The 1,153,433-nt window shown below is 45.9% G+C and overlaps 1 long non-coding RNA gene across 2 annotated transcripts; it reads right to left on the bottom strand.

Annotated features, from left to right (window-relative positions):
- Positions 1-648,058: 648,058 nt before the first annotated feature.
- LOC307181289 lies at positions 648,059-1,140,147 on the bottom strand. 2 transcript variants are annotated; one of them, XR_013826334.1, is made up of 5 exons: positions 1,140,027-1,140,147; positions 755,990-756,075; positions 747,174-747,325; positions 745,962-746,046; positions 648,059-648,139 (listed from the first exon to the last, which is right to left on the bottom strand). It is a non-coding gene; the product is annotated as an uncharacterized lncRNA (long non-coding RNA). The 2 variants fall into 2 exon arrangements; XR_013826335.1 differs by having other exon boundaries at positions 755,994-756,075.
- Between the last annotated feature and the right edge of the window lie 13,286 nt (positions 1,140,148-1,153,433).

Below are 1,153,433 nucleotides of genomic sequence, written 5' to 3'. Positions count from 1 at the left end.
GAAGCCTGACCCTCACTCGTCCCCTAATCCTAACCCGTACGCTAACACTAACCCGCGCCCTCACACGCACGCTCCCCCTAAAGCGTTGCCGTACCCTCACCTGGACCCTAAACCGTCCCCGTCCCCTTACCCTAACCCTAGCCCGAACCCTAACCCTAAAAATTCCTCGAAGCCTGACCCTCACCCGTCCCATAATTCTAACCCGTACGCTAACACTACCCCGCGCCCTCACACGCACGCTCCCCCTAAAGCGTTGCCGTACCCTCACCTGGACCCTAAACCGTCCCCGTCCCCTAACCCTAACCCTAGCCCGTACCCTAACCCTAACCCTTCCCCGAAGCCTGACCCTAACCCGTCCCCTAATCCTAACCCGTACGCTAACACTAACCCGTGCCCTCACACGCAGGCTCCCCCTAAAGCGTTGCCGTACACTCACCTGGACCCTAAACCATCCCCGTCCCCTAACCCTAACCCTAGCCCGAACCCTAACCCTAACACTTCCCCGAAGCCTGACCCTCGCCCGTCCCCTAATCCTAACCCGTACGCTAACACTAACCCGCGCCTTCACACGCACACTCCCCCTAAAGCGTTGCCGTACCCTCACCTGGACCCTAAACCGTCCCCGTCCCCTAAGCCTAACCCTACCCCGTACCCTAACCCTTCCCCGAAGCCTGACCCTCACCCGTCCCCTAATCCTAACCCGTACGCTAACACTAACCCGCGCCCTCACACGCACGCTCCCCCTAAAGCGTTGCCGTACCCTCACCTGGACCCTAAACCGTCCCCGGTCCTAACCCTAACCCTAGCCCGAACCCTAACCCTAACCCTTCCCCGAAGCCTGACCCTCACCCGTCCCCTAATCCTAACCCGTACGCTAACACTAACCCGCGCCCTCACACGCACGCTCCCCCTAAAGCGTTGCCGTACCCTCACCTGGACCCTAAACCGTCCCCGTCCCCTAACCCTAACCCTAGCCCGAACCCTAACCCTAACTCTTCCCCGAAGCCTGACACTCACCCGTCCCCAAATCCTAACCCGTACGCTAACACTAACCCGCGCCCTCACACGCACGCTCCCCCTAAAACGTTGCCGTACCCTCACCTGGACCCTAAACCGTCCCCGTCCCCTAACCCTAACCCTAGCCCGAACCCTAATCCTAAACCTTCCCCGAAGCCTGACCCTCACACATCCCCTAATCCTAACCCGTACGCTAACACTAACCCGCGCCCTCACATGCACGCTCCCCCTAAAGCGTTGCCGTACCCTCAACTGGACCCTAAACCGTCCCTGTCCCCTAACCCTAACCCTAGTCCGAACCCTAACCGTAACCCTTCCCCGAAGCCTGACCCTCACCCGTCCCCTAATCCTAACCCGTACGCTAACACTAACTCGCGCCCTCACACGCACGCTCCCCCTAAAGCGTTGACGTACACTCACCTGGACCCTAAACCGTCCCCGTCCCCTAACCCTAACCCTAGCCCGAACCCTAACCCTAACACTTCCCCGAAGCCTCACCCTCACCCGTCCCATAATCCTAACCCGTACACTAACACTACCCCGCGCCCTCACACGCACGCTCCCCCTAAAGCGTTGCCGTACCCTCACCTGGACCCTAAACCGTCCCCGTCCCCTAACCCTAACCCTAGCCCGAACCCTAACCCTAACCCTTCCCCGAAGCCTGACCCTCACCCGTCCCCTAATCCTAACCCGTACGCTAACACTAACCCGCGCCCTCACACGCACGCTCCCCCTAAAGCGTTGCCGTACCCTCACCTGGACCCTAAACCGTCTCCGGTCCTAACCCTAACCCTAGCCCGAACCCTAACCCTAACCCTTCCCCGAAGCCTGACCCTCACCCGTCCCCTAATCCTAACCCGTACGCTAACACTAACCCGCGCCCTCACACGCACGCTCCCCCTAAAGCGTTGCCGTACCCTCACCTGGACCCTAAACCGTCCCCGTCCCCTAACCCTAACCCTAGCCCGAACGCTAACCCTAACTCTTCCCCGAAGCCTGACACTCACCCGTCCCCTAATCCTAACCCGTACGCTAACACTAACCCACGCCCTCACACGCACGCTCCCCCTAAAGCGTTGCCGTACCCTCACCTGGAGCCGTCCCCGTCCCCGTCCCCTAACCCTAACCCTAGCCCGAACCCTATCCCTAACACTTCCCCGAAGCCTGACCCTCACTCGTCCCCTAATCCTAACCCGTACGCTAACACTAACCCGGGCCCTCACACGCACGCTCCCCCTAAAGCGTTGCCGTACCCTCACCTGGACCCTAAACCGTCCCCGTCCCCTTACCCTAACCCTAGCCCGAACCCTAACCCTAACAATTCCTCGAAGCCTGACCCTCACCCGTCCCAAAATTCTAACCCGTACGCTATCACTACCCCGCGCCCTCACACGCACGCTCCCCCTAAAGCGTTGCCGTACCCTCACCTGGACCCTAAACCGTCTCCGTCCCCTAACCCTAACCCTAGCCCGTACCCTAACCCTAACCCTTCCCCGAAGCCTGACCCTAACCCGTCCCCTAATCCTAACCCGTACGCTAACACTAACCTGCGCCCTCACACGCAGGCTCCCCCTAAAGCGTTGCCGTACCCTCACCTGGACCCTAAACCGTCCCCGTCCCCTAACCCTAATCCTAGCCCGAACCCTAACCCTAACACTTCCCCGAAGCCTGACCCTCGCCCGTCCCCTAATCCTAACCCGTACGCTAACACTAACCCGCGCCTTCACACGCACGCTCCCCCTAAAGCGTTGCCGTACCCTCACCTGGACCCTAAACCGTCCCCGTCCCCTAAGCCTAACCCTAGCCCGTACCGTAACCCTAACCCTTCCCCGAAGCCTGACCCTCACCCGTCCCCTAATCCTAACCCGTACGCTAACACTAACCCGCGCCCTCACACGCACGCTCCCCCTAAAGCGTTGCCGTACCCTCACCTGGACCCAAAACCGTCCACGGTCCTAACCCTAACCCTAGCCCGAACCCTAACCCTAACCCTTCCCCGAAGCCTGACCCTCACCCGTCCCCTAATCCTAACCCGTACGCTAACACTAACCCGCGCCCTCACACGCACGCTCCCCCTAAAGCGTTGCCGTACCCTCACCTGGACCCTAAACCGTCCCCGTCCCCTAACCCTAACCCTAGCCCGAACCCTAACCCTAACCCTTCCCCGAAGCCTGACCCTCACCCGTCCCCTAATCCTAACCCGTACGCTAACACTCACCCACGCCCTCACACGCACGCTCCCCCTAAAGCGTTGCCGTACCCTCACCTGGACCCTAAACCGTCCCCGTCCCCTAACCCTAACCCTAGCCCGAACCCTAACCCTAACCCTTCACCGAAGCCTGACCCTCACCCGTCCCCTAATCCTAACCCGTACGCTAACACTAACCCGCGCCCTCACACGCACGCTCCCCATAAAGCGTTGCCGTACCCTCACCTGGACCCTAAACCGTCCCCGTCCCCTAACCCTAACCCTAGCCCGAAACCTAACCCTAACCCTTCCCCGAAGCCTGACCCTCACCCGTCCCCTAATCCTAACCCGTACGCTAACACTAACCCGCGCCCTCACACGCACGCTCCCCCTAAAGCGTTGCCGTACCCTCACCTGGACCCTAAACCGTCCCCGTCCCCTAACCCTAACATTAGCCCGAACCCTAACCCTAACACTTCCCCGAAGCCTGACCCTCTCACGTCCCCTAATCCTAACCCGTACGCTAACACTAACCCGCGCCCTCACACGCACGCTCCCCGTAAAGTGTTGCCGTACCCTCACCTGGACCCTAAACCGTCCCCGTCCCCTAACCCTATCCCTAGCCCTAACCCTAACCCTAACACTTCCCCGAAGCCTGACCCTCGCCCGTCCCCTAATCCTAACCCGTACGCTAACACTAACCCGCGCCCTCACACGCACGCTCCCCCTAAAGCGTCGCCTTACCCTCACCTGGACACTAAACCGTCCCCGTCCCCTAACCCTAACCCTAGCCTGAACCATAACGCTAACCCTTCCCAGAAGCCTGACCCGCACCCGTCGCCTAATCCTAAGCCGTAAATAACACTAACCCGCGCTCTCACACGCACTCTCCCCCTAAAGCGTTGCCGTACCCTCACCTGGACCCTAAACCGTCCCCGTCCCCTTACCCTAACCCTAGCCCGAACCCTAACCCTAACCCTTCCCCGAAGCCTGACCCTCACCCGTCCCATAATCCTAATCCGTACGCTAACACTACCCCGCGCCCTCACATGCACGCTCACCCTAAAGCATTGCCGTACCCTCACATGGACCCTAAACCATCCCCATCCCCTAAACGTAACCCTAGCCCGAACCCTAACCCTAACACTTCCCCGAAGCCTGACCCTCACTCGTCCCCTAATCCTAACCCGTACGCTAACACTAACACGCGCCCTCACACGCACGCTCCCCCTAAAGCGTTGCCGTACCCTCACCTGGACCCTAAACCGTCCCCGTCCCCTTACCGTAACCCTAGCCCGAACCCTAACCCTAACAATTCTTCGAAGCCTGACCCTCACCCGTCCTATAATTCTAACCCGTACGCTAACACTACCCCGCGCCCTCACACGCACGCTCCCCCTAAAGCGTTGCCGTACCCTCACCTGGACCCTAAACCGTCCCCGTCCCCTAACCCTAACCCTAGCCCGTACCCTACCCCTAACCCTTCCCCGAAGCCTGACCCTCTCACGTCCCCTAATCCTAACCCGTACGCTAACACTAACCCGCGCCCTCACACGCACGCTCCCCGTAAAGCGTTGCCGTACCCTCACCTGGACCCTAAACCGTCCCCGTCCCCTAACCCTATCCCTAGCCCGAACCCTAACCCTAACACTTCCCCGAAGCCTGACCCTCGCCCGTCCCCTAATCCTAACCCGTACGCTAACACTAACCCGCGCCCTCACACGCACGCTCCCCCAAAGCGTTGCCGTACCCTCACCTGGACCCTAAACCATCCCCGTCCCCTAACCCTAAACCTAGCCCGAACCCTAACCCTAACCCTTCCCCGAAGCCTGACCCTCACCCGTCCCTTAATCCTAACCCATACACGAACACTACCCCGCGCCCTCACACGCACGCTCCCCCTAAAGCGTCGCCGTACCCTCACCGGTACACTAAACCGTCCCCGTCCCCTAACCCTAACCCTAGCCTGAACCATAACCCTAACCCTTCCCAGAAGCCTGACCCGCACTCGTCGCCTAATCCTAACCCGTACGCTAACACTACCCCGCGCCCTCACACGCACGCTCACCCTAAAGCATTGCCGTACCCTCACATGGACCCTAAAGCATCCCCATCCCCTAAACGTAACCCTAGCCCGAACCCTAACCCTAACACTTCCCCGAAGCCTGACCCTCACTCGTCCCCTAATCCTAACCCGTACGCTAACACTACCCCGCGCCCTCACACGCACGCTCCCCGTAAAGCGTTGCCGTACCCTCACCTGGACCCTAAACCGTCCCCGTCCCCTAACCCTAACCCTAGCCCGAACCCTAACCCTAACCCTTCCCCGAAGCCTGACCCTCACCAGTCCCCTAATCCTAAGCCGTACGCTAACACTAACACGCGCCCTCACACGCACGCTCCCCATAAAGCGTTGCCGTACCCTCACCTGGACCCTAAACCGTCCCCGTCCCCTAACCCTAACCCTAGCTCGAACCCTAACCCTAACCCTTCCCCGAATTCTGACCCTCACCCGTCCCCTAATCCTAACCCGTACGCTAACACTAACCCGTGCCCTCACACGAACGCTCCCCCTAAAGCGTTGCTGTACCCTCACCTGGACCCTAAACCGTCCCCGTCCCCTAAACCTAACCCTAACCCGAACCCTAACCCTAACCCTTCCCCGAAGCCTGACCCTCACCCGTCCCCTAATCCTAACCCATACCCTAACACTAACCCGCGCCCTCACACGCACTCTCCCCCTAAAGCGTTGCCGTACCCTCACCTGGACCCTAAACTGTCCCCGTCCCCGAACCCTAACCCTAGCCCGAAACCAAAACCTAACGCTTCCCCGAAACCTGACCCTCACCCGTCCCCTAATCCTAACCCGTACGCTAACACTAACCCGCGCCCTCACACGCACGCTCCCCTAAAGCGTTGCCGTACCCTCACCTGGACCCTAAACCGTCCCCGTCCCCTAACACTAACCCTAGCCCGAACCCTAACCCTAACCCTTCCCCGAAGCTGACCCTCACCCGTCCCCTAATCCTAACCCGTACGCTAACACTAACCCGCGCCCTCACACGCACGCTCCCCCTAAAGCATTGCCGTACCCTCACCTGGACCTTAAACCGTCCCCGTCCCCTAACCCTAACCCTAGCCCGAACCCTAACCCTAACACTTCCCCGAAGCCTGACCCTCACCCGTCCCCTAATCCTAACCCCTACGCTAACACTAACCCGCGCCGTCACACGCACGCTCCCCCTAAAGCGTTGCCGTACCCTCACCTGGACCCTAAACCGTCCCTGTCCCCTAACCCTAACCCTAGCCCGAACCCTAACCCTAACCCTTCCCCGAAGCCTGACCCTCACCCGTCCCCTAATCCTAACCCGTACGCTAACACTAACCTGCGCCCTCACACGCACGCTCCCCCTAAAGCGTTGCCGTACCCTCACCTGGACCGTAAACCGTCCCCGTCCCCTAACCCTAACCCTAGCCCGAACCCTAACCCTAACCCTTCCCCGAAGCCTGACCCTCACCCGTCCCCTAATCCTAAGCCGTACGCTAACAGTAACCCGCGCCCTCACACGTACGCTCCCTCTAAAACGTTGCCGTACCCTCACCTGGACCCTAAACCGTCCCCGTCCCCTAACCCTATCCCTAGCCCGAACCCTAACCCTAACCCTTCCCCGAAGCCTGACCCTCACCCATCCCCTAATCTTAAACCGTACGCTAACACTAACCCGCGCACTCACACGCACGCTCCCCCTAAAGCTTTGCCGTACCCTCACCTGGACCCTAAACCGTCCCCGTCCCCTAAACCTAACCCTAGCCCGAACCCTAACCCTAACCCTTCCCCGAAGCCTGACCCTCACCCGTCCCCTAATCCTAAGCCGTACGCTAACACTAACACACGCCCTCACACGCACGCTCCCCATAAAGCGTTGCCGTACCCTCACCTGGACCCTAAACAGTCCCCGTCCCCTAACCCTAACCCTAGCCCGAACCCTAACCCTAACCCTTCCCCGAATTCTGACCCTCACCCGTCCCCTAATCCTAACCCGTACGCTAACACTAACCCGTGCCCTCACACGCACGCTCCCCCTAAAGCGTTGCTGTACCCTCACCTGGACCCTAAACCGTCCCCGTCCCCTAAACCTAACCCTAACCCGAACCCTAACCCTAACCCTTCCCCGAAGCCTGACCCTCACCCGTCCCTTAATCCTAACCCGGACCCTAACACTAACCCGCGCCCTCACACGCACTCTCCCCCTAAAGCGTTGCCGTACCCTCACCTGGACCCTAAACTGTCCCCGTCCCCGAACCCTAACCCTAGCCCGAACCCTAACGCTAACCCTTGCCCGAAGCCTGACCCTCACCCGTCCCCTAATCCTAACACGTACGCTAACAATAACCCGCGCCCTCACACGCACGCTCCCTCTAAAGCGTTGCCGTACCCTCACCTGGACCCTAAACCGTCCCCGTCCCCTAACCCTAACCCTAGCCCGAACCCTAAACCTAACCCTTCCCCGAAGCCTGACCCTCTCACGTCCCCTAATCCTAACCCGTACGCTAACACTAACCCGCGCCCTCACACGCACGCTCCCCCTAAAGCGTTGCCGTACCCTCACCTGGACCCTAAACCGTCCCCATCCACTAACCCTAACCCTAGCCCGAACCCTAACCCTAACCCTTCCCCGAAGCCTGACCCTCACCCGTCCCCTAATCCTAACCCGTACGCTAACACTAACCCGAGTCCTCACACGCACGCTCCCCCTAAAGCGTTGCCGTACCCTCACCTGGACCCGAAACCGTCCCCGTGCCCTAACTCTAACCCTAGCCCGAACCCTAACCCTAACCCTTCCCCGAAGCCTGACCCTCACCCGTCCCCTAATCCTAACCCGTACGCTAACACTAAGCCGCGCACTCACACGCACGCTCCCCCTAAAGCGTTGCCGTACCCTCACCTGGACCCTAAACCGTCCCTGTCCCCTAAGCCTAACCCTAGCCCGAACCCTAACCCTAACCCTTCCCCGAAGCCTGACCCTCACCCGTCCCCTAATCCTAACCCGTACGCTAACACTAACCCGCGCCCTCACACGCACGCTCCCCCTAAAGCGTTACCGTACCCTCACCTGGACCCGAAACCGTCCCCGTCCCCTAACCCTAACCCTAGCCCGAACCATAACCCTAACCCTTCCCCGAAGCCTGACCCTCACCCGTCCCCTAATCCTAACCCGTACGCTAACACTAACCCACGCCCTCACACGCACGCTCTCCCTAAAGCGTTGCCGTACCCTCACCTGGACCCTAAACCGTCCCCGTCCCCTAACTCTAACCTTAGCCCGAACCCTAACCCTAACCCTTCCCCGAAGCCTGACCCTCACCCGTCCCCTAATCCTAACCCGTACGCTAACACTAACCAGAGCCCTCACACGCACGCTCCCCCTAAAGCGTTGCCGTACCCTCACCTGGACCCTAAACCGCCCCGTCCCCTAAAACTAACCCTAGCCCGAACCCTAACCCTAACCCTTCCCCGAAGCCTCACCCTCACCCGTCACCTAATCCTAACCCGTACGCTAACACTAACCCGCGCCCTCACACGCACGCTCCCCCTAAAGCGTTGCCGTACCCTCACCTGGACCCTAAACCGTCCCTGTCCCCTAACCCTAACCCTAGCCCGAACCCTAAGCCTTACCCTTCCCCGAAGCCTGACCCTCACCCGTCCCCTAATCCTAAGCCATACGCTAACACTAACGCGCGCCCTCACACGCACGCTCCCCCTAAAGCGTTGCCGTACCCTCACCTGGAGCTGAAACCGTCCCCGTCCCCTAAACCTAACCCTAGCCCGAACCCTAATCCATACCCATCCCCGAAGCCTGACCCTCACCCGTCCCATAATCCTAACCCGTACGCTAAAACTAACCCGCGCCCTCACACGCACGCTCCCCCTAAAGCGTTGCCGTACCCTCACCTGGACCCTAAACCGTCCCCGTCCCCTAACCCTAACCCTAGCCCGAACCCTAACCCTAACCCTTCCCCGAAGCCTGACCCTCACCCGTCCCCTAATCCTAACCCGTACGCTAACACTAACCCGCGCCCTCACACGCACGCTCCCCCTAAAGCGTTGCCATACCCTCACCTGGACCCTAAACCGTCCCCGTCCCCGAACACTAACCCTAGCCCGAAACCTAACCCTAACCCTTCCCCGAAGCCTGACCCTCACCCGTCCCCTAATCCTAACCCGTACGCTAACACTAACCCGCGCCCTCACACGCACGCTCCCCCTAAAGCGTTGCCGTACCCTCACCTTGACCCTAAACCGTCCCCGTCCCCTAACCCTAACCCTAGCCCGAACCCTAAACCTAACCCTTCCCCGAAGCCTGACCCTCACCCGTCCCCTAATCCTAACCCGTACGCTAACACTAACCCACGCCCTCACACGCACGCTCCCCCTAAAGCGTTGCCGTACCCTCACCTGGACCCTAAACCGTCCCCGTCCCCTAACCCTAACCCTAGCCCGAACCCTAACCCTAACCCTTCCCCGAAGCCTGACCCTCACCCGTCCCCTAATCCTAACCCGTACGCTAACACTAACCCGCGCCCTCACACGCATGCTCCCCCTAAAGCGTTGCCGTACCGTCAACTGGACCCTAAGCCGTCCCCGTCCCCTAACCCTAACCCTAGCCCGAACCCTAACCCTAACCCTTCCCCGAAGCCTGACCCTCACCCGTCCCCTAATCCTAACCCGTACGCTAACACTAACCCGCGTCCTCACATGCACGGTCCCCCTAAAGCGTTGCCGTACCCTCACCTGGACCCTAAACCGTCCCCGTCCCCTAACCCTAACCCTAGCCCGAACCCTAACCCTAACCCTTCCCCGAAGCCTGACCCTCACCCGTCCCCTAATCCTAACCCGTACGCTAACACAAACCCGCGCCCTCACACGCACTCTCCCCCTAAAGCGTTGCCGTACCCTCACCTGGACCCTAAACTGTCCCCGTCCCCGAACCCTAACCCTAGCCCGAACCCTAACGCTAACCCTTCCCCGAAGCCTGACCCTCACCCGTCCCCTAATCCTAACACGTACGCTAACAATAACCCGCGCCCTCACACGCACGCTCCCTCTAAAGCGTTGCCGTACCCTCACCTGGACCCTAAACCGTCCCCGTCCCCTAACCCTAACCCTAGCGGGAACCCTAAACCTAACCCTTCCCCGAAGCCTGACCCTAACCCGTCCCCTAATCCTAACCCGTACGCTAACACTAACCGGCGCCCTCACACGCACGCTCCCCCTAAAGCGTTGCCGTACCCTCACCTGGACCCTAAACCGTCCCCATCCACTAACCCTAACCCTAGCCCGAACCCTAACCCTAACCCTTCCCCGAAGCCTGACCCTCACCCGTCCCCTAATCCTAACCCGTACGCTAACACTAACCCGAGTCCTCACACGCACGCTCCCCCTAAAGCGTTGCCGTACCCTCACCTGGACCCGAAACCGTCCCCGTGCCCTAACTCTAACCCTAGCCCGAACCCTAACCCTAACCCTTCCCCGAAGCCTGACCCTCACCCGTCCCCTAATCCTAACCCGTACGCTAACACTAAGCCGCGCACTCACACGCACGCTCCCCCTAAAGCGTTGCCGTACCCTCACCTGGACCCTAAACCGTCCCCGTCCCCTAAGCCTAACCCTAGCCCGAACCCTAACCCTAACCCTTCCCCGAAGCCTGACCCTCACCCGTCCCCTAATCCTAACCCGTACGCTAACACTAACCCGCGCCCTCACACGCACGCTCCCCCTAAAGCGTTACCGTACCCTCACCTGGACCCGAAACCGTCCCCGTCCCCTAACCCTAACCCTAGCCCGAACCATAACCCTAACCCTTCCCCGAAGCCTGACCCTCACCCGTCCCCTAATCCTAACCCGTACGCTAACACTAACCCACGCCCTCACACGCACGCTCCCCCTAAAGCGTTGCCGTACCCTCACCTGGACCCTAAACCGTCCCCGTCCCCTAAACCTAACCCTAGCCCGAACCCTAACCCTAACCCTTCCCCGAAGCCTGACCCTCACCCGTCCCCTAATTCTAACCCGTACGCTAACACTAACCCGCGCCCTCACACGCACGCTCCCCCTAAAGCGTTGCCGTACCCTCACCTGGACCCTAAACCGTCCCCGTCCCCTAACCCTAACCCTAGCCCGAACCCTAACCCTAACACTTCCCCGAAGCCTGAACCTCACCCGTCCCCTAATCCTAACCCGTACGCTAACACTAACCCGCGCCCTCACACGCACGCTCCCCCTAAAGCGTTGCCGTACCCTCACCTGGACCCTAAACCGTCCCCGTCCCCTAACCCTAACCTTAGCCCGAACCCTAAACCTAACCCTTCCCCGAAGCCTGACCCTCACCCGTCCCCTAATCCTAACCCGTACGCTAACACTAACCCGCGCCCTCACACACACGCTCCACCTGAAGCGTTGACGTACCCTCACCTGGACCCTAAACCGTCCCCGTCCCCTAACCCTAACTCTAGCCCGAACCCTAACCCTAACCCTTCCCCGAAGCCTGACCCTCACCCGTCCCCTAATCCTAACCCGTACGCTAACACTAACCCGCGCCCTCACACGCACGCTCCCCCTAAAGTGTTGCCGTACTCTCACCTGGACCCTAAACTGTCCCCATCCCCTAACCCTAACCCTAGCCCGAACCCTAACACTAACCCTTCCCCGAAGCCTGACCCTCACCCGTCCCCTAATCCTAACCCGTACGCTAACACTAACCTGAGCCCTCACACGCATGCTCCCCCTAAAGCGTTGCCGTACCCTCACCTGGACCCTAAACCGCCCCGTCCCCTAAACCTAACCCTAGCCCGAACCCTAACCCTAACCCTTCCCCGAAGCCTCACCCTCACCCGTCACCTAATCCTAACCCGTACGCTAACACTAACCCGCGCCCTCACACGCACGCTCCCCCTAAAGCGTTGCCGTACCCTCACCTGGACCCTAAACCGTCCCTGTCCCCTAACCCTTACCCTAGCCCGAACCCTAAGCCTTACCCTTCCCCGAAGCCTGACCCTCACCCGTCCCCTAATCCTAAGCCGTACGCTAACACTAACGCGCGCCCTCACACGCACGCTCCCCCTAAAGCGTTGCCGTACCCTCACCTGGAGCTGAAACCGTCCCCGTCCCCTAAACCTAACCCTAGCCCGAACCCTAATCCATACCCATCCCCGAAGCCTGACCCTCACCCGTCCCATAATCCTAACCCGTACGCTAAAACTAACCCGCGCCCTCACACGCACGCTCCCCCTAAAGCGTTGCCGTACCCTCACCTGGACCCTAAACCGTCCCCGTCCCCTAACCCTAACCCTAGCCCGAACCCTAACCCTAACCCTTCCCCGAAGCCTGACCCTCACCCGTCCCCTAATCCTAACCCGTACGCTAACACTAACCCGCGCCCTCACACGCACGCTCCCCCTAAAGCGTTGCCATACCCTCACCTGGACCCTAAACCGTCCCCGTCCCCGAACACTAACCCTAGCCCGAAACCTAACCCTAACCCTTCCCCGAAGCCTGACCCTCACCCGTCCCCTAATCCTAACCCGTACGCTAACACTAACCCGCGCCCTCACACGCACGCTCCCCCTAAAGCGTTGCCGTACCCTCACCTTGACCCTAAACCGTCCCCGTCCCCTAACCCTAACCCTAGCCCGAACCCTAACCCTAACCCTTCCCCGAAGCCTGACCCTCACCAGTCCCCTAATCCTAACCCGTACGCTAACACTAACCCACGCCCTCACACGCACGCTCCCTCTAAAGCGTTGCCGTACCCTCACCTGGACCCTAAACCGTCCCCGTCCCCTAACCCTAACCCTAGCCCGAACCCTAACCCTAACCCTTCCCCGAAGCCTGACCCTCACCCGTCCCCTAATCCTAACCCGTACGCTAACACTAACCCGCGCCCTCACACGCACGCTCCCCCTAAAGCGTTGCCGTACCCTCACCTGGACCCTAAACTGTCCCCGTCCCCTAACCCTAACCCTAGCCCGAACCCTAACCCTAACCCTTCCCCGAAGCCTGACCCTCACCTGTCCCCTAATCCTAACCCGTACGCTAACACTAACCCGCGCCCTCACAGGCAGCTCTCCCTAAAGCGTTGCCGTACACTCAACTGGACCCTAAACCGTCCCCGTCCCCTAACCCTAACCCTAGCCCGAACCCTAACCCTAACCCTTCCCCGAAGCCTGACCCTCACCCGTCCCCTAATCCTAACCCGTACGCTAACACTAACCCGCGCCCTCACACGCACGCTCCCCCTAAAGCGTTGCCATACCCTCACCTGGACCCTAAACCGTCCCCTCCCCTAACCCTAAGCCTAGCCCGAACCCTAACCCTAACCCTTCCCCGAAGCCTGACCCTAACCCGTCCCCTAATCCTAACCCGTACGCTAACACTAACCCGCGCCCTCACACGCACGCTCCCCCTAAGCGTTGCCGTACCCTCACCTGGACACTAAACCGTCCCCATCCCCTAACCCTAACCCTAGCCCGAACCCTAACCCTTCCCCGAAGCCTGACCCTCATCCGTCCCCTAATCCTAACCCGTACGCTAACACTAACCCGAGCCGTCACACGCACGCTCCCCCTAAAGCGTTGCCGTACACTTACCTGAACCCGAAACCGTCCCCGTCCCCTAACCCTAACCCTAGCCCAAACCCTAACCCTAACCCTTCCCCGAAGCCTGACCCTCACCCGTCCCCTAATCCTAACCCGTACGCTAACACTAACCCACGCCCTCACACGCACGCTCCCCCTAAAGCGTTGCCGTACCCTCACCTGGACCCGAAACCGTCCCCATTCCCTAACTCTAACCCTAGCCCGAACCCTAACCCTAATCCTTCCCCGAAGCCTGACCCTCACCCGTCCCCTAATCCTAACCCGTACGCTAACACTAAGCCGCGCCCTCACACGCAGCTCCCCCTAAAGCGTTGCCGTACCCTCACCTGGACCGTAAACCGTCCCCGTCCCCTAACCCTAACCCTAGCCCGAACCCTAACCCTAACCCTTCCCCGAAGCCTGACCCTCACCCGTCCCCTAATCCTAACCCGTACGCTAACACTAACCCGCGCCCTCACACGCACGCTCCCCCTAAAGCGTTGCCGTACCCTCACCTGGACCCTAAACCGTCCCCGTCCCCTAACCCTAACCCTAGCCCGAACCCTAACCCTAACCCTTCCCCGAAGCCTGACCCTCACCCGTCCCCTAATCCTAACCCGTACGCTAACACTAACCCGAGCCCTCACACGCAGCTCCCCCTAAAGCGTTGCCGTACCCTCACCTGGACCCGAATCCGTCCCCGTTCCCTAACCCTAACCCTAGCCCGAACCCTAAACCTAACGCTTCCCCGAAGCCTGACACTCACCCGTCCCCTAATCCTAACCCGAACGCTAACACTAACCCGCGCCCTCACACGCACGCTCCCCCTAAAGCGTTGCCGTACCCTCACCTGGACCCTAAACCGTCCCCGTCCCCTAACACTAACCCTAGCCCGAACCCTAACCCTAACCCTTCCCCGAAGCCTGACCCTCACCCGTCCCCTAATCCTAACACGTACGCTAACACTAACCCGCGCCCTCACACGCACGCTCCCCCTAAAGCATTGCCGTACCCTCACCTGGACCCTAAACCGTCCCCGTCCCCTAACCCTAACCCTAGCCCGAACCCTAACCCTAACGCTTCCCCGAAGCCTGACCCTCACCCGTCCCCTAATCCTAACCCGTACGCTAACACTAACCTGCACCATCACACGCACGCTCCCCCTAAAGCGTTGCCGTACCCTCACCTGGACCCTAAACCGTCCCCGTCCCCTAACTCTAACCCTAGCCCGAACCCTAACCCTAACCCTTCCCCGAAGCCTGACCCTCACCCGTCCCCTAATCCTAACCCGTACGCTAACACTAACCTGCGCCCTCACACGCACGCTCCCCCTAAAGCGTTGCCGTACCCTCACCTGGACCGTAAACCGTCCCCGTCCCCTAACCCTAACCCTAGCCCGAACCCTAACCCTAACGCTTCTTCGAAGCCTGACCCTCACCCGTCCCCTAATCCTAACCCGTACGCTAACACTAACCCGCGCCCTCACACGCACGCTCCCCCTAAAGCGTTGCCGTACCCTCACCTGGACCCTAAACTGTCCCCGTCCCCTAACCCTAACCCTAGCCCGAACCCTAACCCTAACCCTTCCCCGAAGCCTGCCCCTCACCCGTCCCCTAATCCTAACCCGTACGCTAACACTAACCCACGCCCTCACACGCACGCTCCCCCTAAAGCGTTGCCGTACCCTCACCTGGACCCGAAACCGTCCCCATTCCCTAACTCTAACCCTAGCCCGAACCCTAACCCTAATCCTTCCCCGAAGCCTGACCCTCACCCGTCCCCTAATCCTAACCCGTACGCTAACACTAAGCCGCGCCCTCACACGCAGCTCCCCCTAAAGCGTTGCCGTACCCTCACCTGGACCGTAAACCGTCCCCGTCCCCTAACCCTAACCCTAGCCCGAACCCTAACCCTAACCCTTCCCCGAAGCCTGACCCTCACCCGTCCCCTAATCCTAACCCGTACGCTAACACTAACCCGCGCCCTCACACGCACGCTCCCCCTAAAGCGTTGCCGTACCCTCACCTGGACCCTAAACCGTCCCCGTCCCCTAACCCTAACCCTAGCCCGAACCCTAACCCTAACCCTTCCCCGAAGCCTGACCCTCACCCGTCCCCTAATCCTAACCCGTACGCTAACACTAACCCGAGCCCTCACACGCACGCTCCCCCTAAAGCGTTGCCGTACCCTCACCTGGACCCGAATCCGTCCCCGTTCCCTAACCCTAACCCTAGCCCGAACCCTAAACCTAACGCTTCCCCGAAGCCTGACCCTCACCCGTCCCCTAATCCTAACCCGTACGCTAACACTAACCCGCGCCCTCACACGCACGCTCCCCCTAAAGCGTTGCCGTAACCTCACCTGGACCCTAAACCGTCCCCGTCCCCTAACACTAACCCTAGCCCGAACCCTAACCCTAACCCTTCCCCGAAGCCTGACCCTCACCCGTCCCCTAATCCTAACACGTACGCTAACACTAACCCGCGCCCTCACACGCACGCTCCCCCTAAAGCATTGCCGTACCCTCACCTGGACCCTAAACCGTCCCCGTCCCCTAACCCTAACCCTAGCCCGAACCCTAACCCTAACGCTTCCCCGAAGCCTGACCCTCACCCGTCCCCTAATCCTAACCCGTACGCTAACACTAACCTGCGCCGTCACACGCACGCTCCCCCTAAAGCGTTGCCGTACCCTCACCTGGACCCTAAACCGTCCCCGTCCCCTAACTCTAACCCTAGCCCGAACCCTAACCCTAACCCTTCCCCGAAGCCTGACCCTCACCCGTCCCCTAATCCTAACGCGTACGCTAACACTAACCTGCGCCCTCACACGCACGCTCCCCCTAAAGCGTTGCCGTACCCTCACCTGGACCGTAAACCGTCCCCGTCCCCTAACCCTAACCCTAGCCCGAACCCTAACCCTAACGCTTCCCCGAAGCCTGACCCTCACCCGTCCCCTAATCCTAACCCGTACGCTAACACTAACCCGCGCCCTCACACGCACGCTCCCCCTAAAGCGTTGCCGTACCCTCACCTGGACCCTAAACCGTCCCCGTCCCCTAACCCTAACCCTAGCCCGAACCCTAACCCTAACCCTTCCCCGAAGCCTGCCCCTCACCCGTCCCCTAATCCTAACCCGTACGCTAACACTAACCCGCGCCCTCACACGCACGCTCCCCCTAAAGCGTTGCCGTACCCTCACCTGGAGCCGAAACCGTCCCCGTCCCCTAACCCTAACCCTAGCCCGAACCCTAACCCTAACACTTCCCCGAAGCCTGACCCTCACCCGTCCCCTAATCCTAACCCGTACGCTAACACTAACCCGCGCCGTCACACGCACGCTCCCCCTAAAGCGTTGCCGTACCCTCACCTGGACCCTAAACCGTCCCCGTCTCCTAACCCTAACCCTAGCCCGAACCCTAACCCTAACCCTTCGCCGAAGCCTGACCCTCACCCGTCCCCTAATCCTAACCCGTACGCTAACACTAACCCGCGCCCTCACACGCACGCTCCCCCTAAAGCGTTGCCGTACACTCACCTGGACCCGAAACCGTCCCCGTCCCCTAACCCTAACCCTAGCCCGAACCCTAACCCTAACCCTTCCCCGAAGCCTGACCCTCACCCGTCCCCTAATCCTAACCCGTATGCTAACACTAACCCGCGCACTCACACGCACGCTCCCCCTAAAGCGCTGCCGTACCCTCACCTGGACCCTAAACCACCGCGTCCCCTAAACCTAACCCTAGCCCGAACCCTAACCCTAACCCTACCCCGAAGCCTCACACTCACCCGTCCCCAAATCCTAACCCGTACGCTAACACTAACCCGCGCCCTCACACGCACGCTCCCACTAAAGCGTTGCCGTACCCTCACCTGGACCCTAAACCGTCCCCGTCTCCTAACCCTAACCCTAGCCCGAACCCTAACCCTAACCCTTCCCCGAAGCCTGACCCTCACCCGTCCCCTAATCCTAACCCGTACGCTAACACTAACCCGCGCCCTCACACTCACGCTCCCCCTAAAGCGTTGCCGTACCCTCACCTGGACCCTAAACCGTCCCCGTCCCCTAACCCTAACCCTAGCCCGAACCCTAACCCTAACCCTTCCCCGAAGCCTGACCCTCACCCGTCCCCTAATCCTAACCCGTACGCTAACACTAACCCGCGCCCTCACACGCACGCTCCCCCTAAAGCGTTGCCGTACGCTCACCTGGACCCTAAACCGTCCCCATCCCCTAACCCTAACCCTAGCCCGAACCCTAACCCTAACCCTTCCCCGAAGCCTGAGCCTCACCCGTCCCCTAATCCTAACCCGTACGCTATCACTCACCCACGCCCTCACACGCACGCTCCCCCTTAAGCGTTGCCGTACCCTCACCTGGACCCTAAACCGTCCCCGTCCCCTCACCCTAACCCTAGCCCGAACCCTAACCCTAACCCTTCCCCGAAGCCTGACCCTCACCCGTCCCCTAATCCTAACCCGTACGGTAACACTAACACGCGCCCTCACACGCACGCTCCCCCTAAAGCGTTGCCGTACCCTCACCTGAACCGTAAACCATCCCCGACCCCTAACCCTAACCCTAGCCCGAACCCTAACCCTAACTCTTCCCCGAAGCCTGACCCTCACCCGTCCCCTAATCCTAACCCGTACGCTATCACTCACCCGCGCCCTCACACGCACGCTCCCCCTTAAGCGTTGCCGTATCCTCACCTGGACCCTAAACCGTCCCCGTCCCCTAACCCTAACCCTAGCCCGAACCCTAACGCTAACCCTTCCCCGAAGCCTGACCCTCACCCGTCCCCTAATCCTAACACGTACGCTAACAATAACCCGCGCCCTCACACGCACGCTCCCTCTAAAGCGTTGCCGTACCCTCACCTGGAACCTAAACCGTCCCCGTCCCCTAACCCTAACCCTAGCCCGAACCCTAACCCTAACCCTTCCCCGAAGCCTGACCCTCACCTGTCCCCTAATCCTAACCCGTACGCTAACACTAACCCACGCCCTCACACGCACGCTCCCCCTAAAGCGTTGCCGTACCCTCACCTGGACCCTAAACCGTCCCCGTCCCCTAACCCTAACCCTAGCCCGAAACCTAACCCTAACACTTCCCCGAAGCCTGACCCTCACCCGTCCCCTAATCCTAACCCGTACGCTAACACTAACCCGCGCCCTCACACGCACGCTCCCCCTAAAGCGTTGCCGTACCCTCACCTGGACCCTAAACCGTCCCCGTCCCCTAACCCTAACCCTAGCCCGAACCCTAACCCTAACCCTTCCCCGAAGCCTGACCCTCACCCGTCCCCTAATCCTAACACGTACGCTAACAATAACCCGCGCCCTCACACGCACGCTCCCTCTAAAGCGTTGCCGTACCCTCACCTGGACCCTAAACCGTCCCCGTCCCCTAACCCTAACCCTAGCCCGAACCCTAACCCTAACCCTTCCCCGAAGCCTGACCCTCACCCGTCCCCTAATCCTAACCCGTACGCTAACACTAACCCGCGCCCTCACACGCACGCTCCCCCTAAAGCGTTGCCGTACCCTCACCTGGACCCTAAACCGTCCCCGTCCCCTAACCCTAACCCTAGCCCGAACCCTAACCCTAACCCTTCCCCGAAGCCTGACCCTCACCCGTCCCGTAATCCTATCCCGTACGCTAACACTAACCCGCGCCCTCACACGCACGCTCCCCCTAAAGCGTTGCCGTACCCTCACCTGGACCCTAAACCGTCCCCGTCCCCTAACCCTAACCCTAGCCCGAACCCTAACCCTAACCCTTCCCCGAAGCCTGACCCTCACCCGTCCCCTAATCCTAACCCGTACGCTAACACTAACCCGCGCCCTCACACGCACGCTCCCCCTAAAGCGCTGCCGTACCCTCACCTGGACCCTAAACCGCCCCGTCCCCTAAACCTAACCCTAGCCCGAACCCTAACCCTAACCCTTCCCCGAAGCCTCACCCTCACCCGTCCCCAAATCCTAACCCGTACGCTAACACTAACCCGCGCCCTCACACGCACGCTCCCACTAAAGCGTTGCCGTACCCTCACCTGGACCCTAAACCGTCCCCGTCTCCTAACTATAACCCTAGCCCGAACCCTAACCCTAACACTTCCCCGAAGCCTGACCCTCACCCATCCCCTAATCCTAAGCCGTACGCTAACACTAACCCGCGCCCTCACACGCACGCTCCCCCTAAAGCGTTGCCGTACGCTCACCTGGACCCTAAACCGTCCCCGTCCCCTAACCCTAACCCTAGCCCGAACCCTAACCCTAACCCTTCCCCGAAGCCTGAGCCTCACCCGTCCCCTAATCCTAACACGTACGCTATCACTCACCCACGACCTCACACGCACGCTCCCCCTTAAGCGTTGCCGTACCCTCACCTGGACCCTAAACCGTCCCCGTCCCCTCACCCTAACCCTAGCCCGAACCCTAACCCTAACCCTTCCCCGAAGCCTGACCCTCACCCGTCCCCTAATCCTAACCCGTACGCTAACAATAACCCGCGCCCTCACACGCACGCTCCCTCTAAAGCGTTGCCGTACCCTCACCTGGACCCTAAACCGTCCCCGTCCCCTAACCCTAACCCTAGCCCGAACCATAACCCTAACCCTTCCCCGAAGCCTGACCCTCACCCGTCCCCTAATCCTAACCCGTATGCTAACACTAACCCGCGCACTCACACGCACGCTCCCCCTAAAGCGCTGCCGTACCCTCACCTGGACCCTAAACCACCGCGTCCCCTAAACCTAACCCTAGCCCGAACCCTAACCCTAACCCTACCCCGAAGCCTCACCCTCACCCGTCCCCAAATCCTAACCCGTACGCTAACACTAACCCGCGCCCTCACACGCACGCTCCCACTAAAGCGTTGCCGTACCCTCACCTGGACCCTAAACCGTCCCCGTCTCCTAACCCTAACCCTAGCCCGAACCCTAACCCTAACCCTTCCCCGAAGCCTGACCCTCACCCGTCCCCTAATCCTAACCCGTATGCTAACACTAACCCGCGCCCTCACACTCACGCTCCCCCTAAAGCGTTGCCGTACCCTCACCTGGACCCTAAACCGTCCCCGTCCCCTAACCCTAACCCTAGCCCGAACCCTAACCCTAACCCTTCCCCGAAGCCTGACCCTCACCCGTCCCCTAATCCTAACCCGTACGCTAACAATAACCCGCGCCCTCACACGCACGCTCCCTCTAAAGCGTTGCCGTACCCTCACCTGGACCCTAAACCGTCCCCGTCCCCTAACCCTAACCCTAGCCCGAACCATAACCCTAACCCTTCCCCGAAGCCTGACCCTCACCCGTCCCCTAATCCTAACCCGTATGCTAACACTAACCCGCGCACTCACACGCACGCTCCCCCTAAAGCGCTGCCGTACCCTCACCTGGACCCTAAACCACCGCGTCCCCTAAACCTAACCCTAGCCCGAACCCTAACCCTAACCCTACCCCGAAGCCTCACCCTCACCCGTCCCCAAATCCTAACCCGTACGCTAACACTAACCCGCGCCCTCACACGCACGCTCCCACTAAAGCGTTGCCGTACCCTCACCTGGACCCTAAACCGTCCCCGTCTCCTAACCCTAACCCTAGCCCGAACCCTAACCCTAACCCTTCCCCGAAGCCTGACCCTCACCCGTCCCCTAATCCTAACCCGTACGCTAACACTAACCCGCGCCCTCACACTCACGCTCCCCCTAAAGCGTTGCCGTACCCTCACCTGGACCCTAAACCGTCCCCGTCCCCTAACCCTAACCCTAGCCCGAACCCTAACCCTAACCCTTCCCCGAAGCCTGACCCTCACCCGTCCCCTAATCCTAACCCGTACGCTAACACTAACCCGCGCCCTCACACGCACGCTCCCCCTAAAGCGTTGCCGTACGCTCACCTGGACCCTAAACCGTCCCCGTCCCCTAACCCTAACCCTAGCCCGAACCCTAACCCTAACCCTTCCCCGAAGCCTGAGCCTCACCCGTCCCCTAATCCTAACCCGTACGCTATCACTCACCCACGCCCTCACACGCACGCTCCCCCTTAAGCGTTGCCGTACCCTCACCTGGACCCTAAACCGTCCCCGTCCCCTCACCCTAACCCTAGCCCGAAACCTAACCCTAACCCTAACCCTTCCCCGAAGCCTGACCCTCACCCGTCCCCTAATCCTAACCCGTACGGTAACACTAACACGCGCCCTCACACGCACGCTCCCCCTAAAGCGTTGCCGTACCCTCACCTGGACCCTAAACCATCCCCGACCCCTAACCCTAACCCTAGCCCGAACCCTAACACTAACTCTTCCCCGAAGCCTGACCCTAACCCGTCCCCTAATCCTAACCCGTACGCTATCACTCACCCGCGCCCTCACACGCACGCTCCCCCTTAAGCGTTGCCGTATCCTCACCTGGACCCTAAACCGTCCCCGTCCCCTAACCCTAACCCTAGCCCGAACCCTAACGCTAACCCTTCCCCGAAGCCTGACCCTCACCCGTCCCCTAATCCTAACACGTACGCTAACAATAACCCGCGCCCTCACACGCACGCTCCCTCTAAAGCGTTGCCGTACCCTCACCTGGAACCTAAACCGTCCCCGTCCCCTAACCCTAACCCTAGCCCGAACCCTAACCCTAACCCTTCCCCGAAGCCTGACCCTCACCCGTCCCCTAATCCTAACCCGTACGCTAACACTAACCCACGCCCTCACACGCACGCTCCCCCTAAAGCGTTGCCGTACCCTCACCTGGACCCTAAACCGTCCCCGTCCCCTAACCCTAACCCTAGCCCGAACCCTAACCCTAACACTTCCCCGAAGCCTGACCCTCACCCGTCCCCTAATCCTAACCCGTACGCTAACACTAACCCGCGCCCTCACACGCACGCTCCCCCTAAAGCGTTGCCGTACCCTCACCTGGACCCTAAACCGTCCCCGTCCCCTAACCCTAACCCTAGCCCGAACCCTAACCCTAACCCTTCCCCGAAGCCTGACCCTCACCCGTCCCCTAATCCTAACACGTACGCTAACAATAACCCGCGCCCTCACACGCACGCTCCCTCTAAAGCGTTGCCGTACCCTCACCTGGACCCTAAACCGTCCCCGTCCCCTAACCCTAACCCTAGCCCGAACCCTAACCCTAACACTTCCCCGAAGCCTGACCCTCACCCGTCCCCTAATCCTAACCCGTACGCTAACACTAACCCGCGCCCTCACACGCACGCTCCCCCTAAAGCGTTGCCGTACCCTCACCTGGACCCTAAACCGTCCCCGTCCCCTAACCCTAACCCTAGCCCGAACCCTAACCCTAACCCTTCCCCGAAGCCTGACCCTCACCCGTCCCCTAATCCTAACCCGTACGCTAACACTAACCCGCGCCCTCACACGCACGCTCCCCCTAAAGCGTTGCCGTACCCTCACCTGGACCCTAAACCGTCCCCATCCCCTAACCCTAACCCTAGCCCGAACCCTAACCCTAACCCTTCCCCGAAGCCTGACCCTCACCCGTCCCCTAATCCTAACCCGTACGCTAACACTAACCCGCGCCCTCACACGCACGCTCCCCCTAAAGCGCTGCCGTACCCTCACCTGGACCCTAAACCGCCCCGTCCCCTAAACCTAACCCTAGCCCGAACCCTAACCCTAACCCTTCCCCGAAGCCTCACCCTCACCCGTCCCCAAATCCTAACCCGTACGCTAACACTAACCCGCGCCCTCACACGCACGCTCCCACTAAAGCGTTGCCGTACCCTCACCTGGACCCTAAACCGTCCCCGTCTCCTAACTATAACCCTAGCCCGAACCCTAACCCTAACACTTCCCCGAAGCCTGACCCTCACCCATCCCCTAATCCTAAGCCGTACGCTAACACTAACCCGCGCCCTCACACGCACGCTCCCCCTAAAGCGTTGCCGTACGCTCACCTGGACCCTAAACCGTCCCCGTCCCCTAACCCTAACCCTAGCCCGAACCCTAACCCTAACCCTTCCCCGAAGCCTGAGCCTCACCCGTCCCCTAATCCTAACACGTACGCTATCACTCACCCACGCCCTCACACGCACGCTCCCCCTTAAGCGTTGCCGTACCCTCACCTGGACCCTAAACCGTCCCCGTCCCCTCACCCTAACCCTAGCCCGAACCCTAACCCTAACCCTTCCCCGAAGCCTGACCCTCACCCGTCCCCTAATCCTAACCCGTACGCTAACAATAACCCGCGCCCTCACACGCACGCTCCCTCTAAAGCGTTGCCGTACCCTCACCTGGACCCTAAACCGTCCCCGTCCCCTAACCCTAACCCTAGCCCGAACCATAACCCTAACCCTTCCCCGAAGCCTGACCCTCACGCGTCCCCTTATCCTAACCCGTACGGTAACACTAACCCGCGCCCTCACATGCACGCTCCCCCTAAAGCGTTGCCGTACCCTCACCTGGACCCTAAACCATCCCCGACCCCTAACCCTAACCCTAGCCCGAACCCTAACCCTAACTCTTCCCCGAAGCCTGACCCTCACCCGTCCCCTAATCCTAACCCGTACGCTATCACTCACCCGCGCCCTCACACGCACGCTCCCCCTTAAGCATTGCCGTATCCTCACCTGGACCCTAAACCGTCCCCGTCCCCTAACCCTAACCCTAGCCCGAACCCTAACCCTAACCCTTCCCCGAAGCCTGACCCTCACCCGTCCCCTAATCCTAACCCGTACGCTAACAGTAACCCGCGCCCTCACACGCACGCTCCCCCTAAAGGGTTGCCGTACCCTCACCTAGACCCTAATCCGTCCCCGTCCCCTAACCCTAACCCTAGCCCGAACCCTAACCCTAACACTTCCCCGAAGCCTGACCCTCACCCATTCCCTAATCCTAACCCGTACGCTGACACTAACCCACGCCCTGACACGCACGCTCCCCCTAAAGCGTTGCCGTACCCTCACCTAGACCCTAAATCGTCCCCGTCCCCGTCCCCTAACCCTAGCCCGAACCCTAACCCTAACCCTTCCCCGAAGCCTGACCCTCACCCGTCCCCTAATCCTAACCCGTACGCTAACACTGACCCGCGCCCTCACACGCACGCTCCCCCTAAAGCGTTGCCGTACCCTCACCTGCACCCTAAACCGTCCCCGTCCCCTAACCCTAACCCTAGCCCGAACCATAACCCTAACCCTTCCCCGAAGCCTGACCCTCACCCGTCCCCTAATCCTAACCCGTACGCTAACACTAACCCGCGTCCTCACACGCACGCTCCCCCTAAAGCGTTGCCGTACCCTCACCTGGACCCTAAACCATCCCCGTCCCCTAACCCTAAACATAGCCCGAACCCTAACCCTAACCCTTCCCCGAAGCCTGACCCTCACACGTCCCCTAATCCTAACCCGTACGCTATCACTCACCCGCGCCCTCACACGCACGCTCCCCCTAAAGCGTTGCCGTATCCTCACCTGGACCCTAAACCGTCCCCGTCCCCTAACCCTAACCCTAGCCCGAACCCTAACCCTAACCCTTCCCCGAAGCCTGACCCTCACCCGTCCCCTAATCCTAACACGTACGCTAACAATAACCCGCGCCCTCACACGCACGCTCCCTCTAAAGCGTTGCCGTACCCTCACCTGGACCCTAAGCCGTCCCCGTCCCCTAACCCTAACCCTAGCCCGAACCCTATCCCTAACCCTTCCCCGAAGCCTGACCCTCACCCGTCCCCTAATCCTAACCCGTACGGTAACACTATCCCGCGCCCTCACACGCACGCTCCCCCTAAAGCGTTGCCGTACCCTCACCTGGACCCTAAACCATCCCCGACCCCTAACCCTAACCCTAGCCCGAACCCTAAGCCTAACTCTTCCCCGAAGCCTGACCCTCACCCGTCCCCTAATCCTAACCCGTACGCTATCACTCACCCGCGCCCTCACACGCACGCTCCCCCTTAAGCGTTGCCGTATCCTCACCTGGACCCTAAACCGTCCCCGTCCCCTAACCCTAACCCTAGCCCGAAACCTAACCCTAACCCTTCCCCGAAGCCTGACCCTCACCCGTCCCCTAATCCTAACACGTACGTTAACAATAACCCGCGCCCTCACACGCACGCTCCCTCTAAAGCGTTGCCGTTCCCTCACCTGGACCCTAAACCGTCCCCGTCCCCTAACCCTAACCCTAGCCCGAACCCTAACCCTAACCCTTCCCCGAAGCCTGACCCTCACCCGTCCCCTAATCCTAACCCATACGCTAACACTAACCCACGCCCTCACACGCACGCTCCCCCTAAAGCGTTGCCGTACCCTCACCTGGACCCTAAACCGTCCCCGTCCCCTAACCCTAACCCTAGCCCGAACCCTAACCCTAACACTTTCCCGAAGCCTGACCCTCACCCGTCCCCTAATCCTAACCCGTACGCTAACACTAACCCGCGCCCTCACACGCACGCTCCCCCTAAAGCGTTGCCGTACCCTCACCTGGACCCTAAACCGTCCCCGTCCCCTAACCCTAACCCTAGCCCGAACCCTAACCCTAACCCTTCCCCGAAGCCTGACCCTCACCCGTCCCCTAATCCTAACCCGTACGCTAACAGTAACCCGCGCCCTCACACGCACGCTCCCCCTAAAGGGTTGCCGTACACTCACCTAGACCCTAATCCGTCCCCGTCCCCTAACCTTAACCCTAGCCCGAACCCTAACCCTAACACTTCCCCGAAGCCTGACCCTCACCCATTCCCTAATCCTAACCCGTACGCTGACACTAACCCACGCCCTGACACGCACGCTCCCCCTAAAGCGTTGCCGTACCCTCACCTGGACCCTAAATCGTCCCCGTCCCCTAACCCTAGCCCGAACCCTAACCCTAACCCTTCCCCGAAGCCTGACACTCACCCGTCCCCTAATCCTAACCCGTACGCTATCACTCACCCGCGCCCTCACACGCACGCTCCCCCTTAAGCGTTGCCGTATCCTCACCTGGACCCTAAACCGTCCCCATCCCCTAACCCTAAACCTAGCCCGAACCCTAACCCTAACCCTTCCCCGAAGCCTGACCCTCACCCGTCCCCTAATCCTAACACGTACGCTAACAATAACCCGCGCCCTCACATGCACGCTCCCTCTAAAGCGTTGCCGTACACTCACCTGGACCCTACACCGTCCCCGTCCCCTAACCCTAACCCTAGCCCGAACCCTAACCCTAGACCTTCCCCGAAGCCTGACCCTCACCCGTCCCCTAATCCTAACCCATACGCTAACACTAACCCGCGCCCTCACACGCACGCTCCCCCTAAAGCGTTGCCGTACCCTCACCTGGACCCTAAACCGTCCCCGTCCCCTAACCCTAACCCTAGCCCGAAACCTAACCCTAACCCTTCCCCGAAGCCTGACCCTCACCCGTCCCCTAATCCTAACCCGTACGCTAACACTAACCCGCGCCCTCACACGCACGCTCCCCCTAAAGCGTTGCCGTACCCTCACCTGGACCCTAAACCGTCCCCGTCCCCTAACCCTAACCCTAGCCCGAACCCTAACCCTAACCCTTCCCCGAAGCCTGACCCTCACCCGTCCCCTAATCCTAACCCGTACGCTAACACTAACCCGCGCCCTCACACGCACGCTCCCCCTAAAGCGTTGCCGTACCCTCACCTGGACCCTAAACCGCCCCGTCCCCTAAACCTAACCCTAGCCCGAACCCTAACCCTAACCCTTCCCCGAAGCCTCACCCTCACCCGTCCCCAAATCCTAACCCGTACGCTAACACTAACCCGCGCCCTCACACGCACGCTCCCACTAAAGCGTTGCCGTACCCTCACCTGGACCCTAAACCGTCCCCGTCTCCTAACTCTAACCCTAGCCCGAACCCTAACCCTAACACTTCCCCGAAGCCTGACCCTCACACGTCCCCTAATCCTAAGCCGTACGCTAACACTAACGCGCGCCCTCACACGCACACTCCCCCTAAAGCGTTGCCGTACCCTCACCTGGAGCCGAAACCGTCCCCATCCCCTAAACCTAACCCTAGCCCGAACCCTAACCCTAAACCTTCCCCGAAGCCTGACCCTCACCCGTCCCCTAATCCTAACCCGTACGCTAACACTAACCCGCGCCCTCACACGCACGCTCCCCCTAAAGCGTTGCCGTACCCTCACCTGGACCCTAAACCGTCCCCGTCACCGAACCCTAACCCTAGCCCGAAACCTAACCCTAACCCTTCCCCGAAGCCTGATCCTCACCCGTCCCCTAATCCTAACCCGTACGCTAACACTAACCCGCGCCCTCACACACACGCTCCCCCTAATGCGTTGCCGTACCCTCACCTGGACCCTAAACCGTCCCTGTCCCCTAACCCTAACCCTAGCCCGAACCCTAACACTAAACCTTCCCCGAAGCCTGACCCTCACCCGTCCCCTAATCCTAACCCGTACGCTAACACTAAACCGCGCCCTCACACGCACGCTCCCCCTAAAGCGTTGCCGTACCCTCACCTGGACCCTAAACCGTCCCCGTCCCCTAACCCTAACCCTAGCCCGAACCCTAACCCTAACCCTTCCCCGAAGCCTGACCCTCACCCGTCCCCTAATCCTAACCCGTACGCTAACACTAACCTGCGCCCTCACACGCACGCTCCCACTAAAGCGTTGCCGTACGCTCACCTGGACCCTAAACCGTCCCCGTCCCCTAACCCTAACCCTAGCCCGAACCCTAACCCTAACCCTTCCCCGAAGCCTGAGCCTCACCCGTCCCCTAATCCTAACCCGTACGCTATCACTCACCCACGCCCTCACACGCACGCTCCCCCTTAAGCGTTGCCGTATCCTCACCTGGACCCTAAACCGTCCCCGTCCCCTAACCCTAACCCTAGCCCGAACCCTTACCCTAACACTTCCCCGAAGCCTCACCCTCACCCGTCCCCTAATCCTAACCCGTACGCTAACAATAACCCGCGCCCTCAACGCACGCTCCCTCTAAAGCGTTGCCGTACCCTCACCTGGACCCTAAACCGTCCCCGTCCCCTAACCCTAACCCTAGTCCGAACCCTAACCCTAACCCTTCCCCGAAGCCTGACCCTCACCCGTCCCCTAATCCTAACCCGTACGCTAACACTAACCCGCGCCCTCACACGCACGCTCCTCTAAAGCGTTGCCGTACCCTCACCTGGACCCTAAACCATCCCCGTCCCCTAACCCTAACCCTAGCCCGAACCCTAACCCTAACACTTCCCCGAAGCCTGACCCTCACCCGTCCCCTAATCCTAACCCGTACGCTATCACTCACCCGCGCCCTCACACGCACGCTCCCCCTTAAGCGTTGCCGTATCCTCACCTGGACCCTAAACCGTCCCCGTCCCCTAACCCTAACCCTAGCCCGAACCCTAACCCTAACCCTTCCCCGAAGCCTGACACTCACCCGTCCCCTAATCCTAACCCGTACGCTAACACTAACCCGCGCCCTCACACGCACGCTCCCCCTAAAGCGTTGCCGTACGCTCACCTGGACCCTAAACCGTCCCCGTCCCCTAACCCTAACCCTAGCCCGAACCCTAACCCTAACCCTTCCCCGAAGCCTGAGCCTCACCCGTCCCCTAATCCTAACCCGTACGCTATCACTCACCCACGCCCTCACACGCACGCTCCCCCTTAAGCGTTGCCGTATCCTCACCTGGACCCTAAACCGTCCCCATCCCCTAACCCTAACCCTAGCCCGAACCCTAACCCTAACCCTTCCCCGAAGCCTGACCCTCACCCGTCCCCTAATCCTAACCCGTACGCTAACAATAACCCGCGCCCTCACACGCACGCTCCCTCTAAAGCGTTTCCGTAACCTCACCTGGACCCTAAACCGTCCCCGTCCCCTAACCCTAACCCTAGCCCGAACCCTAACCCTAACGCTTCCCCGAAGCCTGACCCTCACCCGTCCCCTAATCCTAACCCGTACGGTAACACTAACCCGCGCCCTCACACGCACGCTCCCCCTAAAGCGTTGCCGTACCCTCACCTGGACCCTAAACCATCCCCGACCCCTAACCCTAACCCTAGCCCGAACCCTAACCCTAACTCTTCCCCGAAGCCTGACCCTCACCCGTCCCCTAATCCTAACCCGTACGCTATCACTCACCCGCGCCCTCACACGCACGCACCCCCTTAAGCGTTGCCGTATCCTCACCTGGACCCTAAACCGTCCCCGTCCCCTAACCCTAACCCTAGCCCGAACCCTAACCCTAACCCTTCCGGAAGCCTGACCCTCACCCGTCCCCTAATCCTAACACGTACGCTAACAATAACCCGCGCCCTCACACGCACGCTCCCTCTAAAGCGTTGCCGTACCCTCACCTGGACCCTAAACCGTCCCCGTCCCCTAACTCTAACCCTAGCCCGAACCCTAACCCTAACCCTTCCCCGAAGCCTGACCCTCACCCTTCCCCTAATCCTAACCCGTACGCTAACACTAACCCACGCCCTCACACGCACGCTCCCCCTAAAGCGTTGCCGTACCCTCACCTGGACCCTAAACCGTCCCCGTCCCCTAACCCTAACCCTAGCCCGAACCCTAACCCTAACACTTCCCCGAAGCCTGACCCTCACCCGTCCCCTAATCCTAACCCGTACGCTAACACTAACCCGCGCCCTCACACGCACGCTCCCCCTAAAGCGTTGCCGTACCCTCACCTGGACCCTAAACCGTCCCCGTCCCCTAACCCTAACCCTAGCCCGAACCCTAACCCTAACCCTTCCCCGAAGCCTGACCCTCACCCGTCCCCTAATCCTAACCCGTACGCTAACACTAACCCGCGCCCTCACACGCACGCTCCCCCTAAAGGGTTGCCGTACCCTCACCTAGACCCTAAACCGTCCCCGTCCCCTAACCCTAACCCTAGCCCTAACCCTAACCCTAACACTTCCCCGAAGCCTGACCCTCACCCATTCCCTAATCCTAAACCGTACGCTGACACTAACCCACGCCCTGACACGCACGCTCCCCCTAAAGCGTTGCCGTACCCTCACCTGGACCCTAAATCATCCCCGTCCCCGTCCCCTAACCCTAGCCCGAACCCTAACCCTAACCCTTCCCCGAAGCCTGACCCTCACCCGTCCCCTAATCCTAACCCGTACGCTAACACTCACCCACGCCCTCACACGCACGCTCCCCCAAAAGCGTTGCCGTACCCTCACCTGGACCCTAAACCATCCCCGTCCCCTAACCCTAAACCTAGCCGGAACCCTAACCCTAACCCTTCCCCGAAGCCTGACCCTCACCCGTCCCCTAATCCTAACCCGTACGCTATCACTCACCCGCGCCCTCACACGCACGCTCCCCCTTAAGCGTTGCCGTATCCTCACCTGGACCCTAAACCGTCCCCGTCCCCTAACCCTAACCCTAGCCCGAACCCTAACCCTAACCCTTCCCCGAAGCCTGACCCTCACCCGTCCCCTAATCCTAACACGTACGCTAACAATAACCCGCGCCCTCACACGCACGCTCCCCCTAAAGCGTTGCCGTACCCTCACCTGGACCCTAAACCGTCCCCGTCCCCTAACCCTAACCCTAGCCCGAACCCTAACCCTAACACTTCCCCGAAGCCTGACCCTCACCCGTCCCCTAATCCTAACCCGTACGCTAACACTAACCCGCACCCTCACACGCACGCTCCCCCTAAACCGTTGCCGTACCCTCACCTGGACCCTAAACAGTTCCCGTCCCCTAACCCTAACCCTAGCCCGAACCCTAACCCTAACCCTTCCCCGAAGCCTGACCCTCACCCGTCCCCTAATCCTAACCCGTACGCTAACACTAACCCGCGCCCTCACACGCACGCTCCCCCTAAAGCGTTGCCGTACCCTCACCTGGACCCTAAACCGTCCCCGTCCCCTAACCCTAACCCTAGCCCGAACCCTAACCCTAACCCTTCCCCGAAGCCTGACCCTCACCCGTCCCCTAATCCTAACCCTTACGCTAACACTAACCCGCGCCCTCACACGCACGCTCCCCCTAAAGCGTTGCCGTACCCTCACCTGGACCCTAAACCGTCCCCGTCCCCTAACCCTAACCCTAGCCCGAACCCTAACCCTAACCCTTCCCCGAAGCCTGACCCTCACCCGTCCCCTAATCCTAACCCGTACGCTAACACTAACCCGCGCCCTCACACGCACGCTCCCCCTAAAGCGTTGCCGTACCCTCACCTGGACCCGAAACCGTCCCCGTCCCCTAACCCTAACCCTAGCCCGAACCCTAACCCTAACCCTTCCCCGAAGCCTGACCCTCACCCGTCCCCTAATCCTAACCCGTACGCTAACACTAACCCGAACCCTCACACGCACGCTCCCCCTAAAGCGTTGCCGTACCCTCACCTGGACCCTAAACCGTCCCCGTCCCCGAACCCTAACCCTAGCCCGAACCCTAACCCTAACCCTTCCCCGAAGCCTGACCCTCACCCATCCCCTAATCCTAACCTGTACGCTAACACTAACCCACGCCCTAACACGCACGCTCCCACTAAAGCGTTGCCGTACCCTCACTTGGACCCTAAACCGTCCCCGTCCCCTAACCCTAACCCTAGCCCAAACCCTAACCCTAACCCTTCCCCGAAGCCTGACCCTCACCCGTCCCCTAATCCTAACCCGTACGCTAACACTAACCCACGCCCTCACACGCACGCTCCCCCTAAAGCGTTGCCGTACCCTCACCTGGACCCGAAACCGTCCCCGTCCCCTAACCCTAACCCTAGCCCGAACCCTAACCCTAACCCTTCCCCGAAGCCTGACCCTCACCCGTCCCCTAATCCTAACCCTTACGCTAACACTAACCCGCGCCCTCACACGCACGCTCCCTCTAAAGCGTTGCCGTACCCTCACCTGGACCCTAAACCGTCCCCGTCCCCTAACCCTAACCCTAGCCCGAACCCTAACCCTAACACTTCCACAAAGCCTGACCCTCACCCGTCCCCTAATCCTAACCCTTACGCTAACACTAACCCGCACCCTCACACGCACGCTCCCCCTAAAGCGTTGCTGTACCCTCACCTGGACCCTAAACCGTCCCCGTCCCCTAAACCTAACCCTAGCCCGAACCCTAACCCTAACCCTTGCCTGAAGCCTGACCCTCACCCGTCCCCTAATCCTAACCCGTACGCTAACACTAACCCACGCCCTCACACGCACGCTCCCCCTAAAGCGTTGCCGTACCCTCACCTGGACCCGAAACCGTCCCCGTCCCCTAACCCTAACCCTAGCCCGAACCCTAACCCTAACCTTTCCCCGAAGCCTGACCCTCACCCGTCCCCTAATCCTAACCCGTACGCTAACACTAACCCGCACCCTCACACGCACGCTCCCCCTAAAGCGTTGCCGTACCCTCACCTGGACCCTAAACCGTCCCCGTCCCCGAACCCTAACCCTAGCCCGAACCCTAACCCTAACCCTTCCCCGAAGCCTGACCCTCACCCGTCCCCTAATCCTAACCCGTACGCTAACACTAACCCGCGCCCTCACACGCACGCTCCCACTAAAGCGTTGCCGTACCCTCACCTGGACCCTAAACTGTCCCCGTCCCCTAACCCTAACCCTAGCCCGAACCCTAACCCTAACACTTCCCCGAAGCCTGACCCTCACCCGTCCCCTAATCCTAACCCGTACGCTAACACTAAACCGCGCCCTCACACGCACGCTCCCCCTAAAGCGTTGCCGTACCCTCACCTGGAGCCGAAACCGTCCCCGTCCCCTAACCCTAACCCTAGCCTGAACCCTAACCCTAACCCTTCCCCGAAGCCTGACCCTCACCCGTCCCCTAATCCTAACCCGTACGCTAACACTAACCCGCGCCCTCACACGCACGCTCCCCCTAAAGCGTTGCCGTACCCTCACCTGGACCCTAAACCGTCCCCGTCCCCTAAACCTAACCCTAGCCCGAACACTAACCCTAACCCTTCCCCGAAGCCTGACCCTCACCCGTCCCCTAATCCTAACCCGTACGCTAACACTAACGCGCGCCCTCACACGCACGCTCCCCCTAAAGCTTTGCCATACCCTCACCTGGACCCGAAACCGTCCCCATCCCCTAAGCCTAACCCTAGCCCGAACCCTAACCCTAACCCTTCCCCGAAGCCTGACCCTCACCCGTCCCCTAATCCTAACCCGTACGCTAACACTAACCCGAGCCCTCACACGCACGCTCCCCCTAAAGCGTTACCGTACCCTCACCTGGACCCGAAACCGTCCCCGTCCCCTAACTCTAACCTTAGCCCGAACCCTAACCCTAACCCTTCCCCGAAGCCTGACCCTCACCCGTCCCCTAATCCTAACCTATACGCTAACACTAACCCGCGCCCTCACACGCACGCTCCCCCTAAAGCGTTGCCGTACCCTCACCTGGACCCTAAACCGTCCCCGTCCCCTAAGCCTAACCCTAGGCCGAACCCTAACCCTAACCCTTCCCCGAAGCCTGACCCTAACCCGTCCCCTAATCCTAACCCGTACGCTAACACTAACCCGCGCCCTCACACGCACGCTCCTCTAAAGCGTTGCCGTACCCTCACCTGGACCCTAAAACGTCCCCGTCCCCTAACCCTAACCCTAGCCCGAACCCTAACCCTAACCCTTCCCCGAAGCCTGACCCTCACCCGTCCCCTAATCCTAACCCGTACGCTAACACTAACCCGCGCTCTCACACGCACGCTCCCACTAAAGCGTTGCCGTACCCTCACCTGGACCCTAAACCGTCCCCGTCCCCTAACCCTAACCCTAGCCCGAACCCTAACCCTAACCCTTCCCCGAAGCCTGACCCTCACCCGTCCCCTAATCCTAACCCGTATGCTAACACTAACCCGCGCCCTCACACGCACGCTCCCCCTAAAGCGTTGCCGTACCCTCACCTGGACGCTAAACCGTCCCCATCCGCTAACCCTAACCCTAGCCCGAACCCTAACCCTAACCCTTCCCAGAAGCCTGACTCTCACCTGTACCCTAATCCTAACCCGTACGCTAACACTAACCCGCGCCCTCACATGCACGCTCCCCCTAAAGCGTTGCCGTACCCTCACCTGGACCCTAAACCGTCCCCGTCCCCTAACCCTAACCCTAACCCGAACCCTAACCCTAAACCTTCCCCGAAGCCTGACCCTCAACTGTCCCCTAATTTTAACCCGTACGCTAACAGTAACCCGCGTCCTCACACGCACGCTCCCCCTAAAGTGGTACCGTACCCTCACCTGGATCCTAAACCGTCCCCGTCCCCTAACCCTAACCCTAGCCCGAACCCTAACCCTAACCCTTCCCCGAAGCCTGACCCTCACCCGTCCCCTAATCCTAACCCGTACCCTAACACTAACCCGCGCCCTCACACGCACGCTCCCCCTAAAGCGTTGCCGTACCCTCACCTGGACCCTAAACCGTCCCCGTCTCCTAAACCTAACCCTAGCCCGAACCCTAACCCTAAACCATCCCGGAAGCCTGACCCTCACCCGTCCCCTAATCCTAAACCGTACGCTAACACTAACCTACGCCCTCACATGCACGCTCCCCCTAAAGCGTTGCCGTACCCTCACCTGGACCCTAAACCGTCCCCGTCCCCTAACCCTAACCCTAGCCCGAACCCTAACCCTAACCCTTCCCCGAAGCCTGACCCTCACCCGTCCCCTAATCCTAACCCGTACGCTAACACTAACCCGCGCCCTCACACGCACGCTCGCCCTAAAGTGTTGCCGTACCCTCACCTGGACCCTAAACCGTCCCCGTCCCCTAACCCTAACCCTAGCCCGAACCCTAACCCTAACCCTTCCCCGAAGCCTGACCCTCACCTGTCCCCTAATCCTAACCCGTACGCTAACACTAACCCGCGCCCTCACACGCAAGCTCACCCTAAAGCGTTGCCGTACCCTCACCTGGACCCTAAACCGTCCCCGTCCCCTAACCCTAACCCTAGCCCGAACCCTAACCCTAACCCTTCCCCGAAGCCTGACCCTCACCCGTCCCCTAATCCTAACCCATACGCTAACACTAACCCGCGCCCTCACACGCACGCTCCCCCTAAAGCATTGCCATACCCTCACCTAGACCCTAAACTGTCCCCGTCCCCTAACCCTAACCCTAGCCCGAACCCTAACCCTAACCCTTCCCCGAAGCCTGACCCTCACACGTCCCCTAATCCTAACCCGTACGGTAACACTAACCAGCGCCCTCACACGCACGCTCCCCCTAAAGCGTTGCCGTACCCTCACCTGGACCCTAAACCGTCCCCGTCCCCTAACCCTAACCCTAGCCGGAACCCTAACCTAACACTTCCCCGAAGCCTGACCCTCACCCCTCCCCTAATCCTAACCCGTACGCTAACACTAACCCGCGCCCTCACACGCACGCTCCCCCTAAAGCGTTGCCGTACCCTCACCTGGACCCTAAACCGTCCCCGTCCCCTAACCCTAACCCTACCCCGAACCCTAACCCTAACCCTTCCCCGAAGCCTGACCCTCACCCGTCCCCTAATCCTAACCCGTACGCTAACACTAACCCGCGCCCTCACACGCACGCTCCCCCTAAAGCGTTGCCGTACCCTCACCTGGACACTAAACCGTCCCCGTCCCCTAAACCTAACCCTAGCCCGAACCCTAACCCTAACCCTTCCCCGAAGCCTGACCCTCACCCGTCCCCTAATCCTAACCCGTACGCTAACACTAACCCGCGCCCTCACACGCACGCTCCCCCTAAAGCGTTGCCGTACCCTCACCTGGACCCTAAACCGTCCCCGTCCCCTAACCCTAACCCTAACCCGAACCCTAACCCTAACCCTTCCCCGAAGCCTGACCCTCACCCGTCCCCTAAACCTAACCCGTACGCTAACACTAACCCGCGCCCTCACACGCACGCTCCCCCTAACGCGTTGCCATACCCTCACCTGGACCCTAAACCGTCCCCATCCCCTAACCCTAACCCTAGCCCGAACCCTAACCCTAACCCTTCCCCGAAGCCTGACCCTCACCCGTCCCCTAATCCTAACCCGTACGCTAACACTAACCCGCGCCCTCACACGCACGCTCCCCCTAAAGCGTTGCCGTACCCTCACCTGGACCCTAAACCGTCCCCGTCCCCTAACCCTAACCCTAGCCCGAACCCTAAACCTAAACCTTCCCCGAAGCCTGACCCTCACCCGTCCCCTAAACCTAACCCGTACGATAACACTAACCCGCACCCTCACACGCACGCTCCCCCTAAAGCGTTGCCGTACCCTCACCTGGACCCTAAACCGTCCCCGTCCCCTAACCCTAACCCTAGCCCGAACCCTAACCCTAACCCTTCCCCGAAGCCTGACCCTCACCCGTCCCCTAATCCTAACCCGTACGCTAACACTAACCCGCGCCCTCACATGCACGCTTCCCCTAAAGCGTTGCCGTACCCTCACCTGGACCCTAAACCGTCCCCGTCCCCTAACCCTAACCCTAGACCGAACCCTAACCCTAACCCTTCCCCGAAGCCTGACCCTCACCCGTCCCCTAATCCTAACCCGTACACTAACACTACCCCGCGCCCTGACACGCACGCTCCCCCTAAAGCGTTGCCGTACCCTCACCTGGACCCTAAACCGTCCCCGTCCCCTAACCCTAACCCTAGCCCGAACCCTAACCCTAACCCTTCCCCGAAGCCTGTCCCTCACCCGTCCCCTAATCCTAACCCGTACGCTAACACTAACCCGTGCCCTCACACGCACGCTCCCCCTAAAGCGTTGCCGTACCCTCACCTGGACTCTAAACGGTCCCCGTCCCCTAACCCTAACCCTAGCCCGAACCCTAACCCTAAGCCTTCCCCGAAGCCTGACCCTCACCCGTCCCCTAATCCTAACCCGTACGCTAACACTAACCCGCGCCCTCACACGTACGCTCCCCCTAAAGCGTTGCTGTATCCTCCCCTGGACCCTAAACCGTCCCCGTCCCCTACCCTTAGCCCGAACCCTAACCCTAACCCTTCCCCGAAGCCTGACCCTCACCCGTCCCCTAATCCTAACCCGTACGCTAACACTAACCCACGCCCTCACACGCACGCTCCCCCTAAAGCATTGCCGTACCCTCACCTGGACCCTAAACCGTCCCCGTCCCCTAACCCTAACCCTAGCCCGAACCCTAACCCTAACCCGTCCCCTAACCCGTCTCCTAATCCTAACCCTTACGTTAACACTAACCCGCGCCCTCACACCTACGCTCCCCCTAAAGCGTTGTCGTACCCTCACCTGGACCCTAAACCTTTCCTGTCCCCTAACCCTAACCCTAACCCTATCCCTTACCTGAAGCCTTACCCTAACCCGTCCCCTAATCCTAACCCGTACGCTGACACTAACCCGTGCCCTCACACTTACGCTCACACTATACCATTGTCGTACCCTAACCTGTACCCTAAGTCATCCCCTAACCCTAACCCTAACCCTTACCCGAAGCCTTACCCTAACCCCTCTCCTAATCCTAACCTGTACGCTAACACTAACCCGTGCCCTCACACGTATGCTCACCCTAAACCGTTGTCGTACCCTAACCTGTACCCTATACCGTCCCCGTCCCTTAACCTTAACCCTAACCCTTACCCGAAGCCTTACTGTAACCCGTCACCTAATCCTAGCCGATACGCTAACACTAACCCGTATCCTAACACGTACGCTCATCCTAAACCATTGTCGCACCCTAACCTGTACCCTAAACTGTCCCTCTCTCCTAACCCTAACCCTAACCCTAACCCTTACCTGAAGCCTTACCCTCACCCGTCCCCTAATCCTTACCCGTACGCTAACACTAAATCTTACCCTTACATGTACGCTATCCCTAAACCGTTGTCGTACCCTAACCTGTACCCTAAACCGTCCCCGTTCCCTAACCGTAACCCTAACCCGAAGCATTACCCTAACACTTACCCTAATCCTAAATGGTACACTAACACTGACCTGTACCCTAACACTTTCGCTCATCCTAAACCATTGTCGCATCCTAAACCATACCCGTTCCCTAATGCTAACCTTAACCCTAACCCTAAACCCACTTATAGCACTATAGCTCAGGAAAATTAAAATAACAAGAAACAACCACCGCAAAGTTTAGGGCTGCTCTGTTTACAAGAGCCTCGACTACGGTACAAATTAAATATCCTTGAAAGAGAGAAATGGATAAAGAAGTTTTCGTACTTACGTACAATGGAGTATCACTCAACAATGAAATCAATGTCGTCAGGCCCGTACAAGCATAATGAATGGATTTAGGTACGATGATTCAAAGGAAATAAGTCACACAGAAAAAGAAACTTATCATAAGATATCACTTATAGAGGGAATGTAAACTTGGCTACACATGAACTGAATTACAAAACAGAACAGAGTCTCACATTTAGAAAACAAACTTATGCTTTCTTAAGGGGAATGGTGAGTTGGGGTGCTGCGTAAAACCAGAGATTGAAATTAGCACAGATACTATTCCATAAGCCAAATATATAATAGACAAGATATACTCCTTGCTCAACGAATTAGACTCAACACCACCTATTCACCGCAGAGGAATATATCTGACAATAAGAATATTAAAACATATGTATCTATATGTCTCTGTAAGAGAATCAAGTGTGTGTAGAGCAGTATACACAGCCGTGAAAAATCAACTAAACCCCATTATTAAAATAAATTTCAAAAACAAAGACAGTGAAGGAGAGAAAGTTCTTAAATAATTCGTTCAGGGCTTGTGATGAAACTTGGATTTACCACATCTACACCCACAGCTGGGTGAGACATAAGGCAGGACATTTGGGGCTGAGAGGATTGGTGAGGTTCGGTGAGCAAACGCAGACCCTTTGAAGTAATACTGTATGCTACCCATTCCCTGGGTCCCAACTCTCCTGGTTTAAGGGATTCTTCCTACAGCTAAAACATGCATGGGAAACCCAGAGGATTGTACACCATGTGATCGGGCAACGTTTCTAAAACCCATCTCATTTTTTGTCCCCTGGTACACGGGTTCGCCATTCCAGACGCTTTACTAAACATCTCCCCACGTGGAGAGTCAGTGCCTTAAAACTCCTGTTTGGCACAGTTAGCAATTTCTGCGGAGGTTGAACGGGAATAGGGAGAACCAATGAGAGACTAGCTGTAGGTGTTTGGACGGTCACATTTCACTCTAATTTCCCACCAGGAAGAGGAATTAACAAAAGGCTCAGTGTGCCGTGATGAAACAAGATTAGGGCCTGAAGCAATCCTGCAGTTCTGCGGCCAGCGCACAAGAAAGCGAGTTGAAGAAAGGACCTCAGGGGCACTGTAATTCATAAACCTGCAGAGTTATAAATGACAGCTATCGTCCAAAAATATATTGAGGTAAGGCTGCGAAGAGGACTTGAAAGCATGGCACAATTGCAGGAAATATATTTCAGGAGGTAGATGGAAACTGCATTTAAAGCATATGAAAAGCGGCAGAACTTTGACAATGATGCACTTGGCCAAAAAGGGCGTATGCGTTTTTTTCCTGAATACATGCAGGAAAAAACGCATATGCTCTTTTTGTCCAAATAAGCAAGCCTGCAACGGAGATCTGCACTACAATGAAGTCTCACTTCCCCCCGGTCAAAAGGGCCATCTGAAAAAAGTGTAAAAACCAGAAAGGCAGGACAGGCCATGGAGAACTGGGAGCCTTGTTATGCTGATGGGCGGGATGTAAATTGCCAACAGCCACTCTGGAGAAGTGTATGGTGTTTCCTGAAACCTCTAAAAAACAAAGCTACAGAGCCTAGGTTGTTTCCACTTATGGTCCTATAGCTTAGGAAAATTAAAATCAACAAGACACAGCCACCCCAAAGTTTAGGGCTGCTGTGTTTACAAGAACCTCGACTACGGTACAATTTAAATATCCCAGAAAGAGGAAAAGGGATAAAGAAGTTGTGGTACTTATGTACAATGGAATATCACTCAGCAATGAGATAGATATCATCAGGCCCATAGGAGCATAATGAGTGGATTTAGGTACGATGATTCTAAGGAAATAAGTCACACAGATAAAGAAACTTATCATAAGATATCACTTATAGAGGGAATGTAAACTTGGCTACACATGAACTGAATTACAAAACAGAACAGAGTCTCACATTTAGAAAACAAACATGTTTGCTTAAGGGGAAAGGTGAGTTGGGGTGCTGCATAAATCCAGAGATTGAAATGAGCACAGATACCGTTCCATAAGCCAAATATGTAATAGACAAGACCTACTCCTTGCTCAGCGAAGTGGACTCAACACCCCCTATTCACCGCAGAGGAATATATCTGACTAGTAAGAATCTTAAAATCTATGTATTTATATGTCTCCGTAAGAGAATCAAGTGTGTGTACAGACGCATAAACACAGCAGTGAAAATTAGCTCAACCCCATTATAAAAATAAACTTCAAAAACAAAACAGAAAGACAGTGAAAGAGAGAGAAATTCTTAAATAATTCGTTCAGGCTTGTGATGAAACCTGGATTTACCACATCTACACCAACAGCTGGGTGAGACATAAGGCTGGACACTTGGGGCTGAGAGAATTGGTGAGATTCGGTGAGCAAATGCAGACCCTTTGAAGTAGTACTGCGTGCTACCCATTCCATGGGTCCCAACTCTCCAGGTTTAAGGGATTCTTCCTACACCTAAAACATGCGTGGGAAACCCAGAGGATGGTCCACAGTGTGATTGGGCAAGGTTTCTAAAACGCATCTCATTATTCGTCCTCTGGTACTCGGGTTCGCCATTCCAGACGCTTTAGTAACAATCTCCCCACTTGGAGAGTCAGTGCTTGTAACCTCCTGTTTGGCACACTCTGCAATTTCTGCGGAGGATGAACGGGAATAGGGAGAACCAATGAGAGACTAGCTGTAGTTGTTTGGACGGGCACATTTCACTCTAATTTCCCACCAAGAAGAAGAATTAACCGAAGGCTCAGCGTGCCACGCTGGAACCAGATTAGGGCCTGAAGCAATCCTGCCGTTTTGCGTCCAGCTCACAAAAAAGCGAGTTGGAAAAAGGAGCTTAGGGTCACTGCAATTCACAAACTTGCAGAGTTATAAAGGACAACTATCGTCCAAAAATATATTGAGGTAAGGCTGCGAAGAGGACTTGAAAGCAAGGCACAATTGCAGGAAACAGATTTCAGGAGGTAGATTGGAATTGCATTTAAAGCATATGAAAAGCGGCAGAACTTCGACAATGATGCACTTGGCCAAAAAATGCATATGCGTTTTTTCCTGAATATATCCAGGAAAAAACGCATACGGCCATTTTTGCCAACCAAGGAAGCGTGCAATGGAAATCCGCACTACAATGAAGTCTCACTTCCCACCGGTCAAATGGGCCATCTGAAAAAAGTGTAAAATCCAGAAAGGCAGGACAGGCCATGGAGAACTGGGAGCCTTGTTAGGCTGATGGGCGGGATGTAAATGGCCAACAGCCACTCGGGAGAAGTGTATGGTGTTTCCTGAAACATCTAAAAAACAAAGCTACAGAGACTCGGGCACTTCCACTTATGGTCCTATAGCTTAGGGAAATTAAAATCAAAAAGACACAGCCACCCCAAAGTTTAGGGCTGCTGTGTTTACAAGAACCTCGACAACGGAACAACTTAAATATCCCAGAAAGAGAAAAATGGATAAAGAAGTTGTGGTACTTACATACAATGGAATATCACTCCGCAATGAAATCAATGTCATCAGGCCTGTAGCAGCATAATGAGTGGATTTAGGTTCGATGATTCTGAGTGAAATAAGTCACACAGAAAAAGAAACTAGTCATAAGATAACACTTATAGAGGGAATGTAAACTTGGCTACACATGAACTGAATTACAAAACAGAACAGAGTCTCACATTTAGAAAACCAACTTATGCTTGCTTAAGGGGAAAGGTGAGTTGGGGTGCTGCATAAATCCAGAGATTGAAATGAGCACAGATACCGTTCCATAAGCCAGTAATAGACAAGATATACTCCTTGTTCAACGAAGTGGACTCAACACCCCCTATTCACCGCAGAGGAATATATCTGAGTAGTAAGAATCTTAAAACCTATGTATTTATATGTCTCCATAAGAGAATCAAGTGTGCATCGAGTGGCATAAACACAGCAGTGCAAATCAGCTAAACCCCATTATAAAAATAAATTTCAAAATCAAAACACAAAGACAGTGAAAGAGAGAGAAATTCTTAAATAACTCGTTCAGGCTTGTGATGAAACCTGGATTTACCACATCTACACCCACAGCTGAGTGAGGCATAAGGCTGGACACTTGGGGCTGTGAGGATTGGTGAGGTTCGGTGAGCAAATGCAGACCCTTTGAAGTAGTACTGCGTGCTACCCATTCCATGGGTCCCAACCCTCCAGGTTTAAGGGATTCTTCCTACAGCTAAAACATGCGTGGGAAACCCAGAGGATGGTCCACAGTGTGATCGGGCAAGGTTTCTAAAACGCATCTCATTATTCGTCCTCTGGTACTCGGGTTCGCCATTCCAGACGCTTTACTAACAATCTCCCCACTTGGAGAGTCAGTGCTTGTAACCTCCTGTTTGGCACATCGTTTGGCAGCGATGCACTTGGCCAAAAAGGGCGTATACGTTTTTTCCTGAGTATATTCAGGATAAAATGCATACACACTTTTTGGCCCACCAAGCAAGCGGGAAATTCAAATCTGCACTACAAAGAAGTCTCATCCTAACACGTACCCTAACCCTATCCCGCTACCATACCCTAACCTGTACCTGAGACCGTACCCGTTCCCTAACCCTAACCCTTACCCTAAGCTGTACACGAACACTAACCCGTACGCTAACATGTACCCTAACAGTAACACATAGCCATACACTAAACTTTATCCTAACCCTACCCCGTATCCTAACCCTTTCCCTAAACCGTACCATAACCCGTATCCTAATCCTAACCCATCCCCTAACACTAACCCATAACCTAACCCGTACCCTAATCCTAACCCATACACTAACACGTACCCTAACCTTAACCCGTTGTCATACCCTAACCTGCAACCTAATCTGTACCCATTCCCTAACCCTAACCCTTACACTATCCCGTACCATAATCCTAACCTGTACACTAACACTAAACCATACCCTAACACTTACCCTACTCCTAACCCGTGGTCATACCCTAAACTGTACCTCAAACCATACCCGTCCCCTAACCCTAACCCTAAACCTTACCCTAAACCGTACCCTAATCCTAACCCATACACTAACACTAAACTGTACCCTAACACGTACCCTAACCCTAACCCTTTGTTGTTCCCTATCCTGTACCCTAAACTGTACCCCTTCCTTAACACTAAACCTAACCCTAACCCGTACCTAACACTAACCCATACACTAAACCTAACCATAACCCTGAACGTAAACCGTACCTGAATCCTAACCCATACCCTAACACTAACCCATACCTTAACCCGTACCCTAACACTAAACCATAGCCATACCCTAAACTGTACCCTAACACTAACCCGTACCATAACCATAACCCTAAACCATACTCTAAGCCATACAATAATCCTAACCCGTACCCTAACCCTAAATCTTACCCTAAACCCTAATCCTTACCCCTAGCTTAATTTTGTTTTTTTGTATTTAAAAAAATATTTTCTTGGGTTAAAACAAACTAGCAGAACAACAAAATAGAGGGCTTCGCTGGTGGTGCGGTGGTTAGAATCTGCCTGCTAATGCAGGGGACACAGGTTCGAGCCCTGGTCTGGGAGGATCCCACATGCCATGGAGCAACTAGGCCCATAAGCCACAACCAGTGAGCCCTCGCATCTGGAGCCTGTGCTCTGCAACAAGAGAGGCCGCAATAGTGAGAGGCCCGCGCACCGAGATCAAGAGTGGCCCCCCACTTGCCACAACTAAAGAAAGCCCTCACACGGAAACTCAGACCCAACACAACAAAAATAAATAAATAAATAATAAACTCCTACCCCCCCCAAAAAAAAGAACAACAAAATAAAACAGAAAGTAACCTGAGTGTCCCTCAAAAAGCTAAGTCTGAAATAGTTGGTACTTCTGTTCCATGGAATGTTATGTAGCCTATAAAAAGTGTGAGAGCTAAATCTGTTTTTCTACAGTGAGAAGCATGATATTCCAGATGTATAGAACACCTGGATAAAATGAGAAATCTACACATTATGCTGGTCGTTTCAGTAAATGGGAAAGGATGGCAAGTGGTAAAATATTATCTTTTCCTTTAATTTTTTAAATTTCACTTGTTACAAAGAACTTCAATTATAATTGTACTTTAAAAAAGTAACAATGGAAATTTAAAAGAAAAAATATATATTGTGTGTTCAGTTACGTTTCATAGAATTATGAAATGCTCCACCCTCTGGTCATTACCTGAAAAAACAGCTTTAAAACCTATGCTAATTGTCACTTCATATGAACAAGTCCTGCAGGGCTGTAAAGGAAACCTGTCTTCATCATGTCTTGCGGGAGGTAAAGGCCAAAGTATTTCAAAATGTGGCACATATTTCAAGAAAACCATTTGAAGAACTAAGCTGTAATAACCGTTTGAAAAATAAAAGGACATGCCTGAAAGCTCAGTTTCAAAGGATTATGAGACACATGCAAATCCAACCACACAGAGGTATCAGCTCACACCATTCAGAATAACCATCAGGAAAGAAACTACAAACGATCAATGCTGAAGAGGTTGTGGAGAAATGCATACCCTTAATTTGAAGTGGGACGTAACCTGGTAAGAGTCACTAATGGGAACAGGGTGGAGGTGCCTTTAAAAGGTAAATATTGAGCTATTATATGATCCAGCAGGCCCACTCCTGGGCCTATAACATAAGAAGACAGAATTGGAAAGACACAGGCAGGCAAATCTGCACTGCAGCAGTATTACAATAGCCAAGACATGGAAGCAACCAAAAGTCCATCAACAGATGAGTGGACAAAGAGGAACTGTTACATGTAGAGATGGAATATTAGCTCGGGAAAAAAGTGAAACAATGCCATTTGCAGCACCATAGATGAGTCTAGAGGTAACCATGCAACTTGTAGTAAGTGAGAAAGCGAAAGACACCTAACGTATATCACTTATAGGTGTTACCTGAAAATTGATAACAATGAAGATATTTCCACAGAGAAAGGCAATCACAGATTCATTGAACAAACTTATGGTTCCCCAAATCGAAAGGTGTGAGGATTGGATACATTACGATATTGGGGTTAACATAGATATAGAAACACATGTGAAATATATAATCACCAAAGACCTACGGAATACCAAGAGAAGACTACTCAACATTGTGTCATAACCTACCTGGGAAAAGGTTCCGAAGAAGAATAGATATATGTATGTGTGTGAAAGAACCACATCTTGCACACCTAGAACAAAAAAAAAAAAAACATTGTAATCAAATTTGCTGCGATAAAAAATAAAAATTAAATTAAAAATATGAACAAGAAATAATGAGACATAAACTGAAAGGAATTTTTCCTGGCACATCCCATTCTAATTTTCAACCTAGAACAGGACTTCCATTAAGGCTCTGTTGCCCTGGTAACCAGATTTGGTAAAGGAGAAATGCTGCCGCCTTGTGACTGTTTCACACAACAGCAGCTTTAAACCAAGAGGTAATGGTCACTTAATATTCAAAATATGTGCAGCACTGTAAAGGACACCGGGCCTCAAAAATGTTCTGGGGTCGTAATCGACCAGAAAATTCAAAAGACGTCAACATTTCAAGAAGACAATGTCAAGAGGCATATTTTACGCACATTTTGTCTTTTCTTTTTTTTCTCTTTAAAATAAAAGGGAATTGAAAAATGCGCAACATCAGCAATGAATAAAGCCATGCAAATCCAATTACAGAAATGTTCACCTCACAGCCGTCAGAATGTTCTTCAGCAAAAAGTCTACAAAGAATAAATGCTGAAGGGGTTTCAGAGAACTGTGTACCCTCCAGCTGCTGGGGGGGATGTAAACTGGTAACAGCCAGTAGTGAGAACATAATGGAGGTGCGTTTAAGGGTAAAAATTGAGCTACCATGTGATCTGGTAGGTCCTTTGATGTGCCTATCACCTGAGCAGAGCAGAATGGAAAAGACACAGACTGGCAATCCTGCACTGCAGGAATATTTAACATAGCCAAGACTTGGAAGAAACCAAAATGTCCATCAACAGAAAAATGCACAAAGAGGAAGTGGTCCATGTAAACAATGGAATATAAGCCATGGAAAACAATGAAACAGTGCCGTTTGCACCACCATATAAGGACCTAGAGATAATCACTCAAATTAAAGAAAGAAAGTGAAAGACAGATATCCTATGACATCACTTCTAGGTGTTACCTAAAAGTTGATACTCATGAACTTATTTCCAAGAGAAGGAAAAGCATGGATTAAGAAAAAAAAATTATGTTTAACCAATGGAAAAGTGTAAGGAATGTGTGAATTAGGATATGAGGGTTAACAGACATGTACTAATACATATGAAATATATAATCACAAAATACCTATGGAATACCAAGAGAGGTCGAGGCAACACTCTGTAATAACCTACATGGTAAAGAATGCAAAGATAAATGACAGATACATTGATATAATGAACGAGATTCTGTACACCTAGGAGAAACAAAATATTTTTATCAAGTTTGCTCTGATAATTAATAAAAATTAAATTTATAAAACAAACAAGAAGTAAGGAGATATAAGCTCTTGGGGATGTGCTCTGGCACATTCCACTCTAATTTGCAGCCTACTAACACGATTTCCAGGAAGGCTCTGCTGTCCAAAAACCCAGAGTTGGAAATGTAGAAATTCTGCTGCCTTGTGGCCGTTTTCTGCAAGAGCGGCGTTAAGCCCACAGCTAATGTTCTCTTAACATTCACAAGGACTCAGGGCTGCAAAGGACACCTGCCCTAAACAACTGTGCTGAGGTAGGGAATGGACAATAAAATTCAAAACTGGCAAATTTTTCAAGACGATAGTATGAAGAGGTAAGTTTGACTCACTCTCTTGTTTAAAAAAAGGAAAATGGGTGAAAGCTCAACCTCAGGAATTATTAGACTCATGCAAATCTAATGTACAAAAAGGTTTCAACTCACACCAGTCGACTGACCATCAGCAAAAGGTCTACAAACAATAAATTCTGAAGGGGTTTTAGAGAACTGTGTACCCTCTAGCTGCTGGTGAGATGTAACGTGGTAAGAGCCAATAATGAGAACAGAAAGGAGCTACGATTAAAAGTAAAAGTTGAGGTACCATTCGATGCAGCAGTCACACCACTGGGCCTCTCACCTGAGAAGACCAGAATCGAGAAGACGCGGGCTGCAAAAGCTGCACTGCAGCCTTATTCACAATAGCCAAGACAGTGAAGCCACCAAAATGTCCATCAACAGATGTATGGATGAAGAAGAAGTGGTCCACGTTCACAATAGAATATTAGCCATGGAAAACAATGAAGCACTGCTATTTGAGGTGCCATAGATGAGCTTGGAGATAATCACAGAATATGAGGTAAGTCAGAAAGCAAAAGACCTATATCCTATGATATCACTTATAGGCGTTATCTAATAACTAACACAAATGAACATATTTCCACAGAGAAAGACACTCACAGACTTAGAAATTAAGTATGCTTATCTAAAAGGAAAGGTGGGCAGAATGGATAAATTAAGATTAACGTTACCATACGTATACAAATACATATAATAAACATATATCAAAAAGACGGACCATATAGCAAGGGAGGTCTATGGAACACTGTAATATTTTACATGGGAAGAGGATCTGAACATGAATAGACATATATATTGTACAAATGAACCAGATTGTGTACATCTGGACAAACAATATCTAATCATTACCCCGATTAAATAAATTTTAAAAACCAAGATGTAATGAGACATAAACTTATGGGCGTTCCTCCTGGCACATTCCATTCTAACTTAAAACCTAGGACCACGACTTCCAGAAAGGCTCTGCTGCCCTAGTACCCAGATTTGGGAAAGGACAAATGCTGCCTCCTTGTGGCCGTTTCCCACAACAGCAGCTTTAAACCCAGTGCTAATGGTCACTAAATATTCACCAAACTTGCAGTTCTGTAATGACATCTGCCCTCCAAAAAAATCCTGGGGTCGAATATCCACCAAAAATTCAAAAGAGGGCAACCTTCCAAGAAGACAGCTTCAAGAGATAGATTGTACTCACACTTGATTTTTAACAGAAAGGAAAAAGGCGTGGAAAATGATGAATTTTAGGAATTTTTAAAGTCATGCAAACCCAAATTACAAAAACCTATCAGGTCACAACAGTCAGATTGGCCATTAGCAAAAATGCTGCAAACTATAAATGCTGAAGGGATTGTGGAGAAGTTCGTACCCTCGGCTCTAAGGGAGACATGGTAAGAGCCACTAATGAAAACACAATGGAGGTGCTTTGAAAAGGTAAACATTGAGCTACTAGTCAATCAGTCATACCCACTGCTGGGACTATCACCTGAGAAAATGAGAATCAAAAAGTCACAAGCTGGCAATCTTGCACTCCAGCAATATTTAATATAGCCAACACTTGGAAGCAACGAAAATGTCCCTCAACAGAGCAATGCACCAAGAAGTGGTCCATATACAAAATGGAATATTATTCCGATAAAAATATAAATTAAATTAAAAAAACAAACAAAAGTAAGGAGACATCAGCCTTTGGGGGTTTATCCGGGCACATTCCACTCTAATATATAACCGAGGAAGACCACCGGCCGGAAGCTCTGTTTCCCTAGTACCAGCATGGGGAACAAAGAAAGGCTGCCGCAATCTGGCCGTTACCTGCAAAAGCAGCTTTAAAGCCTGTGCTAATGGTCACTTCATGTGAACAAGTACTGCAGGGCTGTAAATGAAACCTGCCCTCAAAATGTTTTGAGGGAGGTAATGGCCAATAAATTTCAAAATGTAACACATACTTTAGAAAACACTTTGAAGAGCTAAGCTGTAATCACAGTTTGAAAAATAAAAAGGACATGACTTAAAGCTCAATTTCAAAGGATTATGAGTCATATGCAAATTCAACCACAAAGAGGTATCAGCTCACACCAGTCAGAATATCCATCAGCAAGAAAACTACAAACAATAAATGCTGAAGCCATAAAAAGAAACGAAATTGAGCTATTTGTAATGAGGTGGATAGACCTAGAGTCTGTCATACACAGTGAAGTAAGTCAGAAAGAGAGAGACAAATACCGTATGCTAACACATATACCTGGAATTTAAGGGAAAAAATGTCATGAAGAACCTAGGGGTAAAACAGGAATAAAGACAGAGATCTACTAGAGAATGGACTTGAGGATATGGGGAGGGGGAAGGGTAAGCTGTGACAAAGGGAGAGAGAGGCATGGACATATATACACTACCAAACGTAAGGTAGATAGCTAGTGGGAAGCAGCAGCATGGCACAGGGAGATCAGCTCGGTGCTTTGTGACCGCCTGGAGGGGAGGGAGGGTGGGAGGGAGGGAGACGCAAGAGGGAAGTGATATGGGAACATATGTATATGTATAACTGATTCATTTTGTTGTAAAGCACAAGCTAGCACACCATTGTAAAGCAATTATACTTCAATAAAGATATTAAAAATAAATAAATAAATAAATGCTGAAGGTGTTGTGGAGAGATGCATACCCTCAACTTTAAGTGGGATGTAACCTGGAAAGAGCCAATAATGAGCACAGAATCGTGGTGCATTTAAACGGTAAACCCCGAGATACCATATGATACAGGATGCCCACTCCTGGGCCTATAACATAAGAAGACAGAATTGTAAAGACACAGGCAGGCAAATGTGCAGTGCAGCAGTATTACAATAGCCAAGACATGGAGGCAACCAAAAAGTCCATCAACAGGTGAGTGGACAAAGAAGAACTGGTACATGTACAGATGGAATATTATCTAGGGAAAAAAATGAAACAATGCCATTTGCAGCACCGTAGATGATTCTAGAGGTAATCAGGCAAATTGTACTAAGTCAGACAGCAAAAGACACATATCCTATAATATCACTTATAGGTGTTAGCTAAAAATTGATACCAATGAAGATATTTCCACAGAGAAAGGCAATCACAGATTCATTAAACAAAGTTATGGTTCACCAAATGGAAAGGTGTGAGGACTGGATACATTAGGATATTGGGGTTAACATAGATATAGAAACACATGTGAAATATATAATCACCAAAGACCTATGGAATACCAAGAGAAGACTACTCAACATTGTGTCACAAGCTACATGAGAAAACGATCTGAAGAAGTATAGATACATGTATATGTGTAAAAGAACCACATCTTACACACCTAGAACAAACAAAACATTTTAATCAAATTTGCTCTGATAAAAAATAAACATTAAAAAAAGAACAAGAAAAAAAGAGAGAAAAAAAGGGGAAAAAAAGAACGAGAAGTAATGAGACATACACTTAAGGGGCTTTTTGCTGGCACATTGCATTCTAATTTACAACCAGAACACGACTTCCATTAAAGCTCTGTCATCACTAATAAAGCAGCTTTATAAGCAATGTTGAAGGTAGCTTAAAAGAATTCTCACTAATTATTGACAGTAACAAGAAAACAAACAAAAGTAAAAATCTCACGGCAAAAAGTATACATAGAGTAAGGGTAGTAGATCAAACACTTATTAAACTTCTGTAAAGAATAAAAGACAACAGTAGTATTTTTTTTAAAGAGAGGGGCCAAATAAATCAGAACTGAAAGAGATGATGTTACAAGAGCCACCACAGAAATACAAAGTATCCTAAGATACACACAGGGTAACTCAGGGCTCAGACTGGACAGAGCCCACTCTCCATTCCCCTGGACATGACTTACAGGAGCCTCAGGAACTGAGGAGGGGGTCCTTGAGGAGAGGCACAAGATAGAAGATGTTAGGCATTAACATGACTGCATTCATTTTAAACGTGACTGAACTACATTCACATGAGATGATTTTGTCCTGTTTGTACATCAGCACCTCTAGTCGGAACTGCAGATCTTTGGTTTCACCACCTCTATGACAGCATTAGCTTCACCTGCTGTGGACTGTCTCCTATAGGATTTCTAGAACCACAAAACATCGAAGCTTCACAGGACCCAGAGTCTGTGCGACTTCACTCAGAGTCTCAACTGCATTCAGAGACTCAGAGTCTCAACAGAGACTCCACTCTTGGAGGACACACACAAAGTAGTGTGCACAGCAGGACCCAAGGGAAGGAGCAGTCACCCCGTAGGTGAATGATCATACCTAGCTGCTAGTTTTAGAGGGTCTCCTGCAGAGGTGGGGTGTAGCTGCAGCTCACCATGGGGACAACGACACTGACAGCAGAAGTTCTGGGAAATACTCCTTGGCGTGAACTCTCCCAGAGTCCACCATTAGCCCCACCAAGAGCAAGGTAGGCTCCAGTGCTGGGTCGCCTCAGTCCAAACAACCAACAGGGAGGGAACCCAGCCCCATGCATCAGCAGACAAGTGGATTAAACTTTTTATTAAACTTTTATTTAATCCACAGACAAGCAGATTAAAGCTCTGCCCACCAGAACAACACCCAGCTCTACCCACCACCAGTCCCTTGCATAAGGAAGCTTGCACAAGCCTCTCAGATAGACTCAATCACTGGAGAGCAGACAGCAGAAGCAAGAAGAACTACAATTCTGCAGCCTGTGGAAGGAAAACCACATTCACAGAAAGATAGAGAAAATGAAAAGGCAGAGGACTTTATACCAGATCAAGGAACAAGATAAATCCTCAGAAAAACAATGAAATGAAGTGGGGATAGGTAACCTTCCAGTAAAAGAATTCAGAATAATGATAGTGAAGATGATCCAAAACCTTAGAAAAATAATGGAGGCAAAGATCGAGAAGATGCAAGAAATGCTTAACAAAGACCTAGAAGAATTAAGGAACAAACACCTAGAAGAATTAAAGAACAAACAAACAGAGATGAACAATACAATAACTGAAATGAAAAATACACTAGAAGGAATCAGTAGCAGAATAACTGTGACAGAAGAACGGATAAGTGACCTGGAAGACAGAAAGGTGGAAATCACTGCCATGGAACAAAATAAAGAAAAAGAATGAAAATAAATGAAGACAACCTAAGAGACTTCTGGGACAACATTAAATGCAACAACATTCGCATTATAGGGGTCCCAGATGGAGAACAGAGAGAGAAAGGACTCGAGAAAATATCTGAAGAGATTATAGTTGAAAACTTCCCTAGCATGGGAAAAGAAATAGCCACCGAAGTCCACGAAGCGCAGAGAGTCCCAGGCAGGATAAACCAAAGGAGAAAAATGCCGAGACACACAGTAATCAAATTGAAAAAATTAAAGACAAAGAAAAATTATTGAAAGCAACAAGGGAAAAATGACAACATACAACGGAATTCCCATAAGGTTAACAGCTGATTTCTCAGCAGAAAATCTACAAGCCAGAAGGGAGTGGCATGATAAATTTAACGTGATGAAAGGGAAGAACCTACCACCAAGAGTACTCCACCCAGCAAGTATCTCATTCAGATTTGATGGAGAAATCAAAAGCTTTACAGACAAGCAAAAGCTAAGAGAATTCAGCACCACGAAACCAGCTCTACAACAAATGCTAAAGGAACTTCTCTAAGTGGGAAACACAAGAGAAGAAAAGGACCCACTAAGACAAACCCATAACAATTAAGAAAATAATAATAGGAACATACATATTGATAATTACCTTAAACGTGAATGGATTAAATGCTCCAAACAAATGACACAGGCTCACTGAATGGATACAAAAACAAGATCCATATATATGCTGTCTACAAGAGACCCATTTCAGACCTAGGGACACATACAGACTGAAAGTGAGAGGATGGAAAAATATATTCCATGCAAATGAAAATCAAAAGAAAGCTGGAGTAGCAATACTCATATCAGATAAAATAGATTTTAAAATAAAGAATGTTACAAGAGACAAGGAAGGACACTACATAATGATCAAGGGATCAATCCAAGATATAACAATTATAAATATATATGTACCCAACACAGGAACACCTCAATACATAAGGCAACTGCTAACAGCTATAAAAGAGGAAATCAACAGTAACACAATAATAGCAAGGGACTATAACACCTCACTTACACCAATGGAGATCATCCAGACAGAAAATTAATAAGGAAACACAAGCTTTAAATGACACAATAGACCAGATAGATTTAATGGATATTTATAGGACATTCCATCCAAAAACAGCAGACTACAAGTTCTTCTCAATGGCACACGGAACATTCTCCGGGATAGATCACATCTTGGGTCACAAATAAAGTCTCAGTAAATTTAAGAAAACTGAAATCATATCAAGCAGCTGTTCCGACCACAATGCTATGAGATTAGAAATCAATTACAGGGAAAGTAACATAAAAAACAAACACATGGAGGCTAAACAATACATTTCTAAATAACCAAGAGATCACTGAGGAAATCAAAGAGGAAATCAAAAAATACCTAGAGACAAATGACAACAAAAACACGATGATCCAAAACCTATGGGATGCAGCAAAAACAGTTCTAAGAGGGAAGTTTATAGCAATAAAAGCCTACCTCAAGAAACCAGAAAAATCTCAAATAAACAATCTAACCCTACATCTAAAGGAACTAGAGAATGAAGAACAAAACCCAAAGTTAATAGAAGGAAAGAAATCATAAAGATCAGAGCAGAAATAAATGAAATAAAAACAATAGCAAAGATCAATAAAACTAAAAGCTGGTTCTTTGAGAAGATAAACAAAAATGATAAACCTTTAGCCAGACTCAAGTAAAAGAGGGAGAGGACTCAAATCAATAAAATTAGAAATGAAACAGGAGAAGTTGTAACAGACACCACAGAAATACAAAGCATCCTAAGAGACCTCTACAAGCAACTCTATGCCAATAAAATGGACAACCTGGAAGAAATGGACAAATTCTTAGAAAGGTATAACCTTCCAAGACTGAACCGGGAAGAAATAGAAAATATGAACAGACCAATCACAAGTAATGAAATTGAAAGTGTGATTAAAAATCTTCCAACAAACAAAAGTCCAGAACGAGATGGCATCAGAAGTGAATTCTATCAAACATTTAGACAAGAGCTAACACCCAATCTTCTCAAACTCTTCAGAACTTTTCAGGGGAAGGAACACTCCCAAACTCATTATATGAGGCCACAATCACCCTGATACCAAAACCAGACAAAGATACTACAGAAAAAGAAAATTAGAGACCAATATCACTGATTAATATAGATGTAAAAATCCTCAACAAAATACTAGGAAACAGAATTAAACAACACATTAAAAGGATCATGCACCATGATCAGGTGGGGTTTATCCCAGGGATGCAAGAATTCTTCAATATACACAAATCAATCAATGTGATACACCATATTAACAAATTGTAGAATAAAAATATGATCATCCCAATAGATGCAGGAAAAGCTTTTGACAAAATTCAACACCAATTTATGATTAAAAGTCTCCAAAAAGTGGGCATAGAGGGAATCTACCTCAACATAATAAAGGCAGTATATGACAAACCCACAGCAAACATCATTCTCAATAGTGAAAAACTAAAAGCATTTCCTCTAAGATCAGGAACAAGACAAGGATGTCCACTCTCACCACTATTACTCAACATAGTTTTTGGAAGTCCTAGACACAGTAATCAGAGAAGAAAAAGAAATAAAAGGAATACAAATTGGAAAAGAAGAAGTAAAATTGTCACTGTTTGCAAATGACACGATACTACACATAGTGAGTCCTAAAGATGCCACCAGAAAACTACCAGAGCTAATCAATGAATTTGGTAAAGTTGCAGGATACAAAATTAATGCACAGAAATCTCTTGCATTCCTATACACTAACAATGAAAGATCAGAAAGAGAAATTAAGGAAACAATCTCATTCACCATTGCAACAAAAAGAATAAAATACGGAGGAATGACCCTACATAAGGAGGTAAAAGACCTGTACTCAGAAAACTATAAGACACTGCTGAAAGAAATCAAAGATGATATAAACATATGGAGGTATAAACCATGTTCTTGGATTAGAAGAATCAATATTGTGAAAATGACTATAGTACCCAAAGCAAGCTACAGATTCAATGCAATCCCTATCAAATACCACTGGCATTTTCTACAGAACTAGAACAAAAAAATCTTAAAATTTGTATGGAGACACAAAAGACCCCGAATAGCCAAAGCAGTCTTGAGGGAAATTAAAAGAGCTGGAGGAATCAGACTTCCTAACTTCAGACTATACTACAAAGCTACATTAATCAAGACTATATGGTACTGGCACAAAAACAGAAATATAGATCAATTGAACAAGATAGAAAGCCCAGAGATAAACCTACGTACCTATGGCTAACTCATCTATGACAAAGGAGGCAAAGATATACAATGAAGAAAAGACAGTCTCTTCAGTAAATGGTGCTGGGAAAACTGGACAACTACACGTGAAAGAATGAAATTAGAACACTCCATAACACCATACACAAAAATAAACTCAAAATGAATTAGAGATCTAAATGTTAGACCAGACACTATAAAATTATTAGAGGAAAACATAGGCAGAACACTCTATGACATAAATCACAGCAAGATCCTTTTTGACCCACCTCCTAGAGAAGTGGAAATAAAAACAAAAATAAACAAATGGGACCTAATGAAACTTCAAAGCTTTTGCACAGCAAAGGAAAACATAAACAAGACGAAAATACAACCCTCAGAATGGGAGAAAATGTTTTCAAATGAAGCAAATGACAAAAGATTAATCTCCAAAATTTACAAGCAGCTCGTGTAGCTCAATATCACAAAAACAAACAACACAATCCAAAAATGGGCAGAAGACCTAAATAGACATTTCTCCAAAGGAGATATACAGATTGCCAATAAACACGTGAAAGGATGCTGAACATCACTAATCATTAGAGAAATGCAAATCAAAACTACAGTGAGGTATCAACTCCCAGCAGTCAGAATGGCAATCATCAAAAAATCTACAAACAATAAATGCTGGAGAGGCATTTACTGGAGAAAAGGGAACGTTCTTGCACTGTTGCTGGGAATGTAAATTGCTATACCCACTAGGGATAACAGTATAGAGGTTCCTGAAAAAACTAAAAATAGAAGTACCATACGACCCAGCAATCCAACTACTGGGCATTTGCCCTGAGAAAACCATAATTCAAAAAGAGTTATATACAACAATGTTCATTGCAGTTCTACTTACAATAGCCAGGACATGGAAGCAACCTAAGTGTCCATCGACAGATAAATGGATAAAGAATATCTGGCACATATATAAATGGAATATTACTCAACCATAAAAAGAAACAAAACTGAGTTATTTGTAGTGAGGGGGATGGACTTAGAGTCTGTCCTACACAGTGAAGTAAGTCAGAAAGAGAAAAATAAATACCGTGTACTAACAGAGATATATGGAATCTAAAGAAAAAAGTTTATGAAGAACCTAGGGGCAGGACAGGATTAAGGACACAGACATAGAGAAAGGACTTGAGGACACGGGGAGGGGGAAGGGTAAGCTGGGACGAAGTGAGAGAGTGCCATGGACATATATACGTTACCAAATGTAACATCGGTAGCTACTGGGAAGCAGCCACATAGCACAGGGAGATCAGCTCGGTGCTTTGCGACCACCTAAAGGGGTGGGATGTGGAGGGTGGGAGGGAGATGTAAGAGGGAGGGGATATGGTGATATATGTATATGTATAATTGACTCACTTTGTTATACAGCAGAAACTAACACTCCATTGTAAAGCAATTATACTCCAATAAAGGTGTAAAAGGAAAATAAAAAAGAAAGAAGCCCAGAGATAAACCTACACACCTATGGTCAACTAATCTATGACAAAGTAGGCAAGACTATACAATGGAGAAAAGACAGTGTCTTCAATCAGTGGTGCTGGGAAAAATGGACAGCTACATGTAAAAGAATGAAATTAGAACACCCCCTAACACCATACACAAAAATAAATTCAAAATGGATTAGAGACCTTAATGTAAGACCGGACAGTATAAAACTCTTAGAGGAAAACATAGGAAGAATACTCTAACATAAATCACAGCAAGATCTTTTTTGATCCACCTCCTAGAGTAATGACATAAAAAAGAAAACTAAACAAATGGGACCTAATGAAACGTAAAAGCTTTTGCAAAGCAATGGAAACTACAAACACAAAAAGACAACCCTCAGAATGGGAGAATATATTTGCAACTGAATCAATGGACAAAGGATTAATCTCCAATATATATAAACAGCTGATGCAGCTCAATATTAAAAAAACAAACAACCCAATACAAAAATGGGCAGAAGATCTAAATAGACATTTCTTCCAAAAAGATGTAGAGATGGCCAAGGAGCACATGAAAAGCTGCTCTACATCACTAATTATTAGAGAAATGCAAATCAAAACTACAATGAGGTATCACCTCACACCTGTTAGAATGGGCATCATCAGAAAATCTACAAACAACAAATGCTGGAGAGGGTGTGGAGAAAAGGAACCCTCTTCCACGATTGGTGGGAATGTAAATTGATAGTCACTATGGAGAACAGTATGGAGGTTCCTTAAAAAACTAAAAATAGAATTACCATATGATCCAGCAACCCACTACTGGGCATATACCCAGAGAAAACCATAAATCAAAAAGACACATTCACCACAATGTTCATTGCAGCACTATTTACAATAGCCAGGTAATGGAAGCAACCTAAATGCCCACAGACAGACGAATGAATAAAGATGTGGTACATATATAAAATGGACTATTAGCCATAAAAAGGAATGAAATTGGGTCATTTGTAGAGACGTCGATGGATCTAGAGACTGTCATACAGAGTGAAGTAAGTCAGAGAGAGAAAAACAAATATTGTATATTAACGCATATATGTGGAACCTAGAAAAATGGTACAGATGAACCGGTTTGAAGGGCAGAAATAGAGACACAGATGTAGAGAACAAATGTATGGACACAAAGAGGGGAAAGCCATGGGGGGGTGGTGGTGGGAGGAGTTGGGAGATTGGGATTGACATGTATACATTTATATGTATAAAATAGATAACCAATAAGAACCTGCTGTATAAAAATAAATAAAATAAAATGAAAAATAAAATTTTTTAAAAAACGGAAAAAAGTTATTCCTTTCACATACATGTATTTATATGAATGAATTATTTCCATGCTTACATCCATAAGTACAAAAAAGAGGAATAAAACCTACCTTGAAACAAAAAAGAAAAAAACAAAACAGAACCCACCAGTTATACAGATGAAAACCCTATCAGGGCACTTGCTTCAGTGGTAGACAATTCTGAAGTTGGTCAGAAGTGGGGAATCATCTCGCATGCAGCCAGCAGCCCCCCTGCAAGGAGTGTCCTCATTACAAGCCTGGGGGACCGTGCCGAGGCATCTGTGAGTAAACGTGAGATGAGCCCCAGGCCAGCTGCTGCTGAACTGTTCCCAACCTTCCCAGGTAAAACACCTGAATATGTACAAGGACTTGAAAGCCTAGAGGAAGGGCCATGGAGCCACACGAGTGACAGCATGCCAGCCGACTTGGTGCCTGCAGGCCAGCCAGTATGGTACTGGCCCTGGGTGCTCTTCTGGAAGATTTCCATTTCCCTGCCTGAGATACCCGTCCTGTCCCTGCCCCCACTGCTTTTTTCCTTCCTCACCTCTGCCCAGGGAGAAATTCCAGCAGCAGGTATGGGTGACACATCCTCTTCTTTAGCAGGTGGCAGCCTGGCAACTGCTGCAGAAAGTCCAGCAGAGCCCCACTCACACTGGGCCACCCACAAAGCTGTGGCCTCTCACTCCCTCCCACCAGCCCAGCCCCGAGACTGCTGACAGGGCAGAGAAAATGGCGTCAGGCACGGCTGCAGGGGCTCTTGCTGCCTGGAGTGGTATTTATATTGATCTCAACCCAGGCACACCTGGGGAGGGCTGGCCGGCACGGTAAGGCTGCCCAGGTCAGCCAATCATCACCCCTCAGGGGCTCACAGTTGCAGAAAATGGAACTTGCTGAACCGGCCAGGTCCAAGGAACAGGTGTGGGCTCCTGAGAGTCAAGATAGACAAGGGGCTGCAGCTTTGGCTTGTTTTCTAATCATTTTATCTGGCCCATGAGTGGGAGACAACTTCAAGAAAACCCTCTCCTAATGAGAGGAACCCAGGAGTCAGGGAGAGGAGGGGTGGGTGGTGGTTGGAGACAGAGGCCTGGTGCCCCGGGTGCAGTGGAAGTCTCTGGAAGACCAGGTGGAGGGAGGCCGTACAGAGTGATGCCCAGGGTCACAGACCTGTCGCAGCTGCTGTTTGTTAGTTCAAGTCCTGCTCTGAGGTGCTCTGTGTCAGCTCTGAGTGACAGGTGAGCTGGGGGTGCTCTGCAATGAGGGCTATGTGCATGGTTCCTGTGTGCCCAGCCCTGCCACGGTACCTGCAAGGGTAGCTCTGTATCCGGGGATTGGTCTGACCACGAGAGCCCCATGGGCTGCTGGGGACCTGGTAAAGAATATCAGGACAGTCAGTGAAGCCACCGAGGATATACCTCCAGCTGCTCCTAATTCCTACACCCTGCTGGTCATTCTACCAACCACCAGGACATGGTATTCTGTATTAGTCTTCAATGATGCCTTCTTTTGTATTCCATTAGTCACAGAGTCACAAGAAATTTTGGCTTGTGAGTGGCAGGACTCAACATACAACTAAAACAATACTTCCGGGCCGTCTTGCCCCAAGGGTGCAAAAATTCCCACACCGTCTTTGGGGAAAGCTTAGGTAAAGACCTAAAAGTTCTACCTCTGGAAAAGGAAACTCTCCTTCAATACGCAGATGACATTCTGATCGCCAGCCCTACTAAGGAGGCCTCTGAACTACCAAGCCAATAAAGAATAGAAGTCGTCCAAAAAGAAGCTCAAATATCACAGACTGTGGTGACCTGCCTGGGCTTCATTCTCACAGAAGGTCGGAGAAGCCCATCCCAGGAAAGGGAAGAAACCATTTTCAGCCTTACCCCTTTCTAAAACTAGAAGACAGCTTAGGGGTTCCTGGGGAGGCCAGGGTTTGCTGCTTCTGGATCCCTAACTATAGTCTACTAGCTGGGCCTCTATATGAAACACTGAAAGGAAAAGATGATGATCCTTTTGAATAGAATCCAGAAGTGGCCTTTCAAGAATGGAAAGAGCAGTCAATTCAGACCCTTGCCCTGGAACTCCCTAATTTAGCTAAACCCTTTGACCTTTACATTCCCGGTGAAAGGTGAATCGCCATTGGAGAATTAGTGCAAAAACTGGGACCACTTGAAATGGAACAATGCAAGAATGCCATCCAGGTAGGATAAACTACGGTCACCAAGGGGCTTGACCCACTGCCACATCTGGCCAAGATACTGGCGGTATCTAAAAACCTGGAAATCAGCAGCCCAAAAGGCCACCTACCTCCTAAGGGAAAAGGACCCCACGTGGTGATCCTAACCACCAACCATGCCCTGAAGTTGCAGGGTTCGCTCCGTTGGCACACCGACCTCGAGTGAGGAGGCCTTCCAACTCCAACATCCAGAGAGATAACCGGGGGCAACAGGGCACCATGACGACTCATGTGAACATCACTTGACCTGGAGTTTTTCTCATAAAACAACAAGAGTGTGTCCCAAAAGAGTAGACTACTGCTTGCAGGACTTACTGCACCCAGAGGGGAGCTAATAATCTTGGCAGGGGAACCGTATATCACACTGTCACCATAGAAAAGCCTACAGACACCGTGATGATGGTGGCCAATAAGACCGGCTGGACTCCTGTTTACTTCAAAAGGCTGTTGACTCAGTGGCCATCATGGTCCTTGATCACCACTGACCCTGGACTGTCTGGGAGTTGAGTGGGCAGGGCTCTGACACCTGGTGCTGTTTGTACGTTAATTCAGGGACCTAATTGAAGAAAGCACAGACTACTGGTCAGAGCATCTAGGCTGGCAGAAACGGTCAGCCTAAGGTGGCCGAACAAATGTGGGGCGGGGTGAAACCGGCCCCCACAGCGTCTCTGCACATCTCTTTCCTGGACCCTTAAAGGTCATTAGAATCTATAACACTTCCAATGCTGGTGTTCAGGTGGACGAGCAAGGAGGCAGGGGGCCTGGGGACAATCAACGTCACCTGGAGGCTGCTGGGGAGAAGTTCTGACCCTCGCCCCTGGGTATGAGGGCTCCCAACTCAGCACTCAGCAGTTACAGAAGAAGGGTCTGCACCCTCAGAACTCCAAGAATGAGGAACGGGACAAAAGGCAGAGGAGGGGTTTGTCCCCAGCAAAGCCCATTAAAAATCCCTGGGAGATAAAAATAGAATCTGTGCAATAAATTCAAGTCTAACTTTTTTATCCTTTGTGCTTTGTCTAATTTCACGTACTCCTAGGGTCTCGCATGCAGAGGCTCCACACCCGGCACTTCAGACCAGATTTCCTAGTGCAGAATGGCTGGGTCGACACCTCAGCTCCTGGGGCCCAGTGCAGACTCCACGATATAGAGCCTGAGCTGCAGCCAACCCAGCCCTTGAAAGCTCTGTTCCCTCCCTCCCAATGACTCTGACAGGATCTCTACACAACAGCCCAGCCCACAGCCCACGGGGTAGTGCATGCTCTCACCTCTCCATTCTCTGATCAAAATATAAAGTTTCCTTTGCTTGTGAACCAAACTCAGTCTTGATCTGTTGGCCCCAATGACACTGGGCAGGGGGACACTTGTTGGGGTCCACTCTGGAGGATCAGTAACAGAAATTGAGACTATTGTAACCTCAATGAACAGATGTGTGAGCCAAACTGTAGTTAACATAGAACAGTGTATAAGGCTCGGGTAAAATAAGATGTTTCTAACACTTCCATTTGATATTTCCATCACTTTATTATAAGCAAGTTCAGTGAAAGGGTTTGTCTTATTTGTCAGGTCAATATTAGAGAAACGAAGTGATTTCTTTCCAAGGATGTACATCTAATAATCTTGGTTAAAGCTTCAATCTTGTTTTAAATGCTTTTCCATTGAAAATGATACCTCTCTTTCAGCTCCCCCATTTCTGAGAAGTATAAAATCTTATAATTTATTATTACCAAAGGGGAAAGGTGGGAGGAGGGATAAATTAACAGTTTGGGATTAACACATACACACTGCTATGTATAAAATAGATCATCAACAAGGAACTACTGTATAGCACAGGGAACTACACTCAACATTTTGCAATAACCTATAAGGGGAAATAATCTGAAAAAGAATAGATATTTTTATTGACATCATCTATCAATGACAGTTAAAGTGTAACCTAAGGGAAGCTGGTGGTGAGTGCTTCTGACCATGAAGACTTCAATCATCTAAAGTTTGGACTCTGCCTACTTCCCAAGGCCCTTAATGAACATATGTGTAGCCATAGCTTAAAAAATTCCCCAGTTTGGGTTTCGGGGAGACACTGATTTTGAAAAAGCCCTGGTGTTCTCCTTACATGAATGGGACTCTTCCTACTGCTAAAACATGTCTGTCACACCCAGAGGATAGTATACCGTCTGATCGGGAAGAGTTTGGAAAAGGCATCTCATCTCCTCATCTCCTGGTGCTCGGGTTCACCCCTCCAGCATCTTTACTAACAGTCTCCCCACTTGGAGATGTCAGCACTGTCAACATCCTGTTGCGTACAGTTTGGAATTTGTCCAGAGGATGAAGCGGAAGGATGAGGAACAATGAGAGACAAGTCCTAGGTGTTCAGACAGGCACATGTCACTCTAATTTCCAATCAGGAAGACGAATTGACCAAAGGCTAGGGTTGCCCATGGAAACAGTATAGGGCTTGAGAAAATCCTGCTGCTTTGTGGCCAGTTCCCATAAACACAAGTTGAACAATGGAACTCAGGGGCAGTAAAATTCACGAAACTGCAGAGTTGAAAATATCCATCACTGAAAAATGTCTTGAGGAAAGTCAGAGAAAAGGACTTGTAAGCAAGGGAGAATGGCAGGAAAGTGATTTGAGGAGGTAGAAAGGACTCGCCATTAAGCACAAGAAAAGGAGCTGAACATTGCCAACATTGCAGTTGGCCAAAAAGGGTGTATGCGTTTTTTTCTGTATATATTCAAGAAAAGGGCATACACTTTTTTAGCCAACCAAACAGGTGGGCACTGGAAATCAATACTACAAAAGATATCACTTCGCATCAGTCACAAGAGCCATCCTCATAAAGCGTAAACAACAGAAATGCAGGACAGGGCAACGAGAAGAGGGAGCCCTGTGAGACTTATAGTGGAAATGTATATTGCCAACGGCCATTCTGGAGAAGTATATTGTGTTTACTAAAGCATCTAAAAAATGAGCTACAGAGCATAGGGCACTTGCACTCATGGGCGTATATCTTGGGAAAAACAAAAATCGAGAGGACACAGGCACCCCAATGTTTACCCCCTCTCTGTTTAAAAGATCCTCGACTAGGATATAACTTAAATGTCTCTGGAGGGAAAAAATGGATAGAGATGTGGTACTTATGTAGAGTGGAATATTACTCAGCCTGGAAATCAATGAAATATGGCCAGTTGTAACAACTCCAGAGGAGTTACGTATGATCATTCTAAGTGACAGAATTCAAAAAGAAAAAGACACATATCATAAGATATCACTTAAAGGTGGAATCCAAAATAGCTACACATGAAATAAATTACAAAACAAAAACATAGTCAAATATGTAGAAAACACGTATAAGGCTGCTAAACGGGAAAGGTGGGGAGGGGTGAGGCATCATCCAGGAGGTTGAAATTAGCAAAGATACCATTCCAAATACCAAACTGATAATCAACAAGGCCTACACGGTAGCTAAAAGAACTACACTCAGCACACTCAAGTCACCGGAAAAGAATATATACGACTGGTAAGAATCTGAAAAAGAATTTACTGATGTCTCTCTGTACGTGAATCAAGTGGATGTACAGCAGCAAGAAACAGAGCTTTGAAAATCAGCTGTAACCAATATAGTAATAAATTGAAAAAAATAAACGACAGAGAGACAGAGAAAACCTCTTACAACTTTTCCTCAGGGACGGTGATGCAACATGGATTGAACACGTCTAGACCCACAGCAGGATGAGACATAAGGCTGGAAACTGTTCGCGCTAAGAGAAATGTGAGGTTGGGTGAGGAAATGCACACCCTTTAAAGTAATACTACCTGGTGCCCATTCAATGGGTCCCAAATCTGCAGGTTCAAGGGATCTTCCTACAGCTAAAACATGCATGGAAAACCCAGAGGACTGTACACCATGTGATCGGGAGATGTGTCTAAAATGCACCTCATTTATCCTCTCCTGGTGCTCCTGTTCACCATTCCAGCCACGTTACTTAGAATCTCCCCACTTGGAGAATCAGCACATTTAAACTTCTGTTTCACACATTTTGCAAATTGTGAGGAGGATGAACGGGAAGAGGGGGAACCAATGAGAGAATAGTTGTAGGGGTTTGGACGGGCACATATCACTCTAATTTCCCATTAAGAATAAGAATTAAAAAAAGGCTCAGCCCACCTCGCTGGAGCCAAAATAGGGCCTGAAACAATCCTGCGGGTTTGAGGCCAGCTCACAAAAGAGCAACTTAAAAAATGGAGCTCAGGGTCACTGCAATTCACAAACCTGCAGAGTTATAAATGAAAACTAACGTCCAAAATTATGTTGAGGTAAGGCAAAGAAGAGGATCTGAATGCAAGACAGAATTGCAAGAAACAGATTTCAAGAGATAGATTGGACTCGTCTTTAACGCAAATGAAAAGCGGCAGAATTTCGACAATGATGCAGTTGGCCCAAAAGGGCGTATGCGTTTTTTCCTGATTATATCCAGGAAAAAACGCATATGCACTTTATGGGCAACGAAGCAAGCAAGCAATGCAAATGTGCACAACAAAGAAGTCTCACTTCCCACCGGTCAAAAGGGCCATCCTAAAAAATTGTAAAAACCAGAAATGCAGGACAGGCCATGGAGAACAGGGAGCCTTTATACGCTGATGGGCAGTGTGTGAACTGCCGAGAGCCACTCTGGAGGAGTGTATGGTGGTTCCTAAATCATCTAAAAAACAGAGCTACAGAGCATAGGACACTTCCAATCATGGGAGTATATCTAGGGAAGTCTAAAAATCAACAAGACACAAGCACACCACAGTTTAGGGCTACTCTGTTTACAAGAACCTCAACTTCAGTACACCTTAAATATCCCAGGAAAGAGAACAATGGATAAAGAAGATGTGGTACTTATGTACAATGGAATATCTCTTCACCATGAAATCAATGTAATAAGGCTAGTAGAAGGATAAAGAGTGGATTTAGGTCCGATAATACTACTTGAAATAAGTCAAACAGAAAAAGAAACATATCATAAGATATCACTTATAGAGGGAGGGTAAATATGGCTGCACAAGAAATGAATTACAGAACAGAACAGTGTCTCACATTTAGAAAACACACTTATGTCAGCTTAAGGGGAAAGGAGAGGTGGGGTGATGCATAAAACCAGAGTTTGAAATTAGCACAGATACTGTTCAATAAACCAAATAGGTATTAGACAAGATCTACACCTTGCTCAATGAACTGGCCTCAACACACCCTATACACCGCAGAGAAATATATCTGAGTAATAAGAATCTTAAAACCCATGTATTGATATATCTCCATAAGGGAATCAAGTGTGTGCAGAGCGGCACAAACACAGCAGTGAAGATGAGCTAAACCCCATTATAGAAATAAATTTTAAAAACAAAACGCAGAAACAATGAAAGAGAGAAAAATTCTTACAAAATTCGCTCAGGGGCTGTGATGCAACCTGGATTGACCACATATAAACCCACAGCTGGATAAGACATAAGGCTGGACACTTGGGGCTGAGAGGATTGGTGAGCTTTGGTGAGCAACTGCCAAAAGTTTAATGCAATACTTCATGCTACTCATTCCAAGGGTCCCAACACTCCAGGTTGAAGGGAATCTTCCTACAGCTAAACCATGCTTGGGAAACCCAGCGACTGGTATACCATATGATCGGGAAAGGTTTCTAAAACACACCTCATTTTTCCTCTCCTGGGGCTCCGGATCGACATTCCAGCCGCTTTACTAACAACAACCTCACATGGAGAGTCAATGCCTTTAAGTTCCAGTATCGCACAGTCTGCAGGTAGTGCGGAGGATGAATGGGTTAGGGGGAACCAGTGAGAAACTAATGTAGTGGTTTCAATGGGAACATGTCACTCTAATTTCACATCAGTAAGAAGAATTAACCAAAGGCACAGCAAGGTGTCCCACAAGAAGAATAGGGCCTGAAGGAATCCTGCGGTTATGAGGCAAGATCACAAAAATAAGAGCTGAAAAATGGAGCTCAGGGCCACTGCAATTCAAAAACGTGCAGAGTTATAAAGGCCAACAATTTTCAAAAAGGATATTGAGGAAAGGCTATGAAGAGGCATTGAAAGAAAGGCAGAATTGCAGGAAACCGATTTCAGGAGGTAGACTGGAATTGCATTTAAAGCATAGGAAATGAGGCAGAACGTCGACAATGATGCACTTGGCCAAAAAGGGCATATGTGTTTTTTCCTGAATATATTCAGGAAAAAACGCATATGCACTTTTTGTACAACCAAGCAAGCTTGCAAAGGAAATCTGCACTACAATGAAGTCTCACTTCCCACTGGTTAAAAGGGCCATCTGAGAAAAGTGTAAAATCCAGAAAGGCAGGACAGGCCATGGAGAACTGGGAGCCTTGTTATGCTGATGGGCGGGATGTAAATTGCCAACAGCCACTCGGGGAGAAGTGTATGGTGTTTCCTGAAACATCTAAAAAACAAAGCAACAGAGCCTAGGGCACTTCCACTTATGGTCCTATAGCTTAGGGAAATTAAAATCAAAAAGACACAGCCACCCCAAAGTTTGGGACGCCTCTGTTTACAAGAACCTCGTTTACCGTACAAGTTCAATATCACAGAAAGTGAAAAATGGATAAAGAACTTGTGGTATTTACTTACAAAGCAATATCACTCAGCAATGAAATCTATGTCATCAGGTCCTTAGCAGCACAATGAGTGGATTCAGGTATGATGATTCTAACTGAAATAAGTCACACAGAAAAAGAAACATCATAAGATATCAGTAATACACGGAATGTAAACTTGGCTACACAGGAACTGAATTACAGAACAGAACAGGGTCTCAAATTTAGAAAACCAACTTATGCTTGCTTAAGGGGAAAGGTGAGTTGGGGTGCTGCATAAAACCAGAGATTGAAATGAGCACAGATAAAGTTCCTTAAGCCAAATATGGAATAGACAAGAGCTACTCCTTGCTCAACGAAATGGACTCAACACCCCATATTAAACGCCTAAGAATGTACCTGAGTAGTAAGTATCTTAAAACCTATGAATTGCTATGTCTCCGAAAGAGAATCAAGCGTGTGTACAGGGGCATAAACGCAGCAGTGATAGGATTGGAGAGGTTCGGTGAGCAAATGAAGACCCTTTGAAGTCATATTGCATGGTACCCATTCCACGGGTTTCAACTACCCAGGTTTAAGGTATTCTTCCTTCAGCTAAAACATGCATGTGGAACCTAAAGTATGATCAACCATGTGATCGGGAGACGTGTTCAAATATGTCTCAGTTTTTGTACCCTGGTACTCGGGTGCAACATTCCAGACGCTTTACTAACACTCTCCCCACTTGGGGAGTCAGCGCCTTTAACCTCCTGTTTGGCCCACTTTGCAATTTCTGCGGAAGATGAACAGGAATAGCGAGAAGCAATGAGAGACTAGCTGGAGGTGTCTGGACGGGCAAATTTAACTCTCATATCCCACAAGGAAGAGGAATTAACCAAAGGCTCAGCATGCCGTGCCGGAACCAGATTAGGGCCTGAAGCCATCCTGCGGTGTTGCGGCCAGCTCACAAGAAAGCTAGTTGATGAAAGGAGCTCATGGGCACTGTAATGCACAAACCTGCAGAGTTATAAATGACAGCTATCGTCCAAAAATATACTGAAGTAAGGCTGCCAAGAGGACTTGAAAGCGGGGCAGAATTGCAGGAAACCGATTTCAGGAGGTAGACTGGAATTGCATTGAAAGCATAGGAAAAGAGGCAGAACGTCCACAATGATGCACTTGGCCAAAAAGGGCGTATGCGTTTTTTCCTGAATATATTCAGGAAAAAACGCATACGCCCTTTTTGGCCAACCAAGCAAGCTTGCAAAGGAAATCTGCACTACAATGAAGTCTCACTTCCCCCCGGTCAAAAGGGCCATCTGAAAAAAGTGTAAAATCCAGAAAGGCAGGACAGGCCATGGAGAACTGGGAGCCTTGTTATGCTGATGGGCGGGATGTAAATTGCCAGCAGACACTCGGGAGAAGTGTATGGTGTTTCCTGAAACATCTAAAAAACAAAGCAACAGAGCCTAGGGCACTTCCACTTATGGTCCTATAGCTTAGGGAAATTAAAAACAAAAAGACACAGCCACCCTAAAGTTTGGGACGCCTCTGTTTACAAGAACCTCATTTACCGTACAAGTTCAATATCACAGAAAGTGAAAAATGGATAAAGAACTTGTGGTACTTACGTACAATGCAGTATCACTCAGCAATGAAATCTATGTCATCAGGCCCGTAGCAGCATAATGAGTGCATTCAGGTACGATGATTCTAACTGAAATAAGTCACACAGAAAAAGAAACATCATAAGGTATCACTAATACACGGAATGTAAACTTGGCTACACAGGAACTGAATTCCAAAACAGAACAGGGTGTCAAATTTAGAAAACCAACTTATGTTTGCTTAAGGGGAAAGGTGAGTTGGGGTGTTGCATAAAACCAGAGAATGAAATGAGCACAGATAAAGTTCCTTAAGCCAAATATGGAATAGACAAGAGCTACTCCTTGCTCAATGAAATGGACTCAACACCGCATATTAAACGCCTAAGAATGTACCTGACTAGTAAGTATCTTAAAACCTATGGATTGCTATGCCTCCGAAAGAGAATCAAGCATGTGTACAGGGGCATAAACGCAGCAGTGATAGGATTGGAGAGGTTTGGTGAGCAAATGAAGACCCTTTGAAGTCATATTGCATGGTACCCATTCCACGGGTTTCAACTACCCAGTTTTAAGGTATTCTTCCTTCAGCAAAAACATGCACGTGGAACCCAGAGTATGATCAACCATGTGATCGGGAGAAGTGTTCAAGTATGTCTCAGTTTTCGTACCCTGGTACTCGGGTACAACATTCCAGACGCTTTACTAACACTCTCCCGACTTGGAGAGTCAGTCCCTTTAACCTCCTGTTTGGCCCAGTTTGCAATTTCTGCGGAAGATGAACAGGAATAGGGAGAACCAATGAGAGACTAGCTGGAGGTGTCTGAACGGGCAAATTTAACTCTCATTTCCCACCAGGAAGAGGAATTAACCAAAGGCTCAGCGTGCCATGCCGAAACCAGATTAGGGCCTGAAGCCATCCTGCGGTGTTGCGGGTAGCTCACAAGAAAGCGAGTTGAAGAAAGGAACTCAGGTGCACTGTAATTCACTATCCTGCAGAATAATAAATGACAGCTATCGTCCAAAAATATACTGAAGTAAGGCTGCCAAGAGGACTTGAAAGCGGGGCAGAATTGCAGGAAACCAATTTCAGGAGGTAGACTGGAATTGCATTGAAAGCATAGGAAAAGAGGCAGAACGTCCACAATGATGCACTTGGCCAAAAAGGGCGTATGCGTTTTTTCCTGAGTATATTCAGGAAAAAATGCAACGCCCTTTTTGGCCAACCAAGCAAGCTTGCAAAGGAAATCTGCACTACAATGAAGTCTCACTTCCCCCCGGTCAAAAGGGCCATCTGAAAAAAGTGTAAAATCCAGAAAGGCAGGACAGGCCATGGAGAACTGGGAGCCTTGTTATGCTGATGGGCGGGATGTAAATTGCCAACAGACACTCTGGAGAAGTGTATGGTGTTTCTTGAAACATCTAAAAAACAAAGCAACAGAGCCTAGGGCACTTCCACTTATGGTCCTATAGCTTAGGGAAATTAAAATCAAAAAGACACAGCCACCCCAAAGTTTGGGATGGCTCTGTTTACAAGAACCTCGTTTACAGTACAAGTTCAACATCGCAGAAAGTGAAAAATGGATAAAGAACTTGTGGTATTTACTTACAAAGCAATATCACTCAGCAATGAAATCTATGTCATCAGGCCCTTAGCAGCACAATGAGTGGATTCAGGTATGATGATTCTAACTGAAATAAGTCACACAGAAAAAGAAACATCATAAGATATCAGTAATACACGGAATGTAAACTTGGCTACACAGGAACTGAATTCCAAAACAGAACAGGGTCTCAAATTTAGAAAACCAACTTATGCTTGCTTAAGGGGAAAGGTGAGTTGGGGTGCTGCATAAAACCAGAGATTGAAATGAGCACAGATAAAGTTCCTTAAGCCAAATATGGAATAGACAAGAGCTACTCCTTGCTCAACGAAATGGACTCAACACCGCATATTAAATGCCTAAGAATGTACCTGACTAGTAAGTATCTTAAAACCTATGGATTGCTATGTCTCCGAAAGAGAATCAAGCATGTGTACATGGGCATAAACGCAGAAGTGATAGGATTGGAGAGGTTCGGTGAGCAAACGAAGACCCTTTGAAGTCATATTGCATGGTACCCATTCCACGGGTTTCAACTACCCAGGTTTAAGGTATTCTTCCTTCAGCTAAAACATGCATGTGGAACCTAGAGTATGATCAACCATGTGATCGGGAGACGTGTTCAAATATGTCTCACTTTTCGTACCCTGGTACTCGGGTACAACATTCCAGACGCTTTACTAACACTCTCCCGACTTGGAGAGTCAGTCCCTTAAACCTCCTGTTTGGCCCAGTTTGCAATTTTTGCCGAAGATGAACAGGAATAGCGAGAACCAATGAGAGACTAGCTGGAGGTGTCTGGACGGGCAAATTTAACTCTCATTTCCCACCAGGAAGAGGAAATAACCAAAGGATCAGCGTGCCGTGCCGGAACCAGATTAGGGCCTGAAGCCATCCTGCGGTGTTTTGGCAAGCTCACAAGAAAACGAGTTGATGAAAGGAGCTCAGGGGCACTGTAATGCACAAACCTGCAGAGTTATAAATGACAGCTATCGTCCAAAAATATACTGAAGTAAGGCTACCAAGAGGACTTGAAAGCAGGGCAGAATTGCAGGAAACCGATTTCAGGAGGTAGACTGGAATTGCATTGAAAGCATAGGAAAAGAGGCAGAACGTCCACAATGATGCACTTGGCCAAAAAGGGCGTATGCGTTTTTTCCTGAATATATTCAGGAAAAAACGCATACGCCCTTTTTGGCCAACCAAGCAAACTTGCAAAGGAAATCTGCACTACAATGAAGTCTCACTTCCCCTGGTCAAAAGGGCCATCTGAAAAAAGTGTAAAATCCAGAAAGGCAGGACAGGCCATGGAGAACTGGGAGCCTTGTTATGCTGATGGGCGGGATGTAAATCGCCAACAGACACTCGGGAGAAGTGTATGGCGTTTCCTGAAACATCTAAAAAACAAAGCAACAGAGCCTAGGGCACTTCCACTTATGGTCCTATAGCTTAGGGAAATTAAAATCAAAAAGACACAGCCACCCCAAAGTTTGGGATGGCTCTGTTTACAAGAACCTCATTTACAGTACAAGTTCAACATCGCAGAAAGTGAAAAATGGATAAAGAACTTGTGGTATTTACTTACAAAGCAATATCACTCAGCAATGAAATCTATGTCATCAGGCCCTTAACAGCACAATGAGTGGATTCAGGTATGATGATTCTAACTGAAATAAGTCACACAGAAAAAGAAACATCATAAGATATCAGTAATACACGGAATGTAAACTTGGCTACACAGGAACTGAATTCCAAAACAGAACAGGGTCTCAAATTTAGAAAACCTACTTATGCTTGCTTAAGGGTAAAGGTGAGTTGGGGTGCTGCATAAAACCAGAGATTGAAATGAGCACAGATAAAGTTCCTTAATCCAAATATGGAATAGACAAGAGCTACTCCTTGCTCAACAGAATGGACTCAACACCCCATATTAAACGCCTAAGTATGTACCTGACTAGTAAGTATCTTAAAACCGATGGATTGCTATGTCTCCAAAAGAGAATCAAGCGTGTGTACAGGGGCATAAACGCAGCAGTGATAGGATTGGAGAGGTTCAGTGAGCAAATGAAGACCCTTTGAAGTCATATAGCATGGTACCCATTCCACGGGTCTCAACTCTCCAGGTTTAAGGTATTTTTCCTTCAACTAAAACATGTATGTGGAACCCAGACTATGATCAACCGTGTGATCGGGAGACGTGTTCAGATATGTCTCAGTTTTCCTCCCCTGGTACTCGGGTGCAACATTCCAGACGCTTTACTAACACTCTCCCGACTTGGAGAGTCAGTCCCTTTAACCTCCTGTTTGGCCCAGTTTGCACTTTCTGGGGAAGATGTACAGGAATAGGGACAACCAATGAGAGACTAGCTGGAGGTGTCTGGACGGGCAAATTTAACTCTCATATCCCACAAGGAAGAGGAATTAACCAAAGGCTCAGCATGCCGTGCCGGAACCAGATTAGGGCCTGAAGCCATCCTGCGGTGTTGCGGCCAGCTCACAAGAAAGCTAGTTGAAGAAAGGAGCTCATGGGCACTGTAATGCACAAACCTGCAGAGTTATAAATGACAGCTATCGTCCAAAAATATACTGAAGTAAGGCTGCCAAGAGGACTTGAAAGCGGGGCAGAATTGCAGGAAACCGATTTCAGGAGGTAGACTGGAATTGCATTGAAAGCATAGGAAAAGAGGCAGAACGTCCACAATGATGCACTTGGCCAAAAAGGGCGTATGCGTTTTTTCCTGAATATATTCAGGAAAAAACGCATACGCACTTTTTGGCCAACCAAGCAAGCTTGCAAAGGAAATCTGCACTACAATGAAGTCTCACTTCCCCCCGGTCAAAAGGGCCATCTGAAAAAAGTGTAAAATCCAGAAAGGCATGACAGGCCATGGAGAACTGGGAGCCTTGTTATGCTGATGGGCAGGATGTAAATTGCCAACAGACACTCGGGAGAAGTGTATGGTGTTTCCTGAAACATCTAAAAAACAAAGCAACAGAGCCTAGGGCACTTCCACTTATGGTCCTATAGCTTAGGGAAATTAAAATCAAAAAGACACAGCAACCCCAAAGTTTGGGATGGCTCTGTTTACAAGAACCTCGTACAGTACAAGTTCAACATCGCAGAAAGTGAAAAATGGATAAAGAAGTTGTGGTATTTACTTACAAAGCAATATCACTCAGCAATGAAATCTATGTCATCAGGCCCTTAGCAGCACAATGAGTGGATTCAGGTATGATGATTCTAACTGAAATAAGTCACACAGAAAAAGAATCTTCCTAAGATATCACTAATACACGGAATGTAAACTTGGCTACACAGGAACTGAATTACAGAACAGAACAGGGTCTCAAATTTAGAAAACCAACTTATGCTTGCTTAAGGGGAAAGGTGAGTTGGGGTGCTGCATAAAACCAGAGATTGAAATGAGCACAGATAAAGTTCCTTAAGCCAAATATGGAATAGACAAGAGCTACTCCTTGCTCAACGAAATGGACTCAACACCGCATATTAAAAGCCTAAGCATGTACCTGACTAGTAAGTATCTTAAAACCTATGAATTGCTATGTCTCCGAAAGAGAATCAAGCGTGTGTACAGGGGCATAAACGCAGCAGTGATAGGATTGGAGAGGTTCGGTGAGCAAATGAAGACCATTTGAAGTCATATTGCATGGGACCCATTCCACGGGTTTCAACTACCCAGGTTTAAGGTATTCTTCCTTCAGCTAAAACATGCATGTGGAACCTAGAGTATGATCAACCATGTGATCGGGAGACGTGTTCAAATATGTCTCAGTTTTTGTACCCTGGTACTCGGGTGCAACATTCCAGACGCTTTCCTAACACTCTCCCCACTTGGAGAGTCAGCGCCTTTAACCTCCTGTTTGGCCCACTTTGCAATTTCTGCGGAAGATGAACAGGAATAGCGAGAACCAATGAGAGACTAGCTGGAGGTGTCTGGACGGGCAAATTTAACTCTCATTTCTTACCAGGAAGAGGAATTAACCAAAGGCTCAGCGTGCCATGCCGGAACCAGATTAGGGCCTGAAGCCATCCTGCGGTGTTGCGGCCAGCTCACAAGAAAGCAAGTTGATGAAAGGAGCTCAGGGGCACTGTAATGCACAAACCTGCAGAGTTATAAATGACAGCTATCGTCCAAAAATATACTGAAGTAAGGCTACCAAGAGGACTTGAAAGCAGGGCAGAATTGCAGGAAACCGATTTCAGGAGGTAGACTGGAATTGCATTGAAAGCATAGGAAAAGAGGCAGAACGTCCACAATGATGCACTTGGCCAAAAAGGGCGTATGCGTTTTTTCCTGAATATATTCAGGAAAAAACGCATACGCCCTTTTTGGCCAACCAAGCAAACTTGCAAAGGAAATCTGCACTACAATGAAGTCTCACTTCCCCTGGTCAAAAGGGCCATCTGAAAAAAGTGTAAAATCCAGAAAGGCAGGACAGGCCATGGAGAACTGGGAGCCTTGTTATGCTGATGGGCGGGATGTAAATCGCCAACAGACACTCGGGAGAAGTGTATGGCGTTTCCTGAAACATCTAAAAAACAAAGCAACAGAGCCTAGGGCACTTCCACTTATGGTCCTATAGCTTAGGGAAATTAAAATCAAAAAGACACAGCCACCCCAAAGTTTGGGATGGCTCTGTTTACAAGAACCTCATTTACAGTACAAGTTCAACATCGCAGAAAGTGAAAAATGGATAAAGAACTTGTGGTATTTACTTACAAAGCAATATCACTCAGCAATGAAATCTATGTCATCAGGCCCTTAGCAGCACAATGAGTGGATTCAGGTATGATGATTCTAACTGAAATAAGTCACACAGAAAAAGAAACATCATAAGATATCAGTAATACACGGAATGTAAACTTGGCTACACAGGAACTGAATTCCAAAACAGAACAGGGTCTCAAATTTAGAAAACCTACTTATGCTTGCTTAAGGGGAAAGGTGAGTTGGGGTGCTGCATAAAACCAGAGATTGAAATGAGCACAGATAAAGTTCCTTAAGCCAAATATGGAATAGACAAGAGCTACTCCTTGCTCAACAGAATGGACTCAACACCCCATATTAAACGCCTAAGTATGTACCTGACTAGTAAGTATCTTAAAACCGATGGATTGCTATGTCTCCAAAAGAGAATCAAGCGTGTGTACAGGGGCATAAACGCAGCAGTGATAGGATTGGAGAGGTTCGGTGAGCAAATGAAGACCCTTTGAAGTCATATTGCATGGTACCCATTCCACGGGTGTCAACTCTCCAGGTTTAAGGTATTTTTCCTTCAACTAAAACATGTATGTGGAACCCAGACTATGATCAACCGTGTGATCGGGAGACGTGTTCAGATATGTCTCAGTTTTCCTCCCCTGGTACTCGGGTGCAACATTCCAGACGCTTTACTAACACTCTCCCGACTTGGAGAGTCAGTCCCTTTAACCTCCTGTTTGGCCCAGTTTGCACTTTCTGGGGAAGATGTACAGGAATAGGGACAACCAATGAGAGACTAGCTGGAGGTGTCTGGACGGGCAAATTTAACTCTCATATCCCACAAGGAAGAGGAATTAACCAAAGGCTCAGCATGCCGTGCTGGAACCAGATTAGGGCCTGAAGCCATCCTGCGGTGTTGCGGCCAGCTCACAAGAAAGCTAGTTGAAGAAAGGAGCTCATGGGCACTGTAATGCACAAACCTGCAGAGTTATAAATGACAGCTATCGTCCAAAAATATACTGAAGTAAGGCTGCCAAGAGGACTTGAAAGCGGGGCAGAATTGCAGGAAACCGATTTCAGGAGGTAGACTGGAATTGCATTGAAAGCATAGGAAAAGAGGCAGAACGTCCACAATGATGCACTTGGCCAAAAAGGGCGTATGCGTTTTTTCCTGAATATATTCAGGAAAAAACGCATACGCACTTTTTGGCCAACCAAGCAAGCTTGCAAAGGAAATCTGCACTACAATGAAGTCTCACTTCCCCCCGGTCAAAAGGGCCATCTGAAAAAAGTGTAAAATCCAGAAAGGCATGACAGGCCATGGAGAACTGGGAGCCTTGTTATGCTGATGGGCAGGATGTAAATTGCCAACAGACACTCGGGAGAAGTGTATGGTGTTTCCTGAAACATCTAAAAAACAAAGCAACAGAGCCTAGGGCACTTCCACTTATGGTCCTATAGCTTAGGGAAATTAAAATCAAAAAGACACAGCAACCCCAAAGTTTGGGATGGCTCTGTTTACAAGAACCTCGTTTACAGTACAAGTTCAACATCGCAGAAAGTGAAAAATGGATAAAGAAGTTGTGGTATTTACTTACAAAGCAATATCACTCAGCAATGAAATCTATGTCATCAGGCCCTTAGCAGCACAATGAGTGGATTCAGGTATGATGATTCTAACTGAAATAAGTCACACAGAAAAAGAAACATCATAAGATATCCCTAATACACGGAATGTAAACTTGGCTACACAGGAACTGAATTACAGAACAGAACAGGGTCTCAAATTTAGAAAACCAACTTATGCTTGCTTAAGGGGAAAGGTGAGTTGGGGTGCTGCATAAAACCAGAGATTGAAATGAGCACAGATAAAGTTCCTTAAGCCAAATATGGAATAGACAAGAGCTACTCCTTGCTCAACGAAATGGACTCAACACCCCATATTAAAAGCCTAAGCATGTACCTGACTAGTAAGTATCTTAAAACCTATGAATTGCTATGTCTCCGAAAGAGAATCAAGCGTGTGTACAGGGGCATAAACGCAGCAGTGATAGGATTGGAGAGGTTCGGTGAGCAAATGAAGACCATTTGAAGTCATATTGCATGGGACCCATTCCACGGGTTTCAACTACCCAGGTTTAAGGCATTCTTCCTTCAGCTAAAACATGCATGTGGAACCTAGAGTATGATCAACCATGTGATCGGGAGACGTGTTCAAATATGTCTCAGTTTTTGTACCCTGGTACTCGGGTGCAACATTCCAGACGCTTTCCTAACACTCTCCCCACTTGGAGAGTCAGCGCCTTTAACCTCCTGTTTGGCCCACTTTGCAATTTCTGCGGAAGATGAACAGGAATAGCGAGAAGCAATGAGAGACTAGCTGGAGGTGTCTGGACGGGCAAATTTAACTCTCATTTCCTACCAGGAAGAGGAATTAACCAAAGGCTCAGCGTGCCATGCCGGAACCAGATTAGGGCCTGAAGCCATCCTGCGGTGTTGCGGCCAGCTCACAAGAAAGCGAGTTGATGAAAGGAGCTCAGGGGCACTGTAATGCACAAACCTGCAGAGTTATAAATGACAGCTATCGTCCAAAAATATACTGAAGTAAGGCTACCAAGAGGACTTGAAAGCAGGGCAGAATTGCAGGAAACCGATTTCAGGAGGTAGACTGGAATTGCATTGAAAGCATAGGAAAAGAGGCAGAACGTCCACAATGATGCACTTGGCCAAAAAGGGCGTATGCGTTTTTTCCTGAATATATTCAGGAAAAAACGCATACGCCCTTTTTGGCCAACCAAGCAAACTTGCAAAGGAAATCTGCACTACAATGAAGTCTCACTTCCCCTGGTCAAAAGGGCCATCTGAAAAAAGTGTAAAATCCAGAAAGGCAGGACAGGCCATGGAGAACTGGGAGCCTTGTTATGCTGATGGGCGGGATGTAAATCGCCAACAGACACTCGGGAGAAGTGTATGGCGTTTCCTGAAACATCTAAAAAACAAAGCAACAGAGCCTAGGGCACTTCCACTTATGGTCCTATAGCTTAGGGAAATTAAAATCAAAAAGACACAGCCACCCCAAAGTTTGGGATGGCTCTGTTTACAAGAACCTCATTTACAGTACAAGTTCAACATCGCAGAAAGTGAAAAATGGATAAAGAACTTGTGGTATTTACTTACAAAGCAATATCACTCAGCAATGAAATCTATGTCATCAGGCCCTTAGCAGCACAATGAGTGGATTCAGGTATGATGATTCTAACTGAAATAAGTCACACAGAAAAAGAAACATCATAAGATATCAGTAATACACGGAATGTAAACCTGGGTACACAGGAACTGAATTCCAAAACAGAACAGGGTCTCAAATTTAGAAAACCTACTTATGCTTGCTTAAGGGGAAAGGTGAGTTGGGGTGCTGCATAAAACCAGAGATTGAAATGAGCACAGATAAAGTTCCTTAAGCCAAATATGGAATAGACAAGAGCTACTCCTTGCTCAACAGAATGGACTCAACACCCCATATTAAACGCCTAAGTATGTACCTGACTAGTAAGTATCTTAAAACCGATGGATTGCTATGTCTCCAAAAGAGAATCAAGCGTGTGTACAGGGGCATAAACGCAGCAGTGATAGGATTGGAGAGGTTCGGTGAGCAAATGAAGACCCTTTGAAGTCATATTGCATGGTACCCATTCCACGGGTGTCAACTCTCCAGGTTTAAGGTATTTTTCCTTCAACTAAAACATGTATGTGGAACCCAGACTATGATCAACCGTGTGATCGGGAGACGTGTTCAGATATGTCTCAGTTTTCCTCCCCTGGTACTCGGGTGCAACATTCCAGACGCTTTACTAACACTCTCCCGACTTGGAGAGTCAGTCCCTTAAACCTCCTGTTTGGCCCAGTTTGCAATTTCTGCGGAAGATGAACAGGAATAGCGAGAACCAATGAGAGACTAGCTGGAGGTGTCTGGACGGGCAAATTTAACTCTCATTTCCCACCAGGAAGAGGAAATAACCAAAGGATCAGCGTGCAGTGCCGGAACCAGATTAGGGCCTGAAGCCATCCTGCGGTGTTTTGGCCAGCTCAAAAGAAAACGAGTTGAAGAAAGGAGCTCTGGGACACTGTAATGCACAAATCTGCAGAGTTATAAATGACAGCTATCGTCCAAAAATATACTGAAGTAAGGCTGCCAAGAGGACTTGAAAGCGGGGCAGAATTGCAGGAAACCGATTTCAGGAGGTAGACTGGAATTGCATTGAAAGCATAGGAAAAGAGGCAGAACGTCCACAATGATGCACTTGGCCAAAAAGGGCGTATGCGTTTTTTCCTGAATATATTCAGGGAAAAACGCATATGCACTTTTTGGCCAACCAAGCAAGCTTGCAAAGGAAATCTGCACTACAATGAAGTCTCACTTCCCCCCGGTCAAAAGGGCCATCTGAAAAAAGTGTAAAATCCAGAAAGGCAGGACAGGCCATGGAGAACTGGGAGCCTTGTTATGCTGATGGGCGGGATGTAAATTGCCAACAGACACTCGGGAGAAGTGTATGGTGTTTCCTGAAACATCTAAAAAACAAAGCAACAGAGCCTAGGGCACTTCCACTTATGGTCCTATAGCTTAGGGAAATTAAAATCAAAAAGACACAGCCACCCCAAAGTTTGGGACGCCTCTGTTTACAAGAACCTCGTTTACCGTACAAGTTCAATATCACAGAAAGTGAAAAATGGATAAAGAACTTGTGGTACTTACGTACAATGCAGTATCACTCAGCAATGAAATCTATGTCATCAGGACCGTAGCAGCATAATGAGTGGATTCAGGTACGATGATTCTAACTGAAATAAGTCACACAGAAAAAGAAACATCATAAGATATCAGTAATACACGGAATGTAAACTTGGCTACACAGGAACTGAATTCCAAAACAGAAGAGGGTCTCAAATTTAGAAAACCAACTTATGCTTGCTTAAGGGGAAAGGCGAGTTGGGGTGCTGCATAAAACCAGAGATTGAAATGAGCACAGATAAAGTTCCTTAAGCCAAATATGGAATAGACAAGAGCTACTCCTTGCTCTACGAAATAGACTCAACACCGCATATTAAATGCCTAAGAATGTACCTGACTAGTAAGTATCTTAAAACCTATGGATTGCTATGTCTCCGAAAGAGAATCAAGCATGTGTACAGGGGCATAAACGCAGCAGTGATAGGATTGGAGAGGTTCGGTGAGCAAATGAAGACCCTTTGAAGTCATATTGCATGGTACCCATTCCACGGGTTTCAACTACCCAGGTTTAAGGTATTCTTCCTTCAGCTAAAGCATTCATTTGGAACCTAGAGTATGATCAACCATGTGATCGGGAGACGTGTTCAAATATGTCTCAGTTTTCGAACCCTGGTACTCGGGTGCAACATTCCAGACGCTTTACTAACACTCTCCGGACTTGGAGAGTCAGACCCTTTAACCTCCTGTTTGGCCCAGTTTGCAATTTCTGCGGAAGATGAACACGAATAGCGAGAACCAATGAGAGACTAGCTGGAGGTGTCTGGACGGGCAAATTTAACTCTCATTTCCCACCAGGAAGAGGAATTAACCAAAGGCTCAGCGTGCCGTGCGGGAAGCAGATTACGGCCTGAAGCCATCCTGCGGTGTTATGGCCAGGTCACAAGAAAGCAAGTTGAAGAAAGGAGCTCAGGCCTCTGTCATTCACAAAACTGCAGAGTTATAAATGACAGCTATCGTCCAAAAATATACTCAAGTAAGGCTGCCAAGAGGACTTGAAAGCGGGGCAGAATTGCAGGAAACCGATTTCAGGAGGTAGACTGGAATTGCATTGAAAGCATAGGAAAAGAGGCAGAACGTCCACAATGATGCACTTGGCCAAAAAGGGCGTATGCGTTTTTTCCTGAATATATTCAGGAAAAAACGCATATACCGTTTTTGGCCAACCAAGCAAGGTTGCAAAGGAAATCTGCACTACAATGAAGTCTCACTTCCCCCCGGTCAAAAGGGCCATCTGAAAAAAGTGTAAAATCCAGAAAGGCAGGACAGGCCATGGAGAACTGGGAGCCTTGTTATGCTGATGGGCGGGATGTAAATTGCCAACAGACACTCAGGAGAAGTGTATGGTGTTTCCTGAAACATCTAAAAAACAAAGCAACAGAGCCTAGGGCACTTCCACTTATGGTCCTATAGCTTAGGGAAATTAAAATCAAAAAGACACAGCCACCCCAAAGTTTGGGACGCCTCTGTTTACAAGAACCTCGTTTACCGTACAAGTTCAACATCGCAGAAAGAGAACAATGGATAAAGAAGTTGTGGTATTTACTTACAAATCAATATCACTCAGCAATGAAATCTATGTCATCAGGCCCGTAGCAGCATAATGAGTGCATTCAGGTACGATGATTCTAACTGAAATAAGTCACACAGAAAAAGAAACATCATAAGGTATCACTAATACACGGAATGTAAACTTGGCTACACAGGAACTGAATTCCAAAACAGAACAGGGTGTCAAATTTAGAAAACCAACTTATGCTTGCTTAAGGGGAAAGGTGAGTTGGGGTGCTGCATAAAACCAGAGATTGAAATGAGCACAGATAAAGTTCCTTAAGCCAAATATGGAATAGACAAGAGCTACTCCTTGCTCAATGAAATGGACTCAACACCGCATATTAAACGCCTAAGAATGTACCTGACTAGTAAGTATCTTAAAACCTATGGATTGTTATGTCTCCGAAAGAGAATCAAGCATGTGTACAGGGGCATAAACGCAGCAGTGATAGGATTGGAGAGGTTTGGTGAGCAAATGAAGACCCTTTGAAGTCATATTGCATGGTACCCATTCCACGGGTTTCAACTACCCAGTTTTAAGGTATTCTTCCTTCAGCAAAAACATGCATGTGGAACCCAGAGTATGATCAACCATGTGATCGGGAGACGTGTTCAAGTATGTCTCAGTTTTCGTACCCTGGTTCTCGGGTGCAACATTCCAGACGCTTTACTAACACTCTCCCGACTTGGAGAGTCAGTCCCTTTAACCTCCTGTTTGGCCCAGTTTGCAATTTCTGCGGAAGATGAACAGGAATAGGGAGAACCAATGAGAGACTAGCTGGAGGTGTCTGAACGGGCAAATTTAACTCTCATTTCCCACCAGGAAGAGGAATTAACCAAAGGCTCAGCGTGCCATGCCGAAACCAGATTAGGGCCTGAAGCCATCCTGCGGTGTTGCGGGTAGCTCACAAGAAAGCGAGTTGAAGAAAGGAACTCAGGTGCACTGTCATTCACTATCCTGCAGAATAATAAATGACAGCTATCGTCCAAAAATATACTGAAGTAAGGCTGCCAAGAGGACTTGAAAGCGGGACAGAATTGCAGGAAACCGATTTCAGGAGGTAGACTGGAATCACTTTGAAAGCATAGGAAAAGAGGCAGAACGTCCACAATGATGCACTTGGCCAAAAAGGGCGTATGCGTTTTTTCCTGAGTATATTCAGGAAAAAACGCAACGCACTTTTTGGCCAACCAAGCAAGCTTGCAAAGGAAATCTGCACTACAATGAAGTCTCACTTTCCCCCGGTCAAAAGGGCCATCTGAAAAAAGTGTAAAATCCAGAAAGGCAGGACAGGCCATGGAGAACTGGGAGCCTTGTTATGCTGATGGGCGTGATGTAAATTGCCAGCAGACACTCCGGAGAAGTGTATGGTGTTTCCTGGAACATCTAAAAAACAAAGCAACAGAGCCTAGGGCACTTCCACTTATGGTCCTATAGCTTAGGGAAATTAAAAACAAAAAGACACAGCCACCCTAAAGTTTGGGACGCCTCTGTTTACAAGAACCTCATTTACCGTACAAGTTCAATATCACAGAAAGTGAAAAATGGATAAAGAACTTGTGGTACTTACGTACAATGCAGTATCACTCAGCAATGAAATCTATGTCATCAGGCCCTTAGCAGCACAATGAGTGGATTCAGGTATGATGATTCTAACTGAAATAAATCACACAGAAAAAGAAACATCATAAGATATCCCTAATACACGGAATGTAAACTTGGCTACACAGGAACTGAATTACAGAACAGAACAGGGTCTCAAATTTAGAAAACCAACTTATGCTTGCTTAAGGGGAAAGGTGAGTTGGGGTGCTGCATAAAACCAGAGATTGAAATGAGCACAGATAAAGTTCCTTAAGCCAAATATGGAATAGACAAGAGCTACTCCTTGCTCAACAGAATGCACTCAACACCCCATATTAAACGCCTAAGAATGTACCTGACTAGTAAGTATCTTAAAACCGATGGATTGCTATGTCTCCAAAAGAGAATCAAGCGTGTGTACAGGGGCATAAACGCAGCAGTGATAGGATTGGAGAGGTTCGGTGAGCAAATGAAGACCCTTTGAAGTCATATTGCATGGTACCCATTCCACGGGTTTCAACTACCCAGGTTTAAGGTATTCTTCCTTCAGATAAAACATGCATGTGGAACCTAGAGTATGATCAACCATGTGATCGGGAGACGTGTTCAAATATGTCTCAGTTTTCGTAGCCTGGTACTCGGGTGCAACTTTCCAGACGCTTTACTAACACTCTCCCGACTTGGAGAGTCAGTCCCTTTAAACTGCTGTTCGGCCCAGTTTGCAATTTCTGCGGAAGATGAAGAGGAATAGCGAGAACCAATGAGAGACTAGCTGGAGGTGTCTGGACGGGCAAATTTAACTCTCATTTCCCACCAGGAAGAGGAATTAACGAAAGGCTCAGCGTGCCGTGCCGGAACCAGATTAGGGCCTGAAGCCATCCTGCGGTGTTGCGGCCAGCTCACAAGAAAGCAAGTTGAAGAAAGGAGCTCAGGGGCACTGTAATTCACAAACCTGCAGAGTTATAAATGACAGCTATCGTCCAAAAATATACTGAAGTAAGGCTGCCAAGAGGACTTGAAAGCGGGGCAGAATTGCAGGAAACCGATTTCAGGAGGTAGACTGGAATTGCATTGAAAGCATAGGAAAAGAGGCAGAACGTCCACAATGATGCACTTGGCCAAAACGGGTGTATGCGTTTTTTCCTGAATATATTCCTGAATATATTCAGGAAAAAATGCATACACCCTTTTTGGCCACAAAGCAAGCTTGCAAAGGAAATCTGCACTACAATGAAGTCTCACTTCCCCCCGGTCAAAAGGGCTATCTGAAAAAAGTGTAAAATCCAGAAAGGCAGGACAGGCCATGGAGAACTGGGAGCCTTGTTATGCTGATGGGCGGGATGTAAATTGCCAACAGACACTCGGGAGAAGTGTATGGTGTTTCCTGAAACATCTAAAAAACAAAACAACAGAGCCTAGGGCACTTCCACTTATGGTCCTATAGCTTAGTGAAATTAAAATAAAAAAGACACAGCAACCCCTATGTTTGGGACTCCTCTGTATACAAGAATCTCGTTTACCGTACAAGTTCAATATCACAGAAAGAGAAAAATGGATAAAGAACTTGTGGTACTTACGTACAATGCAGTATCACTCAGCAATGAAATCTATGTCATCAGTCCCGTAGCAGCATAATGAGTGGATTCAGGTACGATGATTCTAACTGAAATAAGTCACACAGAAAAAGAAACATCATAAGATATCACTAATACACGGAATGTAGACTTGGCTACACAGGAACTGAATTCCAAAACAGAACAGGGTCTCAAATTTACAAAACCAACTTATGCTTGCTTAAGGGGAAAGGTGAGTTGGGGTGCTGCATAAAACCAGAGATTGAAATGAGCACAGATAAAGTTCCTTAAGCCAAATATGGAATAGACAAGAGCTACTCCTTGCTCAACGAAATGGACACAACACCTCATATTAAACGCCTAAGAATGTACCTGACTAGTAAGTATCTTAAAACCTATGGATTGCTACGTCTCCGAAAGAGAATCAAGCATGTGTACAGGGGCATAAACGCAGCAGTGATAGGATTGGAGAGGTTCAGTGAGCAAATGAAGACCCTTTGAAGTCATACTGCATGGTACCCATTCCACGGGTTTCAACTACCCAGGTTTAAGGTATTCTTCCTTCAGCTAAAACATGCATGTGGAACCTAGAGTATGATCAACCATGTGATCGGGAGACGTGTTCAAATATGTCTCAGTTTTCGTAGACTGGTACTCGGGTGCAACTTTCCAGACGCTTTACTAACACTCTCCCGACTTGGAGAGTCAGTCCCTTTAAACTGCTGTTTGGCCCAGTTTGCAATTTCTGCGGAAGATGTACAGGAATAGCGAGAACCAATGAGAGACTAGCTGAAGGTGTCTGGACGGGCAAATTTAACTCTCATTTCCCACCAGGAAGAGGAATTAACCAAAGGCTCAGCGTGCCGTGCCGGAACCAGATTAGGGCCTGAAGCCATCCTGCGGTGTTGCGGCCAGCTCACAAGAAAGCAAGTTGAAGAAAGGAGCTCAGGGGCACTGTAATTCACAAACCTGCAGAGTTATAAATGACAGCTATCGTCCAAAAATATACTGAAGTAAGGCTGCCAAGAGGACTTGAAAGCGGGGCAGAATTGCAGGAAACCGATTTCAGGAGGTAGACTGGAATTGCATTGAAAGCATAGGAAAAGAGGCAGAACGTCCACAATGATGCACTTGGCCAAAACGGGTGTATGCGTTTTTTCCTGAATATATTCCTGAATATATTCAGGAAAAAACGCATACACCCTTTTTGGCCACCAAGCAAGCTTGCAAAGGAAATCTGCACTACAATGAAGTCTCACTTCCCCCCGGTCAAAAGGGCTATCTGAAAAAAGTGTAAAATCCAGAAAGGCAGGACAGGCCATGGAGAACTGGGAGCCTTGTTATGCTGATGGTCGGGATGTAAATTGCCAACAGACACTCGGGAGAAGTGTATGGTGTTTCCTGAAACATCTAAAAAACAAAGCAACAGAGCCTAGGGCACTTCCACTTATGGTCCTATAGCTTAGTGAAATTAAAATAAAAAAGACACAGCAACCCCTATGTTTGGGACTCCTCTGTATACAAGAATCTCGTTTACCGTACAAGTTCAATATCACAGAAAGAGAAAAATGGATAAAGAACTTGTGGTACTTACGTACAATGCAGTATCACTCAGCAATGAAATCTATGTCATCAGGCCCGTAGCAGCATAATGAGTGGATTCAGGTACGATGATTCTAACTGAAATAAGTCACACAGAAAAAGAAACATCATAAGATATCACTAATACACGGAATGTAGACTTGGCTACACAGGAACTGAATTCCAAAACAGAACAGGGTCTCAAATTTACAAAACCAACTTATGCTTGCTTAAGGGGAAAGGTGAGTTGGGGTGCTGCATAAAACCAGAGATTGAAATGAGCACAGATAAAGTTCCTTAAGCCAAATATGGAATAGACAAGAGCTACTCCTTGCTCAACGAAATGGACACAACACCTCATATTAAACGCCTAAGAATGTACCTGACTAGTAAGTATCTTAAAACCTATGGATTGCTACGTCTCCGAAAGAGAATCAAGCATATGTACAGGGGCATAAACGCAGCAGTGATAGGATTGGAGAGGTTCAGTGAGCAAATGAAGACCCTTTGAAGTCATATTGCATGGTACCCATTCCACGGGTTTCAACTACCCAGGTTTAAGGTATTCTTCCTTCAGCTAAAACATGCATGTGGAACCTAGAGTATGATCAACCATGTGATCGGGAGACGTGTTCAAATATGTCTCAGTTTTCGTAGACTGGTACTCGGGTGCAACTTTCCAGACGCTTTACTAACACTCTCCCGACTTGGAGAGTCAGTACCTTTAAACTGCTGTTTGGCCCAGTTTGCAATTTCTGCGGAAGATGTACAGGAATAGCGAGAACCAATGAGAGACTAGCTGAAGGTGTCTGGACGGGCAAATTTAACTCTCATTTCCCACCATGAAGAGGAATTAACCAAAGGCTCAGCGTGCCGTGCCGGATTCAGATTAGGGCCTGAAGCCATCCTGCGGTGTTGCGGCCAGCTCACAAGAAAGCAAGTTGAAGAAAGGAGCTCAGGGGCACTGTAATGCACAAACCTGCAGAGTTATAAATGACAGCTATCGTCCAAAAATATACTGAAGTAAGGCTGCCAAGAGGACTTGAAAGCGGGGCAGAATTGCAGGAAACCGATTTCAGGAGGTAGACTGGAATTGCATTGAAAGCATAGGAAAAGAGGCAGAACGTCCACAATGATGCACTTGGCCAAAAAGGGCGTATGCGTTTTTTCCTGAATATATTCAGGAGAAAACGCATACGCCCTTTTTGGCCAACCAAGCAAGCTTGCAAAGTAAATCTGCACTACAATGAAGTCTCACTTCTCCCTGGTCAAAAGGGCCATCTGAAGAAAGTGTAAAATCCAGAAAGGCAGGACAGGCCATGGAGAACTGGGAGCCTTGTTATGTTGATGGGCGGGATGTAAATTGCCAACAGACACTGGGGAGAAGTGTATGGTGTTTCCTGAAACATCTAAAAAACAAAGCAACAGAGCCTAGTGCACTTCCACTTATGGTCCTATAGCTTAGGGAAATTAAAATCAAAAAGACACAGCCACCCCAAAGTTTGCGACGCCTCTGTTTACAAGAACCTCATTTACAGTACAAGTTCAACATCGCAGAAAGTGAAAAATGGATAAAGAACTTGTGGTATTTACTTACAAAGCAATATCACTCAGCAATGAAATCTATGTCATCAGGCCCTTAGCAGCACAATGAGTGGATTCAGGTATGATGATTCTAACTGAAATAAGTCACACAGAAACAGAAACATCATAAGATATCAGTAATACACGGAATGTAAACTTGGCTACACAGGAACTGAATTACAGAACAGAACAGGGTCTCAAATTTAGAAAACCAACTTATGCTTGCTTAAGGGGAAAGGTGAGTTGGGGTGCTGCATAAAACCAGAGATTGAAATGAGCACAGATAAAGTTCCTTAAGCCAAATATGGAATAGACAAGAGCTACTCCTTGCTCAACGAAATGGACTCAACACCGCATATTAAACGCCTAAGAATGTACCTGACTAGTAAGTATCTTAAAACCTATGGATTGCTATGTCTCCGAAAGAGAATCAAGCATGTGTACAGGGACATAAAAGCAGCAGTGATAGGATTGGAGAGGTTCGGTGAGCAAATTAAGACCCTTTGAAGTCATATTGCATGGTACCCATTCCACGGGTTTCAACTACCCAGGTTTAAGGTATTCTTCCTTCAGCTAAAACATGTATGTGGACCCTAGAGTATGATCAACCATGTGATCGGGAGACGTGTTCAAATATGTCTCAGTTTTCGTACCCTGGTACTCGGGTGCAACATTCCAGACGCTTTACTAACACTCTCCCGACTTGGAGAGTCAGTCCCTTTAACCTCCTGTTTGGCCCAGTTTGCAATTTCTGCGGAAGTTGAACAGGAATAGCGAGAACCAATGAGAGACTAGCTGGAGGTGTCTGGACGGGCAAATTTAACTCTCATTTCCAACCAGGAAGACGAATTAACCAAAGGCTCAGCGTGCCGTGTCGGAACCAGATTAGGGCCTGAAGCCATCCTGCGGTGTTGCGGCCAGCTCACAAGAAAGCGAGTTGAAGAAAGGAGCTCAGGGGCACTGTAATGCACAAACATGCAGAGTTATAAATGACAGCTATCGTCCAAAAATATACTGAAGTAAGGCTGCAAAGAGGACTTGAAAGCGGGGAAGAATTGCAGGAAACCGATTTCAGGAGGTAGACTGGAATTGCATTGAAAGCATAGGAAAAGAGGCAGAACGTCCACAATGATGCACTTGGCCAAAAAGGGCGTATGTGTTTTTTCCTGAATATATTCAAGAAAAAACGCATACGCCCTTTTTGGCCAACCAAGCAAACCTGCAAAGGAAATCTGCACTACAATGAAGTCTCACTTCCCCCCGGTCAAAAGGGCCATCTGAAAAAAGTGTAAAATCCAGAAAGGCAGGACAGCCCACAGAGAACTGGGAGCCTTGTTATGCTGATGGACGGGATGTAAATTGCTAACAGACACTCCGGAGAAGTGTATGGTGTTTCCTGAAACATCTAAAAAACAAAGCAACGGAGCTTAGGGCACTTCCACTTATGGTCCTATAGCTTAGGGAAATTAAAATCAAAAAGACACAGCCACCCCAAAGTTTGCGACGCTTCTGTTTACAAGAACCTCATTTACAGTACAAGTTCAACATCGCAGAAAGTGAAAAATGGATAAAGAACTTGTGGTATTTACTTACAAAGCAATATCACTCAGCAATGAAATCTATGTCATCAGGCCCTTAGCAGCACAATGAGTGGATTCAAGTATGATGATTCTAACTGAAATAAGTCACACAGAAAAGGAAACATCATAAGATATCAGTAATACACGGAATGTAAACTTGGCTACACAGGAACTGAATTCCAAAACAGAACAGGGTCTCAAATTTAGAAAACCAACTTATGCTTGCTTAAGGGGAAAGGTGAGTTGGGGTGCTGCATAAAACCAGAGATTGAAATGAGCACAGATAAAGTTCCTTAAGCCAAATATGGAATAGAGAAGAGCTACTCCTTGCTCAACGAAATGGACTCAACACCGCATATTAAACGCCTAAGAATGTACCTGACTAGTAAGTATCTTAAAACCTATGGATTGCTATGTCTCCAAAAGAGAATCAAGTGTGTGTACAGGGGCATAAACGCAGCAGTGATAGGATTGGAGAGGTTCGGTGAGCAAATGAAGACCCTTTGAAGTCATATTGCATGGTACCCATTCCACGGGTTTCAACTACCCAGGTTTAAGGTATTCTTCCTTCAGCTAAAACATGCATGTGGAACCCAGAGTATGATCAACCATGTGATCGGGAGACGTGTTCAAATATGTCTCAGTTTTCATACCCTGGTACTCGGGTGCAACATTCCAGACGCTTTACTAACACTCTCCCCACTTGGAGAGTCAGTCCCTTTAACCTCCTGTTTGGCCCAGTTTGCAATTTCTGCGGAAGATGAACAGGAATTGCGAGAACCAATGAGAGACTAGCTGGAGGTGTCTGGACGGGCAAATTTAACTCTCATTTCCCACCAGGAAGAGAAAATAAACAAAGGCTTAGCATGCCGTGCCGGAACCAGATTAGGGCCTGAAGCCATCCTGCGGTGTTGCGGCCAGCTCACAAGAAAGCGAGTTTAAGAAAGGAGCTCAGGGGCACTGTAATTCAAAAACCTGCAGAGTTATAAATGATAGCTATCGTCCTAAAATATACTGAAGTAAGGCTGCCAAGAGGACTTGAAAGTGGGGCAGAATTGCAGGAAACCGATTTCAGGAGGTAGACTGGAATTGCATTGAAAGCATAGGAAAAGAGGCAGAGCGTCCACCATGATGCACTTGGCCAAAAAGGGCGTATGCGTTTTTTCCTGAATATATTCAAGAAAAAACGCATACGCCCTTTTTGGCCAACCAAGCAAACCTGCAAAGGAAATCTGCACTACAATGAAGTCTCACTTCCCCCAGGTCAAAAGGGCCATCTGAAAAAAGTGTAAAATCCAGAAAGGCAGGACAGCCCACGGAGAACTGGGAGCCTTGTTATGCTGATGGACGGGATGTAAATTGCTAACAGACACTCCGGAGAAGTGTATGGTGTTTCCTGAAACATCTAAAAAACAAAGCAACGGAGCTTAGGGCACTTCCACTTATGGTCCTATAGCTTAGGGAAATTAAAATCAAAAAGACAGAGCGAGCCCAAAGTTTGGAACGGCTCTGTTTACAAGAACCTCGTTTACAGTAAAAGTTCAACATCGCAGAAAGTGAAAAATGGATAAAGAACTTGTGGTATTTACTTACAAAGCAATATCACTCAGCAATGAAATCTATGTCATCAGGCCCTTAGCAGCACAATGAGTGGATTCAAGTATGATGATTCTAACTGAAATAAGTCACACAGAAAAGGAAACATCATAAGATATCAGTAATACACGGAATGTAAACTTGGCTACACAGGAACTGAATTCCAAAACAGAACAGGGTCTCAAATTTAGAAAACCAACTTATGCTTGCTTAAGGGGAAAGGTGAGTTGGGGTGCTGCATAAAACCAGAGATTGAAATGAGCACAGATAAAGTTCCTTAAGCCAAATATGGAATAGACAAGAGCTACTCCTTGCTCAACGAAATGGACTCAACACCGCATATTAAACGCCTAAGAATGTACCTGACTAGTAAGTATCTTAAAACCTATGGATTGCTATGTCTCCAAAAGAGAATCAAGTGTGTGTACAGGGGCATAAACGCAGCAGTGATAGGATTGGAGAGGTTCGGTGAGCAAATGAAGACCCTTTGAAGTCATATTGCATGGTACCCATTCCACGGGTTTCAACTACCCAGGTTTAAGGTATTCTTCCTTCAGCTAAAACATGCATGTGGAACCCAGAGTATGATCAACCATGTGATCGGGAGACGTGTTCAAATATGTCTCAGTTTTCATACCCTGGTACTCGGGTGCAACATTCCAGACGCTTTACTAACACTCTCCCCACTTGGAGAGTCAGTCCCTTTAACCTCCTGTTTGGCCCAGTTTGCAATTTCTGCGGAAGATGAACAGGAATTGCGAGAACCAATGAGAGACTAGCTGGAGGTGTCTGGACGGGCAAATTTAACTCTCATTTCCCACCAGGAAGAGAAAATAAACAAAGGCTTAGCATGCCGTGCCGGAACCAGATTAGGGCCTGAAGCCATCCTGCGGTGTTGCGGCCAGCTCACAAGAAAGCGAGTTTAAGAAAGGAGCTCAGGGGCACTGTAATTCACAAACCTGCAGAGTTATAAATGATAGCTATCGTCCTAAAATATACTGAAGTAAGGCTGCCAAGAGGACTTGAAAGTGGGGCAGAATTGCAGGAAACCGATTTCAGGAGGTAGACTGGAATTGCATTGAAAGCATAGGAAAAGAGGCAGAACGTCCACAATGATGCACTTGGCCAAAAAGAGCATATGCGTTTTTTCCTGAATATATTAAGGAAAAAACGCATACGCACTTTTTGGCCAACCAAGCAAGCTTGCAAAGGAAATCTGCACTACAATGAAGTCTCACTTCTCCCTGGTCAAAAGGGCCATCTGAAGAAAGTGTAAAATCCAGAAAGGCAGGACAGGCCATGGAGAACTGGGAGCCTTGTTATGTTGATGGGCGGGATGTAAATTGCCAACAGACACTGGGGATAAGTGTATGGTGTTTCCTGAAACATCTAAAAAACAAAGCAACAGAGCCTAGTGCACTTCCACTTATGGTCCTATAGCTTAGGGAAATTAAAATCAAAAAGACACAGCCACCCCAAAGTATGCGACGCCTCTGTTTACAAGAACCTCATTTACAGTACAAGTTCAACATCGCAGAAAGTGAAAAATGGATAAAGAACTTGTGGTATTTACTTACAAAGCAATATCACTCAGCAATGAAATCTATGTCATCAGGCCCTTAGCAGCACAATGAGTGGATTCAGGTATGATGATTCTAACTGAAATAAGTCACACAGAAACAGAAACATCATAAGATATCAGTAATACACGGAATGTAAACTTGGCTACACAGGAACTGAATTACAGAACAGAACAGGGTCTCAAATTTAGAAAACCAACTTATGCTTGTTTAAGGGGAAAGGTGAGTTGGGGTGCTGCATAAAACCAGAGATTGAAATGAGCACAGATAAAGTTCCTTAAGCCAAATATGGAATAGACAAGAGCTACTCCTTGCTCAACGAAATGGACTCAACACCGCATATTAAACGCCTAAGAATGTACCTGACTAGTAAGTATCTTAAAACCTATGGATTGCTATGTCTCCGAAAGAGAATCAAGCATGTGTACAGGGACATAAAAGCAGCAGTGATAGGATTGGAGAGGTTCGGTGAGCAAATGAAGACCCTTTGAAGTCATATTGCATGGTACCCATTCCACGGGTTTCAACTACCCAGGTTTAAGGTATTCTTCCTTCAGCTAAAACATGCATGTGGACCCTAGAGTATGATCAACCATGTGATCGGGAGACGTGTTCAAATATGTCTCAGTTTTCGTACCCTGGTACTCGGGTGCAACATTCCAGACGCTTTACTAACACTCTCCCGACTTGGAGAGTCAGTCCCTTTAACCTCCTGTTTGGCCCAGTTTGCAATTTCTGCGGAAGTTGAACAGGAATAGCGAGAACCAATGAGAGACTAGCTGGAGGTGTCTGGACGGGCAAATTTAACTCTCATTTCCAACCAGGAAGACGAATTAACCAAAGGCTCAGCGTGCCGTGTCGGAACCAGATTAGGGCCTGAAGCCATCCTGCGGTGTTGCGGCCAGCTCACAAGAAAGCGAGTTGAAGAAAGGAGCTCATGGGCACTGTAATGCACAAACCTACAGAGTTATAAATGACAGCTATCGTCCAAAAATATACTGAAGTAAGGCTGCCAAGAGGACTTGAAAGCGGGGCAGAATTGCAGGAAACCGATTTCAGGAGGTAGACTGGAATTGCATTGAAAGCATAGGAAAAGAGGCAGAACGTCCACAATGATGCACTTGGCCAAAAAGGGCGTATGTGTTTTTTCCTGAATATATTCAGGAAAAAACGCATACGCACTTTTTAGCCAACCAAGCAAACTTGCAAAGGAAATCTGCACTACAATGAAGTCTCACATCCCCCCGGTCAAAAGGGCCATCTGAAAAAAGTGTAAAATCCAGAAAGGCAGGACAGGCCATGGAGAACTGGGAGCCTTGTTATGCTGATGGGCGGGATGTAAATTGCCAAGGGACACTCGGGAGAAGTGTATGGTGTTTCCTGAAACATCTAAAAAACAAAGCAACAGAGCCTAGGGCACTTCCACTTATGGTCCTATAGCTTAGGGAAATTAAAATCAAAAAGACACAGCCACCCCAAAGTTTGGGACGCCTCTGTTTAGAAGAACCTCACTTACCATACAAGTTCAATATCACAGAAAGTGAAAAATGGATAAAGAACTTGTGGTACTTACGTACAATGCAGTATCACTCAGCAATGAAATCTATGTCATCAGGCCCGTAGCAGCATAATGAGTGGATTCAGGTACGATGATTCTAACTGAAATAAGTCACACAGAAAAAGAAATATCATAAGATATCACTAATACACGGAATGTAAACTTGGTTACACAGGAACTGAATTCCAAAACAGAACAGGGTCTCAAATTTAGAAAACCAACTTATGCTTGCTTAAGGGGAAAGGTGAGTTGGGGTGCTGCATAAAACCAGAGATTGAAATGAGCACAGATAAAGTTCCTTAAGCCAAATATGGAATAGACAAGAGCTACTCCTTGCTCAACGAAATGGACTCAACACCGCATATTAAACGCCTAAGAATGTACCTGACTAGTAAGTATCTTACAACCTATGGATTGCTATGTCTCCGAAAGAGAATCAAGCATGTGTACAGGGGCATAAACGCAGCAGTGATAGGATTGGAGAGGTTCGGTGAGCAAATGAAGACCCTTTGAAGTCATATTGTATGGTACCCATTCCACGGGTTTCAACTACCCAGGTTTAAGGTATTCTTCCTTCAGCTAAAACATGCATGTGGAACCTAGAGTATGATCAACCATGTGATCGGGAGACATGTTCACATATGTCTCAGTTTTCGTACCCTGGTACTCGGGTGCAACATTCCAGACGCTTTACTAACACTCTCCCGACTTGGGGAGTCAGTCCCTTTAACCTCCTGTTTGGCCCAGTTTGCAATTTCTGCGGAAGATGAACAGGAATAGCGAGAACCAATGAGAGACTAGCTGGAGGTGTCTGGACGGGCAAATTTAACTCTCATTTCCCACCAGGAAGAGGAAATAACCAAAGGCTCAGCGTGCCGTGCCGGAACCAGATTAGGGCCTGAAGCCATCCTGCGGTGTTGCGGCCAGCTCAAAAGAAAGCGAGTTGAAGAAAGGAGCTCAGGGGCACTGTAATGCACAAACCTGCAGAGTTATAAATGACAGCTATCGTCCAAAAATATACTGAAGTAAGGCTGCAAAGAGGACTTGAAAGCGGGGAAGAATTGCAGGAAACCGATTTCAGGAGGTAGACTGGAATTGCATTGAAAGCATAGGAAAAGAGGCAGAACGTCCACAATGATGCACTTGGCCAAAAAGGGCGTATGCGTTTTTTCCTGAATATATTCAAGAAAAAACGCATACGCCCTTTTTGGCCAACCAAGCAAACCTGCAAAGGAAATCTGCACTACAATGAAGTCTCACTTCCCCCCGGTCAAAAGGGCCATCTGAAAAAAGTGTAAAATCCAGAAAGGCAGGACAGCCCACGGAGAACTGGGAGCCTTGTTATGCTGATGGACGGGATGTAAATTGCTAACAGACACGCCGAAGAAGTGTATGGTGTTTCCTGAAACATCTAAAAAACAAAGCAACGGAGCTTAGGGCACTTCCACTTATGGTCCTATAGCTTAGGGAAATTAAAATCAAAAAGACACAGCGAGCCCAAAGTTTGGAATGGCTCTGTTTACCAGAACCTCGTTTACAGTACAAGTTCAACATCGCAGAAAGTGAAAAATGGATAAAGAACTTGTGGTATTTACTTACAAAGCAATATCACTCAGCAATGAAATCTATGTCATCAGGCCCTTAGCAGCACAATGAGTGGATTCAAGTATCATGATTCTAACTGAAATAAGTCACACAGAAAAGGAAACATCATAAGATATCAGTAATACACGGAATGTAAACTTGGCTACACAGGAACAGAATTCCAAAACAGAACAGGGTCTCAAATTTAGAAAACCAACTTATGCTTGCTTAAGGGGAAAGGTGAGTTGGGGTGCTGCATAAAACCAGAGATTGAAATGAGCACAGATAAAGTTCCTTAAGCCAAATATGGAATAGACAAGAGCTACTCCTTGCTCAACGAAATGGACTCAACACCGCATATTAAACGCCTAAGAATGTACCTGACTAGTAAGTATCTTAAAACCTATGGATTGCTATGTCTCCAAAAGAGAATCAAGTGTGTGTACAGGGGCATAAACGCAGCAGTGATAGGATTGGAGAGGTTCGGTGAGCAAATGAAGACCCTTTGAAGTCATATTGCATGGTACCCATTCCACGGGTTTCAACTACCCAGGTTTAAGGTATTCTTCCTTCAGCTAAAACATGCATGTGGAACCCAGAGTATGATCAACCATGTGATCGGGAGACGTGTTCAAATATGTCTCAGTTTCCATACCCTGGTACTCGGGTGCAACATTCCAGACGCTTTACTAACACTCTCCCCACTTGGAGAGTCAGTCCCTTTAACCTCCTGTTTGGCCCAGTTTGCAATTTCTGCGGAAGATGAACAGGAATTGCGAGAACCAATGAGAGACTAGCTGGAGGTGTCTGGACGGGCAAATTTAACTCTCATTTCCCACCAGGAAGAGAAAATAAACAAAGGATTAGCATGCCGTGCCGGAACCAGATTAGGGCCTGAAGCCATCCTGCGGTGTTGCGGCCAGCTCACAAGAAAGCGAGTTTAAGAAAGGAGCTCAGGGGCACTGTAATTCACAAACCTGCAGAGTTATAAATGATAGCTATCGTCGAAAAATATACTGAAGTAAGGCTGCCAAGAGGACTTGAAATTGGGGCAGAATTGCAGGAAACCGATTTCAGGAGGTAGACTGGAATTGCATTGAAAGCATAGGAAAAGAGGCAGAGCGTCCACCATGATGCACTTGGCCAAAAAGGGCGTATGCGTTTTTTCATGAATATATTCAGGAAAAAACGCATATGAACATTTTGGCCAACCAAGCAAGCTTGCAAAGGAAATCTGCACTACAATGAAGTCTCACTTCTCCCCGGTCAAAAGAGCCATCTGAAAAAAGTGTAAAATCCAGAAAGGCAGGACAGGCCATGGAGAACTTGGAGCCTTGTTATGCTGATGGGCGGGATGTAAATTGCGAACAGACACTCCGGAGAAGTGTATGGTGTTTCCTGAAACATCTAAAAAACAAAGCAATAGAGCCTAGGGCACTTCCACTTATGGTCCTATAGCTTAGGGAAATTAAAATCAAAAAGACACAGCCACCCCAAAGTTTGGGACGCCTCTGTTTACAAGAACCTCATTTACCGTACAAGTTCAGTATCACAGAAAGTGAAAAATGGATAAAAAACTTGTGGTACTTACGTACAATGCAGTATCACTCAGTAATGAAATCTATGTCATCAGGCCCGTAGCAGCATAATGAGTGGATTCAGGTACGATGATTCTAACTGAAATAAGTCACACAGAAAAAGAAATATCATAAGATATCACTAATACACGGAATGTAAACTTGGCTATACAGGAACTGAATTCCAAAACAGAACAGGGTCTCAAATTTAGAAAACCAACTTATGCTTGCTTAAGGGGAAAGGTGAGTTGGGGTGCTGCATAAAACCAGAGATTGAAATGAGCACAGATAAAGTTCCTTAAGCCAAATACGGAATAGACAAGAGCTACTCCTTGCTCAGCGAAATGGACTCAACACCCCATATTAATCGCCTAAGCATGTACCTGACTAGTAAGTATCTTAAAACCTATGGATTGCTATGTCTCCAAAAGAGAATCAAGCGTGTGTACAGAGGCATAAACGCAGCACTGATAGGATTGGAGAGGTTCGGTGAGCAAATGAAGACCCTTTGAAGTCATATTGCATGGTACCCATTCCACGGGTTTCAACTACCCAGGTTTAAGGTATTCTTCCTTCAGCTAAAACATGCATGTGGAACCCAGAGTATGATCAACCGTGTGAACGGGAGTTGTGTTCAAATATGTCTCAGTTTTGGTACCCTGGTACTCGGGTGCAACATTCCAGACGCTTTACTAACACTCTCCCCACTTGGAGAGTCAGCGCGTTTAAACTCCTGTTTGCCCCAGTTTGCAATTTCTGCGGAAGATGAACAGTAATAGGGAGAACCAATGAGAGACTAGCTGGAGGTGTCTGGACGGGCAAATTTAACTCTCATTTCCCACCAGGAAGAGGAAATAACCAAAGGCTCAGCATGCCGTGCCGGAAACAGATTAGGGCCTGAAGCCATCCTGCGGTGTTGCTACCAGCTCACAAGAAAGCAAGGTGAAGAAAGGATCTCAGGGGCACTGTAATTCACAAACCTGCAGAGTTATAAATGACAGCTATCGTCCAAAAATATACTGAAGTAAGGCTGCCAAGAGGACTTGAAAGCGGGGCAGAATTGCAGGAAACCGATTTCAGGAGGTAGACTGGAATTGCATTGAAAGCATAGGAAAAGAGGCAGAACGTCCACAATGATGCACTTGGCCAAAAAGAGCGTATGCGTTTTTTCCTGAATATATTAAGGAAAAAACGCATACGCACTTTTTGGCCAACCAAGCAAGCTTGCAAAGGAAATCTGCACTACAATGAAGTCTCACTTCTCCCTGGTCAAAAGGGCAATCTGAATAAAGTGTAAAATCCAGAAAGGCAGGACAGGCCATGGAGAACTGGGAGCCTTGTTATGTTGATGGGCGGGATGTAAATTGCCAACAGACACTCGGGAGAAGTGTATGGTGTTTCCTGAAACATCTAAAAAACAAAGCAACAGAGCCTAGGGCACTTCCACTTATGGTCCTATCGCTTAGGGAAATTAAAATCAAAAAGACACAGCCACCCCAAAGTTTGCGACGCCTCTGTTTACAAGAACCTCGTTTACAGTACAAGTTCAACATCGCAGAAAGTGAAAAATGGATAAAGAAGTTGTGGTATTTACTTACAAAGCAATATCACTCAGCAATGAAATCTATGTCATCAGGCCCTTAGCAGCACAATGAGTGGATTCAGGTATGATGATTCTAACTGAAATAAGTCACACAGAAACAGAAATATCATAAGATATCAGTAATACACGGAATGTAAACTTGGCTACACAGGAACTGAATTACAGAACAGAACAGGGTCTCAAACTTAGAAAACCAACTTATGCTTGCGTAAGGGTAAAGGTGAGTTGGGGTGCTGCATAAAACCAGAGATTGAAATGAGCACAGATAAAGTTCCTTAAGCCAAATATGGAATAGACAAGAGCTACTCCTTGCTCAACGAAATGGACTCAACACCCCATATTAAACGCCTAAGAATGTACCTGACTAGTAAGTATCTTAAAACCTATGGATTGCTATGTCTCTGAAAGAGAATCAAGCATGTGTACAGGGGCATAAAAGCAGCAGTAATAGGATTGGAGAGGTTCGGTGAGCAAATGAAGACCCTTTGAAGTCATATTGCATGGTACCCGTTCCACGGGTTTCAACTACCCAGGTTTAAGGTATTCTTCCTTCAGCTAAAACATGCATGTGGAACCTAGATTATGATCAACCATGTGATCGGGAGATGTGTTCAAATATGTCTCAGTTTTCATACCCTGGTACTCGGGTGCAACATTCCAGACGCTTTACTAACACTCTCCCAACTTGGAGAGTCAGCCCCTTTAACCTCCTGTTTGGCCCAGTTTGCAATTTCTGCGGAAGATGAACAGGAATAGCGAGAACAAATGAGAGACTAGCTTGAGGTGTCTGGACGGGCAAATTTAACTCTCATTTCCCACCAGGAAGACGAATTAACCAAAGGCTCAGCGTGCCGTGTCGGAACCAGATTAGGGCCTGAAGCCATCCTGCGGTGTTGCGGCCAGCTCACAAGAAAGCGAGTTGAAGAAAGGAGCTCAGGGACACTGTAATGCACAAACCTGCAGAGTTATAAATGACAGCTATCATCCAAAAATACACTGAAGTAAGGCTGCCAAGAGGACTTGAAAGCGGGGCAGAATTGCAGGAAACCGATTTCAGGAGGTAGACTGGAATTGCATTGAAAGCATAGGAAAAGAGGCAGAACGTCCACAATGATGCACTTGGCCAAAAAGGGCGTATGCGTTTTTTCCTGAATATATTCAGGAAAAAACGCATACGCCCTTTTTGGCCAACCAAGCAAACTTGCAAAGGAAATCTGCACTACAATGAAGTCTCACTTCCCCCCGGTCAAAAGGGCCATCTGAAAAAAGTGTAAAATCCAGAAAGGCAGGACAGGCCATGGAGAACTGGGAGCCTTATTATGCTGATGGGCGGGATGTAAATTGCCAACAGACACTGGGGAGAGGTGTATGGTGTTTCCTGAAACATCTAAAAAACAAAGCAACAGAGCCTAGGGCACTTCCACTTATGGTCCTATAGCTTAGGGAAATTAAAATCAAAAAGACACAGCCACCCCAAAATTTGGGACGCCTCTGTTTACAAGAACCTCGTTTACAGTACAAGTTCAATATCACAGAAAGTGAAAAATGGATAAAGAACTTGTGGTACTTACGTACAATGCAGTATCACTCAGCAATGAAATCTATGTCATCAGGCCCTTAGCAGCACAATGAGTGGATTCAGGTACGATGATTCTAACTGAAATAAGTCACACAGAAAAAGAAACATCATAAGATATCAGTAATACACGGAATGTAAACTTGGCTACACAGGAACTGAATTACAGAACAGAACAGGGTCTCAAATTTAGAAAACCAACTTATGCTTGCTTAAGGGGAAAGGTGAGTTGGGGTGCTGCATAAAACCAGAGATTGAAATGAGCACAGATAAAGTTCCTTAAGCCAAATATGGAATAGACAAGAGCTAGTCCTTGCTCAACGAAATGGACACAACACCCCATATTAAACGCCTAAGTATGTACCTGATTAGTAAGTATCTTAAAACCTATGGATTGCTATGTCTCCGAAAGAGAATCAAGCCTGTGTACAGGGGCATAAACGCAGCAGTGATAGGATTGGAGAGGTTCGGTGAACAAATGAAGACCCTTTGAAGTCATGTTGCATGGTACCCATTACACGGGTCTCAACTCTCCAGGTTTAAGGTATTCTTCCTTCAGCTAAAACATGCATGTGGAACCCAGAGTATGATCAACCGTGTGAACGGGAGACGTGTTCAAATATCTCTCAGTTTTCCTCCCCTGGTACTCGGGTGCAACATTCCAGACGCTTTACTAACACTCTCCCCACTTGGAGAGTCAGGGCCTTTAACTTCCTGTTTGGCCCAGCTTGCAATTTCTGCGGAAGATGAACAGGAATAGCGAGAACCAATGAGAGACTAGCTGGAGGTGTCTGGACGGGCAAATTTAACTCTCATTTTCCACCAGGAAGAGGAATTAACCAAAGGCTCAGCGTGCCGTGCCGGAACCAGATTAGGGCCTGAAGCCATCCTGCGGTGTTGCGGCCAGCTCACAAGAAAGCGAGTTTAAGAAAGGAGCTCAGGGGCACTGTAATTCACAAACCTGCAGAGCTATAAATGACAGCTATCGTCCAAAAATATACTGAAGTAAGGCTGCCAAGAGGACTTGAAAGCGGGGCAGAATTGCAGGAAACCGATTTCAGGAGGTAGACTGGAATTGCATTGAAAGCATAGGAAAAGAGGCAGAACGTCCACAATGATGCACTTGGCCAAAAAGGGCGTATGCGTTTTTTCCTGAATATATTCAGGAAAAAACGCATACGCCCTTTTTGGCCAACCAAGCAAGCTTGCAAAGGAAATCTGCACTACAATGAAGTCTCACTTCCCCCCAGTCAAAAGGGCCATGTGAAAAAAGTGTAAAATCCAGAAAGGCAGGACAGGCCATGGAGAACTGGGAGCCTTGTTATGCTGATGGGCGGGATGTAAATCGCCAACAGACACTGGGGAGAAGTATATGGTGTTTCCTGAAACATCTAAAAAACAAAGCAACAGAGCCTAGGGCACTTCCACTTATGGTCCTATAGCTTAGGGAAAGTAAAATCAAAAAGACACAGCCACCCCAAAGTTTGGAACGGCTCTGTTTACAAGAACCTCGTTTACAGTACAAGTTCAACATCGCAGAAAGTGAAAAATGGATAAAGAAGTTTTGGTATTTACTTACAAAGCAATATCACTCAACAATGAAATCTATGTCATCAGGCCCTTAGCAGCACAATGAGTGGATTCAGGTATGATGATTCTAACTGAAATAAGTCACACAGAAAAAGAAACATCATGAGATATCAGTAATACACGGAATGTAAACTTGGCTACACAGGACCTGAATTCCAAAACAGAACAGGGTCTCAAATTTAGAAAACCAACTTATGCTTGCTTAAGGGGAAAGGTGAGTTGGTGTGCTGCATAAAACCAGAGACTGAAATGAGCACAGATAAAGTTCCTTAAGCCAAATACGGAATAGACAAGAGCTACTCCTTGCTCAACGAAATGGACTCAACATCGCATATTAAACGCCTAAGAATGTACCTGACTAGTAAGTATCTTAAAACCTATGGATTGCTATGTCTCCGAAAGAGAATCAAGCATGTGTACAGGGGCATAAATGCAGCAGTGATAGGATTGGAGAGGTTCGGTGAGCAAATGAAGACCCTTTGAAGTCATATTGCATGGTACCCATTCCACGGGTTTCAACTACCCAGGTTTAAGGTATTCTTCCTTCAGCTAAAACATGCATGTGGAACCCAGAGTATGATCAACCATGTGATCGGGAGACGTGTTCAAATATGTCTCAGTTTTCGTACCCTGGTACTCGGGTGCAACATTCCAGACGCTTTACTAACACTCTCCCAACTTGGAGAGTCAGTCCGTTTAACCTCCTGTTTGGCCCAGTTTGCAATTTCTGCGGAAGATGAACAGGAATAGCGAGAACCAATGAGAGACTAGCTGGAGGTGTCTGGACGGGCAAATTTAACTCTCATTTCCCACCAGGTAGAGGAATTAACCACAGGCTCAGCGTGCCGTGCCGGAACCAGATTAGGGCCTGAAGCCATCCTGCGGTGTTGCGGCCAGGTCACAAGAAAGCGAGTTGAAGAAAGGAGATCAGGGGCACTGTAATTCACAAACCTGCAGAGTTATAAATGACAGCTATCGTCCAAAAATATACTGAAGTAAGGCTGCCAAGAGGACTTGAAAGCGGGGCAGAATTGCAGGAAACCGATTTCAGGAGGTAGACTGCAATTGCATTGAAAGCATAGGAAAAGAGGCAGAACGTCCACAATGATGCACTTGGCCAAAAAGGGCGTATGCGTTTTTTCCTGAATATATTCAGGAAAAAACGCATACGCCCTTTTTGGCCAACCAAGCAAACATGCAAAGGAAATCTGCACTACAATGAAGTCTCACTTCCCCCCGGTCAAAAGGGCCATCTGAAAAAAGTGTAAAATCCAGAAAGGCAGGACAGGCCATGGAGAACTGGGAGCCTTGTTATGCGGATGGGCGGGATGTAAATTTCCAACAGACACTTGGGAGAAGTGTATGGTGTTTCCTGAAACATCTAAAAAACAAAGCAAGAGAGCCTAGGGCACATCCACTTATGGTCCTATAGCTTAGGGAAATTAAAATCAAAAAGACACAGCCACCCCAAAGTTTGGAACGGCTCTGTTTACAAGAACCTCGTTTACAGTACAAGTTCAATATCACAGAAAGTGAAAAATGGATAAAGAACTTGTGGTACTTACGTACAATGCAGTATCAGTCAGCAATGAAATCTATGTCATCAGGCCCGTAGCAGCATAATGAGTGGATTCAGGTACGATGATTCTAACTGAAATAAGTCACACAGAAAAAGAAACATCATAAGATATCACTAATACACGGAATGTAAACTTGGCTACACAGGAACTGAATTCCAAAACAGAACAGGGTCTCAAATTTAGAAAACCAACTTATGCTTGCTTAAGGGGAAAGGTGAGTTGGGGTGCTGCATAAAACCAGAGATTGAAATGAGCACAGATAAAGTTCCTTAAGCCAAATATGGAATAGACAAGAGCTACTCCTTGCTCAACGAAATGGACTCAACACCGCATATTAAACGCCTAATAATGTACCTGACTAGTAAGTATCTTAAAACCTATGAATTGCTATGTCTCCGAAAGAGAATCAAGCGTGTGTACAGGGGCATAAACGCAGCAATGATAGAATTGGAGAGGTTCGGTGAGCAAATGAAGACCCTTTGAAATCATATTGCATGGTACCCATTACATGGTTCTCAACTCTCCAGGTTTAAGTTATTCTTCCTTCAGCTAACACATGCATGTGGAACCCAGAGTATGATCAACCGTGTGAACGGGAGATGTGTTCAAATATGTCTCAGTTTTCCTCCCCTGGAACTCAGGTGCAACATTCCAGACGCTTTACTAACAATCTCCCCACTTGGAGAGTCAGTGCCTTTAACCTCCTGTTTGGCCCAGCTTGCAATTTCTGCGGAAGATGAACAGGAGTAGGGAGAACCAATGAGAGACTAGCTGCAGGTGTCTGGACGGGCAAATTGAACTCTCATTTCCCACCAGGAAGAGGAAATAACCAAAGGCTCAGCGTGCCGTGCCGGAACCAGATTAGGGCCTGAAGCCATCCTGCGGTGTTGCGGCCAGGTCACAAGAAAGCGAGTTGAAGAAAGGAGCTCAGGGGCACTGTAATTCACAAACCTGCAGAGTTATAAATGACAGCTATCGTCCAAAAATATAGTGAAGTAAGGCTGCCAAGAGGACTTGAAAGTGGGGCAGAATTGCAGGAAACTGATTTCAGGAGGTAGACTGGAATTGCATTGAAAGCATAGGAAAAGAGGCAGAACGTCCACAATGAGGCACTTGGCCAAAAAGGGCATATGCGTTTTTTCCTGAATATATTCAGGAAAAAACGCATACGCCCTTTTTGGACAACCAAGCAAACTTGCAAAGGAAATCTGCACTACAATGAAGTCTCACTTCCCCCCGGTCAAAAGGGCCATCTGAAAAAAGTGTAAAATCCAGAAAGGCAGGACAGGCCATGGAGAACTGGGAGCCTTGTTATGTTGATGGGTGGGATGGAAATTGCCAACAGACACTCTGGACAAGTGTATGGTGTTTCCTGAAACATCTAAAAAACAAAGCAACAGAGCCTAGGGCCCTTCCACTTATGGTCCTATAGTTTCGAGAAATTAATATCAAAAAGACACAGCCAACCCAAAGTTTGGGATGGCTCTGTTTACAAGAACCTCGTTTACAGTACAAGTTCAATATCGCAGAAAGTGAAAAATGGATAAAGAAATTGTGGTATTTACTTACAAAGCAATATCACTCAGCAGTGAAATCTATGTCATCAGGCCCGTAGCAGGATAATGAGTGGATTCAGGTACGATGTTTCTAACTGAAATAAGTCACACAGAAAAAGAAACATCATAAGATATCACTAATACACGGAATGTAAACTTGGCTACAAAGGAACTGAATTCCAAAACAGAACAGGGTCTCAAATTTAGAAATCCAACTTATGCTTGCTTAAGGGGAAAGGTGAGTTGGGGTGCTGCATAAAACCAGAGATTGAAATGAGCACAGATAAAGTTCCTTAAGCCAAATATGGAATAGACAAGAGCTACTCCTTGCTCAACGAAATGGACTCAACACCCCATATTAAACCCCTAAGAATGTACCTGACTAGTAAGTATCTTAAAACCTATGGATTTCTATGTGTCCGAAAGAGAATCAAGCCTGTGTACAGGGACATAAACGCAGCAGTGATAGGATTGGAGAGGTTCGGTGAACAAATGAAGACCCTTTGAAGTCATGTTGCATGGTACCCATTACACGGGTCTCAACTCTCCAGGTTTAAGGTATTCTTCCTTCAGCTAAAACATGCATGTGGAACCCAGAGTATGATCAACCGTGTGAACGGGAGACGTGTTCAAATATCTCTCAGTTTTCCTCCCCTGGTACTCGGGTGCAACATTCCAGACGCTTTACTAACACTCTCCCCACTTGGAGAGTCAGGGCCTTTAACTTCCTGTTTGGCCCAGCTTGCAATTTCTGCGGAAGATGAACAGGAATAGCGAGAACCAATGAGAGACTAGCTGGATGTGTCTGGACGGGCAAATTTAACTCTCATTTTCCACCAGGAAGAGGAATTAACCAAAGGCTCAGCGTGCCGTGCCGGAACCAGATTAGAGCCTGAAGCCATCCTGCGGTGTTGCGGCCAGCTCACAAGAAAGCGAGTTTAAGAAAGGAGCTCAGGGGCACTGTAATTCACAAACCTGCAGAGCTATAAATGACAGCTATCGTCCAAAAATATACTGAAGTAAGGCTGCCAAGAGGACTTGAAAGCGGGGCAGAATTGCAGGAAACCGATTTCAGGAGGTAGACTGGAATTGCATTGAAAGCATAGGAAAAGAGGCAGAACGTCCACAATGATGCACTTGGCCAAAAAGGGCGTATGCGTTTTTTCCTGAATATATTCAGGAAAAAACGCATACGCCCTTTTTGGCCAACCAAGCAAGCTTGCAAAGGAAATCTGCACTACAATGAAGTCTCACTTCCCCCCAGTCAAAAGGGCCATGTGAAAAAAGTGTAAAATCCAGAAAGGCAGGACAGGCCATGGAGAACTGGGAGCCTTGTTATGCTGATGGGCGGGATGTAAATCGCCAACAGACACTGGGGAGAAGTATATGGTGTTTCCTGAAACATCTAAAAAACAAAGCAACAGAGCCTAGGGCACTTCCACTTATGGTCCTATAGCTTAGGGAAAGTAAAATCAAAAAGACACAGCCACCCCAAAGTTTGGAACGACTCTGTTTACAAGAACCTCGTTTACAGTACAAGTTCAACATCGCAGAAAGTGAAAAATGGATAAAGAAGTTTTGGTATTTACTTACAAAGCAATATCACTCAGCAATGAAATCTATGTCATCAGGCACTTAGCAGCACAATGAGTGGATTCAGGTATGATGATTCTAACTGAAATAAGTCACACAGAAAAAGAAACATCATGAGATATCAGTAATACACGGAATGTAAACTTGGCTACACAGGACCTGAATTCCAAAACAGAACAGGGTCTCAAATTTAGAAAACCAACTTATGCTTGCTTAAGGGGAAAGGTGAGTTGGTGTGCTGCATAAAACCAGAGACTGAAATGAGCACAGATAAAGTTCCTTAAGCCAAATACGGAATAGACAAGAGCTACTCCTTGCTCAACGAAATGGACTCAACATCGCATATTAAACGCCTAAGAATGTACCTGACTAGTAAGTATCTTAAAACCTATGGATTGCTATGTCTCCGAAAGAGAATCAAGCATGTGTACAGGGGCATAAATGCAGCAGTGATAGGATTGGAGAGGTTCGGTGAGCAAATGAAGACCCTTTGAAGTCATATTGCATGGTACCCATTCCACGGGTTTCAACTACCCAGGTTTAAGGTATTCTTCCTTCAGCTAAAACATGCATGTGGAACCCAGAGTATGATCAACCATGTGATCGGGAGACGTGTTCAAATATGTCTCAGTTTTCGTACCCTGGTACTCGGGTGCAACATTCCAGACGCTTTACTAACACTCTCCCAACTTGGAGAGTCAGTCCCTTTAACCTCCTGTTTGGCCCAGTTTGCAATTTCTGCGGAAGATGAACAGGAATAGCGAGAACCAATGAGAGACTAGCTGGAGGTGTCTGGACGGGCAAATTTAACTCTCATTTCCCACCAGGTAGAGGAATTAACCACAGGCTCAGCGTGCCGTGCCGGAACCAGATTAGGGCCTGAAGCCATCCTGCGGTGTTGCGGCCAGGTCACAAGAAAGCGAGTTGAAGAAAGGAGATCAGGGGCACTGTAATTCACAAACCTGCAGAGTTATAAATGACAGCTATCGTCCAAAAATATACTGAAGTAAGGCTGCCAAGAGGACTTGAAAGCGGGGCAGAATTGCAGGAAACCGATTTCAGGAGGTAGACTGCAATTGCATTGAAAGCAGAGGAAAAGAGGCAGAACGTCCACAATGATGCACTTGGCCAAAAAGGGCGTATGCGTTTTTTCCTGAATATATTCAGGAAAAAACGCATACGCCCTTTTTGGCCAACCAAGCAAACATGCAAAGGAAATCTGCACTACAATGAAGTCTCACTTCCCCCCGGTCAAAAGGGCCATCTGAAAAAAGTGTAAAATCCAGAAAGGCAGGACAGGCCATGGAGAACTGGGAGCCTTGTTATGCTGATGGGCGGGATGTAAATTTCCAACAGACACTTGGGAGAAGTGTATGGTGTTTCCTGAAACATCTAAAAAACAAAGCAAGAGAGCCTAGGGCACATCCACTTATGGTCCTATAGCTTAGGGAAATTAAAATCAAAAAGACACAGCCACCCCAAAGTTTGGAACGGCTCTGTTTACAAGAACCTCGTTTACAGTACAAGTTCAATATCACAGAAAGTGAAAAATGGATAAAGAACTTGTGGTACTTACGTACAATGCAGTATCAGTCAGCAATGAAATCTATGTCATCAGGCCCGTAGCAGCATAATGAGTGGATTCAGGTACGATGATTCTAACTGAAATAAGTCACACAGAAAAAGAAACATCATAAGATATCACTAATACACGGAATGTAAACTTGGCTACACAGGAACTGAATTCCAAAACAGAACAGGGTCTCAAATTTAGAAAACCAACTTATGCTTGCTTAAGGGGAAAGGTGAGTTGGGGTGCTGCATAAAACCAGAGATTGAAATGAGCACAGATAAAGTTCCTTAAGCCAAATATGGAATAGACAAGAGCTACTCCTTGCTCAACGAAATGGACTCAACACCGCATATTAAACGCCTAATAATGTACCTGACTAGTAAGTATCTTAAAACCTATGAATTGCTATGTCTCCGAAAGAGAATCAAGCGTGTGTACAGGGGCATAAACGCAGCAATGATAGAATTGGAGAGGTTCGGTGAGCAAATGAAGACCCTTTGAAATCATATTGCATGGTACCCATTACATGGTTCTCAACTCTCCAGGTTTAAGTTATTCGTCCTTCAGCTAACACATGCATGTGGAACCCAGAGTATGATCAACCGTGTGAACGGGAGACGTGTTCAAATATGTCTCAGTTTTCCTCCCCTGGAACTCAGGTGCAACATTCCAGACGCTTTACTAACAATCTCCCCACTTGGAGAGTCAGTGCCTTTAACCTCCTGTTTGGCCCAGCTTGCAATTTCTGCGGAAGATGAACAGGAGTAGGGAGAACCAATGAGAGACTAGCTGCAGGTGTCTGGACGGGCAAATTGAACTCTCATTTCCCACCAGGAAGAGGAAATAACCAAAGGCTCAGCGTGCCGTGCCGGAACCAGATTAGGGCCTGAAGCCATCCTGCGGTGTTGCGGCCAGGTCACAAGAAAGCGAGTTGAAGAAAGGAGCTCAGGGGCACTGTAATTCACAAACCTGCAGAGTTATAAATGACAGCTATCGTCCAAAAATATAGTGAAGTAAGGCTGCCAAGAGGACTTGAAAGTGGGGCAGAATTGCAGGAAACTGATTTCAGGAGGTAGACTGGAATTGCATTGAAAGCATAGGAAAAGAGGCAGAACGTCCACAATGAGGCACTTGGCCAAAAAGGGCGTATGCGTTTTTTCCTGAATATATTCAGGAAAAAACGCATACGCCCTTTTTGGACAACCAAGCAAACTTGCAAAGGAAATCTGCACTACAATGAAGTCTCACTTCCCCCCGGTCAAAAGGGCCATCTGAAAAAAGTGTAAAATCCAGAAAGGCAGGACAGGCCATGGAGAACTGGGAGCCTTGTTATGTTGATGGGTGGGATGGAAATTGCCAACAGACACTCTGGACAAGTGTATGGTGTTTCCTGAAACATCTAAAAAACAAAGCAACAGAGCCTAGGGCCCTTCCACTTATGGTCCTATAGTTTCGAGAAATTAATATCAAAAAGACACAGCCACCCCAAAGTTTGGGATGGCTCTGTTTACAAGAACCTCGTTTACAGTACAAGTTCAATATCGCAGAAAGTGAAAAATGGATAAAGAAATTGTGGTATTTACTTACAAAGCAATATCACTCAGCAGTGAAATCTATGTCATCAGGCCCGTAGCAGGATAATGAGTGGATTCAGGTACGATGTTTCTAACTGAAATAAGTCACACAGAAAAAGAAACATCATAAGATATCACTAATACACGGAATGTAAACTTGGCTACAAAGGAACTGAATTCCAAAACAGAACAGGGTCTCAAATTTAGAAATCCAACTTATGCTTGCTTATGGGGAAAGGTGAGTTGGGGTGCTGCATAAAACCAGAGATTGAAATGAGCACAGATAAAGTTCCTTAAGCCAAATATGGAATAGACAAGAGCTACTCCTTGCTCAACGAAATGGACTCAACACCCCATATTAAACGCCTAAGAATGTACCTGACTAGTAAGTATCTTAAAACCTATGGATTGCTATGTCTCCGAAAAGAATCAAGCGTGTGTACAGGGGCATAAACGCAGCAATGATAGGACTGGAGAGGTTCGGTGAGCAAATGAAGACCCTTTGAAGTCATATTGCATGGTACCCATTCCACGGGTCTCAACTCTCCAGGTTTAAGGTATTCTTCCTTCAGCTAAAACATGCATGGGGAACCCAGAGTATGATCAACCGTGTGAACGGGAGACGTTTTCAAATATGTCTCAGTTTTCCTCCCCTGGTACTCGGGTGCAACATTCCAGACGCTTTACTAACACTCTCCCGACTTGGAGAGTCAGTCCCTTTAACCTCCTGTTTGGCCCAGTTTGCAATTTCTGCGGAAGATGAACAGGAATAGCGAGAACCAATGAGAGACTAGCTGGAGGTGTCTGGACGGGCAAATTTAACTCTCATATCCCACCAGGAAGAGGAATTAACCAAAGGCTCAGCGTGCCGTGCCAGAACCAGATTAGGGTCTGAAGCCATCCTGTGGTGTTGCGGCCATGTCACAAGAAAGCGAGTTGAAGAAAGGAGCTCAGGGGAACTGAAATCCACAAACCTGCAGAGTTATAAATGACAGCTATCGTCAAAAATATACTGAAGTAAGGCTGCCAAGAGGACTTGAAAGCGGGGCAGAATTGCAGGAAACCGATTTCAGGAGGTAGACTGGAATTGCATTGAAAGCATAGGAAAAGAGGCAGAACGTCCACAATGATGCACTTGGCCAAAAAGTGCGAATGCGTTATTTCTTGTATATATTCAGGAAAAAACTCATACGCCCTTTTGGGCCAACCAAGCAAACTTGCAAAGGAAATCTGCACTACAATGAAGTCTCACTTCCCCCCGGTCGAAAGGGCCATCTGAAAAAAGTGTAAAATCCAGAAAGGCAGGACAGGCCATGGAGAACTGGGAGCCTTGTTATGCTGATGGGCGGGATGTAAATTGCCAACAGACACTCGGGAGAAGTGTATGGTGTTTCCTGAAACATCTAAAAAACAAAGCAACAGAGCCTAGGGCACTTCCACTTATGGTCCTATAGCTTAGGGAAATTAAAATCCAAAAGACACAGCCACCCCAAAGTTTGGGACGCCTCTGTTTACAAGAACCTCGTTTACAGTACAAGTTCAACATCGCAGAAAGTGAAAAATGGATAGAGAACTGTGGTATTTACTTACAAAGCAATATCACTCAGCAATGAAATCTATTTCATCACGCCCTTAGCAGCACAATGAGTGGATTCAGGTATGATGATTCTAACTGAAATAAGTCACACAGAAAAAGAAACATCATAAGATATCAGTAATACACGGAATGTAAACTTGGCTACACAGGAACTGAATTACAGAACAGAACAGGGTCTCAAATTTAGAAAACCAACTTCTGCTTCCTTAAGGGGAAAGGTGAGTTGGGGTGCTGCATAAAACCAGAGATTGAAATGAGCACAGATAAAGTTCCTTAAGCCAAATATGGAATAGACAAGAGCTACTCCTTGCTCAACGAAATGGACTCAACACCCCATATTAAACGCCTAAGAATGTACCTGACTAGTAAGTATCTTAAAACCTATGGATTTCTATGTGTCCGAAAGAGAATCAAGCGTGTGTACAGGGGCATAAACGCAGCAGTGATAGGATTGGAGAGGTTCGGTGAGCAAATGAAGACCCTTTGAAGTCATATTGCATGGTACCTATTACACGGGTCTCAACTCTCCAGGTTTAAGGTATTCTTCCTTCAGCTAAAACATGCATGTGGAACCCAGAGTATGATCAACCGTGTGAACGGGAGACGTGTTCAAATCTGTCTCAGTTTTCGTACCCTGGTACTCGGGTGCAACATTCCAGACGCTTTACTAACACTCTCCCCACTTGGAGAGTCAGCGCCTTTAACCTCCTGTTTGGCCCAGTTTGCAATTTCTGCGGAAGATGAACAGGAATAGCGAGAACCAATGAGAGACTAGCTGGAGGTGTCTGAACGGGCAAATTGAACTCTCATTTCCCACCAGGAAGAGGAAATAACCAAAGGCTCAGCATGCCGTGCCGGAACCAGATTAGGGCCTGAAGCCATCCTTCGGTGTTGCGGCCAGCTCACAAGAAAGCGAGTTGAAGAAAGGAGCTCAGGGGCACTGTAATTCACAAACCTGCAGAGTTATAAATGACAGCTATCGTCCAAAAATATACTGAAGTAAGGCTGCCAAGAGGACTTGAAAGTGGGGCAGAATTGCAGGAAACTGATTTAAGGAGGTAGACTGGAATTGCATTGAAAGCATAGGAAAAGAGGCAGAACGTCCACAATGAGGCACTTGGCCAAAAAGGGCGTATGCGTTTTTTCCTGAATATATTCAGGAAAAAACGCATACGCCCTTTTTGGACAACCAAGCAAACTTGCAAAGGAAATCTGCACTACAATGAAGTCTCACTTCCCCCCGGTCAAAAGGGCCATCTGAAAAAAGTGTAAAATCCAGAAAGGCAGGACAGGCCATGGAGAACTGGGAGCCTTGTTATGCTGATGGGTGGGATGGAAATTGCCAACAGACACTCGGGACAAGTGTATGGTGTTTCCTGAAACATCTAAAAAACAAAGCAACAGAGCCTAGGGCACTTCCACTTATGGTCCTATAGATTCGAGAAATTAAAATCAAAAAGACACAGCCACCCCAAAGTTTGGGACGGCTCTGTTTACAAGAACCTCGTTTACAGTACAAGTTCAATATCGCAGAAAGTGAAAAATGAATAAAGAAATTGTGGTATTTACTTACAAACAATATTACTCAGCAGTGAAATCTATGTCATCAGGCCCGTAGCAGGATAATGAGTGGATTCAGGTACGATGTTTCTCACTGAAATAAGTCACAGAGAAAAAGAAACATCATAAGATATCACTAATACACGGAATGTAAACTTGGCTACACAGTAACTGAGTTCCAAAACGGAACAGGGTCTCAAATTTAGAAATCCAACTTATGCTTGCTTAAGGGGAAAGGTGAGTTGGGGTGCTGCATAAAACCAGAGATTGAAATGAGCACAGATAAAGTTCCTTAAGCCAAATATGGAATAGTCAAGAGCTACTCCTTGCTCAACGAAATGGACTCAACACCCCATATTAAACGCCTAAGAATGTACCTGACTAGTAAGTATCTTAAAACCTATGGATTGCTATGTCTCCAAAAGACAATCAACCCTGTGTACAGGGGCATAAACGCAGCAATGATAGGACTGGAGAGGTTCGGTGAGCAAATGAAGACCCTTTGAAGTCATATTGCATGGTACCCATTCCACGGGTCTCAACTCTCCAGGTTTAAGGTATTCTTTCTTCAGCTAAAACATGCATGGGGAACCCAGAGTATGATCAACCGTGTGAACGGGAGACGTGTTCAAATATGTCTCAGTTTTCCTCCCCTGGTACTCGGGTGCAACATTCCAGACGCTTTACTAACACTCTCCCGACTTGGAGAGTCAGTCCCTTTAACCTCCTGTTTGGCCCAGTTTGCAATTTCTGCGGAAGATGAACAGGAATAGCGAGAACCAATGAGAGACTACCTGGAGGTGTATGGACGGGCAAATTTAACTCTCATATCCCACCAGGAAGAGGAATTAACCAAAGGCTCAGCGTGCCGTGCCGGAACCAGATTAGGGTCTGAAGCCATCCTGCGGTGTTGCGGCCAGCTCACAAGAAAGCAAGTTGAAGAAAGGAGCTCATGGGCACTGTAATGCACAAACCTGCAGAGTTATAAATGACAGCTATCGTCCAAAAATATACTGAAGTAAGGCTGCCAAGAGGACTTGAAAGCGGGGCAGAATTGCAGGAAACCGATTTCAGGAGGTAGACTGGAATTGCATTGAAAGCATAGGAAAAGAGGCAGAACGTCCACAATGATGCACTTGGCCAAAAAGGGCGAATGCGTTTTTTCTTGAATATATTCAGGAAAAAACGCATACGCCCTTTTGGGCCAACCAAGCAAACTTGCAAAGGAAATCTGCACTACAATGAAGTCTCACTTCCCCCCGGTCAAATGGGCCATCTGAAAAAAGTGTAAAATCCAGAAAGGCAGGACAGGCCATGGAGAACTGGGAGCCTTGTTATGCTGATGGGCGGGATGGAAATTGCCAACAGACACTCGGGAGAAGTGTATGGTGTTTCCTGAAACATCTAAAAAACAAAGCAACAGAGCCTAGGGCACTTCCACTTATGGTCCTATAGCTTAGGGAAATTAAAATCAAAAGGACACAGCCTCCCCAAAGTTCGGGACGCCTCTGTTTACAAGAAGCTCGTTTACCGTACAAGTTCAATATCGCAGAAAGTGAAAAATGCATAAAGAACTTGTGGTATTTACGTACAATGCAGTATCACTCAGCAATGAAATCTATGTCATCAGGCCCGTAGCAGCATAATGAGTGGATTCAGGTACGATGATTCTAACTGAAATAAGTCACACAGAAAAAGAAACATCATAAGATATCAGTAATACACGGAATGTAAACTTGGCTACACAGGAACTGAATTACAGAACAGAACAGGGTCTCAAATTTAGAAAACCAACTTATGCTTGCTTAAGGGGAAAGGTGAGTTGGGGTGCTGCATAAAACCAGAGATTGAAATGAGCACAGATAAAGTTCCTAAAGCCAAATATGGAATAGACAAGAGCTACTCCTTGCTCAACGAAATGGACTCAACACCCCATATTAAACGCCTAAGTACGTACCTGACTAGTAAGTATCTTCAAACCTATGGATTGCTATGTCTCTGAAAGAGAATCAAGCGTGTGTACAGGGGCATAAACGCAGCAGTGATAGGATTGGAGAGGTTCGGTGAGCAAATGAAGACCCTTTGAAGTCATATTGCATGGTACCCATTACACGGGTCTCAACTCTCCAGGTTTAAGGTATTCTTCCTTCAGCTAAAACATGCATGTGGAACCCAGGGTATGATCAACCGTGTGAATGGGAGACGTGTTCAAATATGTCTCAGTTTTCCTCCCCTGGTACTCAGGTGCAACATTCCAGACGCTTTACTAACACTCTCCCGACTTGGAGAGTCAGTCCCTTTAACCTCCTGTTTGGCCCAGTTTGCAAATTCTGCGGAAGATGATCAGGAATAGTGAGAACCAATGAGAGACTACCTGGAGGTGTCTGGACGGGCAAATTTAACTCTGATTTCCCAGCAGGAAGAGGAATTAACCAAAGGCTCAGCGTGCCGTGCCAGAACCAGATTAGGGCCTGAAGCCATCCTGCAGTGTTTCGGCCAGGTCACAAGAAAGCGAGTTGAAGAAAGGAGCTCAGGGGCACTGTAATTCACAAACCTGCAGAGTTATAAATGACAGCTATAGTCCAAAAATATACTGAAGTAAGGCTGCCAAGAGGACTTGAAAGCGGGGCAGAATTGCAGGAAACCGATTTCAGGAGGTAGACTGGAATTGCATTGAAAGCATAGGAAAAGAGGCAGAACGTCCACAATGATGCACTTGGCCAAAAAGGGCGTATGCGTTTTTTCCTGAATATATTCAGGAAAAAACGCATACGCCCTTTTTGGCCAACCAAGCAAACTTGCAAAGGATATCTGAACTACAATGAAGTCTCACTTCTCCCCGGTCAAAAGAGCCATCTGAAAACAGTGTAAAATCCAGAAAGGCAGGACAGGCCATGGAGAACTGGGAGCCTTGTTATGCTGATGGGCGGGATGTAAATTGCCAACAGACACTCGGGGAGAAGTGTATGGTGTTTCCTGAAACATCTAAAAAACAAAGCAACAGAGCCTAGGGCACTTCCACTTATGGTCCTATAGCTTAGGGAAATTAAAATCAAAAAGACACAGCAACCCCAAAGTTTGGGACGCCTCTGTTTACAAGAACCTCGTTTACCGTACAAGTTCAATATCACAGAAAGTGAAAAATGGATAAAGAACTTGTGGTACTTACGTACAATGCAGTATCACTCAGCAATGAAATCTATGTCATCAGGCCCGTAGCAGCATAATGAGTGGATTCAGGTATGGTGATTCTAACTGAAATAAGTCACACAGAAAAAGAAACATCATAAGATATCAGTAATACACGGAATGTAAACTTGGCTACACAGGAACTGAATTCCAAAACAGAACAGGGTCTCAAATTTAGAAAACCAACTTATGCTTGCTTAAGGGGAAAGGTGAGTTGGGGTGCTGCATAAAACCAGAGATTGAAATGAGCACAGATAAATTTCCTTAAGCCAAATATGGAGTAGACAAGAGCTACTCCTTGCTCAACGAAATGGACTCAACACCCCATATTAAACGCCTAAGAATGTACCTGACTAGTAAGTATCTTAAAACCTATGGATTGCTATGTCTCCGAAAGAGAATCAAGCATGTGTACAGGGGCATAAACGCAGCAGTGATAGGATTGGAGAGGTTCGGTGAGCAAATGAAGACCCTTTGAAGTCATATTGCATTGTACCCATTCCACGGGTTTCAACTACCCAGGTTTAAGGTATTCTTGCTTCAGTTATAACATGCATGTGGAACCTAGAGTATGATCAACCATGTGATCGGGAGAAGTGTTCAAATATGTCTCAGTTTTCGTACCCTGGTACTCGGGTGCAACATTCCAGACGCTTTACTAACACTCTCCCCACTTGTAGAGTCAGTCCCTTTAACCTCCTGTTTGGCCCAGTTTGCAATTTCTGCGGAAGATGAACAGGAATAGCGAGAACCAATGAGAGACTAGCTGGAGGTGTGTGGACGGGCAAATTTAACTCTAATTTCCCACCAGGAAGAGGAATCAACCAAAGGCTCAGCGTGCCATGCCGGAACCAGATTAGGGCCTGAAGCCATCCTGCGGTGTTGCGGCCAGATCAGAAGAAAGCGAGTTGAAGAAAGGAGCTCAGGGGCACTGTAATTCACAAACCTGCAGAGTTATAAATGACAGCTATCGTCCAAAAATATACTGAAGTAAGGCTGCCAAGAGGACTTGAAAGCGGGGCAGAATTGCAGGAAACCGATTTCAGGAGGTAGACTGGAATTGCATTGAAAGCATAGGAAAAGAGGCAGAACGTCCACAATGATGCACTTGGCCAAAAAGGGCGTATGCGTTTTTTCCTGAATATATTCAGGAAAAAACGCATACGCCCTTTTTGGCCAACCAAGCAAACTTGCAAAGGAAATCTGCACTACAATTTTGTCTCACTTCCCCCCGGTCAAAAGGGCCATCTGAAAAAACTGTAAAATCCAGAAAGGCAGGACAGGCCATGGAGAACTGGGAGCCTTGTTATGCTGATGGGCGGGATGTAAATTGCCAACAGACACTGGGGAGAAGTGTATGGTGTTTCCTGAAACATCTAAAAAACAAAGCAACAGAGCCTAGGGCACTTCCACTTATGGTCCTATAGCTTAGGGAAATTAAAATCAAAAAGACACAGCCACCCCAAAGTTTGGGACGCCTCTGTTTACAAGAACCTTGTTTACCGTACAAGTTCAATATCACAGAAAGTGAAAAATGGATAAAGAACTTGTGGTACTTACGTACAATGCAGTATCACTCAGCAATGAAATCCATGTCATCAGGCCCGTAGCAGCATAATGATTGGATTCAGGTACGATGATTCTAACTGAAATAAGTCACCCAGGAAAAGAAACATCATAACATATCACTAATACACGGAATGTAAACTTGGCTACACAGGAAATGAATTACAAAACAGAACAGGGTCTCAAATTTAGAAAACCATCTTATGCTTGCTTAAGGGGAAAGGTGAGTTGGGGTGCTGCATAAAACCAGAGATTGAAATGAGCACAGATAAAGTTCCTTAAGCCAAATATGGAATAGTCAAGAGCTACTCCTTGCTCAACGAAATGGACTCAACACCCCATATTAAACGCCTAAGAATGTACCTGACTAGTAAGTATCTTAAAACCTATGGATTGCTATGTCTCCGAAAGAGAATCAAGCGTGTGTACAGGGGCATAAACGCAGCAGTGATAGGATTGGAGAGGTTTGGTGAGCAAATGAAGACCCTTTGAAGTCATATTGCATGGTACCCATTACACGGGTCTCAACTCTCCAGGTTTAAGGTATTCTTTCTTCAGCTAAAACATGCATGTGGAACCCAGAGTATGATCAACCGTGTGAACGGGAGACGTGTTCAAATATGTCTCAGTTTTCCTCCCCTGGTACTCGGGTGCAACATTCCAGACGCTTTACTAACACTCTCCCCACTTGGAGAGTCAGTCCCTTTAACCTCCTGTTTGGCCCAGTTTGCAATTTCTGCGGAAGATGAACAGGAATAGCGAGAACCAATGAGAGACTAGCTGGAGGTGTCTGGACGGGCAAATTTAACTCCCATTTCCCACCTGGAAGGGGAATTAACCAAAGGCTCAGCGTGCCGTCCGGACCCAGATTAGGACCTGAAGCCATCCTGCGGTGTTGCGGCCAGCTCAAAAGAAAGCGAGTTGAAGAAAGGAGCTCAGGGGCACTGTAATTCACAAACCTGCAGAGTTATAAATGACAGCTATCGTCCAAAAATATACTGAAGTAAGGCTGCCAAGAGGACTTGAAAGCGGGGCAGAATTGCAGGAAACCGACTTCAGTAGGTAGACTTGAATTGCATTGAAAGCATAGGAAAAGAGGCAGAACGTCCACAATGATGCACTTGGCCAAAAAGGGCGTATGCGTTTTTTCCTGAATATATTCAGGAAAAAACGCATACGCCCTTTTTGGCCAACCAAGCAAACTTGCAAAGGAAATCTGCACTACAATGAAGTCTCACTTCCCCCAGGTCAAAAGGGCCATCTGAAAAAAGTGTAAAATCCAGAAAGGCAGCACAGGCCATGGAGAACTGGGAGCCTTGTTATGCTGATGGGCGGGATGTAAATTGCCAACAGACACTCGGGAGAAGTGTATGGTGTTTCCTGAAACATCTAAAAAACAAAGCAACAGAGCCTAGGGCACTTCCACTTATGGTCCTATAGCTTAGGGAAATTAAAATCAAAAAGACACAGCCACCCCAAAATTTGGGACGCCTCTGTTTACAAGAACCTCGTTTACCATACAAGTTCAATATCACAGAAAGTGAAAAATGGATAAAGAACTTGTGGTACTTACGTACAATGCAGTATCACTCAGCAATGAAATCTATGTCATCAGGCCCGTAGCAGAATAATGAGTGGATTGAGGTACGATGATTCTAATTGAAATAAGTCACACAGAAAAAGAAACATCATAAGATATCAGTAATACACGGAATGTAAACTTGGCTACACAGGAACTGAATTCCAAAACAGAACAGGGTCTCAAATTTAGAAAACCAACTTATGTTTGCTTAAGGGGAAAGGTGAGTTGGGGTGCTGCATAAAACCAGAGATTGAAATGATCACAGATAAAGTTCCTTAAGCCAAATATGGAATAGAGAAGAGCTACTCCTTGCTCAACGAAATGGACTCAACACCCCATACTAAACGCCTAAGAATGTACCTGACTAGTAAGTATCTTAAAACCTATGGATTGCTATGTCTCCAAAAGAGAATCAAGCGTGTGTACAGGGGCATAAACGCAGCAGTGATAGGATTGGAGAGGTTCGGTGAGCAAATGAAGACCCTTTGAAGTCATATTGCATGGTACCCATTACACGGGTCTCAACTCTCCAGGTTTAAGGTATTCTTCCTTCAGCTAAAACATGCATGTGGAACCCAGAGTATGATCAACCGTGTGAACGGGAGATGTGTTCAAATATGTCTCAGTTTTCGTACCCTGGTACTCGGGTGCAACATTCCAGACGCTTTAATAACACTCTCCCGACTTGGAAAGTCAGACCCTTTAACCTCCAGTTTGGCCCAGTTTGCAATTTCTGTGGAAGATGAACAGGAATAGCGAGAACCAATGAGAGACTAGCTGGAGGTGTCTGGACGGGCAAATTTAACTCTAATTTCCCACCAGGAAGAGGAAATAACCAAAGGCTCAGCGTGCCGTGCCGGAAGCAGATTAGGGCCTGAAGCCATCCTGCGGTGTTCGGCCAGGTCACAGGAAAGCGAGTTGAAGAAAGGAGCTCAGGGGCACTGTAATTCACAAACCTGCAGAGTTATAAATGACAGCTATCGTCCAAAAATATACTGAAGTAAGGCTGCCAAGAGGACTTGAAAGCGGGGCAGAATTGCAGCAAACCGATTTCAGGAGGTAGACTGGAATTGCATTGAAAGCATAGGAAAAGAGGCAGAACGTCCACAATGATGCACTTGGCCAAAAAGGGCGTATGCGTTTTTCCCTGAATATATTCAGGAAAAAACTCATACGCCCTTTTTGGACAACCAAGCAAGGTTGCAAAGGAAATCTGCACTACAATGAAGTCTCACTTCCCCCCGGTCGAAAGGGCCATCTGAAAAAAGTGTAAAATCCAGAAAGGCAGGACAGGCCATGGAGAACTGGGAGCCTTGTTATGCTGATGGGCGGGATAAAAATTGCCAACAGCCACTCGGGAGAAGTGTATGGTGTTTCCTGAAACATGTGAAAAACAAAGCAACAGAGCCTAGGGCACTTCCACTTATGGTCCTATAGCTTAGGGAAATTAAAATCAAAAAGACACAGCCACCCCAAAGTTTGGGATGCCTCTGTTTACAAGAACCTCGTTTACCGTACAAGTTGAATATCACAGAAAGTGAAAAATGGATAAAGAACTTGTGGTACTTACGTACAATGCAGTATCACTCAGCAATGAAATCTATGTCATCAGGCCCGTAGCAGCATAATGAGTGGATTCAGGTACGATGATTCTAACTGAAATAAGTCACACAGAAAAAGAAACATCATAAGATATCAGTAATACACGGAATGTAAACTTGGCTACACAGGAACTGAATTCCAAAACAGAACAGTGTCTCAAATTTAGAAAACCAACTTATGCTTGCTTAAGGGTAAAGGTGAGTTTGGGTGCTGCATAAAACCAGAGATTGAAATGAGCACAGATAAAGTTCCTTAAGCCAAATATGGAATAGACAAGAGCTACTCCTTGCTCAACGAAATGGACTCAACACCCCATATTAAACGCCTAAGAACGTACCTGACTAGTAAGTATCTTAAAACCTATAGATTGCTATGTCTCCGAAAGAGAATCAAGCGTGTGTACAGGGGCATAAACGCAGCCGTGATAGGATTGGAGAGGTTCAGTGAGCAAATGAAGACCCTTTGAAGTCATATTGCATGGTACCCATTACACGGGTCTCAACTCTCCAGGTTTAAGGTATTCTTCCTTCAGCTAAAACATGCATGTGGAACCCAGAGTATGATCAACCGGGTGAACGGGAGACGTGTTCAAATATGTCTCAGTTTTCCTCCCCTGGTACTCGGGTGCAACATTCCAGACGCTTTACTAACACTCTCCCGACTTGGAGAGTCAGCCCCTTTAACCTCCTGTTTGGCCCAGTTTGCAATTTCTGCGGAAGATGAACAGGAATAGGGAGAACCAATGAGAGACTAGCTGGAGGTGTCTGGACGGGCAAATTTAACTCTCATTTCCCACCAGGAAGAGGAAATAACCAAAGGCTCAGCGTGCCGTGCCGGAACCAGATTAGGGCCTGAAGCCATCCTGCGGTGTTGCGGCCAGGTCACAAGAAAGCGAGTTGAAGAAAGGAGCTCAGGGGCACTGTAATTCACAAACCTGCAGAATTATAAATGAGAGCTATCGTCCAAAATATACTGAAGTAAGGCTGCCAAGAGGACTTGAAAGCGGGGCAGAATTGCCGGAAACCGATTTTAGGAGGTAGACTGGAATTGCATTGAAAGCATAGGAAAAGAGGCAGAACGGCCACAATGATGCACTTCGCCAAAAAGGGCGTATGCGTTTTTTCCTGAATATATTCAGGAAAAAACGCATACGCCCTTTTTGGCCAACCAAGCAAGCTTGCAAAGGAAATCTGCACTACAATGAAGTCTCACTTCCCCCCGGTCAAAAGGGCCATCTGAAAAAAGTGTAAAATCCAGAAAGGCAGGACAGGCCATGGAGAACTGGGAGCCTTGTTATGCTGATGGGCGGGATGGAAATTGCCAACAGACACTCGGGACAAGTGTATGGTGTTTCCTGAAACATCTAAAAAACAAAGCAACAGAGCCTAGGGCACTTCCACTTATGGTCCTATAGCATAGGGAAATTAAAATCAAAAAGGCACAGCCACCCCAAAGTTTGGGACGCCTCTGTTTACAAGAAACTCGTTTACCGTACAAGTTCAATATCACAGAAAGTGAAAAATGGATAAAGAAGTTGTGGTACTTACGTACAATGCAGTATCACTCAGCAATGAAATCTATGTCACCAGGCCCGTAGCAGCATAATGAGTGGATTGAGGCATGATGATTCTAATTGAAATAAGTCACACAGAAAAAGAAACATCATAAGGTATCAGTAATACACGGAATGTGAACTTGGCTACACATGAACTGAATTACAAAACAGAACAGGGTCTCAAATTTAGAAAAGCAACTTATGCTTGCTTAAGGGGAAAGGTGTGTTGGGGTGCTGCATAAAAGCAGAGTTTGAAATTAGCACAGATACCATTCCATAAGCCAAATATGTAATAGACAAGACCTACCCCTTGCTCAACAAAATGGATTCAACAATGAGGTATCACCTCACACCTGGTAGAATAGGCATCATAGAAAATCTACAAACAAAAAATGCTGGAAAGGGTGTGGAGAAAAGGAACCCTCTTCCACTATTGTTGGGAATATAAATTGATACAGTCATTATGGAGAACAATATGGAATTTCTTAAGAAACTAACAATAGAATTACCATATGATACAGCAATCCCTGTACTGGACATATACCCAGACAAAACCATAAATCAAAAAGAGTCATTCACCGCAATGTTCATTGCATCACTATTTACAATATCGAGGTAATGGAAGCAACCTAAATGCCCACAGACAGACGAATGCATAAAGCTGTGGTACATATATAAAATGGAATATTACTCAGCCATGAAAAGGAATGAAATTGGGTCATTTGTAGAGACGTCTATGGATCTAGAGACTGTCATACAGAGTGAAGTAAGTCAGAAAGAGGAAAACAAATCTTGTATATTCATGCATATATGTGGAACCTAGAAAAACTGTACAGATTAACCATTTTACAAAGCATAAATAGAGCAACAGATGTAGACAACAAACATATGGACAAGAAGGGGGGAAAGCTCTTGGGGGGGTGGTGGTGGGAGGAGTTGAGAGACTGGGATTGGCATGTATACATTTATATGTATAAAATAGATAACTAATAAGAACCTGCTGTATAAAAATACAAAATAAAATTCAAAATTAAAAAGAAATAAAATTTAAAAAATAAAACAGAAAAAACAGTTATTCCCTGCACATACATGTATTTATATGAATAAATTATTTCCATGCTTATATCTGTAAATACAAAAAAGAGGAATAAAATCTACCTTGAACCAAAAACGAAAAAGAGAAAAAAACACAGAACCCACCAGTTACACAGAGGAAAACCGTATCAGGGCTCTTGCTCCAGTTGTAAACAATTCTGAAGTTGGTCAGTGGTGGGGAATCGTCTCCCATTCAGCCAGCAGCCCCCACGCAACAAGCGTCCTCATTGCAAAGCTGGGGCACCGTGCCGAGGCATCTGTGAGTAAACGTGAGCTGAGCCCCAGGCCAGTTGCTGCTGAACTATTCCCACCCGTCCCAGGTAAAACACCTGAATATATACAAGGACTTGAAAGCCTAGAGGAAGGGCCATAGAGCCACACGAGTGACAGCATGCCGGCCGACTTGGTGCCTGCAGGCCAGCCAGGATGGTCCTGGCCCTGGGTGCTCTTCTGGAAGATTTCCATTTCCCTGCCTGAGATACCCGTCCTGTCCCTGCCCCCACTGCTTTTTTCCTTCCTCACCTCTGCCCAGGGAGAAATTCCAGCAGCAGGTATGGGTGACACATCCTCTTCTTTAGCAGGTGGCAGCCTGGCAACTGCTGCAGAAAGTCCAGCAGAGCCCCACTCACACTGGGCCACCCACAAAGCCGTGGCCTCTCACTCCCTCCCACCAGCCCAGCCCGAGACTGCTGACAGGGCAGAGAAAATGGCGTCAGGCACGGCTGCAGGGGCTCTTGCTGCCTGGAGTGGTATTTATATTGATCTCAACCCAGGCACACCTGGGGAGGGCTGGCCGGCACGGTAAGGCTGCCCAGGTCAGCCAATCATCACCCCTCAGGGGCTCACAGTTGCAGAAAATGGAACTTGCTGAACCGGCCAGGTCCAAGGAACAGGTGTGGGCTCCTGAGAGTCAGGATAGACAAGGGGCTGCAGCTTTGGCTTGTTTTCTAATCATTTTATCTGGCCCATGAGTGGGAGACAACTTCAAGAAAACCCTCTCCTAATGAGAGGAACCCAGGAGTCAGGGAGAGGAGGGGTGGGTGGTGGTTGGAGACAGAGGCCTGGTGCCCCGGGTGCAGTGGAAGTCTCTGGAAGACCAGGTGGAGGGAGGCCTCACGGAGTGATGCCCAGGGTCACAGACCTGTCGCAGCTGCTGTTTGTTAGTTCAAGTCCTGCTCTGAGGTGCTCTGTGTCAGCTCTGAGCGACAGGTGAGCTGGGGGTGCTCTGCAATGAGGGCTATGTGCACGGTTCCTGTGTGCCCAGCCCTGCCACGGTACCTGCAAGGGTAGCTCTGTATCCTGGGAGGGGCCTGAACACGAGAGCCCCGTGGGCTGGGTTGGGGGTGGGGTACCTGCCCAGGTGAGCTCCATATTCTGGGATTGGTCTGACCACGAGAGCCCCATGGGCTGCTGGGGACCTGGTAAAGGATGTCAGGACAGTCAGTGAAGCCACCGAGGATATACCTCCAGTTGCTCCTAATTCCTACACCCTGCTGGTCATTCTACCAACCACCAGGACATGGTATTCTGTATTAGTCTTCAATGATGCCTTCTTTTGTATTCCATTAGTCCCAGAGTCACAAGAAATTTTGGCTTGTGAGTGGCAGGACTCAACATACAACTAAAACAATACTTCCGGGCCGTCTGGCCCCAAGGGTGCAAAAATTCCCACACCATCTTTGGGGAAAGCTTAGCTAAAGACCTAAAAGTTCTACCTCTGGAAAAGGAAACCCTCCTTCAATATGCAGACGACATTCTGATCGCCAGCCCTACTAAGGAGGCCTCTGAACTACCAAACCAATAAAGGATAGAAGTTGTCCAAGAAAAAGCTCAAATATCACAGACTGCAGTGACCTGCCTGGACTTCATTCTCACAGAAGGTCAGAGAAGCCCATTCCAGGAAAGGGAAGAAACCATTTTCAGCCTTACCCCTTTCTAAAACTAGAAGACAGCTTAGGGGTTCCTGGGGAGGCCAGGGTTTGCTGCTTCTGGATCCCTAACTACAGTCTACTAGCTGGGCCTCTATATGAAACACTGAAAGGAAAAGATGATGATCCTTTTGAATAGAATCCAGAAGTGGCCTTTCAAGAATGGAAAGAGCAGTCAATTCAGACCCTTGCCCTGGAACTCCCTAATTTAGCTAAACCCTTTGACCTTTACATTCCCGGTGAAAGGTGAATCGCCATTGGAGAATTAGTGCAAAAACTGGGACCACTTGAAATGGAACAATGCAAGAATGCCATCCAGGTAGGATAAACTACGGTCACTAAGGGGCTTGGCCCACTGCCACATCTGGCCAAGATACTGGCGGTATCTAAAAACCTGGAAATCAGCAGCCCAAAAGGCCACCTCCCTCCTAAGGGAAAAGGACCCCACGTGGTGATCCTAACCACCAACCGTGACCTGAAGTTGCAGGGTTCGCTCCGTGGGCACACCGACCTCGAGTGAGGAGGCCCTCCAACCCCAACATCCAGAGAGATAACCGGGGGCAACAGGGCACCATGACAACTCGTGTGAACATCACTTGACCTGGAGTTTCTCTCATAAAACAACAAGAGTGTGTCCCAAAAGAGTAGACTACTGCTTGCAGGACTTACTGCACCCAGAAGGGAGCTAATAATCTTGGCGGGGGAACAGTATACCACACTGTCACCATAGAAAAGCCTACAGACACCGTGATGATGGTGGCCAATAAGACCGGCTGGACTCCTGTTTACTTCAAAAGGCTGTTGACTCAGTAGCCATCATGGTCCTTGATCACCACTGACCCTGGACTGTCTGGGAGTTGAGCGGGCAGGGCTCTGACACCTGATGCTGTTTGTACGTTAATTCAGGGGCCTAATTGAAGAAAGCACAGACTACTGGTCAGAGCATCTAGGCTGGCAGAAACAGTCAGCCTAAGGTGGCCGAACAAATGTGGGGCGGGGTGAAACCGGCCCCCACAGCGTCTCTGCACATCTCTTTCCTGGACCCTTAAAGGTCATTAGAATCTATAACACTTCCAATGCTGGTGCTCAGGTGGACAAGCAGGGAGGCAGGGGTCCTGGGGACAATCAATGTCACCGGGAGGCTGCTGGGGAGAAGCTCTGACCCTCGCCCCAGGGTATGAAGGCTCCCAACTCAGCACTCAGCAGTTACAGAAGAAGGGACTGCACCCTCAGCACTCCAAGAATGAGGAACGGGACAAAAGGCAGAGGAGGGGTTTGTCCCCAGCAAAGCCCATTAAAAATCCCTGGGAGATAAAAATAGAATCTGGGCAATAAAGTCAAGTCTAACCTTTTTTATCCTTTGTGCTTTGTCTAATTTCACGTGCTCCTAGGGTCCCGCATGCAGAGGTTCCACACCCGGCACTTCAGACCAGATTTCCTAGTGCAGAATGGCTGGGTCGACACCTCAGCTCCTGGGGCCCAGTGCAGACTCCATGATATAGAGCCTGAGCTACAGCCAACCTGGCCCTCGAGAGCTCCGCCGCCTCCCTCCCTCCCACTGACTCTGACAGGATCTCTACACAGCAGCCCAGCCCACAGCCCACGGGGTAGTGCATGCTCTCACCTCTCCATTCTCTGATCAAAATATAAAGTTTCCTTTGCCTGTGAACCAAACTCAGTCTCCATCTGTTGGCCCCAATGACACTGGGCAGGGGGACACTTGTTGGGGTCCACTCTGGAGGATCAGTAACAGAAATTGAGACTATTGTAACCTCAATGAACAGATGTGTGAGCCAAACTGTAGTTAACATAGGACAGTGTATAAGGCTCGGGTAAAATAAGATGTTTCTAACACTTCCATTTGATATTTCCATCACTTTTTATAAGCAAGTTCAGTGAAAAGGTTTGTCTTATTTGTCAGGTCAATATTAGAGAAACGAAGTGATTTCTTTCCAAGGATGTACATCTAATAATCTTGGTTAAACCTTCAATCTTGTTTTAAATGCTTTTCCATTGAAAATGATACCTCTCTTTCAGCTCCCCCATTTCTGAGAAGTATAAAATCTTATAATTTATTATTACCAAAGGGGAAAGGTGGGAGGAGGGATAAATTAACAGTTTGGAATTAACACATACACACTGCTATGTATAAAATAGATCATCAACAAGGAACTACTGTATAGCACAGGGAACTACACTCAACATTTTGCAATAACTTATAAGGGGAAATAATCTGAAAAAGAATAGATATTTTTATTGACATCATCTATCAATGACAGTTAAAGTGTAGCCTAAGGGAAGCTGGTGGTGAGTGCTTCTGACCCTGAAGACTTCAATCATCTAAAGTTTGGACTCTGCCTACTTCCCAAGGCCCTTAATGAACATATGTGTAGCCGTAGCTTAAAAACTTCCCCAGTTTGGGTTTTGGGGAGACACTGATTTTGAAAAAGCCCTGGTGTTCTCCTTACATGAATGGGACTCTTCCTACTGCTAAAACATGTCTGTCACACCCAGAGGATGGTATACCGTCTGATCGGGAAGAGTTTGGAAAAGGCATCTCATCTCCTCATCCCCTGGTGCTCGGGTTCACCCCTCCAGCGTCTTTACTAACAGTCTCCCCACTTGGAGATGTCAGCACTGTCAACATCCTGTTGCGTACAGTTTGGAATTTGTCCAGAGGATGAAGCGGAAGGATGAGGAACAATGAGAGACAAGTCCTAGGTGTTCAGACAGGCACATGTCACTCTAATTTCCAATCAGGAAGGCGAATTGACCAAAGGCTAGGGTTGCCCATGGAAACAGTATAGGGCTTGAGGAAATCCTGCTGCTTTGTGGCCAGTTCCCATAAACACAAGTTGAACAATGGAACTCAGGGGCAGTAAAATTCACAAAACTGCAGAGTTGAAAATATCCATCACTGAAAAATGTCTTGAGGAAAGTCAGAGAAAAGGACTTGTAAGCAAGTGAGAATGGCAGGAAAGGGATTTGAGGAGGTAGAAAGGACTCGCCATTAAGCACAAGAAAAGGAGCTGAACATTGCCAACATTGCAGTTGGCCAAAAAGGCTGTATGCGTTTTTTTCTGTATATATTCAAGAAAAGGGCATACACTTTTTTAGCCAACCAAACAGGTGGGCACTGGAAGTCAATACTACAAAAGATATCACTTCGCATCAGTCAGAAGAGCCATCCTCATAAAGCGTAAACAACAGAAATGCAGGACAGGGCAACGAGAAGAGGGAGCCCTGTGAGACTTATAGTGGAAATGTATATTGCCAACGGCCATTCTGGAGAAGTGTATTGTGTTTACTAAAGCATCTAAAAAATGAGCTACAGAGCATAGGGCACTTGCACTCATGGGCGTATATCTTGGGAAAAACAAAAATCGAGAGGACACAGGCACCCCAATGTTTACCCCCTCTCTGTTTAAAAGATCCTCGACTAGGATATAACTTAAATGTCTCTGGAGGGAAAAAATGGATAGAGATGTGGTACTTAGGTAGAGTGGAATATTATTCAGCCTGGAAATCAATGAAATATGGCCAGTTGTAACAACTCCGGAGGAGTTACGTATGATCATTCTAAGTGACAGAATTCAAAAAGAAAAAGACACATATCATAAGATATCACTTAAAGGTGGAATCCAAAATGGCTACACATGAAATAAATTACAAAACAAAAACATAGTCAAATATGTAGAAAACACGCATAAGGCTGCTAAACGGGAAAGGTGGGGAGGGGTGAGGCATCATCCAGGAGGTTGAAATTAGCAAAGATACCATTCCACATACCAAACTGATAATCAACAAGGCCTACACGGTAGCTAAAAGAACTGCACTCAGCACACTCAAGTCACCGGAAAAGAATATATACGGCTGGTAAGAATCTGAAAAAGAATTTATTGATGACTCTCTGTACGTGAATCAAGTGGATGTACAGCAGCAAGAAACAGAGCTTTGAAAATCAGCTGTAACCAATATAGTAATAAATTGAAAAAAATAAACGACAGAGAGACAGAGAAAACCTCTTACAACTTTTCCTCAGGGACGGTGATGCAACATGGATTGAACACATCTAGACCCACAGCAGGATGAGACATAAGGCTGGAAACTGTCCGCGCTAAGAGAAATGTGAGGTTGGGTGAGGAAATGCACACCCTTTAAAGTAATACTACCTGGTACCCATTCAATGGGTCCCAAATCTGCAGGTTCAAGGGATCTTCCTACAGCTAAAACATGCATGGAAAACCCAGAGGACTGTACACCATGTGATCGGGAGATGTGTCTAAAATGCACCTCATTTATCCTCTCCTGGTGCTCCTGTTCACCATTCCAGCCACGTTACTTAGAATCTCCCCACTTGGAGAATCAGCACATTTAAACTTCTGTTTCACACATTTTGCAAATTGTGAGGAGGATGAACGGGAAGAGGGGGAACCAATGAGAGAATAGTTGTAGGGGTTTGGACGGGCACATATCACTTTAATTTCCCATTAAGAATAAGAATTAAAGAAAGGCTCAGCCTGCCTCGCCGGAGCCAAAATAGGGCCTGAAGCAATCCTGCGGGTTTGAGGCCAGCTCACAAAAGAGCAACTTAAAAAATGGAGCTCAGGGTCACTGCAATTCACAAACCTGCAGAGTTATAAATGAAAACTAACGTCCAAAAATATGTTGAGGTAAGGCAAAGAAGAGGATCTGAATGCAAGACAGAATTGCAAGAAACAGATTTCAAGAGATAGATTGGACTCGTCTTTAACGCAAATGAAAAGCGGCAGAATTTCGACAATGATGCAGTTGGCCCAAAAGGGCGTATGCGTTTTTTCCTGATTATATCCAGGAAAAAACGCATACGCAGTTTATGGGCAACGAAGCAAGCAAGCAATGCAAATGTGCACAACAAAGAAGTCTCACTTCCCACCGGTCAAAAGGGCCATCCTAAAAAATTGTAAAAACCAGAAATGCAGGACAGGCCATGGAGAACAGGGAGCCTTTATACGCTGATGGGCAGTGTGTGAACTGCCGAGAGCCACTCTGGAGAAGTGTATGGTGGTTCCTAAATCATCTAAAAAACAGAGCTACAGAGCATAGGACACTTCCAATCATGGGAGTATATCTAGGGAAGTCTAAAAATCAACAAGACACAAGCACACCACAGTTTAGGGCTACTCTGTTTACAAGAACCTCAACTTCAGTACACCTTAAATATCCCAGGAAAGAGAACAATGGATAAAGAAGATGTGGTACTTATGTACAATGGAATATCTCTTCACCATGAAATCAATGTAATAAGGCTAGTAGAAGGATAAAGAGTAGATTTGGGTCCGATAATACTACTTGAAATAAGTCAAACAGAAAAAGAAACATATCATAAGATATCACTTATAGAGGGAGGGTAAATATGGCTGCACAAGAAATGAATTACAGAACAGAACAGTGTCTCACATTTAGAAAACACACTTATGTCAGCTTAAGGGGAAAGGAGAGGTGGGGTGATGCATAAAACCAGAGTTTGAAATTAGCACAGATACCGTTCAATAAACCAAATAGGTATTAGACAAGATCTACACCTTGCTCAATGAACTGGCCTCAACACACCCTATACACCGCAGAGAAATATATCTGAGTAATAAGAATCTTAAAACCCATGTATTGATATATCTCCATAAGGGAATCAAGTGTGTGCAGAGCGGCACAAACACAGCAGTGAAAATGATCTAAACCCCATTATAGAAATAAATTTTAAAAACAAAACGCTGAAACAATGAAAGAGAGAAAAATTCTTACAAAATTCGCTCAGGGGCTGTGATGCAACCTGGATTGACCACATATAAACCCACAGCTGGATAAGACATAAGGCTGGACACTTGGGGCTGAGAGGATTGGTGAGCTTTGGTGAGCAACTGCCGAAAGTTTAATGCAATACTTCATGCTACTCATTCCAAGGGCCCCAACACTCCAGGTTGAAGGGAATCTTCCTACAGCTAAACCATGCTTGGGAAACCCAGCGAATGGTATACCATATGATCGGGAAAGGTTTCTAAAACGCACCTCATTTTTCCTCTCCTGGGGCTCCGGATCGACATTCCAGCCGCTTTACTAACAACATCCCCACATGGAGTCAATGCCTTTAAGTTCTGGTATCGCACAGTCTGCAGTTAGTGCAGAGGATGAATGGGATTAGGGGGAACCAATGAGAAACTAGCTGTAGCGGTTTCAATGGGCACATGTCACTCTAATGTCACATCAGTAAGAAGAATTAACCAAAGGCACAGCAAGGTGCCACAGAAGAAAAATACGGCTTCAAGAAATCCTGTGGTTATGGGGCAAGACCACAAAAATAAGAGCTGAAAAATGGAGCTAAGGGCCACTGCAATTCAAAAACCTGCAGAGTTATAAAGACCAACTATTTTCAAAAAAATATATTGAGGTAAGGCTATGAAGAGGCATTGAAAGCAACGCAGAATCGCAGGAAACCGATTTCAGGAGGTAGACTGGAATTGCATTGAAAGCATATGAAGAGAGTCAGAACCTCCACAATGATGCACTTGGCCAAAAAGGGCGTATGCGTTTTTTCCAGAATATACTCAGGAAAAAATGCATACGCCCTTTTTGGCGAACCAAGCAAGCTTGCAAAGGAAATCTGCACTACAATGAAGTCTCACTTCCCCCCGCTCAAAAGGGCCATCTGAAAAACGTGTAAAATCCAGAAAGGCAGGACAGGCCATGGAGAACTGGGAGCCTTGTTATGCTGATGGGCGGCATGTAAATTGCCAACAGCCACTCGGGAGAAGTGTATGGTGTTTCCTGAAACATCTAAAAAACAAAGCATCAGAGCCTAGGGCACTTCCACTTATGGTCTTATAGCTTAGGGAAATTAAAATCAAAAAGACACAGCCACCCCAAAGTTTCGGACGGCTCTGTTTACAAGAACCTCGTTTACGGTACAAGTTCAATACCTAAGAAAGTGAAAAATGGATAAAGAACTTGTGGTACTTACGTACAATGCAGTATCACTCAGCAATGAAATCTATGTCATCAGGCCCGTAGCAGCATAATGAGTGGATTCAGGTACGATGATTCTAACTGAAATAAGTCACACAGGAAAAGAAACATCATAAGATATCAGTAATACACGGAATGTAAACTTGGCTACACAGGTACTGAATTCCAAAACAGAACAGGGTCTCAAATTTAGGAAACCAACTTATGCTTGCTTAAGGGGAAAGGTGAGTTGGGGTGCTGCATAAAACCAGAGATTGAAATGAGCACAGATAAAGTTCCTTAAGCCAAATATGGAATAGACAAGAGCTACTCCTTGCTCAACGAAATGGACTCAACACCTCATATTAAACGCCTAAGAATGTACCTGACTAGTAAGTATCTTAAAACCTATGGATTGCTATGTCCCCAAAAGAGAATCAAGCGTGTGTACAGGGGCATAAACGCAGCAGTGATAGGATTGGAGAGGTTCGGTGAGCAAATGAAGACCCTTTGAAGTCATATTGCATGGTACCCATTCCACGGGTCTCAACTCTCCAGGTTTAAGGTATTCTTCCTTCAGCTAAAACATGCATCTGGAACCCAGAATATGATCAACCGTGTGAACGGGAGACGTGTTCAAATATGTCTCAGTTTTCGTCCCCTGGTACTCGGGTGCAACATTCCAGACGCTTTACTAACACTCTCCCGACTTGGAGAGTCAGGGCCTTTAACCTCCTGTTTGGCCCAGTTTGCAATTTCTGCGGAAGATGAACAGGAATAGGGGAACCAATGAGAGACTAGCTGGAGGTGTCTGGACGGGCAAATGTAAATCTCATTTCCCACCAGGAAGAGGAATTAAGCAAAGGCTCAGCGTGCCGTGCCGGAACCAGATTAGGGCCTGAAGCCATCCTGCGGTGTTGCGGCCAGCTCACAAGAAAGCAAGTTGAAGAAAGGAGCTCAGGGACACTGTAATTCACAAACCTGCAGAGTTATAAATGACAGCTATCGTCCAAAAATATACTGAAGTAAGGCTGCCAAGAGGACTTGAAAGCGGGGCAGAATTGCAGGAAACCGATTTCAGGAGGTAGACTGGAATCCCATTGAAAGCATAGGAAAAGAGGCAGAACGTCCACAATGATGTACTTGACCAAAAAGGGCGTATGCATTTTTTCCTGAATATATTCAGGAAAAACCGCATACGCCCTTTTTGGCCAACCAAGCAAGCTTGCAAAGGAAATCTGCACTACAATGAAGTCTCAATTCCCCCCAGTCAAAAGGGCCATCTGAAAAATGTGTAAAATCCAGAAAGGCAGGACAGTCCATGGAGAACTGGGAGCCTTGTTATGCTGATGGGCGGGATGTAAATTGCCAACAGACAGTCGGGGGAAGTGTATGGTGTTTCCTGAAACATCTAAAAAACAAAGCATCAGAGCCTAGGGCACTTCAACTTATGGTCCTATAGCTTAGGGAAATTAAAATCAAAAAGACACAGCCACCCCAAAGTTTGGGATGCCTCTGTTTACAAGAACCTCGTTTAGAGTAGAAGTTCAATATCGCAGACAGTGAAAAACGGATAAAGAAGTTGTGGTATTTACGTACAATGCAATATCAATCAGCAATGAAATCTATGTCATCAGTCCCTTAGCAGCACAATGAGTGGATTCATGTATGATGATTCTAACTGAAATAAGTCACACAGAAAAAGAAACATCATAAGATATCACTAATACATGGAATGTAAACTTGGCTACACAGGAACTGAATTCCAAAACAGAACAGTGTCTCAAATTTAGAAAACCAACTTATGCTTGCTTAAGGGGAAAGGTGAGTTGGGGTGCTGCATAAAACCAGAGATTGAAATGAGCACAGATAAAGTTCCTTAAGCCAAATATGGAATAGACAACAGGAACTCCTTGCTCAACGAAACGGACTCAACACCCTATATTAAACGCCTAAGAATGTACCTGACTAGAAAGTATCTTAAAACCTAGGGATTGCTATGTCACCGAAAGAGAATCAAGCGTGTGTACAGGGACATAAACACAGTAGTGATAGGATTGGAGAGGTTCGGTGAGCAAATGAAGACCCTTTGAAGTCATATTGCATGGTACCCATTCCACGGGTCTCAACTCTCCAGGTTTAAGGTATTCTTCCTTCAGCTAAAACATGCATGTGGAACCTAGAGTATGATCAACCGTGTGAACGGGAGATGTGTTCAAATATGTCTCAGTTTTCGTCCCCTGGTACTCGGGTGCAACATTCCAGACGCTTTACTAACACTCTCCCGACTTGGAGAGTCAGTGCCTTTAACCTCCTGTTTGGCCCAGTTTGCAATTTCTGCGGAAGATGAACAGGAATAGGGAGAACCAATGAGAGACTAGCTGGAGGTGTCTGGACGGGCAAATGTAACTCTCATTTCCCACCAGGAAGAGGAATTAACCAAAGGCTCAGCGTGCCATGCCAGAACCAGATTAGGGCCTGAAGACATCCTGTGGTGTTGTGGCCAGCTCACAGGAAAGCGAGTTGAAGAAAGGTGCTCAGGGGCACTGTAATTCACAAACCTGCAGAGTTATAAATGACAGCTATCGTCCAAAAATATACTGAAGTAAGGCTGCCAAGAGGACTTGAAAGCGGGGCAGAATTGCAGGAACCCGATTTCAGGAGGTAGACAGGAATTGCATTGAAAGCATAGGAAAAGAGGCAGAACGTCCACAATGATGCACTTGGCCAAAAAGGGCGTATGCGTTTTTTCCTGAATATATTCTGGAAAAAACGCATACGCACTTTTTGGCCAACCAAGCAAGCTTGCAAAGGAAATCTGCACTACAATGAAGTCCACTTCCCCCCGGTCAAAAGGGCCATCTGAAAAAGTGTAAAATCCAGAGGCAGGACAGGCCATGGAGAACTGGGAGCCTTGTTATGCTGATGGGCGGGATGTAAATTGCCAACAGCCACTTGGCAGAAGTGTATGGTGTTTCCTGAAACATCTAAAAAACAAAGCAACAGAGCCTAGGGCACTTCCACTTATGGTCCTATAGCTTAGGGAAATTAAAATCAAAAAGACACAGCCACCCCAAAGTTTGGAATGGCTCTGTTTACAAGAACCTGGTTTACAGTACAAGTTCAACATCGCAGAAAGTGAAAAATGGATAAAGAAGTTGTGGTATTTACTTACAAAGCAATATCACTCAGCAATGAAATCTATGTCATCAGGCCCCTAGCAGCACAATGAGTGGATTCAGGTATGATGATTCTAACTGAAATAAATCACACAGAAAAAGAAACATCATAAGATATCACTAATACATGGAATGTAAACTTGGCTACACAGGAACTGAATTCCAAAACAGAACAGGGTCTCAAATTTAGAAAACCAACTTATGCTTGCTTAAGGGGAAAGGTGAGTTGGGGTGCTGCATAAAACCAGAGATTGAAATGAGCACAGATAAAGTTCTTTAAGCCAAATATGGAATAGACAAGAGCTACTCCTTGCTTAATGAAACGGACTCAACACCCCATATTAAACGCCTAAGAATGTACCTGACTAGTAAGTATGTTAAAACCTAGGGATTGCTATGTCTCTGAAAGAGAATCAAGCGTGTGTACAGGGGCATAAACGCAACAGTGAAAGTATTGGAGAGGTTCGGTGAGCAAATGAAGACCCTTTGAAGTCATATTGCATGGTACCCATTCCACGGGTCTCAACTCTCCAGGTTTAAGGTATTCTTCCTTCAGCTAAAACATGCATGTGGAACCCAGAGTATGATCAACCATGTGAACGGGAGACGTGTTCAAATATGTCTCAGTTTTCCTCCCCTGGTACTCGGGTGCAACATTCCAGACGCTTTACTAACACTCTCCCGACTTGGAGAGTCAGCGCCTTTAACCTCCTGTTTGGCCCAGTTTGCAATTTCTGCGGAAGATGAACAGGAATAGCGAGAACCAATGAGAGACTAGCTGGAGGTGTCTGGACGGGCAAATTTAACTCTCATTTCCCACCAGGAAGAGGAAATAACCAAAGGCTCAGCATGCCATGCCAGAACCAGATTAGGGCCTGAAGCCATCCTGCGGTGTTGTGGCCAGCTCACAAGAAAGGGAGTTGAAGAAAGGAGCTCAGGGGCACTGTAATTCACAAACCTGCAGAGTTATAAATGACAGCTATCGTCCAAAAATATATTGAAGTAAGGCTGCCAAGAGGACTTGAAAGCGGGGCAGAATTGCTGGAAACCGATTTCAGGAGGTAGACTGGAATTGCATTGAAAGCATAGGAAAAGAGGCAGAACGTCCACAATGATGCACTTGGCCAAAAAGGGCGTATGCGTTTTTTCCTGAATATATTCAGGAAAAAACGCATACGCCCTTTTTGGCCAACCAAGCAAGCTTGCAAAGGAAATCTGCACTACAATGAAGTCTCACTTCCCCCCGGTCAAAAGGGCCATCTGAAAAAAGTGTAAAATCCAGAAAGGCAGGACAGGCCATGGAGAACTGGGAGCCTTGTTATGCTGATGGGTGGGATGTAAATTGCCAACAGCCACTCGGGAGAAGTATGGTGTTTCCTGAAACATCTAAAAAACAAAGCAACAGAGCCTAGGGTACTTCCACTTATGGTCCTATAGCTTAGGGAAATTAAAATCAAAAAGACACAGCCACCCCAAAGTTTGGAACGGCTCTGTTTACAAGAACCTCGTTTACAGTACAAGTTCAACATCGCAGAAAGTGAAAAATGGATAAAGAAGTTGTGGAATTTACTTACAAAGCAATATCACTCAGCAATGAAATCTATGTCATCAGGCCCTTAGCAGCACAATGAGTGGATTCAGGTATGATGATTCTAACTGAAATAAGTCACACAGAAAAAGAAACATCATAAGATATCAGTAATACATGGAATGTAAACTTGGCTACACAGGAACTGAATTCCAAAACAGAACAGGGTCTCAAATTTAGAAGACCAACTTATGCTTGCTTAAGGGTAAAGGTGAGTTGGGATGCTGCATAAAACCAGAGATTGAAATGAGCACAGATATAGTTCCTTAAGCCAAATATGGAATAGACAAGAGCTACTCCTTGCTCAATGAAACGGACTCAACACCGCATATTAAACGCCTAAGAATGTAACTGACTAATAAGTATCTTAAAACCTATGGATTGCTATGTCTCCAAAAGAGAATCAAGCATGTGTACAGGGGCATAAAAGCAGCAGTGATAGGATTGGAGAGGTTCGGTGAGCAAAAGAAGACCCTTTGAAGTCATATTGCATTTTACCCATTCCACGGATTTCAACTACCCAGGTTTAAGGTATTCTTCCTTCAGCTAAAACATGCATGTGGAACCTAGAGTATGATCAACCTGTGATCGGGAGACGTGTTCAAATACGTCTCAGTATTCGTACCCTGGTACTCGGGTGCAACATTCCAGACGCTTTACTAACACTCTCCCGACTTGGAGAGTCAGTCCCTTTAACCTCCTGTTTGGCCCAGTTTGCAATTTCTGCGGAAGATGAACAGGAATAGCGAGAACCAATGAGAGACTAGCTCGAGGTGTCTGGACGGGCAAATTTAACTCTCATTTCCCACCAGGAAGAGGAATTAACCAAAGGCTCAGCGTGCCATGCCGGAACCAGATTAGGGCCTGAAGCCATCCTGCGGTGTTGCGGCCAGGTCACAAGAAAGCGAGTTGAAGAAAGGAGCTCAGGGACACTGTAATTCACAAACCTGCAGAGTTATAAATGACAGCTATCGTCCAAAAATATACTGAAGTAAGGCTGCCAAGACGACTTGAAAGCGGGGCAGAATTGCAGGAAACCCATTTCAGGAGGTAGACTGGAATTGCATTGAAAGCATAGGAAAAGAGGCAGAACGTCCACAATGATGCACTTGGCCAGAAAGGGCGTATGCATTTTTTCCTGAATATATTCAGGAAAAAACGCATACGCCCTTTTTGGCCAACCAAGCAAACTTGCAAAGGAAATCTGCACTACAATGAAGTCTCACTTCCCCCCGGTCAAAAGGGCCATCTGAAAAAAGTGTAAAATCCAGAAAGGCAGGACAGGCCATGGAGAACTGGGAGCCTTGTTATGCTGATGGGCGGGATGTAAATTGCCAACAGACACTCGGGAGAAGTGTATGGTGTTTCCTGAAACATCTAAAAAACAAAGCAACAGAGCCTAGGGCACTTTCACTTATGTTCCTATAGCTTAGGGAAATTAAAATCAAAAAGACACAGCCACCCCAAATATTGGGACGCCTCTGTTTACAAGAACCTCATTTACCGTACAAGTTCAATATCACAGAAAGTGAAAAATGGATAAAGAACTTGTGGTACTTACGTACAATGCAGTATCACTCAGCAATGAAATCTATGTCATCAGGCCCGTAGCAGCATAATGAGTGGATTCAGGTACGATGATTCTAACTGAAATAAGTCACACAGAAAAAGAAACATCATAAGATATCACTAATACACGGAATGTAAACTTGGCTACACAGGAACTGAATTACACAACAGAACAGGGTCTCAAATTTAGAAAACTAACTTATGCTTGCTTAAGGGGAAAGGTGAATTGGGGTGCTGCATAAAACCAGAGATTGAAATGAGCACAGATAAAGTTCCTTAAGCCAAATATGGAATAGACAAGAGCTACTCCTTGCTCAACGAAATGGACTCAACACCCCATATTAAACGCCAAACAATGTACCTGACTAGTAAGTATCTTAAAACCTATGGATTGCTATGTCTCCAAAAGAGAATCAAGCGTGTGTACAGGGGCATAAACGCAACAGTGAAAGGATTGGAGAGGTTTGGTGAGCAAATGAAGACCCTTTGAAGTCATATTGCATGGTACCCATTCCACGGGTCTCAACTCTCCAGGTTTAAGGTATTCTTCCTTCAGCTAAAACATGCATGTGGAACCCAGAGTATGATCAACCATGTGAACGGGAGACGTGTTCAAATATGTCTCAGTTTTCCTCCCCTGGTACTCGGGTGCAACATTCCAGACGCTTTACTAACACTCTCCCCACTTGGAGAGTCAGCGCCTTTAACCTCCTGTTTGGCCCAGTTTGCAATTTCTGCGGAAGATGAACAGGAATAGCGAGAACCAATGAGAGACTAGCTGGAGGTGTCTGGACGGGCAAATTTAACTCTCATTTCCCAACAGGAACAGGAATGAACCAAAGGCTCAGCGTGCCGTGCCGGAACCAGATTAGGGCCTGAAGCCATCCTGCGGTGTTGTGGCCAGCTCACAAGAAAGCGAGTTGAAGAAAGGAGCTCAGGGACACTGTAATTCACAAACCTGCAGAGTTATAAATGAACAGCTATCGTCCAAAAATATACTAAAGTAAGGCTGCCAAGAGGACTTGAAAGCGGGGCAGAATTGCTGGAAACCGATTTCAGGAGGTAGACTGGAATTGCATTGAAAGCATAGGAAAAGAGACAGAACGTCCACAATGATGCACTTGGCCAAAAAGGGCGTATGCGTTTTTTCCTGAATATATTCTGGAAAAAACGCATGCGCACTTTTTGGCCAACCAAGCAAGCTTGCAAAGGAAATCTGCACTACAATGAAGTCTCACTTCCCCCCGGTCAAAAGGGCCATCTGAAAAAGTGTAAAATCCAGAGGCAGGACAGGCCATGGAGAACTGGGAGCCTTGTTATGCTGATGGGCGGGATGTAAATTGCCAACAGCCACTTGGCAGAAGTGTATGGTGTTTCCTGAAACATCTAAAAAACAAAGCAACAGAGCCTAGGGCACTTCCACTTATGGTCCTATAGCTTAGGGAAATTAAAATCAAAAAGACACAGCCACCACAAAGTTTGGAATGGCTCTGTTTACAAGAACCTGGTTTACAGTACAAGTTCAACATCGCAGAAAGTGAAAAATGGATAAAGAAGTTTTGGTATTTACTTACAAAGCAATATCACTCAGCAATGAAATCTATGTCATCAGGCCCTTAGCAGCACAATGAGTGGATTCAGGTATGATGATTCTAACTGAAATAAGTCACACAGAAAAAGAAACATCATAAGATATCACTAATACACGGAATGTAAACTTAGCTACACAGGAACTGAATTCCAAAACAGAACAGGGTCTCAAATTCAGAAAACCAACTTTTGCTTGCTTAAGGGGAAAGGTGAGTTGGGGTGCTGCATAAAACCAGAGATTGAAATGAGCACAGATAAAGTTCCTTAAGCCAAATATGGAATAGACAATAGCTACGCCTTGCTCAACGAAATGGACTCAACACCCCATATTAAATGCCAAAGAATGTACCTGACTAATAAGTATCTTAAAACCTATGGATTGCTATGTCTCCAAAAGAGAATCAAGCGTGTGTACAGGGGCATAAACGCAACAGTGAAAGGATTGGAGAGGTTCGGTGAGCAAATGAAGACCCTTTGAAGTCATATTGCATGGTACCCATTCCACGGGTCTCAACTCTCCAGGTTTAAGGTATTCTTCCTTCAGCTAAAACATGCATGTGGAACCCAGAGTATGATCAACCATGTGAACGGGAGACGTGTTCAAATATGTCTCAGTTTTCCTCCCCTGGTACTCGGGTGCAACATTCCAGACGCTTTACTAACACTCTCCCGACTTGGAGAGTCAGTGCCTTTAACCTCCTGTTTGGCCCAGTTTGCAATTTCTGCGGAAGATGAACAGGAATAGCGAGAACCAATGAGAGACTAGCTGGAGGTGTCTGGACGGGCAAATTTAACTCTCATTTCCCACCAGGAAGAGGAAATAACCAAAGGCTCAGCGTGCCGTGCCAGAACCAGATTAGGACCTGAAGCCATCCTGTGGTGTTGCTGCCAGGTCACAAGAAAGCGAGTTGAAGAAAGGAGCTCAGGGGCACTGTAATTCACAAACCTGCAGAGTTATAAATGACAGCTATCGTCCAAAAATATACTGAAGTAAGGCTGCCAAGAGGACTTGAAAGCGGGGCAGAATTGCTGGAAACCGATTTCAGGAGGTAGACTAGAATTGCATTGAAAGCATAGGAAAAGAGGCAGAACGTCCACAATGATGCACTTGGCCAAAAAGGGCGTATGCGTTTTTTCCTGAATATATTCAGGAAAAACGCATACGCCCTTTTTGGCCAACCAAGCAAGCTTGCAAAGGAAATCTGCACTACAATGAAGTCTCACTTCCCCCCGGTCAAAAGGGCCATCTGAAAAAAGTGTAAAATCCAGAAAGGCAGGACAGGCCATGGAGAACTGAGAGCCTTGTTATGCTGATGGGCGGGATGTAAATTGCCAACAGACACTCGGGAGAAGTGTATGGTGTTTCCTGAAACATCTAAAAAACAAAGCAACAGAGCCTAGGGTACTTCCACTTATGGTCCTATAGCTTAGGGAAATTAAAATCAAAAAGACACAGCCACCCCAAAGTTTGGAACGGCTCTGTTTACAAGAACCTCGTTTACAGTACAAGTTCAACATCGCAGAAAGTGAAAAATGGATAAAGATGTTGTGGAATTTACTTACAAAGCAATATCACTCAGCAATGAAATCTATGTCATCAGGCCCTTAGCAGCACAATGAGTGGATTCAGGTATGATGATTCTAACTGAAATAAGTCACACAAAAAAAGAAACATCATAAGATATCAGTAATACATGGAATGTAAACTTGGCTACACAGGAACTGAATTACAGAACAGAACAGGGTCTCAAATTTAGAAAACCAACTTATGCTTGCTTAAGGGTAAAGGTGAGGTGGGATGCTGCATAAAACCAGAGATTGAAATGAGCACAGATATAGTTCCTTAAGCCAAATATGGATTAGACAAGAGCTACTCCTTGCTCAATGAAACGGACTCAACACCGCATATTAAACGCCTAAGAATGTACCTGACTAGTAAGTATCTTAAAACCTATGGATTGCTATGTCTCCGAAAGAGAATCAAGCATATGTACAGGGGCATAAACGCAGCAGTGATAGGATTGGAGAGGTTCGGTGAGCAAATGAAAACCCTTTGAAGTCATACTGCATGGTACCCAATCCACGGGTTTCAACTACGAAGGTTTAAGGTATTCTTCTTACAGCTACAACATGCATGTGGAACCTAGAGTATGATCAACCATGTGATCGGGAGACGTGTTCAAATATGTCTCAGTTTTCGTACCCTGGTACTCGGTGCAACATTCCAGATGCTTTACTAACACTCTCCCGACTTGGAGAGTCAGTCCCTTTAACCTCCTGTTTGGCCCAGTTTGCAATTTCTGCGGAAGATGAACAGGAATAGCGAGAACCAATGAGAGACTAGCTGGAGGTGTCTGGACGGGCAAATTTAACTCTCATTTCCCACCAGGAAGAGGAAATAACCAAAGGCTCAGCGTGCCGTGCCGGAACCAGATTAGGGCCTGAAGCCATCCTGCGGTGTTGCGGCCAGCTCAAAAGAAAGCGAGTTGAAGAAAGGAACACAGGGACACTGTAATTCACAATCCTGCAGAGTTATAAATGACAGCTATCGTCCAAAAATATACTGAAGTAAGGCTGCCAAGAGGACTTGAAAGCGGGGCAGAATTGCAGGAAACCGATTTCAGGAGGTAGACTGGAATTGCATTGAAAGCATAGGAAAAGAGGCAGAACGTCCACAATGATGCACTTGGCCAAAAAGTGCGTATGCGTGTTTTCCTGAATATATTCAGGAAAAAACGCATACGCCCTTTTTGGCCAACCAAGCAAGCTTGCAAAGGAAATCTGCACTACAATGAAGTCTCACTTCCCCCCGGTCAAAAGGGCCATCTGAAAAAAGTGTAAAATCCAGAAAGCCAGGACAGGCCATGTTGAACTGGGAGCCTTGTTATTCTTATGGGCGGGATGTAAATTGCCAACAGCCACTCGGGAGAAGTGTATGGTGTTTCCTGAAACATCTAAAAAACAAAGCAAGAGAGCCTAGGGCACTTCCACTTATGGTCCTATAGATTAGGGAAATTAAAATCAAAAAGACACAGCCACCCCAAAGTTTGGGACGCCTCTGTTTACAAGAACCTCGTTTACCGTACAAGTTCAATATCACAGAAAGTGAAAAATGGATAAAGAACTTGTGGTACTTACGCACAATGCAGTATCACTCAGCAATGAAATCTATGTCATCAGGCCTGTAGCAGCATAAAGAGTGGATTCAGGTACGATGATTCTAACTGAAGTAAGTCACACAGAAAAAGAAACATCATAAGATATCACTAATACACGGAATGTAAACTTGGCTACACAGGAACTGAATTACAGAACAGAACAGGGTCTCAAATTTAGAAAACCAACTTATGCTTGCTTAAGGGGAAAGGTGAGTTGTGGCGCTGCATAAAACCAGAGATTGAAATGAGCACAGGTAAAGTTCCTTAAGCCAAATATGGAATAGACAAGAGCTACTCCTTGCTCAACGAAATGGACTCAACACCCCATATTAAACGCCTAAGAATGTACCTGACTAGTAAGTATCTTAAAACCTATGGATTGCTATGTCTCCGGAAGAGAATCAAGCATGTGTACAGGGGCATAAACGCAGCAGTGATAGGATTGGAGAGGTTCGGTGAGCAAATGAAGACCCTTTGAAGTCATATTGCATGGTACCCATTCCACGGGTCTCAACTCTCCAGGTTTAAGGTATTCTTCCTTCAGCTCAAACATGCATGTGGAACCCAGAGTATGATCAACCGTGTGATCAGAAGACGCGTTCAAATATGTCTCAGTTTTGGTCCGCTGGTACTCGGGTGCAACATTCCAGACGCTTTACTAACACTCTCCCCACTTGGAGAGTCAGTGCCTTTAACCTCCTGTTTGGCCCAGTTTGCAATTTCTGCGGAAGATGAACAGGAATAGGGAGAACCAATGAGAGACTAGCTGGAGTTCTCTGGACGGGCAAATTTAACTCTCATTTCCCACCAGGAAGAGGAATTAACCAAAAGCTCAGCGTGCCGTGCCGGAACCAGATTAGGGCCTGAAGCCATCCTGCGGTGTTGCGGCCAGCTCACAAGAAAGCGAGTTGAAGAAAGGAGCTCAGGGGCACTGTAATTCACAAACCTGCAGAGTTATAAATGACAGCTATCGTCCAAAAATATACTGAAGTAAGGCTGCCAAGAGGACTTGAAAGCGGGGCAGAATTGCAGGAAACCGATTTCAGGAGGTAGACTGGAATCACTTTGAAAGCATAGGAAAAGAGGCAGAACGTCCACAATGATGCACTTGGCCAAAAAGGGCGTATGCGTTTTTTCCTGAGTATATTCAGGAAAAAACGCATACGCCCTTTTTGGCCAACCAAGCAAGCTTGCAAAGGAAATCTGCACTACAATGAAGTCTCACTTTCCCCCGGTCAAAAGGGCCATCTGAAAAAAGTGTAAAATCCAGAAAGGCAGGACAGGCCATGGAGAACTGGGAGCCTTGTTATGCTGATGGGCGGGATGTAAATTGCCAACAGACACTCGGGAGAAGTGTATGGTGTTTCCTGAAACATCTAAAAAACAAAGCAACAGAGCCTAGGGCACTTCCACTTATGGTCCTATAGCTTAGGGAAATTAAAATCAAAAAGACACAGCCACCCCAAAGTTTGGGACGCCTCTGTTTACAAGAACCTCGTTTACCATACAAGTTCAATATCACAGAAAGTGAAAAATGGATAAAGAACTTGTGGCACTTACGTACAATGCAGTATCACTCAGCAACGAAATCTATGTCATCAGGCACATAGCAGCATAATGAGTGGATTCAGGTACGATGATTCTAACTGAAATAAGTCACACAGAAAAAGAAACATCATAAGATATCACTAACACACGGAATGTAAACTTGGCTACACAGGAACTGAATTCCAAAACAGAACAGGGTCTCAAACTTAGAAAACCAACTTATGCTTGCTTAAGGGGAAAGGTGAGTTGGGGTGTTGCATAAAACCAGAGATTGAAATGAGCACAGATAAAGTTCCTTAAGCCAAATATGGAATAGACAAGAGGTACTCCTTGCTCAACGAAATGGACTCAACACCCCATATTAAACGCCTAAGAATGTACCTGACTAGTAAGTATCTTAAAATCTATGGATTGCTATGTCTCCAAAAGAGAATCAAGCGTGTGTACAGGGGCATAAACGCAGCAGTGATAGGATTGGAGAGGTTCGGTGAGCAAATGAAGACCCTTTGAAGTCATATTGCATGGTACCCACGGCCCGAGTCTCAACTCTCCATGTTTAAGGTATTCTTCCTTCAGTTAAAACATGCATGTGGAACCCAGAGTATGATCAACCGTGTGAATGGGAGACGTGTTCAAATATGTCTCAGTTTTCGTCCCCTGGTACTCGGGTGCAACATTCCAGACACTTTACTAACACTCTCCCCACTCTAGAGTCAGCGCCTTTAACCTCCTGTTTTGCCCAGTTTGCAATTTCTTCGGAAGATAAACAGGAATAGGGAGAACCAATGAGAGACTACCTGGAGTTGTCTGGACGGCCAAATTTAACTCTCATTTCCCACCAGGAAGAGGAAATAACCAAAGGCTCAGCGTGCCGTGCCGGAACCAGATTAGGGCCTGAAGCCATCCTGCGGTGTTGCGGCCAGCTCAAAAGAAAGCAAGTTGAAGAAAGGAGATCAGGGGCACTGTAATTCACAAACCTGCAGAGTTATAAATGACAGCTATCGTCCAAAAATATACTGAAGTAAGGCTGCCAAGAGGACTTGAAAGCGGGGCAGAATTGCAGGAAATTGATTTCAGGAGGTAGACTGGAATTGCATTGAAAGCATAGGAAAAGAGGCAGAACGTCCACAATGATGCACTTGGCCAAAAAGGGCGTATGCGTTTTTTCCTGAATATATTCAGGAAAAAACGCATACGCACTTTTTGGCCAACCAAGCAAGCTTGCAAAGGAAATCTGCACTACAATGAAGTCTCACTTCCCCCCGGTCAAAAGGGACATCTGAAAAAAGTGTAAAATCCAGAAAGGCAGGACAGGCCATGGAGAACTGGGAGCCTTGTTATGCTGATGGGCGGGATGTAAATTGCCAACAGACACTCGGGAGAAGTGTATGGTGTTTCCTGAAACATCTAAAAAACAAAGCAACAGAGCCTAGGGCACTTCCACTTATGGTCCTATAGCTTAGGGAAATTAAAATCAAAAAGACACACCCACCCCAAAGTTTGGGACGCCTCTGTTTACAAGAACCTCGTTTAAATACAAGTTCAATATCGCAGAAAGTGAAAAATGGATAAAGAAGTTGTGGTATTTACGTACAATGCAATATCACTCAGCAATGAAATCTATGTCATCAGGCCCTTAGCAACACAATGAGTCGATTTAGGTACGATGATTCTAACTGAAATAAGTCACACAGAAAAAGAATCTTCATAAGATATCACTAATACACGGAATGTAAACTTGGCTACACAGGAACTGAATTACAAAACAGAACAGGGTCTCAAATTTAGAAAACCAACATATGCTTGCTTAAGGGGAAAGGTGAGTTGTGGCGCTGCATAAAACCAGAGATTGAAATGAGCACAGGTAAAGTTCCTTAAGCCAAATATGGAATAGACAAGAGCTACTCCTTGCTCAACGAAATGGACTCAACACCCCATATTAAACGCCTAAGAATGTACCTGACTAGTAAGTATCTTAAAACCTATGGATTGCTATGTCTCCGGAAGAGAATCAAGCATGTGTACAGGGGCATAAACGCAGCAGTGATAGGATTGGAGAGGTTCGGTGAGCAAATGAAGACCCTTTGAAGTCATATTGCATGGTACCCATTCCACGGGTCTCAACTCTCCAGGTTGAAGGTATTCTTCCTTCAGCTAAAACATGCATGTGGAACCTAGAGTATGATCAACCATGTGATCAGGAGACGTGTTCAAATATGTCTCAGTTCTCATAGCCTGGTACTCGGGTGCAACATTCCAGATGCTTTACTAACACTCTCCCGACTTGGAGAGTCAGTCCCTTTAACCTCCTGTTTGGCCCAGTTTGCAATTTCTGCGGAAGATGAACAGGAATAGCGAGAACCAATGAGAGACTAGCTGGAGGTGTCTGGACGGGCAAATTTAACTCTCATTTCCCACCAGGAAGAGGAATTAACCAAAGGCTCAGCGTGCCGTGCCAGAACCAGATTAGGGCCTGAAGCCATCCTGCGGTGTTGCGGCCAGGTCACAAGAAAGCGAGTTGAAGAAAGGAGCTCAGGGGCACTGTAATTCACAAACCTGCAGAGTTATAAATGACAGCTATCGTCCAAAAATATACTGAAGTAAGGCTGCCAAGAGGACTTGAAAATGGGGCAGAATTGCAGGAAACCGATTTCAGGAGGTAGACTGGAATTGCATTGAAAGCATAGGAAAAGAGGCAGAACGTCCACAATGAGGCACTTGGCCAAAAAGGGCGTATGCGTTTTTTCCTGAATATATTCAGGAAAAAACGCATACGCACCTTTTGGCCAACCAAGCAAGCTTGTAAAGGAAATCTGCACTACAATGAAGTCTCACTTCCCGCCGGTGAAAAGGGTCATCTGAAAAAAGTGTAAAATCCAGAAAGGCAGGACAGGCCATGGAGAACTGGGAGCCTTGTTATGCTGATGGGCGGGATGTAAATTGCCAACAGACACTCGGGAGAAGTGTATGGTGTTTCCTGAAACATCTAAAAAACAAAGCAACAGAGCCTAGGGCACTTCCACTTATGGTCCTATAGCTTAGGGAAATTAAAATCAAAAAGACACAGCCACCCCAAAGTTTGGGACGCCTCTGTTTACAAGAACCTCGTTTACCGTACAAGTTCAATATCACAGAAAGGTAAAAATGGATAAAGAACTTGTGGTACTTACGTACAATGCAGTATCACTCAGCAATGAAATCTACGTCATCAGGCCCATTGCAGCATAATGAGTGGATTCAGGTACGATGATTCTAACTGAAATAAGTCACACAGAAAAAGAAACATCATAAGATATCACTAATACACGGAATGTAAACTTGGCTACACAGGAACTGAATTCCAAAACAGAACAGAGTCTCAAATATAGAAACCCAACTTATGCTTGCTTAAGGGGAACGGTGAGTTGGGGTGCTGCATAAAACCAGAGATTGAAATGAGCACAGATAAAGTTCCTTAAGCCAAATATGGAATACACAAGAGCTACTCCTTGCTCAACGAAATGGACTCAACTCCCCATATTAAACGCCTAAGAATGTACCTGACTAGTAAGTATCTTAAAACCTATGGAATGCTATGTCTCCGATAGAGAATCAAACATGTGTACAGGGGCATAAATGCAGCAGTGATAGGATTGGAGAGGTTCGGTGAGCAAATGAAGACCCTTTGAAGTCATATTGCATGGTACCCATTCCACGGGTTTCAACTACCCAGGTTTAAGGTATTCTTCCTTCAGCTAAAACATGCATGTGGAACCTAGAGTACGATCAACCATGTGATCGGGAGATGTGTTCAAATATGTCTCAGTTTTCGTACCCTGGTACTCCGGTACAACATTCCAGACGCTTTACTAACACTCTCCCCACTTGGAGAGTCAGGGCCTTTAACCTCCTGTTTGGCCCAGTTTGCAATTTCTGCGGAAGATGAACAGGAATAGCGAGAACCAATGAGAGACTAGCTGGAGGTGTCTGGACGGGCAAATTTAACTCTCATTTCCCACCAGGAAGAGGAAATAACCAAAGGCTCAGCGTGCCGTGCCGGAACCAGATTAGGGCCTGAAGCCATCCTGCGGTGTTGCGGCCAGGTCACAAGAAAGCGAGTTGAAGAAAGGAGCTCAGGGGCACTGTAATTCACAAACCTGCAGAGTTATAACTGACAGCTATCGTCCAAAAATATACTGAAGTAAGGCTGCCAAGAGGACTTGAAAGCGGGGCAGAATTGCAGGAAACCGATTTCAGGAGGTAGACTGGAATTGCATTGAAAGCATAGGAAAAGAGGCAGAACGTCCACAATGATGCACTTGGCCAAAAAGGGCGTATGCGTTTTTTCCTGAATATATTCAGGAAAAAACGCATATGCCCTTTTTGGACAACCAAGCAAGCTTGCAAAGGAAATCTGCACTACAATGAAGTCTCACTTCCCCCCGGTCAAAAGGGCCATCTGAAAAAAGTGTAAAATCCAGAAAGGCAGGACAGGCCATGGAGAACTGGGAGCCTTGTTATGCTGATGGGCCGGATGTAAATTGCAAACAGCCACTAGGGAGAAGTGTATGGTGTTTCCTGAAACATCTAAAAAACAAAGCAACAGAGCCTAGGGCACTTCCACTTATGGTCCTATAGCTTAGGGAAATTAAAATCAAAAAGACACAGCCACCCCAAAATTTGGGACGCCTCTTTTTACAAGCACCTCGTTTACCGTAGAAGTTCAATATCGCAGAAAGTGAAAAATGGATAAAGAAGTTGTGGTACTTACGTACAATGCAATATCACTCAGCAATGAAATCTATGTCATCAGGCCCGTAGCAGCATAATGAGTGGATTCAGGTACGATGTTTCTAACTGAAATAAGTCACACAGAAATAGAAACATCATAAGATATCAGTAATACACGGAATGTAAACTTGGCTACACAGGAACTGAATTCCAAAACAGAACAGGGTCTCAAATTTAGGAAACCAACTTATGCTTGCTTAAGGGGAAAGGTGAGTTGGGGTGCTGCATAAAACCAGAGATTGAAATGAGCACAGATAAAGTTCCTTAAGCCAAATATGGAATAGACAAGAGCTACTCCTTGCTCAACGAAACGGACTCAACACCCCATATTAAACGCCGAAGAATGTACCTGACTAGTAAGTATCTTAAAACCTAGGGATTGCTATGTCTCCAAAAGAGAATCAAGCGTGTTTACAGGGGCATAAACGCAGCAGTGATAGGATTGGAGTGGTTCGGTGAGCAAATGAAGACCCTTTGAAGTCATATTGCATGGTACCCATTCCACGGGTCTCAACTCTCCAGGTTTAAGGTATTCTTCCTTCAGCTAAAACATGCATGTGGAACCCAGAGTATGATCAACCGTGTGAACGGGAGACGTGTTCAAATATGTCTCAGTTTTCGTACCCTGGTACTCGGGTGCAACATTCCAGATGCTTTACTAACACTCTCCCGACTTGGAGAGTCAGTGCCTTTAACCTCCTGTTTGGCCCACTTTGCAATTTCTGCGGAAGATGAACAGGAATAGCGAGAACCAAGGAGAGACTAGCTGAAGGTGTCTGGACGGGCAAATTTAACTCTCATTTCCCACCAGGAAGAGGAATTAACCAAAGGCTCAGCGTGCCATGCCGGAACCAGATTAGGGCCTGAAGCCATCCTGAGGTGTTGCGGCCAGCTCAAAAGAAAGCGAGTTGAAGAAAGGAGCTCAGGGGCACTGTAATTCACAAACCTGCAGAGTTATAAATGACAGCTATCGTCCAAAAATATACTGAAGTAAGGCTGCCAAGAGGACTTGAATGCGGGGCAGAATTGCAGAAAACCGATTTCAGGAGGTAGACTGGAATTGCATTGAAAGCATAGGAAAAGAGGCAGAACGTCCACAATGATGCACTTGGCCAAAAAGGGCGTATGCGTTTTTTCCTGAATATATTCAGGAAAAAACGCATACGCCCTTTTTGGCCAACCAAGCAAGCTTGCAAAGGAAATCTGCACTACAATGAAGTCTCACTTCCCCCCGGTCAAAAGGGCCATCTGAAAAAAGTGTAAAATCCAGAAAGGCAGGACAGGCCATGGAGAACTGGGAGCCTTGTTATGCTGATGGGCGGGATGTAAATTGCCAACAGACACTCGGGAGAAGTGTATAGTGTTTCCTGAAACATCTAAAAAACAAAGCAACAGAGCCTAGGGCATTTCCACTTATGGTCCTATAGCTTAGGGAAATTAAAATCAAAAAGACACAGCCACCCCAAACTTTGGGACGCCTCTGTTTACAAGAACCTCTTTTACCGTACAAGTTCAGTATCACAGAAAGTGAAAAATGGATAAAGAACTTGTGGTACTTACGTACAATGCAGTATCACTCAGCAATGAAATCTATGTCATCAGGCCCGTAGCAGCATAATGAGTGGATTCAGGTACGATGATTCTAACTGAAATAAGTCACACAGAAAAAGAAACATCATAAGATATCACTAATACACGGAATGTAAACTTGGCTACACAGGAACTGAATTCCAAAACAGAACAGGGTCTCAAATTTAGAAAACCAACTTATGCTTGCTTAAGGGGAAAGGTGAGTTGGAGTGCTGCATAAAACCAGAGATTGAAATGAGCACAGATAAAGTTCCTTAAGCCAAATATGGAATAGACAAGAGCTACTCCTTGCTCAACGAAATGGACTCAAAACCCCATATTAAACGCCTAAGAATGTACATGACTAGTAAGTATCTTAAAACCTATGTATTGCTATGTCACCAAAAGAGAAGCAGGCGTGTGTACAGGGGCATAAACGCAGCAGTGATAGGATTGGAGAGGTTCGGTGAGCAAATGAAGACCCTTTGAAGTCATATTGCATGGTACCCATTACACGGGTCTCAACTCTCCAGGTTTAAGGTATTCTTCCTTCATCTAAAACATGCATGTGGAACCCAGAGTATGATCAACCGTGTGAACGGGAGACGTGTTCAAATATGTCTCAGTTTTCGTACCCTGGTACTCGGGTGCAACATTCCAGACGCTTTACTAACACTCTCTCCACTTGGAGAGTCAGTGCCTTTAACCTCCTGTTTGGCCCAGTTTGCAATTTCTGCGGAAGATGAACAGAAATAGGGAGAACCAATGAGAGACTAGCTGGAGCTGTCTGGACGGGCAAATTTAACTCTCATTTCCCACCAGGAAGAGGAAATAACCAAAGGCTCAGTGTGCCGTGCTGTAACCAGATTAGGGCCTGAAGCCATCCTGCGGTGTTGCGGCCAGCTCACAAGAAAGAGAGTTGAAGAAAGGAGCTCAGAGGCACTGTAATTCACAAACCTGCAGAGTTATAAATGACAGCTATCGTCCAAAAATATACTGAAGTAAGGCTGCCAAGAGGACTTGAAATCGGGGCAGAATTGCAGGAAACCGATTTCAGGAGGTAGACTGCAATTGCATTGAAAGCATAGGAAAAGAGGCAGAACGTCCACAATGATGCACTTGGCCAAAAAGGGCGTATGCGTCTTTTCCTGAATATATTCAGGAAAAAACGCATACGCCCTTTTTGGCCAACCAAGCAAGCTTGCAAAGAAAATCTGCACTACAATGAAGTCTCACTTCCCGCTGGTCAAAAGGGCCATCTGAAAAAAGTGTAAAATCCAGAAAGGCAGGACAGGCCATGGAGAACTGGGAGCCTTGTTATGCTGATGGGCGGGATGAAAATTGCCAACAGACACTCAGGACAAGTGTATGGTGTTTCCTGAAACATCTAAAAAACAAAGCAACAGAGCCTAGGGCACTTCCACTTATGGTCCTATAGCATAGGGAAATTAAAATCAAAAAGACACAGCCACCCTAAAGTTTGGGACGCCTCTGTTTACAAGAACCTCGTTTACCGTACAAGTTCAATATCACAGAAATGGAAAAATGGATAAAGAACTTGTGGTACTTACGTACAATGCAGTATCACTCAACATGAAATCTATGTCATCAGGCCCGTAGCAGCATAATGAGTGGATTCAGGTACGATGATTCTAACTGAAATAAGTCACACAGAAAAAGAAACATCATAAGATATCACTAATACACGGAATGTAAATTTGGATATACAGGAACTGAATTCCAAAACAGAACAGGGTCTCAAATTAAGAAAACCAACTTCTGCTTGCTTAAGGGGAAAGGTGAGTTGGGGTGCTGCATAAAACCAGAGATTGAAATGAGCACAGATAAAGTTCCTTAAGCCAAATATAGAATAGACAAGAGCTACTCCTTGCTCAACGAAATGGACTCAACACCCCATATTAAACGCCTAAGAATGTACCTGACTAGTAAGTATCTTAAAACCTAGGGATTGCTATGTCTCCGAAAGAGAATCAAGCGTGTGTACAGGGGCATAAACGCAGCAGTGACAGGATTGGAGAGGTTCGGTGAGCAAATGAAGACCCTTTGAAGTCATATTGCATGGTACCCATTACACGGGTCTCAACTCTCCAGGTTTAAGGTATTCTTCCTTCAGCTAAAACATGCATGTGGAACCCAGAGTATGATCAACCGTGTGAACGGGAGACGTGTTCAAATATGTCTCAGTTTTCTTCCCCTGGTACTCGGGTGCAACATTCCAGACGCTTTACTAACACTCTCCCGACTTGGAGAGTCAGCGCCTTTAACCTCCTGTTTGGCCCAGTTTGCAATTTCTTCGGAAGATAAACAGGAATAGGGAGAACCAATGAGAGACTAGCTGGAGGTGTCTGGACAGGCAAATTTAACTGTCATTTCCCACCAGGAAGAGGAAATAACCAAAGGCTCAGCGTGCCGTGCCGGAACCAGATTAGGGCCTGAAGCCATCCTGCGGTGTTGCGGCCAGCTCAAAAGAAATCGAGTTGAAGAAAGGAGCTCAGGGGCACTGTAATTCACAAACCTGCAGAGTTATAAATGACAGCTATCGTCCAAAAATATACTGAAGTTAGGCTGCCAAGAGGACTTGAAAGCGGGGCAGAATTGCAGGAAACCGATTTCAGGAGGTAGACTGGAATTGCATTGAAAGCATAGGAAAAGAGGCAGAACGTCCACAATGATACACTTGGCCAAAAAGGGCGTATGCGTTTTTTCCTGAATATATTCAGGAAAAAACGCATACGCCCTTTTTGGCCAACCAAGCAAGCTTGCAAAGGAAATCTGCACTACAATGAAGTCTCACTTCCCGCCAGTCGAAAGGGCCATCTGAAAAAAGTGTAAAATCCAGAAAGGCAGGACAGGCCATGGAGAACTGGGAGCCTTGTTATGCTGATGGGCGGGATGTAAATTGCCAACAGACACTCGGGACAAGTGTATGGTGTTTCCTGAAACATCTAAAAAACAAAGCAACAGAGCCTAGGGCACTTCCACTTATGGTCCTATAGCTTAGGGAAATTAAAATCAAAAAGACACAGCCACCCTAAAGTTTGGGACGCCTCTGTTTACAAGAACCTCGTTTACCGTACAAGTTCAGTATCACAGAAAGTGAAAAATGGATAAAGAACTTGTGGTACTTACGTACAATGCAGTATCACTCAGCAATGAAATCTATGTCATCAGGCCCGTAGCAGCATAATGAGTGGATTCAGGTACGATGATTCTAACTGAAATAAGTCACACAGAAAAAGAAACATCATAAGATATCACTAATACACGGAATGTAAACTTGGCTACACAGGAACTGAATTCCAAAACAGAACAGGGTCTCAAATTTAGAAAACCAACTTATGCTTGCTTAAGGGGAAAGGTGAGTTGGAGTGCTGCATAAAACCAGAGATTGAAATGAGCACAGATAAAGTTCCTTAAGCCAAATATGGAATAGACAAGAGCTACTCCTTGCTCAACGAAATGGACTCAACACCCCATATTAAACGCCTAAGAATGTACCTGACTAGTAAGTATCTTAAAACCTATGGATTGCTATGTCTCCAAAAGAGAATCAAGCGTGTGTACAGGGGCATAAACGCAGCAGTGATAGGATTGGAGAGGTTCGGTGAGCAAATGAAGACCCTTTGAAGTCATACTGCATGGTACCCATTCCACGGGTCTCAACTCTCCAGGTTTAAGGTATTCTTCCTTCAACTAAAACATGCATGTGGAACCCAGAGTATGATCAACCGTGTGAACGGGAGACGTGTTCAAATATGTCTCAGTTTTCCTCCCCTGGTACTCGGGTGCAACACTCCAGATGCTTTACGAACACTCCCCCACTTGGAGAGTCAGCGCCTTTAACCTCCTGTTTGGCCCAGTTTGCCATTTCTGCGGAAGATGACCAGGAATAGGGAGAACCAATGAGAGACTAGCTGGAGGTGTCTGGACGGGCAAATTTAACTCTCATTTCCCACCAGGAAGAGGAATTAACCAAAGGCTCAGCGTGCCGTGCCGGAACCAGATTAGGGCCTGAAGCCATCCTGCGGTGTTGCGGCCAGCTCACAAGAAAGCGAGTTGAAGAAAGGAGCTCAGGGACACTGTAATTCACAAACCTGCAGAGTTATAAATGACAGCTATCGTCCAAAAATAGACTGAAGTAAGGCTGCCAAGAGGACTTGAAAGCGGGGCAGAATTGCAGGAAACCGATTTCAGGAGGTAGACTGGAATTGCATTGAAAGCATAGGAAATGAGGCAGAGCGTCCACAATGATGCACTTGGCCAAAAAGGGCGTATGCGTTTTTTCTTGAATATATTCAGGAAAAAACGCATACGCCCTTTTTGGCCAACCAAGCAAGCTTGCAAAGGAAATCTGCACTACAATGAAGTCTCACTTCCCCCCGGTCAAAAGGACCATCTGAAAAAAGTGTAAAATCCAGAAAGGCAGGACAGGCCATGGAGAACTGGGAGCCTTGTTATGCTGATGGGCGGGATGTAAATTGCCAACAGACACTCGGGACAAGTGTATGGTGTTTCCTGAAACATCCAAAAAACAAAGCAACAGAGCCTAGGGCACTTCCACTTATGGTCCTATAGCTTAGGGAAATTAAAATCAAAAAGACACAGCCACCCCAAAGTTTGGGACGGCTCTGTTTACAAGAACCTCGTTTACCGTACAAGTTCAATATCACAAAAAGTGAAAAATGGATAAAGAACTTGTGGTACTTACGTAAAATGCAGTATCAGTCAGCAATGAAATCTATGTCATCAGGCCCGTAGCAGCATAATGAGTGGATTCAGGTACAATGATTCTAACTGAAATAAGTCACACAGAAAAAGAAACATCATAAGATATCACTAATACACGGAATGTAAACTTGGCTACACATGAACTGAATTCCAAAACAGAACAGGGTCTCAAATTTAGAAAACCAACTTATGCTTGCTTAAGGGGAAAGGTGAGTTAGAGTGCTGCATAAAACCAGAGATTGAAATGAGCACAGATAAAGTTCCTTTAGCCAAATATGGAATAGACAAGAGCTACTCCTTGCTCAACGAAATGGACTCAACACCGCATATTAAACGCATAAGAATGTACCTGACTAGTAAGTATCTTAAAACCTATGGATTGCTATGTCTCCAAAAGAGAAGCAACGTGTGTACAGGGGCATAAACGCAGCAGTGATAGGATTGTTGAGGTTCGGTGAGCAAATGAAGACCCTTTGAAGTCATATTGCATGGTACCCATTACACGGGTCTCAACTCTCCATGTTTAAGGTATTCTTCCTTCAGCTAAAACATGCATGTGGAACCTAGAGTATGATCAACCGTGTGAACGGGAGACGTGTTCAAATATGTCTCAGTTTTCGTACCCTGGTACTCGGGTGCAACATTCTAGACGCTTTACTAACACTCTCCCCACTTGGAGAGTCAGCGCCTTTAACCTCCTGTTTGGCCCAGTTTGCAATTTCTGCGGAAGATGAACAGGAATAGCGAGAACCAATGAGAGACTAGCTGGAGGTGTCTGGACGGGCAAATTTAACTCTCATTTCCCACCAGGAATAGGAAATAACCAAAGGCTCAGCGTGCCGTGCCGGAACCACATTAGGGCCTGAAGCCATCCTGCGGTGTTGCGGCCAGGTCACAAGAAAGCGAGTTGAAGAAAGGAGCTCAGGGGCACTGTAATTCACAAACCTGAAGAGTTATAAATGACAGCTATCGTCCAAAAATATACTGAAGTAAGGCTGCCAAGAGGACTTGAAAGCGGGGCAGAATTGCAGGGAACCGATTTCAGGAGGTAGACTGGAATTGCATTGAAAGCATAGGAAAAGAGGAAGAACGTCCACAATGATGCACTTGGTCAAAAAGGGCGTATGCGTATTTTCCTGAATATATTCAGGAAAAAACGCATACGCCCTTTTTGGCCAACCAAGCAAGCTTGCAAAGGAAATCTGCACTACAATGAAGTCTCACTTCTCCCCGGTCAAAAGGGCCATCTGAGAAAAGTGTAAAATCCAGAAAGGCAGGACAGGCCATGGAGAACTGGGAGCCTTGTTATGCTGATGGGCGGGATGTAAATTGCCAACAGACACTCGGGAGAAGTGTATGGTGTTTCCTGAAACATCTAAAAAACAAAGCAACAGAGCCTAGGGCACTTCCACTTATGGTCCTATAGCTTAGGGAAATTAAAATCAAAAAGACACAGCCAGCCCAAAGTTTGGGACGCCTCTGTTTACAAGAACCTCGTTTACAGTACAAGTTCAACATCGCAGAAAGTGAAAAATGGATAAAGAAGTTGTTGTATTTACTTACAAAGCAATATCACTCAGCAATGAAATCTATGTCATCAGGCCCTTAGCAACACAATGAGTGGATTTAGGTATGATGATTCTAACTGAAATAAGTCACACAGAAAAAGAAACATCATAAGATATCACTAATACACGGAATGTAAACTTGGCTACACAGGAACTGAATTACAGAACAGAACAGGGTCTCAAATTTAGAAAACCAACTTATGCTTGCTTAAGGGGAAAGGTGAGTTGGGGTGCTGCATAAAACCAGAGATTGAAATGAGCACAGATAAAGTTCCTTAAACCAAATATGGAATAGACAAGAGCTACTCCTTGCTCAACGAAATGGACTAAACACCGCATATTAAACGCCTAAGAATGTACCTGACTAGTAAGTATCTTAAAACCTATGGATTGCCATGTCTCCGAAAGAGAATCAAGCATGTGTACAGGGGCATAAACACAGCAGTGATAGGATTGGAGAGGTTCGGTGAGCAAATGAAGACCCTTTGAAGTCATATTGCATGGTATCATTTCCATGAGTTTCAACTACCCAGGTTTAAGGTATTCTTCCTTCAGCTAAAACATGCATGTGGAACCTAGAGTATGATCAACCGTGTGATCGGGAGACGTGTTCAAATATGTCTCAGTTTTCGTACCCTGGTACTCGGGTACAAAATTCCAGATGCTTTACTAACACTCTCCCGACTTGGAGAGTCAGTCCCTTTAACCTCCTCTTTGGCCCAGTTTGCAATTTCTGCGGAAGATGAACAGGAATAGCGAGAACCAATGAGAGACTAGCTGGAGGTGTCTGGACGGGCAAATTTAACTCTCATTTCCCACCAGGAAGAGGAATTAACCAAAGGCTCAGCGTGCCATGCCGGAACCAGATTAGGGCCTGAAGCCATCCTGCGGTGTTGCGGCCAGCTCACAAGAAAGCGAGTTGAAGAAAGGAGCTCAGGGGCACTGTAATTCACAACTGGCAGAGTTATAAATGACAGCTATCGTCCAAAAATATACTGAAGTAAGGCTGCCAAGAGGACTTGAAAGCAGGGCAGAATTGCAGGAAACCGATTTCAGGAGGTAGACTGGAATTGCATTGAAAGCATAGGAAAAGAGGCAGAGCGTCCACAATGATGCACCTGACCAAAAAGGGCGTATGCGTTTTTTCCTGAATATATTCAGGAAAAAACGCATACGCCCTTTTTGGCCAACCAAGCAAGCTTGCAAAGGAAATCTGCACTACAATGAAGTCTCACTTCCCCCCGGTAAAAAGGGCCATCTGAAAAAAGTGTAAAATCCAGAAAGGCAGGACAGGCCATGGAGAACTGGGAGCCTTGTTATGCTGATGGGCGGGATGTAAATTGCCAACAGACACTCGGGACAAGTGTATGGTGTTTCCTGAAACATCCAAAAAACAAAGCAACAGAGCCTAGGGCACTTCCACTTATGGTCCTATAGCTTAGGGAAATTAAAATCAAAAAGACACAGCCACCCCAAAGTTTGGGACGGCTCTGTTTACAAGAACCTCGTTTACCGTACAAGTTCAATATCACAAAAAGTGAAAAATGGATAAAGAACTTGTGGTACTTACGTAAAATGCAGTATCAGTCAGCAATGAAATCTATGTCATCAGGCCCGTAGCAGCATAATGAGTGGATTCAGGTACAATGATTCTAACTGAAATAAGTCACACAGAAAAAGAAACATCATAAGATATCACTAATACACGGAATGTAAACTTGGCTACACAGGAACTGAATTCCAAAACAGAACAGGGTCTCAAATTTAGAAAACCAACTTATGCTTGCTTAAGGGGAAAGGTGAGTTGGAGTGCTGCATAAAACCAGAGATTGAAATGAGCACAGATAAAGTTCCTTTAACCAAATATGGAATAGACAAGAGCTACTCCTTGCTCAACGAAATGGACTCAACACCGCATATTAAACGCATAAGAATGTACCTGACTAGTAAGTATCTTAAAACCTATGGATTGCTATGTCTCCAAAAGAGAAGCAACGTGTGTACAGGGGCATAAACGCAGCAGTGATAGGATTGTTGAGGTTCGGTGAGCAAATGAAGACCCTTTGAAGTCATATTGCATGGTACCCATTACACGGGTCTCAACTCTCCATGTTTAAGGTATTCTTCCTTCAGCTAAAACATGCATGTCAAACCTAGAGTATGATCAACCGTGTGAACGGGAGACGTGTTCAAATATGTCTCAGTTTTCGTACCCTGGTACTCGGGTGCAACATTCTAGACGCTTTACTAACACTCTCCCCACTTGGAGAGTCAGCGCCTTTAACCTCCTGTTTGGCCCAGTTTGCAATTTCTGCGGAAGATGAACAGGAATAGCGAGAACCAATGAGAGACTAGCTGGAGGTGTCTGGACGGGCAAATTTAACTCTCATTTCCCACCAGGAATAGGAAATAACCAAAGGCTCAGCGTGCCGTGCCGGAACCACATTAGGGCCTGAAGCCATCCTGCGGTGTTGCGGCCAGGTCACAAGAAAGCGAGTTGAAGAAAGGAGCTCAGGGGCACTGTAATTCACAAACCTGAAGAGTTATAAATGACAGCTATCGTCCAAAAATATACTGAAGTAAGGCTGCCAAGAGGACTTGAAAGCGGGGCAGAATTGCAGGGAACCGATTTCAGGAGGTAGACTGGAATTGCATTGAAAGCATAGGAAAAGAGGAAGAACGTCCACAATGATGCACTTGGCCAAAAAGGGCGTATGCGTATTTTCCTGAATATATTCAGGAAAAAACGCATACGCCCTTTTTGGCCAACCAAGCAAGCTTGCAAAGGAAATCTGCACTACAATGAAGTCTCACTTCTCCCCGGTCAAAAGGGCCATCTGAGAAAAGTGTAAAATCCAGAAAGGCAGGACAGGCCATGGAGAACTGGGAGCCTTGTTATGCTGATGGGCGGGATGTAAATTGCCAACAGACACTCGGGAGAAGTGTATGGTGTTTCCTGAAACATCTAAAAAACAAAGCAACAGAGCCTAGGGCACTTCCACTTATGGTCCTATAGCTTAGGGAAATTAAAATCAAAAAGACACAGCCAGCCCAAAGTTTGGGACGCCTCTGTTTACAAGAACCTCGTTTACAGTACAAGTTCAACATCGCAGAAAGTGAAAAATGGATAAAGAAGTTGTTGTATTTACTTACAAAGCAATATCACTCAGCAATGAAATCTATGTCATCAGGCCCTTAGCAACACAATGAGTGGATTTAGGTATGATGATTCTAACTGAAATAAGTCACACAGAAAAAGAAACATCATAAGATATCACTAATACACGGAATGTAAACTTGGCTACACAGGAACTGAATTACAGAACAGAACAGGGTCTCAAATTTAGAAAACCAACTTATGCTTGCTTAAGGGGAAAGGTGAGTTGGGGTGCTGCATAAAACCAGAGATTGAAATGAGCACAGATAAAGTTCCTTAAACCAAATATGGAATAGACAAGAGCTACTCCTTGCTCAACGAAATGGACTAAACACCGCATATTAAACGCCTAAGAATGTACCTGACTAGTAAGTATCTTAAAACCTATGGATTGCCATGTCTCCGAAAGAGAATCAAGCATGTGTACAGGGGCATAAACACAGCAGTGATAGGATTGGAGAGGTTCGGTGAGCAAATGAAGACCCTTTGAAGTCATATTGCATGGTATCATTTCCATGAGTTTCAACTACCCAGGTTTAAGGTATTCTTCCTTCAGCTAAAACATGCATGTGGAACCTAGAGTATGATCAACCGTGTGATCGGGAGACGTGTTCAAATATGTCTCAGTTTTCGTACCCTGGTACTCGGGTACAAAATTCCAGATGCTTTACTAACACTCTCCCGACTTGGAGAGTCAGTCCCTTTAACCTCCTCTTTGGCCCAGTTTGCAATTTCTGCGGAAGATGAACAGGAATAGCGAGAACCAATGAGAGACTAGCTGGAGGTGTCTGGACGGGCAAATTTAACTCTCATTTCCCACCAGGAAGAGGAATTAACCAAAGGCTCAGCGTGCCATGCCGGAACCAGATTAGGGCCTGAAGCCATCCTGCGGTGTTGCGGCCAGCTCACAAGAAAGCGAGTTGAAGAAAGGAGCTCAGGGGCACTGTAATTCACAACTGGCAGAGTTATAAATGACAGCTATCGTCCAAAAATATACTGAAGTAAGGCTGCCAAGAGGACTTGAAAGCAGGGCAGAATTGCAGGAAACCGATTTCAGGAGGTAGACTGGAATTGCATTGAAAGCATAGGAAAAGAGGCAGAGCGTCCACAATGATGCACCTGACCAAAAAGGGCGTATGCGTTTTTTCCTGAATATATTCAGGAAAAAACGCATACGCCCTTTTTGGCCAACCAAGCAAGCTTGCAAAGGAAATCTGCACTACAATGAAGTCTCACTTCCCCCCGGTCAAAAGGGCCATCTGAAAAAAGTGTAAAATCCAGAAAGGCAGGACAGGCCATGGAGAACTGGGAACCTTGTTATGCTGATGGGCGGGATGTAAATTGCCAACAGACACTCGGGAGAAGTGTATGGTGTTTCCTGAAACATCGAAGAAACAAAGCAACAGAGCCTAGGGCACTTCCACTTATGTTCCTATAGCTTAGGGAAATTAAAATCAAAAAGACACAGCCACCCCAAAGTTTGGGACGCCTCTGTTTACAAGAACCTCATTTACCGTACAAGTTCAGTATCACAGAAAGTGAAAAATGGATGAAGAACTTGTGGTACTTACGTACAATGCAGTATCACTCAGCAATGAAATCTATGTCATCAGGCCCATAGCAGCATAATGAGTGGATTCAGGTACGATGATTCTAACTGAAATAAGTCACACAGAAAAAGAAACATCATAAGATATCACTAATACACGGAATGTAAACTTGGCTACACAGGAACTGAATTCCAAAACAGAACAGGGTCTCAAATTTAGAAAACCAACTTATGCTTGCTTAAGGGGAAAGTTGAGTTGGGGTGCTGCATAAAACCAGAGATTGAAATGAGCACAGATAAAGTTCCTTAAGCCAAATATGGAATAGACAAGAGCTACTCCTTGCTCAACGAAATGGACTCAACACCCCATATTAAATGCCTAAGAATGTACCTGACTAGTAAGTATCTTAAAACCTATGGATTGCTATGTCTGCAAAAGAGAATCAAGCGTGTGTACAGGGGCATAAACGCAGCAGTGATAGGATTGGAGAGGTTCGGTGAGCAAATGAAGACCCTTTGAAGTCATATTGCATGGTACCCATTCCACGGGTCTCAACTCTCCAGGTTTAAGGTATTCTTCCTTCATCTAAAACATGCATGTGGAACCCAGAGTATGATCAACCGTGTGAACGGGAGACGTGTTCAAATATGTCTCAGTTTTCCTCCCCTGGTACTCGGGTGCAACATTCCAGATGCTTTACTAACACTCTCCCCACTTGGAGAGTCAGCGCCTTTAACCTCCTGTTTGGCCCAGTTTGCAATTTCTGCGGAAGATGAACAGGAATAGGGAGAACCAATGGGAGACTAGCTGGAGGTGTCTGGACGGGCAAATTTAACTCTCATTTCCCACCAGGAAGAGGAAATAACCAAAGGCTCAGTGTGCCGTGCCGGAACCAGATTAGGGCCTGAAGCCATCCTGCGGTGTTGCGGCCAGGTCACAAGAAAGCGAGTTGAAGAAAGGAGCTCAGGGGCACTGTAATTCACAAACCTGCAGAGTTATAAATGACAGCTATCGTCCAAAAATATACTAAAGTAAGGCTGCCAAGAGGACTTGAAAGCGGGGCAGAATTGCAGGAAACCGATTTCAGGAGGTAGACTGGAATTGCATTGAAAGCATAGGAAAAGAGGCAGAACGTCCACAATGATGCACTTGGCCAAAAAGAGCGAATGTGTTTTTTCCTGAATATATTCAGGAAAAAACGCATACGCACTTTTTGGCCAACCAAGCAAGCTTGCAAAGGAAATCTGCACGACAATGAAGTCTCACTTCCCCCCGGTCAAAAGGGCCATCTGAAAAAAGTGTAAAATCCAGAAAGGCAGGACAGGCCATGGAGAACTGGGAGCCCTGTTATGCTGATGGGCGGGATGTAAATTGCCAACAGACACTCGGGAGAAGTGTATGGTGTTTCCTGAAACATCTGAAAAAGAGAGCAACAGAGCCTAGGGCACTTCCACTTATGGTCCTGTAGCTTAGGGAAATTAAAATCAAAAAGACACAGCCACCCCAAAGTTTGGGACGCCTCTGTTTACAAGAACCTCGTTTACCGTACAAGTTCAATATCACAGAAAGTGAAAAATGGATAAAGAACTTGTGGTACTTACATACAATGCAGTATCACTCAGCAATGAAATCTATGTCATCAGGCCCGTAGCAGCATAATGAGTGGATTCAGGTACGATGATTCTAACTGAAATAAGTCACACAGAAAAAGAAACATCATAAGATATCACTAATACACGGAATGTAAACTTGGCTACACAGGAACTGAATTCCAAAACAGAACAGGGTCTCAAATTTAGAAAACCAACTTATGCTTGCTTAAGGGGAAAGGTGAGTTGGGGTGCTGCATAAAACCAGAGATTGAAATGAGCACAGATAAAGTTCCTTAAGCCAAATATGGAATAGACAAGAGCTACTCCTTGCTCAACGAAATGGACTCAACACCCCATATTAAACGCCTAAGAATGTACATGACTAGTAAGTATCTTAAAACCTATGGATTGCTATGTCTCCAAAAGAGAATCAAGCGTGTGTACAGGGGCATAAACGCAGCAGTGATAGGATTGGAGAGGTTCGGTGAGCAAATGAACACCCTTTGAAGTCATATTGCATGGTACCCATTACACGGGTCTCAACTCTCCAGGTTTAAGGTATTCTTCCTTCAGCTAAAACATGCATGTGGAACATAGAGTATGATCAACCGTGTGAACAGGAGACGTGTTCAAATATGTCTCAGTGTTCCTCCCCTCGTACTCGGGTGCAACATTCCAGACGCTTTACTAACACTCTCCCCACTTGGAGAGTCAGCGCCTTTAACCTCCTGTTGGGCCCAGTTTGCAATTTCTGCGGAAGATGAACAGGAATAGCGAGAACCAATGAGAGACTAGCTGGAGGTGTCTGGACGGGCAAATTTAACTCTCCTTTCCCACCAGGAAGATGAAATAACCAAAGGCTCAGCGTGCCGTGCCGGAACCAGATTAGTGCTTGAAGCTATCCTGCTGTGTTGCGGCCAGCTCAAAAGAAAGCGAGTTGAAGAAAGGAGCTCAGGGGCACTGTAATTCACAAACCTGCAGAGTTATAAATGACAGCTATCGTCCAAAACTATACTGAAGTAAGGCTGCCAAGAGGTCTTGAAAGCGGGGCAGAATTGCAGGAAACCGATTTCAGGAGGTAGACTGGAATTGCATTGAAAGCATAGGAAAAGAGGCACAAAGTCCACAATGAAGCACTTGGCCAAAAAGTGCGTATGCGTTTTTTCCTGAATATATTCAGGAAAAAACGCATACGCTCTTTTTGGCCAACCAAGCAAGCTTGCAAAGGAAATCTGCACTACAATGAAGTCTCACTTCCCCCCGGTCAAAAGGGCCATCTGAAAAAAGTGTAAAATCCAGAAAGGCAGGACAGGCCATGGAGAACTGGGAGCCTTGTTATGCTGATGGGCGGGATGTAAATTGCCAACAGACACTCGGGAGAAGTGTATGGTGTTTCCTGAAACATCTAAAAAACAAAGCAACAGAGCCTAGGGCACTTCCACTTATGGTCCTATAGCTTAGGGAAATTAAAATCAAAAAGACACAGCCACCCCAAAGTTTGGGACGCCTCTGTTTACAAGAACCTCGTTTACAGTACAAGTTCAACATCGCAGAAAGTGAAAAATGGATAAAGAAATTGTGGTATTTACTTACAAAGCAATATCACTCAGCAAAGAAATCTATGTCATCAGGCCTGTAGCAGCATAATGAGTGGATTCAGGTACGATGTTTCTAACTGAAATAAGTCACACAGAAAAAGAAACATCATAAGATATCACTAATACACGGAATGTAAACTTGGTTACAACGGAACTGAATTCCAAAACAGAACAGGGTCTCAAATTTAGAAAACCAACTTATGCTTGCTTAAGGGAAAAGGTGAGTTGGGATGCTGCATAAAACCAGAGATTGAAATGAACACAGATAAAGTACCTTAAGCCAAATATGGAATAGACAAGAGCTACTCCTTGCTCAACGAAATGGACTCAACACCCCATATTAAACGCCTAATAATGTACCTGACTAGTAAGTATCTTAAAACCTATGGATTGCTATGTCTCCGAAAGAGAATCAAGCGTGTGTACAGGGGCATAAACGCAGCACTGATAGGACTGGAGAGGTACGGTGAGCAAAAGAAGACCCTTTGAAGTCATATTGCATGGTACCCATTCCACGGGTCTCAACTCTCCAGGTTTAAGGTATACTTCCTTCAGCTAAAACATGCATGGGGAACCCAGAGTATGATCAACCGTGTGAACGGGAGACGTGTTCAAATATGTCTCAGTTTTCCTCCCCTGGTATTCGGGTGCAACATTCCAGACGCTTTACTAACACTCTCCCGACTTGGAGAGTCAGTCCCTTTAACCTCCTGTTTGGCCCAGTTTGCAATTTCTGCGGAAGATGAACAGGAATAGCGAGAACCAATGAGAGACTAGCTGGAGGTGTCTGGACGGGCAAATTTAACTCTCATATCCCACCAGGAAGACGAATTAACCAAAGGCTCAGCGTGCCGTGCCAGAAACAGATTAGGGTCTGAAGCCATCCTGTGGTGTTGCGGCCATGTCACAAGAAAGCGAGTTGAAGAAAGGAGCTCAGGGGCACTGAAATCCACAAACCTGCAGAGTTATAAATGACAGCTATCGTCCAAAAATATAGTGAAGTAAGGCTGCCAAGAGGACTTGAAAGTGGGGCAGAATTGCAGGAAACTGATTTCAGGAGGTAGACTGGAATTGCATTGAAAGCATAGGAAAAGAGGCAGAACGTCCACAATGAGGCACTTGGCCAAAAAGGGCGTATGCGTTTTTTCCTGAATATATTCAGGAAAAAACGCATACGCCCTTTTTGGACAACCAAGCAAACTTGCAAAGGAAATCTGCACTACAGTGAAGTCTCACTTCCCCCCGGTCAAAAGGGTCATCTGAAAAAAGTGTAAACTCCAGAAAGGCAGGACAGGCCATGGAGAACTGGGAGCCTTGTTATGTTGATGGGTGGGATGGAAATTGCCAACAGACACTCGGGACAAGTGTATGGTGTTTCCTGAAACATCTAAAAAACAAAGCAACAGAGCCTAGGGCCCTTCCACTTATGGTCCTATAGCTTCGAGAAATTAATATCAAAAAGACACAGCCACCCCAAAGTTTGGGATGGCTCTGTTTACAAGAACCTCGTTTACAGTACAAGTTCAATATCGCAGAAAGTGAAAAATGGATAAAGAAATTGTGGTATTTACTTACAAAGCAATATCACTCAGCAGTGAAATCTATGTCATCAGGCCCGTAGCAGGATAATGAGTGGATTCAGGTACGATGTTTCTAACTGAAATAAGTCACACAGAAAAAGAAACATCATAAGATATCACTAATACACGGAATGTAAACTTGGCTACAAAGGAACTGAATTCCAAAACAGAACAGGGTCTCAAATTTAGAAATCCAACTTATGCTTGCTTAAGGGGAAAGGTGAGTTGGGGTGCTGCATAAAACCAGAGATTGAAATGAGCACAGATAAAGTTCCTTAAGCCAAATATGGAATAGACAAGAGCTACTCCTTGCTCAACGAAATGGACTCAACACCCCATATTAAACGCCTAAGAATGTACCTGACTAGTAAGTATCTTAAAACCTATGGATTGCTATGTCTCCGAAAGAGAATCAAGCGTGTGTACAGGGGCATAAACGCAGCAATGATAGGACTGGAGAGGTTCGGTGAGCAAATGAAGACCCTTTGAAGTCATATTGCATGGTACCCATTCCACGGGTCTCAACTCTCCAGGTTTAAGGTATTCTTCCTTCAGCTAAAACATGCATGGGGAACCCAGAGTATGATCAACCGTGTGAACGGGAGACGTGTTCAAATATGTCTCAGTTTTCCTCCCCTGGTACTCGGGTGCAACATTCCAGACGCTTTACTAACACTCTCCCGACTTGGAGAGTCAGTCCCTTTAACCTCCTGTTTGGCCCAGTTTGCAATTTCTGCGGAAGATGAACAGGAATAGCGAGAACCAATGAGAGACTAGCTGGAGGTGTCTGGACGGGCAAATTTAACTCTCATATCCCACCAGGAAGAGGAATTAACCAAAGGCTCAGCGTGCCGTGCCAGAACCAGATTAGGGTCTGAAGCCATCCTGCGGTGTTGCGGCCAGGTCACAAGAAAGCGAGTTGAAGAAAGGAGCTCAGGGGCACTGTAATTCACAAACCTGCAGAGTTATAAATGACAGTTATCGTCCAAAAATATACTGAAGTAAGGCTGCCAAGAGGACTTGAAAGTGGGGCAGAATTGCAGGAAACTGATTTCAGGAGGTAGACTGGAATTGCATTGAAAGCATAGGAAAAGAGGCAGAACGTCCACAATGAGGCACTTGGCCAAAAAGGGCGTATGCGTTTTTTCCTGAATATATTCAGGAAAAAACGCATACGCCCTTTTTGGCCAACCAAGCAAACTTGCAAAGGAAATCTGCACTACAATGAAGTCTCACTTCCCCTGGTCAAAAGGGCCATCTGAAAAAAGTGTAAAATCCAGAAAGGCAGGACAGGCCATGGAGAACTGGGAGCCTTGTTATGCTGATGGGTGGGATGGAAATTGCCAACAGACACTCGGGACAAGTGTATGGTGTTTCCTGAAACATCTAAAAAACAAAGCAACAGAGCCTAGGGCACTTCCACTTATGGTCCTATAGCTTAGGGAAATTAAAATCAAAAAGACACAGCCAGCCCAAAGTTTGGGACGCCTCTGTTTACAAGAACCTCGTTTACAGTACAAGTTCAACATCGCAGAAAGTGAAAAATGGATAAAGAACTTGTGGTATTTACTTACAAAGCAATATCACTCAGCAATGAAATCTATGTCATCAGGCCCTTAGCAACACAATGAGTGGATTTAGGTATGATGATTCTAACTGAAATAAGTCACACAGAAAAAGAAACATCATAAGATATCACTAATACACGGAATGTAAACTTGGCTACACAGGAACTGAATTACAGAACAGAACAGGGTCTCAAATTTAGAAAACCAACTTATGCTTGCTTAAGGGGAAAGGTGAGTTGGGGTGCTGCATAAAACCAGAGATTGAAATGAGCACAGATAAAGTTCCTTAAACCAAATATGGAATAGACAAGAGCTACTCCTTGCTCAACGAAATGGACTAAACACCGCATATTAAACGCCTAAGAATGTACCTGACTAGTAAGTATCTTAAAACCTATGGATTGCCATGTCTCCGAAAGAGAATCAAGCATGTGTACAGGGGCATAAACACAGCAGTGATAGGATTGGAGAGGTTCGGTGAGCAAATGAAGACCCTTTGAAGTCATATTGCATGGTATCATTTCCATGAGTTTCAACTACCCAGGTTTAAGGTATTCTTCCTTCAGCTAAAACATGCATGTGGAACCTAGAGTATGATCAACCGTGTGATCGGGAGACGTGTTCAAATATGTCTCAGTTTTCGTACCCTGGTACTCGGGTACAAAATTCCAGATGCTTTACTAACACTCTCCCGACTTGGAGAGTCAGTCCCTTTAACCTCCTCTTTGGCCCAGTTTGCAATTTCTGCGGAAGATGAACAGGAATAGCGAGAACCAATGAGAGACTAGCTGGAGGTGTCTGGACGGGCAAATTTAACTCTCATTTCCCACCAGGAAGAGGAATTAACCAAAGGCTCAGCGTGCCATGCCGGAACCAGATTAGGGCCTGAAGCCATCCTGCGGTGTTGCGGCCAGCTCACAAGAAAGCGAGTTGAAGAAAGGAGCTCAGGGGCACTGTAATTCACAACTGGCAGAGTTATAAATGACAGCTATCGTCCAAAAATATACTGAAGTAAGGCTGCCAAGAGGACTTGAAAGCAGGGCAGAATTGCAGGAAACCGATTTCAGGAGGTAGACTGGAATTGCATTGAAAGCATAGGAAAAGAGGCAGAGCGTCCACAATGATGCACCTGACCAAAAAGGGCGTATGCGTTTTTTCCTGAATATATTCAGGAAAAAACGCATACGCCCTTTTTGGCCAACCAAGCAAGCTTGCAAAGGAAATCTGCACTACAATGAAGTCTCACTTCCCCCCGGTCAAAAGGGCCATCTGAAAAAAGTGTAAAATCCAGAAAGGCAGGACAGGCCATGGAGAACTGGGAACCTTGTTATGCTGATGGGCGGGATGTAAATTGCCAACAGACACTCGGGAGAAGTGTATGGTGTTTCCTGAAACATCGAAGAAACAAAGCAACAGAGCCTAGGGCACTTCCACTTATGTTCCTATAGCTTAGGGAAATTAAAATCAAAAAGACACAGCCACCCCAAAGTTTGGGACGCCTCTGTTTACAAGAACCTCATTTACCGTACAAGTTCAGTATCACAGAAAGTGAAAAATGGATGAAGAACTTGTGGTACTTACGTACAATGCAGTATCACTCAGCAATGAAATCTATGTCATCAGGCCCATAGCAGCATAATGAGTGGATTCAGGTACGATGATTCTAACTGAAATAAGTCACACAGAAAAAGAAACATCATAAGATATCACTAATACACGGAATGTAAACTTGGCTACACAGGAACTGAATTCCAAAACAGAACAGGGTCTCAAATTTAGAAAACCAACTTATGCTTGCTTAAGGGGAAAGTTGAGTTGGGGTGCTGCATAAAACCAGAGATTGAAATGAGCACAGATAAAGTTCCTTAAGCCAAATATGGAATAGACAAGAGCTACTCCTTGCTCAACGAAATGGACTCAACACCCCATATTAAATGCCTAAGAATGTACCTGACTAGTAAGTATCTTAAAACCTATGGATTGCTATGTCTGCAAAAGAGAATCAAGCGTGTGTACAGGGGCATAAACGCAGCAGTGATAGGATTGGAGAGGTTCGGTGAGCAAATGAAGACCCTTTGAAGTCATATTGCATGGTACCCATTCCACGGGTCTCAACTCTCCAGGTTTAAGGTATTCTTCCTTCATCTAAAACATGCATGTGGAACCCAGAGTATGATCAACCGTGTGAACGGGAGACGTGTTCAAATATGTCTCAGTTTTCCTCCCCTGGTACTCGGGTGCAACATTCCAGATGCTTTACTAACACTCTCCCCACTTGGAGAGTCAGCGCCTTTAACCTCCTGTTTGGCCCAGTTTGCAATTTCTGCGGAAGATGAACAGGAATAGGGAGAACCAATGGGAGACTAGCTGGAGGTGTCTGGACGGGCAAATTTAACTCTCATTTCCCACCAGGAAGAGGAAATAACCAAAGGCTCAGTGTGCCGTGCCGGAACCAGATTAGGGCCTGAAGCCATCCTGCGGTGTTGCGGCCAGGTCACAAGAAAGCGAGTTGAAGAAAGGAGCTCAGGGGCACTGTAATTCACAAACCTGCAGAGTTATAAATGACAGCTATCGTCCAAAAATATACTAAAGTAAGGCTGCCAAGAGGACTTGAAAGCGGGGCAGAATTGCAGGAAACCGATTTCAGGAGGTAGACTGGAATTGCATTGAAAGCATAGGAAAAGAGGCAGAACGTCCACAATGATGCACTTGGCCAAAAAGAGCGAATGTGTTTTTTCCTGAATATATTCAGGAAAAAACGCATACGCACTTTTTGGCCAACCAAGCAAGCTTGCAAAGGAAATCTGCACGACAATGAAGTCTCACTTCCCCCCGGTCAAAAGGGCCATCTGAAAAAAGTGTAAAATCCAGAAAGGCAGGACAGGCCATGGAGAACTGGGAGCCCTGTTATGCTGATGGGCGGGATGTAAATTGCCAACAGACACTCGGGAGAAGTGTATGGTGTTTCCTGAAACATCTGAAAAAGAGAGCAACAGAGCCTAGGGCACTTCCACTTATGGTCCTGTAGCTTAGGGAAATTAAAATCAAAAAGACACAGCCACCCCAAAGTTTGGGACGCCTCTGTTTACAAGAACCTCGTTTACCGTACAAGTTCAATATCACAGAAAGTGAAAAATGGATAAAGAACTTGTGGTACTTACATACAATGCAGTATCACTCAGCAATGAAATCTATGTCATCAGGCCCGTAGCAGCATAATGAGTGGATTCAGGTACGATGATTCTAACTGAAATAAGTCACACAGAAAAAGAAACATCATAAGATATCACTAATACACGGAATGTAAACTTGGCTACACAGGAACTGAATTCCAAAACAGAACAGGGTCTCAAATTTAGAAAACCAACTTATGCTTGCTTAAGGGGAAAGGTGAGTTGGGGTGCTGCATAAAACCAGAGATTGAAATGAGCACAGATAAAGTTCCTTAAGCCAAATATGGAATAGACAAGAGCTACTCCTTGCTCAACGAAATGGACTCAACACCCCATATTAAACGCCTAAGAATGTACATGACTAGTAAGTATCTTAAAACCTATGGATTGCTATGTCTCCAAAAGAGAATCAAGCGTGTGTACAGGGGCATAAACGCAGCAGTGATAGGATTGGAGAGGTTCGGTGAGCAAATGAACACCCTTTGAAGTCATATTGCATGGTACCCATTACACGGGTCTCAACTCTCCAGGTTTAAGGTATTCTTCCTTCAGCTAAAACATGCATGTGGAACATAGAGTATGATCAACCGTGTGAACAGGAGACGTGTTCAAATATGTCTCAGTGTTCCTCCCCTCGTACTCGGGTGCAACATTCCAGACGCTTTACTAACACTCTCCCCACTTGGAGAGTCAGCGCCTTTAACCTCCTGTTGGGCCCAGTTTGCAATTTCTGCGGAAGATGAACAGGAATAGCGAGAACCAATGAGAGACTAGCTGGAGGTGTCTGGACGGGCAAATTTAACTCTCCTTTCCCACCAGGAAGATGAAATAACCAAAGGCTCAGCGTGCCGTGCCGGAACCAGATTAGTGCTTGAAGCTATCCTGCTGTGTTGCGGCCAGCTCAAAAGAAAGCGAGTTGAAGAAAGGAGCTCAGGGGCACTGTAATTCACAAACCTGCAGAGTTATAAATGACAGCTATCGTCCAAAACTATACTGAAGTAAGGCTGCCAAGAGGTCTTGAAAGCGGGGCAGAATTGCAGGAAACCGATTTCAGGAGGTAGACTGGAATTGCATTGAAAGCATAGGAAAAGAGGCACAAAGTCCACAATGAAGCACTTGGCCAAAAAGTGCGTATGCGTTTTTTCCTGAATATATTCAGGAAAAAACGCATACGCTCTTTTTGGCCAACCAAGCAAGCTTGCAAAGGAAATCTGCACTACAATGAAGTCTCACTTCCCCCCGGTCAAAAGGGCCATCTGAAAAAAGTGTAAAATCCAGAAAGGCAGGACAGGCCATGGAGAACTGGGAGCCTTGTTATGCTGATGGGCGGGATGTAAATTGCCAACAGACACTCGGGAGAAGTGTATGGTGTTTCCTGAAACATCTAAAAAACAAAGCAACAGAGCCTAGGGCACTTCCACTTATGGTCCTATAGCTTAGGGAAATTAAAATCAAAAAGACACAGCCACCCCAAAGTTTGGGACGCCTCTGTTTACAAGAACCTCGTTTACAGTACAAGTTCAACATCGCAGAAAGTGAAAAATGGATAAAGAAATTGTGGTATTTACTTACAAAGCAATATCACTCAGCAAAGAAATCTATGTCATCAGGCCTGTAGCAGCATAATGAGTGGATTCAGGTACGATGTTTCTAACTGAAATAAGTCACACAGAAAAAGAAACATCATAAGATATCACTAATACACGGAATGTAAACTTGGTTACAACGGAACTGAATTCCAAAACAGAACAGGGTCTCAAATTTAGAAAACCAACTTATGCTTGCTTAAGGGAAAAGGTGAGTTGGGATGCTGCATAAAACCAGAGATTGAAATGAACACAGATAAAGTACCTTAAGCCAAATATGGAATAGACAAGAGCTACTCCTTGCTCAACGAAATGGACTCAACACCCCATATTAAACGCCTAATAATGTACCTGACTAGTAAGTATCTTAAAACCTATGGATTGCTATGTCTCCGAAAGAGAATCAAGCGTGTGTACAGGGGCATAAACGCAGCACTGATAGGACTGGAGAGGTACGGTGAGCAAAAGAAGACCCTTTGAAGTCATATTGCATGGTACCCATTCCACGGGTCTCAACTCTCCAGGTTTAAGGTATACTTCCTTCAGCTAAAACATGCATGGGGAACCCAGAGTATGATCAACCGTGTGAACGGGAGACGTGTTCAAATATGTCTCAGTTTTCCTCCCCTGGTATTCGGGTGCAACATTCCAGACGCTTTACTAACACTCTCCCGACTTGGAGAGTCAGTCCCTTTAACCTCCTGTTTGGCCCAGTTTGCAATTTCTGCGGAAGATGAACAGGAATAGCGAGAACCAATGAGAGACTAGCTGGAGGTGTCTGGACGGGCAAATTTAACTCTCATATCCCACCAGGAAGACGAATTAACCAAAGGCTCAGCGTGCCGTGCCAGAAACAGATTAGGGTCTGAAGCCATCCTGTGGTGTTGCGGCCATGTCACAAGAAAGCGAGTTGAAGAAAGGAGCTCAGGGGCACTGAAATCCACAAACCTGCAGAGTTATAAATGACAGCTATCGTCCAAAAATATAGTGAAGTAAGGCTGCCAAGAGGACTTGAAAGTGGGGCAGAATTGCAGGAAACTGATTTCAGGAGGTAGACTGGAATTGCATTGAAAGCATAGGAAAAGAGGCAGAACGTCCACAATGAGGCACTTGGCCAAAAAGGGCGTATGCGTTTTTTCCTGAATATATTCAGGAAAAAACGCATACGCCCTTTTTGGACAACCAAGCAAACTTGCAAAGGAAATCTGCACTACAGTGAAGTCTCACTTCCCCCCGGTCAAAAGGGTCATCTGAAAAAAGTGTAAACTCCAGAAAGGCAGGACAGGCCATGGAGAACTGGGAGCCTTGTTATGTTGATGGGTGGGATGGAAATTGCCAACAGACACTCGGGACAAGTGTATGGTGTTTCCTGAAACATCTAAAAAACAAAGCAACAGAGCCTAGGGCCCTTCCACTTATGGTCCTATAGCTTCGAGAAATTAATATCAAAAAGACACAGCCACCCCAAAGTTTGGGATGGCTCTGTTTACAAGAACCTCGTTTACAGTAGAAGTTCAATATCGCAGAAAGTGAAAAATGGATAAAGAAATTGTGGTATTTACTTACAAAGCAATATCACTCAGCAGTGAAATCTATGTCATCAGGCCCGTAGCAGGATAATGAGTGGATTCAGGTACGATGTTTCTAACTGAAATAAGTCACACAGAAAAAGAAACATCATAAGATATCACTAATACACGGAATGTAAACTTGGCTACAAAGGAACTGAATTCCAAAACAGAACAGGGTCTCAAATTTAGAAATCCAACTTATGCTTGCTTAAGGGGAAAGGTGAGTTGGGGTGCTGCATAAAACCAGAGATTGAAATGAGCACAGATAAAGTTCCTTAAGCCAAATATGGAATAGACAAGAGCTACTCCTTGCTCAACGAAATGGACTCAACACCCCATATTAAACGCCTAAGAATGTACCTGACTAGTAAGTATCTTAAAACCTATGGATTGCTATGTCTCCGAAAGAGAATCAAGCGTGTGTACAGGGGCATAAACGCAGCAATGATAGGACTGGAGAGGTTCGGTGAGCAAATGAAGACCCTTTGAAGTCATATTGCATGGTACCCATTCCACGGGTCTCAACTCTCCAGGTTTAAGGTATTCTTCCTTCAGCTAAAACATGCATGGGGAACCCAGAGTATGATCAACCGTGTGAACGGGAGACGTGTTCAAATATGTCTCAGTTTTCCTCCCCTGGTACTCGGGTGCAACATTCCAGACGCTTTACTAACACTCTCCCGACTTGGAGAGTCAGTCCCTTTAACCTCCTGTTTGGCCCAGTTTGCAATTTCTGCGGAAGATGAACAGGAATAGCGAGAACCAATGAGAGACTAGCTGGAGGTGTCTGGACGGGCAAATTTAACTCTCATATCCCACCAGGAAGAGGAATTAACCAAAGGCTCAGCGTGCCGTGCCAGAACCAGATTAGGGTCTGAAGCCATCCTGCGGTGTTGCGGCCAGGTCACAAGAAAGCGAGTTGAAGAAAGGAGCTCAGGGGCACTGTAATTCACAAACCTGCAGAGTTATAAATGACAGTTATCGTCCAAAAATATACTGAAGTAAGGCTGCCAAGAGGACTTGAAAGTGGGGCAGAATTGCAGGAAACTGATTTCAGGAGGTAGACTGGAATTGCATTGAAAGCATAGGAAAAGAGGCAGAACGTCCACAATGAGGCACTTGGCCAAAAAGGGCGTATGCGTTTTTTCCTGAATATATTCAGGAAAAAACGCATACGCCCTTTTTGGCCAACCAAGCAAACTTGCAAAGGAAATCTGCACTACAATGAAGTCTCACTTCCCCTGGTCAAAAGGGCCATCTGAAAAAAGTGTAAAATCCAGAAAGGCAGGACAGGCCATGGAGAACTGGGAGCCTTGTTATGCTGATGGGTGGGATGGAAATTGCCAACAGACACTCGGGACAAGTGTATGGTGTTTCCTGAAACATCTAAAAAACAAAGCAACAGAGCCTAGGGCCCTTCCACTTATGGTCCTATAGCTTCGAGAAATTAAAATCAAAAAGACACAGCCACCCCAAAATTTGGAACAGCTCTGTTTACAGAACCTCGTTTACAGTACAAGTTCAACATCGCAGAAAGTGAAAAATGGATAAAGAACTTGTGGTATTTACTTACAAAGCAATATCACTCAGCAATGAAATCTATGTCATCAGGCCCTTAGCTGCACAATGAGTGGATTCAGGTATGATGATTCTAACTGAAATAAGTCACACAGAAAAAGAAACATCATAAGATATCAGTAATACACGGAATGTAAACTTGGCTACACAGGAACTGAATTACAGAACAGAACAGGGTCTCAAATTTAGAAAACCAACTTATGCTTGCTTAAGGGGAAAGGTGAGTTGGGGTGCTGCACAAAACCAGACATTGAAATGAGCACAGATAAAGTTCCTTAAGCCAAATATGGAATAGACAAGAGCTACTCCTTGCGCAACGAAATGGACTCAACACCGCATATTAAACACCTAAGAATGTACCTGACTAGTAAATATCTTAAAACCTATGGATTGCTATGTCTCCGAAAGAGAATCAAGCATGTGTACTGGGGCATAAACGCAGCAGTGATAGGATTGGAGAGGTTCGGTGAGCAAATGAAGACCCTTTGAAGTCATATTGCATGGTACCCATTCCACGGGTTTCAACTACCCATGTTTAAGGTATTCTTCCTTCAGCTAAAACATGCATGTGGAACCTAGAGTATGATCAACCATGTGATCGGGAGACGTGTTCAAATATGTCTCAGTTTTCGTACCCTGGTACTCAGGTGCAACATTCCAGACGCTTTACTAACACTCTCCTGACTTGGAGAGTCAGTCCCTTTAACCTCCGGTTTGGCCCAGTTTGCAATTTCTGCAGAAGATGAACAGGAAGAGCAAGAACCAATGAGAGACTAGCTGGAGGTGTCTGGATGGGCAAATTGAACTCTCATTTCCCACCAGGAAGAGGAATTAACCAAAGGCTCAGCATGCCGTGCCGGAACCAGATTAGGGCCTGAAGCCATCCTGCGGTGTTGCGGCCAGGTCACAAGAAAGCGAGTTGAAGAAAGGAGCTCAGGGGCACTGTAATTCACAAACCTGCAGAGTTATAAATGACAGCTATCGTCCAAAAGTATACTGAAGTAAGGCTGCCAAGAGGACTTGAAATCGGGGCAGAATTGCAGGAAATCGATTTCAGGAGGTAGACTGGAATTGCATTGAAAGCATAGGAAAAGAGGCAGAACGTCCACAATGATGCACTTGGCCAAAAAGGGCGTATGCGTTCTTTCCTGAATATATTCAGGAAAAAACGCATACGCCCTTTTTGGACAACCAAGCAAACTTGCAAAGGAAATCTGCACTACAATGAAGTCTCACTTCCCCCCGGTCAAAAGGGCCATCTGAAAAAAGTGTAAAATCCAGAAAGGCAGGACAGGCCATGGAGAACTGGGAGCCTTGTTATGCTGATGGGCGGGATGTAAATTGCCAACAGACACTCGGGAGAAGTGTATGGTGTTTCCGGAAACATCTAAAAAACAAAGCAACAGAGCCTAGGGCACTTCCACTTATGGTCCTATAGCTTAGGGAAATTAAAATCAAAAAGACACAGCCACCCCAAAGTTTGGGACGCCTCTGTTTACAAAAAGTTCTTTTACCGTACAAGTTCAGTATCACAGAAAGTGAAAAATGGATAAAGAACTTGTGGTACTTACGTACAATGCAGTATCACTCAGCAATGAAATCTATGTCATCAGGCCCGTAGCAGCATAATGAGTGGATTCAGGTACGATGATTCTAACTGAAATAAGTCACACAGAAAAAGAATCATCATAAGATATCACTAATGCATGGAATGTAAACTTGGCTACACAGGAACTGAATTCCAAAACAGAACAGGGTCTCAAATTTAGAAAACCAACATATGCTTGCTAAGGGGAAAGGTCAGTTTGTGTGCTGCATAAAACCAGAGATTGAAATGAGCACAGATAAAGTTCCTTAAGCCAAATATGGAATAGACAAGAGCTACTCCTTGCTCAACGAAATGGACTCAACACTGCATATTAAACGCCTAAGAATGTACCTGACTAGTAAGTATCTTAAAACCTATGGATTGCTATGTCTCCAAAAGAGAATCAAGCGTGTGTACAGGGGCATAAACGCAGCAGTGATAGGATTGGAGAGGTTCGGTGAGCAAATGAAGACCCTTTGAAGTCATATTGCATGGTACCCATTCCACGGGTTTCAACTACCCAGGTTTAAGGTATTCTTCCTTCAGCTAAAACATGCATGTGGAACCTAGAGTATGATCAACCATGTGATCGGGAGACGTGTTCAAATATGTCTCAGTTTTCGTACCCTGGTACTCGGGTGCAACATTCCAGACACTTTACTAACACTCTCCCGACTTGGAGAGTCAGTCCCTTTAACCTCCTGTTTGGCCCAGTTTGCAATTTCTGCGGAAGATGAACAGGAATAGCGAGAACCAATGAGAGACTAGCTGGAGGTGTCTGGACGGGCAAATTTAACTCTCATTTCCCACCAGGAAGAGGAATTAACCAAAGGCTCCGCATGCCGTGCCGGAACCAGATTAGGGCCTGAAGCCATCCTGCGGTGTTGCGGCCAGCTCACAAGAAAGCGAGTTGAAGAAAGGAGCTCAGGGACACTGTAATTCACAAACCTGCAGAGTTATAACTGACAGCTATCGTCCAAAAGTATACTGAAGTAAGGCTGCCAAGAGGACTTGAAATCGGGGCAGAATTGCAGGAAATCGATTTCAGGAGGTAGACTGGAATTGCATTGAAAGCATAGGAAAAGAGGCAGAACGTCCACAATGATGCACTTGGCCAAAAAGGGCGTATGCGTTCTTTCCTCAATATATTCAGGAAAAAACGCATACGCCCTTTTTGGCCAACCAAGCAAACTTGCAAAGGAAATCTGCACTACAATGAAGTCTCACTTTCCCCCGGTCAAAAGGGCCATCTGAAAAAAGTGTAAAATCCAGAAAGGCAGGACAAGCCATGGAGAACTGGGAGCCTTGTTATGCTGATGGGCGGGATGTAAATTGCCAACAGACACTGGGGAGAAGTGTATGGTGTTTCCTGAAACATCTAAAAAACAAAGCAACAGAGCCTAGGGCACTTCCACTTATGGTCCTATAGCTTAGGGAAATTAAAATCAAAAAGACACAGCCACCCCAAAGTTTGGGACGCCTCTGTTTACAAAAAGTTCTTTTACCGTACAAGTTCAGTATCACAGAAAGTGAAAAATGGATAAAGAACTTGTGGTACTTACGTACAGTGCAGTATCACTCAGCAATGAAATCTATGTCATCAGGCCCGTAGCAGCATAATGAGTGGATTCAGGTACGATGATTCTAACTGAAATAAGTCACACAGAAAAAGAAACATCATAAGATATCACTAATGCATGGAATGTAAACTTGGCTACACAGGAACTGAATTCCAAAACAGAACAGGGTCTCAAATTTAGAAAACCAACATATGCTTGCTAAGGGGAAAGGTCAGTTTGTGTGCTGCATAAAACCAGAGATTGAAATGAGCACAGATAAAGTTCCTTAAGCCAAATATGGAATAGACAAGAGCTACTCCTTGCTCAACGAAATGGACTCAACACTGCATATTAAACGCCTAAGAATGTACCTGACTAGTAAGTATCTTAAAACCTATGGATTGCTATGTCTCCAAAAGAGAATCAAGCGTGTGTACAGGGGCATAAACGCAGCAGTGATAGGATTGGAGAGGTTCGGTGAGCAAATGAAGACCCTTTGAAGTCATATTGCATGGTACCCATTCCACGGGTTTCAACTACCCAGGTTTAAGGTATTCTTCCTTCAGCTAAAACATGCATGTGGAACCTAGAGTATGATCAACCATGTGATCGGGAGACGTGTTCAAATATGTCTCAGTTTTCGTACCCTGGTACTCGGGTGCAACATTCCAGACACTTTACTAACACTCTCCCGACTTGGAGAGTCAGTCCCTTTAACCTCCTGTTTGGCCCAGTTTGCAATTTCTGCGGAAGATGAACAGGAATAGCGAGAACCAATGAGAGACTAGCTGGAGGTGTCTGGACGGGCAAATTTAACTCTCATTTCCCACCAGGAAGAGGAATTAACCAAAGGCTCCGCATGCCGTGCCGGAACCAGATTAGGGCCTGAAGCCATCCTGCGGTGTTGCGGCCAGCTCACAAGAAAGCGAGTTGAAGAAAGGAGCTCAGGGGCACTGTAATTCACAAACCTGCAGAGTTATAAATGACAGCTATCGTCCAAAAGTATACTGAAGTAAGGCTGCCAAGAGGACTTGAAATCGGGGCAGAATTGCAGGAAATCGATTTCAGGAGGTAGACTGGAATTGCATTGAAAGCATAGGAAAAGAGGCAGAACGTCCACAATGATGCACTTGGCCAAAAAGGGCGTATGCGTTCTTTCCTGAATATATTCAGGAAAAAACGCATACGCCCTTTTTGGCCAACCAAGCAAACTTGCAAAGGAAATCTGCACTACAATGAAGTCTCACTTTCCCCCGGTCAAAAGGGCCATCTGAAAAAAGTGTAAAATCCAGAAAGGCAGGACAAGCCATGGAGAACTGGGAGCCTTGTTATGCTGATGGGCGGGATGTAAATTGCCAACAGACACTGGGGAGAAGTGTATGGTGTTTCCTGAAACATCTAAAAAACAAAGCAACAGAGCCTATGGCACTTCCACTTATGGTCCTATAGCTTAGGGAAATTAAAATCAAAAAGACACAGCCACCCCAAAGTTTGGGACGCCTCTGTTTACAAAAAGTTCTTTTACCGTACAAGTTCAGTATCACAGAAAGTGAAAAATGGATAAAGAACTTGTGGTACTTACGTACAGTGCAGTATCACTCAGCAATGAAATCTATGTCATCAGGCCCGTAGCAGCATAATGAGTGGATTCAGGTACGATGATTCTAACTGAAATAAGTCACACAGAAAAAGAAACATCATAAGATATCACTAATGCATGGAATGTAAACTTGGCTACACAGGAACTGAATTCCAAAACAGAACAGGGTCTCAAATTTAGAAAACCAACATATGCTTGCTAAGGGGAAAGGTCAGTTTGGGTGCTGCATAAAACCAGAGATTGAAATGAGCACAGATAAAGTTCCTTAAGCCAAATATGGAATAGACAAGAGCTACTCCTTGCTCAACGAAATGGACTCAACACCGCATATTAAACGCCTAAGAATGTACCTGACTAGTAAGTATCTTAAAACCTATGGATTGCTATGTCTCCAAAAGGGAATCAAGCGTGAGTACAGGGGCATAAACGCAGCAGTGATAGGATTGGAGTGGTTCGGTGAGCAAATGAAGACCCTTTGAAGTCATATTGCATGGTACCCATTCCACGGGTTTCAACTACCCAGTTTTAAGGTATTCTTCCTTCAGCTAAAACATGCATGTGGAACCTAGAGTATGATCAACTGTGTGAACGGGAGACGTGTTCAAATATGTCTCAGTTTTCCTCCCCTAGTACTCGGGTGCAACATTCCAGACGGTTTACTAACACTCTCCCCACTTGGAGAGTCAGTCCCTTTAACCTCCTGTTTGGCCCAGTTTGCAATTTCTGCGGAAGATGAACAGGAATAGGGAGAACCAATGAGAGACTAGCTGGAGGTGTCTGGACGGGCAAATTTAACTCTCATTTCCCACCAGGAAGAGGAAATAACCAAAGGCTCAGCGTGCCGTGCCGGAACCAGATTAGGGCCTGAAGCCATCCTGCGGTGTTGCGGCCAGCTCACAAGAAAGCGAGTTGAAGAAACGAGCTCAGGGGCACTGTAATTCACAAACCTGCAGAGTTATAAATGACAGCTATCGTCCAAAAATATACTGAAGTAAGGCTGCCAAGAGGACTTGAAAGCGGGGCAGAATTGCAGGAAACCGATTTCAGGAGGTAGACTGCAATTGCATTGAAAGCATAGGAAAAGAGGCAGAACGTCCACAATGATGCACTTGGCCAAAAAGGGCGTATGCGTTTTTTCCTGAATATATTCAGGAAAAAACGCATACGCCCTTTTTGGCCAACCAAGCAAGCTTGCAAAGGAAATCTGCACTACAATGAAGTCTCACTTCCCCCAGGTCAAAAGGGCCATCTGAAAAAAGTGTAAAATCCAGAAAGGCAGGACAGGCCATGGAGAACTGGGAGCCTTGTTATGCTGATGGGCGGGATGTAAATTGCCAACCGACACTCTGGAGAAGTGTATGGTGTTTCCTGAAACATCTAAAAAACAAAGCAACAGAGCCTAGGGCACTTCCACTTATGGTCCTATAGCTTAGGGAAATTAAAATCAAAAAGACACAGCCACCCCAAAGTTTGGGACGCCTCTGTTTACAAGAACCTCGTTTACAGTACAAGTTCAACATCGCAGAAAGTGAAAAATGGATAAAGAAGTTGTGGTATTTACTTACAAAGCAATATCACTCAGCAATGAAATCTATGTCATCAGGCCCTTAGCAGCACAATGAGTGGATTCAGGTATGATGATTCTAACTGAAATAAGTCACACAGAAAAAGAAACATCATAAGATATCAGTAATACACGGAATGTAAACTTGGCTACACAGGAACTGAATTACAGAACAGAACAGGGTCTCAAATTTAGAAAACCAACTTATGCTTGCTTAAGGGGAAAGGTGAGTTGGGGTGCTGCATAAAACCAGAGATCGAAATGAGCACAGATAAAGTTCCTTAAGCCAAATATGGAATAGACAAGAGCTACTCCTTGCTCAACGAAATGGACTCAACACCGCATATTAAACGGTTAAGAATGTACCTGACTAGTAAGTATCTTAAAACCTATGGATTGCTATGTCTCCGAAAGAGAATCAAGCATGTGTACAGGGGCATAAACGCAGCAGTGATAGGATTGGAGAGGTTCGGTGAGCAAATGAAGACCTTTTAAAGTCATATTGCATGGTACCTATTCCACGGGTTTCAACTACCCATGTTTAAGGTATTCTTCCTTCAGCTAAAACATGCATGTGGAACCTAGAGTATGATCAACCATGTGATCGGGAGACGTGTTCAAATATGTCTCAGTTTTCGTACCCTGGTACTCGGGTGCAACATTCCAGACGCTTTACTAACACTCTCCCGACTTGGAGAGTCAGTCCCTTTAACCTGCTGTTTGGCCCAGTTTGCAATTTCTGCGGAAGATGAACAGGAATAGCGAGAACCAATGAGAGACTAGCTGGAGGTGTCTGGATGGGCAAATTTAACTCTCATTTCCCACCAGGAAGAGGAATTAACCAAAGGCTCAGCGTGCCGTGCCAGAACCAGATTAGTGACTGAAGCCATCCTGCGGTGTTGTGGCCAGGTCACAAGAAAGCGAGTTGAAGAAAGGAGCTCAGGGGCACTGTAATTCACAAAACTGCAGAGTTATAAATGACAGCTATCGTCCAAAAATATAGTGAACTAAGGCTGCCAAGAGGACTTGAAAGCGGGGAAGAATTGCAGGAAACCGATTTCAGGAGGTAGACTGGAATTGCATTGAAAGCATAGGAAAAGAGGCAGAACGTCCACAATGATGCACTTGGCCAAAAAGGGCGTATGCGTTTTTTCCTGAATATATTCAGGAAAAAACGCATACGCCCTTTTTGGCCAACCAAGCAAACTTGCAGAGGAAATCTGCACTACAATGAAGTCTCACATCCCCGCGGTCAAAAGGGCCATCTGAAAAATGTGTAAAATCCAGAAAGGCAGGACAGGCCATGGAGAACTGGGAGCCTTGTTATGCTGATGGGCGGGATGTAAATTGCCAACAGACACTCGGGGAGAAGTGTATGGTGTTTCCTGAAACATCTAAAAAACAAACAACAGAGCCTAGGGCACTTCCGCTTATGGTCCTATAGCTTAGGGAAATTAAAATCAAAAAGACACAGCCACCCCAAAGTTTGGGACGCCTCTGTTTACAAGAACATCGTTTACAGTACAAGTTCAACATCGCAGAAAGTGAAAAATGGATAAAGAAGTTGTGGTATTTACTTACAAAGCAATATCACTCAGCAATGAAATCTATGTCATCAGGCCCTTAGCAGCACAATGAGTGGATTCAGGTATGATGATTCTAACTGAAATAAGTCACACAGAAAAAGAAACATCATAAGATATCAGTAATACACGGAATGTAAACTTGGCTACACAGGAAGTGAATTAGAGAACAGAACAGGGTCTCAAATTTAGAAAACCACCTTATGCTTGCTTAAGGGGAAAGGTGAGTTGGGGTGCTGCATAAAACCAGAGATTGAAATGAGCACAGATAAAGTTCCTTAAGCCAAATATGGAATAGACAAGAGCTACTCCTTGCTCAACGAAATGGACTCAACACCGCATATTAAACGCCTAAGAATGTACCTGACTAGTAAGTATCTTAAAACCTATGGATTGCTATGTCTCCGAAAGAGAATCAAGCATGTGTACAGGGGCATAAACGCAGCAGTGATAGGATTGGAGAGGTTCGGTGAGCAAACGAAGACCCTTTGAAGTCATATTGCATGGTACCCATTCCACGGGTTTCAACTACCCAGGTTTAAGGTATTCTTCCTTCAGCTAAAACATGCGTGTGGAACCTAGAGTATGATAAACCATGTGATCGGGAGACGTGTTCAAATATGTCTCAGTTTTCGTACCCTGGTAATCGGGTGCAACATTCCAGATGCTTTACTAACACTCTCCCGACTTGGAGAGTCAGTCCCTTTAACCTCCTGTTTGGCCCAGTTTGCAATTTCGGCGGAAGATGAACAGGAATAGCGAGAACAAATGAGAGACTAGCTGGAGGTGTCTGGACGGGCAAATTTAACTCTCATTTCCCACCAGGAAGAGGAATTAACCAAAGGCTCAGCGTGCCGTGCCGGAACCAGATTAGGGCCTGAAGCCATCCTGCGGTGTTGCGGCCAGCTCACAAGAAAGCGAGTTGAAGAAAGGAGCTCAGGGGCACTGTAATTCACAAACCTGCAGAGTTATAAATGACAGCTATCGTCCAAAAATATACTAAAGTATGGCTGCCAAGAGGACTTGAAAGCGGGGAAGAATTGCAGGAAACCGATTTCAGGAGGTAGACTGGAATTGCATTGAAAGCATAGGAAAAGAGGCAGAACGTCCACAATGATGCACTTGGCCAAAAAGGGCGTATGCGATTTTTCCTGAATATATTCAGGAAAAAACGCATACGCCCTTTTTGGTCAACCAAGCAAGCTTGCAAAGGAAATCTGCACTACAATGAAGTCTCACTTCCCCCTGGTCAAAAGGGCCATCTGAAAAAAGTGTAAAATCCAGAAACGCAGTACAGGCCATAAAGAACTGGGAGCCTTGTTATGCTGATGGGCGGGATGTAAATTGCCAACAGACACTTGGGAGAAGTGTATGGTGTTTCCTGAAACATCTAAAAAACAAAGCAACAGAGCCTAGGGCACTTCCACTTATGATCCTATAGCTTAGGGAAATTAAAATCAAAAAGACACAGCCACCCCAAAGTTTGGGACGTCTCTGTTTACAAGAACCTCGTTTACGGTACAAGTTCAATATCACAGAAAGTGAAAAATGGATAAAGAACTTATGGTACTTATGTACAATGCAGTATCACTCAGCAATGAAATCTATGTCATCAGGCCCGTAGCAGCATAATGAGTGGATTCAGGTACGATGATTCTAACTGAAATAAGTCACACAGAAAAAGAAACATCATAAGGTATCAGTAATACACGGAATGTAAACTTGGCTACACAGGAACTGAATTCCAAAACAGAACAGGGTCTCAAATTTAGAAAACCAACTTCTGTTTGCTTAAGGGTAAAGGTGAGTTGGGGTGCTGCATAAAACCAGAGATTGAAATGAGCACAGATAAAGTTCCTTAAGCCAAATATGGAATAGACAAGAGCTACTCCTTGCTCAACGAAATGGACTCAACACCCCATATTAAATGCCTAAGAATGTACCTGACTAGTAAGTATCTTAAAACCTATGGATTGGTATGTCTCCAAAAGAGAATCAAGCGTGTGTACAGGGGCATAAACGCAGCAGTGACACGATTGGAGAGGTTCAGTGAGCAAATGAAGACCCTTTGAAGTCATATTGCATGGTACCCATTACACGGGTCTCAACTCTCCAGGTTTAAGTTATTCTTCTTTCAGCTAAAACATGCATGTGGAACCAAGAGTATGATCAACCGTGTGAACGGGAGACGTGTTCAAATATGTCTCAGTTTTCCTCCCCTGGTACTCGGGTGCAACATTCCAGACGCTTTACTAACACTACCCCCACTTGGAGAGTCAGCGCCTTTAACCTCCTGTTTGGCCCAGTTTGCAATTTCTGCGGAAGATGAACAGCAATAGCGAGAACCAATGAGAGACTAGCTGGAGGTGTCTGGACGGGCAAATTTAACTCTCATTTCCCACCAGGAAGAGGAAATAACCAAAGGCTCAGCATGCCGTGCCAGAACCAGATTAGGGCCTGAAGCCATCCTGCGGTGTTGCGGCTAGCTCAAAAGAAAGCGAGTTGAAGAAAGGAGCTCAGGGGCACTGTAATTCACAAACCTGCAGAGTTATAAATGACAGCTATCGTCCAAAAATATACTGAAGTAAGGCTGCCAAGAGGACTTGAAAGCGGGGCAGAATTGCAGGAAACCGATTTCAGGAGGTAGACTGGTATTGCATTGAAAGCATAGGAAAAGAGGCAGAACGTCCACAATGATGCACTTGGCCAAAAAGGGCGTATGCGTTCTTTCCTGAATATATTCAGGAAAAAACGCATACGCCCTTTTTGGCCAACCAAGCAAGCTTGCAAAGGAAATCTGCACTACAATGAAGTCTCACTTCCCCCAGGTCAAAAGGGCCATCTGAAAAAAGTGTAAAATCCAGAAAGGCAGGACAGGCCATGGAGAACTGGGAGCCTTGTTATGCTGATGGGCGAGATGTAAATTGCCAACCGACACTCTGGAGAAGTGTATGGTGTTTCCTGAAACATCTAAAAAACAAAGCAACAGAGCCTAGGGCACTTGCGCTTATGGTCCTATAGCTTAGGGAAATTAAAATCAAAAAGACACAGCCACCCCAAAGTTTGGGACGCCTCTGTTTACAAGAACCTCGTTTACCTTACAAGTTCAATATCACAGAAAGTGAAAAATGGATACAGTACTTGTGGTACTTACGTACAATGCAGTATCACTCAGCAATGAAATCTATGTCATCAGGCCCGTAGCAGCATAATGAGTGGATGCAGGTACAATGATTCTAACTGAAATAAGTCATACAGAGAAAGAAACATCATAAGATATCACTAGTACACGGAATGTAAACTTGGCCACACAGGAACTGAATTACAGAACAGAACAGGGTCTCAAATTTAGAAAACCAACTTATGCTTGCTTAAGGGGAAAGGTGAGTTGGGGTGCTGCATAAAACCAGAGATTGAAATGAGCACAGATAAAGTCCCTTAAGCCAAATATGGAATAGACAAGAGCTACTCCTTGCTCAACGAAATGGACTCAACACCGCATATTAAACGCCTAAGAATGTACCTGACTAGTAAGTATCTTAAAACCTATGGATTGCTATGTCTCCAAAAGAGAATCAAGCGTGTGTACAGGGGCATAAACGCAGCAGTGATACGATTGGAGAGGTTCGGTGAGCAAATGAAGACCCTTTGAAGTCATATTGCATGGTACCCATTACAGGGGTCTCAACTCTCCAGGTTTAAGGTATTCTTCCTTCAGCTAAAACATGCATGTGGAACCTAGAGTATGATCAACCGTGTGAACGGGAGACGTGTTCAAATATGTCTCAGTTTTCCTCCCCTAGTACTCGGGTGCAACATTCCAGACGCTTTACTAACACTCTCCCCACTTGGAGAGTCAGTCCCTTTAACCTCCTGTTTGGCCCAGTTTGCAATTTCTGCGGAAGATGAACAGGAATAGGGAGAACCAATGAGAGACTAGCTGGAGGTGTCTGGACGGGCAAATTTAACTCTCATTTCCCACCAGGAAGAGGAAATAACCAAAGGCTCAGCGTGCCGTGCCGGAACCAGATTAGGGCCTGAAGCCATCCTGCGGTGTTGCGGCCAGCTCACAAGAAAGCGAGTTGAAGAAAGGAGCTCAGGGGCACTGTAATTCACAAACCTGCAGAGTTATAAATGACAGCTATCGTCCAAAAATATACTGAAGTAAGGCTGCCAAGAGGACTTGAAAGCAGGGCAGAATTGCAGGAAACCGATTTCAGGAGGTAGACTGCAATTGCATTGAAAGCATAGGAAAAGAGGCAGAACGTCCACAATGATGCACTTGGCCAAAAAGGGCGTATGCGTTTTTTCCTGAATATATTCAGGAAAAAACGCATACGCCCTTTTTGGCCAACCAAGCAAGCTTGCAAAGGAAATCTGCACTACAATGAAGTCTCACTTCCCCCAGGTCAAAAGGGCCATCTGAAAAAAGTGTAAAATCCAGAAAGGCAGGACAGGCCATGGAGAACTGGGAGCCTTGTTATGCTGATGGGCGGGATGTAAATTGCCAACAGACACTCGGGAGAAGTGTATGGTGTTTCCTGAAACATCTAAAAAACAAAGCAACAGAGCCTAGGGCACTTCCACTTATGGTCCTATAGCTTAGGGAAATTAAAATCAAAAAGACACAGCCACCCCAAAGTTTGGGACGCCTCTGTTTACAAGAACCTCGTTTACAGTACAAGTTCAACATCGCAGAAAGTGAAAAATGGATAAAGAAGTTGCGGTATTTACTTACAAAGCAATATCACTCAGCAATGAAATCTATGTCATCAGGCCCTTAGCAGCACAATGAGTGGATTCAGGTATGATGATTCTAACTGAAATAAGTCACACAGAAAAAGAAACATCATAAGATATCAGTAATACACGGAATGTAAACTTGGCTACACAGGAACTGAATTACAGAACAGAACAGGGTCTCAAATTTAGAAAACCAACTTATGCTTGCTTAAGGGGAAAGGTGAGTTGGGGTGCTGCATAAAACCAGAGATCGAAATGAGCACAGATAAAGTTCCTTAAGCCAAATATGGAATAGACAAGAGCTACTCCTTGCTCAACGAAATGGACTCAACACCGCATATTAAACGGCTAAGAATGTACCTGACTAGTAAGTATCTTAAAACCTATGGATTGCTATGTCTCCGAAAGAGAATCAAGCATGTGTACAGGGGCATAAACGCAGCAGTGATAGGATTGGAGAGGTTCGGTGAGCAAATGAAGACCTTTTAAAGTCATATTGCATGGTACCTATTCCACGGGTTTCAACTACCCAGGTTTAAGGTATTCTTCCTTCAGCTAAAACATGCATGTGGAACCCAGAGTATGATCAACCATGTGATCGGGAGACGTGTTCAAATATGTCTCAGTTTTCGTACGCTGGTTTTCGGCTGCAACATTCCAAACGCTTTACTAACACTCTCCCGACTTGGAGAGTCAGCGCCTTTAACCTCCTGTTTGGCCCAGTTTGCAATTTCTGCGGAAGATAAACAGGAATAGCGAGAACCAATGAGAGACTAGCTGGAGGTGTCTGGACGGGAAAATTTAACTCTCATTTCCCACCAGGAAGAGGAATTAACCAAAGGCTCAGCGTGCAGTGCCGGAACCAGATTAGGGCCTGAAGCCATCCTGCGGTGTTGCGGCCAGTCAAAAGAAAGCGAGTTGAAGAAAGGAGCTCAGGGGCACTGTAATTCACAAACCTGCAGAGTTATAAATGACAGCTATCGTCCAAAAATATACTGAAGTAAGGCTGCCAAGAGGACTTGAAAGCGGGGCAGAATTACAGGAAACCGATTTCAGGAGGTAGACTGCAATTGCATTGAAAGCATAAGAAAAGAGGCAGAGCGTCCACAATGATGCACTTGGCCAAAAAGGGCGTATGCGTTTTTTCCTGAATATATTCAGGAAACAACGCATACGCCCTTTTTGGCCAACCAAGCAAACTTGCAAAGGAAATCTGCACTACAATGAAGTCTCACTTCCCCCCGGTCAAAAGGGCCATCTGAAAAAAGTGTAAAATCCAGAAAGGCAGGAGAGGCCATGGAGAACTGGGAGCCTTGTTATGCTGATGGGCGGGATGTAAATTTCCAACAGACACTCCGGAGAAGTGTATGGTGTTTCCTGAAACATCTAAAAAACAAAGCAACAGAGCCTAGGGCACTTCCACTTATGGTCCTATAGCTTAGGGAAATTAAAATCAAAAAGACACAGCCACCCCAAAGTTTGGGACGCCTCTGTTTACAAGAACCTCGTTTACCGTACAAGTTCAATATCACAGAAAGTGAAAAATGGATAAAGAACTTGTGGTACTTACGTACAATGCAGTATCACTCAGCAATGAAATCTATGTCATCAGGCCCTTAGCAGCATAATGAGTGGATTCAGGTACGATGATTCTAACTGAAATAAGTCACACAGAAAAAGAAACATCATAAGATATCACTAATACACGGAATGTAAACTTGGCTACACAGGAACTGAATTCCAAAACAGAAGAGGGTCTCAAATTTAGAAAACCAACTTATGCTTGCTTAAGGGGAAAGGTGAGTTGGGGTGCTGCATAAAACCAGAGATTGAAATGAGCAGAGATAAAGTTCCTTAAGCCAAATATGGAATAGACAAGAGGTACTCCTTGCTCAACGAAAAGGACTCAACACCCCATATTAAACGCCTAAGAATGTAACTGACTAGTAAGTATCTTAAAACCTATGGATTGCTATGTCTCCAAAAGAGAATCAAGCGTGTGTACAGGGGCATAAACGCAGCAGTGATAGGATTGCAGAGGTTCAGTGAGCAAATGAAGACCCTTTGAAGTCATGTTGCATGGTACCCTTTACACGGGTCACAACTCTCCAGGTTTAAAGTATTCTTCCTTCAGCTAAAACATGCATGTGGAACCCAGAATATGATCAACCGTGTGAACGGGAGACGTGTTCAAATATGTCTCAGTTTTCCTCCCCTGGTACTCAGGTGCAACATTCCAGATGCTTTACTAACACTCTCCCCACTTGGAGAGTCAGTCCCTTTAACCTCCTGTTTGGCCCAGTTTGCAATTTCTGCGGAAGATGAACAGGAATAGCGAGAACCAATGAGAGACTAGCTGGAGGTGTCTGGACGGGCAAATTTAACTCTCATTTCCCACCAGGAAGAGGAATTAACCAAAGGCTCAGCGTGCCGTGCCGGAACCAGATTAGGGCCTGAAGCCATCCTGCTGTGTTGCGGCCAGCTCACAAGAAAGCGAGTTGAAGAAAGGAGCTCAGGGGCACTGTAATTCACAAACCTGCAGAGTTATAAATGACAGCTATCGTCCAAAAATATACTGAAGTAAGGCTGCCAAGAGGACTTGAATGCGGGGCAGAATTGCAGGAAACCGATTTCAGGAGGTAGACTGGAATTGCATTGAAAGCATAGGAAAAGAGGCAGAACGTCCACAATGATGCACTTGGCCAAAAAGGGCGTATGCGTTTTTTCCTGAATATATTCAGGAAAAAACGCATACGCCCTTTTTGGCCAACCAAGCAAGCTTGCAAAGGAAATCTGCACTACAATGAAGTCTCACTTCCCCCCGGTCAAAAGGGCCATCTGAAAAAAAGTATAAAATCCAGAAAGGCAGGACAGGCCATGGAGAACTGGGAGCCTTGTTATGCTGATGGGCGGGATGTCAATTGCCAACAGCCACTCGGGAGAAGTGTATGGTGTTTCCTGAAACATCTAAAAAACAAAGCAACAGAGCCTAGGGCACTTCCACTTATGGTCCTATAGATTAGGGAAATTAAAATCAAAAAGACACAGCCACCCCAAAGTTTGGGACGCCTCTGTTTACAAGAACCTCGTTTACCTTACAAGTTCAATATCACAGAAAGTGAAAAATGGATACAGTACTTGTGGTACTTACGTACAATGCAGTATCACTCAGCAATGAAATCTATGTCATCAGGCCCGTAGCAGCATAATGAGTGGATGCAGGTACAATGATTCTAACTGAAATAAGTCATACAGAGAAAGAAACATCATAAGATATCACTAATACACGGAATGTAAACTTGGCCACACAGGAACTGAATTACAGAACAGAACAGGGTCTCAAATTTAGAAAACCAACTTATGCTTGCTTAAGGGGAAAGGTGAGTTGGGGTGCTGCATAAAACAAGAGATTGAAATGAGCACAGATAAAGTCCCTTAAGCCAAATATGGAATAGACAAGAGCTACTCCTTGCTCAACGAAATGGACTCAACACCGCATATTAAACGCCTAAGAATGTACCTGACTAGTAAGTATCTTAAAACCTATGGATTGCTATGTCTCCAAAAGAGAATCAAGCGTGTGTACAGGGGCATAAACGCAGCAGTGATACGATTGGAGAGGTTCGGTGAGCAAATGAAGACCCTTTGAAGTCATATTGCATGGTACCCATTACAGGGGTCTCAACTCTCCAGGTTTAAGGTATTCTTCCTTCAGCTAAAACATGCATGTGGAACCTAGAGTATGATCAACCGTGTGAACGGGAGACGTGTTCAAATATGTCTCAGTTTTCCTCCCCTAGTACTCGGGTGCAACATTCCAGACGCTTTACTAACACTCTCCCCACTTGGAGAGTCAGTCCCTTTAACCTCCTGTTTGGCCCAGTTTGCAATTTCTGCGGAAGATGAACAGGAATAGGGAGAACCAATGAGAGACTAGCTGGAGGTGTCTGGACGGGCAAATTTAACTCTCATTTCCCACCAGGAAGAGGAAATAACCAAAGGCTCAGCGTGCCGTGCCGGAACCAGATTAGGGCCTGAAGCCATCCTGCGGTGTTGCGGCCAGCTCACAAGAAAGCGAGTTGAAGAAAGGAGCTCAGGGGCACTGTAATTCACAAACCTGCAGAGTTATAAATGACAGCTATCGTCCAAAAATATACTGAAGTAAGGCTGCCAAGAGGACTTGAAAGCAGGGCAGAATTGCAGGAAACCGATTTCAGGAGGTAGACTGGAATTGCATTGAAAGCATAGGAAAAGAGGCAGAACGTCCACAATGATGCACTTGGCCAAAAAGGGCGTATGCGTTTTTTCCTGAATATATTCAGGAAAAAACGCATACGCCCTTTTTGGCCAACCAAGCAAGCTTGCAAAGGAAATCTGCACTACAATGAAGTCTCACTTCCCCCAGGTCAAAAGGGCCATCTGAAAAAAGTGTAAAATCCAGAAAGGCAGGACAGGCCATGGAGAACTGGGAGCCTTGTTATGCTGATGGGCGGGATGTAAATTGCCAACAGACACTCGGGAGAAGTGTATGGTGTTTCCTGAAACATCTAAAAAACAAAGCAACAGAGCCTAGGGCACTTCCACTTATGGTCCTATAGCTTAGGGAAATTAAAATCAAAAAGACACAGCCACCCCAAAGTTTGGGACGCCTCTGTTTACAAGAACCTCGTTTACAGTACAAGTTCAACATCGCAGAAAGTGAAAAATGGATAAAGAAGTTGTGGTATTTACTTACAAAGCAATATCACTCAGCAATGAAATCTATGTCATCAGGCCCTTAGCAGCACAATGAGTGGATTCAGGTATGATGATTCTAACTGAAATAAGTCACACAGAAAAAGAAACATCATAAGATATCAGTAATACACGGAATGTAAACTTGGCTACACAGGAACTGAATTACAGAACAGAACAGGGTCTCAAATTTAGAAAACCAACTTATGCTTGCTTAAGGGGAAAGGTGAGTTGGGGTGCTGCATAAAACCAGAGATCGAAATGAGCACAGATAAAGTTCCTTAAGCCAAATATGGAATAGACAAGAGCTACTCCTTGCTCAACGAAATGGACTCAACACCGCATATTAAACGGTTAAGAATGTACCTGACTAGTAAGTATCTTAAAACCTATGGATTGCTATGTCTCCGAAAGAGAATCAAGCATGTGTACAGGGGCATAAACGCAGCAGTGATAGGATTGGAGAGGTTCGGTGAGCAAATGAAGACCTTTTAAAGTCATATTGCATGGTACCTATTCCACGGGTTTCAACTACCCATGTTTAAGGTATTCTTCCTTCAGCTAAAACATGCATGTGGAACCTAGAGTATGATCAACCATGTGATCGGGAGACGTGTTCAAATATGTCTCAGTTTTCGTACCCTGGTACTCGGGTGCAACATTCCACACGCTTTCCTAACACTCTCCCGACTTGGAGAGTCAGTCCCTTTAACCTCCTGTTTGGCCCAGTTTGCAATTTCTGCGGAAGATGAACAGGAATAGCGAGAACCAATGAGAGACTAGCTGGAGGTGTCTGGACGGGCAAATTTAACTCTCATTTCCCACCAGGAAGAAGAAATAACCAAAGGCTCAGCGTGCCGTGCCAGAACAAGATTAGGGCCTGAAGCCATCCTGCGGTGTTGCGGCCAGCTCACAAGAAAGCGAGTTGAAGAAAGGAGCTCAGGGGCACTGTAATTCACAAACCTGCAGAGTTATAAATGACAGCTATCGTCCAAAAATATACTGAAGTAAGGCTGCCAAGAGGACTTGAAAGCGGGGCAGAATTGCAGGAAACCGATTTAAGGAGGTAGACTGGAATTGCATTGAAAGCATAGGAAAAGAGGCAGAACGTCCACAATGATGCACTTGGCCAAAAAGGGCGTATGCGTTTTTTCCTGAATATATTCAGGAAAAAACGCATACGCCCTTTTTGGCCAACCAAGCAAGCTTGCAAAGGAAATCTGCACTACAATGAAGTCTCACTTCCCCCCGGTCAAAAGGGCCATCTGAAAAAAGTGTAAAATCCAGAAAGGCAGGACAGGCCATGGAGAACTGGGAGCCTTGTTATGCTGATGGGCGGGATGTAAATTGCCAACAGACACTCGGGAGAAGTGTATGGTGTTTCCTGAAACATCTAAAAAACAAAGCAACAGAGCCTAGGGCACTTCCACTTATGGTCCTATAGCTTAGGGAAATTAAAATCAAAAAGGCACAGCCACCCCTAAGTTTGGGACGCCTCTGTTTACAAGAACCTCATTTACCGTACAAGTACAATAACACAGAAAGTGAAAAATGGATAAAGAACTTGTGGTACTTACGTACAATGCAGTATCACTCAGCAATGAAATCTATGTCATCATGCCCGTAGCAGCATAATGAGTGGATTCAGGTACGATGATTCTAACTGAAATAAGTCACACAGAAAAAGAAACATCCTAAGATATCACTAATACACGGAATGTAAACTTGGCTACACAGGAACTGAATTCCAAAACAGAACAGGGTCTCAAATTTAGAAAACCATCTTATGCTTGCTTAAGGGTAAAGGTGAGTTGGGGTGCTGCATAAAACCAGAGATCGAAATGAGCACAGATAAAGTTCCTTAAGCCAAATATGGAATAGACAAGAGCTACTCCTTGCTCAACGAAATGGACTCAACACCCCATATTAAACGCCTAAGAATGTACCTGACTAGTAAGTATCTTAAAACCTATGGATTGCTTTGTCTCCGAAAGAGAATCAAGCGTGTGTACAGGGGCATAAACGCAGCAGTGATAGGATTGGAGAGGTTCGGTGAGCAAATGAAGACCCTTTGAAGTCATATTGCATGGTACCCATTCCACGGGTCTCAACTACCCAGGTTTAAGGTATTCTTCCTTCAGCTAAAACATGCATGTGGAACCTAGAGTATGATCAACCATGTGATCGGGAGACGTGTTCAAATATGTCTCAGTTTTCGTACCCTGGTACTCGGGTGCAACATTCCACACGCTTTCCTAACACTCTCCCGACTTGGAGAGTCAGTCCCTTTAACCTCCTGTTTGGCCCAGTTTGCAATTTCTGCGGAAGATGAACAGGAATAGCGAGAACCAATGAGAGACTAGCTGGAGGTGTCTGGACGGGCAAATTTAACTCTCATTTCCCACCAGGAAGAGGAAATAACCAAAGGCTCAGCGTGCCGTGCCAGAACAAGATTAGGGCCTGAAGCCATCCTGCGGTGTTGCGGCCAGCTCACAAGAAAGCGAGTTGAAGAAAGGAGCTCAGGGGCACTGTAATTCACAAACCTGCAGAGTTATAAATGACAGCTATCGTCCAAAAATATACTGAAGTAAGGCTGCCAAGAGGACTTGAAAGCGGGGCAGAATTGCAGGAAACCGATTTCAGGAGGTAGACTGGAATTGCATTGAAAGCATAGGAAAAGAGGCAGAACGTCCACAATGATGCACTTGGCCAAAAAGGGCGTATGCGTTTTTTCCTGAATATATTCAGGAAAAAACGCATACGCCCTTTTTGGCCAACCAAGCAAGCTTGCAAAGGAAATCTGCACTACAATGAAGTCTCACTTCCCCCCGGTCAAAAGGGCCATCTGAAAAAAGTGTAAAATCCAGAAAGGCATGACAGGCCATGGAGAACTGGGAGCCTTGTTATGCTGATGGGCGGGATGTAAATTGCCAACAGACACTCTGGAGAAGTGTATGGTGTTTCCTGAAACATCTAAAAAACAAAGCAACAGAGCCTAGGGCACTTCCACTTATGGTCCTATAGCTTAGGGAAATTAAAATCAAAAAGGCACAGCCAGCCCAAAGTTTGGAACAGCTCTGTTTACAAGAACCTCGTTTACAGTACAATTTCAACATCGCAAAAAGTGAAAAATGGATAAAGAAGATGTGGTATTTACTTACAAAGCAATATCACTCAGCAATGAAATCTATGTCATCAGGCCCGTAGCAGCATAATGAGTGGATTCAGGTACGATGATTCTAACTGAAATAAGTCACACAGAAAAAGAAACATCCTAAGATATCACTAATACACGGAATGTAAACTTGGCTACACAGGAACTGAATTCCAAAACAGAACAGGGTCTCAAATTTAGAAAACCATCTTATGCTTGCTTAAGGGTAAAGGTGAGTTGGGGTGCTGCATAAAACCAGAGATCGAAATGAGCACAGATAAAGTTCCTTAAGCCAAATATGGAATAGACAAGAGCTACTCCTTGCTCAACGAAATGGACTCAACACCCCATATTAAACGCCTAAGAATGTACCTGACTAGTAAGTATCTTAAAACCTATGGATTGCTATGTCTCCGAAAGAGAATCAAGCGTGTGTACAGGGGCATAAACGCAGCAGTGATAGGATTGGAGAGGTTCGGTGAGCAAATGAAGACCCTTTGAAGTCATATTGCATGGTACCCATTCCACGGGTCTCAACTCTCCAGGTTTAAGGAATTCTTCCTTCAGCTAAAACATGCATGTGGAACCCAGAGTATGATCAACCGTGTGAACGGGAGACGTGTTCAAATATGTCTCAGTTTTCCTCCCCTGGTACTCGGGTGCAACATTCCAGACGCTTTACTAACACTCTCCCCACTTGGAGAGTCAGCGCCTTTAACCTCCTGTTTGGCCCAGTTTGCAATTTCTGCGGAAGATGAACAGGAATAGGGAGAACCAATGAGAGACTAGCTGGAGGTGTCTGGACGGGCAAATTTAACTCTCATTTCCCACCAGGAAGAGGAAATAACCAAAGGCTCAGCGTGCCATGCCGGAACCAGATTAGGGCCTGAAGCCATCCTGTGGTGTTGCGGCCAGCTCACAAGAAAGCGAGTTGAAGAAAGGAGCTCAGGGGCACTGTAATTCACAAACCTGCAGAGTTATAAATGACAGCTATCGTCCAAAAATATACTGAAGTAAGGCTGCCAAGAGGACTTGAAAGCGGGGCAGAATTGCAGGAAACCGATTTCAGGAGGTAGACTGGAATTGCATTGAAAGCATAGGAAAAGAGGCAGAACGTCCACAATGATGCACTTGGCCAAAAAGGGCGTATGCGTTTTTTCCTGAATATATTCAGGAAAAAACGCTTATGCCCTTTTTGGCCAACCAAGCAAGCTTGCAAAGGAAATCTGCACTACAATGAAGTCTCACTTCCCCCCGGTCAAAAGGGCCATCTGAAAAAAGTGTAAAATCCAGAAAGGCAGGACAGGCCATGGAGAACTGGGAGCCTTGTTATGCTGATGGGCGGGATGTAAATTGCCAACAGACACTCGGGAGAAGTGTATGGTGTTTCCTGAAACATCTAAAAAACAAAGCAACAGAGCCTAGGGCACTTCCACTTATGGTCCTATAGCTTAGGGAAATTAAAATCAAAAAGACACAGCCACCCCAAAGTTTGGGACGCCTCTGTTTACAAGAACCTCGTTTACCGTACAAGTTCAATATCACAGAAATTGAAAAATGGATAAAGAACTTGTGGTACTTACGTGCAATGCAGTATCACTCAGCAATGAAATCTATGTCATCAGGCCCGTAGCAGCATAATGAGTGGATTCAGGTACGATGATTCTAACTGAAATAAGTCACACAGAAAAAGAAACATCATAAGATATCACTAATACACGGTATGTTAACGTGGCTACACAGGAACTGAATTCCAAAACAGAACAGGGTCTCAAATTTAGAAAACCAACTTATGCTTGCTTAAGGGGAAAGGTGAGTTGGGGTGCTGCATAAAACCAGAGATTGAAATGAGCACAGATAAAGTTCCTTAAGCCAAATATGGAATAGACAAGAGCTACTCCTTGCTCTACGAAATAGACTCAACACCGCATATTAAATGCCTAAGAATGTACCTGACTAGTAAGTATCTTAAAACCTATGGATTGCTATGTCTCCGAAAGAGAATCAAGCATGTGTACAGGGGCATAAACGCAGCAGTGATAGGATTGGAGAGGTTCGGTGAGCAAATGAAGACCCTTTGAAGTCATATTGCATGGTACCCATTCCACGGGTTTCAACTACCCAGGTTTAAGGTATTCTTCCTTCAGCTAAAGCATTCATTTGGAACCTAGAGTATGACCAACCATGTGATCGGGAGACGTGTTCAAATATGTCTCAGTTTTCGAACCCTGGTACTCGGGTGCAACATTCCAGACGCTTTACTAACACTCTCCGGACTTGGAGAGTCAGACCCTTTAACCTCCTGTTTGGCCCAGTTTGCAATTTCTGCGGAAGATGAACACGAATAGCGAGAACCAATGAGAGACTAGCTGGAGGTGTCTGGACGGGCAAATTTAACTCTCATTTCCCACCAGGAAGAGGAATTAACCAAAGGCTCAGCGTGCCGTGCGGGAAGCAGATTACGGCCTGAAGCCATCCTGCGGTGTTATGGCCAGGTCACAAGAAAGCAAGTTGAAGAAAGGAGCTCAGGCCTCTGTCATTCACAAACCTGCAGAGTTATAAATGACAGCTATCGTCCAAAAATATACTCAAGTAAGGCTGCCAAGAGGACTTGAAAGCGGGGCAGAATTGCAGGAAACCGATTTCAGGAGGTAGACTGGAATTGCATTGAAAGCATAGGAAAAGAGGCAGAACGTCCACAATGATGCACTTGGCCAAAAAGGGCGTATGCGTTTTTTCCTGAATATATTCAGGAAAAAACGCATACGCACTTTTTGGACAACCAAGCGAGCTTGCAAAGGAAATCTGCACTACAATGAAGTCTCACTTCCCCCCGGTCAAAAGGGCCATCTGAAAAAAGTGTAAAATCCAGAAAGGCAGGACAGGCCATGGAGAACTGGGAGCCTTGTTATGCTGATGGGCGGGATGTAAATTGCCAACAGACACTCGGGAGAAGTGTATGGTGTTTCCTGAAACATCTAAGAAACAAAGCAACAGAGCCTAGGGCACTTCCACTTATGGTCCTATAGCTTAGGGAAATTAAAATCAAAAAGACACAGCCACCCCAAAGTTTGGGACGCCTCTGTTTACAAGAACATCGTTTACCGTACAAGTTCAATATCACAGAAAGTGAAAAATGGATAAAGAACTTGTGGTACTTACGTACAATGCAGTATCACTCAGCAATGAAATCTATGTCATCAGGCCTGTAGCAGCATAATGAGTGGATTCAGGTACGATGATTCTGACTGAAATAAGTCACACAGAAAAAGAAACATCATAAGATATCACTAATACACGGTATGTTAACTTGGCTACACAGGAACTGAATTCCAAAACAGAACAGGGTCTCAAATTTAGAAAACCAACTTATGCTTGCTTAAGGGTAAAGGTGAGTTGGGGTGCTGCATAAAACCAGAGATTGAAATGAGCACAGATAAAGTTCCTTAAGCCAAATATGGAAGAGACAAGAGCTACTCCTTGCTCAACGAAATGGACTCAACACCGCATATTAAACACCTAAGAATGTACCTGACTAGTAAGTATCTTAAAACCTATGGATTGCTATGTCTCCGAAAGAGAATCAAGCATGTGTACAGGGGCATAAATGCAGCAGTGATAGGATTGGAGAAGTTCAGTGAGCAAATGAAGACCCTTTGAAGTCATATTGCATGGTACCCATTCCACGGGTCTCAACTCTCCAGGTTTAAGGTATTCTTCCTTCAACTAAAACATGCATGTGGAACCCAGAGTATGATCAACCGTGTGAACGGGAGACGTGTTCAAATATGTCTCAGTTTTCCTCCCCTGGTACTCGGGTGCAACATTCCAGACGCTTTACTAACACTCTCCCCACTTGGAGAGTCAGTGCCTTTAACCTCCTGTTTGGCCCAGTTTGCAATTTCTGCGGAAGATGAACAGGAATAGGGAGAACCAATGAGAGACTAGCTGGAGGTGTCTGGACGGGCAAATTTAACTCTCATTTCCCACCAGGAAGAGGAAATAACCAAAGGCTCAGCGTGCCGTGCCAGAACCAGATTAGGGCCTGAAGCCATCCTGCGGTGTTGCGGCCAGCTCAAAAGAAAGCGAGTTGAAGAAAGGAGCTCAGGGGCACTGTAATTCACAAACCTGCAGAGTTATAAATGACAGCTATCGTGCAAAAATACACTGAAGTAAGGCTGCCAAGAGGACTTGAAAGCGGGGCAGAATTGCAGGAAACCGATTTCAGGAGGTAGACTGGAATTGCATTGAAAGCATAGGAAAAGAGGCAGAACGTCCACAATGATGCACTTGGCCAAAAAGGGCGTATGCGTTTTTTCCTGAATATATTCAGGAAAAAACGCATACGCCCTTTTTGGCCAACCAAGCAAGCTTGCAAAGGAAATCTGCAATACAATGAAGTCTCACTTCCCCCCTGTCAAAAGGGCCATCTGAAAAAAGTGTAAAATCCAGAAAGGCAGGACAGGCCATGGAGAACTGGGAGCCTTGTTATGCTGATGGGCGGGATGTAAATTGCCAACAGACACTCGGGAGAAGTGTATGGTGTTTCCTGAAACATCTAAGAAACAAAGCAACAGAGCCTAGGGCAATTCCACTTATGGTCCTATAGCTTAGGGAAATTAAAATCAAAAAGACACAGCCACCCCAAAGTTTGGGACGCCTCTGTTTACAAGAACCTCGTTTACCGTACAAGTTCAATATCACAGAAAGTGAAAAATGGATAAAGAATTTGTGGTACTTACGTACAATGCAGTATCACTCAGCAATGAAATCTATGTCATCAGGCCCGTAGCAGCATAATGAGTGGATTCAGGTACGATGATTCTAACTGAAATAAGTCACACAGAAAAAGAAACATCATAAGATATCACTAATACACGGAATGTAAATTTGGCTACACAGGAACTGAATTCCAAAACAGAACAGGGTCTCAAATTTAGAAAACCAACTTATGCTTGCTTAAGGGGAAAGGTGAGTTGGGGTGCTGCATAAAACCAGAGATTGAAATGAGCACAGATAAATTTCCTTAAGCCAAATATGGAATAGACAAGAGCTACTCCTTGCTCAACGAAATGGACTCAACACCCCATATTAAACGCCTAAGAATGTACCTGACTAGTAAGTATCTTAAAACCTATGGATTGCTATGTCTCCGAAAGAGAATCAAGCATGTGTACAGGGGCATAAACGCAGCAGTGCTAGGATTGGAGAGGTTCGGTGAGCAAATGAAGACCCTTTGAAGTCATATTGCATGGTACCCATTCCACGGGTCTCAACTCTCCAGGTTTAAGGTATTCTTCCTTCAGCTAAAACATGCATGTGGAACCCAGAGTATGATAAACAGTGTGAACGGGAGACGTGTTCAAATATGTCTCAGTTTTCCTCCCCTGGTACTCGGGTGCAACATTCCAGACGCTTTACTAACACTCTCCCCACTTGGAGAGTCAGCGCCTTTAACCTCCTGTTTGGCCCAGTTTGCAATTTCTGCGGAAGATGAACAGGAATAGCGAGAACCAATGAGAGACTAGCTGGAGGTGTCTGGACGGGCAAATTTAACTCTCATTTCCCACCAGGAAGAGGAAATAATCAAAGGCTCAGCATGCCGTGCCGGAACCAGATTAGGGCCTGAAGCCATCCTGCAGTGTTGCGGCCAGCTCAAAAGAAAGCGAGTTGAAGAAAGGAGCTCAGGTGCACTGTAATTCACAAACCTGCAGAGTTATAAATGACAGCTATCGTCCAAAAATATACTGAAGTAAGGCTGCCAAGAGGACTTGAAAGCGGGGCAGAATTGCAGGAAACCGATTTCAGGAGGTAGACTGGAATTGCATTGAAAGCATAGGAAAAGAGGCAGAACGTCCACAATGATGCACTTGGCCAAAAAGGGCGTATGCGTTTTTTCCTGAATATATTCAGGAAAAAACGCATACGCCCTTTTTGGCCAACCAAGCAAGGTTGCAAAGGAAATCTGCACTACAATGAAGTCTCACTTCCCCCCGGTCAAAAGGGCCATCTGAAAAAAGTGTAAACTCCAGAAAGGCAGGACAGGCCATGGAGAACTGGGAGCCTTGTTATGCTGATGGGCGGGATGTAAATTGCCAACAGACACTAGGGAGAAGTGTATGGTGTTTCCTGAAACATCTAAAAAACAAAGCAACAGAGCCTAGGGCACTTCCACTTATGGTCCTATAGCTTAGGGAAATTAAAATCAAAAAGACACAGCCAGCCCAAAGTTTGGAACAGCTCTGTTTACAAGAACCTCGTTTACAGTACAAGTTCAACATCGCAAAAAGTGAAAAATGGATAAAGAAGATGTGGTATTTACTTACAAAGCAATATCACTCAGCAATGAAATCTATGTCATCAGGCCCGTAGCAGCATAATGAGTGGATTCAGGTACGATGATTCTAACTGAAATAAGTCACACAGAAAAAGAAACATCCTAAGATATCACTAATACACGGAATGTAAACTTGGCTACACAGGAACTGAATTCCAAAACAGAAGAGGGTCTCAAATTTAGAAAACCAACTTATGCTTGCTTAAGGGTAAAGGTGAGTTGGGGTGCTGCATAAAACCAGAGATTGAAATGAGCACAGATAAAGTTCCTTAAGCCAAATATGGAATAGACAAGAGCTACTCCTTGCTCAACGAAATGGACTCAACACCCCATATTAAACGCCAAAGAATGTACCTGACTAGTAAGTATCTTAAAACCTATGGATTGCTATGTTTCCGAAAGAGAATCAATCGTGTGTACAGGGGCATAAACGCAGCAGTGATAGGATTGGAGAGGTTCGGTGAGCAAATGAAGACCCTTTGAAGTCATATTGCATGGTACCCATTCCACGGGTCTCAACTCTCCAGGTTTAAGGTATTCTTCCTTCAGCTAAAACATGCATGTGGAACCCGGAGTATGATGAACCATGTGAACGTGAGACGTGTTCAAATATATCTCAGTTTTCCTCCCCTGGTACTCGGGTGCAACATTCCAGACGCTTTACTAACACTCTCCCGACTTGGAGAGTCAGTCCCTTTAACCTCCTGTTTGGTCAAGTTTGCAATTTCTGCGGAAGATGAACAGGAATAGCGAGAACCAATGAGAGACTAGCTGGAGGTGTCTGGACGGGCAAATTTAACTCTCATTTCCCACCAGGAAGAGGAATTAACCAAAGGCTCAGCGTGCCGTGCCAGAACAAGATTAGGGCCTGAAGCCATCCTGCGGTGTTGCGGCCAGCTCACAAGGAAGCGAGTTGAAGAAAGGAGCTCAGGGGCACTGTAATTCACAAACCTGCAGAGTTATAAATGACAGCTATTGTCCAAAAATATACTGAAGTAAGGCTGCCAAGAGGACTTGAAAGCGGGGCAGAATTGCAGGAAACCGATTTCAGGAGGTAGACTGGAATTGCATTGAAAGCATAGGAAAAGAGGCAGAACGTCCACAATGATGCACTTGGCCAAAAAGGGCGTATGCGTTTTTTCCTGAATATATTCAGGAAAAAACGCATACGCCCTTTTTGGCCAACCAAGCAAGCTTGCAAAGGAAATCTGCACTACAATGAAGTCTCACTTCCCCCCGGTCAAAAGGGCCATCTGAAAAAAGTGTAAAATCCAGAAAGGCAGGACAGGCCATGGAGAACTGGGAGCCTTGTTATGCTGATGGGCGGGATGTAAATTGCCAACAGACACTCGGGAGAAGTGTATGGTGTTTCCTGAAACATCTAAAAAACAAAGCAACAGAGCCTAGGGCACTTCCACTTATGGTCCTATAGCTTAGGGAAATAAAAATCAAAAAGACACAGCCATCCCAATGTTTGGAATGGCTCTGTTTACAAGAACCTCGTTTACAGTACAAGTTCAACATCGCAGAAAGTGAAAAATGGATAAAGAACTTGTGGTACTTACGTACAATGCAGTATATCTCAGCAATGAAATCTATGTCATCAGGCCCTTAGCAGCACAATGAGTGGATTCAGGTATGATGATTCTAACTGAAATAAGTCACACAGGAAAAGATACATCATAAGATATCACTAATACACGGAATGTAATCTTGGCTACACAGGAACTGAATTACAGAACAGAACAGGGTCTCAAATTTAGAAAACCAACTTATGCTTGCTTAAGGGGAAAGGTGAGTTGGGGTGCTGCATAAAACCAGAGATTGAAATGAGCACAGATAAATTTCCTTAAGCCAAATATGGAATAGACAAGAGCTACTCCTTGCTCAACGAAATGGACTCAACACTGCATATTAAACGCCTAAGAATGTACCTGACTAGTAAGTACCTTAAAACCTATGGATTGCTATGTCTCCGAAAGAGAATCAAGCATGTGTACAGGGGCATAAACGCAGCAGTGATAGGATTGGAGAGGTTCGGTGAGCAAATGAAGACCCTTTGAAGTCATATTGCATGGTACCCATTCCACGGGTCTCAACTCTCCAGGTTTAAGGTATTCTTCCTTCAGCTAAAACATGCATGTGGAACCCAGAGTATGATCAACCATGTGATCGGGAGACGTTTTCAAATATGTCTCAGTTTACGTACACTGGTACTCGGGTGCAACATTCCAGACGCTTTACTAGCACTCTCCCTACTTGGAGAGTCAGTCCCTTTAACCTCCTGTTTGGCCCAGTTTGCAATTTCTGTGGAAGATGAACAGGAATAGCGAGAACCAATGAGAGACTAGCTGGAGGTGTCTGGACGGGCAAATTTAACTCTCATTTCCCACCAGGAAGAGGAAATAACCAAAGGCTCAGCATGCCATGCCGGAACCAGATTAGGGCCTGAAGCCATCCTGCGGTGTTGCGGCCAGCTCACAAGAAAGCGAGTTGAAGAAAGGAGCTCAGGGGCACTGTAATTCACAAACCTGCAGAGTTATAAATGACAGCTATCGTCCAAAAATATACTGAAGTAAGGCTGCCAAGAGGACTTGAAAGCGGGGCAGAATTGCAGGAAACCGATTTCAGGAGGTAGACTGGAATTGCATTGAAAGCATAGGAAAAGGGGAAGAACGTCCACAATGATGCACTTGGCCAAAAAGGGCGTATGCGTTTTTTCCTGAATATATTCAGGAAAAAACGCATACGCCCTTTTTGGCCAACCAAGCAAGCTTGCAAAGGAAATCTGCACTACAATGAAGTCTCACTTCCCCCCGGTCAAAAGGGCCATCTGAAAAAAGTGTAAAATCCAAAAAGGCAGGACAGGCCATGGAGAACTGGGAGCCTTGTTATGCTGATGGGCGGGATGTAAATTGCCAACAGACACTCGGGAGAAGTGTATGGTGTTTCCTGAAACATCTAAAAAACAAAGCAACAGAGCCTAGGGCACTTCCACTTATGGTCCTATAGCTTAGGGAAATTAAAATCAAAAAGACACAGCCACCCCAAAGTTTGGGACGCCTCTGTTTACAAGAACCTCGTTTACCGTACAAGTTCAATATCACAGAAAGTGAAAAATGGATAAAGAAGTTGTGGTATTTACTTACAAAGCAATATCACTCAGCAATGAAATCTATGTCATCAGGCCCGTAGCAGCATAATGCGTGGATTCAGGTACGATGATTCTAACTGAAATAGTCACACAGAAAAAGAAACATCCTAAGATGTCACTAATACACGGAATGTAAACTTGGCTACACAGGAACTGAATTACAGAACAGAACAGGGTCTCAAATTTAGAAAACCAACTTATGCTTGCTTAAGGGGAAAGGTGAGTTGGGGTGCTGCATAAAACCAGAGATTGAAATGAGCACAGATAAAGTTCCTTAAGCCAAATATGGAATAGACAAGAGCTACTCCTTGCTCAACGAAATGGACTCAACACCCCATATTAAACGCCTAAGAATGTACCTGACTAGTAAGTATCTTAAAACCTATGGATTGCTATGTCTCCAAAAGAGAATCAAGCGTGTGTACAGGGGCATAAACGCAGCAGTGATAGGATTGGAGAGGTTCGGTGAGCAAATGAAGACCCTTTGAAGTCATATTGCATGGTACCCATTCCACGGGTCTCAACTCTCCAGGTTTAAGGTATTCTTCCTTCAGCTAATACATGCATGTGGAACCCAGAGTATGATCAACCATGTGATCGGGAGACGTGTTCAAATATGTCTCAGTTTACGTACCCTGGTACTCGGGTGCAACAATCCAGACGCTTTACTAACACTCTCCCGACTTGGAGAGTCAGTCCCTTTAACCTCCTGTTTGGCCCAGTTTGCAATTTCTGCGGAAGATCAACAGGAATAGCGAGAACCAATGAGAGACTAGCTGGAGGTGTCTGGACTAGCAAATTTAACTCTCATTTCCCACCAGGAAGAGGAATTAACCAAAGGCTCAGCGTGCCGTGCCGGAACCAGATTACGGCCTGAAGCCATCCTGCGGTGTTATGGCCAGGTCACAAGAAAGCAAGTTGAAGAAAGGAGCTCAGGCCACTGTCATTCACAAACCTGCAGAGTTATAAATGACAGCTATCGTCCAAAAATATACTCAAGTAAGGCTGCCAAGAGGACTTGAAAGCGGGGCAGAATTGCAGGAAACCGATTTCAGGAGGTAGACTGGAATTGCATTGAAAGCATAGGAAAAGAGGCAGAACTTCCACAATGATGCACTTGGCCAAAAAGGGCATATGCGTTTTTTCCTGAATATATTCAGGAAAAAACGGCTACGCCCTTTTTGGCCAACCAAGCAAGCTTGCAAAGGAAATCTGCACTACAATGAAGTCTCACTTCCCCCCGGTCAAAAGGGCCATCTGAATAAAGTGTAAAATCCAGAAAGGCAGGACAGGCCATGGAGAACTGGGAGCCTTGTTATGCTGATGGGCGGGATGTAAATTGCCAACAGACACTCGGGAGAAGTGTATGGTGTTTCCTGAAACATCTAGAAAACAAAGCAACAGAGCCTAGGGCACTTCCACTTATGGTCCTATAGCTTAGGGAAATTAAAATCAAAAAGACACAGCCACCCCAAAGTTTGGGACGCCTCTGTTTACAAGAACCTCGTTTACCATACAATTTCAATATCACAGAAAGTGAAAAATGGATAAAGAACTTGTGGTACTTACGTACAATGCAGTATCACTCAGCAATGAAATCTATGTCATCAGGCCCATAGCAGCATAATGCGTGGATTCAGGTACGATGATTCTCACTGAAATAAGTCACACAGAAAAAGAAACATCATAAGATATCACTAATACACGGAATGTAAACTTGGATACACAGGAACTGAATTCCAAAACAGAACAGGGTCTCAAATTTAGAAAACCAACTTATGCTTTCTTAAGGGGAAAGGTGAGTTGGGGTGCTGCATAAAACCAGAGATTGAAATGAGCACAGATAAAGTTCCTTAAGCCAAATATGGAATAGACAAGAGCTACTCCTTGCTCAACGAAATGGACTCAACACCCCATATTAAACGCCTAAGAATGTACCTGACTAGTAAGTATCTTAAAACCTATGGATTGCTATGTCTCCAAAAGAGAATCAAGCGTGTGTACAGGGGCATAAACGCAGCAGTGATAGGATTGTAGAGGTTTGGTGAGCAAATGAAGACCCTTAGAAGTCATATTGCATGGTACCCATTACACGGGTCTCAACTCTCCAGGTTTAAGGTATTCTTCCTTCAGCTAAAACATGCATGTGGAACCCAGAGTATGATCAACCGTGTGAACAGGAGACGTGTTCAAATATGTCTCAGTTTTCGTACCCTGGTACTCGGGTGCAACATTCCAGACGCTTTACTAACACTCTCCCCACTTGGAGAGTCAGCGCCTTTAACCTCCTGTTTGGCCCAGTTTGCAATTTCTGCGGAAGATGAACAGGAATAGGGAGAACCAATGAGAGACTAGCTGGAGGTGTCTGGACGGGCACATTTAACTCTCATTTCCCACCAGGAAGAGGAAATAAGCAAAGGCTCAGCGTGCCGTGCCGGAACCAGATTAGGGCCTGAAGCCATCCTGCGGTGTTGCGGCCAGCTCACAAGAAAGCGAGTTGAAGAAAGGAGCTCAGGGGCACTGTAATTCACAAACCTGCAGAGTTATAAATGACAGCTATCGTCCAAAAATATACTGAAGTAAGGCTGCCAAGAGGACTTGAAAGCGGGGCAGAATTGCAGGAAACCGATTTCAGGAGGTAGACTGGAATTGCATTAAAAGCATAGGAAAAGAGGCAGAACGTCCACAATGATGCACTTGGCTAAAAAGGGCGTATGCGTTTTTTCCTGAATATATTCAGGAAAAAAGGCATACGCACTTTTTGGCCAACCAAGCAAGCTTGCAAAGGAAATCTGCACTACAATGAAGTCTCACTTCCCCCCGGTCAAAAGGGCCATCTGAAAAAAGTGTAAAATCCAGAAAGGCAGGACAGGCCATGGAGAACTGGGAGCCTTGTTATGCTGATGGGCGGGATGTAAATTGCCAACAGACACTCGGGAGAAGTGTATGGTGTTTCCTGAAACATCTAAAAAACAAAGCAACAGAGCCTAGGGCACTTCCACTTATGGTCCTATAGATTAGGGAAATTAAAATCAAAAAGACACAGCCACCCCAAAGTTTGGGACGCCTCTGTTTACAAGAACCTCGTTTACCGTACAAGTTCAATATCACAGAAAGTGAAAAATGGATAAAGAACTTGTGGTACTTACGTACAATGCAGTATCACTCAGCAATGAAATCTATGTCATCAGGACCGTAGCAGCATAATGAGTGGATTCAGGTACGATGATTCTAACTGAAATAAGTCACACAGAAAAAGAAACATCCTAAGATATCACTAATACACGGAATGTAAACTTGGCTACACAGGAACTGAATTCCAAAACAGAACAGGGTCTCAAATTTAGAAAACCAACTTATGCTTGCTTAAGGGTAAAGGTGAGTTGGGGTGCTGCATAAAACCAGAGATTGAAATGAGCACAGATAAAGTTCCTTAAGCCAAATATGGAATAGACAAGAGCTACTCCTTGCTCAACGAAATGGACTCAACACCCCATATTAAACGCCTAAGAATGTACCTGACTAGTAAGTATCTTAAAACCTATGGATTGCTATGTTTCCGAAAGAGAATCAAGCGTGTGTACAGGGGCATAAACGCAGCAGTGATAGGATTGGAGAGGTTCGGTGAGCAAATGAAGACCCTTTGAAGTCATATTGCATGGTACCCATTCCACGGGTCTCAACTCTCCAGGTTTAAGGTATTCTTCCTTCAGCTAAAACATGCATGTGGAACCCGGAGTATGATGAACCATGTGAACGTGAGACGTGTTCAAATATATCTCAGTTTTCCTCCCCTGGTACTCGGGTGCAACATTCCAGACGCTTTACTAACACTCTCCCGACTTGGAGAGTCAGTCCCTTTAACCTCCTGTTTGGTCAAGTTTGCAATTTCTGCGGAAGATGAACAGGAATAGCGAGAACCAATGAGAGACTAGCTGGAGGTGTCTGGACGGGCAAATTTAACTCTCATTTCCCACCAGGAAGAGGAATTAACCAAAGGCTCAGCGTGCCGTGCCGGAACCAGATTAGGGCCTGAAGCCATCCTACAGTGTTGCGGCCAGCTCACAAGGAAGCGAGTTGAAGAAAGGAGCTCAGGGGCACTGTAATTCACAAACCTGCAGAGTTATAAGTGACAGCTATCGTCCAAAAATATACTGAAGTAAGGCTGCCAAGAGGACTTGAATGCGGGGCAGAATTGCAGGAAACCGATTTCAGGAGGTAGACTGGAATTGCATTGAAAGCATAGGAAAAGAGGCAGAGTATCCACAATGATGCACTTGGTGAAAAAGGGCGTATGCGTTTTTTCCTAAATATATTCAGGAAAAAACGCATACGCCCTTTTTGGCCAACCAAGCAAGCTTGCAAAGGAAATCTGCACTACAATGAAGTCTCACTTCCCCCCGGTCAAACAGGCCATCTGAAAAAAGTGTAAAATCCAGAAAGGCAGGACAGGCCATGGAGAACTGGGAGCCTTGTTATGCTGGTGGGCGGGATGTAAATTGCCAACAGACACTAGGGAGAAGTGTATGGTGTTTCCTGAAACATCTAAAAAACAAAGCAACAGAGCCTAGGGCACTTCCACTTATGGTCCTATAGCTTAGGGAAATTAAAATCAAAAAGACACAGCCACCCCAAAGTTTGGGACGCCTCTGTTTACAAGAACCTCGTTTACCGTACAAGTTCAATATCACAGAAAGTAAAAAATGGATAAAGAACTTGTGGTACTTACGTACAATGCAGTATAACTCAGCAATGAAATCTATGTCATCAGGCCCTTAGCAGCACAATGAGTGGATTCAGGTATGATGATTCTAACTGAAATAAGTCACACAGGAAAAGACACATCCTAAGATATCACTAATACACGGAATGTAATCTTGGCTACACAGGAACTGAATTACAGAACAGAACAGGGTCTCAAATTTAGAAAACCAACTTATGCTTGCTTAAGGGGAAAGGTGAGTTGGGGTGCTGCATAAAACCAGAGATTGAAATGAGCACAGATAAATTTCCTTAAGCCAAATATGGAATAGACAAGAGCTACTCCTTGCTCAACGAAATGGACTCAACACCCCATATTAAACGCCTAAGAATGTACCTGACTAGTAAGTATCTTAAAACCTATGGATTGCTATGTCTCCGAAAGAGAATCAAGCATGTGTACAGGGGCATAAACGCAGCAGTGATAGGATTGGAGAGGTTCGGTGAGCAAATGAAGACCCTTTGAAGTCATATTGCATGGTACCCATTCCACGGGTCTCAACTCTCCAGGTTTAAGGTATTCTTCCTTCAGCTAAAACATGCATGTGGAACCCAGAGTATGATCAACCATGTGATCGGGAGACGTTTTCAAATATGTCTCAGTTTACGTACCCTGGTACTCGGGTGCAACATTCCAGACGCTTTACTAACACTCTCCCGACTTGGAGAGTCAGTCCCTTTAACCTCCTGTTTGGCCCAGTTTGCAATTTCTGCGGAAGATGAACAGGAATAGCGAGAACCAATGAGAGACTAGCTGGAGGTGTCTGGACGGGCAAATTTAACTCTCATTTCCCACCAGGAAGAGGAATTAACCAAAGGCTCAGCGTGCCGTGCCGGAACCAGATTAGGGCCTGAAGCCATCCTACGGTGTTGCGGCCAGCTCACAAGAAAGCGAGTGGAAGAAAGGAGCTCAGGGGCACTGTAATTCACAAACCTGCAGAGTTACAAATGATAGCTATCGTCCAAAAATATACTGAAGTAAGGCTGCCAAGAGGACTTGAAAACGGGGCAGAATTGCAGGAAACCGATTTCAGGAGGTAGACTGGAATTGCATTGAAAGCATAGGAAAAGAGGCAGAGCGTCCACAATGATGCACTTGGCCAAAAAGGGCGTATGCGTTTTTTCCTGAATATATTCAGGAAAAAACGGATACGCCCTTTTTGGCCAACCAAGCAAGCTTGCAAAGGAAATCTGCACTACAATGAAGTCTCACTTCCCCCCGGTCAAAAGGGCCATCTGAAAAAAGTGTAAAATCCAGAAAGGCAGGACAGGCCATGGAGAACTGGGAGCCTTGTTATGCTGATGGGCGGGATGTAAATTGCCAACAGACACTCGGGAGAAGTGTATGGTGTTTCCTGAAACATCTAAAAAACAAAGCAACAGAGCCTAGGGCACTTCCACTTATGGTCCTATAGCTTAGGGAAATTAAAATCAAAAACACACAGCCAGCCCAAAGTTTGGAACAGCTCTGTTTACAAGAACCTCGTTTACAGTACAAGTTCAACATCGCAAAAAGTGAAAAATGGATAAAGAAGATGTGGTATTTACTTACAAAGCAATATCACTCAGCAATGAAATCTATGTCATCAGGCCCGTAGCAGCATAATGAGTGGATTCAGGTATGATGATTCTAACTGAAATAAGTCACACAGAAAAAGAAACATCATAAAATATCAGTAATACACGGAATGTAAACTTGGCTACACAGGAACTGAATTACAGAACAGAACAGGGTCTCAAATTTAGAAAACCAACTTATGCTTGCTTAAGGGGAAAGGTGAGTTGGGGTGCTGCATAAAACCAGAGATTGAAATGAGCACAGATAAAGTTCCTTAAGCCAAATATGGAAGAGACAAGAGCTACTCCTTGCTCAACGAAATGGAATCAACACCGCATATTAAACACCTAAGAATGTACCTGACTAGTAAGTATCTTAAAACCTATGGATTGCTATGTCTCCGAAAGAGAATCAAGCATGTGTACAGGGGCATAAACGCAGCAGTGATAGGATTTGAGAGGTTCGGTGAGCAAATGAAGACCCTTTGAAGTCATATTGCATGGTACCCATTCCACGGGTCTCAACTCTCCAGGTTTAAGGTATTCTTCCTTCAGCTAAAACATGCACGTGGAACCCAGAGTATGATCAACCGTGTGAACGGGAGACGTGTTCAAATATGTCTCAGTTTTCCTCCCCTGGTACTCGGGTGCAACATTCCAGACGCTTTACTAACACTCTCCCCACTTGGAGAGTCAGCGCCTTTAACCTCCTGTTTGGCCCAGATTGCAATTTCTGCGGAAGATGAACAGGAATAGGGAGAACCAATGAGAGACTAGCTGGAGGTGTCTGGACGGGCAAATTTAACTCTCATTTCCCACCAGGAAGAGGAATTAACCAAAGGCTCAGCGTGCCGTGCCAGAACAAGATTAGGGCCTGAAGCCATCCTGCGGTGTTGTGGCCAGCTCACAAGAAAGCGAGTTGAAGAAAGGAGCTCAGGGGCACTGTAATTCACAAACCTGCAGAGTTATAAATGACAGCTATTGTCCAAAAATATACTGAAGTAAGGCTGCCAAGAGGACTTGAAAGCGGGGCAGAATTGCAGGAAACCGATTTCAGGAGGTAGACTGGAATTGCATTGAAAGCATAGGAAAAGAGGCAGAACGTCCACAATGATGCACTTGGCCAAAAAGGGCGTATGCGTTTTTTCCTGAATATATTCAGGAAAAAACGCATACGCCCTTTTTGGCCAACCAAGCAAGCTTGCAAAGGAAATCTGCACTACAATGAAGTCTCACTTCCCCCCGGTCAAAAGGGCCATCTGAAAAAAGTGTAAAATCCAGAAAGGCAGGACAGGCCATGGAGAACTGGGAGCCTTGTTATGCTGATGGGCGGGATGTAAATTGCCAACAGACACTCGGGAGAAGTGTATGGTGTTTCCTGAAACATCTAAAAAACAAAGCAACAGAGCCTAGGGCACTTCCACTTATGGTCCTATAGCTTAGGGAAATAAAAATCAAAAAGACACAGCCATCCCAATGTTTGGAATGGCTCTGTTTACAAGAACCTCGTTTACAGTACAAGTTCAACATCGCAGAAAGTGAAAAATGGATAAAGAACTTGTGGTACTTACGTACAATGCAGTATATCTCAGCAATGAAATCTATGTCATCAGGCCCTTAGCAGCACAATGAGTGGATTCAGGTATGATGATTCTAACTGAAATAAGTCACACAGGAAAAGATACATCATAAGATATCACTAATACACGGAATGTAATCTTGGCTACACAGGAACTGAATTACAGAACAGAACAGGGTCTAAAATTTAGAAAACCAACTTATGCTTGCTTAAGGGTAAAGGTGAGTTGGGGTGCTGCATAAAACCAGAGATTGAAATGAGCACAGATAAATTTCCTTAAGCCAAATATGGAATAGACAAGAGCTACTCCTTGCTCAACGAAATGGACTCAACACTGCATATTAAACGCCTAAGAATGTACCTGACTAGTAAGTATCTTAAAACCTATGGATTGCTATGTCTCCGAAAGAGAATCAAGCATGTGTACAGGGGCATAAACGCAGCAGTGATAGGATTGGAGAGGTTCGGTGAGCAAATGAAGACCCTTTGAAGTCATATTGCATGGTACCCATTCCACGGGTCTCAACTCTCCAGGTTTAAGGTATTCTTCCTTCAGCTAAAACATGCATGTGGAACCCAGAGTATGATCAACCATGTGATCGGGAGACGTTTTCAAATATGTCTCAGTTTACGTACACTGGTACTCGGGTGCAACATTCCAGACGCCTTACTAACACTCTCCCGACTTGGAGAGTCAGTCCCTTTAAACTCCTGTTTGGCCCAGTTTGCAATTTCTGCGGAAGATGAACAGGAATAGCGAGAACCAATGAGAGACTAGCTGGAGGTGTCTGGACGGGCAAATTTAACTCTCATTTCCCACCAGGAAGAGGAATTAACCAAAGGCTCAGCGTGCCGTGCCGGAACCAGATTAGGGACTGAAGCCATCCTACGGTGTTGCGGCCAGCTCACAAGAAAGCGGGTGGAAGAAAGGAGCTCAGGGGCACTGTAATTCACAAACCTGCAGAGTTACAAATGATAGCTATCGTCCAAAAATATACTGAAGTAAGGCTGCCAAGAGGACTTGAAAGCGGGGCAGAATTGCAGGAAACCGATTTCAGGAGGTAGACTGGAATTGCATTGAAAGCATAGGAAAAGAGGCAGAGCGTCCACAATGATGCACTTGGCCAAAAAGGGCGTATGCGTTTTTTCCTGAATATATTCAGGAAAAAAGGCATACGCCCTTTGTGGCCAACCAAGCATGCTTGCAAAGGAAATCTGCACTACAATGAAGTCTCACTTCCCCCCGGTCAAATGGGCCATCTGAAAAAAGTGTAAAATCCAGAAAGGCAGGACAGGCCATGGAGAACTGGGAGCCTTGTTATGCTGATGGGCGGGATGTAAACTGCCAACAGACACTAGGGAGAAGTGTATGGTGTTTCCTGAAACATCTAAAAAACAAAGCAACAGAGCCTAGGGCACTTCCACTTATGGTCCTATAGCTTAGGGAAATTAAAATCAAAAAGATACAGCCACCCCAAAGTTTGGGACGCCTCTGTTTACAAGAACCTCGTTTACAGTACAAGTTCACCATCGCAGAAAGTGAAAAATGGATAAAGAAGTTGTGGTATTTACTTACAAAGCAATATCACTCAGCAATGAAATCTATGTCATCAGGCCCTTAGCAGCACAATGAGTGGATTCAGGTATGATGATTCTAACTGAAATAAGTCACACAGAAAAAGACACATCATAAGATATCACTAATACACGGAATGTAAACTTGGCTACACAGGTACTGAATTACAGAACAGAACATGGTCTCAAATTTAGAAAACCAACTTATGCTTGCTTAAGGGGAAAGGTGAGTTGGGGTGCTGCATAAAACCAGAGATTGAAATGAGCACAGATAAAGTTCCTTAAGCCAAATATGGAATAGACAAGAGCTACTCCTTGCTCAACGAAATGGACTCAACACCCCATATTAAACGCCTAAGAATGTACCTGACTAGTAAGTATCTTAAAACCTATGGATTGCTATGTCTCTAAAAGAGAATCAAGCGTGTGTACAGGGGCATAAACGTAGCAGTGATAGGATTGGAGAGGTTCGGTGAGCAAATGAAGACCCTTTGAAGTCATATTGCATGGTACCCATTCCACGGGTCTCAACTCTCCAGGTTTAAGGTATTCTTCCTTCAGCTAAAACATGCATGTGGAGCCCAGAGTATGATCAACCGTGTGAATGGGAGACGTGTTCAAATATGTCTCAGTTTTCCTCCCCTGGTACTCGGGTGCAACATTCCAGACGCTTTACTAGCACTCTCCCTACTTGGAGAGTCAGTCCCTTTAACCTCCTGTTTGGCCCAGTTTGCAATTTCTGTGGAAGATGAACAGGAATAGCGAGAACCAATGAGAGACTAGCTGGAGGTGTCTGGACGGGCAAATTTAACTCTCATTTCCCACCAGGAAGAGGAAATAACCAAAGGCTCAGCGTGCCATGCCGGAACCAGATTAGGGCCTGAAGCCATCCTGCGGTGTTGCGGCCAGCTCACAAGAAAGCGAGTTGAAGAAAGGAGCTCAGGGGCACTGTAATTCACAAACCTGCAGAGTTATAAATGACAGCTATCGTCCAAAAATATACTGAAGTAAGGCTGCCAAGAGGACTTGAAAGCGGGGCAGAATTGCAGGAAACCGATTTCAGGAGGTAGACTGGAATTGCATTGAAAGCATAGGAAAAGGGGAAGAACGTCCACAATGATGCACTTGGCCAAAAAGGGCGTATGCGTTTTTTCCTGAATATATTCAGGAAAAAACGCATACGCCCTTTTTGGCCAACCAAGCAAGCTTGCAAAGGAAATCTGCACTACAATGAAGTCTCACTTCCCCCCGGTCAAACAGGCCATCTGAAAAAAGTGTAAAATCCAGAAAGGCAGGACAGGCCATGGAGAACTGGGAGCCTTGTTATGCTGATGGGCGGGATGTAAATTGCCAACAGACACTCGGGAGAAGTGTATGGTGTTTCCTGAAACATCTAAAAAACAAAGCAACAGAGCCTAGGGCACTTCCACTTATGGTCCTATAGCTTAGGGAAATTAAAATCAAAAAGATACAGCCAGCCCAAAGTTTGGGACGCCTCTGTTTACAAGAACCTCATTTACCGTAAAAGTTCAATATCACAGAAAGCGAAAAATGGATAAAGAAGTTGTGGTATTTACTTACAAAGCAATATCACTCAGCAATGAAATCTATGTCATCAGGCCCTTAGCAGCACAATGAGTGGATTCAGGTATGATGATTCAAACTGAAATAAGTCACACAGAAAAAGAAACATCATAAGATATCAGTAATACACGGGATGTAAACTTTGCTACACAGGAACTGAAATACAGAACAGAACAGGGTCTCAAATTTAGAAAACCAACTTATGCTTGCTTAAGGGGAAAGGTGAGTTGGGGTGCTGCATAAAACCAGAGATTGAAATGAACACAGATAAAGTTCCTTAAGCCAAATATGGAATAGAGAAGAGCTACTCCTTTCTCAACGAAATGGACTCAACACCGCATATTAAACGCCTAAGAATGTACCTGACAAGTAAGTATCTTAAAACCTATGGATTGCTATGTCTCCAAAAGAGAATCAAGCATGTGTACAGGGGCATAAACGCAGCAGTGATAGGATTGGAGAGGTTCGGTGAGCAAATGAAGACCCTTTGAAGTCATATTGCATGGTACCCATTCCACGGGTCTCAACTCTCCAGGTTTAAGGTATTCTTCCTTCAGCTAAATCATGCATGTGGATCCCAGAGTATGATCAACCATGTGATCGGGAGACGTTTTCAAATATGTCTCAGTTTTCGTACCCTGGTACTTGGGTGCAACATTCCAGACGCTTTACTAACACTCTCCCGACTTGGAGAGTCAGTCCCTTTAACCTCCTGTTTGGCCCAGTTTGCAATTTCTGCGGAAGATGAACAGGAATAGTGAGAACCAATGAGAGACTAGCTGGAGGTGTCTGGTCGGGCAAATTTAACTGTCATTTCCCACCAGGAAGAGGAATTAACCAAAGGCTCAGCGTGTCGTGCCGGAACCAGATTAGGGCCTGAAGCCATCCTGCGGTGTTGCGGCCAGCTCACAAGAAAGCGAGTTGAAGAAAGGAGCTCAGGGGCACTGTAATTCACAAACCTGCAGAGTTATAAATGACAGCTATCGTCCAAAAATATACTGAAGTTAAGCTGCCAAGAGGACTTGAAAGCGGGGCAGAATTGCAGGAAACCGATTTCAGGAGGTAGACTGGAATTGCATTGAAAGCATAGGAAAAGAGGCAGAACGTCCACAATGATGCACTTGGCCAAAAAGGGCGTATGCGTTTTTTCCTGGAAAAAACGCATACGCCCTTTTTGTCCAATCAAGCAAACTTGCAAAGGAAATCTACACTACAATGAAGTCTCACTTCCCCCCGGTCAAAAGGGCCATCTGAAAAAAGTGTAAAATCCAGAAAGGCAGGACAGGCCATGGAGAACTGGGAGCCTTGTTATGCTGATGGGCGGGATGTAAATTGCCAACAGACACTTGGGAGAAGTGTATGCTGTTTCCTGAAACATCTAAAAAACAAAGCAACAGAGCCTAGGGCACTTCCACTTATGGTCCTATAGCTTAGGGAAATTAAAATCAAAAAGACACAGCCACCCCAAAGTTTGGGACACCTCTGTTTACAAGAACCTCATTTACCGTACAAGTTCAGTATCACAGAAAGTGAAAAATGGATAAAGAACTTGTGGTACTTACGTACAATGCAGTATCACTCAGCAATGAAATCTATGTCATCAGGCCCTTAGCAGCACAATGAGTGGATTCAGGTATGATGATTCTAACTGAAATAGGTCACATAGAAAAAGAAACATCATAAGATATCAGTAATACACGGAATGTAAACTTGGCTACACAGGAACTGAATTACAGAACAGAACAGGGTCTCAAATTGAGAAAACCAACTTATGCTTGCTTAAGGGGAAAGGTGAGTTGGGGTGCTGCATAAAACCAGAGATTGAAATGAGCACAGATAAAATTCCTTAAGCCAAATATGGAATAGACAAGAGCTACTCCTTGCTCAACGAAATGGACTCAACACCCCATATTAAACGCCTAAGAATGTACCTGACTAGTAAGTATCTTAAAACCTATGGATTGCTATGTCTCCAAAAGAGAATCAAGCGTGTGTACAGGGGCATAAACGCAGCAGTGATAGGATTGGAGAGGATCGGTGAGCAAATGAAGACCCTTTGAAGTCATATTGCATGGTACCCATTACACGGGTCTCAACTCTCCAGGTTTAAGGTATTCTTCCTTCAGCTAAAACATGCATCTGGAACCCAGAGTATGATCAACCGTGTGAACGGGAGACGTGTTCAAATATGTCTCAGTTTTTATCCTCTGGTAGTCGGGTGCAACATTCCAGACGCTTTACTAACACTCTCCCCACTTGGAGAGTCAGGGCCTTTAACTTCCTGTTTGGCCCAGTTTGCAATTTCTATGGAAGATGAACAGGAATAGCGAGAACCAATGAGAGACTAGCTGGAGGTGTCTGGACGGGCAAATTTAACTCTCATTTCCCACCAGGAAGAGGAAATAATCAAAGGCTCAGCATGCCGTGCCGGAACCAGATTAGGGCCTGAAGCCATCCTGCGGTGTTGCGGCCAGCTCAAAAGAAAGCGAGTTGAAGAAAGGAGCTCAGGGGCACTGTCATTCACAAACCTGCAGAGTTATAAATGACAGCTATCGTCCAAAAATAGACTGAAGTAAGGCTGCCAAGAGGACTTGAAAGCGGGGCAGAATTGCAGGAAACCGATTTCAGGAGGTAGACTGGAATTGCATTGAAAGCATAGGAAAAGAGGCAGAACGTCCACAATGATGCACTTGGCCAAAAAGGGCGTATGCGTTTTTTCCTGAATATATTCAGGAAAAAACGCATACGCCCTTTTTGGCCAACCAAGCAAGGTTGCAAAGGAAATCTGCACTACAATGAAGTCTCACTTCCCCCCGGTCAAAAGGGCCATCTGAAAAAAGTGTAAACTCCAGAAAGGCAGGACAGGCCATGGAGAACTGGGAGCCTTGTTATGCTGATGGGCGGGATGTAAATTGCCAACAGACACTCGGGAGAAGTGTATGGTGTTTCCTGAAACATCTAAAAAACAAAGCAACAGAGCCTAGGGCACTTCCACTTATGGTCCTATAGCTTAGGGAAATTAAAATCAAAAAGACACAGCCACCCCAAAGTTTGGGACGCCTCTGTTTACAAGAACCTCGTTTACCGTACAAGTTCAACATCGCAGAAAGAGAACAATGGATAAAGAAGTTGTGGTATTTACTTACAAATCAATATCACTCAGCAATGAAATCTATGTCATCAGGCCCTTAGCAGCACAATGAGTGGATTTAGGTATGATGATTCTAACTGAAATAAGTCACACAGAAAAAGAAACATCATAAGATATCAGTAATACACGGAATGTAAACTTGGTTACACAGGAACTGAATTACAGAACAGAACAGGGTCTCAAATTTAGAAAACCAACTTATGCTTGCTTAAGGGGAAAGGTGAGTTGGGGTGCTGCATAAAACCAGAGATTGAAATGAGCACAGATAAAGTTCCTTAAGCCAAATATGGAATAGACAAGAGCTACTCCTTGCTCAACGAAATGGACTCAACACCCCATATTAAACGCCTAAGAATGTACCTGACTAGTACGTATCTTAAAACCTATGGATTGCTATGTCTCCAAAAGAGAATCAAGCGTGTGTACAGGGGCATAAACACAGCCGTGATAGGATTGGAGAGGTTCGGTGAGCAAATGAAGACCCTTTGAAGTCATATTGCATGGTACCCATTCCACGGGTCTCAACTCTCCAGGTTTAAGGTATTCTTCCTTCAGCTAAAACATACATGTGGAACCCAGAGTATGATCAACCGTGTGAACGGGAGACGTGTTCAAATATGTCTCAGTTTTCCTCCCCTGGTACTCGGGTGCAACATTACAGACGCTTTACTAGCACTCTCCCTACTTGGAGAGTCAGCGCCTTTAACCTCCTGTTTGGCCCAGTTTGCAATTTCTGTGGAAGATGAACAGGAATAGCGAGAACCAATGAGAGACTAGCTGGAGGTGTCTGGACGGGCAAATTTAACTCTCATTTCCCACCAGGAAGAGGAAATAACCAAAGGCTCAGCGTGCCATGCCGGAACCAGATTAGGACATGAAGCCATCCTGCGGTGTTGCGGCCAGCTCACAAGAAAGCGAGTTGAAGAAAGGAGCTCAGGGGCTCTGTAATTCACAAACCTGCAGAGTTATAAATGACAGCTATCGTCCAAAAATATACTGAAGTTAAGCTGCCAAGAGGACTTGAAAGCGGGGCAGAATTGCAGGAAACCGATTTCAGGAGGTAGACTGGAATTGCATTGAAAGCATAGGAAAAGAGGCAGAACGTCCACAATGATGCACTTGGCCAAAAAGGGCGTATGCGTTTTTTCCTGAATATATTCAGGAAAAAGCGCATACGCCCTTTTTGGCCAACCAAGAAAGCTTGCAAAGGAAATCTGCACTACAATGAAGTCTCACTTCCCCCCGGTCAAAAGGGCCATCTGAATAAAGTGTAAAATCCAGAAAGGCAGGACAGGCCATGGAGAACTGGGAGCCTTGTTATGCTGATGGGCGGGATGTAAATTGCCAACAGACACTCGGGAGAAGTGTATGGTGTTTCCTGAAACATCTAGAAAACAAAGCAACAGAGCCTAGGGCACTTCCACTTATGGTCCTATAGCTTAGGGAAATTAAAATCAAAAAGACACAGCCACCCCAAAGTTTGGGACGCCTCTGTTTACAAGAACCTCGTTTACCATACAATTTCAATATCACAGAAAGTGAAAAATGGATAAAGAACTTGTGGTACTTACGTACAATGCAGTATCACTCAGCAATGAAATCTATGTCATCAGGCCCATAGCAGCATAATGCGTGGATTCAGGTACGATGATTCTCACTGAAATAAGTCACACAGAAAAAGAAACATCATAAGATATCACTAATACACGGAATGTAAACTTGGATACACAGGAACTGAATTCCAAAACAGAACAGGGTCTCAAATTTAGAAAACCAACTTATGCTTTCTTAAGGGGAAAGGTGAGTTGGGGTGCTGCATAAAACCAGAGATTGAAATGAGCACAGATAAAGTTCCTTAAGCCAAATATGGAATAGACAAGAGCTACTCCTTGCTCAACGAAATGGACTCAACACCCCATATTAAACGCCTAAGAATGTACCTGACTAGTAAGTATCTTAAAACCTATGGATTGCTATGTCTCCAAAAGAGAATCAAGCGTGTGTACAGGGGCATAAACGCAGCAGTGATAGGATTGTAGAGGTTTGGTGAGCAAATGAAGACCCTTAGAAGTCATATTGCATGGTACCCATTACACGGGTCTCAACTCTCCAGGTTTAAGGTATTCTTCCTTCAGCTAAAACATGCATGTGGAACCCAGAGTATGATCAACCGTGTGAACAGGAGACGTGTTCAAATATGTCTCAGTTTTCGTACCCTGGTACTCGGGTGCAACATTCCAGACGCTTTACTAACACTCTCCCCACTTGGAGAGTCAGGGCCTTTAACCTCCTGTTTGGCCCAGTTTGCAATTTCTGCGGAAGATGAACAGGAATAGGGAGAACCAATGAGAGACTAGCTGGAGGTGTCTGGACGGGCAAATTTAACTCTCATTTCCCACCAGGAAGAGGAAATAAGCAAAGGCTCAGCGTGCCGTGCCGGAACCAGATTAGGGCCTGAAGCCATCCTGCGGTGTTGCGGCCAGCTCACAAGAAAGCGAGTTGAAGAAAGGAGCTCAGGGGCACTGTAATTCACAAACCTGCAGAGTTATAAATGACAGCTATCGTCCAAAAATATACTGAAGTAAGGCTGCCAAGAGGACTTGAAAGCGGGGCAGAATTGCAGGAAACCGATTTCAGGAGGTAGACTGGAATTGCATTAAAAGCATAGGAAAAGAGGCAGAACGTCCACAATGATGCACTTGGCTAAAAAGGGCGTATGCGTTTTTTCCTGAATATATTCAGGAAAAAAGGCATACGCACTTTTTGGCCAACCAAGCAAGCTTGCAAAGGAAATCTGCACTACAATGAAGTCTCACTTCCCCCCGGTCAAAAGGGCCATCTGAAAAAAGTGTAAAATCCAGAAAGGCAGGACAGGCCATGGAGAACTGGGAGCCTTGTTATGCTGATGGGCGGGATGTAAATTGCCAACAGACACTCGGGAGAAGTGTATGGTGTTTCCTGAAACATCTAAAAAACAAAGCAACAGAGCCTAGGGCACTTCCACTTATGGTCCTATAGATTAGGGAAATTAAAATCAAAAAGACACAGCCACCCCAAAGTTTGGGACGCCTCTGTTTACAAGAACCTCGTTTACCGTACAAGTTCAATATCACAGAAAGTGAAAAATGGATAAAGAACTTGTGGTACTTACGTACAATGCAGTATCACTCAGCAATGAAATCTATGTCATCAGGACCGTAGCAGCATAATGAGTGGATTCAGGTACGATGATTCTAACTGAAATAAGTCACACAGAAAAAGAAACATCATAAGATATCAGTAATACACGGAATGTAAACTTGGCTACACAGGAACTGAATTCCAAAACAGAACAGGGTCTCAAATTTAGAAAACCAACTTATGCTTGCTTAAGGGGAAAGGTGAGTTGGGGTGCTGCATAAAACCAGAGATTGAAATGAGCACAGATAAAGTTCCTTAAGCCAAATATGGAATAGACAAGAGCTACTCCTTGCTCAACGAAATAGACTCAACACCGCATATTAAACGCCTAAGAATGTACCTGACTAGTAAGTATCTTAAAACCTATGGATTGCTATGTCTCCGAAAGAGAATCAAGCATGTGTACAGGGACATAAACGCAGCAGTGATAGGATTGGAGAGGTTCGGTGAGCAAATGAAGACCCTTTGAAGTCATATTGCATGGTACCCATTCCACGGGTTTCACCTACCCAGGTTTAAGGTATTCTTCCTTCAGCTAAAACATGCATGTGGAACCTAGAGTATGATCAACCATGTGATCGGGAGACGTGTTCAAATATGTCTCAGTTTTCGTACCCTGGTACTCGGGTGCAACATTCCAGACGCTTTACTAACACTCTCCCGACTTGGAGAGTCAGTCCCTTTAACCTCCTGTTTGGCCCAGTTTGCAATTTCTGCGGAAGATGAACAGGAATAGGGAGAACCAATGAGAGACTAGCTGGAGGTGTCTGGACGGGCAAATTTAACTCTCATTTCCCACCAGGAAGAGGAATTAACCAAAGGCTCAGCGTGCCGTGCCGGAACCAGATTAGGCCTTGAAGCCATCCTGTGGTGTTGCGGCCAGGTCACAAGAAAGCGAGTTTAAGAAAGGAGCTCAGGGGCACTGTAATTCATAAACCTGCAGAGTCATAAATGACAGCTATCGTCCAAAAATATACTGAAGTAAGGCTGCCAAGAGGACTTGAAAGCCGGGCAGAATTGCAGGAAACCGATTTCAGGAGGTAGACTGGAATTGCATTGAAAGCATAGGAAAAGAGGCAGAACGTCCACAATGATGCACTTGGCCAAAAAGGGCGTATGCGTTTTTTCCTGGAAAAAACGCATACGCCCTTTTTGTCCAACCAAGCAAACTTGCAAAGGAAATCTACACTACAATGAAGTCTCACTTCCCCCCGGTCAAAAGGGCCATCTGAAGAAAGTGTAAACTCCAGAAAGGCAGGACAGGCCATGGAGAACTGGGAGCCTTGTTATGCTGATGGGTGGGATGTAAATTGCCAACAGACACTCCGGAGAAGTATATGGTGTTTCCTGAAACATCTAAAAAACAAAGCAACAGAGCCTAGGGCACTTCCACTTATGGTCCTATAGCTTAGGGAAATTAAAATCAAAAAGACACAGCCACCCCAAAGTTTGGGACGCGTCTGTTTACAAGAACCTCATTTACCGTACAAGTTCAGTATCACAGAAAGTGAAAAATGGATAAAGAACTTGTGGTACTTACGTACAATGCAGGATCACCCAGCAATGAAATCTATCTCATCAGGTCCTTAGCAGCACAATGAGTGGATTCAGGTATGATGATTCTAACTGAAATAAGTCACATAGAAAAAGAAACATCATAAGATATCAGTAATACACGGAATGTGAACTTGGCTACACAGGAACTGAATTACAGAACAGAACAGGGTCTCAAATTTAGAAAACCAACTTATGCTTGCTTAAGGGTAAAGGTGAGTTGGGGTGCTGCATAAAACCAGAGATTGAAATGAGCACAGATAAAGTTCCTTAAGCCAAATATGGTATAGACAAGAACTACTCCTTGCTCAACGAAATGGACTCAACACCGCATATTAAACGGCTAAGAATGTACCTGACTAGTAAGTATCTTAAAACCTATGGATTGCTATGTCTCCGAAAGAGAATCAAGCATGTGTACAGGGGCATAAACGCAGCAGTGATAGGATTGGAGAGGTTCGGTGAGCAAATGAAGACCCTTTGAAGTCATATTGCATGGTACCCATTCCACGGGTTTCAACTACCCAGGTTTAAGGTATTCTTCCTTCAGCTAAAACATTCATTTGGAAACTAGAGTATGATCAACCATGTGATCGGGAGACGTGTTCAAATATGTCTCAGTTTTCGTACCCTGGTACTCGGGTGCAACATTCCAGACGCTTTACTAACACTCTCCGGACTTGGAGAGTCAGACCCTTTAACCTCCTGTTTGGCCCAGTTTGCAATTTCTGCGGAAGATGAACAGGAATAGCGAGAACCAATGAGAGACTAGCTGGAGGTGTCTGGACGGGCAAATTTAACTCTCATTTCCCACCAGGAAGAGGAATTAACCAAAGGCTCAGTGTGCCGTGCGGGAAGCAGATTACGGCCTGAAGTCATACTGCGGTGTTACGGCCAGGTCACAAGAAAGCGAGTTGAAGAAAGGAGCTCAGGCCACTGTAATTCACAAACCTGCAGAGTTATAAATGACAGCTATCGCCCAAAAATATACTGAAGTAAGGCTGCCAAGAGGACTTGAAAGTGGTGCAGAATTGCAGGAAACCGATTTCAGGAGGTAGACTGGAATTGCATTGAAAGCATAGGAAAAGAGGCAGAACGTCCACAATGATGCACTTGGCCAAAAAGGGCGTATGCGTTTTTTCCTGGAAAAAACGCATACGCCCTTTTTGTCCAATCAAGCAAACTTGCAAAGGAAATCTACACTACAATGAAGTCTCACTTCCCCCCGGTCAAAAGGGCCATCTGAAAAAAGTGTAAAATCCAGAAAGGCAGGACAGGCCATGGAGAACTGGGAGCCTTGTTATGCTGATGGGCGGGATGTAAATTGCCAACAGACACTTGGGAGAAGTGTATGGTGTTTCCTGAAACATCTAAAAAACAAAGCAACAGAGCCTAGGGCACTTCCACTTATGGTCCTATAGCTTAGGGAAATTAAAATCAAAAAGACACAGCCACCCCAAATTTTGGGACACCTCTGTTTACAAGAACCTCATTTACCGTACAAGTTCAGTATCACAGAAAGTGAAAAATGGATAAAGAACTTGTGGTACTTACGTACAATGCAGTATCACTCAGCAATGAAATCTATGTCATCAGGCCCTTAGCAGCACAATGAGTGGATTCAGGTATGATGATTCTAACTGAAATAGGTCACATAGAAAAAGAAACATCATAAGATATCAGTAATACACGGAATGTAAACTTGGCTACACAGGAACTGAATTACAGAACAGAACAGGGTCTCAAATTGAGAAAACCAACTTATGCTTGCTTAAGGGGAAAGGTGAGTTGGGGTGCTGCATAAAACCAGAGATTGAAATGAGCACAGATAAAATTCCTTAGGCCAAATATGGAATAGACAAGAGCTACTCCTTGCTCAACGAAATGGACTCAACACCCCATATTAAACGCCTAAGAATGTACCTGACTAGTAAGTATCTTAAAACCTATGGATTGCTATGTCTCCAAAAGAGAATCAAGCGTGTGTACAGGGGCATAAACGCAGCAGTGATAGGATTGGAGAGGATCGGTGAGCAAATGAAGACCCTTTGAAGTCATATTGCATGGTACCCATTACACGGGTCTCAACTCTCCAGGTTTAAGGTATTCTTCCTTCAGCTAAAACATGCATCTGGAACCCAGAGTATGAACAACCGTGTGAACGGGAGACGTGTTCAAATATGTCTCAGTTTTTATCCCCTGGTACTCGGGTGCAACATTCCAGACGCTTTACTAACACTCTCCCCACTTGGAGAGTCAGGGCCTTTAACTTCCTGTTTGGCCCAGTTTGCAATTTCTACGGAAGATGAACAGGAATAGCGAGAACCAATGAGAGACTAGCTGGAGGTGTCTGGACGGGCAAATTTAACTCTCATTTCCCACCAGGAAGAGGAAATAACCAAAGGCTCAGCGTGCCTTGCGGGAAGCAGATTAGAGCCTGAAGCCATCCTGCGGTGTTATGGCCAGGTCACAAGAAAGCAAGTTGAAGAAAGGAGCTCAGGCCACTGTCATTCACAAACCTGCAGAGTTATAAATGACAGCTATCGTCCAAAAATATACTCAAGTAAGGCTGCCAAGAGGACTTGAAAGCGGGGCAGAATTGCAGGAAACCGATTTCAGGAGGTAGACTGGAATTGCATTGAAAGCATAGGAAAAGAGGCAGAACGTCCACAATGATGCACTTGCCCAAAAAGGGCGTATGCGTTTTTTCCTGAATATATTCAGGAAAAAACGCATACGCCCTTTTTGGCCAACCAAGCAAGGTTGCAAAGGAAATCTGCACTACAATGAAGTCTCACTTCCCCCCGGTCAAAAGGGCCATCTGAAAAAAGTGTAAACTCCAGAAAGGCAGGACAGGCCATGGAGAACTGGGAGCCTTGTTATGCTGATGGGCGGGATGTAAATTGCCAACAGACACTCGGGAGAAGTGTATGGTGTTTCCTGAAACATCTAAAAAACAAAGCAACAGAGCCTAGGGCACTTCCACTTATGGTCCTATAGCTTAGGGAAATTAAAATCAAAAAGACACAGCCACCCCAAAGTTTGGGACGCCTCTGTTTACAAGAACCTCGTTTACCGTACAAGTTCAACATCGCAGAAAGAGAACAATGGATAAAGAAGTTGTGGTATTTACTTACAAATCAATATCACTCAGCAATGAAATCTATGTCATCAGGCCCTTAGCAGCACAATGAGTGGATTCAGGTATGATGATTCTAACTGAAATAAGTCACACAGAAAAAGAAACATCATAAGATATCAGTAATACACGGAATGTAAACTTGGCTACACAGGAACTGAATTACAGAACAGAACAGGGTCTCAAATTTAGAAAACCAACTTATGCTTGCTTAAGGGTAAAGGTGAGTTGGGGTGCTGCATAAAACCAGAGATTGAAATGAGCACAGATAAAGTTCCTTAAGCCAAATATGGAATAGACAAGAGCTACTCCTTGCTCAACGAAATGGACTCAACACCCCATATTAAACGCCTAAGAATGTACCTGACTAGTACGTATCTTAAAACCTATGGATTGCTATGTCTCCAAAAGAGAATCAAGCGTGTGTACAGGGGCATAAACACAGCCGTGATAGGATTGGAGAGGTTCGGTGAGCAAATGAAGACCCTTTGAAGTCATATTGCATGGTACCCATTCCACGGGTCTCAACTCTCCAGGTTTAAGGTATTCTTCCTTCAGCTAAAACATTCATTTGGAACCTAGAGTATGATCAACCATGTGATCGGGAGACGTGTTCAAATATGTCTCAGTTTTCGTACCCTGGTACTCGGGCGCAACATTCCAGACGCTTTACTAACACTCTCCGGACTTGGAGAGTCAGACCCTTTAACCTCCTGTTTGGCCCAGTTTGCAATTTCTGCGGAAGATGAACAGGAATAGCGAGAACCAATGAGAGACTAGCTGGAGGTGTCTGGACGGGCAAATTTAACTCTCATTTCCCACCAGGAAGAGGAATTATCCAAAGTCTCAGCGTGCCGTGCGGGAAGCAGATTACGGCCTGAAGCCATCCTGTGGTGTTATGGCCAGGTCACAAGAAAGCAAGTTGAAGAAAGGAGCTCAGGCCACTGTCATTCACAAACCTGCAGAGTTATAAATGACAGCTATCGTCCAAAAATATACTCAAGTAAGGCTGCCAAGAGGACTTGAAAGCGGGGCAGAATTGCAGGAAACCGATTTCAGGAGGTAGACTGGAATTGCATTGAAAGCATAGGAAAAGAGGCAGAACGTCCACAATGATGCACTTGGCCAAAAAGGGCGTATGCGTTTTTTCCTGAATATATTCAGGAAAAAACGCATATATCGTTTTTGGCCAACCAAGCAAGGTTGCAAAGGAAATCTGCACTACAATGAAGTCTCACTTCCCCCCGGTCAAAAGGGCCATCTGAAAAAAGTGTAAAATCCAGAAAGGCAGGACAGGCCATGGAGAACTGGGAGCCTTGTTATGCTGATGGGCGGGATGTAAATTGCCAACAGACACTCGGGAGAAGTGTATGGTGTTTCCTGAAACATCTAAAAAACAAAGCAACAGAGCCTAGGGCACTTCCACTTATGGTCCTATAGCTTAGGGAAATTAAAATCAAAAAGACACAGCCACCCCAAAGTTTGGGACGCCTCTGTTTACAAGAACCTCGTTTACAGTACAAGTTCAACATCACAAAAAGTGAAAAATGGATAAAGAAGATGTGGTATTTACTTACAAAACAATATCACTCAGCAATGAAATCTATGTCATCAGGCCCGTAGCAGCATAATGAGTGGATTCAGGTATGATGATTCTAACCGAAATAAGTCACACAGAAAAAGAAACATCATAAAATATCAGTAATACACGGAATGTAAACTTGGCTACACAGGAACTGAATTACAGAACAGAACAGGGTCTCAAATTTAGAAAACCAACTTATGCTTGCTTAAGGGGAAAGGTGAGTTGGGGTGCTGCATAAAACCAGAGATTGAAATGAGCACAGATAAAGTTCCTTAAGCCAAATATGGAATAGACAAGAGCTACTCCTTGCTCAACGAAATGGAATCAACACCGCATATTAAACACCTAAGAATGTACCTGACTAGTAAGTATCTTAAAACCTATGGATTGCTATGTCTCCGAAAGAGAATCAAGCATGTGTACAGGGGCATAAACGCAGCAGTGATAGGATTTGAGAGGTTCGGTGAGCAAATGAAGACCCTTTGAAGTCATATTGCATGGTACCCATTCCACGGGTCTCAACTCTCCAGGTTTAAGGTATTCTTCCTTCAGCTAAAACATGCACGTGGAACCCAGAGTATGATCAACCGTGTGAACGGGAGACGTGTTCAAATATGTCTCAGTTTTCCTCCCCTGGTACTCGGGTGCAACATTCCAGACGCTTTACTAACACTCTCCCCAGTTGGAGAGTCAGCGCCTTTAACCTCCTGTTTGGCCCAGTTTGCAATTTCTGCGGAAGATGAACAGGAATAGGGAGAACCAATGAGAGACTAGCTGGAGGTGTCTGGACGGGCAAATTTAACTCTCATTTCCCACCAGGAAGAGGAAATAAACAAAGGCTCAGCATGCCGTGCCAGAACAAGATTAGGGCCTGAAGCCATCCTGCGGTGTTGTGGCCAGCTCACAAGAAAGCGAGTTGAAGAAAGGAGCTCAGGGGCACTGTAATTCACAAACCTGCAGAGTTATAAATGACAGCTCTCGTCCAAAAATATACTGAAGTAAGGCTGCCAAGAGGACTTGAAAGCGGGGCAGAATTGCAGGAAACCGATTTCAGGAGGTAGACTGGTATTGCATTGAAAGCATAGGAAAAGAGGCAGAACGTCCACAATGATGCACTTGGCCAAAAAGGGCGTATGCGTTTTTTCCTGAATATATTCAGGAAAAAACGCATACGCCCTTTTTGGCCAACCAAGCAAGCTTGCAAAGGAAATCTGCACTACAATGAAGTCTCACTTCCCCCCGGTCAAAAGGGCCATCTGAAAAAAGTGTAAAATCCAGAAAGGCAGGATAGGCGATGGAGAACTGGGAGCCTTGTTATGCTGATGGGCGGGATGTAAATTGCCAACAGACACTAGGGAGAAGTGTATGGTATTTCCTGAAACATCTAAAAAACAAAGCAACAGAGCCTAGGGCACTTCCACTTATGGTCCTATAGCTTAGGGAAATTAAAATCAAAAAGACACAGCCACCCCAAAGTTTGGGACGCCTCTGTTTACAAGAACCTCGTTTACCGTACAAGTTCAATATCACAGAAAGTAAAAAATGGATAAAGAACTTGTGGTACTTACGTACAATGCAGTATAACTCAGCAATGAAATCTATGTCATCAGGCCCTTAGCAGCACAATGAGTGGATTCAGGTATGATGATTCTAACTGAAATAAGTCACACAGGAAAAGACACATGATAAGATATCACTAATACACAGAATGTAATCTTGGCTACACAGGAACTGAATTACAGAACAGAACAGGGTCTCAAATTTAGAAAACCAACTTATGCTTGCTTAAGGGGAAAGGTGAGTTGGGGTGCTGCATAAAACCAGAGATTGAAATGAGCACAGATAAATTTCCTTAAGCCAAATATGGAATAGACAAGAGCTACTCCTTGCTCAACGAAATGGACTCAACACCCCATATTAAACGCCTAAGAATGTACCTGACTAGTAAGTATCTTAAAACCTATGGATTGCTATGTCTCCGAAAGAGAATCAAGCATGTGTACAGGGGCATAAACGCAGCAGTGATAGGATTGGAGAGGTTTGGTGAGCAAATGAAGACCCTTTGAAGTCATATTGCATGGTACCCATTCCACGGGTCTCAACTCTCCAGGTTTAAGGTATTCTTCCTTCAGCTAAAACATGCATGTGGAACCCAGAGTATGATCAACCATGTGATCGGGAGACGTTTTCAAATATGTCTCAGTTTACGTACCCTGGTACTCGGGTGCAACATTCCAGACGCTTTACTAACACTCTCCCGACTTGGAGAGTCAGTCCCTTTAACCTCCTGTTTGGCCCAGTTTGCAATTTCTGCGGAAGATGAACAGGAATAGCGAGAACCAATGAGAGACTAGCTGGAGGTGTCTGGACGGGCAAATTTAACTCTCATTTCCCACCAGGAAGAGGAATTAACCAAAGGCTCAGCGTGCCGTGCCGGAACCAGATTAGGGCCTGAAGCCATCCTACGGTGTTGCGGCCAGCTCACAAGAAAGCGAGTGGAAGAAAGGAGCTCAGGGGCACTGTAATTCACAAACCTGCAGAGTTACAAATGATAGCTATCGTCCAAAAATATACTGAAGTAAGGCTGCCAAGAGGACTTGAAAGCGGGGCAGAATTGCAGGAAACCGATTTCAGGAGGTAGACTGGAATTGCATTGAAAGCATAGGAAAAGAGGCAGAGCGTCCACAATGATGCACTTGGCCAAAAAGGGCGTATGCGTTTTTTCCTGAATATATTCAGGAAAAAACGCATACGCCCTCTTTGGCCAACCAAGCAAGCTTGCAAAGGAAATCTGCACTACAATGAAGTCTCACTTCCCCCCGGTCAAAAGGGCCATCTGAAAAAAGTGTAAAATCCAGAAAGGCAGGACAGGCCATGGAGAACTGGGAGCCTTGTTATGCTGATGGGCGGGATGTAAATTGCCAACAGACACTCGGGAGAAGTGTATGGTGTTTCCTGAAACATCTAAAAAACAAAGCAACAGAGCCTAGGGCACTTCCACTTATGGTCCTATAGCTTAGGGAAATTAAAATCAAAAAGGCACAGCCACCCCAAAGTTTGGGACGCCTCTGTTTACAAGAACCTCCTTTACCGTACAAGTACAATATCACAGAAAGTGAAAAATGGATAAAGAACTTGTGGTACTTACGTACAATGCAGTATCACTCAGCAATGAAATCTATGTCATCAGGCCCGTAGCAGCATAATGAGTGGATTCAGGTACGATGATTCTAACTGAAATAAGTCACACAGAAAAAGAAACATCCTAAGATATCACTAATACACGGAATGTAAACTTGGCTACACAGGAACTGAATTCCAAAACAGAACAGGGTCTCAAATTTAGAAAACCAACTTATGCTTGCTTAAGGGTAAAGGTGAGTTGGGGTGCTGCATAAAACCAGAGATTGAAATGAGCACAGATAAAGTTCCTTAAGCCAAATATGGAATAGACAAGAGCTACTCCTTGCTCAACGAAATGGACTCAACACCCCATATTAAACGCCTAAGAATGTACCTGACTAGTAAGTATCTTAAAACCTATGGATTGCTATGTCTCTAAAAGAGAATCAAGCGTGTGTACAGGGGCATAAACGTAGCAGTGATAGGATTGGAGAGGTTCGGTGAGCAAATGAAGACCCTTTGAAGTCATATTGCATGGTACCCATTCCACGGGTCTCAACTCTCCAGGTTTAAGGTATTCTTCCTTCAGCTAAAACATGCATGTGGAGCCCAGAGTATGATCAACCGTGTGAATGGGAGACGTGTTCAAATATGTCTCAGTTTACGTACCCTGGTACTCGGGTGCAACATTCCAGACGCTTTACTAGCACTCTCCCTTCTTGGAGAGTCAGTCACTTTAACCTCCTGTTTGGCCCAGTTTGCAATTTCTGTGGAAGATGAACAGGAATAGCGAGAACCAATGAGAGACTAGCTGGAGGTGTCTGGACGGGCAAATTTAACTCTCATTTCCCACCAGGAAGAGGAAATAACCAAAGGCTCAGCGTGCCATGCCGGAACCAGAGTAGGGCCTGAAGCCATCCTGCGGTGTTGCGGCCAGCTCACAAGAAAGCGAGTTGAAGAAAGGAGCTCAGGGGCACTGTAATTCACAAACCTGCAGAGTTATAAATGACAGCTATCGTCCAAAAATAGACTGAAGTAAGGCTGCCAAGAGGACTTGAAAGCGGGGCAGAATTGCAGGAAACCGATTTCAGGAGGTAGACTGGAATTGCATTGAAAGCATAGGAAAAGAGGCAGAACGTCCACAATGATGCACTTGGCCAAAAAGGGCGTATGCGTTTTTTCCTGAATATATTCAGGAAAAAACGCATACGCCCTTTTTGGCCAACCAAGCAAGCTTGCAAATAAATCTGCACTACAATGAAGTCTCACTTCCCCCCGGTCAAAAGGGCCATCTGAAAAAAGTGTAAAATCCAGAAAGGCAGGACAGGCCATGGAGAACTGGGAGCCTTGTTATGCTGATGGGCGGGATGTAAATTGCCAACAGACACTCGGGAGAAGTGTATGGTGTTTCCTGAAACATCTAAAAAACAAAGCAACAGAGCCTAGGGCACTTCCACTTATGGTCCTATAGCTTAGGGAAATTAAAATCAAAAAGATACAGCCAGCCCAAAGTTTGGGACGACTCTGTTTACAAGAACCTCATTTACCGTACAAGTTCAATATCACAGAAAGTGAAAAATGGATAAAGAAGTTGTGGTATTTACTTACAAAGCAATATCACTCAGCAATGAAATCTATGTCATCAGGCCCTTAGCAGCACAATGAGTGGATTCAGGTATGATGATTCAAACTTAAATAGGTCACACAGAAAAAGAAACATCATAAGATATCAGTAATACACGGAATGTAAACTTGGCTACACAGGAACTGAATTACAGAACAGAACAGGGTCTCAAATTTAGAAAACCAACTTATGCTTGCTTAAGGGTAAAGGTGAGTTGGGGTGCTGCATAAAACCAGAGATTGAAATGAACACAGATAAAGTTCCTTAAGCCAAATATGGAATAGACAAGAGCTACTCCTTGCTCAACGAAATGGACTCAACACCGCATATTAAACGCCTAAGAATGTACCTGACTAGTAAGTATCTTAAAACCTATGGATTGCTATGTCTCCAAAAGAGAATCAAGCATGTGTACAGGGGCATAAACGCAGCAGTGATAGGATTGGAGAGGTTTGGTGAGCAAATGAAGACCCTTTGAAGTCATATTGCATGGTACCCATTCCACGGGTCTCAACTCTCCAGGTTTAAGGTATTCTTCCTTCAGCTAAATCATGCATGTGGAACCCAGAGTATGATCAACCATGTAATCGGGAGACGTGTTCAAATATGTCTCAGTTTTCGTACCCTGGTACTTGGGTGCAACATTCCAGACGCTTTACTAACACTCTCCCGACTTGGAGAGTCAGTCCCTTTAACCTCCTGTTTGGCCCAGTTTGCAATTTCTGCGGAAGATGAACAGGAATAGGGAGAACCAATGAGAGACTAGCTGGAGGTGTCTGGATGGGCAAATTTAACTGTCATTTCCCACCAGGAAGAGGAATTAACCAAAGGCTCAGCGTGCCGTGCCGGAACCAGATTAGGGCCTGAAGCCATCCTGCGGTGTTACGGCCAGCTCACAAGAAAGCGAGTTGAAGAAAGGAGCTCAGGGGCACTGTAATTCACAAACCTGCAGAGTTATAAATGACAGCTATCGTCCAAAAATATACTGAAGTAAGGCTGCCAAGAGGACTTGAAAGTGGGGCAGAATTGCAGGAAACCGATTTCAGGAGGTAGACTGGAATTGCATTGAAAGCATAGGAAAAGAGGCAGAACGTCCACAATGATGCACTTGGCCAAAAAGGGCATATGCGTTTTTTCCTGAATATATTCAGGAAAAAACGGCTACGCCCTTTTTGGCCAACCAAGCAAGCTTGCAAAGGAAATCTGCACTACAATGAAGTCTCACTTCCCCCTGGTCAAAAGGGCCATCTATAAAAAGTGTAAAATCCAGAAAGGCAGGACAGGCCATGGAGAACTGGGAGCCTTGTTATGCTGATGGGCGGGATGTAAATTGCCAACAGACACTGGGGAGAAGTGTATGGTGTTTCCTGAAACATCTAAAAAACAAAGCAACAGAGCCTAGGGCACTTCCACTTATGGTCCTATAGTTTAGGGAAATTAAAATCAAAAAGACACAGCCACCCCAAAGTTTGGGACGCCTCTGTTTACAAGAACCTCGTTTACCGTACAAGTTCAATATCACAGAAAGTGAAAAATGGATAAAGAAGTTGTGGTATTTACTTACAAAGCAATATCACTCAGCAATGAAATCTATGTCATCAGGCCCGTAGCAGCATAATGCGTGGATTCAGGTACGATGATTCTAACTGAAATAGTCACACAGAAAAAGAAACATCATAAGATGTCACTAATACACGGAATGTAAACTTGGCTACACAGGAACTGAATTCCAAAACAGAACAGGGTCTCAAATTTAGAAAACCAACTTATGCTTGCTTAAGGGTAAAGGTGAGTTGGGGTGCTGCATAAAACCAGAGATTGAAATGAGCACAGATAAAGTTCCTTAAGCCAAATATGGAATAGACAAGAGCTACTCCTTGCTCAACGAAATGGACTCAACACCCCATATTAAACGCCTAAGAATGTACCTGACTAGTAAGTATCTTAAAACCTATGGATTGCTATGTCTCCAAAAGAGAATCAAGCGTGTGTACAGGGGCATAAACGCAGCAGTGATAGGATTGGAGAGGTTCGGTGAGCAAATGAAGACCCTTTGAAGTCATATTGCATGGTACCCATTCCACGGGTCTCAACTCTCCAGGTTTAAGGTATTCTTCCTTCAGCTAAAACATGCATGTGGAACCCAGAGTATGATCAACCATGTGATCGGGAGACGTGTTCAAATATGTCTCAGTTTACGTACCCTGGTACTCGGGTGCAACATTCCAGACGCTTTACTAACACTCTCCCGACTTGGAGAGTCAGTCCCTTTAACCTCCTGTTTGGCCCAGTTTGCAATTTCTGCGGAAGATGAACAGGAATAGCGAGAACCAATGAGAGACTAGCTGGAGGTGTCTGGACGGGCAAATTTAACTCTCATTTCCCACCAGGAAGAGGAAATAACTAAAGGCTCAGCGTGCCGTGCCGGAACCATATTAGGGCCTGAAGCCATCCTGCGGTGTTGCAGACAGGTCACAAGAAAGCGAGTTGAAGAATGGAGCTCAGGGGCACTGTAATTCACAAACGTACGGAGTTATAAATGACAGCTATCGTCCAAAAATATACTCAAGTAAGGCTGCCAAGAGGACTTGAAAGCGGGGTAGAATTGCAGGAAACCGATTTCAGGAGGTAGACTGGAATTGCATTGAAAGCATAGGAAAAGACGCAGAACGTCCACAATGATGCACTTGGCCAAAAAGGGCGTATGCGTTTTTTCCTGAATATATTCAGGAAAAAACGCATACGCCGTTTTTGGCCCACCAAACAAGCTTGCCAAGGAAATCTGCACTACAATGAAGTCTCACTTCCCCCCAGTCAAAAGGGCCATGTGAAAAAAGTGTAAAATCCAGAAAGGCAGGACAGGCCATGGAGAACTGGGAGCCTTGTTATGCTGATGGGCGGGATGTAAATTGCCAACAGACACTAGGGAGAAGTGTATGGTGTTTCCTGAAACATCTAAAAAACAAAGCAACAGAGCCTAGGGCACTTCCACTTATGGTCCTATAGATTATGGAAATTAAAATCAAAAAGACACAGCCACCCCAAAGTTTGGGACGCCTCTGTTTACAAGAACCTCGTTTACCGTACAAGTTCAATATCACAGAAAATGAAAAATGGATAAAGAACTTGTGGTACTTACGTACAATGCAGTATCACTCAGGAATGAAATCTATGTCATCAGGCACGTAGCAGCATAATGAGTGGATTCAGGTACGATGATTCTAACTGAAATAAGTCACACAGAAAAAGAAACATCATAAGATATCAGTAATACACGGAATGTAAACTTGGCTACACAGGAACTGAATTACAGAACAGAACAGGGTCTCATATTTAGAAAACCAACTTATGCTTGCTTAAGGGTAAAGGTGAGTTGGGGTGCTGCATAAAACCAGAGATTGAAATGAGCACAGATAAAGTTCCTTAAGCCAAATATGGTATAGTCAAGAACTACTCCTTGCTCAACGAAATGGACTCAACACCCCATATTAAACGCCTAAGAATGTACCTGACTAGTAAGTATCTTAAAACCTATGGATTGCTATGTCTCCGAAAGAGAATCAAGCATGTGTACAGGGGCATAAACGCAGCAGTGATAGGATTGGAGAGGTTCGGTGAGCAAATGAAGACCCTTTGAAGTCATATTGCATGGTACCCATTCCACGGGTTTCAACTACCCAGGTTTAAGGTATTCTTCCTTCAGCTAAAACATTCATTTGGAACCTAGAGTATGATCAACCATGTGATCGGGAGACGTGTTCAAATATGTCTCAGTTTTCGTACCCTGGTACTCGGGTGCAACATTCCAGACGCTTTACTAACACTCTCCGGACTTGGAGAGTCAGACCCTTTAACCTCCTGTTTGGCCCAGTTTGCAATTTCTGCGGAAGATGAACAGGAATAGCGAGAACCAATGAGAGACTAGCTGGAGGTGTCTGGACGGGCAAATTTAACTCTCATTTCCCACCAGGAAGAGGAATTAACCAAAGGCTCAGCGTGCCGTGCGGGAAGCAGATTACGGCCTGAAGCCATCCTGCGGTGTTATGGCCAGGTCACAAGAAAGCAAGTTGAAGAAAGGAGCTCAGGCCACTGTCATTCACAAACCTGCAGAGTTATAAATGACAGCTATCGTCCAAAAATATACTCAAGTAAGGCTGCCAAGAGGACTTGAAAGCGGGGCAGAATTGCAGGAAACCGATTTCAGGAGGTAGACTGGAATTGCATTGAAAGCATAGGAAAAGAGGCAGAACGTCCACAATGATGCACTTGGCCAAAAAGGGCGTATGCGTTTTTTCCTGAATATATTCAGGAAAAAACGCATATACCGGTTTTGGCCAACCAAGCAAGGTTGCAAAGGTAATCTGCACTACAATGAAGTCTCACTTCCCCCCGGTCAAAAGGGCCATCTGAAAAAAGTGTAAAATCCAGAAAGGCAGGACAGGCCATGGAGAACTGGGAGCCTTGTTATGCTGATGGGCGGGATGTAAATTGCCAACAGACACTCGGGAGAAGTGTATGGTGTTTCCTGAAACATCTAAAAAACAAAGCAACAGAGCCTAGGGCACTTCCACTTATGGTCCTATAGCTTAGGGAAATTAAAATCAAAAAGACACAGCCACCCCAAAGTTTGGGACGCCTCTGTTTACAAGAACCTCGTTTACCGTACAAGTTCAACATCGCAGAAAGAGAACAATGGATAAAGAAGTTGTGGTATTTACTTACAAATCAATATCACTCATCAATGAAATCTATGTCATCAGGCCCTTAGCAGCACAATGAGTGGATTCAGGTATGATGATTCTAACTGAAATAAGTCACACAGAAAAAGAAACATCATAAGATATCAGTAATACACGGAATGTAAACTTGGCTACACAGGAACTGAATTACAGAACAGAACAGGGTCTCAAATTTAGAAAACCAACTTATGCTTGCTTAAGGGTAAAGGTGAGTTGGGGTGCTGCATAAAACCAGAGATTGAAATGAGCACAGATAAAGTTCCTTAAGACAAATATGGAATAGACAAGAGCTACTCCTTGCTCAACGAAATGGACTCAACACCCCATATTAAACGCCTAAGAATGTACCTGACTAGTACGTATCTTAAAACCTATGGATTGCTATGTCTCCAAAAGAGAATCAAGCGTGTGTACAGGGGCATAAACACAGCCGTGATAGGATTGGAGAGGTTCGGTGAGCAAATGAAGACCCTTTGAAGTCATATTGCATGGTACCCATTCCACGGGTCTCAACTCTCCAGGTTTAAGGTATTCTTCCTTCAGCTAAAACATACATGTGGAACCCAGAGTATGATCAACCGTGTGAACGGGAGATGTGTTCATATATGTCTCAGTTTTCCTCCCCTGGTACTCGGGTGCAACATTCCAGACGCTTTATTAACACTCTCCCCACTTGGAGAGTCAGCACCTTTAACCTCCTGTTTGGCCCAGTTTGCAATTTCTGCGGAAGATGAACAGGAATAGGGAGAACCAATGAGAGACTAGCTGGAGGTTTCTGGACGGGCAAATTTAACTCTCATTTCCCACCAGGAAGAGGAAATAACCAAAGGCTCAGCGTGTCGTGCCGGAACCAGATTAGGGCCTGAAGCCATCTTGCGGTGTTGTGGCCAGGTCACAAGAAGGCGAGTTGAAGAAAGGAGCTCAGGGGCACTGTAATTCACAAACCTGCAGAGTTATAAATGACAGCTCTCGTCCAAAAATATACTGAAGTAAGGCTGCCAAGAGGACTTGAAAGCGGGGCAGAATTGCAGGAAACCGATTTCAGGAGGTAGACTGGAATTGCATTGAAAGCATAGGAAAAGAGGCAGAACGTCCACAATGATGCACTTGGCCAAAAAGGGCTTATGCGTTTTTTCCTGAATATATTCAGGAAAAAACGCATACGCACTTTTTGGACAACCAAGCGAGCTTGCAAAGGAAATCTGCACTACAATGAAGTCTCACTTCCCCCCAGTCAAAAGGGCCATCTGAAAAAAGTGTAAAATCCAGAAAGGCAGGACAGGCCATGGAGAACTGGGAGCCTTGTTATGCTGATGCGCGGGATGTAAATTGCCAACAGACACTCGGGAGAAGTGTATGGTGTTTCCTGAAACATCTAAGAAACAAAGCAACAGAGCCTAGGGCACTTCCACTTATGGTCCTATAGCTTAGGGAAATTAAAATCAAAAAGACACAGCCACCCCAAAGTTTGGGACGCCTCTGTTTACAAGAACATCGTTTACCGTACAAGTTCAATATCACAGAAAGTGAAAAATGGATAAAGAACTTGTGGTACTTACGTACAATGCAGTATCACTCAGCAATGAAATCTATGTCATCAGGCCTGTAGCAGCATAATGAGTGGATTCAGGTACGATGATTCTAACTGAAATAAGTCACACAGAAAAAGAAACATCATAAGATATCACTAATACACGGTATGTTAACTTGGCTACACAGGAACTGAATTCCAAAACAGAACAGGGTCTCAAATTTAGAAAACCAACTTATGCTTGCTTAAGGGGAAAGGTGAGTTGGGGTGCTGCATAAAACCAGAGATTGAAATGAGCACAGATAAAGTTCCTTAAGCCAAATATGGAAGAGACAAGAGCTACTCCTTGCTCAACGAAATGGACTCAACACCGCATATTAAACACCTAAGAATGTACCTGACTAGTAAGTATCTTAAAACCTATGGATTGCTATGTCTCCGAAAGAGAATCAAGCATGTGTACAGGGGCATAAATGCAGCAGTGATAGGATTGGAGAAGTTCAGTGAGCAAATGAAGACCCTTTGAAGTCATATTGCATGGTACCCATTCCACGGGTCTCAACTCTCCAGGTTTAAGGTATTCTTCCTTCAACTAAAACATGCATGTGGAACCCAGAGTATGATCAACCGTGTGAACGGGAGACGTGTTCAAATATGTCTCAGTTTTCCTCCCCTGGTACTCGGGTGCAACATTCCAGACGCTTTACTAACACTCTCCCCACTTGGAGAGTCAGTGCCTTTAACCTCCTGTTTGGCCCAGTTTGCAATTTCTGCGGAAGATGAACAGGAATAGGGAGAACCAATGAGAGACTAGCTGGAGGTGTCTGGACGGGCAAATTTAACTCTCATTTCCCACCAGGAAGAGGAAATAACCAAAGGCTCAGCGTGCCGTGCCAGAACCAGATTAGGGCCTGAAGCCATCCTGCGGTGTTGCGGCCAGCTCAAAAGAAAGCGAGTTGAAGAAAGGAGCTCAGGGGCACTGTAATTCACAAACCTGCAGAGTTATAAATGACAGCTATTGTCCAAAAATATACTGAAGTAAGGCTGCCAAGAGGACTTGAAAGCGGGGCAGAATTGCAGGAAACCGATTTCAGGAGGTAGACTGGAATTGCATTGAAAGCATAGGAAAAGAGGCAGAACGTCCACAATGATGCACTTGGCCAAAAAGGGCGTATGCGTTTTTTCCTGAATATATTCAGGAAAAAACGCATACGCCCTTTTTGGCCAACCAAGCAAGCTTGCAAAGGAAATCTGCACTACAATGAAGTCTCACTTCCCCCCGGTCAAAAGGGCCATCTGAAAAAAGTGTAAAATCCAGAAAGGCAGGATAGGCCATGGAGAACTGGGAGCCTTGTTATGCTGATGGGCGGGATGTAAATTGCCAACAGACACTCGGGAGAAGTGTATGGTGTTTCCTGAAACATCTAAAAAACAAAGCAACAGAGCCTAGGGCACTTCCGCTTATGGTCCTATAGCTTAGGGAAATTAAAATCAAAAAGGCACAGCCACCCCAAAGTTTGGGGCGCCTCTGTTTACAAGAACCTCCTTTACCGTACAAGTACAATATCACAGAAAGTGAAAAATGGATAAAGAACTTGTGGTACTTACGTACAATGCAGTATCACTCAGCAATGAAATCTATGTCATCAGGCCCGTAGCAGCATAATGAGTGGATTCAGGTACGATGATTCTAACTGAAATAAGTCACACAGAAAAAGAAACATCCTAAGATATCACTAATACACGGAATGTAAACTTGGCTACACAGGAACTGAATTCCAAAACAGAAGAGGGTCTCAAATTTAGAAAACCAACTTATGCTTGCTTAAGGGGAAAGGTGAGTTGGGGTGCTGCATAAAACCAGAGATTGAAATGAGCACAGATAAAGTTCCTTAAGCCAAATATGGAATAGACAAGAGCTACTCCTTGCTCAACGAAACGGACTCAACACCCCATATTAAACGCCTAAGAATGTACCTGACTAGTAAGTATCTTAAAACCTATGGATTGCTATGTTTCCGAAAGAGAATCAAGCGTGTGTACAGGGGCATAAACGCAGCAGTGATAGGATTGGAGAGGTTCGGTGAGCAAATGAAGACCCTTTGAAGTCATATTGCATGGTACCCATTCCACGGGTCTCAACTCTCCAGGTTTAAGGTATTCTTCCTTCAGCTAAAACATGCATGTGGAACCCAGAGTATGATGAACCATGTGAACGTGAGACGTGTTCAAATATGTCTCAGTTTTCCTCCCCTGGTACTCGGGTGCAACATTCCAGACGCTTTACTAACACTCTCCCGACTTGGAGAGTCAGTCCCTTTAACCTCCTGTTTGGCCCAGTTTGCAATTTCTGCGGAAGATGAACAGGAATAGCGAGAACCAATGAGAGACTAGCTGGAGGTGTCTGGACGGGCAAATTTAACTCTCATTTCCCACCAGGAAGAGGAATTAACCAAAGGCTCAGCGTGCCGTGCCGGAACCAGATTAGGGCCTGAAGCCATCCTACAGTGTTGCGGCCAGCTCACAAGGAAGCGAGTTGAAGAAAGGAGCTCAGGGGCACTGTAATTCACAAACCTGCAGAGTTATAAGTGACAGCTATCGTCCAAAAATATACTGAAGTAAGGCTGCCAAGAGGACTTGAAAGCGGGGCAGAATTGCAGGAAACCGATTTCAGGAGGTAGACTGGAATTGCATTGAAAGCATAGGAAAAGAGGCAGAGTACCCACAATGATGCACTTGGTGAAAAAGGGCGTATGCTTTTTTTCCTAAATATATTCAGGAAAAAACGCATACGCCCTTTTTGGCCAACCAAGCAAGCTTGCAAAGGAAATCTGCAATACAATGAAGTCTCACTTCCCCCCGGTCAAACAGGCCATCTGAAAAAAGTGTAAAATCCAGACAGGCAGGACAGGCCATGGAGAACTGGGAGCCTTGTTATGCTGGTGGGCGGGATGTAAATTGCCAACAGACACTAGGGAGAAGTGTATGGTGTTTCCTGAAACATCTAAAAAACAAAGCAACAGAGCCTAGGGCACTTCCACTTATGGTCCTATAGCTTAGGGAAATTAAAATCAAAAAGACACAGCCACCCCAAAGTTTGGGACGCCTCTGTTTACAAGAACCTCGTTTACCATACAATTTCAATATCACAGAAAGTGAAAAATGGATAAAGAACTTGTGGTACTTACGTACAATGCAGTATCACTCAGCAATGAAATCTATGTCATCAGGCCCATAGCAGCATAATGCGTGGATTCAGGTACGATGATTCTCACTGAAATAAGTCACACAGAAAAAGAAACATCATAAGATATCACTAATACACGGAATGTAAACTTGGATACACAGGAACTGAATTCCAAAACAGAACAGGGTCTCAAATTTAGAAAACCAACTTATGCTTTCTTAAGGGGAAAGGTGAGTTGGGGTGCTGCATAAAACCAGAGATTGAAATGAGCACAGATAAATTTCCTTAAGCCAAATATGGAATAGACAAGAGCTACTCCTTGCTCAACGAAATGGACTCAACACCCCATATTAAACGCCTAAGAATGTACCTGACTAGTAAGTATCTTAAAACCTATGGATTGCTATGTCTCCGAAAGAGAATCAAGCATGTGTACAGGGGCATAAACGCAGCAGTGATAGGATTGGAGAGGTTTGGTGAGCAAATGAAGACCCTTTGAAGTCATATTGCATGGTACCCATTCCACGGGTCTCAACTCTCCAGGTTTAAGGTATTCTTCCTTCAGCTAAAACATGCATGTGGAACCCAGAGTATGATCAACCATGTGATCGGGAGACGTTTTCAAATATGTCTCAGTTTACGTACCCTGGTACTCGGGTGCAACATTCCAGACGCTTTATTAACACTCTCCCCACTTGGAGAGTCAGCACCTTTAACCTCCTGTTTGGCCCAGTTTGCAATTTCTGCGGAAGATGAACAGGAATAGGGAGAACCAATGAGAGACTAGCTGGAGGTTTCTGGACGGGCAAATTTAACTCTCATTTCCCACCAGGAAGAGGAAATAACCAAAGGCTCAGCGTGTCGTGCCGGAACCAGATTAGGGCCTGAAGCCATCTTGCGGTGTTGTGGCCAGGTCACAAGAAGGCGAGTTGAAGAAAGGAGCTCAGGGGCACTGTAATTCACAAACCTGCAGAGTTATAAATGACAGCTCTCGTCCAAAAATATACTGAAGTAAGGCTGCCAAGAGGACTTGAAAGCGGGGCAGAATTGCAGGAAACCGATTTCAGGAGGTACACTGGAATTGCATTGAAAGCATAGGAAAAGAGGCAGAACGTCCACAATGATGCACTTGGCCAAAAAGGGCTTATGCGTTTTTTCCTGAATATATTCAGGAAAAAACGCATACGCACTTTTTGGACAACCAAGCGAGCTTGCAAAGGAAATCTGCACTACAATGAAGTCTCACTTCCCCCCGGTCAAAAGGGCCATCTGAAAAAAGTGTAAAATCCAGAAAGGCAGGACAGGCCATGGAGAACTGGGAGCCTTGTTATGCTGATGCGCGGGATGTAAATTGCCAACAGACACTCGGGAGAAGTGTATGGTGTTTCCTGAAACATCTAAGAAACAAAGCAACAGAGCCTAGGGCACTTCCACTTATGGTCCTATAGCTTAGGGAAATTAAAATCAAAAAGACACAGCCACCCCAAAGTTTGGGACGCCTCTGTTTACAAGAACATCGTTTACCGTACAAGTTCAATATCACAGAAAGTGAAAAATGGATAAAGAACTTGTGGTACTTACGTACAATGCAGTATCACTCAGCAATGAAATCTATGTCATCAGGCCTGTAGCAGCATAATGAGTGGATTCAGGTACGATGATTCTAACTGAAATAAGTCACACAGAAAAAGAAACATCATAAGATATCACTAATACACGGTATGTTAACTTGGCTACACAGGAACTGAATTCCAAAACAGAACAGGGTCTCAAATTTAGAAAACCAACTTATGCTTGCTTAAGGGGAAAGGTGAGTTGGGGTGCTGCATAAAACCAGAGATTGAAATGAGCACAGATAAAGTTCCTTAAGCCAAATATGGAAGAGACAAGAGCTACTCCTTGCTCAACGAAATGGACTCAACACCGCATATTAAACACCTAAGAATGTACCTGACTAGTAAGTATCTTAAAACCTATGGATTGCTATGTCTCCGAAAGAGAATCAAGCATGTGTACAGGGGCATAAATGCAGCAGTGATAGGATTGGAGAAGTTCAGTGAGCAAATGAAGACCCTTTGAAGTCATATTGCATGGTACCCATTCCACGGGTCTCAACTCTCCAGGTTTAAGGTATTCTTCCTTCAACTAAAACATGCATGTGGAACCCAGAGTATGATCAACCGTGTGAACGGGAGACGTGTTCAAATATGTCTCAGTTTTCCTCCCCTGGTACTCGGGTGCAACATTCCAGACGCTTTACTAACACTCTCCCCACTTGGAGAGTCAGTGCCTTTAACCTCCTGTTTGGCCCAGTTTGCAATTTCTGCGGAAGATGAACAGGAATAGGGAGAACCAATGAGAGACTAGCTGGAGGTGTCTGGACGGGCAAATTTAACTCTCATTTCCCACCAGGAAGAGGAAATAACCAAAGGCTCAGCGTGCCGTGCCAGAACCAGATTAGGGCCTGAAGCCATCCTGCGGTGTTGCGGCCAGCTCAAAAGAAAGCGAGTTGAAGAAAGGCGCTCAGGGGCACTGTAATTCACAAACCTGCAGAGTTATAAATGACAGCTATCGTGCAAAAATACACTGAAGTAAGGCTGCCAAGAGGACTTGAAAGCGGGGCAGAATTGCAGGAAACCGATTTCAGGAGGTAGACTGGAATTGCATTGAAAGCATAGGAAAAGAGGCAGAACGTCCACAATGATGCACTTGGCCAAAAAGGGCGTATGCGTTTTTTCCTGAATATATTCAGGAAAAAACGCATACGCCCTTTTTGGCCAACCAAGCAAGCTTGCAAAGGAAATCTGCACTACAATGAAGTCTCACTTCCCCCCGGTCAAAAGGGCCATCTGAAAAAAGTGTAAAATCCAGAAAGGCAGGATAGGCCATGGAGAACTGGGAGCCTTGTTATGCTGATGGGCGGGATGTAAATTGCCAACAGACACTCGGGAGAAGTGTATGGTGTTTCCTGAAACATCTAAAAAACAAAGCAACAGAGCCTAGGGCACTTCCGCTTATGGTCCTATAGCTTAGGGAAATTAAAATCAAAAAGGCACAGCCACCCCAAAGTTTGGGGCGCCTCTGTTTACAAGAACCTCCTTTACCGTACAAGTACAATATCACAGAAAGTGAAAAATGGATAAAGAACTTGTGGTACTTACGTACAATGCAGTATCACTCAGCAATGAAATCTATGTCATCAGGCCCGTAGCAGCATAATGAGTGGATTCAGGTACGATGATTCTAACTGAAATAAGTCACACAGAAAAAGAAACATCCTAAGATATCACTAATACACGGAATGTAAACTTGGCTACACAGGAACTGAATTCCAAAACAGAAGAGGGTCTCAAATTTAGAAAACCAACTTATGCTTGCTTAAGGGGAAAGGTGAGTTGGGGTGCTGCATAAAACCAGAGATTGAAATGAGCACAGAAAAAGTTCCTTAAGCCAAATATGGAATAGACAAGAGCTACTCCTTGCTCAACGAAACGGACTCAACACCCCATATTAAACGCCTAAGAATGTACCTGACTAGTAAGTATCTTAAAACCTATGGATTACTATGTTTCCGAAAGAGAATCAAGCGTGTGTACAGGGGCATAAACGCAGCAGTGATAGGATTGGAGAGGTTCGGTGAGCAAATGAAGACCCTTTGAAGTCATATTGCATGGTACCCATTCCACGGGTCTCAACTCTCCAGGTTTAAGGTATTCTTCCTTCAGCTAAAACATGCATGTGGAACCCAGAGTATGATGAACCATGTGAACGTGAGACGTGTTCAAATATGTCTCAGTTTTCCTCCCCTGGTACTCGGGTGCAACATTCCAGACGCTTTACTAACACTCTCCCGACTTGGAGAGTCAGTCCCTTTAACCTCCTGTTTGGCCCAGTTTGCAATTTCTGCGGAAGATGAACAGGAATAGCGAGAACCAATGAGAGACTAGCTGGAGGTGTCTGGACGGGCAAATTTAACTCTCATTTCCCACCAGGAAGAGGAATTAACCAAAGGCTCAGCGTGCCGTGCCGGAACCAGATTAGGGCCTGAAGCCATCCTACAGTGTTGCGGCCAGCTCACAAGGAAGCGAGTTGAAGAAAGGAGCTCAGGGGCACTGTAATTCACAAACCTGCAGAGTTATAAGTGACAGCTATCGTCCAAAAATATACTGAAGTAAGGCTGCCAAGAGGACTTGAAAGCGGGGCAGAATTGCAGGAAACCGATTTCAGGAGGTAGACTGGAATTGCATTGAAAGCATAGGAAAAGAGGCAGAGTACCCACAATGATGCACTTGGTGAAAAAGGGCGTATGCTTTTTTTCCTAAATATATTCAGGAAAAAACGCATACGCCCTTTTTGGCCAACCAAGCAAGCTTGCAAAGGAAATCTGCAATACAATGAAGTCTCACTTCCCCCCGGTCAAACAGGCCATCTGAAAAAAGTGTAAAATCCAGACAGGCAGGACAGGCCATGGAGAACTGGGAGCCTTGTTATGCTGGTGGGCGGGATGTAAATTGCCAACAGACACTAGGGAGAAGTGTATGGTGTTTCCTGAAACATCTAAAAAACAAAGCAACAGAGCCTAGGGCACTTCCACTTATGGTCCTATAGCTTAGGGAAATTAAAATCAAAAAGATACAGCCACCCCAAAGTTTGGGACGCCTCTGTTTACAAGAACCTCGTTTACCGTACAAGTTCAATATCACAGAAAGTAAAAAATGGATAAAGAACTTGTGGTACTTACGTACAATGCAGTATAACTCAGCAATGAAATCTATGTCATCAGGCCCTTAGCAGCACAATGAGTGGATTCAGGTATGATGATTCTAACTGAAATAAGTCACACAGGAAAAGACACATGATAAGATATCACTAATACACGGAATGTAATCTTGGCTACACAGGAACTGAATTACAGAACAGAACAGGGTCTCAAATTTAGAAAACCAACTTATGCTTGCTTAAGGGGAAAGGTGAGTTGGGGTGCTGCATAAAACCAGAGATTGAAATGAGCACAGATAAATTTCCTTAAGCCAAATATGGAATAGACAAGAGCTACTCCTTGCTCAACGAAATGGACTCAACACCCCATATTAAACGCCTAAGAATGTACCTGACTAGTAAGTATCTTAAAACCTATGGATTGCTATGTCTCCGAAAGAGAATCAAGCATGTGTACAGGGGCATAAACGCAGCAGTGATAGGATTGGAGAGGTTTGGTGAGCAAATGAAGACCCTTTGAAGTCATATTGCATGGTACCCATTCCACGGGTCTCAACTCTCCAGGTTTAAGGTATTCTTCCTTCAGCTAAAACATGCATGTGGAACCCAGAGTATGATCAACCATGTGATCGGGAGACGTTTTCAAATATGTCTCAGTTTACGTACCCTGGTACTCGGGTGCAACATTCCAGACGCTTTACTAACACTCTCCCGACTTGGAGAGTCAGTCCCTTTAACCTCCTGTTTGGCCCAGTTTGCAATTTCTGCGGAAGATGAACAGGAATAGCGAGAACCAATGAGAGACTAGCTGGAGGTGTCTGGACGGGCAAATTTAACTCTCATTTCCCACCAGGAAGAGGAATTAACCAAAGGCTCAGCGTGCCGTGCCGGAACCAGATTAGGGCCTGAAGCCATCCTACGGTGTTGCGGCCAGCTCACAAGAAAGTGAGTGGAAGAAAGGAGCTCAGGGGCACTGTAATTCACAAACCTGCAGAGTTACAAATGATAGCTATCGTCCAAAAATATACTGAAGTAAGGCTGCCAAGAGGACTTGAAAGCGGGGCAGAATTGCAGGAAACCGATTTCAGGAGGTAGACTGGAATTGCATTGAAAGCATAGGAAAAGAGGCAGAGCGTCCACAATGATGCACTTGGCCAAAAAGGGCGTATGCGTTTTTTCCTGAATATATTCAGGAAAAAACGCATACGCCCTCTTTGGCCAACCAAGCAAGCTTGCAAAGGAAATCTGCACTACAATGAAGTCTCACTTCCCCCGGTCAAAAGGGCCATCTGAAAAAAGTGTAAAATCCAGAAAGGCAGGACAGGCCATGGAGAACTGGGAGCCTTGTTATGCTGATGGGCGGGATGTAAATTGCCAACAGACACTCGGGAGAAGTGTATGGTGTTTCCTGAAACATCTAAAAAACAAAGCAACAGAGCCTAGGGCACTTCCACTTATGGTCCTATAGCTTAGGGAAATTAAAATCAAAAAGGCACAGCCACCCCAAAGTTTGGGACGCCTCTGTTTACAAGAACCTCCTTTACCGTACAAGTACAATATCACAGAAAGTGAAAAATGGATAAAGAACTTGTGGTACTTACGTACAATGCAGTATCACTCAGCAATGAAATCTATGTCATCAGGCCCGTAGCAGCATAATGAGTGGATTCAGGTACGATGATTCTAACTGAAATAAGTCACACAGAAAAAGAAACATCCTAAGATGTCACTAATACACGGAATGTAAACTTGGCTACACAGGAACTGAATTCCAAAACAGAACAGGGTCTCAAATTTAGAAAACCAACTTATGCTTGCTTAAGGGTAAAGGTGAGTTGGGGTGCTGCATAAAACCAGAGATTGAAATGAGCACAGATAAAGTTCCTTAAGCCAAATATGGAATAGACAAGAGCTACTCCTTGCTCAACGAAATGGACTCAACACCCCATATTAAACGCCTAAGAATGTACCTGACTAGTAAGTATCTTAAAACCTATGGATTGCTATGTCTCTAAAAGAGAATCAAGCGTGTGTACAGGGGCATAAACGTAGCAGTGATAGGATTGGAGAGGTTCGGTGAGCAAATGAAGACCCTTTGAAGTCATATTGCATGGTACCCATTCCACGGGTCTCAACTCTCCAGGTTTAAGGTATTCTTCCTTCAGCTAAAACATGCATGTGGAGCCCAGAGTATGATCAACCGTGTGAATGGGAGACGTGTTCAAATATGTCTCAGTTTTCCTCCCCTGGTACTCGGGTGCAACATTCCAGACGCTTTACTAGCACTCTCCCTTCTTGGAGAGTCAGTCACTTAAACCTCCTGTTTGGCCCAGTTTGCAATTTCTGTGGAAGATGAACAGGAATAGCGAGAACCAATGAGAGACTAGCTGGAGGTGTCTGGACGGGCAAATTTAACTCTCATTTCCCACCAGGAAGAGGAAATAACCAAAGGCTCAGCGTGCCATGCCGGAACCAGATTAGGGCCTGAAGCCATCCTGCGGTGTTGCGGCCATCTCACAAGAAAGCGAGTTGAAGAAAGGAGCTCAGGGGCACTGTAATTCACAAACCTGCAGAGTTATAAATGACAGCTATCGTCCAAAAATAGACTGAAGTAAGGCTGCCAAGAGGACTTGAAAGCGGGGCAGAATTGCAGGAAACCGATTTCAGGAGGTAGACTGGAATTGCATTGAAAGCATAGGAAAAGAGGCAGAACGTCCACAATGATGCACTTGGCCAAAAAGGGCGTATGCGTTTTTTCCTGAATATATTCAGGAAAAAACGCATACGCCCTTTTTGGCCAACCAAGCAAGCTTGCAAATAAATCTGCACTACAATGAAGTCTCACTTCCCCCCGGTCAAAAGGGCCATCTGAAAAAAGTGTAAAATCCAGAAAGGCAGGACAGGCCATGGAGAACTGGGAGCCTTGTTATGCTGATGGGCGGGATGTAAATTGCCAACAGACACTCGGGAGAAGTGTATGGTGTTTCCTGAAACATCTAAAAAACAAAGCAACAGAGCCTAGGGCACTTCCACTTATGGTCCTATAGCTTAGGGAAATTAAAATCAAAAAGATACAGCCAGCCCAAAGTTTGGGACGACTCTGTTTACAAGAACCTCATTTACCGTACAAGTTCAATATCACAGAAAGTGAAAAATGGATAAAGAAGTTGTGGTATTTACTTACAAAGCAATATCACTCAGCAATGAAATCTATGTCATCAGGCCCTTAGCAGCACAATGAGTGGATTCAGGTATGATGATTCAAACTTAAATAGGTCACACAGAAAAAGAAACATCATAAGATATCAGTAATACACGGAATGTAAACTTTGCTACACAGGAACTGAATTACAGAACAGAACAGGGTCTCAAATTTAGAAAACCAACTTATGCTTGCTTAAGGGTAAAGGTGAGTTGGGGTGCTGCATAAAACCAGAGATTGAAATGAACACAGATAAAGTTCCTTAAGCCAAATATGGAATAGACAAGAGCTACTCCTTGCTCAACGAAATGGACTCAACACCGCATATTAAACGCCTAAGAATGTACCTGACTAGTAAGTATCTTAAAACCTATGGATTGCTATGTCTCCAAAAGAGAATCAAGCATGTGTACAGGGGCATAAACGCAGCAGTGATAGGATTGGAGAGGTTTGGTGAGCAAATGAAGACCCTTTGAAGTCATATTGCATGGTACCCATTCCACGGGTCTCAACTCTCCAGGTTTAAGGTATTCTTCCTTCAGCTAAATCATGCATGTGGAACCCAGAGTATGATCAACCATGTGATCGGGAGACGTGTTCAAATATGTCTCAGTTTTCGTACCCTGGTACTTGGGTGCAACATTCCAGACGCTTTACTAACACTCTCCCGACTTGGAGAGTCAGTCCCTTTAACCTCCTGTTTGGCCCAGTTTGCAATTTCTGCGGAAGATGAACAGGAATAGGGAGAACCAATGAGAGACTAGCTGGAGGTGTCTGGATGGGCAAATTTAACTGTCATTTCCCACCAGGAAGAGGAATTAACCAAAGGCTCAGCGTGCCGTGCCGGAACCAGATTAGGGCCTGAAGCCATCCTGCGGTGTTACGGCCAGCTCACAAGAAAGCGAGTTGAAGAAAGGAGCTCAGGGGCACTGTAATTCACAAACCTGCAGAGTTATAAATGACAGCTATCGTCCAAAAATATACTGAAGTAAGGCTGCCAAGAGGACTTGAAAGTGGGGCAGAATTGCAGGAAACCGATTTCAGGAGGTAGACTGGAATTGCATTGAAAGCATAGGAAAAGAGGCAGAACGTCCACAATGATGCACTTGGCCATAAAGGGCATATGCGTTTTTTCCTGAATATATTCAGGAAAAAACGGCTACGCCCTTTTTGGCCAACCAAGCAAGCTTGCAAAGGAAATCTGCACTACAATGAAGTCTCACTTCCCCCTGGTCAAAAGGGCCATCTATAAAAAGTGTAAAATCCAGAAAGGCAGGACAGGCCATGGAGAACTGGGAGCCTTGTTATGCTGATGGGCGGGATGTAAATTGCCAACAGACACTGGGGAGAAGTGTATGGTGTTTCCTGAAACATCTAAAAAACAAAGCAACAGAGCCTAGGGCACTTCCACTTATGGTCCTATAGTTTAGGGAAATTAAAATCAAAAAGACACAGCCACCCCAAAGTTTGGGACGCCTCTGTTTACAAGAACCTCGTTTACCGTACAAGTTCAATATCACAGAAAGTGAAAAATGGATAAAGAAGTTGTGGTATTTACTTACAAAGCAATATCACTCAGCAATGAAATCTATGTCATCAGGCCCGTAGCAGCATAATGCGTGGATTCAGGTACGATGATTCTAACTGAAATAGTCACACAGAAAAAGAAACATCATAAGATGTCACTAATACACGGAATGTAAACTTGGCTACACAGGAACTGAATTCCAAAACAGAACAGGGTCTCAAATTTAGAAAACCAACTTATGCTTGCTTAAGGGGAAAGGTGAGTTGGGGTGCTGCATAAAACCAGAGATTGAAATGAGCACAGATAAAGTTCCTTAAGCCAAATATGGAATAGACAAGAGCTACTCCTTGCTCAACGAAATGGACTCAACACCCCATATTAAACGCCTAAGAATGTACCTGACTAGTAAGTATCTTAAAACCTATGGATTGCTATGTCTCCAAAAGAGAATCAAGCGTGTGTACAGGGGCATAAACGCAGCAGTGATAGGATTGGAGAGGTTCGGTGAGCAAATGAAGACCCTTTGAAGTCATATTGCATGGTACCCATTCCACGGGTCTCAACTCTCCAGGTTTAAGGTATTCTTCCTTCAGCTAAAACATGCATGTGGAACCCAGAGTATGATCAACCATGTGATCGGGAGACGTGTTCAAATATGTCTCAGTTTACGTACCCTGGTACTCGGGTGCAACATTCCAGACGCTTTACTAACACTCTCCCGACTTGGAGAGTCAGTCCCTTTAACCTCCTGTTTGGCCCAGTTTGCAATTTCTGCGGAAGATGAACAGGAATAGCGAGAACCAATGAGAGACTAGCTGGAGGTGTCTGGACGGGCAAATTTAACTCTCATTTCCCACCAGGAAGAGGAAATAACTAAAGGCTCAGCGTGCCGTGCCGGAACCATATTAGGGCCTGAAGCCATCCTGCGGTGTTGCAGACAGGTCACAAGAAAGCGAGTTGAAGAATGGAGCTCAGGGGCACTGTAATTCACAAACGTACGGAGTTATAAATGACAGCTATCGTCCAAAAATATACTCAAGTAAGGCTGCCAAGAGGACTTGAAAGCGGGGTAGAATTGCAGGAAACCGATTTCAGGAGGTAGACTGGAATTGCATTGAAAGCATAGGAAAAGACGCAGAACGTCCACAATGATGCACTTGGCCAAAAAGGGCGTATGCGTTTTTTCCTGAATATATTCAGGAAAAAACGCATACGCCCTTTTTGGCCCACCAAACAAGCTTGCCAAGGAAATCTGCACTACAATGAAGTCTCACTTCCCCCCAGTCAAAAGGGCCATGTGAAAAAAGTGTAAAATCCAGAAAGGCAGGACAGGCCATGGAGAACTGGGAGCCTTGTTATGCTGATGGGCGGGATGTAAATTGCCAACAGACACTCGGGAGAAGTGTATGGTGTTTCCTGAAACATCTAAAAAACAAAGCAACAGAGCCTAGGGCACTTCCACTTATGGTCCTATAGATTATGGAAATTAAAATCAAAAAGACACAGCCACCCCAAAGTTTGGGACGCCTCTGTTTAGAAGAACCTCGTTTACCGTACAAGTTCAATATCACAGAAAATGAAAAATGGATAAAGAACTTGTGGTACTTACGTACAATGCAGTATCACTCAGGAATGAAATCTATGTCATCAGGCACGTAGCAGCATAATGAGTGGATTCAGGTACGATGATTCTAACTGAAATAAGTCACACAGAAAAAGAAACATCATAAGATATCAGTAATACACGGAATGTAAACTTGGCTACACAGGAACTGAATTACAGAACAGAACAGGGTCTCAAATTTAGAAAACCAACTTATGCTTGCTTAAGGGTAAAGGTGAGTTGGGGTGCTGCATAAAACCAGAGATTGAAATGAGCACAGATAAAGTTCCTTAAGCCAAATATGGTATAGTCAAGAACTACTCCTTGCTCAACGAAATGGACTCAACACCCCATATTAAACGCCTAAGAATGTACCTGACTAGTAAGTATCTTAAAACCTATGGATTGCTATGTCTCCGAAAGAGAATCAAGCATGTGTACAGGGGCATAAACGCAGCAGTGATAGGATTGGAGAGGTTCGGTGAGCAAATGAAGACCCTTTGAAGTCATATTGCATGGTACCCATTCCACGGGTTTCAACTACCCAGGTTTAAGGTATTCTTCCTTCAGCTAAAACATTCATTTGGAACCTAGAGTACGATCAACCATGTGATCGGGAGACGTGTTCAAATATGTCTCAGTTTTCGTACCCTGGTACTCGGGTGCAACATTCCAGACGCTTTACTAACACTCTCCGGACTTGGAGAGTCAGACACTTTAACCTCCTGTTTGGCCCAGTTTGCAATTTCTGCGGAAGATGAACAGGAATAGCGAGAACCAATGAGAGACTAGCTGGAGGTGTCTGGACGGGCAAATTTAACTCTCATTTCCCACCAGGAAGAGGAATTAACCAAAGGCTCAGCGTGCCGTGCGGGAAGCAGATTACGGCCTGAAGCCATCCTGCGGTGTTATGGCCAGGTCACAAGAAAGCAAGTTGAAGAAAGGAGCTCAGGCCACTGTCATTCACAAACCTGCAGAGTTATAAATGACAGCTATCGTCCAAAAATATACTCAAGTAAGGCTGCCAAGAGGACTTGAAAGCGGGGCAGAATTGCAGGAAACCGATTTCAGGAGGTAGACTGGAATTGCATTGAAAGCATAGGAAAAGAGGCAGAACGTCCACAATGATGCACTTGGCCAAAAAGGGCGTATGCGTTTTTTCCTGAATATATTCAGGAAAAAACGCATATACCGGTTTTGGCCAACCAAGCAAGGTTGCAAAGGAAATCTGCACTACAATGAAGTCTCACTTCCCCCCGGTCAAAAGGGCCATCTGAAAAAAGTGTAAAATCCAGAAAGGCAGGACAGGCCATGGAGAACTGGGAGCCTTGTTATGCTGATGGGCGGGATGTAAATTGCCAACAGACACTCGGGAGAAGTGTATGGTGTTTCCTGAAACATCTAAAAAACAAAGCAACAGAGCCTAGGGCACTTCCACTTATGGTCCTATAGCTTAGGGAAATTAAAATCAAAAAGACACAGCCACCCCAAAGTTTGGGACGCCTCTGTTTACAAGAACCTCGTTTACCGTACAAGTTCAACATCGCAGAAAGAGAACAATGGATAAAGAAGTTGTGGTATTTACTTACAAATCAATATCACTCAGCAATGAAATCTATGTCATCAGGCCCTTAGCAGCACAATGAGTGGATTCAGGTATGATGATTCTAACTGAAATAAGTCACACAGAAAAAGAAACATCATAAGATATCAGTAATACACGGAATGTAAACTTGGCTACACAGGAACTGAATTACAGAACAGAACAGGGTCTCAAATTTAGAAAACCAACTTATGCTTGCTTAAGGGTAAAGGTGAGTTGGGGTGCTGCATAAAACCAGAGATTGAAATGAGCACAGATAAAGTTCCTTAAGACAAATATGGAATAGACAAGAGCTACTCCTTGCTCAACGAAATGGACTCAACACCCCATATTAAACGCCTAAGAATGTACCTGACTAGTACGTATCTTAAAACCTATGGATTGCTATGTCTCCAAAAGAGAATCAAGCGTGTGTACAGGGGCATAAACACAGCTGTGATAGGATTGGAGAGGTTCGGTGAGCAAATGAAGACCCTTTGAAGTCATATTGCATGGTACCCATTCCACGGGTCTCAACTCTCCAGGTTTAAGGTATTCTTCCTTCAGCTAAAACATACATGTGGAACCCAGAGTATGATCAACCGTGTGAACGGGAGATGTGTTCATATATGTCTCAGTTTTCCTCCCCTGGTACTCGGGTGCAACATTCCAGACGCTTTACTAACACTCTCCCCACTTGGAGAGTCAGCACCTTTAACCTCCTGTTTGACCCAGTTTGCAATTTCTGCGGAAGATGAACAGGAATAGGGAGAACCAATGAGAGACTAGCTGGAGGTTTCTGGACGGGCAAATTTAACTCTCATTTCCCACCAGGAAGAGGAAATAACCAAAGGCTCAGCGTGTCGTGCCGGAACCAGATTAGGGCCTGAAGCCATCTTGCGGTGTTGTGGCCAGGTCACAAGAAGGCGAGTTGAAGAAAGGAGCTCAGGGGCACTGTAATTCACAAACCTGCAGAGTTATAAATGACAGCTCTCGTCCAAAAATATACTGAAGTAAGGCTGCCAAGAGGACTTGAAAGCGGGGCAGAATTGCAGGAAACCGATTTCAGGAGGTAGACTGGAATTGCATTGAAAGCATAGGAAAAGAGGCAGAACGTCCACAATGATGCACTTGGCCAAAAAGGGCTTATGCGTTTTTTCCTGAATATATTCAGGAAAAAACGCATACGCACTTTTTGGACAACCAAGCGAGCTTGCAAAGGAAATCTGCACTACAATGAAGTCTCACTTCCCCCCGGTCAAAAGGGCCATCTGAAAAAAGTGTAAAATCCAGAAAGGCAGGACAGGCCATGGAGAACTGGGAGCCTTGTTATGCTGATGTGCGGGATGTAAATTGCCAACAGACACTCGGGAGAAGTGTATGGTGTTTCCTGAAACATCTAAGAAACAAAGCAACAGAGCCTAGGGCACTTCCACTTATGGTCCTATAGCTTAGGGAAATTAAAATCAAAAAGACACAGCCACCCCAAAGTTTGGGACGCCTCTGTTTACAAGAACATCGTTTACTGTACAAGTTCAATATCACAGAAAGTGAAAAATGGATAAAGAACATGTGGTACTTACGTACAATGCAGTATCACTCAGCAATGAAATCTATGTCATCAGGCCTGTAGCAGCATAATGAGTGGATTCAGGTACGATGATTCTAACTGAAATAAGTCACACAGAAAAAGAAACATCATAAGATATCACTAATACACGGTATGTTAACTTGGCTACACAGGAACTGAATTCCAAAACAGAACAGGGTCTCAAATTTAGAAAACCAACTTATGCTTGCTTAAGGGTAAAGGTGAGTTGGGGTGCTGCATAAAACCAGAGATTGAAATGAGCACAGATAAAGTTCCTTAAGCCAAATATGGAAGAGACAAGAGCTACTCCTTGCTCAACGAAATGGACTCAACACCCCATATTAAACACCTAAGAATGTACCTGACTAGTAAGTATCTTAAAACCTATGGATTGCTATGTCTCCGAAAGAGAATCAAGCATGTGTACAGGGGCATAAATGCAGCAGTGATAGGATTGGAGAAGTTCAGTGAGCAAATGAAGACCCTTTGAAGTCATATTGCATGGTACCCATTCCACGGGTCTCAACTCTCCAGGTTTAAGGTATTCTTCCTTCAACTAAAACATGCATGTGGAACCTAGAGTATGATCAACCGTGTGAACGGGAGACGTGTTCAAATATGTCTCAGTTTTCCTCCCCTGGTACTCGGGTGCAACATTCCAGACGCTTTACTAACACTCTCCCCACTTGGAGAGTCAGTGCCTTTAACCTCCTGTTTGGCCCAGTTTGCAATTTCTGCGGAAGATGAACAGGAATAGGGAGAACCAATGAGAGACTAGCTGGAGGTGTCTGGACGGGCAAATTTAACTCTCATTTCCCACCAGGAAGAGGAAATAACCAAAGGCTCAGCGTGCCGTGCCAGAACCAGATTAGGGCCTGAAGCCATCCTGCGGTGTTGCGGCCAGCTCAAAAGAAAGCGAGTTGAAGAAAGGAGCTCAGGGGCACTGTAATTCACAAACCTGCAGAGTTATAAATGACAGCTATCGTGCAAAAATACACTGAAGTAAGGCTGCCAAGAGGACTTGAAAGCGGGGCAGAATTGCAGGAAACCGATTTCAGGAGGTAGACTGGAATTGCATTGAAAGCATAGGAAAAGAGGCAGAACGTCCACAATGATGCACTTGGCCAAAAAGGGCGTATGCGTTTTTTCCTGAATATATTCAGGAAAAAACGCATACGCCCTTTTTGGCCAACCAAGCAAGCTTGCAAAGGAAATCTGCAATACAATGAAGTCTCACTTCCCCCCTGTCAAAAGGGCCATCTGAAAAAAGTGTAAAATCCAGAAAGGCAGGACAGGCCATGGAGAACTGGGAGCCTTGTTATGCTGATGGGCGGGATGTAAATTGCCAACAGACACTGGGGAGAAGTGTATGGTGTTTCCTGAAACATCTAAGAAACAAAGCAACAGAGCCTAGGGCACTTCCACTTATGGTCCTATAGCTTAGGGAAATTAAAATCAAAAAGACACAGCCACCCCAAAGTTTGGGACGCCTCTGTTTACAAGAACCTCGTTTACCGTACAAGTTCAATATCACAGAAAGTGAAAAATGGATAAAGAATTTGTGGTACTTACGTACAATGCAGTATCACTCAGCAATGAAATCTATGTCATCAGGCCCGTAGCAGCATAATGAGTGGATTCAGGTACGATGATTCTAACTGAAATAAGTCACACAGAAAAAGAAACATCATAAGATATCACTAATACACGGAATGTAAATTTGGCTACACAGGAACTGAATTCCAAAACAGAACAGGGTCTCAAATTTAGAAAACCAACTTATGCTTGCTTAAGGGGAAAGGTGAGTTGGGGTGCTGCATAAAACCAGAGATTGAAATGAGCACAGATAAATTTCCTTAAGCCAAATATGGAATAGACAAGAGCTACTCCTTGCTCAACGAAATGGACTCAACACCCCATATTAAACGCCTAAGAATGTACCTGACTAGTAAGTATCTTAAAACCTATGGATTGCTATGTCTCCGAAAGAGAATCAAGCATGTGTACAGGGGCATAAACGCAGCAGTGCTAGGATTGGAGAGGTTCGGTGAGCAAATGAAGACCCTTTGAAGTCATATTGCATGGTACCCATTCCACGGGTCTCAACTCTCCAGGTTTAAGGTATTCTTCCTTCAGCTAAAACATGCATGTGGAACCCAGAGTATGATAAACAGTGTGAACGGGAGACGTGTTCAAATATGTCTCAGTTTTCCTCCCCTGGTACTCGGGTGCAACATTCCAGACGCTTTACTAACACTCTCCCCACTTGGAGAGTCAGCGCCTTTAACCTCCTGTTTGGCCCAGTTTGCAATTTCTGCGGAAGATGAACAGGAATAGCGAGAACCAATGAGAGACTAGCTGGAGGTGTCTGGACGGGCAAATTTAACTCTCATTTCCCACCAGGAAGAGGAAATAATCAAAGGCTCAGCATGCCGTGCCGGAACCAGATTAGGGCCTTAAGCCATCCTGCGGTGTTGGGGCCAGCTCAAAAGAAAGCGAGTTGAAGAAAGGAGCTCAGGTGCACTGTAATTCACAAACCTGCAGAGTTATAAATGACAGCTATCGTCCAAAAATATACTGAAGTAAGGCTGCCAAGAGGACTTGAAAGCGGGGCAGAATTGCAGGAAACCGATTTCAGGAGGTAGACTGGAATTGCATTGAAAGCATAGGAAAAGAGGCAGAACGTCCACAATGATGCACTTGGCCAAAAAGGGCGTATGCGTTTTTTCCTGAATATATTCAGGAAAAAACGCATACGCCCTTTTTGGCCAACCAAGCAAGCTTGCAAAGGAAATCTGCACTACAATGAAGTCTCACTTCCCCCCGGTCAAAAGGGCCATCTGAAAAAAGTGTAAACTCCAGAAAGGCAGGACAGGCCATGGAGAACTGGGAGCCTTGTTATGCTGATGGGCGGGATGTAAATTGCCAACAGACACTAGGGAGAAGTGTATGGTGTTTCCTGAAACATCTAAAAAACAAAGCAACAGAGCCTAGGGCACTTCCACTTATGGTCCTATAGCTTAGGGAAATTAAAATCAAAAAGACACAGCCAGCCCAAAGTTTGGAACAGCTCTGTTTACAAGAACCTCGTTTACAGTACAAGTTCAACATCGCAAAAAGTGAAAAATGGATAAAGAAGATGTGGTATTTACTTACAAAGCAATATCACTCAGCAATGAAATCTATGTCATCAGGCCCGTAGCAGCATAATGAGTGGATTCAGGTACGATGATTCTAACTGAAATAAGTCACACAGAAAAAGAAACATCCTAAGATATCACTAATACACGGAATGTAAACTTGGCTACACAGGAACTGAATTCCAAAACAGAAGAGGGTCTCAAATTTAGAAAACCAACTTATGCTTGCTTAAGGGTAAAGGTGAGTTGGGGTGCTGCATAAAACCAGAGATTGAAATGAGCACAGATAAAGTTCCTTAAGCCAAATATGGAATAGACAAGAGCTACTCCTTGCTCAACGAAATGGACTCAACACCCCATATTAAACGCCTAAGAATGTACCTGACTAGTAAGTATCTTAAAACCTATGGATTGCTATGTTTCCGAAAGAGAATCAAGCGTGTGTACAGGGGCATAAACGCAGCAGTGATAGGATTGGAGAGGTTCGGTGAGCAAATGAAGACCCTTTGAAGTCATATTGCATGGTACCCATTCCACGGGTCTCAACTCTCCAGGTTTAAGGTATTCTTCCTTCAGCTAAAACATGCATGTGGAACCCGGAGTATGATGAACCATGTGAACGTGAGACGTGTTCAAATATGTCTCAGTTTTCCTCCCCTGGTACTCGGGTGCAACATTCCAGACGCTTTACTAACACTCTCCCCACTTGGAGAGTCAGTCCCTTTAACCTCCTGTTTGGTCCAGTTTGCAATTTCTGCGGAAGATGAACAGGAATAGCGAGAACCAATGAGAGACTAGCTGGAGGTGTCTGGACGGGCAAATTTAACTCTCATTTCCCACCAGGAAGAGGAATTAACCAAAGGCTCAGCGTGCCGTGCCGGAACCAGATTAGGGCCTGAAGCCATCCTACAGTGCTGCGGCCAGCTCACAAGGAAGCGAGTTGAAGAAAGGAGCTCAGGGGCACTGTAATTCACAAACCTGCAGAGTTATAAGTGACAGCTATCGTCCAAAAATATACTGAAGTAAGGCTGCCAAGAGGACTTGAAAGCGGGGCAGAATTGCAGGAAACCGATTTCAGGAGGTAGACTGGAATTGCATTGAAAGCATAGGAAAAGAGGCAGAGTATCCACAATGATGCACTTGGTGAAAAAGGGCGTATGCGTTTTTTCCTAAATATATTCAGGAAAAAACGCATACGCCCTTTTTGGCCAACCAAGCAAGCTTGCAAAGGAAATCTGCACTACAATGAAGTCTCACTTCCCCCCGGTCAAACAGGCCATCTGAAAAAAGTGTAAAATCCAGAAAGGCAGGACAGGCCATGGAGAACTGGGAGCCTTGTTATGCTGGTGGGCGGGATGTAAATTGCCAACAGACACTAGGGAGAAGTGTATGGTGTTTCCTGAAACATCTAAAAAACAAAGCAACAGAGCCTAGGGCACTTCCACTTATGGTCCTATAGCTTAGGGAAATTAAAATCAAAAAGACACAGCCACCCCAAAGTTTGGGACGCCTCTGTTTACAAGAACCTCGTTTACCGTACAAGTTCAATATCACAGAAAGTAAAAAATGGATAAAGAACTTGTGGTACTTACGTACAATGCAGTATAACTCAGCAATGAAATCTATGTCATCAGGCCCTTAGCAGCACAATGAGTGGATTCAGGTATGATGATTCTAACTGCAATAAGTCACACAGGAAAAGACACATCATAAGATATCACTAATACACGGAATGTAATCTTGGCTACACAGGAACTGAATTACAGAACAGAACAGGGTCTCAAATTTAGAAAATCAACTTATGCTTGCTTAAGGGGAAAGGTGAGTTGGGGTGCTGCATAAAACCAGAGATTGAAATGAGCACAGATAAATTTCCTTAAGCCAAATATGGAATAGACAAGAGCTACTCCTTGCTCAACGAAATGGACTCAACACCCCATATTAAACGCCTAAGAATGTACCTGACTAGTAAGTATCTTAAAACCTATGGATTGCTATGTCTCCGAAAGAGAATCAAGCATGTGTACAGGGGCATAAACGCAGCAGTGATAGGATTGGAGAGGTTCGGTGAGCAAATGAAGACCCTTTGAAGTCATATTGCATGGTACCCATTCCACGGGTCTCAACTCTCCAGGTTTAAGGTATTCTTCCTTCAGCTAAAACATGCATGTGGAACCCAGAGTATGATCAACCATGTGATCGGGAGACGTTTTCAAATATGTCTCAGTTTACGTACCCTGGTACTCGGGTGCAACATTCCAGACGCTTTACTAACACTCTCCCGACTTGGAGAGTCAGTCCCTTTAACCTCCTGTTTGGCCCAGTTTGCAATTTCTGCGGAAGATGAACAGGAATAGCGAGAACCAATGAGAGACTAGCTGGAGGTGTCTGGACGGGCAAATTTAACTCTCATTTCCCACCAGGAAGAGGAATTAACCAAAGGCTCAGCGTGCCGTGCCGGAACCAGATTAGGGCCTGAAGCCATCCTACGGTGTTGCGGCCAGCTCACAAGAAAGCGAGTGGAAGAAAGGAGCTCAGGGGCACTGTAATTCACAAACCTGCAGAGTTACAAATGATAGCTATCGTCCAAAAATATACTGAAGTAAGGCTGCCAAGAGGACTTGAAAACGGGGCAGAATTGCAGGAAACCGATTTCAGGAGGTAGACTGGAATTGCATTGAAAGCATAGGAAAAGAGGCAGAGCGTCCACAATGATGCACTTGGCCAAAAAGGGCGTATGCGTTTTTTCCTGAATATATTCAGGAAAAAACGGATACGCCCTTTTTGGCCAACCAAGCAAGCTTGCAAAGGAAATCTGCACTACAATGAAGTCTCACTTCCCCCCGGTCAAAAGGGCCATCTGAAAAAAGTGTAAAATCCAGAAAGGCAGGACAGGCCATGGAGAACTGGGAGCCTTGTTATGCTGATGGGCGGGATGTAAATTGCCAACAGACACTCGGGAGAAGTGTATGGTGTTTCCTGAAACATCTAAAAAACAAAGCAACAGAGCCTAGGGCACTTCCACTTATGGTCCTATAGCTTAGGGAAATTAAAATCAAAAAGACACAGCCACCCCAAAGTTTGGAACAGCTCTGTTTACAAGAACCTCGTTTACAGTACAAGTTCAACATCGCAAAAAGTGAAAAATGGATAAAGAAGATGTGGTATTTACTTACAAAGCAATATCACTCAGCAATGAAATCTATGTCATCAGGCCCGTAGCAGCATAATGAGTGGATTCAGGTATGATGATTCTAACTGAAATAAGTCACACAGAAAAAGAAACATCATAAAATATCAGTAATACACGGAATGTAAACTTGGCTACACAGGAACTGAATTACAGAACAGAACAGGGTCTCAAATTTAGAAAACCAACTTATGCTTGCTTAAGGGGAAAGGTGAGTTGGGGTGCTGCATAAAACCAGAGATTGAAATGAGCACAGATAAAGTTCCTTAAGCCAAATATGGAAGAGACAAGAGCTACTCCTTGCTCAACGAAATGGAATCAACACCGCATATTAAACACCTAAGAATGTACCTGACTAGTAAGTATCTTAAAACCTATGGATTGCTATGTCTCCGAAAGAGAATCAAGCATGTGTACAGGGGCATAAACGCAGCAGTGATAGGATTGGAGAGGTTCGGTGAGCAAATGAAGACCCTTTGAAGTCATATTGCATGGTACCCATTCCACGGGTCTCAACTCTCCAGGTTTAAGGTATTCTTCCTTCAGCTAAAACATGCACGTGGAACCCAGAGTATGATCAACCGTGTGAACGGGAGACGTGTTCAAATATGTCTCAGTTTTCCTCCCCTGGTACTCGGGTGCAACATTCCAGACGCTTTACTAACACTCTCCCCACTTGGAGAGTCAGCGCCTTTAACCTCCTGTTTGGCCCAGATTGCAATTTCTGCGGAAGATGAACAGGAATAGGGAGAACCAATGAGAGACTAGCTGGAGGTGTCTGGACGGGCAAATTTAACTCTCATTTCCCACCAGGAAGAGGAAATAAACAAAGGCTCAGCGTGCCGTGCCAGAACAAGATTAGGGCCTGAAGCCATCCTGCGGTGTTGTGGCCAGCTCACAAGAAAGCGAGTTGAAGAAAGGAGCTCAGGGGCACTGTAATTCACAAACCTGCAGAGTTATAAATGACAGCTATTGTCCAAAAATATACTGAAGTAAGGCTGCCAAGAGGACTTGAAAGCGGGGCAGAATTGCAGGAAACCGATTTCAGGAGGTAGACTGGAATTGCATTGAAAGCATAGGAAAAGAGGCAGAACGTCCACAATGATGCACTTGGCCAAAAAGGGCGTATGCGTTTTTTCCTGAATATATTCAGGAAAAAACGCATACGCCCTTTTTGGCCAACCAAGCAAGCTTGCAAAGGAAATCTGCACTACAATGAAGTCTCACTTCCCCCCGGTCAAAAGGGCCATCTGAAAAAAGTGTAAAATCCAGAAACGCAGGACAGGCCATGGAGAACTGGGAGCCTTGTTATGCTGATGGGCGGGATGTAAATTGCCAACAGACACTCGGGAGAAGTGTATGGTGTTTCCTGAAACATCTAAAAAACAAAGCAACAGAGCCTAGGGCACTTCCACTTATGGTCCTATAGCTTAGGGAAATAAAAATCAAAAAGACACAGCCATCCCAATGTTTGGAATGGCTCTGTTTACAAGAACCTCGTTTACAGTACAAGTTCAACATCGCAGAAAGTGAAAAATGGATAAAGAACTTGTGGTACTTACGTACAATGCAGTATATCTCAGCAATGAAATCTATGTCATCAGGCCCTTAGCAGCACAATGAGTGGATTCAGGTATGATGATTCTAACTGAAATAAGTCACACAGGAAAAGATACATCATAAGATATCACTAATACACGGAATGTAATCTTGGCTACACAGGAACTGAATTACAGAACACAACAGGGTCTAAAATTTAGAAAACCAACTTATGCTTGCTTAAGGGGAAAGGTGAGTTGGGGTGCTGCATAAAACCAGAGATTGAAATGAGCACAGATAAATTTCCTTAAGCCAAATATGGAATAGACAAGAGCTACTCCTTGCTCAACGAAATGGACTCAACACTGCATATTAAACGCCTAAGAATGTACCTGACTAGTAAGTATCTTAAAACCTATGGATTGCTATGTCTCCGAAAGAGAATCAAGCATGTGTACAGGGGCATAAACGCAGCAGTGATAGGATTGGAGAGGTTCGGTGAGCAAATGAAGACCCTTTGAAGTCATATTGCATGGTATCCATTCCACGGGTCTCAACTCTCCAGGTTTAAGGTATTCTTCCTTCAGCTAAAACATGCATGTGGAGCCCAGAGTATGATCAACCGTGTGAATGGGAGACGTGTTCAAATATGTCTCAGTTTTCGTACCCTGGTACTCGGGTGCAACATTCCAGACGCTTTACTAGCACTCTCCCTACTTGGAGAGTCAGTCCCTTTAACCTCCTGTTTGGCCCAGTTTGCAATTTCTGTGGAAGATGAACAGGAATAGCGAGAACCAATGAGGGACTAGCTGGAGGTGTCTGGACGGGCAAATTTAACTCTCATTTCCCACCAGGAAGAGGAAATAACCAAAGGCTCAGCGTGCCATGCCGGAACCAGATTAGGGCCTGAAGCCATCCTGCGGTGTTGCGGCCAGCTCACAAGAAAGCGAGTTGAAGAAAGGAGCTCAGGGGCACTGTAATTCACAAACCTGCAGAGTTATAAATGACAGCTATCGTCCAAAAATATACTGAAGTAAGGCTGCCAAGAGGACTTGAAAGCGGGGCAGAATTGCAGGAAACCGATTTCAGGAGGTAGATTGGAATTGCATTGAAAGCATAGGAAAAGGGGAAGAACGTCCACAATGATGCACTTGGCCAAAAAGGGCGTATGCGTTTTTTCCTGAATATATTCAGGAAAAAACGCATACGCCCTTTTTGGCCAACCAAGCAAGCTTGCAAAGGAAATCTGCACTACAATGAAGTCTCACTTCCCCCCGTTCAAACAGGCCATCTGAAAAAAGTGTAAAATCCAGAAAGGCAGGACAGGCCATGGAGAACTGGGAGCCTTGTTATGCTGATGGGCGGGATGTAAATTGCCAACAGACACTCGGGAGAAGTGTATGGTGTTTCCTGAAACATCTAAAAAACAAAGCAACAGAGCCTAGGGCACTTCCACTTATGGTCCTATAGCTTAGGGAAATTAAAATCAAAAAGATACAGCCAGCCCAAAGTTTGGGACGCCTCTGTTTACAAGAACCTCATTTACCGTAAAAGTTCAATATCACAGAAAGCGAAAAATGGATAAAGAAGTTGTGGTATTTACTTACAAAGCAATATCACTCAGCAATGAAATCTATGTCATCAGGCCCTTAGCAGCACAATGAGTGGATTCAGGTATGATGATTCAAACTGAAATAAGTCACACAGAAAAAGAAACATCATAAGATATCAGTAATACACGGGATGTAAACTTTGCTACACAGGAACTGAAATACAGAACAGAACAGGGTCTCAAATTTAGAAAACCAACTTATGCTTGCTTAAGGGGAAAGGTGAGTTGGGGTGCTGCATAAAACCAGAGATTGAAATGAGCACAGATAAAGTTCCTTAAGCCAAATATGGAATAGACAAGAGCTACTCCTTGCTCAACGAAATGGACTCAACACCGCATATTAAACGCCTAAGAATGTACCTGACTAGTAAGTATCTTAAAACCTATGGATTGCTATGTCTCCAAAAGAGAATCAAGCATGTGTACAGGGGCATAAACGCAGCAGTGATAGGATTGGAGAGGTTCGGTGAGCAAATGAAGACCCTTTGAAGTCATATTGCATGGTACCCATTCCACGGGTCTCAACTCTCCAGGTTTAAGGTATTCTTCCTTCAGCTAAATCATGCATGTGGAACCCAGAGTATGATCAACCATGTGATCGGGAGACGTTTTCAAATATGTCTCAGTTTTCGTACCCTGGTACTTGGGTGCAACATTCCAGACGCTTTACTAACACTCTCCCGACTTGGAGAGTCAGTCCCTTTAACCTCCTGTTTGGCCCAGTTTGCAATTTCTGCGGAAGATGAACAGGAATAGTGAGAACCAATGAGAGACTAGCTGGAGGTGTCTGGTCGGGCAAATTTAACTGTCATTTCCCACCAGGAAGAGGAATTAACCAAAGGCTCAGCGTGCCATGCCGGAACCAGATTAGGGCCTGAAGCCATCCTGCGGTGTTGCGGCCAGCTCACAAGAAAGCGAGTTGAAGAAAGGAGCTCAGGGGCACTGTAATTCACAAACCTGCAGAGTTATAAATGACAGCTATCGTCCAAAAATATACTGAAGTAAGGCTGCCAAGAGGACTTGAAAGCGGGGCAGAATTGCAGTAAACCGATTTCAGGAGGTAGACTGGAATTGCATTGAAAGCATAGGAAAAGAGGCAGAACTTCCACAATGATGCACTTGGCCAAAAAGGGCATATGCGTTTTTTCCTGAATATATTCAGGAAAAAACGGCTACGCCCTTTTTGGCCAACCAAGCAAGCTTGCAAAGGAAATCTGCACTACAATGAAGTCTCACTTCCCCCTGGTCAAAAGGGCCATCTATAAAAAGTGTAAAATCCAGAAAGGCAGGACAGGCCATGGAGAACTGGGAGCCTTGTTATGCTGATGGGCGGGATGTAAATTGCCAACAGACACTGGGGAGAAGTGTATGGTGTTTCCTGAAACATCTAAAAAACAAAGCAACAGAGCCTAGGGCACTTCCACTTATGGTCCTATAGCTTAGGGAAATTAAAATCAAAAAGACACAGCCACCCCAAAGTTTGGGACGCCTCTGTTTACAAGAACCTCGTTTACCGTACAAGTTCAATATCACAGAAAGTGAAAAATGGATAAAGAAGTTGTGGTATTTACTTACAAAGCAATATCACTCAGCAATGAATTCTATGTCATCAGGCCCGTAGCAGCATAATGCGTGGATTCAGGTACGATGATTCTAACTGAAATAGTCACACAGAAAAAGAAACATCATAAGATGTCACTAATACATGGAATGTAAACTTGGCTACACAGGAACTGAATTACAGAACAGAACAGGGTCTCAAATTTAGAAAACCAACTTATGCTTGCTTAAGGGGAAAGGTGAGTTGGGGTGCTCCATAAAACCAGAGATTGAAATGAGCACAGATAAAGTTCCTTAAGCCAAATATGGAATAGACAAGAGCTACTCCTTGCTCTACGAAATAAACTCAAAACCGCATATTAAACGCCTAAGAATGTACCTGACTAGTAAGTATCTTAAAACCTATGGATTGCTATGTCTCCGAAAGAGAATCAAGCATGTGTACAGGGGCATAAACGCAGCAGTGATAGGATTGGAGAGGTTCGGTGAGCAAATGAAGACCCTTTGAAGTCATATTGCATGGTACCCATTCCACGGGTCTCAACTCTCCAGGTTTAAGGTATTCTTCCTTCAGCTAAAACATGCATGTGGAACCCAGAGTATGATGAACCGTGTGAACGTGAGACGTGTTCAAATATGTCTCAGTTTTCCTCCCCTGGTACTCGGTTGCAACATTCCAGACGCTTTACGAACACTCTCCCGACTTGGAGAGTCAGTCCCTTTAACCTCCTGTTTGGCCCAGTTTGCAATTTCTGCGGAAGATGAACAGGAATAGCGAGAACCAATGAGAGACTAGCTGGAGGTGTCTGGACGGGCAGATTTAACTCTCATTTCCCACCAGGAAGAGGAATTAACCAAAGGCTCAGCGTGCCGTGCCGGAACCAGATTAGGGCCTGAAGCCATCCTACGGTGTTGCGGCCAGCTCACAAGAAAGCGAGTTGAAGAAAGGAGCTCAGGCCACTGTCATTCACAAACCTGCAGAGTTATAAGTGACAGCTATCGTCCAAAAATATACTGAAGTAAGGCTGCCAAGAGGACTTGAAAGCGGGGCAGAATTGCAGGAAACCGATTTCAGGAGGTAGACTGGAATTGCATTGAAAGCATAGGAAAAGAGGCAGAGTATCCACAATGATGCACTTGGCGAAAAAGGGCGTATGCGTTTTTTCCTAAATATATTCAGGAAAAAACGCATACGCCCTTTTTGGCCAACCAAGCAAGCTTGCAAAGGAAATCTGCACTACAATGAAGTCTCACTTTCCCCCGGTCAAACAGGCCATCTGAAAAAAGTGTAAAATCCAGAAAGGCAGGACAGGCCATGGAGAACTGGGAGGCTTATTATGCTGGTGGGCGGGATGTAAATTGCCAACAGACACTAGGGAGAAGTGTATGGTGTTTCCTGAAACATCTAAAAAACAAAGCAACAGAGCCTAGGGCACTTCCACTTATGGTCCTATAGCTTAGGGAAATTAAAATCAAAAAGACACAGCCACCCCAAAGTTTGGGACGCCTCTGTTTACAAGAACCTCGTTTACCGTACAAGTTCAGTATCACAGAAAGTAAAAAATGGATAAAGAACTTGTGGTACTTACGTACAATGCAGTATAACTCAGCAATGAAATCTATGTCATCAGGCCCTTAGCAGCACAATGAGTGGATTCAGGTATGATGATTCTAACTGAAATAAGTCACACAGGAAAAGACACATCATAAGATATCACTAATACACGGAATGTAATCTTGGCTACACAGGAACTGAATTACAGAACAGAACAGGGTCTCAAATTTAGAAAACCAACTTATGCTTGCTTAAGGGGAAAGGTGAGTTGGGGTGCTGCATAAAACCAGAGATTGAAATGAGCACAGATAAATTTCCTTAAGCCAAATATGGAATAGACAAGAGCTACTCCTTGCTCAACGAAATGGACTCAACACTGCATATTAAACGCCTAAGAATGTACCTGACTAGTAAGTATCTTAAAACCTATGGATTGCTATGTCTCCGAAAGAGAATCAAGCATGTGTACAGGGGCATAAACGCAGCAGTGATAGGATTGGAGAGGTTCGGTGAGCAAATGAAGACCCTTTGAAGTCATATTGCATGGTACCCATTCCACGGGTCTCAACTCTCCAGGTTTAAGGTATTCTTCCTTCAGCTAAAACATGCATATGGAACCCAGAGTATGATCAACCATGTGATCGGGAGACGTTTTCAAATATGTCTCAGTTTACGTACCCTGGTACTCGGGTGCAACATTCCAGACGCTTTACTAACACTCTCCCCACTTGGAGAGTCAGTCCCTTTAACCTCCTGTTTGGCCCAGTTTGCAATTTCTGCGGAAGATGAACAGGAATAGCGAGAACCAATGAGAGACTAGCTGGAGGTGTCTGGACGGGCAAATTTAACTCTCATTTCCCACCAGGAAGAGGAATTAACCAAAGGCTCAGCGTGCCGTGCCGGAACCAGATTAGGGCCTGAAGCCATCCTACGGTGTTGCGGCCAGCTCACAAGAAAGCAAGTGGAAGAAAGGAGCTCAGGGGCACTGTAATTCACAAACCTGCAGAGTTACAAATGATAGCTATCGTCCAAAAATATACTGAAGTAAGGCTGCCAAGAGGACTTGAAAGCGGGGCAGAATTGCAAGAAACCGATTTCAGGAGGTAGACTGGAATTGCATTGAAAGCATAGGAAAAGAGGCAGAGCGTCCACAATGATGCACTTGGCCAAAAAGGGCGTATGCGTTTTTTCCTGAATATATTCAGGAAAAAAGGCATACGCCCTTTTTGGCCAACCAAGCATGCTTGCAAAGGAAATCTGCACTACAATGAAGTCTCACTTCCCCCCGGTCAAATGGGCCATCTGAAAAAAGTGTAAAATCCAGAAAGGCAGGACAGGCCATGGAGAACTGGGAGCCTTGTTATGCTGATGGGCGGGATGTAAACTGCCAACAGACACTAGGGAGAAGTGTATGGTGTTTCCTGAAACATCTAAAAAACAAAGCAACAGAGCCTAGGGCACTTCCACTTATGGTCCTATAGCTTAGGGAAATTAAAATCAAAAAGATACAGCCACCCCAAAGTTTGGGACGCCTCTGTTTACAAGAACCTCGTTTACAGTACAAGTTCAACATCGCAGAAAGTGAAAAATGGATAAAGAAGTTGTGGTATTTACTTACAAAGCAATATCACTCAGCAATGAAATCTATGTCATCAGGCCCTTAGCAGCACAATGAGTGGATTCAGGTATGATGATTCTAACTGAAATAAGTCACACAGAAAAAGACACATCATAAGATATCACTAATACACGGAATGTAAACTTGGCTACACAGGTACTGAATTACAGAACAGAACATGGTCTCAAATTTAGAAAACCAACTTATGCTTGCTTAAGGGGAAAGGTGAGTTGGGGTGCTGCATAAAACCAGAGATTGAAATGAGCACAGATAAAGTTCCTTAAGCCAAATATGGAATAGACAAGAGCTACTCCTTGCTCAACGAAATGGACTCAACACCCCATATTAAACGCCTAAGAATGTACCTGACTAGTAAGTATCTTAAAACCTATGGATTGCTATGTCTCTAAAAGAGAATCAAGCGTGTGTACAGGGGCATAAACGTAGCAGTGATAGGATTGGAGAGGTTCGGTGAGCAAATGAAGACCCTTTGAAGTCATATTGCATGGTACCCATTCCACGGGTCTCAACTCTCCAGGTTTAAGGTATTCTTCCTTCAGCTAAAACATGCATGTGGAGCCCAGAGTATGATCAACCGTGTGAATGGGAGCCGTGTTCAAATATGTCTCAGTCTTCCTCCCCTGGTACTCGGGTGCAACATTCCAGACGCTTTACTAGCACTCTCCCTACTTGGAGAGTCAGTCCCTTTAACCTCCTGTTTGGCCCAGTTTGCAATTTCTGTGGAAGATGAACAGGAATAGCGAGAACCAATGAGAGACTAGCTGGAGGTGTCTGGACGGGCAAATTTAACTCTCATTTCCCACCAGGAAGAGGAAATAACCAAAGGCTCAGCATGCCATGCCGGAACCAGATTAGGGCCTGAAGCCATCCTGCGGTGTTGCGGCCAGCTCACAAGAAAGCGAGTTGAAGAAAGGAGCTCAGGGGCACTGTAATTCAAAAACCTGCAGAGTTATAAATGACAGCTATCGTCCAAAAATATACTGAAGTAAGGCTGCCAAGAGGACTTGAAAGCGGGGCAGAATTGCAGGAAACCGATTTCAGGAGGTAGACTGGAATTGCATTGAAAGCATAGGAAAAGGGGAAGAACGTCCACAATGATGCACTTGGCCAAAAAGGGCGTATGCGTTTTTTCCTGAATATATTCAGGAAAAAACGCATACGCCCTTTTTGGCCAACCAAGCAAGCTTGCAAAGGAAATCTGCACTACAATGAAGTCTCACTTCCCCCCGGTCAAAAGGGCCATCTGAAAAAAGTGTAAAATCCAAAAAGGCAGGACAGGCCATGGAGAACTGGGAGCCTTGTTATGCTGATGGGCGGGATGTAAATTGCCAACAGACACTCGGGAGAAGTGTATGGTGTTTCCTGAAACATCTAAAAAACAAAGCAACAGAGCCTAGGGCACTTCCACTTATGGTCCTATAGCTTAGGGAAATTAAAATCAAAAAGACACAGCCACCCCAAAGTTTGGGACGCCTCTGTTTACAAGAACCTCGTTTACCGTACAAGTTCAATATCACAGAAAGTGAAAAATGGATAAAGAAGTTGTGGTATTTACTTACAAAGCAATATCACTCAGCAATGAAATCTATGTCATCAGGCCCGTAGCAGCATAATGCGTGGATTCAGGTACGATGATTCTAACTGAAATAGTCACACAGAAAAAGAAACATCATAAGATGTCACTAATACACGGAATGTAAACTTGGCTACACAGGAACTGAATTACAGAACAGAACAGGGTCTCAAATTTAAAAAACCAACTTATGCTTGCTTAAGGGGAAAGGTGAGTTGGGGTGCTGCATAAAACCAGAGATTGAAATGAGCACAGATAAAGTTCCTTAAGCCAAATATGGAATAGACAAGAGCTACTCCTTGCTCAACGAAATGGACTCAACACCCCATATTAAACGCCTAAGAATGTACCTGACTAGTAAGTATCTTAAAACCTATGGATTGCTATGTCTCCAAAAGAGAATCAAGCGTGTGTACAGGGGCATAAACGCAGCAGTGATAGGATTGGAGAGGTTCGGTGAGCAAATGAAGACCCTTTGAAGTCATATTGCATGGTACCCATTCCACGGGTCTCAACTCTCCAGGTTTAAGGTATTCTTCCTTCAGCTAATACATGCATGTGGAACCCAGAGTATGATCAACCATGTGATCGGGAGACGTGTTCAAATATGTCTCAGTTTACGTACCCTGGTACTCGGGTGCAACATTCCAGACGCTTTACTAACACTCTCCCGACTTGGAGAGTCAGTCCCTTTAACCTCCTGTTTGGCCCAGTTTGCAATTTCTGCGGAAGATCAACAGGAATAGCGAGAACCAATGAGAGACTAGCTGGAGGTGTCTGGACTAGCAAATTTAACTCTCATTTCCCACCAGGAAGAGGAATTAACCAAAGGCTCAGCGTGCCGTGCCGGAACCAGATTACGGCCTGAAGCCATCCTGCGGTGTTATGGCCAGGTCACAAGAAAGCAAGTTGAAGAAAGGAGCTCAGGCCACTGTCATTCACAAACCTGCAGAGTTATAAATGACAGCTATCGTCCAAAAATATACTCAAGTAAGGCTGCCAAGAGGACTTGAAAGCGGGGCAGAATTGCAGGAAACCGATTTCAGGAGGTAGACTGGAATTGCATTGAAAGCATAGGAAAAGAGGCAGAACGTCCACAATGATGCACTTGGCCAAAAAGGGCATATGCGTTTTTTCCTGAATATATTCAGGAAAAAACGCATATACCGTTTTTGGCCAACCAAGCAAGGTTGCAAAGGAAATCTGCACTACCATGAAGTCTCACTTCCCCCCGGTCAAGACGGCCATCTGAAAAAAGTGTAATATCCAGAAAGGCAGGACAGGCCATGGAGAACTGGGAGCCTTGTTATGCTGATGGGCGGGATGTAAATTGCCAACAGACACTCGGGAGAAGTGTATGGTGTTTCCTGAAACATCTAAAAAACAAAGCAACAGAGCCTAGGGCACTTCCACTTATGGTCCTATAGCTTAGGGAAATTAAAATCAAAAAGACACAGCCACCCCAAAGTTTGGGACGCCTCTGTTTACAAGAACCTCGTTTACCGTACAAGTTCAACATCGCAGAAAGAGAACAATGGATAAAGAAGTTGTGGTATTTACTTACAAATCAATATCACTCAGCAATGAAATCTATGTCATCAGGCCCTTAGCAGCACAATGAGTGGATTCAGGTATGATGATTCTAACTGAAATAAGTCACACAGAAAAAGAAACATCATAAGATATCAGTAATACACGGAATGTAAACTTGGCTACACAGGAACTGAATTACAGAACAGAACAGGGTCTCAAATTTAGAAAACCAACTTATGCTTGCTTAAGGGTAAAGGTGAGTTGGGGTGCTGCATAAAACCAGAGATTGAAATGAGCACAGATAAAGTTCCTTAAGCCAAATATGGAATAGACAAGAGCTACTCCTTGCTCAACGAAATGGACTCAACACCCCATATTAAACGCCTAAGAATGTACCTGACTAGTACGTATCTTAAAACCTATGGATTGCTATGTCTCCAAAAGAGAATCAAGCGTGTGTACAGGGGCATAAACGCAGCAGTGATAGGATTGGAGAGGTTCGGTGAGCAAATGAAGACCCTTTGAAGTCATATTGCATGGTACCCATTCCACGGGTCTCAACTCTCCAGGTTTAAGGTATTCTTCCTTCAGCTAAAACATACATGTGGAACCCAGAGTATGATCAACCGTGTGAACGGGAGATGTGTTCATATATGTCTCAGTTTTCCTCCCCTGGTACTCGGGTGCAACATTCCAGACGCTTTACTAACACTCTCCCCACTTGGAGAGTCATCACCTTTAACCTCTTGTTTGGCCCAGTTTGCAATTTCTGCGGAAGATGAACAGGAATAGGGACAACCAACGAGAGACTAGCTGGAGGTTTCAGGACGGGCAAATTTAACTCTCATTTCCCACCAGGAAGAGGAAATAACCAAAGGCTCAGCGTGTCGTGCCGGAACCAGATTAGGGCCTGAAGCCAACTTGCGGTGTTGTGGCCAGGTCACAAGAAGGCGAGTTGAAGAAAGGAGCTCAGGGGCACTGTAATTCACAAACCTGCAGAGTTATAAATGACAGCTCTCGTCCAAAAATATACTGAAGTAAGGCTGCCAAGAGGACTTGAAAGCGGGGCAGAATTGCAGGAAACCGATTTCAGGAGGTAGACTGGAATTGCATTGAAAGCATAGGAAAAGAGGCAGAACGTCCACAATGATGCACTTGGCCAAAAAGGGCGTATGCGTTTTTTCCTGAATATATTCAGGAAAAAACGCATACGCCCTTTTTGGACAACCAAGCGAGCTTGCAAAGGAAATCTGCACTACAATGAAGTCTCACTTCCCCCCGGTCAAAAGGGCCATCTGAAAAAAGTGTAAAATCCAGAAAGGCAGGACAGGCCATGGAGAACTGGGAGCCTTGTTATGCTGATGTGCGGGATGTAAATTGCCAACAGACACTCGGGAGAAGTGTATGGTGTTTCCTGAAACATCTAAGAAACAAAGCAACAGAGCCTAGGGCACTTCCACTTATGGTCCTATAGCTTAGGGAAATTAAAATCAAAAAGACACAGCCACCCCAAAGTTTGGGACGCCTCTGTTTACAAGAACCTCGTTTACCGTACAAGTTCAATATCACAGAAAGTGAAAAATGGATAAAGAACTTGTGGTACTTACGTACAATGCAGTATCACTCAGCAATGAAATCTATGTCATCAGGCCCGTAGCAGCATAATGAGTGGATTCAGGTACGATGATTCTAACTGAAATAAGTCACACAGAAAAAGAAACATCATAAGATATCACTAATACACGGTATGTTAACTTGGCTACACAGGAACTGAATTCCAAAACAGAACAGGGTCTCAAATTTAGAAAACCAACTATTGCTTGCTTAAGGGTAAAGGTGAGTTGGGGTGCTGCATAAAACCAGAGATTGAAATGAGCACAGATAAAGTTCCTTAAGCCAAATATGGAAGAGACAAGAGGTACTCCTTGCTCAACGAAATGGACTCAACACCGCATATTAAACACCTAAGAATGTACCTGACTAGTAAGTATCTTAAAACCTATGGATTGCTATGTCTCCGAAAGAGAATCAAGCATGTGTACAGGGGCATAAACGCAGCAGTGATAGGATTGGAGAAGTTCAGTGAGAAAATGAAGACCCTTTGAAGTCATATTGCATGGTACCCATTCCACGGGTCTCAACTCTCCAGGTTTAAGGTATTCTTCCTTAAACTAAAACATGCATGTGGAACCCAGAGTATGATCAACCGTGTGAACGGGAGACGTGTTCAAATATGTCTCAGTTTTCCTCCCCTGGTACTCGAGTGCAACATTCCAGACGCTTTACTAACACTCTCCCCACTTGGAGAATCAGCGCCTTTAACCTCCTGTTTGGCCCAGTTTGCAATTTCTGCGGAAGATGAACAGGAATAGGGAGAACCAATGAGAGACTAGCTGGAGGTGTCTGGATGGGCAAATTTAACTCTCATTTCCCACCAGGAAGAGGAAATAACCAAAGGCTCAGCGTGCCGTGCCGGAACCAGATTAGGGCCTGAAGCCATCCTGCGGTGTTGCGGCCAGCTCAAAAGAAAGCGAGTTGAAGAAAGGAGCTCAGGGGCACTGTAATTCACAAACCTGCAGAGTTATAAATGACAGCTATCGTGCAAAAATACACTGAAGTAAGGCTGCCAAGAGGACTTGAAAGCGGGGCAGAATTGCAGGAAACCGATTTCAGGAGGTAGACTGGAATTGCATTGAAAGCATAGCAAAAGAGGCAGAACGTCCACAATGATGCACTTGGCCAAAAAGGGCGTATGCGTTTTTTCCTGAATATATTCAGGAAAAAACGCATACGCCCTTTTTGGCCAACCAAGCAAGCTTGCAAAGGAAATCTGCACTACAATGAAGTCTCACTTCCCCCCGGTCAAAAGGGCCATCTGAAAAAAGTGTAAAATCCAGAAAGGCAGGACAGGCCATGGAGAACTGGGAGCCTTGTTATGCTGATGGGCGGGATGTAAATTGCCAACAGACACTCGGGAGAAGTGTATGGTGTTTCCTGAAACATCTAAGAAACAAAGAAACAGAGCCTAGGGCACTTCCACTTATGGTCCTATAGCTTAGGGAAATTAAAATCAAAAAGACACAGCCACCCCAAAGTTTGGGACGCCTCTGTTTACAAGAACCTCGTTTACCGTACAAGTTCAATATCACAGAAAGTGAAAAATGGATAAAGAATTTGTGGTACTTACGTACAATGCAGTATCACTCAGCAATGAAATCTATGTCATCAGGCCCGTAGCAGCATAATGAGTGGATTCAGGTACGATGATTCTAACTGAAATAAGTCACACAGAAAAAGAAACATCATAAGATATCACTAATACACGGAATGTAAATTTGGCTACACAGGAACTGAATTCCAAAACAGAACAGGGTCTCAAATTTAGAAAACCAACTTATGCTTGCTTAAGGGGAAAGGTGAGTTGGGGTGCTGCATAAAACCAGAGATTGAAATGAGCACAGATAAATTTCCTTAAGCCAAATATGGAATAGACAAGAGGTACTCCTTGCTCAACGAAATGGACTCAACACCCCATATTAAACGCCTAAGAATGTACCTGACTAGTAAGTATCTTAAAACCTATGGATTGCTATGTCTGCAAAAGAGAATCAAGCATGTGTATAGGGGCATAAACGCAGCAGTGCTAGGATTGGAGAGGTTCGGTGAGCAAATGAAGACCCTTTGAAGTCATATTGCATGGTACCCATTCCACGGGTCTCAACTCTCCAGGTTTAAGGTATTCTTCCTTCAGCTAAAACATGCATGTGGAACCCAGAGTATGATAAACAGTGTGAACGGGAGACGTGTTCAAATATGTCTCAGTTTTCCTCCCCTGGTACTCGGGTGCAACATTCCAGACGCTTTACTAACACTCTCCCCACTTGGAGAGTCAGCGCCTTTAACCTCCTGTTTGGCCCAGTTTGCAATTTCTGCGGAAGATGAACAGGAATAGCGAGAACCAATGAGAGACTAGCTGGAGGTGTCTGGACGGGCAAATTTAACTCTCATTTCCCACCAGGAAGAGGAAATAATCAAAGGCTCAGCATGCCGTGCCGGAACCAGATTAGGGCCTGAAGCCATCCTGCGGTGTTGCGGCCAGCTCAAAAGAAAGCGAGTTGAAGAAAGGAGCTCAGGTGCACTGTCATTCACAAACCTGCAGAGTTATAAATGACAGCTATCGTCCAAAAATATACTGAAGTAAGGCTGCCAAGAGGACTTGAAAGCGGGGCAGAATTGCAGGAAACCGATTTCAGGAGGTAGACTGGAATTGCATTGAAAGCATAGGAAAAGAGGCAGAGTATCCACAATGATGCACTTGGTGAAAAAGGGCGTATGCGTTTATTCCTAAATATATTCAGGAAAAAACGCATACGCCCTTTTTGGCCAACCAAGCAAGCTTGCAAAGGAAATCTGCACTACAATGAAGTCTCACTTCCCCCCGGTCAAAAGGGCCATCTGAAAAAAGTGTAAAATCCAGAAAGGCAGGACAGGCCATGGAGAACTGGGAGCCTTGTTATGCTGGTGGGCGGGATGTAAATTGCCAACAGACACTAGGGAGAAGTGTATGGTGTTTCCTGAAACATCTAAAAAACAAAGCAACAGAGCCTAGGGCACTTCCACTTATGGTCCTATAGCTTAGGGAAATTAAAATCAAAAAGACACAGCCAACCCAAAGTTTGGGACGCCTCTGTTTACAAGAACCTCGTTTACCATACAAGTTCAATATCACAGAAAGTAAAAAATGGATAAAGAACTTGTGGTACTTACGTACAATGCAGTATAACTCAGCAATGAAATCTATGTCATCAGGCCCTTAGCAGCACAATGAGTGGATTCAGGTATGATGATTCTAACTGAAATAAGTCACACAGGAAAAGACACATCATAAGATATCACTAATACACGGAATGTAATCTTGGCTACACAGGAACTGAATTACAGAACAGAACAGGGTCTCAAATTTAGAAAACCAACTTATGCTTGCTTAAGGGGAAAGGTGAGTTGGGGTGCTGCATAAAACCAGAGATTGAAATGAGCACAGATAAAGTTCCTTAAGCCAAATATGGAATAGACAAGAGCTACTCCTTGCTCAACGAAATGGACTCAACACCCCATATTAAACGCCTAAGAATGTACCTGACTAGTAAGTATCTTAAAACCTATGGATTGCTATGTCTCCGAAAGAGAATCAAGCGTGTGTACAGGGGCATAAACGCAGCAGTGATAGGATTGGAGAGGTTTGGTGAGCAAATGAAGACCCTTTGAAGTCATATTGCATGGTACCCATTCCACGGGTCTCAACTCTCCAGGTTTAAGGTATTCTTCCTTCAGCTAAAACATGCATGTGGAACCCAGAGTATGATCAACCGTGTGAACGGGAGACGTGTTCAAATATGTCTCAGTTTTCGTACCCTGGTACTCGGGTGCAACATTCCAGACGCTTTACTAACACTCTCCCGACTTGGAGAGTCAGTCCCTTTAACCTCCTGTTTGGCCCAGTTTGCAATTTCTGCGGAAGATGAACAGGAATAGCGAGAACCAATGAGAGACTAGCTGGAGGTGTCTGGACGGGCAAATTTAACTCTCATTTCCCACCAGGAAGAGGAATTAACCAAAGGCTCAGCGTGCCGTGCCAGAACCAGATTAGGGCCTGAAGCCATCCTGCGGTGTTGCGGCCAGCTCACAAGGAAGCGAGTTGAAGAAAGGAGCTCAGGGGCACTGTAATTCACAAACCTGCAGAGTTATAAATGACAGCTATCGTCCAAAAATATACTGAAGTAAGGCTGCCAAGAGGACTTGAAAGCGGGGCAGAATTGCAGGAAACCAATTTCAGGAGGTAGACTGGAATTGCATTGAAAGCATAGGAAAAGAGGCAGAACGTCCACAATGATGCACTTGGCCAAAAAGGGCGTATGCGTTTTTCCCTGAATATATTCAGGAAAAAAGCATACGCCATTTTTGGCCAACCAAGCAAGCTTGCAAAGGAAATCTGCACTACAATGAAGTCTCACTTCCCCCCGGCCAAAAGGGCCATCTGAAAAAAGTGTAAAATCCAGAAAGGCAGGACAGGCCATGGAGAACTGGGAGCCTTGTTATGCTGATGGGTGGGATGTAAACTGCCAACAGACACTCGGGAGAAGTGTATGGTGTGTCCTGAAACATCTAAAAAACAAAGCAACAGAGCCTAGGGCACTTCCACTTATGGTCCTATAGCTTAGGGAAATTAAAATCAAAAAGACACAGCCACCCCAAAGTTTCGAATGGCTCTGTTTACAAGAACCTCATTTACAGTACAAGTTCAACATCGCAGAAAGTGAAAAATGGATAAAGAAGTTGTGGTATTTACTTACAAAGCAATATCACTCAGCAATGAAATCTATGTCATCAGGCCCTTAGCAGCACAATGAGTGGATTCAGGTACGATGATTCTAACTGAAATAAGTCACACAGAAAAAGAAACATCATAAGATATCACTAATACACGGAATGTAAACTTGGCTACACAGGAACTGAATTACAAAACAGAAGAGGGTCTCAAATTTAGAAAACCAACTTATGCTTGCTTAAGGGTAAAGGTGAGTTGGGGTGCTGCATAAAACCAGAGATTGAAATGAGCACAGATAAAGTTCCTTAAGCCAAATATGGAATAGACAAGAGCTACTCCTTGCTCAACGAAATGGACTCAACACCCCATATTAAACGCCTAAGAATGTACCTGACTAGTAAGTATCTTAAAACCTATGGATTGCTATGTTTCCGAAAGAGAATCAAGCGTGTGTACAGGGGCATAAACGCAGCAGTGATAGGATTGGAGAGGTTCGGTGAGCAAATGAAGACCCTTTGAAGTCATATTGCATGGTACCCATTCCACGGGTTTCAACTCTCCAGGTTTAAGGTATTCTTCCTTCAGCTAAAACATGCATGTGGAACCCAGAGTATGATGAACCGTGTGAACGTGAGACGTGTTCAAATATGTCTCAGTTTTCCTCCCCTGGTACTCGGGTGCAACATTCCAGACGCTTTACTAACACTCTCCCGACTTGGAGAGTCAGTCCCTTTAACCTCCTGTTTGGCCCAGTTTGCAATTTCTGCGGAAGATGAACAGGAATAGCGAGAAACAATGAGAGACTAGCTGGAGGTGTCTGGATGGGCAAATTTAACTGTCATTTCCCACCAGGAAGAGGAATTAACCAAAGGCTCAGCGTGCCGTGCCGGAACCAGAGTAGGGCCTGAAGCCATCCTACAGTGTTGCGGCCAGCTCACAAGGAAGCGAGTTGAAGAAAGGAGCTCAGGGGCACTGTAATTCACAAACCTGCAGAGTTATAAGTGACAGCTATCGTCCAAAAATATACTGAAGTAAGGCTGCCAAGAGGACTTGAAAGCGGGGCAGAATTGCAGGAAACCGATTTCAGGAGGTAGACTGGAATTGCATTGAAAGCATAGGAAAAGAGGCAGAGTATCCACAATGATGCACTTGGTGAAAAAGGGCGTATGCTTTTTTTCCTAAATATATTCAGGAAAAAACGCATACGCCCTTTTTGGCCAACCAAGCAAGCTTGCAAAGGAAATCTGCACTACAATGAAGTCTCACTTCCCCCCGGTCAAACAGGCCATCTGAAAAAAGTGTAAAATCCAGACAGGCAGGACAGGCCATGGAGAACTGGGAGCCTTGTTATGCTGGTGGGCGGGATGTAAATTGCCAACAGACACTAGGGAGAAGTGTATGGTGTTTCCTGAAACATCTAAAAAACAAAGCAACAGAGCCTAGGGCACTTCCACTTATGGTCCTATAGCTTAGGGAAATTAAAATCAAAAAGACACAGCCACCCCAAAGTTTGGGACGCCTCTGTTTACAAGAACCTCGTTTACCGTACAAGTTCAATATCACAGAAAGTAAAAAATGGATAAAGAACTTGTGGTACTTACGTACAATGCAGTATAACTCAGCAATGAAATCTATGTCATCAGGCACTTAGCAGCACAATGAGTGGATTCAGGTATGATGATTCTAACTGAAATAAGTCACACAGGAAAAGACACATCATAAGATATCACTAATACACGGAATGTAATCTTGGCTACACAGGAACTGAATTACAGAACAGAACAGGGTCTCAAATTTAGAAAACCAACTTATGCTTGCTTAAGGGGAAAGGTGAGTTGGGGTGCTGCATAAAACCAGAGATTGAAATGAGCACAGATAAATTTCCTTAAGCCAAATATGGAATAGACAAGAGCTACTCCTTGCTCAACGAAATGGACTCAACACCCCATATTAAACGCCTAAGAATGTACCTGACTAGTAAGTATCTTAAAACCTATGGATTGCTATGTCTCCGAAAGAGAATCAAGCATGTGTACAGGGGCATAAACGCAGCAGTGATAGGATTGGAGAGGTTTGGTGAGCAAATGAAGACCCTTTGAAGTCATATTGCATGGTACCCATTCCACGGGTTTCAACTACCCAGGTTTAAGGTATTCTTCCTTCAGCTAAAACATGCATGTGGAACCTAGAGTATGATCAACCGTGTGATCGGGAGACGTGTTCAAATATGTCTCAGTTTTCGTACCCTGGTACTCGGGTGCAACATTCCAGACGCTTTACTAACACTCTCCCCACTTGGAGAGTCAGTCCCTTTAAACTCCTGTTTGGCCCAGTTTGCAATTTCTGCGGAAGATGAACAGGAATAGCGAGAACCAATGAGAGACTAGCTGGAGGTGTCTGGACGGGCAAATTTAACTCTCATTTCCCACCAGGAAGAGGAATTAACCAAAGGCTCAGCGTGCCGTGCCGGAACCAGATTAGGGCCTGAAGCCATCCTGCGGTGTTGCGGCCAGCTCACAAGAAAGCGAGTTGAGGAAAGGAGCTCAGGGGCACTGTAATTCACAAACCTGCAGAGTTATAAATGACAGCTATCGTCCAAAAATATACTGAAGTAAGGCTGCCAAGAGGACTTGAAAGCGGGGCAGAATTGCAGGATACCGATTTCAGGAGGTAGACTGGAATTGCATTGAAAGCATAGGAAAAGAGGCAGAACGTCCACAATGATGCACTTGGCCAAAAAGGGCGTATGCGTTTTTTCCTGAATATATTCAGGAAAAAACGCATACGCCCTTTTTGGCCAACCAAGCAAGCTTGCAAAGGAAATCTGCACTACAATGAAGTCTCACTTCCCCCCGGCCAAAAGGGCCATCTGAAAAAAGTGTAAAATCCAGAAAGGCAGGACAGGCCATGGAGAACTGGGAGCCTTGTTATGCTGATGGGTGGGATGTAAACTGCCAACAGACACTCGGGAGAAGTGTATGGTGTGTCCTGAAACATCTAAAAAACAAAGCAACAGAGCCTAGGGCACTTCCACTTATGGTCCTATAGCTTAGGGAAATTAAAATCAAAAAGACACAGCCACCCCAAAGTTTGGAACGGCTCTGTTTACAAGAACCTCGTTTACAGTACAAGTTCAACATCGCAGAAAGTGAAAAATGGATAAAGAACTTGTGGTACTTACGAACAATGCAGTATCACTCAAAAATGAAATCTATGTCATCAGGCCCGTAGCAGCATAAAGAGTGGATTCAGGTACGATGATTCTAACTGAAATAAGTCACACAGAAAAAGAAACTTCATAAGATATCACTAATACACGGAATGTAAACTTGGCTACACAGGAACTGAATTACAAAACAGAACAGGGTCTCAAATTTAGAACACCAACTTATGCTTGCTTAAGGGGAAAGGTGAGTTGGTTTGCTGCATAAAACCAGAGATTGAAATGAGCACAGATAAAGTTCCTTAAGCCAAATATGGAATAGACAAGAGCTACTCCTTGCTCAATGAAATGGACTCAACACCGCATATTAAACGCCTAAGAATGTACCTGACTAGTAAGTATCTTAAAACCTATGGATTGCTATGTCTCCGAAAGAGAATCAAGCATGTGTACAGGGGCATAAACGCAGCAGTGATAGGATTGGAGAGGTTCGGTGAGCAAATGAAGACCCTTTGAAGTCATATTGCATGGTACCCATTCCACGGGTTTCAACTACCCAGGTTTAAGGTATTCTTCCTTCAGCTAAAACATGCATGTGGAACCTAGAGTATGATCAACCATGTGATCGGGAGACGTGTTCAAATATGTCTCAGTTTTTGTACCCTGGTACTCGGGTGCAACATTCCAGACGCTTTACTAACACTCTCCCCACTTGGAGAGTCAGTCCCTTTAACCTCCTGTTTGGCCCAGTTTGCAATTTCTGCGGAAGATGAACAGGAATAGCGAGAACCAATGAGAGACTAGCTGGAGATGTCTGGACGGGCAAATTTAACTCTCATTTCCCATCAGGAAGAGGAATTAACCAAAGGCTCAGCGTGCCGTGCCAGAAACCGATTAGGGCCTGAAGCCATCCTGGGGTGTTGCGGCCAGGTCACAAGAAAGCGAGTTGAAGAAAGGAGCTCAGTGGCACTGTAATTCAAAAACCTGCAGAGTTATAAATGACAGCTATCGTCCAAAAATATACTAAAGTAAGGCTGCCAAGAGGACTTGAAAGCAGGGCAGAATTGCAGGAAACCGATTTCAGGAGGTAGACTGGAATTGCATTGAAAGCATAGGAAAAGAGGCAGAATGTCCACAATGATGCACTTGGCCAAAAAGGGCGTATGCGTTTTTTCCTGAATATATTCAGGAAAAAACGCATACGCCATTTTTGGCCAACCAAGCAAGCTTGCAAAGGAAATCTGCACTACAATGAAGTCTTACTACCCCCCGGTCAAAAGGGCCATCTGAAAAAAGTGTAAAATCCAGAAAGGCAGGACAGGCCATGGAGAACTGGGAGCCTTGTTATGCTGATGGGCGGGATGTAAATTGCCAACAGACACTGGGGAGAAGTGTATGGTGTTTCCTGAAACATCTAAAAAACAAAGCAACAGAGCCTAGGGCACTTCCACTTATGGTCCTTTAGCTTAGGGAAATTAAAATCAAAAAGACACAGCCACCCCAATGTTTGGAACGCCTCTGTTTACAAGAACCTCGTTTACAGTACAAGTTCAACATCGCAGAAAGTGAAAAATGGATAGAGAAGTTGTGGTATTTACTTACAAAGCAATATCACTCAGCAATGAAATCTATGTCATCAGGCCCGTAGCAGCACAATGAGTGGATTCAGGTATGATGATTCTAACTGAAATAAGTCACACAGAAAAAGAAACATCATAAGATATCAGTAATACACGGAATGTAAACTTGGCTACACAGGAACTGAATTACAGAACAGAACAGGGTCTCAAATTTAGAAAACCAACTTATGCTTGCTTAAGGGGAAAGGTGAGTTGGGGTGCTGCATAAAACCAGAGATTGAAATGAGCACAGATAAAGTTCCTTAAGCCAAATATGGAATAGACAAGAGCTACTCCTTGCTCAATGAAATGGACTCAACACCGCATATTAAACGCCTAAGAATGTACCTGACTAGTAAGTATCTTAAAACCTATGGATTGCTATGTCTCCGAAAGAGAATCAAGCATGTGTACAGGGGCATAAACGCAGCAGTGATAGGATTGGAGAGGTTCGGTGAGCAAATGAAGACCCTTTGAAGTCATATTGCATGGTACCCATTCCACGGGTTTCAAATACCCAGGGTTAAGGTATTCTTCCTTCAGCTAAAACATGCGTGTGGAACCTAGAGTATGATCAACCATGTGATCGGGAGACGTGTTCAAATATGTCTCAGTTTTCGTACCCTGGTACTCGGGTGCAACATTCCAGACGCTTTACTAACACTCTCCCCACTTGGAGAGTCAGTCCCTTTAACCTCCTGTTTGGCCCAGTTTGCAATTTCTGCGGAAGATGAACAGGAATAGCGAGAACCAATGAGAGACTAGCTGGAGGTGTCTGGACGGGCAAATTTAACTCTCATTTCCCACCAGAAAGAGGAATTAACCAAAGGCTCAGCGTGCCGTGCCGGAACCAGATTAGGGCCTGAAGCCATCCTGCGGTGTTGCGGCCAGCTCACAAGAAAGCGAGTTGAAGAAAGGAGCTCAGGGGCACTGTAATTCACAAACATGCAGAGTTATAAATGACAGCTATCGTCCAAAAATATACTGAAGTAAGGCTGCCAAGAGGACTTGAAAGCGGGGCAGAATTGCAGGAAACCGATTTCAGGAGGTAGACTGGAATTGCATTGAAAGCATAGGAAAAGAGGCAGAACGTCCACAATGATGCACTTGGCCAAAAAGGGCGTATGCGTTTTTTCCTGAATATATTCAGGAAAAAACGCATACGCCCTCTTTGGCCAACCAAGCAAGCTTGCAAAGGAAATCTGCACTACAATGAAGTCTCACTTCCCCTCGGTCAAAAGGGCCATCTGAAAAAAGTGTAAAATCCAGAAAGGCAGGACAGGCCATGGAGAACTGGGAGCCTTGTTATGCTGATGGGCGGGATGTAAATTGCCAACAGACACTCGGGAGAAGTGTATGGTGTTTCCTGAAACATCTAAAAAACAAAGCAACAGAGCCTAGGGCACTTCCACTTATGGTCCTATAGCTTAGGGAAATTAAAATCAAAAAGACACAGCCACCCAAAAGTTTGGGACGCCTCTGTTTACAAGAATGTCGTTTACCGTACAAGTTCAATATCACAGAAAGTGAAAAATGGATAAAGAATATGTGGTACTTACGTACAATGCAGTATCACTCAGCAATGAAATCTATGTCATCAGGCCCGTAGCAGCATAATGAGTGGATTCAGGTACGATGATTCTAACTGAAATAAGTCACACAGAAAAAGAAACATCATAAGATATCAGTAATACACGGAATGTAAACTTGGCTACACAGGAACTGAATTAGAGAACAGAACAGGGTCTCAAATTTAGAAAACCAACTTCTGCTTGCTTAAGGGGAAAGGAGAGTTGGGGTGCTCCATAAAACCAGAGATTGAAATGAGCACAGATAAAGTTCCTTAAGCCAAATATGGAATAGACAAGAGCTACTCCTTGCTCAACGAAATGGACTCAACACCCCATATTAAACGCCTAAGAATGTACCTGACTAGTAAGTATCTTAAAACCTATGGATTGCTATGTCTCCAAAAGAGAATCAATCGTGTGTACAGGGGCATAAATGCAGCAGTGATAGGATTGGAGAGGTTCGGTGAGCAAATGAAGACCCTTTGAAGTCATATTGCATGGTACCCATTACACGGGTCTCAGCTCTCCAGGTTTAAGGTATTCTTCCTTCAGCAATAACATGCATGTGGAACCCAGAGTATAATCAACCATGTGAACGGGAGACGTGTTCAAATATGTCTCAGTTTTCCTCCCCTGGTACTCAGGTGCAACATTCCAGACGCTTTATTAACACTCTCCCGACTTGGAGAGTCAATGCCTTTAACCTCCTGTTTGGTCCAGTTTGCAATTTCTGCGGAAGATGAACAGGAATAGGGAGAACCAATGAGAGACTAGCTGGAGGTGTCTGGACGGGCTAATTTAACTCTCATTTCCCACCAGGAAGAGGAATTAACCAAAGGCTCAGCGTGCCGTGCCGGAACCAGATTAGGGCCTGAAGCCATCCTGCGGTGTTGCGGCCAGGTCACAAGAAACCGATTTGAAGAAAGGAGCGCAGGGGCACTGTAATTCACAAACCTGCAGAGTTATAAATGACAGCTATCGTCCAAAAATATACTGAAGTAAGGCTGCCAAGAGGACTTGAAAGCGGGGCAGAATTGCAGGAAACCGATTTCAGGAGGTAGACTGGAATTGCATTGAAAGCATAGGAAAAGAGGCAGAACGTCCACAATGATGCACTTGGCCAAAAAGGGCGTATGCGTTTTTTCCTGAATATATTCAGGAAAAAACGCATACGCCCTTTTTGGCCAACCAAGCAAGCTTGCAAAGGAAGTCTGCACTACAATGAAGTCTCACTTCCCCCCGGTCAAAAGGGCCATCTGAAAAAAGTGTAAAATCCAGAAAGGCAGGACAGGCCATGGAGAACTGGGAGCCTTGTTATGCTGATGGGCGGGATGTAAATTGCCAACAGACACTCGGGAGAAGTGTATGGTGTTTCTGAAACATCTAAAAAACAAAGCAACAGAGCCTAGGGCACTTCCACTTATGGTCCTATAGCTTAGGGAAATTAAAATCAAAAAGACACAGCCACCCCAAAGTTTGGGATGCCTCTGTTTACAAGAACCTCGTTTACAGTACAAGTTCAACATCGCAGAAAGTGAAAAATGGATAAAGAACTTGTGGTACTTACGTACAAAACAATATCACTCAGCAATGAAATCTATGACATCAGGCCCGTAGCAGCACAATGAGTGGATTCAGGTACGATGATTCTAACTGAAATAAGTCACACAGAAAAAGAAACATCATAAGATATCAGTAATACACGGAATGTAAACTTGGCTACACAGGAACTGAATTACAGAACAGAACAGGGTCTCAAATTTAGAAAACCAACTTATGCTTGCTTAAGGGGAAAGGTGAGCTGGGGTGCTGCATAAAACCAGAGATTGAAATGAGCACAGATAAAGTTCCTTAAGCCAAACATGGAATAGACAAGAGCTACTCCTTGCTCAATGAAATGGACTCAACACCGCATATTAAACGCCTAAGAATGTACCTGACTAGTAAGTATCTTAAAACCTATGGATTGCTATGTCTCCGAAAGAGAATCAAGCATGTGTACAGGGGCATAAACGCAGCAGTGATAGGATTGGAGAGGTTCGGTGAGCAAATGAAGACCCTTTGAAGTCATATTGCATGGTACCCATTCCACGGGTCTCAACTCTCCAGGTTTAAGGTATTCTTCCTTCAGCTAAAACATGCATGTGGAAACCAGAGTATGATCAACCATGTGATCGGGAGACGTGTTCAAATATGTCTCAGTTTTCGTACCCTGGTACTCGGGTGCAACATTCCAGATGCTTTACAACACTCTCCCGACTTTGAGAGTCAGTCCCTTTAACCTCCTGTTTGGCCCAGTTTGCAATTTCTGCGGAAGATGAACAGGAATAGCGAGAACCAATGAGAGACTAGCTGGAGGTGTCTGGACGGGCAAATTTAACTCTCATTTCCCACCAGGAAGAGGAATTAACCAAAGGCTCAGCGTGCCGTGCCGGAACCAGATTAGGGCCTGAAGCCATCCTGGGGTGTTGCGGCCAGGTCACAAGAAAGCGAGTTGAAGAAAGGAGCTCAGGGGCACTGTAATTCAAAAACCTGCAGAGTTATAAATGACAGCTATCGTCCAAAAATAGACTGAAGTAAGGCTGCCAAGAGGACTTGAAAGCGGGGCAGAATTGCAGGAAACCGATTTCAGGAGGTAGACTGGAATTGCATTGAAAGCATAGGAAAAGAGGCAGAACGTCCACAATGATGCACTTGGCCAAAAAGGGCGTATGCGTTTTTTCCTGAATATATTCAGGAAAAAACGCATACGCCGTTTTTGGCCAACCAAGCAAGCTTGCAAAGGAAATCTGCACTACAATGAAGTCTCACTTCCCCCCGGTCAAAAGGGCCATCTGAAAAAAGTGTAAAATCCAGAAAGGCAGGACAGGCCATGGAGAACTGAGAGCCTTGTTATGCTGATGGGCGGGATGTAAATTGCCAACAGACACTCGGGAGAAGTGTATGGTGTTTCCTGAAACATCAAAAAAACAAAGCAACAGAGCCTAGGGCACTTCCACTTATGGTCCTATAGCTTAGGGAAATTAAAATCAAAAAGACACAGCCACCCAAAAGTTTGGGACGCCTCTGTTTACAAGAACGTCGTTTACCGTACAAGTTCAATATCACAGAAAGTGAAAAATGGATAAAGAATATGTGGTACTTACGTACAATGCAGTATCACTCAGCAATGAAATCTATGTCATCAGGCCCGTAGCAGCATAATGAGTGGATTCAGGTACGATGATTCTAACTGAAATAAGTCACACAGAAAAAGAAACATCATAAGATATCAGTAATACACGGAACGTAAACTTGGCTACACAGGAACTGAATTAGAGAACAGAACAGGGTCTCAAATTTAGAAAACCAACTTCTGCTTGCTTAAGGGGAAAGGAGAGTTGTGGTGCTGCATAAAACCAGAGACTGAAATGAGCACAGATAAAGTTCCTTAAGCCAAATATGGAATAGACAAGAGCTACTCCTTGCTCAACGAAATGGACTCAACACCCCATATTAAACGCCTAAGAATGTACCTGACTAGTAAGTATCTTAAAACCTATGGATTGCTATGTCTCCAAAAGAGAATCAATCGTGTGTACAGGGGCATAAATGCAGCAGTGATAGGATTGGAGAGGTTCGGTGAGCAAATGAAGACCCTTTGAAGTCATATTGCATGGTACCCATTACACGGGTCTCAGCTCTCCAGGTTTAAGGTATTCTTCCTTCAGCAAAAACATGCATGTGGAACCCAGAGTATAATCAACCATGTGAACGGGAGACGTGTTCAAATATGTCTCAGTTTTCCTCCCCTGGTACTCAGGTGCAACATTCCAGACGCTTTATTAACACTCTCCCGACTTGGAGAGTCAATGCCTTTAACCTCCTGTTTGGTCCAGTTTGCAATTTCTGCGGAAGATGAACAGGAATAGGGAGAACCAATGAGAGACTAGCTGGAGGTGTCTGGACGGGCAAATTTAACTCTCATTTCCCACCAGGAAGAGGAATTAACCAAAGGCTCAGCGTGCCGTGCCCGAACCAGATTAGGGCCTGAAGCCATCCTCCGGTGTTGCGGCCAGGTCACAAGAAAGCGAGTTGAAGAAAGGAGCTCAGGGGCACTGTAATTCACAAACCTGCAGAGTTATAAATGACAGCTATCGTCCAAAAATATACTGAAGTAAGGCTGCCAAGAGGACTTGAATGCGGGGCAGAATTGCAGGAAACCGATTTCAGGAGGTAGACTGGAATTGCATTGAAAGCATAGGAAAAGAGGCAGAACGTCCACAATGATGCACTTGGCCAAAAAGGGCGTATGCGTTTTTTCCTGAATATATTCAGGAAAAAACGCATACGCCCTTTTTGGCCAACGAAGCAAGCTTGCAAAGGAAGTCTGCACTACAATGAAGTCTCACTTCCCCCCGGTCAAAAGGGCCATCTGAAAAAAGTGTAAAATCCAGAAAGGCAGGACAGGCCATGGAGAACTGGGAGCCTTGTTATGCTGATGGGCGGGATGTAAATTGCCAACAGACACTCGGGAGAAGTGTATGGTGTTTCCTGAAACATCTAAGAAACAAAGCAACAGAGCCTAGGGCACTTCCACTTATGGTCCTATAGCTTAGGGAAATTAAAATCAAAAAGACACAGCCACCCCAAAGTTTGGGACGCCTCTGTTTACAAGAACCTCGTTTACAGTACAAGTTCAACATCGCAGAAAGTGAAAAATGGATAAAGAACTTGTGGTACTTACGTACAAAGCAATATCACTCAGCAATGAAATCTATGTCATCAGGCCCGTAGCAGCACAATGAGTGGATTCAGGTACGATGATTCAAACTGAAATAAGTCACACAGAAAAAGAAACATCCTAAGATATCACTAATACACGGAATGTAAACTTGGCTACACAGGAACTGAATTCCAAAACAGAACAGGGTCTCAAATTTAGAAAACCAACTTATGCTTGCTTAAGGGTAAAGGTGAGTTGGGGTGCTGCATAAAACCAGAGATTGAAATGAGCACAGATAAAGTTCCTTAAGCCAAATATGGAATAGACAAGAGCTACTCCTTGCTCAACGAAATGGACTCAACACCGCATATTAAACGCCTAAGAATGTACCTGACTAGTAAGTATCTTAAAACCTATGGATTGCTATGTCTCCGAAAGAGAATCAAGCATGTGTACAGGGGCATAAACGCAGCAGTGATAGGATTGGAGAGGTTCGGTGAGCAAATGAAGACCCTTTGAAGTCATATTGCATGGTACCCATTCCACGGGTTTCAAATACCCAGGTTTAAGGTATTCTTCCTTCAGCTAAAACATGCGTGTGGAACCTAGAGTATGATCAACCATGTGATCGGGAGACGTGTTCAAATATGTCTCAGTTTTCGTACCCTGGTACTCGGGTGCAACATTCCAGACGCTTTACTAACACTCTCCCCACTTGGAGAGTCAGTCCCTTTAACCTCCTGTTTGGCCCAGTTTGCAATTTCTGCGGAAGATGAACAGGAATAGCGAGAACCAATGAGAGACTAGCTGGAGGTGTCTGGACGGGCAAATTTAACTCTCATTTCCCACCAGGAAGAGGAATTAACCAAAGGCTCAGCGTGCCGTGCCGGAACCAGATTAGGGCCTGAAGCCATCCTGCGGTGTTGCGGCCAGGTCACAAGAAAGCGAGTTGAAGAAAGGAGCTCAGGGGCACTGTAGTTCACAAACATGCAGAGTTATAAATGACAGCTATCATCCAAAAATATACTGAAGTAAGGCTGCCAAGAGGACTTGAAAGCGGGGCAGAATTGCAGGAAACCGATTTCAGGAGGTAGACTGGAATTGCATTGAAAGCATAGGAAAAGAGGCAGAACGTCCACAATGATGCACTTGGCCAAAAAGGGCGTATGCGTTTTTTCCTGAATATATTCAGGAAAAAACGCATACGCCCTTTTTGGCCAAGCAAGCAAGCTTGCAAAGGAAATCTGCACTACAATGAAGTCTCACTTCCCCTCGGTCAAAAGGGCCATCTGAAAAAAGTGTAAAATCCAGAAAGGCAGGACAGGCCATGGAGAACTGGGAGCCTTGTTATGCTGATGGGCGGGATGTAAATTGCCAACAGACACTCGGGAGAAGTGTATGGTGTTTCCTGAAACATCTAAAAAACAAAGCAACAGAGCCTAGGGCACTTCCACTTATGGTCCTATAGCTTAGGGAAATTAAAATCAAAAAGACACAGCCACCCAAAAGTTTGGGACGCCTCTGTTTACAAGAATGTCGTTTACCGTACAAGTTCAATATCACAGAAAGTGAAAAATGGATAAAGAATATGTGGTACTTACGTACAATGCAGTATCACTCAGCAATGAAATCTATGTCATCAGGCCCGTAGCAGCATAATGAGTGGATTCAGGTACGATGATTCTAACTGAAATAAGTCACACAGAAAAAGAAACATCATAAGATATCAGTAATACACGGAATGTAAACTTGGCTACACAGGAACTGATTTAGAGAACAGAACAGGGTCTCAAATTTAGAAAACCAACTTCTGCTTGCTTAAGGGGAAAGGAGAGTTGGGGTGCTCCATAAAACCAGAGATTGAAATGAGCACAGATAAAGTTCCTTAAGCCAAATATGGAATAGACAAGAGCTACTCCTTGCTCAACGAAATGGACTCAACACCCCATATTAAACGCCTAAGAATGTACCTGACTAGTAAGTATCTTAAAACCTATGGATTGCTATGTCTCCAAAAGAGAATCAATCGTGTGTACAGGGGCATAAATGCAGCAGTGATAGGATTGGAGAGGTTCGGTGAGCAAATGAAGACCCTTTGAAGTCATATTGCATGGTACCCATTACACGGGTCTCAGCTCTCCAGGTTTAAGGTATTCTTCCTTCAGCAAAAACATGCATGTGGAACCCAGAGTATAATCAACCATGTGAACGGGAGACGTGTTCAAATATGTCTCAGTTTTCCTCCCCTGGTACTCAGGTGCAACATTCCAGACGCTTTATTAACACTCTCCCGACTTGGAGAGTCAATGCCTTTAACCTCCTGTTTGGTCCAGCTTGCAATTTCTGCGGAAGATGAACAGGAATAGGGAGAACCAATGAGAGACTAGCTGGAGGTGTCTGGACGGGCTAATTTAACTCTCATTTCCCACCAGGAAGAGGAATTAACCAAAGGCTCAGCGTGCCGTGCCCGAACCAGATTAGGGCCTGAAGCCATCCTGCGGTGTTGCGGCCAGCTCACAAGAAACCGATTTGAAAAGGAGCTCAGGGGCACTGTAATTCACAAACCTGCAGAGTTATAAATGACAGCTATCGTCCAAAAATATACTGAAGTAAGGCTGCCAAGAGGACTTGAAAGCGGGGCAGAATTGCAGGAAACCGATTTCAGAAGGTAGACTGGAATTGCATTGAAAGCATAGGAAAAGAGGCAGAACGTCCACAATGATGCACTTGGCCAAAAAGGGCGTATGCGTTTTTTCCTGAATATATTCAGGAAAAAACGCATACGCCGTTTTTGGCCAACCAAGCAAGCTTGCAAAGGAAATCTGCACTACAATGAAGTCTCACTTCCCCCCGGTCAAAAGGGCCATCTGAAAAAAGTGTAAAATCCAGAAAGGCAGGACAGGCCATGGAGAACTGGGAGCCTTGTTATGCTGATGGGCGGGATGTAAATTGCCAACAGACACTCGGGAGAAGTGTATGGTGTTTCCTGAAACATCTAAAAAACAAAGCAACAGAGCCTAGGGCACTTCCACTTATGGTCCTATAGCTTAGGGAAATTAAACTCAAAAAGACACAGCCACCCCAAAGTTTGGGATGCCTCTGTTTACAAGAACCTCGTTTACAGTACAAGTTCAACATCGCAGAAAGTGAAAAATGGATAAAGAACTTGTGGTACTTACATACAAAACAATATCACTCAGCAATGAAATCTATGACATCAGGCCCGTAGCAGCACAATGAGTGGATTCAGGTACGATGATTCTAACTGAAATAAGTCACACAGAAAAAGAAACATCATAAGATATCAGTAATACACGGAATGTAAACTTGGCTACACAGGAACTGAATTACAGAACAGAACAGGGTCTCAAATTTAGAAAACCAACTTATGCTTGCTTAAGGGGAAAGGTGAGCTGGGGTGCTGCATAAAACCAGAGATTGAAATGAGCACAGATAAAGTTCCTTAAGCCAAACATGGAATAGACAAGAGCTACTCCTTGCTCAATGAAATGGACTCAACACCGCATATTAAACGCCTAAGAATGTACCTGACTAGTAAGTATCTTAAAACCTATGGATTGCTATGTCTCCGAAAGAGAATCAAGCATGTGTACAGGGGCATAAACGCAGCAGTGATAGGATTGGAGAGGTTCGGTGAGCAAATGAAGACCCTTTGAAGTCATATTGCATGGTACCCATTCCACGGGTCTCAACTCTCCAGGTTTAAGGTATTCTTCCTTCAGCTAAAACATGCATGTGGAAACCAGAGTATGATCAACCATGTGATCGGGAGACGTGTTCAAATATGTCTCAGTTTTCGTACCCTGGTACTCGGGTGCAACATTCCAGATGCTTTACAACACTCTCCCGACTTTGAGAGTCAGTCCCTTTAACCTCCTGTTTGGCCCAGTTTGCAATTTCTGCGGAAGATGAACAGGAATAGCGAGAACCAATGAGAGACTAGCTGGAGGTGTCTGGACGGGCAAATTTAACTCTCATTTCCCACCAGGAAGAGGAATTAACCAAAGGCTCAGCGTGCCGTGCCGGAACCAGATTAGGGCCTGAAGCCATCCTGCGGTGTTGCGGCCAGGTCACAAGAAAGCGAGTTGAAGAAAGGAGCTCAGGGGCACTGTAATTCAAAAACCTGCAGAGTTATAAATGACAGCTATCGTCCAAAAATAGACTGAAGTAAGGCTGCCAAGAGGACTTGAAAGCGGGGCAGAATTGCAGGAAACCGATTTCAGGAGGTAGACTGGAATTGCATTGAAAGCATAGGAAAAGAGGCAGAACGTCCACAATGATGCACTTGGCCAAAAAGGGCGTATGCGTTTTTTCCTGAATATATTCAGGAAAAAACGCATACGCCCTTTTTGGCCAACCAAGCAAGCTTGCAAAGGAAATCTGCACTACAATGAAGTCTCACTTCCCCCCGGTCAAAAGGGCCATCTGAAAAAAGTGTAAAATCCAGAAAGGCAGGACAGGCCATGGAGAACTGAGAGCCTTGTTATGCTGATGGGCGGGATGTAAATTGCCAACAGACACTCGGGAGAAGTGTATGGTGTTTCCTGAAACATCAAAAAAACAAAGCAACAGAGCCTAGGGCACTTCCACTTATGGTCCTATAGCTTAGGGAAATTAAAATCAAAAAGACACAGCCACCCAAAAGTTTGGGACGCCTCTGTTTACAAGAACGTCGTTTACCGTACAAGTTCAATATCACAGAAAGTGAAAAATGGATAAAGAATATGTGGTACTTACGTACAATGCAGTATCACTCAGCAATGAAATCTATGTCATCAGGCCCGTAGCAGCATAATGAGTGGATTCAGGTACGATGATTCTAACTGAAATAAGTCACACAGAAAAAGAAACATCATAAGATATCAGTAATACACGGAACGTAAACTTGGCTACACAGGAACTGAATTAGAGAACAGAACAGGGTCTCAAATTTAGAAAACCAACTTCTGCTTGCTTAAGGGGAAAGGAGAGTTGGGGTGCTGCATAAAACCAGAGATTGAAATGAGCACAGATAAAGTTCCTTAAGCCAAATATGGAATAGACAAGAGCTACTCCTTGCTCAACGAAATGGACTCAACACCCCATATTAAACGCCTAAGAATGTACCTGACTAGTAAGTATCTTAAAACCTATGGATTGCTATGTCTCCAAAAGAGAATCAATCGTGTGTACAGGGGCATAAATGCAGCAGTGATAGGATTGGAGAGGTTCGGTGAGCAAATGAAGACCCTTTGAAGTCATATTGCATGGTACCCATTACACGGGTCTCAGCTCTCCAGGTTTAAGGTATTCTTCCTTCAGCAAAAACATGCATGTGGAACCCAGAGTATAATCAACCATGTGAACGGGAGACGTGTTCAAATATGTCTCAGTTTTCCTCCCCTGGTACTCAGGTGCAACATTCCAGACGCTTTATTAACACTCTCCCGACTTGGAGAGTCAATGCCTTTAACCTCCTGTTTGGTCCAGTTTGCAATTTCTGCGGAAGATGAACAGGAATAGGGAGAACCAATGAGAGACTAGCTGGAGGTGTCTGGACGGGCTAATTTAACTCTCATTTCCCACCAGGAAGAGGAATTAACCAAAGGCTCAGCGTGCCGTGCCCGAACCAGATTAGGGCCTGAAGCCATCCTCCGGTGTTGCGGCCAGGTCACAAGAAAGCGAGTTGAAGAAAGGAGCTCAGGGGCACTGTAATTCACAAACCTGCAGAGTTATAAATGACAGCTATCGTCCAAAAATATACTGAAGTAAGGCTGCCAAGAGGACTTGAATGCGGGGCAGAATTGCAGGAAACCGATTTCAGGAGGTAGACTGGAATTGCATTGAAAGCATAGGAAAAGAGGCAGAACGTCCACAATGATGCACTTGGCCAAAAAGGGCGTATGCGTTTTTTCCTGAATATATTCAGGAAAAAACGCATACGCCCTTTTTGGCCAACCAAGCAAGCTTGCAAAGGAAGTCTGCACTACAATGAAGTCTCACTTCCCCCCGGTCAAAAGGGCCATCTGAAAAAAGTGTAAAATCCAGAAAGGCAGGACAGGCCATGGAGAACTGGGAGCCTTGTTATGCTGATGGGCAGGATGTAAATTGCCAACAGACACTCGGGAGAAGTGTATGGTGTTTCCTGAAACATCTAAGAAACAAAGCAACAGAGCCTAGGGCACTTCCACTTATGGTCCTATAGCTTAGGGAAATTAAAATCAAAAAGACACAGCCACCCCAAAGTTTGGGACGCCTCTGTTTACAAGAACCTCGTTTACAGTACAAGTTCAACATCGCAGAAAGTGAAAAATGGATAAAGAACTTGTGGTACTTACGTACAAAGCAATATCACTCAGCAATGAAATCTATGTCATCAGGCCCGTAGCAGCACAATGAGTGGATTCAAGTACGATGATTCTAACTGAAATAAGTCACACAGAAAATGAAACATCATAAGATATCAGTAATACACGGAATGTAAACTTGGCTACACAGGAACTGAATTACAGAACAGAACAGGGTCTCAAATTTAGAAAACCAACTTATGCTTGCTTAAGGGGAAAGGTGAGCTGGGGTGCTGCATAAAACCAGAGATTGAAATGAGCACAGATAAAGTTCCTTAAGCCAAATATGGAATAGACAAGAGCTACTCCTTGCTCAACGAAATGGAATCAACACCGCATATTAAACACCTAAGAATGTACCTGACTAGTAAGTATCTTAAAACCTATGGATTGCTATGTCTCCGAAAGAGAATCAAGCATGTGTACAGGGGCATAAACGCAGCAGTGATAGGATTTGAGAGGTTCGGTGAGCAAATGAAGACCCTTTGAAGTCATATTGCATGGTACCCATTCCACGGGTCTCAACTCTCCAGGTTTAAGGTATTCTTCCTTCAGCTAAAACATGCACGTGGAACCCAGAGTATGATCAACCGTGTGAACGGGAGACGTGTTCAAATATGTCTCAGTTTTCCTCCCCTGGTACTCGGGTTCAACATTCCAGACGCTTTACTAACACTCTCCCCACTTGGAGAGTCAGCGCCTTTAACCTCCTGTTTGGCCCAGTGTGCAATTTCTGCGGAAGATGAACAGGAATAGGGAGAACCAATGAGAGACTAGCTGGAGGTGTCTGGACGGGCAAATTTAACTCTCATTTCCCACCAGGAAGAGGAAATAAACAAAGGCTCAGCATGCCGTGCCAGAACAAGATTAGGGCCTGAAGCCATCCTGCGGTGTTGTGGCCAGCTCACAAGAAAGCGAGTTGAAGAAAGGAGCTCAGGGGCACTGTAATTCACAAACCTGCAGAGTTATAAATGACAGCTCTCGTCCAAAAATATACTGAAGTAAGGCTGCCAAGAGGACTTGAAAGCGGGGCAGAATTGCAGGAAACCGATTTCAGGAGGTAGACTGGTATTGCATTGAAAGCATAGGAAAAGAGGCAGAACGTCCACAATGATGCACTTGGCCAAAAAGGGCGTATGCGTTTTTTCCTGAATATATTCAGGAAAAAACGCATACGCCCTTTTTGGCCAACCAAGCAAGCTTGCAAAGGAAATCTGCACTACAATGAAGTCTCACTTCCCCCCGGTCAAAAGGGCCATCTGAAAAAAGTGTAAAATCCAGAAAGGCAGGATAGGCCATGGAGAACTGGGAGCCTTGTTATGCTGATGGGCGGGATGTAAATTGCCAACAGACACTCGGGAGAAGTGTATGGTGTTTCCTGAAACATCTAAAAAACAAAGCAACAGAGCCTAGGGCACTTCCACTTATGGTCCTATAGCTTAGGGAAATTAAAATCAAAAAGGCACAGCCACCCCAAAGTTTGGGGCGCCTCTGTTTACAAGAACCTCCTTTACCGTACAAGTACAATATCACAGAAAGTGAAAAATGGATAAAGAACTTGTGGTACTTACGTACAATGCAGTATCACTCAGCAATGAAATCTATGTCATCAGGCCCGTAGCAGCATAATGAGTGGATTCAGGTACGATGATTCTAACTGAAATAAGTCACACAGAAAAAGAAACATCCTAAGATATCACTAATACACGGAATGTAAACTTGGCTACACAGGAACTGAATTCCAAAACAGAAGAGGGTCTCAAATTTAGAAAACCAACTTATGCTTGCTTAAGGGGAAAGGTGAGTTGGGGTGCTGCATAAAACCAGAGATTGAAATGAGCACAGATAAAGTTCCTTAAGCCAAATATGGAATAGACAAGAGCTACTCCTTGCTCAACGAAATGGACTCAACACCCCATATTAAACGCCTAAGAATGTACCTGACTAGTAAGTATCTTAAAATCTATGGATTGCTATGTTTCCGAAAGAGAATCAAGCGTGTGTACAGGGGAATAAACGCAGCAGTGATAGGATTGGAGAGGTTCGGTGAGCAAATGAAGACCCTTTGAAGTCATATTGCATGGTACCCATTCCACGGGTCTCAACTCTCCAGGTTTAAGGTATTCTTCCTTCAGCTAAAACATGCATGTGGAACCCAGAGTATGATGAACCGTGTGAACGTGAGACGTGTTCAAATATGTCTCAGTTTTCCTCCCCTGGTACTCGGGTGCAACATTCCAGACGCTTTACTAACACTCTCCCGACTTGGAGAGTCAGTCCCTTTAACCTCCTGTTTGGCCCAGTTTGCAATTTCTGCGGAAGATGAACAGGAATAGCGAGAACCAATGAGAGACTAGCTGGAGGTGTCTGGACGGGCAAATTTAACTCTCATTTCCCACCAGGAAGAGGAATTAACCAAAGGCTCAGCGTGCCGTGCCGGAACCAGATTAGGGCCTGAAGCCATCCTACAGTGTTGCGGCCAGCTCACAAGGAAGCGAGTTGAAGAAAGGAGCTCAGGGGCACTGTAATTCACAAACCTGCAGAGTTATAAGTGACAGCTATCGTCCAAAAATATACTGAAGTAAGGCTGCCAAGAGGACTTGAAAGCGGGGCAGAATTGCAGGAAACCGATTTCAGGAGGTAGACTGGAATTGCATTGAAAGCATAGGAAAAGAGGCAGAGTATCCACAATGATGCACTTGGTGAAAAAGGGCGTATGCTTTTTTTCCTAAATATATTCAGGAAAAAACGCATACGCCCTTTTTGGCCAACCAAGCAAGCTTGCAAACGAAATCTGCACTACAATGAAGTCTCACTTCCCCCCGGTCAAACAGGCCATCTGAAAAAAGTGTAAAATCCAGACAGGCAGGACAGGCCATGGAGAACTGGGAGCCTTGTTATGCTGGTGGGCGGGATGTAAATTGCCAACAGACACTAGGGAGAAGTGTATGGTGTTTCCTGAAACATCTAAAAAACAAAGCAACAGAGCCTAGGGCACTTCCACTTATGGTCCTATAGCTTAGGGAAATTAAAATCAAAAAGACACAGCCACCCCAAAGTTTGGGACGCCTCTGTTTACAAGAACCTCGTTTACCGTACAAGTTCAGTATCACAGAAAGTAAAAAATGGATAAAGAACTTGTGGTACTTACGTACAATGCAGTATAACTCAGCAATGAAATCTATGTCATCAGGCCCTTAGCAGCACAATGAGTGGATTCAGGTATGATGATTCTAACTGAAATAAGTCACACAGGAAAAGACACATGATAAGATATCACTAATACACGGAATGTAATCTTGGCTACACAGGAACTGAATTACAGAACAGAACAGGGTCTCAAATTTAGAAAACCAACTTATGCTTGCTTAAGGGGAAAGGTGAGTTGGGGTGCTGCATAAAACCAGAGATTGAAATGAGCACAGATAAATTTCCTTAAGCCAAATATGGAATAGACAAGAGCTACTCCTTGCTCAACGAAATGGACTCAACACCCCATATTAAACGCCTAAGAATGTACCTGACTAGTAAGTATCTTAAAACCTATGGATTGCTATGTCTCCGAAAGAGAATCAAGCATGTGTACAGGGGCATAAACGCAGCAGTGATAGGATTGGAGAGGTTTGGTGAGCAAATGAAGACCCTTTGAAGTCATATTGCATGGTACCCATTCCACGGGTCTCAACTCTCCAGGTTTAAGGTATTCTTCCTTCAGCTAAAACATGCATGTGGAACCCAGAGTATGATCAACCATGTGATCGGGAGACGTTTTCAAATATGTCTCAGTTTACGTACCCTGGTACTCGGGTGCAACATTCCAGACGCTTTACTAACACTCTCCCGACTTGGAGAGTCAGTCCCTTTAACCTCCTGTTTGGCCCAGTTTGCAATTTCTGCGGAAGATGAACAGGAATAGCGAGAACCAATGAGAGACTAGCTGGAGGTGTCTGGACGGGCAAATTTAACTCTCATTTCCCACCAGGAAGAGGAATTAACCAAAGGCTCAGCGTGCCGTGCCGGAACCAGATTAGGGCCTGAAGCCATCCTACGGTGTTGCGGCCAGCTCACAAGAAAGCGAGTGGAAGAAAGGAGCTCAGGGGCACTGTAATTCACAAACCTGCAGAGTTACAAATGATAGCTATCGTCCAAAAATATACTGAAGTAAGGCTGCCAAGAGGACTTGAAAGCGGGGCAGAATTGCAGGAAACCGATTTCAGGAGGTAGACTGGAATTGCATTGAAAGCATAGGAAAAGAGGCAGAGCGTCCACAATGATGCACTTGGCCAAAAAGGGCGTATGCGTTTTTTCCTGAATATATTCAGGAAAAAACGCATACGCCCTCTTTGGCCAACCAAGCAAGCTTGCAAAGGAAATCTGCACTACAATGAAGTCTCACTTCCCCCCGGTCAAAAGGGCCATCTGAAAAAAGTGTAAAATCCAGAAAGGCAGGACAGGCCATGGAGAACTGGGAGCCTTGTTATGCTGATGGGCGGGATGTAAATTGCCAACAGACACTGGGGAGAAGTGTATGGTGTTTCCTGAAACATCTAAAAAACAAAGCAACAGAGCCTAGGGCACTTCCACTTATGGTCCTATAGTTTAGGGAAATTAAAATCAAAAAGACACAGCCACCCCAAAGTTTGGGACGCCTCTGTTTACAAGAACCTCGTTTACCGTACAAGTTCAATATCACAGAAAGTGAAAAATGGATAAAGAAGTTGTGGTATTTACTTACAAAGCAATATCACTCAGCAATGAAATCTATGTCATCAGGCCCGTAGCAGCATAATGCGTGGATTCAGGTACGATGATTCTAACTGAAATAGTCACACAGAAAAAGAAACATCATAAGATGTCACTAATACACGGAATGTAAACTTGGCTACACAGGAACTGAATTCCAAAACAGAACAGGGTCTCAAATTTAGAAAACCAACTTATGCTTGCTTAAGGGGAAAGGTGAGTTGGGGTGCTGCATAAAACCAGAGATTGAAATGAGCACAGATAAAGTTCCTTAAGCCAAATATGGAATAGACAAGAGCTACTCCTTGCTCAACGAAATGGACTCAACACCCCATATTAAACGCCTAAGAATGTACCTGACTAGTAAGTATCTTAAAACCTATGGATTGCTATGTCTCCAAAAGAGAATCAAGCGTGTGTACAGGGGCATAAACGCAGCAGTGATAGGATTGGAGAGGTTCGGTGAGCAAATGAAGACCCTTTGAAGTCATATTGCATGGTACCCATTCCACGGGTCTCAACTCTCCAGGTTTAAGGTATTCTTCCTTCAGCTAAAACATGCATGTGGAACCCAGAGTATGATCAACCATGTGATCAGGAGACGTGTTCAAATATGTCTCAGTTTACGTACCCTGGTACTCGGGTGCAACATTCCAGACGCTTTACTAACACTCTCCCGACTTGGAGAGTCAGACCCTTTAACCTCCTGTTTGGCCCAGTTTGCAATTTCTGCGGAAGATGAACAGGAATAGCGAGAACCAATGAGAGACTAGCTGGAGGTGTCTGGACGGGCAAATTTAACTCTCATTTCCCACCAGGAAGAGGAAATAACTAAAGGCTCAGCGTGCCGTGCCGGAACCATATTAGGGCCTGAAGCCATCCTGCGGTGTTGCACACAGGTCACAAGAAAGCGAGTTGAAGAATGGAGCTCAGGGGCACTGTAATTCACAAACGTACGGAGTTATAAATGACAGCTATCGTCCAAAAATATACTCAAGTAAGGCTGCCAAGAGGACTTGAAATCGGGGTAGAATTGCAGGAAACCGATTTCAGGAGGTAGACTGGAATTGCATTGAAAGCATAGGAAAAGACGCAGAACGTCCACAATGATGCACTTGGCCAAAAAGGGCGTATGCGTTTTTTCCTGAATATATTCAGGAAAAAACGCATACGCCCTTTTTGGCCCACCAAACAAGCTTGCCAAGGAAATCTGCACTACAATGAAGTCTCACTTCCCCCCGGTCAAAAGGGCCATGTGAAAAAAGTGTAAAATCCAGAAAGGCAGGACAGGCCATGGAGAACTGGGAGCCTTGTTATGCTGATGGGCGGGATGTAAATTGCCAACAGACACTCGGGAGAAGTGTATGGTGTTTCCTGAAACATCTAAAAAACAAAGCAACAGAGCCTAGGGCACTTCCACTTATGGTCCTATAGATTATGGAAATTAAAATCAAAAAGACACAGCCACCCCAAAGTTTGGGACGCCTCTGTTTACAAGAACCTCGTTTACCGTACAAGTTCAATATCACAGAAAATGAAAAATGGATAAAGAACTTGTGGTACTTACGTACAATGCAGTATCACTCAGGAATGAAATCTATGTCATCAGGCACGTAGCAGCATAATGAGTGGATTCAGGTACGATGATTCTAACTGAAATAAGTCACACAGAAAAAGAAACATCATAAGATATCAGTAATACACGGAATGTAAACTTGGCTACACAGGAACTGAATTACAGAACAGAACAGGGTCTCAAATTTAGAAAACCAACTTATGCTTGCTTAAGGGTAAAGGTGAGTTGGGGTGCTGCATAAAACCAGAGATTGAAATGAGCACAGATAAAGTTCCTTAAGCCAAATATGGTATAGTCAAGAACTACTCCTTGCTCAACGAAATGGACTCAACACCCCATATTAAATGCCTAAGAATGTACCTGACTAGTAAGTATCTTAAAACCTATGGATTGCTATGTCTCCGAAAGAGAATCAAGCATGTGTACAGGGGCATAAACGCAGCAGTGATAGGATTGGAGAGGTTCGGTGAGCAAATGAAGACCCTTTGAAGTCATATTGCATGGTACCCATTCAACGGGTTTCAACTACCCAGGTTTAAGGTGTTCTTCCTTCAGCTAAAACATTCATTTGGAACCTAGAGTATGATCAACCATGTGATCGGGAGACGTGTTCAAATATGTCTCAGTTTTCGTACCCTGGTACTCGGGTGCAACATTCCAGACGCTTTACTAACACTCTCCGGACTTGGAGAGTCAGACCCTTTAACCTCCTGTTTGGCCCAGTTTGCAATTTCTGCGGAAGATGAACAGGAATAGTGAGAACCAATGAGAGACTAGCTGGAGGTGTCTGGACGGGCAAATTTAACTCTCATTTCCCACCAGGAAGAGGAATTAACCAAAGGCTCAGCGTGCCGTGCGGGAAGCAGATTACGGCCTGAAGCCATCCTGCGGTGTTATGGCCAGGTCACAAGAAAGCAAGTTGAAGAAAGGAGCTCAGGCCACTGTCATTCACAAACCTGCAGAGTTATAAATGACAGCTATCGTCCAAAAATATACTCAAGTAAGGCTGCCAAGAGGACTTGAAAGCGGGGCAGAATTGCAGGAAACCGATTTCAGGAGGTAGACTGGAATTGCATTGAAAGCATAGGAAAAGAGGCAGAACGTCCACAATGATGCACTTGGCCAAAAAGGGCGTATGCGTTTTTTCCTGAATATATTCAGGAAAAAACGCATATACCGTTTTTGGCCAACCAAGCAAGGTTGCAAAGGAAATCTGCACTACAATGAAGTCTCACTTCCCCCCGGTCAAAAGGGCCATCTGAAAAAAGTGTAAAATCCAGAAAGGCAGGACAGGCCATGGAGAACTGGGAGCCTTGTTATGCTGATGGGCGGGATGTAAATTGCCAACAGACACTCGGGAGAAGTGTATGGTGTTTCCTGAAACATCTAAAAAACAAAGCAACAGAGCCTAGGGCACTTCCACTTATGGTCCTATAGCTTAGGGAAATTAAAATCAAAAAGACACAGCCACCCCAAAGTTTGGGACGCCTCTGTTTACAAGAACCTCGTTTACCGTACAAGTTCAACATCGCAGAAAGAGAACAATGGATAAAGAAGTTCTGGTATTTACTTACAAATCAATATCACTCAGCAATGAAATCTATGTCATCAGGCCCGTAGCAGCATAATGAGTGGATTCAGGTATGATGATTCTAACTGAAATAAGTCACACAGAAAAAGAAACATCACAAGATATCACTAATACACGGTATGTTAACTTGGCTACACAGGAACTGAATTCCAAAACAGAACAGGGTCTCAAATTTAGAAAACCAACTTATGCTTGCTTAAGGGAAAGGTGAGTTGGGGTGCTGCATAAAACCAGAGATTGAAATGAGCACAGATAAAGTTCCTTAAGCCAAATATGGAAGAGACAAGAGCTACTCCTTGCTCAACGAAATGGACTCAACACCGCATATTAAACACCTAAGAATGTACCTGACTAGTAAGTATCTTAAAACCTATGGATTGCTATGTCTCCGAAAGAGAATCAAGCATGTGTACAGGGGCATAAACGCAGCAGTGATAGGATTGGAGAAGTTCAGTGAGCAAATGAAGACCCTTTGAAGTCATATTGCATGGTACCCATTCCACGGGTCTCAACTCTCCAGGTTTAAGGTATTCTTCCTTCAGCTAAAACATGCATGTGGAACCCAGAGTATGATCAACCGTGTGAACGGGAGACGTGTTCAAATATGTCTCAGTTTTCCTCCCCTGGTACTCGGGTGCAACATTCCAGACGCTTTACTAACACTCTCCCCACTTGGAGAGTCAGCGCCTTTAACCTCCTGTTTGGCCCAGTTTGCAATTTCTGCGGAAGATGAACAGGAATAGGGAGAACCAATGAGAGACTAGCTGGAGGTGTCTGGACGGGCAAATTTAACTCTCATTTCCCACCAGGAAGAGGAAATAATCAAAGGCTCAGCATGCCGTGCCGGAACCAGATTAGGGCCTGAAGCCATCCTGCGGTGTTGCGGCCAGGTCACAAGAAAGCGAGTTGAAGAAAGAAGCTCAGGGGCACTGTAATTCACAAACCTGCAGAGTTATAAATGACAGCTCTCGTCCAAAAATATACTGAAGTAAGGCTGCCAAGAGGACTTGAAAGCGGGGCAGAATTGCAGGAAACCGATTTCAGGAGGTAGACTGGAATTGCATTGAAAGCATAGGAAAAGAGGCAGAACGTCCACAATGATGCACTTGGCCAAAAAGGGCGTATGCGTTTTTTCCTGAATATATTCAGGAAAAAACGCATACGCACTTTTTGGCCAACCAAGCAAGCTTGCAAAGGAAATCTGCACTACAATGAAGTCTCACTTCCCCCCGGTCAAAAGGGCCATCTGAAAAAAGTGTAAAATCCAGAAAGGCAGGATAGGCCATGGAGAACTGGGAGCCTTGTTATGCTGATGGGCGGGATGTAAATTGCCAACAGACACTCGGGAGAAGTGTATGGTGTTTCCTGAAACATCTAAAAAACAAAGCAACAGAGCCTAGGGCACTTCCGCTTATGGTCCTATAGCTTAGGGAAATTAAAATCAAAAAGGCACAGCCACCCCAAAGTTTGGGGCGCCTCTGTTTACAAGAACCTCCTTTACCGTACAAGTACAATATCACAGAAAGTGAAAAATGGATAAAGAACTTGTGGTACTTACGTACAATGCAGTATCACTCAGCAATGAAATCTATGTCATCAGGCCCGTAGCAGCATAATGAGTGGATTCAGGTACGATGATTCTAACTGAAATAAGTCACACAGAAAAAGAAACATCCTAAGATATCACTAATACACGGAATGTAAACTTGGCTACACAGGAACTGAATTCCAAAACAGAAGAGGGTCTCAAATTTAGAAAACCAACTTATGCTTGCTTAAGGGGAAAGGTGAGTTGGGGTGCTGCATAAAACCAGAGATTGAAATGAGCACAGATAAAGTTCCTTAAGCCAAATATGGAATAGACAAGAGCTACTCCTTGCTCAACGAAATGGACTCAACACCCCATATTAAACGCCTAAGAATGTACCTGACTAGTAAGTATCTTAAAACCTATGGATTGCTATGTTTCCGAAAGAGAATCAAGCGTGTGTACAGGGGCATAAACGCAGCAGTGATAGGATTGGAGAGGTTCGGTGAGCAAATGAAGACCCTTTGAAGTCATATTGCATGGTACCCATTCCACGGGTCTCAACTCTCCAGGTTTAAGGTATTCTTCCTTCAGCTAAAACATGCATGTGGAACCCAGAGTATGATGAACCGTGTGAACGTGAGACGTGTTCAAATATGTCTCAGTTTTCCTCCCCTGGTACTCGGGTGCAACATTCCAGACGCTTTACTAACACTCTCCCGACTTGGAGAGTCAGTCCCTTTAACCTCCTGTTTGGCCCAGTTTGCAATTTCTGCGGAAGATGAACAGGAATAGCGAGAACCAATGAGAGACTAGCTGGAGGTGTCTGGACGGGCAAATTTAACTCTCATTTCCCACCAGGAAGAGGAATTAACCAAAGGCTCAGCGTGCCGTGCCGGAACCAGATTAGGGCCTGAAGCCATCCTACAGTGTTGCGGCCAGCTCACAAGGAAGCGAGTTGAAGAAAGGAGCTCAGGGGCACTGTAATTCACAAACCTGCAGAGTTATAAGTGACAGCTATCGTCCAAAAATATACTGAAGTAAGGCTGCCAAGAGGACTTGAAAGCGGGGCAGAATTGCAGGAAACCGATTTCAGGAGGTAGACTGGAATTGCATTGAAAGCATAGGAAAAGAGGCAGAGTATCCACAATGATGCACTTGGTGAAAAAGGGCGTATGCTTTTTTTCCTAAATATATTCAGGAAAAAACGCATACGCCCTTTTTGGCCAACCAAGCAAGCTTGCAAAGGAAATCTGCAATACAATGAAGTCTCACTTACCCCCGGTCAAACAGGCCATCTGAAAAAAGTGTAAAATCCAGACAGGCAGGACAGGCCATGGAGAACTGGGAGCCTTGTTATGCTGGTGGGCGGGATGTAAATTGCCAACAGACACTAGGGAGAAGTGTATGGTGTTTCCTGAAACATCTAAAAAACAAAGCAACAGAGCCTAGGGCACTTCCACTTATGGTCCTATAGCTTAGGGAAATTAAAATCAAAAAGACACAGCCACCCCAAAGTTTGGGACGCCTCTGTTTACAAGAACCTCGTTTACCGTACAAGTTCAATATCACAGAAAGTAAAAAATGGATAAAGAACTTGTGGTACTTACGTACAATGCAGTATAACTCAGCAATGAAATCTATGTCATCAGGCCCTTAGCAGCACAATGAGTGGATTCAGGTATGATGATTCTAACTGAAATAAGTCACACAGGAAAAGACACATGATAAGATATCACTAATACACGGAATGTAATCTTGGCTACACAGGAACTGAATTACAGAACAGAACAGGGTCTCAAATTTAGAAAACCAACTTATGCTTGCTTAAGGGGAAAGGTGAGTTGGGGTGCTGCATAAAACCAGAGATTGAAATGAGCACAGATAAATTTCCTTAAGCCAAATATGGAATAGACAAGAGCTACTCCTTGCTCAACGAAATGGACTCAACACCCCATATTAAACGCCTAAGAATGTACCTGACTAGTAAGTATCTTAAAACCTATGGATTGCTATGTCTCCGAAAGAGAATCAAGCATGTGTACAGGGGCATAAACGCAGCAGTGATAGGATTGGAGAGGTTTGGTGAGCAAATGAAGACCCTTTGAAGTCATATTGCATGGTACCCATTCCACGGGTCTCAACTCTCCAGGTTTAAGGTATTCTTCCTTCAGCTAAAACATGCATGTGGAACCCAGAGTATGATCAACCATGTGATCGGGAGACGTTTTCAAATATGTCTCAGTTTACGTACCCTGGTACTCGGGTGCAACATTCCAGACGCTTTACTAACACTCTCCCGACTTGGAGAGTCAGTCCCTTTAACCTCCTGTTTGGCCCAGTTTGCAATTTCTGCGGAAGATGAACAGGAATAGCGAGAACCAATGAGAGACTAGCTGGAGGTGTCTGGACGGGCAAATTTAACTCTCATTTCCCACCAGGAAGAGGAATTAACCAAAGGCTCAGCGTGCCGTGCCGGAACCAGATTAGGGCCTGAAGCCATCCTACGGTGTTGCGGCCAGCTCACAAGAAAGCGAGTGGAAGAAAGGAGCTCAGGGGCACTGTAATTCACAAACCTGCAGAGTTACAAATGATAGCTATCGTCCAAAAATATACTGAAGTAAGGCTGCCAAGAGGACTTGAAAGCGGGGCAGAATTGCAGGAAACCGATTTCAGGAGGTAGACTGGAATTGCATTGAAAGCATAGGAAAAGAGGCAGAGCGTCCACAATGATGCACTTGGCCAAAAAGGGCGTATGCGTTTTTTCCTGAATATATTCAGGAAAAAACGCATACGCCCTCTTTGGCTAACCAAGCAAGCTTGCAAAGGAAATCTGCACTACAATGAAGTCTCACTTCCCCCCGGTCAAAAGGGCCATCTGAAAAAAGTGTAAAATCCAGAAAGGCAGGACAGGCCATGGAGAACTGGGAGCCTTGTTATGCTGATGGGCGGGATGTAAATTGCCAACAGACACTCGGGAGAAGTGTATGGTGTTTCCTGAAACATCTAAAAAACAAAGCAACAGAGCCTAGGGCACTTCCACTTATGGTCCTATAGCTTAGGGAAATTAAAATCAAAAAGGCACAGCCACCCCAAAGTTTGGGACGCCTCTGTTTACAAGAACCTCCTTTACCGTACAAGTACAATATCACAGAAAGTGAAAAATGGATAAAGAACTTGTGGTACTTACGTACAATGCAGTATCACTCAGCAATGAAATCTATGTCATCAGGCCCGTAGCAGCATAATGAGTGGATTCAGGTACGATGATTCTAACTGAAATAAGTCACACAGAAAAAGAAACATCCTAAGATATCACTAATACACGGAATGTAAACTTGGCTACACAGGAACTGAATTCCAAAACAGAACAGGGTCTCAAATTTAGAAAACCAACTTATGCTTGCTTAAGGGTAAAGGTGAGTTGGGGTGCTGCATAAAACCAGAGATTGAAATGAGCACAGATAAAGTTCCTTAGGCCAATTATGGAATAGACAAGAGCTACTCCTTGCTCAACGAAATGGACTCAACACCCCATATTAAACGCCTAAGAATGTACCTGACTAGTAAGTATCTTAAAACCTATGGATTGCTATGTCTCTAAAAGAGAATCAAGCGTGTGTACAGGGGCATAAACGTAGCAGTGATAGGATTGGAGAGGTTCGGTGAGCAAATGAAGACCCTTTGAAGTCATATTGCATGGTACCCATTCCACGGGTCTCAACTCTCCAGGTTTAAGGTATTCTTCCTTCAGCTAAAACATGCATGTGGAGCCCAGAGTATGATCAACCGTGTGAATGGGAGACGTGTTCAAATATGTCTCAGTTTTCCTCCCCTGGTACTCGGGTGCAACATTCCAGACGCTTTACTAGCACTCTCCCTTCTTGGAGAGTCAGTCACTTTAACCTCCTGTTTGGCCCAGTTTGCAATTTCTGTGGAAGATGAACAGGAATAGCGAGAACCAATGAGAGACTAGCTGGAGGTGTCTGGACGGGCAAATTTAACTCTCATTTCCCACCAGGAAGAGGAAATAACCAAAGGCTCAGCGTGCCATGCCGGAACCAGATTAGGGCCTGAAGCCATCCTGCGGTGTTGCGGCCAGCTCACAAGAAAGCGAGTTGAAGAAAGGAGCTCAGGGGCACTGTAATTCACAAACCTGCAGAGTTATAAATGACAGCTATCGTCCAAAAATAGACTGAAGTAAGGCTGCCAAGAGGACTTGAAAGCGGGGCAGAATTGCAGGAAACCGATTTCAGGAGGTAGACTGGAATTGCATTGAAAGCATAGGAAAAGAGGCAGAACGTCCACAATGATGCACTTGGCCAAAAAGGGCGTATGCGTTTTTTCCTGAATATATTCAGGAAAAAACGCATACGCCCTTTTTGGCCAACCAAGCAAGCTTGCAAATAAATCTGCACTACAATGAAGTCTCACTTCCCCCCGGTCAAAAGGGCCATCTGAAAAAAGTGTAAAATCCAGAAAGGCAGGACAGGCCATGGAGAACTGGGAGCCTTGTTATGCTGATGGGCGGGATGTAAATTGCCAACAGACACTCGGGAGAAGTGTATGGTGTTTCCTGAAACATCTAAAAAACAAAGCAACAGAGCCTAGGGCACTTCCACTTATGATCCTATAGCTTAGGGAAATTAAAATCAAAAAGATACAGTCAGCCCAAAGTTTGGGACGACTCTGTTTACAAGAACCTCATTTACCGTACAAGTTCAATATCACAGAAAGTGAAAAATGGATAAAGAAGTTGTGGTATTTACTTACAAAGCAATATCACTCAGCAATGAAATCTATGTCATCAGGCCCTTAGCAGCACAATGAGTGGATTCAGGTATGATGATTCAAACTGAAATAAGTCACACAGGAAAAGAAACATCATAAGATATCAGTAATACACGGAATGTAAACTTTGCTACACAGGAACTGAATTACAGAACAGAACAGGGTCTCAAATTTAGAAAACCAACTTATGCTTGCTTAAGGGTAAAGGTGAGTTGGGGTGCTGCATAAAACCAGAGATTGAAATGAACACAGATAAAGTTCCTTAAGCCAAATATGGAATAGACAAGAGCTACTCCTTGCTCAACGAAATGGACTCAACACCGCATATTAAACGCCTAAGAATGTACCTGACTAGTAAGTATCTTAAAACCTATGGATTGCTATGTCTCCAAAAGAGAATCAAGCATGTGTACAGGGGCATAAACGCAGCAGTGATAGGATTGGAGAGGTTTGGTGAGCAAATGAAGACCCTTTGAAGTCATATTGCATGGTACCCATTCCACGGGTCTCAACTCTCCAGGTTTAAGGTATTCTTCCTTCAGCTAAATCATGCATGTGGAACCCAGAGTATGATCAACCATGTGATCGGGAGACGTGTTCAAATATGTCTCAGTTTTCGTACCCTGGTACTTGGGTGCAACATTCCAGACGCTTTACTAACACTCTCCCGACTTGGAGAGTCAGTCCCTTTAACCTCCTGTTTGGCCCAGTTTGCAATTTCTGCGGAAGATGAACAGGAATAGGGAGAACCAATGAGAGACTAGCTGGAGGTGTCTGGATGGGCAAATTTAACTGTCATTTCCCACCAGGAAGAGGAATTAACCAAAGGCTCAGCGTGCCGTGCCGGAACCAGATTAGGGCCTGAAGCCATCCTGCGGTGTTACGGCTAGCTCACAAGAAAGCGAGTTGAAGAAAGGAGCTCAGGGGCACTGTAATTCACAAACCTGCAGAGTTATAAATGACAGCTATCGTCCAAAAATATACTGAAGTAAGGCTGCCAAGAGGACTTGAAAGTGGGGCAGAATTGCAGGAAACCGATTTCAGGAGGTAGACTGGAATTGCATTGAAAGCATAGGAAAAGAGGCAGAACGTCCACAATGATGCACTTGGCCAAAAAGGGCATATGCGTTTTTTCCTGAATATATTCAGGAAAAAACGGCTACGCCCTTTTTGGCCAACCAAGCAAGCTTGCAAAGGAAATCTGCACTACAATGAAGTCTCATTTCCCCCTGGTCAAAAGGGCCATCTATAAAAAGTGTAAAATCCAGAAAGGCAGGACAGGCCATGGAGAACTGGGAGCCTTGTTATGCTGATGGGCGGGATGTAAATTGCCAACAGACACTGGGGAGAAGTGTATGGTGTTTCCTGAAACATCTAAAAAACAAAGCAACAGAGCCTAGGGCACTTCCACTTATGGTCCTATAGTTTAGGGAAATTAAAATCAAAAAGACACAGCCACCCCAAAGTTTGGGACGCCTCTGTTTACAAGAACCTCGTTTACCGTACAAGTTCAATATCACAGAAAGTGAAAAATGGATAAAGAAGTTGTGGTATTTACTTACAAAGCAATATCACTCAGCAATGAAATCTATGTCATCAGGCCCGTAGCAGCATAATGCGTGGATTCAGGTACGATGATTCTAACTGAAATAGTCACACAGAAAAAGAAACATCATAAGATGTCACTAATACACGGAATGTAAACTTGGCTACACAGGAACTGAATTCCAAAACAGAACAGGGTCTCAAATTTAGAAAACCAACTTATGCTTGCTTAAGGGGAAAGGTGAGTTGGGGTGCTGCATAAAACCAGAGATTGAAATGAGCACAGATAAAGTTCCTTAAGCCAAATATGGAATAGACAAGAGCTACTCCTTGCTCAACGAAATGGACTCAACACCCCATATTAAACGCCTAAGAATGTACCTGACTAGTAAGTATCTTAAAACCTATGGATTGCTATGTCTCCAAAAGAGAATCAAGCGTGTGTACAGGGGCATAAACGCAGCAGTGATAGGATTGGAGAGGTTCGGTGAGCAAATGAAGACCCTTTGAAGTCATATTGCATGGTACCCATTCCACGGGTCTCAACTCTCCAGGTTTAAGGTATTCTTCCTTCAGCTAAAACATGCATGTGGAACCCAGAGTATGATCAACCATGTGATCAGGAGACGTGTTCAAATATGTCTCAGTTTACGTACCCTGGTACTCGGGTGCAACATTCCAGACGCTTTACTAACACTCTCCCCACTTGGAGAGTCAGACCCTTTAACCTCCTGTTTGGCCCAGTTTGCAATTTCTGCGGAAGATGAACAGGAATAGCGAGAACCAATGAGAGACTAGCTGGAGGTGTCTGGACGGGCAAATTTAACTCTCATTTCCCACCAGGAAGAGGAAATAACTAAAGGCTCAGCGTGCCGTGCCGGAACCATATTAGGGCCTGAAGCCATCCTGCGGTGTTGCACACAGGTCACAAGAAAGCGAGTTGAAGAATGGAGCTCAGGGGCACTGTAATTCACAAACGTACGGAGTTATAAATGACAGCTATCGTCCAAAAATATACTCAAGTAAGGCTGCCAAGAGGACTTGAAAGCGGGGTAGAATTGCAGGAAACCGATTTCAGGAGGTAGACTGGAATTGCATTGAAAGCATAGGAAAAGACGCAGAACGTCCACAATGATGCACTTGGCCAAAAAGGGCGTATGCGTTTTTTCCTGAATATATTCAGGAAAAAACGCATACGCCCTTTTTGGCCCACCAAACAAGCTTGCCAAGGAAATCTGCACTACAATGAAGTCTCACTTCCCCCCGGTCAAAAGGGCCATGTGAAAAAAGTGTAAAATCCAGAAAGGCAGGACAGGCCATGGAGAACTGGGAGCCTTGTTATGCTGATGGGCGGGATGTAAATTGCCAACAGACACTCGGGAGAAGTGTATGGTGTTTCCTGAAACATCTAAAAAACAAAGCAACAGAGCCTAGGGCACTTCCACTTATGGTCCTATAGATTATGGAAATTAAAATCAAAAAGACACAGCCACCCCAAAGTTTGGGACGCCTCTGTTTACAAGAACCTCGTTTACCGTACAAGTTCAATATCACAGAAAATGAAAAATGGATAAAGAACTTGTGGTACTTACGTACAATGCAGTATCACTCAGGAATGAAATCTATGTCATCAGGCACGTAGCAGCATAATGAGTGGATTCAGGTACGATGATTCTAACTGAAATAAGTCACACAGAAAAAGAAACATCATAAGATATCAGTAATACACGGAATGTAAACTTGGCTACACAGGAACTGAATTACAGAACAGAACAGGGTCTCAAATTTAGAAAACCAACTTATGCTTGCTTAAGGGTAAAGGTGAGTTGGGGTGCTGCATAAAACCAGAGATTGAAATGAGCACAGATAAAGTTCCTTAAGCCAAATATGGTATAGTCAAGAACTACTCCTTGCTCAACGAAATGGACTCAACACCCCATATTAAATGCCTAAGAATGTACCTGACTAGTAAGTATCTTAAAACCTATGGATTGCTATGTCTCCGAAAGAGAATCAAGCATGTGTACAGGGGCATAAACGCAGCAGTGATAGGATTGGAGAGGTTCGGTGAGCAAATGAAGACCCTTTGAAGTCATATTGCATGGTACCCATTCAACGGGTTTCAACTACCCAGGTTTAAGGTGTTCTTCCTTCAGCTAAAACATTCATTTGGAACCTAGAGTATGATCAACCATGTGATCGGGAGACGTGTTCAAATATGTCTCAGTTTTCGTACCCTGGTACTCGGGTGCAACATTCCAGACGCTTTACTAACACTCTCCGGACTTGGAGAGTCAGACCCTTTAACCTCCTGTTTGGCCCAGTTTGCAATTTCTGCGGAAGATGAACAGGAATAGTGAGAACCAATGAGAGACTAGCTGGAGGTGTCTGGACGGGCAAATTTAACTCTCATTTCCCACCAGGAAGAGGAATTAACCAAAGGCTCAGCGTGCCGTGCGGGAAGCAGATTACGGCCTGAAGCCATCCTGCGGTGTTATGGCCAGGTCACAAGAAAGCAAGTTGAAGAAAGGAGCTCAGGCCACTGTCATTCACAAACCTGCAGAGTTATAAATGACAGCTATCGTCCAAAAATATACTCAAGTAAGGCTGCCAAGAGGACTTGAAAGCGGGGCAGAATTGCAGGAAACCGATTTCAGGAGGTAGACTGGAATTGCATTGAAAGCATAGGAAAAGAGGCAGAACGTCCACAATGATGCACTTGGCCAAAAAGGGCGTATGCGTTTTTTCCTGAATATATTCAGGAAAAAACGCATATACCGTTTTTGGCCAACCAAGCAAGGTTGCAAAGGAAATCTGCACTACAATGAAGTCTCACTTCCCCCCGGTCAAAAGGGCCATCTGAAAAAAGTGTAAAATCCAGAAAGGCAGGACAGGCCATGGAGAACTGGGAGCCTTGTTATGCTGATGGGCGGGATGTAAATTGCCAACAGACACTCGGGAGAAGTGTATGGTGTTTCCTGAAACATCTAAAAAACAAAGCAACAGAGCCTAGGGCACTTCCACTTATGGTCCTATAGCTTAGGGAAATTAAAATCAAAAAGACACAGCCACCCCAAAGTTTGGGACGCCTCTGTTTACAAGAACCTCGTTTACCGTACAAGTTCAACATCGCAGAAAGAGAACAATGGATAAAGAAGTTCTGGTATTTACTTACAAATCAATATCACTCAGCAATGAAATCTATGTCATCAGGCCCGTAGCAGCATAATGAGTGGATTCAGGTATGATGATTCTAACTGAAATAAGTCACACAGAAAAAGAAACATCACAAGATATCACTAATACACGGTATGTTAACTTGGCTACACAGGAACTGAATTCCAAAACAGAACAGGGTCTCAAATTTAGAAAACCAACTTATGCTTGCTTAAGGGAAAGGTGAGTTGGGGTGCTGCATAAAACCAGAGATTGAAATGAGCACAGATAAAGTTCCTTAAGCCAAATATGGAAGAGACAAGAGCTACTCCTTGCTCAACGAAATGGACTCAACACCGCATATTAAACACCTAAGAATGTACCTGACTAGTAAGTATCTTAAAACCTATGGATTGCTATGTCTCCGAAAGAGAATCAAGCATGTGTACAGGGGCATAAACGCAGCAGTGATAGGATTGGAGAAGTTCAGTGAGCAAATGAAGACCCTTTGAAGTCATATTGCATGGTACCCATTCCACGGGTCTCAACTCTCCAGGTTTAAGGTATTCTTCCTTCAGCTAAAACATGCATGTGGAACCCAGAGTATGATCAACCGTGTGAACGGGAGACGTGTTCAAATATGTCTCAGTTTTCCTCCCCTGGTACTCGGGTGCAACATTCCAGACGCTTTACTAACACTCTCCCCACTTGGAGAGTCAGCGCCTTTAACCTCCTGTTTGGCCCAGTTTGCAATTTCTGCGGAAGATGAACAGGAATAGGGAGAACCAATGAGAGACTAGCTGGAGGTGTCTGGACGGGCAAATTTAACTCTCATTTCCCACCAGGAAGAGGAAATAATCAAAGGCTCAGCATGCCGTGCCGGAACCAGATTAGGGCCTGAAGCCATCCTGCGGTGTTGCGGCCAGGTCACAAGAAAGCGAGTTGAAGAAAGAAGCTCAGGGGCACTGTAATTCACAAACCTGCAGAGTTATAAATGACAGCTCTCGTCCAAAAATATACTGAAGTAAGGCTGCCAAGAGGACTTGAAAGCGGGGCAGAATTGCAGGAAACCGATTTCAGGAGGTAGACTGGAATTGCATTGAAAGCATAGGAAAAGAGGCAGAACGTCCACAATGATGCACTTGGCCAAAAAGGGCGTATGCGTTTTTTCCTGAATATATTCAGGAAAAAACGCATACGCCCTTTTTGGCCAACCAAGCAAGCTTGCAAAGGAAATCTGCAATACAATGAAGTCTCACTTCCCCCCGGTCAAACAGGCCATCTGAAAAAAGTGTAAAATCCAGACAGGCAGGACAGGCCATGGAGAACTGGGAGCCTTGTTATGCTGGTGGGCGGGATGTAAATTGCCAACAGACACTAGGGAGAAGTGTATGGTGTTTCCTGAAACATCTAAAAAACAAAGCAACAGAGCCTAGGGCACTTCCACTTATGGTCCTATAGCTTAGGGAAATTAAAATCAAAAAGACACAGCCACCCCAAAGTTTGGGACGCCTCTGTTTACAAGAACCTCGTTTACCGTACAAGTTCAATATCACAGAAAGTAAAAAATGGATAAAGAACTTGTGGTACTTACGTACAATGCAGTATAACTCAGCAATGAAATCTATGTCATCAGGCCCTTAGCAGCACAATGAGTGGATTCAGGTATGATGATTCTAACTGAAATAAGTCACACAGGAAAAGACACATCATAAGATATCACTAATACACGGAATGTAATCTTGGCTACACAGGAACTGAATTACAGAACAGAACAGGGTCTCAAATTTAGAAAACCAACTTATGCTTGCTTAAGGGGAAAGGTGAGTTGGGGTGCTGCATAAAACCAGAGATTGAAATGAGCACAGATAAATTTCCTTAAGCCAAATATGGAATAGACTAGAGCTACTCCTTGCTCAACGAAATGGACTCAACACCCCATATTAAACGCCTAAGAATGTACCTGACTAGTAAGTATCTTAAAACCTATGGATTGCTATGTCTCCGAAAGAGAATCAAGCATGTGTACAGGGGCATAAACGCAGCAGTGATAGGATTGGAGAGGTTTGGTGAGCAAATGAAGACCCTTTGAAGTCATATTGCATGGTACCCATTCCACGGGTCTCAACTCTCCAGGTTTAAGGTATTCTTCCTTCAGCTAAAACATGCATGTGGAACCCAGAGTATGATCAACCATGTGATCGGGAGACGTTTTCAAATATGTCTCAGTTTACGTACCCTGGTACTCGGGTGCAACATTCCAGACGCTTTACTAACACTCTCCCGACTTGGAGAGTCAGTCCCTTTAACCTCCTGTTTGGCCCAGTTTGCAATTTCTGCGGAAGATGAACAGGAATAGCGAGAACCAATGAGAGACTAGCTGGAGGTGTCTGGACGGGCAAATTTATCTCTCATTTCCCACCAGGAAGAGGAATTAACCAAAGGCTCAGCGTGCCGTGCCGGAACCAGATTAGGGCCTGAAGCCATCCTACGGTGTTGCGGCCAGCTCACAAGAAAGCGAGTGGAAGAAAGGAGCTCAGGGGCACTGTAATTCACAAACCTGCAGAGTTACAAATGATAGCTATCGTCCAAAAATATACTGAAGTAAGGCTGCCAAGAGGACTTGAAAGCGGGGCAGAATTGCAGGAAACCGATTTCAGGAGGTAGACTGGAATTGCATTGAAAGCATAGGAAAAGAGGCAGAGCGTCCACAATGATGCACTTGGCCAAAAAGGGCGTATGCGTTTTTTCCTGAATATATTCAGGAAAAAACGCATACGCCCTCTTTGGCTAACCAAGCAAGCTTGCAAAGGAAATCTGCACTACAATGAAGTCTCACTTCCCCCCGGTCAAAAGGGCCATCTGAAAAAAGTGTAAAATCCAGAAAGGCAGGACAGGCCATGGAGAACTGGGAGCCTTGTTATGCTGATGGGCGGGATGTAAATTGCCAACAGACACTCGGGAGAAGTGTATGGTGTTTCCTGAAACATCTAAAAAACAAAGCAACAGAGCCTAGGGCACTTCCACTTATGGTCCTATAGCTTAGGGAAATTAAAATCAAAAAGGCACAGCCACCCCAAAGTTTGGGACGCCTCTGTTTACAAGAACCTCCTTTACCGTACAAGTACAATATCACAGAAAGTGAAAAATGGATAAAGAACTTGTGGTACTTACGTACAATGCAGTATCACTCAGCAATGAAATCTATGTCATCAGGCCCGTAGCAGCATAATGAGTGGATTCAGGTACGATGATTCTAACTGAAATAAGTCACACAGAAAAAGAAACATCCTAAGATATCACTAATACACGGAATGTAAACTTGGCTACACAGGAACTGAATTCCAAAACAGAACAGGGTCTCAAATTTAGAAAACCAACTTATGCTTGCTTAAGGGTAAAGGTGAGTTGCGGTGCTGCATAAAACCAGAGATTGAAATGAGCACAGATAAAGTTCCTTAAGCCAATTATGGAATAGACAAGAGCTACTCCTTGCTCAACGAAATGGACTCAACACCCCATATTAAACGCCTAAGAATGTACCTGACTAGTAAGTATCTTAAAACCTATGGATTGCTATGTCTCTAAAAGAGAATCAAGCGTGTGTACAGGGGCATAAACGTAGCAGTGATAGGATTGGAGAGGTTCGGTGAGCAAATGAAGACCCTTTGAAGTCATATTGCATGGTACCCATTCCACGGGTCTCAACTCTCCAGGTTTAAGGTATTCTTCCTTCAGCTAAAACATGCATGTGGAGCCCAGAGTATGATCAACCGTGTGAATGGGAGACGTGTTCAAATATGTCTCAGTTTTCCTCCCCTGGTACTCGGGTGCAACATTCCAGACGCTTTACTAGCACTCTCCCTTCTTGGAGAGTCAGTCACTTTAACCTCCTGTTTGGCCCAGTTTGCAATTTCTGTGGAAGATGAACAGGAATAGCGAGAACCAATGAGAGACTAGCTGGAGGTGTCTGGACGGGCAAATTTAACTCTCATTTCCCACCAGGAAGAGGAAATAACCAAAGGCTCAGCGTGCCATGCCGGAACCAGATTAGGGCCTGAAGCCATCCTGCGGTGTTGCGGCCAGCTCACAAGAAAGCGAGTTGAAGAAAGGAGCTCAGGGGCACTGTAATTCACAAACCTGCAGAGTTATAAATGACAGCTATCGTCCAAAAATAGACTGAAGTAAGGCTGCCAAGAGGACTTGAAAGCGGGGCAGAATTGCAGGAAACCGATTTCAGGAGGTAGACTGGAATTGCATTGAAAGCATAGGAAAAGAGGCAGAACGTCCACAATGATGCACTTGGCCAAAAAGGGCGTATGCGTTTTTTCCTGAATATATTCAGGAAAAAACGCATACGCCCTTTTTGGCCAACCAAGCAAGCTTGCAAATAAATCTGCACTACAATGAAGTCTCACTTCCCCCCGGTCAAAAGGGCCATCTGAAAAAAGTGTAAAATCCAGAAAGGCAGGACAGGCCATGGAGAACTGGGAGCCTTGTTATGCTGATGGGCGGGATGTAAATTGCCAACAGACACTCGGGAGAAGTGTATGGTGTTTCCTGAAACATCTAAAAAACAAAGCAACAGAGCCTAGGGCACTTCCACTTATGGTCCTATAGCTTAGGGAAATTAAAATCAAAAAGATACAGCCAGCCCAAAGTTTGGGACGACTCTGTTTACAAGAACCTCATTTACCGTACAAGTTCAATATCACAGAAAGTGAAAAATGGATAAAGAAGTTGTGGTATTTACTTACAAAGCAATATCACTCAGCAATGAAATCTATGTCATCAGGCCCTTAGCAGCACAATGAGTGGATTCAGGTATGATGATTCAAACTTAAATAGGTCACACAGAAAAAGAAACATCATAAGATATCAGTAATACACGGAATGTAAACTTTGCTACACAGGAACTGAATTACAGAACAGAACAGGGTCTCAAATTTAGAAAACCAACTTATGCTTGCTTAAGGGTAAAGGTGAGTTGGGGTGCTGCATAAAACCAGAGATTGAAATGAACACAGATAAAGTTCCTTAAGCCAAATATGGAATAGACAAGAGCTACTCCTTGTTCAACGAAATGGACTCAACACCGCATATTAAACGCCTAAGAATGTACCTGACTAGTAAGTATCTTAAAACCTATGGATTGCTATGTCTCCAAAAGAGAATCAAGCATGTGTACAGGGGCATAAACGCAGCAGTGATAGGATTGGAGAGGTTTGGTGAGCAAATGAAGACCCTTTGAAGTCATATTGCATGGTACCCATTCCACGGGTCTCAACTCTCCAGGTTTAAGGTATTCTTCCTTCAGCTAAATCATGCATGTGGAACCCAGAGTATGATCAACCATGTGATCGGGAGACGTGTTCAAATATGTCTCAGTTTTCGTACCCTGGTACTTGGGTGCAACATTCCAGACGCTTTACTAACACTCTCCCGACTTGGAGAGTCAGTCCCTTTAACCTCCTGTTTGGCCCAGTTTGCAATTTCTGCGGAAGATGAACAGGAATAGGGAGAACCAATGAGAGACTAGCTGGAGGTGTCTGGATGGGCAAATTTAACTGTCATTTCCCACCAGGAAGAGGAATTAACCAAAGGCTCAGCGTGCCGTGCCGGAACCAGATTAGGGCCTGAAGCCATCCTGCGGTGTTACGGCTAGCTCACAAGAAAGCGAGTTGAAGAAAGGAGCTCAGGGGCACTGTAATTCACAAACCTGCAGAGTTATAAATGACAGCTATCGTCCAAAAATATACTGAAGTAAGGCTGCCAAGAGGACTTGAAAGTGGGGCAGAATTGCATGAAACCGATTTCAGGAGGTAGACTGGAATTGCATTGAAAGCATAGGAAAAGAGGCAGAACGTCCACAATGATGCACTTGGCCAAAAAGGGCATATGCGTTTTTTCCTGAATATATTCAGGAAAAAACGGCTACGCCCTTTTTGGCCAACCAAGCAAGCTTGCAAAGGAAATCTGCACTACAATGAAGTCTCACTTCCCCCTGGTCAAAAGGGCCATCTATAAAAAGTGTAAAATCCAGAAAGGCAGGACAGGCCATGGAGAACTGGGAGCCTTGTTATGCTGATGGGCGGGATGTAAATTGCCAACAGACACTGGGGAGAAGTGTATGGTGTTTCCTGAAACATCTAAAAAACAAAGCAACAGAGCCTAGGGCACTTCCACTTATGGTCCTATAGTTTAGGGAAATTAAAATCAAAAAGACACAGCCACCCCAAAGTTTGGGACGCCTCTGTTTACAAGAACCTCGTTTACCGTACAAGTTCAATATCACAGAAAGTGAAAAATGGATAAAGAAGTTGTGGTATTTACTTACAAAGCAATATCACTCAGCAATGAAATCTATGTCATCAGGCCCGTAGCAGCATAATGCGTGGATTCAGGTACGATGATTCTAACTGAAATAGTCACACAGAAAAAGAAACATCATAAGATGTCACTAATACACGGAATGTAAACTTGGCTACACAGGAACTGAATTCCAAAACAGAACAGGGTCTCAAATTTAGAAAACCAACTTATGCTTGCTTAAGGGGAAAGGTGAGTTGGGGTGCTGCATAAAACCAGAGATTGAAATGAGCACAGATAAAGTTCCTTAAGCCAAATATGGAATAGACAAGAGCTACTCCTTGCTCAACGAAATGGACTCAACACCCCATATTAAACGCCTAAGAATGTACCTGACTAGTAAGTATCTTAAAACCTATGGATTGCTATGTCTCCAAAAGAGAATCAAGCGTGTGTACAGGGGCATAAACGCAGCAGTGATAGGATTGGAGAGGTTCGGTGAGCAAATGAAGACCCTTTGAAGTCATATTGCATGGTACCCATTCCACGGGTCTCAACTCTCCAGGTTTAAGGTATTCTTCCTTCAGCTAAAACATGCATGTGGAACCCAGAGTATGATCAACCATGTGATCGGGAGACGTGTTCAAATATGTCTCAGTTTACGTACCCTGGTACTCGGGTGCAACATTCCAGACGCTTTACTAACACTCTCCCGACTTGGAGAGTCAGTCCCTTTAACCTCCTGTTTGGCCCAGTTTGCAATTTCTGCGGAAGATGAACAGGAATAGCGAGAACCAATGAGAGACTAGCTGGAGGTGTCTGGACGGGCAAATTTAACTCTCATTTCCCACCAGGAAGAGGAAATAACTAAAGGCTCAGCGTGCCGTGCCGGAACCATATTAGGGCCTGAAGCCATCCTGCGGTGTTGCAGACAGGTCACAAGAAAGCGAGTTGAAGAATGGAGCTCAGGGGCACTGTAATTCACAAACGTACGGAGTTATAAATGACAGCTATCGTCCAAAAATATACTCAAGTAAGGCTGCCAAGAGGACTTGAAAGCGGGGTAGAATTGCAGGAAACCGATTTCAGGAGGTAGACTGGAATTGCATTGAAAGCATAGGAAAAGACGCAGAACGTCCACAATGATGCACTTGGCCAAAAAGGGCGTATGCGTTTTTTCCTGAATATATTCAGGAAAAAACGCATACGCCCTTTTTGGCCCACCAAACAAGCTTGCCAAGGAAATCTGCACTACAATGAAGTCTCACTTCCCCCCAGTCAAAAGGGCCATGTGAAAAAAGTGTAAAATCCAGAAAGGCAGGACAGGCCATGGAGAACTGGGAGCCTTGTTATGCTGATGGGCGGGATGTAAATTGCCAACAGACACTCGGGAGAAGTGTATGGTGTTTCCTGAAACATCTAAAAAACAAAGCAACAGAGCCTAGGGCACTTCCACTTATGGTCCTATAGATTATGGAAATTAAAATCAAAAAGACACAGCCACCCCAAAGTTTGGGACGCCTCTGTTTACAAGAACCACGTTTACCGTACAAGTTCAATATCACAGAAAATGAAAAATGGATAAAGAACTTGTGGTACTTACGTACAATGCAGTATCACTCAGGAATGAAATCTATGTCATCAGGCACGTAGCAGCATAATGAGTGGATTCAGGTACGATGATTCTAACTGAAATAAGTCACACAGAAAAAGAAACATCATAAGATATCAGTAATACACGGAATGTAAACTTGGCTACACAGGAACTGAATTACAGAACAGAACAGGGTCTCAAATTTAGAAAACCAACTTATGCTTGCTTAAGGGTAAAGGTGAGTTGGGGTGCTGCATAAAACCAGAGATTGAAATGAGCACAGATAAAGTTCCTTAAGCCAAATATGGTATAGTCAAGAACTACTCCTTGCTCAACGAAATGGACTCAACACCCCATATTAAACGCCTAAGAATGTACCTGACTAGTAAGTATCTTAAAACCTATGGATTGCTATGTCTCCGAAAGAGAATCAAGCATGTGTACAGGGGCATAAACGCAGCAGTGATAGGATTGGAGAGGTTCGGTGAGCAAATGAAGACCCTTTGAAGTCATATTGCATGGTACCCATTCCACGGGTTTCAACTACCCAGGTTTAAGGTATTCTTCCTTCAGCTAAAACATTCATTTGGAACCTAGAGTATGATCAACCATGTGATCGGGAGACGTGTTCAAATATGTCTCAGTTTTCGTACCCTGGTACTCGGGTGCAACATTCCAGACGCTTTACTAACACTCTCCGGACTTGGAGAGTCAGACCCTTTAACCTCCTGTTTGGCCCAGTTTGCAATTTCTGCGGAAGATGAACAGGAATAGCGAGAACCAATGAGAGACTAGCTGGAGGTGTCTGGACGGGCAAATTTAACTCTCATTTCCCACCAGGAAGAGGAATTAACCAAAGGCTCAGCGTGCCGTGCGGGAAGCAGATTACGGCCTGAAGCCATCCTGCGGTGTTATGGCCAGGTCACAAGAAAGCAAGTTGAAGAAAGGAGCTCAGGCCACTGTCATTCACAAACCTGCAGAGTTATAAATGACAGCTATCGTCCAAAAATATACTGAAGTAAGGCTGCCAAGAGGACTTGAAAGCGGGGCAGAATTGCAGGAAACCGATTTCAGGAGGTAGACTGGAATTGCATTGAAAGCATAGGAAAAGAGGCAGAACGTCCACAATGATGCACTTGGCCAAAAAGGGCGTATGCGTTTTTTCCTGAATATATTCAGGAAAAAACGCATATACCGTTTTTGGCCAACCAAGCAAGGTTGCAAAGGAAATCTGCACTACAATGAAGTCTCACTTCCCCCCGGTCAAAAGGGCCATCTGAAAAAAGTGTAAAATCCAGAAAGGCAGGACAGGCCATGGAGAACTGGGAGCCTTGTTATGCTGATGGGCGGGATGTAAATTGCCAACAGACACTCGGGAGAAGTGTATGGTGTTTCCTGAAACATCTAAAAAACAAAGCAACAGAGCCTAGGGCACTTCCACTTATGGTCCTATAGCTTAGGGAAATTAAAATCAAAAAGACACAGCCACCCCAAAGTTTGGGACGCCTCTGTTTACAAGAACCTCGTTTACCGTACAAGTTCAACATCGCAGAAAGGGAACAATGGATAAAGAAGTTGTGGTATTTACTTACAAAGCAATATCACTCAGCAATGAAATCTATGTCATCAGGCCCTTAGCAGCACAATGAGTGGATTCAGGTATGATGATTCTAACTGAAATAAGTCACACAGAAAAAGAAACATCATAAGATATCAGTAATACACGGAATGTAAACTTGGCTACACAGGAACTGAATTCCAAAACAGAACAGGGTCTCAAATTTAGAAAACCAACTTATGCTTGCTTAAGGGTAAAGGTGAGTTGGGGTGCTGCATAAAACCAGAGATTGAAATGAGCACAGATAAAGTTCCTTAAGCCAAATATGGAAGAGACAAGAGGTACTCCTTGCTCAACGAAATGGACTCAACACCGCATATTAAACACCTAAGAATGTACCTGACTAGTAAGTATCTTAAAACCTATGGATTGCTATGTCTCCGAAAGAGAATCAAGCATGTGTACAGGGGCATAAATGCAGCAGTGATAGGATTGGAGAAGTTCAGTGAGCAAATGAAGACCCTTTGAAGTCATATTGCATGGTACCCATTCCACGGGTCTCAACTCTCCAGGTTTAAGGTATTCTTCCTTCAACTAAAACATGCATGTGGAACCCAGAGTATGATCAACCGTGTGAACGGGAGACGTGTTCAAATATGTCTCAGTTTTCCTCCCCTGGTACTCGGGTGCAACATTCCAGACGCTTTACTAACACTCTCCCCACTTGGAGAGTCAGTGCCTTTAACCTCCTGTTTGGCCCAGTTTGCAATTTCTGCGGAAGATGAACAGGAATAGGGAGAACCAATGAGAGACTAGCTGGAGGTGTCTGGACGGGCAAATTTAACTCTCATTTCCCACCAGGAAGAGGAAATAACCAAAGGCTCAGCGTGCCGTGCCAGAACCAGATTAGGGCCTGAAGCCATCCTGCGGTGTTGCGGCCAGCTCAAAAGAAAGCGAGTTGAAGAAAGGAGCTCAGGGGCACTGTAATTCACAAACCTGCAGAGTTATAAATGACAGCTATCGTGCAAAAATACACTGAAGTAAGGCTGCCAAGAGGACTTGAAAGCGGGGCAGAATTGCAGGAAACCGATTTCAGGAGGTAGACTGGAATTGCATTGAAAGCATAGGAAAAGAGGCAGAACGTCCACAATGATGCACTTGGCCAAAAAGGGCGTATGCGTTTTTTCCTGAATATATTCAGGAAAAAACGCATACGCCCTTTTTGGCCAACCAAGCAAGCTTGCAAAGGAAATCTGCAATACAATGAAGTCTCACTTCCCCCCTGTCAAAAGGGCCATCTGAAAAAAGTGTAAAATCCAGAAAGGCAGGACAGGCCATGGAGAACTGGGAGCCTTGTTATGCTGATGGGCGGGATGTAAATTGCCAACAGACACTCGGGAGAAGTGTATGGTGTTTCCTGAAACATCTAAGAAACAAAGCAACAGAGCCTAGGGCACTTCCACTTATGGTCCTATAGCTTAGGGAAATTAAAATCAAAAAGACACAGCCACCCCAAAGTTTGGGACGCCTCTGTTTACAAGAACCTCGTTTACCGTACAAGTTCAATATCACAGAAAGTGAAAAATGGATAAAGAATTTGTGGTACTTACGTACAATGCAGTATCACTCAGCAATGAAATCTATGTCATCAGGCCCGTAGCAGCATAATGAGTGGATTCAGGTACGATGATTCTAACTGAAATAAGTCACACAGAAAAAGAAACATCCTAAGATATCACTAATACACGGAATGTAAACTTGGCTACACAGGAACTGAATTCCAAAACAGAAGAGGGTCTCAAATTTAGAAAACCAACTTATGCTTGCTTAAGGGTAAAGGTGAGTTGGGGTGCTGCATAAAACCAGAGATTGAAATGAGCACAGATAAAGTTCCTTAAGCCAAATATGGAATAGACAAGAGCTACTCCTTGCTCAACGAAATGGACTCAACACCCCATATTAAACGCCTAAGAATGTACCTGAGTAGTAAGTATCTTAAAACCTATGGATTGCTATGTTTCCGAAAGAGAATCAAGCGTGTGTACAGGGGCATAAACGCAGCAGTGATAGGATTGGAGAGGTTCGGTGAGCAAATGAAGACCCTTTGAAGTCATATTGCATGGTACCCATTCCACGGGTCTCAACTCTCCAGGTTTAAGGTATTCTTCCTTCAGCTAAAACATGCATGTGGAACCCGGAGTATGATGAACCATGTGAACGTGAGACGTGTTCAAATATGTCTCAGTTTTCCTCCCCTGGTACTCGGGTGCAACATTCCAGACGCTTTACTAACACTCTCCCGACTTGGAGAGTCAGTCCCTTTAACCTCCTGTTTGGTCCAGTTTGCAATTTCTGCGGAAGATGAACAGGAATAGCAAGAACCAATGAGAGACTAGCTGGAGGTGTCTGGACGGGCAAATTTAACTCTCATTTCCCACCAGGAAGAGGAATTAACCAAAGGCTCAGCGTGCCGTGCCGGAACCAGATTAGGGCCTGAAGCCATCCTACAGTGTTGCGGCCAGCTCACAAGGAAGCGAGTTGAAGAAAGGAGCTCAGGGGCACTGTAATTCACAAACCTGCAGAGTTATAAGTGACAGCTATCGTCCAAAAATATACTGAAGTAAGGCTGCCAAGAGGACTTGAAAGCGGGGCAGAATTGCAGGAAACCGATTTCAGGAGGTAGACTGGAATTGCATTGAAAGCATAGGAAAAGAGGCAGAGTATCCACAATGATGCACTTGGTGAAAAAGGGCGTATGCGTTTTTTCCTAAATATATTCAGGAAAAAACGCATACGCCCTTTTTGGCCAACCAAGCAAGCTTGCAAAGGAAATCTGCACTACAATGAAGTCTCACTTCCCCCCGGTCAAACAGGCCATCTGAAAAAAGTGTAAAATCATCCAGAAAGGCAGGACAGGCCATGGAGAACTGGGAGCCTTGTTATGCTGGTGGGCGGGATGTAAATTGCCAACAGACACTAGGGAGAAGTGTATGGTGTTTCCTGAAACATCTAAAAAACAAAGCAACAGAGCCTAGGGCACTTCCACTTATGGTCCTATAGCTTAGGGAAATTAAAATCAAAAAGACACAGCCACCCCAAAGTTTGGGACGCCTCTGTTTACAAGAACCTCGTTTACCGTACAAGTTCAGTATCACAGAAAGTAAAAAATGGATAAAGAACTTGTGGTACTTACGTACAATGCAGTATAACTCAGCAATGAAATCTATGTCATCAGGCCCTTAGCAGCACAATGAGTGGATTCAGGTATGATGATTCTAACTGAAATAAGTCACACAGGAAAAGACACATCATAAGATATCACTAATACACGGAATGTAATCTTGGCTACACAGGAACTGAATTACAGAACAGAACAGGGTCTCAAATTTAGAAAACCAACTTATGCTTGCTTAAGGGGAAAGGTGAGTTGGGGTGCTGCATAAAACCAGAGATTGAAATGAGCACAGATAAATTTCCTTAAGCCAAATATGGAATAGACAAGAGCTACTCCTTGCTCAACGAAATGGACTCAACACCCCATATTAAACGCCTAAGAATGTACCTGACTAGTAAGTATCTTAAAACCTATGGATTGCTATGTCTCCGAAAGAGAATCAAGCATGTGTACAGGGGCATAAACGCAGCAGTGATAGGATTGGAGAGGTTCGGTGAGCAAATGAAGACCCTTTGAAGTCATATTGCATGGTACCCATTCCACGGGTCTCAACTCTCCAGGTTTAAGGTATTCTTCCTTCAGCTAAAACATGCATGTGGAACCCAGAGTATGATCAACCATGTGATCGGGAGACGTTTTCAAATATGTCTCAGTTTACGTACCCTGGTACTCGGGTGCAACATTCCAGACGCTTTACTAACACTCTCCCGACTTGGAGAGTCAGTCCCTTTAACCTCCTGTTTGGCCCAGTTTGCAATTTCTGCGGAAGATGAACAGGAATAGCGAGAACCAATGAGAGACTAGCTGGAGGTGTCTGGACGGGCAAATTTAACTCTCATTTCCCACCAGGAAGAGGAATTAACCAAAGGCTCAGCATGCCGTGCCGGAACCAGATTAGGGCCTGAAGCCATCCTACGGTGTTGCGGCCAGCTCACAAGAAAGCGAGTGGAAGAAAGGAGCTCAGGGGCACTGTAATTCACAAACCTGCAGAGTTACAAATGATAGCTATCGTCCAAAAATATACTGAAGTAAGGCTGCCAAGAGGACTTGAAAACGGGGCAGAATTGCAGGAAACCGATTTCAGGAGGTAGACTGGAATTGCATTGAAAGCATAGGAAAAGAGGCAGAGCGTCCACAATGATGCACTTGGCCAAAAAGGGCGTATGCGTTTTTTCCTGAATATATTCAGGAAAAAACGGATACGCCCTTTTTGGCCAACCAAGCAAGCTTGCAAAGGAAATCTGCACTACAATGAAGTCTCACTTCCCCCCGGTCAAAAGGGCCATCTGAAAAAAGTGTAAAATCCAGAAAGGCAGGACAGGCCATGGAGAACTGGGAGCCTTGTTATGCTGATGGGCGGGATGTAAATTGCCAACAGACACTCGGGAGAAGTGTATGGTGTTTCCTGAAACATCTAAAAAACAAAGCAACAGAGCCTAGGGCACTTCCACTTATGGTCCTATAGCTTAGGGAAATTAAAATCAAAAACACACAGCCAGCCCAAAGTTTGGAACAGCTCTGTTTACAAGAACCTCGTTTACAGTACAAGTTCAACATCGCAAAAAGTGAAAAATGGATAAAGAAGATGTGGTATTTACTTACAAAGCAATATCACTCAGCAATGAAATCTATGTCATCAGGCCCGTAGCAGCATAATGAGTGGATTCAGGTATGATGATTCTAACTGAAATAAGTCACACAGAAAAAGAAACATCATAAAATATCAGTAATACACGGAATGTAAACTTGGCTACACAGGAACTGAATTACAGAACAGAACAGGGTCTCAAATTTAGAAAACCAACTTATGCTTGCTTAAGGGGAAAGGTGAGTTGGGGTGCTGCATAAAACCAGAGATTGAAATGAGCACAGATAAAGTTCCTTAAGCCAAATATGGAAGAGACAAGAGCTACTCCTTGCTCAACGAAATGGAATCAACACCGCATATTAAACACCTAAGAATGTACCTGACTAGTAAGTATCTTAAAACCTATGGATTGCTATGTCTCCGAAAGAGAATCAAGCATGTGTACAGGGGCATAAACGCAGCAGTGATAGGATTTGAGAGGTTCGGTGAGCAAATGAAGACCCTTTGAAGTCATATTGCATGGTACCCATTCCACGGGTCTCAACTCTCCAGGTTTAAGGTATTCTTCCTTCAGCTAAAACATGCACGTGGAACCCAGAGTATGATCAACCGTGTGAACGGGAGAAGTGTTCAAATATGTCTCAGTTTTCCTCCCCTGGTACTCGGGTGCAACATTCCAGACGCTTTACTAACACTCTCCCCACTTGGAGAGTCAGCGCCTTTAACCTCCTGTTTGGCCCAGATTGCAATTTCTGCGGAAGATGAACAGGAATAGGGAGAACCAATGAGAGACTAGCTGGAGGTGTCTGGACGGGCAAATTTAACTCTCATTTCCCACCAGGAAGAGGAAATAAACAAAGGCTCAGCGTGCCGTGCCAGAACAAGATTAGGGCCTGAAGCCATCCTGCGGTGTTGTGGCCAGCTCACAAGAAAGCGAGTTGAAGAAAGGAGCTCAGGGGCACTGTAATTCACAAACCTGCAGAGTTATAAATGACAGCTATTGTCCAAAAATATACTGAAGTAAGGCTGCCAAGAGGACTTGAAAGCGGGGCAGAATTGCAGGAAACCGATTTCAGGAGGTAGACTGGAATTGCATTGAAAGCATAGGAAAAGAGGCAGAACGTCCACAATGATGCACTTGGCCAAAAAGGGCGTATGCGTTTTTTCCTGAATATATTCAGGAAAAAACGCATACGCCCTTTTTGGCCAACCAAGCAAGCTTGCAAAGGAAATCTGCACTACAATGAAGTCTCACTTCCCCCCGGTCAAAAGGGCCATCTGAAAAAAGTGTAAAATCCAGAAAGGCAGGACAGGCCATGGAGAACTGGGAGCCTTGTTATGCTGATGGGCGGGATGTAAATTGCCAACAGACACTCGGGAGAAGTGTATGGTGTTTCCTGAAACATCTAAAAAACAAAGCAACAGAGCCTAGGGCACTTCCACTTATGGTCCTATAGCTTAGGGAAATAAAAATCAAAAAGACACAGCCATCCCAATGTTTGGAATGGCTCTGTTTACAAGAACCTCGTTTACAGTACAAGTTCAACATCGCAGAAAGTGAAAAATGGATAAAGAACTTGTGGTAATTACGTACAATGCAGTATATCTCAGCAATGAAATCTATGTCATCAGGCCCTTAGCAGCACAATGAGTGGATTCAGGTATGATGATTCTAACTGAAATAAGTCACACAGGAAAAGATACATCATAAGATATCACTAATACACGGAATGTAATCTTGGCTACACAGGAACTGAATTACAGAACACAACAGGGTCTAAAATTTAGAAAACCAACTTATGCTTGCTTAAGGGGAAAGGTGAGTTGGGGTGCTGCATAAAACCAGAGATTGAAATGAGCACAGATAAATTTCCTTAAGCCAAATATGGAATAGACAAGAGCTACTCCTTGCTCAACGAAATGGACTCAACACTGCATATTAAACGCCTAAGAATGTACCTGACTAGTAAGTATCTTAAAACCTATGGATTGCTATGTCTCCGAAAGAGAATCAAGCATGTGTACAGGGGCATAAACGCAGCAGTGATAGGATTGGAGAGGTTCGGTGAGCAAATGAAGACCCTTTGAAGTCATATTGCATGGTACCCATTCCACGGGTCTCAACTCTCCAGGTTTAAGGTATTCTTCCTTCAGCTAAAACATGCATGTGGAACCCAGAGTATGATCAACCATGTGATCGGGAGACGTTTTCAAATATGTCTCAGTTTACGTACACTGGTACTCGGGTGCAACATTCCAGACGCCTTACTAACACTCTCCCGACTTGGAGAGTCAGTCCCTTTAACCTCCTGTTTGACCCAGTTTGCAATTTCTGCGGAAGATGAACAGGAATAGCGAGAACCAATGAGAGACTAGCTGGAGGTGTCTGGACGGGCAAATTTAACTCTCATTTCCCACCAGGAAGAGGAATTAACCAAAGGCTCAGCGTGCCGTGCCGGAACCAGATTAGGGCCTGAAGCCATCCTACGGTGTTGCGGCCAGCTCACAAGAAAGCGGGTGGCAGAAAGGAGCTCAGGGGCACTGTAATTCACAAACCTGCAGAGTTACAAATGATAGCTATCGTCCAAAAATATACTGAAGTAAGGCTGCCAAGAGGACTTGAAAGCGGGGCAGAATTGCAGGAAACCGATTTCAGGAGGTAGACTGGAATTGCATTGAAAGCATAGGAAAAGAGGCAGAGCGTCCACAATGATGCACTTGGCCAAAAAGGGCGTATGCGTTTTTTCCTGAATATATTCAGGAAAAAAGGCATACGCCCTTTGTGGCCAACCAAGCATGCTTGCAAAGGAAATCTGCACTACAATGAAGTCTCACTTCCCCCCGGTCAAATGGGCCATCTGAAAAAAGTGTAAAATCCAGAAAGGCAGGACAGGCCATGGAGAACTGGGAGCCTTGTTATGCTGATGGGCGGGATGTAAACTGCCAACAGACACTAGGGAGAAGTGTATGGTGTTTCCTGAAACATCTAAAAAACAAAGCAACAGAGCCTAGGGCACTTCCACTTATGGTCCTATAGCTTAGGGAAATTAAAATCAAAAAGATACAGCCACCCCAAAGTTTGGGACGCCTCTGTTTACAAGAACCTCGTTTACAGTACAAGTTCACCATCGCAGAAAGTGAAAAATGGATAAAGAAGTTGTGGTATTTACTTACAAAGCAATATCACTCAGCAATGAAATCTATGTCATCAGGCCCTTAGCAGCACAATGAGTGGATTCAGGTATGATGATTCTAACTGAAATAAGTCACACAGAAAAAGACACATCATAAGATATCACTAATACACGGAATATAAACTTGGCTACACAGGTACTGAATTACAGAACAGAACATGGTCTCAAATTTAGAAAACCAACTTATGCTTGCTTAAGGGGAAAGGTGAGTTGGGGTGCTGCATAAAACCAGAGATTGAAATGAGCACAGATAAAGTTCCTTAAGCCAAATATGGAATAGACAAGAGCTACTCCTTGCTCAACGAAATGGACTCAACACCCCATATTAAACGCCTAAGAATGTACCTGACTAGTAAGTATCTTAAAACCTATGGATTGCTATGTCTCTAAAAGAGAATCAAGCGTGTGTACAGGGGCATAAACGTAGCAGTGATAGGATTGGAGAGGTTCGGTGAGCAAATGAAGACCCTTTGAAGTCATATTGCATGGTACCCATTCCACGGGTCTCAACTCTCCAGGTTTAAGGTATTCTTCCTTCAGCTAAAACATGCATGTGGAGCCCAGAGTATGATCAACCCTGTGAATGGGAGACGTGTTCAAATATGTCTCAGTTTTCCTCCCCTGGTACTCGGGTGCAACATTCCAGACGCTTTACTAGCACTCTCCCTACTTGGAGAGTCAGTCCCTTTAACCTCCTGTTTGGCCCAGTTTGCAATTTCTGTGGAAGATGAACAGGAATAGCGAGAACCAATGAGAGACTAGCTGGAGGTGTCTGGACGGGCAAATTTAACTCTCATTTCCCACCAGGAAGAGGAAATAACCAAAGGCTCAGCGTGCCATGCCGGAACCAGATTAGGGCCTGAAGCCATCCTGCGGTGTTGCGGCCAGCTCACAAGAAAGCGAGTTGAAGAAAGGAGCTCAGGGGCACTGTAATTCACAAACCTGCAGAGTTATAAATGACAGCTATCGTCCAAAAATATACTGAAGTAAGGCTGCCAAGAGGACTTGAAAGCGGGGCAGAATTGCAGGAAACCGATTTCAGGAGGTAGACTGGAATTGCATTGAAAGCATAGGAAAAGGGGAAGAACGTCCACAATGATGCACTTGGCCAAAAAGGGCGTATGCGTTTTTTCCTGAATATATTCAGGAAAAAACGCATACGCCCTTTTTGGCCAACCAAGCAAGCTTGCAAAGGAAATCTGCACTACAATGAAGTCTCACTTCCCCCCGGTCAAACAGGCCATCTGAAAAAAGTGTAAAATCCAGAAAGGCAGGACAGGCCATGGAGAACTGGGAGCCTTGTTATGCTGATGGGCGGGATGTAAATTGCCAACAGACACTGGGGAGAAGTGTATGGTGTTTCCTGAAACATCTAAAAAACAAAGCAACAGAGCCTAGGGCACTTCCACTTATGGTCCTATAGCTTAGGGAAATTAAAATCAAAAAGATACAGCCAGCCCAAAGTTTGGGACGCCTCTGTTTACAAGAACCTCATTTACCGTAAAAGTTCAATATCACAGAAAGCGAAAAATGGATAAAGAAGTTGTGGTATTTACTTACAAAGCAATATCACTCAGCAATGAAATCTATGTCATCAGGCCCTTAGCAGCACAATGAGTGGATTCAGGTATGATGATTCAAACTGAAATAAGTCACACAGAAAAAGAAACATCATAAGATATCAGTAATACACGGGATGTAAACTTTGCTACACAGGAACTGAAATACAGAACAGAACAGGGTCTCAAATTTAGAAAACCAACTTATGCTTTCTTAAGGGGAAAGGTGAGTTGGGGTGCTGCATAAAACCAGAGATTGAAATGAACACAGATAAAGTTCCTTAAGCCAAATATGGAATAGACAAGAGCTACTCCTTGCTCAACGAAATGGACTCAACACCGCATATTAAACGCCTAAGAATGTACCTGACTAGTAAGTATCTTAAAACCTATGGATTGCTATGTCTCCAAAAGAGAATCAAGCATGTGTACAGGGGCATAAACGCAGCAGTGATAGGATTGGAGAGGTTCGGTGAGCAAATGAAGACCCTTTGAAGTCATATTGCATGGTACCCATTCCACGGGTCTCAACTCTCCAGGTTTAAGGTATTCTTCCTTCAGCTAATACATGCATGTGGAACCCAGAGTATGATCAACCATGTGATCGGGAGACGTTTTCAAATATGTCTCAGTTTTCGTACCCTGGTACTTGGGTGCAACATTCCAGACGCTTTACTAACACTCTCCCGACTTGGAGAGTCAGTCCCTTTAACCTCCTGTTTGGCCCAGTTTGCAATTTCTGCGGAAGATGAACAGGAATAGTGAGAACCAATGAGAGACTAGCTGGAGGTGTCTGGTCGGGCAAATTTAACTGTCATTTCCCACCAGGAAGAGGAATTAACCAAAGGCTCAGCGTGCCGTGCCGGAACCAGATTAGGGCCTGAAGCCATCCTGCGGTGTTGCGGCCAGCTCACAAGAAAGCGAGTTGAAGAAAGGAGCTCAGGGGCACTGTAATTCACAAACCTGCAGAGTTATAAATGACAGCTATCGTCCAAAAATATACTGAAGTAAGGCTGCCAAGAGGACTTGAAAGCGGGGCAGAATTGCAGTAAACCGATTTCAGGAGGTAGACTGGAATTGCATTGAAAGCATAGGAAAAGAGGCAGAACTTCCACAATGATGCACTTGGCCAAAAAGGGCATATGCGTTTTTTCCTGAATATATTCAGGAAAAAACGGCTACGCCCTTTTTGGCCAACCAAGCAAGCTTGCAAAGGAAATCTGCACTACAATGAAGTCTCACTTCCCCCTGGTCAAAAGGGCCATCTATAAAAAGTGTAAAATCCAGAAAGGCAGGACAGGCCATGGAGAACTGGGAGCCTTGTTATGCTGATGGGTGGGATGTAAATTGCCAACAGACACTGGGGAGAAGTGTATGGTGTTTCCTGAAACATCTAAAAAACAAAGCAACAGAGCCTAGGGCACTTCCACTTATGGTCCTATAGCTTAGGGAAATTAAAATCAAAAAGACACAGCCACCCCAAAGTTTGGGACGCCTCTGTTTACAAGAACCTCGTTTACCGTACAAGTTCAATATCACAGAAAGTGAAAAATGGATAAAGAAGTTGTGGTATTTACTTACAAAGCAATATCACTCAGCAATGAAATCTATGTCATCAGGCCCGTAGCAGCATAATGCGTGGATTCAGGTACGATGATTCTAACTGAAATAGTCACACAGAAAAAGAAACATCATAAGATGTCACTAATACACGGAATGTAAACTTGGCTACACAGGAACTGAATTACAGAACAGAACAGGGTCTCAAATTTAGAAAACCAACTTATGCTTGCTTAAGGGGAAAGGTGAGTTGGGGTGCTCCATAAAACCAGAGATTGAAATGAGCACAGATAAAGTTCCTTAAGCCAAATATGGAATAGACAAGAGCTACTCCTTGCTCTACGAAATAGACTCAAAACCGCATATTAAATGCCTAAGAATGTACCTGACAGGTAAGTATCTTAAAACCTATGGATTGCTATGTCTCCGAAAGAGAATCAAGCATGTGTACAGGGGCATAAACGCAGCAGTGATAGGATTGGAGAGGTTCGGTGAGCAAATGAAGACCCTTTGAAGTCATATTGCATGGTACCCATTCCACGGGTCTCAACTCTCCAGGTTTAAGGTATTCTTCCTTCAGCTAAAACATGCATGTGGAACCCAGAGTATGATGAACCGTGTGAACGTGAGACGTGTTCAAATATGTCTCAGTTTTCCTCCCCTGGTACTCGGTTGCAACATTCCAGACGCTTTACGAACACTCTCCCGACTTGGAGAGTCAGTCCCTTTAACCTCCTGTTTGGCCCAGTTTGCAATTTCTGCGGAAGATGAACAGGAATAGCGAGAACCAATGAGAGACTAGCTGGAGGTGTCTGGACGGGCAAATTTAACTCTCATTTCCCACCAGGAAGAGGAATTAACCAAAGGCTCAGCGTGCCGTGCCGGAACCAGATTAGGGCCTGAAGCCATCCTACGGTGTTGCGGCCAGCTCACAAGAAAGCGAGTTGAAGAAAGGAGCTCAGGCCACTGTCATTCACAAACCTGCAGAGTTATAAGTGACAGCTATCGTCCAAAAATATACTGAAGTAAGGCTGCCAAGAGGACTTGAAAGCGGGGCAGAATTGCAGGAAACCGATTTCAGGAGGTAGACTGGAATTGCATTGAAAGCATAGGAAAAGAGGCAGAGTATCCACAATGATGCACTTGGCGAAAAAGGGCGTATGCGTTTTTTCCTAAATATATTCAGGAAAAAACGCATACGCCCTTTTTGGCCAACCAAGCAAGCTTGCAAAGGAAATCTGCACTACAATGAAGTCTCACTTCCCCCCGGTCAAACAGGCCATCTGAAAAAAGTGTAAAATCCAGAAAGGCAGGACAGGCCATGGAGAACTGGGAGGCTTATTATGCTGGTGGGCGGGATGTAAATTGCCAACAGACACTAGGGAGAAGTGTATGGTGTTTCCTGAAACATCTAAAAAACAAAGCAACAGAGCCTAGGGCACTTCCACTTATGGTCCTATAGCTTAGGGAAATTAAAATCAAAAAGACACAGCCACCCCAAAGTTTGGGACGCCTCTGTTTACAAGAACCTCGTTTACCGTACAAGTTCAGTATCACAGAAAGTAAAAAATGGATAAAGAACTTGTGGTACTTACGTACAATGCAGTATAACTCAGCAATGAAATCTATGTCATCAGGCCCTTAGCAGCACAATGAGTGGATTCAGGTATGATGATTCTAACTGAAATAAGTCACACAGGAAAAGACACATCATAAGATATCACTAATACACGGAATGTAATCTTGGCTACACAGGAACTGAATTACAGAACAGAACAGGGTCTCAAATTTAGAAAACCAACTTATGCTTGCTTAAGGGGAAAGGTGAGTTGGGGTGCTGCATAAAACCAGAGATTGAAATGAGCACAGATAAATTTCCTTAAGCCAAATATGGAATAGACAAGAGCTACTCCTTGCTCAACGAAATGGACTCAACACTGCATATTAAACGCCTAAGAATGTACCTGACTAGTAAGTATCTTAAAACCTATGGATTGCTATGTCTCCGAAAGAGAATCAAGCATGTGTACAGGGGCATAAACGCAGCAGTGATAGGATTGGAGAGGTTCGGTGAGCAAATGAAGACCCTTTGAAGTCATATTGCATGGTACCCATTCCACGGGTCTCAACTCTCCAGGTTTAAGGTATTCTTCCTTCAGCTAAAACATGCATATGGAACCCAGAGTATGATCAACCATGTGATCGGGAGACGTTTTCAAATATGTCTCAGTTTACGTACCCTGGTACTCGGGTGCAACATTCCAGACGCTTTACTAACACTCTCCCGACTTGGAGAGTCAGTCCCTTTAACCTCCTGTTTGGCCCAGTTTGCAATTTCTGCGGAAGATGAACAGGAATAGCGAGAACCAATGAGAGACTAGCTGGAGGTGTCTGGACGGGCAAATTTAACTCTCATTTCCCACCAGGAAGAGGAATTAACCAAAGGCTCAGCGTGCCGTGCCGGAACCAGATTAGGGCCTGAAGCCATCCTACGGTGTTGCGGCCAGCTCACAAGAAAGCGAGTGGAAGAAAGGAGCTCAGGGGCACTGTAATTCACAAACCTGCAGAGTTACAAATGATAGCTATCGTCCAAAAATATACTGAAGTAAGGCTGCCAAGAGGACTTGAAAGCGGGGCAGAATTGCAGGAAACCGATTTCAGGAGGTAGACTGGAATTGCATTGAAAGCATAGGAAAAGAGGCAGAGCGTCCACAATGATGCACTTGGCCAAAAAGGGCGTATGCGTTTTTTCCTGAATATATTCAGGAAAAAAGGCATACGCCCTTTTTGGCCAACCAAGCATGCTTGCAAAGGAAATCTGCACTACAATGAAGTCTCACTTCCCCCCGGTCAAATGGGCCATCTGAAAAAAGTGTAAAATCCAGAAAGGCAGGACAGGCCATGGAGAACTGGGAGCCTTGTTATGCTGATGGGCGGGATGTAAACTGCCAACAGACACTAGGGAGAAGTGTATGGTGTTTCCTGAAACATCTAAAAAACAAAGCAACAGAGCCTAGGGCACTTCCACTTATGGTCCTATAGCTTAGGGAAATTAAAATCAAAAAGATACAGCCACCCCAAAGTTTGGGACGCCTCTGTTTACAAGAACCTCGTTTACAGTACAAGTTCAACATCGCAGAAAGTGAAAAATGGATAAAGAGGTTGTGGTATTTACTTACAAAGCAATATCACTCAGCAATGAAATCTATGTCATCAGGCCCTTAGCAGCACAATGAGTGGATTCAGGTATGATGATTCTAACTGAAATAAGTCACACAGAAAAAGACACATCATAAGATATCACTAATACACGGAATGTAAACTTGGCTACACAGGTACTGAATTACAGAACAGAACATGGTCTCAAATTTAGAAAACCAACTTATGCTTGCTTAAGGGGAAAGGTGAGTTGGGGTGCTGCATAAAACCAGAGATTGAAATGAGCACAGATAAAGTTCCTTAAGCCAAATATGGAATAGACAAGAGCTACTCCTTGCTCAACGAAATGGACTCAACACCCCATATTAAACGCCTAAGAATGTACCTGACTAGTAAGTATCTTAAAACCTATGGATTGCTATGTCTCTAAAAGAGAATCAAGCGTGTGTACAGGGGCATAAACGTAGCAGTGATAGGATTGGAGAGGTTCGGTGAGCAAATGAAGACCCTTTGAAGTCATATTGCATGGTACCCATTCCACGGGTCTCAACTCTCCAGGTTTAAGGTATTCTTCCTTCAGCTAAAACATGCATGTGGAGCCCAGAGTATGATCAACCGTGTGAATGGGAGCCGTGTTCAAATATGTCTCAGTCTTCCTCCCCTGGTACTCGGGTGCAACATTCCAGACGCTTTACTAGCACTCTCCCTACTTGGAGAGTCAGGCCCTTTAACCTCCTGTTTGGCCCAGTTTGCAATTTCTGTGGAAGATGAACAGGAATAGCGAGAACCAATGAGAGACTAGCTGGAGGTGTCTGGACGGGCAAATTTAACTCTCATTTCCCACCAGGAAGAGGAAATAACCAAAGGCTCAGCATGCCATGCCGGAACCAGATTAGGGCCTGAAGCCATCCTGCGGTGTTGCGGCCAGCTCACAAGAAAGCGAGTTGAAGAAAGGAGCTCAGGGGCACTGTAATTCACAAACCTGCAGAGTTATAAATGACAGCTATCGTCCAAAAATATACTGAAGTAAGGCTGCCAAGAGGACTTGAAAGCGGGGCAGAATTGCAGGAAACCGATTTCAGGAGGTAGACTGGAATTGCATTGAAAGCATAGGAAAAGGGGAAGAACGTCCACAATGATGCACTTGGCCAAAAAGGGCGTATGCGTTTTTTCCTGAATATATTCAGGAAAAAACGCATACGCCCTTTTTGGCCAACCAAGCAAGCTTGCAAAGGAAATCTGCACTACAATGAAGTCTCACTTCCCCCCGGTCAAAAGGGCCATCTGAAAAAAGTGTAAAATCCAAAAAGGCAGGACAGGCCATGGAGAACTGGGAGCCTTGTTATGCTGATGGGCAGGATGTAAATTGCCAACAGACACTCGGGAGAAGTGTATGGTGTTTCCTGAAACATCTAAAAAACAAAGCAACAGAGCCTAGGGCACTTCCACTTATGGTCCTATAGCTTAGGGAAATTAAAATCAAAAAGACACAGCCACCCCAAAGTTTGGGACGCCTCTGTTTACAAGAACCTCGTTTACCGTACAAGTTCAATATCACAGAAAGTGAAAAATGGATAAAGAAGTTGTGGTATTTACTTACAAAGCAATATCACTCAGCAATGAAATCTATGTCATCAGGCCCGTAGCAGCATAATGCGTGGATTCAGGTACGATGATTCTAACTGAAATAGTCACACAGAAAAAGAAACATCATAAGATGTCACTAATACACGGAATGTAAACTTGGCTACACAGGAACTGAATTACAGAACAGAACAGGGTCTCAAATTTAAAAAACCAACTTATGCTTGCTTAAGGGGAAAGGTGAGTTGGGGTGCTGCATAAAACCAGAGATTGAAATGAGCACAGATAAAGTTCCTTAAGCCAAATATGGAATAGACAAGAGCTACTCCTTGCTCAACGAAATGGACTCAACACCCCATATTAAACGCCTAAGAATGTACCTGACTAGTAAGTATCTTAAAACCTATGGATTGCTATGTCTCCAAAAGAGAATCAAGCGTGTGTACAGGGGCATAAACGCAGCAGTGATAGGATTGGAGAGGTTCGGTGAGCAAATGAAGACCCTTTGAAGTCATATTGCATGGTACCCATTCCACGGGTCTCAACTCTCCAGGTTTAAGGTATTCTTCCTTCAGCTAATACATGCATGTGGAACCCAGAGTATGATCAACCATGTGATCGGGAGACGTGTTCAAATATGTCTCAGTTTACGTACCCTGGTACTCGGGTGCAACATTCCAGACGCTTTACTAACACTCTCCCGACTTGGAGAGTCAGTCCCTTTAACCTCCTGTTTGGCCCAGTTTGCAATTTCTGCGGAAGATCAACAGGAATAGCGAGAACCAATGAGAGACTAGCTGGAGGTGTCTGGACTAGCAAATTTAACTCTCATTTCCCACCAGGAAGAGGAATTAACCAAAGGCTCAGCGTGCCGTGCCGGAACCAGATTACGGCCTGAAGCCATCCTGCGGTGTTATGGCCAGGTCACAAGAAAGCAAGTTGAAGAAAGGAGCTCAGGCCACTGTCATTCACAAACCTGCAGAGTTATAAATGACAGCTATCGTCCAAAAATATACTCAAGTAAGGCTGCCAAGAGGACTTGAAAGCGGGGCAGAATTGCAGGAAACCGATTTCAGGAGGTAGACTGGAATTGCATTGAAAGCATAGGAAAAGAGGCAGAACGTCCACAATGATGCACTTGGCCAAAAAGGGCATATGCGTTTTTTCCTGAATATATTCAGGAAAAAACGCATATACCGTTTTTGGCCAACCAAGCAAGGTTGCAAAGGAAATCTGCACTACAATGAAGTCTCACTTCCCCCCGGTCAAAAGGGCCATCTGAAAAAAGTGTAATATCCAGAAAGGCAGGACAGGCCATGGAGAACTGGGAGCCTTGTTATGCTGATGGGCGGGATGTAAATTGCCAACAGACACTCGGGAGAAGTGTATGGTGTTTCCTGAAACATCTAAAAAACAAAGCAACAGAGCCTAGGGCACTTCCACTTATGGTCCTATAGCTTAGGGAAATTAAAATCAAAAAGACACAGCCACCCCAAAGTTTGGGACGCCTCTGTTTACAAGAACCTCGTTTACCGTACAAGTTCAACGCCGCAGAAAGAGAACAATGGATAAAGAAGTTGTGGTATTTACTTACAAATCAATATCACTCAGCAATGAAATCTATGTCATCAGGCCCTTAGCAGCACAATGAGTGGATTCAGGTATGATGATTCTAACTGAAATAAGTCACACAGAAAAAGAAACATCATAAGATATCAGTAATACACGGAATGTAAACTTGGCTACACAGGAACTGAATTACAGAACAGAACAGGGTCTCAAATTTAGAAAACCAACTTATGCTTGCTTAAGGGTAAAGGTGAGTTGGGGTGCTGCATAAAACCAGAGATTGAAATGAGCACAGATAAAGTTCCTTAAGCCAAATATGGAATAGACAAGAGCTACTCCTTGCTCAACGAAATGGACTCAACACCCCATATTAAACGCCTAAGAATGTACCTGACTAGTACGTATCTTAAAACCTATGGATTGCTATGTCTCCAAAAGAGAATCAAGCGTGTGTACAGGGGCATAAACGCAGCAGTGATAGGATTGGAGAGGTTCGGTGAGCAAATGAAGACCCTTTGAAGTCATATTGCATGGTACCCATTCCACGGGTCTCAACTCTCCAGGTTTAAGGTATTCTTCCTTCAGCTAAAACATACATGTGGAACCCAGAGTATGATCAACCGTGTGAACGGGAGATGTGTTCATATATGTCTCAGTTTTCCTCCCCTGGTACTCGGGTGCAACATTCCAGACGCTTTACTAACACTCTCCCCACTTGGAGAGTCATCACCTTTAACCTCCTGTTTGGCCCAGTTTGCAATTTCTGCGGAAGATGAACAGGAATAGGGACAACCAACGAGAGACTAGCTGGAGGTTTCAGGACGGGCAAATTTAACTCTCATTTCCCACCAGGAAGAGGAAATAACCAAAGGCTCAGCGTGTCGTGCCGGAACCAGATTAGGGCCTGAAGCCATCTTGCGGTGTTGTGGCCAGGTCACAAGAAGGCGAGTTGAAGAAAGGAGCTCAGGGGCACTGTAATTCACAAACCTGCAGAGTTATAAATGACAGCTCTCGTCCAAAAATATACTGAAGTAAGGCTGCCAAGAGGACTTGAAAGCGGGGCAGAATTGCAGGAAACCGATTTCAGGAGGTAGACTGGAATTGCATTGAAAGCATAGGAAAAGAGGCAGAACGTCCACAATGATGCACTTGGCCAAAAAGGGCGTATGCGTTTTTTCCTGAATATATTCAGGAAAAAACGCATACGCCCTTTTTGGACAACCAAGCGAGCTTGCAAAGGAAATCTGCACTACAATGAAGTCTCACTTCCCCCCGGTCAAAAGGGCCATCTGAAAAAAGTGTAAAATCCAGAAAGGCAGGACAGGCCATGGAGAACTGGGAGCCTTGTTATGCTGATGTGCGGGATGTAAATTGCCAACAGACACTCGGGAGAAGTGTATGGTGTTTCCTGAAACATCTAAGAAACAAAGCAACAGAGCCTAGGGCACTTCCACTTATGGTCCTATAGCTTAGGGAAATTAAAATCAAAAAGACACAGCCACCCCAAAGTTTGGGACGCCTCTGTTTACAAGAACCTCGTTTACCGTACAAGTTCAATATCACAGAAAGTGAAAAATGGATAAAGAACTTGTGGTACTTACATACAATGCAGTATCACTCAGCAATGAAATCTATGTCATCAGGCCCGTAGCAGCATAATGAGTGGATTCAGGTACGATGATTCTAACTGAAATAAGTCACACAGAAAAAGAAACATCATAAGATATCACTAATACACGGTATGTTAACTTGGCTACACAGGAACTGAATTCCAAAACAGAACAGGGTCTCAAATTTAGAAAACCAACTATTGCTTGCTTAAGGGGAAAGGTGAGTTGGGGTGCTGCATAAAACCAGAGATTGAAATGAGCACAGATAAAGTTCCTTAAGCCAAATATGGAAGAGACAAGAGGTACTCCTTGCTCAACGAAATGGACTCAACACCGCATATTAAACACCTAAGAATGTACCTGACTAGTAAGTATCTTAAAACCTATGGATTGCTATGTCTCCGAAAGAGAATCAAGCATGTGTACAGGGGCATAAACGCAGCAGTGATAGGATTGGAGAAGTTCAGTGAGAAAATGAAGACCCTTTGAAGTCATATTGCATGGTACCCATTCCACGGGTCTCAACTCTCCAGGTTTAAGGTATTCTTCCTTAAACTAAAACATGCATGTGGAACCCAGAGTATGATCAACCGTGTGAACGGGAGACGTGTTCAAATATGTCTCAGTTTTCCTCCCCTGGTACTCGGGTGCAACATTCCAGACGCTTTACTAACACTCTCCCCACTTGGAGAATCAGCGCCTTTAACCTCCTGTTTGGCCCAGTTTGCAATTTCTGCGGAAGATGAACAGGAATAGGGAGAACCAATGAGAGACTAGCTGGAGGTGTCTGGATGGGCAAATTTAACTCTTATTTCCCACCAGGAAGAGGAAATAACCAAAGGCTCAGCGTGCCGTGCCGGAACCAGATTAGGGCCTGAAGCCATCCTGCGGTGTTGCGGCCAGCTCAAAAGAAAGCGAGTTGAAGAAAGGAGCTCAGGGGCACTGTAATTCACAAACCTGCAGAGTTATAAATGACAGCTATCGTGCAAAAATACACTGAAGTAAGGCTGCCAAGAGGACTTGAAAGCGGGGCAGAATTGCAGGAAACCGATTTCAGGAGGTAGACTGGTATTGCATTGAAAGCATAGCAAAAGAGGCAGAACGTCCACAATGATGCACTTGGCCAAAAAGGGCGTATGCGTTTTTTCCTAAATATATTCAGGATAAAACGCATACGCCCTTTTTGGCCAACCAAGCAAGCTTGCAAAGGAAATCTGCACTACAATGAAGTCTCACTTCCCCCCGGTCAAAAGGGCCATCTGAAAAAAGTGTAAAATCCAGAAAGGCAGGACAGGCCATGGAGAACTGGGAGCCTTGTTATGCTGATGGGCGGGATGTAAATTGCCAACAGACACTCGGGAGAAGTGTATGGTGTTTCCTGAAACATCTAAGAAACAAAGAAACAGAGCCTAGGGCACTTCCACTTATGGTCCTATAGCTTAGGGAAATTAAAATCAAAAAGACACAGCCACCCCGAAGTTTGGGACGCCTCTGTTTACAAGAACCTCGTTTACCGTACAAGTTCAATATCACAGAAAGTGAAAAATGGATAAAGAATTTGTGGTACTTACGTACAACGCAGTATCACTCAGCAATGAAATCTATGTCATCAGGCCCGTAGCAGCATAATGAGTGGATTCAGGTACGATGATTCTAACTGAAATAAGTCACACAGAAAAAGAAACATCATAAGATATCACTAATACACGGAATGTAAATTTGGCTACACAGGAACTGAATTCCAAAACAGAACAGGGTCTCAAATTTAGAAAACCAACTTATGCTTGCTTAAGGGGAAAGGTGAGTTGGGGTGCTGCATAAAACCAGAGATTGAAATGAGCACAGATAAATTTTCTTAAGCCAAATATGGAATAGACAAGAGCTACTCCTTGCTCAACGAAATGGACTCAACACCCCATATTAAACGCCTAAGAATGTACCTGACTAGTAAGTATCTTAAAACCTATGGATTGCTATGTCTGCAAAAGAGAATCAAGCATGTGTATAGGGGCATAAACGCAGCAGTGCTAGGATTGGAGAGGTTCGGTGAGCAAATGAAGACCCTTTGAAGTCATATTGCATGGTACCCATTCCACGGGTCTCAACTCTCCAGGTTTAAGGTATTCTTCCTTCAGCTAAAACATGCATGTGGAACCCAGAGTATGATAAACAGTGTGAACGGGAGACGTGTTCAAATATGTCTCAGTTTTCCTCCCCTGGTACTCGGGTGCAACATTCCAGACGCTTTACTAACACTCTCCCCACTTGGAGAGTCAGCGCCTTTAACCTCCTGTTTGGCCCAGTTTGCAATTTCTGCGGAAGATGAACAGGAATAGCGAGAACCAATGAGAGACTAGCTGGAGGTGTCTGGACGGGCAAATTTAACTCTCATTTCCCACCAGGAAGAGGAAATAATCAAAGGCTCAGCATGCCGTGCCGGAACCAGATTAGGGCCTGAAGCCATCCTGCGGTGTTGCGGCCAGCTCAAAAGAAAGCGAGTTGAAGAAAGGAGCTCAGGTGCACTGTCATTCACAAACCTGCAGAGTTATAAATGACAGCTATCGTCCAAAAATATACTGAAGTAAGGCTGCCAAGAGGACTTGAAAGCGGGGCAGAATTGCAGGAAACCGATTTCAGGAGGTAGACTGGAATTGCATTGAAAGCATAGGAAAAGAGGCAGAGTATCCACAATGATGCACTTGGTGAAAAAGGGCGTATGCGTTTTTTCCTAAATATATTCAGGAAAAAACGCATACGCCCTTTTTGGCCAACCAAGCAAGCTTGCAAAGGAAATCTGCACTACAATGAAGTCTCACTTCCCCCCGGTCAAAAGGGCCATCTGAAAAAAGTGTAAAATCCAGAAAGGCAGGACAGGCCATGGAGAACTGGTAACCTTGTTATGCTGGTGGGCGGGATGTAAATTGCCAACAGACACTTGGGAGAAGTGTATGGTGTTTCCTGAAACATCTAAAAAACAAAGCAACAGAGCCTAGGGCACTTCCACTTATGGTCCTATAGCTTAGGGAAATTAAAATCAAAAAGACACAGCCAACCCAAAGTTTGGGACGCCTCTGTTTACAAGAACCTCGTTTACCGTACAAGTTCAATATCACAGAAAGTAAAAAATGGATAAAGAACTTGTGGTACTTACGTACAATGCAGTATAACTCAGCAATGAAATCTATGTCATCAGGCCCTTAGCAGCACAATGAGTGGATTCAGGTATGATGATTCTAACTGAAATAAGTCACACAGGAAAAGACACATCATAAGATATCACTAATACACGGAATGTAATCTTGGCTACACAGGAACTGAATTACAGAACAGAACAGGGTCTCAAATTTAGAAAACCAACTTATGCTTGCTTAAGGGGAAAGGTGAGTTGGGGTGCTGCTTAAAACCAGAGATTGAAATGAGCACAGATAAATTTCCTTAAGCCAAATATGGAATAGACAAGAGCTACTCCTTGCTCAACGAAATGGACTCAACACCCCATATTAAACGCCTAAGAATGTACCTGACTAGTAAGTATCTTAAAACCTATGGATTGCTATGTCTCCGAAAGAGAATCAAGCATGTGTACAGGGGCATAAACGCAGCAGTGATAGGATTGGAGAGGTTCGGTGAGCAAATGAAGACCCTTTGAAGTCATATTGCATGGTACCCATTCCACGGGTCTCAACTCTCCAGGTTTAAGGTATTCTTCCTTCAGCTAAAACATGCATGTGGAACCCAGAGTATGATCAACCATGTGATCGGGAGACGTTTTCAAATATGTCTCAGTTTACGTACCCTGGTACTCGGGTGCAACATTCCAGACGCTTTACTAACACTCTCCCGACTTGGAGAGTCAGTCCCTTTAACCTCCTGTTTGGCCCAGTTTGCAATTTCTGCGGAAGATGAACAGGAATAGCGAGAACCAATGAGAGACTAGCTGGAGGTGTCTGGACGGGCAAATTTAACTCTCATTTCCCACCAGGAAGAGGAATTAACCAAAGGCTCAGCGTGCCGTGCCGGAACCAGATTAGGGCCTGAAGCCATCCTACGGTGTTGCGGCCAGCTCACAAGAAAGCGAGTGGAAGAAAGGAGCTCAGGGGCACTGTAATTCACAAACCTGCAGAGTTACAAATGATAGCTATCGTCCAAAAATATACTGAAGTAAGGCTGCCAAGAGGACTTGAAAGCGGGGCAGAATTGCAGGAAACCGATTTCGGGAGGTAGACTGGAATTGCATTGAAAGCATAGGAAAAGAGGCAGAGCGTCCACAATGATGCACTTGGCCAAAAAGGGCGTATGCGTTTTTTCCTGAATATATTCAGGAAAAAACGCATACGCCCTTTTTGGCCAACCAAGCAAGCTTGCAAAGGAAATCTGCACTACAATGAAGTCTCACTTCCCCCCGGTCAAAAGGGCCATCTGAAAAAAGTGTAAAATCCAGAAAGGCAGGACAGGCCATGGAGAACTGGGAGCCTTGTTATGCTGGTGGGCGGGATGTAAATTGCCAACAGACACTAGGGAGAAGTGTATGGTGTTTCCTGAAACATCTAAAAAACAAAGCAACAGAGCCTAGGGCACTTCCACTTATGGTCCTATAGCTTAGGGAAATTAAAATCAAAAATGCACAGCCACCCCAAAGTTTGGGACGCCTCTGTTTACAAGAACCTCCTTTACCGTACAAGTACAATATCACAGAAAGTGAAAAATGGATAAAGAACTTGTGGTACTTACGTACAATGCAGTATCACTCAGCAATGAAATCTATGTCATCAGGCCCGTAGCAGCATAATGAGTGGATTCAGGTACGATGATTCTAACTGAAATAAGTCACACAGAAAAAGAAACATCCTAAGATATCACTAATACACGGAATGTAAACTTGGCTACACAGGAACTGAATTCCAAAACAGAACAGGGTCTCAAATTTAGAAAACCAACTTATCCTTGCTTAAGGGGAAAGGTGAGTTGGGGTGCTGCATAAAACCAGAGATTGAAATGAGCACAGATAAAGTTCCTTAAGCCAAATATGGAATAGACAAGAGCTACTCCTTGCTCAACGAAATGGACTCAACACCCCATATTAAACGCCTAAGAATGTACCTGACTAGTAAGTATCTTAAAACCTATGGATTGCTATGTTTCCGAAAGAGAATCAAGCGTGTGTACAGGGGCATAAACGCAGCAGTGATAGGATTGGAGAGGTTTGGTGAGCAAATGAAGACCCTTTGAAGTCATATTGCATGGTACCCATTCCACGGGTCTCAACTCTCCAGGTTTAAGGTATTCTTCCTTCAGCTAAAACATGCATATGGAACCCAGAGTATGATGAACCATGTGAACGTGAGACGTGTTCAAATATGTCTCAGTTTTCCTCCCCTGGTACTCGGTTGCAACATTCCAGACGCTTTACTAACACTCTCCCCACTTGGAGAGTCAGTCCCTTTAACCTCCTGTTTGGCTCAGTTTGCAATTTCTGCGGAAGATGAACAGGAATAGCGAGAACCAATGAGAGACTAGCTGGAGGTGTCTGGACGGGCAAATTTAACTCTCATTTCCCACCAGGAAGAGGAATTAACCAAAGGCTCAGCGTGCCGTGCTGGAACCAGATTAGGGCCTGAAGCCATCCTACAGTGTTGCGGCCAGCTCACAAGAAAGCGAGTTGAAGAAAGGAGCTCAGGGGCACTGTAATTCACAAACCTGCAGAGTTATAAGTGACAGCTATCGTCCAAAAATATACTGAAGTAAGGCTGCCAAGAGGACTTGAAAGCGGGGCAGAATTGCAGGAAACCGATTTCAGGAGGTAGACTGGAATTGCATTGAAAGCCTAGGAAAAGAGGCAGAGTATCCACAATGATGCACTTGGCGAAAAAGGGCGTATGCGTTTTTTCCTAAATATATTCAGGAAAAAACGCATACGCCCTTTTTGGCCAACCAAGCAAGCTTGCAAAGGAAATCTGCACTACAATGAAGTCTCACTTCCCCCCGGTCAAAAGGGCCATCTGAAAAAAGTGTAAAATCCAGAAAGGCAGGACAGGCCATGGAGAACTGGGAGCCTTGTTATGCTGATGGGCGGGATGTAAATTGCCAACAGACACTCGGGAGAAGTGTATGGTGTTTCCTGAAACATCTAAAAAACAAAGCAACAGAGCCTAGGGCACTTCCACTTATGGTCCTATAGCTTAGGGAAATTAAAATCAAAAATGCACAGCCACCCCAAAGTTTGGGACGCCTCTGTTTACAAGAACCTCCTTTACCGTACAAGTACAATATCACAGAAAGTGAAAAATGGATAAAGAACTTGTGGTACTTACGTACAATGCAGTATCACTCAGCAATGAAATCTATGTCATCAGGCCCGTAGCAGCATAATGAGTGGATTCAGGTACGATGATTCTAACTGAAATAAGTCACACAGAAAAAGAAACATCCTAAGATATCACTAATACACGGAATGTAAACTTGGCTACACAGGAACTGAATTCCAAAACAGAACAAGGTCTCAAATTTAGAAAACCAACTTATGCTTGCTTAAGGGGAAAGGTGAGTTGGGGTGCTGCATAAAACCAGAGATTGAAATGAGCACAGATAAAGTTCCTTAAGCCAAATATGGAATAGACAAGAGCTACTCCTTGCTCAACGAAATGGACTCAACACCCCATATTAAACGCCTAAGAATGTACCTGACTAGTAAGTATCTTAAAACCTATGGATTGCTATGTTTCCGAAAGAGAATCAAGCGTGTGTACAGGGGCATAAACGCAGCAGTGATAGGATTGGAGAGGTTTGGTGAGCAAATGAAGACCCTTTGAAGTCATATTGCATGGTACCCATTCCACGGGTCTCAACTCTCCAGGTTTAAGGTATTCTTCCTTCAGCTAAAACATGCATATGGAACCCAGAGTATGATGAACCGTGTGAACGTGAGACGTGTTCAAATATGTCTCAGTTTTCCTCCCCTGGTACTCGGTTGCAACATTCCAGACGCTTTATTAACACTCTCCCGACTTGGAGAGTCAGTCCCTTTAACCTCCTGTTTGGCCCAGTTTGCAATTTCTGCGGAAGATGAACAGGAATAGCGAGAACCAATGAGAGACTAGCTGGAGGTGTCTGGACGGGCAAATTTAACTCTCATTTCCCACCAGGAAGAGGAATTAACCAAAGGCTCAGCGTGCCGTGCTGGAACCAGATTAGGGCCTGAAGCCATCCTACAGTGTTGCGGCCAGCTCACAAGAAAGCGAGTTGAAGAAAGGAGCTCAGGGGCACTGTAATTCACAAACCTGCAGAGTTATAAGTGACAGCTATCGTCCAAAAATATACTGAAGTAAGGCTGCCAAGAGGACTTGAAAGCGGGGCAGAATTGCAGGAAACCGATTTCAGGAGGTAGACTGGAATTGCATTGAAAGCATAGGAAAAGAGGCAGAGTATCCACAATGATGCACTTGGCGAAAAAGGGCGTATGCGTTTTTTCCTGAATATATTCAGGAAAAAACGCATACGCCCTTTTTGGCCAACCAAGCAAGCTTGCAAAGGAAATCTGCACTACAATGAAGTCTCACTTCCCCCCGGTCAAACAGGCCATCTGAAAAAAGTGTAAAATCCAGAAAGGCAGGACAGGCCATGGAGAACTGGGAGGCTTATTATGCTGGTGGGCGGGATGTAAATTGCCAACAGACACTAGGGAGAAGTGTATGGTGTTTCCTGAAACATCTAAAAAACAAAGCAACAGAGCCTAGGGCACTTCCACTTATGGTCCTATAGCTTAGGGAAATTAAAATCAAAAAGACACAGCCACCCCAAAGTTTGGGACGCCTCTGTTTACAAGAAACTCGTTTACCGTACAAGTTCAGTATCACAGAAAGTAAAAAATGGATAAAGAACTTGTGGTACTTACGTACAATGCAGTATAACTCAGCAATGAAATCTATGTCATCAGGCCCTTAGCAGCACAATGAGTGGATTCAGGTATGATGATTCTAACTGAAATAAGTCACACAGGAAAAGACACATCATAAGATATCACTAATACACGGAATGTAAACTTGGCTACACAGGTACTGAATTACAGAACAGAACAGGGTCTCAAATTTAGAAAACCAACTTATGCTTACTTAAGGGGAAAGGTGAGTTGGGGTGCTGCATAAAACCAGAGATTGAAATGAGCACAGATAAAGTTCCTTAAGCCAAATATGGAATAGACAAGAGCTACTCCTTGCTCAACGAAATGGACTCAACACCGTATATTAAACGCCTAAGAATGTACCTGACTAGTAAGTATCTTAAAACCTATGGATTGCTATGTCTCCAAAAGAGAATCAAGCATGTGTACAGGGGCATAAACGCAGCAGTGATAGGATTGGAGAGGTTCGGTGAGCAAATGAAGACCCTTTGAAGTCATATTGCATGGTACCCATTCTACGGGTCTCAACTCTCCAGGTTTAAGGTATTCTTCCTTCAGCTAAATCATGCATGTGGAACCCAGAGTATGATCAACCATGTGATCGGGAGACGTGTTCAAATATGTCTCAGTTTTCGTACCCTGGTACTTGGTTGCAACATTCCAGACGCTTTACTAACACTCTCCCGACTTGGAGAGTCAGTCCCTTTAACCTCCTGTTTGGCCCAGTTTGCAATTTCTGCGGAAGATGAACAGGAATAGTGAGAACCAATGAGAGACTAGCTGGAGGTGTCTGGACGGGCAAATTTAACTGTCATTTCCCACCAGGAAGAGGAATTAACCAAAGGCTCAGCGTGCCGTGCCGGAACCAGATTAGGGCCTGAAGCCATCCTGCGGTGTTGCGGCCAGCTCACAAGAAAGCGAGTTGAAGAAAGGAGCTCAGGGGCACTGTAATTCACACACCTGCAGAGTTATAAATGACAGCTATCGTCCAAAAATATACTGAAGTAAGGCTGCCAAGAGGACTTGAAAGCGGGGCAGAATTGCAGGAAACCGATTTCAGGAGGTAGACTGGAATTGCATTGAAAGCATAGGAAAAGAGGCAGAACGTCCACAATGATGCACTTGGCCAAAAAGGGCATATGCGTTTTTTCCTGAATATATTCAGGAAAAAACGCATACGCCCTTTTTGGCCAACCAAGCAAGCTTGCAAAGGAAATCTGCACTACAATGAAGTCTCACTTCCCCCCGGTCAAAAGGGCCATCTATAAAAAGTGTAAAATCCAGAAAGGCAGGACAGGCCATGGAGAACTGGGAGCCTTGTTATGCTGATGGGCGGGATGTAAATTGCCAACAGACACTGGGTAGAAGTGTATGGTGTTTCCTGAAACATCTAAAAAACAAAGCAACAGAGCCTAGGGCACTTCCACTTATGGTCCTATAGCTTAGGGAAATTAAAAGCAAAAAGACACAGCCACCCCAAAGTTTGGGACGCCTCTGTTTACAAGAACCTCGTTTACCGTACAAGTTCAATATCACAGAAAGTGAAAAATGGATAAAGAACTTGTGGTACTTACGTACAATGCAGTACCACTCAGCAATGAAATCTATGTCATCAGGCCCGTAGCAGCATAATGCGTGGATTCAGGTACGATGATTCTAACTGAAATAGTCACACAGAAAAAGAAACATCATAAGATGTCACTAATACACGGAATGTAAACTTGGCTACACAGGAACTGAATTCCAAAACAGAACAGGGTCTCAAATTTAGAAAACCAACTTATGCTTGCTTAAGGGGAAAGGTGAGTTGGGGTGCTGCATAAAACCAGAGATTGAAATGAGCACAGATAAAGTTCCTTAAGCCAAATATGGAATAGACAAGAGCTACTCCTTGCTCAACGAAATGGACTCAACACCCCATATTAAACGCCTAAGAATGTACCTGACTAGTAAGTATCTTAAAACCTATGGATTGCTATGTCTCCAAAAGAGAATCAAGCGTGTGTACAGGGGCATAAACGCAGCAGTGATAGGATTGGAGAGGTTCGGTGAGCAAATGAAGACCCTTTGAAGTCATATTGCATGGTACCCATTCCACGGGTCTCAACTCTCCAGGTTTAAGGTATTCTTCCTTCAGCTAAAACATGCATGTGGAACCCAGAGTATGATCAACCATGTGATCGGGAGACGTGTTCAAATATGTCTCAGTTTACGTACCCTGGTACTCGGGTGCAACATTCCAGACGCTTTACTAACACTCTCCCGACTTGGAGAGTCAGTCCCTTTAACCTCCTGTTTGGCCCAGTTTGCAATTTCTGCGGAAGATCAACAGGAATAGCGAGAACCAATGAGAGACTAGCTGGAGGTGTCTGGACTGGCAAATTTAACTCTCATTTCCCACCAGGAAGAGGAATTAACCAAAGGCTCAGCGTGCCGTGCCGGAACCATATTAGGGCCTGAAGCCATCCTGCGGTGTTGCGGCCAGGTCACAAGAAAGCGAGTTTAAGAAAGGAGCTCAGGGTTACTGTAATTCACAAACCTGCAGAGTTATAAATGACAGCTATCGTCCAAAAATATACTCAAGTAAGGCTGCCAAGAGGACATGAAAGCGGGGCAGAATTGCAGGAAACCGATTTCAGGAGGTAGACTGGAATTGCATTGAAAGCATAGGAAAAGAGGCAGAACGTACACAATGATGCACTTGGCCAAAAAGGGCGTATGCGTTTTTTCCTGAATATATTCAGGGAAAAACGCATATGCCCTTTTTGGCCAACCAAGCAAGCTTGCAAAGGAAATCTGCACTACAATGAAGTCTCACTTCCCCCCGGCCAAAAGGGCCATCTGAAAAAAGTGTAAAATCCAGAAAGGCAGGACAGGCCATGGATAACTGGGAGACTTGTTATGCTGATGGGCGGGATGTCAATTGCCAACAGACACTCCGGAGAAGTGTATGGTGTTTCCTGAAACATCTAAAAAACAAAGCAACAGAGCCTAGGGCACTTCCACTTATGGTCCTATAGCTTAGGGAAATTAAAATCAAAAAGACACAGCCACCCCAAAGTTTGGGACGCCTCTGTTTACAAGAACCTCGTTTACCGTACAAGTTCAATATCACAGAAAGTGAAAAATGGATAAAGAACTTGTGGTACTTACGTACAATGCAGTATCACTCAGCAATGAAATCTATGTCATCAGGACCGTAGCAGCATAATGAGTGGATTCAGGTACGATGATTCTAACTGAAATAAGTCACACAGAAAAAGAAACATCATAAGATATCAGTCATACATGGAATGTAAACTTGGCTACACAGGAACTGAATTCCAAAACAGAACAGGGTCTCAAATTTAGAAAACCAACTTATGCTTGCTTAAGGGGAAAGGTGAGTTGGGGTGCTGCATAAAACCAGAGATTGAAATGAGCACAGATAAAGTCCCTTAAGCCAAATATGGAATAGACAAGAGCTACTCCTTGCTCTACGAAGTAGACTCAACACCGCATATTAAACGCCTAAGAATGTACCTGACTAGTAAGTATCTTAAAACCTATGGATTGCTATGTCTCCGAAAGAGAATCAAGCATGTGTACAGGGGCATAAACGCAGCAGTGATATGATTGGAGAGGTTCGGTGAGCAAATGAAGACCCTTTGAAGTCATATTGCATGGTACCCATTCCACGGGTCTCAACTCTCCAGGTTTAAGGTATTCTTCCTTCAGCTAAAACATGCATGTGGAACCCAGAGTATGATCAACCATGTGAACGGGAGACGTGTTCAAATATGTCTCAGTTTTCGTACCCTGGTACTCGGGTGCAACATTCCAGACGCTTAACTAACACTCTCCCGACTTGGAGAGTCAGTCCCTTTAACCTCCTGTTTGGCCCAGTTTGCAATTTCTGCGGAAGATGAACAGGAATAGCGAGAACCAATGAGAGACTAGCTGGAGGTGTCTGGACGGGCAAATTTAACTCTCATTTCCCACCAGGAAGAGGAAATAACCAAAAGCTCAGCATGCCGTGCCGGAACCAGATTAGGGCCTGAAGCCATCCTGCGGTGTGGCGGCCAGCTCACAAGGAAGCGAGTTGAAGAAAGGAGCTCAGGGGCACTGTAATTCACAAACCTGCAGAGTTATAAATGACAGCTATCGTCCAAAAATATACTGAAGTAAGGCTGCCAAGAGGACTTGAAAGCGGGGCAGAATAGCAGGAAACCGATTTCAGGAGGTAGACTGGAATTGCATTGAAAGCATAGGAAAAGAGGCAGAACGTCCACAATGATGCACTTGGCCAAAAATGGCGTATGCATTTTTCCCTGAATATATTCAGGAAAAAACGCATACACCCTTTTTGGCCAACCAAGCAAGCTTGCAAAGGAAATCTGCACTACAATGAAGTCTCACTTCCCCCCGGTCAAAAGGGCCATCTGAAAAAAGTGTAAAATCCAGAAAGGCAGGACAGGCCATGGAGAACTGGGAGCCTTGTTATGCTGATGGGCGGGTTGTAAATTGCCAACAGACACTAGGGAGAAGTGTATGGTGTTTCCTGAAACATCTAAAAAACAAAGCAACAGACCCTAGGGCACTTCCACTTATGGTCCTATAGCTTAGGGAAATTAAAATCAAAAAGACACAGCCACCGCAATGTTTGGAACGGCTCTGCTTACAAGAACCTCGTTTACAGTACAAGTACAACATCGCAGAAAGTGAAAAATGGATAAAGAACTTGTGGTACTTACGTACAATGCAGTATCACTCAGCAATGAAATCTATGTCATCAGGCCCGTAGCAGCATAAAGAGTGGATTCAGGTACGATGATTGTAACTGAAATAAGTCACACAGAAAAAGAAACATCATAAGATATCACTAATACACGGAATGTAAACTTGGCTACACAGGAACTGAATTCCAAAACAGAACAGGGTCTCAAATTTAGAAAACCAACTTATGCTTGCTTAAGGGGAAAGGTGAGTTGGGTTGCTGCATAAAACCAGAGATTGAAATGAGCACAGATAAAGTTCCTTAAGCCAAATATGGAAGAGACAAGAGCTACTCCTTGCTCAACGAAATGGACACAACACCCCATATTAAACGCCTAAGAATGTACCTGATTAGTAAGTATCTTAAAACCTATGGATTGCTATGTCTCCAAAACAGAATCAAGCGTGTGTACAGGGGCATAAACGCAGCAGTGATAGGATTGGAGAGGTTTGGTGAGCAAATGAAGACCCTTTGAAGTCATGTTGCATGGTACCCATTACACGGGTCTCAACTCTCCAGGTTTAAGGTATTCTTCCTTCAGCTAAAACATGCATGTGGAACCCAGAGTATGATCAACCATGTGAACGGGAGACGTGTTCAAATATCTCTCAGTTTTCCTCCCCTGGCACTCGGGTGCAACATTCCAGACGCTTTACTAACACTCTCCCCACTTGGAGAGTCAGGGCCTTTAACTTCCTGTTTGGCCCAGTTTGCAATTTCTGCGGAAGATGAACAGGAATAGCGAGAACCAAAGAGAGTCTAGCTGGAGGTGTCTGTACGGGCAAATTTAACTCTCATTTCCCACCAGGAAGAGGAAATAACCAAAGGCTCAGCGTGCCGTGCCGGAACCAGATTAGGGCCTGAAGCCATCCTGCGGTGTTGCGGCCAGCTCAAAAGAAAGCGAGTTGAAGAAAGGAGCTCAGGGGCACTGTAATTCACAAACCTGCAGAGTTATAAATGACAGCTATCGTCCAAAAATATACTGAAGTAAGGCTGCCAAGAGGACTTGAAAGCGGGGCAGAATTGCAGGAAACCGATTTCAGGAGGTAGACTGGAATTGCATTGAAAGCATAGGAAAAGAGGCAGAACGTCCAAAATGATGCACTTGGTCAAAAATGGCGTATGCGTTTTTTCCTGAATATATTCAGGAAAAAACGCATATACCGTTTTTGGCCAACCAAGCAAGCTTGCAAAGGAAATCTGCACTACAATGAAGTCTCACTTCCCCCCGGTCAAAAGGGCCATCTGAAAAATGTGTAAAATCCAGAAAGGCAGGACAGGCCATGGAGAACTGGGAGCCTTGTTATGCTGGTGGGCGGGATGTAAATTGCCAACAGACACTAGGGAGAAGTGTATGGTGTTTCCTGAAACATCTAAAAAACAAAGCAACAGAGCCTAGGGCACTTCCACTTATGGTCCTATAGCTTAGGGAAATTAAAATCAAAAAGACACAGCCACCCCAAAGTTTGGGACGCCTCTGTTTACAAGAACCTCGTTTACCGTACAAGTTCAATATCACAGAAAGTGAAAAATGGATAAAGAAGTTGTGCTATTTACTTACAAAGCAATATCACTCAGCAATGAAATCTATGTCATCAGGCCCTTAGCAGCACAATGAGTGGATTCAGGTATGATGATTCTAACGGAAATAAGTCACACAGAAAAAGAAACATCATAAGATATCAGTAATACACGGAATGTAGACTTGGCTACACAGGAACTGAATTACAGAACAGAACAGGGTCTCAAATTTAGAAAACCAACTTATGCTTGCTTAAGGGGAAAGGTGAGTTGGGGTGCTGCATAAAACCAGAGATTGAAATGAGCACAGATAAAGTTCCTTAAGCCAAATATGGAATAGACAAGAGCTACTCCTTGCTCAACGAAAAGGACTCAACACCGCATATTAAACGCCTAAGAATGTACCTGACTAGTAAGTATCTTAAAACCTATGGATTGCTATGTCTCTGAAAGAGAATCAAGCATGTGTACAGGGGTATAAACGCACCAGTGATAGGATTGGAGAGGTTCGGTGAGCAAATGAAGACCCTTTGAAGTCATATTGCATGGTACCCATTCCACGGGTCTCAACTCTCCAGGTTTAAGGTATTCTTCCTTCAGCTAAAACATGCATGTGGAACCAAGAGCATGATCAACTATGTGATCGGGAGCCGTGTTCAAATATGTCTCAGTTTTTGTACCCTGGTACTCGGGTGCAACATTCCAGACGCTTTACTAACACTCTCCCGACTTGGAGAGTCAGTCCCTTTAACCTCCTGTTTGGCCCAGTTTGCAATTTCTGCGGAAGATGAACAGGAATAGCGAGAACCAATGAGAGACTAGCTGGAGGTGTGTGGACGGGCAAATTTATCTCTCATTTCCCACCAGGAAGAGGAATTAACCAAAGGCTCAGCGTGCCGTGCCGGAACCAGATTAGGGCCTGAAGCCATCCTGCGGTGTTGCGGCCAGGTCACAAGAAAGCGAGTTGAAGAAAGGAGCTCAGGGGCACTGTAATTCACAAACCTGCAGAGTTATAAATGACAGCTATCGTCCAAAAGTATACTGAAGTAAGGCTGCCAAGAGGACTTGAAAGCGGGGCAGAATTGCAGGAAACCGATTTCAGGAGGTAGACTGGAATTGCATTGAAAGCATAGGAAAAGAGGCAGAACGTCCACAATGATGCACTTGGCCAAAAAGGGCGTATGCGTTTTTTCCTGAATATATTCAGGAAAAAACGCATACGCCCTTTTTGGCCAACCAAGCAAGCTTGCAAAGGAAATCTGCACTACAATGAAGTCTCACTTCCCCCCGGTCAAAAGGGCCATCTGAAAAAAGTGTAAAATCCAGAAAGGCAGGACAGGCCATGGAGAACTGGGAGCCTTGTTATGCTGATGGGCGGGATGTAAATTGCCAACAGACACTCGGGAGAAGTGTATGGTGTTTCCTGAAACATCTAAAAAACAAAGCAACAGAGCCTAGGGCACTTCCACTTATGGTCCTATAGCTTAGGGAAATTAAAATCAAAAAGACACAGCCACCCCAAAGTTTGGGACGCCTCTGTTTACAAGAACCTCGTTTACCGTACAAGTTCAATATCACAGAAAGTGAAAAATGGATAAAAAACTTGTGGTACTTACGTACAATGCAGTATCACTCAGCAATGAAATCTATGTCATCAGGCCCGTAGCAGCATAATGAGTGGATTCAGGTACGATGATTCTAACTGAAATAAGTCACACAGAAAAAGAAACATCATAAGATATCACTAATACACGGAATGTAACTTGGCTACACAGGAACTGAATTCCAAAACAGAACAGGGTCTCAAATTTAGAAAACCAACTTATGCTTGCTTAAGGGGAAAGGTGAGTTGGGGTGCTGCATAAAACCAGAGATTGAAATGAGCACAGATGAATTTCCTTAAGCCAAATATGGAATAGACAAGAGCTACTCCTTGCTCAACGAAATGGACTCAACTCCCCATATTAAACGCCTAAGAATGTACCTGACTAGTAAGTATCTTAAAACCTATGGATTGCTATGTCTCCGAAAGAGAATCAAGCATGTGTACAGGGGCATAAACGCAGCAGTGATAGGATTGGAGAGATTCGGTGAGCAAATGAAGACGCTTTGAAGTCATATTGCATGGTACCCATTCCACGGGTTTCAGCTACCCAGGTTTAAGGTATTCTTCCTTCAGCTAAAACATGCATGTGGAACCTAGAGTATGATCAACCGTGTGAACGGGAGACGTGTTCAAATATGTCTCAGTTTTCCTCCCCTGGTACTTGGGTGCAACATTCCAGACGCTTTACTAACACTCTCCCGACTTGGAGACTCAGTCCCTTTAACCTCCTGTTTGGCCCAGTTTGCAATTTCTGCGGAAGATGAACAAGAATAGCGAGAACCAATGAGAGACTAGCTGGAGGTGTCTGGACGGGCAAATTTAACTCTCATTTCCCACCAGGAAGAGGAAATAACCAAAGGCTCAGCATGCCGTGCCGGAACCAGATTAGGGCCTGAAGCCATCCTGCGGTGTTGCGGCCAGGTCACAAGAAAGCGAGTTGAAGAAAGGAGCTCAGGGGCACTGTAATTCACAAACCTGCAGAGTTATAAATGACAGCTATCGTCCAAAAATATACTGAAGTAAGGCTGCCAAGAGGACTTGAAAGCGGGGCAGAATTGCAGGAAACCGATTTCAGGAGGTAGACTGGAATTACATTGAAAGCATAGGAAAAGAGGCAGAACGTCCACAATGATGCACTTGGCCAAAAAGGGCGTATGCGTTTTTTCCTGAATATATTCAGGAAAAAAGGCATACGCCCTTTTTGGGCAACCAAGAAAGCTTGCAAAGGAAATCTGCTCTACAATGAAGTCTCACTTCCCCCCGGTCAAAAGGGCCATCAGAAAAAAGTGTAAAATCCACAAAGACAGGACAGGCCACGGAGAACTGGGAGCCTTGTTATGCTGATGGGCGGGATGTAAATTGCCAACAGACACTCGGGAGAAGTGTATGGTGTTTCCTGAAACATCTAAAAAACAAAGCAACAGAGCCTAGGGCACTTCCACTTATGGTCCTATAGCTTAGGGAAATTAAAATCAAAAAGACACAGCCACCCCAAAGTTTGGAACGGCTCTGTTTACAAGAACCTCGTTTACAGTACAAGTTCAACATCCCAGAAATTGAAAAATGGATAAAGAACTTGTGGTAATTAGTTACAAAGCAATATCACTCAGCAATGAAATCTATGTCATCAGGCCCTTAGCAGCACAACGAGTGGATTCAGGTATGATGATTCTAACGGAAATAAGTCACACAGAAAAAGAAACATCATAAGATATCACTAATACACGGAATGTAAACTTGGCTACACAGGAACTGAATTACAGAACAGAACAGTGTCTCAAATTTAGAAAACCAACTTATGCTTGCTTAAGGGGAAAGGTGAGTTGGGGTGCTGCATAAAACCAGAGATTGAAATGAGCACAGATAAAGTTCCTTAAGCCAAATATGGAATAGACAAGAACTACTACTTGCTCAACGAAAAGGACTCAACACCCCATATTAAACTCCTAAGAATGTACCTGACTAGTAAGTATCTTAAAACCTATGGATTGCTATGTCTCCAAAAGAGAATCAAACATGTGTACAGGGGCATAAACGCAGCTGTGATAGGATTGGAGAGATTCGGTGAGCAAATGAAGACCCTTTGAAGTCATATTGCATGGTACCCATTCCACGGGTTTCAACTACCCAGTTTTAAGGTATTCTTCCTTCAGCTAAAACATGCATGTGGAACCTAGAGTATGATCAACCATGTGATCGGGAGACGTGTTCAAATATGTCTCAGTTTTCGTACCCTGGTACTCGGGTGTAACATTCCAGACGCTTTACTGACACTCTCCCGACTTGGAGAGTCAGTCCCTTTAACCTCCTGTTTGGCCCAGTTTGCAATTTCTGCGGAAGATGAACAGGAATAGCGAGAACCAATGAGAGACAAGCTGGAGGTGTCTGGACGGGCAAATTTAACTCTCATTTCCTACCAGGAAGAGGAATTAACCGAAGGCTCAGCGTGCCTTGCCGGAACCAGATTAGGGCCTGAAGCCATCCTGCGGTGTTGCGGCCAGGTCACAAGAAAGCGAGTTGAAGAAAGAAGCTCAGGGGCACTGTAATTCACAAACCTGCAGAGTTATAAATGACAGCTATCGTCCAAAAATATACTGAAGTAAGGCTGCCAAGAGGACTTGAAAGCGGGGCAGAATTGCAGGAAACCGATTTCAGGAGGTAGACTGGAATTGCATTGAAAGCATAGGAAAAGAGGCAGAACGTCCACAATGATGCACTTGGCCAAAAAGGGTGTATGCGTTTTTTCCTGAATATATTCAGGAAAAAACGCATACGCCCTTTTTGGCCAACCAAGCAAGCTTGCAAAGGAAATCTGCACTACAATGAAGTCTCACTTCCCCCCGGTCAAAAGGGCCATCTGAAAAATGTGTAAAATGCAGAAAGGCAGGACAGGCCATGGAGAACTGGGAGCCTTGTTATGCTGATGGGCGGGATGTAAATTGCCAGCAGACACTCGGGAGAAGCCTATGGTGTTTCCTGAAACATCTAAAAAACAAAGCAACAGAGCCTAGGGCACTTCCACTTATGGTCCTATAGCTTAGGGAAATTAAAATCAAAAAGACACAGCCACCCCAAAGTTTGGGACGCCTCTGTTTACAAGAACCTCGTTTACCGTACAAGTTCAATATCACAGAAAGTGAAAAATGGATAAAGAACTTGTGGTACTTACGTACAATGCAGCATCACTCAGCAATGAAATCTGTGTCATCAGGCCCGTAGCAGCATAATGAGTGGATTCAGGTACGATGATTCTAACTGAAATAAGTCACACAGAAAAAAAACATCATAAGATATCAGTAATACACGGAATGTAAACTTGGCTACACAGGAACTGAATTACAGAACAGAACAGGGTCTCAAATTTAAAAAACCAACTTATGCTTGCTTAAGTGGAAAGGTGAGTTGGGGTGCTGCATAAAACCAGAGATTGAAATGAGCACAGATAAAGTTCCTTAAGCCAAATATGGAATAGACAAGAGCTACTCCTTGCTCAACGAAATGGACTCAACACCCCATATTAAACGCCTAAGAATGTATCTGACTAGTAAGTATCTTAAAACCTATGGATTGCTATGTCTCCGAAAGAGAATCAAGCGTGTGTACAGGGGCATAAATGCAGCAGTGATAGGATTGGAGAGGTTCGGTGAGCAAATGAAGACCCTTTGAAATCATATTGCATGGTACCCATTTCATGGGTCTCAAGTCTCCAGGTTTAAGGTATTCTTCCTTCAGCTAAAACATGCATGTGGAACCCAGAGTATGATCAACCGTGTGAACGGGAGACGTGTTCAAATATGTCTCAGGTTTCCTCCCCTGGTACTCGGGTGCAACATTCCAGATGCTTTACTAACACTCTCCCCACTTGGAGAGTCAGCGCCTTTAACCTCCTGTTTGGCGCAGTTTGCAATTTCTGCGGAAGATGAACAGGAATAGGGAGAACCAATGAGAGACTAGCTGGAGGTGTCTGGACGGGCAAATTTAACTCTCATTTCCCACCAGGAAGAGGAAATAACCAAAGGCTCAGCATGCCGTGCCGGAACCAGATTAGGGCCTGAAGCCATCATGCGGTGTTCCGGCCAGGTCACAAGAAAGCGAGTTGAAGAAAGAAGCTCAGGGGCACTGTAATTCACAAACCTGCAGAGTTATAAATGACAGCTATCGTCCAAAAATATACTGAAGTAAGGCTGCCAAGAGGACTTGAAAGCGGGGCAGAATTGCAGGAAACCGATTTCAGGAGGTAGACTGGAATTGCATTGAAAGCATAGGAAAAGAGGCAGAACGTCCACAATGATGCACTTGGCCAAAAAGGGCGTCTGCGTTTTTTCCTGAATATATTCAGGAAAAAACGCAGACGCCCTTTTTGGCCAACCAAGCAAGCTTGCAAAGGAAATCTGCACTACAATGAAGTCTCACTTCTCCCCGGTCAAAAGGGCCATCTGAAAAAAGTGTAGAATCCAGAAAGGCAGGACAGGCCATGGAGAACTGGGAGCCTTGTTATGCTGATGGGTGGGATGTAAATTGCCAACAGACACTGGGGAGAAGTGTATGGTGTTTCCTGAAACATCTAAAAAACAAAGCAACAGAGCCTAGGGCACTTCCACTTATGGTCCTATAGCTTAGGGAAATTAAAATCAAAAAGACACAGCCACCCCAAAGTTTGGGACGCCTCTGTTTACAAGAACCTCGTTTACCGTACAAGTTCAATATCACAGAAAGTGAAAAATGGATAAAGAACTTGTGGTATTTACTTACAAAGCAATATCACTCAGCAATGAAATCTATGTCATCAGGCCCTTAGGAGCACAATGAGTGGATTCAGGTATGATGATTCTAACTGAAATAAGTCACACAGAAAAAGAAACATCATAAGATATCAGTAATACACGGAATGTAGACTTGGCTACACAGAAACTGAATTACAGAACAGAACAGGGTCTCAAATTTAGAAAACCAACTTATGCTTGCTTAAGGGGAAAGGTGAGTTGGGGTGCTGCATAAAACCAGAGATTGAAATGAGCACAGATAAAGTTCCTTAAGCCAAATATGGAATAGACAAGAGCTACTCCTTGCTCAACGAAAAGGACTCAACACCGCATATTAAACGCCTAAGAATGTACCTGACTAGTAAGTATCTTAAAACCTATGGATTGCTATGTCTCTGAAAGAGAATGAAGCATGTTTACAGGGGCATAAATGCACCAGTGATAGGATTGGAGAGGTTCGGTGAGAAAATGAAGACCCTTTGAAGTCATATTGCATGGTACCCATTCCACGGGTCTCAACTCTCCAGGTTTAAGGTATTCTTCCTTCAGCTAAAACATGCATGTGGAACCTAGAGCATGATCAACTATGTGATCAGGAGACGTGTTCAAATATGTCTCAGTTTACGTACCCTGGTACTCGGGTGCAACATTCCAGGCGCTTTACTAACACTCTCCCCACTTGGAGAGTCAGTCCCTTTAACCTCCTGTTTGGCCCAGTTTGCAATTTCTGCGGAAGATGAACAGGAATAGCGAGAGCCAATGAGAGACTAGCTGGAGGTGTGTGGACGGGCAAATTTAACTCTCATTTCCTACCAGGAAGAGGAATTAACCAAAGGCTCAGCGTGCCGTGCCGGAACCAGATTAGGGCCTGAAGCCATCCTGCGGTGTTGCGGCCAGGTCACAAGAAAGCGAGTTGAAGAAAGGAGCTCAGGGGCACTGTAATTCACAAACCTGCAGAGTTATAAATGACAGCTATCGTCCAAAAATATACTGAAGTAAGGCTGCCAAGAGGACTTGAAATCGGGGCAGAATTGCAGGAAACCGATTTCAGGAGGTAGACTGGAATTGCATTGAAAGCATAAAAAAAGAGGCAGAAGGTCCACAATGATGCACTTGGCCAAAAAGTGCGTATGCGTTTTTTCCTGAATATATTCAGGAAAAAACGCATACGCCCTTTTTGGCCAACCAAGCAAGCTTGCAAAGGAAATCAGCACTACAATGAAGTCTCACTTCCCCCCGGTCAAAAGGGCCATCTGAAAAAAGTGTAAAATCCAGAAAGGCAGGACAGGCCATGGAGAACTGGGAGCCTTGTTATGCTGATGGGCGGGATGTAAATTGCCAACAGACACTCGGGAGAAGTGTATGGTGTTTTCTGAAACATCTAAAAAACAAAGCAACAGAGCCTAGGGCACTTCCACTTATGGTCCTATAGCTTAGGGAAATTAAAATCAAAAAGACACAGCCACCCCAAAGTTTGGGACGCCTCTGTTTACAAGAACCTCGTTTACCGTACAAGTTCAATATCACAGAAAGTGAAAAATGGATAAAAAACTTGTGGTACTTACGTACAATGCAGTATCACTCAGCAATGAAATCTATGTCATCAGGCCCGTAGCAGCATAATGAGTGGATTCAGGTACGATGATTCTAACTGAAATAAGTCACACAGAAAAAGAAACATCATAAGATATCACTAATACACGGAATGTAACTTGGCTACACAGGAACTGAATTCCAAAACAGAACAGGGTCTCAAATTTAGAAAACCAACTTATGCTTGCTTAAGGGGAAAGGTGAGTTGGGGTGCTGCATAAAACCAGAGATTGAAATGAGCACAGATAAAGTTCCTTAAGCCAAATATGGAATAGACAAGAGCTACTCCTTGCTCAACAAAATGGACTCAACACCCCATATTAAACGCCTAAGAATGTACCTGACTAGTAAGTATCTTAAAACCTATGGATTGCTATGTCTCCGAAAGAGAATCAAGCATGTGTACAGGGGCATAAACGCAGCAGTGATAGGATTGGAGAGGTTCGGTGAGCAAATGAAGACCCTTTGAAATCATATTGCATGGTACCCATTTCATGGGTCTCAAGTCTCCAGGTTTAAGGTATTCTTCCTTCAGCTAAAATATGCATGTGGAACCCAGAGTATGATCAACCGTGTGAACGGGAGACGTGTTCAAATATGTCTCAGGTTTCCTCCCCTGGTACTCGGGTGCAACATTCCAGACACTTTACTAACACTCTCCCCACTTGGAGAGTCAGCGCCTTTAACCTCCTGTTTGGCCCAGTTTACAATTTCTGCGGAAGATGAACAGGAATAGGGAGAACCAATGAGAGACTAGCTGGAGGTGTCTGGACGGGCAAATTTAACTCTCATTTCCCACCAGGAAGAGGAAATAACCAAAGGCTCAGCATGCCGTGCCAGAACCAGATTAGGGCCTGAAGCCATCATGCGGTGTTCCGGCCAGGTCACAAGAAAGCGAGTTGAAGAAAGAAGCTCAGGGACACTGTAATTCACAAACCTGCAGAGTTATAAATGACAGCTATCGTCCAAAAATATACTGAAGTAAGGCTGCCAAGAGGACTTGAAAGCGGGGCAGAATTGCAGGAAACCGATTTCAGGAGGTAGACTGGAATTGCATTGAAAGCATAGGAAAAGAGGCAGAACGTCCACAATGATGCACTTGGCCAAAAAGGGCGTATGCGTTTTTTCCTGAATATATTCAGGAAAAAACGCATACGCCGTTTTTGGCCAACCAAGCAAACTTGCAAAGGAAATCTGCACTACAATGAAGTCTCACTTCCCCCCGGTCAAAAGGGCCATCTGAAAAAAGTGTAAAATCCAGAAAGGCAGGACAGGCCATGGAGAACTGGGAGCCTTGTTATGCTGATGGGCAGGATGTAAATTGCCAACAGACACTCGGGAGAAGTGTATGGTGTTTTCTGAAACATCTAAAAAACAAAGCAACAGAGCCTAGGGCACTTCCACTTATGGTCCTATAGCTTAGGGAAATTAAAATCAAAAAGACACAGACACCCCAAAGTTTGGGACGCCTCTGTTTACAAGAACCTCGTTTACCGTACAAGTTCAATATCACAGAAAGTGAAAAATGGATAAAAAACTTGTGGTACTTACGTACAATGCAGTATCACTCAGCAATGAAATCTATGTCATCAGGCCCGTAGCAGCATAATGAGTGGATTCAGGTACGATGATTCTAACTGAAATAAGTCACACAGAAAAAGAAACATCATAAGATATCACTAATACACGGAATGTAACTTGGCTACACAGGAACTGAATTCCAAAACAGAACAGGGTCTCAAATTTAGAAAACCAACTTATGCTTGCTTAAGGGGAAAGGTGAGTTGGGGTGCTGCATAAAACCAGAGATTGAAATGAGCACAGATAAAGTTCCTTAAGCCAAATATGGAATAGACAAGAGCTACTCCTTGCTCAACGAAATGGACTCAACTCCCCATATTAAACGCCTAAGAATGTACCTGACTAGTAAGTATCTTAAAACCTATGGATTGCTATGTCTCCGAAAGAGAATCAAGCATGTGTACAGGGGCATAAACGCAGCTGTGATAGGATTGGAGAGATTCGGTGAGCAAATGAAGACGCTTTGAAGTCATATTGCATGGTACCCATTCCACGGGTTTCAACTACCCAGTTTTAAGGTATTCTTCCTTCAGCTAAAACATGCATGTGGAACCTAGAGTATGATCAACCATGTGATCGGGAGACGTGTTCAAATATGTCTCAGTTTTCGTACCCTGGTACTCGGGTGCAACATTCCAGACGCTTTACTAACACTCTCCCCACTTGGAGAGTCAGCGCCTTTAACCTCCTGTTTGGCCCAGTTTGCAATTTCTGCGGAAGATGAACAGGAATAGCGAGAACCAATGAGAGATTAGCTGGAGGTGTCTGGACGGGCAAATTTAACTCTCATTTCCTACCAGGAAGAGGAATTAACCAAAGGCTCAGCGTGCCGTGCCGGAACCAGATTAGGGCCTGAAGCCATCCTGCGGTGTTGCGGCCAGGTCACAAGAAAGCGAGTTGAAGAAAGGAGCTCAGGGGCACTGTAATTCACAAACCTGCAGAGTTATAAATGACAGCTATCATCCAAAAATATACTGAAGTAAGGCTGCCAAGAGGACTTGAAAGCGGGGCAGAATTGCAGGAAACTGATTTCAGGAGGTAGACTGGAATTGCATTGAAAGCATAGGAAAAGAGGCAGAACGTCCACAATGATGCACTTGGCCAAAAAGGGCGTATGCGTTTTTTCCTGAATATATTCAGGAAAAAACGCATACGCCCTTTTTGGCCAACCAAGCAAGCTGGCAAAGGAAATCTGCACTACAATGAAGTCTCACTTCCCCCCGGTCAAAAGGGCCATCTGAAAAAAGTGTAAAATCCAGAAAGGCAGGACAGGCCATGGAGAACTGGGAGCCTTCTTATGCTGATGGGTGGGATGTAAATTGCCAACAGACACTCGGGAGAAGTGTATGGTGTTTCCTGTAACATCTAAGAAACAAAGCAACAGAGCCTAGGGCACTTCCACTTATGGTCCTATAGCTTAGGGAAATTAAAATCAAAAAGACACAGCCACCCCAAAGTTTGGGATGCCTCTGTTTACAAGAACCTCGTTTACCGTACAAGTTCAATATCACAGAAAGTGCAAAATGGATAAAGAACTTGTGGTACTTACGTACAATGCAGTATCACTCAGCAATGAAATCTATGTCATCAGGCACGTAGCACCATAATGAGTGGATTCAGGTATGAGGATTCTAACTGAAATAAGTCACACAGAAAAAAAACATCATAAGATATCAGTAATACACGGAATGTAAACTTGGCTACACAGGAACTGAATTACAGAACAGAACAGGGTCTCAAATTTAAAAAACCAACTTATGCTTGCTTAAGGGGAAAGGTGAGTTGGGGTGCTGCATAAAACCAGAGATTGAAATGAGCACAGATAAAGTTCCTTAAGCCAAATATGGAATAGACAAGAGCTACTCCTTGCTCAAGGAAATGGACTCAACACCCCATATTAAACGCCTAAGAATGTACCTGACTAGTAAGTATCTTAAAACCTATGGATTGCTATGTCTCCGAAAGAGAATGAAGCGTGTGTACAGGGGCATAAACGCAGCAGTGATAGGATTGGAGAGGTTCGGTGAGCAAATGAAGACCCTTTGAACTCATATTGCATGGTACCCATTTCATGGGTCTCAAGTCTCCAGGTTTAAGGTATTCTTCCTTCAGCTAAAATATGCATGTGGAACCCAGAGTATGATCAACCGTGTGAACGGGAGACGTGTTCAAATATGTCTCAGGTTTCCTCCTCTGGTACTCGGGTGCAACATTCCAGACGCTTTACTAACACTCTCCCCACTTGGAGAGTCAGCGCCTTTAACCTCCTGTTTGGCCCAGTTTGCACTTTCTGCGGAAGATGAACAGGAATAGGGAGAACCAATGAGAGACTAGCTGGAGGTGTCTGGACGGGCAAATTTAACTCTCATTTCCCACCAGGAAGAGGAAATAAGCAAAGGCTCAGCATGCCGTGCCGGAACCAGATTAGGGCCTGAAGCCATCATGCGGTGTTCCGGCCAGGTCACAAGAAAGCGAGTTGAAGAAAGAAGCTCAGGGGCACATTAATTCACAAACCTGCAGAGTTATAAATGACAGCTATCGTCCAAAAATATACTGAAGTAAGGCTGCCAAGAGGACTTGAAAGCGGGGCAGAATTGCAGGAAACCGATTTCAGGAGGTAGACTGGAATTGCATTGAAAGCATAGGAAAAGAGGCAGAACGTCCACAATGATGCACTTGGCCAAAAAGGGCGTATGCGTTTTTTCCTGAATATATTCAGGAAAAAACGCATACGCCGTTTTTGGCCAACCAAGCAAACTTGCAAAGGAAATCTGCACTACAATGAAGTCTCACTTCCCCCCGATCAAAAGGGCCATCTGAAAAAAGTGTAAAATCCAGAAAGGCAGGACAGGCCATGGAGAACTGGGAGCCTTGTTATGCTGATGGGCGGGATGTAAATTGCCAACAGACACTCGGGAGAAGTGTATGGTGTTTCCTGAAACATCTAAAAAACAAAGCAACAGAGCCTAGGGCACTTCCACTTATGGTCCTATAGCTTAGGGAAATTAAAATCAAAAAGACACAGACACCCCAAAGTTTGGGACGCCTCTGTTTACAAGAACCTCGTTTACCGTACAAGTTCAATATCACAGAAAGTGAGAAATGGATAGAAAACTTGTGGTACTTACGTACAATGCAGTATCACTCAGCAATGAAATCTATGTCATCAGGCCCCTAGCATCATAATGAGTGGATTCAGGTACGATGATTCTAACTGAAATAAGTCACACAGAAAAAGAAACATCATAAGATATCACTAATACACGGAATGTAACTTGGCTACACAGGAACTGAATTCCAAAACAGAACAGGGTCTCAAATTTAGAAAACCAACTTATGCTTGCTTAAGGGGAAAGGTGAGTTGGGGTGCTGCATAAAACCAGAGATTGAAATGAGCACAGATAAAGTTCCTTAAGCCAAATATGGAATAGACAAGAGCTACTCCTTGCTCAACGAAATGGACTCAACTCCCCATATTAAACGCCTAAGAATGTACCTGACTAGTAAGTATCTTAAAACCTATGGATTGCTATGTCTCCGAAAGAGAATCAAGCATGTGTACAGGGGCATAAACGCAGCAGTGATAGGATTGGAGAGATTCGGTGAGCAAATGAAGACGCTTTGAAGTCATATTGCATGGTACCCATTCCACGGGTTTCAACTACCCAGTTTTAAGGTATTCTTCCTTCAGCTAAAACATGCATGTGGAACCTAGAGTATGATCAACCATGTGATCGGGAGACGTGTTCAAATATGTCTCAGTTTTCGTACCCTGGTACTCGGGTGCAACATTCCAGACGCTTTACTAACACTCTCCCCACTTGGAGAGTCAGCGCCTTTAACCTCCTGTTTGGCCCAGTTTGCAATTTCTGCGGAAGATGAACAGGAATAGCGAGAACCAATGAGAGATTAGCTGGAGGTGTCTGGACGGGCAAATTTAACTCTCATTTCCTACCAGGAAGAGGAATTAACCAAAGGCTCAGCGTGCCGTGCCGGAACCAGATTAGGGCCTGAAGCCATCCTGCGGTGTTGCGGCCAGGTCACAAGAAAGCGAGTTGAAGAAAGGAGCTCAGGGGCACTGTAATTCACAAACCTGCAGAGTTATAAATGACAGCTATCATCCAAAAATATACTGAAGTAAGGCTGCCAAGAGGACTTGAAAGCGGGGCAGAATTGCAGGAAACTGATTTCAGGAGGTAGACTGGAATTGCATTGAAAGCATAGGAAAAGAGGCAGAACGTCCACAATGATGCACTTGGCCAAAAAGGGCGTATGCGTTTTTTCCTGAATATATTCAGGAAAAAACGCATACGCCCTTTTTGGCCAACCAAGCAAGCTTGCAAAGGAAATCTGCACTACAATGAAGTCTCACTTCCCCCCGGTCAAAAGGGCCATCTGAAAAAAGTGTAAAATGCAGAAAGGCAGGACAGGCCATGGAGAACTGGGAGCCTTGTTATGCTGATGGGCGGGATGTAAATTGCCAACAGACACTGGGGAGAAGCCTATGGTGTTTCCTGAAACATCTAAAAAACAAAGCAACAGAGCCTAGGGCACTTCCACTTATGGTCCTATAGCTTAGGGAAATTAAAATCAAAAAGACACAGCCACCCCAAAGTTTGGGACGCCTCTGTTTACAAGAACCTCGTTTACCGTACAAGTTCAATATCACAGAAAGTGAAAAATGGATAAAGAACTTGTGGTATTTACTTACAAAGCAATATCACTCAGCAATGAAATCTATGTCATCAGGCCCGTAGCAGCATAATGAGTGGATTCAGGTACGATGATTCTAACTGAAATAAGTCACACAGAAAAAGAAACATCATAAGATATCACTAATACACGGAATGTAAACTTGGCTACACAGGAACTGAATTACAGAACAGAACCGGGTCTCCAATTTAGAAAACCAACTTATGCTTGCTTAAGGGGAAAGGTGAGTTGGGGTGCTGCATAAAACCAGAGATTGAAATGAGCACAGATAAAGTTCCTTAAGCCAAATATGGAATAGACAAGAGCTACTCCTTGCTCAACGAAATGGACTCAACACCCCATATTAAACGCCTAAGAATGTACCCGACTAGTAAGTATCTTAAAACCTATGGATTGCTATGTCTCCAAAAGAGAATCAAGCGTGTGTACAGGGGCATAAACGCAGCAGTGATAGGATTGGAGAGGTTCGGTGAGCAAATGAAGACCCTTTGAAGTCATATTGCATGGTACCCATTACACGGGTCTCAACTCTCCAGGTTTAAGGTATTCTTCCTTCAGCTAAAACATGCATGTGGAACCTAGAGTATGATCAACCATGTGATCGGGAGACGTGTTCAAATATGTCTCAGTTTTCGTACCCTGGTACTCGGGTGCAACATTCCAGACGCTTTACTAACACTCTCCCGACTTGGAGAGTCAGTCCCTTTAACCTCCTGTTTGGCCCAGTTTGCAATTTCTGCGGAAGATGAACAGGAATAGCGAGAACCAATGAGAGACTAGCTGGAGGTGTCTGGACGGGCAAATTTAACTCATTTCCCACCAGGAAGAGGAATTAACCAAAGGCTCAGCGTGCCGTGCCAGAACCAGATTAGTGCCTGAAGCCATCCTGCGGTGTTGCGGCCAGGTCACAAGAAAGCGAGTTGAAGAAAGGAGCTCAGGGGCACTGTAATTCACAAACCTGCAGAGTTATAAATGACAGCTATTGTCCAAAAATATAATGAAGTAAGGCTGCCAAGAGGACTTGAAAGCGGGGCAGAATTGCAGGAAACCGATTTCAGGAGGTAGACTGCAATTGCATTGAAAGCATAGGAAAAGAGGCAGAACGTCCACAATGATGCACTTGGCCAAAAAGGGCATATGCGTTTTTTCCTGAATATATTCAGGAAAAAACGCATATGAACTTTTTGGCCAACCAAGCAAGCTTGCAAAGGAAATCTGCACTACAATGAAGTCTCACTTCCCCCCGGTCAAAAGGGCCATCTGAAAAAAGTGTAAAATCCAGAAAGGCAGGACAGGCCATGGAGAACTGGGAGCCTTGTTATGCTGATGGGCGGGATGTAAATTGCCAACAGACACTGGGGAGAAGTGTATGGTGTTTCCTGAAACATCTAAAAAACAAAGCAACAGAGCCTAGGGCACTTCCACTTATGGTCCTTTAGCTTAGGGAAATTAAAATCAAAAAGACACAGCCACCCCAAAGTTTGGGACGCCTCTGTTTACAAGAAACTCGTTTACAGTACAAGTTCAACATCGCAGAAAGTGAAAAATGGATAAAGAAGTTGTGATATTTACTTACAAAGCAATATCACTCAGCAATGAAATCTATGTCATCAGGCCCTTAGCAGCACAATGAGTGGATTCAGTTATGATGATTCTAACTGAAATAAGTCACACAGAAAAAGAAACATCAAAAGATATCAGTAATACACGGAATGTAAACTTGGCTACACAGGAACTGAATTACAGAACAGAACAGGGTCTTAAATTTAGAAAACCAACTTATGCTTGCTTAAGGGGAAAGGTGAGTTGGGGTGCTGCATAAAACCAGAGATTGAAATGAGCACAGATAAAGTTCCTTAAGCCAAATATGGAATAGACAAGAGCTACTCCTTGCTCAACGAAATGGACTCAACACCCCATATTAAACGCCTAAGAATGTACCCGACTAGTAAGTATCTTAAAACCTATGGATTGCTATGTCTCCAAAAGAGAATCAAGCGTGTGTACAGGGGCATAAACGCAGCAGTGATAGGATTGGAGAGGTTCGGTGAGCAAATGAAGACCCTTTGAAGTCATATTGCATGGTACCCATTTCACGGGTCTCAACTCTCCAGGTTTAAGGTATTCTTCCTTCAACTAAAACATGCATATGGAACCCAGAGTATGATCAACCGTGTGAACGGGAGACGTGTTCAAATATGTCTCAGTTTTCGTACCCTGGTACTCGGGTGCAACATTCCAGATGCTTTACTAACACTCTCCCCACTTGGAGAGTCAGCGCCTTTAACCTCCTGTTTGGCCCAGTTTGCAATTTCTGCGGAAGATGAACAGGAATAGGGAGAACCAATGAGAGACTAGCTGGAGGTGTCTGGACGGGCAAATTTAACTCTCATTTCCCACCAGGAAGAGGAAATAACCAAAGGCTCAGCGTGCCGTGCCAGAACCAGATTAGGGCCTGAAGCCATCATGCGGTGTTCCGGCCAGGTCACAAGAAAGCGAGTTGAAGAAAGAAGCTCAGGGGCACTGTAATTCACAAACCTGCAGAGTTATAAATGACAGCTATCGTCCAAAAATATACTGAAGTAAGGCTGCCAAGAGGACTTGAAAGCGGGGCAGAATTGCAGGAAACCGATTTCAGGAGGTAGACTGGAATTGCATTGAAAGCATAGGAAAAGAGGCAGAACGTCCACAATGATGCACTTGGCCAAAAAGGGCGTATGAGTTTTTTCCTGAATATATTCAGGAAAAAACGCATACGCCGTTTTTGGCCAACCAAGCAAACTTACAAAGGAAATCTGCACTACAATGAAGTCTCACTTCCCCCCGGTCAAAAGGGCCATCTGAAAAAAGTGTAAAATCCAGAAAGGCAGGACAGGCCATGGAGAACTGGGACCCTTGTTATGCTGATGGGCAGGATGTAAATTGCTAACAGACACTCGGGAGAAGTGTATGGTGTTTTCTGAAACATCTAAAAAACAAAGCAACAGAGCCTAGGGCACTTCCACTTATGGTCCTATAGCTTAGGGAAATTAAAATCAAAAAGACACAGACACCCCAAAGTTTGGGACGCCTCTGTTTACAAGAACCTCGTTTACCGTACAAGTTCAATATCACAGAAAGTGCAAAATGGATAAAAAACTTGTGGTACTTACGTACAATGCAGTATCACTCAGCAATGAAATCTATGTCATCAGGCCCGTAGCAGCATAATGAGTGGATTCAGGTACGATGATTCTAACTGAAATAAGTCACACAGAAAAAGAAACATCATAAGATATCACTAATACACGGAATGTAACTTGGCTACACAGGAACTGAATTCCAAAACAGAACAGGGTCTCAAATTTAGAAAACCAACTTATGCTTGCTTAAGGGGAAAGGTGAGTTGGGGTGCTGCATAAAACCAGAGATTGAAATGAGCACAGATAAAGTTCCTTAAGCCAAATATGGAATAGACAAGAGCTACTCCTTGCTCAACGAAATGGACTCAACACCCCATATTAAACGCCTAAGAATGTACCTGACTAGTAAGTATCTTAAAACCTATGGATTGCTATGTCTCCGAAAGAGAATGAAGCGTGTGTACAGGGGCATAAACGCAGCAGTGATAGGATTGGAGAGGTTCGGTGAGCAAATGAAGACCCTTTGAACTCATATTGCATGGTACCCATTTCATGGGTCTCAAGTCTCCAGGTTTAAGGTATTCTTCCTTCAGCTAAAATATGCATGTGGAACCCAGAGTATGATCAACCATGTGAACGGGAGACGTGTTCAAATATGTCTCAGGTTTCCTCCCCTGGTACTCGGGTGCAACATTCCAGACGCTTTACTAACACTCTCCCCACTTGGAGAGTCAGCGCCTTTAACCTCCTGTTTGGCCCAGTTTGCACTTTCTGCGGAAGATGAACAGGAATAGGGAGAACCAATGAGAGACTAGCTGGAGGTGTCTGGACGGGCAAATTTAACTCTCATTTCCTACCAGGAAGAGGAAATAAGCAAAGGCTCAGCATGCCGTGCCGGAACCAGATTAGGGCCTGAAGCCATCATGCGGTGTTCCGGCCAGGTCACAAGAAAGCGAGTTGAAGAAAGAAGCTCAGGGGCACATTAATTCACAAACCTGCAGAGTTATAAATGACAGCTATCGTCCAAAAATATACTGAAGTAAGGCTGCCAAGAGGACTTGAAAGCGGGGCAGAATTGCAGGAAACCGATTTCAGGAGGTAGACTGGAATTGCATTGAAAGCATAGGAAAAGAGGCAGAACGTCCACAATGATGCACTTGGCCAAAAAGGGCGTATGCGTTTTTTCCTGAATATATTCAGGAAAAAACGCATACGCCGTTTTTGGCCAACCAAGCAAACTTGCAAAGGAAATCTGCACTACAATGAAGTCTCACTTCCCCCCGATCAAAAGGGCCATCTGAAAAAAGTGTAAAATCCAGAAAGGCAGGACAGGCCATGGAGAACTGGGAGCCTTGTTATGCTGATGGGCGGGATGTAAATTGCCAACAGACACTCGGGAGAAGTGTATGGTGTTTCCTGAAACATCTAAAAAACAAAGCAACAGAGCCTAGGGCACTTCCACTTATGGTCCTATAGCTTAGGGAAATTAAAATCAAAAAGACACAGCCACCCCAAAGTTTGGGATGCCTCTGTTTACAAGAACCTCGTTTACCGTACAAGTTCAATATCACAGAAAGTGAAAAATGGATAGAAAACTTGTGGTACTTACGTACAAGGCAGTATCACTCAGCAATGAAATCTATGTCATCAGGCCCGTAGCAGCATAATGAGTGGATTCAGGTACGATGATTCTAACTGAAATAAGTCACACAGAAAAAGAAACATCATAAGATATCACTAATACACGGAATGTAACTTGGCTACACAGGAACTGAATTCCAAAACAGAACAGGGTCTCAAATTTAGAAAACCAACTTATGCTTGCTTAAGGGGAAAGGTGAGTTGGGGTGCTGCATAAAACCAGAGATTGAAATGAGCACAGATAAAGTTCCTTAAGCCAAATATGGAATAGACAAGAGCTACTCCTTGCTTAACGAAATGGACTCAACTCCCCATATTAAACGCCTAAGAATGTACCTGACTAGTAAGTATCTTAAAACCTATGGATTGCTATGTCTCCGAAAGAGAATCAAGCATGTGTACAGGGGCATAAATGCAGCAGTGATAGGATTGGAGAGATTCGGTGAGCAAATGAAGACGCTTTGAAGTCATATTGCATGGTACCCATTCCACGGGTCTCAACTCTCCAGGTTTAAGGTATTCTTCCTTCAGCTAAAACATGCATGTGGAACCTAGAGTATGATCAACCATGTGATCGGGAGACGTGTTCAAATATTTCTCAGTTTTCGTACCCTGGTACTCGGGTGCAACATTCCAGACGCTTTACTAACACTCTCCCGACTTGGAGAGTCAGTCCCTTTAACCTCCTGTTTGGCCCAGTTTGCAATTTCTGTGGAAGATGTACAGGAATAGCGAGAACCAATGAGAGACTAGCTGGAGGTGTCTGGACGGGCAAATTTAACTCATTTCCCACCAGGAAGAGGAATTAACCAAAGGCTCAGCGTGCCGTGCCGGAACCAGATTAGGGCCTGAAGCCATCCTGCGGTGTTGCGGCCAGCTCAAAAGAAAGCGAGTTGAAGAAAGGAGCTCAGGGGCACTGTAATTCACAAACCTGCAGAGTTATAAATGACAGCTATCGTCCAAAAATATACTGAAGTAAGGCTGCCAAGAGGACTTGAAAGCGGGGCAGAATTGCAGGAAACCGATTTCAGGAGGTAGACTGGAATTGCATTGAAAGCATAGGAAAAGAGGCAGAACGTCCACAATGATGCACTTGGCCAAAAAGGGCATATGCGTTTTTTCCTGAATATATTCAGGAAAAAACGCATATGAACTTTTTGGCCAACCAAGCAAGCTTGCAAAGGAAATCTGCACTACAATGAAGTCTCACTTCCCCCCGGTCAAAAGGGCCATCTGAAAAAAGTGTAAAATCCAGAAAGGCAGGACAGGCCATGGAGAACTGGGAGCCTTGTTATGCTGATGGGCGGGATGTAAATTGCCAACAGACACTGGGGAGAAGTGTATGGTGTTTCCTGAAACATCTAAAAAACAAAGCAACAGAGCCTAGGGCACTTCCACTTATGGTCCTTTAGCTTAGGGAAATTAAAATCAAAAAGACACAGCCACCCCAAAGTTTGGGACGCCTCTGTTTACAAGAAACTCGTTTACAGTACAAGTTCAACATCGCAGAAAGTGAAAAATGGATAAAGAAGTTGTGATATTTACTTACAAAGCAATATCACTCAGCAATGAAATCTATGTCATCAGGCCCTTAGCAGCACAATGAGTGGATTCAGGTATGATGATTCTAACTGAAATAAGTCACACAGAAAAAGAAACATCAAAAGATATCAGTAATACACGGAATGTAAACTTGGCTACACAGGAACTGAATTACAGAACAGAACAGGGTCTTAAATTTAGAAAACCAACTTATGCTTGCTTAAGGGGAAAGGTGAGTTGGGGTGCTGCATAAAACCAGAGATTGAAATGAGCACAGATAAAGTTCCTTAAGCCAAATATGGAATAGACAAGAGCTACTCCTTGCTCAACGAAATGGACACAACACCCCATATTAAACGCCTAAGAATGTACCCGACTAGTAAGTATCTTAAAACCTATGGATTGCTATGTCTCCAAAAGAGAATCAAGCGTGTGTACAGGGGCATAAACGCGGCAGTGATAGGATTGGAGAGGTTCGGTGAGCAAATGAAGACCCTTTGAAGTCATATTGCATGGTACCCATTACACGGGTCTCAACTCTCCAGGTTTAAGGTATTCTTCCTTCAGCTAAAACATGCATGTGGAACCTAGAGTATGATCAACCATGTGATCGGGAGACGTGTTCAAATATGTCTCAGTTTTCGTACCCTGGTACTCGGGTGCAACATTCCAGACGCTTTACTAACACTCTCCCGACTTGGAGAGTCAGTCCCTTTAACCTCCTGTTTGGCCCAGTTTGCAATTTCTGCGGAAGATGAACAGGAATAGCGAGAACCAATGAGAGACTAGCTGGAGGTGTCTGGACGGGCAAATTTAACTCATTTCCCACCAGGAAGAGGAATTAACCAAAGGCTCAGCGTGCCGTGCCAGAACCAGATTAGTGCCTGAAGCCATCCTGCGGTGTTGCGGCCAGGTCACAAGAAAGCGAGTTGAAGAAAGGAGCTCAGGGGCACTGTAATTCACAAACCTGCAGAGTTATAAATGACAGCTATTGTCCAAAAATATAATGAAGTAAGGCTGCCAAGAGGACTTGAAAGCGGGGCAGAATTGCAGGAAACCGATTTCAGGAGGTAGACTGGAATTGCATTGAAAGCATAGGAAAAGAGGCAGAACGTCCACAATGATGCACTTGGCCAAAAAGGGCATATGCGTTTTTTCCTGAATATATTCAGGAAAAAACGCATATGAACTTTTTGGCCAACCAAGCAAGCTTGCAAAGGAAATCTGCACTACAATGAAGTCTCACTTCCCCCCGGTCAAAAGGGCCATCTGAAAAAAGTGTAAAATTCAGAAAGGCAGGACAGGCCATGGAGAACTGGGAGCCTTGTTATGCTGATGGGCGGGATGTAAATTGCCAACAGACACTGGGGAGAAGTGTATGGTGTTTCCTGAAACATCTAAAAAACAAAGCAACAGAGCCTAGGGCACTTCCACTTATGGTCCTTTAGCTTAGGGAAATTAAAATCAAAAAGACACAGCCACCCCAAAGTTTGGGACGCCTCTGTTTACAAGAAACTCGTTTACAGTACAAGTTCAACATCGCAGAAAGTGAAAAATGGATAAAGAAGTTGTGATATTTACTTACAAAGCAATATCACTCAGCAATGAAATCTATGTCATCAGGCCCTTAGCAGCACAATGAGTGGATTCAGGTATGATGATTCTAACTGAAATAAGTCACACAGAAAAAGAAACATCAAAAGATATCAGTAATACACGGAATGTAAACTTGGCTACACAGGAACTGAATTACAGAACAGAACAGGGTCTTAAATTTAGAAAACCAACTTATGCTTGCTTAAGGGGAAAGGTGAGTTGGGGTGCTGCATAAAACCAGAGATTGAAATGAGCACAGATAAAGTTCCTTAAGCCAAATATGGAATAGACAAGAGCTACTCCTTGCTCAACGAAATGGACTCAACACCCCATATTAAACGCCTAAGAATGTACCCGACTAGTAAGTATCTTAAAACCTATGGATTGCTATGTCTCCAAAAGAGAATCAAGCGTGTGTACAGGGGCATAAACGCAGCAGTGATAGGATTGGAGAGGTTCGGTGAGCAAATGAAGACCCTTTGAAGTCATATTGCATGGTACCCATTTCACGGGTCTCAACTCTCCAGGTTTAAGGTATTCTTCCTTCAACTAAAACATGCATATGGAACCCAGAGTATGATCAACCGTGTGAACGGGAGACGTGTTCAAATATGTCTCAGTTTTCGTACCCTGGTACTCGGGTGCAACATTCCAGATGCTTTACTAACACTCTCCCCACTTGGAGAGTCAGCGCCTTTAACCTCCTGTTTGGCCCAGTTTGCAATTTCTGCGGAAGATGAACAGGAATAGGGAGAACCAATGAGAGACTAGCTGGTGGTGTCTGGACGGGCAAATTTAACTCTCATTTCCCACCAAGAAGAGGAAATAACCAAAGGCTCAGTGTGCCGTGCCGGAACCAGATTAGGGCCTGAAGCCATCCTGCGGTGTTGCGGCCAGCTCAAAAGAAAGCGAGTTGAAGAAAGGAGCTCAGGGGTACTGTAATTCACAAACCTGCAGAGTTATAAATGACAGCTATCGTCCAAAAATATACTGAAGTAAGGCTGCCAAGAGGACTTGAAAGCGGGGCAGAATTGCAGGAAACCGATTTCAGGAGGTAGACTGGAATTGCATTGAAAGCATAGGAAAAGAGACAGAACGTCCACAATGATGCACTTGGCCAAAAAGGGCGTATGCGTTTTTTCCTGAATATATTCAGGAAAAAACGCGTACGCACTTTTTGGCCAACCAAGGAAACTTGCAGAGGAAATCTGCACTACAATGAAGTCTCACTTCCCCCCGGTCAAAAGGGCCATCTGAAAAAAGTGTAAAATCCAGAAAGGCAGGACAGGCCATGGAGAACTGGGAGCCTTGTTATGCTGATGGGCGGGATGTAAATTGCCAACAGACACTGGGGAGAAGTGTATGGTGTTTCATGAAACATCTAAAAAACGAAGCAACAGAGCCTAGGGCACTTCCACTTATGGTCCTATAGCTTAGGGAAATTAAAATCAAAAAGACACAGCCACCCCAAAGTTTGGAACGGCTCTGTTTACAAGAACCTCGTTTACAGTACAAGTTCAACATCGCAGAAAATGAAAAATGGATAAAGAACTTGTGGTACTTACGTACAATGCACTATCACTCAGCAATGAAATCTATGTCATCAGGCCCTTAGCAGCACAATGAGTGGATTCAGGTATGATGATTCTAACTGAAATAAGTCACACAGAACAAGAAACATCATAAGATATCAGTAATACACGGAATGTAAACTTGGCTACACAGGAACTGAATTACAGAACAGAACAGTGTCTCAAATTTAGAAAACCAACTTATGCTTGCTTAAGGGGAAAGGTGAGTTGGGGTGCTGCATAAAACCAGAGATTGAAATGAGCACAGATAAAGTTCCTTAAGCCAAATATGGAATAGACAAGAGCTACTCCTTGCTCAACGAAATGGACTCAACACCCCATATTAAACGCCTAAGAATGTACCTGACTAGTAAGTATCTTAAAACCTATGGATTGCTATGTCTCCAAAAGAGAATCAAGCGTGTGTACAGGGGCATAAACGCAGCAGTGATAGGATTGGAGAGGTTCGGTGAGCAAATGAAGACCCTTTGAAGTCATATTGCATGGTACCCATTACACGGGTCTCAACTCTCCAGGTTTAAGGTATTCTTCCTTCAGCTAAAACATGCATGTGGAACCTAGAGTATGATCAACCATGTGATCGGGAGACGTGTTCAAATATGTCTCAGTTTTCGTACCCTGGTACTCGGGTGCAACATTCCAGACGCTTTACTAACACTCTCCCGACTTGGAGAGTCAGTCCCTTTAACCTCCTGTTTGGCCCAGTTTGCAATTTCTGCGGAAGATGAACAGGAATAGCGAGAACCAATGAGAGACTAGCTGGAGGTGTCTGGACGGGCAAATTTAACTCATTTCCCACCAGGAAGAGGAATTAACCAAAGGCTCAGCGTGCCGTGCCGGAACCAGATTAGGGCCTGAAGCCATCCTGCGGTGTTGCGGCCAGGTCACAAGAAAGCGAGTTGAAGAAAGGAGCTCAGGGGCACTGTAATTCACAAACCTGCAGAGTTATAAATGACAGCTATCGTCCAAAAATATAATGAAGTAAGGCTGCCAAGAGGACTTGAAAGCGGGGCAGAATTGCAGGAAACCGATTTCAGGAGGTAGACTGGAATTGCATTGAAAGCATAGGAAAAGAGGCAGAACGTCCACAATGATGCACTTGGCCAAAAAGGGCATATGCGTTTTTTCCTGAATATATTCAGGAAAAAACGCATATGAACTTTTTGGCCAACCAAGCAAGCTTGCAAAGGAAATCTGCACTACAATGAAGTCTCACTTCCCCCCGGTCAAAAGGGCCATCTGAAAAAAGTGTAAAATCCAGAAAGGCAGGACAGGCCATGGAGAACTGGGAGCCTTGTTATGCTGATGGGCGGGATGTAAATTGCCAACAGACACTGGGGAGAAGTGTATGGTGTTTCCTGAAACATCTAAAAAACAAAGCAACAGAGCCTAGGGCACTTCCACTTATGGTCCTTTAGCTTAGGGAAATTAAAATCAAAAAGACACAGCCACCCCAAAGTTTGGGACGCCTCTGTTTACAAGAAACTCGTTTACAGTACAAGTTCAACATCGCAGAAAGTGAAAAATGGATAAAGAAGTTTTGATATTTACTTACAAAGCAATATCACTCAGCAATGAAATCTATGTCATCAGGCCCTTAGCAGCACAATGAGTGGATTCAGGTATGATGATTCTAACTGAAATAAGTCACACAGAAAAAGAAACATCAAAAGATATCAGTAATACACGGAATGTAAACTTGGCTACACAGGAACTGAATTACAGAACAGAACAGGGTCTTAAATTTAGAAAACCAACTTATGCTTGCTTAAGGGGAAAGGTGAGTTGGGGTGCTGCATAAAACCAGAGATTGAAATGAGCACAGATAAAGTTCCTTAAGCCAAATATGGAATAGACAAGAGCTACTCCTTGCTCAACGAAATGGACTCAACACCCCATATTAAACGCCTAAGAATGTACCCGACTAGTAAGTATCTTAAAACCTATGGATTGCTATGTCTCCAAAAGAGAATCAAGCGTGTGTACAGGGGCATAAACGCAGCAGTGATAGGATTGGAGAGGTTCGGTGAGCAAATGAAGACCCTTTGAAGTCATATTGCATGGTACCCATTACACGGGTCTCAACTCTCCAGGTTTAAGGTATTCTTCCTTCAGCTAAAACATGCATGTGGAACCTAGAGTATGATCAACCATGTGATCGGGAGACGTGTTCAAATATGTCTCAGTTTTCGTACCCTGGTACTCGGGTGCAACATTCCAGACGCTTTACTAACACTCTCCCGACTTGGAGAGTCAGTCCCTTTAACCTCCTGTTTGGCCCAGTTTGCAATTTCTGCGGAAGATGAACAGGAATAGCGAGAACCAATGAGAGACTAACTGGGGGTGTCTGGACGGGCAAATTTAACTCATTTCCCACCAGGAAGAGGAATTAACCAAAGGCTCAGCGTGACGTGCCAGAACCAGATTAGTGCCTGAAGCCATCCTACGGTGTTGCGGCCAGGTCACAAGAAAGCGAGTTGAAGAAAGGAGCTCAGGGGCACTGTCATTCACAAACCTGCAGAGTTATAAATGACAGCTATCGTCCAAAAATATACTGAAGTAAGGCTGCCAAGAGGACTTGAAAGCGGGGCAGATATGCAGGAAACCGATTTCAGGAGGTAGACTGGAATTGCATTGAAAGCATAGGAAAAGAGGCAGAACGTCCACAATGATGCACTTGGCCAAAAAGGGCATATGCGTTTTTTCCTGAATATATTCAGGAAAAAACGCATATGAACTTTTTGGCCAACCAAGCAAGCTTGCAAAGGAAATCTGCACTACAATGAAGTCTCACTTCCCTCCGGTCAAAAGGGCCATCTGAAAAAAGTGTAAAATTCAGAAAGGCAGGACAGGCCATGGAGAACTGGGAGCCTTGTTATGCTGATGGGCGGGATGTAAATTGCCAACAGACACTGGGGAGAAGTGTATGGTGTTTCCTGAAACATCTAAAAAACAAAGCAACAGAGCCTAGGGCACTTCCACTTATGGTCCTTTAGCTTAGGGAAATTAAAATCAAAAAGACACAGCCACCCCAAAGTTTGGGACGCCTCTGTTTACAAGAAACTCGTTTACAGTACAAGTTCAACATCGCAGAAAGTGAAAAATGGATAAAGAAGTTGTGATATTTACTTACAAAGCAATATCACTCAGCAATGAAATCTATGTCATCAGGCCCTTAGCAGCACAATGAGTGGATTCAGGTATGATGATTCTAACTGAAATAAGTCACACAGAAAAAGAAACATCAAAAGATATCAGTAATACACGGAATGTAAACTTGGCTACACAGGAACTGAATTACAGAACAGAACAGGGTCTTAAATTTAGAAAACCAACTTATGCTTGCTTAAGGGGAAAGGTGAGTTGGGGTGCTGCATAAAACCAGAGATTGAAATGAGCACAGATAAAGTTCCTTAAGCCAAATATGGAATAGACAAGAGCTACTCCTTGCTCAACGAAATGGACTCAACACCCCATATTAAACGCCTAAGAATGTACCCGACTAGTAAGTATCTTAAAACCTATGGATTGCTATGTCTCCAAAAGAGAATCAAGCGTGTGTACAGGGGCATAAACGCAGCAGTGATAGGATTGGAGAGGTTCGGTGAGCAAATGAAGACCCTTTGAAGTCATATTGCATGGTACCCATTTCACGGGTCTCAACTCTCCAGGTTTAAGGTATTCTTCCTTCAACTAAAACATGCATATGGAACCCAGAGTATGATCAACCGTGTGAACGGGAGACGTGTTCAAATATGTCTCAGTTTTCGTACCCTGGTACTCGGGTGCAACATTCCAGATGCTTTACTAACACTCTCCCCACTTGGAGAGTCAGCGCCTTTAACCTCCTGTTTGGCCCAGTTTGCAATTTCTGCGGAAGATGAACAGGAATAGGGAGAACCAATGAGAGACTAGCTGGTGGTGTCTGGACGGGCAAATTTAACTCTCATTTCCCACCAAGAAGAGGAAATAACCAAAGGCTCAGTGTGCCGTGCCGGAACCAGATTAGGGCCTGAAGCCATCCTGCGGTGTTGCGGCCAGCTCAAAAGAAAGCGAGTTGAAGAAAGGAGCTCAGGGGTACTGTAATTCACAAACCTGCAGAGTTATAAATGACAGCTATCGTCCAAAAATATACTGAAGTAAGGCTGCCAAGAGGACTTGAAAGCGGGGCAGAATTGCAGGAAACCGATTTCAGGAGGTAGACTGGAATTGCATTGAAAGCATAGGAAAAGAGACAGAACGTCCACAATGATGCACTTGGCCAAAAAGGGCGTATGCGTTTTTTCCTGAATATATTCAGGAAAAAACGCGTACGCACTTTTTGGCCAACCAAGGAAACTTGCAGAGGAAATCTGCACTACAATGAAGTCTCACTTCCCCCCGGTCAAAAGGGCCATCTGAAAAAAGTGTAAAATCCAGAAAGGCAGGACAGGCCATGGAGAACTGGGAGCCTTGTTATGCTGATGGGCGGGATGTAAATTGCCAACAGACACTGGGGAGAAGTGTATGGTGTTTCATGAAACATCTAAAAAACGAAGCAACAGAGCCTAGGGCACTTCCACTTATGGTCCTATAGCTTAGGGAAATTAAAATCAAAAAGACACAGCCACCCCAAAGTTTGGAACGGCTCTGTTTACAAGAACCTCGTTTACAGTACAAGTTCAACATCGCAGAAAATGAAAAATGGATAAAGAACTTGTGGTACTTACGTACAATGCACTATCACTCAGCAATGAAATCTATGTCATCAGGCCCTTAGCAGCACAATGAGTGGATTCAGGTATGATGATTCTAACGGAAATAAGTCACACAGAACAAGAAACATCATAAGATATCAGTAATACACGGAATGTAAACTTGGCTACACAGGAACTGAATTACAGAACAGAACAGTGTCTCAAATTTAGAAAACCAACTTATGCTTGCTTAAGGGGAAAGGTGAGTTGGGGTGCTGCATAAAACCAGAGATTGAAATGAGCACAGATAAAGTTCCTTAAGCCAAATATGGAATAGACAAGAGCTACTCCTTGCTCAACGAAATGGACTCAACACCCCATATTAAACGCCTAAGAATGTACCTGACTAGTAAGTATCTTAAAACCTATGGATTGCTATGTCTCCAAAAGAGAATCAAGCGTGTGTACAGGGGCATAAACGCAGCAGTGATAGGATTGGAGAGGTTCGGTGAGCAAATGAAGACCCTTTGAAGTCATATTGCATGGTACCCATTACACGGGTCTCAACTCTCCAGGTTTAAGGTATTCTTCCTTCAGCTAAAACATGCATGTGGAACCTAGAGTATGATCAACCATGTGATCGGGAGACGTGTTCAAATATGTCTCAGTTTTCGTACCCTGGTACTCGGGTGCAACATTCCAGACGCTTTACTAACACTCTCCCGACTTGGAGAGTCAGTCCCTTTAACCTCCTGTTTGGCCCAGTTTGCAATTTCTGCGGAAGATGAACAGGAATAGCGAGAACCAATGAGAGACTAGCTGGAGGTGTCTGGACGGGCAAATTTAACTCATTTCCCACCAGGAAGAGGAATTAACCAAAGGCTCAGCGTGCCGTGCCGGAACCAGATTAGGGCCTGAAGCCATCCTGCGGTGTTGCCGCCAGCTCACAAGAAAGCGAGTTGAAGAAAGGAGCTCAGGGGCACTGTAATGCACAAACCTGCAGAGTTATAAATGACAGCTATCGTCCAAAAATATAATGAAGTAAGGCTGCCAAGAGGACTTGAAAGCGGGGCAGAATTGCAGGAAACCGATTTCAGGAGGTAGACTGGAATTGCATTGAAAGCATAGGAAAAGAGGCAGAACGTCCACAATGATGCACTTGGCCAAAAAGGGCATATGCGTTTTTTCCTGAATATATTCAGGAAAAAACGCATATGAACTTTTTGGCCAACCAAGCAAGCTTGCAAAGGAAATCTGCACTACAATGAAGTCTCACTTCCCCCCGGTCAAAAGGGCCATCTGAAAAAAGTGTAAAATCCAGAAAGGCAGGACAGGCCATGGAGAACTGGGAGCCTTGTTATGCTGATGGGCGGGATGTAAATTGCCAACAGACACTGGGGAGAAGTGTATGGTGTTTCCTGAAACATCTAAAAAACAAAGCAACAGAGCCTAGGGCACTTCCACTTATGGTCCTTTAGCTTAGGGAAATTAAAATCAAAAAGACACAGCCACCCCAAAGTTTGGGACGCCTCTGTTTACAAGAAACTCGTTTACAGTACAAGTTCAACATCGCAGAAAGTGAAAAATGGATAAAGAAGTTGTGATATTTACTTACAAAGCAATATCACTCAGCAATGAAATCTATGTCATCAGGCCCTTAGCAGCACAATGAGTGGATTCAGGTATGATGATTCTAACTGAAATAAGTCACACAGAAAAAGAAACATCAAAAGATATCAGTAATACACGGAATGTAAACTTGGCTACACAGGAACTGAATTACAGAACAGAACAGTGTCTTAAATTTAGAAAACCAACTTATGCTTGCTTAAGGGGAAAGGTGAGTTGGGGTGCTGCATAAAACCAGAGATTGAAATGAGCACAGATAAAGTTCCTTAAGCCAAATATGGAATAGACAAGAGCTACTCCTTGCTCAACGAAATGGACTCAACACCCCATATTAAACGCCTAAGAATGTACCTGACTAGTAAGTATCTTAAAACCTATTGATTGCTATGTCTCCAAAAGAGAATCAAGCGTGTGTACAGGGGCATAAACGCAGCAGTGATAGGATTGGAGAGGTTCGGTGAGCAAATGAAGACCCTTTGAAGTCATATTGCATGGTACCCATTACACGGGTCTCAACTCTCCAGGTTTAAGGTATTCTTCCTTCAGTTAAAACATGCATGTGGAACCTAGAGTATGATCAACCATGTGATCGGGAGACGTGTTCAAATATGTCTCAGTTTTCGTACCCTGGTACTCGGGTGCAACATTCCAGACGCTTTACTAACACTCTCCCGACTTGGAGAGTCAGTCCCTTTAACCTCCTGTTTGGCCCAGTTTGCAATTTCTGCGGAAGATGAACAGGAATAGCGAGAACCAATGAGAGACTAGCTGGAGGTGTCTGGACGGGCAAATTTAACTCATTTCCCACCAGGAAGAGGAATTAACCAAAGGCTCAGCGTGACGTGCCAGAACCAGATTAGTGCCTGAAGCCATCCTACGGTGTTGCGGCCAGGTCACAAGAAAGCGAGTTGAAGAAAGGAGCTCAGGGGCACTGTCATTCACAAACCTGCAGAGTTATAAATGACAGCTATCGTCCAAAAATATACTGAAGTAAGGCTGCCAAGAGGACTTGAAAGCGGGGCAGATATGCAGGAAACCGATTTCAGGAGGTAGACTGGAATTGCATTGAAAGCATAGGAAAAGAGGCAGAACGTCCACAATGATGCACTTGGCCAAAAAGGGCATATGCGTTTTTTCCTGAATATATTCAGGAAAAAACGCATATGAACTTTTTGGCCAACCAAGCAAGCTTGCAAAGGAAATCTGCACTACAATGAAGTCTCACTTCCCTCCGGTCAAAAGGGCCATCTGAAAAAAGTGTAAAATTCAGAAAGGCAGGACAGGCCATGGAGAACTGGGAGCCTTGTTATGCTGATGGTCGGGATGTAAATTGCCAACAGACACTGGGGAGAAGTGTATGGTGTTTCCTGAAACATCTAAAAAACAAAGCAACAGAGCCTAGGGCACTTCCACTTATGGTCCTTTAGCTTAGGGAAATTAAAATCAAAAAGACACAGCCACCCCAAAGTTTGGGACGCCTCTGTTTACAAGAAACTCGTTTACAGTACAAGTTCAACATCGCAGAAAGTGAAAAATGGATAAACAAGTTGTGATATTTACTTACAAAGCAATATCACTCAGCAATGAAATCTATGTCATCAGGCCCTTAGCAGCACAATGAGTGGATTCAGGTATGATGATTCTAACTGAAATAAGTCACACAGAAAAAGAAACATCAAAAGATATCAGTAATACACGGAATGTAAACTTGGCTACACAGGAACTGAATTACAGAACAGAACAGGGTCTTAAATTTAGAAAACCAACTTATGCTTGCTTAAGGGGAAAGGTGAGTTGGGGTGCTGCATAAAACCAGAGATTGAAATGAGCACAGATAAAGTTCCTTAAGCCAAATATGGAATAGACAAGAGCTACTCCTTGCTCAACGAAATGGACTCAACACCCCATATTAAACGCCTAAGAATGTACCCGACTAGTAAGTATCTTAAAACCTATGGATTGCTATGTCTCCAAAAGAGAATCAAGCGTGTGTACAGGGGCATAAACGCAGCAGTGATAGGATTGGAGAGGTTCGGTGAGCAAATGAAGACCCTTTGAAGTCATATTGCATGGTACCCATTTCACGGGTCTCAACTCTCCAGGTTTAAGGTATTCTTCCTTCAACTAAAACATGCATGTGGAACCCAGAGTATGATCAACCGTGTGAACGGGAGACGTGTTCAAATATGTCTCAGTTTTCGTACCCTGGTACTCGGGTCCAACATTCCAGATGCTTTACTAACACTCTCCCCACTTGGAGAGTCAGCGCCTTTAACCTCCTGTTTGGCCCAGTTTGCAATTTCTGCGGAAGATGAACAGGAATAGGGAGAACCAATGAGAGACTAGCTGGAGGTGTCTGGACGGGCAAATTTAACTCTCATTTCCCACCAAGAAGAGGAAATAACCAAAGGCTCAGTGTGCCGTGCCGGAACCAGATTAGGGCCTGAAGCCATCCTGCGGTGTTGCGGCCAGCTCAAAAGAAAGCGAGTTGAAGAAAGGAGCTCAGGGGTACTGTAATTCACAAACCTGCAGAGTTATAAATGACAGCTATCGTCCAAAAATATACTGAAGTAAGGCTGCCAAGAGGACTTGAAAGCGGGGCAGAATTGCAGGAAACCGATTTCAGGAGGTAGACTGGAATTGCATTGAAAGCATAGGAAAAGAGACAGAACGTCCACAATGATGCACTTGGCCAAAAAGGGCGTATGCGTTTTTTCCTGAATATATTCAGGAAAAAACGCATACGCGCTTTTTGGCCAACCAAGGAAACTTGCAGAGGAAATCTGCACTACAATGAAGTCTCACTTCCCCCCGGTCAAAAGGGCCATCTGAAAAAAGTGTAAAATCCAGAAAGGCAGGACAGGCCATGGAGAACTGGGAGCCTTGTTATGCTGATGGGCGGGATGTAAATTGCCAACAGACACTGGGGAGAAGTGTATGGTGTTTCCTGAAACATCTAAAAAACAAAGCAACAGAGCCTAGGGCACTTCCACTTATGGTCCTATAGCTTAGGGAAATTAAAATCAAAAAGACACAGCCACCCCAAAGTTTGGGATGCCTCTGTTTACAAGAACCTCGTTTACCGTACAAGTTCAATATCACAGAAAGTGAAAAATGGATAAAGAACTTGTGGTACTTACGTACAATGCAGTATCACTCAGCAATGAAATCTATGTCATCAGGCCCGTAGCAGCATAATGAGTGGATTCAGGTACGATGATTCTAACTGAAATAAGTCACACAGAAAAAGAAACATCATAAGATATCACTAATACACGGAATGTAAACTTGGCTACACAGGAACTGAATTCCAAAACAGAACAGGGTCTCAAATTTAGAAAACCACCTTATGCTTGCTTAAGGGGAAAGGTGAGTTGGGGTGCTGCATAAAACCAGAGATTGAAATGAGCACAGATAAAGTTCCTTAAGCCAAATATGGAATAGACAAGAGCTACTCCTTGCTCAATGAAATGGACTCAACACCCCATATTAAACGCCTAAGAATGTACCCGACTAGTAAGTATCTTAAAACCTATGGATAGCTATGTCTCCAAAAGAGAATCAAGCATGTGTACAGGGGCATAAACGCAGCAGTGATAGGATTGGAGAGGATCGGTGAGCAAATGAAGACGCTTTGAAGTCATATTGCATGGTACCCATTCCACGGGTTTCAACTACCCAGTTTTAAGGTATTCTTCCTTCAGCTAAAACATGCATGTGGAACCTAGAGTACGATCAACCATGTGATCGGGAGACGTGTTCAAATATGTCTCAGTTTTCGTACCCTGGTACTCGGGTGCAAAATTCCAGACGCTTTATTAACACTCTCCCGACTTGGAGAGTCAGTCCCTTTAACCTCCTGTTTGGCCCAGTTTGCAGTTTCTGCGGAAGATGAACAGGAATAGGGAGAACCAATGAGAGACAAGATGGAGGTGTCTGGACGGGCAAATTTAACTCTCATTTCCTACCAGGAAGAGGAATTAACAAAAGGCTCAGCGTGCTGTGCCAGAACCAGATTAGGGCCTGAAGCCATCCTGCGGTGTTGCGGCCAGGTCACAAGAAAGCGAGTTGAAGAAAAGAGCTCAGTGGCACTGTAATTCACAAACCTGCAGAGTTATAAATGACAGCTATCATCCAAAAATATACTGAAGTAAGGCTGCCAAGAGGACTTGAAAGCGGGGCAGAATTGCAGGAAACCGATTTCAGGAGGTAGTCTGGAATTGCATTGAAAGCATAGGAAAAGAGGCAGAACGTCCACAATGATGCACTTGGCCAAAAGGGGCGTATGCGTTTTTTCCTGAATATATTCAGGAAAAAACGCATACGCCCTTTTTGGCCAACCAAGCAAGCTTGCAAAGGAAATCTGCACTACAATGAAGTCTCAGTTCCCCCCGGTCAAAAGGGCCATCTGAAAAAATTATAAAATCCAGAAAGGCAGGACAGGCCATGGAGAACTGGGAGCCTTGTTATGCTGATGGGCGGGATGTAAATTGCCAACAGACACTCGGGAGAAGTGTATGGTGTTTCCTGAAACTTCTAAAAAACAAAGCAACAGAGCCTAAGGCACTTCCACTTATGGTCGTATAGCTTAGGGAAATTAAAATCAAAAAGACAGAGCCACCCCAAAATTTGGAACAGCTCTGTTTACAAGAACCTCGTTTACAGTACAAGTTCAACATCGCAGAAAGTGAAAAATGGATAAAGAACTTGTGGTATTTACTTACAAAGCAATATCACTCAGCAATGAAATCTATGTCATCAGGCCCTTAGCAGCACAATGAGTGGATTCAGGTATGAGGATTCTAACTGAAATAAGTCACACAGAAAAAGAAACATCATAAGATATCAGTAATACACGGAATGTAGACTTGGCTACACAGGAACTGAATTACAGAACAGAACAGGGTCTCAAATTTAGAAAACCAACTTATGCTTGCTTAAGGGGAAAGGTGAGTTGGGGTGCTGCATAAAACCAGAGATTGAAATGAGCACAGATAAAGTTCCTTAAGCCAAATATGGAATAGACAAGAGCTACTCCTTGCTCAACGAAAAGGACTCAACACCGCATATTAAACTCCTAAGAATGTACCTGACTAGTAAGTATCTTAAAACCTATGGATTGCTATGTCTCTGAAAGAGAATGAAGCATGTTTACAGGGGCATAAATGCAGCAGTGATAGGATTGGAGAGGTTCGGTGAGCAAATGAAGACCCTTTGAAGTCATATTGTATGTTACCCATTCCACGGGTCTCAACTCTCCAGGTTTAAGGTATTCTTCCTTCAGCTAAAACATGCATATGGAACCTAGAGCATGATCAACCGTGTGAACGGGAGACGTGTTCAAATATGTCTCAGGTTTCCTCCCCTGGTACTCGGGTGCAACATTCCAGACGCTTTACTAACACTCTCCCCACTTGGAGAGTCAGCGCCTTTAACCTCCTGTTTGACCCAGTTTGCAATTTCTGCGGAAGATGAACAGGAATAGGGAGAACCAATGAGAGACTAGCTGGAGGTGTCTGGACGGGCAAATTTAACTCTCATTTCCCACCAGGAAGAGGAAATAACCAAAGGCTCAGCATGCCGTGCCGGAACCAGATTAGGGCCTGAAGCCATCATGCGGTGTTCCGGCCAGGTCACAAGAAAGCGAGTTGAAGAAAGAAGCTCAGGGGCACTGTAATTCACAAACCTGCAGAGTTATAAATGACAGCTATCGTCCAAAAATATACTGAAGTAAGGCTGCCAAGAGGACTTGAAAGCGGGGCAGAATTGCAGGAAACCGATTTCAGGAGGTAGACTGGAATTGCATTGAAAGCATAGGAAAAGAGGCAGAGCGTCCACAATGATGCACTTGGCCAAAAAGGGCGTATGCGTTTTTTCCTGAATATATTCAGGAAAAAACGCATACGCCCTTTTTGGCCAACCAAGCAAGCTTGCAAAGGAAATCTGCACTACAATGAAGTCTCACTTCCCCCCGGTCAAAAGGGCCATCTGAAAAAAGTGTAAAATCCAGAAAGGCAGGACAGGCCATGGAGAACTGGGAGCCTTGTTATGCTGGTGGGCGGGATGTAAATTGCCAACAGACACTAGGGAGAAGTGTATGGTGTTTCCTGAAACATCTAAAAAACAAAGCAACAGAGCCTAGGGCACTTCCACTTATGGTCCTATAGCTTAGGGAAATTGAAATCAAAAAGACACAGCCACCCCAAAGTTTGGGACGCCTCTGTTTACAAGAACCTCATTTACCGTACAAGTTCAATATCACAGAAAGTGAAAAATGGATAAAAAACTTGTGATACTTACGTACAATGCAGTATCACTCAGCAATGAAATCTATGTCATCAGGCCCGTAGCAGCATAATGAGTGGATTCAGGTACGATGATTCTAACTGAAATAAGTCACACAGAAAAAGAAACATCATAAGATATCACTAATACACGGAATGTAACTTGGCTACACAGGAACTGAATTCCAAAACAGAACAGGGTCTCAAATTTAGAAAACCAACTTATGCTTGCTTAAGGGGAAAGGTGAGTTGGGGTGCTGCATAAAACCAGAGATTGAAATGAGCACAGATAAAGTTCCTTAAGCCAAATATGGAATAGACAAGAGCTACTCCTTGCTCAACGAAATGGACTCAACTCCCCATATTAAACGCCTAAGAATGTACCTGACTAGTAAGTATCTTAAAACCTATGGATTGCTATGTCTCCAAAAGAGAATCAAGCGTGTGTACAGGGGCATAAACGCAGCAGTGATAGGATTGGAGAGGTTCGGTGAGCAAATGAAGACCCTTTGAAGTCATATTGCATGGTACCCATTACACGGGTCTCAACTCTCCAGGTTTAAGGTATTCTTCCTTCAGCTAAAACATTCATGTGGAACCTAGAGTATGATCAACCATGTGATCGGGAGACGTGTTCAAATATGTCTCAGTTTTCGTACCCTGGTACTCGGGTGCAACATTCCAGTCGCTTTACTAACACTCTCCCCACTTGGAGAGTCAGCGCCTTTAACCTCCTGTTTGGCCCAGTTTGCAATTTCTGCGGAAGATGAACAGGAATAGCGAGAACCAATGAGAGATTAGCTGGAGGTGTCTGGACGGGCAAATTTAACTCTCATTTCCCACCAGGAAGAGGAATTAACCAAAGGCTCAGCGTGCCGTGCCGGAACCAGATTAGGGCCTGAAGCCATCCTGTGGTGTTGCGGCCAGGTCACAAGAAAGCGAGTTGAAGAAAGGAGCTCAGGGGCACTGTAATACACAAACGTGCAGAGTTATAAATGACAGCTATCATCCAAAAATATACTGAAGTAAGGCTGCCAAGAGGACTTGAAAGCGGGGCAGAATTGCAGGAAACCGATTTCAGGAGGTAGACTGGAATTGCATTGAAAGCATAGGAAAAGAGGCAGAACGTCCACAATGATGCACTTGGCCAAAAAGGGCGTATGCCTTTTTTCCTGAATATATTCAGGAAAAAAGGCATACGCCCTTTTTGGGCAACCAAGCCATCTTTCAAATGAAATCTGCTCTACAATGAAGTCTCACTTCCCCCCGGTCAAAAGGGCCATCAGAAAAAAGTGTAAAATCCAGAAAGACAGGACAGGCCACCGAGAACTGGGAGCCTTGTTATGCTGATGGGCGGGATGTAAATTGCCAACAGACACTCGGGAGAAGTGTATGGTGTTTCCTGAAACATCTAAAAAACAAAGCAACAGAGCCTAGGGCACTTCCACTTATGGTCCTATAGCTTAGGGAAATTAAAATCAAAAAGACACAGCCACCCCAAAGTTTGGAACGGCTCTGTTTACAAGAACCTCGTTTACAGTACAAGTTCAACATCGCAGAAATTGAAAAATGGATAAAGAACTTGTGGTAATTAGTTACAAAGCAATATCACTCAGCAATGAAATCTATGTCATCAGGCCCTTAGCAGCACAACGAGTGGATTCAGGTATGATGATTCTAACGGAAATAAGTCACACAGAAAAAGAAACATCATAAGATATCACTAATACACGGAATGTAAACTTGGCTACACAGGAACTGAATTACAGAACAGAACAGGGTCTCAAATTTAGAAAACCAACTTATGCTTGCTTAAGGGGAAAGGTGAGTTGGGGTGCTGCATAAAACCAGAGATTGAAATGAGCACAGATAAAGTTCCTTAAGCCAAATATGGAATAGACAAGAACTACTACTTGCTCAACGAAATGGACTCAACACCGCATATTAAACTCCTAAGAATGTACCTGACTAGTAAGTATCTTAAAACATATGGATTGCTATGTCTCCGAAAGAGAATCAAGCATGTGTACAGGGGAATAAACGCAGCAGTGATAGGATTGGAGAGATTCGGTGAGCAAATGAAGACCCTTTGAAGTCATATTGCGTGGTACCCATTCCACGGGTTTCAACTACCCAGTTTGAAGGTATTCTTCCTTCAGCTAAAACATGCATGTGGACCCTAGAGTATGATCAACCATGTGATCGGGAGACGTGTTCAAATATGTCTCAGTTTTCGTACCCTGGTACTCGGGTGCAACATTCCAGACGCTTTACTAACACTCTCCCGACTTGGAGAGTTAGTCCCTTTAAACTCCTGTTTGGCCCGGTTTGCAATTTCTGCGGAAGATGAACAGGAAGAGCGAGAACCAATGAGAGACAAGCTGGAGGTGTCTGGACGGGCAAATTTAACTCTCATTTCCTACCAGGAAGAGGAATTAACCGAAGGCTCAGCGTGCCTTGCCGGAACCAGATTAGGGCCTGAAGCCATCCTGCGGTGTTGCGGCCAGGTCACAAGAAAGCGAGCTGAAGAAAGAAGCTCAGGGGCACTGTAATTCACAAACCTGCAGAGTTATAAATGACAGCTATCGTCCAAAAATATACTGAAGTAAGGCTGCCAAGAGGACTTGAAAGCGGGGCAGAATTGCAGGAAACCGATTTCAGGAGGTAGACTGGAATTGCATTGAAAGCATAGGAAAAGAGGCAGAACGTCCACAATGATGCACTTGGCCAAAAAGGGCGTATGCGTTTTTTCCTGAATATATTCAGGAAAAAACGCATACGCCCTTTTTGGCCAACCAAGCAAGCTTGCAAAGGAAATCTGCACTACAATGAAGTCTCACTTCCCCCCGGTCAAAAGGGCCATCTGAAAAAAGTGTAAAATGCAGAAAGCCAGGACAGGCCATGGAGAACTGGGAGCCTTGTTATGCTGATGGGCGGGATGTAAATTGCCAACAGACACTCGGGAGAAGTGTATGGTGTTTCCTGAAACATCTAAAAAACAAAGCAACAGAGCCTAGGGCACTTCCACTTATGGTCCTATAGCTTAGGGAAATTAAAATCAAAAAGACACAGCCACCCCAAAGTTTGGGACGCCTCTGTTTACAAGAACCTCGTTTACCGTACAAGTTCAATATCACAGAAAGTGAAAAATGGATAAAGAAATTGTGGTACTTACGTACAATGCAGCATCACTCAGCAATGAAATCTATGTCATCAGGCCCGTAGCAGCATAATGAGTGGATTCAGGTACGATGATTCTAACTGAAATAAGTCACACAGAAAAAGAAACATCATAAGATATCACTAATACACGGAATGTAAACTTGGCTACACAGGAACTGAATTCCAAAACAGAACAGGGTCTCAAATTTAGAAAACCACCTTATGCTTGCTTAAGGGGAAAGGTGAGTTGGGGTGCTGCATAAAACCAGAGATTGAAATGAGCACAGATAAAGTTCCTTAAGCCAAATATGGAATAGACAAGAGCTACTCCTTGCTCAATGAAATGGACTCAACACCCCATATTAAACGCCTAAGAATGTACCCAACTAGTAAGTATCTTAAAACCTATGGATTGCTATGTCTCCAAAAGAGAATCAAGCATGTGTACAGGGGCATAAACGCAGCAGTGATAGGATTGGAGAGGTTCGGTGAGCAAATGAAGACGCTTTGAAGTCATATTGCATGGTACCCATTCCACGGGTTTCAACTACCCAGTTTTAAGGTATTCTTCCTTCAGCTAAAACATGCATGTGGAACCTAGAGTACGATCAACCATGTGATCGGGAGACGTGTTCAAATATGTCTCAGTTTTCGTACCCTGGTACTCGGGTGCAAAATTCCAGACGCTTTATTAACACTCTCCCGACTTGGAGAGTCAGTCCCTTTAACCTCCTGTTTGGCCCAGTTTGCAGTTTCTGCGGAAGATGAACAGGAATAGGGAGAACCAATGAGAGACAAGATGGAGGTGTCTGGACGGGCAAATTTAACTCTCATTTCCTACCAGGAAGAGGAATTAACAAAAGGCTCAGCGTGCTGTGCCAGAACCAGATTAGGGCCTGAAGCCATCCTGCGGTGTTGCGGCCAGGTCACAAGAAAGCGAGTTGAAGAAAAGAGCTCAGTGGCACTGTAATTCACAAACCTGCAGAGTTATAAATGACAGCTATCATCCAAAAATATACTGAAGTAAGGCTGCCAAGAGGACTTGAAAGCGGGGCAGAATTGCAGGAAACCGATTTCAGGAGGTAGACTGGAATTGCATTGAAAGCATAGGAAAAGAGGCAGAACGTCCACAATGATGCACTTGGCCAAAAGGGGCGTATGCGTTTTTTCCTGAATATATTCAGGAAAAAACGCATACGCCCTTTTTGGCCAACCAAGCAAGCTTGCAAAGGAAATCTGCACTACAATGAAGTCTCAGTTCCCCCCGGTCAAAAGGGCCATCTGAAAAAATTATAAAATCCAGAAAGGCAGGACAGGCCATGGAGAACTGGGAGCCTTGTTATGCTGATGGGCGGGATGTAAATTGCCAACAGACACTCGGGAGAAGTGTATGGTGTTTCCTGAAACTTCTAAAAAACAAAGCAACAGAGCCTACGGCACTTCCACTTATGGTCGTATAGCTTAGGGAAATTAAAATCAAAAAGACAGAGCCACCCCAAAATTTGGAACAGCTCTGTTTACAAGAACCTCGTTTACAGTACAAGTTCAACATCGCAGAAAGTGAAAAATGGATAAAGAACTTGTGGTATTTACTTACAAAGCAATATCACTCAGCAATGAAATCTATGTCATCAGGCCCTTAGCAGCACAATGAGTGGATTCAGGTATGATGATTCTAACTGAAATAAGTCACACAGAAAAAGAAACATCATAAGATATCACTAATACACGGAATGTAAACTTGGCTACACAGGAACTGAATTACAGAACAGAACAGGGTCTCAAATTTAGAAAACCAACTTATGCTTGCTTAAGGGGAAAGGTGAGTTGGGGTGCTGCACAAAACCAGACATTGAAATGAGCACAGATAAAGTTCCTTAAGCCAAATATGGAATAGACAAGAGCTACTCCTTGCGCAACGAAATGGACTCAACACCGCATATGAAACACCTAAGAATGTACCTGACTAGTAAATATCTTAAAACCTATGGATTGCTATGTCTCCGAAAGAGAATCAAGCATGTGTACTGGGGCATAAACGTAGCAGTGATAGGATTGGAGAGGTTCGGTGAGCAAATGAAGACCCTTTGAAGTCATATTGCATGGTACCCATTCCACGGGTTTCAACTACCCATGTTTAAGGTATTCTTCCTTCAGCTAAAACATGCATGTGGAACCTAGAGTATGATCAACCATGTGATCGGGAGACGTGTTCAAATATGTCTCAGTTTTCGTACCCTGGTACTCGGGTGCAACATTCCAGACGCTTTACTAACACTCTCCTGACTTGGAGAGTCAGTCCCTTTAACCTCCGGTTTGGCCCAGTTTGCAATTTCTGCAGAAGATGAACAGGAAGAGCAAGAACCAATGAGAGACTAGCTGGAGGTGTCTGGACGGGCAAATTGAACTCTCATTTCCCACCAGGAAGAGGAATTAACCAAAGGCTCAGCATGCAGTGCCGGAACCAGATTAGGGCCTGAAGCCATCCTGCGGTGTTGCGGCCAGGTCACAAGAAAGCGAGTTGAAGAAAGGAGCTCAGGGGCACTGTAATTCACAAACCTGCAGAGTTATAAATGACAGCTATCATCCAAAAATATACTGAAGTAAGGCTGCCAAGAGGACTTGAAAGCGGGGCAGAATTGCAGGAAACCGATTTCAGGAGGTAGACTGGAATTGCATTGAAAGCATAGGAAAAGAGGCAGAACGTCCACAATGATGCACTTGGCCAAAAAGGGCGTATGCGTTTTTTCCTGAATATATTCAGGAAAAAACGCATACGCCCTTTTTGGCCAACCAAGCAAGCTTGCAAAGGAAATCTGCACTACAATGAAGTCTCACTTCCCCCCGGTCAAAAGGGCCATCTGAAAAAAGTGTAAAATCCAGAAAGGCAGGACAGGCCATGGAGAACTGGGAGCCTTGTTATGCTGATGGGTGGGATGTAAATTGCCAACAGACACTCGGGAGAAGTGTATGGTGTTTCCTGTAACATCTAAGAAACAAAGCAACAGAGCCTAGGGCACTTCCACTTATGGTCCTATAGCTTAGGGAAATTAAAATCAAAAAGACACAGCCACCCCAAAGTTTCGGATGCCTCTGTTTACAAGAACCTCGTTTACTGTACAAGTTCAATATCACAGAAAGTGCAAAATGGATAAAGAACTTGTGGTACTTACGTACAATGCAGTATCACTCAGCAATGAAATCTATGTCATCAGGCGCGTAGCACCATAATGAGTGGATTCAGGTATGAGGATTCTAACTGAAATAAGTCACACAGAAAAAAAAATCATAAGATATCAGTAATACACGGAATGTAAACTTGGCTACACAGGAACTGAATTACAGAACAGAACAGGGTCTCAAATTTAAAAAACCAACTTATGCTTGCTTAAGGGGAAAGGTGAGTTGGGGTGCTGCATAAAACCAGAGATTGAAATGAGCACAGATAAATTTCCTTAAGCCAAATATGGAATAGACAAGAGCTACTCCTTGCTCAAGGAAATGGACTCAACACCCCATATTAAACGCCTAAGAATGTACCTGACTAGTAAGTATCTTAAAACCTATGGATTGCTATGTCTCCAAAAGAGAATCAAGCGTGTGTACAGGGGCATAAACGCAGCAGTGATAGGATTGGAGAGGTTCGGTGTGCAAATGAAGACCCTTTGAAGTCATATTGCATGGTACCCATTTCATGGGTCTCAAGTCTCCAGGTTTAAGGTATTCTTCCTTCAGCTAAAACATGCATGTGGAACCCAGAGTATGATCAACCGTGTGAACGGGAGACGTGTTCAAATATGTCTCAGGTTTCCTCCCCTGGTACTCGGGTGCAACATTCCAGACGCTTTACTAACACTCTCCCGACTTGGAGAGTCAGTCCCTTTAACCTCCTGTTTGGCCCAGTTTGCAATTTCTGCGGAAGATGAACAGGAATAGCGAGAACCAATGAGAGACTAGCTGGAGGTGTGTGGACGGGCAAATTTAACTCTCATTTCCCACCAGGAAGAGGAATTAACCAAAGGCTCAGCGTGCCGTGCCGGAACCAGATTAGGGCCTGAAGCCATCCTGCGGTGTTGCGGCCAGGTCACAAGAAAGCGAGTTGAAGAAAGGAGCTCAGGGGCACTGTCATTCACAAACCTGCAGAGTTATAAATGACAGCTATCGTCCAAAAATAGACTGAAGTAAGGCTGCCAAGAGGACTTGAAAGCGGGGCAGAATTGCAGGAAACCGATTTCAGGAGGTAGACTGGAATTGCATTGAAAGCATAGGAAAAGAGGCAGAACGTCCACAATGATGCACTTGGCCAAAAAGGGCGTATGCGTTTTTTCCTGAATATATTCAGGAAAAAACGCATACGCCGTTTTTGGCCAACCAAGCAAGCTTGCAAAGGAAATCTGCACTACAATGAAGTCTCGTTTCTCCCAGGTCAAAAGGGCCATCTGAAAAAAGTGTAGAATCCAGAAAGGCAGGACAGGCCATGGAGAACTGGGAGCCTTGTTATGCTGATGGGTGGGATGTAAATTGCCAACAGACACTCGGGAGAAGTGTATGGTGTTTACTGAAACATCTAAAAAACAAAGCAACAGAGCCTAGGGCACTTCCACTTATGGTCCTATAGCTTAGGGAAATTAAAATCAAAAAGACACAGCCACCCCAAAGTTTGGGACGCCTCTGTTTACAAGAACCTCGTTTACCGTACAAGTTCAATATCACAGAAAGTGAAAAATGGATAAAGAAATTGTGGTATTTACTTACAAAGCAATATCACTCAGCAATGAAATCTATGTCATCAGGCCCTTAGCAGCACAATGAGTGGATTCAGGTATGATGATTCTAACTGAAATAAGTCACACAGAAAAAGAAACATCAAAAGATATCAGTAATACACGGAATGTAAACTTGGCTACACAGGAACTGAATTACAGAACAGAACAGGGTCTCAAATTTAGAAAACCAACTTATGCTTGCTTAAGGGGAAAGGTGAGTTGGGGTGCTGCATAAAACCAGAGATTGAAATGAGCACAGATAAAGTTCCTTAAGCCAAATATGGAATAGACAAGAGCTACTCCTTGCTCAACGAAAAGGACTCAACACCGCATATTAAACGCCTAAGAATGTACCTGACTAGTAAGTATTTTAAAACCTATGGATTGCTATGTCTCCAAAAGAGAATCAAGCATGTGTACAGGGGCATAAACGCAGCAGTGATAGGATTGGAGAGGTTCGGTGAGCAAATGAAGACCCTTTGAAGTCATATTGTATGTTACCCATTCCACGGGTCTCAACTCTCCAGGTTTAAGGTATTCTTCCTTCAGCTAAAACATGCATATGGAACCTAGAGAATGATCAACTATGTGATGGGGAGACGTGTTCAAATATGTCTCAGTTTTCGTACCCTGGTACTCAAGTGCAACATTCCAGACGCTTTACTAACACTCTCCAGACTTGGAGAGTCAGTCCCTTTAACCTCCTGTTTGGCCCAGTTTGCAATTTCTGCGGAAGATGAACAGGAATAGCGAGAACCAATGAGAGACTAGCTGGAGGTGTGTGGACGGGCAAATTTAACTCTCATTTCCCACCAGGAAGAGGAATTAACCAAAGGCTCAGCGTGCCGTGCCGGAACCAGATTAGGGCCTGAAGCCATCCTGCGGTGTTGCGGCCAGGTCACAAGAAAGCGAGTTGAAGAAAGGAGCTCAGGGGCACTGTAATTCACAAACCTGCAGAGTTACAAATGATAGCTATCGTCCAAAAATATACTGAAGTAAGGCTGCCAAGAGGACTTGAAAGCGGGGCAGAATTGCAGGAAACCGATTTCAGGAGGTAGACTGGAATTGCATTGAAAGCATAGGAAAAGAGGCAGAGCGTCCACAATGATGCACTTGGCCAAAAAGGGCGTATGCGTTTTTTCCTGAATATATTCAGGAAAAAACGCATACGCCCTCTTTGGCCAACCAAGCAAGCTTGCAAAGGAAATCTGCACTACAATGAAGTCTCACTTCCCCCCGGTCAAAAGGGCCATCTGAAAAAAGTGTAAAATCCAGAAAGGCAGGACAGGCCATGGAGAACTGGGAGCCTTGTTATGCTGATGGGCGGGATGTAAATTGCCAACAGACACTGGGGAGAAGTGTATGGTGTTTCCTGAAACATCTAAAAAACAAAGCAACAGAGCCTAGGGCACTTCCACTTATGGTCCTATAGCTTAGGGAAATTGAAATCAAAAAGACACAGCCACCCCAAAGTTTGGGACGCCTCTGTTTACAAGAACCTCATTTACCGTACAAGTTCAATATCACAGAAAGTGAAAAATGGATAAAAAACTTGTGATACTTACGTACAATGCAGTATCACTCAGCAATGAAATCTATGTCATCAGGCCCGTAGCAGCATAATGAGTGGATTCAGGTACGATGATTCTAACTGAAATAAGTCACACAGAAAAAGAAACATCATAAGATATCACTAATACACGGAATGTAACTTGGCTACACAGGAACTGAATTCCAAAACAGAACAGGGTCTCAAATTTAGAAAACCAACTTATGCTTGCTTAAGGGGAAAGGTGAGTTGGGGTGCTGCATAAAACCAGAGATTGAAATGAGCACAGATAAAGTTCCTTAAGCCAAATATGGAATAGACAAGAGCTACTCCTTGCTCAACGAAATGGACTCAACTCCCCATATTAAACGCCTAAGAATGTACCTGACTAGTAAGTATCTTAAAACCTATGGATTGCTATGTCTCCGAAAGAGAATCAAGCATGTGTACAGGGGCATAAACGCAGCAGTGATAGGATTGGAGAGATTCGGTGAGCAAATGAAGACGCTTTGAAGTCATATTGCATGGTACCCATCCACGGGTTTCAACTACCCAGTTTTAAGGTATTCTTCCTTCAGCTAAAACATGCATGTGGAACCTAGAGTATGATCAACCATGTGATCGGGAGACGTGTTCAAATATGTCTCAGTTTTCATACCCTGGTACTCGGGTGCAACATTCCAGTCGCTTTACTAACACTCTCCCCACTTGGAGAGTCAGCGCCTTTAACCTCCTGTTTGGCCCAGTTTGCAATTTCTGCGGAAGATGAACAGGAATAGCGAGAACCAATGAGAGATTAGCTGGAGGTGTCTGGACGGGCAAATTTAACTCTCATTTCCTACCAGGAAGAGGAATTAACCAAAGGCTCAGCGTGCCGTGCCGGAACCAGATTAGGGCCTGAAGCCATCCTGCGGTGTTGCGGCCAGGTCACAAGAAAGCGAGTTGAAGAAAGGAGCTCAGGGGCACTGTAATTCACAAACCTGCAGAGTTATAAATGACAGCTATCATCCAAAAATATACTGAAGTAAGGCTGCCAAGAGGACTTGAAAGCGGGGCAGAATTGCAGGAAACCGATTTCAGGAGGTAGACTGGAATTGCATTGAAAGCATAGGAAAAGAGGCAGAACGTCCACAATGATGCACTTGGCCAAAAAGGGCGTATGCGTTTTTTCCTGAATATATTCAGGAAAAAACGCATACGCCCTTTTTGGCCAACCAAGCAAGCTTGCAAAGGAAATCTGCACTACAATGAAGTCTCACTTCCCCCCGGTCAAAAGGGCCATCTGAAAAAAGTGTAAAATCCAGAAAGGCAGGACAGGCCATGGAGAACTGGGAGCCTTGCTATGCTGATGGGTGGGATGTAAATTGCCAACAGACACTCGGGAGAAGTGTATGGTGTTTCCTGTAACATCTAAGAAACAAAGCAACAGAGCCTAGGGCACTTCCACTTATGGTCCTATAGCTTAGGGAAATTAAAATCAAAAAGACACAGCCACCCCAAAGTTTCGGATGCCTCTGTTTACAAGAACCTCGTTTACTGTACAAGTTCAATATCACAGAAAGTGCAAAATGGATAAAGAACTTGTGGTACTTACGTACAATGCAGTATCACTCAGCAATGAAATCTATGTCATCAGGCCCGTAGCACCATAATGAGTGGATTCAGGTATGAGGATTCTAACTGAAATAAGTCACACAGAAAAAAAACATCATAAGATATCAGTAATACACGGAATGTAAACTTGGCTACACAGGAACTGAATTACAGAACAGAACAGGGTCTCAAATTTAAAAAAACAACTTATGCTTGCTTAAGGGGAAAGGTGAGTTGGGGTGCTGCATAAAACCAGAGATTGAAATGAGCACAGATAAATTTCCTTAAGCCAAATATGGAATAGACAAGAGCTACTCCTTGCTCAAGGAAATGGACTCAACACCCCATATTAAACGCCTAAGAATGTACCTGACTAGTAAGTATCTTAAAACCTATGGATTGCTATGTCTCCGAAAGAGAATCAAGCGTGTGTACAGGGGCATAAACGCAGCAGTGATAGGATTGGAGAGGTTCGGTGTGCAAATGAAGACCCTTTGAAATCATATTGCATGGTACGCATTTCATGGGTCTCAAGTCTCCAGGTTTAAGGTATTCTTCCTTCAGCTAAAACATGCATGTGGAACCCAGAGTATGATCAACCGTGTGAACGGGAGACGTGTTCAAATATGTCTCAGGTTTCCTCCCCTGGTACTCGGGTGCAACATTCCAGACGCTTTACTAACACTCTCCCCACTTGGAGAGTCAGCGCCTTTAACCTCCTGTTTGACCCAGTTTGCAATTTCTGCGGAAGATGAACAGGAATAGGGAGAACCAATGAGAGACTAGCTGGAGGTGTCTGGACGGGCAAATTTAACTCTCATTTCCCACCAGGAAGAGGAAATAACCAAAGGCTCAGCATGCCGTGCCGGAACCAGATTAGGGCCTGAAGCCATCATGCGGTGTTCCGGCCAGGTCACAAGAAAGCGAGTTGAAGAAAGAAGCTCAGGGGCACTGTAATTCACAAACCTGCAGAGTTATAAATGACAGCTATCGTCCAAAAATATACTGAAGTAAGGCTGCCAAGAGGACTTGAAAGCGGGGCAGAATTGCAGGAAACCGATTTCAGGAGGTAGACTGGAATTGCATTGAAAGCATAGGAAAAGAGGCAGAACGTCCACAATGATGCACTTGGCCAAAAAGGGCGTATGCGTTTTTTCCTGAATATATTCAGGAAAAAACGCATACACCCTTTTTGGCCAACCAAGCAATCTTGCAAAGGAAATCTGCACTACAATGAAGTCTCACTTCCCCCCGGTCAAAAGGGCCATCTGAAAAAAGTGTAAAATCCAGAAAGGCAGGACAGGCCATGGAGAACTGGGAGCCTTGTTATGCTGATGGGCGGGATGTAAATTGCCAACAGACACTCGGGAGAAGTGTATGGTGTTTCCTGAAACATCTAAAAAACAAAGCAACAGAGCCTAGGGCACTTCCACTTATGGTCCTATAGCTTAGGGAAATTGAAATCAAAAAGACACAGCCACCCCAAAGTTTGGGACGCCTCTGTTTACAAGAACCTCATTTACCGTACAAGTTCAATATCACAGAAAGTGAAAAATGGATAAAAAACTTGTGATACTTACGTACAATGCAGTATCACTCAGCAATGAAATCTATGTCATCAGGCCCGTAGCAGCATAATGAGTGGATTCAGGTACGATGATTCTAACTGAAATAAGTCACACAGAAAAAGAAACATCATAAGATATCACTAATACACGGAATGTAACTTGGCTACACAGGAACTGAATTCCAAAACAGAACAGGGTCTCAAATTTAGAAAACCAACTTATGCTTGCTTAAGGGGAAAGGTGAGTTGGGGTGCTGCATAAAACCAGAGATTGAAATGAGCACAGATAAAGTTCCTTAAGCCAAATATGGAATAGACAAGAGCTACTCCTTGCTCAACGAAATGGACTCAACTCCCCATATTAAACGCCTAAGAATGTACCTGACTAGTAAGTATCTTAAAACCTATGGATTGCTATGTCTCCAAAAGAGAATCAAGCGTGTGTACAGGGGCATAAACGCAGCAGTGATAGGATTGGAGAGGTTCGGTGAGCAAATGAAGACCCTTTGAAGTCATATTGCATGGTACCCATTACACGGGTCTCAACTCTCCAGGTTTAAGGTATTCTTCCTTCAGCTAAAACATGCATGTGGAACCTAGAGTATGATCAACCATGTGATCGGGAGACGTGTTCAAATATGTCTCAGTTTTCGTACCCTGGTACTCGGGTGCAACATTCCAGTCGCTTTACTAACACTCTCCCCACTTGGAGAGTCAGCGCCTTTAACCTCCTGTTTGGCCCAGTTTGCAATTTCTGCGGAAGATGAACAGGAATAGCGAGAACCAATGAGAGATTAGCTGGAGGTGTCTGGACGGGCAAATTTAACTCTCATTTCCCACCAGGAAGAGGAATTAACCAAAGGCTCAGCGTGCCGTGCCGGAACCAGATTAGGGCCTGAAGCCATCCTGTGGTGTTGCGGCCAGGTCACAAGAAAGCGAGTTGAAGAAAGGAGCTCAGGGGCACTGTAATACACAAACGTGCAGAGTTATAAATGACAGCTATCGTCCAAAAATATACTGAAGTAAGGCTGCCAAGAGGACTTGAAAGCGGGGCAGAATTGCAGGAAACCGATTTCAGGAGGTAGACTGGAATTGCATTGAAAGCATAGGAAAAGAGGCAGAACGTCCACAATGATGCACTTGGCCAAAAAGGGCGTATGCCTTTTTTCCTGAATATATTCAGGAAAAAAGGCATACGCCCTTTTTGGGCAACCAAGCCATCTTTCAAATGAAATCTGCTCTACAATGAAGTCTCACTTCCCCCCGGTCAAAAGGGCCATCAGAAAAAAGTGTAAAATGCAGAAAGCCAGGACAGGCCACCGAGAACTGGGAGCCTTGTTATGCTGATGGGCGGGATGTAAATTGCCAACAGACACTCGGGAGAAGTGTATGGTGTTTCCTGAAACATCTAAAAAACAAAGCAACAGAGCCTAGGGCACTTCCACTTATGGTCCTATAGCTTAGGGAAATTAAAATCAAAAAGACACAGCCACCCCAAAGTTTGGGACGCCTCTGTTTACAAGAACCTCGTTTACCGTACAAGTTCAACATCGCAGAAATTGAAAAATGGATAAAGAACTTGTGGTAATTAGTTACAAAGCAATATCACTCAGCAATGAAATCTATGTCATCAGGCCCTTAGCAGCATAATGAGTGGATTCAGGTACGATGATTCTAACTGAAATAAGTCACACAGAAAAAGAAACATCATAAGATATCACTAATACACGGAATGTAAACTTGGCTACACAGGAACTGAATTACAGAACAGAACCGGGTCTCCAATTTAGAAAACCAACTTATGCTTGCTTAAGGGGAAAGGTGAGTTGGGGTGCTGCATAAAACCAGAGATTGAAATGAGCACAGATAAAGTTCCTTAAGCCAAATATGGAATAGACAAGAGCTACTCCTTGCTCAACGAAATGGACTCAACACCCCATATTAAACGCCTAAGAATGTACCTGACTAGTAAGTATCTTAAAACCTATGGATTGCTATGTCTCCGAAAGAGAATCAAGCGTGTGTACAGGGGCATAAACGCAGCAGTGATAGGATTGGAGAGGTTCGGTGAGCAAATGAAGACCCTTTGAAGTCATATTGCATGGTACCCATTACACGGGTCTCAACTCTCCAGGTTTAAGGTATTCTTCCTTCAGCTAAAACATGCATGTGGAACCCAGAGTATGATCAACCGTGTGAACGGGAGACGTATTCAAATATGTCTCAGGTTTCCTCCCCTGGTACTCGGGTGCAACATTCCAGACGCTTTACTAACACTCTCCCGACTTGGAGAGTCAGTCCCTTTAACCTCCTGTTTGGCCCAGTTTGCAATTTCTGCGGAAAATGAACAGGAATAGCGAGAACCAATGAGAGACTAGCTGGAGGTGTCTGGACGGGCAAATTTAACTCATTTCCCACCAGGAAGAGGAATTAACCAAAGGCTCAGCGTGCCGTGCCGGAACCAGATTAGGGCCTGAAGCCATCCTGCGGTGTTGCGGCCAGGTCACAAGAAAGCGAGTTGAAGAAAGGAGCTCAGGGGCACTGTAATTCGCAAACCTGCAGAGTTATAAATGACAGCTATCGTCCAAAAATATACTGAAGTAAGGCTGCCAAGAGGACTTGAAAGCGGGGCAGAATTGCAGGAAACCGATTTCAGGAGGTAGACTGGAATTGCATTGAAAGCATAGGAAAAGATGCAGAACGTCCACAATGATGCACTTGGCCAAAAAGGGCATATGCGTTTTTTCCTGAATATATTCAGGAAAAAACGCATACGAACTTTTCGGCCAACCAAGCAAGCTTGCAAAGGAAATCTGCACTACAATGAAGTCTCACTTCCCCCCGGTCAAAATGGCCATCTGAAAAAAGTTAAAATCCAGAAAGGCAGGACAGGCCATGGAGAACTGGGAGCCTTGTTATGCTGATGGGCGGGATGTAAATTGCCAACAGACACTCGGGAGAAGTGTATGGTGTTTCCTGAAACATCTAAAAAACAAAGCAACAGAGCCTAGGGCACTTCCACTTATGGTCCTATAGCTTAGGGAAATTAAAATCAAAAAGACACAGCCACCCCAAAGTTTGGGACGCCTCTGTTTACGAGAACCTCGTTTACCGTACAAGTTCAATATCACAGAAAGTGCAAAATGGATAAAGAACTTGTGGTACTTACGTACAATGCACTATCACTCAGCAATGAAATCTATGTCATCAGGCCCTTAGCAGCACAATGAGTGGATTCAGGTATGATGATTCTAACTGAAATAAGTCACACAGAACAAGAAACATCATAAGATATCAGTAATACACGGAATGTAAACTTGGCTACACAGGAACTGAATTACAGAACAGAACAGTGTCTCAAATTTAGAAAACCAACTTATGCTTGCTTAAGGGGAAAGGTGAGTTGGGGTGCTGCATAAAACCAGAGATTGAAATGAGCACAGATAAAGTTCCTTAAGCCAAATATGGAATAGACAAGAGCTACTCCTTGCTCAACGAAATGGACTCAACACCCCATATTAAACGCCTAAGAATGTACCTGACTAGTAAGTATCTTAAAACCTATGGATTGCTATGTCTCCGAAAGAGAATCAAGCGTGTGTACAGGGGCATAAACGCAGCAGTGATAGGATTGGAGAGGTTCGGTGAGCAAATGAAGACCCTTTGAAATCATATTGCATGGTACCCATTTCATGGGTCTCAAGTCTCCAGGTTTAAGGTATTCTTCCTTCAGCTAAAACATGCATGTGGAACCCAGAGTATGATCAACCGTGTGAACGGGAGACGTATTCAAATATGTCTCAGGTTTCCTCCCCTGGTACTCGGGTGCAACATTCCAGACGCTTTACTAACACTCTCCCCACTTGGAGAGTCAGCGCCTTTAACCTCCTGTTTGGCCCAGTTTGCAATTTCTGCGGAAGATGAACAGGAATAGGGAGAACCAATGAGAGACTAGCTGGAGGTGTCTGGACGGGCAAATTTAACTCTCATTTCCCACCAGGAAGAGGAAATAACCAAAGGCTCAGCATGCCGTGCCAGAACCAGATTAGGGCCTGAAGCCATCATGCGGTGTTCCGGCCAGGTCACAAGAAAGCTAGTTGAAGAAAGAAGCTCAGGGGCACTGTAATGCACAAACCTGCAGAGTTATAAATGACAGCTATCGTCCAAAAATATACTGAAGTAAGGCTGCCAAGAGGACTTGAAAGCGGGGCAGAATTGCAGGAAACCGATTTCAGGAGGTAGACTGGAATTGCATTGAAAGCATAGGAAAAGAGGCAGAACGTCCACAATGATGCACTTGGCCAAAAAGGGCGTATGCGTTTTTTCCTGAATATATTCAGGAAAAAACGCATACGCCCTTTTTGGCCAACCAAGCAAACTTGCAAAGGAAATCTGCACTACAATGAAGTCTCACTTCCCCCCGGTCAAAAGGGCCATCTGAAAAAAGTGTAAAATCCAGAAAGGCAGGACAGGCCATGGAGAACTGGGAGCCTTGTTATGCTGATGGGCGGGATGTAAATTGCCAACAGACACTCGGGAGAAGTGTATGGTGTTTCCTGAAACATCTAAAAAACAAAGCAACAGAGCCTAGGGCACTTCCACTTATGGTCCTATAGCTTAGGGAAATTAAAATCAAAAAGACACAGCCACCCCAAAGTTTGGGACGCCTCTGTTTACAAGAACCTCGTTTACCGTACAAGTTCAATATCACAGAAAGTGCAAAATGGATAAAGAACTTGTGGTACTTACGTACAATGCACTATCACTCAGCAATGAAATCTATGTCATCAGGCCCTTAGCAGCACAATGAGTGGATTCAGGTATGATGATTCTAACTGAAATAAGTCACACAGAACAAGAAACATCATAAGATATCAGTAATACACGGAATGTAAACTTGGCTACACAGGAACTGAATTACAGAACAGAACAGTGTCTCAAATTTAGAAAACCAACTTATGCTTGCTTAAGGGGAAAGGTGAGTTGGGGTGCTGCATAAAACCAGAGATTGAAATGAGCACAGATAAAGTTCCTTAAGCCAAATATGGAATAGACAAGAGCTACTCCTTGCTCAACGAAATGGACTCAACACCCCATATTAAACGCCTAAGAATGTACCTGACTAGTAAGTATCTTAAAACCTATGGATTGCTATGTCTCCAAAAGAGAATCAAGCGTGTGTACAGGGGCATAAACGCAGCAGTGATAGGATTGGAGAGGTTCGGTGAGCAAATGAAGACCCTTTGAAGTCATATTGCATGGTACCCATTACACGGGTCTCAACTCTCCAGGTTTAAGGTATTCTTCCTTCAGCTAAAACATGCATGTGGAACCTAGAGTATGATCAACCATGTGATCGGGAGACGTGTTCAAATATTTCTCAGTTTTCGTACCCTGGTACTCGGGTGCAACATTCCAGACGCTTTACTAACACTCTCCCGACTTGGAGAGTCAGTCCCTTTAACCTCCTGTTTGGCCCAGTTTGCAATTTCTGCGGAAAATGAACAGGAATAGCGAGAACCAATGAGAGACTAGCTGGAGGTGTCTGGACGGGCAAATTTAACTCTCATTTCCCACCAGGAAGAGGAAATAACCAAAGGCTCAGCATGCCGTGCCAGAACCAGATTAGGGCCTGAAGCCATCATGCGGTGTTCCGGCCAGGTCACAAGAAAGCTAGTTGAAGAAAGAAGCTCAGGGGCACTGTAATGCACAAACCTGCAGAGTTATAAATGACAGCTATCGTCCAAAAATATACTGAAGTAAGGCTGCCAAGAGGACTTGAAAGCGGGGCAGAATTGCAGGAAACCGATTTCAGGAGGTAGACTGGAATTGCATTGAAAGCATAGGAAAAGAGGCAGAACGTCCACAATGATGCACTTGGCCAAAAAGGGCGTATGCGTTTTTTCCTGAATATATTCAGGAAAAAACGCATACGCCCTTTTTGGCCAACCAAGCAAACTTGCAAAGGAAATCTGCACTACAATGAAGTCTCACTTCCCCCCGGTCAAAAGGGCCATCTGAAAAAAGTGTAAAATCCAGAAAGGCAGGACAGGCCATGGAGAACTGGGAGCCTTGTTATGCTGATGGGCGGGATGTAAATTGCCAACAGACACTCGGGAGAAGTGTATGGTGTTTCCTGAAACATCTAAAAAACAAAGCAACAGAGCCTAGGGCACTTCCACTTATGGTCCTATAGCTTAGGGAAATTAAAATCAAAAAGACACAGCCACCCCAAAGTTTGGGACGCCTCTGTTTACAAGAACCTCGTTTACCGTACAAGTTCAATATCACAGAAAGTGCAAAATGGATAAAGAACTTGTGGTACTTACGTACAATGCACTATCACTCAGCAATGAAATCTATGTCATCAGGCCCTTAGCAGCACAATGAGTGGATTCAGGTATGATGATTCTAACTGAAATAAGTCACACAGAACAAGAAACATCATAAGATATCAGTAATACACGGAATGTAAACTTGGCTACACAGGAACTGAATTACAGAACAGAACAGTGTCTCAAATTTAGAAAACCAACTTATGCTTGCTTAAGGGGAAAGGTGAGTTGGGGTGCTGCATAAAACCAGAGATTGAAATGAGCACAGATAAAGTTCCTTAAGCCAAATATGGAATAGACAAGAGCTACTCCTTGCTCAACGAAATGGACTCAACACCCCATATTAAACGCCTAAGAATGTACCTGACTAGTAAGTATCTTAAAACCTATGGATTGCTATGTCTCCAAAAGAGAATCAAGCGTGTGTACAGGGGCATAAACGCAGCAGTGATAGGATTGGAGAGGTTCGGTGAGCAAATGAAGACCCTTTGAAGTCATATTGCATGGTACCCATTACACGGGTCTCAACTCTCCAGGTTTAAGGTATTCTTCCTTCAGCTAAAACATGCATGTGGAACCTAGAGTATGATCAACCATGTGATCGGGAGACGTGTTCAAATATTTCTCAGTTTTCGTACCCTGGTACTCGGGTGCAACATTCCAGACGCTTTACTAACACTCTCCCGACTTGGAGAGTCAGTCCCTTTAACCTCCTGTTTGGCCCAGTTTGCAATTTCTGCGGAAAATGAACAGGAATAGCGAGAACCAATGAGAGACTAGCTGGAGGTGTCTGGACGGGCAAATTTAACTCTCATTTCCCACCAGGAAGAGGAAATAACCAAAGGCTCAGCATGCCGTGCCAGAACCAGATTAGGGCCTGAAGCCATCATGCGGTGTTCCGGCCAGGTCACAAGAAAGCTAGTTGAAGAAAGAAGCTCAGGGGCACTGTAATGCACAAACCTGCAGAGTTATAAATGACAGCTATCGTCCAAAAATATACTGAAGTAAGGCTGCCAAGAGGACTTGAAAGCGGGGCAGAATTGCAGGAAACCGATTTCAGGAGGTAGACTGGAATTGCATTGAAAGCATAGGAAAAGAGGCAGAACGTCCACAATGATGCACTTGGCCAAAAAGGGCGTATGCGTTTTTTCCTGAATATATTCAGGAAAAAACGCATACGCCCTTTTTGGCCAACCAAGCAAACTTGCAAAGGAAATCTGCACTACAATGAAGTCTCACTTCCCCCCGGTCAAAAGGGCCATCTGAAAAAAGTGTAAAATCCAGAAAGGCAGGACAGGCCATGGAGAACTGGGAGCCTTGTTATGCTGATGGGCGGGATGTAAATTGCCAACAGACACTCGGGAGAAGTGTATGGTGTTTCCTGAAACATCTAAAAAACAAAGCAACAGAGCCTAGGGCACTTCCACTTATGGTCCTATAGCTTAGGGAAATTAAAATCAAAAAGACACAGCCACCCCAAAGTTTGGGACGCCTCTGTTTACAAGAACCTCGTTTACCGTACAAGTTCAATATCACAGAAAGTGCAAAATGGATAAAGAACTTGTGGTACTTACGTACAATGCACTATCACTCAGCAATGAAATCTATGTCATCAGGCCCTTAGCAGCACAATGAGTGGATTCAGGTATGATGATTCTAACTGAAATAAGTCACACAGAACAAGAAACATCATAAGATATCAGTAATACACGGAATGTAAACTTGGCTACACAGGAACTGAATTACAGAACAGAACAGTGTCTCAAATTTAGAAAACCAACTTATGCTTGCTTAAGGGGAAAGGTGAGTTGGGGTGCTGCATAAAACCAGAGATTGAAATGAGCACAGATAAAGTTCCTTAAGCCAAATATGGAATAGACAAGAGCTACTCCTTGCTCAACGAAATGGACTCAACACCCCATATTAAACGCCTAAGAATGTACCTGACTAGTAAGTATCTTAAAACCTATGGATTGCTATGTCTCCGAAAGAGAATGAAGCGTGTGTACAGGGGCATAAACGCAGCAGTGATAGGATTGGAGAGGTTCGGTGAGCAAATGAAGACCCTTTGAAATCATATTGCATGGTACCCATTTCATGGGTCTCAAGTCTCCAGGTTTAAGGTATTCTTCCTTCAGCTAAAACATGCATGTGGAACCCAGAGTATGATCAACCGTGTGAACGGGAGACGTGTTCAAATATGTCTCAGGTTTCATCCCCTGGTACTCGGGTGCAACATTCCAGACGCTTTACTAACACTCTCCCCACTTGGAGAGTCAGCGCCTTTAACCTCCTGTTTGTCCCAGTTTGCAATTTCTGCGGAAGATGAACAGGAATAGGGAGAACCAATGAGAGACTAGCTGGAGGTGTCTGGACGGGCAAATTTAACTCTCATTTCCCACCAGGAAGAGGAAATAACCAAAGGCTCAGCATGCCGTGCCGGAACCAGATTAGGGCCTGAAGCCATCATGCGGTGTTCCGGCCAGGTCACAAGAAAGCGAGTTGAAGAAAGAAGCTCAGGGGCACTGTAATTCACAAACCTGCAGAGTTATAAATGACAGCTATCGTCCAAAAATATACTGAAGTAAGGCTGCCAAGAGGACTTGAAAGCGGGGCAGAATTGCAGGAAACCGATTTCAGGAGGTAGACTGGAATTGCATTGAAAGCATAGGAAAAGAGGCAGAACGTCCACAATGATGCACTTGGCCAAAAAGGGCGTATGCGTTTTTTCCTGAATATATTCAGGAAAAAACGCATACGCCCTTTTTGGCCAACCAAGCAAACTTGCAAAGGAAATCTGCACTACAATGAAGTCTCACTTCCCCCCGGTCAAAAGGGCCATCTGAAAAAAGTGTAAAATCCAGAAAGGCAGGACAGGCCATGGAGAACTGGGAGCCTTGTTATGCTGATGGGCGGGATGTAAATTGCCAACAGACACTGGGGAGAAGTGTATGGTGTTTCCTGAAACATCTAAAAAACAAAGCAACAGAGCCTAGGGCACTTCCACTTATGGTCCTATAGCTTAGGGAAATTAAAATCAAAAAGACACAGCCACCCCAAGGTTTGGGACGCCTCTGTTTACAAGAACCTCGTTTACCGTACAAGTTCAATATCACAGAAAGTGAAAAATGGATAAAAAACTTGTGGTACTTACGTACAATGCAGTATCACTCAGCAATGAAATCTATGTCATCAGGCCCGTAGCAGCATAATGAGTGGATTCAGGTACGATGATTCTAACTGAAATAAGTCACACAGAAAAAGAAACATCATAAGATATCACTAATACACGGAATGTAACTTGGCTACACAGGAACTGAATTCCAAAACAGAACAGGGTCTCAAATTTAGAAAACCAACTTATGCTTGCTTAAGGGGAAAGGTGAGTTGGGGTGCTGCATAAAACCAGAGATTGAAATGAGCACAGATAAAGTTCCTTAAGCCAAATATGGAATAGACAAGAGCTACTCCTTGCTCAACGAAATGGACTCAACTCCCCATATTAAACGCCTAAGAATGTACCTGACTAGTAAGTATCTTAAAACCTATGGATTGCTATGTCTCCGAAAGAGAATCAAGCATGTGTACAGGGGCATAAACGCAGCAGTGATAGGATTGGAGAGATTCGGTGAGCAAATGAAGACGCTTTGAAGTCATATTGCATGGTACCCATTCCACTGGTTTCAGCTACCCAGGTTTAAGGTATTCTTCCTTCAGCTAAAACATGCATGTGGAACCTAGAGTATGATCAACCGTGTGAACGGGAGATGTGTTCAAATATGTCTCAGTTTTCCACCCCTGGTACTTGGGTGCAACATTCCAGACGCTTTACTAACACTCTCCCGACTTGGAGACTCAGTCCCTTTAACCTCCTGTTTGGCCCAGTTTGCAATTTCTGCGGAAGATGAACAAGAATAGCGAGAACCAATGAGAGACTAGCTGGAGGTGTCTGGACGGGCAAATTTAACTCTCATTTCCCACCAGGAAGAGGAATTAACCAAAGGCTCAGCGTGCCGTGCCGGAACCAGATTAGGGCCTGAAGCCATCCTGCGGTGTTGCGGCCAGGTCACAAGAAAGCGAGTTGAAGAAAGGAGCTCAGGGGCACTGTAATTCACAAACGTGCAGAGTTATAAATGACAGCTATCGTCCAAAAATATACTGAAGTAAGGCTGCCAAGAGGACTTGAAAGCGGGGCAGAATTGCAGGAAACCGATTTCAGGAGGTAGACTGGAATTGCATTGAAAGCATAGGAAAAGAGGCAGAACGTCCACAATGATGCACTTGGCCAAAAAGGGCGTATGCGTTTTTTCCTGAATATATTCAGGAAAAAAGGCATACGCCCTTTTGGGCAACCAAGCAAGCTTTCAAAGGAAATCTGCTCTACAATGAAGTCTCACTTCCCCCCGGTCAGAAGGGCCATCAGAAAAAAGTGTAAAATCCAGAAAGACAGGACAGGCCACCGAGAACTGGGAGCCTTGTTATGCTGATGGGCGGGATGTAAATTGCCAACAGACACTCGGGAGAAGTGTATGGTGTTTCCTGAAACATCTAAAAAACAAAGCAACAGAGCCTAGGGCACTTCCACTTATGGTCCTATAGCTTAGGGAAATTAAAATCAAAAAGACACAGCCACCCCAAAGTTTGGAACGGCTCTGTTTACAAGAACCTCGTTTACAGTACAAGTTCAACATCGCAGAAATTGAAAAATGGATAAAGAACTTGTGGTAATTAGTTACAAAGCAATATCACTCAGCAATGAAATCTATGTCATCAGGCCCTTAGCAGCACAACGAGTGGATTCAGGTATGATGATTCTAACGGAAATAAGTCACACAGAAAAAGAAACATCATAAGATATCACTAATACACGGAATGTAAACTTGGCTACACAGGAACTGAATTACAGAACAGAACAGTGTCTCAAATTTAGAAAACCAACTTATGCTTGCTTAAGGGGAAAGGTGAGTTGGGGTGCTGCATAAAACCAGAGATTGAAATGAGCACAGATAAAGTTCCTTAAGCCAAATATGGAATAGACAAGAACTACTACTTGCTCAACGAAAAGCACTCAACACCCCATATTAAACTCCTAAGAATGTACCTGACTAGTAAGTATCTTAAAACATATGGATTGCTATGTCTCCGAAAGAGAATCAAGCATGTGTACAGGGGAATAAACGCAGCAGTGATAGGATTGGAGAGATTCGGTGAGCAAATGAAGACCCTTTGAAGTCATATTGCGTGGTACCCATTCCACGGGTTTCAACTACCCAGTTTGAAGGTCTTCTTCCTTCAGCTAAAACATGCATGTGGAACCTAGAGTATGATCAACCATGTGATCGGGAGACGTGTTCAAATATGTCTCAGTTTTCGTACCCTGGTACTCGGGTGCAACATTCCAGACGCTTTACTAACACTCTCCCCACTTGGAGAGTCAGTCCCTTTAACCTCCTCTTTGGCCCGGTTTGCAATTTCTGCGGAAGATGAACAGGAATAGCGAGAACCAATGAGAGACAAGCTGGAGGTGTCTGGACGGGCAAATTTAACTCTCATTTCCTACCAGAAAGAGGAATTAACCGAAGGCTCAGCGTGCCTTGCCGGAACCAGATTAGGGCCTGAAGCCATCCTGCGGTGTTGCGGCCAGGTCACAAGAAAGCGAGTTGAAGAAAGAAGCTCAGGGGCACTGTAATTCACAAACCTGCAGAGTTATAAATGACAGCTATCGTCCAAAAATATACTGAAGTAAGGCTGCCAAGAGGACTTGAAAGCGGGGCAGAATTGCAGGAAACCGATTTCAGGAGGTAGACTGGAATTGCATTGAAAGCATAGGAAAAGAGGCAGAACGTCCACAATGATGCACTTGGCCAAAAAGGGCGTATGCGTTTTTTCCTGAATATATTCAGGAAAAAACGCATACGCCGTTTTTGGTCAACCAAGCAAGCTTGCAAAGGAAATCTGCACTACAATGAAGTCTCACTTCCCCCCGGTCAAAAGGGCCATCTGAAAAAAGTGTAAAATGCAGAAAGGCAGGACAGGCCATGGAGAACTGGGAGCCTTGTTATGCTGATGGGCGGGATGTAAATTGCCAACAGACACTCCGGAGAAGCCTATGGTGTTTCCTGAAACATCTAAAAAACAAAGCAACAGAGCCTAGGGCACTTCCACTTATGGTCCTATAGCTTAGGGAAATTAAAATCAAAAAGACACAGCCACCCCAAAGTTTGGGACGCCTCTGTTTACAAGAACCTCGTTTACCGTACAAGTTCAATATCACAGAAAGTGAACAATGGATAAAGAACTTGTGGTACTTACGTACAATGCAGCATCACTCAGCAATGAAATCTATGTCATCAGGCCCGTAGCAGCATAATGAGTGGATTCAGGTACGATGATTCTAACTGAAATAAGTCACACAGAAAAAGAAACATCATAAGATATCACTAATACACGGAATGTAAACTTGGCTACACAGGAACTGAATTACAGAACAGAACCGGGTCTCCAATTTAGAAAACCAACTTATGCTTGCTTAAGGGGAAAGGTGAGTTGGGGTGCTGCATAAAACCAGAGATTGAAATGAGCACAGATAAAGTTCCTTAAGCCAAATATGGAATAGACAAGAGCTACTCCTTGCTCAACGAAATGGACTCAACACCCCATATTAAACGCCTAAGAATGTACCTGACTAGTAAGTATCTTAAAACCTATGGATTGCTATGTCTCCAAAAGAGAATCAAGCGTGTGTACAGGGGCATAAACGCAGCAGTGATAGGATTGGAGAGGTTCGGTGAGCAAATGAAGACCCTTTGAAGTCATATTGCATGGTACCCATTCCACGGGTCTCAACTCTCCAGGTTTAAGGTATTCTTCCTTCAGCTAAAACATGCATGTGGAACCTAGAGTATGATCAACCATGTGATCGGGAGACATGTTCAAATATTTCTCAGTTTTCGTACCCTGGTACTCGGGTGCAACATTCCAGACGCTTTACTAACACTCTCCCGACTTGGAGAGTTAGTCCGTTTAACCTCCTGTTTGGCCCAGTTTGCAATTTCTGCGGAAGATGAACAGGAATAGCGAGAACCAATGAGAGATTAGCTGGAGGTGTCTGGATGGGCAAATTTAACTCATTTCCCACCAGGAAGAGGAATTAACCAAAGGCTCAGCGTGCCGTGCCGGAACCAGATTAGGGCCTGAAGCCATCCTGCGGTGTTGCGGCCAGGTCACAAGAAAGCGAGTTGAAGAAAGGAGCTCAGGGGCACTGTAATTCACAAACCTGCAGAGTTATAAATGACAGCTATCGTCCAAAAATATACTGAAGTAAGGCTGCCAAGAGGACTTGAAAGCGGGGCAGAATTGCAGGAAACCGATTTCAGGAGGTAGACTGGAATTGCATTGAAAGCATAGGAAAAGATGCAGAACGTCCACAATGATGCACTTGGCCAAAAAGGGCATATGCGTTTTTTCCTGAATATATTCAGGAAAAAACGCATACGAACTTTTTGGCCAACCAAGCAAGCTTGCAAAGGAAATCTGTACTACAATGAAGTCTCACTTCCCCCCGGTCAAAAGGGCCATCTGAAAAAAGTGTAAAATCCAGAAAGGCAGGACAGGCCATGGAGAACTGGGAGCCTTGTTATGCTGATGGGCGGGATGTAAATTGCCAACAGACACTCGGGAGAAGTGTATGGTGTTTCCTGAAACATCTAAAAAACAAAGCAACAGAGCCTAGGGCACTTCCACTTATGGTCCTATAGCTTAGGGAAATTAAAATCAAAAAGACACAGCCACCCCAAAGTTTGGGACGCCTCTGTTTACAAGAACCTCGTTTACCGTACAAGTTCAATATCACAGAAAGTGAAAAATGGATAAAGAACTTGTGGTATTTACTTACAAAGCAATATCACTCAGCAATGAAATCTATGTCATCAGGCCCGTAGCAGCATAATGAGTGGATTCAGGTACAATGATTCTAACTGAAATAAGTCACACAGAAAAAGAAACATCATAAGATATCACTAATACACGGAATGTAAACTTGGCTACACAGGAACTGAATTCCAAAACAGAACAGGGTCTCAAATTTAGAAAACCAACTTATGCTTGCTTAAGGGGAAAGGTGAGTTGGGCTGCTGCATAAAACCAGAGATTGAAATGAGCACAGATAAAGTTCCTTAAGCCAAATATGGAATAGACAAGAGCTATTCCTTGCTCAACGAAATGAACTCAACACCCCATATTAAACGCCTAAGAATGTACCTGACTAGTAAGTATCTTAAAACCTATGGATTGCTATATCTCCGAAAGAGAATCAAGCATGTGTACGGGGACATAAACGCAGCAGTGATAGGATTGGAGAGGTTCGGTGAGCAAATGAAGACCCTTTGAAGTCATATTGCATGGTACCCATTCCACGGATCTCAACTCTCCAGGTTTAAGGTATTCTTCCTTCAGCTAAAACATGCATGTGGAACCCAGAGTATGATCAGCCATGTGATCGGGAGACGTGTTCAAATATGTCTCAGTTTTCGTACCCTGGTACTCGTGTGCAACATTCCAGACGCTTTACTAACACTCTCCCCAGTTGGAGAGTCAGCGCCTTTAACCTCCTGTTTGGCCCAGTTTGCAATTTCTGCGGAAGATGAACAGGAATAGCGAGAACCAATGAGAGACTAGCTGGAGGTGTCTGGACGGGCAAATTTAACTCTCATTTCCCACCAGGAAGAGGAATTAACCAGAGGCTCAGCGTGCCGTGCCGGAACCAGATTAGGGCCTGAAGCCATCCTGCGGTGTTGCGGCCAGCTCACAAGAAAGCGAGTTGAAGAAAGGAGCTCAGGGGCACTGTAATGCACAAACCTGCAGAGTTATAAATGACAGCTATCGTCCAAAAATATACTGAAGTAAGGCTGCCAAGAGGACTTGAAAGCGGGGCAGAATTGCAGGAAACCGATTTCAGGAGGTAGACTGGAATTGCATTGAAAGCATAGGAAAAGAGGCAGAACGTCCACAGTGATGCACTTGGCCAAAAAGGGCGTATGCGTTTTTTCCTGAATATATTCAGGAAAAAACGCATACGCCCTTTTTGGCCAACCAAGCAAGCTTGCAAAGGAAATCTGCACTACAATGAAGTCTCACTTCCCCCCGGTCAAAAGGGCCATCTGAAAAAAGTGTAAAATCCAGAAAGGCAGGACAGGCCATGGAGAACTGGGAGCCTTGTTATGTTGATGGGTGGGATGTAAATTGCCAACAGACACTCGGGAGAAGTGTATGGTGTTTCCTGAAACATCTAAAAAACAAAGCAACAGAGCCTAGGGCACTTCCACTTATGGTCCTATTGCTTAGGGAAATTAAAATCAAAAAGACACAGCCACCCCAAAGTTTGGGACGCCTCTGTTTACAAGAACCTCGTTTACAGTACAAGTTCAACATCGCAGAAAGTGAAAAATGGATAAAGAAGTTGTGGTATTTACTTACAAAGCAATATCACTCAGCAATGAAATCTATGTCATCAGGCCCTTAGCAGCACAATGAGTGGATTCAGGTATGATGATTCTAACTGAAATAAGTCACACAGAAAAAGAAACATCATAAGATATCAGTAATACACGGAATGTAAACTTGGCTACACAGGAACTGAATTACAGAACAGAACAGGGTCTCAAATTTAGAAAACCAACTTATGCTTGCTTAAGGGGAAAGGTGAGTTGGGGTGCTGCATAAAACCAGAGATTGAAATGAGCACAGATAAAGTTCCTTTAGCCAAATATGGAATAGACAAGAGCTACTCCTTGCTCAACGAAATGGACTCAACACCGCATATTAAACGCCTAAGTATGTACCTGACTAGTAAGTATCTTAAAACCTATGGATTGCTATGTCTCCGAAAGAGAATCAAGCATGTGTACCGGGGCATAAACGCAGCAGTGATAGGATTGGAGAGGTTCGGTGAGCAAATGAAGACCCTTTGAAGTCATATTGCATGGTACCCATTCCGCGGGTTTCAGCTACCCAGGTTTAAGGTATTCTTCCTTCAGCTAAAACATGCATGTGGAACCTAGAGTATGATCAACCATGTGATCGGGAGACGTGTTCAAATATGTCTCAGTTTTCGTACCGTGGTAGTCGGGTGCAACATTCCAGATGCTTAACTAACACTCTCCCGACTTGGAGAGTCAGTCCCATTAACCTCCTGTGTGGCCCAGTTTGCAATTTCTGCGGAAGATGTACAGGAATAGGGAGAACCAATGAGAGACTAGCTGGAGGTGTCTGGACGGGCAAATTTAACTCTCATTTCCCACCAGGAAGAGGAATTAACCAAAGGCTCAGCGTGCCGTGCCGGAAGCAGATTAGGGCCTGAAGCCATCCTGCGGTGTTGCGGCCAGCTCACAAGAAAGCGAGTTGAAGAAAGGAGCTCAGGGGCACTGTAATGCACAAACCTGCAGAGTTATAAATGATAGCTATCGTCCAAAAATATACTGAAGTAAGGCTGCCAAGAGGACTTGAAAGCGGGGCAGAATTGCAGGAAACCGATTTCAGGAGGTAGACTGGAATTGCATTGAAAGCATAGGAAAAGAGGCAGACCGTCCACAATGATGCACTTGGCCAAAAAGGGCGTATGCGTTTTTTCCTGAATATATTCAGGAAAAAACGCATACGCCCTTTTTGGCCAACCAAGCAAACTTGCAAAGGAAATCTGCACTAAAATGAAGTCTCACTTCCCCCCGGTCAAAAGGGCTATCTGAAAAAAGTGTAAAATCCAGAAAGGCAGGACAGGCCATGGAGAACTGGGAGCCTTGTTATGCTGATGGGCGGGATGTAAATTGCCAACAGACACTCGGGAGAAGTGTATGGTGTTTCCTGAAACATCTAAAAAACAAAGCAACAGAGCCTAGGGCACTTCCACTTATGGTCCCATAGCTTAGGGAAATTAAAATCAAAAAGACACAGCCACCCCAAAGTTTGGGACGCCTCTGTTTACAAGAACCTCATTTACCGTACAAGTTCAATATCACAGAAAGTGAAAAATGGATAAAGAACTTGTGGTATTTACTTACAAAGCAATATCACTCAGCAATGAAATCTATGTCATCAGGCCCGTAGCAGCATAATGAGTGGATTCAGGTACAATGATTCTAACTGAAATAAGTCACACAGAAAAAGAAACATCATAAGATATCACTAATACACGGAATGTAAACTTGGCTACACAGGAACTGAATTCCAAAACAGAACAGGGTCTCAAATTTAGAAAACCAACTTATGCTTGCTTAAGGGGAAAGGTGAGTTGGGCTGCTGCATAAAACCAGAGATTGAAATGAGCACAGATAAAGTTCCTTAAGCCAAATATGGAATAGACAAGAGCTATTCCTTGCTCAACGAAATGAACTCAACACCCCATATTAAACGCCTAAGAATGTACCTGACTAGTAAGTATCTTAAAACCTATGGATTGCTATATCTCCGAAAGAGAATCAAGCATGTGTACGGGGACATAAACGCAGCAGTGATAGGATTGGAGAGGTTCGGTGAGCAAATGAAGACCCTTTGAAGTCATATTGCATGGTACCCATTCCACGGATCTCAACTCTCCAGGTTTAAGGTATTCTTCCTTCAGCTAAAACATGCATGTGGAACCCAGAGTATGATCAGCCATGTGATCGGGAGACGTGTTCAAATATGTCTCAGTTTTCGTACCCTGGTACTCGTGTGCAACATTCCAGACGCTTTACTAACACTCTCCCCAGTTGGAGAGTCAGCGCCTTTAACCTCCTGTTTGGCCCAGTTTGCAATTTCTGCGGAAGATGAACAGGAATAGCGAGAACCAATGAGAGACTAGCTGGAGGTGTCTGGACGGGCAAATTTAACTCTCATTTCCCACCAGGAAGAGGAATTAACCAGAGGCTCAGCGTGCCGTGCCGGAACCAGATTAGGGCCTGAAGCCATCCTGCGGTGTTGCGGCCAGCTCACAAGAAAGCGAGTTGAAGAAAGGAGCTCAGGGGCACTGTAATGCACAAACCTGCAGAGTTATAAATGACAGCTATCGTCCAAAAATATACTGAAGTAAGGCTGCCAAGAGGACTTGAAAGCGGGGCAGAATTGCAGGAAACCGATTTCAGGAGGTAGACTGGAATTGCATTGAAAGCATAGGAAAAGAGGCAGAACGTCCACAGTGATGCACTTGGCCAAAAAGGGCGTATGCGTTTTTTCCTGAATATATTCAGGAAAAAACGCATACGCCCTTTTTGGCCAACCAAGCAAGCTTGCAAAGGAAATCTGCACTACAATGAAGTCTCACTTCCCCCCGGTCAAAAGGGCCATCTGAAAAAAGTGTAAAATCCAGAAAGGCAGGACAGGCCATGGAGAACTGGGAGCCTTGTTATGTTGATGGGTGGGATGTAAATTGCCAACAGACACTCGGGAGAAGTGTATGGTGTTTCCTGAAACATCTAAAAAACAAAGCAACAGAGCCTAGGGCACTTCCACTTATGGTCCTATTGCTTAGGGAAATTAAAATCAAAAAGACACAGCCACCCCAAAGTTTGGGACGCCTCTGTTTACAAGAACCTCGTTTACAGTACAAGTTCAACATCGCAGAAAGTGAAAAATGGATAAAGAAGTTGTGGTATTTACTTACAAAGCAATATCACTCAGCAATGAAATCTATGTCATCAGGCCCTTAGCAGCACAATGAGTGGATTCAGGTATGATGATTCTAACTGAAATAAGTCACACAGAAAAAGAAACATCATAAGATATCAGTAATACACGGAATGTAAACTTGGCTACACAGGAACTGAATTACAGAACAGAACAGGGTCTCAAATTTAGAAAACCAACTTATGCTTGCTTAAGGGGAAAGGTGAGTTGGGGTGCTGCATAAAACCAGAGATTGAAATGAGCACAGATAAAGTTCCTTTAGCCAAATATGGAATAGACAAGAGCTACTCCTTGCTCAACGAAATGGACTCAACACCGCATATTAAACGCCTAAGTATGTACCTGACTAGTAAGTATCTTAAAACCTATGGATTGCTATGTCTCCGAAAGAGAATCAAGCATGTGTACCGGGGCATAAACGCAGCAGTGATAGGATTGGAGAGGTTCGGTGAGCAAATGAAGACCCTTTGAAGTCATATTGCATGGTACCCATTCCGCGGGTTTCAGCTACCCAGGTTTAAGGTATTCTTCCTTCAGCTAAAACATGCATGTGGAACCTAGAGTATGATCAACCATGTGATCGGGAGACGTGTTCAAATATGTCTCAGTTTTCGTACCGTGGTAGTCGGGTGCAACATTCCAGATGCTTAACTAACACTCTCCCGACTTGGAGAGTCAGTCCCATTAACCTCCTGTGTGGCCCAGTTTGCAATTTCTGCGGAAGATGTACAGGAATAGGGAGAACCAATGAGAGACTAGCTGGAGGTGTCTGGACGGGCAAATTTAACTCTCATTTCCCACCAGGAAGAGGAATTAACCAAAGGCTCAGCGTGCCGTGCCGGAAGCAGATTAGGGCCTGAAGCCATCCTGCGGTGTTGCGGCCAGCTCACAAGAAAGCGAGTTGAAGAAAGGAGCTCAGGGGCACTGTAATGCACAAACCTGCAGAGTTATAAATGATAGCTATCGTCCAAAAATATACTGAAGTAAGGCTGCCAAGAGGACTTGAAAGCGGGGCAGAATTGCAGGAAACCGATTTCAGGAGGTAGACTGGAATTGCATTGAAAGCATAGGAAAAGAGGCAGACCGTCCACAATGATGCACTTGGCCAAAAAGGGCGTATGCGTTTTTTCCTGAATATATTCAGGAAAAAACGCATACGCCCTTTTTGGCCAACCAAGCAAACTTGCAAAGGAAATCTGCACTAAAATGAAGTCTCACTTCCCCCCGGTCAAAAGGGCTATCTGAAAAAAGTGTAAAATCCAGAAAGGCAGGACAGGCCATGGAGAACTGGGAGCCTTGTTATGCTGATGGGCGGGATGTAAATTGCCAACAGACACTCGGGAGAAGTGTATGGTGTTTCCTGAAACATCTAAAAAACAAAGCAACAGAGCCTAGGGCACTTCCACTTATGGTCCCATAGCTTAGGGAAATTAAAATCAAAAAGACACAGCCACCCCAAAGTTTGGGACGCCTCTGTTTACAAGAACCTCATTTACCGTAAAAGTTCAATATCACAGAAAGTGAAAAATGGATAAAGAACTTGTGCTACTTACGTACAATGCAGTATCAATCAGGAATGAAATCTATGTCATCAGGCCCATAGCAGCATAATGAGTGGATTCAGGTACGATGATTCTAACTGAAATAAGTCACACAAGAAAAGAAACATCATAAGATATCACTAATACACGGAATGTAAACTTGGCTACACAGGAACTGAATTCCAAAACAGAACAGGGTCTCAAATTTAGAAAACCAACTTATGCTTTCTTAAGAGAAAAGGTGAGTTGGGGTGCTGCATAAAACCAGAGATTGAAATGAGCACAGATAAAGTTCCTTAAGCCAAATATGGAATAGACAAGAGCTACTCCTTGCTCAACGAAATGGACTCAACACCCCATATTAAACGCCTAAGAATGTACCTGACTAGTAAGTATCTTAAAACCTATGGATTGCTATGTCTCCAAAAGAGAATCAAGCATGTGTACAGGGGCATAAAGGCAGCAGTGATAGGATTGGAGAGGTTCGGTGAGCAAATGAAGACCCTTTGAAGTCATATTGCATGGTACCCATTCCACGGGTCTCAACTCTCCAGGTTTAAGGTATTCTTCCTTCAGCTAAAACATGCATGTGGAACCCAGAGTATGATCAACCGTGTGAACGGGAAACGTGTTCAAATATGTCTCAGTTTTCCTGCCCTGGTACTCGGGTGCAACATTCCAGACGCTTTACTAACACTCTCCCCACTTGGAGAGTCAGCGCCTTTAACCTCCTGTTTGGCCCAGTTTGCAATTTCTGCGGAAGATGAACAGGAAAAGCGAGAACCAATGAGAGACTAGCTGTAGGTGTCTGGACGGGCAAATTTAACTCTCATTTCCCACCAGGAAGAGGAATTAACCAAAGGCTCAGCGTGCCGTGCCGGAACCAGATTAGGGCCTGAAGCCATCATGTGGTGTTGTGGCCAGCTCAAAAGAAAGCGAGTTGAAGAAAGGAGCTCAGGGGCACTGTCATTCACAAACCTGCAGAGTTATAAATGACAGCTATCGTCCAAAAATATACTGAAGTAAGGCTGCCAAGAGGACTTGAAAGCGGGGCAGATATGCAGGAAACCGATTTCAGGAGGTAGACTGGAATTGCATTGAAAGCATAGGAAAAGAGGCAGAACGTCCACAATGATGCACTTGGCCAAAAAGGGCGTATGCGTTTTTTCCTGAATATATTCAGGAAAAAACGCATACGCCCTTTTTGGCCAACCAAGCAAGCTTGCAAAGGAAATCTGCACTACAATGAAGTCTCACTTCCCCCCGGTCAAAAGGGCCATCTGAAAAAAGTGTAAAATCCAGAAAGGCAGGACAGGCCATGGAGAACTGGGAGCCTTGTTATGCTGATGGGCGGGATGTAAATTGCCAACAGACACTCGGGAGAAGTGTATGGTGTTTCCTGAAACATCTAAAAAACAAAGCAACAGAGCCTAGGGCAGTTCCACTTATGGTCCTATAGCTTAGGGAAATTAAAATCAAAAAGACACAGCAGCCCAAAGTTTGAAACGGCTCTGTTTACAAGAACCTCGTTTACAGTACTTATTCAACATCGCAGAAAGTGAAAAATGGATAAAGAAGTTGTGGTATTTACTTACAAAGCAATATCACTCAGCAATGAAATCTATGTCATCAGGCCCTTAGCAGCACAATGAGTGGATTCAGGTATGATGATTCTAACTGAAATAAGTCACACAGAAAAAGAAACATCATAAGATATCAGTAATACACGGAATGTAAACTTGGCTACACAGGAACTGAATTACAGAACAGAACAGGGTCTCAAATTTAGAAAACCAACTTATGCTTGCTTAAGGGAAAAGGTGAGTTGAGGTGCTGCATAAAACCAGAGATTGAAATGAGCACAGATAAAGTTCCTTAAGCCAAATATGGAATAGACAAGAGCTACTCCTTGCTCAACGAAATGGACTCAACACCCCATATTAAACGCCTAAGAATGTACCTGACTAGTAAGTATCTTAAAACCTATGGATTGCTATGTCTCCGAAAGAGAATCAAGCATGTGTACAGGGGCATAAACGCAGCAGTGATAGGATTGGAGAGGTTCAGTGAGCAAATGAAGACCCTTTGAAGTCATATTGCATGGTACCAATTCCACGGGTCTCAACTCTCCAGGTTTAAGGTATTCTTCCTTCAGCAAAAACATGCATGTGGAACCCAGAGTATGATCAACCGTGTGAACGGGAGACGTGTTCAAATATGTCTCAGTTTTCCTCCCCTGGTACTCGGGTGCAACATTCCAGACGCTTTACTAACACTCTCCCCACTTGGAGAGTCAGCGCCTTTAACCTCCTGTTTGGCCCAGTTTGCAATTTCTGCGGAAGATGAACAGGAATAGCGAGAACCAATGAGAGACTAGCTGGAGGTGTCTGGACGGGCAAATTTAACTCATTTCCCACAAGGAAGAGGAATTAACCAAAGGCTCAGCGTGCCGTGCCGGAACCAGATTAGGGCCTGAAGCCATCCTGCGGTGTTGCGGCCAGGTCACAAGAAAGCGAGTTGAAGAAAGGAGCTCAGGGGCACTGTAATTCGCAAACCTGCAGAGTTATAAATGACAGCTATCGTCCAAAAATATACTGAAGTAAGGCTGCCAAGAGGACTTGAAAGCGGGGCAGAATTGCAGGAAACCGATTTCAGGAGGTAGACTGGAATTGCATTGAAAGCATAGGAAAAGATGCAGAACGTCCACAATGATGCACTTGGCCAAAAAGGGCATATGCGTTTTTTCCTGAATATATTCAGGAAAAAACGCATACGAACTTTTTGGCCAACCAAGCAAGCTTGCAAAGGAAATCTGCACTACAATGAAGTCTCACTTCCCCCCGGTCAAAATGGCCATCTGAAAAAAGTTAAAATCCAGAAAGGCAGGACAGGCCATGGAGAACTGGGAGCCTTGTTATGCTGATGGGCGGGATGTAAATTGCCAACAGACACTCGGGAGAAGTGTATGGTGTTTCCTGAAACATCTAAAAAACAAAGCAACAGAGCCTAGGGCACTTCCACTTATGGTCCTATAGCTTAGGGAAATTAAAATCAAAAAGACACAGCCACCCCAAAGTTTGGGACGCCTCTGTTTACGAGAACCTCGTTTACCGTACAAGTTCAATATCACAGAAAGTGCAAAATGGATAAAGAACTTGTGGTACTTACGTACAATGCACTATCACTCAGCAATGAAATCTATGTCATCAGGCCCTTAGCAGCACAATGAGTGGATTCAGGTATGATGATTCTAACTGAAATAAGTCACACAGAACAAGAAACATCATAAGATATCAGTAATACACGGAATGTAAACTTGGCTACACAGGAACTGAATTACAGAACAGAACAGTGTCTCAAATTTAGAAAACCAACTTATGCTTGCTTAAGGGGAAAGGTGAGTTGGGGTGCTGCATAAAACCAGAGATTGAAATGAGCACAGATAAAGTTCCTTAAGCCAAATATGGAATAGACAAGAGCTACTCCTTGCTCAACGAAATGGACTCAACACCCCATATTAAACGCCTAAGAATGTACCTGACTAGTAAGTATCTTAAAACCTATGGATTGCTATGTCTCCGAAAGAGAATCAAGCGTGTGTACAGGGGCATAAACGCAGCAGTGATAGGATTGGAGAGGTTCGGTGAGCAAATGAAGACCCTTTGAAATCATATTGCATGGTACCCATTTCATGGGTCTCAAGTCTCCAGGTTTAAGGTATTCTTCCTTCAGCTAAAACATGCATGTGGAACCCAGAGTATGATCAACCGTGTGAACGGGAGACGTATTCAAATATGTCTCAGGTTTCCTCCCCTGGTACTCGGGTGCAACATTCCAGACGCTTTACTAACACTCTCCCCACTTGGAGAGTCAGCGCCTTTAACCTCCTGTTTGGCCCAGTTTGCAATTTCTGCGGAAGATGAACAGGAATAGGGAGAACCAATGAGAGACTAGCTGGAGGTGTCTGGACGGGCAAATTTAACTCTCATTTCCCACCAGGAAGAGGAAATAACCAAAGGCTCAGCATGCCGTGCCAGAACCAGATTAGGGCCTGAAGCCATCATGCGGTGTTCCGGCCAGGTCACAAGAAAGCTAGTTGAAGAAAGAAGCTCAGGGGCACTGTAATGCACAAACCTGCAGAGTTATAAATGACAGCTATCGTCCAAAAATATACTGAAGTAAGGCTGCCAAGAGGACTTGAAAGCGGGGCAGAATTGCAGGAAACCGATTTCAGGAGGTAGACTGGAATTGCATTGAAAGCATAGGAAAAGAGGCAGAACGTCCACAATGATGCACTTGGCTAAAAAGGGCGTATGCGTTTTTTCCTGAATATATTCAGGAAAAAACGCATACGCCCTTTTTGGCCAACCAAGCAAACTTGCAAAGGAAATCTGCACTACAATGAAGTCTCACTTCCCCCCGGTCAAAAGGGCCATCTGAAAAAAGTGTAAAATCCAGAAAGGCAGGACAGGCCATGGAGAAGTGGGAGCCTTGTTATGCTGATGGGCGGGATGTAAATTGCCAACAGACACTCGGGAGAAGTGTATGGTGTTTCCTGAAACATCTAAAAAACAAAGCAACAGAGCCTAGGGCACTTCCACTTATGGTCCTATAGCTTAGGGAAATTAAAATCAAAAAGACACAGCCACCCCAAAGTTTGGGACGCCTCTGTTTACAAGAACCTCGTTTACCGTACAAGTTCAATATCACAGAAAGTGCAAAATGGATAAAGAACTTGTGGTACTTACGTACAATGCACTATCACTCAGCAATGAAATCTATGTCATCAGGCCCTTAGCAGCACAATGAGTGGATTCAGGTATGATGATTCTAACTGAAATAAGTCACACAGAACAAGAAACATCATAAGATATCAGTAATACACGGAATGTAAACTTGGCTACACAGGAACTGAATTACAGAACAGAACAGGGTCTCAAATTTAGAAAACCAACTTATGCTTGCTTAAGGGGAAAGGTGAGTTGGGGTGCTGCATAAAACCAGAGATTGAAATGAGCACAGATAAAGTTCCTTAAGCCAAATATGGAATAGACAAGAGCTACTCCTTGCTCAACGAAATGGACTCAACACCCCATATTAAACGCCTAAGAATGTACCTGACTAGTAAGTATCTTAAAACCTATGGATTGCTATGTCTCCAAAAGAGAATCAAGCGTGTGTACAGGGGCATAAACGCAGCAGTGATAGGATTGGAGAGGTTCGGTGAGCAAATGAAGACCCTTTGAAGTCATATTGCATGGTACCCATTACACGGGTCTCAACTCTCCAGGTTTAAGGTATTCTTCCTTCAGCTAAAACATGCATGTGGAACCTAGAGTATGATCAACCATGTGATCGGGAGACGTGTTCAAATATTTCTCAGTTTTCGTACCCTGGTACTCGGGTGCAACATTCCAGACGCTTTACTAACACTCTCCCGACTTGGAGAGTCAGTCCCTTTAACCTCCTGTTTGGCCCAGTTTGCAATTTCTGCGGAAAATGAACAGGAATAGCGAGAACCAATGAGAGACTAGCTGGAGGTGTCTGGACGGGCAAATTTAACTCTCATTTCCCACCAGGAAGAGGAAATAACCAAAGGCTCAGCATGCCGTGCCAGAACCAGATTAGGGCCTGAAGCCATCATGCGGTGTTCCGGCCAGGTCACAAGAAAGCTAGTTGAAGAAAGAAGCTCAGGGGCACTGTAATGCACAAACCTGCAGAGTTATAAATGACAGCTATCGTCCAAAAATATACTGAAGTAAGGCTGCCAAGAGGACTTGAAAGCGGGGCAGAATTGCAGGAAACCGATTTCAGGAGGTAGACTGGAATTGCATTGAAAGCATAGGAAAAGAGGCAGAACGTCCACAATGATGCACTTGGCCAAAAAGGGCGTATGCGTTTTTTCCTGAATATATTCAGGAAAAAACGCATACGCCCTTTTTGGCCAACCAAGCAAGCTTGCAAAGGAAATCTGCACTACAATGAAGTCTCACTTCCCCCCGGTCAAAAGGGCCATCTGAAAAAAGTGTAAAATCCAGAAAGGCAGGACAGGCCATGGAGAACTGGGAGCCTTGTTATGCTGATGGGCGGGATGTAAATTGCCAACAGACACTCGGGAGAAGTGTATGGTGTTTCCTGAAACATCTAAAAAACAAAGCAACAGAGCCTAGGGCACTTCCACTTATGGTCCTATAGCTTAGGGAAATTAAAATCAAAAAGACACAGCCACCCCAAAGTTTGGGACGCCTCTGTTTACAAGAACCTCGTTTACCGTACAAGTTCAATATCACAGAAAGTGCAAAATGGATAAAGAACTTGTGGTACTTACGTACAATGCACTATCACTCAGCAATGAAATCTATGTCATCAGGCCCTTAGCAGCACAATGAGTGGATTCAGGTATGATGATTCTAACTGAAATAAGTCACACAGAACAAGAAACATCATAAGATATCAGTAATACACGGAATGTAAACTTGGCTACACAGGAACTGAATTACAGAACAGAACAGGGTCTCAAATTTAGAAAACCAACTTATGCTTGCTTAAGGGGAAAGGTGAGTTGGGGTGCTGCATAAAACCAGAGATTGAAATGAGCACAGATAAAGTTCCTTAAGCCAAATATGGAATAGACAAGAGCTACTCCTTGCTCAACGAAATGGACTCAACACCCCATATTAAACGCCTAAGAATGTACCTGACTAGTAAGTATCTTAAAACCTATGGATTGCTATGTCTCCAAAAGAGAATCAAGCGTGTGTACAGGGGCATAAACGCAGCAGTGATAGGATTGGAGAGGTTCGGTGAGCAAATGAAGACCCTTTGAAGTCATATTGCATGGTACCCATTACACGGGTCTCAACTCTCCAGGTTTAAGGTATTCTTCCTTCAGCTAAAACATGCATGTGGAACCTAGAGTATGATCAACCATGTGATCGGGAGACGTGTTCAAATATTTCTCAGTTTTCGTACCCTGGTACTCGGGTGCAACATTCCAGACGCTTTACTAACACTCTCCCGACTTGGAGAGTCAGTCCCTTTAACCTCCTGTTTGGCCCAGTTTGCAATTTCTGCGGAAAATGAACAGGAATAGCGAGAACCAATGAGAGACTAGCTGGAGGTGTCTGGACGGGCAAATTTAACTCTCATTTCCCACCAGGAAGAGGAAATAACCAAAGGCTCAGCATGCCGTGCCAGAACCAGATTAGGGCCTGAAGCCATCATGCGGTGTTCCGGCCAGGTCACAAGAAAGCTAGTTGAAGAAAGAAGCTCAGGGGCACTGTAATGCACAAACCTGCAGAGTTATAAATGACAGCTATCGTCCAAAAATATACTGAAGTAAGGCTGCCAAGAGGACTTGAAAGCGGGGCAGAATTGCAGGAAACCGATTTCAGGAGGTAGACTGGAATTGCATTGAAAGCATAGGAAAAGAGGCAGAACGTCCACAATGATGCACTTGGCCAAAAAGGGCGTATGCGTTTTTTCCTGAATATATTCAGGAAAAAACGCATACGCCCTTTTTGGCCAACCAAGCAAACTTGCAAAGGAAATCTGCACTACAATGAAGTCTCACTTCCCCCCGGTCAAAAGGGCCATCTGAAAAAAGTGTAAAATCCAGAAAGGCAGGACAGGCCATGGAGAACTGGGAGCCTTGTTATGCTGATGGGCGGGATGTAAATTGCCAACAGACACTCGGGAGAAGTGTATGGTGTTTCCTGAAACATCTAAAAAACAAAGCAACAGAGCCTAGGGCACTTCCACTTATGGTCCTATAGCTTAGGGAAATTAAAATCAAAAAGACACAGCCACCCCAAAGTTTGGGACGCCTCTGTTTACAAGAACCTCGTTTACCGTACAAGTTCAATATCACAGAAAGTGCAAAATGGATAAAGAACTTGTGGTACTTACGTACAATGCACTATCACTCAGCAATGAAATCTATGTCATCAGGCCCTTAGCAGCACAATGAGTGGATTCAGGTATGATGATTCTAACTGAAATAAGTCACACAGAACAAGAAACATCATAAGATATCAGTAATACACGGAATGTAAACTTGGCTACACAGGAACTGAATTACAGAACAGAACAGTGTCTCAAATTTAGAAAACCAACTTATGCTTGCTTAAGGGGAAAGGTGAGTTGGGGTGCTGCATAAAACCAGAGATTGAAATGAGCACAGATAAAGTTCCTTAAGCCAAATATGGAATAGACAAGAGCTACTCCTTGCTCAACGAAATGGACTCAACACCCCATATTAAACGCCTAAGAATGTACCTGACTAGTAAGTATCTTAAAACCTATGGATTGCTATGTCTCCGAAAGAGAATGAAGCGTGTGTACAGGGGCATAAACGCAGCAGTGATAGGATTGGAGAGGTTCGGTGAGCAAATGAAGACCCTTTGAAGTCATATTGCATGGTACCCATTACACGGGTCTCAACTCTCCAGGTTTAAGGTATTCTTCCTTCAGCTAAAACATGCATGTGGAACCTAGAGTATGATCAACCATGTGATCGGGAGACGTGTTCAAATATTTCTCAGTTTTCGTACCCTGGTACTCGGGTGCAACATTCCAGACGCTTTACTAACACTCTCCCGACTTGGAGAGTCAGTCCCTTTAACCTCCTGTTTGGCCCAGTTTGCAATTTCTGCGGAAAATGAACAGGAATAGCGAGAACCAATGAGAGACTAGCTGGAGGTGTCTGGACGGGCAAATTTAACTCTCATTTCCCACCAGGAACAGGAAATAACCAAAGGCTCAGCATGCCGTGCCAGAACCAGATTAGGGCCTGAAGCCATCATGCGGTGTTCCGGCCAGGTCACAAGAAAGCTAGTTGAAGAAAGAAGCTCAGGGGCACTGTAATGCACAAACCTGCAGAGTTATAAATGACAGCTATCGTCCAAAAATATACTGAAGTAAGGCTGCCAAGAGGACTTGAAAGCGGGGCAGAATTGCAGGAAACCGATTTCAGGAGGTAGACTGGAATTGCATTGAAAGCATAGGAAAAGAGGCAGAACGTCCACAATGATGCACTTGGCCAAAAAGGGCGTATGCGTTTTTTCCTGAATATATTCAGGAAAAAACGCATACGCCCTTTTTGGCCAACCAAGCAAACTTGCAAAGGAAATCTGCACTACAATGAAGTCTCACTTCCCCCCGGTCAAAAGGGCCATCTGAAAAAAGTGTAAAATCCAGAAAGGCAGGACAGGCCATGGAGAACTGGGAGCCTTGTTATGCTGATGGGCGGGATGTAAATTGCCAACAGACACTCGGGAGAAGTGTATGGTGTTTCCTGAAACATCTAAAAAACAAAGCAACAGAGCCTAGGGCACTTCCACTTATGGTCCTATAGCTTAGGGAAATTAAAATCAAAAAGACACAGCCACCCCAAAGTTTGGGACGCCTCTGTTTACAAGAACCTCGTTTACCGTACAAGTTCAATATCACAGAAAGTGCAAAATGGATAAAGAACTTGTGGTACTTACGTACAATGCACTATCACTCAGCAATGAAATCTATGTCATCAGGCCCTTAGCAGCACAATGAGTGGATTCAGGTATGATGATTCTAACTGAAATAAGTCACACAGAACAAGAAACATCATAAGATATCAGTAATACACGGAATGTAAACTTGGCTACACAGGAACTGAATTACAGAACAGAACAGTGTCTCAAATTTAGAAAACCAACTTATGCTTGCTTAAGGGGAAAGGTGAGTTGGGGTGCTGCATAAAACCAGAGATTGAAATGAGCACAGATAAAGTTCCTTAAGCCAAATATGGAATAGACAAGAGCTACTCCTTGCTCAACGAAATGGACTCAACACCCCATATTAAACGCCTAAGAATGTACCTGACTAGTAAGTATCTTAAAACCTATGGATTGCTATGTCTCCGAAAGAGAATGAAGCGTGTGTACAGGGGCATAAACGCAGCAGTGATAGGATTGGAGAGGTTCGGTGAGCAAATGAAGACCCTTTGAAGTCATATTGCATGGTACCCATTACACGGGTCTCAACTCTCCAGGTTTAAGGTATTCTTCCTTCAGCTAAAACATGCATGTGGAACCTAGAGTATGATCAACCATGTGATCGGGAGACGTGTTCAAATATTTCTCAGTTTTCGTACCCTGGTACTCGGGTGCAACATTCCAGACGCTTTACTAACACTCTCCCGACTTGGAGAGTCAGTCCCTTTAACCTCCTGTTTGGCCCAGTTTGCAATTTCTGCGGAAAATGAACAGGAATAGCGAGAACCAATGAGAGACTAGCTGGAGGTGTCTGGACGGGCAAATTTAACTCTCATTTCCCACCAGGAAGAGGAAATAACCAAAGGCTCAGCATGCCGTGCCAGAACCAGATTAGGGCCTGAAGCCATCATGCGGTGTTCCGGCCAGGTCACAAGAAAGCTAGTTGAAGAAAGAAGCTCAGGGGCACTGTAATGCACAAACCTGCAGAGTTATAAATGACAGCTATCGTCCAAAAATATACTGAAGTAAGGCTGCCAAGAGGACTTGAAAGCGGGGCAGAATTGCAGGAAACCGATTTCAGGAGGTAGACTGGAATTGCATTGAAAGCATAGGAAAAGAGGCAGAACGTCCACAATGATGCACTTGGCCAAAAAGGGCGTATGCGTTTTTTCCTGAATATATTCAGGAAAAAACGCATACGCCCTTTTTGGCCAACCAAGCAAACTTGCAAAGGAAATCTGCACTACAATGAAGTCTCACTTCCCCCCGGTCAAAAGGGCCATCTGAAAAAAGTGTAAAATCCAGAAAGGCAGGACAGGCCATGGAGAACTGGGAGCCTTGTTATGCTGATGGGCGGGATGTAAATTGCCAACAGACACTCGGGAGAAGTGTATGGTGTTTCCTGAAACATCTAAAAAACAAAGCAACAGAGCCTAGGGCACTTCCACTTATGGTCCTATAGCTTAGGGAAATTAAAATCAAAAAGACACAGCCACCCCAAAGTTTGGGACGCCTCTGTTTACAAGAACCTCGTTTACCGTACAAGTTCAATATCACAGAAAGTGCAAAATGGATAAAGAACTTGTGGTACTTACGTACAATGCACTATCACTCAGCAATGAAATCTATGTCATCAGGCCCTTAGCAGCACAATGAGTGGATTCAGGTATGATGATTCTAACTGAAATAAGTCACACAGAACAAGAAACATCATAAGATATCAGTAATACACGGAATGTAAACTTGGCTACACAGGAACTGAATTACAGAACAGAACAGTGTCTCAAATTTAGAAAACCAACTTATGCTTGCTTAAGGGGAAAGGTGAGTTGGGGTGCTGCATAAAACCAGAGATTGAAATGAGCACAGATAAAGTTCCTTAAGCCAAATATGGAATAGACAAGAGCTACTCCTTGCTCAACGAAATGGACTCAACACCCCATATTAAACGCCTAAGAATGTACCTGACTAGTAAGTATCTTAAAACCTATGGATTGCTATGTCTCCGAAAGAGAATGAAGCGTGTGTACAGGGGCATAAACGCAGCAGTGATAGGATTGGAGAGGTTCGGTGAGCAAATGAAGACCCTTTGAAATCATATTGCATGGTACCCATTTCATGGGTCTCAAGTCTCCAGGTTTAAGGTATTCTTCCTTCAGCTAAAACATGCATGTGGAACCCAGAGTATGATCAACCGTGTGAACGGGAGACGTGTTCAAATATGTCTCAGGTTTCATCCCCTGGTACTCGGGTGCAACATTCCAGACGCTTTACTAACACTCTCCCCACTTGGAGAGTCAGCGCCTTTAACCTCCTGTTTGTCCCAGTTTGCAATTTCTGCGGAAGATGAACAGGAATAGGGAGAACCAATGAGAGACTAGCTGGAGGTGTCTGGACGGGCAAATTTAACTCTCATTTCCCACCAGGAAGAGGAAATAACCAAAGGCTCAGCATGCCGTGCCGGAACCAGATTAGGGCCTGAAGCCATCATGCGGTGTTCCGGCCAGGTCACAAGAAAGCGAGTTGAAGAAAGAAGCTCAGGGGCACTGTAATTCACAAACCTGCAGAGTTATAAATGACAGCTATCGTCCAAAAATATACTGAAGTAAGGCTGCCAAGAGGACTTGAAAGCGGGGCAGAATTGCAGGAAACCGATTTCAGGAGGTAGACTGGAATTGCATTGAAAGCATAGGAAAAGAGGCAGAACGTCCACAATGATGCACTTGGCCAAAAAGGGCGTATGCGTTTTTTCCTGAATATATTCAGGAAAAAACGCATACGCCCTTTTTGGCCAACCAAGCAAACTTGCAAAGGAAATCTGCACTACAATGAAGTCTCACTTCCCCCCGGTCAAAAGGGCCATCTGAAAAAAGTGTAAAATCCAGAAAGGCAGGACAGGCCATGGAGAACTGGGAGCCTTGTTATGCTGATGGGCGGGATGTAAATTGCCAACAGACACTGGGGAGAAGTGTATGGTGTTTCCTGAAACATCTAAAAAACAAAGCAACAGAGCCTAGGGCACTTCCACTTATGGTCCTATAGCTTAGGGAAATTAAAATCAAAAAGACACAGCCACCCCAAGGTTTGGGACGCCTCTGTTTACAAGAACCTCGTTTACCGTACAAGTTCAATATCACAGAAAGTGAAAAATGGATAAAAAACTTGTGGTACTTACGTACAATGCAGTATCACTCAGCAATGAAATCTATGTCATCAGGCCCGTAGCAGCATAATGAGTGGATTCAGGTACGATGATTCTAACTGAAATAAGTCACACAGAAAAAGAAACATCATAAGATATCACTAATACACGGAATGTAACTTGGCTACACAGGAACTGAATTCCAAAACAGAACAGGGTCTCAAATTTAGAAAACCAACTTATGCTTGCTTAAGGGGAAAGGTGAGTTGGGGTGCTGCATAAAACCAGAGATTGAAATGAGCACAGATAAAGTTCCTTAAGCCAAATATGGAATAGACAAGAGCTACTCCTTGCTCAACGAAATGGACTCAACACCCCATATTAAACGCCTAAGAATGTACCTGACTAGTAAGTATCTTAAAACCTATGGATTGCTATGTCTCCGAAAGAGAATCAAGCATGTGTACAGGGGCATAAACGCAGCAGTGATAGGATTGGAGAGATTCGGTGAGCAAATGAAGACGCTTTGAAGTCATATTGCATGGTACCCATTCCACTGGTTTCAGCTACCCAGGTTTAAGGTATTCTTCCTTCAGCTAAAACATGCATGTGGAACCTAGAGTATGATCAACCGTGTGAACGGGAGATGTGTTCAAATATGTCTCAGTTTTCCACCCCTGGTACTTGGGTGCAACATTCCAGACGCTTTACTAACACTCTCCCGACTTGGAGACTCAGTCCCTTTAACCTCCTGTTTGGCCCAGTTTGCAATTTCTGCGGAAGATGAACAAGAATAGCGAGAACCAATGAGAGACTAGCTGGAGGTGTCTGGACGGGCAAATTTAACTCTCATTTCCCACCAGGAAGAGGAATTAACCAAAGGCTCAGCGTGCCGTGCCGGAACCAGATTAGGGCCTGAAGCCATCCTGCGGTGTTGCGGCCAGGTCACAAGAAAGCGAGTTGAAGAAAGGAGCTCAGGGGCACTGTAATTCACAAACGTGCAGAGTTATAAATGACAGCTATCGTCCAAAAATATACTGAAGTAAGGCTGCCAAGAGGACTTGAAAGCGGGGCAGAATTGCAGGAAACCGATTTCAGGAGGTAGACTGGAATTGCATTGAAAGCATAGGAAAAGAGGCAGAACGTCCACAATGATGCACTTGGCCAAAAAGGGCGTATGCGTTTTTTCCTGAATATATTCAGGAAAAAAGGCATACGCCCTTTTGGGCAACCAAGCAAGCTTTCAAAGGAAATCTGCTCTACAATGAAGTCTCACTTCCCCCCGGTCAGAAGGGCCATCAGAAAAAAGTGTAAAATCCAGAATGACAGGACAGGCCACCGAGAACTGGGAGCCTTGTTATGCTGATGGGCGGGATGTAAATTGCCAACAGACACTCGGGAGAAGTGTATGGTGTTTCCTGAAACATCTAAAAAACAAAGCAACAGAGCCTAGGGCACTTCCACTTATGGTCCTATAGCTTAGGGAAATTAAAATCAAAAAGACACAGCCACCCCAAAGTTTGGAACGGCTCTGTTTACAAGAACCTCGTTTACAGTACAAGTTCAACATCGCAGAAATTGAAAAATGGATAAAGAACTTGTGGTAATTAGTTACAAAGCAATATCACTCAGCAATGAAATCTATGTCATCAGGCCCTTAGCAGCACAACGAGTGGATTCAGGTATGATGATTCTAACGGAAATAAGTCACACAGAAAAAGAAACATCATAAGATATCACTAATACACGGAATGTAAACTTGGCTACACAGGAACTGAATTACAGAACAGAACAGTGTCTCAAATTTAGAAAACCAACTTATGCTTGCTTAAGGGGAAAGGTGAGTTGGGGTGCTGCATAAAACCAGAGATTGAAATGAGCACAGATAAAGTTCCTTAAGCCAAATATGGAATAGACAAGAACTACTACTTGCTCAACGAAAAGCACTCAACACCCCATATTAAACTCCTAAGAATGTACCTGACTAGTAAGTATCTTAAAACATATGGATTGCTATGTCTCCGAAAGAGAATCAAGCATGTGTACAGGGGAATAAACGCAGCAGTGATAGGATTGGAGAGATTCGGTGAGCAAATGAAGACCCTTTGAAGTCATATTGCGTGGTACCCATTCCACGGGTTTCAACTACCCAGTTTTAAGGTCTTCTTCCTTCAGCTAAAACATGCATGTGGAACCTAGAGTATGATCAACCATGTGATCGGGAGACGTGTTCAAATATGTCTCAGTTTTCGTACCCTGGTACTCGGGTGCAACATTCCAGACGCTTTACTAACACTCTCCCCACTTGGAGAGTCAGTCCCTTTAACCTCCTCTTTGGCCCGGTTTGCAATTTCTGCGGAAGATGAACAGGAATAGCGAGAACCAATGAGAGACAAGCTGGAGGTGTCTGGACGGGCAAATTTAACTCTCATTTCCTACCAGAAAGAGGAATTAACCGAAGGCTCAGCGTGCCGTGCCGGAACCAGATTAGGGCCTGAAGCCATCCTGCGGTGTTGCGGCCAGGTCACAAGAAAGCGAGTTGAAGAAAGGAGCTCAGGGGCACTGTAATTCACAAACCTGCAGAGTTATAAATGACAGCTATCGTCCAAAAATATACTGAAGTAAGGCTGCCAAGAGGACTTGAAAGCGGGGCAGAATTGCAGGAAACCGATTTCAGGAGGTAGACTGGAATTGCATTGAAAGCATAGGAAAAGATGCAGAACGTCCACAATGATGCACTTGGCCAAAAAGGGCATATGCGTTTTTTCCTGAATATATTCAGGAAAAAACGCATACGAACTTTTTGGCCAACCAAGCAAGCTTGCAAAGGAAATCTGTACTACAATGAAGTCTCACTTCCCCCCGGTCAAAAGGGCCATCTGAAAAAAGTGTAAAATCCAGAAAGGCAGGACAGGCCATGGAGAACTGGGAGCCTTGTTATGCTGATGGGCGGGATGTAAATTGCCAACAGACACTCGGGAGAAGTGTATGGTGTTTCCTGAAACATCTAAAAAACAAAGCAACAGAGCCTAGGGCACTTCCACTTATGGTCCTATAGCTTAGGGAAATTAAAATCAAAAAGACACAGCCACCCCAAAGTTTGGGACGCCTCTGTTTACAAGAACCTCGTTTACCGTACAAGTTCAATATCACAGAAAGTGAAAAATGGATAAAGAACTTGTGGTATTTACTTACAAAGCAATATCACTCAGCAATGAAATCTATGTCATCAGGCCCGTAGCAGCATAATGAGTGGATTCAGGTACAATGATTCTAACTGAAATAAGTCACACAGAAAAAGAAACATCATAAGATATCACTAATACACGGAATGTAAACTTGGCTACACAGGAACTGAATTCCAAAACAGAACAGGGTCTCAAATTTAGAAAACCAACTTATGCTTGCTTAAGGGGAAAGGTGAGTTGGGCTGCTGCATAAAACCAGAGATTGAAATGAGCACAGATAAAGTTCCTTAAGCCAAATATGGAATAGACAAGAGCTATTCCTTGCTCAACGAAATGAACTCAACACCCCATATTAAACGCCTAAGAATGTACCTGACTAGTAAGTATCTTAAAACCTATGGATTGCTATATCTCCGAAAGAGAATCAAGCATGTGTACGGGGACATAAACGCAGCAGTGATAGGATTGGAGAGGTTCGGTGAGCAAATGAAGACCCTTTGAAGTCATATTGCATGGTACCCATTCCACGGATCTCAACTCTCCAGGTTTAAGGTATTCTTCCTTCAGCTAAAACATGCATGTGGAACCCAGAGTATGATCAGCCATGTGATCGGGAGACGTGTTCAAATATGTCTCAGTTTTCGTACCCTGGTACTCGTGTGCAACATTCCAGACGCTTTACTAACACTCTCCCCAGTTGGAGAGTCAGCGCCTTTAACCTCCTGTTTGGCCCAGTTTGCAATTTCTGCGGAAGATGAACAGGAATAGCGAGAACCAATGAGAGACTAGCTGGAGGTGTCTGGACGGGCAAATTTAACTCTCATTTCCCACCAGGAAGAGGAATTAACCAGAGGCTCAGCGTGCCGTGCCGGAACCAGATTAGGGCCTGAAGCCATCCTGCGGTGTTGCGGCCAGCTCACAAGAAAGCGAGTTGAAGAAAGGAGCTCAGGGGCACTGTAATGCACAAACCTGCAGAGTTATAAATGACAGCTATCGTCCAAAAATATACTGAAGTAAGGCTGTCAAGAGGACTTGAAAGCGGGGCAGAATTGCAGGAAACCGATTTCAGGAGGTAGACTGGAATTGCATTGAAAGCATAGGAAAAGAGGCAGAACGTCCACAGTGATGCACTTGGCCAAAAAGGGCGTATGCGTTTTTTCCTGAATATATTCAGGAAAAAACGCATACGCCCTTTTTGGCCAACCAAGCAAGCTTGCAAAGGAAATCTGCACTACAATGAAGTCTCACTTCCCCCCGGTCAAAAGGGCCATCTGAAAAAAGTGTAAAATCCAGAAAGGCAGGACAGGCCATGGAGAACTGGGAGCCTTGTTATGTTGATGGGTGGGATGTAAATTGCCAACAGACACTCGGGAGAAGTGTATGGTGTTTCCTGAAACATCTAAAAAACAAAGCAACAGAGCCTAGGGCACTTCCACTTATGGTCCTATTGCTTAGGGAAATTAAAATCAAAAAGACACAGCCACCCCAAAGTTTGGGACGCCTCTGTTTACAAGAACCTCGTTTACAGTACAAGTTCAACATCGCAGAAAGTGAAAAATGGATAAAGAAGTTGTGGTATTTACTTACAAAGCAATATCACTCAGCAATGAAATCTATGTCATCAGGCCCTTAGCAGCACAATGAGTGGATTCAGGTATGATGATTCTAACTGAAATAAGTCACACAGAAAAAGAAACATCATAAGATATCAGTAATACACGGAATGTAAACTTGGCTACACAGGAACTGAATTACAGAACAGAACAGGGTCTCAAATTTAGAAAACCAACTTATGCTTGCTTAAGGGGAAAGGTGAGTTGGGGTGCTGCATAAAACCAGAGATTGAAATGAGCACAGATAAAGTTCCTTTAGCCAAATATGGAATAGACAAGAGCTACTCCTTGCTCAACGAAATGGACTCAACACCGCATATTAAACGCCTAAGTATGTACCTGACTAGTAAGTATCTTAAAACCTATGGATTGCTATGTCTCCGAAAGAGAATCAAGCATGTGTACCGGGGCATAAACGCAGCAGTGATAGGATTGGAGAGGTTCGGTGAGCAAATGAAGACCCTTTGAAGTCATATTGCATGGTACCCATTCCGCGGGTTTCAGCTACCCAGGTTTAAGGTATTCTTCCTTCAGCTAAAACATGCATGTGGAACCTAGAGTATGATCAACCATGTGATCGGGAGACGTGTTCAAATATGTCTCAGTTTTCGTACCGTGGTAGTCGGGTGCAACATTCCAGATGCTTAACTAACACTCTCCCGACTTGGAGAGTCAGTCCCATTAACCTCCTGTGTGGCCCAGTTTGCAATTTCTGCGGAAGATGTACAGGAATAGGGAGAACCAATGAGAGAGTAGCTGGAGGTGTCTGGACGGGCAAATTTAACTCTCATTTCCCACCAGGAAGAGGAATTAACCAAAGGCTCAGCGTGCCGTGCCGGAAGCAGATTAGGGCCTGAAGCCATCCTGCGGTGTTGCGGCCAGCTCACAAGAAAGCGAGTTGAAGAAAGGAGCTCAGGGGCACTGTAATGCACAAACCTGCAGAGTTATAAATGATAGCTATCGTCCAAAAATATACTGAAGTAAGGCTGCCAAGAGGACTTGAAAGCGGGGCAGAATTGCAGGAAACCGATTTCAGGAGGTAGACTGGAATTGCATTGAAAGCATAGGAAAAGAGGCAGACCGTCCACAATGATGCACTTGGCCAAAAAGGGCGTATGCGTTTTTTCCTGAATATATTCAGGAAAAAACGCATACGCCCTTTTTGGCCAACCAAGCAAACTTGCAAAGGAAATCTGCACTAAAATGAAGTCTCACTTCCCCCCGGTCAAAAGGGCTATCTGAAAAAAGTGTAAAATCCAGAAAGGCAGGACAGGCCATGGAGAACTGGGAGCCTTGTTATGCTGATGGGCGGGATGTAAATTGCCAACAGACACTCGGGAGAAGTGTATGGTGTTTCCTGAAACATCTAAAAAACAAAGCAACAGAGCCTAGGGCACTTCCACTTATGGTCCCATAGCTTAGGGAAATTAAAATCAAAAAGACACAGCCACCCCAAAGTTTGGGACGCCTCTGTTTACAAGAACCTCATTTACCGTACAAGTTCAATATCACAGAAAGTGAAAAATGGATAAAGAACTTGTGGTATTTACTTACAAAGCAATATCACTCAGCAATGAAATCTATGTCATCAGGCCCGTAGCAGCATAATGAGTGGATTCAGGTACAATGATTCTAACTGAAATAAGTCACACAGAAAAAGAAACATCATAAGATATCACTAATACACGGAATGTAAACTTGGCTACACAGGAACTGAATTCCAAAACAGAACAGGGTCTCAAATTTAGAAAACCAACTTATGCTTGCTTAAGGGGAAAGGTGAGTTGGGCTGCTGCATAAAACCAGAGATTGAAATGAGCACAGATAAAGTTCCTTAAGCCAAATATGGAATAGACAAGAGCTATTCCTTGCTCAACGAAATGGACTCAACACCCCATATTAAACGCCTAAGAATGTACCTGACTAGTAAGTATCTTAAAACCTATGGATTGCTATATCTCCGAAAGAGAATCAAGCATGTGTACGGGGACATAAACGCAGCAGTGATAGGATTGGAGAGGTTCGGTGAGCAAATGAAGACCCTTTGAAGTCATATTGCATGGTACCCATTCCACGGATCTCAACTCTCCAGGTTTAAGGTATTCTTCCTTCAGCTAAAACATGCATGTGGAACCCAGAGTATGATCAGCCATGTGATCGGGAGACGTGTTCAAATATGTCTCAGTTTTCGTACCCTGGTACTCGTGTGCAACATTCCAGACGCTTTACTAACACTCTCCCCAGTTGGAGAGTCAGCGCCTTTAACCTCCTGTTTGGCCCAGTTTGCAATTTCTGCGGAAGATGAACAGGAATAGCGAGAACCAATGAGAGACTAGCTGGAGGTGTCTGGACGGGCAAATTTAACTCTCATTTCCCACCAGGAAGAGGAATTAACCAGAGGCTCAGCGTGCCGTGCCGGAACCAGATTAGGGCCTGAAGCCATCCTGCGGTGTTGCGGCCAGCTCACAAGAAAGCGAGTTGAAGAAAGGAGCTCAGGGGCACTGTAATGCACAAACCTGCAGAGTTATAAATGACAGCTATCGTCCAAAAATATACTGAAGTAAGGCTGCCAAGAGGACTTGAAAGCGGGGCAGAATTGCAGGAAACCGATTTCAGGAGGTAGACTGGAATTGCATTGAAAGCATAGGAAAAGAGGCAGAACGTCCACAGTGATGCACTTGGCCAAAAAGGGCGTATGCGTTTTTTCCTGAATATATTCAGGAAAAAACGCATACGCCCTTTTTGGCCAACCAAGCAAGCTTGCAAAGGAAATCTGCACTACAATGAAGTCTCACTTCCCCCCGGTCAAAAGGGCCATCTGAAAAAAGTGTAAAATCCAGAAAGGCAGGACAGGCCATGGAGAACTGGGAGCCTTGTTATGTTGATGGGTGGGATGTAAATTGCCAACAGACACTCGGGAGAAGTGTATGGTGTTTCCTGAAACATCTAAAAAACAAAGCAACAGAGCCTAGGGCACTTCCACTTATGGTCCTATTGCTTAGGGAAATTAAAATCAAAAAGACACAGCCACCCCAAAGTTTGGGACGCCTCTGTTTACAAGAACCTCGTTTACAGTACAAGTTCAACATCGCAGAAAGTGAAAAATGGATAAAGAAGTTGTGGTATTTACTTACAAAGCAATATCACTCAGCAATGAAATCTATGTCATCAGGCCCTTAGCAGCACAATGAGTGGATTCAGGTATGATGATTCTAACTGAAATAAGTCACACAGAAAAAGAAACATCATAAGATATCAGTAATACACGGAATGTAAACTTGGCTACACAGGAACTGAATTACAGAACAGAACAGGGTCTCAAATTTAGAAAACCAACTTATGCTTGCTTAAGGGGAAAGGTGAGTTGGGGTGCTGCATAAAACCAGAGATTGAAATGAGCACAGATAAAGTTCCTTTAGCCAAATATGGAATAGACAAGAGCTACTCCTTGCTCAACGAAATGGACTCAACACCGCATATTAAACGCCTAAGTATGTACCTGACTAGTAAGTATCTTAAAACCTATGGATTGCTATGTCTCCGAAAGAGAATCAAGCATGTGTACCGGGGCATAAACGCAGCAGTGATAGGATTGGAGAGGTTCGGTGAGCAAATGAAGACCCTTTGAAGTCATATTGCATGGTACCCATTCCGTGGGTTTCAGCTACCCAGGTTTAAGGTATTCTTCCTTCAGCTAAAACATGCATGTGGAACCTAGAGTATGATCAACCATGTGATCGGGAGACGTGTTCAAATATGTCTCAGTTTTCGTACCGTGGTAGTCGGGTGCAACATTCCAGATGCTTAACTAACACTCTCCCGACTTGGAGAGTCAGTCCCATTAACCTCCTGTGTGGCCCAGTTTGCAATTTCTGCGGAAGATGTACAGGAATAGGGAGAACCAATGAGAGACTAGCTGGAGGTGTCTGGACGGGCAAATTTAACTCTCATTTCCCACCAGGAAGAGGAATTAACCAAAGGCTCAGCGTGCCGTGCCGGAAGCAGATTAGGGCCTGAAGCCATCCTGCGGTGTTGCGGCCAGCTCACAAGAAAGCGAGTTGAAGAAAGGAGCTCAGGGGCACTGTAATGCACAAACCTGCAGAGTTATAAATGATAGCTATCGTCCAAAAATATACTGAAGTAAGGCTGCCAAGAGGACTTGAAAGCGGGGCAGAATTGCAGGAAACCGATTTCAGGAGGTAGACTGGAATTGCATTGAAAGCATAGGAAAAGAGGCAGACCGTCCACAATGATGCACTTGGCCAAAAAGGGCGTATGCGTTTTTTCCTGAATATATTCAGGAAAAAACGCATACGCCCTTTTTGGCCAACCAAGCAAACTTGCAAAGGAAATCTGCACTAAAATGAAGTCTCACTTCCCCCCGGTCAAAAGGGCTATCTGAAAAAAGTGTAAAATCCAGAAAGGCAGGACAGGCCATGGAGAACTGGGAGCCTTGTTATGCTGATGGGCGGGATGTAAATTGCCAACAGACACTCGGGAGAAGTGTATGGTGTTTCCTGAAACATCTAAAAAACAAAGCAACAGAGCCTAGGGCACTTCCACTTATGGTCCCATAGCTTAGGGAAATTAAAATCAAAAAGACACAGCCACCCCAAAGTTTGGGACGCCTCTGTTTACAAGAACCTCATTTACCGTAAAAGTTCAATATCACAGAAAGTGAAAAATGGATAAAGAACTTGTGGTACTTACGTACAATGCAGTATCACTCAGGAATGAAATCTATGTCATCAGGCCCATAGCAGCATAATGAGTGGATTCAGGTACGATGATTCTAACTGAAATAAGTCACACAAGAAAAGAAACATCATAAGATATCACTAATACACGGAATGTAAACTTGGCTACACAGGAACTGAATTCCAAAACAGAACAGGGTCTCAAATTTAGAAAACCAACTTATGCTTGCTTAAGGGAAAAGGTGAGTTGGGGTGCTGCATAAAACCAGAGATTGAAATGAGCACAGATAAAGTTCCTTAAGCCAAATATGGAATAGACAAGAGCTACTCCTTGCTCAACGAAATGGACTCAACACCCCATATTAAACGCCTAAGAATGTACCTGACTAGTAAGTATCTTAAAACCTATGGATTGCTATGTCTCCAAAAGAGAATCAAGCATGTGTACAGGGGCATAAAGGCAGCAGTGATAGGATTGGAGAGGTTCGGTGAGCAAATGAAGACCCTTTGAAGTCATATTGCATGGTACCCATTCCACGGGTCTCAACTCTCCAGGTTTAAGGTATTCTTCCTTCAGCTAAAACATGCATGTGGAACCCAGAGTATGATCAACCGTGTGAACGGGAAACGTGTTCAAATATGTCTCAGTTTTCCTGCCCTGGTACTCGGGTGCAACATTCCAGACGCTTTACTAACACTCTCCCCACTTGGAGAGTCAGCGCCTTTAACCTCCTGTTTGGCCCAGTTTGCAATTTCTGCGGAAGATGAACAGGAAAAGCGAGAACCAATGAGAGACTAGCTGTAGGTGTCTGGACGGGCAAATTTAACTCTCATTTCCCACCAGGAAGAGGAATTAACCAAAGGCTCAGCGTGCCGTGCCGGAACCAGATTAGGGCCTGAAGCCATCATGTGGTGTTGTGGCCAGCTCAAAAGAAAGCGAGTTGAAGAAAGGAGCTCAGGGGCACTGTCATTCACAAACCTGCAGAGTTATAAATGACAGCTATCGTCCAAAAATATACTGAAGTAAGGCTGCCAAGAGGACTTGAAAGCGGGGCAGATATGCAGGAAACCGATTTCAGGAGGTAGACTGGAATTGCATTGAAAGCATAGGAAAAGAGGCAGAACGTCCACAATGATGCACTTGGCCAAAAAGGGCGTATGCGTTTTTTCCTGAATATATTCAGGAAAAAACGCATACGCCCTTTTTGGCCAACCAAGCAAGCTTGCAAAGGAAATCTGCACTACAATGAAGTCTCACTTCCCCCCGGTCAAAAGGGCCATCTGAAAAAAGTGTAAAATCCAGAAAGGCAGGACAGGCCATGGAGAACTGGGAGCCTTGTTATGCTGATGGGCGGGATGTAAATTGCCAACAGACACTCGGGAGAAGTGTATGGTGTTTCCTGAAACATCTAAAAAACAAAGCAACAGAGCCTAGGGCAGTTCCACTTATGGTCCTATAGCTTAGGGAAATTAAAATCAAAAAGACACAGCAGCCCAAAGTTTGAAACGGCTCTGTTTACAAGAACCTCGTTTACAGTACTTATTCAACATCGCAGAAAGTGAAAAATGGATAAAGAAGTTGTGGTATTTACTTACAAAGCAATATCACTCAGCAATGAAATCTATGTCATCAGGCCCTTAGCAGCACAATGAGTGGATTCAGGTATGATGATTCTAACTGAAATAAGTCACACAGAAAAAGAAACATCATAAGATATCAGTAATACACGGAATGTAAACTTGGCTACACAGGAACTGAATTACAGAACAGAACAGGGTCTCAAATTTAGAAAACCAACTTATGCTTGCTTAAGGGAAAAGGTGAGTTGAGGTGCTGCATAAAACCAGAGATTGAAATGAGCACAGATAAAGTTCCTTAAGCCAAATATGGAATAGACAAGAGCTACTCCTTGCTCAACGAAATGGACTCAACACCCCATATTAAACGCCTAAGAATGTACCTGACTAGTAAGTATCTTAAAACCTATGGATTGCTATGTCTCCGAAAGAGAATCAAGCATGTGTACAGGGGCATAAACGCAGCAGTGATAGGATTGGAGAGGTTCAGTGAGCAAATGAAGACCCTTTGAAGTCATATTGCATGGTACCAATTCCACGGGTCTCAACTCTCCAGGTTTAAGGTATTCTTCCTTCAGCAAAAACATGCATGTGGAACCCAGAGTATGATCAACCGTGTGAACGGGAGACGTGTTCAAATATGTCTCAGTTTTCCTCCCCTGGTACTCGGGTGCAACATTCCAGACGCTTTACTAACACTCTCCCCACTTGGAGAGTCAGCGCCTTTAACCTCCTGTTTGGCCCAGTTTGCAATTTCTGCGGAAGATGAACAGGAATAGCGAGAACCAATGAGAGACTAGCTGTAGGTGTCTGGACGGGCAAATTTAACTCTCATTTCCCACCAGGAAGAGGAATTAACCAAAGGCTCAGCGTGCCGTGCCGGAACCAGATTAGGGCCTGAAGCCATCCTGTGGTGTTGTGGCCAGCTCAAAAGAAAGCGAGTTGAAGAAAGGAGCTCAGGGGCACTGTCATTCACAAACCTGCAGAGTTATAAATGACAGCTATCGTCCAAAAATATACTGAAGTAAGGCTGCCAAGAGGACTTGAAAGCAGGGCAGATATGCAGGAAACCGATTTCAGGAGGTAGACTGGAATTGCATTGAAAGCATAGGAAAAGAGGCAGAACGTCCACAATGATGCACTTGGCCAAAAAGGGCGTATGCGTTTTTTCCTGAATATATTCAGGAAAAAACGCATACGCCCTTTTTGGCCAACCAAGCAAGCTTGCAAAGGAAATCTGCACTACAATGAAGTCTCACTTCCCCCCGGTCAAAAGGGCCATCTGAAAAAAGTGTAAAATGCAGAAAGGCAGGACAGGCCATGGAGAACTGGGAGCCTTGTTATGCTGATGGGCGGGATATAAATTGCCAACAGACACTCGGGGGAATTGTATGGTGTTTCCTGAAACATCTAAAAAACAAAGCAACAGAGCCTAGGGCAGTTCCACTTATGGTCCTATAGCTTAGGGAAATTAAAATCAAAAAGACACAGCCAGCCCAAAGTTTGGAACGCCTCTGTTTACAAGAACCTCGTTTACTGTACAAGTTCAATATCACAGAAAGTGAAAAATGGATAAAGAACTTGTGGTATTTACTTACAAAGCTATATCACTCAGCAATGAAATCTATGTCATCAGGCCCTTAGCAGCATAATGAGTGGATTCAGGTATGATGATTCTAACTGAAATAAGTCACACAGAAAAAGAAACATCATAAGATATCAGTAATACACGGAATGTAGACTTGGCTACACAGGAACTGAATTCCAAAACAGAACAGGGTCTCAAATTTAGAAAACCAACTTATGCTTGCTTAAGGGTAAAGGTGAGTTGGGGTGCTGCATAAAACCAGAGATTGAAATGAGCACAGATAAAGTTCCTTAAGCCAAATATGGAATAGACAAGAGCTACTCCTTGCTCAACGAAAAGGACTCAACACCGCATATTAAACGCCTAAGAATGTACCTGACTAGTAAGTATCTTAAAACCTATGGATTGCTATGTCTCTGAAAGAGAATCAAGCATGTGTACAGGGGCATAAATGCACCAGTGATAGGATTGGAGAGGTACGGTGAGCAAATGAAGACCCTTTGAAGTCATATTGCATGGTACCCATTCCACGGGTCTCAACTCTCCAGGTTTAAGGTATTCTTCCTTCAGCTAAAACATGCATGTGGAACCTAGAGCATGATCAACTATGTGATCGGGAGATGTGTTCAAATATGTCTCAGTTTTCGTACCCTGGTACTCGGGTGCAACATTCCAGACGCTTTACTAACACTCTCCCGACTTGGAGAGTCAGTCCCTTTAACCTCCTGTTTGGCCCAGTTTGCAGTTTCTGCGGAAGATGAACAGGAATAGGGAGAACCAATGAGAGACAAGATGGAGGTGTCTGGACGGGCAAATTTAACTCTCATTTCCTACCAGGAAGAGGAAGTAACAAAAGGCTCAGCGTGCCGTGCCAGAAGCAGATTAGGGCCTGAAGCCATCCTGCGGTGTTGCGGCCAGGTCACAAGAAAGCGAGTTGAAGAAAAGAGCTCAGGGGCACTGTAATTCACAAACCTGCAGAGTTATAAATGACAGCTATCATCCAAAAATATACTGAAGTAAGGCTGCCAAGAGGACTTGAAAGCGGGGCAGAATTGCAGGAAACCGATTTCAGAAGGTAGACTGGAATTGCATTGAAAGCATAGGAAAAGAGGCAGAACGTCCACAATGATGCACTTGACCAAAAGGGCATATGCGTTTTTTCCTGAATATATTCAGGAAAAAACGCATACGCCCTTTTTGGCCAACCAAGCAAGCTTGCAAAGGAAATCTGCACTACAATGAAGTCTCACTTCCCCCCGGTCAAAAGGGCCATCTGAAAAAAGTGTAAAATCCAGAAAGGCAGGACAGGCCATGGAGAACTGGGACCCTTGTTATGCTGATGGGCGGGATGTAAATTGCCAACAGACACTCGGGAGAAGTGTATGGTGTTTCCTGAAACTTCTAAAAAACAAAGCAACAGAGCCTAAGGCACTTCCACTTATGGTCCTATAGCTTAGGGAAATTAAAATCAAAAAGACACAGCCACCCCAAAATTTGGAACAGCTCTGTTTACAAGAACCTCGTTTACAGTACAAGTTCAACATCGCAGAAAGTGAAAAATGGATAAAGAACTTGTGGTATTTACTTACAAAGCAATATCACTCAGCAATGAAATCTATGTCATCAGGCCCTTAGCAGCACAATGAGTGGATTCAGGTATGATGATTCTAACTGAAATAAGTCACACAGAAAAAGAAACATCATAAGATATCAGTAATACACGGAATGTAAACTTGGCTACACAGGAACTGAATTACAGAACAGAACAGGGTCTCAAATTTAGAAAACCAACTTATGCTTGCTTAAGGGGAAAGGTGAGTTGGGGTGCTGCATAAAACCAGAGATTGAAATAAGCACAGATAAAGTTCCTTAAGCCAAATATGGAATAGACAAGAGCTACTCCTTGCTCAAAGAAAAGGACTCAACACCCCATATTAAACGCCTAAGAATGTACCTGACTAGTAAGTATCTTAAAACCTATGGATTGCTATATCTCCGAAAGGGAATCAAGCATGTGTACAGGGGCATAAACACAGCAGTGATAGGATTGGAGAGATTCGGTGAGCAAATGAAGGCCCTTTGTAGTCATATTGCATGGTACCCATTCCACGGGTTTCAACTACCCAGTTTTAAGGTATTCTTCCTTCAGCTAAAACATGCATGTGGAACCTAGAGTATGATTAACCATGTGATCGGGAGATGTGTTCAAATATGTCTCAGTTTTCGTACCCTGGTACTCGGGTGCAACATTCCAGACGCTTTACTAACACTCTCCCGACTTGGAGAGTCAGTACCTTTAACCTCCTGTTTCGCCCAGTTTGCAATTTCTGCGGAAGATGAACAGGAATAGCGAGAACCAATGAGAGACTAGCTGGAGGTGTCTGGACGGGCAAATTTAACTCTCATTTCCTACCAGGAAGAGGAATTAACCAAAGGCTCAGCGTGCCGGGCTAGAACCAAATTAGGGCCTGAAGCCATCCTGCGGTGTTGCGGCCAGGTCAAAAGAAAGCGAGTTGAAGAAAGGAGCTCAGGGGCACTGTAATTCACAAACCTGCAGAGTTATAAATGACAGCTATCGTCCAAAAATATACTGAAGTAAGGCTGCCAAGAGGACTTGAAAGCGGGGCAGAATTGCAGGAAATCGATTTCAGGAGGTAGACTGGAATTGCATTGAAAGCATAGGAAAAGAGGCAGAACGTCCACAATGATGCACTTGGCCAAAAAGGGCGTATGCGTTTTTTCCTGAATATATTCAGGAAAAAACGCATACGCCCTTTTTGGCCAACCAAGCAAGCTTGCAAAGGAAATCTGCACTACAATGAAGTCTCACTTCCCCCCGGTCAAAAGGGCCATCTGAAAAAAGTGTAAAATGCAGAAAGGCAGGACAGGCCATGGAGAACTGGGAGCCTTGTTATGCTGATGGGCGGGATGTAAATTGCCAACAGACACTCGGGAGAAGTGTATGGTGTTTCCTGAAACATCTAAAAAACAAAGCAACAGAGCCTAGGGCACTTCCACTTATGGTCCCATAGCTTAGGGAAATTAAAATCAAAAAGACACAGCCACCCCAAAGTTTGGGACGCCTCTGTTTACAAGAACCTCATTTACCGTAAAAGTTCAATATCACAGAAAGTGAAAAATGGATAAAGAACTTGTGGTACTTACGTACAATGCAGTATCACTCAGGAATGAAATCTATGTCATCAGGCCCATAGCAGCATAATGAGTGGATTCAGGTACGATGATTCTAACTGAAATAAGTCACACAAGAAAAGAAACATCATAAGATATCACTAATACACGGAATGTAAACTTGGCTACACAGGAACTGAATTCCAAAACAGAACAGGGTCTCAAATTTAGAAAACCAACTTATGCTTGCTTAAGGGAAAAGGTGAGTTGGGGTGCTGCATAAAACCAGAGATTGAAATGAGCACAGATAAAGTTCCTTAAGCCAAATATGGAATAGACAAGAGCTACTCCTTGCTCAACGAAATGGACTCAACACCCCATATTAAACGCCTAAGAATGTACCTGACTAGTAAGTATCTTAAAACCTATGGATTGCTATGTCTCCAAAAGAGAATCAAGCATGTGTACAGGGGCATAAAGGCAGCAGTGATAGGATTGGAGAGGTTCGGTGAGCAAATGAAGACCCTTTGAAGTCATATTGCATGGTACCCATTCCACGGGTCTCAACTCTCCAGGTTTAAGGTATTCTTCCTTCAGCTAAAACATGCATGTGGAACCCAGAGTATGATCAACCGTGTGAACGGGAAACGTGTTCAAATATGTCTCAGTTTTCCTGCCCTGGTACTCGGGTGCAACATTCCAGACGCTTTACTAACACTCTCCCCACTTGGAGAGTCAGCGCCTTTAACCTCCTGTTTGGCCCAGTTTGCAATTTCTGCGGAAGATGAACAGGAAAAGCGAGAACCAATGAGAGACTAGCTGTAGGTGTCTGGACGGGCAAATTTAACTCTCATTTCCCACCAGGAAGAGGAATTAACCAAAGGCTCAGCGTGCCGTGCCGGAACCAGATTAGGGCCTGAAGCCATCATGTGGTGTTGTGGCCAGCTCAAAAGAAAGCGAGTTGAAGAAAGGAGCTCAGGGGCACTGTCATTCACAAACCTGCAGAGTTATAAATGACAGCTATCGTCCAAAAATATACTGAAGTAAGGCTGCCAAGAGGACTTGAAAGCGGGGCAGATATGCAGGAAACCGATTTCAGGAGGTAGACTGGAATTGCATTGAAAGCATAGGAAAAGAGGCAGAACGTCCACAATGATGCACTTGGCCAAAAAGGGCGTATGCGTTTTTTCCTGAATATATTCAGGAAAAAACGCATACGCCCTTTTTGGCCAACCAAGCAAGCTTGCAAAGGAAATCTGCACTACAATGAAGTCTCACTTCCCCCCGGTCAAAAGGGCCATCTGAAAAAAGTGTAAAATCCAGAAAGGCAGGACAGGCCATGGAGAACTGGGAGCCTTGTTATGCTGATGGGCGGGATGTAAATTGCCAACAGACACTCGGGAGAAGTGTATGGTGTTTCCTGAAACATCTAAAAAACAAAGCAACAGAGCCTAGGGCAGTTCCACTTATGGTCCTATAGCTTAGGGAAATTAAAATCAAAAAGACACAGCAGCCCAAAGTTTGAAACGGCTCTGTTTACAAGAACCTCGTTTACAGTACTTATTCAACATCGCAGAAAGTGAAAAATGGATAAAGAAGTTGTGGTATTTACTTACAAAGCAATATCACTCAGCAATGAAATCTATGTCATCAGGCCCTTAGCAGCACAATGAGTGGATTCAGGTATGATGATTCTAACTGAAATAAGTCACACAGAAAAAGAAACATCATAAGATATCAGTAATACACGGAATGTAAACTTGGCTACACAGGAACTGAATTACAGAACAGAACAGGGTCTCAAATTTAGAAAACCAACTTATGCTTGCTTAAGGGAAAAGGTGAGTTGAGGTGCTGCATAAAACCAGAGATTGAAATGAGCACAGATAAAGTTCCTTAAGCCAAATATGGAATAGACAAGAGCTACTCCTTGCTCAACGAAAAGGACTCAACACCCCATATTAAACGCCTAAGAATGTACCTGACTAGTAAGTATCTTAAAACCTATGGATTGCTATGTCTCCGAAAGAGAATCAAGCATGTGTACAGGGGCATAAACGCAGCAGTGATAGGATTGGAGAGGTTCAGTGAGCAAATGAAGACCCTTTGAAGTCATATTGCATGGTACCAATTCCACGGGTCTCAACTCTCCAGGTTTAAGGTATTCTTCCTTCAGCAAAAACATGCATGTGGAACCCAGAGTATGATCAACCGTGTGAACGGGAGACGTGTTCAAATATGTCTCAGTTTTCCTCCCCTGGTACTCGGGTGCAACATTCCAGACGCTTTACTAACACTCTCCCCACTTGGAGAGTCAGCGCCTTTAACCTCCTGTTTGGCCCAGTTTGCAATTTCTGCGGAAGATGAACAGGAATAGCGAGAACCAATGAGAGACTAGCTGTAGGTGTCTGGACGGGCAAATTTAACTCTCATTTCCCACCAGGAAGAGGAATTAACCAAAGGCTCAGCGTGCCGTGCCGGAACCAGATTAGGGCCTGAAGCCATCCTGTGGTGTTGTGGCCAGCTCAAAAGAAAGCGAGTTGAAGAAAGGAGCTCAGGGGCACTGTCATTCACAAACCTGCAGAGTTATAAATGACAGCTATCGTCCAAAAATATACTGAAGTAAGGCTGCCAAGAGGACTTGAAAGCAGGGCAGATATGCAGGAAACCGATTTCAGGAGGTAGACTGGAATTGCATTGAAAGCATAGGAAAAGAGGCAGAACGTCCACAATGATGCACTTGGCCAAAAAGGGCGTATGCGTTTTTTCCTGAATATATTCAGGAAAAAACGCATACGCCCTTTTTGGCCAACCAAGCAAGCTTGCAAAGGAAATCTGCACTACAATGAAGTCTCACTTCCCCCCGGTCAAAAGGGCCATCTGAAAAAAGTGTAAAATGCAGAAAGGCAGGACAGGCCATGGAGAACTGGGAGCCTTGTTATGCTGATGGGCGGGATATAAATTGCCAACAGACACTCGGGGGAATTGTATGGTGTTTCCTGAAACATCTAAAAAACAAAGCAACAGAGCCTAGGGCAGTTCCACTTATGGTCCTATAGCTTAGGGAAATTAAAATCAAAAAGACACAGCCACCCCAAAGTTTGGTACGCCTCTGTTTAAAAGAACCTCGTTTACAGTACAAGTTCAACATCGCAGAAAGTGAAAAATAGATAAAGAACTTTTGGTATTTACTTACAAAGCAATATCACTCAGCAATGAAATATATGTCATCAGGCCCGTAGCAGCGTAATGAGTGGATTCAGGTACGATGATTCTAACTGAAATAAGTCACACAGAAAAAGAAACATCATAAGATATCACTAATACACGGAATGTAAACTTGGCTACACAGGAACTGAATTACAGAACAGAACAGGGTCTCAAATTTAGAAAACCAACTTATGCTTGCTTAAGGTGAAAGGAGAGTTGGGGTGCTGCATAAAACCAGAGATTGAAATGAGCACAGATAAAGTTCCTTAAGCCAAATATGGAATAGACAAGAGCTACTCCTTGCTCAACGAAATGGACTCAACACTGCATATTAAATGCCTAAGAATGTACCTGACTAGTAAGTATCTTAAAACCTATGGATTACTATGTCTCTGAAAGAGAATCAAGCATGTGTACAGCGGCATAAACGCAGCAGTGATAGGATTGGAGAGGTTCGGTGAGCAAAGGAAGACCCTTTAAAGTCATATTGCATGGTACCCATTCCACGGGTTTCAACTACCCAGGTTTAAGGTATTCTTCCTTCAGCTAAAACATGCATGTGGAACCTAGAGTATGATCAATTGTGTGATTGGGAGACGTGTTCAAATATGTCTCAGTTTTCCTCCCCTGGTACTCGGGTGCAAAATTCCAGACGCTTTACTAACACTCTCCCAACTTGGAGAGTCAGCGCCTTTAACCTCCTGTTTGGCCCAGTTTGCAATTTCTGTGGAAGATGAACAGGAATAGGGAGAACCAATGACAGACTAGCTGGAGGTGTCTGGACATGCAAATTTAACTCTCATTTCCCACCAGGAAGAGGAAATAACCAAAGGCTCAGCATGCCGTGCCGGAACCAGATTAGGGCCTGAAGCCATCCTGCGGTGTTGTGGCCAGCTCAAAAGAAAGCGAGTTGAAGAAAGGAGCTCAGGGGCACTGTAATTCACAAACCTGCAGAGTTATAAATGACAGCTATCGTCCAAAAATATACTGAAGTAAGGCTGCCAAGTGGACTTGAAAGCAGGCCACAATTGCAGGAAACCGATTTCAGGAGGTAGACTGGAATTGCATTGAAAGCATAGGAAAAGAGGCGGAACGTCCACAATGATGCACTTGGCCAAAAAGGGCGTATGCGTTTTTTCCTGAATATATTCAGGAAAAAACGCATACGCCCTTTTTGGCCAACCAAGCAAGCTTGCAAAGGAAATCTGCACTACAATGAAGTCTCACTTCCCCCCAGTCAAAAGTGCCATCAGGAAAAAGTGTAAAATCCAGAAAGGCAGGACAGGCCATGGAGAACTGGGAGCCTTGTTATGCTGATGGGCGGGATGTAAATTGCCAACAGACACTCGGGAGAAGTGTATGGTGTTTCCTGAAACATCTAAAAAACAAAGCAACAGAGCCTAGGGCACTTCCACTTATGGTCCTATAGCTTAGGGAAATTAAAATCAAAAAGACACAGCAACTCCAAAGTTTGGGACGCCTCTGTTTACAAGAACCTCGTTTACCGTACAAGTTCAATATCACAGAAAGTGAAAAATGGATAAAGAACTTGTGGTACTTACGTACAATGCAGCATCACTCAGCAATGAAATCTATGTCATCAGGCCCGTAGCAGCATAATGAGTGGATTCAGGTACGATGATTCTAACTGAAATAAGTCACACAGAAAAAGAAACATCATAAGATATCACTAATACACGGAATGTAAACTTGGCTACAGAGGAACTGAATTACAGAACAGAACCGGGTCACCAATTTAGAAAACCAACTTATGCTTGCTTAAGGGGAAAGGTGAGTTGGGGGGCTGCATAAAACCAGAGATTGAAATAAGCACAGATAAAGTTCCTTAAGCCAAATATGGAATAGACAAGAGCTACTCCTTGCTCAACGAAATGGACTCAACACCCCATATTAAACGCCTAAGAATGTACCTGACTAGTAAGTATCTTAAAACCTATGGATTGCTATGTCTCCAAAAGAGAATCAAGTGTGTGTACAGGGGCATAAACGCAGCAGTGATAGGATTGGAGAGGTTCGGTGAGCAAATGAAGACCCTTTGAAGTCATATTGCATGGTACCCATTTCACGGGTCTCAACTCTCCAGGTTTAAGGTATTCTTCCTTCAGCTAAAACATGCATGTGGAACCCAGAGTATGATCAACCGTGTGAAAGGGAGACGTGTTCAAATATGTCTCAGTTTTCCTCCCCTGGTACTCGGGTGCAACATTCCAGACGCTTTACTAACACTCTCCCCACTTGGAGACTCAGCGCCTTTAACCTCCTGTTTGGCCCAGTTTGCAATTTCTGTGGAAGATGAACAGGAATAGCGAGAACCAATGACAGACTAGCTGGAGGTGTCTGGACGGGCAAATTTAACTCTCATTTCCCACCAGGAAGAGGAAATAACCAAAGGCTCAGCGTGCCGTGCCGGAACAAGATTAGGGCCTGAAGCCATCCTGCGGTGTTGCGGCCAGCTCAAAAGAAAGCGAGTTGAAGAAAGGAGTTCAGGGGCACTGTAATTCACAAACCTGCAGAGTTATAAATGACAGCTATCGTCCAAAAATATACTGAAGTAAGGCTTCCAAGAGGACTTGAAAGCGGGGCAGAATTGCAGGAAACCGATTTCAGGAGGTAGACTGGAATTGCATTGAAAGCATAGGAAAAGAGGCAGAACGTCCACAATGATGCACTTGGCCAAAAAGGGCGTATGCGTGTTTTCCTGAATATATTCAGGAAAACACGCATACGCCCTTTTTGGCCAACCAAGCAAGCTTGCAAAGGAAATCTGCACTAAAATGAAGTCTCACTTCCCCCCGGTCAAAAGGGCCATCGAAAAAAGTGTAAAATCCAGAAAGGCAGGACAGGCCATGGAGAACTGGGAGCCTTGTTATGCTGATGGGCGGGATGTAAATTGCCAACAGACACTCGGGAGAAGTGTATGGTGTTTCCTGAAACATCGAAAAAACAAAGCAACAGAGCCTAGGGCACTTCCACTTATGGTCCTATAGCTTAGGGAAATTAAAATCAAAAAGACACAGCCACCCCAAAGTTTGGGACGCCTCTGTTTACAAGAACCTCGTTTACAGTAAAAGTTCAACATCGCAGAAAGTGAAAAATGGATAAAGAAGTTGTGGTATTAACTTACAAAGCAATATCACTCAGCAATGAAATCTATGTCATCAGGCCCGTAGCAGCACAATGAGTGGATTCAGGTATGATGATTCTAACTGAAATAAGTCACACAGAAATAGAAACATCATAAGATATCACTAATACACGGAATGTAAACATGGATACACAGTAACTGAATTCCAAAACAGAACAGGGTCTCAAATTTAGTAAACCAACTTATGCTTGCATAAGGGGAAAGGTGAGTTGGGGTGCTGCATAAAACCAGAGATTGAAATGAGGACAGATAATGTTCCTTAAGCCAAATATGGAATAGACAAGAGCTACTCCTTGCTCAACGAAATGGACTCAACACCGCATATTAAACGCCTAAGAATGTACCTGACTAGTAAGTATCTTAAAACCTATGGATTGCTATGTCTCCGAAAGAGAATCAAGCGTGTGTACAGGGGCATAAACACAGCAGTGATAGGATTGGAGAGGTTCGGTGAGCAAATGAAGACCCTTTGAAATCATATTGCATGGTATCATTCCACGGGTTTCAACTACCCAGGTTTAAGGTATTCTTCCTTCAGCTAAAACATGCATGTGGAACCTAGAGTATGATCAACCATGTGATCGGGAGACGTGTTCAAATATGTCTCAGTTTTCGTACCCTGGTACTCGGGTGCAACATTCCAGACGCTTTACTAACACTCTCCCGACTTGGAGAGTCAGTCCCTTTAACCTCCTGTTTGGCCCAGTTTGCAATTTCTGCGGAAGATGAACAGGAATAGCGAGAACCAATGAGAGACTAGCTGGAGGTGTCTGGACGGGCAAATTTGACTCTCATTTCCCACCAGGGAGAGGAATTAACCAAAGGCTCAGGGTGCCGTGCCGGAACAAGATTAGGGCCTGAAGCCATCCTGCAGTGTTGCGGCCAGGTCACAAGAAAGCGAGTTGAAGAAAGGAGCTCAGGGGCACTGTAATTCACAAACCTGCAGAGTTATAAATGACAGCTATCGTCCAAAAATATACTGAAGTAAGGCTGCCAAGAGGACTTGAAAGCGGGGCAGAATTGCAGGAAACCGATTTCAGGAGGTAGACTGGAATTGCATTGAAAGCATAGGAAAAGAGGCAGAACGTCCACAATGATGCACTTGGCCAAAAAGGGCGTATGCGTTTTTTCCTGAATATATTCAGGAAAAAACGCATACGCCCTTTTTGGCCAACCAAGCAAGCTTGCAAAGGAAATCTGCACTACAATGAAGTCTCACTTCCCCCCGGTCAAAAGGGCCATCTGAAAAAAGTGTAAAATCCAGAAAGGCAGGACAGGCCATGGAGAACTGGGAGCCTTGTTATGCTGATGGGCGGGATGTAAATTGTCAACAGACACTCGGGAGAAGTGTATGGTGTTTCCTGAAACATCTAAAAAACAAAGCAACAGAGCCTAGGGCACTTCCACTTATGGTCCTATAGCTTAGGGAAATTAAAATCAAAAAGACACAGCCACCCCAAAGTTTGGGACGCCTCTGTTTACAAGAACCTCGTTTGCAGTACAAGTTCGACATCGCAGAAAGTGAAAAATGGATAAAGAAGTTGTGGTATTAACTTACAAAGCAATATCACTCAGCAATGAAATCTATGTCATCAGGCCCTTAGCAGCACAATGAGTGGATTCAGGTATGATGATTCTAACTGAAATAAGTCACACAGAAAAAGAAACATCATAAGATATCAGTAATACACGGAATGTAAACTTGGCTACACAGGAACTGAATTACAGAACAGAACAGTGTCTCAAATTTAGAAAACCAACTTATGCTTGCTTAAGGGGAAAGGTGAGTTGGGGTGCTGCATAAAACCAGAGATTGAAATGAGCACAGATAAAGTTCCTTAAGCCAAATATGGAATAGACAAGAGCTACTCTTTGCTCAACGAAATGGACTCAACACCGCATATTAAACGCCTAAGAATGTACCTGACTAGTAAGTATCTTAAAACCTATGGATTGCTATATCTCCGAAAGAGAATCAAGCATGTGTACGGGGACATAAACGCAGCAGTGATAGGATTGGAGAGGTTTGGTGAGCAAATGAAGACCCTTTGATGTCATATTGCATGGTACCTATTCCACGGGTCTCAACTCTCCAGGTTTAAGGTATTCTTCCTTCAGCTAAAACATGCATGTGAAACCCAGAGTATGATCAGCCATGTGATCGGGAGACGTGTTCAAATATGTCTCAGTTTTCGTACCCTGGTACTCGTGTGCAACATTCCAGATGCTTTACTAACACTCTCCCCACTTGGAGAGTCTGCGCCTTTAACCTCCTGTTTGGCCCAGTTTGCAATTTCTGCGGAAGATGAACAGGAATAGCGAGAACCAATGAGAGACTAGCTGGAGGTGTCTGGAAGGGCAAATTTAACTCTCATTTCCCACCAGGAAAAGGAATTAACTAAAGGCTCAGCGTGCCGTGCCGGAACCAGATTAGGGCCTGAAGCCATCTTGCGGTGTTGCGGCCAGCTCACAAGAAAGCGAGTTGAAGAAAGGAGCTCAGGGGCACTGTAATGCACAAACCTGCAGAGTTATAAATGACAGCTATCGTCCAAAAATATACTGAAGTAAGGCTGCCAAGAGGACTTGAAAGCGGGGCAGAATTGCAGGAAACCGATTTCAGGAGGTAGACTGGAATTGCATTGAAAGCATAGGAAAAGAGGCAGAACGTCCGCAATGATGCACTTGGCCAAAAAGGGCGTCTGCGTTTTTTCCTGAATATATTCAGGAAAAAACGCAGACGCCCTTTTTGGCCAACCAAGCAAGCTTGCAAAGGAAATCTGCACTACAATGAAGTCTCACTTCCCCCCGGTCAAAAGGGCCATCTGAAAAAAGTGTAAAATGCAGAAAGGCAGGACAGGCCATGGAGAACTGGGAGCCTTGTTATGCTGATGGGCGGGATGTAAATTGCCAACAGACACTCGGGAGAAGTGTATGGTGTTTCCTGAAACATCTAAAAAACAAAGCAACAGAGCCTAGGGCACTTCCACTTATGGTCCTATAGCTTAGGGAAATTAAAATCAAAAAGACACAGCCACCCCAAAGTTTGGGACGCCTCTGTTTACAAGAACCTCGTTTGCAGTACAAGTTCAACATCGCAGAAAGTGAAAAATGGATAAAGAAGTTGTGGTATTAACTTACAAAGCAATATCACTCAGCAATGAAATCTATGTCATCAGGCCCTTAGCAGCACAATGAGTGGATTCAGGTATGATGATTCTAACTGAAATAAGTCACACAGAAAAAGAAACATCATAAGATATCAGTAATACACGGAATGTAAACTTGGCTACACAGGAACTGAATTACAGAACAGAACAGTGTCTCAAATTTAGAAAACCAACTTATGCTTGCTTAAGGGGAAAGGTGAGTTGGGGTGCTGCATAAAACCAGAGATTGAAATGAGCACAGATAAAGTTCCTTAAGCCAAATATGGAATAGACAAGAGCTACTCTTTGCTCAACGAAATGGACTCAACACCGCATATTAAACGCCTAAGAATGTACCTGACTAGTAAGTATCTTAAAACCTATGGATTGCTATATCTCCGAAAGAGAATCAAGCATGTGTACGGGGACATAAACGCAGCAGTGATAGGATTGGAGAGGTTTGGTGAGCAAATGAAGACCCTTTGATGTCATATTGCATGGTACCTATTCCACGGGTCTCAACTCTCCAGGTTTAAGGTATTCTTCCTTCAGATAAAACATGCATGTGAAACCCAGAGTATGATCAGCCATGTGATCGGGAGACGTGTTCAAATATGTCTCAGTTTTCGTACCCTGGTACTCGTGTGCAACATTCCAGACGCTTTACTAACACTCTCCCCACTTGGAGAGTCTGCGCCTTTAACCTCCTGTTTGGCCCAGTTTGCAATTTCTGCGGAAGATGAACAGGAATAGCGAGAACCAATGAGAGACTAGCTGGAGGTGTCTGGAAGGGCAAATTTAACTCTCATTTCCCACCAGGAAAAGGAATTAACTAAAGGCTCAGCGTGCCGTGCCGGAACCAGATTAGGGCCTGAAGCCATCTTGCGGTGTTGTGGCCAGCTCACAAGAAAGCGAGTTGAAGAAAGGAGCTCAGGGGCACTGTAATGCACAAACCTGCAGAGTTATAAATGACAGCTATCGTCCAAAAATATACTGAAGTAAGGCTGCCAAGAGGACTTGAAAGCGGGGCAGAATTGCAGGAAACCGATTTCAGGAGGTAGACTGGAATTGCATTGAAAGCATAGGAAAAGAGGCAGAACGTCCGCAATGATGCACTTGGCCAAAAAGGGCGTCTGCGTTTTTTCCTGAATATATTCAGGAAAAAACGCAGACGCCCTTTTTGGCCAACCAAGCAAGCTTGCAAAGGAAATCTGCACTACAATGAAGTCTCACTTCCCCTGGTAAAAAGGGCCATCTAAAAAAAGTGTAAAATCCAGAAAGGCAGGACAGGCCATGGAGAACTGGGAGCCTTGTTATGCTGATGGGCGGGATGTAAATTGCCAACAGACACTCGGGAGAAGTGTATGGTGTTTCCTGAAACATCTAAAAAACAAAGCAACAGAGCCTAGGGCACTTCCACTTATGGTCCTATAGCTTAGGGAAATTAAAATCAAAAAGACACAGCCACCCCAAAATTTGGGATGCCTCTGTTTACAAGAACCTCGTTTACTGTACAAGTTCAATATCACAGAAAGTGAAAAATGGATAAAGAACTTGTGGTACTTACGTACAATGCAGTATCACTCAGCAATGAAATCTATGTCATCAGGCCCGTAGCAGCATAATGAGTGGATTCAGGTACGATGATTCTAACTGAAATAAGTCACACAGAAAAAGAAACATCATAAGATATCACTAATACACGGAATGTAAACTTGGCTACACAGGAACTGAATTCCAAAACAGAACAGGGTCTCAAATTTAGAAAACCAACTTATGCTTGCTTAAGGGGAAAGGTGAGTTGGGGTGCTGCATAAAACCAGAGATTGAAATGAGCACAGATAAAGTTCCTTAAGCCAAATATGGAATAAACAAGAGCTACTCCTGGCTCAACGAAATGGACTCAACACCCCATATTAAACGTCTAAGAATGTACCTGACTAGTAAGTATCTTAAAACCTATGGATTGCTATGTCTCCAAAAGAGAATCAAGCGTGTGTACAGGGGCATAAACGCAGCAGTGATAGGATTGGAGAGGTTCGGTGAGCAAATGAAGACCCTTTGAAGTCATATTGCATGGTACCCATTCCACGGGTCTCAACTCTCCAGGTTTAAGGTATTCTTCCTTCAGCTAAAACATGCATGTGGAACCCAGAGTATGATCAACCATGTGAACGGGAGACGTGTACAAATATGTCTCAGTTTTCCTCCCCTGGTAGTCGGGTGCAACATTCCAGACGCTTTACTAACACTCTCCCCACTTGGAGAGTCAGCGCCTTTAAACTCCTGTTTGGCCCAGTTTGCAATTTCTGCGGAAGATGAACAGGAATAGCGAGAACCAATGACAGACTAGCTGGAGGTGTGTGGACGGGCAAATTTAACTCTCATTTCCCACCAGGAAGAGGAAATAACCAAAGGCTCAGCGTGCCGTGATGGAACCAGATTAGGGCCTGAAGCCATCCTGCAGTGTTGCGGCCAGCTCAAAAGAAAGCGAGTTGAAGAAAGGAGCTCAGGGGCACTGTAATTCACAAACCTGCAGAGTTATAAATGACAGCTATCGTCCAAAAATAGACTGAAGTAAGGCTGCCAAGAGGACTTGAAAGCGGGGTAGAATTGCAGGAAACCGATTTCAGGAGGTAGACTGGAATTGCATTGAAAGCATAGGAAAAGAGGCAGAACGTCCACAATCATGCACGTGGGCAAAAAGGGCGTATGCGTTTTTTCCTGAATATATTCAGGAAAAAACGCATACGCCCTTTTTGGCCAACCAAGCAAGCTTGCAAAGGAAATCTCCTCTACAATGAAGTCTCACTTCCTCCCGGTCAAAAGGGCCATCGAAAAAAGTGTAAAATCCAGAAAGGCAGGACAGGCAATGGAGAACTGGGAGCCTTGTTATGCTGATGGGCGGGATATAAATTGCCAACAGACACTTGGGAGAAGTGTATGGTGTTTCCTGAAACATCTAAAAAACAAAGCAACAGAGCCTAGGGCACTTCCACTTATGGTCCTATAGCTTAGGGAAATTAAAATCAAAAAGACACAGCCACCCCAAACTATGGAATGGCTCTGTTTACAACAACCTCGTTTACCGTACAAGTGCAACATCGCAGAAAGTGAAAATTGGATAAAGAAGTTGTGGTATTTACTTACAAAGCAATATCACTCAGCAATGAAATCTATGTCATCAGGCCCTTAGCAGCACAATGAGTGGATTCAGGTACGATGATTCTAACTGAAATAAGTCACACAGAAAAAGAAACATCATAAGATATCAGTAATACACGGAATGTAAACTTGACTACACAGGAACTGAATTACAGAACAAAACAGGGTCTCAAATTTAGAAAACAAACTTATCCTTGCTTAAGGGGAAAGGTGAGTTGGGGTGCTGCATAAAACCAGAGATTGAAATGAGCACAGATAAATTTCCTTAAGCCAAATATGGAATAGACAAGAGCTACTCTTTGCTCAACGAAATGGACTCAGCACCGCATATTAAACGCCTAAGAATGTACCTGACTAGTAAGTATCTTAAAACCTATGGATTGCTATGTCTGCAAAAGAGAATCAAGCATGTGTATGGGGACATAAACGCAGCAGTGATAGGATTGGAGAGGTTCGGTGAGCAAATGAAGGCCCTTTCTAGTCATATTGCATGGTACCTATTCCACGGGTCTCAACTCTCCAGGTTTAAGGTATTCTTCCTTCAGCTAAAACATGCATGTGGAACCCAGAGTATGATCAACCATGTGATCGGGACACGTGTTCAAATATGTCTCAGTTTTCGTACCCTGGTACTCGGGTGCAACATTCCAGACGCTTTACTAACACTCTCCCCCCTTGGAGAGTCAGCACCTTTAACCTCCTGTTTGGCCCAGTTTGCAATTTCTGCGGAAGATGAACAGGAATAGCAAGAACCAATGAGAGACTAGCTGGAGGTGTCTGGACGGGCAGAGTTAACTCTCATTTCCCACCAGGAAGAGGAATTAACCAAAGGCTCAGCGTGCCGTGCCGGAACCAGATTAGGGCCTGAAGCCATCCTGTGGTGTTGCGGCCAGCTCACAAGAAAGCGAGTTGAAGAAAGGAGCTCAGGGGCACTGTAATGCACAAACCTGCAGAGTTATAAATGACAGCTATCGTCCAAAAATATACTGAAGTAAGGCTGCCAAGAGGACTTGAAAGCGGGGCAGAATTGCAGGAAACCGATTTCAGGAGGTAGACTGGAATTGCATTGAAAGCATAGGAAAAGAGGCAGAACGTCCACAATGATGCACTTGGCCAAAAAGGGCGTATGCGTTTTTTCCTAAATATATTCAGGAAAAAACGCATACGCCCTTTTTGGCCAACCAAGCAAACTTGCAAAGGAAATCTGCACTACAATGAAGTCTCACTTCCCCCCGGTCAAAAGGGCCATCTGAAAAAAGTGTAAAATCCAGAAAGGCAGGACAGGCCATGGAGAACTGGGAGCCTTGTTATGCGGATGGGCGGGATGTAAATTGCCAACAGACACTCGGGAGAAGTGTATGGTGTTTCCTGAAACATCTAAAAACAAAGCAACAGAGCCTAGGGCACTTCCACTTATGGTCCTATAGCTTAGGGAAATTAAAATCAAAGACACAGCCACCCCAAAGTTTGGGACGCCTCTGTTTACAAGAACCTCGTTTACTGTACAAGTTCAATATCACAGAAAGTGAAAAATGGATAAAGAACTTGTGGTACTTATGTACAATGCAGTATCACTCAGCAATGAAATCTATGTCATCAGGCCCGTAGCAGCATAATGAGTGGATTCAGGTACGATGATTCTAACTGAAATAAGTCACACAGAAAAAGAAACATCATAAGATATCACTAATACACGGAATGTAAACTTGGCTACACAGGAACTGAATTACAGAACAGAACAGGGTCTCAAATTTAGAAAACCAACTTATGCTTGCTTAAGGGGAGAGGTGAGTTGGGGTGCTGCATAAAACTAGAGATTGAAATGAGCACAGATAAAGTTCCTTAAGCCAAATATGGAATAGACAAGAGCTACTCCTTGCTCAACGAAAAGGACTCAACACCGCATATTAAACGCCTAAGAATGTACCTGACTAGTAAGTATCTTAAAACCTATGGATTGCTATGTCTCCAAAAGAGAATCAAGCATGTGTACAGGGGCATAAACGCAGCAGTGATAGGATTGGAGAAGTTCTGTGAGCAAATGAAGACCCTTTGAAATCATATTGCATGGTACCCATTTCATGGGTCTCAAGTCTCCAGGTTTAAGGTATTCTTACTTCAGCTAAAACATGCATGTGGAACCCAGAGTAATATCAACCATGTGAACGGGAGACGTGTTCAAATATGTCTCAGGTTTCCTCCCCTGGTACTCGGGTGCAACATTCCAGACGCTTTACTAACACTCTCCCCACTTGGAGAGTCAGCGCCTTTAACCTCCTGTTTGGCCCAGTTTGCAATTTCTGCGGAAGATGAACAGGAATAGGGAGAACCAACGAGAGACTAGCTGCAGGTGTCTGGATGGGCAAATTTAACTCTCATTTCCCACCAGGAAGAGGAAATAACCAAAGGCTCAGCATGCCGTGCCGGAACCAGATTAGGGCCTGAAGCCATCATGCGGTGTTTCGGCCAGGTCACAAGAAAGCGAGTTGAAGAAAGGAGCTCAGGGGCACTGTAATTCACAAACCTGCAGAGTTATAAATGACAGCTATCGTCCAAAAATATACTGAAGTAAGGCTGCCAAGAGGACTTGAAAGCGGGGCAGAATTGCAGGAAACCGATTTCAGGAGGTAGACTGGAATTGCATTGAAAGCATAGGAAAAGAGGCAGAACGTCCACAATGATGCACTTGGCCAAAAAGGGCGTATGCCTTTTTTCCTGAATATATTCAGGAAAAAACGCATACGCCGTTTTTGGCCAACCAAGCAAGCTTGCAAAGGAAATCTGCACTACAATGAAGCCTCACTTCCCCCCGGTCAAAAGGGCCATCTGAAAAAAGTGTAAAATCCAGAAAGGCAGGGCAGGCCATGGAGAACTGGGAGCCTTGTTATGCTGATGGGTGTGATGTAAATTGCCAACAGACACTCGGGAGAAGTGTATGGTGTTTCCTGTAACATCTAAGAAACAAAGCAACAGAGCCTAGGGCACTTCCACTTATGGTCCTATAGCTTAGGGAAATTAAAATCAAAAAGACACAGCCACCCCAAAGTTTCGGATGCCTCTGTTTACAAGAACCTCGTTTACCGTACAAGTTCAATATCACAGAAAGTGCAAAATGGATAAAGAACTTGTGGTACTTATGTACAATGCAGTATCACTCAGCAATGAAATCTATGTCATCAGGCCCGTAGCACCATAACGAGTGGATTCAGGTATGAGGATTCTAACTGAAATAAGTCACACAGAAAAAAAAATCATAAGATATCAGTAATACACGGAATGTAAACTTGGCTACACAGGAACTGAATTACAGAACAGAACAGGGTCTCAAATTTAAAAAACCAACTTATGCTTGCTTAAGGGTAAAGGTGAGATGGGGTGCTGCATAAAACCAGAGATTGAAATGAGCACAGATACAGTTCCTTAAGCCAAATATGGAATAGATAAGAGCTACTCCTTGCTCAAGGAAATGGACTCAACACCCCATATTAAACGCCTAAGAATGTACCTGACTAGTAAGTATCTTAAAACCTATGGATTGCTATGTCTCCAAAAGAGAATCAAGCGTGTGTACAGGGGCATAAACGCAGCAGTGATAGGATTGGAGAGGTTCGGTGAGCAAATGAAGACCCTTTGAAGTCATAATGCATGGTACCCATTTCATGGGTCTCAAGTCTCCAGGTTTAAGGTATTCTTCCTTCAGCTAAAACATGCATGTGGAACCCAGAGTATGATCAACCGTGTGAACGGGAGACATGTTCAAATATGTCTCAGTTTTCGTACCCTGGTACTCGGGTGCAACATTCCAGACGCTTTACTAACACTCTCCCCACTTGGAGAGTCAGCGCCTTTAACCTCCTGTTTGGCCCAGTTTGCAATTTCTGCGGAAGATGAACAGGAATAGGGAGAACCAATGAGAGACTAGCTGGAGGTGTCTGGACGGGCAAATTTAACTCTCATTTCCCACCAGGAAGAGGAAATAACCAAAGGCTCAGCGTGCCGTGCCGGAACCAGATTAGGGCCTGAAGCCATCCTGCGGTGTTGCGGCCAGGTCACAAGAAAGCGAGTTGAAGAAAGGAGCTCAGGGGCACTGTAATTCACAAACCTGCAGAGTTATAAATGACAGCTATCGTCCAAAAATATACTGAAGAAAGGCTGTCAAGAGGACTTGAAAGCGGGGCAGAATTGCAAGAAACCGATTTCAGGAGGTAGACTGGAATTGCATTGAAAGCATAGGAAAAGAGGCAGAACGTCCACAATGATGCACTTGGCCAAAAAGGGCGTATGCGTTTTTTCCTGAATATATTCAGGAAAAAACGCATACGCCCCTTTTGGCCAACCAAGCAAGCTTGCAAAGGAAATCTGCACTACAATGAAGTCTCACTTCCCCCAGGTCAAAAGGGCCATCTGAAAAATGTGTAAAATCCAGAAAGGCAGGACAGGCCATGGAGAACTGGGAGCCTTGTTATGCTGATGGGCGGGATGTAAATTGCCAACAGACACTGGGGAGAAGTGTATGGTGTTTCCTGAAACATCTAAAAAACAAAGCAACAGAGCCTAGGGCATTTCCACTTATGGTCCTATAGCTTAGGGAAATTAAAATCAAAAAGACACAGCCACCCCAAAGTTTGGGATGCCTCTGTTTACAAGAACCTCATTTACTGTACAAGTTCAATATCACAGAAAGTGAAAAATGGATAAAGAACTTGTGGTACTTACGTACAATGCAGTATCACTCAGCAATGAAATCTATGTCATCAGGCCCGTAGCAGCATAATGAGTGGATTAAGGTACGATGATTCTAACTGAAATAAGTCACACAGAAAAAGAAACAACATAAGATATCACTAATACACGGAATGTAAACTTGGCTACACAGGAACTGAATTCCAAAACAGAACACAGTCTCAAATTTAGAAAACCAACTTATGCTTGCTTAAGGGGAAAGGTGAGTTGGGGTGCTGCATAAAACCAGAGATTGAAATGAGCACAGATAAAGTTCCTTAAGCCAAATATGGAATAGACAAGAGCTACTCCTTGCTCAACGAAATGGACTCAACACTGCATATTAAATGCCTAACAATGTACCTGACTAGTAAGTGTCTTAAAACCTATGGATTGCTATGTCTCTGAAAGAGAATCAAGCATGTGTACAGGGGCATAAACGCAGCAGTGATAGGATTGGAGAGATTCGGTGAGCAAATGAAGACGCTTTGAAGTCATATTGCATGGTACCCATTCCACTGGTTTCAGCTACCCAGGTTTAAGGTATTCTTCCTTCAGCTAAAACATGCATGTGGAACCTAGAGTATGATCAACCGTGTGAACGGGAGACGTGTTCAAATATGTCTCAGTTTTCCACCCCTGGTACTTGGGTGCAACATTCCAGACGCTTTACTAACACTCTCCCGACTTGGAGACTCAGTCCCTTTAACCTCCTGTTTGGCCCAGTTTGCAATTTCTGCGGAAGATGAACAAGAATAGCGAGAACCAATGAGAGACTAGCTGGAGGTGTCTGGACGGGCAAATTTAACTCTCATTTCCCACCAGGAAGAGGAATTAACCAAAGGCTCAGCGTGCCGTGCCGGAACCAGATTAGGGCCTGAAGCCATCCTGTGGTGTTGCGGCCAGGTCACAAGAAAGCGAGTTGAAGAAAGGAGCTCAGGGGCACTGTAATACACAAACGTGCAGAGTTATAAATGACAGCTATCGTCCAAAAATATACTGAAGTAAGGCTGCCAAGAGGACTTGAAAGCGGGGCAGAATTGCAGGAAACCGATTTCAGGAGGTAGACTGGAATTGCATTGAAAGCATAGGAAAAGAGGCAGAACGTCCACAATGATGCACTTGGCCAAAAAGGGCGTATGCCTTTTTTCCTGAATATATTCAGGAAAAAAGGCATACGCCCTTTTTGGGCAACCAAGCCATCTTTCAAATGAAATCTGCTCTACAATGAAGTCTCACTTCTCCCCGGTCAAAAGGGCCATCAGAAAAAAGTGTAAAATCCAGAAAGACAGGACAGGCCACCGAGAACTGGGAGCCTTGTTATGCTGATGGGCGGGATGTAAATTGCCAACAGACACTCGGGAGAAGTGTATGGTGTTTCCTGAAACATCTAAAAAACAAAGCAACAGAGCCTAGGGCACTTCCACTTATGGTCCTATAGCTTAGGGAAATTAAAATCAAAAAGACACAGCCACCCCAAAGTTTGGAACGGCTCTGTTTACAAGAACCTCGTTTACAGTACAAGTTCAACATCGCAGAAATTGAAAAATGGATAAAGAACTTGTGGTAATTAGTTACAAAGCAATATCACTCAGCAATGAAATCTATGTCATCAGGCCCTTAGCAGCACAACGAGTGGATTCAGGTATGATGATTCTAACGGAAATAAGTCACACAGAAAAAGAAACATCATAAGTTATCACTAATACACGGAATGTAAACTTGGCTACACAGGAACTGAATTACAGAACAGAACAGTGTCTCAAATTTAGAAAACCAACTTATGCTTGCTTAAGGGGAAAGGTGAGTTGGGGTGCTGCATAAAACCAGAGATTGAAATGAGCACAGATAAAGTTCCTTAAGCCAAATATGGAATAGACAAGAACTACTACTTGCTCAACGAAATGGACTCAACACCCCATATTAAACTCCTAAGAATGTACCTGACTAGTAAGTATCTTAAAACATATGGATTGCTATGTCTCCGAAAGAGAATCAAGCATGTGTACAGGGGAATAAACGCAGCAGTGATAGGATTGGAGAGATTCGGTGAGCAAATGAAGACCCTTTGAAGTCATATTGCGTGGTACCCATTCCACGGGTTTCAACTACCCAGTTTGAAGGTATTCTTCCTTCAGCTAAAACATGCATGTGGACCCTAGAGTATGATCAACCATGTGATCGGGAGACGTGTTCAAATATGTCTCAGTTTTCGTACCCTGGTACTCGGGTGCAACATTCCAGACGCTTTACTAACACTCTCCCGACTTGGAGAGTCAGTCCCTTTAAACTCCTGTTTGGCCCGGTTTGCAATTTCTGCGGAAGATGAACAGGAAGAGCGAGAACCAATGAGAGACAAGCTGGAGGTGTCTGGACGGGCAAATTTAACTCTCATTTCCTACCAGGAAGAGGAATTAACCGAAGGCTCAGCGTGCCTTGCCGGAACCAGATTAGGGCCTGAAGCCATCCTGCGGTGTTGCGGCCAGGTCACAAGAAAGCGAGCTGAAGAAAGAAGCTCAGGGGCACTGTAATTCACAAACCTGCAGAGTTATAAATGACAGCTATCGTCCAAAAATATACTGAAGTAAGGCTGCCAAGAGGACTTGAAAGCGGGGCAGAATTGCAGGAAACCGATTTCAGGAGGTAGACTGGAATTGCATTGAAAGCATAGGAAAAGAGGCAGAACGTCCACAATGATGCACTTGGCCAAAAAGGGCGTATGCGTTTTTTCCTGAATATATTCAGGAAAAAACGCATACGCCCTTTTTGGCCAACCAAGCAAGCTTGCAAAGGAAATCTGCACTACAATGAAGTCTCACTTCCCCCCGGTCAAAAGGGCCATCTGAAAAAAGTGTAAAATGCAGAAAGCCAGGACAGGCCATGGAGAACTGGGAGCCTTGTTATGCTGATGGGCGGGATGTAAATTGCCAACAGACACTTGGGAGAAGCCTATGGTGTTTCCTGAAACATCTAAAAAACAAAGCAACAGAGCCTAGGGCACTTCCACTTATGGTCCTATAGCTTAGGGAAATTAAAATCAAAAAGACACAGCCACCCCAAAGTTTGGGACGCCTCTGTTTACAAGAACCTCGTTTACCGTACAAGTTCAATATCACAGAAAGTGAAAAATGGATAAAGAAATTGTGGTACTTACGTACAATGCAGCATCACTCAGCAATGAAATCTATGTCATCAGGCCCGTAGCAGCATAATGAGTGGATTCAGGTACGATGATTCTAACTGAAATAAGTCACACAGAAAAAGAAACATCATAAGATATCACTAATACACGGAATGTAAACTTGGCTACACAGGAACTGAATTACAGAACAGAACCGGGTCTCCAATTTAGAAAACCAACTTATGCTTGCTTAAGGGGAAAGGTGAGTTGGGGTGCTGCATAAAACCAGAGATTGAAATGAGCACAGATAAAGTTCCTTAAGCCAAATATGGAATAGACAAGAGCTACTCCTTGCTCAACGAAATGGACTCAACACCCCATATTAAACGCCTAAGAATGTACCTGACTAGTAAGTATCTTAAAACCTATGGATTGCTATGTCTCCAAAAGAGAATCAAGCGTGTGTACAGGGGCATAAACGCAGCAGTGATAGGATTGGAGAGGTTCGGTGAGCAAATGAAGACCCTTTGAAGTCATATTGCATGGTACCCATTACACGGGTCTCAACTCTCCAGGTTTAAGGTATTCTTCCTTCAGCTAAAACATGCATGTGGAACCTAGAGTATGATCAACCATGTGATCGGGAGACGTGTTCAAATATTTCTCAGTTTTCGTACCCTGGTCCTCGGGTGCAACATTCCAGACGCTTTACTAACACTCTCCCGACTTGGAGAGTCAGTCCCTTTAACCTCCTGTTTGGCCCAGTTTGCAATTTCTGCGGAAAATGAACAGGAATAGCGAGAACCAATGAGAGACTAGCTGGAGGTGTCTGGACGGGCAAATTTAACTCATTTCCCAACAGGAAGAGGAATTAACCAAAGGCTCAGCGTGCCGTGCCGGAACCAGATTAGGGCCTGAAGCCATCCTGCGGTGTTGCGGCCAGGTCACAAGAAAGCGAGTTGAAGAAAGGAGCTCAGGGGCACTGTAATTCACAAACCTGCAGAGTTATAAATGACAGCTATCGTCCAAAAATATACTGAAGAAAGGCTGTCAAGAGGACTTGAAAGCGGGGCAGAATTGCAAGAAACCGATTTCAGGAGGTAGACTGGAATTGCATTGAAAGCATAGGAAAAGAGGCAGAACGTCCACAATGATGCACTTGGCCAAAAAGGGCGTATGCGTTTTTTCCTGAATATATTCAGGAAAAAACGCATACGCCCCTTTTGGCCAACCAAGCAAGCTTGCAAAGGAAATCTGCACTACAATGAAGTCTCACTTCCCCCAGGTCAAAAGGGCCATCTGAAAAATGTGTAAAATCCAGAAAGGCAGGACAGGCCATGGAGAACTGGGAGCCTTGTTATGCTGATGGGCGGGATGTAAATTGCCAACAGACACTGGGGAGAAGTGTATGGTGTTTCCTGAAACATCTAAAAAACAAAGCAACAGAGCCTAGGGCATTTCCACTTATGGTCCTATAGCTTAGGGAAATTAAAATCAAAAAGACACAGCCACCCCAAAGTTTGGGATGCCTCTGTTTACAAGAACCTCATTTACTGTACAAGTTCAATATCACAGAAAGTGAAAAATGGATAAAGAACTTGTGGTACTTACGTACAATGCAGTATCACTCAGCAATGAAATCTATGTCATCAGGCCCGTAGCAGCATAATGAGTGGATTAAGGTACGATGATTCTAACTGAAATAAGTCACACAGAAAAAGAAACAACATAAGATATCACTAATACACGGAATGTAAACTTGGCTACACAGGAACTGAATTCCAAAACAGAACACAGTCTCAAATTTAGAAAACCAACTTATGCTTGCTTAAGGGGAAAGGTGAGTTGGGGTGCTGCATAAAACCAGAGATTGAAATGAGCACAGATAAAGTTCCTTAAGCCAAATATGGAATAGACAAGAGCTACTCCTTGCTCAACGAAATGGACTCAACACTGCATATTAAATGCCTAACAATGTACCTGACTAGTAAGTGTCTTAAAACCTATGGATTGCTATGTCTCTGAAAGAGAATCAAGCATGTGTACAGGGGCATAAACGCAGCAGTGATAGGATTGGAGAGATTCGGTGAGCAAATGAAGACGCTTTGAAGTCATATTGCATGGTACCCATTCCACTGGTTTCAGCTACCCAGGTTTAAGGTATTCTTCCTTCAGCTAAAACATGCATGTGGAACCTAGAGTATGATCAACCGTGTGAACGGGAGACGTGTTCAAATATGTCTCAGTTTTCCACCCCTGGTACTTGGGTGCAACATTCCAGACGCTTTACTAACACTCTCCCGACTTGGAGACTCAGTCCCTTTAACCTCCTGTTTGGCCCAGTTTGCAATTTCTGCGGAAGATGAACAAGAATAGCGAGAACCAATGAGAGACTAGCTGGAGGTGTCTGGACGGGCAAATTTAACTCTCATTTCCCACCAGGAAGAGGAATTAACCAAAGGCTCAGCGTGCCGTGCCGGAACCAGATTAGGGCCTGAAGCCATCCTGTGGTGTTGCGGCCAGGTCACAAGAAAGCGAGTTGAAGAAAGGAGCTCAGGGGCACTGTAATACACAAACGTGCAGAGTTATAAATGACAGCTATCGTCCAAAAATATACTGAAGTAAGGCTGCCAAGAGGACTTGAAAGCGGGGCAGAATTGCAGGAAACCGATTTCAGGAGGTAGACTGGAATTGCATTGAAAGCATAGGAAAAGAGGCAGAACGTCCACAATGATGCACTTGGCCAAAAAGGGCGTATGCCTTTTTTCCTGAATATATTCAGGAAAAAAGGCATACGCCCTTTTTGGGCAACCAAGCCATCTTTCAAATGAAATCTGCTCTACAATGAAGTCTCACTTCTCCCCGGTCAAAAGGGCCATCAGAAAAAAGTGTAAAATCCAGAAAGACAGGACAGGCCACCGAGAACTGGGAGCCTTGTTATGCTGATGGGCGGGATGTAAATTGCCAACAGACACTCGGGAGAAGTGTATGGTGTTTCCTGAAACATCTAAAAAACAAAGCAACAGAGCCTAGGGCACTTCCACTTATGGTCCTATAGCTTAGGGAAATTAAAATCAAAAAGACACAGCCACCCCAAAGTTTGGAACGGCTCTGTTTACAAGAACCTCGTTTACAGTACAAGTTCAACATCGCAGAAATTGAAAAATGGATAAAGAACTTGTGGTAATTAGTTACAAAGCAATATCACTCAGCAATGAAATCTATGTCATCAGGCCCTTAGCAGCACAACGAGTGGATTCAGGTATGATGATTCTAACGGAAATAAGTCACACAGAAAAAGAAACATCATAAGTTATCACTAATACACGGAATGTAAACTTGGCTACACAGGAACTGAATTACAGAACAGAACAGTGTCTCAAATTTAGAAAACCAACTTATGCTTGCTTAAGGGGAAAGGTGAGTTGGGGTGCTGCATAAAACCAGAGATTGAAATGAGCACAGATAAAGTTCCTTAAGCCAAATATGGAATAGACAAGAACTACTACTTGCTCAACGAAATGGACTCAACACCCCATATTAAACTCCTAAGAATGTACCTGACTAGTAAGTATCTTAAAACATATGGATTGCTATGTCTCCGAAAGAGAATCAAGCATGTGTACAGGGGAATAAACGCAGCAGTGATAGGATTGGAGAGATTCGGTGAGCAAATGAAGACCCTTTGAAGTCATATTGCGTGGTACCCATTCCACGGGTTTCAACTACCCAGTTTGAAGGTATTCTTCCTTCAGCTAAAACATGCATGTGGACCCTAGAGTATGATCAACCATGTGATCGGGAGACGTGTTCAAATATGTCTCAGTTTTCGTACCCTGGTACTCGGGTGCAACATTCCAGACGCTTTACTAACACTCTCCCGACTTGGAGAGTCAGTCCCTTTAAACTCCTGTTTGGCCCGGTTTGCAATTTCTGCGGAAGATGAACAGGAAGAGCGAGAACCAATGAGAGACAAGCTGGAGGTGTCTGGACGGGCAAATTTAACTCTCATTTCCTACCAGGAAGAGGAATTAACCGAAGGCTCAGCGTGCCTTGCCGGAACCAGATTAGGGCCTGAAGCCATCCTGCGGTGTTGCGGCCAGGTCACAAGAAAGCGAGCTGAAGAAAGAAGCTCAGGGGCACTGTAATTCACAAACCTGCAGAGTTATAAATGACAGCTATCGTCCAAAAATATACTGAAGTAAGGCTGCCAAGAGGACTTGAAAGCGGGGCAGAATTGCAGGAAACCGATTTCAGGAGGTAGACTGGAATTGCATTGAAAGCATAGGAAAAGAGGCAGAACGTCCACAATGATGCACTTGGCCAAAAAGGGCGTATGCGTTTTTTCCTGAATATATTCAGGAAAAAACGCATACGCCCTTTTTGGCCAACCAAGCAAGCTTGCAAAGGAAATCTGCACTACAATGAAGTCTCACTTCCCCCCGGTCAAAAGGGCCATCTGAAAAAAGTGTAAAATGCAGAAAGCCAGGACAGGCCATGGAGAACTGGGAGCCTTGTTATGCTGATGGGCGGGATGTAAATTGCCAACAGACACTTGGGAGAAGCCTATGGTGTTTCCTGAAACATCTAAAAAACAAAGCAACAGAGCCTAGGGCACTTCCACTTATGGTCCTATAGCTTAGGGAAATTAAAATCAAAAAGACACAGCCACCCCAAAGTTTGGGACGCCTCTGTTTACAAGAACCTCGTTTACCGTACAAGTTCAATATCACAGAAAGTGAAAAATGGATAAAGAAATTGTGGTACTTACGTACAATGCAGCATCACTCAGCAATGAAATCTATGTCATCAGGCCCGTAGCAGCATAATGAGTGGATTCAGGTACGATGATTCTAACTGAAATAAGTCACACAGAAAAAGAAACATCATAAGATATCACTAATACACGGAATGTAAACTTGGCTACACAGGAACTGAATTACAGAACAGAACCGGGTCTCCAATTTAGAAAACCAACTTATGCTTGCTTAAGGGGAAAGGTGAGTTGGGGTGCTGCATAAAACCAGAGATTGAAATGAGCACAGATAAAGTTCCTTAAGCCAAATATGGAATAGACAAGAGCTACTCCTTGCTCAACGAAATGGACTCAACACCCCATATTAAACGCCTAAGAATGTACCTGACTAGTAAGTATCTTAAAACCTATGGATTGCTATGTCTCCAAAAGAGAATCAAGCGTGTGTACAGGGGCATAAACGCAGCAGTGATAGGATTGGAGAGGTTCGGTGAGCAAATGAAGACCCTTTGAAGTCATATTGCATGGTACCCATTACACGGGTCTCAACTCTCCAGGTTTAAGGTATTCTTCCTTCAGCTAAAACATGCATGTGGAACCTAGAGTATGATCAACCATGTGATCGGGAGACGTGTTCAAATATTTCTCAGTTTTCGTACCCTGGTCCTCGGGTGCAACATTCCAGACGCTTTACTAACACTCTCCCGACTTGGAGAGTCAGTCCCTTTAACCTCCTGTTTGGCCCAGTTTGCAATTTCTGCGGAAAATGAACAGGAATAGCGAGAACCAATGAGAGACTAGCTGGAGGTGTCTGGACGGGCAAATTTAACTCATTTCCCAACAGGAAGAGGAATTAACCAAAGGCTCAGCGTGCCGTGCCGGAACCAGATTAGGGCCTGAAGCCATCCTGCGGTGTTGCGGCCAGGTCACAAGAAAGCGAGTTGAAGAAAGGAGCTCAGGGGCACTGTAATTCACAAACCTGCAGAGTTATAAATGACAGCTATCGTCCAAAAATATACTGAAGTAAGGCTGCCAAGAGGACTTGAAAGCGGGGCAGAATTGCAGGAAACCAATTTCAGGAGGTAGACTGGAATTGCATTGAAAGCATAGGAAAAGATGCAGAACGTCCACAATGATGCACTTGGCCAAAAAGGGCATATGCGTTTTTTCCTGAATATATTCAGGAAAAAACGCATACGAACTTTTTGGCCAACCAAGCAAGCTTGCAAAGGAAATCTGCACTACAATGAAGTCTCACTTCCCCCCGGTCAAAAGGGCCATCTGAAAAAAGTTAAAATCCAGAAAGGCAGGACAGGCCATGGAGAACTGGGAGCCTTGTTATGCTGATGGGCGGGATGTAAATTGCCAACAGACACTCGGGAGAAGTGTATGGTGTTTCCTGAAACATCTAAAAAACAAAGCAACAGAGCCTAGGGCACTTCCACTTATGGTCCTATAGCTTAGGGAAATTAAAATCAAAAAGACACAGCCACCCCAAAGTTTGGGACGCCTCTGTTTACGAGAACCTCGTTTACCGTACAAGTTCAATATCACAGAAAGTGCAAAATGGATAAAGAACTTGTGGTACTTACGTACAATGCACTATCACTCAGCAATGAAATCTATGTCATCAGGCCCTTAGCAGCACAATGAGTGGATTCAGGTATGATGATTCTAACTGAAATAAGTCACACAGAACAAGAAACATCATAAGATATCAGTAATACACGGAATGTAAACTTGGCTACACAGGAACTGAATTACAGAACAGAACAGTGTCTCAAATTTAGAAAACCAACTTATGCTTGCTTAAGGGGAAAGGTGAGTTGGGGTGCTGCATAAAACCAGAGATTGAAATGAGCACAGATAAAGTTCCTTAAGCCAAATATGGAATAGACAAGAGCTACTCCTTGCTCAACGAAATGGACTCAACACCCCATATTAAACGCCTAAGAATGTACCTGACTAGTAAGTATCTTAAAACCTATGGATTGCTATGTCTCCGAAAGAGAATCAAGCATGTGTACAGGGGCATAAACGCAGCAGTGATAGGATTGGAGAGGTTCGGTGAGCAAATGAAGACCCTTTGAAATCATATTGCATGGTACCCATTTCATGGGTCTCAAGTCTCCAGGTTTAAGGTATTCTTCCTTCAGCTAAAACATGCATGTGGAACCCAGAGTATGATCAACCGTGTGAACGGGAGACGTGTTCAAATATGTCTCAGGTTTCCTCCCCTGGTACTCGGGTGCAACATTCCAGACGCTTTAGTAACACTCTCCCCACTTGGAGAGTCAGCGCCTTTAACCTCTTGTTTGGCCCAGTTTGCAATTTCTGCGGAAGATGAACAGGAATAGGGAGAACCAATGAGAGACTAGCTGGAGGTGTCTGGACGGGCAAATTTAACTCTCATTTCCCACCAGGAAGAGGAAATAACCAAAGGCTCAGCATGCCGTGCCGGAACCAGATTAGGGCCTGAAGCCATCATGCGGTGTTCCGGCCAGGTCACAAGAAAGCTAGTTGAAGAAAGAAGCTCAGGGGCACTGTAATGCACAAACCTGCAGAGTTATAAATGACAGCTATCGTCCAAAAATATACTGAAGTAAGGCTGCCAAGAGGACTTGAAAGCGGGGCAGAATTGCAGGAAACCGATTTCAGGAGGTAGACTGGAATTGCATTGAAAGCATAGGAAAAGAGGCAGAACGTCCACAATGATGCACTTGGCCAAAAAGGGCGTATGCGTTTTTTCCTGAATATATTCAGGAAAAAACGCATACGCCCTTTTTGGCCAACCAAGCAAACTTGCAAAGGAAATCTGCACTACAATGAAGTCTCACTTCCCCCCGGTCAAAAGGGCCATCTGAAAAAAGTGTAAAATCCAGAAAGGCAGGACAGGCCATGGAGAACTGGGAGCCTTGTTATGCTGATGGGCGGGATGTAAATTGCCAACAGACACTCGGGAGAAGTGTATGGTGTTTCCTGAAACATCTAAAAAACAAAGCAACAGAGCCTAGGGCACTTCCACTTAAGGTCCTATAGCTTAGGGAAATTAAAATCAAAAAGACACAGCCACCCCAAAGTTTGGGACGCCTCTGTTTACAAGAACCTCGTTTACCGTACAAGTTCAATATCACAGAAAGTGAAAAATGGATAAAGAAATTGTGGTACTTACGTACAATGCAGCATCACTCAGCAATGAAATCTATGTCATCAGGCCCGTAGCAGCATAATGAGTGGATTCAGGTACGATGATTCTAACTGAAATAAGTCACACAGAAAAAGAAACATCATAAGATATCACTAATACACGGAATGTAAACTTGGCTACACAGGAACTGAATTACAGAACAGAACCGGGTCTCCAATTTAGAAAACCAACTTATGCTTGCTTAAGGGGAAAGGTGAGTTGGGGTGCTGCATAAAACCAGAGATTGAAATGAGCACAGATAAAGTTCCTTAAGCCAAATATGGAATAGACAAGAGCTACTCCTTGCTCAACGAAATGGACTCAACACCCCATATTAAACGCCTAAGAATGTACCTGACTAGTAAGTATCTTAAAACCTATGGATTGCTATGTCTCCAAAAGAGAATCAAGCGTGTGTACAGGGGCATAAACGCAGCAGTGATAGGATTGGAGAGGTTCGGTGAGCAAATGAAGACCCTTTGAAGTCATATTGCATGGTACCCATTACACGGGTCTCAACTCTCCAGGTTTAAGGTATTCTTCCTTCAGCTAAAACATGCATGTGGAACCTAGAGTATGATCAACCATGTGATCGGGAGACGTGTTCAAATATTTCTCAGTTTTCGTACCCTGGTACTCGGGTGCAACATTCCAGACGCTTTACTAACACTCTCCCGACTTGGAGAGTCAGTCCCTTTAACCTCCTGTTTGGCCCAGTTTGCAATTTCTGCGGAAAATGAACAGGAATAGCGAGAACCAATGAGAGACTAGCTGGAGGTGTCTGGACGGGCAAATTTAACTCATTTCCCAACAGGAAGAGGAATTAACCAAAGGCTCAGCGTGCCGTGCCGGAACCAGATTAGGGCCTGAAGCCATCCTGCGGTGTTGCGGCCAGGTCACAAGAAAGCGAGTTGAAGAAAGGAGCTCAGGGGCACTGTAATTCACAAACCTGCAGAGTTATAAATGACAGCTATCGTCCAAAAATATACTGAAGTAAGGCTGCCAAGAGGACTTGAAAGCGGGGCAGAATTGCAGGAAACCAATTTCAGGAGGTAGACTGGAATTGCATTGAAAGCATAGGAAAAGATGCAGAACGTCCACAATGATGCACTTGGCCAAAAAGGGCATATGCGTTTTTTCCTGAATATATTCAGGAAAAAACGCATACGAACTTTTTGGCCAACCAAGCAAGCTTGCAAAGGAAATCTGCACTACAATGAAGTCTCACTTCCCCCCGGTCAAAAGGGCCATCTGAAAAAAGTTAAAATCCAGAAAGGCAGGACAGGCCATGGAGAACTGGGAGCCTTGTTATGCTGATGGGCGGGATGTAAATTGCCAACAGACACTCGGGAGAAGTGTATGGTGTTTCCTGAAACATCTAAAAAACAAAGCAACAGAGCCTAGGGCACTTCCACTTATGGTCCTATAGCTTAGGGAAATTAAAATCAAAAAGACACAGCCACCCCAAAGTTTGGGACGCCTCTGTTTACGAGAACCTCGTTTACCGTACAAGTTCAATATCACAGAAAGTGCAAAATGGATAAAGAACTTGTGGTACTTACGTACAATGCACTATCACTCAGCAATGAAATCTATGTCATCAGGCCCTTAGCAGCACAATGAGTGGATTCAGGTATGATGATTCTAACTGAAATAAGTCACACAGAACAAGAAACATCATAAGATATCAGTAATACACGGAATGTAAACTTGGCTACACAGGAACTGAATTACAGAACAGAACAGTGTCTCAAATTTAGAAAACCAACTTATGCTTGCTTAAGGGGAAAGGTGAGTTGGGGTGCTGCATAAAACCAGAGATTGAAATGAGCACAGATAAAGTTCCTTAAGCCAAATATGGAATAGACAAGAGCTACTCCTTGCTCAACGAAATGGACTCAACACCCCATATTAAACGCCTAAGAATGTACCTGACTAGTAAGTATCTTAAAACCTATGGATTGCTATGTCTCCGAAAGAGAATCAAGCGTGTGTACAGGGGCATAAACGCAGCAGTGATAGGATTGGAGAGGTTCGGTGAGCAAATGAAGACCCTTTGAAATCATATTGCATGGTACCCATTTCATGGGTCTCAAGTCTCCAGGTTTAAGGTATTCTTCCTTCAGCTAAAACATGCATGTGGAACCCAGAGTATGATCAACCGTGTGAACGGGAGACGTGTTCAAATATGTCTCAGGTTTCCTCCCCTGGTACTCGGGTGCAACATTCCAGACGCTTTACTAACACTCTCCCCACTTGGAGAGTCAGCGCCTTTAACCTCTTGTTTGGCCCAGTTTGCAATTTCTGCGGAAGATGAACAGGAATAGGGAGAACCAATGAGAGACTAGCTGGAGGTGTCTGGACGGGCAAATTTAACTCTCATTTCCCACCAGGAAGAGGAAATAACCAAAGGCTCAGCATGCCGTGCCGGAACCAGATTAGGGCCTGAAGCCATCATGCGGTGTTCCGGCCAGGTCACAAGAAAGCTAGTTGAAGAAAGAAGCTCAGGGGCACTGTAATGCACAAACCTGCAGAGTTATAAATGACAGCTATCGTCCAAAAATATACTGAAGTAAGGCTGCCAAGAGGACTTGAAAGCGGGGCAGAATTGCAGGAAACCGATTTCAGGAGGTAGACTGGAATTGCATTGAAAGCATAGGAAAAGAGGCAGAACGTCCACAATGATGCACTTGGCCAAAAAGGGCGTATGCGTTTTTTCCTGAATATATTCAGGAAAAAACGCATACGCCCTTTTTGGCCAACCAAGCAAACTTGCAAAGGAAATCTGCACTACAATGAAGTCTCACTTCCCCCCGGTCAAAAGGGCCATCTGAAAAAAGTGTAAAATCCAGAAAGGCAGGACAGGCCATGGAGAACTGGGAGCCTTGTTATGCTGATGGGCGGGATGTAAATTGCCAACAGACACTCGGGAGAAGTGTATGGTGTTTCCTGAAACATCTAAAAAACAAAGCAACAGAGCCTAGGGCACTTCCACTTATGGTCCTATAGCTTAGGGAAATTAAAATCAAAAAGACACAGCCACCCCAAAGTTTGGGACGCCTCTGTTTACAAGAACCTCGTTTACCGTACAAGTTCAATATCACAGAAAGTGCAAAATGGATAAAGAACTTGTGGTACTTACGTACAATGCACTATCACTCAGCAATGAAATCTATGTCATCAGGCCCTTAGCAGCACAATGAGTGGATTCAGGTATGATGATTCTAACTGAAATAAGTCACACAGAACAAGAAACATCATAAGATATCAGTAATACACGGAATGTAAACTTGGCTACACAGGAACTGAATTACAGAACAGAACAGTGTCTCAAATTTAGAAAACCAACTTATGCTTGCTTAAGGTGAAAGGTGAGTTGGGGTGCTGCATAAAACCAGAGATTGAAATGAGCACAGATAAAGTTCCTTAAGCCAAATATGGAATAGACAAGAGCTACTCCTTGCTCAACGAAATGGACTCAACACCCCATATTAAACGCCTAAGAATGTACCTGACTAGTAAGTATCTTAAAACCTATGGATTGCTATGTCTCCGAAAGAGAATGAAGCATGTGTACAGGGGCATAAACGCAGCAGTGATAGGATTGGAGAGGTTCGGTGAGCAAATGAAGACCCTTTGAAATCATATTGCATGGTCCCCATTTCATGGGTCTCAAGTCTCCAGGTTTAAGGTATTCTTCCTTCAGCTAAAACATGCATGTTGAACCCAGAGTATGATCAACCGTGTGAACGGGAGACGTGTTCAAATATGTCTCAGGTTTCATCCCCTGGTACTCGGGTGCAACATTCCAGACGCTTTACTAACACTCTCCCCACTTGGAGAGTCAGCGCCTTTAACCTCCTGTTTGGCCCAGTTTGCAATTTCTGCGGAAGATGAACAGGAATAGGGAGAACCAATGAGAGACTAGCTGGAGGTGTCTGGACGGGCAAATTTAACTCTCATTTCCCACCAGGAAGAGGAAATAACCAAAGGCTCAGCATGCCGTGCCGGAACCAGATTAGGGCCTGAAGCCATCATGCGGTGTTCCGGCCAGGTCACAAGAAAGCGAGTTGAAGAAAGAAGCTCAGGGGCACTGTAATTCACAAACCTGCAGAGTTATAAATGACAGCTATCGTCCAAAAATATACTGAAGTAAGGCTGCCAAGAGGACTTGAAAGCGGGGCAGAATTGCAGGAAACCGATTTCAGGAGGTAGACTGGAATTGCATTGAAAGCATAGGAAAAGAGGCAGAACGTCCACAATGATGCACTTGGCCAAAAAGGGCGTATGCGTTTTTTCCTGAATATATTCAGGAAAAAACGCATACGCCCTTTTTGGCCAACCAAGCAAACTTGCAAAGGAAATCTGCACTACAATGAAGTCTCACTTCCCCCCGGTCAAAAGGGCCATCTGAAAAAAGTGTAAAATCCAGAAAGGCAGGACAGGCCATGGAGAACTGGGAGCCTTGTTATGCTGATGGGCGGGATGTAAATTGCCAACAGACACTGGGGAGAAGTGTATGGTGTTTCCTGAAACATCTAAAAAACAAAGCAACAGAGCCTAGGGCACTTCCACTTATGGTCCTATAGCTTAGGGAAATTAAAATCAAAAAGACACAGCCACCCCAAGGTTTGGGACGCCTCTGTTTACAAGAACCTCGTTTACCGTACAAGTTCAATATCACAGAAAGTGAAAAATGGATAAAAAACTTGTGGTACTTACGTACAATGCAGTATCACTCAGCAATGAAATCTATGTCATCAGGCCCGTAGCAGCATAATGAGTGGATTCAGGTACGATGATTCTAACTGAAATAAGTCACACAGAAAAAGAAACATCATAAGATATCACTAATACACGGAATGTAACTTGGCTACACAGGAACTGAATTCCAAAACAGAACAGGGTCTCAAATTTAGAAAACCAACTTATGCTTGCTTAAGGGGAAAGGTGAGTTGGGGTGCTGCATAAAACCAGAGATTGAAATGAGCACAGATAAAGTTCCTTAAGCCAAATATGGAATAGACAAGAGCTACTCCTTGCTCAACGAAATGGACTCAACTCCCCATATTAAACGCCTAAGAATGTACCTGACTAGTAAGTATCTTAAAACCTATGGATTGCTATGTCTCCGAAAGAGAATCAAGCATGTGTACAGGGGCATAAACGCAGCAGTGATAGGATTGGAGAGATTCGGTGAGCAAATGAAGACGCTTTGAAGTCATATTGCATGGTACCCATTCCACTGGTTTCAGCTACCCAGTTTTAAGGTATTCTTCCTTCAGCTAAAACATGCATGTGGAACCTAGAGTATGATCAACCGTGTGAACGGGAGATGTGTTCAAATATGTCTCAGTTTTCCACCCCTGGTACTTGGGTGCAACATTCCAGACGCTTTACTAACACTCTCCCGACTTGGAGACTCAGTCCCTTTAACCTCCTGTTTGGCCCAGTTTGCAATTTCTGCGGAAGATGAACAAGAATAGCGAGAACCAATGAGAGACTAGCTGGAGGTGTCTGGACGGGCAAATTTAACTCTCATTTCCCACCAGGAAGAGGAAATAACCAAAGGCTCAGCATGCCGTGCCGGAACCAGATTAGGGCCTGAAGCCATCATGCGGTGTTCCGGCCAGGTCACAAGAAAGCTAGTTGAAGAAAGAAGCTCAGGGGCACTGTAATGCACAAACCTGCAGAGTTATAAATGACAGCTATCGTCCAAAAATATACTGAAGTAAGGCTGCCAAGAGGACTTGAAAGCGGGGCAGAATTGCAGGAAACCGATTTCAGGAGGTAGACTGGAATTGCATTGAAAGCATAGGAAAAGAGGCAGAACGTCCACAATGATGCACTTGGCCAAAAAGGGCGTATGCGTTTTTTCCTGAATATATTCAGGAAAAAACGCATACGCCCTTTTTGGCCAACCAAGCAAACTTGCAAAGGAAATCTGCACTACAATGAAGTCTCACTTCCCCCCGGTCAAAAGGGCCATCTGAAAAAAGTGTAAAATCCAGAAAGGCAGGACAGGCCATGGAGAACTGGGAGCCTTGTTATGCTGATGGGCGGGATGTAAATTGCCAACAGACACTCGGGAGAAGTGTATGGTGTTTCCTGAAACATCTAAAAAACAAAGCAACAGAGCCTAGGGCACTTCCACTTATGGTCCTATAGCTTAGGGAAATTAAAATCAAAAAGACACAGCCACCCCAAAGTTTGGGACGCCTCTGTTTACAAGAACCTCGTTTACCGTACAAGTTCAATATCACAGAAAGTGCAAAATGGATAAAGAACTTGTGGTACTTACGTACAATGCACTATCACTCAGCAATGAAATCTATGTCATCAGGCCCTTAGCAGCACAATGAGTGGATTCAGGTATGATGATTCTAACTGAAATAAGTCACACAGAACAAGAAACATCATAAGATATCAGTAATACACGGAATGTAAACTTGGCTACACAGGAACTGAATTACAGAACAGAACAGTGTCTCAAATTTAGAAAACCAACTTATGCTTGCTTAAGGTGAAAGGTGAGTTGGGGTGCTGCATAAAACCAGAGATTGAAATGAGCACAGATAAAGTTCCTTAAGCCAAATATGGAATAGACAAGAGCTACTCCTTGCTCAACGAAATGGACTCAACACCCCATATTAAACGCCTAAGAATGTACCTGACTAGTAAGTATCTTAAAACCTATGGATTGCTATGTCTCCGAAAGAGAATGAAGCATGTGTACAGGGGCATAAACGCAGCAGTGATAGGATTGGAGAGGTTCGGTGAGCAAATGAAGACCCTTTGAAATCATATTGCATGGTCCCCATTTCATGGGTCTCAAGTCTCCAGGTTTAAGGTATTCTTCCTTCAGCTAAAACATGCATGTTGAACCCAGAGTATGATCAACCGTGTGAACGGGAGACGTGTTCAAATATGTCTCAGGTTTCATCCCCTGGTACTCGGGTGCAACATTCCAGCCGCTTTACTAACACTCTCCCCACTTGGAGAGTCAGCGCCTTTAACCTCCTGTTTGGCCCAGTTTGCAATTTCTGCGGAAGATGAACAGGAATAGGGAGAACCAATGAGAGACTAGCTGGAGGTGTCTGGACGGGCAAATTTAACTCTCATTTCCCACCAGGAAGAGGAAATAACCAAAGGCTCAGCATGCCGTGCCGGAACCAGATTAGGGCCTGAAGCCATCATGCGGTGTTCCGGCCAGGTCACAAGAAAGCGAGTTGAAGAAAGAAGCTCAGGGGCACTGTAATTCACAAACCTGCAGAGTTATAAATGACAGCTATCGTCCAAAAATATACTGAAGTAAGGCTGCCAAGAGGACTTGAAAGCGGGGCAGAATTGCAGGAAACCAATTTCAGGAGGTAGACTGGAATTGCATTGAAAGCATAGGAAAAGAGGCAGAACGTCCACAATGATGCACTTGGCCAAAAAGGGCGTATGCGTTTTTTCCTGAATATATTCAGGAAAAAACGCATACGCCCTTTTTGGCCAACCAAGCAAACTTGCAAAGGAAATCTGCACTACAATGAAGTCTCACTTCCCCCCGGTCAAAAGGGCCATCTGAAAAAAGTGTAAAATCCAGAAAGGCAGGACAGGCCATGGAGAACTGGGAGCCTTGTTATGCTGATGGGCGGGATGTAAATTGCCAACAGACACTCGGGAGAAGTGTATGGTGTTTCCTGAAACATCTAAAAAACAAAGCAACAGAGCCTAGGGCACTTCCACTTATGGTCCTATAGCTTAGGGAAATTAAAATCAAAAAGACACAGCCACCCCAAGGTTTGGGACGCCTCTGTTTACAAGAACCTCGTTTACCGTACAAGTTCAATATCACAGAAAGTGAAAAATGGATAAAAAACTTGTGGTACTTACGTACAATGCAGTATCACTCAGCAATGAAATCTATGTCATCAGGCCCGTAGCAGCATAATGAGTGGATTCAGGTACGATGATTCTAACTGAAATAAGTCACACAGAAAAAGAAACATCATAAGATATCACTAATACACGGAATGTAACTTGGCTACACAGGAACTGAATTCCAAAACAGAACAGGGTCTCAAATTTAGAAAACCAACTTATGCTTGCTTAAGGGGAAAGGTGAGTTGGGGTGCTGCATAAAACCAGAGATTGAAATGAGCACAGATAAAGTTCCTTAAGCCAAATATGGAATAGACAAGAGCTACTCCTTGCTCAACGAAATGGACTCAACTCCCCATATTAAACGCCTAAGAATGTACCTGACTAGTAAGTATCTTAAAACCTATGGATTGCTATGTCTCCGAAAGAGAATCAAGCATGTGTACAGGGGCATAAACGCAGCAGTGATAGGATTGGAGAGATTCGGTGAGCAAATGAAGACGCTTTGAAGTCATATTGCATGGTACCCATTCCACTGGTTTCAGCTACCCAGTTTTAAGGTATTCTTCCTTCAGCTAAAACATGCATGTGGAACCTAGAGTATGATCAACCGTGTGAACGGGAGATGTGTTCAAATATGTCTCAGTTTTCCACCCCTGGTACTTGGGTGCAACATTCCAGACGCTTTACTAACACTCTCCCGACTTGGAGACTCAGTCCCTTTAACCTCCTGTTTGGCCCAGTTTGCAATTTCTGCGGAAGATGAACAAGAATAGCGAGAACCAATGAGAGACTAGCTGGAGGTGTCTGGACGGGCAAATTTAACTCTCATTTCCCACCAGGAAGAGGAATTAACCAAAGGCTCAGCGTGCCGTGCCAGAACCAGATTAGGGCCTGAAGCCATCCTGCGGTGTTGCGGCCAGGTCACAAGAAAGCGAGTTGAAGAAAGGAGCTCAGGGGCACTGTAATTCACAAACGTGCAGAGTTATAAATGACAGCTATCGTCCAAAAATATACTGAAGTAAGGCTGCCAAGAGGACTTGAAAGCGGGGCAGAATTGCAGGAAACCGATTTCAGGAGGTAGACTGGAATTGCATTGAAAGCATAGGAAAAGAGGCAGAACGTCCACAATGATGCACTTGGCCAAAAAGGGCGTATGCCTTTTTTCCTGAATATATTCAGGAAAAAAGGCATACGCCCTTTTGGGCAACCAAGCAAGCTTTCAAAGGAAATCTGCTCTACAATGAAGTCTCACTTCCCCCCGGTCAAAAGGGCCATCAGAAAAAAGTGTAAAATCCAGAAAGGCAGGACAGGCCATGGAGAACTGGGAGCCTTGTTATGCTGATGGGCGGGATGTAAATTGCCAACAGACACTCGGGAGAAGTGTATGGTGTTTCCTGAAACATCTAAAAAACAAAGCAACAGAGCCTAGGGCACTTCCACTTATGGTCCTATAGCTTAGGGAAATTAAAATCAAAAAGACACAGCCACCCCAAAGTTTGGAACGGCTCTGTTTACAAGAACCTCGTTTACAGTACAAGTTCAACATCGCAGAAATTGAAAAATGGATAAAGAACTTGTGGTAATTAGTTACAAAGCAATATCACTCAGCAATGAAATCTATGTCATCAGGCCCTTAGCAGCACAACGAGTGGATTCAGGTATGATGATTCTAACGGAAATAAGTCACACAGAAAAAGAAACATCATAAGATATCACTAATACACGGAATGTAAACTTGGCTACAGAGGAACTGAATTACAGAACAGAACCGGGTCTCCAATTTAGAAAACCAACTTATGCTTGCTTAAGGGGAAAGGTGAGTTGGGGTGCTGCATAAAACCAGAGATTGAAATGAGCACAGATAAAGTTCCTTAAGCCAAATATGGAATAGACAAGAGCTACTCCTTGCTCAACGAAATGGACTCAACACCCCATATTAAACGCCTAAGAATGTACCTGACTAGTAAGTATCTTAAAACCTATGGATTGCTATATCTCCAAAAGAGAATCAAGCGTGTGTACAGGGGCATAAACGCAGCAGTGATAGGATTGGAGAGGTTCGGTGAGCAAATGAAGACCCTTTGAAGTCATATTGCATGGTACCCATTCCACGGGTATCAACTCTCCAGGTTTAAGGTATTCTTCCTTCAGCTAAAACATGCATGTGGAACCTAGAGTATGATCAACCATGTGATCGGGAGACATGTTCAAATATTTCTCAGTTTTCGTACCCTGGTACTCGGGTGCAACATTCCAGACGCTTTACTAACACTCTCCCGACTTGGAGAGTTAGTCCCTTTAACCTCCTGTTTGGCCCAGTTTGCAATTTCTGCGGAAGATGAACAGGAATAGCGAGAACCAATGAGAGATTAGCTGGAAGTGTCTGGATGGGCAAATTTAACTCATTTCCCACCAGGAAGAGGAATTAACCAAAGGCTCAGCGTGCCGTCCCGGAACCAGATTAGGGCCTGAAGCCATCCTGCGGTGTTGCGGCCAGGTCACAAGAAAGCGAGTTGAAGAAAGGAGCTCAGGGGCACTGTAATTCACAAACCTGCAGAGTTATAAATGACAGCTATCGTCCAAAAATATACTGAAGTAAGGCTGCCAAGAGGACTTGAAAGCGGGGCAGAATTGCAGGAAACTGATTTCAGGAGGTAGACTGGAATTGCATTGAAAGCATAGGAAAAGATGCAGAACGTCCACAATGATGCACTTGGCCAAAAAGGGCATATGCGTTTTTTCCTGAATATATTCAGGAAAAAACGCATACGAACTTTTTGGCCAACCAAGCAAGCTTGCAAAGGAAATCTGCACTACAATGAAGTCTCACTTCCCCCTGGTCAAAAGGGCCATCTGAAAAAAGTGTAAAATCCAGAAAGGCAGGACAGGCCATGGAGAACTGGGAGCCTTGTTATGCTGATGGGCGGGATGTAAATTGCCAACAGACACTCGGGAGAAGTGTATGGTGTTTCCTGAAACATCTAAAAAACAAAGCAACAGAGCCTAGGGCAGTTCCACTTATGGTCCTATAGCTTAGGGAAATTAAAATCAAAAAGACACAGCAACCCAAAGTTTGGAACGGCTCTGTTTACAAGAACCTCATTTACAGTACTTATTCAACATCGCAGAAAGTGAAAAATGGATAAAGAAGTTGTGGTATTTACTTACAAAGCAATATCACTCAGCAATGAAATCTATGTCATCAGGCCCTTAGCAGCACAATGAGTGGATTCAGGTATGATGATTCTAACTGAAATAAGTCACACAGAAAAAGAAACATCATAAGATATCAGTAATACACGGAATGTAAACTTGGCTACACAGGAACTGAATTACAGAACAGAACAGGGTCTCAAATTTAGAAAACCAACTTATGCTTGCTTAAGGGAAAAGGTGAGTTGGGGTGCTGCATAAAACCAGAGATTGAAATGAGCACAGATAAAGTTCCTTAAGCCAAATATGGAATAGACAAGAGCTACTCCTTGCTCAACGAAATGGACTCAACACCCCATATTAAACGCCTAAGAATGTACCTGACTAGTAAGTATCTTAAAACCTATGGATTGCTATGTCTCCGAAAGAGAATCAAGCGTGTGTACAGGGGCATAAACGCAGCAGTGATAGGATTGGAGAGGTTCGGTGAGCAAATGAAGACCCTTTGAAGTCATATTGCATGGTACCAATTCCACGGGTCTCAACTCTCCAGGTTTAAGGTATTCTTCCTTCAGCAAAAACATGCATGTGGAACCCAGAGTATGATCAACCGTGTGAACGGGAGACGTGTTCAAATATGTCTCAGTTTTCCTCCCCTGGTACTCGGGTGCAACATTCCAGACGCTTTACTAACACTCTCCCCACTTGGAGAGTCAGCACCTTTAACCTCCTGTTTGGCCCAGTTTGCAATTTCTGCGGAAGATGAACAGGAATAGCGAGAACCAATGAGAGACTAGCTGTAGGTGTCTGGACGGGCAAATTTAACTCTCATTTCCCACCAGGAAGAGGAATTAACCAAAGGCTCAGCGTGCCGTGCCGGAACCAGATTAGGGCCTGAAGCCATCCTGCGGTGTTGCGGCCAGGTCACAAGAAAGCGAGTTGAAGAAAGGAGCTCAGGGGCACTGTAATTCACAAACATGCAGAGTTATAAATGACAGCTATCGTCCAAAAATATACTGAAGTAAGGCTGCCAAGAGGACTTGAAAGTGGGGCAGAATTGCAGGAAACCGATTTCAGGAGGTAGACTGGAATTGCATTGAAAGCATAGGAAAAGAGGCAGAACGTCCACAATGATGCACTTGGCCAAAAAGGGCGTATGCGTTTTTTCCTGAATATATTCAGGAAAAAACGCATACGCCCTTTTTGGCCAACCAAGCAAGCTTGCAAAGGAAATCTGCACTACAATGAAGTCTCACTTCTCCCCGGTCAAAAGGGCCATCTGAAAAAAGTGTAGAATCCAGAAAGGCAGGACAGGCCATGGAGAACTGGGAGCCTTGTTATGCTGATGGGCGGGATGTAAATTGCCAACAGACACTCGGGAGAAGTGTATGGTGTTTCCTGAAACATCTAAAAAACAAAGCAACAGAGCCTAGGGCACTTCCACTTATGGTCCTATAGCTTAGGGAAATTAAAATCAAAAAGACACAGCCACCCCAAAGTTTGGGACGTCTCTGTTTACAAGAACCTCGTTTACTGTACAAGTTCAATATCACAGAAAGTGAAAAATGGATAAAGAACTTGTGGTATTTACTTACAAAGCAATATCACTCAGCAATGAAATCTATGTCATCAGGCCCTTAGCAGCATAATGAGTGGATTCAGGTATGATAATTCTAACTGAAATAAGTCACACAGAAAAAGAAACATCATAAGATATCAGTAATACACGGAATGTAGACTTGGCTACACAGGAACTGAATTCCAAAACAGAACAGGGTCTCAAATTAAGAAAACCAACTTATGCTTGCTTAAGGATAAAGGTGAGTTGGGGTGCTGCATAAAACCAGAGATTGAAATGAGCACAGATAAAGTTCCTTAAGCCAAATATGGAATAGACAAGAGCTACTCCTTGCTCAACGAAAAGGACTCAACACCGCATATTAAACGCCTAAGAATGTACCTGACTAGTAAGTATCTTAAAACCTATGGATTGCTATGTCTCTGAAAGAGAATCAAGCATGTGTACAGGGGCATAAATGCACCAGTGATAGGATTGGAGAGGTTCGGTGAGCAAATGAAGACCCTTTGAAGTCATATTGCATGGTACCCATTCCACGGGTCTCAAATCTCCAGGTTTAAGGTATTCTTCCTTCAGCTAAAACATGCATGTGGAACCTAGAGCATGATCAACTATGTGATCGGGAGACGTGTTCAAATATGTCTCAGTTTTAGTACCCTGGTACTCGGGTGCAACATTCCAGACGCTTTACTAACACTCTCCCGACTTGGAGAGTCAGTCCCTTTAACCTCCTGTTTGGCCCAGTTTGCAGTTTCTGCGGAAGATGAACAGGAATAGGGAGAACCAATGAGAGACAAGATGGAGGTGTCTGGACGGGCAAATTTAACTCTCATTTCCTACCAGGAAGAGGAATTAACAAAAGGCTCAGCGTGCCGTGCCAGAACCAGATTAGGGCCTGAAGCCATCCTGCGGTGTTGCGGCCAGGTCACAAGAAAGCGAGTTGAAGAAAGAAGCTCAGGGGCACTGTAATTCACAAACCTGCAGAGTTATAAATGACAGCTATCATCCAAAAATATACTGAAGTAAGGCTGCCAAGAGGACTTGAAAGCGGGGCAGAATTGCAGGAAACCGATTTCAGGAGGTAGACTGGAATTGCATTGAAAGCATAGGAAAAGAGGCAGAACGTCCACAATGATGCACTTGGCCAAAAAGGGCGTATGCGTTTTTTCCTGAATATATTCAGGAAAAAACGCATACGCCCTTTTTGGCCAACCAAGCAAGCTTGCAAAGGAAATCTGCACTACAATGAAGTCTCACTTCCCCCCGGTCAAAAGGGCCATCTGAAAAAAGTGTAAAATCCAGAAAGGCAGGACAGGCCATGGAGAACTGGGAGCCTTGTTATGCTGATGGGCGGGATGTAAATTGCCAACAGACACTCGGGGGAAGTGTATGGTGTTTCCTGAAACATCTAAAAAACAAAGCAACAGAGCCTAGGGCACTTCCACTTATGGTCCTATAGCTTAGGGAAATTAAAATCAAAAAGACACAGCCACCCCAAAGTTTGGGACGCCTCTGTTTACAAGAACCTCGTTTACCGTACAAGTTCAATATCACAGAAAGTGAAAAATGGATAAAGAACTTGTGGTACTTACGTACAATGTCGTATCACTCAGCAATGAAATCTACGTCATCAGGCCCATAGCAGCATAATGAGTGGATTCAGGTACGATGATTCTAACTGAAATAAGTCACACAGAAAAAGAAACATCATAAGATATCACTAATACACGGAATGTAACTTGGCTACACAGGAACTGAATTCCAAAACAGAACAGGGTCTCAAATTTAGAAAACCAACTTATGCTTGCTTAAGGGGAAAGGTGAGTTGGGGTGCTGCATAAAACCAGAGATTGAAATGAGCACAGATAAAGTTCCTTAAGCCAAATATGGAATAGACAAGAGCTACTCCTTGCTCAACGAAATGGACTCAACTCCCCATATTAAACGCCTAAGAATGTACCTGACTAGTAAGTATCTTAAAACCTATGGATTGCTGTGTCTCCGAAAGAGAATCAAGCATGTGTACAGGGGCATAAACGCAGCAGTGATAGGATTGGAGAGATTCGGTGAGCAAATGAAGACGCTTTGAAGTCATATTGCATGGTACCCATTCCACGGGTTTCAACTACCCAGTTTTAAGGTATTCTTCCTTCAGCTAAAACATGCATGTGGAACCTAGAGTATGATCAACCATGTGATCGGGAGATGTGTTCAAATATGTCTCAGTTTTCGTACCCTGGTACTCGGGTGCAAAATTCCAGACGCTTTACTAACACTCTCCCGACTTGTAGAGTCAGTCCCTTTAACCTCCTGTTTGGCCCAGTTTGCAGTTTCTGCGGAAGATGAACAGGAATAGGGAGAACCAATGAGAGACAAGATGGAGGTGTCTGGACGGTCAAATTTAACTCTCATTTCCCACCAGGAAGAGGAATTAACCAAAGGCTCAGCGTGCCGTGCCGGAACCAGATTAGGGCCTGAAGCCATCCTGCGGTGTTGCGGCCAGCTCACAAGAAAGCGAGTTGAAGAAAGGAGCTCAGGGGCACTGTAATGCACAAACCTGCAGAGTTATAAATGACAGCTATCGTCCAAAAATATACTGAAGTAAGGCTGCCAAGAGGACTTGAAAGCGGGGCAGAATTGCAGGAAACTGATTTCAGGAGGTAGACTGGAATTGCATTGAAAGCATAGGAAAAGAGGCAGACCGTCCACAATGATGCACTTGGCCAAAAAGGGCGTATGCGTTTTTTCCTGAATATATTCAGGAAAAAACGCATACGCCCTTTTTGGCCAACCAAGCAAACTTGCAAAGGAAATCTGCACTACAATGAAGTCTCACTTCCCCCCGGTCAAAAGGGCCATCTGAAAAAAGTGTAAAATCCAGAAAGGCAGGACAGGCCATGGAGAACTGGGAGCGTTGTTATGCTGATGGGCGGGATGTAAATTGCCAACAGACACTCGGGAGAAGTGTATGGTGTTTCCTGAAACATCTAAAAAACAAAGCAACAGAGCCTAGGGCACTTCCACTTATGGTCCCATAGCTTAGGGAAATTAAAATCAAAAAGACACAGCCACCCCAAAGTTTGGGACGCCTCTGTTTACAAGAACCTCGTTTACCGTACAAGTTCAATATCACAGAAAGTGAAAAATGGATAAAGAACTTGTGGTACTTACGTACAATGCAGTATCACTCAGGAATGAAATCTATGTCATCAGGCCTGTAGCAGCATAATGAGTGGATTCAGGTACGATGATTCTAACTGAAATAAGTCACACAAGAAAAGAAACATCATAAGATATCACTAATACACGGAATGTAAACTTGGCTACACAGGAACTGAATTCCAAAACAGAACAGGGTCTCAAATTTAGAAAACCAACTTATGCTTGATTAAGGGGAAAGGTGAGTTGGGGTGCTGCATAAAACCAGAGATTGAAATGAGCACAGATAAAGTTCCTTAAGCCAAATATAGAATAGACAAGAGCTACTCCTTGCTCAACGAAATGGACTCAACACCCCATATTAAACGCCTAAGAATGTACCTGACTAGTAAGTATCTTAAAACCTATGGATTGCTATGTCTCCAAAAGAGAATCGAGCATGTGTACAGGCGCATAAACGCAGCAGTAATAGGATTGGAGAGGTTCGGTGAGCAAATGAAGACCCTTTGAAGTCATATTGCATGGTACCCATTCCACGGGTCTCAACTCTCCAGGTTTAAGGTATTCTTCCTTCAGCTAAAACATGCATGTGGAACCCAGAGTATGATCAACCGTGTGAACGGGAGACGTGTTCAAATATGTCTCAGTTTTCCTGCCCTGGTACTCGGGTGCAACATTCCAGACACTTTACTAACACTCTCCCCACTTGGAGAGTCAGCGCCTTTAACCTCCTGTTTGGCCCAGTTTGCAATTTCTGCGGAAGATGAACAGGAATAGCGAGAACCAATGAGAGACTAGCTGTAGGTGTCTGGACGGGCAAATTTAACTCTCATTTCCCACCAGGAAGAGGAATTAACCAAAGGCTCAGCGTGCCGTGCCGGAACCAGTTTAGGGCCTGAAGCCATCATGTGGTGTTGTGGCCAGCTCAAAAGAAAGCGAGTTGAAGAAAGGAGCTCAGGGGCACTGTCATTCACAAACCTGCAGAGTTATAAATGACAGCTATCGTCCAAAAATATACTGAAGTAAGGCTGCCAAGAGGACTTGAAAGCAGGGCAGATATGCAGGAAACCGATTTCAGGAGGTAGACTGGAATTGCATTGAAAGCATAGGAAAAGAGGCAGAACGTCCACAATGATGCACTTGGCCAAAAAGGGCGTATGCGTTTTTTCCTGAATATATTCAGGAAAAAACGCATTTCCTGAATATATTCAGGAAAAAACGCATACGCCCTTTTTGGCCAACCAAGCAAGCTTGCAAAGGAAATCTGCACTACAATGAAGTCTCACTTCCCCCCGGTCAAAAGGGCCATCTGAAAAAAGTGTAAAATCCAGAAAGGCAGGACAGGCCATGGAGAACTGGGACCCTTGTTATGCTGATGGGCGGGATGTAAATTGCCAACAGACACTCGGGAGAAGTGTATGGTGTTTCCTGAAACTTCTAAAAAACAAAGCAACAGAGCCTAAGGCACTTCCACTTATGGTCCTATAGCTTAGGGAAATTAAAATCAAAAAGACACAGCCACCCCAAAATTTGGAACAGCTCTGTTTACAAGAACCTCGTTTACAGTACAAGTTCAACATCGCAGAAAGTGAAAAATGGATAAAGAACTTGTGGTATTTACTTACAAAGCAATATCACTCAGCAATGAAATCTATGTCATCAGGCCCTTAGCAGCACAATGAGTGGATTCAGGTATGATGATTCTAACTGAAATAAGTCACACAGAAAAAGAAACATCATAAGATATCAGTAATACACGGAATGTAAACTTGGCTACACAGGAACTGAATTACAGAACAGAACAGGGTCTCAAATTTAGAAAACCAACTTATGCTTGCTTAAGGGGAAAGGTGAGTTGGGGTGCTGCATAAAACCAGAGATTGAAATAAGCACAGATAAAGTTCCTTAAGCCAAATATGGAATAGACAAGAGCTACTCCTTGCTCAAAGAAAAGGACTCAACACCCCATATTAAACGCCTAAGAATGTACCTGACTAGTAAGTATCTTAAAACCTATGGATTGCTATATCTCCGAAAGGGAATCAAGCATGTGTACAGGGGCATAAACACAGCAGTGATAGGATTGGAGAGATTCGGTGAGCAAATGAAGGCCCTTTGTAGTCATATTGCATGGTACCCATTCCACGGGTTTCAACTACCCAGTTTTAAGGTATTCTTCCTTCAGCTAAAACATGCATGTGGAACCTAGAGTATGATTAACCATGTGATCGGGAGATGTGTTCAAATATGTCTCAGTTTTCGTACCCTGGTACTCGGGTGCAACATTCCAGACGCTTTACTAACACTCTCCCGACTTGGAGAGTCAGTACCTTTAACCTCCTGTTTCGCCCAGTTTGCAATTTCTGCAGAAGATGAACAGGAATAGCGAGAACCAATGAGAGACTAGCTGGAGGTGTCTGGACGGGCAAATTTAACTCTCATTTCCTACCAGGAAGAGGAATTAACCAAAGGCTCAGCGTGCCGGGCTAGAACCAAATTAGGGCCTGAAGCCATCCTGCGGTGTTGCGGCCAGGTCAAAAGAAAGCGAGTTGAAGAAAGGAGCTCAGGGGCACTGTAATTCACAAACCTGCAGAGTTATAAATGACAGCTATCGTCCAAAAATATACTGAAGTAAGGCTGTCAAGAGGACTTGAAAGCGGGGCAGAATTGCAGGAAACCGATTTCAGGAGGTAGACTGGAATTGCATTGAAAGCATAGGAAAAGAGGCAGAACGTCCACAATGATGCACTTGGCCAAAAAGGGCGTATGCGTTTTTTCCTGAATATATTCAGGAAAAAACGCATACGCCCTTTTTGGCCAACCAAGCAAGCTTGCAAAGGAAATCTGCACTACAATGAAGTCTCACTTCCCCCCGGTCAAAAGGGCCATCTGAAAAAAGTGTAAAATCCAGAAAGGCAGGACAGGTCATGGAGAACTGGGAGCCTTGTTATGCTGATGGGCGGGATGTAAATTGCCAACAGACACTCAGGAGAAGTGTATGGTGTTTCCTGAAACATCTAAAAAACAAAGCAACAGAGCCTAGGGCACTTCCACTTATGGTCCTATAGCTTAGGGAAATTAAAATCAAAAAGACACAGCCACCCCAAAGTTTGGGACGCCTCTGTTTACAAGAACCTCGTTTACCGTACAAGTTTAACATCGCAGAAATTGAAAAATGGATAAAGAACTTGTGGTAATTAGTTACAAAGCAATATCACTCAGCAATGAAATCTATGTCATCAGGCCCTTAGCAGCACAATGAGTGGATTCAGGTATGATGATTCTAACGGAAATAAGTCACACAGAGAAAGAAACATCATAAGATATCACTAATACATGGAATGTAAACTTGGCTACACAGGAACTGAATTACAGAACAGAACAGTGTCTCAAATTTAGAAAACCAACTTATGCTTGCTTAAGGGGAAAGGTGAGTTGGGGTGCTGCATAAAACCAGAGATTGAAATGAGCACAGATAAAGTTCCTTAAGCCAAATATGGAATAGACAAGAGCTACTCCTTGCTCAACGAAAAGGACTCAACACCCCATATTAAACTCCTAAGAATGTACCTGACTAGTAAGTATCTTAAAACCGATGGATTGCTATGTCTCCGAAAGAGAATCAAGCATGTGTACAGGGGAATAAACGCAGCAGTGATAGGATTGGAGAGATTCAGTGAGCAAATGAAGACCCTTTGAAGTCATATTGCATGGTACCCATTCCACGGGTTTCAACTACCCAGTTTTAAGGTATTCTTCCTTCAGCTAAAACATGCATGTGGAACCTAGAGTATGATCAACCATGTGATCGGGAGACGTGTTCAAATATGTCTCAGTTTTCGTACCGTGGTACTCGGGTGCAACATTCCAGACGCTTTACTAACACTCTCCCGACTTGGAGAGTCAGTTCCTTTAACCTCCTGTTTGGCCCAGTTTGCAATTTCTGCGGAAGATGAACAGGAATAGCGAGAACCAATGAGAGACAAGCTGGAGGTGTCTGGACGGGCAAATTTAACTCTCATTTCCTACCAGGAAGAGGAATTAACCGAAGGCTCAGCATGCCTTGCCGGAACCAGATTAGGGCCTGAAGCCATCCTGCGGTGTTGCGGCCAGGTCACAAGAAAGCGAGTTGAAGAAAGAAGCTCAGGGGCACTGTAATTCACAAACCTGCAGAGTTATAAATGACAGCTATCGTCCAAAAATATACTGAAGTAAGGCTGCCAAGAGGACTTGAAATCGGGGCAGAATTGCAGGAAACCGATTTCAGGAGGTAGACTGGAATTGCATTGAAAGCATAGGAAAAGAGGCAGAACGTCCACAATGATGCACTTGGCCAAAAAGGGCGTATGCGTTTTTTCCTGAATATATTCAGGAAAAAACGCATACGCCCTTTTTGGCCAACCAAGCAAGCTTGCAAAGGAAATCTGCACTACAATGAAGTCTCACTTCCCCCCGGTCAAAAGGGCCATCTGAAAAAAGTGTAAAATGCAGAAAGGCAGGACAGGCCATGGAGAACTGGGAGCCTTGTTATGCTGATGGGCGGGATGTAAATTGCCAACAGACACTGGGGAGAAGTGTATGGTGTTTCCTGAAACATCTAAAAAACAAAGCAACAGAGCCTAGGGCACTTCCACTTATGGTCCTATAGCTTAGGGAAATTAAAATCAAAAAGACACAGCCACCCCAAAGTTTGGTACGCCTCTGTTTAAAAGAACCTCGTTTACAGTACAAGTTTAACATCGCAGAAAGTGAAAAATAGATAAAGAACTTTTGGTATTTACTTACAAAGCAATATCACTCAGCAATGAAATCTATGTCATCAGGCCCGTAGCAGCGTAATGAGTGGATTCAGGTATGAGGATTCTAACTGAAATAAGTCACACAGAAAAAGAAACATCATAAGATATCACTAATACACGGAATGTAAACTTGGCTACACAGGAACTGAATTACAGAACAGAACAGGGTCTCAAATTTAGAAAACCAACTTATGCTTGCTTAAGGGGAAAGGTGAGTTGGGGTGCTGCATAAAACCAGAGATTGAAATGAGCACAGATAAAGTTCCTTAAGCCAAATATGGAATAGACAAGAGCTACTCCTTGCTCAACGAAATGGACTCAACACTGCATATTAAATGCCTAAGAATGTACCTGACTAGTAAGTATCTTAAAACCTATGGATTACTATGTCTATGAAAGAGAATCAAGCATGTGTACAGGGGCATAAACGCAGCAGTGATAGGATTGGAGAGGTTCGGTGAGCAAAGGAAGACCCTTTAAAGTCATATTGCATGGTACCCATTCCACGGGTTTCAACTACCCAGGTTTAAGGTATTCTTCCTTCAGCTAAAACATGCATGTGGAACCTAGAGTATGATCAATTGTGTGATTGGGAGACGTGTTCAAATATGTCTCAGTTTTCCTCCCCTGGTACTCGGGTGCAAAATTCCAGACGCTTTACTAACACTCTCCCAACTTGGAGAGTCAGCGCCTTTAACCTCCTGTTTGGCCCAGTTTGCAATTTCTGTGGAAGATGAACAGGAATAGGGAGAACCAACGACAGACTAGCTGGAGGTGTCTGGACATGCAAATTTAACTCTCATTTCCCACCAGGAAGAGGAAATAACCAAAGGCTCAGCATGCCGTGCCGGAACCAGATTAGGGCCTGAAGCCATCCTGCGTGTTGTGGCCAGCTCAAAAGAAAGCGAGTTGAAGAAAGGAGCTCAGGGGCACTGTAATTCACAAACCTGCAGAGTTATAAATGACAGCTATCGTCCAAAAATATACTGAAGTAAGGCTGCCAAGTGGACTTGAAAGCAGGCCACAATTGCAGGAAACCGATTTCAGGAGGTAGACTGGAATTGCATTGAAAGCATAGGAAAAGAGGCGGAACGTCCACAATGATGCACTTGGCCAAAAAGGGCATATGCGTTTTTTCCTGAATATATTCAGGAAAAAACGCATACGCCCTTTTTGGCCAACCAAGCAAGCTTGCAAAGGAAATCTGCACTACAATGAAGTCTCACTTCCCCCCAGTCAAAAGGGCCATCAGGAAAATGTGTAAAATCCAGAAAGGCAGGACAGGCCATGGAGAACTGGGAGCCTTGTTATGCTGATGGGCGGGATGTAAATTGCCAACAGACACTCGGGAGAAGTGTATGGTGTTTCCTGAAACATCTAAAAAACAAAGCAACAGAGCCTAGGGCACTTCCACTTATGGTCCTAGAGCTTAGGGAAATTAAAATCAAAAAGACACAGCAACTCCAAAGTTTGGGACGCCTCTGTTTACAAGAACCTCGTTTACCGTACAAGTTCAATATCACAGAAAGTGAAAAATGGATAAAGAACTTGTGGTACTTACGTACAATGCAGCATCACTCAGCAATGAAATCTATGTCATCAGGCCCTTAGCAGCACAATGAGTGGATTCAGGTATGATGATTCTAACTGAAATAAGTCACACAGAAAAAGAAACATCAAAAGATATCAGTAATACACGGAACGTAAACTTGGCTACACAGGAACTGAATTACAGAACAGAACAGGGTCTCAAATTTAGAAAACCAACTTATGCTTGCTTAAGGGGAAAGGTGAGTTGGGGTGCTGCATAAAACCAGAGATTGAAATGAGCACAGATAAAGTTCCTTAAGCCAAATATGGAATAGACAAGAGCTACTCCTTGCTCAACGAAATGGACTCAACTCCCCATATTAAACGCCTAAGAATGTACCTGACTAATAAGTATCTTAAAACCTATGGATTGCTATGTCTCCGAAAGAGAATCAAGCATGTGTACAGGGGCATAAACGCAGCAGTGATAGGATTGGAGAGATTCGGTGAGCAAATGAAGACGCTTTGAAGTCATATTGCATGGTACCCATTCCACGGGTTTCAACTACCCAGTTTTAAGGTATTCTTCCTTCAGCTAAAACATGCATGTGGAACCTAGAGTATGATCAACCATGTGATCGGGAGATGTGTTCAAATATGTCTCAGTTTTCGTACCCTGGTACTCGGGTGCAAAATTCCAGACGCTTTACTAACACTCTCCCGACTTGGAGAGTCAGTCCCTTTAACCTCCTGTTTGGCCCAGTTTGCAGTTTCTGCGGAAGATGAACAGGAATAGGGAGAACCAATGAGAGACAAGATGGAGGTGTCTGGACGGTCAAATTTAACTCTCATTTCCCACCAGGAAGAGGAATTAACCAAAGGCTCAGCGTGCCGTGCCGGAACCAGATTAGGGCCTGAAGCCATCCTGCGGTGTTGCGGCCAGCTCACAAGAAAGCGAGTTGAAGAAAGGAGCTCAGGGGCACTGTAATGCACAAACCTGCAGAGTTATAAATGACAGCTATCGTCCAAAAATATACTGAAGTAAGGCTGCCAAGAGGACTTGAAAGCGGGGCAGAATTGCAGGAAACCGATTTCAGGAGGTAGACTGGAATTGCATTGAAAGCATAGGAAAAGAGGCAGACCGTCCACAATGATGCACTTGGCCAAAAAGGGCGTATGCGTTTTTTCCTGAATATATTCAGGAAAAAACGCATACGCCCTTTTTGGCCAACCAAGCAAACTTGCAAAGGAAATCTGCACTACAATGAAGTCTCACTTCCCCCCGGTCAAAAGGGCCATCTGAAAAAAGTGTAAAATCCAGAAAGGCAGGACAGGCCATGGAGAACTGGGAGCGTTGTTATGCTGATGGGCGGGATGTAAATTGCCAACAGACACTCGGGAGAAGTGTATGGTGTTTCCTGAAACATCTAAAAAACAAAGCAACAGAGCCTAGGGCACTTCCACTTATGGTCCCATAGCTTAGGGAAATTAAAATCAAAAAGACACAGCCACCCCAAAGTTTGGGACGCCTCTGTTTACAAGAACCTCGTTTACCGTACAAGTTCAATATCACAGAAAGTGAAAAATGGATAAAGAACTTGTGGTACTTACGTACAATGCAGTATCACTCAGCAATGAAATCTATGTCATCAGGCCCGTAGCAGCATAATGAGTGGATTCAGGTACGATGATTCTAACTGAAATAAGTCACACAAGAAAAGAAACATCATAAGATATCACTAATACACGGAATGTAAACTTGGCTACACAGGAACTGAATTCCAAAACAGAACAGGGTCTCAAATTTAGAAAACCAACTTATGCTTGATTAAGGGGAAAGGTGAGTTGGGGTGCTGCATAAAACCAGAGATTGAAATGAGCACAGATAAAGTTCCTTAAGCCAAATATAGAATAGACAAGAGCTACTCCTTGCTCAACGAAATGGACTCAACACCCCATATTAAACGCCTAAGAATGTACCTGACTAGTAAGTATCTTAAAACCTATGGATTGCTATGTCTCCAAAAGAGAATCAAGCATGTGTACAGGCGCATAAAGGCAGCAGTAATAGGATTGGAGAGGTTCGGTGAGCAAATGAAGACCCTTTGAAGTCATATTGTATGGTACCCATTCCACGGGTCTCAACTCTCCAGGTTTAAGGTATTCTTCCTTCAGCTAAAACATGCATGTGGAACCCAGAGTATGATCAACCGTGTGAACGGGAGACGTGTTCAAATATGTCTCAGTTTTCCTGCCCTGGTACTCGGGTGCAACATTCCAGACACTTTACTAACACTCTCCCCACTTGGAGAGTCAGCGCCTTTAACCTCCTGTTTGGCCCAGTTTGCAATTTCTGCGGAAGATGAACAGGAATAGCGAGAACCAATGAGAGACTAGCTGTAGGTGTCTGGACGGGCAAATTTAACTCTCATTTCCCACCAGGAAGAGGAATTAACCAAAGGCTCAGCGTGCCGTGCCGGAACCAGATTAGGGCCTGAAGCCATCATGTGGTGTTGTGGCCAGCTCAAAAGAAAGCGAGTTGAAGAAAGGAGCTCAGGGGCACTGTCATTCACAAACCTGCAGAGTTATAAATGACAGCTATCGTCCAAAAATATACTGAAGTAAGGCTGCCAAGAGGACTTGAAAGCAGGGCAGATATGCAGGAAACCGATTTCAGGAGGTAGACTGGAATTGCATTGAAAGCATAGGAAAAGAGGCAGAACGTCCACAATGATGCACTTGGCCAAAAAGGGCGTATGCGTTTTTTCCTGAATATATTCAGGAAAAAACGCATTTCCTGAATATATTCAGGAAAAAACGCATACGCCCTTTTTGGCCAACCAAGCAAGCTTGCAAAGGAAATCTGCACTACAATGAAGTCTCACTTCCCCCCGGTCAAAAGGGCCATCTGAAAAAAGTGTAAAATCCAGAAAGGCAGGACAGGCCATGGAGAACTGGGAGCCTTGTTATGCTGATGGGCGGGATATAAATTGCCAACAGACACTCGGGGGAAGTGTATGGTGTTTCCTGAAACATCTAAAAAACAAAGCAACAGAGCCTAGGGCAGTTCCACTTATGGTCCTATAGCTTAGGGAAATTAAAATCAAAAAGACACAGCAGCCCAAAGTTTGAAACGGCTCTGTTTACAAGAACCTCGTTTACAGTACTTATTCAACATCGCAGAAAGTGAAAAATGGATAAAGAAGTTGTGGTATTTACTTACAAAGCAATATCACTCAGCAATGAAATCTATGTCATCAGGCCCTTAGCAGCACAATGAGTGGATTCAGGTATGATGATTCTAACTGAAATAAGTCACACAGAAAAAGAAACATCATAAGATATCAGTAATACACGGAATGTAAACTTGGCTACACAGGAACTGAATTACAGAACAGAACAGGGTCTCAAATTTAGAAAACCAACTTATGCTTGCTTAAGGGAAAAGGTGAGTTGGGGTGCTGCATAAAACCAGAGATTGAAATGAGCACAGATAAAGTTCCTTAAGCCAAATATGGAATAGACAAGAGCTACTCCTTGCTCAACGAAATGGACTCAACACCCCATATTAAACGCCTAAGAATGTACCTGACTAGTAAGTATCTTAAAACCTATGGATTGCTATGTCTCCGAAAGAGAATCAAGCATGTGTACAGGGGCATAAACGCAGCAGTGATAGGATTGGAGAGGTTCAGTGAGCAAATGAAGACCCTTTGAAGTCATATTGCATGGTACCAATTCCACGGGTCTCAACTCTCCAGGTTTAAGGTATTCTTCCTTCAGCAAAAACATGCATGTGGAACCCAGAGTATGATCAACCGTGTGAACGGGAGACGTGTTCAAATATGTCTCAGTTTTCCTCCCCTGGTACTCGGGTGCAACATTCCAGACGCTTTACTAACACTCTCCCCACTTGGAGAGTCAGCGCCTTTAACCTCCTGTTTGGCCCAGTTTGCAATTTCTGCGGAAGATGAACAGGAATAGCGAGAACCAATGAGAGACTAGCTGTAGGTGTCTGGACGGGCAAATTTAACTCTCATTTCCCACTAGGAAGAGGAATTAACCAAAGGCTCAGCGTGCCGTGCCTGAACCAGATTAGGCCCTGAAGCCATCCTGTGGTGTTGTGGCCAGCTCAAAAGAAAGCGAGTTGAAGAAAGGAGCTCAGGGGCACTGTCATTCACAAACCTGCAGAGTTATAAATGACAGCTATCGTCCAAAAATATACTGAAGTAAGGCTGCCAAGAGGACTTGAAAGCAGGGCAGATATGCAGGAAACCGATTTCAGGAGGTAGACTGGAATTGCATTGAAAGCATAGGAAAAGAGGCAGAACGTCCACAATGATGCACTTGGCCAAAAAGGGCGTATGCGTTTTTTCCTGAATATATTCAGGAAAAAACGCATACGCCCTTTTTGGCCAACCAAGCAAGCTTGCAAAGGAAATCTGCACTACAATGAAGTCTCACTTCCCCCCAGTCAAAAGGGCCATCTGAAAAAAGTGTAAAATGCAGAAAGGCAGGACAGGCCATGGAGAACTGGGAGCCTTGTTATGCTGATGGGCGGGATATAAATTGCCAACAGACACTCGGGGGAATTGTATGGTGTTTCCTGAAACATCTAAAAAACAAAGCAACAGAGCCTAGGGCAGTTCCACTTATGGTCCTATAGCTTCGGGAAATTAAAATCAAAAAGACACAGCCAGCCCAAAGTTTGGAACGCCTCTGTTTACAAGAACCTCGTTTACTGTACAAGTTCAATATCACAGAAAGTGAAAAATGGATAAAGAACTTGTGGTATTTACTTACAAAGCAATATCACTCAGCAATGAAATCTATGTCATCAGGCCCTTAGCAGCATAATGAGTGGATTCAGGTATGATGATTCTAACTGAAATAAGTCACACAGAAAAAGAAACATCATAAGATATCAGTAATACACGGAATGTAGACTTGGCTACACAGGAACTGAATTCCAAAACAGAACAGGGTCTCAAATTTAGAAAACCAACTTATGCTTGCTTAAGGGTAAAGGTGAGTTGGGGTGCTGCATAAAACCAGAGATTGAAATGAGCACAGATAAAGTTCCTTAAGCCAAATATGGAATAGACAAGAGCTACTCCTTGCTCAACGAAAAGGACTCAACACCGCATATTAAACGCCTAAGAATGTACCTGACTAGTAAGTATCTTAAAACCTATGGATTGCTATGTCTCTGAAAGAGAATCAAGCATGTGTACAGGGGCATAAATGCACCAGTGATAGGATTGGAGAGGTTCGGTGAGCAAATGAAGACCCTTTGAAGTCATATTGCATGGTACCCATTCCACGGGTCTCAACTCTCCAGGTTTAAGGTATTCTTCCTTCAGCTAAAACATGCATGTGGAACCTAGAGCATGATCAACTATGTGATCGGGAGACGTGTTCAAATATGTCTCAGTTTTCGTACCCTGGTACTCGGGTGCAACATTCCAGACGCTTTACTAACACTCTCCCGACTTGGAGAGTCACTCCCTTTAACCTCCTGTTTGGCCCAGTTTGCAGTTTCTGCGGAAGATGAACAGGAATAGGGAGAACCAATGAGAGACAAGATGGAGGTGTCTGGACGGGCAAATTTAACTCTCATTTCCTACCAGGAAGAGGAAGTAACAAAAGGCTCAGCGTGCCGTGCCAGAACCAGATTAGGGCCTGAAGCCATCCTGCGGTGTTGCGGCCAGGTCACAAGAAAGCGAGTTGAAGAAAAGAGCTCAGGGGCACTGTAATTCACAAACCTGCAGAGTTATAAATGACAGCTATCATCCAAAAATATACTGAAGTAAGGCTGCCAAGAGGACTTGAAAGCGGGGCAGAATTGCAGGAAACCGATTTCAGAAGGTAGACTGGAATTGCATTGAAAGCATAGGAAAAGAGGCAGAACGTCCACAATGATGCACTTGACCAAAAGGGCGTATGCGTTTTTTCCTGAATATATTCAGGAAAAAACGCATACGCCCTTTTTGGCCAACCAAGCAAGCTTGCAAAGGAAATCTGCACTACAATGAAGTCTCACTTCCCCCGGTCAAAAGGGCCATCTGAAAAAAGTGTAAAATCCAGAAAGGCAGGACAGGCCATGGAGAACTGGGAGCCTTGTTATGCTGATGGGCGGGATGTAAATTGCCAACAGACACTTGGGAGAAGTGTATGGTGTTTCCTGAAACTTCTAAAAAACAAAGCAACAGAGCCTAAGGCACTTCCACTTATGGTCCTATAGCTTAGGGAAATTAAAATCAAAAAGACACAGCCACCCCAAAATTTGGAACAGCTCTGTTTACAAGAACCTCGTTTACAGTACAAGTTCAACATCGCAGAAAGTGAAAAATGGATAAAGAACTTGTGGTATTTACTTACAAAGCAATATCACTCAGCAATGAAATCTATGTCATCAGGCCCTTAGCAGCACAATGAGTGGATTCAGGTATGATGATTCTAACTGAAATAAGTCACACAGAAAAAGAAACATCATAAGATATCAGTAATACACGGAATGTAAACTTGGCTACACAGGAACTGAATTACAGAACAGAACAGGGTCTCAAATTTAGAAAACCAACTTATGCTTGCTTAAGGGGAAAGGTGAGTTGGGGTGCTGCATAAAACCAGAGATTGAAATAAGCACAGATAAAGTTCCTTAAGCCAAATATGGAATAGACAAGAGCTACTCCTTGCTCAAAGAAAAGGACTCAACACCCCATATTAAACGCCTAAGAATGTACCTGACTAGTAAGTATCTTAAAACCTATGGATTGCTATATCTCCGAAAGGGAATCAAGCATGTGTACAGGGGCATAAACACAGCAGTGATAGGATTGGAGAGATTCGGTGAGCAAATGAAGGCCCTTTGTAGTCATATTGCATGGTACCCATTCCACGGGTTTCAACTACCCAGTTTTAAGGTATTCTTCCTTCAGCTAAAACATGCATGTGGAACCTAGAGTATGATTAACCATGTGATCGGGAGATGTGTTCAAATATGTCTCAGTTTTCGTACCCTGGTACTCGGGTGCAACATTCCAGACGCTTTACTAACACTCTCCCGACTTGGAGAGTCAGTACCTTTAACCTCCTGTTTCGCCCAGTTTGCAATTTCTGCGGAAGATGAACAGGAATAGCGAGAACCAATGAGAGACTAGCTGGAGGTGTCTGGACGGGCAAATTTAACTCTCATTTCCTACCAGGAAGAGGAATTAACCAAAGGCTCAGCGTGCCGGGCTAGAACCAAATTAGGGCCTGAAGCCATCCTGCGGTGTTGCGGCCAGGTCAAAAGAAAGCGAGTTGAAGAAAGGAGCTCAGGGGCACTGTAATTCACAAACCTGCAGAGTTATAAATGACAGCTATCGTCCAAAAATATACTGAAGTAAGGCTGCCAAGAGGACTTGAAAGCGGGGCAGAATTGCAGGAAACCGATTTCAGGAGGTAGACTGGAATTGCATTGAAAGCATAGGAAAAGAGGCAGAACGTCCACAATGATGCACTTGGCCAAAAAGGGCGTATGCGTTTTTTCCTGAATATATTCAGGAAAAAACGCATACGCCCTTTTTGGCCAACCAAGCAAGCTTGCAAAGGAAATCTGCACTACAATGAAGTCTCACTTCCCCCCGGTCAAAAGGGCCATCTGAAAAAAGTGTAAAATCCAGAAAGGCAGGACAGGTCATGGAGAACTGGGAGCCTTGTTATGCTGATGGGCGGGATGTAAATTGCCAACAGACACTCAGGAGAAGTGTATGGTGTTTCCTGAAACATCTAAAAAACAAAGCAACAGAGCCTAGGGCACTTCCACTTATGGTCCTATAGCTTAGGGAAATTAAAATCAAAAAGACACAGCCACCCCAAAGTTTGGGACGCCTCTGTTTACAAGAAGCTCGTTTACCGTACAAGTTTAACATCGCAGAAATTGAAAAATGGATAAAGAACTTGTGGTAATTAGTTACAAAGCAATATCACTCAGCAATGAAATCTATGTCATCAGGCCCTTAGCAGCACAATGAGTGGATTCAGGTATGATGATTCTAACGGAAATAAGTCACACAGAGAAAGAAACATCATAAGATATCACTAATACATGGAATGTAAACTTGGCTACACAGGAACTGAATTACAGAACAGAACAGTGTCTCAAATTTAGAAAACCAACTTATGCTTGCTTAAGGGGAAAGGTGAGTTGGGGTGCTGCATAAAACCAGAGATTGAAATGAGCACAGATAAAGTTCCTTAAGCCAAATATGGAATAGACAAGAGCTACTCCTTGCTCAACGAAAAGGACTCAACACCCCATATTAAACTCCTAAGAATGTACCTGACTAGTAAGTATCTTAAAACCGATGGATTGCTATGTCTCCGAAAGAGAATCAAGCATGTGTACAGGGGAATAAACGCAGCAGTGATAGGATTGGAGAGATTCAGTGAGCAAATGAAGACCCTTTGAAGTCATATTGCATGGTACCCATTCCACGGGTTTCAACTACCCAGTTTTAAGGTATTCTTCCTTCAGCTAAAACATGCATGTGGAACCTAGAGTATGATCAACCATGTGATCGGGAGACGTGTTCAAATATGTCTCAGTTTTCGTACCCTGGTACTCGGGTGCAAAATTCCAGACGCTTTACTAACACTCTCCCAACTTGGAGAGTCAGCGCCTTTAACCTCCTGTTTGGCCCAGTTTGCAATTTCTGTGGAAGATGAACAGGAATAGGGAGAACCAATGACAGACTAGCTGGAGGTGTCTGGACATGCAAATTTAACTCTCATTTCCCACCAGGAAGAGGAAATAACCAAAGGCTCAGCATGCCGTGCCGGAACCAGATTAGGGCCTGAAGCCATCCTGCGGTGTTGTGGCCAGCTCAAAAGAAAGCGAGTTGAAGAAAGGAGCTCAGGGGCACTGTAATTCACAAACCTGCAGAGTTATAAATGACAGCTATCGTCCAAAAATATACTGAAGTAAGGCTGCCAAGTGGACTTGAAAGCAGGCCACAATTGCAGGAAACCGATTTCAGGAGGTAGACTGGAATTGCATTGAAAGCATAGGAAAAGAGGCGGAACGTCCACAATGATGCACTTGGCCAAAAAGGGCGTATGCGTTTTTTCCTGAATATATTCAGGAAAAAACGCATACGCCCTTTTTGGCCAACCAAGCAAGCTTGCAAAGGAAATCTGCACTACAATGAAGTCTCACTTCCCCCCAGTCAAAAGGGCCATCAGGAAAAAGTGTAAAATCCAGAAAGGCAGGACAGGCCATGGAGAACTGGGAGCCTTGTTATGCTGATGGGCGGGATGTAAATTGCCAACAGACACTCGGGAGAAGTGTATGGTGTTTCCTGAAACATCTAAAAAACAAAGCAACAGAGCCTAGGGCACTTCCACTTATGGTCCTATAGCTTAGGGAAATTAAAATCAAAAAGACACAGCAACTCCAAAGTTTGGGACGCCTCTGTTTACAAGAACCTCGTTTACCGTACAAGTTCAATATCACAGAAAGTGAAAAATGGATAAAGAACTTGTGGTACTTACGTACAATGCAGCATCACTCAGCAATGAAATCTATGTCATCAGGCCCTTAGCAGCATAATGAGTGGATTCAGGTACGATGATTCTAACTGAAATAAGTCACACAGAAAAAGAAACATCATAAGATATCACTAATACACGGAATGTAAACTTGGCTACAGAGGAACTGAATTACAGAACAGAACCGGGTCACCAATTTAGAAAACCAACTTATGCTTGCTTAAGGGGAAAGGTGAGTTGGGGTGCTGCATAAAACCAGAGATTGAAATAAGCACAGATAAAGTTCCTTAAGCCAAATATGGAATAGACAAGAGCTACTCCTTGCTCAACGAAATGGACTCAACACCCCATATTAAACGCCTAAGAATGTACCTGACTAGTAAGTATCTTAAAACCTATGGATTGCTATGTCTCCAAAAGAGAATCAAGCGTGTGTACAGGGGCATAAACGCAGCAGTGATAGGATTGGAGAGGTTCGGTGAGCAAATGAAGACCCTTTGAAGTCATATTGCATGGTACCCATTACACGGGTCTCAACTCTCCAGGTTTAAGGTATTCTTCCTTCAGCTAAAACATGCATGTGGAACCTAGAGTATGATCAACCATGTGATCGGGAGACGTGTTCAAATATGTCTCAGTTTTCGTACCCTGGTACTCGGGTGCAACATTCCAGATGCTTTACTAACACTCTCCCGACTTGGAGAGTCAGTCCCTTTAACCTCCTGTTTGGCCCAGTTTGCAATTTCTGCCGAAGATGAACAGGAATAGGGAGAACCAATGAAAGACTAGCTGGAGGTGTCTGGACGGGCAAATTTAACTCTCATTTCCCACCAGGAAGAGGAATTAACCAAAGGCTCAGCGTGCCGTGCCGGAACCAGATTAGGGCCTGAAGCCATCCTGCGGTGTTGCGGCCAGCTCACAAGAAAGCGAGTTGAAGAAAGGAGCTCAGGGGCACTGTAATTCACAAACCTGCAGAGTTATAAATGACAGCTATTGTCCAAAAATATACTGAAGTAAGGCTGCCAAGAGGACTTGAAAGCGGGGCAGAATTGCAGGAAACCGATTTCAGGAGGTAGACTGGAATTGCATTGAAAGCATAGGAAAAGAGGCAGAACGTCCACAATGATGCACTTGGCCAAAAAGGGCATATGCGTTTTTTCCTGAATATATTCAGGAAAAAATGCATATGAACTTTTTGGCCAACCAAGCAAGCTTGCAAAGGAAATCTGCACTACAATGAAGTCTCACTTCCCCCCCGGTCAAAAGGGCCATCTGAAAAAAGTGTAAAATCCAGAAAGGCAGGACAGGCCATGGAGAACTGGGAGCCTTGTTATGCTGATGGGCGGGATGTAAATTGCCAACAGACACTCTGGAGAAGTGTATGGTGTTTCCTGAAACATCTAAAAAACAAAGCAACAGAGCCTAGGGCACTTCCACTTATGGTCCTTTAGCTTAGGGAAATTAAAATCAAAAAGACACAGCCACCCCAAAGTTTGGGACGCCTCTGTTTACAAGAAACTCGTTTACAGTACAAGTTCAACATCGCAGAAAGTGAAAAATGGATAAAGAAGTTGTGATATTTACTTACAAAGCAATATCACTCAGCAATGAAATCTATGTCATCAGGCCCTTAGCAGCACAATGAGTGGATTCAGGTATGATGATTCTAACTGAAATAAGTCACACAGAAAAAGAAACATCAAAAGATATCAGTAATACACGGAATGTAAACTTGGCTACACAGGAACTGAATTACAGAACAGAACAGGGTCTTAAATTTAGAAAACCAACTTATGCTTGCTTAAGGGGAAAGGTGAGTTGGGGTGCTGCATAAAACCAGAGATTGAAATGAGCACAGATAAAGTTCCTTAAGCCAAATATGGAATAGACAAGAGCTACTCCTTGCTCAACGAAATGGACTCAACACCCCATATTAAACGCCTAAGAATGTACCTGACTAGTAAGTATCTTAAAACCTATGGATTGCTATGTCTCCGAAAGAGAATCAAGCATGTGTACAGGGGCATAAACACAGCAGTGATAGGATTGGAGAGGTTCGGTGACCAAATGAAGACCCTTTGAAGTCATATTGCATGGTTCCCATTCCACGGGTTTCAACTACCCAGGTTTAAGGTATTCTTCCTTCAGCTAAAACATGCATGTGGAACCTAGAGTATGATCAACCATGTGATCGGGAGACGTGTTCAAATATGTCTCAGTTTTCGTACCCTGGTACTCGGGTGTAACATTCCAGACGCTTTACTAACACTCTCCCAACTTGGAAAGTCAGTCCCTTTAACCTCCTGTTTGGCCCAGTTTGCAATTTCTGCGGAAGATGAACAGGAATAGCGAGAACCAATGAGAGACTAGCTGGAGGTGTCTGGACGGGCAAATTTAACTCTCATTTCCCACCAGGAAGAGGAAATAATCAAAGGCTCAGCGTGCCGTGCCGGAAACAGATTAGGGCCTGAAGCCATCCTGCGGTGTTGCGGCCAGGTCACAAGAAAGCGAGTTGAAGAAAGGAGCTCAGAGGCACTGTAATGCACAAACCTGCAGAGTTATAAATGACAGCTATCGTCCAAAAATATACTGAAGTAATGCTGCCAAGAGGACGTGAAAGTGGGGCAGAATTGCAGGAAACCAATTTCAGGAGGTAGACTGGAATTGCATTGAAAGCATAGGAAAAGAGGCAGAACGTCCACAATGATGCACTTGGCCAAAAAGGGCGTATGTGTTTTTTCCTGAATATATTCAGGAAAAAACGCATACGCACTTTTTGGCCAACCAAGTAAGCTTGCAAAGGAAATCTGCACTACAGTGAAGTCTCACTTCCCCCCGGTCAAAAGGGCCATCTGAAAAAAGTGTAAAATCCAGAAAGGCAGGACAGGCCATGGAGAACTGGGAGCCTTGTTATGCTGATGGGCGGGATGTAAATTGCCAACAGACACTCGGGAGAAGTGTATGGTGTTTCCTGAAACATCTAAAAAACAAAGCAACAGAGCCTAGGGCACTTCCACTTATGGTCCTATAGCTTAGGGAAATTAAAATCAAAAAGACACAGCCACCCCAAAGTTTGGGACGCCTCTGTTTACAAGAACCTCGTTTACCGTACAAGTTCAATATCACAGAAAGTGAAAAATGGATAAAGAACTTGTGATACTTACGTACAATGCAGTATCACTCAGCAATGAAATCTATGTCATCAGGCCCGTAGCAGCATAATGAGTGGATTCAGGTACGATGATTCTAACTGAAATAAGTCACACAGAAAAAGAAACATCATAAGATATCACTAATACACGGAATGTAAACTTGGCTACACAGGACTGAATTCCAAAACAGAACAGTGTCTCAAATTTGGAAAACCACCTTATGCTTGCTTAAGGGGAAAGGTGAGTTGGGGTGCTGCATAAAACCAGAGATTGAAATGAGCACAGATAAAGTTCCTTAAGCCAAATATGGAATAGACAAGAGCTACTCCTTGCTCAATGAAATGGACTCAACACCCCATATTAAACACCTAAGAATGTACCCGACTAGTAAGTATCTTAAAACCTATGGATTGCTATGTCTCCAAAAGAGAATCAAGCGTGTGTACAGGGGCATAAACGCAGCAGTGATAGGATTGGAGAGGTTCGGTGAGCAAATGAAGACCGTTTGAAGTCATATTGCATGGTACCCATTTCACGGGTCTCAACTCTCCAGGTTTAAGGTATTCTTCCTTCAGCTAAAACATGCATGTGGAACCCAGAGTATGATCAACCGTGTGAAAGGGAGACATGTTCAAATATGTCTCAGTTTTCCCCCCCTGGTACTCGGGTGCAACATTCCAGACGCTTTACTAACACTCTCCCCACTTGGAGAGTCAGCGCCTTTAACCTCCTGTTTGGCCCAGTTTGCAATTTCTGTGGAAGATGAACAGGAATAGCGAGAACCAATGACAGACTAGCTGGAGGTGTCTGGACGGGCAAATTTAACTCTCATTTCCCACCAGGAAGAGGAAATAACCAAAGGCTCAACGTGCCGTGCCGGAACCAGATTAGGGCCTGAAGCCATCCTGCGGTGTTGCGGCCAGCTCAAAAGAAAGCGAGTTGAAGAAAGGAGTTCAGGGGTACTGTAATTCACAAACCTGCAGAGTTATAAATGACAGCTATCGTCCAAAAATATACTGAAGTAAGGCTGCCAAGAGGACTTGAAATCGGGGCAGAATTGCAGGAAACCGATTTCAGGAGGTAGACTGGAATTGCATTGAAAGTATAGGAAAAGAGGCAGAACGTCCACAATGATGCACTTGGCCAAAAAGGGCGTATGCGTGTTTTCCTGAATATATTCAGGAAAACACGCATACGCCGTTTTTGGCCAACCAAGCAAGCTTGCAAAGGAAATCTGCACTAAAATGAAGTCTCACTTCCCCCCGGTCAAAAGGGCCATCGAAAAAAGTGTAAAATCCAGAAAGGCAGGACAGGCCATGGAGAACTGGGAGCCTTGTTATGCTGATGGGCGGGATGTAAATTGCCAACAGACACTCGGGAGAAGTGTATGGTGTTTCCTGAAACATCGAAAAAACAAAGCAACAGAGCCTAGGGCACTTCCACTTATGGTCCTATAGCTTAGGGAAATTAAAATCAAAAAGACACAGCCACCCCAAAGTTTGGGACGACTCTGTTTACAAGAACCTCGTTTACAGTAAAAGTTCAACATCGCAGAAAGTGAAAAATGGATAAAGAAGTTGTGGTATTAACTTACAAAGCAATATCACTCAGCAATGAAATCTATGTCATCAGGCCCGTAGCAGCACAATGAGTGGATTCAGGTATGATGATTCTAACTGAAATAAGTCACACAGAAATAGAAACATCATAAGATATCACTAATACACGGAATGTAAACATGGATACACAGTAACTGAATTCCAAAACAGAACAGGGTCTCAAATTTAGTAAACCAACTTATGCTAGCATAAGGGGAAAGGTGAGTTGGGGTGCTGCATAAAACCAGAGATTGAAATGAGGACAGATAATGTTCCTTAAGCCAAATATGGAATAGACAAGAGCTACTCCTTGCTCAACGAAATGGACTCAACACCGCATATTAAACGCCTAAGAATGTACCTGACTAGTAAGTATCTTAAAACCTATGGATTGCTATGTCTCCGAAAGAGAATCAAGCGTGTGTACAGGGGCATAAACACAGCAGTGATAGGATTGGAGAGGTTCGGTGAGCAAATGAAGACCCTTTGAAATCATATTGCATGGTACCATTCCACGGGTTTCAACTACCCAGGTTTAAGGTATTCTTCCTTCAGCTAAAACATGCATGTGGAACCTAGAGTATGATCAACCATGTGATCGGGAGACGTGTTCAAATATGTCTCAGTTTTCGTACCCTGGTACTCGGGTTCAAAATTCCAGACGCTTTACTAACACTCTCCCGACTTGGAGAGTCAGTCCCTTTAACCTCCTGTTTGGCCCAGTTTGCAATTTCTGCGGAAGATGAACAGGAATAGCGAGAACCAATGAGAGACTAGCTGGAGGTGTCTGGACGGGCAAATTTGACTCTCATTTCCCACCAGGGAGAGGAATTAACCAAAGGCTCAGGGTGCCGTGCCGGAACAAGATTAGGGCCTGAAGCCATCCTGCAGTGTTGCGGCCAGGTCACAAGAAAGCGAGTTGAAGAAAGGAGCTCAGGGGCACTGTAATTCACAAACCTGCAGAGTTATAAATGACAGCTATCGTCCAAAAATATACTGAAGTAAGGCTGCCAAGAGGACTTGAAAGCGGGGCAGAATTGCAGGAAACCGATTTCAGGAGGTAGACTGGAATTGCATTGAAAGCATAGGAAAAGAGGCAGAACGTCCACAATGATGCACTTGGCCAAAAAGGGCGTATGCCTTTTTTCCTGAATATATTCAGGAAAAAACGCATACGCCCTTTTTGGCCAACCAAGCAAGCTTGCAAAGGAAATCTGCACTACAATGAAGTCTCACTTCCCCCCGGTCAAAAGGGCCATCTGAAAAAAGTGTAAAATGCAGAAAGGCAGGACAGGCCATGGAGAACTGGGAGCCTTGTTATGCTGATGGGCTGGATGTAAATTGCCAACAGACACTCGGGAGAAGTGTATGGTGTTTCCTGAAACATCTAAAAAACAAAGCAACAGAGCCTAGGGCACTTCCACTTATGGTCCTATAGCTTAGGGAAATTAAAATCAAAAAGACACAGCCACCCCAAAGTTGGGACGCCTCTGTTTACAAGAACCTCGTTTGCAGTACAAGTTCAACATCGCAGAAAGTGAAAAATGGATAAAGAAGTTGTGGTATTAACTTACAAAGCAATATCACTCAGCAATGAAATCTATGTCATCAGGCCCTTAGCAGCACAATGAGTGGATTCAGGTATGATGATTCTAACTGAAATAAGTCACACAGAAAAAGAAACATCATAAGATATCAGTAATACACGGAATGTAAACTTGGCTACACAGGAACTGAATTACAGAACAGAACAGTGTCTCAAATTTAGAAAACCACCTTATGCTTGCTTAAGGGGAAAGGTGAGTTGGGGTGCTGCATAAAACCAGAGATTGAAATCAGCACAGATAAAGTTCCTTAAGCCAAATATGGAATAGACAAGAGCTACTCTTTGCTCAACGAAATGGACTCAACACCGCATATTAAACGCCTAAGAATGTACCTGACTAGTAAGTATCTTAAAACCTATGGATTGCTATATCTCCGAAAGAGAATCAAGCATGTGTACGGGGACATAAACGCAGCAGTGATAGGATTGGAGAGGTTTGGTGAGCAAATGAAGACCCTTTGATGTCATATTGCATGGTACCTATTCCACGGGTCTCAACTCTCCAGGTTTAAGGTATTCTTCCTTCAGCTAAAACATGCATGTGAAACCCAGAGTATGATCAGCCATGTGATCGGGAGACGTGTTCAAATATGTCTCAGTTTTCGTACCCTGGTACTCGTGTGCAACATTCCAGACGCTTTACTAACACTCTCCCCACTTGGAGAGTCTGCGCCTTTAACCTCCTGTTTGGCCCAGTTTGCAATTTCTGCGGAAGATGAACAGGAATAGCGAGAACCAATGAGAGACTAGCTGGAGGTGTCTGGAAGGGCAAATTTAACTCTCATTTCCCACCAGGAAAAGGAATTAACTAAAGGCTCAGCGTGCCGTGCCGGAACCAGATTAGGGCCTGAAGCCATCTTGCGGTGTTGCAGCCAGCTCACAAGAAAGTGAGTTGAAGAAAGGAGCTCAGGGGCACTGTAATGCACAAACCTGCAGAGTTATAAATGACAGCTATCGTCCAAAAATATACTGAAGTAAGGCTGCCAAGAGGACTTGAAAGCGGGGCAGAATTGCAGGAAACCGATTTCAGGAGGTAGACTGGAATTGCATTGAAAGCATAGGAAAAGAGGCAGAACGTCCGCAATGATGCACTTGGCCAAAAAGGGCGTATGCGTTTTTTCCTGAATATATTCAGGAAAAAACGCATACGCCCTTTTTGGCCAACCAAGCAAGCTTGCAAAGGAAATCTGCACTACAATGAAGTCTCACTTCCCCTGGTAAAAAGGGCCATGTAAAAAAAGTGTAAAATCCAGAAAGGCAGGACAGGCCATGGAGAACTGGGAGCCTTGTTATGCTGATGGGCGGGATGTAAATTGCCAACAGACACTCGGGAGAAGTGTATGGTGTTTCCTGAAACATCTAAAAAACAAAGCAACAGAGCCTAGGGCACTTCCACTTATGGTCCTATAGCTTAGGGAAATTAAAATCAAAAAGACACAGCCACCCCAAAATTTGGGATGCCTCTGTTTACAAGAACCTCGTTTACTGTACAAGTTCAATATCACAGAAAGTGAAAAATGGATAAAGAAATTGTGGTACTTACGTACAATGCAGTATCACTCAGCAATGAAATCTATGTCATCAGGCCCGTAGCAGCATAATGAGTGGATTCAGGTACGATGATTCTAACTGAAATAAGTCACACAGAAAAAGAAACATCATAAGATATCACTAATACACGGAATGTAAACTTGGCTACACAGGAACTGAATTCCAAAACAGAACAGGGTCGCAAATTTAGAAAACCAACTTATGCTTGCTTAAGGGGAAAGGTGAGTTGGGGTGCTGCATAAAACCAAAGATTGAAATGAGCACAGATAAAGTTCCTTAAGCCAAATATGGAATAAACAAGAGCTACTCCTGGCTCAACGAAATGGACTCAACACCCCATATTAAACGTCTAAGAATGTACCTGACTAGTAAGTATCTTAAAACCTATGGATTGCTATGTCTCCAAAAGAGAATCAAGCGTGTGTACAGGGGCATAAACGCAGCAGTGATAGGATTGGAGAGGTTCGGTGAGCAAATGAAGACCCTTTGAAGTCATATTGCATGGTACCCATTCCACGGGTCTCAACTCTCCAGGTTTAAGGTATTCTTCCTTCAGCTAAAACATGCATGTGGAACCCAGAGTATGATCAACCATGTGAACGGGAGACGTGTACAAATATGTCTCAGTTTTCCTCCCCTGGTAGTCGGGTGCAACATTCCAGACGCTTTACTAACACTCTCCCAACTTGGAGAGTCAGCGCCTTTAAACTCCTGTTTGGCCCAGTTTGCAATTTCTGCGGAAGATGAACAGGAATAGCGAGAACCAATGACAGACTAGCTGGAGGTGTGTGGACGGGCAAATTTAACTCTCATTTCCCACCAGGAAGAGGAAATAACCAAAGGCTCAGCGTGCCGTGATGGAACCAGATTAGGGCCTGAAGCCATCCTGCAGTGTTGCGGCCAGCTCAAAAGAAAGCGAGTTGAAGAAAGGAGCTCAGGGGCACTGTAATTCACAAACCTGCAGAGTTATAAATGACAGCTATCGTCCAAAAATATACTGAAGTAAGGCTGCCAAGAGGACTTGAAAGCGGGGTAGAATTGCAGGAAACCGATTTCAGGAGGTAGACTGGAATTGCATTGAAAGCATAGGAAAAGAGGCAGAACGTCCACAATCATGCACGTGGGCAAAAAGGGCGTATGCGTTTTTTCCTGAATATATTCAGGAAAAAACGCATACGCCCTTTTTGGCCAACCAAGCAAGCTTGCAAAGGAAATCTCCTCTACAATGAAGTCTCACTTCCTCCCGGTCAAAAGGGCCATCTGAAAAAAGTGTAAAATCCAGAAAGGCAGGACAGGCCATGGAGAACTGGGAGCCTTGTTATGCTGATGGGCGGGATATAAATTGCCAACAGACACTTGGGAGAAGTGTATGGTGTTTCCTGAAACATCTAAAAAACAAAGCAACAGAGCCTAGGGCACTTCCACTTATGGTCCTATAGCTTAGGGAAATTAAAATCAAAAAGACACAGCCACCCCAAACTATGGAACGGCTCTGTTTACAACAACCTCGTTTACCGTACAAGTGCAACATCGCAGAAAGTGAAAATTGGATAAAGAAGTTGTGGTATTTACTTACAAAGCAATATCACTCAGCAATGAAATCTATGTCATCAGGCCCTTAGCAGCACAATGAGTGGATTCAGGTACGATGATTCTAACTGAAATAAGTCACACAGAAAAAGAAACATCATAAGATATCAGTAATACACGGAATGTAAACTTGACTACACAGGAACTGAATTACAGAACAAAACAGGGTCTCAAATTTAGAAAACAAACTTATGCTTGCTTAAGGGGAAAGGTGAGTTGGGGTGCTGCATAAAACCAGAGATTGAAATGAGCACAGATAAAGTTCCTTAAGCCAAATATGGAATAGACAAGAGCTACTCTTTGCTCAACGAAATGGACTCAGCACCGCATATTAAACGCCTAAGAATGTACCTGACTAGTAAGTATCTTAAAACCTATGGATTGCTATGTCTGCAAAAGAGAATCAAGCATGTGTATGGGGACATAAACGCAGCAGTGATAGGATTGGAGAAGTTCTGTGAGCAAATGAAGACCCTTTGAAATCATATTGCATGGTACCCATTTCATGGGTCTCAAGTCTCCAGGTTTAAGGTATTCTTACTTCAGCTAAAACATGCATGTGGAACCCAGAGTATGATCAACCATGTGAACGGGAGACGTGTTCAAATATGTCTCAGGTTTCCTCCCCTGGTACTCGGGTGCAACATTCCAGACGCTTTACTAACACTCTCCCCACTTGGAGAGTCAGCGCCTTTAACCTCCTGTTTGGCCCAGTTTGCAATTTCTGCGGAAGATGAACAGGAATAGGGAGAACCAACGAGAGACTAGCTGCAGGTGTCTGGATGGGCAAATTTAACTCTCATTTCCCACCAGGAAGAGGAAATAACCAAAGGCTCAGCATGCCGTGCCGGAACCAGATTAGGGCCTGAAGCCATCATGCGGTGTTGCGGCCAGGTCACAAGAAAGCGAGTTGAAGAAAGGAGCTCAGGGGCACTGTAATTCACAAACCTGCAGAGTTATAAATGACAGCTATCGTCCAAAAATATACTGAAGTAAGGCTGCCAAGAGGACTTGAAAGCGGGGCAGAATTGCAGGAAACCGATTTCAGGAGGTAGACTGGAATTGCATTGAAAGCATAGGAAAAGAGGCAGAACGTCCACAATGATGCACTTGGCCAAAAAGGGCGTATGCCTTTTTTCCTGAATATATTCAGGAAAAAACGCATACGCCGTTTTTGGCCAACCAAGCAAGCTTGCAAAGGAAATCTGCACTACAATGAAGCCTCACTTCCCCCCGGTCAAAAGGGCCATCTGAAAAAAGTGTAAAATCCAGAAAGGCAGGGCAGGCCATGGAGAACTGGGAGCCTTGTTATGCTGATGGGTGTGATGTAAATTGCCAACAGACACTCGGGAGAAGTGTATGGTGTTTCCTGTAACATCTAAGAAACAAAGCAACAGAGCCTAGGGCACTTCCACTTATGGTCCTATAGCTTAGGGAAATTAAAATCGAAAAGACACAGCCACCCCAAAGTTTGGGATGCCTCTGTTTACAAGAACCTCGTTTACCGTACAAGTTCAATATCACAGAAAGTGCAAAATGGATAAAGAACTTGTGGTACTTACGTACAATGCAGTATCACTCAGCAATGAAATCTATGTCATCAGGCCCGTAGCACCATAATGAGTGGATTCAGGTATGAGGATTCTAACTGAAATAAGTCACACAGAAAAAAAACATCATAAGATATCAGTAATACACGGAATGTAAACTTGGCTACACAGGAACTGAATTACAGAACAGAACAGTGTCTCAAATTTAAAAAACCAACTTATGCTTGCTTAAGGGTAAAGGTGAGATGGGGTGCTGCATAAAACCAGAGATTGAAATGAGCACAGATACAGTTCCTTAAGCCAAATATGGAATAGACAAGAGCTACTCCTTGCTCAAGGAAATGGACTCAACACCCCATATTAAACGCCTAAGAATGTACCTGACTAGTAAGTATCTTAAAACCTATGGATTGCTATGTCTCCAAAAGAGAATCAAGCGTGTGTACAGGGGCATAAACGCAGCAGTGATAGGATTGGAGAGGTTCGGTGAGCAAATGAAGACCCTTTGAAATCATAATGCATGGTACCCATTTCATGGGTCTCAAGTCTCCAGGTTTAAGGTATTCTTCCTTCAGCTAAAACATGCATGTGGAACCCAGAGTATGATCAACCGTGTGAACGGGAGACGTGTTCAAATATGTCTCAGTTTTCGTACCCTGGTACTCGGGTGCAACATTCCAGACGCTTTACTAACACTCTCCCCACTTGGAGAGTCAGCGCCTTTAACCTCCTGTTTGGCCCAGTTTGCAATTTCTGCGGAAGATGAACAGGAATAGGGAGAACCAATGAGAGACTAGCTGGAGGTGTCTGGACGGGCAAATTTAACTCTCATTTCCCACCAGGAAGAGGAAATAACCAAAGGCTCAGCGTGCCGTGCCGGAACCAGATTAGGGCCTGAAGCCATCCTGCGGTGTTGCGGCCAGGTCACAAGAAAGCGAATTGAAGGAAGGAGCTCAGGGGCACTGTAATTCACAAACCTGCAGAGTTATAAATGACAGCTATCGTCCAAAAATATACTGAAGAAAGGCTGTCAAGAGGACTTGAAAGCGGGGCAGAATTGCAAGAAACCGATTTCAGGAGGTAGACTGGAATTGCATTGAAAGCATAGGAAAAGAGGCAGAACGTCCACAATGATGCACTTGGCCAAAAAGGGCGTATGAGTTTTTTCCTGAATATATTCAGGAAACAACGCATACGCCCCTTTTGGCCAACCAAGCAAGCTTGCAAAGGAAATCTGCACTACAATGAAGTCTCACTTCCCCCCGGTCAAAAGGGCCATCTGAAAAATGTGTAAAATCCAGAAAGGCAGGACAGGCCATGGAGAACTGGGAGCCTTGTTATGCTGATGGGCGGGATGTAAATTGCCAACAGACACTCGGGAGAAGTGTATGGTGTTTCCTGAAACATCTAAAAAACAAAGCAACAGAGCCTAGGGCATTTCCACTTATGGTCCTATAGCTTAGGGAAATTAAAATCAAAAAGACACAGCCACCCCAAAGTTTGGGATGCCTCTGTTTACAAGAACCTCATTTACCGTACAAGTTCAATATCACAGAAAGTGAAAAATGGATAAAGAACTTGTGGTACTTACGTACAATGCAGTATCACTCAGCAATGAAATCTATGTCATCAGGCCCGTAGCAGCATAATGAGTGGATTCAGGTACGATGATTCTAACTGAAATAAGTCACACAGAAAAAGAAACAACATAAGATATCACTAATACACGGAATGTAGACTTGGCTACACAGGAACTGAATTCCAAAACAGAACAGGGTCTCAAATTTAGAAAACCAACTTATGCTTGCTTAAGGGGAAAGGTGAGTTGGGGTGCTGCATAAAACCAGAGATTGAAATGAGCACAGATAAAGTTCCTTAAGCCAAATATGGAATAGACAAGAGCTACTCCTTGCTCAACGAAAAGGACTCAACACCGCATATTAAACGCCTAAGAATGTACCTGACTAGTAAGTATCTTAAAACCTATGGATTGCTATGTCTCTGAAAGAGAATCAAGCATGTGTACAGGGGCATAAACGCAGCAGTGATAGGATTGGAGAGGTTCGGTGAGCAAATGAAGACCCTTTGAAGTCATATTGCATGGTACCCATTCCACGGGTCTCAACTCTCCAGGTTTAAGGTATTCTTCCTTCAGCTAAAACATGCATGTGGAACCTAGAGCATGATCAACTATGTGATCGGGAGACGTGTTCAAATATGTCTCAGTTTTCGTACCCTGGTACTCGGGTGCAAAATTCCAGACGCTTTACTAACACTCTCCCGACTTGGAGAGTCAGTCCCTTTAACCTCCTGTTTGGCCCAGTTTGCAGTTTCTGCGGAAGATGAACAGGAATAGGGAGACCCAATGAGAGACAAGATGGAGGTGTCTGGACGGGCAAATTTAACTCTCATTTCCTACCAGGAAGAGGAATTAACCAAAGGCTCAGCGTGCCGTGCCGGAACCAGATTAGGGCCTGAAGCCATCCTGCGGTGTTGCGCCAAGGTCACAAGAAAGCGAGTTGAAGAAAAGAGCTCAGGGGCACTGTAATTCACAAACCTGCAGAGTTATAAATGACAGCTATCATCCAAAAATATACTGAAGTAAGGCTGCCAAGAGGACTTGAAAGCGGGGCAGAATTGCAGGAATCCGATTTCAGAAGGTAGACTGGAATTGCATTGAAAGCATAGGAAAAGAGGCAGAACGTCCACAATGATGCACTTGACCAAAAGGGCGTATGCGTTTTTTCCTGAATATATTCAGGAAAAAACGCATACGCCCTTTTTGGCCAACCAAGCAAACTTGCAAAGGAAATCTGCACTACAATGAAGTCTCACTTCCCCCCGGTCAAAAGGGCCATCTGAAAAAAGTGTAAAATCCAGAAAGGCAGGACAGGCCATGGAGAACTGGGAGCCTTGTTATGCTGATGGGCGGGATGTAAATTGCCAACAGACACTCGGGAGAAGTGTATGGTGTTTCCTGAAACTTCTAAAAAACAAAGCAACAGAGCCTAAGGCACTTCCACTTATGGTCCTATAGCTTAGGGAAATTAAAATCAAAAAGACACAGCCACCCCAAAATTTGGAACAGCTTTGTTTACAAGAACCTCGTTTACAGTACAAGTTCAACATCGCAGAAAGTGAAAAATGGATAAAGAAGTTGTGGTATTTACTTACAAAGCAATATCACTCAGCAATGAAATCTATGTCATCAGGCCATTAGCAGCACAATGAGTGGATTCAGGTATGATGATTCTAACTGAAATAAGTCACACAGAAAAAGAAACATCATAAGATATCAGTAATACACGGAATGTAAACTTGGCTACACAGGAACTGAATTACAGAACAGAACAGGGTCTCAAATTTAGAAAACCAACTTATGCTTGCTTAAGGGGAAAGGTGAGTTGGGGTGCTGCATAAAACCAGAGATTGAAATAAGCACAGATAAAGTTCCTTAAGCCAAATATGGAATAGACAAGAGCTACTCCTTGCTCAACGAAAAGGACTCAACACCCCATATTAAACGCCTAAGAATGTACCTGACTAGTAAGTATCTTAAAACCTATGGATTGCTATGTCTCCGAAAGGGAATCAAGCATGTGTACAGGGGCATAAACACAGCAGTGATAGGATTGGAGAGATTCGGTGAGCAAATGAAGGCCCTTTTTAGTCATATTGCATGGTACCCATTCCACGGGTTTCAACTACCCAGTTTTAAGGTATTCTTCCTTCAGCTAAAACATGCATGTGGAACTTAGAGTATGATCAACCATGTGATCGGGAGACGTGTTCAAATATGTCTCAGTTTTCGTACCCTGGTACTCGGGTGCAACATTCCAGACGCTTTACTAACACTCTCCCGACTTGGAGAGGCAGTCCCTTTAACCTCCTGTTTGGCCCAGTTTGCAATTTCTGCGGAAGATGAACAGGAATAGCGAGAACCAATGAGAGACTAGCTGGAGGTGTCTGGACGGGCAAATTTAACTCTCATTTCCTACCAGGAAGAGGAATTAACCGAAGACTCAGCTTGCCTTGCCGGAACCAGATTAGGGCCTGAAGCCATCCTGCGGTGTTGCGGCCAGGTCACAAGAAAGCGAGTTGAAGAAAGAAGCTCAGGGGCACTGTAATTCACAAACCTGCAGAGTTATAAATGACAGCTATCGTCCAAAAATATACTGAAGTAAGGCTGCCAAGAGGACTTGAAAGCGGGGCAGAATTGCAGGAAACCGATTTCAGGAGGTAGACTGGAATTGCATTGAAAGCATAGGAAAAGAGGCAGAACGTCCACAATGATGCACTTGGCCAAAAAGGGCGTATGCGTTTTTTCCTGAATATATTCACGAAAAAACGCATACGCCCTTTTTGGCCAACCAAGCAAGCTTGCAAAGGAAATCTGCACTACAATGAAGTCTCACTTCTCCCCGGTCAAAAGGGCCATCTGAAAAAAGTGTAAAATCCAGAAAGGCAGGACAGGCCATGGAGAACTGGGAGCGTTGTTATGCTGATGGGCGGGATGTAATTTGCCAACAGACACTCGGGAGAAGTGTATGGTGTTTCCTGAAACATCTAAAAAACAATGCAACAGAGCCTAGGGCACTTCCACTTATGGTCCTTTAGCTTAGGGAAATTAAAATCAAAAAGACACAGCCACCCCAAAGTTTGGGACGCCTCTGTTTACAAGAAACTCGTTTACAGTACAAGTTCAACATCGCAGAAAGTGAAAAATGGATAAAGGAGTTGTGGTATTTACTTACAAAGCAATATCACTCAGCAATGAAATCTATGTCATCAGGCCCTTAGCAGCACAATGAGTGGATTCAGGTATGATGATTCTAACTGAAATAAGTCACACAGAAAAAGAAACATCATAAGATATCAGTAATACACGGAATGTAAACTTGGCTACACAGAAACTGAATTACTGAACAGAACAGGGTCTTAAATTTAGAAAACCAACTTATGCTTGCTTAAGGGGAAAGGTGAGTTGGGGTGCTGCATAAAACCAGAGATTGAAATGAGCACAGATAAAGTTCCTTAAGCCAAATATGGAATAGACAAGAGCTACTCCTTGCTCAACGAAATGGACTCAACACCGCATATTAAACGCCTAAGAATGTACCTGACTTGTAAGTATCTTAAAACCTATGGATTGCTATGTCTCTGAAAGAGAATCAAGCATGTGTACAGGGGCATAAACACAGCAGTGATAGGATTGGAGAGGTTCGGTGAGCAAATGAAGACCCTTTGAAGTTATATTGCATGGTACCCATTCCACGGGTTTCAACTACCCAGGTTTAAGGTATTCTTCCTTCAGCTAAAACATGCATGTGGAACCTAGAGTATGATCAACCATGTGATCGGGAGACGTGTTCAAATATGTCTCAGTTTTCGTACCCTGGTACTCGGGTGCAACATTCCAGATGCTTTACTAACACTCTCCCGACTTGGAGAGTCAGTCCCTTTAACCTCCTGTTTGGCCCAGTTTGCAATTTCTGCGGAAGATGAACAGGAATAGCGAGAACCAATGAGAGACTAGCTGGAGGTGTCTGGACGTGCAAATTTAACTCATTTCCCACCAGGAAGAGGAATTAACCAAAGGCTCAGCGTGCCGTGCCAGAACCAGATTAGGGCCTGAAGCCATCCTGCGGTGTTGCGGCCAGCTCACAAGAAAGCGAGTTGAAGAAAGGAGCTCAGGGGCACTGTAATGCACAAACCTGCAGAGTTATAAATGACAGCTATCATCCAAAAATATACTGAAGTAAGGCTGCCAAGAGGACTTGAAAGCCGGGCAGAATTGCAGGAAACCGATTTCAGGAGGTAGACTGGAATTGCATTGAAAGCATAGGAAAAGAGGCAGAACGTCCACAATGATGCACTTGGCCAAAAAGGGCGTATGTGTTTTTTCCTGAATATATTCAGGAAAAAACGCATACGCCCTTTTTGGCCAACCAAGCAAGCTTGCAAAGGAAATCTGCACTACAATGAAGTCTCACTTCCCCCTGGTCAAAAGGGCCATCTGAAAAAAGTGTAAAATCCAGAAAGGCAGGACAGGCCATGGAGAACTGGGAGCCTTGTTATGCTGATGGGCGGGATGTAAATTGCCAACAGACACTTGGGAGAAGTGTATGGTGTTTCCTGAAACATCTAAAAAACAAAGCAACAGAGCCTAGGGCACTTCCACTTATGGTCCTATAGCTTAGGGAAATTAAAATCAAAAAGACACAGCCACCCCAAAGTTTGGGACGGCTCTGTTTACAAGAACCTCATTTACAGTACAAGTTCAACATTGCAGAAAGTGAAAAATGGATAAAGAAGTTGTGGTATATACTTACAAAGCAATATCACTCAGCAATGAAATCTATGTCATCAGGCCCTTAGCAGCACAATGAGTGGATTCAGGTATGATGATTCTAACTGAAATAAGTCACACAGAAAAAGAAACATCATAAGATATCAGTAATACACGGAATGTAAACTTGGCTACACAGGAACTGAATTACAGAACAGAACAGGGTCTCAAATTTAGAAAACCAACTTATGCTTGCTTAAGGATGAAGGTGACTTGGGGTGCTGCATAAAACCAGAGATTGAAATGAGCACAGATAAAGTTCCTTAAGCCAAATATGGAATAGACAAGAGCTACTCTTTGCTCAACGAAATGGACTCAGCACCGCATATTAAACGCCTAAGAATGTACCTGACTAGTAAGTATCTTAAAACCTATGGATTGCTATGTCTCCAAAAGAGAATCAAGCATGTGTACGGGGATATAAACGCAGCAGTGATAGGATTGGAGAGGTTCAGTGAGCAAATGAAGACCCTTTGAAGTCATATTGCATGGTACCTATTCCACGGGTCTCAACTCTCCAGGTTTAAGGTATTCTTCCTTCAGCTAAAACATGCATGTGGAACCCAGAGTATGATCAACCATGTGATCGGGAGACGTGTTCAAATATGTCTCAGTTTTCGTACCCTGGTACTCGGGTGCAACATTCCAGACGCTTTACTAACACTCTCCCCCCTTGGAGAGTCAGCGCCTTTAACCTCCTGTTTGGCCCAGTTTGCAATTTCTGCGGAAGATGAACAGGAATAGCAAGAACCAATGAGAGACTAGCTGGAGGTGTCTGGACGGGATAAGTTAACTCTCATTTCCCACCAGGAAGAGGAATTAACCAAAGGCTCAGCGTGCCGTGCCGGAACCAGATTAGGGCCTGAAGCCATCCTGTGGTGTTGCGGCCAGCTCACAAGAAAGCGAGTTGAAGAAAGGAGCTCAGGGGCACTGTAATGCACAAACCTGCAGAGTTATAAATGACAGCTATCGTCCAAAAATATACTGAAGTAAGGCTGCCAAGAGGACTTGAAAGCGGGGCAGAATTGCAGGAAACCGATTTCAGGAGGTAGACTGGAATTGCATTGAAAGCATAGGAAAAGAGGCAGAACGTCCACAATGATGCACTTGGCCAAAAAGGGCGTATGCGTTTTTTCCTGAATATATTCAGGAAAAAACGCATACGCCCTTTTTGGCCAACCAAGCAAGCTTGCAAAGGAAATCTGCACTACAATGAAGTCAAACTTCACCCCGGTCAAAAGGGCCATCTGAAAAAAGTGTAAAATCCAGAAAGGCAGGACAGGCCATGGAGAACTGGGAGCGTTGTTATGCTGATGGGCGGGATGTAAATTGCCAACAGACACTCGGGAGAAGTGTATGGTGTTTCCTGAAACATCTAAAAAACAAAGCAACAGAGCCTAGGGCACTTCCACTTATGGTCCTTTAGCTTAGGGAAATTAAAATCAAAAAGACACAGCCACCCCAAAGTTTGGGACGCCTCTGTTTACAAGAAACTCGTTACAGTACAAGTTCAACATCGCAGAAAGTGAAAAATGGATAAAGAAGTTGTGGTATTTACTTACAAAGCAATATCACTCAGCAATGAAATCTATGTCATCAGGCCCTTAGCAGCACAATGAGTGGATTCAGGTATGATGATTCTAACTGAAATAAGTCACACAGAAAAAGAAACATCATAAGATATCAGTAATACACGGAATGTAAACTTGGCTACACAGAAACTGAATTACAGAACAGAACAGGGTCTTAAATTTAGAAAACCAACTTATGCTTGCTTAAGGGGAAAGGTGAGTTGGGGTGCTGCATAAAACCAGAGATTGAAATGAGCACAGATAAAGTTCCTTAAGCCAAATATGGAATAGACAAGAGCTACTCCTTGCTCAACGAAATGGACTCAACACCGCATATTAAACGCCTAAGAATGTACCTGACTAGTAAGTATCTTAAAACCTATGGATTGCTATGTCTCTGAAAGAGAATCAAGCATGTGTACAGGGGCATAAACACAGCAGTGATAGGATTGGAGAGGTTCGGTGAGCAAATGAAGACCCTTTGAAGTTATATTGCATGGTACCCATTCCAAGGGTTTCAACTACCCAGGTTTAAGGTATTCTTCCTTCAGCTAAAACATGCATGTGGAACCTAGAGTATGATCAACCATGTGATCGGGAGACGTGTTCAAATATGTCTCAGTTTTCGTACCCTGGTACTCGGGTGCAACATTCCAGACGCTTTACTAACACTCTCCCAACTTGGAGAGTCAGTCCCTTTAACCTCCTGTTTGGCCCAGTTTGCAATTTCTGCGGAAGATGAACAGGAATAGCGAGAACCAATGAGAGACTAGCTGGAGGTGTCTGGACGGGCAAATTTAACTCATTTCCCACCAGGAAGAGGAATTAACCAAAGGCTCAGCGTGCCGTGCTGGAACCAGATTAGGGCCTGAAGCCATCCTGCGGTGTTGCGGCCAGGTCACAAGAAAGCGAGTTGAAGAAAGGAGCTCAGGGGCACTGTAATTCACAAACCTGCAGAGTTATAAATGACAGCTATCGTCCAAAAATATACTGAAGTAAGGCTGCCAAGATGACTTGAAAGCGGGGCAGAATTGCAGGAAACCGATTTCAGGAGGTAGACTGGAATTGCATTGAAAGCATAGGAAAAGAGGCAGAACGTCCACAATGATGCACTTGGCCAAAAAGGGCATATGCGTTTTTTCCTGAATATATTAGGAAAAATCGCATATGAACTTTTTGGCCAACCAAGCAAGCTTGCAAAGGAAATCTGCACTACAATGAAGTCTCACTTCCCCCCGGTCAAAAGGGCCATCTGAAAAAAGTGTAAAATCCAGAAAGGCAGGACAGGCCATGGAGAACTGGGAGCCTTGTTATGCTGATGGGCGGGATGTAAATTGCCAACAGAAACTCGGGAGAAGTGTATGGTGTTTCCTGAAACATCTAAAAAACAAAGCAACAGAGCCTAGGGCACTTCCACTTATGGTCCTATATCTTAGGGAAATTAAAATCAAAAAGACACAGCCACCCCAAAGTTTGGGACGCCTCTGTTTACAAGAACCTCGTTTACCGTACAAGTTCAATATCACAGAAAGTGAAAAATGGATAAAGAACTTGTGGTACTTACGTACAATGCAGTATCACTCAGCAATGAAATCTATGTCATCAGGCCCGTAGCAGCATAATGAGTGGATTCAGGTACGATGATTCTAACTGAAATAAGTCACACAGAAAAAGAAACATCATAAGATATCACTAATACACGGAATGTAAACTTGGCTACACAGGAACTGAATTACAGAACAGAACAGGGTCTCAAATTTAGAAAACCAACTTATGCTTGCTTAAGGGGACAGGTGAGTTGGGGTGCTGCATAAAACCAGAGATTGAAATGAGCACAGATAAAGTTCCTTAAGCCAAATATGGAATAGAAAAGAGCTACTCCTTGCTCAACGAAGTGGACTCAACTCCGCATATTAAACGCCTCAGAATGTACCCGACTAGTAAGTATCTTAAAACCTATGGATTGCTATGTCTCTGAAAGAGAATCAAGCATGTGTACAGGGGCATAAACGCAGCAGTGATAGGATTGGAGAGGTTCGGTGAGCAAATGAAGACCCTGTGAAGTCCTATTGCATGGTACCCATTCCACGGGTTTCAACTACCCAGTTTTAAGGTATTCTACCTTCAGCTAAAACATGCATGTGGAACCTAGAGCATGATCAACCGTGTGATCGGGAGACGTGTTCAAATATGTCTCAGTTTTCGTACCTGGTACTCGGGTGCAACATTCCAGACGCTTTACTAACACTCTCCCGACTTGGAGAGTCAGTCCCTTTAACCTCCTGTTTGGCCCAGTTTGCAATTTCTGCGGAAGATAAACAGGAATAGTGAGAACCAATGAGAGACTAGCTGGAGGTGTCTGGACGGGCAAATTTAACTCTCATTTCCCACCAGGAAGAGGAATTAACAAAAGGCTCAGCGTGCCGTGCCGGATCCAGATTAGGGCCTGAAGCCATCCTGCGGTGTTGCGGCGAGCTCACAAGAAAGCGAGTTGAAGAAAGGAGCTCAGGGGCACTGTAATGCACAAACCTGCAGAGTTATAAATGACAGCTATCGTCCAAAAATATACTGAAGTAAGGCTGCCAAGAGGACTTGAAAGCGGGGCAGAATTGCAGGAAACTGATTTCAGGAGGTAGACTGGAATTGCATTGAAAGCATAGGAAAAGAGGCAGAACGTCCAGAATGATGCACTTGGCCAAAAAGGGCGTATGCGTTTTTTCCTGAATATATTCAGGAAAAAACGCATACGCCCTTTTTGGCCAACCAAGCAAGCTTGCAAAGGAAATCTGCACTACAATGAAGTCTCACTTCCCCCCGGTCAAAAGGGCCATCTGAAAAAAGTGTAAAATCCAGAAAGGCAGGACAGGCTATGGAGAACTGGGAGCCTTGTTATGCGGATGGGCGGGATGTAATTTGCCCACAGACACTCGGGAGAAGTGTATGGTGTTTCCTGAAACATCCAAAAAACAAAGCAACAGAGCCTAGGGCACTTCCACTTATGGTCCTATAGCTTAGGGAAATTAAAATCAAAAAGACACAGCCACCCCAAAGTTTGGGATGGCTCTGTTTACAAGAACCTCGTTTACAGTACAAGTTCAACATCGCAGAAAGTGAAAAATGGATAAAGAAGTTGTGGAATTTACTTACAAAGCAATATCACTCAGCAATGAAATCTATGTCATCAGGCCGTTAGCAGCACAATGAGTGGATTCAGGTATGATGATTCTAACTGAAATAAGTCACACAGAAAAAGAAACATCATAAGATATCAGTAATACACGGAATGTAAACTTGGCTACACAGGATCTGAATTACAGAACAGAACAGTGTCTCAAATTTAGAAAACCAACTTATGCTTGATTAAGGGGAAAGGTGAGTTGGGGTGCTGCATAAAACCAGAGATTGAAATGAGCACAGATAAAGTTCCTTAAGCCAAATATGGAATAAACAAGAGCTACTCCTTGCTCAACGAAATGGACTCAACACCCCATATTAAACGCCTAAGAATGTACCTGACTAGTAAGTATCTTAAAACCTATGGATTGCTATGTCTCCAAAAGAGAATCAAGCGTGTGTACAGGGGCATAAACGCAGCAGTGATAGGATTGGAGAGGTTCGGTGAGCAAATGAAGACCCTTTGAAGTCATATTGCATGGTACCCATTCCACGGGTCTCAACTCTCCAGGTTTAAGGTATTCTTCCTTCAGCTAAAACATGCATGTGGAACCCAGAGTATGATCAACCATGTGAACGGGAGACGTGTTCAAATATGTCTCAGTTTTCCTCCCCTGGTAGTCGGGTACAACATTCCAGACGCTTTACTAACACTCTCCCCACTTGGAGAGTCAGCGCCTTTAACCTCCTGTTTGGCCCAGTTTGCAATTTCTGCGGAAGATGAACAGGAATAGGGAGAACCAATGAGAGACTAGCTGGCGGTGTGTGGACGGGCAAATTTAACTCTCATTTCCCACCAGGAAGAGGAAATAACCAAAGGCTCAGCGTGCCGTGATGGAACCAGATTAGGGCCTGAAGCCATCCTGTGGAGTTGCGGCCAGCTCACAAGAAAGCGAGTTGAAGAAAGGAGCTCAGGGGCACTGTAATTCACAAACCTGCAGAGTTATAAATGACAGCTATCGTCCAAAAATATACTGAAGTAAGGCTGCCAAGAGGACTTGAAAGCGGGGCAGAATTGCAGGAAACCGATTTCAGGAGGTAGACTGGAATTGCATTGAAAGCATAGGAAAAGAGGCAGAACGTCCACAATCATGCACTTGGCCAAAAAGGGCGTATGCGTTTTTTCCTGAATATATTCAGGAAAAAACGCATACGCCCTTTTTGGCCAACCAAGCAAGCTTGCAAAGGAAATCTGCTCTACAATGAAGTCTCACTTCCCCCCGGTCAAAAGGGCCATCTAAAAAAGTGTAAAATCCAGAAAGGCAGGAAAGGCCATGGAGAACTGAGAGCCTTGTTATGCTGATGGACGGGATGTAAATTGCCAACAGACACTTGGGAGAAGTGTATGGTGTTTCCTGAAACATCTAAAAAACAAAGCAACAGAGCCTAGGGCACTTCCACTTATGGTCCTTTAGCTTAGGGAAATTAAAATCAAAATGACACAGCCACCCCAAACTATGGAACGGCTCTGTTTACAACAACCTCGTTTACCGTACAAGTGAAACATCGCAGAAAGTGAAAATTGTATAAAGAAGTTGTGGTATTTACTTACAAAGCAATATCACTCAGTAATGAAATCTATGTCATCAGGCTTTAGCAGCACAATGAGTGGATTCAGGTATGATGATTCTAACTGAAATAAGTCACACAGAAAAAGAAACATCATAAGATATCAGTAATACACGGAATGTAAACTTGACTACACAGGAACTGAATTACAGAACAAAACAGGGTCTCAAATTTAGAAAACAAACTTATGCTTGCTTAAGGGGAAAGGTGAGTTGGGGTGCTGCATAAAACCAGAGATTGAAATGAGCACAGATCAAGTTCCTTAAGCCAAATACGGAATAGACAAGTGCTACTCCTTGCTCAACGAAATGGACTCAACACCGCATATTAAACGCCTAAGAATGTACCTGACTAGTAAGTATCTTAAAACCTATGGATTGCTATGTCTCCGAAAGAGAATCAAGCATGTGTACAGGGGCATAAACGCAGCAGTGATAGGATTGGAGAGGTTCGGTGAGCAAATGAAGACCCTTTGAAGTCATATTGCATGGTACCCATTCCACGGGTTTCACCTTCCCAGGTTTAAGGTATTCTTCCTTCAGCTAAAACATGCATGTGGAACCTAGAGTATGATCAACCATGTGATCGGGAGACGTGTTCAAATATGTCTCAGTTTTCGTACCCTGGTACTCAGGTGCAACATTCCAGACGCTTTACTAACACTCTCCCGACTTGGAGAGTCAGTCCCTTTAACCTCCTGTTTGGCCCAGTTTGCAATTTCTGCGGAAGATGAACAGGAATAGCGAGAACCAATGAGAGACTAGCTGGAGGTGTCTGGAAGGGCAAATTTAACTCATTTCCCACCAGGAAGAGGAATTAACCAAAGGCTCAGCGTGCCGTGCCGGAACCAGATTAGGGCCTGAAGCCATCCTGCGGTGTTGCCGCCAGCTCACAAGAAAGCGAGTTGAAGAAAGGAGCTCAGGGGCACTGTAATGCACAAACCTGCAGAGTTATAAATGACAGCTATCGTCCAAAAATATACTGAAGTAAGGCTGCCAAGAGGACTTGAAAGCGGGGCAGAATTGCAGGAAACCGATTTCAGGAGGTAGACTGGAATTGCATTGAAAGCATAGGAAAAGAGGCAGAACGTCCACAATGATGCACTTGGCCAAAAAGGGCATATGCGTTTTTTCCTGAATATATTCAGGAAAAAACGCATATGAACTTTTTGGCCAACCAAGCAAGCTTGCAAAGGAAATCTGCACTACAATGAAGTCTCACTTCCCCCCGGTCAAAAGGGCCATCTGAAAAAAGTGTAAAATCCAGAAAGGCAGGACAGGCCATGGAGAACTGGGAGCCTTGTTATGCTGATGGGCGGGATGTAAATTGCCAACAGAAACTCGGGAGAAGTGTATGGTGTTTCCTGAAACATCTAAAAAACAAAGCAACAGAGCCTAGGGCACTTCCACTTATGGTCCTATATCTTAGGGAAATTAAAATCAAAAAGACACAGCCACCCCAAAGTTTGGGACGCCTCTGTTTACAAGAACCTCGTTTACCGTACAAGTTCAATATCACAGAAAGTGAAAAATGGATAAAGAACTTGTGGTACTTACGTACAATGCAGTATCACTCAGCAATGAAATCTATGTCATCAGGCCCGTAGCAGCATAATGAGTGGATTCAGGTACGATGATTCTAACTGAAATAAGTCACACAGAAAAAGAAACATCATAAGATATCACTAATACACGGAATGTAAACTTGGCTACACAGGAACTGAATTACAGAACAGAACAGGGTCTCAAATTTAGAAAACCAACTTATGCTTGCTTAAGGGGACAGGTGAGTTGGGGTGCTGCATAAAACCAGAGATTGAAATGAGCACAGATAAAGTTCCTTAAGCCAAATATGGAATAGACAAGAGCTACTCCTTGCTCAACGAAGTGGACTCAACTCCGCATATTAAACGCCTCAGAATGTACCCGACTAGTAAGTATCTTAAAACCTATGGATTGCTATGTCTCCGAAAGAGAATCAAGCATGTGTACAGGGGCATAAACGCAGCAGTGATAGGATTGGAGAGGTTCGGTGAGCAAATGAAGACCCTGTGAAGTCCTATTGCATGGTACCCATTCCACGGGTTTCAACTACCCAGTTTTAAGGTATTCTACCTTCAGCTAAAACATGCATGTGGAACCTAGAGCATGATCAACCGTGTGATCGGGAGACGTGTTCAAATATGTCTCAGTTTTCGTACCTGGTACTCGGGTGCAACATTCCAGACGCTTTACTAACACTCTCCCGACTTGGAGAGTCAGTCCCTTTAACCTCCTGTTTGGCCCAGTTTGCAATTTCTGTGGAAGATAAACAGGAATAGTGAGAACCAATGAGAGACTAGCTGGAGGTGTCTGGACGGGCAAATTTAACTCTCATTTCCCACCAGGAAGAGGAATTAACAAAAGGCTCAGCGTGCCGTGCCGGATCCAGATTAGGGCCTGAAGCCATCCTGCGGTGTTGCGGCGAGCTCACAAGAAAGCGAGTTGAAGAAAGGAGCTCAGGGGCACTGTAATGCACAAACCTGCAGAGTTATAAATGACAGCTATCGTCCAAAAATATACTGAAGTAAGGCTGCCAAGAGGACTTGAAAGCGGGGCAGAATTGCAGGAAACTGATTTCAGGAGGTAGACTGGAATTGCATTGAAAGCATAGGAAAAGAGGCAGAACGTCCAGAATGATGCACTTGGCCAAAAAGTGCGTATGCGTTTTTTCCTGAATATATTCAGGAAAAAACGCATACGCCCTTTTTGGCCAACCAAGCAAGCTTGCAAAGGAAATCTGCACTACAATGAAGTCTCACTTCCCCCCGGTCAAAAGGGCCATCTGAAAAAAGTGTAAAATCCAGAAAGGCAGGACAGGCTATGGAGAACTGGGAGCCTTGTTATGCGGATGGGCGGGATGTAATTTGCCCACAGACACTCGGGAGAAGTGTATGGTGTTTCCTGAAACATCCAAAAAACAGAAGCAACAGAGCCTAGGGCACTTCCACTTATGGTCCTATAGCTTCGGGAAATTAAAATCAAAAAGACACAGCCACCCCAAAGTTTGGGATGGCTCTGTTTACAAGAACCTCGTTTACAGTACAAGTTCAACATCGCAGAAAGTGAAAAATGGATAAAGAAGTTGTGGAATTTACTTACAAAGCAATATCACTCAGCAATGAAATCTATGTCATCAGGCCGTTAGCAGCACAATGAGTGGATTCAGGTATGATGATTCTAACTGAAATAAGTCACACAGAAAAAGAAACATCATAAGATATCAGTAATACACGGAATGTAAACTTGGCTACACAGGATCTGAATTACAGAACAGAACAGTGTCTCAAATTTAGAAAACCAACTTATGCTTGATTAAGGGGAAAGGTGAGTTGGGGTGCTGCATAAAACCAGAGATTGAAATGAGCACAGATAAAGTTCCTTAAGCCAAATATGGAATAAACAAGAGCTACTCCTTGCTCAACGAAATGGACTCAACACCCCATATTAAACGCCTAAGAATGTACCTGACTAGTAAGTATCTTAAAACCTATGGATTGCTATGTCTCCAAAAGAGAATCAAGCGTGTGTACAGGGGCATAAACGCAGCAGTGATAGGATTGGAGAGGTTCGGTGAGCAAATGAAGACCCTTTGAAGTCATATTGCATGGTACCCATTCCACGGGTCTCAACTCTCCAGGTTTAAGGTATTCTTCCTTCAGCTAAAACATGCATGTGGAACCCAGAGTATGATCAACCATGTGAACGGGAGACGTGTTCAAATATGTCTCAGTTTTCCTCCCCTGGTAGTCGGGTACAACATTCCAGACGCTTTACTAACACTCTCCCCACTTGGAGAGTCAGCGCCTTTAACCTCCTGTTTGGCCCAGTTTGCAATTTCTGCGGAAGATGAACAGGAATAGGGAGAACCAATGAGAGACTAGCTGGCGGTGTGTGGACGGGCAAATTTAACTCTCATTTCCCACCAGGAAGAGGAAATAACCAAAGGCTCAGCGTGCCGTGATGGAACCAGATTAGGGCCTGAAGCCATCCTGTGGAGTTGCGGCCAGCTCACAAGAAAGCGAGTTGAAGAAAGGAGCTCAGGGGCACTGTAATTCACAAACCTGCAGAGTTATAAATGACAGCTATCGTCCAAAAATATACTGAAGTAAGGCTGCCAAGAGGACTTGAAAGCGGGGCAGAATTGCAGGAAACCGATTTCAGGAGGTAGACTGGAATTGCATTGAAAGCATAGGAAAAGAGGCAGAACGTCCACAATCATGCACTTGGCCAAAAAGGGCGTATGCGTTTTTTCCTGAATATATTCAGGAAAAAACGCATACGCCCTTTTTGGCCAACCAAGCAAGCTTGCAAAGGAAATCTGCTCTACAATGAAGTCTCACTTCCCCCCGGTCAAAAGGGCCATCTAAAAAAGTGTAAAATCCAGAAAGGCAGGAAAGGCCATGGAGAACTGAGAGCCTTGTTATGCTGATGGACGGGATGTAAATTGCCAACAGACACTTGGGAGAAGTGTATGGTGTTTCCTGAAACATCTAAAAAACAAAGCAACAGAGCCTAGGGCACTTCCACTTATGGTCCTTTAGCTTAGGGAAATTAAAATCAAAATGACACAGCCACCCCAAACTATGGAACGGCTCTGTTTACAACAACCTCGTTTACCGTACAAGTGAAACATCGCAGAAAGTGAAAATTGTATAAAGAAGTTGTGGTATTTACTTACAAAGCAATATCACTCAGTAATGAAATCTATGTCATCAGGCTTTAGCAGCACAATGAGTGGATTCAGGTATGATGATTCTAACTGAAATAAGTCACACAGAAAAAGAAACATCATAAGATATCAGTAATACACGGAATGTAAACTTGACTACACAGGAACTGAATTACAGAACAAAACAGGGTCTCAAATTTAGAAAACAAACTTATGCTTGCTTAAGGGGAAAGGTGAGTTGGGGTGCTGCATAAAACCAGAGATTGAAATGAGCACAGATCAAGTTCCTTAAGCCAAATACGGAATAGACAAGTGCTACTCCTTGCTCAACGAAATGGACTCAACACCGCATATTAAACGCCTAAGAATGTACCTGACTAGTAAGTATCTTAAAACCTATGGATTGCTATGTCTCCGAAAGAGAATCAAGCATGTGTACAGGGGCATAAACGCAGCAGTGATAGGATTGGAGAGGTTCGGTGAGCAAATGAAGACCCTTTGAAGTCATATTGCATGGTACCCATTCCACGGGTTTCACCTTCCCAGGTTTAAGGTATTCTTCCTTCAGCTAAAACATGCATGTGGAACCTAGAGTATGATCAACCATGTGATCGGGAGACGTGTTCAAATATGTCTCAGTTTTCGTACCCTGGTACTCAGGTGCAACATTCCAGACGCTTTACTAACACTCTCCCGACTTGGAGAGTCAGTCCCTTTAACCTCCTGTTTGGCCCAGTTTGCAATTTCTGCGGAAGATGAACAGGAATAGCGAGAACCAATGAGAGACTAGCTGGAGGTGTCTGGAAGGGCAAATTTAACTCATTTCCCACCAGGAAGAGGAATTAACCAAAGGCTCAGCGTGCCGTGCCGGAACCAGCTTAGGGCCTGAAGCCATCCTGCGGTGTTGCCGCCAGCTCACAAGAAAGCGAGTTGAAGAAAGGAGCTCAGGGGCACTGTAATGCACAAACCTGCAGAGTTATAAATGACAGCTATCGTCCAAAAATATACTGAAGTAAGGCTGCCAAGAGGACTTGAAAGCGGGGCAGAATTGCAGGAAACCGATTTCAGGAGGTAGACTGGAATTGCATTGAAAGCATAGGAAAAGAGGCAGAACGTCCACAATCATGCACTTGGCCAAAAAGGGCGTATGCGTTTTTTCCTGAATATATTCAGGAAAAAACGCATACGCCCTTTTTGGCCAACCAAGCAAGCTTGCAAAGGAAATCTGCTCTACAATGAAGTCTCACTTCCCCCCGGTCAAAAGGGCCATCTAAAAAAGTGTAAAATCCAGAAAGGCAGGAAAGGCCATGGAGAACTGAGAGCCTTGTTATGCTGATGGACGGGATGTAAATTGCCAACAGACACTTGGGAGAAGTGTATGGTGTTTCCTGAAACATCTAAAAAACAAAGCAACAGAGCCTAGGGCACTTCCACTTATGGTCCTTTAGCTTAGGGAAATTAAAATCAAAATGACACAGCCACCCCAAACTATGGAACGGCTCTGTTTACAACAACCTCGTTTACCGTACAAGTGAAACATCGCAGAAAGTGAAAATTGTATAAAGAAGTTGTGGTATTTACTTACAAAGCAATATCACTCAGTAATGAAATCTATGTCATCAGGCTTTAGCAGCACAATGAGTGGATTCAGGTATGATGATTCTAACTGAAATAAGTCACACAGAAAAAGAAACATCATAAGATATCAGTAATACACGGAATGTAAACTTGACTACACAGGAACTGAATTACAGAACAAAACAGGGTCTCAAATTTAGAAAACAAACTTATGCTTGCTTAAGGGGAAAGGTGAGTTGGGGTGCTGCATAAAACCAGAGATTGAAATGAGCACAGATCAAGTTCCTTAAGCCAAATACGGAATAGACAAGTGCTACTCCTTGCTCAACGAAATGGACTCAACACCGCATATTAAACGCCTAAGAATGTACCTGACTAGTAAGTATCTTAAAACCTATGGATTGCTATGTCTCCGAAAGAGAATCAAGCATGTGTACAGGGGCATAAACGCAGCAGTGATAGGATTGGAGAGGTTCGGTGAGCAAATGAAGACCCTTTGAAGTCATATTGCATGGTACCCATTCCACGGGTTTCACCTTCCCAGGTTTAAGGTATTCTTCCTTCAGCTAAAACATGCATGTGGAACCTAGAGTATGATCAACCATGTGATCGGGAGACGTGTTCAAATATGTCTCAGTTTTCGTACCCTGGTACTCAGGTGCAACATTCCAGACGCTTTACTAACACTCTCCCGACTTGGAGAGTCAGTCCCTTTAACCTCCTGTTTGGCCCAGTTTGCAATTTCTGCGGAAGATGAACAGGAATAGCGAGAACCAATGAGAGACTAGCTGGAGGTGTCTGGAAGGGCAAATTTAACTCATTTCCCACCAGGAAGAGGAATTAACCAAAGGCTCAGCGTGCCGTGCCGGAACCAGATTAGGGCCTGAAGCCATCCTGCGGTGTTTCCGCCAGCTCACAAGAAAGCGAGTTGAAGAAAGGAGCTCAGGGGCACTGTAATGCACAAACCTGCAGAGTCATAAATGACAGCTATCGTCCAAAAATATACTGAAGTAAGGCTGCCAAGAGGACTTGAAAGCGGGGCAGAATTGCAGGAAACCGATTTCAGGAGGTAGACTGGAATTGCATTGAAAGCATAGGAAAAGAGGCAGAACGTCCACAATGATGCACTTGGCCAAAAAGGGCGTATGCGTTTTTTCCTGAATATATTCAGGAAAAAACGCATACGCCCTTTTTGGCCAACCAAGCAAGCTTGCAAAGGAAATCTGCACTACAATGAAGTCTCACTTCCCCTCGGTCAAAAGGGCCATCTGAAAAAAGTGTAAAATCCAGAAAGGCAGGACAGGCCATGGAGAACTGGGAGCGTTGTTATGCTGATGGGCGGGATGTAAATTGCCAACAGACACTAGGGAGAAGTGTATGGTGTTTCCTGAAACATCTAAAAAACAAAGCAACAGAGCCTAGGGCACTTCCACTTATGGTCCTTTAGCTTAGGGAAATTAAAATCAAAAAGACACAGCCACCCCAAAGTTTGGGACGCCTCTGTTTACAAGAAACTCGTTTACAGTACAAGTTCAACATCGCAGAAAGTGAAAAATGGATAAAGAAGTTGTGGTATTTACTTACAAAGCAATATCACTCAGCAATGAAATCTATGTCATCAGGCCCTTAGCAGCACAATGAGTGGATTCAGGTATGATGATTCTAACTGAAATAAGTCACACAGAAAAAGAAACATCATAAGATATCACTAATACACGGAATGTAAACTTGGCTACACAGAAACTGAATTACAGAACAGAACAGGGTCTTAAATTTAGAAAACCAACTTATGCTTGCTTAAGGGGAAAGGTGAGTTGGGGTGCTGCATAAAACCAGAGATTGAAATGAGCACAGATAAAGTTCCTTAAGCCAAATATGGAATAGACAAGAGATACTCCTTGCTCAACGAAATGGACTCAACACCGCATATTAAACGCCTAAGAATGTACCTGACTAGTAAGTATCTTAAAACCTATGGATTGCTATGTCTCTGAAAGAGAATCAAGCATGTGTACAGGGGCATAAACACAGCAGTGATAGGATTGGAGAGGTTCGGTGAGCAAATGAAGACCCTTTGAAGTTATATTGCATGGTACCCATTCCAAGGGTTTCAACTACCCAGGTTTAAGGTATTCTTCCTTCAGCTAAAACATGCATGTGGAACCTAGAGTATGATCAACCATGTGATCGGGAGACGTGTTCAAATATGTCTCAGTTTTCGTACCCTGGTACTCGGGTGCAACATTCCAGACGCTTTACTAACACTCTCCCGACTTGGAGAGTCAGTCCCTTTAACCTCCTGTTTGGCCCAGTTTGCAATTTCTGCGGAAGATGAACAGGAATAGCGAGAACCAATGAGAGACTAGCTGGAGGTGTCTGGACGGGCAAATTTAACTCATTTCCCACCAGGAAGAGGAATTAACCAAAGGCTCAGCGTGCCGTGCCGGAACCAGATTAGGGCCTGAAGCCATCCTGCGGTGTTGCGGCCAGGTCACAAGAAAGCGAGTTGAAGAAAGGAGCTCAGGGGCACTGTAATTCACAAACCTGCAGAGTTATAAATGACAGCTATCGTCCAAAAATATACTGAAGTAAGGCTGCCAAGAGGACTTGAAAGCGGGGCAGAATTGCAGGAAACCGATTTCAGGAGGTAGACTGGAATTGCATTGAAAGCATAGGAAAAGAGGCAGAACGTCCACAATGATGCACTTGGCCAAAAAGGGCATATGCGTTTTTTCCTGAATATATTCAGGAAAAAACGCATATGAACTTTTTGGCCAACCAAGCAAGCTTGCAAAGGAAATCTGCACTACAATGAAGTCTCACTTCCCCCCGGTCAAAAGGGCCATCTGAAAAAAGTGTAAAATCCAGAAAGGCAGGACAGGCCATGGAGAACTGGGAGCCTTGTTATGCTGATGGGCGGGATGTAAATTGCCAACAGACACTCGGGAGAAGTGTATGGTGTTTCCTGAAACATCTAAAAAACAAAGCAACAGAGCCTAGGGCACTTCCACTTATGGTCCTATAGCTTAGGGAAATTAAAATCAAAAAGACACAGCCACCCCAAAGTTTGGGACGCCTCTGTTTACAAGAACCTCGTTTACCGTACAAGTTCAATATCACAGAAAGTGAAAAATGGATAAAGAACTTGTGGTACTTACGTACAATGCAGTATCACTCAGCAATGAAATCTATGTCATCAGGCCCGTAGCAGCATAATGAGTGGATTCAGGTACGATGATTCTAACTGAAATAAGTCACACAGAAAAAGAAACATCATAAGATATCACTAATACACGGAATGTAAACTTGGCTACACAGGAACTGAATTACAGAACAGAACAGGGTCTCAAATTTAGAAAACCAACTTATGCTTGCTTAAGGGGAAAGGTGAGTTGGGGTGCTGCATAAAACCAGAGATTGAAATGAGCACAGATAAAGTTCCTTAAGCCAAATATGGAATAGACAAGAGCTACTCCTTGCTCAACGAAATGGACTCAACACCGCATATTAAACGCCTCAGAATGTACCTGACTAGTAAGTATCTTAAAACCTATGGATTGCTATGTCTCCGAAAGAGAATCAAGCATGTGTACAGGGGCATAAACGCAGCAGTGATAGGATTGGAGAGGTTCGGTGAGCAAATGAAGACCCTGTGAAGTCCTATTGCATGGTACCCATTCCACGGGTTTCAACTCCCCAGGTTTAAGGTATTCTTCCTTCAGCTAAAACATGCATGTGGGTCCTAGAGCATGATCAACCGTGTGATCGGGAGACGTGTTCAAATATGTCTCAGTTTTCGTACCTGGTACTCGGCTGCAACATTCCAGACGCTTTACTAACACTCTCCCGACTTGGAGAGTCAGTCCCTTTAACCTCCTGTTTGGCCCAGTTTGCAATTTCTGCGGAAGATAAACAGGAATAGTGAGAACCAATGAGAGACTAGCTGGAGGTGTCTGGACGGGCAAATTTAACTCTCATTTCCCACCAGGAAGAGGAATTAACAAAAGGCTCAGCGTGCCGTGCCGGATCCAGATTAGGGCCTGAAGCCATCCTGCGGTGTTGCGGCGAGCTCACAAGAAAGCGAGTTGAAGAAAGGAGCTCAGGGGCACTGTAATGCACAAACCTGCAGAGTTATAAATGACAGCTATCGTCCAAAAATATACTGAAGTAAGGCTGCCAAGAGGACTTGTAAGCGGGGCAGAATTGCACGAAACCGATTTCAGGAGGTAGACTGGAATTGCATTGAAAGCATAGGAAAAGAGGCAGAACGTCCGCAATGATGCACTTGGCCAAAAAGGGCATATGCGTATTTTCCTGAATATATTCAGGAAAAAACGCATACGCACTTTTTGGCCAACCAAGCAAGCTTGCAAAGGAAATCTGCACTACAATGAAGTCTCACTTCCCCTGGTAAAAAGGGCCATCTAAAAAAAGGTAAAATCCAGAAAGGCAGGACAGGCCATGGAGAACTGGGAGCCTTGTTATGCTGATGGGCGGGATGTAAATTGCCAACAGACACTCGGGAGAAGTGTATGGTGTTTCCTGAAACATCTAAAAAACAAAGCAACAGAGCCTAGGGCACTTCCACTTATGGTCCTATAGCTTAGGGAAATTAAAATCAAAAAGACACAGCCACCCCAAAGTTTGGGATGCCTCTGTTTACAAGAACCTCGTTTACTGTACAAGTTCAATATCACAGAAAGTGAAAAATGGATAAAGAACTTGTGGTACTTACGTACAATGCAGTATCACTCAGCAATGAAATCTATGTCATCAGGCCCGTAGCAGCATAATGAGTGGATTCAGGTACGATGATTCTAACTGAAATAAGTCACACAGAAAAAAAACATCATAAGATATCAGTAATACACGGAATGTAAACTTGGCTACACAGGAACTGAATTACAGAACAGAACAGGGTCTCAAATTTAAAAAACCAACTTATGCTTGCTTAAGGGGAAAGGTGAGTTGGGGTGCTGCATAAAACCAGAGATTGAAATGAGCACAGATAAAGTTCCTTAAGCCAAATATGGAATAGACAAGAGCTACTCCTTGCTCAAGGAAATGGACTCAACACCCCATATTAAACGCCTAAGAATGTACCTGACTAGTAAGTATCTTAAAACCTATGGATTGCTATGTCTCCGAAAGAGAATCAAGCATGTGTACAGGGGCATAAACGCAGCAGTGAAAGGATTGGAGAGGTTCGGTGAGCAAATGAAGACCCTTTGAAATCATATTGCATGGTACCCATTTCATGGGTCTCAAGTCTCCTGGTTTAAGGTATTCTTCCTTCAGCTAAAACATGCATGTGGAACCCAGAGTATGATCAACCGTGTGAACGGGAGACGTGTTCAAATATGTCTCAGGTTTCCTGCCCTGGTACTCGGGTGCAACATTCCAGACGCTTTACTAACACTCTCCCCACTTGGAGAGTCAGCGCCTTTAACCTCCTGTTTGACCCAGTTTGCAATTTCTGCGGAAGATGAAAAGCAATAGGGAGAACCAATGAGAGACTAGCTGGAGGTGTCTGGACGGGCAAATTTAACTCTCATTTCCCACCAGGAAGTGGAAATAACCAAAGGCTCAGCGTGCCGTGCCGGAACCAGATTAGGGCCTGAAGCCATCCTGCGGTGTTGCGGCCAGCTCACAAGAAAGCGAGTTGAAGAAAGGAGCTCAGGGGCACTGTAATGCACAAACCTGCAGAGTTATAAATGACAGCTATCGTCCAAAAATATACTGAAGTAAGGCTGCCAAGAGCACTTGAAAGCGGGGCAGAATTGCAGGAAACCGATTTCAGGAGGTAGACTGGAATTGCATTGAAAGCATAGGAAAAGAGGCAGAACGTCCACAATGATGCACTTGGCCAAAAAGGGCGTATGCGTTTTTTCCTGAATATATTCAGGAAAAAACGCATACGCCCTTTTTGGCCAACCAAGCAAACTTGCAAAGGAAATCTGCACTACAATGAAGTCTCACTTCCCCCCGGTCAAAAGGGCCATCTGAAAAAAGTGTAGAATCCAGAAAGGCAGGACAGGCCATGGAGAACTGGGAGCCTTGTTATGCTGATGGGCGGGATGTAAATTGCCAACAGACACTGGGGAGAAGTGTATGGTGTTTCCTGAAACATCTAAAAAACAAAGCAACAGAGCCTAGGGCACTTCCACTTATGGTCCTATAGCTTAGGGAAATTAAAATCAAAAAGACACAGCCACCCCAAAGTTTGGGACGCCTCTGTTTACAAGAACCACGTTTACCGTACAAGTTCAATATCACAGAAAGTGAGAAATGGATAAAGAACTTGTTGTACTTACGTACAATGCAGTATCACTCAGCAATGAAATCTATGTCATCAGGCCCGTAGCAGCATAATGAGTGGATTCAGGTACGATGATTCTAACTGAAATAAGTCACACAGAAAAAGAAACATCATAAGATATCACTAATACACGGAATGTAAACTTGGCTACACAGGAACTGAATTCCAAAACAGAACACGGTCTCAAATTTAGAAAACCAACTTATGCTTGCTTAAGGGGAAAGGTGAGTTGGGGTGCTGCATAAAACCAGAGATTGAAATGAGCACAGATAAAGTTCCTTAAGCCAAATATGGAATAGACAAGAGCTACTCCTTGCTCAACGAAATGGACTCAGCACCCCATATTAAACGCCTAAGAATGTACCTGACTAGTAAATATCTTAATACCTATGGACTGCTATGCCTCCAAAAGAGAATCAAGCATGTGTACAGGGGCATAAACGCAGCAGTGATAGGATTGGAGAGGTTCGGTGAGCAAATGAAGACCCTTTGAAGTCATATTGCATGGTACCCATTCCACGAGTCTCAACTCTCCAGGTTTAAGGTATTCTTCCTTCAGCTAAAACATGCATGTGGAACCCAGAGTATGATCAACCGTGTGATCGGGAGACGTGTTCAAATATGTCTCAGTTTTCGTACCCTGGTACTCGGGTGCAACATTCCAGACGCTTTACTAACACTCTCCCCACTTGGAGAGTCAGCGCCTTTAACCTCCTGTTTGGCCCAGTTTGCAATTTCTGCGGAAGATGAACAGGAATAGCGAGAACCAATGAGAGATTAGCTGGAGGTGTCTGGACGGGCAAATTTAACTCTCATTTCCTACCAGGAAGAGGAATTAACCAAAGGCTCAGCGTGCCGTGCCGGAACCAGATTAGGGCCTGAAGCCATCCTGCGGTGTTGTGGCCAGGTCACAAGAAAGCGAGTTGAAGAAAGGAGCTCAGGGGCACTGTAATTCACAAACCTGCAGAGTTATAAATGACAGCTATCATCCAAAAATATACTGAAGTAAGGCTGCCAAGAGGATTTGAAAGCGGGGCAGAATTGCAGGAAACCGATTTCAGGAGGTAGACTGGAATTGCATTGAAAGCATAGGAAAAGAGGCAGAACGTCCACAATGATGCACTTGGCCAAAAAGGGCGTCTGCGTTTTTTCCTGAATATATTCAGGAAAAAACGCAGACGCCCTTTTTGGCCAACCAGGCAAACTTGCAAAGGAAATCTGCACTACAATGAAGTCTCACTTCTCCCCGGTCAAAAGGGCCATCTGAAAAAAGTGTAGAATCCAGAAAGGCAGGACAGGCCATGGAGAACTGGGAGCCTTGTTATGCTGATGGGTGGGATGTAAATTGCCAACAGACACTCGGGAGAAGTGTATGGTGTTTCCTGAAACATCTAAAAAAGAAAGCAACAGAGCCTAGGGCACTTCCACTTATGGTCCTATAGCTTAGGGAAATTAAAATCAAAAAGACACAGCCACCCCAAAGTTTGGGATGCCTCTGTTTACAAGAACCTCGTTTACCGTACAAGTTCAATATCACAGAAAGTGAAAAATGGATAAAGAACTTGTGGTATTTACTTACAAAGCAATATCACTCAGCAATGAAATCTATGTCATCAGGCCCTTAGCAGCACAATGAGTGGATTCAGGTATGATGATTCTAACTGAAATAAGTCACACAGAAAAAGAAACATCATAAGATATCAGTAATACACGGAATGTAGACTTGGCTACACAGGAACTGAATTACAGAACAGAACAGTGTCTCAAATTTAGAAAACCAACTTATGCTTGCTTAAGGGGAAAGGTGAGTTGGGGTGCTGCATAAAACCAGAGATTGAAATGAGCACAGATAAAGTTCCTTAAGCCAAATATGGAATAGACAAGAGCTACTCCTTGCTCAACGAAAAGGACTCAACACCGCATATTAAACGCCTAAGAATGTACCTGACTAGTAAGTATCTTAAAACCTATGGATTGCTATGTCTCTGAAAGAGAATGAAGCATGTTTACAGGGGCATAAATGCACCAGTGATAGGATTGGAGAGGTTTGGTGAGAAAATGAAGCCCCTTTGAAGTCATATTCCATGGTACCCATTCCACGGGTCTCAACTCTCCAGGTTTAAGGTATTCTTCCTTCAGCTAAAACATGCATGTGGAACCTAGAGCATGATCAACTATGTGATCGGGAGACGTGTTCAAATATGTCTCAGTTTTCGTACCCTGGTACTCGGGTGCAACATTCCAGACGCTTTACTAACACTCTCCCGACTTGGAGAGTCAGTCCCTTTAACCTCTTGTTTGGCCCAGTTTGCAATTTCTGCGGACGATGAACAGGAATAGCGAGAACCAATGAGAGACTAGCTGGAGGTGTGTGGACGGGCAAATTTAACTCTCATTTCCCACCAGGAAGAGGAATTAACCAAAGGCTCAGCGTGCCGTGCCGGAACCAGATTAGGGCCTGAAGCCATCCTGCGGTGTTGCGGCCAGGTCACAAGAAAGCGAGTTGAAGAAAGGAGCTCAGGGGCACTGTAATTCACAAACCTGCAGAGTTATAAATGACAGCTATCGTCCAAAAATATACTGAAGTAAGGCTGCCAAGAGGACTTGAAAACGGGGCAGAATTGCAGGAAACCGATTTCAGGAGGTAGACTGGAATTGCATTGAAAGCATAGGAAAAGAGGCAGAACGTCCACAATGATGCACTTGGCCAAAAAGGGCGTATGCGTTTTTTCCTGAATATATTCAGGAAAAAACGCATACGCACTTTTTGGCCAACCAAGCAAACTTGCAAAGGAAATCTGCACTACAATGAAGTCTCACTTCCCCCCGGTCAAAAGGGCCATCTGAAAAAAGTGTAAAATCCAGAAAGGCAGGACAGGCCATGGAGAACTGGGAGCCTTGTTATGCTGATGGGCGGGATGTAAATTGCCAACAGACACTCGGGAGAAGTGTATGGTGTTTCCTGAAACATCTAAAAAACAAAGCAACAGAGCCTAGGGCACTTCCACTTATGGTCCTATAGCTTAGGGAAATTAAAATCAAAAAGACACAGCCACCCCAAAGTTTGGGACGCCTCTGTTTACAAGAACCTCGTTTACCGGACAAGTTCAATATCACAGAAAGTAAAAAATGGATAAAAAACTTGTGGTACTTACGTACAATGCAGTATCACTCAGCAATGAAATCTATGTCATCAGGCCCGTAGCAGCATAATGAGTGGATTCAGGTACGATGATTCTAACTGAAATAAGTCACACAGAAAAAGAAACATCATAAGATATCACTAATACACAGAATGTAACTTGGCTACACAGGAACTGAATTCCAAAACAGAACAGGGTCTCAAATTTAGAAAACCAACTTATGCTTGCTTAAGGGGAAAGGTGAGTTGGGGTGCTGCATAAAACCAGAGATTGAAATGAGCACAGATAAAGTTCCTTAAGCCAAATATGGAATAGACAAGAGCTACTCCTTGCTCAACGAAATGGACTCAACTCCCCATATTAAACGCCTAAGAATGTACCTGACTAGTAAGTATCTTAAAACCTATGGATTGCTATGTCTCCGAAAGAGAATCAAGCATGTGTACAGGGGCATAAACGCAGCTGTGATAGGACTGGAGAGATTCGGTGAGCAAATGAAGACGCTTTGAAGTCATATTGCATGGTACCCATTCCACGGGTTTCAACTACCCAGTTTGAAGGTATTCTTCCTTCAGCTAAAACATGCATGTGGAACCTAGAGTATGATCAACCATGTGATCGGGAGACGTGTTCAAATATGTCTCAGTTTTCGTACCCTGGTTCTCGGGTGCAACATTCCAGACGCTTTACTAACACTCTCCCCCCTTGGAGAGTCAGCGCCTTTAACCTCCTGTTTGGCCCAGCTTGCAATTTCTGCGGAAGATGAACAGGAATAGCGAGAACCAATGAGAGATTAGCTGGCGGTGTCTGGACTGGCAAATTTAACTCTCATTTCCCACCAGGAAGAGGAATTAACCAAAGGCTCAGCGTGCCGTGCCGGAACCAGTTTAAGGCCTGAAGGCATCCTGCGGTGTTGCGGCCAGGTCACAAGAAAGCGAGCTGAAGAAAGGAGCTCAGGGGCACTGTAATTCACAAACCTGCAGAGTTATAAATGACAGCTATCGTCCAAAAATATACTGAAGTAAGGCTGCCAAGAGGACTTGAAAGCGGGGCAGAATTGCAGGAAACCGATTTCAGGAGGTAGACTGGAATTGCATTGAAAGCATAGGAAAAGAGGCAGAACGTCCACAATGATGCACTTGGCCAAAAAGGGTGTATGCGTTTTTTCCTGAATATTTTCAGGAAAAAACGCATACGCAGTTTTTGGCCAACCAAGCAGGCTTGCAAAGGAAATCTGCACTACAATGAAGTCTCACTTCCCTCCGGTCAAAAGGGCCATCTGAAAAAAGTGTAAAATCCAGAAAGGCAGGACAGGCCATAGAGAACTGGGAGCCTTCTTATGCTGATGGGTGGGATGTAAATTGCCAACAGACACTCGGGAGAAGTGTATGGTGTTTCCTGTAACATCTAAGAAACAAAGCAACAGAGCCTAGGGCACTTCCACTTATGGTCCTATAGCTTAGGGAAATTAAAATCAAAAAGACACAGCCACCCCAAAGTTTGGGATGCCTCTGTTTACAAGAACCTCGTTTACCGTACAAGTTCAATATCACAGAAAGTGCAAAATGGATAAAGAACTTGTGGTACTTACGTACAATGCAGTATCACTCAGCAATGAAATCTATGTCATCAGGCCCGTAACACCATAATGAGTGGATTCAGGTATGAGGATTCTAACTGAAATAAGTCACACAGAAAAAAAACATCATAAGATATCAGTAATAAACGGAATGTAAACTTGGCTACACAGGAACTGAATTACAGAACAGAACAGGGTCTCAAATTTAAAAAACCAACTTATGCTTGCTTAAGGGGAAAGGTGAGTCGGGGTGCTGCATAAAACCAGAGATTGAAATGAGCACAGATAAAGTTCCTTAAGCCAAATATGGAATAGACAAGAGCTACTCCTTGCTCAAGGAAATGGACTCAACACCCCATATTAAACGCCTAAGAATGTACCTGACTAGTAAGTATCTTAAAACCTATGGATTGCTATGTCTCCGAAAGAGAATCAAGCGTGTGTACAGGGGCATAAACGCAGCAGTGATAGGATTGGAGAGGTTCGGTGAGCAAATGAAGACCCTTTGAAATCATATTGCATGGTACCCATTTCATGGGTCTCAAGTCTCCAGGTTTAAGGTATTCTTCCTTCAGCTAAAACATGCATGTGGAACCCAGAGTATGATCAACCGTGTGAACGGGAGACGTGTTCAAATATGTCTCAGGTTTCCTCCCCTGGTACTCGGGTGCAACATTCCACACGCTTTACTAACACTCTCCCCACTTGGAGAGTCAGCGCCTTTAACCTCCTGTTTGGCGCAGTTTGCAATTTCTGCGGAAGATGAACAGGAATAGGGAGAACCAATGAGAGACTAGCTGGAGGTGTCTGGACGGGCAAATTTAACTCTCATTTCCCACCAGGAAGAGGAAATAACCAAAGGCTCAGCATGCCGTGCCGGAACCAGATTAGGGCCTGAAGCCATCTTGCGGTGTTCCGGCCAGGTCACAAGAAAGCGAGTTGAAGAAAGAAGCTCAGGGGCTCTGTAATTCACAAACCTGCAGAGTTATAAATGACAGCTATCGTCCAAAAATATACTGAAGTAAGGCTGCCAAGAGGACTTGAAAGCGGGGCAGAATTGCAGGAAACCGATTTCAGGAGGTAGACTGGAATTGCATTGAAAGCATAGGAAAAGAGGCAGAACGTCGACAATGATGCACTTGGCCAAAAAGGGCGTATGCGTTTTTTCCTGAATATATTCAGGAAAAAACGCATACGCCCTTTTTGACCAACCAAGCAAACTTGCAAAGGAAATCTGCACTACAATGAAGTCTCACTTCCCCCAGGTCAAAAGGGCCATCTGAAAAAAGTGTAAAATCCAGAAAGGCAGGACAGGCCATGGAGAACTGGGAGCCTTGTTATGCTGATGGGCGGGATGTAAATTGCCAACAGACACTCGGGAGAAGTGTATGGTGTTTCCTGAAACATCTAAAAAACAAAGCAACAGAGCCTAGGGCACTTCCACTTATGGTCCTATAGCTTAGGGAAATTAAAATCAAAAAGACACAGCCACCCCAAAGTTTGGGACGCCTCTGTTTACAAGAACCTCGTTTACCGTACAAGTTCAATATCACAGAAAGTGAAAAATGGATAAAAAACTTGTGGTACTTATGTACAATGCAGTATCACTCAGCAATGAAATCTATGTCATCAGGCCCGTAGCAGCATAATGAGTGGATTCAGGTACGATGATTCTAACTGAAATAAGTCACACAGAAAAAGAAACATCATAAGATATCACTAATACACGGAATGTAACTTGGCTACACAGGAACTGAATTCCAAAACAGAACAGGGTCTCAAATTTAGAAAACCAACTTATGCTTGCTTAAGGGGAAAGGTGAGTTGGGGTGCTGCATAAAACCAGAGATTGAAATGAGCACAGATAAAGTTCCTTAAGCCAAATATGGAATAGACAAGAGCTACTCCTTGCTCAACGAAATGGACTCAACTCCCCATATTAAACGCCTAAGAATGTACCTGACTAGTAAGTATCTTAAAACCTATGGATTGCTATGTCTCCGAAAGAGAATCAAGCATGTGTACAGGGGCATAAACGCAGCAGTGATAGGATTGGAGAGATTCGGTGAGCAAATGAAGACGCTTTGAAGTCATATTGCATGGTACCCATTCCACGGGTTTCAACTACCCAGGTTTAAGGTATTCTTCCTTCAGCTAAAACATGCATGTGGAACCTAGAGTATGATCAACCGTGTGAACGGGAGACGTGTTCAAATATGTCTCAGTTTTCCACCCCTGGTACTTGGGTGCAACATTCCAGACGCTTTACTAACACTCTCCCGACTTGGAGACTCAGTCCCTTTAACCTCCTGTTTGGCCCAGTTTGCAATTTCTGTGGAAGATGAACAAGAATAGCGAGAACCAATGAGAGACAAGCTGGAGGTGTCTGGACGGGCAAATTTAACTCTCATTTCCCACCAGGAAGAGGAATTAACCAAAGGCTCAGCGTGCCGTGCCGGAACCAGATTAGGGCCTGAAGCCATCCTGCGGTGTTGCGGCCAGGTCACAAGAAAGCGAGTTGAAGAAAGGAGCTCAGGGGCACTGTAATTCACAAACGTGCAGAGTTATAAATGACAGCTATCGTCCAAAAATATACTGAAGTAAGGCTGCCAAGAGGACTTGAAAGCGGGGCAGAATTGCAGGAAACCGATTTCAGGAGGTAGACTGGAATTGCATTGAAAGCATAGGAAAAGAGGCAGAACGTCCACAATGATGCACTTGGCCAAAAAGGGCGTATACCTTTTTTCCTGAATATATTCAGGAAAAAAGGCATACGCCCTTTTTGGGCAACCAAGCAAGCTTTCAAAGGAAATCTGCTCTACAATGAAGTCTCACTTCCCCCCGGTCAAAAGGGCCATCAGAAAAAAGTGTAAAATCCAGAAAGACTGGACAGGCCACGGAGAACTGGGAGCCTTGTTATGCTGATGGGCGGGATGTAAATTGCCAACAGACACTCTGGAGAAGTGTATGGTGTTTCCTGAAACATCTAAAAAACAAAGCAACAGAGTCTAGGGCACTTCCACTTATGGTCCTATAGCTTAGGGAAATTAAAATCAAAAAGACACAGCCACCCCAAAGTTTGGAACGGCTCTGTTTACAAGAACCTCGTTTATAGTACAAGTTCAACATCGCAGAAATTGAAAAATGGATAAAGAACTTGTGGTAATTAGTTACAAAGCAAAATCACTCAGCAATGAAATCTATGTCATCAGGCCCTTAGCAGCACAACGAGTGGATTCAGGTATGATGATTCTAACGGAAATAAGTCACACAGAAAAAGAAACATCATAAGATATCACTAATACACGGAATGTAAACTTGGCTACACAGGAACTGAATTACAGAACAGAACCGGGTCTCCAATTTAGAAAACCAACTTATGCTTGCTTAAGGGTAAAGGTGAGTTGGGGTGCTGCATAAAACCAGAGATTGAAATGAGCACAGATAAAGTTCCTTAAGCCAAATATGGAATAGAAAAGAGCTACTCCTTGCTCAACGAAATGGACTCAACACCGCATATTAAACGCCTAAGAATGTACCTGCTTAGTAAGTATCTAAAAACCTATGGATTGCTATGTCTCCGAAAGAGAATCAAGCATGTGTACAGGGGCATAAACGCAGCAGTGATAGGATTGGAGAGGTTCGGTGAGCAAATGAAAACCCTTTGAAGTCATATTGCATGGTACCCATTCCACGGGTTTCAACTACACAGGTTTAAGGTATTCTTCCTTCAGCTAAAACATGCATGTGGAACCCAGAGTATGATCAACCGTGTGAACGGGAGACGTGTTCAAATATGTCTCAGGTTTCCTCCCCTGGTACTCGGGTGCAACATTCCAGACGCTTTACTAACACTCTCCCCACTTGGAGAGTCAGCGCCTTTAACCTCCTGTTTGACCCAGTTTGCAATTTCTGCGGAAGATGAAAAGCAATAGGGAGAACCAATGAGAGACTAGCTGGAGGTGTCTGGACGGGCAAATTTAACTCTCATTTCCCACCAGGAAGTGGAAATAACCAAAGGCTCAGCGTGCCGTGCCGGAACCAGATTAGGGCCTGAAGCCATCCTGCGGTGTTGCGGCCAGCTCACAAGAAAGCGAGTTGAAGAAAGGAGCTCAGGGGCACTGTAATGCACAAACCTGCAGAGTTATAAATGACAGCTATCGTCCAAAAATATACTGAAGTAAGGCTGCCAAGAGCACTTGAAAGCGGGGCAGAATTGCAGGAAACCGATTTCAGGAGGTAGACTGGAATTGCATTGAAAGCATAGGAAAAGAGGCAGAACGTCCACAATGATGCACTTGGCCAAAAAGGGCGTATGCGTTTTTTCCTGAATATATTCAGGAAAAAACGCATACGCCCTTTTTGGCCAACCAAGCAAACTTGCAAAGGAAATCTGCACTACAATGAAGTCTCACTTCCCCCCGGTCAAAAGGGCCATCTGAAAAAAGTGTAGAATCCAGAAAGGCAGGACAGGCCATGGAGAACTGGGAGCCTTGTTATGCTGATGGGCGGGATGTAAATTGCCAACAGACACTGGGGAGAAGTGTATGGTGTTTCCTGAAACATCTAAAAAACAAAGCAACAGAGCCTAGGGCACTTCCACTTATGGTCCTATAGCTTAGGGAAATTAAAATCAAAAAGACACAGCCACCCCAAAGTTTGGGACGCCTCTGTTTACAAGAACCACGTTTACCGTACAAGTTCAATATCACAGAAAGTGAGAAATGGATAAAGAACTTGTTGTACTTACGTACAATGCAGTATCACTCAGCAATGAAATCTATGTCATCAGGCCCGTAGCAGCATAATGAGTGGATTCAGGTACGATGATTCTAACTGAAATAAGTCACACAGAAAAAGAAACATCATAAGATATCACTAATACACGGAATGTAAACTTGGCTACACAGGAACTGAATTCCAAAACAGAACACGGTCTCAAATTTAGAAAACCAACTTATGCTTGCTTAAGGGGAAAGGTGAGTTGGGGTGCTGCATAAAACCAGAGATTGAAATGAGCACAGATAAAGTTCCTTAAGCCAAATATGGAATAGACAAGAGCTACTCCTTGCTCAACGAAATGGACTCAGCACCCCATATTAAACGCCTAAGAATGTACCTGACTAGTAAATATCTTAATACCTATGGACTGCTATGTCTCTGAAAGAGAATGAAGCATGTTTACAGGGGCATAAATGCACCAGTGATAGGATTGGAGAGGTTCGGTGAGCAAATGAAGCCCCTTTGAAGTCATATTCCATGGTACCCATTCCACGGGTCTCAACTCTCCAGGTTTAAGGTATTCTTCCTTCAGCTAAAACATGCATGTGGAACCTAGAGCATGATCAACTATGTGATCGGGAGACGTGTTCAAATATGTCTCAGTTTTCGTACCCTGGTACTCGGGTGCAACATTCCAGACGCTTTACTAACACTCTCCCGACTTGGAGAGTCAGTCCCTTTAACCTCTTGTTTGGCCCTGTTTGCAATTTCTGCGGACGATGAACAGGAATAGCGAGAACCAATGAGAGACTAGCTGGAGGTGTGTGGACGGGCAAATTTAACTCTCATTTCCCACCAGGAAGAGGAATTAACCAAAGGCTCAGCGTGCCGTGCCGGAACCAGATTAGGGCCTGAAGCCATCCTGCGGTGTTGCGGCCAGGTCACAAGAAAGCGAGTTGAAGAAAGGAGCTCAGGGGCACTGTAATTCACAAACCTGCAGAGTTATAAATGACAGCTATCGTCCAAAAATATACTGAAGTAAGGCTGCCAAGAGGACTTGAAAACGGGGCAGAATTGCAGGAAACCGATTTCAGGAGGTAGACTGGAATTGCATTGAAAGCATAGGAAAAGAGGCAGAACGTCCACAATGATGCACTTGGCCAAAAAGGGCGTATGCGTTTTTTCCTGAATATATTCAGGAAAAAACGCATACGCCCTTTTTGGCCAACCAAGCAAACTTGCAAAGGAAATCTGCACTACAATGAAGTCTCACTTCCCCCCGGTCAAAAGGGCCATCTGAAAAAAGTGTAAAATCCAGAAAGGCAGGACAGGCCATGGAGAACTGGGAGCCTTGTTATGCTGATGGGCGGGATGTAAATTGCCAACAGACACTCGGGAGAAGTGTATGGTGTTTCCTGAAACATCTAAAAAACAAAGCAACAGAGCCTAGGGCACTTCCACTTAAGGTCCTATAGCTTAGGGAAATTAAAATCAAAAAGACACAGCCACCCCAAAGTTTGGGACGCCTCTGTTTACAAGAACCTCGTTTACCGGACAAGTTCAATATCACAGAAAGTAAAAAATGGATAAAAAACTTGTGGTACTTACGTACAATGCAGTATCACTCAGCAATGAAATCTATGTCATCAGGCCCGTAGCAGCATGAGTGGATTCAGGTACGATGATTCTAACTGAAATAAGTCACACAGAAAAAGAAACATCATAAGATATCACTAATACACAGAATGTAACTTGGCTACACAGGAACTGAATTCCAAAACAGAACAGGGTCTCAAATTTAGAAAACCAACTTATGCTTGCTTAAGGGGAAAGGTGAGTTGGGGTGCTGCATAAAACCAGAGATTGAAATGAGCACAGATAAAGTTCCTTAAGCCAAATATGGAATAGACAAGAGCTACACCTTGCTCAACGAAATGGACTCAACTCCCCATATTAAACGCCTAAGAATGTACCTGACTAGTAAGTATCTTAAAACCTATGGATTGCTATGTCTCCGAAAGAGAATCAAGCATGTGTACAGGGGCATAAACGCAGCTGTGATAGGACTGGAGAGATTCGGTGAGCAAATGAAGACGCTTTGAAGTCATATTGCATGGTACCCATTCCACGGGTTTCAACTACCCAGTTTGAAGGTATTCTTCCTTCAGCTAAAACATGCGTGTGGAACCTAGAGTATGATCAACCATGTGATCGGGAGACGTGTTCAAATATGTCTCAGTTTTCGTACCCTGGTTCTCGGGTGCAACATTCCAGACGCTTTACTAACACTCTCCCCCCTTGGAGAGTCAGCGCCTTTAACCTCCTGTTTGGCCCAGTTTGCAATTTCTGCGGAAGATGAACAGGAATAGCGAGAACCAATGAGAGATTAGCTGGCGGTGTCTGGACGGGCAAATTTAACTCTCATTTCCCACCAGGAAGAGGAATTAACCAAAGGCTCAGCGTGCCGTGCCGGAACCAGTTTAGGGCCTGAAGGCATCCTGCGGTGTTGCGGCCAGGTCACAAGAAAGCGAGCTGAAGAAAGGAGCTCAGGGGCACTGTAATTCACAAACCTGCAGAGTTATAAATGACAGCTATCGTCCAAAAATATACTGAAGTAAGGCTGCCAAGAGGACTTGAAAGCGGGGCAGAATTGCAGGAAACCGATTTCAGGAGGTAGACTGGAATTGCATTGAAAGCATAGGAAAAGAGGCAGAACGTCCACAATGATGCACTTGGCCAAAAAGGGCGTCTGCGTTTTTTCCTGAATATATTCAGGAAAAAACGCAGACGCCCTTTTTGGCCAACCAAGCAAGCTTGCAAAGGAAATCTGCACTACAATGAAGTCTCACTTCCCTCCGGTCAAAAGGGCCATCTGAAAAAAGTGTAAAATCCAGAAAGGCAGGACAGGCCATGGAGAACTGGGAGCCTTCTTATGCTGATGGGTGGGATGTAAATTGCCAACAGACACTCGGGAGAAGTGTATGGTGTTTCCTGTAACATCTAAGAAACAAAGCAACAGAGCCTAGGGCACTTCCACTTATGGTCCTATAGCTTAGGGAAATTAAAATCAAAAAGACACAGCCACCCCAAAGTTTGGGATGCCTCTGTTTACAAGAACCTCGTTTACCGTACAAGTTCAATATCACAGAAAGTGCAAAATGGATAAAGAACTTGTGGTACTTACGTACAATGCAGTATCACTCAGCAATGAAATCTATGTCATCAGGCCCGTAGCACCATAATGAGTGGATTCAGGTATGAGGATTCTAACTGAAATAAGTCACACAGAAAAAAAACATCATAAGATATCAGTAATAAACGGAATGTAAACTTGGCTACACAGGAACTGAATTACAGAACAGAACAGGGTCTCAAATTTAAAAAACCAACTTATGCTTGCTTAAGGGGAAAGGTGAGTCGGGGTGCTGCATAAAACCAGAGATTGAAATGAGCACAGATAAAGTTCCTTAAGCCAAATATGGAATAGACAAGAGCTACTCCTTGCTCAAGGAAATGGACTCAACACCCCATATTAAACGCCTAAGAATGTACCTGACTAGTAAGTATCTTAAAACCTATGGATTGCTATGTCTCCGAAAGAGAATCAAGCGTGTGTACAGGGGCATAAACGCAGCAGTGATAGGATTGGAGAGGTTCGGTGAGCAAATGAAGACCCTTTGAAATCATATTGCATGGTACCCATTTCATGGGTCTCAAGTCTCCAGGTTTAAGGTATTCTTCCTTCAGCTAAAACATGCATGTGGAACCCAGAGTATGATCAACCGTGTGAACGGGAGACGTGTTCAAATATGTCTCAGGTTTCCTCCCCTGGTACTCGGGTGCAACATTCCAGACGCTTTACTAACACTCTCACCACTTGGAGAGTCAGCGCCTTTAACCTCCTGTTTGGCGCAGTTTGCAATTTCTGCGGAAGATGAACAGGAATAGGGAGAACCAATGAGAGACTAGCTGGAGGTGTCTGGACGGGCAAATTTAACTCTCATTTCCCACCAGGAAGAGGAAATAACCAAAGGCTCAGCATGCCGTGCCGGAACCAGATTAGGGCCTGAAGCCATCTTGCGGTGTTCCGGCCAGGTCACAAGAAAGCGAGTTGAAGAAAGAAGCTCAGGGGCTCTGTAATTCACAAACCTGCAGAGTTATAAATGACAGCTATCGTCCAAAAATATACTGAAGTAAGGCTGCCAAGAGGACTTGAAAGCGGGGCAGAATTGCAGGAAACCGATTTCAGGAGGTAGACTGGAATTGCATTGAAAGCATAGGAAAAGAGGCAGAACGTCGACAATGATGCACTTGGCCAAAAAGGGCGTATGCGTTTTTTCCTGAATATATTCAGGAAAAAACGCATACGCCCTTTTTGACCAACCAAGCAAACTTGCAAAGGAAATCTGCACTACAATGAAGTCTCACTTCCCCCAGGTCAAAAGGGCCATCTGAAAAAAGTGTAAAATCCAGAAAGGCAGGACAGGCCATGGAGAACTGGGAGCCTTGTTATGCTGATGGGCGGGATGTAAATTGCCAACAGACACTCGGGAGAAGTGTATGGTGTTTCCTGAAACATCTAAAAAACAAAGCAACAGAGCCTAGGGCACTTCCACTTATGGTCCTATAGCTTAGGGAAATTAAAATCAAAAAGACACAGCCACCCCAAAGTTTGGGACGCCTCTGTTTACAAGAACCTCGTTTACCGTACAAGTTCAATATCACAGAAAGTGAAAAATGGATAAAAAACTTGTGGTACTTACGTACAATGCAGTATCACTCAGCAATGAAATCTATGTCATCAGGCCCGTAGCAGCATAATGAGTGGATTCAGGTACGATGATTCTAACTGAAATAAGTCACACAGAAAAAGAAACATCATAAGATATCACTAATACACGGAATGTAACTTGGCTACACAGGAACTGAATTCCAAAACAGAACAGGGTCTCAAATTTAGAAAACCAACTTATGCTTGCTTAAGGGGAAAGGTGAGTTGGGGTGCTGCATAAAACCAGAGATTGAAATGAGCACAGATAAAGTTCCTTAAGCCAAATATGGAATAGACAAGAGCTACTCCTTGCTCAACGAAATGGACTCAACTCCCCATATTAAACGCCTAAGAATGTACCTGACTAGTAAGTATCTTAAAACCTATGGATTGCTATGTCTCCGAAAGAGAATCAAGCATGTGTACAGGGGCATAAACGCAGCAGTGATAGGATTGGAGAGATTCGGTGAGCAAATGAAGACGCTTTGAAGTCATATTGCATGGTACCCATTCCACGGGTTTCAACTACCCAGGTTTAAGGTATTCTTCCTTCAGCTAAAACATGCATGTGGAACCTAGAGTATGATCAACCGTGTGAACAGGAGACGTGTTCAAATATGTCTCAGTTTTCCACCCCTGGTACTTGGGTGCAACATTCCAGACGCTTTACTAACACTCTCCCGACTTGGAGACTCAGTCCCTTTAACCTCCTGTTTGGCCCAGTTTGCAATTTCTGTGGAAGATGAACAAGAATAGCGAGAACCAATGAGAGACTAGCTGGAGGTGTCTGGACGGGCAAATTTAACTCTCATTTCCCACCAGGAAGAGGAATTAACCAAAGGCTCAGCGTGCCGTGCCGGAACCAGATTAGGGCCTGAAGCCATCCTGCGGTGTTGCGGCCAGGTCACAAGAAAGCGAGTTGAAGAAAGGAGCTCAGGGGCACTGTAATTCACAAACGTGCAGAGTTATAAATGACAGCTATCGTCCAAAAATATACTGAAGTAAGGCTGCCAAGAGGACTTGAAAGCGGGGCAGAATTGCAGGAAACCGATTTCAGGAGGTAGACTGGAATTGCATTGAAAGCATAGGAAAAGAGGCAGAACGTCCACAATGATGCACTTGGCCAAAAAGGGCGTATACCTTTTTTCCTGAATATATTCAGGAAAAAAGGCATACGCCCTTTTTGGGCAACCAAGAAAGCTTGCAAAGGAAATCTGCTCTACAATGAAGTCTCACTTCCCCCCGGTCAAAAGGGCCATCAGAAAAAAGTGTAAAATCCAGAAAGACTGGACAGGCCACGGAGAACTGGGAGCCTTGTTATGCTGATGGGCGGGATGTAAATTGCCAACAGACACTCTGGAGAAGTGTATGGTGTTTCCTGAAACATCTAAAAAGCAAAGCAACAGAGTCTAGGGCACTTCCACTTATGGTCCTATAGCTTAGGGAAATTAAAATCAAAAAGACACAGCCACCCCAAAGTTTGGAACGGCTCTGTTTACAAGAACCTCGTTTATAGTACAAGTTCAACATCGCAGAAATTGAAAAATGGATAAAGAACTTGTGGTAATTAGTTACAAAGCAAAATCACTCAGCAATGAAATCTATGTCATCAGGCCCTTAGCAGCACAACGAGTGGATTCAGGTATGATGATTCTAACGGAAATAAGTCACACAGAAAAAGAAACATCATAAGATATCACTAATACACGGAATGTAAACTTGGCTACACAGGAACTGAATTACAGAACAGAACCGGGTCTCCAATTTAGAAAACCAACTTATGCTTGCTTAAGGGTAAAGGTGAGTTGGGGTGCTGCATAAAACCAGAGATTGAAATGAGCACAGATAAAGTTCCTTAAGCCAAATATGGAATAGACAAGAGCTACTCCTTGCTCAACGAAATGGACTCAACACCGCATATTAAACGCCTAAGAATGTACCTGCTTAGTAAGTATCTAAAAACCTATGGATTGCTATGTCTCCGAAAGAGAATCAAGCATGTGTACAGGGGCATAAACGCAGCAGTGATAGGATTGGAGAGGTTCGGTGAGCAAATGAAGACCCTTTGAAGTCATATTGCATGGTACCCATTCCACGGGTTTCAACTACACAGGTTTAAGGTATTCTTCCTTCAGCTAAAACATGCATGTGGAACCCAGAGTATGATCAACCGTGTGAACGGGAGACGTGTTCAAATATGTCTCAGGTTTCCTCCCCTGGTACTCGGGTGCAACATTCCAGACGCTTTACTAACACTCTCCCCACTTGGAGAGTCAGCGCCTTTAACCTCCTGTTTGGCGCAGTTTGCAATTTCTGCGGAAGATGAACAGGAATAGGGAGAACCAATGAGAGACTAGCTGGAGGTGTCTGGACGGGCAAATTTAACTCTCATTTCCCACCAGGAAGAGGAAATAACCAAAGGCTCAGCATGCCGTGCCGGAACCAGATTAGGACCTGAAGCCATCATGCGGTGTTCCGGCCAGGTCACAAGAAAGCGAGTTGAAGAAAGAAGCTCAGGGGCACTGTAATTCACAAACCTGCAGAGTTATAAATGACAGCTATCGTCCAAAAATAGACTGAAGTAAGGCTGCCAAGAGGACTTGAAAGCGGGGCAGAATTGCAGGAAACCGATTTCAGGAGGTAGACTGGAATTGCATTGAAAGCATAGGAAAAGAGGCAGAACGTCCACAATGATGCACTTGGCCAAAAAGGGCGTCTGCGTTTTTTCCTGAATATATTCAGGAAAAAACGCAGACGCCCTTTTTGGCCAACCAAGCAAGCTTGCAAAGGAAATCTGCACTACAATGAAGTCTCACTTCTCCCCGGTCAAAAGGGCCATCTGAAAAAATTGTAGAATCCAGAAAGGCAGGACAGGCCATGGAGAACTGGGAGCCTTGTTATGCTGATGGGCGGGATGATTGCCAACAGACACTCGGGAGAAGTGTATGGTGTTTCCTGAAACATCTAAAAAACAAAGCAACAGAGCCTAGGGCACTTCCACTTATGGTCCTATAGCTTAGGGAAATTAAAATCAAAAAGACACAGCCACCCCAAAGTTTGGGACGCCTCTGTTTACAAGAACCTCGTTTACCGTACAAGTTCAATATCACAGAAAGTGAAAAATGGATAAAGAACTTGTGGTATTTACTTACAAAGCAATATCACTCAGCAATGAAATCTATGTCATCAGGCCCTTAGCAGCACAATGAGTGGATTCAGCTATGATAATTCTAACTGAAATAAGTCACACAGAAAAAGAAACATCATAAGATATCAGTAATACACGGAATGTAGACTTGGCTACACAGGAACTGAATTACAGAACAGAACAGGGTCTCAAATTTAGAAAACCAACTTATGCTTGCTTAAGGGGAAAGGTGAGTTGGGGTGCTGCATAAAACCAGAGATTGCAATGAGCACAGATAAAGTTCCTTAAGCCAAATATGGAATAGACAAGAGCTACTCCTTGCTCAACGAAAAGGACTCAACACCGCATATTAAACGCCTAAGAATGTACCTGACTAGTAAGTATCTTAAAACCTATGGATTGCTATGTCTCTGAAAGAGAATGAAGCATGTTTACAGGGGCATAAATGCACCAGTGATAGGATTGGAGAGGTTCGGTGAGAAAATGAAGACCCTTTGAAGTCATATTGCATGGTACCCATTCCACGGGTCTCAACTCTCCAGGTTTAAGGTATTCTTCCTTCAGCTAAAACATGCATGTGGAACCTAGAGCATGATCAACTATGTGATCAGGAGACGTGTTCAAATATGTCTCAGTTTTCGTACCCTGGTACTCGGGTGCAACATTCCAGACGCTTTACTAACACTCTCCCAACTTGGAGAGTCAGTCCCTTTAACCTCCTGTTTGGCCCAGTTTGCAATTTCTGCGGAAGATGAACAGGAATAGCGAGAACCAATGAGAGACTAGCTGGAGGTGTGTGGACGGGCAAATTTAACTCTCATTTCCCACCAGGAAGAGGAATTAACCAAAGGCTCAGCGTGCCGTGCCGGAACCAGATTAGGGCCTGAAGCCATCCTGCGGTGTTGCGGCCAGGTCACAAGAAAGCGAGTTGAAGAAAGGAGCTCAGGGGCACTGTAATTCACAAACCTGCAGAGTTATAAATGACAGCTATCGTCCAAAAGTATACTGAAGTAAGGCTGCCAAGAGGACTTGAAAGCGGGGCAGAATTGCAGGAATCCGATTTCAGGAGGTAGACTGGAATTGCATTGAAAGCATAGGAAAAGAGGCAGAACGTCCACAATGATGCACTTGGCCAAAAAGGGCGTATGCGTTTTTTCCTGAATATATTCAGGAAAAAACGCATACGCCCTTTTTGGCCAACCAAGCAAACTTGCAAAGGAAATCTGCACTACAATGAAGTCTCACTTCCCCCCGGTCAAAAGGGCCATCTGAAAAAAGTGTAAAATCCAGAAAGGCAGGACAGGCCATGGAGAACTGGGAGCCTTGTTATGCTGATGGGCGGGATGTAAATTGCCAACAGACACTCGGGAGAAGTGTATGGTGTTTCCTGAAACATCTAAAAAACAAAGCAACAGAGCCTAGGGCACTTCCACTTATGGTCCTATAGCTTAGGGAAATTAAAATCAAAAAGACACAGCCACCCCAAAGTTTGGGACGCCTCTGTTTACAAGAACCTCGTTTACCGTACAAGTTCAATATCACAGAAAGTGAAAAATGGATAAAAAACTTGTGGTACTTACGTACAATGCAGTATCACTCAGCAATGAAATCTATGTCATCAGGCCCGTAGCAGCATAATGAGTGGATTCAGGTACGATGATTCTAACTGAAATAAGTCACACAGAAAAAGAAACATCATAAGATATCACTAATACACGGAATGTAACTTGGAGACACAGGAACTGAATTCCAAAACAGAACAGGGTCTCAAATTTAGAAAACCAACTTATGCTTGCTTAAGGGGAAAGGTGAGTTGGGGTGCTGCATAAAACCAGAGATTGAAATGAGCACAGATAAAGTTCCTTAAGCCAAATATGGAATAGACAAGAGCTACTCCTTGCTCAACGAAATGGACTCAACACCGCATATTAAACGCCTAAGAATGTACCTGACTAGTAAGTATCTTAAAACCTATGGATTGCTATGTCTCTGAAAGAGAATGAAGCATGTTTACAGGGGCATAAATGCACCAGTGATAGGATTGGAGAGGTTCGGTGAGAAAATGAAGACCCTTTGAAGTCATATTGCATGGTACCCATTCCACGGGTCTCAACTCTCCAGGTTTAAGGTATTCTTCCTTCAGCTAAAACATGCATGTGGAACCTAGAGCATGATCAACTATGTGATCAGGAGACGTGTTCAAATATGTCTCAGTTTTCGTACCCTGGTACTCGGGTGCAACATTCCAGACGCTTTACTAACACTCTCCTGACTTGGAGAGTCAGTCCCTTTAACCTCCTGTTTGGCCCAGTTTGCAATTTCTGCGGAAGATGAACAGGAATAGCGAGAACCAATGAGAGACTAGCTGGAGGTGTCTGCACGGGCAAATTTAACTCTCATTTCCTACCAGGAAGAGGAATTTACCAAAGGCTCAGCGTGCCGTGCCGGAACCAGATTAGGGCCTGAAGCCATCCTGCGGTGTTGCGGCCAGGTCACAAGAAAGCGAGTTGAAGAAAGGAGCTCAGGGGCACTGTAATTCACAAACCTGCAGAGTTATAAATGACAGCTATCGTCCAAAAATAGACTGAAGTAAGGCTGCCAAGAGGACTTGAAAACGGGGCAGAATTGCAGGAAACCGATTTCAGGAGGTAGACTGGAATTGCATTGAAAGCATAGGAAAAGAGGCAGAACGTCCACAATGATGCACTTGGCCAAAAAGGGCGTATGCGTTTTTTCCTGAATATATTCAGGAAAAAACGCATACGCCCTTTTTGGCCAACCAAGCAAACTTGCAAAGGAAATCTGCACTACAATGAAGTCTCACTTCCCCCCGGTCAAAAGGGCCATCTGAAAAAAGTGTAAAATCCAGAAAGGCAGGACAGGCCATGGAGAACTGGGAGCCTTGTTATGCTGATGGGCGGGATGTAAATTGCCAACAGACACTCGGGAGAAGTGTATGGTGTTTCCTGAAACATCTAAAAAACAAAGCAACAGAGCCTAGGGCACTTCCACTTAAGGTCCTATAGCTTAGGGAAATTAAAATCAAAAAGACACAGCCACCCCAAAGTTTGGGACGCCTCTGTTTACAAGAACCTCGTTTACCGGACAAGTTCAATATCACAGAAAGTAAAAAATGGATAAAAAACTTGTGGTACTTACGTACAATGCAGTATCACTCAGCAATGAAATCTATGTCATCAGGCCCGTAGCAGCATAATGAGTGGATTCAGGTACGATGATTCTAACTGAAATAAGTCACACAGAAAAAGAAACATCATAAGATATCACTAATACACAGAATGTAACTTGGCTACACAGGAACTGAATTCCAAAACAGAACAGGGTCTCAAATTTAGAAAACCAACTTATGCTTGCTTAAGGGGAAAGGTGAGTTGGGGTGCTGCATAAAACCAGAGATTGAAATGAGCACAGATAAAGTTCCTTAAGCCAAATATGGAATAGACAAGAGCTACACCTTGCTCAACGAAATGGACTCAACTCCCCATATTAAACGCCTAAGAATGTACCTGACTAGTAAGTATCTTAAAACCTATGGATTGCTATGTCTCCGAAAGAGAATCAAGCATGTGTACAGGGGCATAAACGCAGCTGTGATAGGATTGGAGAGATTCGGTGAGCAAATGAAGACGCTTTGAAGTCATATTGCATGGTACCCATTCCACGGGTTTCAACTACCCAGTTTGAAGGTATTCTTCCTTCAGCTAAAACATGCATGTGGAACCTAGAGTATGATCAACCATGTGATCGGGAGACGTGTTCAAATATGTCTCAGTTTTCGTACCCTGGTTCTCGGGTGCAACATTCCAGACGCTTTACTAACACTCTCCCCCCTTGGAGAGTCAGCGCCTTTAACCTCCTGTTTGGCCCAGCTTGCAATTTCTGCGGAAGATGAACAGGAATAGCGAGAACCAATGAGAGATTAGCTGGCGGTGTCTGGACGGGCAAATTTAACTCTCATTTCCCACCAGGAAGAGGAATTAACCAAAGGCTCAGCGTGCCGTGCCGGAACCAGTTTAGGGCCTGAAGGCATCCTGCGGTGTTGCGGCCAGGTCACAAGAAAGCGAGCTGAAGAAAGGAGCTCAGGGGCACTGTAATTCACAAACCTGCAGAGTTATAAATGACAGCTATCGTCCAAAAATATACTGAAGTAAGGCTGCCAAGAGGACTTGAAAGCGGGGCAGAATTGCAGGAAACCGATTTCAGGAGGTAGACTGGAATTGCATTGAAAGCATAGGAAAAGAGGCAGAACGTCCACAATGATGCACTTGGCCAAAAAGGGCGTCTGCGTTTTTTCCTGAATATATTCAGGAAAAAACGCAGACGCCCTTTTTGGCCAACCAAGCAAGCTTGCAAAGGAAATCTGCACTACAATGAAGTCTCACTTCCCTCCGGTCAAAAGGGCCATCTGAAAAAAGTGTAAAATCCAGAAAGGCAGGACAGGCCATGGAGAACTGGGAGCCTTGTTATGCTGATGGGCGGGATGTAAATTGCCAACAGACACTCGGGAGAAGTGTATGGTGTTTCCTGTAACATCTAAGAAACAAAGCAACAGAGCCTAGGGCACTTCCACTTATGGTCCTATAGCTTAGGGAAATTAAAATCAAAAAGACACAGCCACCCCAAAGTTTGGGATGCCTCTGTTTACAAGAACCTCGTTTACCGTACAAGTTCAATATCACAGAAAGTGCAAAATGGATAAAGAACTTGTGGTACTTACGTACAATGCAGTATCACTCAGCAATGAAATCTATGTCATCAGGCCCGTAGCACCATAATGAGTGGATTCAGGTATGAGGATTCTAACTGAAATAAGTCACACAGAAAAAAAACATCATAAGATATCAGTAATAAACGGAATGTAAACTTGGCTACACAGGAACTGAATTACAGAACAGAACAGGGTCTCAAATTTAAAAAACCAACTTATGCTTGCTTAAGGGGAAAGGTGAGTCGGGGTGCTGCATAAAACCAGAGATTGAAATGAGCACAGATAAAGTTCCTTAAGCCAAATATGGAATAGACAAGAGCTACTCCTTGCTCAAGGAAATGGACTCAACACCCCATATTAAACGCCTAAGAATGTACCTGACTAGTAAGTATCTTAAAACCTATGGATTGCTATGTCTCCGAAAGAGAATCAAGCGTGTGTACAGGGGCATAAACGCAGCAGTGATAGGATTGGAGAGGTTCGGTGAGCAAATGAAGACCCTTTGAAATCATATTGCATGGTACCCATTTCATGGGTCTCAAGTCTCCAGGTTTAAGGTATTCTTCCTTCAGCTAAAACATGCATGTGGAACCCAGAGTATGATCAACCGTGTGAACGGGAGACGTGTTCAAATATGTCTCAGGTTTCCTCCCCTGGTACTCGGGTGCAACATTCCAGACGCTTTACTAACACTCTCACCACTTGGAGAGTCAGCGCCTTTAACCTCCTGTTTGGCGCAGTTTGCAATTTCTGCGGAAGATGAACAGGAATAGGGAGAACCAATGAGAGACTAGCTGGAGGTGTCTGGACGGGCAAATTTAACTCTCATTTCCCACCAGGAAGAGGAAATAACCAAAGGCTCAGCATGCCGTGCCGGAACCAGATTAGGGCCTGAAGCCATCTTGCGGTGTTCCGGCCAGGTCACAAGAAAGCGAGTTGAAGAAAGAAGCTCAGGGGCTCTGTAATTCACAAACCTGCAGAGTTATAAATGACAGCTATCGTAGAAAAATATACTGAAGTAAGGCTGCCAAGAGGACTTGAAAGCGGGGCAGAATTGCAGGAAACCGATTTCAGGAGGTAGACTGGAATTGCATTGAAAGCATAGGAAAAGAGGCAGAACGTTGACAATGATGCACTTGGCCAAAAAGGGCGTATGCGTTTTTTCCTGAATATATTCAGGAAAAAACGCATACGCCCTTTTTGACCAACCAAGCAAACTTGCAAAGGAAATCTGCACTACAATGAAGTCTCACTTCCCCCAGGTCAAAAGGGCCATCTGAAAAAAGTGTAAAATCCAGAAAGGCAGGACAGGCCATGGAGAACTGGGAGCCTTGTTATGCTGATGGGCGGGATGTAAATTGCCAACAGACACTCGGGAGAAGTGTATGGTGTTTCCTGAAACATCTAAAAAACAAAGCAACAGAGCCTAGGGCACTTCCACTTATGGTCCTATAGCTTAGGGAAATTAAAATCAAAAAGACACAGCCACCCCAAAGTTTGGGACGCCTCTGTTTACAAGAACCTCGTTTACCGTACAAGTTCAATATCACAGAAAGTGAAAAATGGATAAAAAACTTGTGGTACTTACGTACAATGCAGTATCACTCAGCAATGAAATCTATGTCATCAGGCCCGTAGCAGCATAATGAGTGGATTCAGGTACGATGATTCTAACTGAAATAAGTCACACAGAAAAAGAAACATCATAAGATATCACTAATACACGGAATGTAACTTGGCTACACAGGAACTGAATTCCAAAACAGAACAGGGTCTCAAATTTAGAAAACCAACTTATGCTTGCTTAAGGGGAAAGGTGAGTTGGGGTGCTGCATAAAACCAGAGATTGAAATGAGCACAGATAAAGTTCCTTAAGCCAAATATGGAATAGACAAGAGCTACTCCTTGCTCAACGAAATGGACTCAACTCCCCATATTAAACGCCTAAGAATGTACCTGACTAGTAAGTATCTTAAAACCTATGGATTGCTATGTCTCCGAAAGAGAATCAAGCATGTGTACAGGGGCATAAACGCAGCAGTGATAGGATTGGAGAGATTCGGTGAGCAAATGAAGACGCTTTGAAGTCATATTGCATGGTACCCATTCCACGGGTTTCAACTACCCAGTTTTAAGGTATTCTTCCTTCAGCTAAAACATGCATGTGGAACCTAGAGTATGATCAACCGTGTGAACGGGAGACGTGTTCAAATATGTCTCAGTTTTCCACCCCTGGTACTTGGGTGCAACATTCCAGACGCTTTACTAACACTCTCCCGACTTGGAGACTCATTCCCTTTAACCTCCTGTTTGGCCCAGTTTGCAATTTCTGTGGAAGATGAACAAGAATAGCGAGAACCGATGAGAGACTAGCTGGAGGTGTCTGGACGGGCAAATTTAACTCTCATTTCCCACCAGGAAGAGGAATTAACCAAAGGCTCAGCGTGCCGTGCCGGAACCAGATTAGGGCCTGAAGCCATCCTGCGGTGTTGCGGCCAGGTCACAAGAAAGCGAGTTGAAGAAAGGAGCTCAGGGGCACTGTAATTCACAAACGTGCAGAGTTATAAATGACAGCTATCGTCCAAAAATATACTGAAGTAAGGCTGCCAAGAGGACTTGAAAGCGGGGCAGAATTGCAGGAAACCGATTTCAGGAGGTAGACTGGAATTGCATTGAAAGCATAGGAAAAGAGGCAGAACGTCCACAATGATGCACTTGGCCAAAAAGGGCGTATACCTTTTTTCCTGAATATATTCAGGAAAAAAGGCATACGCCCTTTTTGGGCAACCAAGCAAGCTTTCAAAGGAAATCTGCTCTACAATGAAGTCTCACTTCCCCCCGGTCAAAAGGGCCATCAGAAAAAAGTGTAAAATCCAGAAAGACTGGACAGGCCACGGAGAACTGGGAGCCTTGTTATGCTGATGGGCGGGATGTAAATTGCCAACAGACACTCTGGAGAAGTGTATGGTGTTTCCTGAAACATCTAAAAAACAAAGCAACAGAGCCTAGGGCACTTCCACTTATGGTCCTATAGCTTAGGGAAATTAAAATCAAAAAGACACAGCCACCCCAAAGTTTGGAACGGCTCTGTTTACAAGAACCTCGTTTATAGTACAAGTTCAACATCGCAGAAATTGAAAAATGGATAAAGAACTTGTGGTAATTAGTTACAAAGCAAAATCACTCAGCAATGAAATCTATGTCATCAGGCCCTTAGCAGCACAACGAGTGGATTCAGGTATGATGATTCTAACGGAAATAAGTCACACAGAAAAAGAAACATCATAAGATATCACTAATACACGGAATGTAAACTTGGCTACACAGGAACTGAATTACAGAACAGAACCGGGTCTCCAATTTAGAAAACCAACTTATGCTTGCTTAAGGGTAAAGGTGAGTTGGGGTGCTGCATAAAACCAGAGATTGAAATGAGCACAGATAAAGTTCCTTAAGCCAAATATGGAATAGACAAGAGCTACTCCTTGCTCAACGAAATGGACTCAACACCGCATATTAAACGCCTAAGAATGTACCTGCTTAGTAAGTATCTAAAAACCTATGGATTGCTATGTCTCCGAAAGAGAATCAAGCATGTGTACAGGGGCATAAACGCAGCAGTGATAGGATTGGAGAGGTTCGGTGAGCAAATGAAGACCCTTTGAAGTCATATTGCATGGTACCCATTCCACGGGTTTCAACTACACAGGTTTAAGGTATTCTTCCTTCAGCTAAAACATGCATGTGGAACCCAGAGTATGATCAACCGTGTGAACGGGAGACGTGTTCAAATATGTCTCAGGTTTCCTCCCCTGGTACTCGGGTGCAACATTCCAGACGCTTTACTAACACTCTCCCCACTTGGAGAGTCAGCGCCTTTAACCTCCTGTTTGGCGCAGTTTGCAATTTCTGCGGAAGATGAACAGGAATAGGGAGAACCAATGAGAGACTAGCTGGAGGTGTCTGGACGGGCAAATTTAACTCTCATTTCCCACCAGGAAGAGGAAATAACCAAAGGCTCAGCATGCCGTGCCGGAACCAGATTAGGACCTGAAGCCATCATGCGGTGTTCCGGCCAGGTCACAAGAAAGCGAGTTGAAGAAAGAAGCTCAGGGGCACTGTAATTCACAAACCTGCAGAGTTATAAATGACAGCTATCGTCCAAAAATATACTGAAGTAAGGCTGCCAAGAGGACTTGAAAGCGGGGCAGAATTGCAGGAAACCGATTTCAGGAGGTAGACTGGAATTGCATTGAAAGCATAGGAAAAGAGGCAGAACGTCCACAATGATGCACTTGGCCAAAAAGGGCGTCTGCGTTTTTTCCTGAATATATTCAGGAAAAAACGCAGACGCCCTTTTTGGCCAACCAAGCAAGCTTGCAAAGGAAATCTGCACTACAATGAAGTCTCACTTCTCCCCGGTCAAAAGGGCCATCTGAAAAAATTGTAGAATCCAGAAAGGCAGGACAGGCCATGGAGAACTGGGAGCCTTGTTATGCTGATGGGCGGGATGATTGCCAACAGACACTCGGGAGAAGTGTATGGTGTTTCCTGAAACATCTAAAAAACAAAGCAACAGAGCCTAGGGCACTTCCACTTATGGTCCTATGGCTTAGGGAAATTAAAATCAAAAAGACACAGCCACCCCAAAGTTTGGGACGCCTCTGTTTACAAGAACCTCGTTTACCGTACAAGTTCAATATCACAGAATGTGAAAAATGGATAAAGAACTTGTGGTATTTACTTACAAAGCAATATCACTCAGCAATGAAATCTATGTCATCAGGCCCTTAGCAGCACAATGAGTGGATTCAGCTATGATAATTCTAACTGAAATAAGTCACACAGAAAAAGAAACATCATAAGATATCAGTAATACACGGAATGTAGACTTGGCTACACAGGAACTGAATTACAGAACAGAACAGTGTCTCAAATTTAGAAAACCAACTTATGCTTGCTTAAGGGGAAAGGTGAGTTGGGGTGCTGCATAAAACCAGAGATTGCAATGAGCACAGATAAAGTTCCTTAAGCCAAATATGGAATAGACAAGAGCTACTCCTTGCTCAACGAAAAGGACTCAACACCGCATATTAAACGCCTAAGAATGTACCTGACTAGTAAGTATCTTAAAACCTATGGATTGCTATGTCTCTGAAAGAGAATGAAGCATGTTTACAGGGGCATAAATGCACCAGTGATAGGATTGGAGAGGTTCGGTGAGAAAATGAAGACCCTTTGAAGTCATATTGCATGGTACCCATTCCACGGGTCTCAACTCTCCAGGTTTAAGGTATTCTTCCTTCAGCTAAAACATGCATGTGGAACCTAGAGCATGATCAACTATGTGATCAGGAGACGTGTTCAAATATGTCTCAGTTTTCGTACCCTGGTACTCGGGTGCAACATTCCAGACGCTTTACTAACACTCTCCCAACTTGGAGAGTCAGTCCCTTTAACCTCCTGTTTGGCCCAGTTTGCAATTTCTGCGGAAGATGAACAGGAATAGCGAGAACCAATGAGAGACTAGCTGGAGGTGTGTGGACGGGCAAATTTAACTCTCATTTCCCACCAGGAAGAGGAATTAACCAAAGGCTCAGCGTGCCGTGCCGGAACCAGATTAGGGCCTGAAGCCATCCTGCGGTGTTGCGGCCAGGTCACAAGAAAGCGAGTTGAAGAAAGGAGCTCAGGGGCACTGTAATTCACAAACCTGCAGAGTTATAAATGACAGCTATCGTCCAAAAGTATACTGAAGTAAGGCTGCCAAGAGGACTTGAAAGCGGGGCAGAATTGCAGGAAACCGATTTCAGGAGGTAGACTGGAATTGCATTGAAAGCATAGGAAAAGAGGCAGAACGTCCACAATGATGCACTTGGCCAAAAAGGGCGTATGCGTTTTTTCCTGAATATATTCAGGAAAAAACGCATACGCCCTTTTTGGCCAACCAAGCAAACTTGCAAAGGAAATCTGCACTACAATGAAGTCTCACTTCCCCCCGGTCAAAAGGGCCATCTGAAAAAAGTGTAAAATCCAGAAAGGCAGGACAGGCCATGGAGAACTGGGAGCCTTGTTATGCTGATGGGCGGGATGTAAATTGCCAACAGACACTCGGGAGAAGTGTATGGTGTTTCCTGAAACATCTAAAAAACAAAGCAACAGAGCCTAGGGCACTTCCACTTATGGTCCTATAGCTTAGGGAAATTAAAATCAAAAAGACACAGCCACCCCAAAGTTTGGGACGCCTCTGTTTACAAGAACCTCGTTTACCGTACAAGTTCAATATCACAGAAAGTGAAAAATGGATAAAAAACTTGTGGTACTTACGTACAATGCAGTATCACTCAGCAATGAAATCTATGTCATCAGGCCCGTAGCAGCATAATGAGTGGATTCAGGTACGATGATTCTAACTGAAATAAGTCACACAGAAAAAGAAACATCATAAGATATCACTAATACACGGAATGTAACTTGGAGACACAGGAACTGAATTCCAAAACAGAACAGGGTCTCAAATTTAGAAAACCAACTTATGCTTGCTTAAGGGGAAAGGTGAGTTGGGGTGCTGCATAAAACCAGAGATTGAAATGAGCACAGATAAAGTTCCTTAAGCCAAATATGGAATAGACAAGAGCTACTCCTTGCTCAACGAAATGGACTCAACACCGCATATTAAACGCCTAAGAATGTACCTGACTAGTAAGTATCTTAAAACCTATGGATTGCTATGTCTCTGAAAGAGAATGAAGCATGTTTACAGGGGCATAAATGCACCAGTGATAGGATTGGAGAGGTTCGGTGAGAAAATGAAGACCCTTTGAAGTCATATTGCATGGTACCCATTCCACGGGTCTCAACTCTCCAGGTTTAAGGTATTCTTCCTTCAGCTAAAACATGCATGTGGAACCTAGAGCATGATCAACTATGTGATCAGGAGACGTGTTCAAATATGTCTCAGTTTTCGTACCCTGGTACTCGGGTGCAACATTCCAGACGCTTTACTAACACTCTCCTGACTTGGAGAGTCAGTCCCTTTAACCTCCTGTTTGGCCCAGTTTGCAATTTCTGCGGAAGATGAACAGGAATAGCGAGAACCAATGAGAGACTAGCTGGAGGTGTCTGCACGGGCAAATTTAACTCTCATTTCCTACCAGGAAGAGGAATTAACCAAAGGCTCAGCGTGCCGTGCCGGAACCAGATTAGGGCCTGAAGCCATCCTGCGGTGTTGCGGCCAGGTCACAAGAAAGCGAGTTGAAGAAAGGAGCTCAGGGGCACTGTAATTCACAAACCTGCAGAGTTATAAATGACAGCTATCGTCCAAAAATAGACTGAAGTAAGGCTGCCAAGAGGACTTGAAAGCGGGGCAGAATTGCAGGAAACCGATTTCAGGAGGTAGACTGGAATTGCATTGAAAGCATAGGAAAAGAGGCAGAACGTCCACAATGATGCACTTGGCCAAAAAGGGCGTATGCGTTTTTTCCTGAATATATTCAGGAAAAAACGCATACGCCCTTTTTGGCCAACCAAGCAAACTTGCAAAGGAAATCTGCACTACAATGAAGTCTCACTTCCCCCAGGTCAAAAGGGCCATCTGAAAAAAGTGTAAAATTCAGAAAGGCAGGACAGGCCATGGAGAACTGGGAGCCTTGTTATGCTGATGGGCGGGATGTAAATTGCCAACAGACACTGGGGAGAAGTGTATGGTGTTTCCTGAAACATCTAAAAAACAAAGCAACAGAGCCTAGGGCACTTCCACTTATGGTCCTTTAGCTTAGGGAAATTAAAATCAAAAAGACACAGCCACCCCAAAGTTTGGGACGCCTCTGTTTACAAGAACCTCGTTTACCGTACAAGTTCAATATCACAGAAAGTGAAAAATGGATAAAAAACTTGTGGTACTTACGTACAATGCAGTATCACTCAGCAATGAAATCTATGTCATCAGGCCCGTAGCAGCATAATGAGTGGATTCAGGTACGATGATTCTAACTGAAATAAGTCACACAGAAAAAGAAACATCATAAGATATCACTAATACACGGAATGTAACTTGGCTACACAGGAACTGAATTCCAAAACACAACAGGGTCTCAAATTTAGAAAACCAACTTATGCTTGCTTAAGGGGAAAGGTGAGTTGGGGTGCTGCATAAAACCAGAGATTGAAATGAGCACAGATAAAGTTCCTTAAGCCAAATATGGAATAGACAAGAGCTACTCCTTGCTCAACGAAATGGACTCAACTCCCCATATTAAACGCCTAAGAATGTACCTGACTAGTAAGTATCTTAAAACCTATGGATTGCTATGTCTCCGAAAGAGAATCAAGCATGTGTACAGGGGCATAAACGCAGCTGTGATAGGATTGGAGAGATTCGGTGAGCAAATGAAGACGCTTTGAAGTCATATTGCATGGTACCCATTCCACGGGTTTCAACTACCCAGTTTTAAGGTATTCTTCCTTCAGCTAAAACATGCATGTGGAACCTAGAGTATGATCAACCATGTGATCGGGAGACGTGTTCAAATATGTCTCAGTTTTCGTACCCTGGTACTCGGGTGCAACATTCCAGACGCTTTACTAACACTCTCCCCACTTGGAGAGTCAGCGCCTTTAACCTCCTGTTTGGCCCAGTTTGCAATTTCTGCGGAAGATGAACAGGAATAACGAGAACCAATGAGAGACTAGCTGGAGGTGTGTGGACGGGCAAATTTAACTCTCATTTCCCACCAGGAAGAGGAATTAACCAAAGGCTCAGCGTGCCGTGCCGGAACCAGATTAGGGCCTGAAGCCATCCTGCGGTGTTGCGGCCAGGTCACAAGAAAGCGAGTTGAAGAAAGGAGCTCAGGGGCACTGTAATTCACAAACCTGCAGAGTTATAAATGACAGCTATCGTCCAAAAGTATACTGAAGTAAGGCTGCCAAGAGGACTTGAAAGCGGGGCAGAATTGCAGGAAACCGATTTCAGGAGGTAGACTGGAATTGCATTGAAAGCATAGGAAAAGAGGCAGAACGTCCACAATGATGCACTTGGCCAAAAAGGGCGTATGCGTTTTTTCCTGAATATATTCAGGAAAAAACGCATACGCCCTTTTTGGCCAACCAAGCAAGCTTGCAAAGGAAATCTGCACTACAATGAAGTCTCACTTCCCCCCGGTCAAAAGGGCCATCTGACAAAAGTGTAAAATCCAGAAAGGCAGGACAGTCCATGGAGAACTGGGAGCTTTCTTATGCTGATGGGTGGGATGTAAATTGCCAACAGACACTCCGGAGAAGTGTATGGTGTTTCCTGTAACATCTAAGAAACAAAGCAACAGAGCCTAGGGCACTTCCACTTATGGTCCTATAGCTTAGGGAAATTAAAATCAAAAAGACACAGCCACCCCAAAGTTTGGGATGCCTCTGTTTACAAGAACCTCGTTTACCGTACAAGTTCAATATCACAGAAAGTGAAAAATGGATAAAGAACTTGTGGTACTTACATACAATGCAGTATCACTCAGCAATGAAATCTATGTCATCAGGCCCGTAGCACCATAATGAGTGGATTCAGGTATGAGGATTCTAACTGAAATAAGTCACACAGAAAAAAAACATCATAAGATATCAGTAATACACGGAATGTAAACTTGGCTACACAGGAACTGAATTACAGAACAGAACAGGGTCTCAAATTTAAAAAACCAACTTATGCTTGCTTAAGGGGAAAGGTGAGTTGGGGTGCTGCATAAAACCAGAGATTGAAATGAGCACAGATAAAGTTCCTTAAGCCAAATATGGAATAGACAAGAGCTACTCCTTGCTCAAGGAAATGGACTCAACACCCCATATTAAACGCCTAAGAATGTACCTGACTAGTAAGTATCTTAAAACCTATGGATTGCTATGTCTCCGAAAGAGAATCAAGCATGTGTACAGGGGCATAAACGCAGCAGTGATAGGATTGGAGAGGTTCGGTGAGCAAATGAAGACCCTTTGAAATCATATTGCATGGTACCCATTTCATGGGTCTCAAGTCTTCAGGTTTAAGGTATTCTTCCTTCAGCTAAAATATGCATGTGGAACCCAGAGTATGATCAACCGTGTGAACGGGAGACGTGTTCAAATATGTCTCAGGTTTCCTCCCCTGGTACTCGGGTGCAACATTCCAGACGCTTTACTAACACTCTCCCCACTTGGAGAGTCAGCGCCTTTAACCTCCTGTTTGGCCCAGTTTGCAATTTCTGCGGAAGATGAACAGGAATAGGGAGAACCAATGAGAGACTAGCTGGAGGTGTCTGGACGGGCAAATTTAACTCTCATTTCCCACCAGGAAGAGGAAATAAGCAAAGGCTCAGCATGCCGTGCCGGAACCAGATTAGGGCCTGAAGCCATCATGCGGTGTTCCGGCCAGGTCACAAGAAAGCGAGTTGAAGAAAGAAGCTCAGGGGCACTGTAATTCACAAACCTGCAGAGTTATAAATGACAGCTATCGTCCAAAAATATACTGAAGTAAGGCTGCCAAGAGGACTTGAAAGCGGGGCAGAATTGCAGGAAACCGATTTCAGGAGGTAGACTGGAATTGCATTGAAAGCATAGGAAAAGAGGCAGAACGTCCACAATGATGCACTTGGCCAAAAAGGGCGTATGCGTTTTTTCCTGAATATATTCAGGAAAAAACGCATACGCCGTTTTTGGCCAACCAAGCAAACTTGCAAAGGAAATCTGCACTACAATGAAGTCTCACTTCCCCCTGGTCAAAAGGGCCATCTGAAAAAAGTGTAAAATCCAGAAAGGCAGGACAGGCCATGGAGAACTGGGAGCCTTGTTATGCTGATGGGCGGGATGTAAATTGCCAACAGACACTCGGGAGAAGTGTATGGTGTTTCCTGAAACATCTAAAAAAGAAAGCAACAGAGCCTAGGGCACTTCCACTTATGGTCCTATAGCTTAGGGAAATTAAAATCAAAAAGACACAGCCACCCCAAAGTTTGGGACGCCTCTGTTTACAAGAACCTCGTTTACCGTACAAGTTCAATATCACAGAAAGTGAAAAATGGATAAAAAACTTGTGGTACTTACGTACAATGCAGTATCACTCAGCAATGAAATCTATGTCATCAGGCCCGTAGCAGCATAATGAGTGGATTCAGGTACGATGATTCTAACTGAAATAAGTCACACAGAAAAAGAAACATCATAAGATATCACTAATACACGGAATGTAACTTGGCTACACAGGAACTGAATTCCAAAACACAACAGGGTCTCAAATTTAGAAAACCAACTTATGCTTGCTTAAGGGGAAAGGTGAGTTGGGGTGCTGCATAAAACCAGAGATTGAAATGAGCACAGATAAAGTTCCTTAAGCCAAATATGGAATAGACAAGAGCTACTCCTTGCTCAACGAAATGGACTCAACTCCCCATATTAAACGCCTAAGAATGTACCTGACTAGTAAGTATCTTAAAACCTATGGATTGCTATGTCTCCGAAAGAGAATCAAGCATGTGTACAGGGGCATAAACGTAGCAGTGATAGGATTGGAGAGATTCGGTGAGCAAATGAAGACGCTTTGAAGTCATATTGCATGGTACCCATTCCACGGGTTTCAACTACCCAGTTTTAAGGTATTCTTCCTTCAGCTAAAACATGCATGTGGAACCTAGAGTATGATCAACCATGTGATCGGGAGACGTGTTCAAATATGTCTCAGTTTTCGTACCCTGGTACTCGGGTGCAACATTCCAGACGCTTTACTAACACTCTCCCCACTTGGAGAGTCAGCGCCTTTAACCTCCTGTTTGGCCCAGTTTGCAATTTCTGCGGAAGATGAACAGGAATAGCGAGAACCAATGAGAGATTAGCTGGAGGTGTCTGGACGGGCAAATTTAACTCTCATTTCCTACCAGGAAGAGGAATTAACCAAAGGCTCAGCGTGCCGTGCCGGAACCAGATTAGGGCCTGAAGCCATCCTGCGGTGTTGCGGCCAGGTCACAAGAAAGCGAGTTGAAGAAAGGAGCTCAGGGGCACTGTAATTCACAAACCTGCAGAGTTATAAATGACAGCTATCATCCAAAAATATACTGAAGTAAGGCTGCCAAGAGGACTTGAAAGCGGGGCAGAATTGCAGGAAACCGATTTCAGGAGGTAGACTGGAATTGCATTGAAAGCATAGGAAAAGAGGCAGAACGTCCACAATGATGCACTTGGCCAAAAAGGGCGTATGCGTTTTTTCCTGAATATATTCAGGAAAAAACGCATACGCCCTTTTTGGCCAACCAAGCAAGCTTGCAAAGGAAATCTGCACTACAATGAAGTCTCACTTCCCCCCGGTCAAAAGGGCCATCTGAAAAAAGTGTAAAATCCAGAACGGCAGGACAGGCCATGGAGAACTGGGAGCCTTGTTATGCTGATGGGCGGGATGTAAATTGCCAACAGACACTCGGGAGAAGTGTATGGTGTTTCCTGTAACATCTAAGAAACAAAGCAACAGAGCCTAGGGCACTTCCACTTATGGTCCTATAGCTTAGGGAAATTAAAATCAAAAAGACACAGCCACCCCAAAGTTTGGGATGCCTCTGTTTACAAGAACCTCGTTTACCGTACAAGTTCAATATCACAGAAAGTGAAAAATGGATAAAGAACTTGTGGTACTTACATACAATGCAGTATCACTCAGCAATGAAATCTATGTCATCAGGCCCGTAGCACCATAATGAGTGGATTCAGGTATGAGGATTCTAACTGAAATAAGTCACACAGAAAAAAAACATCATAAGATATCAGTAATACACGGAATGTAAACTTGGCTACACAGGAACTGAATTACAGAACAGAACAGGGTCTCAAATTTAAAAAACCAACTTATGCTTGCTTAAGGGGAAAGGTGAGTTGGGGTGCTGCATAAAACCAGAGATTGAAATGAGCACAGATAAAGTTCCTTAAGCCAAATATGGAATAGACAAGAGCTACTCCTTGCTCAAGGAAATGGACTCAACACCCCATATTAAACACCTAAGAATGTACCTGACTAGTAAGTATCTTAAAACCTATGGATTGCTATGTCTCCGAAAGAGAATCAAGCGTGTGTACAGGGGCATAAACGCAGCAGTGATAGGATTGGAGAGGTTCGGTGAGCAAATGAAGACCCTTTGAAATCATATTGCATGGTACCCATTTCATGGGTCTCAAGTCTCCAGGTTTAAGGTATTCTTCCTTCAGCTAAAATATGCATGTGGAACCCAGAGTATGATCAACCGTGTGAACGGGAGACGTGTTCAAATATGTCTCAGGTTTCCTCCCCTGGTACTCGGGTGCAACATTCCAGACGCTTTACTAACACTCTCCCCACTTGGAGAGTCAGCGCCTTTAACCTCTTGTTTGGCCCAGTTTGCAATTTCTGCGGAAGATGAACAGGAATAGGGAGAACCAATGAGAGACTAGCTGGAGGTGTCTGGACGGGCAAATTTAACTCTCATTTCCAACCAGGAAGAGGAAATAAGCAAAGGCTCAGCATGCCGTGCCGGAACCAGATTAGGGCCTGAAGCCATCATGCGGTGTTCCGGCCAGGTCACAAGAAAGCGAGTTGAAGAAAGAAGCTCAGGGGCACTGTAATTCACAAACCTGCAGAGTTATAAATGACAGCTATCGTCCAAAAATATACTGAAGTAAGGCTGCCAAGAGGACTTGAAAGCGGGGCAGAATTGCAGGAAACCGATTTCAGGAGGTAGACTGGAATTGCATTGAAAGCATAGGAAAAGAGGCAGAACGTCCACAATGATGCACTTGGCCAAAAAGGGCGTATGCGTTTTTTCCTGAATATATTCAGGAAAAAACGCATACGCCGTTTTTGGCCAACCAAGCAAACTTGCAAAGGAAATCTGCACTACAATGAAGTCTCACTTCCCCCCGATCAAAAGGGCCATCTGAAAAAAGTGTAAAATCCAGAAAGGCAGGACAGGCCATGGAGAACTGGGAGCCTTGTTATGCTGATGGGCGGGATGTAAATTGCCAACAGACACTCGGGAGAAGTGTATGTTGTTTCCTGAAACATCTAAGAAACAAAGCAACAGAGCCTAGGGCACTTCCACTTATGGTCCTATAGCTTAGGGAAATTAAAATCAAAAAGACACAGCCACCCCAAAGTTTGGGACGCCTCTGTTTACAAGAACCTCGTTTACCGTACAAGTTCAATATCACAGAAAGTGAAAAATGGATAAAAAACTTGTGGTACTTACGTACAATGCAGTATCACTCAGCAATGAAATCTATGTCATCAGGCCCGTAGCAGCATAATGAGTGGATTCAGGTACGATGATTCTAACTGAAATAAGTCACACAGAAAAAGAAACATCATAAGATATCACTAATACACGGAATGTAACTTGGCTACACAGGAACTGAATTCCAAAACAGAACAGGGTCTCAAATTTAGAAAACCAACTTATGCTTGCTTAAGGGGAAAGGTGAGTTGGGGTGCTGCATAAAACCAGAGATTGAAATGAGCACAGATAAAGTTCCTTAAGCCAAATATGGAATAGACAAGAGCTACTCCTTGCTCAACGAAATGGACTCAACTCCCCATATTAAACGCCTAAGAATGTACCTGACTAGTAAGTATCTTAAAACCTATGGATTGCTATGTCTCCGAAAGAGAATCAAGCATGTGTACAGGGGCATAAACGCAGCAGTGATAGGATTGGAGAGATTCGGTGAGCAAATGAAGACGCTTTGAAGTCATATTGCATGGTACCCATTCCACGGGTTTCAACTACCCAGTTTTAAGGTATTCTTCCTTCAGCTAAAACATGCATGTGGAACCTAGAGTATGATCAACCATGTGATCGGGAGACGTGTTCAAATATGTCTCAGTTTTCGTACCCTGGTACTCGGGTGCAACATTCCAGACGCTTTACTAACACTTTTCCCACTTGGAGAGTCAGCGCCTTTAACCTCCTGTTTGGCCCAGTTTGCAATTTCTGCGGAAGATGAACAGGAATAGCGAGAACCAATGAGAGATTAGCTGGAGGTGTCTGGACGGGCAAATTTAACTCTCATTTCCTACCAGGAAGAGGAATTAACCAAAGGCTCAGCGTGCCGTGCCGGAACCAGATTAGGGCCTGAAGCCATCCTGCGGTGTTGCGGCCAGGTCACAAGAAAGCGAGTTGAAGAAAGGAGCTCAGGGGCACTGTAATTCACAAACCTGCAGAGTTATAAATGACAGCTATCATCCAAAAATATACTGAAGTAAGGCTGCCAAGAGGACTTGAAAGCGGGGCAGAATTGCAGGAAACCGATTTCAGGAGGTAGACTGGAATTGCATTGAAAGCATAGGAAAAGAGGCAGAACGTCCACAATGATGCACTTGGCCAAAAAGGGCGTATGCGTTTTTTCCTGAATATATTCAGGAAAAAACGCATACGCCCTTTTTGGCCAACCAAGCAAGCTTGCAAAGGAAATCTGCACTACAATGAAGTCTCACTTCCCCCCGGTCAAAAGGGCCATCTGAAAAAAGTGTAAAATCCAGAACAGCAGGACAGGCCATGGAGAACTGGGAGCCTTGTTATGCTGATGGGCGGGATGTAAATTGCCAACAGACACTCGGGAGAAGTGTATGGTGTTTCCTGTAACATCTAAGAAACAAAGCAACAGAGCCTAGGGCACTTCCACTTATGGTCCTATAGCTTAGGGAAATTAAAATCAAAAAGACACAGCCACCCCAAAGTTTGGGACGCCTCTGTTTACAAGAACCTCGTTTACCGTACAAGTTCAATATCACAGAAAGTGAAAAATGGATAAAGAAGTTGTGCTATTTACTTACAAAGCAATATCACTCAGCAATGAAATCTATGTCATCAGGCCCTTAGCAGCACAATGAGTGGATTCAGGTATGATGATTCTAACGGAAATAAGTCACACAGAAAAAGAAACATCATAAGATATCAGTAATACACGGAATGTAGACTTGGCTACACAGGAACTGAATTACAGAACAGAACAGGGTCTCAAATTTAGAAAACCAACTTATGCTTGCTTAAGGGGAAAGGTGAGTTGGGGTGCTGCATAAAACCAGAGATTGAAATGAGCACAGATAAAGTTCCTTAAGCCAAATATGGAATAGACAAGAGCTACTCCTTGCTCAACGAAAAGGACTCAACACCGCATATTAAACGCCTAAGAATGTACCTGACTAGTAAGTATCTTAAAACCTATGGATTGCTATGTCTCCGAAAGAGAATCAAGCATGTGTACAGGGGCATAAACACACCAGTGATAGGATTGGAGAGGTTCGGTGAGCAAATGAAGACCCTTTGAAGTCATATTGCATGGTACCCATTCCACGGGTCTCAACTCTCCAGGTTTAAGGTATTCTTCCTTCAGCTAAAACATGCATGTGGAACCTAGAGCATGATCAACTATGTGATCGGGAGACGTGTTCAAATATGTCTCAGTTTTCGTACCCTGGTACTCGGGTGCAACATTCCAGACGCTTTACTAACACTCTCCCAACTTGGAGAGTCAGTCCCTTTAACCTCCTGTTTGGCCCAGTTTGCAATTTCTGCGGAAGATGAACAGGAATAGCGAGAACCAATGAGAGACTAGCTGGAGGTGTGTGGACGGGCAAATTTAACTCTCATTTCCCACCAGGAAGAGGAATTAACCAAAGGCTCAGCGTGCCGTGCCGGAACCAGATTAGGGCCTGAAGCCATCCTGCGGTGTTGCGGCCAGCTCAAAAGAAAGCGAGTTGAAGAAAGGAGCTCAGGGGCACTGTAATTCACAAACCTGCAGAGTTATAAATGACAGCTATCGTCCAAAAGTATACTGAAGTAAGGCTGCCAAGAGGACTTGAAAGCGGGGCAGAATTGCAGGAAACCGATTTCAGCAGGTAGACTGGAATTGCATTGAAAGCATAGGAAAAGAGGCAGAACGTCCACAATGATGCACTTGGCCAAAAAGGGCGTATGCGTTTTTTCCTGAATATATTCAGGAAAAAACGCATACGCCCTTTTTGGCCAACCAAGCAAACTTGCAAAGGAAATCTGCACTACAATGAAGTCTCACTTCCCCCCGGTCAAAAGGGCCATCTGAAAAAAGTGTAAAATCCAGAAAGGCAGGACAGGCCATGGAGAACTGGGAGCCTTGTTATGCTGATGGGCGGGATGTAAATTGCCAACAGACACTCGGGAGAAGTGTATGGTGTTTCCTGAAACATCTAAAAAACAAAGCAACAGAGCCTAGGGCACTTCCACTTATGGTCCTATAGCTTAGGGAAATTAAAATCAAAAAGACACAGCCACCCCAAAGTTTGGGACGCCTCTGTTTACAAGAACCTCGTTTACCGTACAAGTTCAATATCACAGAAAGTGAAAAATGGATAAAAAACTTGTGGTACTTACGTACAATGCAGTATCACTCAGCAATGAAATCTATGTCATCAGGCCCGTAGCAGCATAATGAGTGGATTCAGGTACGATGATTCTAACTGAAATAAGTCACACAGAAAAAGAAACATCATAAGATATCACTAATACACGGAATGTAACTTGGCTACACAGGAACTAAATTCCAAAACAGAACAGGGTCTCAAATTTAGAAAACCAACTTATGCTTGCTTAAGGGGAAAGGTGAGTTGGGGTGCTGCATAAAACCAGAGATTGAAATGAGCACAGATAAAGTTCCTTAAGCCAAATATGGAATAGACAAGAGCTACTCCTTGCTCAACGAAATGGACTCAACTCCCCATATTAAACGCCTAAGAATGTACCTGACTAGTAAGTATCTTAAAACCTATGGATTGCTATGTCTCCGAAAGAGAATCAAGCATGTGTACAGGGGCATAAACGCAGCAGTGATAGGATTGGAGAGATTTGGTGAGTAAATGAAGACCCTTTGAAGTCATATTGCATGGTACCCATTACACGGGTTTCAGCTACCCAGGTTTAAGGTATTCTTCCTTCAGCTAAAACATGCATGTGGAACCTAGAGTATGATCAACCATGTGAACGGGAGACGTGTTCAAATATGTCTCAGTTTTCCTCCCCTGGTACTTGGGTGCAACATTCCAGACGCTTTACTAACACTCTCCCGACTTGGAGACTCAGTCCCTTTAACCTCCTGTTTGGCCCAGTTTGCAATTTCTGCGGAAGATGAACAAGAATAGCGAGAACCAAAGAGAGACTAGCTGGAGGTGTCTGGACGGGCAAATTTAACTCTCATTTCCCACCAGGAAGAGGAATTAACCAAAGGCTCAGCGTGCCATGCCGGAACCAGATTAGGGCCTGAAGCCATCCTGCGGTGTTGCGGCCAGGTCACAAGAAAGCGAGTTGAAGAAAGGAGCTCAGGGGCACTGTAATTCACAAACGTTCAGAGTTATAAATGACAGCTATCGTCCAAAAATATACTGAAGTAAGGCTGCCAAGAGGACTTGAAAGCGGGGCAGAATTGCAGGAAACCGATTTCAGGAGGTAGACTGGAATTGCATTGAAAGCATAGGAAAAGAGGCAGAACGTCCACAATGATGCACTTGGCCAAAAAGGGCGTATGCATTTTTTCCTGAATATATTCAGGAAAAAACGCATACGCCCTTTTTGGCCAACCAAGCAAACTTGCAAAGGAAATCTGCACTACAATGAAGTCTCACTTCCCCCCGGTCAAAAGGGCCATCTGAAAAAAGTGTAAAATCCAGAAAGGCAGGACAGGCCATGGAGAACTGGGAGCCTTGTTATGCTGATGGGCGGGATGTAAATTGCCAACAGACACTCGGGAGAAGTGTATGGTGTTTCCTGAAACATCTAAAAAACAAAGCAACAGAGCCTAGGGCACTTCCACTTATGGTCCTATAGCTTAGGGAAATTAAAATCAAAAAGACACAGCCACCCCAAAGTTTGGGACGCCTCTGTTTACAAGAACCTCGTTTACCGTACAAGTTCAATATCACAGAAAGTGAAAAATGGATAAAAAACTTGTGGTACTTACGTACAATGCAGTATCACTCAGCAATGAAATCTATGTCATCAGGCCCGTAGCAGCATAATGAGTGGATTCAGGTACGATGATTCTAACTGAAATAAGTCACACAGAAAAAGAAACATCATAAGATATCACTAATACACGGAATGTAACTTGGAGACACAGGAACTGAATTCCAAAACAGAACAGGGTCTCAAATTTAGAAAACCAACTTATGCTTGCTTAAGGGGAAAGGTGAGTTGCGGTGCTGCATAAAACCAGAGACTGAAATGAGCACAGATAAAGTTCCTTAAGCCAAATATGGAATAGACAAGAGCTACTCCTTGCTCAACGAAAAGGACTCAACACCGCATATTAAACGCCTAAGAATGTACCTGACTAGTAAGTATCTTAAAACCTATGGATTGCTATGTCTCTGAAAGAGAATGAAGCATGTTTACAGGGGCATAAATGCACCAGTGATAGGATTGGAGAGGTTCGGTGAGAAAATGAAGACCCTTTGAAGTCATATTGCATGGTACCCATTCCACGGGTCTCAACTCTCCAGGTTTAAGGATTTCTTCCTTCAGCTAAAACATGCATGTGGAACCTAGAGCATGATCAACTATGTGATCAGGAGACGTGTTCAAATATGTCTCAGTTTTCGTACCCTGGTACTCGGGTGCAACATTCCAGACGCTTTACTAACACTCTCCTGACTTGGAGAGTCAGTCCCTTTAACCTCCTGTTTGGCCCAGTTTGCAATTTCTGCAGAAGATGAACAGGAATAGCGAGAACCAATGAGAGACTAGCTGGAGGTGTCTGGACGGGCAAATTTAACTCTCATTTCCTACCAGGAAGAGGAATTAACCAAAGGCTCAGCGTGCCGTGCCGGAACCAGATTAGGGCCTGAAGCCATCCTGCGGTGTTGCGGCCAGGTCACAAGAAAGCGAGTTGAAGAAAGGAGCTCAGGGGCACTGTAATTCACAAACCTGCAGAGTTATAAATGACAGCTATCGTCCAAAAATATACTGAAGTAAGGCTGCCAAGAGGACTTGAAAGCGGGGCAGAATTGCAGGAAACCGATTTCAGGAGGTAGACTGGAATTGCATTGAAAGCATAGGAAAAGAGGCAGAACGTCCACAATGATGCACTTGGCCAAAAAGGGCGTATGCGTTTTTTCCTGAATATATTCAGGAAAAAACGCATACGCCCTTTTTGGCCAACCAAGCAAACTTGCAAAGGAAATCTGCACTACAATGAAGTCTCACTTCCCCCCGGTCAAAAGGGCCATCTGAAAAAAGTGTAAAATCCAGAAAGGCAGGACAGGCCATGGAGAACTGGGAGCCTTGTTATGCTGATGGGCGGGATGTAAATTGCCAACAGACACTTGGGAGAAGTGTATGGTGTTTTCTGAAACATCTAAAAAACAAAGCAACAGAGCCTAGGGCACTTCCACTTATGGTCCTATAGCTTAGGGAAATTAAAATCAAAAAGACACAGCCACCCCAAAGTTTGGGACGCCTCTGTTTACAAGAACCTCGTTTACCGTACAAGTTCAATATCACAGAAAGTGAAAAATGGATAAAAAACTTGTGGTACTTACGTACAATGCAGTATCACTCAGCAATGAAATCTATGTCATCAGGCCCGTAGCAGCATAATGAGTGGATTCAGGTACGATGATTCTAACTGAAATAAGTCACACAGAAAAAGAAACATCATAAGATATCACTAATACACGGAATGTAACTTGGCTACACAGGAACTGAATTCCAAAACAGAACAGGGTCTCAAATTTAGAAAACCAACTTATGCTTGCTTAAGGGGAAAGGTGAGTTGGGGTGCTGCATAAAACCAGAGATTGAAATGAGCACAGATAAAGTTCCTTAAGCCAAATATGGAATAGACAAGAGCTACTCCTTGCTCAATGAAATGGACTCAACTCCCCATATTAAACGCCTAAGAATGTACCTGACTAGTAAGTATCTTAAAACCTATGGATTGCTATGTCTCCGAAAGAGAATCAAGCGTGTGTACAGGGGCATAAACGCAGCAGTGATAGGATTGGAGAGGTTCAGTGAGCAAATGAAGACCCTTTGAAATCATATTGCATGGTACCCATTTCATGGGTCTCAAGTCTCCAGGTTTAAGGTATTCTTCCTTCAGCTAAAATATGCATGTGGAACCCAGAGTATGATCAACCGTGTGAACGGGAGACGTGTTCAAATATGTCTCAGGTTTCCTCCCCTGGTACTCGGGTGCAACATTCCAGACGCTTTACTAACACTCTCCCCACTTGGAGATTCAGCGCCTTTAACCTCCTGTTTGGCCCAGTTTGCAATTTCTGCGGAAGATGAACAGGAATAGGGAGAACCAATGAGAGACTAGCTGGAGGTGTCTGGACGGGCAAATTTAACTCTCATTTCCCACCAGGAAGAGGAAATAAGCAAAGGCTCAGCATGCCGTGCCGGAACCAGATTAGGGCCTGAAGCCATCATGCGGTGTTCCGGCCAGGTCACAAGAAAGCGAGTTGAAGAAAGAAGCTCAGGGGCACTGTAATTCACAAACCTGCAGACTTATAAATGACAGCTATCATCCAAAAATATACTGAAGTAAGGCTGCCAAGAGGACTTGAAAGCGGGGCAGAATTGCAGGAAACCGATTTCAGGAGGTAGACTGGAATTGCATTGAAAGCATAGGAAAAGAGGCAGAACGTCCACAATGATGCACTTGGCCAAAAAGGGCGTATGCGTTTTTTCCTGAATATATTCAGGAAAAAACGCATACGCCGTTTTTGGCCAACCAAGCAAACTTGCAAAGGAAATCTGCACTACAATGAAGTCTCACTTCCCCCCGGTCAAAAGGGCCATCTGAAAAAAGTGTAAAATCCAGAAAGGCAGGACAGGCCATGGAGAACTGGGAGCCTTGTTATGCTGATGGGCGGGATGTAAATTGCCAACAGACACTCGGGAGAAGTGTATGGTGTTTCCTGAAACATCTAAAAAACAAAGCAACAGAGCCTAGGGCACTTCCACTTATGGTCCTATAGCTTAGGGAAATTAAAATCAAAAAGACACAGCCACCCCAAAGTTTGGGACGCCTCTGTTTACAAGAACCTCGTTTACCGTACAAGTTCAATATCACAGAAAGTGAAAAATGGATAAAAAACTTGTGGTACTTACGTACAATGCAGTATCACTCAGCAATGAAATCTATGTCATCAGGCCCGTAGCAGCATAATGAGTGGATTCAGGTACGATGATTCTAACTGAAATAAGTCACACAGAAAAAGAAACATCATAAGATATCACTAATACACGGAATGTAACTTGGCTACACAGGAACTGAATTCCAAAACAGAACAGGGTCTCAAATTTAGAAAACCAACTTATGCTTGCTTAAGGGGAAAGGTGAGTTGGGGTGCTGCATAAAACCAGAGATTGAAATGAGCACAGATAAAGTTCCTTAAGCCAAATATGGAATAGACAAGAGCTACTCCTTGCTCAACGAAATGGACTCAACTCCCCATATTAAACGCCTAAGAATGTACCTGACTAGTAAGTATCTTAAAACCTATGGATTGCTATGTCTCCGAAAGAGAATCAAGCATGTGTACAGGGGCATAAACGCAGCAGTGATAGGATTGGAGAGATTCGGTGAGTAAATGAAGACGCTTTGAAGTCATATTGCATGGTACCCATTCCACGGGTTTCAACTACCCAGTTTTAAGGTATTCTTCCTTCAGCTAAAACATGCATGTGGAACCTAGAGTATGATCAACCATGTGATCGGGAGACGTGTTCAAATATGTCTCAGTTTTCGTACCCTGGTACTCGGGTGCAACATTCCAGACGCTTTACTAACACTCTCCCCACTTGGAGAGTCAGCGCCTTTAACCTCCTGTTTGGCCCAGTTTGCAATTTCTGCGGAAGATGAACAGGAATAGCGAGAACCAATGAGAGATTAGCTGGAGGTGTCTGGACGGGCAAATTTAACTCTCATTTCCTACCAGGAAGAGGAATTAACCAAAGGCTCAGCGTGCCGTGCCGGAACCAGATTAGGGCCCGAAGCCATCCTGCGGTGTTGCGGCCAGGTCACAAGAAAGCGAGTTGAAGAAAGGAGCTCAGGGGCACTGTAATTCACAAACCTGCAGAGTTATAAATGACAGCTATCATCCAAAAATATACTGAAGTAAGGCTGCCAAGAGGACTTGAAAGCGGGGCAGAATTGCAGGAAACCGATTTCAGGAGGTAGACTGGAATTGCATTGAAAGCATAGGAAAAGAGGCAGAACGTCCACAATGATGCACTTGGCCAAAAAGGGCGTATGCGTTTTTTCCTGAATATATTCAGGAAAAAACGCATACGCCCTTTTTGGCCAACCAAGCAAGCTTGCAAAGGAAATCTGCACTACAATGAAGTCTCACTTCCCCCCGGTCAAAAGGGCCATATGAAAAAAGTGTAAAATCCAGAAAGGCAGGACAGGCCATGGAGAACTGGGAGCCTTGTTATGCTGATGGGCGGGATGTAAATTGCCAACAGACACTCGGGAGAAGTGTATGGTGTTTCCTGTAACATCTAAGAAACAAAGCAACAGAGCCTAGGGCACTTCCACTTATGGTCCTATAGCTTAGGGAAATTAAAATCAAAAAGACACAGCCACCCCAAAGTTTGGGACGCCTCTGTTTACAAGAACCTCGTTTACCGTACAAGTTCAATATCACAGAAAGTGAAAAATGGATAAAGAAGTTGTGGTATTTACTTACAAAGCAATATCACTCAGCAATGAAATCTATGTCATCAGGCCCTTAGCAGCACAATGAGTGGATTCAGGTATGATGATTCTAACGGAAATAAGTCACACAGAAATAGAAACATCATAAGATATCAGTAATACACGGAATGTAGACTTGGCTACACAGGAACTGAATTACAGAACAGAACAGGGTCTCAAATTTAGAAAACCAACTTATGCTTGCTTAAGGGGAAAGGTGAGTTGGGGTGCTGCATAAAACCAGAGATTGAAATGAGCACAGATAAAGTTCCTTAAGCCAAATATGGAATAGACAAGAGCTACTCCTTGCTCAACGAAAAGGACTCAACACCGCATATTAAACGCCTAAGAATGTACCTGCCTAGTAAGTATCTTAAAACCTATGGATTGCTATGTCTCCGAAAGAGAATCAAGCATGTGTACAGGGGCATAAACGCACCAGTGATAGGATTGGAGAGGTTCGGTGAGCAAATGAAGACCCTTTGAAGTCATATTGCATGGTACCCATTCCACGGGTCTAAACTCTCCAGGTTTAAGGTATTCTTCCTTCAGCTAAAACATGCATGTGGAACCTAGAGCATGATCAACTATGTGATCGGGAGACGTGTTCAAATATGTCTCAGTTTTCGTACCCTGGTACTCGGGTGCAACATTCCAGATGCTTTACTAACACTCTCCCGACTTGGAGAGTCAGTCCCTTTAACCTCCTGTTTGGCCCAGTTTGCAATTTCTGCGGAAGATGAACAGGAATAGCGAGAACCAATGAGAGACTAGCTGGAGGTGTCTGGACGGGCAAATTTAACTCTCATTTCCTACCAGGAAGAGGAATTAACCGAAGGCTCAGCGTGCCTTGCCGGAACCAGATTAGGGCCTGAAGCCATCCTGCGGTGTTGCGGCCAGGTCACAAGAAAGCGAGTTGAAGAAAGAAGCTCAGGGGCACTGTAATTCACAAACCTGCAGAGTTATAAATGACAGCTATCGTCCAAAAATATACTGAAGTAAGGCTGCCAAGAGGACTTGAAAGCGGGGCAGAATTGCAGGAAACCGATTTCAGGAGGTAGACTGGAATTGCATTGAAAGCATAGGAAAAGAGGCAGAACGTCCACAATGATGCACTTGGCCAAAAAGTGCGTATGCGTTTTTTCCTGAATATATTCAGGAAAAAACGCATACGCCCTTTTTGGCCAACCAAGCAAGCTTGCAAAGGAAATCTGCACTACAATGAAGTCTCACTTCCCCCCGGTCAAAAGGGCCATCTGAAAAAAGTGTAAAATGCAGAAAGGCAGGACAGGCCATGGAGAACTGGGAGCCTTGTTATGCTGATGGGCGGGATGTAAATTGCCAACAGACACTCGGGAGAAGCCTATGGTGTTTCCTGAAACATCTAAAAAACAAAGCAACAGAGCCTAGGGCACTTTCACTTATGGTCCTATAGCTTAGGGAAATTAAAATCAAAAAGACACAGCCACCCCAAAGTTTGGGACGCCTCTGTTTACAAGAACCTCGTTTACCGTACAAGTTCAATATCACAGAAAGTGAAAAATGGATAAAGAACTTGTGGTACTTACGTACAATGCAGCATCACTCAGCAATGAAATCTATGTCATCAGGCCCGTAGCAGCATAATGAGTGGATTCAGGTACGATGATTCTAACTGAAATAAGTCACACAGAAAAAGAAACATCATAAGATATCAGTAATACACGGAATGTAAACTTGGCTACACAGGAACTGAATTACAGAACAGAACCGGGTCTCCAATTTAGAAAACCAACTTATGCTTGCTTAAGGGGAAAGGTGAGTTGGGGTGCTGCATAAAACCAGAGATTGAAATGAGCACAGATAAAGTTCCTTAAGCCAAATATGGAATAGACAAGAGCTACTCCTTGCTCAACGAAATGGACTCAACACCCCATATTAAACGCCTAAGAATGTACCTGACTAGTAAGTATCTTAAAACCTATGGATTGCTATGTCTCCAAAAGAGAATCAAGCGTGTGTACAGGGGCATAAACGCAGCAGTGATAGGATTGGAGAGGTTCGGTGAGCAAATGAAGACCCTTTGAAGTCATATTGCATGGTACCCATTACACGGGTCTCAACTCTCCAGGTTTAAGGTATTCTTCCTTCAGCTAAAACATGCATGTGGAACCTAGAGTATGATTAACCATGTGATCGGGAGACGTGTTCAAATATTTCTCAGTTTTCGTACCCTGGTACTCGGGTGCAACATTCCAGACGCTTTACTAACACTCTCCCGACTTGGAGAGTCAGTCCCTTTAACCTCCTGTTTGGCCCAGTTTGCAATTTCTGCGGAAGATGAACAGGAATAGCGAGAACCAATGAGAGACTAGCTGGAGGTGTCTGGACGGGCAAATTTAACTCATTTCCCACCAGGAAGAGGAATTAACCAAAGGCTCAGCGTGTCGTGCCGGAACCAGATTAGGGCCTGAAGCCATCCTGCGGTGTTGCGGCCAGGTCACAAGAAAGCGAGTTGAAGAAAGGAGCTCAGGGGCACTGTAATTCACAAACCTGCAGAGTTATAAATGACAGCTATCGTCCAAAAGTATACTGAAGTAAGGCTGCCAAGAGGACTTGAAAGCGGGGCAGAATTGCAGGAAACCGATTTCAGGAGGTAGACTGGAATTGCATTGAAAGCATAGGAAAAGAGGCAGAACGTCCACAATGATGCACTTGGCCAAAAAGGGCGTATGCGTTTTTTCCTGAATATATTCAGGTAAAAACGCATACGCACTTTTTGGCCAACCAAGCAAACTTGCAAAGGAAATCTGCACTACAATGAAGTCTCACTTCCCCCCGGTCAAAAGGGCCATCTGAAAAAAGTGTAAAATCCAGAAAGGCAGGACAGGCCATGGAGAACTGGGAGCCTTGTTATGCTGATGGGCGGGATGTAAATTGCCAACAGACACTCGGGAGAAGTGTATGGTGTTTCCTGAAACATCTAAGAAACAAAGCAACAGAGCCTAGGGCACTTCCACTTATGGTCCTATAGCTTAGGGAAATTAAAATCAAAAAGACACAGCCACCCCAAAGTTTGGGACGCCTCTGTTTACAAGAACCTCGTTTACCATACATGTTCAATATCACAGAAAGTGAAAAATGGATAAAAAACTTGTGGTACTTACGTACAATGCAGTATCACTCAGCAATGAAATCTATGTCATCAGGCCCGTAGCAGCATAATGAGTGGATTCAGGTACGATGATTCTAACTGAAATAAGTCACACAGAAAAAGAAACATCATAAGATATCACTAATACACGGAATGTAACTTGGCTACACAGGAACTGAATTCCAAAACAGAACAGGGTCTCAAATTTAGAAAACCAACTTATGCTTGCTTAAGGGGAAAGGTGAGTTGGGGTGCTGCATAAAACCAGAGATTGAAATGAGCACAGATAAAGTTCCTTAAGCCAAATGTGGAATAGACAAGAGCTACTCCTTGCTCAACGAAATGGACTCAACTCCCCATATTAAACGCCTAAGAATGTACCTGACTAGTAATTATCTTAAAACCTATGGATTGCTATGTCTCCGAAAGAGAATCAAGCATGTGTACAGGGGCATAAACGCAGCAGTGATAGGATTGGAGAGATTCGGTGAGTAAATGAAGACGCTTTGAAGTCATATTGCATGGTTCCCATTCCACGGGTTTCAGCTACCCAGGTTTAAGGTATTCTTCCTTCAGCTAAAACATGCATGTGGAACCTAGAGTATGATCAACCGTGTGAACGGGAGACGTGTTCAAATATGTCTCAGTTTTCCTCCCCTGGTACTTGGGTGAAACATTCCAGACGCTTTACTAACACTCTCCCGACTTAGAGACTCAGTCCCTTTAACCTCCTGTTTGGCCCAGTTTGCAATTTCTGCGGAAGATGAACAAGAATAGCGAGAACCAATGAGAGACTAGCTGGAGGTGTCTGGACGGGCAAATTTAACTCTCATTTCCCACCAGGAAGAGGAATTAACCAAAGGCTCAGCGTGCCATGCCGGAACCAGATTAGGGCCTGAAGCCATCCTGCGGTGTTGCGGCCAGGTCACAAGAAAGCGAGTTGAAGAAAGGAGCTCAGGGGCACTGTAATACACAAACGTGCAGAGTTATAAATGACAGCTATCGTCCAAAAATATACTGAAGTAAGGCTGCCAAGAGGACTTGAAAGCGGGGCAGAATTGCAGGAAACCGATTTCAGGAGGTAGACTGGAATTGCATTGAAAGCATAGGAAAAGAGGCAGAACGTCCACAATGATGCACTTGGCCAAAAAGGGCGTATGCCTTTTTTCCTGAATATATTCAGGAAAAAAGGCATACGCCCGTTTTGGGCAACCAAGAAAGCTTGCAAAGGAAATCTGCTCTACAATGAAGTCTCACTTCCCCCCGGTCAAAAGGGCCATCAGAAAAAAGTGTAAAATCCAGAAAGACAGGACAGGCCATGGAGAACTGGGAGCCTTGTTATGCTGATGGGCGGGATGTAAATTGCCAACAGACACTCGGGAGAAGTGTATGGTGTTTCCTGAAACATCTAAAAAACAAAGCAACAGAGCCTAGGGCACTTCCACTTATGGTCCTATAGCTTAGGGAAATTAAAATCAAAAAGACACAGCCACCCCAAAGTTTGGAACGGCTCTGTTTACAAGAACCTCGTTTACAGTACAAGTTCAACATCGCAGAAATTGAAAAATGGATAAAGAACTTGTGGTAATTAGTTACAAAGCAATATCACTCAGCAATGAAATCTATGTCATCAGGCCCTTAGCAGCACAACGAGTGGATTCAGGTATGATGATTCTAACGGAAATAAGTCACACAGAAAAAGAAACATCATAAGATATCACTAATACATGGAATGTAAACTTGGCTACACATGAACTGAATTACAGAACAGAACAGGGTCTCAAATTTAGAAAACCAACTTATGCTTGCTTAAGGGGAAAGGTGAGTTGGGGTGCTGCATAAAACCAGAGATTGAAATGAGCACAGATGAAGTTCCTTAAGCCAAATATGGAATAGACAAGAGCTACTCCTTGCTCAATGAAATGGACTCAACACCCCATATTAAACGCCTAAGAATGTACCCGACTAGTAAGTATCTTAAAACCTATGGATTGCTATGTCTCCAACAGAGAATCAAGCGTGTGTACAGGGGCATAAACGCAGCAGTGATAGGATTGGAGAGGTTCGGTGAGCAAATGAAGACCCTTTGAAGTCATATTGCATGGTACCCATTTCACGGGTCTCAACTCTCCAGGTTTAAGGTATTATTCCTTCAACTAAAACATGCATATGGAACCCAGAGTATGATCAACCGTGTGAACGGGAGACGTGTTCAAATATGTCTCAGTTTTCGTACCCTGGTACTCGGGTGCAACATTCCAGATGCTTTACTAACACTCTCCCCACTTGGAGAGTCAGCGCCTTTAACCTCCTGTTTGGCCCAGTTTGCAATTTCTGCGGAAGATGAACAGGAATAGGGAGAACCAATGAGAGACTAGCTGGAGGTGTCTGGACGGGCAAATTTAACTCTCATTTCCCACCAAGAAGAGGAAATAACCAAAGGCTCAGTGTGCCGTGCCGGAACCAGATTAGGGCCTGAAGCCATCCTGCGGTGTTGCGGCCAGCTCAAAAGAAAGCGAGTTGAAGAAAGGAGCTCAGGGATACTGTAATTCACAAACCTGCAGAGTTATAAATGACAGCTATCGTCCAAAAATATACTGAAGTAAGGCTGCCAAGAGGACTTGAAAGTGGGGCAGAATTGCAGGAAACCGATTTCAGGAGGTAGACTGGAATTGCATTGAAAGCATAGGAAAAGAGGCAGAACGTCCACAATGATGCACTTGGCCAAAAAGGGCGTATGCGATTTTTCCTGAATATATTCAGGAAAAAACGCATACGCACTTTTTGGCCAACCAAGGAAACTTGCAGAGGAAATCTGCACTACAAAGAAGTCTCACTTCCCCCCGGTCAAAAGGGCCATCTGAAAAAAGTGTAAAATCCAGAAAGGCAGGACAGGCCATGGAGAACTGGGAGCCTTGTTATGCTGATGGGCGGGATGTAAATTGCCAACAGACACTCGGGAGAAGTGTATGGTGTTTCATGAAACATCTAAAAAACGAAGCAACAGAGCCTAGGGCACTTCCACTTATGATCCTATAACTTAGGGAAATTAAAATCAAAAAGACACAGCCACCCCAAAGTTTGGGACGCCTCTGTTTACAAGAACCCCGTTTACCGTACAAGTTCAATGTCACAGAAAGTGAAAAATGGATAAAGAAGTTGTGGTATTTACTTACAAAGCAATATCACTCAGCAATGAAATCTATGTCATCAGGCCCTTAGCAGCACAATGGGTGGATTCAGGTATGATGATTCTAACTGAAATAAGTCACACAGAAAAAGAAACATCATAAGATATCAGTAATACACGGAATGTAAACTTGGCTACACAGGAACTGAATTACAGAACAGAACAGGGTCTCAAATTTAGAAAACCACCTTATGCTTGCTTAAGGGGAAAGGTGAGTTGGGGTGCTGCATAAAACCAGAGATTGAAATGAGCACAGATAAAGTTCCTTAAGCCAAATATGGAATAGACAAGAGCTACTCCTTGCTCAACGAAATGGACTCAACACCCCATATTAAACGCCTAAGAATGTACCTGCCTAGTAAGTATCTTAAAACCTATGGATTGCTATGTCTCCAAAAGAGAATCAAGCGTGTGTACAGGGTCATAAACGCAGCAGTGATAGGATTGGAGAGGTTCGGTGAGCAAATGAAGACCCTTTGAAGTCATATTGCATGGTACCCATTACACGGGTCTCAACTATCCAGGTTTAAGGTATTCTTCCTTCAGCTAAAACATGCATGTGGAACCTAGAGTATGATCAACCATGTGATCGGGAGACGTGTTCAAATATGTCTCAGTTTTCGTACACTGGTACTCGGGTGCAACATTCCAGACGCTTTACTAACACTCTCCCGACTTGGAGAGTCAGTCCCTTTAACCTCCTGTTTGGCCCAGTTTGCAATTTCTGCGGAAGATGAACAGGAATAGCGAGAACCAATGAGAGACTAGCTGGAGGTGTGTGGACGGGCAAATTTAACTCTCATTTCCTACCAGGAAGAGGAATTAAACAAAGGCTCAGCGTGCCGTGCCGGAACCAGATTAGGGCCTGAAGCCATCCTGCGGTGTTGCGGCCAGGTCACAAGAAAGCGAGTTGAAGAAAGGAGCTGAGGGGCACTGTAATGCACAAACCTGCAGAGTTATAAATGACAGCTATCGTCCAAAAATATACTGAAGTAAGGCTGCCAAGAGGACTTGAAAGCGGGGCAGAAATGCAGGAAACTGATTTCAGGAGGTAGACTGGAATTGCATTGAAAGCATAGGAAAAGAGGCAGAACGTCCACAATGATGCACTTAGCCAAAAAGGGCGTATGCATTTTTTCCTGAATATATTCAGGAAAAAACGCATACGCCCTTTTTGGCCAACCAAGCAAGCTTGCAAAGGAAATCTGCACTACAATGAAGTCTCACTTCCCCCGGTCAAAAGGGCCATCTGAAAAAAGTGTAAAATCCAGAAAGGCAGGACAGGCCATGGAGAACTGGGAGCCTTGTTATGCTGATGGGCGGGATGTAAATTGCCAACAGACACTTGGGAGAAGTGTATGGTGTTTCCTGAAACATCTAAAAAACAAAGCAACAGAGCCTAGGGCACTTCCACTTATGGTCCTATAGATTAGGGAAATTAAAATCAAAAAGACACAGCCACCCCAAAGTTTGGAACGGCTCTGTTTACAAGAACCTCGTTTACAGTACAAGTTCAACATCGCAGAAAATGAAAAATGGATAAAGAACTTGTGGTACTTACGTACAATGCACTATCACTCAGCAATGAAATCTATGTCATCAGGCCCTTAGCAGCACAATGAGTGGATTCAGGTATGATGATTCTAACTGAAATAAGTCACACAGAAAAAGAAACATCATAAGATATCAGTAATACACGGAATGTAAACTTGGCTACACAGGAACTGAATTACAGAACAGAACAGGGTCTCAAATTTAGAAAACCAACTTATGCTTGCTTAAGGGGAAAGGTGAGTTGGGGTGCTGCATAAAACCAGAGATTGAAATGAGCACAGATAAAGTTCCTTAAGCCAAATATGGAATAGACAAGAGCTACTCCTTGCTCAACGAAATGGACTCAACACCCCATATTAAACGCCTAAGAATGTACCTGCCTAGTAAGTATCTTAAAACCTATGGATTGCTATGTCTCCAAAAGAGAATCAAGCGTGTGTACAGGGTCATAAACGCAGCAGTGATAGGATTGGAGAGGTTCGGTGAGCAAATGAAGACCCTTTGAAGTCATATTGCATGGTACCCATTACACGGGTCTCAACTATCCAGGTTTAAGGTATTCTTCCTTCAGCTAAAACATGCATGTGGAACCTAGAGTATGATCAACCATGTGATCGGGAGACGTGTTCAAATATGTCTCAGTTTTCGTACACTGGTACTCGGGTGCAACATTCCAGACGCTTTACTAACACTCTCCCGAATTGGAGAGTCAGTCCCTTTAACCTCCTGTTTGGCCCAGTTTGCAATTTCTGCGGAAGATGAACAGGAATAGCGAGAACCAATGAGAGACTAGCTGGAGGTGTGTGGACGGGCAAATTTAACTCTCATTTCCTACCAGGAAGAGGAATTAACCAAAGGCTCAGCGTGCCGTGCCGGAACCAGATTAGGGCCTGAAGCCATCCTGCGGTGTTGCGGCCAGGTCACAAGAAAGCGAGTTGAAGAAAGGAGCTGAGGGGCACTGTAATGCACAAACCTGCAGAGTTATAAATGACAGCTATCGTCCAAAAATATACTGAAGTAAGGCTGCCAAGAGGACTTGAAAGCGGGGCAGAAATGCAGGAAACTGATTTCAGGAGGTAGACTGGAATTGCATTGAAAGCATAGGAAAAGAGGCAGAACGTCCACAATGATGCACTTGGCCAAAAAGGACGTATGCATTTTTTCCTGAATATATTCAGGAAAAAACGCATACGCCCTTTTTGGCCAACCAAGCAAGCTTGCAAAGGAAATCTGCACTACAATGAAGTCTCACTTCCCCCCGGTCAAAAGGGCCATCTGAAAAAAGTGTAAAATCCAGAAAGGCAGGAAAGGCCATGGAGAACTGGGAGCCTTGTTATGCTGATGGGCGGGATGTAAATTGCCAACAGACACTTGGGAGAAGTGTATGGTGTTTCCTGAAACATCTAAAAAACAAAGCAACAGAGCCTAGGGCACTTCCACTTATGGTCCTATAGATTAGGGAAATTAAAATCAAAAAGACACAGCCACCCCAAAGTTTGGAACGGCTCTGTTTACAAGAACCTCGTTTACAGTACAAGTTCAACATCGCAGAAAATGAAAAATGGATAAAGAACTTGTGGTACTTACGTACAATGCACTATCACTCAGCAATGAAATCTATGTCATCAGGCCCTTAGCAGCACAATGAGTGGATTCAGGTATGATGATTCTAACTGAAATAAGTCACACAGAAAAAGAAACATCATAAGATATCAGTAATACACGGAATGTAAACTTGGCTACACAGGAACTGAATTACAGAACAGAACAGGGTCTCAAATTTAGAAAACCAACTTATGCTTGCTTAAGGGGAAAGGTGAGTTGGGGTGCTGCATAAAACCAGAGATTGAAATGAGCACAGATAAAGTTCCTTAAGCCAAATATGGAATAGACAAGAGCTACTCCTTGCTCAACGAAATGGACTCAACACCCCATATTAAACGCCTAAGAATGTACCTGCCTAGTAAGTATCTTAAAACCTATGGATTGCTATGTCTCCAAAAGAGAATCAAGCGTGTGTACAGGGTCATAAACGCAGCAGTGATAGGATTGGAGAGGTTCGGTGAGCAAATGAAGACCCTTTGAAGTCATATTGCATGGTACCCATTACACGGGTCTCAACTATCCAGGTTTAAGGTATTCTTCCTTCAGCTAAAACATGCATGTGGAACCTAGAGTATGATCAACCATGTGATCGGGAGACGTGTTCAAATATGTCTCAGTTTTCGTACACTGGTACTCGGGTGCAACATTCCAGACGCTTTACTAACACTCTCCCGACTTGGAGAGTCAGTCCCTTTAACCTCCTGTTTGGCCCAGTTTGCAATTTCTGCGGAAGATGAACAGGAATAGCGAGAACCAATGAGAGACTAGCTGGAGGTGTGTGAAAGGGCAAATTTAACTCTCATTTCCTACCAGGAAGAGGAATTAACCAAAGGCTCAGCGTGCCGTGCCGGAACCAGATTAGGGCCTGAAGCCATCCTGCGGTGTTGCGGCCAGGTCACAAGAAATCGAGTTGAAGAAAGGAGCTGAGGGGCACTGTAATGCACAAACCTGCAGAGTTATAAATGACAGCTATCGTCCAAAAATATACTGAAGTAAGGCTGCCAAGAGGACTTGAAAGCGGGGCAGAAATGCAGGAAACTGATTTCAGGAGGTAGACTGGAATTGCATTGAAAGCATAGGAAAAGAGGCAGAACGTCCACAATGATGCACTTGGCCAAAAAGGACGTATGCATTTTTTCCTGAATATATTCAGGAAAAAAGGCATACGCCCTTTTTGGCCAACCAAGCAAGCTTGCAAAGGAAATCTGCACTACAATGAAGTCTCACTTCCCCCAGGTCAAAAGGGCCATCTGAAAAAAGTGTAAAATCCAGAAAGGCAGGACAGGCCATGGAGAACTGGGAGCCTTGTTATGCTGATGGGCGGGATGTAAATTGCCAACAGACACTTGGGAGAAGTGTATGGTGTTTCCTGAAACATCTAAAAAACAAAGCAACAGAGCCTAGGGCACTTCCACTTATGGTCCTATAGATTAGGGAAATTAAAATCAAAAAGACACAGCCACCCCAAAGTTTGGAACGGCTCTGTTTACAAGAACCTCGTTTACAGTACAAGTTCAACATCGCAGAAAATGAAAAATGGATAAAGAACTTGTGGTACTTACGTACAATGCACTATCACTCAGCAATGAAATCTATGTCATCAGGCCCTTAGCAGCACAATGAGTGGATTCAGGTATGATGATTCTAACTGAAATAAGTCACACAGAAAAAGAAACATCATAAGATATCAGTAATACACGGAATGTAAACTTGGCTACACAGGAACTGAATTACAGAACAGAACAGGGTCTCAAATTTAGAAAACCAACTTATGCTTGCTTAAGGGGAAAGGTGAGTTGGGGTGCTGCATAAAACCAGAGATTGAAATGAGCACAGATAAAGTTCCTTAAGCCAAATATGGAATAGACAAGAGCTACTCCTTGCTCAACGAAATGGACTCAACACCCCATATTAAACACCTAAGAATGTACCTGCCTAGTAAGTATCTTAAAACCTATGGATTGCTATGTCTCCAAAAGAGAATCAAGCGTGTGTACAGGGTCATAAACGCAGCAGTGATAGGATTGGAGAGGTTCGGTGAGCAAATGAAGACCCTTTGAAGTCATATTGCATGGTACCCATTACACGGGTCTCAACTATCCAGGTTTAAGGTATTCTTCCTTCAGCTAAAACATGCATGTGGAACCTAGAGTATGATCAACCATGTGATCGGGAGACGTGTTCAAATATGTCTCAGTTTTCGTACACTGGTACTCGGGTGCAACATTCCAGACGCTTTACTAACACTCTCCCGACTTGGAGAGTCAGTCCCTTTAACCTCCTGTTTGGCCCAGTTTGCAATTTCTGCGGAAGATGAACAGGAATAGCGAGAACCAATGAGAGACTAGCTGGAGGTGTGTGAAAGGGCAAATTTAACTCTCATTTCCTACCAGGAAGAGGAATTAACCAAAGGCTCAGCGTGCCGTGCCGGAACCAGATTAGGGCCTGAAGCCATCCTGCGGTGTTGCGGCCAGGTCACAAGAAAGCGAGTTGAAGAAAGGAGCTGAGGGGCACTGTAATGCACAAACCTGCAGAGTTATAAATGACAGCTATCGTCCAAAAATATACTGAAGTAAGGCTGCCAAGAGGACTTGAAAGAGGGGCAGAAATGCAGGAAACGGATTTCAGGAGGTAGACTGGAATTGCATTGAAAGCATAGGAAAAGAGGCAGAACGTCCACAATGATGCACTTGGCCAAAAAGGACGTATGCATTTTTTCCTGAATATATTCAGGAAAAAACGCATACGCCCTTTTTGGCCAACCAAGCAAGCTTGCAAAGGAAATCTGCACTACAATGAAGTCTCACTTCCCCCAGGTCAAAAGGGCCATCTGAAAAAAGTGTAAAATCCAGAAAGGCAGGACAGGCCATGGAGAACTGGGAGCCTTGTTATGCTGATGGGCGGGATGTAAATTGCCAACAGACACTTGGGAGAAGTGTATGGTGTTTCCTGAAACATCTAAAAAACAAAGCAACAGAGCCTAGGGCACTTCCACTTATGGTCCTATAGATTAGGGAAATTAAAATCAAAAAGACACAGCCACCCCAAAGTTTGGAACGGCTCTGTTTACAAGAACCTCGTTTACAGTACAAGTTCAACATCGCAGAAAATGAAAAATGGATAAAGAACTTGTGGTACTTACGTACAATGCCGTATCACTCAGCAATGAAATCTATGTCATCAGGCCCTTAGCAGCACAATGAGTGGATTCAGGTATGATGATTCTAACTGAAATAAGTCACACAGAACAAGAAACATCATAAGATATCAGTAATACACGGAATGTAAACTTGGCTCCACACGAACTGAATTACAGAACAGAACAGTGTCTCAAATTTAGAAAACCAACTTATGCTTGCTTAAGGGGAAAGGTGAGTTGGGGTGCTGCATAAAACCAGAGATTGAAATGAGCACAGATAAAGTTCCTTAAGCCAAATATGGAATAGACAAGAGCTACTCCTTGCTCAATGAAATGGACTCAACACCCCATATTAAACGCCTAAGAATGTACCTGCCTAGTAAGTATCTTAAAACCTATGGATTGCTATGTCTCCAAAAGAGAATCAAGCGTGTGTACAGGGGCAAAAACGCAGCAGTGATAGGATTGGAGAGGTTCGGTGAGCAAATGAAGACCCTTTGAAGTCATATTGCATGGTACCCATTACACGGGTCTCAACTCTCCAGGTTTAAGGTATTCTTCCTTCAGCTAAAACATGCATGTGGAACCTAGAGTATGATCAACCGTGTGATCGGGAGACGTGTTCAAATATGTCTCAGTTTTCGTACCCTGGTACTCGGGTGCAACATTCCAGATGCTTAACTAACACTCTCCCGACTTGGAGAGTCAGTCCCTTTAACCTCCTGTTTGGCCCAGTTTGCAATTTCTGCGGAAGATGAACAGGAATAGGGAGAACCAATGAGAGACTAGCTGGAGGTGTCTGGACGGGCAAATTTAACTCATTTCCCACCAGGAAGAGGAATTAACCAAAGGCTCAGCGTGCCGTGCCAGAACCAGATTAGGGCCTGAAGCCATCCTGCGGTGTTGCGGCCAGGTCACAAGAAAGCGAGTTGAAGAAAGGAGCTCAGGGGCACTGTAATTCACAAACCTGCAGAGTTATAAATGACAGCTATCGTCCAAAAATATAATGAAGTAAGGCTGCCAAGAGGACTTGAAAGCGGGGCAGAATTGCAGGAAACCGATTTCAGGAGGTAGACTGGAATTGCATTGAAAGCATAGGAAAAGAGGCAGAACGTCCACAATGATGCACTTGGCCAAAAAGGGCATATGCGTTTTTTCCTGAATATATTCAGGAAAAAACGCATATGAACTTTTTGGCCAACCAAGCAAGCTTGCAAAGGAAATCTGCACTACAATGAAGTCTCACTTCCCCCCGGTCAAAAGGGCCATCTGAAAAAAGTGTAAAATCCAGAAAGGCAGGACAGGCCATGGAGAACTGGGAGCCTTGTTATGCTGATGGGCGGGATGTAAATTGCCAACAGACACTCGGGAGAAGTGTATGGTGTTTCCTGAAACATCTAAAAAACAAAGCAACAGAGCCTAGGGCACTTCCACTTATGGTCCTATAGCTTAGGGAAATTAAAATCAAAAAGACACAGCTACCCCAAAGTTTGGGACGCCTCTGTTTACAAGAACCTCGTTTACCGTACAAGTTCAATATCACAGAAAGTGAAAAATGGATAAAGAACTTGTAGTACTTACGTACAATGCAGTATCACTCAGCAATGAAATCTATGTCATCAGGCCCGTGGCAGCATAATGAGTGGATTCAGGTACGATGATTCTAACTGAAATATGTCACACAGAAAAAGAAACATCATAAGATATCACTAATACACGGAATGTAAACGTGGCTACACAGGAACTGAATTCCAAAACAGAACAGGGTCTCAAATTTAGAAAACCACCTTATGCTTGCTTAAGGGGAAAGGTGAGTTGGGGTGCTGCATAAAACCAGAGATTGAAATGAGCACAGATAAAGTTCCTTAAGCCAAATATGGAATAGACAAGAGCTACTCCTTGCTCAATGAAATGGACTCAACACCCCATATTAAACGCCTAAGAATGTACCCGACTAGTAAGTATCTTAAAACCTATGGATTGCTATGTCTCCAAAAGAGAATCAAGCGTGTGTACAGGGGCATAAACGCAGCAGTGATAGGATTGGAGAGGTTCGGTGAGCAAATGAAGACCCTTTGAAGTCATATTGCATGGTACCCATTTCACGGGTCTCAACTCTCCAGGTTTAAGGTATTCTTCCTTCAACTAAAACATGCATATGGAACCCAGAGTATGATCAACCGTGTGAACGGGAGACGTGTTCAAATATGTCTCAGTTTTCATACCCTGGTACTCGGGTGCAACATTCCAAATGCTTTACTAACACTCTCCCCACTTGGAGAGTCAGCGCCTTTAACCTCCTGTTTGGCCCAGTTTGCAATTTCTGCGGAAGATGAACAGGAATAGGGAGAACCAATGAGAGACTAGCTGGAGGTGTCTGGACGGGCAAATTTAACTCTCATTTCCCACCAAGAAGAGGAAATAACCAAAGGCTCAGTGTGCCGTGCCGGAACCAGATTAGGGCCTGAAGCCATCCTGCGGTGTTGCGGCCAGCTCAAACGAAAGCGAGTTGAAGAAAGGAGCTCAGGGGTACTGTAATTCACAAACCTGCAGAGTTATAAATGACAGCTATCGTCCAAAAATATACTGAAGTAAGGCTGCCAAGAGGACTTGAAAGCGGGGCAGAATTGCAGGAAACCGATTTCAGGAGGTAGACTGGAATTGCATTGAAAGCATAGGAAAAGAGGCAGAACGTCCACAATGATGCACTTGGCCAAAAAGGGCGTATGCGTTTTTTCCTGAATATATTCAGGAAAAAACGCATACGCACTTTTTGGCCAACCAAGGAAACTTGCAGAGGAAATCTGCACTACAAAGAAGTCTCACTTCCCCCCGGTCAAAAGGGCCATCTGAAAAAAGTGTAAAATCCAGAAAGGCAGGACAGGCCATGGAGAACTGGGAGTCTTGTTATGCTGATGGGCGGGATGTAAATTGCCAACAGACACTCGGGAGAAGTGTATGGTGTTTCATGAAACATCTAAAAAACGAAGCAACAGAGCCTAGGGCACTTCCACTTATGGTCCTATAACTTAGGGAAATTAAAATCAAAAAGACACAGCCACCCCAAAGTTTGGGACGCCTCTGTTTACAAGAACCCCGTTTTCCGTACAATTTCAATATCACAGAAAGTGAAAAATGGATAAAGAAGTTGTGGTATTTACTTACAAAGCAATATCACTCAGCAATGAAATCTATGTCATCAGGCCCTTAGCAGCACAATGGGTGGATTCACGTATGATGATTCTAACTGAAATAAGTCACACAGAAAAAGAAACATCATAAGATATCAGTAATACACGGAATGTAAACTTGGCTACACAGGAACTGAATTACAGAACAAAACAGTGTCTCAAATTTAGAAAACCAACTTATGCTTGCTTAAGGGGAAAGGTGAGTTGGGGTGCTGCATAAAACCAGAGATTGAAATGAGCACAGATAAAGTTCCTTAAGCCAAATATGGAATAGACAAGAGCTACTCCTTGCTCAACGAAATGGACTCAACACCGCATATTAAACGCCTAAGAATGTACCTGCCTAGTAAGTATCTTAAAACCTATGGATTGCTATGTCTCCAAAAGAGAATCAAGCGTGTGTACAGGGGCATAAACGAAACAGTGATAGGATTGGAGAGGTTCGGTGAGCAAATGAAGACCCTTTGAAGTCATATTGCATGGTACCCATTACACGGGTCTCAACTATCCAGGTTTAAGGTATTCTTCCTTCAGCTAAAACATGCATGTGGAACCTAGAGTATGATCAACCATGTGATCGGGAGACGTGTTCAAATATGTCTCAGTTTTCGTACCCTGGTACTCGGGTGCAACATTCCAGACGCTTTACTAACACTCTCCCGACTTGGAGAGTCAGTCCCTTTAACCTCCTGTTTGGCCCAGTTTGCAATTTCTGCGGAAGATGAACAGGAATAGCGAGAACCAATGAGAGACTAGCTGGAGGTGTGTGGACGGGCAAATTTAACTCTCATTTCCTACCAGGAAGAGGAATTAACCAAAGGCTCAGCGTGCCGTGCCGGAACCAGATTAGGGCCTGAAGCCATCCTGCGGTGTTGCGGCCAGGTCACAAGAAAGCGAGTTGAAGAAAGGAGCTGAGGGGCACTGTAATTCACAAACCTGCAGAGTTATAAATGACAGCTATCGTCCAAAAGTATACTGAAGTAAGGCTGCCAAGAGGACTTGAAAGCGGGGCAGAATTGCAGGAAACCGATTTCAGGAGGTAGACTGGAATTGCATTGAAAGCATAGGAAAAGAGGCAGAACGTCCACAATGATGCACTTGGCCAAAAAGGGCATATGCGTTTTTTCCTGAATATATTCAGGAAAAAACGCATATGAACTTTTTGGCCAACCAAGCAAGCTTGCAAAGGAAATCTGCACTACAATGAAGTCTCACTTCCCCCAGGTCAAAAGGGCCATCTGAAAAAAGTGTAAAATTCAGAAAGGCAGGACAGGCCATGGAGAACTGGGAGCCTTGTTATGCTGATGGGCGGGATGTAAATTGCCAACAGACACTGGGGAGAAGTGTATGGTGTTTCCTGAAACATCTAAAAAACAAAGCAACAGAGCCTAGGGCACTTCCACTTATGGTCCTTTAGCTTAGGGAAATTAAAATCAAAAAGACACAGCCACCCCAAAGTTTGGGACGCCTCTGTTTACAAGAAACTCGTTTACAGTACAAGTTCAACATCGCAGAAAGTGAAAAATGGATAAAGAAGTTGTGATATTTACTTACAAAGCAATATCACTCAGCAATGAAATCTATGTCATCAGGCCCTTAGCAGCACAATGAGTGGATTCAGGTATGATGATTCTAACTGAAATAAGTCACACAGAAAAAGAAACATCAAAAGATATCAGTAATACACGGAATGTAAACTTGGCTACACAGGAACTGAATTACAGAACAGAACAGGGTCTTAAATTTAGAAAACCAACTTATGCTTGCTTAAGGGGAAAGGTGAGTTGGGGTGCTGCATAAAACCAGAGATTGAAATGAGCACAGATAAAGTTCCTTAAGCCAAATATGGAATAGACAAGAGCTACTCCTTGCTCAATGAAATGGACTCAACACCCCAGATTAAACGCCTAAGAATGTACCCGACTAGTAAGTATCTTAAAACCTATGGATTGCTATGTCTCCAAAAGAGAATCAAGCGTGTGTACAGGGGCATAAACGCAGCAGTGATAGGATTGGAGAGGTTCGGTGAGCAAATGAAGACCCTTTGAAGTCATATTGCATGGTACCCATTTCACGGGTCTCAACTCTCCAGGTTTAAGGTATTCTTCCTTCAACTAAAACATGCATATGGAACCCAGAGTATGATCAACCGTGTGAACGGGAGACGTGTTCAAATATGTCTCAGTTTTCATACCCTGGTACTCGGGTGCAACATTCCAAATGCTTTACTAACACTCTCCCCACTTGGAGAGTCAGCGCCTTTAACCTCCTGTTTGGCCCAGTTTGCAATTTCTGCGGAAGATGAACAGGAATAGGGAGAACCAATGAGAGACTAGCTGGAGGTGTCTGGACGGGCAAATTTAACTCTCATTTCCCACCAAGAAGAGGAAATAACCAAAGGCTCAGTGTGCCGTGCCGGAACCAGATTAGGGCCTGAAGCCATCCTGCGGTGTTGCGGCCAGCTCAAACGAAAGCGAGTTGAAGAAAGGAGCTCAGGGGTACTGTAATTCACAAACCTGCAGAGTTATAAATGACAGCTATCGTCCAAAAATATACTGAAGTAAGGCTGCCAAGAGGACTTGAAAGTGGGGCAGAATTGCAGGAAACCGATTTCAGGAGGTAGACTGGAATTGCATTGAAAGCATAGGAAAAGAGGCAGAACGTCCACAATGATGCACTTGGCCAAAAAGGGCGTATGCGTTTTTTCCTGAATATATTCAGGAAAAAACGCATACGCACTTTTTGGCCAACCAAGGAAACTTGCAGAGGAAATCTGCACTACAAAGAAGTCTCACTTCCCCCCGGTCAAAAGGGCCATCTGAAAAAAGTGTAAAATCCAGAAAGGCAGGACAGGCCATGGAGAACTGGGAGCCTTGTTATGCTGATGGGCGGGATGTAAATTGCCAACAGACACTCGGGAGAAGTGTATGGTGTTTCCTGAAACATCTAAAAAACAAAGCAACAGAGCCTAGGGCACTTCCACTTATGGTCCTATAGCTTAGGGAAATTAAAATCAAAAAGACACAGCCACCCCAAAGTTTGGGACGCCTCTGTTTACAAGAACCTCGTTTACCGTACAAGTTCAATATCACAGAAAGTGAAAAATGGATAAAGAACTTGTGGTACTTACGTACAATGCCGTATCACTCAGCAATGAAATCTATGTCATCAGGCCCTTAGCAGCATAATGAGTGGATTCAGGTACGATGATTCTAACTGAAATAAGTCACACAGAAAAAGAAACATCATAAGATATCACTAATACACGGAATGTAACTTGGCTACACAGGAACTGAATTCCAAAACAGAACAGGGTCTCAAATTTAGAAAACCAACTTATGCTTGCTTAAGGGGAAAGGTGAGTTGGGGTGCTGCATAAAACCAGAGATTGAAATGAGCACAGATAAAGTTCCTTAAGCCAAATATGGAATAGACAAGAGCTACTCCTTGCTCAACGAAATGGACTCAACTCCCCATATTAAACGCCTAAGAATGTACCTGACTAGTAAGTATCTTAAAACCTATGGATTGCAATGTCTCCGAAAGAGAATCAAGCATGTGTACAGGGGCATAAACGCAGCAGTGATAGGATTGGAGAGATTCGGTGAGCAAATGAAGACGCTTTGAAGTCATATTGCATGGTACCCATTCCACGGGTTTCAACTACCCAGTTTTAAGGTATTCTTCCTTCAGCTAAAACATGCATGTGGAACCTAGAGTATGATCAACCATGTGATCGGGAGATGTGTTCAAATATGTCTCAGTTTTCGTACCCTGGTACTCGGGTGCAAAATTCCAGACGCTTTACTAACACTCTCCCGACTTGGAGAGTCAGTCCCTTTAACCTCCTGTTTGGCCCAGTTTGCAGTTTCTGCGGAAGACGAACAGGAATAGGGAGAACCAATGAGAGACAAGATGGAGGTGTCTGGACGGGCAAATTTAACTCTCATTTCCTACCAGGAAGAGGAATTAACAAAAGGTTCAGCGTGCCGTGCCAGAACCAGATTAGGGCCTGAAGCCATCCAGCGGTGTTGCGGCCAGGTCACAAGAAAGCGAGTTGAAGAAAAGAGCTCAGGGGCACTGTAATTCACAAACCTGCAGAGTTATAAATGACAGGTATCATCCAAAAATATACTGAAGTAAGGCTGCCAAGAGGACTTGAAAGCGGGGCAGAATTGCAGGAAACTGATTTCAGAAGGTAGACTGGAATTGCATTGAAAGCATAGGAAAAGAGGCAGAACGTCCACAATGATGCACTTGACCAAAAGGGCGTATGCGTTTTTTCCTGAATATATTCAGGAAAAAACGCATACGCCCTTTTTGGCCAACCAAGCAAGCTTGCAAAGGAAATCTGCACTACAATGAAGTCTCACTTCCCCCCGGTCAAAAGGGCCATCTGAAAAAAGTGTAAAATCCAGAAAGGCAGGACAGGCCATGGAGAACTGGGAGCCTTGTTATGCTGATGGGCGGGATGTAAATTGCCAACAGACACTCGGGAGAAGTGTATGGTGTTTCCTGAAACTTCTAAAAAACAAAGCAACAGAGCCTAAGGCACTTCCACTTATGGTCCTATAGCTTAGGGAAATTAAAATCAAAAAGACACAGCCACCCCAAAATTTGGAACAGCTCTGTTTACAAGAACCTCGTTTACAGTACAAGTTCAACATCGCAGAAAGTGAAAAATGGATAAAGAACTTGTGGTATTTACTTACAAAGCAATATCACTCAGCAATGAAATCTATGTCATCAGGCCCTTAGCAGCACAATGAGTGGATTCAGGTATGATGATTCTAACTGAAATAAGTCACACAGAAAAAGAAACATCATAAGATATCAGTAATACACGGAATGTAAACTTGGCTACACAGGAACTGAATTACAGAACAGAACAGGGTCTCAAATTTAGAAAACCAACTTATGCTTGCTTAAGGGGAAAGGTGAGTTGGGGTGCTGCATAAAACCAGAGATTGAAATAAGCACAGATAAAGTTCCTTAAGCCAAATATGGAATAGACAAGAGCTACTCCTTGCTCAAAGAAAAGGACTCAACACCCCATATTAAACGCCTAAGAATGTACCTGACTAGTAAGTATCTTAAAACCTATGGATTGCTATGTCTCCGAAAGGGAATCAAGCATGTGTACAGGGGCATAAACACAGCAGTGATAGGATTGGAGAGATTCGGTGAGCAAATGAAGGCCCTTTGTAGTCATATTGCATGGTACCCATTCCACGGGTTTCAACTACCCAGTTTTAAGGTATTCTTCCTTCAGCTAAAACATGCATGTGGAATCTAGAGTATGATTAACCATGTGATCGGGAGATGTGTTCAAATATGTCTCAGTTTTCGTACCCTGGTACTCGGGTGCAACATTCCAGACGCTTTACTAACACTCTCCCCACTTGGAGAGTCAGTACCTTTAACCTCCTATTTCGCCCAGTTTGCAATTTCTGCGGAAGATGAACAGGAATAGCGAGAACCAATGAGAGACTAGCTGGAGGTGTCTGGACGGGCAAATTTAACTCTCATTTCCTACCAGGAAGAGGAATTAACCAAAGGCTCAGCGTGCCGTGCCAGAACCAGATTAGGGCCTGAAGCCATCCTGCGGTGTTGCGGCCAGGTCACAAGAAAGCGAGTTGAAGAAAAGAGCTCAGAGGCACTGTAATTCACAAACCTGCGGAGTTATAAATGACAGCTATCATCCAAAAATATACTGAAGTAAGGCTGCCAAGAGGACTTGAAAGCGGGGCAGAATTGCAGGAAACCGATTTCAGGAGGTAGACTGGAATTGCATTGAAAGCATAGGAAAAGAGGCAGAACGTCCACAATGATGCACTTGGCCAAAAGGGGCGTATGCGTTTTTTCCTGAATATATTCAGGAAAAAACGCATATGAACTTTTTGGCCAACCAAGCAAGCTTGCAAAGGAAATCTGCACTACAATGAAGTCTCACTTCCCCCCGGTCAAAAGGGCCATCTGAAAAAAGTGTAAAATCCAGAAAGGCAGGACAGGCCATGGAGAACTGGGAGCCTTGTTATGCTGATGGGCGGGATGTAAATTGCCAACAGACACTCGGGAGAAGTGTATGGTGTTTCCTGAAACATCTAAAAAACAAAGCAACAGAGCCTAGGGCACTTCCACTTATGGTCCTATAGCTTAGGGAAATTAAAATCAAAAAGACACAGCCACCCCAAAGTTTGGGACGCCTCTGTTTACAAGAACCTCGTTTACCGTACAAGTTCAATATCACAGAAAGTGAAAAATGGATAAAGAACTTGTGGTACTTACGTACAATGCCGTATCACTCAGCAATGAAATCTATGTCATCAGGCCCTTAGCAGCATAATGAGTGGATTCAGGTACGATGATTCTAACTGAAATAAGTCACACAGAAAAAGAAACATCATAAGATATCACTAATACACGGAATGTAACTTGGCTACACAGGAACTGAATTCCAAAACAGAACAGGGTCTCAAATTTAGAAAACCAACTTATGCTTGCTTAAGGGGAAAGGTGAGTTGGGGTGCTGCATAAAACCAGAGATTGAAATGAGCACAGATAAAGTTCCTTAAGCCAAATATGGAATAGACAAGAGCTACTCCTTGCTCAACGAAATGGACTCAACTCCCCATATTAAACGCCTAAGAATGTACCTGACTAGTAAGTATCTTAAAACCTATGGATTGCAATGTCTCCGAAAGAGAATCAAGCATGTGTACAGGGGCATAAACGCAGCAGTGATAGGATTGGAGAGATTCGGTGAGCAAATGAAGACGCTTTGAAGTCATATTGCATGGTACCCATTCCACGGGTTTCAACTACCCAGTTTTAAGGTATTCTTCCTTCAGCTAAAACATGCATGTGGAACCTAGAGTATGATCAACCATGTGATCGGGAGATGTGTTCAAATATGTCTCAGTTTTCGTACCCTGGTACTCGGGTGCAAAATTCCAGACGCTTTACTAACACTCTCCCGACTTGGAGAGTCAGTCCCTTTAACCTCCTGTTTGGCCCAGTTTGCAGTTTCTGCGGAAGACGAACAGGAATAGGGAGAACCAATGAGAGACAAGATGGAGGTGTCTGGACGGGCAAATTTAACTCTCATTTCCTACCAGGAAGAGGAATTAACAAAAGGTTCAGCGTGCCGTGCCAGAACCAGATTAGGGCCTGAAGCCATCCAGCGGTGTTGCGGCCAGGTCACAAGAAAGCGAGTTGAAGAAAAGAGCTCAGGGGCACTGTAATTCACAAACCTGCAGAGTTATAAATGACAGGTATCATCCAAAAATATACTGAAGTAAGGCTGCCAAGAGGACTTGAAAGCGGGGCAGAATTGCAGGAAACTGATTTCAGAAGGTAGACTGGAATTGCATTGAAAGCATAGGAAAAGAGGCAGAACGTCCACAATGATGCACTTGACCAAAAGGGCGTATGCGTTTTTTCCTGAATATATTCAGGAAAAAACGCATACGCCCTTTTTGGCCAACCAAGCAAGCTTGCAAAGGAAATCTGCACTACAATGAAGTCTCACTTCCCCCCGGTCAAAAGGGCCATCTGAAAAAAGTGTAAAATCCAGAAAGGCAGGACAGGCCATGGAGAACTGGGAGCCTTGTTATGCTGATGGGCGGGATGTAAATTGCCAACAGACACTCGGGAGAAGTGTATGGTGTTTCCTGAAACTTCTAAAAAACAAAGCAACAGAGCCTAAGGCACTTCCACTTATGGTCCTATAGCTTAGGGAAATTAAAATCAAAAAGACACAGCCACCCCAAAATTTGGAACAGCTCTGTTTACAAGAACCTCGTTTACAGTACAAGTTCAACATCGCAGAAAGTGAAAAATGGATAAAGAACTTGTGGTATTTACTTACAAAGCAATATCACTCAGCAATGAAATCTATGTCATCAGGCCCTTAGCAGCACAATGAGTGGATTCAGGTATGATGATTCTAACTGAAATAAGTCACACAGAAAAAGAAACATCATAAGATATCAGTAATACACGGAATGTAAACTTGGCTACACAGGAACTGAATTACAGAACAGAACAGGGTCTCAAATTTAGAAAACCAACTTATGCTTGCTTAAGGGGAAAGGTGAGTTGGGGTGCTGCATAAAACCAGAGATTGAAATAAGCACAGATAAAGTTCCTTAAGCCAAATATGGAATAGACAAGAGCTACTCCTTGCTCAAAGAAAAGGACTCAACACCCCATATTAAACGCCTAAGAATGTACCTGACTAGTAAGTATCTTAAAACCTATGGATTGCTATGTCTCCGAAAGGGAATCAAGCATGTGTACAGGGGCATAAACACAGCAGTGATAGGATTGGAGAGATTCGGTGAGCAAATGAAGGCCCTTTGTAGTCATATTGCATGGTACCCATTCCACGGGTTTCAACTACCCAGTTTTAAGGTATTCTTCCTTCAGCTAAAACATGCATGTGGAATCTAGAGTATGATTAACCATGTGATCGGGAGATGTGTTCAAATATGTCTCAGTTTTCGTACCCTGGTACTCGGGTGCAACATTCCAGACGCTTTACTAACACTCTCCCCACTTGGAGAGTCAGTACCTTTAACCTCCTATTTCGCCCAGTTTGCAATTTCTGCGGAAGATGAACAGGAATAGCGAGAACCAATGAGAGACTAGCTGGAGGTGTCTGGACGGGCAAATTTAACTCTCATTTCCTACCAGGAAGAGGAATTAACCAAAGGCTCAGCGTGCCGTGCCAGAACCAGATTAGGGCCTGAAGCCATCCTGCGGTGTTGCGGCCAGGTCACAAGAAAGCGAGTTGAAGAAAAGAGCTCAGAGGCACTGTAATTCACAAACCTGCGGAGTTATAAATGACAGCTATCATCCAAAAATATACTGAAGTAAGGCTGCCAAGAGGACTTGAAAGCGGGGCAGAATTGCAGGAAACCGATTTCAGGAGGTAGACTGGAATTGCATTGAAAGCATAGGAAAAGAGGCAGAACGTCCACAATGATGCACTTGGCCAAAAGGGGCGTATGCGTTTTTTCCTGAATATATTCAGGAAAAAACGCATACGCCCTTTTTGGCCAACCAAGCAAGATTGCAAAGGAAATCTGCACTACAATGAAGTCTCAGTTCCCCCCGGTCAAAAGGGCCATCTGAAAAAATTGTAAAATCCAGAAAGGCAGGACAGGCCATGGAGAACTGGGAGCCTTGTTATGCTGATGGGCGGGATGTAAATTGCCAACAGACACTTGGGAGAAGTGTATGGTGTTTCCTGAAACATCTAAAAAACAAAGCAACAGAGCCTAGGGCACTTCCACTTATGGTCCCATAGCTTAGGGAAATTAAAATCAAAAAGACACAGCCACCCCAAAGTTTGGGACACCTCTGTTTACAAAAAGTTCGTTTACCGTACAAGTTCAGTATCACAGAAAGTGAAAAATGGATAAAGAACTTGTGGTACTTACGTTCAATGCAGTATCACTCAGCAATGAAATCTATGTCATCAGGCCCGTAGCAGCATAATGAGTGGATTCAGGTACGATGATTCTAACTGAAATAAGTCACACAGAAAAAGAAACATCATAAGATATCACTAATGCATGGAATGTAAACTTGGCTACACAGGAACTGAATTCCAAAACAGAACAGGGTCTCAAATTTAGAAAACCAACATATGCTTGCTAAGGGGAAAGGTGAGTTTGGGTGCTGCATAAAACCAGAGATTGAAATGAGCACAGATAAAGTTCCTTAAGCCAAATATGGAATAGACAAGAGCTACTCCTTGCTCAACGAAATGGACTCAGCACCCCATATTAAACGCCTAAGAATGTACCTGACTAGTAAATATCTTAATACCTATGGATTGCTATGTCTCTGAAAGAGAATCAAGCGTGTGTACAGGGGCATAAACGCAGCAGTGATAGGATTGGAGAGGTTCGGTGAGCAAATGAAAACCCTTTGAAGTCATATTGCATGGTACCCATTCCACGGGTCTCAACTCTCCAGGTTTAAGGTATTCTTCCTTCAGCTAAAACATGCATGTGGAACCCAGAGTATGATCAACCGTGTGAACGGGAGACGTGTTCAAATATGTCTCAGTTTTCCTCCCCTGGTACTCGGGTGCAACATTCCAGACGCTTTACTAACACTCTCCCGACTTGGAGAGTCAGCGCCTTTAACCTCCTGTTTGGCCCAGTTTGCAATTTCTGCGGAAGATGAACAGGAATAGCGAGAACCAATGAGAGACAAGCTGGAGGTGTCTGGACGGGCAAATTTAACTCTCATTTCCTACCAGGAAGAGGATTTAACCAAAGGCTCAGCGTGCCGTGCCGGAACCAGATTAGAGCCTGAAGCCATCCTGCGGTGTTGCGGCCAGGTCACAAAAAAGCGAGTTGAAGAAAGGAGCTCAGGGGCACTGTAATTCACAAACCTGCAGAGTCATAAATGACAGCTATCATCCAAAAATATACTGAAGTAAGGCTGCCAAGAGGACTTGAAAGCGGGGCAGAATTGCAGGAAACCAATTTCAGGAGGTAGACTGGAATTGCATTGAAAGCATAGGAAAAGAGGCAGAACGTCCACAATGATGCACTTGGCCAAAAGGGGCGTATGCGTTTTTTCCTGAATATATTCAGGAAAAAACACATACGCCCTTTTTGGCCAACCAAGCAAGCTTGCAAAGGAAATCTGCACTACAATGAAGTCTCACTTCCCCCAGGTCAAAAGGGCCATCTGAAAAAAGTGTAAAATCCAGAAAGGCAGGACAGGCCATGGAGAACTGGGAGCCTTGTTATGCTGATGGGTGGGATGTAAATTGCCAACAGACACTCGGGAGAAGTGTATGGTGTTTCCTGTAACATCTAAGAAACAAAGCAACAGAGCCTAGGGCACTTCCACTTATGGTCCTATAGCTTAGGGAAATTAAAATCAAAAAGACACAGCCACCCCAATGTTTGGGATGCCTCTGTTTACAAGAACCTCGTTTACCGTACAAGTTCAATATCACAGAAAGTGCAAAATGGATAAAGAACTTGTGGTACTTACGTACAATGCAGTATCACTCAGCAATGAAATCTATGTCATCAGGCCCGTAGCACCATAATGAGTGGATTCAGGTATGAGGATTCTAACTGAAATAAGTCACACAGAAAAAAAACATCATAAGATATCAGTAATACACGGAATGTAAACTTGGCTACACAGCAACTGAATTACAGAACAGAACAGGGTCTCAAATTTAAAAAACCAACTTATGCTTGCTTAAGGGGAAAGGTGAGTTGGGGTGCTGCATAAAACCAGAGATTGAAATGAGCACAGATAAAGTTCCTTAAGCCAAATATGGAATAGACAAGAGCTACTCCTTGCTCAAGGAAATGGACTCAACACCCCATATTAAACGCCTAAGAATGTACCTGACTAGTAAGTATCTTAAAACCTATGGATTGCTATGTCTCCGAAAGAGAATCAAGCGTGTGTACAGGGGCATAAACGCAGCAGTGATAGGATTGGAGAGGTTCGGTGAGCAAATGAAGACCCTTTGAAGTCATATTGCATGGTACCCATTCCACGGGTCTCAAGTCTCCAGGTTTAAGGTATTCTTCCTTCAGCTAAAACATGCATGTGGAACCCAGAGTATGATCAACCGTGTGAACGGGAGACGTGTTCAAATATGTCTCAGGTTTCCTCCCCTGGTACACGGGTGCAACATTCCAGACGCTTTACTAACACTCTCCCCACTTGGAGAGTCAGCGCCTTTAACCTCCTGTTTGGCGCAGTTTGCAATTTCTGCGGAAGATGAACAGGAATAGCGAGAACCAATGAGAGACTAGCTGGAGGTGTCTGGACGGGCAAATTTAACTCTCATTTCCCACCAGGAAGAGGAATTAACCAAAGGCTCAGCATGCCGTGCCGGAACCAGATTAGGGCCTGAAGCCATCATGCGGTGTTCCGGCCAGGTCACAAGAAAGCGAGTTGAAGAAAGAAGCTCAGGGGCACTGTAATTCACAAACCTGCAGAGTTATAAATGACAGCTATCGTCCAAAAGTATACTGAAGTAAGGCTGCCAAGAGGACTTGAAAGCGGGGCAGAATTGCAGGAAACCGATTTCAGGAGGTAGACTGGAATTGCATTGAAAGCATAGGAAAAGAGGCAGAACGTCCACAATGATGCACTTGGCCAAAAAGGGCGTCTGCGTTTTTTCCTGAATATATTCAGGAAAAAACGCATACGCCCTATTTGGCCAACCAAGCAAGCTTGCAAAGGAAATCTGCACTACAATGAAGTCTCACTTCTCCCCGGTCAAAAGGGCCATCTGAAAAAAGTGTAGAATCCAGAAAGGCAGGACACGCCATGGAGAATTGGGAGCCTTGTTATGCTGATGGGTGGGATGTAAATTGCCAACAGACACTGGGGAGAAGTGTATGGTGTTTCCTGAAACATCTAAAAAACAAAGCAACAGAGCCTAGGGCACTTCGACTTATGGTCCTATAGCTTAGGGAAATTAAAATCAAAAAGACACAGCCACCCCAAAGTTTGGGACGCCTCTGTTTACAAGAACCTCGTTTACCGTACAAGTTCAATATCACAGAAAGTGAAAAATGGATAAAGAACTTGTGGTATTTACTTACAAAGCAATATCACTCAGCAATGAAATCTATGTCATCAGGCCCTTAGCAGCACAATGAGTGGATTCAGGTATGATGATTCTAACGGAAATAAGTCACACAGAAAAAGAAACATCATAAGATATCAATAATACACGGAATGTAGACTTGGCTACACAGGAACTGAATTACAGAACAGAACAGGGTCTCAAATTTAGAAAACCAACTTATGCTTGCTTAAGGGGAAAGGTGAGTTGGGGTGCTGCATAAAACCAGAGATTGAAATGAGCACAGATAAAGTTCCTTAAGCCAAATATGGAATAGACAAGAGCTACTCCTTGCTCAACGAAAAGGACTCAACACCCCATATTAAACGCCTAAGAATGTACCTGACTAGTAAGTATCTTAAAACCTATGGATTGCTATGTCTCTGAAAGAGAATGAAGCATGTTTACAGGGGCATAAACGCAGCAGTGATAGGATTGGAGAGGTTCGGTGAGCAAATGAAGACCCTTTGAAGTCATATTGTATGGTACCCATTCCACGGGTCTCAACTCTCCAGGTTTAAGGTATTCTTCCTTTAGCTAAAACATGCATGTGGAACCTAGAGCATGATCAACTATGTGATCGGGAGACGTGTTCAAATATGTCTCAGTTTTCGTACCCTGGTACTCCAGTGCAACATTCCAGACGCTTTACTAACACTCTCCCGACTTGGAGAGTCAGTCCCTTTAACCTCCTGTTTGGCCCAGGTTGCAATTTCTGCGGAAGATGAACAGGAATAGCGAGAACCAATGAGAGACTAGCTGGAGGTGTGTGGACGGGCAAATTTAACTCTCATTTCCCACCAGGAAGAGGAATTAACCAAAGGCTCAGCGTGCCGTGCCGGAACCAGATTAGGGCCTGAAGCCATCCTGCGGTGTTGCGGCCAGGTCACAAGAAAGCGAGTTGAAGAAAGGAGCTCAGGGGCACTGTAATTCACAAACCTGCAGAGTTATAAATGACAGCTATCGTCCAAAAATATACTGAAGTAAGGCTGCCAAGAGGACTTGAAAGCGGGGCAGAATTGCAGGAAACCGATTTCAGGAGGTAGACTGGAATTGCATTGAAAGCATAGGAAAAGAGGCAGAACGTCCACAATGATGCACTTGGCCAAAAAGGGTGTATGCGTTTTTTCCTGAATATTTTCAGGAAAAAACGCATACACCGTTTTTGGCCAACCAAGCAAGCTTGCAAAGGAAATCTGCACTACAATGAAGTCTCACTTCTCCCCGGTCAAAAGGGCCATCTGAAAAAAGTGTAGAATCCAGAAAGGCAGGACAGGCCATGGAGAACTGGGAGCCTTGTTATGCTGATGGGTGGGATGTAAATTGCCAACAGACACTCGGGAGAAGTGTATGGTGTTTCCTGAAACATCTAAAAAACAAAGCAACAGAGCCTAGGGCACTTCCACTTATGGTCCTATAGCTTAGGGAAATTAAAATCAAAAAGACACAGCCACCCCAAAGTTTGGGACACCTCTGTTTACAAGAACCTCGTTTACCGTACAAGTTCAATATCACAGAAAGTGAAAAATGGATAAAGAACTTGTGGTATTTACTTACAAAGCAATATCACTCAGCAATGAAATCTATGTCATCAGGCCCTTAGCAGCACAATGAGTGGATTCAGCTATGATGATTCTACTGAAATAAGTCACACAGAAAAAGAAACATCATAAGATATCAGTAATACACGGAATGTAGACTTGGCTACACAGGAACTGAATTACAGAACAGAACAGGGTCTCAAATTTAGAAAACCAACTTATGCTTGCTTAAGGGGAAAGGTGAGTTGGGGTGCTGCATAAAACCAGAGATTGAAATGAGCACAGATAAAGTTCCTTAAGCCAAATATGGAATAGACAAGAGCTACTCCTTGCTCAACGAAAAGGACTCAACACCGCATATTAAACGCCTAAGAATGTACCTGACTAGTAAGTATTTTAAAACCTATGGATTGCTATGTCTCCAAAAGAGAATCAAGCATGTGTACAGGGGCATAAACGCAGCAGTGATAGGATTGGAGAGGTTCGGTGAGCAAATGAAGACCCTTTGAAGTCATATTGTATGGTACCCATTCCACGGGTTTCAACTACCCAGTTTTAAGGTATTCTTCCTTCAGCTAAAACATGCATGTGGAACCTAGAGCATGATCAACTATGTGATCGGGAGACGTGTTCAAATATGTCTCAGTTTTCGTACCCTGGTACTCGGGTGCAACATTCCAGACGCTTTACTAACACTCTCCCGACTTGGAGAGTCAGTCCCTTTAACCTCCTGTTTGGCCCAGTTTGCAATTTCTGCGGAAGATGAACAGGAATAGCGAGAACCAATGAGAGACTAGCTGGAGGTGTGTGGATGGGCAAATTTAACTCTCATTTCCCACCAGGAAGAGGAATTAACCAAAGGCTCAGCGTGCCGTGCCGGAACCAGATTAGGGCCTGAAGCCATCCTGCGGTGTTGCGGCCAGCTCACAAGAAAGCGAGTTGAAGAAAGGAGCTCAGGGGCACTGTAATTCACAAACCTGCAGAGTTATAAATGACAGCTATCGTCCAAAAATATACTGAAGTAAGGCTGCCAAGAGGACTTGAAAGCGGGGCAGAATTGCAGGAAACCGATTTCAGGAGGTAGACTGGAATTGCATTGAAAGCATAGGAAAAGAGGCAGAACGTCCACAATGATGCACTTGGCCAAAAAGGGCGTATGCGTTTTTTCCTGAATATATTCAGGAAAAAACGCATACGCACTTTTTGGCCAACCAAGCAAACTTGCAAAGGAAATCTGCACTACAATGAAGTCTCACTTCCCCCCGGTCAAAAGGGCCATCTGAAAAAAGTGTAAAATCCAGAAAGGCAGGACAGGCCATGGAGAACTGGGAGCCTTGTTATGCTGATGGGCGGGATGTAAATTGCCAACAGACACTCGGGAGAAGTGTATGGTGTTTCCTGAAACATCTAAAAAACAAAGCAACAGAGCCTAGGGCACTTCCACTTATGGTGCTATAGCTTAGGGAAATTAAAATCAAAAAGACACAGCCACCCCAAAGTTTGGGACGCCTCTGTTTACAAGAACCTCATTTACCGTACAAGTTCAATATCACAGAAAGTGAAAAATGGATAAAAAACTTGTGGTACTTACGTACAATGCAGTATCACTCAGCAATGAAATCTATGTCATCAGGCCCGTAGCAGCATAATGAGTGGATTCAGGTACGATGATTCTAACTGAAATAAGTCACACAGAAAAAGAAACATCATAAGATATACTAATACACGGAATGTAACCTGGCTACACAGGAACTGAATTCCAAAACAGAACAGGGTCTCAAATTTAGAAAACCAACTTATGCTTGCTTAAGGGGAAAGGTGAGTTGGGGTGCTGCATAAAACCAGAGATTGAAATGAGCACAGATAAAGTTCCTTAAGCCAAATATGGAATAGACAAGAGCTACTCCTTGCTCAACGAAATGGACTCAACTCCCCATATTAAACGCCTAAGAATGTACCTGACTAGTAAGTATCTTAAAACCTATGGATTGCTATGTCTCCGAAAGAGAATCAAGCATGTGTACAGGGGCATAAACGCAGCAGTGATAGGATTGGAGAGATTCGGTGAGCAAATGAAGACGCTTTGAAGTCATATTGCATGGTACCCATTCCACGGGTTTCTACTACCCAGTTTTAAGGTATTCTTCCTTCAGCTAAAACATGCATGTCGAACCTAGAGTATGATCAACCATGTGATCGGGAGACGTGTTCAAATATGCCTCAGTTTTCGTACCCTGGTACTCGGGTGCAACATTCCAGTCACTTTACTAACACTCTCCCCACTTGGAGAGTCACCGCCTTTAACCTCCTGTTTGGCCCAGTTTGCAATTTCTGCGGAAGATGAACAAGAATAGCGAGAACCAATGAGAGATTAGCTGGAGGTGTCTGGACGGGCAAATTTAACTCTCATTTCCTACCAGGAAGAGGAATTAACCAAAGGCTCAGCGTGCCGTGCCGGAACCAGATTAGGGCCTGAAGCCATCCTGCGGTGTTGCGGCCAGGTCACAAGAAAGTGAGTTGAAGAAAGGAGCTCAGGGGCACTGTAATTCACAAACCTGCAGAGTTATAAATGACAGCTATCATCCAAAAATATACTGAAGTAAGGCTGCCAAGAGGACTTGAAAGCGGGGCAGAATTGCAGGAAACCGATTTCAGGAGGTAGACTGGAATTGCATTGAAAGCATAGGAAAAGAGGCAGAACGTCCACAATGATGCTCTTGGCCAAAAAGGGCGTATGCGTTTTTTCCTGAATATATTCAGGAAAAAACGCATACGCCCTTTTTGGCCAACCAAGCAAGCTTGCAAAGGAAATCTGCACTACAATGAAGTCTCACTTCCCCCCGGTCAAAAGGGCCATCTGAAAAAAGTGTAAAATCCAGAAAGGCAGGACAGGCCATGGAGAACTGGGAGCCTTGTTATGCTGATGGGTGGGATGTAAATTGCCAACAGACACTCGGGAGAAGTGTATGGTGTTTCCTGTAACATCTAAGAAACAAAGCAACAGAGCCTAGGGCACTTCCACTTATGGCCCTATAGCTTAGGGAAATTAAAATCAAAAAGACACAGCCACCCCAAAGTTTCGGATGCCTCTGTTTACAAGAACCTCGTTTACCGTACAAGTTCAATATCACAGAAAGTGCAAAATGGATAAAGAACTTGTGGTACTTACGTACAATGCAGTATCACTCAGCAATGAAATCTATGTCATCAGGCCCGTAGCACCATAATGAGTGGATTCAGGTATGAGGATTCTAACTGAAATAAGTCACACAGAAAAAAAACATCATAAGATATCAGTAATACACGGAATGTAAACTTGGCTACACAGGAACTGAATTACAGAACAGAACAGTGTCTCAAATTTAAAAAACCAACTTATGCTTGCTTAAGGGGAAAGGTGAGTTGGGGTGCTGCATAAAACCAGAGATTGAAATGAGCACAGATAAAGTTCCTTAAGCCAAATATGGAATAGACAAGAGCTACTCCTTGCTCAAGGAAATGGACTAAACACCCCATATTAAACGCCTAAGAATGTACCTGACTAGTAAGTATCTTAAAACCTATGGATTGCTATGTCTCCGAAAGAGAATCAAGCATGTGTACAGGGGCATAAACGCAGCAGTGATAGGATTGGAGAGGTTCGGTGAGCAAATGAAGACCCTTTGAAATCATATTGCATGGTACCCATTTCATGGGTCTCAAGTCTCCAGGTTTAAGGTATTCTTCCTTCAGATAAAACATGCATGTGGAACCCAGAGTATGATCAACCGTGTGAACGGGAGACGTGTTCAAATATGTCTCAGGTTTCCTCCCCTGGTACTCGGGTGCAACATTCCAGACGCTTTACTAACACTCTCCCGACTTGGAGACTCAGTCCCTTTAACCTCCTGTTTGGCCCAGTTTGCAATTTCTGCGGAAGATGAACAAGAATAGCGAGAACCAATGAGAGACTAGTTGGAGGTGTCTGGACGGGCAAATTTAACTCTCATTTCCCACCAGGAAGAGGAATTAACCAAAGGCTCAGCGTGCCGTGCCGGAACCAGATTAGGGCCTGAAGCCATCCTGCGGTGTTGCGGCCAGGTCACAAGAAAGCGAGTTGAAGAAAGGAGCTCAGGGGCACTGTAATTCACAAACGTGCAGAGTTATAAATGACAGCTATCGTCCAAAAGTATACTGAAGTAAGGCTGCCAAGAGGACTTGAAAGCGGGGCAGAATTGCAGGAAACCGATTTCAGGAGGTAGACTGGAATTGCATTGAAAGCATAGGAAAAGAGGCAGAACGTCCACAATGATGCACTTGGCCAAAAAGGGCGTATGCCTTTTTTCCTGAATATATTCAGGATAAAAGGCATACGCCCTTTTTGGGCAACCAAGCAAGCTTTCAAAGGAAATCTGCTCTACAATGAAGTCTCACTTCCCCCCGGTCAAAAGGGCCATCAGAAAAAAGTGTAAAATCCAGAAAGACAGGACAGGCCACCGAGAACTGGGAGCCTTGTTATGCTGATGGGCGGGATGTAAATTGCCAACAGACACTCGGGAGAAGCGTATGGTGTTTCCTGAAACATCTAAAAAACAAAGCAACAGAGCCTAGGGCACTTCCACTTATGGTCCTATAGCTTAGGGAAATTAAAATCAAAAAGACACAGCCACCCCAAAGTTTGGAATGGCTCTGTTTACAAGAACCTCGTTTACAGTACAAGTTCAACATCGCAGAAATTGAAAAATGGATAAAGAACATGTGGTAATTAGTTACAAAGCAATATCACTCAGCAATGAAATCTATGTCATCAGGCCCTAGCAGCACAACGAGTGGATTCAGGTATGATGATTCTAACGGAAATAAGTCACACAGAAAAAGAAACATCATAAGATATCACTAATACACGGAATGTAAACTTGGCTACACAGGAACTGAATTACAGAACAGAACAGTGTCTCAAATTTAGAAAACCAACTTATGCTTGCTTAAGGGGAAAGGTGAGTTGGGGTGCTGCATAAAACCAGAGATTGAAATGAGCACAGATGAAGTTCCTTAAGCCAAATATGGAATAGACAAGAACTACTACTTCCTCAACGAAAAGGACTCAACACCCCATATTAAACTCCTAAGAATGTACCTGACTAGTAAGTATCTTAAAACATATGGATTGCTATGTCTCCGAAAGAGAATCAAGCATGTGTACAGGGGAATAAACGCAGCAGTGATAGGTTTGGAGAGATTCGGTGAGCAAATGAAGACCCTTTGAAGTCATATTGCGTGGTACCCATTCCACGGGTTTCACCTACCCAGTTTTAAGGTATTCTTCCTTCAGCTAAAACATGCATGTGGAACCTAGAGTATGATCAACCATGTGATCGGGAGACGTGTTCAAATATGTCTCAGTTTTCGTACTCTGGTACTCGGGTGCAACATTCCAGACGCTTTACTAACACTCTCCCGACTTGGAGAGTCAGTCCCTTTAACCTCCTGTTTGGCGCAGTTTGCAATTTCTGCGGAAGATGAACAGGAATAGCGAGAACCAATGAGAGACTAGCTGGAGGTGTCTGGACGGGCAAATTTAACTCTCATTTCCCACCAGGAAGAGGAATTAACCAAAGGCTCAGCATGCCGTGCCGGAACCAGATTAGGGCCTGAAGCCATCATGCGGTGTTCCGGCCAGGTCACAAGAAAGCGAGTTGAAGAAAGAAGCTCAGGGGCACTGTAATTCACAAACCTGCAGAGTTATAAATGACAGCTATCGTCCAAAAGTATACTGAAGTAAGGCTGCCAAGAGGACTTGAAAGCGGGGCAGAATTGCAGGAAACCGATTTCAGGAGGTAGACTGGAATTGCATTGAAAGCATAGGAAAAGAGGCAGAACGTCCACAATGATGCACTTGGCCAAAAAGGGTGTCTGCGTTTTTTCCTGAATATATTCAGGAAAAAACGCATACGCCCTATTTGGCCAACCAAGCAAGCTTGCAAAGGAAATCTGCACTACAATGAAGTCTCACTTCTCCCCGGTCAAAAGGGCCATCTGAAAAAAGTGTAGAATCCAGAAAGGCAGGACACGCCATGGAGAATTGGGAGCCTTGTTATGCTGATGGGTGGGATGTAAATTGCCAACAGACACTGGGGAGAAGTGTATGGTGTTTCCTGAAACATCTAAAAAACAAAGCAACAGAGCCTAGGGCACTTCGACTTATGGTCCTATAGCTTAGGGAAATTAAAATCAAAAAGACACAGCCACCCCAAAGTTTGGGACGCCTCTGTTTACAAGAACCTCGTTTACCGTACAAGTTCAATATCACAGAAAGTGAAAAATGGATAAAGAACTTGTGGTATTTACTTACAAAGCAATATCACTCAGCAATGAAATCTATGTCATCAGGCCCTTAGCAGCACAATGAGTGGATTCAGGTATGATGATTCTAACTGAAATAAGTCACACAGAAAAAGAAACATCATAAGATATCAATAATACACGGAATGTAGACTTGGCTACACAGGAACTGAATTACAGAACAGAACAGGGTCTCAAATTTAGAAAACCAACTTATGCTTGCTTAAGGGGAAAGGTGAGTTGGGGTGCTGCATAAAACCAGAGATTGAAATGAGCACAGATAAAGTTCCTTAAGCCAAATATGGAATAGACAAGAGCTACTCCTTGCTCAACGAAAAGGACTCAACACCGCATATTAAACGCCTAAGAATGTACCTGACTAGTAAGTATCTTAAAACCTATGGATTGCTATGTCTCTGAAAGAGAATGAAGCATGTTTACAGGGGCATAAACGCAGCAGTGATAGGATTGGAGAGGTTCGGTGAGCAAATGAAGACCCTTTGAAGTCATATTGTATGGTACCCATTCCACGGGTCTCAACTCTCCAGGTTTAAGGTATTCTTCCTTCAGCTAAAACATGCATGTGGAACCTAGAGCATGATCAACTATGTGATCGGGAGACGTGTTCAAATATGTCTCAGTTTTCGTACCCTGGTACTCGAGTGCAACATTCCAGACGCTTTACTAACACTCTCCCGACTTGGAGAGTCAGTCCCTTTAACCTCCTGTTTGGCCCAGGTTGCAATTTCTGCGGAAGATGAACAGGAATAGCGAGAACCAATGAGAGACTAGCTGGAGGTGTGTGGACGGGCAAATTTAACTCTCATTTCCCACCAGGAAGAGGAATTAACCAAAGGCTCAGCGTGCCGTGCCGGAACCAGATTAGGGCCTGAAGCCATCCTGCGGTGTTGCGGCCAGGTCACAAGAAAGCGAGTTGAAGAAAGGAGCTCAGGGGCACTGTAATTCACAAACCTGCAGAGTTATAAATGACAGCTATCGTCCAAAAATATACTGAAGTAAGGCTGCCAAGAGGACTTGAAAGCGGGGCAGAATTGCAGGAAACCGATTTCAGGAGGTAGACTGGAATTGCATTGAAAGCATAGGAAAAGAGGCAGAACGTCCACAATGATGCACTTGGCCAAAAAGGGTGTATGCGTTTTTTCCTGAATATTTTCAGGAAAAAACGCATACGCCGTTTTTGGCCAACCAAGCAAGCTTGCAAAGGAAATCTGCACTACAATGAAGTCTCACTTCTCCCCGGTCAAAAGGGCCATCTGAAAAAAGTGTAGAATCCAGAAAGGCAGGACAGGCCATGGAGAACTGGGAGCCTTGTTATGCTGATGGGTGGGATGTAAATTGCCAACAGACACTCGGGAGAAGTGTATGGTGTTTCCTGAAACATCTAAAAAACAAAGCAACAGAGCCTAGGGCACTTCCACTTATGGTCCTATAGCTTAGGGAAATTAAAATCAAAAAGACACAGCCACCCCAAAGTTTGGGACACCTCTGTTTACAAGAACCTCGTTTACCGTACAAGTTCAATATCACAGAAAGTGAAAAATGGATAAAGAACTTGTGGTATTTACTTACAAAGCAATATCACTCAGCAATGAAATCTATGTCATCAGGCCCTTAGCAGCACAATGAGTGGATTCAGCTATGATGATTCTAACTGAAATAAGTCACACAGAAAAAGAAACATCATAAGATATCAGTAATACACGGAATGTAGACTTGGCTACACAGGAACTGAATTACAGAACAGAACAGGGTCTCAAATTTAGAAAACCAACTTATGCTTGCTTAAGGGGAAAGGTGAGTTGGGGTGCTGCATAAAACCAGAGATTGAAATGAGCACAGATAAAGTTCCTTAAGCCAAATATGGAATAGACAAGAGCTACTCCTTGCTCAACGAAAAGGACTCAACACCGCATATTAAACGCCTAAGAATGTACCTGACTAGTAAGTATTTTAAAACCTATGGATTGCTATGTCTCCAAAAGAGAATCAAGCATGTGTACAGGGGCATAAACGCAGCAGTGATAGGATTGGAGAGGTTCGGTGAGCAAATGAAGACCCTTTGAAGTCATATTGTATGGTACCCATTCCACGGGTCTCAACTCTCCAGGTTTAAGGTATTCTTCCTTCAGCTAAAACATGCATGTGGAACCTAGAGCATGATCAACTATGTGATCGGGAGACGTGTTCAAATATGTCTCAGTTTTCGTACCCTGGTACTCGGGTGCAACATTCCAGACGCTTTACTAACACTCTCCCGACTTGGAGAGTCAGTCCCTTTAACCTCCTGTTTGGCCCAGTTTGCAATTTCTGCGGAAGATGAACAGGAATAGCGAGAACCAATGAGAGACTAGCTGGAGGTGTGTGGATGGGCAAATTTAACTCTCATTTCCCACCAGGAAGAGGAATTAACCAAAGGCTCAGCGTGCCGTGCCGGAACCAGATTAGGGCCTGAAGCCATCCTGCGGTGTTGCGGCCAGGTCACAAGAAAGCGAGTTGAAGAAAGGAGCTCAGGGGCACTGTAATTCACAAACCTGCAGAGTTATAAATGACAGCTATCGTCCAAAAATATACTGAAGTAAGGCTGCCAAGAGGACTTGAAAGCGGGGCAGAATTGCAGGAAACCGATTTCAGGAGGTAGACTGGAATTGCATTGAAAGCATAGGAAAAGAGGCAGAACGTCCACAATGATGCACTTGGCCAAAAAGGGCGTATGCGTTTTTTCCTGAATATATTCAGGAAAAAACGCATACGCCCTTTTTGGCCAACCAAGCAAACTTGCAAAGGAAATCTGCACTACAATGAAGTCTCACTTCCCCCCGGTCAAAAGGGCCATCTGAAAAAAGTGTAAAATCCAGAAAGGCAGGACAGGCCATGGAGAACTGGGAGCCTTGTTATGCTGATGGGCGGGATGTAAATTGCCAACAGACACTCGGGAGAAGTGTATGGTGTTTCCTGAAACATCTAAAAAACAAAGCAACAGAGCCTAGGGCACTTCCACTTATGGTGCTATAGCTTAGGGAAATTAAAATCAAAAAGACACAGCCACCCCAAAGTTTGGGACGCCTCTGTTTACAAGAACCTCATTTACCGTACAAGTTCAATATCACAGAAAGTGAAAAATGGATAAAAAACTTGTGGTACTTACGTACAATGCAGTATCACTCAGCAATGAAATCTATGTCATCAGGCCCGTAGCAGCATAATGAGTGGATTCAGGTACGATGATTCTAACTGAAATAAGTCACACAGAAAAAGAAACATCATAAGATATACTAATACACGGAATGTAACCTGGCTACACAGGAACTGAATTCCAAAACAGAACAGGGTCTCAAATTTAGAAAACCAACTTATGCTTGCTTAAGGGGAAAGGTGAGTTGGGGTGCTGCATAAAACCAGAGATTGAAATGAGCACAGATAAAGTTCCTTAAGCCAAATATGGAATAGACAAGAGCTACTCCTTGCTCAACGAAATGGACTCAACTCCCCATATTAAACGCCTAAGAATGTACCTGACTAGTAAGTATCTTAAAACCTATGGATTGCTATGTCTCCGAAAGAGAATCAAGCATGTGTACAGGGGCATAAACGCAGCAGTGATAGGATTGGAGAGATTCGGTGAGCAAATGAAGACGCTTTGAAGTCATATTGCATGGTACCCATTCCACGGGTTTCTACTACCCAGTTTTAAGGTATTCTTCCTTCAGCTAAAACATGCATGTCGAACCTAGAGTATGATCAACCATGTGATCGGGAGACGTGTTCAAATATGCCTCAGTTTTCGTACCCTGGTACTCGGGTGCAACATTCCAGTCACTTTACTAACACTCTCCCCACTTGGAGAGTCACCGCCTTTAACCTCCTGTTTGGCCCAGTTTGCAATTTCTGCGGAAGATGAACAGGAATAGCGAGAACCAATGAGAGATTAGCTGGAGGTGTCTGGACGGGCAAATTTAACTCTCATTTCCTACCAGGAAGAGGAATTAACCAAAGGCTCAGCGTGCCGTGCCGGAACCAGATTAGGGCCTGAAGCCATCCTGCGGTGTTGCGGCCAGGTCACAAGAAAGTGAGTTGAAGAAAGGAGCTCAGGGGCACTGTAATTCACAAACCTGCAGAGTTATAAATGACAGCTATCATCCAAAAATATACTGAAGTAAGGCTGCCAAGAGGACTTGAAAGCGGGGCAGAATTGCAGGAAACCGATTTCAGGAGGTAGACTGGAATTGCATTGAAAGCATAGGAAAAGAGGCAGAACGTCCACAATGATGCTCTTGGCCAAAAAGGGCGTATGCGTTTTTTCCTGAATATATTCAGGAAAAAACGCATACGCCCTTTTTGGCCAACCAAGCAAGCTTGCAAAGGAAATCTGCACTACAATGAAGTCTCACTTCCCCCCGGTCAAAAGGGCCATCTGAAAAAAGTGTAAAATCCAGAAAGGCAGGACAGGCCATGGAGAACTGGGAGCCTTGTTATGCTGATGGGTGGGATGTAAATTGCCAACAGACACTCGGGAGAAGTGTATGGTGTTTCCTGTAACATCTAAGAAACAAAGCAACAGAGCCTAGGGCACTTCCACTTATGGCCCTATAGCTTAGGGAAATTAAAATCAAAAAGACACAGCCACCCCAAAGTTTCGGATGCCTCTGTTTACAAGAACCTCGTTTACCGTACAAGTTCAATATCACAGAAAGTGCAAAATGGATAAAGAACTTGTGGTACTTACGTACAATGCAGTATCACTCAGCAATGAAATCTATGTCATCAGGCCCGTAGCACCATAATGAGTGGATTCAGGTATGAGGATTCTAACTGAAATAAGTCACACAGAAAAAAAACATCATAAGATATCAGTAATACACGGAATGTAAACTTGGCTACACAGCAACTGAATTACAGAACAGAACAGGGTCTCAAATTTAAAAAACCAACTTATGCTTGCTTAAGGGGAAAGGTGAGTTGGGGTGCTGCATAAAACCAGAGATTGAAATGAGCACAGATAAAGTTCCTTAAGCCAAATATGGAATAGACAAGAGCTACTCCTTGCTCAAGGAAATGGACTCAACACCCCATATTAAACGCCTAAGAATGTACCTGACTAGTAAGTATCTTAAAACCTATGGATTGCTATGTCTCCGAAAGAGAATCAAGCGTGTGTACAGGGGCATAAACGCAGCAGTGATAGGATTGGAGAGGTTCGGTGAGCAAATGAAGACCCTTTGAAGTCATATTGCATGGTACCCATTCCACGGGTCTCAAGTCTCCAGGTTTAAGGTATTCTTCCTTCAGCTAAAACATGCATGTGGAACCCAGAGTATGATCAACCGTGTGAACGGGAGACGTGTTCAAATATGTCTCAGGTTTCCTCCCCTGGTACACGGGTGCAACATTCCAGACGCTTTACTAACACTCTCCCCACTTGGAGAGTCAGCGCCTTTAACCTCCTGTTTGGCGCAGTTTGCAATTTCTGCGGAAGATGAACAGGAATAGCGAGAACCAATGAGAGACTAGCTGGAGGTGTCTGGACGGGCAAATTTAACTCTCATTTCCCACCAGGAAGAGGAATTAACCAAAGGCTCAGCATGCCGTGCCGGAACCAGATTAGGGCCTGAAGCCATCATGCGGTGTTCCGGCCAGGTCACAAGAAAGCGAGTTGAAGAAAGAAGCTCAGGGGCACTGTAATTCACAAACCTGCAGAGTTATAAATGACAGCTATCGTCCAAAAGTATACTGAAGTAAGGCTGCCAAGAGGACTTGAAAGCGGGGCAGAATTGCAGGAAACCGATTTCAGGAGGTAGACTGGAATTGCATTGAAAGCATAGGAAAAGAGGCAGAACGTCCACAATGATGCACTTGGCCAAAAAGGGCGTCTGCGTTTTTTCCTGAATATATTCAGGAAAAAACGCATACGCCCTATTTGGCCAACCAAGCAAGCTTGCAAAGGAAATCTGCACTACAATGAAGTCTCACTTCTCCCCGGTCAAAAGGGCCATCTGAAAAAAGTGTAGAATCCAGAAAGGCAGGACACGCCATGGAGAATTGGGAGCCTTGTTATGCTGATGGGTGGGATGTAAATTGCCAACAGACACTGGGGAGAAGTGTATGGTGTTTCCTGAAACATCTAAAAAACAAAGCAACAGAGCCTAGGGCACTTCGACTTATGGTCCTATAGCTTAGGGAAATTAAAATAAAAAAGACACAGCCACCCCAAACTATGGAACGGCTCTGTTTACAACAACCTCGTTTACCGTACAAGTGCAACATCGCAGAAAGTGAAAAATGGATAAAGAAGTTGTGGTATTTACTTACAAAGCAATATCACTCAGCAATGAAATCTATGTCATCAGGCCCTTAGCAGCACAATGAGTGGATTCAGGTATGATGATTCTCACTGAAATAAGTCACACAGAAAAAGAAACATCATAAGATATCAGTAATACACGGAATGTAAACTTGACTACACAGGAACTGAATTACAGAACAAAACAGGGTCTCAAATTTAGAAAACCAACTTATGCTTGCTTAAGGGGAAAGGTGAGTTGGGGTGCTGCATAAAACCAGAGATTGAAATGAGCACAGATAAAGTTCCTTAAGCCAAATACGGAATAGACAAGTGCTACTCCTTGCTCAACGAAATGGACTCAACACCCCATATTAAACGCCTAAGAATGTACCTGACTAGTAAGTATCTTAAAACCTATGGATTGCTATGTCTCCGAAAGAGAATCAAGCATGTGTACAGGGGCATAAACGCAGCAGTGATAGGATTGGAGAGGTTCGGTGAGCAAATGAAGACCATTTGAAGTCATATTGCATGGTACCCATTCCACGGGTTTCACCTACCCAGGTTTAAGGTATTCTTCCTTCAGCTAAAACATGCATGTGGAACCTAGAGTATGATCAACCATGTGATCGGGAGACGTGTTCAAATATGTCTCAGTTTTCGTACCCTGGTACTCGGGTGCAACATTCCAGACGCTTTACTAACACTCTCCCAACTTGGAGAGTCAGTCCCTTTAACCTCCTGTTTGGCCCAGTTTGAAATTTCTGCGGAAGATGAACAGGAATAGCGAGAACCAATGAGAGACTAGCTGGAGGTGTCTGGACGGGTAAATTTAACTCTCATTTCCCACCAGGAAGAGGAATTAACCAAAGGCTCAGCGTGCGGTGCCAGAACCAGATTAGGCCTTGAAGCCATCCTGCGGTGTTGCGGCCAGGTCACAAGAAAGCGAGTTGAAGAAAGGAGCTCAGGGGCACTGTAATTCACAAACCTGCAGAGTTATAAATGACAGCTATCGTCCAAAAATATACTGAAGTAAGGCTGCCAAGAGGACTTGAAAGCCGGGCAGAATTGCAGGAAACCGATTTCAGGAGGTACACAGGAATTGCATTGAAAGAATAGGAAAAGAGGCAGAACGTCCACAATGATGCACTTGGCCAAAAAGGGCATATGAGTTTTTTCCTGGAAAAAATGCATACGCCCTTTTTGTCCAACCAAGAACACTTGCAAAGGAAATCTGCACTACAATGAAGTCTCACTTCCCCCCGGTCAAAAGGGCCATCTGAAAAAATTGTAAAATCCAGAAAGGCAGGACAGGCCATGGAGAACTTGGAGCCTTGTTATGCTGATGGGCGGGATGTAAATTGCCAACTGACACTCGGGAGAAGTGTATGGTGTTTCCTGAAACATCTAAAAAACAAAGCAACAGAGCCTAGGGCACATCCACTTATGGTCCTATAGCTTAGGGAAATTAAAATCAAAAAGACACAGCCACCCCAAAGTTTGGGACGCCTCTGTTTACAAGAACCTCGTTTACAGTACAAGTTCAACATCGCAGAAAGTGAAAACTGGATAAAGAAGTTGTGGTATTTACTTACAAAGCAATATCACTCAGCAATGAAATCTATGTCATCAGGCCCTTAGCAGCATAATGAGTGGATTCAGGTATGATGATTCTAACTGAAATAAGTCACACAGAAAAAGAAACATCATAAGATATCACTAATACACGGAATGTAAACTTGGCTACACAGGAACTGAATTCCAAAACAGAACAGGGTCTCAAATTTAGAAAACCAACTTATGCTTGCTTAAGGGTAAAGGTGAGTTGGGGTGCTGCATAAAACCAGAGATTGAAATGAGCACAGATAAAGTTCCTTAAGCCAAATATGGAATAGACAAGAGCTATTCCTTGCTCAACGAAATGGACTCAACACCCCATATTAAACGCCTAAGAATGTACCTGACTAGTAAGTATCTTAAAACCTATGGATTGCTATGTCTCCAAAAGAGAATCAAGCGTGTGTACAGGGACATAAACGCAGCAGTGATAGGATTGGAGAGGTTCGGTGAGCAAATGAAGACCCTTTGAAGTCATATTGCATGGTACCCATTCCACGGGTCTCAGCTCTCCAGATTTAAGGTATTCTTCCTTCAGCTAAAACATGCATGTGGAACCCAGAGTATGATCAACCGTGTGAACGGGAGACGTGTTCAAATATGTCTCAGTTTTCCTGCCCTGGTACTCGGGTGCAACATTCCAGACGCTTTACTAACACTCTCCCCACTTGGAGAGTCAGCGCCTTTAACCTCCTGTTTGGCCCAGTTTGTAATTTCTGCGGAAGATGAACAGGAATAGCGAAAACCAATGAGAGACTAGCTGTAGGTGTCTGGACGGGCAAATTTAACTCTCATTTCCCACCAGGAAGAGGAATTAACCAAAGGCTCAGCGTGCCATGCCGGAACCAGATTGGGGCCTGAAGCCATCATGTGGTGTTGTGGCCAGCTCAAAAGAAAGCGAGTTGAAGAAAGGAGCTCAGGGGCACTGTCATTCACAAACCTGCAGAGTTATAAATGACAGCTATCGTCCAAAAATATACTGAAGTAAGGCTGCCAAGAGGACTTGAAAGCAGGGCAGATATGCAGGAAACCGATTTCAGGAGGTAGACTGGAATTGCATTGAAAGCATAGGAAAAGAGGCAGAACGTCCACAATGATGCACTTGGCCAAAAAGGGCGTATGCGTTTTTTCCTGAATATATTCAGGAAAAAACGCATACGCCCTTTTTGGCCAACCAAGCAAGCTTGCAAAGGAAATCTGCACTACAATGAAGTCTCACTTCCCCCCGGTCAAAAGGGCCATCTGAAAAAAGTGTAAAATCCAGAAAGGCAGGACAGGCCATGGAGAACTGGGAGCCTTGTTATGCTGATGGGCGGGATATAAATTGCCAACAGACACTAGGGGGAAGTGTATGGTGTTTCCTGAAACATCTAAAAAACAAAGCAACAGAGCCTAGGGCAGTTCCACTTATGGTCCTATAGCTTAGGGAAATTAAAATCAAAAAGACACAGCAGCCCAAAGTTTGGAACGGCTCTGTTTACAAGAACCTCGTTTACAGTACTTATTCAACATCGCAGAAAGTGAAAAATGGATAAAGAAGTTGTGGTATTTACTTACAAAGCAATATCACTCAGCAATGAAATCTATGTCATCAGGCCCTTAGCAGCACAATGAGTGGATTCAGGTATGATGATTCTAAGTGAAATAAGTCACACAGAAAAAGAAACATCATAAGATATCAGTAATACACGGAATGTAAACTTGGCTACACAGGAACTGAATTACAGAACAGAACAGGGTCTCAAATTTAGAAAACCAACTTATGCTTGCTTAAGGGAAAAGGTGAGTTGGGGTGCTGCATAAAACCAGAGATTGAAATGAGCACAGATAAAGTTCCTTAAGCCAAATATGGAATAGACAAGAGCTACTCCTTGCTCAACGAAATGGACTCAACACCCCATATTAAACGCCTAAGAATGTACCTGACTAGTAAGTATCTTAAAACCTATGGATTGCTATGTCTCCGAAAGAGAATCAAGCATGTGTACAGGGGCATAAACGCAGCAGTGATAGGATTGGAGAGGTTCAGTGAGCAAATGAAGACCCTTTGAAGTCATATTGCATGGTACCAATTCCACGGGTCTCAACTCTCCAGGTTTAAGGTATTCTTCCTTCAGCAAAAACATGCATGTGGAACCCAGAGTATGATCAACCGTGTGAACGGGAGACGTGTTCAAATATGTCTCAGTTTTCCTCCCCTGGTACTCGGGTGCAACATTCCAGACGCTTTACTAACACTCTCCCCACTTGGAGAGTCAGCGCCTTTAACCTCCTGTTTGGCCCAGTTTGCAATTTCTGCGGAAGATGAACAGGAATAGCGAGAACCAATGAGAGACTAGCTGTAGGTGTCTGGACGGGCAAATTTAACTATCATTTCCCACCAGGAAGAGGAATTAACCAAAGGCTCAGCGTGCCGTGCCGGAACCAGATTAGGGCCTGAAGCCATCCTGTGGTGTTGTGGCCAGCTCAAAAGAAAGCGAGTTGAAGAAAGGAGCTCAGGGGCACTGTCATTCACAAACCTGCAGAGTTATAAATGACAGCTATCGTCCAAAAATATACTGAAGTAAGGCTGCCAAGAGGACTTGAAAGCAGGGCAGATATGCAGGAAACCGATTTCAGGAGGTAGACTGGAATTGCATTGAAAGCATAGGAAAAGAGGCAGACCGTCCACAATGATGCACTTGGCCAAAAAGGGCGTATGCGTTTTTTCCTGAATATATTCAGGAAAAAACGCATACGCCCTTTTTGGCCAACCAAGCAAGCTTGCAAAGGAAATCTGCACTACAATGAAGTCTCACTTCCCCCCGGTCAAAAGGGCCATCTGAAAAAAGTGTAAAATCCAGAAAGGCATGACAGGCCATGGAGAACTGGGAGCCTTGTTATGCTGATGGGTGGGATGTAAATTGCCAACAGACACTAGGGAGAAGTGTATGGTGTTTCCTGTAACATCTAAGAAACAAAGCAACAGAGCCTAGGGCAGTTCCACTTATGGTCCTATAGCTTAGGGAAATTAAAATCAAAAAGACACAGCCAGCCCAAAGTTTGGAACGCCTCTGTTTACAAGAACCTCGTTTACTGTACATGTTCAATATCACAGAAAGTGAAAAATGGATAAAGAACTTGTGGTATTTACTTACAAAGCAATATCACTCAGCAATGAAATCTATGTCATCAGGCCCTTAGCAGCATAATGAGTGGATTCAGGTATGATGATTCTAACTGAAATAAGTCACACAGAAAAAGAAACATCATAAGATATCAGTAATACACGGAATGTAGACTTGGCCACACAGGAACTGAATTCCAAAACAGAACAGGGTCTCAAATTTAGAAAACCAACTTATGCTTGCTTAAGGGGAAAGGTGAGTTGGGGTGCTGCATAAAACCAGAGATTGAAATGAGCACAGATAAAGTTCCTTAAGCCAAATATGGAATAGACAAGAGCTACTTCTTGCTCAACGAAAAGGACTCAACACCGCATATTAAACGCCTAAGAATGTACCTGACTAGTAAGTATCTTAAAACCTATGGATTGCTATGTCTCTGAAAGAGAATCAAGCATGTGTACAGTGGCATAAATGCACCAGTGATAGGATTGGAGAGGTTCGGTGAGCAAATGAAGACCCTTTGAAGTCATATTGCATGGTACCCATTCCACGGGTCTCAACTCTCCAGGTTTAAGGTATTCTTCCTTCAGCTAAAACATGCATGTGGAACCTAGAGCATGATCAACTATGTGATCGGGAGACGTGTTCAAATATGTCTCAGTTTTCGTACCCTGGTACTCGGGTGCAACATTCCAGACGCTTTACTAACACTCTCCCGACTTGGAGAGTCAGTCCCTTTAACCTCCTGTTTGGCCCAGTTTGCAGTTTCTGCGGAAGATGAACAGGAATAGGGAGAACCAATGAGAGACAAGATGGAGGTGTCTGGACGGGCAAATTTAACTCTCATTTCCTACCAGGAAGAGGAATTAACAAAAGGTTCAGCGTGCCGTGCCAGAACCAGATTAGGGCCTGAAGCCATCCTGCGGTGTTGCGGCCAGATCACAAGAAAGCGAGTTGAAGAAAAGAGCTCAGGGGCACTGTAATTCACAAACCTGCAGAGTTATAAATGACAGCTATCATCCAAAAATATACTGAAGTAAGGCTGCCAAGAGGACTTGAAAGCGGGGCAGAATTGCAGGAAACCGATTTCAGAAGGTAGACTGGAATTGCATTGAAAGCATAGGAAAAGAGGCAGAACGTCCACAATGATGCACTTGACCAAAAGGGCGTATGCGTTTTTTCCTGAATATATTCAGGAAAAAACGCATACGCCCTTTTTGGCCAACCAAGCAAGCTTGCAAAGGAAATCTGCACTACAATGAAGTCTCACTTCCCCCCGGTCAAAAGGGCCATCTGAAAAAAGTGTAAAATCCAGAAAGGCAGGACAGGCCATGGAGAACTGGGAGCCTTGTTATGCTGATGGGCGGGATGTAAATTGCCAACAGACACTCGGGAGAAGTGTATGGTGTTTCCTGAAACTTCTAAAAAACAAAGCAACAGAGCCTAAGGCACTTCCACTTATGGTCCTATAGCTTAGGGAAATTAAAATCAAAAAGACACAGCCACCCCAAAATTTGGAACAGCTCTGTTTACAAGAACCTCGTTTACAGTACAAGTTCAACATCGCAGAAAGTGAAAAATGGATAAAGAACTTGTGGTATTTACTTACAAAGCAATATCACTCAGCAATGAAATCTATGTCATCAGGCCCTTAGCAGCACAATGAGTGGATTCAGGTATGATGATTCTAACTGAAATAAGTCACACAGAAAAAGAAACATCATAAGATATCAGTAATACACGGAATGTAAACTTGGCTACACAGGAACTGAATTACAGAACAGAACAGGGTCTCAAATTTAGAAAACCAACTTATGCTTGCTTAAGGGGAAAGGTGAGTTGGGGTGCTGCATAAAACCAGAGATTGAAATAAGCACAGATAAAGTTCCTTAAGCCAAATATGGAATAGACAAGAGCTACTCCTTGCTCAAAGAAAAGGACTCAACACCCCATATTAAACGCCTAAGAATGTACCTGACTAGTAAGTATCTTAAAACCTATGGATTGCTATGTCTCCGAAAGGGAATCAAGCATGTGTACAGGGGCATAAACACAGCAGTGATAGGATTGGAGAGATTCGGTGAGCAAATGAAGGCCCTTTGTAGTCATATTGCATGGTACCCATTCCACGGGTTTCAACTACCCAGTTTTAAGGTATTCTTCCTTCAGCTAAAACATGCATGTGGAACCTAGAGTATGATTAACCATGTGATCGGGAGATGTGTTCAAATATGTCTCAGTTTTCGTACCCTGGTACTCGGGTGCAACATTCCAGACGCTTTACTAACACTCTCCCCACTTGGAGAGTCAGTACCTTTAACCTCCTGTTTCGCCCAGTTTGCAATTTCTGCGGAAGATGAACAGGAATAGCGAGAACCAATGAGAGACTAGCTGGAGGTGTCTGGACGGGCAAATTTAACTCTCATTTCCTACCAGGAAGAGGAATTAACCAAAGGCTCAGCGTGCCGGGCTAGAACCAAATTAGGGCCTGAAGCCATCCTGCGGTGTTGCGGCCAGGTCAAAAGAAAGCGAGTTGAAGAAAGGAGCTCAGGGGCACTGTAATTCACAAACGTGCAGAGTTATAAATGACAGCTATCGTCCAAAAATATACTGAAGTAAGGCTGCCAAGAGGACTTGAAAGCGGGGCAGAATTGCAGGAAACCGATTTTAGGAGGTAGACTGGAATTGCATTGAAAGCATAGGAAAAGAGGCAGAACGTCCACAATGATGCACTTGGCCAAAAAGGGCGTATGCGTTTTTTCCTGAATATATTCAGGAAAAAACGCATACACCCTTTTTGGCCAACCAAGCAAGCTTGCAAAGGAAATCTGCACTACAATGAAGTCTCACTTCCCCCCGGTCAAAAGGGCCATCTGAAAAAAGTGTAAAATCCAGAAAGGCAGGACAGGTCATGGAGAACTGGGAGCCTTGTTATGCTGATGGGCGGGATGTAAATTGCCAACAGACACTCGGGAGAAGTGTATGGTGTTTCCTGAAACATCTAAAAAACAAAGCAACAGAGCCTAGGGCACTTCCACTTATGGTCCTATAGCTTAGGGAAATTAAAATCAAAAAGACACAGCCACCCCAAAGTTTGGGACGCCTCTGTTTACAAGAACCTCGTTTACCGTACAAGTTCAATATCACAGAAAGTGAAAAATGGATAAAGAACTTGTGGTACTTACGTACAATGCCGTATCACTCAGCAATGAAATCTATGTCATCAGGCCCGTAGCAGCATAATGAGTGGATTCAGGTACGATGATTCTAACTGAAATAAGTCACACAGAAAAAGAAACATCATAAGATATCACTAATACACGGAATGTAACTTGGCTACACAGGAACTGAATTCCAAAACAGAACAGGGTCTCAAATTTAGAAAACCAACTTATGCTTGCTTAAGGGGAAAGGTGAGTTGGGGTGCTGCATAAAACCAGAGATTGAAATGAGCACAGATAAAGTTCCTTAAGCCAAATATGGAATAGACAAGAGCTACTCCTTGCTCAACGAAATGGACTCAACTCCCCATATTAAACGCCTAAGAATGTACCTGACTAGTAAGTATCTTAAAACCTATGGATTGCTATGTCTCCGAAAGAGAATCAAGCATGTGTACAGGGGCATAAACGCAGCAGTGATAGGATTGGAGAGATTCGGTGAGCAAATGAAGACGCTTTGAAGTCATATTGCATGGTACCCATTCCACGGGTTTCAACTACCCAGTTTTAAGGTATTCTTCCTTCAGCTAAAACATGTATGTGGAACCTAGAGTATGATCAACCATGTGATCGGGAGATGTGTTCAAATATGTCTCAGTTTTCGTACCCTGGTACTCGGGTGCAAAATTCCAGACGCTTTACTAACACTCTCCCGACTTGGAGAGTCAGTCCCTTTAACCTCCTGTTTGGCCCAGTTTGCAGTTTCTGCGGAAGACGAACAGGAATAGGGAGAACCAATGAGAGACAAGATGGAGGTGTCTGGACGGGCAAATTTAACTCTCATTTCCTACCAGGAAGAGGAATTAACAAAAGGTTCAGCGTGCCGTGCCAGAACCAGATTAGGGCCTGAAGCCATCCAGCGGTGTTGCGGCCAGGTCACAAGAAAGCGAGTTGAAGAAAAGAGCTCAGGGGCACTGTAATTCACAAACCTGCAGAGTTATAAATGACAGGTATCATCCAAAAATATACTGAAGTAAGGCTGCCAAGAGGACTTGAAAGCGGGGCAGAATTGCAGGAAACTGATTTCAGAAGGTAGACTGGAATTGCATTGAAAGCATAGGAAAAGAGGCAGAACGTCCACAATGATGCACTTGACCAAAAGGGCGTATGCGTTTTTTCCTGAATATATTCAGGAAAAAACGCATACGCCCTTTTTGGCCAACCAAGCAAGCTTGCAAAGGAAATCTGCACTACAATGAAGTCTCACTTCCCCCCGGTCAAAAGGGCCATCTGAAAAAAGTGTAAAATCCAGAAAGGCAGGACAGGCCATGGAGAACTGGGAGCCTTGTTATGCTGATGGGCGGGATGTAAATTGCCAACAGACACTCGGGAGAAGTGTATGGTGTTTCCTGAAACTTCTAAAAAACAAAGCAACAGAGCCTAAGGCACTTCCACTTATGGTCCTATAGCTTAGGGAAATTAAAATCAAAAAGACACAGCCACCCCAAAATTTGGAACAGCTCTGTTTACAAGAACCTCGTTTACAGTACAAGTTCAACATCGCAGAAAGTGAAAAATGGATAAAGAACTTGTGGTATTTACTTACAAAGCAATATCACTCAGCAATGAAATCTATGTCATCAGGCCCTTAGCAGCACAATGAGTGGATTCAGGTATGATGATTCTAACTGAAATAAGTCACACAGAAAAAGAAACATCATAAGATATCAGTAATACACGGAATGTAAACTTGGCTACACAGGAACTGAATTACAGAACAGAACAGGGTCTCAAATTTAGAAAACCAACTTATGCTTGCTTAAGGGGAAAGGTGAGTAGGGGTGCTGCATAAAACCAGAGATTGAAATAAGCACAGATAAAGTTCCTTAAGCCAAATATGGAATAGACAAGAGCTACTCCTTGCTCAAAGAAAAGGACTCAACACCCCATATTAAACGCCTAAGAATGTACCTGACTAGTAAGTATCTTAAAACCTATGGATTGCTATGTCTCTGAAAGGGAATCAAGCATGTGTACAGGGGCATAAACACAGCAGTGATAGGATTGGAGAGATTCGGTGAGCAAATGAAGGCCCTTTGTAGTCATATTGCATGGTACCCATTCCACGGGTTTCAACTACCCAGTTTTAAGGTATTCTTCCTTCAGCTAAAACATGCATGTGGAACCTAGAGTATGATTAACCATGTGATCGGGAGATGTGTTCAAATATGTCTCAGTTTTCGTACCCTGGTACTCGGGTGCAACATTCCAGACGCTTTACTAACACTCTCCCCACTTGGAGAGTCAGTACCTTTAACCTCCTGTTTCGCCCAGTTTGCAATTTCTGCGGAAGATGAACAGGAATAGCGAGAACCAATGAGAGACTAGCTGGAGGTGTCTGGACGGGCAAATTTAACTCTCATTTCCTACCAGGAAGAGGAATTAACCAAAGGCTCAGCGTGCCGGGCTAGAACCAAATTAGGGCCTGAAGCCATCCTGCGGTGTTGCGGCCAGGTCAAAAGAAAGCGAGTTGAAGAAAGGAGCTCAGGGGCACTGTAATTCACAAACCTGCAGAGTTATAAATGACAGCTATCGTCCAAAAATATACTGAAGTAAGGCTGCCAAGAGGACTTGAAAGCGGGGCAGAATTGCAGGAAACTGATTTCAGGAGGTAGACTGGAATTGCATTGAAAGCATAGGAAAAGAGGCAGAACGTCCACAATGATGCACTTGGCCAAAAAGGGCGTATGCGTTTTTTCCTGAATATATTCAGGAAAAAACGCATACGCCCTTTTTGGCCAACCAAGCAAGCTTGCAAAGGAAATCTGCACTACAATGAAGTCTCACTTCCCCCCGGTCAAAAGGGCCATCTGAAAAAAGTGTAAAATCCAGAAAGGCAGGACAGGTCATGGAGAACTGGGAGCCTTGTTATGCTGATGGGCGGGATGTAAATTGCCAACAGACACTCGGGAGAAGTGTATGGTGTTTCCTGAAACATCTAAAAAACAAAGCAACAGAGCCTAGGGCACTTCCACTTATGGTCCTATAGCTTAGGGAAATTAAAATCAAAAAGACACAGCCACCCCAAAGTTTGGGACGCCTCTGTTTACAAGAACCTCGTTTACCGTACAAGTTCAATATCACAGAAAGTGAAAAATGGATAAAGAACTTGTGGTACTTACGTACAATGCCGTATCACTCAGCAATGAAATCTATGTCATCAGGCCCGTAGCAGCATAATGAGTGGATTCAGGTACGATGATTCTAACTGAAATAAGTCACACAGAAAAAGAAACATCATAAGATATCACTAATACACGGAATGTAACTTGGCTACACAGGAACTGAATTCCAAAACAGAACAGGGTCTCAAATTTAGAAAACCAACTTATGCTTGCTTAAGGGGAAAGGTGAGTTGGGGTGCTGCATAAAACCAGAGATTGAAATGAGCACAGATAAAGTTCCTTAAGCCAAATATGGAATAGACAAGAGCTACTCCTTGCTCAACGAAATGGACTCAACTCCCCATATTAAACGCCTAAGAATGTACCTGACTAGTAAGTATCTTAAAACCTATGGATTGCTATGTCTCCGAAAGAGAATCAAGCATGTGTACAGGGGCATAAACGCAGCAGTGATAGGATTGGAGAGATTCGGTGAGCAACTGAAGACCCTTTGAAGTCATATTGCATGGTACCCATTCCACGGGTTTCAACTACCCAGTTTTAAGGTATTCTTCCTTCAGCTAAAACATGCATGTGGAACCTAGAGTATGATCAACCATGTGATCGGGAGATGTGTTCAAATATGTCTCAGTTTTCGTACCCTGGTACTCGGGTGCAAAATTCCAGACGCTTTACTAACACTCTCCCGACTTGGAGAGTCAGTCCCTTTAACCTCCTGTTTGGCCCAGTTTGCAGTTTCTGCGGAAGATGAACAGGAATAGGGAGAACCAATGAGAGACAAGATGGAGGTGTCTGGACGGGCAAATTTAACTCTCATTTCCTACCAGGAAGAGGAATTAACAAAAGGCTCAGCGTGCCGTGCCAGAACCAGATTAGGGCCTGAAGCCATCCAGCGGTGTTGCGGCCAGGTCACAAGAAAGCGAGTTGAAGAAAAGAGCTCAGGGGCACTGTAATTCACAAACCTGCAGAGTTATAAATGACAGCTATCATCCAAAAATATACTGAAGTAAGGCTGCCAAGAGGACTTAAAAGCGGGGCAGAATTGCAGGAAACTGATTTCAGAAGGTAGACTGGAATTGCATTGAAAGCATAGGAAAAGAGGCAGAACGTCCACAATGATGCACTTGACCAAAAGGGCGTATGCGTTTTTTCCTGAATATATTCAGGAAAAAACGCATACGCCCTTTTTGGCCAACCAAGCAAGCTTGCAAAGGAAATCTGCACTACAATGAAGTCTCACTTCCCCCCGGTCAAAAGGGCCATCTGAAAAAAGTGTAAAATGCAGAAAGGCAGGACAGGCCATGGAGAACTGGGAGCCTTGTTATGCTGATGGGCGGGATGTAAATTGCCAACAGACACTCGGGAGAAGCCTATGGTGTTTCCTGAAACATCTAAAAAACAAAGCAACAGAGCCTAGGGCACTTCCACTTATGGTCCTATAGCTTAGGGAAATTAAAATCAAAAAGACACAGCCACCCCAAAGTTTGGGACGCCTCTGTTTAAAAGAACCTCGTTTACAGTACAAGTTCAACATCGCAGAAAGTGAAAAATAGATAAAGAACTTTTGGTATTTACTTACAAAGCAATATCACTCAGCAATGAAATATATGTCATCAGGCCCGTAGCAGCGTAATGAGTGTATTCAGGTACGATGATTCTAACTGAAATAAGTCACACAGAAAAAGAAACATCATAAGATATCAGTAATACACGGAATGTAAACTTGGCTACACAGGAACTGAATTACAGAACAGAACAGGGTCTCAAATTTAGAAAACCAACTTATGCTTGCTTAAGGGGAAAGGTGAGTTGGGGTGCTGCATAAAACCAGAGATTGAAATGAGCACAGATAAAGTTCCTTAAGCCAAATATGGAATAGACAAGAGCTACTCCTTGCTCAACGAAATGGACTCAACACTGCATATTAAATGCCTAAGAATGTACCTGACTAGTAAGTATCTTAAAACCTATGGATTCCTATGTCTCTGAAAGAGAATCAAGCATGTGTACAGGGGCATAAACGCAGCAGTGATAGGATTGGAGAGGTTCGGTGAGCAAATGAAGACCCTTTGAAGTCATATTGCATGGTACCCATTCCACGGGTTTCAACTACCCAGGTTTAAGGTATTCTTCCTTCAGCTAAAACATGCATGTGGAACCTAGAGTATGATCAATTGTGTGATTGGGAGACGTGTTCAAATATGTCTCAGTTTTCCTCCCCTGGTACTCGGGTGCAACATTCCAGACGCTTTACTAACACTCTCCCAACTTGGAGAGTCAGCGCCTTTAACCTCCTGTTTGGCCCAGTTTGCAATTTCTGTGGAAGATGAACAGGAATAGGGAGAACCAATGACAGACTAGCTGGAGGTGTCTGGACATGCAAATTTAACTCTCATTTCCCACCAGGAAGAGGAAATAACCAAAGGCTCAGCATGCCGTGCCGGAACCAGATTAGGGCCTGAAGCCATCCTGCGGTGTTGTGGCCAGCTCAAAAGAAAGCGAGTTGAAGAAAGGAGCTCAGGGGCACTGTAATTCACAAACCTGCAGAGTTATAAATGACAGCTATCATCCAAAAATATACTGAAGTAAGGCTGCCAAGTGGACTTGAAAGCAGGGCACAATTGCAGGAAACCGATTTCAGGAGGTAGACTGGAATTGCATTGAAAGCATAGGAAAAGAGGCGGAACGTCCACAATGATGCACTTGGCCAAAAAGGGCGTATGCGTTTTTTCCTGAATATATTCAGGAAAAAACGCATACGCCCTTTTTGGCCAACCAACCAAGCTTGCAAAGGAAATCTGCACTACAATGAAGTCTCACTTCCCCCCAGTCAAAAGGGCCATCAGAAAAAAGTGTAAAATCCACAAAGGCAGGACAGGCCATGGAGAACTGGGAGCCTTGTTATGCTGATGGGCGGGATGTAAATTGCCAACAGACACTCGGGAGAAGTGTATGGTGTTTCCTGAAACATCTAAAAAACAAAGCAACAGAGCCTAGGGCAGTTCCACTTATGGTCCTATAGCTTAGGGAAATTAAAATCAAAAAGACACAGCAACTCCAAAGTTTGGGACGCCTCTGTTTACAAGAACCTCGTTTACCGTACAAGTTCAATATCACAGAAAGTGAAAAATGGATAAAGAACTTGTGGTACTTACGTACAATGCAGCATCACTCAGCAATGAAATCTATGTCATCAGGCCCGTAGCAGCATAATGAGTGGATTCAGGTACGATGATTCTAACTGAAATAAGTCACACAGAAAAAGAAACATCAAAAGATATCAGTAATACACGGAATGTAAACTTGGCTACACAGGAACTGAATTACAGAACAGAACAGGGTCTTAAATTTAGAAAACCAACTTATGCTTGCTTAAGGGGAAAGGTGAGTTGGGGTGCTGCATAAAACCAGAGATTGAAATGAGCACGGATAAAGTTCCTTAAGCCAAATATGGAATAGACAAGAGCTATTCCTTGCTCAACGAAATGGACTCAACACCCCATATTAAACGCCTAAGAATGTACCTGACTAGTAAGTATCTTAAAACCTATGGATTGCTATGTCTCCAAAAGAGAATCAAGCGTGTGTACAGGGACATAAACGCAGCAGTGATAGGATTGGAGAGGTTCGGTGAGCAAATGAAGACCCTTTGAAGTCATATTGCATGGTACCCATTCCACGGGTCTCAACTCTCCAGATTTAAGGTATTCTTCCTTCAGCTAAAACATGCATGTGGAACCCAGAGTATGATCAACCGTGTGAACGGGAGACGTGTTCAAATATGTCTCAGTTTTCCTCCCCTGGTACTCGGGTGCAACATTCCATACGCTTTACTAACACTCTCCCCACTTGGAGAGTCAGCGCCTTTAACCTCCTGTTTGGCCCAGTTTGCAATTTCTGTGGAAGATGAACAGGAATAGGGAGAACCAATGAGAGACTAGCTGGAGGTGTCTGGACGGGCAAATTTAACTCTCATTTCCCACCAGGAAGAGGAAATAACCAAAGTCTCAGCATGCCATGCCGGAAACAGATTAGGGCCTGAAGCCATCCTGCGGTGTTGCGGCCAGCTCAAAAGAAAGCGAGATGAAGAAAGGAGCTCAGGGGCACTGTAATTCACAAACCTGCAGAGTTATAAATGACAGCTATCGTCCAAAAATATACTGAAGTAAGGCTGCCAAGAGGACTTGAAAGCGGGGCAGAATTGCAGGAAACCGATTTCAGGAGGTAGACTGGAATTGCATTGAAAGCATAGAAAAAGAGGCAGAATGTCCACAATGATGCACTTGGCCAAAAAGGGCGTATGCGTTTTTTCCTGAATATATTCAGGAAAAAACGCATACGCCCTTTTTGGCCAACCAACCAAGCTTGCAAAGGAAATCTGCACTACAATGAAGTCTCACTTCCCCCCAGTCAAAAGGGCCATCAGAAAAAAGTGTAAAATCCACAAAGGCAGGACAGGCCATGGAGAACTGGGAGCCTTGTTATGCTGATGGGCGGGATGTAAATTGCCAACAGACACTGGGGAGAAGTGTATGGTGTTTCCTGAAACATCTAAAAAACAAAGCAACAGAGCCTAGGGCACTTCCACTTATGGTCCTATAGCTTAGGGAAATTAAAATCAAAAAGACACAGCAACTCCAAAGTTTGGGACGCCTCTGTTTACAAGAACCTCGTTTACCGTACAAGTTCAATATCACAGAAAGTGAAAAATGGATAAAGAACTTGTGGTACTTACGTACAATGCAGCATCACTCAGCAATGAAATCTATGTCATCAGGCCCGTAGCAGCATAATGAGTGGATTCAGGTATGATGATTCTAACTGAAATAAGTCACACAGAAAAAGAAACATCAAAAGATATCAGTAATACACGGAATGTAAACTTGGCTACACAGGAACTGAATTACAGAACAGAACAGGGTCTTAAATTTAGAAAACCAACTTATGCTTGCTTAAGGGGAAAGGTGAGTTGGGGTGCTGCATAAAACCAGAGATTGAAATGAGCACGGATAAAGTTCCTTAAGCCAAATATGGAATAGACAAGAGCTATTCCTTGCTCAACGAAATGGACTCAACACCCCATATTAAACGCCTAAGAATGTACCTGACTAGTAAGTATCTTAAAACCTATGGATTGCTATGTCTCCAAAAGAGAATCAAGCGTGTGTACAGGGACATAAACGCAGCAGTGATAGGATTGGAGAGGTTCGGTGAGCAAATGAAGACCCTTTGAAGTCATATTGCATGGTACCCATTCCACGGGTCTCAACTCTCCAGATTTAAGGTATTCTTCCTTCAGCTAAAACATGCATGTGGAACCCAGAGTATGATCAACCGTGTGAACGGGAGACGTGTTCAAATATGTCTCAGTTTTCCTCCCCTGGTACTCGGGTGCAACATTCCATACGCTTTACTAACACTCTCCCCACTTGGAGAGTCAGCGCCTTTAACCTCCTGTTTGGCCCAGTTTGCAATTTCTGTGGAAGATGAACAGGAATAGGGAGAACCAATGAGAGACTAGCTGGAGGTGTCTGGACGGGCAAATTTAACTCTCATTTCCCACCAGGAAGAGGAAATAACCAAAGTCTCAGCATGCCATGCCGGAAACAGATTAGGGCCTGAAGCCATCCTGCGGTGTTGCGGCCAGCTCAAAAGAAAGCGAGATGAAGAAAGGAGCTCAGGGGCACTGTAATTCACAAACCTGCAGAGTTATAAATGACAGCTATCGTCCAAAAATATACTGAAGTAAGGCTGCCAAGAGGACTTGAAAGCGGGGCAGAATTGCAGGAAACCGATTTCAGGAGGTAGACTGGAATTGCATTGAAAGCATAGAAAAAGAGGCAGAATGTCCACAATGATGCACTTCGCCAAAAAGGGCGTATGCGTTTTTTCCTGAATATATTCAGGATAAAACGCATATGCCCTTTTTGGCCAACCAAGCAAGCTTGCAAAGGAAATCTGCACTACAATGAAGTCTCACTTCCCCCCGGTCAAAAGGGCCATCTGAAAAAAGTGTAAAATCCAGAAAGGCAGGACAGGCCATGGAGAACTGGGAGCCTTGTTATGCTGATGGGTGGGATGTAAATTGCCAACAGACACTCGGGAGAAGTGTATGGTGTTTCCTGAAACATCTAAAAAACAAAGCAACAGAGCCTAGGGCACTTCCACTTATGGTCCTATAGCTTAGGGAAATTAAAATCAAAAAGACACAGCCACCCCAAAGTTTGGGACGCCTCTGTTTACAAGAACCTCGTTTTCAGTACAAGTTCAACATCGCAGAAAGTGAAAAATGGATAAAGAAGTTGTGGTATTTACTTACAAAGCAATATCACTCAGCAATGAAATCTATGTCATCAGGCCCTTAGTAGCACAATGAGTGGATTCAGGTATGATGATTCTAACTGAAATAAGTCACACAGAAAAAGAAACACCATAAGATATCAGTAATACACGGAATGTAAACTTGGCTACACAGGAACTGAATTACAGAACAGAACAGGGTTTCAAATTTAGAAAACCAACTTATGCTTGCTTAAGGGGAAAGGTGAGTTGGGGTGCTGCATAAAACCAGAGATTGAAATGAGCACAGATAAAGTTCCTTAAGCCAAATATGGAATAGACAAGAGCTACTCCTTGCTCAACGAAATGGACTCAACACCCCATATTAAACGCCTAAGAATGTACCTGACTAGTAAGTATCTTAAAACCTATGGATTGCTATGTCTCCAAAAGAGAATCAAGCGTGTGTACAGGGGCATAAACGCAGCAGTGATAGGATTGGAGAGGTTCGGTGAGCAAATGAAGACCCTTTGAAGTCATATTGCATGGTACCCATTACACGGGTCTCAACTCTCCAGGTTTAAGGTATTCTTCCTTCAGCTAAAACATGCATGTGGAACCTAGAGCATGATCAACTATGTGATCGGGAGACGTGTTCAAATATGTCTCAGTTTTCGTACCCTGGTACTCGGGTGCAACATTCCAGACGCTTTACTAACACTCTCCCGACTTGGAGAGTCAGTCCCTTTAACCTCCTGTTTGGCCCAGTTTGCAGTTTCTGCGGAAGATGAACAGGAATAGGGAGAACCAATGAGAGACTAGCTGGAGGTGTCTGGACGGGCAAATTTAACTCTCATTTCCTACCAGGAAGAGGAATTAACAAAAGGTTCAGCGTGCCGTGCCAGAACCAGATTAGGGCCTGAAGCCATTCTGCGGTGTTGCGGCCAGATCACAAGAAAGCGAGTTGAAGAAAAGAGCTCAGGGGCACTGTAATTCACAAACCTGCAGAGTTATAAATGACAGCTATCATCCAAAAATATACTGAAGTAAGGCTGCCAAGAGGACTTGAAAGCGGGGCAGAATTGCAGGAAACCGATTTCAGAAGGTAGACTGGAATTGCATTGAAAGCATAGGAAAAGAGGCAGAACGTCCCCAATGATGCACTTGACCAAAAGGGCGTATGCGTTTTTTCCTGAATATATTCAGGAAAACACGCATACGCCCTTTTTGGCCAACCAAGCAAGCTTGCAAAGGAAATCTGCACTACAATGAAGTCTCACTTCCCCCCGGTCAAAAGGGCCATCTGAAAAAAGTGTAAAATCCAGAAAGGCAGGACAGGCCATGGAGAACTGGGAGCCTTGTTATGCTAATGGGTGGGATGTAAATTGCCAACAGACACTAGGGAGAAGTGTATGGTGTTTCCTGAAACTTCTAAAAAACAAAGCAACAGAGCCTAAGGCACTTCCACTTATGGTCCTATAGCTTAGGGAAATTAAAATCAAAAAGACACAGCCACCCCAAAATTTGGAACAGCTCTGTTTACAAGAACCTCGTTTACAGTACAAGTTCAACATCGCAGAAAGTGAAAAATGGATAAAGAACTTGTGGTATTTACTTACAAAGCAATATCACTCAGCAATGAAATCTATGTCATCAGGACCTTAGCAGCACAATGAGTGGATTCAGGTATGATGATTCTAACTGAAATAAGTCACACAGAAAAAGAAACATCATAAGATATCAGTAATACACGGAATGTAAACTTGGCTACACAGGAACTGAATTACAGAACAGAACAGGGTCTCAAATTTAGAAAACCAACTTATGCTTGCTTAAGGGGAAAGGTGAGTTGGGGTGCTGCATAAAACCAGAGATTGAAATAAGCACAGATAAAGTTCCTTAAGCCAAATATGGAATAGACAAGAGCTACTCCTTGCTCAACGAAAAGGACTCAACACCCCATATTAAACGCCTAAGAATGTACCTGACTAGTACGTATCTTAAAACCTATGGATTGCTATGTCTCCGAAAGGGAATCAAGCATGTGTACAGGGGCATAAACACAGCAGTGATAGGATTGGAGAGATTCGGTGAGCAAATGAAGGCCCTTTGTAGTCATATTGCATGGTACCCATTCCACGGGTTTCAACTACCCAGTTTTAAGGTATTCTTCCTTCAGCTAAAACATGCATGTGGAACCTAGAGTATGATTAACCATGTGATCGGGAGATGTGTTCAAATATGTCTCAGTTTTCGTACCCTGGTACTCGGGTGCAACATTCCAGACGCTTTACTAACACTCTCCCGACTTGGAGAGTCAGTACCTTTAACCTCCTGTTTGGCCCAGTTTGCAATTTCTGCGGAAGATGAACAGGAATAGCGAGAACCAATGAGAGACTAGCTGGAGGTGTCTGGACGGGCAAATTTAACTCTCATTTCCTACCAGGAAGAGGAATTAACCAAAGGCTCAGCGTGCCGGGCTAGAACCAAATTAGCGCCTGAAGCCATCCTGAGGTGTTGCGGCCAGGTCAAAAGAAAGCGAGTTGAAGAAAGGAGCTCAGGGGCACTGTAATTCACAAACCTGCAGAGTTATAAATGACAGCTATCGTCCAAAAATATACTGAAGTAAGGCTGCCAAGAGGACTTGAAAGCGGGGCAGAATTGCAGGAAACCGATTTCAGGAGGTAGACTGGAATTGCATTGAAAGCATAGGAAAAGAGGCAGAACGTCCACAATGATGCACTTGGCCAAAAAGGGCGTATGCGTTTTTTCCTGAATATATTCAGGAAAAAACGCATACGCCCTTTTTGGCCAACCAAGCAAGCTTGCAAAGGAAATCTGCACTACAATGAAGTCTCACTTCCCCCCAGTCAAAAGGGCCATCTGAAAAAAGTGTAAAATCCAGAAAGGCAGGACAGGTCATGGAGAACTGGGAGCCTTGTTATGCTGATGGGCGGGATGTAAATTGCCAACAGACACTCCGGAGAAGTGTATGGTGTTCCCTGAAACATCTAAAAAACAAAGCAACAGAGCCTAGGGCACTTCCACTTATGGTCCTATAGCTTAGGGAAATTAAAATCAAAAAGACACAGCCACCCCAAAGTTTGGGACGCCTCTGTTTACAAGAACCTCGTTTACCGTACAAGTTCAATATCACAGAAAGTGAAAAATGGATAAAGAACTTGTAGTACTTACGTACAATGCCGTATCACTCAGCAATGAAATCTATGTCATCAGGCCCGTAGCAGCATAATGAGTGGATTCAGGTACGATGATTCTAACTGAAATAAGTCACAGAGAAAAAGAAACATCATAAGATATCACTAATACACGGAATGTAACTTGGCTACACAGGAACTGAATTCCAAAACAGAACAGGGTCTCAAATTTAGAAAACCAACTTATGCTTGCTTAAGGGGAAAGGTGAGTTGGGGTGCTGCATAAAACCAGAGATTGAAATGAGCACAGATAAAGTTCCTTAAGCCAAATATGGAATAGACAAGAGCTACACCTTGCTCAACGAAATGGACTCAACTCCCCATATTAAACGCCTAAGAATGTACCTGACTAGTAAGTATCTTAAAACCTATGGATTGCTATGTCTCGGAAAGAGAATCAAGCATGTGTACAGGGGCATAAACGCAGCAGTGATAGGATTGGAGAGATTCGGTGAGCAAATGAAGACGCTTTGAAGTCATATTGCATGGTACCCATTCCACGGGTTTCAACTACCCAGTTTTAAGGTATTCTTCCTTCAGCTAAAACATGCATGTGGAACCTAGAGTATGATCAACCATGTGATCGGGAGACGTGTTCAAATATGTCTCAGTTTTCGTACCCTGGTACTCGAGTGCAACATTCCAGACGCTTTACTAACACTCTCCCGACTTGGAGAGTCAGTCCCTTTAACCTCCTGTTTGGCCCAGTTTGCAATTTCTGCGGAAGATGAACAGGAATAGCGAGAACCAATGAGAGACAAGCTGGAGGTGTCTGGACGGGCAAATTTAACTCTCATTTCCTACCAGGAAGAGGAATTAACCGAAGGCTCAGCGTGCCTTGCCGGAACCAGATTAGGGCCTGAAGCCATCCTGCGGTGTTGCGGCCAGTCACAAGAAAGCGAGTTGAAGAAAGAAGCTCAGGGGCACTGTAATTCACAAACCTGCAGAGTTATAAATGACAGCTATCGTCCAAAAATATACTGAAGTAAGGCTGCCAAGAGGACTTGAAAGCGGGGCAGAATTGCAGGAAACCGATTTCAGGAGGTAGACTGGAATTGCATTGAAAGCATAGGAAAAGAGGCAGAACGTCCACAATGATGCACTTGGCCAAAAAGGGCGTATGCCTTTTCTCCTGAATATATTCAGGAGAAAAGGCATACGCCCTTTCTGGGCAACCAAGCAAGCTTGCAAAGGAAATCTGCACTACAATGAAGTCTCACTTCCCCCCTGGTGAAAAGGGCCATCTGAAAAAAGTGTAAAATCCAGAAAGGCAGGACAGGCCATGGAGAACTGGGAGCCTTGTTATGCTGATGGGCGGGATGTAAATTGCCAACAGACACTCGGGAGAAGTGTATGGTGTTTCCTGAAACATCTAAAAAACAAAGCAACAGAGCCTAGGGCACTTCCACTTATGGTCCTTTAGCTTAGGGAAATTAAAATCAAAAAGACACAGCCACCCCAAAGTTTGGGACGCCTCTGTTTACAAGAAACTCATTTACAGTACAAGTTCAACATCGCAGAAAGTGAAAAATGGATAAAGAAGTTGTGATATTTACTTACAAAGCAATATCACTCAGCAATGAAATCTATGTCATCAGGCCCTTAGCAGCACAATGAGTGGATTCAGGTATGATGATTCTAACTGAAATAAGTCACACAGAAAAAGAAACATCAAAAGATATCAGTAATACACGGAATGTAAACTTGGCTACACAGGAACTGAATTACAGAACAGAACAGGGTCTTAAATTTAGAAAACCAACTTATGCTTGCTTAAGGGGAAAGGTGAGTTGGGGTGCTGCATAAAACCAGAGATTGAAATGAGCACAGATAAAGTTCCTTAAGCCAAATAAGGAATAGACAAGTGCTACTCCTTGCTCAACGAAATGGACTCAACACCGCATATTAAACGCCTAAGAATGTACCTGACTAGTAAGTATCTTAAAACCTATGGATTGCTATGTCTCCAAAAGAGAATCAAGCATGTGTACAGGGGCATAAACGCAGCAGTGATAGGATTGGAGAGGTTCGGTGAACAAATGAAGACCCTTTGAAGTCATATTGCATGGTACCCATTGAACGGGTTTCACCTTCCCAGGTTTAAGGTATTCTTCCTTCAGCTAAAACATGCATGTGGAACCTAGAGTATGATCAACCATGTGATCGGGAGACGTATTCAAATATGTCTCAGTTTTCGTACCCTGGTACTTGGGTGCAACATTCCAGACGCTTTACTAACACTCTCCCGACTTGGAGAGTCAGTCCCTTTAACCTCCTGTTTGGCCCAGTTTGCAATTTCTGCGGAAGATGAACAGGAATAGCGAGAACCAATGAGAGACTAGCTGGAGGTGTCTGGACGGGCAAATTTAACTCATTTCCCACCAGGAAGAGGAATTAACCAAAGGCTCAGCGTGCCGTGCCGGAACCAGATTAGGGCCTGAAGCCATCCTGTGGTATTGCGGCCAGCTCACAAGAAAGCGAGTTGAAGAAAGGAGCTCAGGGGCACTGTAATGCACAAACCTGCAGAGTTATAAATGACAGCTATCGTCCAAAAATATACTGAAGTAAGGCTGCCAAGAGGACTTGAAAGTGGGGCAGAATTGCAGGAAACCAATTTCAGGAGGTAGACTGGAATTGCATTGAAAGCATAGGTAAAGAGGCAGAACGTCCACAATGATGCACTTGGCCAAAAAGGGCATATGCGTTTTTTCCTGAATATATTCAGGAAAAAACGCATATGAACTTTTTGGCCAACCAAGCAAGCTTGCAAAGGAAATCTGCACTACAATGAAGTCTCACTTCCCCCCGGTCAAAAGGGCCATCTGAAAAAAGTGTAAAATCCAGAAAGGCAGGACAAGCCATGGAGAACTGGGAGCCTTGTTATGCTGATGGGCGGGATGTAAATTGCCAACAGACACTCGGGAGAAGTGTATGGTGTTTCCTGAAACATCTAAAAAACAAAGCAACAGAGCCTAGGGCAGTTCCACTTATGGTCCTATAGCTTAGGGAAATTAAAATCAAAAAGACACAGCCACCCCAAAGTTTGGGACGCCTCTGTTTACAAGAACCTCGTTTACCGTACAAGTTCAATATCACAGAAAGTGAAAAATGGATAAAGAACTTGTGGTACTTACGTACAATGCAGTATCACTCAGCAATGAAATCTATGTCATCAGGCCCGTAGCAGCATAATGAGTGGATTCAGGTACGATGATTCTAACAGAAATAAGTCACACAGAAAAAGAAACATCATAAGATATCAGTAATACACGGAATGTAAACTTGGCTACACAGGAACTGAATTACAGAACAGAAGAGTGTCTCAAATTTAGAAAACCAACTTATGCTTGCTTAAGGGGAAAGGTGAGTTGGGGTGCTGCATAAAACCAGAGATTGAAATGAGCACAGATAAAGTTCCTTAAGCCAAATATGGAATAAACAAGAGCTACTCCTTGCTCAACGAAATGGACTCAACACCCCATATTAAACGCCTAAGAATGTACCTGACTAGTAAGTATCTTAAAACCTATGGATTGCTATGTCTCCAAAAGAGAATCAAGCGTGTGTACAGGGGCATAAACGCAGCAGTGATAGGATTGGAGAGGTTCGGTGAGCAAATGAAGACCCTTTGAGGTCATATTGCATGGTACCCATTCCACGGGTTTCAACTACCCAGGTTTAAGGTATTCTTCCTTCAGCTAAAACATGCATGTGGAACCCAGAGTGTGATCAACCATGTGAACGGGAGACGTGTACAAATATGTGTCAGTTTTCCTCCCCTGGTAGTCGGGTTCAACATTCCAGACGCTTTACTAACACTCTCCCCACTTGGAGAGTCAGCGCCTTTAACCTCCTGTTTGGCCCAGTTTGCAATTTCTGCGGAAGATGAACAGGAATAGGGAGAACCAATGAGAGACTAGCTGGAGGTGTGTGGACGGGCAAATTTAACTCTCATTTCCCACCAGGAAGAGGAAATAACCAAAGGCTCAGCGTGCCGTGATGGAACCAGATTAGGGCCTGAAGCCATCCTGCAGTGTTGCGGCCAGCTAAAAAGAAAGCGAGTTGAAGAAAGGCTCTCAGGGGCACTGTAATTCACAAACCTGCAGGGTTATAAATGACAGCTATCGTCCAAAAATATACTGAAGTAAGGCTGCCAAGAGGACTTGAAAGCGGGGCAGAATTGCAGGAAACCGATTTCAGGAGGTAGACTGGAATTGCATTGAAAGCATAGGAAAAGAGGCAGAACGTCCACAATCATGCACTTGGCCAAAAAGGGCGTATGTGTTTTTTTCTGAATATATTCAGGAAAAAACGCATACGCCCTTTCTGGCCAACCAAGCAAGCTTGCAAAGGAAATCTGCTCTACAATGAAGTCTCACTTCCCCCCGGTCAAAAGGGCCATCTGAAAAAAGTGTAAAATCCAGAAAGGCTGGACAGGCCATGGAGAACTGGGAGCCTTGTTATGCTGATGGGCGGGATGTAAATTGCCAACAGACACTTGGGAGAAGTGTATGGTGTTTCCTGAAACATCTAAAAAACAAAGCAACAGAGCCTAGGGCACTTCCACTTACGGTCCTAAAGCTTAGGGAAATTAAAATCAAAAAGATACAGCCACCTCAAAGTTTGGGACGCCTCTGTTTACAAGAACCTCGTTTACAGTACAAGTTCAACATCGCAGAAATTGAAAAATGGATAAAGAACTTGTGGTAATTAGTTACAAAGCAATATCACTCAGCAATGAAATCTATGTCATCAGGCCCTTAGCAGCACAACGAGTGGATTCAGGTATGATGATTCTAACGGAAATAAGTCACACAGAAAAACAAACATCATAAGATATCACTAATACGCGGAATGTAAACTTGGCTACACAGGAACTGAATTACAGAACAGAACAGTGTCTCAAATTTAGAAAACCAACTTATGCTTGCTTAAGGGGAAAGGTGAGTTGGGGTGCTGCATAAAACCAGAGATTGAAATGAGCACAGATGAAGTTCCTTAAGCCAAATATGGAATAGACAAGAACTACTACTTCCTCAACGAAAAGGACTCAACACCCCATATTAAACTGCTAAGAATGTACCTGACTAATAAGTATCTTAAAACCTATGGATTGCTATGTCTCCGAAAGAGAATCAAGCATGTGTACAGGGGAATAAACGCAGCAGTGATAGGATTGGAGAGATTCGGTGAGCAAATGAAGACCCTTTGAAGTCATATTGCATGGTACCCATTCCACGGGTTTCAACTACCCAGTTTGAAGGTATTCTTCCTTCAGCTAAAACATGCATGTGGAACCTAGAGTATGATCAACCATGTGATCGGGAGACGTGTTCAAATATGTCTCAGTTTTCGTACCCTGGTACTCGGGTGCAACATTCCAGACGCTTTACTGACACTCTCCCGACTTGGAGAGTCAGTCCCTTTAACCTCCTGTTTGGCCCAGTTTGCAATTTCTGCGGAAGATGAACAGGAATAGCGAGAACCAATGAGAGACAAGCTGGAGGTGTCTGGACGGGCAAATTTAACTCTCATTTCCTACCAGGAAGAGGAATTAACCGAAGGCTCAGCGTGCCGTGCCGGAACCAGATTAGGGCCTGAAGCCATCCTGCGGTGTTGCGGCCAGGTCACAAGAAAGCGAGTTGAAGAAAGAAGCTCAGGGGCACTGTAATTCACAAACCTGCAGAGTTATAAATGACAGCTATCATCCAAAAATATACTGAAGTAAGGCTGCCAAGAGGACTTGAAAGCGGGGCAGAATTGCAGGAAACCGATTTCAGGAGGTAGACTGGAATTGCATTGAAAGCATAGGAAAAGAGGCAGAACGTCCACAATGATGCACTTGGCCAAAAAGGGCGTATGCGTTTTTTCCTGAATATATTCAGGAAAAAACGCATACGCCCTTTTTGGCCAACCAAGCAAGCTTGCAAAGGAAATCTGCACTACAATGAAGTCTCACTTCCCCCAGGTCAAAAGGGCCATCTGAAAAAAGTGTAAAATGCAGAAAGGCAGGACAGGCCTTGGAGAACTGGGAGCCTTGTTATGCTGATGGGCGGGATGTAAATTGCCAACAGACACTCGGGAGAAGCCTATGGTGTTTCCTGAAACATCTAAAAAACAAAGCAACAGAGCCTAGGGCACTTCCACTTATGGTCCTATAGCTTAGGGAAATTAAAATCAAAAAGACACAGCCACCCCAAAGTTTGGGACGCCTCTGTTTACAAGAACCTCGTTTACCGTACAAGTTCAATATCACAGAAAGTGAAAAATGGATAAAGAACTTGTGGTACTTACGTACAATGCAGCATCACTCAGCAATGAAATCTATGTCATCAGGCCCGTAGCAGCATAATGAGTGGATTCAGGTACGATGATTCTAACTGAAATAAGTCACACAGAAAAAGAAACATCATAAGATATCACTAATACACGGAATGTAAACTTGGCTACACAGGAACTGAATTACAGAACAGAACCGGGTCTCCAATTTAGAAAACCAACTTATGCTTGCTTAAGGGGAAAGGTGAGTTGGGGTGCTGCATAAAACCAGAGATTGAAATGAGCACAGATAAAGTTCCTTAAGCCAAATATGGAATAGACAAGAGCTACTCCTTGCTCAACGAAATGGACTCAACACCCTATATTAAACGCCTAAGAATGTACCTGACTAGTAAGTATCTTAAAACCTATGGATTGCTATGTCTCCAAAAGAGAATCAAGCGTGTGTACAGGGGCATAAACGCAGCAGTGATAGGATTGGAGAGATTCGGTGAGCAAATGAAGACCCTTTGAAGTCATATTGCATGGTACCCATTACACGGGTCTCAACTCTCCAGGTTTAAGGTATTCTTCCTTCAGCTAAAACATGCATGTGGAACCTAGAGTATGATCAACCATGTGATCGGGAGACGTGTTCAAATATTTCTCAGTTTTCGTACCCTGGTACTCGGGTGCAACATTCCAGACGCTTTACTAACACTCTCCCGACTTGGAGAGTCAGTCCCTTTAACCTCCTGTTTGGCCCAGTTTGCAATTTCTGCGGAAGATGAACAGGAATAGCGAGAACCAATGAGAGACTAGCTGGAGGTGTCTGGACGGGCAAATTTAACTCATTTCCCACCAGGAAGAGGAATTAACCAAAGGCTCAGCGTGCCGTGCCGGAACCAGATTAGGGCCTGAAGCCATCCTGCGGTGTTGCGGGCAGGTCACAAGAAAGCGAGTTGAAGAAAGGAGCTCAGGGGCACTGTAATTCACAAACCTGCAGAGTTATAAATGACAGCTATCATCCAAAAATATACTGAAGTAAGGCTGCCAAGAGGACTTGAAAGCGGGGCAGAATTGCAGGAAACCGATTCCAGGAGCTAGACTGGAATTGCATTGAAAGCATAGGAAAAGATGCAGAACGTCCACAATGATGCACTTGGCCAAAAAGGGCGTATGCGTTTTTTCCTGAATATATTCAAGAAAAAACGCATACGCCCTTTTTGGCCAACCAAGCAAGCTTGCAAAGGAAATCTGCACTGCAATGAAGTCTCACTTCCCCCCGGTCAAAAGGACCATCTGAAAAAAGTGTAAAATCCAGAAAGGCAGGACAGGCCATGGAGAACTGGGAGCCTTGTTATGCTGATGGGCGGGATGTAAATTGCCAACAGACACTCGGGAGAAGTGTATGGTGTTTCCTGAAACATCTAAAAAACGAAGCAACAGAGCCTAGGGCACTTCCACTTATGGTCCTATAACTTAGGGAAATTAAAATCAAAAAGACACAGCCACCCCAAAGTTTGGGACGCCTCTGTTTACAAGAACCCCGTTTACCGTACAAGTTCAATATCACAGAAAGTGAAAAATGGATAAAGAAGTTGTGGTATTTACTTACAAAGCAATATCACTCAGCAATGAAATCTATGTCATCAGGCCCTTAGCAGCACAATGAGTGGATTCAGGTATGATGATTCTAACTGAAATAAGTCACACAGAAAAAGAAACATCATAAGATATCAGTAATACACGGAATGTAAACTTGGCTACACAGGAACTGAATTACAGAACAGAACAGGGTCTCAAATTTAGAAAACCAACTTATGCTTGCTTAAGGGGAAAGGTGAGTTGGGGTGCTGCATAAAACCAGAGATTGAAATGAGCACAGATAAAGTTCCTTAAGCCAAATATGGAATAGACAAGAGCTACTCCTTGCTCAACGAAATGGACTCAACACCCCATATTAAACGCCTAAGAATGTACCTGCCTAGTAAGTATCTTAAAACCTATGGATTGCTATGTCTCCAAAAGAGAATCAAGCGTGTGTACAGGGGCATAAACGCAGCAGTGATAGGATTGGAGAGGTTCGGTGAGCAAATGAAGACCCTTTGAAGTCATATTGCGTGGTACCCATTACACGGGTCTCAACTCTCCAGGTTTAAGGTATTCTTCCTTCAGCTAAAACATGCATGTGGAACCTAGAGTATGATCAACCATGTGATCGGGAGACGTGTTCAAATATGTCTCAGTTTTCGTACACTGGTACTCGGGTGCAACATTCCAGACGCTTTACTAACACTCTCCCGAATTGGAGAGTCAGTCCCTTTAACCTCCTGTTTGGCCCAGTTTGCAATTTCTGCGGAAGATGAACAGGAATAGCGAGAACCAATGAGAGACTAGCTGGAGGTGTGTGGACGGGCAAATTTAACTCTCATTTCCTACCAGGAAGAGGAATTAACCAAAAGCTCAGCGTGCCGTGCCAGAACCAGATTAGGGCCTGAAGCCATCCTGCGGTGTTGCGGCCAGGTCACAAGAAAGCGAGTTGAAGAAAGGAGCTCAGGGGCACTGTAATGCACAAACCTGCAGAGTTATAAATGACAGCTATCATCCAAAAATATACTGAAGTAAGGCTGCCAAGAGGACTTGAAAGCGGGGCAGAATTGCAGGAAACCGATTTCAGGAGGTAGACTGGAATTGCATTGAAAGCATACGAAAAGAGGCAGAACGTCCACAATGATGCACTTGGCCAAAAGGGGCGTATGTGTTTTTTCCTGAATATATTCAGGAAAAAACGCATACGCACTTTTTGGCCAACCAAGCAAGCTTGCAAAGGAAATCTGCACTACAATGAAGTCTCACTTCCCCCCGGTCAAAAGGGCCATCTGAAAAAAGTGTAAAATCCAGAAAGGCAGGACAGGCCATGGAGAACTGGGAGCCTTCTTATGCTGATGGGTGGGATGTAAATAGCCAACAGACACTCGGGAGAAGTGTATGGTGTTTCCTGTAACATCTAAGAAACAAACAAACAGAGCCTAGGGCACTTCCACTTATGGTCCTATAGCTTAGGGAAATTAAAATCAAAAAGACACAGCCACCCCAAAGTTTGGGATGCCTCTGTTTACAAGAACCTCGTTTACCGTACAAGTTCAATATCACAGAAAGTGCAAAATGGATAAAGAACTTGTGGTACTTACGTACAATGCAGTATCACTCAGCAATGAAATCTATGTCATCAGGCCCGTAGCACCATAATGAGGGGATTCAGTTATGAGGATTCTAACTGAAATAAGTCACACAGAAAAAAAACATCATAAGATATCAGTAATACACGGAATGTAAACTTGGCTACACAGGAACTGAATTACAGAACAGAACAGGGTCTCAAATTTAAAAAACCAACTTATGCTTGCTTAAGGGGAAAGGTGAGTTGGGGTGCTGCATAAAACCAGAGATTGAAATGAGCACAGATAAAGTTCCTTAAGCCAAATATGGAATAGACAAGAGCTACTCCTTGCTCAAGGAAATGGACTCAACACCCCATATTAAACGCCTAAGAATGTACCTGACTAGTAAGTATCTTAAAACCTATGGATTGCTATGTCTCCGAAAGAGAATCAAGCGTGTGTACAGGGGCATAAACGCAGCAGTGATAGGATTGGAGAGGTTCGGTGAGCAAAGGAAGACCCTTTGAAATCATATTGCATGGTACCCATTTCATGGGTCTCAAGTCTCCAGGTTTAAGGTATTCTTCCTTCAGCTAAAACATGCATCTGGAACCCAGAGTATGATCAACCGTGTGAACGGGAGACGTGTTCAAATATGTCTCAGTTTTCCTCCCCTGGTAGTCGGGTGCAACATTCCAGACGCTTTACTAACACTCTCCCCACTTGGAGAGTCAGTGCCTTTAACCTCCTGTTTGGCCCAGTTTGCAATTTCTGCGGAAGATGAACAGGAATAGGGAGAACCAATGAGAGACTAGCTGGAGGTGTCTGGACGGGCAAATTTAACTCTCATTTCCCACCAGGAAGAGGAAATAAGCAAAGGCTCAGCGTGCCGTGCCAGAACCAGATTAGGGCCTGAAGCCATCATGCGGTGTTCCGGCCAGGTCACAAGAAAGCGAGTTGAAGAAAGAAGCTCAGGGGCACTGTAATTCACAAACCTGCAGAGTTATAAATGACAGCTATCGTCCAAAAATATACTGAAGTAAGGCTGCCAAGAGGACTTGAAAGCGGGGCAGAATTGCAGGAAACCGATTTCAGGAGGTAGACTGGAATTGCATTGAAAGCATAGGAAAAGAGGCAGAACGTCCACAATGATGCACTTGGCCAAAAAGGGCGTATGCGTTTTTTCCTGAATATATTCAGGAAAAAACGCATACGCCCTTTTTGGCCAACCAAGCAAGCTTGCAAAGGAAATCTGCACTACAATGAAGTCTCACTTCCCCCCGGTCAAAAGGGCCATCTGAAAAAAGTGTAAAATCCAGAAAGGCAGGACAGGCCATGGAGAACTGGGAGCCTTGTTATGCTGATGGGCGGGATGTAAATTGCCAACAGACACTCGGGAGAAGTGTATGGTGTTTCCTGAAACATCTAAAAAACAAAGCAACAGAGCCTAGGGCACTTCCACTTATGGTCCTATAGCTTAGGGAAATTAAAATCAAAAAGACACAGCCACCCCAAAGTTTGGGACGCCTCTGTTTACAAGAACATCGTTTACCGTACAAGTTCAATATCACAGAAAGTGAAAAATGGATAAAAAACTTGTGGTACTTACGTACAATGCAGTATCACTCAGCAATGAAATCTATGTCATCAGGCCCGTAGCAGCATAATGAGTGGATTCAGGTACGATGATTCTAACTGAAATAAGTCACACAGAAAAAGAAACATCATAAGATATCACTAATACACGGAATGTAACTTGGCTACACAGGAACTGAATTCCAAAACAGAACAGGGTCTCAAATTTAGAAAACCAACTTATGCTTGCTTAAGGGGAAAGGTGAGTTGGGGTGCTGCATAAAACCAGAGATTGAAATGAGCACAGATAAAGTTCCTTAAGCCAAATATGGAATAGACAAGAGCTACTCCTTGCTCAACGAAATGGACTCAACTCCCCATATTAAACGCCTATGAATGTACCTGACTAGTAAGTATCTTAAAACCTATGGATTGCTATGTCTCTGAAAGAGAATCAAGCATGTGTACAGGGGCATAAACGCAGCAGTGATAGGATTGGAGAGATTCGGTGAGCAAATGAAGACCCTTTGAAGTCATATTGCATGGTACCCATTCCACGGGTTTCAACTACCCAGTTTGAAGGTATTCTTCCTTCAGCTAAAACATGCATGTGGAACCTAGAGTATGATCAACCATGTGATCGGGAGACGTGTTCAAATATGTCTCAGTTTTCGTACCCTGGTACTCGGGTGCAACATTCCAGACGCTTTACTAACACTCTCCCCACTTGGAGAGTCAGCGCCTTTAACCTCCTGTTTGGCCCAGTTTGCAATTTCTGCGGAAGATGAACAGGAATAGCGAGAACCAATGAGAGATTAGCTGGAGGTGTCTGGACGGGCAAATTTAACTCTCATTTCCTACCAGGAAGAGGAATTAACCAAAGGCTCAGCGTGCCGTGCCGGAACCAGATTAGGGCCTGAAGCCATCCTGCGGTGTTGCGGCCAGGTCACAAGAAAGCGAGTTGAAGAAAGGAGCTCAGGGGCACTGTAATTCACAAACCTGCAGAGTTATAAATGACAGCTATCGTCCAAAAATATACTGAAGTAAGGCTGCCAAGAGGACTTGAAAGCGGGGCAGAATTGCAGGAAACCGATTTCAGGAGGTAGACTGGAATTGCATTGAAAGCATAGGAAAAGAGGCAGAACGTCCACAATGATGCACTTGGCCAAAAAGGGCGTATGCGTTTTTTCCTGAATATATTCAGGAAAAAACGCATACGCCCTTTTTGGCCAACCAAGCAAGCTTGCAAAGGAAATCTGCACTACAATGAAGTCTCACTTCCCCCCGGTCAAAAGGGCCATCTGAAAAAAGTGTAAAATCCAGAAAGGCAGGACAGGCCATGGAGAACTTGGAGCCTTGTTATGCTGATGGGCGGGATGTAAATTGCCAACAGACACTCGGGAGAAGTGTATGGTGTTTCCTGAAACATCTAAAAAACAAAGCAACAGAGCCTAGGGCACTTCCACTTATGGTCCTATAACTTAGGGAAATTAAAATCAAAAAGACACAGCCACCCCAAAGTTTGGGACGCCTCTGTTTACAAGAACCTCGTTTACCGTACAAGTTCAATATCACAGAAAGTGAAAAATGGATAAAGAACTTGTGGTACTTACGTACAATGCAGCATCACTCAGCAATGAAATCTATGTCATCAGGCCCGTAGCAGCATAATGAGTGGATTCAGGTACGATGATTCTAACTGAAATAAGTCACACAGAAAAAGAAACATCATAAGATATCACTAATACACGGAATGTAAACTTGGCTACACAGGAACTGAATTACAGAACAGAACCGGGTCTCCAATTTAGAAAACCAACTTATGCTTGCTTAAGGGGAAAGGTGAGTTGGGGTGCTGCATAAAACCAGAGATTGAAATGAGCACAGATAAAGTTCCTTAAGCCAAATATGGAATAGACAAGAGCTACTCCTTGCTCAACGAAATGGACTCAACACCCCATATTAAACGCCTAAGAATGTACCTGACTAGTAAGTATCTTAAAACCTATGGATTGCTATGTCTCCAAAAGAGAATCAAGCGTGTGTACAGGGGCATAAACGCAGCAGTGATAGGATTGGAGAGATTCGGTGAGCAAATGAAGACCCTTTGAAGTCATATTGCATGGTACCCATTACACGGGTCTCAACTCTCCAGGTTTAAGGTATTCTTCCTTCAGCTAAAACATGCATGTGGAATCTAGAGTATGATCAACCATGTGATCGGGAGACGTGTTCAAATATTTCTCAGTTTTCGTACCCTGGTACTCGGGTGCAACATTCCAGACGCTTTACTAACACTCTCCCGACTTGGAGAGTCAGTCCCTTTAACCTCCTGTTTGGCCCAGTTTGCAATTTCTGCGGAAGATGAACAGGAATAGCGAGAACCAATGAGAGACTAGCTGGAGGTGTGTGGACGGGCAAATTTAACTCATTTCCCACCAGGAAGAGGAATTAACCAAAGGCTCAGCGTGCCGTGCCGGAACCAGATTAGGGCCTGAAGCCATCCTGCGGTGTTGCGGCCAGGTCACAAGAAAGCGAGTTGAAGAAAGGAGCTCAGGGGCACTGTAATTCACAAACCTGCAGAGTTATAAATGACAGCTATCGTCCAAAAATATACTGAAGTAAGGCTGCCAAGAGGACTTGAAAGCGGGGCAGAATTGCAGGAAACCGATTTCAGGAGCTAGACTGGAATTGCATTGAAAGCATAGGAAAAGAGGCAGAACGTCCACAATGATGCACTTGGCCAAAAAGGGCATATGCGTTTTTTCCTGAATATATTCAGGAAAAAACGCATATGAACTTTTTGGCCAACCAAGCAAGCTTGCAAAGGAAATCTGCACTACAATGAAGTCTCACTTCCCCCCGGTCAAAAGGGCCATCTGAAAAAAGTGTAAAATCCAGAAAGGCAGGACAGGCCATGGAGAACTGGGAGCCTTGTTATGCTGATGGGCGGGATGTAAATTGCCAACAGACACTGGGGAGAAGTGTATGGTGTTTCCTGAAACATCTAAAAAACAAAGCAACAGAGCCTAGGGCACTTCCACTTATGGTCCTTTAGCTTAGGGAAATTAAAATCAAAAAGACACAGCCACGCCAAAGTTTGGGACGCCTCTGTTTACAAGAAACTCGTTTACAGTACAAGTTCAACATCGCAGAAAGTGAAAAATGGATAAAGAAGTTGTGATATTTACTTACAAAGCAATATCACTCAGCAATGAAATCTATGTCATCAGGCCCTTAGCAGCACAATGAGTGGATTCAGGTACGATGATTCTAACTGAAATAAGTCACACAGAAAAAGAAACATCATAAGATATCAGTAATACACGGAATGTAAACTTGGCTACACAGGAACTGAATTACAGAACAGAACAAGGTCTCCAATTATGAAACCAACTTATGCTTGCTTAAGGGGAAAGGTGAGTTGGGGTGCTGCATAAAACCAGAGATTGAAATGAGCACAGATAAAGTTCCTTAAGCCAAATATGGAATAGACAAGAGCTACTCCTTGCTCACTGAAATGGACTCAACACCCCATATTAAACGCCTAAGAATGTACCTGACTAGTAAGTATTTTAAAACCTATGGATTGCTATGTCTGCGAAAGAGAATCAAGCATGTGTACAGGGGCATAAACGCAGCAGTGATAGGATTGGAGAGGTTCGGTGAGCAAATGAAGACCCTTTGAAGTCATATTGCATGGTACCCATTCCACGGGTTTCAACTACCCAGGTTTAAGGTATTCTTCCTTCAGCTAAAACATGCATGTGGAACCTAGAGTATGATCAACCATGTGATCGGGAGATGTGTTCAAATATGTCTCAGTTTTCGTACCCTGGTACTCGGGTGCAACATTCCAGACGCTTTACTAACACTCTCCCAACTTGGAGAGTCCTTCCCTTTAACCTCCCGTTTGGCCCAGTTTGCAATTTCTGCGGAAGATAAACAGGAATAGCGAGAACCAATGAGAGACTAGCTGGAGGTGTCTGGACGGGCAAATTTAACTCTCATTTCCCACCAGGAAGAGGAATTAACCAAAGGCTCAGCGTGCCGTGCCGGAACCAGATTAGGGCCTGAAGCCATCCTGCGGTGTTGCGGCAGGCTCACAAGAAAGCGAGTTGAAGAAAGGAGCTCAGGGGCACTGTAATTCACAAACCTGCAGAGTTATAAATGACAGCTATCGTCCAAAAATATACTGAAGTAAGGCTGCCAAGAGGACTTGAAAGCGGGGAAGAATTGCAGGAAACCGATTTCAGGAGGTAGACTGGAATTGCATTGAAAGCATAGGAAAAGAGGCAGAACGTCCACAATGATGCACTTGGCCAAAAAGGGCGTATGCGTTTTTTCCTGAATATATTCAGGAAAAAACGCATACGCCCTTTTTGGCCAACCAAGCAAGCTTGCAAAGGAAATCTGCACTACAATAAAGTCTCACTTCCCCCCGGTCAAAAGGGCCATCTGAAAAAAGTGTAAAATCCAGAAAGGCAGGACAGGCCATGGAGAACTGGGAGCCTTGTTATGCTGATGGGCGGGATGTAAATTGCCAACAGACACTCGGGAGAAGTGTATGGTGTTTCCTGAAACATCTAAAAAAGAAAGAAACAGAGCCTAGGGCACTTCCACTTATGGTCCTATAGCTTAGGGAAATTAAAATCAAAAAGACACAGCCACCCCAAAGTTTGGGACGCCTCTGTTTACAAGAACCTCGTTTACCATACATGTTCAATATCACAGAAAGTGAAAAATGGATAAAGAACTTGTGGTGCTTACGTACAATGCAGTATCACTCAGCAATGAAATCTATGTCATCAGGCCCGTAGCAGCATAATGAGTGGATTCAGGTACGATGATTCTAACTGAAATAAGTCACACAGAAAAAGAAACATCATAAGATATCACTAATACACGGAATGTAAACTTGGCTACACAGGAACTGAATTCCAAAACAGAACAGGGTCTCAAATTTAGAAAACCAACTTATGCTTGCTTAAGGGGAAAGGTGAGTTGGGGTGCTGCATAAAACCAGAGATTGAAATGAGCACAGATAAAGTTCCTTAAGCCAAATATGGAATAGACAAGAGATACTCCTTGCTCAATGAAATGGACTCAACACCCCATATTAAACGCCTAAGAATGTACCCGACTAGTAAGTATCTTAAAACCTATGGATTGCTATGTCTCCAAAAGAGAATCAAGCGTGTGTACAGGGGCATAAACGCAGCAGTGATAGGATTGGAGAGGTTCGGTGAGCAAATGAAGACCCTTTGAAGTCATATTGCATGGTACCCATTCCACGGGTCTCAACTCTCCAGGTTTAAGGTATTGATCCTTCAGCTAAAACATGCATGTGGAACCCAGAGTATGATCAACCGTGTGAACGGGAGACGTGTTCAAATATGTCTCAGTTTTCCTCCCCTGGTACTCGGGTGCAACATTCCAGACGCTTTACTAACACTCTCCCCACTTGGAGAGTCAGCGCCTTTAACCTCCTGTTTGGCCCAGTTTGCAATTTCTGCGGAAGATGAACAGGAATAGGGAGAACCAATGACAGACTAGCTGGAGGTGTCTGGACGGGCAAATTTAACTCTCATTTCCCACCAGGAAGAGGAATTAACCAAAGGCTCAGAGTGCCGTGCCGGAACCAGATTAGGGCCTGAAGCCATCCTGCGGTGTTGCGGCCAGGTCACAAGAAAGCGAGTTGAAGAAAGGAGCTCAGGGGCACTGTAATTCACAAACCTGCAGAGTTATAAATGACAGCTATCATCCAAAAATATACTGAAGTAAGGCTGCCAAGAGGACTTGAAAGCGGGGCAGAATTGCAGGAAACCGATTTCAGGAGGTAGACTGGAATTGCATTGAAAGCATAGGAAAAGAGGCAGAACGTCCACAATGATGCACTTGGCCAAAAAGGGCATATGCGTTTTTTCCTGAATATATTCAGGAAAAAACGCATATGAACTTTTTGGCCAACCAAGCAAGCTTGCAAAGGAAATCTGCACTACAATGAAGTCTCACTTCCCCCCGGTCAAAAGGGCCATCTGAAAAAAGTGTAAAATCCAGAAAGGCAGGACAGGCCATGGAGAACTGGGAGCCTTGTTATGCTGATGGGCGGGATGTAAATTGCCAACAGACACTGGGGAGAAGTGTATGGTGTTTCCTGAAACATCTAAAAAACAAAGCAACAGAGCCTAGGGCACTTCCACTTATGGTCCTTTAGCTTAGGGAAATTAAAATCAAAAAGACACAGCCACGCCAAAGTTTGGGACGCCTCTGTTTACAAGAAACTCGTTTACAGTACAAGTTCAACATCGCAGAAAGTGAAAAATGGATAAAGAAGTTGTGATATTTACTTACAAAGCAATATCACTCAGCAATGAAATCTATGTCATCAGGCCCTTAGCAGCACAATGAGTGGATTCAGGTACGATGATTCTAACTGAAATAAGTCACACAGAAAAAGAAACATCATAAGATATCAGTAATACACGGAATGTAAACTTGGCTACACAGGAACTGAATTACAGAAGAGAACAAGGTCTCCAATTATGAAACCAACTTATGCTTGCTTAAGGGGAAAGGTGAGTTGGGGTGCTGCATAAAACCAGAGATTGAAATGAGCACAGATAAAGTTCCTTAAGCCAAATATGGAATAGACAAGAGCTACTCCTTGCTCACTGAAATGGACTCAACACCCCATATTAAACGCCTAAGAATGTACCTGACTAGTAAGTATTTTAAAACCTATGGATTGCTATGTCTGCGAAAGAGAATCAAGCATGTGTACAGGGGCATAAATGCAGCAGTGATAGGATTGGAGAGGTTCGGTGAGCAAATGAAGACCCTTTGAAGTCATATTGCATGGTACCCATTCCACGGGTTTCAACTACCCAGGTTTAAGGTATTCTTCCTTCAGCTAAAACATGCATGTGGAACCTAGAGTATGATCAACCATGTGATCGGGAGATGTGTTCAAATATGTCTCAGTTTTCGTACCCTGGTACTCGGGTGCAACATTCAAGACGCTTTACTAACACTCTCCCAACTTGGAGAGTCCTTCCCTTTAACCTCCCGTTTGGCCCAGTTTGCAATTTCTGCGGAAGATAAACAGGAATAGCGAGAACCAATGAGAGACTAGCTGGAGGTGTCTGGACGGGCAAATTTAACTCTCATTTCCCACCAGGAAGAGGAATTAACCAAAGGCTCAGCGTGCCGTGCCGGAACCAGATTAGGGCCTGAAGCCATCCTGCGGTGTTGCGGCAGGCTCACAAGAAAGCGAGTTGAAGAAAGGAGCTCAGGGGCACTGTAATTCACAAACCTGCAGAGTTATAAATGACAGCTATCGTCCAAAAATATACTGAAGTAAGGCTGCCAAGAGGACTTGAAAGCGGGGAAGAATTGCAGGAAACCGATTTCAGGAGGTAGACTGGAATTGCATTGAAAGCATAGGAAAAGAGGCAGAACGTCCACAATGATGCACTTGGCCAAAAAGGGCATATGCGTTTTTTCCTGAATATATTCAGGAAAAAACGCATACGCCCTTTTTGGCCAACCAAGCAAGCTTGCAAAGGAAATCTGCACTACAATAAAGTCTCACTTCCCCCCGGTCAAAAGGGCCATCTGAAAAAAGTGTAAAATCCAGAAAGGCAGGACAGGCCATGGAGAACTGGGAGCCTTGTTATGCTGATGGGCGGGATGTAAATTGCCAACAGACACTCGGGAGAAGTGTATGGTGTTTCCTGAAACATCTAAAAAAGAAAGAAACAGAGCCTAGGGCACTTCCACTTATGGTCCTATAGCTTAGGGAAATTAAAATCAAAAAGACACAGCCACCCCAAAGTTTGGGACGCCTCTGTTTACAAGAACCTCGTTTACCATACATGTTCAATATCACAGAAAGTGAAAAATGGATAAAGAACTTGTGGTGCTTACGTACAATGCAGTATCACTCAGCAATGAAATCTATGTCATCAGGCCCGTAGCAGCATAATGAGTGGATTCAGGTACGATGATTCTAACTGAAATAAGTCACACAGAAAAAGAAACATCATAAGATATCACTAATACACGGAATGTAAACTTGGCTACACAGGAACTGAATTCCAAAACAGAACAGGGTCTCAAATTTAGAAAACCACCTTATGCTTGCTTAAGGGGAAAGGTGAGTTGGGGTGCTGCATAAAACCAGAGATTGAAATGAGCACAGATAAAGTTCCTTAAGCCAAATATGGAATAGACAAGAGATACTCCTTGCTCAATGAAATGGACTCAACACCCCATATTAAACGCCTAAGAATGTACCCGACTAGTAAGTATCTTAAAACCTATGGATTGCTATGTCTCCAAAAGAGAATCAAGCGTGTGTACAGGGGCATAAACGCAGCAGTGATAGGATTGGAGAGGTTCGGTGAGCAAATGAAGACCCTTTGAAGTCATATTGCATGGTACCCATTCCATGGGTCTCAACTCTCCAGGTTTAAGGTATTGATCCTTCAGCTAAAACATGCATGTGGAACCCAGAGTATGATCAACCGTGTGAACGGGAGACGTGTTCAAATATGTCTCAGTTTTCCTCCCCTGGTACTCGGGTGCAACATTCCAGACGCTTTACTAACACTCTCCCCACTTGGAGAGTCAGCGCCTTTAACCTCCTGTTTGGCCCAGTTTGCAATTTCTGCGGAAGATGAACAGGAATAGGGAGAACCAATGACAGACTAGCTGGAGGTGTCTGGACGGGCAAATTTAACTCTCATTTCCCACCAGGAAGAGGAATTAACCAAAGGCTCAGAGTGCCGTGCCGGAACCAGATTAGGGCCTGAAGCCATCCTGCGGTGTTGCGGCCAGGTCACAAGAAAGCGAGTTGAAGAAAGGAGCTCAGGGGCACTGTAATTCACAAACCTGCAGAGTTATAAATGACAGCTATCATCCAAAAATATACTGAAGTAAGGCTGCCAAGAGGACTTGAAAGCGGGGCAGAATTGCAGGAAACCGATTTCAGGAGGTAGACTGGAATTGCATTGAAAGCATAGGAAAAGAGGCAGAACGTCCACAATGATGCACTTGGCCAAAAAGGGCATATGCGTTTTTTCCTGAATATATTCAGGAAAAAACGCATATGAACTTTTTGGCCAACCAAGCAAGCTTGCAAAGGAAATCTGCACTACAATGAAGTCTCACTTCCCCCCGGTCAAAAGGGCCATCTGAAAAAAGTGTAAAATCCAGAAAGGCAGGACAGGCCATGGAGAACTGGGAGCCTTGTTATGCTGATGGGCGGGATGTAAATTGCCAACAGACACTGGGGAGAAGTGTATGGTGTTTCCTGAAACATCTAAAAAACAAAGCAACAGAGCCTAGGGCACTTCCACTTATGGTCCTTTAGCTTAGGGAAATTAAAATCAAAAAGACACAGCCACGCCAAAGTTTGGGACGCCTCTGTTTACAAGAAACTCGTTTACAGTACAAGTTCAACATCGCAGAAAGTGAAAAATGGATAAAGAAGTTGTGATATTTACTTACAAAGCAATATCACTCAGCAATGAAATCTATGTCATCAGGCCCTTAGCAGCACAATGAGTGGATTCAGGTACGATGATTCTAACTGAAATAAGTCACACAGAAAAAGAAACATCATAAGATATCAGTAATACACGGAATGTAAACTTGGCTACACAGGAACTGAATTACAGAACAGAACAAGGTCTCCAATTATGAAACCAACTTATGCTTGCTTAAGGGGAAAGGTGAGTTGGGGTGCTGCATAAAACCAGAGATTGAAATGAGCACAGATAAAGTTCCTTAAGCCAAATATGGAATAGACAAGAGCTACTCCTTGCTCACTGAAATGGACTCAACACCCCATATTAAACGCCTAAGAATGTACCTGACTAGTAAGTATTTTAAAACCTATGGATTGCTATGTCTGCGAAAGAGAATCAAGCATGTGTACAGGGGCATAAACGCAGCAGTGATAGGATTGGAGAGGTTCGGTGAGCAAATGAAGACCCTTTGAAGTCATATTGCATGGTACCCATTCCACGGGTTTCAACTACCCAGGTTTAAGGTATTCTTCCTTCAGCTAAAACATGCATGTGGAACCTAGAGTATGATCAACCATGTGATCGGGAGATGTGTTCAAATATGTCTCAGTTTTCGTACCCTGGTACTCGGGTGCAACATTCCAGACGCTTTACTAACACTCTCCCAACTTGGAGAGTCCTTCCCTTTAACCTCCCGTTTGGCCCAGTTTGCAATTTCTGCGGAAGATAAACAGGAATAGCGAGAACCAATGAGAGACTAGCTGGAGGTGTCTGGACGGGCAAATTTAACTCTCATTTCCCACCAGGAAGAGGAATTAACCAAAGGCTCAGCGTGCCGTGCCGGAACCAGATTAGGGCCTGAAGCCATCCTGCGGTGTTGCGGCAGGCTCACAAGAAAGCGAGTTGAAGAAAGGAGCTCAGGGGCACTGTAATTCACAAACCTGCAGAGTTATAAATGACAGCTATCGTCCAAAAATATACTGAAGTAAGGCTGCCAAGAGGACTTGAAAGCGGGGAAGAATTGCAGGAAACCGATTTCAGGAGGTAGACTGGAATTGCATTGAAAGCATAGGAAAAGAGGCAGAACGTCCACAATGATGCACTTGGCCAAAAAGGGCATATGCGTTTTTTCCTGAATATATTCAGGAAAAAACGCATACGCCCTTTTTGGCCAACCAAGCAAGCTTGCAAAGGAAATCTGCACTACAATAAAGTCTCACTTCCCCCCGGTCAAAAGGGCCATCTGAAAAAAGTGTAAAATCCAGAAAGGCAGGACAGGCCATGGAGAACTGGGAGCCTTGTTATGCTGATGGGCGGGATGTAAATTGCCAACAGACACTGGGGAGAAGTGTATGGTGTTTCCTGAAACATCTAAAAAACAAAGCAACAGAGCCTAGGGCACTTCCACTTATGGTCCTTTAGCTTAGGGAAATTAAAATCAAAAAGACACAGCCACGCCAAAGTTTGGGACGCCTCTGTTTACAAGAAACTCGTTTACAGTACAAGTTCAACATCGCAGAAAGTGAAAAATGGATAAAGAAGTTGTGATATTTACTTACAAAGCAATATCACTCAGCAATGAAATCTATGTCATCAGGCCCTTAGCAGCACAATGAGTGGATTCAGGTATGATGATTCTAACTGAAATAAGTCACACAGAAAAAGAAACATCAAAAGATATCAGTAATACACGGAATGTAAACTTGGCTACACAGGAACTGAATTACAGAACAGAACAGGGTCTTAAATTTAGAAAACCAACTTATGCTTGCTTAAGGGGAAAGGTGAGTTGGGGTGCTGCATAAAACCAGAGATTGAAATGATTACAGATAAAGTTCCTTAAGCCAAATATGGAATAGACAAGAGCTACTCCTTGCTCAACGAAATGGACTCAACACCGCATATTAAACGCCTAAGAATGTACCTGACTAGTAAGTATCTTAAAACCTATGGATTGCTATGTCTCCGAAAGAGAATCAAGCATGTGTACAGGGCCAAAACACAGCAGTGATAGGATTGGAGAGGTTCGGTGAGCAAATGAAGACCCTTTGAAGTCATATTGCATGGTACCCATTCCACGGGTTTCAACTACCCAGGTTTAAGGTATTCTTCCTTCAGCTAAAACATGCATGTGGAACCTAGAGTATGATCAACCATGTGATCGGGAGACATGTCCAAATGTCTCAGTTTTCCTCCCCTGGTACTCGGGTGCAACATTCCAGACGCTTTACTAACACTCTCCCCACTTGGAGAGTCAGCGCCTTTAACCTCCTGTTTGGCCCAGTTTGCAATTTCTGCGGAAGATGAACAGGAATAGCGAGAACCAATGAGAGACTAGCTGGAGGTGTCTGGACGGGCAAATTTAACTCTCATTTCTCACCAGGAAGAGGAAATAATCTAAGGCTCAGCGTGCCGTGCCGGAACCATATTAGGGCCTGAAGCCATCCTGCGGTGTTGCGGCCAGGTCAGAAGAAAGCGAGTTGAAGAAAGCAGCTCAGAGGCACTGTAATGCACAAACCTGCAGAGTTATAAATGACAGCTATCGTCCAAAAATATACTGAAGTAAAGCTGCCAAGAGGACTTGAATGTGGGGCAGAATTGCAGGAAACCGATTTCAGGAGGTAGACTGGAATTGCATTGAAAGCATAGGAAAAGAGGCAGAACGTCCACAATGATGCACTTGGCCAAAAAGGGCGTATGCGTTTTTTCCTGAATATATTCAGGAAAAAACGCATACGCCCTTTTTGGCCAACCAAGCAAGCTTGCAAAGGAAATCTGCACTACAATGAAGTCTCACTTCCCCGCGGTCAAAAGGGCCATCTGAAAAAAGTGTAAAATCCAGAAAGGCAGGACAGTCCATGGAGAACTGGGAGCCTTGTTATGCTGATGGGCGGGATGTAAATTGCCAACAGACACTCGGGAGAAGTGTATGGTGTTTCCTGAAACATCTAAAAAACAAAGCAACAGAGCCTAGGGCACTTCCACTTATGGTCCTATAGCTTAGGGAAATTAAAATCAAAAAGACACAGCCACCCCAAATTTTGGGACGCCTCTGTTTACAAGAACCTCGTTTACTGTACAAGTTCAATATCACAGAAAGTGAAAAATGGATAAAGAACTTGTGGTACTTATGTACAATGCAGTATCACTCAGCAATGAAATCTATGTCATCAGGCCCGTAGCAGCATAATGAGTGGATTCAGGTACGATGATTCTAACTGAAATAAGTCACACAGAAAAAGAAACATCATAAGATATCACTAATACACGGAATGTAACCTTGGCTACACAGGAACTGAATTCCAAAACAGAACAGGGTCTCAAATTTAGAAAACCACCTTATGCTTGCTTAAGGGGAAAGGTGAGTTGGGGTGCTGCATAAAACCAGAGATTGAAATGAGCACAGATAAAGTTCCTTAAGCCAAATATGGAATAGACAAGAGATACTCCTTGCTCAATGAAATGGACTCAACACTCCATATTAAACGCCTAAGAATGTACCCGACTAGTAAGTATCTTAAAACCTATGGATTGCTATGTCTCCAAAAGAGAATCAAGCGTGTGTACAGGGGCATAAACGCAGCAGTGATAGGATTGGAGAGGTTCGGTGAGCAAATGAAGACCCTTTGAAGTCATATTGCATGGTACCCATTTCACGGGTCTCAACTCTCCAGGTTTAAAGTATTGATCCTTCAGCTAAAACATGCATGTGGAACCCAGAGTATGATCAACCGTGTGAACGGGAGACGTGTTCAAATATGTCTCAGTTTTCCTCCCCTGGTACTCGGGTGCAACATTCCAGACGCTTTACTAACACTCTCCCCACTTGGAGAGTCAGCGCCTTTAACCTCCTGTTTGGCCCAGTTTGCAATTTCTGCGGAAGATGAACAGGAATAGGGAGAACCAATGACAGACTAGCTGGAGGTGTCTGGACGGGCAAATTTAACTCTCATTTCCCACCAGGAAGAGGAAATAACCAAAGGCTCAGCGTGCCGTGCCGGAACCAGATTAGGGCCTGAAGCCATCCTGCGGTGTTGCGGCCAGCTCAAAAGAAAGCGAGTTGAAGAAAGGAGTTCAGGGGTACTGTAATTCACAAACCTGCAGAGTTATAAATGACAGCTATCGTCCAAAAATATACTGAAGTAAGGCTGCCAAGAGGACTTGAAAGCGGGGCAGAATTGCAGTAAACCGATTTCAGGAGGTAGACTGGAATTGCATTGAAAGCATAGGAAAAGAGGCAGAACGTCCACAATGATGCACTTGGCCAAAAAGGGCGTATGCGTGTTTTCCTGAATATATTCAGGAAAACATGCATACGCCGTTTTTGGCCAACCAAGGAAGCTTGCAAAGGAAATCTGCACTACAATGAAGTCTCACTTCCCCCCGGTCAAAAGGGCCATCTGAAAAAAGTGTAAAATCCAGAAAGGCAGGACAGGCCATGGAGAACTGGGAGCGTTGTTATGCTGATGGGCGGGATGTAAATTGCCAACAGACACCTGGGAGAAGTGTATGGTGTTTCCTGAAACATCTAAAAAACAAAGCAACAGAGCCTAGGGCACTTCCACTTATGGTCCTTTAGCTTAGGGAAATTAAAATCAAAAAGACACAGCCACCCTAATGTTTGGGACGCCTCTGTTTACAAGAAACTCGTTTACAGTACAAGTTCAACATCGCAGAAAGTGATAAATGGAAAAGAAGTTGTGGTATTTACTTACAAAGCAATATCACTCAGCAATGAAATCTATGTCATCAGGCCCTTAGCAGCACAATGAGTGGATTCAGGTATGATGATTCTAACTGAAATAAGTCACACAGAAAAAGAAACATCATAAGATATCAGTAATACCCGGAATGTAAACTTGGCTACACAGGAACTGAATTACAGAACAGAACAGGATCTTAAATTTAGAAAACCAACTTATGCTTGCTTAAGGGGAAAGGTGAGTTGGGGTGCTGCATAAAACCAGAGATTGAAATGAGCACAGATAAAGTTCCTTAAGCCAAATATGGAATAGACAAGAGCTACTCCTTGCTCAACGAAATGGACTCAACACCGCATATTAAACGCCTAAGAATGTACCTGACTAGTAAGTATCTTAAAACCTATGGATTGCTATGTCTCTGAAAGAGAATCAAGCATGTGTACAGGGGCATAAACGCAGCAGTGATAGGATTGGAGAGGTTCGGTGAGCAAATGAAGACCCTTTGAAGTCATATTGCATGGTACCCATTCCACGGGTTTCAACTACCCAGGTTTAAGGTATTCTTCCTTCAGCTAAAACATGCATGTGGAACCTAGAGCATGATCAACCATGTGATCGGGAGACGTGTTCAAATATGTCTCAGTTTTCGTTCCCTGGTACTCGGGTGTAACATTCCAGATGCTTTACTAACACTCTCCCGACTTGGAGAGTCAGTCCCTTTAACCTCCTGTTTGGCCCAGTTTGCAATTTCTGCGGAAGATGAACAGGAATAGCGAGAACCAATGAGAGACTAGCTGGAGGTGTCTGGACGGGCAAATTTAACTCTCATTTCCCACCAGGAAGAGGAATTAACCAAAGGCTCAGAGTGCCGTGCCGGAACCAGATTAGGGCCTTAAGCCATCCTGCGGTGTTGCGGCCAGGTCACAAGAAAGCGAGTTGAAGAAAGGAGCTCAGGGGCACTGTAATTCACAAACCTGCAGAGTTATAAATGACAGCTATCATCCAAAAATATACTGAAGTAAGGCTGCCAAGAGGACTTGAAAGCGGGGCAGAATTGCAGGAAACCGATTTCAGGAGGTAGACTGGAATTGCATTGAAAGCATAGGAAAAAAGGCAGAACGTCCACAATGATGCACTTGGCCAAAAAGGGCGTATGCGTTTTTTCCTGAATATATTCAGGAAAAAACGCATACGCCCTTTTTGGCCAACCAAGCAAACTTGCAGAGGAAATCTGCACTACAATGAAGTCTCACTTCCCCCCGGTCAAAAGGGCCATCTTAAAAAAGTGTAAAATCCAGAAAGGCAGGACAGGCCATGGAGAACTGGTAGCCTTGTTATGCTGATGGGCGGGATGTAAATTGCCAACAGACACTAGGGAGAAGTGTATGGTGTTTCCTGAAACATCTAAAAAACAAAGCAACAGAGCCTAGGGCACTTCCACTTATGGTCCTATAGCTTAGGGAAATTAAAATCAAAAAGACACAGCCACCCCAAAGTTTGGGACGCCTCTGTTTACAAGAACCTCGTTTACAGTAAAAGTTCAGCATCGCAGAAAGTGAAAAATGGATAAAGAAGTTGTGGTATTAACTTACAAAGCAATATCACTCAGCAATGAAATCTATGTCATCAGGCCCGTAGCAGCACAATGAGTGGATTCAGGTATGATGATTCTAACTGAAATAAGTCACACAGAAATAGAAACATCATAAGATATCAGTAATACACGGAATGTAAACATGGATACACAGGAACTGAATTCCAAAACAGAACAGGGTCTCAAATTTAGTAAACCAACTTATGCTTGCTTAAGGGGAAAGGTGAGTTGGGGTGCTGCATAAAACCAGAGATTGAAATGAGCACAGATAAATTTCCTTAAGCCAAATATGGAATAGACAAAAGCTACTCCTTGCTCAACGAAATGGACTCAACACCGCATATTAAACGCCTAAGAATGTACCTGACTAGTAAGTATCTTAAAACCTATGGATTGCTATGTCTCCGAAAGAGAATCAAGCATGTGTACAGGGGCATAAACGCAGCAGTGATAGGATTGGAGAGGTTCGGTGAGCAAATGAAGACCCTTTGAAGTCATATTGCATGGTACCCATTCCACGGGTTTCAACTACCCAGGTTTAAGGTATTCTTCCTTCAGCTAAAACATGCATGTGGAACCTAGAGTATGATCAACCATGTGATCGGGAGACGTGTTCAAATATGTCTCAGTTTTCGTACCCTGGTACTCGGGTGCAACATTCCAGACGCTTTACTAACACTCTCCCGACTTGGAGAATCAGTCCCTTTAACCTCCTGTTTGGCCCAGTTTGCAATTTCTGCGGAAGATGAACAGGAATAGCGAGAACCAATGAGAGACTAGCTGGAGGTGTCTGGACGGGCAAATTTAATTCTCATTTCCCACCAGGAAGAGGAATTAACCAAAGGCTTAGCATGCCATGCCGGAACCAGATTAGGGCCTGAAGCCATACTGCGGTGTTGCGGCCAGCGCAAAAGAAAGCGAGTTGAAGAAAGGAGCTCAGGGGCACTGTAATTCACAAACCTGCAGAGTTATAAATGACAGCTATCGTCCAAAAATATACTGAAGTAAGGCTGCCAAGAGGACTTGAAACCGGGGTAGAATTGCAGTAAACCGATTTCAGGAGGTAGACTGGAATTGCATTTCAAGCATAGGAAAAGAGGCAGAACGTCCACAATGATGCACTTGGCCAAAAAGGGCGTATGCGTTTTTTCCTGAATATATTCAGGAAAAAACACATACGCACTTTTTGGCCAACCAAGCAAGCTTGCAAAGGAAATCTGCACTACAATGAAGTCTCACTTCCCCGCGGTCAAAAGGGCCATCTGAAAAAAGTGTAAAACCCAGAAAGGCAGAACTGGCCATGGAGACCTGGGAGCCTTGTTATGCTGATGGGCAGGATGTAAATTGCCAACAGACACTCTGGAGAAGTGTATGGTGTTTCCTGAAACATCTAAAAAACAAAGCAACAGAGCCTAGGGCACTTCCACTTATGGTCCTATAGCTTAGGGAAATTAAAATCAAAAAGACACAGCCACCCCAAAGTTTGGAACGGCTCTGTTTACAAGAACCTCGTTTACAGTACAAGTTCAACATCGCAGAAAGTGAAAAATGGATAAAGAACTTGTGGTATTTACTTGCAAAGCAATATCACTCAGCAATGAAATCTATGTCATCAGGCCCTTAGAAGCACAATGAGTGGATTCAGGTATGATGATTCTAACTGAAATAAGTCACACAGAAAAAGAAACATCATAAGATATCAGTAATACACGGAATGTAAACTTGGCTACACAGGAACTGAATTACAGAACAGAACAAGGTCTCCAATTATGAAACCAACCTATGCTTGCTTAAGGGGAAAGGTGAGTTGGGGTGCTGCATAAAACCAGAGATTGAAATGAGCACAGATAAAGTTCCTTAAGCCAAATATGGAATAGACAAGAGCTACTCCTTGCTCAATGAAATGGACTCAACACCCCATATTAAACGCCTAAGAATGTACCTGACTAGTAAGTATTTTAAAACCTATGGATTGCTATGTCTGCGAAAGAGAATCAAGCATGTGTACAGGGGCATAAACGCAGCAGTGATAGGATTGGAGAGGTTCGGTGAGCAAATGAAGACCCTTTGAAGTCATATTGCATGGTACCCATTCCACGGGTTTCAACTACCCAGGTTTAAGGTATTCTTCCTTCAGCTAAAACATGCATGTGGAACCTAGAGTATGATCAACCATGTGATCGGGAGATGTGTTCAAATATGTCTCAGTTTTCGTACCCTGGTACTCGGGTGCAACATTCCAGACGCTTTACTAACACTCTCCCAACTTGGAGAGTCCTTCCCTTTAACCTCCCGTTTGGCCCAGTTTGCAATTTCTGCGGAAGATGAACAGGAATAGCGAGAACCAATGAGAGACTAGCTGGAGGTGTCTGGACGGGCAAATTTAACTCTCATTTCCCACCAGGAAGAGGAATTAACCAAAGGCTCAGCGTGCCGTGCCGGAACCAGATTAGGGCCTGAAGCCATCCTGCGGTGTTGCGGCAGGCTCACAAGAAAGCGAGTTGAAGAAAGGAGCTCAGGGGCACTGTAATTCACAAACCTGCAGAGTTATAAATGACAGCTATCGTCCAAAAATATACTGAAGTAAGGCTGCCAAGAGGACTTGAAAGCGGGGAAGAATTGCAGGAAACCGATTTCAGGAGGTAGACTGGAATTGCATTGAAAGCATAGGAAAAGAGGCAGAACGTCCACAATGATGCACTTGGCCAAAAAGGGCGTATGCGTTTTTTCCTGAATATATTCAGGAAAAAACGCATACGCCCTTTTTGGCCAACCAAGCAAACTTGCAAAGGAAATCTGCACTACAATGAAGTCTCACTTCCCCCCGGTCAAAAGGGCCATCTGAAAAAAGTGTAAAATTCAGAAAGGCAGGACAGGCCATGGAGAACTGAGAGCCTTGTTATGCTGATGGGCGGGATGTAAATTGCCAACAGACACTCGGGAGAAGTGTATGGTGTTTCCTGAAACATCTAAAAAACAAAGCAACAGAGCCTTAGGCACTTCCACTTATGGTCCTATAGCTTAGGGAAATTAAAATCAAAAAGACACAGCCACCCCAAAGTTTGGGACGCCTCTGTTTACAAGAACCTCGTTTACCGTACAAGTTCAATATCACAGAAAGTGAAAAAGGGATAAAGAACTTGTGGTACTTACGTACAATGCAGTATCACTCAGCAATGAAATCTATGTCATCAGGCCCTTAGCAGCATAATGAGTGGATTCAGGTACGATGATTCTAACTGAAATAAGTCACACAGAAAAGAAACATCATAAGATATCAGTAATACACGGAATGTAAACTTGGCTACACAGAAACTGAATTCCAAAACAGAACAGGGTCTCAAATTTAGAAAACCAACTTATGCATGCTTAAGGGGAAAGGTGAGTTGGGGTGCTGCATAAAACCAGAGATTGAAATGAGCACAGATAAAGTTCCTTAAGCCAAATATGGAATAGACAAGAGCTACTCCTTGCTCAACGAAATGGACTCAACACCCCATATTAAACGCCTAAGAATGTACCTGACTAGTAAGTATCTTAAAACCTATGGATTGCTATGTCTCCAAAAGAGAATCAAGCATGTGTACAGGGGCATAAACGCAGCAGTGATAGGATTGGAGAGGTTCGGTGAGCAAATGAAGACCCTTTGAAGTCATATTGCATGGTACCCATTCCATGGGTCTCAACTCTCCAGGTTTAAGGGATTCTTCCTTCAGCTAAAACATGCATGTGGAACCCAGAGTATGATCAACCGTGTGAACGGGAGACTTGTTCAAATATGTCTCAGTTTTCCTCCCCTGGTACTCGGGTGCAACATTCCAGATGCTTTACTAACACTCTCCCCACTTAGAGAGTCAGCGCCTTTAACCTTCTGTTTGGCCCAGTTTGCAATTTCTGCGGAAGATGAACAGGAATAGGGAGAACCAATGAGAGACTAGCTGGAGGTGTCTGGACGGGCAAATTTAACTCTCATTTCCCACCAGGAAGAGGAAATAACCAAAGGCTCAGCGTGCCGTGCTGGAACCAGATTAGGGCCTGAAGCCGTCCTGCGGTGCTGCGGCCAGCTCAAAAGAAAGCGAGTTGAAGAAAGGAGCTCAGGGGCACTGTAATTCACAAACCCGCAGAGTTATAAATGACAGCTATCGTCCAAAAATAGACTGAAGTAAGGCTGCCAAGAGGACTTGAAAGCGGGGCAGAATTGCAGGAAACGATTTCAGGAGGTAGACTGGAATTGCATTGAAAGCATAGGAAAAGAGGCAGAACGTCCACAATCATACACTTGGCCAAAAAGGGCGTATGCGTTTTTTCCTGAATATATTCAGGAAAAAACGCATACGCCCTTTTTGGCCAACCAAGCAAGCTTGCAAAGGAAATCTGCACTACAATGAAGTCTCACTTCCCCCCTGTCAAAAGGGCCATCTGAAAAAAGTGTAAAATCCAGAAAGGCAGGACAGGCCATGGAGAACTGGGAGCCTTGTTATGCTGATGGGCGGGCTGTAAATTGGCAACAGACACTGGGGAGAAGTGTATGGTGTTTCCTGAAACACCTAAAAAACAAAGCAACAGAGCCTAAAGCACTTCCACTTATGGTCCTATAGCTTAGGGAAATTAAAATCAAAAAGACACAGCCACCCTAAAGTTTGGAATGGCTCTGTTTACAAGAACCTCGTTTACCGTACAAGTTCAACATCGCAGAAAGTGAAAAATGGATAAAGAAGTTGTGGTATTTACTTACAAAGCAATATCACTCAGCAATGAAATCTATGTCATCAGGCCCTTAGCAGCACAATGAGTGGATTCAGGTACGATGATTCTAACTGAAATAAGTCACACAGAAAAAGAAACATCATAAGATATCAGTAATACACGGAATGTAAACTTGGCTACACAGGAACTGAATTACAGAACAGAACAGGGTCTCAAATTTAGAAAACCAACTTATGCTTGCTTAAGGGGAAAGGTGAGTTGGGGTGCTGCATAAAACCAGAGATTGAAATGAGCACAGATAAAGTTCCTTAAGCCAAATATGGAATAGACAAGAGCTACTTCTTGCTCAACGAAATGGACTCAACACCGCATATTAAACGCCTACGAATGTACCTGACTAGTAAGTATCTTAAAACCTATGGATTGCTATTACTCCGAAAGAGAATCAAGCATGTGCACAGGGGCATAAACGCAGCAGTGATAGGATTGGAGAGGTTCGGTGAGCAAATGAAGACCCTTTGAAGTCATATTGCATGGTACCCATTCCACAGGTTTCAACTACCCAGGTTTAAGGTATTCTTCCTTCAGCTAAAACATGCATGTGGAACCTAGAGTATGATCAACCATGTGATCGGGAGACGTGTTCAAATATGTCTCAGTTTTCATACCCTGGTACTCGGGTGCAACATTCCAGACGCTTTACTAACACTCTCCCGACTCGGAGAGTCAGTCCCTTTAACCTCCTGTTTGGCCCAGTTTGCAATTTCTGTGGAAGATGAACAGGAATAGCGAGAACCAATGAGAGACTAGCTGGAGGTGTCTGGACGGGCAAATTTAACTCTCATTTCCCACCAGGAAAAGGAATTAACCAAAGGCTCAGCATGCCGTGCCGGAACCAGATTAGGACCTGAAGCCATCCTGCGGTGTTGCAGCCAGGTCACAAGAAAGCGAGTTGAAGAAAGGAGCTCAGGGGCACTGTAATTCACAAACCTGCAGAGTTATAAATGACAGCTATCGTCCAAAAATATACTGAAGTAAGGCTGCCAAGAGGACTTGAAAGCGGGGCAGAATTTCAGGAAACCGATTTCAGGAGGTAGACTGGAATTGCATTGAAAGCATAGGAAAAGAGGCAGAACGTCCACAATGATGCACTTGGCCAAAAAGGGCGTATGCGTTCTTTCCTGAATATATTCAGGAAAAAACGCATACGCCCTTTTTGGCCAACCAAGCAAGCTTGCAAAGGAAATCTGCACTACAATGAAGTCACACTTCCCCACGGTCAAAAGGGCCATCTGAAAAAAGTGTAAAATCCAGAAAGGCAGGACAGGCCATGGAGAACTGGGAGCCTTGTTATGCTGATGGGCGGGATGTAAATTGCCAACAGAAACTCGGGAGAAGTGTATGGTGTTTCCTGAAACATCTAAAAAACAAAGCAACAGAGCCAAGGGCACTTCCACTTATGGTCCTATAGTTTAGGGAAATTAAAATCAAAAAGACACAGCCACCCCAAAGTTTGGGACGCCTCTGTTTACAAGAACCTCGTTTACCGTACAAGTTGAATATCACAGAAAGTGAAAAATGGATAAAGAACTTGTGGTACTTACGTACAATGCAGTATCACTCAGCAATGAAATCTATGTCATCAGGCCCGTAGCAGCATAATGAGTGGATTCAGGTACGATGATACTAACTGAAATAAGTCACACAGAAAAGAAACATCATAAGATATCACTAATACACGGAATGTAAACTTGGCTACACAGGAACTGAATTCCAAAACAGAACAGGGTCTCAAATTTAGAAAACCAACTTATGCATGCTTATGCCGAAAGGTGAGTTGGGGTGCTGCATAAAACCAGAGATTGAAATGAGCACAGATAAAGTTCCTTAAGCCAAATATGGAATAGACAAGAGCTACTCCTTGCTCAACGAAATGGACTCAACACCGCATATTAAACGCCTACGACTGTACCTGACTAGTAAGTATCTTAAAACCTATGGATTGCTATTACTCCGAAAGAGAATCAAGCATGTGCACAGGGGCATAAACGCAGCAGTGATAGGATTGGAGAGGTTCGGTGAGCAAATGAAGACCCTTTGAAGTCATATTGCATGGTACCCATTCCATGGGTCACAACTCTCCAGGTTTAAGGGATTCTTCCTTCAGCTAAAACATGCATGTGGAACCCAGAGTATGATCAACCGTGTGAACGGGAGACGTGTTCAAATATGTCTCAGGTTTCCTCCCCTGGTACTCGGGTGCAACATTCCAGATGCTTTACTCACACTCTCCCCACTTGGAGAGTCAGCGCCTTTAACCTCTTGTTTGGCCCAGTTTGCAATTTCTGCGGAAGATGAACAGGAATAGCGAGAACCAATGAGAGACTAGCTGGAGGTGTCTGGACGGGCAAATTTAACTCTCATTTCCCACCAGGAAGAGGAATTAACCAAAGGCTCAGCGTGCCGTGCCGGAACCAGATTAGGGCCTGAAGCCATCCTGCGGTGTTGCGGCCAGCTCACAAGAAAGCGAGTTGAAGAAAGGAGCTCAGGGGCACTGTAATTCACAAACCTGCAGAGTTATAAATGACAGCTATCGTCCAAAAATATACTGAAGTAAGGCTGCCAAGAGGACTTGAAAGCGGGACAGAATTGCAGGAAACCGATTTCAGGAGGTAGACTGGAATTGCATTGAAAGCATAGGAAAAGAGGCAGAACGTCCACAATGATGCACTTGGCCAAAAAGGGCGTATGCGTTTTTTCCTGAATATATTCAGGAAAAAACGCATACGCCCTTTTTGGCCAACCAAGCAAGCTTGCAAAGGAAATCTGCACTACAATGAAGTCACACTTCCCCCAGGTCAAAAGGGCCATCTGAAAAAAGTGTAAAATCCAGAAAGGCAGGACAGGCCATGGAGAACTGGGAGCCTTGTTATGCTGATGGGCGGGATGTAAATTGCCAACAGACACTTGGGAGAAGTGTATGGTGTTTCCTGAAACATCTAAAAAACAAAGCAACAGAGCCAAGGGCACTTCCACTTATGGTCCTATAGTTTAGGGAAATTAAAATCAAAAAGACACAGCCACCCCAAAGTTTGGGACGCCTCTGTTTACAAGAACCTCGTTTACCGTACAAGTTGAATATCACAGAAAGTGAAAAATGGATAAAGAACTTGTGGTACTTACGTACAATGCAGTATCACTCAGCACTGAAATCTATGTCATCAGGCCCGTAGCAGCATAATGAGTGGATTCAGGTACGATGATTCTAACTGAAATAAGTCACACAGAAAAGAAACATCATAAGATATCACTAATACACGGAATGTAAACTTGGCTACACAGGAACTGAATTCCAAAACAGAACAGGGTCTCAAATTTAGAAAACCAACTTATGCATGCTTAAGCCGAAAGGTGAGTTGGGGTGCTGCATAAAACCAGAGATTGAAATGAGCACAGATAAAGTTCCTTAAGCCAAATATGGAATAGACAAGAGCTACTCCTTGCTCAACGAAATGGACTCAACACCGCATATTAAACGCCTACGACTGTACCTGACTAGTAAGTATCTTAAAACCTATGGATTGCTATTACTCCGAAAGAGAATCAAGCATGTGCACAGGGGCATAAACGCAGCAGTGATAGGATTGGAGAGGTTCGGTGAGCAAATGAAGACCCTTTGAAGTCATATTGCATGGTACCCATTCCACGGGTTTCAACTACCCAGGTTTAAGGTATTCTTCCTTCAGCTAAAACATGCATGTGGAACCTAGAGTATGATCAACCATGTGATCGGGAGACGTGTTCAAATATGTCTCAGTTTTCATACCCTGGTACTCGGGTGCAACATTCCAGACGCTTTACTAACACTCTCCCGACTCGGAGAGTCAGTCCCTTTAACCTCCTGTTTGGCCCAGTTTGCAATTTCTGTGGAAGATGAACAGGAATAGCGAGAACCAATGAGAGACTAGCTGGAGGTGTCTGGACGGGCAAATTTAACTCTCATTTCCCACCAGGAAAAGGAATTAACCAAAGGCTCAGCATGCCGTGCCGGAACCAGATTAGGACCTGAAGCCATCCTGCGGTGTTGCAGCCAGGTCACAAGAAAGCGAGTTGAAGAAAGGAGCTCAGGGGCACTGTAATTCACAAACCTGCAGAGTTATAAATGACAGCTATCGTCCAAAAATATACTGAAGTAAGGCTGCCAAGAGGACTTGAAAGCGGGGCAGAATTGCAGGAAACCGATTTCAGGAGGTAGACTGGAATTGCATTGAAAGCATAGGAAAAGAGGCAGAACGTCCACAATGATGCACTTGGCCAAAAAGGGCGTATGCGTTCTTTCCTGAATATATTCAGGAAAAAACGCATACGCCCTTTTTGGCCAACCAAGCAAGCTTGCAAAGGAAATCTGCACTACAATGAAGTCACACTTCCCCACGGTCAAAAGGGCCATCTGAAAAAAGTGTAAAATCCAGAAAGGCAGGACAGGCCATGGAGAACTGGGAGCCTTGTTATGCTGATGGGCGGGATGTAAATTGCCAACAGAAACTCGGGAGAAGTGTATGGTGTTTCCTGAAACATCTAAAAAACAAAGCAACAGAGCCAAGGGCACTTCCACTTATGGTCCTATAGTTTAGGGAAATTAAAATCAAAAAGACACAGCCACCCCAAAGTTTGGGACGCCTCTGTTTACAAGAACCTCGTTTACCGTACAAGTTGAATATCACAGAAAGTGAAAAATGGATAAAGAACTTGTGGTACTTACGTACAATGCAGTATCACTCAGCAATGAAATCTATGTCATCAGGCCCGTAGCAGCATAATGAGTGGATTCAGGTACGATGATACTAACTGAAATAAGTCACACAGAAAAGAAACATCATAAGATATCACTAATACACGGAATGTAAACTTGGCTACACAGGAACTGAATTCCAAAACAGAACAGGGTCTCAAATTTAGAAAACCAACTTATGCATGCTTATGCCGAAAGGTGAGTTGGGGTGCTGCATAAAACCAGAGATTGAAATGAGCACAGATAAAGTTCCTTAAGCCAAATATGGAATAGACAAGAGCTACTCCTTGCTCAACAAAATGGACTCAACACCCCATATTAAACGCATAAGAATGTACCTGACTAGTAAGTATCTTAAAATCTATGGATTGCTATGTCTCCAAAAGAGAATCAAGCGTGTGTACAGGGGCATAAACGCAGCAGTGATAGGATTGGAGAGGTTCGGTGAGCAAATGAAGACCCTTTGAAGTCATATTGCATGGTACCCATTCCATGGGTCTCAACTCTCCAGGTTTAAGGAATTCTTCCTTCAGCTAAAACATGCATGTGGAACCCAGAGTATGATCAACCGTGTGAACGGGAGACTTGTTCAAATATGTCTCAGTTTTCCTCCCCTGGTACTCGGGTGCAACATTCCAGATGCTTCACTAACACTCTCCCCACTTGGAGAGTCAGCGCCTTTAACCTCCTGTTTGGCCCAGTTTGCAATTTCTGCGGAAGATGAACAGGAATAGGGAGAACCAATGAGACACTAGCTGGAGGTGTCTGGACGGGCAAATTTAACTCTCATTTCCCACCAGGAAGAGGAATTAACCAAAGGCTCAGCATGCCATGCTGGAACAAGATTAGGGCCTGAAGCCATCTTGCGGTGCTGCGGCCAGCTCAAAAGAAAGCGAGTTGAAGAAAGGAGCTCAGGGGCACTGTAATTCACAAACCCACAGAGTTATAAATGACAGCTATCATCCAAAAATAGACTGAAGTAAGGCTGCCAAGAGGACTTGAAAGCGGGGCAGAATTGCAGGAAACGATTTCAGGAGGTAGACTGGAATTGCATTGAAAGCATAGGAAAAGAGGCAGAACGTCCACAATCATACACTTGGCCAAAAAGGGCGTATGCGTTTTTTCCTGAATATATTCAGGAAAAAACGCATACGCCCTTTTTGGCCAACCAAGCAAGCTTGCAAAGGAAATCTGCACTACAATGAAGTCTCACTTCCCCCCGGTCAAAAGGGCCATCTGAAAAAAGTGTAAAATCCAGAAAGGCAGGACAGGCCATGGAGAACTTGGAGCCTTGTTATGCTGATGGGCGGGATGTAAATTGCCAACAGACACTCGGGAGAAGTGTATGGTGTTTCCTGAAACATCTAAAAAACAAAGCAACAGAGCCTAGGGCACTTCCACTTATGGTCCTATAGCTTAGGGAAATTAAAATCAAAAAGACACAGCCACCCCAAAGTTTGGAATGGCTCTGTTTACAAGAACCTCGTTTACCGTACAAGTTCAACATCACAGAAAGTGAAAAATGGATAAAGAAGTTGTGGTATTTACTTACAAAGCAATATCACTCAGCAATGAAATCTATGTCATCAGGCCCTTAGCAGCACAATGAGTGGATTCAGGTACGATGATTCTAACTGAAATAAGTCACACAGAAAAAGAAAAATCAGAAGATATCAGTAATACACGGAATGTAAACTTGGCTACACAGGAACTGAATTACAGAACAGAACAGGGTCTCAAATTTAGAAAACCAACTTATGCTTGCTTAAGGGGAAAGGTGAGTTGGGGTGCTGCATAAAACCAGAGATTGAAATGAGCACAGATAAAGTTCCTTAAGCCAAATATGGAATAGACAAGAGCTACTCCTTGCTCAACGAAATGGACTCAACACCGCATATTAAACGCCTACGAATGTACCTGACTAGTAAGTATCTTAAAACCTATGGATTGCTATTACTCCGAAAGAGAATCAAGCATGTGCACAGGGGCATAAACGCAGCAGTGATAGGATTGGAGAGGTTCGGTGAGCAAATGAAGACCCTTTGAAGTCATATTGCATGGTACCCATTCCACGGGTTTCAACTACCCAGGTTTAAGGTATTCTTCCTTCAGCTAAAACATGCATGTGGAACCTAGAGTATGATCAACCATGTGATCGGGAGACGTGTTCAAATATGTCTCAGTTTTCATACCCTGGTACTCGGGTGCAACATTCCAGACGCTTTACTAACACTCTCCCCACTTGGAGAGTCAGCGCCTTTAACCTCCTGTTTGGCCCAGTTTGCAATTTCTGCGGAAGATGAACAGGAATAGGGAGAACCAATGAGAGACTAGCTGGAGGTGTCTGGACGGGCAAATTTAACTCTCATTTCCTACCAGGAAGAGGAATTAACCAAAGGCTCAGCGTGCCGTGCCAGAACCAGATTAGTGCCTGAAACCATCCTTAGGTGTTGCGGCCAGGTCATAAGAAAGTGAGTTGAAGAAAGGAGCTCAGGGGCACTGTAATTCACAAACCTGCAGAGTTATAAATGACAGCAACCGTCCAAAAATATACTGAAGTAAGGTTGCCAAGAGGACTTGAAAGCGGGGCAGAATTGCAGGAAACCGATTTCAGGAGGTAGACTGGAATTGCATTGAAAGCATAGGAAAAGAGGCAGAACGTCCACAATGATGCACTTGGCCAAAAAGGGCGTATGCGTTTTTTCCTGAATATATTCAGGAAAAAACGCATACGCCCTTTTTGGCCAACCAAGCAAGCTTGCAAAGGAAATCTGCACTACAATGAAGTCTCACTTCCCCCTGGTCAAAAGGGCTATCTGAAAAAAGTGTAAGATCCAGAAAGGCAGGACAGGCCATGGAGAACTGGGAGCCTTGTTATGCTGATGGGCGGGATGTAAATTGCCAACAGACACTCGGGAGAAGTGTATGGTGTTTCATGAAACATCCAAAAAACAAAGCAACAGAGCCTAGGGCACTTCCACTTATGGTCCTATAGCTTAGGGAAATTAAAATCAAAAAGACACAGCCACCCCAAAGTTTGGAACGGCTCTGTTTACAAGAACCTCGTCTACCGTACAAGTTCAACATCGCAGAAAGTGAAAAATGGATAAAGAAGTTGTGGTATTTACTACAAAGCAATATCACTCAGCAATGAAATCTATGTCATCAGGCCCTTAGCAGCACAATGAGTGGATTCAGGTATGATGATTCTAACGGAAATAAGTCACACAGAAAAAGAAACATCATAAGATATCAGTAATACACGGAATATAAACTTGGCTACACAGGAAATGAATTACAGAACAGAACAGGGTCTCAAATTTAGAAAACCAACTTATGCTTGCTTAAGGGGAAAGGTGAGTTGGGGTGCTGCATAAAACCAGAGATTGAAATGAGCACAGATAAAGTTCCTTAAGCCAAATATGGAATAGACAAGAGCTACTCCTTGCTCAACGAAATGCACTCAACACCGCATATCAAACGCCTAAGAATGTACCTGACTAGTAAGTATCTTAAAACCTATGGATTGCTATGTCTCCGAAAGAGAATCAAGAATGTGTACAGGGGCATAAACGCAGCAGTGATAGGATTGGAGAGGTTCGGTGAGCAAATGAAGACCCTTTGAAATCATATTGCATGGTACCCATTCCACGGGTTTCAACTACCCAGGTTTAACGTATTCTTCCTTTAGCTAAAACATGCATGTGGAACCTAGAGTATGATCAACCGTTTGATCGGCAGACGTGTTCAAATATGTCTCAGTTTTCGTACACTGGTACTCGGGTGCAACATTCCAGATGCTTTACTAACACTCTCTCGACTTGGAGAGTCAGTCCCTTTAACCTCCTGTTTGGTCCAGTTTGCAATTTCTGCGGAAGATGAACAGGAATAGGGAGAACCAATGAGAGACTAGCTGGAGGTGTCTGGACGGGCAAATTTAACTCATTTCCCACCAGGAAGAGGAATTAACCAAAGGCTCAGCGTGCCGTGCCGGAACCAGATTAGGGCCTGAAGCCATCTTGCGGTGTTGCGGCCAGCTCACAAGAAAGCGAGTTGAAGAAAGGAGCTCAGGGGCACTGTAATTCACAAACCTGCAGAGTTAAAAATGACAGCTATTGTCCAAAAATAGACTGAAGTAAGGCTGCCAAGAGGACTTGAAATCGGGGCAGAATTGCAGGAAACCGATTTCAGGAGGTAGACTGGAATTGCATTGAAAGCATAGGAAAAGAGGCAGAACGTCCCAATGATGCACTTGGCCAAAAAGGGCGTATTCGTTTTTTCCTGAATATATTCAGGAAAAAACGCATACGCCCTTTTTGGCCAACCAAGCAAACTTGCAAAGGAAATCTGCACTACAATGAAGTCTCACTTCCCCCCGGTCAAAAGGGCCATCTGAAAAATGTGTAAAATCCAGAAAGGCAGGACAGGCCATGGAGAACTGGGAGCCTTGTTATGCTGATGGGCAGGATGTAAACTGCCAACAGACACTGGGGAGAAGTGTATGGTGTTTACTGAAACATCTAAAAAACAAAGCAACAGAGCCTAGGGCACTTCCACTTATGGTCCTTTAGCTTAGGGAAATTAAAATCAAAAAGACACAGCCACCCCAAAGTTTGGGATGCCTCTGTTTACAAGAACCTCGTTTACCGTACAAGTTCAATATCACAGAAAGTGAAAAATGGATAAAGAACTTGTGGTACTTACGTACAATGCAGTATCACTCAGCAATGAAATCTATGTCATCAGGCCCGTAGCAGCATAATGAGTGGATTCAGGTACGATGATTCTAACTGAAATAAGTCACACAGAAATGGAAACATCATAAGATATCACTAATACACGGAATGTAAACTTGGCTACACAGGAACTGAATCCCAAAACAGAACAGGGTCTCAAATTTAGAAAACCAACTTATCCTTGCTTAAGGGTAAAGGTGAGTTGGGGTGCTGCATAAAACCAGAGATTGAAATGAGCACAGATAAAGTTCCTTAAGCCAAATATGGATTAGACAAGAGCTACTCCTTGCTCAACGAAATGGACTCAACACCCCATATTAAACGCCTAAGAATGTACCTGACTAGTAAGTATCTTAAAACCTATGGATTGCTATGTCTCCAAAAGAGAATCAAGCGTGTACGGGGGCAATAACGCAGCAGTGATAGGATTGGAGAGGTTCGGTGAGCAAATGAAGACCCTTTGAAGTCATATTGCATGGTATCCATTCCACGGGTCTCAACTCTCCAGTTTTAAGGTATTCTTCCTTCAGCTAAAACATGCATGTGGAACCCAGAGTATGATCAACCGTGTGATCGGGAGACAAGTTCAAATATGTCTCAGTTTTGGTCCCCTGGTACTCGGGTGCAACATTCCAGACGCTTCACTAACACTCTCCCGACTTGGAGAGTCAGTGCCTTTAACCTCCTGTTTTGCCCAGTTTGCAATTTCTGCGGAAGATGAACAGGAATAGCGAGAATCAATGAGAGACTAGCTGGAGGTGTCTGGACGGGCAAATTTAACTCTCATTTCCCACCAGGAAGAGGAATTAACCAAAGGCTCAGCGTGCCGTGCCGGAACCAGATTAGGGCCTGAAGCCATCCTGCGGTGTTGCGGCCAGCTCACAAGAAAGCGAGTTGAAGAAAGGAGCTCAGGGGCACTGTAATTCACAAACCTACAGAGTTATAAATGACAGCTATCGTCCAAAAATATACTGAAGTAAGGCTGCCAAGAGGACTTGAAAGCGGGGCAGAATTGCTGGAAACCGATTTCAGGAGGTAGACTGGAATTGCATTGAAAGCATAGGAAAAGAGGCAGAACGTCCACAATGATGCACTTGGCCAAAAAGGGCGTATGCGATTTTTCCTGAATATATTCAGGAAAAAACGCATACGCCCTTTTTGGCCAACCAAGCAAGCTTGCAAAGGAAATCTGCACTACAATGAAGTCTCACTTCCCCCCGGTTAAAAGGGCCATCTGAAAAAAGTGTAAAATCCAGAAAGGCAGGACAGGCCATGGAGAACTGGGAGCCTTCTTATGCTGATGGGCGGGATGTAAATTGCCAACAGACACTTGGGAGAAGTGTATGGTGTTTCCTGAAACATCTAAAAAACAAAGCAACAGAGCCTAGGGCACTTTCACTTACGGTCCTATAGCTTAGGGAAATTAAAATCAAAAAGACACAGCCACCCCAAAGTTTGGGACGCCTCTGTTTACAAGAACCTCGTTTACCGTACAAGTTCAATATCACAGAAAGTGAAAAATGGATAAAGAACTTGTGGTACTTACGTACAATGCAGTATCACTCAGCAATGAAATCTATGTCATCAGGCTCGTAGCAGCATAATGAGTGGATTCAGGTACGATGATACTAACTGAAATAAGTCACACAGAAAAAGAAACATCATAAGATATCACTAATACACGGAATGTAACCTTGGCTACACAGGAACTGAATTCCAAAACAGAACAGGGACTCAAATTTAGAAAACCAACTTATGCTTGCTTAAGGGGAAAGGTGAGTTGGGGTACTGCATAAAACCAGAGATTGAAATGAGCACAGATAAAGTTTCTTAAGGCAAATATGGAATAGACAAGAGCTACTCCTTGCTCAACGAAATGGACTCAACACCCCATATTAAACGCCTAAGAATGTATCTGACTAGTAAGTATCTTAAAACCTATGGATTGCTATGTCTCCGAAAGAGAATCAAGCATGTGTACAGGGGCATGAACGCAACAGTGATAGGATTGGAGAGGTTCGGTGAGCAAATGAAGACCGTTTGAAGTCATATTGCATGGTACCATTACACGGGTCTCAACTCTCCAGGTTTAAGGTATTCTTCCTTCAGCTAAAACATGCATGTGGAACCCAGAGTATGATCAACCATGTGAAAGGGAGACGTGTTCAAATATGTCTCAGTTTTCCTCCCCTGGTACTCGGGTGCAACATTCCAGACGCTTTACTAACAATCTCCCCACTTGGAGAGTCAGCGCCTTTAACCTCCTGTTTGGCCCAGTTTGCAATTTCTGCGAAAGATGAACACGAATAAGGAGAACCAACGAGAGACTAGCTGGAGGTGTCTGGACGGGCAAATTTATCTCTCATTTCCCACCAGGAAGAGGAAATAACCAAAGGCTCAGCGTGCCGTGCCGGAACAAGATTAGGGCCTGAAGCCATCCTGCGGTGTTGTGGCCAGGTCACAAGAAAGCGAGTTGAAGAAAGGAGCTCAGGGGCACTGTAATTCACAAACCTGCAGAGTTATAAATGACAGCTATCGTCCAAAAATATACTGAAGTAAGGCTGCCAAGAGGACTTGAAAGCGGGGCAGAATTGCAGGAAACCGATTTCAGGAGGTAGACTGGAATTGCATTGAAAGCATAGGAAAAGAGGCAGAACGTCCACAATGATGCACTTGGCCAAAAAGGGCGTATGCGTTTTTTCCTGAATATATTCAGGAAAAAACACATATTCCCTTTTTGGCCAACCAAGCAAGCTTGCAAAGGAAATCTGCACTACAATGAAGTCTCACTTCCCCCAGGTCAAAAGGGCCATCTGAAAAAAGTGTAAAATCCAGAAAGGCAGGACAGGCCATGGAGAACTGGGAGCCTTGTTATGCTGATGGGCGGGATGTAAATTGCCAACAGACACTCGAGAGAAGTGTATGGTGTTTCCTGAAACATCCAAAAAACAAAGCAACAGAGCCTAGGGCACTTCCACTTATGGTCCTATAGCTTAAGGAAATTAAAATCAAAAAGACACAGCCACCCCAAAGTTTGGAACGGCTCTGTTTACAAGAACCTCGTCTACCGTACAATTTCAACATAGCAGAAAGTGAAAAATGGATAAAGAAGTTGTGGTATTTACTACAAAGCAATATCACTCAGCAATGAAATCTATGTCATCAGGCCCTTAGCAGCACAATGAGTGGATTCAGGTATGATGATTCTAATGGAAATAAGTCACACAGAAAAAGAAACATCATAAGATATCAGTAATACACGGAATATAAACTTGGCTACACAGGAAATGAATTACAGAACAGAACAGGGTCTCAAATTTAGAAAACCAACTTATGCTTGCTTAAGGGGAAAGGTGAGTTGGGGTGCTGCATAAAACCAGAGATTGAAATGAGCACAGATAAAGTTCCTTAAGCCAAATATGGAATAGACAAGAGCTACTCCTTGCTCAACGAAATGGACACAACACCGCATATTAAACGCCTAAGAATGTACCTGACTAGTAAGTATCTTAAAACCTATGGATTGCTATGTCTCCGAAAGAGAATCAAGAATGTGTACAGGGGCATAAACGCAGCAGTGATAGGATTGGAGAGGTTCGGTGAGCAAATGAAGACCCTTTGAAATCATATTGCATGGTACCCATTCCACGGGTTTCAACTACCCAGGTTTAACGTATTCTTCCTTTAGCTAAAACATGCATGTGGAACCTAGAGTATGATCAACCGTTTGATCGGCAGACGTGTTCAAATATGTCTCAGTTTTCGTACACTGGTACTCGGGTGCAACATTCCAGACGCTTTACTAACACTCTCTCGACTTGGAGAGTCAGTCCCTTTAACCTCCTGTTTGGTCCAGTTTGCAATTTCTGCGGAAGATGAACAGGAATCGCGAGAAGAAATGAGAGACTAGTTGGAGGTGTCTGGACGGACAAATTTAACTCTCATTTCCCACCAGGAAGAGGAATTAACCAAAGGCTCAGCGTGCCGTGCCAGAACCAGATTAGGGCCTGAAGCCATCCTGTGGTGTTGCGGCCAGGTCACAAGAAAGCGAGTGGAAGAAAGGAGCTCAGGGGCACTGTAATTCACAAACCTGCAGAGTTATAAATGACAGCTATCGTCCAAAAATATACTGAAGTAAGGCTGCCAAGAGGACTTGAATGCGGGGCAGAATTGCAGGAAACCGATTTCAGGAGGTAGACTGGAATTGCATTGAAAGCATAGGAAAAGAGGCAGAACGTCCACAATGATGCACTTGGCCAAAAAGGGTGTATGCGTTTTTTCCTGAATATATTCAGGAAAAAACGCATACGCCCTTTTTGGCCAACCAAGCAAACTTGCAAAGGAAATCTGCACTACAATGAAGTCTCACTTCCCCCCGGTCAAAAGGGCCATCTGAAAAAAGTGTAAAATCCAGAAAGGCAGGACAGGCCATGGAGAACTGGGAGCCTTGTTATGCTGATGGGCGGGATGTAAATTGCCAACAGACACTCGGGAGAAGTGTATGGTGTTTCCTGAAACATCTAAAAAACAAAGCAACAGAGCCTAGGGCACTTTCACTTAAGGTCCTATAGCTTAGGGAAATTAAAATCAAAAAGACACAGCCACCCCAAAGTTTGGGACGCCTCTGTTTACAAGAAACTCGTTTACAGTACAAGTTCAACATCGCAGAAAGTGAAAAATGGATAAAGAAGTTGTGATATTTACTTACAAAGCAATATCACTCAGCAATGAAATCTATGTCATCAGGCCCTTAGCAGCACAATGAGTGGATTCAGGTATGATGATTCTAACTGAAATAAGTCACACAGAAAAAGAAACATCAAAAGATATCAGTGATACACGGAATGTAAACTTGGCTACACAGGAACTGAATTACAGAACAGAACAGGGTCTTAAATTTAGAAAACCACCTTATGCTTGCTTAAGGGGAAAGGTGAGTTGGGGTGCTGCATAAAACCAGAGATTGAAATGAGCACAGATAAAGTTCCTTAAGCCAAATATGGAATAGACAAGAGCTACTCCTTGCTCAACGAAATGGACTCAACACCCCATATTAAACGCCTAAGAATGTACCCGACTAGTAAGTATCTTAAAACCTATGGATTGCTATGTCTCCAAAAGAGAATCAAGCGTGTGTACAGGGGCATAAACGCAGCAGTGATAGGATTGGAGAGGTTCGGTGAGCAAATGAAGACCCTTTGAAGTCATATTGCATGGTACCCATTACACGGGTCTCAACTCTCCAGGTTTAAGGTATTCTTCCTTCAGCTAAAACATGCATGTGGAACCTAGAGTATGATCAACCATGTGATCGGGAGACGTGTTCAAATATGTCTCAGTTTTCGTACCCTGGTACTCGGGTGCAACATTCCAGACGCTTTACTAACACTCTCCCGACTTGGAGAGTCAGTGCCTTTAACCTCCTGTTTGGCCCAGTTTGCAATTTCTGCGGAAGATGAACAGGAATAGCGAGAACCAATGAGAGACTAGCTGGAGGTGTCTGGACGGGCAAATTTAACTCATTTCCCACCAGGAAGAGGAATTAACCAAAGGCTCAGCGTGCCGTGCCGGAACCAGATTAGTGCCTGAAGCCATCCTGCGGTGTTGCGGCCAGGTCACAAGAAAGCGAGTTGAAGAAAGGAGCTCAGGGGCACTGTAATTCACAAACCTGCAGAGTTATAAATGACAGCTATCGTCCAAAAATATACTGAAGTAAGGCTGCCAAGAGGACTTGAAAGCGGGGCAGAATTGCAGGAAACCGATTTCAGGAGGTAGACTGGAATTGCATTGAAAGCATAGGAAAAGAGGCAGAACGTCCACAATGATGCACTTGGCCAAAAAGGGCATATGCGTTTTTTCCTGAATATATTCAGGAAAAAACGCATATGAACTTTTTGGCCAACCAAGCAAGCTTGCAAAGGAAATCTGCACTACAATGAAGTCTCACTTCCCCCCGGTCAAAAGGGCCATCTGAAAAAAGTGTAAAATTCAGAAAGGCAGGACAGGCCATGGAGAACTGGGAGCCTTGTTATGCTGATGGGCGGGATGTAAATTGCCAACAGACACTGGGGAGAAGTGTATGGTGTTTCATGAAACATCTAAAAAACAAAGCAACAGAGCCTAGGGCACTTCCACTTATGGTCCTTTAGCTTAGGGAAATTAAAATCAAAAAGACACAGCCACCCCAAAGTTTGGGACGCCTCTGTTTACAAGAAACTCGTTTACAGTACAAGTTCAACATCGCAGAAAGTGAAAAATGGATAAAGAAGTTGTGATATTTACTTACAAAGCAATATCACTCAGCAATGAAATCTATGTCATCAGGCCCTTAGCAGCACAATGAGTGGATTCAGGTATGATGATTCTAACTGAAATAAGTCACACAGAAAAAGAAACATCAAAAGATATCAGTAATACACGGAATGTAAACTTGGCTACACAGGAACTGAATTACAGAACATAACAGGGTCTTAAATTTAGAAAACCAACTTATGCTTGCTTAAGGGGAAAGATGAGTTGGGGTGCTGCATAAAACCAGAGATTGAAATGAGCACAGATAAAGTTCCTTAAGCCAAATATGGAATAGACAAGAGCTACTCCTTGCTCAACGAAATGGACTCAAAACCCCATATTAAACGCCTAAGAATGTACCCGACTAGTAAGTATCTTAAAACCTATGGATTGCTATGTCTCCAAAAGAGAATCAAGCGTGTGTACAGGGGCATAAACGCAGCAGTGATAGGATTGGAGAGGTTCGGTGAGCAAATGAAGACCCTTTGAAGTCATATTGCATGGTACCCATTTCACGGGTCTCAACTCTCCAGGTTTAAGGTATTCTTCCTTCAACTAAAACATGCATATGGAACCCAGAGTATGATCAACCATGTGAACGGGAGACGTGTTCAAATATGTCTCAGTTTTCGTACCCTGGTACTCGGGTGCAACATTCCAGATGCTTTACTAACACTCTCCCCACTTGGAGAGTCAGCGCCTTTAACCTCCTGTTTGGCCCAGTTTGCAATTTCTGCGGAAGATGAACAGGAATAGGGAGAACCAATGAGAGACTAGCTGGAGGTGTCTGGACGGGCAAATTTAACTCTCATTTCCCACCAAGAAGAGGAAATAACCAAAGGCTCAGTGTGCCGTGCCGGAACCAGATTAGGGCCTGAAGCCATCCTGCGGTGTTGCGGCCAGCTCAAAAGAAAGCGAGTTGAAGAAAGGAGCTCAGGGGTACTGTAATTCACAAACCTGCAGAGTTATAAATGACAGCTATCGTCCAAAAATATACTGAAGTAAGGCTGCCAAGAGGACTTGAAAGCGGGGCAGAATTGCAGGAAACCGATTTCAGGAGGTAGACTGGAATTGCATTGAAAGCATAGGAAAAGAGGCAGAACGTCCACAATGATGCACTTGGCCAAAAAGGACGTATGCGTTTTTTCCTGAATATATTCAGGAAAAAACGCATACGCACTTTTTGGCTAACCAAGGAAACTTGCAGAGGAAATCTGCACTACAATGAAGTCTCACTTCCCCCCGGTCAAAAGGGCCATCTGAAAAAAGTGTAAAATCCAGAAAGGCAGGACAGGCCATGGAGAACTGGGAGCCTTGTTATGCTGATGGGCGGGATGTAAATTGCCAACAGACACTCGGGAGAAGTGTGTGGTGTTTCATGAAACATCTAAAAAACGAAGCAACAGAGCCTAGGGCACTTCCACTTATGGTCCTATAGCTTAGGGAAATTAAAATCAAAAAGACACAGCCACCCCAAAGTTTGGAACGGCTCTGTTTACAAGAACCTCGTTTACAGTACAAGTTCAACATCGCAGAAAATGAAAAATGGATAAAGAACTTGTGGTACTTACGTACAATGCACTATCACTCAGCAACGAAATCTATGTCATCAGGCCCTTAGCAGCACAATGAGTGGATTCAGGTATGATGATTGTAACTGAAATAAGTCACACAGAACAAGAAACATCATAAGATATCAGTAATACACGGAATGTAAACTTGGCTACACAGGAACTGAATTACAGAACAGAACAGGGTCTCAAATTTAGAAAACCAACTTATGCTTGCTTAAGGGTAAAGGTGAGTTGGGGTGCTGCATAAAACCAGAGATTGAAATGAGCACAGATAAAGTTCCTTAAGCCAAATATGGAATAGACAAGAGCTACTCCTTGCTCAATGAAATGGACTCAACACCCCATATTAAACGCCTAAGAATGTACCTGACTAGTAAGTATCTTAAAACCTATGGATTGCTATGTCTCCAAAAGAGAATCAAGCGTGTGTACAGGGGCATAAACGCAGCAGTGATAGGATTGGAGAGGTTCGGTGAGCAAATGAAGACCCATTGAAGTCATATTGCATGGTACCATTACACGGGTCTCAACTCTCCAGGTTTAAGGTATTCTTCCTTCAGCTAAAACATGCATGTGGAACCTAGAGTATGATCAACCATGTGATCGGGAGACGTGTTCAAATATGTCTCAGTTTTCGTACCCTGGTACTCGGGTGCAACATTCCAGACGCTTTACTAACACTCTCCCGACTTGGAGAGTCAGTGCCTTTAACCTCCTGTTTGGCCCAGTTTGCAATTTCTGCGGAAGATGAACAGGAATAGCGAGAACCAATGAGAGACTAGCTGGAGGTGTCTGGACGGGCAAATTTAACTCATTTCCCACCAGGAAGAGGAATTAACCAAAGGCTCAGCGTGCCGTGCCGGAACCAGATTAGGGCCTGAAGCCATCTTGCAGTGTTGCGGCCAGCTCACAAGAAAGCGAGTTGAAGAAAGGAGCTCAGGGGCACTGTAATTCACAAACCTGCAGAGTTATAAATGACAGCTATCGTCCAAAAATATACTGAAGTAAGGCTGCCAAGAGGACTTGAAAGCGGGGCAGAATTGCAGGAAACCGATTTCAGGAGGTAGACTGGAATTGCATTGAAAGCATAGGAAAAGAGGCAGAATGTCCACAATGATGCACTTGGCCAAAAAGGGCATATGCGTTTTTTCCTGAATATATTCAGGAAAAAACGCATATGAACTTTTTGGCCAACCAAGCAAGTTTGCAAAGGAAATCTGCACTACAATGAAGTCTCACTTCCCCCCGGTCAAAAGGGCCATCTGAAAAAAGTGTAAAATCCAGAAAGGCAGGACAGGCCATGGAGAACTGGGAGCCTTGTTATGCTGATGGGCGGGATGTAAATTGCCAACAGACACTGGAGAGAAGTGTATGGTGTTTCCTGAAACATCTAAAAAACAAAGCAACAGAGCCTAGGGCACTTCCACTTATGGTCCTTTAGCTTAGGGAAATTAAAATCAAAAAGACACAGCCACCCCAAAGTTTGGGACGCCTCTGTTTACAAGAAACTCGTTTACAGTACAAGTTCAACATCGCAGAAAGTGAAAAATGGATAAAGAAGTTGTGATATTTACTTACAAAGCAATATCACTCAGCAATGAAATCTATGTCATCAGGCCCTTAGCAGCACAATGAGTGGATTCAGGTATGATGATTCTAACTGAAATAAGTCACACAGAAAAAGAAACATCAAAAGATATCATTAATACACGGAATGTAAACTTGGCTACACAGGAACTGAATTACAGAACATAACAGGGTCTTAAATTTAGAAAACCAACTTATGCTTGCTTAAGGGGAAAGGTGAGTTGGGGTGCTGCATAAAACCAGAGATTGAAATGAGCACAGATAAAGTTCCTTAAGCCAAATATGGAATAGACAAGAGCTACTCCTTGCTCAATGAAATGGACTCAACACCCCATATTAAACGCCTAAGAATGTACCCGACTAGTAAGTATCTTAAAACCTATGGATTGCTATGTCTCCAAAAGAGAATCAAGCGTGTGTACAGGGGCATAAACGCAGCAGTGATAGGATTGGAGAGGTTCGGTGAGCAAATGAAGACCCTTTGAAGTCATATTGCATGGTACCCATTTCACGGGTCTCAACTCTCCAGGTTTAAGGTATTCTTCCTTCAACTAAAACATGCATATGGAACCCAGAGTATGATCAACCATGTGAACGGGAGACGTGTTCAAATATGTCTCAGTTTTCGTACCCTGGTACTCGGGTGCAACATTCCAGATGCTTTACTAACACTCTCCCCACTTGGAGAGTCAGCGCCTTTAACCTCCTGTTTGGCCCAGTTTGCAATTTCTGCGGAAGATGAACAGGAATAGGGAGAACCAATGAGAGACTAGCTGGAGGTGTCTGGACGGGCAAATTTAACTCTCATTTCCCACCAGGAAGAGGAAATAACCAAAGGCTCAGTGTGCCGTGCCGGAACCAGATTAGGGCCTGAAGCCATCCTGCGGTGTTGCGGCCAGCTCAAAAGAAAGCGAGTTGAAGAAAGGAGCTCAGGGGTACTGTAATTCACAAACCTGCAGAGTTATAAATGACAGCTATCGTCCAAAAATATACTGAAGTAAGGCTGCCAAGAGGACTTGAAAGCGGGGCAGAATTGCAGGAAACCGATTTCAGGAGGTAGACTGGAATTGCATTGAAAGCATAGGAAAAGAGGCAGAACGTCCACAATGATGCACTTGGCCAAAAAGGGCGTATGCGTTTTTTCCTGAATATATTCAGGAAAAAACGCATACGCACTTTTTGGCTAACCAAGGAAACTTGCAGAGGAAATCTGCACTACAATGAAGTCTCACTTCCCCCCGGTCAAAAGGGCCATCTGAAAAAAGTGTAAAATCCAGAAAGGCAGGACAGGCCATGGAGAACTGGGAGCCTTGTTATGCTGATGGGCGGGATGTAAATTGCCAACAGACACTCGGGAGAAGTGTATGGTGTTTCATGAAACATCTAAAAAACAAAGCAACAGAGCCTAGGGCACTTCCACTTATGGTCCTTTAGCTTAGGGAAATTAAAATCAAAAAGACACAGCCACCCCAAAGTTTGGGACGCCTCTGTTTACAAGAAACTCGTTTACAGTACAAGTTCAACATCGCAGAAAGTGAAAAATGGATAAAGAAGTTGTGGTACTTACGTACAATGCAGTATCACTCAGCAATGAAATCTATGTCATCAGGCCCGTAGCAGCATAATGAGTGGATTCAGGTACGATGATTCTAACTGAAATAAGTCACACAGAAAAAGAAACATCATAAGATATCACTAATACACGGAATGTAACTTGGCTACACAGGAACTGAATTACAGAACATAACAGGGTCTCAAATTTAGAAAACCAACTTATGCTTGCTTAAGGGGAAAGGTGAGTTGGGGTGCTGCATAAAACCAGAGATTGAAATGAGCACAGATAAAGTTCTTTAAGCCAAATATGGAATAGACAAGAGCTACTCCTTGCTCAACGAAATGGACTCAACTCCCTATATTAAACGCTTAAGAATGTACCTGACTAGTAAGTATCTTAAAACCTATGGATTGCTATGTCTCTGAAAGAGAATCAAGCATGTGTACAGGGGCATAAACGCAGCAGTGATAGGATTGGAGAGATTCGGTGAGCAAATGAAGACGCTTTGAAGTCATATTGCATGGTAACCATTCCACGGGTTTCAACTACCCAGTTTTAAGGTATTCTTCCTTCAGCTAAAACATGCATGTGGAACCTAGAGTACGATCAACCATGTGATCGGGAGACGTGTTCAAATATGTCTCAGTTTTCGTACCCTGGTACTCGGGTGCAAAATTCCAGACGCTTTACTAACACTCTCCCGACTTGGAGAGTCAGTCCCTTTAACCTCCTGTTTGGCCCAGTTTGCAGTTTCTGCGGAAGATGAACAGGAATAGGGAGAACCAATGAGAGACAAGATGGAGGTGTCTGGACGGGCAAATTTAACTCTCATTTCCTACCAGGAAGAGGAATTAACAAAAGGCTCAGCGTGCCGTGCCAGAACAAGATTAGGGCCTGAAGCCATCCTGCGGTGTTGCGGCCAGCTCACAAGAAAGCGAGTTGAAGAAAAGAGCTCAGAGGCACTGTAATTCACAAACCTGCAGAGTTATAAATGACAGCTATCATCCAAAAATATACTGAAGTAAGGCTGCCAAGAGGACTTGAAAGCGGGGCAGAATTGCAGGAAACCGATTTCAGGAGGTAGACTGGAATTGCATTGAAAGCATAGGAAAAGAGGCAGAACGTCCACAATGATGCACTTGGCCAAAAGGGGCGTATGCGTTTTTTCCTGAATATATTCAAGAAAAAACGCATACGCCCTTTTTGGCCAACCAAGCAAGCTTGCAAAGGAAATCTGCACTACAATGAAGTCTCACTTCCCCCCGGTCAAAAGGGCCATCTGAAAAAATTGTAAAATCCAGAAAGGCAGGACAGGCCATGGAGAACTGGGAGCCTTGTTATGCTGATGGGCGGGATGTAAATTGCCAACAGACACTCGGGAGAAGTGTATGGTGTTTCCTGAGACATCTAAAAAACAAAGCAACAGAGCCTAGGGCACTTCCACTTATGGTCCTATAGCTTAGGGAAATTAAAATCAAAAAGACACAGCCACCCCAAAGTTTGGGACGCCTCTGTTTACAAAATTTCGTTTACCGTACAAGTTCAGTATCACAGAAAGTGAAAAATGGATAAATAACTTGTGGTACTTACGTACAATGCAGTATCACTCAGCAATAAAATCTATGTCATCAGGCCGTAGCAGCATAATGAGTGGATTCAGGTACGATGATTCTAATTGAAATAAGTCACACAGAAAAAGAAACATCATAAGATATCACTAATGCATGGAATGTAAACTTGGCTACACAGGAACTGAATTCCAAAACAGAACAGGGTCTCAAATTTAGAAAACCAACATATGCTTGCTAAGGGGAAAGGTGAGTTGGGGTGCTGCATAAAACCAGAGATTGAAATGAGCACAGATAAAGTTCCTTAAGCCAAATATGGAATAGACAAGAGCTACTCCTTGCTCAACGAAATGGATTCAACACCCCATATTAAACGCCTAAGAATGTACCTGACTAGTAAGTATCTTAAAACCTATGGATTGCTATGTCTCCAAAAGGGAATCAAGCGTGTGTACAGGTTCATAAACGCAGCAGTGATAGGATTGGAGAGGTTCGGTGAGCAAATGAAGACCCTTTGAAGTCATATTGCATGGTACCCATTCCACGGGTTTCAACTACCCAGTTTTAAGGTATTCTTCCTTCAGCTAAAACATGCATGTGGAACCTAGAGTATGATCAACCATTTGATCGGGAGACGTGTTCAAATATGTCTCAGTTTTCGTACCCTGGTACTCGGGTGCAACATTCCAGATGCTTTACTAACACTCTCCCCACTTGGAGAGTCAGCGCCTTTAACCTCCTGTTTGGCCCAGTTTGCAATTTCTGCGGAAGATGAACAGGAATAGGGAGAACCAATGAGAGACTAGCTGGAGGTGTCTGGACGGGCAAATTTAACTCTAATTTCCCACCAGGAAGAGGAAATAACCAAAGGCTCAGCGTGCCGTGCTGGAACCAGATTAGGGCCTGAAGCCGTCCTGCGGTGCTGCGGCCAGCTCAAAAGTAAGCGAGTTGAAGAAAGGAGCTCAGGGGCACTGTAATTCACAAACCCGCAGAGTTATAAATGACAGCTATCGTCCAAAAATATAATGAAGTAAGGCTGCCAAGAGGACTTGAAAGCGGGGCAGAATTGCAGGAAACCGATTTCAGGAGCTAGACTGGAATTGCATTGAAAGCATAGGAAAAGAGGCAGAACGTCCACAATGATGCACTTGGCCAAAAAGGGCGTATGCGTTTTTTCCTGAATATATTCAGGAAAAAAACGCATACGCCCTTTTTGGCCAACCAAGCAAGCTTGCAAAGGAAATCTGCACTACAATGAAGTCTCACTTCCCCCCGGTCAAAAGGGCCATCTGAAAAAAGTGTAAAATCCAGAAAGGCAGGACAGGCCATGGAGAACTTGGAGCCTTGTTATGCTGATGGGCGGGATGTAAATTGCCAACAGACACTCGGGAGAAGTGTATGGTGTTTCCTGAAACATCTAAAAAACAAAGCAACAGAGCCTAGGGCACTTCCACTTATGGTCCTATAGCTTAGGGAAATTAAAATCAAAAAGACACAGCCACCCCAAAGTTTGGGACGCCTCTGTTTACAAGAAGCTCGTTTACCATACAAGTTCAACATCGCAGAAAGTGAAAAATGGATAAAGAAGTTGTGGTATTTACTTACAAAGCAATATCACTCAGCAATGAAATCTATGTCATCAGGCCCTTAGCAGCACAATGAGTGGATTCAGGTACGATGATTCTAACTGAAATAAGTCACACAGAAATAGAAACATCATAAGATATCAGTAATACACGGAATGTAAACTTGGCTACACAGGAACTGAATTACAGAACAGAACAGGGTCTCAAATTTAGAAAACCAACTTATGCTTGCTTAAGGGGAAAGGTGAGTTGGGGTGCTGCATAAAACCAGAGATTGAAATGAGCACAGATAAAGTTCCTTAAGCCAAATATGGAATAGACAAGAGCTACTCCTTGCTCAACGAAATGGACTCAACACCCCATATTAAACGCCTAAGAATGTACCTGACTAGTAAGTATCTTAAAACCTATGGATTGCTATGTCTCTGAAACAGAATCAAGCATGTGTACAGGGGCATAAACGCAGCAGTGATAGGATTGGAGAGATTCGGTGAGCAAATGAAGACCCTTTGAAGTCATATTGCATGGTACCCATTCCACGGCTTTCAACTACCCAGGTTTAAGGTATTCTTCCTTCAGCTAAAACATGCATGTGGAACCTAGAGTATGATCAACCATGTGATCGGGAGACGTGTTCAAATATGTCTCAGTTTTCGTACCCTGGTACTCGGGTGCAACATTCCAGACGCTTTACTAACACTCTCCCGACTTGGAGAGTCAGTCCCTTTAACCTCCTCTTTGGCCCAGTTTGCAATTTCTGCGGAAGATGAACAGGAATAGCGAGAACCAATGAGAGACTAGCTGGAGGTGTCTGGACGGGCAAATTTAACTCTCATTTCCTACCAGGAAGAGGAATTAACCAAAGGCTCAGCGTGCCGTGCCAGAACCAGATTAGTGCCTGAAACCATCCTGAGGTGTTGCGGCCAGGTCATAAGAAAGTGAGTTGAAGAAAGGAGCTCAGGGGCACTGTAATTCACAAACCTGCAGAGTTATAAATGACAGCAATCGTCCAAAAATATACTGAAGTAAGCCTGCCAAGAGGACTTGAAAGCGGGGCAGAATTGCAGGAAACCGATTTCAGGAGGTAGACTGGAATTGCATTGAAAGCATAGGAAAAGAGGCAGAACGTCCACAATGATGCACTTGGCCAAAAAGGGCGTATGCGTTTTTTCCTGAATATATTCAGGAAAAAACGCATACGCCCTTTTTGGCCAACCAAGCAAGCTTGCAAAGGAAATCTGCACTACAATGAAGTCTCACTTCCCCCTGGTCAAAAGGGCCATCTGAAAAAAGTGTAAAATCCAGAAAGGCAGGACAGGCCATGGAGAACTGGGAGCCTTGTTATGCTGATGGGCGGGATGAAAATTGCCAACAGACACTCGGGAGAAGTGTATGGTGTTTCATGAAACATCTAAAAAACAAAGCAACAGAGCCTAGGGCACTTCCACTTATGGTCCTATAGCTTAGGGAAATTAAAATCAAAAAGACACAGCCACCCCAAAGTCTGGGACGCCTCTGTTTACAAGAACCTCGTTTACCGTACAAGTTCAATATCACAGAAAGTGAAAAATGGATAAAGAACTTGTGGTACTTACGTACAATGCAGTATCACTCAGCAATGAAATCTATGTCATCAGGACCGTAGCAGCATAATGAGTGGATTCAGGTACGATGATTCTAACTGAAATAAGTCACACAGAAAAGGAAACATCATAGGATATCATTAATACATGGAATGTAAACTTGGCTACACAGGAACTGAATTCCAAAACAGAAAAGGGTCTCAAATTTAGAAACCCAACTTATGCTTGCTTAAGGGGAAAGGTGAGTTGGGGTGCTGCATAAAACCAGAGATTGAAATGAGCACAGATAAAGTTCCTTAAGCCAAATACGGAATAGACAAGAGCTACTCCTTGCTCAACGAAATGGACTCAACACCGCATATTAAACACCTAAGAATGTACCTGACTAGTAAGTATCTTAAAACCTATGGATTGCTATGTCTCCAAAAGAGAATCAAGCGTGTGTGCAGGGGCATAAATGCAGCAGTGATAGAATTAGAGAGGTTCGGTGAGCAAATGAAGACCCTTTGAAGTCATATTGCATGGTACCCATTCCACGGGTCTCAACTCTCCAGGTTTAAGGTATTCTTCCTTCAGCTAAAACATGCATCTGGAACCCAGAGTATGATCAACCGTGTGAACGGGAGACGTGTTCAAATATGTCTCAGTTTTCCTCCCCTGGTACTCGGTTGCAACATTCCAGACGCTTTACTAACACTCTCCCGACTTGGAGAGTCAGTCCCTTTAACCTCCTGTTTGGCCCAGTTTTCAATTTCTGCAGAAGATGAACAGGAATAGCGAGAACCAATGAGAGACTAGCTGGAGGTGTCTGGATGGGCAAATTTAACTCTCATTTCCCACCAGGAAGAGGAATTAACGAAAGGCTCAGCGTGCCGTGCCGGAACCAGATTAGGGCCTGAAGCCATCATGCGGTGCTGCGGCCAGCTCAAAAGAAAGGGAGTTGAAGAAAGGAGCTCAGGGGCACTGTAATTCACAAACTTGCAGAATTATAAATGACAGCTATCGTCCAAAAATATACTGAAGTAAGGCTGCCAAGAGGACTTGAATGCGGGGCAGAATTGCAGGAAACCGATTTCAGGAGGTAGACTGGAATTGCATTGAAAGCATAGGAAAAGAGGCAGAACGTGCACAATGATGCACTTGGCCAAAAAGGGCGTATGCGTTTTTTCCTGAATATATTCAGGAAAAAACGCATATGCCCTTTTTGGCCAACCAAGCAAATTTGCAAAGGAAATCTGCACTACAATGAAGTCTCACTTCCCCCCAGTCAAAAGGGCCATCTGAAAAAAGTGTTAAATCCAGAAAGGCAGGACAGGCCATGGAGAACTGGGAGCCTTGTTATGCTGATGGGTGGGATGTAAATTGCCAACAGACACTTGGGAGAAGTGTATGGTGTTTCCTGAGACATCTAAAACACAAAGCAACAGAGCCTAGGGCACTTCCACTTATGGTCCTATAGCTTAGGGAAATTAAAATCAAAAAGACACAGCCACCCCAAAGTTAGGGACGCCTCTGTTTACAAGAACCTCGTTTACCGTACAAGTTCAATATCACAGAAAGTGAAAAATGGATAAAGACCTTGTGGTACTTACGTACAATGAAGTATCACTCAGCAATGAAATCTATGTCATCAGGCCCGTAGCAGCATAATGAGTGGATTCACGTACGATGATTCTAACTGAAATAAGTCACACAGAAAAAGAAACATCATAAGATATCACTAATACACGGAATGTAAACTTGGCTACACAGGAACTGAATTCCAAAACAGAACAGGGTCTCAAATTTAGAAAACCAACTTATGCTTGCTTAAGGCGAAAGGTGAGTTGGGGTGCTGCATAAAACCAGAGATTGAAATGAGCACAGATAAAGTTCCTTAAGCCAAATATGGAATAGACAAGAGCTACTCCTTGCTCAACGAAATGGACACAATACCCCATATTAAATGCCTAGGAATGTACCTGACTAGTAAGTATCTTAAAACCTATGGATTGCTATGTCTCCAAAAGAGAATCAAGCGTGTGTACAGGGGCATAAACGCAGCAGTGATAGGATTGGAAATGTTCGGTAAGCAAATGAAGACCCTTTGAAGTCATAATGCATGGTACCCATTCCACGGGTCTCAACTCTCCAGGTTTAAGGTATTCTTCCTTCAGCTAAAACATGCATGTGGAACCCAGAGTATGATCAACCATGGGAACGGGAGCCGTGTTCAAATATGTCTCAGTTTTCCTCCAGTGGTACTCGGGTGCAACATTCCAGACGCTTTACTAACACTCTCCGCACATGGATAGTCAGCGCCTTTAACCTCCTGTTTGGCCCAGTTTGCAATTTCTGCGGAAGATGAACAGGAATAGCGAGAACCAATGAGAGACTAGCTGGAGGTGTGTGGACGGGCAAATTTAACTCTCATTTCCCACCAGGAAGAGGAATTAACCAAAGGCTCAGCGTGCCGTGCCGGAACCAGATTAGGGCCTGAAGCCATCCTGCGGTGTTGCGGCCAGGTCACAAGAAAGCGAGTTGAAGAAAGGAGCTCAGGGGCACTGTAATTCACAAACCTGCAGAGTTATAAATGACAGCTATCGTCCAAAAATAGACTGATGTAAGGCTGCTAAGAGGACTTGAAAGCGGGGCAGAATTGCAGGAAACCGATTTCAGGAGGTAGACTGGAATTGCATTGAAAGCATAGGAAAAGAGGCAGAACGTCCACAATGATGCACTTGGCCAAAAAGGGCGTATGCGTTTTTTCCTGAATATATTCAGGAAAAAACGCATACGCCCTTTTTGGCCAACCAAGCAAGCTTGCAAAGGAAATCTGCACTACAATGAAGTCTCACTTCCCCCCGGTCAAAAGGGCCATCTGAAAAAAGTGTAAAATCCAGAAAGGCAGGACAGGCCATGGAGAACTGGGAGTCTTGTTATACTGATGGGCGGGATGTAAATTGCCAACAGACACTCTGGAGAAGTGAATGGTGTTTCCTGAAACATCTAAAAAACAAAGCAACAGAGCCTAGGGCACTTCCACTTACGGTCCTATAGCTTAGGGAAATTAAAATCAAAAAGACACAGCCACCCCAAAGTTTGGGACGTCTCTGTTTACAAGAACCTCGTTTACAGTACAAGTTCAACATCGCAGAAAGTGAAAAATGGATAAAGAAGTTTTGGTATTTACTTACAAAGCAATATCACTCAGCAATGAAATCTATGTCATCAGGCCCTTAGCAGCACAATGAGTGGATTCAGGTATGATGATTCTAACTGAAATAAGTCACACAGAAAAAGAAACATCATAAGATATCAGTGATACACAGAATGTAAACTTGGCTACACAGGAAATGAATTACAGAACAGAATAGGGTCTCAAATATAGAAAACCAACTTATGATTGCTTAAGGGGAAAGGTGAATTGGGGTGCTGCATAAAACCAGAGATTGAAATGAGCACAGATAAAGTTCCTTAAGCCAAATATGGAATAGACAAGAGCTACTCCTTGCTCAACGAAATGGACTCAACACCGTATATTAAACGCCTAAGAATGTACATGACTAGTAAGTATTTTAAAACCTATGGATTACTATGTCTCCGAAAGAGAATCAAGCATGTGTACAGGGGCATAAACGCAGCAGTGATAGGATTAGAGAGGTTCGGTGAGCAAATGAAGACCCTTTGAAGTCATATTGCATGGTACCCATTCCACGGGTTTCAACTACCCAGGTTTAAGGTATTCTTCCTTCACCTAAAACATGCACGTGGAACCTAGAGCATGATCAACCATGTGATCGGGAGATGTGTTCAAATATGTCTCAGTTTTCGTACCGTGGTACTCGGGTGCAACATTCCAGACGCTTTACTAACACTCTCCCGACTTGGAGAGTCAGGCCCTTTAACCTCCTGTTTGGCCCAGTTTGCAATTTCTGCGGAAGATGAACAGGAATAGCGAGAACCAATGAGAGACTAGCTGGAGGTGTCTGGCCGGGCAAATTTAACTCTCATTTCCCACCAGGAAGAGGAAATAACCAAAGGCTCAGCGTGCCGTGCCGGAACCAGATTAGGGCCTGAAGCCATCCTGCGGTGTTGCGGCCAGCTCAAAAGAAAGCGAGTTGAAGAAAGGAGCTCAGGGGCACTGTAATTCACAAACCTGCAGAGTTATAAATGACAGCTATCGTCCAAAAATATACTGAAGTAAGGCTGCCAAGAGGACTTGAAAGCGGGGCAGAATTGCAGAAAACCGATTTCAGGAGGTAGACTGGAATTGCATTGAAAGCATAGGAAAAGAGGCAGAACGTCCACAATGATGCACTTGGCCAAAAAGGGCGTATGCGTTTTTTCCTGAATATATTCAGGAAAAAACGCATACGCACTTTTTGGCCAACCAAGCAAGCTTGCAAAGGAAATCTGCACTACAATGAAGTCTCACTTCCCCCCGGTCAAAAGGGCCATCTGAAAAATGTGTAAAATCCAGAAAGGCAGGACAGGCCATGGAGAACTGGGAGCCTTGTTATGCTGATGGGTGGGATGTAAATTGCCAACAGACACTGGGGAGAAGTGTATGGTGTTTCCTGAAACATCTAAAAAACAAAGAAACAGAGCCTAGGCCATTTCCACTTATGGTCCTATAGCTTAGGGAAATTAAAATCAAAAAGACACAGCCACCCCAAAGTTTGGGACGCCTCTGTTTACAAGAACCTCGTTTACAGTACAAGTTCAACATCGCAGAAAGTGAAAAATGGATAAAGAAGTTGTGGTATTTACTTACAAAGCAATATCACTCAGCAATGAAATCTATGTCATCAGGCCCTTAGCAGCACAATGAGTGGATTCAGGTATGATGATTCTAACTGAAATAAGTCACACAGAAAAAGAAACATCATAAGATATCAGTAATACACGGAATGTAAACTTGGCTACACAGGAACTGAATTACAGAACAGAACAGTGTCTCAAATTTAGAAAACCAACTTATGCTTGCTTAAGGGGAAAGGTGAGTTGGGGTGCTGCATAAAACCAGAGATTGAAATGAGCACAGATAAAGTTCCTTAAGCCAAATATGGAATAGACAAGAGCTACTCCTTGCTCAACGAAATGGACTCAACACCCCATATTAAACGCCTAAGAATGTACCTGACTAGTAAGTATCTTAAAACCTATGGATTGCTATGTCTCCGAAAGAGAATCAAGCATGTGTACTGGGGCATAAACACAGCAGTGATAGGATTGGAGAGGTTCGGTGAGCAAATGAAGACCCTTTGAAGTCATATTGCATGGTACCCATTCCACGGGTCTCAACTCTCCAGGTTTAAGGTATTCTTCCTTCAGCTAAAACATGCATGTGGACCCAGAGTATGATCAACCGTGTGATCGGGAGACATGTTCAAATATGTCTCAGTTTTGGTCCCCTGGTACTCGGGTGCAACATTCCAGACGCTTCACTAACACTCTCCCGACTTGGAGAGTCAGTGCCTTTAACCTCCTGTTTGGCCCAGTTTGCAATTTCTGCGGAAGATGAACAGGAATAGGGAGAACCAATGAGAGACTAGCTGGAGGTGTCTGGACGGGCAAATTTAACTCTCATTTCCCACCAGGAAGAGGAAATAACCAAAGGCTCAGCGTGCCGTGCCGGAACCAGATTAGGGCCTGAAGCCATCCTGCGGTGTTGCGGCCAGGTCACAAGAAAGCGAGTTGAAGAAAGGAGCTCAGGGGCACTGTAATTCACAAACCTGCAGAGTTATAAATGACAGCTATCGTCCAAAAATATACTGAAGAAAGGCTGCCAAGAGGACTTGAAAGCGGGGCAGAATTGCAGGAAACCGATTTCAGGAGGTAGACTGGAATTGCATTTAAAGCATAGGAAAAAAGGCAGAACGTCCACAATGATGCACTTGGCCAAAAAGGGCGTATGCGTTTTTTCCTGAATATATTCAGGAAAAAACGCATACGCCCTTTTTGGCCAACCAAGCAAGCTTGCAAAGGAAATCTGCACTACAATGAAGTCTCACTTCCCCCAGGTCAAAAGGGCCATCTGAAAAAAGTGTAAAATCCAGAAAGGCAGGACAGGCCATGGAGAACTGGTAGCCTTGTTATGCTGATGGGCGGGATGTAAATTGCCAACAGACACTTGGGAGAAGTGTATGGTGTTTCCTGAAACATCTAAAAAACAAAGCAACAGAGCCTAGGGCACTTCCACTTATGGTCCTATAGCTTAGGGAAATTAAAATAAAAAAGACACAGCCACCCCAAAGTTTGGGATGCCTCTGTTTACAAAAACCTCGTTTACCGTACAAGTTCAATATCACAGAAAGTGAAAAATGGATAAAGAACTTGTGGTACTTACATACAATGCAGTATCACTCAGCAATGAAATCTATGTCATCAGGCCCGTAGCAGCATAATGAGTGGATTCAGGTACGATGATTCTAACTGAAATAAGTCATGCAGAAAAAGAAACATCATAAGATATCACTAATACACGGAATATAAACTTGGCTACAGAGGAACTGAATTCCAAAACAGAACAGGGTCTCAAATTTAGAAAACCAACTTATGCTTGCTTAAGGGGAAAGGTGAGTTGGGGTGCTGCATAAAACCAGAGATTGAAATGAGCACAGATAAAGTTCCTTAAGCCAAATATGGAATAGACAAGAGCTACTCCTTGCTCAACGAAATGGACTCAACACCCCATATTAAACGCCTAAGAATGTACCTGACTAGTAAGTATCTTAAAACCTATGGATTGCTATGTCTCCGAAAGAGAATCAAGAATGTGTACAGGGGCATAAACGCAGCAGTGATAGGATTGGAGAGGTTCGGTGAGCAAATGAAGACCCTTTGAAGTCATATTGCATGGTACCCATTCCACGGGTTTCAACTACCCAGGTTTAAGGTACTCTTCCTTTAGCTAAAACATGCATGTGGAACCTAGAGTATGATCAACCGTTTGATCGGGAGACGTGTTCAAATATGTCTCAGTTTTCGTACCCTGGTACTCGGGTGCAACATTCCAGACGCTTTCCTAACACTCTCCCGACTTGGAGAGTCAGTCCCTTTAACCTCCTGTTTGGCCCAGTTTGCAATTTCTGCGGAAGATGAACAGGAATAGCGAGAACCAATGAGAGACTAGCTGGAGGGGTCTGGACGGGCAAATTTAACTCTCATTTCCCACCAGGAAGAGGAATTAACCAAAGGCTCAGCGTGCCATGTCGGAACCAGATTAGGGCCTGAAGCCATCCTGTGGTGTTGCGGCCAGGTCACAAGAAAGCGAGTTGAAGAAAGCAGCTCAGGGGCACTGTAATTCACAAACCTGCAGAGTTATAAATGACAGCTATCGTCCAAAAATATACTGAAGTAAGCCTGCCAAGAGGACTTGAAAGCGGGGCAGAATTGCAGGAAACCGATTTCAGGAGGTAGACTGGATTTGCATTGAAAGCATAGGAAAAGAGGCAGAACGTCCACAATCATGCACTTGGCCAAAAAGGGCGTATGCGTTTTTTCCTGAATATATTCAGGAAAAAACGCATACGCCCTTTTTGGCCAACCAAGCAAGCTTGCAAAGGAAATCTGCACTACAATGAAGTCTCACTTCCCCGCGGTCAAAAGGGCCATCTGAAAAAAGTGTAAAATCCAGAAAGGCAGGACAGGTCATGGAGAACTGGGAGCCTTGTTATGCTGATGGGCGGGATGTAAATTGCCAACAGACACTCGGGAGAAGTGTATGGTGTTTCCTGAAACATCAAAAAAACAAAGCAACAGAGCCTAGGGCACTTCCACTTATGGTCCTATAGCTTAGGGAAATTAAAATCAAAAAGACACAGCCACCCCAAAGTTTGGGACGACTCTGTTTACAAGAACATCATTTACAGTACAAGTTCAACATCGCAGAAAGTGAAAAATGGATAAAGAAGTTGTGGTATTTACTTACAAAGCAATATCACTCAGCAATGAAATCTATGTCATCAGGCCCTTAGCAGCACAATGAGTGGAATCAGGTATGATGATTCTAACTGAAATAAGTCACACAGAAAAAGAAACATCATAAGATATCAGTAATACACGGAATGTAAACTTGGCTACACAGGAACTGAATTACAGAACAGAACAGTGTCTCAAATTTAGAAAACCAACTTATGCTTGCTTAAGGGGAAAGGTGAGTTGGGGTGCTGCATAAAACCAGAGATTGAAATGAGCACAGATAAAGTTCCTTAAGCCAAATATGGAATAGACAACAGCTACTCCTTGCTCACCGAAATGGATTCAACACCCCATATTAAACGCCTAAGAATGTACCTGACTAGTAGGTATCTTAAAACCTATGGATTGCTATGTCTCCGAAAGAGAATCAAGCATGTGTACTGGGGCATAAACACAGCAGTGATAGGATTGGAGAGGTTCGGTGAGCAAATGAAGACCCTTTGAAGTCATATTGCATGGTACCCATTCCACGGGTGTCAACTCTCCAGGTTTAAGGTATTCTTCCTTCAGCTAAAACATGTATGTGGAACCCAGATTATGATCAACCGTGTGATCGGGAGACGTGTTCAAATATGTCTCAGTTTTCGTCCCCTGGTACTCGGGTGCAACATTCCAGACGCTTTACTAACACTTTCCTCACTTGGAGAGTCAGCGCCTTTAACCTCCTGTTTGGCCTAGTTTGCAATTTCTGTGGAAGATGAACAGGAATAGTGAGAACCAATGAGAGACTAGCTGTAGGTGTCTGGACGGGCAAATTTAACTCTCATTTCCCACCAGGAAGAGGAATTAAACAAAGGCTCAGCGTGCCATGCCGGAACCAGATTAGTGCCTGAAGCCATCCTTTGGTGTTGCGGCCAGCTCACAAGAAAGCGAGTTGAAGAAAGGAGCTCAGGGGCATTGTAATTCACAAACCTGCAGAGTTATAAATGACAGCTATCGTCCAAAAATATACTGAAGTAAGGCTGCCAAGAGGACATGAAAGCGGGGCAGAATTGCAGGAAACCGATTTCAGGAGGTAGACTGGAATTGCATTGAAAGCATAGGAAAAGAGGCAGAATGTCCACAATGATGCACTTGGCCAAAAAGGGCGTATGCGTTGTTTCCTGAATATATTCAGGGAAAAACGCGTACGCCCCTTTTGGCCAACCAAGCAAGCTTGTACAGGAAATCTGCACTACAATGAAGTCTCACTTCCCCCCGGTCAAAAGGGCCATCTGAAAAAAGTGTAAAATCCAGAAAGGCAGGACAGGCCATGGAGAACTGGGAGCCTTGTTATGCTGATGGGCGGGATGTAAATTGACAACAGACACTGGGGTGAAGTGTATGGTGTTTCCTGAGACATCTAAAAAACAAAGCAACAGAGCCTAGGGCACTTCCACTTATGGTCCTATAGCTTAGGGAAATTAAAATCAAAAAGACACAGCCACCCCAAAGTTTGGGACGGCTCTTTTTACAAGAACCTCATTTACGGTACAAGTTCTATATCGCAGAAAGTGAAAAATGGATAAAGACGTTGTGGTACTTACGTACAATGCAGTATCACTCAGCAATGAAATCTATGTCATCAGGCCCGTAGCAGCATAATGAGTGGATTCAGGTACGATGATTCTAACTGAAATAAGTCACACAGAAAAAGAAACATCATAAGATATCACTAATACACGGAATGTAAACTTGGCTACACAGGAACTGAATTACAGAACAGAACAGGGTCTCAAATTTAGAAAACCAACTTATGCTTGCTTAAGGGGAAAGGTGAGTTGGGGTGCTGCATAAAACCAGAGATTGAAATGAGCACAGATAAAGTTCCTTAAGCCAAATATGGAATAGACAAGAGCTACTCCTTGCTCAACAAAATGGACTCAACACCCCATATTAAACGCCTAAGAATGTACCTGACTAGTAAGTATCTTAAAACCTATGGATTGCTATGTCTCCGAAAGAGAATCAAGCATGTGTACCGGGGCATAAACACAGCAGTGATAGGATTGGAGAGGTTCGGTGAGCAAATGAAGACCCTTTGAAGTCATATTGCATGGCACCCATTCCACGGGTTTCAACTACCCAGGTTTAAAGTATTCCTCCTTCAGCTAAAACATGCATGTGGAACCTAGAGTATGATCAACCATGTGATCGGGAGACGTGTTCAAATATGTCTCAGTTTTCGTACCCTGGTACTCGGGTGCAACATTCCAGACGCTTTACTAACACTCTCCCGACTTGGAGAGTCAGTCCCTTTAACCTCCTGTTTGGCCCAGTTTGCAATTTCTGCGGAAGATGAACAGGAATAGGGAGAACAAATGAGAGACTAGCTGGAGGTGTCTGGACGGGCAAATTTAACTCTCATTTCCCACCAGGAAGAGGAATTAACCAAAGGCTCAGAGTGCCGTGCCGGAACCAGATTAGGGCCTTAAGCCATCCTGCGGTGTTGCGGCCAGGTCACAAGAAAGCGAGTTGAAGAAAGGAGCTCAGGGGCACTGTAATTCACAAACCTGCAGAGTTATAAATGACAGCTATCGTCCAAAAATATACTGAAGAAAGGCTGCCAAGAGGACTTGAAAGCGGGGCAGAATTGCAGGAAACCGATTTCAGGAGGTAGACTGGAATTGCATTGAAAGCATAGGAAAAAAGGCAGAACGTCCACAATGATGCACTTGGCCAAAAAGGGCGTATGCGTTTTTTCCTGAATATATTCAGGAAAAAACGCATACGCCCTTTTTGGCCAACCAAGCAAGCTTGCAAAGGAAATCTGCACTACAATGAAGTCTCACTTCCCCCAGGTCAAAAGGGCCATCTTAAAAAAGTGTAAAATCCAGAAAGGCAGGACAGGCCATGGAGAACTGGGAGCCTTGTTATGCTGATGGGCGGGATGTAAATTGCCAACAGACACTCGGGAGAAGTGTATGGTGTTTCCTGAAACATCTAAAAAACAAAGCAACAGAGCCTAGGGCACTTCCACTTATGGTCCTATAGCTTAGGGAAATTAAAATCAAAAAGACACAGCCACCCGAAAGTTTGGGACGCCTCTGTTTACAAAAACCTCGTTTACCGTACAAGTTCAATATCACAGAAAGTGAAAAATGGATAAAGAACTTGTGGTACTTACATACAATGCAGTATCACTCAGCAATGAAATCTATGTCATCAGGCCCGTAGCAGCATAATGAGTGGATTCAGGTACGATGATTCTAACTGAAATAAGTCACGCAGAAAAAGAAACATCATAAGATATCACTAATACACGGAATATAAACTTGGCTACAGAGGAACTGAATTCCAAAACAGAACAGGGTCTCAAATTTAGAAAACCAACTTATGCTTGCTTAAGGGGAAAGGTGAGTTGGGGTGCTGCATAAAACCAGAGATTGAAATGAGCACAGATAAAGTTCCTTAAGCCAAATATGGAATAGACAAGAGCTACTCCTTGCTCAACGAAATGGACTCAACACCCCATATTAAACGCCTAAGAATGTACCTGACTAGTAAGTATCTTAAAACCTATGGATTGCTATGTCTCCGAAAGAGAATCAAGAATGTGTACAGGGGCATAAACGCAGCAGTGATAGGATTGGAGAGGTTCGGTGAGCAAATGAAGACCCTTTGAAGTCATATTGCATGGTACCCATTCCACGGGTTTCAACTACCCAGGTTTAACGTATTCTTCCTTTAGCTAAAACAAGCATGTGGAACCTAGAGTATGATCAACCGTTTGATCGGGAGACGTGTTCAAATATGTCTCAGTTTTCGTACCCTGGTACTCGGGTGCAACATTCCAGACGCTTTACTAACACTCTCCCGACTTGGAGAGTCAGTCCCTTTAACCTCCTGTTTGGCCCAGTTTGCAATTTCTGCGGAAGATGAACAGGAATAGCGAGAACCAATGAGAGACTAGCTGGAGGTGTCTGGACGGGCAAATTTAACTCTCATTTCCCACCAGGAAGAGGAATTAACCAAAGGCTCAGCGTGCCGTGCCGGAACCAGATTAGGGCCTGAAGCCATCCAGGGGTGTTGCGGCAAGGTCACAAGAAAGCGAGTTGAAGAAAGCAGCTCAGGGGCACTGTAATTCACAAACCTGCAGAGTTATAAATGACAGCTATCGTCCAAAAATATACTGAAGTAAGCCTGCCAAGAGGACTTGAAAGCGGGGCAGAATTGCAGGAAACCGATTTCAGGAGGTAGACTGGATTTGCATTGAAAGCATAGGAAAAGAGGCAGAACGTCCACAATCATGCACTTGGCCAAAAAGGGCGTATGCGTTTTTTCCTGAATATATTCAGGAAAAAACGCATACGCCCTTTTTGGCCAACCAAGCAAGCTTGCAAAGGAAATCTGCACTACAATGAAGTCTCACTTCCCCGCGGTCAAAAGGGCCATCTGAAAAAAGTGTAAAATCCAGAAAGGCAGGACAGGTCATGGAGATCTGGGAGCCTTGTTATGCTGATGGGCGGGATGTAAATTGCCAACAGACACTCGGGAGAAGTGTATGGTGTTTCCTGAAACATCAAAAAAACAAAGCAACAGAGCCTAGGGCACTTCCACTTATGGTCCTATAGCTTAGGGAAATTAAAATCAAAAAGACACAGCCACCCCAAAGTTTGGGACGCCTCTGTTTACAAGAACATCATTTACAGTACAAGTTCAACATCGCAGAAAGTGAAAAATGGATAAAGAAGTTGTGGTATTTACTTACAAAGCAATATCACTCAGCAATGAAATCTATGTCATCAGGCCCTTAGCAGCACAATGAGTGGATTCAGGTATGATGATTCTAACTGAAATAAGTCACACAGAAAAAGAAACATCATAAGATATCAGTAATACACGGAATGTAAACTTGGCTACACAGGAACTGAATTACAGAACAGAACAGTGTCTCAAATTTAGAAAACCAACTTATGCTTGCTTAAGGGGAAAGGTGAGTTGGGGTGCTGCATAAAACCAGAGATTGAAATGAGCACAGATAAAGTTCCTTAAGCCAAATATGGAATAGACAACAGCTACTCCTTGCTCACCGAAATGGATTCAACACCCCATATTAAACGCCTAAGAATGTACCTGACTAGTAAGTATCTTAAAACCTATGGATTGCTATGTCTCCGAAAGAGAATCAAGCATGTGTACTGGGGCATAAACACAGCAGTGATAGGATTGGAGAGGTTCGGTGAGCAAATGAAGACCCTTTGAAGTCATATTGCATGGTACCCATTCCACGGGTGTCAACTCTCCAGGTTTAAGGTATTCTTCCTTCAGCTAAAACATGTATGTGGAACCCAGATTATGATCAACCGTGTGATCGGGAGACGTGTTCAAATATGTCTCAGTTTTCGTCCCCTGGTACTCGGGTGCAACATTCCAGACGCTTTACTAACACTTTCCTCACTTGGAGAGTCAGCGCCTTTAACCTCCTGTTTGGCCTAGTTTGCAATTTCTGTGGAAGATGAACAGGAATAGTGAGAACCAATGAGAGACTAGCTGTAGGTGTCTGGACGGGCAAATTTAACTCTCATTTCCCACCAGGAAGAGGAATTAAACAAAGGCTCAGCGTGCCATGCCGGAACCAGATTAGTGCCTGAAGCCATCCTGTGGTGTTGCGGCCAGCTCACAAGAAAGCGAGTTGAAGAAAGGAGCTCAGGGGCATTGTAATTCACAAACCTGCAGAGTTATAAATGACAGCTATCGTCCAAAAATATACTGAAGTAAGGCTGCCAAGAGGACTTGAAAGCGGGGCAGAATTGCAGGAAACCGATTTCAGGAGGTAGACTGGAATTGCATTGAAAGCATAGGAAAAGAGGCAGAATGTCCACAATGATGCACTTGGCCAAAAAGGGCGTATGCGTTGTTTCCTGAATATATTCAGGTAAAAACGCATACGCCCTTTTTGGCCAACCAAGCAAGTTTGCAAAGGAAATCTGCACTACAATGAAGTCTCACTTCCCCCCGGTCAAAAGGGCCATCTGAAAAGAGTGTAAAATCCAGAAAGGCAGGACAGGCCATGGAGAACTGGGAGCCTTGTTATGCTGATGGACGGGGTGTAAATTGCCAACAGCCACTCGGAAGAAGTGTATGGTGTTTCCTGAAACATCTAAAAAACAAAGCAACAGAGCCTAGGGCACTTCCACTTATGGTCCTATAGCTTAGGGAAATTAAAATCAAAAAGACACAGCCACCCCAAAGTTTGGGACGGCTCTTTTTACAAGAACCTCATTTACGGTACAAGTTCTATATCGCAGAAAGTGAAAAATGGATAAAGACGTTGTGGTACTTACGTACAATGCAGTATCACTCAGCAATGAAATCTATGTCATCAGGCCCGTAGCAGCATAATGAGTGGATTCAGGTACGATGATTCTAACTGAAATAAGTCACACAGAAAAAGAAACATCATAAGATATCACTAATACACGGAATGTAAACTTGGCTACACAGGAACTGAATTACAGAACAGAACAGGGTCTCAAATTTAGAAAACCAACTTATGCTTGCTTAAGGGGAAAGGTGAGTTGGGGTGCTGCGTAAAACCAGAGATTGAAATGAGCACAGATAAAGTTCCTTAAGCCAAATATGGAATAGACAAGAGCTACTCCTTGCTCAACGAAATGGACTCAACACCCCATATTAAACGCCTAAGAATGTACCTGACTAGTAAGTATCTTAAAACCTATGGATTGCTATGTCTCCAAAAGAGAATCAAGCATGTGTACCGGGGCATAAACACAGCAGTGATAGGATTGGAGAGGTTCGGTGAGCAAATGAAGACCCTTTGAAGTCATATTGCATGGCACCCATTCCACGGGTTTCAACTACCCAGGTTTAAGGTATTCCTCCTTCAGCTAAAACATGCATGTGGAACCTAGAGTATGATCAACCATGTGATCGGGAGACGTGTTCAAATATGTCTCAGTTTTCGTACCCTGGTACTCGGGTGCAACATTCCAGACGCTTTACTAACACTCTCCCGACTTGGAGAGTCAGTCCCTTTAACCTCCTGTTTGGCCCAGTTTGCAATTTCTGCGGAAGATGAACAGGAATAGGGAGAACCAATGAGAGACTAGCTGGAGGTGTCTGGACGGGCAAATTTAACTCTCATTTCCCACCAGGAAGAGGAATTAACCAAAGGCTCAGAGTGCCGTGCCGGAACCAGATTATGGCCTGAAGGCATCCTGCGGTGTTGCGGCCAGGTCACAAGAAAGCGAGTTGAAGAAAGGAGCTCAGGGGCACTGTAATTCACAAACCTGCAGAGTTATAAATGACAGCTATCGTCCAAAAATAGACTGAAGTAAGGCTGCCAAGAGGACTTGAAATCGGGGCAGAATTGCAGGAAACCGATTTCAGGAGGTAGACTGGAATTGCATTGAAAGCATAGGAAAAGAGGCAGAACGTCCCAATGATGCACTTGGCCAAAAAGGGCGTATGCGTTTTTTCCTGAATATATTCAGGAAAAAACGCATACGCCCTTTTTGGCCAACCAAGCAAGCTTGCAAAGGAAATCTGCACTACAATGAAGTCTCACTTCCCCCCAGTCAAAAGGGCCATCTGAAAAATGTGTAAAATCCAGAAAGGCAGGACAGGCCATGGAGAACTGGGAGCCTTGTTATGCTGATGGGCGGGATGTAAATTGCCAACAGACACTGGGGAGAAGTGTATGGTGTTTCCTGAAACATCTAAAAAACAAAGCAACAGAGCCTAGGGCACTTCCATTTATGGTCCTATAGATTAGGGAAATTAAAATCAAAAAGACACAGCCAGCCCAAAGTTTGGGATGCCTCTGTTTACAAGAACCTCGTTTACCGTACAAGTTCAATATCACAGAAAGTGAAAACTGGATAAAGAACATGTGGTACTTACGTACAATGCAGTATCACTCAGCAATGAAATCTATGTCATCAGGCCCGTAGCAGCATAATGAGTGGATTCAGGTACGATGATTCTAACTGAAATAAATCACACAGAAATGGAAACATCATAAGATATCACTAATACATGGAATGTAAACTTGGCTACACAGGAACTGAATCCCAAAACAGAACAGGGTCTCAAATTTAGAAAACCAACTTATCCTTGCTTAAGGGTAAAGGTGAGTTGGGGTGCTGCATAAAACCAGAGATTGAAATGAGCACAGATAAAGTTCCTTAAGCCAAATATGGAATAGACAAGAGCTACTCCTTGCTCAACGAAATGGACTCAACACCCCATATTAAACGCCTAAGAATGTACCTGACTAGTAAGTATCTTAAAACCTATGGATTGCTATGTCTCCAAAAGAGAATCAAGCGTGTACGGGGGCAATAACGCAGCAGTGATAGGATTGGAGAGGTTCGGTGAGCAAATGAAGACCCTTTGAAGTCATATTGCATGGTATCCATTCCACGGGTCTCAACTCTCCAGTTTTAAGGTATTCTTCCTTCAGCTAAAACATGCATGTGGAACCCAGAGTATGATCAACCGTGTGATCGGGAGACTAGTTCAAATATGTCTCAGTTTTGGTCCCCTGGTACTCGGGTGCAACATTCCAGACGCTTCACTAACACTCTCCCGACTTGGAGAGTAAGTGCCTTTAACCTCCTGTTTTGCCCAGTTTGCAATTTCTGCGGAAGATGAACAGGAATAGCGAGAATCAATGAGAGACTAGCTGTAGGTGTCTAGACGGGCAAATTTAACTCTCATTTCCCACCAGGAAGAGGAATTAACCAAAGGCTCAGCGTGCCGTGCCGGAACCAGATTAGGGCCTGAAGCCATCCTGCGGTGTTGCGGCCAGCTCACAAGAAAGCGAGTTGAAGAAAGGAGCTCAGGGGCACTGTAATTCACAAACCTGCAGAGTTATAAATGACAGCTATCGTCCAAAAATATACTGAAGTAAGGCTGCCAAGAGGACTTGAAAGTGGGGCAGAATTGCTGGAAACCGATTTCAGGAGGTAGACTGGAATTGCATTGAAAGCATAGGAAAAGAGGCAGAACGTCCACAATGATGCACTTGGCCAAAAAGGGCGTATGCGATTTTTCCTGAATATATTCAGGAAAAAACGCATACGCCCTTTTTGGCCAACCAAGCAAACTTGCAAAGGAAATCTGCACTACAATGAAGTCTCACTTCCCCCAGGTCAAAAGGGCCATCTGAAAAATGTGTAAAATCCAGAAAGGCAGGACAGGCCATGCAGAACTGGGAGCCTTGTTATGCTGATGGGCGGGATGTAAATTGCCAACAGAAACTCGGGAGAAGTGTATGGTGTTTCCTGAAACATCTAAAAAACAAAGCAACAGAGCCTAGGGCACTTCCACTTATGGTCCTATAGCTTAGGGAAATTAAAATCAAAAAGACACAGCCACCCCAAAGTTTGGGACGCCTCTGTTTACAAGAACCTCGTTTACCGTACAAGTTCAATATCACAGAAAGTGAAAAATGGATAAAGAACTTGTGGTACTTACGTACAATGCAGTATCACTCAGCAATGAAATCTATGTCATCAGGCCCGTAGCAGCATAATGAGTGGATTCAGGTACGATGATACTAACTGAAATAAGTCACACAGAAAAAGAAACATCATAAGATATAACTAATACACGGAATGTAACCTTGGCTACACAGGAACTGAATTCCAAAACAGAACAGGGTCTCAAATTTAGAAAACCATCTTATGCTTGCTTAAGGGGAAAGGTGAGTTGGGGTGCTGCATAAAACCAGAGATTGAAATGAGCACAGATAAAGTTCCTTAAGCCAAATATGGAATAGACAAGAGCTACTCCTTGCTCAACGAAATGGACTCAACACCCCATATTAAACGCCTAAGAATGTACCTGACTAGTAAGTATCTTAAAACCTATGGATTGCTATGTCTCCAAAAGAGAATCAAGCGTGTGTACAGGGGCATAAACGCAGCAGTGATAGGATTGGAGAGGTTCGGTGAGCAAATGAAGACCCTTTGAAGTCATATTGCATGGTACCCTTTACACGGGTCTCAACTCTCCAGTTTTAAGGTATTCTTCCTTCAGCTAAAACATGCATGTGGAACCCAGAGTATGATCAACTGTGTGATTGGGAGACGTGTTCAAATATGTCTTAGTTTTCCTTCCCTGGTACTCGGGTGCAACATTCCAGACGCTTTACTAACACTCTCCCCACTTGGAGAGTCAGCGCCTTTAACCTCCTGTTTGGCCCAGTTTGCAATTTCTGCGAAAGATGAACACGAATAAGGAGAACCAACGAGAGACTAGCTGGAGGTGTCTGGACGGACAAATTTAACTCTCATTTCCCACCAGGAAGAGGAAATAACCAAAGGCTCAGCGTGCCGTGCCAGAACCAGATTAGGGCCTGAAGCCATCCTGCGGTGTTGTGGCCAGGTCACAAGAAAGCGAGTTGAAGAAAGGAGCTCAGGGGCACTGTAATTCACAAACCTGCAGAGTTATAAATGACAGCTATCGTCCAAAAATAGACTGAAGTAAGGCTGCCAAGAGGACTTGAAAGCGGGGCAGAATTGCAGGAAACCGATTTCAGGAGGTAGACTGGAATTGCATTGAAAGCATAGGAAAAGAGGCAGAACGTCCACAATCATGCACTTGGCCAAAAAGGGCGTATGCGTTTTTTCCTGAATATATTCAGGAAAAAACGCATACGCCCTTTTTGGCCAACCAAGCAAGCTTGCCAAGGAAATCTGCACTACAATGAAGTCTCACTTCCCCCCGGTCAAAAGGGCCATCTGAAAAAAGTGTAAAATCCAGAAAGGCAGGACAGGCCATGGAGAACTGGGAGCCTTGTTATGCTGATGGGCGGGATGTAAATTGCCAACAGACACTCGGGAGAAGTGTATGGTGTTTCCTGAAACATCCAAAAAACAAAGCAACAGAGCCTAGGGCACTTCCACTTATAGTCCTATAGCTTAGGGAAATTAAAATCAAAAAGACACAGCCACCCCAAAGTTTGGAACGGCTCTGTTTACAAGAACCTCGTTTACCGTACAAGTTCAACATAGCAGAAAGTGAAAAATGGATAAAGAAATTGTGGTATTTACTACAAAGCAATATCACTCAGCAATGAAATCTATGTCATCAGGCCCTTAGCAGCACAATGAGTGGATTCAGGTATGATGATTCTAACTGAAATAAGTCACACAGAAAAAGAAACATCATAAGATATCAGTAATACACGGAATGTAAACTTGGCTACACAGGAACTGAATTACAGAACAGAGCAGGGTCTCAAATTTAGAAAACCAACTTATGCTTGCTTAAGGGGAAAGGTGAGTTGGGGTGCTGCATAAAACCAGAGATTGAAATGAGCACAGATAAAGTTCCTTAAGCCAAATATGGAATAGACAAGAGCTACTCCTTGCTCAACGAAATGGACTCAACACCGCATATTAAACGCCTAAGAATGTACCTGACTAGTAAGTATCTTAAAACCTATGGATTGCTATGTCTCCGAAAGAGAATCAAGCATGTGTACAGGGGCATAAACGCAGCAGTGATAGGATTGGAGAGGTTCGGTGAGCAAGTGAAGACCCTTTGAAGTCATATTGCATGGTACCCATTCCACGGGTTTCAACTACCCAGGTTTAAGGTATTCTTCCTTCAGCTAAAACATGCATGTGGAACCTAGAGCATGATCAACCATGTGATCGGGAGACGTGTTCAAATATGTCTCTTTTTTCGTACACTGGTCCTCGGTTGCAACATTCCAGACGCTTTACTAACACTCTCCCGACTTGGAGAGTCAGTCCCTTTAACCTCCTGTTTGGCCCAGCTTGCAATTTCTGTGGAAGATGAACAGGAATAGCAAGAACCAATGAGAGACTAGCTGGAGGTGTCTGGACGGGCAAATTTAACTCTCATTTCCCACCAGGAATAGGAATTAACCAAAGGCTCAGCGTGCCGTGCCGGAACCAGATTAGGGCCTGAAGACATCCTGAGGTGTTGCGGCCAGCTCACAAGAAAGCGAGTTGAAGAAAGGAGCTCAGGGGCACTGTAATGCACAAACATGCAGAGTTATAAATGACAGCTATCGTCCAAAAATATACTGAAGTAAGGCTGCCAAGAGGACATGAAAGCGGGGCAGAATTGCAGGAATCCGATTTCAGGAGGTAGACTGGAATTGCATTGAAAGCATAGGAAAAGAGGCAGAACGTCCACAATGATGCACTTGGCCAAAAAGGGCGTATGCGTTTTTTCCTGAATATATTCAGGAAAAAACGCATACGCCCTTTTTGGCCAACCAAGCAAGCTTGCAAAGGAAATCTGCACTACAATGAAGTCTCACTTCCCCCCGGTCAAAAGGGCCATCTGAAAAAAGTGTAAAATCCAGAAAGGCAGGACAGGTCATGGAGAACTGGGAGCCTTGCTATGCTGATGGGCGGGATGTAAATTGCAAACAGACACTTGGGAGAAGTGTATGGTGTTTCCTGAAACATCTAAAAAACAAAGCAACACAACCTAGGGCACTTCCACTTATGGTCCTATAGATTAGGGAAATTAAAATCAAAAAGACACAGCCACCCCAAAGTTTGGGATGCCTCTGTTTACAAGAACCTCGTTTACAGTACAAGTTCAACATCACAGAAAGTGAAAAATGGATAAAGAACTTGTGGTATTTACTTACAAAGCAATATCACTCAGCAATGAAATCTATGTCATCAGGCCCTTAGCAGCACAATGAGTGGATTCAGGTATGATGATTCTAACTGAAATAAGTCACACAGAAAAAGAAACATCATAAGATATCACTAATACACGGAATGTAAACTTGGCTACACAGGAACTGAATTCCAAAACAGAACAGGGTCTCAAATTTAGAAATCCAACTTATGCTTGCTTAAGGGGAAAGGTGAGTTGGGGTGTGCATAAAACCAGAGGTGAAATGGGCACAGATAAAGTTCCTTAAGCCAAATATGGAATAGACAAGAGCTACTCCTTGCTCAACGAAATGGACTCAACACCCCATATTAAACGCCTAAGAATGTACCTGACTAGTAAGTATCTTAAAACCTATGGATTGCTATTTCTCTGAAAGAGAATCAAGCATGTGTACAGGGGCATAAACGCAGCAGTGATAGGATTGGAGAGGTTCGGTGAGCAAATGAAGACCCTTTGAAGTCATATTGCATGGTACCCATTCCACGGGTCTCAACTCTCCAGGTTTAAGGTATTCTTCCTTCAGCTAAAACATGCATGTGGAACCCAGAGTATGATCAACCATGTGATCGGGAGACGAGTTCAAATATGTCTCAATTTTCGTACCCTGATACTCGGGTGCAACATTCCAGACGCTTTACTAACACTCTCCCGACTTGGAGAGTCAGTCCCCTTTAACCTCCTGTTTGGCCCAGTTTGCAATTTCTGCGGAAGATGAACAGGAATAGGGAGAACCAATGAGAGCCTAGCTGGAGGTGTCTGGACGGGCAAATTTAACTCTCATTTCCCACCAGGAAGAGGAATTAACCAAAGGCTCAGTGTGCCGTGCCGGAACCAGATTAGGGCCTGAAGCCATCCTGCGGTGTTGCGGCCAGGTCACAAGAAAGCGAGTTGAAGAAAGGAGCTCAGGGGCACTGTAATTCACAAACCTGCAGAGTTATAAATGACAGCTATCGTCCAAAAATATACTGAAGTAAGGCTGCCAAGAGGACTTGAAAGTGGGGCAGAATTGCAGGAAACCGATTTCAGGAGGTAGACTGGAATTGCATTTAAAGCATAGGAAAGGAGGTAGAACGTCGACAATGATGCACTTGGCCAAAAGGGGCGTATGCGTTTTTTCCTGAATATATTCAGGAAAAAACGCATACGCCCTTTTTGGCCAACCAAGCAAGCTTGCAAAGGAAATCTGCACTACAATGAAGTCTCACTTCCTCCCGGTCAAAAGGGCCATCTGAAAAAAGTGTAAAATCCAGAAAGGCAGGAGAGTCCATGGAGAACTGGGAGCCTAGTTATGCTGATATGCGGGATGTAAATTGCCAACAGACACTCGGGAGAAGTGTATGGTGTTTCCTGAAACATCTAAAAAGCAAAGCAACAGAGCCTAGGGCACTTCCACTTATGGTCCTATAGCTTAGGGAAATTAAAATCAAAAAGACACAGCCACACCAATGTTTGGGACGGCTCTGTTTACAAGAACCTCGTTTACGGTACAAGTTCAATATCGCAGAAAGTGAAAAATGGATAAAGAAGTTGTGGTACTTACGTACAATGCAATATCACTCAGCAATGAAATCTATGTCATCAGGCCCGTAGCAGCATAATGAGTGGATTCAGGTATGATGATTCTAACTGAAATAAGTCACACAGAAAAAGAAACATCATAAGATATCAGTAATACTCGGAATGTAAACTTGGCTACACAGGAACTGGATTACAAAACAGAACAGGGTCTCAAATTTAGAAAACCAACTTATGCTTGCTTAAGGGGAAAGGTGAGTTGGGATGCTGCATAAAACCAGAGATTGAAATGAGCACAGATAAAGTTCCTTAAGCCAAATATGGAATAGACAAGAGCTACTCCTTGCTCAACGAAATGGACTCAACACCCCATATTAAACGCCTAAGAATGTACCTGACTAGTAAGTATCTTAAAACCTATGGATTGCTATGTCTCCAAAAGAGAATCAAGCGTGTGTACAGGGGCATAAAGGCAGCAGTGATAGGATTGGAGAGGTTCGGTGAGCAAATGAATTCCCTTTGAAGTCACATTGCATGGTACCCATTCCACAGGTCTCAACTCTCCAGGTTTAAGGTATTCTTCCTTCAGCTAAAACATGCATGTGGAACCCAGAGTATGATCAACCGTGTGATCGGGAGACATGTTCCAATATGTCTCTGTTCTCGTCCCCTGGTACTCGAGTGCAACATTCCAGACGCTTTCCAAACACTCTCCCGAGTTGGAGAGTCAGTGCCTTTAACCTCCTGTTTGGCCCAGTTTGCAATTTCTGCGGAAGATGAACAGGAATAGGGAGAACCAATGAGAGACTAGCTGGAGGTGTCTGGATGGGCAAATTTAACTCTCATTTCCCACCAGGAAGAGGAATTAACCAAAGGCTCAGCGTGCCATGCCGGAACCAGATTAGGGCCTGAAGCAATCCTGCGGTGTTGCGGTCAGCTCACAAGAAAGCGAGTTGAAGAAAGGAGCTAAGGGGCACTGTAATTCACAAACCTGCAGAGTTATAAATGACAGCTATCGTCCAAAAATATACTGAAGTAAGGCTGCCAAGAGGACATGAAAGCGGGGCAGAATTGCAGGAAACCGATTTCAGGAGGTAGACTGGAATTGCATTTAAAGCATAGGAAAAGAGGCAGAACGTCGACAATGATGCACTTGGCCAAAAAGGGCGTATGCGTTTTTTCCTGAATATATTCAGGAAAAAACGCATACGCCCTTTTTGGCCAACCAAGCAAGCTTGCAAAGGAAATCTGCACTACAATGAAGTCTCACTTCCCCCTGGTCAAAAGGGCCATCTGAAAAAGTGTAAAATCCAGAAAGGCAGGACAGGCCATGGAGAATTGGGAGCCTTGTTATGCTGATGGGCGGGATGTAAATTGCCAATAGCCACTCGGGAGAAGTGTATGGTGTTTCCTGAAACATCTAAAAAACAAAGCAACAGAGCCTAGGGCACTTCCACTTATGGTCCTATAGCTTAGGGAAATTAAAATCAAAAAGACACAGCCACCCCAAAATTTGGGACGGCTGTGTTTACAGGAACCTCTTCTGCAGCACAAGTTAAATATGCCAGAGAGCAAATAATGCATAAAGAAGTTGCGGTACTTATGTACAACAGAATACCTCTCAGCAATGAAAACTATGTCACCAGGCTGTAAAAGCATAATGAGTGGATTGAGGCACGGTGATTCTAAGTGAAAAAGGTCACACAGAAAAAGAAACATCATAAGGTATCACTAATACATGGAATGAGAACTTGGCTACACATGAACTGAATTACAAAACAGAACAGGGTCTCATGTTTAGAAAACCAACTTATGCTTGCTTAAGGGGGAAGGTGAGTAGGGGTGCTGCATAAAACCAGAGTTTGAAATTAGCACAGATACCGTTCCATAAGCCACATATGTAATAGCCAAGACCTACCCCTTGCTCAACAAAATGGACTCAACAATGAGGTATCACCTCACATCTGATTGAATGGGCATCATCAGAATATCTACAAAAAAAAATGCTGGAAAGGGTGTGGAGAAAAGGAACCCTCTTCCACTATTGTTGGGAATATAAATTGATACAGTCACTATGGAGAACAATATGGAGTTTCTTAAGAAACTAACAGTAGAATTACCATATGATACAGCAATCCCAGTTCTGGACATATACCCAGACAAAACCATAAATCAAAAAGAGACATTCACCGCAATGTTCATTGCCTCACTCTTTACAATATCGAGGTAATGGAAGCAACCTAAATGCCCACAGACAGACGAATGCATAAAGCAGTGGTACATATATAAAATGGAATATTACTAAGCCATGAAAAGGAATGAAATTGGGTCATTTGTAGAGACGTCGATGGATCTAGAGACTGTCATACAGAGTGAAGTAAGTCAGAAAGAGAAAAACAAATCTTGTATATTCATGCATATATGTGGAACCTAGAAAAACTGTACAGGTTAACCATTTTGCAAGGCATAAATAGAGCAACAGATGTAGACAGCAAACGTATGGACAACAAGGGGGGAAAGCTGTTGGGGGGGTGGTGGTGGGAGGAGTTGAGAGACTGGGATTGGCATGTATACATTTATATGTATAAAATAGATAACCAATAAGAACCTGCTGTATAAAAATATAAAATAAAATTCAAAATTAAAAAGAAATAAAATTTAAAAAATAAAACAGAAAAAACAATTATTCCCTGCACATACATGTATTCATATGAATAAATTATTTCCATGCTTATATCTGTAAATACGAAAAAGAGGAATAAAATCTACCTTGAACCAAAAACGAAAAAGAGAAAAAAAACACAGAACCCACCAGTTCCACAGAGGAAAACCGTATCAGGGCACTTGCTCCAGTTGTAAACCATTCTGAAGTTGGTCAGTGGTGGGGAATCGTCTCCCATTCAGCCAGCAGCCCCCACGCAACAAGCGTCCTCATTGCAAAGCTGGGGCACCGTGCCGAGGCATCTGTGAGTAAACGTGAGCTGAGCCCCAGGCCAGTTGCTGCTGAACTATTCCCACCCGTCCCAGGTAAAACACCTGAATATATACAAGGACTTGAAAGCCTAGAGGAAGGGCCATAGAGCCACACGAGTGACAGCATGCCGGCCGACTTGGTGCCTGCAGGCCAGCCAGGATGGTCCTGGCCCTGGGTGCTCTTCTGGAAGATTTCCATTTCCCTGCCTGAGATACCCGTCCTGTCCCTGCCCCCACTGCTTTTTTCCTTCCTCACCTCTGCCCAGGGAGAAATTCCAGCAGCAGGTATGGGTGACACATCCTCTTCTTTAGCAGGTGGCAGCCTGGCAACTGCTGCAGAAAGTCCAGCAGAGCCCCACTCACACTGGGCCACCCACAAAGCCGTGGCCTCTCACTCCCTCCCACCAGCCCAGCCCCGAGACTGCTGACAGGGCAGAGAAAATGGCGTCAGGCACGGCTGCAGGGGCTCTTGCTGCCTGGAGTGGTATTTATATTGATCTCAACCCAGGCACACCTGGGGAGGGCTGGCCGGCACGGTAAGGCTGCCCAGGTCAGCCAATCATCACCCCTCAGGGGCTCACAGTTGCAGAAAATGGAACTTGCTGAACCGGCCAGGTCCAAGGAACAGGTGTGGGCTCCTGAGAGTCAGGATAGACAAGGGGCTGCAGCTTTGGCTTGTTTTCTAATCATTTTATCTGGCCCATGAGTGGGAGACAACTTCAAGAAAACCCTCTCCTAATGAGAGGAACCCAGGAGTCAGGGAGAGGAGGGGTGGGTGGTGGTTGGAGACAGAGGCCTGGTGCCCCGGGTGCAGTGGAAGTCTCTGGAAGACCAGGTGGAGGGAGGCCTCACGGAGTGATGCCCAGTGTCACAGACCTGTCGCAGCTGCTGTTTGTTAGTTCAAGTCCTGCTCTGAGGTGCTCTGTGTCAGCTCTGAGCGACAGGTGAGCTGGGGGTGCTCTTCAATGAGGGCTATGTGCACGGTTCCTGTGTGCCCAGCCCTGCCACGGTACCTGCAAGGGTAGCTCTGTATCCTGGGAGGGGCCTGACCACGAGAGCCCCATGGGCTGGGGTGGGGGTGGGGTACCTGCCCAGGTGAGCTCCATATTCTGGGATTGGTCTGACCACGAGAGCCCCATGGGCTGCTGGGGACCTGGTAAAGGATGTCAGGACAGTCAGTGAAGCCACCGAGGATATACCTCCAGCTGCTCCTAATTCCTACACCCTGCTGGTCATTCTACCAACCACCAGGACATGGTATTCTGTATTAGTCTTCAATGATGCCTTCTTTTGTATTCCATTAGTCCCAGAGTCACAAGAAATTTTGGCTTGTGAGTGGCAGGACTCAACATACAACTAAAACAATACTTCCGGGCCTTCTTGCCCCAAAGGTGCAAAAATTCCCACACCATCTTTGGGGAAAGCTTAGCTAAAGACCTAAAAGTTCTACCTCTGGAAAAGGAAACCCTCCTTCAATATGCAGACGACATTCTGATCGCCAGCCCTACTAAGGAGGCCTCTGAACTACCAAGCCAATAAAGGATAGAAGTTGTCCAAGAAAAAGCTCAAATATCACAGACTGCGGTGACCTGCCTGGGCTTCATTCTCACAGAAGGTCAGAGAAGCCCATCCCAGGAAAGGGAAGAAACCATTTTCAGCCTTACCCCTTTCTAAAACTAGAAGACAGCTTAGGGGTTCCTGGGGAGGCCAGGGTTTGCTGCTTCTGGATCCCTAACTACAGTCTACTAGCTGGGCCTCTATATGAAACACTGAAAGGAAAAGATGATGATCCTTTTGAATAGAATCCAGAAGTGGCCTTTCAAGAATGGAAAGAGCAGTCAATTCAGACCCTTGCCCTGGAACTCCCTAATTTAGCTAAACCCTTTGACCTTTACATTCCCGGTGAAAGGTGAATCGCCATTGGAGAATTAGTGCAAAAACTGGGACCACTTGATATGGAACAATGCAAGAATGCCATCCAGGTAGGATAAACTACGGTCACCAAGGGGCTTGGCCCACTGCCACATCTGGCCAAGATACTGGCGGTATCTAAAAACCTGGAAATCAGCAGCCCAAAAGGCCACCTCCCTCCTAAGGGAAAAGGAGCCCACGTGGTGATCCTAACCACCAACCATGCCCTGAAGTTGCAGGGTTCGCTCCGTGGGCACACCAACCTCGAGTGAGGAGGCCCTCCAACTCCAACATCCAGAGAGATAACCGGGGGCAACAGGGCACCATGACGACTCGTGTGAACATCACTTGACCTGGAGTTTCTCTCATAAAACAACAAGAGTGTGTCCCAAAAGAGTAGACTACTGCTTGCAGGACTTACTGCACCCAGAGGGGAGCTAATAATCTTGGCGGGGGAACCATATACCACACTGTCACCATAGAAAAGCCTACAGACACCGTGATGATGGTGGCCAATAAGACCGGCTGGACTCCTGTTTACTTCAAAAGGCTGTTGACTCAGTGGCCATCATGGTCCTTGATCACCACTGACCCTGGACTGTCTGGGAGTTGAGTGGGCAGGGCTCTGACACCTGGTGCTGTTTGTACGTTAATTCAGGGGCCTAATTGAAGAAAGCGCAGACTACTGGTCAGAGCATCTAGGCTGGCAGAAACGGTCAGCCTAAGGTGGCCGAACAAATGTGGGGCGGGGTGAGACCGGCCCCCACAGCGTCTCTGCACATCTCTTTCCTGGACCCTTAAAGGTCATTAGAATCTATAACACTTCCAATGCTGGTGCTCAGGTGGACGAGCAGGGAGGCAGGGGTCCTGGGGACAATCAACGTCACCTGGAGGCTGCTGGGGAGAAGCTCTGACCCTCGCCCCCGGGTATGAGGGCTCCCAACTCAGCACTCAGCAGTTACAGAAGAAGGGTCTGCACCCTCAGCACTCCAAGAATGAGGAACAGGACAAAAAGCAGAGGAGGGGTTTGTCCCCAGCAAAGCCCATTAAAAATCCCTGGGAGATAAAAATAGAATCTGGGCAATAAAGTCAAGTCTAACCTTTTTTATCCTTTGTGCTTTGTCTAATTTCATGTGCTCCTAGGGTCCCTCATGCAGAGGTTCCACACCCGGCACTTCAGACCAGATTTCCTAGTGCAGAATGGCTGGGATGACACCTCAGCTCCTGGGGCCCAGTGCAGACTCTGCGATATAGAGACTGAGCTGCAGCCAACCCGGCCCTCGAGAGCTCCGCCGCCTCCCTCCCACTGACTCTGACAGGATCTCTACACAGCAGCCCAGCCCACAGCCCACGGGGTAGTGCATGCTCTCACCTCTCCATTCTCTGATCAAAATATAAAGTTTCCTTTGCTTGTGAACCAAACTCAGTCTCGATCTGTTGGCCCCAATGACACTGGGCAGGGGGACACTTGTTGGGGTCCACTCTGGAGGATCAGTAACACAAATTGAGACTATTGTAACCTCAATGAACAGATGTGTGAGCCAAACTGTAGTTAACATAGAACAGTGTATAAGGCTCGGGTAAAATAAGATGTTTCTAACACTTCCATTTGATATTTCCATCACTTTATTATAAGCAAGTTCAGTGAAAGGGTTTGTCTTATTTGTCAGGTCAATATTAGAGAAACGAAGTGATTTCTTTCCAAGGATGTACATCTAATAATCTTGGTTAAAGCTTCAATCTTGTTTTAAATGCTTTTCCATTGAAAATGATACCTCTCTTTCAGCTCCCCCATTTCTGAGAAGTATAAAATCTTATAATTTATTATTACCAAAGGGGAAAGGTGGGAGGAGGGATAAATTAACAGTTTGGGATTAACACATACACACTGCTATGTATAAAATAGATCATCAACAAGGAACTACTGTATAGCACAGGGAACTACACTCAACATTTTGCAATAACCTATAAGGGGAAATAATCTGAAAAAGAATAGATATTTTTATTGACATCATCTATCAATGACAGTTAAAGTGTAGCCTAAGCGAAGCTGGTGGTGAGTGCTTCTGACCCTGAAGACTTCAATCATCTAAAGTTTGGTCTCTGCCTACTTCCCAAGGCCCTTAATGAACATATGTGTAGCCGTAGCTTAAAAAATTCCCCAGTTTGGGTTTCGGGGAGACACTGATTTTGAAAAAGCCCTGGTGTTCTCCTTACATGAATGGGACTCTTCCTACTGCTAAAACATGTCTGTCACACCCAGAGGATGGTATACCGTCTGATCGGGAAGAGTTTGGAAAAGGCATCTCATCTCCTCATCTCCTGGTGCTCGGGTTCACCCCTCCAGCGTCTTTACTAACAGTCTCCCCACTTGGAGATGTCAACACTGTCAACATCCTGTTGCGTACAGTTTGGAATTTGTCCAGAGGATGAAGCGGAAGGATGAGGAACAATGAGAGACAAGTCCTAGGTGTTCAGACAGGCACATGTCACTCTAATTTCCAATCAGGAAGACGAATTGACCAAAGGCTAGGGTTGCCCATGGAAACAGTATAGGGCTTGAGGAAATCCTGCTGCTTTGTGGCCAGTTCCCATAAACACAAGTTGAACAATGGAACTCAGGGGCAGTAAAATTCACGAAACTGCAGAGTTGAAAATATCCATCACTGAAAAATGTCTTGAGGAAAGTCAGAGAAAAGGACTTGTAAGCAAGGGAGAATGGCAGGAAAGGGATTTGAGGAGGTAGAAAGGACTCGCCATTAAGCACAAGAAAAGGAGCTGAACATTGCCAACATTGCAGTTGGCCAAAAAGGGTGTATGCGTTTTTTTCTGTATATATTCAAGAAAAGGGCATACACTTTTTTAGCCAACCAAACTGGTGGGCACTGGAAGTCAATACTACAAAACATATCACTTCGCATCAGTCAGAAGAGCCATCCTCATAAAGCGTAAACAACAGAAATGCAGGACAGGGCAAGGAGAAGAGGGAGCCCTGTGAGACTTATAGTGGAAATGTATATTGCCAACGGCCATTCTGGAGAAGTGTATTGTGTTTACTAAAGCATCTAAAAAATGAGCTACAGAGCATAGGGCACTTGCACTCATGGGCGTATATCTTGGGAAAAACAAAAATCGAGAGGACACAGGCACCCCAATGTTTACCCCCTCTCTGTTTAAAAGATCCCCGACTAGGATATAACTTAAATGTCTCTGGAGGGAAAGAATGGATAGAGATGTGGTACTTAGGTAGAGTGGAATATTATTCAGCCTGGAAATCAATGAAATATGGCCAGTTGTAACAACTCTGGAGGAGTTACATATGATCTTTCTAAGTGACATAATTCAAAAAGAAAAAGACACATATCATAAGATATCACTTAAAGGTGGAATCCAAAATGGCTACACATGAAATAAATTACAAAACAAAAACATAGTCAAATATGTAGAAAACACGCATAAGGCTGCTAAACGGGAAAGGTGGGGAGGGGTGAGGCATCATCCAGGAGGTTGAAATTAGCAAAGATACCATTCCAAATACCAAACTGATAATCAACAAGGCCTACACCGTAGCTAAAAGAACTGCACTCAGCACACTCAAGTCACCGGAAAAGAATATATACGACTGGTAAGAATCTGAAAAAGAATTTACTGATGTCTCTCTGTACGTGAATCAAGTGGATGTACAGCAGCAAGAAACAGAGCTTTGAAAATCAGCTGTAACCAATATAGTAATAAATTGAAAAAAATAAACGACAGAGAGACAGAGAAAACCTCTTACAACTTTTCCTCGGGGACGGTGATGCAACATGGATTGAACACATCTAGACCCACAGCAGGATGAGACATAAGGCTGGAAACTGTTTGCACTAAGAGAAATGTGAGGTTGGGTGAGGAAATGCACACCCTTTAAAGTAATACTACCTGGTACCCATTCAATGGGTCCCAAATCTGCAGGTTCAAGGGATCTTCCTACAGCTAAAACATGCATGGAAAACCCAGAGGACTGTACACCATGTGATCGGGAGATGTGTCTAAAATGCAGCTCATTTATCCTCTCCTGGTGCTCCTGTTCACCATTCCAGCCACGTTACTTAGAAACTCCCCACTTGGAGAATCAGCACATTTCAACTTCTGTTTCACACATTTTGCAAATTGTGAGGAGGATGAACGGGCAGAGGGGGAACCAATGAGAGAATAGTTATAGGGGTTTGGACGGGCACATATAACTCTAATTTCCCATTAAGAATAAGAATTGAAAAAAGGCTCAGCCTGCCTCGCCGGAGCCAAAATAGGGCCTGAAGCAATCCTGCGGGTTTGAGGCCAGCTCACAAAAGAGCAACTTAAAAAATGGAGCTCAGGGTCACTGCAATTCACAAACCTGCAGAGTTATAAATGAAAACTAAAGTCCAAAAATATGTTGAGGTAAGGCAAAGAAGAGGATCTGAATGCAAGACAGAATTGCAAGAAACAGATTTCAAGAGATAGATTGGACTCGTCTTTAAAGCACATGAAAAGTGGCAGAATTTCGACAATGATGCAGTTGGCCCAAAAGGGCGTATGCGTTTTTTCCTGATTATATCCAGGAAAAAACGCATACGCACTTTATGGGCAACGAAGCAAGCAAGCAATGCAAATGTGCACAACAAAGAAGTCTCATTTCCCACCGGTCAAAAGGGCCATCCTAAAAAATTGTAAAAACCAGAAATGCAGGACAGGCCATGAAGAACAAGGAGCCTTTATACGCTGATGGGCAGTGTGTGAACTGCCGAGAGCCACTCTGGAGAAGTGTATGGTGGTTCCTAAATCATCTAAAAAGCAGAGCTACAGAGCATAGGACACTTCCAATCATGGGAGTATATCTAGGGAAGTCTAAAAATCAACAAGACACAAGCACACCACAGTTTAGGGCTACTCTGTTTACAAGAACCTCAACTTCAGTACACCTTAAATATCCCAGGAAAGAGAACAATGGATAAAGAAGATGTGGTACTTATGTACAATGGAATATCTCTTCACCATGAAATCAATGTAATAAGGCTAGTAGAAGGATAAAGAGTGGATTTAGGTCCGATAATACTACTTGAAATAAGTCAAACAGAAAAAGAAACATATCATAAGATATCACCTATAGAGGGAGGGTAAATATGGCTGCACAAGAAATGAATTACAGAACAGAACAGTGTCTCACATTTAGAAAACACACTTATGTCAGCTTAAGGGGAAAGGAGAGGTGGGGTGATGCATAAAACCAGAGTTTGAAATTAGCACAGATACCGTTCAATAAACCAAATAGGTATTAGACAAGATCTACACCTTGCTCAATGAACTGGCCTCAACACACCCTATACACCGCAGAGAAATATATCTGAGTAATAAGAATCTTAAAACCCATGTATTGATATATCTCCATAAGGGAATCAAGTGTGTGCAGAGCGGCACAAACACAGCAGTGAAAATGAGCTAAATCCCATTATAGAAATAAATTTTAAAAACAAAACGCAGAAACAATGAAAGAGAGAAAAATTCTTACAAAATTCGCTCAGGGGCTGTGATGCAACCTGGATTGACCACATATAAACCCACAGCTGGATAAGACATAAGGCTGGACACTTGGGGCTGAGAGGATTGGTGAGCTTTGGTGAGCAACTGCCAAAAGTTTAATGCAATACTTCATGCTACTCATTCCAAGGGTCCCAACAATCCAGGTTGAAGGGAATCTTCCTACAGCTAAACCATGCTTGGGAAACCCAGCGACTGGTATACCATATGATCGGGAAAGGTTTCTAAAACGCACCTCATTTTTCCTCTCCTGGGACTCCGGATCGACATTCCAGCCGCTTTACTAAAAACATCCCCTCATGGAGAGTCAATGCCTTTAAGTTCTGGTATCGCACAGTCTGCAGTTAGTGCGGAGGATGAATGGGAATAGGGAGAACCAGTGAGAAACTAGCTGTAGCGGTTTCAATGGGCACATGTCACTCTAATTTCACATCAGTAAGAAGAATTAACCAAAGGCACAGCAAGGTGCCCCAGAAGAAGAATAGGGCCTGAAGGAATCCTGTGGTTATGAGGCAAGATCACAAAAATAAGAGCTGAAAAATGGAGCTAAGGGCCACTGCAAGTCAAAAACCTGCAGAGTTATAAAGGCCAACTATTTTCAAAAAATATATTGAGGTAAGGCTATGAAGCGGCAATGAAATCAAGGCAGAATTGCAGGAAACCAATTTCAGGAGGTAGACTGGAATTGCACTGAAAACATATGAAGAAAGTCAGAACCTCGACAATGATGCTCTTGGCCAAAAAGGGCGTATGCGTTTTTTCCTGAATATATTCAGGTAAAAACGCATACGCCCTTTTTGGCCAACCAAGCAAGTTTGCAAAGGAAATCTGCACTACAATGAAGTCTCACTTCCCCCCGGTCAAAAGGGCCATCTGAAAAGAGTGTAAAATCCAGAAAGGCAGGACAGGCCATGGAGAACTGGGAGCCTTGTTATGCTGATGGACGGGGTGTAAATTGCCAACAGCCACTCGGAAGAAGTGTATGGTGTTTCCTGAAACATCTAAAAAACAAAGCAACAGAGCCTAGGGCACTTCCACTTATGGTCCTATAGCTTAGGGAAATTAAAATCAAAAAGACACAGCCACCCCAAAGTTTGGGACGGCTCTGTTTACAAGAACCTCGTTTATGGTACAAGTTCAATATTGCAGTAAGAGAAAAATGGATAAAGAAGTTGTGGTACTTACGTACAATGCAATATCACTCAGCAATGAAATCTATGTCATCAGGCCCGGAGCAGCATAGTGAGTGGATTCAGGTATGATGATTCTAACTGAAATAAGTCACAGAGAAAAAGAAACATCATAAGATATCACTAATACACGGAATGTAAACTTGGCTACACAGGAACTGGATTACAAAACAGAACAGGGTCTCACATTTAGAAAACCAATTTATGCTTGCTTAAGGGTAAAGGTGAGTTGGGGTGCTGCATAAAACCAGAGATTGAAATGAGCACAGATAAAGTTCCTTAAGCCAAATATGGAATAGACAAGAGCTACTCCTTGCTACACGAAATGGACTCAACACCCCATATTAAACGCCTAAGAATGTACCTGACTAGTAAGTATCTTAAAAACTATTGATTGCTATGTCTCTGAAAGAGAATCAAGCGTGTGTACAGGGGCATAAACGTAGCAGTGATAGGATTGGAGAGGTTCGGTGAGCAAATGAAGACCCTTTGAAGTCATATTGCATGGTACCCATTCCACGGGTCTCAACTCTCCAGGTTTAAGGTATTATTCCTTCAGCTAAAACATGCATGTGGAACCCAGAGTATGATCCACCCTAACCCTTCCCCGAAGCCTTACCCTAACCCATTCCCTAGTCCTAACCCGTACGCTAACACTAACCCATGCCCTCACACGTAGGCTCACCCTAAACCGTTTTCGTACCCGCACCTGGACCCTAAAACGTACTAAAACCCTAACCCTAACCCTAGCCCGAACCCTAACTCTAACACTTCCCCGGAGCCTTCCCCTCACCCGTCACCTAATCGTAACCCGAACGCTAACACTAAACCGTGCCCTCACACGTACGCTCCCCCTAAACCATTGTCATACGCTCATCTGGACCCTAAACCGTCCCCGTCACCTACCCCTAACCCTAGACCGAACCCTAACCCTAACCCTTCCCCGAAGCCTTCCCCTCACACGTCCCCTAATCCTAACCCGTACGCTAACACTAACCCGTGCCCTCACACACACGCTCCACCTGAAACGTTGTCATACCCTCACCTGGACCCTAAACCGTCCCCGTTCCCTAACCCTAAACTTACCCCGAACCCTAACCCTAACCCTTCCCCGGAGCCTTCCCTTCACCCGTCCCCTAATCCTAACCCGTATGCAAACAGTAACCCGTGCTCTCACACGTACGCTCCACCTAAACCGTTGTCGTACCCTCACCTGGACCTTAAACCGTCGCCGTCCCCTAACCCTAAGTCTAGCCCGAAACCTAACCCTAACTCTTTCCCGAAGCCTTCCCCTCACCCGTCCCCTAATCCTAAGCCGTACGCTAACATTTACCCATTTCCTCACACGTACGCTCCCCCTAAACCGTTGTCGTACCCTCACCTGGACCCTAAACCGTCCCCGTCCCCTAACGCTAACCCTAGCCTGAACACTAACCCTAACCCTTCCCCGAAGCTTTCCCCTCTCACGTCCCCTAATCCTAACCCGTACGCTAACACTAATCCATGCCCTCACACGTACCCTCCCCCAAACCGTTGTCGTAACCTGACCTGGACCGTAAACCGTCCCCGTCCCCTAATCCTAACCCTAGCCCGAACCCTAACCCTAACCCTTCCCCGAAGCCTTCCCCTCACCCGTCCCCTAATCCTAACCCGTACGCTAACACTAACCTGTGCCCTCACACGTACGCTCCCCCTAAACCATTGTCGTACCCTCAACTGGACCCTAAACCGTACCCTTCCCCTAACCCTAACCCTAGCTCGAACCCTACCACTAAGCCTTCCCCAAAGCATTCCCCTCATCTGTCCCCTAATCCTAACCCGTACTCTAACACTAACCCGTGCCCTCACACATACGCTCCCCCTAAACCGTTGTCATACACTCACCTGGACCCTAAACCGTCCCCATCCCGTAACCCTAACCCTAGCCGGAACCCTAACCCTAACCCTTTCCAGGAGCCTTCCCCTCACCCGTCCCCTAATCCAAACCCGTACGCTAACATAAACCGTGCCCTCACACGTACGCTCCCCCTAAACAGTTGTCGTACCCTCACCTGGACCCTAAACCGTCCCCGTCCCCTACACCTAACCCTAGACCGAACCCTAACCCTAACCCTTCTCGGAAGCCTTCCCCTCACCCGTCCCCTAATCCGAACCCTTACACTAACACTAACCCGTGCCCTCACACGTACGCTCCCCATGAACCGTTGTCGTACACTCACCTGGACCCTAAACCGTCCCCGTCCCCTAACCCTAACCCTAGCCCGAAACCTAAACATAACCCTTCTCCGAAGCCTTCCCCTCACCCGTCCCATAATCCTAACGCGTACGCTAACACTAACCCATGCCCTCATACGTAAACTCCCCGTGAACCGTTGTCGTACCCTCACCTGGACCCTAAACCGTCCCCGTCCCCTAACAATAACCCTAGCCTGAACCCTAACACTAAATCTTCCCCGAAGCCTTCGCCTCAACCGTCCCCTATTACTAAGCCGTACACTAACACTAACCCGTGCCCTCACACGTACGCTCCCCCTAAAACGTTGTCGTACACTCACCTGGACCCTAAAAAGTCCCCGTCCCCTAACACTAACCCTAGCCCGAACCGTAACCCTAACTCTTCCCCGAAGCCTGACCCTCACCCGTCCCCTAATCCTAACCCGTACGCTAACACTAACCCGGGCCCTCAAACGTACGCTCCCCCTAAAGCATTGTCGTACCATCCCCTGGACCCTAAACCGTCCCCGTCCCCTTACCCTAACCCTAGCCCGAACCCTAACACTAAACCTTACCCGAAGCCTGACCCTCACACGTCCCCTAATCCTAACCCGTACGCTAACACTAACCCGCGCCCTCACACGTACCCTCCCCCTAAAGCGTTGCCGTACCCTCCCGTGGACACTAAACCGTCCCCATGCCCTAACCCTAACCCTAGCCCGAACCCTAACCCTAACCCTTCCCCGAAGCCTGACCCTCACCCGTCCCCTAATCCCAACCCGTACGCTAACACTAACCCACGCCCTCACACGTACGCTCCCCCTAAAGCATTGTTGTACCCTCCCCTGGACCCTAAACCGTCCCCGTCCCCTAACCCTAACCCTAGCCCGAACCCTAACCATAACCCTTCCCCGAAGCCTGACTACCACCCGTCCCCTAATCCTAACCCGTAAGCGAAAACTAACCCGCACCCTCACACCTACGCTCCCCCAAATAGTTGCCGTACCCTCTCATGGACCCTAAACCGTCCCCGTCCCATAACCCTAACCCTAGCCCGAACCCTAACCCTAACCCTTCCCCGAAGCCTGACCCTCACCCGTCCCCTAATCCTAAACAGTTTGCTAACACTAACCCGCGCCCTCACACGTACGCTCCCCCTAAAGCATTGTCGTACCCTCCCCTGGACCCTAAACCGTCCCCGTCCCCTAACAGTAAACCTAGCCCGAACCCTAACCCTAACACTTCCCTGAAGCCTGACCCTCACCCGTCCCCTAATCCTAACCCGTACGCTAACACTAACCCGTGCCCTCACACGTACGCTCCCCCAAATCGTTGCCGTACCCTCCCATGGACCCTAAACCGTCTCCGTCCCCTATCCCTAACCCTAGCCCGAACCCTGACCCTAACCCTTCCCCGAAGCCTGACCCTCACCCATCCCCTAATCCTAACCAGTACGCTAACACTAACCCGCGCCCTCACACGTACGCTCCCCCTACAGCGTTGTCGTACCCTCCCCTGGAACCTAAACCGTCCCCGTCCCCTAACCGTAAACCTAGCCCGAACCCTAACCCTAATACTTCCCCGAAGCCTGACCCTCCCCCGTCCCCTAATCCTAACCCGTACGCTAACACTAACATGCGCCCTCACACGTACGCTCCCCCTAAAGCGTTGTTGTACCCGCCCCGGGACACTATACCGTCCCCGTCCCCTAACCCTAACCCTAGCCTGAACCCTAACCCTAACCCTTCCCCGAAGTCTGACCCTCACCCGTCCCCTAAATCTAACCCGTACGCTAACACTAACCAGCGCCCTCACACGTACGCTCCCCCTAAAGCATTGTCGTACCCTCCCGTGGACCCTAAACCGTCCCCGTCCCCTAACACTAACCCTAGCCCGAACCCTAAACCTAACCCTTCCCCGAAGCCTGACCCTCACCCGTCCCTTTATCGTAACACGTACGCGAACACTAACCCACGCCCTCACAGGTACGCTCCCCCTAAAGCGTTGTCGTACCCTCCCCTGGACCCTAAACCGTCCCCGTCCCCTAACCCTAACCCTAGCCCGAACCCTAACCCTAACACTTCCCTGAAGCCTGACCCTCACCCGTCCCCTAATCCTAACCCGTACGCTAACACTAACCCGCGCGCTCACACCTACGCTCCCCCAATTCGTTGCCGTACCCTCCCATGGACCCTAAACCGTCCCCATCCCCTAACCCTAACCCTAGCCCGAACCCTAACCCTAACCCTTCCCCGAAGCCTGACCCTCACCCGAAACCTAATCCTAACCAGTACGCTAACACTAACCCGCGCCCTCACACGTACGCTCCCCGTAAAGCGTTGTCGTACCCTCCCATGGACCCTAAACCGTCCCCGTCCCCTAACCCTAACCCTAGCCCGAACCCTAACCCTAACCCTTCCCCGAAGCCTGACCCTCACCCGTCCCCTAATCCTAACCCGTACGCTAACACTAACCCGCGCCCTCACACGTACGCTCCCCCTAAAGCGTTGTCGTACCCTCCCCTGGACCCTAAACCGTCCCCGTCCCCTAACCCTAACCCTAGCCCGAACCCTAACACTAAGCATTTCCTGAAGCCTTCCCCTCATCTGTCCCCTAATCCTAACCCGTACTCTAACACTAACCCGTTCCCTCACACGTACGCTCCCCGTGAACCGTTGTCGTACCGTCACCTGGACCCTAAACCGTCCCCGTCCCCTAACCCTAACCCTAGCCCGAACCCTAAACATAACCCTTCTCCGAAACCTTCCCCTCACCCGTCCCATAATCCTAACCCCTACGCTAACACTAACCCATGCCCTCACACGTACGCTCCCCGTGAACCGTTGTCGTACCCTCATCTGGACCCTAAACCGTCCCCGTCCCCTAACAATAACCCTAGCCCAAACCCTAACACTAAACCTTCCCCGAAGCCTTCCCCTCACCCGTCCTCTATTACTAAGCCGTACGCTAACACTAACCCGTGCCCTCACACGTACGCTCCCCCTAAAACGTTGTTGTACACTCACCTGGACCCTAAACAGTCCCCGTCCCCTAACACTAACCCTAGCCCGAACCGTAACCCTAACTCTTCCCCGAAGCCTTCCCCTCACCATCCCCTAATCCTAAGCCGTTTGCTAACACTAACCCGTGCCCTCACAAGTACGCACCCCCTAAACGGTTGTCGTACCCTCACCTGGACCCTAAACCATCCCCGTCCCCTAACCCTAAACCTAGCCCGAACCCTAACCGTAACCCTTCCCCGAAGCCTTACTTTCACCCGTCCCCTAATCCTAACCTGTACGCTAACACTAACAATTGCCCTCACACGTACACTCCCCCTAAACCGTTGTCGTACCCTCACCTGGACCCTAAACCGTCACTGTTCCCTAACGCTAACCCTAGACCGAACCCTAACCCTAACCCTTCTCCGAAGCCCGCCCCTCACCCGTCCCATAATCCGAACCCGTACACTAACACTAACCCATGCCCTCACACGTACGCTCCCCCTAAAGTGTTGTCGTACACTCACCTGACCCTAAACCGTCCCCGTCCCCTAACCCTAACCCTAGCCCGAACCCTAAACCTAACACTTCCCCGAAGACTTCCCCTCACCCGTCCCCTAATCCTAACCCGTACGCTAACACTAACCCGGGCCCTCAAACGTACGCTCCCCCTAAAGCATTGTCGTACCATCCCCTGTACCCTACACCGTCCCCCTCCCCTTACCCTAACCCTAGCCCGAACCCTAACCCTAAACCTTCCCCGAAGCCTGACCCTCACACGTCCCCTAATCCTAACCCGTACGCTAACACTAACCCGCGCCCTCACACGTACCCTCCCCCTAAAGCGTTGCCGTACCCTCCCGTGGACACTAAACCGTCCCCGTGCCCTAACCCTAACCCTAGCCCGAACCCTAACCATAACCCTTCTCCGAAGCCTGACCCTCACCCGTCCCCTAATCCTAACCCGTACGCTAACACTAACCCGCGCTCTCACACGCACGCTCCCCCTAAAGCTTTGCCGTACCCTCACCTGGAACCTAAACCGTCCCCGTCCCCTAACCCTAACCCTAGCCCGAACCCTAACCCTAACCCTTCCCCGAAGCCTGACCCTCACCCATCCCCTAATCCTAACCCATACGCTAACACTAACCCGCGCCCTCACACGCACACTCCCCCTTAAGCATTGCCGTACCCTCACCTGGACCCTAAACCGTCCCCGTCCCCTAACCCTAACCCTAGCCTGAACCCTAACCCTTACCCTTCCCCGAAGCCTGACCCTCACCCGTCCCCTAATCCTAACCCGTACGCTAACAGTAACCCGCGCCCTCACACGCACGCTCCCCCTAAAGCGTTGCCGTATCCTCACCTGGACCCTAAACCGTCCCCGTCCCCTAACCCTAACCCTAGCCCGAACCCTAACCCTAACCCTTCCCCGAAGCCTGACCCTCACCCGTCCCCTAATCCTAACCCGTACGCTAACACTAAGCCACGCCCTCACACGCACGCTCCCCCTAAAGCGTTGCCGTACCCTCACCTGGACCCTAAACCGTCCCCGTCCCCTAACCCTAACCCTAGCCCGAACCATAACCCTAAACCTTCCCCGAAGCCTGACCCTCACCCGTCCCCTAATCCTAACCCGTACGCTAACACTAATCCGCGCCCTCACACGCACGCTCCCCCTAAAGGGTTGCCGTACCCTCACCTGGACCCTAAACCGTCCCCGTTCCCTAACCCTAACCCTAGCCCGAACCCTAACCCTAACCCTTCCGCGAAGCCTGAGCCTCACCCGTCCCCTAATCCTAACCCGTACGCTATCACTCACCCACGCCCTCACACGCACGCTCCCCCTTAAGCGTTGCCGTACCCTCACCTGGACCCTAAACCGTCCCCGTCCCCTAACCCTAACCCTAGCCCGAACCCTAACCCTAACACTTCCCCGAAGCCTGACCCTCACCCGTCCCCTAATCCTAACCCGTACGCTAACAATAACCCGCGCCCTCACACGCACGCTCCCTCTAAAGCGTTGCCGTACCCTCACCTGGACCCTAAACCGTCCCCGTCCCCTAACCCTAACCCTAGCCCGAACCCTAACCCTAACCCTTCCCCGAAGCCTGACCCTCACCCGTCCCCTAATCCTAACCCGTACGCTAACACTAACCCGCGCCCTCACACGCACGCTCCCCCTAAAGCGTTGCCGTACCCTCACCTGGACCCTAAACCGTCCCCGTCCCCTAACCCTAACCCTAGCCCGAACCCTAAACCTAACCCTTCCCCGAAGCCTGACCCTCACGCGTCCCCTAATCCTAACCCGTACGCTAACACTAACCCGCGCCCTCACACGCACGCTCCCCGTAAAGCATTGCCGTACCCTCACCTGGACCCTAAACCGTCCCCGTCCCTTAACCCTAACCCTAGCCCGAACCCTAACCCTAACACTTTCCCTAAGCCTGACCCTCACCCTTCCCCTAATCCTAACCCGTACGCTAACACTAACCCGCGCCCTCACACGCACTCTCCCACTAAAGCGTTGCCGTACCCTCACCTGGACCCTAAACCATCCCCGTCCCCTAACCCTAACCCTAGCCTGAACCCTAACCCTAACGCTTCCCTGAAGCCTGACCCTCACCCGTCCCCTAATCCTAACCCGTACGCTAACACTAACCCGCACCCTCACACGCATGCTCCCCCTAAAGCGTTGCCGTACCCTCACCTGGACCCTAAACCGTCCCCGTCCCCTAACCCTAACCCTAGCCCGAACCCTAACCCTAACCCTTCCCCGAAATCTGACCCTCACCCGTCCCCTAATCCTAACCCGTACGCTAACACTAAGCCGCGCACTCACACGCATGCTCCCCCTAAAGCGTTGCCGTACCCTCACCTGGACCCTAAACCGTCCCCGTCCCCTAACCCTAACCCTAGCCCGAACCCTAACCCTAACCCTTCCCCGAAGCCTGACCCTCACCCGTCCCCTAATCCTAACCCGTACGCTAACACTAACCCGCGCCCTCACACGCACGCTCCCCCTAAAGCGTTGCCGTACCCTCACCTGGACCCTAAACATTCCCCGTCCCCTAACCCTAACCCTAGCCCGAACCATAACCCTAACCCTTCCCCGAAGCCTGACCCTCACCCGTCCCCTAATCCTAACCCGTACGCTAACACTAACCCGCGCCCTCACACGCACGCTCCCCCTAAAGCGTTGCCGTACCCTCACCTAGACCCTAAACCGTCCCCGTCCCCTAACCCTAACCCTAGCCCGAACCCTAACCCTAACCCTTCGCCGAAGCCTGACCCTCACCCGTCCCCTAATCCTAACCCGTACGCTAACACTAACCCGTGCCCTCACACGCACGCTCCCCCTAAAGCGTTGCCGTACCCTCACCTGGACCCTAAACCGTCCCCGTTCCCTAACCCTAACCCTAGCCCGAACCCTAACCCTAACCCTTCCCCGAAGGCTGACCCTCACCCGTCCCCTAATCCTAACCCGTACGCTAACACTAACCCGCGCCCTCACACACACGCTCCCCCTAAAGCGTTGCCGTACCCTCACCTGGACCCTAAACCGTCCCCGTCCCCTAACCCTAACCCTAGCCCGAACCCTAACCCTAACCCTTCCCCGAAGCCTGACCCTCACCCGTCCCCTAATCCTAACCCGCACGCTAACACTATCCCGCGCCCTCACACGCACGCTCCCCCTAAAGCGTTGCCGTACCCTCACCTGGACCCTAAACCGTCCCCGTCCCCTAACCCTAACCCTAGCCCGAACCCTAACCCTAACCCTTCCCCGAAGCCTGACCCTGAACCGGCCCCTAATCCTAACCCGTACGCTAACACTAACCCGCGCCCTCACACGCACGCTCCCCCTAAAGCGTTGCCGTACCCTCACCTGGAGCCGAAACTGTCCCCGTCCCCTAACCCTAACCCTAGCCTGAACCCTAACCCTAACCCTGCCCCGAAGCCTGACCCTCACCCGTCCCCTAATCCTAACCCTTACGCTAACACTAACCCGCGCCCTCACACGCACGCTCCCCCTAAAGCGTTGCCGTACCCTCACCTGGACCCTAAACCGTCCCCATCCCCTAACCCTAACCCTAGCCCGAACCCTAACCCTAACCCTTCCCCGAAGCCTGACCCTCACCCGTCCCCTAATCCTAACCCGTACGCTAACACTAACCCGCGCCCTCACACGCACGCTCCCCCTAAAGCTTTGCCGTACCCTCACCTGGACCCTAAACCGTCCCCGTCCCCTAAACCTAACCCTAGCCCGAACCCTAACCCTAACCCTTCCCCGAAACCTGACCCTCTCCCGTCCCCTAATCCTAACCCGTACGCTAACACTAACCCGCGCCCTCACACGCACGCTCCCCCTAAAGCGTTGCCGTACCCTCACCTGGACCCGAAACCGACCCCGTCCCCTAACCCTAACCCTAGCCCGAACCCTAACCCTAACCCTTCCACGAAGCCTGACCCTCACCCGTCCCCTAATCCTAACCCGTACGCTAACACTAACCCGCGCCCTCACACGCACGCTCCCCCTAAAGCGTTGCCGTACCCTCACCTGGACCCTAAACCGTCCCCGTCCCCTAACCCTAACCCTAGCCCGAACCCTAACCCTAACCCTTCCCCGAAACCTGACCCTCACCCGTCCCCTAATCCTAACCCGTAGGCTAACACTAACCCGCGCCCTAACACGCACACTCCCCCTAAAGCGTTGCCGTACCCTCACCTGGACCCTAAACCGTCCCCGTCCCCTAAACCTAACCCTAGCCCGAACCCTAACCCTAACCCTTCCCCGAAGCCTGACCCTCACCCATCCCCTAATCCTAACCCGTACGCTAACACTAACCCGCGCCCTCACACGCACGCTCCCCCTAAGGCGTTGCCATACCCTCACCTGGACCCGAAACCGTCCCCGTCCCCTAACCCTAACCCTAGCCCGAACCCTAACCCTAACCCTTCCCCGAAGCCTGACCCTCACCCGTCCCCTAATCCTAACCCGCACGCTAACACTATCCCGCGCCCTCACACGCACGCTCCCCCTAAAGCGTTGCCGTACCCTCACCTGGACCCTAAACCGTCCCCGTCCCCTGACCCTAACCCTAGCCCGAACCCTAACCCTAACCCTTCCCCGAAGCCTGACCCTGAACCGGCCCCTAATCCTAACCCGTACGCTAACACTAACCCGCGCCCTCACACGCACGCTCCCCCTAAAGCGTTGCCGTACCCTCACCTGGACCCTAAACCATCCCCGTCCCCTAACCCTAACCCTAGCCTGAACCCTAACCCTAACCCTTCCCTGAAGCCTGACCCTCACCCGTCCCCTAATCCTAACCCGTACGCTATCACTCACCCGCGCACTCACACGCACGCTCCCCCTTAAGCGTTGCCGTATCCTCACCTGAACCCTAAACCGTCCCCGTCCCCTAACCCTAACCCTAGCCCGAACCCTAACCCTAACCCTTCCCCGAAGCCTGAGCCTCACCCGTCCCCTAATCCTAACCCGTACGCTGTCACTCACCCACGCCCTCACACGCACGCTCCCCCTTAAGCGTTGCCGTACCCTCACCTGGACCGTAAACCGTCCCCGTCCCCTAGCCCTAACCCTAGCCCGAACCCTAACCCTAACACTTCCCCGAAACCTGACCCTCACCCGTCCCCTAATCCTAACCCGTACGCTAACACTAACCCGCGCCCTCACACGCACTCTCCCACTAAAGCGTTGCCGTACCCTCACCTGGACCCTAAACCGTCCCCGTCCCCTAAGCCTAACCCTAGCCCGAACCCTAACCCTAACCCTTCCCCGAAGCCTGACCCTCACCCGTCCCCTAATCCTAACCCGTACGCTAACACTAACCCGCGCCCTCACACGCACGCTCCCCCTAAAGCGTTGCCGTACCCTCACCTGGACCCTAAACCGTCCCCATCCCCTAACCCTAACCCTAGCCCGAACCCTAACCCTAACCCTTCCCCGAAGCCTGACCCTCACCCGTCCCCTAATCCTAACCCGTACGCTAACACTAACCCGAGCCCTCACACGCACGCTCCCCCTAAAGGGTTGCCGTACCCTCACCTGGACCCTAAACCGTCCCCGTCCCCTAACCCTAACCCTAGCCCGAACCCTAACCCTAAACCTTCCCCGAAGCCTGACCCTCACCCGTCCCCTAATCCTAACCCGTACGCTAACACTAACCCGCGCCCTCACACGCACGCTCCCCCTAAAGCGTTGCCGTACCCTCACCTGGACCCTAAACCGTCCCCGTCCCCTAACCCTAACCCTAGCCCGAACCATAACCCTAACCCTTTCCCGTAGCCTGACCCTCACCCGTCCCCTAATCCTATCCCGTACGCTAACACTAATCCGCGCCCTCACACGCACGCTCCCCCTAAAGGGTTGCCGTACCCTCACCTGGACCCTAAACCGTCCCCGTTCCCTAACCCTAACCCTAGCCCGAACCCTAACCCTAACCCTTCCCCGAAGCCTGAGCCTCACCCGTCCCCTAATCCTAACCCGTACGCTATCACTGACCCACGCCCTCACACGCACGCTCCACCTTAAGCGTTGCCGTACCCTCACCTGGACCCTAAACCGTCCCCGTCCCCTAACCCTAACCCTAGCCCGAACCCTAACCCTAACACTTCCCCGAAGCCTGACCCTCACCCGTCCCCTAATCCTAACCCGTACGCTAACAATAACCCGCGCCCTCACACGCACGCTCCCTCTAAAGCGTTGCCGTACCCTCACCTGGACCCTAAACCGTCCCCGTCCCCTAACCCTAACCCTAGCCCGAACCCTAACCCTAACCCTTCCCCGAAGCCTGACCCTCACCCGTCCCCTAATCCTAACCCGTACGCTAACACTAACCCGCGCCCTCACACGCACGCTCCCCCTAAAGCGTTGCCGTACCCTCACCTTGACCCTAAACCGTCCCCGTCCCCTAACCCTAACCCTAGCCCGAACCCTAACCCTAACCCTTCCCCGAAGCCTGACCCTCACGCGTCCCCTAATCCTAACCCGTACGCTAACACTAACCCGCGCCCTCACACGCACGCTCCCCGTAAAGCGTTGCCGTACCCTCACCTGGACCCTAAACCGTCCCCGTCCCTTAACCCTAACCCTAGCCCGAACCCTAACCCTAACCCTTCCCCTAAGCCTGACCCTCACCCTTCACCTAATCCTAACCCGTACGCTAACACTAACCCGCGCCCTCACACGCACTCTCCCACTAAAGCGTTGCCGTACCCTCACCTGGACCCTAAACCATCCCCGTGCCCTAACCCTAACCCTAGCCTGAACCCTAACCCTAACCCTTCCCTGAAGCCTGACCCTCACCCGTCCCCTAATCCTAACCCGTACGCTATCACTCACCCGCGCACTCACACGCACGCTCCCCCTTAAGCGTTGCCGTATCCTCACCTGAACCCTATACCGTCCCCGTCCCCTAACCCTAACCCTAGCCCGAACCCTAACCCTAACCCTTCCCCGAAGCCTGACCCTCACCCGTCCCCTAATCCTAACCCGTACGCTAACACTAACCCGCGCCCTCACACGCACGCTCCCCCTAAAGCGTTGCCGTACCCTCACCTGGACCCTAAACCGTCCCCGTCCCCTAACCCTAACCCTAGCCCGAACCCTAACCCTAACCCTTCCCCGAAGCCTGACCCTCACCCGTCCCCTAATCCTAACCCGTACGCTAACAATAACCCGCGCCCTCACACGCACGCTCCCTCTAAAGCGTTGCCGTACCCTCACCTGGACCCTAAACCGTCCCCGTCCCCTAACCCTAACCCTAGCCCGAACCCTAACCCTAACCCTTCCCCGAAGCCTGACCCTCACCCGTCCCCTAATCCTAACCCGTAAGCTAACACTAACCCACGCCCTCACACGCACGCTCCCCCTAAAGCGTTGCCGTACCCTCACCTGGACCCTAAACCGTCCCCGTCCCCTAACCCTAACCCTAGCCCGAACCCTAACCCTAACCCTTCCCCGAAGCCTGACCCTCACGCGTCCCCTAATCCTAACCCGTACGCTAACACTAACCCGCGCCCTCACACGCACGCTCCCCGTAAAGCGTTGCCGTACCCTCACCAGGACCCTAAACCGTCCCCGTCCCTTAACCCTAACCCTAGCCCGAACCCTAACCCTAACCCTTCCCCTAAGCCTGACCCTCACCCTTCCCCTAATCCTAACCCGTACGCTAACACTAACCCGCGCCCTAACACGCACTCTCCCACTAAAGCGTTGCCGTACCCTCACCTGGACCCTAAACCATCCCCGTCCCCTAACCCTAACCCTAGCCTGAACCCTAACCCTAACCCTTCCCTGAAGCCTGCCCCTCACCCGTCCCCTAATCCTAACCCGTACGCTATCACTCACCCGCGCCCTCACACGCACGCTCCCCCTTAAGCGTTGCCGTATCCTCACCTGAACCCTAAACCGTCCCCGTCCCCTAACCCTAACCCTAGCCCGAACCCTAACCCTAACCCTTCCCCGAAGCCTGACCCTCACCCGTCCCCTAATCCTAACACGTACGCTAACAATAACCCGCGCCCTCACACGCACGCTCCCTCTAAAGCGTTGCCGTACCCTCACCTGGACCCTAAACCGTCCCCATCCCCTAACCCTAACCCTAGCCCGAACCCTAACCCTAACCCTTCCCCGAAGCCTGACCCTCACCCGTCCCCTAATCCTAACCCGTACGCTAACACTAACCCGCACCCTCACACGCATGCTCCCCCTAAAGCGTTGCCGTACCCTCACCTGGACCCTAAACCGTCCCCGTCCCCTAACCCTAACCCTAGCCCGAACCCTAACCCTAACCCTTCCCCGAAACCTGACCCTCACCCGTCCCCTAATCCTAACCCGTACGCTAACACTAAGCCGCGCACTCACACGCATGCTCCCCCTAAAGCGTTGCCGTACCCTCACCTGGACCCTAAACCGTCCCCGTCCCCTAACCCTAACCCTAGCCCGAACCCTAACCCTAACCCTTCCCCGAAACCTGACCCTCACCCGTCCCCTAATCCTAACCCGTACGCTAACACTAAGCCGCGCACTCACATGCATGCTCCCCCTAAAGCGTTGCCGTACCCTCACCTGGACCCTAAACCGTCCCCGTCCCCTAACCCTAACCCTAGCCCGAACCCTAACCCTAACCCTTCCCCGAAACCTGACCCTCACCCGTCCCCTAATCCTAACCCGTACGCTAACACTAAGCCGCGCACTCACACGCATGCTCCCCCTAAAGCGTTGCCGTACCCTCACCTGGACCCTAAACCGTCCCCGTCCCCTAACCCTAACCCTAGCCCGAACCCTAACCCTAACCCTTCCCCGAAGCCTGACCCTCACCCGTCCCCTAATCCTAACCCGTACGCTAACACTAACCCGCGCCCTCACACGCACGCTCCCTCTAAAGCGTTGCCGTACCCTCACCTGGACCCTAAACCGACCCCGTCCCCTAACCCTAACCCTAGCCCGAACCGTAACCCTAACCCTTCCCCGAAGCCTGACCCTCACCCGTCCCCTAATCCTAACCCGTACGCTAACACTATCCCGCACCCTCACACGCACGCTCCCCCTAAAGCGTTGCCGTACCCTCACCTGGACCCTAAACCGTCCCCGTCCCCGAACCCTAACCCTAGCCCGAATCCTAACCCTAACACTTCCCCGAAGCCTGACCCTCACCCGTCCCCTAATCCTAACCCGTACGCTAACACTAACCCGCGCCCTCACACGCACACTCCCCCTAAAGCGTTGCCGTACCCTCACCTAGACCCTAAACCGTCCCCGTCCCCTAAACCTAACCCTAGCCCGAACCCTAACCCTAACCCTTCCCCGAAGCCTGACCCTCACCCGTCCCCTAATCCTAACCCGTACGCTAACACTAACCCGCGCCCTCACACGCACGCTCCCCCTAAAGCGTTGCCGTACCCTCACCTGGACCCTAAACCGTCACCATCCCCTAACCCTAACCCTAGCCCGAACCCTAACCCTAACCCTTCCCCGAAGCCTGACCCTCACCCGTCCCCTAATCCTAACCCGTACGCTAACACTAACCCGCGCCCTCACACGCACGCTCCCTCTAAAGCGTTGCCGTACCCTCACCTGGACCCTAAACCGTCCCCATCCCCGTCCCCTAACCCTAGCCCGAACCCTAACCCTAACCCTTATCCGAAGCCTGACCCTCACCCGTCCCCTAATCCTAACCCGTACGCTAACACTAACCCGCGCCCTCACACGCACGCTCCCTCTAAAGCGTTGCCGTACCCTCACCTGGACCCTAAACCGTCCCCGTCCCCTAACCCTAACCCTAGCCCGAACCGTAACCCTAACACTTCCTTGAAGCCTGACCCTCACCCGTCCCCTAATCCTAACCCGTACGCTAACACTAACCCGCGCCCTCACACGCACGCTCCCCCTAAAGCGTTGCCGTACCCTCACCTGGACCCTAAACCGTCCCCGTCCCCGAACCCTAACCCTAGCCCGAACCCTAACCCTAACACTTCCCCGAAGCCTGACCCTCACCCGTCCCCTAATCCTAACCCGTACGCTAACACTAACCCGCGCCCTAACACGCACACTCCCCCTAAAGCGTTGCCGTACCCTCACCTGGACCCTAAACCGTCCCCGTCCCCTAAACCTAACCCTAGCCCGAACCCTAACCCTAACCCTTCCCCGAAGCCTGACCCTCACCCGTCCCCTAATCCTAACCCGTACGCTAACACTAACCCGCGCCCTCACACGCACGCTCCCCCTAAAGCGTTGCCGTACCCTCACCTGGACCCTAAACCGTCCCCGTCCCCGAACCCTAACCCTAGCCCGAACCCTAACCCTAACACTTCCCCGAAGCCTGACCCTCACCCGTCCCCTAATCCTAACCCGTACGCTAACACTAACCCGCGCCCTAACACGCACACTCCCCCTAAAGTGTTGCCGTACCCTCACCTGGACCCTAAACCGTCCCCGTCCCCTAAACCTAACCCTAGCCCGAACCCTAACCCTAACCCTTCCCCGAAGCCTGACCCTCACCCGTCCCCTAATCCTAACCCGTACGCTAACACTAACCCGCGCCCTCACACGCACGCTCCCCCTAAAGCGTTGCCGTACCCTCACCTGGACCCGAAACCGTCCCCGTCCCCTAACCCTAACCCTAGCCCGAACCCTAACCCTAACCCTTCCCCGAAGCCTGACCCTCACCCGTCCCCTAATCCTAACCCGTACGCTAACACTATCCCGCACCCTCACACGCACGCTCCCCCTAAAGCGTTGCCGTACCCTCACCTGGACCCTAAACCGTCCCCGTCCCCGAACCCTAACCCTAGCCTGAACCCTAACCCTAACACTTCCCCGAAGCCTGACCCTCACCCGTCCCCTAATCCTAACCCGTACGCTAACACTAACCCGCGCCCTCACACGCACGCTCCCCCTAAAGCGTTGCCGTACCCTCACCTAGACCCTAAACCGTCCCCGTCCCCTAAGCCTAACCGTAGCCCGAACCCTAACCCTAACCCTTCCCCGAAGCCTGACCCTCACCCGTCCCCTAATCCTAACCCGTACGCTAACACTAACCCGCGCCCTCACACGCACGCTCCCCCTAAAGCGTTGCCGTACCCTCACCTGGACCCTAAACCGTCACCATCCCCTAACCCTAACCCTAGCCCGAACCCTAACCCTAAACCTTCCCCGAAGCCTGACCCTCACCCGTCCCCTAATCCTAACCCGTACGCTAACACTAACCCGCGCCCTCACACGCACGCTCCCTCTAAAGCGTTGCCGTACCCTCACCTGGACCCTAAACCGTCCCCATCCCCGTCCCCTAACCCTAGCCCGAACCCTAACCCTAACCCTTATCCGAAGCCTGACCCTCACCCGTCCCCTAATCCTAACCCGTACGCTAACACTAACCCGCGCCCTCACACGCACGCTCCCTCTAAAGCGTTGCCGTACCCTCACCTGGACCCTAAACCGTCCCCGTCCCCTAACCCTAACCCTAGCCCGAACCGTAACCCTAACACTTCCTTGAAGCCTGACCCTCACCCGTCCCCTAATCCTAACCCGTACGCTAACACTAACCCGCGCCCTCACACGCACGCTCCCCCTAAAGCGTTGCCGTACCCTCACCTGGACCCTAAACCGTCCCCGTCCCCGAACCCTAACCCTAGCCCGAACCCTAACCCTAACACTTCCCCGAAGCCTGACCCTCACCCGTCCCCTAATCCTAACCCGTACGCTAACACTAACCCGTGCCCTAACACGCACACTCCCCCTAAAGCGTTGCCGTACCCTCACCTGGACCCTAAACCGTCCCCGTCCCCTAAACCTAACCCTAGCCCGAACCCTAACCCTAACCCTTCCCCGAAGCCTGACCCTCACCCGTCCCCTAATCCTAACCCGTACGCTAACACTAACCCGCGCCCTCACACGCACGCTCCCCCTAAAGCGTTGCCGTACCCTCACCTGGACCCGAAACCCTCCCCGTCCCCTAACCCTAACCCTAGCCCGAACCCTAACCCTAACCCTTCCCCGAAGCCTGACCCTCACCCGTCCCCTAATCCTAACCCGTACGCTAACACTAACCCGCACCCTCACACGCACGCTCCCCCTAAAGCGTTGCCGTACCCTCACCTGGACCCTAAACCGTCCCCGTCCCCGAACCCTAACCCTAGCCTGAACCCTAACCCTAACACTTCCCCGAAGCCTGACCCTCACCCGTCCCCTAATCCTAACCCGTACGCTAACACTAACCCGCGCCCTCACACGCACGCTCCCACTAAAGCGTTGCCGTACCCTCACCTAGACCCTAAATCGTCCCCGTCCCCTAAGCCTAACCGTAGCCCGAACCCTAACCCTAACCCTTCCCCGAAGCCTGACCCTCACCCGTCCCCTAATCCTAACCCGTACGCTAACACTAACCCGCGCCCTCACACGCACGCTCCCCCTAAAGCGTTGCCGTACCCTCACCTGGACCCTAAACCGTCCCCATCCCCTAACCCTAACCCTAGCCCGAACCCTAACCCTAACCCTTCCCCGAAGCCTGACCCTCACCCGTCCCCTAATCCTAACCCGTACGCTAACACTAACCCACGCCCTCACACGCACGCTCCCCCTAAAGCGTTGCCGTACCCTCACCTGGACCCTAAACCGTCCCCGTCCCCTAACCCTAACCCTAGCCCGAACCCTAACCCTAACCCTTCCCCGAAGCCTGACCCTCACCCGTCCCCTAATCCTAACCCGTACGCTAACACTAACCCGCGCCCTCACACGCACGCTCCCTCTAAAGCGTTGCCGTACCCTCACCTGGACCCTAAACCGTCCCCATCCCCGTCCCCTAACCCTAGCCCGAAACCTAACCCTAACCCTTCTCCGAAGCCTGACCCTCACCCGTCCCCTAATCCTAACCCGTACGCTAACACTAACCCGCACCCTCACACCCACGCTCCCCCTAAAGCGTTGCCGTACCCTCACCTGGACCCTAAACCGTCCCCGTCCCCTAACCCTAACCCTAGCCCGAACCGTAACCCTAATCCTTCCCCGAAACCTGACCCTCACCCGTCCCCTAATCGTAACCCGTACGCTAACACTAACCCGCGCCCTCACACGCACGCTCCCCCTAAAGGGTTGCCGTACCCTCACCTGGACCCTAAACCGTCCCCGTCCCCTAACCCTAGCCCGAACCCTAACCCTAACCCTTCCCCGAAGCCTGACACTCACCCGTCCCCTAATCCTAAACCGTACGCTAACACTAACCCACGCCCTCACACGCACGCTCCCCCTAAAGCGTTGCCGTACCCTCACCTGGACCCTAAACCGTCGCTGTCCCCTAACCCTAACCCTATCCCGAACCCTAACCCTAACACTTCCCCGAAGCCTGACCCTCACCCGTCCCCTACTCCTAACCCGTACGCTAACACTAACGCGCGCCCTCACACGCACGCTCCCCCTAAAGCGTTGCCGTACCCTCACCTGGACCCTAAACCGTCCCCGTCCCCTAACCCTAACCCTAGCCCGAACCCTAACCCTAACCCTTCCCCGAAGCCTGACCCTCACCCGTCCCCTAATCCTAACCCGCACGCTAACACTATCCCGCGCCCTCACACGCACGCTCCCCCTAAAGCGTTGCCGTACCCTCACCTGGACCCTAAACCGTCCCCGTCCCTTAACCCTAACCCTAGCCCGAACCCTAACCCTAACCCTTCCCCGAAGCCTGACCCTGAACCGGCCCCTAATCCTAACCCGTACGCTAACACTAACCCGCGCCCTCACACGCACGCTCCCCCTAAAGCTTTGCCGTACCCTCACCTGGAGCCGAAACTGTCCCCGTCCCCTAACCCTAACCCTAGCCTGAACCCTAACCATAACCCTTCCCCGAAGCCTGACCCTCACCCGTCCCCTAATCCTAACCCTTACGCTAACACTAACCCGCGCCCTCACACGCACGCTCCCCCTAAAGCGTTGCCGTACCCTCACCTGGACCCTAAACCGTCCCCGTCCCCTAAACCTAACCCTAGCCCGAACCCTAACCCTAACCCTTCCCCGAAACCTGACCCTCACCCGTCCCCTAATCCTAACCCGTACGCTAACACTAACCCGCGCCCTCACACGCACGCTCCCCCTAAAGCGTTGCCGTACCCTCACCTGGACCCTAAACCGTCCCCGTCCCCTAACCCTAACCCTAGCCCGAACCCTAACCCTAACCCTTCCACGAAGCCTGACCCTCACCCGTCCCCTAATCCTAACCCGTACGCTAACACTAACCCGCGCCCTCACACGCACGCTCCCCCTAAAGCGTTGCCGTACCCTCACCTGGACCCTAAACCGTCCCCGTCCCCTAACCCTAACCCTAACCCGAACCCTAACCCTAACCCTTCCCCGAAGCCTGACCCTCACCCGTCCCCTAATCCTAACCCGTACGCTAACACTAACCCGCGCCCTAACACGCACACTCCCCCTAAAGCGTTGCCGTACCCTCACCTGGACCCTAAACCGTCCCCGTCCCCTAAACCTAACCCTAGCCCGAACCCTAACCCTAACCCTTCCCCGAAGCCTGACCCTCACCCGTCCCCTAATCCTAACCCGTACGCTAACACTAACCCGCGCCCTCACACGCACGCTCCCCCTAAAGCGTTGCCATACCCTCACCTGGACCCGAAACCGTCCCTGTCCCCTAACCCTAACCCTAGCCCGAACCCTAACCCTAACCCTTCCCCGAAGCCTGACCCTCACCCGTCCCCTAATCCTAACCCGTACGCTAACGCTAACCCGCACCCTCACATGCACGCTCCCCCTAAAGCGTTGCCATACCCTCACCTGGACCCTAAACCGTCCCCGTCCCCGAACCCTAACCCTAGCCCGAACCCTAACCCTAACACTTCCCCGAAGCCTGACCCTCACCCGTCCCCTAATCCTAACCCGTACGCTAACACTAACCCGCGCCCTCACACGCACGCTCCCACTAAAGCGTTGCCGTACCCTCACCTGGACCCTAAACCGTCCCCGTCCCCTAAGCCTAACCCTAGCCCGAACCCTAACCCTAACACTTCCCCGAAGCCTGACCCTCACCCGTCCCCTAATCCTAACCCGTACGCTAACACTAACCCGCGCCCTCACACGCACGCTCCCCCTAAAGCGTTGCCGTACCCTCACCTGGACCCTAAACCGTCCCCATCCCCTAACCCTAACCCTAGCCCGAACCCTAACCCTAACCCTTCCCCGAAGCCTGACCCTCACCCGTCCCCTAATCCTAACCCGTACGCTAACACTAACCCGAGCCCTCACACGCACGCTCCCCCTAAAGGGTTGCCGTACCCTCACCTGGACCCTAAACCGTCCCCGTCCCCTAACCCTAACCCTAGCCCGAACCCTAACCCTAACCCTTCCACGAAGCCTGACCCTCACCCGTCCCCTAATCCTAACCCGTACGCTAACGCTAACCCGCGCCCTCACATGCACGCTCCCCCTAAAGCGTTGCCGTACCCTCACCTGGACCCTAAACCGTCCCCGTCCCCTAACCCTACCCCTAGCCCGAACCCTAACCCTAACCCTTCCCCGAAGCCTGACCCTCACCCGTCCCCTAATCCTAACCCGTACGCTAACACTAACCCGCGCCCTCACACGCACGCTCCCCCTAAAGCGTTGCCGTACCCTCACCTGGACCCTAAACCGTCCCCGTCCCCTAACCCTAACCCTAGCCCGAACCCTAACCCTAACCCTTCCCCTAAGCCTGACCCTCACCCTTCCCCTAATCCTAACCCGTACGCTAACACTAACCCGCGCCCTCACACGCACTCTCCCACTAAAGCGTTGCCGTACCCTCACCTGGACCCTAAACCATCCCCGTCACCTAACCCTAACCCTAGCCTGAACCCTAACCCTAACCCTTCCCTGAAGCCTGACCCTCACCCGTCCCCTAATCCTAACCCGTACGCTATCACTCACCCGCGCCCTCACACGCACGCTCACCCTTAAGCGTTGCCGTATCCTCACCTGAACCCTAAACCGTCCCCGTCCCCTAACCCTAACCCTAGCCCGAACCCTAACCCTAACCCTTCCCCGAAGCCTGACCCTCACCCGTCCCCTAATCCTAACACGTACGCTAACAATAACCCGCGCCCTCACACGCATGCTCCCCCTAAAGCGTTGCCGTACCCTCACCTGGACCCTAAACCGTCCCCGTCCCCTAACCCTAACCCTAGCCCGAACCCTAACCCTAACCCTTCCCCGAAACCTGACCCTCACCCGTCCCCTAATCCTAACACGTACGCTAACACTAAGCCGCGCACTCACACGCATGCTCCCCCTAAAGCGTTGCCGTACCCTCACCTGGACCCTAAACCGTCCCCGTCCCCTAACCCTAACCCTAGCCCGAACCCTAACCCTAACCCTTCCCCGAAACCTGACCCTCACCCGTCCCCTAATCCTAACCCGTACGCTAACACTAAGCCGCGCACTCACATGCATGCTCCCCCTAAAGCGTTGCCGTACCCTCACCTGGACCCTAAACCGTCCCCGTCCCCTAACCCTAACCCTAGCCCGAACCCTAACCCTAACCCTTCCCCGAAACCTGACCCTCACCCGTCCCCTAATCCTAACCCGTACGCTAACACTAAGCCGCGCACTCACACGCATGCTCCCCCTAAAGCGTTGCCGTACCCTCACCTGGACCCTAAACCGTCCCCGTCCCCTAACCCTAACCCTAGCCCGAACCCTAACCCTAACCCTTCCCCGAAGCCTGACCCTCACCCGTCCCCTAATCCTAAGCCGTACGCTAACACTAACCCGCGCCCTCACACGCACGCTCCCCCTAAAGCGTTGCCGTACCCTCACCTGGACCCTAAACCGTCCCCGTCCCCTAACCCTAACCCTAGCCCGAACCCTAACCCTAACCCTTCCCCGAAGCCTGACCCTCAACCGTCCACTAATCCTAACCCGTAGGCTAACACTAACCCACGCCCTCACACGCACGCTCCCCCTAAAGCGTTGCCGTACCCTCACCTGGACCCTAAACCGTCCCCGTCCCCTAACCCTAACCCTAGCCCGAACCCTAACCCTAACCCTTCCCCGAAGCCTGACCCTCACCCGTCCCCTAATCCTAACCCGTACGCTAACACTAACCCGCGCCCTCACACGCACGCTCCCCCTAAAGCGTTGCCATACCCTCACCTGGACCCGAAACCGTCCCCGTCCCCTAACCCTAACCCTAGCCCGAACCCTAACCCTAACCCTTCCCCGAAGCCTGACCCTCACGCGTCCCCTAATCCTAACCCGTACGCTAACACTAACCCGCGCCCTCACACGCACGCTCCCCCTAAATCGTTGCCGTACCCTCACCTGAACCCTAAACCGTCCCCGTCCCTTAACCCTAACCCTAGCCCGAACCCTAACCCTAACCCTTCCCCTAAGCCTGACCCTCACCCGTCCCCTAATCCTAACCCGTACGCTAACACTAACCCGCGCCCTCACACGCACACTCCCCCTAAAGCGTTGCCGTACCCTCACCTGGACCCTAAACCGTCCCCGTCCCCTAACCCTAACCCTAGCCCGAACCGTAACCCTAACCCTTCCCTGAAGCCTGACCCTCACCCGTCCCCTAATCCTAACCCGTACGCTAACACTAACCCGCGCCCTCACACGCACGCTCCCCCTAAAGGGTTGCCGTACCCTCACCTGGACCCTAAACCGTCCCCGTCCCCTAACCCTAACCCTAGCCCGAACCGTAACCCTAACCCTTCCCCGAAGCCTGACCCTCACCCGTCCCCTAATCCTAACCCGTACGCTAACACTAACCCACGCCGTCACACGCACGCTCCCCCTAAAGCGTTGCCGTACCCTCACCTGGACCCTAAACCATCCCCGTCCCCTAACCCTAACCCTAGCCCGAACCCTAACCCTAACCCTTCCCCGAAGCCTGACCCTCACTCGTCCCCTAATCCTAACACGTACGCTAACAATAACCCGCGCCCTCACACGCACGCTCCCTCTAAAGCGTTGCCGTACACTCACCTGGACCCTAAACCGTCCCCGTCCCCTAACCCTAACCCTAGCCCGAACCCTAACCCTAACCCTTCCCCGAAGCCTGACCCTCACCCGTCCCCTAATCCTAACCCGTACGCTAACACTAACCCGCGCGCTCACACGCACGCTCCCCCTAAAGCGTTGCCGTACCCTCACCTGGACCCTAAACCGTCCCCGTCCCCGAACCCTAACCCTAGCCCGAACCCTAACCCTAACCCTTCCCCGAAGCCTGACCCTCACCCGTCCCCTAATCCTAACCCGTACGCTAACACTAACCCGCGCCCCCACACGCACGCTCCCCCTAAAGCGTTGCCGTACCCTCACCTGAACCCTAAACCGTCCCCGTCCCCTAACCCTAACCCTAGCCCGAACCCTAACCCTAACCCTTCCCCGAAGCCTGACCCTCACCCGTCCCCTAATCTTAACCCGTACGCTAACACTAACCCGCGCCCTCACACGCACGCTCCCCCTAAAGGGTTGCCGTACCCTCACCTGGACCCTAAACCGTCCCCATCCCCTAACCCTAACCCTAGCCCGAACCCTAAACCTAACACTTCCCCGAAGCCTGACACTCACCCGTCCCCTAATCCTAACCCGTACGCTAACACTAACCCACGCCCTCACACGCACGCTCCCCCTAAAGCGTTGCCGTACCCTCACCTGGACCCTAAACCGTCCCCGTCCCCTAACCCTAACCCTAGCCCGAACCCAAACCCTAACCCTTCCCCGAAGCCTGACCCTCACCCGTCCCCTAATCCTAACCCGTATGCTAACACTAACCCGCGCGCTCACACGCACGCTCCCCCTAAAGCGTTGCCGTACCCTCACCTGGACCCTAAACCGTCCCCGTCCCCTAACCCTAACCCTAGCCCGAACCCTAACCCTAACCCTTCCCCGAAGCCTGACCCTCACCCGTCCCCTAATCCTAACCCGTACGCTAACACTAACCCGCGCCCTCACACGCACGCTCCCCCTAAAGCGTTGCCGTACCCTCACCTGGACCCTAAAGCGTCCCCGTCCCCTAACCCTAACCCTAGCCCGAACCCTAACCCTAACCCTTCCCCGAAGCCTGACCCTCACCCGTCCCCTAATCCTAACCCGTACGCTAACACTAACCCACGCCCTCACACGCACACTCCCCCTAAAGCGTTGCCGTACCCTCACCTGGACCCTAAACCGTCCCCGTCCCCTAACCCTAACCCTAGCCCGAACCGTAACCCTAACCCTTCCATGAAGCCTGACCCTCATCCGTCCCCTAATCCTAACCCGTACGCTAACACTAACCCGCGCCCTCACACGCACGCTCCCCCTAAAGGGTTGCCGTACCCTCACCTGGACCCTAAACCGTCCCCGTCCCCTAACCCTAACCCTAACCCGAACCCTAACCCTAACACTTCCCCGAAGCCTGACCCTCACCCGTCCCCTAATCCTAACCCGTACGCTAACAATAACCCGCGCCCTCACACGCATGCTCCCCCTAAAGCGTTGCCGAACCCTCACCTGGACCCTAAACCGTCCCCGTCCCCTAACCCTAACCCTAGCCCGAACCCTAACCCTAACCCTTCCCCGAAGCCTGACCCTCACACGTCCCCTAATCCTAACCCGTACGCTAACACTAACCCGCGCCCTCACACGCACGCTCCCCCTAAAGCGTTGCCGTACCCTCACCTGGACCCTAAACCGTCCCCGTCCCCTAACCCTAACCCTAGACCGAACCATAACCCTAACCCTTCCCCGAAGCCTGACCCTCACCCGTCCCCTAATCCTAAACCGTACGCTAACAGTAACCCGCGCCCTCACACGGACGCTCCCCCTAAAGCGTTGCCGTACCCTCACCTGGACCCTAAACCGTCCCCGTCCCCTAACCCTAACCCTAGCCGAACCCTAACCCTAACCCTTCCCCGAAGCCTGACCCTCACCCGTCCCCTAATCCTAACCCGTACACTAACACTAACCCGCGCCCTCACACGCACGCTCCCCCTAAAGCGTTGCCGTACCCTCACCTGGACCCTAAACCGTCCCCGTCCCCTAACCCTAACCCTAGCCCGAACCCTAACCCTAACCCTTCCCCGAAGCCTGACCCTCACCCGTCCCCTAATCCTAACCCGTACACTAACACTAACCCGCGCCCTCGCACGCACGCTCCCCCTAAAGCGTTGCCGTACCCTCACCTGGACCCTAAACCGTCCCCGTCCCCTAACCCTAACCCTAGCCCGAACCATAACCCTAACCCTTCCCTGAAGCCTGACCCTCACCCGTCCCCTAATCCTAACCCGTACGCTAACACTAACGCGCGCCCTCACACGCACGCTCCCTCTAAAGGGTTGCCGTACCCTCACCTGGACCCTAAACCCTCCCCGTCCCGTAATCCTAACCCTAGCCCGAACCCTAACCCTAACTCTTCCCCGAAGCCCGACACTCACCCGTCCCCTAATCCTAACCCGTACGCTAACACTAACCCGCGCCCTCACATGCACGCTCCCCCTAAAGCGTTGCCGTACGCTCACCTGGACCCTAAACCGTCCCCGTCCCCTAACCCTAACCCTAGCCCGAACCCTAACCCTAACCCTTCCCCGAAGCCTGAGCCTCACCCGTCCCCTAATCCTAACCCGTACGCTGTCACTCACCCACCCCCTCACACGCACGCTCCCCCTTAAGCGTTGCCGTACCCTCACCTGGACCCTAAACCGTCCCCGTCCCCTAACCCTAACCCTAGCCCGAACCCTAACCCTAACACTTCCCCGAAGCCTGACCCTCACCCGTCCCCTAATCCTAACCCGTACGCTAACACTAACCCGCGCCCTCACACGCACGCTCCCTCTAAAGCGTTGCCGTACCCTCACCTGGACCCTAAACCGTCCCCGTCCCCTAACCCTAACCCTAGCCCGAACACTAACCCTAACCCTTCCCCGAAGCCTGACCCTCACCCGTCCCCTAATCCTAACCCGTACGGTAACACTAACCCGCGCCCTCACACGCACGCTCCCCCTAAAGCGTTGCCGTACCCTCACCTGGACCCTAAACCATCCCCGACCCCTAACCCTAAACATAGCCCGAACCCTAACCCTAACCCTTCCCCGAAGCCTGACCCTCACCCGTCCCCTAATCCTAACCCGTACGCTATCACTCACCCGCGCCCTCACACGCACGCTCCCCCTTAAGCGTTGCCGTATCCTCACCTGGACCCTAAACCGTCCCCGTCCCCTAACCCTAACCCTAGCCCGAACCCTAACCCTAACCCTTCCCCGAAGCCTGACCCTCACCCGTCCCCTAATCCTAACCCGTACGCTAACACTAACCCGCGCCCTCACACGCACGCTCCCCCTAAAGTGTTGCCATACCCTCACCTGGAGCCGAGACCGTCCCCGTCCCCTAACCCTAACCCTAGCCTGCACCCTACCCCTAACCCTTCTCCGAAGCCTGACCCTCACCCGTCCCCTATTCCTAACCCGTACGCTAACACTAACCCGCGCCCTCACACGCACGCTCCCACTAAAGCGTTGCCGTACCCTCACCTGGACCCTAAACCGTCCCCGTCCCCTAACCCTAACCCTAGCCCGAACCCTAACCCTAACCCTTCCCCGAAGCCTGACCCTCACCCGTCCCCTAATCCTAACCCGTACGCTAACACTAACCCGTGCCCTCACACGCACGCTCCCCCTAAAGCGTTGCCGTACCCTCCCCTGGACCCTAAACCGTCCCCATCCCCGTCCCCTAACCCTAGCCCGAACCCTAACCCTAACCCTTCTCCGAAGCCTGACCCTCACCCGTCCCCTAATCCTAACCCGTACGCTAACACTAACCCGCACCCTCACACGCACGCTCCCCCTAAAGCGTTGCCGTACCCTCACCTGGACCCTAAACCGTCCCCGTCCCCTAACCCTAACCCTAGCCCGAACCGTAACCCTAATCCTTCCCCGAAGCCTGACCCTCACCCGTCCCCTAATCGTAACCCGTACGCTAACACTAACCCGCGCCCTCACACGCACGCTCCCCCTAAAGGGTTGCCGTACCCTCACCTGGACCCTAAACCGTCCCCGTCCCCTAACCCTAGCCCGAACCCTAACCCTAACCCTTCCCCGAAGCCTGACACTCACCCGTCCCCTAATCCTAACCCGTACGCTAACACTAACCCACGTCCTCACACGCACGCTCCCCCTAAAGCGTTGCCGTACCCTCACCTGGACCCTAAACCGTCGCTGTCCCCTAACCCTAACCCTAGCCCGAACCCTAACCCTAACACTTCCCCGAAGCCTGACCCTCACCCGTCCCCTACTCCTAACCCGTACGCTAACACTAACGCGCGCCCTCACACGCACGCTCCCCCTAAAGCGTTGCCGTACCCTCACCTGGACCCTAAACCGTCCCCGTCCCCTAACCCTAACCCTAGCCCGAACCCTAACCCTAACCCTTCCCCGAAGCCTGACCCTCACCCGTCCCCTAATCCTAACCCGTACGCTAACACTAACCCGCGCCCTCACACACACGCTCCCCCTAAAGCGTTGCCGTACCCTCACCTGGACCCTAAACCGTTCCCGTCCCGTAACCCTAACCCTAGCCCGAACCATAACCCTAACCCTTCCCCGAAGCCTGACCCTCACCCGTCCCCTAATCCTAAGCCGTACGCTAACACTAACGCGCGCCCTCACACGCACGCTCCCTCTAAAGGGTTGCCGTACCCTCACCTGTACCCTAAACCCTCCCCGTCCCGTAACCCTAACCCTAGCCCGAACCCTAACCCTAACTCTTCCCCGAAGCCCGACACTCACCCGTCCCCTAATCCTAACCCGTACGCTAACACTAACCCGCGCCCTCACACGCACGCTCCCCCTAAAGCGTTGCCGTACGCTCACCTGGACCCTAAACCGTCCCCGTCCCCTAACCCTAACCCTAGCCCGAACCCTAACCCTAACCCTTCCCCGAAGCCTGAGCCTCACCCGTCCCCTAATCCTAACCCGTACGCTGTCACTCACCCACGCCCTCACACGCACGCTCCCCCTTAAGCGTTGCCGTACCCTCACCTGGACCGTAAACCGTCCCCGTCCCCTAACCCTAACCCTAGCCCGAACCCTAACCCTAACACTTCCCCGAAGCCTGACCCTCACCCGTCCCCTAATCCTAACGCGTACGCTAACACTAACCCGCGCCCTCACACGCACGCTCCCTCTAAAGCGTTGCCGTACCCTCACCTGGACCCTAAACCGTCCCCGTCCCCTAACCCTAACCCTAGCCCGAACCCTAACCCTAACCCTTCCCCGAAGCCTGACCCTCACACATCCCCTAATCCTAACCCGTACGGTAACACTAACCCGCGCCCTCACACGCACGCTCCCCCTAAAGTGTTGCCGTACCCTCACCTGGACCCTAAACCATCCCCGACCCCTAACCCTAAACCTAGCCCGAACCCTAAACCTAACCCTTCCCCGAAGCCTGACCCTCACCCGTCCCCTAATCCTAACCCGTACGCTATCACTCACCCGCGCCCTCACACGCACGCTCCCCCTTAAGCGTTGCCGTATCCTCACCTGGACCCTAAACCGTCCCCGTCCCCTAACCCTAACCCTAGCCCGAACCCTAACCCTAACCCTTCCCCGAAGCCTGACCCTCACCCGTCCCCTAATCCTAACACGTACGCTAACAATAACCCGCGCCCTCACACGCACGCTCCCTCTAAAGCGTTGCCGTACCCTCACCTGGACCCTAAACCGTCCCTGTCCCCTAACCCTAACCCTAGCCCGAACCCTAACCCTAACCCTTCCCCGAAGCCTGAGCCTCAACCGTCCCCTAATCCTAACCCGTACGCTGTCACTCACCCACGTCCTCACACGCACGCTCCCCCTTAAGCGTTGCCGTACCCTCACCTGGACCGTAAACCGTCCCCGTCCCCTAACCCTAACCCTAGCCCGAACCCTAACCCTAACACTTCCCCGAAGCCTGACCCTCACCCGTCCCCTAATCCTAACCCGTACGCTAACACTAACCCGCGCCCTCACACGCACGCTCCCTCTAAAGCGTTGCCGTACCCTCACCTGGACCCTAAACCGTCCCCGTCCCCTAACCCTAACCCTAGCCCGAACCCTAACCCTAACCCTTCCCCGAAGCCTGACCCTCACCCGTCCCCTAATCCTAACCCGTACGCTAACACTAACCCGCGCCCTCACACGCACGCTCCCCCTAAAGCGTTGCCGTACCCTCACCTGGACCCTAAACCATCCCCGACCCCTAACCCTAAACCTAGCCCGAACCCTAACCCTAACCCTTCCCCGAAGCCTGACCCTCACCCGTCCCGTAATCCTAACCCGTACGCTATCACTCACCCGCGCCCTCACACGCACGCTCCCCCTTAAGCGTTGCCGTATCCTCACCTGGACCCTAAACCGTCCCCGTCCCCTAACCCTAACCCTAGCCCGAACCATAACCCTAACCCTTCCCCGAAGCCTGACCCTCACCCGTCCCCTAATCCTAACCCGTACGCTAACACTAACCCGCGCCCTCACACGCACGCTCCCCCTAAAGCGTTGCCGTACCCTCACCTGGACCCTAAACCATCCCCGTCCCCTAACCCTAACCCTAGCCCGAACCCTAACCCTAACCCTTCCCCGAAGCCTGACCCTCACCCGTCCCCTAATCCTAACACGTACGCTAACAATAACCCGCGCCCTCACACGCACGCTCCCTCTAAAGCGTTGCCGTACCCTCACCTGGACCCTAAACCGTCCCCGTCCCCTAACCCTAACCCTAGCCCGAACCCTAACCCTAACCCTTCCCCGAAGCCTGACCCTCACCCGTCCCCTAATCCTAACACGTACGCTAACACTAACCCGCGCCCTCACACGCACGCTCCCCCTAAAGCGTTGCCGTACCCTCACCTGGACCCTAAACGGTCCCCGTCCCCTAACCCTAACCCTAGCCCGAACCCTAACCCTAACCCTTCCCCGAAGCCTGACCCTCACCCGTCCCCTAATCCTAACCCGTACGCTATCACTCACCCGCGCCCTCACACGCACGCTCCCCCTTAAGTGTTGCCGTATCCTCACCTGGACCCTAAACCGTCCCCGTCCCCTAACCCTAACCCTAGCCCGAACCCTAACCCTAACCCTTCCCCGAAGCCTGACCCTCACCCGTCCCCTAATCCTAACACGTACGCTAACAATAACCAGCGCCCTCACACGCACGCTCCCTCTAAAGCGCTGCCGTACCCTCACCTGGACCCTAAACCGTCCCCGTCCCCTAACCCTAACCCTAGCCCGAACCCTAACCCTAACCCTTCCCCGAAGCCTGACCCTCACCCGTCCCCTAATCCTAACCCGTACGCTAACACTAACCCGCGCCCTCACACGCACGCTCCCCCTAAAGCGTTGCCGTACCCTCACCTGGACCCTAAACCGTCCCCGTCCCCTAACCCTAACCCTAGCCCGAACCCTAACCCTAACCCTTCCCCGAAGCCTGACCCTCACCCATCCCCTAATCCTAACCCGTACGCTAACACTAACCCGCGCCCTCACACGCACGCTCCCCCTAAAGGGTTGCCGTACCCTCACCTAGACCCTAAACCGTCCCCGTCCCCTTACCCTAACCCTAGCGCGAACCCTAACCCTAACACTTCCCCGAAGCCTGACCCTCACCCGTTCCCTAATCCTAACCCGGACGCTGACACTAACCCACGCCCTGACACGCACGCTCCCCCTAAAGCGTTGCCGTACCCTCACCTGAACCCTAAATCGTCCCCGTCCCCGTCCCCTAACCCTAGCCCGAACCCTAACCCTAACTGTTCCCCGAAACCTGACCCTCACCCGTCCCCTAATCCTAACCCGTACGCTAACACTGACCCGCGCCCTCACACGCACGCTCCCCCTAAAGTGTTGCCGTACCCTCACCTGGACCCTAAACCGTCCCCGTCCCCTAACCCTAACCCTAGCCCGAACCCTAACCCTAACCCTTCCCCGAAGCCTGACCCTCACCCGTCCCCTAATCCTAACCCGTACGCTAACACTAACCCGCGCCCTCACACGCACGCTCCCCCTAAAGCGTTGCCGTACCCTCACCTGGACCCTAATCCATCCCCGTCCCCTAACCCTAACCCTAGCCCGAACCCTAACCCTAACCCTTCCCCGAAGCCTGACCCTCACCCGTCCCCTAATCCTAACCCGTACGATATCACTCACCCGCGCCCTCACACGCACGCTCCCCCTTAAACGTTGCCGTATCCTCACCTGGACCCTAAACCGTCCCCGTCCCCTAACCCTAACCCTAGCCCGAACCCTAACCCTAACCCTTCCCCGAAACCTGACCCTCACCCGTCCCCTAATCCTAACACGTACGCTAACAATAACCCGCGCCCTCACACGCACGCTCCCTCTAAAGCGTTGCCGTACCCTCACCTGGACCCTAAACCGTCCCCGTCCCCTAACCCTAACCCTAGCCCGAACATTAACCCTAACCCTTCCCCGAAGCCTGACCCTCACCCGTCCCCTAATCCTAACACGTACGCTAACACTAAGCCGCGCCCTCACACGCACGCGCCCCCTAAAGCGTTGCCGTACCCTCACCTGGACCCTAAACGGTCCCCGTCCCCTAACCCTAACCCTAGCCCGAACCCTAACCCTAACCCTTCCCCGAAGCCTGACCCTCACCCGTCCCCTAATCCTAACCCGTACGCTAACACTAACCCGCGCCCTCACACGCACGCTCCCCCTAAAGCGTTGCCGTACCCTCACCTGGACACTAAACCGTCCCCGTCCCCTAACCCTAACCCTAGCCCGAACCCTAACCCTAACCCTTCCCCGAAGCCTGACCCTCACCCGTCCCCTAATTCTAACCCGTACGCTAACACTAACCCGCGCCCTCACACGCACGCTCCCCCTAAAGCGTTGCCATACCCTCACCTGGACCCTAAACCGTCCCCATCCCCTAACCCTAACCCTAGCCCGAACCGTAACCCTAACCCTTCCATGAAGCCTGACCCTCAACCGTCCCCTAATCCTAACCCGTACGCTAACACTAACCCGCGCCCTCACACGCACACTCCCCCTAAAGCGTTGCCGTACCCTCACCTGGACCCTAAACCGTCCCCGTCCCCTAACCCTAACCCTAGCCCGAACCCTAACCCTAACCCTTCCCCGAAGCCTGACCCTTACCCGTCCCCTAATCCTAACCCGTACGCTAACACTAACCCGCGCCCTCACACGCACGGTCCCCCTAAAGCTTTGCCGTACCCTCACCTGGACCGTAAACTGTCCCCGTTCCCTAACCCTAACCCTAGCCCGAACCCTAACCCTAACCCTTCCGCGAAGCCTGACCCTCACCCGTCCCCTAATCCTAACACGTACGCTAACAATAACCCGCGCCCTCACACGCACGCTCCCCCTAAAGCGTTGCCGTACCCTCACCTGGACCCGAAACCGTCCCCGTCCCCTAACCCTAACCCAAGCCCGAACACTAACCCTAACCCTTCCCCGAAGCCTGACCCTCACCCGTCCCCTAATCCTAACCCGTACGCTAACACTAACCCGCGCCCTCACACGCACGCTCCCCCTAAAGCGTTGCCGTACCCTCACCTGGAGCCGAAACCGTCCCCGTCCCCTAACCCTAACCCTAGCCTGAACCCTAACCCTAACCTTTCCCCGAAGCCTGACCCTCACCCGTCCCCTAATCCTAACCCTTACGCTAACACTAACCCGCGCCCTCACACGCACGCTCCCCCTAAAGCGTTGCCGTACCCTCACCTGGACCCTAAACCGTCCCCGTCCCCTAAACCTAACCCTAGCCCGAACCCTAACCCTAACCCTTCCCCGAAGCCTGACCCTCACCCGTTCCCTAATCCTGACCCGTACGCTAACACTAACCCGCGCCCTCACACGCACGCTCCCCCTAAAGCGTTGCCGTACCCTCACCTGGACCCGAAACCGTCCCCGTCCCCTAACCCTAACCCTAGCCCGAACCCTAAACCTAACCCTTCCCCGAAACCTAACCCTCACCCGTCCCCTAATCCTAACACGTACGCTAACAATAACCCGCGCCCTCACACGCACGCTCCCTCTAAAGCGTTGCCGTACCCTCACCTGGACCCTAAACCGTCCCCGTCCCCTAACCCTAACCCTAGCCCGAACCCTAACCCTAACCCTTCCCCGAAGCCTGACCCTCACCCGTCCCCTAATCCTAACACGTACGCTAACACTAAGCCGCGCCCTCACACGCACGCGCCCCCTAAAGCGTTGCCGTACCCTCACCTGGACCCTAAACGGTCCCCGTCCCCTAACCCTAACCCTAGCCCGAACCCTAACCCTAACCCTTCCCCGAAGCCTGACCCTCACCCGTCCCCTAATCCTAACCCGTACGCTAACACTAACCCGCGCCCTCACACGCACGCTCCCCCTTAAGCGTTGCCGTACACTCACCTGGACACTAAACCGTCCCCGTCCCCTAACCCTAACCCTAGCCCGAACCCTAACCCTAACCCTTCCCCGAAGCCTGACCCTCACCCGTCCCCTAATCCTAACCCGTACGCTAACACTAACCCGCGCCCTCACACGCACGCTCCCCCTAAAGCGTTGCCATACCCTCACCTGGACCCTAAACCGTCCCCGTCCCCTAACTCTAACCCTAGCCTGAACCGTAACCCTAACCCTTCCATGAAGCCTGACCCTCAACCGTCCCCTAATCCTAACCCGTACGCTAACACTAACCCGCGCCCTCACACGCACACTCCCCCTAAAGCGTTGCCGTACCCTCACCTGGACCCTAAACAGTCCCCGTCCCCTAACCCTAACCCTAGCCCGAACCCTAACCCTAACCCTTCCCCGAAGCCTGACCCTCACCCGTCCCCTAATCCTAACCCGTACGCTAACACTAACCCGCGCCCTCACACGCACGCTCCCCCTAAAGCGTTGCCGTACCCTCACCTGGACCCTAAACAGTCCCCGTCCCCTAACCCTAACCCTAGCCCGAACCATAACCCTAACCCTTCCCCGAAGCCTGACCCTCACCCGTCCCCTAATCCTAACCCGTACGCTAACACTAACCCGCGCCCTCACACGCACGCTCCCCCTAAAGCTTTGCCGTACCCTCACCTGGACCGTAAACTGTCCCCGTCCCCTAACCCTAACCCTAGCCCGAACCCTAACCCTAACCCTTCCGCGAAGCCTGACCCTCACCCGTCCCCTAATCCTAACCCGTACGCTAATACTAACCCGCGCCCTCACACGCCCGGTCCCCCTAAATCGTTGCCGTACCCTCACCTGGACCCGAAACCGTCCCCGTCCCCTAACCCTAACCCAAGCCCGAACACTAACCCTAACCCTTCCCCGAAGCCTGACCCTCACCCGTCCCCTAATCCTAACCCGTACGCTAACACTAACCCGCGCCCTCACACGCACGCTCCCCCTAAAGCGTTGCCGTACCCTCACCTGGAGCCGAAACCGTCCCCGTCCCCTAACCCTAACCCTAGCCTGAACCCTAACCCTAACCTTTCCCCGAAGCCTGACCCTCACCCGTCCCCTAATCCTAACCCTTACGCTAACACTAACCCGCGCCCTCACACGCACGCTCCCCCTAAAGAGTTGCCGTACCCTCACCTGGACCCTAAACCGTCCCCGTCCCCTAAACCTAACCCTAGCCCGAACCCTAACCCTAACCCTTCCCCGAAGCCTGACCCTCACCCGTTCCCTAATCCTGACCCGTACGCTAACACTAACCCGCGCCCTCACACGCACGCTCCCCCTAAAGCGTTGCCGTACCCTCACCTGGACCCTAAACCGTCCCCGTCCCCTAACCCTAACCCTAACCCGAACCCTAACCCTAACCCTTCCCCGAAGCCTGACCCTCACCCGTCCCCTAATCCTAACCCGTACGCTAACACTAACCCGCACCCTCACACGCACGCTCCCCCTAAAGCGTTGGCATACCCTCACCTGGACCCTAAACCGTCCCCGTCCCCGAACCCTAACCCTAGCCCGAACCCTAACCCTAACCCTTCCCCGAAGCCTGACCCTCACCCGTCCCCTAATCCTAACCCGTACGCTAACACTAACCCGTGCCCTAACACGCACACTCCCCCTAAAGCGTTGCCGTACCCTCACCTGGACCCTAAACCGTCCCCGTCCCCTAACCCTAACCCTAGCCCGAACCCTAACCCTAACCCTTCCCCGAAGCCTGACCCTCACCCGTCCCCTAATCCTAACCCGTACGCTAACACTAACCCGCGCCCTCACACGCACGCTCCCCCTAAAGCGTTACCATACCCTCACCTGGACCCGAAAACGTCCCCGTCCCCTAACCCTAACCCTAGCCCGAACCCTAACCCTAACCCTTCCCCGAAGCCTGACCCTCACCCGTCCCCTAATCCTAACCCGTACGCTAACACTAACCCGCGCCCTCACACGCACGCTCCCCCTAAAGCGTTGCCGTACCCTCACCTGGAGCCGAAACCGTCCCCGTCCCCTAACCCTAACCCTAGCCTGAACCCTAACCCTAAACCTTCCCCAAAGCCTGACCCTCACCCGTCCCATAATCCTAACCCTTACGCTAACACTAACCCGCGCCCTCACACGCACGCTCCCCCTAAAGCGTTGCCGTACCCTCACCTGGACCCTAAACCGTCCCCGTCCCCTAAACCTAACCCTAGCCCGAACCCTGACCCTAACCCTTGCCCGAAGCCTGACCCTCACACGTCCCCTAATCCTAACTCGTACGCTAACACTAACCCACGCCCTCACACGCACGCTCCCCCTAAAGCGTTGCCATACCCTCACCTGGACCCGAAACCGTCCCCGTCCCCTAACCCTATCCCTAGCCCGAACCCTAACCCTAACCCTTCCCCGAAGCCTGACCCTCACCCGTCCCCTAATCCTAACCCGTACGCTAACACTAACCCGCGCCCTCACACGCACGCTCCCCCTAAAGGGTTGCCGTACCCTCACCTAGACCCTAAACCGTCCCCGTCCCCTTACCCTAACCCTAGCCCGAACCCTAACCCTAACACTTCCCCGAAGCCTGACCCTCACCCGTTCCCTAATCCTAACCCGTACGCTGACACTAACCCACGCCCTGACACGCACGCTCCCCCTAAAGCGTTGCCGTACCCTCACCTGGACCCTAAATCGTCCCCGTCCCCGTCCCCTAACCCTAGCCCGAACCCTAACCCTAACCCTTCCCCGAAACCTGACCCTCACCCGTCCCCTAATCCTAACCCGTACGCTAACACTGACCCGCGCCCTCACACGCACGCTCCCCCTAAAGTGTTGCCGTACCCTCACCTGGACCCTAAACCGTCCCCGTCCCCTAACCCTAACCCTAGCCTGAACCATAACCCTAACCCTTCCCCGAAGCCTGACCCTCACCCGTCCCCTAATCCTAACCCGTACGCTAACACTAACCCGCGCCCTCACACGCACGCTCCCCCTAAAGCGTTGCCGTACCCTCACCTGGACCCTAATCCATCCCCGTCCCCTAACCCTAACCCTAGCCCGAACCCTAACCCTAACCCTTCCCCGAAGCCTGACCCTCACCCGTCCCCTAATCCTAACCCGTACGCTATCACTCACCCGCGCCCTCACACGCTCGCTCCCCCTTAAACGTTGCCGTATCCTCACCTGGACCCTAAACCGTCCCCGTCCCCTAACCCTAACCCTAGCCCGAACCCTAACCCTAACCCTTCCCCGAAACCTGACCCTCACCCGTCCCCTAATCCTAACACGTACGCTAACAATAACCCGCGCCCTCACACGCACGCTCCCTCTAAAGCGTTGCCGTACCCTCACCTGGACCCTAAACCGTCCCCGTCCCCTAACCCTAACCCTAGCCCGAACCCTAACCCTAACCCTTCCCCGAAGCCTGACCCTCACCCGTCCCCTAATCCTAACACGTACGCTAACACTAAGCCGCGCCCTCACACGCACGCTCCCCCTAAAGCGTTGCCGTACCCTCACCTGGACCCTAAACGGTCCCCGTCCCCTAACCCTAACCCTAGCCCGAACCCTAACCCTAACCCTTCCCCGAAGCCTGACCCTCACCCGTCCCCTAATCCTAACCCGTACGCTAACACTAACCCGCGCCCTCACACGCACGCTCCCCCTAAAGCGTTGCCGTACCCTCACCTGGACACTAAACCGTCCCCGTCCCCTAACCCTAACCCTAGCCCGAACCCTAACCCTAACCCTTCCCCGAAGCCTGACCCTCACCCGTCCCCTAATCCTAACCCGTACGCTAACACTAACCCGCGCCCTCACACGCACGCTCCCCCTAAAGCGTTGCCATACCCTCACCTGGACCCTAAACCGTCCCCGTCCCCTAACCCTAACCCTAGCCCGAACCGTAACCCTAACCCTTCCATGAAGCCTGACCCTCAACCGTCCCCTAATCCTAACCCGTACGCTAACACTAACCCGCGCCCTCACACGCACGCTCCCCCTAAAGCGTTGCCGTACCCTCACCTGGACCCTAAACCGTCCCCGTCCCCTAACCCTAACCCTAGCCTGAACCCTAACCCTAACCCTTCCCCGAAGCCTGACCCTCACCCGTCCCCTAATCCTAACCCGTACGCTAACACTAACCCGCGCCCTCACACGCACGCTCCCCCTAAAGCGTTGCCGTACCCTCACCTGGATCCTAAACAGTCCCCGTCCCCTAACCCTAACCCTAGCCCGAACCATAACCCTAACCCTTCCCCGAAGCCTGACCCTCACCCGTCCCCTAATCCTAACCCGTACGCTAACACTAACCCGCGCCCTCACACGCACGCTCCCCCTAAAGCTTTGCCGTACCCTCACCTGGACCGTAAACTGTCCCCGTCCCCTAACCCTAACCCTAGCCCGAACCCTAAACCTAACCCTTCCGCGAAGCCTGACCCTCACCCGTCCCCTAATCCTAACCCGTACGCTAATACTAACCCGCGCCCTCACACGCACGCTCCCCCTAAAGCGTTGGCATACCCTCACCTGGACCCTAAACCGTCCCCGTCCCCGAACCCTAACCCTAGCCCGAACCCTAACCCTAACCCTTCCCCGAAACCTGACCCTCACCCGTCCCCTAATCCTAACCCGTACGCTAACACTGCCCCGCGCCCTCACACGCACGCTCCCCCTAAAGTGTTGCCGTACCCTCACCTGGACCCTAAACCGTCCCCGTCCCCTAACCCTAACCCTAGCCTGAACCATAACCCTAACCCTTCCCCGAAGCCTGACCCTCACCCGTCCCCTAATCCTAACCCGTACGCTAACACTAACCCGCGCCCTCACACGCACGCTCCCCCTAAAGCGTTGCCGTACCCTCACCTGGACCCTAATCCATCCCCGTCCCCTAACCCTAACCCTAGCCCGAACCCTAACCCTAACCCTTCCCCGAAGCCTGACCCTCACCCGTCCCCTAATCCTAACCCGTACGCTATCACTCACCCGCGCCCTCACACGCACGCTCCCCCTTAAACGTTGCCGTATCCTCACCTGGACCCTAAACCGTCCCCGTCCCCTAACCCTAACCCTAGCCCGAACCCTAACCCTAACCCTTCCCCGAAACCTGACCCTCACCCGTCCCCTAATCCTAACACGTACGCTAACAATAACCCGCGCCCTCACACGCACGCTCCCTCTAAAGCGTTGCCGTACCCTCACCTGGACCCTAAACCGTCCCCGTCCCCTAACCCTAACCCTAGCCCAAACCCTAACCCTAACCCTTCCCCGAAGCCTGACCCTCACCCGTCCCCTAATCCTAACACGTACGCTAACACTAAGCCGCGCCCTCACACGCACGCTCCCCCTAAAGCGTTGCCGTACCCTCACCTGGATCCTAAACGGTCCCCGTCCCCTAACCCTAACCCTAGCCCGAACCCTAACCCTAACCCTTCCCCGAAGCCTGACCCTCACCCGTCCCCTAATCCTAACCCGTACGCTAACACTAACCCGCGCCCTCACACGCACGCTCCCCCTAAAGCGTTGCCGTACCCTCTCCTGGACACTAAACCGTCCCCGTCCCCTAACCCTAACCCTAGCCCGAACCCTAACCCTAACCCTTCCCCGAAGCCTGACCCTCACCCGTCCCCTAATCCTAACCCGTACGCTAACACTAACCCGCGCCCTCACACGCACGCTCCCCCTAAAGCGTTGCCATACCCTCACCTGGACCCTAAACCGTCCCCGTCCCCTAACCCTAACCCTAGCCCGAACCGTAACCCTAACCCTTCCATGAAGCCTGACCCTCAACCGTCCCCTAATCCTAACCCGTACGCTAACACTAACCCGCGCCCTCACACGCACGCTCCCCCTAAAGCGTTGCCGTACCCTCACCTGGACCCTAAACCGTCCCCGTCCCCTAACCCTAACCCTAGCCTGAACCCTAACCCTAACCCTTCCCCGAAGCCTGACCCTCACCCGTCCCCTAATCCTAACCCGTACGCTAACACTAACCCGCGCCCTCACACGCACGCTCCCCCTAAAGCGTTGCCGTACCCTCACCTGGACCCTAAACAGTCCCCGTCCCCTAACCCTAACCCTAGCCCGAACCATAACCCTAACCCTTCCCCGAAGCCTGACCCTCACCCGTCCCCTAATCCTAACCCGTACGCTAACACTAACCCGCGCCCTCACACGCACGCTCCCCCTAAAGCTTTGCCGTACCCTCACCTGGACCGTAAACTGTCCCCGTCCCCTAACCCTAACCCTAGCCCGAACCCTAAACCTAACCCTTCCGCGAAGCCTGACCCTCACCCGTCCCCTAATCCTAACCCGTACGCTAATACTAACCCGCGCCCTCACACGCACGCTCCCCCTAAAGCGTTGCCGTACCCTCACCTGGACCCGAAACCGTCCCCGTCCCCTAACCCTAACCCAAGCCCGAACACTAACCCTAACCCTTCCCCGAAGCCTGACCCTCACCCGTCCCCTAATCCTAACCCGTACGCTAACACTAACCCGCGCCCTCACACGCACGCTCCCCCTAAAGCGTTGCCGTACCCTCACCTGGAGCCGAAACCGTCCCCGTCCCGTAACCCTAACCCTAGCCTGAACCCTAACCCTAACCTTTCCCCGAAGCCTGACCCTCACCCGTCCCCTAATCCTAACCCTTACGCTAACACTAACCCGCGCCCTCACACGCACGCTCCCCCTAAAGCGTTGCCGTACCCTCACCTGGACCCTAAACCGTCCCCGTCCCCTAAACCTAACCCTAGCCCGAAACCTAACCCTAACCCTTCCCCGAAGCCTGACCCTCACCCGTTCCCTAATCCTGACCCGTACGCTAACACTAACCCGCGCCCTCACACGCACGCTCCCCCTAAAGCGTTGCCGTACCCTCACCTGGACCCAAAACCGTCCCCGTCCCCTAACCCTAACCCTAACCCGAACCCTAACCCTAACCCTTCCCCGAAGCCTGACCCTCACCCGTCCCCTAATCCTGACCCGTACGCTAACACTAACCCGCACCCTCACACGCACGCTCCCCCTAAAGCGTTGGCATACCCTCACCTGAACCCTAAACCGTCCCCGTCCCCGAACCCTAACCCTAGCCCGAATCCTAACCCTAACCCTTCCCCGAAGCCTGACCCTCACCCGTCCCCTAATCCTAACCCGTACGCTAACACTAACCCGCGCCCTAACACGCACGCTCCCCCTAAAGCGTTGGCATACCCTCACCTGGACCCTAAACCGTCCCCGTCCCCGAACCCTAACCCTAGCCCGAACCCTAACCCTAACCCTTCCCCGAAACCTGACCCTCACCCGTCCCCTAATCCTAACCCGTACGCTAACACTAACCCACGCTCTCACACGCACGCTCCCCCTAAAGCGTTGCCATACCCTCACCTGGACCCGAAACCGTCCCCGTCCCCTAACCCTAACCCTAGCCCGAACCCTAACCCTAACCCTTCCCCGAAGCCTGACCCTCACCCGTCCCCTAATCCTAACCCGTACGCTAACACTAACCCGCACCCTCACACGCACGCTCCCCCTAAAACGTTGCCGTACCCTCACCTGGACCCTAAACCGTCCCCGTCCCCGAACACTAACCCTAGCCCGAACCCTAACCCTAACCCTTCCCCGAAGCCTGACCCTCACCCGTCCCCTAATCCTAACCCGTACGCTAACACTAACCCGCGCCCTCACACGCACGCTCCCACTAAAGCGTTGCCGTACCCTCACCTGGACCCTAAACCGTCCCCGTCCCCTAACCCTAACCCTAGCCCGAACCCTAACCCTAACCCTTCCCCGAAGCCTGACACTCACCCGTCCCCTAATCCTAACCCGTACGCTAACACTAACCCGCGCCCTCACACGCATGCTCCCCCTAAAGCGTTGCCGTACCCTCACCTGGAGCCGAAACCGTCCCCGTCCCCTAACCCTAACCCTAGCCTGAACCCTAACCCTAACACTTCCCCGAAGCCTGACCCTCACCCGTCCCCTAATCCTAACCCGTACGCTAAAACTAACCCGCGCCCTAACACGCACGCTCCCCCTAAAGCGTTGCCGTACCCTCACCTGGACCCTAAACCGTCCCCGTCCCCTAAACCTAACCCTAGCCCGAACCCTAACCCTAACCCTTCCCCGAAGCCTGACCCTCACCCGTCCCCTAATCCTAACCCCTACGCTAACACTAACCCTCGCCCTCACACGCACGCTCCCCATAAAGCGTTGCCGTACCCTCACCTGGACCCTAAACCGTCCCCGTCCCCTAACCCAACCCTAGCCAGAACCCTAACCCTAACACTTCCCCGAAGCCTGACCCTCACCCGTCCCCTAATCCTAACCCGTACGCTAACACTAACCCGCGCCCTCACACGCACGCTCCCCCTAAAGCGTTGCCGTACCCTCACCTGGACCCTAAACCGTCCCCGTCCCCTAACCCTAACCCTAGCCCGAACCCTAACCCTAACCCTTCCCAGAAGCCTGACCCTCACCCGTCCCCTAATCCTAACCCGCACGCTAACACTATCCCGCGCCCTCACACGCACGCTCCCCCTAAAGTGTTGCGGTACCCTAACCTGGACCCTAAACCGTCCCCGTCCCCTAACCCTAACCCTAGCCCGAACCCTAACCCTAACCCTTCCCCGAAGCCTGACCCTGAACCGGCCCCTAATCCTAACCCGTACGCTAACACTAACCCGTGCCCTCACACGCACGCTCCCCCTAAAGCGTTGCCATACCATCACCTGGAGCCGAAACCGTCCCCGTCCCCTAACCCTAACCCTAGCCTGAAACCTAACCCTAACCCTTCCCCGAAGCCTGACCCTCACCCGTCCCCTAATCCTAACCCTTACGCCAACACTAACCCGCGCCCTCACACGCACGCTCCCCCTAAAGCGTTGCCGTACCCTCACCTGGACCCTAAACCGTCCCCGTCCCCTAAACCTAACCCTAGCCCGAACCCTAACCCTAACCCTTCCCCGAAGCCTGACCCTCACCCGTCCCCTAATCCTAACCCGTACGCTAACACTAACCCGCGCCCTCACACGCACGCTCCCCCTAAAGCGTTGCCGTACCCTCACCTGGACCCGAAACCGTCCCCGTTCCCTAACCCTAACCCTAACCCGAACCCTAACCCTAACCCTTCCCCGAAGCCTGACCCTCACCCGTCCCCTAATCCTAACCCGTACGCTAACACTAACCCGCACCCTCACACGCACGCTCCCCCTAAAGCGTTGCCGTACCCTCACCTGGACCCTAAACCGTCCCCGTCCCCGAATCCTAACCCTAGCCCGAACCCTAACCCTAACCCTTCCCCGAAGCCTGACCCTCACCCGTCCCCTAATCCTAACCCGTACGCTAACACTAACCAGCGCCCTAACACGCACGCTCCCACTAAAGCGTTGCCGTACCCTCACTTGGACCCTAAACCGTCCCCGTCCCCTAACCCTAACCCTAGCCCGAACCCTAACCCTAACCCTTCCCCGAAGCCTGACCCTCACCCGTCCCCTAATCCTAACCCGTACGCTAACACTAACCCGCGCCCTCACACGCACGCTCCCCCTAAAGCGTTGCCGTACCCTCACCTGGAGCCGAAACCGTCCCCGTCCCCTAACCCTAACCCTAGCCTGAACCCTAACCCTAACCCTTCTCCAAAGCCTGACCCTCACCCGTCCCCTAATCCTAACCCTTACACTAACACTACCCCGCGCCCTCACACGCACGCTCCCCCTAAAGCGTTGCCGTACCCTCACCTGGACCCTAAACCGGCCCCGTCCCCTAAACCTAACCCTAGCCCGAACCCTAACCCTAACCCTTGCCCGAAGCCTGACCCTCACCCGTCCCCTAATCCTAACCCGTACGCTAACACTAACCCACGCCCTCACACGCACGCTCCCCCTAAAGCGTTGCCGTACCCTCACCTGGACCCGAAACCGTCCCCATCCCCTAACCCTAACCCTAGCCCGAACCCTAACCCTAACCCTTCCCCGAAGCCTGACCCTCACCCGTCCCCTAATCCTAACCCGTACACTAACACTAACCCGCGCCCTCACACGCACGCTCCCCCTAAAACGTTGCCGTACCCTCACCTGGACCCTAAACCGTCCCCGTCCCCGAACCCTAACCCTAGCCCGAACCCTAACCCTAACCCTTCCCCGAAGCCTGACCCTCACCCGTCCGCTAATCCTAACCCGTACGCTAACAATAACCCGCGCCCTCACACGCACGCTCCCACTAAAGCGTTGCCGTACCCTCACCTGGACCCTAAACCGTCCCCGTCCCCTAACCCTAACCCTAGCCCGAACCCTAACCCTAACCCTTCCCCGAAGCCTGACCCTCACCCGTCCCCTAATCCTAACCCGTACGCTAACACTAACCCACGCCCTCACACGCACGCTCCCCCTAAAGCGTTGCCGTACCCTCACCTGGAGCCGAAACCGTCCCCGTCCCCTAACCCTAACCCTAGCCTGAACCCTAACCCTAACCCTTCCCCGAAGCCTAACCCTCACCCGTCACCTAATCCTAACCCATACGCTAACACTAACCCGCGCCCTAACACGCACGCTCCCCCTAAAGCGTTGCCGTACCCTCACCTGGAACCTAAACCGTCCCCGTCCCCTAAACCTAACCCTAGCCCGAACCATAACCCTAACCCTTCCCCGAAGCCTGACCCTCACCCGTCCCCTAATCCTAACCCGTACGCTAACAGTAACCCGCGCCCTCACACGCACGCTCCCCCTAAAGCGTTGCCATACCCTCACCTGGACCCGAAACCGTCCCCGTCCCCTAACCCTAAACCTAGCCCGAACCCTAACCCTAACCCTTCCCCGAAGCCTGACCCTCACCCGTCCCCTAATCCTAACCCGTACGCTAACACTAACCCGCGCCCTAACACGCACGCTCCCACTAAAGCGTTGCCGTACCCTCACCTGGACCCTAAACCGTCCCCGTCCCCTAACCCTAACCCTAGCCCGAACCCTAACCCTAACCCTTCCCCGAAGCCTGACCCTCACCCGTCCCCTAATCCTAACCCGTACGCTAACACTAACCCGCGCCCTCACACGCACGCTCCCCCTAAAGCGTTGCCGTACCCTCACCTGGACCCGAAACCGTCCCCGTCCCCTAACCCTAACCCTAGCCCGAACCATAACCCTAACCCTTCCCCGAAGCCTGACCCTCACCCGTCCTCTAATCCTAACCCGTACGCTAACACTAACCCGCGCCCTCACACGCACGCTCCCCCTAAAGCGTTGCCGTACCCTCACCTGGAGCCGAAACCGTCCCCGTCCCCTAACCCTAACCCTAGCCTGAACCCTAACCCTAACCCTTCTCCAAAGCCTGACCCTCACCCGTCCCCTAATCCTAACCCTTACACTAACACTAACCCGCGCCCTCACACGCACGCTCCCCCTAAAGCGTTGCCGTACCCTCACCTGGACCCTAAACCGGCCCCGTCCCCTAAACCTAACCCTAGACCGAACCCTAACCCTAACCCTTGCCCGAAGCCTGACCCTCACCCGTCCCCTTATCCTAACCCGTACGCTAACACTAACCCACGCCCTCACACGCACGCTCCCCCTAAAGCGTTGCCGTACCCTCACCTGGACCCGAAACCGTCCCCGTCCCCTAACCCTAACCCTAGCCCGAACCCTAACCCTAACCCTTCCCCGAAGCCTGACCCTCACCCGTCCCCTAATCCTAACCCGTACGCTAACACTAACCCGCGCCCTCACACGCACGCTCCCCCTAAAACGTTGCCGTACCCTCACCTGGACCCTAAACCGTCCCCGTCCCCGAACCCTAACCCTAGCCCGAACCCTAACCCTAACCCTTCCCCGAAGCCTGACCCTCACCCGTCCGCTAATCCTAACCCGTACGCTAACAATAACCCGCGCCCTCACACGCACGCTCCCACTAAAGCGTTGCCGTACCCTCACCTGGACCCTAAACCGTCCCCGTCCCCTAACCCTAACCCTAGCCCGAACCCTAACCCTAACCCTTCCCCGAAGCCTGACCCTCACCCGTCCCCTAATCCTAACCCGTACGCTAACACTAACCCACGCCCTCACACGCACGCTCCCCCTAAAGCGTTGCCGTACCCTCACCTGGAGCCGAAACCGTCCCCGTCCCCTAACCCTAAGCCTAGCCTGAACCCTAACCCTAACCCTTCCCCGAAGCCTGACCCTCACCCGTCCCCTAATCCTAACCCGTACGCTAACACTAACCCGCGCCCTAACACGCACGCTCCCCCTAAAGCGTTGCCGTACCCTCACCTGGACCCTAAACCGTCCCCGTCCCCTAAACCTAACCCTAGCCCGAACCCTAACCCTAACCCTTCCCCGAAGCCTGACCCTCACCCGTCCCCTAATCCTAACCCGTATGGTAACACTAACCCGCGCCCTCACACGCACGCTCCCCCTAAAGCGTAGCCGTACCCTCACCTGGACCCTAAACCATCCCCGACCCCTAACCCTAAACCTAGCCCGAACCCTAACCCTAACCCTTGCCCGTAGCCTGACCCTCACCCGTCCCCTAATCCTAACCCGTACGCTATCACTCACCCGCACCCTCACACGCACGCTCCCCCTTAAGCGTTGCCGTATCCTCACCTGGACCCTAAACCGTCCCCGTCCCCTAACCCTAACCCTAGCCCGAACCCTAACCCTAACCCTTCCCCGAAGCCTGACCCTCACCCGTCCCCTAATCCTAACACGTACGCTAACAATAACCCGCGCCCTCACACGCACGCTCCCTCTAAAGCGCTGCCGTACCCTCACCTGGACCCTAAACCGTCCCCGTCCCCTAACCCTAACCCTAGCCCGAACCCTAACCCTAACCCTTCCCCGAAGCCTGACCCTCACCCGTCCCCTAATCCTAACCCGTACGCTAACACTAACCCGCGCCCTCACACGCACGCTCCCCCTAAAGCGTTGCCGTACCCTCACCTGGACCCTAAACCGTCCCCGTCCCCTAACCCTAACCCTAGCCCGAACCCTAACCCTAACCCTTCCGCGAAGCCTGACCCTCACCCGTCCCCTAATCCTAACCCGTACGCTAACACTAACCCGCGCCCTCACACGCACGCTCCCCCTAAAGGGTTGCCGTACCCTCACCTAGACCCTAAACCGTCCCCGTCCCCTTACCCTAACCCTAGCCCGAACCCTAACCCTAACACTTCCCCGAAGCCTGACCCTCACCCGTTCCCTAATCCTAACCCGTACGCTGACACTAACCCACGCCCTGACACGCACGCTCCCCCTAAAGCGTTGCCGTACCCTCACCTGGACCCTAAACCGTCCCCGTCCCCGTCCCCTAACCCTAGCCCGAACCCTAACCCTAACCCTTCCCCGAAACCTGACCCTCACCCGTCCCCTAATCCTAACCCGTACGCTAACACTGACCCGCGCCCTCACACGCACGCTCCCCCTAAAGTGTTGCCGTACCCTCACCTGGACCCTAAACCGTCCCCGTCCCCTAACCCTAACCCTAGCCCGAACCATAACCCTAACCCTTCCCCGAAGCCTGACCCTCACCCGTCCCCTAATCCTAACCCGTACGCTAACACTAACCCGCGCCCTCACACGCACGCTCCCCCTAAAGCGTTGCCGTACCCTCACCTGGACCCTAAACCATCCCCGTCCCCTAACCCTAACCCTAGCCCGAACCCTAACCCTAACCCTTCCCCGAAGCCTGACCCTCACCCGTCCCCTAATCCTAACCCGTACGCTATCACTCACCCGCGCCCTCACACGCACGCTCCCCCTTAAGCGTTGCCGTATCCTCACCTGGACCCTAAACCGTCCCCGTCCCCTAACCCTAACCCTAGCCCGAACCCTAACCCTAACACTTCCCCGAAGCCTGACCCTCACCCGTCCCCTAATCCTAACACGTACGCTAACAATAACCCGCGCCCTCACACGCACGCTCCCTCTAAAGCGTTGCCGTACCCTCACCTGGACCCTAAACCGTCCCCGTCCCCTAACCCTAACCCTAGCCCGAACCCTAACCCTAACCCTTCCCCGAAGCCTGACCCTCACCCGTCCCCTAATCCTAACACGTACGCTAACACTAACCCGCGCCCTCACACGCACGCTCCCCCTAAAGCGTTGCCGTACCCTCACCTGGACCCTAAACGGTCCCCGTCCCCTAACCCTAACCCTAGCCCGAACCCTAACCCTAACCCTTCCCCGAAGCCTGACCCTCACCCGTCCCCTAATCCTAACACGTACGCTAACACTAACCCGCGCCCTCACACGCACGCTCCCCCTAAAGCGTTGCCGTACCCTCACCTGGACACTAAACCGTCCCCGTCCCCTAACCCTAACCCTAGCCCGAACCCTAACCCTAACCCTTCCCCGAAGCCTGACCCTCACCCGTCCCCTAATCCTAACCCGTACGCTAACATTAACCCGCGCCCTCACACGCACGCTCCCCCTAAAGCGTTGCCGTACCCTCACCTGGACCCTAAACCGTCCCCGTCCCCTAACCCTAACCCTAGCCCGAACCGTAACCCTAACGCTTCCATGAAGCCTGACCCTCAACCGTCCCCTAATCCTAACCCGTACGCTAACACTAACCCGCGCCCTCACACGCACGCTCCCCCTAAAGCGTTGCCGTACCCTCACCTGGACCCTAAACCGTCGCTGTCCCCTAACCCTAACCCTAGCCCGAACCCTAACCCTAACACTTCCCCGAAGCCTGACCCTCACCCGTCCCCTACTCCTAACCCGTACGCTAACACTAACGCGCGCCCTCACACGCACGCTCCCCCTAAAGCGTTGCCGTACCCTCACCTGGACCCTAAACCGTCCCCGTCCCCTAACCCTAACCCTAGCCCGAACCCTAACCCTAACACTTCCCCGAAGCCTGACCCTCACCCGTCCCCTAATCCTAACCCGTACGCTAACACTAACCCGCGCCCTCACACGCACGCTCCCACTAAAGCGTTGCCGTACCCTCACCTGGACCCTAAACCGTCCCCGTCCCCTAACCCTAACCCTAGCCCGAACCCTAACCCTAACCCTTCCCCGAAGCCTGAGCCTCACCCGTCCCCTAATCCTAACCCGTACGCTGTCACTCACCCACGCCCTCACACGCACGCTCCCCCTTAAGCGTTGCCGTACCCTCACCTGGACCATAAACCGTCCCCATCCCCTAACCCTAACCCTAGCCCGAACCCTAACCCTAACACTTCCCCGAAGCCTGACCCTCACCCGTCCCCTAATCCTAACCCGTACGCTAACACTAACCCGCGCCCTCACACGCACGCTCCCTCTAAAGCGTTGCCGTACCCTCACCTGGACCCTAAACCGTCCCCGTCCCCTAACCCTAACCCTAGCCCGAACCCTAACCCTAACCCTTCCCCGAAGCCTGACCCTCACCCGTCCCCTAATCCTAACCCGTACGCTATCACTCACCCGCACCCTCACACGCACGCTCCCCCTTAAGCGTTGCCGTATCCTCACCTGGACCCTAAACCGTCCCCGTCCCCTAACCCTAACCCTAGCCCGAACCCTAACCCTAACCCTTCCCAGAAGCCTGACCCTCACCCGTCCCCTAATCCTAACACGTACGCTAACACTAACCCGCGCCCTCACACGCACGCTCCCTCTAAAGCGCTGCCGTACCCTCACCTGGACCCTAAACCGTCCCCGTCCCCTAACCCTAACCCTAGCCCGAACCCTAACCCTAACCCTTCCCCGAAGCCTGACCCTCACCCGTCCCCTAATCCTAACCCGTACGCTAACACTAACCCGCGCCCTCACACGCACGCTCCCCCTAAAGCGTTGCCGTACCCTCACCTGGACCCTAAACCGTCCCCGTCCCCTAACCCTAACCCTAGCCCGAACCCTAACCCTAACCCTTCCGCGAAGCCTGACCCTCACCCGTCCCCTAATCCTAACCCGTACGCTAACACTAACCCGCGCCCTCACACGCACGCTCCCCCTAAAGGGTTGCCGTACCCTCACCTAGACCCTAAACCGTCCCCGTCCCCTTACCCTAACCCTAGCCCGAACCCTAACCCTAACACTTCCCCGAAGCCTGACCCTCACCCGTTCCCTAATCCTAACCCGTACGCTGACACTAACCCACGCCCTGACACGCACGCTCCCCCTAAAGCGTTGCCGTACCCTCACCTGGACCCTAAATCGTCCCCGTCCCCGTCCCCTAACCCTAGCCCGAACCCTAACCCTAACCCTTCCCCGAAACCTGACCCTCACCCGTCCCCTAATCCTAACCCGTACGCTAACACTGACCCGCGCCCTCACACGCACGCTCCCCCTAAAGTGTTGCCGTACCCTCACCTGGACCCTAAACCGTCCCCGTCCCCTAACCCTAACCCTAGCCCGAACCATAACCCTAACCCTTCCCCGAAGCCTGACCCTCACCCGTCCCCTAATCCTAACCCGTACGCTAACACTAACCCGCGCCCTCACACGCACGCTCCCCCTAAAGCGTTGCCGTACCCTCACCTGGACCCTAAACCATCCCCGTCCCCTAACCCTAACCCTAGCCCGAACCCTAACCCTAACCCTTCCCCGAAGCCTGACCCTCACCCGTCCCCTAATCCTAACCCGTACGCTATCACTCACCCGCGTCCTCACACGCACGCTCCCCCTTAAGCGTTGCCGTATCCTCACCTGGACCCTAAACCGTCCCCGTCCCCTAACCCTAACCCTAGCCCGAACCCTAACCCTAACACTTCCCCGAAGCCTGACCCTCACCCGTCCCCTAATCCTAACACGTACGCTAACAATAACCCGCGCCCTCACACGCACGCTCCCTCTAAAGCGTTGCCGTACCCTCACCTGGACCCTAAACCGTCCCCGTCCCCTAACCCTAACCCTAGCCCGAACCCTAACCCTAACCCTTCCCCGAAGCCTGACCCTCACCCGTCCCCTATTCCTAACCCGTACGCTAACACTAACCCGCGCCCTCACACGCACGCTCCCCCTAAAGCGTTGCCGTACCCTCACCTGGACCCTAAACGGTCCCCGTCCCCTAACCCTAACCCTAGCCCGAACCCTAACCCTAACCCTTCCCCGAAGCCTGACCCTCACCCGTCCCCTAATCCTAACACGTACGCTAACACTAACCCGCGCCCTCACACGCACGCTCCCCCTAAAGCGTTGCCGTACCCTCACCTGGACACTAAACCGTCCCCGTCCCCTAACCCTAACCCTAGCCCGAACCCTAACCCTAACCCTTCCCCGAAGCCTGACCCTCACCCGTCCCCTAATCCTAACCCGTACGCTAACATTAACCCGCGCCCTCACACGCACGCTCCCCCTAAAGCGTTGCCGTACCCTCACCTGGACCCTAAACCGTCCCCGTCCCCTAACCCTAACCCTAGCCCGAACCGTAACCCTAACGCTTCCATGAAGCCTGACCCTCAACCGTCCCCTAATCCTAACCCGTACGCTAACAGTAACCCGCGCCCTCACACGCACACTCCCCCTAAAGCGTTGCCGTACCCTCACCTGGACCCTAAACCATCCCCGACCCCTAACCCTAAACCTAGCCCGAACCCTAACCCTAACCCTTCCCCGAAGCCTGACCCTCACCCGTCCCCTAATCCTAACCCGTACGCTATCACTCACCCGCACCCTCACACGCACGCTCCCCCTTAAGCGTTGCCGTATCCTCACCTGGACCCTAAACCGTCCCCGTCCCCTAACCCTAACCCTAGCCCGAACCCTAACCCTAACCCTTCCCCGAAGCCTGACCCTCACCCGTCCCCTAATCCTAACACGTACGCTAACAATAACCCGCGCCCTCACACGCACGCTCCCTCTAAAGCGCTGCCGTACCCTCACCTGGACCCTAAACCGTCCCCGTCCCCTAACCCTAACCCTAGCCCGAACCCTAACCCTAACCCTTCCCCGAAGCCTGACCCTCACCCGTCCCCTAATCCTAACCCGTACGCTAACACTAACCCGCGCCCTCACACGCACGCTCCCCCTAAAGCGTTGCCGTACCCTCACCTGGACCCTAAACCGTCCCCGTCCCCTAACCCTAACCCTAGCCCGAACCCTAACCCTAACCCTTCCGCGAAGCCTGACCCTCACCCGTCCCCTAATCCTAACCCGTACGCTAACACTAACCCGCGCCCTCACACGCACGCTCCCCCTAAAGGGTTGCCGTACCCTCACCTAGACCCTAAACCGTCCCCGTCCCCTTACCCTAACCCTAGCCCGAACCCTAACCCTAACACTTCCCCGAAGCCTGACCCTCACCCGTTCCCTAATCCTAACCCGTACGCTGACACTAACCCACGCCCTGACACGCACGCTCCCCCTAAAGCGTTGCCGTACCCTCACCTGGACCCTAAATCGTCCCCGTCCCCGTCCCCTAACCCTAGCCCGAACCCTAACCCTAACCCTTCCCCGAAACCTGACCCTCACCCGTCCCCTAATCCTAACCCGTACGCTAACACTGACCCGCGCCCTCACACGCACGCTCCCCCTAAAGTGTTGCCGTACCCTCACCTGGACCCTAAACCGTCCCCGTCCCCTAACCCTAACCCTAGCCCGAACCATAACCCTAACCCTTCCCCGAAGCCTGACCCTCACCCGTCCCCTAATCCTAACCCGTACGCTAACACTAACCCGCGCCCTCACACGCACGCTCCCCCTAAAGCGTTGCCGTACCCTCACCTGGACCCTAAACCATCCCCGTCCCCTAACCCTAACCCTAGCCCGAACCCTAACCCTAACCCTTCCCCGAAGCCTGACCCTCACCCGTCCCCTAATCCTAACCCGTACGCTATCACTCACCCGCGCCCTCACACGCACGCTCCCCCTTAAGCGTTGCCGTATCCTCACCTGGACCCTAAACCGTCCCCGTCCCCTAACCCTAACCCTAGCCCGAACCCTAACCCTAACACTTCCCCGAAGCCTGACCCTCACCCGTCCCCTAATCCTAACACGTACGCTAACAATAACCCGCGCCCTCACACGCACGCTCCCTCTAAAGCGTTGCCGTACCCTCACCTGGACCCTAAACCGTCCCCGTCCCCTAACCCTAACCCTAGCCCGAACCCTAACCCTAACCCTTCCCCGAAGCCTGACCCTCACCCGTCCCCTAATCCTAACACGTACGCTAACACTAACCCGCGCCCTCACACGCACGCTCCCCCTAAAGCGTTGCCGTACCCTCACCTGGACCCTAAACGGTCCCCGTCCCCTAACCCTAACCCTAGCCCGAACCCTAACCCTAACCCTTCCCCGAAGCCTGACCCTCACCCGTCCCCTAATCCTAACACGTACGCTAACACTAACCCGCGCCCTCACACGCACGCTCCCCCTAAAGCGTTGCCGTACCCTCACCTGGACACTAAACCGTCCCCGTCCCCTAACCCTAACCCTAGCCCGAACCCTAACCCTAACCCTTCCCCGAAGCCTGACCCTCACCCGTCCCCTAATCCTAACCCGTACGCTAACATTAACCCGCGCCCTCACACGCACGCTCCCCCTAAAGCGTTGCCGTACCCTCACCTGGACCCTAAACCGTCCCCGTCCCCTAACCCTAACCCTAGCCCGAACCGTAACCCTAACGCTTCCATGAAGCCTGACCCTCAACCGTCCCCTAATCCTAACCCGTACGCTAACACTAACCCGCGCCCTCACACGCACGCTCCCCCTAAAGCGTTGCCGTACCCTCACCTGGACCCTAAACCGTCGCTGTCCCCTAACCCTAACCCTAGCCCGAACCCTAACCCTAACACTTCCCCGAAGCCTGACCCTCACCCGTCCCCTACTCCTAACCCGTACGCTAACACTAACGCGCGCCCTCACACGCACGCTCCCCCTAAAGCGTTGCCGTACCCTCACCTGGACCCTAAACCGTCCCCGTCCCCTAACCCTAACCCTAGCCCGAACCCTAACCCTAACCCTTCCCCGAAGCCTGACCCTCACCCGTCCCCTAATCCTAACCCGTACGCTATCACTCACCCGCACCGTCACACGCACGCTCCCCCTTAAGCGTTGCCGTATCCTCACCTGGACCCTAAACCGTCCCCGTCCCCTAACCCTAACCCTAGCCCGAACCCTAACCCTAACCCTTCCCCGAAGCCTGACCCTCACCCGTCCCCTAATCCTAACACGTACGCTAACAATAACCCGCGCCCTCACACGCACGCTCCCTCTAAAGCGCTGCCGTACCCTCACCTGGACCCTAAACCGTCCCCGTCCCCTAACCCTAACCCTAGCCCGAACCCTAACCCTAACCCTTCCCCGAAGCCTGACCCTCACCCGTCCCCTAATCCTAACCCGTACGCTAACACTAACCCGCGCCCTCACACGCACGCTCCCCCTAAAGCGTTGCCGTACCCTCACCTGGACCCTAAACCGTCCCCGTCCCCTAACCCTAACCCTAGCCCGAACCCTAACCCTAACCCTTCCGCGAAGCCTGACCCTCACCCGTCCCCTAATCCTAACCCGTACGCTAACACTAACCCGCGCCCTCACACGCACGCTCCCCCTAAAGGGTTGCCGTACCCTCACCTAGACCCTAAACCGTCCCCGTCCCCTTACCCTAACCCTAGCCCGAACCCTAACCCTAACACTTCCCCGAAGCCTGACCCTCACCCGTTCCCTAATCCTAACCCGTACGCTGACACTAACCCACGCCCTGACAGGCACGCTCCCCCTAAAGCGTTGCCGTACCCTCACCTGGACCCTAAATCGTCCCCGTCCCCGTCCCCTAACCCTAGCCCGAACCCTAACCCTAACCCTTCCCCGAAACCTGACCCTCACCCGTCCCCTAATCCTAACCCGTACGCTAACACTGACCCGCGCCCTCACACGCACGCTCCCCCTAAAGTGTTGCCGTACCCTCACCTGGACCCTAAACCGTCCCCGTCCCCTAACCCTAACCCTAGCCCGAACCATAACCCTAACCCTTCCCCGAAGCCTGACCCTCACCCGTCCCCTAATCCTAACCCGTACGCTAACACTAACCCGCGCCCTCACACGCACGCTCCCCCTAAAGCGTTGCCGTACCCTCACCTGGACCCTAAACCATCCCCGTCCCCTAACCCTAACCCTAGCCCGAACCCTAACCCTAACCCTTCCCCGAAGCCTGACCCTCACCCGTCCCCTAATCCTAACCCGTACGCTATCACTCACCCGCGCCCTCACACGCACGCTCCCCCTTAAGCGTTGCCGTATCCTCACCTGGACCCTAAACCGTCCCCGTCCCCTAACCCTAACCCTAGCCCGAACCCTAACCCTAACACTTCCCCGAAGCCTGACCCTCACCCGTCCCCTAATCCTAACACGTACGCTAACAATAACCCGCGCCCTCACACGCACGCTCCCTCTAAAGCGTTGCCGTACCCTCACCTGGACCCTAAACCGTCCCCGTCCCCTAACCCTAACCCTAGCCCGAACCCTAACCCTAACCCTTCCCCGAAGCCTGACCCTCACCCGTCCCCTAATCCTAACACGTACGCTAACACTAACCCGCGCCCTCACACGCACGCTCCCCCTAAAGCGTTGCCGTACCCTCACCTGGACCCTAAACGGTCCCCGTCCCCTAACCCTAACCCTAGCCCGAACCCTAACCCTAACCCTTCCCCGAAGCCTGACCCTCACCCGTCCCCTAATCCTAACACGTACGCTAACACTAACCCGCGCCCTCACACGCACGCTCCCCCTAAAGCGTTGCCGTACCCTCACCTGGACACTAAACCGTCCCCGTCCCCTAACCCTAACCCTAGCCCGAACCCTAACCCTAACCCTTCCCCGAAGCCTGACCCTCACCCGTCCCCTAATCCTAACCCGTACGCTAACATTAACCCGCGCCCTCACACGCACGCTCCCCCTAAAGCGTTGCCGTACCCTCACCTGGACCCTAAACCGTCCCCGTCCCCTAACCCTAACCCTAGCCCGAACCGTAACCCTAACGCTTCCATGAAGCCTGACCCTCAACCGTCCCCTAATCCTAACCCGTACGCTAACACTAACCCGCGCCCTCACACGCACACTCCCCCTAAAGCGTTGCCGTACCCTCACCTGGACCCTAAACCGTCCCCGTCCCCTAACCCTAACCCTAGCCCGAACCCTAACCCTAACCCTTCCCCGAAGCCTGACCCTCACCCGTCCCCTAATCCTAACCCGTACGCTAACACTAACCCGCGCCCTCACACGCACGCTCCCACTAAAGCGTTGCTGTACCCTCACCTGGACCCTAAACAGTCCCCGTCCCCTAACCCTAACCCTAGCCCGAACCATAACCCTAACCCTTCCCCGAAGCCTGACCCTCACCCGTCCCCTAATCCTAACCCGTACGCTAACACTAACCCGCGCCCTCACACGCACGCTCCCCCTAAAGCGTTGCCGTACCCTCACCTAGACCCTAAACCGTCCCCGTCCCCTAACGCTAACCCTAGCCCGAACCCTAAACCTAACCCTTCCCCGAAGCCTGACCCTCACCCGTCCCCTAATCCTAACCCGTACGCTAACACTAACCCGCGCCCTCACACGCACGCTCCCCCTAAAGCTTTGCCGTACCCTTACCTGGACCGTAAACTGTCCCCGTCCCCTAACCCTAACCCTAGCCCGAACCATAACCCTAACCCTTCCGCGAAGCCTGACCCTCACCCGTCCCCTAATCCTAACCCGTACGCTAATACTAACCCGCGCCCTCACACGCACGCTGCCCCTAAAGCGTTGCCGTACCCTCACCTGGACCCGAAACCGTCCCCGTCCCCTAACCCTAACCCTAGCCCGAACCCTAACCCTAACCCTTCCCCGAAGCCTGACCCTCACCCGTCCCCTAATCCTAACCCGTACGCTAACACTAACCCGCGCCCTCACACGCACGCTCCCCCTAAAGCGTTGCCGTACCCTCACCTGGAGCCGAAACCGTCCCCGTCCCCTAACCCTAACCCTAGCCTGAACCCTAACCCTAACCCTTCCCCGAAGCCTGACCCTCACCCGTCCCCTAATCCTAACCCGTACGCTAACACTAACCCGCGCCCTAACACGCACGCTCCTACTAAAGCGTTGCCGTACCCTCACCTGGACCCTAAACCGTCCCCGTCCCCTAACCCTAACCCTAGCCCGAACCCTAACCCTAACCCTTCCCCGAAGCCTGACCCTCACCCGTCCCCTAATCCTAAACCGTACGCTAACACTAACCCGCGCCCTCACACCCACGCTCCCCCTAAAGCGTTGCCATACCCTCACCTGGACCCGAAAACGTCCCCGTCCCCTAACCCTAACCCTAGCCCGAACCCTAACCCTAACCCTTCCCCGAAGCCTGACCCTCACCCGTCCCCTAATCCTAACCCGTACGCTAACACTAACCCGCGCCCTCACACGCACGCTCCCCCTAAAGCGTTGCCGTACCCTCACCTGGAGCCGAAACCGTCCCCATCCCCTAACCCTAACCCTAGCCTGAACCCTAACCCTAAACCTTCCCCAAAGCCTGACCCTCACCCGTCCCCTAATCCTAACCCGTAAGCTAACACTAACCCGCGCCCTCACACGCACGCTCCCACTAAAGCGTTGCCGTACCCTCACCTGGACCCTAAACCGTCCCCGTCCCCTAACCCTAACCCTAGCCCGAACCCTAACACTAACCCTTCCCCGAAGCCTGACACTCACCCATCTCCTAATCCTAACCCGTACGCTAACACTAACCCGCGCCCTCACACGCATGCTCCCCCTAAAACGTTGCCGTACCCTCACCTGGAGCCGAAACCGTCCCCGTCCCCTAACCCTAACCCTAGCCTGAACCCTAACCCTAACACTTCCCCGAAGCCTGACCCTCACCCGTCCCCTAATCCTAACCCGTACGCTAACACTAACCCACGCCCTAACACGCACGCTCCCCCTAAAGCGTTGCCGTACCCTCACCTGGACCCTAATCCGTCCCCGTCCCCTAAACCTAACCCTAGCCCGAACCCTAACCCTAACCCTTGCCCGAAGCCTGACCCTCACACGTCCCCTAATCCTAACCCGTACGCTAACACTAACCCACGCCCTCACACGCACGCTCCCCCTAAAGTGTTGCCGTACCCTCACCTGGACCCGAAACCGTCTCCGTCCCCTAACCCTAACCCTAGCCCGAACCCTAACCCTAACCCTTCCCCGAAGCCTGACCCTCACGCGTCCCCTAATCCTAACCCGTACGCTAACACTAACCCGCACCCTCACACGCACGCTCCCCCTAAAATGTTGCCGTACCCTCACCTGGACCCTAAACCGTCCCCGTACCCGAACACTAACCCTAGCCCGAACCCTAACCCTAACCCTTCCCCGAAGCCTGACCCTCACCCGTCCCCTAATCCTAACCCGTACGCTAACACTAACCCGCGCCCTCACACGCACGCTCCCACTAAAGCGTTGCCGTACCCTCACCTGGACCCTAAACCGTCCCCGTCCCCTAACCCTAACCCTAGCCCGAACCCTAACCCTAACCCTTCCCCGAAGCCTGACACTCACCCGTCCCCTAATCCTAACCCGTACGCTAACACTAACCCGCGCCCTCACACGCATGCTCCCCCTAAAGCGTTGCCGTACCCTCACCTGGACCCTAAACCGTCCCCATCCCCTAACCCTAACCCTAGCCTGAACCCTAACCCTAACACTTCCCCGAAGCCTGACCCTCACCCGTCCCCTAATCCTAACCCGTACGCTAACACTAACCCGCGCCCTCACACGCACGCTCCCACTAAAGCGTTGCTGTACCCTCACCTGGACCCTAAACAGTCCCCGTCCCCTAACCCTAACCCTAGCCCGAACCATAACCCTAACCCTTCCCCGAAGCCTGACCCTCACCCGTCCCCTAATCCTAACCCGTACGCTAACACTAACCCGCGCCCTCACACGCACGCTCCCCCTAAAGCGTTGCCGTACCCTCACCTAGACCCTAAACCGTCCCCGTCCCCTAACGCTAACCCTAGCCCGAACCCTAACCTTAACCCTTCCCCGAAGCCTGACCCTCACCCGTCCCCTAATCCTAACCCGTACGCTAACACTAACCCGCGCCCTCACACGCACGCTCCCCCTAAAGCTTTGCCGTACCCTCACCTGGACCGTAAACTGTCCCCGTCCCCTAACCCTAACCCTAGCCCGAACCCTAACCCTAACCCTTCCGCGAAGCCTGACCCTCACCCGTCCCCTAATCCTAACCCGTACGCTAATACTAACCCGCGCCCTCACACGCACGCTGCCCCTAAAGCGTTGCCGTACCCTCACCTGGACCCGAAACCGTCCCCGTCCCCTAACCCTAACCCTAGCCCGAACACTAACCCTAACCCTTCCCCGAAGCATGACCCTCACCCGTCCCCTAATCCTAACCCGTACGCTAACACTAACCCGCGCCCTCACACGCACGCTCCCCCTAAAGCGTTGCCGTACCCTCACCTGGAGCCGAAACCGTCCCCGTCCCCTAACCCTAACCCTAGCCTGAACCCTAACCCTAACCCTTCCCCGAAGCCTGACCCTCACCCGTCCCCTAATCCTAACCCGTACGCTAACACTAACCCGCGAGCTAACACGCACGCTCCTACTAAAGCGTTGCCGTACCCTCACCTGGACCCTAAACCGTCCCCGTCCCCTAACCCTAACCCTAGCCCGAACCCTAACCCTAACCCTTCCCCGAAGCCTGACCCTCACCCATCCCCTAATCCTAAACCGTACGCTAACACTAACCCGCGCCCTCACACCCACGCTCCCCCTAAAGCGTTGCCATACCCTCACCTGGACCCGAAAACGTCCCCGTCCCCTAACCCTAACCCTAGCCCGAACCCTAACCCTAACCCTTCCCCGAAGCCTGACCCTCACCCGTCCCCTAATCCTAACCCGTACGCTAACACTAACCCGCGCCCTCACACGCACGCTCCCCCTAAAGCGTTGCCGTACCCTCACCTGGAGCCGAAACCGTCCCCATCCCCTAACCCTAACCCTAGCCTGAACCCTAACCCTAAACCTTCCCCAAAGCCTGACCCTCACCCGTCCCCTAATCCTAACCCGTAAGCTAACACTAACCCGCGCCCTCACACGCACGCTCCCACTAAAGCGTTGCCGTACCCTCACCTGGACCCTAAACCGTCCCCGTCCCCTAACCCTAACCCTAGCCCGAACCCTAACCCTAACCCTTCCCCGAAGCCTGACACTCACCCGTCTCCTAATCCTAACCCGTACGCTAACACTAACCCGCGCCCTCACACGCATGCTCCCCCTAAAGCGTTGCCGTACCCTCACCTGGAGCCGAAACCGTCCCCGTCCCCTAACCCTAACCCTAGCCTGAACCCTAACCCTAACACTTCCCCGAAGCCTGACCCTCACCCGTCCCCTAATCCTAACCCGTACGCTAACACTAACCCACGCCCTAACACGCACGCTCCCCCTAAAGCGTTGCCGTACCCTCACCTGGACCCTAAACCGTCCCCGTCCCCTAAACCTAACCCTAGCCCGAACCCTAACCCTAACCCTTGCCCGAAGCCTGACCCTCACACGTCCCCTAATCCTAACCCGTACGCTAACACTAACCCACGCCCTCACACGCACGCTCCCCCTAAAGTGTTGCCGTACCCTCACCTGGACCCGAAACCGTCCCCGTCCCCTAACCCTAACCCTAGCCCGAACCCTAACCCTAACCCTTCCCCGAAGCCTGACCCTCACCCGTCCCCTAATCCTAACCCGTACGCTAACACTAACCCGCACCCTCACACGCACGCTCCCCCTAAAATGTTGCCGTACCCTCACCTGGACCCTAAACCGTCCCCGTACCCGAACACTAACCCTAGCCCGAACCCTAACCCTAACCCTTCCCTGAAGCCTGACCCTCACCCGTCCCCTAATCCTAACCCGTACGCTAACACTAACCCGCGCCCTCACACGCACGCTCCCACTAAAGCGTTGCCGTACCCTCACCTGGACCCTAAACCGTCCCCGTCCCCTAACCCTAACCCTAGCCCGAACCCTAACCCTAACCCTTCCCCGAAGCCTGACACTCACCCGTCCCCTAATCCTAACCCGTACGCTAACACTAACCCGCGCCCTCACACGCATGCTCCCCCTAAAGCGTTGCCATACCCTCACCTGGACCCTAAACCGTCCCCGTCCCCTAACCCTAACCCTAGCCTGAACCCTAACCCTAACACTTCCCCGAAGCCTGACCCTCACCCGTCCCCTAATCCTAACCCGTACGCTAACACTAACCCGCGCCCTAACACGCACGCTACCCCTAAAGCGTTGCCGTACCCTCACCTGGACCCTAAACCGTCCCTGTCCCCTAAACCTAACCCTAGCCCGAACCCTAAACCTAACCCTTCCCCGAAGCCTGACCCTCACCCGTCCCCTAATCCTAACCCGTACGCTAACACTAACCCGCGCCCTCACACGCACGCTCCCCCTAAAGCGTTGCCGTACCCTCACCTGGACCCTAAACCGTCCCCGTCCCCTAAACCTAACCCTAGCCCGAACCCTAACCCTAACCCTTCCCCGAAGCCTGACCCTCACCCGTCCCCTAATCCTAACCCGTACGCTAACACTAACCCGCGCCCTCACACGCACGCTCCCCCTAAAGCGTTGCCGTACCCTCACCTGGACCCTAAACCGTCCCCGTCCCCTAACCCAACCCTAGCCCGAACCCTAACCCTAACACTTCCCCGAAGCCTGACCCTCATCCGATCCCTAATCCTAACCCGTACGCTAACACTAACCCGCGCCCTCACACGCACGCTCCCCCTAAAGCGTTGCCGTACCCTCACCTGGACCCTAAACCGTCCCCGTCCCCTAACCCTAACCCTAGCCCGAACCCTAACCCTAACCCTTCCCAGAAGCCTGACCCTCACCCGTCCCCTAATCCTAACCCGCACGCTAACACTATCCCGCGCCCTCACACGCACGCTCCCCCTAAAGTGTTGCCGTACCCTAACCTGGACCCTAAACCGTCCCCGTCCCCTAACCCTAACCCTAGCCCGAACCCTAACCCTAACCCTTCCCCGAAGCCTGACCCTGAACCGGCCCCTAATCCTAACCCGTACGCTAACACTAACCCGCGCCCTCACACGCACGCTCCCCCTAAAGCGTTGCCGTACCCTCACCTGGAGCCGAAACCGTCCCCGTCCCCTAACCCTAACCCTAACCCGAACCCTAACCCTAACCCTTCCCCGAAGCCTGACCCTCACCCGTCCCCTAATCCTAACCCGTACGCTAACACTAACCCGCACCCTCACACGCACGCTCCCCCTAAAGCGTTGCCGTACCCTCACCTGGACCCTAAACCGTCCCCGTCCCCGAATCCTAACCCTAGCCCGAACCCTAACCCTAACCCTTCCCCGAAGCCTGACCCTCACCCGTCCCCTAATCCTAACCCGTACGCTAACACTAACCCGCGCCCTAACACGCACGCTCCCACTAAAGCTTTGCCGTACCCTCACCTGGACCCTAAACCGTCCCCGTCCCCTTACCCTAACCCTAGCCCGAACCCTAACCCTAACCCTTCCCCGAAGCCTGACCCTCACACGTCCCCTAATCCTAACCCGTACGCTAACACTAACCCGCGCCCTCACACGCACGCTCCCCCTAAAGCGTTGCCGGACCCTCAACTGGTCCCGAAACCGTCCCCGTCCCCTAACCCTAACCCTAGCCCGAACCCTAACCCTAACCCTTCCCCGAAGCCTGACCCTCACCCGTCCCCTAATCCTAACCCGTACGCTAACACTAACCTGCGCCCTCACACGCACGCTCCCCCTAAAGCGTTGCCGTACCCTCACCTGGAGCCGAAACCGTCCCCGTCCCCTAACCCTAACCCTAGCCTGAACCCAAACCCTAACCCTTCTCCAAAGCCTGACCCTCACCCGTCCCCTAATTCTAACCCTTACACTAACACTAACCCGCGCCCTCACACGCACGCTCCCTCTAAAGCGTTGCCGTACCCTCACCTGGACCCTAAACCGTCCCCGTCCCCTAAACCTAACCCTAGACCGAACCCTAACCCTAACCCTTGCCCGAAGCCTGACCCTCACACGTCCCCTAATCCTAACCCGTACGCTAACACTAACCCACGCCCTCACACGCACGCTCCCCCTAAAGCGTTGCCGTACCCTCACCTGGACCCGAAACCGTCCCCGTCCCCTAACCCTAACCCTAGCCCGAACCCTAACCCTAACCCTTCCCCGAAGCCTGACCCTCACCCGTCCCCTAATCCTAACCCGTACGCTAACACTAACCCGCACCCTCACACGCACGCTCCCCCTAAAACGTTGCCGTACCCTCACCTGGACCCTAAACCGTCCCCGTACCCGAACACTAACCCTAGCCCGAACCCTAACCCTAACCCTTCCCCGAAGCCTGACCCTCACCCGTTCCCTAATCCTAACCCGTACGCTAACACTAACCCGCGCCCTCACACGCACGCTCCCACTAAAGCGTTGCCGTACCCTCACCTGGACCCTAAACCGTCCCCGTCCCCTAACCCTAACCCTAGCCCGAACCCTAACCCTAACCCTTCCCCGAAGCCTGACCCTCACCCGTCCCCTAATCCTAACCCGTACGCTAACACTAACCCGCGCCCTCACACGCATGCTCCCCCTAAAGCGTTGCCGTACCCTCACCTGGAGCCGAAACCGTCCCCGTCCCCTAACCCTAACCCTAGCCTGAACCCTAAACCTAACACTTCCCCGAAGCCTGACACTCACCCGTCCCCTAATCCTAACCCTTACGCTAACACTAACCCGTGCCCTAACACGCACGCTCCCCCTAAAGCGTTGCCGTACCCTCACCTGGACCCTAAACCGTCCCCGTCCCCTAACCCTAACCCTAGCCCGAACCCTAACCCTAACCCTTCCCCGAAGCCTGACCCTCACCCGTCCCCTAATCCTAACCCGTACGCTAACACTAACCCGCGCCCTCACCACACGCTCCCCCTAAAGCGTTGCCGTACCCTCACCTGGACCCTAAACCGTCCCCGTCCCCTAACCCAACCCTAGCCCGAACCCTAACCCTAACACTTCCCCGAAGCCTGACCCTCACCCGTCCCCTAATCCTAACCCGTACGCTAACACTAACCCGCGCCCTCACACGCACGCTCCCCCTAAAGCGTTGCCGTACCCTCACCTGGACCCTAAACCGTCCCCGTCCCCTAAACCTAACCCTAGCCCGAACCCTAACCCTAACCCTTCCCCGAAGCCTGACCCTGAACCGGCCCCTAATCCTAACCCGTACGCTAACACTAACCCGCGCCCTCACACGCACGCTCCCCCTAAAGCGTTGCCGTACCCTCACCTGGAGCCGAAACCGTCCCCGTCCCCTAACCCTAACCCTAGCCTGAACCCTAACCCTAACCATTCCCCGAAGCCTGACCCTCACCCGTCCCCTAATCCTAACCCTTACGCTAACACTAACCCGCGCCCTCACACGCACGCTCCCCCTAAAGCGTTGCCGTACCCTCACCTGGACCCTAAACCGTCCCCGTCCCCTAAACCTAACCCTAGCCCGAACCCTAACCCTAACCCTTCCCCGAAGCCTGACCCTCACCCGTCCCCTAATCCTAACCCGTACGCTAACACTAACCCGCGCCCTCACACGCACGCTCCCCCTAAAGCGTTGCCGTACCCTCACCTGGACCCGAAACCGTCCCCGTCCCCTAACCCTAACCCTAACCCGAACCCTAACCCTAACCCTTCCCCGAAGCCTGACCCTCACCCGTCCCCTAATCCTAACCCGTACGCTAACACTAACCCGCACCCTCACACGCACGCTCCCCCTAAAGCGTTGCCGTACCCTCACCTGGACCCTAAACCGTCCCCGTCCCCGAATCCTAACCCTAGCCCGAACCCTAACCCTAACCCTTCCCCGAAGCCTGACCCTCACCCGTCCCCTAATCCTAACCCGTACGCTAACACTAACCCGCGCCCTAACACGCACGCTCCCACTAAAGCGTTGCCGTACCCTCACCTGGACCCTAAACCGTCCCCGTCCCCTAACCCTAACCCTAGCCCGAACCCTAACCCTAACCCTTCCCCGAAGCCTGACCCTCACCCGTCCCCTAATCCTAACCCGTACGCTAACACTAACCCGCGCCCTCACACGCACGCTCCCCCTAAAGCGTTGCCGTACCCTCACCTGGACCCGAAACCGTCCCCGTCCCCTAACCCTAACCCTAGCCCGAACCCTAACCCTAACCCTTCCCCGAAGCCTGACCCTCACCCGTCCCCTAATCCTAACCCGTACGCTAACACTAACGCGCGCCCTCACACGCACGCTCCCCCTAAAGCGTTGCCGTACCCTCACCTGGACCCGAAACCGTTCCCGTCCCCTAAACCTAACCCTAGACCGAACCCTAACCCTAACCCTTCCCCGAAGCCTGACCCTCACCCGTCCCCTAATCCTAACCCGTACGCTAACACTAACCCGCGCCCTAACACACACGCTCCCCCTAAAGCGTTGCCGTACCCTCACCTGGACCCTAAACCGTCCCCGTCCCCTAAACCTAACCCTAGCCCGAACCCTAACCCTAACCCTTCCCCGAAGCCTGACCCTCACCCGTCCCCTAATCCTAACCCGTACGCTAACACTAACCCGCGCCCTCACACGCATGCTCCCCCTAAAGCGTTGCCATACCCTCACCTGGACCCGAAACCGTCCCCGTCCCCTAACCCTAACCCTAGCCCGAACCCTAACCCTAACCCTTCCCCGAAGCCTGACCCTCACCCGTCCCCTAATCCTAACCCATACGCTAACACTAATCCGCACCCTCACACGCACGCTCCCCCTAAAGCGTTGCCGTACCCTCACCTGGACCCTAAACCGTCCCCGTCCCCGAACCCTAACCCTAGCCCGAACCCTAACCCTAACCCTTCCCCGAAGCCTGACCCTCACCCGTCCCCTAATCCTAACCCGTACGCTAACACTAACCCGCGCCCTCACACGCACGCTCCCACTAAAGCGTTGCCGTACCCTCACCTGGACCCTAAACAGTCCCCGTCCCCTAAGCCTAACCCTAGCCCGAACCCTAACCCTAACCCTTCCCCGAAGCCTGACCCTCACCAGTCCCCTAATCCTAACCCGTACGCTAACACTAACCCGCGCCCTCACACGCACGCTCCCCCTAAAGCGTTGCCGTACCCTCACCTGGACCCTAAACCGTCCCCATCCCCTAACCCTAACCCTAGCCCGAACCCTAACCCTAACCCTTCCCCGAAGCCTGACCCTCACCCGTCCCCTAATCCTAACCCTTACGCTAACACTAACCCGCGCCCTCACACGCACACTCCCCCTAAAGCGTTGCCGTACCCTCACCTGGACCCTAAACCGTCCCCGTCCCCTAAACCTAACCCTAGCCCGAACCCTAACCCTAACCCTTCCCCGAAGCCTGACCCTCACCCGTCCCCTAATCCTAACCCGTACGCTAACACTAACCCGCACCCTCACACGCACGCTCCCCCTAAAGCGTTGCCGTACCCTCACCTGGACCCTAAACCGTCCCCGTCCCCTAACCCTAACCCTAGCCCGAACCCTAACCCTAACCCTTCCCCGAAGCCTGACCCTCACCCGTCCCCTAATCCTAACCCGTACGCTAACACTAACCCGCGCCCTCACACGCACGCTCCCACTAAAGCGTTGCCGTACCCTCAACTGGACCCTAAACCGTCCCCGTCCCCTAAGCCTAACCCGTACGCTAACACTAACCCGCGCCCTCACACGCACGCTCCCACTAAAGCGTTGCCGTACCCTCACCTGGAGCCGAAACCGTCCCCGTCCCCTAACCCTAACCCTAGCCTGAACCCTAACCCTAACCCTTCCCCGAAGCCTGACCCTCACCCGTCCCCTAATCCTAACCCGTACGCTAACACTAACCCGCGCCCTAACACGCACGCTCCCCCTAAAGCGTTGCCGTACCCTCACCTGGACCCTAAACCGTCCCCGTCCCCTAAACCTAACCCTAGCCCGAACCCTAACCCTAACCCTTCCCCGAAGCCTGACCCTCACCCGTCCCCTAATCCTAACCCGTACGCTAACACTAACCCGCGCCCTCACACGCACGCTCCCCCTAAAGCGTTGCCATACCCTCACCTGGACCCGAAACCGTCCCCGTCTCCTAACCCTAACCCTAGCCCGAACCCTAACCCTAACCCTTCCCCGAAGCCTGACCCTCACCCGTCCCCTAATCCTAACCCGTACGCTAACACTAACCCGCACCCTCACATGCACGCTCCCCCTAAAGCGTTGCCGTACCCTCACCTGGACCCTAAACCGTCCCCGTCCCCGAACCCTAACCCTAGCCCGAACCCTAACCCTAACCCTTCCCCGAAGCCTGACCCTCACCCGTCCCCTAATCCTAACCCGTACGCTAACACTAACCCGCGCCCTCACACGCACGCTCCCACTAAAGCGTTGCCGTACCCTCACCTGGACCCTAAACCGTCCCCGTCCCCTAAGCCTAACCCTAGCCCGAACCCTAACCCTAACCCTTCCCCGAAGCCTGACCCTCAACCGTCCCCTAATCCTAACCCGTACGCTAACACTAACCCGCACCCTCACACGCACGCTCCCCCTAAAGCGTTGCCGTACCCTCACCTGGACCCTAAACCGTCCCCGTCCCCGAACCCTAACCCTAGCCCGAACCCTATCCCTAACCCTTCCCCGAAGCCTGACCCTCACCCGTCCCCTAATCCTAACCCGTACGCTAACACTAACCCGCGCCCTCACACGCACGCTCCCCCTAAAGCGTTGCCGTACCCTCACCTGGACCCTAAACCGTCCCCATTCCCTAACCCTAACCCTAGCCCGAACCCTAACCCTAACCCTTCCCAGAAGCCTGACCCTCACCCGTCCCCTAATCCTAACCCACACGCTAACACTATCCCGCGCCCTCACACGCACGCTCCCCCTAAAGCGTTGCCGTACCCTCACCTGGACCCTAAACCGTCCCCGTCCCCTAACCCTAACCCTAGCCCGAACCCTAACCCTAACCCTTCCCCGAAGCCTGACCCTGAACCGGCCCCTAATCCTAACCCGTACGCTAACACTAACCCGCGCCCTCACCCGCACGCTCCCCCTAAAGCGTTGCCGTACGCTCACCTGGAGCCGAAACCGTCCCCGTCCCCTAACCCTAACCCTAGCCTGAACCCTAACCCTAACCCTTCCCCGAAGCCTGACCCTCACCCGTCCCCTAATCCTAAACCTTACGCTAACACTAACCCGCGCCCTCACACGCATGCTCCCCCTAAAGCGTTGCCGTACCCTCACCTGGACCCTAAACCGTCCCCGTCCCCTAACCCTAACCCTAGCCCGAACACTAACCCTAACCCTTCCCCGAAGCCTGACCCTCACCCGTCCCCTAATCCTAACCCGTACGCTAACACTAACCCGCGCCCTCACATGCACGCTCCCCCTAAAGCGTTGCCGTACCCTCACCTGGACCCGAAACCGTCCCCGTCCCCTAACCCTAACCCTAACCTGAACCCTAACCCTAACCCTTCCCCGAAGCCTGACCCTCACCCGTCCCCTAATCCTAACCCGTACGCTAACACTAACCCGCACTCTCACACGCACGCTCCCCCTAAAGCGTTGCCGTACCCTCACCTGGACCCTAAACCGTCCCCGTCCCCGAACCCTAACCCTAGCCCGAACCCTAACCCTAACCCTTCCCCGAAGCCTGACCCTCACCCGTCCCCTAATCCTAACCCGTACGCTAACACTAACCCGCGCCCTAACACGCACGCTCCTACTAATGCGTTGCCGTACCCTCACCTGGACCCTAAACCGTCCCCGTCCCCTAACCCTAACCCTAGTCCGAACCCTAACCCTAACCCTTCCCCGAAGCCTGACCCTCACCCGTCCCCTAATCCTAACCCGTACGCTAACACTAACCCGCGCCCTCATACGCACGCTCCCCCTAAAGCGTTGCCGTACCCTCACCTGGACCCGAAACCGTCCCCGTCCCCTAACCCTAACCCTAGCCCGAACCCTAACCCTAACCCTTCCCCGAAGCCTGACCCTCACCCGTCCCCTAATCCTAACCCGTACACTAACACTAACCCGCGCCCTCACACGCACGCTCCCCCTAAAGCGTTGCCGTACCCTCACCTGGACCCTAAACCGTCCCCGTCCCCTAACCCTAACCCTAGCCTGAACCCTAACCCTAACCCTTCCCCAAAGCCTGACCCTCACCCGTCCCCTAATTCTAACCCTTACGCTAACACTAACCCGCGCCCTCACACGCACGCTCCCCCTAAAGCGTTGCCGTACCCTCACCTGGACCCTAAACCGTCCCCGTCCCCTAAACCTAACCCTAGCCCGAACCCTAACACTAACCCTTGCCCGAAGCCTGACCCTCACACGTCCCCTAATCCTAACCCGTACGCTAACACTAACCCGCGCCCTCACACGCACGCTCCCCCTAAAGCGTTGCCGTACCCTCACCTGGACCCGAAACCGTCCCCGTCCCCTAACCCTAACCCTAGCCCGAACCCTAACCCTAACCCTTCCCCGAAGCCTGACCCTCACCCGTCCTCTAATCCTAACCCGTACGCTAACACTAACCCGTGCCCTCACACGCACGCTCCCCCTAAAGCGTTGCCGTACCCTCACCTGGAGCCGAAACCGTCCCCGTCCCCTAACCCTAACCCTAGCCTGAACCCTAACCCTAACACTTCCCCGAAGCCTGACCCTCACCCGTCCCCTAATCCTAACCCGTACGCTAACACTAACCCGCGCCCTAACACGCACGCTCCCCCTAAAGCGTTGCCGTACCCTCACCTGGACCCTAAACCGTCCCCGTCCCCTAAACCTAACCCTAGCCCGAACCCTAACCCTAACCCTTCCCCGAAGCCTGACCCTCACCCGTCCCCTAATCCTAACCCGTACGCTAACACTAACCCGCGCCCTCACACGCACGCTCCCACTAAAGCGTTGCCGTACCCTCACCTGGACCCTAAACCGTCCCCATCCCCTAACCCTAACCCTAGCCCGAACCCTAACCCTAACCCTTCCCCGAAGCCTGACCCTCACCCGTCCCCTAATCCTAACCCGTACGCTAACACTAACCCGCGCCCTCACACGCACGCTCCCCCTAAAGCATTGCCGTACCCTCACCTGGAGCCGAAACCGTCCCCGTCCCCTAACCCTAACCCTAGCCTGAACCCTAACCCTAACCCTTCCCCGAAGCCTGACCCTCACCCGTCCCCTAATCCTAACCCGTACGCTAACACTAACCCGCGCCCTAACACGCACGCTCCCCCTAAAGCGTTGCCGTACCCTCACCTGAACCCTAAACCGTCCCCGTCCCCTAAACCTAACCCTAGCCCGAACCCTAACCCTAACCCTTCCCCGAAGCCTGACCCTCACCCGTCCCCTAATCCTAACCCGTACGCTAACACTAACCCGCACTCTCACACGCACGCTCCCCCTAAAGCGTTGCCGTACCCTCACCTGGACCCTAAACCGTCCCCGTCCCCGAACCCTAACCCTAGCCCGAACCCTAACCCTAACCCTTCCCCGAAGCCTGACCCTCACCCGTCCCCTAATCCTAACCCGTACGCTAACACTAACCCGCGCCCTAACACGCATGCTCCTACTAATGCGTTGCCGTACCCTCACCTGGACCCTAAACCGTCCCCGTCCCCTAACCCTAACCCTAGCCCGAACCCTAACCCTAACCCTTCCCCGAAGCCTGACCCTCACCCGTCCCCTAATCCTAACCCGTACGCTAACACTAACCCGCGCCCTCATACGCACGCTCCCCCTAAAGCGTTGCCGTACCCTCACCTGGACCCGAAACCGTCCCCGTCCCCTAACCCTAACCCTAGCCCGAACCCTAACCCTAACCCTTCCCCGAAGCCTGACCCTCACCCGTCCCCTAATCCTAACCCGTACACTAACACTAACCCGCGCCCTCACACGCACGCTCCCCCTAAAGCGTTGCCGTACCCTCACCTGGAGCCGAAACCGTCCCCGTCCCCTAACCCTAACCCTAGCCTGAACCCTAACCCTAACCCTTCCCCAAAGCCTGACCCTCACCCGTCCCCTAATTCTAACCCTTACGCTAACACTAACCCGCGCCCTCACACGCACGCTCCCCCTAAAGCGTTGCCGTACCCTCACCTGGACCCTAAACCGTCCCCGTCCCCTAAACCTAACCCTAGCCCGAACCCTAACACTAACCCTTGCCCGAAGCCTGACCCTCACACGTCCCCTAATCCTAACCCGTACGCTAACACTAACCCGCGCCCTCACACGCACGCTCCCCCTAAAGCGTTGCCGTACCCTCACCTGGACCCGAAACCGTCCCCGTCCCCTAACCCTAACCCTAGCCCGAACCCTAACCCTAACCCTTCCCCGAAGCCTGACCCTCACCCGTCCCCTAATCCTAACCCGTACGCTAACACTAACCCGTGCCCTCACACGCACGCTCCCCCTAAAGCGTTGCCGTACCCTCACCTGGAGCCGAAACCGTCCCCGTCCCCTAACCCTAACCCTAGCCTGAACCCTAACCCTAACACTTCCCCGAAGCCTGACCCTCACCCGTCCCCTAATCCTAACCCGTACGCTAACACTAACCCGCGCCCTAACACGCACGCTCCCCCTAAAGCGTTGCCGTACCCTCACCTGGACCCTAAACCGTCCCCGTCCCCTAAACCTAACCCTAGCCCGAACCCTAACCCTAACCCTTCCCCGAAGCCTGACCCTCACCCGTCCCCTAATCCTAACCCGTACGCTAACACTAACCCGTGCCCTCACACGCACGCTCCCACTAAAGCGTTGCCGTACCCTCACCTGGACCCTAAACCGTCCCCATCCCCTAACCCTAACCCTAGCCCGAACCCTAACCCTAACCCTTCCCCGAAGCCTGACCCTCACCCGTCCCCTAATCCTAAACCGTACGCTAACACTAACCCGCGCCCTCACACGCACGCTCCCCCTAAAGCGTTGCCGTACCCTCACCTGGAGCCGAAACCGTCCCCGTCCCCTAACCCTAACCCTAGCCTGAACCCTAACCCTAACCCTTCCCCAAAGCCTGACCCTCACCCGTCCCCTAATTCTAACCCTTACGCTAACACTAACCCGCGCCCTCACACGCACGCTCCCCCTAAAGCGTTGCCGTACCCTCACCTGGACCCTAAACCGTCCCCGTCCCCTAAACCTAACCCTAGCCCGAACCCTAACACTAACCCTTGCCCGAAGCCTGACCCTCACACGTCCCCTAATCCTAACCCGTACGCTAACACTAACCCGCGCCCTCACACGCACGCTCCCCCTAAAGCGTTGCCGTACCCTCACCTGGACCCGAAACCGTCCCCGTCCCCTAACCCTAACCCTAGCCCGAACCCTAACCCTAACCCTTCCCCGAAGCCTGACCCTCACCCGTCCCCTAATCCTAACCCGTACGCTAACACTAACCCGTGCCCTCACACGCACGCTCCCCCTAAAGCGTTGCCGTACCCTCACCTGGAGCCGAAACCGTCCCCGTCCCCTAACCCTAACCCTAGCCTGAACCCTAACCCTAACACTTCCCCGAAGCCTGACCCTCACCCGTCCCCTAATCCTAACCCGTACGCTAACACTAACCCGCGCCCTAACACGCACGCTCCCCCTAAAGCGTTGCCGTACCCTCACCTGGACCCTAAACCGTCCCCGTCCCCTAAACCTAACCCTAGCCCGAACCCTAACCCTAACCCTTCCCCGAAGCCTGACCCTCACCCGTCCCCTAATCCTAACCCGTACGCTAACACTAACCCGTGCCCTCACACGCACGCTCCCACTAAAGCGTTGCCGTACCCTCACCTGGACCCTAAACCGTCCCCATCCCCTAACCCTAACCCTAGCCCGAACCCTAACCCTAACCCTTCCCCGAAGCCTGACCCTCACCCGTCCCCTAATCCTAACCCGTACGCTAACACTAACCCGCGCCCTCACACGCACGCTCCCCCTAAAGCATTGCCGTACCCTCACCTGGAGCCGAAACCGTCCCCGTCCCCTAACCCTAACCCTAGCCTGAACCCTAACCCTAACCCTTCCCCGAAGCCTGACCCTCACCCGTCCCCTAATCCTAACCCGTACGCTAACACTAACCCGTGCCCTCACACGCACGCTCCCACTAAAGCGTTGCCGTACCCTCACCTGGACCCTAAACCGTCCCCATCCCCTAACCCTAACCCTAGCCCGAACCCTAACCCTAACCCTTCCCCGAAGCCTGACCCTCACCCGTCCCCTAATCCTAAACCGTACGCTAACACTAACCCGCGCCCTCACACGCACGCTCCCCCTAAAGCGTTGCCGTACCCTCACCTGGAGCCGAAACCGTCCCCGTCCCCTAACCCTAACCCTAGCCTGAACCCTAACCCTAACCCTTCCCCAAAGCCTGACCCTCACCCGTCCCCTAATTCTAACCCTTACGCTAACACTAACCCGCGCCCTCACACGCACGCTCCCCCTAAAGCGTTGCCGTACCCTCACCTGGACCCTAAACCGTCCCCGTCCCCTAAACCTAACCCTAGCCCGAACCCTAACACTAACCCTTGCCCGAAGCCTGACCCTCACACGTCCCCTAATCCTAACCCGTACGCTAACACTAACCCGCGCCCTCACACGCACGCTCCCCCTAAAGCGTTGCCGTACCCTCACCTGGACCCGAAACCGTCCCCGTCCCCTAACCCTAACCCTAGCCCGAACCCTAACCCTAACCCTTCCCCGAAGCCTGACCCTCACCCGTCCCCTAATCCTAACCCGTACGCTAACACTAACCCGTGCCCTCACACGCACGCTCCCCCTAAAGCGTTGCCGTACCCTCACCTGGAGCCGAAACCGTCCCCGTCCCCTAACCCTAACCCTAGCCTGAACCCTAACCCTAACACTTCCCCGAAGCCTGACCCTCACCCGTCCCCTAATCCTAACCCGTACGCTAACACTAACCCGCGCCCTAACACGCACGCTCCCCCTAAAGCGTTGCCGTACCCTCACCTGGACCCTAAACCGTCCCCGTCCCCTAAACCTAACCCTAGCCCGAACCCTAACCCTAACCCTTCCCCGAAGCCTGACCCTCACCCGTCCCCTAATCCTAACCCGTACGCTAACACTAACCCGTGCCCTCACACGCACGCTCCCACTAAAGCGTTGCCGTACCCTCACCTGGACCCTAAACCGTCCCCATCCCCTAACCCTAACCCTAGCCCGAACCCTAACCCTAACCCTTCCCCGAAGCCTGACCCTCACCCGTCCCCTAATCCTAACCCGTACGCTAACACTAACCCGCGCCCTCACACGCACGCTCCCCCTAAAGCATTGCCGTACCCTCACCTGGAGCCGAAACCGTCCCCGTCCCCTAACCCTAACCCTAGCCTGAACCCTAACCCTAACACTTCCCCGAAGCCTGACCCTCACCCGTCCCCTAATCCTAACCCGTACGCTAACACTAACCCGCGCCCTCACACGCACGCTCCCCCTAAAGCGTTGCCATACCCTCACCTGGACCCGAAACCGTCCCCGTCCCCTAACCCTAACCCTAGCCCGAACCCTAACCCTAACCCTTCCCCGAAGCCTGACCCTCACCCGTCCCCTAATCCTAACCCGTACGCTAACACTAAACCGCACCCTCACACGCACGCTCCCCCTAAAGCGTTGCCGTACCCTCACCTGGACCCTAAACCGTCCCCGTCCCCGAACCCTAACCCTAGCCCGAACCCTAACCCTAACCCTTCCCCGAAGCCTGACCCTCACCCGTCCCCTAATCCTAACCCGTACGCTAACACTAAACCGCGCCCTCACACGCACGCTCCCACTAAAGCGTTGCCGTACCCTCACCTGGACCCTAAACCGTCCCCGTCCCCTAAGCCTAACCCTAGCCCGAACCCTAACCCTAACCCTTCCCCGAAGCCTGACCCTCACCCGTCCCCTAATCCTAACCCGTACGCTAACACTAACCCGCGCCCTCACACGCACGCTCCCCCTAAAGCGTTGCCGTACACTCACCTGGACCCTAAACCGTCCCCATCCCCTAACCCTAACTCTAGCCCGAACCCTAACCCTAACCCTTCCCCGAAGCCTGACCCTCACCCGTCCCCTAATCCTAACCCGTACGCTAACACTAACCCGAGCCCTCACACGCACACTCCCCCTAAAGCGTTACCGTACCCTCACCTGGACCCGAAACTGTCCCCGTGCCCTAACTCTAACCCTAGCCCGAACCCTAACCCTAACCCTTCCCCGAAGCCTGACCCTCACCCGTCCCCTAATCCTAACCCGTACGCTAACACTAACCCGCGCCCTCACACACACGCTCCCCCTAAAGCTTTGCCGTGCCCTCACCTGGACCCTAAACCGTCCCCGTCCCCTAAGCCTAACCCTAGCCCGAACCCTAACCCTAACCCTTCCCCGAAGCCTGACCCTCACCCGTCCCCTAATCCTAACCCGTACGCTAACACTAACCTGCGCCCTCACACGCACGCTCCTCTAAAGCGTTGCCGTACCCTCACCTGGACCCTAAACCGTCCCCGTCCCCTAACCCTAACCCTAGCCCGAACCCTATCCCTAACCCTTCCCCGAAGCCTGACCCTCACCCGTCCCCTAATCCTAACCCGTACGCTAACACTAACCCGCGCCCTCACACGCACGCTCCCACTAAAGCGTTGCCGTACCCTCACCTGGACCCTAAACCGTCCCCGTCCCCTAACCCTAACCCTAGCCCGAACCCTAACCCTAACCCTTCCCCGAAGCCTGACCCTCACCCGTCCCCTAATCCTAACCCGTACGCTAACACTAACCCGCGCCCCCACACGCACGCTCCCCCTAAAGCGTTGCCGTACCCTCACCTGGACCCTAAACCGTCCCCATTCCCTAACCCTAACCCTAGCCCGAACCCTAACCCTAACCCTTCCCAGAAGCCTGACCCTCACCCGTACCCTAATCCTAACCCGTACGCTAACACTAACCCGCGCCCTCACATGCACGCTCCCCCTAAAGCGTTGCCGTACCCTCACCTGGACCCTAAACCGTCCCCGTCCCCTAACCCTAACCCTAGCTCGAACCCTAACCCTAACCCTTCCCCGAAGCCTCACCCTCACCCGTCCCCTAATCCTAACCCGTACGTTAACACTAACCCGCACCCTCACACGCACGCTCCCCCTAAAGCGTTGCCGTACCCTCACCTGGACCCTAAACAGTCCCCGTCCCCTAAGCCTAACCCTAGCCCGAACCCTAACCCTAACCCTTCCCCGAAGCCTGACCCTCACCCGTCCCCTAATCCTAACCCGTACGCTTACACTAACCCGCGCCCTCACACGCACGCTCCCCCTAAAGTGTTGCCGTACCCTCACCTGGACCCTAAACCGTCCCCGTCCCCGTCCACTAACCCTAGCCCGAACCCTAACCCTAACCCTTCCCCGAAGCCTGACCCTCACCCGTCCCCTAATCCTAACCCGTACGCTAACACTAACCCGCGCCCTCACACGCACGCTCCCCCTAAAGCGTTGCCGTACCCTCACCTGGACTCTAAACCGTCCCCGTCCCCTAACCCTAATCCTAGCCCGAACCCTAACCCTAACCCTTCCCAGAAGCCTGACCCTCACCCGTCCCCTAATCCTAACCCGCACGCTAACACTATCCCGCGCCCTCACACGCACGCTCCCCCTAAAGCGTTGCCGTACCCTCACCTGGACCCTAAACCGTCCCCGTCCCCTAACCCTAACCCTAGCCCGAACCCTAACCCTAACCCTTCCCCGAAGCCTGACCCTCACCTGTCCCCTAATCCTAACCCGTACGCTAACAATAACCCGCGCCCTCACACGCACGCTCCCCCTAAAGCGTTGCGATACCCTCATCTGGAGCCGAAACCGTCCCCGTCCCCTAACCCTAACCCTAGCCTGAACCCTAACACTAACCCTTCCCCGAAACCTGACCCTCACCCGTCCCCTAATCCTAACCCGTACGCTAACACTAACCCGCGCCAACACACGCACGCTCCCCCTAAAGCGTTGCCGTACCCTCACCTGGACCCTAAACCGTCCCCGTCCCCTAAACCTAACCCTATCCCGAACCCTAACCCTAAACCTTCCCCGAAGCCTGACCCTCACCCGTCCCCTAATCCTAACCCGTACGCTAACACTAACCCGCGCCCTCACACGCACGCTCCCACTAAAGCGTTGCCGTACCCTCACCTGGACCCTAAACCGTCCCAGTCCCCGAACCCTAACCCTAGCCCGAACCCTAACCCTAAGCCTTCCCCGAAGCCTGACCCTCACCCGTCCCCTAATCCTAACCCGTACGCTAATACTAACCCGCGCCCTCACATGCACGCTCCCACTAAAGCGTTGCCGTACCCTCACCTGGACCGTAAACCGTCCCCGTCCCCGAACCCTAACCCTATCCCGAACCCTAACCCTAACCCTTCCCCGAAGCCTGACCCTCACCCGTCCCCTAATCCTAACCCGTACGCTTACACTAACCCGCGCCCTCACACGCACGCTCCCCCTAAAGTGTTGCCGTACCCTCACCTGGACCCTAAACCGTCCCCGTCCCCGTCCACTAACCCTAGCCCGAACCCTAACCCTAACCCTTCCCCGAAGCCTGACCCTCACCCGTCCCCTAATCCTAACCCGTACGCTAACACTAACCCGCGCCCTCACACGCACGCTCCCCCTAAAGCGTTGCCGTACCCTCACCTGGACTCTAAACCGTCCCCGTCCCCTAACCCTAATCCTAGCCCGAACCCTAACCCTAACCCTTCCCAGAAGCCTGACCCTCACCCGTCCCCTAATCCTAACCCGCACGCTAACACTATCCCGCGCCCTCACACGCACGCTCCCCCTAAAGCGTTGCCGTACCCTCACCTGGACCCTAAACCGTCCCCGTCCCCTAACCCTAACCCTAGCCCGAACCCTAACCCTAACCCTTCCCCGAAGCCTGACCCTCACCTGTCCCCTAATCCTAACCCGTACGCTAACAATAACCCGCGCCCTCACACGCACGCTCCCCCTAAAGCGTTGCCATACCCTCATCTGGAGCCGAAACCGTCCCCGTCCCCTAACCCTAGCCTGAACCCTAACACTAACCCTTCCCCGAAACCTGACCCTCACCCGTCCCCTAATCCTAACCCGTACGCTAACACTAACCCGCGCCAACACACGCACGCTCCCCCTAAATCGTTGCCGTACCCTCACCTGGACCCTAAACCGTCCCCGTCCCCTAAACCTAACCCTATCCCGAACCCTAACCCTAACCCTTCCCCGAAGCCTGACCCTCACCCGTCCCCTAATCCTAACCCGTACGCTAACACTAACCCGCGCCCTCACACGCACGCTCCCACTAAAGCGTTGCCGTACCCTCACCTGGACCCTAAACCGTCCCAGTCCCCGAACCCTAACCCTAGCCCGAACCCTAACCCTAAGCCTTCCCCGAAGCCTGACCCTCACCCGTCCCCTAATCCTAACCCGTACGCTAACACTAACCAGCGCCCTCACATGCACGCTCCCACTAAAGCGTTGCCGTACCCTCACCTGGACCGTAAACCGTCCCCGTCCCCGAACCCTAACCCTATCCCGAACCCTAACCCTAACCCTTCCCCGAAGCCTGACCCTCACCCGTCCCCTAATCCTAACCCGTACGCTAACACTAACCCGCGCCCTCACACGCACGCTCCCCCTAAAGCGTTGCCGTACCCTCACCTGGACCCTAAACCGTCCCCGTCTCCGTCCCCTAACCCTAACCCTAGCCCGAACCCTAACCCTAACCCTTCCCCGAAGCCTGACCCTCACCCGTCCCCTAATCCTAACCCGTACGCTAACACTAACCCGCGCCCTCACACGCACGCTCCCTCTAAAGCGTTGCCGTACCCTCACCTGGACCCGAAACCGTCCCCGTCCCCTAACCCTAACCCTAGCCCGAACCCTAACCCTAACAATTCCCCGAAGCCTGACCCTCACCCGTCCCCTAATCCTAACCCGTACGCTAACACTAACCCGCACCCTCACACGCACGCTCCCCCTAAAGCGTTGCCGTACCCTCACCTGGACCCTAAACCGTCCCCGTCCCCGAACCCTAACCCTAGCCCGAACCCTAACCCTAACCCTTCCCCGAAGCCTGACCCTCACCCGTCCCCTAATCCTAACCCGTACGCTAACACTAACCCGCGCCCTCACACGCACGCTCCCCCTAAAGCGTTGCCGTACCCTCACCTGGACCCTAAACCGTCCCCGTCCCCTAACCCTAACCCTAGCCCGAACCCTAACCCTAACCCTTCCCCGAAGCCTGACCCTCACCCGTCCCCTAATCCTAACCCGTACGCTAACACTAACCCACGCCCTCACACGCACGCTCCCCCTAAAGCGTTGCCGTACCCTCACCTGGACCCTAAACCATCCCCGTCCCCTAACCCTAACCCTAGCCCGAACCCTAACCCTAACCCTTCCCAGAAGCCTGACCCTCACCCGTCCCCTAATCCTAACCCGCACGCTAACACTATCCCGCGCCCTCACACGCACGCTCCCCCTAAAGCGTTGCCGTACCCTCACCTGGACCCTAAACCGTCCCCGTCCCCTAACCCTAACCCTAGCCTGAACCCTAACCCTAACCCCTCCCCGAAGCCTGACCCTCACCCGTCCCCTAATCCTAACCCGTACGCTAACACTAACCCGCGCCCACACACGCACGCTCCCCCTAAAGCGTTGCCGTACCCTCACCTGGACCCTAAACCGTCCCCGTCCCCTAAACCTAACCCTAGCCCGAACCCTAACCCTAACCCTTCCCCGAAGCCTGACCCTCACCCGTCCCCTAATCCTAACCCGTACGCTAACACTAACCCGCGCCCTCACACGCACGCTCCCACTAAAGCGTTGCCATACCCTCACCTGGACCCGAAACCGTCCCCGTCCCCTAACCCTAACCCTAGCCCGAACCCTAACCCTAACCCTTCCCCGAAGCCTGACCCTCACCCGGCCCCTAATCCTAACCCGTACGCTAACACTAACCCCCACCCTCACACGCACGCTCCCCCTAAAGCGTTGCCGTACCCTCACCTGGACCCTAAACCGTCCCCGTCCCCGAACCCTAACCCTAGCCCGAACCCTAACCCTAACCCTTCCCCGAAGCCTGACCCTCACCCGTCCCCTAATCCTAACCCGTACGCTAACACTAACCCGCGCCCTCACACGCACGCTCCCCCTAAAGCGTTGCCGTACCCTCACCTGGACCCTAAACCGTCCCCATCCACTAACCCTAACCCTAGCCCGAACCCTAACCCTAACCCTTCCCCGAAGCCTGACCCTCACCCGTCCCCTAATCCTAACCCGTACGCTAACACTAACCCGAGTCCTCACACGCACGCTCCCCCTAAAGCGTTACCTTACCCTCACCTGGACCCAAAACCGTCCCGAGCCCTAACTCTAACCCTAGCCCGAACCCTAACCCTAACCCTTCCCCGAAGCCTGACCCTCACCCGTCCCCTAATCCTAACCCGTACGCTAACACTAACCCGCGCCCTCACACGCACGCTCCCTCTAAAGCGTTGCCGTACCCTCACCTGGACCCTAAACCGTCCCCGTCCCCTAAGCCTAACCCTAGCCCGAACCCTAACCCTAACCCTTCCCCGAAACCTGACCCTCACCCGTCCCCTAATCCTAACCCGTACGCTAACACTAACCCGCGCCCTCACACGCACGCTCCCCCTAAAGCGTTGCCGAACCCTCACCTGGACCCTAAACCGTCCCCGTCCCCTAACCCTAACCCTAGCCCGAACCCTAACCCTAACCCTTCCCCGAAGCCTGACCCTCACCCGTCCCCTAATCCTAACCCGTACGCTAATACTAACCCACGCCCTCACATGCACACTCCCCCTAAAGGGTTGCCGTACCCTCACCTGGACCCTAAACCGTCCCCGTCCCCTAACCCTAACCCTAGCCCGAACCCTAACCCTAACCCTTCCCCGAAGCCTGACCCTCACCCGTCCCCTAATCCTAACCTGTACGCTAACACTAACCCGCGCCCTCACATGCACGCTCCCCCTAAAGCGTTGCCGTACCCTCACCTGGACCCTAAACCGTCCCCGTCCCCTAACCCTAACCGTAGCCCGAACCCTAACCTTAACCCTTCCCCGAAGCCTGAACCTCACCCGTCCCCTAATCCTAACCCGTACGCTAACACTAACCCACGCCCTCACACGCACGCTGCCCCTAAAGCGTTGCCGTACCCTCACCTGGACCCTAAACCGTCCCCGTCCCCTAACCCTAACCCTAGACCGAACCCTAACCCTAACCCTTTCCCGAAGCCTGACCCTCACCCGTACCCTAATCCTAACCCGTACGCTAACACTAACCCGCGCCCTCACACGCACGCTCCCCCTAAAGCGTTGCCGTACCCTCAACTGGACCCTAAACCGTCCCCGTCCCCTAACCCTAACCCTAGCCCGAACCCTAACCCTAACCCTTCCCCGAAGCCTGACCCTCACCCGTCCCCTAATCCTAACCCGTACGCTAACACTAACCCGCGCCCTCACACGCACGCTCCCCCTAAATCGTTGCCGTACCCTCACCTGGACCCTAAACCGTCCCCGTCCCCTAACCCTAACCTTAGCCCGAACCCTAAACCTAACCCTTCCCCGAAGCCTGACCCTCACCCGTCCCCTAATCCTAACCCATACGCTAACACTAACCCGCGCCCTCACACGCACGCTCCCCCTAAATCGTTGCCGTACCCTCACCTGGACCCTAAACCGTCCCCGTCCCCTAACCCTAAACCTAGCCCGAACCCTAACCCTAACCCTTCCCCGATGCCTGACCCTCACCCGTCCCCTAATCCTAACCCGTACGCTAACACTAACCCGCGCCCTCACATGCACGCTCCCCCTAAAGCGTTGTCGTACCCTCACCTGGACCCTAAACCGTCCCCGTCCCCTAACCCTAACACTAGCCCGAACCCTAACCCTAACCCTTCCCCGAAGCCTGACCCTCACCCGTCCCCTAATCCTAACCCGTACGCTAACACTAACCCGCGCCCTCACACGCACGCTCTCGCTAAAGCGTTGCCGTACCCTCACCTGGACCCTAAACCGTCCCCGTCCCCTAACCCTAACCCTAGCCCGAACCCTAACCCTAACCCTTCCCCGAAGCCTGACCCTCACCCGTCCCCTAATCCTAACCCGTACGCTAACACTAACCTGCGCCCTCACACGCACGCTCCCCCTAAAGCGTTGCCGTACCCTCACCTGGACCCTAAACCGTCCCCGTCCCCTAACCCTAACCCTAGCCCGAACCCTAACCCTAACCCTTCCCCGAAGCCTGACCCTCACCCGTCCCCTAATCCTAACCCGTACGCTAACACTAACCCGCGCCCTCACACGCACGCTCCCCCTAAAGCGTTGCTGTACCCTCACCTGGACCTTAAACCGTCCCCGTCCCCTAACCCTAACCCTAGCCCGAACCCTAACCCTAACCCTTCCCCGAAGCCTGACCCTCACCCGTCCCCTAATCCTAACCCGTACGCTAACACTAACCCGCGCCCTCACACGCACGCTCCCCCTAAAGCGTTGCCGTACCCTCACCTGGACCCTAAACCGTCCCCGTCCCCTAACCCTAGCCCTAGCCCGAACCCTAACCCTAACCCTTCTCCGAAGCCTGACCCTCACCCGTCCCCTAATCCTAACCCGTACGCTAACACTAACCCGCGCCCTCACACGCACGCTCCCCCTAAAGCGTTGCCGTACCCTCACCTGGAGCCGAAACCGTCCCCGTCCCCTAAACCTAACCCTAGCCCGAACCCTAACCCTAACCCTTCCCCGAAGCCTGACCCTCACCAGTCACCTAATCCTAACCCGTACGCTAACACTAACCCGCGCCCTCACACGCACGCTCCCCCTAAAGTGTTGCCGTACCCTCACCTGGACCCTAAACCGTCCCCGTCCCGTAAACCTAACCCTAGCCCGAGCCCTAACCCTAACACTTCCCCGAAGCCTCACCCTCACCCGTCCCCTAATGCTAACCCGTACGCTAACACTAACCCGCGCCCTCACACGCACGCTCCCCCTAAAGCGTTGCCGTACCCTCACCTAGACCCTAAACCGTCCCCATCCCCTAACCCTAACCCTAGCCCGAACCCTAACCCTAACCCTTCCCCGAAGTTGACCCTCACCCGTCCCTCATCCTAAGCCGTACGCTAACACTAACTCGCGCCCTCACACGCACGCTCCCCCTAAAGCGTTGCCGTACCCTCACCTGGACCCTAAACCGTCCCCGTCCCCTAACCCTAACCCTAGCCCGAACCCTAACCCTAACCCTTCCCCGAAGCCTGACCCTCACCCGTCCCCTAATCCTAACCCGTACGCTAACACTAACCCGCGCCCTCACACGCACGCTCCCCCTAAAGCGTTGCCGTACCCTCACCTGGACCCTAAACCGTCCCCGATCCTAACCCTAACCCTAGCCCGAACCCTAACCCTAACCCTTCCCCGAAGCCTGACCCTCACCCGTCCCCTAATCCTAACCCGTACGCTAACACTAACCCGCGCCCTCACACGCACGCTCCCCTAAAGTGTTGCCGTACCCTCACCTGGAGCCGTACCCGTCCCCGTCCCCTAACCCTAACCCTAGCCCGAACCCTATCCCTAACCCTTCCCCGAAGCCTGACCCTCACCCGTCCCCTAATCCTAACCCGTACGCTAACACTAACCCGCGCCCTCACACGCACGCTCCCCCTAAAGCGTTGCCGTACTCTCACCTGACCCTAAACAGTCCCCGTCCCCTAAACCTAACCCTAGCCCGAACCCTAACCCTTACCCGAAGCCTCACCCTCACCCGTCCCCTAATCCTAACCCGTACGCTAACACTAACCCGCGCCCTCACACGCACGCTCCCCCTAAAGCGTTGCCGTACCCTCACCTGGACCCTAAACCGTCCCCGTCCCCTAACCCTAACCCTAGCCCGAACCCTAACCCTAACCCTTCCCCGAAGCCTGACCCTCACCCGTCCCCTAATCCTAAGCCGTACGCTAACACTAACGCGCGCCCTCACACGCACGCTCCCCCTAAAGCGTTGCCGTACCCTCACCTGGACCCTAAACCTCCCCGTCCCCTAACCCTAACCCTAGCCCGAACCCTAACCCTAACACTTCCCCGAAGCCTGACCCTCACCCGTCCCCTAATCCTAACCCGTACGCTAACACTAACTCGCGCCCTCACACGCACGCTACCCCTAAAGCGTTGCCGTACCCTCACCTGGACCCTAAACCGTCCCCGTTCCCTAAACCTAACCCTAGCCCGAACCCTAACCCTAACTCTTCCCCAAAGCCTGACCCTCACCCATCCCCTAATCCTAACCCGTACACTAACACTAACCCGCGCCCTCACACGCACGCTCCCCCTAAAGCGTTGCCGTACCCTCACCTGGACTCTAAACCGTCCCCGTCCCCTAACCCTAACCCTAGCCCGAACCCTTACCCTAACCCTTCCCCAAAGCCTGACCCTCACCCGTCCCCTAATCCTAACCCGTACGCTAACACTAACCCGCGCCCTCACACGCACGCTCCCCCTAAAGCGTTGCCGTACCCTCACCTGGACCCTAAACCGTCCCCGTCCCCTAACCCTAACCCTAGCCCGAACCCTAACCCTAACCCTTCCCCGAAGCCTGACCCTCACCCGTCCCCTAATCCTAACCCGTACGCTAACACTAACCCGCGCCCTCACACGCACGCTCCCCCTAAAGCGTTGCCGTACCCTCACCTGGACCCTAAACCGTCCCCGTCCCCTAACCCTAACCCTAGCCCGAACCCTAACCCTAACCCTTCCCCGAAGCCTGACACTCACCCGTCCCCTAATCCTAACCCGTACGCTAACACTAACCCGCGCCCTCACACGCACGCTCCCCCTAAAGCGTTGCCGTACCCTCACCTGGACCCTAAACCGTCCCCGTCCCCTAACCCTAACCCTAGCCCGAACCCTAACCCTAACCCTTCCCCGAAGCCTGACACTCACCCTTTCCCCTAATCCTAACCCGTACGCTAACACTAACCCGCGCCCTCACACGCACGCTCCCCCTAAAGCGTTGCCGTACCCTCACCTGGACCCTAAACCGTCCCCGTCCCCTAACCCTAACACTAGCCCGAACCCTAAACCTAACACTTCCCCGAAGCCTGACCCTCTCACGTCCCCTAATCCTAACCCGTACCCTAACACTAACCCGCGCCCTCACACGCACGCTCCCCGTAAAGCGTTGCCGTACCCTCACCTGGACCCTAAACCGTCCCCGTCCCCTAACCCTATCCCTAGCCCGAACCCTAACCCTAAACCTTCCCCGAAGCCTGACCCTCACCCGTCCCCTAATCCTAACCCGTACGCTAACACTAACCCGCGCCCTCACACGCAGCTCCCCCTAAAGCGTTGCCGTACCCTCAACTGGACCCTAAACCGTCCCCGTCCCCTAACCCTAGCCCGAACCCTAACCCTAACCCTTCCCCGAAGCCTGACCCTCACCCGTCCCTAATCCTAACCCGTACGCTAACACTAACCCGCGCACTCACACGCACGCTCCCCCTAAAGCGTTGCCGTACCCTCACCTGGACCCTAAACCGTCCCCGTCCCCTAACCCTAACCCTAGCCCGAACCCTAACCCTAACCCTTCCCCGAAGCCTGACCCTCACCCGTCCCCTAATCCTAACCCGTACGCTAACACTAACCCGCGCCCTCACACGCACGCTCCCCCTAAAGCGTTGCCGTACCCTCACCTGGAGCCGAAACCGTCCCCGTCCCCTAACCCTAACCCTAGCCCGAACCATAACCCTTACCCTTCCCCGAAGCCTGACCCTCACCCGTCCCCTAATCCTAACCCGTACGCTAACACTAACCCGCGCCCTCACACGCACGCTCCCTCTAAAGCGTTGCCGTACCCTCACCTGGACCCTAAACCGCCCCGTCCCCTAAACCTAACCCTAGCCCGAACACTAACCCTAACCCTTCCCCGAAGCCTCACCCTCACCCGTCCCCAAATCCTAACCCGTACGCTAACACTAACCCGCGCCCTCACACGCACGCTCCCACTAAAGCGTTGCCGTACCCTCAACTGGAGCCGAAACCGTCGCCGTCCCCTAACGCTAACCCTAGCCCGAACCCTACCCCTAACCCTTCCCCGAAGCCTGACCCTCACACGTCCCCTAATCCTAACCCGTACGCTAACACTAACCCGCGCCCTCACACGCACGCTCCCCCTAAAGCGTTGCCGTACCCTCACCTGGACCCTAAACCGTCCCCGTCCCCTAACCCTACTCCGAACCCTAACCCTAACCCTTCCCCGAAGCCTGACCCTCACCCGTCCCCTAATCCTAACCCGTACGCTAACACTAACCCGCGCCCTCACACGCACGCTCCCCCTAAAGCGTTGCCGTACCCTCACCTGGACCCTAAACCGTCCCCGTCCCCTAACCCTAACCCTAGCCCGAATCCTAACCTTAACCCTTCCCCGAAGCCTGACCCTCACCCGTCCCCTAATCCTAAGACGTACGCTAACACTAACGCGCGCCCTCACACGCACGCTCCCCCTAAAGCGTTGCCGTACCCTCACCTGGTCCCTAAACCGTCCCCGTCCCCTAACCCTAACCCTAGCCCGAACCCTAACCCTAACACTTCCCCAAAGCCTGACCCTCACCCGTCCCTTAATCCTAACCCGTACGCTAACACTAACCCGCGCCCTCACAAGCACGCTCCCCCTAAAGCGTTGCCGTACCCTCACCTGGACCCTAAACCGTCCCCGTCCCCTAACCCTAACTCTAGACCGAACCCTAACCCTAACCCTTCCCCGAAGCCTGACCCTCACACGTCCCCTAATCCTAACCCGTACGCTAACACTAACCCGCGCCCTCACACGCACGCTCCCCCTAAAGCATTGCCGTACCCTCACCTGGACCCGAAACCGTCCCCGTCCCCTAACCCTAACCCTCGTCCGAACCCTAACCCTAACCCTTCCCCGAAGCCTGACCCTCACCCGTCCCCTAATCCTAACCCGTACGCTAACACTATCCCGCGCCCTCACACGCACGCTCCCCCTAAAGCGTTGCCGTACCCTCACCTGGACCTTAAACCGCCCCGTCCCCTAAACCTAACCCTAGCCCGAACACTAACCCTAACCCTTACCCGAAGCCTCACCCCCACCCGTCCCCAAATCCTAACCCGTACGCTAACACTAACCCGCGCCCTCACACGCACGCTCCCACTAAAGCGTTGCCGTACCCTCACCTGGACCCTAAACCGTCCCCGTCTCCTAACCCTTACCCTAGCCCCAACCCTAACCCTAACACTTCCCCGAAGCCTGACCCTCACCCGTCCCCTAATCCTAAGCCGTACGCTAACACTAACGCGCGCCCTCACACGCACGCTCCCCATAAAGCGTTGCTGTACCCTCAACTGGAGCCGAAACCGTCCCCGTCCCCTAAACCTAACCCTAGCCCGAACCCTAACCCTAACCCTTCCCCGAAGCCTGACCCTCACCCGTCCCCTAATCCTAACCCGTACGCTAACACTAACCCGCGCCCTCACACGCACGCTCCCCCTAAAGCGTTGCCGTACCCTCACCTGGACCCTAAACCGTCCCCTAACCCTAACCCTAGCCCGAACCCTAACCCTAACCCTTCCCCGAAGCCTGACCCTCTCCCGTCCCCTAATCCTAACCCGTACGCTAACACTAACCCGCGCCCTCACACGCACGCTCCCCCTAAAGCGTTGCCGTACCCTCACCTGGACCCTAAACCGTCCCCGTCCCCTAACCCTAACCCTAGCCCGAACCCTAACCCTAACCCTTCCCCGAAGCCTGACCCTCACCCGTCCCCTAATCCTAACCCGTACGCTAACACTAACCCGCGCCCTCACACGCACGCACCCCCTAAAGCGTTGCCATACCCTCACCTGGACCCTAAACCGTCCCCGTCCCCTAACCCTAACCCTAGCCCGAACCCTAACCCTAACCCTTCCCCGAAGCCTGACCCTCACCCGTCCCCTAATCCTAACCCGTACGCTAACACTAACCCGCGCCCTCACACGCACGCTCCCCCTAAAGCGTTGCCGTACCCTCACCTGGACCCTAAACCGCCCCGTCCCCTAAACCTAACACTAGCCCGAACCCTAACCCTAACCCTTCCCCGAAGCCTCACCCTCACCCGTCCCCAAATCCTAACCCGTACGCTAACACTAACCCGCGCCCTCACACGCACGCTCCCACTAAAGCGTTGCCGTACCCTCACCTGGACCCTAAACCGCCCCGTCCCCTAAACCTAACACTAGCCCAAACCCTAACCCTAACCCTTCCCCGAAGCCTGACCCTCAGCCGTCCCCAAATCCTAACCCGTACGCTAACACTAACCCGCGCCCACACACGCACGCTCCCACTAAAGCGTTGCCATACCCTCACCTGGACCCTAAACCGTCCCCGTCCCCTAACCCTAACCCTAGCCCGAACCCTAACCCTAACCCTTCCCCGAAGCCTGACCCTCACCCGTCCCCTAATCCTAACCCGTACGCTAACACTAACGCGCGCCCTCACACGCACGCTCCCCCTAAAGCATTGCCGTACCCTCACCTGGAGCCGAAACCGTCCCCGTCCCCTAAACCTAACCCTAGCCCGAACCCTAACCCTAACCCTTCCCCGAAGCCTGACCCTCACCCGTCCCCTAATCCTAACCCGTACGCTAACACTAACCCGCGCCCTCACACGCACGCTCCCCCTAAAGCGTTGCCGTACCCTCACCTGGACCCTAAACTGTCCCCGTCTCCTAACCCTAACCCTAGCCCGAACCCTAACCCTAACCCTTCCCCGAAGCCTGACCCTCACCCGTCCCCTCATCCTAACCCGTACGCTAACACTAACCCGCGCCCTCACACGCATGCTCCCCCTAAAGCGTTGCCGTACCCTCACCTGGACCGTAAACCGTCCCCGTCCCCTAACCCTAACCCTAGCCCGAACCCTAACCCTAACCCTTCCCCGAAGCCTGACCCTCACCCGTCCCCTAATCCTAACCCGTACGCTAACACTAACCCGCGCCCTCACACGCATGCTCCCCCTAAAGCGTTGCCGTACCCTCACCTGGACCCTAAACCGTCCCCGTCCCCTAACCCTAACCCTAGCCCGAACCCTAACCCTAACCCTTCCCCGAAGCCTGACCCTCACCCGTCCCCTAATCCTAACCCGTACGCTAACACTAACCCGCGCCCTCACACGCAGCTCCCCCTAAAGCGTTGCCGTACCCTCAACTGGACCCTAAACCGTCCCCGTCCCCTAACCCTAGCCCGAACCCTAACCCTCACCCTTCCCCGAAGCCTGACCCTCACCCGTCCCATATCCTAACCCGTACGCTAACACTAACCCGCGCACTCACACGCACGCTCCCCCTAAAGCGTTGCCGTACCCTCACCTGGACCCTAAACCGTCCCCGTCCCCTAACCCTAACCCTAGCCCGAACCCTAACCCTAACCCTTCCCCGAAGCCTGACCCTCACCCGTCCCCTAATCCTAACCCGTACGCTAACACTAACCCGCGCCCTCACACGCACGCTCCCCCTAAAGCGTTGCCGTACCCTCACCTGGAGCCGAAACCGTCCCCGTCCCCTAACCCTAACCCTAGCCCGAACCATAACCCTAACCCTTCCCCGAAGCCTGACCCTCACCCGTCCCCTAATCCTAACCCGTACGCTAACACTAACCCGCGCCCTCACACGCATGCTCCCTCTAAAGCATTGCCGTACCCTCACCTGGACCCTAAACCGCCCCGTCCCCTAAACCTAACCCTAGCCCGAACACTAACCCTAACCCTTCCCCGAAGCCTCACCCTCACCCGTCCCCAAATCCTAACCCGTACGCTAACACTAACCCGCGCCCTCACACGCACGCTCCCACTAAAGCGTTGCCGTACCCTCAACTGGAGCCGAAACCGTCGCCGTCCCCTAACGCTAACCCTAGCCCGAACCCTACCCCTAACCCTTCCCCGAAGCCTGACCCTCACCCGTCCCCTAATCCTAACCCGTACGCTAACACTAACCCGCGCCCTCACACGCACGCTCCCCCTAAAGCGTTGCCGTACCCTCACCTGGACCCTAAACCGTCCCCGTCCCCTAACCCTAGTCCGAACCCTAACCCTAACCCTTCCCCGAAGCCTGACCCTCACCCGTCCCCTAATCCTAACCCGTACGCTAACACTAACCCGCGCCCTCACACGCACGCTCCCCCTAAAGCGTTGCCGTACCCTCACCTGGACCCTAAACCGTCCCCTAACCCTAACCCTAACCCTAGCCCGAATCCTAACCTTAACCCTTCCCCGAAGCCTGACCCTCACCCGTCCCCTAATCCTAAGACGTACGCTAACACTAACGCGCGCCCTCACACGCACGCTCCCCCTAAAGCGTTGCCGTACCCTCACCTGGACCCTAAACCGTCCCCGTCCCCTAACCCTAACCCTAGCCCGAACCCTAACCCTAACACTTCCCCAAAGCCTGACCCTCACCCGTCCCTTAATCCTAACCCGTACGCTAACACTAACCCGCGCCCTCACAAGCACGCTCCCCCTAAAGCGTTGCCGTACCCTCACCTGGACCCTAAACCGTCCCCGTCCCCTAACCCTAACTCTAGACCGAACCCTAACCCTAACCCTTCCCCGAAGCCTGACCCTCACACGTCCCCTAATCCTAACCCGTACGCTAACACTAACCCGCGCCCTCACACGCACGCTCCCCCTAAAGCATTGCCGTACCCTCACCTGGACCCGAAACCGTCCCCGTCCCCTAACCCTAACCCTAGTCCGAACCCTAACCCTAACCCTTCCCCGAAGCCTGACCCTCACCCGTCCCCTAATCCTAACCCGTACGCTAACACTAACCCGCGCCCTCACACGCACGCTCCCCCTAAAGCGTTGCCGTACCCTCACCTGGAGCCGAAACCGTCCCCGTCCCCGTCACCTAACCCTAGCCCGAACCCTAACCCTAACCCTTCCCCGAAGCCTGACCCTCACCCGTCCCCTAATCCTAACCCGTACGCTAACACTAACCCGCGCCCTCACACGCACGCTCCCCCTAAAGCGTTGCCGTACCCTCACCTGGACCCTAAACCGCCCCGTCCCCTAAACCTAACCCTAGCCCGAACCCTAACCCTAATCCTTCCCCGAAGCCTCACCCTCACCCGTCCCCAAATCCTAACCCGTACGCTAACACTACCCCGCGCCCTCACACGCACGCTCCCCCTAAAGCATTGCCGTACCCTCACCTACACCCTAAAACGTCCCCGTCTCCTAACCCTAACCCTAGCCCGAACCCTAACCCTAATTCTTCCCCGAAGCCTGACCCTCACCCGTCCCCTAATCCTAAGCCGTACGCTAACACTAACGCGCGCCCTCACACGCACGCTCCCCCTAAAGCGTTGCCGTACCCTCACCTAGAGCCAAAACCGTCCCCGTCCCCTAAACCTAACCCTAGCCCGAACCCTAACCCTAACCCTTCCCCAAAGCCTGACCCTCACCCGTCCCCTAATCCTAACCCGTACGCTAACACTAACCCGCGCCCTCACACGCACGTTCCCCCTAAAGCGTTGCCGTACCCTCACCTGGACCCTAAACCGTCCCCGTCCCCTAACCCTAGGCCGAACCCTAACCCTAACGCTTCCCCGAAGCCTGACACTCACCCGTCCCCTAATCCTAACCCGTACGCTAACACTAACCCACGCCCTCACACGCACGCTCCCCCTAAAGCGTTGCTGTACCCTCACCTGGACCCTAAACCGTCCCCGTCCCCTAACCCTAACCCTAGCCCGAACCCTAACCCTAACCCTTCCCCGAAGCCTGACCCTCACCCGTCCCCTAATCCTAACACGTACGCTAAAACTAACCCGCGCCCTCACACGCAGCTCCCCCTAAAGCGCTTCCGTACCCTCACCTGGACCCTAAACCGTCCCCGTCCCCTAACCCTAACCCTAGCCCGAACCCTAACCCTAAACCTTCCCCGAAGACTGACCCTCACCCGTCCCCTAATCCTAACCCGTACGCTAACACTAACCCGCGCCCTCACACGCACGCTCCCCCTAAAGCGTTGCCGTACCCTCACCTGGACCCTAAACCGTCCCCCTCTCCTAACCCTAATCCTAGCCCGAACCCTAACCCTAACCCTTCCCCGAAGCCTGACCCTCACCCGTCCCCTAATCCTATCCCGTACGCTAACACTAACCTGCGCCCTCACACGCACGCTCCCCCTAAAGCGTTGCCGTACCCTCACCTGGACCGTAAACCGTCCCCGTCCCCTAACCCTAACCCTAGCCCGAACCCTAACCCTAACCCTTCCCCGAAGCCTGACCCTCACCCGTCCCCTAATCCTAACCCGTACGCTAACACTAACCCGCGCCCTCACACGCACGCTCCCCCTAAAGCGTTGCCGTACCCTCACCTGGACCCTAAACCGTCCCCGTCCCCTAACCCTAACCCTAGCCCGAACCCTAACCCTAACCCTTCCCCGAAGCCTGACCCTCACCCGTCCCCTAATCCTAACCCGTACGCTAACACTAACCCGCGCCCTCACACGCACGCTCCCCCTAAAGCGTTGCCGTACCCTCACCTGGACCCTAAACCGTCCCCGTCCCCTAACGCTAACCCTAGCCCGAACCCTAACCCTTACCCTTCCCCGAAGCCTGACCCTCACCCGTCCCCTAATCCTAACCCGTACGCTAACACTAACCCGCGCCCTCACACGCACGCTCCCCCTAAAGCGTTGCCGTACCCTCACCTGGACCCTAAACCGCCCCGTCCCCTAAACCTAACACTAGCCCGAACCCTAACCCTAACCCTTCCCCGAAGCCTGACCCTCACCCGTCCCCTAATCCTAACCCGTACGCTAACACTAACCTGCGCCCTCACACGCACGCTCCCCCTAAAGCGTTGCCGTACCCTCACCTGGACCCTAAACCGTCCCCGTCCCCTAACCCTAACCCTAGCCCGAACCCTAACCCTAACCCTTCCCCGAAGCCTGACCCTCACCCGTCCCCTAATCCTAACCCGTACGCTAACACTAACCCGCGCCCTCACACGCACGCTCCCCCTAAAGCGTTGCCGTACCCTCACCTGGACCCTAAACCGTCCCCGTCCCCTAACCCTAACCCTAACCCTTCCCCGAAGCCTGACCCTCACCCGTCCCCTAATCCTAACCCGTACGCTAACACTAACCCGCGCCCTCACACGGAGCTCCCCCTAAAGCGTTGCCGTACCCTCAACTGGACCCTAAACCGTCCCCGTCCCCTAACCCTAACCCTAGCCCGAACCCTAACCCTAACCCTTCCCCGAAGCCTGACCCTCACCCGTCCCCTAATCCTAACCCGTACGCTAACACTAACCCGCGCACTCACACGCACGCTCCCCCTAAAGCGTTGCCGTACCCTCACCTGGACCCTAAACCGTCCCCGTCCCCTAACCCTAACCCTAGCCCGAACCCTAACCCTAACCCTTCCCCGAAGCCTGACCCTCACCCGTCCCCTAATCCTAATCCGTACGCTAACACTAACCCGCGCCCTCACACGCACGCTCCCCCTAAAGCATTGCCGTACCCTCACCTGGAGCCGAAACCGTCCCCGTCCCCTAACCCTAACCCTAGCCCGAACCCTAACCCTAACCCTTCCCCGAAGCCTGACCCTCACCCGTCCCCTAATCCTAACCCGTACGCTAACACTAACCCGCGCCCTCACACGCACGCTCCCCCTAAAGCGTTGCCGTACCCTCAACTGGAGCCGAAACCGTCCCCGTCCCCGTCCCCTAACCCTAGCCCGAACCCTAACCCTAACCCTTCCCCGAAGCCTGACCCTCACCCGTCCCCTAATCCTAACCCGTACGCTAACACTAACCCGCGCCCTCACACGCACGCTCCCCCTAAAGCGTTGCCGTACCCTCACCTGGACCCTAAACCGCCCCGTCCCCTAAACCTAACCCTAGCCCGAACCCTAACCCTAAACCTTCCCCGAAGCCTCACCCTCACCCGTCCCCAAATCCTAACCCGTACGCTAACACTACCCCGCGCCCTCACACGCACGCTCCCCCTAAAGCATTGCCGTACCCTCTCCTGGACCCTAAACCGTCCCCGTCTCCTAACCCTAACCCTAGCCGGAACCCTAACCCTAACACTTCCCCGAAGCCTGACCCTCACCCGTCCCCTCATCCTAAGCCGTACGCTAACACTAACGCGCGCCCTCACACGCATGCTCCCCCTAAAGCGTTGCCGTACCCTCACCTAGAGCCAAAACCGTCCCCGTCCCCTAAACCTAACCCTAGCCCGAACCCTAACCCTAACCCTTCCCCAAAGCCTGACCCTAACCCGTCCCCTACTCCTAACCCGTACGCTAACACTAACCCGCGCCCTCACACGCACGTTCCCCCTAAAGCGTTGCCGTACCCTCACCTGGACCCTAAACCGTCCCCGTCCCCTAACCCTAGGCCGAACCCTAACCCTAACGCTTCCCCGAAGCCTGACCCTCACCCGTCCCCTAATCCTAACCAGTACGCTAACACTAACCCACGCCCTCACACGCACGCTCCCCCTAAAGCGTTGCTGTACCCTCACCTGGACCCTAAACCGTCCCCGTCCCCTAACCCTAACCCTAGCCCGAAACCTAACCCTAACCCTTCCCCGAAGCCTGACCCTCACCCGTCCCCTAATCCTAACACGTATGCTAAAACTAACCCGCGCCCTCACACGCAGCTCCCCCTAAAGCGCTTCCGTACCCTCACCTGGACCCTAAACCGTCCCCGTCCCCTAACCCTAACCCTAGCCCGAACCCTAACCCTAACCCTTCCCCGAAGCCTGACCCTCACCCGTCCCCTAATCCTAACCCGTACGCTAACACTAACTCGCGCCCTCACACGCACGCTCCCCCTAAAGCGTTGCCGTACCCTCACCTGGACCCTAAACCGCCCCATCCCCTAAACCTAACCCTAGCCCGAACCCTAACCCTAAACCTTCCCCGAAGCCTCACCCTCACCCGTCACCTAATCCTAACCCGTACGCTAACAGTAACCGGCGCCCTCACACGCACGCTCCCCCTACAGCGTTGCCGTACCCTCACCTGGACCCTAAACCGTCCCCATCCTCTAAACCTAACCCTAGCCCGAACCCTAACCCTAACCCTTCCCCGAAGCCTGACCCTCACCCGTCCCCTAATCCTAAGCCGTACGCTAACAATAACGCGCGCCCTCACACGCACGCTCCCCCTAAAGCGTTGCCGTACCCTCACCTGGAGCCGAAACCGTCCCCGTCCCCTAAACCTAACCCTAGCCCGAACCCTAATCCTAACACTTCCCCGAAGCCTGACCCTCACCCGTCCCCTAATCCTAACCCGTACGCTAACACTAACCCACGCCCTCACACGCACGCTCCCCCTAAAGCGTTGCCGTACCCTCACCTGGACCCTAAACCGTCCCCGTCCCCTAACCCTAACCCTAGCCCGAAACCTAACCCTAACCCTTCCCCGAAGCCTGACCCTCACCCGTCCCCTAATCCTAAACCGTACGCTAACACTAACCCGCGCCCTCACACGCACGCTCCCCCTAAAGCGTTGCCGTACCCTCACCTGGACCCTTAACCGTCCCCGTTCCCTAACCCTAACCCTAGCCCGAACCCTAACCCTAACCCTTCCCCGAAGCCTCACCCTCACCCGTCACCTAATCCTAACCCGTACGCTAACACTAACTCGCGCCCTCACACGCACGCTCCCCCTAAAGCGTTGCCGTACCCTCACCTGGACCCTAAACCGTCCCCGTCCCCTAACCCTAACCCTAGCCCGAACCCTAACCCTAACCCTTCCCCGAAGCCTGACCCTCACCCGTCCCCTAATCCTAAGCCGTACGCTAAAACTAACCCGCGCCCTCACACGCAGCTCCCCCTAAAGCGCTTCCGTACCCTCACCTGGACCCTAAACCGTCCCCGTCCCCTAACCCTAACCCTAGCCCGAACCCTAACCCTAACCCTTCCCCGAAGCCTCACCCTCACCCGTCACCTAATCCTAACCCGTACGCTAACACTAACCGGCGCCCTCACACGCACGCTCCCCCTAAAGCGTTGCCGTCCCCTCACCTGGACCCTAAACCGTCCCCGTCCCCTAACCCTAACCCTAGCCCGAACCCTAACCCTAACCCTTCCCCGAAGCCTGACCCTCACCCCTCCCCTAATCCTAAGCCGTACGCTAAAACTAACCCACGCCCTCACACGCAGCTCCCCCTAAAGCGCTTCCGTACCCTCACCTGGACCCTAAACCGTCCCCGTCCCCTAACCCTAACCCTAGCCCGAACACTAACCCTAACCCTTCCCCGAAGCCTGACCCTCACCCGTCCCCTAATCCTAACCCGTACGCTAACACTAACTCGCGCCCTCACACGCACGCTCCCCCTAAAACGTTGCCGTACCCTCACCTGGACCCTAAACCGTCCCTGTACCCTAACCCTAACCCTAGCCCGAACCCTAACCCTAACACTTCCCCGAAGCCTGACCCTCACCCGTCCCCTAATCCTAACCCGTACGCTAACACTACCCCGCGCCCTCACACGCACGCTCCCCCTAAAGCGTTGCCGTACCCTCACCTGGACCCGAAACCGTCCCCGTCCCCTAACCCTAACCCTAGCCCGAACCCTAACCCTAACCCTTCCCCGAAGCCTGACCCTCACCCGTCCCCTAATCCTAACCCGTACGCTAACACTAACCCACGCCCTCACAAGCACGCTCCCCCTAAAGCGTTGCCGTACCCTCACCTGGACCCTAAACCGTCCCCGTCCCCTAACCCTAACCCTAGACCGAACCCTAACCCTAACCCTTCCCCGAAGCCTGACCCTCACCCGTCCCCTAATCCTAACCCGTACGCTAACACTAACCCGCGCCCTCACACGCACGCTCCCCCTAAAGCGTTGCCGTACCCTCACCTGGAGCCGAAACCGTCCCCGTCCCCTAACCCTAACCCTAGCCCGAACCCTAACCCTAACCCTTCCCCGAAGCCTGACCCTCACCCGTCCCCTAATCCTAACCCGTACGCTAACACTAACCCGCGCCCTCACATGCACGCTCCCCCTAAAGCGTTGCCGTACCCTCACCTGGACCCTAAACCGTCCCCGTCCCCTAACCCTAACCCTAGCCCGAACCCTAACCCTAACCCTTCCCCGAAGCCTGACCCTCACCCGTCCCCTAATCCTAAGCCGTACGCTAACAATAACGCGCGCCCTCAGACGCACGCTCCCCCTAAAGCGTCGCCTTACCCTCACCTGGAGCCGGAACCGTCCCCGTCCCCTAAACCTAACCCTAGCCCGAACCCTAATCCTAACCCTTCCCCGAAGCCTGACCCTCACCCGTCCCCTAATCCTAACCCGTACGCTAACACTAACCCACGCCCTCACTCGCACGCTCCCCCTAAAGCGTTGCCGTACCCTCACCTGGACCCTAAACCGTACCCGTCCCCGAACCCTGACCCTAGCCCGAAACCTAACCCTAACCCTTCCCCGAAGCCTGACCCTCACCCGTCCCCTAATCCTAACCCGTACGCTAACACTAACCCACGCCCTCACACGCACGCTCCCCCTAAAGCGTTGCCGTACCCTCACCTGGACCCGAAACCGTCCCCGTCCCCTAACCCTAACCCTAGCCCGAACCCTTACCCTAACCCTTCCCCGAAGCCTGACCCTCACCCGTCCCCTAATCCTAACCCGTACGCTAACACTAACCCACGCCCTCACACGCACGCTCCCCCTAAAGCGTTGCCGTACCCTCACCTGGACCCGAAACCGTCCCCGTTCCCTAACCCTAACCCTAGCCCGAACCCTAACCCTAACCCTTACCCGAAGCCTGACCCTCACCCGTCCCCTAATCCTAACCCGTACGCTAACACTAACCCGCGCCCTCACACGCACGCTCCCCCTAAAGCGTTGCCGTACCATCACCTGGACCCTAAGCCGTCCCCGTCCCCTAACCATAACCCTAGCCCGAACCCTAACCCTAACGCTTCCCCGAAGCCTGACCCTCACCCGTCCCCTAATCCTAACCCGTACGCTAACGCTAACCCGCGCCCTCACACGCACGCTCCCCCTAAAGCGTTGCCGTACCCTCACCTGGACCCGAAACCGTCCCCGTCCCCTAACCCTAACCCTAGCCCGAACCCTTACCCTAACCCTTCCCCGAAGCCTGACCCTCACCCGTCCCCTAATCCTAACCCGTACACTAACACTAACCCGCGCCCTCACACGCACGCTCCCCCTAAAGCGTTGCCGTACCCTCACCTGGAGCCGAAACCGTCCCCGTCCCCTAACCCTGACCCTAGCCCGAACCCTAACCCTAACCCTTCCCCGAAGCCTGACCCTCACCCGTCCCCTAATCCTAACCCGTACGCTAACACTAACCCGCGGCCTCACACGCACGCTCCCCCTAAAGCGTTGCCGTACCCTCACCTGGACCCTAAACCATCCCCGTCCCCTAACCCTAACCCTAGCCCGAACCCTAACCCTAACCCTTCCCCGAAGCCTGACCCTCACCCGTCCCCTAATCCTAACCCGTACGCTAACACTAACCTGCGCCCTCACACGCACGCTCCCCCTAAAGCGTTGCCGTACCCTCACCTGGACCCTAAACCGTCCCCGTCCCCTAACCCTAACCCTAGCCCGAACCCTAACCCTAACCCTTCCCCGAAGCCTCACCCTCACCCGTCACCTAGTCCTAACCCGTACGCTAACACTAACCCGCGCCCTCACACGCACGCTTCCCCTAAAGCGTTGCCGTACCCTCACCTGAACCCTAAACCGTCCCCGTCCCCTAACCCTAACCCTAGCCCGAACCCTAACCCTAACCCTTCCCCTAAGCCTGACCCTCACCCCTCCCCTAATCCTAAGCCGTACGCTAAAACTAACCCGCGCCCTCACACGCAGCTCCCCCTAAAGCGCTTCCGTACCCTCACCTGGACCCTAAACCGTCCCCGTCCCCTAACCCTAACCCTAGCTCGAACCCTAACCCTAACCCTTCCCCGAAGCCTGACCCTCAACCGTCCCCTAATCCTAACCCGTACGCTAACACTAACTCGCGCCCTCACACGCACGCTCCCCCTAAAACGTTGCCGTACCCTCACCTGGACCCTAAACCGTCCCTGTACCCTAACCCTAACCCTAGCCCGAACCCTAACCCTAACACTTCCCCGAAGCCTGACCCTCACCCGTCCCCTAATCCTAACCCGTACGCTAACACTAACCCGCGCCCTCACACGCACGCTCCCCCTAAAGCGTTGCCGTACCCTCACCTGGACCCTAAACCGTCCCCGTCCCCTAACCCTAACCCTAGCCCGAACCCTAACCCTAACCCTTCCCCGAAGCCTGACCCTCACCCGTCCCCTAATCCTAACCCGTACGCTAACACTAACCCACGCCCTCACAAGCACGCTCCCCCTAAAGCGTTGCCGTACCCTCACCTGGACCCTAAACCGTCCCCGTCCCCTAACCCTAACCCTAGACCGAACCCTAACCCTAACCCTTCCCCGAAGCCTGACCCTCACACGTCCCCTAATCCTAACCCGTACGCTAACACTAACCCGCGCCCTCACACGCACGCTCCCCCTAAAGCGTTGCCGTACCCTCACCTGGACCCGAAACCGTCCCCGTCCCCTAACCCTAACCCTAGCCCGAACCCTAACCCTAACCCTTCCCCGAAGCCTGACCCTCACCCGTCCCCTAATCCTAACCCGTACGCTAACACTAACCCGCGCCCTCACACGCACGCTCCCCCTAAAGCATTGCCGTACCCTCACCTGGACCCTAAACCGCCCCGTCCCCTAAACCTAACCCTAGCCCGAACCCTAACCGTAATCCTTCCCCGAAGCCTCACCCTCACCCGTCCCCAAATCCTAACCCGTACGCTAACACTAACCCACACCTTCACACGCACGCTCCCCCTAAAGCGTTGCCGTACCCTCACCTGGACCCTAAACCGTCCCCGTCTCCTAACCCTAACCCTAGCCCGAACCCTAACCCTAACACTTCCCTGAAGCCTGACCCTCACCCCTCCCCTAATCCTAAGCCGTACGTTAACACTAACGCGCGCCCTCACACGCACGCTCCCCCTAAAGCGTTGCCGTACCCTCACCTAGAGCCAAAACCGTCCCCGTCCCCTAAACCTAACCCTAGCCCGAACCCTAACCCTACCCCTTCCCCAAAGCCTGACCCTCACCCGTCCCCTAATCCTAACCTGTACGCTAACACTAACCCGCGCCCTCACACGCACGCTCCCCCTAAAGCGTTGCCATACCCTCACCTGGACCCTAAACCGTCCCCGTCCCCTAACCCTAGCCCGAACCCTAACCCTAACACTTCCCCGAAGCCTGACCCTCACCCGTCCCCTAATCCTAACCCGTACGCTAACACTAACCCGCGCCCTCACACGCACGCTCCCCCTAAAGCATTGCTGTACCCTCACCTGGACCCTAAACCGTCCCCGTCCCCTAACCCTAACCCTAGCCCGAACCCTAACCCTAACCCTTCCCCAAAGCCTGACCCTCACCCGTCCCCTAATCCTAACCCGTACGCTAACACTAACCCGCGCCCTCACACGCACGCTCCCCCTAAAGCGTTGCCGTACCCTCACCTGGACCCGAAACCGTCCCCGTCCCCTAACCCTAACCCTAGCCCGAACCCTAACCCTAACCCTTCCCCGAAGCCTGACCCTCACCCGTCCCCTAATCCTAACCCGTACGCTAACACTAACCCGCGCCCTCACACGCACGCTCCCCCTAAAGCGTTGCCGTACCCTCACCTGGACCCTAAACCGTCTCCGTCCCCTAACCCTAACCCTAGCCCGAACCCTAACCCTAACACTTCCCCAAAGCCTGACCCTCACCCGTCCCCTAATCCTAACCCGTACGCTAACACTAAACCGCGCCCTCACACGCACGCTCCCCCTAAAGCATTGCTGTACCCTCACCTGGACCCTAAACCGTCCCCGTCCCCTAACCCTAACCCTAGCCCGAACCCTAACCCTAACCCTTACCCGAAGCCTGACCCTCACCCGTCCCCTAATCCTAACACGTACGCTAACACTAACGCGCGCCCTCACACGCACGCTCCCCCTAAAGCGTTGCCGTACCCTCACCTGGACCCTAAACCGTCCCCGTCCCCTAACCCTAACCCTAGCCCGAACCCTAACCCTAACACTTCCCCGAAGCCTGACCCTCACCCGTCCCTTAATCCTAACCCGTACGGTAACACTAACCCGCGCCCTCACAAGCACGCTCCCCCTAAAGCGTTGCCGTACCCTCACCTGGACCCTAAACCGTCCCCGTCCCCTAACCCTAACCCTAGACCGAACCCTAACCCTAACCCTTCCCCGAAGCCTGACCCTCACCCGTCCCCTAATCCTAACCCGTACGCTAACACTAACCCGCGCCCTCACACGCACGCTCCCCCTAAAGCGTTGCCGTACCCTCACCTGGACCCTAAACCGTCCCCGTCCCCTAACCCTAACCCTAGCCCGAACCCTAACCCTAACCCTTCCCCGAAGCCTGACCCTCACCCGTCCCCTAATCCTAACCCGTACGCTAACACTAACACGCGCCCTCACACGCACGCTCCCCCTAAAGCGTTGCCGTACCCTCACCTGGACCCTAAACCGTCCCCGTCCCCGAACCCTAACCCTAGCCCGAAACCTAACCCTAACCCTTCCCCGAAGCCTGACCCTCACCCGTCCCCTAATCCTAACCCGTACGCTAACACTAACCCGCGCCCTCACACGCACGCTCCCCCTAAAGCGTTGCCGTACCCTCACCTGGACCCTAAACCGTCCCCGTCCCCTAACCCTAACCCTAGCCCGAACCCTAACCCTAACCCTTCCCCGAAGCCTGACCCTCACCCGTCCCCTAATCCTAACCCGTACGCTAACACTAACCCGCGCCCTCACACGCATGCTCCCCCTAAAGCGTTGCCGTACTCTCACCTGGACCCTAAACCGTCCCCATCCCCTAACCCTAATCCTAGCCCGAACCCTAACCCTAACCCTTCCCCGAAGCCTGACCCTCACCCGTCCCCTAATCCTAACCCGTACGCTAACACTAACCCGAGCCCTCACACGCACGCTCCCCCTAAAGCGTTGCCGAACCCTCACCTGGACCCGAAACCGTCCCCGTCCCCTAACCCTAACCCTAGCCCGAACCCTACCTCTAACCCTTCCCCGAAGCCTGACCCTCACCCGTCCCCTAATCCTAACCCGTACGCTAACACTAACCCACGCCCTCACACGCACGCTTCCCCTAAAGCGTTGCCGTACCCTCACCTGGACCAGAAACCGTCCCCGTTCCCTAACCCTAACCCTAGTCCGAACCCTAACCCTAACCCTTCCCCGAAGCCTCACCCTCACCCGTCACCTAATCCTAACCCGTACGCTAACACTAACCCGCGCCCTCACACGCACGCTCCCCCTAAAGCGTTGCCGTACCCTCACCTGGACCCTAAACCGTCCCCGTCCCCTAAACCTAACCCTAGCCCGAACCCTAACCCTAACCCTTCCCCGAAGCCTGACCCTCACCCGTCCCCTAATCCTAAGACGTACGCTAACACTAACGCGCGCCCTCACACGCACGCTCCCCCTAAAGCGTTGCCGTACCCTCACCTGGACCCTAAACCGTCCCCGTCCCCTAACCCTAACCCTAGCCCGAACCCTAACCCTAACCCTTCCCCGAAGCCTGACCCTCACCCGTCCCCTAATCCTAACCCGTACGCTAACACTAACCCGCGCCCTCACACGCACGCTTCCCCTAAAGCGTTGCCGTACCCTCACCTGGACCCTAAACCGTCCCCGTCCCCTAACCCTAACCCTAACCCTTCCCCGAAGCCTGACCCTCACCCGTCCCCTAATCCTAACCCGTACGCTAACACTAACCCGCGCCCTCACACGCACGCTCCCCCTAAAGCGTTGCCATACCCTCACCTGGACCCTAAACCGTCCCCGTCCCCTAACCCTAGCCCGAACCCAAACCCTAACACTTCCCCGAAGCCTCACCCTCACCCGTCCCCTAATCCTAACCCGTACGCTAACACTAACCCGCGCCCTGACACGCACGCTCCCCCTAAAGCGTTGCTGTACCCTCACCTGGACCCTAAACAGTCCCCGTCCCCTAACCCTAACCCTAGCCCGAACCCTAACCCTAACCCTTCCCCGAAGCATGACCCTCACCCGTCCCCTAATCCTAACACGTACGCTAACACTAACCCGCGCCCTCACACGCACGCTCCCCCTAAAGCGTTGCCGTACCCTCACCTGGACCCTAAACCGTCCCCGTCCCCTAACCCTAACCCTAGCCCGAACCCTAACCCTAACCCTTCCCCGAAGCCTGACCCTCACCCGTCCCCTAATCCTAACCCGTACGCTAACACTAACCCGCGCCCTCACACGCATGCTCCCCCTAAAGCGTTGCCGTACTCTCACCTGGACCCTAAACCGTCCCCATCCCCTAACCCTAATCCTAGCCCGAACCCTAACCCTAACCCTTCCCCGAAGCCTGACCCTCACCCGTCCCCTAATCCTAACCCGTACGCTAACACTAACCCGAGCCCTCACACGCACGCTCCCCCTAAAGCGTTGCCGAACCCTCACCTGGACCCGAAACCGTCCCCGTCCCCTAACCCTAACCCTAGCCCGAACCCTACCTCTAACCCTTCCCCGAAGCCTGACCCTCACCCGTCCCCTAATCCTAACCCGTACGCTAACACTAACCCACGCCCTCACACGCACGCTTCCCCTAAAGCGTTGCCGTACCCTCATCTGGACCAGAAACCGTCCCCGTTCCCTAACCCTAACCCTAGTCCGAACCCTAACCCTAACCCTTCCCCGAAGCCTCACCCTCACCCGTCACCTAATCCTAACCCGTACGCTAACACTAACCCGCGCCCTCACACGCACGCTCCCCCTAAAGCGTTGCCGTACCCTCACCTGGACCCTAAACCGTCCCCGTCCCCTAAACCTAACCCTAGCCCGAACCCTAACCCTAACCCTTCCCCGAAGCCTGACCCTCACCCGTCCCCTAATCCTAAGACGTACGCTAACACTAACGCGCGCCCTCACACGCACGCTCCCCCTAAAGCGTTGCCGTACCCTCACCTGGACCCTAAACCGTCCCCGTCCCCTAACCCTAACCCTAGCCCGAACCCTAACCCTAACCCTTCCCCGAAGCCTGACCCTCACCCGTCCCCTAATCCTAACCCGTACGCTAACACTAACCCGCGCCCTCACACGCACGCTTCCCCTAAAGCGTTGCCGTACCCTCACCTGGACCCTAAACCGTCCCCGTCCCCTAACCCTAACCCTAACCCTTCCCCGAAGCCTGACCCTCACCCGTCCCCTAATCCTAACCCGTACGCTAACACTAACCCGCGCCCTCACACGCACGCTCCCCCTAAAGCGTTGCCATACCCTCACCTGGACCCTAAACCGTCCCCGTCCCCTAACCCTAGCCCGAACCCAAACCCTAACACTTCCCCGAAGCCTCACCCTCACCCGTCCCCTAATCCTAACCCGTACGCTAACACTAACCCGCGCCCTGACACGCACGCTCCCCCTAAAGCGTTGCTGTACCCTCACCTGGACCCTAAACAGTCCCCGTCCCCTAACCCTAACCCTAGCCCGAACCCTAACCCTAACCCTTCCCCGAAGCATGACCCTCACCCGTCCCCTAATCCTAACACGTACGCTAACACTAACGCGCGCCCTCACACGCACGCTCCCCCTAAAGCGTTGCCGTACCCTCACCTGGACCCGAAACCGTCCCCGTCCCCTAACCCTAACCCTAGTCCGAACCCTAACCCTAACCCTTCCCCGAAGCCTGACCCTCACCCGTCCCCTAATCCTAACCCGTACGCTAACACTAAACCACGCCCTCACACGCACGCTCCCTCCTAAAGCGTTGCCGTACCCTCACCTGGACCCGAAACCGTCCCCGTTCCCTAAACCTAACCCTAGCCCGAACCCTAACCCTAACCCTTCCCCGAAGCCTGACCCTCACCCGTCCCCTAATCCTAACCCGTACGCTAACACTAACCCGCGCCCTCACACGCACGCTCCCCCTAAAGCGTTGCCGTACCCTCACCTGGACCCTAAGCCGTCCCCGTCCCCTAACCCTAACCCTAGCCCGAACCCTAACCCTAACTCTTCCCCGAAGCCTGACACTCACCCGTCCCCTAATCCTAACCCGTACACTAACACTATCCCGCGCCGTCACACGCACGCTCCCCCTAAAGCATTGCCGTACCCTCACCTGGACGCTAAACCGTCCCCGTCCCCTAACCCTAACCCTAGCCCGAACGCTAACCCTAACCCTTCCCCGAAGCCTGACCCTCACCCGTCCCCTAATCCTAACCCGTACACTAACACTAACCCGCGCCCTCACACGCACGCTCCCCCTAAAGCGTTGCCGTACCCTCAACTGAACCCTAAACCGTCCCCGTCCCCTAACCCTAACCCTAGCCCGAACCCTAACCCTAACCCTTCCCCGAAGCCTGACCCTCACCCGTCCCCTAATCCTAACCCGTACGCTAACACTAACCTGCGCCCTCACAAGCACGCTCCCCCTAAAGCGTTGCCGTACCCTCACCTGGACCGTAAACCGTCCCCGTCCCCTAAACCTAACCCTAGCCCGAACCCTAACCCTAACCCTTCCCCGAAGCCTGACCCTCACCCGTCCCCTAATCCTAACCCGTACGCTAACACTAACCCGCGCCCTCACACGCACGCTCCCCCTAAAGCGTTGCTGTACCCTCACCTGGACCCTAAACCGTCCCCGTCCCCTAACCCTAACCCTAGCCCGAACCCTAACCCTAACCCTTCCCCGAAGCCTGACCCTCACCCGTCCCCTAATCCTAACCCGTACGCTAACACTAACCCGCGCCCTGACACGCACGCTCCCCCTAAAGCGTTGCCGTACCCTCACCTGGACCCTAAACCGTCCCCGTCCCCCAACCCTAACCCTAGCCCGAACCCTAACCCTAACCCTTCCCCGAAGCCTGACCCTCACCCGTCCCCTAATCCTAACCCGTACGCTAACACTAACCCGCGCCCTCACACGCACGCTCCCCCTAAAGCGTTGCCGTACCCTCACCTGGACCCTAAACCGTCCCCGTCCCCTAATCCTAACCCTAGCCCGAACCCTAACCCTAACCCTTCCCCGAAGCCTGACCCTCACCCGTCCCCTAATCCTAACCCGTACGCTAACACTAACCCGCGCCCTCACACGCACGCTCCCCCTAAAACGTTGCCGTACCCTCACCTGGACCCTAAACCGTCCCCGTCCCCTAACCCTAACCCTATCCCGAACCCTAACCCTAACCCTTCCCCGAAGCCTGACCCTCACCCGTCCCCTAATCCTAACCCGTACGCTAACACTAACCCGCGCCCTCACACGCACGCTCCCCCTAAAGCGTTGCCGTACCCTCACCTGGACCCTAAACCGCCCCGTCCCCTAAACCTAACCCTAGCCCGAACCCTAACCCTAATCCTTCCCCGAAGCCTCACCCTCACCCGTCCCCAAATCCTAACCCATACGCTAACACTAACCCGCACCCACACACGCACGCTCCCCCTAAAGCGTTGCCGTACCCTCACCTGGACCCTAAACCGTCCCCGTCTCCTAACCCTAACCCTAGCCCGAACCCTAACCCTAACACTTCCCCGAAGCCTGACCCTCAACCGTCCCCTAATCCTAAGCCGTACGCTAACACTAACGCGCGCCCTCACACGCACGCTCCCCCTAAAGCGTTGCCGTACCCTCACCTAGAGCCAAAACCGTCCCCGTCCCCTAAACCTAACCCTAGCCCGAACCCTAACCCTAACCCTTCCCCAAAGCCTGACCCTCACCCGTCCCCTAATCCTAACCCGTACGCTAACACTAACCCGCGCCCTCACACGCACGCTCCCCCTAAAGCGTTGCCGTACCCTCACCTGGACCCTAAACCGTCCCCGTCCCCTAACCCTAGCCCGAACCCTAACCCTAACACTTCCCCGAAGCCTGACCCTCACCCGTCCCCTAATCCTAACCCGTACGCTAACACTAACCCGCGCCCTCACACGCACGCTCCCCCTAAAGCGTTGCCGTACCCTCACCTGGACCCTAAACTGTCCCCGTCCCCTAACCCTAACCCTAGCCCGAACCCTAACCCTAACACTTCCCCGAAGCCTGACCCTCACCCGTCCCTTAATCCTAACCCGTACGCTAACACTAACCCACGCCCTCACAAGCACGCTCCCCCTAAAGCGTTGCCGTACCCTCACCTGGACCCTAAACCGTCCCCGTCCCCTAACCCTAACCCTAGACCGAACCCTAACCCTAACCCTTCCCCGAAGCCTGACACTCACACGTCCCCTAATCCTAACACGTACGCTAACACTAACCCACGCCCTCACACGCACGCTCCCCCTAAAGCGTTGCCGTACCCTCACCTGGACCCGAAACCTTCCCCGTCCCCGTCCCCTAACCCTAGCCCGAACCCTAACCCTAACACTTCCCCGAAGCCTGACCCTCACCCGTCCCCTAATCCTAACCCGTACGCTAACACTAACCCGCGCCCTCACACGCACGCTCCCCCTAAAGCGTTGCCGTACCCTCACCTGGACCCTAAACCGTCCCCGTCCCCTAACCCTAACCCTAGCCCGAACCCTAACCCTAACACTTCCCCGAAGCCTGACCCTCACCCGTCCCTTAATCCTAACCCGTACGCTAACACTAACCCGCGCCCTCACAAGCACGCTCCCCCTAAAGCGTTGCCGTACCCTCACCTGGACCCTAAACCGTCCCCGTCCCCTAACCCTAACCCTAGCCCGAACCCTAACCCTAACCCTTCCCCGAAGCCTGACCCTCACCCGTCCCCTAATCCTAACCCGTACGCTAACACTAACCCGCGCCCTCACATGCACGCTCCCCCTAAAGCGTTGCCGTACTCTCACCTGGACCCTAAACCGTCCCCATCCCCTAACCCTAATCCTAGCCCGAACCCTAACCCTAACCCTTCCCCGAAGCCTGACCCTCACCCGTCCCCTAATCCTAACCCGTACGCTAACACTAACCCGAGCCCTCACACGCATGCTCCCCCTAAAGCGTTGCCGTACCCTCACCTGGACCCGAAACCGTCCCCGTCCCCTAACCCTAACCCTAGCCCGAACCCTAACCCTAAACCTTCCCCGAAGCCTGACCCTCACCCGTCCCCTAATCCTAACCCGTACGCTAACACTAACCCGCGCCCTCACACGCACGCTCCCCCTAAAGCGTTGCCGTACCCTCACCTGGACCCTAAACCGTCCCCGTCCCCTAACCCTAACCCTAGCCCGAACCCTAACCCTAACCCTTCCCCGAAGCCTGACCCTCACCCGTCCCCTAATCCTAAGACGTACGCTAACACTAACGCGCGCCCTCACACGCACGCTCCCCCTAAAGCGTTGCCGTACCCTCACCTGGACCCTAAACCGTCCCCGTCCCCTAACCCTAACCCTAGCCCGAAACCTAACCCTAACACTTCCCCAAAGCCTGACCCTCACCCGTCCCATAATCCTAACCCGTACGCTAACACTAACCCGCGCCCTCACAAGCACGCTCCCCCTAAAGCGTTGCCGTACCCTCACCTGGACCCTAAACCGTCCCCGTCCCCTAACCCTAACCCTAGACCGAACCCTAACCCTAACCCTTCCCCGAAGCCTGACCCTCACACGTCCCCTAATCCTAACCCGTACGCTAACAGTAACCCGCGCCCTCACACGCACGCTCCCCCTAAAGCGTTGCCGTACCCTCACCTGGACCCGAAACCGTCCCCGTCCCCTAACCCTAACCCTAGCCCGAACCCTAACCCTAACCCTTCCCCGAAGCCTGACCCTCACCCGTCCCCTAATTCTAAGCCGTACGCTAACACTAACCCACGCCCTCACACGCACGCTCCCCCTAAAGCGTTGCCGTACCCTCACCTGGAGCCGAAAGCGTCCCCGTCCCCTAACCCTAACCCTAGCCCGAACCCTAACCCTAAACCTTCCCCGAAGCCTGACCCTCACCCGTCCCCTAATCTTAACCCGTACGCTAACACTAACACGCGCCCTCACACGCACGCTCCCCCTAAAGCGTTGCCGTACCCTCACCTGGACCCTAAACCGCCCCGTCCGCTAAACCTAACCCTAGCCCGAACCCTAAACCTAATCCTTCCCCGAACCCTCACCCTCACCCGTCCCCAAATCCTAACCCGTACGCTAACACTAACCCGCACCCTCACACGCACGCTCCCCCTAAAGCGTTGCCGTACCCTCACCTGGACCCTAAACCGTCCCCGTCTCCTAACCCTAACCCTAGCCCGAACCCTAACCCTAACACTTCCCCGAAGCCTGACCCTCACCCGTCCCCTAATCCTAAGCCGTACGCTAACACTAACGCGCGCCCTCACACGCACGCTCCCCCTACAGCGTTGCCGTACTCTCACCTAGAGCCAAAACCGTCCCCGTCCCCTAAACCTAACCCTAGCCCGAACCCTAACCCTAACCCTTCCCCAAAGCCTGACCCTCACCCGTCCCCTAATCCTAACCCGTACGCTAACACTAACCCGCGCCCTCACACGCACGCTCCCCCTAAAGCGTTGCCATACCCTCACCTGGAACCTAAACCGTCCCCGTCCCCTAACCCTAGCCCGAACCCTAACCCTAACACTTCCCCGAAGCCTGACCCTCACCCGTCCCCTAATCCTAACCCGTACGCTAACACTAACCCGCGCCCTGACACGCACGCTCCCCCTAAAGCGTTGCTGTACCCTCACCTGGACCCTAAACCGTCCCCGTCCCCTAACCCTAACCCTAGCCCGAACCCTAACCCTAACCCTTCCCCGAAGCCTGACCCTCACCCGTCCCCTAATCCTAACACGTACGCTAACACTAACGCGCGCCCTCACACGCACGCTCCCCCTAAAGCGTTGCCGTACCCTCACCTGGACCCTAAACCGTCCCCGTCCCCTAACCCTAACCCTAGCCCGAACCCTAACCCTAACACTTCCCCGAAGCCTGACCCTCACCCGTCCCTTAATCCTAACGCGTACGCTAACACTAACCCGCTCCCTCACAAGCACGCTCCCCCTAAAGCGTTGCCGTACCCTCACCTGGACCCTAAACCGTCCCCGTCCCCTAACCCTAACCCTAGACCGAACCCTAACCCTAACCCTTCCCCGAAGCCTGACCCTCACCCGTCCCCTAATCCTAACCCGTACGCTAACACTAACCCGCGCCCTCACACGCACGCTCCCCCTAAAGCGTTGCCGTACCCTCACCTGGACCCTAAACCGTCCCCGTCCCCTAACCCTAACCCTAGCCCGAACCCTAACACTAACCCTTCCCCGAAGCCTGACCCTCACCCGTCCCCTAATCCTAACCCGTACGCTAACACTAACCCGCGCCCTCACACGCAAGCTCCCCCTAAAGTGTTGCCGTACCCTCACCTGGACCCTAAACCGTCCCCATCCCCTAACCCTAACCCTAGCCCGAAACCTAACCCTAACACTTCCCCGAAGCCTGACCCTCACCCGTCCCCTAATCCTAACCCGTACGCTAACACTAACCCGCGCCCTCACACGCACGCTCCCCCTACAGCGTTGCCGTACCCTCACCTGGACCCTAAACCGCCCCGTCCCCTAAACCTAACCGTAGCCCGAACCCTAACCCTAACCCTTCCCCGAAGCCACACCCTCATCCGTCACCTAATCCTAACCCGTACGCTAACACTAACCGGCGCCCTCACACGCACGCTCCCCCTAAAGCGTTGCCGTACCCTCACGTGGACCCTAAGCCGTCCCCGTCCCCTAACCCTAACCCTAGCCCAAACCCTAACCCTAACCCTTCCCCGAAGCCTGACCCTCACCCGTCCCCTAATCCTAACCCGTACACTAACACTAACCCGCGCCCTCACACGCACGCTCCCCCTAAAGCGTTGCCGTACCCTCACCTGGACCCTAAACCGTCCCCGTCCCCTAACCCTAACCCGAACCCTAACCCTAACCCTTCCCCGAAGCCTGACCCTCACCCGTCCCCTAATCCTAACCCGTACGCTAACACTAACCCGCGCCCTCACACGCACGCTCCCCCTAAAGCGTTGCCGTACCCTCACCTGGACCCTAAACCGTCCCCGTCCCCTAACCCTAACCCTAGCCCGAACCCTAACCGTAACCCTTCCCCGAATGCTGACCCTCACCCGTCCCCTAATCCTAACCCGTACGCTAACACTAACCCGCACCCTCACATGCAGCTCCCCCTAAAGCGTTGCCGTACCCTCAACTGGACCCTAAACCGTCCCCGTCCCCTAACCCTAACCCTAGCCCGAACCCTAACCCTAACCCTTCCCCGAAGCCTGACCCTCACCCGTCCCCTAATCCTAACCCGTACGCTAACACTAACCTGCGCCCTCACACGCACGCTCCCCCTAAAGCGTTGCCGTACCCTCACCTGGACCCTAAACCGTCCCCGTCGCCTAACCCTAACCCTAGCCCGAACCCTAACCCTAACCCTTCCCCGAAGCCTGACCCTCACCCGTCCCCTAATCCTAACCCGTACGCTAACACTAACCCGCGCCCTCACACGCACGCTCCCCCTAAAGCGTTGCCGTACCCTCACCTGGACCCTAAACCGTCCCCGTCCCCTAACCCTAACCCTAGCCCGAACCCTAACCCTAACCCTTCCCCGAAGCCTGACCCTCACCCGTCCCCTAATACTAACCCGTACGCTAACAATAACCCGAGCCCTCACACGCACGATCCCCCTAAAGCGTTGCCGTACCCTCACCTGGACCCTAAACCGTCCCCGTCCCTTAACCCTAACCCTAGCCCGAACCCTAACCCTAACCCTTCCCCGAAGCCTGACCCTCACCCGTCCCCTAATCCTAACCCGTACGCTAACACTAAACCACGCCCTCACACGCACGCTCCGCCCTAAAGCGTTGCCGTACCCTCACCTGGACCCGAAACCGTCTCCGTTCCCTAACCCTAACCCTAGCCCGAACCCTAACCCTAACCCTTCCCCGAAGCCTGACCCTCACCCATCCCCTAATCCTAACCCGTAAGCTAACACTAACCCGCGCCCTCACACGCACGCTCCCCCTAAAGCGTTGCCGTACCCTCACCTGGACCCTAAGCCGTCCCCGTCCCCTAACCCTAACCCTAGCCCGAACCCTAACCCTAACTCTTCCCCGAAGCCTGACCCTCACCCGTCCCCTAATCCTAACCCGTACACTAACACTAACCCGCGCCCTCACACGCACGGTCCCCCTAAAGCGTTGCCGTACCCTCACCTGGACGCTAAACCGTCCCCGTCCCCTAACCCTAACCCTAGCCCGAACCCTTACCCTAACCCTTCCCCGAAGCCTGACCCTCACCCGTCCCCTAATCCTAACCCGTACGCTAACACTAACCCGCGCCCTCACACGCACGCTCCCCCTAAAGCGTTGCCGTACCCTCAACTGAACCCTAAACCGTCCCCGTCCCCTAACCGTAACCCTAGCCCGAACCCTAACCCTAACCCTTCCCCGAAGCCTGACCCTCACCCGTCCCCTAATCCTAACCCGTACGCTAACACTAACCTGCGCCCTCACACGCACGCTCCCCCTAAAGCGTTGCCGTACCCTCACCTGGACCGTAAACCGTCCCCGTCCCCTAACCCTAACGCTAGCCCGAACCCTAACCCTAACCCTTCCCCGAAGCCTGACCCTCACCGGTCCCCTAATCCTAACCCGTACGCTAACACTAACCCACGCCCTCACACGCACGCTCCTCCTAAAGCGTTTCCGTACCCTCACCTGGACCCTAAACCGTCCCCGTCCCCTAACCCTAACCCTAGCCCGAACCCTAACCGTAACCCTTCCCCGAAGCCTGACCCTCACCCGTCCCCTAATCCTAACCCGTACGCTAACACTAACCCGCGCCCTGACACGCACGCTCCCCCTAAAGCGTTGCCGTACCCTCACCTGGACCCTAAAACGTCCCCGTCCCCTAACCCTAACCCTAGCCCGAACCCTAACCCTAACCCTTCCCCGAAGCCTGACCCTCACCCGTCCCCTAATCCTAACCCGTACGCTAACACTAACCCGCGCCCTCACACGCACGCTCCCCCTAAAGCGTTGCCGTACCCTCACCTGGACCCTAAACCTTCCCCGTCCCCTAACCCTAACCCTAGCCCGAACCCTAACCCTAACCCTTCCCCGAAGCCTGACCCTCACCCGTCCCCTAATCCTAACCCGTACGATAACGCTAACCCGCGCCCTCACACGCAGCGCCCCCTAAAGCATTGCCGTAACCTCACCTGGACCCTAAACCGTCCCCATCCCCTAACCCTAACCCTAGCCCGAACCCTAACCCTAACCCTTCCCCGAGGCCTGACTCTCACCCGTCCCCTAATCCTAACCCGTACGCTAACACTAACCCGAGCCCTCACACGCACGCTCCCCCTAAAGCGTTGCCGTACCCTCACCTGGACCCGAAACCGTCCCCGTCCCCTAACCCTAACCCTAGCCCGAACCCTAACACTAACCCTTCCCCGAAGCCTGACCCTCACCCGTCCCCTAATCCTAACCCGTACGCTAACACTAACCCACGCCCTCACACGCACGCTCCCCCTAAAGCGTTGAAGAACCCTCACCTGGACCCTAAACCGTCCCCGTCCCCTAACCCTAACCCTATCCCGAACCCTAACCCTAACCCTTCCCCGAAGCCTGACCCTCACCCGTCCCCTAATCCTAACCCGTACGCTAACACTAACCCACGCCCTCACACGCACGCTCACCCTAAAGCGTTGCCGTACCCTCACCTGGATCCAAATCCGTCCCCGTCCCCTAACCCTAACCCTAGCCCGAATCCTAACCCTAACCCTTCCCCGAAGCCTGACCCTCACCCGTCCCCTAATCCTAACCCGTACGCTAACACTAACCCGCGCCCTCACACGCACGCTCCCCCTAAAGCGTTGCCGTACCCTCACCTGGATCCAAATCCGTCCCCGTCCCCTAACCCTAACCCTAGCCCGAACCCTAACCCTAATCCTTCCCCGAAGCCTGACCCTCAGCCGTCCCCTAATCCTAACCCGTACGCTAACACTAACCCGCGCCCTCACACGCACGCTCACCCTAAAGCGTTGCCGTACCCTCACCTGGACCCTAAACCGTCCCCGTCCCCTAACCCTAACCCTGGCTCGAACCCTAAACCTAAACCTTCCCCGAAGCCTGACCCTCACCGTCCCCTAATCCTAAGCCGTACGCTAACACTAACGCGCGCCCTCACACGCACACTCCCCCTACAGCGTTGCCGTACCCTCACCTGGACCCTAAACCGTCCCTTTCCCGTAACCCTAACCCTAGCCCGACCCCTAACCCTAACCCTTCCCCGAAGCCTGACCCTCACCCGTCCCCTAATCCTAACCCGTACGCTAACACTAACCTGCGCCCTCACACGCACGCTCCCCCTAAAGCGTTGCCGTACCCTCACCTGGACCCTAAACCATCCCCGTCCCCTAACCCTAACCCTAGCCCGAACCCTAACCCTAACCCTTCCCCGAAGCCTGACCCTCACCCGTCCCCTAATCCTAACCCGTACGCTAACAGTAACCCGCGCCCTCACACGCACGCTCCCAGTAAAGCGTTGCCGTACCCTCACCTGGACCCTAAACCGTCCCCGTCCCCTAACCCTAACCCTACCCCGAACCCTAACCCTAACCCTTCCCCGAAGCCTGACCCTCACCCGTCCCATAATCCTAACCCGTACGCTAACACTACCTCGCGCCCTCACACGCACGCTCACCCTAAAGCGTTGCCGTACCCTCACCTGGACCCTAAACCGTCCCCGTCCCCTAATCCTAACCCTAGCCCGAACCCTAATCCTAACCCTTCCCCGAAGCCTGACCCTCACCCGTCCCCTAATCCTAACCCGTACGCTAACACTAACCCACGCCCTCACACGCACGCTCCCCCTAAAGCGTTGCCGTCCCCTCACCTGGACCCAAAACCGTCCCCGGTCCTAACCCTAACCCTAGCCCGAACCCTAACCCTAACCCTTCCCCGAAGCCTGACCGTCACCCGTCCCCTAATCCTAACCCGTACGCTAACGCTAACCCGCGCCCTCACACGCACGCTCCCCCTAAAGCGTTGCCGTACCCTAACCTGGACCCTAAACCGTCCCCGTCCCCTAACCCTAACCCTAGCCCGAACCCTAAACCTAACCCTTCCCCGAAGCCTGACCCTCACCCGTCCCCTAATCCTAACCCGTACGCTAACGCTAACCCGCGCCCTCACACTCACGCTCTCCCTAAAGCGTTGCCGTACCCTCACCTGGACCCTAAACCGTCCCCATCCCCTAACCCTAACCCTAGCCCGAACCCTAACCCTAACCCTTCCCCAAATCCTGACCCTCACACGTCCCCTAATCCTAACCGTACGCTAACACTAACCCGCGCCCTCACACGCATGCTCCCCCTAAAGCGTTGCCGTACCCTCACCTGGACCCTAAACCGTCCCCGTCCCCTATCCCTAACCCTAGACTGAACCCTAACCCTAACCCTTCCCCGAAGCCTGAGCCTCACCCGTCCCCTAATCCTAACCCGTATGCTAACACTAACCCGCGCCCTCACACGCACGCTCCCCCTAAAGCGTTGCCGTACCCTCACCTGGATCCAAATCCGTCCCCGTCCCCTAACCCTAACCCTAGCCCGAACCCTAAACCTAACCCATCCCCGAAGCCTGACCCTCAGCCGTCCCCTAATCCTAACCCGTACGCTAACACTAACCCGCGCCCTCACACGCACGCTCACCCTAAAGCGTTGCCGTACCCTCACCTGGACCCTAAACCGTCCCCGTCCCCTAACCCTAACCCTGGCCCGAACCCTAAACCTAAACCTTCCCCGAAGCCTGACCCTCACCCGTCCCCTAATCCTAACCCGTACGCTAACACTAACCTGCGCCCTCACACGCACGCTCCCCCTAAAGCGTTGCCGTACCCTCACCTGGACCCTAAACCATCCCTTTCCCGTAACCCTAACCCTAGCCCGACCCCTAACCCTAACCCTTCCCCGAAGCCTGACCCTCACCCGTCCCCTAATCCTAACCCGTACGCTAACACTAACCTGCGCCCTCACACGCACGCTCCCCCTAAAGCGTTGCCGTACCCTCACCGGGACCCTAAACCATCCCCGTCCCCTAACCCTAACCCTAGCCCGAACCCTAACCCTAACCCTTCCCCGAAGCCTGACCCTCACCCGTCCCCTAATCCTAACCCGTACGCTAACACTAACCCGCGCCCTCACACGCACGCTCCCAGTAAAGCGTTGCCGTACCCTCACCTGGACCCTAAACCGTCCCCGTCCCCTAACCCTAACCCTACCCCGAACCCTAACCCTAACCCTTCCCCAAAGCCTGACCCTCACCCGTCCCATAATCCTAACCCGTACGCTAACACTACCCCGCGCCCTCACACGCACGCTCACCCTAAAGCGTTGCCGTACACTCACCTGGACCCTAAACCGTCCCCGTCCCCTAATCCTAACCCTAGCCCGAACCCTAACCCTAACCCTTCCCCGAAGCCTGACCCTCACCCGTCCCCTAATCCTAACCCGTACACTAACACTAACCCACGCCCTCACACGCACACTCCCCCTAAAGCGTTGCCGTCCCCTCACCTGGACCCAAAACCGTCCCCGGTCCTAACCCTAACCCTAGCCCGAACCCTAACCCTAACACTTCCCCGAAGCCTGACCCTCACCCGTCCCCTAATCCTAACCCGTACGCTAACGCTAACCCGCGCCCTCACACTCACGCTCTCCCTAAAGCGTTGCCGTACCCTCACCTGGACCCTAAACCGTCCCCATCCCCTAACCCTAACCCTAGCCCGAACCCTAACCCTAAACCTTCCCCAAAGCCTGACCCTCACACGTCCCCTAATCCTAACCGTACGCTAACACTAACCCGCGCCCTCACACGCACGCTCCCCCTAAAGCGTTGCCGTACCCTCACCTGGACCCTAAACCGTCCCCGTCCCCTATCCCTAACCCTAGACCGAACCCTAACCCTAACCCTTCCCCGAAGCCTGACCCTCACCCGTCCCCTAATCCTAACCCGTATGCTAACACTAACCCGCGCCCTCACACGCACGCTCCCCCTAAAGCATTGCCGTACCCTCACCTGGACCCTAAACCGTCCCCGTCCCCTAAACCTAACCCTAGCCCGAACGCTAACCCTAAACCTTCCCCGAAGCCTGACCCTCACCCGTTCCCTAATCCTAACACGTACGCTAACACTAACCCGCGCCCTCACACGCACGCTCCCCCTAAAGCGTTGCCGTACCCTCACCTGGACCCTAAACCGTCCCCGTCCCCTAACCCTAACCCTGGCCCGAACCCTAAACCTAAACCTTCCCCGAAGCCTGACCCTCACCCGTCCCCTAATCCTAACCCGTACGCTAACACTAACGCGCGCCCTCACACGCACGCTCCCCCTAAAGCGTTGCCGTACCCTCACCTGGACCCTAAACCATCCCTTTCCCGTAACCCTAACCCTAGCCCGACCCCTAACCCTAACCCTTCCCCGAAGCCTGACCCTCACCCGTCCCCTAATCCTAACCCGTACGCTAACACTAACCTGCGCCCTCACACGCACGCTCCCCCTAAAGCGTTGCCGTACCCTCACCGGGACCCTAAACCATCCCCGTCCCCTAACCCTAACCCTAGCCCGAACCCTAACCCTAACCCTTCCCCGAAGCCTGACCCTCATCCGTCCCCTAATCCTAACCCGTACGCTAACACTAACCCGCGCCCTCACACGCACGCTCCCCCTAAAGCGTTGCCGTACCCTAACCTGGACCCTAAACCCTCCCCGTCCCCTAACCCTAACCCGAGCCCGAACCCTAACCATAACCCTTCCCCGAAGCCTGACCCTCACCCGTCCCCTAATCCTAACCCGTACGCTAACACTAACCCGCGCCCTCACACGCACGCTCCCCCTAAAGCGTTGCCGTACCCTCACCTGGACCCTAAACCGTCCCCGTCCCCTAACCCTAACCCTAGCCCGAACCCTAACCCTAACCCTTCCCCGAAGCCTGACCCTCACCCGTCCCATAATCCTAACGCGTACGCTAAAACTAACCCACGCGCTCACACGTACGCTCCCCCTACAGCGTTGCCATACCCTCCCCTGGACCCTAAACCGTCCCCGTCCCCTAACCCTAACCCTAGCCCGAACCCTAACCCTAACCCTTCCCCGAAGCCTGACCCTCACCCGTCCCCTAATCCTAACCCGTACGCTAACACTAACCCGCGCCCTCACAGGTACGCTCCCCCTAAAGCGTTGCCGTACCCTCCCCTGGACCCTAAACCGTCCCCGTCCCCTAACCCTAACACTAGCCCTAACCCTAACTCTAACCCTTCCCCGAAGCGTGACCCTCACCCGTCCCCTAATCCTAACCCGTACGCTAACACTAACCCGCGCCCTCACACGTACGCGCCCCCTAAAGCGTCGCCGTACCCTCCCCTGGACCCAAAACCGTCCCCGTCCCCTAACCCTAACCCTAGCCCGAACCCTAACCCTAACCCTTCCCCGAAGCCTGACCCTCACCCGTCCCCTAATCCTAACCCGTACGCTAACACTAACCCGCGCCCTCACACGCACGCTCCCCCTAAAGCATTGCCGTACCCTCACCTGGACCCTAAACCGTCCCCGTCCCCTAACCCTAACCCTAGCCCGAACCCTAACCCTAACCCGTCCCCTAACCCGTCTCCTAATCCTAACCCGTACGTTAACACTAACCCGCGCCCTCACACCTACGCTCCCCCTAAAGCGTTGTCGTACCCTCACCTGGACCCTAAACCGTTCCTGTCCCCTAACCCTAACCCTAACCCTATCCCTTACCTGAAGCCTTACCCTAACCCGTCCCCTAATCCTAACCCGTACGCTGACACTAACCCGTGCCCTCACACTTACGCTCACACTATACCATTGTCGTACCCTAACCTGTACCCTAAATCGTCCCCTAACCCTAACCCTAACCCTTACCCGAAGCCTTACCCTAACCCCTCTCCTAATCCTAACCTGTACGCTAACACTAACCCGTGCCCTAACACGTATGCTCACCCTAAACCGTTGTCGTACCCTAACCTGTACCCTATACCGTCCCCGTCCCTTAACCTTAACCCTAACCCTTACCTGAAGCCTTACTGTAACCCGTCACCTAATCCTAGCCGATACGCTAACACTAACCCGTATCCTAACACGTACGCTCATCCTAAACCATTGTCGCACCCTAACCTGTACCCTAAACTGTCCCTCTCCCCTAACCCTAACCCTAACCCTAACCCTTACCTGAAGCCTTACCCTCACCCGTTCCCTAATCCTTACCCGTACGCTAACACTAAATCTTACCCTTACATGTACGCTATCCCTAAACCGTTGTCGTACCCTAACCTGTACCCTAAACCGTCCCCATTCCCTCACCGTAACCCTAACCCGAAGCATTACCCTAACACTTACCCTAATCCTAAATGGTACACTAACACTGACCTGTACCCTAACACTTTCGCTCATCCTAAACCATTGTCGCATCCTAAACCATACCCGTTCCCTAATGCTAACCTTAACCCTAACCCTAAACCCACTTATAGCACTATAGCTCAGGAAAATTAAAATAACAAGAAACAACCACCGCAAAGTTTAGGGCTGCTCTGTTTACAAGAGCCTCGACTACGGTACAAATTAAATATCCTTGAAAGAGAGAAATGGATAAAGAAGTTTTCGTACTTACGTACAATGGAGTATCACTCAACAATGAAATCAATGTCGTCAGGCCCGTACAAGCATAATGAATGGATTTAGGTACGATGATTCAAAGGAAATAAGTCACACAGAAAAAGAAACTTATCATAAGATATCACTTATAGAGGGAATGTAAACTTGGCTACACATGAACTGAATTACAAAACAGAACAGAGTCTCACATTTAGAAAACAAACTTATGCTTTCTTAAGGGGAATGGTGAGTTGGGGTGCTGCGTAAAACCAGAGATTGAAATTAGCACAGATACTATTCCATAAGCCAAATATATAATAGACAAGATATACTCCTTGCTCAACGAATTAGACTCAACACCACCTATTCACCGCAGAGGAATATATCTGACAATAAGAATATTAAAACATATGTATCTATATGTCTCTGTAAGAGAATCAAGTGTGTGTAGAGCAGTATACACAGCCGTGAAAAATCAACTAAACCCCATTATTAAAATAAATTTCAAAAACAAAGACAGTGAAGGAGAGAAAGTTCTTAAATAATTCGTTCAGGGCTTGTGATGAAACTTGGATTTACCACATCTACACCCACAGCTGGGTGAGACATAAGGCAGGACATTTGGGGCTGAGAGGATTGGTGAGGTTCGGTGAGCAAACGCAGACCCTTTGAAGTAATACTGTATGCTACCCATTCCCTGGGTCCCAACTCTCCTGGTTTAAGGGATTCTTCCTACAGCTAAAACATGCATGGGAAACCCAGAGGATTGTACACCATGTGATCGGGCAACGTTTCTAAAACCCATCTCATTTTTTGTCCCCTGGTACACGGGTTCGCCATTCCAGACGCTTTACTAAACATCTCCCCACGTGGAGAGTCAGTGCCTTAAAACTCCTGTTTGGCACAGTTAGCAATTTCTGCGGAGGTTGAACGGGAATAGGGAGAACCAATGAGAGACTAGCTGTAGGTGTTTGGACGGTCACATTTCACTCTAATTTCCCACCAGGAAGAGGAATTAACAAAAGGCTCAGCGTGCCGTGATGAAACAAGATTAGGGCCTGAAGCAATCCTGCAGTTCTGCGGCCAGCGCACAAGAAAGCGAGTTGAAGAAAGGACCTCAGGGGCACTGTAATTCATAAACCTGCAGAGTTATAAATGACAGCTATCGTCCAAAAATATATTGAGGTAAGGCTGCGAAGAGGACTTGAAAGCATGGCACAATTACAGGAAATATATTTCAGGAGGTAGATGGAAACTGCATTTAAAGCATATGAAAAGCGGCAGAACTTTGACAATGATGCACTTGGCCAAAAAGGGCGTATGCGTTTTTTTCCTGAATACATGCAGGAAAAAACGCATATGCTCTTTTTGTCCAAATAAGCAAGCCTGCAACGGAGATCTGCACTACAATGAAGTCTCACTTCCCACCGGTCAAAAGGGCCATCTGAAAAAAGTGTAAAAACCAGAAAGGCAGGACAGGCCATGGAGAACTGGGAGCCTTGTTATGCTGATGGGCGGGATGTAAATTGCCAACAGCCACTCTGGAGAAGTGTATGGTGTTTCCTGAAACCTCTAAAAAACAAAGCTACAGAGCCTAGGTTGTTTCCACTTATGGTCCTATAGCTTAGGAAAATTAAAATCAACAAGACACAGCCACCCCAAAGTTTAGGGCTGCTGTGTTTACAAGAACCTCGACTACGGTACAATTTAAATATCCCAGAAAGAGGAAAAGGGATAAAGAAGTTGTGGTACTTATGTACAATGGAATATCACTCAGCAATGAAATAGATATCATCAGGCCCATAGGAGCATAATGAGTGGATTTAGGTACGATGATTCTAAGGAAATAAGTCACACAGATAAAGAAACTTATCATAAGATATCACTTATAGAGGGAATGTAAACTTGGCTACACATGAACTGAATTACAAAACAGAACAGAGTCTCACATTTAGAAAACAAACATGTTTGCTTAAGGGGAAAGGTGAGTTGGGGTGCTGCATAAATCCAGAGATTGAAATGAGCACAGATACCGTTCCATAAGCCAAATATGTAATAGACAAGACCTACTCCTTGCTCAGCGAAGTGGACTCAACACCCCCTATTCACCGCAGAGGAATATATCTGACTAGTAAGAATCTTAAAATCTATGTATTTATATGTCTCCGTAAGAGAATCAAGTGTGTGTACAGACGCATAAACACAGCAGTGAAAATTAGCTCAACCCCATTATAAAAATAAACTTCAAAAACAAAACAGAAAGACAGTGAAAGAGAGAGAAATTCTTAAATAATTCGTTCAGGCTTGAGATGAAACCTGGATTTACCACATCTACACCAACAGCTGGGTGAGACATAAGGCTGGACACTTGGGGCTGAGAGAATTGGTGAGATTCGGTGAGCAAATGCAGACCCTTTGAAGTAGTACTGCGTGCTACCCATTCCATGGGTCCCAACTCTCCAGGTTTAAGGGATTCTTCCTACACCTAAAACATGCGTGGGAAACCCAGAGGATGGTCCACAGTGTGATTGGGCAAGGTTTCTAAAACGCATCTCATTATTCGTCCTCTGGTACTCGGGTTCGCCATTCCAGACGCTTTAGTAACAATCTCCCCACTTGGAGAGTCAGTGCTTGTAACCTCCTGTTTGGCACACTCTGCAATTTCTGCGGAGGATGAACGGGAATAGGGAGAACCAATGAGAGACTCGCTGTAGTTGTTTGGACGGGCACATTTCACTCTAATTTCCCACCAAGAAGAAGAATTAACCAAAGGCTCAGCGTGCCACGCTGGAACCAGATTAGGGCCTGAAGCAATCCTGCCGTTTTGCGTCCAGCTCACAAAAAAAGCGAGTTGGAAAAAGGAGCTTAGGGTCACTGCAATTCACAAACTTGCAGAGTTATAAAGGACAACTATCGTCCAAAAATATATTGAGGTAAGGCTGCGAAGAGGACTTGAAAGCAAGGCACAATTGCAGGAAACAGATTTCAGGAGGTAGATTGGAATTGCATTTAAAGCATATGAAAAGCGGCAGAACTTCGACAATGATGCACTTGGCCAAAAAATGCATATGCGTTTTTTCCTGAATATATCCAGGAAAAAACGCATACGGCCATTTTTGCCAACCAAGGAAGCGTGCAATGGAAATCCGCACTACAATGAAGTCTCACTTCCCACCGGTCAAATGGGCCATCTGAAAAAAGTGTAAAATCCAGAAAGGCAGGACAGGCCATGGAGAACTGGGAGCCTTGTTAGGCTGATGGGCGGGATGTAAATGGCCAACAGCCACTCGGGAGAAGTGTATGGTGTTTCCTGAAACATCTAAAAAACAAAGCTACAGAGACTCGGGCACTTCCACTTATGGTCCTATAGCTTAGGGAAATTAAAATCAAAAAGGCACAGCCACCCCAAAGTTTAGGGCTGCTGTGTTTACAAGAACCTCGACAACGGAACAACTTAAATATCCCAGAAAGAGAAAAATGGATAAAGAAGTTGTGGTACTTACATACAATGGAATATCACTCCGCAATGAAATCAATGTCATCAGGCCCGTAGCAGCATAATGAGTGGATTTAGGTTCGATGATTCTGAGTGAAATAAGTCACACAGAAAAAGAAACTAGTCATAAGATAACACTTATAGAGGGAATGTAAACTTGGCTACACATGAACTGAATTACAAAACAGAACAGAGTCTCACATTTAGAAAACCAACTTATGCTTGCTTAAGGGGAAAGGTGAGTTGGGGTGCTGCATAAATCCAGAGATTGAAATGAGCACAGATACCGTTCCATAAGCCAGTAATAGACAAGATATACTCCTTGTTCAACGAAGTGGACTCAACACCCCCTATTCACCGCAGAGGAATATATCTGAGTAGTAAGAATCTTAAAACCTATGTATTTATATGTCTCCATAAGAGAATCAAGTGTGCATCGAGTGGCATAAACACAGCAGTGCAAATCAGCTAAACCCCATTATAAAAATAAATTTCAAAATCAAAACACAAAGACAGTGAAAGAGAGAGAAATTCTTAAATAACTCATTCAGGCTTGTGATGAAACCTGGATTTACCACATCTACACCCACAGCTGAGTGAGGCATAAGGCTGGACACTTGGGGCTGTGAGGATTGGTGAGGTTCGGTGAGCAAATGCAGACCCTTTGAAGTAGTACTGCGTGCTACCCATTCCATGGGTCCCAACTCTCCAGGTTTAAGGGATTCTTCCTACAGCTAAAACATGCGTGGGAAACCCAGAGGATGGTCCACAGTGTGATCGGGCAAGGTTTCTAAAACGCATCTCATTATTCGTCCTCTGGTACTCGGGTTCGCCATTCCAGACGCTTTACTAACAATCTCCCCACTTGGAGAGTCAGTGCTTGTAACCTCCTGTTTGGCACATCGTTTGGCAGCGATGCACTTGGCCAAAAAGGGCGTATACGTTTTTTCCTGAGTATATTCAGGATAAAATGCATACACACTTTTTGGCCCACCAAGCAAGCGGGAAATTCAAATCTGCACTACAAAGAAGTCTCATCCTAACACGTACCCTAATCCTATCCCGCTACCATACCCTAACCTGTACCTGAGACCGTACCCGTTCCCTAACCCTAACCCTTACCCTAAGCTGTACACGAACACTAACCCGTACGCTAACATGTACCCTAACAGTAACACATAGCCATACACTAAACTTTATCCTAACCCTACCCCGTATCCTAACCCTTTCCCTAAACCGTACCATAACCCGTATCCTAATCCTAACCCATCCCCTAACACTAACCCATAACCTAACCCGTACCCTAATCCTAACCCATACACTAACACGTACCCTAACCTTAACCCGTTGTCATACCCTAACCTGCAACCTAATCTGTACCCATTCCCTAACCCTAACCCTTACACTATCCCGTACCATAATCCTAACCTGTACACTAACACTAAACCGTACCCTAACACTTACCCTACTCCTAACCCGTGGTCATACCCTAAACTGTACCTCAAACCATACCCGTCCCCTAACCCTAACCCTAAACCTTACCCTAAACCGTACCCTAATCCTAACCCATACACTAACACTAAACTGTACCCTAACACGTACCCTAACCCTTTGTTGTTCCCTATCCTGTACCCTAAACTGTACCCCTTCCTTAACACTAAACCTAACCCTAACCCGTACCTAACACTAACCCATACACTAAACCTAACCATAACCCTGAACGTAAACCGTACCTGAATCCTAACCCATACCCTAACACTAACCCATACCTTAACCCGTACCCTAACACTAAACCATAGCCATACCCTAAACTGTACCCTAACACTAACCCGTACCATAACCATAACCCTAAACCATACTCTAAGCCATACAATAATCCTAACCCGTACCCTAACCCTAAATCTTACCCTAAACCCTAATCCTTACCCCTAGCTTAATTTTGTTTTTTTGTATTTAAAAAAATATTTTCTTGGGTCAAAACAAACTAGCAGAACAACAAAATAGAGGGCTTCGCTGGTGGTGCGGTGGTTAGAATCTGCCTGCTAATGCAGGGGACACAGGTTCGAGCCCTGGTCTGGGAGGATCCCACATGCCATGGAGCAACTAGGCCCATAAGCCACAACCAGTGAGCCCTCGCATCTGGAGCCTGTGCTCTGCAACAAGAGAGGCCGCAATAGTGAGAGGCCCGCGCACCGAGATCAAGAGTGGCCCCCCACTTGCCACAACTAAAGAAAGCCCTCACACGGAAACTCAGACCCAACACAACAAAAATAAATAAATAAATAATAAACTCCTACCCCCCCCAAAAAAAAGAACAACAAAATAAAACAGAAAGTAACCTGAGTGTCCCTCAAAAAGCTAAGTCTGAAATAGTTGGTACTTCTGTTCTATGGAATGTTATGTAGCCTATAAAAAGTGTGAGAGCTAAATCTGTTTTTCTACAGTGAGAAGCATGATATTCCAGATGTATAGAACACCTGGATAAAATGAGAAATCTACACATTATGCTGGTCGTTTCAGTAAATGGGAAAGGATGGCAAGTGGTAAAATATTATCTTTTCCTTTAATTTTTTAAATTTCACTTGTTACAAAGAACTTCAATTATAATTGTACTTTAAAAAAGTAACAATGGAAATTTAAAAGAAAAAATATATATTGTGTGTTCAGTTACGTTTCATAGAATTATGAAATGCTCCACCCTCTGGCCATTACCTGAAAAAACAGCTTTAAAACCTATGCTAATTGTCACTTCATATGAACAAGTCCTGCAGGGCTGTAAAGGAAACCTGTCTTCATCATGTCTTGCGGGAGGTAAAGGCCAAAGTATTTCAAAATGTGGCACATATTTCAAGAAAACCATTTGAAGAACTAAGCTGTAATAACCGTTTGAAAAATAAAAGGACATGCCTGAAAGCTCAGTTTCAAAGGATTATGAGACACATGCAAATCCAACCACACAGAGGTATCAGCTCACACCATTCAGAATAACCATCAGGAAAGAAACTACAAACGATCAATGCTGAAGAGGTTGTGGAGAAATGCATACCCTTAATTTGAAGTGGGACGTAACCTGGTAAGAGTCACTAATGGGAACAGGGTGGAGGTGCCTTTAAAAGGTAAATATTGAGCTATTATATGATCCAGCAGGCCCACTCCTGGGCCTATAACATAAGAAGACAGAATTGGAAAGACACAGGCAGGCAAATCTGCACTGCAGCAGTATTACAATAGCCAAGACATGGAAGCAACCAAAAGTCCATCAACAGATGAGTGGACAAAGAGGAACTGTTACATGTAGAGATGGAATATTAGCTCGGGAAAAAAGTGAAACAATGCCATTTGCAGCACCATAGATGAGTCTAGAGGTAACCATGCAACTTGTAGTAAGTGAGAAAGCGAAAGACACCTAACGTATATCACTTATAGGTGTTACCTGAAAATTGATAACAATGAAGATATTTCCACAGAGAAAGGCAATCACAGATTCATTGAACAAACTTATGGTTCCCCAAATCGAAAGGTGTGAGGATTGGATACATTACGATATTGGGGTTAACATAGATATAGAAACACATGTGAAATATATAATCACCAAAGACCTACGGAATACCAAGAGAAGACTACTCAACATTGTGTCATAACCTACCTGGGAAAAGGTTCCGAAGAAGAATAGATATATGTATGTGTGTGAAAGAACCACATCTTGCACACCTAGAACAAAAAAAAAAAAAACATTGTAATCAAATTTGCTGCGATAAAAAATAAAAATTAAATTAAAAATATGAACAAGAAATAATGAGACATAAACTGAAAGGAATTTTTCCTGGCACATCCCATTCTAATTTTCAACCTAGAACAGGACTTCCATTAAGGCTCTGTTGCCCTGGTAACCAGATTTGGTAAAGGAGAAATGCTGCCGCCTTGTGACTGTTTCACACAACAGCAGCTTTAAACCAAGAGGTAATGGTCACTTAATATTCAAAATATGTGCAGCACTGTAAAGGACACCGGGCCTCAAAAATGTCCTGGGGTCGTAATCGACCAGAAAATTCAAAAGACGTCAACATTTCAAGAAGACATTGTCAAGAGGCATATTTTACGCACATTTTGTCTTTTCTTTTTTTTTCTCTTTAAAATAAAAGGGAATTGAAAAATGCGCAACATCAGCAATGAATAAAGCCATGCAAATCCAATTACAGAAATGTTCACCTCACAGCCGTCAGAATGTTCTTCAGCAAAAAGTCTACAAAGAATAAATGCTGAAGGGGTTTCAGAGAACTGTGTACCCTCCAGCTGCTGGGGGGGATGTAAACTGGTAACAGCCAGTAGTGAGAACATAATGGAGGTGCGTTTAAGGGTAAAAATTGAGCTACCATGTGATCTGGTAGGTCCTTTGATGTGCCTATCACCTGAGCAGAGCAGAATGGAAAAGACACAGACTGGCAATCCTGCACTGCAGGAATATTTAACATAGCCAAGACTTGGAAGAAACCAAAATGTCCATCAACAGAAAAATGCACAAAGAGGAAGTGGTCCATGTAAACAATGGAATATAAGCCATGGAAAACAATGAAACAGTGCCGTTTGCACCACCATATAAGGACCTAGAGATAATCACTCAAATTAAAGAAAGAAAGTGAAAGACAGATATCCTATGACATCACTTCTAGGTGTTACCTAAAAGTTGATACTCATGAACTTATTTCCAAGAGAAGGAAAAGCATGGATTAAGAAAAAAAAATTATGTTTAACCAATGGAAAAGTGTAAGGAATGTGTGAATTAGGATATGAGGGTTAACAGACATGTACTAATACATATGAAATATATAATCACAAAATACCTATGGAATACCAAGAGAGGTCTAGGCAACACTCTGTAATAACCTACATGGTAAAGAATGCAAAGATAAATGACAGATACATTGATATAATGAACGAGATTCTGTACACCTAGGAGAAACAAAATATTTTTATCAAGTTTGCTCTGATAATTAATAAAAATTAAATTTATAAAACAAACAAGAAGTAAGGAGATATAAGCTCTTGGGGATGTGCTCTGGCACATTCCACTCTAATTTGCAGCCTACTAACACGATTTCCAGGAAGGCTCTGCTGTCCAAAAACCCAGAGTTGGAAATGTAGAAATTCTGCTGCCTTGTGGCCGTTTTCTGCAAGAGCGGCGTTAAGCCCACAGCTAATGTTCTCTTAACATTCACAAGGACTCAGGGCTGCAAAGGACACCTGCCCTAAACAACTGTGCTGAGGTAGGGAATGGACAATAAAATTCAAAACTGGCAAATTTTTCAAGACGATAGTATGAAGAGGTAAGTTTGACTCACTCTCTTGTTTAAAAAAAGGAAAATGGGTGAAAGCTCAACCTCAGGAATTATTAGACTCATGCAAATCTAATGTACAAAAAGGTTTCAACTCACACCAGTCGACTGACCATCAGCAAAAGGTCTACAAACAATAAATTCTGAAGGGGTTTTAGAGAACTGTGTACCCTCTAGCTGCTGGTGAGATGTAACGTGGTAAGAGCCAATAATGAGAACAGAAAGGAGCTACGATTAAAAGTAAAAGTTGAGGTACCATTCGATGCAGCAGTCACACCACTGGGCCTCTCACCTGAGAAGACCAGAATCGAGAAGACGCGGGCTGCAAAAGCTGCACTGCAGCCTTATTCACAATAGCCAAGACAGTGAAGCCACCAAAATGTCCATCAACAGATGTATGGATGAAGAAGAAGTGGTCCACGTTCACAATAGAATATTAGCCATGGAAAACAATGAAGCACTGCTATTTGAGGTGCCATAGATGAGCTTGGAGATAATCACAGAATATGAGGTAAGTCAGAAAGCAAAAGACCTATATCCTATGATATCACTTATAGGCGTTATCTAATAACTAACACAAATGAACATATTTCCACAGAGAAAGACACTCACAGACTTAGAAATTAAGTATGCTTATCTAAAAGGAAAGGTGGGCAGAATGGATAAATTAAGATTAACGTTACCATACGTATACAAATACATATAATAAACATATATCAAAAAGACGGACCATATAGCAAGGGAGGTCTATGGAACACTGTAATATTTTACATGGGAAGAGGATCTGAACATGAATAGACATATATATTGTACAAATGAACCAGATTGTGTACATCTGGACAAACAATATCTAATCATTACCCCGATTAAATAAATTTTAAAAACCAAGATGTAATGAGACATAAACTTATGGGCGTTCCTCCTGGCACATTCCATTCTAACTTAAAACCTAGGACCACGACTTCCAGAAAGGCTCTGCTGCCCTAGTACCCAGATTTGGGAAAGGACAAATGCTGCCTCCTTGTGGCCGTTTCCCACAACAGCAGCTTTAAACCCAGTGCTAATGGTCACTAAATATTCACCAAACTTGCAGTTCTGTAATGACATCTGCCCTCCAAAAAAATCCTGGGGTCGAATATCCACCAAAAATTCAAAAGAGGGCAACCTTCCAAGAAGACAGCTTCAAGAGATAGATTGTACTCACACTTGATTTTTAACAGAAAGGAAAAAGGCGTGGAAAATGATGAATTTTAGGAATTTTTAAAGTCATGCAAACCCAAATTACAAAAACCTATCAGGTCACAACAGTCAGATTGGCCATTAGCAAAAATGCTGCAAACTATAAATGCTGAAGGGATTGTGGAGAAGTTCGTACCCTCGGCTCTAAGGGAGACATGGTAAGAGCCACTAATGAAAACACAATGGAGGTGCTTTGAAAAGGTAAACATTGAGCTACTAGTCAATCAGTCATACCCACTGCTGGGACTATCACCTGAGAAAATGAGAATCAAAAAGTCACAAGCTGGCAATCTTGCACTCCAGCAATATTTAATATAGCCAACACTTGGAAGCAACGAAAATGTCCCTCAACAGAGCAATGCACCAAGAAGTGGTCCATATACAAAATGGAATATTATTCCGATAAAAATATAAATTAAATTAAAAAAACAAACAAAAGTAAGGAGACATCAGCCTTTGGGGGTTTATCCGGGCACATTCCACTCTAATATATAACCGAGGAAGACCACCGGCCGGAAGCTCTGTTTCCCTAGTACCAGCATGGGGAACAAAGAAAGGCTGCCGCAATCTGGCCGTTACCTGCAAAAGCAGCTTTAAAGCCTGTGCTAATGGTCACTTCATGTGAACAAGTACTGCAGGGCTGTAAATGAAACCTGCCCTCAAAATGTTTTGAGGGAGGTAATGGCCAATAAATTTCAAAATGTAACACATACTTTAGAAAACACTTTGAAGAGCTAAGCTGTAATCACAGTTTGAAAAATAAAAAGGACATGACTTAAAGCTCAATTTCAAAGGATTATGAGTCATATGCAAATTCAACCACAAAGAGGTATCAGCTCACACCAGTCAGAATATCCATCAGCAAGAAAACTACAAACAATAAATGCTGAAGCCATAAAAAGAAACGAAATTGAGCTATTTGTAATGAGGTGGATAGACCTAGAGTCTGTCATACACAGTGAAGTAAGTCAGAAAGAGAGAGACAAATACCGTATGCTAACACATATACCTGGAATTTAAGGGAAAAAATGTCATGAAGAACCTAGGGGTAAAACAGGAATAAAGACAGAGATCTACTAGAGAATGGACTTGAGGATATGGGGAGGGGGAAGGGTAAGCTGTGACAAAGGGAGAGAGAGGCATGGACATATATACACTACCAAACGTAAGGTAGATAGCTAGTGGGAAGCAGCAGCATGGCACAGGGAGATCAGCTCGGTGCTTTGTGACCGCCTGGAGGGGAGGGAGGGTGGGAGGGAGGGAGACGCAAGAGGGAAGTGATATGGGAACATATGTATATGTATAACTGATTCATTTTGTTGTAAAGCACAAGCTAGCACACCATTGTAAAGCAATTATACTTCAATAAAGATATTAAAAATAAATAAATAAATAAATGCTGAAGGTGTTGTGGAGAGATGCATACCCTCAACTTTAAGTGGGATGTAACCTGGAAAGAGCCAATAATGAGCACAGAATCGTGGTGCATTTAAACGGTAAACCCCGAGATACCATATGATACAGGATGCCCACTCCTGGGCCTATAACATAAGAAGACAGAATTGTAAAGACACAGGCAGGCAAATGTGCAGTGCAGCAGTATTACAATAGCCAAGACATGGAGGCAACCAAAAAGTCCATCAACAGGTGAGTGGACAAAGAAGAACTGGTACATGTACAGATGGAATATTATCTAGGGAAAAAAATGAAACAATGCCATTTGCAGCACCGTAGATGATTCTAGAGGTAATCAGGCAAATTGTACTAAGTCAGACAGCAAAAGACACATATCCTATAATATCACTTATAGGTGTTAGCTAAAAATTGATACCAATGAAGATATTTCCACAGAGAAAGGCAATCACAGATTCATTAAACAAAGTTATGGTTCACCAAATGGAAAGGTGTGAGGACTGGATACATTAGGATATTGGGGTTAACATAGATATAGAAACACATGTGAAATATATAATCACCAAAGACCTATGGAATACCAAGAGAAGACTACTCAACATTGTGTCACAAGCTACATGAGAAAACGATCTGAAGAAGTATAGATACATGTATATGTGTAAAAGAACCACATCTTACACACCTAGAACAAACAAAACATTTTAATCAAATTTGCTCTGATAAAAAATAAACATTAAAAAAAGAACAAGAAAAAAAGAGAGAAAAAAAGGGGAAAAAAAGAACGAGAAGTAATGAGACATACACTTAAGGGGCTTTTTGCTGGCACATTGCATTCTAATTTACAACCAGAACACGACTTCCATTAAAGCTCTGTCATCACTAATAAAGCAGCTTTATAAGCAATGTTGAAGGTAGCTTAAAAGAATTCTCACTAATTATTGACAGTAACAAGAAAACAAACAAAAGTAAAAATCTCACGGCAAAAAGTATACATAGAGTAAGGGTAGTAGATCAAACACTTATTAAACTTCTGTAAAGAATAAAAGACAACAGTAGTATTTTTTTTAAAGAGAGGGGCCAAATAAATCAGAACTGAAAGAGATGATGTTACAAGAACCACCACAGAAATACAAAGTATCCTAAGATACACACAGGGTAACTCAGGGCTCAGACTGGACAGAGCCCACTCTCCATTCCCCTGGACATGACTTACAGGAGCCTCAGGAACTGAGGAGGGGGTCCTTGAGGAGAGGCACAAGATAGAAGATGTTAGGCATTAACATGACTGCATTCATTTTAAACGTGCCTGAACTACATTCACATGAGATGATTTTGTCCTGTTTGTACATCAGCACCTCTAGTCGGAACTGCAGATCTTTGGTTTCACCACCTCTATGACAGCATTAGCTTCACCTGCTGTGGACTGTCTCCTATAGGATTTCTAGAACCACAAAACATCGAAGCTTCACAGGACCCAGAGTCTGTGCGACTCCACTCAGAGTCTCAACTGCATTCAGAGACTCAGAGTCTCAACAGAGACTCCACTCTTGGAGGACACACACAAAGTAGTGTGCACATCAGGACCCAAGGGAAGGAGCAGTCACCCCGTAGGTGAATGATCATACCTAGCTGCTAGTTTTAGAGGGTCTCCTGCAGAGGTGGGGTGTGGCTGCAGCTCACCATGGGGACAACGACACTGACAGCAGAAGTTCTGGGAAATACTCCTTGGCGTGAACTCTCCCAGAGTCCACCATTAGCCCCACCAAGAGCAAGGTAGGCTCCAGTGCTGGGTCGCCTCAGTCCAAACAACCAACAGGGAGGGAACCCAGCCCCATGCATCAGCAGACAAGTGGATTAAACTTTTTATTAAACTTTTATTTAATCCACAGACAAGCAGATTAAAGCTCTGCCCACCAGAACAACACCCAGCTCTACCCACCACCAGTCCCTTGCATAAGGAAGCTTGCACAAGCCTCTCAGATAGACTCAATCACTGGAGAGCAGACAGCAGAAGCAAGAAGAACTACAATTCTGCAGCCTGTGGAAGGAAAACCACATTCACAGAAAGATAGAGAAAATGAAAAGGCAGAGGACTTTATACCAGATCAAGGAACAAGATAAATCCTCAGAAAAACAATGAAATGAAGTGGGGATAGGTAACCTTCCAGTAAAAGAATTCAGAATAATGATAGTGAAGATGATCCAAAACCTTAGAAAAATAATGGAGGCAAAGATCGAGAAGATGCAAGAAATGCTTAACAAAGACCTAGAAGAATTAAGGAACAAACACCTAGAAGAATTAAAGAACAAACAAACAGAGATGAACAATACAATAACTGAAATGAAAAATACACTAGAAGGAATCAGTAGCAGAATAACTGTGACAGAAGAACGGATAAGTGACCTGGAAGACAGAAAGGTGGAAATCACTGCCATGGAACAAAATAAAGAAAAAGAATGAAAATAAATGAAGACAACCTAAGAGACTTCTGGGACAACATTAAATGCAACAACATTCGCATTATAGGGGTCCCAGATGGAGAACAGAGAGAGAAAGGACTCGAGAAAATATCTGAAGAGATTATAGTTGAAAACTTCCCTAGCATGGGAAAAGAAATAGCCACCGAAGTCCACGAAGCGCAGAGAGTCCCAGGCAGGATAAACCAAAGGAGAAAAATGCCGAGACACACAGTAATCAAATTGAAAAAATTAAAGACAAAGAAAAATTATTGAAAGCAACAAGGGAAAAATGACAACATACAACGGAATTCCCATAAGGTTAACAGCTGATTTCTCAGCAGAAAATCTACAAGCCAGAAGGGAGTGGCATGATAAATTTAACGTGATGAAAGGGAAGAACCTACCACCAAGAGTACTCCACCCAGCAAGTATCTCATTCAGATTTGATGGAGAAATCAAAAGCTTTACAGACAAGCAAAAGCTAAGAGAATTCAGCACCACGAAACCAGCTCTACAACAAATGCTAAAGGAACTTCTCTAAGTGGGAAACACAAGAGAAGAAAAGGACCCACTAAGACAAACCCATAACAATTAAGAAAATAATAATAGGAACATACATATTGATAATTACCTTAAACGTGAATGGATTAAATGCTCCAAACAAATGACACAGGCTCACTGAATGGATACAAAAACAAGATCCATATATATGCTGTCTACAAGAGACCCATTTCAGACCTAGGGACACATACAGACTGAAAGTGAGAGGATGGAAAAATATATTCCATGCAAATGAAAATCAAAAGAAAGCTGGAGTAGCAATACTCATATCAGATAAAATAGATTTTAAAATAAAGAATGTTACAAGAGACAAGGAAGGACACTACATAATGATCAAGGGATCAATCCAAGATATAACAATTATAAATATATATGTACCCAACACAGGAACACCTCAATACATAAGGCAACTGCTAACAGCTATAAAAGAGGAAATCAACAGTAACACAATAATAGCAAGGGACTTTAACACCTCACTTACACCAATGGAGATCATCCAGACAGAAAATTAATAAGGAAACACAAGCTTTAAATGACACAATAGACCAGATAGATTTAATGGATATTTATAGGACATTCCATCCAAAAACAGCAGACTACAAGTTCTTCTCAATGGCACACGGAACATTCTCCGGGATAGATCACATCTTGGGTCACAAATAAAGCCTCAGTAAATTTAAGAAAACTGAAATCATATCAAGCAGCTGTTCCGACCACAATGCTATGAGATTAGAAATCAATTACAGGGAAAGTAACATAAAAAACAAACACATGGAGGCTAAACAATACATTTCTAAATAACCAAGAGATCACTGAGGAAATCAAAGAGGAAATCAAAAAATACCTAGAGACAAATGACAACAAAAACACGATGATCCAAAACCTATGGGATGCAGCAAAAACAGTTCTAAGAGGGAAGTTTATAGCAATAAAAGCCTACCTCAAGAAACCAGAAAAATCTCAAATAAACAATCTAACCCTACATCTAAAGGAACTAGAGAATGAAGAACAAAACCCAAAGTTAATAGAAGGAAAGAAATCATAAAGATCAGAGCAGAAATAAATGAAATAAAAACAATAGCAAAGATCAATAAAACTAAAAGCTGGTTCTTTGAGAAGATAAACAAAAATGATAAACCTTTAGCCAGACTCAAGTAAAAGAGGGAGAGGACTCAAATCAATAAAATTAGAAATGAAACAGGAGAAGTTGTAACAGACACCACAGAAATACAAAGCATCCTAAGAGACCTCTACAAGCAACTCTATGCCAATAAAATGGACAACCTGGAAGAAATGGACAAATTCTTAGAAAGGTATAACCTTCCAAGACTGAACCGGGAAGAAATAGAAAATATGAACAGACCAATCACAAGTAATGAAATTGAAAGTGTGATTAAAAATCTTCCAACAAACAAAAGTCCAGAACGAGATGGCATCAGAAGTGAATTCTATCAAACATTTAGACAAGAGCTAACACCCAATCTTCTCAAACTCTTCAGAACTTTTCAGGGGAAGGAACACTCCCAAACTCATTATATGAGGCCACAATCACCCTGATACCAAAACCAGACAAAGATACTACAGAAAAAGAAAATTAGAGACCAATATCACTGATTAATATAGATGTAAAAATCCTCAACAAAATACTAGGAAACAGAATTAAACAACACATTAAAAGGATCATGCACCATGATCAGGTGGGGTTTATCCCAGGGATGCAAGAATTCTTCAATAGACACAAATCAATCAATGTGATACACCATATTAACAAATTGTAGAATAAAAATATGATCATCCCAATAGATGCAGGAAAAGCTTTTGACAAAATTCAACACCAATTTATGATTAAAAGTCTCCAAAAAGTGGGCATAGAGGGAATCTACCTCAACATAATAAAGGCAGTATATGACAAACCCACAGCAAACATCATTCTCAATAGTGAAAAACTAAAAGCATTTCCTCTAAGATCAGGAACAAGACAAGGATGTCCACTCTCACCACTATTACTCAACATAGTTTTTGGAAGTCCTAGACACAGTAATCAGAGAAGAAAAAGAAATAAAAGGAATACAAATTGGAAAAGAAGAAGTAAAATTGTCACTGTTTGCAAATGACACGATACTACACATAGTGAATCCTAAAGATGCCACCAGAAAACTACCAGAGCTAATCAATGAATTTGGTAAAGTTGCAGGATACAAAATTAATGCACAGAAATCTCTTGCATTCCTATACACTAACAATGAAAGATCAGAAAGAGAAATTAAGGAAACAATCTCATTCACCATTGCAACAAAAAGAATAAAATACGGAGGAATGACCCTACATAAGGAGGTAAAAGACCTGTACTCAGAAAACTATAAGACACTGCTGAAAGAAATCAAAGATGATATAAACATATGGAGGTATAAACCATGTTCTTGGATTAGAAGAATCAATATTGTGAAAATGACTATAGTACCCAAAGCAAGCTACAGATTCAATGCAATCCCTATCAAATACCACTGGCATTTTCTACAGAACTAGAACAAAAAAATCTTAAAATTTGTATGGAGACACAAAAGACCCCGAATAGCCAAAGCAGTCTTGAGGGAAATTAAAAGAGCTGGAGGAATCAGACTTCCTAACTTCAGACTATACTACAAAGCTACATTAATCAAGACTATATGGTACTGGCACAAAAACAGAAATATAGATCAATTGAACAAGATAGAAAGCCCAGAGATAAACCTACGTACCTATGGCTAACTCATCTATGACAAAGGAGGCAAAGATATACAATGAAGAAAAGACAGTCTCTTCAGTAAATGGTGCTGGGAAAACTGGACAACTACACGTGAAAGAATGAAATTAGAACACTCCATAACACCATACACAAAAATAAACTCAAAATGAATTAGAGATCTAAATGTTAGACCAGACACTATAAAATTATTAGAGGAAAACATAGGCAGAACACTCTATGACATAAATCACAGCAAGATCCTTTTTGACCCACCTCCTAGAGAAGTGGAAATAAAAACAAAAATAAACAAATGGGACCTAATGAAACTTCAAAGCTTTTGCACAGCAAAGGAAAACATAAACAAGACGAAAATACAACCCTCAGAATGGGAGAAAATGTTTTCAAATGAAGCAAATGACAAAAGATTAATCTCCAAAATTTACAAGCAGCTCGTGTAGCTCAATATCACAAAAACAAACAACACAATCCAAAAATGGGCAGAAGACCTAAATAGACATTTCTCCAAAGGAGATATACAGATTGCCAATAAACACGTAAAAGGATGCTGAACATCACTAATCATTAGAGAAATGCAAATCAAAACTACAGTGAGGTATCAACTCCCAGCAGTCAGAATGGCAATCATCAAAAAATCTACAAACAATAAATGCTGGAGAGGCATTTACTGGAGAAAAGGGAACGTTCTTGCACTGTTGCTGGGAATGTAAATTGCTATACCCACTAGGGATAACAGTATAGAGGTTCCTGAAAAAACTAAAAATAGAAGTACCATACGACCCAGCAATCCAACTACTGGGCATTTGCCCTGAGAAAACCATAATTCAAAAAGAGTTATATACAACAATGTTCATTGCAGTTCTACTTACAATAGCCAGGACATGGAAGCAACCTAAGTGTCCATCGACAGATAAATGGATAAAGAATATCTGGCACATATATAAATGGAATATTACTCAACCATAAAAAGAAACAAAACTGAGTTATTTGTAGTGAGGGGGATGGACTTAGAGTCTGTCCTACACAGTGAAGTAAGTCAGAAAGAGAAAAATAAATACCGTGTACTAACAGAGATATATGGAATCTAAAGAAAAAAGTTTATGAAGAACCTAGGGGCAGGACAGGATTAAGGACACAGACATAGAGAAAGGACTTGAGGACACGGGGAGGGGGAAGGGTAAGCTGGGACGAAGTGAGAGAGTGCCATGGACATATATACGTTACCAAATGTAACATCGGTAGCTACTGGGAAGCAGCCACATAGCACAGGGAGATCAGCTCGGTGCTTTGCGACCACCTAAAGGGGTGGGATGTGGAGGGTGGGAGGGAGATGTAAGAGGGAGGGGATATGGTGATATATGTATATGTATAATTGACTCACTTTGTTATACAGCAGAAACTAACACTCCATTGTAAAGCAATTATACTCCAATAAAGGTGTAAAAGGAAAATAAAAAAGAAAGAAGCCCAGAGATAAACCTACACACCTATGGTCAACTAATCTATGACAAAGTAGGCAAGACTATACAATGGAGAAAAGACAGTGTCTTCAATCAGTGGTGCTGGGAAAAATGGACAGCTACATGTAAAAGAATGAAATTAGAACACCCCCTAACACCATACACAAAAATAAATTCAAAATGGATTAGAGACCTTAATGTAAGACCGGACAGTATAAAACTCTTAGAGGAAAACATAGGAAGAATACTCTAACATAAATCACAGCAAGATCTTTTTTGATCCACCTCCTAGAGTAATGACATAAAAAAGAAAACTAAACAAATGGGACCTAATGAAACGTAAAAGCTTTTGCAAAGCAATGGAAACTACAAACACAAAAAGACAACCCTCAGAATGGGAGAATATATTTGCAACTGAATCAATGGACAAAGGATTAATCTCCAATATATATAAACAGCTGATGCAGCTCAATATTAAAAAAACAAACAACCCAAAACAAAAATGGGCAGAAGATCTAAATAGACATTTCTTCCAAAAAGATGTAGAGATGGCCAAGGAGCACATGAAAAGCTGCTCTACATCACTAATTATTAGAGAAATGCAAATCAAAACTACAATGAGGTATCACCTCACACCTGTTAGAATGGGCATCATCAGAAAATCTACAAACAACAAATGCTGGAGAGGGTGTGGAGAAAAGGAACCCTCTTCCACGATTGGTGGGAATGTAAATTGATAGTCACTATGGAGAACAGTATGGAGGTTCCTTAAAAAACTAAAAATAGAATTACCATATGATCCAGCAACCCACTACTGGGCATATACCCAGAGAAAACCATAAATCAAAAAGACACATTCACCACAATGTTCATTGCAGCACTATTTACAATAGCCAGGTAATGGAAGCAACCTAAATGCCCACAGACAGACGAATGGATAAAGATGTGGTACATATATAAAATGGACTATTAGCCATAAAAAGGAATGAAATTGGGTCATTTGTAGAGACGTCGATGGATCTAGAGACTGTCATACAGAGTGAAGTAAGTCAGAGAGAGAAAAACAAATATTGTATATTAACGCATATATGTGGAACCTAGAAAAATGGTACAGATGAACCGGTTTGAAGGGCAGAAATAGAGACACAGATGTAGAGAACAAATGTATGGACACAAAGAGGGGAAAGCCATGGGGGGGTGGTGGTGGGAGGAGTTGGGAGATTGGGATTGACATGTATACATTTATATGTATAAAATAGATAACCAATAAGAACCTGCTGTATAAAAATAAATAAAATAAAATGAAAAATAAAATTTTTTAAAAAACGGAAAAAAGTTATTCCTTTCACATACATGTATTTATATGAATGAATTATTTCCATGCTTACATCCATAAGTACAAAAAAGAGGAATAAAACCTACCTTGAAACAAAAAAGAAAAAAACAAAACAGAACCCACCAGTTATACAGATGAAAACCCTATCAGGGCACTTGCTTCAGTGGTAGACAATTCTGAAGTTGGTCAGAGGTGGGGAATCATCTCGCATGCAGCCAGCAGCCCCCCTGCAAGGAGTGTCCTCATTACAAGCCTGGGGGACCGTGCCGAGACATCTGTGAGTAAACGTGAGATGAGCCCCAGGCCAGCTGCTGCTGAACTGTTCCCAACCTTCCCAGGTAAAACACCTGAATATGTACAAGGACTTGAAAGCCTAGAGGAAGGGCCATGGAGCCACACGAGTGACAGCATGCCAGCCGACTTGGTGCCTGCAGGCCAGCCAGTATGGTACTGGCCCTGGGTGCTCTTCTGGAAGATTTCCATTTCCCTGCCTGAGATACCCGTCCTGTCCCTGCCCCCACTGCTTTTTTCCTTCCTCACCTCTGCCCAGGGAGAAATTCCAGCAGCAGGTATGGGTGACACATCCTCTTCTTTAGCAGGTGGCAGCCTGGCAACTGCTGCAGAAAGTCCAGCAGAGCCCCACTCACACTGGGCCACCCACAAAGCTGTGGCCTCTCACTCCCTCCCACCAGCCCAGCCCCGAGACTGCTGACAGGGCAGAGAAAATGGCGTCAGGCACGGCTGCAGGGGCTCTTGCTGCCTGGAGTGGTATTTATATTGATCTCAACCCAGGCACACATGGGGAGGGCTGGCCGGCACGGTAAGGCTGCCCAGGTCAGCCAATCATCACCCCTCAGGGGCTCACAGTTGCAGAAAATGGAACTTGCTGAACCGGCCAGGTCCAAGGAACAGGTGTGGGCTCCTGAGAGTCAAGATAGACAAGGGGCTGCAGCTTTGGCTTGTTTTCTAATCATTTTATCTGGCCCATGAGTGGGAGACAACTTCAAGAAAACACTCTCCTAATGAGAGGAACCCAGGAGTCAGGGAGAGGAGGGGTGGGTGGTGGTTGGAGACAGAGGCCTGGTGCCCCGGGTGCAGTGGAAGTCTCTGGAAGACCAGGTGGAGGGAGGCCGTACAGAGTGATGCCCAGGGTCACAGACCTGTCGCAGCTGCTGTTTGTTAGTTCAAGTCCTGCTCTGAGGTGCTCTGTGTCAGCTCTGAGTGACAGGTGAGCTGGGGGTGCTCTGCAATGAGGGCTATGTGCATGGTTCCTGTGTGCCCAGCCCTGCCATGGTACCTGCAAGGGTAGCTCTGTATCCGGGGATTGGTCTGACCACGAGAGCCCCATGGGCTGCTGGGGACCTGGTAAAGAATATCAGGACAGTCAGTGAAGCCACCGAGGATATACCTCCAGCTGCTCCTAATTCCTACACCCTGCTGGTCATTCTACCAACCACCAGGACATGGTATTCTGTATTAGTCTTCAATGATGCCTTCTTTTGTATTCCATTAGTCCCAGAGTCACAAGAAATTTTGGCTTGTGAGTGGCAGGACTCAACATACAACTAAAACAATACTTCCGGGCCGTCTTGCCCCAAGGGTGCAAAAATTCCCACACCGTCTTTGGGGAAAGCTTAGGTAAAGACCTAAAAGTTCTACCTCTGGAAAAGGAAACTCTCCTTCAATACGCAGACGACATTCTGATCGCCAGCCCTACTAAGGAGGCCTCTGAACTACCAAGCCAATAAAGGATAGAAGTCGTCCAAAAAGAAGCTCAAATATCACAGACTGCGGTGACCTGCCTGGGCTTCATTCTCACAGAAGGTCGGAGAAGCCCATCCCAGGAAAGGGAAGAAACCATTTTCAGCCTTACCCCTTTCTAAAACTAGAAGACAGCTTAGGGGTTCCTGGGGAGGCCAGGGTTTGCTGCTTCTGGATCCCTAACTATAGTCTACTAGCTGGGCCTCTATATGAAACACTGAAAGGAAAAGATGATGATCCTTTTGAATAGAATCCAGAAGTGGCCTTTCAAGAATGGAAAGAGCAGTCAATTCAGACCCTTGCCCTGGAACTCCCTAATTTAACTAAACCCTTTGACCTTTACATTCCCGGTGAAAGGTGAATCGCCATTGGAGAATTAGTGCAAAAACTGGGACCACTTGAAATGGAACAATGCAAGAATGCCATCCAGGTAGGATAAACTACGGTCACCAAGGGGCTTGACCCACTGCCACATCTGGCCAAGATACTGGCGGTATCTAAAAACCTGGAAATCAGCAGCCCAAAAGGCCACCTCCCTCCTAGGGGAAAAGGACCCCACGTGGTGATCCTAACCACCAACCATGCCCTGAAGTTGCAGGGTTCGCTCCGTTGGCACACCGACCTCGAATGAGGAGGCCTTCCAACTCCAACATCCAGAGAGATAACCGGGGGCAACAGGGCACCATGACGACTCGTGTGAACATCACTTGACCTGGAGTTTTTCTCATAAAACAACAAGAGTGTGTCCCAAAAGAGTAGACTACTGCTTGCAGGACTTACTGCACCCAGAGGGGAGCTAATAATCTTGGCGGGGGAACCGTATATCACACTGTCACCATAGAAAAGCCTACAGACACCGTGATGATGGTGGCCAATAAGACCGGCTGGACTCCTGTTTACTTCAAAAGGCTGTTGACTCAGTGGCCATCATGGTCCTTGATCACCACTGACCCTGGACTGTCTGGGAGTTGAGTGGGCAGGGCTCTGACACCTGGTGCTGTTTGTACGTTAATTCAGGGACCTAATTGAAGAAAGCACAGACTACTGGTCAGAGCATCTAGGCTGGCAGAAACGGTCAGCCTAAGGTGGCCGAACAAATGTGGGGCGGGGTGAAACCGGCCCCCACAGCGTCTCTGCACATCTCTTTCCTGGACCCTTAAAGGTCATTAGAATCTATAACACTTCCAATGCTGGTGTTCAGGTGGACGAGCAAGGAGGCAGGGGGCCTGGGGACAATCAACGTCACCTGGAGGCTGCTGGGGAGAAGTTCTGACCCTCGCCCCTGGGTATGAGGGCTCCCAACTCAGCACTCAGCAGTTACAGAAGAAGGGTCTGCACCCTCAGCACTCCAAGAATGAGGAACGGGACAAAAGGCAGAGGAGGGGTTTGTCCCCAGCAAAGCCCATTAAAAATCCCTGGGAGATAAAAATAGAATCTGTGCAATAAATTCAAGTCTAACTTTTTTATCCTTTGTGCTTTGTCTAATTTCACGTACTCCTAGGGTCTCGCATGCAGAGGCTCCACACCCGGCACTTCAGACCAGATTTCCTAGTGCAGAATGGCTGGGTCGACACCTCAGCTCCTGGGGCCCAGTGCAGACTCCACGATATACAGCCTGAGCTGCAGCCAACCCAGCCCTTGAAAGCTCTGTTCCCTCCCTCCCAATGACTCTGACAGGATCTCTACACAACAGCCCAGCCCACAGCCCACGGGGTAGTGCATGCTCTCACCTCTCCATTCTCTGATCAAAATATAAAGTTTCCTTTGCTTGTGAACCAAACTCAGTCTCGATCTGTTGGCCCCAATGACACTGGGCAGGGGGACACTTGTTGGGGTCCACTCTGGAGGATCAGTAACAGAAATTGAGACTATTGTAACCTCAATGAACAGATGTGTGAGCCAAACTGTAGTTAACATAGAACAGTGTATAAGGCTCGGGTAAAATAAGATGTTTCTAACACTTCCATTTGATATTTCCATCACTTTATTATAAGCAAGTTCAGTGAAAGGGTTTGTCTTATTTGTCAGGTCAATATTAGAGAAACGAAGTGATTTCTTTCCAAGGATGTACATCTAATAATCTTGGTTAAAGCTTCAATCTTGTTTTAAATGCTTTTCCATTGAAAATGATACCTCTCTTTCAGCTCCCCCATTTCTGAGAAGTATAAAATCTTATAATTTATTATTACCAAAGGGGAAAGGTGGGAGGAGGGATAAATTAACAGTTTGGGATTAACACATACACACTGCTATGTATAAAATAGATCATCAACAAGGAACTACTGTATAGCACAGGGAACTACACTCAACATTTTGCAATAACCTATAAGGGGAAATAATCTGAAAAAGAATAGATATTTTTATTGACATCATCTATCAATGACAGTTAAAGTGTAACCTAAGGGAAGCTGGTGGTGAGTGCTTCTGACCCTGAAGACTTCAATCATCTAAAGTTTGGACTCTGCCTACTTCCCAAGGCCCTTAATGAACATATGTGTAGCCATAGCTTAAAAAATTCCCCAGTTTGGGTTTCAGGGAGACACTGATTTTGAAAAAGCCCTGGTGTTCTCCTTACATGAATGGGACTCTTCCTACTGCTAAAACATGTCTGTCACACCCAGAGGATAGTATACCGTCTGATCGGGAAGAGTTTGGAAAAGGCATCTCATCTCCTCATCTCCTGGTGCTCAGGTTCACCCTTCCAGCATCTTTACCAACAGTCTCCCCACTTGGAGATGTCAGCACTGTCAACATCCTGTTGCGTACAGTTTGGAATTTGTCCAGAGGATGAAGCGGAAGGATGAGGAACAATGAGAGACAAGTCCTAGGTGTTCAGACAGGCACATGTCACTCTAATTTCCAATCAGGAAGACGAATTGACCAAAGGCTAGGGTTGCCCATGGAAACAGTATAGGGCTTGAGGAAATCCTGCTGCTTTGTGGCCAGTTCCCATAAACACAAGTTGAACAATGGAACTCAGGGGCAGTAAAATTCACGAAACTGCAGAGTTGAAAATATCCATCACTGAAAAATGTCTTGAGGAAAGTCAGAGAAAAGGACTTGTAAGCAAGGGAGAATGGCAGGAAAGGGATTTGAGGAGGTAGAAAGGACTCGCCATTAAGCACAAGAAAAGGAGCTGAACATTGCCAACATTGCAGTTGGCCAAAAAGAGTGTATGCGTTTTTTTCTGTATATATTCAAGAAAAGGGCATACACTTTTTTAGCCAACCAAACAGGTGGGCACTGGAAATCAATACTACAAAAGATATCACTTCGCATCAGTCACAAGAGCCATCCTCATAAAGCGTAAACAACAGAAATGCAGGACAGGGCAACGAGAAGAGGGAGCCCTGTGAGACTTATAGTGGAAATGTATATTGCCAACGGCCATTCTGGAGAAGTATATTGTGTTTACTAAAGCATCTAAAAAATGAGCTACAGAGCATAGGGCACTTGCACTCATGGGCGTATATCTTGGGAAAAACAAAAATCGAGAGGACACAGGCACCCCAATGTTTACCCCCTCTCTGTTTAAAAGATCCTCGACTAGGATATAACTTAAATGTCTCTGGAGGGAAAAAATGGATAGAGATGTGGTACTTATGTAGAGTGGAATATTACTCAGCCTGGAAATCAATGAAATATGGCCAGTTGTAACAACTCCAGAGGAGTTACGTATGATCATTCTAAGTGACAGAATTCAAAAAGAAAAAGACACATATCATAAGATATCACTTAAAGGTGGAATCCAAAATAGCTACACATGAAATAAATTACAAAACAAAAACATAGTCAAATATGTAGAAAACACGTATAAGGCTGCTAAACGGGAAAGGTGGGGAGGGGTGAGGCATCATCCAGGAGGTTGAAATTAGCAAAGATACCATTCCAAATACCAAACTGATAATCAACAAGGCCTACACGGTAGCTAAAAGAACTACACTCAGCACACTCAAGTCACCGGAAAAGAATATATACGACTGGTAAGAATCTGAAAAAGAATTTACTGATGTCTCTCTGTACGTGAATCAAGTGGATGTACAGCAGCAAGAAACAGAGCTTTGAAAATCAGCTGTAACCAATATAGTAATAAATTGAAAAAAATAAACGACAGAGAGACAGAGAAAACCTCTTACAACTTTTCCTCAGGGACGGTGATGCAACATGGATTGAACACGTCTAGACCCACAGCAGGATGAGACATAAGGCTGGAAACTGTTCGCGCTAAGAGAAATGTGAGGTTGGGTGAGGAAATGCACACCCTTTAAAGTAATACTACCTGGTGCCCATTCAATGGGTCCCAAATCTGCAGGTTCAAGGGATCTTCCTACAGCTAAAACATGCATGGAAAACCCAGAGGACTGTACACCATGTGATCGGGAGATGTGTCTAAAATGCACCTCATTTATCCTCTCCTGGTGCTCCTGTTCACCATTCCAGCCACGTTACTTAGAATCTCCCCACTTGGAGAATCAGCACATTTAAACTTCTGTTTCACACATTTTGCAAATTGTGAGGAGGATGAACGGGAAGAGGGGGAACCAATGAGAGAATAGTTGTAGGGGTTTGGACGGGCACATATCACTCTAATTTCCCATTAAGAATAAGAATTAAAAAAAGGCTCAGCCCACCTCGCTGGAGCCAAAATAGGGCCTGAAACAATCCTGCGGGTTTGAGGCCAGCTCACAAAAGAGCAACTTAAAAAATGGAGCTCAGGGTCACTGCAATTCACAAACCTGCAGAGTTATAAATGAAAACTAACGTCCAAAATTATGTTGAGGTAAGGCAAAGAAGAGGATCTGAATGCAAGACAGAATTGCAAGAAACAGATTTCAAGAGATAGATTGGACTCGTCTTTAACGCACATGAAAAGCGGCAGAATTTCGACAATGATGCAGTTGGCCCAAAAGGGCGTATGCGTTTTTTCCTGATTATATCCAGGAAAAAACGCATATGCACCTTATGGGCAAGGAAACAAGCAAGCAATGCAAATGTGCACAACAAAGAAGTCTCACTTCCCACCGGTCAAAAGGGCCATCCTAAAAATTGTAAAAACCAGAAATGCAGGACAGGCCATGGAGAACAGGGAGCCTTTATACGCTGATGGGCAGTGTGTGAACTGCCGAGAGCCACTCTGGAGGAGTGTATGGTGGTTCCTAAATCATCTAAAAAACAGAGCTACAGAGCATAGGACACTTCCAATCATGGGAGTATATCTAGGGAAGTCTAAAAATCAACAAGACACAAGCACACCACAGTTTAGGGCTACTCTGTTTACAAGAACCTCAACTTCAGTACACCTTAAATATCCCAGGAAAGAGAACAATGGATAAAGAAGATGTGGTACTTATGTACAATGGAATATCTCTTCACCATGAAATCAATGTAATAAGGCTAGTAGAAGGATAAAGAGTGGATTTAGGTCCGATAATACTACTTGAAATAAGTCAAACAGAAAAAGAAACATATCATAAGATATCACTTATAGAGGGAGGGTAAATATGGCTGCACAAGAAATGAATTACAGAACAGAACAGTGTCTCACATTTAGAAAACACACTTATGTCAGCTTAAGGGGAAAGGAGAGGTGGGGTGATGCATAAAACCAGAGTTTGAAATTAGCACAGATACCGTTCAATAAACCAAATAGGTATTAGACAAGATCTACACCTTGCTCAATGAACTGGCCTCAACACACCCTATACACCGCAGAGAAATATATCTGAGTAATAAGAATCTTAAAACCCATGTATTGATATATCTCCATAAGGGAATCAAGTGTGTGCAGAGCGGCACAAACACAGCAGTGAAGATGAGCTAAACCCCATTATAGAAATAAATTTTAAAAACAAAACGCAGAAACAATGAAAGAGAGAAAAATTCTTACAAAATTCGCTCAGGGGCTGTGATGCAACCTGGATTGACCACATATAAACCCACAGCTGGATAAGACATAAGGCTGGACACTTGGGGCTGAGAGGATTGGTGAGCTTTGGTGAGCAACTGCCAAAAGTTTAATGCAATACTTCATGCTACTCATTCCAAGGGTCCCAACACTCCAGGTTGAAGGGAATCTTCCTACAGCTAAACCATGCTTGGGAAACCCAGCGACTGGTATACCATATGATCGGGAAAGGTTTCTAAAACACACCTCATTTTTCCTCTCCTGGGGCTCCGGATCGACATTCCAGCCGCTTTACTAACAACAACCTCACATGGAGAGTCATTGCCTTTAAGTTCCAGTATCGCACAGTCTGCAGATAGTGCGGAGGATGAATGGGTTAGGGGGAACCAGTGAGAAACTAATGTAGTGGTTTCAATGGGCACATGTCACTCTAATTTCACATCAGTAAGAAGAATTAACCAAAGGCACAGCAAGGTGTCCCACAAGAAGAATAGGGCCTGAAGGAATCCTGCGGTTATGAGGCAAGATCACAAAAATAAGAGCTGAAAAATGGAGCTCAGGGCCACTGCAATTCAAAAACGTGCAGAGTTATAAAGGCCAACAATTTTCAAAAAGCATATTGAGGAAAGGCTATGAAGAGGCATTGAAAGAAAGGCAGAATTGCAGGAAACCGATTTCAGGAGGTAGACTGGAATTGCATTTAAAGCATAGGAAATGAGGCAGAACGTCGACAATGATGCACTTGGCCAAAAAGGGCATATGTGTTTTTTCCTGAATATATTCAGGAAAAAACGCATATGCACTTTTTGTACAACCAAGCAAGCATGCAAAGGAAATCTGCACTACAATGAAGTCTCACTTCCCACTGGTTAAAAGGGCCATCTGAGAAAAGTGTAAAATCCAGAAAGGCAGGACAGGCCATGGAGAACTGGGAGCCTTGTTATGCTGATGGGCGGGATGTAAATTGCCAACAGCCACTCGGGAGAAGTGTATGGTGTTTCCTGAAACATCTAAAAAACAAAGCAACAGAGCCTAGGGCACTTCCACTTATGGTCCTATAGCTTAGGGAAATTAAAATAAAAAAGACACAGCCACCCCAAAGTTTGGAACGCCTCTGTTTACAAGAACCTCGTTTACAGTACAAGTTCAACATCGCAGAAAGTGAAAAATGGATAAAGAAGTTGTGGTATTTACTTACAAAGCAATATCACTCAGCAATGAAATCTATGTCATCAGGTCCTTAGCAGCACAATGAGTGGATTCAGGTATGATGATTCTAACTGAAATAAGACACACAGAAAAAGAAACATCATAAGATATCAGTAATACACGGAATGTAAACTTGGCTACACAGGAACTGAATTACAGAACAGAACAGGGTCTCAAATTTAGAAAACCAACTTATGCTTGCTTAAGGGGAAAGGTGAGTTGGGGTGCTGCATAAAACCAGAGATTGAAATGAGCACAGATAAAGATCCTTAAGCCAAATATGGAATAGACAAGAGCTACTCCTTGCTCAACGAAATGGACTCAACACCCCATATTAAACGCCTAAGAATGTACCTGACTAGTAAGTATCTTAAAACCTATGGATTGCTATGTCTCCGAAAGAGAATCAAGAATGTGTACAGGGGCATAAACGCAGCAGTGATAGGATTGGAGAGGTTCGGTGAGCAAATGAAGACCCTTTGAAGTCATATTGCATGGTACCCATTCCACGGGTTTCAACTACCCAGGTTTAACGTATTCTTCCTTTAGCTAAAACATGCATGTGGAACCTAGAGTATGATCAACCGTTTGATCGGCAGACGTGTTCAAATATGTCTCAGTTTTCGTACCCTGGTACTCGGGTGCAACATTCCAGACGCTTTACTAACACTCTCCCCACTTGGAGAGTCAGCGCCTTTAACCTCCTGTTTGGCCCACTTTGCAATTTCTGCGGAAGATGAACAGGAATAGGGAGAACCAATGAGAGACTAGCTGGAGGTGTCTGGACGGGCAAATTGAACTCTCATTTCCCACCAGGAAGAGGAAATAACCAAAGGCTCAGCATGCCATGCCGGAACCAGATTAGGGCCTGAAGCCATCCTGCGGTGTTGTGGCCAGCTCACAAGAAAGCGAGTTGAAGAAAGGAGCTCAGGGGCACTGTAATTCACAAACCTGCAGAGTTATAAATGACAGCTATCGTCCAAAAATATACTGAAGTAAGGCTGCCAAGAGGACTTGAAAGCGGGGCAGAATTGCAGGAAACCGATTTCAGGAGGTAGACTGGAATTGCATTGAAAGCATAGGAAATGAGGCAGAACGTCCACAATGATGCACTTGGCCAAAAAGGGTGTATGCGTTTTTTCCTGAATATATTCAGGAAAAAACGCATACGCCCTTTTTGGCCAACCAAGCAAACTTGCAAAGAAAATCTGCACTACAATGAAGTCTCACTTCCCCCTGGTCAAAAGGGCCATCTGAAAAAAGTGTAAAATCCAGAAAGGCAGGACAGGCCATGGAGAACTGGGAGCCTTGTTATGCTGATGGGCGGGATGTAAATCGCCAACAGACACTCGGGAGAAGTGTATGGCGTTTCCTGAAACATCTAAAAAACAAAGCAACAGAGCCTAGGGCACTTCCACTTATGGTCCTATAGCTTAGGGAAATTAAAATCAAAAAGACACAGCCACCCCAAAGTTTGGGACGCCTCTGTTTACAACAACCTCGTTTACAGTACAAGTTCAACATCGCAGAAAGTGAAAATTGGATAAAGAACTTGTGGTATTTACTTACTAAGCAATATCACTCAGCAATGAAATCTATGTCATCAGGCCCTTAGCAGCACAATGAGTGGATTCAGGTATGATGATTCTAACTGAAATAAGTCACACAGAAAAAGAAACATCATAAGATATCAGTAATACACGGAATGTAAACTTGGCTACACAGGAACTGAATTCCAAAACAGAACAGGGTCTCAAATTTAGAAAACCAACTTATGCTTGCTTAAGGGTAAAGGTGAGTTGTTGTGCTGCATAAAACCAGAGATTGAAATGAGCACAGATAAAGTTCCTTAAGCCAAATATGGAATAGACAAGAGCTACTCCTTGCTCCACGAAATGGACTCAACACCGCATATTAAACGCCTAAGAATGTACCTGACTAGTAAGTATCTTAAAACCTATGGATTGCTGTGTCTCCGAAAGAGAACCAAGCATGTGTACAGGGGCATAAACGCAGCAGTGATAGGATTGGAGAGGTTCGGTGAGCAAATGAAGACCCTTTGAAGTCATATTGCATGGTACCCATTCCACGGGTTTCAAGTACCAAGGTTTAAGGTATTCTTCCTTCAGCTAAAACATGCATGTGGAACCCAGAGTATGATCAACCATGTGATCGGGAGACGTGTTCAAATATGTCTCAGTTTTCGTACCCTGGTACTCGGGTGCAACATTCCAGACGCTTTACTAACACTCTCCCCACCTGGGGAGTCAACGCCTTTAACCTCCTGTTTGGCCAAGTTTGCAATTTCTGCGGAAGATGAACAGGAATAGCGAGAACCAATGAGAGACTAGCTGGAGGTGTCTGGACGGGCAAATTTAACTCTCATTTCCCACCAGGAAGAGGAAATAACCAAAGGCTCAGCGTGCCGTGCCGGAACCAGATTAGGGCCTGAAGCCATCCTGCGGTGTTGCGGCCAGGTCACAAGAAAGCGAGTTGAAGAAAGGAGCTCATGGGCACTGTAATGCACAAACCTGCAGAGTTATAAATGACAGCTATCGTCCAAAAATATACTGAGGTAAGGCTGCCAAGAGGACTTGAAAGCGGGGCAGAATTGCAGGAAACCGATTTCAGGAGGTAGACTGGAATTGCATTGAAAGCATAGGAAAAGAGGCAGAACGTCCACAATGATGCACTTGGCCAAAAAGGGCGTATGCGTTTTTTCCTGAATATATTCAGGAAAAAACGCATACGCCCTTTTTGGCCAACCAAGCAAGCTTGCAAAGGAAATCTGCACTACAATGAAGTCTCACTTCCCCCTGGTCAAAAGGGCCATCTGAAAAAAGTGTAAAATCCAGAAAGGCAGGACAGGCCATGGAGAACTGGGAGCCTTGTTATGCTGATGGGCGGGATGTAAATCGCCAACAGACACTCGGGAGAAGTGTATGGCGTTTCCTGAAACATCTAAAAAACAAAGCAACAGAGCCTAGGGCACTTCCACTTATGGTCCTATAGCTTAGGGAAATTAAAATCAAAAAGACACAGCCACCCCAAAGTTTGGGATGGCTCTGTTTACAAGAACCTCGTTTACAGTACAAGTTCAACATCGCAGAAAGTGAAAAATGGATAAAGAACTTGTGGTATTTACTTACAAAGCAATATCACTCAGCAATGAAATCTATGTCATCAGGCCCTTAGCAGCACAATGAGTGGATTCAGGTATGATGATTCTAACTGAAATAAGTCACACAGAAAAAGAAACATCATAAGATATCAGTAATACACGGAATGTAAACTTGGCTACACAGGAACTGAATTCCAAAACAGAACAGGGTCTCAAATTTAGAAAACCAACTTATGCTTGCTTAAGGGTAAAGGTGAGTTGGGGTGCTGCATAAAACCAGAGATTGAAATGAGCACAGATCATGTTCCTTAAGCCAAATATGGAATAGACAAGAGCTACTCCTTGCTCAACGAAATGGACTCAACACCGCATATTAAATGCCTAAGAATGTACCTGACTAGTAAGTATCTTAAAACCTATGGATTGCTATGTCTCCGAAAGAGAATCAAGCATGTGTACATGGGCATAAACGCAGCAGTGATAGGATTGGAGAGGTTCGGTGAGCAAATGAAGACCCTTTGAAGTCATATTGCATGGTACCCATTCCACGGGTTTCAACTACCAAGGTTTAAGGTATTCTTCCTTCAGCTAAAACATGCATGTGGAACCTAGAGTATGATCAACCATGTGATCGGGAGACGTGTTCAAATATGTCTCACTTTTCGTACCCTGGTACTCGGGTGCAACATTTCAGACGCTTTACTAACACTCTCCCGACTTGGAGAGTCAGTCCCTTAAACCTCCTGTTTGGCCCAGTTTGCAATTTCTGCGGAAGATGAACAGGAATAGTGAGAACCAATGAGAGATTAGCTGGAGGTGTCTGGACGGGCAAATTTAACTCTCATTTCCCACCAGGAAGAGGAAATAACCAAAGGATCAGCATGCCGTGCCGGAACCAGATTAGGGCCTGAAGCCATCCTGCGGTGTTTTGGCCAGCTCACAAGAAAACGAGTTGAAGAAAGGAGCTCTGGGGCACTGTAATGCACAAACCTGCAGAGTTATAAATGACAGCTATCGTCCAAAAATATACTGAAGTAAGGCTGCCAAGAGGACTTGAAAGCGGGGCAGAATTGCAGGAAACCGATTTCAGGAGGTAGACTGCAATTGCATTGAAAGCATAGGAAAAGAGGCAGAACGTCCACAATGATGCACTTGGCCAAAAAGGGCGTATGCGTTTTTTCCTGAATATATTCAGGAAAAAACGCATACGCCCTTTTTGGCCAACCAAGCAAGCTTGCAAAGGAAATCTGCACTACAATGAAGTCTCACTTCCCCCCGGTCAAAAGGGCCATCTGAAAAAAGTGTAAAATCCAGAAAGGCAGGACAGGCCATGGAGAACTGGGAGCCTTGTTATGCTGATGGGCGGGATGTAAATTGCCAGCAGACACTCGGGAGAAGTGTATGGTGTTTCCTGAAACATCTAAAAAACAAAGCAACAGAGCCTAGGGCACTTCCACTTATGGTCCTATAGCTTAGGGAAATTAAAAAGAAAAAGACACAGCCACCCTAAAGTTTGGGACGCCTCTGTTTACAAGAACCTCATTTACCATACAAGTTCAATATCACAGAAAGTGAAAAATGGATAAAGAACTTGTGGTACTTACGTACAATGCAGTATCACTCAGCAATGAAATCTATGTCATCAGGCCCGTAGCAGCATAATGAGTGCATTCAGGTACGATGATTCTAACTGAAATAAGTCACACAGAAAAAGAAACATCATAAGGTATCACTAATACACGGAATGTAAACTTGGCTACACAGGAACTGAATTCCAAAACAGAACAGGGTGTCAAATTTAGAAAACCAACTTATGCTTGCTTAAGGGTAAAGGTGAGTTGGGGTGCTGCATAAAACCAGAGATTGAAATGAGCACAGATAAAGTTCCTTAAGCCAAATATGGAATAGACAAGAGCTACTCCTTGCTCAATGAAATGGACTCGACACCGCATATTAAACGCCTAAGAATGTACCTGACTAGTAAGTATCTTAAAACCTATGGATTGCTATGTCTCCGAAAGAGAATCAAGCATGTGTACAGGGGCATAAACGCAGCAGTGATAGGATTGGAGAGGTTTGGTGAGCAAATGAAGACCCTTTGAAGTCATATTGCATGGTACCCATTCCACGGGTTTCAACTACCCAGGTTTAAGGTATTCTTCCTTCAGCAAAAACATGCACGTGGAACCCAGAGTATGATCAACCATGTGATCGGGAGACGTGTTCAAGTGTGTCTCAGTTTTCGTACCCTGGTACTCGGGTGCAACATTCCAGACGCTTTACTAACACTCTCCCGACTTGGAGAGTCAGTCCCTTTAACCTCCTGTTTGGCCCAGTTTGCAATTTCTGCGGAAGATGAACAGGAATAGGGAGAACCAATGAGAGACTAGCTGGAGGTGTCTGAACGGGCAAATTTAACTCTCATTTCCCACCAGGAAGAGGAATTAACCAAAGGCTCAGCGTGCCATGCCGAAACAAGATTAGGGCCTGAAGCCATCCTGTGGTGTTGCGGGTAGCTCACAAGAAAGCGAGTTGAAGAAAGGAACTCAGGTGCACTGTAATTCACTATCCTGCAGAATAATAAATGACAGCTATCGTCCAAAAATATACTGAAGTAAGGCTGCCAAGAGGACTTGAAAGCGGGGCAGAATTGCAGGAAACCAATTTCAGGAGGTAGACTGGAATTGCATTGAAAGCATAGGAAAAGAGGCAGAACGTCCACAATGATGCACTTGGCCAAAAAGGGCGTATGCGTTTTTTCCTGAGTATATTCAGGAAAAAACGCAACGCCCTTTTTGGCCAACCAAGCAAGCTTGCAAAGGAAATCTGCACTACAATGAAGTCTCACTTCCCCCCGGTCAAAAGGGCCATCTGAAAAAAGTGTAAAATCCAGAAAGGCAGGACAGGCCATGGAGAACTGGGAGCCTTGTTATGCTGATGGGCGGGATGTAAATTGCCAGCAGACACTCGGGAGAAGTGTATGGTGTTTCCTGAAACATCTAAAAAACAAAGCAACAGAGCCTAGGGCACTTCCACTTATGGTCCTATAGCTTAGGGAAATTAAAATCAAAAAGACACAGCCACCCCAAAGTTTGGGATGGCTCTGTTTACAAGAACCTCGTTTACAGTACAAGTTCAACATCGCAGAAAGTGAAAAATGGATAAAGAACTTGTGGTATTTACTTACAAAGCAATATCACTCAGCAATGAAATCTATGTCATCAGGCCCTTAGCAGCACAATGAGTGGATTCAGGTATGATGATTCTAACTGAAATAAGTCACACAGAAAAAGAAACATCATAAGATATCAGTAATACACGGAATGTAAACTTGGCTACACAGGAACTGAATTCCAAAACAGAACAGGGTCTCAAATTTAGAAAACCAACTTATGCTTGCTTAAGGGTAAAGGTGAGTTGGGGTGCTGCATAAAACCAGAGATTGAAATGAGCACAGATAAAGTTCCTTAAGCCAAATATGGAATAGACAAGAGCTACTCCTTGCTCAACGAAATGGACTCAACACCGCATATTAAATGCCTAAGAATGTACCTGACTAGTAAGTATCTTAAAACCTATGGATTGCTATGTCTCCGAAAGAGAATCAAGCATGTGTACATGGGCATAAACGCAGCAGTGATAGGATTGGAGAGGTTCGGTGAGCAAATGAAGACCCTTTGAAGTCATATTGCATGGTACCCATTCCACGGGTTTCAACTACCAAGGTTTAAGGTATTCTTCCTTCAGCTAAAACATGCATGTGGAACCTAGAGTATGATCAACCATGTGATCGGGAGACGTGTTCAAATATGTCTCACTTTTCGTACCCTGGTACTCGGGTGCAACATTCCAGACGCTTTACTAACACTCTCCCGACTTGGAGAGTCAGTCCCTTAAACCTCCTGTTTGGCCCAGTTTGCAATTTCTGCGGAAGATGAACAGGAATAGCGAGAACCAATGAGAGACTAGCTGGAGGTGTCTGGACGGGCAAATTTAACTCTCATTTCCCACCAGGAAGAGGAAATAACCAAAGGATCAGCGTGCCGTGCCGGAACCAGATTAGGGCCTGAAGCCATCCTGCGGTGTTTTGGCCAGCTCACAAGAAAACGAGTTGAAGAAAGGAGCTCTGGGGCACTGTAATGCACAAACCTGCAGAGTTATAAATGACAGCTATCGTCCAAAAATATACTGAAGTAAGGCTGCCAAGAGGACTTGAAAGCGGGGCAGAATTGCAGGAAACCAATTTCAGGAGGTAGACTGGAATTGCATTGAAAGCATAGGAAAAGAGGCAGAACGTCCACAATGATGCACTTGGCCAAAAAGGGCATATGCGTTTTTTCCTGAGTATATTCAGGAAAAAACGCAACGCCCTTTTTGGCCAACCAAGCAAGCTTGCAAAGGAAATCTGCACTACAATGAAGTCGCACTTCCCCCTGGTCAAAAGGGCCATCTGAAAAAAGTGTAAAATCCAGAAAGGCAGGACAGGCCATGGAGAACTGGGAGCCTTGTTATGCTGATGGGCGGGATGTAAATTGCCAGCAGACACTCGGGAGAAGTGTATGGTGTTTCCTGAAACATCTAAAAAACAAAGCAACAGAGCCTAGGGCACTTCCACTTATGGTCCTATAGCTTAGGGAAATTAAAATCAAAAAGACACAGCCACCCCAATGTTTGGGACGCCTCTGTTTACAAGAACCTCATTTACCGTACAAGTTCAATATCACAGAAAGTGAAAAATGGATAAAGAAGTTGTGGTACTCACGTACAATGCAATATCACTCAGCAATGAAATCTATGTCACCAGGCCCTTAGCAGCACAATGAGTGGATTCGGGTATGGTGAATCTAACTGAAATAAGTCACACAGAAAAAGAAACTTCAAAAATATCACTAATACATGGAATGAAAACTTAGCTACAGAAGAAGTGAATTCCAAAACAGAACAGGGTCTCAAATTTAGAAAACCAACTTATGCTTGCTTAAGGGGAAAAGTGAGTTGGGGTGCTGCATAAAACCAGAGATTGAAATGAGCACAGATAAAGTTCCTTAAGCCAAATATGGAATAGACAAGAGCTACTCCTTGCTCAACAGAATGGACTCAACACCCCATATTAAACGCCTAAGAATGTACCTGACTAGTAAGTATCTTAAAACCGATGGATTGCTATGTCTCCAAAAGAGAATCAAGCATGTGTACAGGGGCATAAACGCAGCAGTGATAGGATTGGAGAGGTTCGGTGAGCAAATGAAGACCCTTTGAAGTCATATTGCATGGTACCCATTCCACGGGTCTCAACTCTCCAGGTTTAAGGTATTTTTCCTTCAGCTAAAACATGTATGTGGAACCCAGACTATGATCAACCATGTGATCGGGAGACGTGTTCAGATATGTCTCAGTTTTCCTCCCCTGGTACTCGGGTGCAACATTCCAGACGCTTTACTAACACTCTCCCGACTTGGAGAGTCAGTCCCTTTAACCTCCTGTTTGGCCCAGTTTGCACTTTCTGGGGAAGATGTACAGGAATAGGGACAACCAATGAGAGACTAGCTGGAGGTGTCTGGACGGGCAAATTTAACTCTCATTTCCTACCAGGAAGAGGAATTAACCAAAGGCTCAGCGTGCCATGCCGGAACCAGATTAGGGCCTGAAGCCATCCTGCGGTGTTGCGGCCAGCTCACAAGAAAGCAAGTTGATGAAAGGAGCTCAGGGGCACTGTAATGCACAAACCTGCAGAGTTATAAATGACAGCTATCGTCCAAAAATATACTGAAGTAAGGCTGCCAAGAGGACTTGAAAGCAGGGCAGAATTGCAGGAAACCGATTTCAGGAGGTACACTGGAATTGCATTGAAAGCATAGGAAAAGAGGCAGAACGTCCACAATGATGCACTTGGCCAAAAAGGGCGTATGCGTTTTTTCCTGAATATATTCAGGAATAAACGTATACGCCCTTTTTGGCCAACCAAGCAAACTTGCAAAGGAAATCTGCACTACAATGAAGTCTCACTTCCCCCTGGTCAAAAGGGCCATCTGAAAAAAGTGTAAAATCCAGAAAGTCAGGACAGGCCATGGAGAACTGGGAGCCTTGTTATGCTGATGGGCGGGATGTAAATCGCCAACAGACACTCGGGAGAAGTGTATGGCGTTTCCTGAAACATCTAAAAAACAAAGCAACAGAGCCTAGGGCACTTCCACTTATGGTCCTATAGCTTAGGGAAATTAAAATCAAAAAGACACAGCCACCCCAAAGTTTGGGATGGCTCTGTTTACAAGAACCTCGTTTACAGTACAAGTTCTACATCGCAGAAAGTGAAAAATGGATAAAGAACTTGTGGTATTTACTTACAAAGCAATATCACTCAACAATGAAATCTATGTCATCAGGCCCTTAGCAGCACAATGAGTGGATTCAGGTATGATGATTCTAACTGAAATAAGTCACACAGAAAAAGAAACATCATAAGATATCAGTAATACACGGAATGTAAACTTGGCTACACAGGAACTGAATTCTAAAACAGAACAGGGTCTCAAATTTAGAAAACCAACTTATGCTTGCTTAAGGGTAAAGGTGAGTTGGGGTGCTGCATAAAACCAGAGATTGAAATGAGCACAGATAAAGTTCCTTAAGCCAAATATGGAATAGACAAGAGCTACTCCTTGCTCAACGAAATGGACTCAACACCGCATATTAAATGCCTAAGAATGTACCTGACTAGTAAGTATCTTAAAACCTATGGATTGCTATGTCTCCGAAAGAGAATCAAGCATGTGTACATGGGCATAAACGCAGCAGTGATAGGATTGGAGAGGTTCGGTGAGCAAATGAAGACCCTTTGAAGTCATATTGCATGGTACCCATTCCACGGGTTTCAACTACCAAGGTTTAAGGTATTCTTCCTTCAGCTAAAACATGCATGTGGAACCTAGAGTATGATCAACCATGTGATCGGGAGACGTGTTCAAATATGTCTCACTTTTCGTACCCTGGTACTCGGGTGCAACATTTCAGACGCTTTACTAACACTCTCCCGACTTGGAGAGTCAGTCCCTTAAACCTCCTGTTTGGCCCAGTTTGCAATTTCTGCGGAAGATGAACAGGAATAGTGAGAACCAATGAGAGATTAGCTGGAGGTGTCTGGACGGGCAAATTTAACTCTCATTTCCCACCAGGAAGAGGAAATAACCAAAGGATCAGCATGCCGTGCCGGAACCAGATTAGGGCCTGAAGCCATCCTGCGGTGTTTTGGCCAGCTCACAAGAAAACGAGTTGAAGAAAGGAGCTCTGGGGCACTGTAATGCACAAACCTGCAGAGTTATAAATGACAGCTATCGTCCAAAAATATACTGAAGTAAGGCTGCCAAGAGGACTTGAAAGCGGGGCAGAATTGCAGGAAACCGATTTCAGGAGGTAGACTGCAATTGCATTGAAAGCATAGGAAAAGAGGCAGAACGTCCACAATGATGCACTTGGCCAAAAAGGGCGTATGCGTTTTTTCCTGAATATATTCAGGAAAAAACGCATACGCCCTTTTTGGCCAACCAAGCAAGCTTGCAAAGGAAATCTGCACTACAATGAAGTCTCACTTCCCCCCGGTCAAAAGGGCCATCTGAAAAAAGTGTAAAATCCAGAAAGGCAGGACAGGCCATGGAGAACTGGGAGCCTTGTTATGCTGATGGGTGGGATGTAAATTGCCAGCAGACACTCGGGAGAAGTGTATGGTGTTTCCTGAAACATCTAAAAAACAAAGCAACAGAGCCTAGGGCACTTCCACTTATGGTCCTATAGCTTAGGGAAATTAAAAAGAAAAAGACACAGCCACCCTAAAGTTTGGGACGCCTCTGTTTACAAGAACCTCATTTACCGTACAAGTTCAATATCACAGAAAGTGAAAAATGGATAAAGAACTTGTGGTACTTACGTACAATGCAGTATCACTCAGCAATGAAATCTATGTCATCAGGCCCGTAGCAGCATAATGAGTGCATTCAGGTACGATGATTCTAACTGAAATAAGTCACACAGAAAAAGAAACATCATAAGGTATCACTAATACACGGAATGTAAACTTGGCTACACAGGAACTGAATTCCAAAACAGAACAGGGTGTCAAATTTAGAAAACCAACTTATGCTTGCTTAAGGGTAAAGGTGAGTTGGGGTGCTGCATAAAACCAGAGGTTGAAATGAGCACAGATAAAGTTCCTTAAGCCAAATATGGAATAGACAAGAGCTACTCCTTGCTCAATGAAATGGACTCGACACCGCATATTAAACGCCTAAGAATGTACCTGACTAGTAAGTATCTTAAAACCTATGGATTGCTATGTCTCCGAAAGAGAATCAAGCATGTGTACAGGGGCATAAACGCAGCAGTGATAGGATTGGAGAGGTTTGGTGAGCAAATGAAGACCCTTTGAAGTCATATTGCATGGTACCCATTCCACGGGTTTCAACTACCCAGGTTTAAGGTATTCTTCCTTCAGCAAAAACATGCACGTGGAACCCAGAGTATGATCAACCATGTGATCGGGAGACGTGTTCAAGTGTGTCTCAGTTTTCGTACCCTGGTACTCGGGTGCAACATTCCAGACGCTTTACTAACACTCTCCCGACTTGGAGAGTCAGTCCCTTTAACCTCCTGTTTGGCCCAGTTTGCAATTTCTGCGGAAGATGAACAGGAATAGGGAGAACCAATGAGAGACTAGCTGGAGGTGTCTGAACGGGCAAATTTAACTCTCATTTCCCACCAGGAAGAGGAATTAACCAAAGGCTCAGCGTGCCATGCCGAAACAAGATTAGGGCCTGAAGCCATCCTGTGGTGTTGCGGGTAGCTCACAAGAAAGCGAGTTGAAGAAAGGAACTCAGGTGCACTGTAATTCACTATCCTGCAGAATAATAAATGACAGCTATCGTCCAAAAATATACTGAAGTAAGGCTGCCAAGAGGACTTGAAAGCGGGGCAGAATTGCAGGAAACCAATTTCAGGAGGTAGACTGGAATTGCATTGAAAGCATAGGAAAAGAGGCAGAACGTCCACAATGATGCACTTGGCCAAAAAGGGCGTATGCGTTTTTTCCTGAGTATATTCAGGAAAAAACGCAACGCCCTTTTTGGCCAACCAAGCAAGCTTGCAAAGGAAATCTGCACTACAATGAAGTCTCACTTCCCCCCGGTCAAAAGGGCCATCTGAAAAAAGTGTAAAATCCAGAAAGGCAGGACAGGCCATGGAGAACTGGGAGCCTTGTTATGCTGATGGGCGGGATGTAAATTGCCAGCAGACACTCGGGAGAAGTGTATGGTGTTTCCTGAAACATCTAAAAAACAAAGCAACAGAGCCTAGGGCACTTCCACTTATGGTCCTATAGCTTAGGGAAATTAAAATCAAAAAGACACAGCCACCCCAAAGTTTGGGATGGCTCTGTTTACAAGAACCTCGTTTACAGTACAAGTTCAACATCGCAGAAAGTGAAAAATGGATAAAGAACTTGTGGTATTTACTTACAAAGCAATATCACTCAGCAATGAAATCTATGTCATCAGGCCCTTAGCAGCACAATGAGTGGATTCAGGTATGATGATTCTAACTGAAATAAGTCACACAGAAAAAGAAACATCATAAGATATCAGTAATACACGGAATGTAAACTTGGCTACACAGGAACTGAATTCCAAAACAGAACAGGGTCTCAAATTTAGAAAACCAACTTATGCTTGCTTAAGGGTAAAGGTGAGTTGGGGTGCTGCATAAAACCAGAGATTGAAATGAGCACAGATAAAGTTCCTTAAGCCAAATATGGAATAGACAAGAGCTACTCCTTGCTCAACGAAATGGACTCAACACCGCATATTAAATGCCTAAGAATGTACCTGACTAGTAAGTATCTTAAAACCTATGGATTGCTATGTCTCCGAAAGAGAATCAAGCATGTGTACATGGGCATAAACGCAGCAGTGATAGGATTGGAGAGGTTCGGTGAGCAAATGAAGACCCTTTGAAGTCATATTGCATGGTACCCATTCCACGGGTTTCAACTACCAAGGTTTAAGGTATTCTTCCTTCAGCTAAAACATGCATGTGGAACCTAGAGTATGATCAACCATGTGATCGGGAGACGTGTTCAAATATGTCTCACTTTTCGTACCCTGGTACTCGGGTGCAACATTCCAGACGCTTTACTAACACTCTCCCGACTTGGAGAGTCAGTCCCTTAAACCTCCTGTTTGGCCCAGTTTGCAATTTCTGCGGAAGATGAACAGGAATAGCGAGAACCAATGAGAGACTAGCTGGAGGTGTCTGGACGGGCAAATTTAACTCTCATTTCCCACCAGGAAGAGGAAATAACCAAAGGATCAGCGTGCCGTGCCGGAACCAGATTAGGGCCTGAAGCCATCCTGCGGTGTTTTGGCCAGCTCACAAGAAAACGAGTTGAAGAAAGGAGCTCTGGGGCACTGTAATGCACAAACCTGCAGAGTTATAAATGACAGCTATCGTCCAAAAATATACTGAAGTAAGGCTGCCAAGAGGACTTGAAAGCGGGGCAGAATTGCAGGAAACCAATTTCAGGAGGTAGACTGGAATTGCATTGAAAGCATAGGAAAAGAGGCAGAACGTCCACAATGATGCACTTGGCCAAAAAGGGCATATGCGTTTTTTCCTGAGTATATTCAGGAAAAAACGCAACGCCCTTTTTGGCCAACCAAGCAAGCTTGCAAAGGAAATCTGCACTACAATGAAGTCGCACTTCCCCCTGGTCAAAAGGGCCATCTGAAAAAAGTGTAAAATCCAGAAAGGCAGGACAGGCCATGGAGAACTGGGAGCCTTGTTATGCTGATGGGCGGGATGTAAATTGCCAGCAGACACTCGGGAGAAGTGTATGGTGTTTCCTGAAACATCTAAAAAACAAAGCAACAGAGCCTAGGGCACTTCCACTTATGGTCCTATAGCTTAGGGAAATTAAAATCAAAAAGACACAGCCACCCCAATGTTTGGGACGCCTCTGTTTACAAGAACCTCATTTACCGTACAAGTTCAATATCACAGAAAGTGAAAAATGGATAAAGAAGTTGTGGTACTCACGTACAATGCAATATCACTCAGCAATGAAATCTATGTCACCAGGCCCTTAGCAGCACAATGAGTGGATTCGAGTATGGTGAATCTAACTGAAATAAGTCACACAGAAAAAGAAACTTCAAAAATATCACTAATACATGGAATGAAAACTTAGCTACAGAAGAAGTGAATTCCAAAACAGAACAGGGTCTCAAATTTAGAAAACCAACTTATGCTTGCTTAAGGGGAAAAGTGAGTTGGGGTGCTGCATAAAACCAGAGATTGAAATGAGCACAGATAAAGTTCCTTAAGCCAAATATGGAATAGACAAGAGCTACTCCTTGCTCAACAGAATGGACTCAACACCCCATATTAAACGCCTAAGAATGTACCTGACTAGTAAGTATCTTAAAACCGATGGATTGCTATGTCTCCAAAAGAGAATCAAGCATGTGTACAGGGGCATAAACGCAGCAGTGATAGGATTGGAGAGGTTCGGTGAGCAAATGAAGACCCTTTGAAGTCATATTGCATGGTACCCATTCCACGGGTCTCAACTCTCCAGGTTTAAGGTATTTTTCCTTCAGCTAAAACATGTATGTGGAACCCAGACTATGATCAACCATGTGATCGGGAGACGTGTTCAGATATGTCTCAGTTTTCCTCCCCTGGTACTCGGGTGCAACATTCCAGACGCTTTACTAACACTCTCCCGACTTGGAGAGTCAGTCCCTTTAACCTCCTGTTTGGCCCAGTTTGCACTTTCTGGGGAAGATGTACAGGAATAGGGACAACCAATGAGAGACTAGCTGGAGGTGTCTGGACGGGCAAATTTAACTCTCATTTCCTACCAGGAAGAGGAATTAACCAAAGGCTCAGCGTGCCATGCCGGAACCAGATTAGGGCCTGAAGCCATCCTGCGGTGTTGCGGCCAGCTCACAAGAAAGCAAGTTGATGAAAGGAGCTCAGGGGCACTGTAATGCACAAACCTGCAGAGTTATAAATGACAGCTATCGTCCAAAAATATACTGAAGTAAGGCTGCCAAGAGGACTTGAAAGCAGGGCAGAATTGCAGGAAACCGATTTCAGGAGGTACACTGGAATTGCATTGAAAGCATAGGAAAAGAGGCAGAACGTCCACAATGATGCACTTGGCCAAAAAGGGCGTATGCGTTTTTTCCTGAATATATTCAGGAATAAACGTATACGCCCTTTTTGGCCAACCAAGCAAACTTGCAAAGGAAATCTGCACTACAATGAAGTCTCACTTCCCCCTGGTCAAAAGGGCCATCTGAAAAAAGTGTAAAATCCAGAAAGTCAGGACAGGCCATGGAGAACTGGGAGCCTTGTTATGCTGATGGGCGGGATGTAAATCGCCAACAGACACTCGGGAGAAGTGTATGGCGTTTCCTGAAACATCTAAAAAACAAAGCAACAGAGCCTAGGGCACTTCCACTTATGGTCCTATAGCTTAGGGAAATTAAAATCAAAAAGACACAGCCACCCCAAAGTTTGGGATGGCTCTGTTTACAAGAACCTCGTTTACAGTACAAGTTCTACATCGCAGAAAGTGAAAAATGGATAAAGAACTTGTGGTATTTACTTACAAAGCAATATCACTCAACAATGAAATCTATGTCATCAGGCCCTTAGCAGCACAATGAGTGGATTCAGGTATGATGATTCTAACTGAAATAAGTCACACAGAAAAAGAAACATCATAAGATATCAGTAATACACGGAATGTAAACTTGGCTACACAGGAACTGAATTCTAAAACAGAACAGGGTCTCAAATTTAGAAAACCAACTTATGCTTGCTTAAGGGTAAAGGTGAGTTGGGGTGCTGCATAAAACCAGAGATTGAAATGAGCACAGATAAAGTTCCTTAAGCCAAATATGGAATAGACAAGAGCTACTCCTTGCTCAACGAAATGGACTCAACACCGCATATTAAATGCCTAAGAATGTACCTGACTAGTAAGTATCTTAAAACCTATGGATTGCTATGTCTCCGAAAGTGAATCAAGCATGTGTACATGGGCATAATCGCAGCAGTGATAGGATTGGAGAGGTTCGGTGAGCAAATGAAGACCCTTTAAAGTCATATTGCATGGTACCCATTCCACGGGTTTCAACTACCCATGTTTAAGGTATTCTTCCTTCAGCTAAAACATGCATGTGGAACCTAGAGTATGATCAACCATGTGATCGGGAGACGTGTTCAAATATGTCTCACTTTTCGTACCCTGGTACTCGGGTGCAACATTCCAGACGCTTTACTAACACTCTCCCGACTTGGAGAGTCAGTCCCTTAAACCTCCTGTTTGGCCCAGTTTGCAATTTCTGCGGAAGATGAACAGGAATAGCGAGAACCAATGAGAGACTAGCTGGAGGTGTCTGGACGGGCAAATTTAACTCTCATTTCCCACCAGGAAGAGGAAATAACCAAAGGCTCAGCGTGCCGTGCCGGAACCAGATTAGGGCCTGAAGCCATCCTGCGGTGTTTTGGCCAGCTCACAAGAAAACGAGTTGAAGAAAGGAGTTCTGGGGCACTGTAATGCACAAACCTGCAGAGTTATAAATGACAGCTATCGTCCAAAAATATACTGAAGTAAGGCTGCCAAGAGGACTTGAAAGCGGGGCAGAATTGCAGGAAACCGATTTCAGGAGGTAGACTGGAATTGCATTGAAAGCATAGGAAAAGAGGCAGAACGTCCACAATGATGCACTTGGCCAAAAAGGACGTATGTGTTTTTTCCTGAATATATTCAGGAAAAAACGCATACGCCCTTTTTGGCCAACCAAGCAAGCTTGCAAAGGAAATCTGCACTACAATGAAGTCTCACTTCCCTCCGGTCAAAAGGGCCATCTGAAAAAAGTGTAAAATCCAGAAAGGCAGGACAGGCCATGGAGAACTGGGAGCCTTGTTATGCTGATGGGCGGGATATAAATTGCCAGCAGACACTCGGGAGAAGTGTATGGTGTTTCCTGAAACATCTAAAAAACAAAGCAACAGAGCCTAGGGCACTTCCACTTATGGTCCTATAGCTTAGGGAAATTAAAAAGAAAAAGACACAGCCACCCTAAAGTTTGGGACGCCTCTGTTTACAAGAACCTCATTTACCGTACAAGTTCAATATCACAGAAAGTGAAAAATGGATAAAGAAGTTGTGGTATTTACTTACAAAGCAATATCACTCAACAATGAAATCTATGTCATCAGGCCCTTAGCAGCACAATGAGTGGATTCAGGTATGATGATTCTAACTGAAATAAGTCACACAGAAAAAGAAACATCATAAGATATCAGTAATACACGGAATGTAAACTTGGCTACACAGGAACTGAATTCTAAAACAGAACAGGGTCTCAAATTTAGAAAACCAACTTATGCTTGCTTAAGGGTAAAGGTGAGTTGGGGTGCTGCATAAAACCAGAGATTGAAATGAGCACAGATAAAGTTCCTTAAGCCAAATATGGAATAGACAAGAGCTACTCCTTGCTCAACGAAATGGACTCAACACCGCATATTAAATGCCTAAGAATGTACCTGACTAGTAAGTATCTTAAAACCTATGGATTGCTATGTCTCCGAAAGTGAATCAAGCATGTGTACATGGGCATAATCGCAGCAGTGATAGGATTGGAGAGGTTCGGTGAGCAAATGAAGACCCTTTAAAGTCATATTGCATGGTACCCATTCCACGGGTTTCAACTACCCATGTTTAAGGTATTCTTCCTTCAGCTAAAACATGCATGTGGAACCTAGAGTATGATCAACCATGTGATCGGGAGACGTGTTCAAATATGTCTCACTTTTCGTACCCTGGTACTCGGGTGCAACATTCCAGACGCTTTACTAACACTCTCCCGACTTGGAGAGTCAGTCCCTTAAACCTCCTGTTTGGCCCAGTTTGCAATTTCTGCGGAAGATGAACAGGAATAGCGAGAACCAATGAGAGACTAGCTGGAGGTGTCTGGACGGGCAAATTTAACTCTCATTTCCCACCAGGAAGAGGAAATAACCAAAGGCTCAGCGTGCCGTGCCGGAACCAGATTAGGGCCTGAAGCCATCCTGCGGTGTTTTGGCCAGCTCACAAGAAAACGAGTTGAAGAAAGGAGTTCTGGGGCACTGTAATGCACAAACCTGCAGAGTTATAAATGACAGCTATCGTCCAAAAATATACTGAAGTAAGGCTGCCAAGAGGACTTGAAAGCGGGGCAGAATTGCAGGAAACCGATTTCAGGAGGTAGACTGGAATTGCATTGAAAGCATAGGAAAAGAGGCAGAACGTCCACAATGATGCACTTGGCCAAAAAGGGCGTATGTGTTTTTTCCTGAATATATTCAGGAAAAAACGCATACGCCCTTTTTGGCCAACCAAGCAAGCTTGCAAAGGAAATCTGCACTACAATGAAGTCTCACTTCCCTCCGGTAAAAAGGGCCATCTGAAAAAAGTGTAAAATCCAGAAAGGCAGGACAGGCCATGGAGAACTGGGAGCCTTGTTATGCTGATGGGCGGGATATAAATTGCCAGCAGACACTCGGGAGAAGTGTATGGTGTTTCCTGAAACATCTAAAAAACAAAGCAACAGAGCCTAGGGCACTTCCACTTATGGTCCTATAGCTTAGGGAAATTAAAAAGAAAAAGACACAGCCACCCTAAAGTTTGGGACGCCTCCGTTTACAAGAACCTCATTTACCGTACAAGTTCAATATCACAGAAAGTGAAAAATGGATAAAGAACTTGTGGTACTTACGTACAATGCAGTATCACTCAGCAATGAAATCTATGTCATCAGGCCCGTAGCAGCATAATGAGTGCATTCAGGTACGACGATTCTAACTGAAATAAGTCACACAGAAAAAGAAACATCATAAGGTATCACTAATACACGGAATGTAAACTTGGCTACACAGGAACTGAATTCCAAAACAGAACAGGGTGTCAAATTTAGAAAACCAACTTATGCTTGCTTAAGGGGAAAGGTGAGTTGGGGTGCTGCATAAAACCAGAGATTGAAATGAGCACAGATAAAGTTCCTTAAGCCAAATATGGAATAGACAAGAGCTACTCCTTGCTCAATGAAATGGACTCAACACCGCATATTAAACGCCTAAGAATGTACCTGACTAGTAAGTATCTTAAAACCTATGGATTGCTATGTCTCCGAAAGAGAATCAAGCATGTGTACAGGGGCATAAACGCAGCAGTGATAGGATTGGAGAGGTTTGGTGAGCAAATGAAGACCCTTTGAAGTCATATTGCATGGTACCCATTCCACGGGTTTCAACTACCCAGGTTTAAGGTATTCTTCCTTCAGCAAAAACATGCACGTGGAACCCAGAGTATGATCAACCATGTGATCGGGAGACGTGTTCAAGTATGTCTCAGTTTTCGTACCCTGGTACTCGGGTGCAACATTCCAGACGCTTTACTAACACTCTCCCGACTTGGAGAGTCAGTCCCTTTAACCTCCTGTTTGGCCCAGTTTGCACTTTCTGGGGAAGATGTACAGGAATAGGGACAACCAATGAGAGACTAGCTGGAGGTGTCTGGACGGGCAAATTTAACTCTCATTTCCTACCAGGAAGAGGAATTAACCAAAGGCTCAGCGTGCCATGCCGGAACCAGATTAGGGCCTGAAGCCATCCTGCGGTGTTGCGGCCAGCTCACAAGAAAGCAAGTTGATGAAAGGAGCTCAGGGGCACTGTAATGCACAAACCTGCAGAGTTATAAATGACAGCTATCGTCCAAAAATATACTGAAGTAAGGCTGCCAAGAGGACTTGAAAGCAGGGCAGAATTGCAAGAAACCGATTTCAGGAGGTACACTGGAATTGCATTGAAAGCATAGGAAAAGAGGCAGAACGTCCACAATGATGCACTTGGCCAAAAAGGGCGTATGCGTTTTTTCCTGAATATATTCAGGAATAAACGTATACGCCCTTTTTGGCCAACCAAGCAAACTTGCAAAGGAAATCTGCACTACAATGAAGTCTCACTTCCCCCTGGTCAAAAGGGCCATCTGAAAAAAGTGTAAAATCCAGAAAGTCAGGACAGGCCATGGAGAACTGGGAGCCTTGTTATGCTGATGGGCGGGATGTAAATCGCCAACAGACACTCGGGAGAAGTGTATGGCGTTTCCTGAAACATCTAAAAAACAAAGCAACAGAGCCTAGGGCACTTCCACTTATGGTCCTATAGCTTAGGGAAATTAAAATCAAAAAGACACAGCCACCCCAAAGTTTGGGATGGCTCTGTTTACAAGAACCTCGTTTACAGTACAAGTTCTACATCGCAGAAAGTGAAAAATGGATAAAGAACTTGTGGTATTTACTTACAAAGCAATATCACTCAACAATGAAATCTATGTCATCAGGCCCTTAGCAGCACAATGAGTGGATTCAGGTATGATGATTCTAACTGAAATAAGTCACACAGAAAAAGAAACATCATAAGATATCAGTAATACACGGAATGTAAACTTGGCTACACAGGAACTGAATTCTAAAACAGAACAGGGTCTCAAATTTAGAAAACCAACTTATGCTTGCTTAAGGGTAAAGGTGAGTTGGGGTGCTGCATAAAACCAGAGATTGAAATGAGCACAGATAAAGTTCCTTAAGCCAAATATGGAATAGACAAGAGCTACTCCTTGCTCAACGAAATGGACTCAACACCGCATATTAAATGCCTAAGAATGTACCTGACTAGTAAGTATCTTAAAACCTATGGATTGCTATGTCTCCGAAAGTGAATCAAGCATGTGTACATGGGCATAATCGCAGCAGTGATAGGATTGGAGAGGTTCGGTGAGCAAATGAAGACCCTTTAAAGTCATATTGCATGGTACCCATTCCACGGGTTTCAACTACCCATGTTTAAGGTATTCTTCCTTCAGCTAAAACATGCATGTGGAACCTAGAGTATGATCAACCATGTGATCGGGAGACGTGTTCAAATATGTCTCACTTTTCGTACCCTGGTACTCGGGTGCAACATTCCAGACGCTTTACTAACACTCTCCCGACTTGGAGAGTCAGTCCCTTAAACCTCCTGTTTGGCCCAGTTTGCAATTTCTGCGGAAGATGAACAGGAATAGCGAGAACCAATGAGAGACTAGCTGGAGGTGTCTGGACGGGCAAATTTAACTCTCATTTCCCACCAGGAAGAGGAAATAACCAAAGGCTCAGCGTGCCGTGCCGGAACCAGATTAGGGCCTGAAGCCATCCTGCGGTGTTTTGGCCAGCTCACAAGAAAACGAGTTGAAGAAAGGAGTTCTGGGGCACTGTAATGCACAAACCTGCAGAGTTATAAATGACAGCTATCGTCCAAAAATATACTGAAGTAAGGCTGCCAAGAGGACTTGAAAGCGGGGCAGAATTGCAGGAAACCGATTTCAGGAGGTAGACTGGAATTGCATTGAAAGCATAGGAAAAGAGGCAGAACGTCCACAATGATGCACTTGGCCAAAAAGGGCGTATGTGTTTTTTCCTGAATATATTCAGGAAAAAACGCATACGCCCTTTTTGGCCAACCAAGCAAGCTTGCAAAGGAAATCTGCACTACAATGAAGTCTCACTTCCCTCCGGTCAAAAGGGCCATCTGAAAAAAGTGTAAAATCCAGAAAGGCAGGACAGGCCATGGAGAACTGGGAGCCTTGTTATGCTGATGGGCGGGATATAAATTGCCAGCAGACACTCGGGAGAAGTGTATGGTGTTTCCTGAAACATCTAAAAAACAAAGCAACAGAGCCTAGGGCACTTCCACTTATGGTCCTATAGCTTAGGGAAATTAAAAAGAAAAAGACACAGCCACCCTAAAGTTTGGGACGCCTCTGTTTACAAGAACCTCATTTACCGTACAAGTTCAATATCACAGAAAGTGAAAAATGGATAAAGAACTTGTGGTACTTACGTACAATGCAGTATCACTCAGCAATGAAATCTATGTCATCAGGCCCGTAGCAGCATAATGAGTGCATTCAGGTACGACGATTCTAACTGAAATAAGTCACACAGAAAAAGAAACATCATAAGGTATCACTAATACACGGAATGTAAACTTGGCTACACAGGAACTGAATTCCAAAACAGAACAGGGTGTCAAATTTAGAAAACCAACTTATGCTTGCTTAAGGGGAAAGGTGAGTTGGGGTGCTGCATAAAACCAGAGATTGAAATGAGCACAGATAAAGTTCCTTAAGCCAAATATGGAATAGACAAGAGCTACTCCTTGCTCAATGAAATGGACTCAACACCGCATATTAAACGCCTAAGAATGTACCTGACTAGTAAGTATCTTAAAACCTATGGATTGCTATGTCTCCGAAAGAGAATCAAGCATGTGTACAGGGGCATAAACGCAGCAGTGATAGGATTGGAGAGGTTTGGTGAGCAAATGAAGACCCTTTGAAGTCATATTGCATGGTACCCATTCCACGGGTTTCAACTACCCAGGTTTAAGGTATTCTTCCTTCAGCAAAAACATGCACGTGGAACCCAGAGTATGATCAACCATGTGATCGGGAGACGTGTTCAAGTATGTCTCAGTTTTCGTACCCTGGTACTCGGGTGCAACATTCCAGACGCTTTACTAACACTCTCCCGACTTGGAGAGTCAGTCCCTTTAACCTCCTGTTTGGCCCAGTTTGCAATTTCTGCGGAAGATGAACAGGAATAGGGAGAACCAATGAGAGACTAGCTGGAGTTGTCTGAACGGGCAAATTTAACTCTCATTTCCCACCAGGAAGAGGAATTAACCAAAGGCTCAGCGTGCCATGCCGAAACCAGATTAGGGCCTGAAGCCATCCTGCGGTGTTGCGGGTAGCTCACAAGAAAGCGAGTTGAAGAAAGAAACTCAGGTGCACTGTAATTCACTATCCTGCAGAATAATAAATGACAGCTATCGTCCAAAAATATACTGAAGTAAGGCTGCCAAGAGGACTTGAAAGCGGGGCAGAATTGCAGGAAACCAATTTCAGGAGGTAGACTGGAATTGCATTGAAAGCATAGGAAAAGAGGCAGAACGTCCACAATGATGCACTTGGCCAAAAAGGGCATATGCGTTTTTTCCTGAGTATATTCAGGAAAAAACGCAACGCCCTTTTTGGCCAACAAAGCAAGCTTGCAAAGGAAATCTGCACTACAATGAAGTCTCACTTCCCCCCGGTCAAAAGGGCCATCTGAAAAAAGTGTAAAATCCAGAAAGGCAGGACAGGCCATGGAGAACTGGGAGCCTTGTTATGCTGATGGGCGGGATGTAAATTGCCAACAGACACTCTGGAGAAGTGTATGGTGTTTCCTGAAACATCTAAAAAACAAAGCAACAGAGCCTAGGGCACTTCCACTTATGGTCCTATAGCTTAGGGAAATTAAAATCAAAAAGACACAGCCACCCCAATGTTTGGGACTGCTCTGTTTACAACAACCTCGTTTACAGTACAAGTTCAATATCACAGAAAGTGAAAAATGGATAAAGAAGTTGTGGTACTCACGTACAATGCAATATCACTCAGCAATGAAATCTATGTCACCAGGCCCTTAGCAGCACAATGAGTGGATTCGGGTATGGTGATTCTAACTGAAATAAGTCACACAGAAAAAGAAACTTCAAAAAATATCACTAATACATGGAATGAAAACTTAGCTACAGAAGAAGTGAATTCCAAAACAGAACAGGGTCTCAAATTTAGAAAACCAACTTATGCTTGCTTAAGGGGAAAGGTGAGTTGGGGTGCTGCATAAAACCAGAGATTGAAATGAGCACAGATAAAGTTCCTTAAGCCAAATATGGAATAGACAAGAGCTACTCCTTGCTCAACAGAATGGACTCAACACCCCATTTTAAACGCTTAAGAATGTACCTGACTAGTAAGTATCTTAAAACCGATGGATTGCTATGTCTCCAAAAGAGAATCAAGCGTGTGTACAGGGGCATAAACGCAGCAGTGATAGGATTGGAGAGGTTCGGTGAGCAAATGAAGACCCTTTGAAGTCATATTGCATGGTACCCATTCCACGGGTCTCAACTCTCCAGGTTTAAGGTATTTTTCCTTCAGCTAAAACATGTATGAGGAACCCAGAGTATGATCAACAGTGTGATCGGTAGACGTGTTCAGATATGTCTCAGTTTTCCTCCCCTGGTACTCGGGTGCAACATTCCAGACGCTTTACTAACACTCTCCCCACTTGGAGAGTCAGTCCCTTTAACCTTCTGTTTGGCCCAGTTTGCAATTTCTGCGGAAGATGAACAGGAATAGCGAGAACCAATGAGAGACTAGCTGGAGGTGTCTGGACGGGCAAATTTAACTCTCATTTCCCACCAGGAAGAGGAATTTACCAAAGGCTCAGTGTGCCGTGCCGGAAGCAGATTAGGGCCTGAAGCCATCCTGCGGTGTTGCGGCCAGCTCACAAGAAAGCAAGTTGAAGAAAGGAGCTCAGGGGCAGTGTAATTCACAAACCTGCAGAGTTATAAATGACAGCTATCGTCCAAAAATATACTGAAGTAAGGCTGCCAAGAGGACTTGAAAGCGGGGCAGAATTGCAGGAAACCAATTTCAGGAGGTAGACTGGAATTGCATTGAAAGCATAGGAAAAGAGGCAGAACGTCCACAATGATGCACTTGGCCAAAAAGGGCGTATGCGTTTTTTCCTGCATATATTCAGGAAAAAACGCATACGCCCTTTTTGGCCAACCAAGCAAGCTTGCAAAGGAAATCTGCACTACAATGAAGTCTCACTTCCCCCCGGTCAAAAGGGCCATCTGAAAAAAGTGTAAAATCCAGAAAGGCAGGACAGGCCATGGAGAACTGGGAGTCTTGCTATGCTGATGGGCGGGATGTAAATTGCCAACAGACACTCGGGAGAAGTGTATGGTGTTTCCTGAAACATCTAAAAAACTAGGCAACAGAGCCCAGGGCACTTGCACTTATGGTCCTATAGCTTAGGGAAATTAAAATCAAAAAGACACAGCCACCCCAAAGTTTGGGACACCTCTGTTTACAAGAACCTCGTTTACAGTACAAGTTCAATATCACAGAAAGTGAAAAATGGATAAAGAACTTGTGGTACTTACGTACAATGCAGTATCACTCAGCAATGAAATCTATGTCATCAGGTGCTTAGCAGCATAATGAGTGGATTCAGGTACGATGATTCTTACTGAAATAAGTCACACAGAAAAAGAAACATCATAAGATATCACTAACACACGGAATATAAACGTGGCTACACAGGAACTGAATTACAGAACAGAACAGGGTCTCAAATTTAGAAAACCAACTTATGCTTGCTTAAGGGGAAAGGTGAGTTGGGGTGCTGCATAAAACCAGAGATTGAAATGAGCACAGACAAAGTTCCTTAAGCCAAATATGGAATAGACAAGAGCTACTCCTTGCTCAACGAAATGGACTCAACACCCCATATTAAACGCCTAAGAATGTACCTGACTAGTAAGTATCTTAAAACCTATGGATTGCTATGTCTCCAAAAGAGAATCAAGCGTGTGTACAGGGGCATAAACGCAGCAGTGATAGGATTGGAGAGGTTCGGTGAGCAAATGAAGACCCTTTGAAGTCATATTGCATGGTACCCATTCCACGGGTTGCAACTACCCAGGTTTAAGGTATTCTTCCTTCAGCTAAAACATGCATGTGGAACCTAGAGTATGATCAACCATGTGATCGGGAGACGTGTTCAAATATGTCTCAGTTTTCATACCCTGGTACTCGGGTGCAACATTCCAGATGCTTTACTAACACTCTCCCGACTTGGAGAGTCAGTCCCTTTAACCTCCTGTTTGGCCCAGTTTGCAATTTCTGCGGAAGATGAACAGGAATAGCGAGAACCAATGAGAGACTAGCTGGAGGTGTCTGGACGGGCAAATTTAACTCTCATTTCCCACCAGGAAGAGGAATTAACGAAAGGCTCAGCGTGCCGTGCCGGAACCAGATTAGGGCCTGAAGCCATCCTGCGGTGTTGCGGCCAGGTCACAAGAAAGCGAGTTGAAGAAAGGAGCTCAGTGGCACTGTAATTCACAAACCTGCAGAGTTATAAATGACAGCTATCGTCCAAAAATATACTGAAGTAAGGCTGCCAAGAGGACTTGAAAGCGGGGCAGAATTGCAGGAAACCGATTTCAGGAGGTAGACTGGAATTGCATTGAAAGCATAGGAAAAGAGGCAGAACGTCCACAATGATGCACTTGGTCAAAAAGGGCGTATGCGTTTTTTTCTGAAAATATTCCTGAATATATTCAGGAAAAAACGCATACGCCCTTTTTGGCCAACCAAGCAAGCTTGCAAAGGAAATCTGCACTACAATGAAGTCTCACTTCCCCCCGGTCAAAAGGGCCATCTGAAAAAAGTGTAAAATCCAGAAAGGCAGGACAGGCCATGGAGAACTGGGAGCCTTGTTATGCTGATGGACGGGATGTAAATTGCCAACAGACACTGGGGAGAAGTGTATGGTGTTTCCTGAAACATCTAAAAAACAAAGCAACAGAGCCTAGGGCACTTCCACTTATGGTCCTATAGCTTAGGGAAATTTAAATCAAAAAGACGCAGCCACCCCAATGTTTGGAACGGCTGTGTTTACAAGAACCTCGTTTACAGTAGAAGTTTAACATCGCAGAAAGTGAAAAATGGATAAAGAAGTTGTGGTATTTACTTACAAAGCAATATCACTCAGCAATGAAATCTATGTCATCAGGCCCGTAGCAGCATAATGAGTGGATTCAGGTACAATGATGCTAACTGAAATAAGTCACACAGAAAAAGAAACATCATAAGATATCAGTAATACACGGAATGTAAACTTGGCTACACAGGAACTGAATTACAGAACAGAACAGGGTCTCAAACTTAGAAAACCAACTTATGCTTGCTTAAGGGGAAAGGTGAGTTGGGGTGCTGCATAAAACCAGAGATTGAAATGAGCACAGATAAAGTTCCTTAAGCCAAATATGGAATAGACAAGAGCTACTCCTTGCTCAACGAAATGGACTCAACACCGCATATTAAACGCCTAAGAATGTACCTGCTTAGTAAGTATCTTAAAACCTATGGATTGCTATGTCTCCGAAAGAGAATCAAGCATGTGTACAGGGGCATAAACGCAGCAGTGATAGGATTGGAGAGGTTCGGTGAGCAAATGAAGACCCTTTGAAGTCATATTGCATGGTACCCATTCCACGGGTTTCAACTACCCAGGTTTAAGGTATTCTTCCTTCAGCTAAAACATGCATGTGGAACCCAGAGTATGATCAACCGTGTGAATGGGAGACGTGTTCAAATATGTCTCAGTTTTTCTCCCCTGGTACTCGGGTGCAACATTCCAGATGCTTTACTAACACTCTCCCCACTTGGAGAGTCAGCGCCTTTAACCTCCTGTTTGGCCCAGTTTGCAATTTCTGCGGAAGATGAACAGGAATAGGGAGAACCAATGAGAGACTAGCTGGAGGTGTCTGGACGGGCAAATTGAACTCTCATTTCCCACCAGGAAGAGGAATTAACCAAAAGCTCAGCCTGCCGTGCCGGAACCAGATTAGGGACTGAAGCCATCCTGCGGTGTTGCGGCCAGGTCACAAGAAAGAGAGTTGAAGAAAGGAGCTCAGGGGCACTGTAATTCAAAACCTGCAGAGTTATAAATGACAGCTATCGTCCAAAAGTATACTGAAGTAAGGCTGCCAAGAGGACTTGAAGTCGGGGCAGAATTGCAGGAAATCGATTTCAGGAGGTAGACTGGAATTGCATTGAAAGCATAGGAAAAGAGGCAGAACGTCCACAATGATGCACTTGGCCAAAAAGGGCGTATGCGATCTTTCCTGAATATATTCAGGAAAAAACGCATACGCCCTTTTTGGCCAACCAAGCAAACTTGCAAAGGAAATCTGCACTACAATGAAGTCTCACTTCCCCCTGGTCAAAAGGGCCATCTGAAAAAAGTGTAAAATCCAGAAAGGCAGGACAGGCCATGGAGAACTGGGAGCCTTGTTATGCTGATGGGCGGGATGTAAATTGCCAACAGACACTCGGGAGAAGTGTATGGTGTTTCCTGAAACATCTAAAAAACAAAGCAACAGAGCCTAGGGCACTTCCATATGGTCCTATAGCTTAGGGAAATTAAAATCAAAAAGACACAGCCACCCCAAAGTTTGGGACGCCTCTGTTTACAAAAAGTTCGTTTACCGTACAAGTTCAGTATCACAGAAAGTGGAAAATGGATAAAGAACTTGTGGTACTTACGTACAATGCAGTATCACTCAGCAATGAAATCTATGTCATCAGGCCGTAGCAGGATAATGAGTGGATTCAGGTACGATGATTCTAACTGAAATAAGTCACACAGAAAAAGAAACATCATAAGATATCACTAATGCATGGAATGTAAACTTGGCTACACAGGAAGTGAATTCCAAAACAGAACAGGGTCTCAAATTTAGAAAACCAACATATGCTTGCTAAGGGGAAAGGTGAGTTTGGGTGCTGCATAAAACCAGAGATTGAAATGAGCACAGATAAAGTTCCTTAAGCCAAATATGGAATAGACAAGAGCTACTCCTTGCTCAACGAAATGGACTCAACACCGCATATTAAACGCCTAAGAATGTACCTGACTAGTAAGTATCTTAAAACCTATGGATTGCTATGTCTCCAAAAGAGAATCAAGCATGTGTACAGGGTCATAAACGCAGCAGTGATAGGATTGGAGAGGTTCGGTGAGCAAATGAAGACCCTTTGAAGTCATATTGCATGGTACCCATTCCACGGGTTTCAACTACCCAGTTTTAAGGTATTCTTCCTTCAGCTAAAACATGCATGTGGAACCTAGAGTATGATCAACCATTTGATCGGGAGACGTGTTCAAATATGTCTCAGTTTTCGTACCCTACTACTCGGGTGCAACATTCCAGACGTTTTACTAACACTCTCCCGACTTGGAGAGTCAGTCCCTTTAACCTCTTGTTTGGCCCAGTTTGCAATTTCTGCGGAAGATGAACAGGAATAGCGAGAACAAATGAGAGACTAACTGGAGGTGTCTGGACGGGCCAATTTAATTCTCATTTCCCACCAGGAAGTGGAAATAAGCAAAGGCTCAGCGTGCCGTGCCGGAACCAGATTAGGGCCTGAAACCATCCTGCGGTGTTGTGGCCAGGTCACAAGAAAGCGAGTTGAAGAAAGGAGCTCAGGGGCACTGTAATTCACAAACCTGCAGAGTTATAAATGACAGCTATCGTCCAAAAATATACTGAAGTAAGGCTGCCAAGAGGACTTGAAAGCAGGGCAGAATTGCAGGAAACAGATTTCAGGAGGTAGACTGGAATTGCATTGAAAGCATAGGAAAAGAGGCAGAACGTCCACAATGATGCACTTGGCCAAAAAGGGCGTATGCGTTCTTTCCTGAATATATTCAGGAAAAAACGCATACGCCCTTTTTGGCCAACCAAGCAAACTTGCAAAGGAAATCTGCACTACAATGAAGTCTCACTTCCCCCCGGTCAAAAGGGCCATCTGAAAAAAGTGTAAAATCCAGAAAGGCAGGACAGGCCATGGAGAACTGGGAGCCTTGTTATGCTGATGGGCGGGATGTAAATTGCCAACAGACACTCGGGAGAAGTGTATGGTGTTTCCTGAAACATCTAAAAAACAAAGCAACAGAGCCTAGGGCACTTCCACTTATGGTCCTATAGCTTAGGGAAATTAAAATCAAAAAGACACAGCCACCCCAAAGTTTGGGACGCCTCTGTTTACAAAAAGTTCGTTTACCGTACAAATTCAGTATCACAGAAAGTGAAAAATGGATAAAGAACTTGTGGTACTTACGTACAATGCAGTATCACTCAGCAATGAAATCTATGTCATCAGGCCCGTAGCAGCATAATGAGTGGATTCAGGTACGATGATTCTAACTGAAATAAGTCACACAGAAAAAGAAACATCATAAGATATCACTAATGCATGGAATGTAAACTTGGCTACACAGGAACTGAATTACAGAACAGAACAGGGTCTCAAATTTAGAAAACCAACATATGCTTGCTAAGGGGAAAGGTGAGTTTGGGTGCTGCATAAAACCAGAGATTGAAATGAGCACAGATAAAGTTCCTTAAGCCAAATATGGAATAGACAAGAGCTACTCCTTGCTCAATGAAATGGACTCAACACCGCATATTAAACGCCTAAGAATGTACCTGACTAGTAAGTATCTTAAAACCTATGGATTGCTATGTCTCCAAAAGAGAATCAAGCATGTGTACAGGGGCATAAACGCAGCAGTGATAGGATTGGAGAGGTTCGGTGAGCAAATGAAGACCCTTTGAAGTCATATTGCATGGTACCCATTCCACGGGTTTCAACTACCCAGGTTTAAGGTATTCTTCCTTCAGCTAAAACATGCATGTGGAACCTAGAGTATGATCAACCATGTGATCGGGAGACGTGTTCAAATATGTCTCAGTTTTCGTACCCTGGTACTCGGGTGCAACATTCCAGACACTTTACTAACACTCTCCCCACTTGGAGAGTCAGTCCCTTTAACCTCCTGTTTGGCCCAGTTTGCAATTTCTGCGGAAGATGAACAGGAATAGCGAGAACCAATGAAAGACTAGCTGGAGGTGTCTGGACGGGCAAATTTAACTCTCATTTCCCACCAGAAAGAGGAATTAACCAAAGGCTCCGCATGCCGTGCTGGAACCAGATTAGGGCCTGAAGCCATCCTGCAGTGTTGCGGCCAGCTCACAAGAAAGCGAGTTGAATAAAGGAGCTCAGGGGCACTGTAATTCACAAACCTGCAGAGTTATAAATGACAGCTATCGTCCAAAAATATACTGAAGTAAGGCTGCCAAGAGGACTTGAAAGCGGGGCAGAATTGCAGGAAACCGATTTCAGGAGGTAGACTGGAATTGCATTGAAAGCACAGGAAAAGAGGCAGAACGTCCACAATGATGCACTTGGCCAAAAAGGGCGTATGCGTTTTTTCCTGAATATATTCAGGAAAAAACGCATACGCCCTTTTTGGGCAACCAAGCAAGCTTGCAAAGGAAATCTGCACTACAATGAAGTCTCACTTCCCCCCGGTCAAAAGGGCCATCTGAAAAAAGTGTAAAATCCAGAAAGGCAGGACAGGCCATGCGGAACTGGGAGCCTTGTTATGCTGATGGGCGGGATGTAAATTGCCAACAGACACTCGGGAGAAGTGCATGGTGTTTCCTGAAACATCTAAAAAACAAAGCAACAGAGCCTAGGGCACTTCCACTTATGGTCCTATAGCTTAGGGAAATTAAAATCAAAAAGACACAGCCACCCCAAAGTTTGCGATGCCTCTGTTTACAAGAACCTCGTTTACAGTACAAGTTCAACATCGCAGAAAGTGAAAAATGGATAAAGAAGTTGTGGTATTTACTTACAAAGCAATATCACTCAGCAATGAAATCTATGTCATCAGGCCCTTAGCAGCACAATGAGTGGATTCCGGTATGATGATTCTAACTGAAATAAGTCACACAGAAAAAGAAACATCATAAGATATCAGTAATACACGGAATGTAAACTTGGCTACACTGGAACTGAATTACAGAACAGAACAGGGTCTCAAATTTAGAAAACCAACTTATGCTTGCTTAAGGGTAAAGGTGAGTTGGGGTGCTGCATAAAACCAGAGATTGAAATGAGCACAGATAAAGTTCCTTAAGCCAAATATGGAATAGACAAGAGCTACTCCTTGCGCAACGAAATGGACTCAACACCCCATATTAAACGCCTAAGAATGTACCTGACTAGTAAGTATCTTAAAACCTATGGATTGCTATGTCTCCAAAAGAGAATCAAGCGTGTGTACAGGGCCATAAACGCAGCAGTGATAGGATTGGAGAGGTTCGGTGAGCAAATGAAGACCCTTTGAAGACATGTTGCATGGTACCCATTACACAGGTCTCAACTCTCCAGGTTTAAGGTATTCTTCCTTCAGGTAAAACATGCATGTAGAACCCAGAGTATGATCAACCGTGTGAACGGGCGACGTGTTCAAATATGTCTCAGTTTTCCTCCCCTGGTACTCGGGTGCAACATTCCAGACGCTTTACTAACACTCTCCCCACTTGGAGAGTTAGCGCCTTTAACCTCCTGTTTGGCCCAGTTTGCAATTTCTGCGGAAGATGAACAGGAATAGGGAGAACCAATGAGAGACTAGCTGGAGGTGTCTGGACGGGCAAATTTAACTCTCATTTCCCACCAGGAAGAGGAAATAACCAAAGGCTCAGCGTGCCGTGCCGGAACCAGATTAGGGCCTGAAGCCATCCTGCGCTGTTGCGGCCAGCTCAAAAGAAAGCGAGTTGAAGAAAGGAGCTCAGGGGCACTGTAATTCAAAAACCAGCAGAGTTATAAATGACAGCTATCGTCCAAAAATATACTAAAGTAAGGCTGCGAAGCGGACTTGAAAGCGGGGCAGAATTGCAGGAAACCGATTTCAGGAGGTAGACTGGAATTGCATTGAAAGCATAGGAAAAGAGGCAGAACGTCCACAATGATGCACTTGGCCAAAAAGGGCGTATGCGTTTTTTCCTGAATATATTCAGGAAAAAACGCATACGCCCTTTTTGGCCAACCAAGCAAGCTTGCAAAGGAAATCTGCACTGCAATGAAGTCTCACTTCCCCCCGGTCAAAAGGGCCATCTGAAAAAAGTGTAAAATCCAGAAAGGCAGGACAGGCCATGGAGAACTGGGAGCCTTGTTATGCTGATGGACGGGATGTAAATTGCCAACAGACACTCGGGAGAAGTGTATGGTGTTTCCTGAAACATCTAAAAAACAAAGCAACAGAGCCTAGGGCACTTCCACTTATGGTCCTATAGTTTAGGGAAATTAAAATCAAAAAGACACAGCCACCCCAAAGTATGGAACGGCTCTGTTTACAAGAACCTCGTTTACAGTACAAGTTCAACATCGCAGAAAGTGAAAAATGGATAAAGAAATTGTGGTATTTACTTACAAAACAAATATCACTCAGCAATGAAATCTATGTCATCAGGCCCTTAGCAGCACAATGAGTGGATTCAGGTATGATGATTCTAACTGAAATAAGTCACACAGAAAAAGAAACATCATAAGATATCAGTAATACACGGAATGTAAACTTGGCTACACAGGAAGTGAATTACAAATCAGAACAGGGTCTCAAATTTAGAAAACCAACTTATGCTTGCTTAAGGGGAAAGGTGAGTTGGGGTGCTGCATAAAACCAGAGATTGAAATGAGCACAGATAAAGTTCCTTAAGCCAAATATGGAATAGACAAGAGCTACTCCTTGCTCAACGAAATGGACTCAACACCGCATATTAAATGCCTAAGAATGTACCTGACTAGTAAGTATCTTAAAACCTATGGATTGCTATGTCTCCAAAAGAGAATCAAGCGTGTGTACAGGGGCATAAACGCAGCAGTGATAGGATTGGAGAGGTTCGGTGAGCAAATGAAGACCCTTTGAAGTCATATTGCATGGTACCCATTCCACGGGTCTCAACTCTCCAGGTTTAAGGTATTCTTCCTTCAGCTAAAACATACATGTGGAACCCAGAGTATGATCAACCATGTGAACGGGAGACGTGTTCAAATATGTCTCAGTTTTCCTCCCCTGGTACTCAGGTGCAACATTCCAGACGCTTTACTAACACTCTCCCGACTTGGAGAGTCAGTCCCTTTAACCTCCTGTTTGGCCCAGTTTGCAATTTCTGCGGAAGATGAACAGGAATAGCGAGAACCAATGAGAGACTAGCTGGAGGTGTCTGGACGGGTAAATTTAACTCTCATTTCCCACCAGGAAGAGGAATTAACCAAAGGCTCAGCGTGCCGTGCCGGAACCAGATTAGGGCCTGAAGCCATCCTGCGGTGTTGCGGCCAGCTCACAAGAAAGCGAGTTGAAGAAAGGAGCTCAGGGGCACTGTAATGCACAAACCTGCAGAGTTATAAATAACAGGTATCGTCCAAAAATAGACTGAAGTAAGGCTGCCAAGAGGACTTGAAAGCGGGGCAGAATTGCAGGAAACCGATTTCAGGAGGTAGACTGGAATTGCATTGAAAGCATAGGAAAAGAGTCAGAACGTCCACAATGATGCACTTGGCCAAAAAGGGCGTATGCGTTTTTTCCTGAATATATTCAGGAAAAAACGCATACGCCCTTTTTGGCCAACCAAGCAAGCTTGCAAAGGAAATCTGCACTGCAATGAAGTCTCACTTCCCCCCGGTCAAAAGCGCCATCTGAAAAAAGTGTAAAATCCAGAAAGGCAGGACAGGCCATGGAGAACTGGGAGCCTTGTTATGCTGATGGGCGGGATGTAAATTGCCAACAGACACTCGGGAGAAGTGTATGGTGTTTCCTGAAACATCTAAAAAACAAAGCAAGAGAGCCTAGGACACTTCCACTTATGGTCCTATAGCTTATGGAAATTAAAATCAAAAAGACACAGCCACCCCAAAGTATGGAATGGCTCTGTTTACAAGAACCTCGTTTACAGTACAAGTTCAACATCGCAGAAAGTGAAAAATGGATAAAGAAGTTGTGGTATTTACTTACAAAGCAATATCACTCAGCAATGAAATCTATGTCATCAGGCCCGTAGCAGCACAATGAGTGGATTCAGGTATGCTGATTCTAACTGAAATTAGTCACACAGAAAAAGAAACATCATAATATATCACTAATACACGGAATGTAAACTTGGCTACACAGGAACTGAATTACAGAACAGAACAGCGTCTCAAATTTAGAAAACCAACTTATGCTTGCTTAAGGGGAAAGGTGAGTTGGGGTGCTGCATAAAACCAGAGATTGAAATGAGCACAGATAAAGTTCCTTAAGCCAAATATGGAATAGACAAGAGCTACTCCTTGCTCAACGAAATGGACTCAACACCCCATATTAAACGCCCAAGATGTACCTGACTAGTAAGTATCTTAAAACATATGGATTGCTATGTCTCCGAAAGAGAATCAAGCATGTGTACAGGGGCATAAACGCAGCAGTGATAGGACTGCAGAGGATCGGTGAGCAAATGAAGACCCTTTGAAGTCATATTGCATGGTACCGATTCCACGGGTTTCAACTACCCAGGTTTAAGGTATTCTTCCTTCAGCTTAAACATGCATGTGGAACCCAGAGTATGATCAACCGTGTGAACGGGAGACATGTTCAAATATGTCTCAGTTTTCCTCCCCTGGTACTCGGGTGCAACATTCCAGACGCTTTACTAACACTCTCCCCACTTGGAGAGTCAGCGCCTTTAACCTCCTGTTTGGCCCAGTTTGCAATTTCTGCGGAAGATGAACAGGAATAGGGAGAACCAATGAGAGAGAAGCTGGAGGTGTCTGGACGGGCAAATTTAACTCTCATTTCCCACCAGGAAGAGGAAATAACCAAAGGCTCAGCGTGCCGTGCCAGAACCAGATTAGGGCCTGAAGCCATCCTGCGGTGTTGCGGCCAGGTCACAAGCAAGCGAGTTGAAGAAAGGAGCTCAGGGGCACTGTAATTCACAAACCTGCAGAGTTATAAATGACAGCTATCGTCCAAAAATATACTGAAGTAAGGCTGCCAAGAGGACTTGAAAGCGGGGCAGAATTGCAGGAAACTGATTTCAGGAGGTAGACTGGAATTGCATTGAAAGCATAGGAAAAGAGGCAGAACGTCCACAATGATGCACTTGGCCAAAAAGGGCGTATGCGTTTTTTCCTGAATATATTCAAGAAAAAACGCATACGCCCTTTTTGGCCAACCAAGCAAGCTTGCAAAGGAAATCTGCACTACAATGAAGTCTCACATCCCCCCGGTCAAAAGGGCCATCTGAAGAAAGTGTAAAATCCAGAAAGGCAGGACAGGCCATGGAGTACTGGGAGCCTTGTTATGCTGATGGGCGGGATGTAAATTGCCAACAGACACTCGGGAGAAGTGTATGGTGTTTCCTGAAACATCTAAAAAACAAAGCAACAGAGCCTAGGGCACTTCCACTTATGGTCCTATAGCTTAGGGAAATTAAAATCAAAAAGACACAGCCACCCCAAAGTTTGGGACGCCTCTGTTTACAAGAACCTCGTTTACCGTACAAGTTCAATATCGGAGAAAGTGAAAAATGGATAAAGAACTTGTGGTACTTACGTACAATGCAGTATCACTCAGCAATGAAATCTATGTCATCAGGCCCGTAGCAGCATAATGAGTGGATTCAGGTACGATGATTCTAACTGAAATAAGTCACACAGAAAAAGAAACATCATAAGATATCAGTAATACACGGAATGTAAACTTGGCTACACAGGAACTGAATTCCAAAACAGAACAGGGTCTCAAATTTAGAAAACCAACTTATGTTTGCTTAAGGGGAAAGGTGAGTTGGGGTGCTGCATAAAACCAGAGATTGAAATGAGCACAGATAAAGTTCCTTAAGCCAAATATGGAATAGACAAGAGCTACTCCTTGCTCAACGAAATGGACTCAACACCGCATATTAAACGCCTAAGAATGTACCTGACTAGTAAGTATCTTAAAACCTATGGATTGCTATGTCTCCGAAAGAGTATCAAGCGTGTGTACAGGGGCATAAACGCAGCAGTGATAGGATTGGAGAGGTTCGGTGAGCAAATGAAGACCCTTTGAAGTCATATTGCATGGTACCCATTCCACGGGTCTCAACTCTCCAGGTTTAAGGTATTCTTCCTTCAGCTAAAACATACATGTGGAACCCAGAGTATGATCAACCATGTGAACGGGAGACGTGTTCAAATATGTCTCAGTTTTCCTCCCCTGGTACTCGGGTGCAACATTCCAGACGCTTTACTAACACTCTCCCGACTTGGAGAGTCAGTCCCTTTAACCTCCTGTTTGGCCCAGTTTGCAATTTCTGCGGAAGATGAACAGGAATAGGGAGAACCAATGAGATACTAGCTGGAGGTGTCTGGACGGGTAAATTTAACTCTCATTTCCCACCAGGAAGATGAATTAACCAAAGGCTCAGCGTGCCGTGCCGGAACCAGATTAGGGCCTGAAGCCATCCTGCGGTGTTGCGGCCAGGTCACAAGCAAGCGAGTTGAAGAAAGGAGCTCAGGGGCACTGTAATTCACAAACCTGCAGAGTTATAAATGACAGCTATCGTCCAAAAATATACTGAAGTAAGGCTGCCAAGAGGACTTGAAAGCGGGGCAGAATTGCAGGAAACCGATTTCAGGAGGTAGACTGGAATTGCATTGAAAGCATAGGAAAAGAGGCAGAACGTCCACAATGATGCACTTGGCCAAAAAGGGCGTATGCGTTTTTTCCTGAATATATTCAGGAGAAAACGCATATGCCCTGTTTGGCCAACCAAGCAAGCTTGCAAAGGAAATCTGAACTACAATGAAGTCTCACTTCCCCCTGGTCAAAAGGGCCATCTGAAAAAACTGTAAAATCCAGGAAGGCAGGACAGGCCATGGAGAACTGGGAGCCTTGTTATGCTGATGGGTGGGATGTAAATTGCCAACAGTCACTCGGGAGAAGTGTATGGTGTTTCCTGAAACATCTAAAAAACAAAGCAACAGAGCCTAGGGCACTTCCACTTATGGTCCTATAGCTTAGGGAAATTAAAATCAAAAAGACACAGCCACCCCAAAGTTTGGGACGCCTCTGTTTACAAGAACCTCGTTTACCATACAAGTTCAATATCACAGAAAGTGAAAAATGGATAAAGAACTTGTGGTACTTACGTACAATGCATTATCACTCAGCAATGAAATCTATGTCATCAGGCCTCTAGCAGCATAATGAGTGGATTCAGGTACGATGATTCTAACTGAAATAAGTCACACAGAAAAAGAAACATCATAAGATATCAGTAATAAACGGAATGTAAACTTGACTACACAGGAACTGAATTCCAAAACAGAACAAGGTCTCAAATTTAGAAAACCAACTTATGCCTGCTTAAGGGTAAAGGTGAGTTGGGGTGCTGCATAAAACCAGAGATTGAAATGAGCACAGATAAAGTTCCTTAAGCCAAATATGGAATAGACAAGAGCTACTCCTTGCTCAACGAAATGGACTCAACACCGCATATTAAACGCCTAAGAATGTACCTGACTAGTAAGTATCTTAAAACCTATGGATTGCTATGTCTCCGAAAGAGAATCAAGCATGTGTATAGGGGCATAAACGCAGCAGTGATAGGATTGGAGAGGTGCGGTGAGCAAATGAAGACCCTTTGAAGTCATATTGCATGGTACCCATTCCATGGGTTTCACCTACCAAGGTTTAAGGTATTCTTCCTTCAGCTAAAACATGCATGTGGAACCTAGAGTATGATCAACCATGTTATCGGGAGATGTGTTCAAATATGTCTCAGTTTTCATACCCTGGTACTCGGGTGCAACATTCCAGACGCTTTACTAACACTCTCCCAACTTGGAGAGTCAGTCCCTTTAACCTCCTGTTTGGCCCAGTTTGCAATTTCTGCGGAAGATGAACAGGAATAGGGAGAACCAATGAGAGACTAGCTGGAGGTGTCTGGACGGGCAAATTTAACTCTCATTTCCCACCAGGAAGAGGAATTAACCAAAGGCTCAGCGTGCCGTGCCGGAACCAGATTAGGGCCTGAATCCATCCTGCGGTGTTGCGGCCAGCTCACAAGAAAGCGAGTTGAAGAAAGGAGCTCAGGGGCACTGTAATGCACAAACCTGCAGAGTTATAAATGACAGCTATCATCCAAAAATATACTGAAGTAAGGCTGCCAAGAGGACTTGAAAGCGGGGCAGAATTGCAGGAAACCGATTTCAGGAGGTAGACTGGAATTGCATTGAAAGCATAGGAAAAGAGGCAGAACGTCCACAATGATGCACTTGACCAAAAAGGGCATATGCGTTTTTTCCTGAATATATTCAGGAGAAAACGCATATGCCCTGTTTGGCCAACCAAGCAAGCTTGCAAAGGAAATCTGCACTACAATGAAGTCTCACTTCCCCCCGGTCAAAAGGGCCATCTGATAAAAGTGTAAAATCCAGAAAGGCAGGACAGGCCATGGAGAACTGGGAGCCTTGTTATGCTGTTGGGCGGGATGTAAATTGCCAACAGACACTCGGGAGAAGTGTATGGTGTTTCCTGAAACATCTAAAAAACAAAGCAACAGAGCCTAGGGCACTTCCACTTATGGTCCTATAGCTTAGGGAAATTAAAATCAAAAAGACACAGCCACCCCAAAGTTTGGGACGCCTCTGTTTACAAGAACCTCGTTTACCGTACAAGTTCAATATCACAGAAAGTGAAAAATGGATAAAGAACTTGTGGTACTTACGTACAATGCAGCATCACTCAGCAATGAAATCTATGTCATCAGGCCCGTAGCAGCATAATGAGTGGATTCAGGTACGATGATTCTAACTGAAATAAGTCACACAGAAAAAGAAACATCATAAGATATCAGTAATAAACGGAATGTAAACTTGACTACACAGGAACTGAATTCCAAAACAGAACCGGGTCTCCAATTTAGAAAACCAACTTATGCTTGCTTAAGGGGAAAGGTGAGTTGGGGTGCTGCATAAAACCAGAGATTGAAATGAGCACAGATAAAGTTCCTTAAGCCAAATATGGAATAGACAAGAGCTACTCCTTGCTCAACGAAATGGACTCAACACCCCATATTAAACGCCTAAGAATGTACCTGACTAGTAAGTATCTTAAAACCTATGGATTGCTATGTCTCCAAAAGAGAATCAAGCGTGTGTACAGGGGCATAAACGCAGCAGTGATAGGATTGGAGATGATCGGTGAGCAAATGAAGACCCTTTGAAGTCATATTGCATGGTACCCATTCCACGGGTCTCAACTCTCCAGGTTTAAGGTATTCTTCCTTCAGCTAAAACATGCATGTGGAACCTAGAGTATGATCAACCATGTGATCGGGAGACGTGTTCAAATATGTCTCAGTTTTCGTACCCTGGTACTCGGGTGCAACTTTCCAGACGCTTTACTAACACTCTGCCGACTTGGAGAGTCAGTCCCTTTAACCTCCTGTTTGGCCCAGTTTGCAATTTCTGCGGAAGATGAACAGGAATAGCGAGAACCAATGAGAGACTAGCTGGAGGTGTCTGGACGGGCAAATTTAACTCATTTCCCACCAGGAAGAGGAATTAACCAAAGGCTCAGCGTGCCGTGCCGGAACCAAATTAGGGCCTGAAGCCATCCTGCGGTGTTGCGGCCAGGTCAGAAGAAAGCGAGTTGAAGAAAGGAGCTCAGGGGCACTGTAATTCACAAACCTGCAGAGTTATAAATGACAGCTATCGTCCAAAAATATACTGAAGTAAGGCTGCCAAGAGGACTTGAAAGCGGGGCAGAATTGCAGGAAACCGATTTCAGGAGGTAGACTGGAATTGCATTGAAAGCATAGGAAAAGAGGCAGAACGTCCACAATGATGCACTTGGCCAAAAAGGGCGTATGCGTTTTATCCTGAATATATTCAGGAAAAAACGCATACGCACTTTTTGGCCAACCAAGCAAGCTTGCAAAGGAAATCTGCACTACAATGAAGTCTCACTTCCCCCCGGTCAAAAGGGCCATCTGAAAAAAGTGTAAAATCCAGAAAGGCAGGACAGGCTATGGAGAACTGGGAGCCTTGTTATGCAGATGGGCGGGATGTAAATTGCCAACAGACACTCGGGAGAAGTGTATGGTGTTTCCTGAAACATCTAAAAAACAAAGCAACAGAGCCTAGGGCACTTCCACTTATGGTCCTATAGCTTAGGGAAATTAAAATCAAAAAGACACAGCCACCCCAAAGTTTGGGATGGCTCTGTTTACAAGAACCTCGTTTACAGTACAAGTTCAACATCGCAGAAAGTGAAAAATGGATAAAGAAATTGTGGTATTTACTTACAAAGCAATATCACTCAGCAATGAAATCTATGTCATCAGGCCGTTAGCAGCACAATGAGTGGAATCAGGTATGATGATTCTAACTGAAATAAGTCACACAGAAAAAGAAACATCATAAGATATCAGTAATACACGGAATGTAAACTTGGCTACACAGGAACTGAATTCCAAAACAGAACAGGGTCTCAAATTTAGAAAACCAACTTATGCTTGCTTAAGGGGAAAGGTGAGTTGGGGTGCTGCATAAAACCAGAGATTGAAATGAGCACAGATAAAGTTCCTTAAGCCAAATATGGAATAGACAAGAGCTACTCCTTGCTCAATGAAATGGACTCATCACCACATATTAAACGCCTAAGAATGTACCCGACTAGTAAGTATCTTAAAACCTATGGATTGCTATGTCTCCAAAAGAGAATCAAGCGTGTGTACAGGGGCATAAACGCAGCAGTGATAGGATTGGAGAGGTTCGGTGAGCAAATGAAGACCCTTTGAAGTCATATTGCATGGTACCCATTTCACGGGTCTCAACTACCCAGGTTTAAGGTATTCTTCCTTCAGCTAAAACATGCATGTGGAACCTAGAGTATGATCAACTGTGTGATTGGGAGACGTGTTCAAATATGGCTCAGTTTTCCTCCCCTGGTACTCGGATGCAACATTCCAGACGCTTTACTAACAATCTCCCCACTTGGAGAGTCAGCGCCTTTAACCTCCTGTTTGGCCCAGTTTGCAATTTCTGTGGAAGATGAACAGGAATAGGGAGAACCAATGACAGACTAGCTGGAGGTGTCTGGACATGAAAATTTAACTCTCATTTCCCACCAGGAAGAGGAAATAGCCAAAGGCTCAGCATGCCGTGCCAGAACCAGATTAGGGCCTGAAGCCATACTGCGGTGTTGCGGCCAGCTCAAAAGAAAGCGAGTTGAAGAAAGGAGCTCAGGGGCACTGTAATTCACAAACCTGCAGAGTTATAAATGACAGCTATCGTCCAAAAATATACTGAAGTAAGGCTGCCAAGTGGACTTGAAAGCAGGGCACAATTGCAGGAAACCGATTTCAGGAGGTAGTCTGGAATTGCATTGAAAGCATAGGAAAAGAGGCAGAACGTCCACAATGATGCACTTGGCCAAAAAGGGCGTATGCGTTTTTTCCTGAATATATTCAGGAAAACACGCATACGCGCTTTTTGGCCAACCAAGCAAGCTTGCAAAGGAAATCTGCACTACAATGAAGTCTCACTTCCCCCCGGTCAAAAGGGCCATCTGAAAAAAGTGTAAAATCCAGAAAGGCAGGACAGGCCATGGAGAACTGGGAGCCTTGTTATGCTGATGGGCGGGATGTAAATTGCCAACAGACACTCGGGAGAAGTGTATGGTGTTTCCTGAAACATCTAAAAAACAAAGCAACAGAGCCTAGGGCACTTCCACTTATGGTCCTATAGCTTAGGGAAATTAAAATCAAAAAGACACAGCCACCCCAAAGTTTGGGACGCCTCTGTTTACAAGAACCTCGTTTACCGTACAAGTTCAATATCACAGAAAGTGAAAAATGGATAAAGAACTTGTGGTACTTACGTACAATGCAGCATCACTCAGCAATGAAATCTATGTCATCAGGCCCGTAGCAGCATAATGAGTGGATTCAGGTACGATGATTCTAACTGAAATAAGTCACACAGAAAAAGAAACATCATAAGATATCACTAATACACGGAATGTAAACGTGGCTACACAGGAACTGAATTACAGAACAAAACCGGGTCTCCAATTTAGAAAACCAACTTATGCTTGCTTAAGGGGAAAGGTGCGTTGGGGTGCTGCATAAAACCAGAGATTGAAATGAGCACAGATAAAGTTCCTTAAGCCAAATATGGAATAGACAAGAGCTACTCCTTGCTCAACGAAATGGACTCAACACCCCATATTAAACGCCTAAGAATGTACCTGACTAGTAAGTATCTTAAAACCTATGGATTGCTATGTCTCCAAAAGAGAATCAAGCGTGTGTACAGGGGCATAAACGCAGCAGTGATAGGATTGGAGAGGTTCGGTGAGCAAATGAAGACCCTTTGAAGTCATATTGCATGGTACCCATTGCACGGGTCTCAACTCTCCAGGTTTAAGGTATTCTTCCTTCAGCTAAAACATGCATGTGGAACCTAGGGTATGATCAATTGTGTGATTGGGGGACGTGTTCAAATATGTCTCAGTTTTCGTACCCTGGTACTCGGGTGCAACATTCCAGACGCTTTACTAACACTCTCCCGACTTGGAGAGTCAGTACCTTTAACCTCCTGTTTCGCCCAGTTTGCAATTTCTGCGGAAGATGAACAGGAATAGCGAGAACCAATGAGAGACTAGCTGGAGGTGTCTGGACGGGCAAATTTAACTCTCATTTCCTACCAGGAAGAGGAATTAACCAAAGGCTCAGCGTGCCGTGCCGGAACCAGATTAGGGCCTGAAGCCATCCTGCGGTGTTGCGGCCAGCTCACAAGAAAGCGAGTTGAAGAAAGGAGATCAGGGGCACTGTAATTCACAAACCTGCAGAGTTATAAATGACAGCTATCGTCCAAAAATATACTGAAGTAAGGCTGCCAAGAGGACTTGAAAGCGGGGCAGAATTGCAGGGAACCGATTTCAGGAGGTAGACTGGAATTGCATTGAAAGCATAGGAAAGGAGGCAGAACGTCCACAATGATGCACTTGGCCAAAAAGGGCATATGCGTTTTTTCCTGAATATATTCAGGAAAAAACGCATACGAACTTTTTGGCCAACCAAGTGAGCTTGCAAAGGAAATCTGCACTACAATGAAGTCTCACTTCCCCCGGTCAAAAGGGCCATCTGAAAAAAGTGTAAAATCCAGAAAGGCAGGACAGTCCATGGAGAACTGGGAGCGTTGTTATGCTGATGGGCGGGATGTAAATTGCCAACAGACACTCGGGAGAAGTGTATGGTGTTTCCTGAAACATCTAAAAAACAAAGCAACAGAGCCTAGGGCACTTCCACTTATGGTCCTATAGCTTAGGGAAATGAAAATCAAAAAGACACAGCCACCCCAAAGTTTGGGACGCCTCTGTTTACAAGAACCTCGTTTACTGTACAAGTTCAATATCACAGAAAGTGAAAAATGGATAAAGAACTTGTGGTACTTATGTACAATGCAGTATCACTCAGCAATGAAATCTATGTCATCAGGCCCGTAGCAGCATAATGAGTGGATTCAGGTACGATGATTCTAACTGAAATAAGTCACACAGAAAAAGAAACATCATAAGATATCAGTAATACACGGAATGTAAACTTGGCTACACAGGAACTGAATTCCAAAACAGAACAGGGTCTCAAATTTAGAAAACCAACTTATGCTTGCTTAAGGGGAAAGGTGAGTTGGGGTGCTGCATAAAACCAGAGATTGAAATGAGCACAGATAAAGTTCCTTAAGCCAAATATGGAATAGACAAGAGCTACTCCTTGCTCAATGTAATGGACTCAACACCCCATATTAAACGCCTAAGAATGTACCCGACTAGTAAGTATCTTAAAACCTATGGATTGCTATGTCTCCAAAAGAGAATCAAGCGTGTGTACAGGGGCATAAACACAGCAGTGATAGGATTGGAGAGGTTCGGTGAGCAAATGAAGACCCTTTGAAGTCATATTGCATGGTACCCATTCCAAGGGTTTCAACTACCCAGGTTTAAGGTATTCTTCCTTCAGCTAAAACATGCATGTGGAACCTAGAGTATGATCAACCATGTGATCGGGAGACGTGTTCAAATATGTCTCAGTGTTCGTACACTGGTACTCGGGTGCAACATTCCAGACACTTTACTAACACTCTCCCGACTTGGAGAGTCAGTCCCTTTAACCTCCTGTTTGGCCCAGTTTGCAATTTCTGCGGAAGATGAACAGGAATAGCGAGAACCAATGAGAGACTAGCTGGAGGTGTCTGGACGGGCAAATTTAACTCATTTCCCACCAGGAAGAGGAATTAACCAAAGGCTCAGCGTGCCGTGCCGAACCAGATTAGGGCCTGAAGCCATCCTGCGGTGTTGCGGCCAGGTCACAAGCAAGCGAGTTGAAGAAAGGAGCTCAGGGGCACTGTAATTCACAAACCTGCAGAGTTATAAATGACAGCTATCGTCCAAAAATATACTGAAGTAAGGCTGCCAAGAGGACTTGAAAGCGGGGCAGAATTGCAGGAAACCGATTTCAGGAGGTAGACTGGAATTGCATTGAAAGCATAGGAAAAGAGGCAGAACGTCCACAATGATGCACTTGGCCAAAAAGAGCATATGCGTTTTTTCCTGAATATATTCAGGAAAAAACGCATAGGAACATTTTGGGCAACCAAGCAAGCTTGCAAAGGAAATCTGCACTACAATGAAGTCTCACTTCCCCGCGGTCAAAAGGGCCATCGGAAAAAAGTGTAAAACCCAGAAAGGCAGAACTGGCCATGGAGACCTGGGAGCCTTGTTATGCTGATGGACAGGATGTAAATTGCCAACAGTCACTCGGGAGAAGTGTATGGTGTTTCCTGAAACATCTAAAAAACAAAGCAACAGAGCCTAGGGCACTTCCACTTATGGTCCTATAGCTTAGGGAAATTAAAATCAAAAAGACACAGCCACCCAAAAGTTTGGAACGGCTCTGTTTACAAGAACCTCATTTACAGTACAAGTTCAACATCGCAGAAAGTGATAAATGGATAAAGAAGTTGTGGTATTTACTTACAAAGCAATATCACTCAGCAATGAAATCTATGTCATCAGGCCCTTAGGAGCACAATGAGTGGATTCAGGTACGATGATTCTAACTGAAATAAGTCACACAGAAAAAGAAACATCATAAGATATCAGTAATACACGGAATGTAAACTTGGCTACACAGGTACTGAATTACAGAACAGAACAGGGTCTGAAATTTAGAAAACCAACTTATGCTTGCTTAAGGGGACAGGTGAGTTGGGGTGCTGCATAAAACCAGAGATTGAAATGAGCACAGATAAAGTTCCTTAAGCCAAATATGGAATAGACAAGAGCTACTCCTTGCTCAACGAAATGGACTCAACACCGCATATTAAACGCCTCAGAATGTACCTGACTAGTAAGTATCTTAAAACCTATGGATTGCTATGTCTCCGAAAGAGAATCAAGCATGTGTACAGGGGCATAAACGCAGCAGTGATAGGATTGGAGAGGTTCGGTGAGCAAATGAAGACCCTGTGAAGTCCTATTGCATGGTACCCATTCCACGGGTTTCAACTACCCAGGTTTAAGGTATTCTTCCTTCAGCTAAAACATGCATGTGTGTCCTAGAGCATGATCAACCGTGTGATCGGGAGACGTGTTCAAATATGTCTCAGTTTTCGTACCTGGTACTCGGGTGCAACATTCCAGACGCTTTACTAACACTCTCCCGACTTGGAGAGTCAGTCCCTTTAACCTCCTGTTTGGCCCAGTTTGCAATTTCTGCGGAAGATAAACAGGAATAGTGAGAACCAATGAGAGACTAGCTGGAGGTGTCTGGACGGGCAAATTTAACTCTCATTTCCCACCAGGAAGAGGAAATAACCAAAGGCTCAGCGTGCCGTGCCGGATCCAGATTAGGGCCTGAAGCCATCCTGCGGTGTTGCGGCCAGGTCACAAGAAAGCGAGTTGAAGAAAGGAGCTCAGGGGCACTGTAATTCACAAACCTGCAGAGTTATAAATGACAGCTATCGTCCAAAAATATACTGAAGTAAGGCTGCCAAGAGGACTTGAAAGCGGGGCAGAATTGCAGGAAACCGATTTCAGGAGGTAGACTGGAATTGCATTGAAAGCATAGGAAAAGAGGCAGAACGTCCACAATGATGCACTTGGCCAAAAAGGGTGTATGCGTTTTTTCCTGAATATATTCAGGAAAAAACGCATACGCCCTTTTTGGCCAACCAAGCAAGCTTGCAAAGGAAATCTGCACTACAATGAAGTCTCACTTCCCCCCGGTCAAAAGGGCCATCTGAAAAAAGTGTAAAATCCAGAAAGGCAGGACAGGCTATGGAGAACTGGGAGCCTTGTTATGCGGATGGGCGGGATGTAAATTGCCAACAGACACTTGGGAGAAGTGTATGGTGTTTCCTGAAACATCTAAAAAACAAAGCAACAGAGCCTAGGGCACTTCCACTTATGGTCCTATAGCTTAGGGAAATTAAAATCAAAAAGACACAGCCACCCCAAAGTTTGGGATGGCTCTGTTTACAAGAACCTCGTTTACAGTACAAGTTCAACATCGCAGAAAGTGAAAAATGGATAAAGAAGTTGTGGTATTTACTTACAAAGCAATATCACTCAGCAATGAAATCTATGTCATCAGGCCGTTAGCAGCACAATGAGTGGATTCAGGTATGATGATTCTAACTGAAATAAGTCACACAGAAAAAGAAACATCATAAGATATCAGTAATACACGGAATGTAAACTTGGCTACACAGGAACTGAATTCCAAAACAGAACAGGGTCTCAAATTTAGAAAACCAACTTATGCTTGCTTAAGGGGAAAGGTGAGTTGGGGTGCTGCATAAAACCAGAGATTGAAATGAGCACAGATAAAGTTCCTTAAGCCAAATATGGAATAGACAAGAGCTACTCCTTGCTCAACAAAATGGACTCAACACCGCATATTAAACGCCTAAGGATGTACCTGACTAGTAAGTATCTTAAAACCTATGGATTGCTATGTCTCCGAAAGAGAATCAAGCATGTGTACAGGGGCATAAACGCAGCAGTGATAGGATTGGAGAGGTTCGGTGAGCAAATGAAGACCCTTTGAAGTCATATTGCATGGTACCCATTCCACGGGTCTCAACTCTCCAGGTTTAAGGTATTCTTCCTTCAGCTAAATCATGCATGTGGAACCCAGAGTATGATCAACTGTGTGAACGGGAGACGTATTCAAATATGTCTCAGTTTTCCTCCCCTGGTTCTCGGGTACAACATTCCAGACGCTTTACTAACACTCTCCCCACTTGGAGAGTCAGCGCCTTTAACCTCCTGTTTGCCCCAGTTTGCAATTTCTGTGGAAGATGAACAGGAATAGGGAGAACCAATGAGAGACTAGCTGGAGGTGTCGGGACGGGCAAATTTAACTCTCATTTCCCACCAGGAAGAGGAAATAACCAAAGTCTCAGCATGCCATGCCGGAAACAGATTAGGGCCTGAAGCCATCCTGCGGTGTTGCGGCCAGCTCAAAAGAAAGCGAGTTGAAGAAAGGAGCTCAGGGGCACTGTAATTCACAAACCTGCAGAGTTATAAATGACAGCTATCGTCCAAAAATATACTGAAGTAAGGCTGCCAAGAGGACTTGAAAGCGGGGCAGAATTGCAGGAAACCGATTTCAGGAGGTAGACTGGAATTGCATTGAAAGCATAGGAAAAGAGGCAGAACGTCCACAATGATGCACTTGGCCAAAAAGGGCGTATGCGTTTTTTCCTGAATATATTCAGGAAAAAACGCATACGCCCTTTTTGGCCAACCAAGCAAACTTGCAAAGGAAATCTGCACTACAATGCAGTCTCACTTCCCCCCAGTCAAAAGGGCCATCTGAATAAAGTGTAAAATCCAGAAAGGAAGGACAGGCCATGGAGAACTGGGAGCCTTGTTATGCTGATGGGCGGGATGTAAATTGCCAACAGACACTCGGGAGAAGTGTATGGTGTTTCCTGAAACAACCAAAAAACAAAGCAACAGAGCCAAGGGCACTTCCACTTATGGTCCTATAGCTTAGGGAAATTAAAATCAAAAAGACACAGCCACCCCAAAGTTTGGGACGCCTCTGTCTACAAGAACCTTGTTTACCGTACAAGTTCAATATCACAGAAAGTGACAAATGGATAAAGAACTTGTGGTACTTACGTACAATGCAGTATCACTCAGGAATGAAATCTATGTCATCAGGCCCGTAGCAGCATAATGAGTGGATTCAGGTACGATGATTCTAACTGAAAGAAGTCACACAGAAAAAGAAACATCATAAGGTATCAGTAATACACGGAATGTAAACTTGGCTACACAGGAACTGAATTCCAAAACAGAACAGGGTCTCAAATTTAGAAAACCAACTTATGCTTGATTAAGGGGAAAGGAGAGTTAGGGTGCTCCATAAAGCCAGAGATTGAAATGAGCACAGATAAAGTTCCTTAAGCTAAATATGGAATAGACAAGAGCTACTCTTGCTCAACGAAATGGACTCAACACCCCATATTAAACGCCTAAGAATGTACCTGACTAGTAAGTATCTTAAAACCTATGGATTGCTATGTCTCCAAAAGAGAATCAAGCGTGTGTACAGGGGCATAAACGCAGCAGTGATAGGATTGGAGAGGTTCGGTGAGCAAATGAAGACCCTTTGAAGTCATATTGCATGGTACCCATTACACGGGTCTCAACTCTCCAGGTTTAAGGTATTCTTCCTTCAGCTAAAACATGCATGTGGAACCCAGAGTATGATCAACCGTGTGAACGGGAGATGTGTTCAAATATGTCTCAGTTTTCCTCCCCTGGTACTCGGGTGCAACATTCCAGACGCTTTACTAACACTCTCCCCACTTGGACAGTCAATGCCTTTAACCTCCTGTTTGGCCCAGTTTGCAATTTCTGCGGAAGATGAACAGGAATAGGGAGAACCAATGAGAGACTAGCTGGAGGTGTCTGGACGGGCAAATTTAACTCTCATTTCCCACCAGGAAAAGGAATTAACCAAAGGTTCAGCGTGCCGTGCCGGAACCAGATTAGGGCCTGAAGCCATCCTGCGGTGTTGCGGCCAGCTCACAAGAAAGCGATTTGAAGAAAGGAGCTCAGGGGCACTGTAATTCACAAACCTGCAGAGTTATAAATGACAGCTATCGTCCAAAAATATACTGAAGTAAGGCTGCCAAGAGGACTTGAAAGCGGGGCAGAATTGCAGGAAACCGATTTCAGGAGGTAGACTGGAATTGCATTGAAAGCATAGGAAAAGAGGCAGAACGTCCACAATGATGCACTTGGCCAAAAAGGGCGTATGCGTTTTTTCCTGAATATATTCAGGAAAAAACGCATACGCCCTTTTTGGCCAACCAAGCAAGCTTGCAAAGGAAATCTGCACTACAATGAAGTCTCACTTCCTCCCGGTCAAAAGGGCCATCTGAAAAAAGTGTAAAATCCAGAAAGGCAGGACAGGCCATGGAGAACTGGGAGCCTTGTTATGCTGATGGGCGGGATGTAAATTGCCAACAGACACTCGGGAGAAGTGTATGGTGTTTCCTGAAACATCTAAAAAACAAAGCAACAGAGCCTAGGGCACTTCCACTTATGGTCCTATAGTTTAGGGAAATTAAAATCAAAAAGACACAGCCACCCCAAAGTTTGGAACGGCTCTGTTTACAAGAACCTCGTTTACAGTACAAGTTCAACATCGCAGAAAGTGAAAAATGGATAAAGAAGTTGTGGTACTTACGTACAATGCAGTATCACTCAGCAATGAAATCTATGTCATCAGGCCCGTAGCACCATAATGAGTGGATTCAGGTATGAGGATTCTAACTGAAATAAGTCACACAGAAAAAAAACATCATAAGATATCAGTAATACACGGAATGTAAACTTGGCTACACAGGAACTGAATTACAGAACAGAACAGGGTCTCAAATTTAAAAAACCAACTTATGCTTGCTTAAGGGGAAAGGTGAGTTGGGGTGCTGCATAAAACCAGAGATTGAAATGAGCACAGATAAAGTTCCTTAAGCCAAATATGGAATAGACAAGAACTACTCCTTGCTCAAGGAAATGGACTCAACACCCCATATTAAACGCCTAAGAATGTACCTGACTAGTAAGTATCTTAAAACCTATGGATTGCTATGTCTCCGAAAGAGAATCAAGCGTGTGTACAGGGGCATAAACGCAGCAGTGATAGGATTGGAGAGGTTCGGTGAGCAAATGAAGACCCTTTGAAATCATATTGCATGGTACCCATTTCATGGGTCTCAAGTCTCCAGGTTTAAGGTATTCTTCCTTCAGCTAAAACATGCATGTGGAACCCAGAGTATGATCAACCGTGTGAACGGGAGACGTGTTCAAATATGTCTCAGGTTTCCTGCCCTGGTACTCGGGTGCAACATTCCAGACGCTTTACTAACACTCTCCCCACTTGGAGAGTCAGCGCCTTTAACCTCCTGTTTGACCCAGTTTGCAATTACTGCGGAAGATGAACAGGAATAGGGAGAACCAATGAGAGACTAGCTGGAGGTGTCTGGACGGGCAAATTTAACTCTCATTTCCCACCAGGAAGAGGAAATAACCAAAGGCTCAGCATGCCGTGCCGGAACCAGATTAGTGCCTGAAGCCATCATGTGGTGTCCCGGCCAGGGAACAAGAAAGCGAGTTGAAAAAAGAAGCTCAGGGGCACTGTAATTCACAAACCTGCAGAGTTATAAATGACAGCTATCGTCCAAAAATATACTGAAGTAAGGCTGCCAAGAGGACTTGAAAGCGGGGCAGAATTGCAGGAAACCGATTTCAGGAGGTAGATTGGAATTGCATTGAAAGCATAGGAAAAGAGGCAGAACGTCCACAATGATGCACTTGGCCAAAAAGGGCGTATGCGTTTTTTCCTGAATATATTCAGGAAAAAACGCATACGCCCTTTTTGGCCAACGAAGCAAACTTGCAAAGGAAATCTGCACTACAATGAAGTCTCACTTCCCCCCGGTCAAAAGGGCCATCTTAAAAAAGTGTAGAATCCAGAAAGGCAGGACACGCCATGGAGAACTGGGAGCCTTTTTATGCTGATGGGCGGGATGTAAATTGCCAACAGACACTGGGGAGAAGTGTATGGTGTTTCCTGAAACATCTAAAAAACAAAGCAACAGAGCCTAGGGCACTTCCACTTATGGTCCTATAGCTTAGGGAAATTAAAATCAAAAAGACACAGCCACCCCAAAGTTTGGGACGCCTCTGTTTACAAGAACCTCGTTTACTGTACAAGTTCAATATCAGAGAAAGTGAGAAATGGATAAAGAACTTGTGGTACTTACGTACAATGCAGTATCACTCAGCAATGAAATCTATGTCATCAGGCCCGTAGCAGCATAATGAGTGGATTCAGGTACGATGATTCTAACTGAAATAAGTCACACAGAAAAAGAAACATCATAAGATATCACTAATACATGGAATGTAAACTTGGCTACACAGGAACTGAATTCCAAAACAGAACACGGTCTCAAATTTAGAAAACCAACTTATGCTTGCTTAAGGGGAAAGGTGAGTTGGGGTGCTGCATAAAACCAGAGATTGAAATAAGCACAGATAAAGTTCCTTAAGCCAAATATGGAATAGACAAGAGCTACTCCTTGCTCAACAAAATGGACTCAGCACCCCATATTAAACGCCTAAGAATGTACCTGACTAGTAAATATCTTAATACCTATGGACTGCTATGTCTCCAAAAGAGAATCAAGCGTGTGTACAGGGGCATAAACGCAGCAGTGATAGGATTGGAGAGGTTCGGTGAGCAAATGAAGACCCTTTGAAGTCATATTGCATGGTACCCATTCCACGGGTCTCAACTCTCCAGGTTTAAGGTATTCTTCCTTCAGCTAAAACATGCATGTGGAACCCAGAGTATGATCAACCGTGTGAACGGGAGACGTGTTCAAATATGTCTCAGTTTTCCTCCCCTGGTACTAGGGTGCAACATTCCAGACGCTTTACTAACACTCTCCCCACTTGGAGAGTCAGCGCCTTTAACCTCCTGTTTGGCCCAGTTTGCAATTTCTGTGGAAGATGAACAGGAATAGCGAGAACCAATGAGAGACTAGCTGGAGGTGTCTGGACGGGCAAATTTAACTCTCATTTCCTACCAGGAAGAGGAATTAACCAAAGGCTCAGCATGCCGTGCCGGAACCAGATTAGGGCCTGAAGCCATCCTGCGGTGTTGCGGCCAGGTCACAAGAAAGCGAGTTGAAGAAAGGAGCTCAGGGGCACTGTAATTCACAAACCTGCAGAGTTATAAATGACAGCTATCATCCAAAAATATACTGAAGTAAGGCTGCCAAGAGGACTTGAAAGCGGGGCAGAATTGCAGGAAACCGATTTCAGGAGGTAGACTGGAATTGCATTGAAAGCATAGGAAATGAGGCAGAACGTCCACAATGATGCACTTGGCCAAAAGGGGCGTATGCGTTTTTTCCTGAATATGTTCAGGAAAAAACGCATACGCCCTTTTTGGCCAACCAAGCAAGCTTGCAAAGGAAATCTGCACTACAATGAAGTCTCACTTCCCCCCGGTCAAAAGGGCCATCTGAAAAAAGTGTAAAATCCAGAAAGGCAGGACAGGCCATGGAGAACTGGGAGCCTTGTTATGCTGATGGGTGGGATGTAAATTGCCAACAGACACTCGGGAGAAGTGTATGGTGTTTCCTGTAACATCTAAGAAACAAAGCAACAGAGCCTAGGGCACTTCCACTTATGGTCCTATAGCTTAGGGAAATTAAAATCAAAAAGACACAGCCACCCCAAAGTTTGGGATGCCTCTGTTTACAAGAACCTCGTTTACCGTACAAGTTCAGTATCACAGAAAGTGCAAAATAGATAAAGAACTTGTGGTACTTACGTACAATGCAGTATCACTCAGCAATGAAATCTATGTCATCAGGCCCTTAGCAGCACAATGAGTGGATTCAGGTATGATGATTCTAACTGAAATAATTCACACAGAAAAAGAAACATCTTAAGATATCAGTAATAAACGGAATGTAAACTTGACTACACAGGAACTGAATTACAGAACAGAACAGGGTCTCAAATTTAGAAAACCAACTTATGCTTGCTTAAGGGGAAAGGTGAGTTGGGGTGCTGCATAAAACCAGAGATTGAAATGAGCACAGATAAAGTTCCTTAAGCCAAATATGGATTAGACAAGAGCTACTCCTTGCTCAACAAAATGGACTCAACACCGCATATTAAACTCCTAAGAATGTACCTGACTAGTAAGTATCTTAAAACCTATGGATTGCTATGTCTCCGAAAGAGAATCAAGCATGTGTACAGGGGCATAAACGCAGCAGTGATAGGATTGGAGAGGTGCGGTGTGCAAATGAAGACCCTTTGAAGTCATATTGCATGGTACCCATTCCACGGGTTTCACCTACCCAGGTTTAAGGTATTCTTCCTTCAGCTAAAACATGCATGTGGAACCCAGAGTATGATCAACCATGTGATCGGGAGATGTGTTCAAATATGTCTCAGTTTTCATACCCTGGAACTCGGGTGCAACATTCCAGACGCTTTACTAACACTCTCCCAACTTGGAGAGTCAGTCCCTTTAACCTCCTGTTTGGCCCAGTTTGCAATTTCTGCGGAAGATGAACAGGAATAGCGAGAACCAATGAGAGACTAGCTGGAGGTGTCTGGACGGGCAAATTTAACTCTCATTTCCCACCAGGAAGAGGAATTAACCAAAGGCTCAGCGTGCCGTGCCGGAACCAGATTAGGCCTTGAAGCCATCCTGCGGTGTTGCGGCCAGGTCACAAGAAAGCGAGTTGAAGAAAGGAGCTCAGGGGCACTGTAATTCACAAACCTGCAGAGTTATAAATGACAGCTATCGTCCAAAAATATACTGAAGTAAGGCTGCCAAGAGGACTTGAAAGCGGGGCAGAATTGCAGGAAACCGATTTCAGGAGGTAGACTGGAATTGCATTGAAAGCATAGGAAAAGAGGCAGAACGTCCACAATGATGCACTTGGCCAAAAAGGGCGTATGCGTTTTTTCTTGGAAAAAACTCATACGCCCTTTTTGTCCAACCAAGAAAACTTTCAAAGGAAATCTGCACTACAATGAAGTCTCAGTTCCCCCCGGTCAAAAGGGCCATCTGAAAAAAGTGTAAAATCCAGAAAGGCAGGACAGGCCATGGAGAACTGGGAGCCTTGTTATGCTGATGGGCGGGATGTAAATTGCCAACAGACACTCGGGAGAAGTGTATGGTGTTTCCTGAAACATCTAAAAAACAATGCAACAGAGCCTAGGGCACTTCCACTTATGGTCCTATAGCTTAGGGAAATTAAAATAAAAAAGACACAGCCACCCCAAAGTTTGGGACACCTCTGTTTACAAGAACCTCGTTTACCGAACAAGTTCAGTATCACAGAAAGTGAAAAATGGATAAAGAACTTGTGGTACTTACGTACAATGCAGTATCACTCAGCAATGAAATCTATGTCATCAGGCCCGTAGCAGCATAATGAGTGGATTCAGGTACGATGATTCTAACTGAAATAAGTCACACAGAAAAAGAAACATCATAAGATATCTCTAATACATGGAATGTAAACTTGGCTACACAGGAACTGAATTCCAAAACAGAACAGGGTCTCAAAATTAGAAAACCAACTTATGCTTGCTTAAGGGGAAAAGTGAGTTGGGGTGCTGCATAAAACCAGAGATTGAAATGAGCACAGATAAAGTTCCTTAAGCCAAATATGGAATAGACAAGAGCTACTCCTTGCTCAACGAAATGGACTCAACACCCCATATTAAACGCCTAAGAATGTACCTGACTAGTAAGTATCTTAAAACCTATGGATTGCTATGTCTCCAAAAGAGAACCAAGCATGTGTACAGGGGCATAAATGCAGCAGTGATAGGACTGGAGAGGATCGGTGAGCAAATGAAGACCCTTTGAAGTCATATTGCATGGTACCCATTCCACGGGTTTCAACTACCCAGGTTTAAGGTATTCTTCCTTCAGCTAAAACATGCATGTGGAACCCAGAGTATGATCAACCATGTGATCGGGAGACGTGTTCAAATATGTCTCAGTTTTCGTACCATGGTACTCGGGTGCAACATTCCAGACGCTTTACTAACACTCTCCCCACTTGGAGAGTCAGTCCCTTTAACCTCCTGTTTGGCCCAGTTTGCAATTTCTGCGGAAGATGAACAGGAATAGCGAGAACCAATGAGAGACTAGCTGGAGGTGTCTGGACGGGCAAATTTAACTCTCATTTCCCACCAGGAAGAGGAAATAACCAAAGGCTCAGCGTGCCGTGCCGGAACCAGATTAGGGCCTGAAGCCATCCTGCGGTGTTGCGGCCAGCTCAAAAGAAAACGAGTTGAAGAAAGGAGCTCAGGGGCACTGTAATTCACAAACCTGCAGAGTTATAAATGACAGCTATCGTCCAAAAATATACTGAAGTAAGGCTGCCAAGAGGACTTGAAAGCGGGGCAGAATTGCAGGAAACCGATTTCAGGAGGTAGACTGGAATTGCATTGAAAGCATAGGAAAAGAGGCAGAGTGTCCACTATGATGCACTTGGCCAAAAACGGCGTATGCGTTTTTTCCTGAATATATTCAGGAAAAAACGCATACGTCCTTTTTGGCCAACCAAGCAAGCTTGCAAAGGAAATCTGCACTATAATGAAGTCTCACTTCCCCCCGGTCAAAAGGGCCATCTGAAAAAAGTGTAAAATCCAGAAAGGCAGGACAGGCCATGGAGAACTGGGAGCCTTGTTATGCTGATGGGCAGGATGTAAATTGCCAACAGACACTCGGGAGAAGTGTATGGTGTTTCCTGAAACATCTAAAAAACAAAGCAACAGAGCCTAGGGCACTTCCACTTATGGTCCTATAGCTTAGGGAAATTTAAATCAAAAAGACACAGCCACCCCAATGTTTGGAACGGCTCTGTTTACAAGAACCTCGTTTACAGTAGAAGTTTAACATCGCAGAAAGTGAAAAATGGATAAAGAAGTTGTGGTATTTACTTACAAAGCAATATCACTCAGCAATAAAATCTATGTCATCAGGCCCGTAGCAGCATAATGAGTGGATTCAGGTACAACGATGCTAACTGAAATAAGTCACACAGAAAAAGAAACATCATAAGATATCACTAATACACAGAATGTAAACTTGGCTACACAGGAACTGAATTCCAAAACAGAACAGGAACTCAAATTTAGAAAACCAACTTATGCTTGCTTAAGGGGAAAGGTGAGTTGGGGTGCTGCATAAAACCAGAGATTGAAATGAGCACAGATAAAGTTCCTTAAGCCAAATATGGAATAGACAACAGCTATTCCTTGCTCAACGAAACGGACTCAACACCCCATATTAAACGCCTAAGAATGTACCTGACTAGTAAGTATCTTAAAACCTATGGATTGCTATGTCTCCAAAAGAGAATCAAGGGTGTGTACAGGGACATAAACGCAGCAGTGACAGGATTGGAGAGGTTCGGTGAGCAAATGAAGACCCTTTGAAGTCATATTGCATGGTACCCATTCCACGGGTCTCAACTCTCCAGGTTTAAGGTATTCTTCCTTCAGCTAAAAGATGCATGTGGAACCCAGAGTATGATCAACCGTGTGAACGGGAGTCGTGTTCAAATATGTCTCAGTTTTCCTCCCCTGGTACTCGGATGCAACATTCCAGACGCTTTACTAACACTCTCCCCACTTGGAGAGTCAGCGCCTTTAACCTCCTGTTTGGCCCAGTTTGCAATTTCTGCGGAAGATGAACAGGAATAGGGAGAACCAATGAGAGACTAGCTGGAGGTGTCTGGACGGGCAAATTTAACTCTCATTTCCCACCAGGAAGAGGAAATAACCAAAGGCTCAGCGTGCCGTGCTGGAACCAGATTAGGGCCTGAAGCCATCCTGCGGTGTTGCGGCCAGCTCACAAGAAAGCGAGTTGAAGAAAGGAGCTCAGGGGCACTGTAATTCACAAACCTGCAGAGTTATAAATGACAGCTATCGTCCAAAAATATACTGAAGTAAGGCTGCCAAGAGGACTTGAAAGCGGGGCAGAATTGCAGGAAACCAATTTCAGGAGGTAGACTGGAATTGCATTGAAAGCATAGGAAAAGACGCAGAACGTCCACAATGATGCACTTGGCCAAAAAGGGCGTATGCGTTTTTTCCTGAATATATTCAGGAAAAAACGCATACGCCCTTTTTGGCCAACCAAGCAAGCTTGCAAAGGAAATCTGCACTACAATGAAGTCTCACTTCCCCCCGGTCAAAAGGGCCATCTGAAAAAAGTGTAAAATCCAGAAAGGCAGGACAGGCCATGGAGAACTGGGAGCCTTGTTATGCTGATGGGCGGGATGTAAATTGCCAACAGACACTTGGGAGATGTGTATGGTGTTTCCTGAAACATCTAAAAAACAAAGCAACAGAGCCTAGGGCACTTCCACTTATGGTCCTATAGCTTAGGGAAATTAAAATCAAAAAGACACAGCCACCCCAAAGTTTGGAACGGCTCTGTTTACAAGAACCTCATGTACAGTACAAGTTCAACATCGCAGAAAGTGAAAAATTGATAAAGAACTTGTGGTATTTACTTACAAAGCAATATCACTCAGCAATGAAATCTATGTCATCAGGCCCTTAGCAGCACAATGAGTGGATTCCGGTATGATGATTCTAACTGAAATAAGTCACACAGAAAAAGAAACATCATAAGATATCAGTAATACACGGAATGTAAACTTGGCTACACAGGAACTGAATTACAGAACAGAACAGGGTCTCAAACTTAGAAAACCAAGTTATGCTTGCTTAAGGGGAAAGGTGAGTTGGGGTGCTGCATAAAACCAGAGATTGAAATGAGCACAGATAAAGTTCCTTAAGCCAAATATGGAATAGACAAGAGCTACTCCTTGCTCAACGAAATGGACTCAACACCGCATATTAAACGCCTAAGAATGTACCTGCTTAGTAAGTATCTTAAAACCTATGGATTGCTATGTCTCCGAAAGAGAATCAAGCATGTGTACAGGGGCATAAACGCAGCAGTGATAGGATTGGAGAGGTTCGGTGAGCAAATGAAGACCCTTTGAAGTCATATTGCATGGTACCCATTCCACGGGTTTCAACTACCCAGGATTAAGGTATTCTTCCTTCAGCTAAAACATGCATGTGGAACCCAGAGTATGATCAACCGTGTGAATGGGAGACGTGTTCAAATATGTCTCAGTTTTTCTCCCCTGGTACTCGGGTGCAACATTCCAGACGCTTTACTAACACTCTCCCCACTTGGAGAGTCAGCGCCTTTAACCTCCTGTTTGGCCCAGTTTGCAATTTCTGCGGAAGATGAACAGGAATAGCGAGAACCAATGAGAGACTAGCTGGAGGTGTCTGGACGGGCAAATTTAACTCTCATTTCCCACCAGGAAGAGGAATTAACCAAAGGCTCAGCGTGCCGTGCCGGAACCAGATTAGGGCCTGAAGCCATCCTGCGGTGTTGCGGCCAGCTCACAAGAAAGCGAGTTGAAGAAAGGAGCTCAGGGGCACTGTAATGCACAAACCTGCAGAGTTATAAATGACAGCTATCGTCCAAAAATATACTGAAGTAAGGCTGCCAAGAGGACTTGAAAGCGGGGCAGAATTGCAGGAAACCGATTTCAGGAGGTAGACTGGAATTGCATTGAAAGCATAGGAAAAGACGCAGAGTGTCCACAATGATGCACTTGGCCAAAAAGGGCGTATGCGTTTTTTCCTGAATATATTCAGGAAAAAACACATACGCCCTTTTTGGCCAACCAAGCAAGCTTGCAAAGGAAATCTGCACTACAATGAAGTCTCACTTCCCCCCGGTCAAAAGGGCCATCTGAAAAAAGTGTAAAATCCAGAAAGGCAGGACAGGCCATGGAGAACTGGGAGCCTTGTTATGCTGATGGGCAGGATGTAAATTGCCAACAGACACTCGGGAGAAGTGTATGGTGTTTCCTGAAACATCTAAAAAACAAAGCAACAGAGCCTAGGGCACTTCCACTTATGGTCCTATAGCTTAGGGAAATTAAAATCAAAAAGAAACAGCCACCCCAAAGTTTGGAACGGCTCTGTTTACAAGAACCTCGTTTATAGTAGAAGTTCAAAATCGCAGAAAGTGAAAAATGGATAAAGATGTTGTGGTATTTACTTGCAAAGCAATATCACTCAGCAATGAAATCTATGTCATCAGGCCCATAGCAGCATAATGAGTGGATTTAGGTACAATGATTCTAACTGAAATAAGTCACACAGAAAAAGAATCATCATAAGATATCAGTAATACACGGAATGTAAACTTGGCTACACAGGAACTGAATTCCAAAACAGAACAGGGTCTCAAATTTAGAAAAGCAACTTATGCTTGCTTAAGGGTAAAGGTGAGTTGGGGTGCTGCATAAAACCAGAGATTGAAATGAGCACAGATAAAGTTCCTTAAGCCAAATATGGAATAGACAAGAGCTATTCCTTGCTCAACGAAATGAACTCAACACCCCATATTAAACGCCTAAGAATGTACCTGACTAGTAAGTATCTTAAAACCTATGGATTGCTATATCTCCGAAAGAGAATCAAGCATGTGTACGGGGACATAAACGCAGCAGTGATAGGATTGGAGAGGTTCGGTGAGCAAATGAAGACCCTTTGAAGTCATATTGCATGGTACCCATTCCACGGGTCTCAACTCTCCAGGTTTAAGGTATTCTTCCTTCAGCTAAAACATGCATGTGGAACCCAGAGTATGATCAGCCATGTGATCGGGAGACGTGTTCAAATATGTCTCAGTTTTCGTACCCTGGTACTCGTGTGCAACATTCCAGACGCTTTACTAACACTCTCCCCACTTGGAGAGTCAGCGCCTTTAACCTCCTGTTTGGCCCAGTTTGCAATTTCTGCGGAAGATGAACAGGAATAGCGAGAACCAATGAGAGGCTAGCTGGAGGTGTCTGGACGGGCAAATTTAACTCTCATTTCCCACCAGGAAGAGGAAATAACCAAAGGCTCAGCATGCCGTGATGGAACCAGATTAGGGCCTGAAGCCATCCTGCAGTGTTGCGGCCAGCTCAAAAGAAAGCGAGTTGAAGAAAGGAGCTCAGGGGCACTGTAATTCACAAACGTGCAGAGTTATAAATGACAGCTATCGTCCAAAAATATACTGAAGTAAGGCTGCCAAGAGGACTTGAAAGCGGGGCAGAATTGCAGGAAACCGATTTCAGGAGGTAGACTGGAATTGCATTGAAAGCATAGGAAAAGAGGCAGAACGTCCACAATCATGCACTTGGCCAAAAAGGGCGTATGCGTTTTTTCCTGAATATATTCAGGAAAAAACGCATACGACCTTTTTGGCCAACCAAGCAAGCTTGCAAAGGAAATCTGCTCTACAATGAAGTCTCACTTCCCCCCGGTCAAAAGGGCCATCTGAAAAAAGTGTAAAATCCAGAAAGGCAGGACAGGCCATGGAGAACTGGGAGCCTTGTTATGCTGATGGGCGGGATGTAAATTGCCAACAGACACTTGGGAGAAGTGTATGGTGTTTCCTGAAATATCTAAAAAACAAAGCAACAGAGCCTAGGGCACTTCCACTTATGGTCCTATAGCTTAGGGAAATTAAAATCAAAAAGACACAGCCACCCCAAACTATGGAACGGCTCTGTTGACAACGACCTCGTTTACCGTACAAGTGCAACATCGCAGAAAGTGAAAATTGGATAAAGAAGTTGTGGTATTTACTTACAAAGCAATATCACTCAGCAATGAAATCTATGTCATCAGGCCCTTAGCAGCACAATGAGTGGATTCAGGTATGATGACTCTAACTGAAATAAGTCACACAGAAAAAGAAACATCATAAGATATCTGTAATACACGGAATGTAAACTTGACTACACAGGAACTGAATTACAGAACAAAACAGGGTCTCAAATTTAGAAAACAAACTTATGCTTGCTTAAGGGGAAAGGTGAGTTGGGGTGCTGCATAAAACCAGAGATTGAAATGAGCACAGATAAAGTTCCTTAAGCCAAATACGGAATAGACAAGTGCTACTCCTTGCTCAACGAAATGGACTCAACACCGCATATTAAACGCCTCAGAATGTACCTGACTAGTAAGTATCTTAAAACCTATGGATTGCTATGTCTCCGAAGGAGAATCAAGCATGTGTACAGGGGCATAAACGCAGCAGTGATAGGATTGGAGAGGTTCGGTGAGCAAATGAAGACCCTTTGAAGTCATATTGCATGGTACCCATTCCACGGGTTTCACCTACCCAGGATTAAGGTATTCTTCCTTCAGCTAAAACATGCATGTGGAACCTAGAGTATGATCAACCATGTGATCGGGAGACGTGTTCAAATATGTCTCAGTTTTCGTACCCTGGTACTCGGGTGCAACATTCCAGACGCTTTACTAACACTCTCCCGACTTGGAGAGTCAGTCCCTTTAACCTCCTGTTTGGCCCAGTTTGCAATTTCTGCGGAAGATGAACAGGAATAGCGAGAACCAATGAGAGACTAGCTAGAGGTGTGTGGACGGCAAATTTAACTCTCATTTCCCACCAGGAAGAGGAATTAACCAAAGGCTCAGCGTGCCGTGCCAGAACCAGATTAGGCCTTGAAGCCATCCTGCGGTGTTGCGGCCAGGTCACAAGAAAGCGAGTTGAAGAAAGGAGCTCAGGGGCACTGTAATTCACAAACGTGCAGAGTTATAAATGACAGCTATCGTCCAAAAATATACTGAAGTAAGGCTGCCAAGAGGACTTGAAAGCGGGGCAGAATTGCAGGAAACCGATTTCAGGAGGTAGACTGGAATTGCATTGAAAGCATAGGAAAAGAGGCAGAACGTCCACAATGATGCACTTGGCCAAAAAGGGCGTATGTGTTTTTTCCTGAATATATTCAGGAAAAAACGCATACGCCCTTTTTGGCCAACCAAGCAAACTTGCAAAGGAAATCTGCACTACAATGAAGTCTCACTTCTCCCCGGTCAAAAGGGCCATCTGAAAAAAGTGTAGAATCCAGAAAGGCAGGACAGGCCATGGAGAACTGGGAGCCTTGTTATGCTGATGGGCGGGATGTAAATTGCCAACAGACACTCGGGAGAAGTGTATGGTGTTTCCTGAAACATCTAAAAAACAAAGCAACAGAGCCTAGGGCACTTCCACTTATGGTCCTATAGCTTAGGGAAATTAAAATCAAAAAGACACAGCCACCCCAAAGTTTGGGACGCCTCTGTTTACAAGAACCTCGTTTACTGTACAAGTTCAATATCACAGAAAGTGAAAAATGGATAAAGAACTTGTGGTATTTACTTACAAAGCAATATCACTCATCAATGAAATCTATGTCATCAGGCCCTTAGCAGCATAATGAGTGGATTCAGGTATGATGATTCTAACTGAAGTAAGTCACACAGAAAAAGAAACATCATAAGATATCAGTAATACACGGAATGTAGACTTGGCTACACAGGAACTGAATTACAGAACAGAACAGGGTCTCAAATTTAGAAAACCAACTTATGCTTGCTTAAGGGTAAAGGTGAGTTGGGGTGCTGCATAAAACCAGAGATTGAAATGAGCACAGATAAAGTTCCTTAAGCCAAATATGGAATAGACAAGAGCTACTCCTTGCTCAACGAAAAGGACTCAACACCGCATATTAAACGCCTAAGAATGTACCTGACTAGTAAGTATCTTAAAACCTATGGATTGCTATGTCTCTGAAAGAGAATCAAGCATGTGTACAGGGGCATAAACGCACCAGTGATAGGATTGGAGAGGTTCGGTGAGCAAATGAAGACCCTTTGAAGTCATATTGCATGGTACCCATTCCACGGGTCTCAACTCTCCAGGTTTAAGGTATTCTTCCTTCAGCTAAAACATGCATGTGGAACCTAGAGCATGATCAACTATGTGATCGGGAGACGTGTTCAAATATGTCTCAGTTTTCGTACCCTGGTACTCGGGTGCAACATTCCAGACGCTTTACTAACACTCTCCCGACTTGGAGAGTCAGTCCCTTTAACCTCCTGTTTGGCCCAGTTTGCAGTTTCTGCGGAAGATGAACAGGAATAGGGAGAACCAATGAGAGACAAGATGGAGGTGTCTGGACGGGCAAATTTAACTCTCATTTCCTACCAGAAAGAGGAATTAACCAAAGGCTCAGCGTGCCGTGCCAGAACCAGATTAGGGCCTGAAGCCATCCTGCGGTGTTGCGGCCAGGTCACAAGAAAGCGAGTTGAAGAAAAGAGCTCAGGGGCACTGTAATTCACAAACCTGCAGAGTTATAAATGACAGCTATCATCCAAAAATATACTGAAGTAAGGCTGCCAAGAGGACTTGAAAGCGGGGCAGAATTGCAGGAAACCGATTTCAGAAGGTAGACTGGAATTGCATTGAAAGCATAGGAAAAGAGGCAGAACGTCCACAATGATGCACTTGACCAAAAGGGCGTATGCTTTTTTTCCTGAATATATTCAGGAAAAAACGCATACGCCCTTTTTGGCCAACCAAGCAAGCTTGCAAAGGAAATCTGCACTACAATGAAGTCTCACTTCCCCCCGGTCAAAAGGGCCATCTGAAAAAAGTATAAAATCCAGAAAGGCAGGACAGGCCATGGAGAACTGGGAGCCTTGTTATGCTGATGGGCGGGATGTAAATTGCCAACAGACACTCGGGAGAAGTGTATGGTGTTTCCTGAAACTTCTAAAAAACAAAGCAACAGAGCCTAAGGCACTTCCACTTATGGTCCTATAGCTTAGGGAAATTAAAATCAAAAAGACACAGCCACCCCAAAATTTGGAACAGCTCTGTTTACAAGAACCTCGTTTACAGTACAAGTCCAACATCGCAGAAAGTGAAAAATGGATAAAGAACTTGTGGTATTTACTTACAAAGCAATATCACTCAGCAATGAAATCTATGTCGTCAGGCCCTTAGCAGCACAATGAGTGGATTCAGGTATGATGATTCTAACTGAAATAAGTCACACAGAAAAAGAAACATCATAAGATATCACTAATACACGGAATGTAAACTTGGCTACACAGGAACTGAATTACAGAACAGAACAGGGTCTCAAATTTAGAAAACCAACTTATGCTTGCTTAAGGGGAAAGGTGAGTTTGGGTGCTGCATAAATCCAGAGATTGAAATAAGCACAGATAAAGTTCCTTAAGCCAAATATGGAATAGACAAGAGCTACTCCTTGCTCAACGAAAAGGACTCAACACCCCATATTAAACGCCTAAGAATGTACCTGACTAGTAAGTATCTTAAAACCTATGGATTGCTATGTCTCCGAAAGGGAATCAAGCATGTGTACAGGGGCATAAACACAGCAGTGATAGGATTGGAGAGATTCGGTGAGCAAATGAAGGCCCTTTGTAGTCATATTGCATGGTACCCATTCCACGGGTTTCAACTACCCAGTTTTAAGGTATTCTTCCTTCAGCTAAAACATGCATGTGGAACCTAGAGTATGATTAACCATGTGATCGGGAGACGTGTTCAAATATGTCTCAGTTTTCGTACCCTGGTACTCGGGTGCAACATTCCAGACGCTTTACTAACACTCTCCCGACTTGGAGAGTCAGTACCTTTAACCTCCTGTTTGGCCCAGTTTGCAATTTCTGCGGAAGATGAACAGGAATAGCGAGAACCAATGAGAGACTAGCTGGAGGTGTCTGCACAGGCAAATTTAACTCTCATTTCCTACCAGGAAGAGGAATTAACCAAAGGCTCAGCGTGCCGGGCTAGAACCAAATTAGGGCCTGAAGCCATCCTGCGGTGTTGCGGCCAGGTCAAAAGAAAGCGAGTTGAAGAAAGGAGCTCAGGGGCACTGTAATTCACAAACCTGCAGAGTTATAAATGACAGCTATCGTCCAAAAATATACTGAAGTAAGGCTGCCAAGAGGACTTGAAAGCGGGGCAGAATTGCAGGAAACCGATTTCAGGAGGTAGACTGGAATTGCATTGAAAGCATAGGAAAAGAGGCAGAACGTCCACAATGATGCACTTGGCCAAAAAGGGCGTATGCGTTTTTTCCTGAATATATTCAGGAAAAAACGCATACGCCCTTTTTGGCCAACCAAGCAAGCTTGCAAAGGAAATCTGCACTACAATGAAGTCTCACTTCCCCCCGGTCAAAAGGGCCATCTGAAAAAAGTGTAAAATCCAGAAAGGCAGGACAGGCCATGGAGAACTGGGAGCCTTGTTATGCTGATGGGCGGGATGTAAATTGCCAACAGACACTCGGGAGAAGTGTATGGTGTTTCCTGAAACATCTAAAAAACAAAGCAACAGAGCCTAGGGCACTTCCACTTATGGTCCTATAGCTTAGGGAAATTAAAATCAAAAAGACACAGCCACCCCAAAGTTTGGGACGCCTCTGTTTACAAGAACCTCGTTTACCGTACAAGTTCAATATCACAGAAAGTGAAAAATGGATAAAGAACTTGTGGTACTTACGTACAATGCCGTATCACTCAGCAATGAAATCTATGTCATCAGGCCCGTAGCAGCATAATGAGTGGATTCAGGTACGATGATTCTAACTGAAATAAGTCACACAGAAAAAGAAACATCATAAGATATCACTAATACACGGAATGTAACTTGGCTACACAGGAACTGAATTCCAAAACAGAACAGGGTCTCAAATTTAGAAAACCAACTTATGCTTGCTTAAGGGGAAAGGTGAGTTGGGGTGCTGCATAAAACCAGAGATTGAAATGAGCACAGATAAAGTTCCTTAAGACAAATATGGAATAGACAAGAGCTACTCCTTGCTCAACGAAATGGACTCAACACTGCATATTAAATGCCTAAGTATGTACCTGACTAGTAAGTGTCTTAAAACCTATGGATTACTATGTCTCTGAAAGAGAATCAAGCATGTGTACAGGGGCATAAACGCAGCAGTGATAGGATTGGAGAGGTTCGGTGAGCAAATGAAGACCCTTTGAAATCATATTGCATGGTACCCATTCGACGGGTTTCAACTACCCAGGTTTAAGGTATTCTTCCTTCAGCTAAAACATGCATGTGGATCCTAGAGTATGATCAACTGTGTGATTGGGAGACGTGTTCAAATATGTCTCAGTTTTCCTCCCCTGGTACTCGGGTGCAACATTCCAGACGCTTTACTAACACTCTCCCCACTTGGAGAGTCAGCGCCTTTAACCTCCTGTTTGGCCCAGTTTGCAATTTCTGCGGAAGATGAACAGGAATAGGGAGAACCAATGACAGACTAGCTGGAGGTGTATGGACATGCAAATTTAACTCTCATTTCCCACCAGTAAGAGGAAATAACCAAAGGCTCAGCGTGCCGTGCCGGAACCAGATTAGGGCCTGAAGCCATCCTGCGGTGTTGTGGCCAGCTCAAAAGAAAGCGAGTTGAAGAAAGGAGCTCAGGGGCACTGTAATTCAAAAACCTGCAGAGTTATAAATGACAGCTATCGTCCAAAAATATACTGAAGTAAGGCTGCCAAGTGGACTTGAAAGCAGGGCACAATTGCAGGAAACCGATTTCAGGAGGTAGACTGGAATTGCATTGAAAGCATAGGAAAAGAGGCAGAACGTCCACAATGATGCACTTGGCCAAAAAGTGCGTATGCGTTTTTTCCTGAATATATTCAGGAAAAAACGCATACGCCCTTTTTGGCCAACCAAGCAAGCTTGCAAAGGAAATCTGCACTACAATGAAGTCTCACTTCCCCCCGGTCAAAAGGGCCATCTGATAAAAGTGTAAAATCCAGAAAGGCAGGACAGGCCATGGAGAACTGGGAGCCTTGTTATGCTGTTGGGCGGGATGTAAATTGCCAACAGACACTCGGGAGAAGTGTATGGTGTTTCCTGAAACATCTAAAAAACAAAGCAACAGAGCCTAGGGCACTTCCACTTATGGTCCTATAGCTTAGGGAAATTAAAATCAAAAAGACACAGCCACCCCAAAGTTTGGGACGCCTCTGTTTACAAGAACCTCGTTTACCGTACAAGTTCAATATCACAGAAAGTGAAAAATGGATAAAGAACTTGTGGTACTTACGTACAATGCAGCATCACTCAGCAATGAAATCTATGTCATCAGGCCCGTAGCAGCATAATGAGTGGATTCAGGTACGATGATTCTAACTGAAATAAGTCACACAGAAAAAGAAACATCATAAGATATCACTAATACACGGAATGTAAACGTGGCTACACAGGAACTGAATTACAGAACAGAACCGGGTCTCCAATTTAGAAAACCAACTTATGCTTGCTTAAGGGGAAAGGTGAGTTGGGGTGCTGCATAAAACCAGAGAATGAAATGAGCACAGATAAAGTTCCTTAAGCCAAATATGGAATAGACAAGAGCTACTCCTTGCTCAACGAAATGGACTCAACACCCCATATTAAACGCCTAAGAATGTACCTGACTAGTAAGTATCTTAAAACCTATGGATTGCTATGTCTCCAAAAGAGAATCAAGCGTGTGTACAGGGGCATAAACGCAGCAGTGATAGGATTGGAGATGATCGGTGAGCAAATGAAGACCCTTTGAAGTCATATTGCATGGTACCCATTCCACGGGTCTCAACTCTCCAGGTTTAAGGTATTCTTCCTTCAGCTAAAACATGCATGTGGAACCTAGAGTATGATCAACCATGTGATCGGGAGACGTGTTAAAATATGTCTCAGTTTTCGTACCCTGGTACTCGGGTGCAACATTCCAGACGCTTTACTAACACTCTCCCGACTTGGAGAGTCAGTCCCTTTAACCTCCTGTTTGGCCCAGTTTGCAATTTCTGCGGAAGATGAACAGGAATAGCGAGAACCAATGAGAGACTAGCTGGAGGTGTCTGGACGGGCAAATTTAACTCATTTCCCACCAGGAAGAGGAATTAACCAAAGGCTCAGCGTGCCGTGCCGGAACCAGATTAGGGCCTGAAGCCATCCTGCGGTGTTGCGGCCAGCTCACAAGAAAGCGAGTTGAAGAAAGGAGCTCAGGGGCACTGTAATTCACAAACCTGCAGAGTTATAAATGACAGCTATCGTCCAAAAATATACTGAAGTAAGGCTGCCAAGAGGACTTGAAAGCGGGGCAGAATTGCAGGAAACCGATTTCAGGAGGTAGACTGGAATTGCATTGAAAGCATAGGAAAAGAGGCAGAACCTCCACAATGATGCACTTGGCCAAAAAGGGCATATGCGTTTTTTCCTGAATATATTCAGGAAAAAACGCATACGAACTTTTTGGCCAACCAAGCAAGATTGCAAAGGAAATCTGCACTACAATGAAGTCTCACTTCCCCCCGGTCAAAAGGGCCATCTGAAAAAAGTGTAAAATCCAGAAAGGCAGGACAGTCCATGGAGAACTGGGAGCCTTGTTATGCTGATGGGCGGGATGTAAATTGCCAACAGACACTCGGGAGAAGTGTATGGTGTTTCCTGAAACATCTAAAAAACAAAGCAACAGAGCCTAGGGCACTTCCACTTATGGTCCTATAGCTTAGGGAAATTAAAATCAAAAAGACACAGCCACCCCAAAGTTTGGGACGCCTCTGTTTACAAGAACCTCGTTTACCGTACAAGTTCAATATCACAGAAAGTGAAAAATGGATAAAGAACTTGTGGTACTTACGTACAATGCAGCATCACTCAGCAATGAAATCTATGTCATCAGGCCCGTAGCAGCATAATGAGTGGATTCAGGTACGATGATTCTAACTGAAATAAGTCACACAGAAAAAGAAACATCATAAGATATCACTAATACACGGAATGTAAACTTGGCTACACAGGAACTGAATTACAGAACAGAACCGGGTCTCCAATTTAGAAAACCAACTTATGCTTGCTTAAGGGGAAAGGTGAGTTGGGGTGCTGCATAAAACCAGAGATTGAAATGAGCACAGATAAAGTTCCTTAAGCCAAATATGGAATAGACAAGAGCTACTGCTTGCTCAACGAAATGGACTCAACACCCCATATTAAACGCCTAAGAATGTACCTGACTAGTAAGTATCTTAAAACCTATGGATTGCTATGTCTCCAAAAGAGAATCAAGCGTGTGTACAGGGGCATAAACGCAGCAGTGATAGGATTGGAGAGGTTCGGTGAGCAAATGAAGACCCTTTGAAGTCATATTGCATGGTACCCATTACACGGGTCTCAACTCTCCAGGTTTAAGGTATTCTTCCTTCAGCTAAAACATGCATGTGGAACCTAGAGTATGATCAACCATGTGATCGGGAGACGTGTTCAAATATGTCTCAGTTTTCGTACCCTGGTACTCGGGTGCAATATTCCAGACGCTTTACTAACACTCTCCCGACTTGGAGAGTCAGTACCTTTAACCTCCTGTTTCGCCCAGTTTGCAATTTCTGCGGAAGATGAACAGGAATAGCGAGAACCAATGAGAGACTAGCTGGAGGTGTCTGGAGGGGCAAATTTAACTCTCATTTCCTACCAGGAAGAGGAATTAACCAAAGGCTCAGCGTGCCGTGCCGGAACCAGATTAGGGCCTGAAGCCATCCTGCGGTGTTGCGGCCAGCTCACAAGAAAGCGAGTTGAAGAAAGGAGATCAGGGGCACTGTAATTCACAAACCTGCAGAGTTATAAATGACAGCTATCGTCCAAAAATATACTGAAGTAAGGCTGCCAAGAGGACTTGAAAGCGGGGCAGAATTGCAGGGAACCGATTTCAGGAGGTAGACTGGAATTGCATTGAAAGCATAGGAAAAGAGGCAGAACGTCCACAATGATGCACTTGGCCAAAAAGGGCATATGCGTTTTTTCCTGAATATATTCAGGAAAAAAGGCATACGAACTTTTTGGCCAACCAAGCAAGCTTGCAAAGGAAATCTGCACTACAATGAAGTCTCACTTCCCCCCGGTCAAAAGGGCCATCTGAAAAAAGTGTAAAATCCAGAAAGGCAGGACAGTCCATGGAGAACTGGGAGCGTTGTTATGCTGATGGGCGGGATGTAAATTGCCAACAGACACTCGGGAGAAGTGTATGGTGTTTCCTGAAACATCTAAAAAACAAAGCAACAGAGCCTAGGGCACTTCCACTTATGGTCCTATAGCTTAGGGAAATTAAAATAAAAAAGACACAGCCACCCCAAAGTTTGGGACGCCTCTGTTTACAAGAACCTCGTTTACCGTACAAGTTCAATAACACAGAAAGTGAAAAATGGATAAGGAACTTGTGGTACTTATGTACAATGCAGTATCACTCAGCAATGAAATCTATGTCATCAGGCCCGTAGCAGCATAATGAGTGGATTCAGGTACGATGATTCTAACTGAAATAAGTCACACAGAAAAAGAAACATCATAAGATATCACTAATACACGGAATGTAAACTTGGCTACACAGGAACTGAATTCCAAAACAGAACAGGGTCTCAAATTTAGAAAACCAACTTATGCTTGCTTAAGGGGAAAGGTGAGTTGGGGTGCTGCATAAAACCAGAGATTGAAATGAGCACAGATAAAGTTCCTTAAGCCAAATATGGAATAGACAAGAGCTACTGCTTGCTCAATGAAATGGACTCAACACCCCATATTAAATGCCTAAGAATGTACCCGACTAGTAAGTATCTTAAAACCTATGGATTACTATGTCTCCAAAAGAGAATCAAGCGTGTGTACAGGGGCATAAACGCAGCAGTGATAGGATTGGAGAGGTTCGGTGAGCAAATGAAGACCCTTTGAAGTCATATTGCATGGTACCCATTCCAAGGGTTTCAACTACCCAGGTTTAAGGTATTCTTCCTTCAGCTAAAACATGCATGTGGAACCTAGAGTATGATCAACCATGTGATCGGGAGACGTGTTCAAATATGTCTCAGTTTTCGTACCCTGGTACTCGGGTGCAACATTCCAGACGCTTTACTAACACTCTCCCGACTTGGAGAGTCAGTCCCTTTAACCTCCTGTTTGGCCCAGTTTGCAATTTCTGCGGAAGATGAACAGGAATAGCGAGAACCAATGAGAGACTAGCTGGAGGTGTCTGGACGGGCAAATTTAACTCATTTCCCACAAGGAAGAGGAAATAACCAAAGGCTCAGCGTGCCGTGCCGGATCCAGATTAGGGCCTGAAGCCATCCTGCGGTGTTGCGGCCAGCTCACAAGAAAGCGAGTTGAAGAAAGGAGCTCAGGGGCACTGTAATGCACAAACCTGCAGAGTTATAAATGACAGCTATCGTCCAAAAATATACTGAAGTAAGGCTGCCAAGAGGACTTGAAAGCGGGGCAGAATTGCAGGAAACCGATTTCAGGAGGTAGACTGGAATTGCATTGAAAGCATAGGAAAAGAGGCAGAACGTCCACAATGATGCACTTGGCCAAAAAGTGCGTATGCGTTTTTTCCTGAATATATTCAGGAAAAAACGCATACGCCCTTTTTGGCCAACCAAGCAAGCTTGCAAAGGAAATCTGCACTACAATGAAGTCTCACTTCCCCCCGGTCAAAAGGGCCATCTGAAAAAAGTGTAAAATCCAGAAAGAAAGGACAGGTTATGGAGAACTGGGAGCCTTGTTATGCAGATGGGCGGGATGTAAATTGCCAACAGACACTCGGGAGAAGTGTATGGTGTTTCCTGAAACATCTAAAAAACAAAGCAACAGAGCCTAGGGCACTTCCACTTATGGTCCTATAGCTTAGGGAAATTAAAATCAAAAAGACACAGCCACCCCAAAGTTTGGGATGGCTCTGTTTACAAGAACCTCGTTTACAGTACAAGTTCAACATCGCAGAAAGTGAAAAATGGATAAAGAAGTTGTGGTATTTACTTACAAATCAATATCACTCAGCAATGAAATCTATGTCATCAGGCCGTTAGCAGCACAATGAGTGGATTCAGGTATGATGATTCTAACTGAAATAAGTCACACAGAAAAAGGAACATCATAAGATATCAGTAATACACGGAATGTAAACTTGGCTACACAGGAACTGAATTCCAAAACAGAACAGGGTCTCAAATTTAGAAAACCAACTTATGCTTGCTTAAGGGGAAAGGTGAGTTGGGGTGCTGCATAAAACCAGAGATTGAAATGAGCACAGATAAAGTTCCTTAAGCCAAATATGGAATAGACAAGAGCTACTCCTTGCTCAATGAAATGGACTCAACACCCCATATTAAACGCCTAAGAATGTACCCGACTAGTAAGTATCTTAAAACCTATGGATTGCTATGTCTCCAAAAGAGAATCAAGCGTGTGTACAGGGGCATAAACGCAGCAGTGATAGGATTGGAGAGGTTCGGTGAGCAAATGAAGACCCTTTGAAGTCATATTGCATGGTACCCATTTCACGGGTCTCAACTACCCAGGTTTAAGGTATTCTTCCTTCAGCTAAAACATGCATGTGGAACCTAGAGTATGATCAACTGTGTGATTGGGAGACGTGTTCAAATATGTCTCAGTTTTCCTCCCCTGGTACTCGGGTGCAACATTCCAGACGCTTTACTAACAATCTCCCCACTTGGAGAGTCAGCGCCTTTAACCTCCTGTTTGGCCCAGTTTGCAATTTCTGTGGAAGATGAACAGGAATAGGGAGAACCAATGAGAGACTAGCTGGAGGTGTCTGGACGGGCAAATTTAACTCTCATTTCCCACCAGGAAGAGGAAATAACCAAAGGCTCAGCATGCCGTGCCAGAACCAGATTAGGGCCTGAAGCCATCCTGCGGTGTTGCGGCCAGCTCAAAAGAAAGCGAGTTGAAGAAAGGAGCTCAGGGGCACTGTAATTCACAAACCTGCAGAGTTATAAATGACAGCTATCGTCCAAAAATATACTGAAGTAAGGCTGCCAAGTGGACTTGAAAGCAGGGCACAATTGCAGGAAACCGATTTCAGGAGGTAGACTGGAATTGCATTGAAAGCATAGGGAAAGAGGCAGAACGTCCACAATGATGCACTTGGCCAAAAAGGGCGTATGCGTTTTTTCCTGAATATATTCAGGAAAAAACGCATACGCGCTTTTTGGCCAACCAAGCAAGCTTGCAAAGGAAATCTGCACTACAATGAAGTCTCACTTCCCCCCGGTCAAAAGGGCCATCTGAAAAAAGTGTAAAATCCAGAAAGGCAGGACAGGCCATGGAGAACTGGGAGCCTTGTTATGCTGATGGGCGGGATGTAAATTGCCAACAGACACTCGGGAGAAGTGTATGGTGTTTCCTGAAACATCTAAAAAACAAAGCAACAGAGCCTAGGGCACTTCCACTTATGGTCCTATAGCTTAGGGAAATTAAAATCAAAAAGACACAGCCACCCCAAAGTTTGGGACGCCTCTGTTTACAAGAACCTCGTTTACCGTACAAGTTCAATATCACAGAAAGTGAAAAATGGATAAAGAACTTGTGGTACTTACGTACAATGCAGCATCACTCAGCAATGAAATCTATGTCATCAGGCCCGTAGCAGCATAATGAGTGGATTCAGGTACGATGATTCTAACTGAAATAAGTCACACAGAAAAAGAAACATCATAAGATATCACTAATACACGGAATGTAAACTTGGCTACACAGGAACTGAATTACAGAACAGAACCGGGTCTCCAATTTAGAAAACCAACTTATGCTTGCTTAAGGGGAAAGGTGAGTTGGGGTGCTGCATAAAACCAGAGATTGAAATGAGCACAAATAAAGTTCCTTAAGCCAAATATGGAATAGACAAGAGCTACTCCTTGCTCAACGAAATGGACTCAACACCCCATATTAAACGCCTAAGAATGTACCTGACTAGTAAGTATCTTAAAACCTATGGATTGCTATGTCTCCAAAAGAGAATCAAGCGTGTGTACAGGGGCATAAACGCAGCAGTGATAGGATTGGAGAGGTTCGGTGAGCAAATGAAGACCCTTTGAAGTCATATTGCATGGTACCCATTACACGGGTCTCAACTCTCCAGGTTTAAGGTATTCTTCCTTCAGCTAAAACATGCATGTGGAACCTAGAGTATGATCAACCATGTGATCGGGAGACGTGTTCAAATATGTCTCAGTTTTCGTACACTGGTACTCGGGTGCAACATTCCAGACGCTTTACTAACACTCTCCCGACTTGGAGAGTCAGTCCCTTTAACCTCCTGTTTGGCCCAGTTTGCAATTTCTGCGGAAGATGAACAGGAATAGCGAGAACCAATGAGAGACTAGCTGGAGGTGTCTGGACGGGCAAATTTAACTCATTTCCCACCAGGAAGAGGAATTAACCAAAGGCTCAGCGTGCCGTGCCGGAACCAGATTAGGGCCTGAAGCCATCCTGCGGTGTTGCGGCCAGGTCACAAGCAAGCGAGTTGAAGAAAGGAGCTCAGGGGCACTGTAATTCACAAACCTGCAGAGTTATAAATGACAGCTATCGTCCAAAAATATACTGAAGTAAGGCTGCCAAGAGGACTTGAAAGCGGGGCAGAATTGCAGGAAACTGATTTCAGGAGGTAGACTGGAATTGCATTGAAAGCATAGGAAAAGAGGCAGAACGTCCACAATGATGCACTTGGCCAAAAAGGGCGTATGCGTTTTTTCCTGAATATATTCAGGAAAAAACGCATACGCCCTTTTTGGCCAACCAAGCAAGCTTGCAAAGAAAATCTGCACTACAATGCAGTCTCACTTCCCCCCAGTCAAAAGGGCCATCTGAATAAAGTGTAAAATCCAGAAAGGAAGGACAAGCCATGGAGAACTGGGAGCCTTGTTATGCTGATGGGCGGGATGTAAATTGCCAACAGACACTCGGGAGAAGTGTATGGTGTTTCCTGAAACAACCAAAAAACAAAGCAACAGAGCCTAGGGCACTTCCACTTATGGTCCTATAGCTTAGGGAAATTAAAATCAAAAAGACACAGCTACCCCAAAGGTTGGGGCGCCTCTGTTTACAAGAACCTCGTTTACAGTACAAGTTCAACATCGCAGAAAGTGAAAAATGGATAAAGAAGTTGTGGTATTTACTTACAAAGCAATATCACTCAGCAATGAAATCTATGTCATCAGGCCCTTAGTAACACAATGAGTGGATTCAGGTTTGATGATTCTAACGGAAATAAGTCTACAGAAAAAGAAACACCATAAGATATCAGTAATACACGGAATGTAAACTTGGCTACACAGGAACTGAATTACAGAACAGAACAGGGTCTCAAATTTAGAAAACCAACTTATGCTTGCTTAAGGGGAAAGGTGAGTTGGGGTGCTGCATAAAACCAGAGATTGAAATGAGCACAGATAAAGTTCCTTAAGCCAAATATGGAATAGACAAGAGCTACTCCTTGCTCAACGAAATGGACTCAACACCGCATATTAAACGCCTAAGAATGTACCTGACAAGTAAGTATCTTAAAACCTATGGATTGCTATGTCTCCGAAAGAGAATCAAGCATGTGTACAGGGGCATAAACGCAGCAGTGATAGGATTGGAAAGGTTTGGTGAGCAAATGAAGACCCTTTGAAGTCATATTGCATGGTACCCATTCCACGGGTTTCAGCTACCCAGGTTTAAGGTATTCTTCCTTCAGCTAAAACATGCATGTGGAACCTAGAGTATGATCAACCATGTGATCGGGAGACGTGTTCAAATTTGTCTCAGTTTTCGTACCGTGGTACTCGGGTGAAACATTCCAGATGCTTAACTAACACTCTCCCGACTTGGAGAGTCAGTCCCTTTAACCTCCTGTTTGGCCCACTTTGCAATTCCTGCGGAAGATGAACAGGAATAGTGAGAACCAATGAGAGACTAGCTGGAGGTGTCTGGACGGGCAAATTTAACTCTCATTTCCCACCAGGAAGAGGAATTAACCAAAGGCTCAGCGTGCCGTGCCGGAACCAGATTAGGGCCTGAAGCCATCCTGCGGTGTTGCGGCCAGCTCACAAGAAAGCGAGTTGAAGAAAGGAGCTCAGGGGCACTGTAATGCACAAACCTGCAGAGTTATAAATGACAGCTATCGTCCAAAAATATACTGAAGTAAGGCTGCCAAGAGGACTTGAAAGCGGGGCAGAATTGCAGGAAACCGATTTCAGGAGGTAGACTGGAATTGCATTGAAAGCATAGGAAAAGAGGCAGAACGTCCACAATGATGCACTTGGCCAAAAAGGGCGTATGCGTTTTTTCCTGAATATATTCAGGAAAAAACGCATACGCCCATTTTGGCCAACCAAGCAAACTTGCAAAGGAAATCTGCACTACAATGAAGTCTCACTTCCCCCCGGTCAAAAGGGCCATCTGAAAAAAGTGTAAAATCCAGAAAGGCAGGACAGGCCATGGAGAACTGGGAGCCTTGTTATGCTGATGGGCGGGATGTAAATTGCCAACAGACACTCGGGAGAAGTGTATGGTGTTTCCTGAAACATCTAAAAAACAAAGCAACAGAGCCAAGGGCACTTCCACTTATGGTCCTATAGCTTAGGGAAATTAAAATCAAAAAGACACAGCCACCCCAAAGTTTGGGACGCCTCTGTCTACAAGAACCTTGTTTACCGTACAAGTTCAATATCACAGAAAGTGACAAATGGATAAAGAACTTGTGGTACTTACGTACAATGCAGTATCACTCAGGAATGAAATCTATGTCATCAGGCCCGTAGCAGCATAATGAGTGGATTCAGGTACGATGATTCTGACTGAAATAAGTCACACAGAAAAAGAAACATCATAAGGTATCAGTAATACACGGAATGTAAACTTGGCTACACAGGAACTGAATTCCAAAACAGAACAGGGTCTCAAATTTAGAAAACCAACTTATGCTTGCTTAAGGGGAAAGGTGAGTTGGGGTGCTGCATAAAACCAGAGATTGAAATGAGCACAGATAAAGTTCCTTAAGCCAAATATGGAATAGACAAGAGCTACTCCTTGCTCAACGAAATGGACTCAACACCCCATATTAAACGCCTAAGAATGTACCTGACTAGTAAGTATCTTAAAACCTATGGATTGCTATGTCTCCAAAAGAGAATCAAGCGTGTGTACAGGGGCATAAACGCAGCAGTGATAGGATTGGAGAGGTTCGGTGAGCAAATGAAGACCCTTTGAAGTCATATTGCATGGTACCCATTACACGGGTCTCAACTCTCCAGGTTTAAGGTATTCTTCCTTCAGCTAAAACATGCATGTGGAACCCAGAGTATGATCAACCGTGTGAACGGGAGATGTGTTCAAATATGTCTCAGTTTTCCTCCCCTGGTACTCGGGTGCAACATTCCAGACGCTTTACTAACACTCTCCCCACTTGGACAGTCAATGCCTTTAACCTCCTGTTTGGCCCAGTTTGCAATTTCTGCGGAAGATGAACAGGAATAGCGAGAACCAATGAGAGACTAGCTGGAGGTGTCTGGACGGGCAAATTTAACTCTCATTTCCCACAAGGAAAAGGAATTAACCAAAGGCTCAGCATGCCGTGCCGGAACCAGATTAGGGCCTGAAGCCATCCTGCGGTGTTGCGGCCAGCTCACAAGAAAGCGATTTGAAGAAAGGAGCTCAGGGGCACTGTAATTCACAAACCTGCAGAGTTATAAATGACAGCTATCGTCCAAAAATATACTGAAGTAAGGCTGCCAAGAGGACTTGAAAGCGGGGCAGAATTGCAGGAAACCGATTTCAGGAGGTAGACTGGAATTGCATTGAAAGCATAGGAAAAGAGGCAGAACGTCCACAATGATGCACTTGGCCAAAAAGGGCGTATGCGTTTTTTCCTGAATATATTCAGGAAAAAACGCATACGCCCTTTTTGGCCAACCAAGCAAGCTTGCAAAGGAAATCTGCACTACAATGAAGTCTCACTTCCCCCCGGTCAAAAGGGCCATCTGAAAAAAGTGTAAAATCCAGAAAGGGAGGACAGGCCATGGAGAACTGGGAGCCTTGTTATGCTGATGGGCGGGATGTAAATTGCCAACAGACACTCGGGAGAAGTGTATGGTGTTTCCTGAAACATCTAAAAAACAAAGCAACAGAGCCTAGGGCACTTCCACTTATGGTCCTATAGTTTAGGGAAATTAAAATCAAAAAGACACAGCCACCCCAAAGTTTGGAACGGCTCTGTTTACAAGAACCTCGTTTACAGTACAAGTTCAACATCGCAGAAAGTGAAAAATGGATAAAGAAGTTGTGGTATTTACTTACAAAGCAATATCACTCAGCAATGAAATCTATGTCATCAGGCCCTTAGTAACACAATGAGTGGATTCAGGTTTGATGATTCTAACGGAAATAAGTCTACAGAAAAAGAAACACCATAAGATATCAGTAATACACGGAATGTAAACTTGGCTACACAGGAACTGAATTACAGAACAGAACAGGGTCTCAAATTTAGAAAACCAACTTATGCTTGCTTAAGGGGAAAGGTGAGTTGGGGTGCTGCATAAAACCAGAGATTGAAATGAGCACAGATAAAGTTCCTTAAGCCAAATATGGAATAGACAAGAGCTACTCCTTGCTCAACGAAATGGACTCAACACCGCATATTAAACGCCTAAGAATGTACCTGACAAGTAAGTATCTTAAAACCTATGGATTGCTATGTCTCCGAAAGAGAATCAAGCATGTGTACAGGGGCATAAACGCAGCAGTGATAGGATTGGAAAGGTTTGGTGAGCAAATGAAGACCCTTTGAAGTCATATTGCATGGTACCCATTCCACGGGTTTCAGCTACCCAGGTTTAAGGTATTCTTCCTTCAGCTAAAACATGCATGTGGAACCTAGAGTATGATCAACCATGTGATCGGGAGACGTGTTCAAATTTGTCTCAGTTTTCGTACCGTGGTACTCGGGTGAAACATTCCAGATGCTTAACTAACACTCTCCCGACTTGGAGAGTCAGTCCCTTTAACCTCCTGTTTGGCCCAGTTTGCAATTCCTGCGGAAGATGAACAGGAATAGTGAGAACCAATGAGAGACTAGCTGGAGGTGTCTGGACGGGCAAATTTAACTCTCATTTCCCACCAGGAAGAGGAATTAACCAAAGGCTCAGCGTGCCGTGCCGGAACCAGATTAGGGCCTGAAGCCATCCTGCGGTGTTGCGGCCAGCTCACAAGAAAGCGAGTTGAAGAAAGGAGCTCAGGGGCACTGTAATGCACAAACCTGCAGAGTTATAAATGACAGCTATCGTCCAAAAATATACTGAAGTAAGGCTGCCAAGAGGACTTGAAAGCGGGGCAGAATTGCAGGAAACCGATTTCAGGAGGTAGACTGGAATTGCATTGAAAGCATAGGAAAAGAGGCAGAACGTCCACAATGATGCACTTGGCCAAAAAGGGCGTATGCGTTTTTTCCTGAATATATTCAGGAAAAAACGCATACGCCCATTTTGGCCAACCAAGCAAACTTGCAAAGGAAATCTGCACTACAATGAAGTCTCACTTCCCCCCGGTCAAAAGGGCCATCTGAAAAAAGTGTAAAATCCAGAAAGGCAGGACAGGCCATGGAGAACTGGGAGCCTTGTTATGCTGATGGGCGGGATGTAAATTCCCAACAGACACTCGGGAGAAGTGTATGGTGTTTCCTGAAACATCTAAAAAACAAAGCAACAGAGCCAAGGGCACTTCCACTTATGGTCCTATAGCTTAGGGAAATTAAAATCAAAAAGACACAGCCACCCCAAAGTTTGGGACGCCTCTGTCTACAAGAACCTTGTTTACCGTACAAGTTCAATATCACAGAAAGTGACAAATGGATAAAGAACTTGTGGTACTTACGTACAATGCAGTATCACTCAGGAATGAAATCTATGTCATCAGGCCCGTAGCAGCATAATGAGTGGATTCAGGTACGATGATTCTAACTGAAATAAGTCACACAGAAAAAGAAACATCATAAGGTATCACTAATACACGGAATGTAAACTTGGCTACACAGGAACTGAATTCCAAAACAGAACAGGGTCTCAAATTTAGAAAACCAACTTATGCTTGCTTAAGGGGAAAGGTGAGTTGGGGTGCTGCATAAAACCAGAGATTGAAATGAGCACAGATAAAGTTCCTTAAGCCAAATATGGAATAGACAAGAGCTACTCCTTGCTCAACGAAATGGACTCAACACCCCATATTAAACGCCTAAGAATGTACCTGACTAGTAAGTATCTTAAAACCTATGGATTGCTATGTCTCCAAAAGAGAATCAAGCGTGTGTACAGGGGCATAAACGCAGCAGTGATAGGATTGGAGAGGTTCGGTGAGCAAATGAAGACCCTTTGAAGTCATATTGCATGGTACCCATTACACGGGTCTCAACTCTCCAGGTTTAAGGTATTCTTCCTTCAGCTAAAACATGCATGTGGAACCCAGAGTATGATCAACCGTGTGAACGGGAGATGTGTTCAAATATGTCTCAGTTTTCCTCCCCTGGTACTCGGGTGCAACATTCCAGACGCTTTACTAACACTCTCCCCACTTGGACAGTCAATGCCTTTAACCTCCTGTTTGGCCCAGTTTGCAATTTCTGCGGAAGATGAACAGGAATAGGGAGAACCAATGAGAGACTAGCTGGTGGTGTCTGGACGGGCAAATTTAACTCTCATTTCCCACAAGGAAAAGGAATTAACCAAAGGCTCAGCATGCCGTGCCGGAACCAGATTAGGGCCTGAAGCCATCCTGCGGTGTTGCGGCCAGCTCACAAGAAAGCGATTTGAAGAAAGGAGCTCAGGGGCACTGTAATTCACAAACCTGCAGAGTTATAAATGACAGCTATCGTCCAAAAATATACTGAAGTAAGGCTGCCAAGAGGACTTGAAAGCGGGGCAGAATTGCAGGAAACCGATTTCAGGAGGTAGACTGGAATTGCATTGAAAGCATAGGAAAAGAGGCAGAACGTCCACAATGATGCACTTGGCCAAAAAGGGCGTATGCGTTTTTTCCTGAATATATTCAGGAAAAAACGCATACGCCCTTTTTGGCCAACCAAGCAAGCTTGCAAAGGAAATCTGCACTACAATGAAGTCTCACTTCCCCCCGGTCAAAAGGGCCATCTGAAAAAAGTGTAAAATCCAGAAAGGGAGGACAGGCCATGGAGAACTGGGAGCCTTGTTATGCTGATGGGCGGGATGTAAATTGCCAACAGACACTCTGGAGAAGTGTATGGTGTTTCCTGAAACATCTAAAAAACAAAGCAACAGAGCCTAGGGCACTTCCACTTATGGTCCTATAGTTTAGGGAAATTAAAATCAAAAAGACACAGCCACCCCAAAGTTTGGAACGGCTCTGTTTACAAGAACCTCGTTTACAGTACAAGTTCAACATCGCAGAAAGTGAAAAATGGATAAAGAAGTTGTGGTACTTACTTACAAAGCAATATCACTCAGCAATGAAATCTATGTCATCAGGCCTTTAGCAGCACAATGAGTGGATTCAGGTACGATGATTCTAACTGAAATAAGTCACACAGAAAAAAAACATCATAAGATATCAGTAATACACGGAATGTAAACTTGGCTACACAGGAACTGAATTACAGAACAGAACAGGGTCTCAAATTTAAAAAACTAACTTATGCTTGCTTAAGGGGAAAGGTGAGTTGGGGTGCTGCATAAAACCAGAGATTGAAATGAGCACAGATAAAGTTCCTTAAGCCAAATATGGAATAGACAAGAGCTACTCCTTGCTCAAGGAAATGGACTCAACACCACATATTAAACGCCTAAGAATGTACCTGACTAGTAAGTATCTTAAAACCTATGGATTGCTATGTCTCCGAAAGAGAATCAAGCGTGTGTACAGGGGCATAAACGCAGCAGTGATAGGATTGGAGAGGTTCGGTGAGCAAATGAAGACCCTTTGAAATCATATTGCATGGTACCCATTTCATGGGTCTCAAGTCTCCAGGTTTAAGGTATTCTTCCTTCAGCTAAAACATGCATGTGGAACCCAGAGTATGATCAACCATGTGAACGGGAGACGTGTTCAAATATGTCTAAGTTTTCCTGCCCTGGTACTCGGGTGCAACATTCCAGACGCTTTACTAACACTCTCCCCACTTGGAGAGTCAGCGCCTTTAACCTCCTGTTTGACCCAGTTTGCAATTTCTGCGGAAGATGAACAGGAATAGGGAGAACCAATGAGAGACTAGCTGGAGGTGTCTGGACGGGCAAATTTAACTCTCATTTCCCACCAGGAAGAGGAAATAACCAAAGGCTCAGCATGCCGTGCCGGAACCAGATTAGTGCCTGAAGCCATCATGTGGTGTCCCGGCCAGGGAACAAGAAAGCGAGTTGAAAAAAGAAGCTCAGGGGCACTGTAATTCACAAACCTGCAGAGTTATAAATGACAGCTATCGTCCAAAAATATACTGAAGTAAGGCTGCCAAGAGGACTTGAAAGCGGGGCAGAATTGCAGGAAACCGATTTCAGGAGGTAGATTGGAATTGCATTGAAAGCATAGGAAAAGAGGCAGAACGTCCACAATGATGCACTTGGCCAAAAAGGGCGTATGCGTTTTTTCCTGAATATATTCAGGAAAGAACGCATACGCCCTTTTTGGCCAACCAAGCAAACTTGCAAAGGAAATCTGCACTACAATGAAGTCTCACTTCCCCCCGGTCAAAAGGGCCATCTGAAAAAAGTGTAGAATCCAGAAAGGCAGGAAACGCCATGGAGAACTGGGAGCCTTTTTATGCTGATGGGCGGGATGTAAATTGCCAACAGACACTGGGGAGAAGTGTATGGTGTTTCCTGAAACATCTAAAAAACAAAGCAACAGAGCCTAGGGCACTTCCACTTATGGTCCTATAGCTTAGGGAAATTGAAATCAAAAAGACACAGCCACCCCAAAGTTTGGGACGCCTCTGTTTCCAAGAACCTCGTTTACTGTACAAGTTCAATATCAGAGAAAGTGAGAAATGGATAAAGAACTTGTGGTACTTACGTACAATGCAGTATCACTCAGCAATGAAATCTATGTCATCAGGCCCGTAGCAGCATAATGAGTGGATTCAGGTACGATGATTCTAACTGAAATAAGTCACACAGAAAAAGAAACATCATAAGATATCACTAATACATGGAATGAAAACTTGGCTACACAGGAACTGAATTCCAAAACAGAACACGGTCTCAAATTTAGAAAACCAACTTATGCTTGCTTAAGGGGAAAGGTGAGTTGGGATGCTGCATAAAACCAGAGATTGAAATGAGCACAGATAAAGTTCCTTAAGCCAAATATGGAATAGACAAGAGCTACTCCTTGCTCAACAAAATGGACTCAGCACCCCATATTAAACGCCTAAGAATGTACCTGACTAGTAAATATCTTAATACCTATGGACTGCTATGTCTCCAAAAGAGAATCAAGCGTGTGTACAGGGGCATAAACGCAGCAGTGATAGGATTGGAGAGGTTCGGTGAGCAAATGAAGACCCTTTGAAGTCATATTGCATGGTACCCATTCCACGGGTTTCACCTACCCAGGTTTAAGGTTTCTTCCTTCAGCTAAAACATGCATGTGGAACCTAGAGTATGATCAACCATGTTATCGGGAGATGTGTTCAAATATGTCTCAGTTTTCATACCCTGGAACTCGGGTGCAACATTCCAGACGCTTTACTAACACTCTCCCAACTTGGAGAGACAGTCCCTTTAACCTCCTGTTTGGCCCAGTTTGCAATTTCTGCGGAAGATGAACAGGAATAGCGAGAACCAATGAGAGACTAGCTGGAGGTGTCTGGACGGGCAAATTTAACTCTCATTTCCCACCAGGAAGAGGAATTAACCAAAGGCTCAGCGTGCCGTGCCGGAACCAGATTAGGCCTTGAAGCCATCCTGCGGTGTTGCGGCCAGGTCACAAGAAAGCGAGTTGAAGAAAGGAGCTCAGGGGCACTGTAATGCACAAACCTGCAGAGTTATAAATGACAGGTATCGTCCAAAAATATACTGAAGTAAGGCTGCCAAGAGGACTTGAAAGCGGGGCAGAATTGCAGGAAACCGATTTCAGGAGGTAGACTGGAATTGCATTGAAAGCATAGGAAAAGAGGCAGAACGTCCACAATGATGCACTTGGCCAAAAAGTGCGTATGCATTTTTTCCTGAATATATTCAGGAAAAAACGCATACGCCCTTTTTGGCCAACCAAGCAAGCTTGCAAAGGAAATCTGCACTACAATGAAGTCTCACTTCCCCCCGGTCAAAAGGGCCATCTGAAAAAAGTGTAAAATCCAGAAAGGCAGGACAGGCCATGGAGAACTGGGAGCCTTGTTATGCGGATGGGCGGGATGTAAATTGCCAACAGACACTCGGGAGAAGTGTATGGTGTTTCCTGAAACATCTAAAAAACAAAGCAACAGAGCCTAGGGCACTTCCACTTATGGTCCTATAGCTTAGGGAAATTAAAATCAAAAAGACACAGCCACCCCAAAGTTTGGGACGCCTCTGTTTCCAAGAACCTCGTTTACTGTACAAGTTCAATATCACAGAAAGTGAAAAATGGATAAAGAACTTGTGGTACTTACGTACAATGCAGTATCACTCAGCAACGAAATCTATGTCATCAGGCCCGTAGCAGCATAATGAGTGGATTCAGGTATGATGATTCTAACTGAAATAAGTCACACAGAAAAAGAAACATCATAAGATATCACTAATACACGGAATGTAAACTTGGCTACACAGGAACTGAATTCCAAAACAGATCAGGGTCTCAAATTTAGAAAACCAACTTATGCTTGCTTAAGGGGAAAGGTGAGTTGGGGTGCTGCATAAAACCAGAGATTGAAATGAGCACAGATAAAGTTCCTTAAGCCAAATATGGAATAAACAAGAGCTACTCCTTGCTCAACGAAATGGACTCAACACCCCATATTAAAAGCCTCAGAATGTACCTGACTAGTAAGTATCTTAAAACCTATGGATTGCTATGTCTCCAAAAGAGAATCAAGCGTGTGTACAGGGGCATAAACGCAGCAGTGATAGGATTGGAGAGGTTCGGTGAGCAAATGAAGACCCTTTGAAGTCTTATTGCATGGTACCCTTTCCACGGGTCTCAACTCTCCAGGTTTAAGGTATTCTTCCTTCAGCTAAAACATGCATGTGGAACCCAGAGTATGATCAACCATGTGAACGGGAGACGTGTACAAATATGTCTCAGTTTTCCTCCCCTGGTAGTCGGGTGCAACATTCCAGACGCTTTACTAACACTCTCCCCACTTGGAGAGTCAGCGCCTTTAACCTCCTGTTTGGCCCAGTTTGCAATTTCTGCGGAAGATGAACAGGAATAGGGAGAACCAATGAGAGACTAGCTGGAGGTGTCTGGACGGGCAAATTTAACTCTCATTTCCCACCAGGAAGAGGAAATAACCAAAGGCTCAGCGTGCCGTGATGGAACCAGATTAGGGCCTGAAGCCATCCTGCAGTGTTGCGGCCAGCTCAAAAGAAAGCGAGTTGAAGAAAGGAGCTCAGGGGCACTGTAATTCACAAACCTGCAGAGTTATAAATGACAGCTATCGTCCAAAAATATACTGAAGTAAGGCTGCCAAGAGGACTTGAAAGCGGGGCAGAATTGCAGGAAACCGATTTCAGGAGGTAGACTGGAATTGCATTGAAAGCATAGGAAAAGAGGCAGAACGTCCACAATCATGCACTTGGCCAAAAAGGGCGTATGCGTTTTTTCCTGAATATATTCAGGAAAAAACGCATACGCCCTTTTTGGCCAACCAAGCAAGCTTGCAAAGGAAATCTGCTCTACAATGAAGTCTCACTTCCCCCCGGTCAAAAGGGCCATCTGAAAAAAGTGTAAAATCCAGAAAGGCAGGACAGGCCATGGAGAACTGGGAGCCTTGTTATGCTGATGGGCGGGATGTAAATTGCCAACAGACACTTGGGAGAAGTGTATGGTGTTTCCTGAAACATCTAAAAAACAAAGCAACAGAGCCTAGGGCACTTCCACTTATGGTCCTATAGCTTAGGGAAATTAAAATCAAAAAGACACAGCCACCCCAAACTATGGAACGGCTCTGTTGACAACGACCTCGTTTACCGTACAAGTGCAACATCGCAGAAAGTGAAAATTGGATAAAGAAGATGTGGTATTTACTTACAAAGCAATATCACTCAGCAATGAAATCTATGTCATCAGGCCCTTAGCAGCACAATGAGTGGATTCAGGTATGATGACTCTAACTGAAATAAGTCACACAGAAAAAGAAACATCATAAGATATCAGTAATACACGGAATGTAAACTTGACTACACAGGAACTGAATTACAGAACAAAACAGGGTCTCAAATTTAGAAAACAAACTTATGCTTGCTTAAGGGGAAAGGTGAGTTGGGGTGCTGCATAAAACCAGAGATTGAAATGAGCACAGATAAAGTTCCTTAAGCCAAATACGGAATAGACAAGTGCTACTCCTTGCTCAACGAAATGGACTCAACACCGCATATTAAACGCCTCAGAATGTACCTGACTAGTAAGTATCTTAAAACCTATGGATTGCTATGTCTCCGAAAGAGAATCAAGCATGTGTACAGGGGCATAAACGCAGCAGTGATAGGATTGGAGAGGTTCGGTGAGCAAATGAAGACCCTTTGAAGTCATATTGCATGGTACCCATTCCACGGGTTTCACCTACCCAGGATTAAGGTATTCTTCCTTCAGCTAAAACATGCATGTGGAACCTAGAGTATGATCAACCATGTGATCGGGAGACGTGTTCAAATATGTCTCAGTTTTCGTACCCTGGTACTCGGGTGCAACATTCCAGACGCTTTACTAACACTCTCCCGACTTGGAGAGTCAGTCCCTTTAACCTCCTGTTTGGCCCAGTTTGCAATTTCTGCGGAAGATGAACAGGAATAGCGAGAACCAATGAGAGACTAGCTAGAGGTGTCTGGACGGGCAAATTTAACTCTCATTTCCCACCAGGAAGAGGAATTAACCAAAGGCTCAGCGTGCCGTGCCAGAACCAGATTAGGCCTTGAAGCCATCCTGCGGTGTTGCGGCCAGGTCACAAGAAAGCGAGTTGAAGAAAGGAGCTCAGGGGCACTGTAATTCACAAACGTGCAGAGTTATAAATGACAGCTATCGTCCAAAAATATACTGAAGTAAGGCTGCCAAGAGGACTTGAAAGCGGGGCAGAATTGCAGGAAACCGATTTCAGGAGGTAGACTGGAATTGCATTGAAAGCATAGGAAAAGAGGCAGAACGTCCACAATGATGCACTTGGCCAAAAAGGGCGTATGCGTTTTTTCCTGAATATATTCAGGAAAGAACGCATACGCCCTTTTTGGCCAACCAAGCAAACTTGCAAAGGAAATCTGCACTACAATGAAGTCTCACTTCTCCCCGGTCAAAAGGGCCATCTGAAAAAAGTGTAGAATCCAGAAAGGCAGGACAGGCCATGGAGAACTGGGAGCCTTGTTATGCTGATGGGAGGGATGTAAATTGCCAACAGACACTCGGGAGAAGTGTATGGTGTTTCCTGAAACATCTAAAAAACAAAGCAACAGAGCCTAGGGCACTTCCACTTATGGTCCTATAGCTTAGGGAAATTAAAATCAAAAAGACACAGCCACCCCAAAGTATGGAACGGCTCTGTTGACAACGACCTCGTTTACCGTACAAGTGCAACATCGCAGAAAGTGAAAATTGGATAAAGAAGTTGTGGTATTTACTTACAAAGCAATATCACTCAGCAATGAAATCTATGTCATCAGGCCCTTAGCAGCACAATGAGTGGATTCAGGTATGATGATTCTAACTGAAATAAGTCACACAGAAAAAGAAACATCATAAGATATCAGTAATACACGGAATGTAAACTTGACTACACAGGAACTGAATTACAGAACAAAACAGGGTCTCAAATTTAGAAAACAAACTTATGCTTGCTTAAGGGGAAAGGTGAGTTGGGGTGCTGCATAAAACCAGAGATTGAAATGAGCACAGATAAAGTTCCTTAAGCCAAATACGGAATAGACAAGTGCTACTCCTTGCTCAACGAAATGGACTCAACACCGCATATTAAACGCCTCAGAATGTACCTGACTAGTAAGTATCTTAAAACCTATGGATTGCTATGTCTCCGAAAGAGAATCAAGCATGTGTACAGGGGCATAAACGCAGCAGTGATAGGATTGGAGAGGTTCGGTGAGCAAATGAAGACCCTTTGAAGTCATATTGCATGGTACCCATTCCACGGGTTTCACCTACCCAGGATTAAGGTATTCTTCCTTCAGCTAAAAGATGCATGTGGAACCTAGAGTATGATCAACCATGTGATCGGGAGACGTGTTCAAATATGTCTCAGTTTTCGTACCCTGGTACTCGGGTGCAACATTCCAGACGCTTTACTAACACTCTCCCGACTTGGAGAGTCAGTCCCTTTAACCTCCTGTTTGGCCCAGTTTGCAATTTCTGCGGAAGATGAACAGGAATAGGGAGAACCAATGAGAGACTAGCTGGAGGTGTCTGGACGGGCAAATTTAACTCTCATTTCCCACCAGGAAGAGGAATTAACCAAAGGCTCAGCGTGCCGTGCCAGAACCAGATTAGGCCTTGAAGCCATCCTGCGGTGTTGCGGCCAGCTAAAAGAAAGCGAGTTGAAGAAAGGAGCTCAGGGGCACTGTAATTCACAAACCTGCAGAGTTATAAATGACAGCTATCGTCCAAAAATATACTGAAGTAAGGCTGCCAAGAGGACTTGAAAGCGGGGCAGAATTGCAGGAAACCGATTTCAGGAGGTAGACTGGAATTGCATTGAAAGCATAGGAAAAGAGGCAGAACGTCCACAATGATGCACTTGGCCAAAAAGGGCGTATGCGTTTTTTCCTGAATATATTCAGGAAAAAACGCATACGCCCTTTTTGGCCAACCAAGCAAACTTGCAAAGGAAATCTGCACTACAATGAAGTCTCACTTCTCCCCGGTCAAAAGGGCCATCTGAAAAAAGTGTAGAATCCAGAAAGGCAGGACAGGCCATGGAGAACTGGGAGCCTTGTTATGCTGATGGGAGGGATGTAAATTGCCAACAGACACTCGGGAGAAGTGTATAGTGTTTCCTGAAACATCTAAAAAACAAAGCAACAGAGCCTAGGGCACTTCCACTTATGGTCCTATAGCTTAGGGAAATTAAAATCAAAAAGACACAGCCACCCCAAAGTATGGAACGGCTCTGTTGACAACGACCTCGTTTACCGTACAAGTGCAACATCGCAGAAAGTGAAAATTGGATAAAGAAGTTGTGGTATTTACTTACAAAGCAATATCACTCATCAATGAAATCTATGTCATCAGGCCCTTAGCAGCACAATGAGTGGATTCAGGTATGATGATTCTAACTGAAATAAGTCACACAGAAAAAGAAACATCATAAGATATCAGTAATACACGGAATGTAAACTTGACTACACAGGAACTGAATTACAGAACAAAACAGGGTCTCAAATTTAGAAAACAAACTTATGCTTGCTTAAGGGGAAAGGTGAGTTGGGGTGCTGCATAAAACCAGAGATTGAAATGAGCACAGATAAAGTTCCTTAAGCCAAATACGGAATAGACAAGTGCTACTCCTTGCTCAACGAAATGGACTCAACACCGCATATTAAACGCCTCAGAATGTACCTGACTAGTAAGTATCTTAAAACCTATGGATTGCTATGTCTCCGAAAGAGAATCAAGCATGTGTACAGGGGCATAAACGCAGCAGTGATAGGATTGGAGAGGTTCGATGAGCAAATGAAGACCCTTTGAAGTCATATTGCATGGTACCCATTCCACGGGTTTCACCTACCCAGGATTAAGGTATTCTTCCTTCAGCTAAAACATGCATGTGGAACCTAGAGTATGATCAACCATGTGATCGGGAGACGTGTTCAAATATGTCTCAGTTTTCGTACCCTGGTACTCGGGTGCAACATTCCAGACGCTTTACTAACACTCTCCCGACTTGGAGAGTCAGTCCCTTTAACCTCCTGTTTGGCCCAGTTTGCAATTTCTGCGGAAGATGAACAGGAATAGCGAGAACCAATGAGAGACTAGCTAGAGGTGTCTGGACGGGCAAATTTAACTCTCATTTCCCACCAGGAAGAGGAATTAACCAAAGGCTCAGCGTGCCGTGCCAGAACCAGATTAGGCCTTGAAGCCATCCTGCGGTGTTGCGGCCAGGTCACAAGAAAGCGAGTTGAAGAAAGGAGCTCAGGGGCACTGTAATTCACAAACGTGCAGAGTTATAAATGACAGCTATCGTCCAAAAATATACTGAAGTAAGGCTGCCAAGAGGACTTGAAAGCGGGGCAGAATTGCAGGAAACCGATTTCAGGAGGTAGACTGGAATTGCATTGAAAGCATAGGAAAAGAGGCAGAACGTCCACAATGATGCACTTGGCCAAAAAGGGCGTATGCGTTTTTTCCTGAATATATTCAGGAAAAAACGCATACGCCCTTTTTGGCCAACCAAGCAAACTTGCAAAGGAAATCTGCACTACAATGAAGTCTCACTTCCCCCCGGTCAAAAGGGCCATCTGAAAAAAGTATAAAATCCAGAAAGGCAGGACAGGCCATGGAGAACTGGGAGCCTTGTTATGCTGATGGGCGGGATGTAAATTGCCAACAGACACTCGGGAGAAGTGTATGGTGTTTCCTGAAACATCTAAAACACAAAGCAACAGAGCCTAGGGCACTTCCACTTATGGTCCTATAGCTTAGGGAAATTAAAATCAAAAAGACACAGCCACCCCAAAGTTTGGGACGCCTCTGTTTACAAGAACCTCGTTTACCGTACAAGTTCAATATCACAGAAAGTGAAAAATGGATAAAGAACTTGTGGTATTTACTTACAAAGCAATATCACTCATCAATGAAATCTATGTCATCAGGCCCTTAGCAGCATAATGAGTGGATTCAGGTATGATGATTCTAACTGAAGTAAGTCACACAGAAAAAGAAACATCATAAGATATCAGTAATACACGGAATGTAGACTTGGCTACACAGGAACTGAATTACAGAACAGAACAGGGTCTCAAATTTAGAAAACCAACTTATGCTTGCTTAAGGGTAAAGGTGAGTTGGGGTGCTGCATAAAACCAGAGATTGAAATGAGCACAGATAAAGTTCCTTAAGCCAAATATGGAATAGACAAGAGCTACTCCTTGCTCAACGAAAAGGACTCAACACCGCATATTAAACGCCTAAGAATGTACCTGACTAGTAAGTATCTTAAAACCTATGGATTGCTATGTCTCTGAAAGAGAATCAAGCATGTGTACAGGGGCATAAACGCACCAGTGATAGGATTGGAGAGGTTCGGTGAGCAAATGAAGACCCTTTGAAGTCATATTGCATGGTACCCATTCCACGGGTCTCAACTCTCCAGGTTTAAGGTATTCTTCCTTCAGCTAAAACATGCATGTGGAACCTAGAGCATGATCAACTATGTGATCGGGAGACGTGTTCAAATATGTCTCAGTTTTCGTACCCTGGTACTCGGGTGCAACATTCCAGACGCTTTACTAACACTCTCCCGACTTGGAGAGTCAGTACCTTTAACCTCCTGTTTCGCCCAGTTTGCAATTTCTGCGGAAGATGAACAGGAATAGCGAGAACCAATGAGAGACTAGCTGGAGGTGTCTGGATGGGCAAATTTAACTCTCATTTCCCACCAGGAAGAGGAATTAACCAAAGGCTCAGCGTGCCGGGCTAGAAACAAATTAGGGCCTGAAGCCATCCTGCGGTGTTGCGGCCAGGTCAAAAGAAAGCGAGTTGAAGAAAGGAGCTCAGGGGCACTGTAATTCACAAACCTGCAGAGTTATAAATGACAGCTATCGTCCAAAAATCTACTGAAGTAAGGCTGCCAAGAGGACTTGAAAGCGGGGCAGAATTGCAGGAAACCGATTTCAGGAGGTAGACTGGAATTGCATTGAAAGCATAGGAAAAGAGGCAGAACGTCCACAATGATGCACTTGGCCAAAAAGGGCGTATGCGTTTTTTCCTGAATATATTCAGGAAAAAACGCATACGCCCTTTTTGGCCAACCAAGCAAGCTTGCAAAGGAAATCTGCACTACAATGAAGTCTCACTTCCCCCCGGTCAAAAGGGCCATCTGATAAAAGTGTAAAATCCAGAAAGGCAGGACAGGCCATGGAGAACTGGGAGCCTTGTTATGCTGATGGGCGGGATGTAAATTGCCAACAGACACTCGGGAGAAGTGTATGGTGTTTCCTGAAACATCTAAAAAACAAAGCAACAGAGCCTAGGGCACTTCCACTTATGGTCCTATAGCTTAGGGAAATTAAAATCAAAAAGACACAGCCACCCCAACGTTTGGGACGCCTCTGTTTACAAGAACCTCGTTTACCGTACAAGTTCAATATCACAGAAAGTGAAAAATGGATAAAGAACTTGTGGTACTTACGTACAATGCCGTATCACTCAGCAATGAAATCTATGTCATCAGGCCCGTAGCAGCATAATGAGTGGATTCAGGTACGATGATTCTAACTGAAATAAGTCACACAGAAAAAGAAACATCATAAGATATCACCAATACACGGAATGTAACTTGGCTACACAGGAACTGAATTCCAAAACAGAACAGGGTCTCAAATTTAGAAAACCAACTTATGCTTGCTTAAGGGGAAAGGTGAGTTGGGGTGCTGCATAAAACCAGAGATTGAAATGAGCACAGATAAAGTTCCTTAAGCCAAATATGGAATAGACAAGAGCTACTCCTTGCTCAACGAAATGGACTCAACTCTCCATATTAAACGCCTAAGAATGTACCTGACTAGTAAGTATCTTAAAACCTGTGGATTGCTATGTCTCCGAAAGAGAATCAAGCATGTGTACAGGGGCATAAACACAGCAGTGATAGGATTGGAGAGTTTCGGTGAGCAAATGAAGACGCTTTGAAGTCATATTGCATGGTACCCATTCCACGGGTTTCAACTACCCAGTTTTAAGGTATTCTTCCTTCAGCTAAAACATGCATGTGGAACCTAGAGTATGATCAACCATGTGATCGGGAGATGTGTTCAAATATGTCTCAGTTTTCGTACCCTGGTACTCAGGTGCAAAATTCCAGACGCTTTACTAACACTCTCCCGACTTGGAGAGTCAGTCCCTTTAACCTCCTGTTTGGCCCAGTTTGCAGTTTCTGCGGAAGATGAACAGGAATAGGGAGAACCAATGAGAGACAAGATGGAGGTGTCTGGACGGGCAAATTTAACTCTCATTTCCTACCAGGAAGAGGAATTAACAAAAGGCTCAGCGTGCCGTGCCAGAACCAGATTAGGGCCTGAAGCCATCCTGCGGTGTTGCGGCCAGGTCACAAGAAAGCGAGTTGAAGAAAAGAGCTCAGGGGCACTGTAATTCACAAACCTGCAGAGTTATAAATGACAGCTATCATCCAAAAATATACTGAAGTAAGGCTGCCAAGAGGACTTGAAAGCGGGGCAGAATTGCAGGAAACCGATTTCAGGAGGTAGACTGGAATTGCATTGAAAGCATAGGAAAAGAGGCAGAACGTCCACAATGATGCACTTGGCCAAAAAGGGCGTATGCGTTTTTTCCTGAATATATTCAGGAAAAAACGCATACGCCCTTTTTGGCCAACCAAGCAAGCTTGCAAAGGAAATCTGCACTACAATGAAGTCTCACTTCCCCCCGGTCAAAAGGGCCATCTGAAAAAAGTGTAAAATCCAGAAAGGCAGGACAGGCCATGGAGAACTGGGAGCCTTGTTATGCTGATGGGCGGGATGTAAATTGCCAACAGACACTCGGGAGAAGTGTATGGTGTTTCCTGAAACTTCTAAAAAACAAAGCAACAGAGCCTAGGGCACTTCCACTTATGGTCCTATAGCTTAGGGAAATTAAAATCAAAAAGACACAGCCACCCCAAAATTTGGAACAGCTCTGTTTACAAGAACCTCGTTTACAGTACAAGTTCAACATCGCAGAAAGTGAAAAATGGATAAAGAACTTGTGGTATTTACTTACAAAGCAATATCACTCAGCAATGAAATCTATGTCATCAGGCCCTTAGCAGCACAATGAGTGGATTCAGGTATGATGATTCTAACTGAAATAAGTCACACAGAAAAAGAAACATCATAAGATATCAGTAATACACGGAATGTAAACTTGGCTACACAGGAACTGAATTTCAGAACAGAACAGGGTCTCAAATTTAGAAAACCAACTTATGCTTGCTTAAGGGGAAAGGTGAGTTGGGGTGCTGCATAAAACCAGAGATTGAAATAAGCACAGATAAAGTTCCTTAAGCCAAATATGGAATAGACAAGAGCTACTCCTTGCTCAACGAAAAGGACTCAACACCCCATATTAAACGCCTAAGAATGTACCTGACTAGTAAGTATCTTAAAACCTATGGATTGCTATGTCTCTGAAAGGGAATCAAGCATGTGTACAGGGGCATAAACACAGCAGTGATAGGATTGGAGAGATTCGGTGAGCAAATGAAGGCCCTTTGTAGTCATATTGCATGGTACCCATTCCACGGGTTTCAACTACCCAGTTTTAAGGTATTCTTCCTTCAGCTAAAACATGCATGTGGAACCTAGAGTATGATCAACCATGTGATCGGGAGATGTGTTCAAATATGTCTCAGTTTTCGTACCCTGGTACTCAGGTGCAAAATTCCAGACGCTTTACTAACACTCTCCCGACTTGGAGAGTCAGTCCCTTTAACCTCCTGTTTGGCCCAGTTTGCAGTTTCTGCGGAAGATGAACAGGAATAGGGAGAACCAATGAGAGACAAGATGGAGGTGTCTGGACGGGCAAATTTAACTCTCATTTCCTACCAGGAAGAGGAATTAACAAAAGGCTCAGCGTGCCGTGCCAGAACCAGATTAGGGCCTGAAGCCATCCTGCGGTGTTGCGGCCAGGTCACAAGAAAGCGAGTTGAAGAAAAGAGCTCAGGGGCACTGTAATTCACAAACCTGCAGAGTTATAAATGACAGCTATCATCCAAAAATATACTGAAGTAAGGCTGCCAAGAGGACTTGAAAGCGGGGCAGAATTGCAGGAAACCGATTTCAGGAGGTAGACTGGAATTGCATTGAAAGCATAGGAAAAGAGGCAGAACGTCCACAATGATGCACTTGGCCAAAAAGGGCGTATGCGTTTTTTCCTGAATATATTCAGGAAAAAACGCATACGCCCTTTTTGGCCAACCAAGCAAGCTTGCAAAGGAAATCTGCACTACAATGAAGTCTCACTTCCCCCCGGTCAAAAGGGCCATCTGAAAAAAGTGTAAAATCCAGAAAGGCAGGACAGGCCATGGAGAACTGGGAGCCTTGTTATGCTGATGGGCGGGATGTAAATTGCCAACAGACACTCGGGAGAAGTGTATGGTGTTTCCTGAAACTTCTAAAAAACAAAGCAACAGAGCCTAGGGCACTTCCACTTATGGTCCTATAGCTTAGGGAAATTAAAATCAAAAAGACACAGCCACCCCAAAATTTGGAACAGCTCTGTTTACAAGAACCTCGTTTACAGTACAAGTTCAACATCGCAGAAAGTGAAAAATGGATAAAGAACTTGTGGTATTTACTTACAAAGCAATATCACTCAGCAATGAAATCTATGTCATCAGGCCCTTAGCAGCACAATGAGTGGATTCAGGTATGATGATTCTAACTGAAATAAGTCACACAGAAAAAGAAACATCATAAGATATCAGTAATACACGGAATGTAAACTTGGCTACACAGGAACTGAATTTCAGAACAGAACAGGGTCTCAAATTTAGAAAACCAACTTATGCTTGCTTAAGGGGAAAGGTGAGTTGGGGTGCTGCATAAAACCAGAGATTGAAATAAGCACAGATAAAGTTCCTTAAGCCAAATATGGAATAGACAAGAGCTACTCCTTGCTCAACGAAAAGGACTCAACACCCCATATTAAACGCCTAAGAATGTACCTGACTAGTAAGTATCTTAAAACCTATGGATTGCTATGTCTCTGAAAGGGAATCAAGCATGTGTACAGGGGCATAAACACAGCAGTGATAGGATTGGAGAGATTCGGTGAGCAAATGAAGGCCCTTTGTAGTCATATTGCATGGTACCCATTCCACGGGTTTCAACTACCCAGTTTTAAGGTATTCTTCCTTCAGCTAAAACATGCATGTGGAACCTAGAGTATGATTAACCATGTGATCGGGAGACGTGTTCAAATATGTCTCAGTTTTCGTACCCTGGTACTCGGGTGCAACATTCCAGACGCTTTACTAACACTCTCCCGACTTGGAAAGTCAGCACCTTTAACCTCCTGTTTGGCCCAGTTTGCAATTTCTGTGGAAGATGAACAGGAATAGCGAGAACCAATGAGAGACTAGCTGGAGGTGTCTGGACGGGCAAATTTAACTCTCATTTCCTACCAGGAAGAGGAATTAACCAAAGGCTCAGTGTGCCGGGCTAGAAACAAATTAGGGCCTGAAGCCATCCTGCGGTGTTGCGGCCAGCTCGAAAGAAAGCGAGTTGAAGAAAGGAGCTCAGGGGCACTGTAATTCACAAACCTGCAGAGTTATAAATGACAGCTATCGTCCAAAAATAGACTGAAGTAAGGCTGCCAAGAGGACTTGAAAGCGGGGCAGAATTGCAGGAAACCGATTTCAGGAGGTAGACTGGAATTGCATTGAAAGCATAGGAAAAGAGGCAGAACGTCCACAATGATGCACTTGGCCAAAAAGGGCGTATGCGTTTTTTCCTGAATATATTCAGGAAAAAACGCATACGCCCTTTTTGGCCAACCAAGCAAGCTTGAAAAGGAAATCTGCACTACAATGAAGTCTCACTTCCCCCCGGTCAAAAGGGCCATCTGAAAAAAGTGTAAAATCCAGAAAGGCTGGACAGGCCATGGAGAACTGGGAGCCTTGTTATGCTGATGGGCGGGATGTAAATTGCCAACAGACACTCGGGAGAAGTGTATGGTGTTTCCTGAAACATCTAAACAACAAAGCAACAGAGCCTAGGGCACTTCCACTTATGGTCCTATAGCTTAGGGAAATTAAAATCAAAAAGACACAGCCACCCCAAAGTTTGGGACGCATCTGTTTACAAGAACCTCGTTTACCGTACAAGTTCAATATCACAGAAAGTGAAAAATGGATAAAGAACTTGTGGTACTTACATACAATGCAGCATCACTCAGCAATGAAATCTATGTCATCAGGCCCGTAGCAGCATAATGAGTGGATTCAGGTACAATGATTCTAACTGAAATAAGTCACACAGAAAAAGAAACATCATAAGATATCACTAATACACAGAATGTAAACTTGGCTACACAGGAACTGAATTCCAAAAGAGAACAGGGTCTCAAATTTACAAAACCAACTTATGCTTGCTTAAGGGGAAAGGTGAGTTGGGGTGCTGCATAAAACCAGAGATTGAAATGAGCACAGATAAAGTTCCTTAAGCCAAATATGGAATAGACAAGAGCTACTCCTTGCTCAACGAAATGGACTCAACACCCCATATTAAACGCCTAAGAATGAACCTGACTAGTAAGTATCTTAAAACCTATGGATTGCTATGTCTCCAAAAGAGAATCAAGCGTGTGTACAGGGGCATAAACGCAGCAGTGATAGGATTGGACAGGTTCGGTGAGCAAATGAAGACCCTTTGAAGTCATATTGCATGGTACCCATTCCACGGGTCTCAACTCTCCAGGTTTAAGGTATTCTTCCTTCAGCTAAAACATGCATGCAGAACCTAGAGTATGATCAACCGTGTGAACGGGAGACGTGTTCAAATATGTCTCATTTTTCCACCCCTGGTACTTGGGTGCAACATTCCAGACGCTTACTAACACTCTCCCGACTTGGAGACTCAGTCCCTTTAAAATCCTGTTTGGCCCAGTTTGCAATTTCTGCGGAAGATGAACAAGAATAGCGAGAACCAATGAGAGACTAGCTGGAGGTGTCTGGACGGGCAAATTTAACTCTCATTTCCCACCAGGAAGAGGAATTAACCAAAGGCTCAGCGTGCCGTGCCAGAACCAGATTAGGGCCTGAAGCCATCCTGTGGTGTTGCGGCCAGCTCACAAGAAAGCGAGTTGAAGAAAGGAGCTCAGGGGCACTGTAATTCACAAACGTGCAGAGTTATAAATGACAGCTATCGTCCAAAAATATACTGAAGTAAGGCTGCCAAGAGGACTTGAAAGCGGGGCAGAATTGCAGGAAACCGATTTCAGAAGGTAGACTGGAATTGCATTGAAAGCATAGGAAAAGAGGCAGAACGTCCACAATGATGCACTTGGCCAAAAAGGGCGTATGCCTTTTTTCCTGAATATATTCAGGAAAAAAGGCATACGCCCTTTTTGGGCAACCAAGCAAGCTTGCAAAGAAATCTGCTCTACAATGAAGTCTCACTTCCCCCCGGTCAAAAGGGCCATCAGAAAAAAGTGTAAAATCCAGAAAGACAGGACAGGCCACGGAGAACTGGGAGCCTTGTTATGCTGATGGGCGGGATGTAAATTGCCAACAGACACTCGGGAGAAGTGTATGGTGTTTCCTGAAACATCTAAAAAACAAAGCAACAGAGCCTAGGGCACTTCCACTTATGGTCCTATAGCTTAGGGAAATTAAAATCAAAAAGACACAGCCACCCCAAAGTTTGGAACGGCTCTGTTTACAAGAACCTCGTTTACAGTACAAGTTCAACATCGCAGAAATTGAAAAATGGATAAAGAACTTGTGGTAATTAGTTACAAAGCAATATCACTCAGCAATGAAATCTATGTCATCAGGCCCTTAACAGCACAATGAGTGGACTCAGGTATGATGATTCTAACGGAAATAAGTCACACAGAAAAAGAAACATCATAAGATATCAGTAATACACGGAATGTAAACTTGGCTACACAGGAACTGAATTTCAGAACAGAACAGGGTCTCAAATTTAGAAAACCAACTTATGCTTGCTTAAGGGGAAAGGTGAGTTGGGGTGCTGCATAAAACCAGAGATTGAAATGAGCACAGATAAAGTTCCTTAAGCCAAATATGGAATAGACAAGAGCTACTCCTTGCTCAACGAAATGGACTCAACACCCCATATTAAACGCCTAAGAATGTACCTGACTAGTAAGTATCTTAAAACCTATGGATTGCTATGTCTCTGAAAGGGAATCAAGCATGTGTACAGGGGCATAAACACAGCAGTGATAGGATTGGAGAGATTCGGTGAGCAAATGAAGGCCCTTTGTAGTCATATTGCATGGTACCCATTCCACGGGTTTCAACTACCCAGTTTTAAGGTATTCTTCCTTCAGCTAAAACATGCATGTGGAACCTAGAGTATGATTAACCATGTGATCGGGAGACGTGTTCAAATATGTCTCAGTTTTCGTACCCTGGTACTCGGGTGCAACATTCCAGACGCTTTACTAACACTCTCCCGACTTGGAAAGTCAGCACCTTTAACCTCCTGTTTGGCCCAGTTTGCAATTTCTGTGGAAGATGAACAGGAATAGCGAGAACCAATGAGAGACTAGCTGGAGGTGTCTGGACGGGCAAATTTAACTCTCATTTCCTACCAGGAAGAGGAATTAACCAAAGGCTCAGTGTGCCGGGCTAGAACCAAATTAGGGCCTGAAGCCATCCTGCGGTGTTGCGGCCAGCTCGAAAGAAAGCGAGTTGAAGAAAGGAGCTCAGGGGCACTGTAATTCACAAACCTGCAGAGTTATAAATGACAGCTATCGTCCAAAAATATACTGAAGTAAGGCTGCCAAGAGGACTTGAAAGTGGGGCAGAATTGCAGGAAACCGATTTCAGGAGGTAGACTGGAATTGCATTGAAAGCATAGGAAAAGAGGCAGAACGTCCACAATGATGCACTTGGCCAAAAAGGGCGTATGCGTTTTTTCCTGAATATATTCAGGAAAAAACGCATACGCCCTTTTTGGCCAACCAAGCAAGCTTGCAAAGGAAATCTGCTCTACAATGAAGTCTCACTTCCCCCCGGTCAAAAGGGCCATCTGAAAAAAGTGTAAAATCCAGAAAGGCAGGACAGGCCATGGAGAACTGGGAGCCTTGTTATGCTGATGGGCGGGATGTAAATTGCCAACAGACACTTGGGAGAAGTGTATGGTGTTTCCTGAAACATCTAAAAAACAAAGCAACAGAGCCTAGGGCACTTCCACTTATGGTCCTATAGCTTAGGGAAATTAAAATCAAAAAGACACAGCCACCCCAAACTATGGAACGGCTCTGTTGACAACGACCTCGTTTACCGTACAAGTGCAACATCGCAGAAAGTGAAAATTGGATAAAGAAGATGTGGTATTTACTTACAAAGCAATATCACTCAGCAATGAAATCTATGTCATCAGGCCCTTAGCAGCACAATGAGTGGATTCAGGTATGATGACTCTAACTGAAATAAGTCACACAGAAAAAGAAACATCATAAGATATCAGTAATACACGGAATGTAAACTTGACTACACAGGAACTGAATTACAGAACAAAACAGGGTCTCAAATTTAGAAAACAAACTTATGCTTGCTTAAGGGGAAAGGTGAGTTGGGGTGCTGCATAAAACCAGAGATTGAAATGAGCACAGATAAAGTTCCTTAAGCCAAATACGGAATAGACAAGTGCTACTCCTTGCTCAACGAAATGGACTCAACACCGCATATTAAACGCCTCAGAATGTACCTGACTAGTAAGTATCTTAAAACCTATGGATTGCTATGTCTCCGAAAGAGAATCAAGCATGTGTACAGGGGCATAAACGCAGCAGTGATAGGATTGGAGAGGTTCGGTGAGCAAATGAAGACCCTTTGAAGTCATATTGCATGGTACCCATTCCACGGGTTTCACCTACCCAGGATTAAGGTATTCTTCCTTCAGCTAAAACATGCATGTGGAACCTAGAGTATGATCAACCATGTGATCGGGAGACGTGTTCAAATATGTCTCAGTTTTCGTACCCTGGTACTCGGGTGCAACATTCCAGACGCTTTACTAACACTCTCCCGACTTGGAGAGTCAGTCCCTTTAACCTCCTGTTTGGCCCAGTTTGCAATTTCTGCGGAAGATGAACAGGAATAGCGAGAACCAATGAGAGACTAGCTAGAGGTGTCTGGACGGGCAAATTTAACTCTCATTTCCCACCAGGAAGAGGAATTAACCAAAGGCTCAGCGTGCCGTGCCAGAACCAGATTAGGCCTTGAAGCCATCCTGCGGTGTTGCGGCCAGGTCACAAGAAAGCGAGTTGAAGAAAGGAGCTCAGGGGCACTGTAATTCACAAACGTGCAGAGTTATAAATGACAGCTATCGTCCAAAAATATACTGAAGTAAGGCTGCCAAGAGGACTTGAAAGCGGGGCAGAATTGCAGGAAACCGATTTCAGGAGGTAGACTGGAATTGCATTGAAAGCATAGGAAAAGAGGCAGAACGTCCACAATGATGCACTTGGCCAAAAAGGGCGTATGCGTTTTTTCCTGAATATATTCAGGAAAGAACGCATACGCCCTTTTTGGCCAACCAAGCAAACTTGCAAAGGAAATCTGCACTACAATGAAGTCTCACTTCTCCCCGGTCAAAAGGGCCATCTGAAAAAAGTGTAGAATCCAGAAAGGCAGGACAGGCCATGGAGAACTGGGAGCCTTGTTATGCTGATGGGAGGGATGTAAATTGCCAACAGACACTCGGGAGAAGTGTATGGTGTTTCCTGAAACATCTAAAAAACAAAGCAACAGAGCCTAGGGCACTTCCACTTATGGTCCTATAGCTTAGGGAAATTAAAATCAAAAAGACACAGCCACCCCAAAGTATGGAACGGCTCTGTTGACAACGACCTCGTTTACCGTACAAGTGCAACATCGCAGAAAGTGAAAATTGGATAAAGAAGTTGTGGTATTTACTTACAAAGCAATATCACTCAGCAATGAAATCTATGTCATCAGGCCCTTAGCAGCACAATGAGTGGATTCAGGTATGATGATTCTAACTGAAATAAGTCACACAGAAAAAGAAACATCATAAGATATCAGTAATACACGGAATGTAAACTTGACTACACAGGAACTGAATTACAGAACAAAACAGGGTCTCAAATTTAGAAAACAAACTTATGCTTGCTTAAGGGGAAAGGTGAGTTGGGGTGCTGCATAAAACCAGAGATTGAAATGAGCACAGATAAAGTTCCTTAAGCCAAATACGGAATAGACAAGTGCTACTCCTTGCTCAACGAAATGGACTCAACACCGCATATTAAACGCCTCAGAATGTACCTGACTAGTAAGTATCTTAAAACCTATGGATTGCTATGTCTCCGAAAGAGAATCAAGCATGTGTACAGGGGCATAAACGCAGCAGTGATAGGATTGGAGAGGTTCGGTGAGCAAATGAAGACCCTTTGAAGTCATATTGCATGGTACCCATTCCACGGGTTTCACCTACCCAGGATTAAGGTATTCTTCCTTCAGCTAAAAGATGCATGTGGAACCTAGAGTATGATCAACCATGTGATCGGGAGACGTGTTCAAATATGTCTCAGTTTTCGTACCCTGGTACTCGGGTGCAACATTCCAGACGCTTTACTAACACTCTCCCGACTTGGAGAGTCAGTCCCTTTAACCTCCTGTTTGGCCCAGTTTGCAATTTCTGCGGAAGATGAACAGGAATAGGGAGAACCAATGAGAGACTAGCTGGAGGTGTCTGGACGGGCAAATTTAACTCTCATTTCCCACCAGGAAGAGGAATTAACCAAAGGCTCAGCGTGCCGTGCCAGAACCAGATTAGGCCTTGAAGCCATCCTGCGGTGTTGCGGCCAGCTAAAAGAAAGCGAGTTGAAGAAAGGAGCTCAGGGGCACTGTAATTCACAAACCTGCAGAGTTATAAATGACAGCTATCGTCCAAAAATATACTGAAGTAAGGCTGCCAAGAGGACTTGAAAGCGGGGCAGAATTGCAGGAAACCGATTTCAGGAGGTAGACTGGAATTGCATTGAAAGCATAGGAAAAGAGGCAGAACGTCCACAATGATGCACTTGGCCAAAAAGGGCGTATGCGTTTTTTCCTGAATATATTCAGGAAAAAACGCATACGCCCTTTTTGGCCAACCAAGCAAACTTGCAAAGGAAATCTGCACTACAATGAAGTCTCACTTCTCCCCGGTCAAAAGGGCCATCTGAAAAAAGTGTAGAATCCAGAAAGGCAGGACAGGCCATGGAGAACTGGGAGCCTTGTTATGCTGATGGGAGGGATGTAAATTGCCAACAGACACTCGGGAGAAGTGTATAGTGTTTCCTGAAACATCTAAAAAACAAAGCAACAGAGCCTAGGGCACTTCCACTTATGGTCCTATAGCTTAGGGAAATTAAAATCAAAAAGACACAGCCACCCCAAAGTATGGAACGGCTCTGTTGACAACGACCTCGTTTACCGTACAAGTGCAACATCGCAGAAAGTGAAAATTGGATAAAGAAGTTGTGGTATTTACTTACAAAGCAATATCACTCATCAATGAAATCTATGTCATCAGGCCCTTAGCAGCACAATGAGTGGATTCAGGTATGATGATTCTAACTGAAATAAGTCACACAGAAAAAGAAACATCATAAGATATCAGTAATACACGGAATGTAAACTTGACTACACAGGAACTGAATTACAGAACAAAACAGGGTCTCAAATTTAGAAAACAAACTTATGCTTGCTTAAGGGGAAAGGTGAGTTGGGGTGCTGCATAAAACCAGAGATTGAAATGAGCACAGATAAAGTTCCTTAAGCCAAATACGGAATAGACAAGTGCTACTCCTTGCTCAACGAAATGGACTCAACACCGCATATTAAACGCCTCAGAATGTACCTGACTAGTAAGTATCTTAAAACCTATGGATTGCTATGTCTCCGAAAGAGAATCAAGCATGTGTACAGGGGCATAAACGCAGCAGTGATAGGATTGGAGAGGTTCGATGAGCAAATGAAGACCCTTTGAAGTCATATTGCATGGTACCCATTCCACGGGTTTCACCTACCCAGGATTAAGGTATTCTTCCTTCAGCTAAAACATGCATGTGGAACCTAGAGTATGATCAACCATGTGATCGGGAGACGTGTTCAAATATGTCTCAGTTTTCGTACCCTGGTACTCGGGTGCAACATTCCAGACGCTTTACTAACACTCTCCCGACTTGGAGAGTCAGTCCCTTTAACCTCCTGTTTGGCCCAGTTTGCAATTTCTGCGGAAGATGAACAGGAATAGCGAGAACCAATGAGAGACTAGCTAGAGGTGTCTGGACGGGCAAATTTAACTCTCATTTCCCACCAGGAAGAGGAATTAACCAAAGGCTCAGCGTGCCGTGCCAGAACCAGATTAGGCCTTGAAGCCATCCTGCGGTGTTGCGGCCAGGTCACAAGAAAGCGAGTTGAAGAAAGGAGCTCAGGGGCACTGTAATTCACAAACGTGCAGAGTTATAAATGACAGCTATCGTCCAAAAATATACTGAAGTAAGGCTGCCAAGAGGACTTGAAAGCGGGGCAGAATTGCAGGAAACCGATTTCAGGAGGTAGACTGGAATTGCATTGAAAGCATAGGAAAAGAGGCAGAACGTCCACAATGATGCACTTGGCCAAAAAGGGCGTATGCGTTTTTTCCTGAATATATTCAGGAAAAAACGCATACGCCCTTTTTGGCCAACCAAGCAAACTTGCAAAGGAAATCTGCACTACAATGAAGTCTCACTTCCCCCCGGTCAAAAGGGCCATCTGAAAAAAGTATAAAATCCAGAAAGGCAGGACAGGCCATGGAGAACTGGGAGCCTTGTTATGCTGATGGGCGGGATGTAAATTGCCAACAGACACTCGGGAGAAGTGTATGGTGTTTCCTGAAACATCTAAAACACAAAGCAACAGAGCCTAGGGCACTTCCACTTATGGTCCTATAGCTTAGGGAAATTAAAATCAAAAAGACACAGCCACCCCAAAGTTTGGGACGCCTCTGTTTACAAGAACCTCGTTTACCGTACAAGTTCAATATCACAGAAAGTGAAAAATGGATAAAGAACTTGTGGTATTTACTTACAAAGCAATATCACTCATCAATGAAATCTATGTCATCAGGCCCTTAGCAGCATAATGAGTGGATTCAGGTATGATGATTCTAACTGAAGTAAGTCACACAGAAAAAGAAACATCATAAGATATCAGTAATACACGGAATGTAGACTTGGCTACACAGGAACTGAATTACAGAACAGAACAGGGTCTCAAATTTAGAAAACCAACTTATGCTTGCTTAAGGGGAAAGGTGAGTTGGGGTGCTGCATAAAACCAGAGATTGAAATGAGCACAGATAAAGTTCCTTAAGCCAAATATGGAATAGACAAGAGCTACTCCTTGCTCAACGAAATGGACTCAACACCCCATATTAAACGCCTAAGAATGTACCTGACTAGTAAGTATCTTAAAACCTATGGATTGCTATGTCTCTGAAAGGGAATCAAGCATGTGTACAGGGGCATAAACACAGCAGTGATAGGATTGGAGAGATTCGGTGAGCAAATGAAGGCCCTTTGTAGTCATATTGCATGGTACCCATTCCACGGGTTTCAACTACCCAGTTTTAAGGTATTCTTCCTTCAGCTAAAACATGCATGTGGAACCTAGAGTATGATTAACCATGTGATCGGGAGACGTGTTCAAATATGTCTCAGTTTTCGTACCCTGGTACTCGGGTGCAACATTCCAGACGCTTTACTAACACTCTCCCGACTTGGAAAGTCAGCACCTTTAACCTCCTGTTTGGCCCAGTTTGCAATTTCTGCGGAAGATGAACAGGAATAGCGAGAACCAATGAGAGACTAGCTGGAGGTGTCTGGACGGGCAAATTTAACTCTCATTTCCTACCAGGAAGAGGAATTAACCAAAGGCTCAGCGTGCCGGGCTAGAACCAAATTAGGGCCTGAAGCCATCCTGCGGTGTTGCGGCCAGCTCGAAAGAAAGCGAGTTGAAGAAAGGAGCTCAGGGGCACTGTAATTCACAAACCTGCAGAGTTATAAATGACAGCTATCGTCCAAAAATATACTGAAGTAAGGCTGCCAAGAGGACTTGAAAGCGGGGCAGAATTGCAGGAAACCGATTTCAGGAGGTAGACTGGAATTGCATTGAAAGCATAGGAAAAGAGGCAGAACGTCCACAATGATGCACTTGGCCAAAAAGGGCGTATGCGTTTTTTCCTGAATATATTCAGGAAAAAACGCATACGCCCTTTTTGGCCAACCAAGCAAGCTTGAAAAGGAAATCTGCACTACAATGAAGTCTCACTTCCCCACGGTCAAAAGGGCCATCTGAAAAAAGTGTAAAATCCAGAAAGGCTGGACAGGCCATGGAGAACTGGGAGCCTTGTTATGCTGATGGGCGGGATGTAAATTGCCAACAGACACTCGGGAGAAGTGTATGGTGTTTCCTGAAACATCTAAACAACAAAGCAACAGAGCCTAGGGCACTTCCACTTATGGTCCTATAGCTTAGGGAAATTAAAATCAAAAAGACACAGCCACCCCAAAGTTTGGGACGCATCTCTTTACAAGAACCTCGTTTACCGTACAAGTTCAATATCACAGAAAGTGAAAAATGGATAAAGAACTTGTGGTACTTACGTACAATGCAGCATCACTCAGCAATGAAATCTATGTCATCAGGCCCGTAGCAGCATAATGAGTGGATTCAGGTACAATGATTCTAACTGAAATAAGTCACACAGAAAAAGAAACATCATAAGATATCACTAATACACAGAATGTAAACTTGGCTACACAGGAACTGAATTCCAAAAGAGAACAGGGTCTCAAATTTACAAAACCAACTTATGCTTGCTTAAGGGGAAAGGTGAGTTGGGGTGCTGCATAAAACCAGAGATTGAAATGAGCACAGATAAAGTTCCTTAAGCCAAATATGGAATAGACAAGAGCTACTCCTTGCTCAACGAAATGGACTCAACACCCCATATTAAACGCCTAAGAATGTACCTGACTAGTAAGTATCTTAAAACCTATGGATTGCTATGTCTCCAAAAGAGAATCAAGCGTGTGTACAGGGGCATAAACGCAGCAGTGATAGGATTGGACAGGTTCGGTGAGCAAATGAAGACCCTTTGAAGTCATATTGCATGGTACCCATTCCTCGGGTCTCAACTCTCCAGGTTTAAGGTATTCTTCCTTCAGCTAAAACATGCATGCAGAACCTAGAGTATGATCACCCGTGTGAACGGGAGACGTGTTCAAATATGTCTCATTTTTCCACCCCTGGTACTTCGGTGCAACATTCCAGACGCTTTACTAACACTCTCCCGACTTGGAGACTCAGTCCCTTTAAAATCCTGTTTGGCCCAGTTTGCAATTTCTGCGGAAGATGAACAAGAATAGCGAGAACCAATGAGAGACTAGCTGGAGGTGTCTGGACGGGCAAATTTAACTCTCATTTCCCACCAGTAAGAGGAATTAACCAAAGGCTCAGCGTGCCGTGCCAGAACCAGATTAGGGCCTGAAGCCATCCTGCGGTGTTGCGGCCAGCTCACAAGAAAGCGAGTTGAAGAAAGGAGCTCAGGGTCACTGTAATTCACAAACGTGCAGAGTTATAAATGACAGCTATCGTCCAAAAATATACTGAAGTAAGGCTGCCAAGAGGACTTGAAAGCGGGGCAGAATTGCAGGAAACCGATTTCAGAAGGTAGACTGGAATTGCATTGAAAGCATAGGAAAAGAGGCAGAACGTCCACAATGATGCACTTGGCCAAAAAGGGCGTATGCCTTTTTTCCTGAATATATTCAGGAAAAAAGGCATACGCCCTTTTTGGGCAACCAAGCAAGCTTGCAAAGGAAATCTGCTCTACAATGAAGTCTCACTTCCCCCCGGTCAAAAGGGCCATCAGAAAAAAGTGTAAAATCCAGAAAGACAGGACAGGCCACGGAGAACTGGGAGCCTTGTTATGCTGATGGGCGGGATGTAAATTGCCAACAGACACTCGGGAGAAGTGTATGGTGTTTCCTGAAACATCTAAAAAACAAAGCAACAGAGCCTAGGGCACTTCCACTTATGGTCCTATAGCTTAGGGAAATTAAAATCAAAAAGACACAGCCACCCCAAAGTTTGGAACGGCTCTGTTTACAAGAACCTCGTTTACAGTACAAGTTCAACATCGCAGAAATTGAAAAATGGATAAAGAACTTGTGGTAATTAGTTACAAAGCAATATCACTCAGCAATGAAATCTATGTCATCAGGCCCTTAGCAGCACAATGAGTGGACTCAGGTATGATGATTCTAACGGAAATAAGTCACACAGAAAAAGAAACATCATAAGATATCAGTAATACACGGAATGTAAACTTGGCTACACAGGAACTGAATTTCAGAACAGAACAGGGTCTCAAATTTAGAAAACCAACTTATGCTTGCTTAAGGGGAAAGGTGAGTTGGGGTGCTGCATAAAACCAGAGATTGAAATGAGCACAGATAAAGTTCCTTAAGCCAAATATGGAATAGACAAGAGCTACTCCTTGCTCAACGAAATGGACTCAACACCCCATATTAAACTCCTAAGAATGTACCTGACTAGTACGTATCTTAAAACCTATGGATTGCTATGTCTCCGAAAGAGAATCAAGCATGTGTACAGGGGAATAAACGCAGCAGTGATAGGATTGGAGAGATTCGGTGAGCAAATGAAGACCCTTTGAAGTCATATTGCATGGTACCCATTCCACGGGTTTCAACTACCAAGTTTTAAGGTATTCTTCCTTCAGCTAAAACATGCATGTGGAACCTAGAGTATGATCAACCATGTGATCGGGAGACGTGTTCAAATATGTCTCAGTTTTCGTACCCTGGTACTCGGGTGCAACATTCCAGACACTTTACTAACAGTCTCCCGACTTGGAGAGTCAGTCCCTTTAACCTCCTGTTTGGCCCAGTTTGCAATTTCTGCGGAAGATGAACAGGAATAGCGAGAACCAATGAGAGACAAGCTGGAGGTGTCTGGACGGGCAAATTTAACTCTCATTTCCTACCAGGAAGAGGAATTAACCGAAGGCTCAGCGTGCCTTGCCGGAACCAGATTAGGGCCTGAAGCCATCCTGCGGTGTTGCGGCCAGTCACAAGAAAGCGAGTTGAAGAAAGAAGCTCAGGGGCACTGTAATTCACAAACCTGCAGAGTTATAAATGACAGCTATCGTCCAAAAATATACTGAAGTAAGGCTGCCAAGAGGACTTGAAAGCGGGGCAGAATTGCAGGAAACCGATTTCAGGAGGTAGACTGGAATTGCATTGAAAGCATAGGAAAAGAGGCAGAACGTCCACAATGATGCACTTGGCCAAAAAGGGCGTATGCCTTTTTTCCTGAATATATTCAGGAAAAAACGCATACGCCCTTTTTGGCCAACCAAGCAAGCTTGCAAAGGAAATCTGCACTACAATGAAGTCTCACTTCCCCCCGGTCAAAAGGGCCATCTGAAAAAAGTGTAAAATCCAGAAAGGCAGGACAGGCCATGGAGAACTGGGAGCCTTGTTATGCTGATGGGCGGGATGTAAATTGCCAACAGACACTCGGGAGAAGCCTATGGTGTTTCCTGAAACATCTAAAAAACAAAGCAACAGAGCCTAGGGCACATCCACTTATGGTCCTATAGCTTAGGGAAATTAAAATCAAAAAGACACAGCCACACCAAAGTTTGGGACGCCTAGTTTACAAGAACCTCGTTTACCGTACAAGTTCAATATCACAGAAAGTGAAAAATGGATAAAGAACTTGTGGTACTTACGTACAATGCAGCATCACTCAGCAATGAAATCTATGTCATCAGGCCCGTAGCAGCATAATGAGTGGATTCAGGTACGATGATTCTAACTGAAATAAGTCACACAGAAAAAGAAACATCATAAGATATCACTAATACACGGAATGTAAACTTGGCTACACAGGAACTGAATTACAGAACAGAACCGGGTCTCCAATTTAGAAAACCAACTTATGCTTGCTTAAGGGGAAAGGTGAGTTGGGGTGCTGCATAAAACCAGAGATTGAAATGAGCACAGATAAAGTTCCTTAAGCCAAATATGGAATAGACAAGAGCTACTCCTTGCTCAATGAAATGGACTCAACACCCCATATTAAACGCCTAAGAATGTACCCGACTAGTAAGTATCTTAAAACCTATGGATTGCTATGTCTCCAAAAGAGAATCAAGCGTGTGTACAGGGGCATAAACGCAGCAGTGATAGGATTGGAGAGGTTCGGTGAGCAAATGAAGACCCTTTGAAGTCATATTGCATGGTACCCATTTCACGGGTCTCAACTACCCAGGTTTAAGGTATTCTTCCTTCAGCTAAAACATGCATGTGGAACAGAGTATGATCAACTGTGTGATTGGGAGACGTGTTCAAATATGTCTCAGTTTTCCTCCCCTGGTACTCGGGTGCAACATTCCAGACGCTTTACTAACAATCTCCCCACTTGGAGAGTCAGCGCCTTTAACCTCCTGTTTGGCCCAGTTTGCAATTTCTGTGGAAGATGAACAGGAATAGGGAGAACCAATGACAGACTAGCTGGAGGTGTCTGGACATGAAAATTTAACTGTCATTTCCCACCAGGAAGAGGAAATAACCAAAGGCTCAGCATGCCGTGCCAGAACCAGATTAGGGCCTGAAGCCATCCTGCGGTGTTGCGGCCAGCTCAAAAGAAAGCGAGTTGAAGAAAGGATCTCAGGGGCACTGTAATTCACAAACCTGCAGAGTTATAAATGACAGCTATCGTCCAAAAATATACTGAAGTAAGGCTGCCAAGTGGACTTGAAAGCGGGGCACAATTGCAGGAAACCGATTTCAGGAGGTAGACTGGAATTGCATTGAAAGCATAGAAAAAGAGGCAGAACGTCCACAATGATGCACTTGGCCAAAAAGGGCGTATGCGTTTTTTCCTGAATATATTCAGGAAAAAACGCATACGCGCTTTTTGGCCAACCAAGCAAGCTTGCAAAGGAAATCTGCACTACAATGAAGTCTCACTTCCCCCCGGTCAAAAGGGCCATCTGAAAAAAGTGTAAAATCCAGAAAGGCAGGACAGGCCATGGAGAACTGGGAGCCTTGTTATGCTGATGGGCGGGATGTAAATTGCCAACAGACACTCGGGAGAAGTGTATGGTGTTTCCTGAAACATCTAAAAAACAAAGCAACAGAGCCTAGGGCACTTCCACTTATGGTCCTATAGCTTAGGGAAATTAAAATCAAAAAGACACAGCCACCCCAAAGTTTGGGACGCCTCTGTTTACAAGAACCTCGTTTACCGTACAAGTTCAATATCACAGAAAGTGAAAAATGGATAAAGAACTTGTGGTACTCACGTACAATGCAGCATCACTCAGCAATGAAATCTATGTCATCAGGCCCGTAGCAGCATAATGAGTGGATTCAGGTACGATGATTCTAACTGAAATAAGTCACACAGAAAAAGAAACATCATAAGATATCACTAATACACGGAATGTAAACTTGGCTACAGAGGAACTGAATTACAGAACAGAACCGGGTCTCCAATTTAGAAAACCAACTTATGCTTGCTTAAGGGGAAAGGTGAGTTGGGGTGCTGCATAAAACCAGAGATTGAAATGAGCACAGATAAAGTTCCTTAAGCCAAATATGGAATAGACAAGAGCTACTCCTTGCTCAACGAAATGGACTCAACACCCCATATTAAACGCCTAAGAATGTACCTGACTAGTAAGTATCTTAAAACCTATGGATTGCTATGTCTCCAAAAGAGAATCAAGCGTGTGTACAGGGGCATAAACGCAGCAGTGATAGGATTGGAGAGGTTCGGTGAGCAAATGAAGACCCTTTGAAGTCCTATTGCATGGTACCCATTCCACGGGTTTCAACTACCCAGGTTTAAGGTATTCTTCCTTCAGCTAAAACATGCATGTGGAACCTAGATTATGATCAATTGTGTGATTGGGAGACATGTTCAAATATGTCTCAGTTTTCGTACCCTGGTACTCGGGTGCAACATTCCAGACGCTTTACTAACACTCTCCCAACTTGGAGAGTCAGCGCCTTTAACCTCCTGTTTGGCCCAGTTTGCAATTTCTGTGGAAGATGAACAGGAATAGGGAGAAGCAATGACAGACTAGCTGGAGGTGTCTGGACATGCAAATTTAACTCTCATTTCCCACCAGGAAGAGGAAATAACCAAAGGCTCAGCATGCCGTGCCGGAACCAGATTAGGACCTGAAGACATTCTGCCGTGTTGTGGCCAGCTCACAAGAAAGCGAGTTGAAGAAAGGAGCTCAGGGGCACTGTAATTCACAAACCTGCAGAGTTATAAATGACAGCTATCGTCCAAAAATATACTGAAGTAAGGCTGCCAAGTGGACTTGAAAGCAGGGCACAATTGCAGGAAACCGATTTCAGGAGGTAGACTGGAATTGCATTGAAAGCATAGGAAAAGAGGCGGAACGTCCACAATGATGCACTTGGCCAAAAAGGGCGTATGCGTTTTTTCCTGAATATATTCAGGAAAAAACGCATACGCCCTTTTTGGCCAACCAAGCAAGCTTGCAAAGGAAATCTGCACTACAATGAAGTCTCACTTCCCCCCAGTCAAAAGGGCCATCAGAAAAAAGTGTAAAATCCAGAAAGGCAGGACAGGCCATGGAGAACTGGGAGCCTTGTTATGCTGATGGGCGGGATGTAAATTGCCAACAGACACTCGGGAGAAGTGTATGGTGTTTCCTGAAACATCTAAAAAACAAAGCAACAGAGCCTAGGGCACTTCCACTTATGGTCCTATAGCTTAGGGAAATTAAAATCAAAAAGACACAGCCACCCCAAAGTTTGGGACGCCTCTGTTTACAAGAACCTCGTTTACCGTACAAGTTCAATATCACAGAAAGTGAAAAATGGATAAAGAACTTGTGGTACTTACGTACAATGCAGCATCACTCAGCAATGAAATCTATGTCATCAGGCCCGTAGCAGCATAATGAGTGGATTCAGGTACGATGATTCTAACTGAAATAAGTCACACAGAAAAAGAAACATCATAAGATATCACTAATACACGGAATGTAAACTTGGCTACACAGGAACTGAATTACAGAACAGAACCGGGTCACCAATTTAGAAAACCAACTTATGCTTGCTTAAGGGGAAAGGTGAGTTGGGGTGCTGCATAAAACCAGAGATTGAAATGAGCACAGATAAAGTTCCTTAAGCCAAATACGGAATAGACAAGTGCTACTCCTTGCTCAACGAAATGGACTCAACACCGCATATTAAACGCCTCAGAATGTACCTGACTAGTAAGTATCTTAAAACCTATGGATTGCTATGTCTCCGAAAGAGAATCAAGCATGTGTACAGGGGCATAAACGCAGCAGTGATAGGATTGGAGAGGTTCGATGAGCAAATGAAGACCCTTTGAAGTCATATTGCATGGTACCCATTCCACGGGTTTCACCTACCCAGGATTAAGGTATTCTTCCTTCAGCTAAAACATGCATGTGGAACCTAGAGTATGATCAACCATGTGATCGGGAGACGTGTTCAAATATGTCTCAGTTTTCGTACCCTGGTACTCGGGTGCAACATTCCAGACGCTTTACTAACACTCTCCCGACTTGGAGAGTCAGTCCCTTTAACCTCCTGTTTGGCCCAGTTTGCAATTTCTGCGGAAGATGAACAGGAATAGCGAGAACCAATGAGAGACTAGCTAGAGGTGTCTGGACGGGCAAATTTAACTCTCATTTCCCACCAGGAAGAGGAATTAACCAAAGGCTCAGCGTGCCGTGCCAGAACCAGATTAGGCCTTGAAGCCATCCTGCGGTGTTGCGGCCAGGTCACAAGAAAGCGAGTTGAAGAAAGGAGCTCAGGGGCACTGTAATTCACAAACGTGCAGAGTTATAAATGACAGCTATCGTCCAAAAATATACTGAAGTAAGGCTGCCAAGAGGACTTGAAAGCGGGGCAGAATTGCAGGAAACCGATTTCAGGAGGTAGACTGGAATTGCATTGAAAGCATAGGAAAAGAGGCAGAACGTCCACAATGATGCACTTGGCCAAAAAGGGCGTATGCGTTTTTTCCTGAATATATTCAGGAAAAAACGCATACGCCCTTTTTGGCCAACCAAGCAAACTTGCAAAGGAAATCTGCACTACAATGAAGTCTCACTTCCCCCCGGTCAAAAGGGCCATCTGAAAAAAGTATAAAATCCAGAAAGGCAGGACAGGCCATGGAGAACTGGGAGCCTTGTTATGCTGATGGGCGGGATGTAAATTGCCAACAGACACTCGGGAGAAGTGTATGGTGTTTCCTGAAACATCTAAAACACAAAGCAACAGAGCCTAGGGCACTTCCACTTATGGTCCTATAGCTTAGGGAAATTAAAATCAAAAAGACACAGCCACCCCAAAGTTTGGGACGCCTCTGTTTACAAGAACCTCGTTTACCGTACAAGTTCAATATCACAGAAAGTGAAAAATGGATAAAGAACTTGTGGTATTTACTTACAAAGCAATATCACTCATCAATGAAATCTATGTCATCAGGCCCTTAGCAGCATAATGAGTGGATTCAGGTATGATGATTCTAACTGAAGTAAGTCACACAGAAAAAGAAACATCATAAGATATCAGTAATACACGGAATGTAGACTTGGCTACACAGGAACTGAATTACAGAACAGAACAGGGTCTCAAATTTAGAAAACCAACTTATGCTTGCTTAAGGGTAAAGGTGAGTTGGGGTGCTGCATAAAACCAGAGATTGAAATGAGCACAGATAAAGTTCCTTAAGCCAAATATGGAATAGACAAGAGCTACTCCTTGCTCAACGAAAAGGACTCAACACCGCATATTAAACGCCTAAGAATGTACCTGACTAGTAAGTATCTTAAAACCTATGGATTGCTATGTCTCTGAAAGAGAATCAAGCATGTGTACAGGGGCATAAACGCACCAGTGATAGGATTGGAGAGGTTCGGTGAGCAAATGAAGACCCTTTGAAGTCATATTGCATGGTACCCATTCCACGGGTCTCAACTCTCCAGGTTTAAGGTATTCTTCCTTCAGCTAAAACATGCATGTGGAACCTAGAGCATGATCAACTATGTGATCGGGAGACGTGTTCAAATATGTCTCAGTTTTCGTACCCTGGTACTCGGGTGCAACATTCCAGACGCTTTACTAACACTCTCCCGACTTGGAGAGTCAGTCCCTTTAACCTCCTGTTTGGTCCAGTTTGCAGTTTCTGCGGAAGATGAACAGGAATAGGGAGAACCAATGAGAGACAAGATGGAGGTGTCTGGACGGGCAAATTTAACTCTCATTTCCTACCAGGAAGAGGAATTAACCAAAGGCTCAGCGTGCCGTGCCAGAACCAGATTAGGGCCTGAAGCCATCCTGCGGTGTTGCGGCCAGGTCACAAGAAAGCGAGTTGAAGAAAAGAGCTCAGGGGCACTGTAATTCACAAACCTGCAGAGTTATAAATGACAGCTATCATCCAAAAATATACTGAAGTAAGGCTGCCAAGAGGACTTGAAAGCGGGGCAGAATTGCAGGAAACCGATTTCAGAAGGTAGACTGGAATTGCATTGAAAGCATAGGAAAAGAGGCAGAACGTCCACAATGATGCACTTGACCAAAAGGGCGTATGCTTTTTTTCCTGAATATATTCAGGAAAAAACACATACGCCCTTGTTGGCCAACCAAGCAAGCTTGCAAAGGAAATCTGCACTACAATGAAGTCTCACTTCCCCCCGGTCAAAAGGGCCATCTGAAAAAAGTATAAAATCCAGAAAGGCAGGACAGGCCATGGAGAACTGGGAGCCTTGTTATGCTGATGGGCGGGATGTAAATTGCCAACAGACACTCGGGAGAAGTGTATGGTGTTTCCTGAAACATCTAAAAAACAAAGCAACAGAGCCTAAGGCACTTCCACTTATGGTCCTATAGCTTAGGGAAATTAAAATCAAAAAGACACAGCCACCCCAAAATTTGGAACAGCTCTGTTTACAAGAACCTCGTTTACAGTACAAGTTCAACATCGCAGAAAGTGAAAAATGGATAAAGAACTTGTGGTATTTACTTACAAAGCAATATCACTCATCAATGAAATCTATGTCATCAGGCCCTTAGCAGCATAATGAGTGGATTCAGGTATGATGATTCTAACTGAAGTAAGTCACACAGAAAAAGAAACATCATAAGATATCAGTAATACACGGAATGTAGACTTGGCTACACAGGAACTGAATTACAGAACAGAACAGGGTCTCAAATTTAGAAAACCAACTTATGCTTGCTTAAGGGTAAAGGTGAGTTGGGGTGCTGCATAAAACCAGAGATTGAAATGAGCACAGATAAAGTTCCTTAAGCCAAATATGGAATAGACAAGAGCTACTCCTTGCTCAACGAAAAGGACTCAACACCGCATATTAAACGCCTAAGAATGTACCTGACTAGTAAGTATCTTAAAACCTATGGATTGCTATGTCTCTGAAAGAGAATCAAGCATGTGTACAGGGGCATAAACGCACCAGTGATAGGATTGGAGAGGTTCGGTGAGCAAATGAAGACCCTTTGAAGTCATATTGCATGGTACCCATTCCACGGGTCTCAACTCTCCAGGTTTAAGGTATTCTTCCTTCAGCTAAAACATGCATGTGGAACCTAGAGCATGATCAACTATGTGATCGGGAGACGTGTTCAAATATGTCTCAGTTTTCGTACCCTGGTACTCGGGTGCAACATTCCAGACGCTTTACTAACACTCTCCCGACTTGGAGAGTCAGTACCTTTAACCTCCTGTTTCGCCCAGTTTGCAATTTCTGCGGAAGATGAACAGGAATAGCGAGAACCAATGAGAGACTAGCTGGAGGTGTCTGGATGGGCAAATTTAACTCTCATTTCCCACCAGGAAGAGGAATTAACCAAAGGCTCAGCGTGCCGGGCTAGAAACAAATTAGGGCCTGAAGCCATCCTGCGGTGTTGCGGCCAGGTCAAAAGAAAGCGAGTTGAAGAAAGGAGCTCAGGGGCACTGTAATTCACAAACCTGCAGAGTTATAAATGACAGCTATCGTCCAAAAATCTACTGAAGTAAGGCTGCCAAGAGGACTTGAAAGCGGGGCAGAATTGCAGGAAACCGATTTCAGGAGGTAGACTGGAATTGCATTGAAAGCATAGGAAAAGAGGCAGAACGTCCACAATGATGCACTTGGCCAAAAAGGGCGTATGCGTTTTTTCCTGAATATATTCAGGAAAAAACGCATACGCCCTTTTTGGCCAACCAAGCAAGCTTGCAAAGGAAATCTGCACTACAATGAAGTCTCACTTCCCCCCGGTCAAAAGGGCCATCTGATAAAAGTGTAAAATCCAGAAAGGCAGGACAGGCCATGGAGAACTGGGAGCCTTGTTATGCTGATGGGCGGGATGTAAATTGCCAACAGACACTCGGGAGAAGTGTATGGTGTTTCCTGAAACATCTAAAAAACAAAGCAACAGAGCCTAGGGCACTTCCACTTATGGTCCTATAGCTTAGGGAAATTAAAATCAAAAAGACACAGCCACCCCAACGTTTGGGACGCCTCTGTTTACAAGAACCTCGTTTACCGTACAAGTTCAATATCACAGAAAGTGAAAAATGGATAAAGAACTTGTGGTACTTACGTACAATGCCGTATCACTCAGCAATGAAATCTATGTCATCAGGCCCGTAGCAGCATAATGAGTGGATTCAGGTACGATGATTCTAACTGAAATAAGTCACACAGAAAAAGAAACATCATAAGATATCACCAATACACGGAATGTAACTTGGCTACACAGGAACTGAATTCCAAAACAGAACAGGGTCTCAAATTTAGAAAACCAACTTATGCTTGCTTAAGGGGAAAGGTGAGTTGGGGTGCTGCATAAAACCAGAGATTGAAATGAGCACAGATAAAGTTCCTTAAGCCAAATATGGAATAGACAAGAGCTACTCCTTGCTCAACGAAATGGACTCAACTCTCCATATTAAACGCCTAAGAATGTACCTGACTAGTAAGTATCTTAAAACCTGTGGATTGCTATGTCTCCGAAAGAGAATCAAGCATGTGTACAGGGGCATAAACGCAGCAGTGATAGGATTGGAGAGTTTCGGTGAGCAAATGAAGACGCTTTGAAGTCATATTGCATGGTACCCATTCCACGGGTTTCAACTACCCAGTTTTAAGGTATTCTTCCTTCAGCTAAAACATGCATGTGGAACCTAGAGTATGATCAACCATGTGATCGGGAGATGTGTTCAAATATGTCTCAGTTTTCGTACCCTGGTACTCAGGTGCAAAATTCCAGACGCTTTACTAACACTCTCCCGACTTGGAGAGTCAGTCCCTTTAACCTCCTGTTTGGCCCAGTTTGCAGTTTCTGCGGAAGATGAACAGGAATAGGGAGAACCAATGAGAGACAAGATGGAGGTGTCTGGACGGGCAAATTTAACTCTCATTTCCTACCAGGAAGAGGAATTAACAAAAGGCTCAGCGTGCCGTGCCAGAACCAGATTAGGGCCTGAAGCCATCCTGCGGTGTTGCGGCCAGGTCACAAGAAAGCGAGTTGAAGAAAAGAGCTCAGGGGCACTGTAATTCACAAACCTGCAGAGTTATAAATGACAGCTATCATCCAAAAATATACTGAAGTAAGGCTGCCAAGAGGACTTGAAAGCGGGGCAGAATTGCAGGAAACCGATTTCAGAAGGTAGACAGGAATTGCATTGAAAGCATAGGAAAAGAGGCAGAACGTCCACAATGATGCACTTGACCAAAAGGGCGTATGCGTTTTTTCCTGAATATATTCAGGAAAAAACGCATACGCCCTTTTTGGCCAACCAAGCAAGCTTGCAAAGGAAATCTGCACTACAATGAAGTCTCACTTCCCCCCGGTCAAAAGGGCCATCTGAAAAAAGTGTAAAATCCAGAAAGGCAGGACAGGCCATGGAGAACTGGGAGCCTTGTTATGCTGATGGGCGGGATGTAAATTGCCAACAGACACTCGGGAGAAGTGTATGGTGTTTCCTGAAACTTCTAAAAAACAAAGCAACAGAGCCTAGGGCACTTCCACTTATGGTCCTATAGCTTAGGGAAATTAAAATCAAAAAGACACAGCCACCCCAAAATTTGGAACAGCTCTGTTTACAAGAACCTCGTTTACAGTACAAGTTCAACATCGCAGAAAGTGAAAAATGGATAAAGAACTTGTGGTATTTACTTACAAAGCAATATCACTCAGCAATGAAATCTATGTCATCAGGCCCTTAGCAGCACAATGAGTGGATTCAGGTATGATGATTCTAACTGAAATAAGTCACACAGAAAAAGAAACATCATAAGATATCAGTAATACACGGAATGTAAACTTGGCTACACAGGAACTGAATTTCAGAACAGAACAGGGTCTCAAATTTAGAAAACCAACTTATGCTTGCTTAAGGGGAAAGGTGAGTTGGGGTGCTGCATAAAACCAGAGATTGAAATAAGCACAGATAAAGTTCCTTAAGCCAAATATGGAATAGACAAGAGCTACTCCTTGCTCAACGAAAAGGACTCAACACCCCATATTAAACGCCTAAGAATGTACCTGACTAGTAAGTATCTTAAAACCTATGGATTGCTATGTCTCTGAAAGGGAATCAAGCATGTGTACAGGGGCATAAACACAGCAGTGATAGGATTGGAGAGATTCGGTGAGCAAATGAAGGCCCTTTGTAGTCATATTGCATGGTACCCATTCCACGGGTTTCAACTACCCAGTTTTAAGGTATTCTTCCTTCAGCTAAAACATGCATGTGGAACCTAGAGTATGATTAACCATGTGATCGGGAGACGTGTTCAAATATGTCTCAGTTTTCGTACCCTGGTACTCGGGTGCAACATTCCAGACGCTTTACTAACACTCTCCCGACTTGGAAAGTCAGCACCTTTAACCTCCTGTTTGGCCCAGTTTGCAATTTCTGTGGAAGATGAACAGGAATAGCGAGAACCAATGAGAGACTAGCTGGAGGTGTCTGGACGGGCAAATTTAACTCTCATTTCCTACCAGGAAGAGGAATTAACCAAAGGCTCAGTGTGCCGGGCTAGAAACAAATTAGGGCCTGAAGCCATCCTGCGGTGTTGCGGCCAGCTCGAAAGAAAGCGAGTTGAAGAAAGGAGCTCAGGGGCACTGTAATTCACAAACCTGCAGAGTTATAAATGACAGCTATCGTCCAAAAATATACTGAAGTAAGGCTGCCAAGAGGACTTGAAAGCGGGGCAGAATTGCAGGAAACCGATTTCAGGAGGTAGACTGGAATTGCATTGAAAGCATAGGAAAAGAGGCAGAACGTCCACAATGATGCACTTGGCCAAAAAGGGCGTATGCGTTTTTTCCTGAATATATTCAGGAAAAAACGCATACGCCCTTTTTGGCCAACCAAGCAAGCTTGCAAAGGAAATCTGCACTACAATGAAGTCTCACTTCCCCCCGGTCAAAAGGGCCATCTGAAAAAAGTGTAAAATCCAGAAAGGCTGGACAGGCCATGGAGAACTGGGAGCCTTGTTATGCTGATGGGCGGGATGTAAATTGCCAACAGACACTCGGGAGAAGTGTATGGTGTTTCCTGAAACATCTAAACAACAAAGCAACATAGCCTAGGGCACTTCCACTTATGGTCCTATAGCTTAGGGAAATTAAAATCAAAAAGACACAGCCACCCCAAAGTTTGGGACGCATCTGTTTACAAGAACCTCGTTTACCGTACAAGTTCAATATCACAGAAAGTGAAAAATGGATAAAGAACTTGTGGTACTTACATACAATGCAGCATCACTCAGCAATGAAATCTATGTCATCAGGCCCGTAGCAGCATAATGAGTGGATTCAGGTACAATGATTCTAACTGAAATAAGTCACACAGAAAAAGAAACATCATAAGATATCACTAATACACAGAATGTAAACTTGGCTACACAGGAACTGAATTCCAAAAGAGAACAGGGTCTCAAATTTACAAAACCAACTTATGCTTGCTTAAGGGGAAAGGTGAGTTGGGGTGCTGCATAAAACCAGAGATTGAAATGAGCACAGATAAAGTTCCTTAAGCCAAATATGGAATAGACAAGAGCTACTCCTTGCTCAACGAAATGGACTCAACACCCCATATTAAACGCCTAAGAATGAACCTGACTAGTAAGTATCTTAAAACCTATGGATTGCTATGTCTCCAAAAGAGAATCTAGCGTGTGTACAGGGGCATAAACGCAGCAGTGATAGGATTGGACAGGTTCGGTGAGCAAATGAAGACGCTTTGAAGTCATATTGCATGGTACCCATTCCACGGGTCTCAACTCTCCAGGTTTAAGGTATTCTTCCTTCAGCTAAAACATGCATGCAGAACCTAGAGTATGATCAACCGTGTGAACGGGAGACGTGTTCAAATATGTCTCATTTTTCCACCCCTGGTACTTGGGTGCAACATTCCAGACGCTTACTAACACTCTCCCGACTTGGAGACTCAGTCCCTTTAAAATCCTGTTTGGCCCAGTTTGCAATTTCTGCGGAAGATGAACAAGAATAGCGAGAACCAATGAGAGACTAGCTGGAGGTGTCTGGACGGGCAAATTTAACTCTCATTTCCCACCAGTAAGAGGAATTAACCAAAGGCTCAGCGTGCCGTGCCAGAACCAGATTAGGGCCTGAAGCCATCCTGTGGTGTTGCGGCCAGCTCACAAGAAAGCGAGTTGAAGAAAGGAGCTCAGGGGCACTGTAATTCACAAACGTGCAGAGTTATAAATGACAGCTATCGTCCAAAAATATACTGAAGTAAGGCTGCCAAGAGGACTTGAAAGCGGGGCAGAATTGCAGGAAACCGATTTCAGAAGGTAGACTGGAATTGCATTGAAAGCATAGGAAAAGAGGCAGAACGTCCACAATGATGCACTTGGCCAAAAAGGGCGTATGCCTTTTTTCCTGAATATATTCAGGAAAAAAGGCATACGCCCTTTTTGGGCAACCAAGCAAGCTTGCAAAGAAATCTGCTCTACAATGAAGTCTCACTTCCCCCCGGTCAAAAGGGCCATCAGAAAAAAGTGTAAAATCCAGAAAGACAGGACAGGCCACGGAGAACTGGGAGCCTTGTTATGCTGATGGGCGGGATGTAAATTGCCAACAGACACTCGGGAGAAGTGTATGGTGTTTCCTGAAACATCTAAAAAACAAAGCAACAGAGCCTAGGGCACTTCCACTTATGGTCCTATAGCTTAGGGAAATTAAAATCAAAAAGACACAGCCACCCCAAAGTTTGGAACGGCTCTGTTTACAAGAACCTCGTTTACAGTACAAGTTCAACATCGCAGAAATTGAAAAATGGATAAAGAACTTGTGGTAATTAGTTACAAAGCAATATCACTCAGCAATGAAATCTATGTCATCAGGCCCTTAGCAGCACAATCAGTGGACTCAGGTATGATGATTCTAACGGAAATAAGTCACACAGAAAAAGAAACATCATAAGATATCAGTAATACACGGAATGTAAACTTGGCTACACAGGAACTGAATTTCAGAACAGAACAGGGTCTCAAATTTAGAAAACCAACTTATGCTTGCTTAAGGGGAAAGGTGAGTTGGGGTGCTGCATAAAACCAGAGATTGAAATGAGCACAGATAAAGTTCCTTAAGCCAAATATGGAATAGACAAGAGCTACTCCTTGCTCAACGAAATGGACTCAACACCCCATATTAAACGCCTAAGAATGTACCTGACTAGTAAGTATCTTAAAACCTATGGATTGCTATGTCTCTGAAAGGGAATCAAGCATGTGTACAGGGGCATAAACACAGCAGTGATAGGATTGGAGAGATTCGGTGAGCAAATGAAGGCCCTTTGTAGTCATATTGCATGGTACCCATTCCACGGGTTTCAACTACCCAGTTTTAAGGTATTCTTCCTTCAGCTAAAACATGCATGTGGAACCTAGAGTATGATTAACCATGTGATCGGGAGACGTGTTCAAATATGTCTCAGTTTTCGTACCCTGGTACTCGGGTGCAACATTCCAGACGCTTTACTAACACTCTCCCGACTTGGAAAGTCAGCACCTTTAACCTCCTGTTTGGCCCAGTTTGCAATTTCTGTGGAAGATGAACAGGAATAGCGAGAACCAATGAGAGACTAGCTGGAGGTGTCTGGACGGGCAAATTTAACTCTCATTTCCTACCAGGAAGAGGAATTAACCAAAGGCTCAGTGTGCCGGGCTAGAACCAAATTAGGGCCTGAAGCCATCCTGCGGTGTTGCGGCCAGCTCGAAAGAAAGCGAGTTGAAGAAAGGAGCTCAGGGGCACTGTAATTCACAAACCTGCAGAGTTATAAATGACAGCTATCGTCCAAAAATATACTGAAGTAAGGCTGCCAAGAGGACTTGAAAGCGGGGCAGAATTGCAGGAAACCGATTTCAGGAGGTAGACTGGAATTGCATTGAAAGCATAGGAAAAGAGGCAGAACGTCCACAATGATGCACTTGGCCAAAAAGGGCGTATGCGTTTTTTCCTGAATATATTCAGGAAAAAACGCATACGCCCTTTTTGGCCAACCAAGCAAGCTTGAAAAGGAAATCTGCACTACAATGAAGTCTCACTTCCCCCCGGTCAAAAGGGCCATCTGAAAAAAGTGTAAAATCCAGAAAGGCTGGACAGGCCATGGAGAACTGGGAGCCTTGTTATGCTGATGGGCGGGATGTAAATTGCCAACAGACACTCGGGAGAAGTGTATGGTGTTTCCTGAAACATCTAAACAACAAAGCAACATAGCCTAGGGCACTTCCACTTATGGTCCTATAGCTTAGGGAAATTAAAATCAAAAAGACACAGCCACCCCAAAGTTTGGGACGCATCTCTTTACAAGAACCTCGTTTACCGTACAAGTTCAATATCACAGAAAGTGAAAAATGGATAAAGAACTTGTGGTACTTACGTACAATGCAGCATCACTCAGCAATGAAATCTATGTCATCAGGCCCGTAGCAGCATAATGAGTGGATTCAGGTACAATGATTCTAACTGAAATAAGTCACACAGAAAAAGAAACATCATAAGATATCACTAATACACAGAATGTAAACTTGGCTACACAGGAACTGAATTCCAAAAGAGAACAGGGTCTCAAATTTACAAAACCAACTTATGCTTGCTTAAGGGGAAAGGTGAGTTGGGGTGCTGCATAAAACCAGAGATTGAAATGAGCACAGATAAAGTTCCTTAAGCCAAATATGGAATAGACAAGAGCTACTCCTTGCTCAACGAAATGGACTCAACACCCCATATTAAACGCCTAAGAATGTACCTGACTAGTAAGTATCTTAAAACCTATGGATTGCTATGTCTCCAAAAGAGAATCAAGCGTGTGTACAGGGGCATAAACGCAGCAGTGATAGGATTGGACAGGTTCGGTGAGCAAATGAAGACCCTTTGAAGTCATATTGCATGGTACCCATTCCTCGGGTCTCAACTCTCCAGGTTTAAGGTATTCTTCCTTCAGCTAAAACATGCATGCAGAACCTAGAGTATGATCAACCGTGTGAACGGGAGACGTGTTCAAATATGTCTCATTTTTCCACCCCTGGTACTTGGGTGCAACATTCCAGACGCTTTACTAACACTCTCCCGACTTGGAGACTCAGTCCCTTTAAAATCCTGTTTGGCCCAGTTTGCAATTTCTGCGGAAGATGAACAAGAATAGCGAGAACCAATGAGAGACTAGCTGGAGGTGTCTGGACGGGCAAATTTAACTCTCATTTCCCACCAGGAAGAGGAATTAACCAAAGGCTCAGCGTGCCGTGCCAGAACCAGATTAGGGCCTGAAGCCATCCTGCGGTGTTGCGGCCAGCTCACAAGAAAGCGAGTTGAAGAAAGGAGCTCAGGGGCACTGTAATTCACAAACCTGCAGAGTTATAAATGACAGCTATCGTCCAAAAATATACTGAAGTAAGGCTGCCAAGAGGACTTGAAAGCGGGGCAGAATTGCAGGAAACCGATTTCAGAAGGTAGACTGGAATTGCATTGAAAGCATAGGAAAAGAGGCAGAACGTCCACAATGATGCACTTGGCCAAAAAGGGCGTATGCCTTTTTTCTTGAATATATTCAGGAAAAAAGGCATACGCCCTTTTTGGGCAACCAAGCAAGCTTGCAAAGGAAATCTGCTCTACAATGAAGTCTCACTTCCCCCCGGTCAAAAGGGCCATCAGAAAAAAGTGTAAAATCCAGAAAGACAGGACAGGCCACGGAGAACTGGGAGCCTTGTTATGCTGATGGGCGGGATGTAAATTGCCAACAGACACTCGGGAGAAGTGTATGGTGTTTCCTGAAACATCTAAAAAACAAAGCAACAGAGCCTAGGGCACTTCCACTTATGGTCCTATAGCTTAGGGAAATTAAAATCAAAAAGACACAGCCACCCCAAAGTTTGGAACGGCTCTGTTTACAAGAACCTCGTTTACAGTACAAGTTCAACATCGCAGAAATTGAAAAATGGATAAAGAACTTGTGGTAATTAGTTACAAAGCAATATCACTCAGCAATGAAATCTATGTCATCAGGCCCTTAGCAGCACAATGAGTGGACTCAGGTATGATGATTCTAACGGAAATAAGTCACACAGAAAAAGAAACATCATAAGATATCACTAATACACGGAATGTAAACTTGGCTACACAGGAACTGAATTTCAGAACAGAACAGGGTCTCAAATTTAGAAAACCAACTTATGCTTGCTTAAGGGGAAAGGTGAGTTGGGGTGCTGCATAAAACCAGAGATTGAAATGAGCACAGATAAAGTTCCTTAAGCCAAATATGGAATAGACAAGAGCTACTCCTTGCTCAACGAAATGGACTCAACACCCCATATTAAACTCCTAAGAATGTACCTGACTAGTACGTATCTTAAAACCTATGGATTGCTATGTCTCCGAAAGAGAATCAAGCATGTGTACAGGGGAATAAACGCAGCAGTGATAGGATTGGAGAGATTCGGTGAGCAAATGAAGACCCTTTGAAGTCATATTGCATGGTACCCATTCCACGGGTTTCAACTACCAAGTTTTAAGGTATTCTTCCTTCAGCTAAAACATGCATGTGGAACCTAGAGTATGATCAACCATGTGATCGGGAGACGTGTTCAAATATGTCTCAGTTTAAGTACCCTGGTACTCGGGTGCAACATTCCAGACACTTTACTAACAGTCTCCCGACTTGGAGAGTCAGTCCCTTTAACCTCCTGTTTGGCCCAGTTTGCAATTTCTGCGGAAGATGAACAGGAATAGCGAGAACCAATGAGAGACAAGCTGGAGGTGTCTGGACGGGCAAATTTAACTCTCATTTCCTACCAGGAAGAGGAATTAACAAAAGGCTCAGCGTGCCTTGCCGGAACCAGATTAGGGCCTGAAGCCATCCTGCGGTGTTGCGGCCAGTCACAAGAAAGCGAGTTGAAGAAAGAAGCTCAGGGGCACTGTAATTCACAAACCTGCAGAGTTATAAATGACAGCTATCGTCCAAAAATATACTGAAGTAAGGCTGCCAAGAGGACTTGAAAGCGGGGCAGAATTGCAGGAAACCGATTTCAGGAGGTAGACTGGAATTGCATTGAAAGCATAGGAAAAGAGGCAGAACGTCCACAATGATGCACTTGGCCAAAAAGGGCGTATGCCTTTTTTCCTGAATATATTCAGGAAAAAACGCATACGCCCTTTTTGGCCAACCAAGCAAGCTTGCAAAGGAAATCTGCACTACAATGAAGTCTCACTTCCCCCCGGTCAAAAGGGCCATCTGAAAAAAGTGTAAAATCCAGAAAGGCAGGACAGGCCATGGAGAACTGGGAGCCTTGTTATGCTGATGGGCGGGATGTAAATTGCCAACAGACACTCGGGAGAAGCCTATGGTGTTTCCTGAAACATCTAAAAAACAAAGCAACAGAGCCTAGGGCACATCCACTTATGGTCCTATAGCTTAGGGAAATTAAAATCAAAAAGACACAGCCACCCCAAAGTTTGGGACGCCTAGTTTACAAGAACCTCGTTTACCGTACAAGTTCAATATCACAGAAAGTGAAAAATGGATAAAGAACTTGTGGTACTTACGTACAATGCAGCATCACTCAGCAATGAAATCTATGTCATCAGGCCCGTAGCAGCATAATGAGTGGATTCAGGTACGATGATTCTAACTGAAATAAGTCACACAGAAAAAGAAACATCATAAGATATCACTAATACACGGAATGTAAACTTGGCTACACAGGAACTGAATTACAGAACAGAACCGGGTCTCCAATTTAGAAAACCAACTTATGCTTGCTTAAGGGGAAAGGTGAGTTGGGGTGCTGCATAAAACCAGAGATTGAAATGAGCACAGATAAAGTTCCTTAAGCCAAATATGGAATAGACAAGAGCTACTCCTTGCTCAATGAAATGGACTCAACACCCCATATTAAACGCCTAAGAATGTACCCGACTAGTAAGTATCTTAAAACCTATGGATTGCTATGTCTCCAAAAGAGAATCAAGCGTGTGTACAGGGGCATAAACGCAGCAGTGATAGGATTGGAGAGGTTCGGTGAGCAAATGAAGACCCTTTGAAGTCATATTGCATGGTACCCATTTCACGGGTCTCAACTACCCAGGTTTAAGGTATTCTTCCTTCAGCTAAAACATGCATGTGGAACAGAGTATGATCAACTGTGTGATTGGGAGACGTGTTCAAATATGTCTCAGTTTTCCTCCCCTGGTACTCGGGTGCAACATTCCAGACGCTTTACTAACAATCTCCCCACTTGGAGAGTCAGCGCCTTTAACCTCCTGTTTGGCCCAGTTTGCAATTTCTGTGGAAGATGAACAGGAATAGGGAGAAGCAATGACAGACTAGCTGGAGGTGTCTGGACATGAAAATTTAACTGTCATTTCCCACCAGGAAGAGGAAATAACCAAAGGCTCAGCATGCCGTGCCAGAACCAGATTAGGGCCTGAAGCCATCCTGCGGTGTTGCGGCCAGCTCAAAAGAAAGCGAGTTGAAGAAAGGATCTCAGGGGCACTGTAATTCACAAACCTGCAGAGTTATAAATGACAGCTATCGTCCAAAAATATACTGAAGTAAGGCTGCCAAGTGGACTTGAAAGCGGGGCACAATTGCAGGAAACCGATTTCAGGAGGTAGACTGGAATTGCATTGAAAGCATAGAAAAAGAGGCAGAACGTCCACAATGATGCACTTGGCCAAAAAGGGCGTATGCGTTTTTTCCTGAATATATTCAGGAAAAAACGCATACGCGCTTTTTGGCCAACCAAGCAAGCTTGCAAAGGAAATCTGCACTACAATGAAGTCTCACTTCCCCCCGGTCAAAAGGGCCATCTGAAAAAAGTGTAAAATCCAGAAAGGCAGGACAGGCCATGGAGAACTGGGAGCCTTGTTATGCTGATGGGCGGGATGTAAATTGCCAACAGACACTCGGGAGAAGTGTATGGTGTTTCCTGAAACATCTAAAAAACAAAGCAACAGAGCCTAGGGCACTTCCACTTATGGTCCTATAGCTTAGGGAAATTAAAATCAAAAAGACACAGCCACCCCAAAGTTTGGGACGCCTCTGTTTACAAGAACCTCGTTTACCGTACAAGTTCAATATCACAGAAAGTGAAAAATGGATAAAGAACTTGTGGTACTTACGTACAATGCAGCATCACTCAGCAATGAAATCTATGTCATCAGGCCCGTAGCAGCATAATGAGTGGATTCAGGTACGATGATTCTAACTGAAATAAGTCACACAGAAAAAGAAACATCATAAGATATCACTAATACACGGAATGTAAACTTGGCTACAGAGGAACTGAATTACAGAACAGAACCGGGTCTCCAATTTAGAAAACCAACTTATGCTTGCTTAAGGGGAAAGGTGAGTTGGGGTGCTGCATAAAACCAGAGAATGAAATGAGCACAGATAAAGTTCCTTAAGCCAAATATGGAATAGACAAGAGCTACTCCTTGCTCAACGAAATGGACTCAACACCCCATATTAAACGCCTAAGAATGTACCTGACTAGTAAGTATCTTAAAACCTATGGATTGCTATGTCTCCAAAAGAGAATCAAGCGTGTGTACAGGGGCATAAACGCAGCAGTGATAGGATTGGAGAGGTTCGGTGAGCAAATGAAGACCCTTTGAAGTCCTATTGCATGGTACCCATTCCACGGGTTTCAACTACCCAGGTTTAAGGTATTCTTCCTTCAGCTAAAACATGCATGTGGAACCTAGATTATGATCAATTGTGTGATTGGGAGACATGTTCAAATATGTCTCAGTTTTCGTACCCTGGTACTCGGGTGCAACATTCCAGACGCTTTACTAACACTCTCCCAACTTGGAGAGTCAGCGCCTTTAACCTCCTGTTTGGCCCAGTTTGCAATTTCTGTGGAAGATGAACAGGAATAGGGAGAAGCAATGACAGACTAGCTGGAGGTGTCTGGACATGCAAATTTAACTCTCATTTCCCACCAGGAAGAGGAAATAACCAAAGGCTCAGCATGCCGTGCCGGAACCAGATTAGGACCTGAAGACATTCTGCCGTGTTGTGGCCAGCTCACAAGAAAGCGAGTTGAAGAAAGGAGCTCAGGGGCACTGTAATTCACAAACCTGCAGAGTTATAAATGACAGCTATCGTCCAAAAATATACTGAAGTAAGGCTGCCAAGTGGACTTGAAAGCAGGGCACAATTGCAGGAAACCGATTTCAGGAGGTAGACTGGAACTACATTGAAAGCATAGGAAAAGAGGCGGAACGTCCACAATGATGCACTTGGCCAAAAAGGGCGTATGCGTTTTTTCCTGAATATATTCAGGAAAAAACGCATACGCCCTTTTTGGCCAACCAAGCAAGCTTGCAAAGGAAATCTGCACTACAATGAAGTCTCACTTCCCCCCAGTCAAAAGGGCCATCAGAAAAAAGTGTAAAATCCAGAAAGGCAGGACAGGCCATGGAGAACTGGGAGCCTTGTTATGCTGATGGGCGGGATGTAAATTGCCAACAGACACTCGGGAGAAGTGTATGGTGTTTCCTGAAACATCTAAAAAACAAAGCAACAGAGCCTAGGGCACTTCCACTTATGGTCCTATAGTTTAGGGAAATTAAAATCAAAAAGACACAGCCACCCCAAAGTTTGGGACGCCTCTGTTTACAAGAACCTCGTTTACCGTACAAGTTCAATATCACAGAAAGTGAAAAATGGATAAAGAACTTGTGGTACTTACGTACAATGCAGCATCACTCAGCAATGAAATCTATGTCATCAGGCCCGTAGCAGCATAATGAGTGGATTCAGGTACGATGATTCTAACTGAAATAAGTCACACAGAAAAAGAAACATCATAAGATATCACTAATATACGGAATGTAAACTTGGCTACACAGGAACTGAATTACAGAACAGAACCGGGTCACCAATTTAGAAAACCAACTTATGCTTGCTTAAGGGGAAAGGTGAGTTGGGGTGCTGCATAAAACCAGAGATTGAAATAAGCACAGATAAAGTTTCTTAAGCCAAATATGGAATAGACAAGAGCTACTCCTTGCTCAACGAAATGGACTCAACACCCCATATTAAACGCCTAAGAATGTACCCGACTAGTAAGTATCTTAAAACCTATGGATTGCTATGTCTCCAAAAGAGAATCAAGCGTGTGTACAGGGGCATAAACGCAGCAGTGATAGGATTGGAGAGGTTCGGTGAGCAAATGAAGACCCTTTGAAGTCATATTGCATGGTACCCATTACACGGGTCTCAACTCTCCAGGTTTAAGGTATTCTTCCTTCAGCTAAAACATGCATGTGGAACCTAGAGTATGATCAACCATGTGACCGGGAGACGTGTTCAAATATGTCTCAGTTTTCGTACCCTGGTACTCGGGTGCAACATTCCAGACGCTTTACTAACACTCTCCCGAATTGGAGAGTCAGTCCCTTTAACCTCCTGTTTGGCCCAGTTTGCAATTTCTGCGGAAGATGAACAGGAATAGCGAGAACCAATGAGAGACTAGCTGGAGGTGTCTGGACGGGCAAATTTAACTCATTTCCCACCAGGAAGAGGAATTAACCAAAGGCTCAGCGTGCAGTGCCGGAACCAGATTAGGGCCTGAAGCCATCCTGCAGTGTTGCGGCCAGGTCACAAGCAAGCGAGTTGAAGAAAGGAGCTCAGGGGCACTGTAATTCACAAACCTGCAGAGTTATAAATGACAGCTATCGTCCAAAAATATACTGAAGTAAGGCTGCCAAGAGGACTTGAAAGCGGGGCAGAATTGCAGGAAACCGATTTCAGGAGGTAGACTGGAATTGCATTGAAAGCATAGGAAAAGAGGCAGAACGTCCACAATGATGCACTTGGCCAAAAAGGGCATATGCGTTTTTTCCTGAATATATTCAGGAAAAAACGCATATGAACATTTTGGCCAACCAAGCAAGCTTGCAAAGGAAATCTGCACTACAATGAAGTCTCACTTCCCCCCGGTCAAAAGGGCCATCTGAAAAAAGTGTAAAACCCAGAAAGGCAGAAATGACCATGGAGACCTGGGAGCCTTGTTATGCTGATGGGCAGGATGTAAATTGCCAACAGCCACTCTGGAGAAGTGTATGGTGTTTCCTGAAACATCTAAAAAACAAAGCAACAGAGCCTAGGGCACTTCCACTTATGGTCCTATAGCTTAGGGAAATTAAAATAAAAAAGACACAGCCACCCAAAAGTTTGGAACGGCTCTGTTTACAAGAACCTCATTTACAGTACATGTTCAACATCGCAGAAAGTGATAAATGGATAAAGAAGTTGTGGTATTTACTTACAAAGCAATATCACTCAGCAATGAAATCTATGTCATCAGGCCCTTAGGAGCACAATGAGTGGATTCAGGAACGATGATTCTAACTGAAATAAGTCACACAGAAAAAGAAACATCATAAGATATCAGTAATACACGGAATGTAAACTTGGCTACACAGGTACTGAATTACAGAACAGAACAGGGTCTGAAATTTAGAAAACCAACTTATGCTTGCTTAACGGGACAGGTGAGTTGGGGTGCTGCATAAAACCAGAGATTGAAATGAGCACAGATAAAGTTCCTTAAGCCAAATATGGAATAGACAAGAGCTACTCCTTGCTCAACGAAATGGACTCAACACCGCATATTAAACGCCTCAGAATTTACCTGACTAGTAAGTATCTTAAAACCTATGGATTGCTATGTCTCCGAAAGAGAATCAAGCATGTGTACAGGGGCATAAACGCAGCAGTGATAGGATTGGAGAGGTTCGGTGAGCAAATGAAGACCCTGTGAAGTCCTATTGCATGGTACCCATTCCACGGGTTTCAACTACCCAGGTTTAAGGTATTCTTCCTTCAGCTAAAACATGCATGTGTGTCCTAGAGCATGATCAACCGTGTGATCGGGAGACGTGTTCAAATATGTCTCAGTTTTCGTACCTGGTACTCGGGTGCAACATTCCAGACGCTTTACTAACACTCTCCCGACTTGGAGAGTCAGTCCCTTTAACCTCCTGTTTGGCCCAGTTTGCAATTTCTGCGGAAGATAAACAGGAATAGTGAGAACCAATGAGAGACTAGCTGGAGGTGTCTGGACGGGCAAATTTAACTCTCATTTCCCACCCGGAAGAGGAATTAACAAAAGGCTCAGCGTGCCGTGCCGGATCCAGATTAGGGCCTGAAGCCATCCTGCGGTGTTGCGGCGAGCTCACAAGAAAGCGAGTTGAAGAAAGGAGCTCAGGGGCACTGTAATGCACAAACCTGCAGAGTTATAAATGACAGCTATCGTCCAAAAATATACTGAAGTAAGGCTGCCAAGAGGACTTGAAAGCGGGGCAGAATTGCAGGAAACAGATTTCAGGAGGTAGACTGGAATTGCATTGAAAGAATAGGAAAAGAGGCAGAACGTCCACAATGATGCACTTGGCCAAAAAGGGCGTATGCGTTTTTTCCTGAATATATTCAGGAAAAAACGCATACGCCCTTTTTGGCCAACCAAGCAAGCTTGCAAAGGAAATCTGCACTACAATGAAGTCTCACTTCCCCCCGGTCAAAAGGGCCATCTGAAAAAAGTGTAAAATCCAGAAAGGCAGGACAGGCTATGGAGAACTGGGAGCCTTGTTATGCGGATGGGCGGGATGTAAATTGCCAAAAGACACTCGGGAGAAGTGTATGGTGTTTCCTGAAACATCTAAAAAACAAAGCAACAGAGCCTAGGGCACTTCCACTTATGGTCCTATAGCTTAGGGAAATTAAAATCAAAAAGACACAGCCACCCCAAAGTTTGGGACGCCTCTGTTTACAAGAACCTCGTTTACTGTACAAGTTCAATATCACAGAAAGTGAAAAATGGATAAAGAACTTGTGGTACTTACGTACAATGCAGTATCACTCAGCAATGAAATCTATGTCATCAGGCCCGTAGCAGCATAATGAGTGGATTCAGGTACGATGATTCTAACTGAAATAAGTCACACAGAAAAAGAAACATCATAAGATATCTCTAATACATGGAATGTAAACTTGGCTACACAGGAACTGAATTCCAAAACAGAACACGGTCTCAAATTTAGAAAACCAACTTATGCTTGCTTAAGGGGAAAGGTGAGTTGGGGTGCTGCATAAAACCAGAGATTGAAATGAGCACAGATAAAGTTCCCTAAGCCAAATATGGAATAGACAAGAGCTACTCCTTGCTCAACGAAATGGACTCAGCACCCCATATTAAACGCCTAAGAATGTACCTGACTAGTAAATATCTTAATACCTATGGACTGCTATGTCTCCAAAAGAGAATCAAGCGTGTGTACAGGGGCATAAACGCAGCAGTGATAGGATTGGAGAGGTTCGGTGAGCAAATGAAGACCATTTGAAGTCATATTGCATGGTACCCATTCCACGGGTCTCAACTCTCCAGGTTTAAGGTATTCTTCCTTCAGCTAAAACATGCATGTGGAACCCAGAGTATGATCAACCGTGTGAACGGGAGACGTGTTCAAATATGTCTCAGTTTTCCTCCCCTGGTAGTCGGGTGCAACATTCCAGACGCTTTACTAACACTCTCCCCACTTGGAGAGTCAGCGCCTTTAACCTCCTGTTTGGCCCAGTTTGCAATTTCTGCGGAAGATGAACAGGAATAGCGAGAACCAATGAGAGACTAGCTGGAGGTGTCTGGACGGGCAAATTTAACTCTCATTTCCTACCAGGAAGAGGAATTAACCAAAGGCTCAGCGTGCCGTGCCGGAACCAGATTAAGGCCTGAAGCCATCCTGCGGTGTTGCGGCCAGGTCACAAGAAAGCGAGTTGAAGAAAGGAGCTCAGGGGCACTGTAATTCACAAACCTGCAGAGTTATAAATGACAGCTATCATCCAAAAATATACTGAAGTAAGGCTGCCAAGAGGACTTGAAAGCGGGGCAGAATTGCAGGAAACCGATTTCAGGAGGTAGACTGGAATTGCATTGAAAGCATAGGAAAAGAGGCAGAACGTCCACAATGATGCACTTGGCCAAAAGGGGCGTATGCGTTTTTTCCTGAATATATTCAGGAAAAAACGCATACGCACTTTTTGGCCAACCAAGCAAGCTTGCAAAGGAAATCTGCACTACAATGAAGTCTCACTTCCCCCCGGTCAAAAGGGCCATCGGAAAAAAGTGTAAAATCCAGAAAGGCAGGACAGGCCATGGAGAACTGGGAGCCTTGTTATGCTGATGGGTGGGATGTAAATTGCCAACAGCCACTCTGGAGAAGTGTATGGTGTTTCCTGAAACATCTAAAAAACAAAGCAACAGAGCCTAGGGCACTTCCACTTATGGTCCTATAGCTTAGGGAAATTAAAATCAAAAAGACACAGCCACCCCAAAGTTTGGGACGCCTCTGTTTACAAGAACCTCGTTTACTGTACAAGTTCAATATCACAGAAAGTGAGAAATGGATAAAGAACTTGTGGTACTTACGTACAATGCAGTATCACTCAGCAATGAAATCTATGTCATCAGGCCCGTAGCAGCATAATGAGTGGATTCAGGTACGATGATTCTAACTGAAATAAGTCACACAGAAAAAGAAACATCATAAGATATCTCTAATACATGGAATGTAAACTTGGCTACACAGGAACTGAATTCCAAAACAGAACACGGTCTCAAATTTAGAAAACCAACTTATGCTTGCTTAAGGGGAAAGGTGAGTTGGGGTGCTGCATAAAACCAGAGATTGAAATGAGCACAGATAAAGTTCCTTAAGCCAAATATGGAATAGACAAGAGCTACTCCTTGCTCAAGGAAATGGACTCAGCACCCCATATTAAACGCCTAAGAATGTACCTGACTAGTAAATATCTTAATACCTATGGACTGCTATGTCTCCAAAAGAGAATCAAGCGTGTGTACAGGGGCATAAACGCAGCAGTGATAGGATTGGAGAGGTTCGGTGAGCAAATGAAGACCATTTGAAGTCATATTGCATGGTACCCATTCCACGGGTCTCAACTCTCCAGGTTTAAGGTATTCTTCCTTCAGCTAAAACATGCATGTGGATCCCAGAGTATGATCAACCGTGTGAACGGGAGACGTGTTCAAATATGTCTCAGTTTTCCTCCCCTGGTACTCGGGTGCAACATTCCAGACGCTTTACTAACACTCTCCCCACTTGGAGAGTCAGCGCCTTTAACCTCCTGTTTGGCCCAGTTTGCAATTTCTGCGGAAGATGAACAGGAATAGCGAGAACCAATGAGAGACAAGCTGGAGGTGTCTGGACGGGCAAATTTAACTCTCATTTCCTACCAGGAAGAGGAATTAACCAAAGGCTCAGCGTGCCGTGCCGGAACCAGATTAGGGCCTGAAGCCATCCTGCGGTGTTGCGGCGAGCTCACAAGAAAGCGAGTTGAAGAAAGGAGCTCAGGGGAACTGTAATTCACAAACCTGCAGAGTTATAAATGACAGCTATCATCCAAAAATATACTGAAGTAAGGCTGCCAAGAGGACTTGAAAGCGGGGCAGAATTGTAGGAAACCGATTTCAGGAGGTAGACTGGAATTGCATTGAAAGCATAGGAAAAGAGGCAGAACGTCCACAATGATGCACTTGGCCAAAAGGGGCGTATGCGTTTTTTCCTGAATATATTCAGGAAAAAACGCATACGCCCTTTTTGGCCAACCAAGCAAGCTTGCAAAGGAAATCTGCACTACAATGAAGTCTCACTTCCCCCTGGTCAAAAGGGCCATCTGAAAAAAGTGTAAAATCCAGAAAGGCAGGACAGGCCATGGAGAACTGGGAGCCTTGTTATGCTGATGGGTGGGATGTAAATTGCCAACAGACACTCGGGAGAAGTGTATGGTGTTTCCTGTAACATCTAAGAAACAAAGCAACAGAGCCTAGGGCACTTCCACTTATGGTCCTATAGCTTAGGGAAATTAAAATCAAAAAGACACAGCCACCCCAAAGTTTGGGATGCCTCTGTTTACAAGAACCTCGTTTACCGTACAAGTTCAATATCACAGAAAGTGCAAAATGGATAAAGAACTTGTGGTACTTATGTACAATGCAGTATCACTCAGCAATGAAATCTATGTCATCAGGCCCGTAGCACCATAATGAGTGGATTCAGGTATGAGGATTCTAACTGAAATAAGTCACACAGAAAAAAAACATCATAAGATATCAGTAATACACGGAATGTAAACTTGGCTACACAGGAACTGAATTACAGAACAGAACAGGGTCTCAAATTTAAAAAAACAACTTATGCTTGCTTAAGGGGAAAGGTGAGTTGGGGTGCTGCATAAAACCAGAGATTGAAATGAGCACAGATAAAGTTCCTTAAGCCAAATATGGAATAGACAAGAGCTACTCCTTGCTCAAGGAAATGGACTCAACACCCCATATTAAACGCCTAAGAATGTACCTGACTAGTAAGTATCTTAAAACCTATGGATTGCTATGTCTCCGAAAGAGAATCAAGCGTGTGTACAGGGGCATAAACGCAGCAGTGATAGGATTGGAGAGGTTCGGTGAGCAAATGAAGACCCTTTGAAGTCATATTGCATGGTACCCATTCCACGGGTCTCAAGTCTCCAGGTTTAAAGTATTCTTCCTTCAGCTAAAACATGCATGTGGAACCCAGAGTATGATCAACCGTGTGAACGGGAGACGTGTTCAAATATGTCTCAGGTTTCCTCCCCTGGTACTCGGGTGCAACATTCCAGACGCTTTACTAACACTCTCCCCTCTTGGAGAGTCAGCGCCTTTAACCTCCTGTTTGGCGCAGTTTGAAATTTCTGCGGAAGATGAACAGGAATAACGAGAACCAATGAGAGACTAGCTGTAGGTGTCTGGACGGGCAAATTTAACTCTCATTTCCCACCAGGAAGAGGAAATAACCAAAGGCTCAGCATGCCGTGCCGGAACTAGATTAGGGCCTGAAGCCATCATGCGGTGTTCCGGCCAGGTCACAAGAAAGCGAGTTGAAGAAAGAAGCTCAGGGGCACTGTAATTCACAAACCTGCAGAGTTATAAATGACAGCTATCGTCCAAAAATATACTGAAGTAAGGCTGCCAAGAGGACTTGAAAGCGGGGCAGAATTGCAGGAAACCGATTTCAGGAGGTAGACTGGAATTGCATTGAAAGCATAGGAAAAGAGGCAGAACGTCCACAATGATGCACTTGGCCAAAAAGGGCGTATGCGTTTTTTCCTGAATATATTCAGGAAAAAACGCATACGCCCTTTTTGGCCAACCAAGCAAGCTTGCAAAGGAAATCTGCACTACAATGAAGTCTCACTTCTCCCCGGTCAAAAGGGCCATCTGAAACAAGTGTAGAATCCAGAAAGGCAGGACAGGCCATGGAGAACTGGGAGCCTTGTTATGCTGATGGGTGGGATGTAAATTGCCAACAGACACTCGGGAGAAGTGTATGGTGTTTCCTGAAACATCTAAAAAACAAAGCAACAGAGCCTAGGGCACTTCCACTTATGGTCCTATAGCTTAGGGAAATTAAAATCAAAAAGACACAGCCACCCCAAAGTTTGGGACGCCTCTGTTTACAAGAACCTCGTTTACCGTACAAGTTCAATATCACAGAAAGTGAAAAATGGATAAAGAACTTGTGGTATTTACTTACAAAGCAATATCACTCAGCAATGAAATCTATGTCATCAGGCCCTTAGCAGCACAATGAGTGGATTCAGGTATGATGATTCTAACTGAAATAAGTCACACAGAAAAAGAAACATCATAAGATATCAGTAATACACGGAATGTAGACTTGGCTACACAGGAACTGAATTACAGAACAGAACAGGGTCTCAAATTTAGAAAACCAACTTATGCTTGCTTAAGGGGAAAGGTGAGTTGGGGTGCTGCATAAAACCAGAGATTGAAATGAGCACAGATAAAGTTCCTTAAGCCAAATATGGAATAGACAAGAGCTACTCCTTGCTCAACGAAAAGGACTCAACACCGCATATTAAACACCTAAGAATGTACCTGACTAGTAAGTATCTTAAAACCTATGGATTGCTATGTCTCTGAAAGAGAATGAAGCATGTTTACAGGGGCATAAACGCACCAGTGATAGGATTGTAGAGGTTCGGTGAGCAAATGAAGACCCTTTGAAATCATATTGCATGGTACCCATTACACGGGTCTCAACTCTCCAGGTTTAAGGTATTCTTCCTTCAGCTAAAACATGCATGTGGAACCTAGAGCATGATCAACTATGTGATCGGGAGACGTGTTCAAATATGTCTCAGTTTTCGTACCCTGGTACTCGGGTGCAACATTCCAGACGCTTTACTAACACTCTCCCGACTTGGAGAGTCAGTCCCTTTAACCTCCTGTTTGGCCCAGTTTGCAATTTCTGCGGAAGATGAACAGGAATAGCGAGAACCAATGAGAGACTAGCTGGAGGTGTGTGGACGGGCAAATTTAACTCTCATTTCCCACCAGGAAGAGGAATTAACCAAAGGCTCAGCGTGCCGTGCCGGAACCAGATTAGGGCCTGAAGCCATCCTGCCGTGTTGCGGCCAGGTCACAAGAAAGCGAGTTGAAGAAAGGAGCTCAGGGGCACTGTAATTCACAAACCTGCAGAGTTATAAATGACAGCTATCGTCCAAAAATATACTGAAGTAAGGCTGCCAAGAGGACTTGAAAGCGGGGCAGAATTGCAGGAAACTGATTTCAGGAGGTAGACTGGAATTGCATTGAAAGCATAGGAAAAGAGGCAGAACGTCCACAATGATGCACTTGGCAAAAAAGTGCGTATGCGTTTTTTCCTGAATATATTCAGGAAAAAACGCATACGCCCTTTTTGGCCAACCAAGCAAACTTGCAAAGGAAATCTGCACTACAATGAAGTCTCACTTCCCCCCGGTCAAAAGGGCCATCTGAAAAAAGTGTAAAATTCAGAAAGGCAGGACAGGCCATGGAGAACTGGGAGCCTTGTTATGCTGATGGGCGGGATGTAAGTTGCCAACAGACACTCGGGAGAAGTGTATGGTGTTTCCTGAAACAATTAAAAAACAAAGCAACAGAGCCTAGGGCACTTCCACTTATGGTCCTATAGCTTAGGGAAATTAAAATCAAAAAGACACAGCCACCCCAAAGTTTGGGACGCCTCTGTTTACAAGAACCTCGTTTACCGTACAAGTTCAATATCACAGAAAGTGAAAAATGGATAAAGAACTTGTGGTATTTACTTACAAAGCAATGTCACTCAGCAATGAAATCTATGTCATCAGGCCCTTAGCAGCACAATGAGTGGATTCAGGTATGATGATTCTAACTGAAATAAGTCACACAGAAAAAGAAACATCATAAGATATCAGTAATACACGGAATGTAGACTTGGCTACACAGGAACTGAATTACAGAACAGAACAGGGTCTCAAATTTAGAAAACCAACTTATGCTTGCTTAAGGGGAAAGGTGAGTTGGGGTGCTGCATAAAACCAGAGATTGAAATGAGCACAGATAAAGTTCCTTAAGCCAAATATGGAATAGACAAGAGCTACTCCTTGCTCAACGAAAAGGACTCAACACCGCATATTAAACACCTAAGAATGTACCTGACTAGTAAGTATCTTAAAACCTATGGATTGCTATGTCTCTGAAAGAGAATGAAGCATGTTTACAGGGGCATAAACGCACCAGTGATAGGATTGTAGAGGTTAGGTGAGCAAATGAAGACCCTTTGAAATCATATTGCATGGTACCCATTACACGGGTCTCAACTCTCCAGGTTTAAGGTATTCTTCCTTCAGCTAAAACATGCATGTGGAACCTAGAGCATGATCAACTATGTGATCGGGAGACGTGTTAAAATATGTCTCAGTTTTCGTACCCTGGTACTCGGGTGCAACATTCCAGACGCTTTACTAACACTCTCCCGACTTGGAGAGTCAGTCCCTTTAACCTCCTGTTTGGCCCAGTTTGCAATTTCTGCGGAAGATGAACAGGAATAGCGAGAACCAATGAGAGACTAGCTGGAGGTGTGTGGACGGGCAAATTTAACTCTCATTTCCCACCAGGAAGAGGAATTAACCAAAGGCTCAGCGTGCCATGCCGGAACCAGATTAGGGCCTGAAGCCATCCTGCGGTGTTGCGGCCAGGTCACAAGAAAGCGAGTTGAAGAAAGGAGCTCAGGGGCACTGTAATTCACAAACCTGCAGAGTTATAAATGACAGCTATCGTCCAAAAATATACTGAAGTAAGGCTGCCAAGAGGACTTGAAAGCGGGGCAGAATTGCAGGAAACTGATTTCAGGAGGTAGACTGGAATTGCATTGAAAGCATAGGAAAAGAGGCAGAACGTCCACAATGATGCACTTGGCCAAAAAGTGCGTATGCGTTTTTTCCTGAATATATTCAGGAAAAAACGCATACGCCCTTTTTGGCCAACCAAGCAAACTTGCAAAGGAAATCTGCACTACAATGAAGTCTCACTTCCCCCCGGTCAAAAGGGCCATCTGAAAAAAGTGTAAAATTCAGAAAGGCAGGACAGGCCATGGAGAACTGGGAGCCTTGTTATGCTGATGGGCGGGATGTAAGTTGCCAACAGACACTCGGGAGAAGTGTATGGTGTTTCCTGAAACAATTAAAAAACAAAGCAACAGAGCCTAGGGCACTTCCACTTATGGTCCTATAGCTTAGGGAAATTAAAATCAAAAAGACACAGCCACCCCAAAGTTTGGGACGACTCTGTTTACAAGAACCTCGTTTACCGTACAAGTTCAATATCACAGAAAGTGAAAAATGGATAAAGAACTTGTGGTATTTACTTACAAAGCAATGTCACTCAGCAATGAAATCTATGTCATCAGGCCCTTAGCAGCACAATGAGTGGATTCAGGTATGATGATTCTAACTGAAATAAGTCACACAGAAAAAGAAACATCATAAGATATCAGTAATACACGGAATGTAGACTTGGCTACACAGGAACTGAATTACAGAACAGAACAGGGTCTCAAATTTAGAAAACCAACTTATGCTTGCTTAAGGGGAAAGGTGAGTTGGGGTGCTGCATAAAACCAGAGATTGAAATGAGCACAGATAAAGTTCCTTAAGCCAAATATGGAATAGACAAGAGCTACTCCTTGCTCAACGAAAAGGACTCAACATCGCATATTAAACGCCTAAGAATGTACATGACTAGTAAGTATCTTAAAACCTATGGATTGCTATGTCTCTGAAAGAGAATGAAGCATGTTTACAGGGGCATAAACGCACCAGTGATAGGATTGGAGAGGTTCGGTGAGCAAATGAAGACCCTTTGAAGTCATATTGCATGGTACCCATTACACGGGTCTCAACTCTCCAAGTTTAAGGTATTCTTCCTTCAGCTAAAACATGCATGTGGAACCTAGAGCATGATCAACTATGTGATCGGGAGACGTGTTCAAATATGTCTCAGTTTTCGTACCCTGGTACTCGGGTGCAACATTCCAGACGCTTTACTAACACTCTCCCGACTTGGAGAGTCAGTCCCTTTAACCTCCTGTTTGGCCCAGTTTGCAATTTCTGCGGAAGATGAACAGGAATAGGGAGAACCAATGAGAGACTAGCTGGAGGTGTCTGGACGGGCAAATTTAACTCTCATTTCCCACCAGGAAGAGGAAATAACCAAAGGCTCAGCATGCCGTGCCGGAACCAGATTAGGGCCTGAAGCCATCATGCGGTGTTCCGGCCAGGTCACAAGAAAGCGAGTTGAAGAAAGGAGCTCAGGGGCACTGTAATTCACAAACCTGCAGAGTTATAAATGACAGCTATCGTCCAAAAATATACTGAAGTAAGGCTGCCAAGAGGACCTGAAAGCGGGGCAGAATTGCAGGAAACCGATTTCAGGAGGTAGACTGGAATTGCATTGAAAGCATAGGAAAAGAGGCAGAACGTCCACAATGATGCACTTGGCCAAAAAGGGCGTATGCGTTTTTTCCTGAATATATTCAGGAAAAAACGCATACGCCCTTTTTGGCCAACCAAGCAAACTTGCAAAGGAAATCTGCACTACAATGAAGTCTCACTTCCCCCCGGTCAAAAGGGCCATCTGAAAAAAGTGTAAAATCCAGAAAGGCAGGACAGGCCATGGAGAACTGGGAGCCTTGTTATGCTGATGAGCGGGATGTAAATTGCCAACAGACACTCGGGAGAAGTGTATGGTGTTTCCTGAAACATCTAAAAAACAAAGCAACAGAGCCTAGGGCACTTCAACTTATGGTCCTATAGCTTAGGGAAATTAAAATCAAAAAGACACAGCCACCCCAAAGTTTGGGACGCCTCTGTTTACAAGAACCTCATTTACCGTACAAGTTCAATATCACAGAAAGTGAAAAATGGATAAAAAACTTGTGGTACTTACGTACAATGCAGTATCACTCAGCAATGAAATCTATGTCATCAGGCCCGTAGCAGCATAATGAGTGGATTCAGGTACGATGATTCTAACTGAAATAAGTCACACAGAAAAAGAAACATCATAAGATATCACTAATACACGGAATGTAACTTGGCTACACAGGAACTGAATTCCAAAACAGAACAGGGTCTCAAATTTAGAAAACCAACTTATGCTTGCTTAAGGGGAAAGGTGAGTTGGGGTGCTGCATAAAACCAGAGATTGAAATGAGCACAGATAAAGTTCCTTAAGCCAAATATGGAATAGACAAGAGCTACTCCTTGCTCAACGAAATGGACTCAACTCCCCATATTAAACGCCTAAGAATGTACCTGACTAGTAAGTATCTTAAAACCTATGGATTGCTATGTCTCCGAAAGAGAATCAAGCATGTGTACAGGGGCATAAACGCAGCAGTGATAGGATTGGAGAGATTCGGTGAGCAAATGAAGACGCTTTGAAGTCATATTGCATGGTACCCATTCCACGGGTTTCAACTGCCCAGTTTTAAGGTATTCTTCCTTCAGCTAAAACATGCATGTGGAACCTAGAGTATGATCAACCATGTGATCGGGAGACGTGTTCAAATATGTCTCAGTTTTCGTACCCTGGTACTCGGGTGCAACATTCCAGACGCTTTACTAACACTCTCCCCACTTGGAGAGTCATCGCCTTTAACCTCCTGTTTGGTCCAGTTTGCAATTTCTGCGGAAGGTGAACAGGAATAGCGAGAACCAATGAGAGATTAGCTGGAGGTGTCTGGACGGGCAAATTTAACTCTCATTTCCTACCAGGAAGAGGAATTAACCAAAGGCTCAGCGTGCCCTGCCAGAACCAGATTAGGGCCTGAAGCCATCCTGCGGTGTTGCGGCCAGGTCACAAGAAAGCGAGTTGAAGAAAGGAGCTCAGGGGCACTGTAATTCACAAACCTGCAGAGTTATAAATGACAGCTATCATCCAAAAATATACTGAAGTAAGGCTGCCAAGAGGACTTGAAAGCGGGGCAGAATTGCAGGAAACCGATTTCAGGAGGTAGACTGGAATTGCATTGAAAGCATAGGAAAAGAGGCAGAACGTCCACAATGATGCACTTGGCCAAAAAGGGCGTATGCGTTTTTTCCTGAATATATTCAGGAAAAAACGCATACGCCCTTTTTGGCCAACCAAGCAAGCTTGCAAAGGAAATCTGCACTACAATGAAGTCTCACTTCCCCCCGGTCAAAAGGGCCATCTGAAAAAAGTGTAAAATCCAGAAAGGCAGGACAGGCCATGGAGAACTGGGAGCCTTGTTATGCTGATGGGCGGGATGTAAATTGCCAACAGACACTCGGGAGAAGTGTATGGTGTTTCCTGAAACATCTAAAAAACAAAGCAACAGAGCCTAGGGCACTTCCACTTATGGTCCTATAGCTTAGGGAAATTAAAATCAAAAAGACACAGCCACCCCAAAGTTTGGGACGCCTCTGTTTACAAGAACCTCGTTTACTGTACAAGTTCAATATCACAGAAAGTGAGAAATGGATAAAGAACTTGTGGTACTTACGTACAATGCAGTATCACTCAGCAATGAAATCTATGTCATCAGGCCCGTAGCAGCATAATGAGTGGATTCAGGTACGATGATTCTAACTGAAATAATTCACACAGAAAAAGAAACATCATAAGATATCAGTAATACACGGAATGTAGACTTGGCTACACAGGAACTGAATTACAGAACAGAACAGGGTCTCAAATTTAGAAAACCAACTTATGCTTGCTTAAGGGGAAAGGTGAGTTGGGGTGCTGCATAAAACCAGAGATTGAAATGAGCACAGATAAAGTTCCTTAAGCCAAATATGGAATAGACAAGAGCTACTCCTTGCTCAACGAAAAGGACTCAACACCCCATATTAAACGACTAAGAATGTACCTGACTAGTAAGTATCTTAAAACCTATGGATTGCTATGTCTCTGAAAGAGAATGAAGCATGTTTACAGGGGCATAAACGCACCAGTGATAGGATTGGAGAGGTTCGGTGAGCAAATGAAGACCCTTTGAAGTCATATTGCATGGTACCCATTCCACGGGTCTCAACTCTCCAGGTTTAAGGTATTCTTCCTTCAGCTAAAACATGCATGTGGAACCTAGAGCATGATCAACTATGTGATCGGGAGACGTCTTCAAATATGTCTCAGTTTTCGTACCCTGGTACTCGGGTGCAACATTCCAGACGCTTTACTAACACTCTCCCGACTTGGAGAGTCAGTCCCTTTAACCTCCTGTTTGGCCCAGTTTGCAATTTCTGCGGAAGATGAACAGGAATAGCGAGAACCAATGAGAGACTAGCTGGAGGTGTGTGGACGGGCAAATTTAACTCTCATTTCCCACCAGGAAGAGGAATTAACCAAAGGCTCAGCGTGCCGTGCCGGAACCAGATTAGGGCCTGAAGCCATCCTGCGGTGTTGCGGCCAGCTCACAAGAAAGCGAGTTGAAGAAAGGAGCTCAGGGCCACTGTAATTCACAAACCTGCAGAGTTATAAATGACAGCTATCGTCCAAAAATATACTGAAGTAAGGCTGCCAAGAGGACTTGAAAGCGGGGCAGAATTGCAGGAAACCGATTTCAGGAGGTAGACTGGAATTGCATTGAAAGCATAGGAAAAGAGGCAGAACGTCCACAATGATGCACTTGGCCAAAAAGGGCATATGCGTTTTTTCCTGAATATATTCAGGAAAAAACGCATACGCCCTTTTTGGCCAACCAAGCAAACTTGCAAAGGAAATCTGCACTACAATGAAGTCTCACTTCCCCCCGGTCAAAAGGGCCATCTGAAAAAAGTGTAAAATCCAGAAAGGCAGGACAGGCCATGGAGAACTGGGAGCCTTGTTATGCTGATGGGCGGGATGTAAATTGCCAACAGACACTCGGGAGAAGTGTATGGTGTTTCCTGAAACATCTAAAAAACAAAGCAACAGAGCCTAGGGCACTTCCACTTATGGTCCTATAGCTTAGGGAAATTAAAATCAAAAAGACACAGCCACCCCAAAGTTTGGGACGCCTCTGTTTACAAGAACCTCGTTTACCGTACAAGTTCAATATCACAGAAAGTCAAAAATGGATAAAAAACTTGTGGTACTTACGTACAATGCAGTATCACTCAGCAATGAAATCTATGTCATCAGGCCTGTAGCACCATAATGAGTGGATTCAGGTATGAGGATTCTAACCGAAATAAGTCACACAGAAAAAAAACATCATAAGATATCAGTAATACACGGAATGTAAACTTGACTACACAGGAACTGAATTACAGAACAGAACAGGGTCTCAAATTTAAAAAACCAACTTATGCTTGCTTAAGGGGAAAGGTGAGTTGGGGTGCTGCATAAAACCAGAGATTGAAATGAGCACAGATAAAGTTCCTTAAGCCAAATATGGAATAGACAAGAGCTACTCCTTGCTCAAGGAAATGGACTCAACACCCCATATTAAACGCCTAAGAATGTACCTGACTAGTAAGTATCTTAAAACCTATGGATTGCTATGTCTCCGAAAGAGAATCAAGCGTGTGTACAGGGGCATAAACGCAGCAGTGATAGGATTGGAGAGGTTCGGTGAGCAAATGAACACCCTTTGAAGTCATATTGCATGGTACCCATTCCACGGGTCTCAAGTCTCCAGGTTTAAGGTATTCTTCCTTCAGCTAAAACATGCATGTGGAACCCAGAGTATGATCAACCGTGTGAACGGGAGACGTGTTCAAATATGTCTCAGGTTTCCTCCCCTGGTACTCGGGTGCAACATTCCAGACGCTTTACTAACACTCTCCCCACTTGGAGAGTCAGCGCCTTTAACCTCCTGTTTGGCCCAGTTTGCAATTTTGCGGAAGATGAACAGGAATAGCGAGAACCAATGAGAGACTAGCTGTAGGTGTCTGGACGGGCAAATTTAACTCTCATTTCCCACCAGGAAGAGGAAATAACCAAAGGCTCAGCATGCCGTGCCGGAACCAGATTAGGGCCTGAAGCCATCATGCAGTGTTCCGGCCAGGTCACAAGAAAGTGAGTTGAAGAAAGAAGCTCAGGGGCACTGTAATTCACAAACCTGCAGAGTTATAAATGACAGCTATCGTCCAAAAATATACTGAAGTAAGGCTGCCAGGAGGACTTGAAAGCGGGGCAGAATTGCAGGAAACCGATTTCAGGAGGTAGACTGGAATTGCATTGAAAGCATAGGAAAAGAGGCAGAACGTCCACAATGATGCACTTGGCCAAAAAGGGCGTATGCGTTTTTTCCTGAATATATTCAGGAAAAAACGCATACGCCCTTTTTGGCCAACCAAGCAAGCTTGCAAAGGAAATCTGCACTACAATGAAGTCTCACTTCCCCCCGGTCAAATGGGCCATCTGAAAAAAGTGTAAAATCCAGAAAGGCAGGACAGGCCATGGAGAACTGGGAGCCTTGTTATGCTGATGGGTGGGATGTAAATTGCCAACAGACACTCATTAGAAGTGTATGGTGTTTCCTGTAACATCTAAGAAACAAAGCAACAGAGCCTAGGGCACTTCCACTTATGGGCCTATAGCTTAGGGAAATTAAAATCAAAAAGACACAGCCACCCCAAAGTTTTGGATGCCTCTGTTTACAAGAACCTCATTTACCGTACAAGTTCAATATCACAGAAAGTGCAAAATGGATAAAGAACTTGTGGTACTTACGTACAATGCAGTATCACTCAGCAATGAAATCTATGTCATTAGGCCCATAGCACCATAATGAGTGGATTCAGGTATGAGGATTCTAACTGAAATAAGTCACACAGAAAAAAAACATCATAAGATATCAGTAATACACGGAATGTATACTTGGCTACACAGGAACTGAATTACAGAACAGAACAGGGTCTCAAATTTAAAAAACCAACTTATGCTTGCTTAAGGGGAAAGGTGAGTTGGGGTGCTGCATAAAACCAGAGATTGAAATGAGCACAGATAAAGTTCCTTAAGCCAAATATGGAATAGACAAGAGCTACTCCTTGCTCAAGGAAATGGACTCAACACCCCATATTAAACGCCTAAGAATGTACCTGACTAGTAAGTATCTTAAAACCTATGGATTGCTATGTCTCCGAAAGAGAATCAAGCGTGTGTACAGGGGCATAAACGCAGCAGTGATAGGATTGGAGAGGTTCGGTGAGCAAATGAAGACCCTTTGAAATCATATTGCATGGTACCCATTTCATGGGTCTCAAGTCTCCAGGTTTAAGGTATTCTTCCTTCAGCTAAATCATGCATGTGGAACCTAGAGCATGATAAACTATGTGATCGGGAGACGTGTTCAAATATGTCTCAGTTTTCGTACCCTGGTACTCGGGTGCAACATTCCAGACGCTTTACTAACACTCTCCCGACTTGGAGAGTCAGTCCCTTTAACCTCCTGTTTGGCCCAGTTTGCAATTTCTGCGGAAGATGAACAGGAATAGCGAGAACCAATGAGAGACTAGCTGGAGGTGTGTGGACGGGCAAATTTAACTCTCATTTCCCACCAGGAAGAGGAATTAACCAAAGGCTCAGCGTGCCGTGCCAGAACCAGATTAGGGCCTGAAGCCATCCTGCGGTGTTGCGGCCAGGTCACAAGAAAGCGAGTTGAAGAAAGGAGCTCAGGGGCACTGTAATTCACAAACCTGCAGAGTTATAAATGACAGCTATCGTCCAAAAATATAATGAAGTAAGGCTGCCAAGAGGACTTGAAAGCGGGGCAGAATTGCAGGAAACCGATTTCAGGAGGTAGACTGGAATTGCATTGAAAGCATAGGAAAAGAGGCAGAACGTCCACAATGATGCACTTGGCCAAAAAGGGCGTATGCGTTTTTTCCTGAATATATTCAGGAAAAAACGCATACGCCCTTTTTGGCCAACCAAGCAAACTTGCAAAGGAAATCTGCACTACAATGAAGTCTCACTTCCCGCCGGTCAAAAGGGCCATCTGAAAAAAGTGTAAAATCCAGAAAGGCAGGACAGGCCATGGAGAACTGGGAGCCTTGTTATGCTGATGGGTGGGATGTAAATTGCCAACAGACACTCGGGAGAAGTGTATGGTGTTTCCTGAAACATCTAAAAAACAAAGCAACAGAGCCTAGGGCACTTCCACTTATGGTCCTATAGCTTAGGGAAATTAAAATCAAAAAGACACAGCCACCCCAAAGTTTGGGACGCCTCTGTTTACAAGAACCTCGTTTACCGTACAAGTTCAATATCACAGAAAGTGAAAAATGGATAAAAAACTTGTGGTACTTACGTAAAATGCAGTATCACTCAGCGATGAAATCTATGTCATCAGGCCCGTAGCAGCATAATGAGTGGATTCAGGTACGATGATTCTAACTGAAATAAGTCACACAGAAAAAGAAACATCATAAGATATCACTAATACACGGAATGTAACTTGGCTACACAGGAACTGAATTCCAAAACAGAACAGGGTCTCAAATTTAGAAAACCAACTTATGCTTGCTTAAGGGGAAAGGTGAGTTGGGGTGCTGCATAAAACCAGAGATTGAAATGAGCACAGATAAAGTTCCTTAAGCCAAATATGGAATAGACAAGAGCTACTCCTTGCTCAACGAAATGGACTCAACTCCCCATATTAAACGCCTAAGAATGTACCTGACTAGTAAGTATCTTAAAACCTATGGATTGCTATGTCTCCGAAAGAGAATCAAGCATGTGTACAGGGGCATAAACGCAGCAGTGATAGGATTGGAGAGGTTCGGTGAGCAAATGAAGACCCTTTGAAGTCATATTGCATGGTACCCACTACACGGGTCTCAACTCTCCAGGTTTAAGGTATTCTTCCTTCAGCTAAAACATGCATGTGGAACCCAGAGTATGATCAACCGTGTGAACGGGAGATGTGTTCAAATATGTCTCAGTTTTCCTCCCCTGGTACTCGGGTGCAACTTTCCAGACGCTTTACTAACACTCTCCCCACTTGGACAGTCAATGCCTTTAACATCCTGTTTGGCCCAGTTTGCAATTTCTGCGGAAGATGAACAGGAATAGGGAGAACCAATGAGAGACTAGCTGGAGGTGTCTGAACGGGCAAATTTAACTCTCATTTCCCACCAGGAAAAGGAATTAACCAAAGGCTCAGCGTGCCGTGCCAGAACCAGATTAGGGCCTGAAGCTATCCTGCGGTGTTGCGGCCAGCTCACAAGAAAGCGATTTGAAGAAAGGAGCTCAGGGGCACTGTAATTCACAAACCTGCGGAGTTATAAATGACAGCTATCGTCCAAAAATATACTGAAGTAAGGCTGCCAAGAGGACTTGAAAGCGGGGCAGAATTGCAGGAAACCGATTTCAGGAGGTAGACTGGAATTGCATTGAAAGCATAGGAAAAGAGGCAGAACGTCCACAATGATGCACTTGGCCAAAAAGGGCGTATGCGTTTTTTCCTGAATATATTCAGGAAAAAACGCATACGCCCTTTTTGGCCAACCAAGCAAGCTTGCAAAGGAAATCTGCACTACAATGAAGTCTCACTTCCCCCAGGTCAAAAGGGCCATCTGAAAAAAGTGTAAACTCCAGAAAGGCAGGACAGGCCATGGAGAACTGGGAGCCTTGTTATGCTGATGGGTGGGATGTAAATTGCCAACAGACACTCGGGAGAAGTGTATGGTGTTTCCTGAAACATCTAAAAAACAAAGCAACAGAGCCTAGGGCACTTCCACTTATGGTCCTATAGTTTAGGGAAATTAAAATCAAAAAGACACAGCCACCCCAAAGTTTGGAACGGCTCTGTTTACAAGAACCTCGTTTACAGTAAAAGTTCAACATCGCAGAAAGTGAAAAATGGATAAAGAAGTTGTGGTACTTACGTACAATGCAGTATCACTCAGCAATGAAATGTATGTCATCAGGCCCGTAGCACCATAATGAGTGGATTCAGGTATGAGGATTCTAACTGAAATAAGTCACACAGATAAAAAACATCATAAGATATCAGTAATACACGGAATGTAAACTTGGCTACACAGGAACTGAATTACAGAACAGAACAGGGTCTCAAATTTAAAAAACCAACTTATGCTTGCTTAAGGGGAAAGGTGAGTTGGGGTGCTGCATAAAATCAGAGATTGAAATGAGCACAGATAAAGTTCCTTAAGCCAAATATGGAATAGACAAGAGCTACTCCTTGCTCAACGAAATGGACTCAACACCCCATATTAAACGCCTAAGAATGTACCTGACTAGTAAGTATCTTAAAACCTATGGATTGCTATGTCTCCGAAAGAGAATCAAGCGTGTGTACAGGGGCATAAACGCAGCAGTGATAGGATTGGAGAGTTTCGGTGAGCAAATGAAGACCCTTTGAAGTCATATCGCATGGTACCCATTCCACGGGTCTCAAGTCTCCAGGTTTAAGGTATTCTTCCTTCAGCTAAAACATGCATGTGGAACCCAGAGTATGATCAACCGTGTGAACGGGAGACGTGTTCAAATATGTCTCAGGTTTCCTCCCCTGGTACTCGGGTGCAACATTCCAGACGCTTTACTAACACTCTCCCCACTTGGAGAGTCAGCGCCTTTAACCTCCTGTGTGGCGCAGTTTGCAATTTTGCGGAAGATGAACAGGAATAGCGAGAACCAATGCGAGACTAGCTGTAGGTGTCTGGACGGGCAAATTTAACTCTCATTTCCCACCAGGAAGAGGAAATAACCAAAGGCTCAGCATGCCGTGCCGGAACCAGATTAGGGCCTGAAGCCATCATGCGGTGTTCCGGCCAGGTCACAAGAAAGCGAGTTGAAGAAAGAAGCTCAGGGGCACTGTAATTCACAAACCTGCAGAGTTATAAATGACAGCTATCGTCCAAAAATATACTGAAGTAAGGCTGCCAAGAGGACTTGAAAGCGGGGCAGAATTGCAGGAAACCGATTTCAGGAGGTAGACTGGAATTGCATTGAAAGCATAGGAAAAGAGGCAGAACGTCCACAATGATGCACTTGGCCAAAAAGGGCGTATGCGTTTTTTCCTGAATATATTCAGGAAAAAACGCATACGCCCTTTTTGGCCAACCAAGCAAGCTTGCAAAGGAAATCTGCACTACAATGAAGTCTCACTTCTCCCCGGTCAAAAGGGCCATCTGAAAAAAGTGTAGAATCCAGAAAGGCAGGACAGGCCATGGAGAACTGGGAGCCTTGTTATGCTGATGGGTGGGATGTAAATTGCCAACAGACACTCGGGAGAAGTGTATGGTGTTTCCTGAAACATCTAAAAAACAAAGCAACAGAGCCTAGGGCACTTCCACTTATGGTCCTGTAGCTTAGGGAAATTAAAATCAAAAAGACACAGCCACCCCAAAGTTTGGGACGCCTCTGTTTACAAGAACCTCGTTTACCGTACAAGTTCAATATCACAGAACGTGAAAAATGGATAAAGAAGTTGTGGTATTTACTTACAAAGCAATATCACTCAGCAATGAAATCTATGTCATCAGGCCCTTAGCAGCACAATGAGTGGATTCAGGTATGATGATTCTAACTGAAATAAGTCACACAGAAAAAGAAACATCATAAGATATCACTAATACACGGAATGTAAACTTGGCTACACAGGAACTGAATTCCAAAACAGAACAGGGTCTCAAATTTAGAAAACCAACTTATGCTTGCTTAAGGGGAAAGGTGAGTTGGGGTGCTGCATAAAACCAGAGATTGAAATGAGCACAGATAAAGTTCCTTAAGCCAAATATGGAATAGACAAGAGCTACTCCTTGCTCAACGAAAAGGACTCAACACCGCATATTAAACGCCTAAGAATGTACCTGACTAGTAAGTATCTTAAAACCTATGGATTGCTATGTCTCTGAAAGAGAATGAAGCATGTTTACAGGGGCATAAACGCACCAGTGATAGGATTGGAGAGGTTCGGTGAGCAAATGAAGACCCTTTGAAGTCATATTGCATGGTACCCATTCCACGGGTCTCAACTCTCCAGGTTTAAGGTATTCTTCCTTCAGCTAAAACATGCATGTGGAACCTAGAGCATGATCAACTATGTGATCGGGAGACGTGTTCAAATATGTCTCAGTTTTCGTACCCTGGTACTCGGGTGCAACATTCCAGACGCTTTACTGACACTCTCCTGACTTGGAGAGTCAGTCCCTTTAACCTCCTGTTTGGCCCAGTTTGCAATTTCTGCGGAAGATGAACAGGAATAGCGAGAACCAATGAGAGACTAGCTGGAGGTGTGTGGACGGGCAAATTTAACTCTCATTTCCCACCAGGAAGAGGAATTAACCAAAGGCTCAGCGTGCCGTGCCGGAACCAGATTAGGGCCTGAAGCCATCCTGCGGTGTTGCGGCCAGCTCACAAGAAAGCGAGTTGAAGAAAGGAGCTCAGGGCCACTGTAATTCACAAACCTGCAGAGTTATAAATGACAGCTATCGTCCAAAAATATACTGAAGTAAGGCTGCCAAGAGGACTTGAAAGCCGGGCAGAATTGCAGGAAACCGATTTCAGGAGATAGACTGGAATTGCATTGAAAGCATAGGAAAAGAGGCAGAACGTCCACAATGATGCACTTGGCCAAAAAGGGCGTATGCGTTTTTTCCTGAATATATTCAGGAAAAAACGCATACGCCCTTTTTGGCCAACCAAGCAAACTTGCAAAGGAAATCTGCACTACAATGAAGTCTCACTTCCCCCCGGTCAAAAGGGCCATCTGAAAAAAGTGTAAAATCCAGAAAGGCAGGACAGGCCATGGAGAACTGGGAGCCTTGTTATGCTGATGGGCGGGATGTAAATTGCCAACAGACACTCGGGAGAAGTGTATGGTGTTTCCTGAAACATCTAAAAAACAAAGCAACAGAGCCTAGGGCACTTCCACTTATGGTCCTATAGCTTAGGGAAATTAAAATCAAAAAGACACAGCCACCCCAAAGTTTGGGACGCCTCTGTTTACAAGAACCTCGTTTACCGTACAAGTTCAATATCACAGAAAGTGAAAAATGGATAAAAAACTTGTGGTACTTACGTACAATGCAGTATCACTCAGCAATGAAATCTATGTCATCAGGCCCGTAGCAGCATAATGAGTGGATTCAGGTACGATGATTCTAACTGAAATAAGTCACACAGAAAAAGAAACATCATAAGATATCACTAATACACGGAATGTAACTTGGCTACACAGGAACTGAATTCCAAAACAGAACAGGGTCTCAAATTTAGAAAACCAACTTATGCTTGCTTAAGGGGAAAGGTGAGTTGGGGTGCTGCATAAAACCAGAGATTGAAATGAGCACAGATAAAGATCCTTAAGCCAAATATGGAATAGACAAGAGCTACTCCTTGCTCAACGAAATGGACTCAACACCGCATATTAAACGCCTAAGAATGTACCTGACTAGTAAGTATCTTAAAACCTATGGATTGCTATGTCTCCGAAAGAGAATCAAGCATGTGTACAGGGGCATAAACGCAGCAGTGATAGGATTGGAAAGGTTCGGTGAGCAAATGAAGACCCTTTGAAGTCATATTGCATGGTACCCATTCCACGGGTTTCAGCTACCCAGGTTTAAGGTATTCTTCCTTCAGCTAAAACATGCATGTGGAACCTAGAGTATGATCAACCATGTGATCGGGAGACGTGTTCAAATATGTCTCAGTTTTCGTACCGTGGTACTCGGGTGCAACATTCCAGATGCTTAACTAACACTCTCCCGACTTGGAGAGTCAGTCCCTTTAACCTCCTGTTTGGCCCAGTTTGCAATTTCTGCGGAAGATGAACAGGAATAGCGAGAACCAATGAGAGACTAGCTGGAGGTGTCTGGACGGGCAAATTTAACTCTCATTTCCCACCAGGAAGAGGAATTAACCAAAGGCTCAGCGTGCCGTGCCGGAACCACATTAGGGCCTGAAGCCATCCTGCGGTGTTGCGGCCAGGTCACAAGAAAGCGAGTTGAAGAAAGGAGCTCAGGGGCACTGTAATGCACAAACCTGCAGAGTTATAAATGACAGCTATCGTCCAAAAATATACTGAAGTAAGGCTGCCAAGAGGACTTGAAAGCGGGGCAGAATTGCAGGAAACCGATTTCAGGAGGTAGACTGGAATTGCATTGAAAGCATAGGAAAAGAGGCAGACCGTCCACAATGATGCACTTGGCCAAAAAGGGCATATGCGTTTTTTCCTGAATATATTCAGGAAAAAACGCATACGCCCTTTTTGGCCAACCAAGCAAGCTTGCAAAGGAAATCTGCACTACAATGAAGTCTCACTTTCCCCCGGTCAAAAGGGCCATCTGAAAAAAGTGTAAAATCCAGAAAGGCAGGATAGGCCATGGAGAACTGGGAGCCTTGTTATGCTGATGGGCGGGATATAAATTGCCAACAGACACTCGGGAGAAGTGTATGGTGTTTCCTGAAACATCTAAAAAACAAAGCAACAGAGCCTAGGGCACTTCCACTTATGGTCCTATAGCTTAGGGAAATTAAAATCAAAAAGACACAGCAACCCCAAAGTTTGGGACGCCTCTGTTTACAAGAACCTCGTTTACCGTACAAGTTCAATATCACAGAAAGTGAAAAATGGATAAAAAACTTGTGGTACTTACGTACAATGCAGTATCACTCAGCAATGAAATCTATGTCATCAGGCCTGTAGCACCATAATGAGTGGATTCAGGTATGAGGATTCTAACCGAAATAAGTCACACAGAAAAAAAACATCATAAGATATCAGTAATACACGGAATGTAAACTTGGCTACACAGGAACTGAATTACAGAACAGAACAGGGTCTCAAATTTAAAAAACCAACTTATGCTTGCTTAAGGGGAAAGGTGAGTTGGGGTGCTGCATAAAACCAGAGATTGAAATGAGCACAGATAAAGTTCCTTAAGCCAAATATGGAATAGACAAGAGCTACTCCTTGCTCAAGGAAATGGACTCAACACCCCATATTATACGCCTAAGAATGTACCTGACTAGTAAGTATCTTAAAAGCTATGGATTGCTATGTCTCCGAAAGAGAATCAAGCGTGTGTACAGGGGCATAAACGCAGCAGTGATAGGATTGGAGAGGTTCGGTGAGCAAATGAAGACCCTTTGAAATCATATTGCATGGTACCCATTTCATGGGTCTCAAGTCTCCAGGTTTAAGGTATTCTTCCTTCAGCTAAAACATGCATGTGGAACCCAGAGTATGATCAACCGTGTGAACGGGAGACGTGTTCAAATATGTCTCAGGTTTCCTCCCCTGGTACTCGGGTGCAACATTCCAGACGCTTTACTAACACTCTCCCCACTTGGAGAGTCAGCGCCTTTAACCTCCTGTTTGGCCCAGTTTGCAATTTCTGCGGAAGATGAACAGGAATAGGGAGAACCAATGAGAGACTAGCTGGAGGTGTCTGGACGGGCAAATTTAACTCTCATTTCCCACCAGGAAGAGGAAATAACCAAAGGCTCAGCATGCCGTGCCGGAACCAGATTAGGGCCTGAAGCCATCATGCGGTGTTCCGGGCCGGTCACAAGAAAGCGAGTTGAAGAAAGAAGCTCAGGGGCACTGTAATTCACAAACCTGCAGAGTTATAAATGACAGCTATCGTCCAAAAATATACTGAAGTAAGGCTGCCAAGAGGACTTGAAAGCGGGGCAGAATTGCAGGAAACCGATTTCAGGAGGTAGACTGGAATTGCATTGAAAGCATAGGAAAGAGGCAGAACGTCCACAATGATGCACTTGGCCAAAAAGGGCGTATGCGTTTTTTCCTGAATATATTCAGGAGAAAACGCATACGCCCTTTTTGGCCAACCAAGCAAGCTTGCAAAGGAAATCTGCACTACAATGAAGTCTCACTTCCCCCCGGTCAAAAGGGCCATCTGAAAAAAGTGTAAAATCCAGAAAGGCAGGACAGGCCATGGAGAACTGGGAGCCTTGTTATGCTGATGGGCGGGATGTAAATTGCCAACAGACACTCGGGAGAAGTGTATGGTGTTTCCTGAAACATCTAAAAAACAAAGCAACAGAGCCTAGGGCACTTCCACTTATGGTCCTATAGCTTAGGGAAATTAAAATCAAAAAGACACAGCCACCCCAAAGTTTGGGACGCCTCTGTTTACAAGAACCTCGTTTACCGTACAAGTTCAATATCACAGAAAGTGAAAAATGGATAAAAAACTTGTGGTACTTACGTACAATGCAGTATCACTCAGCAATGAAATCTATGTCATCAGGCCCGTAGCAGCATAATGAGTGGATTCAGGTACGATGATTCTAACTGAAATAAGTCACACAGAAAAAGAAACATCATAAGATATCATTAATACACGGAATGTAACTTGGCTACACAGGAACTGAATTCCAAAACAGAACAGGGTCTCAAATTTAGAAAACCAACTTATGCTTGCTTAAGGGGAAAGGTGAGTTGGGGTGCTGCATAAAACCAGAGATTGAAATGAGCACAGATAAAGTTCCTCAAGCCAAATATGGAATAGACAAGAGCTACTCCTTGCTCAACGAAATGGACTCAACTCCCCATATTAAACGCCTAAGAATGTACCTGACTAGTAAGTATCTTAAAACCTATGGATTGCTATGTCTCCGAAAGAGAATCAAGCATGTGTACAGGGGCATAAACGCAGCAGTGATAGGATTGGAGAGATTCGGTGAGCAAATGAAGACGCTTTGAAGTCATATTGCATGGTACCCATTCCACGGGTTTCAGCTACCCAGGTTTAAGGTATTCTTCCTTCAGCTAAAACATGCATGTGGAACCTAGAGTATGATCAACCGTGTGATCGGGAGACGTGTTCAAATATGTCTCAGTTTTCCACCCCTGGTACTTGGGTGCAACATTCCAGACGCTTTACTAACACTCTCCCGACTTGGAGACTCAGTCCCTTTAACCTCCTGTTTGGCCCAGTTTGCAATTTCTGCGGAAGATGAACAAGAATAGCGAGAACCAATGAGAGACTAGCTGGAGGTGTCTGGACGGGCAAATTTAACTCTCATTTCCCACCAGGAAGAGGAATTAACCAAAGGCTCAGCGTGCCGTGCCGGAAACAGATTAGGGCCTGAAGCCATCCTGCGGTGTTGCAGCCAGGTCACAAGAAAGCGAGTTGAAGAAAGGAGCTCAGGGGCACTGTAATTCACAAACGTGCAGAGTTATAAATGACAGCTATCGTCCAAAAATATACTGAAGTAAGGCTGCCAAGAGGACTTGAAAGCGGGGCAGAATTGCAGGAAACCGATTTCAGGAGGTAGACTGGAATTGCATTGAAAACATAGGAAAAGAGGCAGAACGTCCACAATGATGCACTTGGCCAAAAAGGGCGTATGCCTTTTTTCCTGAATATATTCAGGAAAAAAGGCATACGCCCTTTTCGGGCAACCAAGCAAGCTTTCAAAGGAAATCTGCTCTACAATGAAGTCTCACTTCCCCCCGGTCAAAAGGGCCATCAGAAAAAAGTGTAAAATCCAGAAAGACAGGACAGGCCACGGAGAACTGAGAGCCTTGTTATGCTGATGGGTGGGATGTAAATTGCCAACAGACACTCGGGAGAAGTGTATGGTGTTTCCTGAAACATCTAAAAAACAAAGCAACAGAGCCTAGGGCACTTCCACTTATGGTCCTATAGCTTAGGGAAATTAAAATCAAAAAGACACAGCCACCCCAAAGTTTGGAACGGCTCTGTTTACAAGAACCTCGTTTACAGTACAAGTTCAACATCGCAGAAATTGAAAAATGGATAAAGAACTTGTGGTAATTAGTTACAAAGCAATATCACTCAGCAATGAAATCTATGTCATCAGGCCCTTAGCAGCACAACGAGTGGATTCAGGTATGATGATTCTAACGGAAATAAGTCACACAGAAAAAGAAACATCATAAGATATCACTAATACACGGAATGTAAACTTGGCTACACAGGAACTGAATTACAGAACAGAACAGTGTCTCAAATTTAGAAAACCAACTTATGCTTGCTTAAGGGGAAAGGTGAGTTGGGGTGCTGCATAAAACCAGAGATTGAAATGAGCACAGATAAAGTTCCTTAAGCCAAATATGGAATAGACAAGAACTACTACTTGCTCAACGAAAAGGACTCAACACCCCATATTAAACTCCTAAGAATGTACCTGACTAGTAAGTATCTTAAAACCTATGGATTGCTATGTCTCCGAAAGAGAATCAAGCATGTGTACAGGGGCATAAACGCAGCAGTGATAGGATTGGAGAGATTCGGTGAGCAAATGAAGACGCTTTGAAGTCATATTGCATGGTACCCATTCCACGGGTTTCAGCTACCCAGGTTTAAGGTATTCTTCCTTCAGCTAAAACATGCATGTGGAACCTAGAGTATGATCAACCGTGTGAACGGGAGACGTGTTCAAATATGTCTCAGTTTTCAACCCCTGGTACTTGGGTGCAACATTCCAGACGCTTTACTAACACTCTCCCGACTTGGAGACTCAGTCCCTTTAACCTCCTGTTTGGCCCAGTTTGCTATTTCTGCGGAAGATGAACAGGAATAGCGAGAAACAATGAGAGACAAGCTGGAGGTGTCTGGACGGGCAAATTTAACTCTCATTTCCTACCAGGAAGAGGAATTAACCGAAGGCTCAGCGTGCCTTGCCGGAACCAGATTAGGGCCTGAAGCCATCCTGCGGTGTTGCGGCCAGCTCACAAGAAAGCGAGTTGAAGAAAGAAGCTCAGGGGCACTGTAATTCACAAACCTGCAGAGTTATAAATGACAGCTATCGTCCAAAAATATACTGAACTAAGGCTGCCAAGAGGACTTGAAAGCGGGGCAGAATTGCAGGAAACCGATTTCAGGAGGTAGACTGGAATTGCATTGAAAGCATAGGAAAAGAGGCAGAACGTCCACAATGATGCACTTGGCCAAAAAGGGCGTATGCGTTTTTTCCTGAATATATTCAGGAAAAAACGCATACGCCCTTTTTGGCCAACCAAGCAAGCTTGCAAAGGAAATCTGCACTACAATGAAGTCTCACTTCCCCCCGGTCCAAAGGGCCATCTGAAAAAAGTGTAAAATGCAGAAAGGCAGGACAGGCCATGGAGAACTGGGAGCCTTGTTATGCTGATGGGCGGGATGTAAATTGCCAACAGACACTCGGGAGAAGCCTATGGTGTTTCCTGAAACATCTAAAAAACAAAGCAACAGAGCCTAGGGCACTTCCACTTATGGTCCTATAGCTTAGGGAAATTAAAATCAAAAAGACACAGCCACCCCAAAGTTTGGTACGCCTCTGTTTAAAAGAACCTCGTTTACAGTACAAGTTCAACATCGCAGAAAGTGAAAAAAAGATAAAGAACATTTGGTATTTACTTACATAGCAATATCACTCAGCAATGAAATATATGTCATCAGGCCCGTAGCAGCGTAATGAGTGGATTCAGGTACGATGATTCTAACTGAAATAAGTCACACAGAAAATGAAACATCATAAGATATCACTAATACACGGAATGTAAACTTGGCTACACAGGAACTGAATTACAGAACAGAACAGGGTCTGAAATTTAGAAAACCAACTTATGCTTGCTTAAGGGGAATGGGGAGTTGGGGTGCTGCATAAAACCAGAGATTGAAATGAGCACAGATAAAGTTCCTTAAGCCAAATATGGAATAGACAAGAGCTACTCCTTGCTCAACGAAATGGACTCAACACTGCATATTAAATGCCTAAGAATGTACCTGACTAGTAAGTATCTTAAAACCTATGGATTACTATGTCTCTGAAAGAGAATCAAGCATGTGTACAGGGGCATAAACGCAGCAGTGATAGGATTGGAGAGGTTCGGTGAGCAAATGAAGACCCTTTGAAGTCATATTGCATGGTACCCATTCCACGGGTTTCAACTACCCAGGTTTAAGGTATTCTTCCTTCAGCTAAAACATGCATGTGGAACCTAGATTATGATCAATTGTGTGATTGGGAGACGTGTTCAAATATGTCTCAGTTTTCCTCCCCTGGTACTCGGGTGCAACATTCCAGACGCTTTACTAACACTCTCCCAACTTGGAGAGTCAGCGCCTTTAACCTCCTGTTTGGCCCAGTTTGCAATTTCTGTGGAAGATGAACAGGAATAGGGAGAACCAATGACAGACTAGCTGGAGGTGTCTGGACATGCAAATTTAACTCTCATTTCCCACCAGGAAGAGGAAATAACCAAAGGCTCAGCATGCCGTGCCGGAACCAGATTAGGGCCTGAAGCCATCCTGCGGTGTTGTGGCCAGCTCAAAAGAAAGCGAGTTGAAGAAAGGAGCTCAGGGGCACTGTAATTCACAAACCTGCAGAGTTATAAATGACAGCTATCGTCCAAAAATATACTGAAGTAAGGCTGCCAAGTGGACTTGAAAGCAGGGCACAATTGCAGGAAACCGATTTCAGGAGGTAGACTGGAATTGCATTGAAAGCATAGGAAAAGAGGCGGAACGTCCACAATGATGCACTTGGCCAAAAAGGGCATATGCGTTTTTTCCTGAATATATTCAGGAAAAAACGCATACGCCCTTTTTGGCCAACCAAGCAAGCTTGCAAAGGAAATCTGCACTACAATGAAGTCTCACTTCCCCCCAGTCAAAAGGGCCATCAGAAAAAAGTGTAAAATCCAGAAAGGCAGGACAGGCCATGGAGAACTGGGAGCCTTGTTATGCTGATGGGCGGGATGTAAATTGCCAACAGACACTCGGGAGAAGTGTATGGTGTTTCCTGAAACATCTAAAAAACAAAGCAACAGAGCCTAGGGCACTTCCACTTATGGTCCTATAGCTTAGGGAAATTAAAATCAAAAAGACACAGCAACCCCAAAGTTTGGGACGCCTCTGTTTACAAGAACCTCGTTTACCGTACAAGTTCAATATCACAGAAAGTGAAAAATGGATAAAGAACTTGTGGTACTTACGTACAATGCAGCATCACTCAGCAATGAAATCTATGTCATCAGGCCCGTAGCAGCATAATGAGTGGATTCAGGTACGATGATTCTAACTGAAATAAGTCACACAGAAAAAGAAACATCATAAGATATCACTAATACACGGAATGTAAACTTGGCTACACAGGAACTGAATTACAGAACAGAACCGGGTCACCAATTTAGAAAACCAACTTATGCTTGCTTAAGGGGAAAGGTGAGTTGGGGTGCTGCATAAAACCAGAGATTGAAATAAGCACAGATAAAGTTCCTTAAGCCAAATATGGAATAGACAAGAGCTACTCCTTGCTCAACGAAATGGACTCAACACCCCATATTAAACGCCTAAGAATGTACCTGACTAGTAAGTATCTTAAAACCTATGGATTGCTATGTCTCCAAAAGAGAATCAAGCGTGTGTACAGGGGCATAAACGCAGCAGTGATAGGATTGGAGAGGTTCGGTGAGCAAATGAAGACCCTTTGAAGTCCTATTGCATGGTACCCATTCCACGGGTTTCAACTACCCAGGTTTAAGGTATTCTTCCTTCAGCTAAAACATGCATGTGGAACCTAGATTATGATCAATTGTGTGATTGGGAGACATGTTCAAATATGTCTCAGTTTTCGTACCCTGGTACTCGGGTGCAACATTCCAGACGCTTTACTAACACTCTCCCAACTTGGAGAGTCAGCGCCTTTAACCTCCTGTTTGGCCCAGTTTGCAATTTCTGTGGAAGATGAACAGGAATAGGGAGAAGCAATGACAGACTAGCTGGAGGTGTCTGGACATGCAAATTTAACTCTCATTTCCCACCAGGAAGAGGAAATAACGAAAGGCTCAGCATGCCGTGCCGGAACCAGATTAGGACCTGAAGACATTCTGCCGTGTTGTGGCCAGCTCACAAGAAAGCGAGTTGAAGAAAGGAGCTCAGGGGCACTGTAATTCACAAACCTGCAGAGTTATAAATGACAGCTATCGTCCAAAAATATACTGAAGTAAGGCTGCCAAGTGGACTTGAAAGCAGGGCACAATTGCAGGAAACCGATTTCAGGAGGTAGACTGGAATTGCATTGAAAGCATAGGAAAAGAGGCGGAACGTCCACAATGATGCACTTGGCCAAATAGGGCGTATGCGTTTTTTCCTGAATATATTCAGGAAAAAACGCATACGCCCTTTTTGGCCAACCAAGCAAGCTTGCAAAGGAAATCTGCACTACAATGAAGTCTCACTTCCCCCCAGTCAAAAGGGCCATCAGAAAAAAAGTGTAAAATCCAGAAAGGCAGGACAGGCCATGGAGAACTGGGAGCCTTGTTATGCTGATGGGCGGGATGTAAATTGCCAACAGACACTCGGGAGAAGTGTATGGTGTTTCCTGAAACATCTAAAAAACAAAGCAACAGAGCCTAGGGCACTTCCACTTATGGTCCTATAGCTTAGGGAAATTAAAATCAAAAAGACACAGCCACCCCAAAGTTTGGGACGCCTCTGTTTACAAGAACCTCGTTTACCATACAAGTTCAATATCACAGAAAGTGAAAAATGGATAAAGAACTTGTGGTACTTACGTACAATGCAGCATCACTCAGCAATGAAATCTATGTCATCAGGCCCGTAGCAGCATAATGAGTGGATTCAGGTACGATGATTCTAACTGAAATAAGTCACACAGAAAAAGAAACATCATAAGATATCACTAATACACGGAATGTAAACTTGGCTACACAGGAACTGAATTACAGAACAGAACCGGGTCACCAATTTAGAAAACCAACTTATGCTTGCTTAAGGGGAAAGGTGAGTTGGGGTGCTGCATAAAACCAGAGATTGAAATAAGCACAGATAAAGTTTCTTAAGCCAAATATGGAATAGACAAGAGCTACTCCTTGCTCAACGAAATGGACTCAACACCCCATATTAAACGCCTAAGAATGTACCCGACTAGTAAGTATCTTAAAACCTATGGATTGCTATGTCTCCAAAAGAGAATCAAGCGTGTGTACAGGGGCATAAACGCAGCAGTGATAGGATTGGAGAGGTTCGGTGAGCAAATGAAGACCCTTTGAAGTCATATTGCATGGTACCCATTACACGGGTCTCAACTCTCCAGGTTTAAGGTATTCTTCCTTCAGCTAAAACATGCATGTGGAACCTAGAGTATGATCAACCATGTGACCGGGAGACGTGTTCAAATATGTCTCAGTTTTCGTACCCTGGTACTCGGGTGCAACATTCCAGACGCTTTACTAACACTCTCCCGACTTGGAGAGTCAGTCCCTTTAACCTCCTGTTTGGCCCAGTTTGCAATTTCTGCGGAAGATGAACAGGAATAGCGAGAACCAATGAGAGACTAGCTGGAGGTGTCTGGACGGGCAAATTTAACTCATTTCCCACCAGGAAGAGGAATTAACCAAAGGCTCAGCGTGCAGTGCCGGAACCAGATTAGGGCCTGAAGCCATCCTGCAGTGTTGCGGCCAGGTCACAAGCAAGCGAGTTGAAGAAAGGAGCTCAGGGGCACTGTAATTCACAAACCTGCAGAGTTATAAATGACAGCTATCATCCAAAAATATACTGAAGTAAGGCTGCCAAGAGGACTTGAAAGCGGGGCAGAATTGCAGGAAACCGATTTCAGGAGGTAGACTGGAATTGCATTGAAAGCATAGGAAAAGAGGCAGAACGTCCACAATGATGCACTTGGCCAAAAAGGGCATATGCGTTTTTTCCTGAATATATTCAGGAAAAAACGCATATGAACATTTTGGCCAACCAAGCAAGCTTGCAAAGGAAATCTGCACTACAATGAAGTCTCACTTCCCCCCGGTCAAAAGGGCCATCTGAAAAAAGTGTAAAACCCAGAAAGGCAGAAATGACCATGGAGACCTGGGAGCCTTGTTATGCTGATGGGCAGGATGTAAATTGCCAACAGTCACTCTGGAGAAGTGTATGGTGTTTCCTGAAACATCTAAAAAACAAAGCAACAGAGCCTAGGGCACTTCCACTTATGGTCCTATAGCTTAGGGAAATTAAAATAAAAAAGACACAGCCACCCAAAAGTTTGGAACGGCTCTGTTTACAAGAACCTCATTTACAGTACATGTTCAACATCGCAGAAAGTGATAAATGGATAAAGAAGTTGTGGTATTTACTTACAAAGCAATATCACTCAGCAATGAAATCTATGTCATCAGGCCCTTAGGAGCACAATGAGTGGATTCAGGAACGATGATTCTAACTGAAATAAGTCACACAGAAAAAGAAACATCATAAGATATCAGTAATACACGGAATGTAAACTTGGCTACACAGGTACTGAATTACAGAACAGAACAGGGTCTGAAATTTAGAAAACCAACTTATGCTTGCTTAACGGGACAGGTGAGTTGGGGTGCTGCATAAAACCAGAGATTGAAATGAGCACAGATAAAGTTCCTTAAGCCAAATATGGAATAGACAAGAGCTACTCCTTGCTCAACGAAATGGACTCAACACCGCATATTAAACGCCTCAGAATTTACCTGACTAGTAAGTATCTTAAAACCTATGGATTGCTATGTCTCCGAAAGAGAATCAAGCATGTGTACAGGGGCATAAACGCAGCAGTGATAGGATTGGAGAGGTTCGGTGAGCAAATGAAGACCCTGTGAAGTCCTATTGCATGGTACCCATTCCACGGGTTTCAACTACCCAGGTTTAAGGTATTCTTCCTTCAGCTAAAACATGCATGTGTGTCCTAGAGCATGATCAACCGTGTGATCGGGAGACGTGTTCAAATATGTCTCAGTTTTCGTACCTGGTACTCGGGTGCAACATTCCAGACGCTTTACTAACACTCTCCCGACTTGGAGAGTCAGTCCCTTTAACCTCCTGTTTGGCCCAGTTTGCAATTTCTGCGGAAGATAAACAGGAATAGTGAGAACCAATGAGAGACTAGCTGGAGGTGTCTGGACGGGCAAATTTAACTCTCATTTCCCACCCGGAAGAGGAATTAACAAAAGGCTCAGCGTGCCGTGCCGGATCCAGATTAGGGCCTGAAGCCATCCTGCGGTGTTGCGGCGAGCTCACAAGAAAGCGAGTTGAAGAAAGGAGCTCAGGGGCACTGTAATGCACAAACCTGCAGAGTTATAAATGACAGCTATCGTCCAAAAATATACTGAAGTAAGGCTGCCAAGAGGACTTGAAAGCGGGGCAGAATTGCAGGAAACAGATTTCAGGAGGTAGACTGGAATTGCATTGAAAGAATAGGAAAAGAGGCAGAACGTCCACAATGATGCACTTGGCCAAAAAGGGCGTATGCGTTTTTTCCTGAATATATTCAGGAAAAAACGCATACGCCCTTTTTGGCCAACCAAGCAAGCTTGCAAAGGAAATCTGCACTACAATGAAGTCTCACTTCCCCCCGGTCAAAAGGGCCATCTGAAAAAAGTGTAAAATCCAGAAAGGCAGGACAGGCTATGGAGAACTGGGAGCCTTGTTATGCGGATGGGCGGGATGTAAATTGCCAAAAGACACTCGGGAGAAGTGTATGGTGTTTCCTGAAACATCTAAAAAACAAAGCAACAGAGCCTAGGGCACTTCCACTTATGGTCCTATAGCTTAGGGAAATTAAAATCAAAAAGACACAGCCACCCCAAAGTTTGGGACGCCTCTGTTTACAAGAACCTCGTTTACTGTACAAGTTCAATATCACAGAAAGTGAAAAATGGATAAAGAACTTGTGGTACTTACGTACAATGCAGTATCACTCAGCAATGAAATCTATGTCATCAGGCCCGTAGCAGCATAATGAGTGGATTCAGGTACGATGATTCTAACTGAAATAAGTCACACAGAAAAAGAAACATCATAAGATATCTCTAATACATGGAATGTAAACTTGGCTACACAGGAACTGAATTCCAAAACAGAACACGGTCTCAAATTTAGAAAACCAACTTATGCTTGCTTAAGGGGAAAGGTGAGTTGGGGTGCTGCATAAAACCAGAGATTGAAATGAGCACAGATAAAGTTCCCTAAGCCAAATATGGAATAGACAAGAGCTACTCCTTGCTCAACGAAATGGACTCAGCACCCCATATTAAACGCCTAAGAATGTACCTGACTAGTAAATATCTTAATACCTATGGACTGCTATGTCTCCAAAAGAGAATCAAGCGTGTGTACAGGGGCATAAACGCAGCAGTGATAGGATTGGAGAGGTTCGGTGAGCAAATGAAGACCCTTTGAAATCATATTGCATGGTACCCATTCCACGGGTCTCAACTCTCCAGGTTTAAGGTATTCTTCCTTCAGCTAAAACATGCATGTGGAACCCAGAGTATGATCAACCGTGTGAACGGGAGACGTGTTCAAATATGTCTCAGGTTTCCTCCCCTGGTACTCGGGTGCAACATTCCAGACGCTTTACTAACACTCTCCCCACTTGGAGAGTCAGCGCCTTTAACCTCCTGTTTGGCCCAGTTTGCAATTTCTGCGGAAGATGAACAGGAATAGGGAGAACCAATGAGAGACTAGCTGGAGGTGTCTGGACGGGCAAATTTAACTCTCATTTCCCACCAGGAAGAGGAAATAACCAAAGGCTCAGCATGCCGTGCCGGAACCAGATTAGGGCCTGAAGCCATCATGCGGTGTTCCGGGCCGGTCACAAGAAAGCGAGTTGAAGAAAGAAGCTCAGGGGCACTGTAATTCACAAACCTGCAGAGTTATAAATGACAGCTATCGTCCAAAAATATACTGAAGTAAGGCTGCCAAGAGGACTTGAAAGCGGGGCAGAATTGCAGGAAACCGATTTCAGGAGGTAGACTGGAATTGCATTGAAAGCATAGGAAAAGAGGCAGAACGTCCACAATGATGCACTTGGCCAAAAAGGGCGTATGCGTTTTTTCCTGAATATATTCAGGAGAAAACGCATACGCCCTTTTTGGCCAACCAAGCAAGCTTGCAAAGGAAATCTGCACTACAATGAAGTCTCACTTCCCCCCGGTCAAAAGGGCCATCTGAAAAAAGTGTAAAATCCAGAAAGGCAGGACAGGCCATGGAGAACTGGGAGCCTTGTTATGCTGATGGGCGGGATGTAAATTGCCAACAGACACTCGGGAGAAGTGTATGGTGTTTCCTGAAACATCTAAAAAACAAAGCAACAGAGCCTAGGGCACTTCCACTTATGGTCCTATAGCTTAGGGAAATTAAAATCAAAAAGACACAGCCACCCCAAAGTTTGGGACGCCTCTGTTTACAAGAACCTCGTTTACCGTACAAGTTCAATATCACAGAAAGTGAAAAATGGATAAAAAACTTGTGGTACTTACGTACAATGCAGTATCACTCAGCAATGAAATCTATGTCATCAGGCCCGTAGCAGCATAATGAGTGGATTCAGGTACGATGATTCTAACTGAAATAAGTCACACAGAAAAAGAAACATCATAAGATATCATTAATACACGGAATGTAACTTGGCTACACAGGAACTGAATTCCAAAACAGAACAGGGTCTCAAATTTAGAAAACCAACTTATGCTTGCTTAAGGGGAAAGGTGAGTTGGGGTGCTGCATAAAACCAGAGATTGAAATGAGCACAGATAAAGTTCCTCAAGCCAAATATGGAATAGACAAGAGCTACTCCTTGCTCAACGAAATGGACTCAACTCCCCATATTAAACGCCTAAGAATGTACCTGACTAGTAAGTATCTTAAAACCTATGGATTGCTATGTCTCCGAAAGAGAATCAAGCATGTGTACAGGGGCATAAACGCAGCAGTGATAGGATTGGAGAGATTCGGTGAGCAAATGAAGACGCTTTGAAGTCATATTGCATGGTACCCATTCCACGGGTTTCAGCTACCCAGGTTTAAGGTATTCTTCCTTCAGCTAAAACATGCATGTGGAACCTAGAGTATGATCAACCGTGTGATCGGGAGACGTGTTCAAATATGTCTCAGTTTTCCACCCCTGGTACTTGGGTGCAACATTCCAGACGCTTTACTAACACTCTCCCGACTTGGAGACTCAGTCCCTTTAACCTCCTGTTTGGCCCAGTTTGCAATTTCTGCGGAAGATGAACAAGAATAGCGAGAACCAATGAGAGACTAGCTGGAGGTGTCTGGACGGGCAAATTTAACTCTCATTTCCCACCAGGAAGAGGAATTAACCAAAGGCTCAGCGTGCCGTGCCGGAACCAGATTAGGGCCTGAAGCCATCCTGCGGTGTTGCAGCCAGGTCACAAGAAAGCGAGTTGAAGAAAGGAGCTCAGGGGCACTGTAATTCACAAACGTGCAGAGTTATAAATGACAGCTATCGTCCAAAAATATACTGAAGTAAGGCTGCCAAGAGGACTTGAAAGCGGGGCAGAATTGCAGGAAACCGATTTGAGGAGGTAGACTGGAATTGCATTGAAAACATAGGAAAAGAGGCAGAACGTCCACAATGATGCACTTGGCCAAAAAGGGCGTATGCCTTTTTTCCTGAATATATTCAGGAAAAAAGGCATACGCCCTTTTCGGGCAACCAAGCAAGCTTTCAAAGGAAATCTGCTCTACAATGAAGTCTCACTTCCCCCCGGTCAAAAGGGCCATCAGAAAAAAGTGTAAAATCCAGAAAGACAGGACAGGCCACGGAGAACTGGGAGCCTTGTTATGCTGATGGGTGGGATGTAAATTGCCAACAGACACTCGGGAGAAGTGTATGGTGTTTCCTGAAACATCTAAAAAACAAAGCAACAGAGCCTAGGGCACTTCCACTTATGGTCCTATAGCTTAGGGAAATTAAAATCAAAAAGACACAGCCACCCCAAAGTTTGGAATGGCTCTGTTTACAAGAACCTCGTTTACAGTACAAGTTCAACATCGCAGAAATTGAAAAATGGATAAAGAACTTGTGGTAATTAGTTACAAAGCAATATCACTCAGCAATGAAATCTATGTCATCAGGCCCTTAGCATCACAACGAGTGGATTCAGGTATGATGATTCTAACGGAAATAAGTCACACAGAAAAAGAAACATCATAAGATATCACTAATACACGGAATGTAAACTTGGCTACACAGGAACTGAATTACAGAACAGAACAGTGTCTCAAATTTAGAAAACCAACTTATGCTTGCTTAAGGGGAAAGGTGAGTTGGGGTGCTGCATAAAACCAGAGATTGAAATGAGCACAGATAAAGTTCCTTAAGCCAAATATGGAATAGACAAGAACTACTACTTGCTCAACGAAAAGGACTCAACACCCCATATTAAACTCCTAAGAATGTACCTGACTAGTAAGTATCTTAAAACCTATGGATTGCTATGTCTCCGAAAGAGAATCAAGCATGTGTACAGGGGCATAAACGCAGCAGTGATAGGATTGGAGAGATTCGGTGAGCAAATGAAGACGCTTTGAAGTCATATTGCATGGTACCCATTCCACGGGTTTCAGCTACCCAGGTTTAAGGTATTCTTCCTTCAGCTAAAACATGCATGTGGAACCTAGAGTATGATCAACCGTGTGAACGGGAGACGTGTTCAAATATGTCTCAGTTTTCAACCCCTGGTACTTGGGTGCAACATTCCAGACGCTTTACTAACACTCTCCCGACTTGGAGACTCAGTCCCTTTAACCTCCTGTTTGGCCCAGTTTGCAATTTCTGCGGAAGATGAACAAGAATAGCGAGAACCAATGAGAGACTAGCTGGAGGTGTCTGGACGGGCAAATTTAACTCTCATTTCCCACCAGGAAGAGGAATTAACCAAAGGCTCAGCGTGCCGTGCCGGAACCAGATTAGGGCCTGAAGCCATCCTGCGGTGTTGCGGCCAGCTCACAAGAAAGCGAGTTGAAGAAAGGAGCTCAGGGGCACTGTAATTCACAAACGTGCAGAGTTATAAATGACAGCTATCGTCCAAAAATATACTGAAGTAAGGCTGCCAAGAGGACTTGAAAGCGGGGCAGAATTGCAGGAAACCGATTTCAGGAGGTAGACTGGAATTGCATTGAAAGCATAGGAAAAGAGGCAGAACGTCCACAATGATGCACTTGGCCAAAAAGGGCGTATGCCTTTTTTCCTGAATATATTCAGGAAAAAAGGCATACGCCCTTTTTGGGCAACCAAGCAAGCTTTCAAAGGAAATCTGCTCTACAATGAAGTCTCACTTCCCCCCGGTCAAAAGGGCCATCAGAAAAAAGTGTAAAATCCAGAAAGACAGGACGGGCCACGGAGAACTGGGAGCCTTGTTATGCTGATGGGCGGGATGTAAATTGCCAACAGACAGTCGGGAGAAGTGTATGGTGTTTCCTGAAACATCTAAAAAACAAAGCAACAGAGCCTAGGGCACTTCCACTTATGGTCCTATAGCTTAGGGAAATTAAAATCAAAAAGACACAGCCACCCCAAAGTTTGGAACGGCTCTGTTTACAAGAACCTCGTTTACAGTACAAGTTCAACATCGCAGAAATTGAAAAATGGATAAAGAACTTGTGGTAAATAGTTACAAAGCAATATCACTCAGCAATGAAATCTATGTCATCAGGCCCTTAGCAGCACAACGAGTGGATTCAGGTATGATGATTCTAACGGAAATAAGTCACACAGAAAAAGAAACATCATAAGATATCACTAATACACGGAATGTAAACTTGGCTACACAGGAACTGAATTACAGAACAGAACAGTGTCTCAAATTTAGAAAACCAACTTATGCTTGCTTAAGGGGAAAGGTGAGTTGGGGTGCTGCATAAAACCAGAGATTGAAATGAGCACAGATAAAGTTCCTTAAGCCAAATATGGAATAGACAAGAACTACTACTTGCTCAACGAAAAGGACTCAACACCCCATATTAAACTCCTAAGAATGTACCTGACTAGTAAGTATCTTAAAACCTATGGATTGCTATGTCTCCGAAAGAGAATCAAGCGTGTGTACAGGGGAATAAATGCAGCAGTGATAGGATTGGAGAGATTCGGTGAGCAAATGAAGACCCTTTGAAGTCATATTGCATGGTACCCATTCCACGGCTTTCAACTACCCAGGTTTAAGGTATTCTTCCTTCAGCTAAAACATGCATGTGGAACCTAGAGTATGATCAACCATGTGATCGGGAGACGTGTTCAAATATGTCTCAGTTTTCGTACCCTGGTACTCGGGTGCAACATTCCAGACGCTTTACTAACACTCTCCCGACTTGGAGAGTCAGTCCCTTTAACCTCCTGTTTGGCCCAGTTTGCAATTTCTGCGGAAGATGAACAGGAATAGCGAGAAACAATGAGAGACAAGCTGGAGGTGTCTGGACGGGCAAATTTAACTCTCATTTCCTACCAGGAAGAGGAATTAACCGAAGGCTCAGCGTGCCTTGCCGGAACCAGATTAGGGCCTGAAGCCATCCTGCGGTGTTGCGGCCAGCTCACAAGAAAGCGAGTTGAAGAAAGAAGCTCAGGGGCACTGTAATTCACAAACCTGCAGAGTTATAAATGACAGCTATCGTCCAAAAATATACTGAACTAAGGCTGCCAAGAGGACTTGAAAGCGGGGCAGAATTGCAGGAAACCGATTTCAGGAGGTAGACTGGAATTGCATTGAAAGCATAGGAAAAGAGGCAGAACGTCCACAATGATGCACTTGGCCAAAAAGGGCGTATGCGTTTTTTCCTGAATATATTCAGGAAAAAACGCATACGCCCTTTTTGGCCAACCAAGCAAGCTTGCAAAGGAAATCTGCACTACAATGAAGTCTCACTTCCCCCCGGTCCAAAGGGCCATCTGAAAAAAGTGTAAAATGCAGAAAGGCAGGACAGGCCATGGAGAACTGGGAGCCTTGTTATGCTGATGGGCGGGATGTAAATTGCCAACAGACACTCGGGAGAAGCCTATGGTGTTTCCTGAAACATCTAAAAAACAAAGCAACAGAGCCTAGGGCACTTCCACTTATGGTCCTATAGCTTAGGGAAATTAAAATCAAAAAGACACAGCCACCCCAAAGTTTGGTACGCCTCTGTTTAAAAGAACCTCGTTTACAGTACAAGTTCAACATCGCAGAAAGTGAAAAAAAGATAAAGAACATTTGGTATTTACTTACATAGCAATATCACTCAGCAATGAAATATATGTCATCAGGCCCGTAGCAGCGTAATGAGTGGATTCAGGTACGATGATTCTAACTGAAATAAGTCACACAGAAAATGAAACATCATAAGATATCACTAATACACGGAATGTAAACTTGGCTACACAGGAACTGAATTACAGAACAGAACAGGGTCTGAAATTTAGAAAACCAACTTATGCTTGCTTAAGGGGAAAGGGGAGTTGGGGTGCTGCATAAAACCAGAGATTGAAATGAGCACAGATAAAGTTCCTTAAGCCAAATATGGAATAGACAAGAGCTACTCCTTGCTCAACGAAATGGACTCAACACTGCATATTAAATGCCTAAGAATGTACCTGACTAGTAAGTATCTTAAAACCTATGGATTACTATGTCTCTGAAAGAGAATCAAGCATGTGTACAGGGGCATAAACGCAGCAGTGATAGGATTGGAGAGGTTCGGTGAGCAAATGAAGACCCTTTGAAGTCATATTGCATGGTACCCATTCCACGGGTTTCAACTACCCAGGTTTAAGGTATTCTTCCTTCAGCTAAAACATGCATGTGGAACCTAGATTATGATCAATTGTGTGATTGGGAGACGTGTTCAAATATGTCTCAGTTTTCCTCCCCTGGTACTCGGGTGCAACATTCCAGACGCTTTACTAACACTCTCCCCACTTGGAGAGTCAGCGCCTTTAACCTCCTGTTTGGCCCAGTTTGCAATTTCTGTGGAAGATGAACAGGAATAGGGAGAACCAATGACAGACTAGCTGGAGGTGTCTGGACATGCAAATTTAACTCTCATTTCCCACCAGGAAGAGGAAATAACCAAAGGCTCAGCATGCCGTGCCGGAACCAGATTAGGGCCTGAAGCCATCCTGCGGTGTTGTGGCCAGCTCAAAAGAAAGCGAGTTGAAGAAAGGAGCTCAGGGGCACTGTAATTCACAAACCTGCAGAGTTATAAATGACAGCTATCGTCCAAAAATATACTGAAGTAAGGCTGCCAAGTGGACTTGAAAGCAGGGCACAATTGCAGGAAACCGATTTCAGGAGGTAGACTGGAATTGCATTGAAAGCATAGGAAAAGAGGCGGAACGTCCACAATGATGCACTTGGCCAAAAAGGGCATATGCGTTTTTTCCTGAATATATTCAGGAAAAAACGCATACGCCCTTTTTGGCCAACCAAGCAAGCTTGCAAAGGAAATCTGCACTACAATGAAGTCTCACTTCCCCCCAGTCAAAAGGGCCATCAGAAAAAAGTGTAAAATCCAGAAAGGCAGGACAGGCCATGGAGAACTGGGAGCCTTGTTATGCTGATGGGCGGGATGTAAATTGCCAACAGACACTCGGGAGAAGTGTATGGTGTTTCCTGAAACATCTAAAAAACAAAGCAACAGAGCCTAGGGCACTTCCACTTATGGTCCTATAGCTTAGGGAAATTAAAATCAAAAAGACACAGCAACCCCAAAGTTTGGGACGCCTCTGTTTACAAGAACCTCGTTTACCGTACAAGTTCAATATCACAGAAAGTGAAAAATGGATAAAGAACTTGTGGTACTTACGTACAATGCAGCATCACTCAGCAATGAAATCTATGTCATCAGGCCCGTAGCAGCATAATGAGTGGATTCAGGTACGATGATTCTAACTGAAATAAGTCACACAGAAAAAGAAACATCATAAGATATCACTAATACACGGAATGTAAACTTGGCTACACAGGAACTGAATTACAGAACAGAACCGGGTCACCAATTTAGAAAACCAACTTATGCTTGCTTAAGGGGAAAGGTGAGTTGGGGTGCTGCATAAATCCAGAGATTGAAATAAGCACAGATAAAGTTCCTTAAGCCAAATATGGAATAGACAAGAGCTACTCCTTGCTCAACGAAATGGACTCAACACCCCATATTAAACGCCTAAGAATGTACCTGACTAGTAAGTATCTTAAAACCTATGGATTGCTATGTCTCCAAAAGAGAATCAAGCGTGTGTACAGGGGCATAAACGCAGCAGTGATAGGATTGGAGAGGTTCGGTGAGCAAATGAAGACCCTTTGAAGTCATATTGCATGGTACCCATTCCACGGGTCTCAACTCTCCAGGTTTAAGGTATTCTTCCTTCAGCTAAAACATGCATGTGGAACCTAGAGTATGATCAACCATGTGATCGGGAGATGTGTTCAAATATGTCTCAGTTTTCGTACCCTGGTACTCGGGTGCAACATTCCAGACGCTTTACTAACACTCTCCCGACTTGGAGAGTCAGCGCCTTTAACCTCCTGTTTGGCCCAGTTTGCAATTTCTGCGGAAGATGAACAGGAATAGGGAGAACCAATGAAAGACTAGCTGGAGGTGTCTGGACGGGCAAATTTAACTCTCATTTCCCACCAGGAAGAGGAATTAACCAAAGGCTCAGCGTGCCGTGCCGGAACCAGATTAGGGCCTGAAGCCATCCTGCGGTGTTGCGGCCAGCTCACAAGAAAGCGAGTTGAAGAAAGGAGCTCAGGGGCACTGTAATTCACAAACCTGCAGAGTTATAAATGACAGCTATTGTCCAAAAATATACTGAAGTAAGGCGGCCAAGAGGACTTGAAAGCGGAGCAGAATTGCAGGAAACCGATTTCAGGAGGTAGACTGGAATTGCATTGAAAGCATAGGAAAAGAGGCAGAACGTCCACAATGATTCACTTGGCCAAAAAGGGCATATGCGTTTTTTCCTGAATATATTCAGGAAAAAACGCATATGAACTTTTTGGCCAACCAAGCAAGCTTGCAAAGGAAATCTGCACTACAATGAAGTCTCACTTCCCCCCCGGTCAAAAGGGCCATCTGAAAAAAGTGTAAAATCCAGAAAGGCAGGACAGGCCATGGAGAACTGGGAGCCTTGTTATGCTGATTGGCGGGATGTAAATTGCCAACAGACACTTGGGAGAAGTGTATGGTGTTTCCTGAAACATCTAAAAAACAAAGCAACAGAGCCTAGGGCACTTCCACTTATGGTCCTTTAGCTTAGGGAAATTAAAATCAAAAAGACACAGCCACCCCAAAGTTTGGGACGCCTCTGTTTACAAGAAGCTCGTTTACAGTACAAGTTCAACATCGCAGAAAGTGAAAAATGGATAAAGAAGTTGTGATATTTACTTACAAAGCAATATCACTCAGCAATGAAATCTGTGTCATCAGGCCCTTAGCAGCACAATGAGTGGATTCAGGTATGATGATTCTAACTGAAATAAGTCACACAGAAAAAGAAACATCAAAAGATATCAGTAATACACGGAATGTAAACTTGGCTACACAGGAACTGAATTACAGAACAGAACAGGGTCTTAAATTTAGAAAACCAACTTATGCTTGCTTAAGGGGAAAGGTGTGTTGGGGTGCTGCATAAAACCAGAGATTGAAATGAGCACAGATAAAGTTCCTTAAGCCAAATATAGAATAGACAAGAGCTACTCCTTGCTCAACGAAATGGACTCAACACCGCATATTAAACGCCTAAGAATGTACCTGACTAGTAAGTATCTTAAAACCTATGGATTGCTATGTCTCCGAAAGAGAATCAAGCATGTGTACAGGGGCATAAACACAGCAGTGATAGGATTGGAGAGGTTCGGTGAGCAAATGAAGACCCTTTGAAGTCATATTGCATGGTTCCCATTCCACGGGTTTCAACTACCCAGGTTTAAGGTATTCTTCCTTCAGCTAAAACATGCATGTGGAACCTAGAGTATGATCAACCATGTGATCGGGAGACGTGTTCAAATATGTCTCAGTTTTTGTACCCTGGTACTCGGGTGTAACATTCCAGATGCTTTACTAACACTCTCCCAACTTGGAGAGTCAGTCCCTTTAACCTCCTGTTTGGCCCAGTTTACAATTTCTGCGGAAGATGAACAGGAATAGCGAGAACCAATGAGAGACTAGCTGGAGGTGTCTGGACGGGCAAATTTAACTCTCATTTCCCACCAGGAGTAGGAAATAATCAAAGGCTCAGCGTGCCGTGCCGGAACCAGATTAGGGCCTGAAGCCATCCTGCGGTGTTGCGGCCAGCTCACAAGAAAGCGAGTTGAAGAAAGGAGCTCAGAGGCACTGTAATGCACAAACCTGCAGAGTTATAAATGACAGCTATCGTCCAAAAATATATTGAAGTAATGCTGCCAAGAGGACGTGAAAGTGGGGCAGAATTGCAGGAAACCGATTTCAGGAGGTAGACTGGAATTGCATTGAAAGCATAGGAAAAGAGGCAGAACGTCCACAATGATGCACTTGGCCAAAAAGGGCGTATGTGTTTTTTCCTGAATATATTCAGGAAAAAACGCATACGCCCTTTTTGGCCAACCAAGCAAGCTTGCAAAGGAAATCTGCACTACAATGAAGTCTCACTTCCCCCCGGTCAAAAGGGCCATCTGAAAAAAGTGTAAAATCCAGAAAGGCAGGACAGTCCATGGAGAACTGGGAGCCTTGTGATGCTGATGGGCGGGATGTAAATTGCCAAAAGACACTCGGGAGAAGTGTATGGTGTTTCCTGAAACATCTAAAAAACAAAGCAACAGAGCCTAGGGCACTTCCACTTATGGTCCTATAGCTTAGGGAAATTAAAATCAAAAAGACACAGCCACCCCAAAGTTTGGGACGCCTCTGTTTACAAGAACCTCGTTTACAGTAAAAGTTCAACATCGCAGAAAGTGAAAAATGGATAAAGAAGTTGTGGTATTAACTTACAAAGCAATATCACTCAGCAATGAAATCTATGTCATCAGGCCCGTAGCAGCACAATGAGTGGATTCAGGTATGATGATTCTAACTGAAATAAGTCACACAGAAATAGAAACATCATAAGATATCACTAATACACGGAATGTAAACATGGATACACAGGAACTGAATTCCAAAACAGAACAGGGTCTCAAATTTAGTAAACCAACTTATGCTTGCTTAAGGGGAAAGGTGAGTTGGGTTGCTGCATAAAACCAGAGATTGAAATGAGGACAGATAATGTTCCTTAAGCCAAATATGGAATAGACAAGAGCTACTCCTTGCTCAACGAAATGGACTCAACACCGCATATTAAACGCCTAAGAATGTACCTGACTAGTAAGTATCTTAAAACCTATGGATTGCTATGTCTCTGAAAGAGAATCAAGCGTGTGTACAGGGGCATAAACGCAGCAGTGATAGGATTGGAGAGGTTCGGTGAGCAAATGAAGACCCTTTGAAATCATATTGCATGGTACCATTCCACGGGTTTCAACTACCCAGGTTTAAGGTATTCTTCCTTCAGCTAAAACATGCATGTGGAACCTAGAGTATGATCAACCATGTGATCGGGAGACGTGTTCAAATATGTCTCAGTTTTCGTACCCTGGTACTCGGGTGCAACATTCCAGACGCTTTACTAACACTCTCCTGACTTGGAGAGTCAGTCCCTTTAACCTCCTGTTTGGCCCAGTTTGCAATTTCTGCAGAAGATGAACAGGAATAGGGAGAACCAATGAGAGACTAGCTGGAGGTGTCTGGACGGGCAAATTTGACTCTCATTTCCCACCAGGGAGAGGAATTAACCAAAGGCTCAGGGTGCCGTGCCGGAACAAGATTAGGGCCTGAAGCCATCCTGCAGTGTTGCGGCCAGGTCACAAGAAAGCGAGTTGAAGAAAGGAGCTCAGGGGCACTGTAATTCACAAACCTGCAGAGTTATAAATGACAGCTATCGTCCAAAAATATACTGAAGTAAGGCTGCCAAGAGGACTTGAAAGCGGGGCAGAATTGCAGGAAACCGATTTCAGGAGGTAGACTGGAATTGCATTGAAAGCATAGGAAAAGAGGCAGAACGTCCACAATGATGCACTTGGCCAAAAAGGGCGTATGCGTTTTTTCCTGAATATATTCAGGAAAAAACGCATACGCCCTTTTTGGCCAACCAAGCAAGCTTGCAAAGGAAATCTGCACTACAATGAAGTCTCACTTCCCCCCGGTCAAAAGGGCCATCTGAAAAAAGTGTAAAATCCAGAAAGGCAGGACAGGCCATGGAGAACTGGGAGTCTTGTTATACTGATGGGCGGGATGTAAATTGCCAACAGACACTCTGGAGAAGTGTATGGTGTTTCTTGAAACATCTAAAAAACAAAGCAACAGAGCCTAGGGCACTTCCACTTATGGTCCTATAGCTTAGGGAAATTAAAATCAAAAAGACACAGCCACCCCAAATTTGGGACGCCTCTGTTTACAAGAACCTCGTTTGCAGTACAAGCTCAACATCGCAGAAAGTGAAAAATGGATAAAGAAGTTGTGGTATTAACTTACAAAGCAATATCACTCAGCAATGAAATCTATGTCATCAGGCCCTTAGCAGCACAATGAGTGGATTCAGGTATGATGATTCTAACTGAAATAAGTCACACAGAAAAAGAAACATCATAAGATATCAGTAATACACGGAATGTAAACTTGGCTACACAGGAACTGAATTACAGAACAGAACAGTGTCTCAAATTTAGAAAACCAACTTATGCTTGCTTAAGGGGAAAGGTGAGTTGGGGTGCTGCATAAAACCAGAGATTGAAATGAGCACAGATAAAGTTCCTTAAGCCAAATATGGTATAGTCAAGAACTACTCCTTGCTCAACGAAATGGACTCAACACCGCATATTAAACGCCTAAGAATGTACCTGACTAGTAAGTATCTTAAAACCTATGGATTGCTATATCTCCGAAAGAGAATCAAGCATGTGTATGGGGACATAAACGCAGCAGTGATAGGATTGGAGAGGTTCGGTGAGCAAATGAAGACCCTTTGATGTCATATTGCATGGTACCTATTCCACGGGTCTCAACTCTCCAGGTTTAAGGTATTCTTCCTTCAGCTAAAACATGCATGTGAAACCCAGAGTATGATCAGCCATGTGATCGGGAGACGTGTTCAAATATGTCTCAGTTTTCGTACCCTGGTACTCGTGTGCAACATTCCAGACGCTTTACTAACACTCTCCCCACTTGGAGAGTCAGCGCCTTTAACCTCCTGTTTGGCCCAGTTTGCAATTTCTGCGGTAGATTAACAGGAATAGCGAGAACCAATGAGAGACTAGCTGGAGGTGTCTGGACGGGCAAATTTAACTCTCATTTCCCACCAGGAAAAGGAATTAACTAAAGGCTCAGCGTGCCGTGCCGGAACCAGATTAGGGCCTGAAGCCATCCTGCGGTGTTGCGGCCAGCTCACAAGAAAGCGAGTTGAAGAAAGGAGCTCAGGGGCACTGTAATGCACAAACCTGCAGAGTTATAAATGACAGCTATCGTCCAAAAATATACTGAAGTAAGGCTGCCAAGAGGACTTGAAAGCGGGGCAGAATTGCAGGAAACCGATTTCAGGAGGTAGACTGGAATTGCATTGAAAGCATAGGAAAAGAGGCAGAACGTCCACAATGATGCACTTGGCCAAAAAGGGCGTATGCGTTTTTTCCTGAATATATTCAGGAAAAAACGCATACGCCCTTTTTGGCCAACCAAGCAAGCTTGCAAAGGAAATCTGCACTACAATGAAGTCTCACTTCCCCTGGTAAAAAGGGCCATCTAAAAAAAGTGTAAAATCCAGAAAGGCAGGACAGGCCATGGAGAACTGAGAGCCTTGTTATGCTGATGGGCGGGATGTAAATTGCCAACAGACACTCGGGAGAAGTGTATGGTGTTTCCTGAAACATCTAAAAAACAAAGCAACAGAGCCTAGGGCACTTCCACTTATGGTCCTATAGCTTAGGGAAATTAAAATCAAAAAGACACAGCCACCCCAAAGTTTGGGATGCCTCTGTTGACAAGAACCTCGTTTACTGTACAAGTTCAATATCACAGAAAGTGAAAAATGGATAAAGAACTTGTGGTACTTACGTACAATGCAGTATCACTCAGCAATGAAATCTATGTCATCAGGCCCGTAGCAGCATAATGAGTGGATTCAGGTACGATGAGTCTAACTGAAATAAGTCACACAGAAAAAGAAACATCATAAGATATCACTAATACACGGAATGTAAACTTGGCTAGACAGGAACTGAATTCCAAAACAGAATAGGATCTCAAATTTAGAAAACCAACTTATGCTTGCTTAAGGGGAAAGGTGAGTTGGGGTGCTGCATAAAACCAGAGATTGAAATGAGCACAGATAAAGTTCCTTAAGCCAAATATGGAATAAACAAGAGCTACTCCTTGCTCAACGAAATGGACTCAACACCCCATATTAAACGTCTAAGTATGTACCTGACTAGTAAGTATCTTAAAACCTATGGATTGCTATGTCTCCAAAAGAGAATCAAGCGTGTGTACAGGGGCATAAACGCAGCAGTGATAGGATTGGAGAGGTTCGGTGAGCAAATGAAGACCCTTTGAAGTCATATTGCATGGTACCCATTCCACGGGTCTCAGCTCTCCAGGTTTAAGGTATTCTTCCTTCAGCTAAAACATGCATGTGGTACCCAGAGTATGATCAACCGTGTGAACGGGAGACGTGTTCAAATATGTCTCAGTTTTCGTACCCTGGTACTCGGGTGCAACATTCCAGACGCTTTACTAACACTCTCCCCACTTGGAGAGTCAGCGCCTTTAACCTCCTGTTTGGCCCAGTTTGCAATTTCTGCGGAAGATGAACAGGAATAGCGAGAACCAATGAGAGACTAGCTGGAGGTGTCTGGACGGGCAAATTTAACTCTCATTTCCCACCAGGAAGAGGAATTAACCAAAGGCTCAGCGTGCCGTGCCGGAACCAGATTAGGGCCTGAAGCCATCCTGCGGTGTTGCGGCCAGCTCACAAGAAAGCGAGTTGAAGAAAGGAGCTCAGGGGCACTGTAATTCACAAAACTGCAGAGTTATAAATGACAGCTATCGTCCAAAAATATACTGAAGTAAGGCTGCCAAGAGGACTTGAAAGCGGGGCAGAATTGCAGGAAACCGATTTCAGGAGGTAGACTGGAATTGCATTGAAAGCATAGGAAAAGAGGCAGAACGTCCACAATGATGCACTTGGCCAAAAAGGGCGTATGCGTTTTTTCCTGAATATATTCAGGAAAAAACGCATACGCCCTTTTTGGCCAACCAAGCAAGCTTGCAAAGGAAATCTGCACTACAATGAAGTCTCACTTCTCCCCGGTCAAAAGGGCCATCTGAAAAAAGTGTAAAATCCAGAAAGGCAGGGCAGGCCATGGAGAACTGGGAGCCTTGTTATGCTGATGGGTGGGATGTAAATTGCCAACAGACACTCGGGAGAAGTGTATGGTGTTTCCTGTAACATCTAAGAAACAAAGCAACAGAGCCTAGGGCACTTCCACTTATGGTCCTATAGCTTAGGGAAATTAAAATCAAAAAGACACAGCCACCCCAAAGTTTGGGATGCCTCTGTTTACAAGAACCTCGTTTACCGTACAAGTTCAATATCACAGAAAGTGCAAAATGGATAAAGAACTTGTGGTACTTACGTACAATGCACTATCACTCAGCAATGAAATCTATGTCATCAGGCCCGTAGCACCATAATGAGTGGATTCAGGTATGAGGATTCTAACTGAAATAAGTCACACAGAAAAAAAACATCATAAGATATCAGTAATACACGGAATGTAAACTTGGCTACACAGGAACTGAATTACAGAACAGAACAGGGTCTCAAATTTAAAAAACCAACTTATGCTTGCTTAAGGGTAAAGGTGAGATGGGGTGCTGCATAAAACCAGAGATTGAAATGAGCACAGATACAGTTCCTTAAGCCAAATATGGAATAGACAAGAGCTACTCCTTGCTCAAGGAAATGGACTCAACACCCCATATTAAACGCCTAAGAATGTACCTGACTAGTAAGTATCTTAAAACCTATGGATTGCTATGTCTCCAAAAGAGAATCAAGCGTGTGTACAGGGGCAAAAACGCAGCAGTGATAGGATTGGAGAGGTTCGGTGAGCAAATGAAGACCCTTTGAAATCATATTGCATGGTACCCATTTCATGGGTCTCAAGTCTCCAGGTTTAAGGTATTCTTCCTTCAGCTAAAACATGCATGTGGAACCCAGAGTATGATCAACCGTGTGAACGGGAGACGTGTTCAAATATGTCTCAGGTTTCCTGCCCTGGTACTCGGGTGCAACATTCCAGACGCTTTACTAACACTCTCCCCACTTGGAGAGTCAGCGCCTTTAACCTCTTGTTTGGCCCAGTTTGCAATTTCTGCGGAAGATGAACAGGAATAGGGAGAACCAATGAGAGACTAGCTGGAGGTGTCTGGACGGGCAAATTTTACTCTCATTTCCCACCAGGAAGAGGAAATAACCAAAGGCTCAGCATGCCGTGCCGGAACCAGATTAGTGCCTGAAGCCATCATGCGGTGTCCCGGCCAGGTCACAAGAAAGCGAGTTGAAGAAAGGAGCTCAGGGACACTGTAATTCACAAACCTGCAGAGTTATAAATGACAGCTATCGTCCAAAAATATACTGAAGTAAGGCTGCCAAAAGGACTTGAAAGCGGGGCAGAATTGCAGGAAACCGATTTCAGGAGGTAGACTGGAATTGCATTGAAAGCATAGGAAAAGAGGCAGAACGTCCACAATGATGCACTTGGCCAAAAAGGGCGTATGCGTTCTTTCCTGAATATATTCAGGAAAAAACGCATACGCCCTTTTTGGCCAACCAAGCAAACTTGCAAAGGAAATCTGCACTACAATGAAGTCTCACTTCCCCCCGGTCAAAAGGGCCATCTGAAAAAAGTGTAGAATCCAGAAAGGCAGGACAGGCCATGGAGAACTGGGAGCCTTGTTATGCTGATGGGCGGGATGTAAATTGCCAACAGACACTCGGGAGAAGTGTATGGTGTTTCCTGAAACATCTAAAAAACAAAGCAACAGAGCCTAGGGCACTTCCACTTATGGTCCTATAGCTTAGGGAAATTAAAATCAAAAAGACACAGCCACCCCAAAGTTTGGGACGCCTCTGTTTACAAGAACCTCGTTTACCGTACAAGTTCAATATCACAGAAAGTGAAAAATGGATAAAGAACTTGTGGTACTTACGTACAATGCAGTATCACTCAGCAATGAAATCTATGTCATCAGGCCCGTAGCAGCATAATGAGTGGATTCAGGTACGATGATTCTAACTGAAATAAGTCACACAGAAAAAGAAACATAATAAGATATCACTAATACACGGAATGTAAACTTGGCTACACAGGAACTGAATTGCAAAACAGAACAGGGTCTCAAATTTAGAAAACCAACTTATGCTTGCTTAAGGGGAAAGGTGAGTTGGGGTGCTGCATAAAACCAGAGATTGAAATGAGCACAGATAAAGTTCCTTAAGCCAAATATGGAATAGACAAGAGCTACTCCTTGCTCAACGAAAAGGACTCAACACCGCATATTAAGCGCCTAAGAATGTACCTGACTAGTAAGCATCTTAAAACCTATGGATTGCTATGTCTCTGAAAGAGAATCAAGCATGTGTACAGGGGCATAAACGCAGCAGTGATAGGATTGGAGAGATTCGGTGAGCAAATGAAGACGCTTTGAAGTCATATTGCATGGTACCCATTCCACGGGTTTCAGCTACCCAGTTTTAAGGTATTCTTCCTTCAGCTAAAACATGCATGTGGAACCTAGAGTATGATCAACCATGTGATCGGGAGACGTGTTCAAATATGTCTCAGTTTTCGTACCCTGGTACTCGGGTGCAAAATTCCAGACGCTTTACTAACACTCTCCCCACTTGGAGAGTCAGTCCCTTTAACCTCCTGTTTGGCCCAGTTTGCAGTTTCTGCGGAAGATGAACAGGAATAGGGAGAACCAATGAGAGACAAGATGGAGGTGTCTGGACGGGCAAATTTAACTCTCATTTCCCACCAGGAAGAGGAATTAACGAAAAGCTCAGCGTGCCGTGCCGGAACCAGATTAGGGCCTGAAGCCATCCTGCGGTGTTGCGGCCAGGTCACAAGAAAGCAAGTTGAAGAAAGGAGCTCAGGGGCACTGTAATTCACAAACCTGCAGAGTTATAAATGACAGCTATCGTCCAAAAATATACTGAAGTAAGGCTGCCAAGAGGACTTGAAAGCGGGGCAGAATTGCAGGAAACCGATTTCAGGAGGTAGACAGGAATTGCATTGAAAGCATAGGAAAAGAGGCAGAACGTCCACAATGATGCACTTGGCCAGAAAGGGCGTATGCGTTTTTTCCTGAATATATTCAGGAAAAAACGCATACGCCCTTTTTGGCCAACCAAGCAAGCTTGCAAAGGAAATCTGCACTAAAATGAAGTCTCACTTTCCCCTGGTCAAAAGGGCCATCTGAAAAAAGTGTAAAATCCAGAAAGGCAGGACAGGCCATGGAGAACTGGGAGCCTTGTTATGCTGATGGGCGGGATGTAAATTGCCAACAGACACTCGGGAGAAGTGTATGGTGTTTCCTGAAACTTCTAAAAAACAAAGCAACAGAGCCTAAGGCACTTCCACTTATGGTCCTATAGCTTAGGGAAATTAAAATCAAAAAGACACAGCCACCCCAAAGTTTGGGACGCCTCTGTTTACAAGAACCTCGTTTACCGTACAAGTTCAATATCACAGAAAGTGAAAAATGGATAAAAAACATGTGGTACTTACGTACAATGCAGTATCACTCAGCAATGAAATCTATGTCATCAGGCCCTTAGCAGCACAATGAGTGGATTCAGGTATGATGATTCTAACTGAAATAAGTCACACAGAAAAAGAAACATCATAAGATATCAGTAATACACGGAATGTAAACTTGGCTACACAGGAACTGAATTACAGAACAGAACAGGGTCTCAAATTTAGAAAACCAACTTATGCTTCCTTAAGGGGAAAGGTGAGTTGGGGTGCTGCATAAAACCAGAGATTGAAATGAGCACAGATAAAGTTCCTTAAGCCAAATATGGAATAGACAAGAGCTACTCCTTGCTCAACGAAAAGGACTCAACAGCCCATATTAAACGCCTAAGAATGTACCTGACTAGTAAGTATCTTAAAACCTATGGATTGCTATGTCTCCGAAAGGGAATCAAGCATGTGTACAGGGGCATAAACACAGCAGTGATAGGATTGGAGAGATTCGGTGAGCAAATGAAGGCCCTTTGTAGTCATATTGCATGGTACCCATTCCACGGGTTTCAACTACCCAGTTTTAAGGTATTCTTCCTTCAGCTAAAACATGCATGTGGAACTTAGAGTATGATCAACCATGTGATCGGGAGACGTGTTCAAATATGTCTCAGTTTTCGTACCCTGGTACTCGGGTGCAACATTCCAGACGCTTTACTAACACTCTCCCGACTTGGAGAGTCAGTCCCTTTAACCTCCTGTTTGGCCCAGTTTGCAATTTCTGCGGAAGATGAACAGGAATAGCGAGAACCAATGAGAGACAAGCTGGAGGTGTCTGGACGGGCAAATTTAACTCTCATTTCCTACCAGGAAGAGGAATTAACTGAAGGCTCAGCGTGCCTTGCCGGAACCAGATTAGGGCCTGAAGCCATCATGCGTTGTTGCGGCCAGGTCACAAGAAAGCGAGTTGAAGAAAGAAGCTCAGGGGCACTGTAATTCACAAACCTGCAGAGTTATAAATGACAGCTATCGTCCAAAAATATACTGAAGTAAGGCTGCCAAGAGGACTTGAAAGCGGGGCAGAATTGCAGGAAACCGATTTCAGGAGGTAGACTGGAATTGCATTGAAAGCATAGGAAAAGAGGCAGAACGTCCACAATGATGCACTTGGCCAAAAAGGGCGTATGCGTTTTTTCCTGAATATATTCAGGGAAAAACGCATACGCCCTTTTTGGCCAACCAAGCAAGCTTGCAAAGGAAATCTGCACTACAATGAAGTCTCACTTCCCCCCGGTCAAAAGGGCCATCTGAAAAAAGTGTAAAATGCAGAAAGGCAAGACAGGCCATGGAGAACTGGGAGCCTTGTTATGCTAATGGGCGGGATGTAAATTGCCAACAGACACTGGGGAGAAGTGTATGGTGTTTCCTGAAACATCTAAAAAACAAAGCAACAGAGCCTAGGGCACTTCCACTTATGGTCCTATAGCTTAGGGAAATTAAAATCAAAAAGACACAGCCACCCCAAAGTTTGGTACGCCTCTGTTTAAAAGAACCTCGTTTACAGTACAAGTTCAACATCGCAGAAAGTGAAAAATAGATAAAGAACTTGTGGTATTTACTTAAAAAGCAATATCACTCAGCAATGAAATATATGTCATCAGGCCCGTAGCAGCGTAATGAGTGGATTGAGGTACGATGATTCTAACTGAAATAAGTCACACAGAAAAAGAAACATCATAAGATATCACTAATACACGGAATGTAAACTTGGCTACACAGGAACTGAATTACAGAACAGAACAGGGTCTCAAATTTAGAAAACCAACTTATGCTTGCTTAAGGGGAAAGGTGAGTTGGGGTGCTGCATAAAACCAGAGATTGAAATGAGCACAGATAATGTTCCTTAAGACAAATATGGAATAGACAAGAGCTACTCCTTGCTCAACGAAATGGACTCAACACTGCATATTAAATGCTTAAGAATGTACCCGACTAGTAAGTATCTTAAAACCTATGGATTGCTATGTCTCCAAAAGAGAATCAAGCGTGTGTACAGGGGCATAAATGCAGCAGTGATAGGATTGGAGAGGTTCGGTGAGCAAATGAAGACCCTTTGAAGTCATATTGCATGGTACCCATTTCACGGGTCTCAACTACCCAGTTTTAAGGTATTCTTCCTTCAGCTAAAACATGCATGTGGAAACTAGAGTATGATCAACCATGTGATCGGGAGACGTGTTCAAATATGTCCAGTTTTCGTACCCTGGTACTCGGGTGCAAAATTCCAGACGCTTTACTAACACTCTCCCCACTTGGAGAGTCAGTCCCTTTAACCTCCTGTTTGGCCCAGTTTGCAGTTTCTGCGGAAGATGAACAGGAATAGGGAGAACCAATGAGAGACAAGATGGAGGTGTCTGGACGGGCAAATTTAACTCTCATTTCCTACCAGGAAGAGGAATTAACAAAAGGCTCAGTGTGCCGTGCCAGAACCAGATTAGGGCCTGAAGCCATCCTGCGGTGTTGCGGCCAGCTCAAAAGAAAGCGAGTTGAAGAAAAGAGCTCAGGGGCACTGTAATGCACAAACCTGCAGAGTTATAAATGACAGCTATCATCCAAAAATATACTGAAGTAAGGCTGCCAAGAGGACTTGAAAGCGGGGCAGAATTGCAGGAAACCGATTTCAGAAGGTAGACTGGAATTGCATTGAAAGCATAGGAAAAGAGGCAGAACGTCCACAATGATGCACTTGACCAAAAGGGCGTATGCGTTTTTTCCTGAATATATTCAGGAAAAAACGGATACGCCCTTTTTGGCCAACCAAGCAAGCTTGCAAATGAAATCTGCACTACAATGAAGTCTCACTTCCCCCCGGTCAAAAGGGCCATCTGAAAAAAGTGTAAAATCCAGAAAGGCAGGACAGGCCATGGAGAACTGGGAGCCTTGTTATGCTGATGGGCGGGATGTAAATTGCCAACAGACACTCGGGAGAAGTGTATGGTGTTTCCTGAAACTTCTAAAAAACAAAGCAACAGAGCCTAAGGCACTTCCACTTATGGTCCTATAGCTTAGGGAAATTAAAATCAAAAAGACACAGCCACCCCAAAATTTGGAACAGCTCTGTTTACAAGAACCTCGTTTACAGTACAAGTTCAACATTGCAGAAAGTGAAAAATCGATAAAGAACTCGTGGTATTTACTTACAAAGCAATATCACTGAGCAATGAAATCTATGTCATCAGGCCCATAGCAGCATAATGAGTGGATTCAGGTACGATGATTCTAACTGAAATAAGTCACACAGAAAAAGAAACATCATAAGATATCACTAATACACGGAATGTAAACTTGGCTACACCTGAACTGAATTACAGAACAAAACAGGGTCTCAAATTTCGAAAACCAACTTATGCTTGCTTAAGGGTAAAGGTGAGTTGGGGTGCTGCATAAAACCAGAGATTGAAATGAGCACAGATAAAGTTCCTTAAGCCAAATATGGAATAGACAAGAGCTACTTCTTGCTCAACGAAATGGATTCAACACCCCATATTAAACGCCTAAGAATGTACCTCACTAGTAAGTATCTTAAAACCTATGGATTGCTATGTCTCCAAAAGAGAATCAAGCATGTGTTACAGGGGCATATACGCAGCAGTGATAGGATTGGAGAGGTTCGGTGAGCAAATGAAGACCTTTGAAGTCATATTGCATGGTACCCATTCCACGGGTTTCAACTATGCAGGTTTAAGGTATTCTTCCTTCAGCTAAAACATGCATGTGGAACCTAGAGTATGATCAACCATGTGATCGGGAGACGTGTTCAAACATGTCTCAGTTTTCGTACCCTGGTACTCTGGTGCAACATTCCAGACGCTTTACTAACACTCTCCCGACATGGAGAGTCAGTCCCTTTAACCTCCTGTTTGGCCCAGTTTGCAATTTCTGCGGAAGATGAACAGGAATAGGGAGAACCAATGAGAGACTAGCTGGAGGTGTCTGGACGGGCAAATTTAACTCTCATTTCCGACCAGGAAGAGGAAATAACCAAAGGCTCAGCGTGCCGTGCCGGAACCAGATTAGGGCCTGAAGCCATCCTGCGGTGTTGCGGCCAGCTCACAAGAAAGCGAGTTGAAGAAAGGAGCTCAGGGGCACTGTAATTCACAAACCTGCAGAGTTATAAATGACAGCTATCGTCCAAAAATAGACTGAAGTAAGGCTGCCAAGAGGACTTGAAAGCGGGGCAGAATTGCAGGAAACCGATTTCAGGAGGTAGACTGGAATTGCATTGAAAGCATAGGAAAAGAGGCAGAATGTCCACAATGATGCACTTGGCCAAAAAGGGCGTATGCGTTTTTTCCTGAATATATTCAGGAAAAAACGCATACGCCCTTTTTGGCCAACTAAGCAAGCTTGCAAAGGAAATCTGCACTACAATGCAGTCTCACTTCCCCCCGGTCAAAAGGGCCATCTGAAAAAAGTGTAAAATCCAGAAAGGCAGGACAGGCCATGGAGAACTGGGAGCCTTGTTATGCTGATGGGCGGGATGTAAATTGCCAACAGACACTCCGGAGAAGTGTATGGTGTTTCCTGAAACATCTAAAAAACAAAGCAACAGAGCCTAGGGCACTTCCACTTATGGTCCTATAGCTTAGGTAAATTAAAATCAAAAAGAAACAGCCACCCCAAAGTATGGAACAGCTGTGTTTACAAGAACCTCGTTTACAGTACAAGTTCAACATCGCAGAAAGTGAAAAATGGATAAAGAAGTTGTGGTATTTACTTACAAAGCAATATCACTCAGCAATGAAATCTATGTCATCAGTCCCTTAGCAGCACAATGAGTGGATTCAGGTATGATGATTCCAACTGAAATAAGTCACACAGAAAAAGAAACATCATAAGATATCAGTAATACACGGAATGTAAACTTGGCTACACCTGAACTGAATTACAGAACAGAACAGGGTCTCAAATTTTGAAAACCAACTTATGCTTGCTTAAGGGTAAAGGTGAGTTGGGGTGCTGCATAAAACCAGAGATTGAAATGAGCACAGATAAAGTTCCTTAAGCCAAATATGGAATAGACAAGAGCTACTTCTTGCTCAACGAAATGGACTCAACACCCCATATTAAACGCCTAAGAATGTACCTCACTAGTAAGTATCTTAAAACCTATGGATTGCTATGTCTGCAAAAGAGAATCAAGCATGTGTTACAGGGGCATATACGCAGCAGTGATAGGATTGGAGAGGTTCGGTGAGCAAATGAAGACCTTTGAAGTCATATTGCATGGTACCCATTCCATGGGTTTCAACTATGCAGGTTTAAGGTATTCTTCCTTCAGCTAAAACATGCATGTGGAACCTAGAGTATGATCAACCATGTGATCGGGAGACGTGTTCTAATATGTCTCAGTTTTTGTACCCTGGGACTCGGGTGCAACATTCCAGACGCTTTACTAACACTCTCCCGACTTGGAGAGTCAGTCCCTTTAACCTCCTGTTTGGCCCAGTTTGCAATTTCTGCGGAAGATGAACAGGAATAGCGAGAACCAATGAGAGACTAGCTGGAGGTGTCTGGACGGGCAAATTTAACTCTCATTTCCCACCAGGAAGAGGAATTAACCAAAGGCTCAGTGTGCCGTGCCGGAACCAGATTAGGGCCTGAAGCCATCCTGCGGTGTTGCGGCCAGCTCACAAGAAAGCGAGTTGAAGAAAGGAGCTCAGGGGCACTGTAATTCACAAACCTGCAGAGTTATAAATGACAGCTATCGTCCAAAAATATACTGAAGTAAGGTGCCAAGAGGACTTGAAAGCGGGTCAGAATTGCAGGAAACCGATTTCAGGAGGTAGACTGGAATTGCATTGAAAGCATAGGAAAAGAGGCAGAACGTCCACAATGATGCACTTGGCCAAAAAGTGCATATGCGTTTTTTCCTGAATATATTCAGGAAAAAACGCATACGCCATTTTTGGCCAACCAAGCAAGCTTTAAAGGAAATCTGCACTACAATGGAGTCTCACTTCCCACCGGTCAAAAGGGCCATCTGAAAAAAGTGTAAAATCCAAACAGGCAGGACAGGCCATGGAGAACTGGGAGCCTTGTTATGCTGATGGGCGGGATGTAAATTGCCAACAGACACTCGGGAGAACTGTATGGTGTTTCCTGAAACATCTGAAAAACAAAGCAACAGAGCCTAGTGCACTTCCACTTATGGTCCTATAGCTTAGGGAAATTAAAATCAAAAAGACACAGCCACCCCAAAATTTGGAACAGCTCTGTTTACAAGAACCTCGTTTACAGTACAAGTTCAACATTGCAGAAAGTGAAAAATGGATAAAGAAATTGTGGTATTTACTTAAAAAGCAATATCACTCAAAAATGAAATATATGTCATCAGGCCCGTAGCAGCGTAATGAGTGGATTCAGGTACGATGATTCTAACTGAAATAAGTCACACAGAAAAAGAAACATCATAAGATATCACTAATACACGGAATGTAAACTTGGCTACACAGGAACTGAATTACAGAACAGAACAGGGTCTCAAATTTAGAAAACCAACTTATGCTTGCTTAAGGGGAAAGGTGAGTTGGGGTGCTGCATAAAACCAGAGATTGAAATGAGCACAGATAATGTTCCTTAAGACAAATATGGAATAGACAAGAGCTACTCCTTGCTCAACGAAATGGACTCAACACTGCATATTAAATGCCTAAGAATGTACCTGACTAGTAAGTATCTTAAAACCTATGGATTACTATGTCTCTGAAAGAGAATCAAGCATGTGTACAGGGGCATAAACGCAGCAGTGATAGGATTGGAGAGGTTCGGTGAGCAAATGAAGACCCTTTGAAGTCATATTGCATGGTACCCATTCCACGGGTTTCAACTACCCAGGTTTAAGGTATTCTTCCTTCAGCTAAAACATGCATGTGGAACCTAGAGTATGATCAACTGTGTGATTGGGAGACGTGTTCAAATATGTCTCAGTTTTCCTCCCCTGGTACTCGGGTGCAACATTCCAGACGCTTTACTAACACTCTCCCCACTTGGAGAGTCAGCGCCTTTAACCTCCTGTTTGGCCCAGTTTGCAATATCTGCGGAAGATGAACAGGAATAGGGAGAACCAATGACAGACTAGCTGGAGGTGTCTGGACATGCAAATTTAACTCTCATTTCCCACCAGGAAGAGGAAATAACCAAAGGCTCAGCATGCCGTGCCGGAACCAGATTAGGGCCTGAAGCCATCCTGCGGTGTTGTGACCAGCTCAAAAGAAAGCGAGTTGAAGAAAGGAGCTCAGGGGCACTGTAATTCACAAGCCTGCAGAGTTATAAATGACAGCTATCGTCCAAAAATATACTGAAGTAAGGCTGCCAAGAGGACTTGAAAGCGGGGCAGAATTGCAGGAAACCGATTTCAGGAGGTAGACTGGAATTGCATTGAAAGCATAGGAAAAGAGGCAGAACGTCCACAATGATGCACTTGGCCAAAAAGGCCATATGCGTTTTTTCCTGAATATATTCAGGAAAAAACGCATACGAACTTTTTGGCCAACCAAGCAAGCTTGCAAAGGAAATCTGCACTACAATGAAGTCTCACTTCCCCCCGGTCAAAAGGGCCATCTGAAAAAAGTGTAAAATCCAGAAAGGCAGGACAGTCCATGGAGAACTGGGAGCCTTGTTATGCTGATGGGCGGGATGTAAATTGCCAACAGACACTCGGGAGAAGTGTATGCTGTTTCCTGAAACATCTAAAAAACGAAGCAACAGAGCCTAGGGCACTTCCACTTATGGTCCTATAGCTTAGGGAAATTAAAATCAAAAAGACACAGCCACCCCAAAGTTTGGGACGCCTCTGTTTACAAGAACCTCGTTTACCATACAAGTTCAACATCGCAGAAAGTGAAAAATGGATAAAGAACTTGTGGTATTTACTTACAAAGCAATATCACTGAGCAATGAAATCTATGTCATCAGGCCCGTAGCAGCATAATGAGTGGATTCAGGTACGATGATTCTAACTGAAATAAGTCACACAGAAAAAGAAACATCATAAGATATCACTAATACACGGAATGTAAACTTGGCTACACAGGAACTGAATTCCAAAACAGAACAGGGTCTCAAATTTAGAAAACCAACTTATGCTTGCTTAAGGGGAAAGGTGAGTTGGGGTGCTGCATAAAACCAGAGATTGAAATGAGCACAGATAAAGTTCCTTAAGCCAAATATGGAATAGACAAGAGCTACTCCTTGCTCAACGAAAAGGACTCAACACCCCATATTAAACTCTTAAGAATGTACCTGACTAGTAAGTATCTTAAAACCTATGGATTGCTATGTCTCCGAAAGAGAATCAAGCATGTGTACAGGGGAATAAACGCAGCAGTGATAGGATTGGAGAGATTCGGTGAGCAAATGAAGACCCTTTGAAGTCATATTGCATGGTACCCATTCCACGGGTTTCAACTACCCAGGTTTAAGGTATTCTTCCTTCAGCTAAAACATGCATGTGGAACCTAGAGTATGATCAACTGTGTGATTGGGAGACGTGTTCAAATATGTCTCAGTTTTCCTCCCCTGGTACTCGGGTGCAACATTCCAGACGCTTTACTAACACTCTCCCCACTTGGAGAGTCAGCTCCTTTAACCTCCTGTTTGGCCCAGTTTGCAATTTCTGTGGAAGATGAACAGGAATAGGGAGAACCAATGACAGACTAGCTGGCGGTGTCTGGACATGCAAATTTAACTCTCATTACCCACCAGGAAGAGGAAATAACCAAAGGCTCAGCATGCCGTGCCAGAACCAGATTAGGGCCTGAAGCCATCCTGCGGTGTTGTGGCCAGCTCAAAAGAAAGCGAGTTGAAGAAAGGAGCTCAGGGGCACTGTAATTCACAAACCTGCAGAGTTATAAATGACAGCTATCGTCCAAAAATATACTGAAGTAAGGCTGCCAAGTGGACTTGAAAGCGGGGCACAATTGCAGGAAACCGATTTCAGGAGGTAGACTGGAATTGCATTGAAAGCATAGGAAAAGAGGCAGAACGTCCACAATGATGCACTTGGCCAAAAAGGGCGTATGCGTTTTTTCCTGAATATATTCAGGAAAAAACGCATACGCCCTTTTTGGCCAACCAAGCAAGCTTGCAAAGGAAATCTGCACTACAATGAAGTCTCACTTCCCTCCGGGCAAAACGGCCATCTGAAAAAAGTGTAAAATCCAGAAAGGCAGGACAGGCCATGGAGAACTGGGAGCCTTGTTATGCTGATGGGCGGGATGTAAATTGCCAACAGACACTCGGGAGAAGTGTATGGTGTTTCCTTAAACATCTAAAAAACAAAGCAACAGAGCCTAGGGCACTTCCACTTATGGTCCTATAGCTTAGAGAAATTAAAATCAAAAAGACACAGCCACCCCAAAGTTTGGGACGCCTCTGTTTACAAGAACCTCGTTTACCGTACAAGTTCAATATCACAGAAAGTGAAAAATGGATAAAGAACTTGTGGTACTTACGTACAATGCAGCATCACTCAGCAATGAAATCTATGTCATCAGGCCCGTAGCAGCATAATGAGTGGATTCAGGTACGATGATTCTAACTGAAATAAGTCACACAGAAAAAGAAACATCATAAGATATCACTAATACACGGAATGTAAACTTGGCTACACAGGAACTGAATTACAGAACAGAACCGGGTCTCCAATTTAGAAAACCAACTTATGCTTGCTTAAGGGGAAAGGTGAGTTGGGGTGCTGCATAAAACCAGAGATTGAAATGAGCACAGATAAAGTTCCTTAAGCCAAATATGGAATAGACAAGAGCTACTCCTTGCTCAACGAAATGGACTCAACACCCCATATTAAACGCCTAAGAATGTACCCGACTAGTAAGTATCTTAAAACCTATGGATTGCTATGTCTCCAAAAGAGAATCAAGCGTGTGTACAGGGGCATAAACGCAGCAGTGATAGGATTGGAGAGGTTCGGTGAGCAAATGAAGACCCTTTGAAGTCATATTGCATGGTACCCATTTCACGGGTCTCAACTCTCAAGGTTTAAGGTATTCTTCCTTCAGCTAAAACATGCATATGGAACCCAGAGTATGATCAACCGTGTGAACGGGAGACGTGTTCAAATATGTCTCAGTTTTCCTCCCCTGGTACTCGGGTGCAACATTCCAGATGCTTTACTAACACTCTCCCCACTTGGAGAGTCAGCGCCTTTAACCTCCTGTTTGGCCCAGTTTGCAATTTCTGCGGAAGATGAACAGGAATAGGGAGAACCAATGAGAGACTAGCTGGAGGTGTCTGGACGGGCAAATTTAACTCTCATTTCCCACCAAGAAGAGGAAATAACCAAAGGCTCAGTGTGCCGTGCCGAAACCAGATTAGGGCCTGAAGCCATCCTGCGGTGTTGCGGCCAGCTCAAAAGAAAGCGAGTTGAAGAAAGGAGCTCAGGGGTACTGTAATTCACAAACCTGCAGAGTTATAAATGACAGCTATCGTCCAAAAATATACTGAAGTAAGGCTGCCAAGAGGACTTGAAAGCGGGGCAGAATTGCAGGAAACCGATTTCAGGAGGTAGACTGGAATTGCATTGAAAGCATAGGAAAAGAGGCAGAACGTCCACAATGATGCACTTGGCCAAGAAGGGCGTATGCGTTTTTTCCTGAATATATTCAGGAAAAAACGCATACGCTGTTTTTGGCCAACCAAGCAAACTTGCAAAGGAAATCTGCACTACAATGAAGTCTCACTTCCCCCCGGTCAAAAGGGCCATCTGAAAAAAGTGTAAAATCCAGAAAGGCAGGACAGGCCATGGAGAACTGGGAGCCTTGTTATGCTGATGGGCGGGATGTAAATTGCCAACAGACACTCGGGAGAAGTGTATGGTGTTTCATGAAACATCTAAAAAACGAAGCAACAGAGCCTAGGGCACTTCCACTTATGGTCCTATAGCTTAGGGAAATTAAAATCAAAAAGACACAGCCACCCCAAAGTTTGGAACGGCTCTGTTTACAAGAACCTCGTTTACAGTACAAGTTCAACATCGCAGAAAATGAAAAATGGATAAAGAACTTGTGGTACTTACGTACAATGCACTATCACTCAGCAATGAAATCTATGTCATCAGGCCCTTAGCAGCACAATGAGTGGATTCAGGTATGATGATTCTAACTGAAATAAGTCACACAGAACAAGAAACATCATAAGATATCAGTAATACACGGAATGTAAACTTGGCTACACAGGAACTGAATTACAGAACAGAACCGGGTCTCCAATTTAGAAAACCAACTTATGCTTTCTTAAGGGGAAAGGTGAGTTGAGGTGCTGCATAAAACCACAGATTGAAATGAGCACAGATAAAGTTCCTTAAGCCAAATATGGAATAGACAAGAGCTACTCCTTGCTCAACGAAATGGACTCAACACCCCATATTAAACGCCTAAGAATGTACCTGACTAGTAAGTATCTTAAAACCTATGGATTGCTATGTCTCCAAAAGAGAATCAAGCGTGTGTGCAGGGGCAAAAACGCAGCAGTGATAGGATTGGAGAGGTTCGGTGAGCAAATGAAGACCCTTTGAAGTCATATTGCATGGTACCCATTACACGGGTCTCAACTCTCCAGGTTTAAGGTATTCTTCCTTCAGCTAAAACATGCATGTGGAACCTAGAGTATGATCAACCATGTGATCGGGAGACGTGTTCAAATATGTCTCAGTTTTCGTACCCTGGTACTCGGGTGCAACATTCCAGACGCTTTACTAACACTCTCCCGACTTGGAGAGTCAGTCCCTTTAACCTCCTGTTTGGCTCAGTTTGCAATTTCTGCGGAAGATGAACAGGAATAGCGAGAACCAATGAGAGACTAGCTGGAGGTGTCTGGACGGGCAAATTTAACTCATTTCCCACCAGGAAGAGGAATTAACCAAAGGCTCAGCGTGCCGTGCCGGAACCAGATTAGGGCCTGAAGCCATCCTGCGGTGTTGCGGCCAGGTCACAAGAAAGCGAGTTGAAGAAAGGAGCTCAGGGGCACTGTAATTCACAAACCTGCAGAGTTATAAATGACAGCTATCGTCCAAAAATATACTGAAGTAAGGCTGCCAAGAGGACTTGAAAGCGGGGCAGAATTGCAGGAAACCGATTTCAGGAGGTAGACTGGAATTGCATTGAAAGCATAGGAAAAGAGGCAGAACGTCCACAATGATGCACTTGGCCAAAAAGAGCATATGCGTTTTTTCCTGAATATATTCAGGAAAAAACGCATATGAACTTTTTGGCCAACCAAGCAAGCTTGCAAAGGAAATCTGCACTACAATGAAGTCTCACTTCCCCCCGGTCAAAAGGGCCATCTGAAAAATGTGTGAAATCCAGAAAGGCAGGACAGGCCATGGAGAACTGGGAGCCTTGTTATGCTGATGGGCGGGATGTAAATTGCCAACAGACACTCGGGAGAAGTGTATGGTGTTTCCTGAAACATCTAAAAAACAAAGCAACAGAGCCTAGGGCACTTCCACTTATGGTCCTATAGCTTAGGGAAATTAAAATCAAAAAGACACAGCCACCCCAAAGTTTGGGACGCCTCTGTTTACAAGAACCTCGTTTACCGTACAAGTTCAATATCACAGAAAGTGAAAAATGGATAAAGAACTTGTGGTACTTACGTACAATGCAGTATCACTCAGCAATGAAATCTATGTCATCAGGCCCGTAGCAGCATAATGAGTGGATTCAGGTACGATGATTCTAACTGAAATAAGTCACACAGAAAAAGAAACATCATAAGATATCACTAATACACGGAATGTAAACTTGGCTACACAGGAACTGAATTCCAAAACAGAACAGGGTCTCAAATTTAGAAAACCAACTTATGCTTGCTTAAGGGGAAAGGTGAGTTGGGGTGCTGCATAAAACCAGAGATTGAAATGAGCACAGATAAAGTTCCTTAAGCCAAATATGGAATAGACAAGAGCTACTCCTTGCTCAATGAAATGGACTCAACACCCCATATTAAATGCCTAAGAATGTACCCGACTAGTAAGTATCTTAAAACCTATGGATTGCTATGTCTCCAAAAGAGAATCAAGTGTGCGTACAGGGGCATAAACGCAGCAGTGATAGGATTGGAGAGGTTCGCTGAGCAAATGAAGACCCTTTGAAATCATATTGCATGGTACCCATTTCACGGGTCTCAACTCTCCAGGTTTAAGGTATTCTTCCTTCAGCTAAAACATGCATGTGGAACCCAGAGTATGATCAACCGTGTGAACGGGAGACGTGTTCAAATATGTCTCAGTTTTCCTCCCCTGGTACTCGGGTGCAACATTCCAGACGCTTTACTAACACTCTCCCCACTTGGAGAGTCAGCGCCTTTAACCTCCTGTTTGGCCCAGTTTGCAATTTCTGCGGAAGATGAACAGGAATAGCGAGAACCAATGAGAGACTAGTTGGAGGTGTCTGGACGGGCTAATTTAACTCTCATTTCCCACCAGGAAGAGGAAATAACCAAAGGCTCAGCGTGCCGTGCCGGAACCAGATTAGGGCCTGAAGCCATCCTGCGGTGTTGCGGCCAGCTCACAAGAAAGCGAGTTGAAGAAAGGAGCTCAGGGGCACTGTAATTCACAAACCTGCAGAGTTATAAATGACAGCTATCGTCCAAAAATATACTGAAGTAAGGCTGCCAAGAGGACTTGAAAGCGGGGCAGAATTGCAGGAAACCGATTTCAGGAGGTAGACTGGAATTGCATTGAAAGCATAGGAAAAGAGGCAGAACGTCCACAATGATGCACTTGGCCAAAAAGAGCATATGCGTTTTTTCCTGAATATATTCAGGAAAAAACGCATATGAACTTTTTGGCCAACCAAGCAAGCTTGCAAAGGAAATCTGCACTACAATGAAGTCTCACTTCCCCCCGGTCAAAAGGGCCATCTGAAAAATGTGTGAAATCCAGAAAGGCAGGACAGGCCATGGAGAACTGGGAGCCTTGTTATGCTGATGGGCGGGATGTAAATTGCCAACAGACACTCGGGAGAAGTGTATGGTGTTTCCTGAAACATCTAAAAAACAAAGCAACAGAGCCTAGGGCACTTCCACTTATGGTCCTATAGCTTAGGGAAATTAAAATCAAAAAGACACAGCCACCCCAAAGTTTGGGACGCCTCTGTTTACAAGAACCTCGTTTACCGTACAAGTTCAATATCACAGAAAGTGAAAAATGGATAAAGAACTTGTGGTACTTACGTACAATGCAGTATCACTCAGCAATGAAATCTATGTCATCAGGCCCGTAGCAGCATAATGAGTGGATTCAGGTACGATGATTCTAACTGAAATAAGTCACACAGAAAAAGAAACATCATAAGATATCACTAATACACGGAATGTAAACTTGGCTACACAGGAACTGAATTCCAAAACAGAACAGTGTCTCACATTTAGAAAACCAACTAATGCTTGCTTAAGGGGAAAGGTGAGTTGGGGTGCTGCATAAAACCAGAGATTGAAATGAGCACAGATAAAGTTCCTTAAGCCAAATATGGAATAGACAAGAGCTACTCCTTGCTCAATGAAATGGACTCAACACCCCATATTAAATGCCTAAGAATGTACCCGACTAGTAAGTATCTTAAAACCTATGGATTGCTATGTCTCCAAAAGAGAATCAAGCGTGTGTACAGGGGCATAAACGCAGCAGTGATAGGATTGGAGAGGTTCGGTGAGCAAATGAAGACCCTTTGATATCATATTGCATGGTACCCATTTCACGGGTCTCAACTCTCCAGGTTTAAGGTATTCTTCCTTCAGCTAAAACATGCATGTGGAACCCAGAGTATGATCAACCGTGTGAACGGGAGACGTGTTCAAATATGTCTCAGTTTTCCTCCTCTGGTACTCGGGTGCAACATTCCAGACGCTTTACTAACACTCTCCCCACTTGGAGAGTCAGCGCCTTTAACCTCCTGTTTGGCCCAGTTTGCAATTTCTGCGGAAGATGAACAGGAATAGCGAGAACCAATGAGAGACTAGCTGGAGGTGTCTGGACGGGCAAATTTAACTCTCATTTCTCACCAGGAAGAGGAAATAACCAAAGGCTCAGCGTGCCGTGCCGGAACCAGATTAGGGCCTGAAGCCATCCTGCGGTGTTGCGGCCAGCTCACAAGAAAGCGAGTTGAAGAAAGGAGCTCAGGGGCACTGTAATTCACAAACCTGCAGAGTTATAAATGACAGCTATCGTCCAAAAATATACTGAAGTAAGGCTGCCAAGAGGACTTGAAAGCGGGGCAGAATTGCAGGAAACCGATTTCAGGAGGTAGACTGGAATTGCATTGAAAGCATAGGAAAAGAGGCAGAACGTCCACAATGATGCACTTGGCCAAAAAGGGCGTATGCGTTTTTTCCTGAATATATTCAGGAAAAAACGCATACGCCCTTTTTGGCCAACCAAGCAAGCTTGCAAAGGAAATCTGCACTACAATGAAGTCTCACTTCCCCCCGGTCAAAAGGGCCATCTGAAAAAAGTGTAAAATCCAGAAAGGCATGACAGGCCATGGAGAACTGGGAGCCTTGTAATGCTGATGGGCGGGATGTAAATTGCCAACAGACACTCGGGAGAAGTGTATGGTGTTTCCTGAAACATCTAAAAAACAAAGCAACAGAGCCTAGGGCACTTCCACTTATGGTCCTATAGCTTAGGGAAATTAAAATCAAAAAGACACAGCAACCCCAAAGTTTGGGATGGCTCTGTTTACAAGAACCTCGTTTACAGTACAAGTTCAACATCGCAGAAAGTGAAAAATGGATAAAGAAGTTGTGGTATTTACTTACAAAGCAATATCACTCAGCAATGAAATCTATGTCATCAGGCCCTTAGCAGCACAATGAGTGGATTCAGGTATGATGATTCTAACTGAAATAAGTCACACAGAAAAAGAAACATCATAAGATATCAGTAATACACGGAATGTAAACTTGGCTACACAGAATCTGATTTACAGAACAGAACAGGGTCTTAAATTTAGAAAACCAACTTATGCTTGCTTAAGGGGAAAGGTGAGTTGGGGTGCTGCATAAAACCAGAGATTGAAATGAGCACAGATAAAGTTCCTTAAGCCAAATATGGAATAGACAAGAGCTACTCCTTGCTCAACGAAATGGACTCAACACCGCATATTAAACGCCTAAGAATGTACCTGACTAGTAAGTATCTTAAAACCTATGGATTGCTATGTCTCTGAAAGAGAATCAAGCATGTGTACAGGGGCATAAACACATCAGTGATAGGATTGGAGAGGTTCGGTGAGCAAATGAAGACCCTTTGAAGTCATATTGCATGGTACCCATTCCAAGGGTTTCAACTATGCAGGTTTAAGGTATTCTTCCTTCAGCTAAAACATGCATGTGGAACCTAGAGTATGATCAACCATGTGATCGGGAGACGTGTTCAAATATGTCTCAGTTTTCGTACCCTGGTACTCGGGTGCAACATTCCAGACACTTTACTAACACTCTCCCGACTTGGAGAGTCAGTCCCTTTAACCTCCTGTTTGGCCCAGTTTGCAATTTGTGCGGAAGATGAACAGGAATAGCGAGAACCAATGAGAGACTAGCTGGAGGTGTCTGGATGGGCAAATTTAACTCATTTCCCACCAGGAAGAGGAATTAACCAAAGGCTCAGCGTGCCGTGCCAGAACCAGATTAGGGCCTGAAGCCATCCTGCGGTGTTGCGGCCAGGTCACAAGAAAGCGAGTTGAAGAAAGGAGCTCAGGGGCACTGTAATGCACAAACCTGCAGAGTTATAAATGACAGCTATCGTCCAAAAATATACTGAAGTAAGGCTGCCAAGAGGACTTGAAAGCCGGGCAGAATTGCAGGAAACCGATTTCAGGAGGTAGACTGGAATTGCATTGAAAGCATAGGAAAAGAGGCAGAACATCCACAATGATGCACTTGGCCAAAAAGGGCGTATGTGTTTTTTCCTGAATATATTCAGGAAAAAACGCATACGCCCTTTTTGGCCAACCAAGCAAGCTTGCAAAGGAAATCTGCACTACAATGAAGTCTCACTTCTCCCCGGTCAAAAGGGCCATCTGAAAAAAGTGTAAAACCCAGAAAGGCAGGACAGGCCATGGAGAACTGGGAGCCTTGTTATGCTGATGGGCGGGATGTAAATTGCCAACAGACACTTAGGAGAAGTGTATGGTGTTTCCTGAAACATCTAAAAAACAAAGCAACAGAGCCTAGGGCACTTCCACTTATGGTCCTATAGCTTAGGGAAATTAAAATCAAAAAGACACAGCCACCCCAAAGTTTGGGACGGCTCTGTTTACAAGAACCTCATTTACAGTACAAGTTCAACATCGCAGAAAGTGAAAAATGGATAAAGAAGTTGTGGTATTTACTTACAAAGCAATATCACTCAGCAATGAAATCTATGTCATCAGGCCCTTAGCAGCACAATGAGTGGATTCAGGTATGATGATTCTAACTGAAATAAGTCACACAGAAAAAGAAACATCATAAGATATCAGTAATACACGGAATGTAAACTTGGCTACACAGGAACTGAATTACAGAACAGAACAGGGTCTAAAATTTAGAAAACCAACTTATGCTTGCTTAAGGATGAAGGTGACTTGGGGTGCTGCATAAAACCAGAGATTGAAATGAGCACAGATAAAGTTCCTTAAGCCAAATATGGAATAGACAAGAGCTACTCTTTGCTCAACGAAATGGACTCAGCACCGCATATTAAACGCCTAAGAATGTACCTGACTAGTAAGTATCTTAAAACCTATGGATTGCTATGTCTCCAAAAGAGAATCAAGCATGTGTACGGGGATATAAACGCAGCAGTGATAGGATTGGAGAGGTTCAGTGAGCAAATGAAGACCCTTTGAAGTCATATTGCATGGTACCTATTCCACGGGTCTCAACTCTCCAGGTTTAAGGTATTCTTCCTTCAGCTAAAACATGCATGTGGAACCCAGAGTATGATCAACCATGTGATCGGGAGACGTGTTCAAATATGTCTCAGTTTTCGTACCCTGGTACTCGGGTGCAACATTCCAGACGCTTTACTAACACTCTCCCCCCTTGGAGAGTCAGCGCCTTTAACCTCCTCTTTGGCCCAGTTTGCAATTTCTGCGGAAGATGAACAGGAATAGCAAGAACCAATGAGAGACTAGCTGGAGGTGTCTGGACGGGCAAAGTTAACTCTCATTTCCTACCAGGAAGAGGAATTAACCAAAGGCTCAGCGTGCCGTGCCGGAACCAGATTAGGGCCTGAAGCCATCCTGTGGTGTTGCGGCCAGCTCACAAGAAAGCGAGTTGAAGAAAGGAGCTCAGGGGCACTGTAATGCACAAACCTGCAGAGTTATAAATGACAGCTATCGTCCAAAAATATACTGAAGTAAGGCTGCCAAGAGGACTTGAAAGCGGGGCAGAATTGCAGGAAACCGATTTCAGGAGGTAGACTGGAATTGCATTGAAAGCATAGGAAAAGAGGCAGAACGTCCACAATGATGCACTTGGCCAAAAAGGGCGTATGCGTTTTTTCCTGAATATATTCAGGAAAAAACGCATACGCCCTTTTTGGCCAACCAAGCAAGCTTGCAAAGGAAATCTGCACTACAATGAAGTCTCACTTCCCCCCGGTCAAAAGGGCCATCTGAAAAAAGTGTAAAATCCAGAAAGGCAGGACAGGCCATGGAGAACTGGGAGCGTTGTTATGCTGATGGGCGGGATGTAAATTGCCAACAGACACTCGGGAGAAGTGTATGGTGTTTCCTGAAACATCTAAAAAACAAAGCAACAGAGCCTAGGGCACTTCCACTTATGGTCCTTTAGCTTAGGGAAATTAAAATCAAAAAGACACAGCCACCCCAAAGTTTGGGACGCCTCTGTTTACAAGAAACTCGTTTACAGTACAAGTTCAACATCGCAGAAAGTGAAAAATGGATAAAGAAGTTGTGGTATTCACTTACAAAGCAATATCACTCAGCAATGAAATCTATGTCATCAGGCCCTTAGCAGCACAATGAGTGGATTCAGGTATGATGATTCTAACTGAAATAAGTCACACAGAAAAAGAAACATCATAAGATATCACTAATACACGGAATGTAAACTTGGCTACACAGGAACTGAATTACAGAACAGAACAGGGTCTCAAATTTAGAAAACCAACTTATGCTTGCTTAAGGGGACAGGTGAGTTGGGGTGCTGCATAAAACCAGAGATTGAAATGAGCACAGATAAAGTTCCTTAAGCCAAATATGGAATAGACAAGAGCTACTCCTTGCTCAAGGAAATGGACTCAACACCCCATATTAAACGCCTAAGAATGTACCTGACTAGTAAGTATCTTAAAACCTATGGATTGCTATGTCTCCGAAAGAGAATCAAGCGTGTGTACAGGGGCATAAACGCAGCAGTGATAGGATTGGAGAGGTTCGGTGAGCAAATGAAGACCCTTTGAAATCATGTTGCATGGTACCCATTTCATGGGTCTCAAGTCTCCAGGTTTAAGGTATTCTTCCTTCAGCTAAAACATGCATGTGGAACCCAGAGTATGATCAACCATGTGATCGGGAGACGTGTTCAAATATGTCTCAGTTTTCGTACCCTGGTACTCGGGTGCAACATTCCAGACGCTTTACTAACACTCTCCCCCCTTGGAGAGTCAGCGCCTTTAACCTCCTGTTTGGCCCAGTTTGCAATTTCTGCGGAAGATGAACTGGAATAGCGAGAACCAATGAGAGACTAGCTGGAGGTGTGTGGACGGGCAAATTTAACTCTCATTTCCCACCAGGAAGAGGAATTAACCAAAGGCTCAGCGTGCCGTGCCGGAACCAGATTAGGGCCTGAAGCCATGCTGCGGTGTTGCGGCCAGCTCACAAGAAAGCGAGTTGAAGAAAGGAGCTCAGGGGCACTGTAATGCACAAACCTGCAGAGTTATAAATGACAGCTATCGTCCAAAAATATACTGAAGTAAGGCTGCCAAGAGGACTTGAAAGCGGGGCAGAATTGCAGGAAACCGATTTCAGGAGGTAGACTGGAATTGCATTGAAAGCATAGGAAAAGAGGCAGAACGTCCACAATGATGCACTTGGCCAAAAAGGGCGTATGCGTTTTTTCCTGAATATATTCAGGAAAAAACGCATACGCCCTTTTTGGCCAACCAAGCAAACTTGCAAAGGAAATCTGCACTACAATGAAGTCTCACTTCCCCCCGGTCAAAAGGGCCATCTGAAAAAAGTGTAAAATCCAGAAAGGCAGGACAGGCCATGGAGAACTGGGAGCCTTGTTATGCTGATGGGCGGGATGTAAATTACCAACAGACTCTCGGGAGAAGTGTATGGTGTTTCCTGAAACATCTAAAAAACAAAGCAACAGAGCCTAGGGCACTTCCACTTATGGTCCTATAGCTTAGGGAAATTAAAATCAAAAAGACACAGCCACCCCAAAGTTTGGGACGCCTCTGTTTACAAGAACCTTGTTTACCGTACAAGTTCAATATCACAGAAAGTGACAAATGGATAAAGAACTTGTGGTACTTACGTACAATGCAGTATCACTCAGGAATGAAATCTATGTCATCAGGCCCGTAGCAGCATAATGAGTGGAGTCAGGTACGATGATTCTAACTGAAATAAGTCACACAGAAAAAGAAACATCATAAGGTATCAGTAATACACGGAATGTAAACTTGGCTACACAGGAACTGAATTCCAAAACAGAACAGGGTCTCAAATTTAGAAAACCAACTTATGCTTGCTTAAGGAGAAAGGTGAGTTGGGGTGCTGCATAAAACCAGAGATTGAAATGAGCACAGATAAAGTTCCTTAAGCCAAATATGGAATAGACAAGAGCTACTCCTTGCTCAACGAAATGGACTCAACACCCCATATTAAACGCCTAAGAATGTACCTGACTAGTAAGTATCTTAAAACCTATGGATTGCTATGTCTCCAAAAGAGAATCAAGCGTGTGTACAGGGGCATAAACGCAGCAGTGATAGGATTGGAGAGGTTCGGTGAGCAAATGAACACCCTTTGAAATCATATTGCATGGTACCCATTTCATGGGTCTCAAGTCTCCAGGTTTAAGGTATTCTTCCTTCAGCTAAAACATTCATGTGGAACCCAGAGTATGATCAACCGTGTGAACGGGAGACGTGTTCAAATATGTCTCAGGTTTCCTGCCCTGGTACTCGGGTGCAACATTCCAGACGCTTTACTAACACTCTCCCCACTTGGAGAGTCAGCGCCTTTAACCTCCTGTTTGACCCAGTTTGCAATTTCTGCGGAAGATGAACAGCAATAGGGAGAACCAATGAGAGACTAGCTGGAGGTGTCTGGACGGGCAAATTTAACTCTCATTTCCCACCAGGAAGAGGAAATAACCAAAGGCTCAGCATGCCGTGCTGGAACCAGATTAGTGCCTGAAGCCATCATGCGGTGTCCCGGCCAGGTCACAAGAAAGCAAGTTGAAGAAAGGAGCTCAGGGGCACTGTAATTCACAAACCTGCAGAGTTATAAATGACAGCTATCGTCCAAAAATATACTGAAGTAAGGCTGCCAAGAGGACTTGAAAGCGGGGCAGAATTGCAGGAAACCGATTTCAGGAGGTAGACTGGAATTGCATTGAAAGCATAGGAAAAGAGGCAGAACGTCCACAATGATGCACTTGGCCAAAAAGGGCGTATGCGTTTTTTCCTGAGTATATTCAGGAAAAAACGCATACGCCCTTTTTGGCCAACCAAGCAAACTTGCAAAGGAAATCTGCACTACAATGAAGTCTCACTTCCCCCCGGTCAAAAGGGCCATCTGAAAAATGTGTAGAATCCAGAAAGGCAGGACAGGCCATGGAGAACTGGGAGCCTTGTTATGCTGATGGGCGGGATGTAAATTGCCAACAGACACTTGGGAGAAGTGTATGGTGTTTCCTGAAACATCTAAAAAACAAAGCAACAGAGCCTAGGGCACTTCCACTTATGGTCCTTTAGCTTAGGGAAATTAAAATCAAAAAGACACAGCCACCCCAAACTATGGAACGGCTCTGTTTACAACAACCTCGTTTACCGTACAAGTGCAACATTGCAGAAAGTGAAAATTGTATAAAGATGTTGTGGTATTTACTTACAAAGCAATATCACTCAGCAATGAAATCTATGTCATCAGGCCCTTAGCAGCACAATGAGTGGATTCAGGTATGATGATTCTAACTGAAATAAGTCACACAGAAAAAGAAACATCATAAGATATCAGTAATACACGGAATGTAAACTTGACTACACAGGAACTGAATTACAGAACAAAACAGAGTCTCAAATTTAGAAAACAAACTTATGTTTGCTTAAGGGGAAAGGTGAGTTGGGGTGCTGCATAAAACCAGAGATTGAAATGAGCACAGATAAAGTTCCTTAAGCCAAATACGGAATAGACAAGTGCTACTCCTTGCTCAACGAAATGGACTCAACACCGCATATTAAACACCTAAGAATGTACCTGACTAGTAAGTATCTTAAAACCTATGGATTGCTATTTCTCCGAAAGAGAATCAAGCATGTGTACAGGGGCATAAACGCAGCAGTGATAGGATTGGAGAGGTTCGGTGAGCAAATGAAGACCCTTTGAAGTCATATTGCATGGTACCCATTCCACGGGTTTCACCTACCCAGGTTTAAGGTATTCTTCCTTCAGCTAAAACATGCATGTGGAACCTAGAGTATGATCAACCATGTGATCGGGAGACGTGTTCAAATATGTCTCAGTTTTCGTACCCTGGTACTCGGGTGCAACATTCCAGACGCTTTACTAACACTCTCCCGACTTGGAGAGTCAGTCCCTTTAACCTCCTGTTTGGCCCAGTTTGCAATTTCTGCGGAAGATGAACAGGAATAGCGAGAACCAATGAGAGACAAGCTGGAGGTGTCTGGACGGGCAAATTTAACTCTCATTTCCCACCAGGAAGAGGAAATAACCAAAGGCTCAGCATGCCGTGCTGGAACCAGATTAGTGCCTGAAGCCATCATGCGGTGTCCCGGCCAGGTCACAAGAAAGCGAGTTGAAGAAAGGAGCTCAGGGGCACTGTAATTCACAAACCTGCAGAGTTATAAATGACAGCTATCATCCAAAAATATACTGAAGTAAGGCTGCCAAGAGGACTTGAAAGCGGGGCAGAATTGCAGGAAACCGATTTCAGGAGGTAGACTGGAATTGCATTGAAAGCATAGGAAAAGAGGCAGAACGTCCACAATGATGCACTTGGCCAAAAAGGGCGTATGCGTTTTTTCCTGAATATATTCAGGAAAAAACGCATACGCCCTTTTTGGCCAACCAAGCAAGCTTGCAAAGGAAATCTGCACTACAATGAAGTCTCACTTCCCCCCGGTCAAAAGGGCCATCTGAAAAAAGTGTAAAATCCAGAAAGGCAGGACAGGCCATGGAGAACTGGGAGCCTTGTTATGCTGATGGGCGGGATGTAAATTGCCAACAGACACTCGGGAGAAGTGTATGGTGTTTCCTGAAACATCTAAAAAACAAAGCAACAGAGCCTAGGGCACTTCCACTTATGGTCCTATAGCTTAGGGAAATTAAAATCAAAAAGACACAGCCACCCCAAAGTTTGGGACGCCTCTGTTTACAAGAACCTCGTTTACTGTACAAGTTCAATATCACAGAAAGTGAGAAATGGATAAAGAACTTGTGGTACTTACGTACAATGCAGTATCACTCAGCAATGAAATCTATGTCATCAGGCCCGTAGCAGCATAATGAGTGGATTCAGGTACGATGATTCTAACTGAAATAATTCACACAGAAAAAGAAACATCATAAGATATCAGTAATACACGGAATGTAGACTTGGCTACACAGGAACTGAATTACAGAACAGAACAGGGTCTCAAATTTAGAAAACCAACTTATGCTTGCTTAAGGGGAAAGGTGAGTTGGGGTGCTGCATAAAACCAGAGATTGAAATGAGCACAGATAAAGTTCCTTAAGCCAAATATGGAATAGACAAGAGCTACTCCTTGCTCAACGAAAAGGACTCAACACCCCATATTAAACGACTAAGAATGTACCTGACTAGTAAATATCTTAAAACCTATGGATTGCTATGTCTCTGAAAGAGAATGAAGCATGTTTACAGGGGCATAAACGCACCAGTGATAGGATTGGAGAGGTTCGGTGAGCAAATGAAGACCCTTTGAAGTCATATTGCATGGTACCCATTCCACGGGTCTCAACTCTCCAGGTTTAAGGTATTCTTCCTTCAGCTAAAACATGCATGTGGAACCTAGAGCATGATCAACTATGTGATCGGGAGACGTCTTCAAATATGTCTCAGTTTTCGTACCCTGGTACTCGGGTGCAACATTCCAGACGCTTTACTAACACTCTCCCGACTTGGAGAGTCAGTCCCTTTAACCTCCTGTTTGGCCCAGTTTGCAATTTCTGCGGAAGATGAACAGGAATAGCGAGAACCAATGAGAGACTAGCTGGAGGTGTGTGGACGGGCAAATTTAACTCTCATTTCCCACCAGGAAGAGGAATTAACCAAAGGCTCAGCGTGCCGTGCCGGAACCAGATTAGGGCCTGAAGCCATCCTGCGGTGTTGCGGCCAGCTCACAAGAAAGCGAGTTGAAGAAAGGAGCTCAGGGCCACTGTAATTCACAAACCTGCAGAGTTATAAATGACAGCTATCGTCCAAAAATATACTGAAGTAAGGCTGCCAAGAGGACTTGAAAGCGGGGCAGAATTGCAGGAAACCGATTTCAGGAGGTAGACTGGAATTGCATTGAAAGCATAGGAAAAGAGGCAGAACGTCCACAATGATGCACTTGGCCAAAAAGGGCGTATGCGTTTTTTCCTGAATATATTCAGGAAAAAACGCATACGCCCTTTTTGGCCAACCAAGCAAACTTGCAAAGGAAATCTGCACTACAATGAAGTCTCACTTCCCCCCGGTCAAAAGGGCCATCTGAAAAAAGTGTAAAATCCAGAAAGGCAGGACAGGCCATGGAGAACTGGGAGCCTTGTTATGCTGCTGGGCGGGATGTAAATTGCCAACAGACACTCGGGAGAAGTGTATGGTGTTTCCTGAAACATCTAAAAAACAAAGCAACAGAGCCTAGGGCACTTCCACTTATGGTCCTATAGCTTAGGGAAATTAAAATCAAAAAGACACAGCCACCCCAAAGTTTGGGACGCCTCTGTTTACAAGAACCTCGTTTACCGTACAAGTTCAATATCACAGAAAGTGAAAAATGGATAAAGAAGTTGTGCTATTTACTTACAAAGCAATATCACTCAGCAATGAAATCTATGTCATCAGGCCCTTAGCAGCACAATGAGTGGATTCAGGTATGATGATTCTAACTGAAATAAGTCACACAGAAAAAGAAACATCAAAAGATATCAGTAATACACGGAATGTAAACTTGGCTACACAGGAACTGAATTACAGAACAGAACAGGGTCTTAAATTTAGAAAACCAACTTATGCTTGCTTAAGGGGAAAGGTGAGTTGGGGTGCTGCATAAAACCAGAGATTGAAATGAGCACAGATAAAGTTCCTTAAGCCAAATATGGAATAGACAAGAGCTACTCCTTGCTCAACGAAATGGACTCAACACCCCATATTAAACGCCTAAGAATGTACCCGACTAGTAAGTATCTTAAAGCCTATGGATTGCTATGTCTCCAAAGGAGAATCAAGCGTGTGTACAGGGGCATAAACGCAGCAGTGATAGGATTGGAGAGGTTCGGTGAGCAAATGAAGACCCTTTGAAGTCATATTGCATGGTACCCATTACACGGGTCTCAACTCTCCAGGTTTAAGGTATTCTTCCTTCAGCTAAAACATGCATGTGGAACCTAGAGTATGATCAACCATGTGATCGGGAGACGTGTTCAAATATGTCTCAGTTTTCGTACCCTGGTACTCGGGTGCAACATTCCAGACGCTTTACTAACACTCTCCCGACTTGGAGAGTCAGTCCCTTTAACCTCCTGTTTGGCCCAGTTTGCAATTTCTGCGGAAGATGAACAGGAATAGCGAGAACCAATGAGAGACTAGCTGGAGGTGTCTGGACGGGCAAATTTAACTCATTTCCCACCAGGAAGAGGAATTAACCAAAAGCTCAGCGTGCCGTGCCGGAACCAGATTAGGGCCTGAAGCCATCCTGCGGTGTTGCGGCCAGGTCACAAGAAAGCGAGTTGAAGAAAGGAGCTCAGGGGCACTGTAATGCACAAACCTGCAGAGTTATAAATGACAGCTATCGTCCAAAAATATACTGAAGTAAGGCTGCCAAGAGGACTTGAAAGCGGGGCAGAAATGCAGGAAACTGATTTCAGGAGGTAGACTGGAATTGCATTGAAAGCATAGGAAAAGAGGCAGAACGTCCACAATGATGCACTTGGCCAAAAAGTACGTATGCATTTTTTCCTGAATATATTCAGGAAAAAACGCATACGTCCTTTTTGGCCAACCAAGCAAGCTTGCAAAGGAAATCTGCACTACAATGAAGTCTCACTTCCCCCCGGTCAAAAGGGCCATCTGAAAAAAGTGTAAAATCCAGAAAGGCAGGACAGGCCATGGAGAACTGGGAGCCTTGTTATGCTGATGGGCGGGATGTAAATTGCCAACAGACACTCGGGAGAAGTGTATGGTGTTTCCTGAAACATCTAAAAAACAAAGCAACAGAGCCTAGGGCACTTCCACTTATGGTCCTATAGCTTAGGGAAATTAAAATCAAAAAGACACAGCCACCCCAAAGTTTGGAACGGCTCTGTTTAGAAGAACCTCGTTTACAGTACAAGTTCAACATCGCAGAAAATGAAAAATGGATAAAGAACTTGTGGTACTTACGTACAATGCACTATCACTCAGCAATGAAATCTATGTCATCAGGCCCTTAGCAGCACAATGAGTGGATTCAGGTATGATGATTCTAACTGAAATAAGTCACACAGAACAAGAAACCTCATAAGATATCAGTAATACACGGAATGTAATCTTGGCTACACAGGAACTGAATTACAGAACAGAACAGGGTCTCAAATTTAGAAAACCAACTTATGCTTGCTTAAGGGGAAAGGTGAGTTGGGGTGCTGCACAAAACCAGAGATTGAAATGAGCACAGATAAAGTTCCTTAAGCCAAATATGGAATAGACAAGAGCTACTCCTTGCGCAACGAAATGGACTCAACACCGCATATTAAACACCTAAGAATGTACCTGACTAGTAAATATCTTAAAACCTATGGATTGCTATGTCTCCGAAAGAGAATCAAGCATGTGCACAGGGGGATAAACGCAGCAGTGATAGGATTGGAGAGGTTCGGTGAGCAAATGAAGACCCTTTGAAGTCATATTGCATGGTACCCATTCCACGGGTTTCAACTACCAATGTTTAAGGTATTCTTCCTTCAGCTAAAACATGCATGTGGAACCTAGAGTATGATCAACCATGTGATCGGGAGACGTGTTCAAATATGTCTCAGTTTTCGTACACTGGTACTCGGGTGCAACATTCCAGACGCTTTACTAACACTCTCCTGACTTAGAGAGTCAGTCCCTTTAACCTCCGGTTTGGCCCAGTTTGCAATTTCTGCAGAAGATGAACAGGAAGAGCAAGAACCAATGAGAGACTAGCTGGAGGTGTCTGGATGGGCAAATTGAACTCTCATTTCCCACCAGGAAGAGGAATTAACCAAAGGCTCAGCGTGCCGTGCCGGAACCAGATTAGGGCCTGAAGCCATCCTGCGGTGTTGCGGCCAGGTCACAAGAAAGCGAGTTGAAGAAAGGAGCTCAGGGGCACTGTAATTCACAAACCTGCAGAGTTATAAATGACAGCTATCGTCCAAAAGTATACTGAAGTAAGGCTGCCAAGAGGACTTGAAAGCGGGGCAGAATTGCAGGAAATCGATTTCAGGAGGTAGACTGGAATTGCATTGAAAGCATAGGAAAAGAGGCAGAACGTCCACAATGATGCACTTGGCCAAAAAGGGCGTATGCGTTCTTTCCTGAATATATTCAGGAAAAAACGCATACGCCCTTTTTGGCCAACCAAGCAAACTTGCAAAGGAAATCTGCACTACAATGAAGTCTCACTTTCCCCCGGTCAAAAGGGCCATCTGAAAAAAGTGTAAAATCCAGAAAGGCAGGACAAGCCATGGAGAACTGGGAGCCTTGTTATGCTGTTGGGCGGGATGTAAATTGCCAACAGACACTCGGGAGAAGTGTATGGTGTTTCCTGAAACATCTAAAAAACAAAGCAACAGAGCCTAGGGCACTTCCACTTATGGTCCTATAGCTTAGGGAAATTAAAATCAAAAAGACACAGCCACCCCAAAGTTTGGGACGCCTCTGTTTACAAAAAGTTCTTTTACCGTACAAGTTCAGTATCACAGAAAGTGAAAAATGGATAAAGAAATTGTGGTACTTACGTACAATGCAGTATCACTCAGCAATGAAATCTATGTCATCAGGCCCGTAGCAGCATAATGAGTGGATTCAGGTACGATGATTCTAACTGAAATAAGTCACACAGAAAAAGAAACATCATAAGATATCACTAATGCATGGAATGTAAACTTGGCTACACAGGAACTGAATTCCAAAACAGAACAGGGTCTCAAATTTAGAAAACCAACATATGCTTGCTAAGGGGAAAGGTCAGTTTGGGTGCTGCATAAAACCAGAGATTGAAATGAGCACAGATAAAGTTCCTTAAGCCAAATATGGAATAGACAAGAGCTACTCCTTGCTCAACGAAATGGACTCAACACCGCATATTAAACGCCTAAGAATGTACCTGACTAGTAAGTATCTTAAAACCTATGGATTGCTATGTCTCCAAAAGGGAATCAAGCGTGAGTACAGGGGCATAAACGCAGCAGTGATAGGATTGGAGAGGTTCGGTGAGCAAATGAAGACCCTTTGAAGTCATATTGCATGGTACCAATGCCACGGGTTTCAACTACCCAGTTTTAAGGTATTCTTCCTTCAGCTAAAACATGCATGTGGAACCTAGAGTATGATCAACCATTTGATCGGGAGACGTGTTCAAATATGTCTCAGTTTTCGTACCCTAGTACTCGGGTGCAACATTCCAACGTTATACTAAGACTCTCCCGACTTGGAGAGTCAGTCCCTTTAACCTCTTGTTTGGCCCAGTTTGCAATTTCTGCGGAAGATGAACAGGAATAGCGAGAACAAATGAGAGACTAACTGGAGGTGTCTGGACGGGCAAATTTAATTCTCATTTCCCACCAGGAAGAGGAAATAAGCAAAGGCTCAGCGTGCCGTGCCGGAACCAGATTAGGGCCTGAAACCATCCTGCGGTGTTGTGGCCAGGTCACAAGAAAGCGAGTTGAAGAAAGGAGCTCAGGGGCACTGTATTCAAAAACCTGCAGAGTTATAAATGACAGCTATCGTCCAAGAATATACTGAAGTAAGGCTGCCAAGAGGACTTGAAAGCGGGGCAGAATTGCAGGAAACAGATTTCAGGAGGTAGACTGGAATTGCATTGAAAGCATAGGAAAAGAGGCAGAACGTCCACAATGATGCACTTGGGCAAAACGGGCGTATGCATTTTTTCCTGAATATATTCAGGAAAAAACGCATACGCCCTTTTTGACCAACCAAGCAAGCTTGCAAAGGAAATCTGCACTACAATGAAGTTTCACTTCCCCCCGGTCAAAAGGGCCATCTGAAAAAAGTGTAAAATCCAGAAAGGCAGGACAGGCCATGGAGAACTGGGAGCCTTGTTATGCTGATGGGCGGGATGTAAATTGCCAACAGACACTCGGGACAAGTGTATGGTGTTTCCTGAAACATCTAAAAAACAAAGCAACAGAGCCTAGGGCACTTCCACTTATGGTCCTTTAGCTTAGGGAAATTAAAATCAAAAAGACACAGCCACCCCAAAGTTTGGGACGCCTCTGTTTACAAGAAACTCGTTTACAGTACAAGTTCAACATCGCAGAAAGTGAAAAATGGAAAAAGAAGTTGTGGTATTTACTTACAAAGCAATATCACTCAGCAATGAAATCTATGTCATCAGGCCCGTAGCAGCACAATGAGTGGATTCAGGTATGATGATTCTAACTGAAATAAGTCACACAGAAATTGAAACATCATAAGATATCAGTAATACACGGAATGAAAACATGGATACACAGGAACTGAATTCCAAAACAGAACAGGGTCTAAAATTTAGTAAACCAACTTATGCTTGCTTAAGGGGAAAGGTGAGTTGGGGTGCTGCATAAAACCAGAGATTGAAATGAGCACAGATAAAGTTCCTTAAGCCAAATATGGAATAGACAAAAGCTACTCCTTGCTCAACGAAATGGACTCAACACCGCATATTAAACGCCTAAGAATGTACCTGACTAGTAAGTATCTTAAAACCTATGGATTGCTATGTCTCCGAAAGAGAATCAAGCATGTTTACAGGGGCATAAACGCAGCAGTGATAGGATTGGAGAGTTTCGGTGAGCAAATGAAGACCCTTTGAAGTCATATTGCATGGTACCCATTCCACGGGTTTCAACTACCCAGGTTTAAGGTATTCTTCCTTCAGCTAAAACATGCATGTGGAACCTAGAGTATGATCAACCATGTGATCAGGAGACGTGTTCAAATATGTCTCAGTTTTCGTACCCTGGTACTCGGGTGCAACATTCCAGACGCTTTACTAACACTCTCCCGACTTGGAGAGTCAGTCCCTTTAACCTCCTGTTTGGCCCAGTTTGCAATTTCTGCGGAAGATGAACAGGAATAGCGAGAACCAATGAGAGACTAGCTGGAGGTGTCTGGACGGGCAAATTTAACTCTCATTTCCCACCAGGAAGAGGAATTAACCAAAGGCTCAGCATGCCGTGCTGGAACCAGATTAGGGCCTGAAGCCATCCTGCGGTGTTGCGGCCAGCTCAAAAGAAAGCGAGTTGAAGAAAGGAGCTCAGGGGCACTGTAATTCACAAACCTGCAGAGTTATAAATGACAGCTATCATCGAAAAATATACTGAAGTAAGGCTGCCAAGAGGACTTGAAAGCGGGGTAGAATTGCAGTAAACCGATTTCAGGAGGTAGACTGGAATTGCATTTCAAGCATAGGAAAAGAGGCAGAACGTCCACAATGATGCACTTGGCCAAAAAGGGCGTATGCGTTTTTTCCTGAATATATTCAGGAAAAAACGCATACGCCCTTTTTGGTCAACCAAGCAAGCTTGCAAAGGAAATCTGCACTGCAATGAAGTCTCACTTCCCCGCGGTCAAAAGGGCCTTCTGAAAAAAGTGTAAAACCCAGAAAGGCAGAACTGGCCATGGAGACCTGGGAGCCTTGTTATGCTGATGGGCAGGATGTAAATTGCCAACAGACACTCGGGAGAAGTGTATGGTGTTTCCTGAAACATCTAAAAAACAAAGCAACAGAGCCTAGGGCACTTCCACTTATGGTCCTATAGCTTAGGGAAATTAAAATCAAAAAGACACAGCCACCCCAAAGTTTGGGACGCCTCTGTTTACAAGAACCTGGTTTACTGTACAAGTTCAATATCACAGAAAGTTTAAAATGGATAAAGAAATTGTGGTTCTTACGTACAATGCAGTATCACTCAGCAATGAAATCTATGTCATCAGGCCCGTAGCAGCATAATGAGTGGATTCAGGTACGATGATTCTAACTGAAATAAGTCACACAGAAAAAGAAACATCATAAGATATCACTAATACACGGAATGTAAACTTGGCTACACAGGAACTGAATTCCAAAACAGAACAGGGTCTCAAATTTAGAAAACCACCTTATGCTTGCTTAAGGGGAAAGGTGAGTTGGGGTGCTGCATAAAACCAGAGATTGAAATGAGCACAGATAATGTTCCTTAAGCCAAATATGGAATAGACAAGAGCTACTCCTTGCTCAATGAAATGGACTCAACACCCCATATTAAACGCCTAAGAATGTACCCGACTAGTAAGTATCTTAAAACCTATGGATTGCTATGTGTCCAAAAGAGAATCAAGCGTGTGTACAGGGGCATAAACGCAGCAGTGATAGGATTGGAGAGGTTCGGTGAGCAAATGAAGACCCTTTGAAGTCATATTGCATGGTACCCATTTCACGGGTCTCAACTCTCCAGGTTTAAGGTATACTTCCTTCAGCTAAAACATGCATGTGGAACCCAGAGTATGATCAACCGTGTGAACGGGAGACGTGTTCAAATATGTCTCAGTTTTCGTACCCTGGTACTCGGGTGCAACATTCCAGACGCTTTACTAACACTCTCCCCACTTGGAGAGTCAGCGCCTTTAACCTCCTGTTTGGCCCAGTTTGCAATTTCTGCGGAAGATGAACAGGAATAGGGAGAACCAATGAGAGACTAGCTGGAGGTGTCTGGACGGGCAAATTTAACTCTCATTTCCCACCAAGAAGAGGAAATAACCAAAGGCTCAGTGTGCCGTGCCGGAACCAGATTAGGGCCTGAAGCCATCCTGCGGTGTTGCGGCCAGCTCAAAAGAAAGCGAGTTGAAGAAAGGAGCTCAGGGGTACTGTAATTCACAAACCTGCAGAGTTATAAATGACAGCTATCGTCCAAAAATATACTGAAGTAAGGCTGCCAAGAGGACTTGAAAGCGGGGCAGAATTGCAGGAAACCGATTTCAGGAGGTAGACTGCAATTGCATTGAAAGCATAGGAAAAGAGGCAGAACGTCCACAATGATGCACTTGGCCAAAAAGGGCGTATGCGTTTTTTCCTGAATATATTCAGGAAAAAACGCATACGCACTTTTTGGCCAACCAAGGAAACTTGCAGAGGAAATCTGCACTACAATGAAGTCTCACTTCCCCCCGGTCAAAAGGGCCATCTGAAAAAAGTGTAAATCCAGAAAGGCAGGACAGGCCATGGAGAACTGGGAGCCTTGTTATGCTGATGGGCGGGATGTAAATTGCCAACAGACACTTGGGAGAAGTGTATGGTGTTTCCTGAAACATCTAAAAAACAAAGCAACAGAGCCTAGGGCACTTCCACTTATGGTCCTATAGCTTAGGGAAATTAAAATCAAAAAGACACAGCCACCCCAAAGTTTGGAACGGCTCTGTTTAGAAGAACCTCGTTTACAGTACAAGTTCAACATCGCAGAAAATGAAAAATGGATAAAGAACTTGTGGTACTTACGTACAATGCACTATCACTCAGCAATGAAATCTATGTCATCAGGCCCTTAGCAGCACAATGAGTGGATTCAGGTATGATGATTCTAACTGAAATAAGTCACACAGAAAAAGAAACATCAAAAGATATCAGTAATACACGGAATGTAAACTTGGCTACACAGGAACTGAATTACAGAACAGAACAGGGTCTTAAATTTAGAAAACCAACTTATGCTTGCTTAAGGGGAAAGGTGAGTTGGGGTGCTGCATAAAACCAGAGATTGAAATGAGCACAGATAAAGTTCCTTAAGCCAAATATGGAATAGACAAGAGCTACTCCTTGCTCAATGAAATGGACTCAACACCGCATATTAAACGCCTAAGAATGTACCTGACTAGTAAGTATCTTAAAACCTATGGATTGCTATGTCTCCAAAAGAGAATCAAGGGTGGGTACAGGGGCATAAACGCAGCAGTGATAGGATTGGAGAGGTTCGGTGAGCAAATGAAGACACTTTGAAGTCATATTGCATGGTACCCATTTCACGGGTCTCAACTCTCCAGGTTTAAGGTATTGATCCTTCAGCTAAAACATGCATGTGGAACCCAGAGTATGATCAACCGTGTGAACGGGAGACATGTTCAAATATGTCTCAGTTTTCGTACCCTGGTACTCGGGTGCAACATTCCAGACGCTTTACTAACACTCTCCCCACTTGGAGAGTCAGCGCCTTTAACCTCCTGTTTGGCCCAGTTTGCAATTTCTGCGGAAGATGAACAGGAATAGGGAGAACCAATGACAGACTAGCTGGAGGTGTCTGGACGGGCAAATTTAACTCTCATTTCCCACCAGGAAGAGGAAATAACCAAAGGCTCAGCGTGCCATGCCGGAACCAGATTAGGGCCTGAAGCCATCCTGCGGTGTTGCGGCCAGCTCAAAAGAAAGCGAGTTGAAGAAAGGAGTTCAGGGGTACTGTAATTCACAAACCTGCAGAGTTATAAATGACAGCTGTCGTCCAAAAATATACTGAAGTAAGGCTGCCAAGAGGACTTGAAAGCGGGGCAGAATTGCAGGAAACCGATTTCAGGAGGTAGACTGGAATTGCATTGAAAGCATAGGAAAAGAGGCAGAACGTCCACAATGATGCACTTGGCCAAAAAGGACGTATGCATTTTTTCCTGAATATATTCAGGAAAAAACGCATACGTCCTTTTTGGCCAACCAAGCAAGCTTGCAAAGGAAATCTGCACTACAATGAAGTCTCACGTCCCCCAGGTCAAAAGGGCCATCTGAAAAAAGTGTAAAATCCAGAAAGGCAGGACAGGCCATGGAGAACTGGGAGCATTGTTATGCTGATGGGCGGGATGTAAATTGCCAACAGACACCTGGGAGAAGTGTATGGTGTTTCCTGAAACATCTAAAAAACAAAGCAACAGAGCCTAGGGCCCTTCCACATATGGTCTTTTAGCTTAGGGAAATTAAAATCAAAAAGACACAGCCACCCCAAAGTTTGGGACGCCTCTGTTTACAAGAAACTCGTTTACAGTACAAGTTCAACATCGCAGAAAGTGAAAAATGGAAAAAGAAGTTGTGGTACTTACTTACAAAGCAATATCACTCAGCAATGAAATCTATGTCATCAGGCCCTTAACAGCACAATGAGTGGATTCAGGTATGATGATTCTAACTGAAATAAGTCACACAGAAAAAGAAACATCATAAGATATCAGTAATACCCGGAATGTAAACTTGGCTACACAGGAACTGAATTACAGAACAGAACAGGGTCTTAAATTTAGAAAACCAACTTATGCTTGCTTAAGGGGAAAGGTGAGTTGGGGTGCTTCATAAAACCAGAGATTGAAATGAGCACAGATAAAGTTCCTTAAGCCAAATATGGAATAGACAAGAGGTACTCCTTGCTCAACGAAATGGACTCAACACCCCATATTAAACGCCTAAGAATGTACCTGACTAGTAAGTATCTTAAAACCTATGGATTGCTATGTCTCCGAAAGAGAATCAAGCATGTGCACAGGGGGATAAACGCAGAAGTGATAGGATTGGAGAGGTTCGGTGAGCAAATGAAGACCCTTTGAAGTCATATTGCATGGTACCCATTCCACGGGTTTCAACTACCCAGGTTTAAGGTATTCTTCCTTCAGCTAAAACATGCATGTGGAACCTAGAGTATGATCAACCATGTGATCAGGAGACGTGTTCAAATATGTCTCAGTTTTCCTCCCCTGGTACTCGGGTGCAACATTACAGATGCTTTACTAACACTCTCCCCACTTGGAGAGTCAGCGCCTTTAACCTCCTGTTTGGCCCAGTTTGCAATTTCTGCGGAAGATGAACAGGAATAGGGAGAACCAATGAGAGACTAGCTGGAGGTGTCTGGACGGGCAAATTTAACTCTCATTTCCCACCAAGAAGAGGAAATAACCAAAGGCTCAGTGTGCCGTGCCGGAACCTGATTAGGGCCTGAAGCCATCCTGCGGTGTTGCGGCCAGCTCACAAGAAAGCGAGTTGAAGAAAGGAGCTCAGGGGTACTGTAATTCACAAACCTGCAGAGTTATAAATGACAGCTATCGTCCAAAAATATACTGAAGTAAGGCTGCCAAGAGGACTTGAAAGCGGGGCAGAATTGCAGGAAACCGATTTCAGGAGGTAGACTGCAATTGCATTGAAAGCATAGGAAAAGAGGCAGAACGTCCACAATGATGCACTTGGCCAAAAAGGGCGTATGCGTTTTTTCCTGAATATATTCAGGAAAAAACGCATACGCACTTTTTGGCCAACCAAGGAAACTTGCAGAGGAAATCTGCACTACAATGAAGTCTCACTTCCCCCCCGGTCAAAAGGGCCATCTGAAAAAAGTGTAAATCCAGAAAGGCAGGACAGGCCATGGAGAACTGGGAGCCTTGTTATGCTGATGGGCGGGATGTAAATTGCCAACAGACACTCGGGAGAAGTGTATGGTGTTTCCTGAAACATCTAAAAAACAAAGCAACAGAGCCTAGGGCACTTCCACTTATGGTCCTATAGCTTAGGGAAATTAAAATCAAAAAGACACAGCCACCCCAAAGTTTGGGACGCCTCTGTTTACAAAAAGTTCTTTTACCGTACAAGTTCAGTATCACAGAAAGTGAAAAATGGATAAAGAAATTGTGGTACTTACGTACAATGCAGTATCACTCAGCAATGAAATCTATGTCATCAGGCCCGTAGCAGCATAATGAGTGGATTCAGGTACGATGATTCTAACTGAAATAAGTCACACAGAAAAAGAAACATCATAAGATATCACTAATGCATGGAATGTAAACTTGGCTACACAGGAACTGAATTCCAAAACAGAACAGGGTCTCAAATTTAGAAAACCAACATATGCTTGCTAAGGGGAAAGGTCAGTTTGGGTGCTGCATAAAACCAGAGATTGAAATGAGCACAGATAAAGTTCCTTAAGCCAAATATGGAATAGACAAGAGCTACTCCTTGCTCAACGAAATGGACTCAACACCGCATATTAAACGCCTAAGAATGTACCTGACTAGTAAGTATCTTAAAACCTATGGATTGCTATGTCTCCAAAAGGGAATCAAGCGTGAGTACAGGGGCATAAACGCAGCAGTGATAGGATTGGAGAGGTTCGGTGAGCAAATGAAGACCCTTTGAAGTCATATTGCATGGTACCAATGCCACGGGTTTCAACTACCCAGTTTTAAGGTATTCTTCCTTCAGCTAAAACATGCATGTGGAACCTAGAGTATGATCAACCATTTGATCGGGAGACGTGTTCAAATATGTCTCAGTTTTCGTACCCTAGTACTCGGGTGCAACATTCCAGACGTTATACTAAGACTCTCCCGACTTGGAGAGTCAGTCCCTTTAACCTCTTGTTTGGCCCAGTTTGCAATTTCTGCGGAAGATGAACAGGAATAGCGAGAACAAATGAGAGACTAACTGGAGGTGTCTGGACGGGCAAATTTAATTCTCATTTCCCACCAGGAAGAGGAAATAAACAAAGGCTCAGCGTGCCGTGCCGGAACCAGATTAGGGCCTGAAACCATCCTGCGGTGTTGTGGCCAGGTCACAAGAAAGCGAGTTGAAGAAAGGAGCTCAGGGGCACTGTATTCAAAAACCTGCAGAGTTATAAATGACAGCTATCGTCCAAGAATATACTGAAGTAAGGCTGCCAAGAGGACTTGAAAGCGGGGCAGAATTGCAGGAAACAGATTTCAGGAGGTAGACTGGAATTGCATTGAAAGCATAGGAAAAGAGGCAGAACGTCCACAATGATGCACTTGGGCAAAACGGGCGTATGCATTTTTTCCTGAATATATTCAGGAAAAAACGCATACGCCCTTTTTGGCCAACCAAGCAAGCTTGCAAAGGAAATCTGCACTACAATGAAGTTTCACTTCCCCCCGTCAAAAGGGCCATCTGAAAAAAGTGTAAAATCCAGAAAGGCAGGACAGGCCATGGAGAACTGGGAGCCTTGTTATGCTGATGGGCGGGATGTAAATTGCCAACAGACACTCGGGACAAGTGTATGGTGTTTCCTGAAACATCTAAAAAACAAAGCAACAGAGCCTAGGGCACTTCCACTTATGGTCCTTTAGCTTAGGGAAATTAAAATCAAAAAGACACAGCCACCCCAAAGTTTGGGACGCCTCTGTTTACAAGAAACTCGTTTACAGTACAAGTTCAACATCGCAGAAAGTGAAAAATGGAAAAAGAAGTTGTGGTATTTACTTACAAAGCAATATCACTCAGCAATGAAATCTATGTCATCAGGCCCGTAGCAGCACAATGAGTGGATTCAGGTATGATGATTCTAACTGAAATAAGTCACACAGAAATTGAAACATCATAAGATATCAGTAATACACGGAATGAAAACATGGATACACAGGAACTGAATTCCAAAACAGAACAGGGTCTAAAATTTAGTAAACCAACTTATGCTTGCTTAAGGGGAAAGGTGAGTTGGGGTGCTGCATAAAACCAGAGATTGAAATGAGCACAGATAAAGTTCCTTAAGCCAAATATGGAATAGACAAAAGCTACTCCTTGCTCAACGAAATGGACTCAACACCGCATATTAAACGCCTAAGAATGTACCTGACTAGTAAGTATCTTAAAACCTATGGATTGCTATGTCTCCGAAAGAGAATCAAGCATGTTTACAGGGGCATAATCGCAGCAGTGATAGGATTGGAGAGTTTCGGTGAGCAAATGAAGACCCTTTGAAGTCATATTGCATGGTACCCATTCCACGGGTTTCAACTACCCAGGTTTAAGGTATTCTTCCTTCAGCTAAAACATGCATGTGGAACCTAGAGTATGATCAACCATGTGATCAGGAGACGTGTTCAAATATGTCTCAGTTTTCGTACCCTGGTACTCGGGTGCAACATTCCAGACGCTTTACTAACACTCTCCCGACTTGGAGAGTCAGTCCCTTTAACCTCCTGTTTGGCCCAGTTTGCAATTTCTGCGGAAGATGAACAGGAATAGCGAGAACCAATGAGAGACTAGCTGGAGGTGTCTGGACGGGCAAATTTAACTCTCATTTCCCACCAGGAAGAGGAATTAACCAAAGGCTCAGCATGCCGTGCTGGAACCAGATTAGGGCCTGAAGCCATCCTGCGGTGTTGCGGCCAGCTCAAAAGAAAGCGAGTTGAAGAAAGGAGCTCAGGGGCACTGTAATTCACAAACCTGCAGAGTTATAAATGACAGCTATCATCGAAAAATATACTGAAGTAAGGCTGCCAAGAGGACTTGAAAGCGGGGTAGAATTGCAGTAAACCGATTTCAGGAGGTAGACTGGAATTGCATTTCAAGCATAGGAAAAGAGGCAGAACGTCCACAGTGATGCACTTGGCCAAAAAGGGCGTATGCGTTTTTTCCTGAATATATTCAGGAAAAAACGCATACGCCCTTTTTGGTCAACCAAGCAAGCTTGCAAAGGATATCTGCACTGCAATGAAGTCTCACTTCCCCGCGGTCAAAAGGGCCTTCTGAAAAAAGTGTAAAACCCAGAAAGGCAGAACTGGCCATGGAGACCTGGGAGCCTTGTTATGCTGATGGGCAGGATGTAAATTGCCAACAGACACTCGGGAGAAGTGTATGGTGTTTCCTGAAACATCTAAAAAACAAAGCAACAGAGCCTAGGGCACTTCCACTTATGGTCCTATAGCTTAGGGAAATTAAAATCAAAAAGACACAGCCACCCCAAAGTTTGGGACGCCTCTGTTTACAAGAACCTGGTTTACTGTACAAGTTCAATATCACAGAAAGTTTAAAATGGATAAAGAAATTGTGGTTCTTACGTACAATGCAGTATCACTCAGCAATGAAATCTATGTCATCAGGCCCGTAGCAGCATAATGAGTGGATTCAGGTACGATGATTCTAACTGAAATAAGTCACACAGAAAAAGAAACATCATAAGATATCACTAATACACGGAATGTAAACTTGGCTACACAGGAACTGAATTCCAAAACAGAACAGGGTCTCAAATTTAGAAAACCACCTTATGCTTGCTTAAGGGGAAAGGTGAGTTGGGGTGCTGCATAAAACCAGAGATTGAAATGAGCACAGATAATGTTCCTTAAGCCAAATATGGAATAGACAAGAGCTACTCCTTGCTCAATGAAATGGACTCAACACCCCATATTAAACGCCTAAGAATGTACCCGACTAGTAAGTATCTTAAAACCTATGGATTGCTATGTGTCCAAAAGAGAATCAAGCGTGTGTACAGGGGCATAAACGCAGCAGTGATAGGATTGGAGAGGTTCGGTGAGCAAATGAAGACCCTTTGAAGTCATATTGCATGGTACCCATTTCACGGGTCTCAACTCTCCAGGTTTAAGGTATACTTCCTTCAGCTAAAACATGCATGTGGAACCCAGAGTATGATCAACCGTGTGAACGGGAGACGTGTTCAAATATGTCTCAGTTTTCGTACCCTGGTACTCGGGTGCAACATTCCAGACGCTTTACTAACACTCTCCCCACTTGGAGAGTCAGCGCCTTTAACCTCCTGTTTGGCCCAGTTTGCAATTTCTGCGGAAGATGAACAGGAATAGGGAGAACCAATGAGAGACTAGCTGGAGGTGTCTGGACGGGCAAATTTAACTCTCATTTCCCACCAAGAAGAGGAAATAACCAAAGGCTCAGTGTGCCGTGCCGGAACCAGATTAGGGCCTGAAGCCATCCTGCGGTGTTGCGGCCAGCTCAAAAGAAAGCGAGTTGAAGAAAGGAGCTCAGGGGTACTGTAATTCACAAACCTGCAGAGTTATAAATGACAGCTATCGTCCAAAAATATACTGAAGTAAGGCTGCCAAGAGGACTTGAAAGCGGGGCAGAATTGCAGGAAACCGATTTCAGGAGGTAGACTGCAATTGCATTGAAAGCATAGGAAAAGAGGCAGAACGTCCACAATGATGCACTTGGCCAAAAAGGGCGTATGCGTTTTTTCCTGAATATATTCAGGAAAAAACGCATACGCACTTTTTGGCCAACCAAGGAAACTTGCAGAGGAAATCTGCACTACAATGAAGTCTCACTTCCCCCCGGTCAAAAGGGCCATCTGAAAAAAGTGTAAATCCAGAAAGGCAGGACAGGCCATGGAGAACTGGGAGCCTTGTTATGCTGATGGGCGGGATGTAAATTGCCAACAGACACTTGGGAGAAGTGTATGGTGTTTCCTGAAACATCTAAAAAACAAAGCAACAGAGCCTAGGGCACTTCCACTTATGGTCCTATAGCTTAGGGAAATTAAAATCAAAAAGACACAGCCACCCCAAAGTTTGGAACGGCTCTGTTTAGAAGAACCTCGTTTACAGTACAAGTTCAACATCGCAGAAAATGAAAAATGGATAAAGAACTTGTGGTACTTACGTACAATGCACTATCACTCAGCAATGAAATCTATGTCATCAGGCCCTTAGCAGCACAATGAGTGGATTCAGGTATGATGATTCTAACTGAAATAAGTCACACAGAAAAAGAAACATCAAAAGATATCAGTAATACACGGAATGTAAACTTGGCTACACAGGAACTGAATTACAGAACAGAACAGGGTCTTAAATTTAGAAAACCAACTTATGCTTGCTTAAGGGGAAAGGTGAGTTGGGGTGCTGCATAAAACCAGAGATTGAAATGAGCACAGATAAAGTTCCTTAAGCCAAATATGGAATAGACAAGAGCTACTCCTTGCTCAATGAAATGGACTCAACACCGCATATTAAACGCCTAAGAATGTACCTGACTAGTAAGTATCTTAAAACCTATGGATTGCTATGTCTCCAAAAGAGAATCAAGGGTGGGTACAGGGGCATAAACGCAGCAGTGATAGGATTGGAGAGGTTCGGTGAGCAAATGAAGACACTTTGAAGTCATATTGCATGGTAACCATTTCACGGGTCTCAACTCTCCAGGTTTAAGGTATTGATCCTTCAGCTAAAACATGCATGTGGAACCCAGAGTATGATCAACCGTGTGAACGGGAGACATGTTCAAATATGTCTCAGTTTTCGTACCCTGGTACTCGGGTGCAACATTCCAGACGCTTTACTAACACTCTCCCCACTTGGAGAGTCAGCGCCTTTAACCTCCTGTTTGGCCCAGTTTGCAATTTCTGCGGAAGATGAACAGGAATAGGGAGAACCAATGACAGACTAGCTGGAGGTGTCTGGACGGGCAAATTTAACTCTCATTTCCCACCAGGAAGAGGAAATAACCAAAGGCTCAGCGTGCCATGCCGGAACCAGATTAGGGCCTGAAGCCATCCTGCGGTGTTGCGGCCAGCTCAAAAGAAAGCGAGTTGAAGAAAGGAGTTCAGGGGTACTGTAATTCACAAACCTGCAGAGTTATAAATGACAGCTGTCGTCCAAAAATATACTGAAGTAAGGCTGCCAAGAGGACTTGAAAGCGGGGCAGAATTGCAGGAAACCGATTTCAGGAGGTAGACTGGAATTGCATTGAAAGCATAGGAAAAGAGGCAGAACGTCCACAATGATGCACTTGGCCAAAAAGGACGTATGCATTTTTTCCTGAATATATTCAGGAAAAAACGCATACGTCCTTTTTGGCCAACCAAGCAAGCTTGCAAAGGAAATCTGCACTACAATGAAGTCTCACGTCCCCCAGGTCAAAAGGGCCATCTGAAAAAAGTGTAAAATCCAGAAAGGCAGGACAGGCCATGGAGAACTGGGAGCATTGTTATGCTGATGGGCGGGATGTAAATTGCCAACAGACACCTGGGAGAAGTGTATGGTGTTTCCTGAAACATCTAAAAAACAAAGCAACAGAGCCTAGGGCCCTTCCACATATGGTCTTTTAGCTTAGGGAAATTAAAATCAAAAAGACACAGCCACCCCAAAGTTTGGGACGCCTCTGTTTACAAGAAACTCGTTTACAGTACAAGTTCAACATCGCAGAAAGTGAAAAATGGAAAAAGAAGTTGTGGTACTTACTTACAAAGCAATATCACTCAGCAATGAAATCTATGTCATCAGGCCCTTAACAGCACAATGAGTGGATTCAGGTATGATGATTCTAACTGAAATAAGTCACACAGAAAAAGAAACATCATAAGATATCAGTAATACCCGGAATGTAAACTTGGCTACACAGGAACTGAATTACAGAACAGAACAGGGTCTTAAATTTAGAAAACCAACTTATGCTTGCTTAAGGGGAAAGGTGAGTTGGGGTGCTTCATAAAACCAGAGATTGAAATGAGCACAGATAAAGTTCCTTAAGCCAAATATGGAATAGACAAGAGGTACTCCTTGCTCAACGAAATGGACTCAACACCCCATATTAAACGCCTAAGAATGTACCTGACTAGTAAGTATCTTAAAACCTATGGATTGCTATGTCTCCGAAAGAGAATCAAGCATGTGCACAGGGGGATAAACGCAGAAGTGATAGGATTGGAGAGGTTCGGTGAGCAAATGAAGACCCTTTGAAGTCATATTGCATGGTACCCATTCCACGGGTTTCAACTACCCAGGTTTAAGGTATTCTTCCTTCAGCTAAAACATGCATGTGGAACCTAGAGTATGATCAACCATGTGATCAGGAGACGTGTTCAAATATGTCTCAGTTTTCCTCCCCTGGTACTCGGGTGCAACATTACAGATGCTTTACTAACACTCTCCCCACTTGGAGAGTCAGCGCCTTTAACCTCCTGTTTGGCCCAGTTTGCAATTTCTGCGGAAGATGAACAGGAATAGGGAGAACCAATGAGAGACTAGCTGGAGGTGTCTGGACGGGCAAATTTAACTCTCATTTCCCACCAAGAAGAGGAAATAACCAAAGGCTCAGTGTGCCGTGCCGGAACCAGATTAGGGCCTGAAGCCATCCTGCGGTGTTGCGGCCAGCTCAAAAGAAAGCGAGTTGAAGAAAGGAGCTCAGGGGTACTGTAATTCACAAACCTGCAGAGTTATAAATGACAGCTATCGTCCAAAAATATACTGAAGTAAGGCTGCCAAGAGGACTTGAAAGCGGGGCAGAATTGCAGGAAACCGATTTCAGGAGGTAGACTGCAATTGCATTGAAAGCATAGGAAAAGAGGCAGAACGTCCACAATGATGCACTTGGCCAAAAAGGGCGTATGCGTTTTTTCCTGAATATATTCAGGAAAAAACGCATACTCACTTTTTGGCCAACCAAGGAAACTTGCAGAGGAAATCTGCACTACAATGAAGTCTCACTTCCCCCCGGTCAAAAGGGCCATCTGAAAAAAGTGTAAATCCAGAAAGGCAGGACAGGCCATGGAGAACTGGGAGCCTTGTTATGCTGATGGGCGGGATGTAAATTGCCAACAGACACTTGGGAGAAGTGTATGGTGTTTCCTGAAACATCTAAAAAACAAAGCAACAGAGCCTAGGGCACTTCCACTTATGGTCCTATAGCTTAGGGAAATTAAAATCAAAAAGACACAGCCACCCCAAAGTTTGGAACGGCTCTGTTTAGAAGAACCTCGTTTACAGTACAAGTTCAACATCGCAGAAAATGAAAAATGGATAAAGAACTTGTGGTACTTACGTACAATGCACTATCACTCAGCAATGAAATCTATGTCATCAGGCCCTTAGCAGCACAATGAGTGGATTCAGGTATGATGATTCTAACTGAAATAAGTCACACAGAAAAAGAAACATCAAAAGATATCAGTAATACACGGAATGTAAACTTGGCTACACAGGAACTGAATTACAGAACAGAACAGGGTCTTAAATTTAGAAAACCAACTTATGCTTGCTTAAGGGGAAAGGTGAGTTGGGGTGCTGCATAAAACCAGAGATTGAAATGAGCACAGATAAAGTTCCTTAAGCCAAATATGGAATAGACAAGAGCTACTCCTTGCTCAATGAAATGGACTCAACACCGCATATTAAACGCCTAAGAATGTACCTGACTAGTAAGTATCTTAAAACCTATGGATTGCTATGTCTCCAAAAGAGAATCAAGGGTGGGTACAGGGGCATAAACGCAGCAGTGATAGGATTGGAGAGGTTCGGTGAGCAAATGAAGACCCTTTGAAGTCATATTGCATGGTACCCATTTCACGGGTCTCAACTCTCCAGGTTTAAGGTATTGATCCTTCAGCTAAAACATGCATGTGGAACCCAGAGTATGATCAACCGTGTGAACGGGAGACATGTTCAAATATGTCTCAGTTTTCGTACCCTGGTACTCGGGTGCAACATTCCAGACGCTTTACTAACACTCTCCCCACTTGGAGAGTCAGCGCCTTTAACCTCCTGTTTGGCCCAGTTTGCAATTTCTGCGGAAGATGAACAGGAATAGGGAGAACCAATGACAGACTAGCTGGAGGTGTCTGGACGGGCAAATTTAACTCTCATTTCCCACCAGGAAGAGGAAATAACCAAAGGCTCAGCGTGCCATGCCGGAACCAGATTAGGGCCTGAAGCCATCCTGCGGTGTTGCGGCCAGCTCAAAAGAAAGCGAGTTGAAGAAAGGAGTTCAGGGGTACTGTAATTCACAAACCTGCAGAGTTATAAATGACAGCTGTCGTCCAAAAATATACTGAAGTAAGGCTGCCAAGAGGACTTGAAAGCGGGGCAGAATTGCAGGAAACCGATTTCAGGAGGTAGACTGGAATTGCATTGAAAGCATAGGAAAAGAGGCAGAACGTCCACAATGATGCACTTGGCCAAAAAGGACGTATGCATTTTTTCCTGAATATATTCAGGAAAAAACGCATACGTCCTTTTTGGCCAACCAAGCAAGCTTGCAAAGGAAATCTGCACTACAATGAAGTCTCACTTCCCCCCGGTCAAAAGGACCATCTGAAAAAAGTGTAAAATCAGAAAGGCAGGACAGGCCATGGAGAACTGGGAGCCTTGTTATGCTGATGGGCGGGATGTAAATTGCCAACAGACACTCGGGAGAAGTGTATGGTGTTTCCTGAAACATCTAAAAAACAAAGCAACAGAGCCTAAAGCACTTCCACTTATGGTCCTATTGCTTAGGGAAATTAAAATCAAAAAGACACAGCCACCCCAAAGTTTGGAATGGCTCTGTTTACAAGAACCTCGTTTACCATACAAGTTCAACATCGCAGAAAGTGAAAAATGCATATAGAAGTTGTGGTATTTACTTACAAAGCAATATCACTCAGCAATGAAATCTATGTCATCAGGTCCTTAGCAGCACAATGAGTGGATTCAGGTACGATGATTCTAACTGAAATAAGTCACACAGAAAAAGAAACATCATAAGATATCAGTAATACACGGAATGTAAACTTGGCTACACAGGAACTGAATTACAGAACAGAACAGGGTCTCAAATTTAGAAAACCAACTTATGCTTGCTTAAGGGGAAAGGTGAGTTGGGGTGCTGCATAAAACCAGAGATTGAAATGAGCACAGATAAAGTTCCTTAAGCCAAATATGGAATAGACAAGAGGTACTCCTTGCTCAACGAAATGGACTCAACACCGCATATTAAACGCCTAAGAATGTACCTGACTAGTAAGTATCTTAAAACCTATGGATTGCTATTACTCCGAAAGAGAATCAAGCATGTGCACAGGGGCATAAACGCAGCAGTGATAGGATTGGAGAGGTTCGGTGAGCAAATGAAGACCCTTTGAAGTCATATTGCATGGTACCCATTCCACGGGTTTCAACTACCCAGGTTTAAGGTATTCTTCCTTCAGCTAAAACATGCATGTGGAACCTAGAGCATGATCAACCATGTGATCGGGAGACGTGTTCAAATATGTCTCAGTTTTCATACCCTGGTACTCGGGTGCAACATTCCAGACGCTTTACTAACACTCTCCCGACTTGGAGAGTCAGTCCCTTTAACCTCCTGTTTGGCCCAGTTTGCAATTTCTGCGGAAGATGAACAGGAATAGCGAGAACCAATGAGAGACTAGCTGGAGGTGTCTGGACGGGCAAATTTAACTCTCATTTCCCACCAGGAAAAGGAATTAACCAAAGGCTCAGCGTGCCGTGCCGGAACCAGATTAGGGCCTGAAGCCATCCTGCGGTGTTGCAGCCAGCTCACAAGAAAGCGAGTTGAAGAAAGGAGCTCAGGGGCACTGTAATTCACAAACCTGCAGAGTTATAAATGACAGCTATCGTCCAAAAATATACTGAAGTAAGGCTGCCAAGAGGACTTGAAAGCGGGGTAGAATTGCAGTCAACCGATTTCAGGAGGTAGACTGGAATTGCATTGAAAGCATAGGAAAAGAGGCAGAACGTCCACAATGATGCACTTGGCCAAAAAGGGCATATGCGTTCTTTCCTGAATATATTCAGGAAAAAACGCATATGCCCTTTTTGGCCAACCAAGCAAGCTTGCAAAGGAAATCTGCACTACAATGAAGTCACACTTCCCCCCGGTCAAAAGGGCCATCTGAAAAAAGTGTAAAATCCAGAAAGGCAGGACAGGCCATGGAGAACTGGGAGCCTTGTTATGCTGATGGGTGGGATGTAAATTGCCAACAGACACTAGGGAGAAGTGTATGGTGTTTCCTGAAACATCTAAAAAACAAAGCAACAGAGCCTACGGCACTTCCACTTATGGTCCTATAGTTTAGGGAAATTAAAATCAAAAAGACACAGCCACCCCAAAGTTTGGGACGCCTGTGTTTACAAGAACCTCGTTTACCGTACAAGTTGAATATCACAGAAAGTGAAAAATGGATAAAGAACTTGTGGTACTTACGTACAATGCAGTATCACTCAGCAATGAAATCTATGTCATCAGGCCCGTAGCAGCATAATGAGTGGATTCAGGTACGATGATTCTAACTGAAATAAGTCACACAGAAAAGAAACATCATAATATATCAGTAATACACGGAATGTAAACTTGGCTACACAGAAACTGAATTCCAAAACAGAACAGGGTCTCAAATTTAGAACACCAACTTATGCATGCTTAAACCGAAAGGTGAGTTGGGGTGCTGCATAAAACCAGAGATTGAAATGAGCACAGATAAAGTTCCTTAAGCCAAATATGGAATAGACAAGAGCTACTCCTTGCTCAACGAAATGGACTCAACACCCCATATTAAACGCCTAAGAGTGTAACTGACTAGTAAGTATCTTAAATCCTATGGATTGCTATGTCTCCAAAAGAGAATCAAGCGTGTGTACAGGGGCATAAACGCAGCAGTGATAGGATTGGAGAGGTTCGGTGAGCAAATGAAGACCCTTTGAAGTCATATTGCATGGTACCCATTCCATGGGTCTCAACTCTCCAGGTTTAAGGGATTCTTCCTTCAGCTAAAACATGCATGTGGAACCCAGAGTATGATCAACCGTGTGAATGGGAGACTTGTTCAAATATGTCTCAGTTTTCCTCCCCTGGTACTCGGGTGCAACATTCCAGACGCTTTACTAACACTCTCCCCACTTGGAGAGTCAGCGCCTTTAACCTCCTGTTTGGCCCAGTTTGCAATTTCTGCGGAAGATGAACAGGAATAGGGAGAACCAATGAGAGACTAGCTGGAGGTGTCTGGACGGGCAAATTTAACTCTCATTTCCCACCAGGAATAGGAAATAACCAAAGGCTCAGCGTGCCGTGCTGGAACCAGATTAGGGCCTGAAGCCATCCTGCGGTGCTGCGGCCAGCTCACAAGAAAGCGAGTTGAAGAAAGGAGCTCAGGGGCACTGTAATTCACAAACCTGCAGAGTTATAAATGACAGCTATCGTCCAAAAATAGACTGAAGTAAGGCTGCCAAGAGGACTTGAAAGCGGGGCAGAATTGCAGGAAACCGATTTCAGGAGGTAGACTGGAATTGCATTAAAAGCATAGGAAAAGAGGCAGAACGTCCACAATGATGCACTTGGCCAAAAAGGGCGTATGCGTTTTTTCCTGAATATATTCAGGAAAAAACGCATACGCCCTTTTTGGCCAACCAAGCAAACTTGCAAAGGAAATCTGCACTACAATGAAGTCTCACTTCCCCCCGGTCAAAAGGGCCATCTGAAAAAAGTGTAAAATCCAGAAAGGCAGGACAGGCCATGGAGAACTGGGAGCCTTGTTATGCTGATGGGCGGGATGTAAATTGCCAACAGACACTCGGGAGAAGTGTATGGTGTTTCCTGAAACATCTAAAAAACAAAGCAACAGAGCCTAGGGCACTTCCACTTATGGTCCTATAGCTTAGGGAAATTAAAATCAAAAAGACACAGCCACCCCAAAGTTTGTGACGCCTCTGTTTACAAGAAGCTCGTTTACAGTACAAGTTCAACATCGCAGAAAGTGAAAAATGGATAAAGAAGTTGTGGTATTTACTTACAAAGCAATATCACTCAGCAATGAAATCTATGTCATCAGGCCCTTAGCAAAACAATGAGTGGATACAGGTATGATGATTCTAACTGAAATAAGTCACACAGAAAAAGAAACATCATAAGATATCAGTAATACATGGAATGTAAACTTGGCTACACAGGAACTGAATTACAGAACAGAACAGGGTCTCAAATTTAGAAAACCAACTTATGCTTGCTTAAGGGGAAAGGTGAGTTGGGCTGCTGCATAAAACCAGAGATTGAAATGAGCACAGATAAAGTTCCTTAAGCCAAATATGGAATAGACAAGAGCTACTCCTTGCTCAACGAAATGGACTCAACACCCCATATTAAACGCCTAAGAATGTACCTGACTAGTAAGTATCTTAAAACCTATGGATTGCTATGTCTCCAAAAGAGAATCAAGCATGTGTACAGGGGCATAAACGCAGCAGTGATAGGATTGGAAAGGTTCGGTAAGCAAATGAAGACCCTTTGAAGTCATATTGCATGGTACCCATTCCACGGGTCTCAACTCTCCAGGTTTAAGGTATTCTTCCTTCAGCTAAAACATGCATCTGGAACCCAGAGTATGATCAACCGTGTGAACGGGAGATGTGTTCAAATATGTCTCAGTTTTCCTCCCCTGGTACTCGGGTGCAACATTCCAGACGCTTTACTAACACTCTCCCCACTTGGAGAGTCAGCGCCTTTAACCTCCTGTTTGGCCCAGTTTGCAATTTCTGCGGAAGATGAACAGGAATAGCGAGAACCAATGAGAGACTAGCTGGAGGTGTCTGGACGGGCAAATTTAACTCTCATTTCCTACCAGGAAGAGGAATTAACCAAAGGCTCAGCGTGCCGTGCCGGAACCAGATTAGGGCCTGAAGCCATCATGCGGTGTTGCGGCCAGGTCACAAGAAAGCGAGTTGAAGAAAGGAGCTCAGGGGCACTGTAATTCACAAACCTGCAGAGTTATAAATGACAGCTATCGTCCAAAAATATACTGAAGTAAGGCTGCCAAGAGGACTTGAAAGTGGGGCAGAATTGCAGGAAACCGATTTCAGGAGCTAGACTGGAATTGCATTGAAAGCATAGGAAAAGAGGCAGAACGTCCACAATGATGCACTTGGCCAAAAAGGGCGTATGCGTTTTTTCCTGAATATATTCAGGAAAAAACGCATACGCCCTTTTTGGCCAACCAAGCAAACTTGCAAAGGAAATCTGCACTACAATGAAGTCTCACTTCCCCCCGGTCAAAAGGGCCATCTGAAAAAAGTGTAAAATCCAGAAAGGCAGGACAGGCCATGGAGAACTGGGAGCCTTGTTATGCTGATGGGCGGGATGTAAATTGCCAACAGACACTCGGGAGAAGTGTATGGTGTTTCCTGAAACATCTAAAAAACAAAGCAACAGAGCCTAGGGCACTTCCACTTATGGTCCTATAGCTTAGGGAAATTAAAATCAAAAAGACACAGCCACCCCAAAGTTTGTGACGCCTCTGTTTACAAGAACCTCGTTTACAGTACAAGTTCAACATCGCAGAAAGTGAAAAATGGATAAAGAAGTTGTGGTATTTACTTACAAAGCAATATCACTCAGCAATGAAATCTATGTCATCAGGCCCTTAGCAAAACAATGAGTGGATACAGGTATGATGATTCTAACTGAAATAAGTCACACAGAAAAAGAAACATCATAAGATATCAGTAATACATGGAATGTAAACTTGGCTACACAGGAACTGAATTACAGAACAGAACAGGGTCTCAAATTTAGAAAACCAACTTATGCTTGCTTAAGGGGAAAGGTGAGTTGGGCTGCTGCATAAAACCAGAGATTGAAATGAGCACAGATAAAGTTCCTTAAGCCAAATATGGAATAGACAAGAGCTACTCCTTGCTCAACGAAATGGACTCAACACCCCATATTAAACGCCTAAGAATGTACCTGACTAGTAAGTATCTTAAAACCTATGGATTGCTATGTCTCCAAAAGAGAATCAAGCATGTGTACAGGGGCATAAACGCAGCAGTGATAGGATTGGAAAGGTTCGGTAAGCAAATGAAGACCCTTTGAAGTCATATTGCATGGTACCCATTCCACGGGTCTCAACTCTTCAGGTTTAAGGTATTCTTCCTTCAGCTAAAACATGCATCTGGAACCCAGAGTATGATCAACCGTGTGAACGGGAGATGTGTTCAAATATGTCTCAGTTTTCCTCCCCTGGTACTCGGGTGCAACATTCCAGACGCTTTACTAACACTCTCCCCACTTGGAGAGTCAGCGCCTTTAACCTCCTGTTTGGCCCAGTTTGCAATTTCTGCGGAAGATGAACAGGAATAGCGAGAACCAATGAGAGACTAGCTGGAGGTGTCTGGACGGGCAAATTTAACTCTCATTTCCTACCAGGAAGAGGAATTAACCAAAGGCTCAGCGTGCCGTGCCGGAACCAGATTAGGGCCTGAAGCCATCCTGCGGTGTTGCGGCCAGGTCACAAGAAAGCGAGTTGAAGAAAGGAGCTCAGGGGCACTGTAATTCACAAACCTGCAGAGTTATAAATGACAGCTATCGTCCAAAAATATACTGAAGTAAGGCTGCCAAGAGGACTTGAAAGCGGGGCAGAATTGCAGAAAACCGATTTCAGGAGGTAGACTGGAATTGCATTGAAAGCATAGGAAAAGAGGCAGAACGTCCACAATGATGCACTTGGTCAAAAAGGGCGTATGCGTTTTTTCCTGAATATATTCAGGAAAAAACGCATACGCCCTTTTTGGCCAACCAAGCAAGCTTGCAAAGGAAATCTGCACTACAATGAAGTCTCACTTCCCCCCGGTCAAAAGGGCCATCTGAAAAATGTGTAAAATCCAGAAAGGCAGGACAGGCCATGGAGAACTGGGAGCCTTGTTATGCTGATGCGCGGGATGTAAATTGCCAACAGACACTCGGGAGAAGTGTATGGTGTTTCCTGAAACATCTAAAAAAGAAACAACAGAGCCTAGGGCACTTCCACTTATGGTCCTATAGCTTAGGGAAATTAAAATCAAAAAGACACAGCCACCCCAAAGTTTGGGACGCCTCTGTTTACAAGAAACTCGTTTACAGTACAAGTTCAACATTGCAGAAAGTGAAAAATGGATAAAGAAGTTGTGGTATTTACTTACAAAGCAATATCACTCAGCAATGAAATCTATGTCATCAGGCCCTTAGCAGCACAATGAGTGGATTCAGGTATGATGATTCTAACTGAAATAAGTCACACAGAAAAAGAAACATCATAAGATATCAGTGATACACGGAATGTAAACTTGGCTACACAGGAACTGAATTACAGAACAGAAAAGGGTCTGAAATTTAGAACACCAACTTATGCTTGCTTAAGGGGAAAGGTGAGTTGGGGTGCTGCATAAAACCAGAGATTGAAATGAGCACAGATAAAGTTCCTTAAGCCAAATATGGAATAGACAAGAGCTACTCCTTGCTCAACGAAATGGACTCAGCACCCCATATTAAACGCCTAAGAATGTACCTGACTAGTAAGTATCTTAAAACCTATGGATTGCTATGTCTCCGAAAGAGAATCAAGCATGTGTACAGGGGCATAAACGCAGCAGTGATAGGATTGGAGAGGTTCGGTGAGCAAATGAAGACCCTTTGAAATCATATTGCATGGTACCCGTTTCATGGGTCTCAAGTCTCCAGGTTTAAGGTATTCTTCCTTCAGCTAAAACATGCATGTGGAACCCAGAGTATGATCAACCGTGTGAACGGGAGACGTGTTCAAATATGTCTCAGGTTTCCTCCCCTGGTACTCGGGTGCAACATTCCAGACGCTTTACTAACACTCTCCCCACTTGGAGAGTCAGCGCCTTTAACCTCCTGTTTGGCCCAGTTTGCAATTTCTGCGGAAGATGAACAGGAATAGCGAGAACCAATGAGAGATTAGCTGGAGGTGTCTGGACGGGCAAATTTAACTCTCATTTCCTACCAGGAAGAGGAATTAACCAAAGGCTCAGCGTGCCGTGCCGGAACCAGTTTAGGGCCTGAAGCCATCCTGCGGTGTTGCGGCCAGCTCACAAGAAAGCGAGTTGAAGAAAGGAGCTCAGGGGCACTGTAATTCACAAACCTGCAGAGTTATAAATGACAGCTATCATCCAAAAATATACTGAAGTAAGGCTGCCAAGAGGACTTGAAAGCGGGGCAGAATTGCAGGAAACCGATTTCAGGAGGTAGACTGGAATTGCATTGAAAGCATAGGAAAAGAGGCAGAACGTCCACAATGATGCACTTGGCCAAAAAGGGCGTATGCGTTTTTTCCTGAATATATTCAGGAAAAAACGCATACGCCCTTTTTGGCCAACCAAGAAAGCTTGCAAAGGAAATCTGCACTACAATGAAGTCTCACTTCCCCCCGGTCAAAAGGGCCATCTGAAAAAAGTGTAAAATCCAGAAAGGCAGGACAGGCCATGGAGAACTGGGAGCCTTGTTATGCTGATGGGTGGGATGTAAATTGCCAACAGACACTCGGGAGAAGTGTATGATGTTTCCTGTAACATCTAAGAAACAAAGCAACAGAGCCTAGGGCACTTCCACTTATGGTCCTATAGCTTAGGGAAATTAAAATCAAAAAGACACAGCCACCCCAAAGTTTGGGATGCCTCTGTTTACAAGAACCTCATTTACCGTACAAGTTCAATATCACAGAAAGTGCAAAATGGATAAAGAACTTGTGGTACTTACGTACAATGCAGTATCACTCAGCAATGAAATCTATGTCATCAGGCCCGTAGCACCATAATGAGTGGATTCAGGTATGAGGATTCTAACTGAAATAAGTCACACAGAAAAAAAACATCATAAGATATCAGTAATACACGGAATGTAAACTTGGCTACACAGGAACTGAATTACAGAACAGAACAGGGTCTCAAATTTAAAAAACCAACTTATGCTTGCTTAAGGGGAAAGGTGAGTTGGGGTGCTGCATAAAACCAGAGATTGAAATGAGCACAGATAAAGTTCCTTAAGCCAAATATGGAATAGACAAGAGCTACTCCTTGCTCAAGGAAATGGACTCAACACCCCATATTAAACGTCTAAGAATGTACCTGACTAGTAAGTATCTTAAAACCTATGGATTGCTATGTCTCCGAAAGAGAATGAAGCGTGTGTACAGGGGCATAAACGCAGCAGTGATAGGATTGGAGAGGTCCGGTGAGCAAATGAAGACCCTTTGAAATCATATTGCATGGTACCCATTTCATGGGTCTCAAGTCTCCAGGTTTAAGGTATTCTTCCTTCAGCTAAAACATGCATGTGGAACCCAGAGTATGATCAACCGTGTGAACGGGAGACGTGTTCAAATATGTCTCAGTTTTCGTACCCTGGTACTCGGGTGCAACATTCCAGACGCTTTACTAACACTCTGCCCACTTGGAGAGTCAGCGCCTTTAACCTCCTGTTTGGCCCAGTTTGCAATTTCTGCGGAAGATGAACAGGAATAGCGAGAACCAATGAGAGACTAGCTGGAGGTGTCTGGACGGGCAAATTTAACTCTCATTTCCCACCAGGAAGAGGAAATAAGCAAAGGCTCAGCATGCCGTGCCGGAACCAGATTAGGCCCTGAAGCCATCATGCGGTGTTCCGGCCAGGTCACAAGAAAGCGAGTTGAAGAAAGAAGCTCAGGGGCACTGTAATTCACAAACCTGCAGAGTTATAAATGACAGCTATCGTCCAAAAATATACTGAAGTAAGGCTGCCAAGAGGACTTGAAAGCGGGGCAGAATTGCAGGAAACCGATTTCAGGAGGTAGACTGGAATTGCATTGAAAGCATAGGAAAAGAGGCAGAACGTCCACAATGATGCACTTGGCCAAAAAGGGCGTATGCGTTTTTTCCTGAATATATTCAGGAAAAAACGCATACGCCCTTTTTGGCCAACCAAGCAAACTTGCAAAGGAAATCTGCACTACAATGAAGTCTCACTTCCCCCCGTCAAAGGGCCATCTGAAAAAAGTGTAAAATCCAGAAAGGCAGGACAGGCCATGGAGAACTTGGAGCCTTGTTATGCTGATGGGCGGGATGTAAATTGCCAACAGACACTCGGGAGAAGTGTATGGTGTTTCCTGAAACATGTAAAAAACAAAGCAACAGAGCCTAGGGCACTTCCACTTATGGTCCTATAGCTTAGAGAAATTAAAATCAAAAAGACACAGCCACCCCAAAGTTTGGGACGCCTCTGTTTACAAGAACCTCGTTTACCGTACAAGTTCAATATCACAGAAAGTGAAAAATGGATAAAAAACATGTGGTACTTACGTACAATGCAGTATCACTCAGCAATGAAATCTATGTCATCAGGCCCGTAGCAGCATAATGAGTGGATTCAGGTACGATGATTCTAACTGAAATAAGTCACACAGAAAAAGAAACATCATAAGATATCACTAATACACGGAATGTAACTTGGCTACACAGGAACTGAAGTCCAAAACAGAACAGGGTCTCAAATTTAGAAAACCAACTTATGCTTGCTTAAGGGGAAAGGTGAGTTGGGGTGCTGCATAAAACCAGAGATTGAAATGAGCACAGATAAATTTCCTTAAGCCAAATATGGAATAGACAAGAGCTACTCCTTGCTCAACGAAATGGACTCAACTCCCCATATTAAACGCCTAAGAATGTACCTGACTAGTAAGTATCTTAAAACCTATGGACTGCTATGTCTCCGAAAGAGAATCAAGCGTGTGTACAGGGGCATAAACGCAGCAGTGATAGGATTGGAGAGATTCGGTGAGCAAATGAAGACGCTTTGAAGTCATATTGCATGGTACCCATTCCACGGGTCTCAACTACCCAGTTTTAAGGTATTCTTCCTTCAGCTAAAACATGCATGTGGAACCCAGAGTATGATCAACCGTGTGATCGGGAGACGTGTTCAAATATGTCTCAGTTTTCGTACCCTGGTACTCGGGTGCAACATTCCAGACGCTTTACTAACACTCTCCCCACTTGGAGAGTCAGCGCCTTTAACCTCCTGTTTGGCCCAGTTTGCAATTTCTGCGGAAGATGAACAGGAATAGCGAGAACCAATGAGAGATTAGCTGGAGGTGTCTGGACGGGCAAATTTAACTCTCATTTCCTACCAGGAAGAGGAATTAACCAAAGGCTCAGCGTGCCGTGCCGGAACCAGATTAGGGCCTGAAGCCATCCTGCGGTGTTGCGGCCAGGTCACAAGAAAGCGAGTTGAAGAAAGGAGCTCAGGGGCACTGTAATGCACAAACCTGCAGAGTTATAAATGACAGCTATCATCCAAAAATATACTGAAGTAAGGCTGCCAAGAGGACTTGAAAGCGGGGCAGAATTGCAGGAAACCGATTTCAGGAGGTAGACTGGAATTGCATTGAAAGCATAGGAAAAGAGGCAGAACGTCCACAATGATGCACTTGGCCAAAAGGGGCGTATGCGTTTTTTCCTGAATATATTCAGGAAAAAACGCATACGCCCCTTTTGGCCAACCAAGCAAGCTTGCAAAGGACATCTGCACTACAATGAAGTCTCACTTCCCTCCGGTCAAAAGGGCCATCTGAAAAAAGTGTAAAATCCAGAAAGGCAGGACAGGCCATGGAGAACTAGGAGCCTTGTTATGCTGATGGGTGGGATGTAAATTGCCAACAGACACTCGGGAGAAGTGTATGGTGTTTCCTGTAACACCTAAGAAACAAAGCAACAGAGCCTAGGGCACTTCCACTTATGGTCCTATAGCTTAGGGAAATTAAAATCAAAAAGACACAGCCACCCCAAAGTTTGGGATGCCTCTGTTTACAAGAACCTCGTTTACCGTACAAGTTCAATATCACAGAAAGTGCAAAATGGATAAAGAACTTGTGGTACTTACGTACAATGCAGTATCACTCAGCAATGAAATCTATGTCATCAGGCCCGTAGCACCATAATGAGTGGATTCAGTTATGAGGATTCTAACTGAAATAAGTCACACAGAAAAAAAACATCAAAAGATATCGGTAATACACGGAATGTAAACTTGGCTACACAGGAACTGAATTACAGAACAGAACAGGGTCTCAAATTTAAAAAACCAACTTATGCTTGCTTAAGGGGAAAGGTGAGTTGGGGTGCTGCATAAAACCAGAGATTGAAATGAGCACAGATAAAGTTCCTTAAGCCAAATATGGAATAGACAAGAGCTACTCCTTGCTCAAGGAAATGGACTCAACACCCCATATTAAACGCCTAAGAATGTACCTGACTAGTAAGTATCTTAAAACCTATGGATTGGTATGTCTCCGAAAGAGAATCAAGCATGTGTACAGGGGCATAAACGCAGCAGTGATAGGATTGGAGAGGTTCGGTGAGCAAATGAAGACCCTTTGAAATCATATTGCATGGTACCCATTTCATGGGTCTCAAGTCTCCAGGTTTAAGGTATTCTTCCTTCAGCTAAAACATGCATGTGGAACCCAGAGTATGATCAACCGTGTGAACGGGAGACGTGTTCAAATATGTCTCAGTTTTCGTACCCTGGTACTCGGGTGCAACATTCCAGACGCTTTACTAACACTCTCCCCACTTGGAGAGTCAGCGCCTTTAACCTCCTGTTTGGCCCAGTTTGCAATTTCTGCGGAAGATGAACAGGAATAGGGAGAACCAATGAGAGACTAGCTGGAGGTGTCTGGACGGGCAAATTTAACTCTCATTTCCCACCAGGAAGAGGAAATAACCAAAGGCTCAGCATGCCGTGCCGGAACCAGATTAGGCCCTGAAGCCATCATGCGGTGTTCCGGCCAGGTCACAAGAAAGCGAGTTGAAGAAAGAAGCTCAGGGGCACTGTAATTCACAAACCTGCAGAGTTATAAATGACAGCTATCATCCAAAAATATACTGAAGTAAGGCTGCCAAGAGGACTTGAAAGCGGGGCAGAATTGCAGGAAACCGATTTCAGGAGGTAGACTGGAATTGCATTGAAAGCACAGGAAAAGAGGCAGAACGTCCACAATGATGCACTTGGCCAAAAAGGGCGTATGCGTTTTTTCCTGAATATATTCAGGAAAAAACGCATACGCCCTTTTTGGCCAACCAAGCAAACTTGCAAAGGAAATCTGCACTACAATGAAGTCTCACTTCCCCCCGTCAAAGGGCCATCTGAAAAAAGTGTAAAATCCAGAAAGGCAGGACAGGCCATGGAGAACTTGGAGCCTTGTTATGCTGATGGGCGGGATGTAAATTGCCAACAGACACTCGGGAGAAGTGTATGGTGTTTCCTGAAACATCTAAAAAACAAAGCAACAGAGCCTAGGGCACTTCCACTTATGGTCCTATAGATTAGAGAAATTAAAATCAAAAAGACACAGCCAGCCGAAAGTTTGGGACGCCTCTGTTTACAAGAACCTCGTTTACCGTACAAGTTCAATATCACAGAAAGTGAAAAATGGATAAAAAACATGTGGTACTTACGTACAATGCAGTATCACTCAGCAATGAAATCTATGTCATCAGGCCCGTAGCAGCATAATGAGTGGATTCAGGTACGATGATTCTAACTGAAATAAGTCACACAGAAAAAGAAACATCATAAGATATCACTAATACACGGAATGTAACTTGGCTACACAGGAACTGAATTACAGAACAGAACAGGGTCTCAAATTTAGAAAACCAACTTATGCTTGCTTAAGGGGAAAGGTGAGTTGGGGTGCTGCATAAAACCAGAGATTGAAATGAGCACAGATAAAGTTCCTTAAGCCAAATATGGAATAGACAAGAGCTACTCCTTGCTCAACGAAATGGACTCAACTCCCCATATTAAACGCCTAAGAATGTACCTGACTAGTAAGTATCTTAAAACCTATGGATTGCTATGTCTCCGAAAGAGAATCAAGCATGTGTACAGGGGCATAAACGCAGCAGTGATAGGATTGGAGAGATTCGGTGAGCAAATGAAGACGCTTTGAAGTCATATTGCATGGTACCCATTCCACGGGTTTCAACTACCCAGTTTTAAGGTATTCTTCCTTCAGCTAAAACATGCATGTGGAACCTAGAGTATGATCAACCATGTGATCGGGAGACGTGTTCAAATATGTCTCAGTTTTCGTACCCTGGTACTCGGGTGCAACATTCCAGACACTTTACTAACACTCTCCCCACTTGGAGAGTCAGCGCCTTTAACCTCCTGTTTGGCCCAGTTTGCAATTTCTGCGGAAGATGAACAGGAATAGCGAGAACCAATGAGAGATTAGCTGGAGGTGTCTGGACGGGCAAATTTAACTCTCATTTCCTACCAGGAAGAGGAATTAACCAAAGGCTCAGCGTGCCGTGCCGGAACCAGATTAGGGCCTGAAGCCATCCTGCGGTGTTGCGGCCAGGTCACAAGAAAGCGAGTTGAAGAAAGGAGCTCAGGGGCACTGTAATTCACAAACCTGCAGAGTTATAAATGACAGCTATCATCCAAAAATATACCGAAGTAAGGCTGCCAAGAGGACTTGAAAGCGGGGCAGAATTGCAGGAAACCGATTTCAGGAGGTAGACTGGAATTGCATTGAAAGCATAGGAAAAGAGGCAGAACGTCCACAATGATGCACTTGGCCAAAAAGGGCGTATGCGTTTTTTCCTGAATATATTCAGGAAAAAACGCATACGCCCTTTTTGGCCAACCAAGCAAGCTTGCAAAGGAAATCTGCACTACAATGAAGTCTCACTTCCCCCCGGTCAAAAGGGCCATCTGAAAAAAGTGTAAAATCCAGAAAGGCAGGACAGGCCATGGAGAACTGGGAGCCTTGTTATGCTGATGGGTGGGATGTAAATTGCCAACAGACACTCGGGAGAAGTGTATGATGTTTCCTGTAACATCTAAGAAACAAAGCAACAGAGCCTAGGGCACTTCCACTTATGGTCCTATAGCTTAGGGAAATTAAAATCAAAAAGACACAGCCACCCCAAAGTTTGGGATGCCTCTGTTTACAAGAACCTCATTTACCGTACAAGTTCAATATCACAGAAAGTGCAAAATGGATAAAGAACTTGTGGTACTTACGTACAATGCAGTATCACTCAGCAATGAAATCTATGTCATCAGGCCCGTAGCACCATAATGAGTGGATTCAGGTATGAGGATTCTAACTGAAATAAGTCACACAGAAAAAAAACATCATAAGATATCAGTAATACACGGAATGTAAACTTGGCTACACAGGAACTGAATTACAGAACAGAACAGGGTCTCAAATTTAAAAAACCAACTTATGCTTGCTTAAGGGGAAAGGTGAGTTGGGGTGCTGCATAAAACCAGAGATTGAAATGAGCACAGATAAAGTTCCTTAAGCCAAATATGGAATAGACAAGAGCTACTCCTTGCTCAAGGAAATGGACTCAACACCCCATATTAAACGCCTAAGAATGTACCTGACTAGTAAGTATCTTAAAACCTATGGATTGCTATGTCTCCGAAAGAGAATGAAGCGTGTGTACAGGGGCATAAACGCAGCAGTGATAGGATTGGAGAGGTTCGGTGAGCAAATGAAGACCCTTTGAAATCATATTGCATGGTACCCATTTCATGGGTCTCAAGTCTCCAGGTTTAAGGTATTCTTCCTTCAGCTAAAACATGCATGTGGAACCCAGAGTATGATCAACCGTGTGAACGGGAGACGTGTTCAAATATGTCTCAGGTTTCGTACCCTGGTACTCGGGTGCAACATTCCAGACGCTTTACTAACACTCTCCCCACTTGGAGAGTCAGCGCCTTTAACCTCCTGTTTGGCCCAGTTTGCAATTTCTGCGGAAGATGAACAGGAATAGGGAGAACCAATGAGAGACTAGCTGGAGGTGTCTGGACGGGCAAATTTAACTCTCATTTCCCACCAGGAAGAGGAAATAAGCAAAGGCTCAGCATGCCGTGCCGGAACCAGATTAGGCCCTGAAGCCATCATGCGGTGTTCCGGCCAGGTCACAAGAAAGCGAGTTGAAGAAAGAAGCTCAGGGGCACTGTAATTCACAAACCTGCAGAGTTATAAATGACAGCTATCGTCCAAAAATATACTGAAGTAAGGCTGCCAAGAGGACTTGAAAGCGGGGCAGAATTGCAGGAAACCGATTTCAGGAGGTAGACTGGAATTGCATTGAAAGCATAGGAAAAGAGGCAGAACGTCCACAATGATGCACTTGGCCAAAAAGGGCGTATGCGTTTTTTCCTGAATATATTCAGGAAAAAACGCATACGCCCTTTTTGGCCAACCAAGCAAACTTGCAAAGGAAATCTGCACTACAATGAAGTCTCACTTCCCCCCGTCAAAGGGCCATCTGAAAAAAGTGTAAAATCCAGAAAGGCAGGACAGGCCATGGAGAACTTGGAGCCTTGTTATGCTGATGGGCGGGATGTAAATTGCCAACAGACACTCGGGAGAAGTGTATGGTGTTTCCTGAAACATCTAAAAAACAAAGCAACAGAGCCTAGGGCACTTCCACTTATGGTCCTATAGCTTAGAGAAATTAAAATCAAAAAGACACAGCCACCCCAAAGTTTGGGACGCCTCTGTTTACAAGAACCTCGTTTACCGTACAAGTTCAATATCACAGAAAGTGAAAAATGGATAAAAAACATGTGGTACTTACGTACAATGCAGTATCACTCAGCAATGAAATCTATGTCATCAGGCCCGTAGCAGCATAATGAGTGGATTCAGGTACGATGATTCTAACTGAAATAAGTCACACAGAAAAAGAAACATCATAAGATATCACTAATACACGGAATGTAACTTGGCTACACAGGAACTGAAGTCCAAAACAGAACAGGTTCTCAAATTTAGAAAACCAACTTATGCTTGCTTAAGGGGAAAGGTGAGTTGGGGTGCTGCATAAAACCAGAGATTGAAATGAGCACAGATAAAGTTCCTTAAGCCAAATATGGAATAGACAAGAGCTACTCCTTGCTCAACGAAATGGACTCAACTCCCCATATTAAACGCCTAAGAATGTACCTGACTAGTAAGTATCTTAAAACCTATGGACTGCTATGTCTCCGAAAGAGAATCAAGCGTGTGTACAGGGGCATAAACGCAGCAGTGATAGGATTGGAGAGATTCGGTGAGCAAATGAAGACGCTTTGAAGTCATATTGCATGGTACCCATTCCACGGGTCTCAACTACCCAGTTTTAAGGTATTCTTCCTTCAGCTAAAACATGCATGTGGAACCCAGAGTATGATCAACCGTGTGATCGGGAGACGTGTTCAAATATGTCTCAGTTTTCGTACCCTGGTACTCGGGTGCAACATTCCAGACGCTTTACTAACACTCTCCCCACTTGGAGAGTCAGCGCCTTTAACCTCCTGTTTGGCCCAGTTTGCAATTTCTGCGGAAGATGAACAGGAATAGCGAGAACCAATGAGAGATT

This window comes from Stenella coeruleoalba (genome assembly GCF_951394435.1).
Source record: "Stenella coeruleoalba genome assembly, contig: scaffold_82, whole genome shotgun sequence".
Classification (NCBI taxonomy): Eukaryota; Metazoa; Chordata; class Mammalia; order Artiodactyla; family Delphinidae; genus Stenella; species Stenella coeruleoalba.
Note: the sequence above shows the minus strand (reverse complement) of the source record. Positions and strands in the feature narration are given on the sequence as shown.